The sequence below is a fragment of the Diorhabda sublineata genome, chromosome X (assembly GCF_026230105.1).
Source record: "Diorhabda sublineata isolate icDioSubl1.1 chromosome X, icDioSubl1.1, whole genome shotgun sequence".
Classification (NCBI taxonomy): Eukaryota; Metazoa; Arthropoda; class Insecta; order Coleoptera; family Chrysomelidae; genus Diorhabda; species Diorhabda sublineata.
This window is the reverse complement of record NC_079485.1, coordinates 2234280-3387712: the sequence shown is the minus strand read 5'-3', so window position 1 is coordinate 3387712 and position 1153433 is coordinate 2234280. Positions and strand designations below refer to the sequence as shown.

The 1153433-nt window shown below is 31.0% G+C and overlaps 24 protein-coding genes and 3 long non-coding RNA genes across 48 annotated transcripts in view; 13 read left to right on the top strand and 14 right to left on the bottom strand.

The window, feature by feature from the left end:
- The window catches only part of LOC130450789 (transcription factor Sox-14-like), a 22409-nt gene extending 19072 nt beyond the window's left edge, over positions 1-3337 (top strand). The window contains exon 2 of the mRNA XM_056789415.1: positions 942-3337. Within this exon, the coding sequence (XP_056645393.1) occupies positions 942-1440 (499 nt within the window). The 3' untranslated portion in view covers positions 1441-3337. The remainder of the gene's footprint in view (positions 1-941) is intronic.
- A 42102-nt stretch (positions 3338-45439) lies between these two features.
- Positions 45440-63209, bottom strand: LOC130451463 (peroxisomal ATPase PEX1). Its single transcript, XM_056790484.1, has 14 exons — positions 63011-63209; positions 62742-62957; positions 62575-62689; positions 61299-62192; positions 60551-60812; positions 60085-60247; positions 59880-60030; positions 59539-59723; positions 58806-59005; positions 57780-57839; positions 57510-57696; positions 56512-56682; positions 47772-47875; positions 45440-47711 (listed from the first exon to the last, which is right to left on the bottom strand). Exons 1-14 carry the CDS (start codon positions 63098-63100, stop codon positions 47642-47644), a joined length of 2868 nt encoding a protein of 955 aa, XP_056646462.1. The 5' UTR covers positions 63101-63209; the 3' UTR covers positions 45440-47641.
- On the top strand, positions 63192-72378 carry LOC130451465 (G2/mitotic-specific cyclin-B3). 2 transcript variants are annotated; one of them, XM_056790488.1, is made up of 7 exons: positions 63192-63601; positions 64821-65180; positions 66272-66423; positions 67308-67575; positions 67762-68148; positions 68492-68666; positions 70503-72377. In XM_056790488.1, the coding sequence occupies exons 2-7, from the start codon at positions 64830-64832 to the stop codon at positions 70664-70666; spliced, it is 1497 nt and encodes a 498-aa protein (XP_056646466.1). In that variant the 5' UTR covers positions 63192-63601; positions 64821-64829; the 3' UTR covers positions 70667-72377. The 2 variants fall into 2 exon arrangements, with proteins under 2 accessions (XP_056646466.1, XP_056646465.1); XM_056790487.1 differs by having other exon boundaries at positions 63217-63601; positions 67281-67575; positions 70503-72378.
- A 1-nt stretch (position 72379) lies between these two features.
- LOC130451464 (run domain Beclin-1-interacting and cysteine-rich domain-containing protein) lies at positions 72380-78585 on the bottom strand. 2 transcript variants are annotated; one of them, XM_056790485.1, is made up of 9 exons: positions 78139-78585; positions 77305-77940; positions 76105-76768; positions 75781-76045; positions 75544-75723; positions 75310-75492; positions 75075-75257; positions 74083-74236; positions 72380-72710 (listed from the first exon to the last, which is right to left on the bottom strand). In XM_056790485.1, exons 1-9 carry the CDS (start codon positions 78313-78315, stop codon positions 72507-72509), a joined length of 2646 nt encoding a protein of 881 aa, XP_056646463.1. In that variant the 5' UTR covers positions 78316-78585; the 3' UTR covers positions 72380-72506. The 2 variants fall into 2 exon arrangements, with proteins under 2 accessions (XP_056646463.1, XP_056646464.1); XM_056790486.1 differs by having other exon boundaries at positions 75781-76042; positions 78139-78483.
- Positions 78560-79791, top strand: LOC130451466 (centrosomal protein of 78 kDa-like). The gene has a single exon (XM_056790489.1). The coding sequence runs from the start codon at positions 78688-78690 to the stop codon at positions 79789-79791; it is 1104 nt and encodes a 367-aa protein (XP_056646467.1). The 5' UTR covers positions 78560-78687.
- LOC130451467 (coiled-coil domain-containing protein 28A) lies at positions 79578-83148 on the top strand. Of its 5 annotated transcripts, none has more exons than XM_056790495.1 (4): positions 79578-79910; positions 80126-80309; positions 80415-80571; positions 82688-83148. In XM_056790495.1, exons 2-4 carry the CDS (start codon positions 80187-80189, stop codon positions 82972-82974), a joined length of 567 nt encoding a protein of 188 aa, XP_056646473.1. In that variant the 5' UTR covers positions 79578-79910; positions 80126-80186; the 3' UTR covers positions 82975-83148. The 5 variants fall into 5 exon arrangements, with proteins under 5 accessions (XP_056646473.1, XP_056646472.1, XP_056646468.1 ...); XM_056790490.1 differs by having other exon boundaries at positions 79832-79910; positions 82637-83148; XM_056790493.1 differs by having other exon boundaries at positions 79838-79910; positions 82640-83148.
- Positions 83149-83264: 116 nt separating this feature from the next.
- On the bottom strand, positions 83265-86432 carry LOC130451469 (partner of xrn-2 protein 1). Its single transcript, XM_056790498.1, has 4 exons — positions 86341-86432; positions 85229-85449; positions 85042-85172; positions 83265-83418 (listed from the first exon to the last, which is right to left on the bottom strand). Exons 2-4 carry the CDS (start codon positions 85402-85404, stop codon positions 83375-83377), a joined length of 351 nt encoding a protein of 116 aa, XP_056646476.1. The 5' UTR covers positions 85405-85449; positions 86341-86432; the 3' UTR covers positions 83265-83374.
- Positions 85799-110543, top strand: LOC130451468 (REPTOR-binding partner). Of its 2 annotated transcripts, none has more exons than XM_056790496.1 (4): positions 85799-85939; positions 103551-103638; positions 108503-108624; positions 110329-110543. In XM_056790496.1, the coding sequence occupies exons 1-4, from the start codon at positions 85895-85897 to the stop codon at positions 110422-110424; spliced, it is 351 nt and encodes a 116-aa protein (XP_056646474.1). In that variant the 5' UTR covers positions 85799-85894; the 3' UTR covers positions 110425-110543. The 2 variants fall into 2 exon arrangements, with proteins under 2 accessions (XP_056646474.1, XP_056646475.1); XM_056790497.1 differs by lacking the exon at positions 85799-85939 and adding an exon at positions 86616-88645.
- Positions 110544-112990: 2447 nt separating this feature from the next.
- LOC130451784 (protein rhomboid) lies at positions 112991-124665 on the top strand. Of its 8 annotated transcripts, none has more exons than XM_056791035.1 (6): positions 113074-113408; positions 119309-119616; positions 119693-120197; positions 120993-121101; positions 121204-121313; positions 122966-123351. In XM_056791035.1, the coding sequence occupies exons 3-6, from the start codon at positions 120027-120029 to the stop codon at positions 123302-123304; spliced, it is 729 nt and encodes a 242-aa protein (XP_056647013.1). In that variant the 5' UTR covers positions 113074-113408; positions 119309-119616; positions 119693-120026; the 3' UTR covers positions 123305-123351. The 8 variants fall into 8 exon arrangements, with proteins under 8 accessions (XP_056647010.1, XP_056647013.1, XP_056647012.1 ...); XM_056791031.1 differs by having other exon boundaries at positions 113078-113408; positions 119309-119431; positions 119485-119620; positions 119990-120197; positions 120993-121313; XM_056791034.1 differs by lacking the exon at positions 119309-119616 and having other exon boundaries at positions 113075-113408; positions 119990-120197.
- Positions 124666-125204: 539 nt separating this feature from the next.
- On the top strand, positions 125205-128933 carry LOC130451782 (leucine-rich repeat-containing protein 27-like). The gene is made up of 5 exons (XM_056791025.1): positions 125205-125668; positions 125927-126126; positions 126505-126866; positions 128042-128360; positions 128730-128933. The coding sequence occupies exons 1-5, from the start codon at positions 125392-125394 to the stop codon at positions 128787-128789; spliced, it is 1218 nt and encodes a 405-aa protein (XP_056647003.1). The 5' UTR covers positions 125205-125391; the 3' UTR covers positions 128790-128933.
- Positions 128863-140862, bottom strand: LOC130451781 (protein O-GlcNAcase). Of its 2 annotated transcripts, XM_056791023.1 has the most exons (16): positions 140577-140862; positions 140358-140409; positions 139761-140257; positions 139426-139707; positions 138957-139157; positions 138750-138883; positions 138460-138691; positions 137922-138103; positions 137799-137866; positions 135753-135924; positions 135162-135336; positions 133406-133459; positions 132305-132390; positions 130631-131023; positions 130415-130571; positions 128863-129662 (listed from the first exon to the last, which is right to left on the bottom strand). In XM_056791023.1, exons 1-16 carry the CDS (start codon positions 140653-140655, stop codon positions 129532-129534), a joined length of 2895 nt encoding a protein of 964 aa, XP_056647001.1. In that variant the 5' UTR covers positions 140656-140862; the 3' UTR covers positions 128863-129531. The 2 variants fall into 2 exon arrangements, with proteins under 2 accessions (XP_056647001.1, XP_056647002.1); XM_056791024.1 differs by lacking the exon at positions 133406-133459.
- Positions 140863-142686: 1824 nt separating this feature from the next.
- On the top strand, positions 142687-144848 carry LOC130451783 (S-methyl-5'-thioadenosine phosphorylase). The gene is made up of 3 exons (XM_056791027.1): positions 142687-143104; positions 143376-144155; positions 144635-144848. The coding sequence occupies exons 1-3, from the start codon at positions 143087-143089 to the stop codon at positions 144668-144670; spliced, it is 834 nt and encodes a 277-aa protein (XP_056647005.1). The 5' UTR covers positions 142687-143086; the 3' UTR covers positions 144671-144848.
- A 1666-nt stretch (positions 144849-146514) lies between these two features.
- On the bottom strand, positions 146515-150903 carry LOC130451809 (uncharacterized). Its single transcript, XM_056791068.1, has 6 exons — positions 150886-150903; positions 150484-150749; positions 150017-150133; positions 148997-149383; positions 148765-148942; positions 146515-148189 (listed from the first exon to the last, which is right to left on the bottom strand). The coding sequence occupies exons 1-6, from the start codon at positions 150901-150903 to the stop codon at positions 147974-147976; spliced, it is 1182 nt and encodes a 393-aa protein (XP_056647046.1). The 3' UTR covers positions 146515-147973.
- Positions 150904-160699: 9796 nt separating this feature from the next.
- Positions 160700-165645, bottom strand: LOC130450768 (myrosinase 1-like). The gene is made up of 9 exons (XM_056789390.1): positions 165571-165645; positions 164891-164982; positions 163077-163277; positions 162551-162964; positions 162292-162386; positions 161925-162197; positions 161378-161512; positions 161090-161193; positions 160700-160971 (listed from the first exon to the last, which is right to left on the bottom strand). The coding sequence occupies exons 1-9, from the start codon at positions 165618-165620 to the stop codon at positions 160845-160847; spliced, it is 1491 nt and encodes a 496-aa protein (XP_056645368.1). The 5' UTR covers positions 165621-165645; the 3' UTR covers positions 160700-160844.
- A 7954-nt stretch (positions 165646-173599) lies between these two features.
- On the bottom strand, positions 173600-178851 carry LOC130451808 (myrosinase 1-like). The gene is made up of 10 exons (XM_056791067.1): positions 178802-178851; positions 178463-178554; positions 177941-178141; positions 176978-177391; positions 176341-176435; positions 175584-175856; positions 175122-175256; positions 174786-174913; positions 174577-174692; positions 173600-173709 (listed from the first exon to the last, which is right to left on the bottom strand). The coding sequence occupies exons 1-10, from the start codon at positions 178849-178851 to the stop codon at positions 173600-173602; spliced, it is 1614 nt and encodes a 537-aa protein (XP_056647045.1).
- Positions 178852-180520: 1669 nt separating this feature from the next.
- LOC130451667 (myrosinase 1-like) lies at positions 180521-189470 on the bottom strand. Its single transcript, XM_056790827.1, has 9 exons — positions 189331-189470; positions 189183-189271; positions 187014-187214; positions 186427-186816; positions 184857-184951; positions 183308-183580; positions 181676-181810; positions 181484-181587; positions 180521-180749 (listed from the first exon to the last, which is right to left on the bottom strand). Exons 1-9 carry the CDS (start codon positions 189378-189380, stop codon positions 180623-180625), a joined length of 1464 nt encoding a protein of 487 aa, XP_056646805.1. The 5' UTR covers positions 189381-189470; the 3' UTR covers positions 180521-180622.
- Positions 189471-191144: 1674 nt separating this feature from the next.
- On the bottom strand, positions 191145-198153 carry LOC130451824 (ribosome quality control complex subunit NEMF homolog). Of its 2 annotated transcripts, none has more exons than XM_056791109.1 (14): positions 197939-198153; positions 197716-197887; positions 197269-197605; positions 197007-197170; positions 196082-196459; positions 195732-195961; positions 195409-195651; positions 194816-194950; positions 194392-194699; positions 193868-194015; positions 193286-193446; positions 192263-192387; positions 191926-192182; positions 191145-191430 (listed from the first exon to the last, which is right to left on the bottom strand). In XM_056791109.1, the coding sequence occupies exons 1-14, from the start codon at positions 197992-197994 to the stop codon at positions 191232-191234; spliced, it is 2913 nt and encodes a 970-aa protein (XP_056647087.1). In that variant the 5' UTR covers positions 197995-198153; the 3' UTR covers positions 191145-191231. The 2 variants fall into 2 exon arrangements, with proteins under 2 accessions (XP_056647087.1, XP_056647088.1); XM_056791110.1 differs by having other exon boundaries at positions 193868-194012; positions 197939-198135.
- A 416-nt stretch (positions 198154-198569) lies between these two features.
- LOC130451219 (myosin-VIIa) lies at positions 198570-258229 on the top strand. 3 transcript variants are annotated; one of them, XM_056790097.1, is made up of 23 exons: positions 198570-198823; positions 207406-207512; positions 218243-218305; positions 236682-236949; positions 237749-237939; positions 237991-238368; positions 238597-238839; positions 241148-241340; positions 241838-242151; positions 242485-243230; positions 243327-243660; positions 243718-243918; positions 247071-247457; positions 248732-249091; positions 249338-249567; positions 249623-249809; positions 249864-250028; positions 250809-251577; positions 251708-251993; positions 252073-252293; positions 252365-252657; positions 253189-253428; positions 254067-258229. In XM_056790097.1, the coding sequence occupies exons 1-23, from the start codon at positions 198796-198798 to the stop codon at positions 254418-254420; spliced, it is 6558 nt and encodes a 2185-aa protein (XP_056646075.1). In that variant the 5' UTR covers positions 198570-198795; the 3' UTR covers positions 254421-258229. The 3 variants fall into 3 exon arrangements, with proteins under 3 accessions (XP_056646075.1, XP_056646077.1, XP_056646076.1); XM_056790099.1 differs by lacking the exons at positions 198570-198823; positions 207406-207512; positions 218243-218305 and adding an exon at positions 208750-208874; XM_056790098.1 differs by lacking the exons at positions 198570-198823; positions 207406-207512; positions 218243-218305 and adding an exon at positions 218691-218727.
- Positions 258230-262407: 4178 nt separating this feature from the next.
- On the top strand, positions 262408-273778 carry LOC130451098 (uncharacterized). The gene is made up of 3 exons (XR_008910670.1): positions 262408-262558; positions 272854-272958; positions 273564-273778. It is a non-coding gene; the product is annotated as an uncharacterized LOC130451098 (long non-coding RNA).
- A 15916-nt stretch (positions 273779-289694) lies between these two features.
- On the top strand, positions 289695-780836 carry LOC130451624 (zwei Ig domain protein zig-8-like). Its single transcript, XM_056790766.1, has 6 exons — positions 289695-290121; positions 638080-638231; positions 756948-757158; positions 762546-762748; positions 778065-778191; positions 778563-780836. The coding sequence occupies exons 1-6, from the start codon at positions 290067-290069 to the stop codon at positions 778676-778678; spliced, it is 864 nt and encodes a 287-aa protein (XP_056646744.1). The 5' UTR covers positions 289695-290066; the 3' UTR covers positions 778679-780836.
- LOC130451625 (uncharacterized) lies at positions 620282-673928 on the bottom strand. The gene is made up of 10 exons (XR_008910765.1): positions 673450-673928; positions 668697-668930; positions 667415-667671; positions 666142-667155; positions 665603-665713; positions 663167-663253; positions 662587-662836; positions 652339-652472; positions 644884-645080; positions 620282-620884 (listed from the first exon to the last, which is right to left on the bottom strand). It is a non-coding gene; the product is annotated as an uncharacterized LOC130451625 (long non-coding RNA).
- LOC130451626 (uncharacterized) lies at positions 674308-674938 on the bottom strand. Its single transcript, XR_008910766.1, has 2 exons — positions 674814-674938; positions 674308-674649 (listed from the first exon to the last, which is right to left on the bottom strand). It is a non-coding gene; the product is annotated as an uncharacterized LOC130451626 (long non-coding RNA).
- On the bottom strand, positions 678437-706943 carry LOC130451623 (27 kDa hemolymph protein-like). Its single transcript, XM_056790765.1, has 5 exons — positions 706408-706943; positions 684939-685447; positions 683968-684244; positions 683728-683866; positions 678437-679689 (listed from the first exon to the last, which is right to left on the bottom strand). The coding sequence occupies exons 1-5, from the start codon at positions 706445-706447 to the stop codon at positions 679494-679496; spliced, it is 1161 nt and encodes a 386-aa protein (XP_056646743.1). The 5' UTR covers positions 706448-706943; the 3' UTR covers positions 678437-679493.
- Positions 780837-782624: 1788 nt separating the features above from the next.
- LOC130451622 (uncharacterized) lies at positions 782625-784440 on the bottom strand. 2 transcript variants are annotated; one of them, XM_056790764.1, is made up of 3 exons: positions 784313-784440; positions 783149-783650; positions 782625-783098 (listed from the first exon to the last, which is right to left on the bottom strand). In XM_056790764.1, exons 2-3 carry the CDS (start codon positions 783607-783609, stop codon positions 782726-782728), a joined length of 834 nt encoding a protein of 277 aa, XP_056646742.1. In that variant the 5' UTR covers positions 783610-783650; positions 784313-784440; the 3' UTR covers positions 782625-782725. The 2 variants fall into 2 exon arrangements, with proteins under 2 accessions (XP_056646742.1, XP_056646741.1); XM_056790763.1 differs by lacking the exon at positions 784313-784440 and having other exon boundaries at positions 783149-783758.
- Positions 784441-784508: 68 nt separating this feature from the next.
- LOC130451621 (ribosomal protein S6 kinase delta-1) lies at positions 784509-795484 on the top strand. 3 transcript variants are annotated; one of them, XM_056790759.1, is made up of 12 exons: positions 784509-784807; positions 784870-785027; positions 785418-785529; positions 785793-785960; positions 786089-786407; positions 786521-786639; positions 787709-787843; positions 788806-788933; positions 789706-790272; positions 791632-791836; positions 793242-793337; positions 794990-795484. In XM_056790759.1, the coding sequence occupies exons 1-12, from the start codon at positions 784712-784714 to the stop codon at positions 795095-795097; spliced, it is 2211 nt and encodes a 736-aa protein (XP_056646737.1). In that variant the 5' UTR covers positions 784509-784711; the 3' UTR covers positions 795098-795484. The 3 variants fall into 3 exon arrangements, with proteins under 3 accessions (XP_056646737.1, XP_056646738.1, XP_056646740.1); XM_056790760.1 differs by lacking the exon at positions 793242-793337 and having other exon boundaries at positions 784591-784807; XM_056790762.1 differs by lacking the exons at positions 793242-793337; positions 794990-795484 and having other exon boundaries at positions 784608-784807; positions 791244-791836.
- A 5188-nt stretch (positions 795485-800672) lies between these two features.
- On the bottom strand, positions 800673-1122429 carry LOC130451619 (hemicentin-1-like). The gene is made up of 17 exons (XM_056790757.1): positions 1122049-1122429; positions 1088237-1088281; positions 988500-988529; positions 900961-901093; positions 897377-897585; positions 860845-860955; positions 843408-843623; positions 838762-838913; positions 833514-833658; positions 831525-831655; positions 828735-828894; positions 826555-826848; positions 810721-810833; positions 809683-809878; positions 808176-808406; positions 804894-805147; positions 800673-804649 (listed from the first exon to the last, which is right to left on the bottom strand). Exons 1-17 carry the CDS (start codon positions 1122137-1122139, stop codon positions 804386-804388), a joined length of 2775 nt encoding a protein of 924 aa, XP_056646735.1. The 5' UTR covers positions 1122140-1122429; the 3' UTR covers positions 800673-804385.
- On the top strand, positions 902052-910372 carry LOC130451620 (NPC intracellular cholesterol transporter 2-like). Its single transcript, XM_056790758.1, has 4 exons — positions 902052-902355; positions 906873-906983; positions 907049-907221; positions 909486-910372. The coding sequence occupies exons 1-4, from the start codon at positions 902268-902270 to the stop codon at positions 909606-909608; spliced, it is 495 nt and encodes a 164-aa protein (XP_056646736.1). The 5' UTR covers positions 902052-902267; the 3' UTR covers positions 909609-910372.
- Positions 1122430-1153433: the final 31004 nt, after the last annotated feature.

Sequence of the window (1153433 nt, the reverse complement as noted above, 5' to 3'; positions counted from 1 at the left end):
GCGAGCTTCAAAAGAGGTAAATTTTCCATTGAAGATGATGACCGATCGGGAAGGCCAGTTTCTGTGTCGCGGACGCGTTCAGCATATAGTTCACGTCAATTTAGACATGAGAAAAATTGCTGCAAAATGGATCCCCAAATGTTTGAAAGTAGAAGCATCGCGTTCGATCTATGCTCGATTTGAAGACGATGTAGACTTCTTAAGCCGAATTGTTACTATGGATGAGACTTGGGGTACATTTCTACGATCCAGAAACAAAGCAACAATCGATGGAATGGCGACACTCTTGTTCTCCAAGACCTCTGAAGTTTCGTGTCCAAAAATCTGCTGGAAAAGTTCTTGTTTCGGGTTTTTGGGATTGCCATGGAGTAATCATGATTGATTTTTTGGATAAGGGTAGAACAATAACTGGAGATTACTATTCGATATTACTGACCATTCTACGGGAAAGAAATTAAAGAGAAAAGACGCGGAAAACTATCCAAAGGTATTTTTTTGCAGGACAACGCCCCTGCACACAAATCTCATGTTTCGTGACCCCCATTATTCACCAGACTTGGCTCCGTCCGACTATTATCTCGTTTAATTGGTTGAAATAATGGATAACGTTCTTTATATTCTTCGCAATTTCTTTGATTTGAGACATAATTAAAAAATCCGAAGGACTGAAATCAAGTCTTCTCGGACTCCAAGTAAACTCCTAGCAACGACAAATTTATAGTATGTGTCAATACTTGTACCCTAGTGATTTGTTGTTGAATAGGTCTAAGTAACGGAGAAAATTGAAACCGTGTGACAATTGAAAAATCAAAGTACAGTACATTGAATATTAAAACCAAAGATTATAATTGCAGATATCTCCGAACTCACACAAACCCGCTGATATTGATTGATTTCATCGCGAATCTCATATATTTTCTTATTTTTTTTTTTTGTTACAGGGCCCTTCACATGAAAGAACATCCAGACTACAAATACCGTCCACGAAGGAAACCAAAACCATTGATGAAAAAAGAACCAAAATTTGGTTTCTCAATCTCACCACTGTTATCTCACTCCCAACTTGATAATTCATCACTTTCGCGTTCATTAATGCCTCCAATATCAACCGCCACAGGTCTACCTCCCTTCGATCACGAACATCTAAAGCTTTCAAGAACCCTATTTCCACCACTGCCTTACCTTTATCATCCATTCCGTCATCCAGATGAATCCAAATTTGCAGCAGAGCTTGCGTTGCTTTACAGTAACAGTCCGATATATCCTCCTGGTTTGAACTGGCCGATAACGAACAATGTGAACAGCAGTGTACCCTGTAATATATGCCCTCCTACATTTCCTAGAAGATCGCCTAGTCCAGAAAGCATCAAAAGGCCGGTTTGTGTAATAATGAAGAATGATGAATTCAGAAACGAACCACTTCCTGCTCATGTTATATGAAAACCACTACCGGTTCTACCGGAAAGGTTGAACCTAGGAACTTGGTTTAGTGATATCTCGAATCTAGCGACGTCGAGTGCTACTGGAACCTCTTCAGGTATAGCTGAATATAGAGATAGTCCGTCTGGAAGAGACAGTAACAGTCCATGTGACTTAAGTGAAAAAAATGTTAGATATCATAACTGAACTGTAAAAATAGCTCTTTTTCGAATTAATTAGCAATTCATCTAGATCTGTTTAGCGATGAATAATGTTTCATAGTTACCTTAAAATTATGTTCTGAGAAACTCAATAAATAAAATCACATTCAAGAAAACAGATTTTCAGGAAAAATTATTATTTATACCTATGTATGCTTTTTTTACTGCACAATATAAACACGTTGTTTCGAATTTCTGTTCAATTACAATTTAGTTCACATGTAAGTAGAAAACTTAGATGTTTTTATACTCATTCAGAGATAAGGTTGGCTCAAATTGTGTAAAAAGGGACAAAGTTGATAACAAATTTTGGAAAAACAGAAAGTGATAAATATTATTTTGATTTCCAAATACTTAGAAATCCAGAAAAAGGATATGAAAATGTAATTTTATCATCGTGTATTCTTTGAAAGTTTTAAAATAATCAATTATTTGGAAAAAAAGATCTGGACTTGATTGATAAATCTTATTTATAGTAAATAATACATATTACCTATCAAAATTATTATGAATGTAAAAAAAAGTGTTTGTCTAGAATCTCTAAATTGTTTTTTGTAAAAAATTATCAATTTTGTACATAACTAAAAAGTAGTGTCGATTCTATTGGATCCAGTTTATTAAGCAATTTCATTTGGTATATTACTTCTGCAATAGTACAAATTATTTTAAATATTTTTATGATTAACTGCGGAAAAAAGTCTGATAAATATTATATATCTCTATTTGGACAAAGTGGACTTTTGTTTCATCACTCTTTTAAATAATACCGAATAATATTTCCATTGAATATATTAGTCCCTTCAAATATTTATTTTATATTATCCTATGAATAGATATGAACAGATTTCGTTTAAGACATCTAATTCCTAATATAATTGTAGATACAGATTATATGCATAAAATGGACGATCTTCTATATATTATTCGTCGACGACAGTCGGCTAGGTTTGAAATTAGCCTAAGTTGACAGAGCACGGTCTACATTTTGTAATTATTCCAGCAACAACTTTTTGACTGTTTTGACTACATTTTGATTATTCTTTTGTAGACGACTTATGGTTGTATCGATCAAACGCTACAACAACGCGGTAGAAATATTTAAAATGGTGAATCGTGATTCTGCCTGTTCTTTTACAAATAAGTAAAATTACTCTGTCAACTTAAAATCGTGTACCGATCGAGAGTCGCGAAAACATAGATTTCCGTTTTGACCTTTATAACAGCATTTTTTATTTTGTACTGCACATAAAAACAAGTAGCTATCAGATTTCTTCCAACCAATGAAATGGATTCTCTCATCTACGAATCAGCCAGTTTATTTTGAAAAATGTTTACACATTTCGAAAGTAAAACATCCTGAGACGTTCCGACAATGCTTACTACCAAAAATATTTTATCAATTTATCGCAAAAAAATGTTAAATTTTGTGAATCTTCACAAATTGATGTTATCAGGCTTTATTCCTAAAATAAAATATTCTGTGCCATGTTGTTAAATGGGACGGTGCAATTTTATATATTTAGTGTATTGTTACAAAGTTTTTTTTTTAATTTTTTGTACTATGCTTAGTAATGAATGTAAAAATTCTTGTTAATGACTATAATTTGTTCGATATTATGTAAATAGTTGATTACATTGTTGGCAATTTTTATTTCAGTGTGTTTTACCATTTCTAAATAAATGTAACTGAACTGTTAGTCCGATTGTTTTATTTAAATATGAAAAAAAAAACAAAATTTCACAAACTTGAATCTTGTGAGCCGTTAAAATCTAACTCCTCTATTCTACCTTTACAAATTAAACATAGAAATTATAGGAACCTAAAGCTCAAAATCTGCTGCTCAGAGTTTTTATTTAACAAAGGGCATTGTATCTTAGACTTGATGAAGTTTGACAGTTTTGAAATTCTAGCTGTGAAAGGTGGTTTAAAGTATTTAGACTTCACTGAACGAGACTTAAGAGTGTAACGATCTTTCGTAAGTTTCACTAATTAGTCCTTGGCTGTTTTTGGGGATCCAATATTTTTCTCTTTCGACAAACAGACGTTACCTTCATATTTGTGTGTATGTGTTATATCTAAGTGATTATGATGTAGTACCTTACACATATTACTTCTTCACCTTATTCAATACCGTGATTAAACTTAAATTATATAATTAAAATTATATTCTTCATTCACACCAACAACTCCATTTCTTAAACCGCTTATTGACAGTTATGAGCTCGCTATATTGTTCAATATTTTTGTAACGCAACCCATGGCGTATCAGTAAAGGTTGATTTTTAAGTTGATGTTGCTAATAATAGGTAAAGAAGCTGTCTGGATAGGTAGATTTTGAAATGAGGATACGTCGTAGATATTCGAAAAAGTAATATTGAGTATCGCTAGGTATTTATTAAGATAATTTACTAAATGAATATAGAAAAAACATTGAGCAAAATATCGAGAGAGAAGCAGTTAAATAATTAAAACAAAGAAATAGATGATGAAATGAAATAATTAATTATTGAATACCATGAAGGCGACGACGAAAGCTTTGCCTATAATGTCATAATCTTCAAATTCAGAAGAAAGCTTTCAATTTAATAACTGCACTTTTATACTGGTCGTAAAAAGTATGAGTCATAAATTATTACACCACATATTCTGGAACCAAAATTGAATCGATTATAGTTAACTTACCACCGTAAATCTGGTAAAACCATTTCGAGTTATCAACTGGTAACTAATTTGTTATATTTCGAATATTCATTGCTTATTAATTGCTCAAAATGACTCCCATTAATATATATTTTTGACAATTATCGCACTAACAATTTTTACTAAATGAATATATGTATATCACCACAAAAGTTTGGAGTGTTTCAGATCTTTACTTCCATAATTTTCACGTCGGTTTTATTTTGAAAGATGCTCTAATAAAAGAAAAATGTCACCTATCAATTCTCAAAACATTTACTAGAATTCAATAGTATTTAGTAACTTAAATCAGCTATAATATTTTTAAATGTGGTAAGTCAGATTTAACCGAACTATTTATGGCCCCATATTCATCCTTACGTGGAGTACTTTTTATAATTTATGAGCCTTTTACAATGAAGTTTGCCCATTTCTGAAAGTTATATTATTTAGAGGTTCATCTTTAATTTCAATCTAAAACACTGACTTTTTGTAAAAGGAAAGAAGTGCCTTTCTATTTAAAAATTGAAGAAACCCAATTAAAGCAAATTAACACTGTGATACATCGGCTTTTCGATTGATTACTGCTTTTATTGGTCTTCTCTTAGCTTAGCTTTTTCTCTATATCACGTCACATCGGCGAAAAGTTTGGATTACTGAACGTGCATTTTAAAACTTACTACTTATTTAGTAGTATCCTGTTGGAAAATATATTCAATATTAAAAGTTATACTGAAGCTGGAAATTTAACTTCTTTTTTTCTTATGACACAGCTCCTATTGTTACTAACGCACTTGACATCTGGATTCATTATTCCAAATGCTGGAAATCATAATTTATATTTTGTTACCTACGCTACTCTATTTTTTCTGGATTTTTGTTAAAATGGGATACTCTTTTGTTTATAACATACGAACAAAACGAAAAAATAAGCATTTTGTAAGTTTTAGAACTCAGCTCCTTGGCTGTGCTGTAAGGAAATCATTCCATTTATGGTTGGGTTTGGTTTGGGTATTATTCTATAATACTTAGGATCCGTTGTAATTAGCATGTTTAGCTTGATAATTCTTTTTAACTCTTTTAATTTGATTTTAGAATAAAGTGGCTGACTTTTAATGTTTGATTCTGTGTAACTAAATAATATTTCTAATGGTATATCTTGATATATTAACACTGTCAGTCATTTGGGAAGTATTTTGACCTTACATACAAGTACTCAATAATAACACCAATGCATAGGAAACGAATTTAAATACTAAAATAAGCTTCTTACACCGTTAAATATAATTAATTGTTTTACAAAGCCTACGTTTTATTGATCAAAGATGATAAACAGACTATACAAGTTCCTAGTCCTCTATATTATTTCGATAAACACCACATTTACAGAGAAAACCATTTCAGCATAAAAATTCGAAAATAGCCTTGTTGGTTTTATTATTTATCCGTAACCATTCAAGAAAACCAAAAATATTACTTTAAAAATCAAATTTGCTTGGACAAAATATCTCTTCAATATTCAACATTTAGGAGGTATGAGCTGGGGATATCTTTTCAAATCATTTTATTCCTTGAAAGGCGGTGACAATTTTTTATTACAAGAAATAGAAATAAACTTTCTACTTCTCAGTTCTTTTCATAAGTTTTTTCTTGATAAATCCTTTTTAGTTTAGGTTTCTCTTGATAGAAAATTAATAATAAAAATTCACGTTCGGACTTATTTCAGTCTTTATCAAAATATAAGTTGACATCAATAACTTGTATAATTATATTAATGAATAGATCACAACATTTCTAAAAATTCTCTCTTGCTTGACATATGACATATCAAAAAAACATACATTCAAATAAAAATAAAAAATTCAGAAGTTCTTGAAAAGCAAAGAGAATTTTTAGAAATTTTGATTTTCATGTTGTAGATCTATCGATTAATATAATTACGCAAATTGTCAATGTCGATATCATATTTTGATAAAGATAAATAGGTTGAAATATCAATTATTACTATTTTTAAAACATTTTCTCATGCTTCCTAAGTTGGAATTTCTGTAACCGTTGGTGATATTCATACTGAACACAGTAAAACGGTTTTACTTTCAGTCTCTGAAGACGATAGCTTGTCAGACACTATAATTGTGAATGTTGGTATAGTGATAGTGTAAATTTACTCATGTAGTACTTTATTTTGGGTTATAACTAAAATAAATAGGATATACTTATTACAGTTTTCACTTATACCCAATGTAAAAATAATGTCATCGGATGATAAATTAAAAATAATAAATCAATATTTCAGCACAGATTGATTACATTTATCTCGTGACAGCTCTCTCAATCATATTAATTGTTTTAAGTTCACTTTGAAAATAAATTAATACTTCAAATTAAGTACATGACAAATTCGCTACAAAGGTATTGCGTGATTGTTGTTAATACTTATTTTATCTTGATGATAAATATCTTATAATTAATATAAACATACTAGCAAAAGTACAAATTAGGAGGAAACGTTCAAAATGGCACATTTTTTTTTTGGTCAAGGAAAGTTCTGTTTCAGCCAAAGGAAAGAGTAATTCAATACTCATTAATTCCATAAATATCTATTGAATGAATTCGTAGTTAAAGAGTTATAAATAAATTTGAATCACAGATCTTTTTCTATAGAGTATACGAAACCATCGGTTAATTGTTGACAGAATAATTTAATTGTTTCTAATGAAGTTCGGCATGCAGCTTGTTCATGAGTAAAACTCGTGTTCCAACAATTTTAATATCTCGGCCTACAGGATCGAAAGGCCCTTCAGTCTAATGAAACATTATTTTTTAATTTTCGTGAATCCCCTTATCTCGATGGACGATTCGTGCTGTAAGCAATAAAAAACACTGCAATATCTAGCCAAGTGTAAAATAGAACAAATGTTAAGCCTTCATCTCTTCCCGCAGGAGAAAGCGATAAAAAAATAATAAATTAATTTCTCTTATACGTTATCAGTGTTTATCTACTACATACGAGGCTTGTCTGAACATTTCCCAATCTAACAAAGAAACAAGGCATTTTTCTCATTATAGTCTCCTTTCAAGTCTACACTATTCAACCCTTCTTCACAATCTAAATTCATATTTTTCAGTACAAAGATTATAATAATTAGTTATAAACTTAATTTGGAAACGTCAAAATTATGAAAATGGCATTGCTCCTCTCAATAACAATAATGGAACATCGGCTTTTCACCATCATATTCTATTCGTGTTTTCCAAGAATTTTTTCCGATTTTTATAGTGAGTCATAGTTATGTTATTTGTATATACGTACTATTAATTTCTCAATAGTAGTTGTATAACAATATATAAATGAATCAGGATAGATAAATCGATTACACGATTAAAGTCCATTGAATGCTTGGTGGGAAATCGATTGAGGATTTTATATTATCGCGAATAATTCCAAAAGCCTTGGAGAAGTTAGCCATCTAACTCTACTTTTTGTCATTTGCTTATCAATTCTAGCCTACAAAAGTGAAAAAAACCTTTTGAGGGGACTTTATAGGAAGTAAATGAAGAGTTAGATGAAATATACTCTTACTGTAACAAACTGCTGGAGCCGATTCGAAGTTTATGGAGACTTAATCGATGTGAGATAGGCACCCGAAATTATTACTAAAAATACAAACTGAAATAATTGCGCATGCGACAAATCCATGTACAAAACTAATATATACATAGTATGAACGATTACCTTTGAAAACATAACTCTGAATGTTAAGCATTATTGGAATCTTGAGATCCGGTCAATGGACCATATAATATGTACGAGTATTCTTTGTCACAATTTTTCATATAGCCAAACTAATAATAGGTAATATAACAAAAATTCGATTATATTTTACGCAAATTTTCTTCTATTTCTATCAATTTAAGGTAAATTTGAATTTTAGAAGAAGAAAAAAAACTGATAGGAGCTATATTATCATAATACATCAATTTTGTTTATTTATCTCCATAGATATATTAAATATTAGTTCTGATAGGGGGCACAGGAGTTGTGATGCAATTTAAACCCTGCAGTCAGAGTTTAACAATGATATTCCGTCGCAATTACCTTCACGTTAACGATGTTGAGATGAGACCATGAAAGTAGGAAAGGTAGGAGTTTATAGGTACATGCAACTGAATCCTGCAGGGCAGTAAGGAGTATCAGAGCCCTCGAAAAGTCACTCCTTTTGAAGACTGTACTTACATTAAGTCAAAATAAAAAATCGTGACAATCATTTATTTTATCGATAGATCTAAACACACTTCATATTCAATACATTAAATGAATTAAATTTCAAATTTCGGTGTCACTCAAAAAGTATAATTTTATTTTGTAACTGTCTTTTTGATTCTTCAAAATTGGTTACTTTTGTCTATCTATATATTTTATAGAATTAGTATTCGATATGTGATAACGATAATATTCTTAGTAACTTAAGACAAATTGATAAAATAGGCAATTGAAACTTAGAATAATCACCTGAATTGCTTTCAATATTATTTGTACTTTTATTTATTCGCTGGAGGGTGGATGAAGTATTAAAAAACAAGACCCTTCAAAGTAAAAAGATCAGATGGCACATCTTTCAGGTGGAGTCTACAATTGTCGTTCGTGGGGCGATGACTTCTCCCACGCGGCGGTCCGCAACTGATTCGGAATCATACTCGCGAACAAAGCTCATACTTATACTTCCATGGATACTGGCCAAAATGAGACAAATATCCCCTACGTGTTTTTGAAAAAGCTGCCTCACCGAAAGCATTTCAAACGTTCTGCACACGTAATTCATTTGGCAGTTCAAAAATCACCCGAAATCTCGTAGTAAAATGAGCCATTTTAAATTACCTTATTAAGAGATTCCATTTAAACTTCCCGTGGGTATAGCGACTACAATTTCGATAACCTCTTTAAGCAAGTTCTTCTATTCCTCATACAAGATTCAATTCCAATGTAACATTTATAAACGAAACAAAGGACGTGTTAGTATCAGTTTTACCATGCCCGTTTCCAATTTTATTTGACATGTTCATTGTTCTACACACGCTCTCACTAATTGTCGTGTATTTTCAACCATATATTTGTTTAAAGTTGCAGACGTTTGAATTGTTTTGTTATTAGTCAAAATAACATAAATTGAAAACAGTATCTAACAACTAAAGTGAAGAATAATTAATGTTAATTGTTTGAAATTTTATTACACCACGGAAATCTGTGTCATAATGAAACATGCATTATTTTTTTAGGTATTAAAAGTGAGAACATTATTCTATTCCACTATAAATTTAGATGCAATTAGTTCTATATATCAGTGTTGGTTTACTCCACTCATTCTATCCATACAGTTGTAATATTTAAATCGTTCTCATATTCTTTATAATGGCCCTTTATTGTATTTTATTGAAAACATATCGTTTTGTAAACGTTCACATCGGGTACCGTTATCAAAAGCCAAGAATAAATATTTGCTTTTTTTCAAAGGCAAAGATAAAGGTAACTGAAAGAGAGGGACTCGTCATTATTTTTATAAAATATAACAACATTGACAGTTGCACATTGAAAAGCAACGTTTATTATTCATTTCCGATGTAATATAAAAGCTGTGCTTACTTATCAAATCAATAAACAAACTCTTTTATATGTAATGAAAAATTTCATACATACAGAACAAAGAAGATTATTTCAAAAAGTATACTATTTGTAAAGTGTAGGTACTATACCTAGGTGAACATACCTTTAAAAGATCTCTATAAATCTATAGAAGCGTTATATATTCCGGAATCGTTAGTATACGAGGGCTGATCCTTTGTTCCATCTTAACAATAAATTCTTTCTATTTTCTCCGTCTCAGTTAATGTTAACACACCTGCAACCACTGATTAACCGGATATATGACTTCATTATCCGCAGAAAATCGTCCACCGCACAAGTTTTGGAAACATCCAGTAATTATTGAGAACAAATCTGGAGAAAATGCCGGATGCTCAACTAATTTGTAGCCCGTCTGAATTATTATATGCAGCGGATATGTGACTGAGCGCGTTATCCTGATGCAACTTCACTTGCATGTTTCCATTTCTCACACTGCATTTTGGTCTTAGCTCAATAGTGACTGAACTTGCAATAAAATTTCTCTGTCTTGTCTACATTCCATTAAAACACGTCTGTAAATGTCTTTTTTACTTTGCTTGTGATTAATATTCGTAGTACCCATCATGCCGATAATTTGTGTGCAATTTGGCAGTAAGTATATTATGTACCTAATGATATGAGACACCAGTATCTTCCAATATTTGCACATTTACCTACTACTCTAAGTATAGACAGTCTAAGCTACTTCAAGCTCATTTATATTTGATTGACCCTCGTAACTTGAGATTATCTATCGTTACAGTAAAAAGGGTTACGTCTCAATTCAAATTAAAGACAATTTTTCAACTAGCTGTCTGATAAAAACTCTCTGTATGAAGTTTTATGTCATTGTAGCTCTTTGGCTCCTTTTATTTACTTGAGAACGGGCCATTTTTTCAGATATACGTTGAATTTCCTTTTGGATAAAAAACGACTACCACCCTATTCTTACGAAAAAGGTTAGAGGGTATTAAGTAAATACATATTGCATACAGAAAATCAAATAAATAAAAGGAAGCTAGTGGTCACTTATGACCCTACGTCATTCGATAGCCATCTTGAATTTCCTGAAGTTGACCACAAGGCACCAATATTTCTAATACTGAAGGCTTATCTAAATAGAAGAAGAGAAAACGTCAAGAAAATATATGTTTTGTGATATTGAAAATGTTCAGTAAATTTTTTATTTGGAAAAATGTGGATTGTTTGATTACTGAAAAACAAATATATGTTATATTGAAAATAGGCGACTTTTTTCGACTTTTTTTATATAATTTTATATTATTATATTATATTATTTTATTAAATCGACTACATTTTTCTTTATAATTTTTAAATTTGGAAAAATTCTTATATAAAAGATGTAGCACACCCCAAATCTAGTAAAAAAACATTAAAATTTTCAAAAATATCAGTTTTCCTTCTAAAGACATTTAGTATTATGCATTGAAATGAGTTATCCAAAAAACCAAAAAAAGTTAGTTGTGAAAATCATTTTGGATAGATTTGTTCAAATAGATGAATGTCTATGCAGCAAAAATTAAGCATAAGCTTCATTATAAATCTTAAGCATTCGCATTCAGGTAGCCGACGAGTGCACACACATATTGTTCTATCTGGATAAATATTGTTATCTTAGTGCTAATTTCATATTGTACTGAAATCTATTAAAAACTAAATATCAACATGTCACCGTTTATTTAGTTTTGTGAAGCTATTAACTGCAAATAATTCAAGAAATCCACCAGTGTCTTAGGAGTGCAAAAGGTAACTGTTATTTTCCCACTATTTATTCTACAGGACACCTATTCCATTCTGATCCTGAAACTTGTAGCTTTGGTAACTCATCTCATGGTCCAAAATCATATGTTGACGCAACGTTAACAAAGCCTCCTCACCTTACTTTTCCTAAACGCGAGAAAGCAATTATAATGCACTCTATCCCCAACACCGTTTTATTCGAATACATAAAATCTATAGGAGATATCGTTTCCCCAAAAAACATTCGCATCAAGAGTTTATAACAACCGTATTTGTATATATCTCTCCTCAACAGCAATTTTAGATTATCTTAAAACTCACCAGAATATTTGCATCAACTCCACAATAATTTCTATTCGAAGACTAATTTCACCAAATAAACGCATTTTAATATCGAATCTATCCCCTACTATCGCACAGTCTGTTATCGAAAAAGCTCTCAAGGACATCGGACTGCAAATAGCTTCTCCTGTTTCATTTGTGAAATAAATTACTTACGTCATCCCTGAAAATGATAACATTAGCATAGAAACCTCGATTCTGATTACTCACGAAGGCACTCCGTACCGTATATTTGTCTCTACTGACAAATTGCTGTGATTTCTCTGTAAACAGAGTGGACATACTGCCGACTCTTGCACCAATCCTACACCGTCTGAACCTCAAAATGAAATATCTTCCCACTCTTCTTCACTATCACAATTACCAGCTTCTACCTAACTCAGCGGTATCTCCTCTTCCCCCTGTTATCTTCTGAACCCTTGTCGAATAATTTATCAATAGCTGACCAAACTAATGCTGAACCACCATCTAACCCTATACTTCCTCCTTCATCCCATGGCCAAAAAAGAGCTATTTCCTCTGACAGTAATGTTGATACCCCCAGTCAATTATCACCCATAGAATCCCCATTACCAACAACCAAATGCTCCCCCTATCATATAAAACAACACAACTAAGCCCTGTAAGAAAAAACCTAAACTGGTGGTATTAAACTCCTACCATATCCAGCACCGCCAGATTACTATTTATCCAGATCCATGGCGAAATTCTTGCTTGGGAATCCAAAGAAGATATTGAAAATGCAGTGCTACAATTTTTTGCCTCTACTTCCAAAGAATGGTTTTACCGAGGTGACAAACAACTTGCTGAACGTTGAGTTAAGCCATGGACTATACTTCGAATATTGAGGTTTTCTCTGTGCATGATTATTTAATAGACAAAGTGAACATTGGTAACCGACATTATTAATGAGATACTCGATGTAGAGAGACTGGAAAAAGCGTGAGAATTGAATAAAATGAAATATTCATAAAATGTAAGATTGTGCAAATTTGACTCCTTGAAAATAATTAGAAACAGCTTATAATATTACATTTCATAATATCCCATTTTGTTTTTGTCAAGAAGCTAGATACAGTAGTAACCAAAATACCAATAATGCTGGTCTGTTGCTTCTGACAAATTCTCGAAAGCTTATTTTTCACTTCATAGATGTTTTCCGGCGCATTATTCTGAAGAATTGCTGTTGTCTGTCCTGCAATTATCAAATTCACTCAGTTCAAATATCAGTAATTGAAAAACTTCGAAGGTATGACCAAAAATATAAGGTTTCTTTCAATAATTCAAAATGACAGCTTTCAAGCATTCATCAAATCATCAGTTTTTACACAAATGTGTATTTTTTTATTCTATATTATTTGAAAGAATGGTATATACCTTGAATGTCTACTAATTTGCAATTTTTTAAAAGTTACTGAGCTTTAAAATATCTTACGTAGGTCTCAATTTTTTCGATCCAATTTTCCAAAAAAATTTTTAGCGAAATACCTTGTATTCAATTAATTTAATATCAGTCAAAAAGATTCTGAAATAAAACAGTCGCTGCAGTATACTACCATCCAATCTAGAAATGACATTCTCTAAAATAAACGATATTCCCAATTTTCTTAAAAATAACTTATCAAAGAATAAAAACATCGTAATTGACAGTTTGAAGTCTTAAAAAGAACGGTGCATTACCGGAGACACATCAAGAGCAACCTTATCGGCAACAATGGCAACAATGTCAGAGCGCTTCGAAAGGGTTACAAGGGAAACGGAAATCAGAGAAAAAGTAACAAAAGACCAAAAGCAAAGACGACGAACGCCCGAACAGAATAACGCAATGGATGGAGTGGTCTTTAGGGTGTATTCACTACCCAATTTTGACACAATTCCAACAATCATCCTTATTATTTTACTCAGTACATAAAAATGTTTTCACTAATGGCGATTTTGAAAACACAGGGGATGTTGCTAAAAAGAAGGTTTAATTAGAGTTTTTGTTGTTAAAGCAATGAAAAATTCCAGAATATAAACAGTTATACAGGGTACTCAAAAATTCTGTGAAATTATCTTGAAACTTTATCAAAAGACAAATATGCTTACACTTTTTTGATACAATCTGTCGTTGAAAGTTTGTAAACTGTTTACTAGGAAAAAATTATTTTATATATTAATTGACAACTGCAACCAGTTCTCATAAATCCATAGCTTAAAGGTTTTTTGATTAAATTAAGGTATAGCTAAACATAAATCGTTAAGTCAATTACCAATTAATGGAAACGGGAAATAAACGGGAAACTTGGAGAGATAAACTGTACAATATTAACGCTCCAAGTCAATTATTTACATGATAATTAAAGTTCCCCAAACATATCAGAACGTCATTAAGTTCGCTAAGAAAATTTAATAAGGAAAACATTATGAAGCGTATAATCAACACACTTTAGGCTACACTGTTAATACTGCCATGGAAAGACGGATATTAATTCAAAAATCGAAGGTTTTCGCATGATATTTTCAATTCTACTCAGTTTCATTTTTCCAAAAATTTGTTCGTTCAACATCTACATTTCTATGATTTCAAACATATATCATCTAACTTATCATTTCATAATGTTTGAGGGACAAACTGTGAAACTCAAAAGCTGTAAGTATATTCGACCCAGCTGTTTATCTTAAACACACTAGCGAATTATTAAACTAGAATACCTTTACATTAAAGGCAGAAACATTTGATAGAAGGAGCTAGTAATGTAAAAATCAAATATCTAATCCTTTATCGAAAAAGCTATGAATGAAATATTGGAAATGTGATAACTAAGAAACTCCAAGACTTCTCTACATATCAGGCTTATGTTATATCAACGGAGAATGCAAGATATTTGATATTATGGTATTCAGCTTCGAGGTTTGGTCAGAACGAGTTCTCTGTAAGTAACTGAAGGTATTTAACAGCATTCTGGTATATTTGAAATCTCTAGTAACTTGAAATAATAAAAAATAAACTTTGCTTCTACTTAGAACGAAATAACTTCATATCTGAATGTAATTTGGGTTTCAGAAACACAGATCAATCATTCAAGCAATATTGAAAGTTATTGAGGGGATAGTTGAGGGACTTGAAGAAAGTAAAAACACGTATGTCAGTTTGTGAGACATAACTAAAGCCTTCGACTGCGTGAACTCGGGCATTATGCTACTTAAAACGGAACACTATGGATTCCGAGGGAAAGAGCTGGAGCTGTTTGAATCTCATTTGGAAAATCATAACATAAGCTATTACAACTGTGAATCTAGTTTGGCATTAATGAACGATGGACTTCCTCAGGGTTCAATGTTGGAACCTCAATTGTTTCTGCTATATATAAACGATTCACCGGCGTTTCTCAAATATCGATCAGTTTTATTCGCCGACGATGTTACATTTCTAACAAAAGGGGATGAAAACGTCAGCATCGAGAAACTGAAGGTAAGGTGATTTTATTCAAACAACTTGAAAAATTAAGCAAAATCTAAAAAAAAAATTTTTAGCTTTTCAAAACGTGTTACCAAAAAAATCACATTAAATCCTGGTATCAATTAGGGGATCATATAAATTTACAGTGCTCAAAACTTTCATCACAGCTTTTCCAATGAGATAATTGCGCCCCTCTATTGGCAGTAATCGTGTTATGCGCACAACTTACTATGCATTGATCCACAGTCATATGGCTTATGGTATCCCTCTATGGGGCAACTTTAACAGAGTTCCAATAGTTTTTACTTTTCAGAAGACTTTTTTGCGTATGATTCACAATGCAAGAAGTGGAGTACATTGCCACGAACTCTTCACGGAATATGGGATCCTGCGATTGCCTTGCATGTAAATATTTGGAATACTTGTTTATATTCAAAGGGGTGTACAAGATAGGGTAACTCATTTTGATGTTCATAGTTATACCACCGAGGGTGCGGGTAGACTCATTGTACCATATTCTAGGCTACAACAAACACAATATGACAAACTTGACGTATAACAAGTTTTTGCATACTGATAAGAATGTAAAAAATATGAGCCAGAGTTGGTTCTATGAACTTTCAAAGCAATTTTTATTGAAAAATATTTATGCCATTTGATACTACATGTCATTCAATTTATAGCCAAACTTATTTCATCAACTTACATCAGAAATCTAATTTGATGAAAATATTGATTTCGGTTTGTTTTAATTTTCTACTTCATTATCTCACTTATTGATAGGCGCTTAGTGATTTACTATTAGGACTACCCATATGATGTTGTATTTTGACTAGTCTCTAATGCTTTAATTCCAGATTCCTGAAGGATGGTTCTAAAACTGTTTCAGTTGAATCTTTATTATTATCCATATTTGCACTAATTATTAATTTTTTGGAAGGATCAACTATTTTTGACAAAATAAATAGAATCGATAAATGTCATACAAGATTTTGACGTAGTGAAATATTACCAGCAATTCAAGAGTTTTTTGACCTTTGAAAGACAGCATAGTTAATGTTATCCCTTATTTTTTTTATAAAAATTGGGAATGTTATGAAATAAAAGACACTATATAAAAAATTGAAACTAGAGCTACTAATGCCATGTTGGAATTTTATTTGTGTATGGATGTCTTTAGAAACCAAACAGTTTCTCTATATACAGTTTTCTTGTGATGAAATCAAGATTTTGAGATTGTGCATAAATATGAAGTACGAACAAGCTAGTAACTTTTCAAACTTCACTGATTTATAGTTAGCTGGAGAGGTAATTAAGAGGCGTTTCCGGTATTTCCTTACAACGCAGCTCGTAATTAACATATGTTTCCACAAACTTTTTAATTGTTACAAATTGCTGAAGTTGTGCAGATTAAAGTAATTAACCCCAGCATCTCTATTTCTTCTATAAACCAACTTGTTTCCTTAATGGACGAAAGAATCTCAAAGTAATATTTTGTCACATTTTATTAATATCTCAAAATTTTCAAAATTCTAGAGTATATTTTTCGCTCTACCTTATTTATTCTCAGTGAATCATAACGTTACATTTAATTTATGGAGTGTAGAGGTAAGAAAATCAATAAATTTACAAAAATATTATAACCAAAGTTTATAAAAAAGCTTGTGACTATAAAATCACTATCCACGTTCTTTGAGAAATTCTAAAGGTTATAATTACCTGATTATTTTTGATCACGTATGTAGTTGAGATTTTTAATACTGTATATTTCTAAACTGCACAAGTGAAGTAAAATATTAAATTTATCAACCCAGCACACTTCACTCTGTTTATAACTGATATATTCATATTATTTCCACTTGCTACACTAGCACTATTTTGGTGACTCTTCGAACAACAATTTGCTGTTTTGAATTGGAAAGTTTTTAAGTTTTCCACTCTACATACCACAATTTATTTGTTTATCACAATAATTCTTTGTATAATGATACACTCAACAGCAAGACCTTATTTTCATGTACTACAACTTAGTTACGTTCACCAACAAACTGCTGGAATATGAAACAATAGTCAAGATTGAGGTAATGGATATGTGCATAGAGAAAGAAATTACTGAGTCATAATTATTCCTGTATCAAAAATTATTTTTCACTTTTTAGTATTACTATTTAAGTTTCACTTCTTGTAGATGATGAATTCTCTTAAATGACAATTTTCATTTATTAAATGTTTCTTTGAATTCAGACTACATTTCTGATGAAAAAAATAGCGACGTCTTTTAATTTCATATCATGATCAGGATAATATGGCAAAATTATTAAAATAGTATATTGTCAACGAACCTCAGCGAAGGTGCAAAATTTTGAATTTATCTGATCGTTTATTAGGTATAAACCGAGTTCAAAGATACTGTTCATCGCCATCATCAAGCCTTCCAATCTTTCGGGTGATGTCTATCGCTTATTGCGCTTTAATATCCTTTTTGAGGTGGATTACTCATCGTTTTTAATTTTTGTTTTCTTTATAGTTTAAAGATACTGTTACTGTTCACTTTTTTGTTTGCAATTTACAGCTTTCAGAGATTATTATCAGTTTCTAGGTAGCAAATATCTTGAAAAGAGATTTACAAATTTTTTATCAGTCAGATATGGTTCTATTATAATTCGTTCGATGTAGATCCGTGTATCTGTAGTTACGGATTAGCCATGGGCTGCACTTGCAGGTATAACGCAGATAAATCATTTTATGCTTTGAACTGATGTAAACTCACAGATTGTTAGAAAATTTTTCGTATTCTAGTGTATTTTGTATTGATTTAGTAGCATGAAAACTAATTATTCTTGATATTATTTTGTATGTAACAACCAATAGTGAAATGCCTCTGTAATTCACACAGATAGTTTGGTCTTCTTTTTTTTATATATCGTGTAGATAGGTGCACTCTTCTATTCACTAGATAATCTCTTCTTTCCAAATTTACTGCGTTAAATTTTTGAAATATCACCCATTATTGTACCTAACTTCTTTTTCCAATCTATTTACTCTCACGTTAATCAATTTTGCTTAATTAATTAATACCATTACTGTTAGAACCCATTCTTTATACATCTTTAATTATATTATCAATTTTTTTAACGTTCCTTCAAATATTCATATTTGATTAGATACTGTGAAAATTAGCAAACACTTAGGAATGGTTGTATGATTACTTTCTTTATTTCACCTACTGTTTTTGTTTTCTGTTTTCTTTTATAAGTGGTTTTCGAAAACAATGATCGGGGTGAATCTATCAAGATAACAATGTTCGAAAAGTTATCACGTTCTCCCCAAGTAATTGAGTCATAGCCACATGATAGGATCCTTTCTACATCAGGATATACGTGGGTAAGTACAAGACGAGTTACTCCATGAGTTTTTTCAGCTATGAAGACTAGTAATTCTCGTTATATGGTTATCTAAACACCTAAAATCCATTACACAACTAAATTAAGATCTATGAATAAAATGACGCAGGAAACTAAAGTAATAAAAGTCTCGTTCTAGGTTAAGATCCTCGATTAACTTCCAGGTAATCTATCTGGTACAGGATGATAGTTTTCGAAAATTCCTATAGATATTATTGAAATTTTCTCTTGTATAGCTTTGTCATACATAATTACAATTATTTTGAACAAAAATTTTATGATCCGCGCTATCAAACACCTGGGTTTTAGTGAATGCTTCACATTCCAAGTGATAATGACAATGTAGTTCATCTACTGAAATTGCTAGTTGATTGAGGTGTAATAGACTGACCGTAGTAATATCATACCTCGTTTAATTCCACTGATCTCTATTGCATCAAATATAATGACTGTGGAATGAGCAATGTTCTCCTTTAACAATAATATTACATGGATGATATCAAAATGTACTATATAATTGTTCTATATGTACAAATAATAAGAACAAATTCTTTTTTTTTATACACCAACAAATACACAATGAAGGAATATAATTAACTCTATGATACAGTTTTTTAAGCCAATAGAATCAAGTTACAGAACTTTCTGAAAAATAACAATAGAAACTGAAACCATCATCTCTTGCACAAGAGTGACATGTCCAAATTAGAAAATGATATTTGAGCGACCTTTACGAGGGTGGTCCTAGAAGTACCTGGCCCAGCAAAGAAAACATAACAGTTTTGGAAAAAAATATGTTCAATACCATTTTTATAATAAGAATCATCAAGCTCCTAAAAATAACCATCAACTGTCGACATCACCTCTTCATTTTTAGAATATCTTTGACTACTGAGCCATTTTTTCAAGTCTGGGAGCAGAAAATAGTCCAAGGGGCTAAATCTGGCAAATAAGGTAGCAATTTAAATTCATTAATTTTAGCCATTGCGATAACGGATGTGGTCAGCTGGTGCATTGTCTTGATAAAACAAAACTTTATTTTTACTCAAATGCGTTCTTCTTTGATTTCGTCGCTCATACGTTGCATAATACTCGCCATTGATAGTTTTTTCTTTTTCAAGGTAGTCAATGACAATTATCCCACGCCCATCCCAAAAAAAGCGACTCCATGACATTGTCTGCAGAAGGAATGGTCTTTGCCTTCTTTGGAGCAGGTTCTCTCTTCCCAGTCCATTGTTTTTATTGATCTTTTGATTTGAGTGTGAAATGATGGATTCACGTTTCATCCATGGTTATAAAACGGCGCAAACATTCGGCTAAATATTACCAAACACTCGATGGAAACATCTTCACGACGCTGTTTTTGTTTCATTGCAAGCAAACGTGGCACGCATCTTGTGCTCAGCTTTCTGATGTCCAAATTTTAAATTAATATGCGTACCAGTACCGGTTTGTCATTTCTGGAGTCGTCACACAGTTTCACCCAGAGTAGAATCTAGTTCAGCTTTTGGTTGGGCTAAGGCCTTTCGAATAAAAGTATAGTATTACATAACGATGACCATTTTTTCGATGTTCACAAATTCTGCCAAACAAATACAAAACAACGTGGTGTCTTCAAACTTGAAACAAATGATGTATAGATTATGTACTTTCTAATACAGTGGTATTTTTCAAGCAACTACCGCCATTTCTAGGTCAGGCCAGGTACTGGGATCATCCTTGTACAAATAAAACTTCAATATTAGCAGTAGGAAATAGCCATAGAGAAGCAGAAAAAAATTACACATCAGTTTTCATTCTTTCCTGTCCAGTATCTTTTGTTTTATTTCGTGCCATCTTATTCCTCGATTTTCTGCTGCCATCTTAATTTCTTCAGTGCAGCTGATCTTCCTTTCTTTTTTTTTTGTAAGGTTAGTTATCCGCTCAATATCCCACGCAAGCAAACGACCTGAGGGCGAACGATCTTCAAGCGTCAAATCTCCACTATTGAAACGATTAATCTAACGCTTTACCTTTCATTCTTTAACTGTATCGTTCCGTTCAATTTCACATATTTTCCTTGATGCCATGGCTGCTTAAACTTTCATATTTGTCGCTCTTCATCTACAAGTTACGATCGAAGCGTAGAATTTTCACTTATCAGACACCTTCTATATTTGGAACGATTTGACATTGGTGCTACAACAAAGCGATCTTTCCAAAAATGACTGATACTGTAAATATGACTAGATGTCTTCTAGCAAATGTGCCATATTAATTGACATAGACATAATCGTCGACACTCCACAACACTTGTAAGTCGAATGATTTATTTTCCAAATTTTCATCAATTTTATTCGTAAGAAATGAGTCAAGATAAGTTAACTTTGATAGAATGCTGCATTTTTTATCTTTCGAAGACGAAGATCTTCGTTTAGAACGTGGTAGTGGAAATTATGAGAATAATTTATAGTTACATACTCTTTTATTCATATTATTTTTGTACTTTTGTAGTATACGTTTATATCTATAAAATAAATGCAAATTCTACAAATTAGTCAACATACCTATTGGGTTTTTCATAAGTATGTAAGGTAATCCTAAGCAATAATCGATTCAATACAATGCAGATATTTCTTGTATATTGAATTAAATTCAAACACCATGTCTTTGAATTTCTGTCTCCGCTACTGTTGCATACGAAAGAAGAAGGTAACTTTTGAACATTTATTGAACAATTCGTCAGTCCTTGTTTCCCAACAATCGTGGCTGCAACACCGTTTATAAATTCTCTTTTCGAACACACATTCTGCAACGGAGATTTTCGATGAATACCTTCTTTATATTGAATCAGTGAATCGTTACAAATAAAACAAGATTATTTTTACACATATTGATTTTGACTAGATCAAGGAAATACACAGATATTTTGTACATTATAATGCTATTGTCAATATCGCTAATTCAAAAATCGATGCAAGTGGTATTAAAAGTAGAAAACAGAGTCGTAGCGGGTTAGTTTGATTTGAAAAACCAGATAATAAACTGAAGATAACAGATATACTGTCAATTTTTTGTTATATTTTCGTTCAACGATATAGAAATATAATAATTATTATTTGAACATTATACTCAACGTTAAGTACATGACTGAAAGGTTTCCTCCGGAATAGCCCTTATCTGTTCGGTGGTAAAATATCAGAGATATATCCGAAACGTACCCGTAGAAGCACATATCCCATTTTAAGAAATATCTAGTTAGAAAAGGGGTTGTGGGTAAAGAGGAAGAGTTTAGTTCAGTCAAATCAAAAGCGACTTGTGGCAGAGCGTGTTCATAGCACTTGGAAACAGCCTTCAAACTTACTACAGTATCTTCATAGAGAGATCTACCTTGATAATATTTCCCATTAGTATGTCAAACAAGAGAACCAAGCTGTATCAAACATTTGAACAAACTGGCAAAGAATGACGAGAAAATCAATGTCGCGATTCTAATCGGTATAATTTCTCAGTTTTTAAAAAATGATGTAGAAAGTAGCCCCCCACCTGAAACAATACCAATAATTCAGTTATATTTTCCTTATGCTGAGAAGTATTATTTTCTTTTTAGTATGATTAACCTATAGAGGAGTGTTTTTTATGTTTAAAGCATAATTTGTTTTCTGTTTTAATTGTTCATCTATTAAAGCCATTTCTTTCAGCAACTATAATTAAAATATGACTAGAATATCAAATCGCTTTTTGGAAAACTAATGCTTAACCTACTCTATTCGTGAAAGTTTTGCAATGAAGTTCTTGTATCCATATACTGTAAAAGGATCGTTTCTATTGGTTTCTATCCAAAGATTTCTCTGAAAAAGTTGAAGGCCGATTCATAAACTTGAAAATTTAAAACATTGAAATGCATAAGACCATTCATAGTTGCCGTTTGACGTCGCTATTTGCCAATCGGTCTGCCGACTTTCAGCATAAACGAATCTTTCTTCTTGTATGTTTATGGTGGTATTTTGGCTTCGCCTCTTCATTTTCCATAATATCGTCCATAAACATCGGATTACAAACAACACAAAAATATCACGGAATCAAAAAGCGGTACACACGTAAAAAAGAATAACAAAATTTTTTGGTTAACGGGAGCAACGTTTATGAAGAGGATGTAGAATTTGCTACGAAAACGGAATGTCAAGTTTCTGAATTGGCCTTAATGATACGAATTTTTAATTAGTATATTTCAATTGATCTGTGACTAATGTGTAACATTTTGAATTCATGTGATTGTTTAAATTTGATAAAAACATCGAAAAAATTAGTATATTGTTATAGGTCCTGAACATGTGTGCAAATTTTTTGATGTAGCAGAGTAACATTTTGTTGCATTGAACTACCTATTTCATTTAAAATTCACGCATCTAGCCATTTACAACCATAAGTCCTTTTTTCTCTAGTTTATTTTATATTTGTATAAATCAGTCACTAATAATATCGAAAAACTAGAAAATTAGTGACAGATGCATTCTTACGATTCAGAAATCATCAACGTTTTTAACTGTTTGCGATAACACTGAAAACTGATTCCTATATCACTCCGAAAACTCAATAATAACATCGAAAAAAAAATGAAAAAGCCACGAATAATAACACATTTTGCAGATGGTAGAGGTCGGTCTATATTTAACGCCAATTTTCACTAATTTAAATGACGCTGTGGCGTTGTCGTTTTTCTATTTTTCAACCATGATTGTAATTCTTTACAGTCGAGTGCCTCTTGGGCCCGGATAAAATATTGCATTATCATCATTCCCTCTTGACGCTTATCCAATTTTAGTACTCGACATTTACTGAAAATTCCAAATATAACGTGGTTTACCTGAGAAGAAAACATTTAAGAGTTTCTTGTGAAATAGGACGTAATTTATAAAGATTATTCTTTAATAAACACAACAGTCTCATCCAGGAGAAACTTTGTAAAACTAAAACTATAATAGGTAGTAGGAGATACTTGACAAAAAAGGCAGTACATAAAACACAATATACTATTAATTGAAATTTCTTTCTAAAATAAATCATTATCACCAACGAAAAATCTATCCTAGACACATTTTTAGTAATAGAAATTCTTACGACATTTAATGAAACTATTGAAATTATATTTTCTGCGTAATCTCTGGCTATGCACGGCTTTGGTAACAGTAGCTGCTATCAACAGGTACGTTCCAAGCTGGAGCTTCCAACCCATCAAAAACCCGTCCTTGGTACGGTGACGATTCTGCGCAATAGAGATTACGTATTCCAACCAGGCAGTTACCGTTATAGGAACGATTCTGTTTTGTGTTCCAGCCGACATAGGTATCGTTTGTGAACCGTTGCTGGGACGGTCTTTTCGATACTTGGTTTAAATCAAATACTGTTACAAGAAGCGTGCATAGCCGGAGATTGCGCAGAAAATATAATTTAAACGCTTCCAATAACCGTTCCTAGAATGGTCCAGATTAGCAGGTTGGAACAAACCTAACTAGGTATCGAAAAGACCTTGCCGGAAACGGTTCACAAACGATAAGTCAGTTGGAATACAAAACCAAATCGTTCGTATACGATAACTCTTCGGTTGGAACACGTAATCTCTATTACGCAGAATTGTCACTGTACCAAGGACGGGATGGAACGAAGCCATTATATCCTTAAGTGTTTCTACAAGCAGTGACAAAATTGTCAGCCTGTTACAATAAGCGCTTCTAGTATCAGTCGTAAAAATAGATATTTTAGCAACGCATTACATAACATTAACTTTTCTTACAAGTTGCAACTGGTGCCAAATAAAAATTTGTCTATGATGCTAATGTAGTGAAATTGTAAATGAGTCAGTTATAACTTGTTCGTTTAAACCAGCGATTAACGAGCGATTCGAGAGCTTTGTGAGGACAATTTTAATTCAGAATTCTGCATGTTAATAAATTGTAATATGCAAATCGGCCTCTTACACTTTTCTTCAAATATTTTTCATATTTCGTTTTTTACTTATTGTAACTCAGTAGTCACGTTCAAGCTTTTGAAGAAATTAGTTTGTTGTCGACCTCCCACCCAATTCGAAAAGTTCAATACAATCTCTGTATTGATTATAAACAAAACGTCTTCTATCAACAACGCTCACTAAAGGTTAAACTCAAAGTAAATTTCAGAAAATTTGTCCAACTATAGTTGGAGTTTAGCTGGACCCAACTACATTATAAACGTCTTCAACAACTTAGAGCCGAAACAAGAGATAAGTCCCAATTCTTATCTTTTATAATTTTTTTTTAAAGTTGATATGAGTTATTTTATTACTTTTTGTATAATTTTATCATTTGCTGAAACTTTATTGTTTACAGTAATTTGTAGAATCGTGTTCGGGGATAGTTTCATTGAGTTTTTATTAATTTTATTAGTAAGGTGATTTCAGCTTTTCCTCCTTTGCCTTGAATAATAATTTCGTTTCATTAAAAAAAGTCACGTACATTTCAATATTAATTGTTCAACCCCTTTTAATTACCAGTTATATAATATTTCAGCTGGGGCCGTATACCACTTCCTGTAAAAGAGTATCCAGCCGGAACTGCAAGTCTATCAATCAAAGTCAATCATCAAAGTTATGGACATTGCTTTCTCCTAATGTGATCGCAAAATGCAAAGGTTATTCCAAGGAGATACCCGCACTCTTTTGTTCAACGATGTGCGACGAAAAAGACCTGAAAAATAGGCAAATGGTTTTCATTTATGATTCGTGAGTTTTGGCCGCTGGAGGTCTTATCCACCTTACTCACCAAATTTAGCATCATACCACTTTTAGCTTTTTGTTGAATAGAAAAATGGAACCAGGGATACGTTTTAACACTATTACTGATACCTACAAGGCCACAATAGCGCAGATCTCGTCGAAAAAAAAACGTAGATTCAGAGGAGTTGGGTTAAGTACATTTCCAGCACTTTGAAGAATATTAATCTAAATTGTATGTTACCCTGTCAAAAAACACACACTTCGTAGGTAGGGTAATATAAAATTCTGATAAAAAAGGGCGTAATTATTAATCAAAACTATTTTTGAGACAATTTATATTGATGCTCAATATTAGCTTACTACTATGCTGGCAGTCCAAGTATTGCTAAAGACCTATGTAACATTACATCAAAAAAATAGAGTGACATTTAAACATCTTTTAAATGGATTTGTAATATATTTAATAAAAAGGAAATTCAGAGGATTTCGGAGAGTATTATAAATTGCTGTGTGTTGAAGAGAGTAGAACCAATAAATTTGAATATGTATCCCCCGAGAAGATATGCAATAAAATATGGTTTTTCACTTATTATCTAATAAATTGACAGTGTAAGAGAGAAATATATTTAAAATATCCTCTTTTATCAATCAATCCAATACTTATTTACGAGAGACCCTTTATAAAAACAAATCAACTATTTGGATCACAATTTGTAACTCTATAACTTCAAACTATGACTTAGTTAGATGAGACCGGTAAAAAGCTCCTGCGAGAGACGCAATTCAATCCGATGTTATTGATCAATAAAGAATAGACATCCAAATGTTAAGTTGGTAAGGTGACTTCAAAATAAATTATAGATATCTTTTTATATAATCGAATTCATCAAATTGTTTTTTTAAGTATGCAAACTTCATTCGAATTGAATCCAGCTCGTCAAGTAAATAAACGTTGGTATAAAGCCGCTACCTAAACGTTAAAAGAGTCCTCATTGTCCTTCGGTATCAAAATCATGACAAAGTAAGGCTTCACAATGTGTCTATACACTCCCTCTAATTCATATGAACTCTTTTGTCACTCCCCTGTCATAATCAATGCATGTGTACATGGAACTCGCCCCTGTTCATTGAAAAAGACAACCCCCTACACTTGACGAAATTGATTTTTATGCGTGTGGATACTTTCAATTAGACCATATAAACGTCTCAAAGGGACTTATTTGCGGAATGATTACAGGGACATTTATAGGGATTTGCATTTCACTGATACAACCGCATCGAACTTTTATGTGTCATTGATAAAGAAGGGCTAAAGAAAGTCTCTATTTTGAAATATATCTTAGTTTATAATATGTTGTAGGAATTCTGACGATAAATATAAAATATTGTTTTCGTTTTCACTCAAAAAATAAAAAAATTTGTTTTCTTGTGTCAGTGAATAATGGTTAATTTTGGAAGCGTTTCTAGCCCACCGACAAAAAATGAATAAACCGCTAAGAGAACTCTTCTGTGTGTCAACACAAATTGCACCCAACAAATTACAATCCCGCAACGGAATACAAAAACGGATCTGGATTTAATCAATTTTTACAACAATTGCCAGTTTTAATGACGCAAAAGTAATTTTAAGTTTTAATTTGAAGCCTTTGTTAGAAAACGAGCTTTTTAATTTATTTGTTTGTTAAATGAAAATAAATATTTAGTTTATTTCGATTCTCGGATTAAATAGACCGATTCAATTAAACTGTGTAGGTGTCTATAGATTGATATCTTTTCGTATAGTTTTTAAACGATCCAAATATTTATTGATGGAATTGGAGTGATTGAAGTGTGATTGCAGTTTTTCAATTTGTATGTTGACGAAAACGATACAGACTATATTATTATTTTTTATATCAGATTCATTTTCACAAGTACGAATACCAAGTTTTATAAAAATATATGAGGAAAGATCTTAACAATAAAAAACACCCAGAAGAAATTTTTTTAATTGTACATAATGTACAGTACATTCAAAACGTTGTGTATATATTTAATTTAATAATAAAGTAGAATTGTTGTACCTGATCTCGACTAGCCCTTACTGTTATTAGTTTTATGAAAATAGTAATCGCAGCCATTTAAGAAGCATCAGCTTTTTGTGCATACACATTTTAGAATTGTGGAAGATCACACTATTTAAGTTTAAATTCTTATTATATATGATTGTCACACGCCAGCAAAATGAAAAAATATTTGTGAACGTCACAAATTTTTTCGGTGTAGTTTTTGAGGCAGAGATTAATTATTGTAGTTCTGATACTACGTAAAAATATAAGAATTAATATAAGGGTTGTATGGAAAGTTTCCGACCTCACCTGAAGATATCAGCACTTATTAAGTTGGTTTTTGCGCATGCGTCAAGTGGTTCTCACTAAATTTTACTCCGTTTAGTATCTGTTCGACAATCGTATAAGTGAGTCGCAGTGAAGATTTTTCAGAAAGTGGAAAAAGTATTGAATTGTCAGTAAATTTTTTCTAAAGGCAATATACCCCACACGATTGAAAAAGAAGTTAGACATTGTGTACTTACACTTTCAAACGTGGCAGTATCAGCACAACCAGCAATATGATTCAAAGTTCACCAAATGATACTGAATTACTATTGAAATAAGGTTAGAGATATAGAATTGACGCAGTTCAAGCAGAATGACTCGGATTTTTTGCATTGGTTCATAACTGCAAATGAAACCTGGATCCAACACTAGAATCCTAAACGAAAAATCAGTCAAGACAGTCGATTGCAAAGGAGTAATCTGCTCCTAAAAAAGTGATGACGACCATTTCTTTGGATAGTCATAGGATTGTGTCCATCGACTTACTAAGATAAAACAATAACAGGAGAGTATTGCGCGTAGTTGAAGAAAAGGGAAGTGCTTTTCCATCAGGACCACGAACCTTGTCACACTTTGGTAACAACCAAGGCTAAAATTCATGAATTGTACTTCGAATTGGTTAACAATCCACCATATTCTCTAGATCTGTCCCTCAGCGACCTTTTTCCGTTTCCAAATTTTAAAGTTTCACTTACAGTAGAAAGACTTTCATCATAGGTCTAAGTAAGCACCTCTTCTGAGAAAAAAGACGGAAACTTTTGTTTGGAACGGTTGAAAAAAGGAGATTACGTTGGAACATAAATATTATTGAGGAAAAAATTTTCTTGGTTAAATCGGAAACGTTTAAAAGAACCCTCGTATAACAACGATCAAAATATATATTTTTTACTTAAATTGCAATCTAATCAATGAAGAATATACCTTAAATTATACCTGAATCAACCATCTCATACTATCCTCACTCGTCCTGCTCAATTGCACGCTCTTAATGTTACTTATCATATTCTTGGATGACCCTTCCCTTCCAGACCTGCTCCATCTTTCTAATTTCAAAGTCAAAAATATGGTACATCGGTTATTTCCGTTGTTTTGTAATATAGTGTCCAAACACTAAACTGCGCATCGAAAGAAATACCAATTCAGCCCTCGAAAATCCCGAACTCCCACCAAAAAAAAAATGATACAGAAACATAATGAGCCTCGAAAAGACACGGGAACGAATTTGTGAACATACAACCCTGCAGTGTTTCAATCACAAACTGAATACGTAATGTAACATCAGATACTTTTTAGTATCTAGTGATTTTTCTGGAATATCGTTTTGGTTTTAAGCCTCAAAACTTGACTTTCACCTCCACTAGAATGTTAAAATGTTTTTGTCGGTCCAGTTTAGTTCATATTTATTGTTAAAAGTATAATTTGGTGTTTAAAATCAATCTCAGTACGCCTCTGTAATATCAGCATTGTTCATTACCATTTTTTAAAGAATTATTGGACTATGGAGTATAATAAAAATGTGTAATTTCAAACTATTGATGCAGGGGTCCACAAAAATCGAATTACCTCATTGATGTCAGCAATTTTCAAACAATAAAATGTGTGAATACCAAACACAACGTTGTATTGGCACAAACTGTAGCCGGTAGAATAGAATGAACGAATTCGCGTATATGCCATAGATGTGTAGATCACGTGCAAATTTTGGCTTTTGTGTCCTGATTGAGCTGACACGTGACTGGAATCGCCACTTGGAACGCCCTATCAATCCTTCCTTTTATTCGCACTTGGAAGAGTGAGGGGGCTCTTCTATTGCTATACTAACTCAATCATTTTCATTTAAATAAATATATGGAGGTATACGTGACCGGATGAAAGAATTTTATCAAAAATCTCAAGTCAAGTACCATTCAAACTTTTATATTTTTATTACGCAAAGATCAAAATTTAATAATAAATGTAAGATATAGTAGTATACAAGAATTTTGATTTAAATACACGGTTATTTATATTTATTCGCCTCTTGTTCATATCAAGGCAGCTCAAAATCTTTTAAATACAATCCAATGAATAGTTCACAAATTCAATTCCAGATTTATAAATAGAATTAATATAAACAAAATGTCTTTTCAAAATCAGTTAAATTATTGGATTTCAAACCGCTTTTGATTCATAAACTCTTAACGCCACCTACTTACGTATTTAAGGACGTAAACAAATCCTCTTAAGATGACTTACCTGAAATTAATACCAAAAGAGTATTACACCCAAAGAAACTCATCAGAGGTAAAGTAAAAAATATTTGAACCTAGTATTTCATTTAAAACGTTATGGATCAGTGCCGTAGTAAAAGGCAAAATATCATCACCCAAATCTGAATAGATATTTCCGATCTATATTTTTGCCAGAGTTTAACAGAGTTAGTGAAATCTAATAATTAAATTTTCATATATACTTCAAATAGTATGTCTCGCACCCTCATGTGTTAGAACATAGAATACATTAAAATAAGTTTCTTCATGAAAAAATTGGGGACTCACAACCTATGGAGAAATCTGAGTAGTGTTCATAAGTGGTATGAGCGATTTATAAACGGAAATAAGTGAGTTAATGACGTCCATCGGCCTCCAACTCGTTTATTTAAACAGGCGATAGAACATTTAAGAAACGATGTGTAAAGAAAGAGACCTGAAAAAGAGGCCAATAAAGTTCTTCTTCTTCATGACAACGAACCGAACCGTCCCATGAGTTGCTTTTAATTCGCGTGATTCATCTGCTAAAAGTCATTTTGTCTATCCATATCCACCTCACTTACCAGATTTATTACTATGCGAATTCTGACTCTTCTGTGCTAAATGGGGAATATTTTGTACGCTAGCTACTTGGAAAGAAATCTACAGGATTTGCTTTTTTTATTGGGAATTAGTACATTGCCAGCCAAGGACTAGCACTATTTTTTACTTATTCTGACTATAATATTTATAGTTGCAGCTACTTCGTACTTCACTGCTCTAATCATCGGACATGGCGTTAATATAATGCCAACTATTACACTAAAGCGTTTCTAGTTTCGAAAAGAATGCTCTATATTTATTGGGGCGTTCTCAAAAAGCGACTCTCCACTGGCCGATCATGTACCCAGGATCGGCTTCGGTTACTGATTCGAAGATGAAGAAGGGTGGAAACTTTTTTACAATTTGTCGTGATATAATATAAGAATAATACTATTTCATTTTGTTAATATCTTAATGACTTGTTTAATAAAAAAATAATCCATTTATAAGATGTAACAAATATGGAATTTAAATTCTACCAACATGAATGTTTGGTAGAAGTTTTGACTTGCCAGCTTTTAAAAATTCTTGTTCATAAATTCGATATCATTCAAATAATTTGAGGCAATTTTGTTCATTACTTTTTAGCATGTAGCTAAGACAATAAAAATAAAGCGCAGTTTTTCTCGGGACATTTACTAACCCTTTATGATTATTATCTCGGTCATAACTTCAACGAAATTTGACGTCATCGCCTAAAGCTTTTTAAGTACAGAATATATACACGAATTTCCATCAACGACAGCGGTTACAATTTTCAGGATAACAATGTTACCTCTCAGTTGGCTGAGTTCTAATCGCTTGCATGAAACAGTTTAAGGAGCGACGAAACAATTTCCCACCTACCACGTTGTTTCACGGCTTACTTGATAGAAATTTGATCGCAACGCGACGACCGTTAACAATTTTTAGATTACCAAAAAAAAAAATAAACAAGACGTAATTTTTGAGTTGAATAAATTTATATATTAATAAAAGGACGGGTTTTATATTTCTATTCCTTCCCGATTTTCCTAATACCATCTTTTGTTTTGTTCAAACATCTACTAAACCAAATTTCATTTTTATGTTCGATCTGTGCGATTGTTTATTTGTGTTCTCAATGAATATAGTCGATAAAACTTATATCCATTAGTACTTCAGGAATAAAACTTCCAAAAATTCATTTAACGACATCATTCCTCGAAAACTCAATTAACAATCAGCCGCGATTGTTAGTAGACAAAGGCGGAGAAAAGAACGGTCTATGCGCCGTACAAAAGGCATAAAAACCCGCAGATAGATAACATTATATTCGCATTGTGGTGGAGGCAACAGCAACGCCATCGATTAGAGGGAGTAACATTCACTAATTTGTAACTGTAATCGAAAAAGTTATCACAGAAGTAGCGCCAGACCTAAAAGCTCATTTACATAAACGGAGTGACTGATTCAATAAGCTAACAGTCGTGTGACTAACTTTTGTTTGTCAAAAATTGATTTTATTCATCAATGTAATCTCCTCCAAGAGCAATACGATCATTCCAAAGCTTCTTGAACTTCTCGATGCCGTGCTTGTGGAAGGATTTGTTTTTTGCCTCAAAATAGTCTTCAGTTTCAGCAATTGCTTCTTCATTTGAGCTGAATTTCTTACCAGTCAGCATTTTTTTGAGATCAACGAATGGCCAGTAGTCACTGGGGACCAGATCAGAATTATAGGGTGTATGAGGAAGCAATTCGAAATATAATTCGTTCAATTTAACCATCGTTGCCATCGCCTTGTTAATCGGTCCATGGTCTTGGAGAAACAGTGGTTTTTTGTACGACATATGAAGTCATTTTGGCTTTATTTTTACATTCACACGATCTAGCAACTCTATGTAGTATTCTCTATTGATTGTCTCTCCCTTTTGGAGATAGTCGATAAACAATATACCATGAACCTTCCAAAACACTGAAGCCATAACCTTTCTATAACCAAACCGTTGTGTCTATGGACGCTTCGAACGTGGTTCAATGGATGCAGTCCACTCAGATAATATTCGTTTTGATTCCGGAGTGATGGAGTGATGGATCCATGTTTCATCCATTGTCACATATCGACGCAAAATATCTGATTTATTACGTTTGAACATTGCCAAACACTGCTCTGAATCATCAACACGTTGTTGTTTTTGACCGACTGTGAGAAAACGCGACACCCACTTTGAAACAAGCTTTCTCATGGTCAAATGTTCATACACACTTGTCAACAAAGTACCTTCTGATATCTTTACGGCCTTAGCTATCTCACACAATTTCAATTTAAGATTAAATATAACTAATCTGTGAACTTTTCTGATGTTTTCTGAAGTAACCATCCACAATTGGACGACCAGAACGTTCACAATCATCGGTTTCAGTACGACCACGTTTGAATTCATCAAACCAATAACTGGTTGTTTTCAATGGAGCAGAGTCCAGATAACACTTTTGAAGCCATTGCTGAGCTTGTACAGTATTTTTTTATCAAGAAGCAATGATAAATTAACACACGAAATTGTTTTGAATCTATTGTTTTGAAATTAACATAAGTACCTTCACTTAAATAGCTGACACTTTTTTCTGATTAATCGAAATGTCATGAAATTTTCCACATAGTCTTTCGAAAGCTGGTACTTCAAAAACGTTATATGGATTTGACAAAATTAGATCCCATCAACTGTCAAAAGCCAAAAAACGTCTTCACCCTCAAGTAACATGGAAAATGTCAGTGTTGTTTTTTTTTCATTATAAATTATTTCTAATAGTGCCTAAGAAATTTCACAAACTCAAATCCGAAGCAATTGTATTTAGAAACGCTATCAGTGCTTTTATCAAAACAAGTGCTACTGTTTACGATTTTTGGTACTGACAGAAAGGTGAAAAAAAACCTGTTTGTACCTAGGAGAAATGAGTATAGCTGTATGAGAAATTCCTCAGAACTATGTTCTCCAAAGTAATCTTTCTCACCAATATATATGAATGTTCTCAATCCAGATGTAGTATAATTACATCACCGTTATGGATATATGGTACCCGGATGAATGAGATTCCAAGAATCAGTGTATGATATTGACGTTTCGGAGCAGTAAATGTATGACGCCAATCTACAAAAAAATCAAATTGTCCAGCAAGAAGTAACAAGGATTTCTCTACCGACCTGTTGAGGTCATTCACGTGACCAGTCATTGCCCAAATTGATATAAAATTATCAAACACTAATCAAACGCCTCCCGCATATGCGATCATTTCAAATAACGTGAATACCGCAAAACAAATAACGCTCATCTCTACTATCGTTATCGAGTAGATTCCTTCATTTCCGGCACCACGGTGCTCCTAACGCTGCTGCGGCAACACTGATAACTAGATATCGCCGGCATTCCGACCACTTTATCTTCAGAAAGAATAAGAAAATGCCTCAGAATGGACCATTATGTTACGTATAGTAAATCCTATTATACAGAGGGCGTTATCTCGCGAAGCAAGCCCGTATACTTTATCACTATCTGGAGCACGTGCGCGAGAGCCATAAATCGCGCCCAAAAGTATGATCAGGAGCGCACTTGCATAATTGCATAATCATCCAATTTTAATATAATTTACCAAAATTAACTTTGACATTGATAATTCCGATTGTATCAATTTGAACTCGATAAAAAATTTTATTTTCTTATAAGTTCAATAAGAAATTAGACAGGGCCGCACTTAGTATCACTGAAAATAAATATAGAAATAATTACGAAAGGGGCTATGTCCCTTTTCTAGGTTTTATGTATACATGTTGTAATATTATAATCAAAGAAGTAGAAAAGGTGGATCTGACAAATAGCGTGTTCTGCTGAGTACTTGGACACTACGAAGTGAAAGGGAACTTCAAAGCAAATACTGAGATGATGGAATATGATGCGGAAGAGAGGTACAGTGCTACTACCGATGGAATTGTTAAAAGATGTTATTATAGAAATCAGATCTAAACTTCAGAATATATGATCAAATAGAAGTGATTGCACGATATTCAAAGTAATTTGCCAAAAATCAATAAAGAGAATAAGATTCACAAAACAGTCAATACAGAGAATCTTAGATTACAAAGAGAGTAATAAAAAAGAAGGGACCATAGGTGCCCTACCTTGACGAAAAAACGACCTCAAGTGCTGAGATATGACATAGAGGATTGTCTCGAAAAAATAGCAAAATTAGAAATAGAAACTGTAAAACGATGGTTGGGTGGTTAGATAGTCAACTAAGTTTCCAATTTGTGGAAAATATGCCTCAGGCCTCCGAGTGAACCACGACCAATCTAGGTCCTACCAACGTTACGTGCTTTGCACATCGAAACTTTACATTAATGTGATGACATGAGAAGACATGAGAAAATCGAACATGTCATTTCAATTTTTGACATATAAAATTCAATTCTAATGATTAACTTTCATTTTGGTGATTGTGTTGAGAGACATAAGGAAAGAAGAAGTTGAAAGCTAAATATCTTTCACAAATTTGTATTTCATTGCATTAATCGACCTCCGCTGTGAGTCTTCCTATTGTGCGCCTCTGTCAGTGTCGAAAACAATTTAAAAAGTAGTAAAGCTTGAATAAAAAGCGTTCACGTGTCTTAACCACATAAACACTGTAACGAAAATGACGACAAAACGGAGCTGAAATGGGCTTCTCACTTTATATTTTAAATTTATTGCGACAGTGTTTTCCTTTTCTTTTCTGCTTCAACCAAGTTAGGTCATTTCAGCCATATCATTATTAAGAATTCTCACCTATAACTGGCAATTTATGAGAGAAAGCTTATCAGATTTTTCTTTTCTCTCTTAAAAATCTATATAAAAAGCAGTACTTAATACTCGTGATTTTCTTTTATAGCATAACGATAATCGATATTCTTGTTATAAGTTTTTACATCAAAATAACTCCTCTGAATGAATGAAATATTCGTGTAGAAAACATTATATAAAATTTGTAAACATTCGCCTTACGCTAAATATTATCCCTCTACTATAATCCTCGAGATAATCTATGAGATCTCTTTCAGTTAAATCGGATTACAGGCAAATTGACTTTTTTGCCATATTTTCCTAATTCTACTCTACTCATATCATTTTTGTCGTGTTAACCGTCCTTTTTATCGTCTATCGTCTATAAATCCACAATGGAAATATGCATTTAAACAAAGACATATCCATGTAGTTATTATAAATTTTGGTGAATGCGCGGTCTAAATTATGGTGAGTGACTAGGACATATCCTCCTATACTGAAACGCAAGTATTTGGAAACATAAATTTTTTTAACTGAACAGAAATCTTATATATCATTCTATTGAAATATAAGTACACAAATTTTCATTGCAAGTTTGTTAGCACAAAATTCTAGTGACTACTTCATAACATTTTTAAAGTTGGCTCGTCGTTTTCATAGCTCATAGTAACCTAACCATATGAGTAATCATGTATCGTTGCTCACATATGCTTTCTTATAGACACATTGTATCCCACTTAAAACTACTAAGGGCCGATACCCTTTGAAAAACTGAGCACCTTTTAACGTCGATCGGCAAACTGTAAGGCTTACCCATGTATTTTTTAACCCCACACGTGTTAGTGAGTGCTGAGTACTCACTGGTAACTGGTCTGCACTTTCTTTCTCCTCTATGCACCAGCAACATTCCACTTCTTCTGAGATAGCTGTAGCATGGATATGGCGTCTTCAACGACGCTCTGCTCTGCTGTCTGAGAAGATTGAGATTTCTTGTGTTTCTATGGCGTTAATTGAGTACCACATGTTCATATTCCATTAGAGCTTCTGTCAGTGATATGTGCCTGTAAGCCCTTGTTGATAATATCACGGGCGTCATTTGTTCACCTGCCATTAAAATGAATGTGATACTAATACACGCGAGGCGCTCAACTCTGTCCAGTCACACTATAGTTTTTGCTTAATCCGTACAGGGCTACCACATGATGGTTCCATATTAAAGAAGACGTCCAACAATCAAAGGATCTTCGATGAAACGCTCCATGTCCAAACGAAGACACTTCTGCATGATTAGGTTGCGTTGGCTATGACTATAAACAAAACCTAGAGGCATTCATTGAGTGTTAGTGGTATTGATCTAGACACCCCATGTGTCTCGCTTGGTTAATTGTATGTTGCCTGTTGGAAAACTATCTGCTCTGTTTGTTTACGCGCCAGGTAATCAAACAAAAAATATCGTGTATCATAAAGTACTACAATAAAAATAAAACTTATTCAGAATAAGTAAGAATAAAATAACATAAAATAAGTAGAAAAATTTTAGGTATTATATAATTTTTATTTTTTGACATAATGTAGATGTTGACGTATTGACTTTCTATTATCTTTTATTTTTATTATTATATTTATTTTTATTTAGTCATCGAAATTCGAATAAATACGTCGCTCCACTCGTTCTTCTTGAAGCGGCTCGGCCAGTAACCTACCTCATCAGCGCCGATCGCCTAATTAGTGAATTATTTTCACGTAGAACGTATTATTATTACGCCTTTGCTGTCGTATGTATTTTTTTGTAGAAATATTTGATCAAAATATTCGAAATAAATATACAGGGTTCTCCAAAATTATCTTTACAGCTTCAAAAATTCATAACTTCGAACATAAACAAGATATTTATATTCTGTCTTTTGCATATATTACTGCAACTAATAAAGTTTTTTTCAATAGGCTGAACAGTTATAAGTGAAGATGTGGACACCACAACAGAAAGCTCAATGCATGTCATGGTTCATAGAGACGAAATCAGATACACAGGTTCAACGGAACTTCAGTACAAAATTCCTAAGAGACCCACCATCCAGACCCTCCATCTGTGCATGGCACACAAGCACAATCCGAAAAACTTCGATTCCTCAGGCTTCAAAGGGCAACTCCAAATGTCTACAACCACAATCCACAGGGTTCTTCATAAACAGTTGCGTCTGTATGCTGTTTCTGCAGGCACTGTTACCAATAGATCGACCAAAACGTGTCGAATTTGCCTTAGACATGTTACAACGTATTGAGCATGATGAAGATCTCTTGAATAAGGTGTGTTCCAGTGATGAGGCCACATTCCATGTGTCTGGTACAATAAACCGTCACAACGTACGAATTTGGGGTTCTGAAACCCCACATGCAACTTCATCGAGACAGCCCAAAGGTTAATGTGTGGTGTGGGCTTATGCCCAACAAAATCATTGGTCTTTTCTTCTTCATAGAAACCACAGTTACTGGCTGCGTGTACCTGGATATGCTTCAAAACTTTGCTCTTTCTGAGATGGAAGAATTACAGCCGATTGTTTACTTTCAACAGGATGATGCACCACCACACTGGTTGACAGCAGTTCGGGAACACCTCAACGAAACTTTTCCCAGCCGATGGATTAGACGGGATGGCCCAATTCCATGGCCACCAAGGTCTCCGGACTTCTTCTTGTGGGATTATTTAAAGGAAATTGTTTAACGGCCATTGACTTGACTTGAATCGCCGTTACACAAGCTTTTAGAACAATCACAGGCGACATGTTACAACGTACCTGGCCTGAAATTGATTACAGATTAGTTGCTATAAAACATGCAAAAGACAGAATATAAATATCTTGTTTATTTTCGAAGGTATGAATTTTTGAAGTTGCAAAGATATTTTTGGAACAGTAGTATTGTACGGAAATGTACAAACAAACAAACTTCTTTCGAGTATATATAATCGGTTTTGTTACGAAGATCATTTCGAATTAATTTATAATTATTCAAGGTTCCTCATACAGTAGTAATTTTAGTTATATTGGCACAAGTGCTAAGCTAAGGGATCGATACTACTAAAGAAAGGGCAGGTTTTATTTTCCAATAAAAACCTCGGTAAAAACAATTTTCTTCCTCTATGCATAACTGGAGTATCTACTAGAATACTCTCAACCATTAATCAATCTAAAGTTTTACAATGGCTTGCTTGGGACTCTTTATAGGTAGTGATAAGATAATATTACATTTCGTGGGCAATGGGCAAGCAGCTTGTCTTATTAGTCCTATTCATATGGTTTGAAAAATATGTATGAATATAAAATATTCATAAAATAAAAATATATGAATTGTTAGTTCAATAACAATATAAGGGCCGTAAAAGTAGCTAATTAAGTGAGTTTCTAGAGATCTTCGTTTAGATCCTCTATAAATGTCTTCAAAAATCCATAGAGGATTGACCACGAACAAATCCCTGCTCTATTTTAATCAACAAACCAATACTCTAGCTCGCAAATGAAATCTTTTTCGTCAAAGTAACATTTTGCTTTCCTACACAATCGGCATTTTGGAACTGACCCTGGACGGTATAAAATATATCCAGACGAGTAAACTTTCTAATTTTGGTAATACTAATCCTATTGACTTGAAATAAACACCATTATTCTTGTAAAATGAAATTGTAGTACTTTTCGTTAAAATAGAACTTTTTTAAATTTTCCAAACCCTTTACCAGTTTTTTCTAAAAAGACTGACAATAATGTTGCATCGAAACTAAAAACCAAGTCTTGGTTTGGTCTTGTTTTGTTTATTATTAACCGCAGCTACATAAATTTTCTTTGTTGCCGATAAAAATAGAAAAGATCTCAATAAATATCCTACTCAGAGACTGGAATTACAGTGATATATTAAATGAATATTATTAAATAATCCTTCCTGCACCAGGTGTTTAAAATTGTTAAGAAACTAAAAAAACGTTATCCCTCTGGTTAGCAATTATCTTAAAAATACAACGTATCTGATATTTTATGTTTACGTTTTCTCCTAGTTATTTTTTCATTTCCCGAAAAACAGGAAATCTAATTTACGATTACCACTATTTGTTTCTCATCGCAGATCAATGGTAAAAGTTGTATTGACTCTACATCTTCAAACTCCGTCCGGTCCGCTTAACTTAATTATCAGTTATTCTCACCTGCTTTCTTTCCATTACAAAGCTATTTTCAGTCAAAATAATACCGTTTCTGTGTTTAAAGAATCCATAAAAAATTATATTTAAGACTTCAATGACAATAAAGCTGTTTGAAAACTTCGTTATCTTTATCTCTAATTGTTTTAGTGGAATTAATGATTGGTTTCACATCAAATTGAGTATAGAGAAAGCAAAGACTCTATTAGACCTAATCACAGGACACAGAGAAGCTGGTTATCACAGATACAACACAGAACTGCTAGTCTTGAGGAATATAGGAAGAAACTACGATAAACATCCTCTGTAACACTCAAACTCATATTAATTGATAAAGGAAAATCTAAGGATTTGATGTAGTTGAAGAGCCTTCCGTCTAAACTAGCAAAGTCTGGATTCCCTGATTCTGGAGAACCTCAATGGGGTAGGGCTAGGGCAACAGAGAAAACTATAATTTATAATTATACAGGCAATTATGTCCGACAAGGTCTCCCCATAGTAATAATTGATTTTTCCTTGTTAACAACCTCTAAAAATTCAGTCATCCATCAAACCGCCCTCGTACATTCAAATATAGTTTACATATAAAATCAAAATTGCTTTTTTTGTTATTCTTTGCAATATTCTCTCTTGCTCACTTCTGTGAATGTGTATTAAAAATTATTCAAAATGCGAAAAACTTCTAAAATAAAAATGTAAATTTTCAATGAAAAGTATCATTTTTCCTTAATTTCTTTGCCATGTTTGTAATCCAACAATAAGCTTAATGGCGCATACTGCTCAAATGGGCACAAATGAATACAAATAAGAATGAGCAGTTCTCGTGAAGTTTTTCTCCAGCTAAAACTCGATTACGGAGAAAAGTGAGTTAAAAGAAAATTAAAAGTATTTTCACAAAAACTTTGTGTTCTCATCGTGAACCTTTTTTAAATGGGAATTTTAAACATGAATCTGCAGTTCTAGAAATGTTTCAAGGTGCTTCCAAATATGATTAGTTATAAAATCTGTTTTCTTTCCACAAATCGGTTTTTTCCTCGATTATTCTGCTTCCTTAAACTACACAGTTCACTGATAAAAATTCCGTTTAAACAACAGGTAATCGAAAAAAAACTCTTGTTTTAGTTAGAAGGCTACATTCTGACTATTGTTGAATGTTCATGCACTAAACTCAAATCTCATCACGAGTTTCAACAAAATTGATCGTTCAACATTATAAATTAATCCCAACGGTGTATGTTTTTTATTACATAATGCAAAAAAAAGTTAAAAATTGTCACCAATGTGTCTTTAAAACGTAACGTAATTTTTAAACAATTTCAGGTAAAAAATTATCTAAAATCAACTGACTTTCGAGATAAAAGTTGATACTGATAAGTTTGGACTACACAGTTAAGAGCTGTCATAGATTATACTGAAATAACCTTTGTTAAACACTTCAACTGCTGAGCATACTGGTGCTAAATCATCTACAAAAACGAACACACTTTGAATGAAATATATCAATGGACGTGGCAACTGAAGTGTCCACAACTTGAAAACTAGAAGCCAGTCAACTTTTGGAATGCTCTCAAAAATGGATGAATTGCTCAATTTATCTCACATGCAGTCATAAAACGTCAACCATGTAATTGCTTCTTTAGATAAAGTAAACCAGAAATCTCATATGATCAAATCAGGCGAATAAGGTGGATGTTCAACGACTGTTATACTATTTTCACGTAAAAACTGTCTACTATGCAATGTGCGGCGATTCATTATCGTCATACAGTATTAACTTGCTAATCTTGACTGAATCAAGAATTATAGGTGAACATTATGTGATGTACCAGTGTGCTGTAACTATACGTTGATCTTCAAACTTAATTATTATTCCTAATCCTGTACTACGCAAGAGAACTGCGTTGATAACTTTCATGATAGACCAGTGGCTTTTTCGCCATTTTTGGAGTTGGTGAATCTTCATGAATACACTGACTGGTAAGAATATCACCCGATATCCTTTGCGGATATACACAGGAGATGCATCAATCGCTTAATAGGTGGATCTTGGTGGACATATTTCATCACCAAATAATATCCGTCTTCTTTTAAATTATCTATAAAAGTAGTTGCCAGTGAAAGACTTCCATCACCAAATGCCAGTTGCAACCATTCAGGACTTTGTTGTACACATAATGATTGACCTTGAAATCATAGTAGATCATAGCGACTTAACTGCAGTCAGAGCTTATAGTTGCCAGCTCTAGCTCTTCTAGTTTCGTAGCATCTCAAAACAGAATGGACTTGGTTTAAGTATGAAATCTAATGAATTGTTTGGACAAATATATTTATTAACATGTAGCAATGGTGATCAGAAGAATTAAACGGTTTCACTATCAATGAATTTATAATTATACTATTATTTAACTAATTTTTAATATATGAAATATGCGTATTGTACTAGCATGCGGTTTATTCATAAAGTACAATTTTTTGTAGACCTAGTGGATGAAAATTTTAGGAGTGTTGAAGATAGATATATTAAATACGATTGTTGGGAGCCGCTGTTCGCAATTAATTCAAAATATCGCAATTGAAAAAATATAAACGGCAATTTGTCCGTCTTGTAACCGCTTCTTCTTATTCAATACCCCTAATTTAAGCTCAGCCATTCGCGCAGATATCCATTCAAAAAATCTCTTTAAACCTAAGTTTTAAAAACTGCTAAAAAGTACGCCATGAATAGAGACTTAACTAGATTCATCGAATATTTACATATTTAATTATGGTATCCTATTCAATGTGTGAATGGGTTAAAAGAGCGAAAAAGTACTGGAGGTCTTTTATATGTATAACTATTTTTTTAGCTTTGCTTGTTTTCTCTTCCGTAACATGTAAGATATCACAATTATTACATCATTAATTTTACTTTTTTTGCCTTTTGGTGTTATTGATTGTTGAAATATTTTACATCTGTGAATCTACGTATAAGTCGTATGAGCTGCGACTTGAAGGATCTATCTGGGATTTGCTATTCCAAATCCTTGCGAAATATCTTCATGAGTCCTGGCCACATATAATAGAGTGCGTCGCAAAAATCTTTATGTACGCATCAGTGACAAGTCTCAATAAGCTTTACATAAAGTTTCAACTTGCTGCTTTGATGATTTTTTTATAGTAAAGCTCTAAAGACTAAAGAAGCATTAACACCAACACAAATCAAAAACAGAATGTAGGCTGTTATTGGCTGTAGGATGAATTGCAGCACAAACCGGCATTTCCATTTCTGAGGATCCTACATGAGCATTTAAATATGACAAAAATTAGTTTTAGGTGGGTGCCTAGAATTTTCAGCACAGTACAAAAACTGCGTGGAGTTAATTGTTGTGAGCGATTTTTAGAGCTTCGTTGCGAGGACCAGGAAAGTTTAAACCGGTCAATTTTAACGAGTGATGAAACTTCCCTGCTGAAGGTGGCATGTTGCATTTTTCCGCGTTTGTGATAATCGATACCTCTACATCATAGTGATGGATCATAACTCATTGGTGGCATTCAGCGGACGTAGCGCATAGCGCTACTTCTACTTATTGATAACGGTAACGATCGGGAACGTGTTGAGCATTCGCTGTCAACACATTTTTGTTTTCCGTGCTCAGTGGTTAGTTTATGACAGGCTAGAGGCTATTTGCGTTGCTTTTATTGAAATTAACAAGTTTTACATTAAATAGTACATGTGGAGGAACTGTGTCTAGTTCCTTTTCGGGGTATTCATCCCTCACTCACTTTTTTATGTATATAAAAATTGTCATTATTATTCAAAACCAAATTATAGAAAATAATTCATGCAGAAAAACTACATCATGATGTTTGGTTACAGAGCACGGTCGATTTAACAAATACCGCTACCTAGCACAAATTAAAAGCGCTCCAAAACATGGCGTCTGCTCCAGTACGTGTTGAATTTGTAGTGTATGTGTCACCGAAACATTCCGCTAAGGTTGTACAACGGTTTCGTCTGCTAAATGCGACTGGAAATGTATTCTTGAATTTACATGTATGTACCTTTTAACATTGTAAAAATCTAGAAGTCTTTTTGGATAAAACACTTGGAACAATCATCTAGGCAGAGTAATCATAAAAGCCACTGCGGCTATATGCTCTTGTCGCAAGCTTTTTGGCAATGCATGGAGCTCAAACCTAAGAGGCAATTTCAATCAGTTCCAGCACAATCTTAGAGGCGCTACACAGATTAATGGAGTAAGATATCCCGTTTGAAGTGGTAATTGCTGATCACTAACCATGGGCAAATAAAAATCTTCCGCAGACTCAAAATGTATCTGTCTAGTACACAGACAGTTCGTAACTAACGTAAGGAGCTGGATTGGACATTTGTGGACCAAAATGCAAGCTCTCCATACCACTAGGAAAATCAGTCGCCATTTTTCAAGTTCAGTTTCAAGCAATAAACAAATTCGCTCAGCTCAGGAATGTTTGGATAAAAACCTTGAAGGTCCTATTGAGTACACGTCCCAACTAGTGTGCTAGAGCAAACAAATTCTGAGAGCAGTCAGAAAGTAACCCTAATGTGTCTACCAGATCACCAGCATATACCAACCAGACAATAAGGAAGCAGACAACATCAGCTGAGAAGTCTGAGGAATTCTCATGATGACCAGAAACGACATGAAACTGGTGGTACGAAGTAGTACTAACACCTTGGGAAGTGGAATACAAAAACTCCAGCAAGATAGCTTCCTTTTGGAAGCACAACAATAAAATAGAGTCTTTTACAAAATATCTTCTAGGTAAATGCGCAGAGTGGCTGTAAAGCCAAAATCACTCCCCAAACAATCTACAACATTCATCTCTACAAGATTTTTGGCTTACGACACCTCGTTTTCTCTAGGATAATGCAGATTTCCCTAATATAACTACCAAACTGTTGTGAATTTGCCTAGAATTCCATTCTTTTAAAGGCAAGTATATTTAATCAGTGCGAGTTTATCGATACCATCCATTCTAATACTGATATGTGACACTCTCGTATTTGGGCTACTGTTGGCATACTTCAGCAATTTCAAACTTTTCACCTAATACAGTTAATCTATACAAAATAGGTTTTAATGTGACGTGATAATAAATGTTTGTCAGAGATGATGAATGAATGAATTTTCATTAATCTGCCACAATTATTTCCCCAAAAAAACTGAATTTCAAAAATATTTATAGATTTATTAGACACAATGAGATGTTAGGCATAAATGAAAAAAAAATCAAATACATGGAGTTGGTAAAGGATTTGAATAAGTTAAACAATTTAAAACAGAGCAAAACAGGAAGATAAATTTTATTAAGTTCAAGAGTTCGAATATCTAGGAATGACAATGAAAAACGAAGGAGATGAAAGCAGGGAAATTGAAAAAAGACCGGCGGGAGGGAACAAATCGTTTGGAGCCCTACGAAAACTATTAAGACAGAAGTCTGTATCATAGAAAATTTGTACTTTTTTCAGCATTTTTCAGCAAAATCTCACTAATTAATTAATATCCAAAATCGAGGTGGACTGTTTTTCGTGACCCGCTCTATAATTGTATGCCTGGTAAGACAAGTGGATAGCATAAATGATAGTCGGTCATTTTCAGTAAAAATTTATTAACAACTAATTTACATAAATACCCAAAATAACAAATTTTGTATTATACAGGGTGGGCCGTAAATTTTGGCACTTCTGAAATTGCCTTTAAAAAAGAAAACACATTTTAGTCAAACAAATGATTATTTGAAATGAAACCAAAAATAATTTCTAAGAAACGGCCTGGAGTATAGATCTTGGTTTATTCACGTAGAATGGATGTCGAAGAAAACCCCATAAAAAGTATTGACCTGGAGATAAGTTTGGGCTGTGCGGAGGTCATGGAATGTAAGATCAATTTGTTTATTAAACAACGCGTAAGCTCGTTGTAAGTAAGGCAAGTTACGCCATTTTTCCGCATCCATGTTCTATTGATCCACCCCCCAAAATGATGTAACTGTGGTTAAAAAATCTCGTTACGAGTTACTGAATCGTAGCGTGCACATTTTCAAAAAAGTAAGATCCTATTGAACCCTTTGAAAATAATGCCGCCCAAACAGTCACTTTTGGCGAATGTCATCTGTCGTCTTTTAATTTAGGTGTTTCTCTTCTCAAAAATCTCCAATTTTATTTGTTGGCATACCCATGTAAGTGAAACAAGGTTCCTCCGAGAAGAAAACTTTATTAAATTAGCCAAAACACTCGAACTTCATCTCTACAAAAATTTTGATTAAAATTAAATCATTTTCTCTCAGTTATTGCATTGACTGTATCTTAAAGGGATCCACTTAAATATCCAACGCAAATTTTTCTGGGGTACCGCCATATCGCCATCTGAACGTCGCCATTGAGCGCGTAGACAAACCCGCACAGACTAGGATACTTGTTCCATGGTGTCTTCACTTGTCCATTTACACCTGGACATTAATATGGTGTAATTGGTAATACGATCTAAATAGTTGACAAGGAACCCCGACCCCACTCCCCCGCACGGTTCTGATGCTAGACCGGTTATAAAAGTATAAAAATTTATGACCCACCTGTATGATAAAATCACCAACCATTATACAGAACCTCTCATATCAGACAGTCCCACAACCGATTCCCGATAACACACACACCGTCTTTTCAGACTAATTTTTCTCTCATCCATTTTCTCACTCCTTCCGATCCTTTTACTATTTTATTCAATTTCTTAATGTCTTCCCCTTTCTTCCTCTTTCCAGAGCTACTTGTAGCCGAGTTTTCCTGGGTCTTTTTCTTCTGTCACTTTTCTTATTAGGTTTTGTGGTGTTCTCTTTATGTGTCCATACCAGTTTGAACTAGTTTGGTTCCTGTTTGAGTTTTTTTAATTACCTCATTTCTTTTCCTATCCATCCTCTCAGCAGCTGTTTCTTTGTTCGTTTACATTAATTAACGTAAGTACTGTTATTGAGTCGTATACTTTTATTGTTGTCTTAGTCTCTTTTTTCCGAATAATTCTCTTATTTAGAGTGATCATTCTATCTATTCTTTATCCTTTCATTATTAAATCGTCCCCATGTTTTCTTTTTTGATTTACTACCATCCTTCTACATGATATTTACTTCCAGTTTCAGGTTTTTTATTTTTTATTTTTTATTTTTTTTCTTCCATTTTCTATCTACTACGATTACTATATCCATTTATTTCTACCGGTTCTAGGTTTCTGCAGCCGATTATTGCCTCCAGTTTATAGTTCTTCTCTCTTTTGTTGTTTTTATCATCCTCTCCATGACAAAGAGAAATAGAAGAGTACCAAGATGTCTCCTTGTTTTACCCCAATCTCCATCCTAAGCTCCATTGATATTCTTCTTTATTTTTCTAGGTATTTCTATTTTTCTCATACTGTCATATACGATTTTCTATTTTTTGTTGTGCAGAATAAATAAAAAGAAATCGATTCGAATAAAGACGAAACCGGAATTGACAACGTTAGTCATGCTGCTAAGAATTTATATCAAGCAAAAAGGTGGATTGGTAAAATTGATGTATGCCAATTGATGTATTTTATCAATCTTCTCAATAAATTTAGAAACAGTATATGTTTAAAATGTATATGGCAACATTTATGAGCCCAAGAAAATTGAAATATAGTTCTGGTTTCCTATCTGGAAATGAATTTTTTTCATCATTCCGATCCCTTCATCATCTAATATGAGAGATTCTACCATTTCTTCAAAGTAAAGTAAAAAATAAAATATTACATTTTTTTTCAATAACAATTAAATTTATCTCTAAATTATTTTATGCTAGTGTTGCTTTGCTACTAGTTTTGAAATCTTCTGTGATAGAACCACTTTGAAATTTTGCGTATCTGAAAGCGACACAAATTTTAGAAAATCTTTCTACAAAAATCGATTCTTTTAAGCCTTACATTTTCTCATATTTTAATCTTTCTTCATTAGATAAGGACGGTTTGGTTCTTTGTAGTGCATCTTCTAAATGGGTTTGGGTTATTTTACTATCGATAACTATATCCTAAAAAAAAATAAAAATGATATCGACCCCTGGTAATCCGACAAAAAAAAATTTTCTAATGGGGTGCCAAATTGTCAAATTTTTTGAGCTATATAGTACTGCCACAGTCTCTACTCTCAAAGAATATATTTACAGTATCCTGAAATTTATAGTACCTACCGTAACCACCAGAGAGCGATTGCAGTGTGATCTGGCTGATTCTTATCAACTGCTACCTTAAACCCCACAGTTCCATGGACAGCTACTATTCCTATTCTCCCCCAGCAAAATTAAAGCGACAAAGATCTATCAAGACTAACGTTAACCAGTGGAAATTTCCTTGAAAGAGTAAATTCAGTTTTTCAAAAATCATGCATTCATATTTTGAACTTCAATTAAACTGGTTAACAAAATTTTGAATGTAGGTTTTCTTGTAACATCTCAACATAAATTTTCGTAAATAGTACAAACATCAGCAGTATTTAGAGATATTATATATTAGATAATAATCTACTAGCATTCCTGAATTCCCTTTCCCTTTTCCGTTAAGGAAATGTCCCGATGGACCCTATTACACCCTTTATACAATATTATAAGTTCAAATTTTTTTTAATTTCTTATTTCTTACACCTTTTGAAGTGGTTATGCTTCTAAATGTTCTTGAATTTAAGTCTTTTCTGATTTAAAACTAGTCTCTTTTAAGGAAAAGGAAAAGGTGAATTCCAGTCGTTTAATCTAGACCCCGAAAGCTCGATATGTTTTTAGACAGAATCAAATCACATACTTAATCGTTTAAATCACTTCGTTCCAATAAGTGCAGTTCTTTTAGTTTCTATTTTCTGATACCTCATCGTGCTGACTTAAAAAAAGCTCCAGAGTGGAATTCTGACTTTCTGGTCAATTTGGAGGCTTTGGCACAGCACCAGTTTTGATACTGGAGAGTGTGTTTGGACGCGGTTTTAATGCATTATGTTTAAGTCAAGTGTATATAAGATGAAGTTGAATTCAAGAGAAATACAGTCGTCTAAATGAAGTCATATACACGTAAGTATATAACAAGAATATGTAGCTGTCATGTAAAAAGTGGAAGTTATTGAAACAAAACTATTATAAATTTTAATGGGGGTACACCAGCATGAAAAAAATCATCACAAAGTTCGTGTGACAAAACTAGTGTTTACCAGTGTTACCAACAGATTCTTTTTTTTTTTCGGAATTAATAATCGATTCCGATTCGTTGAAAAAAGTAGAAATCATTTCTGATTATACTGAAACATTTAAAAGTGTTAGCAATTCTTGAATCCAAAAGCATTTTCAAACCATAAAACGCTTCTGGATTCTGGAGTCATTAAAAGCAAAGGGAATATAGAATCCTTTCACGTTAATCCTTCTAGTTGTTTCGCCGATTTTCGGCCAAAGAAGGAGCCCATGTATGAGATAACCACATTAAATATCGACATCGTACTGCCACCGCTTTTTGGTAGTCAGGATAGGTACTATAAATTTCAGAGTTCGCCAAAATCGTACCGATGAACTTTGTATTCTTTAGTATTTCGGAGGATTACGGAGGGCGACGGATTAAAGATGGGTCGAGTTTTTAGCTCAATAGGATTGTTAGTAAATACAAAAGTCGCATATTGAATGAAACCACAAGAGAACTAGAAAATTAACTTGTAATTATATAGTGTTCAAACAAGTGGTCAATAACTGAACTCACTTTTCATTTGCTGCGGAAACATTTGAATGTTTCTACTGATTACTTGAAACTAAAACTAGATATTCATCGATTGCTTCGACTTTGTGGGCTTCAAATTAATTTTATTGTATTGTATAACTTGAGTAGTAAACAATTTTAACCTGAAGTTAGTTTGAACGGCTACTTAGATTAAAATCAACAGTACAACCAACTTTAATTGAACTAATTTTATATAAAATATACCATTCTATAAATCTTCATTCTTCCCGACTCGGTAGTCTTAGCAGTTATTATCGTTCTAATGATAAACCAACGCGTATGAATAAACTTAAGATTAATTGTTAAGATTGCGAACTTCAATCGTCTCCAGATTATCCCACGATTTGTAAGTCAATGTGAAATAAGGCGATAGCGAGATAGCGAATTAAATAAGTGGGGTATTTTAGGAGCGCGTTCGCGTTAAACGTAAGACAACAGAAGAGGTATTAATTACCCCAGTCATTAGTCGAGCTGGTTCGAACATAACTACAAATTAGAAACTCAAACATAGATACAGAAGTTATCTGAAAATATTTCCTAAGTCGGAATGATTTAAAGGGCATTGTATTATTTATTCATCTACCGAGCAATTTAATTTACCAGGTTTTTCACTGGAATTGAACCCGCACATTAATTTTCAACTAAAGAGATACTTTTTACATAAAAATTTTACAAAACCAACTATTTTTTTTTTTTTTCGAAAATATCACAAGAAGGAGAACGTGGTAGGTGTTTTTTAAATTCGGCTAAGCTTATGAAAGGTTCAATCAAATACTCTTTAAATGAAACAATGAAACAATAAAACAAAAACGTCGAAATAATAAGACTAATCAATGGCGTAGCAAAAAGGTATCAAGTATGAATGAATATACTTTATAACTCTTCATAGTCAAACAAGAGAGGTATATGAAACATATATAGGGTTTGCGACAAATAACTTTGTCGACTACTGCTCAAAAAAATTGGAGGGAGCAACGCTTTATGTTGGGAAAAGTACTGAGTATCTATAATGTAAAAATGTTTTTGTTAGAATTAAAAATTATTATAATAACGTTTTGTTGATAAATTTAAACACATTTTATGTATAGTTGAGTGTGAATTTAGTGGAAATAATTAAATATGCATAAGGAGGAATGGAGACGAGAGACTCCAGGAAAATTACTCTCGTCTCCTGGGGAAAATAGGCCTAGACCTTCAATTAGTGATAAAATAGATGAAGCTGATTTTTCAAATTATTAGACGCACCATTCAAAAATGTTGAAATAAAGGTTGTACCAACTTCAAGAAAAATATTACAAAAGTTGCAAGGGGATATGGATTTTGCATGAAGTAAAAACGTTAAGGCGACGTTCCGGAAGTGCGGTAATAAAAGAAAAATGCAAATGCAAACGCGAAAAATGATTTTTAGTAATATATATAAAAAACACTACCACACCTATAGTCTATTTCAGAAAGGTATAGAGCATTAAAATGGGGAATCCCGTCCAGTTCGGCTGGCCATAGGTGTAGGTCTTGAAATATTGTCTAGGGATTACTTAAGTAGTAGATTATACAGTTACGTTTTGCGTTTAACAGGTACCGTTTAACCTTCTATTAGAGCCTCTGCCTAATTCCAAACCTATTTCAGGTTTCGATGGCGACATTGACACCAACGAAAGGATGTTCCAATAATTCTCGACTATCGGTGAATGAAAAACTTATTATTTTAAATGTACACGATTGCATAAAATACAATAACTCGAAATTGACTGTACAAGAAACTATCGACCGATGTTCCCAAATGACTGGAGCTGGAAAGTCCACCGTTTTTAAATTATTGCGGGGGAGAAAGATAGCAGACCAAGTGGAACGCCCTAGAAAAGTCCAGGCAGAGCAGTGAAAGTCATTGATGAAGACACCAAAAGTGTAATTCGAAGAAAAGTTCACTATTTTTTTATTTTAAAAAAGAAATACCCACCCTAGATAAGATTTTAATGGAGCTTGGCCAGGATGACAGTATTCCGTTGATACCTACAAAATTTTATGGATCACTTTGAGAAATATGGATTTTGCCTGGGAAAAGCATAAACGTTAAGTACTTTTAATGGAAAGCGATGAAATTGTTTGCTGGCGACGAAAATACTTGAGAAGTATAGAGCAGCACAGAACAGAGCAGAAGAAAATATTTTATCTTGATGAGACGTGGATTAATGAAGGTTATACAGTACCAAAAATGTGGCAAAACAAAAATATAACCAGTGCTCGCCAAGCTTTCATGGAAGGCCTGGCAACGGGTATTAAGGTGATTTCAGGTAAAGGGAAGCAAAGAGGGATTTTTAAAAGAAGCTTTGCTAACCTTTTAGTCGTGCCATACGGGAGATTACCACGAGGACATGGATTCGGATGTTTTTGAAGACTATTTTGGAGAAATGATAAAATATCTTTCGGCTGATTCAGTAGAAGTTATGTAGAAGAGAGAAGTCTCCAACTTCATCTTGGAGAAAACAAGAAATTATTGACTGGTTAACCATCAAAAGTATTGAATTTGAAGATAATTTGATAAAAAAAGAACTATCAGCTATAGCAAATTTACACAATCAGAAAATGTTGAAACATAATTCTTTCCTTTTTACGAGTATCTTACCGGCACGCCTTTGGCACACTATTTTCATTCATTAAATTATTGCGGGGGAGAAAGATAGCAGACCAAGTGGAACGTCCCTAGAAAAGTCCAGGCAGAGCAGTAAAAGTCATTGATGAAGACACCAAAAGTGTAATTCGAAGAAAAGTTCACTATTTTTTTATTTTAAAAAAGAAATACCCACCCTAGATAAGATTTTAATGGAGCTTGTCCAGGATGACAGTATTCCGTTGATAACTTAAAAACTTTTAAGGACCACTTTGAGAAATATGGATTTTGCCTAGGAAAAGCATAAATATTTTCATTGTTTGTGAATGGCTGAACCCATATATTGACCCCAACCCGGGTGATACTACCTGCACTTGATTAAAAAAAATTTACAATGAAATCAATGCCAAACTACTATATACCTTGCTGAAATAAACTATATTATATCACTTCAGACGTCGTAGCTCAGGAACTACAACAGGAGGAAAATTGAAAAAAGTTGGCACACGAGTAAAACATCAAAATGTAAAAGAGGCCTGGTGTAATGCAATATGAAATCAGATTAAAACTAGAATGACTTCCATTAGTATAACTAATTCTGCAATTAAAGTTTGTTTAAATATAGACAGTTTAAATATGCAAAAGTACAAATTTGTGTTTGAACAACGAACCAACACGAAACCACTAACTTCTAGTTATTATTTTATTCTAAACGTTCTTATTTGCGATTATAAGGGTTTCTCGCGACATTCAAAAGTTACCTAAAACAATTAATTTACACAGTGTTCCCTCAGTCTCATTTAAATTTCATTTCTATTGCGTTCCTCGTTTTCAAAGGACCTTTAATTATGCTTTTCAAATGTTACATTATGCATATATAAACACACCATATTTTAAACGCCACCCTCTTTTCTCTCTATTTGGGTTTTGGCAAGATCTATTGTTGATTAATCAAGTTAATTAACACATTTTCTACGCCATTTTGTGCTGCGGTGAACATAATTAGACCAATAAGGAAAATATTAACTTTTTACGTTACATTTGATTGAAATTTTTCAAGTACATGAAATCTCCAAAAATTTTTATGTAAAATACTACCCAAATAAGGTAGGTAAATGAATATATCAAGCAATGTTTAATTTATATCGAAATAATTAATATTTTTACTACTACTTTATTAAAAAATGTGATTTTCGATCGATCTTCAATTTAGGGAGAAAAATGATTTTCTGATTAAGGAAAATTTCCACCGTATATATCATTAGATTCAAAGCCAGAAATTTTGCTTTTTCAGCCAGATCTTTTCATACATCATCTTCGATCTGCGTAACAGTAACACATATTTAAATTTTTTATTCATCGTATGTAACCGAGCCTCCGCCGTGTTCTACAATGGATCAAACATCCATTTTTCCTTTCACCAGTGCAAAAACATTGACTCGTCACTCCACAAAACTCTCTCCGATTCTTCAGGTGTCCAATTTTGATGTTCTTTAGCCCACTTTTATTTTGAAGTCTCAAAAGAGGTTCCTTCACTGACACCCTTCCAAAAAGGCCAGTTTCTCTCAATATCCTTTTCACTTTAGACTGAATTTCAAAGAACGAAAACAATATACGAACTTCACAAAAAGATGTCTTGTTCCAAAAAGTATGAATCGCAGCAAGTGAACAAATAACTTACACTACCGTCAGTTGGGGTAAGATTGGCCCAAATCTAAAGCTATGTTATGGTTTTATCAGCTCCATATCTTTTGACATTGATTATATTAATTTTCAATGTATCTTAATGTGTAAGCAAACATTATATCGTTGAATTAAAACCATATTGAGACCCCTCAATCATTTTGCAATATTATACTGAATTTTTTTAATGTTTGCGCCAAAGTTGCCTTGAATTGGGGAAACATACTTTCAAACCATATATGTATTGGTTGGGCTAAAGTTAGACAAGATAAAATTACCACCAGACATATTAGTTTGTGTTTTTACCTGCTCTTTCACTTCAAAAACACCTATGAAATGATGAGAAATGGGAATAAATGAAACGGACTTCATATTATTGAAAAAAAATTGTATTGTACAAAAAAAGATATCAGTTTACATCATATCTTACATACATATATTTACATACTAGTTGTCCAGTTCTGGCACATGGAACTGGTTCCTCTTTGAAGCTATTTTTGGAGGATTGATCTTCTGACAAACATCCACCCAGTCGTAAGTCAGGCAATTTTGTTTTTCTGGCCAGCGCCAAAACTTGAGTCTTTTTTCTATGCATCCAACTATAGGTCCTTCTTCAGATAAACTAACGATTTTGCCAGGGTATTTCTGTCCATCATACTTAACCACTACAAATTTATCAATAACTGGTGTTTCTTCATCATGAAGCCTGTGAACAGGTATGCCTGCTACTTCCTGTAATATTTCTTCCAGATCGGAAAATGTTTCACTTTGCCCATAAGACTCTAACACCATCTCAACATCATCTTCATCTGAAGAAGAGTTTTCCTTTTTTTGTTTCTCTTGTTGGAAACTTGTATTTTCTTTGACGCATTGGTAGAAGGTTTGTTTGCTGCTTCTGAGATGGCTGCTTCAACCTCTTCAAATGCAATACTCTTGCCAGCAGGCATTTGCAATTTTTTAATCCTTCTTCTCGGGCCATCTTTAGTTAAAAGCTCTTTTCTTCTCCAGCTGTTCCATAAAAGCTTCTCCTATAGACTCTTTATTCACGGGCTGGTTTTCTGGAAGACGGTCTTTGCTTGTTTAAGGGATGGATTCCACATTTTTTGACAAATCCAGCCTTCAAATTATCTCTTCGCTTTTCTTCCAAACCATTAGCCAAGCCATTACCTCTCTTAGCAATCGTGGAAACAAATCTTTAGGGATCGTTGCAAATTTGGATCCTGAATCTGACTCTTTTTTGGTCCAAAGCTACCCTAACTACTGGGCCAAAGTTACCCCAACTCTGGTAAAATCGAATTATTTTGTATATAACAAAAGTAACAGCATCATTACACCAAAAATACTTGAAACAATTGAATATATAATATTATTATACACTTGCCTGCTAGTAGGTCTTCAAGTAAAAGTTGGGAGACAACAAATTTCACCACTTTCTCACAGTAAAGATGGAGCAGCACTGAAGTGGTTGTGAGATATGGAACTAATCTCCCACTTCATCAATAGGTGGGCCAGTGGTGCTACCTATCCAGTAATGGGTAAACTAAGACGATAACACATCATATGATTACAATTCAGCACAGCAAAACTTTTTCTAACTTTGGTCCAATGTTACCCTTAAAGGGCCAATATTACCCCAACAGAAGGTATTATTTTTGGTATGTAAGACACCGTTTCGACCTTCGCTTGACAATATGAAAGAGAAATTTGTTAAAATGTATTATTTTGAAATTTAATGAATGGATTATAGGGTGGGTAAAAACTTTTGACTGGTAATATACATACGACAAAATGAAAATATTTTTCTCCTTTTCTCCCTTGGTATGTAATTATCTATCAATAGAAAATTACTATACGCCGCAAAATTATTGCGATTTATAAATGTCAACGTCCCAAATTTTGTTTATAGTTGATTTCTTAATTGAAAAACAATTGAAAATGCACTAGAAAAGAAAGTAGATAAGAGCAAAACAACTTTTGAGACAACCTACATAGGCTGAGACATACTAAGGGAAACTATAACCAGAGAAGATCTGCTGAATGTATCAACCTAAATAAGAACAATCTACGAATACTAACAGGACTCCTATCGGGGCACTGTCGCTTCAACAAACATCTGAAGACGCTAGATATAGCAGATAATGCGGCGTGCAGATTTCATTGCACAGAGGACGAAACCTCTATCCACATTCTCTCGAAGTGTGAAACACTAAGGAACTCCAGAGCACTACACCTAGGAGCGCTTGAAATACAAGACGAAGATCTCTGACAATTACAACCATCCCATATTCTAGACTTTTTAAAAGGAGTGGGATTGACGGACCAGCTGTAAACACTGGGTTCTTCAGTATTGCAACAAGAAAGGGGGACACAATAGATCCTTTGCGTCGCAGTGTATACGATACCTTCAAATCTATACATACAAGAGGCTCTTAACTAAGCCATCTCTTCTTTCAATTGCAAACCAAAAGCTTAATTATTATCCTGTAGGAAACTATACAAATAATATAATATTCAAGATGTATTTAGAACTATGATTATGAAATTTGTTTATAATATTTTGATTTATGGAAGATGGAATTATAACAAATTAATAGTACTGGTAAATACTCTTTAAAAACTTAAGGAACTCACCTTATCAGTTTCGAATGTATAATCGATAGTAAGCATATGGGCACAATACAAAAGAGATTGCAGATCAGCACCAGAATAATTATTTGTTTTTTTAGCTATAACATCCAGTGAAACATTGTCGTCTAAACTTAAATTTTTTAAAAGCACTTTCAAAATATCAAATCTTTCATCCTAAAATCAGAAAACAAAATAAAAAAACTAATTAATTTAGAGGAAATCTAGCTGGTAAGACCTAAGGCTGTAACTCAAACATACTGCGATATTGTAATACCAAACAAATACAGTCTGGCATTTCAAAGCAGCTCAGAACAGCATGAGAAAAACCTTCGAAAAAAGGTTCACCTTTGTCTGTATCACTAGAACTATAAAAACGTTCTCAACTATGGCTTTTGACGTTATTACAGATCTCATACCTATTCATCTAGTGATAGATAGATGTAAGGAAGGTAAAGCACTGAAAGTTTCAAAAACCAAGGTGCCTGGTACTCTTCAATCAAAGATGAAAACTGACTCACTCGACCCATCATAAAATTGGAGTTCATTAGAACTTTGGAAGATGAACAGTAGATCTCAAAATCTGCTCTGATAGGGTCTACAATAAACCTTGACGTTGCAGTGCAATGTAAGACCTAATTCACCGCTACAATTTTTATGGAAACGTTATTAAAAAAACATTTTAGAAAGCGATGAATTGATCTTGGGAAAACTATGAAAAAATTTATTTCGACAGTTCCTATATGGCTTAGTGTGATGAGTATATTGTAAAGCATCAGTTGTATCACTCAATTATCTATAGTTTCTATTCCTATTTTATCTACACAATCTAAGGCCCAATTTGTATAGATTGTCCCGCCTTATATCTAATTTTTTCTTCCACAGCTACTCTTATTTGCAATTTATCTCCCCTACTGCAGTTTGGCTCTTGTCCTTCGATAACATCCAAGATTTAATTACCAAAACATATACATTGATCTATGATTATTGAATAATTATTTCACCTCATTTGGTAGGGGACAAAAAAGTTGTTTATCTAATCTTCCCGGTCTAAGTAATGCAGAATCCAAAAGATCTGGTCTTGAAGTAGCTGCCAAAACACATACACCTGTCAACGATTCCACGCCATCCAGCTGTGTAAGTAGTTGATTAACAACTCGATCGGTCACTCCAGTGTTATCATGACCACGTCTAAAATAAATAAGATGATGAACATTTTATAATTAATACAATAAAGTCTCAAGTTTTTTTACATATGTTGCATTTTCACTTACTTGGGAGCTAAGCTATCAAACTCATCAAAAAATAAAATGCAAGGCTTTGCACTTTGAGCCCTAAAAAAGAAAAAAATTGTGAAAAATTATTATAGAATTAGTTGTGTTTCTATAAAATATCCATATTTGTTTTGACAAAATAGTTTTTTGAGAAAAGACACGGATTGCAAACATAAAAAACCTCTTAGACTCTACCACCCTAATGCAGAGTCTTGAGATTTGTTAGACCCTTTATAGTGACCTGGATGTATGATTAATATTATAAAATTGCTATTAAAGCAACAGATATAAAATAACTTACACTATTACGTTAATACATCTATTTATTGCACCTCTGACAGGACCTGCCTTTTTGTCTACAAGCTAATATCTGTCACTACACTCACTCATATTTTACCTACGTTCAGAAGCTGTAGCTAAACTGTTGGTACCAAAATGAAAATAATATAGTCCGTTCATACTTGAGGGATTCGTAATTTATTTGGATTTCAATCGTGTTGAGGCTATTTGATTTAATTTTTTTTAATTTAACAGACATTTTTTCATGCCTAAAAAATCGTCGTTTCCAAAGTTGAGATCACTTGAATAGTTCACAATTTTTTTCCAATCTTCTTTCTTTCATTTCACTTTATTGTTATTATAGAATTTTTTTAGCTACAAAATAATGAGCCAAACAACGTTTTACACACTTTCCCGTACTCAAACATAAATTATGGTTTTAATTACAAAAATGAAAATAATATAGTCCGTTCATACTTGAGGGATTCGTAATTTATTTGGATTTCAATCGTTTTGAAGCTATTATTTTTTTTCGCCATTTAATAGACATTTTTTCATATCTAAAAAATTGTCTTTGCCAAAATTTGGAGATTCAATAGGAGAAGTGAGGAAAATTATTGAAAATGTGAGAAATATTGAAGATACAATTGATAAATTGCATACTAATAAATCCAGAAACCCAGTTCTTAAAAAATTCTTCAAGAAATATTTTGAATATTTTATTAGCTTTATTTAAAAGTTTCATACTTCTGGAAAGTATCCCTTACAGCCTGTTCACTAGCTCCAATGTACTTCGACAGTAATTCTGGGCCTTTGATGGATATCAACCTCATTCCACACTGTTTTGCAACAGCTCCTGCAATAAGTGTTTTTCCTGTTCCAGGAGGTCCAAAAAGTAATAATCCAGATTGTAAACGTAGCGGAGCATTGGAAAAAATATTAGGATACTGAAATAGTGAAAATACTAATTGAAATTCAACTATGAAATTAGTTTTGTTCATAAATTTAAAGTACTTTTTCTAAATTTCTTCCCAATTATTCTATCAGTAATATTGCTATTATTATTAGTTAATATTCTTAGAATATATTTTATTTCTAGCATACTTCAATTTATTTGTTAAATTGTCATATATAACATAAAAAGAATTTCTCTTAATTTTCGCATTGCAACTGAAATCTCACAAAGCTTTAAAAAGGTTACTTAAAGCTTATGGTGAACCGAGTTTGTCAAAAACATGTTGAGTATGAGTGTTGTACTGTAATCAAAGGTGGTCAATATGAGATATAATGATATTTTATCTATGTAACCATTAACATCTTCAACTGAACTTCACATCACTAATAGGAATAGCGGAAGAAGTTATGTATCATTGAATTTTTTTTGTTTTGTATCAAACCTAGCACATATTCATAGAGTAACTTATGATTAATAGTTCTGTAGTTGATGTCTATTCAAAAATTTGAAATGTTATTTTCTCACCAAACCAGGCCAAAGCAAATTCTCCAACAAAACTTTCTTAACTTTGTTTAAACCACCAATAGTAGAGAAATCGTTTTCTCCTGCTGAATGAAACTGTATGTTTTGCAAAGCCATTACATATGTATTTTTCAATGCTACATCTACGTACTCAGGTTTAATCACCTTTGGAGAGATGTTTGATTGTCCTAAAAACAATAAATTATATACCTATTCAAATTCATATCAGACAAGTAGTTCATGAGTTCTTGAGCCCATTTAATGGAGGTTAGATATACTTCAGCATATATCTGGCAAGACCTGGCTCTAGTAGTATATTATTGTAGAGCATAATCTATCCTTACCATGCTTGTAGATTTCAAAGACAATTTTCTTACAAAAATTGATCAAATCCTGAAATACAAATCCTTCAGTCTTGATAGCTAATTCATTCATAATATAATCTTCCAATTTATAATCCTTTAGAGAAAATTTTAGAGCAGCTATTCTATCGACCTAAGAAAATATCATGTTTACTTGTATTAATTAAATAAAAGAGTAAGCACATACCTTCACGAAATCTTCAATAGAAAATATATTTTTAAATAAATGAGTTCCACGTGAGGAATAAATATTTTTGTTTAGTTTATCTGTACTTTCAGAAGAAGCTAAAATGTTAATTTTGTTAACACCAGTTACACGCCTTAATAAAATGTACAGCATCTCACTAATCCTGAAAATTGGAAAATAATAAATTAGTTTTTAATTCAAATATCTTTGAAAGCATTAAGCAGATGAAATAAATATAGTTAATAATTAGTAAATCATATCCTAATTATTCAAATAGAAATGTCCACTATTTACTGTCTGATTAAAGATGCTGATTTTTAATGCCTATATACTAAATAATTCTGTTCTGAAGGCATATTCTGACAATCCAGTTTCAATCTCGCAGTTCTATATAATTATATCATAATCCCCAATATAGAATTAATGAGTCGCAGGATGTCATGAAAAAAGTTTTAATGAAACTAACCTGTTGAAGTATAAAGTATTTGGAGCATCATCTTCACCACACGCATTTTCACATAAAACATGTAGATCATCTAGGATTAACAGAGATGGTTGATGTAAAATGAGCTCCGAGAAAGTCACTGACATGAATTTTTCCAGAGAGTCCATAGTTTTACCTTTAATCCTTTTACAGTTAATATGTTTTGTAAAAATTAAGTAAGGATAATTACTTAAATATTTAGCAACTGTATTTAGAATTGTAGATTTGCCCGTTCCTGCTCTACCTAAAATAATAATAAATATACTTCCCCGACAACAATAAAACAATTTATTATTTAGCTAAAAATTTTAATGAAAGAACTTTTGGTTTATTTTAATTTTCATTCTTATCTAAAATGAAGTTGTTTTTTAAGATTAGTAACTATTTATTAAAACGAAAACATAGATTCCATATAGCATAATCATCAATTTAAGAACATTAAAATTATCCCTTATATAACCCTTATATGAATGAGAAACCAAAAATGTTAGTCTTTTGAAGTTATAATATAAAAATCTATCTTTTTCCCAATGTATTAAAAATTGTATGATATTTTGCTGTGAAAATGTACCTTTATATCATAGCACAAATTCTTCTAATTATACTTTAGAACATCCAAATAACAATGAGTAGGTAGTATTAAAAATCTTAAGAGCACTATAATTAGTTATTTTAAATTAATAAAAAATGAGATGTTTGTTGATAAAAATCTTAACAAAGAATGGCTCACCTGTTAATAAAACATTGTCAGTACTTATATCAGTAATAGCTTTGATGGAATCATTTAAAATCTTCTTAACATTTGCTATGTCTTCTAAAATTGGCATACTAATTGGATTTTCTTTTTGTGTAATTTTATGAATATTATCTATATTTAAAACATATTTGCAATTTCTCACCAGATTATTATCAACAACGCAAAACTCTGAATCCTCAGGGTAGAACTTAGGACTACATATTATATTATCTCCAATATCGATTGGTATTTCACTGTTTAGTACAAAAGTTTCATCACTACCATCTGCCAAGTACTTTTTAAAAACTTCTAATATATCCACTGTATAATTTTTACTTGCAGTTATATGAATCTCATTTACAGGTGGAGGTTTTTCAATAGGTTCTAATACCACTCTTACTCCTAATTGACATTCATATATATCAAAAATCTCCTGTCCCACAAAAAGTTCGTTGAATAATTTTAATTGTATCTCCTGAATGTCTTCCAAAAATATTAATTTAACAAAAACTTTTTTATTTATCGTATCTTCAGTCACAAGGCTTATTTGGCAAATGTTAGAAGACAATTGATCTTCAGGAATCGTCTTCTTAGATAAAAATGCAGTAAAAGGTTGTATTGATGTTGAAAATATATCAGATAATGGTAATTTACTCAAAGGTATTACCCTACAAATAAACTCAGATGGTTTAGTTAAGTATTTTGAGAGAACTGTGTTTTCCGGATTGGTTTCAATGAAACCTGAAAACAATTTCCAATCCAAGCTGTTTAAGCATGCTTTGGTTTGTGTGGAAAGAGACTCAGTATTTTCTATCTTACGGACAGGTTGTTCAATATGCAATTCTGTTAGAAAGTCAACCACACCTGGTGAAACAGGATGTATACTATCTGCAAGAAAAATCTTTTATATAAAATGAATACTATAAACCAGTGATCAAGATATTAGTAAGAAAATATTTACTATTTGCACATTAAATCTAAAACTGTAGTACAAAATTTCTTGATTCTATCTATTGTTACTTTTCACAAGAATGTAAATCAAGTTATAGTGAAAAGTCCCTTTCATAAAAGAAATGATACAGTAGGGTTGGTAATCACATCCACTTTAAATTTGAAGCTACATTGCTAAACTTATTTGGAAGTAGATAAAACGAAACCAAAGTGAAGAAGGTTCCCTATTAAAATTATTTTCATCAATATCATGCATAATTCTTATCAAATTTACTATTTTGTAAGAATAAAAATAAAATATAAATAGGTTGTTTCTTACCAACACACACTGTGATATTAATATTGGATCCTACCCAAATAACAATTTTCTCTCCCTTAAATACTACCCTTATTTGGCTTAGTAATGTGTCTTGAATATTATTAGCTAACATTTCCTAAAACATTTATAAATATTTCTCAACTCATAAATATGTTGAAGTTACTTACCATAACCTCATATTCATGTGGATTTAATGGGAACACAGTAAGTCTAGAAATTATCGGTAAATTTTTTATCTCCGAAACTCTTACTAGAGTATTATTATCTATGTTCAAACTCTTCGCAAATAATGAGTTAAGTCCAATAAAGTTATCTTCAAGTTCAATTGAAACATCTCCAATTGAAAAATAAAATTCCTGTATAGAATTAACACGAACATAAGTCTGAAAACAGTAATTGTTATTGAGTACATACAAAGTATCTTGTTATAACTCACTCCTGTTTCTAAGAATTTTAAATTTGGATTTATATGTAGAAAACTATCTTTAACTGAAAGGTATTTTATAATTAAACTTCCTTCGAACATGTTATATAATTAATTTTCAGTAAACTATTCAATACCGTACTTTTATAATTTAAAAAATAATGTGGTTATGTTATTGTTATGTTTAGACACAGAACATAAAAGTCAAGTCATGAAATAGTAAGTGTGTGGTTGATTCCTCAGCTGTTAAACCAATTAGAATATAGATCTAGCTTTTTAAAAATAATGATGCCAAACTTTTCCTAGAAATTGAAAAACTCTATTTTTATTTTTTCAAAAATTTCTCGTATAAATTATACCTATAGTAAATCAGATTCTCAATTATAGCATTCTATATTTTGATACTAAAAGGGCAACAATCAGTTCACATTTCAAACATAAAATTTTAGACAGATGTGGCACGTTTGACAACATTGGTCTAATACTTTAAAGTATAACCGTCGTTCGACTGTTAACAACCAACTAGAAAAACTTTTATGACAATTACAAAACTATTTTAAATATATTACCCAAGTTTTACAAAAATATTCAGAATTATTAGAGGTAAGTAATTAAATAAAATTATTATTTGTATTATTAAACATATAAATAGTCTTCGCATGTTTAACAGAAAATGTTTTATCTATATACAAAAGTGTGAGTCTTTTTTAGTCTTTTTTTTTAATAACTATCCAAAAAAGTACCCATAATTGCATGATTTTTTCATAACAGAATGTGTATTTAACCGCCAAAAAACAGGCTGCATATTTTGTTACTTAACTATCCATAGTAAAGCGATATTTTAAAATTTTAATTATCCAACGTTCGTTTTTTATTAATGTTTAGATACTTTGGGTATAATTTAGGGGAATAAATCATGAAATAGGTATTTCTACATTTCACTTAACAATCCATTATGGAAAAAGTACATAAAATGAGTTTTATATTATAATTGTGTTTTCACAAAAATGTTTATAAAGTAGATATGGGAACTCAAGTTTAGTTAGACACATTTATTTGTAATATTTGATAATACCAAGCATAATATAAACACTATTTATTTGTTTATTTATTATTGTTAGAATAATTATAAAGCACATGTTTCAATTAGAATTGCTGATGCTTTTTATTAATCTCAATATCATATACCACATCAACAATCAAGTTTTATAGTAATAGATAATAATATGCAAAGTAGAAAAAGTTCATATCCATTTAATAAACTTATAATTCCATCATTTGTTGAAATCTAAGTTTAAGGTCACTAGAAAGATTTAATTCTTTTCTTTCAGTGGTACAGGGCTCAATCTGCAACAATATTATGACATATATATTAGTATTGCATGTATAGCCAGTTTTGGGAAGTTTTTTTTTGGTGTTTCCTATTTTGCTTAATTTACTTCAACTTATAATTTGTTTTTGGCTATATTTGAACTATGCATTTCTATTTAAAGTTAACTATGGTTTGTCTGAAACAGTTTTTTTTATTTGTGATTTTATAAAGGAAAAGTGCCATTTCAGAATATTATTTTGAACACTTACGGTAGAAATAAACGTTATCTTAATAACTACTGTGAAAATTGACCCAAATTTCAAGTTTCAAAAACAAAATACATATTGTGTTTAGTACATGAGTATTGCTTATGCTTAAGTTATATTAAACGTTCAATAGAGTTTACATAATTAAAGTACTAAATGAGTATATAGTTATAGATATTTATTTGTAAATAATTCAATGTCAAATAATTTTACCAGAATATTTATTCCAATTAATCTTTTATAGAATTTTAAAATGGCGCCAATAAAACCCAATCAAAACAGCATGATGCCACACTTTTCATTGAACAGAATTTCGACACGAAGTAAATCAACTTTACCATGCCATAATTCGAAGGAGGCATTAGAAGCAACTAGAACAAAAAGAAAAGCTGATTGTTCACCTCCAAAGGAAAACAAATCTATTAAAAGACTGGCTTTTGGCGAAAAAAATATTAACCTACTAGAAAATATTAAAAAAGCAAAGAAAACAATTACAGTTAAGAAAGTTACTACTCAAAAGAAAACAGTAGCTTCTGTCAAAACTTCTGTGAACAAAATTAGCCAAAAAGAGAATTTGGAATGTTTACGTGCACCTGCTTTGAAAGTAAGTTCATATATTTTCACTTTATTCAAATAATTTTTGAGCTAATTTTTTTTTATTTTCATTTTTCACATACTCTTATTATTTCGCATTTGTACTATTGTCTAATGTTGTAGTCACATGGGAACAATAGAAGTATCAAAACAGACCAAGCATATTTTAAACTCAATTGTCTAAATTACTGGAAAATAGAAACAGTTTTTTCATCTAGCTAATGATAAAACTTACCATATTACTATTATCAGTTTCTGTTTTCCGCACTATAGAATCAACTTGCAAATTCACATAGTTTGAATAATATTGAGGATGTGAATCCAGCTTCTATTCTCTGGTAGCATAGATAATAGTGCTGATTTGATGTTACTATTATGCTCTGTGTGTTCAAAAAATTCTATTCTTCCCACATATCTGCAGTCTATTTTTTAAATAAATCTGAGGCATACAGGATGTCCCAAATAACATTAGCCAGAACAATTTAATTTTAACCTATAGTTGGCTCAATTTTTATTGTAGTTACACTTTTTAAATCCCACTTATTAAAAAATCTTGAATTGTAGAAGTTAACATATATTTTTGCAGCTGTTCTAATTGCCTTGCAATGAGAACAGCTGCAGAAAGTGTATTTTCACATACTTCTCCAACTTTTCACACTATTTCTAGTGTAAATTGAGTGGCATTTATCACAATTCATTATCGAAGGTCCTGAATAGGTCAGTTGTATAACATAAACTGAAAAGTTTAGAAACTCATACTCCATAATGAGGAGACGCTCTATCCTGTTGAAAAAAAATTGGTTTTCATTGAGATCATCTTCCAGCCTTTGTTTGATGGAGAATTTGATAATTTTACTTTTATACTTTAGAAAACAAAACTGTTGATATATATACTAATTATTTGCTATTAATAAACTTCATCTTTCAATTTAATAATTTATGAAATACTTGAGTTCATTGAAATGTAGTGGAATTACTCTATTATTCTACAAATTTTTGCATACTTGTTAGCTCTAATAAATCTTCTGTTTGATTGTATCAACATTTAAATCCACTGCTGACATTGCTCCAAGAATATTCTATAAACCAAGTAAATTTTAGGTAGTCACTAGACAATCAAAACCTACTGTTTCCAACCAAACTGCAATTAAATCAAAGGAAGTTTTGAAAGAACTGAATAAAATCAATAAAAGGCTTAGCAATGAATTTGAAAAGACTGATGATTCCTTATACTATACTGCTTCAGAAGATGGGTATGTTTTATAATATTTTTCAATTGATTTAGTATTATATAAAATGTTGAAGTTGATTGTTCATTTTTTATGTTGAATTCTTTACATCAATCACTGAAATCAGTTGTGTGATTATTTTTGTTTAATCTTTTAATAAACCTGGCGCTTAAATATGTAATTCGGCACAGAACACACTAATTTAGAAGACGAAGCATTGAATAGCACTGAGTTACAGATGCTTATACTTCTCCATTTATTCTATGCTTCAGTGACCCCAAAGTCTAGGTATTGAAGATGTGCGTACCATTAAGTGGGAGCATTCCATCACTATGTGTTACTGTGATTCCTAGTATTCATCAAAGAATCTGTACTCGGTTGTTTTTACCTGATCCACCACTTTTAGCAGTTAGAGTTGTATTTTTAATGCTCATGAAAGCTGTAAAATTCAAATTCTCTAGTCCATTATAAGTTGGGTGCTATGACCATTAAAGTAGTTATTTTTTCTTAAACGAAAACAATTATATAATAAATTTTCAAACATACAAAGATGTAAGTAGTCTCTATCTACAGATAATAATACTCATTTTATCTTTTAGTGTATATATTATCTATATAAATAAATAAGTAGTAATAGTGGATAACACTGTATATATATATTTAATACTGAGAACAGTTGTTAAATAATCACTATTACTCACTTTTATTAATTGGAAACTCATTAATTAGTTCCAAAAATAATGAATTTAAATATCCAAAAATAGGTTGTCACAAATTCCATTAATCAAAATCGGATTACATTATTTGGATAATTACAGAAAAAAATATTAATCAGTGTGATTGAGATGATATATGAAAAATATAACATTCAAATCACACAGTTCTAGTAATGAATCTACATACTGCAGTGCTAAGAAACAACACAATTTGAGATCCAGCAATAACTCAACTGTAGAAATACCGCTAATACAAGAAGTCCAACAAAATGCCAAACAAAATGTAGAAAAGCGAGAAGAGAACATCTCAAATCTTTCCAAGCAAATAAAATTAAAACTCAACATTGGAAACCATGAAGTACCAGACAATGTGGAAGATTTTGATAAAGAAAATTGGGATGATTGTTTCCAAGTGTCTGATTATGCAATGGATATTTTCAACTATCTGAATGAAAAAGAAGTTAGTATGATTTTATCAAATTTGTTTTGTGACCTTTTTTCTTTTTCATGATTCAAAAAATTTTTAATAACAGTAGAAGATACTGAGGAGTAAGATAAACGTTGCTATTTTCACTTTTAAAAAATCACAACGTCTCTAATCAGAACATAATAACTAAAATTTTAACATTAAATTGATGATTTTCAGACCAAATTCAAAATACCAGACTACCTCGACAGACAAATTTGTCTCACTCGTTGGATGCGGTCGCTACTCGTCGACTGGATGGTAGAGATACAAGAAAGTTTCGAATTAAATCATGAAACTCTTTATTTGGGTGTAAAATTAGTTGATATATACCTTAGTAGAATGACTATAGGAAAGGAAACTTTACAACTTGTAGGCGCTGCCGCTATGTTGGTATCATGTAAATTCGACGAAAGAATACCCCCGATGATTGACGATTTCTTGTATGTATGCGATGGTGCTTACTCAAAACGAGAATTGATTAGAATGGAAATAAATTTGTTGAAAGTATGTGGATTTGAATTAGGAATACCTATCAGTTATAGGTTTCTAAGGAGATATGCTAGAGTAAGTATAGTTCGGTTAATTATTTTCAGTAGATCCATTTTAATTGGTAATATTATAGATGGAAAAATTTGTTCAATAAATATTTTCATACAGTAAAAAGTATTTAAGTAATATTATAAGTGACGCTTGTTTTGATATACTTTTAACCTCTTATATACCACAACTCATCGAAAAACAGAAGATTTTTTGTCGACAAATTTACTGTTCAAACTTGAATTGAATAAGTGAGCACAATTGTGTCTAGCAAACTAAACGTTCAACTACGTACACAGTTACATACAAATATGGTTACGAAATATACATGTTTTTCTAGAAGACAATTTAAAGATTTAATTTTTTTCAGTGTGCAAGAATTAAGATGCCAGTTTTGACTTTAGCCAGATTTGTGTTAGAATACTCATTAATGAATTATGATACAGTCACCATCCGAGATTCTAAATTAGCATCAGCAGCTTTATACATAGCAATTAAAATGAAAGATGTTAGTGGTTGGACTGAAACGTTGGAATTCTATACAGGTAATGAGTTTATGTACACTTTTGAAATTTGTAAATTGTGTGACCTACTCATTTTTCAAATTGTTACAATTGTTCAATAGACAGATATTACCAATATTTTATAAGATTAAATAGCAGAAGTAATTTTGCTGTCAGGTTACTTTCATTAACAAAACTCATCTTTCTACTGCAAATTAACAATGATATTTGGATTAAATAACTGTATAGATGTTTCAAAGTTACCATTGCAAGTTTAAAATAAAACCTTTCAGTGGTATACCCAGTTCAAGGGGGTATTCTGGTCTAGAAGCCTAAATTTTAGACATTTTTAAAACGAACAAAAAATATTTTTACTATCCATATATGGTTTTTATTGGCTTTTAAGAATATAAAAAAAATCAGAATTTCAATAAATTACAGGCCGGTAAAGTGGGCTATATAAAAAAACAGTGCACCTTGATTGACATGATTCCAGCCCTTGTAGTGATCTGAAAAAAAGTTGGAAAAATTCTTAATTTGTAAAGATGTCGCTATCTCATTGACTTTAGCCAAAAAAAATTACAAAATGCCGTCGACATGGAATATCAATCATTTTCCCCTTTTTTGACCTATTCGAATTTTTTAATATATAGTAATGAAAATATGTTTCATTACTATTAACCTAACCCAACAACTTTTTCATTATAGTTTGACACTGAATTACGAAAATACAACTTGTCGGCATCCTACACTATTCAATTCAAAACTAAACAAAAGTAATGAACATTTGAAATCCACACCTCATCTAATATAGCTTTATTATCAAATTACCCAATAATCATGTAGCAATATTCATAAAGACCAGACAATGTGATGAATAATAAAGTTTATATAGTAATTAATCATTTGGACTCTAACATATACAGTAAGCATTTTCCAATCTCCTTAGTTTCTCGAAACTATTTCTGCTTTAATTCTGTTTCCACTGTAAAGTATTTTCATTCCAACTTCTGTTTATTTTTCCATTTTTTGTGATTTTCGACCCTCTGGATTGTTTTCATCTTGCTGTTATCACTGATACCATCCATGTGTCCCAATCAAATCATTTTTTAATTTTTCTGTCGTTTCTAATAACAAGTCTTATGTTCACTTCTCAGATGGGGTTTGACACTACCAGTTTGATTTTTCCCCATCACACAATGCTCCACGCTTCAGATCTGGTTTTAGGTTGGTTCTTTGCATATCATTTTTTAACAATGTGTGCAATAGTGGATTCAGGACTCTTTTTGGTTGTGGTAACAAATTCCCTTTATAGCATTTTTGCTTTTATGTTTTATACTGGAATTTTCTCTCTCTCTTATGTTTCTACTTCTATATGCCGTCCTTATCTGCTCTAACCCATCTTTACTAAATATATTTTTTTCTTTGTTCTTGTATTTCACATTATAGTTTTGCGTTTATATATGTTTTCTGTTTCGTATCAATTCATACAATTCTTCCCTTGCATTTACATTTTCTTAAAATTTTTTGTTTGATATTTTTTTTAATGTTTTACTTTTGTGTATCCACTATTTCCTTTGATATGAACTAAAATTAATGGCAACTTTTCTTTTGGTTTCCTATCATATGGTTAGTCTCATTTATTTTCTCTATTAGAACTAGAATGGCAGTGCTATTACATGACTTTGTATTTGTAATGGATGTTATAATTGTTACGGAAATTTGTTGTCCAGTTACAAATATTTTATTCATATTATCAGTAGAGGTTATCAGAGAATTCAGTCATCTCAAATGAAAAAAGGATTTTCCAAATCACAAAGTATTAATAATTATGTAAATTGATGGTTGATTAAATCAATGAATCTTTTTTATTTGTAGGTTACCGGTTGGAGGACTTCAAGGATGTGGTATTATTACTAAATAATTATATAAACCAACCTCCAAATCCCAAATTGATGACTGTTAGAAATAAATATTCTCATAAAATATTTTTTGAAGTAGCTAAAGTGCCACTTCTGGCCAATAATCAATTGTTTACTTAAGTTATTTTCTTTTTAAATTGACTATATACAACGTTTGTTCTGTATATACTTTGATTTTTATGAATTTTTTAAAAAATAAAGTTATGACCTTCAAAACATGTATTACCTCATTATTATAAATAGTATTCAGTTGTTCTTTTCTAAAGAATATTATATTGAAGGTTTTTCTAATCATGATTTCCGTTTAAATAGCTGCTGCTTTGAGGTGGTAGACAATAGAGGTAGCTGAGGACTTTTGATCTGGTTCAAAGAATATTTATGCCAAACCCTATTAAATCGTTTCTTGACAAGAATAACATTTTATAATTAAGATAAACTTTTTTCTCATCATCCTTCCCAATTATTGTTGACTTTGTAACATCTGTAAATTGGGTAAAAGTTTTACCTAAATGCTATATAAAATTGGTCGTGTTTCTTTTGATTATGTCAATTTATTCAACCAATTAATTTCAAGAAATATTGATAGCACATTATACACTATCATTTTTTATGCCTAGAAAAGTGTTAAACATACATTCATATATAATTAAAACTTCTATCTTATATTGAACACATTGGTGGTGGTAGCGAACAGTGTCACTACCACTAACATCAACACTTGTGATCCGCGTTTACATACATTTGACTTTTGATTCCTGAAGATGATAGCTTAGTTATTGAAAACAGAGTCAGACTGAGGAATTGTAAGTAGTATTAATAGTAAAAAACAGTATATTCCGTTTTAATATCACCAATGGTTCCCCAAATATCAACTAGTTCTCCTTTTTATATATTTTGAGTATAAACTAAGAAAAATTTTCTCCCTATTGATATTAATTGCCACTTTCAGAATCTCTTAGTAGTACAAAACCAATTAATAGTAAAAATCCGATTATCTTTTTAATATTATCTCCTTGCAGAATGTTCTGGTTAAAACTGTTTTAGTTTTGTTGATTAGAACTAGTTTTCTAGCAAGTGTATATCATATTTGTATATACTGTATATATTAGGTGCTGAAAACCTTATGGTTCAACTGACAATTTGTCAACATATTGATCATAAAAATTATCTCTCACTTTCCAATGGAGATTTTATATTTTATATCCAAGTACTGAATACACTGTTTAGTACCACTACAGTAACACACTGGTGTGCGTTTCAATAACCTAGTTATCATCTTCTGGTCTCTAAAGACGATAAATTTATTATTGAAACGCGAGTCAGACAGTGTAATTGTGAATGTTGGTTGGTAGTTGTAAACAGTGTATTGCAAAAATTTCAGCTCAGTACATATCAAATTACTATTTCCTCTTTTTTTGAGCTATTAAGTTTTTGAAATAAAGTTGAAGTGCATTTTTAAACTAAATGCCGCTTCGTTTAAACATAAAATCAACCTCACAGTGTGTGAAAATATTCAATTCAATTCAAATTTTAATTTTTTAGATGTAATAAAATGAAGTTGAATCTAAAATTTCATTGTTCACCAATACTTTTTTAAAAATAATGTTCATATCTAATTTATTAAATAGAATTTCATATGAAATCTGTTTTGCATTTGAAGTTATGTATTTTAAAATGTTTTGTAACCTTTGAAGTCCATTTTTTATTTTTTAAGCAAATTGTAAAAGAATTTGCATGTCGCTTATAATGTTAAATAAATTAATGATTGTTGGAATTGAATTTCTTTAGAACCGTGTTTGTAGTTTGTTATTTATATTAAATAAACCATAAATATACTTTTTGTTATTTTATTGGCCCTGTTTAACATAACATATAAATCTTTGATGTTTGTACTTTTTGTAAAAATATATTGATTTTCTGATACATAAAAAAATAAAAAATTTGATTGATATATACATGTTCAAAATATATTGCTACTATCGACACTTTCTTTTCTTTTTTGTATTCGTGAGCACTTCTTGCATGGAGCCTGTTCGGGACGCCAACAATTTACATGATAACAAGAACCACATTTTTGACATCTCGAGACTGTCCTTAACTGCCATGGGAATATCACATCGTCAGCTCGACAACATTCGCAAATAAATCCTCTCGCCATACATAACTAAAATCATTCAAAACTGGTAATAAGATTAAGATATTTTTCCTTGACGTTCACAAAATATTCAATATTCTACCCTATGAACTAGTGCAGCAGGTTGTGGAAATACTATTGAGTATTTCGTATACATTGTGGGAATAGAATGGTGTACAGCACATGTACGACTAGATATTTCATACTTGTGTGGCAAAATGATAAACCATGAGACACTCGTATGAAATATCTATTTTTCACAGCAGTTACTAAGATTAGCACTACTACTAAATAATCTAAATTCAGAACAGCAACACTTATTGCTATTAGAGTCTCAAAAAATAGTTAACAGCTTATGGTATTTCCCTTTAGATTCTGCGGGTCAGATTTGGAGAAATGAATAGATAAGAAGTATGTTTCCGTTTTACCGAGAATAACTGTGGCGATTCTCCTTGTCTGCAGTAATAAATTGATTTTCAGGTTTTTTTAGAAATATCTGAATTTTAGCAGAATGGAGACACTTAACAAGTTGAGCGTCATGACGGTCCCAATGGACTGTCAATTACTTGTGAGATTGAACCTTGTTGGACCATGGGGACCCTCATAACACCTCACTCTATATGAGTGTAGACCGTAAAACCATGTTGCGGCTCACACAAAAATTATAATTTTTGCGTGGGCCGCGTAATTTACCTTCACATAGATATGTGATCCCTGGGTCAAAACAAAATGTAGTATCGTATAATAAGTATTTATTTTTTATATTTTGTAAATATTTTGTACCCAGGTCATTTCAAAACTTCAACAATTTTGAAAAATGTTTCAAATTGCACTTACACATCATCAATACCTATAAAAAAATGAACTTTGCCTGTTTACGAAATTTTATAAATAGGGCATGGCGCTTAACATGTTAAATGTCTCAAAACATTTTCATAATCCAAATAGCAGCCCTAAATTAAAACAGGTTACTTCCATATTACTACCACCCAGAAATAGGGAAATAGAAATGCGTATATTAATTCAATACAGTTGTTTCCTATTTTGGAGTCATCTAATCAACAGATAATTAGTTTTATCTACCATTCTTTTAGTCAGTCAATTTGATAAACAAGTGGAAACTTCCTGAAAATTGCAAGTTTTATGTAAAAAATTATTTTTAGTCCTAAACATGTGGAAAATTGCTTCTCATAAAAATAGAGGCACGATTAACAAACATTATCTGGAGGGGATATTTACCCTTATTTTCTATAATTTAAGTCAACTGGGCACTGTAAAGTGACTAATCTTACTGACTGATGTGTTAAAATTTTCTCACAGTTCTTTAACAGGACATTTTTTAAATTATCCAATTTGATGTACTAAATAAGTAAAAAATTAGTTTTAATCAAGATCTCCTAACCTTGCATTCAGAAGTATGCTTACAACATATTTCTACTAAAGATTTCATCTTTGTAACCAAATCACCATTTTTTATTTTAAATAAATCATCCATAGAATATACTTCTGGTTCCGTTAATGCTGATCCCATTTCCTTAACCAGCTTTTCTCCAATCCTAAAAATGGATGGATAACAATAAATGATTATTGTCATAAGATCAATCAATTTTGGATCTGCTTTGTATTATTGTGTCAATACAATTAACACATTATCTGATGCAATAGAATATAATACATTTATATGGTAACATTACTCTTGTGTGAAATTCTGTATAAAAAACGTGGAGAGTTTGATGTTTTAGAGAAAACTAGTGACTCAAGATAATTTAAGCCGCGTTTACACCGGAGTTAATAACACGAGTTTTTAACAAAAAGTTATTAACTTAGCTGAATCGCCAAAAAATTTCTCTTAACAAAAGTTAATAACTCTGTTTTCAACAGAAAATTCCATGTTATTAACAAGATTTATGTTATCCATCCAGAGTCGGTAAAGATCAAAGGAAATGTGTTATGTTTTAAACAAATGTTAATAACAAAAGTTAATGGCCTCTTTTAGCGCGTTAACTTTTGTTAACAACAGGTTCCTCTCTTCCCCGCAACCCCCTCGCCCGGCATCCTGCTACACAGAGCGCGCCAGTGGCCCCTCAACATCCTCTCGCACCATTGTCTCACCTAGAACTGCTGGCTGTGCATGAGCGTTGATAATGGCGGAGTTTTTAACTTTTGTTGATAACAAAACTAGCAGCCCAAAAAAAATGTTATTAACATATGTTAATGACTTTTGTTATTAACATCAGTTAATAACAAAAATGTTAAAAACTCGTGTTATTAACTCCGGTGTAAACGCGGCTTTACACTATCTATGGCAGAATTAAACAAGAGTAATGATAATTTATGTGTATTAAGAAACATAAATACAATCTTTGCAAAAATTAGTTTGAAAAAATTACTTACGCCTCAGCATGTTTGCAAGTGAATATAAAATCTTTCAAGTAGTGTAACCCTAATCTAATTCTTTGACAAAGTTCGAGATTCTTTGCCATCTTTCCAATATTTTTATTCAGTGAAAAAACTCTAAATAGCGGATCGGTGTACATTTGTTCCAACAGTCTATAGGAGAATGTTGACACTGGATACCTAAAAATATTTTTCTATAAAATCAATTTATCAAATTATTTTATTATATGACCTCTTAAAATCCCACTTCTGAAGCACTCGGCCTGGTATTAGTGATAACTGATTTTTGTGACAACCAGTGCAAAAAAATCTGCCCAAGTATTCACAATATCTAAATCTTGATGCATACTTAGGGGCCACCCTCATACTACATCCTGCACATCTATAATTTTGTTTTGCTATTAGTTCTTTTCTTCTACAATTAAAGTGAAATTAGTATATTGATATGGATAACAAGATGACATACATTGGACTTGGGTGTAAAGTAAATATTAATTGGGGTCTAGGGGGTGCCCAATCTTGAGTTCCTCTTAATGAAGTTATTTGTTCTTCTGCTGAATCGGGACTCACAGGCCAACTTTTTGGTAGAGGCAATAGTGTTTGGTGAGTTTCTTCTTCAGACACCAACCACTCTAAATCAGATGCTCTACAAACAAAAACATTTGTTGTTTTTTAGTAACCCTAAATGCATACTTAAAAATACCTTGGTAACTGTCGATCGCTAAATTTACTAATAAGAGATATAGCAACACCTTCTGCAGACAGTATGTCTGAAGCAACATCAGGAGTACCTTGTACATTTCTTTTCATTAAATCTACTTCAGAGTAAAGAGATGCCATTGACATTGAAAGACCAGAATTTTCTTCTAAATTGGATATTTCATTTATTTCTAGATCTTCTATTTCATCAGAGCTTGAAGCATTTGTATCAGAAAAGCTTGTAGAGCAAGGACTTACAGTAGTAGCTGCTGCAAGAAAAATTATTATTTCTATATTGTTACATTGATTCACAATCACAGACACTTACTATCAGTTTTTCCATCACTCAGTAAACTGAAAGATATTGCTTTTTTCTGATTCTCCAATACTCTTTTTGTTCTTCTTAATCTAATTTTTTGTTTCAGATCTACTATTTCAGGGTCACTATCATCTAATTGTTCTTCTATCACATTAAATCTCTTCTTACATCGAATCTGCTCCATTGCAGAAATAATTGCTTCCGATATGCTAAAATGTGCATTTTCTCTATCTAGTTCTGCATTAGTTCTAGCAAAGTGACTGGAAGTTAGAAATGATAATAGACTTTGGCCCTTGCTCGGCTTTGGAAAGTAGCCTGTAGTTGCAGGAAGTACACTCATTCCTCCATCCTCTATGAATGTTTTTTTGGGAAACTTTTTGTAATCTTTTTCACCAGCCATTGGCAGGAATGAATCTACTACAGATAGGGAAGAATGTGATGAAGTTACTGCTCGCTTTTTTTTCGTTTCTGGCATTGAAACATATGAAGTAGTTAATTCATCATTAATAAGAGTAGTACCACTGCTTTGAGAGCTGCTTAAGGAAGGTGTATATTCAACTATATTCAAGTTATCAACTAGGACATGTTTTACTTCAGATGAATTAGATGATATAGTCTGATTGAGTCGTTTTTTTCTTATTCTAGGTTGTAGACTCCTGTAGTTACTATAGACCTAGAAACATTCTTCGTTTATTCTTCAATAATTTTTTAACTGCTTACAATACTGTAGAATACATACTATGCCTGGAAAAAAACTGACACAAGCCAGACAAAATCAGAATTAAATATACAATATTAAATTGGATGCAATATTGATTTAAATTGTTTTATATCCAAGAGCTTCACCTCACCACCTATAAAATTACTTTGAAATGGCAAAGGAACAAATTGTTTTATTTGCAATTATAAACAAATTTGTAATCTTTAACCTTTTATAACCTTCTTCTTTAATTGTTTTATAATGTATATATAATTATGCTACTAAATTTAGACAAGATATGTGAAAGAAATAAATAGCAACAAGATAAATGTCCATTCATCTCTTATTGTGATCATGAGTACTTTGCAGTAAAAATAGATTTTCTTTATTAAAAATTAAACATGACATAAACCTAAATGCTAATTTTTCTAATGTTAATTGTAGTTGTTGCTAGCACAATATTAGTTGATGTAAAAAATAGAGTAAGCAGTTCAGTCAAATGTGTTTACCTTAGATGAAGGTGGTGAAAGCTTTTTGGAATGAATTGGTGTATTTGGAGTAGTTTTACTTTTTGAACAAGGCTTTTTTTTAGGTAACATCTGCTGTTCTAACAAATTTGGCATACTGTGCCATGTTTTTATTCTACTTTGTACAATAACTTCAGTTTTTCCATTTTCCATTAATTCATCATTAAGACCTTGTACAGTTTTTCTTCTGATATTCAGTTTCTCTGTGTAAATCTTTTGCATATGATTATCAGGAAAAGATGAACATCTTCTATGGACTTTTATATATTCTTTGGGTTTTTGGAGAAATAAATATGGGTTGATATCTGACAATAAACTTGCTTGATTTCTTTCTACTGCTCTCAAACATATTAATGTAGCTTCAGCATATTTTTCTTGACAAAGAAATGCATATGACTGGTAGCAATTGGATAAATGTGTTTTATCAGATAGCAACCATGAAAGTTTTTGTGAAAGTGAATGATTTTCCAAACTTCTGTACAACCATATTGCGGATTTATCAGTTTTTATATGCGAAGGAATATGTGGACGATATTCACAGTCTATTGAAAAAAAAGATTTTGTATTTTCAGGCTGCAACCATTCCAAACCTTGAATAAATTTATAGTAACCCGGTACCTGAAATGATATTTGATCTAATATAAACAAAACTTGATTATATATATATATATATATATATATATATATATATATATATATATATATATATATATATATATATATATATATATATATATATATATTATATTGATAAAGTAGAGTTACAACCAACTGTATCTGTGAAGGGAAGGAGAATATAATACTTAATCAACTTACTTCTGAACCTTTACAGCCATGTTTAAATATTTTATCAACAATGTTATGAAACCTGTTCAATCCACCAAAAACGGACCAAACATTAGCAACTTGAGTCATAAGTAATCCTTCCACTGTATTTTTCAAATCTCTGAGCAATTGCTGATATTTTAACGTATACAGAGATGGATCGCTCATGATAAATTTTTATTTTTTATATTATGGTTTTATACTACATTTTAATAAAAAGAAAAGCATTTTTTTTCTATTCATCTCGTAATTACAGTTCATACTCCTCACATATCAAAATACCCATTTTTTATATTTACTGTCACTGTCCACTGTCATCCATTCTTTTCAAACTGTTCACAGGCTTACAAACTTAATACAATCATAAACATCTTGGCACTTAATAAATATGCTGTGTTAGGAGCTAGTTGTTCACTATATACTATCTTATTGAATTATGAAGCCCTTATGAAAACTGACGTTTTGTCTGAAATTTGTCAATGTAAATGTTTATCAAGAATATGAAACAATTATTTTCTAAAATGCAATAAAACTCTATAAATGGCTAATATGGATTCTTCTCAGTCGTCCCTAGAACCAGTGAATATATTTTCTGAATGGTATCCCAAATTATGTCACATTATGAAGCGCTCACCTATACCAGCCTTAAAGCCATTGAAGATAGGAGATCTACTGACGCTCAAATTTGTTGGTGATGAATTTGGCGTAGACGAATGGATACTAATCGCGCATGCTCTCAGTTCCGACAAAAGTCTCCAGGTACTTAGTATCAAAAGCGAATTAATAGATTGCTCATTTTTACATGATGCTGACTCAGAACAGAAAGTTAGATCCATACAGAGAGAATTCGGATGGCTGTGGACAGCATATATATTCAAACTACTCACAATATCTATCTCATTTGCCATACGACAAACAGAAGCTCTTACACGTCTAGAACTAGACGGTCTACCGATGTTCCCGCAATATTTAGAAGATTTACTCAAAGCTTTAGGTAAAAATAGAACCATAATACACCTTTCTTTGGCTAATTGTATAATTGGCGATGCTGGATGTGAAACCGTGTGCAAACAAATACGAGGTACACCAAATATTGAAATCTTAAATCTCTCTGGTTGCCACTTAAGTTCAAAAAGTGGTGAGTACTTAGCAGACTTGATGCAGTATCAAAGATTTAAGAGGTATTCTGGAGAACGAGAATGGAGTCTTGCACGAAGAATTGAAAGCTCGCGAAAATATGATATGAGAGGAGTTAAGCGAATTACTATCAACGATAATGCTATCTTTGGGGATGAGGGTTTTGAATACCTTCTAAATGAACTAAAGAATAACTCATGGATCAAGGCTTTAGATCTACGACGTTGTGGAATAACTGAAGAATTAACTCCCATAATTATCAACATTCTTTGTTCGCAAAAATCTTTGGAAATAGTTGATTTGAGGTTAAACGATTGTATGAACCAAAAAACTATCAAGAGAGTTCAAGAATTATTACAACAAGATATTGAATGCCGACAAGAATTCGATGACTCTTCAAATCTCACTTTGGATTCTACAGACGACTCAAAATTTTTTGTTATTAACATTGTCACTCATTTGATACAATTTTTTATATTCTGTTATGATAAATTGATGAATCATTGAAAAGATGTTTTTATTTTGTTAATTTTATATAAAAACTTTTAGGTATTGAAAGTCGATATTAATCGAGATGCTACCAATAATAATGAATAGATGAGCGTGGTGGTAATGGTCAAGGAAAGGTAAAGAAGTATTTATGCATTGTGAATGCCATAGATGAGTGAACGCTAAGTGAAAATGCAGTCGAAATAGTCATTTTGTGTTGGTCTATATTACGTTTATTTCAAATATATTTCCAAATGTCTGCCATGTTAAAAGTAAAAATTGTTCTCTAAAACTTGGCTAATCTGAAAATAGATAAATTTGACGTATATATTTCCAAATAAATAATTTTCAGAATTGTTAGATTTACCGAAATGATAAAAATGAAGATGTAAGATTTTAGTTAAATATTTAAAATGGAATCACGAGAAATATCAGAATTACAGCAATTAGTTTCAAGTGATGCCGAAAATGAAGATAGTATCGTTCAAGATGAATCTGAAGGGAAAATTGTATCACCTGTTAAAAGCAGTAAAGTGGTAAACACACTTAAATGTTTCTTCAAAGAATTATACAAAATTCACGTAGCTTCCATTTTAGTTTAATTTTAATAAGTAGTTAAAACTCTAATATTAATTTTTTAGATTTCATCGTCGGGTAATACAAGTCGAAGTTCTGTCGTACACAGTGCTAGGAAAGGTGGAAATACAATACCTGGCTCAAAAATAACATTTGTTAATGAAAGAAAAATTCGGGATTGTAGTAAAACAACTACCGTAAGGGCAAGAAATCCACATAAAGGTGAGATTATAAAAAATTTAACTTTTTTATCACTTATAATTTAGCAGTTTTATTTAGTTTTCAAAAATTTGCATGCTTCACTATAAAACATCAAAATTAAGCAAGTTTTAGGTCACAACATAGTACAAGGTGTACTTCAATCATATCTATATAGTTATGTGTATTCATTCATTTTATCAATTATGATATTACAATTTGAATTCACTTTAAATTCATAATGTTTGTTTTGTAACATGTTTGAACAGAAATCTTAGGTTTACATCTTTTCAACAACAGTTCGTAGTTAAAATTTGAAGTATGGAAATTTCATTTTAAAGGTGTTGAGGTGCTCACAATTTTTTCATGTTTTCCAATGTCTTCAATTGCATTAATTCATTGGATTCCATGTGGTTATACACTAACGTTTTCACACACAGTAGGCATACTCGCCTAGTTTGCCTCAGAAAAGCAGAGTTTTAAAAACTATTTTGACCTTATTAAAAATAAGGTCCCATTATATTTCAGAATGTTTATTCCATAACTTTGGTTGAATGAACACATGAGGTAGTTAAATATATCTTAATTTCATAGAAGACTAATATTGGCAGCTAGAGGCATCCCACATTCTGATCTTTCTAAGAGGAGTGGGATTAATAGATCAGCTGCGAACACTGAACATTCACAGTGCAGCAGCAGGAGAAGCAACACTTTGGGTCACAGTGTATATGCCACCCTGATTTATTTATACTTATATTCGCCACCGGTCAAATGTTTGTGCCCACCCCATAATCCATTCTTTAAATTTCAAAATAATACAATTCAACAAATTTCTCTTTTATATTTTCAAGCAAAGGTCAAAGCGAAACTTACAAGTACCTACTAATTTGTTTATTATTCTTTAACTGTGAATTATTTCTTTAGTGTTTATTATAGTTTAGTCCCAGTTAGCCCTACAAGAACATGTGTGATTTATACTTTTTGGAACAAGACATCCTTTTGTGAAGTTTGTTTATGAATTCTTTCCATTCCCAAAAATTCAGACTCATAAGTTTTAAAAAGGGTAAAACCAAGAAGTTATCAGTTGAAACTCGTGCATTAATTGTAACTCTTCATAGTGTAGGCAAAGGTAACTGTACTAACTGTAACTAACCCACAACCCCTAAAGTAAACATAATCGACGACTCACCGGCCCTTAGATAGCTTCTCAGATTGAGAGAAGCTGACCTTTTTGGAAGGGTGGCAGTGGAGAAACCTCTTTAAAAACGTAAAAACAAAATTAAGAGGTTACAGTGGGCTAAATAACATGAAAATTGGATGCATGAAGAGTGGAAAAGAATTTTTAGGTACAAGAGAAAGGGTGTTTGTGTGTAGGTCAAAGGAAGAACGGATGCTAGAATCATGTGTAATCCTGTCTGTAAAAGACTTTATAGGCTCGGTGATGATTTAGGGATGTTTTGGAGGAAAGGCAACTGGAGTCCTGGTAGAAATTGAAGGGATTTTGAAGAAAGAAGGCTATAAATGAATATTGTAGTACGTCCTGGCCAACGCCTGGTTGGCAGAAAATCTATCTTTCAGCATGACAACAATCCCAAGCATTTCTCGAAGTTATGCAAAGAATATTTGAAAGAATTGGATAGGAAGAATATGCTGAAAGTAATGATTTCACATCAACAACCCAATTGAGTTGTGGGACAAATTGGACAGGGAAGTCAGAAAGCATTGTCCCATTTCCACTTCCCATCTTTCGAATATCTTGAAAAACGATTGAAACCAAGTAGACGACAATTATTTATCAAAATTGTTACAGAGGATGCCAAAATAGTGCGCCGAAATAATAAAAGTTTTAAGTGGCTACATTGATGAATTAAAAATTCAAATATGTAACAATTACAAACTGCGGGTTTATTATTACTATGTTCTTATCAATATATGTTCTTTAAAATATAAATATCGATCATATTGTTTTCATTTGTTGTGTAAGGTGGGCGAAAATTTTTGACCTGTAATGTACATATAACACAATTTTGTTATTTATATCATATCCTTTTTTATGTTTTGTTTATTTCTGTTTTTATTTGGCATATAGTAGATAGCACAAATAATTCAGATACTCGACACCATTCTTTTATCTCTCAAGTGCCTGATGTTCGGCATATGGAAAGAGCTTTATTGGGACTGCTAGCAGATTTTCACTCAGGAAAATTACGTGCATTTGGTAGTGGTTGTACAATGGAACAAATGACAAATATAAGAGAACAACAGGAAAAGTTGGCTAAGCTACACTTTGATTTAGCTTCTGCAACTGTGCCAAGTCTAAATGAAGAAGACATTCAAAAATCACAGAGTACAATGAGTCAGCTGATACAGCGTTTAGAACAGTTAAGTGATTCAATTGAGGCATTACACAACACTTCTAGTAAATAATTATTGTATAGTTCCTTTTTACTGTTGTTAATTCTTGCCATGGTTCTACTTATATTTCATAATTTACTTAGAATAGGTTAGAAAGTGGTTCTTTTCCTCAACACATTAAGTTCATTTTGCAGTTATCAGTTGAAAAATATCAATAAAATGAAAACCTAGAATTATATAGAAGCAATATATATTTTTTGTGTTACATTCATCCAATGAAAAAATACATTAATTAATTAGAGGCTAGTGAATTAATTATAAATTTTGTTGAATGTATATTGAGAAGGAAGAAATTGTAAGTATTTTATGGTTTTTCCAAGTTTTTATTAGTTGCATTCTATTTTGTACAAAATAAATTTTTCAAAAAATTTTGAAGTCATTTCCTTCTTCCAATCATAATACACTTCAACCACTACTTCCTTGGGTGTATTTGTCTACCTGGATCCAATTTCATCTCTAAAAACAATTATATATATAATTCAGTCTAACAGCTAAGTGAAGGTAAATTTTTGATATATCATAATAAATCAATGTACATTTTGATAAACCTTAAAGATTAACTAAAAACTCATCAAAACTTGTTTTAGCTTGTTTAATATTCATAAAACAAAATCTATAAGAAATATTTATTTATACTACAAGGGATGTGAGTAACTTTACTAATTGAGAACTACTTTTTGCTGAAGTGACAGTCAGTGCATATAAGTTTTATTCTCCTTTTTGTAAACTTTTTTCTTGAATTTTGATTAATTCAATTCATTACTTTTCACATAAAATTATAGACAGCTTTGACCAGTTTCTATATCATCATAAGCATTATTATTTCATCGAATTAAGAAAAATTAATTAATTATTGATTTGTATAATAGCCAAATGGATAAAAAATAATCAGCAAATATTGTACAGCTGTTGCTGCTACCAGAAAAATTGAGGAAAAGGTATGAAGCAAATTATCGATACTTTTAGAAATGGTGCTACTGCTACTGGAGTTTCAGAAATACTTTTGGTGTACTTTCACAAAAAATTTATTGTATTAAAATCTTCGTCAAGCTCTTAATGTGAATATTTCATACTGGAGGTCACCCTTATCATAGAGGAAAACCATAGATATTTCCAAGTATCTTAAAATTCCAGCATTTTTGAAAAGAATAATTATTATGGGTGTGATAAATATGGCTTCCGTAAACGTAGATCAACTGGGGACCTCCTGGCCTATGTCAGTAACATATGGACTGAAGCTATAGAGAAATATGGGAAATCCAGAACAATCGCACTTGTGACATAACTAAGGCTTTTGCCAGGGTCGGCATGACAACCTTCTAAATAAATTGAGATCGTACTGTTCGTCGTTCTTATTTATCCGCTGACTTAGTAGCTTTTTCAAATATCACCACCATCAATACGGATCTTGAAAACATTCTGGAATGGGTGGAAGCAATCCGATTGAGTTTAATGCAGCAAAGACCCAAGCTGCTATTTTTACAAAGAAGCCGGCACATGATTTGGTCCTATCTGTAAATCAAATATCACCATCACCACAAATTCACTAGTTGAGTATTGAGGTTGGAAGCAATATGTCCTGGCATATTTACATGGCCGATTTAGCCAAGGCGGCTTCACATAAATTTGGAGCCCTCTTCAAAACCAAAAAGCTATATACTCCACAACAGCTTCTAATCCTCTACAAGCCCCAGATTCATTCATCTTTGGAATATGGCTCGCATATTTGGAGCTCGGCTCCCATGCATGCCCTGAAGATGCTCGATTCAACACAGAAGAAGGCAGTTCAATTATAGGCGATCTAGAATTGACCCTCTTATGCTTGCTTTTTACATAAAAAATAAAAATTAGAGGTATTTCTTATGTTTGTTGTTATAGCTTAATGAATATTGAGTGTTATTTAAGTGAATAGCATGCACATTTTATATGGCATAAATTATTACTAATCAAGGGTGGTAAGTTGACAAACAACCCGTCGTCAAAGGAAATCCATACCTTTTTGGTAATTATTACTTATGTCCTTTAAAACAATGTTAAAATGCGTTGTTTACAATAAAGTTTGGTAAAAAATGAACTCACTTATTTTGTTTTCAGCAGCACTAGATGCTGATACAAAGGTTCTTTGTAATTTAGATTTTTTCTCATTCCTGTAATCTTTAGCAACGTCTTTCGATAATTCAGCTATTCGTATCATTAAGTTGGGTGGATAGCTGCAATATTAATACTGTACTATTTTTATCTACTCACCTATTTTAGTTAAATTTACCTGCATCCCATAAACTCTATATTAGTGAAAGTTTTCGCTAAAGCCACTAAGTAGTCCTCACTAAACTTTCCTTTATGTGTTTCTATAAATCTTTTTCTTAATTCCCAATGATGTTCCGGTTCAACCTCATCTCTATATTTTTCTACATCCCAATTGGTAGGGTACGATTTAGTCATTTTATTTTATATTTGTTATATTTTGTACATCAAGAAAAACTTAACCTAAACGTAAGATATGTATACTGAGGAAAGTAGGGATGAACTTTTTGTTTGCTAGAGAGGAAAGATAATGTGAAAATAGCAGTGCCACGTTTTATGATTTGTTTTAATTCATTGTAAACAAACAGTGTGTATTGCATGGTTCGAGTTTTCCATATAAAGTATAATATAGGCACAAATGTTATATAGTTACAATTTGGAATTGTTTGCATATAATGAATATATCACTCTTAATAGTGGTGAACTTTAAATATTTTAGTTCATTATTCGAAGAAAAGATGGCAGGACTATCACCATTCCATGAAATTATCGACCGATGACGCAAAGAAAAATATTAGGTGACCTTGTAATGTTTGTAAATAACATAGACACGTTGAGCTGTTTTTGTGTTCGATATAGTGTTTGATTTGCAAGTTTCACAAATTGTCGTTAGTTAAAAAGATTAAATATGAATTTTGAAGAAATGGCTGTTATTGATGAACATAGTGTTTGCGTAAGTAAGCCATGACAATTAGTTTAAAGATGAAAATTAGTAATCTATTTGATCACACACAGGACTAGTGATATTAAAGCATGCTTTTCTGCAGTTGAATTATGCACCCATTTGTTTTTACGGACCAGTAAAATGTAACAAATTGTTTTTAGTGTAGCTAGGGATAGTATACCTTAGGAATTAAAAGTTATTTTTAGTTTTTTAAAAAAAGATTGTGTTATTATTACAAATAAAATAATTTTCGAGAGGCACTGCTTTGGGTAAATTGTACAAGACACATGCGCAGTTTTGTTGTGGAATTTAAATTGAAAGCGAAGTGATAAATAAATACAAACAAATAATATCAAAATAGTGATAAGGACAAGGTTGAGGACAGTTTCAATGGACCTTTTTAATTTTACCTGAAATTACAGTTGCTGTTTATTGTTGCTAATATTTTTAAACGATTTAAAAACGATTACAGGTAGTTTAAAGATGGAAGCACTAAGCAAAAACTCTATTTAAAATGTTAGGTTATTCGTCCAAGTTTTGTTTCTGTTATGTATTTAGTTAAGTTTTCATAGTCAACTTAACATTTATTATTTTAAAATTCATCAATCCAACGATTTTAATTGGAAAATTCGAAACCAGTTGATATTTTTATTACATGTGCTTAGGTACCATATTTAAAAATGTTAGTGTTGGTGGCGTTGTTCAATTTTTTATCTTTCGAAAGTAAATTTATCCATTTTTTTAAATACTGCTTAAAAACTCTTGTACCATTAAAATATTTTTAATTAAGAAATACATTATATATCTGTCTTAGGAGATAATGGACTCACAAAAGTATTCACATTTGAATTATATGTTAAACTGAATTGGTTGTTGAAGAATATTCACTAAGTTCTCACTTTCTGCAGATTTGTCCTAAGATCTTCACTCAAATGAGTGTTTCCCAGGTTTCAATTAGAAAATCTTCATTCGTAACCCATTAAGTGTAATGCTTGTTTCCATATAGGTAAATGGAATTAATTTATATTTTTTACTATTATCTCACTCCTTTTTTGGTACCTTACGTAGTGTATAATCTTGAAATAGGAAGGAAATTAAAAATTATTATGATAAACGTGATGAACTGAAGGCTGGTATAGATTATTCAAAATCATTTTCTAATTCGTAAGTTCACTATCAATTCCAAATGAATCTCATACTTTTTATTTTGTCTGTAGTTTCTCAAAATTTCTTAATATCCCCATTTTGTTATTGTATAACCACAATAATTGAATGAAGAATATAATATACAAATAATGATTTTGTTCATCTACCCATGTTCTAATAAAGTATCAGCAGATAAAAGGAAATTCAAAGCAACCAAATATTTATTCTCAGCAACCAAAACGACTATTCAACAGTTTCACTTATATTTTTAGTATCTTGCCTCAAAGAGGATTAAAACTGCATTACCTAAATTACTAAATAATATTAGAATCTGGAAAAAAATTGAATATTGTTTAGTTTCTTTTTGCATCATTAAAAAGAATTCTTTTCATAAACATTTCATTTTGTGGACAACTACAGTGAACTGTTTTAAAATAATTAGCTCTTTTTAAAGCTTGATTTATATGAAATACATTGCATCGTCTACGAAATTAAGAATTTCATGCAAGTTTTTTCTATTCAATGAAATCTATATTTTCTTGTTTCCATTTTTATTGTTTCATTTGTGTAGACTCTCTAATATATCCTCAATGTTTTACATTCTTACCAAAAAGTGTTTGTTAGTTCATTTCTTTCTCCTTTTTTATAAATATTCTCAATTGAAATTAATACTTTGAAACAATACAATAATTTAAATTTTTTAATGGTATGACTGTTTGGCGGAGAGGGGTGGTTTTTAATATACCATGGACGTCGGCCATATCTTACAGTTTCGGAGCAGGACCGGATTAAGATTTATATGTCCTGGGACTAAAATAATAAAGGTGCACTTTACGGAATTCGAAACCCGGAAAAATTAAAAAAATAATATTATCTATACGTCAGATTTGTAGTATGAACACATTAAAAAATACAGAATGATGGAGCCCTCTTGGACCTGGGACCCGGGACTATAGCCCCCATTCCCTCAGCTTTATCCGACCCTGCTTCGGAGAAAAAAAAATATAACAAAACTGGCCCTGAGACACACGTGGATTTTATGTTCACCTCTGGAGGGCGTATTTAGAAAATATAGAATTAAAAAAGCAATTTTTTTTGTATGTACCCAATTAAGTGTAACGTTATATACGATAATCGAATTCTTCAACAAATTATAGGCATTTTTCATTTGACAAGGCTTAGTCTAATCTTTCAAATAAGAGGTGTGGGAGAGTGGGAACCTCGTTATGAGAAAATGTCTGGAAGTCCGGTTCTGCTTAGACAATTTTTATAAACTGATTTTGTTTGAAAGAGCTTTCGCCCCGCAATACAAAATATATAAATTTCAAGCAATTTAATTAGCTAGAGGACGTTGTTTCATATATTTTAGATACTGCGATTTCTATTGGCATATTTAAATAGAAGCGTTTAAGTAAATAATAGATAAATAAAAAACTATATTAACATTAAAATAGTGAAAACCGCATGTCGATATTTTTTTCTGTCTTGACATATCTTTAGAATTGTGTGAACAGCGAGAATTTTCTTTTAAACATCGACCGAACGGAAATTGAAAATTTATTCTTGATGGTAAGTTTTTACATTGGCTTTCCTGCAGAAATTTTAACTGTTTTCATAATAATCTTATTGTTGCTAGATGGCGTTATCTAAGTGCAAAGTTAATATTACTAACAATGATTTAACAGATTTAACAATCAAAAATTTAGATAACTAACTACCTAATTAGTGGCGCCTAATTTCTACCATTGAAATACTTCGTATTCGTTCAAACATATCATCTCTTTTAGTGAGTCTATACCGTACTATAGAAAAACTCAACTATCATTGGCTAAAGATGTAAAACCTTCATTTTCTACTTTAGCCGTAGCCAAAAAAAAGTTGCAGGAGGGGTTTGTTTCGGTGGTACAGTCGAAAACAATATTATATAGTTACAGAAATGAAGTAGTGCTACTTATCATAACCTTCTCATTCCAAATAATAGGTGCAATCTTTTTCCTTAAAATAGATTTTAAGTTTCACAATCCCATAACTATCCCATCACTTTTTCTCCACTGGAAAATATTCATTCGAATTCTCTTTTGGTCTAAAGGGAGCAATCTCCGCACCAACGCGCGGATAGCTTGAGCTTGCGTAATTCTTTAATCAGTCTACTAAGTATAGTCTCTTCTATGTCTAACCTAACCTTAATCCGATGGTCGCCCACTACCATCTGGTGAACTTCGATGATATCGTTTGTTGCCGCCCTCACGCTCGACGTCAGTTAAGTTACATTCGAATTCAGCGGTCCATTTGCATCTTCAGGTTGAGGTGGGAAACTTTTCAGACAACCCTTGTATTAGCAAACGGTTCAAAATTAAAATATTAAAATCCAACTTAATTTAAAGCCATCTGATTGATGTGTATCATTTGTTCCTATAGAATACAATTTTTATAACGGAAACAGATAGTCAAGTTTTTTCAAAATTATAATTTCGTACATATTTCCAACAATATATGAAAAAAACGCATCATTAATCATGTAATCTTCATACGTCAGTCAAGTTACATTCGAATTAGCGGTCCATTTGCATCTTCAGGTTGAGGTGGGAAACTTTTCAGACAACCCTTGTATTAGCAAACGGTTCAAAATTAAAATATTAAAATCCAACTTAATTTAAAGCCATCTGATTGATGTGTATCATTTGTTCCTATAGAATACAATTTTTATAACGGAAACAGATAGTCAAGTTTTTTCAAAATTATAATTTCGTACATATTTCCAACAATATATGAAAAAAACGCATCATTAATCATGTAATCTTCATACGTCAGTCAAGTTACATTCGAATTAGCGGTCCATTTGCATCTTCAGGTTGAGGTGGGAAACTTTTCAGACAACCCTTGTATTAGCAAACGGTTCAAAATTAAAATATTAAAATCCAACTTAATTTAAAGCCATCTGATTGATATGTATCATTTGTTCCTATAGAATACAATTAGTCAAGTTTTTTCAAAATTATAATTTCGTACATATTTCCAACAATATATGAAAAAACGCATCATTAATCATGTAATCTTCATTTATTGTTATTATTATTTAATTCCATAATTGATACCAAATGAAAAAAATCGGGCCATCTTTATATAGATAAGTATATAATCGATTTAAAGATATGTCATCAAAATTGAATAGGTATAAATTTTGTAAAACTGTATATCTTATCTTTCAATATCAACTTTATATATATATATATATATATATATATATATATATATATATATATATATATAATTATAGCAAAACAACTTCATAGTTATATAAACTTTAAATCTTAAATCGCCTGTTTGTGGCACATCGTAGATATCTGAAAAGAGGCAATGCTCTTTAAAAGTCTACGATAAATACGTAGCATATCTACGTATTACTTTATGCATGTAACCTCAGGCAGTAGTCAGTAGGCACTCCGTTGTTTTTATGTTGCAATAGTGCTGCGCAATACACGATACAATGTTGCCATATATTTTTGTTCGTTTTCAGTATATTGATACAAACATTGCTCTTAGAAATACGCACAACTTTTTGTTGGCGTTCTAAAAATAAACATTATACAAGGAGTGCGTTTTGTAATTATACCTACATTGTTTTCACAAGTGAGAAAAACCAAACTTCCGCTGGGGTTATATACAGAACGTTACTGTAAAATGTAAGAATCACTTTAATATTTAATGTATTACGGGTTTTTTCATAAACATAAACAACAATCCCTTCCACCATGAAAATCTTTTGATATTAATTTTCAAATTTTAAAGTTTGATATACGGAAAGGAGACTAAAAAAATGAATTTATTTATAGAAATAAAAAAGGCATTCATAACGCAGAATTATGTGAATGTGTATTTTATTTGCACAGTATCTGTCTTAATCTTTTCTAAATCATCAACGTATCCCGCAGACAGTATTTGAAAGCCAACCGCCATGATATTTCAGTGCAGTTATATCCCCTACATCATCTGATGATAAAATTGATGACGAGCGACGAAAACAATCCCTTTTCCGGTTTATTAATGCCTTTTTTTCCGCTTGAACTTTAAATATTTATTAACTATGATATAAATCTTTCTGTAACAGTTCATTTTCTGACAATCTATTTTTATATTCAGTCGCTGACCATAAAAATAGATTGGATATAGTGCAATTCTTCTGCCCGACCAGCATCCATATTGGAGCAAACGTTCGTCGCCAGATATTTGTCATCAGGAGCTTTATTCAAGCAATTATAAATAATTATGACATAAAAGTTTCTGTCTTTTTGCTATGGAGAGTAGATGTAAGGAGAAAAATATGTATATACAAAGAAATGTGTTAGATAAGGGCGCCATATTAGTATCGGAGTAAATTTTGAAGAAAGCGCAAAATATTATTTTCATTCTTTTGTACAACGCAAGTTCTCGCGTACTTCCATTTTCTCCCATATGAGATACTCTTCCTTCTCTCTACCCTCCACAGTTAGTGAGCATACCCAACATACTTTTTCACTACATGTTTCTCTGAGTGACAATCAAGAAACGCACATAAATTCAAATAATTGACTATATCGTTGCCATTATTTGCTTCGAGTGCTTTTTAGCATGGAATAGAAAGTCCAAAGAGACTAAGTTTGCTTTAACTTCGCCACTACTATATCAATCTTGAAAATTTTCCACATTTATAACAGATAGGGCGCCAAACGTCAATTCTGTTTTGACATGAAGTAAACAAAAGCAGAATACAAATCGACAAGCCATGAATAGGTTTACTCCGCAGGAACCCCGGAACAATTGCCTCATTTTTCTTGGGCAGTTGCAGATTTCATGACTGTCCGAGTTGACGATTTGTGGCGTTTAAACACTCTTGAGACTGGGGCAACACGAGATCTTCCCAAGGCTAGCCGGCTCGAAAGCAGCCGTTATACTTAGAACATGGCTGCTGTTGCACAAAATCTTAAAGAGTGCAGACAGTGCATCATCTGATAGCCAAACCCGTGTAACCTACTCTTAAGCCATCTTGAATCTCAACGAAGAATGGACGATTTTTCATCCAACTTCATCATGAGTGATGTGTCTGATTTTTTTGAGAACACCGCAGGCCAAATGACGACTGAAAACGATGCACGCTATGATTATCGATTTTTTTCCTCAATTAGATGAATTGGGAATGGTGACAGTGTGGTTTCAATATCGCACACTCTGACCGAGCCCGAACTGATATTGTGAAGGAAGCATTTCTAGGTCGCTTAAACTCTCGTTTTGGTGTTCGAATACATCATCCGATTCAACCGTTATGGTGTCAATAAGCCTTTAACCCCTTAAAGAGAATATTTGCCAAGAAGGCGACAGCCTGTCGCTCGGAGCTCAGTCAAGAGTCATGGAAAATGTCATAAAGCGAACCTGTACGGTCACCAACTCTGGAGGAGGCTACTTGGTCGATACCTGTTTAACTTGATGAAATAGATTCTAATGAATTGAATAAACATATTTCACAAGCAATACCAGATTTTTCTTAAAAGAAATGGCAGCAAAAGAACATTTGCCCTACCTTGTATTTGTTTTTTTGGGAAAAAAATCTGTATGATAACGTTAACTACTTTTCTTATTTCTGGAGGTGTACAGTAGGGTGAACCAAAAAAACCTTTTTTTAGCTACTACGAAAATATCGTCCAAGATGACGAAAAAAATATTCTGGTGAAGTTTGAGCTCTTACTATCAATATTTAGAGGTGCCGCATCGTGATTTTTGATTTCCCATTTAAATTACGCGAGAATTTTTTATTTTTTGGGAATTAAATGTATTTCAACAAATTATTGTGTAATAAAAAGAAATAAATATTTTTGTAGTGAATTAAACAAAAAAGGTCTGAAATAATTTTTCCCTAAGTTAACTCGGTTAAAAGTTATTCGCAGTTCATCCTAAAATAATCGATTACTTTCACAGTCTTTTATAGGTTTCTACAAAAAAGTTTTAAAAATATAAAACATCATTTTCGTGGTTTTTCCCCTTTTTTAATTCCCAAATTTATTAAGAAAAACCTATGTTATATAGCACGATTCGAATGAAAACTGATTTCAATGCAGTCGGAAGTACTGTAAAGATTTTGGATGCAATTATGTCTATTATTTAATTATTTGAATACTATTAAATATTGTGAAAGTTATGATATATTATTTTAGGTTGAACTGCAAATAACAATTATACCAGACCTTTTTTGTGGGCCGTTCAATTTCCTACAAAAATATCGATTTCTTTTCACTACACAATAATTTGTTGAAATACATTTAAATTTCAAAAAATAAAAAAAATCCCGTGTAATTTAAATAGGAAATCAAAAATCACGATGCAGCACATCTAAATTTTGATAATAAGAGCTCAAACTGTACCAGAATTTTTTTTCTTCTCCTTGAACGATATTATCGTAGTAGCTAAGAAAAAATAGAAAGTTTTTTTTGACCCACCCTAGTGTAAAGAATAATTAATCTTTTTCGGCACAAAATTTACAATAATTAGATAGGAACTTAATCTGAAAAAGTCAAAATTGTTTGTTTATTGATTGCTTTAAAGCAGTGGAATAATTAATGGTAGTAGATCCATTTTTTATCGTATAAGATGAGTTATAACCTATTTTTAAACTATTGTAATGTTTGTCCTATGTTAACAGTATTACAATTATTACAAAAAACTTCATATTTGATGTTATTATTTTGTTTTTAAATTTTTTCGATTTAATAATATGTATATGTTTTATTTACTTTTGTATAATATGTGTGGATTATACCATACGTCGTTAGAATGGTTCCCATATCAATATTGTTATTGCGCTTCGTATTGTTCAGAATTTTTTCATAACCTTGTTTCACTTTTTGTTTGCTATTTCCAATATATGATAATACTGTGTATTTAAAAAATTGTTATTGAAGTAAATAATGATAATTTTGTCGTCTTTTATCATCTCAAATAATCACATCGTTAATTTTGAAAGTATAATTTATTATTATTAAATATAGTAATATTAGAAATTGCGTTTTTATTTGACGAGTCACTTCACAAAATTAGTCGCAACTCATAAACAATAAAACGTGTTTTAAACTTAAGCTTCTATTTATCGCTTAACATTTTTACCGACAATATCTTGTTGATAATATTGTTATTTCACATTTTAAATATTTCAATGTATTGACGTTCTATTACGACGTTTACAAAAACAAAAATAATGATAAAGTATAACAAGGCGTGACTATAAAGTATCAAGTTAGATCACTTCTTAGATGTCCACAAAAATTTGGCAGAATACTTGCATCTATACAAATTATCTGTTTTGGGAAACTATGTTCTGTAATTTCATTTGGAATATTATAAAATTTCGACCCATATAAGGAGTTTTCCGGATCCCGTTCACTATCATTCGGAAACGAAGTTATCGTATCATGTCACTTGGTAAAACCGTTTCTAGTATGAGTTAAACACCTAAAATGTATCACACAACTGAATTAAGGTCTAAAAACTAAATTAATCAAAATATATTTTTATAATATGTAGTTTTAAATTTGAAACTCTTTTACTTAAACGTCCGAAAACTCGTTCTGGGTTACGATCTACTATTGATATAGTATTTTGTGAGATTTCAATAAACAATGTGTGGTTTTTAAATAACGAGAGTGACGCTTCGAAATAATTTATTTGAAATTAATACATTTCACTTACTATCAACCTTTCAGCATAACGGTAAGTATTTTCCTGTCAGCTCCTTCAGAACGCGTACCACTTCCTTTTGCACAGCCTTAACGGACTCAAATCTTGTTTCTTTCAATGTACATCTCACCTTAAGAAATAGAAATCGCACAGCTCAAGGTCTAGCGATAAAGAATGCTTAACTTGGTATACAGATGAGCCGGAACATCGTCTTGAAGGAGAACTCATGAAGTGTCCTTTATCAATTAATGATTGATAATTCCATTCTTGACGTGGGGGGGGGGCGGTACAGCCAGTTATGTTATTAACAGCCATACCTCGTAGTCTTGATTAAACTGTTCAAGCTTCCCTATTGATATCCTATTTATAGGATTGAGTCCTTTCCGTTTTTTCCTTATATAACTCGAGTTTAAATAATATTTTACTGAGTTGGAATTTCCAATGTAGTGGTAGTGTAATCTGTGTGTTCAGTAGAGTTATTTTGCTGGTCTGGAAAAGTGCTTAGGACACCCCTTACGTGTTAAATATGTGGCTTTCGAAATAACACCAATCGGATTATATCAGAATAATGACATTATTCGTAATTTTAAGTGTGGTACAAGATTAACAATGACTACATGTTTTTGCAGTTTGCTAACTAATTTTACAATTTGGGTTTTAATGGAATTGATTTAGAGATTATTGTATATTCTATGTATACTTTAAAAACTAACAATCATTAGATATAACATGTTTCTCTGCACTACATATCAAAATCTGATAAAACCATTGTTTTTGTACCAAATAATTCCGAAAATAATGAAGAAATCTACATAAAACAGGAATAATGTGTTGATTCACCTATGTACGAGTATATTTACCACGAGCTTTTTACCAGAGAGGCACTTGAAATACAAATCAACTCCGTATTCGCCTGATATTTCACCGTGCGTTTATTTTTCTCCTGTAATTGGAAACAGCATCGAAAGGAGCGTTAACTTTAAGCACTTTCTTGTTTTATGTCATAACTAAAGTTTGGCCAGTTTTATTTAATTCACACTGTGTACAGTTGGATTATTTTTTGAACTGTTTAATGAGTAACAAGTATAAAAATTAGTGGGAAATAACGATCGTTCAAATGGATTTTTGAGGTTTATATCGAAACCTGAATTAGCTACTGTTTACATACAATCCATTTGGAATGAATTGAGAAAAAGATCACTAATGACATAGTTATAAAATAATTACTGCGATTATACGTATATAAGTAACATGGGATAGTAAAAAGTACATTAGGGAAGAATTAAACTTGAAAATTTGGCTGCGAATCAGGAAAATTGGTAATTTCAAATTTTTTCCATTGTTTCTCCTATATACATATAAAACAGGCAACATTGTAAATGCGTTCTGACATTCGTCGAGCGGTCTCCATGAATCTGATTTCCGATACTCGGCTTTGCCGGTTGTTGGGTTTTATTGTGAGGTTGGTTGAGTTTGTAGCTTTTTAACTGCGTGTTTGCGCCGGCTGAACTACGCATTTTTATCGGTGAGCATACACTTTTAAATTGTTTTTTGAATAAAATTAAATTTATCAACATTTTTTTCAATTAATCGGTCAAAGTGATGCACCTTTGGTCAGGGCTCTTTTCCGGTAGGGCACTATAAGTGGCAGCTACGGTTTTTTTGTTTGGTATCTACGTGACAGTCCTTGATTTGTAACATTCGTATCTACTCTTTTGCCTTGATAGTGTGTAATTGGCTTAAAAATTTCACTTCTAATGATAATTTACGCAGGTACTTATTCATTTATTTCGCAGCAAGCAAAGAAATTCAGTTAATATATGCGTTTGTTACTGACCAACGTTTCTAAAGTGAATGTTGAGATTATACACTAGATGACTTCACGACTTATTCCATCTGAACCATTTTAAAAAATATTTTTTTCTTAAAATGTATTAAAGTTTACGTATTAAGTTTTCGTACACAATTAGATAAATAGGATCGTCATCAATGAATAATCTGCATATATTTTGTAACAATAATGTTATCAGGAGTGAATAAAATGTATTAGAAGAACTGTCAACTTTTGCACATTTAAACAATTTTTAATTCAATCTCTTCTTCCTTAACTCGCCCAATTTTTGTCGTGAACTATTGGACCTTTTCATTTTTTTTATATGTTCACTTATTTCTTCACATTTCATTAACGTTTTTTTTTTTCGCTATTTATTGCTTCAATTAATTCACTTTAAAATTTTAAAGATTTGATTATTTCTTTTTTTAATTTTTTACATGCTTTAAAGGGCAAATCATCTTACTGATGTTTAGTGTCGTTTATTATATCTCCAATTTTTTAAGCTGCGAGCGAGTATAAGAGAGAGGTTTCATTATTTATAGGGTGTCTCATAAATAATGTCAGTTTCAAATATTCATACAAAAAGGCTTGATGTTCAAAGTATTTTCTGGTTTTAAGCCAACCTTCAGCAAGTTCTTTGAGACCTGGGTAAAACTTGGTAACAAATTGTCGTACTACATTTTTCCTGCATCTCCTTGGATCCAAAGTTTTTAACGGACAAGAATTTCGCTATGGATCTGAATAAAGATCAATATGGGATGCAAGGTCGACAATAAATGCTGGATATGTAGGATTCAAAACCACCAAATGCTTAGATCTTATTCCGCATAACTTTTGCGGTATGTGGTTGACTATTATATTATTCTGGAATGGAATGATTTCGAAGTACACCAAACCTTCACACCTCTCTTTGAAACAGGTGTCAACTCACTCAACTCGACATTTCACAATCAATTTCTGGAAAAAAGTGTGTCTAGTTGCTTCAATGTTTTTGGCAATAAACAGTGTAACCACTAGGGAATAGATGATTCATTCAACGGGATACTTACGGAGTAAATTGCTGGAATGCTTTGTTCATTTCGTAAGCTCATAAATGAAAACTGAAACGTTCAATTGTGTGATTATCACAGATATCGAAATGTGCTCTTCGGTAACAATTGGACAGGAAGTAGTTTCTGTGTAATGTCATCATCGCACAAGGTCGTCTGCCTATTCTACCAAGATTTAATGGTACATTATTTTTATTGACGGTAATTTTGAGCTAGAAAATCCGATTGGGTAGTCGGACTGAATTCACAATGAATCTTAACCGATTGGTTATAACAAATCAAATAGGTCTACCAGCGGTACTCAAGAATCCACACACTCCAAATATCTATGATATCAGTAACAATTTTATCGTCGAGAAGGTAGATCACCAGCTTGTTGAGTGCAGGAAAGAAGTTTAGTGATTAAAATAAATTAAACGTAGAATTATTGTTAGAACTGTAACAATACAAATAAAAAATACATGATAAGTTGCGAAGGTTAGACTTGACCTTTTTGAGTACTCAACTTTGGTGTAGCGGTGTAATTATGAAAGATATGCCGTAATAATTAATGAAATTTTCTTGCTCTATATTGGATATAAGGAACTAAGAAAGGCAAAAAGTGAGAATGTACTTCGGTTTCGAAATAACTTGTCCCTATATTCATTTTGGTTTCCAAGGTTTTTTTTTATTATTAGTCCCAAGCAATTATGTCAAAAAATCAATGAGGATGCAACAATATAGCGGTCAACTAATATACTGTTCTATTCTATTCTGTTCTATTTCTATTTTGTTCTTATTCCTATATGTTTTAAATCACATTGTCAAGGTTACTTTAAATATTGCCGTTCACAAAACGTGTTCTTGTTTAGATTATTTTTATCAAAAATTGATAAAAATTGCAGAACACATTAGATAATAAATTTGGAAGAAAGCGGATCAGTTCTAAATGAAAATCTATGAAGATTACCTATAATTTTACAGTATGAAATTGTGAAACAAAATTAAACAATTATGATTGTTTATAATTATTGAGAGCAGAATGTAGCCGTGATTTGTGGTATGTGAAAATAAGCTGACACCATGCTTTGAAATTTATTAATTTTTAATTTTCTCAAAAGGTTCAAAAGTCGAGTGTTAGAACAAAATTCCTGAAAAATGAGCTGCATCATTTATTTTAAAAAACGAATTGAAGAACGGCGAAGAGTTACGAATTCATGCAAATGAGCCAGAAAGAACAAGAACCGTTCTATCAGTTCAGCTTGATATACGACCTTTTCTTTACCTAATGAATCATTTACTTGTTTCCACTAGTAAAATATGAACTTCTAAACAACTCTTGTTTTTGGTTTAATTATAAAAACACACAACCCGCTTCAGAAATTGAAGCTCAAAAAAACAGAACAAATGAACTGTCTTCCTCAAGAAAAAGTAACAAACAGAGAGCGCGGCGGAATTCTCCCCGTGGCAAGTATGAACCTGATCATTCCTACGTTCTGCCTAATTAGCTATACGATTTAAAAGTATCGGAACCGAAGTACAAATGGGATATTTAATGTCAACCGGTAGTTCCAATTTTTCCATGTCGAAAACATGTGCAAAAATTGTTTCGGCAATAAAATAATAAATAAATATTTTTGTAAACCATTAATTCTACATAAAATTAAGTATTCGATTTTCTGTTCCCTAAAAGGCGTTTTCAGTTAAGCACTTGAATTCAATCTCACAAAATGCAGGTTTACAAAGTATGAATTTGTTTCTAAAACTTTCATGATACGGAGTATTGAAGAACTGCAAAGATTTAGAACGCAAATTCAAAGATAACACAAAAAATTTGAGTGATTTTCGGATTTGGGACTGCCAACTACTAACGACGCCTACGTTACATGTAGAAGCGCGTCTAACAGAGAGTATATACAGGGTTTGTCCGGAAAGTAATAGGACTGATTATCTTCCGCCGCGATTGTACTTCAGAGCGTGCGCGCACCGACTGGATTCGGTAGAGGGCGTTCCTAGCTAACAAACGAGCGGCTGGTTAGTTGTCTCCGAGCACCTGGAGAATCAGGACAGGCATTTTCACGCGACGTGTTTCTGTGAGTTGTGCAAGCCGAAAATGCAGCGTTCGTTAGAGCAGAGGTACGCGATTAAATTCTGTGTGAAACTCGGTAAATCTGCGACAGAGACGTTTGATATGATCAAGCAGGCTTACCCAGATGTTGCTTTAGCAAGAAGTGGTGTGTTTCGGTGGCACCAGGCCTATTTGGAGGGCCGGGAAGAGGTCGCTGATGAAGACCTTCGACTTCGACAAACACCAACAATGTGACTCGTGTGCGCAAAGTTTTGAACACAGACCGTCGACTGTGTCGAAGTGCTCAAGAGACTCAAACGAAGGGTCAATCGGGTCCGACAAGACATCGCAGCAGACTGGAAGTTGCACCACGACAACGCCCCGGCTCACACCGCCTTTCTTGTGAACAGCTACCTGACTAAGGGCGGCATTCTAACGCTTCCGCAGCCGCCCTACAGCTCAGATGTGGCCCCCCGGACTTTTTTTGTTTCCTCGCCTGAAAAGGCCGATGAAAGGCAAGCATTTCGAGACGACAGAGGGGATCCAAGCAGCATGCACCGCGGCTCTCAAGGCTATTCCGGAGAATGCTTTCCGTGACGCCTTCAATGCTTGGAAATCGACTCAGTCCTATTACTTTCCGGACAAACCCTGTATCTAAAGATGGCTTGAATTTTCCAAAATTGTTTCTTAACTGCGTCATTCAATGGACTATTATAATTTTTTTGCAAGTTTCTGGATATATAATTGTTGAATTTATTGTAGTGAGAAAAACAACTTTATTCAGCTCTCGCCCCTTAAGAGGTAAAATTGTACGTGATTATTATTCTTTAATTTATAGCCTACTTCAAAATTGATGAACTTTCACCCCCTATTTAACCCTCTTAGGAGTGAAAATTCCAAAATCCTAGTGGGAGGTGACGTTGCCCAAATTTCATTATAGTAGCTTTAGTAGTGTCGGCAGTGTGATGATGAATCAGTCATTCAATTAGACAAAACATGTTTTCTTATCTATTTAGATAGGATATCTATAAATTCGATAAATTCCTATAACAAAATAACCTTAGCCTACCCCCTTTCAAAATATCGCTCGTAAAATGTGGTGACTGAAATTATTCAAAAATTAATGAGGTTATTATGATTAGTTGAAAAAAGTGTTGGGAACAATTTACCGACTATATCTGTACTTAAAATATGTAAGGAGTCTAATAAATAAAATTGGAAGTACGTACCTATCTGCAGTAGTATATAATTCATTTTGTTGTACCATAAGTCAAGAGAGTCGTTTCTTTCATAAATTTCATTTACATTTTCCACCCGATTGATTATAGAACCGCTAAGAACAAGATTTCTTACTATTTCCGAATTTTTAATTGCTCACAAATAACTGGCCATTTATTTATTTTACTGCTCAATATTTATTCAATGATCCATTTTATTATTTTTTATGACTCATTTTCCATTACTCGACTAGAGTTTTGACTGCCGAACTTATTGATAAATATACATTTTGTAATTTTTAATTTACCAAAAATACTATATACACTACCGATCAAAAGTTTCTGTCCACCGTGTAGTTTGTGTGATACACAACGAATAAACAATACGATATATTTTGATATTGATATTTTTAAGAACATATTTAAATGAGAATATAGTACTAATGAAACTACAGTCTGTAATTATTATATATTTTTAATTCATCGATGTAACCCCCTTTTGATTTTATTATTTCGGTACACAATTTTGGCATTCTCTGTAACAATTTAGACAAATAATCGTCGTCTATTTCGTTCCATTTGTTTTTCATGATATTCCAAAAATGTGAAGTGGAAGTAGGACACTGCTTTTTGACTTCTCGGTCCAATGTGACCCACAACTCAATCGGGTTGAGTTCGGACGATGGCTAAATCATTACTTTCAGCACGATCCTGCTTTCCAATTCTTTCAAATATTCTTTGCATAACTTCGAGGAATGCTTGGAATCGTTGTTATGCTGGAAGATAGATTTTCTACCAATCAGGCGCTGGCCAGGACTACAATATTTATTTGTAGCCTTCTTTCTTCAAAATCCCTTCAATTTGTACCAGATCTCCAGTCGCCCTTCCAAACCATCACCGAGCCTCCGCTCTACTTTACAGTCGGGATTGCACATGGATCTAACATACGTTCTTCCTTTGATCTCCGCATAAAAAATTTTATCTCAGGCTCAGAAACCTCAAACTTTCACTAATTATTCTATCAAATTCTTTCCCACTATTCAAGCGTCCAATTTTTATGTTATTTAGCGCACTGCAATCTCTTAATTTCATTTTGACGTCTTCCTTCACTGCTACCCCTCCAAAGAAGTCAGCTTCTCTCAATTTCCTTTTCACTGTGGAAGTACTCAAAGACAGATCCTTAGATTCATTGATCTGAGCTGCTATCTATGGACTCGTGAGTCGTCGATTAAGTTTACTGATCAGTAATACAATACAATTTGTATTGATATTGTTTACGTTCAGCAATTGTGGTTTTGGGCTTTCGAAATCGCCCTGAACGTTTTCTATTACCAAAGCTCCTGGAGGATGCATTTCTTGGACACAATGTATAATTTTACCCAGAATTGAGTTTCGGTTCCGAAAAAGACACATCTTCAAATATACAGGGATTTTAACTATTTGTGAGTACACTTAAATTACAAATGTGAAGTCTCCATGTTGCTTAAATTTGAGAAGTGAAACTAACACTTCATCGACTCTGATATCTCGGAAGAGGTGAGTTGTTTTGTTTTGCAAGAATTTGGGAATACCACGTATATCGCATTAACGAATATTCTTCTTCAATATTTACCTCTTCTCTATCCCTACATCGCTCAATTAGAATTTTTCATTGTTCGAAACAGTGCAGGAAGTCATTTTCTGTCGGTTCTATCAGGGCGCGCGCAGCTTTTTCTTTCACAACTTCAAAATACTCAAATCTTGTTTCTTTCAATACAGATATTGTGGTCTAACACTGGAATGTTTTGCTTTGCCAGTAACGTCCTGACGGATAGTGCGGAATGAGGCGCACAACTTTCGCATAATGAAATTTTCAGTGAAAATTTGCCGCCAAATTCTATATCAATTCCTATAGATTCAGTAGTCGTACGAATACTTAGTCGACGGTCAAATCGAACAAGATTGCCGACTTTTTCGATATATTCATCCGTTTTTGACGTGGAATGGCGACCGTGAATCATCTTCAACAATTATAAGTTTCAGTTGCAGTTTTTCCAAGTTTCATGTGACATTTCCCAATAATTCGTTCCTCATTTTTTACGGCAAATAGAGAAACAGTTCATAAACAAACAAAGCTACACTGGTTTGTCTACAGATACGGTATACATCGAATTCGAAAGAGTAGGCGTCAATATAAACAACTGACCTTTGGCGCATGCGTACTTTTTCTGTAGCAGCACTAGTCTCGTTACTTCTTATCCACACCTCGTATTCTTATGCTAGAGCTACTCTACTTTCTAAATTACTATTACTGCCTTGATTAAACTACCCAACGTGAGGGTCATTAATGTCATCGTCTAATTTTTGTTTATTGTTTTTACCATTACTAGGAATTTATCATATTTACAAAATTATTACTTCAAAGAATAATGCGTTTTATGAATGTTAATCTGATAACCAACAAATTAAATTTGTTTCATTTAATTTAAGTTAGATTAAAATTCTTCGATCTCTTGTTTTATATCAACTGAGCGGTTGCAAATCATTTTTAGTATTATTTTCTAATTATTGGAATAGTCATTTATGCGAGTTTAATGATATATGATTTATATTATTCATGATATATATTTCTACTATTTTTTTCCAGGAAGGTCCGGCGCGAAAGGAATCGGGGAAACGTGGAAGAAAGCCAGGCAGGAAATCGGCGGAAAAAGTGGACATGAAAGCCAAATTAGGTGAGAAAAAGTTTTAATAATAAAATCAGATTCATAAGAATGCTGAATCTTTACGAATTTTGCATTATTTCTCAGGTACCAATAGTTATTTTCTAAGCCTTATAGCCGGAAAAACATTCAAGTAATCAACAACGAAATTTTTTCAAAACTGAGGATTTTTGGTGTTGATATCTTTAATCTCAGATCTATCAAAATTACATAATTTTGTTTATTTACTCTTCATATGTGTCTATAACAATTGTTTCCAACTTTTTTAAGATATTTGAAACTTTTCTTTACGACGTTCTTTTCCACCAGGTGAAACCATCTATGTAACGAATAGCATGATTGTTATCCTGGTAGATCTCAACTTTTTATGCTTCAAAAGCGTGTCTTTAAGTTTTTTTAAACTATTTATTTTTCACTAGTTCTAGAAATTGTCATTGTAATTTCGAACAGAGTATACACTGATGTAAAATTCTTCTCGAACAACATAATAAAATTCAAGATGCAGATACATAGTATAATAAATCTTCAACAGAGGGCACACAGTTGTAAAATTTGTTGCTATGTATAGAGAAAATAAAAAAATTTGCCGAAAAAACAGAACCGAAAACAATTTTTTTTTACAGCGTGAACGGGATTTGAACTCTCGACCGGTGAATCCGGAGGTTGACGCCTTACCCCGCAGTTAAAGTAGTGGGATATACTAACAGTAATAAGCCACTTGCTCTTAATCCAAAGGAGCGTTACAAACGAACTCAGAAACCCATATACAGGTGAAACTAATAAAAGCGTGTTAAAAGGGTTGATTGCTTGGATCATAGGTGGGGAACCTGCGGCCTCCGCGAGGTTTTTGTGCGGTTCTCTACCACCTAGTAGTAGAGTTCGTTTCAAACAACTACTGTACATCAACGCCATGACAGTTGCGCGAAAAATCCCGCCAAAAACAGTCATATTGTCTGACATGACGTCAGAATACTAGTCTAAAACGGACCCTAACACGCATGAGCGAGGCTCTGGCTCACAGACCATCCGTTTCAGACTTGGACACTCAATGTTAATTTTTTAAAACAGTTTTTAGCGCCCCCGAGTTGCAATAAGAATGAACTGAACGAAAATGTGTGTTTTTTCTTTTTTTATTTAGAAGGAATATTGAGAATTAAAAAATTGTAGAATTTTCGGGTAAGTGAAAAATTATTTATCCGGAGATTTCAGAATTTCAGAAATCAATTATGCTTTGTTCAGAGTATCCAAATAAATAATTTTTCACTTTACTGAAAATTCGAAGAAACGAAACGAATAATGTTCTATGTAATATTTATTTGAAAATAAATTAAAATTACAAAATACTATTTACAAAATTTGTCATACAGATCAGCCACATGCTAGCAGACATTTAATGTAGAATGGGAGTTAGATTTTTCCTTTACTGCTAAGATAGATAAAATGATGTGTTTGTTGTGCAATACAGTTTTAAGCGAATGCAAATAAACACTACTTGACTAATAAAGAACATAAATATTTCGCTTTAGAAGGTGAATCACGGAAAACTGCACTTGAAAAGTTGAAAAATGGGAAGCATCATCAGCAGGCATCTTTTGTAAATCAAAATTCCGCTGCAGTTGCTGTTACGTATAAAATAGCACATATACTTGGAAAAAGGGGCAAACCATTTAGTGACATTGAAATAATTAAGGAATGTGAGTATGTTAGATCCAAGAAATGTCGACAAACACAAACAATTAACTCTTTCAAGAAGAACTGTAACAGATCCACAGCACGAATTAGCGCAAAATGTAACAGAGCAACTTCATACAATCATATAAAATGAAAATGTTTATTTTTCAATTGCTTTAGATGAAAGCACAGATAAAACAGATTCGGCAAAAGTTTTATATTTTATTCGTACTATAACTGAAGATTTTCAATGTTACGAAGATCTACTCAGTAATTTAGTCAGTGTCTGCACCGATGGCGCACCTTCCATGAGAGGCAAAAGAGAAAGATTCGTTGCTATGTTCAAAAAGGAAAACTTAAACTTGAAAAAATTGATATCATTTCACTGCATTTGCATCAGCAAAATCTACCATTTTGCAAGACACTCTGGATAGAACCATTGCCATTGTCAAGTATATTCGTGTAAATGCAATGCGTCATCGTGAATTTCGGCAGATGCTCTCTTTAGATGAGGAAACGTAGAGTGTTGACCTACCATACTACTGCAAGGTTCGCTGGCTATCAACAGGTCAGTTTTTGATAAAGTTTTGTCTTTACGACGACAAATTTTAAAGTTTTATCAAGAACAAGGAAAACAATGCGATATCTATCAGATGAAGTATTTCTCAGAAATAACCTTGTTTTCTATTTTTCAACTGATAGAACTAATATTTTCAAGTTTTTACCTTTATAAAGAATGAATCAATATAACCGTCATGCAGAAGGCTTTCGTAATGTTTTGTAGCACTATTTCTAACATAAAAAAGTTTTTTGCCGTTTTATAATTTTTTCAATCGTATCCCATGGAATTCTGGAACTGTTATGCCTACTTTTCAATTGTCCCTTGTATTGTGCGGTGATGTGAACGAATAAATTAATCTCATAAAGTGATCATTAAAATTACCATCCAAATACAACCCCATCATTTGACAATTCTATTTAGAGTGTAGAATATAATTGAAAATTACCCAAACATCACTTTTTTTGAAAATATTTCGAAAACATTTGGAGATATTTGTCATAAACGATTGATATTTATGATTTAGCATATTAAAAATATGAATTTATCAACATTTTCTAATCATATCTACAAAGTGTGATTGATAATCTGAAATCTAATTTTTCCAAAACTTATTCGAAAACATACGAGGACGTATTGATATCTAGTTAGCCAGTTCCATGCATAAACAAGATATTGCGTTACCATAGCAACCAAAAATAACTTATAAGAAGTGTCAGTGTAGTTTTACGTCAAAAAAGTAAACCAGAGTTACGCTATAAATTAAAAGAAAACAGATATCCACTGAAATTGTGAAAATCGAAAAATGGGAGTATCGAGCTATTATTAAGTACCTGTATTTAAAAGGGTATGCCTAATACCCTTGGTGATCAATGTCCTTTGTATGCCACCGTGAAAAATTGGACTGCAAGCTTTAAAAGAGGTAAATTTTCCATTGAAGATGATGACCGATCGGGAAGGCCAGTTTCTGTGACAGTCCCCGAAAATATCGATGCAGTTCATGACATGATTTTATCAGACCGTCGAGTTGGACTAAAACGGATATCTGAAGCACTGAATATCTCATACGAACGCGTTCATCATATAGTTTACGTCAATTTGGACATGAGCAAAATTGCTGTAGAATGGATCCCCAAATGTTTGAATGTCGACCAAAAACGTGCAAGGATAGGGTAAATTTTGTTTGGTTCTATAGTAGGCTAAGAATTTTCCAATATATCCTCGTATATAAACATTTATATTGTCTTGAAATATTTTTTCTCAAAAATAATTATTGAAATTTTTTTAACATTAAACAATTATCTGAAATTTGACCTTGTTTATCCGTAGGAAAGAAATAATTAATAAATGAATAAAACAATTATATTCAAAATAATTATTTGTTCACATTTTTCATAAATTTTTTAATAAATTTCAATCGTTTATTATTAGAATAATTATATATATATATATATATATATGTTCATTAGCGACTCACGTATATCATGAAGGACACAATGTGTATTATGAATCTGCCAATGTTTGGACAACTAAAAAAACTACAAAAAACGTCTATTTTTAGAATTGACATATATTGCCCAAAATGATCAATGCATCAATAAAAAAACTGCTTTAAATAGCTTTAATGTAATTTATGTATATCTTTTAGATTTAAAAAAAAACAAATTCTATAAAAAATTCAACGCCACTGATAACCAACTAACCTCACCTAACCTATAAAATTTAACTTCACTCATAACGACTTAACCTTTAAAATTTAATGTCAATCATAATGGAACTAATAAATATTCAGCTCCATTCACAACAACCTAACCTTAACTAACATATAAAAATTCAACGTCATTTATAATCCAACCAATGAAAATAATGATACTATAGTAACCAGAATCAATATTTTAACCAAATAATTGTTAGAGTTATTTTGAAATTCCATAAATTTTATGTTTTTGAAACTACAACATTTAAAACCGCCGAATCTTGTAAGTAGATTTTATTATTTTTATACATATTCTTATATTGTACTTGATCATAATTCCAGACGATGAATACAAAAGTATTCGAAAGCTTTGAATACATATTAGAGTTAGTCCACTTTGGTGTTTAATTTTGCCACATTTCCAATAGGAAATATTGTTTAATTCCCACATTTTTTGTTCGAAACTTCTCTTAGTATCTTTCATGTTTTTAATGTATGTTCAGAGTAGATTAAAATTATCTTCTACCTCTAATTATAAGTTGGAATTGTTTAATTGTATTGTTGGATTCATAAACTATTCAAACCCATTTTGTTAAAAATGTTTTCTGATATTTTCTCATAAGAAATACAACTAGGAATACTTTAAATGTATGCTAACCTCAACTTACTTGACAAATACAGGCCTTTCTTTCGGATGGAAATTTCGCCCCATTTTATTGGACTGTACGTATTCCACTTTGCTTATACAGGGTAATTCTTGTGTTTTAAATGTCTCATTCGTGTACGAACGGAAATCAGATTGTAATGCCTCTTCACTTTATATATTCAAACATAACCTCAAATTTTAGGGATTTCCTGAATTGTTTCCTTTTTGCTGATTTCTCTATGTTAACACCTGGCAAGTTCAACTGAACAATTTTTTGTATAATTTACTTTTATTTTTTTTTAAGAACGCAGTAGACAAAGTGCCAGAGAATGTAGAGCTCGTAAGAAATTACGTTACCAATATTTAGAAGAACTAGTTGCAGATAGAGAAAAAGCGGTATTTGCTCTAAGAAAAGAGCTCGAACAGGTAAAATACATATTTAAATTCATAGTGATAATAATATACACTACATACATAATAAATAAATTTTTATACTTTCCTTATCTCTCTGTACACTTGATATTGGTATATTTTGAAAATTGACAATTTACATTCAAATATACATTATTATCCCCAAAGTAATTAATTATTTAAGGCATGATTTTGCAGATTCAAGAAAATATTTCACTTATAAGTTTGTAGGTGATATTAATAAAAGTCCTAAAACATATTAGTTTACAAAAAATGATTTTATACTACTACTCAAGCCAGTTTCTCACGGTCAAAATTGAAATCCTTAATTCCTTTCAATTTTATATACATTTTAGGCCAGGTAAATACACGTGTCTTCCTAAATATCGTCGTAAACTTTGGCAACTGTTGTGATTTCTATTTTAAAATTAAACTTTCCTTATTGCGTATCTTATATTCATAAAAATGTTAATAAAAAAGTCGTATGCTAGTAAAGTTAACAATTTATAACTGGAAATATAATTAATTTAGATTGGAAAGTTATTAAAAAGCATACTGTACTAATGACTTATATCGTAATCCACAAATTGAAAAGGAGATAAGTATACAAAATAATTCAATAGATACTGTGATCAATGGAAGTAAACCAAAATAAATTACCTTCTAAAATCCAATACTCGAAGAAATTCTCAAATCTTTTTTCACATAAACCCAGAACCACCAAACCTTTCTATGCTAGAATTACATAATATATAAGCGAATTAAATTTCTTCCTTGGACCATGGACAATAAAAAGCATCAAATTTATTACCCAGCTCATCTTATTCGACAAACACCACACCAACCATACGAAAAGATTCTTTAGTAAAATACTCGATGAATACGAAAACTTTGTACACATTTACACAGACGTATCCAAATCTCAAGATGGTACAGGTATTGCTAGCATTACACCAACCTCCATCCACTTTTACTGCTAAATGCTGCTTCGTCAGACCAACCAAATCACCTCATACTCACAGATTTCCTTAGCTTTATCTAAACTGTTCAAAAAATTCACACCACAAATTCCTTGGCAATCAAAATCTAGCAGCAACTGCAATACATAAACGATAACAACAAAAAATTGTATTTTATCATTTTATTTAAAATGGAATAAAAGGAATAAGAGGCAGACTTGGTTTGAATGTTTTTCGGAATGTGATCTTAGGCTATAATTTATTGAATATATGTTTTTAAATCTAAAGATCCTAGATACTATAATTTTAGCATTGATTAAAGACTTTTTAGATATACACCGTTAATGGGGGATTAGATTAACACATTATCTAGTAAAAAGAAATATCCACATATTTCTTTTACACCCCTGATGCAATTTTTAACAATTGTTATTATTTTAAGTGTTTTTCTCAATATCCCATTCAGTTTTACTTCACTACATTGTCTCTCGATCGATAATTTCAAAGTGAATATAATATATCATCATTTTTATTAATCTATTATTAGTTGCATCATTTAAAGTATTCAAAATTATATTGGAATCGTTTAAAAAATAACAAACTGAACAATATTAGATCGAAGCTAGATTTGTCATGGATAGAAGAGAAATTGCCAAAATTCCAAGTCCTATCAGTATCCCAAACAGTCATGGGAAATGTGTCTCTAGAAAGTCTTTAATCTGATGATGATTATTGTATGGTATAATAATGATTTTTTTAGTATGTTTTTTGGGCGAAAGAAATTGATGCCGGTAGAATTCCAGAGGGTATTCATGAAGCTCTTGAAGACTTGAATATTAATCAAGAACAAAAGTGAAGTGAATGTGCTATTGTGATAATTGAGGAACTATACAGATACAAGGAAAGTGTTATTTTTTAGGAGACATGTACACAATTTATATTTATTATACTATATGATGGAATATATTTTATCTAACCCACATCTTGTTTTATTTTTTTACATTGATTATATACCTAATTAAAATATAAAATTACATATTTAAAAACGTGAGCATTTTATGCATTATACCAAACAACGATTTCAAAAATGTACCCAATTATTGCAAATGAATTAGGTACTGATACTAAAATTTTTGAGAAAATTTTCTCACTGTTTTTAAGATTCAAAAACTAGACTCACACGTATGCTGATTATAACATAGAAACATTGTTTAAAATGGTTACTGTAACATACCAGAAAGTTCATTATAAATACCACAATCCTTCAAAAAGTTGAAGTGCAGTAGACAACTTTGTATCACCTCATACCTATTTAGAAAAGCAGGAAAAATATAATTGAATTAACCAAAATAAAATATATGAATTTAATTAAATAGTGACAAGAAATAACACTAAAACAAAGGAACAAATTACTAGAAAATACTGAAAAGAATGTTTAGGAAATAGTGATAATTGTTTTAGAAAATTTCACTTCTCAGAGAAGACTTAGTTGGATACACTGGTTCTGAGTCTCAATCGTGTTTTCATTTTTCAAGATTTCAATTAATTCTCTAAAAACAAATAATTCTTGCATAAATTGAAAACTACCTATATACAAATCATTAATAGGTATTTGGTGAATACACTAGTAAAAGTCTGATGTAAATATTTTATTCAAGTTCTAAAGCAGTTTGTTATTTACATTTTGGTTCATTAATTATATTATTATTAATGGTACCTAATATAATTTAAATTTACCCTTACAGCTCTGATTCCTATATATGCCAAATATGTTATAGAAAGTTTCTATAGAATTACATTCTAAACAAATCAAACACGATGCTATTAAGCCTCTTTGGAATAAAGAATTTTTAAAACAGTATCAGATTCTGGGTACCAATGGGGTCTAAATGAAACATTTGAAAACGTGAATGGTGTGTACTTAGTCAATTCTTATATAGGATTCTATTTTCAAAGAACTTCGTCAGTGAACATTCATATTGTTAATTTTTAGCAATGCTAGCAAGATATTTCATAGGAGATATTGTCTTTAGTTTACCTAATTGAAGCTTGGTTTACGCAGCCAAAATTAAAAACTACTATAAAACTGACAAATTAAATTACTTGTTGAAAGCCACTGAAATGGTACTTGTAGTTCATGCAGAAAATTAACAGTAAATAAAAATTAAACTAAAACTTCTACCTTCTTAGTTTAATTCCTTCATTTTGTGAGGTTATGAGCACAGAATACGTTAGGTCTGTCCACAGAATGTACTCATGTTCTATGGGTTAGTCTGTGTTCGTGGTATTGTTTTGTTTACAACTTCCTTGTTCTTTGGTTATAGAAATATTATTCGCGTTATTGCGCCGCTTTCTGCCGTGGTGCTTTATTTTTAAAACTGATAGACAGTGTCAGAAGTTTTCCACATTTGCATAACAAAAAGGACCGAAACAGGGAATTTCTTTTGGTAATTTATAATAAGTCCCAATTTAATGTATAAACCAAAAAATTAGCAACAAGAAAATTTAGTTGAATGTTAATTTTAATTCAGTTCTAATTTTGACTGCATAAATTAAGCTTGATAAACGAGTTAATTGGTTTCGTTATAATATTGAATATTTTGCATATAATATCTTGCAATTGTAGCAAACATGTTATGTATTACTATTCCCTCGGTTCTACGTATATTTTAGCTCACTAAAAATGAATATATTCCAAATTTATGATTACTCCATCACATACACTATTCCATTATTTATAATTATCAGTTTTGTAGCTACGTACATATTTTTAATACCTAGTTGCTACATAAATTAATATCAAAATTATTTTACAAAAAATTAAAGTATTCATATCACACATTTTACAGAATTTCCTAATCATTTCATAAAAACAAGCACTACTAGCTGCGCCATCTCTCGTTAAATTATCTTATTGCATTCAACCATTTCAATTGAATATTGTCTCGATAGAACTTTTGTTTGATACTGGGACAAGAGATGGCATATACACACATATTTAATATTAATGGAATAAAATTATAGTAAAAAACAATTATTATTCTAGGAAATTGATATACATCCATGAAATATTTACGGAATGAACGTCCAACTTTTCTAGAAAATTTAGTAATAATAATGAAATTACTTATTTCAGTCAACCCAATGAAATTAAATATAAACCGTTCATAAACATATTATAAATACGTCGTCTTCTATTATGAACATAATGGTTTATTCAATAAAGTATAAACAAAAACATTTTTGTATGTCTTTAAAATTAACTCGGTATTTCTTGAGATCTACATCAGTTTTAAATTCAAACAAAAATATTCCACAAGAAAAAATATAAATAAATAGATTGATAGCACGAATTCAATATGTAATTTATCACCTAAAAATAAATTCCGACTTCTAGACAAAGAAGTAAAGGGAAAAGCGACATTGTGATCATTACGTCCCGATAAGAAACATCCTTCGTAGTTCCCAAAGAGATCAACATCCTCTCATTGACTTTCAGTAGTTTCAAACGCTTTTGGTTCAGTCCGCTTCAGCGGGACGAATCGCACCGTTGCTATAACAACCGTAACAAATATTTTCAGTATCAGGGAAAGCGCACGACGTGGCCGATGCCCGCGGAAAATTGGAAAATTTCCCTTTGGCTGGTTGATCTGGTCTCTGTTTTCACTTTCGACTGATGTGTACGCTACAGACTTTGTAGTATAGAGGAGAGCGTATCATGTGGTAGTTGCCTCTCTCTGAAAAAATTTTCGCGCAATTTTTTGTTTCACACACCTCAACGATGTGTATTAACCCATGAAGCGTGAATGGATACGGAAGGTTGAAATATTATTTGTTTAGGTAAGTCAAATATTATTCTATATATTTTTTTTCTGTGATAAATTAAAAAAAATATGTACCATTTAAATGTATATCGTTGATTCTTTTTTTATTTAATTTAATATACCGCGTTAAAGCAGTTAGTGATAAAAAAATGGATCAAATTATTTATTTTTTTTAATAAAACGTTCTATATATCAGTTTAGATAAAATTCAGAGACGGAATATGTATTACCTTGATTTTTCATTAATTTGTGGTAGTATATAAATAAGAATATTTCTTTACTTTAAATTTTAGGTAAAATTACAAAAAATGATAATTTTCAACTTGTTGGATCAATTTTATGTCCAAAAACTTGCGTTCCGAATAATTATTTATATACATACATGTTAAAAATGACTGGATCTTTGTAATGATGCCCAAGTGAAAATTATTTTAAGGACGAAATTTTTAGAAGATTCATTAAGTAGTATATAAATATATTAAGTAAATATAATTTGAATATGATAATTCTAACACTAATGATCACAAAAATTCTATTTCAATAGTTTCTTTCGAGATTTAGACCACATCTTTCATAGATACATTTCCAGGAAATGCTGCCAACATAACGTTACCTGGTGGTATATCGTTCTCACGATATTTTCCTAATATTCAAAAATCAGAAACCTGAAACAGATCAGTTTGATTTTGTTTCAAACGTTTCAATATTTTGAAATAAAGAGCTTTAGAACGAAAAAATAACAAAAACTTTTTGTCCAGTTTTTAAGACCATTTTGCTCATTTTCCTCCTATTTCGTTTCCAAGATTTTGAGAAAATTAAATACCATTAACCGCATTTATAATTACTGAAAACTATTAACACGCCCTTAACCATCCCTTCTTACCGCCCCTGCGTTTAAACATCTGGTAAAACTATTGAATGTTTTTTTTTTGTCAGGAAACATTTTCACGCGTTATTTGTCACACCCTATGCGCCGTGTGAATGCAAGGAAGGACAGTTAATTCGCATTAATGTAATACAGACAGATGTTTTCATTTTGGTTTGTTTTAGTCTTATCAACTAAGTTTAGGTACTTAGAAAATGTTCTGGTTAGAAGGATATATATGCTGGGAACAAAGGATCTGAATATAAATAGAACTTTTGGTTTTTTTTTATAGAATTTAGACATTTCTGTATGTACATTTTCTAATTATATGTTTTGCTTCGCAATCGTTATCTGATTGATCGAATACAATTTGGACAACTGAAATTTTCTTTGAATGACAAGAATGTGCGATAGAAAATTTATTTATAGATTTCTTCAAATAGTTATAGCAGTCTCCTATATTTAGACAGTTTCTATATTAATAAAATTCACAGCAAATGAAAGAGCAGAATCGACACTCTGGAAACGCAAACATTCTTTTCTTTATTGATGATTTTGTATTATCGAACAAATAAGTTTACATAAGCACAATAAAAACAGAATGTTTGTTCAAGGAAATAGTCTAAGGAAACACCTAAGTAAAAATGATCCTTATTATACGATATAAGAATATGAACGACAAACTATCAACACAAGCAATAAAAGCTTACAAATTAATACCATATAATGGTACAAAAAGATGAGAAAAATAGTTATATGATAGCCATAATCATAATTGACAAAATTATAAATAATTGGATTAAAACTAATATATAACGAATAAATATAAAATGTAATTTATTGCATATAATTTAAAGTTATTATTCTGAATGGTACCGAAATAAATTTTCATAAATCGCTCTTGTTCTCCCATTAGGATATTGGGATCAAGCAAACTGATCAATAGTATTGAACACCAATGTCGCAAAATGCACGACAATATATTACAACTTTATTTAGTTTATAAGTTCTTAGGTAAGGTATTTTCGAGTTTTTGATGTTAATACTGGACTTATGTCCAGGCATTAAATTGCCTATGTGGGATTTTTGTGGCTATTTTAATGAATAGTATCTTGGGAATATCTTTTTTGAGTTAATGGATTTGAGGTATTTAATAATCTCAAAATTGTTTCGCGAGATTCACTCACTAACAAATATAGAAGCAAAGTGCAGAAAGGAATGTAATAAAATATGCTGAAACGTTTATTTTTTTTAATATCATACCCATATCAAATTAATTCGATAACATAATTGGTCATTCACTGATCGAAAGTGATCGTAGATAGGTGATTTTGAAAGGTAGGTTATTTAATTTTAATAGAACATTTAAAAAAATAAATAATGCAATTAATTTTATTGGGAGTGAGATATGATATGCGTTATTGCTGTATTTTGTATTTGTACATTATATGTATAATATAATAGTTTATGAAAAAAAAAACAATGTAGTTGTAATTGAAAGTGAAGTAATTAAAAATAATTGCATAACGTAAAATCTTTTACGTAATTGAATCTAAAAATAATTTTTATTGCTGTTGGTTTAAAGTAATATGGTGGAACATAAAATGTGCTACTGAATTATACGGTCTCTCCAAAACAAACATCCCGTTCAATTTTCAAAATTGTATGTACAATCTAATGTTGTGTTCACGGGGAGATTTCTATAATTTTTTTAACAATTTTTGTACAAATTGAAAATGTCTCTTACAAAGAAGTAATAAAAATCATAAGTTCTTCTAGATCATGTTTTAAATATTTAATTTTCACCGAAAATTGGACGTCACGTTGGGAAATTGTGATCTGAATACCGTTATGGGTTAGGATCCAAAATCAGCTGATAGTCAAACAAACCCTTTTGATATAGAATAAATATTAATAACAAATAAAAATGTGGAAAAATGAAAAATTTTTCATAGATATCATATATTTTGTGAAATATATTGTTTTCTTTATAAACTTTCTCTAATATTTTGAATAAAAACTTTTTTCAATTTAACGAGGTAGATAGATAGAGATATTTATACTTGCCTTGTATTCTTTGATATCTGAAACTTATTTTTTAAAATAAGTCATAACAAAAATAATATATGTCGTTCTTTTGAATTTTCAGAATGCGTTCCATTTGGTTCTAAATTTAACGTGCTTAACAACCTCTTCGTTCTAAGTGACATCAACCAATCTTTTCCTAGTTATGATTATTTTTGGGTACACGAAAATAAACTGGTTTAAACGAAGTTTATAAATTTAATAGATCCAAAATTTTAAATACATTATTATTAGTCGTGCCAATATTGGCAAGATCTAGTTTTATTCATTGAAAATAAATAAACGGTGCTCCAACGAAAAACTATCTACAAAAGTGATGAAATACGTCGAGGTATTTCAAGGTTAACGTCAAGACAATAATTAACTTGAAACGCCCAGAAATATACATATAATTAGCATATAAATTCTAATGATTCTGATATCTGAAATAAGTTAAAGTGTTTTTTATTCTCTGTTTGATTTTATTCCTAATTATGAATTTGTTTATGTCTAGTCACTGTTACTAATAGCGATAATTAAGGAAGGACAAAAGATGACCAATATTTTATCATGTTTATAAACCATTAAGTCAAGACTGTAACGTGTCGAGGTTGATTTGTAAATTTGTTTTAATTTCTATCTAAATTGAAGGTAGGTGTCAATCAATTAAGTGTTTTAGTCACCAACCAACGTTCAAATTTTTGCACTTGAATGCATCGAAATATTTTTAGTCTTTATTGTAGTTTAAAGGCTACTTAGGTTACAACATGCGTGATAAGATTACAAACTTTTGTTTGTAATATTACTAAAGGTAATCGAAACACATTTGTTATTCAAATTACATAAAAGAAGTGAACGGGGCATAATATCTATTGTATCTGTATTGTATTACTCTAATTAAAAGTTGAAACTCACTAAAGATAAAATAAAAGACAAGTAATACTGAAAAAATTGAATACTAATGGACTTATCTCAAAACGATATTATAAAAGCTTTTCGGAAACTATTATCCTGGGTCAGATAGATCACCTATCAACTGGATGCGGATCCTGAAGATTTTTATCAGAATTTCCTATCGTTGCATTTCGGAAATTTCAAACTTATCCTACGAAACTTTTTATTTTTATTAGGTACTTTATTTTCGTGCGTTAATTTATAACTAACTAACCCCAGTTAGGAACAAATATCTGGCCAAAAATACTTTATTGTTATTTTCTCTTATTTGACTCCGATTGAATATCGAATAACAATGGAAATACTCCAATGGAAATTCCTACTAATACATTAATATTCCCATGTTAATTATTTGGGAAGGAGCATGCATTGTACGCCATACAATAGATTTGGTTGAAAAACCACACATTAACTTAAAGCTTCATAGAGACCTAAATATTATGCTGAAATACAAACACTAATTTGAATGGGTCTACAACCGTCTTTAGTCACAAATCCAAGTCGTTCGGCACACGGATTGCAGCTTTCGTATCACTTTTTTCTCTGGCGTCAAAAGAAAAGCGTGCAAATCTTTATTGGAAAGCCCCAGTACAGTTATTTTTGAGTGTCTTGTTTATATACAATGGAATAGATACAAATATGTATTGCAATGATTGATTATTAAAAAAAATATGTTGTGGAAATCAAGACATCCGCAAATTTCCCAAAATATAAACAATGATAAGGAGGAATCTGAACATGTGAAATTTTCAAAATTATCAAAAAAACGAGGAAATTTAGTTGTTTGAAAATAATTATGGGAATAGCACAGATGTACTGTTTGCCGATCGTTTCGTCTATTATTTTTTATGTTGTTTGGCGCAATATTTCGATCTGCGTGAAGCTCAAAAAAGCTTCTTGTATCGTCATTTAGCTCCCCGTGGAGCAAAGGACACCTGTTGGTGTTTCAGCATCTATGGTAAAACGTAAAACTAAGTTGCTATTCTAATGCGTCGTGTTGTGTTTATTGACGAGGGTTCTTCTGTTTAGGGCTAGTTCTGTAACGTATTTCCATATTAAGCTATCAGTTCTTTATCGATAGTTCTTCTCTACGTTCATACAGGTCCGCCTTGTCTGGTTATGTTTATTGCTGGTAATTGTCGCTTCGTAATCGTTACGTCTATTTTTTTCTTCAGTTAAGGTTATCATTACAATGGTCTGGAACAGTCTTAGTTTTGTTGTTCTTAAGAAACTTGTTAAAGACAATATTTTATACAGTGACTTATCTTTTGCGCCAAGTCTATTCTTCTTTTGACGTGTTTTTCTGTACCTCCTTTCGTTTTATATAAATGGCGCTTTCATTATTGGTTTTTCTGTATCGTGATGTCTTCGTTTTTTTGCTGTTTATGTTCAGTCCAACTGGTGCAAGTGATTTCTATTTGTTGTTAATAGACATATTTCATCCGCGAATTCAAGGTCCTCCAGTTTTTCAAATAGCTTCCAGTTGATTTCTGACCTTTTATTTATCCTCTGTTTTCCTCATTATCCAACCTATTAAAATGTTAAATATAATTGGCGACATAACCCATCCCTGTCTCATTCCCTTTCATTTGCTGGGACAATTGTCCTAACGTATTTCCAATAAACTGATCTTAAATAATACAATATTTTAAAATTGATGGAACTAATCTCAACCGTCATTTTTCAAAAGGTAAATCTAGTGATTTGTTCATTATGTTGTTCATATGTAGTACTTACATATATTTCCACAAGAAGACATTTAATACTATTAGATCGAGTGATGGTGATAGCGCTTCTATCTACTCTATCAAAGATTAAGTCGAAGTGTTGCCGGAAGATGATTCAATAATAAATGCTTCATGTCACTGGAACCTCTTCGTACAAGGCTCCGTCCATGACCCACTAACAATCAAAAATTGTCCAATATAGACTTTATTAAAGTTAACATAAGTTCCTACACAAAACATCGATTGTTCAAAGCATTGATTTACCGCAAATTTAAGAAGATCGTTTACTACGCAAGTGTTCTTTAGGTTTTGGAAACAGCTGGCAATTGCTGGGGTTCCCATCCAAAGAAAACAACGGATGCTCTTCTAAGTCGAAGCCTGTGTGAGCTATTGCGGCTGTTACCTAATGTAATTTTGTAGTAAATTGGCGTAAGAATCACCTGTAACTGTAGTTCCCTTTTGTTGGTAAATTACGCTTTCAGCGTACCAAAATATAGCTGACAGACTGAAGGTTCTATCTTGAATTTTTTCGGTGGTTACGAACCTCGTTGTTGTCACTCCTGACTACTTTTTTGGTATCTACATCATAGAACTGGATCCATGACGCATCCATTGTAAGTAAATTTGCGTTGGGGTCAATCCTCAAAGGTGCTGAGGCGTGATTTTCTTAAATTTTTGTTTCTATTGTAGGCACCAATAGGTAACAATATAATGTAATAATAAATTACTATTTCGATTGATGAACTTGGAAATTGGTTGAATAAGTATAAAATATTTACTATGCTATTAATTTGAAGCAATGTTGTTTTAGGAATGATAGAAGATTTTCTGTGGAACAGATTCACTCACATATCTGCTTTACCTAAGAAAAAGGGTTTCGATCTATTTCGATTAACAGAAAGCAGATGAATTTTTTTAAATGAAAATAAAGGGATTGAAAATATAATGAGTGAATTGTCATAATTAACAATTGCTAATTTTTTTCAGGGACTATATATATACATAAAACTATAAGACATGAAGAATGAGTGATAAGTCAAATAACAATTATGCATCAAGCTCTGCTACAACACCCGAATATTCAGCGGAGGAAGAAAAATTTCTGGTGCCTTATCAAATAAGTCCCAAATTTAGAAAGAAATGGTTTTGTTTAAAAAACACTCCTTTTGGTATTTTGATTGTTAGTCTAATTCAGGTATTGTGAAAATTTAAAACACCTTTATAAATAAGACTCCCAGCTAGAAACTGTACCGAAAAATACGGTCCATCATACATTTGGGTTTTCACGTAATTATTAGTAAATAAACTAGAATCTAAAAGATATTTTGGACAATAAAATATTACACAACAAAATGAGAAGGAATCATAATAGAATTTTTTTCGTGTTATTAAACCAATTTACATGCTTCACCCACATTTCATGAGAAATATGTATATTTATATATGTAAATCCACAGGAGGTCTAAAAATAACCTACAAGATTTTGATACAACAACGTAACTCATATTAATGTAAATTGTTAGTATAACCTTTACGTAAGACTTGTTTATAGAATATTTTATAACCGATATTATTCGCTTTTGAAAGATTTTTGTTTACTTCTTTTTGCCTTATAAATCGTGTTGCAATTTTGATAATATTGACTAATTACCATTCCGAATGAATGAAATTTCCAGCTTGTTCTGATATTCTGAAATTGATTTCATTTTTAAAGCATTTACTTTCACTATTAATTTATTTTCTTCGCAAAATATTTGGTTTCGTGTCCATGGAACTCACCAACAGTTGATAGAATTAGTTGTACAGGTTGTACAAGTTGTATTCAAACAAATATCTACTTAAAATAAATTAAGTAAAAAGGAAAATTATCGCTTGAAAATCTGGCCATTAGATTTTCGAAAATTCTTGGACACAAATTTTTGTTCTATGAACATTAGTGTTGAATTGAAATGTGAAAATGTTATTTTATTTCACACCTTTTTTATTTCAGCTCCTGATACATGTCTTTGCAACTGCGAATCTCCAAAAAGCATTGAGATTTGAACCAGACAAACGTATAGAGTTATGGAGGTTCTTTACTTATATGCTTATTCATGATGGTTGGTACCATTTCGTGCTTAATATAATAATACAATGTATTTTCGCTGTACTATTAGAAAAACGTCAAGGACATATCAGGGTTCTGATTCTTTATTTCCTAGGAGGATTTACAGGTGTTCTAGGAGCCTCATGTGTTCATCCTGATCTTGTGATAGGGGCATCGGCCGGTGTCTATGCCCTCTTAATATCCAATATTCCCGATATTATCTTAGTAAGTATTAGTTGTCCTGATTTGCAAATAAAATAACGTATATTGCTAATCCTCCAGCATACATTAATTATTTGCGATATCTGGAAATAAAACCAGCTAAGAACAAATAAAATTACCTCCACACATGATTTCAATACCCATTATGAAACAAATAAACCATTTATTTATTGTTTTTGGATTCTAGATCTTGAAATTTTTCTGCTATCTTAAACAAAATATGTTTTGTTGATGACTTAATAAGAATTCTTAAACCAGTTTACAAAAAATTGCTAGAAAATTAATTGATATTAATTAGATATCGGTTTAGTATTGAAATATCGACAATATTCTATACTTCATTATTTTCCTTTCCAGGGCACTTCTAAATATTTTATTGATATTTCAATTTTTCCATTTTTTCGCCGTTTTATTTCTTTTTGTTGCCTATCTTCTCTATACTTCTCTAGAATTTTTTCATCGTGTTGCTCTAACAACCAAGCTGTTTCGAAATACGTTAGCGAGGCTCTAGATCTGTCTATACCCCTGGTATTTTTTAATAAAAATCAGCATGATCTTTTCTTTTAAATTACGTTTATTTTTGTTTACCTCTTCCATTTTCCAGTTCCAAATGTACATGTTTTGTGCTTTCCTCATGTTAAACTGATTCCCATAAACATTAACAATCAGTAGCAGTAATCAGGGCAGGATTAAGCTAGGTGCTTGGGGGGGCTATAGCCCCGGGCCCCAGGTCCAAGAGGACCCCATCATTTGGAAATCATTCTATATTTTTTGATGTGTTGATACCACAAATCTAACGTATTGATATTATTTTGTGAGTTTTTCCGGGTTTCCGAATTCCTTAAGGGGGCCCCGTCATTATTTTAGCCCCAGGCCTTATAAATCTTAATCCGGCCCTGGCAGTAATAATACAGTTATCCTATTGTGAGTAACAGGGCACACTGGAGTAGAAGGAAATTAAATAACTGATACCGATACAATATTGAAGAAATAAGAAATTAAAAAAGTAACGAAGAAAAAAGACTAATGGGATGGCATAATAGAGCTAAAAAATGCATGAACCAGATTCAATATGCACTAAAAATTTAATAGTGGTCTTAACAGGACATTATCGCATGAATGGCTACCTCAAGAAACTCAAACTTATGGAAAGAGACGACCGAAGATACTGTGATTTCAAAGAGGAAACATTCGTCCACCCACTCAACTTCGGGTGGCGTTAAAATTCATTCATCGATCAGGAATTAAATTTACTAATTTCAGATACCGTGGAGGAGAATAATAGATCTTTAGGTCTCTGTCAATCCTCACCCCATATATATATATATATATATATATATATATATATATATATATATATATATATATATATATATATATACAATTTCACCTGTCCTTGTTGAAACTTTGAAACTACCTGTTCGAAATTGTTCTTCGTGCAAAACTTTTCTTGTATTCTGTTAGCTAATTAATTATCATGTTTTCTAACAAACATTTCATGTAGTTGAACAAGTTGTTATGAATCTAGTTTATTTGCATCAATTGGGGTATCCTCAATTTATAAAAATTCTCTTATTTCAATTAGAAAAATATAATGTGAAGAGATATTTCTAGAGAAAATGATTCAAAACACTTACTAAAAAAATTATTTTTAGAATTATTCAAGAGTAAATTATAAAATCTACAGACTCGCTGCCTTGGGAGTATTAGTTCTTTTCGATATTATATACAACATTGTTCACATTTACTCCAAGAAGGAACCAGTTATATCATGGGAAGCACACTGCGTGGGAGGTGTTTCCGGCCTTCTTCTTGGTTTCATGATATACAAATATGATGATATGTGCCAAAGTATAACAATCAACAGAACTTTATTTTGGATAAGTGTGATATTTTATTCATTTATGGTAATTTGTTTCGTGATATTAACTATACAGATTAAAAAATGCACCCCTTCGAATATAATTCATTTTAGATATATATATGTTTGTTGACATGTTTGATTTTACCATTAAAGTTTATTTTGTATTCTAGCCATTTGTTGTAAACTTTGGAATATATTCCTAGATATTTAATAGTTTGTAAATAATTTGATAATAGTTTAATTGTACAATTTTTTGTTATTTGTATACATCATCACCAAAAATTTAGAAAAAAAATATTAATAAAAATGCAAAATTTGTCACTAATAAATATTGAGTATAGTATAACTCACCTATCATTTAGGGCCATGACGGCCCTTTTATTTTGACTTATTTTCTTGTCGTTTTAGTGAATAAAATCTACTCATATTTTGATTAAATTATCTCCCCACGACCGCAGAATAAAAACCCTCATAATATCAAATATAACTCGAAAAATGAGTATTTTTTTATTGGGCATTCGATAAGACATTTCTATCTGTTAAATTTGGACACAGTTTCTATACGAACCTCCAAAATAATTTACTTCCTCAATTGCGGGATAAAATTAAAACTATTGTGTATATTTTTAATTCGGCTTTCTTCCAAACATGATTTCTAATGAATAAATTTTATTTATTTTCTTTTTGTATATACCCATTAATGTATACTAATTATCAATGTTTATAATTTTTACGTACATTTTTACTAAAATTAAAGAATGCAGCTAACATTTATCGAAAATGTAATATTTGTTTACTCTCTGTCTGTCTACTATTTTTTATGAAATTGTATTCTTCTTGACAATAAAACATAGTTTGCTCCTGTCTACTATAAAAGAAATGGTACAATATGCCTAAGAAAAGATTCCCAGTACGGTCAAGGAAATTATATAACGTTGTGGCCCTCTATCACTCATCAATGAAGAGGGCGAACACGTTTCTTAGTAAATCCACAATTAATTTTGGAGACGAAGAAATTATTCTTTACTCCACGTAGCGAATGTAATACTAATAAGTCCTTAATCATAATTAACCAATTAAAAGTAATTCTTTCGATTATTGAATTTGCTAAAAATAATAAAGGCAACTTTATGAATCATCATACATCAATTTTCAACAGAACTTTAGTTATAATTTACATTGACCCCGAACGTAATGTTTGCGAATAATATCTGCATACGTAGCTGACCCTTTTCTTATAGTTCCAAAAAAGCAGCTCATGAAACTTTTATGTGTGTATATATTCTACGTATTAATTTTAGATTTATTGTTCCGAAATTGGTAATAAACAACAGAATCATAAAATTGTGTGCATGAATAGTTTATTCACCTAGATATCAGTCTTCTAATTATAACCAACAGTATAATAACATAAAAAGATTTTTGTATAATAAAAACAATTGATTTTTGTTTTATTTGTTCATTAAAGTTTGTGTCACTTTTTTCTCTGAATCTTCGTACTTCTGGACTTACTTAAAAACCTACGCTAATGGAAGAAAATACATTATTTTATAAAAATATTTTTATTCCATTTAACTTTTGACAATTGTGGTCAATGGCTTCACGTAAAAATAATTATATGTAGAAAACATCAGCAATAAATGTCATTCAAAAATAATAGAGATGATAGGTCTGTAGGTAGAGTAGCAGTTTAAGAATCCGGCGGTCCGGATTTCATTTCCTATCTTTGACGGAGTTTTTTTCAGTTATGTGTGTGTGGATCTTCGCCCGTTCAGTGTTGAAATCTAATCATTATTGATGTCTTTGTTGTAGCTCTTAACTCAATTTATTTGACACTTTAATTTTAAATTATATAAGTTACAGTTTTTATTTGAATATTTTCTCCCTCCAATTTTATTTTCTACTACTTTGTCAATTCACGAACAATAATAATAGTTCAGATTATTACTTTATTAGTCATTTCTGTTATATTATTTTGCTAACTCTAACTTCTTACTCCCTCTGAGAAAATCTCGCGCAAAAAAATCGACTGACAGGATAGCGATAACGAATGCGTAAAATCGATTTTAATTATCGTAACAAATCAGACATGCTATACAAGTGTACGTTACTATGGAAATAAACAATTTGGCAGTACCAAAACTGTCAATCACACTTACGAGTTTTTACAGTGTTATTCAAATTTAAAATTTGGTTTTTTTATTAAAATATACAATAATGTATGAGTTGGATGTTATATGCGATCGCTCCAAAGAAAAATTAATAACAGTGCCTCCAAATATTTTAAAGATGATCAATTTAAAAATGCTTTTCTTGGAAGGAAATTTTATAACAACATTGCCGGATGATATATTCTGGAAGCTGCCGGGTTTGAAATGGCTGGATCTGAGAAATAACATGTTAGAATCTATTCCCCTCAGTATTGCATTTCATAAATGTTTGGAAAATATATTACTCACAAATAATAATTTGCACAAACTTCCCAATGAACTGGGTAAGTCACACTTTAAGCTCCAGTTAATATGTCAAACTATGTTACAATTTTTTTAATTCCAGTACCTATTCCTCTTTAAACTTTAAAACGTCTATTACTCACAATATAGATACATATTCTAGTCAAAATGATTAAGTCGAACCTAACATTATTATAGTTATTAAAAATATCCCTCTCATTCGCTATGAATTTTTTCAGATTTTCTTTGTATCTTTGACTAATATGTACAAGGTTTTTGAAATCGTTGTTTGTATTTAGGAACAGTTAAAAGTTTGAAAGGTCTCCATATTACTGAAAATCCTCTGGTATACCCAGTGAGAGCAATACTAGCAGCTGGTACAGAAATCATAAAGGATTTTTTAAGGGAGCAGTATGAAATTACACACATAAAAAATGAATCTGGAGAAGAAAGCTCAATTTCAGACGGAGATATCCAGGACACAGAGAGAGTCATAAGGGTAACGAACTATAATTAATTTCACTAATTACTATCATCATCATTGCTTTAAATTTTGATTATTATAATTTAACGATAAATTTTTCTAAGTTTTATGTAAAACTTTACAACAATTAGTTTACTCTATCATTGTTATGTTGTCCAAAACTATGACTATACAGTTTAGTTCATAGAAGTAAAATGAGACTTCTCAATGACTGTTTATTTCTTCATGGCTAAAATCAAATTAAATTCATTCATTCATTAAAACCTTTCCACTTGTCAAAAAGTAAACCTTTTTAGGATTATTCTTCATTCTAGTTTAAATAATTGATATTTTATTAAAAAGGATTCATAGAACTCTACAAGTTAATGTTCACAATTTCTTTTATCACCTTAGGTAACCAATATAGAAAGTGGAAATCTTGATAAACATTATCCCAGTTCTTCCAAAATGTACAACGAAGCGAGAAAAAGTATGGATGAAATCAAGAAAACAATCTCAGATGAACAAACTTATAACCCAGATCTAAAAGTAAAGCAACTATTATCACCTAATCGTTCTAAAGATAAAAAAGATCCAGAAAAAGTTAAAATAATCCATAAAGTTAGCCGAACTGGATCTACATTATATTTGAAATCTTATTTCAATAAGACCTTAAAGGATGGCGACAGTAAGAAATTTAATAACCTCAAAGAAGGATGGTTAAAAGAATTGAGAAATTTATTAACCGATCAAGAGAGAATAATACAACAAGAAAGGTAGGTATTAAACAAATATAAAGTATATTCAAATGGAACCTTTATCACTCAGAGCCCTATATATTACCGTTAAGTGTGGCATATTAATAATTAATGCCTGAATAATAATTTCACTGCTTCAATATAATTGATAGAGGATACAAAACATAATATTATATATTGTATTGAAAAAAATAGAACACCTCATATTTTTATACGAGTTTTGAAGTTAGTTTGCCAAAATTGTCATAGTTAAGAGGGAGAAAAATATTTTCTGAAAATTCTTCAAGTAAAGCATGAGAAAAAAAATTTTGGTCAAAATTGATTATGATAAGAGAATTCTCATCACCTTATAACACCATATTCAAAATTTTGTCGGCATCGTAAGTAATTTACTATTTTTCAGAAGACAAAAACCAAAATTTTTGGGGTTTTTATTTTTTTAACCATGTAATTGTAGTCCTATGGTGAAACTGATATCGCCATTGGTTTTCTCATCCCCGAAAACCCCTTATCCTAGATTTTCAGCCAAATTGCAGAACATAATTTGCCCTTCTACTACGTTAATGGGCAACAAGATCCAGGTTTTTGAAGTAGAAAGAGTTGTAGAAAAAAAAAATAAAAAAGCATTGTATTGAGAATCAAAAATGATGAACAATAAGATTACACTCTACCTCCCAAAAAGATCTTGAGGGTAAAGAGGGCGGACCAGCCTTTAAAAAAATTTTTACTACTTACCTAGTAACACTTTGTGATAGCATTATTATCTTGAATCATTTTTATAGCTGGTGAAAACAATATTTATTTGACTACCACTTAAGTACCTAGATTCTGATTTTAAAATCTTCTGTGAAGCATTTAAAAATAGTTTCATTCAAAGAGTCTTATGTTCTTGTTATTGCTTTTAGTTTACGATCATTGGTAAAAATTATTCAGTATTTGTTAATTTGTATTTTATATAATTTATTATTTCAATAATTATATATTTTCTTTTTATTAATAAATAATTGATTTACAAAACTGTAACTGTTGCTTTTGATCCATATATATGAACTATTATTTTATTATTAACAACCCTTTACATTTCCAACAACTCAAAAATATCAGAATGTCTCGTTTTTCTCTTTTTCCTTTTAGTAAATATAGGGAGAATTAAAAGTTTCAAAAATTAAATAAAAGAATATTTTTTTAATTAGAAATCTTCAAGCAATCACTACTTGGCGTTTAAAAATGAAATCTGAAGCAAAAATACACCCAAAACCATTCCTGGAAGGTATCCCACAAGCTCCTTATGGTACAGACCAGCGTTATGCCAAGACGTTATCTCGAGAAGAACTTGCAAAGAAGTTTGATGAAGAAAGTTATGTCAGTAGTGAACCTGTTGTTCACTATTCTCCAGTAGATATTCAAATGATGATAACAAACTTAATGGAACAATTAAAAGACATGAAAGTTTCATTTGATCCAGTGACACCAGGATCTGGAGCTGAACAAGCTGAAAAGCAAATAAAAATGGTAAATGTGTTTTGGATCCATAAAAATAAACTATATACAAATACATACATGTTTTTTTTTCTTGTATTTCTCATATTTTATCTAAACTATGTTACCATTTCTACCCAATAGGTAGATGAATAGAATGATTAAATGCTGTCTTCTAGCTAACTGCTCCTATTCTTTTATTAATATACTTTTGAAGATATGTCGAGGTCAAATTCACAGTGGTTACTATTTTTTTAAGCCAAAAATTCTGATATGCAAAAGATCTATTTTTTCTGAAACCTGCTTATATTTCTCATATTTTTTATTAAATTTGGGGTTTCAAAAATAATTTCCACTTTTCATCTATTTTTATAACAATTGAATTAAACTGTTTTATTTCAGATCATGGATATTCAGAAGAAATTAATGGAACTTAAATCCATTAACGAGAAAACTCTTTGATTATGTCACTTTGAAGTTGCTTATCCTACGAAGATAAATTTTGAGTATGGGATAATAAATAATACCTAAATGATATGTTCAATAATTTACTAAATTAACTTAATGTACAGTATTATGAAAATTGAATAAATAATTTTTTTCAAAGCGTTTTTAAATCACATAGTGAATATAAGGAAAAAAGAAATTGAAAGCTGTTAGATAAAAATTGATCGGAATCTCATAATATAAATACTGTATGGTGCAATATGTGTATAAATAATCAGATTGGTGTATATAATTATAAATAAATTTCAGCCATCTATTTCAGGAAGATTAGAAAATTAGTACTTGCTTTGAATCACCTAGTACATTAAAAATTAACAATAATAAAAAATATGTCTTGCAACATGTTTTCAATTTTAATATTTATATAGATACAGGCACTATTTGTAATAAAATTAAGCATATATTTTAAAAATCTCAATGCAAACAGGCGGAGCTTAATAAAAATTCATAATAATAATACATATTATGTTCTATTTATAATAAATAACTATTAATGAACTTATGGTAAAGCAGAAATGGTATGAGGCTCTAAAATCAGTTTTACTAACAAAATACACATATTACACAATACGTCAAAAATTATTGACAGCATGTAATACTGACAATAAACTAATTTAATATGTATAGAATATAATATAAAGTCATATATAAATTGAAATAAAGTGATATAAAGACTGTTGCATCAGTTCAATAACGTTTAAAATGTACGTCCCATCACAATTTTTCCTTTAATAGATTCTTGGGTATTTTCCACGAATCCCAATTTCCCATAAAATGCGTGTGTATAACTGTCTGATGAGTTAATTATAACATGAACTCCAAAAGACCCTAAAATAGAAAAAAATTGCTGGAATCATTTCAATAGCATTTTTTATTGTCAGAAGTATATCTCATTCTATCAAATTTTGTCGATTATTAAATGACATTTACCAGGGGAATTTATAGGATAAATTATATATTGTTTTAATATAATTTATCATGTTGAATCAGCTTATTCTTCATATTCTACTTATTTACCTTAATATCATGGCATAAATTAACTGGTTTACTATCGTATTTTTAGAACACCAGATCATGTATTTCAAACTAGCACATTATTTTCCTATTTCTATTGTTGCGAATATCTTTTTGTTACTTTTTCTCCTCAAATCAGAGTCTAGTATAGCTCCCAGCCGGAAGAATAAAACTGACACTAGTAGTTAAACCTTGATAACCCCATTTATTCTCCTTCACTTCTCTCAATAACACAGTTAGTTGTATACATTTGAAACCACAAAAATTTGCATACATGCTTTATTTTACCATAATAATCTCAATATAATCCTCTACTCACCACAATATTGAAGAACTTTTATTTTCATGAAAATCTACATAATTATTGAAATTGAATATATGGTTTGAACCAAAAATGCAGAGCAATACCTGAGGTCTTTCAATTTGTAACACATTTATATCCAGTATTGTATAATAAAATATTTTTATTTCATTTATAGTTTACAGTAAAATATTTTAAATAAAGTAACAGTTTATAAAAGGGAATAGTAAAAACTATATATTCCTAATCTAATGTCAATACTAACCATTTGCCCTTAACGCTGCTAATATGCAAGTAACCAATCTTTTACTTACAGACTGGTCTAAAACGGAAGGTAATAAACTACAAATCATACTGGAGGGATGTGTAGGGCTGTTAACATAAATTTCATCCTTGAAATTATGAAAGTATGCAATGGATTCCTAAAATTGTTTAATTTTAAAAAATTTCAACAGAGAATATCTACAGTTAAAAAAATTACCTGTGCAAATTTATGAAGATCTTTACCACAATCCATTGGATATTTTTCACACATATCTGGTATCCAAGCTAACTCCTGTTTTATCCTAAATTTCTTATAGTCTGGAGCAGCACAAGCATATCCTACAATTCCCAAATCGTCTTCTATAACAAAACAAAATTCTGGATGGAGAGTTACGTAAGGTCCTACTATTCTATCAGCATGAAGGTGACGAAGTTTATCAGGATAAGGTATTGGATCTTCGAGACCATCTTTACACGTTTTTGTGCAAACATTATACACGATTTCTTCATCGGCAGGCAGGTATGGTCGAATAGTGAACACTCGATTGGTGGGCATTTCGGGTACTTTATATATAAAGAGATCGTTCCCGGAATCAACAGGAATTAGACGCTGAAACAAAATATTTAATAAAGAAATTCAAATATCATTAATTATTATAAACTAATAAATCAAAGTCTTTTTGAAGAAAATTGGTTAAAATAATACTAAGGTTATTAGAAAATTATTATTATAAAGAATTAAGCCAGAACTATACACTGAGGCCAATTCATATTAGGGAAAAATATTCAACAAAACATTAAAATTGATAGAATTTATCATATAAATGAAAATGATGAAAAATTGCCTTCCAGTCACATGTTAAATATTCACTCGTAGGTTCTGAAAACATTTTTAATAAAGCATTTCATCATTCAATAAAAGCAGAGGACATCGTTCTGAAACTATTATCATAAGTACGAGGATATATTGATATCTAGTTTCATGCATAAACAAAATATTGCGTTACCATGGCAACCAACAATAACTTATTAGAAGTGTCAGTGTAAAGTTTGACATCAAAAAAGTAAACCAGAGTTACGCAATAAATTAAAAGAAAAGATGTCCACCGAAATTGTGAAAATGGATGAGACTTGGGGTACGTTTCTACGATTCAGAAACAAAGCAACAATCGATGGAATGGCGACACTCTGGTTCTTTGGATAAGGGTAGAACAATAACTGGAGATTACTATTCGAGATTAATGACCACTCTACGTGAAAAAATTAAAGAGAAAATACGCGGATGTGCTATCCAAAGGTGTTTTGTTTTTGCAGAAAAACGCCCCTGGACTCAAATCTCATGTTGTCATACAAAAAATTCGTGATTTAGGGTTTGAATTACTAGAACACCCCCCTTATTCACCAGATTTGGCTCCGTCCGACTATCATCTCTTTCCTCAACTGAAAAAAAGTTTAATAAGTCGTAAATTTTCTTCCAACGAGGAGGTAATAAAAGCTGTGGAGATCTGGTTTGCAGAGCAAGAAGAAACATTTTTTTGAAAGGTCTAGAGACGTTAATAAAATATTTTGACATTGTAATTTTGTTTGGTTGTATAGTAGGCTAAGAATTTTTCAATATATCCTCGTATTATATATGGCAGATTAATGAATGAGTAATGAGCTACTTTATACACGATATATTTTTCTAAGAATTTTTCGCAAAAATTAGTAAAATGGGTTCATGATTCTATCACAGTTTCCCGATATTGTTAATAAGTTGGGTTACTTAACATATATACTTAATTAATGCTGATTATGGTGAGAAAAATATTCTTATTATAAATGTACATACATATAAAATTTCTACGATTATAGTTTTTTTATTTTGAGTAAGAATAATAGTGACTATTACCTGTAGATCGGCAGTAAGTCCACCTCTGAACACCCATGGTTCTTGGTCGCCACTCATAAACGTCTCTTTCCATCCTTTCGAAAACCCTACATCAAATAATAACAATAATATGTGTGAACAGAATGTATCAACAGCGCAGCGCTTTTTTGCATGTTACGCAAGTTAATGTGCATTTCTTACCCGAAGCAAATAAGTGAAGAAATAGTAAATGTTAGAAATATGAAAAAAAGAAACAATCCAAATTAATACTAAAGGTTAGGCTACCTACGAAGATCTCTAGAGTTTAAAGTTGATGCATTTACACAATGAACTATTGTAAGAAGAGGCGTCGATTTTACCACTTGTACTTTAATAGAATATTATTTATACATTAGTTTGATAAGAAATTAAATATTAAGGACCACAAAGATTCTTCTAACCATTGCTGGATTATTTTTGACTTAACTCAGTTAAATTTGAAGTCACTGTCTAACAACAAGAAAAAATAAATTTCCATGGCTCTTCCTGGGCGACAAAAGTTTGTTTTTTCACCGGCATAAGCTACTGAGTTCTTGTTTATATAATGAGTAGCTCTGTTGATGTTTTTCTATGAGAACTTTCAAATACAATGCTATAAAATTTAAAAGTGCCAATATCTTTGAAATGCTAAACAATAATATCGGTTCACAGTTTGTATAGTTTAATTATTGATATTGTTTTGAGCATTTGAACTTTCTAAAAAAGGACAAACAGGATTAGTGTAACAGCTTTCCAGCTGTGAAAAATTAAAAGTGGTTTTATTTGTTCCTGGATAGTGCTCAAAAGATTCTTGTTTTATATGTTCTTTTATATTTGATCCAAGTTTCAACAGCCTTCTCTACTTCAGAGATCTAAGGTAGTTATGTGTTATTTCTAATATCTATATAATTGATTGTTATTACTCATATTACCTTATTATTTATTATAATAAATTACGCAATAATAACAATGAAAAATGATGTTATGCACATTATGTAAAATTAAAATGAACGCATTAATTAAAATTTACGCAAAATGCTCGAGAAAATACAAAGAAATATGAATAAACATCTCGATATACTAAATTTCTTGGAAGATGCATACATGTGTAGGTTCCCTGGGTATACGATGGCATCGATGGAGGAAAATGACCGCCAGCTTAAGACGAAAAAAAAACATGTTAATATGGCTCGATCTAAGTCTTATCAGCGTTTCAACTGAAAGTTCACTTCAGTCAAACTTGCAAAACATCTATTTGCTTTTAATGTAATTTTAAAAAACCCGGTATCTACATTTAATTTTATTTAAAACCAAGCAAACACTAAAACTTGGTTAAATCCATAGTTTAATCAACTGTTAAAAACAAAGAATTAACATTTTTGCCAAAAATAGAATTATTTATTGCTTCAGACTTCATCTCTTATCCAACAATAAAGAAAGATTTTATTAAAATACAGTGATAACAACTAATTTCGAATATATTAGTAAGGTAGATAGGGAAACTAAAAGATCACTAAATAAGAAAATGGAAAACCATATGAGTAGACAGTGATAAAATAAAAGCACAAAGAGGAAATTCAACTGATGTGTTAAACAAATTAATGAAATTGTAGTACTGTTGAATTTTGACTCTACTCTTATATCGAAATTGGTAATGATACAAATGTCAGTAATTGAACAGTTATTACCGGTGTCACTTGAGGTATAGAAAATGTCCAGAAATGAATGCTCAAAAAAATAGTCTGCCTTTTCTATAGATAGTTGAGTAAGTTACTAATTTATTTAGAGAATATTCACTTTTAAATACGAAGCAAGCATTTCGCAAGTTTGATTAATGAACGCTAGAAGTTATTATTAAAATTTCAAAATTATATTTTACAAAATTGTTCGATTTCAATCATAACTAAAGTCTGTCAACGTTTAGCCTTTTCTCAAAATAAAAACGAATTGTGACGCATAGAAAAACTCAAGATTCCTGAAAATTAAAGACGCTTTCTGCACAATATACAATGTTACAAAATATTACGCTTCTGGTTAAAATACTTAGAACGCAAACAGACTTTTTGACAAAATTATTAGATTCTTACTGATAAATCTTGATATTATTGTAAAATAAATTTTGATCACAAAACGACATTTCTGATGTTAGAAACGTTTCGATACATTGGGATTCAAAATCTCAAATATTAGCAAAAACATTTTTTATTGGAATTTTAAATTGTAAATTAACAATTTTCAAAAACCTGTAGAAAGCTCTAAATCTAACATCTCAATGTATTTACATAGAGTATTATTATAAGGAATTGTAATATTTCATTTGTTATATTAACCATAAAATTAAAAATTATAAAGTGAACTAATTTTATTTATCCAGAGTTGAGGTATGAATACAAAGATAATCATTTCTCCTAAATCAGTTATTATTCTTTCAGACAAAACTAAGAAACTGAAGATGAAGAATAAAAATACCTAAATTTTATGGAATGTATTACAATAAAAATTCAAGGATATAATAAATCCAATAGTAAAAATTCAAGATTTGAAACTGAACTATAAAATTAGTTTCAACAAATCGTTATGAAGTAAAAATTTATTTGATTACAAAAATGAGTTTCCACCAAATGATAAAAATATTTTCAGACAATTGGAAACCAGTATTTTTTACCACATATTCTTAGATCAAAGTGTTAATTTCATTTAAAAGGATCAAAATTAAGTTTATCTGGCTGTATTTTAGGATATTAGGAGTTTTTTCACAAAACTGTTCACAAAGTATTGGAAATATATTCTTAACAATTCCTTACAATAAACTACATTTTACCAAATTTTGTATTCAATACATATATTTATGCATACTCACCAAGCCATTTGATGTATGAATTGAGCAACGATATCACACCTCTCATATCCCATATATAAGCATATAAATCATACAATAGTTCTCGATTGTTACAGCTTGATATATGTTCAAACAATCTAGTCATGGCTTGCGACATCTCGTTCAACTTTTCAGCTCTAGTAAACCATTCATGGACCTTTGGCATTTAGAATTATTACGTATTATTGGATTAATCTTAAATATGAACATTAGAAATTGATTAATATTGTGAGTGTAGTAAACAAAAGTTATTTTGTCCCTGGAGTGAAATATAATTTGAAGATATTAGATACATATCTTTCTTCTATATTGATTACACAGCATATGAATACATTATAAATGTGATTGTTCAATAGCATACATATACTTTTACTAAATTCGGTAACAAAATATATGTAGAACAATAGCGAATAGCTTAAATTTTGATTGACAATTGGTTAAACTGTAGTTTTACAAAATAGCACATAAAAAATTGAAATCTTATCCAGGTTTCACTTTAAAACTATTTCTCTCAAATAATGATATTAAAAGGCTCTCAAAGGAAATTCTAAGAAACTACAAAAAAACTATTACCTCTGGACTTGATTTGTCTTTCCTCTGATTGGCCACTATAATTAAATGTGCATTCGACTTTAACCAATTAAATTCTTGTAATAGTTGTAACGCCTGTCCACCATGTTCAAATGGAAGATAAAATAGATCACAAAGTAAGGCTAAGTCTTCATATGTCAACGTTGACTCTTTGCTAAAATAAAAATAAAAATACTTGAATTCAAACATTTCTGTTTAATATAAAAACTAATTGATTTCAGAACTGTTCTCCATTTTAGTTGAAAAATATTAATTTTGACTTCCGTGAGTTTTGGCATGCCCTTTAAATACAAAATGGGTTGAAGTTGTTTATTGAGAAACACCTGTTGATTTTTCAAGTAATTTGATTTTTAATTCACTTGCAGTTATTTGACATTCGATTAATTAATTAATAAGAATAACAACATTATGAATTCGTGATTAAACTGCTCAGAAATAGTTTTTTCTGATGAGATTTTAGGAAGACATAAGATTTGAATATCATTTTATTATTGAACAAAAATGGATGAAACTATAGTAAAGGAACTGTTGACTGTACCCATCGTCAAACAAATAATAAATAACTTACAAAAATTCTATATTCACGTAATGACCAAAGAGAAAAATCTTTAAAGCAAGGCGCAAATTGGGACACATATAGCACGTGTGAGATAGCGTGACACGAGAGACATATTGAGACAAACGTTTTCAATATGAAAACGATGGGATTAGGATTTGATTGACCGTTCGCGACTAGCCGGCATCAAAACATGCCTTGAAATTTTTGACACTCAAACAAAACAATTGTTGTTATTGAACTTGAGTTCTGAATCAGAATTGGATTATGCTGAGGAGAAAACGTTGTTTCATTTTTTGATGAGAACGAACTTTAAATCACCTAATATAGTTATTCTATTGAAGAAAATAAACAGTGGACAATATACAACTAAAATGAGTGATATGTGATACTGATTTTGTTAATTATTTCGTCATCATAATCACCATTTTTTGTATCGTTTCCCTTACCGCCTCTATTCACTTTTCTTCTGCCATTTTTTTTAGAAAAATTAATGAGAGACTTGCTAGTCAGCCACACGTGCGACACAGTGTGTGTTAACTACAGCAGGACACATCTATGAGTTCACGCGTGTCGTCAATTTGCATAAATGTATTCATTCTTGTAGATTACAAAACTACGTGCTGTGCTGCGTTACCTCGCACGTGCTATACATGTCCCAATTTGCGCCTTACCTAAGCATTATAGTCACAAATAACTATTTTTTAATTTCTCTGTTTTTATCTTAAAATCAAATTTCTTCATTCTTGCCTCTATAGTCTGAATCTTTGATAACTTGTCTATTGTTGCTAATTCGGCAATGGTATCCAATCTAGGAAATTAATTTTCCATATTTTGTTTCCAACTTGTCATATATTATTTTTCTGAGTTATCTATAATTATTCCCGACAATTCTTCACTTCTCATTTCCTATGAGTTTTATAATTATGGTAGTTCTTTTTGTAAATATCCTCCCCATTTTTATTTTTCCATTTAGTATTTAACTAGTGATAAATTTTTATAATTTCCCTATTTTTTAATATTTCCACTTTAAATCTTTGTTTCTTGTCAGTGAAAATTATAATTTAGTCTACATCTATTTTTATTACCATCAATTTCCATTGTTTGATTAGCAAAGTAGTCTCTGAATCCTTTTTTTAATTTCTCCCTTTCTCTTCTTGTTTTTCATCTGTCAGTTACTAGCTTAGTCCAAGTATTTATAGTTTCTTATTGTCCCAAATCAATTTGAACGAATTCTGTCTTACTAACCCTTCTTTTGGTTTTCCAATGCATTTCACATTGACAATATCATTACCTGCATATATAATTTGGTTATTTTTTCATCGCTGTCTTCTTTAATCCTTTAAATATTAGATTTTTTCTTCTTATTTCTTGCTTAGAGTTGACAACAAGAGATCAATGATGGTAAAATCTTCAGTAATTTCTTTTTTAAATGTAATTTTTATGTAAAGTTGAATTTTTTGATGGCATACCTTTCATTTTCAGTATTATTTTCTATGACCATTTGGTTAGGATCTACCTGCATGCTTCCACTGAAAGTCTGGAATAAAATAATATGAAAGTTGTGTACATAAGATAACACCAAACATACTCACAGAATTCTCACTCATCGCAACATCTTCATTAGAGCCATTAGTACATTTGTTTCCATGTGCAGGTGATATGTTGGGGGTGCTATTGCAATCCATTGGTTCTGATGGACTTAAGCTTGACTCATTACTTAAACTAGTATCTGTGTTCATAGTACTTTCATCCTTAGGATCTTTGAGATTTGTGACTGAAAATTGAAATTATATACAATTGTGTGAATTGGTCATACTATAAAGATAGTTTATTATGAATATAAATAAAATTTGACAATTTATCTCATGATGTGATACTATTTTTTTTTCATAATTTATGTTTGGACCATTTTTATGCAATCTTGAACTCCAACAGTGATCTAATTTTTTTAAAGTTAAATTCAAAATTTATATTACAAATTTTGATGTATACTTATAATATTTGTAGACAGTTTGTTCAACTACATATGAATTATTATATTCAGTTGCAACGAATTCTAAAAATTCAAATCCAAGCAAATTAAGTTTCAATCAAGATTTTGCTATATTTGTTATTATTAAAAGTATGTACCATCAGCAGGGTTTTCTGTAGTTTCATGGTCCACTTTTCCCTTTTCTGGTTTTATTATGGTACCACTGAGTATAGTGACAGTTTTAGATTCAGTTGTATCAATTGGAATAGGAATTGAAACAGGTGTAATGGGATTAGGAATAGATTCATTACAAATAACTTTTGTCTCTGATACCAGAGAGTTCATAACAGGACCTGGAACTGCACTAACAATTGAATCAGTACAAGATACCTGAAAACGTTATTTACATGATTAATTTTATATTTTTCAGTTTCTGTTTGTTACTTACTGTACTGCACACTTCAGCTAATGCTTGTAATTGATTTGAATTTACTATAGCTGTATTGCTACTCGATGTGGTGGTACTAGTAGATGTTAAACTCATACAAGTGTTTATTGAAGGTATTATAGGCACAGGAACAACTAATTAAAAAAATATATATTTAATTAATCACTTATATAATCAAATAAAGTATATAGATAATCAATTTATTACCAGCAACTGCAGGCTGAGGTTTGGTAATGGGACCCCAAGCTGACTTGTGCTTAGCAAATTCAGGCAGCCAATCTTTTATTGCATTTCGTAAAGCTTGTCTCGGGTGATACATATTTGGAGATAGTGTTGATGGTACATCTTCGCCTGATAATCCATCTTCAGTCTCAGTCTCTAATTTTATATCAGCAGACACAGTATCATCTAAATAATGTGAAAAAATATGACACCAATAGTTTGAAACATGTTTATCAACATACTATTAATTGGAATTGAATAGCAGAAAATTTATCTACATACAAATAGAAAAAATTATTTTCATGTATAATTTAATTGATGGATGATTTTATTATCAAAATTATAAGTAAAGATAATTCTTGCATTAATAAAATTTCAGACTAAAAACGTAAACATCTAATCAAATAGATGTTATACATAACAAAATATACATATGAAGAGATTAATATCTTACGTATGGAAGGATCCCTTTGAGCATCTACATTACATCTAGACCATTGCGCTAAGGTATGTATAGCTACAAAATTGGCCCCATATTCACAATTAGGATTAGTAAGAACACCTCGTAATTTTGGAATAAGATCAGGAGATCTACCAGAGTAAGGACCAAGAAATACTCTTTTTTGGTCATAATCATTAGCATGTAGATTATCCCAAATAACTGGAGGTCTTCGCAATACCTCTGTTACTTCCTGAATATTTTCTTTTGTCAATATTCTAGATATTACTTTTTGTCCTGAAAATATTGAATGTATTATGGAGAAAAAGAAACATTTAATACATTTTTACCAGTCCACATTATGTTTATTTCTGGTGCTAATTTGGATCCTAAGGTATTTAAATATTCTGAATTTGTGACGTTAGGCACAGCTCTAGTAGAACAATATTGAGTTGGGCAAAGTAAAAATTTGGGTTGACCTAAGTGTTGAAAACATTCATTTGTAACTGATACTTGTGCTTGGGCAAAAGATTGGAATATTTCTTTATCAGCTTCTGACATTTCTGGTTCAATATCATCAAACAACAATGCAAAAGCATGACAACCAAATTGAGACACTTGTTCCAGTTTCCTTCTCAGAGCTGCCACTTCTTTAGAACTACTGTAGGTTATATCCAAGCCAGGAGACAATGCATAATAAAAAATAATATTTTGATCTTTTGCTGCTTGAATAAGGCTAGTCAAATGTTCTGCTTCTTCTACTGTGTACAGTTCTCTCCAGTAAGCACGATGTTTGTAATCATCTTTTGGTGCATATACATATGAATTCATATTCCATTTTTTCATTCTATAAAGGTAAAAAAATTGTTAACAAATGGAATAATGGTAAAAAATAAAGAAAAGTGTCTTGACTACATTGATGTACCAAAAATGAACTAATTACTTACTTTTGAAAGAGATCCTTCCTCTGTTCTGTTGTCCATGGTCTTCCATAAAAACCTAAAAATGAAATAAGAATATATTTTTTAATATCTAGTCCATAAACATTTCAAGAAAAAATTAGATCAATGACCTTTAAAATAGTAATGAAACAGATAAACGTTCAGATGATGCAAAACAAATCAAGAATAAAAAATCTTTATGTAATTAATACATTGTAAGCATACCTTCAACTACTCCACAAATAAAATTTCCATTTTTCGTATTTAAATTTTCGGAATTGGGTAGATTTGTTTCCTCGGCCATTTTTTAGTTTCTTGTATAATTGGAACTTTTGTATAAATATAATGTATAAAAACTGTTACTTCATAAAACTAAATAACCAATGTATAAAAATCATGAGTTAAAAGCACTAAAAGCTCTAGTTGGGGTTATATTAAACTTTTTTTGGTATTTTCCAATTTATTTGATGACTTATTTACACAACTATTTCAGATGTCACTTATGAACCATAGAAATAAAACATTTCGGATACGAATATTCAAAAAGCACTTAGATATGTTTCGAGAAATTAACTACTAGTGGCTATGCAACACAATTTTCACTTTTCAGCACAGGGTCGTTTAGGCTCTTCATGTCATCAAATATCTAGAAAAATTACTCTAATTTCAGGAAAATAGATATGTGGTGTATGAAATTATGCAAATAAATTAGCCTTTCGAATAAAATCATGGATATCATTGTACATGCGTAGACATATTGCTTCTTGGAGCCAATCTTGTCAATTTTTTTTTCTCTCTGCCAGTACTGATAGTGGAAATGTTGATAGATATAAAAGAAAATTATAATAATAATTTTATAAATATGTAACATATTTTTATATTTATCAAGAGCTTTATATTTCTTCTATATTTTGTCCCCGAGAGGAAAAACATTTTTGTTTCATCTAGTAACTTATGGATATCATAACAGGAAAATATAGAGAAACTATTTTATATGGGTCAAATTCAGGTAACTGAATAAACATATAAATTCCAATATATCATCGTACAAGTTAATTAAAACTAAGACGGTCCTGTATTAATGCTAGAATAGTATATTTATGTTATGTAGGTTAAATAATCTGTCATACTTTTGACAATCAGTGACAAGCACTGCTTCCAACCATAGAAATATTATTCTATACATCAAAAATAGTTGATCATATTTTGGTAAAGAATTACTAGTTATATTAATTTAAAATGTATATTCGAAGGTTACTAACTAGCCCAGCTATCAGAAATTGCACTAGAAGAAACGCCCATCATGGGGAACACTCTGTTCAAACCACTTATAACGATCTTCCTCAACCTAATGGAAGTTGGCAAACCAATTATGATGCTAATCAACGCAAGTATAATGGCCATCTCGCCATGGGGATAGGTGTTTTTACTGCAACTATAATTTTGGGGAAAGCAGCTGGACTTTTGGAGTTCTACAATGAGTTTCCTGACCGTCCAGCAGTTATTGAATCCTATAAATAGATTACTTGAAATTTTTTAGCAGATTTATGCTAAGTATGTTTTGTTTTTTAATAAATGTAATTTAAGATTTCATTTGTACTTGATTTCAAAGTCTTCATTACACATATATGTAAAGTCCTAATCATTAAGAGGAATATTTCTCTATACTTGTATATTATAGTGAAGTAAATACTCTAGAGGTTCACTAGATGATCCTTAGTTATTAAGGCTGTTCATTTATAGTATTCACTATATGTACAGTTATTGTACTGAACTTGACGCAAAGCCGTAGCTATGAATACAGATTAATTCATGTACCTTTCATAATAAACTTTTATTAATTCATATTATTTATACCCTCATTTTCAAATGAGCTAAGTTTGGATTAACCAGAATGATAATGAACTATAGGTAACTAGTTCAAATATAAATTATATAATGAAAGTTATACTATATTTACTACCAAATTTCGCGAGGTAACCGTAACAAATATTTTTGATAAGTTAAATTTACTCTAGTTTACTTTTGAAGTTAACTATGAGTTTGTCGAACATATTGAGCAAAAGTGTCTATGATAGACTTGAAATTATTTTTGGCGGAAGTTAAATGGTCGAATTTTTCACTATCTATGGTAGAAATCTCAAACTAATTATTTTATTCTGGGTTAGAATCTACCATATTGGCCAGTTTTATTAATAAAAATATCAATTTTCACTTATCAGTGTTTTTCTTATAGTTGATCAAAATTTTACCATATTTTTAATTTCGGTTGACCTTTTTTCAAAATTAATAAACCCGAGATAGTGTATATATTACAATATTTCATGATTGTGCATTTTGAGTAAAATATTACTATCGCCAATTATGTTGGTTGTAACTAAACGTACGATGTTCATAAAAACAGTTATTTTAATAACTTGTCTATATTCTAATTATGTTTATGCTTCATATAATTTAAAAAAATAGTTTTCAAATAGCAAAATAACGTTAGAAGTTATTTTCTGTTAAATTGTTTATCAATAATAAACAAAAATTGTACGTTCAAAGATATTTTAGACATAATTACTGAACATTGATTGATTGGTGTGCTGGTACTAATAATTTTGTGATAAAATATCAAGGATAAACTGATAAAGGTGTTTACATTAATTTCAGATATTAATTTAACTAGATTCTTAAAATATTTCTATTTCATAATTGGCTGAACCCAAAGATTTTACATATTAACCTAAGCTATGACACCATCAGTTAAGGTAAGATTAATTATATTATCGCAATTTCAGACGGTTGAAGTTATTATTTTATGGAATAATAAATTGTTCTCAACAAATATTGCCTTTTTATTTTTGGTTAATGTTTATAGAAAATATAACTTGTAGTTAGGCAATATACATAATAAAAGGGTATATTATCAATGTAATTCAAATTATTGTTTTGATATTTCTGAGATGTATAAAACATGAAAGTTTTTCATTTATATCTATGCTCACATCATCGCTTTGGGTAAATATTTAATCATTTTAGGTAGGAATTATTGGAGGTACTGGGTTTGATAACCCAGATATTCTGAAAAATCGTAAAGAAAAATTTGTTTCAACACCTTTTGGAAATCCTTCAGATTCTTTGATATTAGGAGAAATAGATGGAGTCCCGTGTGTTCTATTAGCTCGACATGGTCGGAAACATCATCTTATGCCAAGTAATATAAATTATCGTGCGAATATTTGGGCGTTAAAAGAGGAAGGCTGTACTCATATCATAGCTACTTCCGCTGTAGGCTCTTTACAAGAGCACTATAAACCGGGAGAATTGGCTTTAGTTGACAATTTGATAGATAGAACAACGAATCGTCAGCAAACATTTTATGATGGAGAACCTGAACATCCAATTGGGGTTTGTCATATTCCCTTGGAACCTGTTTATTGTACAAAGACAAGGAAATTGATTTTAGAAGTAGCAGATAAACTTGGAATGCCTATAATAAGAACAGGTACTCTTGTAACCATTGAAGGACCACGTTATTCTACTAAAGCTGAAAGTAAAATGTATAAACTCTGGGGAGGTGATATTATTGGTATGACACAAGTACCTGAAGCAATTTTAGCTAAAGAGGCAGCTATTTGTTATGCTAATATAGCTTTAGTCACTGACTATGACTGTTGGAGAGATTCAGGGGAGAAAGTGTCTGTTCCAGAAGTTATGAAGACATTTGCCGGAAATGTTTCTAAAGTTATAAAACTTGTTTTGGCTGTAGTGCCAGAAATACATAGAAGTAATTGGAAGGAAGTTATTGCAGAACTTAAGGTATTCTTTTGTTTATGATATCAAATGTACAATATTTTGAAATATACCAACTAATGTTAATATGCATTATGTAAATATATGTATTCAAAAGATATAATAGAGTATTCCCATTCAACCAACATATGAATTTGTTTGTTTGATATTGGTCACAATGTTCCAGGTATAAGTTAATCATTTGAAAATTGGAATATTATATATATTACTTTCTTTACTTGATTGAACATTATCAAAAGCATTTGCTAAACTTTGGAGTCAGAATTTCAATTTGGTTTAGTTATATTCTTAATCAATGATCAATTTTTCAGATTGTCAAGAATATTTATTTTAAGCGAAAACTAAATATTTAATTTAATTTTCACTTCAATATTTTGTCATAACTCCCTGCCAATATGCAATAAATTTTGTGCTTATTGGAATCATTTTTGCCTTATCTTAGAATGTTTTCTATATATTTTGTTTATAGCTAATTATTTTTGTAGGACATGCAGCAAAATAGTGTAATGCTACCACATTAACTACATGGCAATAAGTTTATCAATACAAGAAAGTATCATGTAGAAAATAACGGTCTTCAAAAGTGTATTTGAGATATTGGATATATTTGTACCATTAGTTAGCAAATTAAATATCTAAATTTTATAATCAAGTATTTTTGTACCCAAATTTTTCAAATAAAATTAATTTTTCAATAAATACGTTTATTATTAAAATATATTACAATTTACATAAAACTAAATCTTAATATATAATAAACCGAAACTTTTCTACCACCAAATGAAAAATAAAATAAAATATATACACAAAATTTACTGTGTTGCTTCTATTTTTAAATGCAAAAAAGTGAAGTAAATTTGTTCTTTTTATTGATATAGAGATTTGTTGGATAAAAAAATTAAAAATTTGAATTGCGACTAATAATTTACTGTATCATAATGATTAATTTTCTTGTTTACATATGCTATTCTTTGATCATTAGCTTTTTGGCGATTTTTGTATTTCAATTGATAAGGTGTAAAAAAGATGGCTTGTTTCTTAGTATGACTTAACACGTAATTCAAGTTAACGTTATTTCTGATCCAGTTTCATCTAATAAATTTAGATATTCCATATTGATAACAAATGAACTACATGTTTCAGGAAGCCAATTGTACTGTAACAATAACTTTTATCTATAATTTATATTATCCTTCTGGGCTTACAGTCAACTAGTCACCAATATTGGTTGTGGGATCTTTAAATTAATGCCCCGTTAACTACACCAACACTCTCAACTATCTAGTAAATGTTTTGATAATTATGTTATTGTCTTAGACTAAAGGTAACTTGGAAGTCTAATTGAAAGTGTTGTTTTGTGTCAGAAAACATTTATTTAAGTATGGGTATTATCAACAGATTTTGAAAATTCAATTTATTTTCTAAACTAAAACTTTATTCTTTCATTCATTTTAAACAGTTGATGTTTTTATGTTTGGTTCAGAAATCTAATCGAAGCTTTGTGAAAACTTCAAGATATGAGCAACACTGTTATAAAAAGCAAATTAATAACTCGAGATTATTGATTGTTAAACTAGTTTGTTGACAAACGAAGTTTAAGAACTACTTCTATGCTGAGGAAATCATATTTATGGTAATAATCTTTTTTCCTTATATAGCTCACTCAAAATCTGTATTATTTCATAAAATTTACATTAAACTTTCTGAAATCAATGAGGCAACTTATTTTCACATTTAAAAAGGAAGCAAATAGTTTATTTCCAGTAGTTTCTTATTAATTCAAGCTCTGAATATTTCACTTAATGTCAGTGGTGTTGTGGAGCGGGAACGCTCCGGAACGTCGTTCCGGTACTTCCTTTTTGGACAGGAACGCGTTCCAGAACTAAAGAACTCGAACCGGACCGAAACAAATACATGAACTGGTTCACGTATGGTTTTGGAAATCTTAATTCAATACATAAATATTGTACCTTGCAGTTCGGCAGAGTGTGAGCGCGGATTCAGTAATATGAATATTATTTTAAATGAACAAAGAAATAGAATATTAATTGAAAATCTAGCAAATCTTTTATTTATAAAAATGAATGGCCCACCACAACAATTATTTAAACCAGATGATTATGTAAAAACTTGGTTAAGGTCTCATCATTCATCGGATGACAATAAAACAAGGAAAATTCAACCACAAGATCCTGAACATAATCCTATTTGGAATATTTTATAAAAACCATTGGTGTTTTCATGTATTATTAAATATATATATATATATATATATATATATATATATATATATATATATATATATATATATATATATATATATATATATATTTGAAAATTGAGGGAAATCTCCCTCCACCCCGTCGTCAAATTTGGGACATGAGACGACCGCACAGAGCGGCCGCCTACACAGGATCGGCCCTGTTTATATAATTATATATACGCGTTCCAGTAAAAAAAATAAGCACAACACCACTGCTTAAAGTCTCCATTAGGCATAAAATCAATTTGTTTTTCAAATTATCGAGAATAATTGTCTACATTTTTAGTGCTACAACATAGTGTCTGCTTGAAAGTAGGTAGCTGATACTCCTATCAGCATCTTTTGAATTCAATACTATAATTTTCTCTATACATTTTCAATTTTTCTTGTATTACTTGCAATTAGCAGAGTGCTAAATTAAACAAACCTCTATTTACAACTTATTTCAATAAGTATTTTTGAAAAATTACCAAAATTTATCTAACTAAAGACCTCTTTTCACAAAAATTTGTATTTAAGTTGCTTAGAAATGATGTTATAAAGCTCTACCATAATCTGTTCTTATTCTCTCAACTGAATTGAATAACTAGGACAAATATGTGTTGAAGTATGAGTAACTTGAAAGTATAGTAGTCTAACTCCATATATAATGTAAAACAAAGAAATTTCTGACATTTTGGAGAATTAAATGATTTAAAATCATGTTAAAAATAACAGTCTTAAAGTTATTACAGTAAAAAATCCATACATATAATTTCAAAAAGAAAGTGTAGCTTTATTAGTGGTGAACTAAACTTCAGATGTAATTTGCAGATTATGATGTACATATATAGATAGAGGGTAGGAAACAGAGAGCATGATAAAAACTGCTAATCAGCTTTATCAGATATTTTCGATCATTAGTCTTCACTTTCAGTAATATAAATTCAACTTGAATACACATTTGCAATAAAGAAACAAACAAGCAATAACAGTCTCTGCTTATATCATCATTACCAGCATCTATTTTCTGTTGGCATGGGGGATAGTTTTATAAGATAGTGCTAATTGGCTGTTTCTGTTTGGTCTAGTCTGCTCGTTTGTCTGCAGCCTCAAACGACTGTAGTGTTGATTGATTGATAGAATTATCAACAAGTTCTAATATATTTAGTTCTATAATGTCATGAAATGATACTAGAACATTACTTGATTATGTTCATTAGTATTTTGCTTTTCTTAGATAATTTGTTTCAATTAAAAGTATCGAAATAATTGTACGATTATTTGGATATATACAACACTTGATGAATCATATGTCTGGATTTAGTTACTAAAAACTGAGCTAGTATTAAAATCCACTTTAAAAGCTTATCATTTTATTTTAAATTGCTCGGTTGTGTACAATAAAAGATGTCCTATTATCTGGATTCACCATGTTGCAAATTTTCACAATTTTGCAAGACATGTCTTTAGCCAAAAAATGACAATTTTCTGTATAATTTGTAATTGTTGTTGAGACTAAACTTGTTAACCAGCCCTCTATCAATGATAAGCTCATAAAATTGGATTTTTAATATCTAATTTAAAGGTCTGGTTTCCGTCTAACATATTTGTTGAAGTAATCTGGGCGCCAGCATTTGCAAGATCCTGGGATAAGAAACCAGTCATAATATAGTCGAACTTGAAAACATCCTAATCCATCCACTCCATCACAGTGAGATGAAGGTCTTTGGGTGGTCACTGAGTCTGTGGAAGATGGTTGCAAGCCGGCACGTTTCTGTAGGTATTGCTGATAGTTCTAAAAACAACAGGAGTTAAATTATCTATATTTCTGATATAATTTAACATTAAAATCAACAAGGTATAAAATAATTTAAATTTGGGTTTAAGAAGTTTTCGTAAATTGAGAAATTACAGGACACCTTTATTTCTGTAAATTGAATCTCTTAAATAATGTAAGGTCCACATATAAAATTGGGCCATGATTGATAGGGATCTCATACGGATCTGAGCCAAGAACGAGATTTTTATCAGTTTCCAAATGTGGCCTTTCCTTTTTAGTGGGAATTTCAAAATTAAAACTCAACCTTCCACTTTTATTATTCCAGTTTGGTGCGTTGATTAAAAACTATAGTTTTTCCGTGTTTATAGACCTTCATTTGGTTGTATAATAGATTTTAGATGTTTTAATAATAACTATTGAGCAGTTATTAACGCACACGCATTTACACAACAAATTTCTTTACTAATAGACCATTTTTATGTGAAAAAGTACAAACATCTAGTTTTTACAATTTTGATTAAATGTTCAAAATTCCCTCTCGAAATTGGTAAATACTTGGACGAATAAATTATTCGTCCATGGGTAACTACCTGAAAATCTTGAACTGATGGTGGTTGAGAAGCTGCCACTGGACTTCTTTGAGGATTAGTAGCGTCACTACTACTTAAAATAGTATCAGGATAATATATTTCTGCTACTAGAAGACTCGACCATCTTGGAGAAGATAAACATCCACCATCCAAGTAATGACAACGTGCTTGTAAACATCTGAAAGAAAACAATGATATTTTTCCAAAGTTTTTATAGTATAATTTTTCTTACCGTGTCACTTCAACAGTTTGAGTAAAATAACCCTCATAAGGTATTTGTACTACGTATCGCCAAATACCTTGATAGTTCTTTGCGAAAACTGGTGTAGCATATTCAACTTTTGCAGGACAAGGTGTTGGAGGTCCTTCATACCTAGGAGGAGCTATTGGAGCGTCGTCTCTTCTTTCGAGAGGTAATTGTGAAGATGTGGGATTAGTTGGTTCTCCATTAATCGCTTTGTAAAGCATACAGAAAACACCACCTTGATCACAAAATTTCCTTGCTTGTCGGGAAGATTCTATGGGATTCAAGTGAGTAACATTTGTTGATAAAATAGAAGTACTATTTGTGTTTCGTTTTGATTTTCCTCGACGGTCATTGGGATGTTCATTATGCAAGCTAAAAATATAATTGAAGAATTTTGGTATTAGCATCAGCATTTTAGAAATATGCAATTTATAAAATAGGAAAATAATATATTTATAAAAATACTCGTTCGGATGAATTTAATCACCTAACCAATAAATCCCTCTAAATTTATTTTATTTATTGCTTTCACATAGGAGGTCATTTAATCTTCATATGTGTGGATTTTAGTGACTGAAGTTAATATGAATGATAAAAGGGCATTTTCAAAATAGTTGAGCTCATATGATAAAGTTATAATGTTTTATACAATTATCTTATCACCATTAATTATATATTTGAAAGAATTTTTGAATGTAAAAACATAGATAATAATCATTACTAATTCTTTTAGAAAAATGTGTTCAAATACTTATAATTTTATGTTTATTCCTATTTTGATGAAAAAGTGAAAGAGATTAATATTTAACAAAAAAGTCACTCAAAACTATTACGTTAGTAAAAAATTGTTGATGAAGTCAGTTTATGGATTGGGAACTAAGCTACAAATTTTGGAGAAATGTAATGTTTTAACTTATTTAAAGAAATTTCTATTAATTTCCACTAAACTATAGTAATTTTTCTACCAGCCCTTGCATAAAAATAAAAGAATAGTTTGGCACCGACCTGTTTTGATTAATGTAATCATCTTGGAGTTGGGCAACTTTTGGTAATGTTTCATCGGCTTTAAGAATTGGTAATGTTCTGCTGAGATATTTTAGCGTCATGTTTCTAATTAGTTCACTGAAAAAAAAAGTAAATTATATAGTTAACACAAATACATTATGATTGATATAATAATATTTAACAAGCAATCTATATAACATAGTTAACAGGTTGTTTGAATAAAATTTTTATTTTAGTACAGTCAGTGTAAATTAAACTAGAGCTCTCATAATGTAAGAAGCAAAAATACATTAATTTCACTATAAAGATTTATTTTAGTTATAAAATACTACTGCATATTTATTCTGTTCATTAAGGTACTTAGCAAGTTTCTACACACCTTGATAGTATTAATAATCTTCATAAATGGCATCAAAATTGATATATATTTTTCATTTTAGCATCAAAGATTAAAATCAAACACTTACAAGGGGTATGGTGATCCTAACACATTCTGTCCCATTGGGTTTCTCGGTATGTTGCCTTTGTTTAAGTCACCGCACAAATTAAAAGGAGAACCCTGAGGTGATCTTGAATCATCTTCTCTACAATCAATTGGGACATAAGTGTATGGAGGAGGTCGCACTTTAGGAGGTTCTGCATTTGGAGATTCCACAAAAGCATAGTATCCTTCAGGAGGTTCTTGAATATCGTTTATGCCACAATGTACAAAATTGTAATAGAATAGAAGAATCTAGAAAAAATTTGGAATATAATAAAGTGAAATAATGTTTTTAGCTTTCAATATTTTTCTTATCTAGATTCCCACATTCAAAGAAAAAAGAAAGAAAAAATGCGGAATATATTTCCTTCCATAAATGTAAAGTTACTAACATAGGTACTAACATACTAGGTTTTAAGTTAAACAATAAAAAAACTGATGACCTAGGACCTCTTTACACTTTCTTTAGTCTTTTATAAAAAACTGGGCATGTATTGAAGATCTTTTGTAAGTTTTAAATATTATTTATTCTATTGAAGTTTATTGTGTGCCCTTACAATTCAATGTCAGCTTTGCAATTACGTAAGAAAATGTTAATAAAAAGTCAAAAAAAATATCTTTTTTATATTGATAGTATTATAAGTGTTCATGATGAGTGTAAATGTGAGATTCGCCTATTAGCTTCTTTCTCTTTATTCAGAAATACGTCGTTTTAGTACATTTTATCTTCGATATATTTTAGCTTCCGTATTAATTTAAACATGTTACTAAAATACAAGAAAAGCAACTATGTTAAATTTTACAGAACTGTTATATCATTTATAAACTAACTGTTCAAACTTGATTTAATTTATGCAAGATTTACAAAGAGGATTTAAATAATGGATTGAAAAGTGTTACGTTGGATTAAAGCTGTTTAATAAATATTTCACACATACACATACCTAATATATTTTGTAGTAGAAAGTGTTGGAAATAAACTTAATTTCTGATTATTGCGATATAAATCAGCGGCTATATTAGTAAATGGAATTGTTCTCGAACTTATCATCAAGTTGAGTTTATTGAAGCAACTTTGAAACTGCTGTTAACGAAAACTTGACTTTTTATTATAAAAATAGTGCTAATGTTCATGACCTAACCTAACTTTTCATTAGCGTCACTTTTCACATATTTATATTAAGAATGACGAGGCTTTAGCAGAGTTTGATAACACGGCGCGTGCCATAAATATCGTTATCATTCGAACTTCATACAAAATTTTATATTACCACGATTTTTCTGAGAATTCCTTTCTTGTTGCATTGGAGTATTGTTCCTAAAGTAACAAAGGAATTGTTTGCTTGTAATGTGATTGTCAAATTTAAATTTATTTAAAATTCATAGTTTTGTGAAATGAATGGTTCACTCCCATTAGAAGTTGAGGTAATAGTGCAGTTGCTGAATAATTGCTTGTGAAATCTAAAAACGTGTACAGAAAAACCTGTACTAATTACTGTAGGTCAGAGGTAAACCATCATATGTGCATTTTTTTCACATTTGACATTTTTACCTTAAGTGACTCTTTTTTGATGGATCTTTATTGAGGAAAAGTATCCTACATGCAAAATAATATATGACCATATTTCACCTACCATCTTATATATGGTTTACTTCTGACTTAAAGAAATATGAAGAAAAAGTTGATATTCTTGCACTCTAAAAAGTACTTTAAGTTGGTTTTGAAGAACAATCAGTTTCTAATATGATAGAATCTTGAATTTTGAGATCGGTAATTTAAAACAATGTTGAGATAGGTAAGTTTACTTACCAATTCTTCATAAATAAACAATTAGGATAAATTTTGTCGCCCATGTCTAATATTAATTTTACTAATTGCCAAAATTGTTGTATTTGATTTTTATCATAAAATTTCTATTTTTTGCTTTTAATAATTTTTCATATTTTGTCTGAATGCACGTTTTTTATAATAGGTAGGTATATCACTCTTACAATGAAAATTAAATCCATCAGAATATGTCCGCATGATATATTAGAATAGAAACTTTTTTAGAACATATGCATTTTTCTTATGAACATTTAAAAGGTATTACCTACTAAGCCATTAACTGAATATTCAAGTTTTTAATAAAATTATATGTTACCAAAGTTCTTTATACACCAATGCATCGACACAGGAATGTCATTACATTTTTATTCTTGTAAGTAATGTTTCTGTTAACGACCTTTGAAGGATGAATAAGGCTGAGTCGAGGTATGGTCGAGGTCAAGGTTATGTAAAGTAGGTAGGGTCAAATTTTTATTAACATATGGCATGGTGACACCCACGATATTCTTTCATAGTTTTCATTAGGTATACCAGTTTAATTTAGTTGACAGTTGCCTACGTGAAATTTTTTTCATTTAATCACTATAAATAATCTAACGAATTTATCTATAAAATGAAATTAAATAATGTGCTCCTAGTAAGATAGATAAAAAGAAATTTTTTAATAATAATTGAAGATTCTAAGAATAACGGAAGATAAACTAGTAACTAGCATTTAGGATTTCATGAATTACAACAACCGGTCTTCAGTTATTTTCAACAGGTTTTTTTGATGGTGAGAGGTTACGTTCAAAGCTATAATTTTTGAATGAAATACATACAAAGTGAATACTTTTCAGGAATTTTTTAGTTCGACATGGCAGCATTTCATTATTGTTTGATATAAAGCCGCTGCTGTCTTGAAAATATTAAATTTTGTGGAATTTTAATCAACAATTTCAATAAATCTTATCATTAAATTTCATTGACGTAAATTGGAAAATTGAACATCGTTTCCGAAATATGTAGTTTTTTTTTTGTATAGTCGAGGTCAGAAATTGTACCACACGCAAGATTTTGAGCGTTTTTAGTTATAGACCTACCCAAAGCTCATTTCTATATATTTATGCATATATACTATTATCAGTACTTAATGATTAAAGTGGTTTGCTAGTGCAGTTATTTTCCTGATTGTTATTTTCTAGATTCGGTTCCATAAGATATGATCGGGTTATTATATAATTTTAGAATTGTATTTGGCTTTATTTCAGTATCTATTTCTTTATCTTTTCTTAAACAGAATTTCCGGATATTTCAGTTACATACCTATTTCGTTGTGTAACGATTTAGAAGTGGTAGTCATGGCTTATGTATTCAGTTTTTGCAAAATTTCTTTACAATTTATATTGGTGCAACTAAACATTCTAATTATTTATAAAATTACTCTCATTGTATAGTAATTTCATTCTTTTTATATGCCTACAAGATTTAGAGAGAAAGGAAGAATATGAATCGAGAGTATTTTATTCTGGTTTATCTTGTCTAGAAGTCGGTATCGACTTCGTTATTTCTTAAAAGAAACACCAAACGTATTAAAAGAATTACCGATGACAGGTACGAATTACATCGCCGCTTTCAACTTATTGAAAATTTGCTTTCCAGAAAACTAAACTTTTACTGATAATTTTGAAATTACTTAAATTTTAGTAGAAAAGAAAAAACGCAATTTTGTATATTGACCATATATCTCACGTATATTTTTAATGTGATTAGGTTAGGTTAGGTAATTAATAATTATTGGAATGTAAACTTAGAAATGGCGCAAGATATTATTTCTGAAACAAGGAGATTTAATAAAAAAAGAAAAGAATTGGAATTTGTTGACCCAAATTGGGAATTAGATCATTAGCTAATTGTATTATTTAATCTAAAACTTAACAATTCTAAATTGATACTACCGACATTCTTTAAAATACTTCCAATCCAGAGAACAACAGTAAGTAATCTACAATCGGTCAATTAATAAACAAAAAACAATTTTATGTATAAAATATTCAAAATTTTGCTGGTTATTTTTGTGTCTCGTGACTTTTGATAAATTTATATAAATGAATTTTGGTTTTGAATTAAGTGTACATAATTATATACCCACAAATCTTCCTCCAATTAGATGGAAACATTTACTTCACGCCATATGTACCAGCTGGTATTTAAATCGTATATCTTTGTCACATTCATGTTCGATTAATATAACAATTATTTAAGAAATATATCTACAAATTATCCTTAGAAGTCGCTTTTGCCGGTAAATAATCATCTGATTTTCATTAAAAAACTAGAATTAACTGTTATGAGATTTAATGCTGTTAAGGAGATACCATGTGTGTCAATAAACAGTGCATCGTTTCTCTTCAATCTAAATTTCTTAATTGTTTTACGCTGCAATGAGCTTTCAGTTTTTCTAATCTATTTAAAAACCAGTTATTTTCAAGATAATTGTTTTGTTAGTCGAGTTATATACACCTGTAATCTTGGAAATTACAGTAGCTTACCGGAAAAGGAAGTAAAAACACTAATGTAATAATCACTAACCCAATTATGTGACTTTTGTAATAATTTTACTCAGCAAGTGTGTCACTAGCAGAGCTCCGAGGATTTTGTATGCTAACCATGAAAGGAACAGTTAACTTTTCCATCTTATTTATGGTTATGTTTAACACCAAGACACATTGATTTTAATATATTTAGGTCACTAAATATATTGGGCTTACTATAAGTCATTGTCGACTATATGTAAATAATATTCTATTAAAAAACGGGTGTACCGTTTCTGTGGGTAAAAATAAAAATTTATATCTGAGTACTCTTACTTACTTACTAAAAGCACTACTAAAAAATTTTCTATTAAAAATTAAGTTGAAAACTAAAAGGCGTTGCCGTACCTGTTTCAGTAATTTTACGGTATTTTGCCATATTTTTATTAGAAACTACTTTTCAAATAATTTCATTACGCCCAAAAATTTAGAATATAATAAAATGCGAGAATATGCTTTGTTCTGGCCCGCCATCCAGATTTTACCCAAAAATCAAGTTGAAAATCTAGCAACTGATATAGTCGTGTCTCACGCATTCATTCACTATGTAAGAGATTTTTTGAGCATCTAACAAAATACCTGAATTCACTTCCATAATTGTAATAAAATACAGATTTGTGAGTGTTAAGAACGTTTGGAATGGAATTTCTATCCCACTGAAAGAGACAAAAAAATGAAGATGCTATTGATCGTTTTTTCACTACTCTAATCGAGGTAACGAATCATCTTGAGCTATCATGAAATTCCTGTGACGCTAGCTTCACACATTGGGGCCAAGGTGATTTTTTTCCGCATCAGGCCAATGTTAAGATGTCTAGGTGAGAAAAAGAAATTGCGTGGTGTACATTTGCAGTGATGACTGCTGACAATTATGTTTTGAATTAAATTGTGCAGAAGAAGGTGTGTTACAAATCTTCACAGATTACAAATCAGTAAATATAAGAGCTCTGGTTCACAGTACGGTGTTTTGCAAGATCGACAAAATCGCGTTTACCGTTAAGTGTGATTAAGTATTGATTTAAAGGTTGTAATTATCTGCTATATTTTTTTGGTATGTAGTCTATAAGTAGACATCAATGACTCTCTCCTTCTTCTAAGTGATAATTCAACTTCCATACTACGTTCCATAGAATCAGTTTCACAGCTCTAGAAATTTCAAAACAAATTCATTGGTTTAACATTTGTCAAATCCCTTTGATCTCCTTCAAAAAACGGACAACTGACGGTTAACTCCCAACACGAGTGCTAAACATCGGCGCTAACCCTATTTAGTACATCCACACATATGGCGAATGCTGTTGGTCCCTACACTGGCTCTAATACCCAAATTACAATATATTTTTCTAAATTTAAAATAACCAAGACCAAAATCTAGAACTACATTTACTGTTCATAGATTATAAACAAAGTTATGATAGAATAGAGAGAACAAAGTTGTATGAGGCTTTAGAAGTTTAAAGTGTCCCAAAAAAACTAATAAGAATGGTAAAACTGACTCTGGATAGAACTGAAACAAAGTATTGTGGGAAGGGTGGCTATCAGAAAGTTTTCCACCCTTTATCCACTTTACGTTTCAGCTTCACATTGGAAGTAATCTTAAGGAAAGCACAAAAGCATGTTTGAACTATCATCGGAAGCATGAAATTTTAGCATATGTTGGAACACGAATCAAAAAGATTCAGTTTCAGGGTAAATATATGCAACTACAAAGGAAGAATGAGGGGAAAACAGACATTTCAGGTCGCAAAACAAGGAATATAAAGTTGCAAAAGTTGTGTTCGTCGACTATATAGGAATGCTAATAACCAATATGGATGATGAGACGAAAGAGGTAGAAAATCGGATAGCAAAGGGTTGTAGAGCAATGTGATCCCTGAATAATGTTCTGAGAGTAAAAAAACTATCCTGAGCAGCAAAGATACGATTGTACAAAACGATGATTGTACTGTATGGGTGTGAGTCTTGGGTACTAACCCAGAAGAGTGCATAAAAAGTTTAAGAGAGGAAAAATGAACAACGATTTATGGAGAAAAAGAGTGAATGCTGAGCTGAGAGAAATATATTACGATTACACAACTAGTCAGAGCTCAAAAAAAGATCAGAAAGGGAGGGAGAGAGAATCAGAAGAAGAAGGAGGAAACCGAAAAAGAAATGGATAGGAGAGGTCAGAAATGGGCTGGAGACGCATACTAAATAAAGTAGACGAAGAAGAACAAAGCAGAGCTTGATAAGGTTAATTAAACTTTGCAATTTTGTTAAATGTAAAAATGTAACCGTGGGCTTGAAGTGCTGTAATCTTAGATATATATAATTCTGTGATGAAAAATTTTGTTTTGATAAACTCATTGAAAAAGTATAAGTATTTAAGTGCTCCTACCAACAGTTTTTCTCCTTATATTGTGAATGTGCATCTATAAATAAAAAAGTTTATGACATACTTAAAAACAGTTGTCATCATAGACTAAAAAGAATCGTTCCGATGATTGTATTTTGACGATAAATATTATTAAGGATTGTTTATCTAATGGTCGAATCTACTGTAGCATATCAATTTAGTGTTAGGTAAACAATTATACAATTCTAAACGTTTTTTATAAGGTAACTATAAATACACATTTTAGTACTGTCACGCGACAGTAAATTCGGTCCATTATTTTTCTGCTTGGACGAATATACGGGGTACAACGAAACTTTGAGTTATATCTTTTGTGTATTGTTTGAGAATTTTAAAATGACCTGCACGTTTACTATTTGTAATACTAACACGGTTCTAGATATTTATTTATTTTAATTTTATTGTCATCAATGTTATTAGCGTTTATCGGCGTAAATTAAACTACGATTATTAACAGCCTGAATTTATTTGTATGGTTTTGTCTTTTTGTCGTCACTAAAAGAAAAACTGTTAATTAAAATATAAGAGTTTGATTAATTAATTAATTAATTGAAAGTATCAACTTTCAATAGACTATGCTTAAAACTTCATGACATTTCGATTAGTCGGGAAAAAGTGACAGCCTTTTAAGTGAAGCTACTTTTGTTATTTTCAGAACAATAGAGTCAAAACAATTTCGTGTGCTTAATTTATCATTGCTTCTTGATGAAAAAATACTGTTCAAGCTCATAAATGGCTTTAAAAGTATTATCCGGACTCTGCTCCATCCTTGCTGAATTTAAACGTGGTCGTACGGTATGGTGCACAAGATCGAGTATCCAAATTTGCCGACTACTATACAACCTGTTCCCCACAATGAAGATTTACCAGTACCGATTGCGCCTTTAGATCCGCAAAATATTGTTTTAGAAGATACTGGAGACAACGTATCATCAGCTCCGAAGAACAATGCATCGACCCTATTTTTACTCCAAGTACCAGTTCCGGCGAGCCACATTTGATTGTTCAAATTGAGTTGACTGATTTAGCACGTAATTTGGGGTTATCCGAGCAAAAATTAGAGCTAATTGATATTTAAAGTGATTTTGTTTTAAAGTTTTTGTTTCCAATAGATGTGAGGCATGTTTATTAGATGTAAACTATAAATATTGTTAATATATTCGATTAAAAAAAAGAGAAATTATTTTAATATATATAATTTGCGTAATGATGAATGCATGAAAATTTGACTATGAGAAAGCTTTTCCAAAATGGGTGCATCGTTTACTCACAGTCGGTCCAAAACAACATGTTGATGATTCAGAGTAGTGTTTGGTCATGTTTACAAATAATAAATCAGATATTTTGCGTCGATATTTTACAATAGATGAAACATGGATCCATCACTTTACTCCGGAATTAAAACGATCATCATCTGAGTGGAGTGCAGCCGGTAAACCACGTCCGAAGCGTCCACAAGCACAACATTCAGCTGGAAAGGTTATGGCTTCAGTATTTTAGGATGAGCATGGAATATTGTTCATCGACTATCTCCAGTGATTACTGTCTATTAGCTGATATCAAAAATGCTCGTCGGTAAGAAATTTAGCTTAAATGAAGAAGCAATTGCTGAAGCTGAAGGCTATTTTGAGGCAAAAGACAAATCCTTCTACAAGCACGGCATCGATTGTTGGCAAAAAAATGTATTTTTCTTAGTTAGTCACATGACTTATTAAGTGACTTTGTTCTTTTACATTTTATGATCTAGGTTTGTGTTCCAAATGGAAGTCTTTTGGTATATTAAGTTGTATTGTTGGCATTTTGGCACCTTTCCAACAATATTGAAAAAAAAACAATTTCTCATTAACTATTTTTTATATACGGACTTACTAATATGAATGAAAAGTATGATTCAAAAAGAATATGAACCTCAAGATGATATTTACCACACTTTTGCTTCCTAATTTGTTCGATGATTAAAAATTTGAAAATTCCTTTTAAACGGTAATTTCTATTAATATAAAGACACTGGCAATCACAAATATATCCGTTGATGAATGTTTTTTTAATTCAAGTATATGTTGAATAGTTTAAATAAATAGAATTTATAGAAATATATAATTTTAATAAAAAGATTTAAGTGGGTCGGTTATAACAGCTGAACTTAACATAAAGTTGTGAAGAAATTCAGAATAAAAACATGATTAATTTAATAAAATAGTTTAGATTATTGAAATCAGTTTGGATTAATTCTATGCTGATTGCAGCAAAACAATCCTATCATATGATAATAATTTGTTATTAAAAAAAACTATATAATATAAACTATAATAAGTAATACTCACAATGATAAACCTCCACTTCTTCATGTTAATACAAATACCTCAAAATTCACTACTAAATTCCTACACACTCAAGCTTGCAGAATCACTGATAAGTTCTTATCTTCAATTTATTCAATATTATGTTGTAATGTAATGGCAGAGCGCGAAGAACTGTTGTCCGCACTTGATTACTATGTAGTACCCCGGAGGACTCGTTACGGCTAACGGTACTGACATAGTGAAGAAAGTCACGATTTTGTTTGTATGACGACAGTCCAAAAAAAAAACAAAATACAAGAAAATTATCTAGGACGCATTATGGTATGGTACCACATATTTGAAATGTTTTCAAATAAATATTACAGTTTTAATGAAGAAAATTACGAAAACCACAATTAAGAAAAAGTTACAAAATCATAAACTAAAAATTCTGTATCAGAATATTTGGTAACTTCCCTCACAAATCGACATAAAGAGTGTGAAAATCCCCACCAATCTTATGTTGATTCTTGTTATTAATAGCTTCAAATATCTACGCTCAGTAATAAGAATATCTAGATCAACCAAAGTATTCCTTAACTAAACCATCATACTTTCAGTACTGAGCTATTGGTCGGAAAATTGGACAATGAGAAGAAGAATTCTGAGGAAACATTTGGGCTCAGTAAAAGCTAAGAACTCTCTACATACATAGACGTGGTTAAGTATATAAGACTGAACGGCATCTCTGAGAAAAAAGGCAATAGGGTCGAAATTAAGAAGGTGCGTTAGAGGAGATACCAGGATTCTTAAAATAGATTATTGGTGGGCCGCTGCCCGCGAGGGAGATCACGGGAAGGAATTATTAGAGGCAGAAAGGTTCCAGTAATTGTCATGCTGAGAATGATGATGATCTTGGAAATCACCAGCTTAGGTTATTCATACGGAATTTTGTATGAATGATCGGCATTCTTCGATCTAGGTCGCATGAATTTTAGTTGCTGATGGTCAGTTTGAAAAAAAAATGTACTTGTTGTACAGTTTAATTCTGAAGCAGACACGAATACTGAAAGCACTACGGGTAATTCACTATTCACTTAGGTATTTAACAAACTACACAGAAGTAATGATAAACATATTTATTGTTATATTCTAGATACAAAATAACCAGGTATACGCAGTTTAATATTAAAATATAAAACTGTACATTGATTATACTATATAAATACACCTGGAGTCCTGAAAACAGTCTTATAGAAATTCATTTATTTAAAGAGTGCAGTTAAGGTGAACACATGGTGTTTGAATGAATTGTTTATACCATTCGGCGGATTTTCTTGCTACTCTCGTTCTGTTGGGGCTGTTAAAATCAACTTGATAGATTCCATATTTTGTACTGAAATAGAGAAAAAAGTAGAATGCCATTGCTTTAATAAACAAAACTATAATTGAACTAAACCATAAGCTTTTCAAATGGATGTAGATTTTTGCGTTTTAAAAATGTTATTACTCACTTGTAGCCGATAAACCATTCGAAGTTGTCCATTAAACTCCAAACCGTGTAACCCAATAAGTTAACACCGGCATCCATTGCGTCTCTGAAGTGACTTAATGAATACTGAAATAAAAATTCACTGCTTAATGAAAAAAAAAAAACTAACTTTAAATTAACATTTGTCTTTAAAATACTTATCATAGATATACAATAGGATGAGAAGAAAAGACAAATTGTCTATATGATGCAATCTAGATTTTGTCATTTAAAATGGTTTCTCTTTAAAAAATCATTAACGTAGTCTAACCTTCAAGAAGGTGAGACGATCATCATCTTCTAATGAAGCAGTTTCCAATCCCAAACCGTTTTCTGTTATAAAAATATCTGGTTTTCCATATTCGTTATGAGCCCAAAGTAATAAATCACCCATTCCGTCAGTATTCTAAAAAAATTGAATATAAATTAAACAGTATACATAATATTTAATGCAAAATTAGCGTAGACATTTTCCGTTCCGTACTTTGTCTTAGAAATCTAAAGATTTTTGGGGTCGCTGAGTATGAATATGAAGCTGAAAAACTGAAATATGAATATTCAATATGGCTGTTCTAAATACAAATGGAAATCAATCAAAGACTTGTCGAGGCAAGATCGTTCAAAGACACAACAATTTGTGGTTGAATCCACATCAGTTTTCTTTATTTGGAAAATGGTTATGAAGAACGAGAGTGTTATATTGAGATGGCATAACTGATATTTGAAAAAAACTTTTTGTGTTTTTTCTACTTTTAGTGTTAACAAGTACGACTCGTGCTATTTCAAATTTTTATTAAATTATCCATTCAAACACTTACCCCGAGTCCCTCTGCAAAAGTTACCGTAAGTTTTGCATCACTGTAAGGGCTGATATCGTTTATTTCTTTTTCAGGTGTGCTTTTAGCGTAAGTTGTATAGTAAGCATTGATAGCTACGTAGTCTGATGTTTTCCTAATAAGTTGTCTTTCAGCTAATGTGAATTTAGGTAAACGAGATTCGGGATACCCTTGAATTTTACTTCTGTAGTCGATACGTTCTTTCATAACTTCGGGGTAATCACCATAGTAAATTGGATGAAGTACCCATCCCAACTGTGAATGTAAATGAATAAAGTAGTGGATTTTCAGCATATTTATGGTTAAATAGAATTTTATTAGTTTCATGAATGAATGTATATATGCTTACCGAAAATTGCATGCACCTATCAGCTGCTTCAATATCTTCACGGCTGTCGCTAGCGGGATAGCAACGGCAAGCAGCGTTAGCTATGGTGAGTTTTCCTGAAAAGAAAATAATATTTTCAGTTATACTGGTTATCCCTATGACAATTTTAAGCTAGATCGAATTTGTCTTGAAATAGTGTTACGTTAGGTTATACTTTGAACAGTACACACAAAAAAACTATGGAATTAGAATTTTTATTAGTAATTGCGCTGAAACTTACCGTTTTGCCTGGCTTTGAATTCTTTTTGGTAAAGGTGATAAGCTGCAGCGTGTGATCTGATCAAATTATGCATACACACGTATTCTCCTCCTACGGTGGTCAAGTTATATCCTGGAGCGAAGGGAGCGACGAAGGGAATATAAAAGTTTTGCCCGTAACCAGTACATTGGATAGTAGGTTCATTGAAAGTAATCCAATATTTAACATCGTCTCCGAAATTTTCGAAGCAGATTCTAGAATAGTTGGAAAACCAATCGGGGAAGTTATAGTTTTGGAACCCTCCTTGTTCTTGTAGAATTTCTGGGATATCCCAATGAGATAGGGTTACTACTGGTTCTATGTTATTTTCTTTCAGTAGTTTGATAAAGTTTTTGTAAAAGTCTATACCCTTTTGATTGATGTGATTGACCAAACCTAAAATTACATATTGTTATAGTCTCACAGATTATATTAATTGTTAAACACGAAATGTATGTTCATATAATTTCGGTTATGATTTTCATAAAAAATAATTAGTTGAACTTACCATTGGGTAGAATTCTCGGCCAGGAAATGGAAAATCGATGATGAGTTACACCAAGATCTTTCAAAATTTCAATATCTTCTTTATATTTATGATAAGTGTCGCAAGCAATATCCCCATTAGATTTATCCATGATTTTTTCAGGAAATAGATGTGTAAATCTATCCCACATACTTTCTCCTTTTCCATCTTCATTCCAACCTCCTATTGACAACATTTATTTTATTTACCTTTTTAATATTTCGATAAATAAATGTTATAAAAATATCGATTAAAATGTTATTCAGAGATCATACATTTTTGGTTTTCTAGTTTATTTGATAACATTGTCAAGTTCAAAATCTCGGAAGTGAAGACGAGATTTTGATAAATTCAAGGGAATTATCAGGCTCGTGGTATTCAGCTGATTAGGTTACAACTGTGTATAGTATTAAAATGTAATTTGGTTATTAGGTATATTGGAAAAAATAAGAATCTGCAAAATAGTAATTTAGAATAAGAAATTAAAATGTTTTCATAGTACAGAACTAACTTGTTTATTTCCAAACACTTATATTAATATTTCCTAGTTGATAGCTGAAACTTAAAGAAGAAACTTCGATAAATTCAAGGGAATTATTGTCACGCTAGGCTGACCACGATGTGGTGTATTAGAATGTGAAGTGATTTTTAGGAAAAGCGAAAATCTACAAAATAAGTTAGAAGATTAAATTATATCAATCCTATGGTACCGACCTAACTCAATATTATTTTTATTAATATTGTTTGAGATGAGATATATTTTTCGAAGTTTATTTACCTTGAAAAATATTATTTTTTATCTTTTATTTCAATGTCAATTGTTAGCGTTAGAGAAAAAAATATTGACAAGTAGTAAGGTATTCAAAAATAATTGAAAATTTTCCGTTTATTACTTAAATAGAACTCCTTTGGAAAGTTAGATTTATGGAAGGTCGTTTCATCATCTTCAGCCCACCTGTTAGAAAAGGTTGTTGGCAGTTGATTAATAATCCATACAGACAATAACGGTGAAACTGGCTTTATGAATGTTGGTTTACAATTAACATGAAATGTTTTCAAACAATAGAGAATGTCAGAAAACCATTCTTGTTTGAGAAGTGTGAACATAAAACTGTCGAAAAGATTTAAATAAGTAGGTAAGCATGGCTTGTTAAAATTAAAGAATAAAAGAAAGATTTTTTGCAGGAAGTTTTTGGTATAGGTGTTGCCCAAAATTTATAGCATACAAAATAAATCAAAATAGAAAGTAGAAGTATTTATACTTCATTATTACTGCGAATTTTAACCAACTAATTCATCGAACTCAACTATAATCAAATGTTAAGTATTTGTCCTTTAGTTGCCCATTGTACTCAGTAAGGCTAATAAGATGGGTATACTGAATTTAATTAAATAAACTAACTAAACTTTCTAAGGACAAACATCAAATCAATTTGTATACTTGCTGATACATTTCTTAACGTAAATTTCTAAAAATGAAATTGAAATTCTATAAATCTCAATTTTATTTTGAAAATAAAAACTGCCCTTGCATCAATAAATGTAATCACCTCCTCGGGCTTTATAAATAATATTATCCGTAGAGGGCTTATGACACTTTTACATCACATTCTATATTAATAGTAAAATAGTACTAAATGTCAAGTAAACGCTTTGGAACGAGGTCTAATAACCGATGTCGTTGTATTCGTTAAACATTTTATAAAAATAAATACTTGATATATTTTTTTTTCTTTAATGTAAATTGTAATAAAATTATCATTATTACGGTCACGTCGAACAGTAGAGGATCTTACCTTCTATCTGGTAGGCGGCAGTAGCAGTACCAAAAGTGAATCCCTCATTTTTCGGAAAAGGTTTATTGTTAAGAACATATTCAGTCGTGACACTAAAAAATGATCAAAAATTAATGAATATTGAACAAAATTTATTATTTGTTAACATTGTGATATCAGAAACTGAAAAAATGTAATATGAATATGAGAAAAACTATACAAATATTAATAAAAATTAAAAACACAAAAAATTAGCTAATTTTATAAGATTTTTGAAAAATGACAAAAGTATAAAAATTTTTTCAATAAATTCTTGTACTTTTTAATATGTGTGTTTGCATAGGTTTCAGCCTGAATTCAGAAATTGTATATATGTAAATAGATTTTTCAATTTTGAGAGGTTTTTATTTGTTTTATTCCTTAAACTTTACAATGAACATAGAAAACAATAATGGTAAGAAAGTGAAAATGGTTCAAAGCAGAAATTATAGACAAAGAATAAAACTCTTTTTCGATCAAATTTTTTTCTAAAATAATCAATCTTTAAGATAAAATCCAAATTTCAACATTCTTTTCATTTTATTTCTAACATTGAAACACATTATAATAATGAAAATCTGAAAATACATATAAAATTGATTGACAAATAATATTTTTCAAAAAATAAGTTGGAAAATAAGAACAAAATTTCAATAACTTACCACATGTGTACTAAAGCACATAACAAGGTAAATCTTCTAAGTATAGCCATTTTGATGCGTTTTGTTGCTCTAATAACTCTGGGGCTCAGATGGACTATTTATATTATTCATAATAGATTAAACTGGCATGGGTATATCTAATCAGGTAGCTAATTAATATAACCGGGGAGATAATACCAATTAACGGAAAGTTTTACTGTACCTAGAGGGTGTTTATCACGGAAATAATTATTTGATTTGGTGAGAAACAATTTAAGAGTCGTTAAAATATTAATCAGAAAAATATTACAAAAATGCAATATTGAAAATAATAATTAGCAAATGATAAAAATATCAATTAAGTTACAAATGTAGGACGTTATCTGTGTTGTGCGGTCGTAACTGCGAATAAAATATTTATTTTGCATATTTGAAAAATATTTCATTCAAATTTATCTCGAGTTGAATAGCTAGACTGGTATATTGTTTTCAATATTTCGAAATGTTGAAGAGTCTCTTAGAATCCTTCTTTTCTATATTCCAGCAGATATTGAGTGACCTGTTTACAATAAAATTTCTTTTATTGTGTGTTTTACGGTGTTTAATCCATATAAACATTGAGCAAATAAGAGTAGAATGTATATTAAGGAGGTTCATTCTGTATGGTAGTGACATTTGCTTGGAAGTTATTTTCAATCTTCCATTCTCCAATCTCTCATTAGAATTTTTGTTATGCAGTGAATTACGAAATGAATTGCCAGGCAAGACTGTAACTGCCATCCAAACATATTCAGCTCTGTAGTAATTTGGGACAGAGACTATAGTGTCACAGCAAAAAAAGGGACACAATAGATCCTTGGCTTGCACTGTATATGACACCATGAACTATATATACTGCTTAACTGTTAACTTATGCAATAAATATTTCCAATATTGGATATTGCCTTCTGAATGAATAATTACACCACCTCAACTGCTCTAGCGGGGGAAAGAAATATGAAGAGAATATATTGGTCGATCTGAACTTAGGAAATTACGATATTTAAGGAAGATTCGTGAATAAATGAGGTCCAAGAAGAGGAGAAGTTTTTATATTTGTTATAGCAAAAATTCTATTCTATTTGTAGAAAAAAATTGTACTACACTAAATATAATTAATCAACAAAATGTGCAAGAGACAAAGCTTCATAATCAATTTCTGTTATTTCCATAAAATGAAATGAAAAATTGAAATTCCGAGTATAATCAAGTCTTTGAAAATCACAGTGTCGGAAATCTTTGAAGACTTCTTTATCTTCTTTTCTTCAAAGTAACTGTAGGTAACTGACAATTCGAAATTTTCTATAAATATTCACTTTCTTAATTACATTAGTTATGAGGTTATCGACATACATATTTTTTGTTAATCTATTTTAACATTACATAGTCACTTGCTAATATAACGTTTACATAGTATGTATTTTTCTACGAAGAAATTTCACATTTTTAAATTGCTTCAGTTCAGACTCACTCAAACTAGTGTGAACTTAGTTTAGTTGCAAATATCCAATACTACAGATAAACTTCAATATTTTTGAGGTGCTTCATATAATCAAAATCTTTATTCAGTACAGAATCCAAATATAGAGGAAATTATTTTTCAAGAAAGTACCAGTACGGCCAAGTGTTTTACTGTAACCACATCAAAATATTGTTTCCTTGACACTTTTCCAAAGAATTCAACTTATATTTAAAATATGTTGTTTGGGAGATTATTTATTCGAAGCAACTTTTTCATAGCGTTGAATTTAGACTACGAGGAGTTCAGTGAAGATTAGAACATAGAGAATAGAATAGATAACACCTGGAAAAGAGATAAACCATTGATTTGATTATTTTCTACATATCTAGCAATAACTTGCAGTGATACATAATTTTGGATTTATTAATGAACAGAAAATTGTGGTAAGCCTTTTCAATATTTGTAAATAATTATTTTCAGGTTTAATATTCGAATTATATTACGACTATTTTTCATATTTCTTCTTCGTATATTTTTCCTGAAAAATTTATGTAGAAATATATAAAAGGCATTTCTAAATTTATACATAGAATTCAGTCATTGTCTGAATAAACTATAATGATTTTCAAAATTCCTCTTACATTATAAGGGAGTGAAATAAACAACACTTACTTAATATATGATTTTTTTTACGAAATGTCGCTTAAAAATGACGGAATTCCTCAAAATGCCCGTCTATTTGCAAACATTTCTTTATCTTAAATTGTAAAAAATATAAAAATGAAATACGTATTCATTTTATTCTTCATTAAGAATATAACAAGATTGTTGAAAAAATACCGATAGTCAGGTCTATGTGATTGGATAGAATTTATAAAATTTAAAATTTCTCTTTTTACTGAAATATTGAAAAATCAATAAAAACTCAATTTTACAGCTTACAACTTGTGGGGGCGATATCTCCGAAGAGGCTCGGCTCCCGAATTATATATTTTTTTAAAGAATTTATTTTTGACGTTTCGACCTAATTTTGGTGTTTATCAAAATTTTACAGTGATAATTATATGAATCAATCGACAATATATCATATCAATATCAAAACCAATGTGTTTTAACCGTACAAAATTTCTTCTCCTTTTTCAACAAATTTTGATACACGAAGTTATAAGTTTCAATGTTTCTAAAATAATATGAATTGATTTTACAATAAAATTTGAAGTAAGTGAAATAAAAATTAAGAAAATGTTTGGTTGAGTCAGATTTTATTTTGATGCACAAATCTGTTGATTTATACAATTATCAGAAGTGCCACTTTGAAACCATTATCAAACGAGGGAGATTTATGAGAGTTTCCATTTTCACGGCATTCTCGATGGAAAGCTTATTTTTTTCTTATTTTTATTTTAATCATTATTTTTTATTTTTCTAGTTTGCCTTATCTCATTTTTTTTTGAAGAGTAGGCAGATTGAGGCCCTGGAATCAGTCGAAAGGAGTTAGTTAATGCATGAATAGACACCAATATGTATATTTTGCATCATTATCTGTAAGGTCGTATTTTTATTTTATTTCAACAAAAATTCATATTTTCTATGATTAGAAAAATTCGGGTTGGTCTACTTCAATAATTACTTAAACTACCTTCACTAAAGCAATAAGTTACTTTATGCTTTCAAATGCTATTGATTTTAGGTCTCTTCTGATTTAAAATTAGTTTCTTTCATAATTTCTTTAAGACAGATGAAAATTTACGTTTCGACTTCTTTTAGTGTTTATCAAGTTACTTAACTTGTTATTAAGGAAATATTTTCATGATTATTATTATGTATTGTTAGTCGTGAGCTTTTTTATTTACTCTAAAAAGTTATCTTTTGATAAAAAGATTTGAGGGTTTGTTCACCTTCCGATAAATTTTCGTTAAATTTTTTATAAGATAAGTATTTTATTACGTTGATGGAACGATGAGATTATGGTGAATTACTTGAAAAAAAAATGTAATGAGAATTGTTGCTAGTGTAAGCAGATATCAAACGCCTTTTTGACACCTTACATCATTTACTCGGTTTCGTTAAATAAGTTGTCCAAAAATATAAATATATTCTTAAATTTCTTCATATTTGTAACTGTATATTTTCGAAAAAATAAAAATTTGTCACAAGTTTTTAAGAAATAACAATATGAGTTCTTTGAAACAAAATTTCAACACACTATCTTTACTAATTGAAACTTTTTTATCACATGATTAGATCTTCAGATTCACTAAAAAGTAGTAGAAAAAATAAATAGTGATTGGAACAAAAATAGATATTTAAAAAAATAAAAACCATATTATTGTATATTATATGGTATATTATTTACCAAGAAGACAATAATAAAGTTATTAAGCACATGAGTACAAGAAGTAATTGAATATTTCATAGATCCTTTCTGTTTAGGATGCTACGATATTTCTCATTCTAGGAATGTAATTTAAATATGTTTGGAACACGTATTCCTATTTCAGAGAATTATTCCACGGGAACAAATCCATAAAAGCCTAATCTTGCTACAATCCATATGTTAAATATGAAGTTGAAAAATTGATATTTAATTCCTAATATGGCAACCGATTGAGCCAGCCTATTGATATAAAGTGTGTGTATAAATTCTGCAATGAAATATTTGAAATTATTATTTTGCAGTTTTTCGGTTACAATTGCTCAAAAACTTCTCAAGATAGAGTAATTTTGAGGCCATATTATACAATAGATAAGTGTTATTTGTCACCTTTGTTGAATACTAAAAATATTTTTGACCTTTATAACTTTTAACAGGATGTCTGTTAAAATTCTTGATAATATAGATTTATAATTAAATCAGTCTTGTACCTCTAATGAACAACAGGATACCTGTATCAAGATTCGGATTAGATACCTGATGTTTTCATCTTAGAATTAGTTCTATGAAATTATTTTGGGATTGTTATTTTATTTCAAACCAATGACTAATAACAATAGCAAATTTTTATCATATCATAAATTTTATCAATTTGTAAATTAACTATTAGAGAAGTATATTTAGAACTAATTGCCATTTTTGAAGCTTTTACGTTTTAATGTTTGCATTAATCGGTTTGAAAGAAATAATTTTTTATATATATATAACTTGAAGTATGCTTTAGAAAAAATGAATAACTACCATACAAAAAGTTGTATAACGAGATTTTTCACTTTATTGATGGTAAAATTTGTGCCGTTTGTGACTCCAAACGCTCTATTTATTGAAAAAATAGCCTCAAATAAATGAAAATTCTGATTTTTTGAATTCGGATCTCACAAAAAATTAACATTTTGACCGGTATTACGATCAACGTAGCAATAAGACATTCAGTTTAGAGCAAAATTAAAAACTTATTCCAAATGTCGAATAACCTAATAGTTCCACCTTTTTTTATCCGCTTGGATGTCTTGGATTATTATTATTTTTGGAAATATTTAGAGCTTCTTTGTCAACAAAAAAAGAATTTTGTAAGTAAAATTTGAGTAGAAAGAATCTGTGGAGGATATTTTCGTAATTTTTCATGTTCTGTTTGGCTTCATTTCCATATGCAAGTTCAGTATTTTATATGTTATGGTAGGTAGGCATTATTTCATCCATGCTGGTATAAATTTCTTCAATACGATAAAAAAAATAAAACTACGTCAACGAACCACGAAATATTAAAATAACATTTAAAATTATCATATTATAATTATGAAGAAAAGCAGAATTTTTAGAAATGGTTCACATTCATAAGAACGAGAAAGCTATCAATAAGAAGAAAAAAATTAATTAAATAATTTAAATAAAATTTACAGATTCATTTTGCAAATTTTAATACAACTACGAATAATGTGACTGATAGCTGCTACATATTTGAGATGTAAGAACTAAGGAAAATTAATTTTTCTTATTAAAACATTGATTTTATCATTTCGATATTCATGATGTAGATGATCTATTGGTTAATATAAATACGTAAATTGTCAGTGTTTTAATAAGAAAAATTAATTTTTCCTTTGCTCTTACATCTTAAAAATATGTAGTAGCAATCTATTAATTTAATACAGATTTTATTTGATTTTATTTTAATTTTTATATTCATGATGAAGGTGATCTATTGATTAATATAAATACGCAAATTGTCAGTATCAATATTATTTTGATAAAGACTTCAACAGGTTGAAACGTCAAATTTTTAAAAATCTGAAATATAAAAATTATGAAAATAAACTTATTTTAAATCAAAAGAGACCTAAAATCAAGACGATTTAGAAACATCACAATAATTGACATTTAATATGGGATGAAATAAAGTCAAATAAAATCAAAGAAATTACAATAAAGAGACAAAATACTGCATTTATAAATCATTTATAGCTACAGCTGATCGAACGTGTAGATAGGGTAGAAATGTGTTATTTCTGATACAAATCGTGTTAGATAGAAAATATGTACTCGATGTATTTTATATTTTCAATCTCTGTTGAGTTGAACGACATGATATAGTTTTAGTTTTTAAAAACAACATTAAAAATATCGTTCAGGCACTAGATTTGATATCCGAATGACAAGATAATCAATTTTCATCCAAAGCTTCTACTATTTTATATACAAAGTTTTCGCTCTTTTCTCATTGTCATATTTTTTATATCGAACAATAAACTTTATCAAAAAATATTGACGGGATTGGACCTTGGCAAATAGTACACAATATTATTAGCGATTTGATGAAAAAGAGATCAGACGTTAATTTTTATTTTCCAGGAGCCTTTGAGAAGATCAAGACATCAGCATTAATTTACCGAGGAATGTTCATCTCTCAAAACTTTTGAATTTTCAGTTTTTCCTTTTTTTATTAGAATAAGTGTAGGAGCCGAATAATCTTAGTACTTGTAGTACCTAATAGTTTGCACTGTTATGCGTTCCTGCTAAGTTTTTTTCAGTAATTATTTACAAAATTTTCTATTTAATTAAAAAACAACTTTCATTAGGATATCTAATTAATTTTGATAACCACAATATCCTATGAATAATGATAGGTTTTGAAAATGAATTTCGAGACAAGGTCGAGCTGACTCGATTCCTGTATGTTTTATAATAAATATCCACGACTCGCACTTATCCGGTTTTTTACTCATAGAATATGGAATTTTGCCAAGAAAATTTAACACCATAACCTGAGCTATGTGAGAACCTTTTGATAAATTAATAAAATAATTTTCTGGACGTTTAGTTTAGAGAATCGAACGTGCTAAGCAACGGAACTTACACTTGTTTATTCTATCAATTTTTATTAGTATACTAAGACACAGTCTTTTCCAGAATTTTCCTAATACTTTACTAATACTTTGTAATCTAGTCTGCATAAAAATATTTTTTTTATTTACCTAGTAATATATATTTTACCGTTATGGGTACAATTTAAATTAAATATAATTTGCTATTCACTTGGTTTTATTTATTTTCCATAAAGGTTCGCTGACTTGTTATTTAAATTAATACCGCCGAGCAATTTTGTTATTTTAAAATCTTAGAACTAGATATTATTAAGTATGTATTCATTGGCGTTACTTAAGTTTTTCTCGCGACCGTATCACACTAAAACACATATAACAAGCTCCGTACTCTACAGTTATTGAACTTACTACTACTTTACTCTAACTGTACTTCTGTAGATCACTATGGATCGATGACTTGAGGTTTGTTTGGGAATCTTTTTCATTTGTACACTTACCAATGTATATGTTACGTCAAAAGCCCGAATTCGGCCACTTCGCGAATTGATCGGCCAAATCGTGAAATAGCTAAGAACATTGTAAATTGGCTGGCTAATATCCGATCTTTTCTTGATTTCTTGAGAAGTGGCATTGGAAGATCAGCGAAAGTTAGAAGAAAAATCATTGGCTCGCTCTGTATATATACATACATAACTAATATGTCTTTTTTATAGGTATTTTTACATTAAAAAAGAGGCTTATTAGCAAACCAACTTTTTAATAAAAGAAATTTTAGAAATACAAAAGTGGTGGTGAAGATATCAAGCGACTTTTTCTGCTCTTTTGGTTATTAGACGCCGTAATAATATAAACATGGTTAAATGATCCTTGTATAAACTTGTGAACGCCATCTGGGTTTGTCTGCATATCAATGAGATCTTCTTGACATTTTGAATTGATTTTTTTAAATTTCAAAGGCTTGGAAACTAGACCTTACTTAGGATTAGATAGTTTGGTTTGCATAAGCGGAGATATAATGTAATCACTTCTTTGGTTACATTTGTGTGCTTAGTTTTTAGCTACTTTTCAATCTTTGTGCGGCCTCCGTCTCCAATTTTCAAATGGGTATCGTGCAGTATATCGAATAGTTCTTCTGTGTGTGCATAATACTGGATTACTGGCATGATAAATTTTTCTTTGCCGTTAACATCATATTTTTTCAGTCGACGATAATCAACACTTTATTTTTTTTTCTTTAGCCTGCTTTACTCTTCTATAAAATTGCAGTATTTATCTCTGGCCAGGATCCCGACGTTATCTACTTTTTGTTACAGCAACGTATGAGGCTGTCAGACAATCTTGTTTAATATCAAGTGCTGCGTCACTGACACCTCTCTGCGTATTAGAAGTAGCCATGGCGCAGCCTATGAATAAACATACGATAGAGAATAATATAAAAATTCGATACAGAGTGCTATAAAAATACAAAGAAATTTCACTTCACAGTGAAATTGCTGTGGAAGAATCGATAAGCAGTAGACAAACGTTGCCACGTGGCACATTCCCGCCGCCTACAGTGGGATACCTATTGACCAAAGTGCGATTTGGCCGGCCAATTCGTGAAGTAGCCAGACTTCGGGCTTTGGCCGAAACATATATATTATGTTGACCAAGTATTCACTTAATTTCTTTATTTTGTTATATAGGACCTAGATTACTCACTGCAGTGAATTGGCAAAGGAAATTCTAAAATATATTTGGAATCTACATGACATAGGTCTGGATACTACGGAATGAATTGTATTTTCATTTGGTGCTTCGTCAATTATATCGAAAAGCTTAGTCCATTAATGTGATGTATTTTTTTAGGAGTTCATGAAAAAAAAACACAAATAAATGCATTATTTTTATTTTAATATGAAACACAGAACATCCAGATGCACACAACAATATCAAAATGAAAAAACCTAAATTGTGATTTCATTACAATAATTATATTTAAGACCGTTTATAAAACAGGATGGATATCACACGTTTTGTATCTTTATAAAATATTAATTTCTGACTTTCCTAAAATCGCGTAGCGTGTCTTTCGGTTAGCGCCTTGTTCAAAATATTTATATGGTGAAACTTGGCTCTTCCTTCTCTCGTTATGTAATACTTATTGAAATATACTTATTTAAAAAAATTTATTATTTTTTCTTTAATTGTTTGGAGTTCTAGCTTGTTTAAAAGTTTTTTTAGACATCTGGTGTAACAATCTCTTATGTATATAAATAACTATATTGTACAGTTTAAATGAACACAAGGTACTTCAATGAATTGCTTAAACCATCCCGCCGAATTTCTGGCTATTCTAGTTCTATTGGGGCTATTGAAATCAACCTCAAATAATCCATATCTCACCCTAAAAACATAATAGATAATTAACAAAAGTTATTAATAGTTAAACTGTGAGGAAACAATATTATTATTATAAATGAAAGATAAGGTTACTTACGTGTATCCCAAGAACCATTCAAAGTTGTCCAATAAACTCCAAACAGTGTAACCCAATAAAGTGACACCCTTATCCATAGCATCTCTGAATCGACTCAAGGAATGCTGTAAAAAGTTACCATTACCATTCTAAAAATGATACAAGAAAAATGTCAAAGTGATACGATACGAGGTTGTAAAACCGTTTTGATGTGAATATTCAATATTTTTCTTCATGTTTTTAGCAGGAAACTAAACACACAACCTCCACTTGCCTTGCTCCTACTAGACATTGGAAAATACTTTATACATAAACGGGATTTAACTATAAATCATATGGTGTAAAGTCACTGTTTACCTTAATGAAATTCACTCGTTCCTCATCTATCAATGAATTACTTTCCAAACCAAGGCCGTTTTCTGTTATAAAAATATCTGGTTTTCCATATTCGTTGTGTACCCAAAGTAATAAATCCTCCATTCCTTCGGTGTTCTGGAAACAAATGATAAAATTGAAAACAAATTTTTTCCATAGATAAAGCTATCATTTGTTGATTTCGTTTTCTGAAGACTGTTTCAAATAGTTTTATTAGGGATTTTAAATATTCAAACAATAAACAATATATAAATGCGTCTGCATTTTTGTCTTTCAATAAGAAAATCTCTTTATAATTCTAGGAACCAAATCTTATCTGGATTGTTCTTAGTGAATAATGTATAACTTTTAATTGTATATAGAATAAAATCAATTATATATTTGGTAGTTGCCTATTCTGATGATCCATGTTATTAAGAATATTATATTTAGTCAAACACTCACCCTAATTCCCTCGGCTAAAGATGTTTCAATTTTAGCATCACTCTCTAGACTGATCACTTTAAGGTCCGGTTCCGGAATGTTTTTGCCGTATGTAGTATAGTAAGCGTTGATGGCCACATAATCTGAAGTTTTCCTGAGTAGTAGTCTTTCTTTTAAAGTGAATTTAGGCAAACGTGATTGACTAAAACCTTGTAATTTACTTCTGTAATCTATACGTTCCTTCATAACTTCGGGGTAATCACCATAGTAAATTGGATGAAGTACCCATCCCAACTATAATAATAAAAGCAATTGGACCCATCAGCTTCATCTATCAGTTAGCATTGTTTAATATGGAAGCCAGTCAAAATGAATAGCGGAGCTATAACGTTTTATAGTAATCATAACAATAAATCTATACATGACAGATCCAATGACATAGCAGCTCATATCATAGTAGAGGTACATATACTCGGTCCTTCATGAACCCCCAAAAGTTCTTATTAATGCCAGTTAGGCTGAGCAGGATATTACTGAAAAATGAGCTTATCTTCTTTCAGCTAATTTACTCTTTCATTTGATGTAATTGTTATTTATAATTGCAAGTTTAACATAATAAATATTATGAAACGTTGAAACACCGCTACTCATTTTAAGCTTCAACGCCATTTTTTAACAAATAAACCACCATCTCCTAGATACATTTTATTGGGGTGTATTGTCTGATAGTTTTATCAATATAGAAACTTAAGATTGAAAGGATATATAACATATTTACCGAAAATTGCATACAACGATCACTTGCTTCTAAATCTTCTTTGCTTTCGGAAACTGGATAGCATCGCGATGCGGCGTGGGCAATAGTGAGTTTTCCTAAAATCAAATGAATACTTGCTGGTCCAGTAGTGGGATAAAATGATAAATGTGAGTAAGTTGTAAGTAAATATTCCAAACAGTCTTCTGGCACTCTATTGTACAATAATTTATATGAAATTATCCAGTAGATAGAGTAGGGTTCGTTTCCCATTTGCGACATATTTTTTTTCTCATTATAAGACCCAACATTATTTTTCTAGATACAAACATGAATACTCATTCGACCATTTACTGCCGAGCTCTAATTGACAAGGCTTTTCCTTATCGGTACTAGGAAAATAATAAGAAAGTTTATACAGTGGACAGAACTCAACAACTTACTCATACTTTTACATACTTTTGCAAAGGAAATACAATAGTTTTATTTCAACGATTTCGATCACTCTACTTTAAAAAACACCCTATATCGTTATCAGTCTCAAATTTAACTTGAAAACTATCAATATTTGAAACAAAATTTATTTCAAGAATAGTCAGTAATGAAAAATTGAATTTCGTAAAGGGTTTAAAAGTAAACTAAATGGATATTATTTACTCACCGTTCTGCTTATGTTTGAATTCTTTCTGGTAAATGTGGTAAGCTACAGAGTGAGCTCTGATCAAATTATGCATACACACGTATTCTCCTCCAACTGTAGTAAGATTATAACCTGGTGCGAATGCCGCCACATTTGGCATAAATAGATTTCTTCCATAACCAGCACATTGTATCGTAGGCTCGTTGAAAGTAATCCAATATTCAACATCGTCTCCGAAATTTTCAAAACATAATCTAGCATAATCACCGAACCAGTCAGGGAAGTTGTTGTTCTGAAATCCACCTTGCATTTGAAGATTATGTGGTAGGTCCCAATGAGATAGGGTCACAACTGGGTTTATACCGTTTTCTTTGAGTAATTTAATGAAATTTCTGTAAAAATCTATACCCTTTTGATTGATTTGATTTATCAAACCTAAAAATATCATCATAATTTCAAATACGAGTTTACGAAACAAAGAAAAATGATAACTCAAGGAAAATCGACAAAGGAATCACTAAAAATTGGATTTCTTACATACTGTTCACAATTTATGAAACACACTTTTTATCTAATCCATACAAGGTTCTGTAGAAAACAGTTCTTTATCACTCATCATATATGAAGAGAAATCTGATTAGTACTTGCAGATAAACAATTTTTAAGAAAGAAAAGTTCATAAATTCACGACTAATTCGATAAGGCCAGATTAATAACTGTTTCTGCATTATATTGGGATTCCAAGGAAAGCCGATAAGACTATTCTGGGAAGAAAGATGCACGTTTCAGCGATTTTGGGTCCCTTCAGATTGCTTCTCAAATTGATATTTTAATTGCAAAACTGCATTGACGATTTTATATATGTTTAAGAATAGTAACATAGATGTGTTCTCTACTTGGAGTGTTTGATTCCTGAATATAGTGAATTCAGAATATTCTTTCAGATATGGGGAAGCTATAGCATAAAAAAATCGTCAAACTTACCGTTTGGTAAAACTCTTGGCCATGAAATAGAGAATCTTTGATGAGTTACACCAATATCTTTCAAAAGGGCAACATCTTCTTTATATTTATGGTAGGAATCGCAAGCAATATCCCCGTTAGTACTATCTACTATTTTATTTGGAAAAGTATGCGTAAAATAGTCCCAGCAGCTATCTCCTTTACCATCCTCGTTCCATGCTCCTGTACAATTGTAAATAAATATGATTATTAAAAAATAAGATAAGAAACAGAAGAAGGTAAATGGAAAAAGCAATTAAAATTATTACTCACAAGAAATCATATTTTCGAGAAGGAAGACCTTTTAAAAAGTCTATCTGAATATCATTATAATGTATAAATCGAAATGAGCTTTCGCAAAGCAATCAAAGAATATCTAGTTGACGTTGACACAAAGGAAACTCAGCTTTTGAATCCCTCATTAAAAAGATGAAATTTCATGAATAATTTATATGTGTTTTTATATTTAAGAACCCACTACAGAGTATATAGTAAGGTACTTACCTTCTACTTGATATGCGGCGGTGGCAGTTCCGAAACTAAATCCTCTTTCTTTGGGAAAAGGTTTGTTGTTTAGAACGTATTCTTTGGTGACACTATATAAATTTTCAAATATAAATCTGATAATGTTATAAGAAATATGGATTATTTACAAAAAGGTTTCAAAATACATTTTCTGATTTCTAAGAAAAAAGTTTTGATTCTTAAGCTTTAATTGTTTCATTATTGAAATTTTTGGTGCCTGGAAAAGTATAAAAAATGACAAAAAGAAGGAGGCAAAAAATTATTTTGAAGAAATTAAATATAAAACTTTGTAGTTAACTATTTTGAGGATTCAATTACCTTATATGTACCAAAACAGAAAAAACAATTATTTTCTCTAATATGGACATTTTTCTGAATCAATTTTATGAATCAGATTCAATGAACGTTGTGAGCTTCTTTATATTCATTTGCGTATCTAATCAGATGGCTAATCAAGTCAAAACTTATCATCCAAAGTTATTTTTAAGAATATTACTGGTTGGTTGGTATGTTGACGAATATTTATAATACAATTTTACTCACTATTTTAAAATATGTTTCTAAATCATCTTGATTTTAGGTCTCGTCTGATTTAAAATTAGTTTTTTAAATTTTGTAAAGAGAGATGAAAATTTGACGTTTCGACCTGTTGCGGTTTTTAAGAAAATATGGCTTGACACTGACTTAAACCACCTACATCATGAATATCAAAATAAAATCTGTTATAACAAGAATTATTTTTCTAGAAATTCAGTCATAGAATTTCTAAATTGCCTTTGCCTCATTATAGACAATCAAAAATATCGGCTTCAATAATTTCCATAGTGAGCTGAGAAGAATTTTGGCAAATGTAAGAAAAACAGTTCCAGTCTTTATCCAGTGACTTAACAAACTGTTTCATGATGCCCACTTTTATATGTAATGGTGGAAGTATAAATTTGTCACGCCTACTAATGGATTCTGGACTAAATTTCTCTTTCCAGGCTCGAGAGACTGAGGAGAATAGGTTAAATTAGGTTAGTAAACATTTTGTCAAAAAATACAAGAAGAGTGCCAAACCACACCCACAAAAAAGAAAACAAAAAACCTCAAAAATATCTAGGACTCGAGTCAACCCATAACCCCCCGACACGGTAACTCCATACTTCATAAGTAAGTGCCTAATTATATACTGCGGACAGCTATAGAGGACCACTCGGATCAGATCTTTTATTACCAAAGTAGGTTGGAAAGGATTTACGCGAGGCAGTGAAACACACACATTACGACGATAGAACAACCACGTAGACAAGAGTGTATAACCACCGGAGCTAACTTTTAACAAGACGACGGGGACATGCTGGAATGACAGGGGGTGCTGTAATGTCCTGCTTCGCATCCATCCGGGGATTTATTCAGAGGTTGATACTTAAGGGGACGGGGTTTCTTACGCATATTTTGCAGTGCTACTAATGAAGTTAGTAATTTAGATATTCAAATGAGTGAAAATTTGGTGTAGGTACCACATGAAGTAACTCAAGCTATTTAAAAAATTTAGAGGGTAGATTTGTTGAGAACAAATAACAAGTGAACACCACCAACCACATAAGTCACGGCAAAAAGTTGAATTTTGTAAGCTAGTGTAATCAAAGGACCTATTAAATGATATATTACAAGTTTTTGAATCCAAAAAAATTGAGAAATGACCGAAATAATGAAGTTATTTCATTTTGTTTGTTTCTGCACTTTATATATTATTATTATACTTTAATTACATGTTTGGTTCAGGTTGTTTTCCATACATATTTTTGACCTTGACGTGTATTGTACAGGATATTATTTTGATAATACGGATTTGTAATTAAATAATGTCTTTTACTTCTTATAAAAGTCCTTTTAATAACAGGATACTTATATCAAGATTCCGATATAAATATCTAATGATTTGATGTAAAAGTCCTTTCACCCCTTCATATATCAGTTATGTTACTGTAGCTTTAATCTAATTTACCTAAGATTTCTATTACGATATATTTGATGGTTTTAATGAAACAAAGATTATGAGAAAATAGGTTTATTTTTGTAACAGGAAAAAACAACGCTGCTTAAATTTGAAATACTAATATTTTATAAAATATCTGTACAATATACATAATTCATTCAAGATTCACAATTATCCAAAAGACAACGTGTTTTAATTACGTTTCTGTACCATTCAACTGAGGCTTTGGCTGTTCTAGTTCTGTTGGGACTGTTAAAGTCAATGTGATATAAGCCGAATTTTTTGCTGAAAAATATAAATTATGTAATCGAAGTCAAATGATTTTTTTTTTTGGGAAAATGAACTATAATTTCCAACGTAGTTTTCACGTGGAATCCGAATGCTATGTCAGAAACGGCTTATCATTGTAAATTTGAGATAGAAATTCGTGTGTTAGGTATTTCCTTATAAAAATTCCTTCCCAAGAGTTTTTCGGATCATTAAGTGCAGCTGAAAAGCTGGAAACTTTACTTTATAAATCCAGATCCAAATGAATTAAATCTCAAGAAATGAAGTATGAAAATGTTACTTACCTCCTTCCCTAGGAAAAAAATTGTTGGCGATATAAAAGCCTTTAATAGATGTGTTTTGTACTTCTAGATTTTATGTGATAGTTTGATCTTATTGCTGAGTTCGGATTCCAGGCGAAAAAGTACTTCAAAATAACTTTAAGGCTATCGATTTAGTGAATTTACTATACTTATATTATATGGATGATTTTTATCTACAAATTTATTCACTATAGAAACCTTTCTTTAAGAAAAAAATGTATGGGATTGAAATTATCTTAGGGCTGAATTCGGATTCTACGCAAAAAAGTACCTCAAAATAACTTTAAGGCTATGGATTTAGTGAATTTACTATACTTATATTAAATAGATGGCCTTTTCTGCAAATTCATTCACTATTGTAATCAGTGAATGGAAAAAATTTTGAGAGATTATTTTTTTTATAGAATTACTAAATGTTATTTCTGCTACCTGTATCCTTGAGTCCATTCAAAATTATCCATTAAACTCCAAGTAGTGTAACCAAATACGTTAATACCCTTATCGAGAGCATCTTTGAAACGACTCATTGAGTTCTAAAACAAAAATTGGAGATTAATTATATGAACAATAATATCACCTAATATCACCAGCTACATTTTGATCAATGCGGAAAAATATTACCTTAATAAAATGAATTCTTTCCTCATCTTCTAACGAATTTGAACTTAACCCAAGTCCATTTTCGGTAATAATAATAGCTGGTTTGTTATAATGTTCTGTAACCCATTCCATCAAATAGGTCATACCATCAAATTTCTAAAAATGAAAACGGTTTAGTCTTAATGTTGTCTTAAGACAACCTTAAGCTTCAAATGATACTACAGTGTCTCAAATGTAACGAACAAGACATCGCCCTTTATTGACTTAAAAAAAGTCTTTGATATCATCAGCAGATCCACAGAGGCAATTGAAGACCTGAAAGTGTCTAGAAATCTGAGAAATTTAATAATGATGTCCATGGATAATTTAAAGGCTCAAGTTGAAAGACATCCAACTAACTGACACATTCAAGAACAATAAAGGGATGAGGCAAGGTGATGGACTATCAACAAAACTTTTTATAATTACTCTTCACTCTGTCATTGAGTATTTTTTCCAACAGAGTAGAAAGCGAAACTAGATTGGTGGAGTTGTTAGAAGACATAGAAGAGAAAGCTAGAGAGGTCGGACTAATGATAAATGAAAGTAAAATGCAGTATATAATCACTTCAGCGTATAAATATTCTTACACATAGACCTTGCAATAAGAATCTTTAAAGGAGTAACAATCTTCAAGTATATTGGGAATCTGATATACAACAAAGCAAACATCCATCTAGAAGCGACGCTACAAATCTGAATCGACTGAAGAGCAAACTTTTGAGCTGCGCTGCCAATATACAGATCGAAACCTCTTATTCGTCCAGTAGTCTTATACTAGTGTTTTTGAAAAACCTTACAGGTTTTTAAAAAAAATTCCAGAACAATTCCAGGACAAAATCATTTCCAAGACACTTCAAATCTATGGAAATTCCAAGTTGATTAATTTTAATTATTTTATTGATCTATTCATTGATAAATATGGCTTCATTTTGAAAAACAAATTGAAGGAATTTTCCAGGTGTTCCAGGATGCTCTTCAAATTCCAAGTTTTCCAGGATGCTTAGGACCCTTGCATTCGGTGATGAAACATCGACGCTTATGAAGTACAACGAAGAAAAATTGAGAAGGATCGAAAGAAAAGGAAAATATATGGAGGAGTGAGAATGGAAAATAAATGGTGAATCGGATATAACCCTAATATGAGTGACATCCTACAAAAGCAAAACAAGGCCAAAAATGAGATAGCTGGACCATGTCACAGATCTACTAACCATGCAGATGGTGTCACAAGTCAAGGAAAAGAACTCTATGGAAGTCTATTGTTGAGTAGGCCCAGGCTCACACAGAGTTAGTTATAGAGCGGCGTGGTAAGGTAAAGCAAGCTGTCAAAAACGGATTATTTTGTTATTCTCATTGTAAACACAATGAGATTTGTGTGTCATCGAATATTCTAAATATTTGCCTGATATGTCACTATGTGAAACTGCAATGAAACCGTTATTAGATTTATAGCTAAACAAGAAAGTGCGAGGGTTCTACAGAAGTAGATCTAAGCAGAGTCTTCTCCTTGGGAATTTCGTTAAAACAATCTACTACTAACTTGTATTGGAGAAGTATAGTTTTTAAGAAGATTCAGTTATTAATGGTGGAAGGGTGAATTTGTTAACTTACGTGATCATCATCAGCATATTGTACTTCAACTCCACAATCGGAAGCTATGCTAGGAGCTCCAATTTCTGGCTCGGGAGCAGCTGCGGCAAAAGTGGTGGAATATGTATTTACCGCAAAGTAATCTGAGGTACCTTTAATGAAAGCTTTTTCATCTTCAGTGAATGTAGGAAGACGAGATTCTGTGAAGCCTTCTAGTTCACTACGATAAGCTACACGGGATTTCATGATTTCTGGATAATCACCATAAAACAATGGGTTCGATATCCATCCCAACTATGAATAATATTTTATTTAATTTAAGAGATAATTATCAATATTATTTGTTAGAAATTGCTTATAAGCTACCCATTAAAATTAGCACTTTGTCCTAATTTTTTTTTGGATTCAAATGTGGAAATATTAAGAAGAGCAAAAATGCAAAAATTAGATAATGACACCAGATCTGGAATATTTTTTTAAATTCTAATCGACACTACATGAACAGAGTACGATTATAAGGAAAATATATTGATGGTTATATATGGCTTCAGAATTTCTTGATATTGTTAGCTCGATCTTCTTTATTAAATATTTTTTCCTGTCCTGTACCTCTTTCTGTCCCTAACTTCCTTCTCCCCCTTTCCCCGGTTTTAATACCTTTTTGGTATTCTGTAATTATTCATTCCGGAGAAGTGTCTCACTCATCTAACCTGTTAAGTATTTTTTACATGGGTAATTGTTGGTTAATCCTGACCGGACATTATTCCTTTATTTGTTCTTCTCCAGACACTTCTATCAGATAGAATTCCTCCAAAAATGTTGCTTAATATTTGTCTACACCTTCAGGTTATCTGCAGCCTCTTTCGACAATATCCATAGATCGGAACAGTAGAGCACTGTTGGACGAATAAATGTTTTATAAACTCCTGTTTTCGTTTTTTTTTTTTTGATAATTTTGGAATTCAACCCTGCTTTTATGACTCGTGCTACCTTGCTGCCATTCCAATTTCTTTTTGTTCACCTCTTGAATTTCTGTATTTTTGTCTGTAATTGTTATCCTCAGATATTGGGCTGGGTTACCTCTTAAAAACAGTATCTTTCCAATGTCAACTGATGGTTTTTATGGATTCCCTCCTATTATCATATATTTCGTTTTCTGCTTATTTATACGTAGTACATGTACCCTTACCCTTACTTTTTCCTTAATATTGGTGTTTCTATTAATATAATAATTGAATTGAATGAATAAATAAAACTTAGTTTTTATTACACCGACTTTGAAAAAAACAGACCCTTAAAACACAATTTTAAATATAAATAGGGCGAAAGCCTCCCCTCATTTCTTCTTTTAATTATTATTCAACGGTGATAAATATACCTGGAACTTAGGAACAAAAATACACTTTTTTCTTTCGTGTATCACTCAGTACATCCAAAACATTTATTCTCTTATTTTCTCTTAGTTTATTCTATTTTTTAGTTTATTCTATTGGTTAAACGGAATATAAAATTTTAGTGTAATAAGCAAATTTCACAAACTTTTTAATATTATGGTTTTGTGAATATTTACCGTGAATTCCATTTCCCGATTTGCTGCTTCTACGTCTTCAGTTTTATTAGTTGCTGGTAGGCAACCAGAAATAGAATTTGCTATTGCAAGTTTTCCTAAAACGATAAATGCAATGAGATGGTAATGTGAAATGTAGTTAACGGTATTTTGAGTATTTATGTACAATTGATACTACAAGGTTCTGAATTAAACTTTATAATTTGAACCTAACGAAATTTGTTATGTGAACATGTGAAACTTGTGAAAAGAGTATTTCTCCCGAAGTACGAGGAAGGAGCTAATATTTCATTACTAAGTATCTACAAGGAAAGAGATTTCACTAGACATGATACTGCATACACAAAAAAAGTATAAAAATTTTATATAAAAAGTTTAAAGGGTGTAGAGGAATAACAGTAGTTGATAGAAGAAGCAAAGAAATAACAACTGGAACTAATAAAATTTCTTCTCCGGAACTTTTTATGCCATTTCCAGTGTCCTAATATTGAGATTTTAGTTTTCCTTCTCCTTTTATTCATTTTATCCACTCTTTCCGATCTTTTGCTACTTCATTCAGTTACTGCACTCTTTTTCCTTCCTTTGTTGTAGCAAAGTATTCCAGGGTCTTTCTATCCTTCTTTACTCATGTCTTTTTGCTTCTGTCACTTTTCTTACCAGGATTTGTGGTCCCTTCGTCCCACGTGTCTGTACTGGTTTAAACATCTTTTAACTATTTTGTTTCCTATTGGTTCCTGTTTGAGCTTTTCTATAATTACCTCTTTTCTCATCCTATCCATTCTCGTTTTCCATGCTGTTGTCTCATCTCTGCTGCCACTGTTCTACTCTGTGTCTTTCTGTTACCCAGCTTCCATATATTGAGATAGGTTATGGAGATCAATATCTTGATTTTTATGTCTTCGCCTATTTCCTTTTCTCCAAAAATTGTTTTATTTAGAGCATAATACCTATATATTCTATTGGCTTTTCTTAATCTGTTCGCATCTATTTTTCTCTCTCCTGTAAAAATGACTCCCAGTTATTCATATGTTTCTTTCATACTTCCATTATTAAATCTTTCCATAGTCTCCCAATCCTTTTACATTTCTTGATTTTATATAATAATTATTTTCAAAAATTCAAATGTGAAATTGTTCAAAGAAAAAAAATAGTATTAACAACGAACCGTGAATAATTATAAACCAATGAGTGAAAAAATATTCGTATCTATATTTAGTAGGAAAAATTTTTTTAAATACTCATAGTCACAAGGTTTTGTATACTGCATAAAATAGAGTATGTTATTAAGGTTCTTAATGTCGAAAATTCAATCAGTTTGTGCTCAAGAATCCTCAGATATCGGTAACATTTTATAAATGATTTATAACGAATAAAGAATTTGTGTATATGGAATGGAAAAGGACTTCGCTGGATAATGGAAACTATTTGCCATCGAAATATATTTTACACCCTAATATTGAGTACCTACTCTAATAATAAAAGTCATTATAGGATATCGTTTTGACACCAAAACTAAAATTCACAAGAATGTCATTATGATGAGTCGAAATATGGAAATAGCTATTTAACTTACCATTTTGATCATTTCTAAATTCATCTTGATAAACGTGATAAGCAGCAGCATGTGCCTTGAGCAAATTATGCATACATTTATACTCTCCAACGCCGGGCATATTCACTCCAGGTGCAAAAGTGGATGTGCCGTATCCAGTGCAGGCATATTTGGGTTCATTGAAAGTGATCCAATATTTAATATCTTTACCGAAATTTTCAAAGCATACTCTGGCATAATCAGCAAACCACTGGTTAAAACTATCGTTGTGAAAACCACCGTAATCTTGTAAATTTTGTGGCAAATCCCAATGGTATAAAGTCACAAGCGGCTCGATGTTGTTAGCTTTTAATTTGGCTATTAAGTTTTTGTAGTAAGCAATTCCCTTTTGGTTAATATTGTCCGAAAATCCTAGAATTTTCACCATCAGATTGTAAATTCCACATAGAAATAGTGCAAAAAAATTCAAAAAATTTAATTGAAAAGATATAAAAATAGAAGTTATGAATTTAGTGATAATTTACAGCCACATAAATCTGTGTTTGTAGTAGATCTGAAATGTAGTTATCAAAAATAGACACTCATTATAAGAATATTTAATAATTTACCATTTGGCAAGACTCTAGACCATGAAATAGAAAACCGGTAATGATTAACACCTAAATATGTTAACTTTTCCACGTCTTCTTCGTATTTATGGTACGAATCACAAGCGATATCGCCAGTATCTTCATTAAGAATATACTGAGGATATTCATGTGTGAATCTATCCCAAATGTTTTCCCCTTTTCCATCTTCATTCCATCCACCTAGGAGGAGTAATATAAGATTAGTTAACTTATTAAAGCAGCAAGTAAAGAAAGTGATATTTTGGCAGTGGACTAGGAATCACAATCCAGTTTTGCTGCCCGTCTATAGATAAGGTAAGCAAAGTACAGTCACTTCTGATTATTAAAACGTTAGTCTATCAATAGAGATAAATATGTTTCCTAAGAAATGATTGCGGCTATTTTTTTATTGAAGACATTTTCAGTACGTGCCGTGTAAATTATAATATAATCATAATCTTCTACAATTAAGTATGTTTCATGAAAATTAGAAATATTTTTTTATCTGAAAAAATATAAATATAAAGTGTTGATAACCATGAGTATGTTTTTTTGTTCATATCTTTAATTTTAAAATATTAAATATGCGTAACTCATTATGTATAATTAAGTGTTCCTCTTTTCCAAACTTGAAATTAGATGATAACAAAATAAATGATAAACAATTTTTCTAAAAAAAGAATTACGTAAATTCTTTTAATAATGTATAATTAACAAACATAATGAATGTAATAATATTTTGCAGATTTTCGGGTAAAAATCTGGTTCTGAGTTAGGATCCAAAAGCAACTGACAGGTCATCTATCTGATCCGGAATAATAATTTTCAAGAAAAGTTTTAATGTATGAAGGATCTCATAATTTGACTATGACCCGTTTACTTGCTTCAGTTTACAAATGCCACAATACTTTTAGAACATATTCAGACCATGATTTCGAACCTAATCAAGATTTCCGAAATGTTATTTATTAACCTTCAGTAACAGACTCAATCTAATACCATCTTAGTCCTTATTTCATTGAAATCCAACATTTAACAGCAAATAATATGATATTTGATGCTAATAATCTATATCTACATGAGCAAGTTCTTGTAGACTACAAACAGTCATATGAGGACCGCTGTGTAGATGTTGAGATGTCACGAAGCTAGAGGAGGAAAATTTTTAAGTACTATCTCCAAAATAGTGAGCTATGACCGCAGTGAGTCGCTGCTACCACAGAGCGAATTGTGGCGCATCCAAGTTGCCATAGAAATATAAATATGTCAAGAGGACATATGAACTACCTTGACTTCAAGATCGGTTTAAGGACATTTGAGCATGAAAGTCCTTTAAGAGCAATGACGTATGGTCAAAGAAGATCCAATATACACCTATCAAGCGACTTGGACAACTGTTTGTGTTATATCCGTAACAGTAAGCTCAATTTAACATGGTCATCTTCATGTGGAAACAATTGTTACCCGGTGCGTATGTTTAACTTTTTCCAAAAGGTAGGTAATTAAGATTGAAGTCAACGTACAGTTACAGCAGGATGGTGCACCACAAAATGCTCACCTGCAATTCTTGAGTCGGTCAATATTCGGGGATTAATGTGACACCACGATAAGGCAGATCAGACAGTTGAATTTCTACGAGAAAATGTTTTGAGTCCACCAAATTCTCCTGGTTCGGATATTGTCATTTCTGGTTATTCAAGATGGAGGATAAGACAGATGACTAGGTTCAAGCTTCTCACTTTTGGAAAGTTTGTTTACAAAATTTTTCTAAAAAAACTTGTAGTTTTCTGGTATTTCAAAATTATTAGTGCCAATCTCGTACTATGACAAACTCATCAATAAGAATAAATTTTCAACACCGATTTATATAACAAAGCTTTCTTGTATTATTTTCCTTTAATTTTATTTGAAAGGCTATAAAACTAGGTGCCTTATTTTCAAAAAAGAAAGAATGTATTGTTCGGTGAAGATTTTTTTAAACTCGTTTTTGGTGTCGGTTAAGTTGTTCACTACAGTGACTTGCTATTAAAATGTTATTATTAACTCACAGTCTTCAAAGTATTATAAATAATTGTGACAGTAAAAATGTTTTCCTTTTTTAGAATTTAAGAGTTTGTTATTCTTCACTGTGTGCTCTTCTTCGGAAAAGTAAAAATTAATATAACTTACCTTCTATTTGGTAAGCAGCCGTAGCAGCGCCAAAAATAAAATGATCAGGGAATAATTTATCATTTATTTTATAGTCATTGTCAGCTAAACTGCAATAAATCAATTCAAAATTAATTTCTCTTATGAATAATAAAAGTAAATCGCCTACTTTATTTGTAATAAAGCCAAAAACACAAGTTTGCCAAATGAACTATACATTTTAGTCTTCTGATTCGATGTAGAAACTCACAATAACTTAGCATAAAATTTGCTTCGCTTTTAAATATTTATATTTTATTTATCTGATTAGACACTTCAGAATATTCTAATGGAACATTCTTATTATTATTGATAAGTATCTTTTTGAAGATTTAATCAAGTTTCAAAGATGTGGAGTGTGGATATTGACGTATTTCAATTATAATATTAATATAAGTTTTTAAAAATATGAATTCATTAAATTCATCTGCTAAACGGTCCCTAGAATAGATATAAAGCTTCGTGTCTCAATTGTTTTGAACGTCATTCCAATTATTCAACAAGTTTTGAATTGAATTTGCTTTTTCTAACATATTCAAAAATACTTAATTTACTGTTGAAGCTTTTGGGGACATGACTCATGAAAATAATGGAATCGGAATAACCAAGAAATATAAGTAGGAACTACTTAAGCCTACAATGTAGAGACCCCAAAATAGTATCAAGATAGACGATTTATTTAGAAGAAAACAGCAGAAATATCATAAGATATAGGAGAATTCCGGATTTTTCCCTACTAGTATTCAGCTCCTTGTATTAAGTCAGAATTCCTAATGCTCCTTTGTCTCAAATACACTCCGTATTAAAACGTAGTCCATGATTTATTTGTCTAAAACTGTTGATAAAAAAATTTTAGTTTTCTTTTTTAATTTTAACTAAATTTTGTTGACGTTCAATATTTATACTTGAAATTAAGTAATTTTTTTGAAATCCATACATAATGGCTTATCAAGATATTAACTTGATATTAAAGTGTTTTTTAAGATTGATAATGGCTTATCAATACTCCTTACTGCTCTGCGAAACAAGTAAATTTGGTAAAATTACTTTAAGGTGCACCAATATCATAATCTCACACCGAAGACTGTGCTTTTCACTAGTACAAAAATCATCTCAGGCCCATGGGTGTGTAACTGATGGAAACTAGTACAGATTGTTCAATCTACTTCGTTTCTCCAAGTTTTCATGAGCATTAAGAAGAAGCAATAATGAGATGACTTATTGAGTACCTGCAACTGAGGCTCCGTAAGCCCCATCACATCTAGAGCAGTACAAGAGGTCATTAAGACAAAGAAAATTAGTATAGGTCGAAAGTAATGTTTTATCTAATATATAGAAAAGCTAACGAAAGGTTTGGGTATTTCTGTATATAAGGAAAGTGTGCATATGATGTCAGATCAGTAATAATATTGGATGGTATTAATATGAAGACTCACGCCATTGTCGTCTTGCAAGAATCATTCATAATTTCCATCAAGAGATCAAAATCTAAGTAATAGTATAGCGATCTAATAGCCCTGACCTCAATACAAAGGAAATTTGAAATGTAATTGATAGTTACTTACACCTCCATGCTATTTTTTGCACCAATTCATTGCGATATTCTTTAATATTAAAAAATCAAAATTATGCCGTACTTGTATGTTTTCTAACTTACTGGTACGATTCTATTATGAGTGGAATTCTGCGCTTTCTTTGCAATTGTATTAAAGTTCCATGCATTCTAGGCAAACGTGCTCGATATTTCCTTCTTTTATAATTTTCTTTGTCGATATTAAAAAAAAATCGAAGAAGCCCTGACCATCCAGTCAAAAACACGATTTATATTCAATATTTTGTTCCTTATTCATCCTAAGCCCTGATTTGTAAATATGTATTAATCGAGGTATATTTACTATGCTAACTGGGTGGCAAATGGCATTATTAGAAATTAAGAAATACAAATGAAAACTACAAATAAATTTTATTAACAATATAAATACATATTTCAAAAAATTATAAATGAATTTCATCAACAACATAAATACATATTCATTTTCTAATAGTTTGTAGTTTAGGTGCGGAGAGTTTCACTTTCCCAGGTAAGTTTCTGGCTAGTTGCTCATCTTTAACAGCCTTCAGTAGGTCCTTTTCCCTAGATGTTATAGTACGGTCTTTGAGGAAAATAGCAACAGCCGTTTTAGCAGCTTTTCCACGTTTTGCAGTTCCTGGAGTTAATTTAACTTTGAACCTAGAAATAGAATAAAGAATTCACACTCATTTACACATCTGATTATAATTCAATTTTAGCATAAATACACAGATAATTTTAGGGTGTGATTACACGAGTAGGATAAAAGCTGCCTAATAAACAGTAATAGAAGTAGCCAATCAAATTATCTAGAATGTTCCAGAATATATTTGGAGTGCTGAAAATGGGGATTAATTATACTAATATCGTGAATATTGATCCCTAACTTGCTTCTATTAACCTGAAGTATAGGCGAGTTCCAGTTCTAACCTCTGCCTTTATCATGAGGCTAAAGATTTTTCATGCTGCTGATGATATATTTCTTTTTACACATTAATGTTTTGTCATTATTAAGTTCCCGATTAAATCAATTTTTCCTGATTTTTACTAATTATTCTCACTGCCTAATTTTCCTCAAATTTTCATGTGCAGTTAGTAAGATTTACTGTAGATATTATTTCAAAAGATTAAAAAAACTTTGAAACTGCAACATACTTATAGTTGGACAAAGTGTTATAAGGAGCAATAACAGGAACTGCAAATAGTAGCTCATCTTCTGTAACAGGATAGCCAGTTAAGGCATCTATCATGTCAATATCTGCTTGAACAGTGGTATCATCATCATCAACCTCTTCTAATGGTTGTTTAGGAGCAATTTGTTTTGGACCTTTTGGTACGGGTTTTTTATTTTTGTCGGTATTACTTTCTTTATTTTTCTTGTTTTTCTTTGATTCTTTACCATTACCAGGTGCCTAAAAATCAAAAATATAAATTAGTCGATATTATGATGAAAAATATAGTTTTTGTAACATTTTTTTGGGAGTTATAGTACCTGTAATATTTCCATTCTTAATTTTCTTTCTTCTTCATCTTGATCTTTGTATTTTTCCTTAATTTTCTTCAATTTTCCTTTTTGACCTCTTTTAAAAGTTTTATTATTCTCTTTCTTAGAGTCGACTATAAAAAATAATGCAAATTATTTACAGACTTCAAAATATCTGCAACTTTTCGTTATCCATTTTATTCCTGATAAAAATTTATATATTATGCAAAACTAGCATTTGAGTTGTCAAAATGCTACATTTCTAAACAATGTACAAGGGAAAACATAAATTAGGACTTCATATTAAAAAATATTAAAGAAATTTTAGAAAAGTCTTTTAGAATGAGAAATAATATTTAGTTCTGAAATCAGAGTTGCTTCTAGAGTCAAACCTATTTTGTCCCATTTTTTATGCATCCAGCCTCATAAGGAGTACTAGTATATCATATAGCACCCAATTATTAACATTTTAAACTTTATGAAGTTTTTAAAACTCTATTAACTCACTAATTGTAATGTTTTTAAAACTTTGGTAAAAGAAAGTTATTCTAAACAATATAAGTTCAAATAATCTGGTTTTGAAATCATAATTACCCAGTACCAGTATTATTTTCTATATATTTTTTACTCTTCTCTTCTCGTAACCTGGAAACATTTATTTATTTTCCTACTAACCATCGCTTATATATTAACTCTTCATTAAATTTGATGTCATTTGGAATTGAGCTGGACAGACTATTTTTTGTTTCAAATTGGAATAAATAATAAACAGTTGGAAATATAGATTACTTTATTAAATAAACTTTTTGGTAATGTCAAAAATTATTCATGCATTATCAAAATTCCTATTTTTTGTTTTCCCTATACAATTGAAAATTTTTAATGTTGGTAACTCAAATGGAAGTTTTGTGTACTCCACTGATTTTTATCAAAAATAAAATGAAGAATAGAAACATCTTCCAATGTCCCTTAATAATTGACAAATATAAAGGCACTACCCATATCAAAAAAGAAAAAATTCAAACAATTTACCTCTTTCATTTTTAGAAGGTTTATTTTGGGATTCACTGTCCCCTCTACTTCTGGTTTTCAAACCTTGATTAATGAAAATGGGTTTATCATCACCTAGATATATAACATTCTCCCCTTCAGGCTCTTTCTCAAAATCATATGCTGACTGGGCTACTAAGGTTCTATAAAAATAGCACATTTAGTTATCAATTTTTACTTGAAGTTATTAAAAATCAATATTAATATTAAAATGACCTTGTTAACAAAAACGAACTTGAACTGTGTCAGATCCAAAAGTAAACTCTACTGATACGTGTCGAAGTTTCCTGACCCACTAACTTTTAATTTCAAATTATAATTTATTTAAAACAACTTCCTATGTTTATCGAGTGCTGGTTTTTACTTGTTTATTTACTCACAGACCAAAAAATATATATAAAAAAGGGGCACTGCACTGGATGCATCACTAGTAATAGTTCAAAAGGAGTTTCACTAAATAGGTTCAGAACATATAGAGTAATAATGTGATATTAATTAACCACACATATTTAATTCTTCTATAAATACATAAAGAAATAAAAATTGGAAAGTTCTGTTTCTTACTTATCATCATTAGAGTGTTGAACATTAATTTGAGTTTCAGGGAAAGTAACTTCAATGTTAGAATCTTCTTTGTTTGATTCTTCTGGCACCAAAGTTTCTACTGTTTCACCTGTATCAACATTAATTGATGTTTTAGCTTCTTCGTCTTCTGTAACATAAATTGTATTTAATTATGTAGTTATATTATATTGTTGAAATTACATGTAATAGAACTTTAAAAAATTATGTTATAAATGTAATCTTAATAGTGTGGTTTTTGAAATTTATGGTATAACAAAACATTCCATAGTTTTTTCCACAAGTATATTACTTTGAAAAATGTCTATAGAAGTAAATAGTTTAACAAACAATGTTTAGATATGCTGCTGTTAATTAACATATATGTAAAATTTTTGGCTTAATACTTTTGTAAATATCTTAATATGATATGCAATATCTGTAAACAATTTCACAACTCAATATTATCATTATTTAACAAATAAAACATTTAGATATAATGAATAAAATGTTAAGATAACACTTACCATCACTTTCATCAAGTATCTCCACTTCTACCTCATCTTTGCTCATCGCACTATCAGCTATTCTCATTACGTCTTCTTCATTGGCAGTCAAAACTCTCCGCTCTCCCCTATGTCTATCAACACTACCATCTTCTAATTTAAATAAGAAGCTTAATCCTAGAACAAGATGAGAGGGGGGCAAATAATTCTTTTTGCCTCTGATCATAAAGCTACCGGTTGTTAAATATTCACCAGTTGGTGCAGTTTTGCTGACTTGGTTTCCCCAAACCCAAAAGGCACTTGTTACAACTTTTGCTTCCCATGCAACACTGAAATCATTAAATATTCCATAAAATTTTGAAATGTCATTAATGACACCATATTACAAATCAAAATTATTCAAACTTAGGAGTGTTGACTAAATAAATTGAATTTTAATTTCTACCTGTAACATATAGCCATTGTTCCAGCTTCATTCAATGTTTTTGGAGGGATTGGATTACCAGTTGGGTTTTTTATGATAATGCTACTTGCACCATGAATATCAGCGTGTACATAAGCATCAGTTGGTCTCATGTATCTAAAAGATATTTTGTAATACTAGTTTATTCAAAAGTACAGATCTCTTCACTAAAAGTATTTTGGCGAAAATAATTTCAAAAACGGCATTAAACAATTAGAAACAATACTAGTTTTATATGGACTTCTGATTTATTTTCTTTTATTATCATTATGAAAATTATGCCAAACCAAAAATTCAAATTTTTTGATTATACTGGTAATATCTCTTTGTGAACTTATGACAAACATTATATAATATGGTGTGTTTGTTATCTCATATCTTCAATTGTATATTGATTACCCCTCATCAACACTCATGATTACAGTTTCACTTCATAGATTGCTGTTGCATATCAAGCTGGAAGGACCACAGAGTGTATACCTATGTTGATGTAGTGGTAGTAAACAGAGTGGTGAGTATGAATATCACTAATGGTTTTAAAAATTCACACTTAGCCATCAGAAATACTACTGTACCTTTTAACAATAAGTTCATTTTGTTGTTGATCTCTTCCACCAATTATGAGGTAATTTTCAGAGCTTATAAACCAGAAGAATTTCTCAAACCAGTATGTCTTCCTGGCTTTGTTGATATTAGTTATTGTCTGGACTTCTTTTAATGTCTGTTTAGTCTTCTTTTCGGCAGATTTCAATGCTTTAATTTGGGATTCTATTGTCTTCTTTTGTTTTTTTGCAGCAGACCGTCTCTGATCATAATACCTAAAGAAGATTATGGTAACAGAATATGGCATCTACAATTTATTGCGAGGACACATGTTCTATAGTCAATAAAAACTTACTTTCTTGCATTGGCGAACGCTGATAATGCCAAATCTATATCTACAACCATAGGAGGTAGCTTATCATCATTCTCATCAGATCCATTACTACTAGAATGATCAGCATATGGATCAAATAATTGTAAGCTGATGTGGTTTATTTCCAATTTCAGCCTCTTTATATGTTTCGCCACAGGATCTTGTTTTGATGCTGCTTCTTGAACCATATCTGATATATCTTCCCAAGACATCTAATGGATAAGAGTAATTGAGAAATATTTTTTAAAACACCAAATAGATGAGAACTGTTGGAGCTCATTATATCTTTTTCACGGCATGATAAGGTAGGTACATTAAAAAATATTACTCACTTGATTTGCTAATAAAGTTTGTATAGCTAAAATTGCCCTTTCCACTAATTCCTGGTTCCTAGTAATTAATTCTGCCTTTTGTTTATCAACTGTCTGTGTCTTTTCTAAAGCTGATAATCTCTGATCATGATCTTTTCGAACATTCTCTAACTTTTTCATTGCATCTCTCTCTTGCTGAAAAGCTCTTAATTCTATCTTTTGGCTTTCCAAAGAAGAGAAAAATTCATCAACTGCTTCATTAAAACTTGGAAACTCCTTGTGAGGCATTGATGAGTACTGCTCAAAGAGCATTGGATGAAATTCTTGATTTGAATAGAACTCGCCTGTTGGGTTAGTTTCTGATACTGGACAAGCTTCTTTCTTTTGAACAATATATCCCTACAAATAAAAATGAATCATAATGGAAAAATCAAAATTTACAAACAATAATTAAATGGAAAAGATTATTTTATCAGGATCTCAATTTGAAAGATAATATAACGGATCAAAACACAGACAATATTTGAATGCCAGAACATAGCTAAGAAGAAAAATTAAATGCCCACTCACTATTTCTACACTGTATAAGGGTGATGCAAAAATATTGTTAATAAAAATGGTTTAATTAAACCTAGAGCAGTGGAATTATACTGTACAACTGGGAATCTGAGAGGAATAAAAATAGTTTAAAAAAAACTAAAAAACACGGTTTGAAAGCACTTCAAACTAAATAGTTAGACATAATTGATGTACGGAACAAAGCGCTCCACACTTTGTTCACATTAATACTAGTACTTTTCATTCATTATAGTTTTAAGCTTATTTTAAAAATTACTTCTAATTTTTTAGTTTGATGTGCTTTAAGGCGTTTTTAGTTTTTTTAAACTATATATTTCACTTTTTAGTTTCTTAATTGCTACCACGCATTATTAATTCAATGTCATACCTTAGTTTGACCTCCTCTGGCAGTTTGAAATATATTTTCTGCATCTCTAATTGCATCCATAACTTCATCAATACTTTCTGTAGGATTAAAACTTTTACCAATCTTAGTAGCATTTGGAAAATTGTGCTTTAGTAACACATGTTCTAATACAGCTGGACCATATTCTAAAAGTTATAATTTGTGATACAAATATATTATGTCCACTGTTGGTAATTTTATCACTTGCTTTTTCTATTGATGGCTATCATCTGTAAGTACTTACCTAAATTTGAAACTAAAACTTTTTTCAACTGATCAACAGGTTTTGCTTTTGTTAATAAATCCAGTAATTTTTCTTTGCTTACTATACCTCCCTCCCTAGCTCTACCTTGAGGATATTTTTCTTTTACTGCAAATTTGATTTTATCACCTTCTGTGTGAGGTCTAAGTACATATAAAATTATATATTCATAATCAGTAAGAATTATATTTCCTCTATCATAAAGTTCCAAAATAACATGATATGCTGCTTCTCCACTTCCAAACTGCAAGTCTATTATTCTATCAGTTCCTAATTGACTCAAGGATTCCAGGCGTTTGTTTTTCAAATGTTTTCTCATCTAAAATTATAGAAATAAATACATTTGTATAAAATTGTAATATTACTCTGACATCTAATAAAAGGAATGTCCAATTCTAATGTATGTATTAATAACAAAACATGTCTTGCCTTCATACTAAAACCACAGGGAGCAATATTCTTTGGCCATTCAAAATTGGTAATGTGACATCTATTACCCGATTCTAGCAGTAAAATTTGCTTTTCTTCACTCCTTTGTAATCTAATTAAATAAGTTTTATTATCAATATCATAGATGTTATTCACTCGCATTCCAATAAGTCTAAAACATAAAGAATATTATGGTTACAATAATCTAAATATTCAACCTTACTTTTGTAATTCTACTGTAATACATATGATATCGTATGTATTAAATCTAGTCTTCATTGTGAATTTTTTTCAAAACTTTCTGAGATAATGGGCTTTTATGAAAAATGTTGACATATCACAATGTAATTTCTTTGAAATTTTGGTATATAAGTACAAGTACAATAAGTACAATATGTACAAAAAATGACCTCTTTCTTCTTCTTCATTTAGTTTTGTGGCCTCCACATTGACAATTATTATCTTCTAGAAGTTACTAGTTACTAGAAGTTTCAAAGCTTGAGTATTTCATAAATCCATTATCACTCCACTCTGGATATGTATTTTTCATGTTTTCACTTGAAATTTTCCCAATATAGGTTTTTGATTACATGAATGTCGTAATAATATTCAGTACTTTAACATATACAATAGTTTCTCGTAATTAGGGCAAATTATTTTTCTCTTTCAGTAATATTCTAAATTGATACATTACACAGATGTATAATTTTAATCTGAAGATTGTAATAACTATAAGATTATGTATTTATAATAATCACAGGTATATCCAAAATAAATGTCCTGTAAGTGAACAGTAGACACTACCAAACTTTTCCCTTCTAACCTAAATTTATGCACCCAACAATACACCATCTGTTCGTTCGATTCTACGGACCAGGTTGCAAACACGAAGTTCCAAGTTATTTGTAATTGGGATGTCGAGTAAATAATCTTTGGGTGTCAGTCAGTTATCGCTGTTGTGTGTATCCGTACTTATTTTCTGTTTCTACTCGTGGACTATGAACTAGCTATGTAGTTTTGTTTTTAGACAATTCATGAATGAAAATTTACCTTAGAATGTTCTTGGAATAAATATTAAACATGGTCGAACTCGATTTTTCCTCCACGGGTAAGTTTTTATGTAGAAACAATTATTTGCTACCACCCTTAAGTGAGACAACCTATTATTGATATTTGCATGCTTCGAATGCTAGCAAAATTGGTGTGTGAATTGATATAATTTTGTCATTATAAACACTTAGTTTGACTAAAACTAGATATTTTTTAAATTTTATAGATATGTCGCATCCATCTGGTGACAAATAGGCATTGGTCTTACACATCCATTCATTTGTTCGACAGTAACAATTTGGTACGAAATTACTAAAAAATAGTTCAAAGCAAAACTTGATTCCTATTACTAAATAGCTTAGAATATTATAATATCCCGAATAGACACTTAAATTGTTATGCATTTCTAAAAATTTCTAGAAAATAGTAGTAAAAAATCGAGAGTTCTTTGAAAAGTTATTTTATTATTAATCTGTTAATTGATATGGGATATGTTTTTTTAAGTTATCTACAAAGTAATTAGAACCTCTTATTTTATATCTTTGATCTTCTGTGTAATTTTTTGAATCATTCGCCCTTTTCGTTTCATTATTAGTCATTTTTGGTGACACATAAACGTTCTACTCAATTTTATGAAGTCTTTCACGGTAGTTGAGTGGTTTTTTATTTTTTCTCATTATTATTATCTTTCTGTTTGCTTATTGTTTGATAATAAATATTAGCGGTGAAATTCATTATATAGTGTGATTCTTAGAGTTATTCTCCTCATATTATAATTATATCAACAACATCTACTTGGTCTATTTGTTTAATTATTGATGGAAACACTGATCGTTTCTATAATCATCTAATGTCGCCTTGAGTTGCCTGTAAATTCTTAAAATTCTATGAACTATTTCTGATTCATCATCTTTGTTAGTGCCTCGGAAAGTCTTTCAAAAATGTGATTCATACTTATTGTAGTAGAAAGTTTAAATTACTCATTCACTAAGGGAATAAATATTTAACAGCTAAACAAATATTGTGGTAGGTAAGTGTTTAATTACCTATTGTGTAACAAGTTTATAAAGAGCTTTAATTTAAGATATTAAACAACTCATTGATGTAATAATAAGAATTTATTTCATTAATTAAAAATATATACAGTATTGTGCAAATGAAAGGAATAAATCTGTTATTTCGTCAAACAACGACTTAAGGGAAAATCCTGAAACCCGTCAATTTTTATTTTTATACTGATTATTCGTCATTGCTAAAATTTTTAAATGGAAATGTGGGTGTTGTAATACATTATTTATAAGGTATTTTTAATATCTATTCAACCATATAAATATGCCTGGATAAATTGTATTATCCATTTAAATACAACGAAACCCAAATTAAATACTTCAATTGTTTACCAGCTAAAATACATTGATAAAGACATGTCTCGAACTTTCTCTATAACTTCCGGAGCTATTCATGGAACCTCAATAAGTGTCCTTTCTTTGAGTTCAATGATATTTTGTTGTCTATCTTTGTCAAAATTATCAGTACTGGGCTATACTTTTTCGAAGAAACCGACAGGTCCTCGATATCTAGAATTTCTTCAAAACTTTTTGATCCTTGTATCGAACTGGCTAGATAAGTCGAAGAGGAACAATAGGATGGCTACTTAAGTCAACTGATTTGACTCCTATTGATTTATTTTTATGCAGATACTTGAAAAGTGTAACAATATAGATCAGGAAATATCTTTGATCCTAAAAAAAGTAGAGGTATTGAGGTTACACAAATAACTCCGGAAGTTATAGAGAAAGTTCGAGAAGAGTTCGCGACACGTCTTTCTCATTGTATTTTAGATGAAGGGAAACAATTGGAGTCTTTAGTTTAGGTTTCGATGTATTTAATGAATAATATATTCTAATAATAATTCTTAAGACATCAATTACTCAGACGGGCTCCTTTATTTTCCCCTAAAGTCACTAGTTTACGTAATAACGAATTTATTCCTTTCATTTGCACCATACTGTACAATAGAATATAAAATACAATAATTTGTATTATAGATTTTGATCTCAAAACGAGTAATAGTAAGAATTAGAAAAAACTAGAAATAATGGAAATTAGGAAAAAGTAAGTTTGGGATAATTTGTCAATAATAGAGTAAAAAAAATATTAGGAGAAATAACGTTGAGAGAAATGGACTGAGAAGAATAGATAATTAAACTAGGAAAATCGGTAATATGACACCTGAAAATAGAACAATCTTCGAGTGATGTTATTGGATCATCCGATATATTTATCAGATGTTGCACTGCGTGACTTCTGTATTCAAAGTACCTACGACGATTTGAGTGTGAAAGAGAAATCGGCAAGCGTTTCGAGGGAGCTGACAGAAAAAGTTTCCACAATAGAAATTGAAGGGTGATAATTATTACGCATGATGCCATGATATCACAATATATCGGTCTTAGTACAAGTCTCATAATTTTTTTTTATTGTGAGTTCTATGGAATGTCCGAGAAACAGTTGAATTTATTGAAGAAGGCCAAAACTTGATCATCTCTTATCAAATATATGAATCTAAAAAAATCTGCAGATTTTAAGTTTTACCATCCATCGCTGTCGTAAAGACTAAAGATTTTTCAAATATTTATTTACTATGTTTATGAAGCATTTTTTTCAATTCATTTTATCCACCCGGTATGCACTCATAACGAGTAAGTTTCAATGACCAACAATTCATATTACTGAGTATGAATCAATTAAATTAGTAGTAACAACGTTTTAATAGTATTTTTAAAAATTACAGCATTCAATATGTACAAATTTTACGTTCTTTAAACAAATATAAATTTTGAAACGTAAATGTAAAAGCAAGATAAATCAAGTTTGAGGGGCTATTGTAGCTCAAGACACTCAATCACCTGTTATCTAGTTTTTAAGATTAAAATTAAAGGTTGTGTCGTATAGCGTATAGCAGATGTTCGTGCGGCTCGTTCCCAAATATGTAATCTTTCATTTTAATGCTGCCCTAAAGGTACTACTCATTATATTACAGTATGGTGTAACCGGTGAACAGCCACGTGTCTATTAACCAGTGGCGCGGTCAGATTTATTGATATGTAATCGAATCGTTTCTAGATTATCATAAACAAATATTTACTGTTAAGAATAACAATTAACTATATGTTTGATAATGTTATACCGGGATAAATCCTAAGTAACGGGATTAACATTTTTTATCGGTAATCTCTAACCAACAGCTTGACTCAAAATAAATAATATTTTTTGCTCACATACGTAAGAGTTCTGTTCAAATAACGATCGGGACAATCATTTTAATGTAATTCCTTATCCCTCTTCCCCAACGCCCTCCATCATTTAGATGCTAAATTTTATTTTTCTTCACTTCAGTTCTGCAAGCTACAAAATAAGCGGAAAGTATTTTACCGATACTTATAAAGACAACAAAGATTAAGAAATAAATGCATATGAAAGGAAACCGGAAAGTAGAAACGAAATAAATGCAGAATAATAGAATTGATTAATAAAATTGATCATTATGTGAAATAACTAAAATAGAGGAAAACAGAAGAATAGAACGGCTGCATATCTCTCTTTAGTATTTATTCTCACATGGTTTCTAATGGAACACTACCAATCGAACACCTTGACAGAATAAAAATAAAAAGCACCGGCCACTGCAGGTTGAAAGAGCTTAAAATATGCGAGCTTTGCATGCATCCATGCCCAAATATTCGGTTTTACAGATGTCGAAAGTGGAGAACTTTCTACTAATAGCACTTATCAATGTCATGGGACTGTATCAAGAGCTGTTGCAAAACTGCCCAGCCTCGCTCTAATCAAGCCACAATAGATCTTACAGGTCTCAGGAATAGGGAGAGCAAGGTATGGGCTTGTTCAAGTGAGCCCGAACTGCTCACAAAGAGAGAAAAAACATCGGTATACCATTCTCTATATCTCTTTACTCTATTCTGGTTGGATTGCCATGAAATCGAAGTTTCGAGAGGTGGGAATGGCAGGATTTTAATATTAACTAAAGAGAGAAGAGAGTGATAAACCAATTATCTTTCTCAATCTTTCAATAGTACAATTTCACGTACAAAGCCCTGTCTCTATGGTACAAACACCTTACATCTCAGTATAAGTTTCTAGTTAGCACATTTATGTATTTGAGGCCTTTGCGCCTAGTGTTAATTTTATTTTAGTTCATTAATATTTTTCAAAAGATAATAGTGAAAGTTAGTGTACTTGTAACTAAACATGCATAACCTCAAACTCAAAATATGTTATTTGTGCTTAAGTTGTTAATTCTGAAAAATTAGAATTCCTCAATCCACCCAGTACAATGTATAAAAGCAACAAGTTTTGAAAGTTTCACTATTATATATTTTAACCAAACCATGAAATGAAGAACTCAAATAAGATATATTTTTTTTAATTGCTAAACTGAAAGCTGGATTTCTTTCTTTAAAGTACTTTATGAGTCACTATCATTTATCTCTGAAGCTGAGAATTCTGAATGAATCGGTAAAACTTTGGAAATAGTTCAGACAGTCTCTAAATGATGTTATCTCTCAGCAGGTACCCACTCCCATCTCCCACACTAATGACTCGAGCTACGGCACAATAATTGAATTGCTGAAAATTGAGAACATTACAAACAGAGATATTGCTGTCAATAGAATTGATGTTAACAAACGATAGATAACGAACTGAGTGAAATGTAAGCAGCTTATTATTTAGTGGTTGGATTACACACAAACAATTAACTGAATTATACAATAAGAGTGAAAAAATCACGGTTCATACAAATTTACTGCCCATCTACCAGTTTGAACTTCGCGACAATTTATCATAAACTCAGCTGTTTCACTGAATTCCCGATCTACTCTTCGAATACCCTATTAGAATCCAAATCCATGATTATTACAATGGGGAGGGGTACTGCTCGTGATATTTTGAAATTGAATGGTTTCCGCTGCATTTTTAGATTACAATCAGCTTAAGAAATGTTTTCCGAGACCAAAATGAAAAGTTTTCAAAACACATTGTTTACAGATGAATCTAAGTTTTGAATACGCCGTTAACATAATCCGTCCATTGTAAGATATTGAGAAAATAAACACCTGAACACTGTTGTGCGAGCTCAATAATGTCAAAAAATAAACGTTTTGATGGGAATTTTAGAGAACTACATCATAAGTAGCTTTTGGATTGATAGAAATTCAACTGTAAATAAATAAAGAAAAGCTTCCACAAAAGCAAATGATCCATACAATTTTATTTCTTCCTGTTTCAACTGTGAGGGGATATGGAAAAAAAATTCATTTTCACTTATTTGCAATAGAAACTCAGATATTAGTAATATACGTTTCAAATTTACCGCGTGGTATATTAAAAATTTAAGATAAAAAAAGTTTATTAGATTTTTTTACTAATCATATCTATAACATCTTAACATTGAAATGCTTACGCTCCATTACTTTTTTCCATCACCGTATATATAGTGCTCAAGCGGAAAAATTTGTTTATTTTTCATTTTGGCGTAAATTAAGATTCTTAATACAAAATTTTGTTTGTTGCAGAGTCCCATAAAATAGTATAAATATCCTGTTTTTACTGCCTACCTCATTTCATAGTCAATTTTACTTTTTTTTCTATTATTTGTCTTTTAGATAATATACGGTCTACTCTTGCAATCTCGTACTGCTCTGAAACCTACCTAGTATATATTGGTCTTCCTCTTGAATTTTACTGCACCATGATAATCAGGAATGGAAATGTTATTCATATCATGTTCATTTTTACATATAATAGACAAATTTCAATATAATGAATATCCGGCGTTCACTTAAAAAATAATTTTAATAATCTACACCATTGGTTCTACCAGTGGAACATCTGCCGCCCGCTTTTAGATCTCTTATTTTTGTATTTATAACGCCTACCTTACGCATGCAGTTGTTCGACAAATGCAGGTAGTTTTTGCAGTAGCAAACCGCTGTAATCGTATCACTAAATATTTTAATATAAAAACATCAAGTCAACTCTATCGTACTATATTTTCAAAATTGTCTGTTGAGGAATATTGGATACGAGGGCTATTCAAAAACATTATGGATATAGAAAAAACGATGCATAAGAAAAAAAGATTGTGTACGTCAGAAAAAATGACTAAAATTGTACTTTTCTACACAGTTGCCAAATAAATTGAGATAGTAATCATAGCGAAGGACAAGGTTTGATATTCATTCATTATAGAACTTCACCGCCTGCGATCTTAGCTATTCAATGACGCGCAGTCACAGCTACTTATGGTCGTCAAAGCACTGCATTGTTAGTTATATTTTCATTCGTGGAAACAAGTGAAAAGTAAAAAATAGCATGAAGGATACCTTTTATTTAAATAAATTTAGGAGCTCTTGAATGCGGTTTGTCCTGCGAGGTCGGACCTTGTCATCCAACTTTCGTTGTTATAAACGGTTGCGCAAATTTAATCACAGTACGTTCGAGCAAATAAAAACTTTCCCAAAAAACAGTTAAAATAATCTTCTTTGGTTACAAATTTTGCAAAATTTTCTTGTTTTTTGAAGGGGAATTTGTGTGCCCCGCATTCCATAGACTGCATAATGCAATAAAATGCTTTGAAATATTGTATGCATTGAGCACAGCATTTAATAAATTATAATTGTACGGATATTTTGTGAAAAATCACAATATTTTAGGCGAATTATGATATTTTGAAGATCTATGCTAATGCTAATTTTGTAAATATCAGACGATTTTGTTGTAATGTTGGAAGATCTACAATTTTGATTTTAAAAAAACACTATTTATTGTTTTTTTGCCCCAGACGGGGAAAGATTCCAAAAAAATTTGTTCAAGAAATTCAAGTATTCTCTCCAAAATTCGCATTTGGGAACCCATTTTCTTGGACCACCATGTCTGTTGTAGGCATCAAGAAATATCAAAACTGCTCCCATTCGTTCACCTTTATAATGATATATAAACAACTTTGGAACCATTTTAGTACCAAAATTGGGATAGCCTAACTTTTGTTTGATGATTTAAAACAACAAAGTTTGAAAACAAGTGGAATATTAGACTAAAGCTCAGTTATTGTAGCATGGGTAAACTCACGAATCTTTTCTTCAATTTCCAGTTCGTCATTTACATTGCGCTCGCACTTCTCTTCTTTGTGAACGTTGATTCGTCCACTTTTAAACTGTATACATCATTTCCGGGAGGAATTTTAATTTCCGTTTACTTAACACACTTGCAAACATATAATACATTACAGATCGCACCTCAAAACTGGTGGTATTTTCAAATGCGGCGTTGAGTTTAAATTTGAATATCAAAAAAAAAACGGACAGCGTAGAAATGTCCCGCTTTGATGGCAGAATACTGAACATATATGAAATATGAATAGATGGACTATTCTGCTGAATAATTAATCAATGTCAATTTAGTTATTCAACCTGTCGTCCTGGACTTCTCAAAATATATTAAAATTATTATTTTTGCTATTTTTTAGTTAACATTAGTTTGATCAATCGAAAACGTTATTATTGAGTAATTTTATGAAAAGTGAAATTAATATTTTAAACTAAAAGATTGCTTAAACATATTTATAGAAAAAATAATAATAATAATAAACAAATAAACTCTACACAGCTGTATCTTATCTGCGAAGTACTTTCAGTTCGAATATTTCACCTAAAATATTTTATTTTTATTTATTTAAGTTTTTTACTAGTCTATCGATTGGAAACGTTAAAAAAATATATATGGCTGTGAAGACAAATGATTACCCTTTAAAATGATGTTTTACCTGACTTCTTACTTTATTTAACTTCAAAATCAGAAAACTAATCAAGAATCTCCTGCTTCATTTCAGGTAAACTCTCCATACTTCTTGTCGATGTCTGCATATATCATTTCAGAACTTTATTTGCTATTAAGTTCTTTCTATCTTCATGTGTAACAAATATCATTTATTTTGAATAAGTGGGTACTACATATACGAAAGAAATTAATAGAAACTAATTCAACATTATTCTAAACTTACAATCGTAATCTGATATGCAGTACGAGTAATTTCCCATTATAGATTCTATTTATAATGTGTCGGAATACAGCAAAACAAGACAGAGCTGCTGTAGTTAGCAGGATATTGATACAAATTTTTGTGAACGGAGGCGGCTGGAGTGCTAGACATCCACACTCTCGATTTATTGTATATTAACGCCCCCACGCCCTGAAAATCCAGCACGGAGCGGAGCAATAGGGAACCGAGTCCATACTATCATACTCGTGTTCCCTTGTGCTGAGCCTAGATCGGGATTTAATCTATTCTTGTGTTAGTTTGTTTGCTTTGTTGCGTTATTTTCTTATTTTGTCAAACGCCACTGACTAATGTACACGATTTTTGGTCAGTTCAAAAATATTCAGTTACTAAATTGCCATAGTCCGAAGTAGCCTTAACTTTTTGAATATCCCTCGTACTTTCAAGATCAACAAATATTTTCAGAAATTTTTCAAATATATTATCATTAGTTACTTCGACTTCATGGCATTCATTTGGATTTTTTATAAAAAATTTTCAAATGTCGTTTTTTATTGTTACAGGAACAGTTCCGGAAAATGGAGTTCCGGACATGACTTCTCTCACTGTTTTAGATGAGGAAGTTATCAACAAAAATCTTAAACTCCGATACGAAAACAACAAGATATATGTATCCTTTTTATAATTATTTTTTCAAATTTCTACATTTTCGTGACAATTGATTTATCTTGCTCTGTGTGTATGGGAAAGTTTTTCTAAATTGCTTGGTTTTATGTGAATCTTCCAATTATAATGGCGAAGGAATGAATGCCGGTGTTTCTGAAGAGTATTTCTGTCAAATTTTTAATTCCGTCATAAGTTTGGATAATTCCATCATTAAAGATCCTACCGTAGATGAAATCTGGGATTTGCCTGAGGACGAAATATTGAAATGCTGTAGAAGCAAATGGGATCAAAACAACATACAAGAAATTAGCAAACATGCCAGAAAATGTTATACAGATGGCCCAGTAACACCAGTCAGAACTAGAATAGGAGTGTACGGGCCTAGAACTAAACACTTTGAAAGCCTGGGCAAAACACCAAGCATTTTTCAAACAGAAATATATGCAATTGAAAAAATTGTCCAGTTCAACCTAGAAAAGAATTGGTGCAAACAGGAGATCATCATATAGTCATAAAATCCAAACTGGTTTGGGAATACCTGGACAAGCTAAATTAGCTAGGTATGGAGAATAAAGTTAACCTTCAATGGATTCTGTGACTCAATGGAGTGGAGCGAAGCTAAAGTAGAGGCGGGTGAACCCTTTCGTGCTATCAGCTACAGAATAATAAAAAAAGTTCTGGAAAAGTAGGTAGATAGGGGTAAAACCAGTTACTGGGACAATCTATAGATTATATAGATAAGCATTCCTGGGAAGCTATAACCAGAGAGGATCTGTTGAATGTATAAACAAGAGTCCTATTGGGAAACTATCGCTTTAATGGACATCTGAATTAGCGGAGAATTCAATGTACAAATTCTGTTGTGCAGAGGACGAAACCTGCTGGCGTATGAAATAGAAAACCAAGATATCTGGCAGCTAGAGCCATCCCACATTTTAAGTGGGGTGAGATTAATAGATCAGTTGTAAATACTGAGGTTCCTCAGTGTCGCAGCAAGAAAAAGGGAGACGACGTACCCTTTGGGTCGCAATGTATAAGACACAAAAAAATTTTTATTGTACTATTGGTGCTAAAAAACTAATCGCAAATAATGTCATGTAAATAGTTACTATTACTCTAACTTATGCTTATTACTCAATAGTTTGTTTATTTGGAGGTGTGATATGTGGCTCGTCGCAATACAATTAGATGATGTTAGACAAGTTCCGTTGCAATCTTTACTAAAAAGAACTGGATAAAGTTGGCAAAGAGCAATAGAACATGTTGAGATGTGTTAGCTTGACGATCTGATCTGAGGAAATCGTTTGGAACTGATGATGAATCAATTGAGGATCACCTTGACTTATTAAAAATATCATTTTGTTGGGTGAGTTATTTGAATCGTTTTTATAAACTTTCATAAATCCATAATATATGAAATGAAGCTTAATTTATATTATTTAATTATTCATTGGTTTGACACTCACATAGATTTCGTCTATATTATGAATATATTGTTACTGCTCACAGATTTATAAAAATAAAGTAGTCAAGCTAGAATATATGCGACTATATATTTATTTTATATACATTCTTATTGCTTTCTGTCAGGCTATTTGCTTCGTCCACTAAAAGGACTATAATAGTAAACATAAGTGGACGTACTCCATTAATTACCTTTCCTGGTAATAACCTTTTTTATTATGTTTTCAGTGTGTATGATCTGGCCAGAAAATGTATTCATTTGAAATATTAAAAAACTATGTAACTAACTGAATTATCCTGATACATAAAATGAGGCTATCGGTGTAGGTAAATTTCACTAATAGTTATTGAAAAGGCTGGTCCTCACTTATTTCAAAGGTAGTTAAATAAATAAGTTATTTGCCCTTATTTTTATACTTTCGAAATATTAAGTTTTAAATCTTTTCTGGCAAGTTTTAGATTAACTTTATTAAATTTCGTATTGCGCTGATTTCATCACGGACCCGGAATTCTCATGTATAATACAAACATTCTGCCATTTTTTCTTTACCAAATAAGCAACTAATAATAGATTTTTTCGTCATCGAAAGGTCTAAACATAAACATACTATACTGTTTGGCTTCAGATGTCGACAAGAACAGAATTAATCCACTAATCTCGAAACAATATTCCATTCTAAAAATATATGCAAAGTGAAATGAACTTTCGATAACACAATCTTTATTATAATGCCGATGGAATCTGTTCAAAGAAATTAAGATATCAGCATTCCGAAGGATTAGATTTCAGAAGTTTACATTTTGTAAACATTTCTAAAGTAAATAGTGAAGAATATTTGTTTCAAGGTTTTGAAATATGAAACGACGTTCATGAATTTATATTTTTTAAGGATGTTTAAAATTTCCTGAAACATATACCTACATATCTGTGTGAAAACTTCACAGCGACTTATGTCGGCATGGGCGTCACTAATTCCCACGAACTCATTGTTAACATTGTTTTCTTTGGATTATCTATTAGAAGTTTTCGGAGTGTTTTCATTGAAATTCCTATGTTCTGTAAAAAAATTCCGATACCATAAAACATGATCGTGGTCAAATGTATTTAAACTGAAAACGGATTTAGAATTTCACTAGGAATTAATAAGAAAATTTAATACGATTATTACAATTTAAAATGCATAGAAAGCTACAGGGCATGTAACGAGGACAACGTGCCGTTAAAAAGCGGTGTGCAAATGATTTAGTTATACTTTCAAAATCCGAAATAAATGTTTTTTGTTTAGAGTACAACAACCAGTTGAGATTTTTAAAAAAATGTTGTACAGGATTTCAAAACTTTTCAACTAAAATTACAAATCTTGATTGTATTAAAAGAATAAGTTACTATGCGTTAGGTCTCATAAATCAAATCCAAATCTTGAGTTTAATCGTGGTTAAAATGGGTGTTTAAGTTCCGGTTGTAATAATTGTGGAATTTTCGAATGTTGCCTTTCGAACTACTTATGACTAATACACCAACCATTTACTTTATTGATAATTCTTCAGGGTCGGCTCCACCTATACAGTAAATACAAATTCATAATTTTGCTGAATTATGAAAAAATACGTATTCAGTTACACAGGATTATTCATGAATCTAGAGTCTACATGAACAAATGTAGAATATACACCAATGAAGCAAGAATCTATATAATTGAATTGGAGGAATTGAAATAGGTAGGTAATTTGTTCCGAATTGCTTAGGATTTCTTTGCAGTTAGGTTTAAGCTGAAAATGTTGTCATTTACCCACATATCTGACATTCAATCAAATTTGCTTGGATCTGATTTGGATTTGATTAGATCTGGAGTTAGAAGATAACACTAGATAACTATGGGTAAATCTTGAGGGACTCATTCTCACTCTTCTTTCGACAACTGAAACCTTATCTTATCACAGAGAGTTCTGCGAAGTTACCTGGTTGAAAGTGTTGATGTGAGTAGTAATAAGTTATAACGAAAAGTTATACTTAACAAGCAGAGATATGAAATATTTTTCGTACTCAGATATATAACGATTCAGCACACTTTTTCATATAAAATGTTTCCAAATATAGCAGATGATACAACACTATTCTTGATTTACAAAACTTATATATTAAAAAATCGATGATTTCCATTCCGAGCGTTCAGGCGTTCTACCCAACCGATTTGCTTAATTTTTTGTTCAATGAAAGGTATGATGCACGGATCAGCCATCAACCATTGGATTTCATCTAATTTTCACCATTCTCAAGTTATACTCAAATACGATTTCCCCCTGTACATTACTTATGGGAGTTTTTCACATACACTCACAGACTTCGTTTTGGCTTAATAACACTCGCTGAAATACCTTCTTTCTTTTGAGTTTTTGAACACTTGAATTGGTTGAGTTGGAGAGGAGCTAGGCGCGAACATTCAATGTGGAGTTATGGATTTTTGTAGATTTATGGCAATTTTTCTACATTCAAAGATCTATATCTCAGGTTCTAATATAGCAACAGAGTTCGTTTTGATTTAAGAACACTCGCTGAAACACCTTCTTTCGTTTTAGTTTTTGAACACTTGAATCGGTTGAGTTGGAGAGGAGCTAGGCGCGGACATTAAATGTGGAGTTATGGATTTTTGTAGGTTTTTGGCAATTTTTCTACATTCAAAGATCTATATCTCAGGTTCTAATATAGCAACAGAGTTCGTTTTGGTTTAAGACAACTCGCTGAAACACCTTCTTTCGTTTTAGTTTTTGAACACTTGAATCGGTTGAGTTGGAGAGGAGCTAGGCGCGGACATTAAATGTGGAGTTATGGATTTTTGTAGGTTTTTGGCAATTTTTCTACATTCAAAGATCTATATCTCAGGTTCTAATATAGCAACAGAGTTCGTTTTGGTTTAAGACAACTCGCTGAAACACCTTCTTTCTTTTTAGTTTTTGAACACTTGAATCGGTTGAGTTGGAGAGGAGCTAGGCGCGGACATTAAATGTGGAGTTATGGATTTCTGTAGATTTATGGCAATTTTTCTACATTCAAAGATCTATATCTCAGGTTCTAATATAGCAACAGAGTTCGTTTTGGTTTAAGACAACTCGCTGAAACACCTTCTTTCTTTTTAGTTTTTGAACACTTGAATCGGTTGAGTTGGAGAGGAGCTAGGCGCGGACATTAAATGTGGAGTTATGGATTTCTGTAGATTTATGGCAATTTTTCTACATTCAAAGATCTATATCTCAGGTTCTAATATAGCAACAGAGTTCGTTTTGGTTTAAGACAACTCGCTGAAACACCTTCTTTCTTTTTAGTTTTTGAACACTTGAATCGGTTGAGTTGGAGAGGAGCTAGGCGCGGACATTCAATGTGGAGTTATGGATTTTTGTAGATTTATGGCAATTTTTCTACATTCAAAGATCTATATCTCAGGTTCTAATATAGCAACAGAGTTCGTTTTGGTTTAAGACAACTCGCTGAAACACCTTCTTTCGTTTTAGTTTTTGAACACTTGAATCGGTTGAGTTGGAGAGGAGCTAGGCGCGGACATTCAATGTGGAGTTATGGATTTTTGTAGATTTATGGCAATTTTTCTACATTCAAAGATCTATATCTCAGGTTCTAATATAGCAACAGAGTTCGTTTTGGTTTAAGACAACTCGCTGAAACACCTTCTTTCTTTTTAGTTTTTGAACACTTGAATCGGTTGAGTTGGAGAGGAGCTAGGCGCGGACATTAAATGTGGAGTTATGGATTTCTGTAGATTTATGGCAATTTTTCTACATTCAAAGATCTATATCTCAGGTTCTAATATAGCAACAGAGTTCGTTTTGGTTTAAGACAACTCGCTGAAACACCTTCTTTCGTTTTAGTTTTTGAACACTTGAATCGGTTGAGTTGGAGAGGAGCTAGGCGCGGACATTAAATGTGGAGTTATGGATTTCTGTAGATTTATGGCAATTTTTCTACATTCAAAGATCTATATCTCAGGTTCTAATATAGCAACAGAGTTCGTTTTGGTTTAAGACAACTCGCTGAAACACCTTCTTTCTTTTTAGTTTTTGAACACTTGAATCGGTTGAGTTGGAGAGGAGCTAGGCGCGGACATTCAATGTGGAGTTATGGATTTTTGTAGATTTATGGCAATTTTTCTACATTCAAAGATCTATATCTCAGGTTCTAATATAGCAACAGAGTTCGTTTTGGTTTAAGACAACTCGCTGAAACACCTTCTTTCGTTTTAGTTTTTGAACACTTGAATCGGTTGAGTTGGAGAGGAGCTAGGCGCGGACATTAAATGTGGAGTTATGGATTTTTGTAGGTTTTTGGCAATTTTTCTACATTCAAAGATCTATATCTCAGGTTCTAATATAGCAACAGAGTTCGTTTTGGTTTAAGACAACTCGCTGAAACACCTTCTTTCTTTTTAGTTTTTGAACACTTGAATCGGTTGAGTTGGAGAGGAGCTAGGCGCGGACATTCAATGTGGAGTTATGGATTTTTGTAGATTTATGGCAATTTTTCTACATTCAAAGATCTATATCTCAGGTTCTAATATAGCAACAGAGTTCGTTTTGGTTTAAGACAACTCGCTGAAACACCTTCTTTCGTTTTAGTTTTTGAACACTTGAATCGGTTGAGTTGGAGAGGAGCTAGGCGCGGACATTAAATGTGGAGTTATGGATTTTTGTAGGTTTTTGGCAATTTTTCTACATTCAAAGATCTATATCTCAGGTTCTAATATAGCAACAGAGTTCGTTTTGGTTTAAGACAACTCGCTGAAACACCTTCTTTCGTTTTAGTTTTTGAACACTTGAATCGGTTGAGTTGGAGAGGAGCTAGGCGCGGACATTCAATGTGGAGTTATGGATTTTTGTAGATTTATGGCAATTTTTCTACATTCAAAGATCTATATCTCAGGTTCTAATATAGCAACAGAGTTCGTTTTGGTTTAAGACAACTCGCTGAAACACCTTCTTTCGTTTTAGTTTTTGAACACTTGAATCGGTTGAGTTGGAGAGGAGCTAGGCGCGGACATTAAATGTGGAGTTATGGATTTTTGTAGGTTTTTGGCAATTTTTCTACATTCAAAGATCTATATCTCAGGTTCTAATATAGCAACAGAGTTCGTTTTGGTTTAAGACAACTCGCTGAAACACCTTCTTTCTTTTTAGTTTTTGAACACTTGAATCGGTTGAGTTGGAGAGGAGCTAGGCGCGGACATTCAATGTGGAGTTATGGATTTTTGTAGATTTATGGCAATTTTTCTACATTCAAAGATCTATATCTCAGGTTCTAATATAGCAACAGAGTTCGTTTTGGTTTAAGACAACTCGCTGAAACACCTTCTTTCGTTTTAGTTTTTGAACACTTGAATCGGTTGAGTTGGAGAGGAGCTAGGCGCGGACATTAAATGTGGAGTTATGGATTTTTGTAGGTTTTTGGCAATTTTTCTACATTCAAAGATCTATATCTCAGGTTCTAATATAGCAACAGAGTTCGTTTTGGTTTAAGACAACTCGCTGAAACACCTTCTTTCGTTTTAGTTTTTGAACACTTGAATCGGTTGAGTTGGAGAGGAGCTAGGCGCGGACATTCAATGTGGAGTTATGGATTTTTGTAGATTTATGGCAATTTTTCTACATTCAAAGATCTATATCTCAGGTTCTAATATAGCAACAGAGTTCGTTTTGGTTTAAGACAACTCGCTGAAACACCTTCTTTCGTTTTAGTTTTTGAACACTTGAATCGGTTGAGTTGGAGAGGAGCTAGGCGCGGACATTAAATGTGGAGTTATGGATTTTTGTAGGTTTTTGGCAATTTTTCTACATTCAAAGATCTATATCTCAGGTTCTAATATAGCAACAGAGTTCGTTTTGGTTTAAGACAACTCGCTGAAACACCTTCTTTCTTTTTAGTTTTTGAACACTTGAATCGGTTGAGTTGGAGAGGAGCTAGGCGCGGACATTCAATGTGGAGTTATGGATTTTTGTAGATTTATGGCAATTTTTCTACATTCAAAGATCTATATCTCAGGTTCTAATATAGCAACAGAGTTCGTTTTGGTTTAAGACAACTCGCTGAAACACCTTCTTTCGTTTTAGTTTTTGAACACTTGAATCGGTTGAGTTGGAGAGGAGCTAGGCGCGGACATTAAATGTGGAGTTATGGATTTTTGTAGGTTTTTGGCAATTTTTCTACATTCAAAGATCTATATCTCAGGTTCTAATATAGCTACAGAGTTCGTTCTTTTCTATTATAATGATTTCTGATACTTATTTAATGGATTCGATGCGAGCGAAGCCGCCGGGTAAAAGCTAGTCGTTTCCTAAAATTGTTTATAATTACTTTTGAAAAATTTCAAAATTTTTAATGTCTTTATAGCCTTCTAATATTATTCTAAACGTTTACTTAGACTTGAAACGTTACTAGTCGCCTCAGAAATGCTATTTTTTTTAAATATATATTTTTTAGAAAAGCGTAGAACATAAAAGAAATGAAAATTTTGTATAGTCGATTAAAAACCATACGACTCTGTTTTTCTGAAATTCCTGTCGCTTTTTATGATCGATAGTGACACTGACATTCTACCTACAAAATATAAATCGATAACGGACCAATTTAAATCTGAAAGCTTCCCATTGTCAACATGTTAATCGAACATTGATCGTTTAAGGACAAGAAAAAACCAAACTAACCTTCGTATTTTGGTATAAAAATACATTTTTATTAGCTGATAAAAGTATAAACCATTGTCGAAATTAATATTTCGAACGTTTTTTTGTATAGGTTTTGTTAATAAAGGGTTTTAATAGTTCCACTAAATTTCCGCAAACGTTGGTATAAAGTTGTTGTATGATGTTGGGGAAATTTAAAATAGATTTTGAATTGAATATGCTTGTTATTAAATGTATTCAGAACAATTTCTATATTAAAAAGCTGTCGATATCATTTTCCATAATAACTGCTAAACTTTGAGAAGCAATAAAACTCATTCATGAAACAACTCTGTTCCTAAACCGCTCCATTGAAAAGTTTACAGCAATCCGATGAGCACGTGGGGATTATTGTATAATCATTTGCCGGAACTCTTCATTTTTTCATGTTTCAATTTGCTTATTTACAATTTTACCAGAAACCACTTTATAATTAATATCGTCAATTAACTTCGTAGTTTCAGCTCAGTTATCTCGTGTTCTACGACAATAAAATTAACTTTTATTCTCTGCAACCATCGACGTTAATAGGATTGAGAGTTTATTTGATTCTAATTTTCAAGAGTTGGCAAATTTGAATAATGGAAAACCTAAATGGTGCTGTTCACGTCTGGATTCTGTAGACTACAAATTTTGAAATGCACTTTAAACAATGCTTGTGAAAATGAAGAGTAACGAGGTTATGAAAAACAAGTCGAGTTGAAATATTTATATTAACTAGTCTCTACTAGTTAACATTTACAGTTTTGGTCTTAAAAACTTCGATTTTACTCATAAAACGAAGTCCAAAGGACAGAGATGTGGGGATCTCGTGGCTCTTCTACATATCTATTTACCTGGAAACACCTTATCGAGATATTCACGGACATATCTTACAAAATAGAGATGCATATAATTATGTTGAAAGAAGATATATTTATTCGGAACATTAGCATCTAATCTACAGGGTTAGAAAACAAATATCTTTTGAGAGATTCGTCAAAGAATATTGATTCTATAACTTGATTTGCTAAAATCGAACCCAAATATTCACTTTTTCTGTACGTCAGTTTTAGCTTTTTCTCATTAAACTGCACTCTCTATCGACATCATCGTCCCATAGTTCCTAGTTGATTATAAGTTGGTAACGATGCAATTATGTGCTTCAAGAAATCCTACTACTGAAGACGGGCTCATTTAGACATTAAATATTTGCTAATTAATGATATTAGAATTATATTGAACAAAATATCTAAGTTTCGCGATCAGTACATTTTATCGCACACTAATTCTCCATGTCGAATAATTTGTGTAATGTCATTATTGTCCTTTTCACCTAATTAAACAATATTGATGGATTGTTAAATTATTAAAAACTATAGCAATACAATTTTTTTGTTTATTGTCTAGTTTAAATTTATTTTTTCAGCAATGACATACATTTTACTATATATTGTTATTATAATGAATTTCTAGAACCGCTTCGATCTTGAGAGTGTTACTATTAAAAAGAAAACACTCCAAAAATATTTCCTCCAGGCACGATGTCAAAAACACATGCGTGATTTGGATGACTAAATCATAATATATTTAAATTACATCATTCACTAACGTTGCTCGATTCACCATATGATTTACAATATGGTTTCTAAGTATTTTTTTCCTCGTGGGAGTAAGATATAGAGATTGAGCACTTATTTTGTTAATTTCATTCATTAAACTTTGGATATGTAGTTGTAAAATACCATAATAATAAAATCATTAAAATACACCGTTTTATCATTCGTCTCCAACCTCCATTTGGTTTAAGTAGATCAGTTCAGGAAATGTACATTATTGTTCATGAAAAAATTGTTACATGAAAGGCTCTTAATTTCACAAATTCTTTATAACCACCATCATTTGTACCTGCTGTCCTATCAAGGACCTAATTAAAAAATTAATATAGAAGTTGATTGTTTTTACCATCTCACATTTTCATCTAATAATGCTTGCGGGTTTTTGAGGGTTGTTTGTGTAATAAAGGCCACTGAAACTGCGTGCTACTGTCACTATAAAATTTGTTTTACGAGGGAGTGACTCAGTCGGTAAACTACTATAAACGGTTTACAAGATTTTATGTATTCCCAAAAGAAAGAAAAATTATATAAACGATCAAAATAATTTATTTTTCTGGGTCTTCAATAATAGCAATGTACAGGATAACTGTCTGTCATTACCTTAGTCGTATAAAAAACAATTCGGTTTTTGGAATTGAACTATTATTTATCGGTTATGTGTAGTGCTAATTTTTCATTAAACATCTCATGAAAACATCGATTATACCCACTTATATCACTCTATCAAATCTATTTAGTCTGGTTCCTACTGAATTAATTTGAAAATTACCTCCAGATTAGAAAGCTGTCTGATTTTAATTTTATTTTAATGTAATAATAGAAAAATGAGTAACTTTAATAATATACTAGGTAGTAATTAGCCAAAAAAGTAATTATACGAATCCCAAAGATTCGTATTCGTATTTTATTTTTCAGCTTTTATACCATTGTTTTCCTTAATGAGATTTAGACATACACTGGCTCTATTCTGGTTGCAGTAAATCCGTACAAGGACATTGACATTTATAGTCAGGTAAGCTTTTTTTTACAAATTTCCTGATTTTATAATTTATTAACCTTGGGATTCTACATATTTCCAATAGTTTAAAATTGTTTCACAAGAAAAATTCTCAACTTAACCAAAATATTTACTATATGAGGCGAGACAAAAATACGGTGAACAATTTTATCAAAAACAAATTAAAAAGGTATGATAAAATTTGAATTAAGTTAAGTACGTGTATTCCAACGTTGAACTCATGATCGGAAGGCCTTTTTTCGAGATTTTTCATTTACTATATCGTGATCTTCTCAATGTGTGGAAGAACCAGAAGTTGCACGGTGCTAAATCTGGTGAGTAAAATGGATGTGGAGAGATAGAATGATGATAACAATTAATATTTAAAGATAGGTACATACTTTTGCTGATTTTGGGGAAAATATACGTCGAACCAGGTACTTCCATAGTATTCATTTTGATTGTTTTAAAGCTACACACCCCTAATTGCTGCTATAAAGGGCTGTTAATTTTATCAAACATTTAAGAGATGCCTCATGAATCAATCTTGCGAAAATAATAATGAAACACAGAAATATATGATAGAAAATCTGAAACGAAAATGTGAAGATTGAAATTGGAATTAAAACATGAGAATTTAGACTAATGTTTATTTTTTGGACCCCAATTTAGATGTTTTGTCCAATCTATTAAAAATATATCTATAAGATTATGTATTAGATTTTGTAGAGGTTGGACAATGAACATTTTTCGATTTTTTATCATTTTGTTTCTATATTCCACGTAGTTCTATTCAAAATTTAAATTGTTTGATTATAAATATCACAGATTCGATTGCAAATTTTTCTCCCATATCTATTTGAGAGAGAACTTTATTTTTAAGCTGTTTTTTTATGTTCTACTCCCTAAATGGAACTTAACATTTTATTTCTCATTTTTGCATTATAAATATAAATCGTAGTCAACTCAAGTGAACATTTCAGCGTCTAGAAAAAGAGTGTTGTTTCCTTTGATGAAATCAGGTTAACCAAAGAAACATTTTTTCGGCTAAGTTCGAAAACTTTTTGGATCCAGTGTGCTAAGCGCTATTAAGCATTTTTGAACATGTCTTCAAATCTTAGTCGTACGTGTTCTATCAAGTAAGCGAATATCCCATAATTTTCTTCTGACATAAAATTAGACAGGCGAAATTAAAGCTTTGTACACAAACGGATGGGAAATTTTTTTGTCCATGTTGATATAACAATTGCGTTCGTTACAGTTCTTGAACAAAAAACGTTTCTCACGGTTTTTAAAGGAAGCACAAGATTTGTTTTATTATGACCTTTCATTCTTCACGCTAAAACTAAACAATAGTGTAGAGTTTTTTTTGTTTTCAACAAAGCTTAAGTTCATCATTCGTATTTGAACAAATGAAATAGATTTTGATTGATCGGATATTTATGTATATGTTTACAAGACCTATATGTTGATTGCTTGAATAGACTTGGTGTGGTCGTGAGGAATTAAGTTGTGAGCAATTGCCTGTAATTCTAATTAAGTGGTTACAGGTAGTTTGATCTGTATATTGAATGTAACTATTATAACGTTTGAACTAATTTCATTTTAAATATTAGGTATATATATGGGTGCGGTTATATCGATGTTTTGATTTTCGATTAATTTCCGTACTGAACTAAAGTCATCTGTTCCTTAAAGTACTCACAATTGACACAAAATTTATTCATAGTTTCGCAAGTCACGGTGTGCTATAATGTACACTTGTTAAGACATGGAGTAGAGTAACCTACATTGCGATGAAAGACGCAATATGTCTTGAGGACAAGCATGCGCCGTTGAATCTCAGTTGATTGATTCCTGCAAGATCCCGAAATGCAATATGACGCGCAATATGCCTTGATGACAAGTATGCGCTGTGGGAGCTCAGCTGATCGATTCCTGCAACTTTATCGGTTTGATGTCATTTTGATTGCACGCATTTTGCTTCTAGGGACAAATCTAGTTACTTTTGATTTAACCAAATATTAGTCAGGTCAACTGATGGATTGGGGGGGACTTTTGTAATACTAACCTTTTTAGTATTCTGTGGTAAATCTGACGGGTATCAGGATGATTAGTCTTTAGGTTAAAATAATGTGTCGTAATTACTTTGTTCGTATTTTGTTTCTAAACAGTTTTCAATAGAAAAATATGCAAAAAAGGCTTTGAAACATCTTTTATCCGTTAATTTCTATGAATGTTGATTCTATAGTGTAAGGACAGTAAAAATCAACTATTTTCAACCACAACAAATTGTTTTTTTCATTGTCATAATTACATGACAAGAATCACAATAAGAAAGAGCGAACAATTAAGTCATACAGTGATGTCAAGGACATAACCTAGGAATGCGAACCCTCCCCTTCATTTCGAGCACTCCTGTGTTGGTTTCTTACAGAAAATACAGAGTCAAATAGGAAAACTCACCTGCCTAAAGTAGAATAAAAGGTACTTCAGATAAAAAACGACGTATGCACGTTTAGACTTGTTTATCAAATAAATGTTTCGTGAAATACCGTGTCATAACATTTTTAGCAATGTTTCAAGTATTTCAAGAGCTTCCATCGTGCAAATTTTACTCATTACATAAATATATAATTATATATATATATAATATAATTATATATATATATATATATAATATATATAATATATAAATAATAATATATAAACTTTCATCGTGAATACTTATCGTTAGAGTTTTGGATTAGATTAGATAAAACAATACTGGTAAAAATTTTTGATTTGCTATACTGAATATCTGTTAACATTTTGTCAGATGTAGTGAATTTTCTTTTGATGTTAGTTAAAGCTTCATTAATGAATACATTTTTGTAGATTTGGGGTACACATATACCTACTTGGTTTTAGCTTGGGAGCGGAAATATATAATTCAAAATAATTTTCTAAACATCGAATATATGTTACCTTGATTATTTTTTACACAGTTATTTAGTTATCGAATAATGTTTCATCGTAGGAAACGGTGATATAAAGTCATAAGTTGAAGATAATGTTGAAATTGATAACAGTTTGCAATCAGAAAGGAAATCCGGAAACCACATTGATGCTTTAACGCTTGAAACGTATACTGTTTTGTTTGTTTATTGCCCCAAATACGACAGTTTTGCCCATTAATGAAGCAATCGAGGTGACAATCACTGAAAATGATTTTCGGCAGGTTGATTAAGGATTAAGGATCCAGTTGGTAAATTTCCTTCGCTGTTCATGGTCTACTGGCAGAAGTTGTTGAGTTAACTGGATTTTGTAGGCACGCAGCTGTGAATCTCTAGTGAGAATTCGCTAAAGAGTCAAATTCTTTGCCCGATGACGAATTGACGTCTCTGGACTTTCTGACGCACTCGCGAACTGCCGTGATTTTATGTTCCGAACGAACTCTACAAGCTCCGTATCGTGTGTTCTAAATCACGAATCGAACTAGTACTTTCGAAATTTTTTATTATCCTTTTTACAGTAGATACATGATTTCGACCGAACGTTGGACGCACTTTACAATTAGTGGCAACTAAACGATTAACATTTTGATAATAATTTTTGACAATCAGGATACGTTGTTCTATAATGTAATGCTCCATGTTTACTAACTCCCAACTGTCAACTTTCAATCTGTCATCATAATTATGTGACATTATGACTATTAAACATGGCGCGCAATTTAAATCTTGCGCTCTTATTGAAACACCATTTAGTTTCACAGAAAAAGTATAGAACGGTTAAATCAATCATACCGGTCAGTAGAAATCACGAAAACGTGATATAATGGAAATGGAACCATCAGAATTTCGGTTTTAGGTCGCGCAGTACTCTCCGTTGCTGCATTCCCTGTTGTCCAGTCCCAATTAGTAGAGTTGAGGTAGAAGGTGGTCGTTAAGCATTACTTTGTAGCGTTCGCCGTTCATAGTAGTCGTTTTGCTAGCGGCGTCTTCGAAAAAGTAAAACGTCTCCAACATAAAAACCGACTAACTTTGAGCGAATGAGTGATATTCGCGGGTTTTTGGTGTCCCTTTAGCAATAATTCTGCTTATTCGAAAATCCCCCTTGGCCTACCGTATTGATTTCTGTTTAGCCTTTGGTGTTTTGTGAAGTTGCAACACGATTGCATTTTTGGTTGATTGTCAGCAAATTGTCTTTATAATACCCAAGCAATAATTCTGTTTAATCACGTAACTGCAGAAAGTAATCGTCATGATTATCATTAAAAAATTATCTTATCGAGAAGGCTGCACGCCCCTCAAATCTTTCGCCAACATTATTGTCGTCTAGTCGATATTCTGGGGGGGGTCCACTGAGACATCTTAGTCACAAACAAGATATTCTTACCAGAACAATTGCTCTAAGGCCGGCCAGAGTTAACAGCATCTCGTGTTGTACCATATCCTATGCGAGAAACTAAACGTCGTAGTTTTTATCCAAGAGTTGGTTGACGACCGGGAAATCTAAGTCTAAGGACAATAGGGATTTATGTATTATTGACGTGTATTTTGTATCTCTCTACTTCATATATGTCAAAGCAAAACTGATATTTATCACCATTTGTAAACATTATGGCATCTTCCTGTAGAGTGATGACTTATGCACCACCCGTTAGATTCTCTTATCAGATCATTAAACCAATACTAATATTAAGTGTCAAGCAGATTAAACAATTCAAATAAATAATTAACGGAGGAAGTAGTTTCATAGAAGGAAAACTTGTAGTGCAATAAACATGCTGAATATTTTTACTACCCGCGAAGTTCAAATTAAATATTCCTCCGAGTAAACTCCCGGTTGTTAGCGCTTCAATCAAAGGAAGTAAACGAACATTTAAATATTAATGAAGAGAATTACATTAAAAAATAGTCACGTATCAGGTTTCGGTATCCTGGTAAATAAAAGTAGTATATGTACCTACCAACAAAAATTACTTAGATAAGTGTAGACAACGGAATGTCAATCTACCGGAAATGCGTATGACACTATTTTTGGAAAATAAAAAAAGGAATCGTATTGTGTTACGAATTTCCGTCGTGAACGGTATTTAGATAATTTATCATGGTAACTTTTTTAGTTATTTGGGTACTCATCTCCAGAAATAATCACAATATTGTACCGCAGTGAAATATTAACAAAAATTGTTCTATCTGATAGGTTGGAGCTAAAAAAAATGAAGAAGAATTGTAGAAGCTACAGCTCATGTCACTGAAATCCATAAATTTTCTATAACTTCCAAAATTAAAACCCTCCCGGCAGATACAATAATAGGTATGTTGAATTCGAAATCGAAAGTTCTAACAATACCCTGGGATTTCAATTTTCATCAATCAATTATAATATCCATCAAAACACATTACTTATTGGCTTCTTTGCATACATCATAATTCAACTAGTCTATTCGAAAAGGTCTGTTATTTCCACCACATTCTAAAAAAATCTTATCTACGGAACCGTGTCCTAAGCACTAATAAAATAAATTTGTCTTTCTGACATAGTTTTTATGCTGCGATTTCACTTGAACGCCTTTAAAAGGTATATGTACTAAAAAAAGGTGACACATCGGAAATTTCCTCTTTATTTGTCTGTCTAACAAAGTAACGAAATGTTCTCTTAATTATATTAATATACAGAGGGAAAAGCTTTTGATTACTACTGGGGCGGGTCCCAGGATTTTCGGATAAACAATCACATTTTATTTATCAACTGTCATTCCCATCCGTAAAACCTCGCTATAACATATCTACCAAACAATTTTATCTGGTATTGAAATAGTGAGAATAAATACGGAGAATAGAGCGAATAACGTGGTTCGTAGCTTACTCCATGGATTTTTACCATAGAAACCATACATGAGTGTTCCATTGCATTTTCCTGATGCAAAACACCATTTTTGGGCAAATGTGACCATTCTCATTAAGCGATCCATCAATAGGTATAATATTTGTTGGTTATTTTACCGTTTTTAAGGGTGTGTATCGCTGTAGCGCGTATATAAAACAACGGTTGTTATAACTGTGTTGGCTGACAAAACAAACTTGACATTGCGACGCCTTCTATAATCTCTTGCATCCCCAATCTTTTATCGATCAAAACTATTATAACTATTATAATTGATGGTACACAGTTTATCAAAATTAGCCTTCGTTTCATTGATGCTTAACGACCACTCGAACTTCACTTCTTTTTCAATCTAGTCTACTATCAATGACTGTTAGAAACAGAAAATAATAATAAATAATGCAACTTCATCAGGTGTTGGCATGAATCAAATGATGTAGTGGTTTTTGAACCATCAGGATCAGTTAACTAGTTTGGGCTTTACTTTTTAAGGCTCCTTGATTGTTGGTGCCAATTTCTTGATCCTGTGTAATAACCAAATGTATCCTTCTGTCTTTAGATTTACGTTTGCTCTTACCAAATTCCATTGTGAAAAATTCATTGTTTATAATAATAATATTATATTAGATACAGATTCTCCATCCGCATTCTTCATAAATTTTATTTGATATCTATTGACTTATTTCCTCTACAACATAGATCAAAATTTTGTTTAATCTCAATTCAGTTCGCAGAAAAATTTTGATTGTAGATATTTTGCCTAGACGATAATATATTTTAAAATATGTTCAAGTATTTAGAATTACGAAGTATGATAAAAAAATACAGAGGAGTTTAATTATTATTTAAGCAATATGAAGAACTGAATAATCACGATTTTTTTTTATGTTTAGATGAAAAAATATTGTTTTGTTGAAATCCCCCACAATGTTTAATAGATTATCGTAGTTCATTATAACATGGACAGTGGATGGTTTTGTATCTTCTTAGAATTCAGTGAAATTACCAACAAGGCTTGAACGAAAAACTCCTTTTTTTGTAATTTTCTACTGGACAAACGATTCAACTCATAAGATCATCAATTTTGCTCCTTTTTCAATTTATTCTGACATTTTTATCATATTATAACTTTGATGTTGCGAAGATTTTATGATAAACTACTTTTGCTAAGAGGTTGCGGGACATGTGTAAAACGTATTGCCTATACGGGATGCGAATTGTTGATGAAATATGGAAGGAAATCCATTCTTCTATTTCACAGTCGAGACATCAAGTTTCATATTTTTTTTTGTGTGCAAAATAATGGTATTTAACAAAATAAAATTTTATAACATTTGGTCATAAGAATGATAATAATTTGAATTGGTAATTTTTATTATATAATAATATTTGTTATAGAAGTTCTGACGGAAGTTTACCTTCAGTCACTGAAGACGATAACTTGGTTGTCGAAACGCCCGTCAGATAGTGTAATTTTGAGTGTTAGTGTGGTGGTATTCAGTATGAATACCTCCAACGGTTCCAGAAATTCCAACATAGAAGTTCGGTTTAATTTAAGGCATTCAAATATCTTCATACACCGATTTAACTTTTTGTATTGTTAGAAAAACTAAAGTCGTGCTTCGTAGCTATCTAGTTACACAAAAAACGTATTGAATAACAACAAAAATATGCAAAATTATATTAGAACAGGAGACTTGGAGCTTCAATAAAATCCTTCATTATGTACTCCTCGGTTCTCCAGTCCATGGAGGATCTTAGCCTCCTTTATCGATCCCTCTCCTTGTTTTATTTTATAATTTTTATTCTATTTCCTTCTACCTCATCTAACTACTTCTTCTGGGATATACAATCTCACTTTTTCTTTTACTGTTAATCTTTAGATGTACTTAACAAAATCTACCTTGTAATCCCAACTTCATCGGTAACATTTGGTAAAGTGAGGTACAGTGGATTTCATTTATTACGACCTTTATTAAGATGTAGCGACTGTTTCTGATGAACAATTTGAAACAAATTCTAATAAATCCCATGCATGTATTATGACTGGAATTTGTCTTGACAATTAAACACCCATTGGAGATTATAGATTGTTTGGGAACTCATTTTGGCTTCTTAGCCACTCTGCACCTATATCTAGCAGATATTTTATACAAGACTCTACATCACATTGTACTGCTTCTAAAGAAGACTGTTTTTCTGGGGTTTTTATATCTCACTTCCAAAGGTGTTAGCACTACTTCTTCCAGGTACCTGAGCTTTTTTATGGAATAGGCAGGTCATTCGCAGAGGTACTTTGCTTTTTTTAAGACTCACTCGCAAAATTTGCAGTTGCCGTCCTCTGTCGTCCTTATTGTTCAAGGTGGTATTGGAGGGACGGGGACCCATTGGTAGAGCGGCTACCATTTTAATATCATTTCTGAATATCTAATTATTATTTAGCCATCCATCAAGTTAGTTATAGACGTAAATCTCATTAGACCACAGTAGGGCTCTGGTCCTAAGTATGGAGTCGTTGCCTTTTTTTTTGGCAAAGCTGTATCCTCATTTCCTGGTATACCCTAGTGTCCTGGTAGTCATATAAGATTTACTTTGTTTCTGTTAGCTGATATTTTTAGTACACTCCTACGCTAGCTTTAACGTGCACTCAATAGCCTTCAAGGCTGCTTAGCTATCAAAGAGAATGTGAAGTTTCTATTCAAATACTCTCGAACACATTTGTTTTTTGCCAGTAATTCTACCGGAAAAATTGTGAGTTGTGTCCATCATGCTATGCATTTGGTCCATTGTTTTCCAGACCCATTAAAAAGTGCAATATTCGTATGATGCATCATATATTACTTTAGGTTCTAGACTCTACACTTTAGAGATCTTGACGAACCATTCAGTTATTTAACTGAAAGTGAACAAAAAAATAAGAATGCACCCTTTATTTTAGAAAAAAGTTAATTTAAGTGTGTTACAGCAATTGAAAGCAATTCTTCAATTAAACCTATAATACTAGCAACGATAACAAGGTCTATAAAAAATAACATTAAAACAAAAAACTTAAGGATGTACTTATTTAATCAATTTGCGGTATTATTGGAAGGAAGAAACATATTTACATAATTGATAAAATAGGGGTTATTATTTGTTATGCCACAATCTACAATATCGTGAGATTATTTTAGTTTTGTATACACTGTCATTCAGTTAAAACTAAGGCGTATGTAACATGAATAAATGAAAAATCATACAACCTAGTTAATTGTTACATAATTCGACTTCAAAAATAATACCAATGACTAGTTATTTCATCTAATTGTAAAATTAATTTTCATACGTTGTTGATAACTTTCTAGAAGAATCCGCTGATTGGAATTATCTGCATATTCTGGTTAAATTGAAGAGGGTAGAGTGTTCAATGAAAAAGTTACTTTACTGTAATTTTTCAACAAAACCTCCTTTTAACTTTATCCACTTAATCCAGAGCGAGTTTGCAAGTTTGGGAACAGAAAGTATTCGGAGGGATGAAGATTAGGTGAATATGGAGGATGAGGCAATAAATCGTAGCACAATTCGGCTAATTTCTCTGCAACAATAGAAGACGATAACAAAAAATAGAGATCTATTTCCAGAGAAACTTCCAGAGAAATTTTAAAATCTATCTATAGTAATAGAATAGAATAGCCAGAGAAACTTACTTATTGAGGGAGTAGAGGAGTAGGAGGGAGCGCATCCGGAGGGAGAAGTCCCAAAGTTTGTCCCCTCCTCTAGTCAGTTGCCTTCATGCTCTGGTCGAGAGAGCAACGGGCATTTGCCGTTGAGAGCTACTTTTCTAACAGTCGCTTCATTGTTGCCACACAACGTGCTTTCCGCACTCGTTTTGAAATTCCTCCTCACAGAATTTTTCCTGGACGCAATTCAATTCTGTCGTGGGCTACCTCATATGGGGAGGCGGGTGTAATTTGGGCGCTAACCATCCTTCTTTACCTCTCTGACCAAGAAGGGTAGATAATCCGACATGTATTTTCGGCGCTAAGAAGTGGAGGTAGATCGAGTCATAAAATAATCCAATAGAGGGAAAGTTGATAGATTGTTTAATAGGTTAGGTTAGGTTAGGTTATGTAAATCTCTTATTTTATATGTAGTAATATGTACTTAAGTACTAAATAAAAATATAAAATTTACTTTATTCTGTAGAGTGTTACAAAAATGTTGTGAGGAAACTGTATTATTCATTTAAAAAAAGTGCAAAGTAGCCCCCTCTAACGGTAAATTTTTTCAGACCTTAAGTGATAATAGGTCATTTCTCTTATAGGAAAATCTAAAAATATATCTTATTATAAATGTCGGTGATTTAATAATTAACTGTATTTCATAAATCATGTACTTCAGTCGGTTAAGGCCCAAAATACACATAGGATTAAAATGACCCTTCGGTCTTGGCGCCTAGTTTACATGTTGTAAAAAGTACATGAATCCTTTAGCGCCCAAATTACATCCGCCCTTGGCGCATCAATAAAGTATTGATTTGTGGAAAAACTGATTCGTAGTAATTTTTCTAAATGGAAATTAATATTATCAATTTCAATGAGATTTGAAGATATTCATTGTAGTGCCGGTACGTAGAAACACTCTGTGTCAGAAAAATGGTCTATTGTTATCAACTAAAACGTGAGGGCTACAACAGTCCTTAAATTTGTTTATTTATAACCATTTGTACAAGAAACCGATTATTGTTATAAATATGTATATAAACAACTCATGCTGTCACCAGCTGTTGGCTAACAGAACAATAAATCGTAAATTCAAAAATAGTAGGTAAATTTACCCCGTATTGTAAATATTTCGTTGTGCTCAAGAGTACCAGTTTTCAAACAGGGTGTCAACATGAAAATATTCCACCCTCTATATTTCATTGCCTATAGAAAACTAATTCAGTGTGTTTTTACATACAATTAGTATTTCCTTGATTTGAGCTCAGTCATGTAGTCTGAGTCAGTAAAGCGTATAAATGATGTCTTCATGCATGAAGTTACATAAAAACTATGGAAAATTATACAAACAGTTATGAAGTAAAAAAACCCAACTTTAGTTCTTAGGGATAAGATAAGGAACTTATCTGGAGAAGGCGGTCTTGCTGCGGTTCTAAGATATGATCTAGCGGTTGGTGTTCTGCCTTAGCCGTGACCTAATAGCTGTATGGATGCCAATAAAATCGAGAATATGTTCGGAAACCGCTGAAGAAGGAAACGGTTAGGTAGAACAAATATGAGTTATACAACAAATTGATATTAGGAAATGCGATATATTGTAATCATATTATTTTTTCGCTTGTAGGTGTTTGTTTTATCTTCAAAATTCAATTCAAAATATATTGATTATTTAATGATGTGTCTCATTTTGTGAAATAAAGTTTGTAAACTTCTACATGATTCGAAAGACAAAGATTTGAAAACTGCAAAATAGAAATAAGTGTGTCTTGACGTCTTGACCACATTTTTACGCAACACGTGATTAAAAATTCAATCTCTCCGACCATTTTGTAATGAAAAATAGTTTTATAATGACAAAGTTTTTTTTTAATGTTCAACTGATATCTTTATTTAAAATTGAGCAATTACTAGTTTTTCTGTTATTTAGTTTATATATCTATATAATATACAAAAGACTTTTCTATGAAATCTGATAATTACGTCATAAAATTGGGAAATCTAACCTCACATAACATAATTTAATATAATCTAACTAAACCTAAATTAACTTAACTGACTTAACCTTTCCCCGTCTTCCATTCACCACTAAAAATGGGAAAAATTACGAATCTCTTAAAAACTGGTTTAAAGGAATCCTCACAATTTTTTTTTATTTAAATAAACACAGTTATGCTCAAATGGAGTGAGAGCTTCATGAATATTATTTAGTTTTATTAATTCAGTTTAATCCAAATGGTGTTGTGCGCTTTTGACAGATTAGAGAATGCATTACAAATATTATAATTGTAAGTAACATCGCTAGAGGCTGATTTACATTGACCTAGAGCTAGCGCCACTGGGCTCCGGCGCTGCATGGGTACTGGATCGCGTCGTTTCCTGTTGTCCAATAGCCATTTTATTGCAATGACATCCAGTTTGCATCCTTCTAGAATAAGTGGTTCTCAAAATAGAAAGAAATTAATTAAAGAAATTAAAAACATTGTCTAAAATCTTAGGGCGTTATAATAGACGATTTGACAGATATAATTGAAGAAGAAAAAAATATAGGTTAGAAAATGGATTAATGGCAGAAGGATTTCTGGGAGATCGATTTTACATTATATATCTTGAAATGCAGTAAACGATATATTTTTGTGAAGGTGATTTTTTGGTTCCAAATTCCATAAGAATTCGGAGAAAAAAATGTTTGAGGAAATGGAAAAATTTAATATTTTATACTAGAGAAATTGAGGAGACTAGTGGAAATGACTATCCTAAAAACCGAAAGGAGGGTAGTAGTTGTAATGAATTGAACATAGGAAAAGGTCTGCGACCAGGAAACCCGTTATCCATAACCCTCCTCAACTTAGTTTAGGAAATTAAAAAATTAGAAAAATTCAAAGCATATTTAAGACAATACTGAACACACTCTGTCTAACGATCGTTTCGATAACCTAGTTATCGTCTTCAGAGGCTGAAAGTAAACTGTTCACCTTTACCTTCGACAAACAATATAATTGTGCGTGTTGGTGTAGTGGTAGTGCGCACAGTGTGTTCAGAATGATTATCTTCTATCTTAGTACTGGAAGAAAAGGTCTATTGATCAACGAGAAAATAACAAAATATAGAAAAGATGCAACAAATCGAATATTTGGGAGTAATTATAACAAATAATGGAGACGAAGGAAGAGAAATAAAAAAATAATAGCAAAAGCTAGTAAATCGGCAGAAATGGTATCAAAAATGTTAAAGATTTATCCAGAAAAGTTGAAATAAGAATTTACCAAACATCATAAAAACCATTATTTACCTATGCATGTGAAACCTGGACAATGAACAAAAAAAAAAAAATAAAATAAACTAGAAATATAGGAACGTAGAATGCTCAAAAAGATTTACGTTCAAATTAAAGAAGATGATGTGTTCGGAAGAAGAACAAACATAGAACTATTTGAATTTATAAGTAATAAGTGGCAAGGTTGAGATATCACATAGGTAGAATACCTATGAGTACGAAAAAATGGAGAGAAAGACCAAGGAAAAAATGATTTGAGGAGGATATTGAAGTAAAGAGGATGGTGACTAAAAATTGTTGTTTTAGCCTTAGAAAAATTTGTGTATCTCAAGAATCAATAGAACGCGATTTTGTGTTTTATTTATCATTTCCTTATATTTTTTGTCGTAAAAAAATTATTGTAATGAGTTATTTTAACAAGAATTATAGAAATTATATTACTTTCAGTTTATGGAATTCTTTGTATATTTTTATCTCAAATTGAACCGGTTCATGGACATATTGTCAATGATAACTAAATCAATAATTTCTTTCTTCTAATTGATCATTAACAATATTTAAAATTGTCAAGGAATGCTAACGAGTTTATTGATATGTATATTTATTTATGAACTCTTCTATAAGTATGATTAACAATGGAAACTGGTGGTGTATCAGACTTCATTTCTCTAATTGTTTAAGAGCGATATGGAATTCATCAATATTATAACAATTACGATATTAATATATGTTTATCTTTATTGAAGCTGAAGTTGGATAGCAGTTTATTGTTATTGGGCAATTAATTTGTTTTAAATTAGTGTTATCTATAGTGAACCCCAATATAAAAGTTGATAGAAATCCATTTAACATCTAAAAATCGAATAGATAAATGACTTCTCGAAAACGACATATTAACCAAATTTATTTTCTCTTGATTTAGGTAATTTTAAGGAATTACCTGTTTCCTTTTTGTTTATCTGAGATTTGTTGTAGCAGATGTTTAATTTTACTTCTACTGCTTGTTTTTTATACATTTTTCGTAAAAACTTAATAAAATACACAAGCAGAATTGAGATATATGACCGTAGTCATTCTTAAGTCTTAATTGTATTTGATTCGATAATTTTTTAGTGATATAAGTCAATATAAACAAGTTATTAATCTAAATATGAAATGATACAACGAAAATTATAATTATTAGATACTGCGCTTTTTAACTGACGATGAGTTATTTTCTGAGCTGGAAACGTCGTTACTGCTCATCGAACTGCTGAAAATTATGAAGATGTTTCACTTGAACCTGCAGCGTTTTTAAAATTCGATTTCATCTCATTTAATATCTTTCGTAGGGATTGATCAAATTTTGATAAGATTTTGTCCCTGTTTTTACCAATTCTGGAATAGTAATGGCTCGGTGAGAATATTTTGTTTGTCATATTTGAACTACACTTTAATTGGCATATTTTTATACCAACCAAGAGATTTCGTTTACTCTAGTTACAATTCACTCATTGGACAATAACTAACTCAATTTTAGCTAAGTATGTACAAGCCATTCATTATTAGTACACGGTTCAATTCCTTCCTGTATGGTTTGTGAAGATTATGTTGAATTCTACCAGTTCGAGTACCATCATTCTCAATTTAAGACAGCTATGAACCTCCTTCGTTTCCTTCCGGGTAATAAATATTTTATTTGTGATTTTTTGTACGTATCTTAATCCCATTTCTACCCTCCGCTTTTATTTAGTTCTATAACACTCACATTATTTGGAGTACCGCTAAAAATATGGGATTAGAAAATGGATAACTTCTTCATATATTTTTCTTTCCTTGCCTTACCTCGATGTTTCAAAACCTTCTAGTCACAATTATTTGTCTTCACTTTATAATGCATTCAATGATACATTTCCGAATGTGATGATAATCGTCAAATTTTGAAGGCTTAATTAGTTTGTGTATTTATATGTATTGACATCGATGTAAAGATATGTATGGTTATATCATAAGAGGTTCGAAAATAATCGATTATTTTATGAGTAACTATACGTAACCTACGAAAAATACAAGAACAGCTCTGGTGTTTTTTTAGGATTACGAGTGAACAGTAATAATCGATCATTTTCGATTGTTCGAGTGCTATTCGTTATTATATAAAGAATGGGTCGATAATAATGAATCATTGATTTTATATATATATATATATATATATATATATATATATATATATATATATATATATATATATATATATTAATCGGGTTAAAACGTTCTTCGCCGTCTTCCGATTCCCAGTTTCCATTTTTCTCGATCTTCCCAAAGATCTTCTTCATATCCTTCTCGATACCTTCTCTCCAACTTAATCTTGGTCTTCCTCTCTTTCTTCTTCCTTTTGGTGCCCAATTTAAGATTTGTTTAGGTATGCGGTCTTCAGGCATTCTTTGGACATGTCCGTACCATCTTAACTGATTCATCCTAATGCCTTCCATAATCGTGTGTTGCACCTTCATGATCTCCCTGATTCTGTCGTTTCTTATTTTTTCCAGTCTTGATATTCCTGCCGCGCGTCTCCAATAATCCATTTCTGTGGCTTCAAGCATTTTGACTGTTTTTTCTTTTAGAGGCCAGACTTCGCTACTATATGTTGTTATTCTTTTTATTATGCTATTGTATATTCGATGTTTGTTTTCCTTGGATATTTGTTTGTCCCACAATACACTATTTAGTTGTTTTATTGCTTGTCTTCCTTGGTTATTTCTTTGTGCTATTGCATCATTAGTGATGATCATGCCTAGGTATTTGTATTTTGTACAATGACTTATTTTTTGTTTTGTTTCTTCAAGTATTAAATTTTGTTGTTCTCCTCCAATACACATATATTCCGTTTTACTAAAATTTACTTCTAGACCCCATTTCCTGTATTCCTCTACTAGCTTTCTTGTCATATATTCTGAGTCTTCTTAGTCCTGTGCCAAGATTATTTGGTCATCTGCAAAACACAGGGTATATAGTGTGGAATCGATAGTGGAATGCCCATGTTCTTACATTTCCTTTTCCAGTGTGCTAGTGCGTGATTTTGTATCAATGTTAACTTATTCCGAAGGGATTGATTGCGAATTTAAGACGTTACCATTGCAACAAACGTTGCTGGACCAACCAAACAACCTAAGTGATTACAGTCCTAAGCATATAACCGGTTATTTTTACCCTATAACTATGATCAATCCGTAATTTATATTGGATAATTTCATCATGAATCATATAATTATACAAGGTAATTAAGTGAATTAAAAGTTCTGATTGGTTCAAATAATGTAAAGTATAATCACAACAATTTACGGATGCGGCTTTATACAATTTTTGGGTCATTGTCATTGGATTATATATTAACTAGGTGAAAGAAAAATTCTTATAGGCGCACCCTTTGGGTTGAATTAATTATATTAATAACATGAAAAGTGATGTCATTTCCTGTAAATAGCACATGTAGCATTGAAGTTTAGCTTGTTCATATAATATTGACCATATTGAAGAACCGAAACAACAAATAAATAATATTTATTAGCAGGTTAAAAACCGAAGTTGATATTTTTTAAATATGAGAAATTATTTAAAAAAATGTATAAAACAGAATGTTCACCATGACATTTTTAAAGGGCACTGAAATTTAAAATTTATGTCTGATATTTTGATTGATTGGTATGCCTGATAATTGGACCAATGTATTTAAAAATGGTAAGTATATTTCATCCCAATGAGATAATAATATTGGAGAAAACGTTGTAAAAAAACTATAATACAGACAATTAACTGTCTTCCTTCCAGTTAGTCTATTTTAATTTCCTTTTTATCTTTTTTTTAATTCTATTTAGCTAGTTTAAGCTCAGAGGTGTTGAAATACTTAACTTATTCTGAAAAAATTGTTTTATTGAATTTATTTTTTTTTACCTTTATGTCATAACTCGAAACAGCTGCATCTCTCTATTCAGCAGACATCAGGGAGATCATGAATTGCTTTCCATAATTCTAATTCCAAAAATGTATTCAAACAATCAGCATTTAGAGATTCGTTAAACAGTTGCCTAGATAGTCTAATTTTTTATTATTATCACCTTCTTTTAAGTGTAACTTAAGAGATTTCTAGGGTTGATTCTTGTGTAGAACGAAACATCTTCTAATTCTATCTTTGCTAATACGAAGTTAGAATGATTAATTGCGAACGCTCTTGCATAGATGTGCCTCCAACATATCGGTGTAATTATAATGTAGATTTTTCGATGAGATAGACCATTTTGAGAATTTTAATCTCAACACCAATTTCATTAAATAAAATCACTTATCTCAGCTTTACCGTGAGTAATGGTATCGTGTTAAAGGTCTCCTTATTCTAAATTTCAGTTTTGTATCTTTAAAAATAGCTATACAAATTCAAAACTGAATTCCTTGGAGTAAATTCAAATGTATCACACTGTATACTAGGAGCGACAAATTGCATAGAACACGATTTACAACTACAACATTTGTTCAAAAATAAACAATTAAATTGTAAACGTTATTTAGTCACATTGTAATAAGTTTTTCCTACAAAAAAAATTTTTTACTTGCGAGGGTTTCTACTTAAGTTTTGAGATATAGCAACACTGATGTGAATATGTCAATTCTGACATTGTCATCATAAAGTTTGACATTTTTAATTGTGAACGTGATCAAACCAACAGCAGTGTGTCGATCAACTCGCTTGGACTTTTGGTGCAATTTCGTGGAGTTCGTCCAAAAACGGTTGTTGTGTCAGAAAACATCAATGCTGTGCGTAAACTGATATTACAAAATCGTCATGTGTGTTTTTCGCATTAGTCAGAGCACAATTTGACAATGGCTTAAAAGAAAGATTGTGTCGATTGGAGCAATGAAATGCTGACAAAATTCAATCGCGATGCTTCAAAAGAAGTCTATAAGACAGGCGACGAATCACAGATCTTTGCACATGAACCAAATAGCCAAATCTAACCAAAGTTGTTTGTGCACGAAGTACTTCGAACCAAATGGTCGCCTGTTTATTCGGATATGTCATCACCGTTCAATTATGAATGGCACACCGGCATTTGTTGGGCGGAAGTGATCGAAAAAATCAAAGAAACCAATCGCAGAAGACGAATTATCAATTTGATGGATCATCTGCCGTTTGACACCTAATGATTTCTTCTTATTCCCGCAGATCAAGAATAAATTGCGAGGTTGACGTTTTTCTACACCTGATACGTTCAAATCACATGTTTTGGAGGTACCCCAATCGGAAAGGAAAAAATGCTTCGACAATAGTCTCAAACGCATTCAAAAGTGTATTGATCTCAAGGAAGAATATTTTGAAAACCAATAAAGCCATATCCTATTATAATTTTTTTTTGTCTATCTCAAAACTTAAGTAGCAATCCTCATGTAAGTTGACAAATCAGTTTGCAATAATCATTAGTGTAGTAACGATTGCTTGATACCGATAAACATGTCTTGGTGCGGAAAGAATCAGTATTACAGTGTTAATTATTCATATATATCTTTTCAGTATTATGTTAACAAATATTGTGAAAAGAAAATGCGCGAAGTGGAGCCCCACGTTTTCGCGTTGGCCGAAGCTTCATACAAATCTCTCCAAGCAGATAATCCTGGACAAGGAAACATGAACCAAAGTTTAGTTATAAGTGGCGAAAGTGGAGCCGGAAAAACTGAATCAACTAGATTCATTCTGCAGTATCTATGTTCAGTTACCAGTGGTGTTTCCACCTGGGTGGAGCAGCAGATTCTTGAAGCAAATACTATATTAGAAGCTTTTGGTGAGTTGACGTTTGTTATAAATATCACTGATCAAATTTAAAATCCTGAAATTTCAGTAAAAAACCCTTTTTCTTAGTTACTTTTCCTAATTATGTATTCTAGTCCGATTTGGGTTTTTAGTTTTTGGCTGCTTTGAAGTATGAACCAGGTTGTTATCCACTCATCTCATATCAGGTATTTTCTTCATTTTATGGTTTACCAGAATAATTTTTCCAGTATAACGAAGGTGTAGCACAAAATCGCTCCTGTTGCGAGCAAGTGTGAATTTATAAATCCAGTGAATAATAGTGGATTTATTTAGTGGAAAGGGTCAGCAAAATTAGAATACTTATCAAGCCAAGATTTTGTTTCGACGATGTTTTTCCTATCAAAAATCGGTGTTTTAAAATAGCTCAAAACCTTTTACTGAAACCACTGTAATTGTTAAACGATAGGTCAGATTATTATATTTTTACATTTGTATTTATTTGCATCGTTAAATAAAACAGAAAACTTTTATTTTGACTTAATATATAACTCGATTCGAGCACGGTATAAAATGTATGCCTATCACAGTATATTTATATTCAACGTAATTTTAGATCAACTACATGTTTATTTAGCACTGGTAATAAAAAAGTACTAAACCATTCATGTATACCAAAACTTCTCAGAGACAATAACGGATGTTATGAATCTAAATTCCAATTAATAAGCGTATATGAAATATAAACAAACATTTTTAAATATGTACCATACATAACAAAAGCAAAATGTGGAAACCTATTATTTAAACACTTCTTATTTCTTCATTTTTAGGTAATGCAAAAACTGTTCGGAACGATAATTCAAGTAGATTCGGGAAGTTTATGCAAGTGTGTTTTGATTCGAGATGGATGATAGCTGGATGTATCGTTCAAGATTATTTGTTAGAACAATCGCGAATAACTTTCCAAGGTCCTGGAGAGCGAAATTATCACGTCTTTTATCAACTGATCGAAGAAGCCAAAGTAGGAATCAGATTATTATTCAATAGTGAATAAATGTAATTTATGTTGTAGGTCAATCAAGAATTAGCCAAACAACTTCACCTGAAAGAAGCCAAATTTTATAATTACCTTAACCAGTCAGACTGCATTAAAATCGAGGGAGATTCAAGAAGACTTGATAGTTTAATGTTAGCATTTAACGTTTTGCAAGTGCCACCGAACAAGTGTAATGGAATATTTCAGGCATTATCTGCCATTTTATGGTTAGGTAACTTAACTTTCGAAGACATTGATGGAGAGAGATGTCAATTGACTAAAGATGATGAACAAATTATAGAAATTTTATCGAAATTATTAGGATTAGAAGCAGATAATATTAGACAAGTTGTTTTATTGAGACAAATTAATGTTAGGGGGAGTATAACTGAAATTCCCCTGAAACTTCAAGAGGTAAGTGAATCAAGTACCGCTCTGCTAGGTTGTACTACCCTGTATATTCTGTTCTTTGAACGTTTGTTTATCATAACCTTGTATATGATATAATTCTAAAGATTCACTATATTTCACTGCCATTTTCTTTTTAATTAAAACTTCTAACTAACTGACGGTTATTTATTAACTCGGAAAATTGAAAGATCCATTAGTATCGCTTGATTAGAACATTTTGTTTTATTTTAGTCTAGAGAAAACCGACATGCCATGGCGAAAGCTTTGTACTCCCGTACGTTCGCGTGGTTAATAAATCACATAAACAATTGTACGAATCCAGGTCAGGATTCATCCAGATTTATAGGCGTTTTGGACATTTTTGGTTTTGAAAATTTCGCTGTGAACTCCTTCGAGCAGTTATGCATTAATTACACCAATGAAAAACTCCATAAATTTTTCAATCATTACGTTTTTGCTTTGGAACAAGAGATAGTAAGTATTGATTTGGTACAATATTAGTTTACAATATTTTACAGATTGATATGTTCGCTAACAATAGAAATAGAAAAACCTTGGTAAACTGTAAAAATTTACTATAAAACACTGTAAATTTACAGTCTTGTCCCAAAAGAAAGTTCCTTATTTTAGCATATGCTAAATGGCACACATTCCAGACCTATCAGACAGTGGCACCAATTGTAAGGGGATCCCGCCAAAATAATAGATAACAGAATGTAGTAGCTGTTTAAAATCAACTGTCAAGAGTAAATTTTTCTGGTGTCCGATATATTTATACAGTTATATATGGAAGACCGAAAATAAATCAAAATTGTAATTAATTTTTTTTCAAAATTCAGACATAAATTATCATATCATTTTAAAATAATTAATTTTCCTTCACACTTTTTCAGGCTTAGGACTGACAAAAAAGAAATAAGGCGAGTTTAAACAATTAATTAACACTTGTTGAGTGTTATTTTGGCATTATGTGGATTCTGAAAAATTATTATATTTAATTTTGTATTTATTAAAAAAATATATTATAACGCTTGCAATTTAACTTTTATTCGGGTAGTATATTTGTTTATCCTTTTTTTCTTTTTTTACTGGGTTGGATATTATTAGACGAACTATATTCAAAATATTTGCTAAGATAAAAGAATTGAAATTATAGGCTTCCTCATTTCTAACAATTGAAATCTTCAATTTCTACAAATTATAAAATTTATGAATAAATTACTAAAATATTAGAACCATTTTTTCATGATTACTTTTCGTTTCTTTTCATCTTATTAAGGCTTATTGTGGGTTATTGTCACGTTCTTCTTGAAATGTCAAACATAATCTTGGTAGTGAATTAAAGTTTTCGAAAGCTCATCTATTCTTAAATCTTTTTTGTCGTACATTATAAATACTCTGTTCGATACTCTAAATAACAAATTTCGTTACAAGAAATCTCAAATATTTCTATGTTATCCTTGATATATTCTGCTTTGTTTTGAATTTACAAAGTAACTTTTCTGTGGTAATTTTTGATATTATATCAATAATCTTCTTCCACATATTTCCATCCATAAATCTTACTAAGCTGTCCATAATTTTGTTAACATTGGCTTCCTTTAATATGCTTCTCATCATTGTCTTCATATCCATTCTTATTTCAATTCTTTTATTATTTTGTGTGTTTCCATATCTCCTCTTTATATTCCAATTCTTAATATGCTACCTACAAAGTAATCTTCTTTAGTTTCTTCTAAGTTTTTCTTCTTCACACATAATCTTGGTCCATGCACATCTGTCATAAAATTTTCCGCCTTGATTGATCTTCCTAGTCTAATTTGAAGAACCCTTACTCCTCGATTCATTGTTATGTTTCACATGTGTTTCAGTAATTGTCACCTTAACTGACCCTAATTAATAATTAGGTATAAAATAATAAATAAAAAATAGTATTTCTTTGATGTGTCACTAATTCCTACTTACCATTTACATAAACCGAGAAAGACATTCTCCATATACATGAATACTACCTACAACATTTTTGATCAGTACTCGTATATCCTAAAAGAATGAAAAAAAAAAAAATAAATCGTGTGCACAAATAATGATGACAAATACTTTTATAATTACTTCTATTATGTATTTTGATAGATATTCTCATTTCCATTTCATAATTTGTTTTTCCTTTGACATGCATAATTTATTTCTCTATTCCCTTGTGATCTCCATGTTTTGAATTCTTGGAAGTTATTAAAAACAAATTGTTTGATTATTATGTTATGCGGATATGTTAAATGCTTATTGAGCAAATCATTGTTGAAAAAAAATTTTAACATGTGTTTATTTTCAGCACTGTGGTCAAAAATTCTTTGTTGAATATTCACATGTTCTTTATTTCCTAAAAATAATCTTAAATTGGCCCTATGCACATTTGTGGAGTTACGTAACCAAGTAATAATTGCAAAAATTGCAAAATAAATTATACAAGTATTATCACGTGGTTATTACAACATATTAATCCCGTTATATGCGGTTAAAATAAGACAATAATCGTAATCACAAGAAAAAACAGATTCTAGAAACAAAGTCAGAGACACAGTTGAGAAAATTAGGTTATCTTTTAATTTCGTCGCCATTGTTTGGTTCAAAGTGTTCAGGTAAAGTCGAAATTAGCTCTGTAAAAACTCTTTCTGATTGGCCTGAAATGTGTCCTATTTAGCCTATGCTTGTTATTTAAATTTAAACAAAATTGAAAATTTATATATATTAGATATTTATTTACTTTCTCACTTATTTTTAGTATATTCAAGAAGAAATCCAGTTCAATCATATAGCTTTTACAGACAACACCCTATGTCTAGAATTATTAGAGAAACCACCTCGTTGTGTTTTGAGACTACTATCAGAACAGTGCCACTTACCAAGAGGTTGTGATGCTTCCTATATTTCCAATCTTCATTCTGAATTTGAAAACCATGAAAGATATGTGAAAGGTAATGTATCAGTCCCAGTTTGATATTGTAATTAATATTGATTATTCAATTATTTTTTTGATTTTTCATAATTTGGATACTCACTAAGCACATAGTATGGTTAATTAATCAGATTTTTAAATAATTTTTTGATACTGAAAATAACCACCCATTATTAATTAAATTTAATAGTTATTGATTTATGTAAACTGTAAGGGATATATGTTTTTTCTGCAGAAAAAATGTGAGGTAATAACCCTCACTCTCAAAAACTACTATGTGAAAGGGCAAGTAGTGACCTGAAATTCATTATCAAAATTAACTATAATATAATAAACCACCAAAATAATCGTCATCATGTCGCAGAATATATTCTGAATGTACCCTTTTAATTCGTTGTATCTCCCTTATTTTTCAAACAAGTGTACATAAAGATGTATCCTTTTTTTTTGGACGTACTATCTTGAATATTAGTATACAAGTATACATTCATTACTTACAAAAAACTAATTTTTTAGGTGAAGATCGAAGAAAATGGGAAACAGAATTTGGAATCAAACATTATGCAGGCTGTGTAACTTACAATGTTAAGGGATTCGTGGACAAGAATCGAGATGTTCAACAAGATGTATTTTTTGACATACTTTCTAGAAGTAGTAATGAATTTGTACAAGAATTGTATACCTTCCAAGACCTGTCAAATACTATAGCACAAAGGAGTTCTATTGTAAATGGAGCTACTTCGACTGTATCGAGAGGTACTAGTAAGGGCAAACCTACTGTTTCAGATAGTTTTAGACACCAACTTCAGGCTCTTGTTGATGTGTTACAGGTAAACAGATGCTTCAATTTTACACGTATAATATGATAGGACAAATGTACAGATTATGTGGTAATGATTTTTTTATTTTGATTTTATGCATGATACAATTCTAGGTTCAATGAAATCATTCTCATAATAGACCATTTTTACTTCAATTTATTTTCAGGATAGTACTTTTTCATTTCGATTGTAACTTTTAATTATATTTTTTCTTATTTAGTATATTTCCACTGTACTCCAATCTTTTACATTTGTTGTTGTATTTCTTTCATAAAAAGTTCAATCCAATTATAAACAACTAATATAAAGTAAAAAAATTATAATTAGTAATTCTCTTTGCAGTCTACAACCCCTTGGTATGTCCGATGTATAAAACCAAACAAACACAAACTTCCAGACAACTATGATGACCAGTTAGTATTAGATCAGCTCAAATATTTAGGAATGTTGGATATAATACGCATAAGGAAAGAGGGCTTCCGAATTCACATGACCTTTGAAGACTTTGTCATTCGTTATCACTGTCTTTCCAAAAATCGCTTACCTCCAGACATGGTCAAAGCCTGTCTGAATTTAATAGAAAGTCATAACGTGCCAAAAACTGAATGGCAAATAGGCAAAACCAAAGTTTTTATGAGATCTCACGTACATGAACCCTTGGAAGAAGCCAGAAACAAATTGTTAAAATCTCGTGCTGTATTAATCCAAAAAACTTATAGGAAGTACATTAAAAGAAAAGAATATATAAAAATCAGAAACGCCGCATTAAAAATACAACACGCTTATAAAGGATGGAAACTAAGGATAGAATTTTTGAAAAAAAGAAGAGCTGCAATTGTTATACAAAGTCATTTGAGAGGAGCTTTTGCTAGAGAAGTAGCAACCGCATTGAGGGAGATGAGACGTGTTGATGAAGAAATGAGAAAAAGAGAAAAGTTGGAGGAAGAAAGAAAGCAACGAGAGGAGGAAAGAAAACAAAAGGAAGAAGAAGAGGCTAGAAGACTTATGGAGGAGAATCAAATAAATGATATGCCGCCGCCACCGTCGTCGTTCATCAAAGAAACGGAAGATTTAGAAAAAAGTGAAAAGTAATTTTTTATCATTATTCACTTTCACTTGCTGTTATATCTAATTGATATTGGTAAGAGGAAGACAATTACATATAATTGCAATTTTTCTTTTAGAGCTGCTGAACAAGAAATTGCAGCACTTTCACAAATGGCTGAACAATTGAAACATAACAGACCCGAAGTACCAACTGAGTCTGTAGATTTGGATAATCTCTTTGCTTTTCTTTCTGATGTTCAACCAAACAATCGTAACCAAATTATTGAAGAAATTGGGGAAAAAATGGATGAATTGGTAGAGGATTTGGATGTTGAGTTGGAAACTGTAATACAGCAAGAGTTGGAAGGATTGGCTCAAGAGCAACAACAACCTACACCACCAAAAATGGGGCTTCCTACACTCCCAGAGCCTACTGAGCCACCTCCACCACCTCCTCCTATAGATTTTCAGGTAAAAATCAATATTTACTAAATATATTCAATTTGTTAATTATACCTGGTGTTTCAGGTGGTTCAGGAATCTACTCCAGTATTGGTGGAAAAAGAAACGAAAGGAACATCAGATGAACCAATTTATGAAGCAGTTCTCCCAAGAGAAGAAACTGTGCCAGTTTGTGTATCTCCTCCTCCACTTCCAGCTCCACCTAGTCGGCTGTCATCAGAATCACCAAAACCTACTCCTCCTGTATCAAGATCTAACAGTGGCGTGGTTAGTAAATAAATTAAAATAGAAATAATTTTATTTTCGGTAACATTGTAACATTTCATTAAAATTTTGTTATTTCACTTATAAAAATAATCAATATGCAATAAAATTTAATCAATTATTGGTCATACTCGGTTTTGCAGAACACTGCTTGTGTAATTTGATGCAATCAACTTTTAATGGTCGATATCATTTTATTAACGTCGAGCTTAAGTTACTAGAAAATATTTGTTATACTTTTTCATACAAAAAGCAAGCACACTCTATTACACTCTGGTAGTTCGATTGATGTCTGCAGTATGGATATGCCAGTGGATTTTGATCTTGAACTTCTGTAGGTTGTAGTGTTCGGGAAAGACGCGCCTTGGTAGCTGGTTACACAGACTTGCACTTCTTCAAAGAGAAGAGTCCCGATAAATTGACCTTCTGGGCGTCTGCAGGCGAACTCGGTGTTCATGAGTCAGGACAGCGACCTTTCTTCTATGCCTAAGCTGAGCAAATTTCTGGTCAACTTTGGCTCGCCTATAAAACGAGCTCCAAATGTGCGAGCAATACTCCAAACACTAACGAATCTTGGCCTTCTAGAGAATTAGAAGCTGGGCTACAAGTTTTGCTGAAGTTGTCTTAGCTAATTCGCCCCCGTGACTATGCCAGGATATATTGCTCCCAACCTCAATACCCAACAAGCGAATTCGTGGTAATGGTGGTATTTTTTGTCCAGAACCACAGTTTAAGCCTTCTTTTCAAAAACTGCAGCTGGGCTTTTGCAGATTGCTTCCCCAACAAAGATAACTTTTTCCAGAATAGGTTAGAAACAGTGAATATTTCACTGAATACTTCTTTAGTTTTCTTCCAAAACCACATGACAATATTTCTATATATACTGACATCCAAATTTCTTTTTCTCTAATTAACTTAAACTTATGGACATGGCATGGCCTCAGTCACAAGACACAAACAAATTAGCTGAATGTTTAATCGATAATCTACTATGTGCACTAAATCAGTTTGCTCCAGAAAGAACAGTGGTATATACGGAAAAATTTGGAGATAAGAAGTGGTGGAATGAAGAGATAAGTAATGAAATTAAACTAAGAGATCATCTATATCAAAGAGCCATAGTAACAAAAGCTGATGAGGACTGGAACAATTATAGACAACAAAGAAACAAAGTTGTATCAATGATCAGAAATACGAAAACTAATTATTTCAATGATAAGATTGACTTGTTGAAGGACGACCCCACAGAAATGTGGAAAACAATAAAAAAACTTATAAATTCCAAAACAAATGAGGGACCTAAACCCGAAATAATATTTGATAATAAACGAATCACAGGTAAAGAAATAAGTGAACAATTTAACATATTTTTTCTAGACAGTATTAAAGAAATAGTGAAAAATAATAATCAAAATGAAATTGTAAGTAATATAGAAGTTAAATGCGTAATGGAAAAATTTAAAATTTTAGAAATGACAGATCTACGAAAAATAGTAAAAAAGATGAAAAATAAAGAAAGTAATACTGATGGTATCACGGTACAAATATTAAAATACGGGTTTGAAGCAATAGGAGACAAATTTCTTAAAATAATTAACAGCAGCCTAGAGAAGGGAATTTTTCCAAACTTTTGGAAGAACAGTATGGTCATCCCAGTTGAAAAAGTTAAGGATACTATTAAATGTGAGGAGTTCAGGCCTATCAATATGGTACCACCATATGAAAAACTCCTTGAAATATGTGTAAATGATCAAATAGTGAAATATATTGAAGAAAATAAAATCTTTACTGACTATCAGACAGGTTTTAGGCATAAAAATTCGTGTGAAAGCGCTTTACAAACTGTGATATTTAATTGGAAAGAGGCATTGGAAGAGGGCCATCTTGTCGGTGTAGTTTTCTTAGATTTTAAGCGTGCCTTTGAGACAATCTCCAGGCAGCTACTATTACACAAAATGGAAAAATATGGGTTTGGATCATCCATTCTCAAGTGGTTTCAAGATTACTTAACTGATCGGACTCAAGTAACTAAGTACAATAATATTTCAGCAGCTGCTCAAACCACTTATGGTGTACCACAGGGAACGGTGTTGGGACCCACTCTATTTATTCTATATATAAATGACATTGTTAAGGCTATAAAAAAGTGTAGAATCCAGCTGTTTGCTGATGACACTATGATATATACTGTGGGTGATAATGTTGATGAAATAATACAAACACTAAATGAAGAACTCAGTAATTTATTTGAATGGTTGAATATCAACTCTCTCAGACTTAATATAAATAAAACTAAATTGATGATTCTGAAAAATAAAAATAAGGTATTGACTCTCAATGCAAACAGTGTAGTTAAAATAGACAATGAAATGGTTGAAAGGGTAGTACAGTATAAGTACCTAGGTTGTATAATAGACGAAAATTTATCGTTTTCTGAGCATTATAAATTTATAACAAATAAAATTGCTAAAAAAAGTAATGTATTAGGACGTACGTCACAAAACTTGAGTTGCTGGTCTAAGTTAACTATTTATAAAACTATCATTGCTCCACATTTTTATTTTTGTTCCACATTGTTATTTTTGATGAATAATACCCAGATAGATATTTTACAGAAAAAACAAAATAAGGCATTACGTATGATTTTGAACTGTGACAGATATGCTAGAATAACTGATATGCTAAAAACAACAAATCTTTTAAGTGTAAGGCAAATTATAACTTATAATACTATGATATTTATTTACAAGATGTTGAATGATTTAGTACCTAAACACCTACTCCAAAACTGTAAATTTGTAAGAGATATACATAAATATGATACACGGTCACAAAATAATTTTTATATAAATAGGGTATCTACTAATTTCAGCCAGAATAGCTTATTTTACAAAGGTTTAAAGCAATACAATAAACTGCCTGAAAGCGTCAGGCATTCGGGTAGTCTATCGCAGTTCAAGAATTTGTGCAAAACATTTATAAGAGAGAATATTGTTATATAAGTGGTAGCTATTTATCTGGAAGTACTGTATTTGATTTATTTATCTTCTTTCTGTGTGAATATGGAATTTTGTATATGTATATGTTCTAGCCAAGTGCTATTAATAAAGATTATTATTATTATTTTTATAATTACAAGTAACTAATCGTTTTAGCATCCTACATGGAGATATTCTCATGATCATCAACAACAGATGCAGCAACAGCAACAACAAGAAATCCAAAGCAATATTGAACGAGAACAAAGGAGAAAATTCAGGGTCGAAAAGAAATTACAAGAGCTGCATGAGAACAATGAAAATGAGAAGCTGAACATAGATGATATACAATTGGATATGGTGGAATTTGCTAACAACTATTTCAATGCTCATGAAAGAAGTCCCGAAGGAACCATAATGGCCACATTGACCAGAAAGAGACAAAGCTCGGAAATGATACCAAAAGAAGATATGGTTGTTTATTATAAAGGAAATTCCATACCCAGCTCACATATTCATCTCTATGATCCAGATAATATTAATATTGCCTGCAGTATATTTAGGGTGAGTAGTCAATTTGTTTAATTCGACTCGACATTATACTAACTAGAGTGGGATCAAAACAAGACTGTTTGAAAACAAAAAAAAACTGGGAGAGCGTATGGGTTTGGAACAAAACATTGAAAAAACTTCCAAGCTCATTCCAAGTCGAAATTTATACAACTAAAATATGTATCATATTAAATATAAATAAGAAATATAGAGAATAATAATCATCTTGGTTAACTAAGCAACCATTTCAGTTCTTATAAGTTTGAAACTAGTTTAGGAATACTTAGGCATACCCAAAGAACTAGAAAAAAATAACATAGGTAACTCTGTTAAGTGTAGGGAAGAAAAAATGAAATAAACTAGATAAAAAAAGACTCTAACATTCTTTTGGGGAAACAGCATCGATACAATAATATGGAAAATAGACAAAAAACATTGGGCTATTGGGACAACATAGCGGGGTTAAAATTGGGAAAATTTCACCAGAAAAAAATAAGAACAATTTATTAGCCATGGCTAATCTGCATTGACTAAACAGAGATTCTAACAGGACATTTTTACCGGAATGAACATCTGTAGATTCTGTGGGTTGGGGGAGGAAATATCTATCCCCACACTTACCCAAAGCTTACTTAAACTATTGTATAAAGAATAGGATAGTAGGTTAACCTTATGAGAATAGTTGTTGAAAATAGTGCTGTTTAAAATTCTGCAATCAAAAAAACTAAATTACACATTACGAAAAATCAAAAACGGAGATTTTAATTGTTACTTCTTAGTTATGTACTATTTTTTTAAATCTAATAACATCTATCTTCAAGTAATAAAACAGAAGTTACCCGAACTGTTTGAAAGAAATATCACCTATCTGAACGACAATTAATTAAGTGCTTTTCGCAGTGATTACATTAGATAGCATCTCAAAAACTTCACAAAAAGCAGACTATAATGCTACAGTTAGTAGCTAATGTGCATATTTTAACCTCCAGGGCAATAACCAATTAAGTCCAAAAAGTCATTTTGTTGGTACTTACCTTAGCATAAACAGTCACATCAAACTCCACACAGTAACTGCCATTACAGTTTCAAATAGGAGATATTGCCATGCGCAGCATAAAAGCAGTTTGAAATAGGAGGTATTAGAATACAAAGATTATGTACATTTCTGAATTTTTTCGCTTAAAATGCAGATAGGAAGTATTAGTAGCTCACCGACGATATGCTGAGCTTAGCTTATAAATATTTTTGTGACTAGTAATGCTGATACATTGTTGTTATCATTCTAGGACCTGAATAAATACATCCGTGGTGAACTAAATGGCGAACGAGAACTCCAAGTGATCCAATCAATAGTCGGTTATGCTTTAGAACGAGAAGAATTAAGAGATGAAGTGTTTGTACAATGTATTCGGCAAGCTACTAATAACCCAAGTACTGAAGGAACGGAGCGAGTATGGTTATTATTATGCCTTTGTGTGGTTTCGTTTCAACCCTCTAAATTACTCTATCGATACTTCGTATCTTTTCTGAAGAAGAATCTCTCTCAACCTGGAAGAATTAGTCAGTATGTTCAATGGTGCTTGGACAATTGCAATAACAATAAGGTTTCAGTTAGAGAACATCCTCCATCTTCAGTAGAAGTTGCTGTAAGTATAAATAGTTGAATATATACATAAAATGCTTGATATATTTGTGTCACCATGCAACCAGATGGGTTCTACCACTTTGGTAAATAAAACTAACTTATTTGAACTGGGTTATAGTTAAAATAAAAAGTATTACCCCCTCCCTAGTGGACATTAAATTATTTATTTACTTTTGTTCCTCATGATATCCTAAGTCATTTATGACATATTGGGGCAAATATTAATTATTTTCCATTCCTTATGCAGGCCATGAAGAGACTGGGTACTATCGTATGTAGATTTTTCTTTTTGGATGGTCGAACAAAAGCAATAGATGTACATCCGACAGATACTGCAGGAGATGCAGCAAAAAAATTAGCTGAACGATTGGGATTGCGTAATTTAGAAGGTTGGGCAATATACCAAAGTCGGCCAGATGGTGAAGAACATGTTAGGGCTCATCATTATTTGTACGATGTTATTGCCCAATGGGAATTGTAAGTGTTGTTTTCCTCTTATAATTATTGCAATGATTTCTTGAACCTTTTTTAGAAATCAAAGTAAGTTGGTAGCACCCAGTGGTTTATCGACATTGGGAAGAAGAAGTGGTCAAACTGTTAGTGGAGGAGAGAACAGATTTATTTTTAAAAGAAGACTCTTTAAATCTAGTCGTGAACTTAGTCAAGATCCGGTAGAAGTTAATTTGATGTATGCTCAAGCTGTACATAGTGTTGTGAAGGTAACTATATATTACAATAAATTTGTTGATAAAACTACTTAAATCCGGTTTTAGTGTGATGATTTTCCTGTGACGGAGAAAGTCGCATTACAATTGGCTGGTTTACAAGCACAAGTAGCTTTAGGAAATCCCAAAGATAATAATAAACTCGAATATTATAATGATATTGACACATATCTACCCTACAGAATAAGCAGGACTCGAGGGGATGATGTGTGGGTGAGTAAATATTTTTTATATGAATAGTTACTTCTGATGGTATGAATGTTTCTAGTAGATATTTATTGATTTATTAATGATTTATTTTATCTAGAAACTTAATTCTGTAGTTTGTAGTTTCTTCATATACTCATCTGGTGGTGTTTCTGATGCCAAAGACAGGTTAATTTTATGTATATCCACTTCCATTTCAGCCCATGACAGTTCAGTTTAACTCATAGTATGACACAGTTTGAAGTAGGAAATATTTGCCAGAAACCTTTCACCACTCTATCTAAAATATCCCATATTTCTATGGTCAAGTATACATGAGTAACATATGTACGGAAAAATACCAACAGAAATCAGAAAACTGAATCTTTTCAAATCTAGATTTTCGTCAGTCCCATATTACAACTAATAGAAGATTACGAAATCATTTGAAATTTCAGTCAAACGACATTTTTAATAATATGTGATAAGGGAAACAGTTCTCGCCCCAGTTCATCCAGTTTCACTTGCTGTTCCTATTTATTCAAACTTCATCTTTTCCAAATTAGTTTATAATTGTCCTAATTTAAGAAAGGTAGTTCCATAATTACAAAGAGATTTGTGTTTGGTTACTGGTTCTTGCTTGGTTGGTGCCTGAATTGAAAGTATTCATGCTATGAAGACGTTGGTATTTGTTTATTTTTTTAAAAACTCAAAATGACTTAATTTTTATGTGAAAAATACTGATTTTTGTATGATGTATAATAATAATAGTTATTTTAATGATTCTTCAAAATGATTAATTTTCAGGTACCAATAATTGCTCAAGCACACCGACAATATGGTGCAAATCGTACCGAACTGACTGCCAAAGCTCTCTATCTTTCTTGCGTCATGCAATACCCTTTGTATGGTACCACAATGTTTTCAGTTACCTATCGTGGTTATTGGTCGTATGGAAATGCTTTAACTTTAGGTGTTAACAGTGAAGGTATAATGCTTATCAAAAATGATGATAAGTTTGTTCTTAACGAGTTCCATTATCAAGACGTTGAAAGCATTCTTCTGGATCCCAGCGATAGTTTTATAACGATAACATTACAGAGACATCTAAACGATAATAATAACAAATGTTACGTTTTTGAAACGACCCAAAAGAATGAAATAGGTTCTTTAATAGCTAGTTATTGTCCTTCACTAGCCGGTTGGTTAACTGAGAGTGAAGCTCCTACAAAGAAAGTTAAAGCCATAACCAACGAGGATCGTGTTCGGTTGTATCATAACTTAGTTAATTGCAGACGAGCTTTAGTCGATAACGATATTCTGAGAAAACCTGTTGACACTTCTGGAAACTTTTTAAGAAACACTCTACGTAGATTAAGCAAACATAAATTGGATAAATTGAGACAAGAACATGGTGGAGATACTGGAGAAACTTATAAAGGATTCCATTATGCTTTTTGGGCATTTAGTAGACAACCTTTGCAACAAAGTATTAGCCGAATACCTGAGCCTGATGAGCAGATTATGCTCCAAGTGTTCCAAATTATCCTGACTTATGCTGGGTTGGGACAAAATGGTATGTACCATTTCTTTTAGTTGTTGATTAGTTATTGTCTATGAGTTGCCTCCTATCGAGAGGAAGAAGTTTTCAATAACCTAATTATTGATATGTAAAATAGTCCTAAATGAATTTTCACGTTTTATAGGTGAGGTTATAAGACGAGTGGAAGATGAACATGTAACTCTCTTACAAACTATCATGGAACGATGCATGAGAAAAGAATCTTTACTCTGCGAACTCTATTTGCAACTTATAAAACAAACTACTGATCATCCAGATCCAAATTCAAGAGTTAACCTGAGACATTGGGCTTTGTTGTCTTTAGCTTGCTCTGTAGTTCTACCTCCTAACAAGGCTATACGTAGATATCTGATTGCTCATTTGAAACGATGTAGCTCTGATTTTGTCACAGAAGAAGGAAAATACGCAAGGTAGGAAAACTTTTATGAGTATATTCTACTTAGCTGAGTAAGTGGGAAACATTATCTGAACTAGATATTAATTTTTAAGATTTGCGGAGAAATGTTTATCAAAAACTCAGGGAACTCGAAGACGACAGTGGCCACCATCTAGAGAGGAAATTCTTTGTACGATCAATAGACGACCAGTATACGCCAGATTCCATTTCATGGATGGCCAGTATCATTCAGTAGAATTCCATCCATCTGCTACTGCAAAAGATGTACTTGAAGTGGTCAGAGATAAAATTGGACTTAGCAACGAGGCAAAAGGTAATGACAATATATCAAATATTCAATTTCTAATAATTTGACAGCTTATACTTTTTTTTTTATTTTTCCAGGTTATGCAATATATGAAGTCCTGGGTAATTCAGAACGGAGTTTGGCAGCAGAAGAAAAAGTAGCGGACGTTATGGCCAAATGGGAAAGATACAGGGCAGCAACTACAGCAAACGCAATAAATAATACTGGTACTACGAAAAGAGCGAGACAACATCACTTTTTCCTATTTAAAAAACATCTTTTCATGGACAATTTTATCAATTTAAACGATCCTGTAGAAAAAGAGCTGCTTTATCACCAAGTTCTGCATGATTTGAGAACTGATAGATTCCCTATAACAGATAAAGAAGCAGTAAGTTGGTGAAATTTATTACTTTGTCTCTTTTTGTAAAATAATTATAAGAAAGATTCGATTCTGACAAGATTTCTGAACTATGTTTAATTAGAAATAGCTTCAACAGACTTCTTAATCTAATTTCAATGAGAACGTTCCTTAGAGAAATTTTAAATACAAGTAAATAACATATTTGAACTTTAGAACCATCATTTAGTTTGTCCCTTATTTTCAACTTCTGAATAAATATTTCTTAAACTTTTGGCTGCAATATAAACTCAATTACTTTTACCGATCTCAGATCATAAATGTGGAAAAGAAATTAGAACTTAGCCATTTAATTCAGATGCTTTTTCCCTCTTAGTTAAATGTATGATGATATATCATTTCAAATAATTTTTGAAAACAAGTCATCAAACTTAGATCAGTGAACAAGATGAAAAAATTATAAATTTTCACTTTGACATAGACAATATGATTATATTTTCTACGTATGACTGTATTTGAACTTGGAATATGAGATTTTTTTTAAGACACAATTTTTTATAGATGATGTTGACAGCACTCCAAGCTCAGCTGGAACTGGGGGATCTTGAAGAAATTATTCATGATTACAGACCTATAGCTGCCCATTGTTTACCAGCACGTATGGTCCCTATTTTACCATGTGAAGGAGTTCAAATGCATCACCAATCGTTAAGAGGAATGACACCTTCAGAAGCAAAACAGGCATTTTTGAATCTCATACAGAGTTGGCCTTTGCATAAAGCTACAATTTTTGACGTTATGGTAAGGCATATATTATTATAAATAGTCACCTGCAATTTATTTAAATATCTTTTTGTATGTACAGTTTTGAAACATTAGATTATGTTTGTCTCAGATAATATAGCAGAATCTTTTGAACTGTTAATCTACCAAAATTAGTTACCATTGAAATGAAAAAAATGAAAAAGTAAATTATTGAAAAAAAACACTAGATCTTGATAGTCAATTAGAAACTCTGGACTTGATATGGAGGGTGTATTTAAAAAAATTTTTCAATGTTTATTGTACCAGAGAAATGAAAAAGAAAAACAAAAATACACATTAATTGTAATCTGTGTCTATAAGAAAATTACTCTTTACTCTAAAACAGAGAGAGTACTGAATTAGCTACAATATATACTTATACTTTTCAAACAGTTGTTTTAGAGTTAGATAGTATTGAATATACACGGAACAAATTATTTTCTGAAACATTATTTAAACTTGAGCTCGTATCATTCTATTTAAATGCAAATTTCTACATTATGAAAACTTTTCGTTTAAATATTCAATTACTTTGATTGTTTTCCAAAGTTTCTGCTTTCTACTCTCCATTGTATCTCCAATAGAAACTAGTTTTAAAATAATTTGAATGGTTTAGATTTATCTTATTGTTACAGCAATCCTTCACGTCCAATTGGCCCCGAGTCCTCTGGTTAGCAGTCGACCAAAAAGGTCTTCATCTTCTAGAACACCGTTCGCGTAATGCTCTTTGCACTTACGATTACAACAGCATACTAAGTTACTCACCTGCTCTTAATTGTTTGATGATCATTACCGGTAGCGATCATAAGCAAAGTAAGGTGATTCTTACGACTGCGCAAGCGTTCCAGATAGCCACGTTAATCAAAGAGTATACAGAAGAATTACACGGATATGCTATGGATCTCAGAAGGGCTGAACAGCAACCAAAAAGTCGACCGATCAGTGGATTACACCACAATGCTCCGATGGTTCCACCTCAGCCCAGCTAGAAGAGGGTTACTTTCGCAGATCAAGTTGGTAAATCAAATTACTGATGTTATTCAGTAAGGTTTATCAAATAGATTGGTAGAATTGATTTTACGGCTCTCTACAACATTTGATGAGGATTTATTAGTTTTAAGTATGTTCATAATTAATTTCATAAGGCTTCTCTTTATTATCGGTCCCATTACTTCGGATATAGTTGAAAAATTGCTTATTTGCAGCTTCATATATATCTCTAATTGTATAAAATAAATTTATTTACATATAAAGACCTGGAATGTTGAATACTCTAAGCATTAATATAAAGAAACAAAAAAAACTTGCTACTTTTATAAATTTTTCAATGAACATCGTTTAAATAATGATAAAAACCTTCATTCTTTGACATACAGATGTAGGTCGAACTGTATGCATTATCCTAAATAATTTTAATGTTGTTGCTCAGTGTAATATATTTTCTTCCTAATAGAAGGAACATTATTATATCTAATATGATAAATAAATTCTAAGTTGGATTTTCTATTGAAATTGATTTTTTTTACTAAATAACAATTCAAACTTTTTATGATAATCATATATAACAGTCGATACAAAAAATAATTATGTAATACAGAGTGACATAGTGAAGAACACTAATATAAAATCCTCTCTTTTTCTCTTAGCTTCTTTACAAATTATTCCCGTTATTCTACAAAGGAAATGTAACTGACATCATTTTCAATTCTTTAAATCTATGTTTTTTATAAAACTATTTTTTTTACTTATACTTCCCATTTGCTATGTTTTGGGAATTCATAATAAACGATTTGTCAATCGAACTGTGTCATATCCAAAGAGCTCTAAAACATTCTACCAATTTTAATACATTCATTTTTATCCAATCTCATGTATATAAACGAATGTATTGATCTGCGAAAAACATTCTTGACAAGAGTGTTTAAATATACCAAATATTTTAATAGTATTATTATCAATATTTGCTGAAATAACTTTGTATTTTTATTCATTTTTACTTCCGAATATCCGCCTTTTCGAAGTTCTTAATTGTTAATCCGAAGGTAAAAGTGAAACTTTTTCTGTTAAAAACAACTCCATAATATTTGAATCGCCAGTTGGTGAAATTTATTGTTTTTGTATAAAGACTGAATAGCTGAAATATACATCAGACACGCTAAGTAACGTTATAATATATTCAAAATGAAGTCAATCGTTTCCATAAATGAGTTGTGAGCCCTAAACATTCCAACACATTATAAATCAAATATTCTATACCTTTACCATTTAAGATTATATCAAAATAAAATGGTAACCAAAAAGAATGGAATACAATCATTCAATTTCTATCTACAATGGTACCAGCTATAGTTTCGTTATTGCTTGGTATATGATACATACAATAACGGTCCAGAATGATGTCTTGTAGAATACGAGGTTATCGAAAATAATCTTCCATTCAGATAGGATGGAAAATTTGTGATTTTTAAAATCAAAGCTCGTTTCTCAGACTTTATCAAATTTAAGCAGAATTCTCAGTATCTACTGTTTGTTCTCCATTGCTGTATTTATGTTATACACTCGGTTTATTTTGTATGGGTGCCTTTTTGAGTGAAGTATTGAGAACATATTTTTTTCATGATATATTTATTGGTTCACAATTTTGTTAAAATAATAACGTGAATGTGTGTGTTGTTGATAACATATGTGTCTTTATTACATAATAACAGATAAAATAGCTTACTAAATGTAAACAGAGTCATTAAAGTTCAGTCTGTGAGGGGAAACCCATAAATTATATTTAAACGTTTAATGTGGATTCTTTAGCAAAATAGTTGTTCCATAATTAAAAAATTGTATATTAAATTGGAGAATAGCTATAGGACTTTTCGGAAACTATGATAGAGTTAACCCGATCTGAATGTTCGCAAACTAACTCTGATTACGTTCATTGTTGTTCGGCAACTGATGAGTTAATCAGATCATAGTCATATATTATGAATTTTTCTACCCTAATAGACCGGTGCACACTGGGGTAAAACACCAAATTATTGGACATTGTTGTTATATAGCTAGACTGCTGCCCGTACAAAAAAAGTTAACGTAAATCCCCATTAATTTTTAACAAGGAATCGATTTCTGTATTTAAATTTTAATTTTGATGTTCAAGGAAGTGCAGAAGACACTTTTTTTAAATTTGAACCCCATCACGACGCCGTAAATTGATTTCACTCCCTATTTCCAGCAACTATTACTTAGGTCACTTTTTTTTCGATAGGAGCAACCGTATAAAAGGGTTACGGGGTTTTTCGGCAAACCAAAACCTACCTTTTTCATATAATGAATTTTTCGCCCGCTCAGAACTCCTTTTTTTATGAATATTTTCGATTCCAAGATCGTAAATGAATTGTCCATATGCCCGGTCATAATCTCTAAAAAAAATGAAAAACGTCGAGATTTTTGTTGATATTGCTATTAAAGCTATCCCGATACTGAATTTTATTAAAGCTGTATAAACTTTAATTATGATAATAAAGTTGAATTCCCGTGATAAAGATGGTTTATTAAATTTTGGTATAGATTTTTCATGGACGATCTTAGGTGGAAATTTTTAATTAAAAAGAACGTGAAGATGGATCATGATAATAGAAACTAAGAAAAACAGCTTAACCAAAAAAAATTGAAGAAATTCGAAATTTCAGATATTGGTCCTATGACCACAAATGCATATGTTCGCTCCTCTGTGCATGGGGTAATTGCGATTAGCTGATGGTTTATTTCCTGTGTCCATTACTTTTCGAATTTTCAAATTTATTTTCCCTTAAATGGCTTTCTACTATTAATTCTCATGAGCAGCATCAATGACATGTTATTAAGGTTTGCGGGTTTTATAATTTTGGGCATTCCGGCATTAGCTTATTGATGTTAAACTTTAGTTCAAAATCCGTATGAGGGAGTAAATCCTTGAAAACTACTCAATAACAATTATTAAACAATTAGAATCTATTATACAACTAAATAGATGTCTTGAAAGAATTAACGCACAAAAAATAAAATAATAAGATCAAAAGTTTTTAGATTTAGATGTTTTAGATTTGAAAATTACATCGAAAATTGAAAGAGACGTTCAGAAACTGTAATATAAATCTCGTTCTGAGTTAAGATCCGCAATCAGCTGATAGATAATCTTGGGACCAGTCTTGGGCTATAGTTTCCGGAAAGTCCTTATATTTCAGTCTATTTTTTGTTATCTAATAATTAAAATCTATTTGACAGTTGAATCAATTAATATATAAAGTTTTTGAATATTCATATTTCTTTCATACCAGCACATTTGCTTGTACAAAAAGGTATTTTGAGATAGATTGATTTGTCTTTGTTTCTTTTTACTTTTGACAATATGTAAGATTATTCGAAGTACAAAAACTATGAAAAAAATTATTTCACTTTAAATACCTATATTTAGGGAAACGGTTGATTTTGTGCGTCCAATAATTTAACACATACCAAACTAACCTTAACTGTTTGACCATAATTATTATAGAAATGTTATAAACTAGTCAAATTGTATATACGAGTATATCTGCCGAATAAAAATGGTATATTTATTGTACAACTGTACGCACATTGTTTTATATATTTTAATAGTTCTTGCATTGCTTGAATTTTATATGTTTTGTACAATATGATTTTTTTAACATTGTGATATCCCTTCTTTTAAATTATTTTATAAGTTTCTGTTCTATTTGGTTTCATTATATTATTTATGTTATGTAATATAACTATTTATATATCTTAACTAAATAAAATGAACATAAATTTGACAGTATATTATTTTGAACCTCCTATTACCGTCGACATTACTTCTGCTTTACAATAACTTTGTCTGGTCCTTCGTACCTCACCAATGAAGATACTTTTTAGAAACTTTTAGTTTTTGAACAATTAAAAAATTTCAGTTTTAATATAGCTAGACCAAGTAAACAGATTGCTGACTCACATAAATTTTCAGGATGCCTGGTTTTCTTGTTGTGGCTAAACATCTTTTTCTCAGCTGTTTTTTTTTATACCAGATTTAGATGATAAATTTGGAATTAGCAAGGTTTGGATGGGTAATTTTAGAAATATAAAAAGAGTGTAATTGTGTTCTAAGAACAAATTCAATTGGAATTTAGTGATGGACAGAGATGAATTGATTGAAATTTTGAATTTTGAAATTGAAGAATCCAACAAAACTTATATAGTCAACCATATATACAGGATTAGTCACCTACATTTATTTTGATTCCAGTGTACAAACGGTGAAGACTCAAAATTATTTCAAATAACCATATGAACATCAACTAACGGATACCATCTAAAATTATTTACGGCAATACAGGATGTTCCAAAAGTAGTTGAAAAAATCAAATATACGTGTTTTTAAATGAAATGTGTCATATTTGATTATATTTTCTGAATTTACGGGAATGATGTAGAAGTTTGAAATCATTTAATTTAGACATCTGAAGTTTACAACAAGATTTATGTCACTTAAAACTATCAATCGTGATAATTGATCCATCATACTATAATAGATGTTCAAATACTGAAAGACACTTTGGTCAAATTCAAATAATAATTATCTCAAATGCAACAGCCTGTATATTTTCAAAGTATTGAACAGCACCCTCAGTTTTCTCAATAGTGCATTGGGGCTCCCTAAAAATATATTTTTCTTATTGTTTCAACAAGTCGCCAGGCGCCACATCTTGACAGAATTACTAAATGTAACAAACTGAAGCGTTCTTTATGTCTGAGCTTGTCATTTTAGTTTAGCTGGAATACCAAAAACATGAATTTTTTTTGGTATTATTTTAATGATAATTCTTTGTCCTGATATTTCAAAAAAACAATATTCTCTTCGTGAATTAATGTTTTTAATTATTAGTGAGTGCCATGAAAATCTTCTTCATGGTATATGCACAAAATATCCTGAACGGGACCATCCCCCAAAAATAATATTTGGAACGGTGTTAGCAAAATTTATTGTTAAAGTTATACACGAAGCAAAAGAAGACGATGTTAGTTACCACAGAGGAAGACAATTAATTCTTGGTATTAGAATGAGTAGAGAATCTGGACACAAGCGTTGCCAGATATACAGATATGAGTCAATCCAGTGTTTCTAGGTTAGTTAGAAAATACAAATACCATTCGTAGCATATTCTATTGCATCAGTATTTATACGGTGATGACTTTTATCACATTAGAGACTTTTGCTTATGGGCCATTGATTGAGTCGAAGACTAATTAATTCCAACAATAGTGAATAGTTTTAATTTTTCCATTATGGAACTTAAAATAGGCACTTTTTCTAAACTGTGGAGCGTCACAGCATAAATGTGTCTGGTAGGATTATCATTAACAAATTAGGGACCTTTTATTTTTTTGAATTTAACTTGAATGAACGAATATTTCTAAGATTCTTGAAAATGGCGTTTTGGAAACTTTAGGACTATTTTATTAAATATCCAAGCAAAGATGTGGCTGATATTAGATGACGCACAGGGACATTTTCAATTTGCTACAAGAAATGATCTGAATAGAATATTTCCAAATAGATGGATAAGAAGGAGAGCACCATAAAGCTGGCCACAGAGATCCCCATATCTGACTTCGATTGATTTATTTTTATAGGGGCGTGTGAAGAATATTGTATATAGTACTCCATCGATCATTTCTGATGATATGAAAATTTTGAATCTTCTTTGATTCGTGTAAATCGGTTATCATGAGAAATTTAACATTTAAAAACCAACGGCACCACCTCCGAAAAAACATATTTCGAAAATGGTATACCCCAAGGATCGATCCTTGGGGTATACCCACACTCCTTATCATCGCAATCAACGACATCCTAAAAAACTTAAAGTTACCAGTAAAAGCGCGACTATACGCAGATGACTTGGTTGTTTACTGTAAAGGGAAAAATATTAAAAACCTCTTCTCACAAAGTCAGGCTTTTATCCATAACTTAGAACTGTGGTCACAAAAAACTGATTTTACTTTTTCAACTACAAAGACTCGCTACATTCTTTTCTCAAAACAAAAAAAATATACCAAACGTACCGGTATTGAAACTTTATAATATAGACATAAAAATGGAAGCATCAATAAAAATTTCTCAGTATACTATTTGACTATACACTAAGCTGGAGCCATCACATTAGAAATCTTCTCCTAGCTTGCAACAAATGCACTTACTAAAGACGCTAACGAACAAAGAATGAGGTGCAGATCGACAGACATTACCAATATTGTATAGAACACTTATTCGATCAAAACTAGACTATGGATCAATTATATATTCAACAGCTAACAAATCGTTTCTGAAAAAACTCGACAGCTTTCACAATTCAGCTTTACGTTTTATAACAGGTGAATTCAAAACAACACCAGTGGAAAGTCTATACTGCGAATCGGGGGAACCATCCTTAGGAGACAGAGAATATATTTGAGCCTTACGTATGCAGCTAAACTAAAATCCAACCCAACCCTCCAAAACTGCTTCTCCAAGAAATTCCCAAATCTTTTTTCAAATAAACCCAGAGCCCCCAAACCTTTCTATGCTAGAATTCGATCATATTTAAGCGAATTAAATTTCTTTATTCCTGAATGCCTTTCTATCGAATCTTCTCACACTCCACCATGGACAATAGAAAGCATCAGATTCATTACCCAGCTCACCTAATTCGACAAACACCACACCAACCATACGCTAATCGACACTTTAATATCATACTCAGTGAGTACAAAAACTTTGTACACATTTACACAGATGCATCGAAATCTCAAGACAGTACGGGTATCTCAATCATTACACAAACCTCCAAATATTTGTTAAAAGCTCCTCCAACCCCAGCCACTTTCTCTGCTGAATTATATGCAATATATCGAGCTACACACATCGCCGTTTCATCAAACGAACCTAATCATCTCATACTCACAGACTCCCTCAGCTCAATCCAAAGTCTTCAACAAATTCACACCACAAATCCTTTAGCAATCTAAATCAAGCAACAACTGCAATATATACAAGACAACAACAAAAAAAAGGGCATTTTGTTGGATTCCCTCACACACTGAAATAAAAGGAAACGAAGAGGCAGAACTGGCCGCTAAGGAAGCTGTAAATAGTGAAAGTGCGTGAACTTTTTAATTACTGCCGATATTAAATGAATCCTTAAGCGTAAAGTGCTCAATTAATGGGAGAACAAATAGTGAATGTCCACACATAAACTTCGTGTAGTGAGAGACTCAGTAAAACCAGGTCAATACTACCGAAAAATCGCAGAGATGAAGTTATTCTAACACGTCTCCGTTTAGGCCATACGCAACTGACCCATAACTACTTATTTGATGCGAAACCTGAACCAAAATGTAGCAACCACAATTGCAAATTGACTATAAAACACATAATCGCAGAATGTCCATCTCTTAACGTAAGAAAGATCATCATCAAATCTACCACTCAGAACAATACGTGAAATTATAGGACCTAAATACAATATTACTTATTTTGAAAATTACCTCGATCATAAATTTAATTTAACAAATATTTATAAATAAAACACTTAATTTTTACTGTATCGCTAATAATTTTGTAATAAAAAAAATATGTTGCTTAACTCGTTATCAATATCGTTAAAAGTTAAAATATTTGCCAAAATCTGTTTTCTTCGATAAGATAGGTATTTTTTTCGAATATTCTCAGAATTTACCTCCGGGTGAAGATATCAGTAAATTCCTTATCAGAAGGAGCCAAGATTACTACGTTCGATTTTGTAGCTAATTACACGGTAACAAACACGTTATAGATTTCATAACCAGCCCTCAGGGAATCCCATAATGTTGTTTAAAATTAGAAAAGAGTTCGAAAATTCACAAGTCAATTCTGTGAATCCCTCAATCGAAATATTTTAGTTAATATATAAAGTCAGAGTTAATACGTTATATTTTGTGAACTATTGTCCATTAGGTTTTAAGGAGTCAAATTATAATAAAATGGACAAAAAAGCATTAGATAATAAAGCTAATCAGAAGAATTACAATAATGATGCATATTGGAAAACTCGTGGGCACTCAGCGAAACCTAATAATTGGAGCCGTAAGTTAATTTTGCTATCATATTTTAGGAAAATATATTTGGTGAAATGTTTTTTTCATTTCAATATATCTGCAGTATATGAAATCGATAATTTTTAATTCTTGATTAAATTCTGAATAAATAATATGCCAAGCTTAGCTTGCCTTAAATAGGCAACATTTATTATTCACAGTTACGCAAAGATAATGATATTTCATTAATATTATACAGTGCTTTTCAGATGAAAGTATCCACCTTTAATAACTTTTGTAATACTGGTATTTAGAAAAAATCCAAAAACACGACAATTTATGTTGGAAGGGGCAAGCATTATGGCTTATTTAAACTTACTGGAAAAGCCACCCCCTCACCCCTAGCAGCATCCCCTTTATTTTTTTAAATTACTTTTCATATTTTTTATGTAAAATTTGGATACTCCTCTTTGAGCTGATTTCAAAAATGTATAATACTTGTAGGTTAAAGTGGTTAGTTTATGAGATAAACAATTTTTCTTTTAAGAGCACAAATTTTACTTATTATTTACTTTCACCTTATTTGCCTGTACTAAAATGGGTTGTACAGCAGTTCAAACTCTTTAATCTTTTTAACTGTGCTATTTATTCTACTTAAAAAATCCAAACAACAAAAAACTCTACTTTTTATTGAAGTTTGACATTGTCAACTAGAATTTGTAGTCACTATTGATAGTGTAATTTGATACAATATTTTATTTTGTTTCTCTGAAATGGTTTACTCTTTGCAAGAAAGAATTGAAATTGTAGGTTTATACTACCAAAATAATAATTGTGCAGGAGCTGCTGCTAGAATATTTAACGAATTACATGACGGAAGACATGCAACTCATAAGTATGTAATTCAACTGATGGAGAAATTTACCACAACAGGGTCTGTTTGCAATAAAGTGCATAAGCGAGAGGGACTCGTAAATAACGAAGCAATCCAAGTGGCAATTTTAGGGCAAGTCAGCTTAGAGGCTCAACAACCCCAATCGTTGTCAACAATAATCTTGAGCGATCGGTGTTTCATCTTCTACAGTTTTCCGAGTTCTACATAAATTCAAGTACCACCCATACAAAGTTAAGTTGGTGCACGAGTTGAATGAAGATGATTTTGATCGTCGTCTAGAGTTTTGCGAATCAATGACGCAAATTATCAATAACAATCCACAATTGTTAAACAATATTTGCTTTTCTGATGAATGCTCATGGTCATTAAATGGCTTAGTAAGTAGGCATAATTGTAGATATTGGGCTGAATGTGATCCACATATTATGCGTGAATTCCATACACAACATCCCCAAAAGTTAAACGTTTGGTGTGGTATCCTAGGTGACCACATTGTCGGACCTTTCTTCATCAACGGAAATTTAAATGGTGAATCATATCTTGAGTTACTCAGGGAAGGGGTTGACCCACGTATTACAACAATAATAGAAAATGATGATAACCTTTCCGAAGATTTACTGGTATTTCAACAAGACGGAGCTCCCCCACACTATGCTATGCCTGTCCGACAATTTTTAAACGAAACATTCCCCGCTCGTTGGATAGGTAGAAGGGGGCAGATGATGGAGTGGCCACCTAGGTCACCGGATTTAACACCCCTAGACTTCTTTTTATGGGGGTATTTAAAAACAAAAGTTTATGCTACCCAACCAGAATCTCTGGATGATTTACGAGAGAGGATAGAAAATGAATGTCGACAATTAAATCCAGCCGTATTAAGCAATGTCAGAGAGGCATTTCAAAATAGATTATACCATTGTATGGAAGTGAATGGTACTCATTTTGAACACTTATTGTAACTTCATAATAAATAGCACAGTTAAAAAGATTAAAGAGTTTGAACTGTTGTACAACCCATTTTAGTACAGGCAAATAAGGTGAAAGTAAATAATAAGTAAAATTTGTGCTCTTAAAAGAAAAATTGTTTATCTCATAAACTAACCACTTTAACCTACAAGTATTATACATTTTTGAAATCAGCTCAAAGAGGAGTATCAAAATTTTAGATAAAAAATATGAAAAGTAATTTAAAAAAATAAAGGGGATGCTGCTAGGGGTGAGGGGGTGGCTTTTCCAGTAAGTTTAAATAAGCCATAATGCTTGCCCCTTCCAACATAAATTGACATGTTTTTGGATTTTTTCTAAATACCAGTATTACAAAAGTTATTAAAGGTGGATACTTTTATCTGAAAAGCACTGTATATTGTTCGTCAGAAATATTGGTTGTGGTCAACTGTAAATGTTTATTCCAAAATATTGTTTGAATAAAACAAAGCCGTTTCAAATATTTAAATGTGTATGAATCTTCTGGATTGCAATTCACACAAAAATTAATTATTTATCAAATACCGAGAGTGGTTAGTTAAATCATAATTTACAATTTTCATTGATTTTATTCGAAATTTATACATTCACAAAGTTCCGACGGAATTATAAATATTTGAAAAACTTGGAATGAAGGATACTTTTACTAATAAGGGACACAATAAACTAGATGAAGGTTTAAAGGTAAATTTATTTGAAATTGTATAAGTTTTATAGAAATTCGGCTGCGAATCATTTTTTAAAAAATATCCATTCAGATGTTCTACATATATTATTCCATTCTAGTTATTTAAAGCCTTTCCTAATCAAATTTTGTAATTTATATTTAGAATACGCAATATTTTTTCAACAATTTCTCGTTTATTGTGAAGTAATATTTTTTTGATATTCTTTAAACTAAATTTTTCGTTTAAATCCGACGGAAAGCTTAATCGCGTAATATTGAAATTTTGACATCTGCTGATCTCTTCTTTTGGTTTCAAGTTGTATTACTTTTTGGCACTGTTTTGAAAAGGAATGAATATATGGCGACAACGCCATGTGCCCTCGCATTTAAAAGTACTTAATACAGGTTCACATTTCCCGGAATAACTTTCTCAATAAAACAATAATCCTTCGATCCCGGGAATTCCAAATTGTGTTCTTTTGGTAATTCCAAGTTACCTTATAGTGTTATTGTGGTACCTCTCCACCATTCTCGACCCTAAGACTAGTGTTCATAAATATTTAGGAATAATAACAGTGATGGAGAAAGACGATTAGAAGACAAAATATTATCAAATAGAGCATACCATGCAAATAAGAAGATCTTGAAAGTGAAGAAGTAAATAGGGACAACAAAATAAATATACGATAATTGAATAAAGAGAAGAAAAGCAGTGAAGAATAGCGAAAAGAAAGATAATGTGAAGATTACGATTGATGAAAGTGAATAATTGAACCTATGGAATAAAAGATAAACTCAAAGTTAAACTTAAAAACAAAGAACTAATAAGCTAGGGTATTTTTGAGAGAAGGAGAAGACGCAGTAGCTTTGTATGCTACAGTAGCATCCTGGAGGTAGTTGAAGGCCCAGATCAAAGTGTTTCAGAAAAAAGAGGACATGAAAAGAGTAGTAATCAAGCAACGGAAAGAGAAGACCATGGAAAGAATTGCACGGAGAATAATTAGGGATAGAGTAGAATAAAGGGATAACGGGGATTGATACACTCCACAAAAAGGATCTACAAAGCATTACGTGGCTGAACCCACAAGGTAAACCTCACATATGTTTTCATAAAAGTTAATGCTTGTTTGTACCGCATTTGCTTGTTTCGATACACTTGACACCCAATTTTTTTATCCTGGTAGTAAAATTTACGCAGGAATATGCAATTTGTCTTCTATTTCAATATTCATTATATTGTTGGATGAATCCAATAAATAATTCCTAGTCTAGAGTCATTTTTAGATTTATGAACATTTCTTTGGGAGTATATATAAGGCTGTTCAATAATCTATTTCTTTCAAGAAGAATGACACTATTAGGTACGTCGTTTTAGTTTTCTCAAAGTGGTATTTCATCTTTATGAAGTTTCATGTACATAGGTTATCTCATTCGTATCTTCTCAGTTGCTCAAAGTTAAGGCACAGTACAGTAGCACCAAAACAAATTTACAAACTTTCGTTATAAGTGTATAAAGGAGGTCATGAATGTCGTTGAAGAAAATCCACGTGAAGGAAGTTGGAAGAGTACAACGGCAAAAATATAGCATTTATTTTTATGTAATATCATCGGTTAACAACAAATGAAAAATTAATTTGAATCTAAAACCACAGAAATTTTAACGAGATGTTTTAATTAATTCATTAATTTGATACCAACGTTTTGTTGAAATTTCTAAGAAATTTGTAAACCATTGTAAGTTACTGAAGGAACCGGATTGTTTTTTAACAATTGAGAATTGAAATGCACAGGCCTCTAAAAGTTGATTTTCTCTAACCGGTGTAGGAAAACATATTGTGAGAAATTCTTCTATTCAAATAAGGCAAACGTGCATTAATCTCCATATTTGTCGCAAGAAATATAAAGCTGCATGAAGAACATAAAATATATGGAAATAAAGGATAAATATAAAGATTCGAAATGCACATGATAAATGAAATCGATAAAGGTTGCGAGTTTTCATATAGCCTAGGAAAAATATGTTATAAAATTTTTCAAATTTCCATTTCAGAATTTGAATGCTTACAAATAAGCGAATACTTATATATAGAATACCGTCTAGGAAAATATGTTTTACCATAACCAATACTTTTTTTTTCTTGCGTGTTTCATTAAAAACGTTTTTGCTCATTCAAGAGAAAAAAGATATTTAAACGCCTGTTTTATTTAAAAGATGTGTATCAGCCGAACTTTGTAATTTATAATTTTCCCAAGGGAAACCGTATTCCCTGGAATGTTTTCATATTAAATTCTGTGATTTTATTTAACTTTGCGAATAATGCTGCCGATATTTATACTTTTGATATTCTGACTTCCTTGCAACCAAATACAATCGCCGATTTATTTGCACAAATAAATCAAATAAGAAGAAAACTCAACGTAATTTCCAATTCATTTAGTTTTTTTAGGGTGGCGAGTATTGAAATTCATTTATCTATCTTCTTCTTATAATAGGGAGCTTAAATTGAATTTTTTTAATGTCTTAAAATGATTATGCGAAAATCTCAACAATTGTAGACGTTGCAAAAAGAAGTATTAATGAGAACTGAAACAAAAAAATGATTTTTTGATTTTTGTTGTAAATGTTAACGTAGCTTTGGCAAAATATTTCAAGTTTTTGCATCTCTTCATTCACAATCATATTATTGAGAACGAATTTGTAGTCAAAAACTTAACAAAAACTGAACATAAACCCTAATATGTCTCCAGCAAACTTTTATTTCTAATTTTTAGTCAAATAATCATTCTGATGTACTCATTTTTAGTTAATTACGATTAGCGATATACCTCCAGCGTAATACAATTGATTTAGATCAAAACTAGATATTTTGTACCTTATTAACTGACTTATTTGATGTTAATGAAAACAAAACGTCAGCGTACAATTTTATGCTGGCCTTTGTATTTGCCATTGCAACATACATATGTAACTCACGCGTGTATTCGTTTCCTTTTTAGTTTCCTTGCTAGAAAAAAATAATTACTACAAAGTAAAACAAAATCTTTTCCTTCTACATTCTCTATTCACTCTGTTTATTCTACTTTTTTACTTACTTTGAATTTAAATGAACAGGAATGCAAATTAGCCAGTATATTAGATCTTAAACTAGGTTTTTTCGAAAAGATAAATATCCACAATATTTAATGACATATTTTGTTAAGATGATACGTAGTACTTATTTTTTTATTATATATTCACATTGTTTACTAGAATTGAATTAATATGACCTTGCAATAATTGTTATTGTTAATAATTTCCCATTTCTTATTTCTGAACTCAAATCAGAACTTCTGAAACAATCTTCTGAACTGAACTATCTTCTGGTAGGAAAGAATTTTCTTCTGAGAACTATTTAATTAATATAGCAGTGTGAAATTATATTTCCAATTTTCACCTAATATTTTTCGTATATATCCCGATAAATTGCCAACATATTTCGAGTGTAGCTTTGGTAAAAAGTTTTCATGGCTATAGAAAACTTTTACTAAAACAATTTTCGAGCAAACGAGGGTGACAAAGCAAAGGAAATCACTTGAGACGTCGTCGTTGTACAGGAAAAATGTTTTGTAACATTTTGTTCACTATTTAGGAAATTATTGTGTTCGTCTTTTGAAACAAATAGGCTCATCTGCTTATCTGAGTGCGAATGTAAGGAAACGCTTTTTTGGGAGTGGCTGTTTGCCTCATGTTTAGTGTCTAAAATAACATTGATATTGAAATTATTTTGCTGAACGGATCAAATATACTTAAAATTGTGAGGCAGCTGTTTCAATACGATGTACGAAAAACAAAAATTTACCAGGAGTTCCAAGATAATTTTTTATAAAAAATTTACGCAGGAATCGTTGATTGTGTTACTATATTTCTCCAGTATATTTCTGTGTGGTTTGGAAATATTTTCGCGAAATTGTACCTATTTAAAATTCGATTCAGCAAACTTGCAAAGCTACAAAAAAACTGTAGACTCAACAAAAGATTGAATATATATATAGAAGTTTCTATGCTTTGATATACGTTTTGAAATGAAAATAACCACGCAATTAGTTTATTTTCCTGTATATTGATTTTAAAACAGTTTTTATGTATTGGTTCCCATCTCTCATCCATTTCTTTAGGCTGTTAATCTCTGTCACAATGAACATGCAATAGTATTAATTGACAAATCTGCTTGTTTGCAATTGTTTGTATAAACTAGTGAATATTGAAATAAAAATATTCATACTTTACTTTGTTATTTAGTTCAAACTATTATCAGTTTTGTGTTTTTCAAACGTGAATTCAATACAATAAATATAATATGTTTACCAGAAATATCAAAAACGTGCGAAGAACCGTTCCCCGTAGCTTCACCAATGAATTTAATACCACTTTATAATATTTGATCCAAATACCTACTTTTGTTCTATAACTTCCGCTTTAGAAGATTCTTTTGTATATTTTCTTAAGAGTTTTACATTTACTTGCAACTACATAAATACATACGGCTGTAAATAATTTTCCAATCATCACTTGTACTTGAAGGGATTATTAAAATGATTTTTTTGACGTACTTGGTACAGCTGTTCTCTATTGCTACTTTGAAAGCGATCGATATACTATTAGTGTGCGAAATGCAATTTCACTTAATTACATTGAAATTAATAATTTGTTAATTTTTGACACGCTTATTATTCAGTGATTACATGAATTCGTGCCATGATCTTGATCAGTTTGGTATGTATGTAACGAAATATTTGAATTTCTTTTTGGAAAACCTTAAACGTCCGATTTATTCAAAATAAAATTTTTGCATTGATACTGATCAGGAAAATTTTTTTATATCTAATTTCTGGTAAAGCTTTGTGACAACTACCAATGGACGTGCTCATATATGAGCGTAGCTTGATTACATAATCGAAGAAAAACGCGGTATTGCAGAAAGGGGCCTTAAAAATCACTTATCTTATCAAACGAAGGCAATGGGTGAAGTGGATAAGTTATCGACTTTAAATACAAATAAATAATAGTTTACATGACTAAAAAACACTCTGCAATAGCACACCAAACTAAAAATTAAAAATAATGTTTCTGACACCACAACTAAGGATAGAGTGATTAATAAAAAATATTTTAGTGTAAAAAGTGGCGCTCTATATAAGTTATTCTACTTATATAAGTAGGTATCTTCTATTTTCACTTAGGTTTGCTATTCAAACGTGTGTTTTTAAATTTTTTTGAACTAATATGTTATTCTATAAAAGTGAGAGATAATTTTGACTCCTTTTACTGTGAAAATCCAACATAGACACTTCACATTTTTTATATTTCATAAGATCCACTGAACAACTGCAGCACGAAATAAAATATGAATATTTAATTCTATAATATACAAATTTTTATGAGCTATAAAATATTACAGAACTAACCAATTTATTCGTTTAATCACGCCCTACAATAAACAGCTGTAAACTTGATAATCAGCTTCCCTTGTCGAATAATTTTATATTTTCCTTAGCCAATCAAAACAAACCCGTTTAAAAACCAAAACTGTATGGGTGTGGTTGTTTCACATGAATGGCTGATCTTCTAATAACAATGTCTGTTAGACTTGTGTACACTTCATAAAAACTTCAAAAATAAATGAATATTTCCTTTGGAATGGACACGAATAAGTTTATTGAGAAAAAAATCGTTGGAATGATTATTGACCTGCCCATTCCAGCAAAGTTTGAAAAATCAAAAAGTTATTAACTTTCATATTAAAGAACTAACGCATGCGATCTGTTATGTTTAGATGTGATATTTAGAAAACGCTCTTATATTTTGAAAGACGCTATTGCAAATTAAATATTTTTAGGAAAATTTGATAAATTTTTTCTCTAAAGTTTATAGATTTGCAAAAGCGAAGATTATAATATAAAAAAGGTTAGGAAACAAGGATTCCGCGGTCAGAATTATGAACAAAAGAACTTGTTGCACGGGTTGAAACGCGTGGGAATTTTAAAAATTCGCGACGTTTCGGTTCCCACTTTGGTTATTCGTTCATGGGTAAGAAGTGATCCGATTTCATGATCTCAATCGGCCTACTCCACGCAACGAATCACCTCTTTTCCTGGTTGATTCCAAGGCCTAAATCTGCCTACTTCTTGGAGGCACCGAGGAAATGAAAAGCTAAAACATAAAAATAATATGGTTACCATCAAAAACACTGCTGATACTAACACATTCACTGCTGGTCTTGAGGCCTTGGAATCAACCATATTCATTCCGAGCTGTCGAATACACATAGGTATTCATCATCCGGTTTTTCTGAAAGAAGTATAAAACTATAACAATATTAAAAATTACTTGAAATAATTAATTGAGAATTGTGATGTCTTGAATCTTTTTTGAAAATTTATAAATGAATATATACGTATTCATAGTCAGGGACTCACATTAATTAAACGAGAATTGCGGTGAAACATATTTTTTCCTAAAATTTTAAAATGATTGATGTTGAGCTTTGATAGGTTATATCGTTATGAATGTTATGAAGTTCTTATGAAATTTTCAGCAATATATGTTGTTTCTATAAACATGTGTTTTTTGTAGTTATTTTCGGTTGTTAAAACTTTCACAGATTCATTGTCTATTGAATGACCTCCATAGAAAACGTGTTCGGCCAACGAGTATCTATCTGGATATAATTTACTGTCACTTTTTTAGAGGTTAACCGATTGTTGAGGGACCTCTTAGACTGACCAATAAATCAATTCATGGTTATATCTAATATTATACTGAAAATGCCTTCTGGTGTATTAGTTTTCTGTTTTTCATTCATAGTGAATCGAAATGAGAATGAAATTTTTGAAGAAAACTTGTAATCCACATTACTAACAATGAGATAACAATTTATATATCTAAACAATGCTCACATAATCTATCATATTGTTAAGGTATATTTTTACGGTTTTCTGGTTTGCCTTCATGTTGTTTGACTATTCACTACCTCTATTTTCCTTGAAAAATCAGAATGAATTATTCGGTTAGAAAAAAATTACTCGTTGACAGAAGCTGTGTTAAATGTATTTCGGCTCTTATGTCTACACCGTTTTACCCTTGATGGATGAAGTAAAAAATATATATTTTCTTTCTCTCGCTTCATTCCATTTGACTTGGAAGAATGTTGTTTAAACCATAAACCGGCAGATATGGGGGATGATATACACAACTTCTGATTTTTCGGTTTCATCTGTAAAATGTAGGTTTCGGTTTTGGGTCTTACAATTTTTTATCTAAATTTAGACAACCCACTTTTATTTCGGATTCTATAATATTATTGTCCAAGCAGATATAAATTGAATGTTGTGTTGGGTGCACGGGGCTGGCATCAGATTTTGCCACTTTCATATTGTCTTCAATTGAAATTTTTTTGATTTTTATAGTAGGTACATGAAATAAACAGTACCTCCTCGGTACAATTTTTAACACAGCTTTACAGCATGGTTCCCAAGTAGATAAATTTTAATATAATTTAGTTAATAACTGGCATAATTAAATAAGCTAATTCAATTGTCAAAGAGACCATAGTTCGTATCATTTTCCAGTGGTTTTCATTATTGCTAAATGAAATTGTTTTTTCAATTAATAGATATTTATCTCGAAAACCAGCCTATAACTGAAAGGTACAGAAAATTGATTATAATTTAGAAACGAACAATAATCTAATAGCAACATATCAAACACTGTGATTAGATGTAATTTAGCTGAAAAATTAGTTCAGAATATTTTTTTTAGAACCATTCAAGTCAACGATGTCCAAACAAGATCAGGATTATCGGTCAAAACAACTGAATCCAAATAATAAAGCTTATTATGATTCTCGAAAAAATTGACAAAACCGTAAGTTTGGGTCATTAATTATTATAAGGTGCAGTGGAAGAATTTCAATCTGAACGATATTCGGATTTATTTTCAGTTCTCTAATTCTGAATTTCCGAAAAAATAAAAGTAATTTCAGTGCTATTTAATATAAGCTGTTCCATCTATATAAGTATTTCCAAGAAGTTTAGAGTTAGAGTACAGTTATCAAAATCAAAATAATTAAACTCTGAATAAAAACTTCGTATACGAAATAATATGAATAATTGATTAAGATTTAATCAACATTGTATGAACCGTTTGTGGATTTCATGTTCGATTCCATTTATTCTGTTAACTTTTGCTTGAAATATAATTGTTAGATATTTTTTTATTACAAATATCATCACTACTTGACTCGATCTGTTATTTATTATGTTTTGTGCGATTTATTAAATATTGATATAATATAGGCTTTTTTATCTTATTGTATGAAAAAATAAAATCAATATACGAAGGTTGTTACTTAAGTTTTAAGATATGCCAATACTGATGTGAATATGTCAAATCTGACATGGCCATCATATAACTTGACGTTTTTTATGGTGAACGTGTTGTCATACGAGTGCTATTTGACTTGTTCACAGGTACATTAATCATTCATTTTGGTACAAAAATGGAATCAAATCGCAAAAATTACGAGGTCAACGTTTTTCTATACCTGAAGAAGCGATTGATGGTTCAAATCATATGTTATGGAAGTTCCTCAATCAAGTAGCAGCCCTCGTATTTCTTACTTGATGTAATAAATTGATTGTAGTACTTTATGCTATTCATTTCTTAATAAAAAACTTAAAACAAGTTTACTGTAATTTTAAATACTTTACGTACTTTTTTTTGGTAGTACGGATAATTATGCGTCTTATAGAATAAGATTAAAGCACACAGCCACTCAGAGTAATTGTATAGTGGTATCCTAGTCTGCTGTATGCTGGATATGGTACGAGTCCAATTTAGCATTGTCTTGTTGTGAGAGACCCCGCTTTTGATTAACGAAACCTGCATATTTCGCTGATAACACTTCATACATTCACATGAACTGTCCACTATATACCTCAACATTGAAAGCGCAACCATTTGGAATGATTTCGAAGGTCACTAAACTCTCCAATTCCACCAGACACACAACAAGACTTTCCTCTCGCATCGACCTCTCTTTACGATTGGCTCTGGTAATTATCCTTTGTCTAAGTACTGATTATTCATTTCGTTAGATAAATTCAGTTTTTATCGAATATAACATGCGTCTAATAAAACTGTATTCTTTCGGTAGGGCAATGAGTTGTTAACGGTTTAATGCGTGTAATGATTTTAAATGTATGATATTTTTATAAGATCAAGTGAAGTTCGATAATCGGTGGATGTTGGTACTAGGTTGGCTTCCTACTGCTTCCCTTGTAATCTTAATATCCTACGAAGATGGACAACATGAGCGCGAATGATCTTTAATTCTCCTCTATAAACACTAGGAGCGCCATCGTTCCATTTTGGACCCAACGCCACCCTCAAGCTTCATCTATAACTTTCTGCTTTTTCTAAAAATACCGTGACACTTTTGAACTTTTCATAATTTATTGATTTAAATATGTTTTTAGATAAAATAGTATGCGATTTACCTATAATTACAGCGGGGTCATTTTAGTCCCGTGAAGATCTTAAGGAGTAATTCTGGTTAGTTACGCGGGTTTGATGATCGTCGTGACTGAAGGTCAAGATGAATTGCCAAGTCAGGGAAAAGAATTCGAGGACGAGGAGTTCGAGGTTGTCGCGGTCGGCAATCTTATTTGACAAACCTTAGTTTTGAGACGTTAATACGCTCAATACTTGTTTCTCACGATGGTAGTGTGTCTGGACTGTTAGTACACCTGGAAGGCATGGAATCCAAAATGTTTTTAGGGATCGCGTTGGACCAACTCCACATGCTAAGCGCAACGTAAATAAAAAGTGTAAAAGTGATGGAAATTTCAAGTTTAAAAATAAAAAATGATGCAGCATATTTTAGAGAGTACTAAGGAAGAGGTGCGACGCGAATTACAAGATAAAGATTGGTATATGATAAGGGAAGAATTGGAGACGTTTGCTGTACTCTACACACGTAGTGCAATTGGTGCACATAACTTAGATTTGGATTGGAAATGGGACAATCCTATAATAGAGGCAACAATGTTCGTTTCCGTAAGATAATGAAGTACTTCTATAAATTTATAGCAAATGCACAAGCCTGTTACATACCCATATATAAGGATTGACGAACAGCTTTTTCCATCTAAATGCCGTTGCCGTTACCGAGTTCATGAACTCGAAGCTAGATAAATAAGGTCAAAAGCTTTAAATGGCTGTTTATAAAGATGCAAATTCTATAATAAATGCCTTCCCTTATCTTGGACGTCTTTTCTAAAAACTGGTAACACAACTTTGACTATTTATCAGACAAAACCAAATAAAAATGCTCTAATGGTCGGCACTATGCATTAAGAGCTTTTCTACAACAGCAAAAAGTATGGAGTAGATGTTGTAGATGCAATGAGCAGGAAATATACATTATAGGCAGCTCATAGACGGTGGTTGGCCAGTCCATACAAATCTGTTAGATTTGGCGGCTATGGACGCATGGTTATTGAATAAAATTATCAACAATAACAAAATTGATCGAAGACTTTTTATACAACAACTCTAGAACACCTACTAGAAAGACAGTAAATAAATAGAAAAACATGGTTTCAACTAATTTCGATATTATTTTAATTTTTTTTTCTTCTCTATGCTGAAAATGTTATGAGAAATATAGTGGGGTATAATTATCAAAGTGGCGGTTCGAGGGGGGTCATAAGTTTCGGAATTTCTACTGTTAAAATGATTTAATCATTCGCTCATTAACAAATGTGTCTTCGCCTTTCACATATTTTCCTTGCTGCCATGGCTGCTTTAAACTTTTGTTTCCAATAATGTAGATACAAACCACGAATTTAATATCCATCGCACTCCCCACAATTTAGTATAAAAATGTACTACAAGAAAGAATGATTAGAAGAAAGTAAAGCAATGATACTTTTTATAGAATGAGAGACTATGAAACCGACATCACTTATGAGATACCCTCTCTATTTTACGAATGTGGGTTACTTAAATTTTTTCTAGATGGCTTTAATCGACTGAAAGTATGAGGAATCTTTTAATATTTTGGTGTATTTTTAAAATAATCTCCATCTGACGTAGCAAAAAAATGCATTAATATAAGAACTTGGTTAATCGCTTGCAGTATTGGCTATATTCTATCCACGCATGCCTCAGTTTACATTTTAAGAAATAGATTATGTTAAAAATATATCAAAGTCCATTAGTTCAACCTAAAACTAATTATTATTCGTCTGAACTTTAGAGTTTGCTTTTAAATTGTAAGTTAATTTTTTTTCGCACTACCTAATGGATTGTCAACTTCTAAGTTCCTCTGCAACTCGATCTTCATCGATCAACGATATATATATATATATATATATATATATATATATATATATATATATATATATATATATATATATATATATATATTTTTTTTTTTTTTCCAAGAAGTTGCGGACAAGTGTACGAGTAATGAGAACGTCGATGCTAATATATCCCTAGGCACTTGTAAAGTCTGAAGTAACTAAAACTCAACCTAACCACTTAGTTATCAAGGAGGAAGCATCTATAGAAAATAGAAAGTTCATTTTGAATAAGTGTGGGTATAATTCGCATATTTGGATTTCCAATAGCTACTTAGAGTTTAGTCAATTTTATCAGAAATTAAAATCTCTATTTCGGGAAACGACTAACTTCCGAGAGAGTTATAGTTTTTGCGTGAACACAAATACAGGAATATAACACAATATTTCATTCTCAATTCACGCAGCTAGCATAATACAGTCAGGATTCTCGCTTAATTACGAGAAATGAATAATTGCCGAGAGAAAAAAGAGCAAAACCGACGTAATTTTAATATTCTCGTGAAGGAAATATAAAAGTCGTCAACTGGAATGGAAAATCCGGAATCTTACCTTCTCCCTAATCCAGAAGACGGAATGATTGATTGGTTTATGCTTTTCCTAGCTTCAGGACCGGATCTTAGAGAATTTATTATTTTTAAATCTGTTTCAAGATGTAGGTGTGAAATGTTTTAATGTAAATCTAGATCTAAATTAATAAATAAAAAATAGTAGTTCAATGTTTTGTTTATTTTCTAATTTATCTAAACTATTTTTCAACGAAGGGATAAATTAATATAAACACTGTCTTTTACTTACTTAATTTATTTAATAATGATTATCCACTATTCATTACTTTTATAACTACTGTTCTGATTTATTTAAATTCACTGGTTACTTTTCTATTTCTTTCCGTTCCGTTCATAATGACTTTTAATTATAAACCATTATAAACTGCTGAACAAGCTTGATTGTATATCAGAAAGAAATTTCTAGAATTCCAAATAGATAAACGAATAAATAAAAAGGCCTGTCTAGTCTTATAAAAAATCAATTTAAACAAATCGTCGCTTTGATAAAAACAAACATCAAACTAATTCCACTTTCGCCAAATTTTAGACTTCCAATATAACCGACGGCTTCACGGTCCATGTCGTGGACGAGTTTGTAACACTATGGATAAGAAGAAAAATAATATAAATATGTCAACCTATGTTCCTAAAATTCGCATCATATTGTATTATAATTTTGTCTTCGATTATCATGATATATACCAATGCTGTCCACAATGTTGTATTATTGACGAGTAATGTCCGTTTTTATTCATCAAAGGGTTGCGTGATCAATCAAATATAAATGAAACTGGTTTTATCTATCACCTCATTTTTAAATTCATACATATTTCAGGACATTATCAAGCATTTTCATTTCATAATATTATGATATGATAGAAAAATGAGAATAAAAAAGAACACTAAAAAAACTGAATTTCAGTTCCACTATATAAAACGAGCACGCAAACTTTTACTTGCTAACTGTGATATAACGTGTTTGACATATTATAATATCAAATTGGTAATAGGATGGAAAGAAACAAAGCTATGGAGCACATCAGTTTTTCAATCCTTCATACTTAATCAAGTTTTGACGCTCTAAAGAATTTTTGATTCTTTGATAATTTACTAGCCACACTAGAGCCTCGCTATTAGAAACAAATCAATTAAACAACAATCCTGTTATGAATATTGATTATATTATACATTTACATGTATACTAAACTGTGGGAAAACAAAGAGAAAGACTGGAACTCAAGTATAGGAAATTTTATTTGCTTGGAAGAAACTTTATTGTAGATTTGATAAGCACCACCTGTTTCCTTCTATGGCATTCAGAATTGGTGTATATCATAAGGGGCAGCTTTCTATAGAATACAGAAATCTAGATCATCAGGAAGTGAGATTTACATTGAGGCTTGGAAATGAGGGTTTGCTAGTAGGGGAACTGAAGGTTAAGTGGTATATTTAAGGAAAAACTGGTGGGATCAACAAAATATATTTGTATTCTAGAAACATTTTATGGAATATACTTATTAGTAATCAGTTTTCATTCTTTATAAATCACACTTCAATTAAATCAGGGAATACGAAGGTATTGGATGATTTCCAGAATCTTCGATACCGTCCATTTTGCCTGCACAAGAAGGTAAAATCGACCACGTTAAAGGGCAAAATGAACCTAATGAACCTAATGTCCGCAGTCTAATGTAAGGAACACAGGAGACAAATCGGGCATTGCACCCATCTTTCGTTCGACTCGGAAAAGAGATGAAAGCAATAGAAGGACTCCGTGTCTTCCTCATCATCAGATGTTAAATCCTTCACGTTTTCCCCTTATTTTGTATTGTCTTTTTATCTTTGTTCCTTCATTGGTCTTCTTTTCTGTTTCCAGATTAAGATTCTTTTTTATCCTCTTTGTTTCAGTTGCTCGATATGTTATATCAAGATCCTTCCGATATGATATGGTGAAGATGTTATCACTGCTATTTTGCCACGTCTTTTTTTTGGGGGCTGATGTTTTTGAAAGAGGCATTATCATTTTTGGAAGTCGCTATATTCTTTTTTATTTCGGTCGGATACATGTGGATTGGTTTCTGAAGTTAATGCTAGGATTAGTGATTCTTCTGAAAATCTTTTACAGTATTATTATTTGCTAGTAATCATGGAAAGCGATACATCTCTTGATATTGTGCCTCGAATATTTGACATCCGAGGAATATCCACCGAAGTAGACGGCTGAGGTCGATTACGATGAATTCCCGATCTTTTGTAGAGTGAGTAGCTCGTGAAGTGAAAGTCCTGCTCTTGAAATCAGAATGAATTTCTTGAACCATGCCGTAAATGTATCCTTCTGTATCCAACAACTTCCATGACACATGGCCCAAGAACCTCGTGGGTCATTTCTCATTAAATTATCATTTATCCTTCTTGGTTGGAAAACGAATATTGATGGCATGAAGAATCCATAAGTTGCCATGCAAAATATGACGGGTACAAATTGGCCGTGTTCCGCAGATGTCAACACACCCATTTCTTTCTTACCTTTGGTACCAGCAATCTGCGGCAAACATTTCGTTAACGTAGTCATGTCGTCAACATTGAAGATTTTTTCTGGTGTGAATTTGTATTCTATAATCAATTAAGCAAGTTATTGACTGCCACTGCATTAAACCCTGATGACCCAGCTCCTGAAGTGGCGTCTGGTTTGCGGAAACTTGAATCCGTTTTGCTTTAAGAAATTTTCAACCCAATATCTACTAGCCAGCTCTGTGTCATGGTCGAAATTGTGAGGTAAGTTATTTTGAAGTTGGCCGTAGTAACGGCTCTTTATGTCTTTAAGATACAAACCCAGTTGCTTGCTAAATATCTGCTCAAAATGTCCTAATTTTCTTACAGTTGCTTGTTCTAGATTATGTGTCGAATCATCGTTTTAGCGAAATCTTTGGAACGTTATAGATTGCAATTGCCTTTTTAAATCCCATTTCTTTTTTTTTCGATAGCTCTTATCATATTCTCGTCCCATTACTGTTTATTTGTTTTCCTTATATATTTGTTAACCATCTAAAACAATTAATAAAAGATTACTTCAAATCACTGATCCAATTTTCTGAAGGTGTATCGGTCCATTTTGCCCAAGTCCTTTTTACCTTTCAGGCGCTTTTGAATCAATGTGAAATTTCGAGTTTGGGTATTTAACCTGTTTTCATTCTTTAGATACTGAAATTGAGACAAAATGATACAAGTGTTGTGTCGTATCAATTAATTTATAATACATAATACAACAAAAGTACAGGCTGATCAAAAATGACTTATTTTACATCAAAATACGAAAAAATTCCGCTGTCACACGTGGCACAGTCATTGACCCACTGCGGGGAGTGCGGGTGTGATTGGGTACACTACTCAACAAATAGATGGCCCTAGTCGTCTCAAAGTAATTTAATTGTTCCGTTTTGCATGCATGTTCCGTTTTGCCTTGAATTCCCCCACTCACAAAGAATGACCAATAACAATGGAGGGAAAAGAAGAATAATTTACTGACATACCCAATATTACTAGCAAACTTAAATAGGCTTCTTTTAATGAAATAAGCCAAATTTTTACTTTTATTGTTTGACCCTTATTGGAAATATTCCAAGCAAAAATTTCAATCTAATGAGGAATACATTCCTTTTAAATGCCATATTAAATGATCTTTTTTGACAGAACTGCGAACTCCCTCAATTTCTTTCCTTCTCAAAAGTAAACATCAACCCTTATAATTAGCATTCAATTTATTGAGGCGATAAGTGAAATGAATTTCAAATCGGTGAAAAGGTTTCTCGCCATTCTCCTTGACATATAATTCAAAGCAATTAGAGTTGTTACTTCTGTAATAGGGGTCAAAACAAGTGATGGAGTTTACTTTTCTACAAAAAAGTTGTTTGAATGGATTTGTGGAATTTTGGACAATGTAGCGTACAAAAATACGTCCACGATAGACACAAAAAACGTTATATGTTCATACCTCCTTGCATGATTTATTATTGGATAAATTGAGAAGTTGTGGAGCAAATCACCTTTTCTTCGAGTGAGACCAGAGACTTTTTTGTATATTTCAACGAAAAATATATCAACAAATGATTGTAGCAAAAAAGTATGAACGTTTGGGTCACCAATCATCTTCCAATACTCTTACAAGTTATTTGGATTGGCTGAACCAATCTCTGAAATCCAAAAAAATCGATAGACAATCTTGTTGTGATGTGGTCACTCCACAACGACAATGAATTATGGACCGCCATCGTTTAGGTGGTCTTCCCTGTGGCGTTCTTTCTTCCTATGTCTTGAATTCCACTTTGCTATTTAATATGTTCATTCCGTATTCTGGTAATGTAGAGTTTTATCTTGTATTTTCACTTCGATTCTCATCGTCTCTACTACTCGTATCTGGTCTTGTTTCTGCTTCATATGCAGTGGTAGGTCTTATAATGGTTTTATATCTTGATTGTAATTCGGTATTTTAGGTATTTGTTCTTCCAAACTATATATTTCAGGCATCCCAAAATCCATAATTCTGAGTCGATTTTTGACTTATACCGTATTGGCTCTTTAGACGTCACTAGGCGTTTGGTATTCTCGGTGTTAGATGAGATGGAGATCATCTTCAGTATCGGCAATAAGGATAGCATCGTCAGCATGAAAGAATATATTTCCTATTTTGAATTCCGCTGCTTTGGGCAGATTTTCTATTATTTTATCCATTATGAAATTAAATATAAAGAGTCTTCTTGTATGATTCCTGTGTTTACATTTATATCTTCTGTTGTTGTATGTCCCAGTCTGATTTTGTTTTGACTGGTATTAATATGTTGTATTAGATTAATTAGTCTATGATTTATTCCATTTTCTCTAAGATATTATTTAATCTTACTCACTCTCAAAAGCTTTGGTCAAATCAACAAAGTACATATATGCAGGTTTATTGTATTCTAGAAATTTGTCGGGTATCTGTTGGATAATGAACATAATATATAATTTCTGAAGCCTTGTTGCTCTTCTTGTATATTTGTATGATTTCGGTGATTTCTGCCATTATAGTTTTTGTGAATGGTACAATGTTTGAGAATCAAAATTTTGAAATGAAAAGTTTTGCATATTAAAATTATAAAGTATAACTCAAAGACTAGGTTAATATTTTCATTTCCAATAATTTTTAACGATTTTTGATAAGTTATAGTAAAAAGCATTCGTTTCATTAATTGGTTAAACAACCAATAAATTCGATAAAAACGTTATACAAATTGATATCGGCGTTATTTTATATCATCGCATTACTTTGTGATTCAATGTAACATAAACAATAATTTTCAAAGTATAGGTATCATTTTCAAATTTCAATTTCATTAACAAATGAATATCCTTTTTATTTATTGCCGACAATTTTAGGTCAACTAAATATATGTTTTTGTTAGTTTTTTTTACAATAAAAGGGAATATGGGGGAATAAGGGAAGTCACGAGTGCGTAGTAATAATTAAAACTTTCAATTCAATATTTTAATTTAAATGCATTCACTATGAAAACAAATATACCCTATTTATCTAAATACTATGAAAATCGGTTCATGGTTATGTCATCAGACTATTTCTTGGTTGACTTCTTGACATAAAAATAATAGTTGTAACAAATAGAAAATTATAGGTTTGTTCCAACTCATCAAAAAACAAACTGTTTTTGGTGCAGTGAAGATTCAGCGTAATATTCTTAGCCTACTACAGAACCAAACAAAATTTCAATATCAAAATATTTTATTACTCAACATATTCCCCTATTAATTGGATACATTTATTACGGCGAACCTGCAACGTCTTTAGACTTCTCAAAAAAAATGTTTCTTCTTGCTCTGCAAACCAGACCTCCACAGTTTTTATTGCCTCCTCGTTGGAAGAAAATTTACGGCCTTTTAAAGTTTTTTTCAGTTGAGGAAAGAGATGATAGTCAGACGGAGCCAAATCTGGTAAACAAAGGGGGTGTTCTAGTAATTCCCAAAACCCCAAATCACGAATTTTTTTCATGGCAACATAAGATTTGTGTGCAGGGGCGTTGTTCTGCAAAAACAAAACACCTTTGATAGCTTTCTGCGTCTTTTCTCTTTAATTTTTTTTCTTAGAGTGATCAGTAATGTCGAATAGTAATCTCCAGTTATTGTTATATCCTTATCTCAAAAATCAATCATGATTACTCCATGGCAATCCCAAAAAACTGAAGCAAGAACCTTTCCAGCAGACTTTTGGACACGAAACTTCTTAGGTCTTGAAGAACCAGAGTGTCGCCATTCCATCGATTGTTGCTTTGTTTCTGGATCGTAAAAATGTATCCAAGTCTAATCCATAGTAACAATTCGGTTTAAGAAGTCTACATCAAATCGAGAACAGATCAAACGCGATGCTTCTATCCTTGTACACTTTTGCAGCAATTTTTCGCTTGTCCAAATTGACGTTCCTATGAAATATTCACTGCTGCAAATATTAGTTTTATCCCAATTCGATGGTCTGATAAAATCATGTCATGAACTGCATCGATATTTTCGGGGACTGATACAGAAACTGGCCTTCCCGATCGGTCATCATCTTCAATGGAAAATTTACTTCTTTCGAAGCTTGCAGTCCAATTTTTCACGGTCACATACGAAGGACCTTGATCACCAACGGTATTAAGCATATCTTCGTAAATCTGCTTACCTCTTTACTCTTTTAAATACAGGTACTTGATGATGGCTCGATACTCCAATTTTTCGATTTTCTCAGTTTTTCGGATCTTTTTTCTTTTAATTTATTGCGTAACTCCGGTTTACCTTTTTGGCGCCAAACTTTACACTGACATTTCTAATAAGTTATTGTTCGTTGCTATGGTAACGCAATATTTTGTTTATGCATGGAACTGGTCTAGGCTAATTAGTAATCAATACATCCTCGTAGATTATGTGTTTCAACCGGACAGTTACCGTTATAAGACCGATTCTGTTTTGTGCTCCAGCCGACTTAGGTATCGTTTATGAGTCGTTTCCAGGACGGTTTTCTCCATACTTGATTGATAGCAAGTACTGTTACCAGAACCAAGAGATTGCTTAAGTTAATATTATTTGATGTGGTAGCGCAAATAAATATACTCCATAAACTCACAAATTAATACTTTTCTATTCTGTTATTATATCATTTGATCGTTTTCGATGGATCAAACAGCACCGTACGCCATTTATTGTGTAATTATCAAGTATTCAACATAAGCACATAATATGGTGAAGTCGCTTTTTCACACATCTCATTCGGAAAATCCCGAAATTTCTAGTTCTCTAGTTATAAAAAATGCTTTTTTTTATAAAACATTCATTCGTTCATAATAATTCATAGATGGAATAAAAAATCGTCTTTCCTTTGGCCATTATACTGGTCATCGCTAGAAAATACACTAGAGATTTCAGTTTGTTTATCCTGACGAGTGAAAAACAAGATTCACAATAAGATGGTTTTGTTTATGGTCAATGGTGGCTATAGGAGATGAATATATTGGAAATAAAATATGATTTTGAGATATTCTCGTTAGCAATTCCAACAGTCTGTCTCATAAATAAACAATTGCGAAGAAGGAAGAAGGAAGAAGGATTGTATTGAATTATTACTGTGGGAAAGAAAATTTCCAATAATTGGTATAATTTAATTTTTGTTATATACTTTTACCGGGTTTTTCGTTAACTACCGTATTATTTAAAAACAAATTTGCTTGTTCAACGTTTTCGTACGGCCCGCTACGAAAATGATCATCAGAAATATTTAATTTGTATAATAGTTTGACCTCTGTTGAGTATTAACAATTGCTACATTAACTCGTGATACTGAGAACGAGTACGTTTAAATTCGTAAAATGAAAGCCAAAAATATTAAAAAATTAATAAAAGACTTTGTCGAAGTCAGCATTTTTAATAGCAAGTTCCATGGTGAAAATATATTGCTTCCAAAAATCTATGTTTTCTACAAATCTGCCATTCAATTCAATCAGAAGTCGCACGGACAAACTAAGTCTTCTTGTGGATTATATTTAGGCTTAAGTATCATGCTTTTCTCATGGACAACTATACGTGATATGTTTTCACGTGAGTGAACCATGCAGTTTATTTTGACTAATGACGAACCAACTAAAAATATTGTACAATCCATTGCAATTATCGCCTCACTGGTATTTTAGGATATTTTTAATATTTAATTTTAGTTTTTTGGGACAATCTGTATATGTATCAACTTAATAGATATTTCTGGTTTCTTATCATGGGCAAAAAAATATCACAATTTCTTACAAATTTTTTTGGAAGCAAAAATGCTCGAGTAAATCATTTCTGTCTTGGAGAATGCATTGAGATCGAGAACTTTATAAGCAAATTGTGTTATTGTATAGTGAGAATTTAAATTTATTTTGTTAATAATGGATGTGCCTCAATGTTTAACAAGACATGTGACGAATGAAGAAGTCGCTAGAATCATCGCGCTCATACAAGATGGCCGCAGTCAAAGATACGTCGCCGGGGTAATTGGAGTTCAACAAAGCACCATATCCAAAGTTGTTATTCGCTACTAAGAAACAGGGCAGTTAACCAGAAGACCCGGACAACTCAATCTGGAGTGCCTCAAGGCTCAGTACTAGGCCTTATTGTGTTTCTTCTATTTATCAACTATATTGCTTATCTAGAAATCAGTGGTAAAATATGTCTTTTTGCAGACGATACTAGTTGCTCTTGAATCAATCCTAATCTCACGGCACTTCATATGACAACTTTTCGAAAACTCAAGTTTCACATACATTGCAGCCTTTTCTACTAAATAACACCACCTATGACGTGTGCGTCTTTATTTAGTTATTCGTATGTTTGTTTCTTAGTTTTTTAGAAGCTTTTGTTTACAAATTGTGTACAATTTTTTAGTAATAAAGTTTTTCTCTTTCTCTCACTTATTTTGAGGGTTAACTTATAATTAAATAATTGTGCGTAAGCTTAGTGTTGTCTTCTCGTAACCTACTTAATTTAACTGGGAGTGATCTTTCGCTGATTGACTGCGACCAAGGTTTCACCTCGCGTAATTTCGTTGTTTGCCACTCGTTTTGCCACATTTTTTGCAATTGAGTAATTTTATGTACTACACACCGTTTGCACTTCATTGGCGGTTTAATAAATCACGACGAATATTGTGGTCAGCTTCTTGTATACCGCCAGTATCTATGGAAAGTATTTAAACACAATTATTCATTTGCATTTCATATCTTCTTTCAGAATAATTGCTGATTGTGTTATAATGTGTAGAAATCGTGGTATTACCGCGTACCTCCTGAAAATATATGTAATGCCCTGTATCCCATATTAAGTTTTCTATTATTCCGTTCGTGATTATCTAAATTCCATGAACGTTGCCACTGTGATATTTTTTATTAGATATATGATTTACATAATATATTAGATCCAATGGAATTTCCCAAAATTGACTTTTATTGGAAGTTAAGCTAAAGAGACGAGACAATATTCAATTTCCGGCTACATATATACAGCGTGTTTTCAAAGTAATACGGAAGGAAGTTACGGGCGTTTCACTATTTGATGTTGATTATGTTCTTCTATGTCTTCCCGTTAATGAATTCCAGAACGTTCGATTGTTTTGAATTGTTGGTCATTTTTGTAATACTGCATATAGAGCGGATACAATAAATTTTATTACAAACAGTTTTATAACTTGTTGAAGAAGTCTTCTGGTATTTGTGATAATTGTTTATGGATGTTCCACTAATGTGAAAAATCTGTCCTATTCTTATTTCTGAAAACCAGTAGCTTCATTAAGGAAAAAATTATGGTTTGAATAATTATTACAACAATGAACAATCCTATCACTCATTTATAGCGAATTGGTACACAAATATGTACACGCTCATATATTTAATTTGTATTTGTGAATGTATATCTTCAATCATTTAATTTATCTAAACTGCTCGTTATTTCTATTGTTTCCATATTAAATAAATTTTCGTTTAATTCTTCCAAGCCATGAATAACTTTTTATATTTTTTAATTCTTTAAGTCTGTATCCAAATATGATATTAATACTGACAATTTGCTTATTTATATTGATCTATAGATCAAGAATTTTTAAATCTTTATAATTGCATTTATGTTTTTTTGATATATCACGGTTCGTTAATGCAGAAAAAGCTTTAAATGATAAAAACGATCTAAATAATTTAAGTATAATTTATAGCTCTATTTTGTAAATTCTAATAATTGGAACAAAGTTCTAAGTTGATTTTATCCTTATTTTGATATAGATTGATTGATACAGATCAATATAAATAAGCAAATTGTCAGTGTCAATATCATATTTTGGTAAAGGCTTAAAGAAAATGTATACATATATATATATATATATATATATATATATATATATATATATATATATATATATATATATATACAGTGCTTTTCAGATAAAAGTATCCACCTTTAATAACTTTTGTAATACTGGTATTTAGAAAAAATCCAAAAACACGTCAATTTATGTTGGAAGGGGCAAGCATTATGGCTTATTTAAACTTACTGGAAAAGCCCCACCCCCTCACCCCTAGCAGCATCCCCTTTATTTTATTAAATTACTTTTCATATTTTTTATGTAAAATTTGTATAATACTTTTAGGTTAAAGTGGTTAGTTTATGAGATAAACAATTTTTCTTTTAAGAGCACAAATTTTACTTATTATTTACTTTCACCTTATTTGCCTGTACTAAAATGGGTTGTACAACAGTTCAAACTCTTTAATCTTTTTAACTGTGCTATTTAATCTACTTAAAAAATCCAAACAACAAAAAACTCTACTTTTTATTAAAGTTTGACATTGTCAACTAGAATTTGTAGTCACTATTGATAGTGTAATTTGATACCTTATTTATTTTGTTTCTCTGAAATGGTTTACTCTTTGCAAGAAAGAATTGAAATTGTAGGTTTATACTACCAAAATAATAATTGTGCAAGAGGTGCTGCTAGAATATTTAACGAATTACATGACGGAAGACATGCAGCTCATAAGTATGTAATTCAACTGATGGAGAAATTTACCACAACAGGGTCTGTTTGCAATAAAGTGCATAAGCGAGAGGGACTCGTAAATAACGAAGCAATCCAAGTGGCAATTTTAGGGCAAGTCAGCTTAGAGGCTCAACAACCCCAATCGTTGTCAACAATAAGTAGAGCGATCGGTGTTTCATCTTCTACAGTTTTCCGAGTTCTACATAAATTCAAGTACCACCCATACAAAGTTAAGTTGGTGCACGAGTTGAATGAAGATGATTTTGATCGTCGTCTGGAGTTTTGCGAATCAATGACGCAAATTATCAATAACAATCCACAATTGTTAAACAATATTTGCTTTTCTGATGAATGCTCATGGTCATTAAATGGCTTAGTAAGTAGGCATAATTGTAGATATTGGGCTGAAAGTGATCCACATATTATGCGTGAATTCCATACACAACATCCCCAAAAGTTAAACGTTTGGTGTGGTATCCTAGGTGACCACATTGTCGGACCTTTCTTCATCAACGGAAATTTAAATGGTGAATCATATCTTGAGTTACTCAGGGAAGGGGTTGACCCACGTATTACAACAATAATAGAAAATGATGATAACCTTTTCGAAGATTTACTGGTATTTCAACAAGACGGAGCTCCCCCACACTATGCTATACCTGTCCGACAATTTTTAAACGAAACATTCCCCGCTCGTTGGATAGGTAGAAGGGGGCAGATGATGGAGTGGCCACCTAGGTCACCGGATTTAACACCCCTAGACTTCTTTTTATGGGGGTATTTAAAAACAAAAGTTTATGCTACCCAACCAGAATCTCTGGATGATTTACGAGAGGATAGAAAATGAATGTGGACAATTAAATCCAGCCGTATTAAGCAATGTCAGAGAGGCATTTCAAAATAGATTATACCATTGTATGGAAGTGAATGGTACTCATTTTGAACACTTATTGTAACTTCATAATAAATAGCACAGTTAAAGAGATTAAAGAGTTTGAACTGTTGTACAACCCATTTTAGTACAGGCAAATAAGGTGAAAGTAAATAATAAGTAAAATTTGTGCTCTTAAAAGAAAAATTGTTTATCTCATAAACTAACCACTTTAACCTACAAGTATTATACATTTTTGAAATCAGCTCAAAGAGTAGTATTCAAATTTTACATAAAAAATATGAAAAAATAAAGGGGATGCTGCTAGGGGTGAGGGGGTAGCTTTTCCAGTAAGTTTAAATAAGCCATAATGCTTGCCCCTTCCAACATAAATTGACGTGTTTTTGGATTTTTTCTAAATACCAGTATTACAAAAGTTATTAAAGGTGGATACTTTTATCTGAAAAGCACTGTATATATATATATATATATATATATATATATATATATATATATATATATGTATATATATTTAATATATGTTACATTTCTCTACCTACTGAATGAATATCGAGTTAAAAGAGCAAATTGTAACTGACAAGCGACAGCTCCGACAGGAAGCATCAGGTGCAACAATCTATCAAAATTATATCTGTGTTATCAACAATAATTATAATAGAATCGCGGGGCTAACGCAAGCGCCTGACAATTTAGGGAGAGCTAGGCATCTCGACGCCACTCGATTTTCAAACGTCACGACGTAAGCCTCGCGGAAAATGTTTTGCTTTCACGCCACGCGCTCCCGGTCGTCGCCTCCTGATAGAGGATGCCGCTTTTGACTATTTTTTGGGAATCCCAAACATAAATATAAATATCACAATTCTGAATTGAAGACAATTTGCGGTGACATTATGCAAATAATAGTGATTGTTTTTAGTGTTTGAATTGATAAGATTTATCTCTGTGATCTTATTGTAATACATCTATAAGTGAAATTTCAAATAATAATTAGTTATCTTGCTAAGTTGGAAAATAGGTGTAAATACTTATCTAGTTTTTGTGATAATATGATAGTGTAGTTGGAATACAAGATAAGAAAATCATCAGGAATGGAGAAACAACAAAGATTACTTTTAACTTCTTTTTTGTTTATATTTTGCACAGGTTAGTTTCCTTCGATTAATTTGTCCAGAAGTTATTGAATATAAATTATTAACTATAAATCAATATATTTCAAATATGAAAATTTATAATGTTGTATTTATAATTGATTTTAAAGCGAGGAATTCTTACTGAATTAATCTGATTTATGGAGTCGTCTGGTTCATAGAATTTTTTCATGACTTAAACTTGGCTTTATGTACTTTAAAAAAAAAAAAACGCAAAAATGTTACTTCATTTAATGAACCGGAGTTGGTATTGTTCGAGAGAATCTAGTTTGATAAACGCATTTCAGTTTCTAAAAAGACAAATCTAATCACAGATTGCTAAGAAAAGGATTTCTCTATGTTGGTCATGGGCTAGTTTTATCCGTAGCATATTGTAAATGTAGAGGAGAAAAATAATTTTTTAGCATAGATTTTTAAAAATGTAAAATGGCAAAAATCTTTGTTATATCATAGTATAGAATATACTTAAAATGATTAACGGTAACACTAGTGCATATTTTAATTTGTTATTGTTAACTTCCACTACATTCCCCCATTGTACTTTATACGTTATTTTAAGCAGTGCCTTAAGAAATTGCCCAATAAGAACAGACTACTAACAAAAGTATTTGATACTGTGAGAGATCTAAATGTGGAGATTGTCGAAATAGTTTGGAGAGTACCATAACTTACCAATTGTTTAGATGTATGTTCTATATTTATTACCAAAACTTTATGGTGTTATTCAGTTTCCACATTAACATTTTTCATTTCTCTGCTGTAATTCTTTCGATGTTTCATCAATTTTGAATGCTGTAAATTTAAATCGGAGATAGTGCGACGCAGACTTACCAATTGTATTGGGCTTGCCGGATCTTAGATCGCAAGCATTTTTCAGTATTCTTTGTACTTGCTAAGAAAGTGTTTAGAGTATGCATATAATCTAGAATCATCCTAAGATACTTTTTGTTCAGATGAAGAACCCTCAAGTATACAATTAATTGGTCCACTAACGCACTACATTCCAACAAGAACGATCACGTTACGTGAAATGTTATTTGTTTTTTGGACGTGTTGAGGAGCCCACATAAAAACTATTAATTTGTTTTTATCTCGACGTTTTCTAGACTGCGAATTGATTTATTTTTCTCAAGTTATATGAGAGCGTTTTGGAAAGTGAAAATACTACTGAAAGAATCAGTTAAGATAAGGGTTTTCGAATTGGCGAATGAGATGATTAACATAAGGACATGAGAGATGGTAGTTTAGATATTTTTAGGGAGGGAAACTAGTGCTGTGATTCATGTTATATTACTACTTCATCTCAAATCCAGCTTGGTTTCGAAGCTGGTATCTTGATGCCATTTTCATTACTTTATGATTACATTAATTTGACTCAAACAATTTACCTTAAGTATAAGGACTCATGCAAATCAGCAAATACTCAAAATAGTTCCTCGGTGCTTGTTCAATTGTAGAAATTTTGTTTTGGTGTTGTGGTCACATAACACAACGAAATTTTTGAAAGGATTTAAAAGGTATCATCAATACAACAATTTTCATTCACTTATATGTTAGAAGCATGGGGTGTTTTCAATTTATGTTCTTATAATTTATATGTTAATCGAGATAATTAATTCAAATCAACTGATATCATATTATCTATCACGCTAACCTTTTTTACATTATAGTATGTTGTATGGTCAATTAATTCATTCCTGTTACTTTCAACTTATTCAAAAAATTTAGTTATTCGTTGTAGGATACCCTTTTATTGGCGAAACACTAAGGATTCAACGCGCGCTCTGTTGAATTGAGAGCGTAAAATATCGTAGGTACTTTGTTATTTTCGAATTTTTTACGTTCGGAAGATTTTTTATCGATAATTACTTGGGGAAAAATGTTAGTTGTTTGAAATTTAACAAATGTAATGAAAATGGAATATAATTGTCTGCAATACTGTAGTGGCGGTTCAGTTATACTGGACCAAAATTAAGGTACAGTAACTTGAAATGCCTGCAAATTTCTGTTTATATTTCAGTTGTAGTTTCATAAGACCAGTCTCGTGCACACTCCAGAGATTTACAGCAACGTTTCACTTAGTTTCGGGTAGACAGTGGCCATCTTCTATATCTTTTGCAATTCGTTTCGTAACAACAGAAATTATGTTGATTTATTACTCTCCAATTACGACGCTACCATATTTATTTACTGTACACAGATAAAGCTATAAGAACAGAAACTATGCTAATATTAATTTCAAATAATTTTGTTGACCTTTTTTCTGAAAACACAGTTCAAACTCACAAAAACACTGTCTGACGCGCGTTTCGAAAACCAAGTTATCGTCTTAGGTTTACCTTCAGTTTCTGAAGACGATAACTTAGTAATCGAAACGCGTGTCGCACAGTGTAATTGAGAGTATTGGTGTAGTGGGGGTGGAAACAGTGTGTTCAGTATGAATACCACCAATGGTTCCAGAAATTCCAACTTGAGCATTTTTTTGTGAATTTTTATAAAAACTAAGTTTTCATTCTTCATTTTGAGACAGACAGTTAACTTCTGTGCTCATGAGGAATTTGATCATCATCTATATCGGTTAGTTAGCTCACATTACTTCGTCCTAAGTCATTCATCTAGTGATTTTCACAATGTAATGATACAATTGATATATTTAGTCAACAATAACGTTCGATTCGTTGAGAGAAGATAATTATTTTCTGATTGTTGTTTCCAAAGAAACATTTTCTAACTTCATACAATTGCTAGAATGAAATTGAATTTTGATTTTATTGAATATCGGTTAATCATTGTTTTGTTAACATGTATCAAGGATACTTTACACACGTTTTCCGAAGCGACAACCACATCGTATCCTAAATATTCAACGGAAACATTATGGGCGCAATACAGTTTTTGTTCACCTCACAGTTCAGTCTCGTTTTCCTTTTAACGATTTGCGTGGTGTAATTTGATTACAATGTATCAGGAAATTTTGACGCTTTTTTGTGTAATTGGATTTTATACGTATCGACAAAATATTTGCGTTTATTAATGTAAAAAATGTTTATTAATGTAAAAAATGTAGAGGGGTTTTAAAATTTCCACAACCATTTCATATAGCTTTCGCAATATTCAATTTTTTGTTTCACTGTCCATGTTTGTGATATTTTTGATAAATACATTTCCACTATTATGTTCTGACAATTTGTGTTTCTTCAATTCACTTAATAATTGTAGTGGTAATAACTCCTTATTGAGGTATTGGGATTACCTGAATTTCAAACCTTTTTTCTATTTATTTTTTCTATTAATGTGTTTCATTTGTTGGGGTCCAGGAAATGTGTGAAATCTATTAGTTTAATCAGTCTAATTCATTTCGTCTATTATTATTTTATTCGGTTTATTATTTTTTGCTTATTTTATTTGTTATAATTGATTGGTCCCACTGTAGAATCTTGGTTTCCATTTACTGAATAAGATTTGTATTTATAGTATTGATCTTCTTTTATTTTCGTTTTATATTTCATTTTGTATTTGTGAGACTTTTGCTGTAAGGTGTTTTGTTTGTCTAGATACTCTTTTTGGGAAAGACTGAAGCACGTTTTCAATGTTGTTTCATATATTTTACTTTAGCCATCATCTGTATTTGTCTCTGTATGTTTGATTATTTTGTTAGCTATAACTCGGTCTTGAATTATTCTCATGAATGATTTAGTTTTTAGGAAAAGTTATATAATGTTTTGTATATGTTATGTATGTTATTATATATCCTCACCCACTACGAAGAAATTATGTTGGCAAACATGATTATGAATGAGAAATGAATACTCGTTTATCTATATTTCTTAAAGATAAAAGGATATTACCAGCAATTCAATATTCATATATAAAGATAACTGTAGATATGTTGGCTGTAATTACTCGATCGCCACTGATTAAACCGAAAAAAAGTAGCAAATTGACGATTATAATGTTTATAATAACGCAAGTGATTATTCAGTTATTCAGGTATAATAAAATGTTGTTACGGGAATGATTAATCACACTGCTACATACATCAAACGGTAAAAATCGAGTCGTTATGATAAAATAGTGCATTTAACGGCAATTGAATATTTGATAGATACATCATTAATCTACAGAAAATAATTTATCAAAATGCTTATTACATTAATATTTCGACTTACGGAGTTACTCCGCGGAACCGGAAATACGCGTATTTAAATCGTTGTCTGAGCGTGACACAATTTTTGATTATAGAATTACACCCCTACAATATATTTCAATATACATCACTAGATAGCTACAATATATTCAGTTTTATGAGCTTTGATTGCGTTTTTGTTATCATATTGGATGTTTTTGATCTACGGAATATTGAAAGACCATTATTGTCATCCAAATAAAATAGATCTGATCCTTTATCAAATACGAAGAGCAAAACTTTATCTTTGGAATGTGTTAGTATGAATTAATAATTTCTATAACACTTATTGGATTTTTGGCACATATTGGTTCACAATTCTTTTCTTTATATGAAGTCATTGTATTTTAATGAGCATAAGTTGTACTGTATGTACTGGAAAAGTGAGTATGAGGAACATTGGTGTGAATATCTACAATAATTGGTGGCAGTTTCTTTTTGAAACCATCTGCACGAAGTCAGAGATATGAGTATTAGCAAGCAATTCTTCAAGCTACTGGATTTATTTGTTCTAAAGAAGAGCACTTTAGAATGAAATTATTTATTATTACGCATAATTGAATTTTATCACTATCTATGAACATTGAATAACAAAAAGATTTTTCATAAAACGACGTTATGGTTTTTATATTCCATTGATGTAAAGTTTACAACAAAAACCACCCGTGGTTTACTAATAGTTTGTAATAGATAGAAATTCTTAATTAATGGATGATTAGTATACAGAATTTGTATATAATAATAAAAGATATTGAATATTTTGTTTTTTTTGGTTAAATTCATTGGAAAAGATATTTTTTATTGGCGGCTTGCAGCTTTATTCGCAAAAGAATTGTTTCTGTTACTATTGAACGGATACTATTACCAAAATATCAATAAAATCATAACCGCGCTATGATTGTACGTGTCCATTGGTTTTAAGTTTGGATTAGTCTTTCCAAGTTTACCTTTATCAAATTACAAGAAAGACTGTTCATAGCAAGTATCTTCAATTATAGTATAGTCGTTTCAACTGATTACGAATGAATTGATCATTTTTATTTATATTTATTTTCACATATAATCAGACGTATTGGAAAATTTTATGATATATAAATGGGAATATGCCGAGAAAAATGTTTTTCGATAAGTATTTTTGGCGAAGTGAAATTTTTATTATTTATTGCAAAAGGGATACAAAAGGAAATTTGTTACATTACAGAAACTATGTCGAGTACATTGAGTAATTATTGTTTATTTAGTTATAGAAAATGTCAAAATAACTAAAAAGTAACACTGCGCACATTTTGTTGGATTGAAATCAGAAAAACAAGAAATAGTTTCGTTTTATTTTATTAAGACGTTAGCTCTTAGTAAATAGGATAATGAGAATCAATTGAATAGGCACAGAACCTGACTTAAATGGCTCAAACAGTAAAATGCAATAAATAAAATGTAAGGTAAACTTTCACGGAGAGCATTATTAACATTATCAAAGTATATGTTATGTTTGAAACTCGTTTACAGTGAATTAATTCTATTTTGACCAGGGGAAACTAGTTTTCACAAACCCCTTACACTGATGATCCGACTTATAAATCAGATAGTGAGGATGACGTTTTTTTTGACACAACATTCACCTCCAAATCAAGATAGATAACTATGCATCTCCATGAAGCGAAGATCAGACGCAAGGTTCTTCGGCATAGATCCTAATGAATTGATTATTATATCATAGAGTACCATATTTCGGAAAAGAACAAGCACAAATGGTAATTGCTAAAACCAAAGTCACGAAGCCGAAAGGACATGGAGCTAGACGCATGTTATGAAATGAGCAGAGATCAAAAGATGCTATTGAGGTTAGAGCTGCGATCGAAATTTTTTACGTCAACTGTAGTAATGGAGGATAATCATTTACCACCAAAGATGTTTGATACTACTTGAAACTGATCTGCAGGAATATATTATATAAATTTTGATGTGGTAGATTAATTTGGAAACTTGGGACTGAAGGAATAGAATCTGCTGGTTGTAATATAGTAGAAAATTTGTGCCATATGCTGATTAGTAAAACAAAAAATTACGAGAAGTAGTTGCTAAAGCATAACACTAAATAGTAGTATTTCCTGGGGAGAACTAGTTTTAACTGATGATTCTATTAAATAAGAAAAAAAATTACTTTTAACTATTAAATTTGAGTAATTGCTAGTGCAAAATATAAAAATCAAATCTATTGATTCATTTTTGATATTGTTGAGTTGACTTGCTAATAGAATTATTCAAATTTTGAAAATAAATCAGAAATAGTCAAATATTCATTTTTTCATGAAATATATTCCAATTAATTATCTAAGTTTACACTTTCGTTTTAATATTATGTATGCGACTTAAAACCAAAGATTAATTAGCTTAGAGAAATTCCCCAATATTCCAAGTTTTATAATATTTTTCCTAATGGTTCAGCAATTTTTGTCAGAAATTCGTAATTCGTTCCCATGTCTTGATGATGCATTATTAGAGAGCAAAGTCCACGGGTTTTCATTCTACAAATCTCGTCTTTCATACGACGATGTTTTTCCTCCAAAAAAACATCACAACTCATAACAATCAAATCTAATTTTTTATCCATTTCCATAGGACCATAATTCTAGAAGAAAGAAACGAAGTTTAATAAGATTTCTCATATTTAGTAATTCGCTCGTCAAACTAATTCTATCAAATTTTATGATGATAGATATGGAATAAATTAGTGCACAATCTATCTAAATTCAGTTGTCTTATATAATTTAAAAAAATCTTCTCTCATTTTAGTTGTACCTGATTCGACGTTCTCAAATTATCTATTAAATTTTTTACATTCTATGCGTAATACTCGAAGATTATGTGTATTAAATCCAAATTAAAAATGCAATTTGTCTCTCATGTTTCAAAAAGAATCTACGTTTTTACTTGCAACAATACAGCTTTTAGATATTGTGGTTTTCTAATGTGACTTACTGGTTAATTTTTATTTCAGTACCTATTGAAATCAGCAAAAAGTTTTGTGCGCACCACATTAAAAAAATTTCAATTTTTATGTTACTAACAGACTTTTCTGTTGGAGTTTTGATCATTATGCCACCTTAGTTTATAAATGCTCTATTTTGTAGCTCATCTGTGTCCATTATAGAGCACTAAACGGATTTATTTGTCAAGTTAGTCTGCTAAAAGAAAGTCTATCCATAGACCATAAAATTCACGATAATGTGAATCAAACCTAGCTCAGCATTTTTAAGGTTATGTAATCTGGTTAGGGCATTTTATACATTCATTCCCAGCTAACATTGTGTCATTGTATAACACATCGAATTGCTTTTAGTTGTGTTTATAAAATTTCATTGATACGAATCCACCCTATTATATAAATATAGTAACACAGGGATATTCTTTCTGGTTATAAATCCTTTAAGGACCCCGGATAAAGATATTTCATTCAGTAATCTACTTTCCATGACGTTGTATTCAATATTACTAAGCTAAAGATATAATGAGTTTTCTTTATATGAAAAGCTTTTACTCTAAATTTTGTTTATTGGGTTACGGTTGTTTTTTTAAAACAATAACTATTTGTCATCGTACACTTTTTTAAAGTTTTTCCACTTTCTCAAAGGGTCATTAGGTTTAAGTTCACATCAGCGTCTCCTTTAACAAATGGTTGAGCTTCGTGTATAAAAAGTTTGTTTATTTCTATGTGAATGTTTAGAGTGAAAAATATTAAGTATCCGTATGATCCCGGCTTCATTTCTGCAATGAAAAAGGTAAATAATTATTAATCATTTTTGAGCTTGTGCTGCAGAACATCTTTTATCACGAATTGTTAACCCGCGAATAATGGGATACTAGAGCATTAAGTAAGATTTAAAAATTTGTTAAAGATCCCGCACGCTCTGATTATCCGTTTAATTTACAATTCAGTACGAGAACTTTTTCGTTTTTGGGATGTAATTCATCAAACTGTTCCTCCTCAAAGGTAAAGAACAGAAAGCAAACAAATATTTTTCACAAAATTCGAAACATTCAAAATGAAATTGACGAAATATTTGTGTTTAAAATTGAAAATACTAAACAAAAAAGGTGATAATTTAACGCAAAAAGCTGTGAAAAATTTATTAGTACAATTTCACTATATAGATTTTGACACCTAGAAATGGAGACACTGATTGATGTATCTTTGATAAATTCTTTAGATATTACATGTTTAGTATATGGTATTGAAAGAATATATTCCGGTGTTGGATATAATGTGTGAATGATGGATTGGTATTCTGGAAAAAAAGAGGAGGAAACTAAATTGTTTCATTTTCCTTTTGTGTCGAAATTCACGTCCGGATTCGATTTATTATCACATATTTATATAAATACTGACAATGCGAGTATTTACATGCTTACCTAGATCACTTATACAAATTACTACACAAACTGTCACTTTTACTAATTATTCATTATTCAATTATTATTCTTGATAATTGTTTTGGAAAATTTTGTATTATTTGAAGAGGTAGTTCCGTTCATTTACTTACGTTGTCTGCTACAATCTTACTACAATGCCAAACTATTTGAAGGTACGTATCAAAAACTAATATCTCCCAATGAAAGAGCAAATATATTTTATTCATCTAAATTTATTGTATAGTATATTATAATTCATTAAGAGTAGGAACTAATTTGGTTAGGGCATCATCGAAATATTTTTTTATAATCGTTTCTAGTATTTGCCATGTGTTGATTCAAGCTATGAGTCTTTACAAGTTTTACCAATGTTAAATTAGACGTTCGAGAAGCACTGTTTTGCATAAATTAGTAGCTTTTAACATTTACATAAAACCTGCTTACGAAATTCAGTTTCAACTCTTTCTTTGGTACATTGTAATGATTCTCAGACATAATTGGGATGAATTGTCTCATCTAATATAGTAAAGTTTATCAAATCCTATTGTATTTCATTCAACAATTTTGACATAAGAGTGAACACTTGATATACTCGTAAATCACATAAAAATTACTTTCCGCCTCATCCATGTCGTATAAATACTCAAAAAGCGATCAATCCTATTCTCCTAATTTGTAATCAGTGAGGTGAGAAACGTAAGGTGTATCTTTGCTTTTGTTTCTCGTCGTTGACGATCTATCTTCGCCAATTTTATTAATGTGTCGAAAACACCGTTTATCTAATGTTGATGTATTAAATGTCTTCACATCGTTTCGTCTTAACTATCTATCGGTCACATGTAGGTCTTAAAATTGACTTCGATCAAGTTTCAAGGGATCTGAGGAAAAATTACTTATAATGAATCTAAATAGTACTGGAATGGGATTTTACATCGTGAATTAAATAGGAAGCGTATACCAACATTATGTTTATACAGAATGGTGCAAATGAAGAATAAATTTCTTATTTCGTAACCGGCGACTATAAGGAATAATCTTGAAACCCGTCTATTTTTATTTTTAAACAAGCTATACATTGTGATACCTTTTATTTTTGACTTCATTTTTAAAATTTTTAAATGGAAATGTGGGCGTTCAAATACCTATTCAGCTATATCAATATTAATTAATTAATTATTAAATAAATTAATGTTTGTATTTGTTTCAAAAATTAATAAATTTTTATTATTACAATAAATTGTAATATTAATTGAATACAACGAACCCAAAATTTAGTTCTCAATTTTTTTTATCTTCAGCTAAAGTACAATTAAAAACATTAGGTAGTTCTTAGAAAGCTAAAGAAGAAAAAGTGGCAGTTACAGAGTAAGTGGAAGATGATTTTGATACACGAGTTGAATTTTGTGAAATTATAATGAAAAAAAAAAAAAAATAAATAAAAGAGATCCGATCCTTGTAAAAAAGGTTCTTTTCTCTGATGAAGCTATATAATATCTACTTAATGGTCATGTTTATCGTCATACTTATCGGTACTGGGCTACGGAAAATCTACACTGGATGCAAAAGTACTGTAATTAATACCCATAGAAAGTGAATGTTTGGGCGGGAATAATAGATAATACGATTATTGTACGATCCTCTTTAGAAGAAACCTTAGCAGGTTCTCGATATTTAGAATTTCTCCAAAAATTCTTGCTCCCCGAATTTAACCGATTTTTTCCAAACAGAAATGATTTATGGCTGCAGTAAGATGGCGCGCATCAACACTATACTGTCTTTGTGCGCACATCGTCTCAAATAGGTCGCAGAAGAATAGTAGAATGGCAACTTAAGTCACCTGATTTGACTCCTCTCGATTTCCTTTCATAAGGATACTTGATTTCTTTTCATGAGGTTAATTTGAGTGTAAAGTTGACCAAAATAGACCACAAAATATCATTGAACTCAAAGATAGGATTTGTATTGAGGTTACACAAATAACTCCTTAAGTTATTGGGAATTTTAGAGAAGAGCTCACGTACTTCTTTCTCGTGGTATTTTAGTTGTTATTTAGATAACAAGTACAAACATCAATTACTTAGAGCTATTGATATGGCCTTAAAAGGCCTTTCAAATAATGTATTACCACATACACATTTCCATTTAAAAATTTTAGTGATAACGTCATCACGCTCACATAGATGACGTCAAAAATAAGAAGGTATCCTTTCGGGTTTTAGGATTTTTCCTTTAAGTCGCTGGTTGACGAAGTGACGAATTTATTTCTTCCATTTGCACAATACTGTATATTTAAATGCATTATCTATATAGCTTATTATTAGAATCGATTGCAATGATCAACCTCATCGAATACACCGGCATCTTGATTATAATTATATATTGTCGGCTATTGGCAACGTATCATCTTCAATAAAATTACGTTTCGTTCGCCAAAAGATTATATAAGCCTCTTACAAACATTGAAAGAGAAATAGATTATTGACACTGGGTGCAAAGTAATCATTATCGTTTAATCAACTTTCAACGAAAGTTATGAGTCGTAAATGACAATGTGCGTAGCGACTGCATTAATTCATAATTCAATAAATGCTTGCTGTTGATTGAAACTAAAATATAATTATGTTCATTCTAAATAAGACACACTGTATATCTACCTACAAATATATTTCACATAAAACTCTTCAACAACATTTGTATTTTAGAGTTTCAATTTATTTTCTCTTATATTCCAACGGTATTTTTTGCTTCAGATTTTCTGGGGTGAATATTTTTAAGCAGATTAGCACGTATAAATAAGCGTTTAATTGATGAAAACGTCATTTCAAAAAGATATTCTGGGAAGTAAGGCAACATTTGTACAAGTTTAAACTTTCTTGAATTACATACTCCGATTTAAAAATGATAAAATCTACAGCAAAATTTTTGCGGTAAAATTATTAATACGATATTCTCTCGAAAAATGCTTACACATAGAGATTTTCATCTAGTAAATTTTATTGCGATTTCGTTTCTGTAAGAAAGTCAAAATATCAGATCTCAGTCGTTGTTAAAACCTTTTCGAGTTCAAATCCAATATTATTACATAAATATATCAACTGTTGTCAATTAACTCAGCTACTGCACTCAAGCGATTTCACATACAGCATAGTTTAGATAGAATTTATTTTCACAAAATATTTTGAAGTCGTCTCATATCATTTAAGCAAACTGTACAATAAATACTAGAGATAGTCAGTCAGCAACACAAATTGGATATACTGGGTGTTGCTCCATATGTCGGATAATTTATTAGTTCTACCCTTTTTTGACATTTATAGGTCTAGTATTGGGCATTAGGAAATTTATATCGACAATAAAGTGAAGGGAGTAACAATTATTAGTCTGGATTGGTTCATTTTCTCTTTAAATCTTTTTCTGAGCTTCGGTTAGATATAAAAACCAAACCCGAGATCTGAAACAATTATATAAATGAGTTGCTTTAAAAAGTATATTGTGTTCTGGATTATAAAAAAAAACATAAATTGTTCATTTATAATCGGCATTTTCTTCTCGTACTTTCGGAGACGAAATTTAATATTTTTTTAATGAACTTTCATTCATAAACTTCCCTCTCAGTAAACTCTGGGAATCAATCAATAATCGTAATATTTTATTGTGTCTATCAGTGGATCATTAATAATACAGTATGGAAGTGAAATTTCTTATTTTTTATATGAATTTGAATTTATGTTTTGAAAAATAATGTCTACTGTCAAATGAAAAATTTCTAAATGTGGACATCTAGATATAACACGTACGTTCTAACTAATTCTACTCGATTGTTTAAGGAATATAGAAGCATTCATCAATTATTGAAATTTACGAGCATTGCGAGCGGATAAAATCACGTAGAATACCTTATTATACTGAAGTCTTAGTTCAATAAATATAGAGATTCGGAACGTTTGATTCGGTTTGTGATTAGAACTAATATAAAACCGAAAACCCTAACTGGGAATGATATTCTCGAATATCATGGGTGATTTTTTCTGCCCATACATATGAATTCCGGGATTTATTTATCCCGTTTCTTATAAATTCGGCTTCTTCTGTAAATAGTGTCCTGTACAGCGTTGATCGATGATTGTTACTTCATTTACAAAATTCCAACATATGAATATCATCTCCAGTAGTCACTGAAAAATTTGAATTGAATTTTTTTTTGTGAAACTCCACTTACTAATTGAGTAGCATTGAGCTCTAAACTTACTTGCCCAGTTCTTATTGTAGAGTTCTTCCTGCCCACCATCTACATACATTACATTACATACGTAACGTAGATACACACAGAAGAAACATGTATTCTTGTGCACATAAATAACGATTGATAATGACAATAATGACAATGGGTATAAAATATCAAGCAGCGTCAAACGGTCAATGCCAATATTGATTTTTAAACTATGACTCGGTTAAAACTGCCATTGTCTTCGGTCTTGAATAGTGCTTGTGGATTGCAGGATCTCATTTGTTCGATTTTCTTTTCTTTGATCGGAATATCTTGAGTTCCCGAATTTGCAATCTTTCTTTCTAACTCCTTGATTTTCTCGTCAATCGTTTTTATTTTATTCTCGATATCATATTTAAGGGATGAAATTCTATTTTCATATTCATAGTTGATATCTTCTTGTCAATATTAGCCGAAATATCGTTTTTCAAATTCGACACACCGTCCTTCATGGTCAAAGTATTGTCTTTCATGGTAGAAATCTTCTCGTCAGTATCGGCCGAAATATCATTCTTTAGAGTTGAAATGTGGCACTTCATGGCAGAAATCTTCTCGTCCATTTTAACATAAATATCGTTCTTTATTTCAAAAATTGACGAGATCAAGGTGGAGGAATAGTGAATAGATAAGTTTCTGGATCAAATCCGTTACATACCAGTGCCACTTTGAATCTTTTTACTAATTTCCAATTTACGTTTCCAACTCGCGATTCTCCAGTTCGGCTTTCAGTTCCGTCATTTTCAAGACACCCAGGGTTCTTAGCCATGCTTATGTCACTTTTTACTTACAATACCCAACCTTGACACCAATGTAATGTTTTTTATTATTTCTTTATACTCTATTTATATTCATGGGGTGAACTTACAAACACTGTCTCTTACTCACTTACTCACTTGATTTATTTAAACACTTACATTAGACAACTAAATTATTCAATAATACTTAACTAACTTATATAATTCATTTTAATTCTTTGGTTAGTTTTCTATTTTGTTCCGTTCACTATAAATATTCACTAAACTAAACTCCGCTAAACATGATCGATATATATCAGAAATGACATTTCTAGAACTCTATAAATTTAACAAACAACAAAAAAAATATAAACAAACCGCCTGCTATGATAACCTATGATAACCAAACAGTCCTCTCCAAATTTTAGAATTCCATTATAACCGGACAAGGCCAGCTTGATGTCGGGGATAAGTTCGTAACGATAAGTTTTATTTTAAAGTTGAAGTTTTACAATGTTGAAAAAAATTTTTCTAATAAAGTTACTGGTAAACAACAAATTGGAAAGACTCCGATAATATTTTTTTATAGGCTCAGGCAGATTAATAATCCACTTGAATAAAGGGCTGATATCCATGTATACCTAGGGACACCGAATCTATTATTTCAAGCCATTTACCAATGGATAAAAAAGTTCAGCAAAATGGCGATCTATTACTGAAAAAATAGTTTGAATAACAACTTTAGAACTACTATCACTAGTTTGAGATAGTAGCTGTAATCATTGGTTATTAACGAATCATCCGGTATACACTCTTGCTTTAATTTAGTAGGTAAACACATATATTCAAGTCTGGGTGTATAATAAATGAGCCAAGTCTTATATACACAAATATATTTTAATACCATTTGAATGTGAAGGAAATTCAAACTTTCAAACTTTGTTTCTGTTAATAAGTTATTTCTTATCTTACTTCGTTAAATATTTTAATGTTTTCGTATTAAACTAAAACTGAATTGGATTTTAACTTGTATAGTCCCTTTCATTTCTAGATTCTTATATAAACGACTCGTTTTTGATAAAGTTGAAATCGTTTTCTTGTATGAATTTCATTATTACAGTAATTGCAACCGTTTAATACATACCTAAATGGTTTTATCAATTCAGCTATTGAAAATTGGAAAGCTGGAGATCATCAAAAAAAAAAATGATAGAGCAGATAAAATTAAAAAAATGGGAAGACTTAGAATACATAAAATACTACTAAAAAGTGAAATATGGAATTTAGAGTGTACAATGTGGATGTTCTATTTTGAATATATATTTTATATTTCAAGTTTAATTTTTATTTACCTTTCCAATGGTTCGAGATTTCAATTGTAAGGTACGACGCGCGACGCTTTCCGCTTTTTAACGGCGGTACTTCGCTATTGTTTTATTTAAAAACCTGTATTTTTGGCTAAACCTATGTCGCTTGTATATTGACGCACCGGGCTCTAGAACAACGAAGTGGTGGTTACAATCTTGGTATGAATTGTGTCACGAATGTAGTCAAAGACGAACCTTGTGGATACGCTGCTCAAAAAAAGGGGCCCCTTAAAACTGGAAACCTGCATCATCGGTAAGTGGTACTTTTATTCATGATTTCGCGAATCCTCATTTATACTTATTGATACTATCTAGTTTATTAGCTAACGGTCGCTTTAATACCAGAAGTTATATTGAACAGTCCATTTTTTTCATATTTGTTTAAAAATTCATTATCAATAATTTGATTATGAAACAGTGGATTAAAATATGCTACCGATAGATGATGAAACGAAGAACGTAGAAAAATTGAAAGATGCTTTGCAAAACACGCATGACGACAAATTCTCGGAGACGTAATAATAATAAAATTTTGAAGACTAACTAAAATAGAAAATAGAATGTTAAAAGGGTTCAGTTCTTGTGAGAAAAGATATATTATACAGGGATACTTCACGTTAAGATGTGAAGGGACTGATAAAACAAAGAGGAATCGGAAGTTCTTGGTAAAATTGTTAGATTAGGGAAGAGAGAGGATACCACAAATGGTTTTGTTACCAAAACATTAAAGTATGTATCCTTAGATTATTAGTAACCATTGATTTTCAATGTTTGAAAATTATTTGAACTGTGACAAGGATATATTATACCTACTAAACATATGAAGACATTGAAGCCATTCATTTGATGTTTCATGAATTTTAATTCAAAACTTTATATTTATCTTGTGGTATTAAAGAAGTATACCAGTGGCGTAAACACAAGTCGTATCCTCATTGCATAAAATTATTATGATTTCATTTAGACCAGTAGCAGTTTATTGTCAGTTATATAAATAATCATGTATATTTTTACTTTTAAAAATACCTTATAATAGATATGGTATTTCATTTCAACATTATATAAATGTTCAACTTTCCTAAAGATTTGGAAAGAAGAAAAACGTGGATAAAGAATATGAAAATTGATAATTTGGAGCCAACAGCAAATGATTGAATATGGTCAAAGCATTTTGACCAAGACTGATACTATGTCAAACGATCGTTTGCTTAATGAGACAGTCACCACCATTTTTTCTGAACTGCCTAAATGTTCAACCATCCGTAGTAAGTGATTACTTTTAAAACAAATCTAATAAGAAATGTATTGCACTGAGGTTTCAATATAAATGTATGTTGAAATCAATAAAACTCTTCACATTTCAGGCTCCTAAAAGCAAACTATCTCTTTTTTTAACATCACCCTCAACTGTAATCACATTCCCAGAAAACCTCAGTAAAAAGATGTTGAGGAGAAAGCTCTTTCGTGAGAAAATTAAGAACAGGGAAAAAGTAACCACTTTATCAGATATTATTGAAGAACTTGAAAAAGAAAAATTGGAACAAGAAATGGGAATGATAGAAACATCTGAGCACTATGCGTTGTGTAGTGTAACAGCCGAGAGGGAACAAAACCCCAGAGCATGATATTCAAAAAACACTTTATTTTCCATTATTTTGACATAAAAATATTGCTCGTTCTTCTTATATCTATATTAGTTGTAATTCGATTAAAAATATTTAATTTGAATTGATTTTAAATAAAACACAGAATGCTTTGTTTAAATTTTAACTATTTATCAATATCTGTAATTGAAAAATATTCAAATAATTTCCGTGACTTACTTGGAGAGGGGATTTAAAGACTCGAATTAGCCATTTCCACAAATTTCTTAGGCGTATACCACTATTTTTTAGGTATTTTTCCAATAAAGTATCAAAAACTGTCGAATGTTAAATTAAAGTTTAAAATAATATCTACTTGCTTGATTACATCCATAATGCTATCTCGTTATTGTAATAGTAATATAACACTTTATTTTTGTCTCTGTTAATGAAAGTAATACATATATGCTTGAAAGAAAAATTATTTTATTTACCAGACTTCACTACCGCACTCCATACCTATGAAAATACCATATTTGTCACTAATTTTATGTCTCTATTGTGTAAAAAACAGTATCATTCCATTTCAAAACTTTTTCTTTATAAACTGTATCACAATTTTATAAAAATATGATAACATATTCAATTTCATTATTTTAAACAATTTCAATAGCTACTAGTGAAAAACTAAAACATAATTAACTAGTAATATTTTCGTCCCAATTGTAATGCATTGATACGCCTCAGCGCATTACTCGCTTTGGACCAAATGGTAATAGACAAGCTTTGAAGGCTACGTTACCTTTCTTTTTCCTAGTCTAAGGTTAAAGAAAAGATCATGTTGATTAATTTACCCTAATAATCACTATAATCTCGAATTTTATTGGCTTAAATCCTGAGAATGTACAGTCAACGTGATCCAAATTTGTGGCATGGTTGTTCATTCCTTTCAAAGTGAAAATTTTGAAATTCATTTGGGAGATAAGAAAGAAATAATATTCAGGGTCTGTTAAATACCAAAATCAATTATTGTAATACGTGAGTAAAAAGATAACGAATGAATCTTTGAACGACATTGTAACATGATAGTTCATTTAGTTTAGAGAAATTTTTTTGAAAATTTAGGGTTCAGATAGATTGATTATTGATTATGGATTAAAATCCCTATAATCAGTTTTGGAATTTTATTCGTCAAAACCATAGCCAGTATTTAAATAGATCTAGCCAAATCTGGACACAGAATGTGTTTTGTAAAATTTGTTCAAATTAGTTTGTTTGGGTTACAAAGTTAAACCGGGATATTGTTAGAAAATTGGTACACTGTTTACGTAATCCCAATAGCGCCATTGAGGCATAAAATAATTACAAATTACAAAAATTACAAATATAGCTTTCCACAAAAAAACGAGTGTGTGTAAGTCTCAAATTTAAGTAACGACTTATTTCGAAATGTCACTCAAATAATGAATTTTGCACATGGTATGAATACGTTGTTACAACTAAAATGGAATTCCTATTTTTAATTTATTATAACTTATTGAGCTGTATTTGCTTTGAGAGTTGATAACCTACATCTCATTTGCTGAATTTTTAATGAGCTCAACTACTCCAAGGAAATTGTGGATATAGAAAAATTCAATTTCTTGGCACAATAAGGAATATTAAGTAAATGAAAAATTACAGCGGTTCTTATTTCATTTATAAAACCTTTACTATTGTTGTTGTTGTATTATTGATAAGGAGAAACTATTATTTCGCTACTATATTTCAACTTTCACTCGAATCTCATTCCAACTGTGAAATCGGGATGTTGTCGATAAAACTCTTATAAATCGAGAAATTTTATTGACAATTCTAAAGAAATAACTTCCTAAGAAAAATATTGGATTGAATTCAACTTCTCTGGTTTCTAAAATCCAATATTTATTTAAATTGAATAGATTATTATGATTGATATATTAAGTAATAGATAATGTGATTCAATGAGAGTTTTCAATAACTTCTGTAGATTGTAGAAAATATTATGAATAATATTTTGCTCACATAACTTATTGATTAGGTTGAGTGAATAATAACTTGTGATTCAAACTTTCGGCCAGTCAAGAATCAATTTAATATTTATTACAAATACCAATGAAAATGATCGATACCTTGGAGATTATTTTTTTTAGTGAAGTTGGTCCACACTTCACCAATTTAATGAAAGTGAATTGAAAACATTCATTCGATTTTTGTAACTGGAAATAAATATCTTGGGTTAACAAAATGTCGAGGAATCCAATAAAATTAAATCACTACTGTATTACATCACCTTCTGTTTCTTCTCGTCTTGGTATACTATAAAATTTGGCAAGGTAGTCACTTCGAAATACTTCTTCTTTGAATCACTTGACTTCGAATATGACCAGCGCATACTCCAAATATATCATCGTCAACCCATATGTGTCCAGCAGTATCCATAATTCTAGCAATTGTCTTTTCCCAAAATGTCATTCTTTCTCATTTCTCTAGATCCTCAAAACATCTAAGTTGTTATTTTTCAATTGTTTCAGTTACAGGTTATATCTTCAAGTCTTCTCTTATTATTTTGGGTCCTAATTGATCTTTTCTGCGTAAGTACTTTATTGTTGCTGCTGTTGCTTTTCAGTCAGTTTCTAACAATCCAGTATTTTTTACCATGTAAAAGGACTGGTTAAAATATTGATTTATACACGTTCAGTTTAGTGTTTCTTTTATTCACGGATTTTTGATTTTCATCGCCCTGTATGTCCACGTCTAAATATTTTTAATCCGTTGTAATAAGCACGGTGGTTTTGCTTGGTACTCTTTTTTAACGCTTTTTAGTTGATTTGGGAATAATGCGGATGAGAGTTCTTAGTTTTCAAGCCAACAAACTCGTTGTTTTTTGTGATTCTGTGAGAAAAGGATTGATATGTCAAAATAATATACAAATCTCTTTATTGAGGCCAAAAAACAGATCATGCAACTTAAGTTGTCTTCTTCGTCTATTTTTAAACAATGATCATTTTATGAAGCAAAACATTTTGACTGTTGGTTTTCTTATTTTTCGATAAACATTTGAAAAAATCAAAAATATTACATTGCAAATGAAAATTTTATTTGAAATATATTCACAAATATACTTTTTCAGTATTTCAACTCAAATAAATTATTTCAGAGACAACAACAAAATATCAAAATATTTGTTTTCCAAATTGTCCATAAATTTCTTACTACTAACTTCTAAAAAATCAGAAATTTAGCATGTCGCTTGTGATATTGATGCTGTTTGAGAAATAAATAAATTAAGAGCTAACAGATATCTCAACCTGATCTTTTTATCTCCAGATATTTATTCGAGTTGGCTCAAAGATTTCCTTCCATACATTTTTAAAAAAAGCTCAGTAGATAAGACCGTCCACTGGAAATTGATTTTATCTCAACTTTGTGAATTAACTTTGTTTTTTTGTTTTCCGGCTTTGTTTTAATTTTTCTGGGAAAACTTTTTATATAGAATCAGTTGAGTTGATCAATACTAAGTATACTGGAATAATGCACGTGGTTAAAAAGTAAATCTAATAATCCGCAGATAAGTGTATATAGTGTATAATTTCCAGCGTGGACTTTGTTAAAAATTGTAAAAAGTATTACAATTTAGAGAAGATTGATAGAAATAGAAGACTTGGGAGAAGAAGAATAAATTGGTTGGTCAACCTGCAAATATAATATGAGGTAACCACAGTTTGAATGTTTAGAAGCGCTGGAAGGTATGGGGCAATAAAATTAGGAATTCCGTCCAGTTCGGCTCATTTTCGATGTCGACCATAGGTGTAGGTCTTGAAATATTGTGTAGGGATTACTTGGGTAGTAGATTATACAGTTACAATAATACAGTTATCAATGAAATCAATGCCAAACTATGAAATTGGCTTGAACTTTCAAAAGAAAATAAATTATAAAATAATAAGCTCGTATTTAGAGTTTATAGGAAAGAAACTTTTTACCGACATTTTATTTCCTCCTGAGATGTTCATATTGAATTGCATTGGAAATCATACTGCATAAATCAAGAGAAAGAAAATGTTATGAATTAAGCTGGAGAACATAACAAAAATGAATTTTCATTTTTATTATTGTTCGACTATTGGTTCTAAATATTTATGTAACGGGATTGGCAATGAAACGGGAAGATTTAGGGTTGTTCAATCAACCCGGTGATTATAAACAGCGTCTCAGATTTTGTGAGGTTATGCTTGCCAGGTTGGAAGAAAATGATAACTAAATTAACAACTTGTAAATGAGGCACACCTCTCCGGTTTTGTAAAAAACCAAAATTTCAGGTACTGAGCGGAGGAGAACCCTCGTTTGCTTCATGAAACACCTCTTCATGCTCAGAAAGTGACAATATGGTGTGCAATGTTGGCATATGGAATCATCGGTTCGTATTTTTTTGAGGACTAGGCTGAAAATGCCGTTACAGTTAATTCTGAGAGATACGTTGCAATGTTTCAAAATTTCCTCATACCTAAACTTCGCCACTTTCCAGTTAATGAAAACACACTTTTTCAACACCCAGGACAATCCCAGCCCTCAAATAACGATTTCGTGACGAGATTGCAACAATACCTGGTGATATGATGCGAAGAGTTATGCAGAGCTTTCAGGCTCGAAAATTTTTTGAACATTGTATATAAAATGGTCTATCTTTTATTTCCCATTAATGTATTAATACTTAATACGTAAAAAAATTTGTTTCCAACAATAAAATTATTTACGAAATCTTCTCGTTTCATTGCCGGACCCTGTATTTGTTTGTGCCTCAAATTATTTGTTGATAAATTTTATCTATATAGTTCGCAGAAATGGAGTTTATTTGTTAACAAGTTATTCGTAATCGATGAAATGCTCATGCAAACATTTTTCAATTTTGATAATAAGAATCTCATAAAAGAATGCATATTTGAATCTGGTTCAGTTTTTGTTGACCTTTCGCATGTTGAAATGGATTTACGTACCAATCTTTAATTCCATCAATTCTAATTGACTTCATGCATGAGTTTGTAAAACAAATCGTTATAATAATCCATTCATGTGTAATGGAAAAACATACAACTGTTTTATGTTGTGATAACGAGTGATATTACTATTGTATCTATCAAGAAATTGTAAATTCGGAACGTTAAATATACAATTCTATTTTAATAGAGAGTATGAGTAAATACTAAAATATCATTAACCGATATTATCTACTAAACACGCTTTTATCAGTTTGGTCTGGATGGATTTGTTTGTATATGGAAAACAAAATCTTCCAATTCAATATCCACCCACTTTAACACGCCTCAATAATTTGAAACTCACTCAAATGTTGAAATCGATGACTGTAAAATAATTTATGAAATAGAAACTAAAATATGATATATCTCTGTCTATTTACCTATTATATATTTATCTGAGAGTGCCAAACTATTAAAGCTATTGAGTTCAACGGACGAGTCCTCTTATCCAAACTAAAGAGGAAAGTTTCAAGACCTCCCAAAGAGAGATGTCAAGTTCCTAGACAATTCATCTATCTTTATTTAATAACCCGATTACTTCTCTGTCTCCCTTGACCCTTCACTTCATTCGACACCAACACAATCAATACGCCGCATTAGTAGTGACCCTACATCGCCATTTGTAAATGTTCGGGTTCCAGACAAAACAAACTTCGCATACAATTGAATTCCTAGAGGCCAATCTTGTGGTTACAACGTTTTAAAGGAATATTTGAGTAGAAAAAAACTTGTGAGAATCAGATTATCGTTCGAAATAGGCTCTCTTGGAGGTTTATGATAACTGACAACGAATCAAAATGAATATAATGAAGTAAACTAATTACGTTGAATCTCTTAATTCGATGAATTGATTAAAATATCAATCTTGCATACTTCTTACTAAAATTTATTTGTTGAGAATCCACACAATTATTTACAATAACATTCTAAGTCAGACTAATACGCTTTATGGTTAAGTGCGTCACACTCTTTTTTATTCAGGTAACTTAGTTGAACCTCGAAACTCAGCCAGATACATGACCAAAGTTAGGAATTTATAGATATGTTCATGTACCGGTCAAAATATTACATCTTACACAAATATATACCCGTTTTTTATTCTATAATCAGATTAGAAACCATATTTACCATTCTTAAATTCAGTTTCCAAGTTGAAACGTTCGTTTTTAATATAAGTATAACTATCATCAATTCTACAACAATTCTACAACAAAACAATGCATGTATTCTAAATTCTATTTCTATTAATGTTTAAAAATCAGAATGGATTTATTCATTATTATTTTTATCGGTCGACCTCGTTATTCACAAATTGTGGCTTGGATTTCAGTATTAAAGAAACGGAAGTACAACATACATTATCTCGAAGCAGGGTTTCATCAAAGAAGTTTTCTGGTCGCAGAGGCACACACATCCATATTATGTATCTACATTCCGTATACTCACATAACACTCGCTAACCCCTTTGTAAGATCTGAATAGTCGGGAAAAAAATGATATGAGATCTAGTGGTATGCTTTACACGTGAAATGACACGGCAATTTACCCTAGATTCCCGACAACTTTCACTGTCTTTATCTTTATTATATGTGTCTGAATCCTTAGAACTTGAGTGTCCTAATAAAGTTCTTTCTGTAAAAGAAAAAAGAGATAGTTTCAAAATAGATCTACTGGATTTTTTTATTCCAATTATTTGTTTAAACTGTTATATATACAATATGAAATTTGATAAATAAATGCAACAATAATTACTAGGATTTATACTTAAGTTTTGAGATAGATAAATAAAGAAATATTCATAATTAGATATGGTTTTATTGTTCTTCAAAATATTCTCGATTAAAATAAATACACTTTTGCATAGGTTTGAGCCTATTGTCGTTTTGAAAGATCCATACAGTCGATTGTTGTTTAGTTTCAGGTTCATAGGTGTAGATCCATGTTTCGTGGCCTGACACGATCTTAAAGATGTCCTTTGAAGCACCCCGATTGATTATTTCTTTGTATCAATCGACACGAGCTTTTTTTGAGCGATTTTCAAATCATGCGGTATTGAATGTATGCTTAGCAACCCTCGTATATATAACTAATATACTAGCTAATACTAAATTCTATAATGACAAAAAAAAGAAAGCTCTGCAGTCTACATAATCTATAGAAAAGCTAGATCAACCAATTTCAAGATATCTATAATGATGATGTATTGCTTGTACTAGATGGTTCTTAGACCTTTTGAATTTTATTACCCGATTTTAATATTCAGATTGATAATTATTACGTCGGAATTCCAATAATGAATGATTAGTTATACCTAATACTGTTGCATTTGATAATTATAGTGATTCACGATTAATTAACATTATTGACGGTATTTAATTGAATTAAACTAATATCTGGAAATTGACAGAAATAAAGAATAATAACCATGTTGCATTCCTAATCATTACAAAATATTCATGCTGAAAATACCAATTCTAAATGAGAATTCTTTCTTACTATAAATATTTTCATAAGCATTTATAAACAATTTCAAACACTTCCATAAACGACCAATTAATTATTCAATATTACATTCAAACTTGTAGAATATAAAGCATGAAGAAACAACCTTCTGTTTTCCTAAAATTGCCTTACCAATATATCAAAGAAAGCAGGATCTATATATGTTATATTATAATACTTGAAAATAATGATTATTAAAATTGAACGATTCCTTTTCGTTTTATATCATAAAGGGCTTTCCATTTCCCATTTATTCATATCGTAATGTAGTAGGATTAGAACAATTTGAGAATTGCTGTTTTATCTCCTGTTTCATTAGCAATATTTAACCATGAGCTCTCATGGCAGATGAGCGATATATATATTTCTCTAATGTACGACTAGCTATCCGAGTGGCGTATGTTTCTGTAAATCCCGCAGTGATTTTCATTGTTCTTTTTAACTCGTTTTATGTTCTATTACATACACATCAGCGTGCCCGCAACCATTTTTTCAAATACAAGCGTTTAAATTCCCATCGATAATGATTTATTTCCACATAAATACTCGATCAATTCGAAGTGGTACGTTTCACTGGCGGATCTGAGAGACTTTTTGGGGAACTGCCACTTAACAAATCAGTCCTGGGGTTATACTGAAGTATAAAATGCTTTCTCTTTATATTGTGTCTCTTTGTGTCTTTTTGATTACTTTAATCGAATAATTTATTTAAGAAAAACGAGTTATTTTACGTTAGAAGTATAATAAACAGAAGAAATAAATTATTTCATTTATAATTTTACTCAATTTTTGTAATGTGATCAAAAATAAAATTATGACTTTTGCAAAAATTGTGTACTCAAAAAAAAACAATATTCTGTACACGTCTCGGTATCTACAAAAGGAAATGGTCGCACCTCGTTCATGGCAACTTTCACTTTGTGGAATAACTGGACTCGAGTCTGTAAGGGGTTGTGCAAACTAGGGAGTATTTGGGAAAGACTCTACAGCTCGATGGACGTGCGTGTTTTGCTGAAAAAAGGACTTGTGGATGACTATTTAGATAAGGTAGTCATTTGGTTTGTGGGAATAAATATAAGTGGTGATCAGCTACCGTAATTAATATCCTACCAAATCATAAAATAGTTCTGTATATATGCCTTTCAACAGGAATACCAATATCACTTCGGTCTCCACGGGGACATTCTAAAGCGATAACGTACATCTGGACACCATTCTAGTGCCTTATGTGCACTAGTTCTATCGCTAAGGGAAGCATTAATCGTGGAAGATAAGAAACGAGAACAAATGCAGCCATATAGTCTACCCTCCTCTCAAAATCATTGGTCGGAAATTTGACCGCGAAGTAGAAAAACGATATAGCATAGATATATCTTCTTCTGTCCATATCCAACACTCAGAGATAAAAGGTCATTATATTGTTATCATGCTCTGCTCTAAATATAGTCAAAACCCCTTTTGGGTTTCATATTTTTAATATTATTGCGTATGTTTATCAGTAGGTACAACATTTTTCCTTTGAATCTTTAAAGCAAATATATTTGCATGCAAGTGTTATTTTTCATTCTCAATATCCACTATGTTGTAGTCTTTTGAATACATTCAAAATACAAATTATTCTTTCTAAATAATTCAACTCAACAAGACTACCTGTTTTAGAGTGACTACTAAAAATATCCTCAATCTTTAGATAAATATAATTATTATCAAAATATATGAAATATAGGGTATTTCAAAATTAAAGAGGCTTAAAAACTCGTAAGGGACATATGTGGATTGATATCATAGATAATTTATATAAAAATATAATATATTCATAAAAAAAAGATATTCAGTTTTTTCGATTGATGTTTTTGCAAGGATTAGCTATTAATGTTAACAAAAATATTATTTATTTATAGAATAATAGCTATTATATTTGATATCCAAATTAATTGGAATCGTAATACCTATTCATAAGAAAATATAGTATGAATAATATTATCTTACCAAATTATGAAATATAATATATGTTACATGAAAATAATATACTAAATCTTTTATCTGAATAAACGTTATTCTCAATATAAGTTCGTACATTATTTTAATTTGTTTTTCGTCGATAAAATCCTGATTCAATGAAGCTTCACCTGAAAAAAGTTCTTGTCACAGTTTGAATGTCAATGTCCTTTATAAAACTTTGTACTCACCAAAAAACTATTCACTCAATGCTCAACTAAAAGCGATTAAGTCTGTTCATACGACATATTCATATTTGAAGCCTTTGCTACAGATTTCAAGGTTTTCCAGCTAAATATAAAGATCGTTGATTTTTCTCGTACAACTAACAGGTTTCCATTCTGTTAATTTTTCACATGTCACAATCTCTTTTTAAACGTTTCTCAGCCGTCTTACGGGTATTTTCATTGGTAACGTTCTGTTGGTAGAAAAAGAATTCACACAAGCCATTGCAATGCAAATATTATTGAAAACATTATTTCAATGTGTTATTAGCAGAATGACGTTGCGAAAGTTTATGATATACAACGCAAGAAACAGATAACTAAACTAGTAATTGTCACAGTATATTGGGATTCTCTCAGACAGACCGAAACTCGCCAATCAACTACCTTTGAGTCGAAGGGGTGGATTTTTCAGAAATTATAGTCACGTAAAGGGGACCAAAGAACAATTGGCAAGCATCCAAGCTATTAACCAAAAGGTTAGTAACCAACATTACTGTCTTTACACTTAGATTTAGGTATAACTAAATAAGTTTCCGCTGATGTATTTCATTTGGGTATCTTTTTTTACTATTATTAACAAGAACGATATAGCTGAAAACCCAAACTCACTGTTTGATGATAATATTAGATGCTGTAATGAGGAAATGTTCCGTAATTCAACATCCCGGTATCCTCAGTAGTATATCAAACGTGTGAAAGCTAATATCAGCAGTTTATTGAGGAGAAGAAAAGAACAAATCTCTGTTTTAACCATAACTTAACTCAGATACTAGTGGATGAAGTCAAAACTATCAAAAAATTATATGTATTTGGGAACTCAAATAAGTAGCAAGGTATAATTGAAATATAAGTACAAAATGAATATTGTCATATTCATTCCATAATTTCCTGTGATAGCACCACTGTTATAACTTTCTGTTAAATCTTTTGACATATTTCAATTTGTACTTGCTTATGGTATTGGTTGAACCATAAATACTTTGTATGTCGTATGTTTGCAGATGAAATCGCGTTGAATTTTACAGAAAATTTCGATTTAAAATGTTTGCTCATATTTCATGTTGTAACTTCAAAACCACTAACTCAAATGCAATGGAATAGGTAAAAGCATAAGGGATAAACTGTTTCCAAGTTTTATTTATATACTATGAAGGTACACTCGTGCATCAAAAGTGTATTTTATGGCAAATAGTCGACATTAGAAAAAGAATGTTCTGGATATAAGTTGAGTGTGGTATGAGAATCTATATAGTTTTTTTAAAATAATATAATATTATAATTGTGAAATGATCATAAGTAGATTAAGTGGTAAAGAGTTTTTGGAATAAAGAAAAAACAATCAACTCATTTTACTACGGTGGTATATCAATTAAATGACTCTTAGATTCCATACTATTAACTAACTAATGTTTTTTTTATTATTTACGTAAAGTTGATAAATGAATCGATTAATATGATCTATTCATTAAAATTTTTTTCCTGCGAAACTGAATCGAAAAATGATTGACGTAAAAGATTAATGAGTGGAAAGTAATAGAAATCTATTCTAGAATTGCATCAAGTTCAAAATGGGGTTGAATAACGAAGAGAAACTGTACCAACAAAAGAGAAGAAATCTAAAAAAAACATACGGCGTCGAAAAAACAAATCCTTATATAAAAAATTTCCTCATGCTTGAGTAAATTTGAGCGTGAAAATCTTTAAAAAGAATATTTTATTTTTGATTTGTTATGAAGATGAATTTCGAAGAACTGAGACAACTCATCATCTGATGGGCTAAATTATTTTCTCTGTAACAAAGGGCATAGTCGTAAAATCGCTAATGAAATTGGAGAAACAATGAAAAGACAGAGCTAGTTATGAAAGCCAATGACTTATGAGATATTTATGAGAGGGTCTGAATCAAAAAGGTTCCAATGTACGACGTAATTCGTTATACTCGTACTTCGTAAATTATTAAAGATTTTTGTAAAACTGTGATTTTGTTGTTTTGTTGCGACTTTTTGTTATATATATATATATATATATATATATATATATATATATATATATATATATATATATATATACAAGATTATATATATAATGAAAATTCTTGAAAACTAAAATCACAACTTGAATGTTGTTCATTCAGATTTTATTGGAAAAAGTTTTCAAATGCTTTTAATTTCAGTTTTTTCACTTGAAAGTTTTAATTTTCATCTCTTTTATTGCATTATATGTTTTACTGCTGATATATAATTAAATGAAAGTTGTTGTCATTACATTGAATAAATGGTTATTCAGAAAAATTGAGTAGAAACTTAAAATTCTTTTCAAACCTGAAATTCTTATTAAATAATCTTATAAATATTCTTATTCTGTGTTTTAATGCAAGTTCAGCGAGCTCTTTGAGATCTTGGTAAAACGATTATTTGGGCTTAGATGCTAAAAATTGTCGCATTCCATTTTCAACATATCCTTTGAATCAAATTTGTTGGAGATAAAAAGATGTTGATTGGTATTTGTTAATAGTTCATATTGAAAATTACTCTATCAATATGCTATATGTAATCCCATCTAGTCGAATGCGTTGCTTGTAGAGGATAATATCTCATTCTTTCTTAGTTCTTTTAGAAAATCATATTTTCGAGATTATTAGAGTCGACAAAGAAAAATTTCACTTGTGTTTATTATACTAGTACTAAGTATAAGTGAGTTATAAAATAACCATGAGATTTTGTTTTCCTCTATATTTATTAATATTAGTTTTACGCTTCACTTGCCTTATTTGTGTATACATACTTGTTCCCATAACGAGCACTAGAGCGTAAAGAGATTGCTTTCGATTTTTCTTTTCGTTTCCAGTTCCAATTTCTAGCAAAAATAGTTTTGATTAGGCGGTTTTCAGTGTAGTATCTGAATCTATATATTTACGTTGAAAGTATTGTATTTTAGGTAAGAATACTTCAAACCACATTATTTACAGGAAAAAATACAGAGTGTTGTGTGATAAAGATGTACTCCAATTCAATAATTCTGGCAGGAAACTAATAGAAATTAGGAAATTCGTTATTTTGATTTAACTAAAAATGCAGTGTTTCTAAATTCATGCGACAATATTCGGAATTTCTGGTATAAAATTAAGATGGGACTTTCTTATAACATAATCTCCTTAGCACACTGCTTTCCGAGATTTCACTCTTTAAAGGTGGTGACTAAAATTGAGTGATTATTTTTTTTTTCTAAAATTTGAGTAATGCTAAAAACTTGAAATCCTGTAATTTTCGTAAACTCGCAAAAGTCTAACCAGGGGCATTATTCAAAACATTATACGGGAGTGGAATTCGAAACCCATTATTTCATACCAAAACTATTTTTCAGGGTGAAGTTTCATGAAATAAAATTATAACTTAAAATCGTTGTTTTATTTGAAAATATTTTTGCTGGTAATTTGTTTTGGGAAAAAATATTTTTTAAAAGAACAAGGATTTCAAGTGATAATTCTATTTCATAAAACTACATATTGAAAAAAGGTTTGACATGAAATGAAGTAAAGGTTTCCTAATTTCACCCCCGTATAATGTAACGGGAATATTGAAAGTACAGAATTTCAAATATTACTGAACTTTTAGAAAAAAAAAATAGACTCAATTTTAGTCACCACCTTTTAAGGGTGAAATCTTGGAAAGGGTTTGGCTCAGGGTATTTTGTTATAGGACCCATCTTAATTTCATAGCAGCAATTACCTGCTGAATTCTGTCACATGAATTTAGAAACATCCGGTATATACACACAAATGAAATCAGATTAATTAATGAATTATGTCATATGGCCTGTTTAGATATTTGGCCTATTTACAGTTATAAGGTATACTTCACCAAACTTTAGGAGCTTCGGACGCTTCTTGAATTACCTCGAATCCAATTCATAGATTAAATTGTAAATAATTTGTTGTACTTCTGCGTTATAGGTATTTGCAAGATGACATAAATTTTTCAGAGTTTCTAAGTCATATTAATTTTGAATATTTTTGCTTTGTAAAAGTTTCATTCCCTCGATACTAGAGAAGCTACCCTTTATGTAAGATTTTTTTACCTCGTTTACTGTTAAGTTATTTGGTATTTTAATGCTATACTCGTATGTTATAGAAGCTAACGTCAATATAATTCCATTTAAGATATATTTTTTCACCTACATTTAATTAGGAGAAAGCTCCGTGCCCTCTTAACTCCGAATTAGAGATGCAACAACGACAAACTCGATCATCGAAGCCAACAAACGACTATAAATGAAACGACGTTAGTGGTTGCATGAAGAAAACTTAATAGTTTCAGAGAATTCTCTAAAATAAACAAATAGTTGAATATAGAGTAGCTGCAGTGTCAATATAATTAGTAGGTGCATTAAGCGCATTTTCTCATATGCATCCAGAATGCCTTTAGCAGTGGAATATTTAATTTTGAGGCTTTAGATATGAATGTGAGGAAGACAACTGTGTACCAGGAATGATTTATTCGACTTAAAGCTGAAATGGCAAGTTAGTGTATTACACATTAAAAAGTTAACAGTTGATGTGAAGATAGCTTTTTCATGGATCGTAGTTCGTGATATTTCCAACATTAAAGGTGTTTCCATTGAAATATCAGATTTTCATAACGCAGTAATATTAGCTGTACTTCACTTCTTAGTAAAGAATTTACTTTCAGATTTGTTCCATTTATAATAGACTTATTCGAAACATTTTCAATTAAATAGAGTATAGTGAATACAAGAACTTCTATAGAGAATTATACAAACTTGTAATTAGCAAAAACTAGAAAAGTAACTGTAATATTCTTCGATAAAATTTTACTTTTCCGAAACACGAAGCGCCGAAGATGACGAAAATATATTTTTTTCATTCCATTGAATTATTTTACTGAACCATAATCAAATGCAATAGAATGTTTGAAATAAGATTAAAAAATGGAAACATAATATTCACAAAAAATCTTGAGCTTCGTGAGTGTAAAAATTGGAAAATGAGACAGTTGGATACAAAACAAACCTCGTAGATAGTTTGATACTTTTTTCTTCAAGATAGGAATGAGTGTACAATGAAATCACAAAAAAACTTGAAAAAATTGGGAATAGTAGAACAAATTTCTGATTTGTTAGTTAACAAGCAAGTGAACCTCCATTATAATTCCTTATTCGTGTATCTCGCTCCATGCCACATTTATCCCATGTCGAAGAGTCATCAGAGTTTAATGTTTTTTTTAGGACAAGTCCAGGGATATTGTGGGTTCAAAATAGGAGTTGAATTACAGCCTGGTTGACTTAGTTTGAAATTTATTTCGGTATAATATATTATGTGGCACAGAAAATTATAAATCTGCGTTTTATGTGAAATTAGACAAAAATTTTAAACTATCTTGCATGTCTAGGTAGAACTAGGATTTAACACTAAAGGTATTAGTATTCTATTCTTGATTCCACGCTAGATATATGGAATAGAACCAAACCTTCTGTGTTTTGCGAACCACTGAAATGCTGTTGCCATTGTTTATGAGAAAAGACTTTTAGTGTAATAACCATATTGGTCTAATATCTTTAGCTGCTGAAAAGAAACTGAATGTCTCCGGACCCGAAGGATTATAAAGACTTGTCAAGTCTTGTGAGGTAAAACTTTAAACCACTGTACTGAAAAATACTCTGTATTCTGATATAGGAATAAGTGGGTTCGGCCAGTACTAAAGGAAACAAAAATTGAATATATTGAATAAAAATAGTAATGGTCAAATTCTAATCTTCGATAATTTCTTACCCATGTGAAAATCGAGAGGTTAAAATTCATAAATATCTCTTTACTTATTCCTTTTTGACAAATATTCATAAAATAATTGGGAAATGCAAGAATTTTCTCTACAAATTCATTGCATTCAGTTAACTGACATATTATTTATGAAAAAGTATTTTTTTGCAGGTGCGTTGTAAAAATGGGACATTTCAATCTGTATCTTAATGTGCAAAGAAATCCATAAGGAATTAAGGTCCTTTAGATAATAAGAAACCAAATAAATACAAACATTGAAATAAAAATGATTTTGAGTAAATCTCAAGCAATTTACAGGTGTACAATTCAGAACTGATGTTCAAATCCTATGAGTATAAACACAAATGAGTGGAAACAGACTTTAATATTTTCTACCTACAATATTTTCTTTGATACAAAAAGATTTAATATTCAGTTTACACTTCAATTTCAAGAAAACTAATAGAACATTCATTTCTCGAACTGGTTTGGCATTTGTTATTTTGTCAAAACGTATGTAGTCGAAGAGAAAAAGCATTTAAATGGCATAAAATCCGGAATGAAGTTTCTTAGGAGAATTAACTCTTAAAAAATCGCTCTTTCGACTTTTATTTGAGTTGAAATAAGATTTATATCATCCGAAATAATTCTTGTTTATTCGTTAACTTGTGAATGAGTACAAAATAAGCGAAATTCAGCTGTTACTCACAGTCAGGTTGATGTCAAACGATTTGAAAAAGAACAAAGTGAATTAAAATCGAGTCCTGTTCCTTTCCCGATAATACTCTTTTTCAATTACTTTTCAGACTTTTCGTGAACGATCTGAAGAATTTAAAATTCAGTTAACTAACCAAGCACATCCGTACAACATGCTGCCCAGTTTTATTTCCAGGAAATTTGGTTTTATTCGGAAGAAACTATTCGATTTAAATGGTACAAGAGCAACTATACCGTTAAAAAATACCTAACTGGACAATCAAGCTGAAGTTGATAGATTTGATTTTCTAAACAATAAACCGAAAAGTGGATGTTAAATATGCATATGAATGACATGAATCGTATTTTTCAGTGAAAATTTTCACAATTTTCTATTGAGAATAATGTCTGATCAGGAATAAATTCACCACATTTAATTTATATGCACCATCTACAAATAATTCAGTGAAACACTTTTTTTAAAGCTCCTACTTGAATCTTATTTTGTAATACTATAGATTCTCAACATCTTTTGCATTGGGCAACATAATGTATAGACTCTCTAAGGTCAATGTGACGAGAGATATTTTTAATTCCATTGATGACAAACTTTTTTTTAAATTTAATTGCAAATTTACAATCTACTTAAAAAATTCAGAGGAATAAGTAAATGATCACTCTATGATGTCTTCTAGCCAGCGTGGCATAATTATCATTGACTATCCTGCAACGTTGCAACGTTTTAGCGAAGAAATCAAGAAAAACGCCGCATTTGACTAAGAAGAAAGTTAAGTTGGAATTTCTGGAACCGTTCGTGATATTAATACTGAATACACTGTTTACACACTCATTACACCAACACTCACAATGACACTGTCTGACGCGCGTTCCTTCAGTCTTTGAAAACGATAACTTGGTATCGAAGCGCGTGTTGATGTAGTGGTAGTGTAAACAGTGTGTTCAGTAAGAAGAGAGTGTTGTTTCTTAAAAACAATGCACCAGCTGACATATCTGTTATTGCAATGGCCAAAATTAATGAATCAAAGTTTGAATTGCTACCTCATGCACCCTATTCGCCAGATTTAGCCCATTCGGATTATGCTCTGTTCCCATACAATAATGGCTTGGTGTCCAATGATTTTCCAACAATGAAGAAGTGATGCCGGCAGTTAATGGCTATTTTGAGGAGCTCATTTTACTAACACTGTGGGACGCACACGTTACTAACCGACTTGGAGCAAAATATCCAATCAGACTATTTATTGCTTCTAGAATTAACAATTTACTTAAATGAATAAGAGCAATTGCACAGTGAGCTCAGTGATTTTAGAAAATATAACTGTCAACCTTGCTTTTCTATGTCTGAATTGAATAATACAAAACTCCATGGTTCTCGAGAAAGGACAAAAGTTCGATTGATTGCAGAATAACGTTTACTACTCCTTTTCGTGTTTCTTGAAAATTTTTCGGTGAATATTCGCAATTTATTTTCGAAAAACCGGCAGCTGTGAATATGTACAAAGCACATATAGATATAAATATAAAGATATATGTATATTCTTATGGTTTTTTTTTAATTAAAATAGCATTCGAGAACACAAGAATGAATGAAGGCATGTGCATGTTCTAATTAGTGATCCATTTCCATTATACCATGCTTCCAAAATGATACTTGTACTTGGAGGCTCCATTTATATGATTATAGGTCAGTATTATTCACTTTAAGAATAAAAAATCATTCAATAAATAAAAAATCAAAGCAAACTTCACTTTATAAATCTCCAATTTTTTTTATTATAAATACCGAATTTGTATGTAGAGTGGTGAAAAAAGATGCCGCACACTACTAGTATGAAATCTACAATTGTCAGTACTATTTCAGTTTATATAGTTGATATATCACGAACAGATTTTAGAACTTTAGGGTCAAAACAAACGCTATCTGGAAGTGTTGAAGATCGGGCCTTATTAATTATTTACCATATGTTCTAAATGTATTCAACGAGAATGAAATTAAGAGCATGTTAATTTAGCAGGGTCAGAATATACACAAAATCACTTTCTTTTGTCTCATTCTCTCGTTGAGTTTTTGTTCCCGACATAATTTGAAATTCAAATTACTTTTTCTAATTACTGAATAATAATAAAAAGGAAAAATGGTATCATTATGGAGATAACAAGGAATTACTATGTATACAGGAAGGCAAATTTGTCTTCTGTTTGTTTGTGACTCCTGTATAATCAAATGTCCGTTAATTCATCCACATTTTATCTGCAAAAAGAAAATAATTTTCTGTGATACGAAAAATAATCTTTCAATCATGGGGACGCAGTCATAAAACAAAGTTGATAGGTGTGTGATAGGTGTGAAATAATGTGGAGTATGTTATATTATACCAAGCTCTCGGAAGTCTTTGCATCCATTTTCAACGCTGAAAAAATACAAACAACAGTCCGAGTAATATCAATGTTACAACTTACTTGTGATTGAGATGGTGGGCTACATTACATTTGACTAAAATTTGATTGAAATATGAGAAGATTGTTATCTGATATTAAGGAACTCCATAAAAACTTACATTTCCTATTCACTTCCAACAACTTACTGTGAATCGATTTGGAATACAATGCTATACGAGAGGTATTCAAAAATTAGTACACCGTTTGGAAATCGATGAATCATTGTTTTTTATGGCTCCTAAATTTTACAAAATGATGAGATTAATATGAGTGATATGTGAAATATCAATTAAATAATAACAAAAAGATGTAAAAATAACGCTATTAAGGAATCAAACGTTATTTTTAACAGACGCCACCTATTGTGAAAATATAAGAATAAGGTGACGAACTGATTCAGCAGATTCAGCATTCCCAAATTGCAAATCCACTCCAGCATAATTACTGTTATCAAAAAGAAGTATGCAAAACCCAACAACTGGTTCTAAGGATTAAAATTGTCTGATATTGGTTTCATCTGTGAAGACTCATTCTCCCACCTTAAGTCCTAACCTATTGGAAATCATTAACACCCGCTACTCAGCTGTGTCACCTGAGCTGTTCATTTTTCTTTAGTTCAAATAATGTTTGTTTTATGTTCGCGCCCTGTCAACGGAAAACATCAATCCGGGAACAATTTATTTGTCGGCTAATTGGAAATTTATTTAGTGTAATAAATATGAGTAAATTTCACTTCAACATCAGATCTTTTATTCATCGGTTCTCTGATTTGGTTGATATAAGACAATCTTTTATTCTTATTATCATCATTATTATTATAAATTTCTACTTTTCAAATAATTATCAGCTAGAATATTGGACAGGGTTGGCACTAACACTACGTTTTAAAATAGAAGCATATAATCAAAGTGTTAGAATCACAAATATTACAGACCAAAATATCCCATGTTTGAGCATTATTATTGGTGTTTCTATTAAAACGGCGCACACGTTTTCAGAAATGGCAAGCAATTTTTATCATAGGAACGTTTTATATGTGTGAATTGGGGTTATGAATAACTACCCGTTGAATAGTAATAAAATAATAGTATGATAGCAGCACGGTTTTATGCAATTGATGGTTTGAGAAAAAAATAGTTTTGAATAGTTCATAAATAAATTTTATTATGTATATTTTTTAATTCTGTGATCAATATTAATAGAGAAAAAAAATATTGAAAACTCAAAAATTTTGTATGTAGTTAAAACATTTCAGTAAGGCCGCCATATCGCGTGACATCATAGGTATAGAATAAACACTGAAATATATGATTCAAAGTAAGTTATTCTTTGGGTTATTCTGAAATAAGCGTTATTATTAAACTCTGATAAATCTGAAAAGTGGAATTTAATTCGTGTTTTGTGCCGGGATGTAAAAATACAACGACTAAAACACCTGATAACGTATTTTTTGTGATGTCAATAAATTCGAATATACAACAAAAATGGTTTGAAAGTGTTGGTCGCTTTGCCGATCCTGCGAGATGTAAATATTTTCGTTGCCAGGATCATTTTAATGTACGTTAGATTAAAATTTCAATATTTCATAGTAATTAAGTTTATTATGTTTTTTATCGTGATTATGTAGTAATGTAACTTAACTTATAAAAAGTTTATTCAATTATATACAGAAAAATATTTTATTAATACGAAATTAATAAATAAAAACTATATTATAACAACACACGCTACGTTGCCGGCAAAAATAACCTCGTGATCATCAAGTACCCTATTTGATGATATAATAATTGTTGTTTAAACTAGAGTTTAGAAATAGTTGAAGAAGTATCACACAAATTTCACATGATGGTTTGAAGGGGATGTAAGAAAATGGGATTTGATTTTTGTCATTCAATATCCATTCAAGAGTTACTGGGTTAAGAATATTCCAAGCAAAAGCATTTTGAAATTAATTCATAAGCTCTAGCTGTTTGTGTTTGGTACACTTATTTCTTTATGAATTATAGTATATCTTTTCTAGTTATCCTGTTCTCTTCTACTCGTATATTCTATTTTAAGCAAAATGTACTAATATGTTGTCGTTTTTTATGTAAAAAAAATAGGTTTCTCATTTCTCGTATATTCTCTCATTCACCACTTCTTATTCTCTTGTCGTCAAGTAAATTCTTGAAAATTACATGAAAAAATTTGTTATTGTATTTCAGCCACATCAATATTGATTCTAAATATTTAGTTAATTTAAAAGTGATGAAAGTACATTTAATTTTATGGAAATAACATTTTTCAATAACCTTTGTTTAGAACATATTAATACATATTTCTGTGTTATTAATGTTACTTTTGTTAACAAAAATAACTCACCTTCCTTTAGGCAATTAAAAATGAGTTTCCTATCATCTTTTGAAAACTGTTTATTTAAAAACGATGTAATAAATTAAAGATGAATTCAATATTCCCAGATGCTTAGTCAAACAAACTTTCTTTGATAAAACTCATCAATGTTGAACGAACGTACAATTCATTATGTTTGACCTTGATATAAATAATTCAGTGATCTAATTTATTGCTTTATAAAAGCATGCTAAATAAGGAGGTAGTATCTAATAAAAGGTTTTCACGATAAACACAAACTTAAAAATAATTTAAAATACTTTACGTCAATTCTTCTGAATAAAGTCCAAATTTTTTTTTATATTATGCAAGATACATAATATTGTAACTGATTCAACTACAAATTGAAAATTAGAAGTGATCAATTGTATCAAAGCTTTATTATTACAGCAAACAATCGAGAATTAAAGGAGTGAAAAGATCGTGACAGCTTGGTTAAAGATTGTTCGCCAAATTATAAAATTTAAATACGATTTCAAATCTATTTATCCAATAGAAGAACGTATATATATTTTATTAATATACAACTATAATATGAGTTTAGTTTGAAAAATAAAATCAATTGAATTTACAGTACCAAAAATGTGGCAAGACAAAAATATAGCCAGTACTCGCCAAGCTTTCATGGAAAGCTTGTGAACAGGCATCAAGGTGCCTTCAGGTAAAGGAAAGATACTAATAATCGTCCATATTGGAAGCGAAGAGGGATTTTGAAAAGAAGGTTTGCTAACCTTTCAGTCGTGCCATACGGGAGATTACCACGAGGACATGGGTTCGGATGTTTGTAAAGACTATTGTGGTGAAATGATAAAAAACATAGTGTAACTGTGCTGCGCATACCGCTATATTAATGCGAACTAAATCCTATAGAACTTATATGGGCGCAAGTGAAAGGATTTGTAGCAAGACACAACACGACATTCAAAATGAAAGACGTTTGATCAAGCCATTAAAGAGGTGACACCAGAGAACTGGCGAAAAGCAGTCCAGCATCTCATTAAAGAAGAGGAGAAAATGTGGGATCTTTACAGTTTCTCAGATAACGAAGAATATTATGATTTTCTATAATTTAATTTCTGTATAATGTATTTTTTGTATAATGTTCAATAAAAAATAAGTGTACCTAATACTATGTACATAATACCTAATTTTTATTCTGTTAAAATAAAATTCTTTCCCTTTTACGAGTATCCTACCGGTACGCCATTGGCACTCTATTTTCAGTGTTTGTGAATGGATAACAATAGGCTAAACCCATATATTGACCCCAGCCCGGGTGGTAGTACTTGCACTTGATAAAAAAAATTTCACAATGAAATCAATGCGAAACTATGAAAGTAGCTTAAATATTCGTTGGGTCACTCTGTGGCCCCTTTGCATACCTAATGAGGTTTTATTACTCTATACCTTTCTGAAATAAACTATAAAAACCAAAACTTTCATAAATAATTAAAAGCTCATGATTTCATTTTATTTACAGTGTCTTATGGTCCTGTTTTAAATATATTTTCTACATACTACCTTTCCTCACTCACTGAATTTTTCGGAAAAATGCTGAATAGTTTGTGTATAGTTTCTTTTTTGAACTTGTATACATTGAGAAATATGGAAAATAAGTTGACAGTGATAGTTGTAAAATTAGAGAATTTCGAATATTTTATGTGATCAAAAGCAAGGTGTATATTGTCACGAACTCATCTAATATGCAGACCGCGAAACCGGTCCTCTCCAGCTATCATTGATGTTTTAAATTTGGCGAAGACGCCGGTTCACGAATTTGTTTGATTTTTGTTTTTATGATAGCGGCGATTTGATTATATTGTTTTCTGAACTAGTTTCTAGGAAAGCCTTTTCATTTATTTGTTTGTTAACATTGTACGAATCTAGAAAATTCTTTAGGATATACATTCGCGCTTCTTTGGCAGCGAAAGTCAATAAATAATCTCATGTCATCCCGAACACATCGGGATAGACAAGTAAACGGTGCTTTTAAATTAATTAATATGTTAAAAATTAGGTAAGTGTATAGTAATGAGTCTTAGTGTATAGTTTAGTGAATAGTGAATAGTTTAGTATACTTAGTTTTAAATTATAAATAAAGTAAGTAAGAAACAATGTATATGAATTCACCCCACTGTTAAAAACAGTGCAAATAAATAAAAAAAAAAACATTACGATATCAATTTAATAGATATTTTTTTTAAAAAACCACTATTAGTTTGTCGAGCTGAAGGAATTCAAGAAATCTAATTGGTTTTCAAAATAAGACAAATTATCTTTGTTTGATACCACGTATAACAAGAAGACTGCCCTACTGCATATTTTAAAATATTCATAATTCTACCTGCATTTGTATATGTTAATAGGTATTATATTCTCTTTGATCTACATTTACAATATATAAACGGTATTAACTCAGTTAATCTTTCCTCTCTTCTTCTGCCTCAATTTCAACTATTTTGGGTTCACCATCCTTTCCCACTTGTTCTTCTATTTCGTAAACATTTTTTATATAAATTTAGTCAAATTCATAATCAGTGCAAAAATATTTTTTCTTTAACTGAATATGAATTTTCTAGTGCGTTATTAGTAAATCTTTAATTTCAGTTTCTGCTTTAGCAAATTCTTGAATTAGCTATATTAAACTGTTCAAAAATATAATACGTATACATGAAGTAGCATATTGATTCGCGAAACTCAAATCTGTTTCGTCAAAAAATTCACGCTCACTTCTTTGCTTGGAAACATGTCGAGGGTACAGCGTGGCGAAAGTGTCAAGAAAGAACAGAGACTAAACCATTATCAAGATTAATTCGGGAAAAGCTCCTTCAATATTGAATACAGAACTTGGCCAATAAATTGCCTATTATATGTTCTGACTACGATCGAGCTTTGGCTTTATCGCTTCATTTAAATTCTTTCCTTTAAAATGATTCAATGGCGGTTCGTATAGGCTTTAAAGTCAATTATTTGATGTCGATCATTGTAAATTGGTCATTTTTCACGATTTATATTATTATATTATTAAAGAATCAACTTTTCGTTTCCAATTTATATATTTATATAAATATACATATATATTGTGAAGAAGTCTTTGCCAGATATATTATGAACGGTTTTTTATTGGGAACGTGGCAAGGAAACACCAAAGTGGACTAACTTCTATATATTTTCCGAGCTTTCGAATACTTATGTATTCATCATCTGAGAAATAATTATTTAAGATTTTCGGTGGTTTTGAATTGTATTATATTAAAGTTAGTCCACTTTGGTGTTTCCTTGCCACGTTCCCAATAAGAAACCGCTTGATGCGTGGTGATATGATAATGACTGAATCACATAGCAAGCAACGTTTCTTAATTCCATTTTCGTTGAAATTATGAATATGAAATAGTCCTAGATGTTTAACTATGATCCCTACACAAAAAGTTAGCAGTAGATAGAAATGGGTATAGAAACTCCAAAACAGTGCTTTACATTTTTCAACTAATATGGAATAGTTTTTTAAGGTTATTTGTGTATAATCATAAATAAAAGAATCCTTCTATCTCCATGCGGTTACTACTTTCGGCAACAGTTTTCCTAGGTCATCGTTTATTCATTCCTTTTCTCCGTATATTAATAGATTGTGCATCAAACTTTGCGGATTGTCGACTCGTCGGACATTATCTATCCTTCGGTAGTCGTTCGAGTATTACGATCTGATTTACCGGAATAATCGAAAAAGAATTCAAGAATAATCGAAAAAGAATAACTTTTTAAATTTATTTCCGTTAGTCTGAGCATACCAATGAAAAACGAAAAAGTACTGTGACTTATTGCCTGTGAAAGTATTATAGCAAAATGTTTAACTAAACCAAAATCTAAATCAACAAAAAGTAAAAGAAGAAATATTATATATGAGCTTCTTTGTTCGATGTTTACATAGAAAAAACATCTCAATTCTTTATATAAATAAATCAATAAATAAAGAAATCATATAATCAATCAATAAACTTTTAGAAATAGACCTAAAAAATTTCAGTCGAATTCATAATTCTGTCAATAGTTTTAATTGATGGTTGCTTCTTCTTTTTATATTGAAATCTGAAAACTATCGATAACACATGTTTGTATGGTTGAAGCAAATATAAATTTAATATGAGAAACTTTTCAAATATTTCTTCTGCTTGTATTGTAATTATACATCTACTCAACTCTTTCATAAAAAGACGTTTTTTCACTGCTCAATTGTCAACTTTGCTCACACCCTTCTACCTCTTTTTAAAATATTTTCCAAATTCACCTTATTTCAGTTATTTAATTTGTTTAATCTCTTCTGATTACCAAGTAATATCAAATCAGTAGTGTCCATAGTGTTTTCTATGGTAAGCAATTTAATTATTTTATTGGATGAATTCCTAGAAGTAGGTATATTGGTGCCTTGGAATTAAACGATGGAGATGATTCGTTGCATGGAGTAGATAGAAAATCCGAGACCATTTCCTAATTTAATGAACGAATAATCATCCTATCCCCGCAAAGTGAATGTCAAAAATTTAGACATTATAAATTTCTGATTTTTATTATGTATATTAATTAGCCTTTTAGGCTCTGTAGGGTCTTTTTTTGAAATCAGAAACTTGATATTTTTTTCAACTGGAAATATTTTGATTCTCATTTCAACCATCTAATTGTGCTAAACTGTATGAATTAATTGTTTATCCACAATAATTTGTACAGTACGGGCACACCTTTTTCATCTAATTTCTATTTTAACTTCTTCTATCAATTTTCGATGAAAGAAGAAAAACAATTGTTCCCTTCCCTAGTTACCTGCGTCTTTTGTCTTTCGATTTCTATATGATTTATTATACTGTCAGTTTTCTTATTGTCACTATCACACGAATTTACATGAACAATATACTTAGATCTAACATATTTTCTTTTTCAGGTAAGTTCTTCTGTTAACGAAATCAATAAACGTAAGTTGAATTGTGCTATAAATAGAAGAATTTGAGAAAGGTTTCAAATTTATTGATTGAATAGTATAATAGTATGCATAATTTGGAATTTTCGTTCGTCTCAATAACATCGAAGATATCGTTTGACAAATCACGTGAATATGTCGTATTGTATTGCGAACATTTGTTGTTTTCATTTTTAATTTATAAATATCTGTACATAAAATAATGAAATAAATATTCAAAGCTGAATTATTTTGGCAAATCGTCGGCTTAATTCGCAGACTTTGTAACTCCATAGTACCAAATTTACAGTATACACAGAAATAATGATCGGATATCAAATTTCGAGAAAATAATTGAAAAAAACGGTACAAGTACATTACCACAGCGATTAGTTCTAAACAAAATGGGGGTCTGGAGTTGCAGGATTTTCTATTTAGCCTTTTAAATTGTATCGGATTTTTTCGAGCCTTCACATCTGTCAGATGCGTTCAGACATTATCTATATAATGGTATCAAAATGTTGATTTAAGAAAAAAATGGAGGTTCGTGGTTTGCGACTCAAGCTGACGATAAATATACCAAATCGACGGAGAAATCTGTAGTTTATGAACGTATCATGTAATCAATTCTAGTATTTTTTGAAATGAAACTCTGATTTATTTTTATATTTCTATGTCTTGAAAAAAATTGAATTATTAGTATGATAATAAAAACGTTATTAGTGGAATGATAAAATTATTAGATTATATATAAAACTGAAATATATTGCCTATAAAGTAGTTTAAAGTTTTTCTAGCCTGTTGTAAGCTTCTAGAAAATCTAAATACTCTACGAGGAGAACTATTACAACTATATAGAAACCTTAAAAATATTAACACAGGGGAATGACAATCAACAATTTGGGTGACGTGATGTATTCAAGTTCTCATAATTCATTCGCTTTTTAAAATCTATTTCTTATTAACATTGAATAACATCTCGGCATTAAAAATTATATTCTATACAGTATCCCAAATGTTGAAAAGATTCATCGTAACAATGAAATTCCCAAGGGTACGAGGTCTGCAACTTAAGTTTTAAGGTAGACAAATAAAAACAAGTATTTATAATTGGCTTGATAGTTTTTCAAAATATTCTCTATAATATCTATACACTTTCGCAAGTGTTTGAACCATTTGTCAGAACATTTTTTCAAGGCGATTGAATTTTGTCCGAATTTCGTTGTAACAATCGACACGAGCTTTTTTTGTGATTGTCAAATTATGCGTTATCCAACAGGAACTAATTTTTTTTGGCAGCTAAATATTCATGCAATATTAAATTTATGCGAGTGAAACTGATGCACAAGTACGCCCCAATCTCACGATATGTCAAATGACATATCGTTTACGTACAACTCGATGTTTTCTGGCACAACAGTCGATTTTGGACGACCTTTGCAAAAGTCATCCTGTAGCGAAGTGCGACTACGAATGAATTCGGAAAACCAGTGAAACACTGCGATTCGAGAAAGTTGTTAATCAACATAAGTGGAAGCGAGTTGATCGGCACACTGCTGTTGGTTTAATCCACGTCATAGAAAATCATCGCTCGAAAATTTGATTCCATTTTTTGACCAAGTTGAATGTTTCAAGTATCTGTAAACAATTGAAATAGCACTCGTGTGACAAAACGTTCTGAGTACGTTCACTATTAAAAATGTGAAACTTTATGATAGCAATATCAGATTTGACACATTCACATCACTGTTCCTATTTCTCAAAGCTTAAGTAGCAACCCTCGTAATAAATTTTAGATCATCATGTGATCATTAAATATGTGTTATTTTCCACTGAAACATAAAGATGATCTATTAGCGAAAAATGAGGGTTTCATTCAATTTATAATTCAGGTTTCCAAATTCGACTCAGATTATAACTATTTTGATTAACTTAATTAATTGTAGACCAGAAAGCAGCTGTAGCTAAATGTAAGTGTTGTAACATACTTTTTGGATAATTAGAAATTTTTTTATATACCTCATCTATGTTTTTGTACTTCTGTATTTATAAATTTTTTAATTGTTTGTGAAAGTATTAAAATTTATCAGAAAGATATAAATTTTATTTTGAGGGTGGCGGATCGGTTAATTTTCCAAAAATAGTTAATAGCAAATTTTGGAATCTAGCTTGAATAAAAGCTTATTCGTGTGAAACAAAAATATTACTATTTCGATTACGACTTTTGTTTTAAAGATAAACAAAATATCTTGCAGGAAATTCGAGGTCCCTCTATCTATATTACCATTTACTCTTTGTTGAAACCTTCTCATTTTTTGTTGATGGTTCGTTCATATAGGACATTTCACGAACGCATTTTCTTGGAACAATTTCAGATTTCAAAGATAGCATTTCTATATCTGGTTTTATAAAAAGTTTGGTTCAATTTCAAGTCTAGCGATACAATGACAAATTTCTTAACATTGCTTCTTTATTATAGTAGATTACTTCAAGAAATACTTATGGCAACTTCTAATTACTGTGGAATTTGATCCAAGTTTTTTTGTGTTTTTGATGATCGCAATTGAGCTATTCGAATCGATTGTGGTCAATATTCGTTACGACGAACATTTAGGTGCGTAATTGTTTTTTCTTGGGCTTAAAAACCGATTATAATGGTCTATAATATAATAAACAATAATGATAGAGCTTCTATTTCTGGAGACGTGTTCAAGTTTCATTAAGGTAGTAGATTTTCCCCTCATACAAAAGATCTTTTTCCAAAAAAAATTTGTAAAATCATGTTTTTGACAACATTCTAACTTAGAAAGATCGTTTCTCTCATCCCATATTCCTCAAATGCGTGAAAAGATTACTTGTTAGCAACGAAAATTGTTTCCAGATTTCCATTAATCAAACTATTTGAAGCTTTATATTCGCTTTGACCAATGGATAAGTTCAAAATATGCGAAAGTTATGGATCCAATATACAACAACCTAACTATAAATAAGCCACAAGTTTGATAATCGTCTAGCAACAATTGCTAACTAGCCATAGAACGGAATTAACAAGAAGTGTAACTCCCTTGTCACACACAACTTTCTAAATCATCATACTGAAAGTTTCATACACTTGCTAATAAGTGCTTCAAACTGTTTACAGAATTTGTTTTTTATATTATAAAAGTCATGATAGAATGTCAGGCAAAGGTGTTTTCAATAATCACCTAGTATTATACGCAGTGGAATTATGTGAATACTTCAAATTACTGATCAGATGTGTAATTTGAGTGTTTCAAACTAAAATATTCCAATTTTTGTGGTTTAAAGGCATTTTGATTTTGTTTTGTTTGTAACTTAGCTTATGTCATAGATTTAAACTTAGGTATTACGATATAATGTTTGCTAGTATAGTTTTAGTTGGACCAAACTTTGAACATACCCCTCAAAGTTCACTTGAGCCCGACATAGAAAAACTGCATTGTCCTCTGATCACAGTTCTTTAAAACAAGTCAGTTAGGTTACACAAAGCCATCGTAGGTTTTTGATTGGACATATATAAACGCAGTTGATATAGGCATTGAAAATTTTGAATATCGCTTACTCATTTATTTCATGTGTATCATAAGTACACCTAATAACATGTCAATTGGAACCTCAATTCATTGAGTGTTCGAATGGATTCGTTCTTATTTTCAAAAAGAGCCAGTGCAAATTTAGTTAATATTTAAAACATCAGCTGTAGACACGGAGTTCAGATTTGATAGCATCAAATTTTCTGAAAATGTTTTTTTGTCAATCTTAAATATTGCATTTGTAGTATAGCCTCCTGTTGACACGTAAAACGCTGGTAAACATCTACAGATTTTATTTTCCAGTTTGCCCACTGTTTCTGACACCGAAATAACCCGCTTTTCATTTCCTTGTCTCAATTCTATAACAAGGTTTATTTCACTAACAGTTTATTTTGGTGATGAAGTGAATATTAATATAAAACATGAAGCGATGATTAGAGTTTGTTCTATTCGTTATCCAGGAGATGAATGCTCGGGAAGACAAAAACATGAAGTTATTAAGTTAAAATAAAAAATTGGTGCACGAAAGCACGTCTATTCTACGATCATACTATAAATTACATACCTAGCTGTTTGAATAGCGCTGAGTCTTTCTTTTTTCTTTTGCCCCGAACTTTTGCAAAATAAACACATTTTGCATATGTCGAGAAGTTGTTGATTCTTTCTAGTTGATAGTACACCAAGTGAAATGAAAGTCTATGGAACCAGTATAGTTTTTACGTGTACTTGGTTGAGCGTTTTCACTGCATACGTCCTCTCGCTCCATTATAGAGTTATCATTCGTAATGCTAATGTAAATACTACGACACCTATGAAATTTGAAAGTCGTTTTCCTTGATTGAAATGTGTGCTAAATCTATTTGTAATAATTTCATTATGCACTTCTCAGAACTCTAGTATCGTTTTTGATACACGCATTTTTCAATTTTAGTTATTGTATTGAAATTTTGGTCTATTGTTATGATTGAAGTGTTAGTTAGTTACTACAATGAACCGCAACTTATTCTTCAAACATCGTAAAGAATATTTCTCTCTGCTAACACTGTCTTTGCTTAACACAAATAATGAATGCCATCTACATTCTAGAGATATAATTTTTTGATTAATGTCGATTTTATGAAGGGTTGCGGGACGTGGAAATTGCAGTAGTAGTCTAGCGAAACTATTCATCAGAGTACCAAATTTCGACTCATTTCGATTCTATTTATGGGAGCTCCGCTCCTGAACTCCAAAGCCACGGAGTTATTATAAATAATTTTCATCAAAGCGATCTACATATATGTTTAAAGGTTAATTTTAGGGAAACTCTGTTTTTCCAACATTTATTATTAAGATTAATTTACAAATTACAAAGTGACTCACATCTGTTGATATTCTTGTTGCGTTAACTTTTCTCTCTGGCTATCCTTTTCAGTGACTACCCTCAACTTCTTGATTAAATCCAGGACAAAACTGATAAATGCCTACTTATCTCTGAATGCTAGAAACACTGATATAGATTGTGCGCAAATATTTTACCGTCTGTCTCACCTTTTTCACATTTAGAGTGGGTGGTTTTCTTTATCGTGTATTTGAAGATTTAAGAGTAGTGCGGCGTTTCAAGATACCGGTTTAATTTATTGTGAGTGATTTAAATTGCTTTCACCATTCCTTTATTATGAAAAAAAAAAAACTGCGTACATAACTTTCTTGCTTTTACTCCATTGTTTGCATTGGTGAATCTTCGTGAATTCACATATGGCACTCCTGGCGATGGAGAGTAGGAGTATCATAAAATGGTCGTATGCATGTTTCATACATATGTTATTATTTTAGAGAGGATACAATGTCAACCATCATTAATGTTTTCAAGGTTTCCCACATGATTATGTCTTGTATTTAAAAAAACAAAATAGAAAACGAACTACAACAAATATCAATGAAAAAGAATGAAGTCAGAAATTGTTAACGAAAACAGACAGTGAATACTAAGAATATGATATAAGTGACAATGGTACAATACTAGAATATGAAGAAAAACCGACGGAAGTGGAATGTAATGACATAATCAACAAACTCAATCACGATAAAACAGGAGGACCAGTCGAAATAGTGTTAATTAGTTAATTAGAAAAAATTGTAAAAGACGCAGAAATTGAAAGAAAGGATAAGCAACAAAAATGATACAAAAAATGAGACAATGCGAAGAATTCTTGTGGGATATAGGGCGTATAATAAGTATAAAATTATAATGCAGAAAAAGAGAATAAGCCGAGCAACCAAATAAGAGTATATAAGACTGCGATAAAACCAGTAGCTACATACGCCGTTGAAATTATGAGACTAACAAATATAGATGTAGAACAACTAAGGATATATGGGAGGAGAATCATTAAGAAAATTAATGGACTAGTAAAAGATGGGAATAATTGAGCTCTGTCTTATGGAACTGGCTAAGTGTTTAAGGGGATAAATAACAGTTGTTTCCACCTGAAGAAGATCATGTAGAATTGCGTTTATAGGTGCAGATCCAACACTAAGAGTAGCCTATATTACTTTATAGGTATCTTGGAATATGCCATGAATTGTCATAAATCAGTATCATTTATTTTTCCCTTTCATTCTCTATAATATATATGAGCTTGACCTACTATCTTTTGCTTGTTATATCCAACAGAACCTTCCAGCGTACCATATTTTTGAAATAGATGTAAGTAAATTTATTGAACAGTAGGGAGACATATATTCATGTTCTCTCGATTTGAGAATCATAATTATACCAGGTACAGGGAAGTCATTTATTCTCAAAATGGCGTTAGAAGTGTATTCAATAGATTTTTGTTGTTGTGCAAGGTCACTTTGCATGGAATTGAACAATTCTATTGTCTTCTGTCTTCTTTAATAGATGTATCCGAAGAGTTCCAGCATATTGTTTACAAGTTTTAGAGTAGATTTTGTGTTAACTCTGTTAACTCAGGGATTATTTCAAGGGGACCTATTGAGCTCTTCATAGCGTGTAATATATCGATTCAATTGACGTCAGATTGAACAGATACTCTTCGATATTTTGAGCTTGTTCATTGTGCCATAAAATCATTTTTAAGCAGCTCTCTTTCCTAAAATGTTTCACACATGAAAAAAACTATTTTCATTCTCTTCCTATAAATAATGTTTCATGACATTTTTTATTAATACATTGTGAAAGGAACGTAAAAAAGATGATTTGTTTGGTCATTTATTATATTTTATCTTTTTCATCAGGTTTGAAATAAAAAAACGACATAGGATCGTTACTTAGATATAATCTACCAATCATTTGTTAAGACTTTTTCAGTGTAATTTGTTGAAATTACACAAATAATGAAATGAATTGTGAAATTTTCCATAAATCTATTACAATTATTAATCATTAATTCAACGTGTTTCATTTCCACTTTACTAATCATCCCATTAATTTAATTTAAAAGTTTCCAAAATTTCAGGAGAATGAAGATAAATGAGTATCCGCAAAATAACCAAGTATTTCACAAACAAAAAATCATTCGAGTTGACGAAGTTTCGAAAGTAGGTAAATTGAAAAAGCTGTATAAGAGGCATTACATAATCCATTCGCGAGTTATTAAATTGTGAAAATAATATTTTGGAATGATTCTGGAGAATTCTTGGATTAACTTGTCGATTAAAATGTTGCTCAAAAAACAAAATTCATTATTAAGAATTCATTCTAAATTGGAAATTGTCTTATGAAAATAAAAATTATTGATGGTGTGTTTGTTGTTTAGCTATTATATTATATTTTATCAGGGAATATTCTTAAAAATTTTGAAAATGATGTAGGTTCAGTGATATTTTTATACTATATACTAAAATTTGAAAAATAATTGCGTAATTGTGATTTTCTACTAATAAGAACTGTTCTTACTGTTGTCATTAGAAGATTGAGCTGAAACTGTAGTCCAATGAAAATCTGAATTTTTTTACATCTAGGATTCCCTTGATCATGAAATACGTTCGAGATTATCTATTTCGTCGCGGAACATCTTGACAATGAATTCCTCCAGAATGTTCTAGTCGAATAGGGTATTAAGTATGAATGACGCAGAGATTTACAAATGTAATAGTCCAATGAATGAGTATTCTAAGAAGATCTTCTCCTGGAATTCAACTTATTATTATTATTGACCACAGAGAGTTTAATATTTTATTTTGTCACATTAATTGTGTAAAACTATCAAAAAATATCATTTCAGCATATAAATTCATTCATTCACCAACGCGTAAAATTATTGGTATTCGATTGCGACTATTTTGAGTGGGTCAAATCGTAGCGGATATGTTTAACATGAATATCAGAGAATGAAAACATGCATTTAACTCAATGGCAAAGACCTCTTGGAGAAACCCCTGTCGGAGAACGAAGATGGATTACATTTACAGTCTTGATTACAAGAGCATGTCAGCTAGAAACCACAGTACAATAGAAAACACGAAAAGTTTTTTATTTGGATGAACCTACCGGACACATGTCCAGTGGCAAAAAAATGGACTAATCCAAACAACATTCGAAAGTCAGTCGTCACTAAATAAATTTACTTTTAAGTAAGTGACAAAAAGACGATGAAATGGATATAAAGTCAGATGCCCGTAGATCTACTTATTATTATACTATTGCTGTTATGATACAAGGTACTATTTTGATAAAATGCAGTATAGTTATGGGATAACACACTGAAGCATTAGAAGGTAATATTTGATATGTTATTATTTTAAGTCTTGATTTATATCTTTTCGTTTTTTCTATTTACGTTTAGTATCAAGTTTATTACAATTTGCAAAGAAATTATGTAGTGTATATTATTCGGAATAACAATGATAACCATTCTCATTCATGTTGTACATATTTTAGGATGTACTCCTTTTACTTTTTTTGTCAGATAATCAGAGACGTTATGAATTATTTTAATTTAAACAAGAATTCTACCACTAGCGAACCTGCATCACTCCAAGTTTATTTTTGCAAGTTTCACGAGGCACATCTAAAAATAATATAATGGCTAATAATTCTAATGGCTATACAAATCAAAATAGGTTAACATTGGGCCGACTAAAAGACCTCCCGGGCGTTTATTTCACTCTTTGGTATAAACTGTTGTGAATAATTGGGTGACAGATGTAACAAAGATACATTATTAAAATATTTGTAAATCCAACTCACTTACTTTTTAGGTACTTTAAATAAATTTGAAATCAAAAATTCAAAACAGCAAAAAAAACACTTGGACGAACTGTTTTCAGGTCTGACACTGTTTGAGAGTTACCAACTGTAAATTTTCAAGTATTTCTTTTGTTAATTTGAATGCGAATATTTGTTAATTTGAATGCGAATATTTTGAAGATAGACATTTTTATTGCTCTATGTACAGGTTTCACTACTCTTGCCACTAAGCATCACAGTTAAAATATTTTGACTAGTATTGTTGATTTAGTGCTAGATTCTATCCATTAGCAACTTTGATTGATGTGGTCCACTGTGAATTGAACCAGAAAGTGGGTATGTCAACGGCAAGTTTTGGAATGAAATACTAGTAAGACTATTGTGTATATTAATGTTTTGTTTTTTTTAATTATATTGTATGGAAGATATTTGGAATATTCATTGTTGCCAGTATTAATTGTAACTTGAATGTGAACTTTTGAACGATTGCTATTGATCCAAAAGATGTTAACAATAATATATATCAAATTCCAATCAATTCATGTTTATAAAAACAACGAAATTGTTGCTCTGAAAACGTTATTACATATTTTGATATAATTCTAGCTTTAATAAACAAACTGATGAAAAGGAATATTATGATTATATCGTATATTCATTGAAAGAGCTTCCTGGTGGAAAGTGATTAATTATATTTAATTTCTTTAAATTATAGTTTTTGATCATCGTTTGAATTTCTTGAGAGTACGGTTTGTTAATCTAATTTCTACAGTCATAATAATGGTACGTGTTATACTGGTGGAGGCGACGCAACCACCAAAATATTAAACGAAAATGAAGAGTGAATGTTCACTAATTTTTAAAAGAGTTCTAGTATATTTACAAATATGAAAAACCTGACCCTTGTTTAGTAGTTTCCATGAGATATGGTGAAAGATGTAAGCAAGTTTGAAGTATCAAAAACACCTGTTAAAGTATTTCAATTCAATATTCAACAAAATAATGAAACAGCATAATATTTAGGCTGACCATATATTTGAAGCACCAAAGTGGAACACCAGCCCGAAAAGTATTTTATATTGTTAAGCAGAGTTTGTAACCATACCCACACATAATATAACACCAACTTATTACTTATATATTAAGAACTAGTGATATTAGTGGAAAATAAAGTTTACAAATAAGAAAATATTGTACAAAACTGCTGATATTTATCAGAAGAGTGGATAGATCTTAGTAATTTTGAATCTTATTATAATACTATCATAGAACTGAGCTTAAATTTAAGTTATATATCAACATTATACATTCAATTGCTTCCATTTTCAACTGTTATTTTCTTGCAGTCTAGAAATTGTTCAAATAAGTGAATTCAACTGGTGAATTGGAGCCGGGCAGAAATTATTACCTTAACTAAAATCTTAAGGTTAGCACACGGTACTTGTTTAGTATAAAAATGTTTGAAATACCAAACCCAACGCTGATCGAAGGGAGTTCATCTCGCCACTCGTTCATTTTTTATTTAGCCACGTAATTTGTTAAGCAGTTGAACTCGTCAAACAGCATATTATCGTCAATGGAAATAAAATAGAACTTCTGTTAGTGAATTTATTCATTAGCATCATCAACAACTCAACTCCTTTAGGAAATAGCCCCATTATAATTTCCCAATTCAGTTAGTACAATTTAATCCCTCAAGAGATTTAAAGTCAGAGTTATTTATTTAATTTAAACATGCTATTAAACAGCTTAAGATAGTAAAAGGTAATTTATAATTTTCTTGGATTAAACAAAAAACTTAAGATAGTACAGAGATAACGATTTTTTACTTGAAAATGTTTATTCCCAAACTGGAAGTTCTTCAGGCTCCTCGAAATGGCAGAGTATAATAAAATTAAACTGCAGCACTCACAAAACTTGCAAAAATACTGGCTTCAAGTTTTCTCACTACTGAAAGTATATATTGTAAAACTAGAGAAGCTTTTCTTCAAAAAAATTTTCGCTGCTTGAACGATGAAAATTCGATTTGAGGAAAGTCATACGTAGTATCCCAAGAAGAGAACAATTTGTGCTAGTATTTTAGGAATAGTATTATTGCACCTCCATTCATTGAGAAAAATCTTGCTGGTGAGCTAGAACTTGAATTTCCTTGAAGAAAAGTAGACCCCTCAATAATAACATAGTGGAAATCTAACAGATACTATGATAATATGATTTTACAACACCTCATTACTTCCTTCCGACCTTCACAATAAGATAACAGTTAAATTTCCTGGCCATTTAAGATTTCAGAAGATGTGTCCACTACAAACTGTCCTTAAGAATAAGTATGACGTGGCTTTGCATATTTCCTTTGAACACTAAGATTATGTCGCTTATACTTTTTCAAATTGACATCCCTGTATATAGAATAATCTAACAAACAAATTTTAGCTGTTAAATGTATTGGTAATCTTCTCGAATAATAGAACTATATTTTTTATACAATTTATGTAGTATTAGCAGTTTTGACTGGATTATAGCTCATATCAAGTTAACAATTAGTTCTTGTCTGCAATTTCTTGCAGACGTGTAATTCCGGAAACAATGTAATATCTCATATAATATTAGCAAAGTCGATCGGGTACTTAGAAATGCAATAATGGCTTCACTTAACCTTCTGGACTTAACGAGATTTGAAACAAAGAGGTACATTCATTTTCTTGATCCTGTGTTATTGACATATGAGGTGTTGAACTGGAAAGGACATATCCTTTATCAGAAACTGTGCTCAGTACTGTACACAGTACTATTATTAAGCTCAAGATGGTATTTATTCTATAAGATCAATTAGCAATAAAATAAACAATGGCTGAAACAGAATTATTTTCGACTATTTCTGAAAATATATTATTATCAAAAATTTTGCAACGGATGTTCATTATAACATGTTTATTATTGTAAGTCCCGTCATCGAATTTCTTACAGCACGCGAAACTTCAATCTACTTCGGTCGATTACTCTAAGTTTTTTGTATATAGTAATTTGTTTCATATAGAGAGAAGAAATTGAGAAATACAATAATTACATTTTCATGAACTTTACCTTATAAAGCGAAAATTGTTTCAGTAACAGTCTTTTGTACCTAAGTCGTCCTTAAAAAATCAATTGATTGACGCTGATGAAAGGCACTAGGAAAATTCGTTAAAAGTATTCGAAAGCTTGGAAAATATATTAATGTTAGTCCACTTTGGTGTATTAAGAGGGGAACAAGTACTGTTTTACATAAAATTACTTCTTGTATGTTATCATTTGCTGAATGATTGAAAACAATTCTGTAATTTTCAAAATTGTAGCTCTGTGATTAGCTATAGGAAAGTTTCATAATTGTCGTAACTATTTCAATAAAAAATATAATTTTTTTATCAAATTTGAATTTATTCCATTGCAAAACGTGATTTATTGTGTTCATAAATTTGTCTAAAACACGAATTCACGAATTAATCCTTCAAATTCAGTTATTTCAACGGTTTCGTTGGCACATTTACTTTGTTGAGAGTTGCAAAATAAACAACTTGACAAAGTTTCTACTAAGTTTCAATACAATCCTTATTTACAACTAAACGTGTCTTTCACGTTAATTAGTATTACCGACATTTTCACAGCCAAATGTTAAAGGCGAAAAAATTTTCTTGAGCTAACTATGGTCGAATATAATTATCTGATGTTTTCTAGGTCCAGAACCACGTTTAGTTTATAATGATTTTGTATTAAATTCATATATATGATAAAATATATGAATAGAATTGCATCTACCTCAAAAGTCGCACCTTTATTCATACATTTTATTGTGAGATCGCTAAGGAATTTTTACTTTTTCTGCTTAATTTTACACTCGAAATAAACTATTCTACATAACTTAAATTTTGTTGTGAGCCAGTGGAATAGTAGAAACGTCCATTCAACCCCAACAAGAAGCTTGAAAAATGACTCTATTGATATTCATATTTTAATATCGACAGCTGCCATCTGTCACTTTTTCGACAAGCCGCGAACCTCTTACGTTTGTCGGTCCCGGGTTGTAAACCCATTTCAACCTAATATAAAACGAACAAATGTGTAAAACCCAATAACTGGTTCTAAGGATATCCAAATTGTCTGGAATTGGTTTCAATTGTAGGCATATGATCAAAAAACAAAAATTGTGAACACAAAACCAATTTTTCAAGTTCTGAACGGCTGAAGATCATCAGCACCCGCTACTAACTACGAATCTGTACCACCTGTGTTGTAAAATTTGTTACAAAGGCGTTAAAATTGTTTATTTTGTCGGAAAGTAGGAGATCTCTCACTATCTGCTGATACCAACTCAAAAGAATAACCGGGTTACAAATTATTCGCTGGCAGATTGGACGTTTTTGTAATGTAATGTGTATCAAATCTAAACTTTCTCAAAAATATTAGGATAACCTTCAGAATAAGCACTACATGATCATTTAGGTAAATTTAAAATTCTTTCATCCTAAACCATACTAAACATAAGTATGTTTGATATGGCGATTATATAATCAATGTTAGGATTGGTTAATTTATAAAAATTTTCACCCCTTGGGTTATAATTGCCATTTGACATTTCAAAAAAGTACGTTAGTTCGTTTGTCTAGTAAAATCCTTTCTAATATGAAGTAGTTATTAGCATGGAGTATTAAAACCTCGATGTTGATGTCTTCAGTTTTCCAGATAAGTGGAGTATGCAATCAGATTAATTATAATCGGGAAGCCCGATAATCCGTGAAGCGTTTGTAAGCATATTCATTCACATTCTTGGCACCTTAATAAATCCGGGGATGTGTATCTGTCCATTTTAAGTATTTTTGGACTTAAAGTCTGATTTTTAATGACCATAAACAAACACTGATTGTCAAGAAAACAATTTGATGGCACTAAGATGGTATTACAAAATTATTGTATTTCAATTTATGAGTAAAAATTTCATCTCGGAGTAAAAGTACGTTTCCGGACTTCAATGCTTGTTGGGCTACACATTGTCGCTTCGAAAAGTATTGCTTTCATTATTAGATACACAATCTATTACTTTTCGGATAGTAATTATATAACAACTTGTTTCTATATATAATGTATCGAGGATTAGATACATGATACATAATTACTGAATCACAAACCGAAGTATTTTATGATTGTCGAGGGCTCAAAGAAGTCACCGGTAACAAAACCTTGATTTGATATTAATCTTATTTTCAATGATTGTAAGAAGCTAAAGTCTGAAACACGAATTTGAGAATAACAGCTCCAACTCAAAATTCATGTATTTCTAATTATAGTTTACCCTTGTTCCGCGGTTTTACTTGTATAGGCAACAAGTCAATTCGGAGCTCATGGCAATGAATTAATAGATCATCTGGCAAGAAAAGGAGAAGTGATACTCTTTATTTGATCAGAAGCATTCTGCGCTTTTCCAGACAGCTACAGATGCGATGGCACTGGAGGAATGGGAAACAAAAAAAATATCAAATACTGGCGAATTATTGAAGAAAAGGGACAGGCTTAGTTAGTCCTTACCTAGTAGACAAGCTAGACGAAATACCTCTATCACTCAGTAAATCAGAACTAAAAAAGAAATGACAGTTTTGTGATTGTTCGCGAGTTGTTCATAGGAAAAGGCTGCGACATATTTTTTGAAACCGGAACAAGTCATGGATCTAGCACCTCTGAAAGAGAGTGAGCTTTATTCAGACCTTGCTGCCGGAATGGTGAACAGTGATGATGTTTGTGAGTTTTGTATAACCCTAACGCCCCTCCTGTTGTCTATTCTAATTTATTCTATTATTAATCTTATTTTGTTCACAATGAGCGATTTAGAACGACTTATATTATTTATTTGTTCGATGTTCCCGAATTTGGATGGAAATATTAGATTTTCTATTCAATGGTTATTTCTGTGCTTGTGAAAAAACCAAAATGCTCATTATATGTTTTAACTGTCTCCAATTATATATGTATTCCGTCCACAGTGACAAGCTGTTAATTTTGTGTTAGTAATAACTTTGCTGCTGACATTGTTTAGTATGAACTACATTCGACCATAAATATTACACAGATATTATAACATTCCATGTACAATATTTCATTATGTGTACCGATGTAATTAGAATTAGGCGGGACTGATTTTGAAAATACCTCTATTTATTAACGACTAACATTTACCCTTTTTATGTCATGTTCAAGTAACCGTGAAACATATTTTTCAATTTGGACTACCTACAAAATTCGATATTAGTCAACAAATTCAGTCCACAAGTATAAAAACACTAAATATTGAATCATTCCGTGTTTTAAATTTTAATATTAATTTCATGAAATCATTGGCTTCACTTCTAAAATTATTTTAATTTTAAAATATAGTTACAGTTAGAGTATAGTTAAGATCAAAATAAAATATATATTATCATGCATTCACTAGATATTCGTGGCAAAAATACAATGAATATTTAGATTTACTTTAGATATAATCTCATATTTCACATGTATAACACACTCCACTATTCATTTAAATGAATCCGTATTCTACAAATTTCCTCTTGACTGACTTCCTTTCTGGTTTAAGTACAAGGCTCCGTCCCTTCGAGAAAAGGAAAAAGATCGCTGCCCATCTTTAGAATTTGATATACGGAAATTTTGTATGTGAAGATTAAGCTAGAATGTATAGTTACCGGGGATTTAGAGTAGCTACGTCTCCTCGTAAAACCAAGTGCTTCCAAAGTTTTATTAATGTTAACGTTACGCCTTTTAGATCTTAATAAAACTATTCGCTCAGAAAACGAAGTACTCATGTTTTTTCAGTGGCTCATGAAATAACTTTGAATATAAAAATGGAATTACATTTGTTGAATTCTGAATCACTACCTGAAAAATCCTACGGTTGGGAGATTTTTTTGGAAGATAGGGAAAGGACACCCGCTGAGCATTGGTATTCCTGTCAGATTTTGTTTTTATCTTGTACTGCGTTCACATTGTTCAGCGAAACACATCTGAATGTTATGTGGAAGTAACAGTAAATTATTTTCATATATGCAATTTGCATAATTACGTAATTACTAAACACACAAAAACCAGTATCTTTACGTATGCCGGAAATATTCTCGTCGCGTCCTGGAGAACTATTTGCTTAGAGAACAATTTCAGAGATAATAGATTTGAGAAATCTAGAGACTATTATTGATCCAATGTCTAGGTCGATGCATGAATCATTTTTTTCAGGATAACTTTTTTTAATGCTAAGCATCTAAAATCTGTTAGTTGGATAGCTCTATTAGCCAAACTGATGTTTAAATATCTTGAGGACCAAATTGGTCTTGAATTCTAATTATTCGATTATTCCATATTCTATTATTTTGTTCAATGTCGATTGTGATTGAAAGTTTTTTATGATAAGAATTGAATTTATACTTTCAATTTAATTTGTTGGTACAATAATAGTGCAATTATTAAAATAATAGAAAAATAATGGAATATTTATGTTAAGGGTCTTTGAGACAGTTTCATCAAGGTCTTTCATTACTATTGATATTCATGTTCTAGGTGATATGTAATTATGTAGATTATCAATGTCAATATTTTTATAAAGAACGAAATAGGTAGAAACGTCAATTTTCATCTGTGTTTTTTAAACCATTTTAAATTCAGAAGAGACCTCGTGTGATCAGAAATCTACATAACAAGGCAATGATTTTTTGATGTCATCAATCAGTACACTTCATTATTTGAATACTTTATTTTCCTACTAGACTTGTGCCAATTTATAAAGCTAGTAAAAGGTCATATAGAACTTCTAGATCTTTAACTGAAAAACTAAAGCGCTAAATATATCTTCTGAATGAAGAAAGTATGATTTTAGAACAACGTGTAGAGTATTTCGAGTTTCAAAATAAATATTGAAGCAGCAAAGCTGCTTTTAACTTTATCAACAAATTTTTTGTATACACGAATAAATTGAGCGGAACAGGAGTAAATTTCAACGAATTATTTATTTAGTTAATATATTTATATAAGCATGAAAGTCTTAATAGAAGCAGCGATAAGAGACGGTAAAATTTTCAAATTAACAGGGCCACTAATTACTAATTATCCAAAAAAATAACTTTCTCTGTCAGATTCACAATGGGAGATATACTCTTATGCAGATGCCTGACATTTCAATCAAGTTCCATTATAATCATAAATATGAAATCTATTTCAGGGTATGAGAAAATAAAGTTGTTTCTCAAAGAAAATGAGTAGGAAGTGATTTAATGAATTGATTTTATTTTCATGAAGAAAACTTAATTCTAAATGAAAATTTTTTGTGATCACAACAAGTCTTATTTTCCATTATCAATTTTCAATACACATTGAAAGAAATTATCTGGTGAATCACTGTTTCGATAACTTCTTAAGATTCATAAAGGATATGTGGTTATTGTTGATAAAAGGGTCTTCGATTTCAATAAGAAAGAAGTCTCCCTATTAAAAAATAAGTACCTACTCGTATATAAGGTGGAATTTTCTGTGCAAACATAATTCTGTCCATCAACTTACAAATGTATCAAACAAAGAACTAGTTGGCCTATACGTAGACACGAGCGATGCTTGAAAGTTTTATTTTGATTGCAAAAGTAATATTGGATGCAAAGACATGTCTATATATGTATTATTAATATGCTTATTGAATTTACCAGTTGAATTTAACGTTCTTAAGGCTGTGTGTGGTTTACAAGGAATATAATTTAGTCCATGTAGTGTGTTTGACGGAATAAATAATTCTACCCTACTATCTGAAGGCCAGGAACAGCTCATAGCCAATGGTTAACATTCCGTAACTTTTACAGGGACAATCTGTACAATTTGATGATCATAAAAATGAATTTTTCAATCGATTGTTCAACAATCTTTGTTTAACTCGATAGAATTTATGGTTTAGGAGATATGTAGATTTTTAGATCGTTATACATGCTAAGAAAACTTTTCACCATGGAGAGACATTCCAAAGAAAATTATCATAAATTGTAATTATTTATTGAAAATACTTACAGTAGGTTTTAAAACACAATTTAACATTTTTTGGTGCCCATGGTGCCCGAACATTTATTGCACTCGTTTTTTTTATTTGTTAAGTTGTAGACTAACCAACTGAATTTTTCTACATTTCAAATTTTTCCTTATGTAAGTAACACGATGTTCCACAGTATGCAGCTCAATTAGATATGCTGGAATTTTTGTTAATACCTCCTGTAAGTATTTTCAATAGATAATTACAATTTATGATAATTTTTTTCAGAATGTTTCTTTATGGCAAAGGGTTTCCTTAGCTTGAACAACGATCTAAAAACCTAGATATCTCCTAAGCCATAAATTTTATCGAGTTGAACGAAGAGTACCTATTTGTTTAAAAATTGAAAAATTCATTTTTGCTATCTTTAAATTGTACATGTTGTCCCTGTAAAAGTTACGGATTGTTAACCATTGAGCATGAGCCATCACTGGCTATTATATAGAAGTGGAGAATTATTTATTCCGTCAAATACACTACATGGACATACGTAATCATCCAATAAAAATTCATAATGTTCGAATGTATAAATTAGAAAATATATTCAAATATAAGCTCTGATTTCGCAACTTTGAACATTAAAAAAACTAAAGCTTATGTACCGAAAGTACAAAATACAAATTCAACATATTCTCAATAAATTTCTGCGTGGATACGCGTTTATTTTTAAAAATGCGCCTATTTATTCTACTCTCGAATTCCTCCCCAAATTTTCTTGTATAATACTCGAGGGAAGAATTATCAAACTAATATTTACTTGAGATGCGTTCTTACCGTTAAAGTCACTCCTTATATACCAGCATTATTGTTTTTATAACGGTAATTCTCATTTCTTTTAATGTTTCAAAATAAAATGGCTCACTGCGGCTTTTTTGTCAAGAAGTTTGTTAAAGAGCAATACAAAAAAGTCGTTTGCATCCTTTGCAACCCTTCTATCTTTAAAATATTACGATAGTTGTTTTTGTAAATGTATATAACCTGTGTTCGGCTTTGCTGGTTCTATCATTTACACGAATAATTATTGACTCGGCTAACCACAAGAAAACCATAGATATTTAATATCTTGGTAGTCGAATAGAGTGGAAACTATTTCTCTAACTATATAACTATAATATTGGGATAATAAAATGGCTCAATTCTAGATTCTTGCCGAGATTATATACCGTTTGTTATAGGAATCGAGAGCCATTACGTGAGAATAAATACGTCCTGTGATACTAATCAATTAATCGAGTTATCATGATGCTTTTAGTTCGATTATTATTTGAAAAATAAGAGTTTCTAGAAATTCAAGTGCAATCCTACAAATTTGATTTATTTGTAGCGATAATATATTATAATTTTTGTTAAAAGGCTAATTAATTATTCAGATGAGTGCTGGTAAAAAAGTATAAAAAATATTGATAGATGTCAGATATTTTTCAAGGAGGGAACGAAAACAGTTATATCGGCTCGAAATTCTGATTGTGATAAATAAATTGCTTTTTGATATTTTTATCTAATCTAATGAATCAGAAAAAAGACTGAACATACACCTCTACGAATAACTGATAATATATTTCAAATAGGGATTGAATGAGTTCACTATAATTTCATCCACAAATGCGCTATAAAAAATAGGTTACAGTTTGGGGGACATGCGAAGGTCAAAAAGATTTCTCTTTTGTCTAGTATAAGGAAAAATTGAGTTTTGTTCAATATTTCTATTGCTATTAAACCTTGGTTAATACATTTATGCAGTATTCTGTACAGTATACACTATAATGTGTTAAATAACGAGCAAAATATATATTATTTCATTCATTCAAATAATTCAGAATTTCATGCCTCATATTTACATACCTTTCTAACACTCATCCAATGAAGAGCATGCTTCGAGTATAGAATCAAAAAAATAAGTGAGGTCCGCTATTCCAAATTACATCCATTGAAAATCAGAAGTATTGAATTCCTCGTGAAATATGCCCCTTCATGAATATTCAAGAAAATACAAAAGAGACGGGCTTAGTCACGTATTCAGATGTTGTGTATGTGGGTGTGATGATATATTGTACAAAAAATTATACAAACTTTTCAGTATGTAATCAAGTAATATTCGTGCCTCACAAAATGATTTTCATAACTTAACTAAAATGAAAAATTGAATAAAACTGCTACAAAACCAAGGGGATGAATTCTAAACCAATTATATAGTCTAAAACATCTATAAATATTGACTGATACTTATTGCATATTCAACTAATAACCATTAGAGAAGTAATTGATGATGTCAGCACATTGAGTAGTTAATTCATGTCATGCAAATTATAGGATTGTTTCGGGCATGAATCGTGAGGCACTGGAATTTGTTTCCAGATTGCTCCGAATCCGTTAAATGACGTTAACGAGAACAATTGGTGGTACATGATTATGGCGTCGAAGGCTCAAATTACCAGCCTGTTGGTAGTTTCTTATTTTTATAAATTGAGTCTTATCCTGCATAATATTCACTATCACTGCACATATTGTGATGTGTGGCTTTTGTGCAAACATATATTTATTAATTTAAGTGTTGCTAAAATACAATTAGCATATCGCTATTAACTCAATCTAGAAGATGGATTCAATTCAATACGTCTTAAATACTCTTCTCTAGCACACGTTGACCTAAATTTTATAATTCAGCAAATATACACATATTTCATGTTGTGTGCTTCCCGGGGAGTCGGAAAGATTGATTGTTCTATTGCTGTTGAAAAGTTGGAAAATATATATTTATGTGGGGATTGCTAGCGGAAAGAATATATCTGGAAATGGCATTACGTCAACAATTCTATCTAGCAAATATGAGAAAACTTATTTAGAATTTTTAGTCTGTGACCACATATTGTGTGTGACAAATGTTTTGTTTCAGAGTTAGAGAAATTCAGACGTATTTATCATCAATATAGTCAGCCATTTTTGTGACGATATCCATATTTATCGGTAGCGATAAACCCAACGGCACAATAAATGACTATAGTTATTTTGAAAATTCAGTGATTTGCAATATTATGTAGTATTATCAAAATTTACATTACTACAACATTGTTTCCCAACCTTTTTTGCGCCATGTCCTACCCAAGTCCTTCTAAAATTCTTATGCCCCCTATGTAACATATACATAATATTTAATATTAAAAAATTTATTTGTTCAATTAAGACGGTCAAATTATAGGTTTTATGAAACACAGTAAGTGAATTTTCAAAACATATAATGGAAAACTAAAGTTCAAATTCAAATGTTAATAAAGAATTTTTCTATAATAATTTAATATTTCGAATTTACTGACATCTTTACGCTTGATGCTTCCTTCACAGAGATTTTATGTTATTTCGTTAGTTTTAGTATGAAGTTTCCCTGTTCTGTTGTATCCAGACTATTTCTTTTTAAGCATTTACAGCACTAAATCGTCAAATTTGGGATTTGAACTATGTTTCCTCACAAAGACATGCCATCGCCCATTTGGTATAAAATAAACTTTCAAACTGACTAATAATTTTGCTGCGACTTCCTCTTGATCAGACATATCCACTAACATTGGCTACATCATCTAAATTTTAAGTTTTAAGTTTTAAATTAATGAAAAGTTGGAAAAATAAAGAGATTCAGATGAAATCTACAACTAAATACAGAGTGTGATTGGAAGAAATTCTTATTAAACTCAGATCGGAACACAGATTTCTAACGAGTCACTTCAGCTTACCTTCTTTTTGAATTTTTCTTTGATTCAGATGCATTGTTTAGTGGATTTCAAAGCGTCCGGGGGCCCGCGCAGAGCCTGCCGTCTGCCATAGGGAGGTTAACTTGACGACGCCAAAAATTCACTTGATATTTTGGTCCCGTCAAACGAATTTATAATATTTACGAACCGGAATTATTTGAGAATTTGCATTTTCCATTAATTTTTGGCACTGAAATGCACTGCAAATGGCTCAGAGAAAAAGGATTAAATTCGTACCGAATCCATTTTAAAATTGCCCCCTTTTACCATCAAATTACTCCCATGTGGGGCGTGGGCCCCACGTTATGAAACACGAATCTAAAATAAAATTGACTTTATTTGGAATATATCTGACTACCACGATGACATTTCAATGAAACGCTTCCAAATTTTAATAATAACTCCAATATCTTACTTCACAAACTTTGGAGCTCCATTCTAAAATTCATTATTTTCATAATTTTGAAGTATGACAATGTCGAAATCGAGATATTAGCAGTTAGAAACAAAACACATTGTAAGTGAGCTAATATTTCATGTTTTTTGAGCAAAACATGATGAAATGGCGGAATTCCAAGGAGATAAAAATGGTTTTTAATAGGATCTCCGTAGTTTCATTGATATTTCAATAAATCTATGGAATCTATGTATATAGGAAATTTAAAGAGTGTATCAAAATGTTTAACTAACTATTTAAATTGAGGTTTTAACACACTATAAATAATAATTATTTTGTTTGCCGCAATTTTTAATTTATTTTTATGGTTATTGCTAAGAAAAATTGATTCTAATAGATGACAATTTATTACACAAAATTCAGTATTCATAAATTTAAACTTTAAACTTCGACGACAAAATAAATTTGCTGTATGTTGCAAATATTGTTTTCTATTTTCTTCCTTCCTTGTAGGTGGAAGAGTAGTACGAGGTCTGGCTATTAAATAACGAGACTGCGCACCTAGAAGGCGCCATACACGGGTGGGGTAAAAAACGAGTAGTGCGTTGGGTATCTAGATGTCTATGCACGTCCCAAAACACGTTTCCGTCACTATCATAGGAATTACAAAGGAAAAAACAAAGGAGCGACGTATCAATCTCAAATTTCTCGTTAAATTGAAAAAATGTAGAATATTTTTTATAATAAAGCCCTTTTCCATGACTAGTCTTGTTAGTCAATAGCCAGACCTCGTATCAACTCCAGAATACTCACGTCCCGAAAATAGGGGTGGAGAGAAGAGTATTACTTTTCGAGGCTCATTAGAAAATCAATTCATTTGGCAAGTGGAATGTTTTTGTTATTCATTTACATATCTGAAGTAATATAGAGAATATCTTAAAAGACCATTAGTGAATTTGACATACTTTTTGTAAGTTGGTTATACATTGGTTATAATTCCATGTAAGTCCATTTACAAAACGTTCGTTGTTATAAGTTCAAGGCCAGTGTCTGAACAATGAACATATAAACAGATTAAGTGGGCTTATATGAGTCTGAGATGTAAACGGGCGAAATTTGCCAAAATAAATCCTATCATATTTGTGGATAAATGGAATACAAAAATTGAAACATTCTCTCTATGTTGGAATAATAAATAGTGCTTAAACTTAATTGTATAGAATAAAAAAATGAATTGTAACATTTGCAAGGAATTATATTCCGTGTACATGTCTAGGCATCAACAAAAGGAGGGGATCGATGTCTAGAGTAGTGGACATCATATCCCGCATTTGTTCGATAGGATTTAAATCTGGTAACCTAGGTGGACACTGCAAAACGTTAACGTGATCGTGCGATGCTTTGCCGATAAACAACTTGTGGACGCTAATCTTCAGATGAAGCAGTGAATTATTTTCCAGGATATAAGTAACATAACGCCCAGCTCTAATACAACTTCGAATAAACAAACATGAAGGTCGGGTTCCATGGGGGATAACCTCCAAAACCCTTACTCCAACAGTCCCGGGCACATGATTTTCAACAACAAACTCTCGACAATGGAAGTTTATCCTTCTATGGCCATACTGCACATCTAAATAGAATCAAGATCATAGCTGAATACGATATGCCAACCCAGTGCTACTGCTCTCTGCACTAGCTCAATATGTAATGACAGTGAACTGTATAGCAGAACTCTCGATACAAGAACCTAAAATCTTGATAGGTCGCTAAAATCGTTAATATGTTGATAAAATTGACGTCTTCGAAATATTTTTTTATGCTCAATCCACGCAAATTGAAAATATCCGTAATATACAAGCTTTGTAAACAGGTAACAAATTTTGTGAAGATGGGCAAAAATGAAATCTTGATCACAGTCTGCTCTGATTAAGGCCATAGCCTTGTTTAATATAAAAATAAATAAATTATCACTTAGTGGTGTGTTACTTCTAATAATACTGGTAATATAGAATAACTATCACTATACATTATCTATTCTATACAATAAAGATGGGTCGATAAAAAGTATTACTTATTTATAAAATCTTACTCATAATTTCTCAAAAAAATTCGTGAATTATATTTTCGATGGCCGAAACGAAAAACTTTATTAAACTCAAAATTACAATAATTTTTTAGAATTGAATGAACAAAATTAATTTCAAAAGCGAATTAACTATAATTCGTTCATTAAAAAGTTATTTACAACATTCGCATTTATAATAAAATAAATGCTGACAAAGTGTTTATAATATTTGATCCTATTGCGTTTTATTTAAAGAATTTTCTTCATGTAACTCCCGCTTAATTTGCCTACAATTTGCCTTTTTTCTATATGATTATAATATGTATTTATCAAAAGTATTTGTAGATGTATGTCCCCATATTTCTAATCTTAATAATACACATATCATTAGGTTGGAATCGCCAATTTTTTATTAATTGATCGATAATGTATTTGATAAGACATATTTTAGTAAGAAGCATTCATTTTCGGCTGATGCCCAACTATGCTAAGAAAAACGAGACAAAAGGAAATGTGTGAAATATATCCCTTGTGACACTTTTATCCCAAGAATGAGTGAAAATGTCATAGTGTGCGTTATTCTCGTCCATAATAGTAAAGAAAAGGGTGCCTCAGTCCTAAAATTAAGTGTACACAAAGTGTTTCTGCTCATGAATATTAAACTTCGCTATGGAGCATAATAAAGTAATTATTTTTCACCATTTCACCTCCTGGACGGGGCAACGTGTTTCACAATGAATATTCACGTTACAAACACGAACAAAATATTCTTAACCAAAATTCAACCCAGTTGTTATTAAACACTGCAGTAATGAAATCATAGAGATGATTATTTTTACTGTCTGATGAGTGACTTTTATTACATCTGCCTCGGTTTACAGACGAGTTTTTTGTTTTATAGACTAGACGAGGATTAGATTATTAGGTAATTTTGATTGGATAACAAAACTATTATGATTATCTGATTTGATTTAATTCTAATTATAAGTTATGAATAACTGGAATAGTGCAATCTCTACAATGATTGCACATGAAATGATAATACATATTTGTCATTTTTTTTGTTCTTAATTTATGATGTTATCAAACATGCGTCTGTCAGAAAAATTTTTAAACTATTGTTATGGTATTTACACAGAGTTTTAGAGAAAAGTCATAAAATTGACCTAACATTACACAAATATAAGAAAATATACAAAACTTTTTTAATGTAAAAGTTAATTATACAGTTTTCCCATTTATTTTTGAAACTTTTGTGTCTTCTAATACTTACGATACGAACCATCTTTCAATTAAATACGATATTGTATTTTTTGGAATATAAAATAGTGGTTCAAATATAATTATAGAGACTCAAATAACCTTCGGTGGAGAGCAGTGAATACTAAAAAACTGATATCAAAATTCAAAACTTGAACGTATATATTTACCCTCGACGTTTACAATGCAAACAAAAAATATCAATTTGCATTTTAATTAGTATATCGAAGGTACTTTTCTTTAATCTATAAAATGAATTTTCTAACGTCAGTCGGATGAAATTTTCGAATCAGCTTATTAACTGTGGTTAAGTTGTGTTCATACCATATATTTATTAGCTCACAATAAAATTTATATTCAGTAGATTCTACCGACAAATGCTAGGAAAAATTCTGATGCAGAAATTGATCAACGTAAAGTAAAAATATTTCTAAGGAAAAAATAAAAGCATTTACAACTTCAGCTTTATCTTTAGTCATTTCATGCGTGATTGAGCTTTTTGTATCTGATGTGAACAATAAAATCTCATTCAGTGCAATGAAATAACTGTTCTGATCCCCATGAAAATTTTGAACAACATTCTACAAGGTTTCGTTCTATATCCTATCCTATTCAGGTTATTTTCACCGATCAGAATGTATTTTTCGCTATATAGGAGAAAGATACAATGATGAGAAACCTCAAAAATTCTGTATCTAACTACATCAATATTGTTTTTCTCCCCGCGCGGTAAAAGAAAAACTAACGTGCGACACACTTCTCCGAGTCTCACCATTTTGAGATCTATTTTTATATCGAAGTATATAATAAGAAATATCATCATAAACAGTTTGCTTCTCATAACCTCTGCGATCATCAGTTTCCGAGACCAGGTATACGATTTGTGCAATTATTAATAAGAGGAATTAAGCAATGAATTACTACCATATTGTGATATTTTTCTTATTTGTTTATACTATTTCTATCGTTGGGGTGAATTTATATACACTGTCTCTATATATATATATATATATATATATATTAATCGGATTAAAACGTTCTTCGCCGTCTTCCGATTCCCAGTTTCCATTTTTCTCGATCTTCCCAAAGATCTTCTTTCAATCCTCTCTCTCGAATATCCTTCTCGATACCTTCTCTCCAACTTAATCTTGGTCTTCCTCTCTTTCTTCTTCCTTTTGGTGCCCAATTTAAGATTTGTTTAGGTATGCGGTCTTCAGGCATTCTTTGGACATGTCCGTACCATCTTAACTGATTCACCCTAATGTCTTCCGTAATCGTGTGTTGCACCTTCATGATCTCCCTGATTCTGTCGTTTCTTATTTTTTCCAGTCTTGATATTCCTGCCGCGCGTCTCCAATAATCCATTTCTGTGGCTTCAAGCATTTTGACTGTTTTTTCTTTTAGAGGCCAGACTTCGCTACTATATGTTGTTATACTTTTTATTATGCTATTGTATATTCGATGTTTGTTTTCCTTGGATATTTGTTTGTCCCACAATACACTATTTAGTTGTCTTATTGCTTGTCTTCCTTGGTTATTTCTTTGTGCTATTGCTTCATCTAATCTTCCATCATTAGTGATGATCATGCCTAGGTATTTGTATTTTGTACAATGACTTATTTTTTGTTGTATTTCTTCAAGTATTAAATTTTGTTGTTCTCCTCCAATACACATATATTCCGTTTTACTAAAATTTACTTCTAGACCCCATTTCCTGTATTCCTCTACTAGCTTTCTTGTCATATATTCTAAGTCTTCGTAGTCCTGTGCCAAGATTATTTGGTCATCTGCAAAACACAGGGTATATAGTGTGGAATCGATTAGTGGAATGCCCATGTTCTTACATTTCCTTTTCCAGTGTGCTAGTGCGTGTTCCAGGTATATCTTGAAGAGTGTGGGCGACAGACAGCATCCTTGTTTTAACCCCTTATTGATGGAGAATCCTTTTGAGACCTTGTTTCCTATTTTTACTTGTGATTTACTGTTTTCATAAAGCTTTTGTACTGCTTTTATTAGGGCCACATTTATATTTGTTCTTTCCAAGGCATCCCATAGTTTTGTTTGAGGTACGCTGTCATATGCTTTTTTAAGGTCAACATACAAAAGGTGGAGTTCTTGATTTTTGGCGGTTTTCTTATCAATTATTTGCGAAATCATAAATAAATGATCAATAGTCGACCTCCCCGCTCTAAAGCCTACCTGTTCTTCTGCGTCCATGTTGCAATATTCCTGTTCGATTTTATTTTTTATGATTTTTCCATAACTCTGGTGCTATTTGACCTGGGCCTGGAGATTTTCGATTCTTTAGTGACTGACAAACGTCTTTTACTTCTTTAATTGTAATTCTAAGCGGAGATGTGATGATGTTTATATTGTCCTGTTTTTGATTTTTGAACTCTGGTCTTGTTTCTGTAAACAATTTAGAGAAGTACTCATCCCATTTTTCTAATGTTATTGGCGATATAAGATTATTTGATCTATCTTCTCGAAGAGATTTTAAGGTTTTCCAACTTTCTGCGTTTCTGCTGCCTCCTAGGTAGGTGTTTATTTGAGTGCAGGTCTTTTCCCATGTCTCGTTTTTCTTTTTTGTTATAGCTTTTCTTACTTTTGTCTGTGCTTCTTTGTCTCTTACGTTCCTAATTTATTTAAACATTTCACTAACGTATAATTATCAACTTATCACTAACACTTGACTAACTTACATAAGTCATTTAAATTTTTCAGTTACTTTTCTATTTCGTTCCGTTGACTATGAAGTTCTCAATATAAACTAACTAACTCCGCTAAACAAACTAATTTCTCAAGAGTTCTAACAACTAAGCAAATAAATAAAAAGACCTTCCTAGGAATTAAAACAACATAAACAATTCGCCGCGATTTAAAAAAAGAATATCGAACGCCCCGCGAATTCACCAAATTTTTGAATTCCATTATAACAAGACATGAACAGCTTCACGGTTTATGTTATGGACGAGTTCGTAACAATATAATGATATTGTACCTTTAGATCTTCGTTCCTTCGTGACAGGATTTAGCAGTCCTAACGAGTTAACGTTTCACTCCGCATTTTGAAAATCGTCCACTTAAATAAATATGTTTCTATTATTTGATATCTAACTTTAATATAGAATTTGAGGAAATCGAGAATTTATAACAGTGGCAATGATTTGGATAAGTTATCCGATAGAAAAGTAGAATAAATATTCCGATATATACCTAGTATATGGTATAAGCATTACAGCGTGTAGTGTTCCTAAAACTTGTTAACTGCCGTTGACACAATATATGCATCAACTGAGTTGATCGGAAGGTGTCGATTAGGCATTAACTGAATATGTTCACATTGTGCTGGTATCGTAGAAGACAATGCAAACGTTACAATTAAGTTGGTACTAAACCTGTCGGTTTGATTAGATTAAGTTAGTTAAGAAATATTGCTGTTGTTAATCGTACTATTTCGTATTGAGAATTTCAATTTTAGAGTCATTACCTACTCTATTGTAGGATCAAAACCCTACTTTACCGTGGAAATATTCAAAACTTAAAATTTTAGAAGTTTACGTATGTTGCAGGATCTTATGTAAAACTAGGCAATGAGACTTTGAATTATACTATAGTTTGTTGATGAGATGAAGATGACTTTTTCAAATAATTATATTATGAAAGTTTGATTTTTCCCATAATTATGTTATAAAAATTGTAACAATTTTCAAATTCTTAATAAAAATTGTATAAAATCTTAGACTTGATATATACGAAAATTTTCGAATATTTTATGAAAAAAAATCTGCAAGTTTGAATGCATCACTTTCAGTCTTATATAATAAATATACTATAGTATAATTTAAAAAATGGGCGGCAAAACTAATAAACTTTCAACAATTTTATATTAAAAAAGTTTCACGATTTATGTTTCACGTTAGCACTGGTAATTACTATAAAAAAATTATTTTCATCATAAGTCTTTTTCCATTAGTGTCTAAAGGAGCTACTTAAAATTATAGCTGGAAATCTGTTATTATTTCCTGCTTCGATTTTATATTCACCTTAAATTAATTTCTGAATCAAAATTCAATTTCACAATTTCATTTTTTTATCGGCTATTATAAGCGGATACTCATGAAACAAACCTGATTTTTTTTTGAATATTTATTTGATCATATGAGCATTGTAAAAATCAAGAAAAACCGAGACAGTAATGCCCAATTTGATCTACCACCTACTTTGGATTGAGCGTTTTCAAGTTCAGAAAGTGAATGTTTTTGGTGTCAGTCATTAAGTGATTTTTTAAGCTAACTGATGATCACACATGGCTAGTGGTATTAGTAGGGCTTCCTTCAGATGTAGTGACTCAAATTACGGATTATCGCGTAATTGAATGGTTCTATCTCTATGGTTAAGTTCAAGAGTTGATGACAATTGAAATGTTCAAAGTAGTTATAAAAATTATGTTGGCCATGAATGAATATATGTTTTGAAATTGGGTTTTGATAGCTTTGAGGTAGATACTCATAGCTCTGAGACTTTGGCCAGACTATTTGCTTTTATCGGATTCTTAAAACTCATTCTAAATGTGTAATAAAACACTGGATAAACAAATAACAACTATGAAATTTAATAAAACTGAAATAAAAATAGTCCATTGAAAATTTTGATAGTTCAGTACAGTATATTTATTTTAACTAGTTTGAGCTACTGATAAAACAGTAAAAACATAACATCTGGTATTATCTTGGAAATTTTACATTCAAGTTAAACTTGTGCCAGTGTATTTCACATTGTGGCTTTATCAATTATTTCAGAAAAGTTTTCATGCAATTTTGGAGTGCCTAGTAACATTGAAATTGCTTCGAACTTGATTATAGAAAAATGAGAATGCATTCAAATATATTCATAAAGTACTTATCAAACTTCTTGAATTTCATTTAAACAAATAAACAATATAGCAATTTCTTCCTGCTCATTGGAATGAATAAAGAAAAAACTTTGCAAAGTATTGAAAACAGAAAGAATCCAATACTCTTCTGTAAAATAAAATAAAATGATACTAAATAAATACCCGAATCTGCTTAATATGTTTTTGAAGCCGACTCAGTTCATGAATTTGTTTATTTACCCTCAAACTAGTAGGGTACTAGTTTCATATTACGTCTAAATTTTCTCTTCCAAATCCAATCCCTATTCGATACTTCATGCCCTTTTAAAAATATTTTTATTTAAATAATAATTAACAGTATGTTCAGCTGTTATGAAGTAATGGTAATCATTTCAATTTGCTCAAGATAACTTATTTTTCAACCAGTAACTTCAGCTTCACTAGGAATAGGAAATAATACATAATATATAGAAATCGAAATATTCCGATGTTTAGGTCACTATATATCGATTTAAAAACGTATTCCAAACAGTGTTGCCACTAGTTTAAGGATAATTGTAACTGCTTTTTTCTAATAAACCTCATTAATTTTCTAGTAGTTAGGTCACCTATTTTTAAACACATTGTATAATAGCTGCATGATACAATATGAATGATAATCTATGCGCAATTAAACAAGTTGTCCAAACTTATGTTAACTATTGATTTGTTATTGTATTAAAACTAAGGATTTTCAAACAATTTTGAATTTAGTTGATGAAAGAAATTTTGCTTTATATAATCCCATTTTTATGGAAATATAGTACAAAATCCTCATGGAAAACACAAACAAATGAATCATTTTTCTCAACCCAAAGTGTCAGAGATTTCATTTTATTTCTAATACTAAGAGTTTTTGCTTGTAAATTTCTGTTTATATTCCCACAGTCGGATTTCTGTCAGATAAAACCATTTTTTTTTGTTTTTTCTGAAATTTGCGGTGACTTATTAGAACTGTCACGTTTTAAAATATTATGTCACTGTGAAAGTGCGAAACTTTTTAAGCGGTGTATGTTAATAATGAAATTTCTTGTTAGAATAAATAATGATGGCTACATTATTCATCTTTATATTGGTTTAATAGCGCATTTTACCAATCCTTGTCCATCTAAACTACTACTTTGCATTTCCAACAGGACTCATTTATTTTCATATAAAATACCCTCAAAATGGTACGCCGGGGAAAACTTGATCGTCTTTAGCGATGTTGTTGACATGGGCGGAGATCAAGGATCAAGTGTATTTTGAAAGGCAATAAACTTAATATGTAAATTAGAATAACATTATGGAAACACAATTATTTAAATGAAACTGAAGCAGTGCTATAATTCACGAGAGTTTTCTCAACAGCATTCAACCGCATTTATGTTCACTAAGACGGAGTTTTGTTATTAAAATACTAAATTAACCGTTCAGTATCAGAATGTTATTTGAGAAATATTGATTTATTCACTCATTCTATATCATCATATATTTTGGACTCTTTCAGTAATAAGTATTTATTTCTAAGCGTAAATGAAAATGCTGAAAGGTTAATAAAGAATTATATGGATATAAATGGATACTAGTAATTAATTAATTAACGTTTCAATTATTATCGTTGAATAAATAAAATATGCAGTTTCCCTTTTAAAGTTTTATAATAACATATTTTATTTTACAACTTTCAAGCGGAAAAAATATATTTTATTGCACCAAATGATGTATGAAGAAATTACCTAATGATTTTGAGATACAGAAAGCTAAAGATTTCAAAAATAATGAAATACGTTTTTACTTTCATTACTATAAACATGAATATAATAAATAAATAACTTGAAAACATGAAAACGTTAATTTGCTACGCCTCATCCGCGCATATTCCTCCTATTCATCATCAGAATCACGACTTCATCTCTTTCAACTTTTCTAGGCTTTATTGAACAATCTGAAACGAGAAACGCAAATGTTTCAAATCATGTTCCGACATAGTACTGAGTATTTACTCACTTTAATTAAAAAAATAAAACCCTTCTGAATTCCAGGACTTCAAAACTAAGCTTAGTTGACCATCAACTTAACACTTAACTTTCTGTATGTCGCTACTTATTAATATTTTTCAACCACGCTAATTTTGTGTCCATAACTTGTCAATTTTTATTAATATTTTCAAAATAGGTAATACTTTAGAATTAGAAATTGAAAGTTTTAAGAGAAAACTCTAATGGTTTGTGATCGTGTTAAAAGCTCAGGTCATGTGATGTTCATTTTCTTACAAATAAGTTTTCTAATTTCTTCAAATATATATCTTGGTGTGAAAGTGAAAGAAAATCAGATATCTCTTAAGGGTATTCAGGTCTAAATTAAATAAAGCGTGAACCGTGAATCCTTTCCAGTGATAAGGCTATTAACTTGAAAGCTGGAAGTTAAAATACTATTGGAAACTCTAGTATTGCGGTCAGAGTGATTATGACTTTCAAACCTTAGAAAGTGGACTATTTTCATTAAGGATTGAAGCAACACTGTACAATAATAAGATGCTATTATCGCTCACGGAGATTAAAGGCTTAAATCACCATAGAAAATTATTGCTGTTAGTTAGAAGTTCTTATACACTTTTCTGAAAGTTTAGCCATTTCATGACGATTACGAGGAAATAACATCAAATAATGAAAGAAGTAATTGGAAATTGGATACCACTTTTAGTTTATCTCTGTAGCTATTATTTATATAATGAAATTTGTACTGTAATTCGTTCTCTTGGTATTTGAACGCAATTATTAAATAATTAGCATTCTCTTTTGCGCTTAATATGCCGAATATTCATATTAAATTGTTATATCATTTTACAGTCTGTAGTTTCGAAAGAAATTAACATCAATTCTCGCATATTGATCGAAATTAATCCGCTAATCAGGTATCAGTGTTGTTTATTTGTATATTAATATGAATAATAGGCAAACGAATGTCCTTGACGATGATATGTCACCACAAATGTCAATTATGCTCATTTCGCTATGCAGTTTAAATTAATTATCCATGCAAGGATAGATCAAATAAGCATCTCTGAAATTGATTTCAATTACTGGTTTGTCTGTATGCATGGCAATACAGCTTTATGTGCATCGGCACGTCTAAGGTGAGAATATTGATACTATCGGAGGATGTGTCCATTGAAATTTGTATCCGTTTCCCTTATAGAGATACCCGAATTGCATAATATAAGGAAATATAGTCCTAGTTGATATACAGTTGACATACAAATTTAATTCCCTTGTAGACAGTCCCCAAGGGGCGTCTGTCTACTCTAAATACGAATCGATAGTCTAATTAAAATTATTAGCGAAGCGAAGTTTAGTTATCTTGTTTTTGTTAAATCATGCGAAGTACAGATATAAAACATATTAAATATAATTGGTTCATTAATTAATATAGAGGGTGTGCTATAGATAATGTCTTTAATATTCGAATATAGCCTAACATATTCTATGGTTTCAACCCAACGTCGAGCAAGCTCTCTAAGACCTTGATAAAACAATTCTTTGAGCTTAGATGCAAAACATAAAAATTTCTATCATAATCTGAATGATTAGTTATCTGGCGGTCCAAGGTCGGGACCAAATGCTGGATGTGTCAAAGTTCAATACCATCAAGTTCTTCGATCTTATCCCACGTAACTCTCGCAGTTTGTGTCATTTTCTTGTAGTTTGAGGACCAGCTTTCGGTAAACTAGACTCTAAAAAACCTCAGCAGCTGTCCAGTTTGAACTTATGGAATGATTTTGAAGCTTACTAAATCTTTATAATTCCACCAGATATCCAAAAAGATTGTGGTAATTGTCTTTTGTCTAATCACTGATTTGCCATGTCCGGGTTATGTTGGAAAATCCATTTTTCATCGCAAGTAACAATGCGTCTGGAAAAACGATTTCGCTTCAAAAATTAGCTGGTATCATTCGACAACTCTTATAGATATTTGCCAATTATTTTAAATGAGGATGTATGGTATATTTAGAGGGTTCAAGGGCGTCCTATATCCCACACAGCTGGACGACCTAAGGGCGAACGATATGCAAGCTTCAAATCTCCACTATTGAAATGATTGAATCAACATTCGCTCATCAGTTGCGTCTTCCTCTTCAATTTCACGTATTTTTCTTGTCACCACGGCTGCTTTAAACTTTTGTTTCTAATATTATCTTAACAATACACAAATTTATTGCATTCCTCATACTATTTATTATGAAAACATCGTCAATAAAAATTAAGAGTAGATCAATTATACTCTTCATAGAATTAGAAACTAGTCTTAACATGTTATATCTATGTTTAAACTGAGCCAAAGGAATTTTCACATATGAAGACCTACCGATATTACTTATGAGACGCCCTCTGAATATTAACGGTACTATTATATTATTTTATTCAGGTATTTACTCTCAGGAAAACCTATAATTGTGGCGTTATTGGTTTCATGCCTGAACAGTCTAAAAGTGTATGCAAAAAACCTATTATGAAAGTTGGTGTCACAAGGAAAACGTTGAGTTGAGGAAAAGCACTACTCTATTTTAAAGACTAATCAATGACAAAAAACTATTCAAGTTTCTGGAGCTATTATTCGGTATTACAAAAAACGTGTTAATTAAAACTTTGTCATTTGATTGCTTTTCTAAAACGAAACGCGATATTTTACGTAAGTTTTTTGTATTATATTGTGGCTCAAAATTCTCTACGTAAAATATTCACAATTAATAATGGATCATATTTTATCATCAAAATCTGCTTCCATTTGTGGATCATTCTAGGACCTAGCATTCGACTCTAGACTTACTTTGAAACATTATATCCTAGAAATCAAAGGCAAGTGCCTCAAACTATTGAACATCACTATTATTCTATCATATTACCACTAGGGATCTGACGCAAATTTTTCTCAAAATTGAAATTATTGAAAATTATATTATATTTATAGCCAAATTACCAAAAAACCACGCCCTTTAAAACTCTACATCTCTATTTAGGTACTTCAAGATCAAGCCATGTAGGAGCCCTTACAGTGAAGCTAATGAGCTACCACTTTGGATTAGACGACGGTAACTAACTTCTTTCTTATACTGCCTTTGTGTCATCTAACTCCTTAAACTTCGTCCAGCCTCTATTTATTTCTACCTTCAACAATACCTACACAGCTTCTCGACGGAGTAGATATTTTACAAACAATCCCTTTACCTATTATCTCTTTTCCGAGGAAATGAAGGAGTTGGATAATAAAATCTTCAATTCTCAATTCCACCAGCCTGCAGCATTCAAATGCGCTAATTCTTTAACATACTAAAAGACATCAATTTAATCATCCCTCTTTGTAATCTCGTTGCAATGTGTACAAAATATATTTATCGATTTTTTTTGTCTAATTTTTACATGACGCCTACCAACTTCCAACTTCTCACATAGCAAAAAAGAGGAGACTAGCAGATGAAGAGGCGAAACGTTCTTCAATCATCCAAATAACTACTCATATGGACTTAAAATATCACTTTAAAGAATGACTGTGACCAGGAATATTTTATTACTTATTTACACTCCATAAACACTCGATAGGTCACATTCATCCCAAGTACAATTGTTGTAAGAAGAGTAAGAATCGACCACTCAAGACCCACTCATGAATATCGAATATTTTCTAACTCCAAACCCATTTGTACCAGCTGTCGTTCCAATTTAACTATTAAGCAAATTTGGACTGAATGTGTGTGGATATGTCGCCGGAAAAACAACAGTTTCAGCTTGCGCATCCTAGAAGACTGAAAACAAACTACTTCAATTTCTCAAATACAATAAACAACTTTACCATAAACTATACAATCATTGTAAAATCATAGTATGTTAATGTAGGCATGTAATATTCATTGTCATCGTACCTATGTCCACATTAGGCGGACACGTTAATAATAAATAGTACAAACTGAGACGTAATACTTCATTATCATATTATACATAATAAATTTTTTTAATTTCCACTACGAAAATCTGTATACACTCATGTATGAAATATGCATCGTAATTGAAAACAAAGACATACGCTCAAGTAGTTACGAAATTCAAGCAGGTAAACCTTACGCGATTATATTGCGAAACTCTTATTTATTCACGTAAATGTTTCAATAATTGACGTTAAGTTATTAAAGCTTAAACATTTGTTTTCAGAACATGTTCTTGTGAATTATCTTTTCAACATGCAATTCAAATTACAGCTTGAAAATGAAATCAATTCACTGTTAGTGAATTTTTGAGCAGTTCGAATGCATATTTTACGCTCAAAATAGAAATTATTAACTCTGCTAGAGACTACAGAGTCAATTTGTTACTTATTGTAAGCGGAAACGAGATATCTATATTTATGTAATTGTTTTGATTTAACATCTATTCTTGTAGGGAAGTTAGTTTTCAAAACAGGTGAAAATATATTTTTTATATCATGACGCAATTTACAAAAACTTTCAATACAATTTAATATTACCGTACACTTAAAATAACTTTTGAGATATCAATTATCAATGTTACGGGAACTTGATATTTGCACATCTTCATATCAAAATAGTATGTGGATATCCTCAGGACTTGATGTTCTGCCTGGTGTGTCAAGCTGCAAGCCTCACTTTTTGAGTGAAGTATTAAGTTGTACCACACTTAACACTTCATTCAATGTTTTCGTTATTCAGATTTGTGTATGTATGTGCGTTGGGAGAATAATAAAAAAAAATATATCCTTTGTTATGATTATGAGAAAGATGAGTGAGTATTGAAAGGATCTTCACCACATGCAAATTTAAGAAACAGAAAAATATGTCTACAACATCATAATTTTTATGCTTCAAAGGCTTCACTAAATAATCAACGCATGAAGAGGGAGAAACAATTGATATATTTTAGGTCTTTTTCGCATCTATTGTATCTAGGAAAAAGCTCAAAGGTAAGGGATGTTTTTGAATGAACGAGCAGTTCAAGTAAGAGGTCAATTCCACTCTATGATGTAATGAGATAAAAAAATATTGGTGGCTAGGCCTCTGCGATTTTATGGAATTTATAGCATTTCAAGGTTACATCTTATAAACTTTATTTATTAGGAAATAAAAACGCAATTTCACTCACCACTGTATATTTTCATAAATATCGGGCTGAGGAAATTCTGTTACAGGAATTTTTATTATTATTATATATGGGCAATCATTTCTCAAATTTTTTTGTATAAATTTAGAAACACTGTAAATATAGAATAATCAAAAATGTTATGTTCAATATTTTTCCAATTATATAACTTGAATAAATTAATTAAATAGATTCCTTAGCTGACTTCTAGGAATAATGAAGAATTGATTTAAATGCTGTGAATGAATACACGTAATTATGTGATAATAATGTACTCTACTTGAAGGAATATTACTTTTGAATTGTACGATAATCCTGGTAAGAAACTAACAGAAATTAGAAAATTAATTCTTTCTAACTAGAAATACAGAGTATTTCTAAATTTTTGCTACAAAATTCAGTCATGAGGTATTAGAATAGGACTTCTATATTAACATTTCCTGAACCCACCACTTCCCTTTCACCTTGAAAAGGTGGTGACTAGAATTCGGCTTTCATTTTTTTTCTAAGCTTTCAGTAATGCTAGAAACTTGTTATTTTGGTAATTTCCGTGCATTCGCAAAAGACTAACCACGGGTATTTTTTTGATATTTATGTTACATTATACGGGGATGAAATTCACAACCCTTACTTCATCTCATATCCAAACTTTTTTCCAAGATGAAGTTTTAGGAAATAACATTATGAATTAAAATCCATGTTTTATTTAAAAATATTGTGAGCAAAGTAAAGGGTGGTCATTTCCAGCACTTATTATGAATCATATTACATTTTGCATGTTTACTGATTTCCACTCAATTTATTAAAAAAATTATGAGGTCTGGTATTTTGAGAGAAAATTTAAGAAGAAAAAAATATTCTAAATAAAACAAAGGTTTGTTTTTTTGTTCCATAAAACTTCATCTTGACAAACATTTTTGATATGAAACAAAGTAAGGGTTGTTAATTTTACCCTCGTATAATATAACAGGTATATTGGGAAATGTTAATTTTCTTGTATTACTGAAGTTTTAGAGAGTCGCCTCCTTTTGAAGGGGATATCTCAGCAAGCGGCGGGCTGAGAAAATTTTGTTATAGGAAAAACCCATCTTAATTCCATACGAATTCCTGAATTTTGTCCCATGAATTAACAGACCTGTATCTTCACCACAGAATATATATAAATACAAGTTGGTATGCTCATACGTTTAACGTTGTACCTAACACATATCTTCCTTTTACCGCAAGTATATTTCATTGTGTAGATTATTTTCTCCATTTTTGTTCAAATGAATATTCTTTGTCAATTATTAGTTGCAATTTTATGAAAGAATGTTGCTAGTTTCAAAAGGGAATAACATAATATACTTCAGACGTTCATTTTCAGTATTCGTAAGAATCATAAATTACGGATGATATTTCTTCTAATGAATATTTTGAATTGTTCGTTTTGAGAAAAATTCCTGTTGGCGTCGATATTACTGCTCAATTTCAACTTTTGGTAACATCAGTCACGCATCAAAGTAAGGCAACGTGAACTAATTTTCCAAAGCAAAGTACTTTATCATTTTCCAGGAATCCTATTCAAAAGTTACAAGTGGATTATTAGTTTTTGCAACAATGAGATTAGGGGAAACAAAGACAAGAAAATATTTTACAAGAAGAAGGGTATGTACGCTAAGTCACGCCATACTTCATAAAGTTTAGTCATTTCCAAAGGCACGAGGATAGTTCCGCGTCTTCGCTCATGTATGGATAAAGATAAGGGAATATTGTTCGAGAGGTTAACTTCGGTCATTATTCAATAAAAATTCTAGACATACTCCCATTTTTTGTCATTTGAATACAAAAGTTGAAAAAGTCGAACACATTCAGTTTCAATAATCAATTCAAAACACAATTATAATTATATTCTACCATTTTATTCAATTATTTTCATAAAATATGAGCCTTTATAACTTTATCTTCATTTCTATAATCTTCATTTTCGATACATTTCGAAAAAAGGACAAAAGGAAATTCAAAAATTACAGGAAGACAGCTAAAGGCATCTGCATATGACAAAATATAGGCGGATCGTGAAAAAATGTCAAGGTCTTTTTAAGGAGCATGAATTAAGAAATGATGCGAAACAAAAACTAAAATAAAAATTAGCATAGAACAGTAATAATTCCCATTACTTTCTATTAATCAAAAACGATCACAATATCGAAAATGGAGAAAGCAAAGCTGAGGATAAAGGAATTAAAAAAATAATTTTGGAACCATGAACACTGGTTGAGAAAGAATCAAGTAATATAAAAAAGTGATGAGATATGTATTTTGGAAAAAGTTCATATGATAGAATGGAGAAGGATATGCTACAATAGAAAGCGGAAGGACCCAGATTAAAGAGGACTTAAACGACGTGGAATTTACATGAAGGAAGGAAATCGGAAGAAATGTTGAGAAATTAGCGAATAAGTACAATAAAAAACCGAGGCTGAGGACACGAAAACAGATCACTAAATGAATTTGGATGGTTAGCAAGCCGGAGGTCCCAGAAAAATAAGGTTAGTAGAGATAGAAGGAGTTACAAGGAGGTAGAAGAAAAAAAGAGATTGGAAGAAGTGAAGAGGAATTAGCGAATGAGTAAAATGAAAAACCAAAAAAACCGATGCTGAGGATTTTGATCCACCCCGTTGAATAGGTATAGAAAACAAAAGTAACGAAACTTTTTCATGGAAACAGATCACTGATCGAATTTGAATTTTCTCATTGTATATTATATAGAATATATCTTCCAAACATTATCTAATATTTCGTGAACATGTAACCGACAGATCACTAACATATGCCAGTGTTCACACTAATTTAAGTAACTAAAGGCCATTCCATTTTGTATCCTCATGCATAAATTATCTACTTCTGCTGATATTAGAAAGCGGGTAAGGTACCTAGATTAAACCAAACACTTATTTTGACAAACTACTTTTAGGGATTATGGGATATGTACTGATTTATTAATTAAACAAGGCAGAGGGGTCACGCACGCTTTACAGATTGTCGAATGAATATTCATTTTATGGTTGTAATGAGGTTGAATATATGATGACGTTTGTATACCAGTGAATATTGAAACCTGGGAACGAAGAAGGTTACATAAACTGGAACGGGTATTGTTGTTATGTTTTTTTCAACTGTATGTGTTATAAAAATTCTTATGATTTAATGAGAGATTATACTCTTCTTGTTGATGAGTATATTTCAATATTTCCTATCGCTTTAAAAATGTTTAATCAAGAACGAAGTCCGGAAAAGATTTTGTAGTTCTTCATCTCACTTGTGATATAATCCAAAATATCATAGTTAAAAGTGATTAGTTATATTTTTTCAATTCATCGAATCGACAAGATTTGAAATTTGTTGATTTTGTTTAGGTTTCCTGATTCCAAAATTTGATAACAAAATAATTGGCAGTGTCATCAATAAATTGCTGAAAATACGTTTAAATAACCAGATAAATAGTTCTTGTCTCAAATCTAGGAGAAATAGTAAATCCCAGTCTTTTTTCAAAATGAATGTGATAGTAATACTACTTTGATATTATTATTGTGGTGTATAAGAAGAGATCTTTTCAAGATACTATAAGCGGTTGAAAAAATGGATTCAACAATACATTAATTCCATTTTCCATACTGTGCTTGAAATTTTCTATTCGAACCCATTTATCTCTTCAAATTGCTCTATACATCTTTAGTAAAACTAAATAATTGCACAAACCCGTATTCTGTATTTGTATTTGTTGCGGTTCTGCGTTGTTTAAACTAGATACCTAATCCAATTCCTGAATGTCTGTATTTAATTTATAGGTAATTCAGCAAATGTATAGTAATTCTAACATACATTGGTTATTTAGAACAGAAGAGAAAATTAATGAAAATACAGTTGTCCATACATTAAACTTATTATACGCAAATGAAATCAGACAAGCTACGATTTATTGAATTCGATGAAAACTTTAACTTGTATTTTCAACTTTATACTGTAAATAATTATTGTTTATTCAGCATATTTTTATAAATTGTATCAGGTTATGACTAATATATTGGAATTTACTAAAATATATCTTACTTATATAGGGCGTGTCATAAAGAACTTTATATACTTTTACTAAAAATGTCAAATGGCTACTAAAAATGTCAACTCCTCTTCTTTGTGAAATTGACATGAAATTTTAATTACCTATAGTGTTAACAGCTTATTTGAATTTTAAAATTTTGTGATTCTGTGATGCAGTACACCACTACCAAGAATTTGACTGGTATAAGCTAAACCTAAATATTCCAGGACCGGCTCAAATCTATTTAGGGATTCGTATTGAATATTGCACCCAGTATAATATATTTTTCAAATGCAATAAGTGATTTTGAAACTACATAAATAACCAGTGAGAACAACACATGCGACGATGTTGTCGCACTTTCAATCAATTTTTTGTGAACGATAAAACCTAACCAATAATTCCGAATATTTCCACTGAAATGATTACCTACAGCATAATCTAAAATGTATGTGTAAATTCAACTACATTCCCACTGTCACTTTGCATTAACTACTAAGGGTAGAATCCATTGTTTTTTAATTTTGAGTTTTTACAAAAAATGCAATGGGGCATTATTTCCGATAAATAATAAATTAAATTTATGGAAACATCAAACCTGATGTATGTCTTAATGTGTGTTGATTCTAAATAATTAAAATTGTATGTCAGATAATAATGCATTGTACCAACTGTACCAAATAAAAATAACGTTATCGTTTGGTGGCAACAACAACTGCGCCAAAGCAGGAACATAAAGTTGTCAACTGTGTTCTTTGATACAACCTTAAGCTGTAGCCTTTAAAAAGTATTGATTCCGTTTATGGAAATGAGGAAAATGAATTGGAGCTGCATGAATTACTTTCTATAATTTCTTTTTAAATTATAATGTACCTTTTTATATACTTATGGAGCTAAGTTTGTGATGGATACACCTCGTGATTTTTTAAAAAGAAACTATACAAAGTACCTCCATATTTACCACTTTATAATGTAACACTCGTTTATTGAAAGCAACCAAAAAAGACTTGACAGCAAACGTTCAATCGCTACCCCTACCGATAAGTAGCAGTAGCGATATGCGCTACGTCCGCTGAATGCGACCATTACTTCATATAAAACTTTATTGTTGTCCACTTTCTCAGCTATATGTTGATTAAAAATAACATAATAATAGAAATCGAGCATATATTCAATCATATCACCAATAGAGTCATATTGCGGATGTTGCCTGGTTATCCGATTTGAATAAGACTCGCAAAGTGCGCAAATTTTTTTTGTTATAGTACTACTTATTTTCTGTCATTAGTTCCTCGTATTCTGTATTCTGAAAAATATCTTATGTCAGACTTCAATATCCTTTAACATTATTTTGTAAGTATATATAGTTTTGATGTTTATATGTCTGTACTTTGTCGCACAGGGGCAATATTATGAAGTGACGTCCATGACATTATATCGAATTTCTGTCAAATAAGTTAAAACTCTAGTGAATTTGTATTCTGGCCAACGACGCTCTTTACCAGGGATAAGCATAAAGTTTTAATCCTCCAGGAACACTAAAATTTGAAACTTAATTTGACAAAAAGTATATTACAATTTGGCAGAGCTTTTGTATTTTACAAAGGAGGATTGAATACTTTAATCCACAGTCAATTTAGCATCCACTACCAAAATCTATGGTCTACTATAGACTTTATTCCACCTGCAGATTGATGTGATTTTTTTTTAAATATAGTTTTATTTTTTTAAATTAAGTGCATATAGTTTTGACCGATTTCTCAATTACATTTGCTCTATATTTTCAGCTAATTTCAAAGTTATTAGCTTTAAAATTTTTGAATAGTTAGATGATTAGATTAATATAGTTCTAAAAAAGTATCTACAGTCTGCAACTAATTACTTTTTTTAGAATCATAATGTAGTTTAGAATCATATATCAAAATATAAGTAAATGATAAGGAGATTCTTTGATCCCGATCTTAGACAGAGGGTTTGAAATAGAGGTAGTAGACCAGTTATATACTTAACGCTATTCTTGTTGGTATTTTGAAATCATACTGATATTAATACCACAATTTGTCTTTTTAATACGTTTTTTTAGTTCCACCTGCAAGTTTTTAACTGACTTTGATGAGATTTTATTTGATGTTTGCACATTCGTTAAAGAATGACGACAATGCGATAATTCGATCAAAATATCCGATTATCCTGATTAGATTCGTCATTGTATCCTTTGAATGAAAGTAAGAAAGATAGAACTATTGGGCGAGCTACATAAGTGCACGTTTTTTTAGAATTCGTTTAAAGTATAACTTTATCGACATGAGCTGGTTTGCATCGGACACAAAGCTATTCATGTTAGAATGTTATTATTTCCCAAACTACTTAAATAACTCACGTGCTTCAGAGTTCCCATAAATTGGAAGCGATAGTACTTATAAAAATGAAATCTAAGATGACTAGAGGTAACGTTCCTTTTGATACCGAAAGGTAAGGCACTACTATAAAAGCAGGAGCCAAAATTTACAAGCACTTACTTTGAGCTTTATAATCATTGTGAATTAGATGCCACAAAGTTTATGCCTCAAATAACGACTTCACCTGCGTCGTACTCCACCTAAAAGTCCTAAACTATACAAACCGCTTTGAGATGAATGTAAATTTCAATAGAAGTGAATTTTCGTAGTGGATATATAGGCATTACCTAAGATATTTGCTAGAAATACATGTGAATTAATTAGAAATTTATGTTGAAAGTTCTATAGATAGTATTTTGCATCTATTTAATTAATGACTAGATTATGTAAGGAAATGTCCACGCGTAATATTCTCAAATTGAATGTATATTTTCCAAAATATTAGTATATACTTGTAAGTTAATGACTACATTTCTTTAGTAATATCAATTTCTTATTATTTTTGTGCTAATACTAATATTTCTTCATTACTGCTATGATTTAAGGGTTACTGACAATTTATTGCTATCGTTTAGAAAACTACTGAACTTCTGATCTTCTATGGTCATCTGTTATGTTTTGTTGTGTCATTGATTTGATCGAATTTTTCCATAAGTTTGCAGCATAATACTTATGGAAGTAAACACAACTTAGATACAAGATACTACTGAAATAAGTTGTGAAGGCGGTTGATGAAAATCTATGTTAGATTGATGTTGAAGAGCAAACGGTGAGTAGATACAAATTGAACGATCGAACTAATTTAAGGTCGTGGAGATCAACTAATAAGTTTGCTACCCTTTGACTGATCGCCTGGGGCTTGGAATTCGGCTTTCGGCTTGCATCACCAATATTACAAATAGATCCGTTCCTGTTTTATGCTAGAGATCTACTACTCTCAAAATTTAATCATTTTTTAATCAAGTGAGAGTTTATGGTTATAATAATAATTAATGATCCCAGTTGGAAACACTCGATGCCATGTTTCAGGAAACGTGACATCCTAAATTTGTGTTATAATTAATACTTCGTTGAGTTTGTAGAAACTTCACGTGAATTGCAGCTTGAATAACATCCGCTACTTGCATGATGTCTTTGTTGCCTTTGGTGTTTCTCCTCCACACTCATACAACTCAGTTATTGTCTCCTGATGTTTACCTCACTAATATTTTGACAATCTACTTGGAAATAATAATATATCATACATATATTTTATAAAACGAGGTGTTATAAAAATAAAGAATGAGTGAATTTGTATAGTAGTAACTCTTTAATTGATAGTTAACATTGAGCTTTGCCTAATTGTTTGGACTTTCCTCCCAACGGGCGATTAACTATTCGAAAGTTGAGAGGAAAAAGAAACCTGAAAAATGATCCAAGCTTGGTCATCTTCATCAGTACAACACGCTGTGCTACAAGTTGTGTGGACTCATGCATTCTGGTCGCTAAATCTCTTCCTTTCTATCCACATCCGTCTTATCCATATTTAGCACTATGCGACTTCTGATTCTTTCCAAAAGTGGAAATGTGTTTTAGAAAAGAAACATCTTGTCTATATTCTTAACATTTGGAATTTCACGGAAGCGCAGATAAAAGACTTGGTGAAAAAAGTCAATAGGTAATACTTTAATTCAAATATACATCACCACTTTATAATTTTTGAGAGTTTAAATAATACTTTTCTGACTAGATAGGCTCTCAGGTAATTTTTATTACTTATTCATACATAGAGAATCTGTAATTTTGAATGAATTTCATTTATGTTCTAAACTCTCGGACCCTTCCAATAGTATTTTGAAAAGTTATTTTTTATATTAACTAATAATGTATACAGAGTATCCTAATTGAAGGATATGACGTGATTGTTGATTTTTTTAAATGGCAACATTGCCATTCTCATGGCTACTTTCTAGGGTGCCTACAGAACTGCCAGAAGACTGAATTATCGATCAACTAGTCTTGCACAAAGTTCTAGTGGAGAATAATATGTTTTTTCCTTATCAATCTACGTTTATTTAAATCGTGAAATAAATCGACAAAATTTTCCACATTGGGCAGAATCCACGATGGATGAGAGAAGGCCGAGCTCAACGCCCAGAAGCAAATGTTTGGGAAAGGGTTGAAGGAATTAAAGTTATAGAAACAATATTTTTTGAGAGATCTCTAAATTAAATTCGAAATCATTGTAAGAAGAATTATTGCCATAATTGGCTAATTTCCTAACCCTGGATAAGCTAATATTTCTCAAGACTTGTTCGTGAGTATCTTAAAGATGTTTTCTAAGCAGGGAATTATCATTGGTTACCGGGATCTCCAGATATCATTAGTTCTGCCTCAAGTCGTTAAAAATCAATCTATCTACTGTTTAGAACATAGATAAACTGAAATAACTTTACATTATCTTGTAATTGGCGAGAAATATAATTTTCACACCTTACAAAAATAGTTATTAGAATGACAGTGTTGCATTTACCAAAATCAACAATGATATCATATCTTTAAACTAATTATTATTTTGAATTATTATTAATATTATTATTTTCCAAAGCGTATTTGGAAATTCTCATCGACCGGTTCATGCAAAAAAGTAGTATATGTACTATTGGATCCAGTTAAAATCACAAAATCTCTCTGTATATTCAGAATTAAATGAAATTGATGTATATGATTAGGGTGAATCAGGAAATCTGTGGCAAATTGAAGTTCAAGATGCATTTCACGCAGAGAAAATTGGCGAATTTTATACGATGTACGACAAAGGACGTTATTATCTGGTTCTCATATTAGACGAGAGAAGTACTAGATTTTTCGTTGTAATGATTTATTCTTAAACTTATAGGAAAACAATTTGGTATCAGGAGAAGTAATTATTTTTGCGTCTAGCATAATTATTGACCGCAATATGTTGCATCAATTTTGTATGATATTTTTAATTTTTTCATGTAAATATAGTTGCTGTCAATAACTGATACTTGATATGGTAAGAAACTTCTACAAAGTTTGTTCAACACAATTTTGTTAATATTAAAAATATATCAAGCCTGAAATTGATTTCAAGTTATTTTCAACCATTCTTTTCCTGTCCACACACATCCTTAAAAGTTCTGAACCAAAACAAAACCGATAATGTTTTATATTATATTTCAGTGTATATCTATAAATTGGGCGTCTTGCACACACATTTTTGTGGTGACAGCGCTATATTTTACCGTCAAATTACTTCGATCAGTCTTCCAACAATTGTTCGCAAAAAGTATTATTATTATTTTGGTGGACATAAAGCGAAAAGACCTTGTACGTATTCGTATGTGAAAAATTAGTAGATATTACTAATGTTTATTACAGTCCAAAGACCAATTTAATGAACTGAAATATGACTACTCAATAAAATGCAATATTAAATTCCTTATTCAGCTCTTCAAAAAAATTACATATCATTTCATAATATGAATGATTATTTTTTACTGTGTACATATAAAATATTAGATTTATATCATCTATCACTCAGAAATATTGGATGATATAATAATGAATAATTGATGAAAAGAATGATTTGTTGGAATAATTATCCTTGCAACACGTACCTTCATGAATTGATTGACTTCGATTTTTTGTTGTTAATAGCTTCTCTATCATGTAATAAAATAGATTTATCAATTATGAAAAATAAAAAGTCACATACCTGTTATTATTACTATGGCTATTGAAAAATTTTATATTCAAAAGTGAATAGATAAATGAACATCTAATAAAATAAAAAACTTCAGGATTCAATTGATTCTTCATATTAGTGCTTATCACGAAGACCGTATATGAAAATGATAGTAACAAGTTTAGGTATCTTTAGATATAGTAAATGTCAGCTAGTAGTGATCCGTATTTTCCCACTCTTTTACGAGTGATCCGAAGATGCTGAGTGGCCCCCATGTGGATAACCGACGATTGGGAAACTAGGCACGGAAAATTCGAATTACACGGAGGCCATGAAAAATCACTAGTGTCTATAAAATAAAATGAAAGACTAATGCGAGGAGAAATTTTTACGGTTTAACGTTGTCGGTACATATAGATTTAAAAGGAAACTTCCCTACCAAGGGATACTAACTTACAATAAACTGCTTCCTCAAGTGATCTTTAATTCGAATTGATATTCGTAAGAATACATATTTTACTTGCAAATATTTTTTAATTTAATAAAAATGACAAAATTATGAAATTGTTGCAATCTAATAATATTGAAATAAATTGAATTCAAATTAATGAAGAGGAGCATGAACAACATATACTTACTAATAGATAAGAGGTTTCAAATTCCAAAATAGAATAGTAGTTCGCAAACAAATAAATCAAATGATTCTATAAAAATTGGACTACTAATTGATGAAACTAAAATGATACTATTCGTACTATAACGCATTACATTTTTTGTAGCATATACCATAAAACGAGCCAATTTGAAAATAGTCCTCTTAATGATTGGAATTATTGAAAACAAGAATATTCACTTTATTAATGAGTGTATGTTTATTCTTAATGAGTATGCTAAGAAGCAAAATTAACGGTACTTCGATCATACTCAGTATCTATTGGAAAAAGTAGTTTGGAAATGAAACTGATTTGTCTGGTAACATGGTTTGGCAAGATTCTCCAGTGAGATATTGGCTTAATGATAGATTACCTGGCAAATTGACTGGTCGAAGGGAAGTATTAGAATGGCTACCATGACCATGGTCATCCGAGTTAACGCCTCTGGATTTTTTTTCTAAGAAAGCATTAAGAATATGGAGGAAACAATATAAGCTGCGTGTGGAGAGCTTCCACCAGAAGATTTTTGAAATGATGGGTTATCAATAATGTAATGAACATTCTTTCAAAAATTTGTTACTTTTCATTTCATTTTTATGTCTTAGTGCAAATCTATTGAGCCTAAAATATCACCTCCGTTTTCCTCTATTTCTCCAAAAATATCAACTATTTGGTTTGTTCGAAAAGATGAACGAAACTGATCTTGGAATTGCGCTCTAGGTCTTGATCTTACAGGAATAGCAAGAGCAAGACCAGTTGAAGGTCCACAAGACCAATATGAGCAGTTCATGACCTGGTATAGCAAGACTCATGCAAGATCACGCAATTTCTGAATAGAAATATAGAGGAAGACTTTCCTTTAAACGTTCGCTGTAAATTGATAAATAGTTAAGGGGTAAAGAAAACTTATTAACATGTTTAGCTGTGTAATGTTGAAGATATTGATCAAAATATTGACATAAGCTCTTATATTGTGATTGTAGGCTACCTATTCTACAACTACAAAAAATAAGAAGCAAACGCAAACAATGAAATAAATATCTAGATTTCCGATGTAAAGTTGTTTCTATCGTAGCAAATATCAACTGCATTATATTTGCTTTTTAAACATTTTTCTGTAGAGTATGGTCCGCATGTACGAGGGAAAAAGACTCTACCGTGAGTAGATAAAATTGTTGACAAAATTTTTATTTGCCGAGCAATGCAAAAAACTAATATGCTATTTTTAATTAAAAAATGTTGATTATAATTTTATTCGAATCTCAGCCAATGAACTAAGCTAAGAATTGATTTTTATAGGATATAATATCATGGATATTATACTTCATACCTATAATCAGATGAAATTATGGAAAAATATTAAAAAAATACTTTCAGAAGATCAAGATACTAGATGAATACTCATAATTCGATATACTTATGAACAACTATGTATGAAAAATTGATACGTACCCTTGTTTAATCATAAATGGAATAATTCTGGTAAAAAGTGTGCAATTAACTGTAAATACACTGTGAGTGTTTTTTCATTACTTGCAAGTGATTGTTCAATTTAAGTATTTTTTTAGTTTTACTTGGAAAAATACGCAATTCAGCTCGAATTTGTCACATTTTGTTTGAAAACCACAATTTTTATGTTGACAAATACTATCCATTTCTTCATTTCTTTATCGCTTATTTACTTTAAATTTCCTTTGAAAAGTTACCTTGAGAAAAATGCAAGACCGAAATCACATCTGCAAGTATTGGTATTGCATTTACTTATCACTAAAATATATTCAATTTTCTATAGGGGCCGAAATATATAGGGTGGAAGGTTCTCAAATTGAGATCTTGTATAAAATAGTAAACTTTAATTAGAATGAATTTTTTAGAATTTATAATTGGATGATGGGGGTTCTATGGCTCTCGTAATTTTAAAACAAATATTACACTATTCTTTTAATGTACAGAGCTTACAGGAATTTTAAATATTGTTTTTATTGTGTAAAGTTTATGAGAAAATAAAAAAAGTTTACGTCTCTGAGAAGATTGTTGAAATAACCTAGATTTTACTTATTTTCTTTAGTTAAGGACTACTTTTATTATCGTAACGCTTTTACTGCGAGTCGGATGAAACAGGTTCATAATAAATTAAAGTAGACGCGTTCAGAAAAATTGTTTTGTTCGTTTTATGGTCTTCCACTTTCCAGCAAAGCCTATAATATGTCGTAATGTAACATAAAAAATACAATTTGTTTTGAGAAATTGAAATTTCTTCATAACCACTAATTTTTAACTGCTTCCACTTCCTATGTTGACACCTAATAATTTGTCACTCATTGAGCAAAATCTTTCCAATATACCAAATGAATATTGTTACGTTAACCCAATAACGTTAGCACATTATTTTATTTTATTCTAAGCAAGAAATAAGTGTATGTCGAAGCAATATCCACCACTCAAATGAGTTACTTCTTTCTAATTTAACAGCAAATTAAAACTTTCCCAAAGTAATAGTATCGATGATCTTAGATAAATTATAATAATAAATTATAAAAATACAAGAATAATATCCATGTTATACTTGACTTTTATGCTCCACTTTTCCCCAAAGATTCAGAAACTGGCCTGCAACTTATCCCGAATTCTACTTGATTTGACCTGTAAAATATATTTTCTGACGTAAATTACTGTTTAAGTTGATTTACATCTTTAAGACCTACTGAAATTTACTTCGCGGAACTGCAGAAAATGCCAAATTATTAATTACTCCAAAATTTAACCAGCTGAATTATTTGGGTGTTTATTTTGAGCCTTTTTCGCTTATAAATAATGTAGTTGTTGTTAAATCGCGGAAAATTGACTAATGCCTTACACTACAACATTTTAGAATAGAACAACTATTGGGTACAAATCCACTGGTTAGAATGAATAATAGTTCCATTATTCACTTGCAAAAAATGTTTTGCAGTAAAGTGGAATAATAACTAATAATAATAAATATAAATTTACATAAAATTGAAATTGGTTCTCTTAAAGTTAAATCAATCGACATATTTGAAATTTCATACTTTTATTTTCTCAGTTCGAGTGGATTTTTTAATAGTACTAACAACAAATCCGATTAATTAGAAATATTGGTGTACCAGATGAAACAAACAAGCACTGATTTTTACAAAAATCGCCTGTGTTACTATTAATTCTTGAATATTTTATTGTTTGGCCATGATAGTTTCGATCTTCACACGAGTTAATTTCAATCTCTCATGACAGTACGAGGTTAGTCTCAGAAGTACCTGGCTCAACAAAGAAAACACAAAAATTTAGGAAAAAAATATATCTATTTTTCAACATAATCTGCTTTTAGCTCCATACACTTTTCCCAGTGATGTTCCATAAGTTCGATACAATTTTTATAATAAGAATCGTCAAGGTCCTCAAATTAGCCATTAACTGCCGACAGTTCGCGTAATACTCTCCTCTGATAGTTTTCCTTTTTCAATATAGTCAATGAAAATTACCCCGCGTATCTTAAAAAACCAACGCCATGACCTTGCCTGCAGATGGAACAGTCTTTGTAGCCGGTTTTCCCTTTTCAGTTTATTGTTTTGATTGTTCTTTGGTTTCGGGTGTGGAGTGATGGCCCCATATTTAAGTCACATCCATGGTTATGAAACGGCGCAAAAATTCGGCTTTATTTCTTTGAAACATTGTCAAACATTTTATGGAAATATCATGATGCTGTTTTTGTTCCATTGTGAGCAGATGTGCGATGTACCGCACGTTTTGAAATGCACTTTCAGTCGCCGGTCATCCAGTACCGCTTTGTCGATTTTATCAACATTTCGTCACCCCATTTGGTCGACCACTGCGATGCTGGTCGTAGCAAGTCGTACAGCCACGTTTAAAATCTATACCCGTTATCTTCGTATTGGATGGGCTAATGCCTTTCAAATAAAAGTATTCTATCACATAACGATGACCAATTTTTTCCATGTTTACAGATTCACTGAAAATGTTCACTATTGCTGACTTCCAAACAAATACTAAACCATGTGGCGTCTTCAAACTTGACACATAAGCTGTATAGATTGTGTACTTTCTAATATTTGGTAATGGTATTTTCAACCGCCATTTCTAGGCCAGGGCAGGAGGTACTTCTAGGACCATCGTCGTATCATTTTTCGGGGTTTCGTTGATAAGTTTCAAATCGCAAATAAGTATTGTAAGAAATCCATTCAAATTATTGCTTATCTAGAACGTATTCAATTAACACAATTACTAAATGCTTATAGGTTAGTTTACCTGTAAACAGACGTGGAAATCGGTTTGCACTCAACCGATTTAATAATATTATAGAGCGATTACAAACAACAAAAACATTCATTTTTTCTTTTCTTTAACACCCAACTGATTTTGATTTTTTTCACTTGTCCTATACTTTTTACCGTTTTCTATTAGTGAAACAGTCGAAAGGTCGGCAGATTTGTGACTGACTACTAGCCTTACCAGTTGAATGGAATTGTATTGAAAGGAAAAGCAAGGATTGGGACTCGATGAAAGGACCAGTAAATTGACACAAGTAATTTTTCTCGACAAGAATGTGTTTCTGATAAAAATCAGAGTAGATTTCAGACACTCGTAAAATATATTGTATTTTTTCTGTTGGAAAGTATCACGCTTTAGCATTAAGGCCCTCATCTGATATAGTGACTTGAATTTCTAAAAAACGCACATAATTATTATTATTATTATTATTACAATAAGATACGGGCAGGGACCCTAAGATCCATAAGCCCTGAAATATACTATATATATATTACAAAAATTAAAGTAATTGAAGTACCTAGTTAGAAAATTAAAAATTACAAGGGAAAAAACACGAAAATGATCAACACGATTGATAAGCGACAACGAACGTCGTAGCGAATCGCGGACGGGTGGACTTGAGACCTTTCTTAGGGGTTGTAGCTTATTGGGAACCTTACTTTTAGTACACACCACGTATGTACCATTGATAATGTATTATTTTCAACCACTTACGCCATACTGTCTACTATAAAAATTTTGATTTGAGTGAAATGCCTAACCATATTTAATTCAGACCATCTGAACCCTATGATTCACAAAGGGCTATATTGTACTTCTGATATCCTGCAAGTCACATGTGTATTGCGGTGGTTCAGAAAATATGTGATTAATGTATCTAGTACCAGTCAAACCCATTAGTGTATATAAAAAATATTTAATCCGTGATTTTTGTTGTCCTCCATTTGAGATTTACGATACCAATTTTTCTTTTGTCAATCAAATCGAACTATATTTCAGATCAAGCTGACAACAAAATTATTCTTATTATTTAGTATCCTAAATTGCATTTAATATCTGTTAATTCAGTCGAATTTCGTATATATCCAAATAATTCTGATAATACAACTCATTGTAATTATTGAAATAGTCAACAGTACATTACTACTACGTTGCGAATGATTTTCTATTTACGGTATCTGGATAAATTAAATCAATAAATGAGAAAATTCGTTTAAAATATACTCAAATCGAATATAAATTATGATATTAACATATTGTGACTACTATTTAATGCAACCAAGTTAACCAAGTTTTGAATATTTCCATTATAAATCAGTTCCCTAAAAATTAATATACTAAATATTCTATATGTTGAAAATACCTTTAGAAGGACATAGCTATTATCAGCAATTCATACCAGATTGACAACAAAGTTACTATTGAGGAAAGCTACAAATAAATATAAAATCTTATTAAAAAATAATAATTGGTAACGTGAATTATGTATTAAACAAAACATGATAAAATAATTGTGAAAAACATTTTACTGATAAAATATCAAAATTGTCGTGTATTAGAAGAAGTCAATAATTTTTATGTTGAAAATACTTCTAATGAATATTTTGTCAATATTTAATATTTTAGATCCACGAATGAATCTTCTACCTAAAAATGGAAAAAGTAGTTGATTATTCTTGTTTGAGAGAAGTTTAGTGTCTATTTTGAGGTCCCAGTAATGATCATAATTACTATTACAATAACTACACTTTTTCAAAACTTTTTTCTACGTGGACTTACCAATGCTATGCTATCATTCAGCTTGTTAACGTCATATAGTAGAATTTTTTTTTCTATGAAGATTTGTAGAAGTCTTGGGATCATTTTGCTCTATCTGTTCTAATTGTTTGAATTAACTCAATCTTTACTTGCTTAATTCTGTTTTTCTCAGCTTTATAAAATTAACTGAAAGTTTGAAACAATTTTTGTATAGAGCAGGTGATCGTGTTACTCTAAATCGGAAAGTTAGTTATAAAATCTGGTCTATTTCTTTCTATATTCTGGTCTATAAAGTCTCTATTTCTCACCATATATATTTTTATGTGTTTCCCGAAAAATAATTATCTCTACACTATTATATTTTCTCTATTTTCTTGTTTTTTAATTTCATTACAGAAGCAAGTATTTTACGATACTTTTTCACAGTTTACACTTTCATATTTTTCAATTTTCTATCTGCGTGGTATGAAAAATAACTATATTTAATGATTTCAACACTTTTTAGTTCATTTTTAAATTCAATCCCGACACAAAATACCCAACTTAACATAATGCTCCACCCTATCCATAAATTGCTTTGACTGCTTATTTTAAATCCGTTTACGTATCAAAGATCCTCTGGCAAACCCTATTTAATCTGATTATACTTATTTCGTTTTTTCCTGAAACGCGTCACGAAATAACACAATTTAAATTCCTGCATGGTTGGAGAATAATAGACATCTACAGAATAAATATATAACCCACAAATACCTTTCCACACTGTGGACCGATGCTCCCATAAATATCTGATAGTATAAGCCACATTGGAATTCGTGCAATGTAATGTGAAACTAAAATCGAAGATATTCGAGCGGTTCAATAACAATATTGGCATAGTTTTGACAAAGGAAAGTCACAAATCAAAAACACAATGGTCATATATATGTTAACACCGACCGCAGCAATTGCATCACTTGCGGCTACCTAAGCTTAGTCCGATTCATTGGATTATAGTTACGTACAAATAAACGCGTTGTTAGATTGGATTATCAATACGGTGTTGGCGAACGACTACAAATACAGAATTTTGCCTGTTATCTATTTTCAGTAAACAACGAACGAATAGAATTGTACATTCGGTGAAAGCATAGCACAAAAAGCAAATTTGCTCGCTATAAAATTTGAATGGAGGATTGAAAATAAGCGATATATATGCTTTGAAGCCATAAAAATACGTGTCGTGTCATAAATGTCTAATTTATAACAGTGGGGGATTTTAGTATGATTTCAATATATCATCCAATTCTCTATACTTCTCTCTATATATACTAGCAACAACAATATATTTTGATTAACATCAAATTGAATACTTCGTATTCTTCGCGTGGATAAGACAAGGTTTTAAACAATACTCTTAGCAAAACTCATTAGGGTAAGAAATAAAAATGAACAAGTCACTTGATTTCTTGCTGGGTATTTCAAAAACATCGCCACACTTCAAACCAATTTGTAGCGTATACAGGTTACAAATATTAATTTCAGAAGACAGATACTGAACAGAAATAACTTTATATTCACAATATTGACATTGAACATCAATGTTCATCTGAAACTCGTTACATTAACTCGCCTTTACTGTGGCTTCCGCAATAAGACGATCACAATGGCTTTTCCATTGAAACTCCAATAATATAGCTGACCGAGACCCATGGTATCTTCAACAGATACGAAAACTCCAAGTTACATGGCAGTATCACCTCAATATGGACTTTTGCAGGTGTATTGAGAACTACATCAGCTGTATCTTCAATGGGTTTGCTCGTACTCATATTTCCTTTGCGCTTCAAACAAATTACGACCCAATAATTATAATGATGTGATATACTATTCTTATAATTTAATCTGACAAAATATTTAAACATTATTCACAATAAAATATAAGAAAAACCAAAAATGTGTGCTTAGAAATGTTGATAAAATATATAAAAAAATAAAGTCTGCAAATGGCATATCAGGTTCTAATTAAACAATGTGGAATAACAACTATCATCATCGACGAATGATACTTTGAATTAATAACAAAATGATAAATATGTTTTCATGTTATCTCAAGTTACATGGAGAAAATTCCAGAAGATTATTTAAATAAAACGCAATAGGATTAAATATCACAAACACTTTGTCAGCAATTATTTTATTATAAATACGAACTTTTGAATGAATGTATGTATCGTTCTTGAATATATAGTTCATTCAATAAATTATAGTTAATTCGTTTGTGAAGTTAATTGTAATTTTAAGTGAATAAATTTTTAAAAACATATTTTCGGTCATCGAAAATATAATTCTCAATTTTTTTTATATTTATGATACTGTTTTTAGTGATGTATTCATGATATCTCATCGAGGGAACGGTTAATCACCTCATTTTCGAGTCGTATCACGGAATTATCCTATCATTTGTGAACTAATTATTTTTTAATTTGTTGATTCCACTTCGTGACAAACGAAATTTGTCCATGATAAAAGGTGTCATAATGAGACTCATTATCGACAAACTGAAAAATGCTTCGAGATAGATTGAAACTTCAACAAATGAGTTCGTAACATGCAACTATATAAATGATGATGCGAGATAAGCCATTTTCAAGAAACGGCGAAAGCAAAAGGTTTTGAAAACAGCGGAGAATGAAATGATAATCTTGCTGTACATATCAGGGAAACTTAAGTGACGTTTTTTTACCTAATTCAGTAGTTTTGTTTTTTTTCAATTAAGTAATTTTTGATGAGAACATTGGAGTGGGACGCTAAAGCTCTTATTCACAAAAACGTTGTTTAAGAACAAGTGTCAAGCATATTATGCCATATAAAATTTGACGTTTTCATATAAATATTAGTGGAAATTCATTTATATTGATATATGAATATTTTGAATAACTTTTGAGACTACATAGAAATGTATCAATTGCACAAAACAATTTAACGAATAAGTATTGTATCTCACAATTTGATCAGATGACATTTCACGCAGTATAAACATGTTTGAATTTGAATTTATTTGATTTTGGAAAATTTCAGACAAGTATAATATTATCAAATGTGAGGTTGAATAAATTAATCAAATCTTTTTCAAATAAAATATTCACATAAATACATACTTTTGACGCTTGATATAAAGACTTTTACATTTAACACTTGATATATTGTAAGTAAATAAGTTTAGGATTAAGTTTTCTTTGAGACGAATTTAATATAGTTTACTGTGGTATTGAAGGAAAAGAATGTATACATTCATTATTATATGTTGTTATTTAAGACCAGAACATAGTTTCCACACGCGCATTTCAGATTATTGCTTCTACGTTGACCAGATATTATTGTGAATTTTCCAGCATTGATACAATTTGATGATTTATACATGGAACCATCAAATCACTTGATTAATAACATATTCCGTTCTAATAGTTAGGTAGAAATATATACATTTTAAGTTCTGTCTATACGTACACCACATATTGCGAACCTATGAGATTTACTACATTTATTTCAAATATGAATAAAAAATAACGTGCAGTAAATGTTTATAGTTCCATATGTTCGTCATATAGCGATTCAATCAAGTTTAATTTATTATTAAATTTTCCTGTAATTAAAACATTAGTGTCGTAGCACACATTGAACGTTTTTACGGCTAATGTTATAATAAAACGAATAATATTGGTTTTTGTAACGACTGTTTCGAATCATCTCTACTAGCAATCAAATTATTGTAACTAATATACAAATCCACAGATATAAACATCATGTTATACGTGTTTGAAGTTAAATTGGAATTATACGCAAAAAACATAATATTGTGCTATTTCGTAATTTTGTGTAACAAATCGACCAAAATTTTATTTCATCGAATAACAGGAACTAGTCGATTCGTTTCCGCATTTTTCTACGTACAATACTGAAATTACAATATTCTACTCATACAACACAAATGACGCTGACGGCTCAAATTATAAAAAGCAAAAAAAGCAGAATCCATTGAAGTCATACTCGATATTTTTCTTCAAAAAAATTATGATAATAGAATATATGCATATTTAAGCTATGAACTTGGAGGTGTTGACGACATTTTTAACCTCTATGATTTTTATAACTTTGACGTTCCAGAAAGGATAATTTTACGTACTTGTTTCAACATATTTCGATAGAAGTAAGTATGAGTGAGTAAAATCAAATGTAAGAAATGAAGAATATCCCGGAGTGATGATTATGCATGATTGTATAGAACATTTTAATACCGTTTGTGTATGGAGTGGAAGAGAATGATGGGTAAGATAGACGAAGCGTGAGGTCGAGTTAAGAAATAACCAGTCAGAGATTCTTCTTAATGACTCAGAAATTTCAATGTACTAATGGAATTATTTGAGATTAGTTTTATTTTCCAGCTAATTAGTTTTGTAAACACTTATTCATAAAGTATAAATTTATAACTCTACAAAATAAAGGGCATATACACCCCTGTCAATTATCATATGTCATAATATGGAAAAGTTACCGGCGATACCTGGTACTTCTGCCAAGGGACAGCCACTGATTGAACACTGGTTTTGTAATTGAGTGACACCTGGGCTCGTTATTCTTAAAACCAGAACAAAAAATGAAAGTAGCTCCCAGGAAGATATTGAGGTTTATTGAGAGCTTGTTATCAGAATCGTGAACAGTTTATTCGGAATGATTGTTAAGTTCGCATAGCCGCTTATCTGATCCAAGCTAAAATCTTTAAAACATAACTTGATGATTGACATAAAAAAAAACTCATTTTTCTAAGCAAAACCATCAATGAGCTCAAAACAATTCTTGGAGTAACTAGAAGTATATTCATTACCGACGCTCTTTTGTCAAACTTGCAGGTGAAACACCTGGCATCAGATAAACTAACTCTCACCAATTCATTGCTTCACTTAAACAGGCACTAAATTGAACAAGTTACTAGTCTTTTTACCGGAAACGGTCATCCATGACGCCATCTCCTTGCTATAGGCAGTACGGACGATCCAGCATGCCATTAGTGGATATAGGAAAAAAAATTTGCAGACAATGCCATTGATGAGTGCTCTATAGTGATACAAACGAGGTTCAAAAACATGGGCAAGTCTTACATTTTATCGACTGACGTTAAAAACTCTAAACCAATGAACATATTTACTATATGAAACGATGGAGTTAATTTGCATGTAATTTCAAATAAATAACTAATTGCGAATGACATCTGGACCAAAATAGATTTGAAGAAAGAATTGGATGTGATTTTTTAGATAAAGGGGCACATATTTGACCAAAAGCAATTCTCATTGAAACACTTATATTAACGCTACATAAGATTTTTGCAGGAGAAAATTGCTATTGGTTTTAATTTAAATAATTTGGTTTGGATAGAGAAAAGCATCTTATACCTTTACAGTAAAAAATTATATACTATTTCGTAACTAAAGCATACCAAAGTTCATTATAATAATTATTATTGCAACTGCATGTAGTTGAGTAAATAATTTACATGAAGTATGATGCCTTTGAATATAAATTAGGGATTATACTGCTAGTAAACATCAATAATTATAAACTAGTGTATAGTATAAAATGACGATGACATAAGAATGTTAAAATCACTACAATGATGATAATTCTAGTTATTTTTACATGATAATATACCTTTCTGAATTAGGAAATTATAGGGATGTTCTCTTGTTTCCAATCCATTCAATTATAAATTCACAGCCGCGACCCGAACTCATTATTCACGACAATTGGTATTTCAGTATTATATTCGTTTTGAATGATACAATTATATACATGCTTGGTTTGATAAAAAAGTTACATTTTCATCAAAATCTTCTATGTAGAGACGCTTTGATGCCTAAAATATTTATTTCGTACTAATTGTGGCATTTTCAATGATTATCATATTATGTCACTCAATAAGTCATGTGGCTTACTAAAAACACATTTTTTTGTCAAAAGTCATTTCATTCCAAAGCTTCTCGAACTTCTCGATGTCGTGCTTGTAGAAGGATTTGTCTTTTGCCTCAAAGCAGTTTTAACAATTTCTTCTTCATTTAAGCTGAATTTCTTAACGGTGATCATTATTTTGGAATCAGCGATTAGCTAGTAGTTACTGGAGGCCACATCTGGACTATACGGTAGATGAGGGAGCAATTCGAAGTGAAGTGATGGATCCATGTTTCATCCATTGTCACATATCGACCAAAAAAGCTGATTTATTGCGTGTAAACATGGCCAAGCACCGCTCTGAATCATCAACACGTTGTTGTTTTTGATCGACTGCCAATAAACGCGCCAACAACTTTGAAAAAAGCTTTCTCATGGGCTAATGCTCATGCATAATTGTAAACACACTCCATTCTGATATATTCACGGCCTCAGCTATCTCACGCAATTTCAATTTACGATTAGATATAACCAATTTGTGGACTTTCTGGAGTGACCACCTCAATTGGACGACCAGAACGTTCACCTTCATCGTTGTCTGTACGACCACGTCTAAATTCAGCAAACCAATAACAATTAGCTTTTTCGATGGAGCAGAGTCCGGTTAAAACTTTTGAAGCCATTGCTGAGCTTGTACAGTATTTTTTCATCCAGAAGCAATGATAAATTAACACAGGAAATTGTTTTGAAAATAATAACAGTAGCTTCACTGTCACTTTTATCTGACTAATTAAAATGTAATTTATATGACATAGTCTTTTGAAAGCTGGTATTCCATAAACTTCATATGGATTTAACAATGGCAGTGTTATCTGTGTGTCAGTCACACAGATTTATTGAAAGATGTTATAGCATATGAATAATTAATGATTGCATCTTACAGGCCCACACTTCAGTGAAAATTTTGAGATTTTACGAACTCTTCCACAACATAAACCGTTAAGTAGCTTCTGTTCGGCTTACTACTACTTATATAATTAACTATTCACTACTTTTCCAATTTATTCGGATTCACCGGTCACTTATCTACTTCGTTCCGTTCACTATGACTTTTGATTATGAACTAACTCTCGCTGCTAAACAAGCTCGAATATAGTATATCAGAAAGGAATTTTTATTATTCTAGAAAGTAAACAAACAACACATAAATGAAATATACTTATGAATGTTTGGTGACAATGAGTCATTTTGGTCATTTTAGTCATTTTAGATATACTCGTATATGTTATTCACGTCCATTATATTTGGGGGTATATACCTAAACCCAAATATATTTGGCATCTGATAGCCATACATATCTTCAACGACACGTTTCAACTGTTTGTTAACTGTTATGAAAACTTCTCCGCCATCAGATTTCTAGGCTTTTACCGCTCTGTATACTTGTCAACAAATATATTGAGCCATGTTTCTGTGAAGCGTATTACGACATTGTTATAGCCTAATGAATGTTTATAGAATGTGGGTGGTTTGGATTTTATTTCCCATCTGAATATACTCCAATAAATTATTCCAAGTTATATATAAGATTTCTCCTCCAATTCTTCCATTTATCGGTGAAATTATGCTGACTTTCAGATACTATACAAATATCTTGTTACCTCGACTCATTATTATTCAAACGAATGTATAATTACTATGATTACTTATGGGATTAGTTGACACAGTGTTCATTTAATTGGCTATAAAATTTATAAATTTATAAAGTGAGTGTAATAACTTTGACTAATAACTGGAGTAAACTTTATCGTAATAATATATTATGTCATATTATGTTGATGATTTTCAACCCAATTTATAATTTATTAATAATGATTTCCATACATCCTAGTGGGCCAAATTTGTATCTCAAGTATCAGTACAAAGATCATGTCAATTAATACGTATTGTTGAAAACATTGCTAGGGTTGTTGTACTTAGAAAATAGAAACATAGAAAATACATGGCTTAATCACGGAAACTACTTTTTTATGTATAGATATAGCAATTTTAAGAATGTGTGGTGAACTTCATAATTTTTCCTTATCTGAATTGAATAAAAAAGGCTACAATGGCTACAATGATTCAAACATGCAGAAAAACTTATGCTATTTACGATAATAATAATGTAACTAATCGTAATGAACATTTTCTTGGTAAGGAAAATTGTTGATCTTTGGTGACTTCACAAAAATTGATTGAAATTATTCAGGAAGTTCTTATGTTCTAGCCTAGTAGACCTGAAATTGCTTCATCTGACTATCATCATTTGTTTCAGTTTCAGAATACAGAGTATTCAGTATGTTTTGTGTATTCAGCATATATTTCAATAAACAGTTTACAGTAGTAAAATCATATATGTCACAGACTCATTAGAAATTCATTCTCATTCAATCAATGGATCTTTGGATAAATGAGGGAATTTAGAATTATATCAAATGACGATCTTGTAATATTTTCTATTTTTCCCCTTTTGAAATTATCGAAATTATCGAACATAATCAAAAATCTCCATAAATTCGAATGAATAACATCAATAACACACCAGATGGTTGAAATTGCGTATACTTGACAACAATCAGATATCAAATATTTTCCCGGAAAGAGCATTCACTAACAACTCAGAAATTTCATTTTCTCTCATTTTTCATTATCATCTGAGTCAGTAACGACTTTTCTACTGATAAACAAACAACCAAATATCTCCACGTGAAGCAACACAAAGGAGAACATAAAACTAACTCCTTTTATAACATTTCCGTAATTTTCTTTGTTTGAATACTGTGATTTATTAAAATTCATCAGTGCGTACCTTATCTCAAACGATTAAACAGCTTTTAATCTCAATCACTCGCTTGATGTTAATTCGCGATCTACTCCATGTATTTACTCTCTCGACACAGCACTAAATAGCAACTGAATTTCCGAAGACTTGATGAGATTTCATTGAAAGTTTAACGCACTATAATGTTTCACTAAATACAGCAAATACTGACAAACATAAATTAGATCAATTGGAAGCTTTCTTAGAATTAATCTTAATTCTCGTTAATCTAAATTCGATTATACGACATAACAAAACTACTATTCTCAGAATCATGAGAATCGAATCCAATTTTATAATTTAAGAAATACTTGGAAAAATGTCATCACGATATAAAAAAATCAGTCATATAGTTCCTCAAAATATTTCTTACAAAGTTGTGAGCAAATTGTTCTATATTTGAATATACAGTTTTTCTAAGAAACCTTTCGGCACTAGCCGTTTTGTAACCCTGTTTTATGCCCAAATAATAATTAATGGCCAGTTAGATCAAGGTAAATATTCCACATCACATTGTACTATATGTCCCCACTGGAATTTATTCTAATTGTAAGCCCTCAAGTCTAGTGGCGTCAAATGATGTTTATTGAAATGGAAATCGGTCGCACAGGAAAATATCGCACAGGAAAATATAATAAAATTGGGTTCTTGTTCAGTTAAACATTATCGAAAACTTAATATATGTTTTATACATTTTGAATATAATGATAGTTAGATTATGCTAAATTCTGAATACAACAAATTATACTTATTAGTTATTGTTCCCAGAATATATTAATTGTACCTTTTAAACGTTAATAATAAAATTATTATATGTGTTAACTGTTAACTGCAGGATATCTGATAATATCAGTATATAAATCGTATATAATTAATACAAGAGCCCGATTTGAATAAATTACCCGTTAAGTTAATTATTCTTAAAAGCTTAAGTGATTTATAGTGTTAAAAGGGGAAATAATTAAAGCGTGAGTCAACACAGCGATAAGAGATTTTATTTAATTGAAGATTTTCATGGTCTTTATGCACTTCAATCGTGATAATTATTGCTGCATTTATGCATAGGAATGTGGAGTTGAATTTGATTCAAATATATTTTGAAGTATAAATCCAACAAAAAAATTATTTCTAATATAATGAAACATGTATTTTTAACCTAGATGATATACTGGGTATACCAAACAGTCATCAAACCCATGATCGCATACGAAGAGCTTGTTTGGTCGTCGAAAACTGAACAAACAAAAACTAATAAAACAAGCTTCAAAGGCTGAATTGTTTGGATATTACAGGGAAACCTCCACCACCACAGCCTTAGAGGCGTCGCTAAGCCTGCCTCGTTCAAAAAGGCATTTAGCGGCGCCTACGTGCTAATCCATTCTCTACATTCTACAACTGATAAATAAGGAAGCAGTAACAAACTAATGGACCAAATGCACAGCATGATGATGCGGTATGTAATGATTACTAATTATTGGCCAATTAAGATCTTCTACAAGCTCGAAATGTATACCTCTGACTAATGGAAAACCATCTATTACCCTTTCTTTCTAAACATAAAATCTTGATAGCTCAACAATTTGGTTTCCTACCTAATAAATGCACTAAACGTTGTGTTTTCTGTTCTCAATGAAATATATACCTCACTTAACAATAAATTATATACGGCTCCGGTTTTTTGTGATTTCGCTAAGGCCTTCGAATGTGTTGATCATAGAATTCTGATTAACAAACAGAATATTATGGCATCCGAGGTTTTCTCTTAAAATGTTTTGTATCTTGGCTTGAATGTCGAAAACAATTGATACGAGCTGATGGTAAAGTTTCAAGTAAATTGCCAGGCTGTGGTGTACCTCAGGGTTCATTTTTGGATCCAGTCTGACGCGAACGGTCTCTGCTTCAGCATTGAGTTTAGTTTTATCCTATAAATAATGATCTTTACCAGCTCTAAAACTAAACAGTGATTTTATATGATCCTGAAATTCAATATACAATATTGTCGGTGTCCTTCAATGGTTTGTACATGTAAAAAACTTAACAATAAAAATCCTCTGCTTGTTTTGCGAGTAAATCTATGTCCGAACAGCTCAATTCTTGTACTGCTTTAACAACTTACTACTCGTTGTTCGAATAACATCTTCGTTATTGTTTTTTATTTCTGGGGGTCTTGTAGTTTGCACCTATTCGAATCTATCTTCAAATTAGTGAAAGAGCTATTCGTTATATTTATGGTTCGAGTAGTAGAACGCACTGCGAATTCTATTTTGAAAAACACAAAATTCTAGCTCTCCCTGCTCTTTTCATTTTAGAATCTGTTTGTTTGGTTTGCAAACACTTTCAAAAATAAACTGAGAGACCCATTCATGCCTACCCTGCCAGAAGAAAGAATTTGGATATTTAATTAACTTTGTCCACTTCTGATCTGGTAAAAAATTCCATTATCTTCAGAGCTTAAAAAATTGTACAATCAGCTACCTTCGGAATTAAAAATGGTAAATACATTTGATAAGTTCCGATTGACATTTATGCTTGAAAGACCTTATTATTCTGTGACGAAATTCTATAATTTGTGAAACAAAATGCAAGGAAAATCACTCACCATTGTTCAGGTACCGTTGCTAGCAATAAACATATGGACTGGAGAGTTTAGATAGAAACCACCAAGTGGCCTAAAAACTTTGAGTACACGTCCTAACTATCGTGGTAGGGCTAACAAACTCTAACAGCACTAGCGAAAAGAAAACAAAGTAACCCATTGAGGTACCAGACAGCCTTCCCAAAAAAGGGCAACGACTCCATATTTAGGACCAGAGCCCTAGTGTAACTTCATGAAATGCCACATCAACAGCGAACTGAGGGGATCGCTAAAGAACGAGATGGTGTTTTACTTGAGAAAAACTCCAAGCCTAATGCAATCCAAAAGATTCATAACCATTTCAGCTATCTGATGATGACCAGAAACTTCATCGAACTAGTTGTCAATTTTCCGACAGCGTTCCTTGACAAATACAGCAGAGCATTTACTCTGTGAATATCCATTCCATTCCATTGATAAGCTTAAGTACTAAACTAAAAGAAAACTTATTCAGCTGCTATTCCACATCAATAGTATACGTCCAAAAATTTTCTGATTGTTATTGAAACATGTTTGATTCTATTTCCAATTAAAAGAAGGATGGCATAGGTGTAAATCAGCTACCCCGGATCTGTGTATGTGAAAAGAGACTAGAATCCGCAGCACTAATAATATAGGAACGGTATCCAACAGGTGAAACCCAAAATAAAATACCCCTAGGTAATACTACTATTAGTCAAGTCTTCGACGTACAGTGATAGGGCTTTAGATAAATAGCCAGATTAGGGATGAATTGCTCAGGGTTCACTATTTCCATCTTTATTTTCTTTTGTCATCTGAGTACCTAAAATAAAATACTCTTTAAAGGTAAATTGATCACCCAATTTGTTTGAGACAATCTATATTAAAATAGTTCGGGCAAGATCTTGTGAACTAAGTATTTTGTATATAAAAATATCTACAGTGAAGAAGCTTCGAATTTTCGAAAAACTATGATTATGTTAAATTAGGCGATGTTTCTATATCAGAGTGTATAAAACTTTTAACTGAAAACTAAATTAGAAGATTTTGTTTGGGATATAGAGGCTCATTTCTTTGCAATTGTTATAAATTATGTTTCATTTTATATCATGATGTAGTGCATCTCTTAGATTTTTAATAATACTTTCTTCATGAAGATTTCAAATAGGTTTAACGGAACAATATTATCATCATCATCATATGGATTGAATATTTAAGTTTGGCCCTGATTAGCAAATCAATACAAAATTTTCTGTATTATTAAATGTTTACCTGCATCTTCAGACATCGTTTCTTCTAACAACCCTTCATTTTAACTACCGCTATGTGCCTTATCGTGTCGAACCAATATTATCTGCTCTCTCTGTGGACTTAGGACCTGCCGATTTATTTTATTACTTTAGTAGCTTTCCAAACACTAATGAATCGGGAAGATTAGAAATTCCTAAATAGTTCCGTAACAAAATATAAAGCTATCGAAGTTTTACTTAGCATTTTTTCTAAATACATGCATGCTACAAGTGTTGTTTATTCTCAATTTCACTGTAGATACCGGGTGAGTTTCTTCTTTGACAATAACTTCGTTATTCTACCAACCTAGAGAATTGTGATATGAACCTTATTGCATAGATAATTGATACATAAATGATAGTTGTCACATTATTAAATGTTCAAGTGATTTTCGTCTTGGCTTAAGATAAGAATCTTACCTTGGAGAAACAAATAGTTATTATTTGACTATTGGAAGGATGTATGAAACAATATTTATTTGTGTCAAAATTATATTAGCAGCGATTTTTTGAACAAAGGCAAACAATTTGTAGATTGTTATAGGGAGTCGTTTTGGCTTTACAGCACCTATACATAGAAGATATTTTGCACAAGACTCAACATCTTATTGCACTGCTTCTGAATACACAGGCTTCAAAGGAGGCAATTTTTTGGGGTTCTTATATTCCACTAGGCGTTAGTTCTACCCCTTCAAGGTACTCTAGCCTTTTAGCTAAATAGGCAGGACATTCGCAGAGCAGATGCTCTGCTGTTTCTTTGACTTGCTCGCAAAATCTGCAGTTATCATTCTCTGCCATACCCATCCTGTTGAGGTGGGATTTGACGGAGCAGTGACTTGTTGGACTGACCACCAGTTTCATGTCGTTTCTGGTCATCACGAGAAGTTCTTCAGACTTCTTGGCTATTTACTATTTCGATCCGTTTACTATGACATCCAATTATTTACTCACTTCCTCACTGATGAACAAGCTAGAAAGCAGCTAAAATAATTTCTTGATATTTCGGTTCTAAAATGTAGACAAACAAAAAGGCCTTATTTTCGAAAACTCTCAAGATAATTATGGCAGACTTCTGAGTTTCTGTGTTATTAATGTTTCAACTTTTGTTAATTCAATGCTCCATTTAAGTTTAATTAAACTAGATATTTGTTGTTGTTCGCGCATAGTTCGTTTTCGAGGTACATTTATAACAGTTTAACAAATATGTATATTTGAAAAGCCTTTGGTCGAAGCTTTTAGCCTCGCAAAACAAAGGGAAAAGCAAGTAGGAGCTGAGGAATTTATAGTGCTAAATTACTCGTACACCTGAATTAAATTTTAGTTTTTTAGAATAAATATTTACGATAATGATTCAATGTGAATGTTTTCTGGTTAAATCATTCGGAAAAAATGATATGAATAAGTTTCTTTGTTTTCTACTCAAGTTTAATTATCAAAAACGATAAATCTATTTTATTTGTTAGAGTTTTGTGCGATATGAATAGCGTACTGTTTTGTCATAGAAATGGCTGCAATTATCATTCAGTTAATTAATATCTTCAGTAACAATAGATTACTTTGTAAGTAACGCAATTATAAGAGACATTGTCCCTTTAGATGATTTTACTCACTAATATTAGCATAATGTCCTCAGGAGGATACCAATAGCTCTAGGGTTGATTCGCTAAAATAAAGTGAATTGATGTTCCCTTGGCAACGTCGCATTACCAAGCAACCCAAATTTCCTTTCGTAAACGCAGAAATATCCATTTCTCTTGAAGGCAAGAAAAACGACAACAAAGTAGTACGAGCCATTATCCATGGCCGCCAAAAAAATGTTTCTAGAAGGGATCACTAAAACATAGGTGTACCTGATGTTACTTTATTATTAATACAGAGGATGTATCGTAAGTCAGTTTTCATATATGAAAATTCTTACGAAATATGTGAAAATTAAGTAGTAGAAAACAGATCTAGTATCAACACTTGCCGAATATCGGACTTTCTTGGAACTTCTAAAGGTATCACACAATTTCCATTTAAAATCATTAGGTCAAATAGTGCCTCACGAATAGTGCAAACGATTGTAATTGAAAGTAGATATATGTGGTCTTCACTTAAATATTTGGATTTCCACTATAAAAAACTCAAAATAGGGTCTATCATTTAAAACAATATATAAAGTTATTTTGAAAGGAAATTGGTGGCTCTACTTCGAAATTGTAAGAGTGCCCAGTGCTTGAAATTCTTCTGTCTGCTAAATCTTCCAGAGCTGAAACTTTGGGTTTTATGTTAAGTTCAGTTCAAAACGTGAATGATTCACGATAGTAAGACATTGTCTCTTAATAGTTTGATAATTGATGATATACAATAGATTAGTTGATATGGTTATACATTAGATAAAAGGAAAAAAACTAATAAAGTACAAGAAAAGCAAGTTAAAAACATTAGAGTGAGTATTTACAGAAAATGTAAAGGAATTAATAGAATTTTGCTAAATTTTACTACGATTAGGCAAAAGTTCTTTCTTTATTATTCATATTAATCTTTACATCAAGTTGTTTTTCAATTATATCTTCATCTCATGTTCTTCTGTAGTCAAAATACATGAAATGTAAAAAGCGAATTAACTTCATTTATCTCAATGTCTCTTCCATTGGAATTTTTGAATTCTCCTGAATGTTTAGGTAATACAAAAATAGAAGCAATAAAAGCACATTTTGTAATGGTCTAACGAAGATAAGACACTTTATTTAATCACGCTCATTAAATTGTGCAATTAGACAAGATTATCTTGTCATTTTACTTTGTACCTATTTAATATAAAATAAACTTTTCAAATTTCTCATTGCGACCAAAAGGGATCTGTGGAAGCTTTATTCCCTCCAGCAAGATTAGGTAAACCAATGAGAAACTTTAGTTATTAATAAACTGTATTTAATGAGCTTTAACAAAGTCGAAGTGACACTTTAAATTACTTGGACACCAACAGAAAATGCTGGGAATTTGATAAAGGTGGTGTACTGTTGAATGTTGGGATTACTTGATAATTTTATTACATCAAAATATAGTATGAAGTATGATTCATCACCAGTTTACCATTACAGACCAAGTACATAAAAGCAGTTCTGTTGTGTCATACTTGTGTGTAACTTCCTAAGTATGGATCATTGAATTACTTGAATGAATTTTATAGATATTCTATGAATAATGTTTAATACGATCCTGCCTTACCCGCACCACTTAAACCGTTTAATGGTAACCACAATTTGGATCAATGATTGTTATACAATCAACTGAAATTTGATATCTTTAAAGTTTCCTAGCGTGATCGATGTAGAGCTTGGTATTTCCTTTCAGTATATATAAAGAGCTGAAGCCAACGGTAAATGTTGATCATCAATATATCCTTCCAATTTATACGAAGCTCCATAAATTGTAGCTAACTTATACGATACGCATTGCCTCTACTGACTTTCATGGTTCGTATTTAAATGAACAAAAGACAAACCACAAAATATTTCGAAATTGCAGCGCGAACCTGAGTTAGATATATGTTTCTTATTTAGACGTTTAGTGCAAATCGGAATTTAATGTAATGTAATGTAAAACAAAAAGCAGAGCAGAGAAGGATAATAATGAACAAACTATGTAGTTCTCCAAGCATTATCGATATGAAACTTGATCCTATTAATAAGAAATATCTTGGTATGAATACATGGATAGTTAAGTAATAAATATTAGATGACCTTGTAAAGTTTGTTTTACATCAAATTATGGTTTTTTTGATCGAAAATCTATGCTACACTTTTGTGATAAATTGACATAATGAACACTGTTCAAAATACTACTACACCAGCATTCACAATGACACGCGTTTCCGTAGCCAAGTTATCGTCTTCGAAGGCTAAAGGTAAAATATTTACGTTTATTATGAATATCACCAATAGTTAGTTAATAAATTGACAGCTCCAAGTCAATGTTCTATCTCTGCCGAAAGTTTGGTGTTAATTTTGGCGGTTTGTATTATATACGCGGTCAATACAGGTATTGAGTATTTTTATTTAATTAGACGTTATTTTCGTCACTTATTATTATTCAGTTCACTATTTTATAATTTATGTTTAATAGCCAATAAACTCGTATATTTATTATTATTATTATGAATAACTCATCATTATAAAATAAATCCTTATCGCTATATGACGTTTTCCCGATAACAGCCTTCACGTCGGCAATGAAGTCGGATTCACAACCAGAAAAAGATCACCAATCTAGCGTTGCTTGGATAAATCGAGGCTCAAAGTTTCACTATTTTTCACCGTTACACGACGGTGATGTGTGAATCAAGCAAAATCATTTTTAAATTCTATATTTAGCGGGGCATGAATTCATTATTCAAATTCTCATACAAAGCCTGTGACTTTTTCCATATCACCCATTCCATTCATATGACGTTGGTTGTGATATTAAAAGCTACTTCATCCTGTACCATTGAACTGTCTCATTTAATTGACTATTCAAATAAGAGTTGCTAAAGCGAAAGCAATTCAAAACAAATGAAGAACTACATTCATAAATCAAACTTGGCCTGTCAAGTCTTTATTTAGTCGAATTTCGGAAACCGGCATTTTCTGCTTTTTATTTATTTTGTCTATACACGTCATGGCTCAGCACAGTGGTGCAGACGATTTTTTATATCATTAACCAGTATTCATTACAGATCATTTTTTAATTGACAGATAAAATCTTGTCTCCGAAGTTGAATGATAAAAAGACAAAAAAATATTTTTGGGAAATTTAATGAGCATCGACGTTTTCGATCATACTGACACATCGAAATGAGAACTCCTCTAGAAAAGAGCGATATCAATTTTTCATTATTCCAAGGTGTCAGAAAACTCTAGAAAGATATTTTCCGCTCTCGTTTTAACTTAATTTGGTAAATATCCACACTTCGTTAAGCAATTTTATTATTATTGTTTAATATTTTTTGAAGCAAAAGCTGTAAAAACCCAAAAGCCTTGAGATGAATTTTATCGATTGCTATTAAAATAGCAACATAACTTTTAATAAAGATTTGTCCAAACTTTTTTGTTTCCAATTCAATAATTGAATCAAGATTTGAAGTGTCTGAAACCTTTCTCGGAAATCTTTGTTTTAATCTGGGTCTTTATTCATTTCAAGTTATAGATTGTGGATAATTGGGTTATATGAACTTCTTGTTTGATGATGACCTGACTTTACTTATCCATAAACGGAGGAGGACACTGGAATATTATTCAATCAGAACGAAGTAAAATCGGAGTATTGAGTGTTCGATGACAAAATAGAAAGCCATGATAGAGTGAATGGAGAGCTGCATACATTCAAAACAAATAACATCTATCAGGTATCATAAATTGGGAAGTGACAAAACCGCCTCACTTCGTACATATAAGTCTAGTAGAAGGGACCTTTCTTTTAGTTTTATTTCAATGAAAAAGTTGATACATTTGGTTTGTGTTTTGTATAAATATTCAAAGAGAATCGTTTCATTTGTGTTGTCAAAATGATTGACTTCATTAAAATTCTAAGTGAAATCTTGCGAAACATCCTTGGAAATCCCTCGCAAATTACAGCTGGTGTATGAAGACAAGTTAATGTCAAAAACACGCGTGTTTTAGTGAGCGAAGCGGCGTAATTCAGTACAAAACTATACATGAGAAGGAGCTTCCATTACCAATCGTATCGACGTGAAACTCAAACGTTTATTTGCGACCGCTGATCACATTTGACAGGCTCCTAACCATTCGTGCGTTGTTTGATTGAAAAGTTGAATAGCAACAATGAAACCGTTCGCATGACTACACGGGTATTTAAACATGCAGCAAATTTGAGCAGAGATGGTATTAAAAATTATTATCCATGAATTAAAGAAAAAGGTTATTAGCAAGAATTTGTTGTGTCACATTCAGAGCGACGGCAGAAACTGGATAAACTAGAACACTGGAAATGGGACCTGGATATTTGAGTATGACCCCGAGACCCATCAGCAATGGGTATATCTGCTAGCTACGCAGTCTTCGCTCTTGTTGGATATGTTACGCCTTGCGGTTGCCAGAACGCGTTCTGGCTATTCTGATATAGCCAGAACCCGAATGAAATTATTTTATATTTAGAAGACGTCAGCTCACGTAATATAATGCTGCTTATTAATAATAATTTAGTAACAAAATAGTACAACACTCATTATTTGAATAAATGTTTAATGACAACGTTTTTATATATGTTTTATATCCATATAGTCAGTGGTTAATATAAACTATTAACAGTCATTTTAATGTATAAAAGTATATGACTTAAATCAATCTTCGCTGCATATTCACGTATTTGTTTTTGCATGAGGAATTGCTGGGGCATTTTGAATTGCATTGAACTTTGGCGCAGTTAGGTTAGGTTAGGTTAGTTATATTAACTAACCTAACATTTATTCAAATAATGAGTGTTGTACTACTTTGTTATCAAATGATTATTAATACGCAGCATTATATTACGTGAGCTGACGTTTTCTAAATCTAAAATGATATCATTTGGGTTCTAGCTATATCAGAACAGCCACAACGCGTTCTGGCAAACGCAAGGCGCACAGAACGCGTTGTGGCTGATTGCTACACCTCGTAGACAGATACTGATTGTAATCCTTTAGTTAGAATTGATTTTCACTGCTCATTACTATTCATAATGACAATATTAATTAATTAGATGATAAAGCACTTCTTAGAAATGATTATACATGTTCCTTTGGAAAATAAATAATAACTCCCAAAATGTGGTTGATTTGAGTGAGAGGTGAATAATTCTATATTATTATGACACGCGTGACATATTTCTGTTACATGACAAAACAAACACAAATGTACTACAATAATTTTCTAGACGACGACGACTAATACTTTCTTAAAAATTTTATCTTCAAACTATTCGTGATAACATTTCACCATAATTGGAAAAAAGTTGTGCCATCGACTATTCACCAACTGTTTCTGACATGCGATAATTTATTATAGAATGGGCTTTCCATGTAATCCATTACAATTTTAATTGAGATATAATTTATGTAATTCGCTACTTACGTCAATACAGGAATTTTTGTAGAAATGGATAAGTCGACTTAGATAAAAAAATGTGCCGTAAACTTTGTTGAAAAGTTACTTTATCATGGTATCAACGTATTGTTACGAATAAGTCCGCGATAAGGGTCTTGGAGCCGATCCTGCCCGGTTGTAATAGAGTTTTAAAATTTGGCGAAGGTGCGGTGTTTTTGATGTTTGATGTTTGTATTTTATATGCTTTTATATATAGCAGGCGATTTGTTTAAATTGTTTTCTTTAACTAATTTCTAGGAAGGTTTATTTAATTATTTGTTTTGTTTCTCTGTTTATCCTAGTGATTACAACGAAATGAATAAGTAGCCAAAGAATTTAAATAAATTATAGTTATATAGCTATATAAAGTTAGTTAAGTGTAGTGAAAAGTGTTTGAATAACTTAAGAACGTAACACGCCTGGCCATTGCTTTTTCACTTACTGTTTCTAGGATGAGCCATGTACTGAAAAACAGCTTTTTTGGGCGTAGTATCAAAAAATAACTAATACACTCCGCCATTGCTTACAAAATCACTATTCGTGGAATTTTATTATTGTTAAATTACAAAAGAAATATCGATTATCTTAATTTTCAGAAAAAATGTTATTTGGATTTTACTTATCCGTTTTTGAACGGCACACTTCGAGATTACCAAGTTTGTGTTTAATCGGGCATTTTTAAATTAATATTGGCTATGGAAGAGCTTTTAAACAGTTATTTAACAATGGGGAAATTGTTAGAATAATTGCTCTTATTGAGGACTGATGCAGTCAAAGGTACGTTACCAATATACCGGAATTAATCAGTCAACTGTGTCCCAGGTAGTTGCGACACATCGAGAGACCAGAGGATATGATAGGCCAGTGCAGGGTCGGCCGTCGGCAACTACATCTACAGACTATAAATTTTATAATATTAATATTATAATATAAAATAAACTTTACTAAGAAGACAAAACAGCGGAACTCCGGGCGGCTAGGCTAAGATTAGGATGTTCAAGACTGGGGTAATGTACTTTTCACGAACGAGTACAGATTTGGCTTATGTACTAGACAAGTGAGAGGCATTTTCCTTGTAATATAAAAACTTCAACAAATTTTGGAGAAAAGTCATGTTTTGATGCGGAATATGTCAACACAGAGTTGGTACTGTTACAAGCAAAGACTTTATGTTAATGCATGATAACGCACGTGTCCATGTTGCTAGAATAGTACACTAGTAGCTAAATATTGTAGTTTTAGATTGACCTGCTCGCAGCTCTGACTTTACGCTGTTCAGCATATTTGGGATTATATTTATAGAAGGGTCAGATCCATAGATTTGATACCAGTTAACTCTCAACAATTATAAGAAGTGTTAATGACTGAGTGGGGAAATTTTAATCAAAATTACTTCGAGAAGTTGATACTATCTGAAAATAATCACATAAATGATAATATTATTACGAACTCGTCCCCGACATAAAGCCGGCCCTATCCGGTTATAAAGGATATTTAAGATTTGGCGAAGTCGCGGCCTGTCTGATGTTTTTTTATATAAGTTTTTATCATAGCTGAAGATTTGTTTAAATTGTTTCTTTTGAACTAATTCATAGAAAGATGTTTTTATTTATTTGTTTTGTTTGTTCATTTTCTAGAATTTTTGAGAATTTCTTTTTGGATGTATAAACGAGTTTGTTTAGCGGAGCTAGTTAGTTGATAATAAATGGTAATAGTGCATGGAACGAAGGAGGAAAGTAAACATTTCATACAAGTTAGTTAAGTTTTAGTGATAAGTTAATTATTATAAATTAGTTAAGTGTAATGTCAAGTGCTTAAATAAATTGAGTGAGTAAAAAACAGTGCTTATAAACTCACAATACGAAAAGAGAGTGTGAATAAGTAAGAAAAATTATACAATACTTAATTACATTTCATTTCTATGATCAGAAGTTATGTGACACTTTTTGGCGGAGGTTATATTCTACGTTTACCGAAAATATGCTGGACATCATGAGTAAAAAAAAACAACACATTTTCTTAAATTCTATGCAGACAATACGAATTAAACTTTCACCCCACAAAACAAGTTGGAAACTAGTTTAGGAATTCCGTCAAATTTGTATCAGAAACAAACTTTGAACTGATAATAAAATTAGTCTAGTGAAATTGTTCATAACTTCAGTAATTAAATATAGTAGTCAAAGTTTCAAGATGGCATAAACTGATTAACTGAATAGTTTGAATTCCGTATGTCTATTAATAATTAATATAAGTAGATGACTTAATCTAATTGAAGTACTTTCAACTTTAAAATTTGACAGCTGTCTTTAGTTCTATTTATAAGATATTTATAGGGTTTTTCGGTAACTATGATCGAGTAAGATCATAATCTAAGTCCCCGAAAAGTAATCCTTCATTGGTTTTCGGAAACTGAACGAAGCGAACTTTGAAAAGTCATTTATTCCAGTGAGATCGAGGCATACTTGGCCATTAGTTGCACTTTTATATACTCAATATAGCATTTGGCTACCCAAAAGATTTAATTAATTCTTCAGGTCTTTTGTATCATTTATATCTTTTTCGTTCCCATGAATGTGAACCATTTCTAGAAATTCTCTTTTTCTTGTATTAGATTCCGTTTCAAGAATTTTTGAATCTTTATAATGAATTTTTTGATATTTCATGGTTGGTTAATGCAGTTCTATTTTTTTATCGCATTTTCAAATGTGATATTTCGGGAAATTCTATAGTCCCAAGCTCACGTTGTAGGATAATCGAATAGTAGCTAAAAGTTTAATTAAGTACATTGATTTCTTACTCCCAATTGATCCATGGTGAGATAGTATGAGAACAAAATCGATGAACATTATGAAGGCAATCAAAAACAAAGAATTCTTCTGGCATATAAAGTAATTTGAGTCAAATTTTGAAATAGAGGCTAGTTTGAGAGAAATTGTCAATTTTAATTCTGCTATGAAGAACGTGAATTGAGAAGTGAATATTATTAGTGCAGGAATAATTTATCACACCAAGCATTAGTGAATGGAGATAGAAACGAGTAGAGGAAGATTGTAAACGACCGATTAATTAACATAGAAAATCTATTTTCCTGCTACAGATGAGATATACTGTTAACTTACCTGTATAATTTATCCATAGAAAAATAAAATACAAAAAGAATGTTGAGAAGAAATTGCTGTGAAGAGGTTTCTATTGAAAACAATACATTCCTACTGAAATATAAATAAGAAATATAAAATTATTTATAAGAATTATAAGAAACTAATTTCAGGATAATAATAAAAATTTGAGCAAAAGTTTGATCTTAGGATAGCAGGAAACAAAAATGTGTAAAAGTTTAGTGGTCAGAAAGTTTGAAGCAAATAGAAGGAAAGAACAGAGTTAATACAGAAGTCTCAAAGTAGCCCAATTTAATATCTAAACAGAATATAAACAACGAAATAGCAAATATGAAATTAGATCAAGCAACAGTTAGATGGAGAATAAAAAGACATATAAAAGGCGGCTTATTATCTAACAAGAATCTAATGAAGATAATAAGAATCATTAGAACTTCTTCCACAGCTCCAATTGAAGTCTTGTCGAATCTACCGCCTCAGTACAACACAAGGGCAGGTCAATGATGCACAGGTTAATACATTATTATTGGAAATTCACTGAATTAAGAGAGAACACTGTAATGGGGCAACGCATTGATGCAATAGTGATAATATATATATTAGCATTAAGTTGAGAATCACCATATTTAATAGAAAACACTCATATATGCAAGAGTATTTTGGTATACAGTCAGCTCAACGCGTAGAAGAGGGAATAGTAGCATTGAAACATTGGATAGCTTCCCTAGTAAACTTACTTAAGGACATCACAATTTTCCTATGGAAGAAAGTCACGGTGGCCTGGGAATCAAGACACGAGAATCATACAGGCAAAGAGAAGGTAAAGGAGAAAGTCAAACAAGCTATTCCTTAGAACGGAAATCCTCCTGTGGCCTTGCAAGGGCGGCCACAAAAATACTGTTTTAAGTGTAGTGTAGTGCAAAGAATGTTTTGTAACATTGCGACGGTTTAACAATTGTACTGCTCTCGGTACAAGGAAACCAGTGGCAAGAAATTACATGAAAGGTTCATTTTCTCAACTGATAGAATATATAAGAGGAGGTTTAGAGGACCACAATATACGTGAAAAGATTGGATTAGGTGAAATCTATACATCTGAGACCATTACAAAGTAGAATTTACTCTGTTAGAACTGTTAATTATACTCAATTTTTATTTGGTCTATAAAAGCTTACCATCAAATTTAAAACTCAGGACATAATCAAGATCAATAGTACAGTTTAAATGTAACGTATTCAACCTTTTTATGATCTCCCTATTTATCCCTCTTGAAATGGAAAATTCTTTTTCATCAAATGTAGACGCATCGCTCTAAGTTCGTAGTAATATTATTAATAAATTCAGAAGCTATGTTGAGTGAAGAAGGCAAGTCCAGGTAGAAAAAAAATACAGAGATGGAATTGCCAAAAGTTATTTCATCATGAATAATTCAAAATTCTCAACTGCCCACAGCAATATTCCAACGACTTTGTGGTCCACAATATTATTACTTACCTCTTTTCTATTGCTTTCTCGTATAATATAGATAATACCTTATCTGTTGCTGGTGATTCCCTAAAGCCGGAGTTCTTAAGAAGAGTACAATAACTATGATACTCCAGACTAATAGGATTTTTTTTTTCTCTCGTGGACTTTAGAATGTGGAACAATGACTAATTATCATAGAAAGGTAGATACTAGATATCACGACAAATTACCATAATAGTGATAATACTTATGAAGTGAATTAAATTAAAATAGTTGGAGAACTCATTGTCAAATGCAGAATGCGTGATAAAGTTGAAACTTCTAAGCAAAAATTGAAATTTAATTGAAGATATTCAATTTCTAGTTTCATATTAAAGATTAATTATTTGTTCATAAGAAGTCATCAAGTGTGTTTAATTATATTTGACTTAATAGTAGTAAAACAAGTATTTATTATTAAAATATCTTACATGCATTTTGACCAACCGATTTTGAAGTACTTCAATAAATTATTAACTTGAAAAAAACTTAACTTTCTGGATAATTGAGAATTCAACTGCTTGAGTAGCGATGTGACATGTATTGCCATGATGAGGAATCATTCACTTTTTTGTCGTTTCTTCCGATGACTCTTGGAAAACCAACATTCATGAGCATTCGAAGTTCACCATCTTACATTGCTACAGCGTCGTTGTAGCCACATAATTGATTTGCTGTTTTGTTAGATTTTTGCACTTCAAACTAATCGACGCAAGCCTCGTATTGAGTATTCGTCAGGTTATACGGATCAAACAAAAACAAAATTATATGGTCCAATGATTATGTAGCGGTCTTGCTCAATCAGTAAGTACAGCATTAATATTTTCGGACCAATTACAATTTCTGAACGACCATCACTGAATTTGTTCTGAAATGCATCGGCCATGTTGAAATTCATTACTTGTTCAGTTCATTAATGTACTTTTCTGGTAATAAATCCCATCAATAGACTAGTCCCACTCAAATGTCAAGACATAGTTGAGGCTATTTGTGAAAAATTACAAGTGTACACTGAAACTGACATTGATAGATAAACACAGTCAGAGTTGCCAATGCCAAAACAGTCTCTTATTTGAGACATTTAGAGGCGTTGGTTTTATTTTAGACATACCATCTATTTAAGCTGTATTGTAAGTTTGCTACAGAATAAATATAATTCCGCATTCCCTTTCCAAGAGGTAGAACATAAGCATAGAAATCACTTCACTAAACAAAGTTGAATAATTTAGCTCGATTAATTCACTTAACAGTTGGCTTCTGATCAACTTCTGTCCCTTACACTTTGACTTGCTTGAGACATAGGCTCTTTGACGCGACGTTAAATATTTTAATTACTCATAAATAACTAATGTGTTGCCCATCAACTTCAACTTCTTCACGTCAATTCAATTCAAAGGACGAATTCGCTACTTTGAAACTGACTTAATAAAGTTTTTGTTCATATATATACTTCGAAAAGAGTTCAACGCATTGATTGATTGTGGTACTCGTAATATTCACACTATTTGATAAAAAGTTTGTATTGTACGTGTGGGTATGTATTTTTCCTATCGTATTATGGAAAAATATGAGATGTATCTCAATACTGAGATATTCGTAGACAGTCAAGGATTACCACATCACAGCATTTTGGAATGTACTGAATTTACTGTTTCCTCAAACTATAAACATTCCTTAAAATCAAATATGTACAATAGTTAAATATTTAAACATCATTTACACTTCCAAATTATCAATGTTTAAGCCCCTAAACTTAGATTTTCTAGCTATTTGAGTGGAGGTTGATCAAAAATATAAATGGGTAAATATGAGATACATTTATTTTATTCAGAGACACCCCGTAGCGCCTTATTGATATTGTAAGTAATTTCTTTCGTTTCACTTTTAGATTCGATAGGATTAACTGTGTAAATTTATTTCATATAACCAAAATCGATGTCGAATATATAGATATTCGATATAATTTTTTAATCAGGTAGATTTTTCACATATATTCCTCAATACTTAACAACATTACGTACAGTTAATAGATTGTACGTCAATACTTTTATATACAGAGACCCTTATATCCGAGAGAGGACTTAGAAAGAACTAAAATTATTTAGAAAAGGGACAAAACAACGATAATCCCTTCAACATTTTCTCCATTGGAACTAATACATTTGACCTTTGCTACCACTGTTCGGAACATTCTTCTACTCATCTGTAGACATAGCGTATAAGTTCTTTTTTCTTTCTAACTTCCTCCATTATTCCTCGTGGAATATATTTGCGTGGGCCAGTATAACAAGCCAAAAACTCATGAAGCTACCTCCTGCCTACCACAACTCAAATGTTTTTTGATAAACACTGTTGTATAATGTTCTTAACACCGTTAATGTGACTGTTGCTTTGATTTTGGGTAATAACAAGCACCACGAGATATCACACAGTTTGTTGGAATGTACCAGTGGAATCTAATAGTGTTGTATAGCGCAATTAGTTAGCGATATATTTATTTTTTCGAATTAATTTTTGGTTCAGATAAACTGAACGTTTTCACATGAAAATCTAATTTGCTTTTCATGTTTACAATATCGTTTGATTGGCATGTAGACAACGTTAATGTCACCATCGCTTACTTTTTTGTGGTATGTATTTCAAAATGAAAAGGATTTCGTGTGATGTTCGTACCTCCATAAATTATATGTAGGGTTTAACCGACGGTCTTATCAATATAAAATTTATCGAACGTTTGCTCGTGTGTCCAAAATACGTATACGAAAACATCGACCGCTTTTCAATAAAGCAGTGAAGCAAAAGAATTTGTTTATATGCAGGAACGAATTGAGATCTTCGTGACTAAGCTACCAATTTTAAAATAAAAACTAAGGTATTTTTGCCTGTTTCGATAATTGGCACAAGTACAAATACGCTCAGCTACGTATTTAATATTATTGGCAATTCACATTAATACAATACCAGGTTGTTTAATACACTATGTAGTGCGATAAGTTAACCATAATTTTTGAATTTTATTTTTCTATCGAGAGATTGTTAAATTCTATTTTCTTGTTTCTTCTTTCTTTCTTTCTTTCTGAATTCTTGAAAAGTGTTCCTCAAGATAATTGGAATAATTTTCAATAGTTTAGATGTGCTCATTGTTATACGTTAACAAGAATTCACAACAACAGAATACTAATATGTAGTATTTGTTCTTTTGGTTTATAATATTCCGTAAATGTTCAGCTCGGACTAAGATATGGATTTGCTCAAACACGATCAAAAAGTCTCCTAATCCATTATAATATTAATATGCTTTGATTCTCTCACTAGAGTATAATTGTGAAATATCCTTTTCAACTGATCTACTAAAATGTGATACAGCGAATCACTATTGCTTCTTTTGATAATAACAAATTTCTATTCTCATTAACCTCAAGTACTATCGTCAACAGGAAGTTTTATATTTGAGAACTCAAATATTCTTCCGTATTTCGAAATGTTTGCTCTTTTAAGGATTGAATTGTATACTCTATTCCTTTGTGAATGTTTGTGCAATCCATTTAGTTTGCGGAGAAATCTATCCCTGAATACATAGATATAATGACTTCTCTTTCTTTTTTAGTCTTTTCTTTTGAGGGGATGTGAGGAGATGTAATGTTAAAATTATATGGATATATAGAATTATATTAATTGAGGAAACCGTTTTCTTTTGCCTTATGTTCTGACTCTCATAAAATAACAAAATAACTTTTAAGTAGAGATTGGATAGGTTCGGTGCAATATTTCAAATATTACTTCCCCCAAATTTTATTCGATGATATTATGACGTAAATCTTATTAATTTTCAAGAAGTTTTCTGTCTGAGCGGCGCAAACGTATTTGAAAACAAACTAAGCAAATTATATTATGCTTATAGCTGTAGCAATAACCTGAAGTTCTGAAGTAGTTAAGTTTGTAATTAATAAAACAATATCTCCAGGAAGTTGAGTTGTACACTGTAGAATGTACACTGTAGTTGTTAGAAACATTGTTATTGCAAATTTTTTATCAATTATTTACCAAAATAAAATTTGGAAGTATATAAAATAAATGATGTAAATAACGTTTTCGTCACACTAACCAGAAATCATTGAATAATTGTACAACTCCTTAATATTGATAAATCGTAAGAATTTAGCTTTGATATTATTCTGCCATCTGTCGTCCGACCAGTGAAAAATATATTTGAAATGCTCTCCCCCGTTGTATTGGAATTCACCTCATAATAATTCATAAATGACATTCCATTGAAAGATGCCTGCGTTTTCATTTTACCTCTTGATAAAAAGACGAAGACAAATTATAATATTACTATAATATTCGAAATGGCTTCGTGAAGGAAAGAGACTGGAAAATTTAATTTTCGGTATACAAAAGTTTTTGCATCCATAAATCATAGATAATAATTTATTTCATATCGTCGAATTTATAAACACAAAAATAAATTCCAAACTCCACACACTCATTCTCAAAAACCCTTCCTCCGTACAGAAAATGAACGATGGAAATAGAAACATCTAAGACGGGTATGAAAAATGTCCATTATTATCGTACGTATTATTGATGAACTGCTTATTTCTGTATTTTAATGTAAACGTTGCTAATATCTTTAATACAGCCTCTCGTGGACGCCTGGGAGTGCACCTGGATCACTTTGGGAATTATTGCACTACACTTACCGTGAAATTTTTGAAAACAATATTATCATCATTATTTCTTTATATATTGCATTACATAGGTATTGTTTCACACATACCAATGCATATTGCGTCGGTAGTCTGCAATATTAAAATTTGTAGTTCACTATTGTAGATAGATAGAACCAAATAAATTTTTCGAATCTATTTATTTAGTTTACTACTAAAATCAAATATCACAACGCCTTGAATGAATTCAGTTTTTTTCTGTTTTCGGTTTCAATTGAATTCATATCAAATAATTTTTCACAAGAAAGCGATATCAGGAATTTCGTATTTTCCGATTTGTTTATGTCATTCACATATTTCCCTCGAGAAAGGTTTTTTTATTTGATTGTAGTGATTTCGAAGCAATAAATCTTCCACTATATGGACACTTATCTACTCCAAAAAATATTTTTCTCATATTTATGTCTTTTTTTCTTTCAATTTTCATGCCACTATTCCATTGTCTTCTTCGATTTGAATAATAATGCTTCTAAGTACTTTTGTTTCTTAAAAGACAACAAAATGTCATTTTTTCTTATGAGAATTATATTTAGAGCACCAAGCCAAGATGTAATGTTTGGGAAAATGAACCACAAATATTTTAGAAAAAAAGCTTGATTAGTATGGTAAGATTTTAATTTTAAAATATTAAAAAGTAAATGATTCCCCCTAGTTTGCACCAAATCAATTTATAAGATATAAATCATTCGTCCACTATAATGAAAAATTACAAGAACACCATATTTACCTTGGTAACCTAGATTTTGTTCTGTATTTATTTGTTTTCATACCCAAAAATAATTTGTTATAAATATTTCAAGGTCTACAGAGAAAATAATAATATCGGCAATAGTCCTATAAACGAGTTAACCTCATTTTTTCAAAACTTCTCATCCGTTTAAGCTTTCTTCATCTGAAATATCTACATATTTACATATGTCAGTATTCCATTTTGTTTACTAGGATATCGCATAAATATATAATTTATGACCAATGTTCACTTTGTTTATTAAATGATAATACAAAATGAAGGACTTGATATTCGAATTATAGTCCATAGTATTCTATAGTTTTGGACCAACGTTACGTTTAGCAATCTCTTCTTCATATGATGATGTATGATATCTATAAAAGGTACAAGAGAGTCCGATAATCATTGCCTGTTCTTACTAGTTTAGTTTTGTTTTGCTTGTCTTGTAATCTTATTATACCACGCAGGTGGACAACCTGAGGCGCGAAGGATCCACAAGAGTCAAATCTTCACAATTAGTGTCTTCCTCTTCAATTTCACATATTTTCATTGTTGCCATGGCTACTTAAATTTTGTTTCCAATAATGTTTTCAGAATACATTAATTTATATTGATCACACTCTATACTAATCATTACAGAAACATTCTTCGTCGTCAATACACAAAGAGAAGAGATAATGATTTACATGTTTAAATTGAGACGTAGGAATTTTCACATTTGAAAACCGACATTACTTATGAGACAACCCTATAAAATAGATATAGCCGAGGAGATATTATAAAAATATAGTAGTTGACCAGTTGTTCACATTGATTTGTCGGATACAGGTATTTTCGTCAGTGAAACCAATTCTTTCACCAAATATCAATCGCTTTTGAATGCAATTATTCGAAAAAAACATTTTTGATACACCCTTATCTTTATGTAAGGTTTTAATTGCTTTTATACTGTTTAAAATATGTGTTTTTCCAACGTAATAATAAAGCAGAATTTGTCTGATAAGGAAAGGCTTGGAAAAATTCTCACATTACCTAGAAACAACTTATTCCAGTTTTAGTGATAAATGAACGTAATCTCGAAACATATCTTTCTTTGAATTGTGGAATGCAATTAAGATTGCAAGGCGGATATCCCAAGGACACTTTAACCTAAATTATATATACTAATGTGATATTCAGATTCGAAAATCCTAGGAGTGGAGCAGAGGATTGGATAATTTTGACATAAGATTTAATTTAAATGAAAATGAATACTAGAATATCAGCATTTGCAGAGAAATTTTCTAGCTGATACCCATGAATATTAAATTACATCTTCCATAAAAAATTTAACGTCTATGGACCTCATTTTAGATAAAGATATCTCTAATGACGTTGGGCGTTTCTCCTCATATCTTGTAACCTCTGTTCTTAGATCATATATTATATTATAGCTGTCCATAACATGAGTATATCAAAAGTTTAGTCAAATTACTACCTTTCGATAATCCTCATTTTATGTGCTTTTTCTCGAGTGAAGTCGATATTTTTTCCTAGTTGTCTTATTTTCCGTGCAATATAAAAAGGCGAATAACTTAGGGGTCGAAGAGATTCACCTCTGATTTATTGTACGTCTTCTTTTATTGTCCGAATGTGAAGCATAAGATTCTTGGTCAATATGTTTTATCGCCTCAAAAGCTGTTGACATCGTCAACTATAAAGTTGCCGTTCGAGATATATATTCTGAATTAATACAAACGAATGACAGAGTTGATTAACTCTGGGATTTATTTAATTTTTGCGATTAATTGAAAAGCGGCTTCACTAGATTGTAGCTCAATATAAAAGAAGATGACGGACGCGTTCGCTGGTTATATTAAGATAATTAGTAGGAAAATTATCTGCTAAGAACGATTGAAATTTGTTTGTAGCAGTTCGAAGGACAAGTGAGTCACAAAAAGGAGAAAGATGACTTCCTGTAACAATATTTCCATTTATATGAATGTAAGAAGTCGAGCAGCAAGAAATTGCAACTAAACTACCGTTACAAATGAGTCGAAAAACTCCTTGCACTAAAGTATATACTGCCATATACAATGAGGAAATTTGGAACAATTAATTTTCAACAATATCGTGAATTTTACTCGAATTTTTATATGATATACTGAGGTTGTTTTGTGTAAGAATCGTTTTGTGATAATGACCAGTTAATAATAGATTCCTTCAACTTCTCATTCCCATTAAGAAGGTTTTGGAGAGCGTAAGTGTTCGTTAATGACACTAAACCGTCCAGATCGTTTGTACGACAAGGAAAGGCTCATCGAGAACATTATTTTTTTACTCATTGAAAAACATATACCATTCACATCATTCATTACACTTTTCCAACAAGCTTCATGACCTTCAGTGAATTTTAGCAGGACGAATTGTTTTGTATTAAAAACCAAATAACGTCTTCACTTGAACTTTGCGGGATTACTGATTGAAATGATGACAAATGAAGCAGTTGAAAATGAGATTCAATTATCAAAGCTCACGTTTTCATCTAAGAAAAGCAAATACGATCAAACCAATAGATCAATTTGGTTTGTTGAAATTACCTATTGTTTCGGTTTCTTCTCACCGAGAAGTATGTTGTTATCATCTTCTGTAGTTATATCATAATGAGTATTAATATCTATAAGCATATAATATCTTTTGGCATTGAGCTTTTCGTAGAATATACATTTTTTTCTAAATATTCTTCAGTGATATTCCAGAAAGACACGTGATAATCTCCTCATTTTTTTATTTGCATTGATTCTATTGTTGTTATCAATTTAGTCTAGTACACTCACTAGATTAAATGGAGAATTTAGTCTAGTGAGTCTATTCTCCAAAGGAAATTCTTTTCCAGAATTGTGGCCAATATTTGACTTGACAAATAAATCGTCCGCGTACAGGGTACTTAACCATAACACCGGCAGAAACATAATGCGACATGAGGGACTGGAAAAGACTTGTCGACCTTAAAAATTCTTTAATTTTAGCAAGAGAGGGTGAGATGAGAGAGAAGCGTTGTTGAATTAAGATCAATTATTGGACAGGTTTGATAAACAAACTTGTGAAAATTATGCAAATTTCTAGACTCAATTATGGCCTCTCTTTTTGTTATCTTGTATATCCGCATATAAGCTTAGGAAGACACAGAAATTTCTGTTTAATTGTTACTATCCAACTGAATATTTTTCAGCGTATTGATGATTAATTATGAATAAATCAAATAGTGGAAATCCTAATGAATATATTACTCAACATATCTCATAGCTAATATAAAATTGAAAACAAACAGGAAGTATATCTAATTATGGGGGTCATATCGAATCATGTCATTACTATCAACTCCATAGCATGGATTTTAGTTAAATAGTTAATTTGCATTGTATATCGTTGATTAAAAATGTATTGAAGGTTATTTAATTACTCCAAAATACAGTATTTGCAAATTGGGGAATATCATCGAGATAAACAATTTGTTTTTCATTATCCATAGAAATCAGAATCAGAATAGGACAATTACGAACATTGTAATTTTCCATTCAGATCGTATCAGAAAAGTATTAATAATTTAGGTTCAGGCTGTGAGTTATTTGAATTATGGGACTTGTCAATGGAATTTAGTGAATTTTTACTTCTACAATCGGTTTATTTTATCAGTATGTGGTCGAATGTAATTTTGAGCTCGTAAAACTCGCTTGCTAAATAGAATTGTTTATTATCTGGATCCCAATGACTATTGTAATGGAAAATTAAATTATCTGCTGTGTATGTCACAATCACCGTCAAAAATAATATTGAATGTGAAAATAATGAGATATAAATTGTCATACATCACAATATTATCTAATAGGTATAATATTGAATAGACCTCCATATGAAAATTCATAAAGTAAACTTAAATTGAAGATATGGACTTGTCAGTAAAAATCCCAAACCGATGATGCTCAAAATATACGAGTACTGTTTTTTCAGGTTCTGGTTCCAAATTCAAATATTAGTATTGGTTAAAAGATAATCGTAAAATAAACTTTTATAATTTGAAGTTTATTATAGATTTCGTGATTTCAATCATTCTCATTTTAATGCCACTCTGAACTTTGTTCTTTCAAAGGAACCTATTGAATTCGTATTTAACTTTGTTCCATATATTATTTCGAGATTTTTTGGTCACTGGCCATTATTTACCCAATTTGTTGTTAGACGAATATACCCGCTTTGCCTCTTGTTATGAAGAATTTTTGGGAAAAATTCGAATTATTTTGAACTTTAATACCGTCAACCAAAAACTTTCAAGATTCTGTCAACTTATTAAGTAGGAACTTTGCAAAGAAATTTTCAGTAAGTTTTTCCTCGGTTTTTGAAATAAGCTCATTATCTAATTCTGAAACTTTACTATATTCACAGATTTCAGGCACTCTTTCATTAAACAAGTTTAGAAAAAGAGAGTTACAATTCTTCTTTGTGTATGTGTATAATGGGCTCATGCTTGGAAATAATAGTTGATTTTTCGCATTAATCATTTCTATTCCTATCGTGTATCTTATTAGTTTGGTTTACGTTGTATTTTATTCCTGATGCTTGGTAGTTTGAATTGGACATTCAGTGGAATACTCTCAGCTGGAATTTCCTGTTTTGTTTTCCCAATTTGCTGTCTGATTTTTCAACTGTAGTTCTCGTATTGCAACATTCGCAATTGGTTTTCGGAGGGAGTCGATAATTATCAAGGGAATTTGTAGCATTGTATAATTAGTTAACTCTAGTTGAGTAGCTTTTTCATTTTGTAACAATCTGTTGTATAATCATGAAAAAGCCGTGAGCAGCAGAGATCCATCACGAATGTCGAATTTTTCGTCGAATGAAGAATTTAACTAATACACAAACAAATCTTTCCATAAAATGAATTTCTTGGAAATGATCAATCAATTCTCAATCTTATTTCTTTATATGGAAAATTTGCTATTCCTCAATAACTTTTCATTTCACAAGTTAACTCTCTCTCTCTCTCTCATAATTTCAATAGACCCGGTGGTCTCGAACCCTCTTGTTCAATTCCAATTGACAACAAAGAAAAAATTGTCATAATGACAAAAAATTTCGAAAATGGGAAGTAAAAAAATCACCCTAGCAACGATAATACTCGTATTATTCATTAAATAGGAGGCGGTCCAGTTCAACAATTACAACGATCAAAATGATTTCGGGCGTTTTGTGCTAGACGAACTGAAGAAGAAAACTTTGAACTTGAGAAAGACAATTCTTCAACATCACCCCTACTTGCATGCGAAGTTCGAACCCTCTAGTTAAACTTTTTCTGGCCAAAAAATAAGAAAATATAACAAAAATGACCATAAAATGGAGAGGGGTGGAGATGGAAAGTTTCGACCTTAGACAGGAAATCATCTCGCAACTAATTGAACCTACATGTGAAATTTCATTTTTCAGTCGCTTTTCGTTTGACCTGCAGAGGTGAGCAAAGGTCAAAAATCACTTTTTTGCACTGCGACCCCTCGAAATATTCATTTGTTTTCAACCAAACTCTAATAATATCAATCCGCCGTCAAAAAAGCCATGTATGCTAATTTTGAACCAAATCGGACCCACAGCAATTGCTCGAGAGACGAAAATAAACTACAGACATTCGAAAAACCATCATAATCGTGTTCAGGAGGTCTCAAAACATGGGGAAAATGATGTGCCCCCCATTTTTCTTCTAGTCATGCCTACCGTAATATTCTAATTTTTCCTTGAAAAATTCGACTAAAAACGTGAGCTCGAAAAAGCTTCAGAGTAAAGTGCGTCAGGTTTAAGTTAAGATTTTGTATCTAGGTTAAATATTGATTAGAAACATATGAAAATGAATTAATAATTTTCTTCCCATATGTAAGGTGAATGAATTAAATTTCTTTCCAAATTATTAGAATTGCATAGATTTTCACTTATAATCACCCCCAATTATTGCTAAGACTATGAACCGAATATTTATGTGCCCGATAGCTAACTTATGGTTATCTGATTGATTTTTGGATTTAATCGTAGTTTATTAAACTTTTGGGAAAAAAACCGAAATATTTTGATCATTGTTTATTAGAAATTAAATTTAAATTCAATAACGACCCCAGAATATTTAAATAGATTTGATAGACAGCAAAAACTGACGGCATTGTCTCCTATTATTGTTTGTTGCGAAATATTTCTTCGTAGAGGAAAAATCTAAGTATATTTTTATAAACTGATATTTATCAAAAGTTATAAGATCCTCACTTTTTTTAAAACTATCAATACATAGTTTAGGTTTACGGAAATATATCAGTTATTTTTTGTTATAGAGTGTTTCTTTGCTTTTTGTTAAATAATACAATTTGCGATTCGTACAGTTTTCTCTCTGCTTTTGAATATATGTTCAACAATATATTAACTGAATTGAATTTAAAACATGACACGATATAACTTCTTATTACATCTAGACAGTACTCGGTAGAGCAGTGAGAGTGACAAAGTTTTATCCTGGCTATACTTCGTAACAAAGCTATTTTACATGTAAAATAACATGAATAAACATAGGTTATATTCTACGTGATTCTACATATATGTCATAACTATTCTACTAGTTCAAATTAATGATTACTTGTTTGAACTAGTTGAACTTTTGGTTGAAATGTCAATTTATCTTTGGAATGTTCTGTTTAGCAGAACATCGAGAGTAAATATTAAGGATACTATATTTCTGTGCATTTATGCATGCAATAACACAATCGTTCGTGAAACATTATACAGAGAACATTAATCAATATTATCATAATTTAGTCTCATTCAATTCACTCCAGGTCTATATATTCAAGACACCCAACTTGAAACCCTCCATTGAACTGTTTTCAAGACTTCATATTATGTATTTAGTTTTAATAACGGTAATTTTTATTAGAAATCATGACATTTAGTTGATTCTAATTTGAAATAAATTCTCCATTTCAAATGTATACCTGTCAAATGAGAATTTGGTATTACTTATGATAAATTACATAGAGAAAATATATCCACTGATACCGCTTCTACATATCAACATGATAACATATTACTTGTTGTCTACAGCGGCGGCAGATGGAGGCAAGGAAGTCTGCAACTAGTTCATTTGGGTGAACTCTCAACCAGTTCTGGTAAATCTCCGATTATTTTGGCACTTTTTTCAATAATTGTAAGAAATTTGAGATCTCTGTTAATCAAGTAGTTGGGAATATACCAGAGTGTATCAGCCAGCGATTTGAGTTATTTCGATTGTATCTTTATTAAGTTCGTGTTGTTTGCTAAACCTCGTATAGGCTTAATTATGGTTTTTTAAACAAGCACCTTGTTCGTAATTTCTTCTTATATATGTAAGCTCTAGTTCTACTCAAGTTCTAGATAACTACTGAGGTATTTCACATTTTCTGTGTGAGGTAATGGGCGGTTGTTCATCGTATCTCTCTCAAGGGTGAATATCACATGACCAGATTTGAAGAATATTTTCGAGGTGGTACCGTGAACAACTGGAGGTCCTATCACTGTTTTATGAAAGCTAGAATCGCTGTATCATCTAAAAACGTGGCTAGAGTAGTGATGCCTTTTGTAGCGAGATTAGCCGTGTAAAGAAAATATAAAATTGGCCCTTTATATAAGTTTGGACTAACTTCATCATTAACTTTCTTGCGAAAGATCTTACAGATTATGTTCTTGCTCGATATGATTATGATTTTGCGCTTAATAATGTTCAAGTACTAAAATTTACTAGTGCAAGCGAATGATCAAAGGATAATTTCAGAGAAGATGTAATATCTGAATCGTTTTTTGATATACGTTTCACAATACAGAAATCCAGTAAGTCGGTTATTTTGATATATAGTAAGATACATATGGAAAATTTCTGAATATGTGAGAACAACTATAAAATCCATGCAATGCAGCAGCTGTATAACTCTTAATGAAGCTTCATAACAAAAGTCGTGAACAAGATTTGCACGAGCCTCCATTTAAAAAACATCTACAAATCTGGTTTAACTTGAACATTCCATAGTATATCAATTAGAGAATATTTGGAAATTATATTCTGTTGTTCATAGTTATGCAGATATTTTTTGACAACTCCCAATTCAACTACTTTTGTAGGATTGTTTATAGTAGTTTCAGAAGCGAAGTGCCTCAAAATTTTGATATTTGGGGAAATTTATGTAACGAAGAAGAGTATGAATGCTGTTAAGCTATGAAGTGACGAGATTGAATTTGCTTAAGTCCACGCGTGCCAAAGACCAGCAGCCGATGGCAGTTATTGTAGAACCTGTTGTTACGGATGTAAGGCCTATCGCTACTATAAAGATGATGAATCAAATTGGCCGAAAGGGCGGTCTAAATGATTCAATATTTCTCATCGACATCGAGAACTGATGATAATATTACAAAACATCGGTTATCGTATTCTATCTGTTCGATGGTTTAGTATTTTCGCTGAAATTACATAAATTAAGAGAAAACCCGCATGAGTTCTCCATCAAGCGTATGCGCCTGTCCAACAAAACAAAAATATAAATATTTAGTGTTAAAATTTGTATAATTGAATGTTATTCGAATGTTCTGTATTTGAATAAACTCAGACAGATCATATTTGCTCATTTTCTATGCTGTATTATTGTAATTGTATATTTTGATTGATCAAATTTTTATAAGATTTCAATTAGTTGATCTTAAATCAACTCCTCGTGAGAAAATAATTAACTAAGAGTAGTTTCCGTGTGGCAGACATGATAAATCATAAATGCGTATACCATATCGTATTGAATAAACCAATATAGAAGATTGAATAACATACCTTCGCATGCAAAAGCTTTTAATCAGGTTAGAGACTTTCACAATCTATATGAGAATGATAAAGTTTAGCCTTTGTTGAAAGTTCCTTTTAAATTATTAGCTAAGTTTCAAAATGGCATAATTTCAATATACTACCAATTCTAATCAAATAAGGGGTCTATTTTGTAATCAATATTTCCCAGCTTGTTTATTAACACAGCTTTACTGAATATATTGATCAATCAAAGACAAAACTTAAGTTAAAAGTAGTAATTTCATATTCCTTATTTATATGAAAAAGAGATTCTTGCAAAACGATTCAACAAAAATTTACTTTAAAATAATAAAATTGGAAACAAAAAGTTGATATATTTTATCGAGAAATGCCAGGACATATTGATTTTGAAGTTGATCGACCGCAAAGTGGAAGCGATAACAGGCGAAATATCAGTATCTGAGCAACCATCGGAGACATAAACAACAATATTTTAACCGAATACTGAGACATTCGCTGACACTAAAGCTCGCTTAGGAAACATATCAAGTCCAACGGTTCAAAACAATAGGTCGGTTATTTGTGGCTCTCCAACTTTGTCTCTATTCTATTTTTTCATATATAAATGTATCCTAATTGTTTTGAGAGTAAAAAATCTGTAGATTCTGTTGGATAAAGGCAACAATCAGGGAACAAATAAATTTCGTTGCGCTAATTTTATATCCCATCATCAAGTTTAAGTCAGTTTTTCCATTAACTTTCATTGTTCTGAATTAATTGTATGCTGTATTAATTTTGTTGATATTTATACAAATACAATGTTGCATCTCGACGTTAAAATAACATAAATTGAAATAGGTTTCTCCAAAATGATTGTAAATCGGAGATTCCTTAATAAGTGTACATGCACCCTGAAATTTATTGCTATCTCTTGAAAAGAACTGATTAAATTTTGTCATCCGTTTTATAATACTTTTTTTAAGCGATCAATTATTACGTAAAGATAAATGCAACTTGCAATACGTTGATTATGTGTAACGTGAGAAACCCAGCCGTTCACTTTTCCCGGTAACAATTCTTCGTTCACTGCTCATCGGAATATTAGATCTGATTGGTCAATCCCCTGCCTTCCTCATGACTGTAGTTTGGAGCGACATTGGAAGTTTATATTGGTCCATGTACATATGAAATCAGTGCCCTTGGGGCTTGAGGATGTAACAATCGGTGTCGAAACGGTAATTTTGATAAAATGACGAACATTACGGTGCAGTAATTGAAAACAATTTTCCTTACCTTTCTTGAGAAGAAGAAATAAAAATTAAATGTGTTTAGCAATAAAAAAAGAATATTTTTGTTTACCTACCCTTATGTATTGATCCAAATGCACTGTGAATCGTATATAGAAAATAAATACAACTATTTTTATTATGATTAGGCTTGTAGATGCAATCAACCTCTCTTGGGAATAGGATTTGTTATCAAAGCTAATTACGGACTGGTTGTAGAATAATGAACATTGTAGTTTCGTTGTGATTTATTTCATATATCAAAAATAGTATAATTAAACAAGTTGAATCGATCAAGGGGTTATTGAAACAAGGAAATTTCAGCACTCCCAAACCGTCAGTTCCAGATATTGAACGAGTTGTGTAATTATGTGAAACTAGGTCTTATTAAAGTTTACAGATGAACGTTAACCATATCACTTTCAATACATTTTGATTAATCTCATTTTATAGTTTATTTGAAATGTTACAATATCAATAATCTTTTCAAATCGTACAGGGGTCGGAATAAAGTGTAGATACATATTAAAAGAATGCTTTTCCGTTTCGACATCTTGACAGTCCGGGTTTGAATTGCGCCAGGGCAATGGAGCCAATTACTTTTCATACTGCACGTGAAATGGTAAAACGCCCGGTTGAGAGCGAAGGCCTCTCCCACCAAAGCTAGTTTTCACGGGTGTCGAAGCGGTTTTGTCGTTACCGATGCGGGAGTGTGACCTTGTGGTAAACAAACCAATACACCCTGCGTGGTATCCAGACCAAATGAAGTTATTCGAATGAACTAACTGTACTTAAGGGTTTGTGTGTAAGCAGCGATAGAAATGCAGTAATTGTTTGAATTATTTGCATTCATCTTCTTTTGATTCATGGAACAATGTCCAATGTCTTAAGCTTACCAACAATATACAGATGCGCAACTACTGGATAAACCCAAATGGATCTAAATTTCTTCGCTTTACGGCGATGTCTGGAAATAACAACACTGGTGAAGGTTTTGGATGAATACAAGTCCTATAATTGTTTATGCAATGTGTATATGTTTAGTAATACCCAAATAATACATCATAGGACTTGAATATAAATATCTTCTGTTTTAAAATTAGTTTTCTTTGATAATTTTTAAAAGAAAGATAAATTTTGACTTTTCAACTTTTCTTTAAGTCATTATCAAAATATGATATTGACACTGACAATTTGCTTATTTATATTGATCTACAGATCATCATCATAAATAGCAAAATGAAGATAAAATCATCTTAGAACTTTGTTCTAATAACAAAATAAGAAAAATTAATTTTTCCTTGGTCCCTACATCTTAAAGATATAGCAGAAATCAATTAAATTATTTGTAGTTTTATTAGAATTTACAAAATAGAGCTATAAATTTTACTGAAATTATTTATATCTTTTTTATTATTTATAGCTTTTTCGTTCTTATGAATGTGAACCATTTCTAAAAATTCCCTTTTTCGTGTATTAGATTCCGTTTCAAGAATTTTTGATCTTTATAATTGAATTTATGTTTTTTTTGATATTTCATGGTTCGTTAATGCAGTTCTATTTTTTAATCTATTTATTGACCTCTTAGTCTAGTGTCTAAATACTGAGATGTTTGCCCTATATAGATAGCATCACAATTAGTACAAGGCACTTGATATATAATATTACTTCTTTTGTTATTTGAAGTTGCAGATTTCAATTTAGTGAAATATATGGATAATGTTTTATGTCATCTATGACTTATACTAATATAATATTTATTAAAATAATTCGATAATTGTTGGGAAAGTCCTTGTATATATAGTAAGCAAAAATGTGATATGTAAAATGTATAGCTCTATTTTTCAAATTCTAATGAAACTACAAATAATTCAATATTTTAGACGTGAGGACTAAGGAAAAATCAATTTTTCTTATTAGAAGAAAGTTATAGTTTGATTTTATTCTTATTTTGATATTCTTGATGAAGGTGATCTTTTGATCAATATAAATACGCAAATTGTCAATATCATATTTTGCTAAAGACTTAAAGAAAAGTCGAAACGTCAAATTTTATCTATTTTTAAAAAATAATTGAAAAAACTAGTATTGAAACATGTTTAATATTGATTGGTAAAATTATGGATAACATTAAATTTCAATAGGTTAGGCCGTTATGAATGTAGTTGAATATTCATTGGCTAGAATATAAATGAAAATAAATTTTTTAGGTTAGGTTAATGGCGTTGAATTTTCATGGAATTTGTTTTCTCAAAATCTAAAATATATATGTGCATAATTTACAATAAGGTTATTCAAATCAGTTTTATCGTTAGTGCATTGATCATTTTGGGCAACATATGTTGTTTCTAAAAATAAACCTTTTTTGAACTTTTTTTTCAGTCGTCAAAACTTTGGCAGATTCATAATTCATATTGAGTCCTTTATGATAGACATGAGTCGCTAATGAATATCTATCAAGATATTATCTGCTGCCACTCTTGTGGTAAGTTATACGATTGATTAGTGACCTTTTCGACTGACCAATGTACTTTTTGTCACAATTTAAACAAAGTATTTCATGTACTATGTTAGGCAATTTATTGATTGGTGTTTTATCTTTCACTTTAGTCAAAATAAATTGTATAATTAAGTTTTTGACTGTATGCTATTTTGATATTGGGATTGTGTAAAAATTCCAGAAAGTTTAGGAGTAACTGATTTTTTATATATGGTAAAGGTGTATAAATTTGTGGAATAGAAATGTTAGAAATGACGTTTGACAGTAGCATTTAGCAGAAATACCGTTATAGTTTGTTGGTTTATGCTAAATTCTACTGTTTACCAAAAATTCATAAACCTACTCTATCAGCTAGACCCATTGTAGTTTTTTTACAACACAAGACATAATAGGTATAACTCAAGAACATCCTAATTTTCCTTTTCTTTTCCAAAAAATTGGTAGATAGTGCTCTACGCTTCTCCATTGGCTTTCTAAGCAGTTTCTTATTGGGAACGTGGCAAGGAAACACCAAAGTGGACTAATATATTTTCCGAGCTTTCGAATACTCATGTATTCATCGTCTGGTACTAAAATTATGGTCAAATACAATATAAGAATACAATAATAAAATTTCACTCACAATAATTAATTAAGATGTGATTTTTGATATTATTAATGCTTATGAAAATTTTTATACTCATTCTTTTTCATTTCATTTTTACTCATGGAATTCAAAATGTTTATATATATATATATATATATATATATATATATATATATATATATTTCTATAACAAAATATTTAAACTATTATTTGAAATAATACAATTCCAAAATTTAGCTTCTATTTTCTAAACAATAATTATTATATGCAGAAAATGAATCCCATGCTATCATTCTCCAAATAGCACGAACTCATGTTCAATTTCGTATATATAAAGTTTCGCTTGCTTGCTTAATAGAATTCAAAATATAATATGATTTAAAATAATTTGCTTAGCATTTGGCGAGTTGGTACAAGCAAGACGCAAATAACGTTAGTTAAGTTTTGTTTATATTCTTTAATACTTCAAATAAAATCACGTTAGTACTATAAATCCCAGTAGTAATAATAATAAAGAATTCTATTTGATAATAGTCATATTTCATAGAATAGTAAGGAAATACAAAGAAAAAATATCAAAAGGTGAAAAATATACGAAATTATCGGAATAACAAGAAAATGAACTTCTACTTTTTAGTTTGTCCTTTCTTTGAATCCAATAAAGAGTTTTTTGTCTTTGGTAGCATTCCTTGTCCCTACCAATTATTCTGAAGACTTTCTTTCTGTTTGATTGTACAGTTGATAAGACTTCCAATATCAATAAAACTATATCAAACATCTAATTATCTTTTATTTTGATACCATGTGTCTATTTATACTCCTCAGTATCTGAAACAGACTTTGTAATTTTTAGTGTCCTTTCATCAGATTTATAACGATAGATATCAGAATCAAAGCTACGGATTCAACTGTACAATTTTATCATATTTTGTTCTTAAGACTCAACATTATTTTTCTGTTCTGAATAATTCAGAAAAGTGTTAATTTTATTATTCAATGAACGAATGCATTTTAAATAATTCATTATGGTTTCTAGCCATGGATTTTCTATCTTCTATATATTATTGATAATTTTTCATGCAGTCAACCGAATATTTGTTTAGAGGGTAGCAATATATGTGAAGCTTAAGTAAACCAATGACGTACCTCATTCATTGAGCATTTATCCTATATTGGAAAATGGTGCTTTTTGTTGCTATTTTGGCACAACCATCCTCTATTTTTACATAAGTTCAAGTATTAGTTGATATATTTTCATATTCACTAGAAGTAGATGTTATTTAAGAGCATATAAGCCATTATTAACCAAGGCCTTTTGCCTTTTTTCGGGTAGTTTTTTGATTCTCAAACGATGTAGAACTTTTGTGGGTCAGTAGTAATTGGCGACATGATTTTCGATCTCTCGTTTATTGTCCATTTTTTTTTCAATAATTAAGACTGAAACAATATTTGAATGATGATTAAAACTTCTCTTCCAAGTTTAGTCAATAACTGAGTCATTAAAATGTATGGTCCGGTGTTGTGCTATTGTTTTTACCATCTCAAGGCATTTTTTATGAATCTCCTCCTATAATTTAGGAAATTGTGGATATTATAGTAACGTTTGCGAGGTTTCAGCATCCGTAGTATAAAAATTCCTTACATACACATATGCATACAATATACATATTACGAGGTGTTATTCAGGTGTTACAATTCCTTGTATTATTCCACTGCACTTCGACTACGATCTTTTTCGTTTCATGTTTTCATATATTATACATGGTTCCATTTCATTTTGTTTTAATAAAATAACTCATTTAAATTTCGTGACACTCAGCCTTTTTCGAATAATTTCAAACTGTTTTTGGTTGATACCCCGTATATCATTATAAAAAAATAATCGGCATTTTCAGTAAGGAATCTGTCTGAGTTGGATTACAAAATTTCTAACAAGAAATTGCTTGAATAAATTACGCACCGTATCATTAGTTACAGCATCCTAACCATAAACAGTACAATTTTTCCTGCATGGTCCTGTTTCCTTTAGCTTGAAAACAATAAGTTTGGGTGTAAGAATGTGAGCATTAATTTATTTTGGGAGTATTTCATTCTTGATATAGAAAAATGTCGATTTGGTTGGAAGATTGGAGATGAAGAACGGTTCAAATGTCACATTTTTACAAACACATTCATGTAGTGAAGGAAGTTTTAAACACAGAACGGAACCATTGAACCATTTTTCACATTTACATTTTCTGAGTTTTATTTCGATTACCCAGTTATCCTATTCAGAGACTATTATATTCGCTATAATATATTGACTTTTTTTTACAAGAAATATTGCTATATTCCAGATTAATTGTCTTTATTATGAAAAAACGTGCTGTGTTCATACGCTTAATATATGATATGTAGTTAACTGTGTTTATGAAATCGAAATTTCCGGATAGTTACTCGTATAATTCTTACAACTCGCAAACAAACTCGAGAATTATCGTTTTCATTGAATTTTAATATAGCTAGGCTCGAAACATAAATTTAATTTTCCCTTATTGGAAGTTCAAGCCCTGGTTATTATAAACTCTTAGTACCTTTTCGTGTATTGCTAAATGAACTTAAAAAGTTAAAATATTCTTTAGAAAAGTTTCGGGTAAAACCCGTCCTATAACTAAGAGAAGGAAGAGTGAAACTTTTCTATTTCCAATTTGTGGGGTTTTGCTGTGCTTATTACTTTTCATCAGTACAATGCCTCAAGCTCGTAGTTTAATTATGAATGTTTTTAATGCAAACTACATTCATTCGTATATTAACAAGTTTATTCTAGAACTTTTAGTTTAATTTTGAAATACCAAGTTATGTTTTGTAATTAAAAATATTCGTAGATCCCTTAATAGTTCTGAATAACACAATTAGTGATTCAAGGAAATTGTAATTTTAAAAGAAGAAATATAGCCACATGCTTTTCATACTGTGACATAAATAGACAATACCCATAGCAAACGAAGGTGAAAAGAAAACTCGCAGAGAATAAGAGAGCAAATTGTTTTTTGTTCCTGATATTAGGCTTAAAGTATTAATTTATCTTTGCGCACGATTTGTCTGTTCAATTATTCCAGCCACTATTGCTACAATATTATTTTTTCATTATAAGAAAATGTCGCTCATAAGTTCATTATGGTCTCCAAAAACTACATGGATGTAATATATATTGACGGCGAATTGTATCACATCAAGGCAAGGAAAAAACTAAAATTGATATACAAAAACCCCTTAGAAATCATTTTCGAAATTCCTATTTCGCTAAGTCAACTCAGCTCTCCTCTATATACATTTGGAGCTTGTGTATCGTCTGTCTTGAATACAAAAAGGATTTTCATTTATTTTGAAATCAATCATCTAAGAATCAACATCATAAAATTTTTGAAAAATAAGATATTTATTGACTTTTTGAGTTACATAAATCGTAATTTGTCATTGTGTGCATTTAATCGTATTTGATAAACTGATTCCCTTATTTTGTTCCAGGTAAGGGCCCATTATTACACCAGGTGAGTGAGAAAATTATTATCTACAAAATATAAACGAAACCTATACATGAATACACACACATATAATTGTAAAAAAGTCCTTGACAGCTATATTATGAGCGTTTTCTTATTGGGAACGTGGCAAAGAAACAACAAAGTAGACTAATTATATTTTCCGAGCATTCGAAGACTTAAGTATTCATCGTCGGAGAAATAATTAATTTAGATTTGTAGTGGCTTTGAAACTGCGGTGTACAACTTGTACTCTCATCGATTCAACTACAATTTCAAATATCATCAACGAAATATTCAACCATTGTTTATAAACGTCCATCTAGTTTGTTTTCTTCTATTAAACGTTGTATATACAGGGTGTTTCCTAAGTAATCTGAAATATTGTAGTGGGCGCTTGGTCCCTCCATTTTAAGATGAAAAGTTCCTATATTACAGGGTGTTGTTGTAATAAATAAGCTCTGTGAACCTGAAAACTAATGCAAAAAACGAATAAGAAATTTTTATCATACGGATTTTTTGTGTTAAATTAATAATCGTTGACAATGTTCTGATACATATTCGTTTACAAGAGACTTTTGCGAAATCAAAGAACATTATTGGACAGAAATGTCAGGACATACAATTGGAAAACGAAATTCTTCAAATTATTCACTAAAATCCAGAAACAAATACCTTAAAATGAAGTGACAAAGTTTCCCCTATTAAATTTTAGATGACTTAGGAACCATCCTATATTATCACAATAATGAAATAATTTTTATGGAGACAGAGTGTTAATAAACATACTCAACTGCTTTTATTCAAATTATAATGGCCATAATTACTCTCAAATGATAACACACATTTTTGTTACAACCTTTTCACCCTTCATAGCTCTACACTAAGTTTGAAATTAGTTCGTAGGGTTTGTAATATGCAAGTATTGTACTTTAAAGAGACATTAATGCTTTGTAATGTACCTGAAAGTTTGTTATGATCTCCTTCTCGTCTTATTCTACAAGTATATGGAACGTCGTTGAACTTTGATAAATCTCATCATTTCTCAGTCTTTGTTCACTCATATGCTTGATGAAAAGTCGATTTTTATTTTATTTATCTCGAAAAAAATTATATATATATACATATCATACATAATGTTTTTTTCTAAATTACACAACACAATAAGTTTGTGTTTATATGCAATAGTTATCATGTTTTTTTATACAAAAGATAGAACAAGATTCCTTTGTATAATCAAATAAGAGCGTTACATTTCCATTTTTCATGATAATAAAATAAATATTCAGATTTTTAATGATAAGCAATTTTGGTCTTATTCGCATAAAAAGGTGATAACTAAGACAATGTCCAAGTGGTGCAAGACTTCAGCAAAACCAAGTCTCTAGCTATATGGTCTTCCTTAACTGATGCGTAAATCGAAAAATTTGATCAATAAACAATCCTCCCAAATCCCTTGGCTTTAGATATACCAAGATGTATTGATATCTAGTTAGCCTAGACCAGTTCCATGCTTAAACAAAATATTTCGTTACCATAGCAACGAACAATAACTTATTAGAAGTGTTAGTGTAAAGTTTGACGTCAAAAAAGTAAACCAGAGCTACGCAATAAATTGGATATCCGCCAGTTCTGGATTGAATCATTGAGTCAAATGTTTTCATGGAATATCTTAAGATATTGGTATCATAAAACTCTTTTTGATGCTACAAGAGCAAGACAAAGAATGAAATTTCTTTTTGGTATTTTCTTGTTTATATTATAAAATCTTATCACATATATTGAATAAATATAGTTCATTCTGGTCTGGCCTAGGTTTCAATTATTCTATTGATAATTAATTACACTGCGAACGTAGTCTGTAACAGTCAACGTAAAAAGCTGTCGATCAATAACCAAGCAAATAATCAACGCGATCATTTATACGTTACTGATTAAATAGCAAATTTTAACTGTATATTTAACGCTACATTCCACACTTGTGACATAATTATTTATAAACATGTATTCAAACGTTAGTTTGACACATAGTAGTCAATGATCTGAAACGATAAATCCCATTTAGAATGAGAATCCAATTTGCTTATTGCTTATTATGTGCATATCTGTATACTCTTATACAATTCTGTATTACTGGTGGACACAGTTACATGCTTGGTTTTGTACTGCTGTAATCAAATTATGATTTATACCAGATTACTTGTGATTCAATATATGATTTCTCCTAACAAATTTATTGGATCGTTTTCGTAGAATAATTATTTACGCTTATACAACAGGATTAAAATTGACTTTTTTTCATTACTATATATATCTAATGGTATAAAGTATTTCGACAATAACTTCTTACCTACTATTCTTCGGTTTCAACGAAACATTCATAAAAGTTCTGTTTTTCCATAAAACTGTTCATAAGGCGATGATAAACTTGGATGAAGTTATAAAAATAATTAGTTGTTGGTTTATTTTTTGTGCAATTTCTATTCGAATTTCGAGTCATTCCATTACCAGAACATAGATAACGATAAATTGAGTTTTTTATACTACCGGCGGAAGTTTTTGGTTTTCAACAATGTGTTGTAGAAATAATGTTTTTATCGTATCTATCTTTTCTTTGATCCCCACTTTCTCCTTTATATAATATAAGTGAGTCCGAGAAGTTCCAAAAAATATTTTCCCTACTCTGTTTACCCAGTAAATTATTTTAGAAGTGGGAGATAATCGCTTCATAATCAGTGTACGTATTCGCTGGCCTATTCATGTTTAATATCATCTTTGTCCTCGTTTTCTATCAATTACTAAAAATATAATTCGATTATTCTTACAGATATTTATATTATTTCGTATTTTGATTTTTTCAACATAAATATAGGTAGAAAGAAGTTTGGTTCTTCTTATTTCAAATAGTTCACTTCAACTCCGTCGCCCTCACAGCTAAGCTGATCTCAAATAGTTCAATCCCATCTTTAAAGTGATTTATAGGCGGTGTTTGTCTGACATTGATGGATTGCAAAAAACTGAATTCTTATGTTCATTGATTTGTGGATGGCACAAACAAGATCACGATCACTATTTCTAATAAATAGTTGACTTAACGGCTTGTACTCTTTTCCGAAAAATAACGTAAATACAAGCTGCACTGTAAAAAATACCAAGAAAATTGTTGCATGTTACGAAAAGAAAAGTTTACTTGAGGACAAATTGAATGAAATATATCCTTTGAATATAGAGCTTTGGTTGGAACTCGATATTGTACAGAGATGCGATACTAGAAGTAAAAAATGGAATGAAATAGAAGATGAAATAGTTTATTCTGTAACAAGGTTTGAGTGAAAACAATCGATACAATTATAAAACTACCGACTCGAAAGTGGAAACCATGGTTATCGATTTTGTTATTTAAATGGATAGAAACCATAATTCCTCAACGACCAGAAATTATGAGTAGAAATTCAATTAAAACCAAAAATTTTTGAAAAGAAGAGTTTATTATGTTGGTGTAATTTGTTGAAAATTGATGAATTGAAAATATTTTTCGTATATTTTATGGAACAGATTGATTTGTAGTTGTAAAGCAAGAACTGGAGGATGTTTTGTGTTCAGTCACAAATTGGATCTAGTAATTGGAACCTACTTGATTCGCTGTACTTATTCGAGTTATTTAATATTGACACCTGCATTTAGTAAATACTAGCTGAGTCGCTACGAGCCCAGTAAAGATTATCCATGTTTATCAAATTACTGAAAAACTTTAACTCAAAAACTTTTGGAAGAGACTTTCTTTTCTTTTCATCAATCACTCAAGAATACATAATACTTTCCATAGTTGTTTTGTTGAGATTTTTACATGATTCGTAACAATTTGATAATGTTCGTTTCCACATCAGATTCACTCGATTTTGCTCTCATTTTTTCTAAATCCAAAATTGTTTATATACGTAATTGGAGCTATCATATCTGACAATGATAGTTTTGGCATGGATGTTAATCAATGCTGTTCAGTTTGGATATTAATTAAACATACACAGAAGGATTCGTGTCTAAATATGCTCACTCAGAGCAAAATTGTTAACAAAATTGTTTGAAATGAAAACTAAGCCAAATATGAGAAAAACTAGTGAATGGAACTTTACATCGAGATATGTTATATTTGTTTACACATTGTACTATATATACATCATAATTAAACGTAACAATAGATAATGTACTGCTGGAAGCGGTTGGTTTATATCCAAATACATGAACATCATTTAATTTGTACGGTCGTCGCAGCTAACAGGCAAATTGCTAATGCGATGAAGTTTGTACATATTATATAAGTTACTATTCAGTAACGAATCCCTTTTTAGAAATTGGTACAATCATAAGTATTAGTTTTGCTCAGTTTTTCAAAAGATACATTTCTAAAGATAAAAATGTTGAATTCGATATATTTTTCATCCCTATACTGAAACGAAAAACCTTTACGAAATTATCTCCAATCTCCTGTAACTGTTGTTAAAACTATATTGAGTATCCTTAGTGATGCCTGTCGACTATAAAGTTTGAAAGTCAAGATGATATGTTTTTACTGGTTTATATTTCCGACTGCTGTTCAATATCCACATTATTAGTTTCGGATGAACCATAAACTCAATAACGTGCGGTTGATATTGGCTCTATAGCTGTCTAGTCTAGTTGTAAACTTTTACCTCTTCCGTCGTTTATCTTTAGTTCGAAACAACTGTTATATATTTATTCCGTTCTGTGAAGAAAAATAGATATAAACGTGTTACTGATCTATTAAAAGTTAGTGTCATAGCCAAGCAACTCACTCAAGAGATCTATAAAGGTAACTATTCATTGGATCACAAATAAAGCAATGAAAAAACTACCATTAGCAAATGTACATATATGATACATAGAGTAACTTATTAGTATATAAGAAACTCCAACGTGACTGACTCCAAAATAATTATATTCAATTAATTAATACCAAAACTAGTATATACATTACAGCTTGTGAACTAACAGTCATGTCTTCTTTACCAATTTTTTTCCGTAAGTGTGTAATAAAGTAGCTATTTATCGACGAATATGAATATGCGACAATCACATGAGTCAGAAAAGGCGTTTACCCATGAATTGCATACAATACTTCTTCTACTAGCGAAAATTTTATCAAAATAAAGAAGTTTCATGGTAAGTGCTCATTGATTATTAGTATTTCCATTTCTTGTGGTCAAAACCTTGTTAAAGTTTCTCTTTGTACAAAATTTTCTGACGGGCATGCTATATAGGGTGATTTTTGGAATTTCCCCGGTTTAATATTTTTATTATACTTTTTATAAGTACTATTTCAACCAAACGTATTTTGTTCAGTAAATGTACATACAAATATACAAGAGAGAAGAAAAACTAGTATATATTGACTTCAAAAATCTAATATCGTGGAAGATAATCAAATTCTGAAATTTCTTGAGTACATGACTTGATGACACTTTCCAAAATAACTCTTTTATTAAAATATCCCCTTCACGAATACCAAGAAGAGTCTCTGTTCATTTCTCCGCCTACTTCATCTGAATCGATAATGGAAGGTGGTTTTTCGTTCCTGAGAAATTGAAGAGATATGCAATAATACTTTAATCTCAAGTGGATTCTGTAAATTATAACGGAAGCCTCCTACCTATAAACGAATTCGCTATTTGCTATATATTTCCATCGTTGATCATTTATAAAATTTGAAATTTCCTCAAACTTCCTTTTGTTTTTATATAGTTCATTATATTTAAGCCGCACTCCCTCTATATATGAAATATAGGTGGGTGAAAGATGTCGTGGGATATCAACGTATTCGAAATTTTGTTCTAAAAATAGTATTTTAGACTTTTTATGAAGTTACACCTGGAACTAAACATTTTTCTACTGAAAGGTTTTAGTAGTCATCAAAGAATTTGCGAAATACCCCATGCCAATTCTTTTTATCATATCACGACATAAAAAATCGTTATGTCTATCTTTTAAATCGATTCACTTCAGTGGGAGCATTGTAGATATTGATTTCCAGAAGTTGTAGTAAACTGTCAAACACTGTTAAGTCTAGAGATATTCGACTCTGTAGGAAGTGACTGTCGAGTAAACTTGATAAAATCCCTTGCCAAAAACTATAAACTTTATAAAAGAAATATTCATTAGGTACATTGTTTGTACGCTCTTTCGGTAGTGAGATGATTTATTCAGTTAAAGTTTCCCTTGGCGCCACAGCACATAATAATGAAGTAGATATCGGTTATTCTTATATATTTTATAGATGCCTGGAAAATTCTTTCATGATTTGGAAAAATCGTGCAAATATTTTTGTGGAACACTCTACATTGCATTAAGAATAAACCGCTTCTCTAATAAAACCATTTTCGTCGTGCACACTTTATGCAAATATTCTCACATTGCATCACAAATCAGGTTTTTGTGTAGTATCATGTATTTTACTATAGTTTATGCTTGAAAGAACACAAACAATAAGTTAATTAAGAGCTCAAGAATATATTGGGTAGATATATATTTAAATGTCCTTGTTAATAGAGAAGTAAACAGCCAAGATATGGAACTATTAAAAAAATTTTCAGAAATGCGAATTATCAACAACTGGTTTGACCGTATTTGACCGTAGTTTTTTTGTTAGTCCTCAACTGAATTGGCTAGGATTGCGTCTCATTTACTACGTTTCCTTCGGCTGAACCATCTGTTTCCTCACATTTTTCAATACACAAATACATTGTTAGGCAGCTGAATCCTATAAATAATTATATTTCTAATTGATTTTATTCTACTTATTAATTCCAATCCTAATTTTTAACAAGCTACTTGAGCCTAGCTTGAAGTACTGTTGCCTTTGTGTGTATGAATCTATGAAAACGGATATTAAAATAAATAACGAATTTTTAAAGAATTTTGAGTATCAATATCAACTATTTTTTTTCCTGGGAGAAATGTAATACTACTCAAAAAGAATATTGCTGTCATCTGCGAGCTAATCAGGTCTATGTTTACTTACTGATATTCATAATTTTAGAGCATGCATATACTCTACCTGGAGGGATAATTCTTCTTATGTAGCAATATTCGTTTTATGGAGGATTTATGATTATTTTCTTCAATATCTGCTAATTTTCCATCATCAGAACAATTAATGATTATAGAAATAAGTTCACACTACTACATAGGTGAATTGAGAGTTGACTTTTATGTAATTTAATCACCCTTGAAATGGAACACAGCAGCTAATAAAAGAACAGTTATGAAATTATATAATGTGAATTGAGCATAAAAACATGATAAATCGAACAAAATTATGCAGAAAAGTTTTTCAGATCATGTAGTAATTGACAAAATTTCAATAACAAAATTTTAGTTTCCAAATTAACATAACAATCTTGGGGAATAAATTTCAAAAATATTAAACAAACCAATTATTGCCCCTAAAACTATTATACAGTGCTTAGAATTGCTTAAAAAATCATTTTCAAATTTCTCATTTGATTCGAGCACAAACAATCATTGAATTATCTATATAAAACGGATTACGAATCAAAGCGTAACAAATTGCAATTCATGAGCATTTTTAATAATTTTCCGTCCGACTGATGTACAATCAATTAATTCGCTTTAATCATTTCAATGGTAAATTGTGATGTCAATAAAAATTCATCGTTTTGATATTGATTCATATGGAATTATCGGCTTACATATATCTGGATTGGAAATTTTTATATACAGGTTTGTTCGAAATGAAAGAATTTACTTACCAAAAAATACGAAAGTTCATTTTTATATTTCTGGCCTAGCAATGAAGACACAATCAATTATAATTTTTACTTGTTACCATGGTGTTCAACATATTATCCACTAAGATCAATATAGTTGTTTATACGCTTGAGCCAATTTTTAACTGAGGTGGAAAAAATGAATTTCAAGTTCAAAAAACGTTATTCTGGTGGTTGAAAATCATCATGCTGTTTTTTCTAATATGCGGGAGTAAACAGTGTGTTATTCCTTGCCATATTGATAAATTGCCCATCAACTCCAGCTCCTGCCTGGTTAAAAACTCAATTGCCTAAGTATGGCTATGAATAAGAATGATTCGTAACTTCTTTGATAGTTTCCAATGATTTCTGATAAACAAAAGGTTATGAACCATTCGAAGCTTAACTGCAAACCACAGTAACCGCAGTAAAATAAAAATGTTGCGGTTGAAGTTATGTTTGATAAAGTTGACAGCGAAATTATCGGTGACAGTCAAAACGTCAGCAATTCTCGTAAAATTATAAGCATACTTACAATCGATATACATATACTGCATTAGTGTGCATGGAAAGTTAAAATAGGTCAGTTTTTGGGCTCGAAGCTATCAAGGATATCAAATTGAAAGCAATATTTCATTTGATTAACGAGTTTAAGATAAGTAGATAAGGTATTGATAGAGAATGACAGAAGTAGTTTTCATTATGATAACGACAGTCCTCATTTATTCTTGGAGACCCATATAAAAACCTGTCAGAGCTTAAATGAAAAAAATATTTCTGAAATATTAGAGCATGACAATAATCCTTTAGAGAACCAACTGCGTTTCCAATAAGAAGAGAAACCCCTCTAGAGGTTTGGATTGGTAGGAAGGTCCAATAAAACGGTCGATCAGATAATCGATTTTGGATTCTTATTTCTGGAACACCTATAATCAAATAAATACGCAACTCCTCTTGTAGAGTTTTTACAGAAAATTGCACGATAACTGACACCTTTGATATTAGTAAATTAGTTTGTTATTAATAGTGATATGCAACAAATAAATTTGTTTAAACAAAAATATTTTTAGTGCAATTCTATAAATTGAGTATTTTATCAGGAGAGAAAGAATCAGTGAATATTGAATCATAGTAGTAGACTTCATTGTGTATTCATGTTATCCACCCCGTCTCAAAACCATAAAAATGATTGTTTATCTTATAGAGCGGCTTCAGTATTCTGGGACTTGATATTATAACATACATTTGACTTACAATTAGTTTAATTCTTCGAGTTTTTTCTATATTTCAAATATGTACTGAAGAAATATATATTATATATGGGGTTTCATTTTACGTCTTCTCAATTGAGTTTTATTCAAAAAAAAAATTATAAATTGCTTAAGATAAGTTCGTATTGCGATTAAAGGAACAAAAACTTCAAGTTTATATATATGAAGTTTTTAATATCAGCTGGTTATTTATAAAAGTCGACCCAATCAAAAATTGCACGCAATTTTTACATTGAAATCGATTTCATGTCGATCAATCTAATCTGATTTCAAGTTTGATCAAAAGAATCAAATTATATCGTTCCGGTACAAAATTTGATTTATAATTTCGTCACCTTCATTTTATCTCAAACTTTTTTATTGCCTCTTCCTAATTTAATGTATATCAAACGCATGTGAGTATGAAATTTTTCTACTTAATAGAAGGCATATTTGACTACACTATATCAATGCTCTTTAAAATAAACAAAAAAATTACATTACATACACTTATGTTTCTATCAATTACAATTACAGTGTATAGATCGTAATTTGAAGATCATAAATTTCCTCTCACTTTTTGTGCTTTTGTCATGTTTATAAAACAGAAAGGAAAATGTAAATCTAAATAAACAAATTAAACCAATTATAAATCTGGTTAGTCAAATGTAATTACTTCTTTGTTTTAAATATGACATATGAAGTGAAGTTTTAAATCTCTGTTGATAAAAACTCGATTTTGCCATTAATTGTGAAAAAAAAAAGAATTCGCGTCATCAAACTGCTTGATATGCTTTATAAAAATTTATATATTAAATCAATTTCAACACATGCTTCGCTTAATTCTCAAAAATATGCTCGTTATGAAAAACAGTGCTTTTCCTGGTGTCCTAGTTCTACAATTCAATACACATACAATACAAACGTGTTTCAGAAACTTAAAAAAAGGTGAAACGAGAACGAACAAAAGTTACATTTCGTGGCGGTTATGAAGAAAAAAATTTTTACTCTGTTCTATTAACTCATTTTTTTCTTATCACGTTATCTTAATGGAAATTGACAATTTTCATTAATAGCTTATATATACTATTTTAAAAATTCTTAACTTTGTGACCTCAACCTTTAAACAAAGTATATCCTAATCCAATAATGAACGTAAACCTATTTCGGCTTTAGTTTAATTAAAGGTTAAGACCGTGAAATTCCAAAGAACTAGTACAACTAACTACGTTCAAACAGCATACAAATGAAATCTAGTGTATGCTTCGCCTAGCGTAGTTTGGCCGCGCCGCATTATTCAGTCTACAGCAGCCTGATGATTTCCTTTTTGTTTGGCGATTCGCCTCAGACTATAGTTAGGACTTAAAGCAACTGTTTTGCTGGCACGAATAATTTCTAAGTAAATCGTACAAAAAGTATAAAAAGTAAGATAATTTATTTCAGCATAGTGGTGTTAATTTGAAGTTATACTAGTAGCTACAATAAAAAATCCTTTTATAAACCTATCTGTATATCTGGAATGGAAGTTTATGAGAAAAAATAATTCTGAAAGGATTCCAAAACTCCTTTAGAAACGATGCAATCAAGAAATATAGTGGGGATAAAATTAGATTATTGATAATGAATTTTAGAGTATACCCTTGCTATGCGAAGTTGATCGATTAGCAGTTCCGGAAACAAATCATTGTGAATGTTGTTCCACGGAAGTCGAGAGTTCTCAGTTTGCACAGCTCCGAATGATATGGATCAACTAGTCATAGCAATCCAAAGTAGTGGATCAAGAGGGAAAATGAAGCGTATTACAATCATTAGTAATTCGAGAACCATTTATATATTCAACAAAAGACAAATACGGTAGCCTCATCCTTCTGTGCAAATTAACTGGTAGAATGAACGGTTCTCCGATTCGTATTCAAGTTTTTAACTTATTACCCTCAGGAAACCCCAAGCACCAGGACTTGATAAAAATTGACAATGGCCAAAAGTGTATGATCATATGCTGATGTTTTAATTCTAAACCACAGACAACAAAAATTAATAATATATTTACAGACAGAAATACGGCTACATTTGTACTGAAGTCCTGTCATAAACTAAATATTATAAAAGTGAGTTATTTGATGAATTTGTTCGAAAATTAGTATCTTTATATACAAAACACAATTAACTCAAATGCAAATCAAATTGTTGACTTCTTAACCAATTTTGCGGTGTTCTGACAAAGACCAGGTCCAAAGCTAATTTTAATTTATAATAAAAACAGTTGAAGTTCTATTCTGCTGAGTCTACATTAATGAATTTATGTAAATGAATGACTCAAGCTAGAGGTTATACAGGCAGATACTTATAAAAGCAACTAAGTTAATGGATTCATTTTTAAGTCAATAAGACGTTGGGAACATTTCAGGTTGAATATTGAAGCATATAATCTATAATATATCGAATACAATACATATATTTCCATACAAAAATTATGGTTCGGAATTCAAGAGATAACAATTGAAACTGGCGTATAAAAACAACATTTTTTCAATATCTGTTTTTGAGATTAGACAAATAACTGAGAAAATAAGTAATATATTTTAACCAAATGTATTAGATCGGAATATTAGCGTTGATTTGACTCATCCTCTAAATGTTCACGCATAATCTATTCTTCTTTTTTTCCGGTGTTCAATGTGAATGTTATATAATAGAATTATATAATGCATCTCAGTTAAAACAAATTTAATCCATGAAAAGAATTTGAAAGCTAAAAGTGCTGCTTTTTATTGGCGTCGTTATTGAACAATATTTGTAACATGGTATAATTATGGCTATGAACTCACTGTTGATGTCCCCATCATTATTACAATAGTATTCTAATGTCTTTTATGACACTTTATATAGCCAAGATTTACGACACAAATTCAAATGTGTTATGAATAATTTTGTAGAGATCGACAGATTTTCCAGGAAAGGATTATATCATTTTCAAACTGTTGAATATTTCATGTAATGTCAACTGATTCTTTTTATAAATTCTCGGAAAATTATACGAATGTATTATTGTGAGAATTTTGAAAAAAAACATCTCTTTCAATTAGTGGAACTGCAATAAAACTCACTCAAGTGAACGTAATATTAATAAGAAAACATTGCGAATCTTATAAATTCTTGACTAAAAACTGATACTACTTCATAAAGTGTACAAAATTGATAACAATTTTCTAAAATTTGGAAAAAATTTAATATATTCTATATACTTTATCACCCTCATTTGAAATAGTACCCTTATGAAACTGAAAATAGTAAATACATATATTTTGAGACATTATTCTGTTTTTTATATAAAATATACGTGGAAAGATTTTCATTTCTGAGTAAGATCAAGTTATAATTATGTATGTATATATCGTATTGCGGAGTCCAATTAAAATTAAAATGAATTTATATATATATATATATATATATATATATATATATATATATATATATATATATATATATATATATAACCGTAAATCGGTTAATGTATTCCAATAAATATAAAAGCAGATACTGTGCTCAAGTATGACTGTAATTCTATTTTATTCACAAATAAAGCGGTTAGTACGAGAATTTTATGTCCCATAACTAACTTTATTTTTATTTAAGATTCATTTTTATTAGTTTACAAATAGTTAAGGAGATGGAGTGGATATAATATATTTGACTTGTAGAGAGATAACTGAATCGTGATATCAAATATTCGTAATATATTTAAACAAGTATGATATTTCCATCCTCATCAATAAAACTGTTAAGCCGGCGCCATGCGATGGTGTGAAGATTAGTGCTAATGTTTGTCTGAACGTTTGATTTAAATAAATCTGACAGTTGATATTACAAATTGATCTGTTGCACTCTAATACAGTTAACTGGAGTCAAAATCTTGCATGTTAATGTGCTGTATGTTTAGAGAAATCAACAAAATGGAGGACAGTAACGCTAATATCATAGCTGCTGATCTGGTCCTGTGGCAAAATATTATTTGAACATGGAAGCTTTTCTTACATGACTCTGTTGTCTAATGGAAAAAGGAAATAAGAGTATTTGATCAATCCCCCTTGTAAACCCAATAATAAATCAAATCTTCATACTTTATAAATTTCATTATCATACACATTGATTCATAACTCTCTTTACAGTTTACTATTTGTCCTGTTGATGTACGAGTAGACCGTTTCTTTATCCAATTAAGCAATAAAACCAAGGAACAAATGCCTTTTTATTGTATTATAGTTCTGATTTATCATTTGAAAAAGTCCATACATATTAGTACAAAAACATTTTTCCGTCTCTTTCCAAAAATGATGACTAAACCTTACTTATGTTCCTGGACAAGGAATTTGTCATATCTGCTTAGATCTAGTAAATTATATATCTCTATTGAGATTTTTCAATTCAGCTGGATTATATAAATGTCTTGTCATCTAAAATAGACATTTCAGACTGAAATTACCGGCAAAAATATGAATACTTTGCTTGCACTTCTTACTTAACTTACTAATTTCAATCAAATTTCAAACGAGATATTGGTTAGGTTGAGTGATAATTTACGACTAAAAAAATTATTTGGTTGAATAAAAAATGTTACTTGATAAAGTATTTCTGCTAACAATTTTAGATTAAGAATTGAAATATAGATAAACACATTTTTAAACACGTGTTTCGAGTTTATAAAAAAGTCAAAATGTGTAAACCAGTGTAATAATTACACCTTTCGTATTCAAATCTTGTACAAAGCATAATCGATATGTTTTCAATTATCTCCGACAATGTCATCACATCCCTTCAACACATATTCCTGGTTTATATCTTGTTGAGCACACACACACACACACACACACACAGTGACCACGATGTGTCGACCTTTCGTTGGAATACCTTCCCTTGAATGCCAATTATATCATACTTTAACTAGAAAACTTCCTGCGTTAATGGAAACCACTTGATACATTAATTATAGGCACTATGTCAATATGAAGCAATTATCCTTCAGTCTGTTTTGGAACTAAGTTAAAAACTTCAATCATAATTATAATATTTGATACTATACACCGCGTGTTATTTGAGATTTTCCATTTTTATCTAGGTGTTTTGTTGTTCCTTGTAACATTATGAAAATTTATTACCATGGGTTAATTATCATTTTTAATCAAATATACAGAGTGTCTTCGTGCTTAGCTTTGGCAACCAATTGTGTATTTATAAACAATCGAAATTAATGTTTATATTTATTATAAGCATTATATGTCGATTAAGACCACTTACTGGTGATAATTAATGATAGATATAAGCTTTTGTTGTTACCTAATAAGAAGAGTTTTTGAAAAATTGTGAAATACCATGGTTATTTTCTTCGATCTATCTTATACAGAGATAAGGATTTCTATTTACTGAATCTTTTGAAGGATGAACCCTTTTTACACTGTTTCTATCTGGGTATTTACAAAATTTACACTTATTGGTTTTCCTTATAGAATATTATTCGTCGTGAATTATTTTTCCATATAATAGTTATGGCTCTATTCTCACTTCGATTGATAGGGAATGTTCTAGGAATTTGATTCATTTTTCCACATTTTGTCTTTGTGTCTTTATTGTATATTTCCTCTCAACATATTGAGATACCTAACTTAAAAGTTCACTGTCAAAATGACTTCAGTTAACGCATATTTCATGAAAATTCAGCATTTATCTACAGTTTAGTGAATTTTTTGCTGTTTCACTTCTTCATGAGATTCTTTATAGTATCAAGTGTCATTTCAACTTATATTAAATTCACTATTTTCATATTAGGAATGACCAGAACACAAAATAACACATACGTTCAACACGATAGCGTAAGTAATATAACGATTCGAGATGACAGGTTGTCTATTTCTATCGATTAATTCAAAAATAAGTAAAGTTAGACATTCAACTATAAAGTGCAACTGTATATTGAGTATAATTGAATTTCCACATGTGATTTTCATGTTTGGAAAACCAATTTTCATCAATGGTCTTTTTATTTTGCATCATACTTAAATACTGCAATTACTTCATCTTATATTTCATTAACTACTTCTTATATTTAATGACAGGGTCAACAAAAGTGATTATCACCGGTACCGGTTCCCTTTATTACCTTCTTTACCAATAATTTGGAGATTACACGTTGTTCGTGTCCCCACAAACTTAACCTCTATGCTTTGATTAAGTGATGTTGTTACTCCCAAAATAAGACTCTTAACTGGATTTTGAGGGTGTCTAAACCGGATACAATATTACAATATTAATCACTGAAATGGGGGAGTAATAATTAATATCAGTTGAGCGTTAGCAGCTTTAAGATTTTCTATATTTAATTTAAAAAATCAAACAAAAGATAAGAAACTGTAGTCACCTCATAAGAAATTACCACTTTTCTCCACAAGAAGTGAATGCTTGAAATTGGAGATGAATCTTCAGCAGAAACTTGATTTGAAATTTTAATATCGCAGCAACTATTGTACTGTAGAATTTCCCTTCTGGTCTCAATAGTATACCTGCTGTAATTTATCATTGTTTTTTGATATATTGGAACGATTGTACCTAATTACAAAAAAATCTATAATATTTATTTCGGTATTAAATCAAAAAATCAGGCTTATACTCTGTAAATATTTTCTAATACACGTCTAAATTGAAGTTTTATTTAGGAAAATTCCATAATTGAATTTTCTCCCAGCAAGCAATTATGTGTATGAACGTTTGTTGCCTGCTGTAGTCGAATTTTATTAGACAAGCAAATACCCTCAAGGCCATTGTCTTTCTCAGTTTACCTACATATCACGGGCGAATATTGGCAATAGTTATACATAGTGAGTAAATACTAATAAAAAAGACGCAATTTGAAATGAAATTTACTAGTAAAAATTAATTTGTAAAACAAAAACTCATTATTCTTATGGTCAGATACTTATACATGTATAATGAAGCTGGATGCGTTTGGAAAGCAGAACTGGAAGAACTGACGATCAATAAGAAGATTTAGTGGATAGCATTTTGGATATCGCAGATGACGTGAATAACAGAACTTGAAACTTCAATACATCATATTTATTACAAAATCAGACTCATATACAGTTAAATGTCAAAGTCAATAAATTTCATATTCATAATATGATTTAGCTAGAATAACACAAGCAGGAAAACTTTTAATAACAAATTTCCTTTGCCACACGTATTTTCCCATAAAAGTAGGTAACTAGTGGTATCAAATTGTCGGTTTCATTTTTATACCTGAAGAAATTAAAATTTGATCAAGGGCCAGCTTATGTGTACATCTCCTACACATATATTTTCCATAAAAGAATGTAGACGTCTCAAAATATCGGTTCGAGTAAATAGGATTGGAAAGGTGAATTCTTAAAAAGTATGGGCAAATTTTTCAAACTATAATAAAGGGTGTTGCAGAGGCTTCGATATATCTTACCTGGCATCCTGTGCTTTTAGGAAAAATTTTCCTCTGGACTGAAGGGCAACATAGCAGAATTAAAAATCAAAGAGAGAGAATAGCCGATACGAAATTTGTTGGCAGGGGCATAAATATGATGAGATATATATTGGAAAAATAGTAATAAAATCCTGATTTTATATACAAATTACTTTGAGACTTTGGTATTTATGATTTCCAACAAAATATTATCAATCAAAAAAGCCAAGCTAATTTCCATTTGATTATCATTTAGGCTTTGATTTTGTACAAAATTTCAATCACCACAATAATCGACGATTATCGATTGTAAGGCTTCTTATTTAAAGTATTATATTTTGACTATAAGCTTCGCGTATTGCACTATCATTTTACTCAATATATATTATTTATTTTCTTATCCATTATCCTTTTGATATGGATATTTTGCAAATATTGTTAAGATGAATGATATTTTAAGCCTCCTCCACGGGTCAACATTCAATTTCTTTCGTTTATTACAAAATTTCAATGAATCCTTCCACACTCAAAGTAATTTTTCTGATATATTTAGTGTCCACCTAAGCAATTTGTCTCAATCCATCAATTTTGATGTACTTCAAATATTTTTTCGAAGCAAATTATTCACAAGACCCCTCAAAGTACGGATATTTCGTTTCATCTTGAAAAGAAAAAACTTTATTTCCTAACTAAGTTTCGAGCCAATAATCTATCATGCAATCTAAACATTTTGATTATTATTTTATGTTTCGATGTCTTCGAATATTTCATATATTTATGATAATGATAGACTTTTTGACAATATGGATCGGTCTAGGACTTTCAAGTCAAGAAAAATCGGATCCAGGAAGTAATATTTCGTGAATTATACAGAAATCGACCGTAAGTTATCACCTCTCGTTATGAAATCAGAAATTAGGTATATTTTGACTATAAATTTTCATTGAAAAACTGGACTTGCCAAAATTATACATCGAATGGAATATTTCTCAAGACAGGAAAATGTATATTGAGCAGATCACTTTAAAAACCACCAATATTGAACTATTTTTATCATGGAAATAACTACTACCGACTAAAACCAGCCTAGCCACTGTATTTGACGTTTGATTGAAGTAAATTGTTGAAGTGAACGTTTGAAAGAAGCAAAAGTGTCCGTGAAATCTTAAGTTGAAAGATTGTTTTTAAAATTTTTAAAAGAGGCCCCACTAAACATTAATGCTTAGAATCGCTTTATGTATATTTTGGCAATGGAGCACCATCAGAAAAGACTGTTTACAATTGGTTTGCAGAATGCTCGTAAGTCCGTTAGTGATGAATGTCGAGGTCGGTCAAAATAGGTTGTCATACCGAGAAACATGGATGCTGTGCGCAACATGATTGAAGGATATCGGCATGTGACTTACAGACCTTCGTCTCTTAAGATTTCGCAGACTGCAATACAATCGCTTTTGCATGAAGCACTTTCAACAAATGAATATTTGAAGTAGGAAAACATCGAATTGTTCTTATTCACACGAATTCCTGCCTAATGACTTTTTCTTGTTCCTCTTGTTACCCACTGTCAAAGAAAAGATGCGTGGACATCGATTTTCACACCTCAAGAAGCTCTGAAGACTTTCGAAACCATTTTCGAATATTGACGAATATTTCGAAAAGCAATAGAGCACTTTGTTTCGAACTTGCTTTGTTCAATTTCAATTTTGTAGACACAACCCTTGTGTAGGATTTGATAAACTTACAATTTAGTTACAGGCAATGCTCATTACAGGAAATTAATTATTAACTGTAGAACATAAACATTTTATATTAAGAGGATCAATAAACCATATTTTTAGTAATTTATTGGATATATGCAATGTAACTATTAAAACTGAATTTCCGTTATTAGTAGGACCTCTGAAATAGTTCATGTTGAATTTTTTATTAACACTCAATCGCTCGGAATATTCAATCAATCAATCAATATCAAACCATAAATATTTATATATATATCTCTCTCTCATAGAAACTGTATATATATATATATATATATATATATATATATATATATATATATACAGTTTCTTTGAAAACTATAAAAAAAACTAATTTTGAAACAGAAGAGATCTAAAATCAAAAACATTTAGATGCATTAATATATCAAAAGATATAAGAAATTAAAGAAATTTATATATATATTTCTATAAATATTTCTATCAACGTCAATTTGAATATTTAATTCTATGAGTTTAAAAATTCTTACAAGCTTTAATAATATCAAAAATCACCGGAAATCTTAATTAATTATTTACCAGATGATGAATACATAAGTATTCGAAAGCTCGGAAAATATATTAAAGTTAGTCCACTTTGGTGTTTCCTTGCCACGTTCCCAATAAAAAACCGCTTATAATATAGCTGGCAAAGACTTCTTTACATATATATATCTTCATTATAACTTCCTGAAGACAAGTCTATTAAATTAGAGAGAGTTGAACATTACCAACAAAAATTCTCAATTATTTCACAAAAACTTTCTTGTGTTGGAAAACAAGGAAAACAACAGTAAGCAGGTGTTAATTTATACAGTTTGTTCAAAAAGTTTTAAATATTTTTTATTTTTATATTTTAAATATTCAAATTTCATTATTTATTGAGAAAAAAAAACGATACTAGAGGATATACAGATCCACAATTGAGTGAAAAAACAAGTAGTCATACATTTTCATCTACGAGGCCGGATCAAATATTTAGTTTTCCATACAAGACCTGCGAGTTGAGATCTTATATCGCCAATCGCAATTAACAGTATTTTCACAGATGAAATTAACCGTCGATCAATAAGGATTTTAATTCCATGTACAGATGTGTAAGGAAGTTAGAAATGGATATTAAAATTGTTATAAATAACAAAGAATAATGATTTTTTGAATAAAGACTTAAAGATATGATCGAGTTGGTAGATATAAATTATTTAGGTAACCATCTAAATTTTTTGTATAGTTTTCAAAGTATGTTCCTTCCAAAAAAATATACTAATGCCAACGGATTTCAATCAAATTTCATTACGTAATTAATTATGTAGATACGTTGCTATGAGTGAAAAAGTTATTCATCAATTTGTATTTGTTCTATTCAATGTTAATATGATATGGAAATACTCATTCACTACTCAATTATTTATAATTACATTTTTTTAACGTGATCTAATTTAAAAGAATAAATGTGGGAATTTTTTCAAATTTAATCTCTCTCTTTTTCAAAATATTGCTTATTTCGGAAACATAGATATATTACGCATACATAATATTATCACGATTTTTAAACATATATCAAATTATCAATATCCTAATGTTTGCAAGAGGTGGGTGATTTTTTTGAAAGGCTAGACTCCAATTTATATTATGTACGTATTTTTCCTAGATCAAAATATTTTACAATAAATTTTCGCAGAAATATTATAATGGTAAACATGAACCAATTTCATATACATTGATTCATTGAAATTTAAGAATAACGAATAATATTACATCTTAGTGTTATTATTATAGTACAACAGTATTAATCCATAATAACAAAACAATGTGAATAGAAATCTGAAATGAAAATGTTTTCTCGGTCATGTCAGTAAATGAAAAAATGGCACTGACAACATTTTGGAGACGCTTATATGTTTTCTAAGAATAACTAAATTTTTTTGCTTAGTCTAATCATTATTTACGTATGATATTATTAGTCACTTAAATTTCGATTGGATACCATAAAAAATATGTACATATTAAGAAAAATTTCAACTGATATGTATAAGATCTTTAATGTCGGCAAGATTCTAGACAATTCCTGTGGTAAGAAAAATTACTTGCTACTTCGAAGAAATAAGACAATGTAATCACTGAGAAAATATCAGGAATGGAATGTACAGAATCAAATAATACGAATGAGTATCTCAACAATTTGGACCTTGAAAGCGGAATTTTGAGATAAATAGCGGAGTTATTGATAATCAACAACCCCTGGAAAGTGGTTTCTTAAAAATTTTCTAAGATTGAGACAAAAAAATTCTTAAAAAAACATTAGAGCATTAAATTTGAAAACAAATCACATTTTAGTGATTATAAGATAGGGAATGATATTAAAAAATATGTTGCTGAAAAATCTTCATAATTCAAGCTTCAATTATAGAGAACAAATTATTTTTCTTTATTGTTTGATGTATATGAAAATTTTCATTTCCAATTTCTGTTTCATGTATTGAGACAGGCTTACGTTGGAAATGAAACTTTTTATTCACTCTCCATTTTTTATAATTTATATGTTAAAAACTTCGTTATAAAAATAAAGAAAGAAAAATGTCTCCAGAATTGAAGGTAGAATAAATTGAATGAAAAAAATTTTACAATACGTAGTTTGTTCAGCAACAAATGGTTTTTTAAAGTTTATATTATCACCCTCTAGCCTATAACTGTTTTAGCTCAGTTAATTCAGATTTCAATTAAAAAACATAAGGCTATCATATTTTTTGAAAATTCTACAATTTTAGTCATGATTTCTCTTTATCTGTTATTTGTAATTTGAAAAAATACACTTTTTTTCGCTCCTTCTCAGGGATTGTTTTCAAAAAAATGTTCACTGTTCGTCTTCATATCTTCTAAAATAACTTATAATAGAAATTCCCTTGTTTATCTCAAAATTCCGATTTCCGATCCATTTTCTTGGACCATTACGCTGTGCTATGCCATTATTTTAGGTGAATGATATTTTGGCATATTGTTCTCACAATTTACTATGTATCATGGTCTCGAGAACAATTTTCCAAACTTTAAGTTCCTACTGCTCTCGTTTGTTTTTATATTTCAACCTAGCCAATATTTTTCTTGTTTTCTCCCTTACAAAATTGGTGAAATTCACTGTACAATTCATTCTACCCTTTGTATTTTGAGCGTTTATATATTTCAAAATTTTCTCCATAAGATTTTTCTTTTCTTTCATTATATAATAATTTTTCCTTTTTTTTCTTTTCTATTACAGTACTAAAATTTATTAGACTGGGTCTATTCAAAATGGAATAAATGGGTGTAAAAAAGGTATAAAATCCTTAGTGTACAATTGAAATTGTAATTTGTATAATAATTATCATGTCATCTATTTTATCTACAACTATAGCATACTCTATGGACTAGAATATTACAACGAAGCTATCCTGTCATGAAGACATTTAGTTTACCGTGTTAAGTGTCCAACTTTTTATTTTTAAATTACCGGAATACATCATACAAAAAGTTGGCTGTTAAGGTAAAACAAAATGGTATGTTATGTAAATCTGAAAAATCCAAGACATGGGGATCACAAAAATATTCACCATTATCTAGCAAGGTTTCGTCATTTTTTTTAAACTTAATTGTGTGATAATTGTGATAATGATCAATTGAACTGAAATCTATTTCAAATGAAAAAAAACTACTTCAAAATTATAAGTAAATATTATAGGCAACTTACCATTTGTCAAACCTTATCATACAAAGCTTTAACCAAGTACAACAATTATAAACAGTATTACTTGTAATATGACGGGTGAAGAACATTCTCATGTAACTTCTGATAAATAGGTTTTACTTATTCAGATGAATAACTTATCACTATTATTACTCGCTCAGTGGAAAATTAACTTTAAAATGATACCAGTTAGATTTTTAGAGTTTCCCTCATATTAATAAACTCGTTAGATTCTTATCTTGATGAAATAATACGATAAAAGGCCGCTATTTCACGCAGAATAATGTAATTCCATAAATCACATTTACATTGTGAGAATATAATAAGAAGTGAAAGTTTATGTTTCCAAGCAAATTGTTACAATACTTTCAATATTTTCATGGTTGTGTCATAATTTATGACCTTTTTGTGTCACCTTTGTTATACTTTGAATTCATTAACGCTTCTTGAAAGGATTTTCATTCCACTTAACTGAGGTTTCTGAAAATATCGGAGTAAACACATAATAACGATAACAGATGTATACGAAAGTGTGTTAACTGGTAATTTGGAATTAATCGTTGTGTCGTATGTTATCCATTATTCCGTTTAGGTGCTTACCCAAATAACTTACCTTCAGAATTTAATTAAATACTCTCAAGGATGTCTCTTTCACTCTTCTGGTTTAACAACGGTGTATCGTTTATATAACGTGATAGGAGAAATTGCAGCTACAAAATTGAGAGATGTATTCGAATGTTTGGTTGATGTTGATTACATCAATGTAGTTGGTAATCCCTTTTAATAACAGATTGATTTTTCATCTGGATTTTATTTTATTCTCTTAACGTTTTGCTCCTCACTAGAAGTATTATCAAAAGAAAATTAATCAGCCCTAATCCGTTCAGTTTGTACTGTAGTTTAGATGTCGCAACGTTGTGGAGCGTGCCCCTCACTCCCAGGATTATCTTGAAGGAAACACTTCTTATTTTGATGGAAACATTGATTTTTTATTACCAAAATCTCGTGAATTGCTGGATGTTATATTTTGATGGAATTATGCTTAACAATATTGTTGAAAACATGAACAAATATATTGCAAATCTGCCGAGTAAGTATAGTCGACCTAGAGATTCAAAGTTAACAAACCAACCATGGCAGGTACTAAGAAAGGTCTTCGTCGTCGTCGTCGTGTTTATACTGAACACATATGGAATCGAGACGATGCTGGAATTGATATGTTTCCGCTTACCATGTCATTGCAACGATTTCGTTTTCTAGCGCGCATAATTCGTAATCCTGACGTACTTATGAAGAATTTTGCGGTTGTGGATCCAAGAGTGTTCTATACATAAATTTTGGAAGTTTACGTTGGACAATAACCCAAGGGACCCAACCGGCTAAGTAATGATGCAAGGAGTATTGTCCCATGAATGATTCAACCTATTACGGGAACGGAAAGAAATATACTGATAACTGGTTTACGAACAAAAGACTATGGTGTCTCATGTACCAAGAAAGAATAAAAATGTGATACTTTCTAGTATACACCATGATGACAATGATTCAGCCACAAAGAGAAAGCCAAACCTTCTAACTTTTTACAAGGCAAATAAATCTTGAACTGATGAGGTAGATAGGAGAATAGAAATCTACAATTGTAGCAGCAATTCATGCGCATATTACTTTTTGTGTGAATAATCGAAACATAGATTTGGGGTGACGAAAATTTTTGAAGCAGGTAACATGAGAGCTCGTTAGTGATGATCTGTCACAAAGCAACATTAAAATAATTGCCACTTGAAGTAAGAAAGAATTGCCGTGAAGAGCGTGAGCCTGGAAAACGGAGGCAATGTCAAGAATGTATTGGTTTAGATAACAAAATTAAGTTATAATGTAAAAAATATTATGAATATCTATGTTTGAATGAAATTAGTATTCCACGTGGAAACTCTAACGAAAAATACAGATGAATCTGATTAGAAAAACGATGATTTTTTAGACTGTTTTTTGTTCTTCAGTTTTTAAGGCTTTTCTCTGTTTTTAGGGTTAAATGTGATTTTTGGTATTTTTTTCTTTTCTATGTATTTCATATTATACATATCTAACAGCAATATGATTTTTTTTCACCAACATACTTTGAAATTGATTTTTGCTCAAATTACTGAAAAATACTATTGGGTATATGACCCAGCGTGACCATACTAGACAAAAAACAGCGTCAAAAAGTAATTTTAGCAATAGCAAATAGCAAATAGATTCCTCGGTATTTGCTGGAGTTTGATATATGAAATGGAGCATATATCCCCATGAAAAAGTCCATGGTTGTTTTCAGGCGACCCAGGGGACCATTCGAATGATCATCAAAACATTTATAGATCTATTTTATCGATCTGATATACGAAATTGGTACTATAATGGTGAAAGTTATTTATATCTACTAACCCAATCATGTCAATTGTTGATTTATCAATAAAAACAATGGTAGTTGAACTTCAATTCCCGGTTCCTTCTTCATTTTTCATACTACATCTTAAGTCTTTCAGTTTAATGCATATTTCTCTTCTATGAATCCACAAATTAACTTTTTTTTATTCCTGTTATATTTGTTCTATCTCCATTATTTCTTTTAGTTCATTCCACTGTTCACTGTCCAAATTTAACAGTTTTTTTCCAGGTTAAGCCTTGTTTTCTTCTATTATTATAAATTTTCAATTTATCCCGTTTTCACAGCACTCAACCTAAATTCTAGATTATTGAGACTCCCAAACTAAGCATTGTTTAATTATTTCCTTAAAATTTGAATCTCATTTTATCCAAATCATAATTATAGATATATGTCTACACAATTTTTTTTATTATAACAATAATAAGATGATGGGATATTAAAAAACATTACACTAGAGCTACATTTTAGTATGGTTTCGTATAAATGATTTACTCATAAAATAATCCTTTCAATTTGAAAAAGTATAGTATATAATTGTAAAATTAATGTTTGTGAGTAGAACATGTTTGAACTAGTTTTTCGAAAAATTGAATTTACTATGTTGCTGCAATTTTCAAGGTAAGACTCGTACACAAACATTTTTCTGAAAGTTCAGATTCTTGACACTGAACTTCCTCTATAATCCTGTCTGTAAACAATTTTTATGGTCGCATTTTTATTATCTGACACTCTTTTATTATTTGGTACAAAGTTAGATAACACTGGGTTGAATAAAAAACTTTTACATAAGTTTGCATGGATTCAATATATTCTCCAAACAAAATTTTATCATTGTGCTGAGACGCTGTTTGTGGATATTGATGCTTTATACTAGAGATTGTCAAAGAACTTGGAATTGAGTGTATTCTTATCGCAATCTCATAGCAATTTGAAGGGAAATTCGGTGAGCCTTAGGACATAACATGCATTTGATTTTATAGCAATATTTTCCCAATAATTATTGCTTATAGCTTCACCACAATAAATGAAATACCTTACGTTTTTTCAGTAACTGAAAAAGGCAGATAGAATTGTCGCCAAAATGAAATAATATTTTATCAGTTACAAGTGAAAAATTCGATTCAAGGTGTGTTATCTTATAAATATCATTAAAAAACCTACTCAACGTACTGAATCCTCGTATAAAAACCATGAAAATCACTTAAATAATTTCTAATTATAAAATAAATTCCATTAGAAAGCATGTATTTCATATAGAGAGGTGGTATTTCAATTAGTCAATATCTGTGGGGGTAAATACCTATACAACAGTTGTTTGATGATATTAGTTATGAAATTATGATGATATTAACACAAACAAGGAATGATTACAGACTGTTTCATAATGTGATATAAACTTGCGTACAAAAATTCGACCCACCCCTCAGGCTTCAGCTCTGAACCCAATATAAAAAAAGGCTAGCTTAACAAAAACTAAGGTATTAATCGAACTATAGTTTATGAAAAAATTGGTAATTCTATTAATTTCGTGATCTGTCAACTTAATGCTATACCCATTCTTTTCGATCAAGTTGTATCACTGATTCAGGTTATTTTGAGTCAGCTAGACGTCTTGAGTTGATTAATAGTAAGGCGAGTGAAGCAACGCCTCTTAAAAACTTCCGGAACTTCAAAAAACAGTGGTTTCAAGAAGAAATCAGGCAACTTTAGATAAAGATGACAGCTTTAATGAATGTACTAGTTTAGTAAACAGACACTTGACTTCAGATGCAATAGACTCTATAATGTCCGTAGTATGACTGCTTTCGAGTGAATGGTCCAATAGAGGCTTGATAAATATAAAATAAATCTTAATCGAAATAATAAACGCAGAAAAGTGTACCGAAGAGTAGATTCTTGACATAAAATTAAAAGACTCAAGCTCAAAAGAAGAAACAAGCTCATAAATCAGCCACTAGAAACTCTCCATGAACTGAAGGCAGTTAATACAACTAATTTTTATATCCGTGTTCTGAATTTTCACAGGAAAATGGCCAATACAACGCATGTCTAAGTTTTGTTGTTAAGCATTACAAGGAAAAAAACTCAAAAGTTGACTGTGACTAATCTCATTCAAAGCTTTATTTTTTTAGTTACATTATAAAGGAAATCCTCCTTTTGCCTTGCAACTCTGGTCTAAAAGATTTTTGGTATTAAAGTCTGGCAGTATTTCTCGGTTAAGATATAGTTTGAGGAAGTGGATTAAAACACAATGAGATCAGTTTTATAACGGCATCAGAAGAATATACAATATGGTGGAGATTTGATAGGATCAGTTGAGAAAAGTGCTGGATACGTCGAAAGGGTAGGAGATAAGTATGACGGGGGCACCAGCCATAGAGTCAAACACCGCATGTCGTTCTCTTCGCTCAGAAATAGATATACAGTAGGTTTATTGCTAGCTCTTCATTTCCAGTTTCGAGTGTCTCTTACCAATTCATTAGAGTTCATGAATATTAAGAAAAGTAAACTTTGTATTTGTAGATCACTACTCGTTTTCAGCCAGTACAGACATAGACATAAAACATTCTTGAACAATAATTTTAGAACTAAAAAAGTCCGTTTTATGAAGCTTTTCATGGACTGTGTATATCGTATATGTATTTTCCTTTTACCATAAGAAGAGTGGCGGATATTTTACTGTTTATGTATGTTTAAGATTTACAAAGACCTCCGATCTGGTCTATTAACTCCACTTTGAAAAAACTCGTTCGCAGGTAACTTGTTAGAAGAATCGTTGGTAAATATTTGAAGACTTTCTACAGCTCTGTATATTGAAGAGAGTACATGTTAAAATCCACTATCAATTCAAATGCACATTTGATACACATGTTACATTTACATTTTACTGTGCAAGCTGAGAAGAGTTCATCATCCTTACCTACCGTTTCTTTAGACATAATTCGTCATCCATACTTTCGATTTCTTAACCAACTTCTAAAACAATCACATCTTTCAGTTTTAAAGGTACAATAATCTTTCTCAATTGACTTGAGCCACATTCATAAACGATATGATTTCTTCTCTGAGCTTGTCTTTGTCAATAGATGCAATCATTGATTGATCAAATCTTCTAGTCAACCAAGACCAAATACAGTAGTTTATGCTTGGCAAAACAGTTTTCCATTGTTTGATTTATAATGTTTACAATCCAATTAAAGATAGTTGCTTCTAGCTGTAGGGTTGAACTCGGCTGGTAAGGAAATATTTTGAAAGGACACCGTTAGTTCACAGAAGAAATGTTTTATTTGGAAAGGGTCAAGAGTGCTTGACGTCCAGTTGTCAATTCTGCCGAATATTTCTACGGTTGAATCACTTCTACTTCATCAACGAGTTGCACCAATCACACCTAGTTTGAAGGCTATACAGTAAATATAAATTTACTTCAACACTAACTTCTCTGGTCAGCACGGGCTTGGTACTATAATCAAAGATTTCCCATTTACCATAGTGAATAGGTTGATATTCTCAATTCTACGTGTCACGGTTATTTATCATAATTTCATCTGTAACTTCATAATGTGAAAGATATGTTATGAACAAAACGTGCAATTGCAAACGCAAAATCCTCAATCACCTCTTGTAATTTCAACAGCTATCGTGATATATTATATTCATGTCAAATTACAAATAACAACTTATTATTTTTCATCATCGAAACAGGGATATCATTAGGTGTTTTTAGGAAGATTCATTATTGGAATGTTTATTTTTAAAAATTTTCGTGGAGCACTTATCGGATGAAAAACATTTCGCCTTTTTATTCACATCGAAAAGTAAAATCACTTATAAAAGGTAACATTAGAAGTCAACAGATACATTCAACAAAAAATCAATATAAACCTGAAGCTATGATTGTAGTATAAGTTGAAATTTTCTCGATCCTATTGTTATAATGGAAAATACCGTGTTTATAAAAATTGTCCCAAGCGGAAAATGCCATCGCAAAGCTTATTTTATTTTGAAACGATTTTTATTTTACAATAAACTAGTTTCATGGATTAAAAGGAGTTAATGCGGAACTTGAAGTATCTATCCGCTCGGAGCTACAGTTTTTAATTAAATGTGTATTTTATAATTAATCTGGTTCGTAAGGCTAATCCATAAATGTGTGCTAACGTTAGATAACGAATGAACATTTCTAGAATCACAACTAATGAATGATTTTTTGTTATATGCCGTTACAACTTCAGACCTTTTAAAATAAGGTTCAATATTAATTAATATAGATTCTAACGTCAGAATATCTTAGGGCTGTGAGGTAAATTGGAGAAGTATAAACATAATTGGTAAAGTTGTAATTCAGTTTGTATGGAAGTTAATACTCAGATTTTTAGAAATCAGAATTTAAATAAAATACATAATCTAAGGGCCCTCTTCTCGACTGAGGACACTGAGCATACTGAGCATGTACCCAGTGCTTAGCGTAATTTTTATCGGCAAAAAAATGATCAATATTTCGCACCTAAAACTTCAAACCATATAATTTTTTAAAACGACAATGTATGGATGTATGTATGGATATATCGAGTAATCTACCTCTCTAATCTAAGAGTTTATAGGTTGAAAATGGCGAAAATTGATTGATACACGTACACCTTACTTCACATTTTTCTTCAGTATTGTTCGATTGAGAAGTTGATAACTGTTTCTTCATAACGATCGTTTCCCTAAATTACAGATACATATTTTTACAATATTCGAGTGTTTACTACTTTATCCGTCACATATATTCTACGAAGAGTCATCCAGACTTTTTCAAACGAATATAACTTCTAGAAGTTTCCACCAAACGGTAGCACTATTTCGTAACTAGAGCGTCCTCCAACTTCTCCAGGAAGTTGTAATTTCCGGAGACGGCTATATATCGTCGAGTAAACGGTCACTTGCTGGGTTCAGGTTTAGTTCCGTATACCTACTATCTGCACGCGGGAATACTGTGATAGATGCAGGGTAGGGTCAAGGGCTGAAAAATAATTGTAAGAAATTCACATTGACATTTTCGATTAATGAAATTCTCATGCAAATTTATTGTTATTATTCTATTGAAGTGCTCTACACAGACGATGTACGAATGTAGGAATCCATTTAAGAAGTTGAAAATAATTTTATAATATCTTTAAGTAATAATAAATGAAAAATACTAGTATTATTATTATTGTGTTTTTAAATTTTTTTAAACTACATCTCTGAAATCGGAGGTTTGATTCCTCTGTCGAACGAAATTTTCATTAAATAAGCCACTTGCTGTTAGTTTAATGGACTCCAAACAAATGAGCTCATCAACTAACCCACCTGCAGGTGAAGCTATAGCGTGTTAAAAAATGAAATTATGCGAACTCACTTGAAATTATTTTTGATATCCTACTGTTCTATTCACATTATTTTCGTCTTCCTCGTCAATTGTCTAATTTTTCACAACATCGGTTCTTAATGAATTTTTCTTATTTTAATGTCCCAATTTTCAAAAACTCTTCAATATTAACGAATATACTAACCAACAGATTGTTCTAAAATGCTAATCTATTTATGTATAACATAAACTTTGGACTGTAAGTGGCTTATCGAAAATATCTATAGGAGTTTAATGGGGCGGATTTTTCACAGCTTTTTTGTCATATCGATTGTCTATGAAAACGAGCAACGTACCCGTATAATATAATGAGGTTGAGCTCCATCCTTTTGACAACAAGTGGATTTTCATACTCATTCATATTATCTTGAAGTCTTTGGATTATTATATCAATGAGGTACATATTTGTCCAAACAAATGAAAAATTGTGATCAATGAAAAGTATCTCAATAATTTAATCACTCAAATTTCCTGCCAAGTACATTGATGTACTCCGACAATTGTACTTTCACCATTTGAAATACGTACTATTCAATACAGTAAAAATGTAGTCATCATTCAATAACTGAATGATATTTTTAGCAAAACTGTGAACTTTAATCCGGATCATCATCTTGTATGCATAAAATTAATATTTTTTGACAATATTTCGAATGCTATTTTTCACGATTACCTGATATCCATTAGAAGATTACCAAGAATTGTTACTTCAACAGCGGGGTACGCTCATGTTTTCTATTTATATTATACTGATATCGTACTTGCTAATGCACATAATTTTAGTTGAACACTATCATGAATTTGAGAATAGTCTTACTAAAAAAGAGACTTTCACACAATTAATAATTAAAGTCCCATTTTTTATCACTTTCAGAATCGAAAACAACGTAAAACATATTTTCTTTACACTAATCATAACAAAAAAATTGAACGGGATTGTTCAGGATTGTTAGTTTGAGAGCTCCCAATGTTCCTGAAAAAATATCATATTTTCTGAAATAAAATGAATAATCACAGAGCTTCAATGATAATAAAAGCAGCTTCTAAATGATATATTACCTCTCATTGGGTGATTTTTGACTATGAAAGGATAAAAACAGAAGTTTCGATAGAATATTTGGTGGTTGCAAATTTCAAATAAAACAACTGATTTTTTTCCATAGGATTCAATGTAGTACTTCTCCAAATACACCATAATCCATTTATCCATTTTGTACTTTGACCTTATACACTTCACAAGTATAGAAATACGTAACGTGTACTACATACATAATTGAATTAAATAGTCAATTTAAACCCCAAAGAAGACAAATTGCGCACTGGAGGAAAAAAATCGAGCAAAATATAGTGTAACTCTTTCGCTTTCTGTGAACACCTCGATTATGAGCCCATTGGGTTTTCTTCAGTAGATACTTAAATTTATCATCATAACATAGATGAAAAAAACAAGGAAATATTGTTATAATGTTGTCATTCTTATAATCATTAATAAAATATGTAACCCTAGTCCGTAACTGAGACCAAAAGACGAATTTAGTAGCCGCAAAGGAATTCATAACACTCCCTTCTCAAAACAATGGATGAAGCTCTAATCGTTGTCTCTGCACTGCTGAATAAGATACAACTGCTAAAAATAAAACTAGAGAATGCACGAAACTAGAGAATATTTTATTCATTTTCATTAACTACACCCGTGTATAACTTGTCTGTTGTGATAAAAGCTGAAAACAAGCTGTGATCTAATCGTCCAACCAAATTGAAGTGATCGGACAAGATGAAGAACTGTTAACAAACTCTATAATAGATAAAGATCAAAACATTCGTATATTTGTGTCAAAACCGAAAATCATTTCTACAGAGGGTAGCTCATAAGGAATGCCGGTTTTCATATGTGAAAATTGGTATGCCTCAATTTAAATATGTCGTAACTTGTTAAGAATAGTCTATGATCCATTAAAATTAATTCACTTTCTTTTATTCCTCCTCGCTTTTTTATTGACGACGCATAGTGTTTTTATAATGAATGGTATGGAGTTCTATGACTATGATATTTGTGTAATATTAAAGCAGCCGTGGCACCAAGGAAATTATGTGAAATTGAAGAAGACACAGTTAATGAGCGCGCAGAACAGCGTTGGTTTAATTATTTTAGGTCAGGTCCTGTGACTATATATGATCACAGGACCTGACCGAGATTCAAGCGAAACGTTGAGTAGAGTGTGTAAAAATCTTCTTGCCATGCGGAAGATAATCATTATATCAGCGGAAAGTCTTGTTGTATGTCTGATGGAATTATGAAGGTTTAGTATGTATGATGTATGAATATCGAAAAATACAGTGGAGAGCTAATGCGAATGTATAAGGTTTTATCGAAGAAATATGCAGGTTCAGTTAACCACTTACAACAAGACAATGCTTAACCACATACTAAACAAGTTTGCGAAATAATGTCAAAGAACTTGGTGGAATTGAACTACTACCATATCTAGCATTTATTCCAGACCTTGCACTGTCAGATTACTATTTATTCAGACCCTAGGCGACATTCTCTCCTGTTGTATGATTATTAAATAAACAAATAAAACGTTAAAAATGAACAACATTTATGAGACATCCTCTTTTGTGAGCTGAAAAAGTTATTTAAAGTCAAAGTCAAAAGTTTCGAATTTTGGTAATTTCTTCAGGTGAACAATTGGTAGACATTCACCGAGAAGAACAGGAAGAAAAAGAAATCTAAGAAAATACGACAGGTGAAGTTGAATAGAGTGGAAATGTGTACGTATTATGTAGAATGCAACTCCTTTAACTTTGAGAATAGTGATATCTTCGAAATGGATTCTCAGGAAAAAAATATGAAAATATTTTCATAAAAAATATTAATTTGTATTGGTTTTATTTTCGATAAAACTCACCGTTTTCAAAAAAAAATCCAAAAATGAGAATATCAAAGATTTTAAGCACATTCTAAATAATTTATTTAATATTTCAAGAAAATGAGTGGAAAATACAGCTATTCTCGTTGTTTCTATCTCATGACATGCGATGGAAGCATATCTTGATGTATATCTAAGTAAATGTGAAAACTGATATAACGATCAAATAGACTTAAAACACAAATAAGTACACCAAGAAATAAATTTGAAATGTTAGTTGATTTTCATCTCGAATTTTAAAACCGATAAGTACAGATTTTCTTATTATTTATAGATTTTAAATAAGAATCATCTTATTAAAAGTTTATATAAATTAAAAAGTACATCAAATAACTTAGTCTTGGACAAGTTTCTTCACCCAATCTTTATATACGGTATCGAAATATTTTGCTGGCCATGCGAATATCAATTAAATAACTCATTCCCATTCTCCAAATATAAATCTCAATAAAATGTCGTGATAAATTATATTAAACTGTTCCACTGAATTTTCATCCATACTTTGATTCCCCAACTTCTCTGTTCTTTATCAACATCGGAATTGATCAGTATGAAAACAAGAGGTGTATATTGGGTCTACAAAAATGATAATTTTAAACCTAATTACTTATCGTCATAATGTCTTGAATATAAAACAAATTCTTAGAAAGTTAGAAAACAAGGAAATGTAATTTAACATAATTAAAGATAAAAATCAATAGTAAGCATAATCTTATCAGAATAAAGGATCAGATAATCCTTGCAAGTATCCTTTGCATGCACCTTTCTTAATAGAAGCTTATAACAATACATCTACACTAGGTAACGTAACGAAGTATTTTTAAATTATTAATGGTTTTTAATACAAATATTTTATTTTGATTTGATCTAACGGGGCTAGTTACTATTATGACAATTTGATAGTACAAGTTAATCTGATATTAGAGATTTTTGAGAGCAAACTTATGAAAAATATCACATTATATTACTTTTATCGTTTTTTTTTACCAATTTTTAAAATTATTATGGTATTCATAATTGGATGATATAGTCCCACAACTCTCTCGTGTTCGTTTCTTAATGTTTAGTGATTAAATTTGTTGTTTTTCTTATGAATCTCACTTTGTTACCCATTGCACTTCGCCAGAAAACGTGCACCAGTACACCATTTATCCAACAGAATAAACGGCATAGGTAAGCCTGAATGTCCAACTTGTAAGCAGAACATCCATATTTCTAGAACCTTGGATCCAAACGTGGACGGTAGTTTCTACACAATATTTCCTTTAATTTTGAGTTATAATTTCACAAAACTCCATCCGTTTAATATAGTCCTTGGTAAATAGATCCTGGATACATTTTTTTGAATCACAATTCGGCTAATGCTACTTTAATCAAGTCAAAAGAAATCCTACTATACTTTGGTGAGTGGAGTGAGGATACAATGGAATATTAATATAATTAATGGTGACATTCAAGAGGAAATTACCTACGTAGATTATAATTAACTTAACTAAATAATATTCCAATGATCTTAAGAGCTTTTTCTATAATTTATATAAACAACTGAATTATACAATATTGATATGCAAACAATGCTGGATATGCAGAAATATATATTTCAACTTTGTTTAAAATGTAAATTGAAAAATAGATTTAGGCGAAAACAGCGTTGGCCGGTCAAGCATATTCAATCGGACAATGAAATTTGAAATTCCAACAAATCAATTTTTAACTGAAATTGAATATGTGTTCATTTCGTCATGTCACATATACTTCCGCCGTATTAAATGTATGATTTCAGAATCGGTACCTTAAATATTTGATTACATGTTTTCTATTAATGCAATGAGGAAAAATTTCATGAATAATAGTTTTTTTAGTCTCTTCCAGCTCTTTTCGGAATATGAAAGAGACACGTATTAAGAATACTTGTTACAATGCCGGCTCTTCGTGGAGCATGGAAAATATCATTTCTTGGCATGAATAGTAGCGCGACTTGAATTATATAAATCCCGAAAACTTGAATATATCTTGTTCTGAATACAGCTGTTTAGTACACTTTTATATTTAGCCAAGTAGTAGTTTTATACTACTTGAATTTTCCACACATTTAACCCATACAAATATTTAGTTGAGTCCTGATATTAAAAAAATTAATCGATTCAAATTTATTATTATATTAAATTGTGGTACATTTCGAAAGAAAAGTATATTTCTATCTTATACTTCTTGAAAATCCCTTTTTATTACCAACAAAAAATTCAGAATTACTTGATAACTGACCCTCTATATTCAATATGTGGTTTTCTTATTCTCTTTTTCTCATTACTCTTCTAAATATGTATCCATTTTTGTTAACTATGAATCAAAACCATATCTTGTTTCTCATTTAAAATTTTTATTTCCTGTTAACGTCTAAATATCTATATCTTCCATAGAAAAATCTTCCTATTTTGTCTCCTATTTTTTTGACAATAAAGCATTTCTCTCCCTCTCTCTCTATTATTTGGCCTGTAATTCTTCATTGTAAGTTTCTTAATCATCTGCGTCAAATGCTTCCTTCAAATCTATAAAGATCTTTCCTCTTTCTTTGTCTTATTGAGGAATCTTAAGGAGTGATTAAACTCCAAATCTTTTCTACTTAAATCTCAACAAAATTACAATTTTCAAATTCCCTGGGTTCTGAGTTAATAATGTCTTCATATAATTTCATTAACCAAAAACAGTCTCAGTATTGTCGGTGATAGAAAGTATAGGAAACGTTATATCTCTCAATCTATCAGAAATCATAACATTACAAGTTATACACCGGAAATTGAGAATATATATGGACCAATAACCAAATGCTCCCAATCAATACAAACTCATTATATCACTTTCCAGTTTTAGCAACAGCTAAGCAGACAAAAAACCGATCAACTAACAAATAATCAAGTCGAAGCTGGAAACACAACTGAGTAAAGACTAATATGTATTCCTAATCTAGATGTCAGTACACTCAGTACACAATGGGGGAGAAAATAATTTGGAGAAAGACGCTGAGACTCTTTTCACCGGACCAAAACCGTTCTGTTTCCCAGAGCATAATCACTAGAAAGTGAAGAACATCAAAAATCTCAGCCTGTGCTTGAGTTGATTTATATCTGATATTAGACATGTTCACAGAATAAACATAAAAATACTGACGACTCTAGGTTTTGTGATTTTATTTCAGAATTATTAATGTCATCGGAAAATATTCTATTTCAAGTGATAAAGTTAAAATATTGAACATAGACACAAGTTTCAAGACAGTATTGATTGAGAAATCAAAAGTCTCTCCTATTGTTTTTTCTTTAATTTTTGTGCTCTCATTCGAACGTAATTCCACAACGTTTCCAATTATTCCATCTATTTTCTGCTCACCAACTTAATCACATCAATTCCTTATGAGAAATTTTGTGGTTCGAGATTGTTTTCTATCACTAGAAATATTCGCAATAAGGAATGTTTCTCATTTGACAATTTAATTTTAAATATGGAGATTTGATTTATAAAAAATATATTTAGACACACGTTTGTTTGAAAACGCTTCCCTACTGTAAAATGCGAGTTAATATTGTAACAATTTTGTATCATAATAAAAAATGACAACTGGCTTTATAAAATGTCACCGTACCATACATTAAGTTTCTATTAAATTCAGTAAATTGAGCAGAAAGATAGACGAGGGAAGGAAAATTATGAAACATATTAAATCCTTAACTGGGATTTCACGTAAAGCTCAAGTCACCCATCATTAAGTTTAGCATGTAAAAAATGACATGACATCAGAAATGTACAATATCATTTTGGCTAATGTCACAACAAACAAGTTAAATTCACTCAATAAAATAATCAATGTGTAAATATACAGTTTTGATTTACCATTCGAAAGCCAAAACTGCGATATCAATTTCAGAATAAATTTGGAGGAATGAAGTTGAAAAATGACTTTAGAACCTAATTAGATCACCCCAAAACCATTCAATTTCTAGATCAAGAATTCGGTATTTAATAGAAAATCACACTTTATTTTAATCTCAGTATTCTATTTAGTTTTTATTTATACGATTACGAATGTTTCAATCCATACAGTTTTTGTTTGAAATTTGTGTTTACATCGTTTTTTGTGTGACTTTTGTTAGTTTGTAATTTGAATCCTCATTTTACTGGGCTATCATTCAATCATTACTTAAACTCGTTTAGGAACATTTGTATCATTTTTTATGATAGTTCATAATCCTAAACTAAACGAATTTCAAAAAGTAGTTATAATTATGTTACCAAAAAGTTTAAAAGTAATTAGAGCCAATTAAAAATTTCTTTGTTTCGTTAAACTTCAAATGAAGCTTAATTCAGTCATTCTATTTTGGCGAACATATAAACGCAAATGTAGTTTATGCGTCACTTATAAACCCTTTACGCATTCCATTATTCGAAGTTTTAGTCCATTCCAACAAACTTTCTCGCTTGTTGTGAGAACATAAATCCAAAACTTAGTCAGATGCGTCTATTTCTTAATTGGATAACCACACAAGTGGAATCCCTCATCACTTTTTGTCATTCCCTTAAACTATTTCTACAACTAATGAATATGGTAGACCCTTGTCTAAGTAAGACGCGTATTTATCAAAAACAATACGAACGTCTATCGTTTAGACGGATGAGAAAGATAATTTAGATCGTTTTTTATAGATAAGTGGAACATAATTACAGGTACACGTTGATGACAGCGGAACCTAAGAGAAAGTTAATTTTAAAATCTATATATATATATATATATATATATATATATATATATATATATATATATATAGTTGAGGGAAAAATAGACATAATAATAATGAAATATCTAATAAGAATATCGAGAAAAAATGAGGGATAAGATGCAGAACTGAAATGAACAAGAAACCAATGAATTTTTTTTGTAAAAAGCAAGGACAAACTTGTACTTCTCCAAAGACAAGAGTCTCTATCAATTGATGTTCTAAGCGACTGCAGGCGAACTAGGTGCTCATGAGCCACGTCTGCCTGTTGAGTAGGTCTTGCGAATACTGCTCTAGATGGGTTAATATTCGGGAGAGCATCTGCCGTGGTAGTATCAGTAAAACAAAGTCAGGTCAACGACCTTTCTTCGAAGCTCTAAGTCCAAGTTTCTGGTGAAGTCTAGACCGCTTATAAGTCAATTTCCTCTCTTCTTTATTGATTCGAGTATCCTCAGAGTATTCTTGGAAGCCGAGCACTAAATGTGCGAGAAATACTCCAAATATGGACGAATCTTTGTATTGTAGAGGATTTTTTGTCTTAAAGAGGGCTCCAGTTTTTTGTGAGGCTGCCCTAGCTAATTCGGCCACGTGGCTACACCAGGAAATGCCGTTCCTAACTTTCACACTCAATAATCGAATAATCCAGGAGATCCCCAGTTCATATAGGTATATGATATACGAAAGACGTATTGATGGTCTCGGATGATGTTGGCAGATATTTCAAGATTTGCGGGTTAATGACTTTCTGCATGACCTTTGCTTCTTTTTCCTTTTTTAGTATGGATTGAACCCGAGCAAGCTTTCAATATACAGAGAAACGATTTCTTTTATATGATAGAGAAACGACTTTGCATAGATGATAAAATCAGTGTCCGAGGGAAAGTGCAATTCGATCGTGGGTCATAAAGTTCGGAGCTACTGGTTAGACTCGAACCAGTCGAAAGATCTGAAATTACATCCGTATAAAATTTAACTTGTGCAAAAATTACAGCCAAATGATTTGATTTTAAGACCAGTTTTTGTTGGAATAATGTTGGAACGCAAACTGTCATTGAAAATTCTGAACGATACATAGCCATGTTAAGGGATTTTTTCTTTCCGCAACTGCAACAATTTGAAGCATATAATCGTACGACATAGTTTCAACAAGATGGCGCGACATGTCATACTTCTAATGCCTCTTTGGTGGTCGTAAACTAGATGTTTGCTCGGAAACTGATACCTCGCCTAGGTGACATTGTATGGTTGCCTAGATGTCCGAACCTAACACTACGGGATTTTTTTATGTCGGTATAACTGAAAAGTGGAATTTTTACCAATTTGAGATCTAGATTAAAATGATTTGCCCAGATATATACTTCAAATAAAATAGAAAATTGTATGTGGATTATATTTAGTTTTTTTATTATTATTTTTTTTAATTCATAAAACTTTCTGGCCCACCCTTTATTACATTCACCCGAATTGTGAAATCAAGTTTCACATAAGTGAATATCACCCTCTTCAATAAACGTGAAAGTGAACTAATATTCAAACTATTTATCAAATTTGCCGATAGTAAAGAAGTTCTATAATTCTAATGGATTTTTAAAAAATTATTTCGCGGCTTCAGTGATAAAAGGAATGATTGTGCTCACTTCTTTTTTCAACAAAAACATTTCCGAATCCCGACTTGACCTCAATTCTCAAGATTCTGGAAGTTTTGTCACGTTCTTAAACACAATTCAATTACAATTTAAGAAAGTTATTTTGACCAAAGTGAATTGTTTCAGTTGAAATTAATCAAATTCCTCAATTCAAATATATTATTTTAATCGAGAAAATCACAGGAAATATTAAATTAGAACCTCTCAGATAACAGAACTGTTATTTTGTATAATGTGAGACAAAATATAATTGAAACTTAGTCAAACTATCTGTTCGTAGAATATCGTTGAGTTGCTTGTAAACTACCTTCAGGGTTGTTTAGAGTGCTGTAGTCATTTAAAATTTTGTCATCGCTCAATTTAAAATTTTAATTCGAATGAAATTCAATAATTAACGATAAGCTACAATTTGTGAAAGCTTGAAAAACAAAATTACAATGACATAGTACTCAAATTAGCTAATTACTGTATCAAATATGTATCAATTTGTAATCCCAATTTATGAAGAACGCATTTCTTTTCACAAAAAAGGCGAGATTTTGCAGATATACTCATAGAAAGAGGAATAACAGGTTTACCCTCTTACTCCAATTGCCTCAGAATTAACTACCTTACGAAGCTAGATACCTTAGAAAGTAATTACTGAAAGTAAGTGTCCTACATCTGTGAGAAACATTGAAAAGTTTTATTATTTGAAGACAACTTAACAAAAACTCAACTTTCTCATGCTAGGATAATGAGCAAAACATAATTAGAAGCAAAATAACTGCCTAGAAAAGGTTCCGTGTTTATAATTTCGAAATATTGCGATAGCATTTGCCTCCACAAGCCTCCACCAATAATATAGAAAAACAAACTTTCCTAATTCATTAATTAAATAGTTAAACATTTACATTTCATGAGAAAATATTTTACTCCTAACTATGGGATTTATATACGTAAACTACTATGTACACCTTCTAGGAACACTAATAGGTATCAACAATATTAAATTCAAAACAAATTACCACAAACTAAACTAGACATTGACGCGCTGTAGGGAATCAGAAATAATAAAATTTTGAGTGAAATAATTGAAAAATTCATTGTAACATCTTTACAACATGTTCGGAATTTAAAAATGTTAGTAACCATAATTAATCATCATGAAAACTGCGATGGGTTGCGAATTAAGATCACGTTCAAATTATTCGAATGAAGTTAATGAGGAAAGCTAGGTAGCAAATTATTGCAAACGTGATTGTACTTTTGCTTGCTGATATGGCTCCATTCTCATTGTTTTATCATACCGCATTTGTGTTAAAGCTACTCAAAGTTATTAAAATATCTTGTGAAGTAATTCAGTTAATTTATATATTACTCGGGTGTGAAATTTTTGAAAAACTTGCTAGTGAGTAAGGGTATTAATAAACCTCGAAATAATCTCAATAAGAGATTTTGATTTAAATGTAGAACAAAAAAAACTTGAGCTGTACTTAAATTAAAAGAAGAAGTAAAATTTTAGAGTATTTTTATTTAGTTAGATATTTTTTGCATTATTAGAACAAGAAGCATTCCACGCTAAGCCCTCTTAAGCGTGTTTTTTCTTATTCTTAGTTAAACAAGATTCACGAGTCATTTCCCTGCACTTATTGCAATACTAAAAATGAAATCGTAGTAAAATGCAATAGAAAAAAGTGACTCCAGTAGATGAAGTGCTTCACAAAAGATAACACAAAACTATTTGCTCAACTGGTGAAACTTCTTTTTATTTAGTTCCTACTTCTGCTTTCTGTTTAGTTTGGCTTCAGTTCCTTGTTTTTTATTGTCACTCACTATGTCTGCAGTCTTTTTTTTTCTTATTTTGTCCATGCTTCTTTTTGCATTTTTAGTTATTTGAGACTCTTTTTCTCCTAAATTATTTCATATTTCATTATTCTCACTATTTGATACCATTTATTCCGCTTATAAATATCATTTCTATCAAACCTTGTTACTTCCGAAATTTTCTACTATAATATCATCTCACATTTGATTTATTTGTATTTTAATGCACAATTAACTTGCCCATTATAATAATTTGGAGTGCACCAATGAACCATGCTGCTCTAATTATTTGTAAAGTGTATTAGCGTTGAGAGAAGTAAATTACACAGATACTAAGCAGGCATTAAGCCTGCGTTGCTGAACTAATTTGTATCAAATTGAACAGTCTCACCTGTTATATTTTCGAACTACGTTTTTGTCAGTTTTTCAATAAAATACAGAAGAAAACGCCAGTCAAAAGTGTCAAGTCACATAATATTGCAAATAATTCTATCAGTATAATTTATCGAGAGTTCAATTATTTTCAATCTGTCATATTTTTTAATTTAATATACTAGGGTAAAATTCACGTCCAGAATCAAACAGAAAGAAGTATTATGACAAAAACAAAGTAATATAATAAGATATGTAGTTTTCATTGGATCCTATCGCGGTACCTTTATGAGATGTATGTATATATTTATTTATATATTGGGGTATCATATACACTGCGACCCAAAGAATCTACTGTGTCCCACATTCTTGCTGTGATATGGGGGAGCCTAGAGTTTACAGCTGATCTGTTAATACTACTCATTTTAGAAAATCCAAAATATGAGATGGCTGTAGCTGACAAATATCTTCGTCTTCTATTTCATACACTCCAAGGTGTAGTGCTCTGGAGTTACGTAGTATTTCACAGTTCGAGAGAATGTGAATTGAGATTTTGTCCTCTGTGCAACAAAATATAACGTATTAAGGTGTGTGTTGAGGCGATAGTGCCTCAAGAGAACTCCTGTTAGTATTCGTAGATTGTTTTTACTAACGTTGATACATTCAGCAGATCTTCTCTAGTTGTAATTTTCCAGAAAAGTCTTTGTCTGTCTCAGCCCCTGTAGGTTGTCCCAATAATTAGTTTTGTTCCCATCTACATTTTTTCCAATCCTTCTATTCATCTATGGCTGATACCACAGAAAAGTTCAAGTCCCATGAAGGGCGAAAGATGTTCGTCCAAAATGTATCTCATATTTCTATAACCAGTTAGCGATGTTCCGTACATTAGTACTTATTCCGTATGACCCCTCAAGGATAATTTTCGTACTGTATTATATAATCAACATCTCGTTTCATCTGTGAAGAGTATCTCAGTTCATATGTTCTTTCATCAGTTTTTGTGCAGTATTGCCCAGTCCAGCTCTAAGTCTAGAATATTACTATATACTAATACTAATACTAGGATCAAGTACAATGTAAATCTCAGCTATGTCATATTGTAATCGTCTTGAGTCAAGTGTCTTTAACATAAACCGGAGGGGTTAAAAATCCTATTGTCTTTATTTCTGAATAATTATTCTATGAAATAAATAAAATGAGAGACAGTTGACGTTTGTTGAATAATTCTAAATATCAATAATCTTCGGAAAGTACATTTTCTCCTAATGACGACTGATTAATTGGTAAATACGTGATTGAAATTTATTAAGGAAGACAATCAAAGGAGGAGAAAAAGAAAAATCCGATGGCTTCAGGTAGCAATCCAACTGCTTGAAAACGGTTCCAGCAGCCGGAACCAGTTTAAGCTTAATTCAAGGAGTCAAAGTTGTTTCAAAGAATTCTTCAGTGTTTATCGATAGTTTAACTATAGGGTGATCATTATTCTATACAATAACTAGGTTAAGAAAAATAAAATAAAAGAATTAGCTTCATTTTATATGAATTAACTCATCTAGTAACTGTTGGAATTAATACTACTATATTATAAACAATCATACAAAGTCTCGCTGATGAATTCATAGCGATTTCTGGAAAGTTTTCCACATATTAGTGCTAAATCTATCAACATCGTTCACCACAACTCTACATAATTTTTTATGAATACGCACTTATTGCCATAAAGAATTTTTGTACTCCAATATTATTATTTCTTGTATGATCCAAAATTACTTACACTTCACATCAACTTTTTACACCAAAATCAAGCTGAAAGTATGTTTTTGATATTCGCAGTTTAATCGGTTTCTCAACGGTAGATATCATACAGAATAATCGAGAAGCGGATTACTGTTCGGAAAGGATTAAACAAAGGAAATCAAAAGAATAATTTTCCACCAACATTCATGTTTGTTCTAGTCTGTAAGTTTTTACGAAAATCAGATTTTCTTTGAAGCGTGTGAATGAGATCATGCAGAAAATTGCTACATTCGCATTACCAGTCCTGGTTGTTCCACTGCCTCGATAAAAAATAAACATTTTCAGGGAACTTCTAAGATTTTGTGATATTTTTATTTATTGTTAACCTATTATAATGAACATGGCACTGAGGAAAATATTTGTTTAAAATGAAAAAATATAATTTGGTTTCATCAGTTCATAAAGACTTCTACAAAAAACTTCAGGCCAAATACAACAAGTATATAACACAAAATTATGTCAAGAAATTACCTTGTATCGAAGTTTTTTTATAAAAATTGCATATCTGTGGGCACTTTTCGAAATAATATAATTGCTTTAATCAATAAAACATTTATGGAAATAAAAATTAAATGCATACGGAAAGCTTGATTTGTTTTATTATATGTCTTCTAACAACTGAAAACTGGTGGTAAATCAGGTTTTCGAAGAAAAGTCTGCACCATATTAGTTGTTGATTACTTAATAATGTAAGTACGAAATATGTTCACATAATATTAAAAATATGTTTCGTAGGTCCAAATATACAATGCTTCGTTCTCAGCACCTTCATAAATTTTTTTCTTTTCAGTGCTATCTCTTGAATAATGCAAACAATCCATCGATCCATTGATTTATTCAAAACATTAACCTGTGATCTCTCTCATCATCCTTCAATCATTTGCAGTCCTAATAAGCCACCTGTTATAATTTTTTAGATAAATAAGTGCCAAAACGATATTTTAAAGACATTTATCATTTAAGCCGCTGTGCAGATATGACTTCTACTACAAGTTCTCTTACTAAAGTCTTTACGTAAATCGAATGAATTTGGAAGTTTTCCAGAAACATTGTACAATGAAGTTTGAATATTCGCCGCAAAAAGATCAGAAATAAATGTAACTTTTCACGGAAAGGTACACAGAGATATATGAGCTAATGCTATTCACACCAGCGCATCTAGAATTCCACAAAAGAGGTTGGCAGTGTGAATTATCGAACATACAATTTATAAAATCATTCCAAGATTTGTAACAAACAATATTTGCGTCAACCTTCTTTAAAATATATAACAGAACGAACTGATGGAGTGGAGTGGAAATTAACTCATCATTATGCCTAGGTATTCAATACTATCATTTTTTCAAAATGTGAAGAAAAATTCTTACCGTATATATTAGTTTTATTAAATTATGCAACAAAAGATTGAGAAAAACTTATCCAGATACTCCAACAATGTTGACTTTGTTGGAACAGTTCTCAATTTTTATGTTTAATAATTCATAAGGCATATTCCGATGGGGACATCGCATTTATGGGATGAATAAAGCACTTATTTCTGTGAGAATTAACAGAATTTTCCAAGAATATAAAAAGTTGCAAAGGATCTGTATTATCCCATTAAGGCAACATCGTCGTCAACTTTCTTATCTCGAACATTTTGGTGGAATCATCAAATTTATGAATTTTAACTTTTTTGTAGCGTGAATACGTTTGATAATGTTATTTTAAATTTGTGAAACTCATAAGAGATTTAGATTTACCTTGAACTATTTACGCCGATGAAATTTATTCAGATGCCGAAAGTGAAATTTTACATTAAAAGTTGAAACAAATGACGGCGAGAAGCTTTTAGACAGTTGAAACGAGGGTAGATTCCCTTTGTAATAAAAAGTGAAGTATATCTCCCAGACGCCAATAATTTCTACTCAAATAATTGATATTTCCACTCTACAGAAAGATATGATATTTCTTTATTTTTATCTGATTATATTAAGAGATTCACTATTATTAATGAATCTAACACCCGTGAACTGCTAACTCATCAATACATTTTTTGGCAACCTGGACATCAATTATAAGTTGATCAATGAATCCGTTCAAAATATAGCAAATATAATAATTTTTAAAAAAAATGATGAACAAACAAAAATTTACAAGAATTTTTTGAAACAAATGTTGATTCTTGTCTATTTGTTTGCTAATTTTCTAAAAGGTTTTTTCATTTCGAAAAAAATTTTCTACTTATTATTCCTGAAATCGAAGGAGAAAATTTTGTGTCCTCAAAACTGAAAATGGAAATTTTCTTCTTCTGCTAATCCAACGGTATACAAATCACCACGTATCGCGTTTTAAATTGAGTGGAAATATAAGTGTTGTTAATACAACAAAAAAAAATGATTTTTCAAGTTTTGTGGCAATCGTCACCCTCAAGAAACTCTTTCAAAAAGTTGAGAACCATACCTTATAATATGATAGAAAAGTATGCAATAGTCTTTTAGAATTCGAGCGCAATCAATTCATATATTGTAACTTCATTATCAAAACAAAGCGATATTTATGATCAAAATTTTTTGTGTAGAAACGTTGTTTATACCCCCTATTTATAATATGAACGTAAGCAATAATACTTATTTGATATTTCTTCTCATTTATGGATATATTTGATTTTTATTAACCATTGTAATTAATACGGTAATATTGTCTGTTGCACTTTGCTTTAGTTAAGAATATTCTGTGGAGAAATCTGAGTGAACATCGCGATAATGGAAAAAGAACTGTCAACATGATCATCACTTTTGATCGACTTTGGCGTGCTTTTTATAGTTTCTGTCCAGTTCTCAACAATCTTCACACAATATAGTTTTCGAAAAAAAATCTGATCTTACGACACTAGTCGAGCGGCAGAGTTTTTCATGCTCAACCAATCCTTTTAAGTGGTACGAATTAACTCCCTAGGCACAGAAATTTCGGTAGACTTGAAAATGATTTTCAATATTTTCTGTAATTCAGTAATGCTTTGTTCATTGAAAACACGCTTTTAACATTGATAGAAAAAAGTGAAAAGTAAACATAAAGACTTTCTCATCTCTTCACTGCAATATTCGGAAATTCGATGGAATTTTTCTGTTAACTAAAAATGTAATATTTGTCCAACGATTATTTGCTTATTTGAGATCAGCGCCGCACATAGCAGGAAAGGTGCTGCCTTCCTTTACTTCCAATTCGACATTTACGTTCTGTTGATTCCCTCGAGTTTACCCTGGCGATCAACAAGAAATGTTATTTCTACATAAAGTTTATTTTCGATGTGATCAATTGTTATTGTCAAATCATGCCCTTATTATAAATAAACGCATGAAAATGGAATGAAAACGGTTTAAAATGATTGTACGGAGCAAAAATATAAGCAGAAATAGTGAGTGTAAATTTAACATGTTTCCACTTAAGTGAAAAATAGATAAAAAATCAATGGATAAATGCAGTGAGGTGGAAAAAGTGAGTGGTGTATAGCCCTATTCTGTAGCGTGCCAAATCAGAGTAGTGTATGCTTTACTGGAAAATTAATATTTATGTTGTGAGTAAATGCAAAAAATTTGCATTTAATTAAAAGTGATGAATATAATTGAATAAAAATCTTAACTATTGGTATTGGTCGCCGATTTATTAAAATCTTTTGAACTCTTTGGATTTTTGAAGCAGCATTTTTAATCTGCCGCTACAATAGTACAAATTTGTTCAACAAAACGGTCGCAGTCGACCCGAGTTGTGACTAACTCAGCTACAATAATAATGTAATTAATTTTTGTATTCTATGTCACAAAATCATCTTAATAATAAATTATTTCAGAAATTTTTATTATTGCAGTTATTATGTATCACATTCACTCACATTTCACTTTTTAACCTCCAGAGATTCTTAGATATTTTCGAGTTTTTTTATACTTACTTTTTTCATCATAATAACATTTTAGATACTTTTTTTGACTAAAACAATACGATCACGTTTCAATTTTAAAGTTATTTTTGAATACTATTTATTTATTTTGAAACGTATCTTGCCCAATTTTTTTACGAGTACAATAAGAATAGCGAATTGAATCTCCATCTCTATGAAAACAATTAGGCATACGTATGGAATAATTTCATTATTATTATTACTATTAAGTTAAATTCTACAAGTACCAGAAAAAGACCACTAACAGTTCCTCGTTATAAGTTAATTTTGATACAAGAAATAACTAAAGATGACTACAATTTTGTGAGATACAAATACACAACATCCTCTTGGATTAGATTTAGATTAGAATTCATGGAAATCGTATTGTTGCTCCATCTTTTTCACCACAAAATTTGGACTAGGAAACATATCTTGAATTGTTAGAGGACTGTATTGATACAGTTCTCACAAATGATAATAATAATGATAACGACAATGGATTTTTTTTGTATTTATTATTTGAGAAACGAAATTAATAGAACCGCGGGAGTCTTATAACCCTCAATATAGTTCGAAACATTGCATGTTTAAAATTGAAGGATTGGGACAAAAGAGTGGTTTCTGACATAGTAGCCACTGTGGTAAACATATTATACCCGATAATCATAATTTCTTGTAAAGTAACCCCTGGGACCTGTCCTGTCTGAGCTCTATTTATAGCCTTTTCCAGTATTTTCTATATAAATATTTGAATAGTAAGGTATAATAGGATGAACTAAAGAATTTGTCAACATTTTGTTCTCAGTATTCATTTTAAACAACTTAAAATATTTGGAACAAACAAAAAATGTAATTGTCATAGTTTAAATTTTATATATCCATCATTTTTAGATTATCTGTATCATAAGTATTGATATTATTACTTATATAAATGTCTCTTCACATAAATCTATCCGTTGTGAGTATCGATTTTTCAAGGAACTACGAGCTAATAATTTTTTTCTTCACAATTATTGTGAAAGCCCCATGGCTTTTCCTAGTAATAAATTTAAAATTACAGAACGTTGCTATTACAGTTGCCATAATGTGAGTCTCATATTTAACATAAAGATTTAGCTGAAGAAAATCCCAAATTTATATTTTCATAAAACGTTCCATGCATACGTACCATAGTCGGATGACTAAAATAGGATAACTTTAAAATATTACACCTTCCTGAGTTTTGTTTCTGATGACAGGGCCTCGGTTGTTTTCTTAAATGGTATAGTAACTTGAGATGAATATGAGTTGAAGACATGCTAGCCGCGCTAATACAATTTATCATTCTGTAGATAATAATGTCATTTGTTCATTAATGAAATATTTGGACTATGAACCGCATACATACATTCATAATTACCCACCCTACTAGAAGAAAAAATTTGGACATTTACTTAACAATATCCACCTATGATTTGTCAACAAATTCCATCATCTTCAATGGCAAAAAATTATTCAATCAGCTGCATTCAGAATTAAAAATGGTAAGTTCCGGAGATTTACGAAGGCATTTCTGCTTGAAAGACATTATTCTTTGGCAAAATTCTCCAATCTACCGTAGACATATTTCAATACTTAGCACTGAGTAAGATATTAATATTGTATCAAAATTATTATCAAGCCAAATTGTTATTTTATATTTTATAATTTAAAATTGTGTCACTTTGTCCAAAAAATTGTAAAACTGTTTCTATGTCATTAAATCTCTGTCTGCCTCTCCCAACAATTGAACTGTACTAACACATTATAAACAATTTTCCAAATTATGAGCAGGTTGGCAAAGATACAATGAGAATTTTGAAAATGTAGCTTCTAATGTCATCTAGATTAAAATAGCCATATATTTGAAAATGTGAATTAAATTGAAGATTGCATTGTATTCGGTATTGTTCGTTCACTTGAATAAATTTTTTGTATAAGACGCTTCTATGTTAAATCTCTGTTTGGTACTTCTAAATATTTCATTTCATTTCACTTCCGCAAACTTAAGCATACTTACTGAGGTTCTTATTCCATATTCGCCATTTTAATGTTTCCTCTTATTTGATTCCATAACGTTTTCTCTTTAGTTGTTTCAAAACATTTATATAAATTAATTGTGGTAACAAGCCTGTGTTATATTCCATTGAAATTTCTCGGTGACAATCAAACAATTTATAAAAGTGTTTTGACTTGAGAAAATGCAATTTGTGGATTGCATTCGAAGGAAACGTGACTGTTTTTGACATTAAAGTTGATTTAAATTACATTTAAACCAGGAATTACTTGCAGAAAAATGAATTCTATGCTCCAATAGTTTGTTGAAAACTACAAAAGTCAGTTTGTTGAAATGAACATATTCATGGAAATACTTACACCTTACTCTTTATTCAATTCATTTATAAACGATCAGTAGTGTTCATGTGGAGGATTTATATCTGATAGCGTAAATCATAATAGGGAAGCTGTCAAGAAATGATTGATAAATTGTTGAAGGTAAAACACAATTTTGGATATGTAAAAATGAGAATAGTAGTAAAATCGAAAATAATTTGGAATAACTGGAAATACAAAAAATGGAATAGTCGAATTTGATGAATTACACAGGTTGATGTTTGATGTATTGATACATAAATAAATAAGAGTCGATTATAGCGCTATAGAATGCTTCTAATCCAAAAACAAACAAGGAGGAGATAATGGAGAGCAAGAGGTAGATTTAGAAAATGAATGAGTTTGATAGATATATTTATTACTTTCTTCAAATTTGAGATAGTGTTTATAGCTTGTTAACGAAAAGATATGATTTGGATCGAATTTCGGAGCCAATTTTGAGAACTATTGTCTCTGATTATCCTGAGACATGTCTAAGTAAAAGTTTCGCAATTTAAATTCACACATCTTATACGAGCAGATCAAATAAATAATGGAATTTGAGATTTATCAACATACTCAGTGGCGAGAGATGTTTCCTTGATCAGGTTGTCACCATTGGGCAAATTACTTCATTCGTATTTCTAGTATATTCATCGCACAACTTTTATTGAAGAATAGTTGTAACCACTATCATATTCTATAGCTGAAACAATTTGTGCCATATCCACAGGATATAAACGTACTGCAATGGATTAAAAATGAGAATTTCATAACAATAAAACAACCGAAAAATCATACAAAATGAAATTTTATCAGTTTCAACATATAACATTCGCAATATAATATACAATTTTGATAGTGACAGTATTAGTATTTGAGACGATATAGTGTTAAAATTAATGACAGTAGTATAACTGTAGAAAGACAATCGCCCCTAAATATCAATTTACGAATTTTCTGGCACTGAGGTGAAGATATTTCCAGTCCTAAAAGCATAACTTCGGTAGGTATTCAATCTAGAAGGCCTCTATGAGTCAATATTCACTCCAACACACTGAACCATGGTGAGCGAATAGAAAATTTGTTACTGTCCCACACAGTGAAACGAATTGTTTTGATGAGGTACAATTGAAAAACATTAATATACATACCAAGCACAATTACAGATCACTATTATATCCAAAATTAGACCCTACATCTCTTCACTTACGTTCTTATGATTGGTAATAAACGAATTCAGTGCAGGAAGTACTGAAAAGTGGAAATATCACAAGATTGAAATCACCAGCAATGTTATCCGATATGAATTCTATTGAACAAGTACGAGATAATGTGAATATAGCAATTATAGAGCAGCCAAGGACTTGTGAATAGAGCCATCGAAGAATAGAGTAACATCTCTAAAAAAATATCAATAACTTGATGTCATAGTCGAGTTGCTGCATTGATTAAAAGTATTGGGAAACTACTCTATTAATTCACCTTTGATTTATCCCGTGAATTTGATGCTAGAATAATTTTCACAATGTTTTTAATTTGGCCTTGTTTGTTATTGTACTTTTTAGGAGCTTTTGTACCCCCCCCCTTCAGCGCTTTCCTATGTAGCAGTGTATTACTTTTAGCTTTTATTTTATCAAAATAAGCCGGACAGCTAACATAGCATGATTTTTTTATGATACCTTGGATCATGCGACTTTTATTATCGTTGTGTTGTTATATATTCACACAAATCTGTTACACGAATGGACATATGGCACGGTATAACTTTTTGTTTCATGCAACCTGCATCTCTTTTTAAATGCATGCTTTGTTGGTTTTCACAAAACGTTAACATGTTTATGCTAGTTTGGATATTGCTTTTCGCGTTTCACATTAATTGCAATTTCAGTTTTTTTAGTGACGCGAATAAAAGTTTTTATTCATATCAGGTGATTGTCTGTTTCTGAATCATTTAATTCCAATTCCAATATTTATTATATACTTATATTTGAGTCGAGTAATATCATGATGATAGAACTGGTGCAGGAAATATAGTTTATTTCATATACTTGAATATAATACAATTTAGTTTATCAGACGCAACGACGCGTTAAATTAATATAGTTGTATATCTTCTTGCAGATAGAGATGTTTTGCACATGTCTTTGTATTATTTACTGAAGTTGTAGCCAAAACTGCGTAAAATTTTAATATCTAAACACCAAAATTTTACTTTAAATTTACATTTACCTTGTGATAATTGCGATCTCTTGTTATTATTAAGATTGTCGATCGTTATTGATAATATTTTCATGCATGTATTGAAACAAAGAAAATTATTAGCACATACAATCTACAAATAAAATGATTTATGAACATTTACCAATTCATAAATTCATTGAGAAAAATTATGGGACATTCTATCAAAAATGTAACAATAAAATTATGTGAAGGTTTACACTACCGAAACTCTGTTTTATATCTTGTTTTTGCTGTAATATTTTATGAATTTTGATGATAGTATTGTCTTTAATTAGATCGTTTTGCTTCAAATCAACTATTTCTAGGAATTTGTTGTAACGGAGAATTTTAAAAATTTTTGGAGCTAAGTCTTCAGTTAGCCCACAACGTTGGGAATCTAAAGCTTTGATCCATAAGTCATCATTCAGTTCTTCCAAAATGTATGGAAAACCTTTATTACCAAAGTCAATATTATTGTTGATAGTTATTGGCTTAATTCCTCTGTTATCTTTTCTTCGGGAGCTTTGAAATTTCTGTGATCTGGTCCACCCTTCACAATTTCTGGTATTTTATCAATTTTGCCAACTATTTACCACATTTTAAATATAATTGATAACCAGAAAAAATGATAACTTCAATATTAAGTATATACTGTAAATATCCACACAGAAGATCACATGTAGCATCTTGAATGGCGCAGTTAGCCAGAGGAGGATATTTTACAGTTCCATTATCCGTTAAAGCTTTCAGTAAGTATCTTGGAAACATGGGTAGACCGTCTAGTTCAAGATGTAATATTACTTCTGTTTGTTTTATTAAAGATGAAATAGATCTTGTAAGCAGCTTTAATACGTACGCTGTCCACAGTGATCGGATTTCCATATTCTTTACTTTGTCTTCAGTATGAAAATGGTGTAAAAATTGACAACCAACTAACTTACTTCTGATACAGAGTAAACGGAGAATGGAATCAGAGCTTAGACCATATAAGATGGATTCCCATTCATCTGTATCTATAATTTCTAGTATCGTTTCATATCCTGGTTTAGACGGTTTCACTAGTTGCACTGGTGAACGATTCATAATACTACATAATTTTGGATACCATATGAAAAATATATTCACTGGTCAAAGGAAAGATTGCGAGGAATCTATATTTACACTTCGTTCCAACAAGAGGTTTCGCGTCTGTAAAATATTGAGATATACTTCAATAGACAGATCTGATAAGTTTATCAAAAAATTACATTTGATGAGTTGTTGTTTATAAATCAAAAAGGGAGTATCTAGGAATTCTGTAATAGTACGTTATCTATATTGGCCGATCTATCGTCAAGATTGAAGAAATTATGCTGCAATACAAGCTCCGCATGTGTAAACACAGTTTATAATAAATTTGAATGTGCATTGATTTCGATTGAAGCATATTATGGTTGAAAAAATTGAAGTTTCTGCAACTTAAAGGCTAATTATATATTTAACATTTTATTATTAGTGAAATTTCTTGACAGAATACAATAATAGGGAAACAGATCATCTCTAGTGTTATCAAAAATATTCATGTCACATAGATATTTTGATGAATATTTTTTATGTTTTGAAATCAAATACTAGAGAATAACACTGAATAATGTTGTGAAAATACAAAATAACATCTTTGTAAATACATCGTGAAGAAAAAACAGTATCAGAAAGCTACTTATTCTATATAATATAGAGAGTGAGATATTGTTATTATAAATAACAGTTAAACATTGATCAGAAGTAAAATAGGCGAATATTGAGATAATCTCAGATTCTCAAATGGAAATACAAAATTAACTTGCTCAATTGATTAGTTCATTCAAACCAAATATCAAACATTGTATAAGGAATGTCACAACAGGATTAACAGGAGCCTTCGGAATGGAGTAAACATAATTCCAGGTGAAGTTTGAAGATTTACACCATTGGAATTCTGGTTGAAGTCCGATATATTGTTTTTGTTGTAATATTTGTTGAATTTTGCTTATAGTATTTTCATTCATATGATCGTTTTGTCTTAAATCAATTATTTCTATAGATTGGTTGTAACGAGCAATACTGATAATTATGGGAGTTAATTCTTCTGTTACACCACAACGTTGTAGATCTAAAGCCTTGATCCCTAACTCATCTTTGAGTTCTTCTAAAATGTATTGAAAACCTTCATTTCTAAATTCAACATTATTGTTTATGGTGATTCGCTTGATCCCATTTAAATATTTTTTCTTGGAACTTCCAATTTGCTGTGAGTATCTCCATCCACCACGAAATCTCCCAATCCTTTGGGACTTTATCAACTTTGCTAAGTACTCACCACTTTTTGAAGATAAATAGCATCCAGAAAGATTTATAATTTCAACGTTAGGTATAGATCGTAAATATTTGCACACAGTTTCACATCCATTATCTTTGATAGCGCAGTTGACAAATGAAAGGTATTTCACCGTTTTATTTCTTCTTAAAGCTTTAAGTAAATCCTCTAAATACGGTGCAATGGGTATACCATCTAGTTCTAGTACAGTAAGTACTTTGGTTTTTCTTACTGAATATGAAATAGATATTGTGAGCAGTTTCAATATATACGCTGTCCACAAAAACCCGAATTGTATCTGCATGCATCTTGCTTCCTCTTCTGAGTTGACATCGTCGAAAAATGTACAATCAATCAAGTTACTTTTAATACAGATTACGTGAAGACTCTTATCACAGCTGAGAGCATGCGCGATTAGTATCCATTCGTCTGCGGTCAGTTCATCTCCAAGAAATGCGAGTATCGTTTGGCATCCGAGTTTGAATGGCTTCAAGTATGGTACAGGTGTACATTTCATAATGTGACATAACTTGGGGTACCATAAAGAAAATACTGGTTTAGGAGTAGACTGACTAGAACCCATGTTCACAGTTTTCAAATTTACAAAATACACAACTTAAATGTTTGACAAATGTTTGTCAGTTGAACTTTGACATTGATCTAGTAGTTAATAATTGTATGGGTTAACTGTCATAAATAATAGAAATATGTACTTTTAGAACGCTCAGAATAGCCGATTCACATGACAACGTCACTAATGACATCATTACCGCTCACGCCAAGCTCACATAGATCGAACTGCAGCAGACGTCTTGTCTTTAAATTGATTATACTTAGTATTATATCTACCAATCTACTAAACTGATGTAAAAAATGTATAAAAATTAAACAGAAACTACACAACTGAATCAAACTGACAACCGTAGTTGGTCAACAATAAAGAGTGACATTTATACTTCGAATATATATTTTTGAAAATGAACTAGATTTTTCTAAATTACAAATGGAAATCGTCGTGGAAATAAATAGTAAAAATAATCTCCCATTTTTTCAGATTGTACCAACTATTCACTTATTACTCTAACTCCAAATTGATACAATTATACTTGGAAAACCTTCTTCGTTCTGTATAAAATAATTAGATTAATGCAGTTGTAAGAATGGATTTCTATTAATTAATTTTCATTCATTATATAAAAATATTGAGTAGGTTAATATTAACTGAACAGCAGAATGAAGTAGTGAGTAAAAGCTGGATTCAGAGATTTGAACCATTGTTTTTGCTCAATTTTGTTCATAATATTCTAATTTTGATTCTAGAATCGAATGCTTTAACCCATTCATGCGTTCAAAACATTGTATACTATATCCAAATTCAGCATTATGGTTGAATTTGATTCACTACATTCCTTTTATGTAGCTTTGCGATAAGTATTTTTCAATTTGTTCGTAGAAACCTCCATAAAATTTATAAAATCTATAAGATTTCGATAATATGTGTATTCACAATTTCTTGAAGATGTTTCACTGTTTTATTGAACATTAAATCACGAAGTAATTCTCCTAAATATTATGGAAACATAGGTACATCATCCAGTTTTAGATTTCTGCGTACATCTGTATGTCTTAAAAAGGGTGGTGATAGATAATGTGATTTGTTTTAATATATCGTAACGACTCGAATTGTGTGTCTAAGTTTCGTTTACTTTCAACGTGTCTAATTCTGAGTATTCTTATTGGCACAGTTTTTCTTCTACTAAAAATGTTAAGGTGTAATAAGTATATAGACAGATACATGGAATACTGTTGCTCCATACACCGCACCAAGATCTTTGGATGAATATTCGAAGTTTAGCTTAAATTATATACAAGCTGGGCTATGACTGTTGAAGTGTCGTAGGAGGCTTATTTGGCATGATGATCTATAGTTTAATTTCCAGCAATACCAGTAAGGTAAAAGCCCGATCACAATTCATAAATTGTCTATCCGCATACCAGTATGGCAGAACTTTTATTTTGATAAGCTTCAATGCCGCGTCAAAATAAAATTTATCCCGTTATTGATTAATAATACTTAGTACAAAGGGCTGGTCATTGGTCAAGATATAAATGTGAACAAAATTACATTCATCGGAAGAAAAATTAATGGATTAATTAAATGAAGAAGTTATTTCTGGGGAAATCAATTCACGCACAATTTCTATGCATACTAATTTATTCAATTATTTATTGGCAACTTTATTCTCACAATTAATCTAATCCAATCAGTCATTAACTTTGAAATGATTCAATATTATAAATCAGGAACGTCTTTAAGTTTTTTTTCAAATTTGTTGACCAATATGGAGCATATATAATTAAGTGATATTTTGACATGAAAAAACTTTGGAAAAATTTAAACAGAGGCGCGCTGTCAGGGTTAGTTGTCACTTTCATCCCCCTATTTTGTTCACCACTGGAGCAAATTCTTATTTTAATTTTAGTTTTAATTGCCTGATTATTTTTAGTTGAAAAACTTATAACCTTTTATAGAGCTAAAATGCACGGTGTTGTAGAAATGTTGCCTCAGAACAAAAGTCTGCAAGCATGTAAATAATTTACAACTTAATTAATTATTCATTTAATTTGGAATAATGATTAAGCGGAAGTAGTTCAAAACAAATAAAAATTATTCATAATGTCAATTTCATATTTTTCAATGATAAAACGATCAGTCGAGTTCTAACACTAATACGATAAGATCGTTAACACATAAGAATGGTGCCAAAAAAAGTGTTTAGTATTTTTTACTCTAAAAGATAAGTACACCTATCTAATTAGTTCATAATTTTCAATTTTATCAAATCGAATTTTAAGTTTTCGAATCAAATAAATGCCCGATCCCAAGGGCGACCCACAGGGAATTCGAATGAATCTCAACCGATATATGATTTTGACAATAAATATCAAAACACTGACAAAGGACCTTATTTCGTTTATCTTGAACATGTAGATAAGAACTTAGGCAGGTTATTTCCTATCAAAGTAGGCTATTTTTTGAGGGAAATAATATTTTAGATATCAAATCCATAGGTATGAAAAGAGTCAGAATAGAATAAAAATCATATCATATTGCTAATTCTTTAATCAACCACAATTTCATAAAAAATAATAATAATAATATAATAATAATAATAAAATCGCATTTATACCTAAATTCTATATAGGTATTTATTTATTATTTATAGTGATATTGAATGTACAATTGGAACAACAAAATTTAAAGCACCTCTGAAATTATCACTAACAATTTTCGAACAATTCAAAAGATTTTCATTAATGTTAGCAAGTCAAAATATTCTCCGTAACTGTTGATGAAACATTCGAGGAAATACCTTCTTTGTCAGGCTGCAATATTTTACTGGCAGTATTCTCTTCGTTGATACGTGATACTTTAATATATCCTTCTGCTACAGTACTCGATTTCCTTCAAAAATTTTGCAATTTCTTGTGGCACGGCACTAATTTTGTGAATACCAACAACCATTCTTCCCACACTTCCCATTAAGATACTTCAAAAATAAACGACGTTTCTGTATATTTGATGGCCGTAGTGCAACATATTTTCGAAATAAACGCAAATAATTATCGTCTATAATGGTAAACAAACGAGGTTCCTTGATTTTTGTCTGAAAAATTTTTACGACCAGGACCGAGTCCATATCCTCAATATCATCAATTGTCAAATGAACTAGTTCGTCTCAACGCATATTCCCTCCAATTCCTAATACTAGAACAACCTTTATCATCAAATATAAATTATCAGGTGCCATGTCCAGGAATCGATCCACTTCCTCCTTTGTAAAAACCCTAGACTTCTTAGGTATATATCCATCACTTCGCCTTTTTAACAATGCTCGTAATTTTGAATATTTACTAATATCCACACCATTTTTTGATATCCAGTGTGGATCGTAGCATTGAATACTGTGGTCAAAGAGTGGATGGCTTGACGGTCTTCGTTAAATTTAAGAAATACACCATAAGAGCACTCACTCCGCATAGTTTTGCACATTTTTTTCTTTACACCAATCCATGAATCGCTGATATGCAAGTTCATAAACTTGGCGAGATTTGGGTGGCAAAAGATTTAGATATACTGCTTCGGCACTCTCCAATATATCCGCAGTTATATTTTCATCGTGTTCGGAATTCATTTTGGAAGCAGCGTAAAAACTACTACAAAAATTATATGATTAGTACATCTACTGACATCTACTTGACACTCGATATTTACCAACAATACCAGATATCCATGACTACCGACTTATAGGTGTATATATGTGTATAGGTGTTCAAATTTATTACCAAATTATTAACGATTTTGGAATAAAACTAACTTTATTTCTATTTTGACTTGGTTGGAGGAAAAATAGTATATATCATACGGACTAAAAGTGCCTATTTTTACTTGCAATTTTGCATTCACTCGGCTGCGCTGCGCTCCGCCTCGCAACTGCAAATATTCCTCGTAAAAAAATATGCACTTTTAATCGTTATAATATAATATACTATTATGCTTTTAAATCGTCTTGATTTTTGGTCTCTTCTGTTATAAAATTATTTTTTTTTTAATAATTTTTGGAACAAAAATAAAATTTTACGTTTCGAATTTTCTTTAACTCTTTATCAAAATATGATATTGACACTAACAATTTACTTATTTATATTAATCAATAGATTACATACATCATGAATATTACCATAAAAACTATATGAAACTGCCCTGTCAAACTTTATACCATTAGATCACCAGTTGTATAATATTCCACATAGCAATGTTATCATTGAGGCATGATTCTGAGCCCCGGGTATTGCATTGGGTGCTCCAGTTCCCACTACTTATAAAAATATAACCACCAGCTCTTGTTTATGTACTGGATACTTAATCTTATAATTGTAGAAATGGTTTCACGGTGTAGATAATCGGGGTTGCGATGCTTTACCTTGTAATCAATGTTTAGTTTAGTCAGTTAGCCTAAATTCCATTTTCTTGCACACTGCGTGGAGAAGAATAAATTTGATCCTAAATTCCTAGGAGGTCTAAAAATAATAATTCCAGACAACAAGACAATAATAAGGAAACAGAAATTCACGAACGTCCAGGTCATGAAGATGAAGGAGGAGAAAATTATATTTTCATTGGAATACTAAGCGGTATACATGTTAAATCAAGATGAACGAAAAGAACATTTGAAATGTATGTTTATAAAATTTTAATTTAACTGGTAACAAATTTATGCTCTATGTTTTTATAATATGTTGATATTATTAGAATTAGAGCAATATGTATCGAGAAAATCGCGAAAAATTATTATTTTTCGTTTTTAATTTTTAATAAAGTACAGCGTAAATGCAAAACTTGAAAAACTCTCGGCATAAGTATTAGAACACCAAAAGGAAGTTGTACACCAAAAAATAGCTCATTATACTGATTATAACGCTGAATTTTTTTACACTAAAATGACTGGACTATAATAGTGAACCATGATTGACTAACTGCCTCTCACTAGCTTCTATTGACCATATTTTGATAAGCACACCGACAAAAGAATGAAAAATCATATTCTCATAAAGAGGTATTTGAAATATATCCACTTTGTCATTTGTTGTCAAGACAGTAGACAATCAGTGAGTGAAAATGGATCTTGTTCAATAAAAAAATCAAATGTTGTAATAATAAAATTGAGATTGTAAGTCACTCGTAAATAAACCAAAAGATGATTTAAAAATGATACAACTTTATATTATCCAGTGTTTCAATAAACACTTTAAAACCAAGTCGATCGATTACCGCAATTGTTGTTTAAAAGAAGCCTGTTCAAAGTGCTTACTCGAACAGTAGTTTATGACAAGCTGTAATTACCACTATTTTAGACTTTAGCTGGAGTCACCGAGACTTGATTAATGTCATAAGGTAATAACAATTCGGAAATTAACGGTTGAAAAATTTTATATCCAGTTTTATAAAACATAACGATTCTAAATACCATTACAGTACACGATTGCTTACTGGAGTTTTAAACAGTTCAGTATTTGATATTTACAGTGCAAGGGTACGATAAAAATAGAAGAATAAGCCTTTTTGGATAATTCACTGTTAATATATCTCTGTATTTATTTTGCCACAAATACCTGCGTGAACTACTGGAAATGTTCAATTAAGATACACTGTACGTTTTCATTTATTATGATTAGGTTTGAATTGGTCGAACAACTTCTCTAAAATTCCATCAGTATAAAATATTAATAAGGTTGAATACAAATAACAAAGTTATTAACGGAACAACTTTTGACGTTTGGTTGGGTTTTTAGATAACGAATGGATGTAAAAATTCAGTGGAATTATCGCGGTGCCAGGTCTCTTTGAAATACAACCAGGTGATTGATGAGTGTTTTTTCATGTAAACAAGTGAGATATTCATAATAATGATGAAAATTTCATATACATGATACAGATAAATACAAAACATTAATTGATACATCTTTTCAAATTATTTTTACTTTCGAACGAAACTGGAAATCGGTTGAGAAATCAATAGTGATTATTTGTACATATAGAACTTGTTCTTGATTGGAAATTATTGAACGATTATATCTATACACAAAAAATTTTCAGCAACAGAAATCTGTCGAGACAGTTTTCTTTCTCAGTGCAGGATGAGTTCAAGCAATTAACTTTGAAACTCAACGGAAAGTTACATCAAATTGGCACAGCATAATATGGTACGGGCAAATCTTGACCTATTTAATAATCGCTGGTTAATGTTGCATCAACACCTGTTTATTCTTTAATCTAAAGAAACTTTTAACTGGTCGCAATTTCACGTTGGAGGATTAGATAGATGAAGCAATTCATCAAATTTTTGAAGGATTCTAAAAGATTACTTGCTTTAAGCTTTTAAGTTGTGGAAGTTTTGGGTACAAAAGTAAAGTGTATTGATGTCGGCGGTTATTGCTTTGAACATGAACAAAAAAAATAACTTGCAGTTTTCTTCTATCTCGATATTTATAATATCAGTTTTTAAATAGTTTGACCGCTAAGTGTTATTGGCAATTAACAAAATTATGTTATTTGACTGTTTATTACTTACTATATACTACCTTAACATCCACTAAATATTATTATAGTTTTCTATCTTTCTAATATAGTAGAGCTCTTTGTATTTGTTCTAGTTATCAGATTTCATCAAGTTCACTGGAGATTTTATTTTTTTTCTTTTTTCTTGCAATACTGGGCAGTCTTCGCAAGTATGTTCAACGGTCGGCCCCACGTCACACTTACTACATTTAGGGAGATCTTCTTTGTAAGTCCTACTATTTTCGAGTAAGACCTAGTTTTAGTCTTTGAAATTATTTTGTTAATTATTTTTTTCCTTTTTCTGAATTAATTATTTCATGATTTGTCAATTATCACTGTGGATATATATTAGAGATATGTCGATATCTGGTGATATTGCTCCATGGGCAGCTGTGTCAGCTAACTCGTTACCGTCGATTCCAACATGCGAAGAAACATAGATAATTGTTACGTTCACTCCTAGCGTAGATAGTTGATGAAAAATTTTGGATTTGTTTTATGGAAGTAATTCCATGGCTCTGTGAATGGAGACAGATTGCGTAGCTCATTTTTGTAAACTAAAGCCTGATGTATATAGGTATATCATCTATTCCCTTATACCCTATAGGGTGTAGGGGTGATAATTTTGATATTTAACTAATACCTTATAAAAAGTTTCCAATCCTACCTATCTTGCACCAAATTTTTTGTTTTTTGACCCATCACCTTCCCTTCTTTTTTATGATTGTTCCTAGCGTGTTGTCCTGTGCTGCTCGTAGCCTTTCTCCTTTACCTCTTCATAGCATTTCACTTTTCCACATTTCCATAATTGGTACTGTACTATCCATCGTTCATAGTAGGCCTCACCATCCTAGTTATTTTCTTTCTAAAACCCTGATGTATAGCGTAAATTTTATCTGTGTATACACCTCAATCTTCTAGTACCCAGAACTTTGGTATGCCAGGTGCTCCAATCCCTTACCATTATTGAATGTTCATAGCAATGAATTCAATAAATATCCAGCTGTATTCATAACGACCTAACCTATTGAAATTTAAAGTTACCCATGAATTTACCAATCAATATTGAACATCATTCACTACAACTTATCCTTATCTAACCAATTAAAAATTAATAAAAATTCCTGTAGTAATCAGAATCAATATTTTTATCAACGTCAATTTGAATATTGAATTTTAAATCCTATAATTTTGAAAATTTATACAAGCATTAATACTATCAAAGTTTTTTATTATTGTTATACATTTGACCATTTCCATTAAGTCTTCATAAAGACTTAAAGAAAAGTTGAAAATTTTATCTTCCAAAAGTAGTTTTTTATTGGGAACGTGGCAAGGAAACACCAAAGTGGACTAACTTCAATATATTTTCAGAGCTTTCGAATACTTATGTATTCATCGTCTGTGACTGAAATTATGGTCCTAGACGATCCATATTTCAATATTAATCAATATTTCTATTAACGTCAATTTGAATATTGAATTCATTGAGTTTAAAAAATTTTTACAAGCTTCAATAATATCAAAAATCACCGGAAATTATATTTCTAAATATTCTTGATTCTCTTCTGTTTCAAAATTAGTTTTTTTAATAAGTTAAATAATTTCGAGAGTATTTATCTATTAACAAATATCATTCCAATTAAATTTAGGTAAACCAAATTCCAACTCCCATTCATCAATTAGGACCGACCTAAAACTGTCGAACAGAGGTGAATTACCAATAAACCAACAAATTCATCCGGCAATTTAAAAACTCGACTTCGTAAACTTGTGACTATACCATCTTTTCTAATTACTCAAGAATTCACCTTTACTCGAACCTTTTGCACTTTTTGAACACAGATCGTTACGTTTCGATCCCCAAACCGGCGAATAAAAGTTGCTAATACCCTCTAAAATTTAGTTGCCTGATTCCCGGACCAATCACGTTCGCCACTTCATAATTTATTTACGAAAACTACGGAATAAATTCGAATAAATCCAACTTTAAATGTGTGTGTCTTTTTCGATCAAGAGCAACCACAGAGATCGATTTTTAGGACGAGTCGAGAACGTGGAATAGATTTTCTAAGGTTGAGCTAAGCCGTAGATACAGGTATTTCATTTTCCGCAAGCAATAAATACACTCACTTTGAAAGTGAAAATATAGAGATGTATCCAAAAAATACGTTACAAGTATTATAATATGGAGTTACTGCATGAAAATACAAAAGGCTGTTCAAAATCAAATACTACATGCCAATAAATGCCGTAAATCAAATCGGTAATATTTTCCCTAAGCTTTTTTTGTTTGGCGAAATTGACTATATGGAAAAAGACCCGAAACTTTTGGAAAAACAACGTGGAGTATATTTCCAAAAGAAATAATTAACAACGTAGCTGAGGACCTTACATTCATCAAATTCATCATTACTGGTGATAAGACAAGTCACTGTCCAACAATCTAGTGAATTGCGCTCAAAAAATGAGCCAAAACGGAAATAATCACATTAAATAGCCAACAATCGAAATAGAACAAGTTTTTAGACACATTTTTTGATATTAATATAATTAGTGAGAGCACTTGGTCCTTAACCTACTACTCTTCTGCTGGTGACGCTACTGATTACAGAGGAAGCGGTAAACATAGTCCTCGAACGCTCTCCTCTCGTTTAAATCAATTCTCAACTTCAAGAGAGAGTACACATTCGTTCTTATGTTTTCGCGTGGTAAAAATAAAAGAAAATAAATATACAGTAATTTTTTACCGAAGTTTGTTTTTCAATTTACCATCAAAGCAAAGATCTTTTAGATGCATTTTTCATAGAAACCCTTATCTTGCTTTTATAAAAAATTACATGCCATTTTTGATATAACAAGCTGGCCAATGGAAGCCGAAGTAAATGGACCGATTTTCAACTCACCACAAAACGTGGAAAATCAATATCTTATTTGTTTCCTTCTACTTCAGATGCTCACTTTTGAAAGAATACGTTTTTAAAACAAAATAAATTCACTTCTTTGTATAAAAAAACTAAAGAAATTAAGGTTAAATGACTGAAAGTTGCTGGCGACTATAATAAATATAATGTCTGAAAAGTCTTATGCAATTCTGATTAAGTTTGAAAAAAATTAGCTTACCATCACAAACAAAGTACTTATAATCATATATATTTTGTGAAAAACTTTTGAGAAAAATACTATACTCTGGAAAATGAGAAGATAGAATAAACTTCGCTATTGTCTACAAGAATTAAAAAGATTTGCTGTATCAAATCCTGACTTTTGCCACCTTCTATTTAATCTACTCATTTTTAAACTGAATATAACAGCATAATCTTTTGCTAAATATTTGTTTTATTATTATCAATTGAAATAATTTGGTTATTCAATGACTAAATTTCATTCACATTATAATTTACTCAGGAACTATCCCTATCAAAATAAAATTTAACTGTGGCTATGATTTAAACACGAAAAGTATACATTATCTCGGAAAATTATTAGCTGACGCTATGGATGCTGACTCAGTTGGAATATCCAATCGAGGTTGTCTCAGTAGTCTATTCTTCTATACACGCTTCAAGGAATGAAGGGTTTTTAGCAAATCAACAGATTAATACGAACTCAGTTCACATGTTTATAAACGGAGCATAATGTTAGGATGTGAAATGTAGAGGTAGACTAATAAAAACGAATATATTATTGGATATGGCTTTGGTATTTTTCAAAATATTCTCCATTAACATCAACACACTTTTGTATGAGTTTGAACCGATTTCGAAAGCATTCTTATTGAGGTCCAAAACATGCAATTAGAACGCATCAACCACAGGTGTGGAAAAACGTTGACTTCGCAATTTATCTTTGATCTGCGGGAATAAGAAGAGATCATTGGGTGGCAAGCAAGGACTGTACGGTAAATGAGAATAAATTTGATGTTTAGACTGCTCAAAAACATTTTTGCTTAAACTTTATGGAAGAGCTCGCATTGTTGTGGTGGAGAATGACTTGTCTTCTGCGATTGGTTTCCCTGATTTTTTCGAACAATCTCAGCAAAAAAACTGGTGTACTATTCAGAATTAACCGTTCTACGTTGATATAATGGAACGGTGGCGACATTTCCAGTTATTCTGTAAAAACAGGCAACCATTTGCTTCGTAGTGCTTCGTACACGAACAACTTGTTGGATTTGGCTCGTCTTAAAAGACGTCTTTTGAAATACCGGATTGAATTTTTTCAGCAATTTCTTTGTATCAATCGAAACGAGCGTTTTTTGAGCGATTGTCAAATTATGCGATATCCAACGCGAGCAAATCTTTTTTACAGCGGAATGTTCATGCAATATTGATGTATGCAAGTGGAACTAATGCTCAAGTACGCATCAATCTCAGAATATGTCACATGACAATCCTGCAATATCAGTTCATGCACAGCATCGATGTTTTCTGGGACAACAGCAGATTTTGGAGGACCTTCACGAAATTCACCCTGTAGCTATGTGCGACCACGATTAAATTAGGAAAAGCAGCGAATCACGGTGGCTTTAGATGGTCTTTCATCATAAAAAGTGGAAGCGAGTTAAATAGCACTTGTACGACAACACGTTCTAAGTATGTATACCGTTAAAAAATGTCAAACTCTATGATGGCAATGTCAGATTTGACATATTCAAATCAATGTTGCCAATTGGCAATCTTTTCATTGGAAACAACTCATTAAATTTTACTTATGTTGCGTTGAGCAATAGCAAAGTGCTTACATCAAAATATAAGATGGTTAATGGTTCATTTTATATGGAACAAGATGTGCCAGGACTAGAATCAATTCACCCCAAACCGAACAACGCATCAACATTTGGTTTTGTTACTTTGAAACGTGTTCTAACTTGTTACTTATTGTCCTAACAAAGAGGGGATTAGACATACTAGTTGAAATATATTCAATGTAAGTATTTATTCACTATATTCTTGAGCACATCTCTTATTTTTGCGCAGATACAAATCCAGAGCTGTAATTCCTTTATAGCGTAAAATTTTTAGTAAATCACATAAGATAATTGTACAAAATACAATTTTCTCTTATATATGGATAAATAAGGTTCCTTTTTAGAGCTAAATTGATTTCATATCGTATAAACTCTTACGAGTACTAACTGGTTTCATGAAGTTCGTTGATTATGGGATCCAAAAACTAGTCCTACGACTTGACAAATGTGTTGAAATGTTAATAGTGAATACATTGAAAACTTAAAAATGTTGATTCTTATTTATTTATCATTCAATTAACTTTCGTAAAAAAATTATCTCTTCCTTCATTACAAAGTACTTCTCACTTAAAAAATTACTCTCATACCCTCATAAAAAATCGTATATATTATTTTTAAATAACAAGTCAATCTTCACATCCCCCTTTTTAAACTGGAAATTCAATTTATAGAAACAATTATCCATCCTTTTTTCCTTATTGTTATTATTATATTATTGCCACACAATAAAAATAATATTTTAGGTACCTCCAAAGAAACTAAAGTTTTGTGAACTGAACAATTCTGAAGTAAGTCTTCCACATAGTTAGGTAACTTCATTACAATCCTTTCGTTTAGTTTGATGTAATTTGGTGAAGCTCGGATTCTAGCTTCATTTTTTTAACAACTTTTCAAGCTTCCATAATTACGTCCATATACTGCACAATAATTCCACTAGCGCTATGGTTTCAGTCACGAAGAAATAAATTACAAAACATTAAACTTTTCGTGAAACTGTCCAAGAAATAATTGCGATTTTGGCGTGTAATTGGAAATGGAGAACTTTTCGACCTCTGATTCTTGTGCTTTCCCAAATTCCAAGGGGTTTTACGGTTCGCATGATCAGCCGCATTCCGTACTTGGATTTTATTTTACTGCAGTCAATACTGGGTAATTTTTGAAAGGCTCCAGATTGAAAGAAAGCATAACGTAATTATATAACGTGGTAATTTATAACTCCTCCATTGTACAACTAAGTTAACTAAAATCTTAATTATCGATTCCCTAATTTGCAAAGAAAGTTGTACTGTAAAATTGAATCAAACTTATTTAGCACATTGAAAGGATTTTGAGTTGATCTAATTATGTTTATTTGAAAATTTCGCTAAATTGGGTACCGAAAATAATTATGTGAATGATATAACTTTGAGTAGAATGATAACTAATATTCTATACATAAAAACACTTGCTGGTACGTGTAGCGAAACAAATAAGAGCATTTGCAATTCGGATTAGTTATTCTGAACGAACAGATACCTTCTAGATGTATGATTATTATTTTTTCATTTAACTTTCTATTTTTCATAAATATTTTATTCTCATTATCCTACTAATAGGTATTTGCGCAACATTTTTATATCATTCCATAAAACAGTCCCTTTTTATTCCAATATATAGGTATTGATTGTGTCATAAAGCTGTTTATTGGATATTACTTTTCATCTTACTTTTATCGGAAATTTTTATAGCTTGATCATGAATTTATTTAGAAAAATATGGTAAAACCGAGTTATAGGGTTTGCGGAAAAAGAGATTTTTGTGAATATTGCCATCATTTATTAAATCACCACCAAATGATTTGAAATAATACCGAAACAAATAATATTATAAATTAAATTAAAAATAGAAATAACAAATTACTAAACATTAGGAATTCCAAAAATAAATAAGTAATAATAAGAAAGCAACCATGGAAGGAATGGCCAGATGATGATGGTGCAATTTTATACTTAAAGTACCTAAAAAGACGAACAGGAAAGGAAGGGAATGTAATAAAAATGATAGAAGAAAAATATGGAAATGATGAGATTAAAAAAAATTTACGTAATAAGTGTCTCTAGCCTGCCATAAGTCTTTCTCCTCCAGCTCTCTCCAGCTTCCTCGTGATCTTCCTCTTCCCTTGAGGTATCAACTTCAGATCCTGTTTAGGTATCCTGTTGTCTGACATTTCTCTGTCTTTCTTTGATTGCTATGTCGAGTGTTCCATCGTGTGTTATAGTATTTATATTCCTTGCAGTGTTTTATTTCTGTCTCGTTCTCCAGGTCCTCCAGGTCGATTTCTTGTGCTGTTTCTCTGATGCCTACCTGCTCCAAGTAGATCTTAAATACCGTTTGCCAAAAGGAACAACTCTATTTTAGTCATTTCGTGGTTGTAAGCCCATCAGATAAATCTCATTTTTCTTTAATTCTTCGTGTTCGTTGGACTGCTTTTAGAATTCTTGTCCTTTTAAATCAGTTGTGATGTTGTTCAATGTGAATATGGCGGCTCTAAAACCAGCCTCGATGTCCTTATATTCTCTTTCGATTTTGGTTTGCAGTATTTTGTAAAACAATCTGCTAATTGTACTAATCATTGCAATGCCTCCATAGTTTTCGTATTTGTGTCTGGTGATCTGGAATATCGACAATGTGGGGATTCGTTTTCTTAGTATTTCCACACTGTTTATATAATTCTGGAGCAGTTTTTTTCATATATTCGTAAATTGTCTCTGTTCCTGCTTTAATTAGTTGAGTAGGAACATCGTTTTGTTCAGAGAATTTTCCCTTTTCTCTGGCACCTTAATAAAACGATGATGCGCCCTCTAGAATTATAGTTCGTAGTTCTGTGTTAATGACGCAAGACAGTGCTTGAATGTAAATTTCCTTCTGGATATAGAATTACTAAACAATTAAAAAAAGGGTAAGTAAAGTACGTAAGTAAAGTACTACTGACATACCAGATTTTCCCAAATATCTTTATTTTGAAACCTCATTTATTTTCTAACTAAATTAATTGAAATTAGGGTAATTTCTATCCATGTGTAAATTGAATACATGATATTAGACCGAAAAAATATTCTGGTTAAGCTGAATTGATTCATTGGTTTCCAAATCGCCATCAATGTGTCCGATGCCGAAGATCCAAAAAATAGTGCAGCGAATTTAAAAAAAAAAAGTAAACTAAACTGAATCTATAGAACCAGTGGCGTAGCTAGGCATGTGCGAAGTGGGCCTTCGCCCACGGCCAGGCACTTAAATGCAATGTCATCAAACTTGACTTTTTCAGTTATTTTTAAAATAAATAAAAACCTTAAAAATATTAACTACACTCGTCAAAGAGTGGCAACACAGTTTAGCTTCGCAAACGTTTCTTTACATGCATACAAAACAGCGAAGATTGTAACTAAAATACTCTGGAATTTATTATCTCCATACAAGTCTGGCACGTCTGGACGTTCATAACATAGGTTAGATCTGGCAAAAAGTCGATATAAATTTAAAACTAGCTATTTGCAATTTGCACAATTTTTGTAACTGAATATCGAGTTTTTCAAGCACTGTACACAAACAAAAATTCTAGTGCCTAATCTACCAAACTTCCTTAAAGACGCCAATGTTTATATTGCTATTAGAATTATGTTGATTACACCTGTAAGTACTGCTTCCACAGAAATAAATTTTTCTTAATTGAACAATATTAAAAACTATTTAAGAAACAATATGAGCAGGACCGACTATCTGGTTCAGCAATACTCTCAATCGAAGCAGATTAAGCAGCAAAAATTAAATACAAATCCTTAGTAGAGGACTTCAATGAAGCAAAAAGCCTAAGATTATGTTTTTCGTAGAAAAATTAATCACTCAAGTTATAAAATAAAACCTTTTTTACAACCTATATATTTTTAAATATTCTCCCATTACTCATCCATATTTTTTCACCATCAGAGTAGACATGTCAATCAAAGCATGTTTGGTAAGATAAATTTATTAGGGAGATCTTGGGAACGAACGAAAAGGGGCTTCACTGATGCGACTTTTCCCACGTCTCTATTAGTCCAAGCTATGTGAAGAACATAATAATATAAAAAGAAAGAAGAAAATATAGACTAAATCCTTTAATATTGTGGCCTGTGAGAAGCTTAACACACCAATGCCGTATAGTATTAATTTTTAATTTTCAGGTAACAGCAACTCATTTATTAAGAAACGGGGTCAATAATTCACCTGAGAGATTATTTGAATGTACCAAGAATATGTGCACTGTTTATATATTATCATAAATAAGATAAATATATTTGATAATAGAAATAGTTTTGAGTCTTTTTGTACTTTGAGGTAAGTGATTGATACTTAGCATGTTACATCTACCAATGTGGTCTGAACACAAATTTCAAATTTTTTTAGTGAGGGAATATGAAGTATTAAAAATTGCTTGCTTACACAAATCTTATTTTGAACTTTGATGTTGATAATCACATCATTTCAGCTATAATAATGTTTGAAACACATATCGCTATTCGAAGTTTCTTACATTTGAGTGGATGCTTTTATTTTAATGGACATTTTGAACATTTATCTTCATCAAGTTATTGCTTTTTAAAAAATAACTGACACCCAAATCCTTAACAGACGTAACTTATATATAAAAAATTTAGAACAATCTTCCACAGACTCATGTAAAAACGTTCCTCAGTTTTCATATTTAGCATTTTTCTTCATATGGATTAATGAAAGGACATGAATATCAGACTAAACAAAACTATATGTCCAGGACATCTATGTTACTTATATAATATAATAAATAAAAATAAGACTAGCACTACAAAATTTTTGTCTTAGGTAAAATAAGAAATCAATTTTGTTAAAAGAATGGAAAGTGTTGTTTTTATTTCTTCCTTGAAAATCTTTGTTATATGACAGACAACGTAATCGCTTCATTATTTATAGAATATAAAGTAGTTTTGGATTTTTTTATGAAAATACCTATGCAGAATATTGGACAAAATCTACCTAACGACAAATGCCATCACTGAACTCAACTATCACTCGTATTTTTCTTGAATCAATGAAGTAAAATTTCTTTATTAAATATTCAGTACTTTGTGGTATTTTAGTTATTCCAATTTGTCCAATTATTCTTAAAAATCATGTAGTATATATCAAACACAACGAGAACTCTTATTTTACTTATCTTGAATTTGAGTTTAAATTCAAATTAGCTTAGCTACATTTGATGTACGACTAGCTCTAGCTGGGAATACTGATTACCAACAATTGTGTAGACACAACCTAACATAACAAAAACGAGAACACATATTCGAATATTTAAATGCGATGGGGCTGTTGAATATAAAATGAATGCGGATGTTATGATACAGTGCACTAGCACTTCAATATATATTTCACCCAAACATGCAATAACAATAAAGCTCCCAGAAAACTGTCAATACAGCATTATAGAAAAGCATATATCAGTTTTCCCAGTGGATTGGTGAAGGAAATTCGCTGTTTGTGTTGTCTGAGACTGTTTCCAGCCTTTCGGACGCCTTTTAGACTTATAAAGTTCGATATTTAAGATTATGAGTACTTCATACTACCTGTTTTTGAAAGTATTATTCGAATGATAATTTTCTAAGTAATAAATTTCTACAAATTACAGAAAGTCATTCTAAATTTGTTTATACAATTTCAAACAATTAAATTAAACCGAACACTGTAGTTTGTTTGACATTGGTAACATAAATTTGTGAAAAAAACATCTACTTTTTGAAATAGTATCGGTCTTATACCACACGGACCTCCATTAGCCTCCAAGGCGTCAAATGTTAACTTTACGTAACTCCACAGGAAATGAACGAGAGTTGTCAAATATGATGGAAACATTTTATCAAAAAAAAACATAAATAGATAAAATACCATATTTTTCATATTTTATTTTGAATATAAACATTTTTATTTTTCATATATACTTATTTGCTTAATCAAAAAATTTAAGGGCGTACGATGTGTAGGGAGTCAGCTACAATATAGTATCACTACTCCAAACTATCTCCCACTCTTCCCAAACACTTTCAAAATGCTAACAGAAAACTTCATGAGGAAAGCATTTTGCCAGGATCTTCTTAGCCCTACCAGACTTTTCTATTCCCGAAAAATCGACGATCAAGGCGGTCCAATAGGCCATGACGCAGGAGCAGAACAGAATTTCAGTCCAGGTGTTTTTGGAGGCGGTTTTTGGAAAACTCGTCTGTACAAGATGAGGATGAGAAATCTCAATCGTTTGTACTGTTTTCATGAATAGATATTTTTTAAAAACAAGAGTTATAGTACTTTCAGAAAAGACCCCATAGATACTGTCGCTCTAATGATAATAGTGTATTATCAAACTCAAACATCAATGTTATTATAAAAAATACTATATAACAGACAAATATTACCACGGAAATATTGAAAAGGCGCTCTAAAAACAACGGAATAACTCAATAATTTCTTATTCGGATTTCTATTGCATGGTGATTAGAGTTTACCTTAGGATGTTTCCAATGAAGCTGTTTTCACAATACAATCTATTGAAATATTTACATTCAAGTTTTTAGTTTTTTCTCTCAATAAATGCATGTGAAACTTTAACATCAAAGGTCTCAGATCGTATTAACGATTCATCCTGTACTTTAAATTTGTGCTGGAAGGTATTGATTTGAAAAAATTAAATCTGATGTTATCCGGTAATTTCGGTGAAAATTATTGTTTCGGGAAAATTATGACTTTCCAAGTAGCAAAAAATATCTATAATGATATAATAAATGCCTGAAAATTACTAAAACTAAATCTCCTTTCCTTTATAAATTTTCTAAACAAAATCAATCAGACCTTGAAGGCCTATAGCTAATTACATGTTTCGATTTCTATATATCTTCGATGTATCGTGTATCTCTCTGCATTACTTCACTTATTTTATCATCAAATTCGTTTTAAATACATCTTCTCCGTTCTGCTTTTAAATTTTGCCTTTTATCCTTCTAAAATACTCTACTAGCAAGTCTCTCTACTGTCATTCTGCTTAAATGACTTAGCCATCTTATTCGTTTAAATGGCGGGTTATGTTTCTTATCCATTATTTAGTCGTTTTCAAGACTCCTCTTCTAGTTTTTTGCCTCTAAATGAATTGTTGAGTGTTTTTATATTTCAACTATTGACTCTCTCGAAACTATCTCTGGCTTCTTGTTGTGACCGCTTAATCGATTGTTTCTTGTTTCATCTCTATATATTCAGTATTATTTGTCTTCATTTCTCATTCATCCATACATCCATCTTAATTTGCTCAAATTGATACTTTTTTATGTAATACATTATTATGGTAATTCTATTTTTAGTAAGATTTGATCGTTCACTAAAAATTGAACGAAAAGTACGACAACATTGTCGCAAAGTCGTTTTTTATACGACGACTGTAAGAACTAAATTGAAAGATTTCAATTTTCTTATTGATTTCCAATATTTTCTTCGTCGTGAGGATAATATAGAACATAAATGGCTTAATTCAATGTAATATACGGACACTTAAATTATCGATTCCCATCTAAGTTATTATAACATATTATAGTGTTCCGCTTTTGAAATATAATATCAGTTTTCGGGCAATTGATCACCGCTTAGGGTTATCTCAAGTTTAAAGCTTGAGGAGTTTTGGCTTGACACTTAATTTATTACAGCTCAAAATATTAGACACTCCATGTAGTCGCTCACAATTAGATTAAAACTCATAACAGCTAGGACACGAGAATAAAACGGTGATTAAGAGATTTACGATGTAAATAGAGATTTTATCATGAACATAATTCATATTCTTATTATCTCAATATATCTTATTTAATACGATTTACTGTTACAGAAAAATGAAGAAATAAGCTGAAGATTCTTTGAAATATTATAAATTATACTAAAAATGTCTAATGAGGAATGTATGGAGGACATTTATGTTTTGCTGTTATAGCTAGTTTGAGATTCCTTATCGTTATTCTACTATTAATAAAATGCTTATGATGCTATAGAATCCAGTCAAAGCTGTCCATAATTTTATGTGAAAGATATGGAATTAAATTATCAAAATCTAAGAATGAATTCTCCGGAAAGGTGGAAAAATCTTAGATATTTCACGGGATACATGTATATTTAGTAGTCTAGATATCACTGGAGCGAAAATTCGTTCTCGATTAGTAAATGTCCCTCATAGTATAAAAAATTATTTAATCATTCTTTTCTTCAAATACCTCACTTAAAGAAATTGAATTCACCTTAAACGCAAATTATTCCTAAGTATATGATATATATTAAGTCTCAAATGTAAAATGATTAATATCAAGCCTATGTATTTGTACAAAAAATATTTATTTTCACGAGGAAATTACGGCTTATAATATAGTAGCTGAACTTAACTTTTTTAATAAAAACAAAATATTAGATGAAAAATATATGGTGGAGCTATTATGTAACGACAGAAGCGCTGATGCACAAAAAGTATGCATCCTCTAAAGGTAAGTAAAGTTTAACCTGAAGCCTACTCTTTCGAATGTGTCTGTAGACAAACCAGTGTAGCCGTCGATTCCATTTGTAGAGGGTGTTCTTTCGTTTTGCCGTAAAAATGATCGAGGTGAAAATATAGCAACGAATTATCGCGAATTCGCGTTAAACTTGGAAAAAAAGCAACTGAAACGTCGCCCACCCACGTCAAAAACGAATTAAAAATCGAAAAAGTCGGTGAACTTGTTCGATTTGACCGTTGGCCAAGTAATATGTGATTGCTGAATCGATAGGCATTTACAAAGAATGTGTGCAAAAAATTTTATATAAAAATGTTAGATGCGAAAGATTTGTGAAAAACTATTGCCTAAAATCCTCACATTCGATCAACAAGAATCTCGGTAAAATATTTGTATTGTCACTTTGAAGGTGATTGAAAATGACTGATTGAAAAACTCATTAGAAAAGGTTATAACGTGTGTTAAATTGAGAGGGTTAGGTGTGAAAAAAAGCGACACGTGTTCTGAAGGACAGAAAAAGACTTCCTGCAATATTTCGAACAATTTCGAAGTTTCGCATGGAACGATATAGGGACAGTGGAGGGATATATATTGAAGGTGATGATAGCCACACCTCGTATTTCTCTGTAATGTTCTAAGTTTGAAAAGGATTTGAGGTGTTTATAATAGTATATTATACACTGTCAACATATTTTGCAATAACAAACCCGTATATAGCAAATATATTAGACAAACAGTTTTACTTTTTAAGTTGAGATAACAAATTATATTTTACGATGCATGAAACGAATAAAATCAATAAATCGTCGATTCAAATTAAGTATCTACATTACTTCAATTCTAAAAATTTATCACAAATTGCAAAAAGTTTCACCTAAATATGGACATTCATTTCTCATGTGATAAGCTGATATCGAAAATCCAAACATTTGAGGGCTTTGCCTCGATATCAGTGGTAAATTTCCGAACGTGCTTTGAAATATATCCTTTGAATCAATTTGTCAAATATTTCTTGAAACGATACCCTGAAAAAACGTCCAAAGTTTACTTTTCTCTCCAGATGAAACTTTTTATAGGTTTAATGGTTGGTTAGGTTGTATCTGTTTTTTATGATGTATTAAACTCGAGTTTATTCAATTTGAAGAAAAAAAAACAAGATGTGTTCCACTGGAACCAATTCATTTTAACCGACAGATTATTTGACGCCCGTTTATATAGATACAATAAATGTTATTATGCCATATAAAAACAGATCATTAATAAAGGACACAATAAATTATCTTCTTGTGTGACCCCAATTTGTTGATGTCTCTATTATATAAATGTTTTTTAGGGGCGCTCAATGATTTATGCAAGACGAAAACTTTTTCAAATTCAGCAATTTCGGGTTTACTCGAATAAACTTTGTTATTTTTGGTTAAAAAGAAGCAGTCAACCGATGAAACCAATAATATCTACAGTTATCGATTGAAATATGTAAAAATACATTTATTATTGAATAGATGATGAAACAAAAATTGATTCTTGGGATGTCTAACATAATTTTGAATACCTTACTTGCGATGTACAAAAACACATTTAATTTAATTATGAATTTATTCAACAAAATTATAAATAAAACTTATAAAATAAGGAATACAATTTGAATAAAGGAATATTTATGAATAATTGACACAGCATACGTACCTATTATTTCACAACGCTATTAAATCTATCTAACCCAATTCGTTAAACCCATCTTGGTACAAATAAAATCCTTATCCATGTAACAAGGTCTGGGCATATGTTTTCATATCACATTGAAAAGAATCGTGTGTTGGATGAATGGTCCTTTAATCTCGGAACCAGGATATTAATCAGTCGGTACCAAATTTGAACTGTATAAGTAATGACTTTAGATTTCCCACTTGAATCATCGCAAAAATTTCTGCGGTGCACGGTATTGGACTGGGCATTGTCATGTAGGGGAATGAGACCTTCACTGAACATCACCGTGACCTTGGTTGCGATGATGGATTGGCCAGGCTTTAGGTATCAGAATATTGTTGCCTTCATTAGCAAAGTTTGTGATTTTAGTTCTATTTTTTAGTGTTGTCCTAGGGTATTTCAACTACATAGCTTTTGCTTCTGGAAACGTTATGATTAAGCCAAGTTACGAAATTTTCACGCAGAATTACTTGTCGATTATTTTGAATCAGTTATTCAATCCGTGTCATGCTGATTTCTTCCTTAGTTACTTCTTATCATTGCGGTTTTTGACAACCTGTCTGATTGAAAAGATCGTGTTGCTTCTCCAACACAAACTTTCACGATTTGAATTACATGTCAGACAAATATTTGCCTTAAAAATCGAATCACGATTCGAACTTTCATAAGAAACCAATTTTTTAAGCTTAAAACCGTAGCGCCGTCTGTTTCCATTGGGAGAGAACGAAATTTCTCCACAATATGCAATTCTCAAATTCTACGACTAGTTTCAACTTTTGAAGCAGATTGCACTATTTTTACTAAATTCTTCTAAAATTGGGATATTAAACTGAGATTTTCTTCAAACTCTTGAAATGAATGCATTAATTCCGTGGCGAATACTGAGACATACACATATATTAACAGAAAATGCTATTACAACTCTTTGTTTCACTCTACATTTAAGGTAAAGCAATTTCTTATCGCAATATTGCTTCTCCGTAGCAAATGAACCCTTTTGAATGGCTTAATTGGCTTGTATTTTCTAGTACGCGAAGATATATATCACATAATTGGGCACTTTGATATGCAGAAGGTCAGTTTACGTCTGGTAGAACAAAAATCTAAAAATTAGATCAAATTGCTATTTTTGAAAATGCTAATGAACGTGAATTGTATCCGAGCCTGTGATAATGTTTTAAAATGAAAGTTTTCGTGAAAATATTTAACAATGTTAAATATTTCGAATTCAGAAACGTTGAAAGTTCTTTTAAGATGTATTCCACGGTATAGTGTGCAAACATAAATTGAATTAACGAATGTTGGATTGAAGAGTATAATTCTCGAAGGTTCTAGAAGGCCTCTATCCTAATTGATTCAATTTATATACGTAACGTAGACATAGCTCTAAATACTGCGATTGTTTCGGATTTTTAGAGCGTAATCAATTTTTTCCATTAAAACTCTTTTCTGCCTCTTTGAAAACATGGAAATACAAAAAAAATAATAATTGTAAATTTATTTTGAACCCAATGTGACTGCGATTGATTCATTCTTATTTTACTTCTGCTCTCTGCTCCAACATTTTTAAAATTTATTCAATATTTTCAGTAATGGATAGGTCTAGTGATATTAAGAAGAGAAAGATGACATTCTTTTTACTATTCCTGCCAGGATGTTGTTTTTGTTTTACTCGGTGAAATAAATTATTATCAATTTTTCATGTGTATCGATAATTCCTTCCTACATACTCAGTTATAAACTTGCTTATTTATAAGCTTATCCATAAACTTGAAGAAATTGTAATACATATCAGCATTTCCAAAATAAAACTAAGAATCCCATATGAGCCTCGAATTCTCAGCGCAGTGGAAAAGAAGCATCGAGGAAGGACCAAGTCTCTTACTATGATCTGACCTCAAAAAAAGATTCCATGGGGTGGCATTAAAAAAGAGAGCCCGTGCCAAAATGAGCACAAAGCACCAAAAAAGTGACGGCTACAATATTTTGGGACTGCGAGGGTATCCATTTGATTGGCTTCAAGGATTCAAATACGACCATGAACGCGACATATTTATCTGTCCAGCTAAGGAAGTTGCATCCAAAAATTAACGAAGAATGGTGCGACAAAGTCAGCCAAAGGGTACGCTTGCTTTATGTCAAAGATCATGGACAGGATAACGTATCAATACAAGAAAAACGTGTTGTATTGAAGTCTTTATCAAGCTTATGGTGTGAATATTCCATGTTGAAGTCCACCATTTTCATTGAAAAAAATATAAATATCTTCAAGTAACCCAAAGTTCAAGCATAAAGGTAAGTAATGTACATAATTCTACTAATTTTACTATTATATATATATATATATATATATATATATATATATATTCATATCACGTGATATTACTCAATTTTAATAAATCATTGTTAGTTTGACTCTATTAATGAAACAAAATTAAACTGAAAGATATTTCCTATATACGTTTCCTATATACATTTTATATGGTATAAATTATTACCACTCAAGATTGGTAAGATGAATTACAACCTAAGCGTGGTAGTTAACTCACAACCCGTCTTCAAAAGCAATGGATACCTTTTCTTAATTGATTTTTACGTGTCTTCAACACACCAAGCTCTTATTTTATGTCGTAAATTGATTAGATACGGGACTTTCACTTTTCTTAGAATCATTAAAAATAAGCTTTATTGTATAAAGTATACAGTGCAATGGTTTTGATATAATATTTACAAAAATATATTGCAGTTTTGCAGATTTTCTTCATGTGATTGCGAAAAAAAAGCCACTCCCTTCTTCAAGCTTTGAGAAACATAAAGTATGTTCAACAAATTCATTCCTTTTTCTATGCGATTTCTCTATAAAATTTCCAAAAGTTGATTGCTACAAGAGGTTCCAAGCAATTGTTATTGCAATGAATGTTCCCAGTATACTTAGAGGATTTCTTTCGATATTTGTAATATATTGTTATATTTGATAACTTCTTTTCACAAGTTTGGGTCATAGTCGAGAAGCTGGCATTGAAAAAGGGTAAGCATTCTTTGAAGACTCATATGTTCAGATTGAGTAGCATAAAGTTATTATATGTTTATAAGAATAGAAATATCGGGGCTTATGATATTTAATCTATTGAACTTACAGTAATAAATGATATGGTAAATGAAGGAGCTCCAAAGTAATATGAAAGTACTGCCTTGGGCTAACAATGTATTAATCGCAACGTTGAATCTATAACTGGTAGCATTTCTGGAAGGCTACTCTCTCTTGACCTTTCCAATGTCAAAATTTCCATCAAAACCTTTCTCTCCTAGCAAAATTTTAAATTTTGTCATATGATCCTTAATCTGGTCCGTGAGCCGAATGTAGACAGAAGAAACCTTTTGCCTACTTCTTCGCACAGCGTTTTGCAAATATCCACTTCCACGATTGTCTGTTTGATATGAAAATTTTCCCACTTATTACACATTTTCATATAAGTTTATATATTATTAATCTTGGTTGGTGGATGCATTCGGCATTTTGTTTGTAATAGTAGTATTCAACTGAAAATTTTAAAATATGTATATCCGAACCACTAAATAGATTTCTTCTCTGTTAATCATAGATCTAAGGATAGCTGGAAAAGGAAACTGTAAGAATTATTCGGCAAAGCAGCATTTGGTTTCAAAAAATGATACGCTGTTTATTGCTGTTGTGCTTGCTACTGCACGTCTATGTAGTATGTGAGTCACGAGTAAACCAGTCAATGTGGATGATACGAGTAAAACCCGCGTAAACTTCGTTACTTAGCACAAAATAATGAATACGATCAGAAATGAAAATCATTAAATCTGTACCTATACTCACTCCTGTTCGTGAAGTTCGTCGCAATCTGGGCCCACCAAGAGATAACGAATTAGAAAATACACTTTTCAATTGCATATACCTATTAGAATTACTACTACACGGAACTGCAGGTATAAAGAGTAATTATCCATTCTAGTGATTACTTTTGGTATGTTGTGGAAGTGGTAATGAGTTTTACAACTAATTAAATACTTTGTAACCAAAACTAATTAAGGACTTCCAGCTTTAGCTTCTTCTGACAAAATCTCAATATCAAAAGGTGTATTGATTGCGGCAAGTTTTATCTTAATATCAAAAAAAAGATTTTTATCTCTTATTTTATCATAAGAGATGAAAAAAGTTGATGAAGTTGAGTTGTAACGAAGAAATAAAACAGTTTTAAACTGGAAGTAGGTAGAATTGAATGGAATATAATCAGAACCGTAGTGAGAAATTCCAAATACAGGTGACAACTTACTCGCTTAGAAATTGCAAATGACTCATTTTCATGAAACCTGATTTTTTGTGAAACAGATTAATCCTGAATCCTCCTGTATAACCTGTTGAAACAAATATCAATGGGGTGCTGGAAATGGGATATTTTCGAATGTCTAAAAAAATTGTTCCTTTCCTTTAACAAGCAATGAAATTTTCTCATAAGTATATTAATTTTCTGCACATATTAATACGCTAAGCTATAAGGATGTTTGCTATAGAGGTAACTACCAATGAACCACTTTCATTAAGGGTACTATTTTGTTCCTTTCAAACAGAAAAAAATATAACCTGAACTAATTTTCACTCATTCACTACCAATCCGGTCCTGTATTATTTTGTGTAGTTGAAAATGTTCCTTTTCCTTTCTCTAATTTTATTTGCTTTTGTGAACCACTTGTCGGTTCCAATTCTAAAGCAATATGTATGTTACTATAATCTTTGCGGTCTTTGTTAATAAAGAACAATGTATTACATTGATTTTTCCCCGGTAATCCTTCGAGGTTTTGTATATAAATATTCAGTTTTTCAATCACTTAATTTTATTTTTTATCTTTGAGTCAGACTCATTTTCACAAATTTTGATTATTGCATTTCAATTAATCGCAACATTCTCATTCAAAAACAATATTTATAGTACTCACTAAACGTTTTTGACCTATTTTTTGTTTAAATGATCGTTAAAGTGCCACTCATCCGACATTTCATTTCATGCTTGTTCACCTTAAATAATCTGACAGCATATTTTATACGCCTCACCTCTTTCACTTCAACCTAAAAAAGTATAAGAGTGATATAGATATGTTATAGCTTGTTCACATACAAGAGGAAAATCTGGCTTGAATTTTGTTTATTCTGGTAAAAAAAAGGAAATAAAACCGTTACTCAAAAACATCAAGCATCATATTTTATTACAAAACATGTTAATCACAAAAAGGTTGGAATTCGAGAAAAAGTTCATTCCATATGTTTAGGGTATAATAATTATCGTTTACAAAACGAATTTGCTTATATACTGTGTACAGAAGTATATGAATTTAAAAATACTACTTTGTGAGAACGCACGCGAAGATAACAAATTCTTGTATGTTACTAAAAAGTGAGTTGAGTTTGAAACTCCTCAATGATCTCGAAAACAACTTGCACTTTTTTTAACTCTCTTTAATAAAAGTTTAGTAATAAGATTGATATTATAGTGATGTTCACATTGTTGTCAGATCTTTTGTTTTTCTGAAAATATAATGAACTTACTACGTATTGTTTTGTTTGTGGAATTCTTAGCAAATGCTCAGTATTTTTCATGTTCTCCGCACCTAATTTCCAAAGCTTAAGCTATATTCAGTATCTCTGCAAAACAATAGGACTGCAACAGTAACTTCTGGATATTTGAATAAAATTTTAAAATTGTTGTTACGATCATTTATCGGATTAAAAACGTATGGAAGTTTCAATAATATTGGGATATGGTGATATGTGGAGATAGTTAATCATTCACGCCCTAACTGCAACGTTTGACCAAATTGATGTCGAAATCAGGGCGTAGAAAAACTGCATCAAATAAAAACAAATCATCAGATGTTTGTGTCATGAAAAAAATAATTCACAATCAAATTAGAAAACGTTGAGCAAGCTCTTAGAAATCTTGGTAAAACCATTCTTTGGGCTTCAGTGCAAAAAATTGTCGCACTACATTTTTAGCTTCTTTTTTATATCCAAATTTATCACCTACAAGAATTTCACCAAGGATCTGAATAAATAGTAATCTGACGTTGCAACGTCCAGACTAAATGCTGGATATGGTAAAAGTTCAATACCACCAAGTTCTTCGATATTATTACACGTAATTTCCGTTTAGTAGTCTTGTTGTGAGAAAACCTGTTTTTGGTTAACTAAACCTGGATATTTCTCCGATAAAACCTCATACATTCGCATCAGCTATCCACTTTATACCTTCATAATTTCACCAGACATTCAACAAGACCTGCCACCCAAATCGGTCTCTTTTTGCAACGGGTTCTGGTAATTTCCCTTTGTCTAACCATTGATTTTCTATATTTTGCTTGTTTATATAAATCCATTTTTCATTTCAAGTAACAATGCGTCTAATAAAGCCATCAACTTTCGGCTATACACATCTCTACTCGCTTTAATGACAGTTAATTCGTGTGGCACTATTCAAAAACTTTTATAGATCTTACCTAACGATTTATAAGGTCCAGACAGTCCGATGATCGACGAGTGCGAATACTAGGTTGGTTTTCTGCTACTTGTAACCTTGTAATCACAATATCCAACGCACGTGGACGACCTAAGCGCGAACAATCTCAAGTGTCCAATCTCTACTATTAAAACGATTAAACCGACTCCCTTAATTTCACATATTTTATTTGCCATCGTGGATAATTTTGTTTCCAACAATGTCTTAACAATACACGAACGAATATCATATTTATCGCCCTCCCTACTATTTATTTTAGAAACGTACTGCGTCGTCAATGATCAAAGAGAGAATTATCAGAAGGAAGTGAAGCAATTGTAATCTTCAAATAATTAAATACTGTACTTAAAAAGTTACGACAGCTTTAAATTGAGGCGTAGCGTTTTTCAGATATACAAACCAACATTCCTTATGAGACACTCTCTGTAAGTATAGACACAAATCACTTAAAAATTTTCGTCGGATGACATCCAATATCCGTAAAAGGTAATTGTATGGTCTGGCTTGATTTATAACAAAATAATTGGTCCCTATTTTAATTGCAAGAAAGTCGGCTTGCTTAAGTTTTCTTAGTTGACTCGATTATTCCCAACTCCAGGTAAGTATTTTGAATTGTCTTTTAATTTATTGAAATAACAATATCTAAAACAACAATATTTGACTGCAACAAGATGGAGCTCCACGTCATTATGCGCATAACTTATGGCATCACTCAAATAATGTATTTCCCAGGAGATAGATTGCAAAAGATTATTATCAAATCAAATCTGAAGAAAAACTTGCCAATCTCGATGATAAGCTTTTCCAGGAGGAAAACTGCCATGTCCACCAATTATCCGATAATGGAATTCGGATGTTAGTAGCGATTTACTATACTCCAAAATCATGAGGAGAAAATCAGTCTCATTCAGTAAACTAATTTCATTAAATATACAATATTTCAGTTATATAATCTTCTACCGACAAAGGCAACAGCATACAAACTATATCGATTATGAAGTTTAGACATATTTAAGAATCCCAAAATTTGAGAGATTCAATATAATCATTGATGATAATATCATTAGCATCCGATGGATTTGTTACATTTTTCCAAGTTTGAGGAAATACAATAATCGGAGGGAGCCAGGTGAATATGGCGCGAAAAAAGTCGTAACGCAGTTTGGCTAAACAAAACTCTTTTTCAACAAATTATATCGGTTTTTATCTAATTTCCAGTTATATTTTTCCATTGTTCCAAATAATTTATACATCTTTGGAATCATCTTTGAAATCCCCTAACATTGGGGTCAAGACCTTTGTTTTATCGCAATGTTAATTTAATTTTTGTTAAAATATGCTACATTGGTTAATTGCAGCTCTGTGCCAATTAATTTAGTGGCGCCCTCGTATATGACACAATTTTCATTTGAACACAGAATAAAATGAAATCAAGCATTTTTCATTGATTTCAAAAATCACAACAATTAACAGAAAGAACCAACAAAACCATTTCTAGTCAAGAATCGATCCAAAATCCGTTTTTGCTTTTTTTGGGAACACGAACTTCAGATATTCATTTCAAGATAATATTTAAGTAACTTTTTATCAATTGCTTCAATTGTTTTTCCACGTTTACTCGAAATTTGAACCTCTTTTTACTCCATATTCACCCAACTGTGAAAACAGTTTTATCATCATATTTGTCTATCTCGAAAACGGTTTAGCACAAAAAATATTTCGAATAAAAATTGTTGCAAATTTCAAGCTTTGTAATTTATTTACTAGGTGTTAATATTATTCAAACAATATAAACCGAGATAATCGCCAATTGTTTTTCACCGTTGACCTTCAATAACTTATGAGACGTTTGATGTAACTTATATATAGCGCGAAAAAATAGGGTATAACAAAATGATCTATCAACGAGACTGATATTCCAACTTCGGCAGCGGCAATATTGTCTCTGATAACAATATAAATTCCAATATATATTGGAAAAATTAAATGGAAATAGTTTTAAAAAGAAGTGCGAGTTGTAGATAAATCTTGAGAATGTCCTTTATTTTTCCGTTTCCAACAAATTTTGGGAGAAGCAATTGGTTCTTTGCAATTATACCTTGACTACAAATCCAAGGAAACCTGTTCCGCTTTCAATAAACGTCTGGATATAATGTAAGCTATCCCATCTTAAACGTTAATGTTTTAATTAAGAAAAGGGAGAACATCGCATTTGTGGGGTGTCTATTTCTATTCGACAACGCAAATATTTAGACATTTCAATTTAATATAATTAGAAATCCCAAGGCGGAGCCGGGACGAGAGTTTATGAGCATGAAGGGCATACTTTTCCTCAGAGAAAGCGATAAGAGGGGTCAATTGAGTGCATTTCCTAGTATATTGCTCTGGTGATATTTAGATTTAAATATTATGATGATTAATTAAACGGCATCTGTCGATCTGTCGTATTGAAGTCATAGAGTCTTACCTTGAACAAAACTATATTTTATAAATAAATATTAACTGTAGAAGTGAGAAAAACCTTGAAAGACTTGGAATGCTATAACTGACTGACTGACTGACTTTGCATCATATCTTATTACAATTGTCTTTTATGGATCTTAACATGAAGTGAATGGCTGCAGTAGTATTTCTACTTTTTCTAAGAATAATAAATTGCTTGTTTTTTTTGCTAAAATATCCAGGTTAGCCTAGTATGTCCTTGTAGTTTGACTAGTTTTTCGTTTTTGTTTCCTATTTGCTAATGAAAATTTGGATTTTTAATATAAAATATACATCGGAGGGTATCGGGAATATTTCCAAGTACTTTTCGAATCTATTTCTATAGAAATTTTCAATAACGGAAATATTGAAATGTAGGAAATAATAGTAGGATTTATATATAATTTTTTCTATGCATTTGAATTCTACACAGTCATACAGGGTAGTGGGTCCCATTTTTCATCATCTGAATCATCAACTTAATTTTTAGTTTAATCTACACATAAAACCAAGTTTTTTGCTCCTTTTTTCTGTTCATTTAATTTGAATAAGAATTCTCATTATTCATACAATTTTTAAAGTACTTCATAGAGATGTTCTTTTGTCCATAAGTTTCCTATTCTCTTCCGAATTCGTCATTTATGAACGCTGAAGTTTGGATATCTGCTTGATCTATTTATCCCTAAAAACTGCTGCTCTTAAGATGTTTATTGATGAGAAGCTAGATGTACGTTTTTGGTCTTCGAGCAATTAATTCTCTTTCCTCTTTTCTAATCTTCTACCATGAATCTTCCCCTATAGTATAATTCTTAGTTTTTCATACTTTTTAGCTTCCTAATGCATGTTTTATGAATGCTTTTAAGTATTTCGGTATCAGTTAACCCTTTTCCCTCTGATTCTTTGTTACGAATACACCGTATGTTCATGAAATCGATTTGTTAAACACAATATCCTGAAAATTCACTTAAATATTGTTTCGGCTCTCCAACCTACCTTGATTCGATATTCATAGTTGTGGTACATGGTCTCTACACAATCCGCTCACGTTTCTTGTTAGGTGGTATAATATGCGCTTGAGCAAATTGACACTTGAAATTGCAATTTGTATAGCAAATTTCTCGGAAGTGATTTATATTTTCTCACACCAAACAGTTTTATCATTCAGAAAGGTGAAATTTTGTTAGCAAATACTCAAATTAACAATAACAATCTCTAAAGATTGAAAGCACCTGAAAGCAACTTTTTTTGTGGATCTCTAGGTATAGAGCATATATGATTCAAACCTAACTGATTCACTAATTGTTTAATTTCGGATTGTTTTATGTTGCAGTCCATATCTTGTGACACGCACCGAATAATTATTAATTAATTTCACATTTTATGTCATAAAAAACTGTCTATTTGGATAGAATCCTGGTTATTTATTGCTGCGGGCTAGCTGGTCTACTTCGTAAAGTTTTCATTTTTTTGCCATATTAAGGGTGTTATTAATTTTTAATAGGGGAGAAAATACCTTTGATTTGATAAAATATAACTTCATCCGAATGAAATCAGCATGAGGTCTGGTACTCAAATTTTGAGATATGGAAACACTGATGTGAATACGTCAAATCTGACATTACCTTCATAAAGTTTCATTTTTAACGGTAAACGTACTTAGAACGTGTTGTCATACGAGTATTTTTTTAATTGTTCACAGTTAAAAAAAAATAAAATTGACTCTCACTTTTGATGATGAAGCACTTTGCTTCAGGATGAATTTTGTGAACGGCGCCGGCGTCCAAAATCTGCTGTTGTCCCAGAAAACATCGATGCTGTGCGTAAACTAATATTGCAACGTCGGCATGTGACATACCGTGAGATTGAATCATATTTGAGCATTAGTTTAACTTGCATCATTTAATATTGCATGTATATTTGACTTTAAAAAGATTTGTTAGCGTTGGATACCACATAATTTGACAATCACTAAAAAAAGCTTGTATTCATTGGTGCGAAGGAATACTGAAAAAATTCAATCGCGAGAATTCAAAAGATGTTTATAAAATCGTGACGGGCAACGAATCACGAAACCTAACCGAAACCCAATAACAATCGACTGTATGGGTCGTTCAAAACGAGCCAAATCCAACAAAAGTTGTTCGCGCATTTCGAAGCAAATGATTTTTCGGAATAACACGTCGCCACCGTTCCATTAGAGCAACATATAATGGTCCATTCTGAAAGGTATACCACTATTTGTTTGCCAGAAGTGTCATAAAACATCACGACGAATCATTCTCCACTATTAAAATGCGAGCTTTCACACATCAGTTTAAACAAAAACGTTATTGAACAGTCAAAACATCGAATTAATTCATTCGCCGTACATTCCTTGCCTGACACCCTTCTTATTCCCGTATATAAGAAATAAATACCGAAATCAACGTTTTTCTATTCCCGAAGAAGCATTCAAATCATATGTTTTGATACCTCAATCGGAATGCAGAAAATGCTTCGACAAACGTTTCAATTAAAAGTTTATTGATATTAAGGTAGAATATTTTGAAAAACTATAAAGCCATATCCAATTATAAATATTTGTCTCTCTCAAAACTTGAGTACGGTCGTATGTGTCAACATTTTGTGTAATAAAAGAGAAATATGGGATTTTCTATTAATCAACAGTTTTTATTCTATAGATTACATATTTTTTACACTTGTCTTCCAATGAAAGAATTCTCCCTTTCATGCAGGTTAAACGCAGTGGATCTTCACAATTTGCTGTTATAACTAAAGGCATGAACTGGTCTAAATGTTATCTCGCTGTAAAAACATTAAAATGAAAAGTTAATGAAGAAGTGGTTCTGCTATTATTGTTATAATTAATGGTGGAAAAGTTGATGGAACTTCGCCTTTGCCGGCCGTTTCCAACGAATCCAATCTTTTGAAACTTTAATGGAAAAGACACATCATGATACAAACTTTAATAAATGTATTGTTTCCACATTGTGAATAATATTCCAACATTGATAAATCGTGTTGACTTACATTAATAAAAGTAAATTTTGTGGGAAAGAAGTTAATTTTTCATTCTAGATAAATTTATTTGTGCCCATATCACTAATTATATTACTTATTAAAATATTAATCTTCTACAATCCGATAATCTCACAATCCTTTGTAGAATAACAGATGTAGTTTTGCAATTGACAGGACATTTCTGTTTTAAAAATATAATTTACATTGGAACTGACAAATCAATTCACGCGGTCGTTTAGTGAAAAATCGAACTAATAATAGCTCACAACAGTTCAAAAAGACCTTTGTTATCGGCCTCCCATTCACTTAATGAAGAAAAATAGTCTCGAGTTTAAACTGTCCTCTACCACAGTGAGCTCAAACAATCGAGAGACAATAACTGAATGAATACTCAAGAGCTAATGAGATAGTACGAGACAAGCTAAGGCATAAATAGATGGGCAATTGACAATTCAGAATACTGCTGGTGTATGGAGGAGGAAGAAGCGGCAGACCACGATATCAGTGCGTTCCCAGAACTCACACATACGAGGTTGAAATTCTTGTTCAAGCCTTACAGTGTGCCTGACGTTAAAAGGTTCAAGCTTTTCAACAGACATCGGCCTTTAGTAGTTTCAAGTGGAGTACAACGGGCTATTAGAAGGAATATGTGCATTTCTTTTTAAATTTCAAAATTGCTATGAAACAGAAGTGACTAATGCATCACAGTAATTGATAAACAAAATTTTTGATGAAAAACATGGCATTTGTTATGTTCCAAGATAAGCAATAAATTTCATAATCAGCGGCTTGTAATTTATATTTGCAACAATTCCTCCTACGTTCTACATTTTGAATGAATAGAAACCAAACTTTTTATACGTTACGTAATTTGCACTTTTTCTTCTTGAGACGCAGGCGAAACTTTTTTTATAAAAATGCATGTTTTTCGTATAGGATAAAGCGAAAAATGATCAGTTCATAAAACACTTTAACTCCTGAGTCATGATGAAGTTCGCAACTTTACTTAGATCTGGATTAAAATCTCTGGCACCCAAGTGGTATATAATTTTATGAAGTTATAATATTATCGGTAAATGGGGATCTGGTAAATTAAATTGTAAAGGGGATTTTATCAGAAAGGTCATTATTTCAAGAATGTTGTTTGTAGGAAATGCTTTACGATCATTATGCATGTGTTTCAGAAATCCTTGTAAGAAGTTAGATTAACTTCCTTTAAAAACCGGTTGAAATAAAAAGACCTGATTATTATACTTTGGGGATTATACATATAAATTATGTTGTCTGGCTTGAAACTTACAGTTTATTTATTACTGCAATTTTATTGTCTCATATTTTTCTTTGTCGTTTTTGATAGATTCTGGTAAAAATATTTTAATAGAACATACAAGTCAATTTCAAAAATAATATAATTTCAAGCCACCTATAAAACTGAAGAATTTATCTAGAAATTTTTGTTCAGGAGTTTTTCCCATTATTATAAAACTTCCTTATTCGTCCAGTCTGTATTCCTTGCTTATATATTCTCTCTCTCTCTATCCCTTCTCTCTAATGTTTTTGACTCAAAATTAAGACAATACATTCCATTCCACTTCTCCGTAACCCCTCACGATTGATTTGCTTACTTTTAATCTTTCCTCCAGTATTGATCTCACAAATTTGATCGTTTTCTTTGTTCACAGTTTCATCCTACATTTATTTTATGCAAATCATTTTTCATCTCACAAACAATGTTAGTTCTATGTGGTGTTTACGAGATACATGTACATGAAACCGGGCCGCTTTCATCACTTATGCATGGCATCATGTTTCTTTTAAACTGAAATTTATATTTAACAAAATATGTTTTCGGAACTGGTTCAGTGAAAACAATTGACATTTCCATCTAATTCTTCAATCTCTTTTATATATTTTCTTTGACGATATACATGTTCATTTCAATGAAAGTTTCATTGTCAATCGAGAATCAAAAGATTATAAGAATAATGAGGGCTGGCTCGAGCGATTTTGTCTATGCTCTTTTATTCTACATACGTTCAGAAATATACTTACCCAATAAAAAATCTCAATTCTGGAGATTTATATACAAATAGAATTTGAGACCAATACAATACATTAAAATATTCAGATTCTACTGTTCTTCAGTAAAATATATATTACAAATACTGAAAAAGTTGTTTATACTTTATGCTGATTTGATTTTTTGGAACATCTGACCTACAAAATTATACACAGCACTTGATAGATTGTCTATTGATAGTGATATTGATAGTTTGAATCATTTTCATTTTCATTTATATAGTTGGAATGGAGTATTTTTCATCTCTTATAGTGTAGTTTCATCTATGCGTGGACACATTGTGTAGTATACTTGCATATGAGGATTGGTTAAAACATGTTTTTCTAAAATATTCCTACTTTTTTTTCCGTTGGCAATTCTCAAAATTTCTAGGGAAGGTACAGACAATGATGTTATTAAAAATAGGAAGAAAAAAGAAGAAGAAGAAGGAATAGGTCACAAGAACTACCATTATATGATTAACTTAACCTAACTACACAGAAACATCCGAAAGAGACTATATGAATGAGCAATAATATACTCTTTTGTAGGTATAGGTATAGTTTTGTACTTTTGTACTTTTGTACCTTGCAAAATTGGTTTTCTCACAATAAGGATTTACAATCAGAAATATAAACAAATTCTAGTAGTACGTTTGTACCCAAATACCCCCACTGGGCACACATGATGATCATTAGGCTCTAAACACTTACTGTTTCAATGATTTGGTTTATTTTTATTTGTATTCAATTCTTCCAGTTGGGTTATCATTCGAATTATGTTTCTATTGAAATATTTGTGCTACCAACTAATCATATTTCATACGTAGTCAGGGCCGGATTAAGCTAGGGGCTTGGGGGGGCTATAATCCCGGGCCCCAGGTCCAAGAGGGCCCCATCATTTGGAAATCATTCTGTATTTTTTGATGTGTTGATACCACAAATCTAACGTATTGATATTATTTTGTGAATTTTTCCGGGTTTTCGAATTCCTTAAGGGGGCCCCGTCATTATTTTAGCCCCGGGCCTTATAAAATCTTAATCCGGCCCTGTACGTAGTTGGATTTCTTAATTACCATTCCATGTTACCAAGATATTTTGTTTGTTATTCATACAATTCTCTTCTGTTAATTTATTTCAGGTTTCTAGTCTTAAAAATGTTCCATATCATTTAAAAATTTATTACTGAGTAATTATAATAACTTGTAAATGTGGCAAAATATTGGAATGAATGAAGAAAAAATGTTATATGTATATGAAATAGAGAAGAAAAACAGAATTTTCGAACAGTATCGTCATCAACTATTTAGTAGTATTAATAAAAGAAAAAAACCAATAGTATGAGGTAAAATATTTAAAAAAGATATTAAATGTGAAGAATAAATAAAAATAAAGTAAAAGAGAACATAACAAAATAAAGTTTTACAAGAAATATAAAATAAAAATAGCGTAAAGACGGCAGTAGAAACTTAATTTGATTCGACACCTAATAAAAAGGGGATTAATATATATTTCGGAAACATCTCCTTTTCTAGAGCCATTAGTACGATTTGGAGCGTCAGAGTATGGGAATTTCAGTTTTCATTCACATTTCATCAATTTTTTCCACTCCTCTTGGTCCTTTGATACTTCATTTATTTGTCGTATTGTTTTGCTTTTCTTCCTTCATCCTCAGCTAGCTGCTCCCAGATTTTCCGAGTCTTCCTTTTTTTTCTTAGTAACCATTTTGGTTTCTGTTACTTTTCTCATTAGAGTTTGTGATTTTCTTCTTTTCATATGTCGGTACCAGTTTGAACATCATTCAACTGTTTTGTTCCATATTTTATCCCTTTTGAGCTTCTCTATAATTACCTCAGAATAAAATGTAAAAATATAACAAAAGCGGGACCAGCAAAAACTAGAAGAAAACAAGAAAAGGTCCAACTCATATACATAATCTAAAAACGCTTTACAATCATAAGGATGAGATTGCTTCATGTTCATGTTAAACAGTTTCCAATTTCATTCTTTTTTATTACAATTGTGATATATTTTGCGGCTTTTCAGAGAATAATAAGGTTTATCTCTCTATATCAACTCACGTATCATATATCCTTCTATTTTCACGAGCATTTCATACTTCTTTGCTTTCACTCTCGTTTAAAAATACATTTCTATGAATATTTTCTGATCTGAGTATCGAGTTCACTTCTATTCGCATATCGTATTTTATTGAAACAAATATAAAAAACTCGTCAAGATTATATGTTTTCATTCGTTTTATTCTTAGTTCGTCTCTTTTAAAGGAATTTTGCTTTAATAAGAACTCAAAAGGTTTACAAATTCAAATAAAATCTAGGAGGAAGTTTGTACTTAAAAGAAAAAATGTATTCGAAAATTGATCGAGAAGGAATTCAGTAGCAGCAAATAGCTGATTCAGCAGAAACTAGAACAATTCGGGACTAGATTTCTAGTTAGTGAAAATATCTCATTTCAAATAACAGCCAATCTATAACAACGATGTTATTCTAAGCTTAGATAATATCGAATAGCTGGAGCTGAAGCCCGAAGCGCATTAAGTAAAATATAAATTTTGTGATATAGTACAGAATATTACTTTGAAAGAGTAAATTGGGGTGAAATTTTGAATATCAGTCGATATGTATTATATAAAAACTTTTTACTGGAACCTAAATAAGATGAGAGACTTTGAGCATTAAGTTACATATAAAAGATTTTATATGTATTTTCATTATTTATCAAATATTTCACCAAAAAATAACATAAAATGTAATTTCTACCAAATAAGTACCCTCATGTATTGCAACAAATGGTGTCAAGTTTGAACCCTACCGACTTGTCAGTCTACTACTGTAACCGTCTTAGTAAGATCGTCTTTGCAGTATATGCCCTAAAACATAGATCTTCAACGCATTAACATATTTCTAGTTGAAAAAAGACGTTCATGGAATGTTAAAATGTGTCTATGGGGATAATATAGTAATTTTAAAAGTAGACGAGGAAGGTTAGGTCTTTAGAAGCAGATGAAAATGTGCAAAAGTGTACAAATATTTTGGTCTAACATAAGATCTACTATTCAACAGCTAAGTCTGTAGAGGTCCGTGTGAATAATTTTAACGAATGATTCCAAAATGAGGAAAGTGAGTGTTAAATTTTGTTTTTGAACGCTAAAATGTTTCTACCTTAGTGACTAACTTGCGAAACTTTATCAATAAAAGTAGATAATGGAAAGAATACTGTTTTAGAGAGAGGTAACCCGTTCTGATTATCTGGGGTAACAATTAGAAACAAAAAAACAGAAATTTAAGAGGTGGACAAAAGAATTGAAAACTGCAACAAGAGATCGGGAGCCTTAAAAACAGTGTTAAATTACAAAATATTGTCAAGATCGGCGAAAACTCGAGAAAAGTTCCTCGTCCAACAGTGCTAAACTATTCCGAAGTATGGATATTATCGAAGAGGCTGCAAATAAACTGAGGAAGTGTGGGAGAGAAAAAACCTAGAGAAAAATAACAGCCGTCTACAATAAACCATCAATTATCCAGGTATTGAAAGCACAACGAATTAGATGGCTGGGACACTTCACCTTAATTGAAAATTACAGAATACTACAAAAGAATGTTTGGTATAGAAAGATGGGAAGAAGAGACAAATAATATGGTCATAATATAAGATCAACCTAATAATATAAAGAAGCCTTTGAGCCGCCATAGCGTGTTTGGACTATATATAGATTTTATATGTATTTTCATTATTTATCAAATATTTTATCCAAAAATAACATAAAATGTAATTTCTACCAAATAAGTACAACAAATAAGTTTGATAATTTTGGTACTTATTTGGTAGAAATTACATTTTATGTTATTTTTGGATAAAATATTTGATAAATAATGAAAATACCTATAAAATCTTTTATAAGTCATTTAATACTCAAAGTTTCTCGTCTTATTTAGGTTCCAGTAAAAAGTTTTTATATAATACATGTATAATATATGCCAGTTTCCGAGATACGAGATGTTCAAAGTTTAAATTTTGATTTTCGCAATAATTTTTTATGTTTTCACAATTTCTCTTTGGAAGTAGGCAATTTTACGTTTGTTGCCATGAGGAATCATAATTTGCACTCTAATTTAACGGATATCTCTCAATATCAAAATCACATTCGTGAATTAAGCCGTGGGCTTGTGTTGCTATTAGACAGTTTATGTAGAGTTCAATTTTTCGTTTTTTCTAAGTAGGCCGTATCTCGGAAACTAACAATATTTGCATAAGGCATCTTGAGCAGTATCATCATATTTTGAGGTCTAGAATCTACAGTTCAGAGATTGAACATTCTTAATGAATCACACTGTATAGTTGCTGAAGACAAACTTGCTTTCGTCAACATTGAAAAAGGTATTTTCGTATTATTTTAAAATAAATTGGAATTTCTTTTTTATTCATGTTTTTCTCGTATCCAGACTTGTCCTGGGCGTATTTACGGCTCTAGAATTTGATAAATATTTTCAAGAAGTCGAACAAAAAACTCTCGAACCCATATTTTTTTAACTCTACATGCTCTTTTTTCTATATATAATTCACATTTCGGTTCGATGAACATAATATGCATTCAATTGTCATTTACGTGTCCTTAAGTCTTCGACTGTCAGAAAGGAACGACGAGAAGTTTTTCATACAACAAGCAAAAAGGATACTGAAAAGTAATATGGAGTTGTTTCTCATAAACCAGATTCTAAGAGACATATTTATGAATTCTGTTGATAAAAATTGAATTTACATGCTAAAAATCTGAACAAAATCAACATATTTAATGAGTTGGTTCAATATATTACGTGAAAATGACATTTAAATTCTTTAACTATAAAATAGATCTAAATATTTGAGTATACTCCTATAATTTACAAAATATTGATTAACACTTGTAATTTGGTTAATTTATTCATTAGAAGAAAGTTACATATTCTACATAACAAACTGAAATCATTTCAATTTTCGAGTTGTGCGATATATTGGCATTACTTGAAATTTATCCACATGCTGTCAAAACACGAACAAGGTCGCCGTATTGAAATTCTAGTTTCTTACGTTTTCAGACATTTTCACACGTTTTCACACTTGTATTTCTAGATAACGATTCAACCTATTACGACAGAAATGCAGATATTAATAAATATTAAGAAAATTTATAAAAAGAGAAAATTCCAATGTTTGTACCACAATAGAACACTCATGAATTGGACTAAAACAACATAATCATATGATATGATCCATTCTACCCTATTAGAACAGTAAATAAATGTCAACAGCATTTGTTTATATTTTCCGAAATATAAGTATTCCCCTTTAATGGCTGTCTACTGAATCTCATAAGCAACGTCATTGTGGTATGAGGTTTTTATACTTTTCGTAATTTCAGCATAAAAATAGCTTTTGTAGAAATGAAATTTGGTGCAAAATCTGTGTGATAACATTTACTCAATTTCTAGAATCTATTATATAGCAAAATAAATATTATCTTGTGGATAATTTCACCGAAATCTGAAAACTGTGATTTAAATCTGGGTTAGGATCCGAAATCTGCCTTGAAAATTCCTAAAGTAAATCCATACAGTAGTAACTCTCCCTAAATATTGGTTACAACTCATATTTACTTAAAATTGTTTCTTTTGTAGCAACATTTATACCCCGACTATAATAAGTACGTTGTTTTCGTCGCTAACCCCGTTTCATCCTCTATTTGGTAAATCGGTTAATAACGATGTCAACTACACTTTATTTTCCTTTTACTTTTCGAATTTTGCTCATATTTTTCCACCAACTCAGATATTTATACTCTTCTCTCTTAGCTATCATGTATTATAAAATTATTCAGTGACAACATGGTCCCCTTCAAGTTGTGGTACTTCTGGAAGAAGTATCTGACTGGAACCTCCAACAGCACTCTCGTCACAGTTGTTTGAATGTCTCAAATCTATTTGAAAAGGGCTATAAATCCGGCGACTAGAGTAGCTGAGGTAACACTAGAAGCTTAAATATGCATCACACTCAACCGACTGACTCCCCATGGACCACACTGAGGCTGTCAAATAAGCAAATGAGTATTGTTTTTATTTTCAATTTGTACATGAGAGCTTTCTTTGGCCTTGGATCATTTTGTGATAGCCACTATGGACTCTTCTTAGTGCTTTTTCATCACGAAATGCCAACGAATCACTTCTGAACGGCTCACAAAACATTCTAATCATTCACTTTAAGTTTTAGTCACCGAACTGCCAAATCTCACACATTGGCAACACGTATCTTGAGATTTCACTTATATATTTTTGGGTCGAGCTAACGCTTATATAACACACGCACGCAGCTGGAAAAAAGTTCACTTATTAAAGGATTAATACCATATACAAGTCTTATTATTAATTATCAGACCTGGTATCTTTCAATTTCCTTATTACGATATCAATTTATCAAACTTTTTCAAATAATTTCCATTCCTTTTTCCTAAATTCAAAAATTTCGTATCGAATATTGTTGACTTGATAAATAATAATATCGGCCAATCAGTTACTGCGTTAGAATGCTTCAAGGATGGACGTTCCAGATACTTCCGCATGTGTGTTTAGGTGAACAGTTGTATAATCACTTCTGCTTAGAACGGCTGAGTTGTAATTTGAAGATTATCGCCTATACATTTACCTTGGCGTAGAATAAACGTAAGTGATGGATGTGTGCGCTTCATCACCATTAGTTTGTTTAATTGACTGGTGACACTAGTTAACTACAGACGTACACTGACACTTTCCGAAACTTCGGCTTATAAATCATCTTCCCAAGTATTAATCAGTTGAAGCTCTAAATGCAACGTGAATAATAAATTTATCCGTTGAGTTGGTTTTGATAACTATGAGAAAGCGTCTTTATGGTTGACGGATGATTTTCTCGCGTTATTTGGATAATTTCAAGATGTTCATTTAAATGAAAAATGGCGGATCGTAATGTTTTGTTCAAACTGTCAGTAAAACATGGAGCTTATTTGATTTAAACAATCATTTAAACGAATCATCTAAAATAATTAAAAAAAAAAACTAAATTTCCACTTCAATACTTCTGTAATTCAAAGTAAGAGGCAGAGAAACCGTAAATTTCATTAAACATCATTGAAATTATTTCCCCAAGTTCACGGAGGCCATGCATGTCATTTCGTTTTCTCCATTTCTTCCCCACTATTAACCTCAGTATTATGATCGCTTCCCTTGTATCTCTCTTCTCCCCAAAACGAAACTGGTCATGCTTGCAAATCTTTTTTCGCGTCTTCTGTCAGTTAAAGTACGTTTCCATCATATTGATAGCACATTATATATACAAAACTCTTCGGGATTATATGGATGGTTGAAACCAGTGTATATTGAAAAATTTGTTAAAGCGTTTAAGTTTTAAATGAAATAAATTCACTAGGTACTTGAAATCTTACTTGAGACGTAAACGAAAATTTTAGTTCTTTGTAAATTTAATTTGTTATATTTTAAAATAATATTTTCATTCGCGTATAGTTTTGAATTATTGTTGGAATTTCTTAGCGTGTGTCAGAAGTATATAGTACGGAAATTAATCAGGAACCTCATGGATTCGAATTCAACATTTTGAGTTAATAAGAATGGGATAACAATCTTCGTCACAGTAATCTTCATATATTTCATCTACATAAATTAGAATTAGTATTGATAACATTGTTTTAGTTCACTCTTGAATCAATAATCAATAATTCTGCATCCCTTTCCCTATATTTCTCAATGTACAAGGGCGCCCTGTATGTTCTAGGTCTTGGTCGTAAGTGTATTTCATAAATTCGCCGAAAATGACACTAATTTCAAATCAACGTACCACGAAGCTCACTGCGTTTTCAACTATTCGGTAGTCAACAAGAATAACTGATCAGATTCAACCGTACTGAAAAATAGCACCTGGCTAGACTGCGTCTGCGTATATTCCCATTGACTTCAAAGTGAAACATATCTGGACTTTGGAAAATCTACTTTAACAACTAGATAAATTTATTCATTTATTCATGAAAAGTTGCGCTAATTGTTGCTACTGCATGCCATAATCAAGATTTGTGTCAAATAAAAATGACATCGAACATCAGGGATTTTCTTCATCTTCAATCTTCATCAAATTAACGGACACTAAAACAAACAAATCCAAATCTTTCACTATAACTGATGAATTTTATGACCATTTTTTGAAAATATAGTGATCCTAGGCCATAAAACGTAAATGAACGCCGATTTTTTCTCAATTATGAAACAACCAATAGGTGTTATCAAACTTGGTACCGTACCGAGAGAAATTCTTAATTACGTGCATTCATTAATTCCGGACAACTTTCTACAAAGATCGTTCGTGACAATCCTAGTGCAGGTACGATATTACAACATTCAAGACACGTGGGAGGTGGGAGATTATTGCTGTGGCAAAATATACAATATATCCTGCTTACAATAATTTATCAATCAAGGAATAATAACAATTTTTTCGTTAAAAAATTCAATTTTTCTATCATGATATGGACATTTCTCATTCCCGATTTTATTTTATTTTAAATATCAGCATATGAAATTTTTTTTTTTCACTTATTATTGCGATGCACGACTTGAAATATTTTGAAGGTGATTCTAATTGAATAATAACCCTAGAAAGTATTATACATACAGATCTTGAAATATTTCTTAATATTTTGATCCCTTCAGATAATTTCCTTTTATTCTATTCACTCCAATAACTTTCTCTTTATGTGTATGAAAGCTCTGTCAAATTTTGGCGCAAAAATTGGATCACGTTTCCTTTCGATCCCTGATTTATTTTCCTTTATGCTGTTTTTATTGTACTGCACAATTATACTATGCGAAAAATATATTCTGTTCTTAATGGAATACATCTGGAATACAGTCGAACATTATGATATTCGTTTCCTTTGGATGTCTTCGCCATTTTTATCTGTTTACGCAATTAGGTTACAATTTTATTTTGTATTCTCTGTTGAATACACAATACACAATATACAAGAATTTTGTAGCCTTAAATTTCTTTATCAACTTTATATTTCTTCAATTTCTCATTTCTTAGACCTTTTAATATATTTATGCATCTAAAAGTTCTTGATTTTAGTTCTCTTCTGTTTCAAAATTAGTTTTTTTTGATAGTTTTTAAAAGAAGGATACATTTCGACATTTCGACTTTCCTTTAAGTTTTTATCAAAATATGACAATTTATTTCTTCAATTTCTTATTTCTTAGACCTTTTGATAAATTAATAATACTGCCCATGAATTATTAGTGAATTGATTTTAGTTGTCGAGATTTACTGTCTTTGCCATTATATATAAGGAGGAACCAGCTCTTTAAAATGAATATATACAGTAGTACTCACTAGTAATGCAATTGTTAACTTTTCTAAACTGAGACCAGAAAACAATTTGTAAGTATAATTGAAGCAAACGCCATTCGTATTAAAAGCTGACACAAACTGGTTAATATATGTAGTTGTGAAGAGTTGTGAGTTATCATCGAGCCATGAATGATATTTTCTATTGCTACAGTAATATTTGTTCTTGATGACCAGTTTTTTCAATCCAGTGTTCGTGGTTTGCACGACAATATTACAGATGATCAGAATATTTGGTATATCCATTTGGTATAATGCTTAATAGAAATTTCATCATGTTTAAATTTATACACTAGAACATCGAAAATATTTAAATGTAATTTTGACTATAACAATATTATCAAATTCTTCTCTGAGTAGTAATCAGGATCAAAGTCAGTTTATTTCCATTATATCATTAATTTGTAATAGTAGTTTTTATCTTGCTTTTTGTACAAAAAAAAACCTACATTTTTTCATTGTTTTTGTTTGCAATTCACCACAAGTGTAGCAAAAATGATCTGTTGAATCAATTAGCCCGTCTATCTCCCTTAAATTGGCCTTTTTGGGCATGGACTGTATCTTGTTCTCCCCTTAGATACGGCGCTGCAGAACATTACGGAGGAGTTCCATACAAACTTTGGTGGCTAACAAACTTTTGGAAAAGTTCGATACAGTTTACCGTAGAAAGACTGTCTTGAGGTTAGAATATAAGCTTTAATTGAATATCCACGACAAAGAAATGCTACATAATTGATGACACAATAGTGAAACTCTCACTAATCCATAAAACTAAGTTACGAGGCGTATTAATTAAGCTATAGTTAAAAAAGTATAATTAAATTGACTCTCCTAATATATAAAATTGATTTTTCCTTGTATCTATATTTTCGTTTAATAACTTTTATTTCATATTCGTTACTTCAACAATTACGTTTCTCCATATTTGTTCTAATTAAATGTTCTGTAAAGTTTTTTATACTTTTTTTATCTATATACATATGTTATATTAGTTATCTCACTGCAATTATACTATCAATAGCTCAAAAATTACACAAGAACCTGATGAAATTTCTTGAAAGAGCTCTTAAGATACCTATACCCATTGTGTAATGTCACTTGAGGATAACAAGGAATGAAGGGTCTCAATTAGATTAAAAAGGGTCTGTAGTCATTCCCGCAGGAATATCATAGAGCTGAATTGGAATATCTTATTAATAATTTCCGGTCACTGGACCGAGGTTCCTGCAAACGCCTTTCTCAATTGTTACTGCCCTCGCAGACAAAGGGATTTTCAGAGAAGGCGAATATTTTGTCAGCATATAAATTTTTTCTAAGAAAAGGGTTGCCACCCACATTTATATTCATTGTGAAAGGAATCTTTTAACCCTCGCAAATTTGATATTTATAAAATGATATTTCTAAGCATAATGCTTTTTAGTATAAATTTGGATCCCTTTGCGATCCACTTAAACGATCTCGATTCAATCATACATTCCAACTTTTTTGAATAATAAAATGTTCGGTCAAAAATGTTACTAGTTTCAAAGAATATCAAAATTCTAATAAAAATATCACTTCTTCAATATTTTATTTGAAAACATTCCTCAATTCTTAAATTCATTCCATGTTGTTAGATCTTAGCCAACATTTGCGGGAAATAGTTTCCGTAAGACCCTAATTACACCTCAATTACACTGCTAAACAAGGTTTTTTCTGTACCACCAAACAATAATATAAAAATTAAAAAAAATCACACGTGAGGTTTCCTTGTCAGTTACATTATTTAGGTATATTATTATTACTGAATATAGAATAGATATTTATGATTTTCTTGAATATTTGGCATCTGGATGGTATTTTTCGAGTTAGTATACTGGATAGTGTGTTTAGACGTATTTGTGATGCCTTTTGTTTGAGTAAAAATCACTTAAACGATAATTTGGTTCACTCCAAATCATTAGGGTAGCAAATGAAATATATCTGGGTTCTCATAGGAAATCCAAAACAGTGTAAATAGCACCGTTCAATTAATGATATGAAATTTTAACGCTGAGATGTAGTTAGTTAATTTTCCACACATATAACAAAAACTGTCGGAACATATTCGTGATATGTTTACGATGAAATAAACGTATACTAGATATAAGTTAGTACTGGAAGAAGATAAGGGAATACCTTCATTTAGTACCCTTTTAGAAGTCGGAAATTAAAATAAAGTATAAATAATTCAAATTGGCCGCCGTATGGTTATTAGACTTATTTTCATTGTTCTACTTTGGGCGAAACGGCTTTTCACGCTAAACGAATGGACTATAACAAAAGGTTATGGATTCTATACTAAAAATTTATCATATTTGAAGCTTATTGAATAATTAAAAACGATAACTGAATAGTTATTACGTTGAATACCATTTACTAAACCAATTTCACCACTAATGTGCGTACGTATTAATCTACCGTAGGTGAGTTTTGGCATACCACAAATTAATATTATTATCAGGCTAAAATTTTAGAGCATTAGTTCCTTCATTATACACCGCGTTTCATTTGAATGATTAATATCTTTCTGTCTTGCTTCAAATATTCTAAATGTTGAGAAGTATTCATATTTCCAGTGGGAAATTTCGTAATAGTAATTTTTTCAACCTTTCTCTCGACTAGGAGTCTCCAAAAATTTATTACTACACAGCACTCGGGTTCACGGAGAGTAACTATGCAATTTGTTACACTTAAATAAAAATTATAATAGTAGTATATTATTAATCAAATGATAATGTAGGCTGTTTTATAGAGAGTAGATCCTAATAATAGCTCAAAAATAGCTGGAAACGTCAATTTTTCCTGTTTTGAAATTTAATTTCCAAACATAATAGATCTAAAATCATGATAGTGTAGCAAAAAAATTAGAAAGGATCTCAGAATTGAGGAAATTAAAAGGAATAGATAAAGATATTGATTAATCATCAAGTAACGCACTTGTTGATGATTTTCAAATGAATGTGATTGAAAAAATAGTATTCATGTACATATTGAATTCTTTGGGTTTATCATATAGTTACCCTTATGTTTCGTTCATAAACTCTATAATGTATTCGGTTATTATCTCGTTTTGTAATTTTATTACGAGATTAACCAACTACACAAAGACAAACTGCTGCTTGCATGTGCAAATAAAATACGGCCCATTGTAACATTAGGAAAAGGTGGGTTTTCTGCGCATGTACAATGTTTGTAGGAATGTTATCACACAAAGTTTCAATCTCCATGTAATTTACCCGGCTATCTGCTTTTACGATATCCATGAATTTGAACTATAAAACAAAATACAGCTGCAGTTGTACATTAAGGTCGAGAATGTTCACAATGTCGGCTTATTTTTATTAAGAATTTTATCACTTTTTCAATGGACGACCGATACATGATGTACCTCACAGATCTGTTAAAAGGTGTTTCAAAGATGAACTTTGTTTTGACAAATTACTCATCAACAAATGCAATTGATTTAAACAGAAAATACTGAGATTCGTGTAAATAACATACTCCTGTTTTGAGCCGATCAAGGAGAAATTTCACAAAATACATAGATTCATAGTCAATTTTCATATTCGAGAGAGTAATAAAATTGAATCCAAATATTTCTTAAAATTTTCATTTATTGGTCTTTTATAACCATTAGTAGGTACAGAACAATAGAGAACTGTTTTGATTGATGAAAATCCCTGTGTATTAGATATTACATAGCCGTATCACAATATTTATAAGTACCTATGTTCCAATAAAAGTTAGCTGCAACTTGCAAGGTGCAGTGTGCAATCTGTTGAAAATTGTAGTATGTTTATGGAAAATTTTATAAATTTCGTAAACGCCGAAAAATCATTCCTTCAACAGTTAATGGAAAAAAATGCATATCAAACTGTTTTTAATTAAATAAACATTTAATTTTAAACATTTACAAACTTCAATATAAATGTATTTATGATACCGTAGAATTAGTTAGTAGTATGTTTAGTGTTGGGAAATCTACGACTTTCAGAGTTAGAAATGTGGAGAGTTTAAATCTCCAGGAAAACCAAAATATCAAATAGAAAATCATTCAAAAGGAAAGGAAAAAAATATCACAGTTCGAGATGATAAGGATCACCCTGAACTTTGTCGCAGCACACTATGAAAACTTTCAAAAGTAATAGGTTTTCTCTGAGAAAAGTGTTCCAGGAAGTCTATTTTAATAGTAAATAAAATTCTTCTCAAAGAAGCCTATAGATTACGGATGCTTCATCATTTTATAAAAATATGGAGCTGCAAGATCACGTGTGTTCCAATCTGAAATCATGTTTCATTGTGGGATAATTAGTCATCAAAAGATTTCATTCAATAGGCGATTTTGTTTATTCCCTATTTTAGATTCAATATCATTATGAACAATGAAAATAACTTTTATTTCAAATTGTATCTCTACTTAACCTGTAAGAACCTAAAATAGAGTCTTTCTGAAATTTTATGGTAACTATTCTGTTAATTTAGAGGGTGTATTAAATATTAGGATTTGAGTGAACCGTACAAATTCTCAGAATTACGAGCGACAATGGAGAAATGTCAGATTACTATCACTCTACAAGATTTTGGGGGAACACTTTTCCAGTTGTTTGAATTATCTATTGCAAATTAAGAGAATTACTCCAGGAAATACAGGTATATCTCTATTTTAGAGCACTTGATATTTCTTCATTAGAAAAATGAATAATATTGTTTATTACATAAATATTTGCTAGAAATACAATATTACAATTTATCATTTTTAGGTAATTCTTTGAAACAATATTCTTTAGGTTATAACGATAACGTTTCTCCCGCATTTTAGCCACGGTAATCACCGAAGTTTAAGAAGGTGCATTAACCTAATAAAAAAGCACTTTCCTCTTTTTCAAATGCAGTCACTTCTTAACAATTTCTCCTTTTGCATAATACTCTTCTGTTATTGGTTCACATTTTTGGCGATCGATGAACAGGACCATGCCAAAAAACGTTCGGCCTTTTTGGAGTATACTCGATCTTTGCAGCTCACTCTCGCGTTTCAGGATTTTAGGGGGCGGTCCAGCTTCTATCTACAATTATTATGAATTTTTAGATATGCCGATAGACTATTTTATCTCTCTAACGTTAATTCGTTTAACCTCCAGGAGTTTCCCAAGCAAGTTTCATTCTGTTATCTATGATCTATTTTTACAAATCTTCCCCTCTTAATTCAGTTTTTTTAAAAGCTGTTAATTTAATAAAGAGCAAAAAGTAATTATCCAATTTTAATACCCAGCAATGAATATTACTTGTCTTATCAAGAATTCTACTTTAATCCCGACAAAAGAGTTTTGGCGGATTATACTGAGCATCGGTTGTCCTGATCTAATCTGGATGTAGCGCGAGGTAATTTGTTTCTATCTTTGGTGTAATTCCATAACAAATTGGAGTTTCTTTAAAGCATAGTGTGTAGTTATACGAAAAATAATGTTTCTTCTTAATAAAAATTCATTATTTTATTTCCAGCGATGTTGAAAGATATTTCATTAGCCATGTGTTGAAATTAGTCATGTGGTCTGTAAACCAAGAATATATTTTGCATGTTAATCTGCAAAGATAACTTCTAAAAATTCTTAATTTGGCTGTAGTTGACATATGGATATTTCAAGTGGTGCTTTGAAAACTTCCGTCGAACGCTGGCATTAACCCAGTTTTTAAACTCTAACTTTTATGGAAGCATGTAATAGCAAGAACGGTGCTCATTCATGTTAGTTTTAAGTGAAAAAGGTGAATCATTTTTTATTAAATAGAAGCATACTTTATAATCTGAGTTTGTGGGTGTTATTAGTTGCATTTCCACGCAGATGTGGATAATCATCAATTATTAAATTGATTAAAATCAAAGTTTAATTCTCAAAACCTCCAAACAATTCAAATTTTGTTTGATATAATTTTGATGATTTTTGTTTGACTTTTATGTATGCAGTTCTTAATAATAATTTTTTCAACTTATTTACAACAATCCTCAGTAAATTTATTCTCCGATGACGAATATATAAATATTGAATTGCTCGGTGCATATTAGTGATTAGAGTTCAGGTAAGATTTGTTTTTACATGACACAGTCACATTTTATTATCATTATTATTCTTATTCAGAAAAAAAAATAATAAAGGATTTTAATTGTAGGAAGTCCGGACATTTCAATTTTCCACATGGAAAGAACGACTTTTTTGCGCAATCTATTGGAATGTGTCAATTTAAAAATACTGTATGAATCATTCATTTAATAGCAACAGTTTTCTTTGCAGTTTTTTAATATTTCGTTTGCTTCATTCATTTGCTGTAAGTGCTGCTCGTAGACTTGCTCGACTGGTGTTTCATTGTATGGGAAAAAGCCATTTTGTACTCTTTCGAAAACGTTCTAGGTTATTTCCGATACATAAGTTTCACCTTTCCATCCCAAGTCGACTTAGTCATGGTTTACGAGCGACGAACGTCGTCTTCATTAACATGGTATAGCCGAGTTCATTATGGCAACAAGGTCAATTTTTCGGTAGTTCAGTTCACTCTCGTTAGTGCCCTTGGTCATATTAACTCCAAATAAGTAATTTTTGACTAGGCCAGTTGTGGTTGTAATCCTACGATATGTTTTTTCAGTTTCTTGAAACTTTTTAATGCTTTCGATTCGATTTTGGTTTTCATCAAAATATTTGGATAATGATAACATATTTTATTTCACAACATTAAGGGAGTTGATAGATCGATTGACTACGAAAAACTTTTTATTTTTGAATATTTCCATTCTTTACGTGGATGTTTTTTGGTTATTCTAGAACTACAAATTTTGGATACATTCCAACAATTCCTATAAATTCATAGTTAATAACTCTTGTTCAATAATCCGTTCGAATCAATTGAAACGTTTGTTGGCCAAGTCTTTAGGTATCTACATACATGCGACTATGGAGTAAATATAAATATAATGTAATGATTTTGTATTTTAATAGAACTCTAGCATCGCAGAAGTGTACACTGCAGACAAAAAACCTCAATCAAAGTAGAAAAGTTAAATAAAACTACAATAAAATATGAAGTCAATTAAACTGCTGAATTATCCAATAAAACACTTTTTGACAATAAACGTGAAGAAATATTAACAGGTAACGCTCAAAAAGGCTATAGTTAACTATACTGTTTTTTGCATAGAAAAATCCTCTATATCCTATAACTCTTTTAGTCTCTGCATACGGGCAATCGATTTGTTGATAGTGTATTGTGATATATTGCTCAAACTTTCGCATTAAGTATTCTACATTTCTTCTCGCGAAGATGAACCACATCTAAGGACTTTCCTATCAAGTTCCTCCCACAGAAGTTCAATGGAATTGAGATCCGGACTCTGAGGGTGTCAAACCATGTTCATCAATACCCCTTGTGCCTCTTTCCCTTCCAAATATCGTATAAATAATTTGGAACTATGCTTGGGATAACTATCCTGTCTTTAATTTATCGCAAACCTGTAGGAACGGCATTTTATTCTAATTTTATTGCACTGTTCGTTTTTCATTATTGCATCGATTTGGATCAAATTACCAATTCCATGACTAGAAAAGCAGCCTAGATCATAATTGGACCACCATCATGCTTGACTGTTGAGACTACTCAGTCTGGTATTATCTTTTTTTGGGTATTGTGTCGAATGTGAATATTTCGTTTTAGACCGAATATATCAAACTTTGATTTTTTGCTCCAAAGAACTTTTTCAGTCCAGTCTCGATGAGCAAGGGCTCCCATCACATCCGTTTTTTCTTGTTCTGTATCCTTAGCAGGTTTTCGAATAGCGAAACGACAACCACCCTGCAACTTCACATCTCTAAGTCACTTTAGTCAATGAAGGAAGTTTAATCCGAGTTCTGTTTACTTCACCGTGGTTTTTTGGTGCTATTAAGCTCCTATTTGGCTCACTGATGACAACAATGAAATTATCCTTGGATGTGGTAGATCGCAGCCTTCTCGAGCGTGGACGATCTTAAAAACTGCCTGTCTCCCTGTATCAAGTTATTGTGTCATGAACCCAAGTCTTACCTTAGGATTTGCCTTCATTATATGAAACAACTATGGCAGAACGCCCTTCTAATTACGCGTGTTTTATCCATTTAAACACTTCTTAACTGGAGGCTCTACAATATTAGACTGATTGAGATTGTTTATTAAGAAATCCATGTAACCTCAGGACGAAATCACGTGTTTTCAGAAGCTGAATAATCCTTATTATTGACCCATAGAAACCAAAAGCACAGGAATTAGTTATTAACACATCATAAAAATACCATTACGACTTTACCACCTGACTTTAACGCAGCATTTGTCGGTGTTTGAAAACAATACATGTTTATCTTTAAAGTAAATAAAAGAATGAATTCTTTTAGATAGTCGATATTAATAATAGAATAAGCAGGTGTATAGTCCTTCTATTCCTCTTATGAGAACAGATCATTAAATGTGGTCTTAAACTTTTGATTTGTTTGATAGTGTAGTAAATTATTTGTTTTTTAAGATACACTGAAATTCCAACAAGTAGATTCTTGTTTGAAAGAGATCTCTTAATATTATGTATTTCAAAAATTTCATTTTCGGCCGTCACATATCGGTTTTTGAAAGAAACTCTAAGGGTGAAAGATTCCAATCAAAAGTTAGACTGCCCAAAGGGCTATTATATATTCTGTCTTCTTTATTTGATCCGATCCATTAGCTGAAACGGATTTCGTGTTAAATTAAGCAGTCTTTGATAATAGACATTTTTAAGTTGTTGTAACAATTCAGAAATTGCAGCTTTATTAACATAATTTGAAGTATCTGTATTTCCCAAGTATAAAAAAATCAAAATCAGTTTTATAGAAGTATATACTCGTATGTAACAGCATTTTTACACATCGGTTGACATAAAATAATTCAATTAGGTTTGGAATTTTAGCCATATGAAGTCTTCGAACTAAATTTATCCTGCGCAGCTTTATGTTGTTGGTAATCATGGAATATGTTATCGATAGGGCTCAACCAAGTATGTACTTAAATTTGAATTGAGCAGTCAAAACAGCGTGTCTCGGAGTGATGAGGCATCAAATTTTAAGCCAATGAAGTTATGTCGATATTTTTGAAATAATCCACATTAAATACCTTCAATAGGTTGAAACAATCAAAAGTAAATTTTATGTCAACTCATTAGATCAATCTAATTATAATTTATGAAAAAACCATTGATTTTGTCAAGAACGAAATTCTCCTGCACCAGGACAATGCAAATAAAAATATGAATTAGAATAAACTTGATTAAACGGTTCAGGGACAATAAAAACACATACCTATTTCTATCAGTTCGGTCAATATTTTTATTTGAGAAGAAAAAAAAATTGGAGAAATGTTGTTTGAATTGTACGAAGTATTAAAGTTACTTTATTGAAAAATAAAATGATTCAATAGAATTTCTATTACTTTATAAACGTCTTACTCTTAGTGTAACTACTGTAATTGATTCTCTTTTTTCTAGCTAGAAACGTCTATAATCGTAAATTCAATACCATAATGAAAATTCTAATCATAATAAAGCTTTTTGTTTTTAAATTAGTATATACAAGCTTGTCCGTAGAAATAAAACCTTCTGAGTGCACTCTAATCACAGCTCCAAGCTATTTCAACTTCATAGTCTGAATAATTTCATTGTCATTTATTGCACTTAATACTAGCCATTCGTGACAAGATCTTCCCATGAGATACATAGGATTACCCGATAACACCATTTTTCAAATCATACGTTCAACAATGACGAATCTACTTTGGTGTGTTAATGAATGGACAAAATCTTTAGACAAGAAAATCCCGACGGACATCATTTACCTAGTTTTTGCGAAACCGTTCGACCGAGTGCCAAAACGAAGATTACTATATAAATTGGAACATCTTGGCATACGAGGTGATCTACTGAAGTGGATTGACTCATTCTTAACAAACAGAAAGTTCTGTGGGAAAGTGGGAAATTGTTTTTCAGCTGAAAAACCCCTATTAAGTGGTGTTCCGCAGGGATCAGTACTGGGTCCTCACTTATATATAATATACGCAAGTGACATCCAATTTCATATTCAATACGACAAAGTTTTCTATGGTGCTCAGACTGGATTTTGCCCCTTAATGCAGATAAGTGTGTAAAAGCAATCCGAGACATACATACTTCTTAAACGGTCGCGCCTTAAATGAAGTGAATTCTTATAATGATCTAGGTGTTATAATTACTACGGATTTAAGTTGTTCCGAACAAGTATTGCCAACAAAGCAACAAGTAAGCTGTATCTACTCCGCAAGTCTTTCGGAAGAATATTACATAATTCAACTCGTTTATATAAAACTTATATTCGCCCAATTATCGAGTATTGTGGAACTGTGTGGTGTCCGGAACTAGTGCGGGATAAAGATCTTCTCGAAAAAGTTCAGCGTCGATCGACCAGATTATCCCTCGGGCATACAAGACCTAGTTATACGAAAAGACTAAATATAATAGATTTACCGACCTTTGAACAACGTCGTCTTCGTGGGGATATGATAATCACCTATCGCATTTTAAATTTCAATTATGGTGACTTAAGAAACATAAACAGAAACACTGATAATCGGCTTCGACGAAACAGATGGAAATTGAAAAAAGAAATATTCTCTTGTCGGACAAGGCAACATTTTTTGTGTAATCGTGTTTTTTCAACATGGAATCATCTGCTGGACGCTTTTCTATTTTCTAGTTAAATCATTTTTTTCTTTGTAATTTTTAATTTTCTAACTAGGTACTTTAATTACTTTAATTTTTGTAATATAAATAGTATATTTCAGGGCCTATGAATCTTAGGGTCAGTGCCCGTACCTTATTGTAATAATAATAATAATAATAATAATAATAATAATAATAATAATAATAATAATAATAATAATAATAATACTCTGTTGTTATTGTTTCACCATTCTAAAGAATATAATGCCATGACTATCCAGAATAAAACCGTCTTCACCCTTTTTGTTCACTTTTCGCAATTCACTGTCTATTATCTATTCCAGGTTTCATTTGGAGTTATGAATCTACTCAAAAAATACGACTTATTTTGGTTAGATCACGTTAATAATGCCTGGTAAATTTCTATTCGAATAAGCTTTTGGTCCAAAGCATGCATAATTCTGCACTCAGCATATGGTAAATGCGTTTTTTGAATATGCTGATATCCTCTTACATCTTTCTCATCTTAAACCAACAGTCAGCTAATATCTTTTGATGAGCTTTTTCGAAGACATAAATCTCTTAATGCATGGGCAAATATATCTTCTAACTTATATTGATAAGTGCTGACATCTTTATATTGGGATCGGAAATTTTTCAGACAACCCTCGCATTCAAAAATATTAAATGAAAATTCAATTTACATAATTTGTTATAATGAAAATTCATTGTATGGTGAAATATTATGCTCTTTCCGAATAAATCATACAGGGATCTTTAAGACAGCAGTAGATTTTATATTATAACGAAGTATCTACTAGAATATATATTTCCGGAACTTTTGCTTACAGTATTTCAGGAATGGACAATGCTGACCAAAACAAACAGCTGGTTTGATTAATCTTGTGTTGTGTACAGAACAATACTTCAATTAGTAAGGGATTTGGTATGAAAATAATGATTTTTCAGATGTCATTTGAACTTTGTTACGTTTAATAGATTAGTGTTTTCTATAAATAAGAAAAATTTCTTTATGTAGTCAACAAAATAATCGATAGTTGGAAGCTGACGTAGGCCCCAAAAATTTTTGGAGGACTCGTAAATTACTTTTTTTATATTTTTTTGTTAGAAAAACAATCGTGCAGAGAATAAACCTATATAAAAATAAAATAGAGATTCCAGTATAGGGAATCATAAATGTACCTCAATTAGAAACAAACTCCTAGTAAGAAACGATGCGTTTTTATGGAATATTAAAATTTTATGTTTATGTTCCACCTCGAAGACATAAAAACGGAATACCGAATTCCATTATTTATACCAAATGTGAAAAACCATAAAAACTATTGGGTATTATGTCTCTAATCTGGCAAAATGAAGGGTTTTTTATTATACTCACGAACATATAAAGGAAATGAAAGTACCTGAAATACAAGTAGCTAATATTTTATAAACAAATATTTTATATCATATTTGTGGTTCTCCGGCCTCAACACGTTGCTTTTGGAAATTGTATATAATAGTGTTCAACACCAAATTGACATCAAATGCTTTAATTTTGGCTTTTTTATTCAATAAATTACAAGTCTGTAAGAAGGAGATCCTAATGTTTTTGAAAAAATGAAATATTCACAAGTAATTCAGAAGATAAATATACAAAAAGAACAAATTGTCCTATGAAAAAATAAAAATCCAAAGTAAAACAACTGTTTGCTTATTTTGGGATTTGAGTTACAAATACTATAATTTCATTTTAATAAATGATTAGTTATAGCTTTTCTAAGACATTTAATAATCTTGTTGGGATTTGTAACACTTAGTACATATTTGTGATCTCCCATTTTTTATTGCTACCAACAGTCTTCTAAGGACACTTAATTAACATGCTTTCTCGTTTGTTTTCCAAAGCTAATGTTATTCTTTCTTTGAGCACATCAATATTTCGGATTTCTGACTTCTGAAGGTTGTAGATTATCCTTATCATAATCCACCACAAATTTTCTATTGATTTGGGATACGGAGTAAAAGCTGGCGATTTGCGATGTCCGCCACCCCATTGCGATTTTATTGACAATTGTTTTCTTTTAGGTCATGCCAATAATGATTTAAGCTATCTGGACCATCAATGTTAAATTTTTTTTTTTGCTGAAAATAACACTTCACCATTGTTGGCGATTTTGAATATGATTTTCAGCGAAGTTCAGTCGTCACTGCAAATGTTGTTTTTTAACTGCAGTTTCCGCATTCCCTTACAATATTTTAAGATTTTTGACTTCATTATCTACTTCCTGATCAAGCTAGCATCACACTCTAGATAAAGTTACCTCACAATCAGTAGGAAAGATGCCTTTGTTTCTGAGATTTCTCTAATAACCACCTGTTTCACTGGCTGAGAAAATTTTGGAGTTCTTTTAGGTTACGATCAATTTGTCTCCTCCTCTTCTTAACTCTATAATTCTCTGCTATTCAATTTTCGTGAGTTGAGCTCTTGACAATAGAAAATGAACATTGAATGTATACTTAATCACAGGTCAGAGGTAGAGGTTCGTAGCTATGAGGAAATATAAAACTTTTTTTGATCTCTGTAGAGCAGTTGAATGTTTCCTTGAGGCTAAGCTTGAGATCAAATGTTGATGTGTGGTGGAGTATTGTCTGCAGTCGGTAAGTATGAGCTTGATAGTCATAGTACCAAACATCAGGACTCCCTGATGACATAAGATAACAGTGCGAATCTTTCGTGTGGCTAATACGAAGACCTTATATTGTAGTAGCTTTTCTCGTATATTTAAATAGATGGATAAATGTTCAAAGATTAGTCATACTATTGTTCCATGGATAGCGCCTTGATATTTGGCTGAAATTTTTTGAGGTGAGGTCCGAAAAAATCCGCTAAACAAAAATTTAATGCCATCTTGTTCGTTGAATCATCATCAGATTGTACGTGAAAATTACTACTACTACTCGCTTTTCTCGTAAAAAAATATATCATAGAATTTGATATAAGTCTTAAGCGTATCTCAACAAATTCCAACATACTTTTTTCTCTAGTCAAACAATAATGGCCAACTATGCAGAAGGGAATTTTTTTATGTTACTACAAATACCATTACTCACAACCTACTGTCAAAACTTTTAAAATGAATAGCAAAATCTTACAAGAGTCGAAAGAGGCTATAATTTTAAAACATGTGTCGACGAGAGAAACCCGACATCGAAAACAGCAGAGTATGTCACATTAATAAAATCTTTCGCCATTTACGTCTACAATTTTCCGAATCAAGTGAGCCACATGCATGCGTCATTAGCCTGGTGATGTAATGTCCGGTCAGTTAGTTGGACGCACAAACTCGGGCTACTACTTCCGGTATAGCAGCGTTTGTCATTTGGTCCTTGTGACAACCGGCACTCATTTCATGGATACGGAATTAATTTATCGTTCTCTATGTTGCCAGTTCCTCGCCGCATCGTTTTGCGATTTCACAATGGCGATGAGTGAATCTCCATTTCGGGTCAGGTTTGTTATTCCCCACGTGATTTATTGATAAACTTGAGAAGATTAACAGAGGTTAAATTTTTACACTGTTGCATACACAGCGTAAACATTAACTAAATTCCGTAGAAACTATGCTTCATACATCTGTCTTTTGCATAAGCAATATGCTTGGGAATTTTTTTGTTCAATGATGAATTTTCAAATAATATTGATATAAGGAGTATAAAGTGGTCAAATCCTATTTCCATATAATGATGAATTGTAATCTCAAAGAATACTTTTAACACTAATACTGTTATCAAATAAATAGTTATATTAAGATATGTATATCATCTTTCTCTAAAGAATTGATTATCAACTATTCCTCCGGAAGATTTTCAACTAGCTTTGTAGAACAAAGGACAAATAGTAAATCAAATCAATTCAGTTGTGAAACTAAAATACTAATTTCATTATGTTTAACTACTGTTATAGTACCATTGTGGCAATGTTCCGTACAAATGGGAGTCACGTACCAAATAATTCTTTATCTCGTCTCAAATAATGAAGTGGAATGAATTTAATTAAATTGATTTGACAAATTGTGTACCATTTTAAATGTAACAAATCGTATATACCACCGAAGCTTTTTCTTAACACTTAGGTCAACATTGTTTCTTCCCGAAAGTTAAATTATCGTTTCAAAGCCCCCATTTATAGTTTTGACACAGCGAATGATGTAGTAGATTGATAAAATTGCGTTAGAAAAGTTGTTATAAGGAATGCAGGATTCAAAATACTCTTAGGCCTACGTATGAGTATTTCGCTGACAAGTTTTTATGCTATGAGGTAGTAATTTGATATTTTATTTTGACTGACATTTGTCATACTAGTGCAGTGAATTTATGAAATGCAACCAATCCAACATTTTAATAAATGAGTATAAAATTTTTTCCTTATTTCATTTTGCCTGGAATGGATCCATATTATTCTCGAATTTGATACCGGAGATGAAAGTTGGGTGCGAAAACTTTCAAGAATTGGAAGTTGTTTTTCCAAGAAAAATAACGATTTATGAACGAATTTTCCAAAGAAATAATGGAATATTTATGAAACTCGACGTTTTTGGTCGCCAGAACCAGAACTCCTTCTGCCGAAAATAAAAAAAAACAGTTTTGATGTGATGCGAGTAGATAAGAACCATTCCAAAGACTTTTAAGAATGCTTTCACTCATAGATACAACGGTAAAGTAAATACATATTATCACCACCTTGTATATAAGTGGCACATATTTCAAATACTGTATATTTCAATTTTCTTCTTTAGAATTAGACTCTTATTGAAATCACTTCAATGTTTTATCATTTTTTGTGGATGTACTTCAGTCAGGGAACCTCTTGACTATAATATTTGACAATAATAATATTGAAAAACAATTGAGCTAGACAATTATGGCCACGTGAAACTACATAAAGAGCGAATTCTTGGAAAGATCACTTCCAAGACAAGGTGATAGAACGGGCCTTTAAGCAGGTCAATATCGGGATGCTCTGGCACTGAAATATGGCCCTCTTGACCTACCTCAAAATTACGACAGCTGCTGGGCTGGATTCGATCTGCTTCATGCCTTAAATTGTAAAGAAGGTGGCTTGTTAAGAGAGGACATGACGGTGTTAGAAACGAGACAGCCATGTTGATCGAGTAGGTTTGCTGGGTCCATATATATGTATTCAAATGGCGATATAGAAGGCGGTCTATCTGCAAATTCGAGAAGCTCCGAAAGGGAACGAGCACTTGGGCTAAAAGATGTTTGTTATCTATGATTAGTTATAATGAGTAAAATAATTTAGTAGTATTAACACAAAAAAATTAAAAATGTGTTAAAAAAACTAGTTTGAGTGATGATAAGTTGAAACAGTGACAAAATGAAATTAATTAAACCAAAAAACTGGAAGTAACCGAGATCAATGAAATTACTATTTTGTTTTATCCCGATCCCTCCGAGGAAACAATAAAAGTTTTATATAAAATAGTTAATAATCGAATAGAACAAGTCTTATTTCACATTATAATTCAGAATATTGAATTATATACTTCTTCATTCGTGAACAATGCACATTCTACGTATACCAAAATTCGTTGACGTTGCATAATATTCACTAGTGGAATTTCCGTAATCAAGAGATTTTCTTTTATGCAGTGGAAATTCATGGGTTTATTATTAAAATTGAAAACGGTCGGTCCTCTTTAGGCAATCAATGAACAATCTCGTTTAATATAAGGCGAATATCTATTGCTTATTCACTGAGCATCAGATTTCTTTGTGAACTGTAATTAGAACACGTGGACCACTATTGATCCTTCTTGTTGAACCATCTGTAAAATAACCGCTGAAACTAATAAAGTCCAAGATTTCCGGAGTGCACAGCCCAGAAAACTATTAAACCCTGGTTCGTAAATACATGTCAATTACAACTAAATGAGAAACGAGACAGATACCTACATAGTATGGATTATTGGGAGTTTATAGTAGCAGCGAGTACGTTTATTCAATTTTTAGAGAGTCATTTATCCTTTTTTTGTTAATAAGTAAATAAAACTGAATATTAGTATAGATACTGACAGCTCAGGAATATATTCATTTGATAAAATCCCTAGAAACACAAAGAGAATTTTCACTACGGAATTAGTTATTTTTAGTATTGCTAGTGATTAAGAGGTTTATGATTTGTTGTTTAATTATCATTCATCATAAGTCAGGCTGAGAAGCTAATAAAGCGTGTTAATATTAGTTTAGTAACTAGTGTGGATACGAGGACTAATTAAGACTGTGATCTGGATCATCTTCACGAGTTTAACAGGATTTATTTCTACGGACAGCCAAAAAAAAAGAGCTGGAAATTATTTATATTAATAATTAAATATTACGGGATAAGAAAATTTTGATTGCATCATATATCTATCTACCACTATCAATAAATGATTATAGATTTAGAGCTGATTGAGATGCAATCGTTATTCATTTAGTATGAAAGATATTAGTTCCTTAGTCTCATATATGAAAATATGGATCTTTTTATTTAAGAAGGTTTTTCAGTAAATTGATCGCATAGGTCTCAATTATATTTGAGTTATTATTTATACAAAGAGCATATCAGAAAGTATGTTTCCCTATTCAGAAAAAAAATCACTTTCCGTAAAATATTGATTAGTAACAAGTACAGCAATATTTCAACAACTTTCAAACACACCACCAGAATTGAGACCCTTCTCATATCGTGATATCAACTTTTGTATCAATCTTTCGCTGAACTGTGAATGGAACCAGCGTCTACAGACGTCTTCAGCCCATCATCGTTGCTTAAACGCTCACCGGAGTACACGAATTTCTTGAGGTACTATAAAGAGTGAAAACAAAACCAGCTTCCACGTCTTTTGTTTTTTAAGAAACGAGATGAGACCTATCTGCTAGCATATGATCTGTTACATATTGGCAATAGATAGTTTAAAGGAAAAATAATTGTGAAATATGTGCATTCTATAAAGGTACAGATTTTCAATAGTAAACGTGAGCATCATATTATTGATCTTGTGAACTAAGTAAAATTTGGTCTTTCCTGAAGTAGTATTTGAAAATCTAGATGTAGTTAAATGTTTGTGGCTAGCATTTAAATTATAATTATTGTAGAGTTGTTGGAAATATACTTGTTATTCACTAACACAGCTGTATTTTATTTCTATGAGTTGCTTCATATTATGATAGATGTTGTTTTATAACGAAAAACCGAATTTACAAATATTTCGAATTTTTTCTGCTTGATGTATCGAGGCTATGCTGTTATCCTAGCTAAAAATGAGATTAACAAGAGTTTTTTTAAACTGATACTTGTAACAATTTTGTTTTTTGTTCACGATATTTGTAATTATTAGTTTATAATTACTTAACGAAAATATTGTACCTATGTATTTATAAGAGTTTAATCTCGCCCTAACTCTAGTCCTGGGACTCAGATGACTGAAACTAATTCCGTAAATTGAACTTAAAACTTCTAAAATCTACGGCATAAATTTAAAAATGGCATAACATTAAACACAACATTAAAATTATATCAACTCAGTGAAAGACAGTTAACGTAAAAATGCCACTAGAAGAAAAACATTTGAAATGATTTAAAAATAGTTTATTTAACAAAGTATGGCTAGAAATTTGGGAAAATTTCCAATAGGGTTTCTTAAGCTTCAGCATCATAAACACGTCCTGTTTTGAAGAATTAAATATGAATTATATTTTAGTATGAAAATTTGGATTCGAAAACTGTTGGTTGGCCAGTACAATATATCTATTCAGCAAGTTTAATGTAATTTTTTTTTATTTATTTGAACTCTCCCACTTCTGACACCAATGTAATATTTTTCTTATTCTAATTCCTTTAAATTGTTTTTGACAGTGGGGTGAATTCAGACATAATGTTTCTTACTTCCTTACTCAATTTATTTTCACGCTTACACTAAGTGCACTAAACTATTTACTATTTTATAAACTAAACATTAAGACGTATTAATAACACTTATCTAATTCATAACATATTAATTCATTTAAACACTTCGTTTACTGATTTATCCCGATGTGTTAGGAATGGCATCAGATTATTTACTTTCTCGCTGATAAACAAGCGACTAGTTATAATAAAAAAGTTTCTCAATTCTTTAAAAACAATATATACACACCCCACTGTATATAAAAACATGTATGTAAAAAATATATATAATAGTATCTTCAAATTCTAATTGCTGTGAAAATTAATTCATTTTATGAAATTAGTGATGACCTATCACTTAAAAATACAACTACCATCTCTAAAACGAATTGTTTTTCTGGTATTTGCGATTTTACTAAATGTGAAACTGAAAATTTGATAGCATTAATTACATAAATGTAGCTGGCTATTATTGTTATACTGTATGTAAATAAATAGAAATAATATATTGTGCTGTAATTACTTCACCATTACTCTAAAATATTATTTGTTCATTATTCATTATGCATTTTAAATAAGTAGATTTTTTGTAATTCGCATTATTTAATTTGAACATGCATAAATCTTCTTGATCTGATCTTCCCTAAAGAATTCATTTTAAGTGACTCCTGAGTTAAAATTCATTATTATTTTTGATATTTGTCTTCTTCTTTTTATTATATCATCACAAAACACAAAGGCCAATTGCAATATAAACAAAGTCAAACAAAGCGACATCATCTCTCCAAACCTGTTTAATATGATTTCAAAAAACGTAATGAGAAAAGCAAATTCAAATAATAAAAACATTATAACGAATCAAATACAAGCTGTACCATAAGCAGACGATATAACAATATTGGCTAATACAAGAGAAGAACAAATTAAGGCAATCAACCAACTGCAAGCAGAAGCAGGAAAAGTCGGAAATAAACCAAAAAAACCAAATACATAAAGATAGCGAGTCAAGACGAAAGAGGAATGGACAATCTAAGGACACAGAAACTGTATTCTCGTTCAATTGTCTAGGAATTACAATAGGACACACGTCTAAAGAAAGAATAAAAGAGAGAATACGAAAAGGATATCGAACATTTGGGAAAAATACTCAAAAGCAAGAATATTAGTAAAAAGAATAGAATATAAAATGCCAGTGATTGCGTGCGCCATGGAAAAAACAGTCATAAATAAATAAGAAGAAGATTTGAAGATATTCGAGAGAAAAGTAATGAGAACTATACTTGGTCCATATATTACAGAAGAGAGAAGATTGAAAAAAAATGAAGAAATCGAAGAAGAACTGGGAGGAAATATAATAAGGTACATAAATGCACAAAAATTAAATTGAACAGAGCACAATGGATACCGGTTTGGCCAAAAGGCAGAGGTAAACCAAGAAATACCAAGAAAAACTAAATTACATAAACAGAAAAGAGTGGAGAAAGCTGAAAAACGAAGCCAGGACCGACAAAAAACTGTAACAGAAAGAACATGCGGAGTAATCCACCCCAATAAAGGGATTTGTAGATAAAACGCTAGCCATAATCCAAGAGATTGAACGCCATAATGATGAATGATTATCTTCTTCACATTGATGTGTTATCCAGTGTTGAGGACATACCACATAGATATTCATTTCATATCGGTAATGAAAACATTTTTATAATAAAATATATATTTATTCTATCATTTTTGATTAATATGTCGTAGTGTAATATTATTTATACCTTATTATTTATGTATTTCTTGAAAACTATACAAATATTTTTATTATGATACCACATGCTGAGTGTTGGATGGGAATGTATGTCAAATCATATCCGGTCAGTTGACTAATATAGCCTCCATCTGGAAAATTAATGAAATATGAAAAAATCATTTTTTCATGTTACTAAATTGTCTTAATACAAAATATTATATTTTTTCTTTAAAAAACTTCTTTAATCCGTTATTCGACCACTGCTTTCCAAATATGTGACCAATTCTGTTTTATTCTCTGAAATATGTAGCATCAACTGGTTATCCTAAACCAAACCCAAATAATTTACAGTTCTGCAACAAATTTTTTTCAAAAAGTTTAGCTTGTATATCATTACCAAAACGATTCATGCTGATGTCGAATTCATTTTATTTAGTTGAGAAGTTAGTTAATATTCCGAAATAGTATAAACGCTACTAACGAAATTTATGGAATGCTAGGCAACGGTATATATGGCAAGCGATATGAAGTGCTTGAATATAAATCTCCTCAACTGACCCTTTAATAGAGGGACGTGGCCGGTATATTTCACAGAACACTCGTCCATTTTCCATTCCATGACTTTTATAACCTATTCATAAACCTATGACTTTTATCGACTCCGTATGCGAGTTTTCGTTTCAAAGATTACAAAATACATAGCGGAGGTAGTCGCCGAAGCGATAAAAGCTTTTGTGTTGTGTAATCTAGTTATGTATGTACAAATAAAATACACGAACCCAATACGTATATATGACATGGAGATTTATTCCATTTATAGGTACACATTTGTTTGAATGGGCATTTATTCTGTAATTGAGCAACTTAGTTTCTGACCATTAGGGAAATTCTCTGTAATTCTAATGTACCATTAAAACAAATGGATTTTTAAATGTTGAGTTACCAATCACATCAACCACATTAAAATATATGTCAATTTGTACACATTCTTGATATATTTTATAATTTTTCAAATACTTATATTGAATCAGTTTCTAATAAGCTGATACTATGTATTGGTAAAGAACTAGGAAAATATTACAAGTCTTTCAAGAAAATATGAAATTAACAATATGAATAAGTACAAAGGAAACATTTATATGTAACAGAACGACCCAAATTCTACTTTTCCACATAATCACCAAACAAATTGAGGCACTTGTATTGTAACGAATTAACTGTTTTTTCGAAATGTAAAAGCAACAATATTACCGATTTTAAATGTCAATGCAAAAATGTGATTCTTTTTCGAGTATTATCAGAGCTTTTGTCCTTTTGTCCTTAACTCTGTAGAGTACACGTAAAATTTAACCCTTTTGGTATAATTGCTTTTTTCGCTTAGTTTATTTATAGCGCTATATTTTTATGATTAGTTTTCAATAAATGACATTTTTTTTTCTGTCACTCCGTACCTGAAAACCTTCGTAAAGAACATCCTCTGCAAATACCAGATTACCAATCGAGAAGAGCCAGTCAAATCTGTTTAACTGCCTTCGGCGTTTTCGTCATCACCATAATGAACCCTGAAGTATTTTATTTCCTTCAATTTCGAAAAAATTTAGAATGTAGCAAGAATGCGTTAAAAAAATGCTCTAACATCCACTCTTCGTCGTAAACTTTGGTTCGACATTTTCAAATAGGATACCCATTTACGGAAGAAACATATTTTTTACAAAACAACCTGTATCTCAGATCTTACAACCGGCTGGATTCTCAATTACTACACATCTTTGAAATTTTATTAACAAAAAAATGTATAGCGAAAAAAAGTTTTGTTGTGATAGCTGGGCACCGGCTGAGACGCCGCACATTCAGGCAGTAAAATATACGTGATTAGCGAGCAGCTAACGGCTTCTGATAAAAATATTCCTTGCTTTCAATTGTTTCCGGTAAAATTGACAGCATTTCAAACCACTATCATCCGCTTTGAGGATTCTCAGCATGTTTGTAAAACGCCACGTCGAATTATTTCATACCACGAACAGGTCTTGCGAATGCAGACCACCAAATGTGTCTATTCGAGACATCTAAAAGGTTGGGAAAGAAGTTAGCCAATTTCAGCGCTAATTGTTTATCAAAAAGTTCAAAATATCCTACTACATTAAGAGTTTCGTGAATAATATTGATCCTATAACTAGATTTCCTACTATCCCTGTTCAAATCTTCAATTTCATTTAACTCATTAAAAAAAGAATGGAATGCTGTTGTTTAATTTGTTCACAAAACTGCAGGTTTCTATCAGGATGTTTAATATCTAGATCTTTAGTTTTTCATATAAAGCTAATGTATACAAGTCGTCAATAATGAATACATGATTTTTTTTAACATTTTATTTTTCATCCAATTGATAAGAAATAAAACTTCGATATTTGGTTATGTACAACTTTATAAGTCCTACAAAAACGCCATCAAAATGACATTGTTCAACAAATCAATACTAAAGTCATATCCTTCAATTGATTGGATTGGAAATACTAAAGGGTGAACATTTAAAAAAATAATGGTATTTGAACTATTGATTTTATTTAAATTACAGACTCGTATTGTAAACATACAATACGGCGATTTCAAGTATACCGTATTCGTTCATGCGTACATATTTGATTTTCGTGCGAATTAAATGGATACATTGATTTTCCCTAGTCCTTCAAGCTACAAAAGATTAAACTTGGGTGACATTTCAGAAAACACTAACAGTGGAATAATACAAATAACCAAGCAATTCTTCAAAAGCCTTCACCCTCAATTTGTTTACGCGGTGAATGTACGGAATTACGTCTCTGGAGACTAGATACATGTCGAGCGAACAGACCGACATGATGAAGCATTGGGAATGGTGTTTATTCAAGCCTCTAGATAATGATGTGTGAGTTTTGCAAATTGATTTTACTGGATACCTACTCTCTATGTTGAAATTTGCGTTATACATTTGATGTTTCAAAGGGACGTTCAGCGACTGAAGCGTACTAAAAATGAAGCTCAACTGCGATTGCTCTGTTGAAATGTATCATGTGTGAATTCATAGAAAATCTATAACCATAATACCACAATGGTTTAAAATGTAAATTAACAGTGATGCTGTGTATAGATTATATAGAAATTTTACTGGGAACTCTGAAGGCTGCTCAGTTACTATTATTTAAGCAAATAAAACGTGTGTGTCAATTTCATTTTAATGGTTGGCACAATTTAAAACTATATATTTTGGTCGAATACTGTATTGCCAAGCAACACGTTGTGTTTTATTGATAAATTAATTTGCTGAATTCTTGTATGATATATTCAATTGTCCAACAAAGTATTTCGACTTTATTCTCGAAATCTTTTTATTTGAAGCAAAAGTTTTTCATATCACATAAAGGAGCGGGAAGCATACAATTTTTCATGAGCAATTAGATCCGTTTTATCGGTTGAAGGAAACCATTAGAAATTGATTATAAGACAAAAATGCTTTCTTGCATATAATGATGAAGTAATATCGGATCTCCATCATTGATTTCTAGGAATATTGACTGCATTTAGTCTAAAAGTGCATCCCATCTCAAAAGAAAATAACTTTAAAAATGCTATAAGCGATTGCGATTGCTACTAGAACAAAAAAGTAAGGCGATGTAATTACCAAGATATAATAATAAAATCTTTTCCTTTCAATGAAAACCTAACCAATTCTTCGTTACATTCATATCATATTACCCTTACTTCATGAAACCCACAAAATCTTAATTACAATCGAATTGAGTGATACCTTATTTTAAAGGTCGTTATTAAATAAAATTCTGGCTACTGCAACGATAAAAATCAATATGGGGTTCCACCACATTGATTTCTTCCATTTTGACAGTGGCAAAAGTTTTTCGAAATGTTTTAGAGGAAACTTTCTTACTGTTGGCATAATAAATAACATTCAAGAAATTGGATACGATAAGTTACTTTTCAATTATTTCTTATTGCAAAATACTTAATCTATCTAATATATAATATATATATTATATATTAATTATTATTAATTATATATATATATATATATATATATATATATATATATATATATATATATAATATCTAATATATTCTCACGGTTTCAGTTGATTTTTTAAAAAGTAACAAGAATACCTCCATTTCCCTTTAAGATTCTAAGCCAGCCTAGAAATTGTGCCGTTAACATTTAGTGTAACGGCTTTGCATATTTTTGGATAGACGTAAATACAGTGCTTTTCAGATAAAAGTATCCACCTGTAATAACTTTTGTAATACTGGTATTTAGAAAAAATCCAAAAACACGTCAATTTATGTTGGAAGGGGCAAGCATTATGGCTTATTTAAACTTACTGGAAAAGCCACCCCCTCACCCCTAGCAGCATCCCCTTTATTTTTTTTAAATTACTTTTCATATTTTTTATGTAAAATTTGGATACTCCTCTTTGAGCTGATTTCAAAAATGTATAATACTTGTAGGTTAAAGTGGTTAGTTTATGAGATAAACAATTTTTCTTTTAAGAGCACAAATTTTACTTATTATTTACTTTCACCTTATTTGCCTGTACTAAAATGGGTTGTACAACAGTTCAAACTCTTTAATCTTTTTAACTGTGCTATTTATTCTACTTAAAAAATCCAAACAACAAAAAACTCTACTTTTTATTAAAGTTTGACATTGTCAACTAGAATTTGTAGTCACTATTGATAGTGTAATTTGATACATTATTTATTTTGTTTCTCTGAAATGGTTTACTCATTGCAAGAAAGAATTGAAATTGTAGGTTTATACTACCAAAATAATAATTGTGCAAGTGCTGCTGCTAGAATATTTAACGAATTACATGACGGAAGACATGCAACTCATAAGTATGCAATTCAACTAATGGAGAAATTTACCACAACAGGGTCTGTTTGCAATAAAGTGCATAAGTGAGAGGGACTCGTAAATAACGAAGCAATCCAAGTGGCAATTTTAGGGCAAGTCAGCTTAGAGGCTCAACAACCCCAATCGTTAGCAACAATAAGTAAAGCGATCGGTGTTTCATCTTCTACAGTTTTCCGAGTTCTACATAAATTCTAGTACCACCCATACAAAGTTAAGTTGGTGCACGAGTTGAATGAAGATGATTTGGATCGTCGTCTAGAGTTTTGCGAATCAATGACGCAAATTATCATTAACAATCCACAATTGTTAAACAATATTTGCTTTTCTGATGAATGCTCATGGTCATTAAATGGCTTATTAAGTAGGCATAATTGTAGATATTGGGCTGAAAGTGATCCACATATTATGCGTGAATTCCATACACAACATCCCCAAAAGTTAAACGTTTGGTGTGGTATCCTAGGTGACCACATTGTCGGACCTTTCTTCATCAACGGAAATTTAAATGGCGAATCATATCTTGAGTTACTCAGGGAAGGGGTTGACCCACGTATTACAACAATAATAGAAAATGATGATAACCTTTCCGAAGATTTACTGGTATTTCAACAAGACGGAGCTCCCCCACACTATGCTATGCCTGTCCGACAATTTTTAAACGAAACACTCCCCGCTCGTTGGATAGGTAGAAGGGGGCAGATGATGGAGTGGCCACCTAGGTCACCGGATTTAACACCCCTAGACTTCTTTTTATGGGGGTATTTAAAAACAAAAGTTTATGCTACCCAACCAGAATCTCTGGATGATTTACGAGAGAGGATAGAAAATGAATGTCGACAATTAAATTCAGCCGTATTAAGCAATGTCAGAGAGGCATTTCAAAATAGATTATACCATTGTATGGAAGTGAATGGTACTCATTTTGAACACTTATTGTAACTTCATAATAAATAGCATAGTTAAAAAGATTAAAGAGTTTGAACTGTTGTACAACCCATTTTAGTACAGGCAAATAAGGTGAAAGTAAATAATAAGTAAAATTTGTGCTCTTAAAAGAAAAATTGTTTATCTCATAAACTAACCACTTCAACCTACAAGTAATATACATTTTTGAAATCAGCTCAAAGAGGAGTATCCAAATTTTACATAAAAAATAAGAAAAGTAATTTAAAAAAATAAAGGGGATGCTGCTAGGGGTGAGGGGGTGGCTTTTCCAGTAAGTTTAAATAAGCCATAATGCTTGCCCCTTCCAACATAAATTGTCGTGTTTTTGGATTTTTTCTAAATACCAGTATTACAAAAGTTATTAAAGGTGGATACTTTTATCTGAAAAGCACTGTATATGTAAATTACTTATTAAACTGTTTATGAAATACTTTTTTGTTTCTAACTAAATAGTTTGAAACAATCAGTGTTACAAACAGGACTGACTATCAGCAATGTGCGAAATCAATTAAACCGACTAGTTACATTAATGGTATCTAAATGTACGACAAGCAGATTTGGAGTGCTCACGTTTAATATTTAAACCTTGTTTAGCCATGTCAACTAACACCTGCTCTAATGGAGGTATACGTAGACTGAAAACCATTTTTTTTTCAAAATGAGTAACAAGATGTGAGCGAAATTTTTAACAAAGCTATACGTTAAGTGTTTTACTCTTAGATAGTTTATGTGTATTGTTTGTGGTCAATTTCCAATTACATTCATTCAATCAGTTAGTTATCAAGAATTGATTATTTGTTCAATTATGTCAAAAATTTTACGGGTTTTAGAGTATATAAGTTTCACTAAAATTCACATTCTCATTACAGTTTTATCCTAAAAATAATTAATAAACTGTAAATTGTAACAAACAAAGTCTGTTTCAAACTTACAGTGCAATTTCCTTAATGATGTACAAACCCGTATTTCTTATCCATAAAAATACCAAATTTGTTGAAATCAAATGAAAACTGACGTTCGGTGAGCAAATGGGAATAAGCCCTTTTCTGTTTGTCCTCCAGAGACTAACAAGTCCGAATCTCAAGCCGATGTAGTAGATTTAAAACGGAGAAAGTATTCATGTGATGCTCAAAGCTATGAAAGTATCACTTATTTCTTCGTTATTTATTTCACTTTCCCTAAGGAAACGAAAATAAATTGATTTCAGATGGGGGATTCACAGCAAATTGTTGTTTATCACCATAAAATATATTTTCATAAAAGTGTCTGATATAAAAACGACTTCAAAAAATATGATGAATCAATCATCGTTTCATGAATATTTGGTATGTTGAAAATATTGGAAATGAAATAATTGAATCGTTGAAGAAAAAACGCAGATATTTATAAAAAAAATCACTGATAAATGAGTATTTCAAGGTTTAACTTTCAGTCAAAATATTTAATGAATAATTGGAATAAATTATGTTTCAAAAATCCCAAATGTAATTTTATTAATACTGAGGACTGTTGTAACAAAATATAAAGTAAAAATAGTAATTGATTGGGATAGTGAAATAAAACAATAGAATTTATATTGAATTAGATTTCTTCTGTCACAATGGAAGAAGAATATTATCTAAAAGCAATACATTAGCGCCAATCGATAAAAATTCTCTACCTATTCAAACCTTCATAAATTGAAGTAACATCCACTACATAGTACATTAACATCTATCCAAATGTTGTTCGACCAGTAACAAGTTATACAAAGTTTCTACCTTATTGCATTAGAAAAAAGAACCACCTACGCTACAATCATATAGTTCTCCATCATCCTCCAGAAAGTACGGAGTAATCAAATAAGAAAAAAATCATTCAGATGAACTCCAGTGAATACATGAGAAACAGCACCTTACATAACTAATACTTCTGACATACATTTTTGGACAAACTCTATATTCATTGTGATAATAATCGGCATTCTCGTTACATTGTACACATAAGTATCAACATCGTATCTGAAATTCCAACAGGAAAAAGACCAATATAAGCATCATCACTACAAGAAAATTTATCTTTTGTATTCATCTCTTATTAAACTTCTCCAAAGAATGGGCATCGTAGTTTAGTCGATTACGTATTATAAAAATGTTAAATTGTTGCAACAAATAGCATTTTTCTGAAAAACCCTGATTGTGCAGAATTTTAATATAACTTTAAAGTTTACGAATTTGGCGTTATCTTCTTATATTCTTGGACATTAGTTTTTACGTTTATTGTACTAATAAAATTACTATTGGTTTGAGAAATTTGATTTAAAAAATAGAAATAGAAGCATAATTTACAAAATTGTGATAAAATACACAAACATCTTTGTAGGCGACAATTGTAGCTGTCAAAATTTGTAATTTATTAATAATTTTGAGGTTTTTGTACGATTTGGTAATAGTAGTAGATGAAAACTTATTATTCGGCTTTTGTGAACACGTTTCTTCCAAAACAATAATTGTTTTTCTTAACATAGTCAAAGACACTGGTAGCGATTAGGAGGGGACAGGGGGGTACTCGCCCCCCCTCACTTTATTGGGAAAGTATAATTGAGACTTCACCTAAAAGATGCAATTTTAGCAGTAGATATGAAAGCTCGCGGGCATTTCAACAATACTTGATGGATATACTGAACACTCGGGACCATATCGAACACTGCTCACTTGCATTACAATTTGAATTTATTTTTGTCAATGTTGAAAAAACTAACATCCTTTCAAAGTACATACAAGCTTATGATGTATCCATTTGTGAAGTAGTCCAGGTAGCTGCCACCGTAGCTATGTCCATAAATGGTTTGAGAAATTAAGAATGAAGCAATGAGTTCCAGAAGTTTTTTACTTGATTTCAGTGCAGAAGAATAGTTACACTTGAATTAAAAGGAAGGCATGTTCATCCTTAATATGATTCACGTTAAGCTTATTTTTTGAAAACGTTCAACTACCTTCTGTTGGATACACTGAGTGAGAACATTGGGTCACGATTTCTAAAAAACCAGGTGACTCTACATGGAATTACTACTGACGGCTTCGATGAATAACAGCTCAGTTTATAAATACCGCTTTAAAAAAGCATGTACTGTTGTAAGCTCCTTGTTTGGTTTGGAAAATGACCCTTAAGTATCAGAAATATATTTTCAAAAATGAAGCATGATCAGACCAAATTGATCGACATCTTGTGCCAAATTTGGTTATTCAATTCAAGACTGAAAATGTTCACAACCAGAATATATTCCCTAATTTGTTCAAGCTTCTTTTTCTGACTATCCCTGTGTCCACCGCATCTTTCATTCCATCTTTCAATCCATCAAAAACTATTTGAGAAATTCTGTTCCCACAACATTTATCACATTTAGCTATACTAGCCACTGAAAATGATGCGTTTGAAAACATTGACTTAGAGGAAAGCGTGGAAATTAATGCCAGGTGAAAATCAAGGCATCTAGCGTTGATTTTAAGCAATTACATTTTGAGAAGACTTACAGAATGTAACATTAAGTTATTAGCTATTATTTTTATTTATACTTCCTTCGTTTTTACTTTCATTTCATTCATACTTGTTCGTTTGTTTTGTTCATACTTATTTCTTTGTAAGTGAGATTTTTATTTTTTATTGTGATGACTTAATTGAACAATCAATTGCAATTGTATTCAGTTTTTCTCGCAACTATAACATGAAACAATCTCTTGCATTGCCATTTTTTGTTTTAGATTTTACCTTGCCCTTCGAAACCCTCCCCCCAACCTTCTAACGTCCAATCACCACTACTAGTGTAAGACCATGATATTGTTATCATAGATTTTCGCTAAATATGGTCTTGATGTGACATTCGGGTTGTAACAGTCTAATATCACTGCGAATATAATATTCAGGCTAATTCATATTCCTAATTAAATATAGGTACATAATTCATCTTTATGAGCACATATTTGTTTTCATAGAAGACTTCTCCAAATTATCACAATGTGTATCGAGTGGATTATGTCAGGCGTATATATATAATACACAAATAATCATAGAAAATGTCATAACACTGCATCATTCTAAACATAATATGAATATTCACAAAACTATTCTGTCTTCCCTAATTCATCCTTAAATTTTATTACAGCTCCGCAGCCGCCATTAAAATAACAACAAACCTGTTTTCATGACCCACCTGGTGTTCCCAAATGTAATTTTATCTCACAAGTAAACAAGAGATGAGAGGCTTTGCTCGTTCTCCGGAATGGTGATGGTTGAAAATTTTCAAAAGAAAACTTCCTAATTTGAATTACATGGTGTATATAAATATTCTATATATAATTCTCGTTTTTATTTCTCCAAATTCAAAATTAGCAAAACATTAAGATCCCTCAATTTCCACTGTGTATAGGAATTAAAAATTTTGAATTAAATATATTTCGTAATTCAATAGATGAATATAACATTTATAATTTTTTAAAATATACAAATTTCATGAAATTTGCATTTATGTTGAATGTTTCTAATCTAGAAATAACAGCCGAAAACTATAAATTTGTTTGATTTCAATCCATTTATAAACATTAGATTCTGTGATGGTTGCTACTCAAGCTTTGATTTTTGAAGGGTGAACGTGTTTTCATACGAGTGCTATTTGAGTTGTATACATATACTTAAGATATGGTGAACGTTTTTCTACACCTGAAAAAGCGGTTGATGCGGTCAAATGTCTTGGAAGTACCTCATTCAAAATGGAGACAATTCTTCGACTGTTTGAAACACATTCAGAAATGTATTTACCTCAATGTAGAATATTTTGAAAAACATATCCAATTAAAAATATTTGTTTTCATTCGTCTATCCCAAAACTTAGTAACATCCCTTGTATATTAATTTAACAATAATAAAAATTGATGAATTTTATAATAAAATAATAAAAGAAGAACTATCCAATTAGTATGGAATTTTTTAGCGAAATCGGTATCGGTCTTTGTGATAAACTTTTTTATTAAAATTTCTCGCATTAAAAAAGATGATAAATATATCAAAAAAAGTCCCTTGGCCATCTCAATGAATTTCCCAAACCTAGAGCATAATTAAGTGCTAGCTTAGGAAGCTGCTAATGAGACTAAAACTACCGGAAACTGAAGAGAGTAGATTCTGAGATAAAGAGGATGGAACTCCAGTTCACTAGTTCCTAGGATATGCTTAAGAAGATCTAACATATACTGGAGTTCATTAGAACTGAAAGGAGAGTAGTAGATGAAACCCTTGAGATTACGATCGTCCCCTAGTCCTCTACAATTTTTTACATTTCATGCTTGTGAAATAAATATTTCAGATTTAACATCATCATCATCTCAACAAGTTTGTTAATACTATATCTGAGTCACATTTATTAATTATGCAATAATGTATATGATTACTCAGACCAATATTTATTGTGAACTGATACTCGCTACTTCTCAACCACTATCGGTATTTACAAGCAAAGGTGAATATATCAAAATCAAGTAAATCCTTGGGGAATCAAGTTCTACTGAATTTTATGGAGATTTACGAGTAAGTTTGGATTTCTAGTCACGTTTCAATACGCCTGTACCTAATAAAAAAATTTTATGAATCGGTTTTAATAGACATAACCCTTTTTATCACTCTTTTATACTTTATTTCCTAAAAATATTGTAGTTAGGACAAAATTATCATGGTCAAACTATAATTTTGTATCAGTTAACCATTTCCATTCATACTACAAACTATTTGTCTTGAAAATAAAGCGTGGCTTTTGAATTTTTTATGGGGGTCTATATATATATATATATATATATATATATATATATATATATATATATATATATATATATATATATGATGGAAAGTCATCAAACTGATACCTTCCATTAAGCTAGATGTATCTTGAAGCAAATACACTTCGTATATGTGTCAATATGAAATTTGGAGTTTTTAGTATATTTTAGACGGTGCACCTTTTTATGCATGTTGTTCAATCTGTCAATTAATATGGATATTCAGTATTATATGTAACGTTGAATTCTTCAAAGTCGGAGAATCAAAATATGAGTCTCAAACTATAGACTGAAGAGCAAATTAATATTCAGATATGAGGATGTGTTCGTTTTGGGTATTTCACGAGAACTACACCAACAGAAAAGTTTCAAGCATATAGTTTTGTTGAACAAAGTTTTGTTGTATACAACAATTGCAGTAACTTTTGCTCATCAGATTTAAGCATCGAGGTCATAATTTTTTCAACTACAAAAAAGTATTAAAGTTAGATGGAAGGTTACTACCAACAACATGAGTTTTTGTTATTTTCATATTCACCTTCAACGAGTGTCCCACACTAATATTGAGGAATGGCAACACATATTAAACATTGTTTTTTAAATGAGATTTTTTTCTAAATCAATCGCTATTCTTGACGCTCGGATTGATTCTGAGAAAAATAAAAGCCATTATCTCTACCTTGTGGTTGTTCGAACCGCAAAGCAGCCGAAATAATGGACTAAATAATGGTTTCCAATAAAGGAAACTGAGCTGATTTATGCTTGAGATAAATCATTCTATCGACAAAAACTACACAACCATCACTATGTTCAATTAGTAGAAAATATTTGATTTGTGATCCCAAATTCTTCACATCGATTTTGTGATATCAAATTTAATTTTGAATAAATCATGTGTGTCATTATAAGACAACTGTCAATACTATAAAAATATACACGTGTTGTTTTACTACTTCGTTTATAAATTATTATAATCCAAACATGCCATAGAGTAGAATTCGATATATTCTATAGACTTAAGGCAGGTGATTGGTTGATACGATTTGTTAAGTTTCTGGATAGAAATTGTTAACCATAATAGCCTCTTCTTTATATACCATCAACTATTTTCATATATTCTACTTCTGCGATGTTAGGACAGTCAAAGTCAGCAATTTTTACGCTAAGTCTTAAACCTAACTATTTCACATTTCGGAAATAAATAAGCATAGAAAATATGTAAAATTGGAGGGCAACACACAGTTAATGAGTGAACAACACAGTATTTCTATAATTGTTTCAATAGCGGAGATTTGAAGCTTAAAGATCGTTGGCGATCAACTCATTGACTTGCCTGGGATATTGAAGCTAGAAGGTAAGCAGTAGGAAACTAACCTAAACTCTGTTTGACCTTCTAAAGATACCATAAAACTCTTTTGAAAGTTTTCGAATAGCACCACGATAGAAATTAACCAAGATTCAAGCGCAACATCCTTGCCTTGCTGAAAGATGATTGTTTCATCAGACGTATCATTACTTGCGATGAAAAATGGATTTATCTAAGCAACCAACCTGAACATGGAAAATCAGTGATTAGACAAAAGAAAATTACCAGAACCTGTTGGAAATAGAGATCAAACCGAAAGCGGGTTTTCTAACAACAAGACAATGCTAAACGGCGTACTGCGAAAATTACGTGAACAAGATCGAAAAACCTTGCACGGTCAGATTACTATTAATTCAAATACATGGCGAAATTTAGGGAATATATTTGAATGATGAAAATTTTGTATATTCGATGCGACAATTTTTTGCATTTAAGCACAAATAATTGTTTTGGCAAGGTCTCAAAGAGCTTGCCGATCATTAGGGTAAAACCCTTAAAAGCGATTGACGATAATTTGAGTATTAAAATTTTCATTTTTGTATTATTTAATTATACATCAATTATTTAGTGAACAAAACAAAATGAATATTGGAAATCGTCATTATTTATGAGATGCCCATATAATATTAACCACCAAATACTATTATTTGAAAAAGTATTAATTTTCTCGTCAGTCTTTTTATTCATATTATTGAACCGCGTTGGAATTTTAAAATTTCTCAACGGTTCGGCTGCTAATTTGAAGCAATTATCATGAAGGGGGTAAGAGTAACGAACAACCGTTCATTGGTCATAAGTAATAGTAATCCAATTCCGTGGTCTCAACCTGCCTATTTCACCACTCTTTTGGTTTACACCAAGACTTCAATCTGTCTACTCCTTAGAACTTCACTGATTCGTTTTGTGGAGTAGGCAGATTGAGACCACTGAATCGGATTACTTCTTACCAATAAACGAATAACCATTCTACCCCCACCCTTTTGATAATGATTTCAAATGGGAGCCGAAAGGTCAAGATTTTTCAAAATTATGGTCAAAGTACATATAAAAATTTATATAAAAGTATAATAATGTTGAAAATTACTTACATTAATTAATTGTTAATATGTAAAAAATGACAATTATCAATAAGTACATGTTTATAGTAGTTTCGCCAATTTTGATAAGGACTGAGGGACAAAATTATGTGTATGTGAAGTTTTGGTTTTATTTGATCATTTTAAATGAGTAAAAATATTCCCCATAATAGGTGTGCAAAATGTCTTATTAATCCGACATTTTGAAAAGTGCTATAAAATTGAGTCCAATCATTCTGTTCAATGCTGTACTGTTGAACCTGGCCAGGATAATCGTATAAATTTATGGAATTATTGTATTGGCACAGTCCCTCAATAAGTGTACAAAATTGCAAATTAATCCAGCATTGTGAATGCTCTGAAGTCGAATTCAAAGATTCCGTCACATATAAACATAGATACATACATACCAAACTGATGAAAGCTTGCTAGAAGTCAAGTTCATCAGGTATCAAGTCAAGCCAAAAAATTATCTTACTCAGCAATTCTTTCATAAAAATGTTACAAATTTAGTAGTAGTAGATTTAGTTATATACAGTGGAAACATGAGCTGAAAAATTTCCTAGCCGATCAAACCAACAAGTTATGAATGTATTATCTCATACATTTTTCAAAATACATTTTTTATCAGCTTAACTGTAAAAAGTATGCTATTCGTGATTAAACTCCTTTATCGTCATTTGAGCTTTATTATTGACATGGTTTGGTCATCGAAACATTTTCTCTATCCCAGTACTTATATAGATTGAAAAAGTGCTTAACTCATCGAAACTTCCTATTTGAAAGGTATTTACATACAATTTACTATTTATTTGCGTAGCTTTTATTTGACGTATGTTGGTGTGTCCAAAAAAATCGAACCTTCTAGTATACTATTCAATCGTATTTGCTTCAGGCTGATATTCAACGGATCTCTCAAATACTGACACATTTCGATCATTTTTAATTCACAAACATTTCATTCAGAGTTTTGATAATTTTCAACTAATGGAAAACTGAATATACTACGTGTCAGCAAGTTGCTTCCATTATTTCTCTCTCCTTTGACGAGTGACTATGTTATACAACTTTGTGGATACTGTTTGGACGTGAGCTCGAATGAATGATGTTACTTTTGAACTGTTTATTTCGTTGTCTTTTGGGAAGAGTACATATGTATTTCGGAATTGGAATTTCATTGATGTATTTGAATTTAGGTTGGGCTTTTGTATATTACTAGATGTTTGAATATATTAGGATTATTTTAACCAAAATCTTCATCCTCCATTGAACTACCTCACTTTGCATTAAGCTTTCCCGACATATTTTTTATATTTGGAATGTCTTTAACTAGTGAGCAAGTTTTTTAGGTTTAAGAACCAAAAATAATCTAATAGAGATGAGAGTGGCGAATAAACTGCATTTGCAATTTTAATTTGATATCCTTCGATCAAACGTGGGCGTTAGTTTGCATAAAACACACTGTTTATATATTTTTTTGTTTCATGCGCTTCCCACAAAATTAACGTCATGACTTTACCTGTTTTGGACACCTTTTGAATGTATCGTTTTATTCATTTCTTTTTTGAAACGGCGCTAAAATATTTCTTCATAAAGCTTTCTCATGTCAACATCTACAGATATTGTGCTGCACTTTTTGTAAAGCATATTATGTATACTGATTCGCGCATTTTCAGTCGACGGTAATCTAAAACTGATTTATGGATTTTCTTTGCCATTTCTGAGTCCGTCATCTCATTTGGTCCACCATTGCTGTGACCACTGGTTCCAACTTTTCTGTTCTATATTTATCTGTTTTAAATGGGGAAGCAAACTCATCCAGCGTAGAATTCTGGTTGAGCTCGAACCTGTGAAACCAAAGGATTTGGTCATGAACATGACATATTTTATCCAATTTTGTGAATTCTCTTAGAATGTTCGCTTCCAAACAAATACTGAACAACGTGACGTCGTAAAACTTGAAACATACATTTGTTTAAGATTATGAACTGTTCAATTTTAATCAGTTGCCTCTTTCTCTAGATCATGCCCGGGTACTTATGATTTATAGAATATTATTATTATAATAGATGCAATCACAAATAAAAGCAACGAATTAACATAATCTCCCAAATAGCATCAGAAGTGGTATAACTTATGCCGAAGCTTAGACCAAGGGGCTGTTACGTGAATACCACCAATTTTACAACTTTGTTGTGAAGTCCAATTTATAATATTCACAACCAATGTAAATCACGTTTCATTGAATTTGAAAAGTAACTTTACGGTTTTGAAGTTGATCAAGTGATCAAAACATTATTTTGGCTTGATCCAATCAGTTGCGCATTCAACTTTCAAGTGAAAAACGATTGTAGCGATCTCCAGACTTTGCTCAAGCTTACAATAGGCTTCCAAATAAAAGTTTATTTAAGTTTAGTAGTTACCAAATATACTTAATACAATTATTTATCAATTTTGGCCAATAACAATAAAAATTATCAGCACTTTCATGCACAATTAAAAAAAAGGATGTTACCTAGGTTATTTTTTGTTCACATAAAAACAAGAAATCGAGAAGAGACGACTCATATTTCCAACATAAATATTTTTGCAATGATTAATTTTTCTTTATATATATATATATATATATATATATATATATATATATATATATATATTTTCTTATCAGTTCGGCCCGACTCCTGCATTCATCAAATTATTACTTGGCATTTTCAATCTCAATACTATGAATAACAAGCATCAAACAGGGAATTAATGTAAAAAAAATGTTACTTAAGACTTGCGGTGAATCGGTTATGGAAAAGACGATGGGAAGATTGTATTGAAAACCGACCGAGATGTTTTGGAATGTAGCTTAAGATGTAACCAGAGTCTTATGAATCAATTTATCACATTTCATAGGATGGATGTAACGCTTTTTCACTCGATGAGAACCGAAAGACTTGATAAATTACAAAAACTATAATCGCTGACTATTTACTGTTTTCTTATGTCTCACAATGTAATGACCTTCAAATATATCATCTTCATTTGAGGGCATGACAAAAGATATGAAAATCCAAATAAACTATGCCCGTTTAGATTCTTCATTCGAATGAAATTTTTTGTTTTTGAAATAACCATTGTGTGCATGGCTATAAATATATGTTACGTCACAATGTGTGCTTTTTCATTTAAATGAATGTAAATTCGAAGATTTATATCGGGAAAATATAAAGTGAATTCACGAAAATCGTAAAATAAGTAATAAAGCGAATTTACGTTGCTCCTCAATTCATGAGCTATTAAAAGTATAAGGTATCAGCTGTAGTATTTCACAGCTAGGAATTCTATAGTTTCTACGTACTCTGCTGTGAAATTAACGTAATAATATGAATAAATTCGGATTTCATGGCATAAATCTACGATAAATTACTTTTGCAGTTGTATATATATATATATATATATATATATATATATATATATATATATATATATATATATATATATATATATATATATGAATTGTGAAGAAGTCAAAGAAGTCTTTGCCAACTATATTATGAGCAATTTCATTGGGAACGTGGCAAGGAAACACCAAAGTGGACTAACTTTAATATATTTTCCGAGCTTCCGAATTCTTATGTACTCATCGTCTGAGAAATAATTAATTAAAATTTCCGATGATTTTCATATTATTGAAGCTTGTAAAAATTTTTGAACCCAACCAATTCAAAATTCAGTATTCAAATTGAAGTCGATAGAATATTTAAAAACTGCCCTATTAAAAATGTTGCATAACTGAATCTGTATCATCCTCCGTCATGAAACGTTGACTTCGTAAATTTTTCATTACATTAAAGAATACTCAGAAAACACACATGGCCAATAGGCATGATATTCACGAAGCATAAACAATTGCAAACAAGAATCATGTGGAGTTTCCATGCCAAACAAGCTCTAATAGACTTTTGGTACTCTAATTATGGACATAAGTTGTTCTAGAAATATGATGAAGAGAGTAAAGAAATTCTGTAGGCACAAACGTTGAACAGACGAGTAGAAGCATTATCAAAGGCTTTTTTCGGAATGGCTTCATCTGCTCCATAGTGGCATTCCTAATATTAGGAATGATGTCGGAACGTTTCTATTTTTGTGCCGAGTCTGTTGAGAAAACTATGTTTCTTATTGTGTCTCCAACAAATCAAATGATAGGAGTTTCAAAAGCATTATATCAATATATTTATTTCAACAAAACTACAAAAAAAATTAATTTATGGATTTTTCTGTTGGTTAAAGTTAAAGAAACCTAAAATATATTTAAAATAGGTATCATCTTTGTCAAATTATTAATATTTTGTTTTATAATTGATGGACGAGATTAATTATAAATTGAATGATTAAAATTATAGGTTGTCATGTGTACGTAGATTATTAGAGACGATTTTCTGGTTCGGCCGTATTACTTTACCAGCAATTACGCAAATATAGACGCTTTAAGTGGTTCAACCTGATGGTGAATTCTAATACTAATCTATTTTGGATAATTATCTAGTTTAATTGAATTTTATTTAAAGTTAAAAAGGGTACGCAAAAGCGACAGGCAAATGCTTCAAACACTTAACCCTAATGTTTTCAAAAGGGTTCTAAAAGAGAATTTATTGATATTTACATTATTTCACAAAAAGGCTTTCAGACTATAAACTCTTTAATGTTCGAGAAACGTGTTTATACTGTCAATAATGCAACTGATTATTGGAAATGGGAAGTGAGACATAATTTTTGTGTTATTTTTGATACAGAATAGTATGTATGTTTTGGATTATATTGATGATACCTTGCCAATAGTTCAATAAACCCATGATTTTTTCTAATTTTCTAACTAATAATACAGCTCCTCTCTATTATTTGGCTCCTTTCAGGTTCGGTTTGACAAGAATTGTTTATAGAATACCTCGTGGTTTGAGTAGAAAATGAATTTCGTGGTATCACTAAGAATTATTTCGCGGAAAGAATTATAACTCTAAACAAGGATTAGCTTGATAAATGCTGTAGGAACCTACAATTTTAATGGTAAATGGTTCACTGAATTTCGTTGTGGGTGTACAAGTACAAAAAATTACTAACGATTTGATTTGGTCTCTATACCCGAAACAATTAAAAAGCTTCAGATCGGAGAGAGTGTGGATAATTTGTTTCAATTTTGAAACTTTGGGTATGACAAATCTTTTAGAATGATGAATGAAGCGTTCGCTCACAATCGATGATAAATGAGGAGTTAGAAATGAAATCGACCACATTTAGAGAAAAAAGTTCGTTTGTATAATAAAATGCAAAATCCATGAATTAGGCCACGAATAGCCAGTCCTATTTTTCGGGTTTACCTTCGAGTGACTATGTCTTGTTTTAAAACCTGAAGAAAAAGAAGAACATATACTTTGAGAAACTAAAAAATTTGAGGAACGTTTAAAAATCGGATAATTTTTTGCTTCCTTTAACATACCACGCACTCATTGACTCATCCTCGTACCTAACAGAATTGTTCATTTTGAACAGATATCTAACTTTCCTGTTGGTTGATTGCTTCCCGATATTTTACGATCAAAGCATTAACTTAATTTGGTAGATTTGAGAAAACTCTCCTATCATTACATGAAAGTTCATTCTCAATTTGCAAACATCTCCCGAGTTTTTCTGTGTTTCAAAAGTTACAATAAATTATCTTTTATTGTTAGTAAAAGCGCAAAGTCTCGTTGGCCATTGGTCTCATATGTATAACGATTAAAAATTAATAACTATCAAAAAATATCACCATTATTATTGAAAGTTTCATTTCATTTATTTGTTTTATGGTAGCTACTAAATAGATCTGTGTTCTGAGACTCCGAAAATGTTTTGAGTCGTATGGAATTCTCATAACTTCTTCTTCTTGGCGTCTTTTCTGGTGATTACGATCCAAAACTACATATGGTTGCTTGCTTGAAAAAATTGCCAGCTTTCATTCAAATACAATGTTTGGAAAGGTTTCCGGATCAACAAAAGAACTAGGTTCACGGGTTTAACCGCGTTGGAATTTTGAAAATTCTATAAATTTCGACTCCCACAATATAGAATGATTAAAATAAAAATAATGTGGTAAGCATCTCATGAGTCTGCCCTTTGTGTTCGGGTTCCGAGTTTTTGCTTATCTGTTTTCTAGCATTCTTTTGACATGATCTCTTCAGCCTCGTTCATTTGGCGTGGGCTAAAGACCATCCCACCACATCCTGAATTTGTAGCCCTTCCTTAATATCCTGACTCCTTATTCTAGCTCTGAGGCGCTCTTTCTTGATCGTATTTATCGTTTTCACTTCAGTCGGCCTCATTATTCTTTCTGTTGTTATTGTTCGGCTTTTGTTTGCATCTATGAGAATATATCGTATGTATGTATTAAGCCGCGTCCACGCGTCGATCGACAGTGTCGAATGACATAGGCGACATTCGTCTCGTCCACACATAAACTGCTTTGTGGACCTATGTCATCAGTCGACTGTGAGTAGTTGAGTGCTGTGCTTTAGTGAAACAAGAAACAAAATGAGTGATGCAGATGCTCTTGTTGCTGCTGCTACTGCCATATTTAAATTTAATGTTTGTTCTTCTATGAAATTCATTTTGATAAAACAATTAACTTTGGTAAAACACAATTATAGAACCACTTCTCCCGTTGCGCACACAGGTTTTAACAAAACTAATGATTTAAAACTTTATTATCACGCTCAACAGGTCCAAACTTGGCAATTATGTCCATTCGACTGAAAATAAAAATGCACTTCATTCGGGTTACATTCGACTCGACAAATGTCGATCGACTCGATTAAGTCGATCGACACGTCTACACGCGGCTTTATGTTTATGTCTACAGCTAGTTTACATCTAAATATTTGGCTATGATCATTGATAGATTCTTCTTAGTTGCAATTCTCATATTACATTTATTTGCCGTTGTCTTCCTAGTGTATGGAAAGTAATCTCCATTCTCTGGCAAACTTCATCTGCATAATACTTCCAATGATCGATCTCCCATGCATTTCTTTGGAGAATCACTATCTGATTTTGACCGCTGTAATATGTTCCAGTTATTTAATAATAATTTAATATTTATGATCTATTGTTCTTTCGACATTAGAATCTCATCTTCAAGTCTAATCGCTATGATTATGATCCTCTTGCTGCAATTTTTTCATTTGGTGTTGTTATTCAAATAAATATTAAGCACTTTTTGAAAATATTTCTAAGTCTTGATGATATGCCAATTAGAACGGGTCCCCAAATCATCATAAACCATACCTACTCATGGCCGTATTATCAAAATTTATTCAATGAAATAACCTGGAGAATAAAAATTTGTAAACTTCACTGGAAGATCCTAGAAATTGCATTAGGACGTGCCTAAAATCAAGACATCATTTTCTACTCTCTGCTATATAGGCGAGTTATTAACAAACATTCATTTTAATGCCGTTACTACCTCCTGGAGTTTACGTAGTCTACATAAAGACAGTATGTATTCGTGACTCAAACATAAACTTTCTGTGTCCTGCAAAAATGATATCTCATCAAAATGTGTACAAAGGATTTCTTTGTTGACCAGTTATTAAAATATAATTGCGATGTGACAGATGTTTGGAACACGAACGTGCAGATATCGTTAGGTACGTGACCGTTTTTAGAAAGTATTTCCTTTAGACAGATGTTTTTTTGTAAGTCGCTTTCCAACAAATATATTTATTGGTAAAACAAATAGAGTACAAAAGTTTTTTCCAAAAGATAATAAACTATATATCGAAATAAATATTTAGACATGTAGTTAAAGTTAAAAATAACGTCTATTCAGGATGATAATACACTTTCGTTTGATACTAATTATATAAAGTTACCTAGAATCCGTCACTGAAACACAAATATATGTCATTTACTCTAACTTGTAATCAGAAGGAATATAATGACTATTCACAATGCATGAGAAAACTTTCCATAGAAAGTGAATGAATGATCACTAACTGGACTTTATTATAATTATTATTATTATAAATTTACAAGCTGCAACAGAAATATTATAAATTCATTGCTTAGTTATTGCTGCTTAGCTCCCGGTTTCAAAAATATTTCCGATCTTCCTGATGTGAAAAACATCGATATACTATAGCCGTCAAAAACAAAAAGTTTCGCAACTCAGTCAGCGCGATTTTGCAATAACACTAAACAATCTTATTTTCAGTATTTTCTGGTAATTAGTGTATGTAAAACTGGACTGAAATTGCGAAATATTTTAGTTTTTACGTAATTTATACTCTAAACACTAATTTTTTTCAAAATTTGGAGCATATATGTCTACTAGAAGTGTCTTAGAACTTTGATGATCGGCCAATCAATTGGTAACAGAATTAAGAACTTTGACTAGTTATAATTCTTAAACTACTAGTTCAAATTGAATGAAATTTGAAATATACCGTGTTTATACAATGCTTGCTTGGTTTTAGGAATACATGCTTCTAGTTTTATCCACAACGAAGTTATAGGGAGTCGAAAATGGCCTGAACTGCTTCGAGAAAAGGATGGTTCGGTATTTTCTGTTTTTTGATCGACTTAGCGGGGGAACTGGTATGCCTTCTAATGTATATCAGATACACCAAGAATTCAGAGTTTTCCAACAGTTCTTTACAAATGATCACAATTTGGTCGCATAAGTTTTGATTCATGTTAGAACTATTTGCAGGAAAAACTTTACGATTTCATTGTTGACTTACTACTTTTGATATAAAGTACATTTCCTGTGTCTGTTGTTGCATATGGTACTTCTCCAAAAGCAACAGTCAGCTACAGTTTTGAATGTAATCTAAGATGTGGTAAGAATGATTTCTTTTTCACATGCTTTCATAGCAATGTCAACCATCAAATACTTCCTTGATGACCCTATTTCTTCTCAATGTTGGCAAAACTTAATATTAAAACCTACTCACTATACCATTTTTCAATTCATATTAATTATATTTAGCGACAGTTAGGCTCAGCAAAATTTTAGTTTTTGAGATTATGATGGGAATATTCTCATCTGTGCTTATTCTATTTTCCACATGGAAACTTATCGCCAACTTAGTTTTCTATTTGTAATTATTTGAACATAAATTCTCTGTATATCCCTTTTAAAACTGTATTGCTGCTAATATTTACTATTGATCTTTATTGCCTCAGATCGAATCCTATAACATCTTGTAAAATTTGTTTTATAACCTGGAAATGGGACAATTTTCATACATTTTTAATACCCACTAATAAAATGCAGTCAGCTTTCAAAGAAAATAAGCAATAAAACAGAAAGCACATTCTCGCCGGAACTATGTGAATCATCTTTATTTGGTTATACAGCCAAAATTGATTTCACAAAAAAGAACAGGATAAAACAAAACCTACATTTTTATTTTCGTTCATAAGTAGAAAATTTATAACGCCGGCTAGAGAGATAAGCTCTTTGTCAGACAGGGTCCCACTGGTCCAATTTGAAATGTTCAAAATTTTTTTGTGCAGAGTATATACGCCAAATATTAACTGAATAGTGAAGGAGTTAAGACAATCCATCAAACATTTAACACAAATACTAAAAGATGTTTTTAATTATTTCAAGCTAAATAGTCTATAAAAAGTTTGGAACCTTGAATCTGCGTTAGAAAAATAATCTTCCATACTATATAATTTTGTTTTTGACAATTTTGCAAGCATACTACAATGTAGATGATGCAGCATGTTCATCAGAGCTAGAGAACGAACTCTCAACGTTCGCTTAATCAATCCAAGTGGATTGAAGTGAAGAGAAGACTTTTAAGTAACAGAAAATTGTGCAATTGTGCAATTATAAAGGCACCAAAGAAGAAGATAAATCCAAAGCAATTCTAAGTATTTGTTCCAAAATCATAAATAAATTACATTATTGTACTCATTTTCCTTCCGAAATAAACACATACTGTCATATCGTTTCTAGCTACAAATATAATTTAAGTTTGGAAAAATTTATATCTTTTATAACCGATAGAAGGATCCAACCAAACCCTTTCCAAACTCTGTCCAACTTTACTTTAAGGGCTTTGTCTGTACTGTTCTATGTATCTTCAATCTTTTAACCGCCCAATGAAAATACTTTTTTTCTACTTCACGTATTAAATCAATATTAACTATATTAGATTATGGTTATTTTACCTATATTTTTAACGACGTGTATGGTAGTGCATCTATTTAATTCGAACATGAATTAAAATGCAAATCCAAAGAGATCGAACTGACCAAATTCAACCCTGTTCCCAGTTCTCATAAATTGAGTCAGTATTCGAGGTACTTGTAACCGTTCCTAATCCACTATCTACTATAATAATCCGAGACGAATATGACCACAATCGTATATTTGCATCTCTGGCCAGTATAATTAATAGTTCTAGCAGCTGCTGGGATTACGGACGAACGCAAAATTGACATGTGTATACAAGTGTGATACAATTGTTGCTGAATATGTATGCGAAAGATGTATATCAGTGAGATATGACGGATGCAAATTTATTTACTAAATATGTTAAACAGATGAAAAGCCAATTTTTCGGAAATGGATGCAACTTGGATGGAATGTCCTAATGTGCGCTGATAAGTGTAGTGATTTAAAGGTTATATTGCCGTTTTTATACGACTGCATATGTTACAAATCATTTATTGATTGTTTTTCCAAACACAATACCAAGCGTAGACCACAGATTTTCATGAGAGCCAGTTTGTTGACAGCATATATTTCTATCTGCTATTTATAATTCCGCAGACACTAGTATTAAATGTACTGCTGCGTACTGTATTAGTCTCTCTGGTCACTTCTAGCTACAAATATAGCAACTTTAGATAATATATTCTATGCTGAAACAGCAGACTTCTAAACCATTGGAATTTTCCGTGGTCTAGCAGATATTTGTGAAAATGTAGGTTGTGATGAAATTTCTAAACATATAGGTAAATATAATCATGGATCTCTCCTTCAATTTTTTTTTAATTAACTATCGGATTCTTATTATTTGATTGCTTTTACAAGTATATTCATAGATGTTGACAGAATTGTTAGTTTGATATTTATCTAACAATAGTATTAAACAATACATATCGGTATAAAGAGTTTCACAATTATTTATTAATTGATTTAATCACGCTACCAAGCTGTAACAGAATTGGCAGAATATATTTATAAATTCGTAGCAAATCGACTATTTATCTCCAAGTGATCGAACGAAAATTTTTGAACATTTAAAATGTCAAAATGAGGCTATTTACTCGTCTATAAACAAAGAGACAAACTAAAATTTTGGGTTCAAAATAATTCTTTTAACGAGGTTATTCTGAATTGACTTTCAACATAGTTTTTCTGTAGAATTATGTTGACAAATAGATTGACAAATAAAAATTTAATTTACCAGCTGACTTTGACTGATCCACGTGGAATAATTAATTCGAAGACTGGAGAACTGCAGAGACAATTCCATTGTCTCCCTAACGAATGAAACGAGAGTCAGAAAAGTCTAATGACAACCACCTCGACTTAAATTAAATGGCAGTAATGGGAGTATTTGTATCACCAACTGGCTCCAAATATTGAGAAGATTCAATTTGTTTTAATAGGAATAATTTTATTTAATTCTAATAGTAAAAATAATTATTACCTAGTAATCCCGGTATGAAAGATATTGAAGGGTATGTTAGCTGCTTGGATGGATGATGAAGATTTACTAATGAGTCGCGGTAGCATTTAAGGAATAAAATGATAAGATACAGAATACAGCCATTTGCGGAAGGGGATTAAAATGGGGTATGAGATGAATACACTACATAGCTTCGCATCTGATTACTGTACAAGTTTTTCAATGACACTAAAAGGAAATAAAATGACAATAACAAAAATCCCAATGAAACTCTATCGATCGGCTACCTAAATAGAGGTAATAATTTACACCTACGTACACCTTAAACACAGACACTATAATGCTGAGCAACTTCCGGCTCCTTACAACATAAAAGGCGGAAGAAGAGATAAGATACATTAAAATAACATGAATAACTCTAATGCGACAGCTTAAATTTATTTAAAACTCCGATGATTAAACAGAGACTAAAACAATTCTGTATTCAATCTGTAATGAAACTTATTTGTATCAATAGGCTAACTAAAATAGGAATCTACATAATCAACAAAAAACAAATCGATTAGAATTCCTAAATAGAAACTAATTATTATTATAATCAATGAGAAAATCATATCAGATTTCACATGAATTATTCAGGTTTCCTCTGTTATTTATCATTCAGACACAGATCACTCAACTTAGGTGTCAACGAATAGACAAGCGGAGCGTGCCGCCACGGCCGCCATATTGTTATAGTGCACTTTCCAAACCAAAAGTTTGTTAGGTGGTTATTTAAAAATTGTTTAATTAATTCACTGTTATATAAGATGTAAATGTGTTTTGAACCAAAAGGTATTTTTTTTGGTTGGCCAGATAATCCTTGGATAAGAAAAACTGAATTCGGTTTCGCTTTTAATTTCATTCCATACTATACGTATTTTTGTTTTAAAATTAACCACCCTTTCAAGGACACGTTTGTCACCTCAAGCTGAAACCGTGAAATATTTAGAGAAGTGTATGTATCTCGTTTTGTTATTATTTAGAATAAACAAGTTTGTGTATTCTCTTTTCGCTATAATCTAAACACGCAGAAACTCACACATTCTCTCCCTCCTATTAAAACTTTGGTAAAAGCGATAAGCAAGGAATAAATTGAATATTCTCAATGGTATTATTGAGGTATTGAGGTATAAACCATACAATGGTTCACTGATATATTCATAACTTAATTAACTATACAATATTAGCTCTCAGTGTAGATTGACAAACAGATATTTTAGGTTTGATGCTGGAACAATAGACATATACACAAGATGTAATTCCTTTATAAGCAAAACTTTAATTAATAATTTCTAATTAAGATATAGCAATTTCTTCAGCTTACAATTTATATGAACTTTCAGAATTGTCTAAAAAAATAAGTATGTTAGATCTTGTCTTTTAGGGCGAGCTTACAGCCTTACAAAATTTTCACTCTCTCGACTTCATTGTAGGTCATTTGTTCATTGATTCTCTACGAGAATGAGAACAAAAATTTTTTCCACTATTATAGGAGGCACACGTAGTTTCGTATTTAAGAAAAATGAGTCACACTTCTAAATACATACTTATTAGCATCAAGTGAAGTAATATTTCTGCTTTTTTTGAACTACCACCAGAATTGATACACTTTTCGAGTCTTGGGATTAGCTCTTGTACCTCTCTATCGCAGAACTCTGACGACGGACTTCTTCATTTAGCGATATCTGCGAGAAATGGCTAATCAGCTCCGTTATCTTGAAGCAACGATTCTCCATCACGCGCCGCCATACAAAACCATTGATAAGAGGCAGTCGTCTACTGCACTTTCCATCATGAATACTTTGACGACCTTCGGAAAACAGCGATGCACCATGAACTTACTCATGATATTCGGCCCATATACCAGCTCACGATGAGTTTCGTTTGGCGCAATGCTTTGTGCATTCAAGAACTTTGTCACCGATCGAAACTCGCAGGTGGCAGAAGAAGAAATAGGAACTGACACGGCTAATTACATTTAGTTTAAATTGAGATTGAGCTTAAGTAATTGTTAATACTAAAATTCATTCACTATATTTTTTATCACGTCTCGAATTTGAATTCTTCCTATTCTAATTGCTACAAATGGCGTTATATGTTCAGTGCTTTTCAATTTGTCCTTCTGATTATATCATACATTTTAATAATTTTTTGTGTTAATTTAATTGAGAGCTTTCCATTAAACTTTGATATTTCTGCACTTTGAGAACAATTTTGTACCAGAAAACCATAAAACACCGGAAATATAATCATATTAATCAAGGAGTTTTGCTAATATTGGTTATTAGAGGATATGGTGATAGATGAACGATTCTAACTGAAATGTTCATTTTTTGAAACGGATACAATTCAATTATACATAGTTCAGTTCAGTTGAGCCCAGATTCTTGCACTGCCGAGGGTGTGCATACTAGGCGAAACATATAATGAGTCTTCTGCTCCGAGTGACATATACTGTTTTTATTTAATAAAACTGTTATGATTTCATTTTAAGTTGGTTTTGGCTTTTTTAAAAACTTTTCATTAATCAAAACTCCTGTTATTGTCAATTATGTCATTTGTTACTTTACTTCATCCATACGTACTGAATTTTCATGTAAATTACCAATAAGCTTGAAGCACATGACATTACAATAAAAAAAAGGATTTTCTTAAATTGCGTTTAAATTATTTTTTCAAATCATTCCTGAGCATACTCTCTCCTTTATATTAGCTCGGGTTTTCTGAGAGAATTGAAAATACGCATCTGATTCAGTTGATTTATACCTTTTCAAAGCTTCATCTCCATTGACATCGTTCCTTTATTTCACCTGCCAGTTACGGTGCTCCAATTTTGGCTTTTTCGTTAAATTTGACAAAGTAATCGCAGCTTGTCTGCCCAAAAAAGATTTATTCAGTCTCAATAAGACGTTTCTGTCAATATTGTTTTAAAAATAACCTGGTTAATCAATGAAAGCCCAGATTATTTCAACGAAGAAATATTAGATGATAAATTATGTAAAAATATGCTGGAACTTTCTTCTTTGTCGTTTTTCCATTATTACATTTGAAACATTCAAAGATAACTGATCCAAAGAGAATGGAGATTAATTTTATCGATATAATTATTATAATATACAGAACAAACAAAAAAACTTTCCTACCAATACAGATAGAAGATCATATTCCTAAGTGATTCTCACAAAAACAGCAATAGTTCCAAAATACCAGACATATAAAGAAGTTCTGGTTTAATTGTTGATATAAAATTAATGACCGTCAAAAAAAACCCATTTTGACCAACCACATTTTCGTACATTTCTTTCTACCTTTAGGATGAAAATAGAAATACGCATGTTTTGAAAGGTCAAAAGTTCAAACACATTTCTTAATCTGTACAAGAATTTCGCAAATCTCAGCATTAAATGTTCCGTTAATTTAATAAGATAAGTGGTAATGAAACGTTCTCAACTACCTGACAAAATATTATCCATCATGATATTTAATAAAAATGTTTTCCTCCCATTTAGAATTTTTTTATGTCTTGGGGAATTTTATACAACATTTACTTCAAGCTTATCTCCTTATCAACTAAAATTTATGAACGAAAAGCGACACTGAAAAAAAATTATTCGACAAATTATTTCTTGTCAGTTTGTAACAGTAATTTTTTGAAACTTGTTAAATATGACACTTTTTGTAATCAATTGTAGTCAGTGTCAGTTTCACGATTATTCACTTTTGGAGTCTAAATATTATTATTATTATTCGTTTTCTTGAGATTATGTAAATCTTATTTAAACATTGATAATCAGAAATTTTCGAAGAATATGATTCAAAAATATACTAGATAAGAAAACGGGACGAAGAATTGAGATATTTAGTATGGATGTTACAAATGACTGAGAAAATAGGGGCATTCCACTAAAACTGGCATCAAAAAGTCACCACTATCTTTAGGCAAATACTAGCAGAAACTTTAGACAGTGAAGAAATAAACAATCTCGTATGGAGGCAGGCATTATCCTTATACAGGGTGTCAAATTGAAAACGTTCTGTCATTTATATTACGAAGTCCTTTGGGTCACAATGTATATGACATCCTTAACTATACAAATAATAATATAAAATATTCAAAAATATGTAGAGCAACGCTTTAAAAATGGTTGGTTTTCAAATCAAATCACTTTTTTAAAAATATTTTATGCTTCGTAAATAGGTTTCTTGATATCATTCAATGCAAAGTTCATTAGAATAGAATGACCTAAGTACACAACAATAAAATTATGAGAATAGAATTTTGTTACATGACTTATTAATTAAAAAGTGGAAAAACGTGATTAGATATATTGTATTTCGTTATTTTTACATTTCCACCATCAAAGACTACGAGAAATATCGAAAGAGAAAAGAGGCACTTAGATTATCGACGACAACAAAAGCACTCGACATCTGGGTTGCACTAAGGCTGCAAAGTAATTGTCTGTGATGCAGCTTCCCAGTCCTGAATTCGTGTACTAACCGCAATTTGACTATTCAGCAGGCAGACAACAGAAACACTTAGCTTTCGAGCGGGAACACAATTAAGTACTTAACACTGAAAATGAAATCCTCTTAAATGTAAAACCTTTTAATATCCCTGTGAAAACTATTATTTCTCTAGGAAACGGAACAGGCTGAAAACGTTTATAATCGCCTATTTATTGCCTTTTGTTTGCGTATTCCGTAAAATATTTAACGCTGCTTGATATTAGAGCTAATAAGATGAAATGGCTACCAAAGAATTATTCATTCTGTTATGGACGTTTTAAGCGAAGAAAATCCTTCGAAATATTAATATTAGAATTAAGCACACGATAACTTTCCGAAAAGTACCTAAATTATCTCCTACTATAATGTATCCAATGTAATCACTTTTTCTAAATATAGCAATGATTAATAACATTCAAAGAAAAATGTTTTTGACTTTGGGCCGGACTTAGTATCCAGCCATTATGCAAGGGCATCTTAAAATTGTCTATATCAAAATAACATACCTCTTGTACCAAAACAAGATAGCCTCCCTAATTTACAGGACATACGTTTTGTTGCTCGTGTTTTTAAAACCGTAAAGGCAACATCTACATCCACAAAAAAAAGCTTTAATATCCTCACTAAAATAAGTAGTTGAGTTGTGTTGTATCAAGATTGTGTCATTTAAAACACTGAATTGCCCGAAATTTTATTAAACAAACGGAAACCTAGAGAGTATCTAGTCACATAACAGTCCCAAAATTTCCAAAATTATACGTGAAATAGTCTTATGAACACGTGAACCCGAATCCAAAATTCCAATTTTTTTCTCCGCTTCCTTCAGATGAATGTGTTGCTGTTTGTTGTTAGTTTGAATCATATATTGTATATCCCCATAATTAAACTTCGGCGGTTACTTGTGTTATACAAAACCAAAGTATAATTCGTAATCATATATAGAGTTTAAAAAATTTAATTATAAAAACGTTGTATGGAATGATCAGAAAAGGAATAATTGGACACAATCTCTGAACATTCTAGTATACTTCAGTTTACGATAAGGTTCTGCAATTCACCAATTTCAAGCATTTTGTGACTGAATAAAAGGAAAAATAGGACTACAACGACAACTCGGATGATCGAAAAGTACTTTACAGACTAATCTTACACAGGTGATGGTGGTAATAATAGTGTGAGAAGTACATACAAGCATTTTACTTACGGAAATACAGGGCAATGTATTTGATCTAACTAAAATCAAGTTTTATTTAGAACAATAATCTAAAGTGTTACCATTTCTGGAATCATTAGAAACTATTGAGAAACGCTAAAAGATTTTGGCAGGAATATTATGTAAACTTGATGAAAATGTGAAAACCGCGAATTTATAAATTAAATTAGTAAATTAGTTAGTATTTAATATGTTCATTTTTTGTGCTTTTTCAGCACTAGATGCGTTACCCATTACAAAGCTGAGTATAATGAGGCAATATGAATGGGCTTCAGTTGAGAATAAATATTGTATTAGAATGATTCTATTCATATGCTTTAAAAAAAAGAACTTGATCATACAATGTAGTATTAATCTGAAGATAAATATCGGAATGTTACAATCGAATCTTAATTTTTAGATAAATTCCACATCAACGTGTAATTGTAGTGAAGTAATGAACTATACTGAAACATTATAAACAGTGAATTCGTTGCCAAAAGAACTATAGGACATAGGAAAATGGAATGCCGACAACAAACATACAATAAGTTAATCACAAAATTAATTAGGTTTTTAAATGGCCCTCAATTTCAATTTTGAAGGATCAAATATAATTTTAGCCCCGTGGCATTATCATTTTTTTTTCACATTTTCCATTTTAACTATGAGATAGGGTAGCAACATAAGTGTATTTTACATCCATCATGTTTATTAAGTTGTCTTCTTAGTATTAGTCATTCTCGGTTGTAAATTGTCACAATTTCTTGGATTGTTTCTCGAAAATTGATTATGTATAAAATTGAGTCGACTCAAGATCGTAATGAGACCTCACAATTTCTTGCAGAGAAATATCTCAAAATTACTCAAAGCCGCTTAACATATAACAAGATAACTGCATAATATTGCATGAAAATTCTTGCACTTGCACTTTTCTCCTTTATGTGACTTCCAAAACTAACAATGAAGTAAATAAATATCAGTAACAATAACCATAACCCGACAAAAAGTTGATATTTGCCGCAGAAGAAGAAAAAGAAAAAAATTAGATTTTTACCTCGCAATTTCAGTATAATGTGCAAACAATAAAAATTTTATCAAACCGATAAAGCTGGAGGTGCAAAATGTCAAATGACATTAAGTTGTTTATAAACTAGACCTATCTGATGAAATCTAAACACCTTTCTGACTGTAACATACTCAATTACTAGGTTGTTCTACATTTTGTAGTTATTTTATTATAAATAAATAATATTATATAAACAGATAATTTTTTTATTTTAGTGACATTAATTGTAACTTTATGATGAGAAACTATTACCATAAATTAAAAGATTGATCTCGTTTTTCGAAACCAAATAGGTTCGTTATGTACATCTGCCGACATACAGAATCGTAAATAGCTGAAGGACAAGATGACCGGAATATTACCAAATAAGTGGGATTTTATTTTCAGTATCCAGTTTGGTTCTCGCAGCACGCATTCGCACATTATTGGCAATTTGGCAATTGGCCGAGTTGCTATTTGTGTGCCATTCAATTAAATTAATCGCCAGCTAACGATAAATGGCGTCAATTAGGCGACAGGCCACCACTGATCAGCTATACGTGACCCTAGACATGCTCTGTTGGTTTTGGCTATATCTCCTCTACTTTAGTTAACTTGAAGTATACGTTTCGTGCTTTAACGCGCTTTAGAAACAAACTATCACTATCCCAACCTGTAGCTTCATAAACAATCGTAAACAACTGTTACCGTAAAAAAGATATGCAGATTCCATCACTACGATAAAATACTTCTCTAGTATAATTATCTTTGTATTTATATATACGTTTACGTTTAGAAAATCGTCTCAATTGAAACGCAACTTTGAAATGAGTAATGTCTGAATATATTCAAACCGAAAAAGATAGAAACAACCATGTTTATGGTTACGTAGATCTATCGAACAGCAAATAATTTTAAAATTCTTCACACATATTGCAGGGTTGTCACAAATAATGAGATACGTGTAGATAAGAGATATTCATGCCCAAAATGATTGGACATGTGGTGATAACAGCATTATGTTGATTTCCCTGCTGACCTTTTGGTGACGATACCTAGAGCACCAAAATTTGAGGATAGAAACAGATGTAAACTCTAAAGGCCTCTTTATAATTGCATGGAATATTATACAAGAGTTATAACTAGAATGTGTCGAAGCATAATATAGAAGTGTATATTATGAAAACTTGATGGATTGTATTGTATTAAATTTTGTGGATCATTTGAATTGGCTTTTCGCTGACATGATAACACCGATATTTCCGGTCGTGGCATATTCTTCGACTTCTAAATATTTTAGACTGAATTATATGTAACTCTTGAGCGAGCCCCGAAGCATATATTTGCTTAGTCAACAATATCTAAACGAGTTGGAGTTACTGGAGATGTTTCACTTGTTCAGGACATGTTTAGATATTGAAATTGCAATTTTTTAAAGATAATGAAAGTAAAGTATAGTGAAACATTGTGAGACAACAAAATTTTTTTAACGCGAGCCGTCACTACCATTCCGTGGCAGGACGTATGAAATTATTTCTTTATATTTGACGTTCATTAGATCTGCGTAACCAAAAAATTTGAGTATGCAATTATTAAAATATTAATAAAACTTAGGCGTTTACAACAAAATAATACAATAAAAATGTTTATCTAGAGGTGTTCAATAATTGACATAATATAACTAAGCTTTTGATGACCACCCTATATGTTTTATTTTACAGACAAAATATGCTCCTATTGAAACCATTTAACACCGGTATATGGGTGGGTTTGTTTGTTTTTGAGCTTGTTTGTTTGTAACTCTCTTTTGGATGAAGAACAAGTGACTTATTTTATAAAAAACCTCCGATCTCTGAATTGAAAATCAAGCACAATCTTACCAAGTTTCGACGAGATGTAGGAGCGTGGGGCGCTTTGTTCCATATTTCTCGTACATCGACGCTTTTCTCACAATAATATTAGTATTTTCTATTCATTATTGTTTTAAGCTCATTTTAAATTTTTTTCTACTTTTTAGTTTGATGGGCTTCAAACGCGTTTTTTCTATTTTTTTTAAACTATATTTATTACCTATTGTCGTTTTTGAGATATTTAGATGTTTTCATACTAACCCTGTATAATCAATTAATAGCTGGAACAATATCATGCAACGGTTATTTGAGCAAAAATATTTGACAAAGGGCAACTAATTCGATCCGTCTGCCTGTAACAGGAAGGAAAAATGATTTGATCTCGAGTGCTTAATTACATTATTATGTTCACGGCAAGCGTAACAATATTGGAGGTTGACGTAGTTGCCTTTGTGACCTTCTCAATTAAGTTGAAGCTTCTACATTTCATCCATACCTCGCCCAAATATCCGTATGATGGTCAATGTAATGTGGCGAATTATCTCGGCTTATTTTTTAATTCGAATAATTATTACTTAACAAGTAAACGAAACTGTTGGCTCGCTCAAATAAGTCATTATTTTTCCAAATATTTGAGAACTTCGAGAATTTTCTATTATTTTAGCGTTCTGATCAGCTAACTCAAAAATAGTTTGTTATAGAACTATTAAACTCTGTATATATTAGCACTGATATTAGACAACAGAATAGTAATAAAAATTGTCCAAATCAAGTTGATATTATTAGAGTACACAGAATAAATAAATAATAATAAAGGCTTTACATAAAATTGGACATAATAGAATAAGAAAAGCCATCCATTCGATTTAACTATTTAACAAGAGTCCATACCCCTTACTTATTATAATAAGATTTCAATTATTTGGAAAACTTTATTTAGGATAGATTTTTACATTTCCTGGTAATTATCTAGCCTGAACGTTAAAACAAATAGAGTAAAATTATTATAATTAGAATAACTAATAGTACTTTCATCTCTGCATAATCCGTAGTATTTATAGTGAGTCACCATTCTAAATATAAACCTATAGGGTTCAAAAACTACTAGGTACTTTATAAAGATTATTATAATTACATAACTTAATGTACCAGTGATACATTTGTTCCAAACGCTTTTTCCAACGATGTTCAATAAGTTCGATACCCTTTTTATAATAAGAATCGTCACGCTTCTCAAAATATTAACTACCGACATCACCTCTTCATTGTTGAAAAATCTTTGATCACCCAGCCATTTTCTCAAGTATGGGAAGAGAAAATTATCGGAGGGGTTATAAATCTGGCGAAAAGGATGCGTGAGGTAGCAATTCAAACTTAAATTCACTAATTTTGGCCATTGCAATAACAGATAATTGAGCTAGTACATTGTCTTGATGGAACAACACTTTCTTCTTGTTGATACTTTTTCTTTTCTAAGATAGTCAATGAAAATTATCCCACGTGCATCCCAACAACCCGATGCCATGTTCTTGCTTGCAGATGGAACAGTCTTTGCCTTCTTTGGAGCAATTTTTCATTATTTTTCTGTTTCGGGTCTGCAGTGATGGAACCACGTTTCATATATGGTTATGAAACGGCGCGAAAATTCGGCTTTAATTCTGTGAAACATTGTCAAACACTCGCACCGTACTTTTTAAACTGCCTTCTATGTCTGCTAGCTCGCGCACTTTCAGTCGACGATCACCTAGAACCGCTTTGTGGATTTTCTCCAACATTTCTGGAGTCGTCACCTCATTCGTCGACCACTGCGGTGCTGATCTTCACAAGTCATACGGCCGGGCCTCGTTTAAACTCTGCTACTATTGATAACGAAGGGACAGTTTCAACCAGAGTAGAATCTAGTTCAGCTTTTATATTAGTAGGGCTAAAGCCTTTCAAATAAAAGTATTGTATCACATTACGACGACCAATTCTTTCCATCTTTACAAATTCTATTGATGGCTGCAATAGATACTAAAGAACGTGGCGTCTTCAAACTTGAAACATACGCTGTATAGATTAAGCACTTTCTAATACAGTGGTATTATCAAGCAGCTACCGCCATCTTTAAGTCAGGCCAGGTACTTCTGGGACCATCCTCGTATGAATTTCTACACAAAATTCAGAAGAGCAGACGATGGTGGTAATTTGAAATTTATTGCTCTTATGCTCAATTTTTGACTGAGATATAGTGAATATTATTGTTTATTGATAAGACACTGGTTATTGTCCAGAGTTTACCATGCACTGGGATTAATATGAAAATTCATCGCAATTGACAAAGAGGTCTTGGACTCGGATACCTAAGTGAGAAGTTTCTAAGAATAAATGAGTTGAAAATATTTGTTGTTTTCCAAATAAGTTGATAAAAGTGATTCTGACTTTGACTCGAAGTAAAATCAGAAAGGATAAAGAGTGCCTGCTGACGTAACTGATTATTTACTAGAATGGCACGAAGTTTTGTTTCTGGATGAAAGTCGACTGATAGCTTCCATTTGCTGTAGTTTTGAATTATCCTTTCATTCGTTCATTTTAAATAATTTATATCAATTATTTGAATTCAAATAAGTAGTTCTTCGAGAAAAAAATGAGATCCACTCAATTTTCGATTAGTAATTAGTTTCAAAACTGCTTCACAGTAAAAGTATAGATGTTCTTGTATGTTACGAGAGCCCATACTGGCTGCTGATAACATCGTATTTTCCAGTTTGCTCAATGTGGCCCTTTCCTTAAAGCGATAAAATTTGGCGCGAGCGAATCAGTCAAGAAAAAGATTGTGGAGTACATGTGCCATTATTTGATATTATAACTGTGACTACATAGAGAAAAAAACACACATCATTAAATTAAGTAAGAAATTAATCTACTCAATAAATCCCGGAGTTATCTAGTAAAAGTACATTAAAAAATCGATTTTATTGTCACTTGCTAAGACTTATACATGTACTCTTCTAAAATTTTTATATCTTCAAATATAGACTTCAACCTGGGCAATTACTTCTTATTGGAGCCAACTTCCTTTTCATTGAGGGATCTTTGAAGGTCTGCAAGAAGTTAATAATTACTGGGATAAATCTGGGTTACATTAGATCGTCAAGCAATTGAAAAAGCAATTAGTTCAATTTGACACGGCTTGTGCTACATTACAATATGTTGATAAAACAGAATGTTTTTCTTTTGTATTTGAAGTCAGTTTTTCTTTATTTCTGCATTGAATTGATTCAACAACACTGTGTAATATAAATTGTTTTTATCTTGTCAATATTGATGCTTGAATTTTGGTCGCTTTGGGTGGCTTTTACTCGCCGATGTCTGCTCAGCTGATTATAAGGAGTACAGGAATGAATGTATTTCTCTTCCTCTGTCATATTATGCTCAGGCAAAAAATACGTAGTGTATCTTATAATATCTTGAACTCAATCGCAGCTTTCATTCGGGATCACTTGAAACCATTTTATGGATATTTTCTGCAGAATTGCAACAGCATAATTTGGGCGATCAGAGCAGCACACCACCTTCATTGCTGATAGAGCAGTATCCGAATACCATTTATCATGTATTTCATTTGGTTAAATAGTATCGTTTACTATCAAATGACAATGTGCAATTAATACAAGAAACCTGTTTTTATCTATTTTCCAAACGACAATAACTGTAATTTTGATTAATCTCCAATATCTCAAACCATAGTGAAACAAATTCTAATACGAATATTAGGAAACATATTTTACACCTATTTGGAAATAATAAATAGTAGAACTAAGGGTAAGATAAATGCAGGATGTCGCTGTCATTAATTTGATCGAAACTAATATTTTTTCAAAGCTGTTTACATTTTTGATGTATATATAGAGCTTTGTAAATTTCCAAGTAGCTGCAACTTTCCCGTAATTTTATATATACGCGTACATAAATACAGTTCACATTCCAGAAAAGTTACACAAAATGTGCACTTTCAGATGCGAAGGTAATTTTCAGGCATAGTTAAAGTTCACTTACATAAACTCTAGTTTGAATCTATTTAAGCGAAGTAAAATATAAGTTGCAAGTTTATCTATGAATTGAATTTAACGAGTTTAGTTGGTAATTAGTGCAAAATATACTTTTCACCGACTTTTCATTGAATTAACTTCTTTATTATTGTTTTAATGCTAAAAATGGGATGATTTATTTATCCATGGAAATTATAATTTTAAATATGGGAAAAATCTAGATATTCTTGATAATTATGTGTGAAATGGCATCTAATCACTTTAACATTCTATATGTATGATATATCTAGGTGTTAAAATAGTTGGTTAATTTTGCCTGCTTTTTTATCATTTTTTATTATTATTAAACTTATGATATAACTAAACGCGCGAAAAAATGATGTAGTTATGAGAAGTATTTGCAAGATATATGAATGTTTGATATTATTTCAATCACTAAATCACTAATATTGTGAAACAACTTTATTAACTATATTAACGACTGAATATTAACAGCTAGCCATTCTAATGTTTGAATAAAAATGTTTGAATGATTGACATGTGGCTTTTCCTTGTACAGTTTTAAAAATAAATGTAAAAACAAATTCTTATTTTAAAGAAAAGGTGTCTCCTACTTCACAAATACCTTCGGGCAGTTTTGACTCTATATATGTATGCTAATTCAAGGTTTCAAATAACCCGCGACTCAGAGAATCTATTGTGTCTCCTTTTCTTCCTGGAAATCCTTACTGTTTACAGCTTATCTATTAGGCCCAGCTCTTTCATAAAATTCAGGATGTGAGATGGTGCTAGCTGATGAATTCCTCCATTTTCTATTTGATATGCTCTCAAGTGTAATCTTCTGGAGTGTCTCCCAGTTCGACAGAATGTGGATAGAAGGTTCGTCCCCTACGTAGCAGAATCTGCACATTGCGTCTGCAAGTGTTCGTTGATGCAAAAATGGTTCAACAGCACTTTTGTTTATATTTGTAGATTATTCTTATTTGAATCAATATATTCAATTCTTCTTTGGTTATAGATTTCTAGGAGTATATTTGCCTATTTAAACCCCTGTGAATTATTCCAATAACGATTTTGTTCCTATCTACCCACTTCTCTAGTGCTTTGTCTATGGTCATTCAGCCGATTTCGCTGAAGGACTCATGTCCCACAAAAGCTTCATAAACCTCTACTTTAGCAAGTCTGCCTGCTATTCTATTCCCTTCCACTCCAGTGTACCCGGAACCTATTGAAGGGTAGGTAAGTCTTGAGTCCACTTTCAAGCCTTCTATTTTTCTAATTCTCATTATTAACACACAAATACGAAGTTTATTCCAAAATGACTCAATAGTTTTATTTTAGAATATTTAAATTTTTTCAATAGTAACTTTTTTCAACTGTAATCATGGGAATTTATTTTATAGTATTAGTCTGGAGCAGAGATCCCAAAAAATCACAATTTTATATTTTTCTTAGTACCATCTTTTGAACAACGGCTGGCAAATTTCAACCTCGCATTTTAGTCGATAGAGAAAACGAGTACCGAGTATTGTTTTCTAAACGGAAATTATACTTCAGTTTAAACATGTCCGTACATCAGATCAGAAGATGCATCTTTTCAAATTCATTACAATGAAATAAAAACTGATGAATCAGGTGTTATGAATAGCCATGAATGAAATCCCAAATCACCACCACACATCTGAATCAAAAAGGCAAACATCTAAGTAGGCCACAATAATCGACTAACAAGATTATGGTCTTTGTATTTCCGCCAAAGTAAAACAACTAATATTAAGTATTACTGTTGATTATTGGAAAAGAAAGGAAGATTATTATAAAAGAACGGTCTCAATTAAATAATTTGAACTTTCGCAACCACTATATTCTCCAGATGGACCCCAGCGATTACTGACTATAGTCTAACCTTCAAAATACTCCACAGAAAGTAATAGTAATGAGAAAGTGATCATTGAAACAGTAGAGTATTTAGTTGCCATCGAAATATCGTTCTTTGAAACAGTATAAAAAGTTTACAAGATCCTTGAACTTATAGTCCACTTTTGAGAGAAACTCTATTGTTTTTTGCTTACTGTACCGAGGACTTAACTATTACAAACATTACCATATTTTGTTGTAAGAAATTAAAAATCCAATTCAAATCTGTAATAAAGAGGGTCCATTAAAATTTAAATATACCAGCACCCAATTCCAATTACCTCCAAATAATAGATATAGATTTCCGTAAATTTAGTTATGCTTATTTGGTACAAGTTTAAAAATTTTTCGATAATATTATAAGGTTAAATTGACTAAAAATTTAATATCTTTTTATTCTCCTTTATTTCTCCTGATAATCACACCATCCCATAAAGTTGGGAGCATCGCTTGTAGAATATATACTTCAAACGCGAAAAAAAAAAATAAACAGTGCAGGCGCCTTTGACAATTTCCAATTCAAAGAAGTATACACCGAGGAAAGATTAATGTACTGTTCGGTTGAGATTTGAAACTCTCACAGAAACCGAGCGATAGAGAAAAAAGATAAAACTAAATTGATTAACCATGAAAATGCTGAAAAACAGCACCCGCTAATTGCTCCTAGTGAAACGGATGAAATCTACTGTTGTTTCATTGCATTCTTTTTATCGACATAAATTCGTTTTCAAGTCTCCGTATCGTGAAAGATGTATGCAGATGTATACAATTGCACTGATGGTTTCGTTCCATTTCACACATAGGGTTAAACTGAGTTTCTTTTCGTTAATCAAATGTTTCACGTTAAATATTCCAATTTGTCTTTTACTATTTATTATCTATTTTTCGGTGATCTATCTCATTCAAATTGCTGAAGTCAGGGAATAAAGCATCCACGGATCTAATATAATTGTTTTAACGGGCCATTTTCACTTTTCACCTCAATAGTATACTTATATCAATCAGTATTTAATTTGAAACCACACATGCGAAACTACCTCATTCCAATACAACGCCTACTAAGGAAACATACATTGAATTAGCGCCATCTATTATCAGTATTCTGGTAAACACACCATAATGTTCTTTGGAACTTTCCAAGCCTACTCCGGATATATTTGCCTACTGTTTAAACTATGGGGTAGAGGGTAGAGGTGAGGAGAACCATTTCGGTGAATCGAAAAGGGTCTATTGAAAGGAATCAAATTAAGGTGGCGCTACAGTGGTAAGTGGAAAAAATTTAAAAAGAGCGCCACGAACTATTAGCGAAGGGTAGTAAATTGAATTCTTTTTTGAAAGACATAACTATTAATATACAAATTCATTCGGAAATTATACCTACATAAAATATATAACTGCTAAATTCATCTCATTTCCACTTACTACACTAGCGCTATTTTGGCGAGTCTTGGTATTATAATTTGCTGTTTAGAGCTGGAACCTTTTTCATCCAATCCACTATACAAGACGGTTCTCCTTACGTCTACCCTCCATAGTTTAAATGATCAGATAAATCTACAATGCCTTACATTGATGTAATTTAATCATTTTGTTTCAAAGTACTTATCAAGCATATCTGAAATAAGTTTCCTTCCGGATACGCGACTTGGGAATCGGAGAAAATGTCGTTAAAATAATATTTACGGTTTGCAAATTGTCATCGTGAGTTGGATATCGACTGTCCGCTAGATTCAAGGTTAATCATTTTGTCGTTTACCTAGGTTCTCGGCTTTTTGCTGCCGGACAAATTTCACACGGTCCTTAGACAGTATACAAATAGGAGAACTAAGAATTGGGGACCAGAGTCCCGTGTTCAGTGATATATTAAATAAAATCATTTGATTATAGAATGATAATAATTGAAAACATTGGAAAACACACTTTTATAGTCAATTGAATTAATCTTTAATGATTTTCCCGTCAGTTATCTATATTTCATATTAAGAAACTAAGATTCAAAAATTTTCCCACATGTATTTGACTGAATTTGACACAACGTACATGACAGATCAAGTTATTTTGAGTTCACCTCTCAAGACGATAATTTAATAATCAAAATGCGATTTAGATAGTGTAATGATGGTGAACACTACTATTTCTAACGATTTGATAATAAAAGAAAAAGTACAAATAATTGCTGCTTTATATATTTTACTGAGATATTATGAGTATCTCTTACTCATTAATAAAAATATTCCTATAGCTTAAATATGAGGAAACCTACAAAAAAATGATCCCCTTTATTGTTCATTAAAAAATTGCATTCTCCGATGCTCTTAATTAATAATGGCTTTAAAACCCTATTCATCACGGATAATTGTGAGGCTTTGAAGTAGCACGCAATGTTTATCAAAAGAAATTTTTGTCAGCATTTCCAGTAAAACTGAATTACAATTTTTCTATCTCTTTTGTTCTGCATTTCCATTCACGTTATTGTTAGTCCCGAATTGAAATATAAAAATCTCTTTGTGAACAACACATTTTTTCTGCTACTATGGACCTTCGCTATCCGGTCTTCGTTGCTATTTGTTTTTTTGTAATATAATATACTATCATGTCGGTAATATGAGCAGTTGGGAGGCGTATGGCTTATAATTAAATGTATTAATCAGCCTGGAGAAACTCATTATAAACCATTTATACTTCTTTCACTAAAAAAAGCGAGCGCTGTTAAGTAATGTACAATTACCATTGGTTTTTAACTTTACCAAAATTACTGGAAACATTTAGCAACAGTATCATACATGGTATCATATATCTGTAACGAAATCACTCGCTTGTTTATTTCTTTTCTTATAGAATAGTGTTTGGAAAGGCGCAACAAATTCTGAGAAATTTCGGAGTAAAAAAACTATTCCATATAAATACGAAACCGCTGAAAAGTCAGTATAGTTAGTACAGTAGTAGTAGTACGATAACCAAGAACGCAATAAATATAAATTAGTGATAAATTAAAAGTGAACTCAAAATAGAAATTATGTGTAAAACATTGAAATCTCTAGATGATTCAAGAAAATATACTGTATTTTCACATTTATTCTACACATCAGTATAAATAACAAAGAAGTGCGATTTGAAACCAAGTACCGTTATTACTAGCACCTGCTTCATATTTCTTGGTTATATTAATTTATACAAAAGTTAAGACAAATTAATACACACAAAATGACATTCAATTTGTTTAAATCAAGTGTTTATACAGTTCGTATTCTTTTTAACCTTTTTTTATAACAGCATGCCTGAAAAACTTGTAGGTAGTTCTAATCTTGCTTTAATGAAAGTTGAAGGAATACATATCTAAAACGTTTCTCACATATCTCGCTCTTTTTGTTTATAATAGTGAAAAACTAAAAAACTAACAATATTTTATTTTATATATTCACCAAAATCAAACGAATCTTCATTTCGGTTATGCTCATAGAGTGTAAGAAAATTGAGTTAACATTGCTAAATAAAAACATGTGGAGCAATATCGTCAAATCAGAAACTGAAATCATACGACCGATTATAATTGATGATATATCAATGAAAATTGCTAGTAAAGAGGGATTTAACTTCTTGATAATCATTTTCTTGTAATAAAATGATATTGAAACCAGAAATTTCGTACATAACATTATCACTAAATATTTGGTTCATATAAACCTAGTATCGTAAATATTCAACACTTCCTGAGATAAAGTTATAAAGAGCACCTCATATTAATATATAACCATGGAAATTATTTTCCTCGAATTCTCACAATGAACTGGAGAAGAAAAAAGTATTTGATAACTGTAACCAATTACATTCATCGCTACAGGCAAGTTAATAAAAACACTTAATCCATAGTTGCCATGGAAAGTTTGTATGTAACTGTTTGACATTTATGATAGATAACATTTTTTACGAGAAGTTATCTTATTGTATATCATGTTTGATAGATTAAATGTGGAACAAAATTGAGATAATGCGTATTTCGAGAGATAAGGGTAGAAAGGTTAGTAAGTTTGCACTATGAAAAAAAAGAAAACATTGACTTGAATAGCATCAAAACATCTAACAATTAATTCTGTCGAAAGAAAAATGTTCAAATTGTTTTGAATTATTTTGGAAATCTGTTTATCAACCCCTTGTTATTTGCAATTTGTAACAATTAAACGATTAACAGCGATATATAAAATAACTTGTAGAAAGATGGTCCAGTAACAATTTCCTTCCACTAGTGTATATAATTTTTATCAATTCGTAAATTTGTAGAATTTTCAAAATTGCGTCAAACAAGTGTCTAATTATACTTGTATCGGTATAATAATCAACAATGATTTTCAAAAAATGGCTGGAAATCAGCTTAAGTCACATTATCACTTGTTTAAAAGCCAGCAATGTTGAGTTTAACAAAAACCTCTCAAGACCTGAACTATAACAAATTGCTAAAATGAACCTAAAAGAAATGTATGTGTCATTGATGAATTGTTCCGAAAACAAGGCTATCACCCCACCATTACGAATACAATGCATTTGAACTTGCTTGGGCCAAATTCTAGACAGATTATAATAATTATATTGGATGAGACGGATACAGTGAGAAAAGTATGTGGAAAGACACATTGGAAAAGTGTACTGCAAATGTTTAGAATAATTGTGTTAGACCGAAAAAGTAATTGAAAACTGGTTTAATCGAGAACGAAATTTGGTGAATAAGGATAATAAACCGGAAATAATAAATACTGGTGAAAACAGCTCAAATTCCAAATCGGATGAACTCTAAAGAAAGATTTTCTGCTGCAATTCCACAGTCTTAGTCAAATATTCTGCTATCAACGTGAATCTATTAACGCTCCTAATATAAATCAGTTTATGAAATGTAATTTTGATTCAGTTAAGAGGACATCCAGTTCATAGACTGAAAATTATGTTACTTTTGTGAACAACATAAATATGTACCTGATTATATAAAAGAATTTTGTCAAAAACGTTGATGTTAACCATATAGATAGAATACAAGCAATTAAAAAAGATAAATTTCTTTTTCAGCTACCAATTCCTAATAGGCCGAATTTTGGAATATTGATAATAACGATTATTTCTACTAAGTACACAGAAATTTTCATATGATAAAAATGAATCTCTGAGACCACGTTACTTTTGAGAAAAACATCTCCATTATTGGATTATGAATGTATGAGTAGGTAATAAATTTGTCCGTGACATTCGATAAATAACACAATGAATAAGGAGGAAAATAATACAATGACCTTGTACATTCAAAACTAGGTCTGAATACCAAATTTAGCTTAGAAGTTACAATATACATTAAATCATATTGTTGTCCTTTGGGTCGTCGTATTAATGCGAATTTTCATCCCTTTTGAAAAGGAAATTGAACAAAACGGAAACAATTACAAATCTAAAATGGAAAATTACGATTATTAGAGTCATAATTAAAAAGATTGAGTTCTTTATCAGCCATTCACCAATAATTGAGGACACCTTTGTAAAAATATTCAACTCTTTTATAAAAAATTTGTGTATGAAACTGTATATTGATGCAAATTATTATGAATCAACTATTCAGGTAATATGAAAATTTGGTACAAGAAAACTTGAGACTGACGTAACAAGATGAATAAAACTCAATATTAATCAGTTTCATGCAATTGGCGAACGAAGTTGGAAAAGCTTAAATTCAAAGGCACTAACTTGTACGCATCAATGAATTACTCTTACCGGAAAATACGAGGAGTAAATCAAGTTTATATGTGAACTTTTATGTACTTTTGGCTTGTATTTAAAATGACTGTTCAACTGAAGTTTCCAAAGAACGTTTGTCAGTTAAATCACTATATAGTACAAAACTTTGTGATGGTCTTTCAACCGAATTTAACGTACCTATCAAAATAGGGAAGTTTATAACAGTAGAATGCTGAATGTGTTATAAAATACCGCAGTAAAATATATTTTTGTTAAAATATAATCTCAACTTACTCTATGAAAATAAGTTGGAATTGATACTATAGTTGAAACTGACAGAAAGTAAATCATTAAAAGAAAATTTTTCTTGTACATTTCTTGTACACAGATAATAGAAATATGAATATTCAAAAGAGAAAAATATTGAATTAACTTCTCTTTACCCGTATTCATCATCATCTAATGACTTTTTCTCGTTCGCCACTGTTAAACAAAAGATAGCGACTTTCATCACTTCAAGAAGTTGTTGAAGAGTTTCAAACCATGTTTCTATCTATCATCTTCAGACTGAGAAAAATATTTCCAGAAGTGATTTAAGCGTATGCAAAAATTTAGAAACCTTGAGAATGATTAATTCGAAAAGCAATAAAAGACTTTGTTTCGAGCTTGTTCATTTCTATTCGTTTTTGTAAAAACTCGTATTACTCAAAAACCGCAAATCCTACCATCTCCAGTGAAACCGAACCAAATACATAGTGTATCTTACGTTCTTAATTTATTTAAACACTTTACACTACACTTGGCTTATAATAATCAATTTATCACTAATAAAATTTTAATTCTTCGGTTACTTTTCTAATTCGTTCTGTTCACTATGACTATTTACTATAAATTAAACTAATTCTGCTAAACAAACTCGTTTATATATCCAAAAAGAAGTTCTCAAAAATTCTAGAAAATAATGAAATAAGACAAAACAAAATGTGAACAAACATCAAACGAATTCCGCGATTTGAAGAAAAGTATATCAAACGTGCCGCGCCTTAGCATTATAGACGTACAGGGCCGGGTTTACGGCCCATATCGCAGACTTGTTCGTAACAATATATTTGTACAATCTCGATTTCGAACAACGTAGAAACAATCTCTAAATTGCTTGAAAATGAAAAATTCAAGAAATTCTCACAGTTTTGTATATAAATTTTCGAAAGTGAATAATGTTGTAAAATTCATCTCTACCAAAGTAAAAGACGTGTTTTTGTAAATAGTAGCTCATTTATCTCGATAAATTCTATAAATTAAATCATGTCATTTGTATGATGTACTCAAACCTGCATTGAAAATTACACAGTATCAATGTTTAGAATATACTTCGTTATATTACTCGAAAAGACCTATGAAGCATATGGAAAAACTGAGTCAAGGCTTGAAATCGAATTCTGCATACCTTTTATATTCATTTAAAAATCAAACAAAATAGATTAAGATATCAAAAATAAATTTAGCCCGTACTTTATCGATACACTTTTCCTACGTGAATAAACATGGAAAGGTATAATGGAAAACTCAATTTACGTTATTCCTGTGTACATTTCTACTATTTCAATTCCGTCATTCGTAATGACTACGCATTTATTGGAGACATGTATACCTGGAAAATGCGATGGATGAAAGAGTCAGGTGTCTATAGTATGGCAGCTTAAGTATAAAAACTTATGATCTAATTTTTATGGGAGAAATAAAAACTTTAAAAGCTAAAAAACTTCTCTCACACATGAGCATTTCCAACTAGTCTTGTTTTATTATTTGAGAACATAACTTTGTAGAGAGCAGAAACATCTGAGGTAAAAACTATTAGATTAAACTGCGGTTTTGAAGAATTGATACTACAGTAAGGAACGGGTATTAGCTAACTTCTTACTATGAACAACAATATTCAAAAATTTCTGTATTATCAAACTGACAAGTGGGAAATAGTTGAAATTACAGGGTAATATCTGAATTGCTATCGATTTTCTAGTAAAGTCTTGGCAAACATCTATGACAAATTCTCTAGAAGAAAACAAGCATTTACAAGATAAGATTTAGATATTTTTGGCGGCATGGATTCATATATATATATATATATATAGCTATATTATGAGTAGTTTTTTATTGGGAACGTGGCAAGGAAACACCAAAGTGGTCTAACTTCAATATATTTTCCGAGCTTTCGATACTTATGTATTCATTGTCTGGGAAATAATTAATTAAGATTGCCGGTTAAGTTAGTCCACTTTGGTGTTTCCTTGCCAAGTTCCCAATAAAATGTGTATGGATTTTATAAAACCGAAGAACGAAGTTATACAAGTAAATTTGTAATATCACTAAAATATAGAATGGAACGTGTTGCATACATTCATATCATTTGTAAATCACTCTAGAAGAAATCATATTACTTATACCAATGACTACATTCCTCTATTCAAGTTAGACGCAAAATTTCAAAATAGTAATACTCATTTATCCATTTGTATGTAAAAAAAATAAACAATGTTATTGCTATGGGATTCTCATAATACCTCCTTAAGGCCCATACTATGACCTATAATTCCATCAAATTAACCATGATGACTGAACAAAGGTCAACGGAAATTTTATTTTTTTTTTTAAATCTGATCGTGAAAGTCTCCAAATTACTAACGTTATGATTACATATATATTAAGATATGTTTGTATAAATATAGAATATTTCAATTTATGAACAGTGAGAAGTACCATTGTACAGAAATGAAAGGAAAGAATAATGTTATCATTTCTGTGTACTTCTAAATGATTATCTATTTCTTCTGATTCTAAAATTCAGTAACAAAATAACACAATATCAAAAAGGGATTTAGAGAAGAATTGGAGTAAAAAATTAATTACACGATGTTGTTGTAGCAAAATTGTATGCTCAATCAAAATAACTGTTTTTGGTGAGTTTCCTACATCTTGATTTGTTAGTGCGTAATCCTCTTAAGTGTGTATCGTTTATTTTCAAATAATTACCATTAAATTAACACTAAATATCCAGCTAAGAAAACTAAATGAAATTAAACGTAAAATGCAAGAATGTATCTATTAAAAATAAATCCATGTTCTTATCGAATAATAAAAATCTCATAATTTTATCCTGTGTTATTGTACAATTTCTGACAACAAAATTCGACGAATTATTATAGTTTTAGTAACTTTGGCATAACAAAACGCTGCCCCCTACGTAACAGTTTTATGTTCTGTATGAGATTTTTCCTACACGAATCATATCTTACAATCCAGATCAACTTTCCTCCCCAATGATCCTTTCCATAATTATTTAGCGATTTTGTTATGTAAGCGACCATAGTATATTGATAAAACTATTGATGATAGACATTTTCTAGTAGATCAGTACCTGACTTAGGATATGAAACCGTTATTTCACGTGAAACCCCAAATAAGATTTTCTTCTCTCTTTTAAACCTATTCGGATGGTGCATCTCAAGATTGCGAAAGATATATTGCAAATGGAAGAGATATTTCAACGTCAAATATCACAAGTCAAAATCTTCTTCACAATACAAGTTAATGCTGCATCATATTCTCAAATTTCATTTTCTGTTTATCGTAAAACTCATATAGCAAAGTTTTCTATAAAAATAAAATATTTAATGAATTTTAGTTATAAATATATAAATATATCAGGGTTTCGAAAACTGACAGTGTTGGAATCATATAAATTGCAATGATAACGATGTATTTAATGAGAGAATTAACTGAAGATAATTGGAATGTTGATCAACAAAGAATGCAATAAACAATTTGGAATAAAAAGGGTCTTCGGAAAAATACTTAATCGCAAATTATGAGAATGAGACAAGATATATACGAGGGTTGATCCCTTTGCTTCACTACAATGAAGAATCAATTATTATTTTCCAGTATCGCATCCACTGATGCAAGTATTCTTTCAGTTTTTGAAATAACCAGTAGTAATCGCTGAGAATCAAATCTGGAGAAAATAGCGGATACTCAATTAATTCGGTGCCTGTCTGAACTATTCCAGTTGTTGCAATCATAATACGGTTACTATGACTTTTTCTGTGGACAATTGCATCTTGAAATTATATAGCACATATTATATTTCTCTAACAATTTGTCTTTTGTAATACATGGAATTCTAACGTTTTAGTGTGTGGTAGCGATTCTGGGTGCTCCACACTTATATCCACCACATTTAAAATCACAACACCACCTTTTCACTAATCAAATCTTCATGAATTTACATTGGGGTCAACTCTTTTAAGCGCAAATATTGAATTTAAGTACATAATTAGATCATTCATAGGAAAATTTGAGCAAATTCTCTATTTAAAATTTGAGGAAAAAATATATCGATCCATATCAATAAGTGAAGATCAGTCGTGTCATGAATGTCATATGTCAAAACATATACTCCTAATACAAGTGAATTTTTTTTATGTACGTGTTGTTTAGTTAAACATCTCAAGTAACCTCCAATATTCCAAGATTCACTTATTTTCTTATCTATATTTTAAATACCCTTCATATCTACAGTCAATTGCTCATGAAATGACTAGCATTGTTTTTGAACCTTTTTGTTTACGTTTATATGAAGCGCACATGCTTTTAGAACTTTTGGAAGAGTACAGTTACTTCGTGATATATGTCTGTATGAAAGGTTCGAACAAAAACTTTTCACATGAAATGAACACAGAAAGTAGTTCCCGCATTTGTCATTACGTTCTCAGAACAGCTTTCTTGACTGTTTCATATTCTCTGAATAAATTGTGTCGTTCATGGATTGGAATAAAATTACTTGTTTGTTATGAATAAATAAAGAAAAAACAGAACCTTTCAAATGTTGATAGTTAAACATAAAAGTTAGAATAACTATTTATTTTATAAAAAAACATCGATGAAGTTATCTCGCTATAGTAAACGTGAAATATGGAATGTTTTTAAGTAGTGTAGCTTGTTTGTTTTTCCTACCATGACCCATATTGATCAGATTTAGATTACCTTCCACCACCACAAACTGTTACTTTCCCAAGAATAAGCAGTGAGGTTGCTAAAGAAAAATTTAACCGAAATATGTATAAATCAGAAGAAAATAACTAAAGTCGTTATTACTTGAATAGCAGATGACATATAAGTCTAGAAATTCTAGATGAACTATCAGTACCTTCAACTTATTCAAATCATCCACCGATAGGTTCTGTTTCATTTGCAATCGCGGAGTATAGCGAACTAAATGTTTTGTACACTTTATATTCAATAAACAGTTATTTCATGTCGTGAAAAAATGTTTTAAGAATAATAAATTTGTCATATTTTTGATAAAAATATTGATATGAAGGTCAATTTTTTGGTTAGGTTGATAAGAAGTATTTGGTTATTTCACGTCTATGGACCTACCGTAGATCATGATTAGAATTATACCATTACCATAGGCTTAACTGATACTCAATTAGTATAAGAGACCAGTCAATATTCATAGTTTTGAGTTGAGAGTCAATGTAGTACAAATTGTTATTGGAAGTATGTTTTTGTCGTACAGTTCTGATTCATTCTCACTGGTATGTTTTGCAACCTTGCACCTAATCCACCCTCTTTCTCCTTAAACTCTATATTTTAACCACGAATGTGAAGGTACATGATAAAGTAAAAACGTTGACACTCGCTTTTCTATAAAAGTAAGCTTATGGATACTTAGTTTTGAAATATAAATATGTTTTATATTTCTTCCTCTAGCTGAGTTTACCTCCCAAAATAAGTCAACGACGTGAAAATTTGAATAAAAAAACTCATTTCCTTTTGTCTGTAAATAAAATATATGTATAGCGTAGAGTAAATAATCTAGTTGTGACTTCACCATTCGTCGGTTCGATTTCTTTTTTGAATTTAATCTCTAGAGAGTTTTAGTTGCGGCATATCAATCTGGGTATTTCTCAAGTCGATGTCATGATAGTGACTGAAAACAAAAGTGGTAGACTTTTCGTCCCTCAGGATATGAAGAAGTTGAAGCTGTATTGATCAGTTTATGACTAAAATATCAGAATAGCATTACTATATCCCTATTGGAAAGTTCGATTCGATAAAAAAAAACCGAAACTGAAAAATTGGAAGCGTGTAGCATTACATAATGATAGTTCTCAACAGTGATTCATTATTTCCAATCTTTGTATTGAATTTATGCAGTGAGATATTTGAATCATCTTTTCAAAATGACAACCGTCAAAAAATGAATACCATAAGAGGAAATGTACAAATATTTTTCTTATATAACGCAGAAAACTTTATAGAGCTCACTGATCCTCCGTTGAGAGTATAGGTCATCAAATAGGCATCGTCTACTCTTTTCCTTTTCCTTTTCAGGTGTCAAGTGCGAGTTCTCTTATTTCACTCGCCGTATTTTGCCGCAACCATATTCTACTAAAGTTTTTTCTCTTTTCCTCCAATTAATCTACCCATCTTTCATAAACGTCACCTAGCAAGGAAACCATTTTCATCATCTAGATTGTGAGTTTCATGTAAAAAACTAAATTATTAGAACTGACTCTTAATTTCAAAGGAGTTTCCTCAAATAATTTCAGAAACCCTACATAGTATATCTTCATCGCAAAATGTGTTTTCCGGCCATCTAACAGCATTGTAACATCAGCAATTTTAAATGCTTTGTTTCTACCGGCGATTTGTTTATTTGCGGTGAATATATCTGAAATATCGTTCTCTTTAATATTTTGAAGGATATGTAGAAGATTTTCATTAGTTTCATTACATACGTTTTTATTCTAGACCTTTGGACTTCATTTTTCAAATAAAGTAAACAATCCGTCGTATTTTAATTAAGCTAATTTGTTTTGGGTCCTGGCTCTTTTCTGTTATAAATTTTCAGCACCTCTTTTCAAATGTTTCTAAGTAATTTCAAGTAATTTGTACACGACTTGTACATAGTTTTTGATAAATGTTGAAAATGACAATTTCCCTTTTTTACCACAAGAATATATTTACAGGTAGCTAAATAAAGCATTAAGACATCATTCAATAACATCAAATTTTTACTAAATAACGAAAGGAAATTGAATATAATCAATGAAGTTAACATATCCAACGCACCGTTTGAGAAACACAGGAATTCGTACATATTGATAATTCGAATGTCTTTCTCTATTAGTTATCTCTATTTTAGAGAACTGCAGATATTTATTTCAATGCCATGTTGTCAAGTGTTATCACATATAATAACTATTAGGAAAATGATAAACTCGTGCAGATAAAATTATTTCTTGATATATTCTTCTTAAGTACATCAGAATTTTTATTACATAAAGGAAAAAAATGGGATCCATGAGATAATACGGCGAAATATAAAGTACACATTTGAATTATACTTCGTTTCTCGCGGACTTTGCAAACGAAAAAAACAGTTGCTTCCAATAACGTATAATGTCATTTCTTGTATTATATTAGCGATATTAGTCACTGCCAACCACGTAATATACAATAATTCTTCCTATGATGAAAACCTCACCAGTTTATCATCGATGGCACAGATGTGACCTCTATTGCCATTATTTTCTCTTGTTGACACTAATATTCTGAAACAAAATTTATTTGTAGCGGAGTTGTGAATAAAATAAATAATGAACGAAGTAGATTTTATTTCAAAGTAATAAAAAGAATATTCTCTCAACAGAAAAACATTTCACGCTTAAATTTACAAACTAATTTATAATATTGATGAATGGGCATACAATATTTGGTGAATGCGCTTAAATACCCACCAGATACTGAAAATAGAAATAATGCAAGAAATTTGAACGAAAATACCAATAAATATGAATCAAAATTTTCATTTAACTTAATACATATTCGAGAGTGACATGAAAAAATTCTCGTACGACCCCTCGTCATTATAGGCCTTTGAATTTGCGAAATCAGAACTTATATTTAAGTATATTATACATTCGAAGATAATAAATTTTTAATGGATCATTATGTCCATGTGTTTGACGGAATAAATAATTCTACACTCCTATCTGAAGGCCAGGGACAGCTGATGCCCAATAGTTAACAATCCATCACTTTTACAGATCTAAAGATAGTGAAAATCAATCAACTTTTCAAAAAATAGGTATGAAAATAATATAAATTTGGCTTGTACTTATTCAATTCATTGTTACGAACTTCTTGGAAAATTTTATTTAAACTATTCGGTTATTTATTGATTTCTCAATACACCCCTCAATACAAATGCTGTGTTTCTATACTCCGTGGTGCTTTGAACAAGTTGAATCAGGTCCAGTATGCAGCTTAAGTATACGTACCTTATTTCTGAGAAAACCAAACAAATATTTTAAAAAGAAATCGTTTGCAATGAATAATTTTAAAATTATTGTGTTTTTTTCACTTTTGCTACCTATATTAATTTGGAGTGTCAATAGTTTTGAGACTGACCTTAAAATTAAAGTATTTAAAAGTTAGAGCTTCAAATAAATATTTTGCAAATTGTACTCTTGTCGAAAATTTTGCTGGTTTTTTTTTATAGTTTTGAAAATCGTATAATATCGGTGCCTTGTTTAAAACTTAGCGCATCATTCCAAATAATAGGAATCGAAATTCAAAATGATAATCTCCGAATTTGAGAAGCATCCCAAAACATTTTACAACAAAATTTTCGGCTAGTATTACATATTATTTTAGTGTTAATCCTTTTGTGTTTTCGGACAAAGACAATACCGAACCCTATTTCTCTCATCTGGAATAACTTCGTTGGTATGTACGTCAACTTCATATTTTGAAATAATAGGTTTAATATTTTTTAGTAGCAAAATAAATATCGATATTGATTTAATTAATTTCAAAAGTAAATTGTTTTAGAATGAGAAGTATTATATACAATTTAGAAGTTGAACCCTTTCACATTTAAAAATCGAAAAAATTGAGCTACTTTCCAGTTCCTCTTGAAAGTTGTATAACTGATCCACAGTATCGAATTCTCCCGTTATTCTTTTATTAGAATATTCTTTAAATATTTCGAAATTAATGAGAATTAGACTGATGCTTTATTCGGAGTGAAAATTATACTTGCTCATCTGTATTTACCAGTCGACCGAAATAAAACTACAGATTCGTTATAAAAGTATGATTTTGTGTACTTTACAGATAAAATTTCAATAGGGATATATCTATTATAATAGAGAATGAATTAATTCAACAGCCCATTGGTACTCAAATAATGAAAGAACAAAGATTAACTGGGGCAAATTTCCAACATATTCAATTCCTCCAAAGTTTCATTTCTGTAGATGTAGAAACCCACTTCATACCAATGAATAAAATTGCACGGTGCCTACTGTTTATATCATTCAATTTTCCACGTAAATAAATTTAAATATTATTTACCGATTAAAATGACAGCTATAAAAAAGCAAAAGAAATTGCACCGGTAAATAAAAACTTGTATCTCGATCCAAAAATCACAACAGGCATATCTGAAGAGATTAAAAAAGATTATCATTTACATTATATTTTGTAAATCATTTCAACGTTTGCTGTTCCTTTTTATTGTAATTTTCCATGCAAAGCTTCTCTAATTACTTCTTTCATTGTGATATTTACAAAAGTTGTGTATTCTCATTCTCGAAATATTAGAATACTGGCATCTGCAACACAGCAACCATTGCTTTATTATTTTTTCTATCGTTTTGTCAAGCTTAAAGATCATAAAGTTTAATATTAAATTCTGAACAAAATTTTAAGTCACCCGAAAAGGAAGAACAAAAGTTTCAGTACAATTTTGTTTGTTTCAGAAATTTTTTCTAAAAGATAAAAGCGCCTAGCGGCTTTATCATGGAATTTTCCGGGGTACATTTTATGGCTCCATAAATCACAGAAAGAGAAGAACAATTTTTTGTGTGATAATCATTATCTTCCAAATAGGTAGTGGTGAAAAAAACCTTTTCATGATAGAAAATAAATGGGTCCCTTAAAAGGTCCAAATTATATCTCATATATGTTGCCAGATTGAAAAAGGTATAAAAAATATTTTTTACAATGAAACATCTCATTTACACAAATGAAACGTATCATATTAACAAAAGAGGCTCCCTAAAAAGAATCGTGATATTTATGTTTGATTGTCAAGGTTAAATATATGGTTCAGTGAGCTACAGTACACATCAAAATATGAACGAAAAATTTATATTTTATTTGATGGTAACTATGGCTGAGAAATTTTTCTCCTGCTGTCCCGCTGTATGTATTCACATATTCAGCTTTATGTTATCTGTTCTGTATCTTCGCCCCTAGCGCTTTCTAATAGGAGGCGGTGGAAAAATGACGTGCGTAAGCTCACTGATACCAACAACAAAAACTGTTTTAATGGCTTTTTTGTTTGATGTATCACTATAAGTTTAATAAGATAAATAATATAAAACGTTAAAACCTTCAAATTTCATTTGGAGTATGTACAATATTATTTAATTGTATTCATGAGGTTTTGAACAGTTTTCTGGAAGGATGCATTTTTTTGATTGAGTCAACTTTATAGCAGGACTGCAAAACAAGTTTTGTTGTTGAATTTTGTTCGAGATAAACATTATTTTTGAAAACTTTGCGGTCATGCATTAATAAAATAACGGAATCTGAAAGTCAATGTGTATCCTTAAAGTTTCGTTTATTTTCGGGTGGGATTGAAATCGAAGCAAAGCCGTTCCTATCACTTACTCTAAAGTGAGTCAAAATAAACATGAACGCCAGCTGCCTTCTACATAAAATCGAATATATACGAGTTGTCCATCGTATATGCCCCGGAGATTTTCAAAACTTCATTGAGGGACTGTTTCGAAGCTCCGAAATTTTCAATGAATAATACATTTCGATCTGTATATATCTTTCCATCGATCACACCGAGGAGATTCCATTTTCACGAGGAATGCTGGTGACATAAATATTTTATGAGACGATTTTGGCGCTCTTCACGCTCGTTAACTTAAATTATAAAGGCGTGTAAGTAAATTTCAGAGATAAGTGTTCTGCTATAAAGGCCTATGTTGTCTAAAACAATTAAAACGTCACTGTGTTTTCTAATTTATGTATTGCTTTAGAAAAATATTCCTTAAAAAAACAGCTCTAGTTCAAATTGAATCCACCGTCATGAATTTCCAGTCCAAAATGATTATTACAGTTTCCTCATCAAATTTTCGAGAAGTTAGAAATAAATCTATAGTTAGCCAATAGCACAGAAAGTGGGAGAATTTGCTTACGATTTATGGTTAATTCAACCCAACATCAAAGTAGAGAACAAACGAAAACATAAAATATAAGTGAATCCAGAGCATTTCATAATAAGTATCAGAAATCATTATAATAGAAAAGAACGAACTATGTAGCTATATTAGATCTTTGAATGTAGAAAAATTGCCAAAAACCTACAAAAATCCATAACTCCACATTTAATGCCCGCGCCTAGCTCCTCTCCAACTCAACCGATTCAAGTGTTCAAAAACTCAAAAGAAAGAAGGTGCTTCAGCGAGTGTTTTGAAATCAAAACGAACTCTGTAGCTATATTAGAACCTGAGATATAGATCTTTGAATGTAGAAAAAATGAGAAAAACCTACAAAAATCCATAACTCCACATTTAATGCCCGCGCCTAGCTCCTCTCCAACTCAACCGATTCAAGTGTTCAAAAACTCAAAAGAAAGAAGGTGCTTCAGCGAGTGTTTTGAAATCAAAACGAACTTTGTAGCTATATTAGAACCTGAGATATAGATCTTTGAATGTAGAAAAAATGAGAAAAACCTACAAAAATCCATAACTCCACATTTAATGCCCGCGCCTAGCTCCTCTCCAACTCAACCGATTCAAGTGTTCAAAAACTCAAAAGAAAGAAGGTGTTTCAGCGAGTGTTCTTAAACCAAAACGAAGTCTCTATCTTGAATAGAACCTGAGATATTGAGGATAGAACGTGTGTATATGAAAAACTCCCGTAAGTAATGTACAGGGGGAAATCGCATTTGGGTATAACTTGAGAATGGTGAAAATTAGATGAAATCCGATGGTTGATGGCTGATCTGTGCATCAATACCTTTCATTGAAAAAAAAAATTAAGCAAATCGGTTGGGTAGAACGCCTGAACGGACTCGGAATGGAAATCATCAATTTTTTTAATATATAAGATAAAAGAAAACAACGTGAAGACAAAAACTCTGAACATTCTAGCCGAAAGCTTGTCAATTTTTAAAAAGTCTGGACCAAATAACAAAAAAAGTCAACTAGAACTACAAACGAAATTGAAATCAATTACAGTACAATTCAACAAACTTTGTCTAATGAAAAGATTGTTGTAACAGAGGTAAATAAAAATTACGGAAAATTTTAAATTACATCCTGTTAATATTAAAACACGTATTCAAATCACCTGCTTCTCTTTATAAATGAAATTATTTATAATTATTATTCTGGAATGTGTAATAAACTATTTGTTGTTAAATTTATACAGAGTGGACCACAGGAAACAGTCCATCCCGATATTTGGCACTACTCCTTAGATGTTTTTTGTACATAGAGCAAGAAATGTTTAAAATAAAGTAAAATGGATTCTTCTTTGTATTATTATGAAGGCGTTGAGATTGAATATTCAACGCTAATGAGTCATGTTTTTCATTAATATGAAATCGGGTATTCCAAAATATTGTCTCATCCATAATTTTGAATAGTTCAAGGTACCCGGTTTCAAGAAATCTAGACGTTAGTAGAGTTTTTGCTACTTGTAAATATAGAACGAATTTAAACATGAGAATTCATTATTAAAAAATGGAAAAACTAGAGAAAACTGCTTGGAAAATGTTACGAAACTAGTGGAATTTAATGTTTTATTTTCCTGATGTCAAAAATTTAAAACAATGTCGTTAAGCAGTAAACGTGTACACGACCACGACAAATTTAAGTTTTTCTGTTCTAAGTAAGGAAGCAGAGAAATGTCATATTAAAAAACTTTCCTAATTAATGTAACGCAGAGTGTTAGAACGGCCGCTTTTATGTAAGACACCTGGAACTTGCCTGGAAGTTGCCATGGTATTTATTTATCAATTTGGAAATTGAGCCCGCTTTCAATTCAATGAATTACTAAGAGTCACGAGTCACATTAAATACTTGTTATTGAAATAATGTGAATATCAAAAGTCTGTTTTTCTTTAATATGTATATGTTGTATATTGATGTTGAGCTCATTGAAGCGATAAATTTTTAATGAGTTACTGTAAAACAAACAGTTTCATTGTTATTCTACATAACTACCCTTACAGTGAATTGACACTTATTTTGTAAAATATATTTTTACTTGTTATTTTCATTTATATTTATATATATAATAAATAATAATATATACAAAAACCCTCCATACCGACAATATAATTATTATAATTTATTTTCTCTCTCGTTCGAGACACTTTATCTATACTGCGAATGCGGAACCGTACTGGAGCCACGGAGGATAGAGAAATCGTTGTCATTCTGTCTCCCTTAGTCGGAACAGCTACTATTTATAGAAACTGTCCATATAGAAGTTTTACGAGTACATATATAATCCTCACGCAATACAATTATTCGCGAAGTGTGTGAAGTTACTTTAGAAATTATTTCCGCAATCCTGTATATTTTGTACAGGAAAGCATATGAACATCTTCTAAAAGTCTCTGAAAAATTGTGTAGTGCTAGATTAAGCTAAATAAGTGCGGAAATGCCCCTTTTAGTGAAAAGGGTGTTTCCGAGACTGGTATTTATCACTGCTGAATAGCCTATTTCCGTGATTTTTGATTCTTTGATTTTTTTATGTACCTACGTTCCTTTATCACCCATTTCAACATTTACGATTTTCAAAGAGCTATGAAACTATTTAACTATTTGTTGAAATTTAGTTTTCACCTAATATAAAATGTTTAAACTTATCCCAATCATAAGGATAAAAGGTGAATAACAAATAAATACGAAATTATTACAATAAACATTTTTTATTTATATTAACACATGTTAATTCTATATTTCACAGTTTGTATTCATAGAGTGTAAAGCAATATAAAGATAGGCGACCGATAATATAACATTTTATCACGTTTTTTTTTGTTTTAACAAGATGTAGTGAGTTGTTCTAATTTCTTCGATGGTCGGAATAAGATAGGAACTTTAATTTTTGGAAGCAACTTAGTTCTTTGTTTTTCGAAATTATCAATCTAACGACGATAAAACTTCATTTCTTGATCAGATGACAAGGAATAAGTATATAGCCTTTTTAATAATAAAAATATTTCAATATTGATATCTATTATTATTTGGATTTTTTTTCTTACTCCAAGTACGTGTAGGGACGCCGATACCTAAGTAAAATATTATTTCTTTCGCATAAATATAGAGTTTTTTTAATATTAAAAATATCATTGATGTATAGGGAAAAACGGCAATTTACTGATATATATTATATAGTGTTTCGTTGATAACACTAGTTGCGGACTATTCCGTTGAACGCATATGACATTTTTTTGTTTTTCTCGTCCTCTCAAGATTTTTTATTTTTTTCATAGTCCAAGTTTTATGTACAACAGTGGTATTGTGTAGTGTATTACGAACGTTTTTATGTAATTTACGCTTTTATGTTTCGGTTGTATTTTCTTTTTACAGATTTGGTGTGATCTCCGAAGAGTTTATTCCATTTGTAAGGAAGATATTATCAGGGGATCAAGTATCCGTTTTGTAGTTTTAAATTTATGTAGTAATAATAGAAGACAAGTCCTTGCCTGGATTTAAAAAAACTCTAGTCTTTCCAAGTAAAGAAGACTATCAGTTTTCGGAGTATCTTATCCAACCATCTCGTTCAAGTTACGGTAGGAGTTTGAATGAATTTCTTGAACTTGCCTTAGAGTTTGCTAAGGCAAATAACAAAAATGTGCCTCCATCTTGGGATTTAAATAAAAATGCAGGTAACAATTGGGTAAGAGCTTTATGAAGAGAAGCAAAAAAAATATTTTTTAGAAGAAATAACTGGAAACATAATCGGAAGTAATAGTGAATTTTTTGAGAAAACAAACACAGAACTTTCCGTTAGAGAGATAGATTCAAAAGAAATCATAAATAGCTTGTATGCTGTAAAATAATAATATTTTAAAAACTAAAACGGGGATCAAGTTTCACTACTCTCTATGTTTTTATTGATTAATTTTATTGTTATATTTATTACAATAAGAAATATGAGAATTTAAAACTGGACTATTTATTAGAAAAAATGATTTTTAGTGGATCAGTTGAGTGAAAAAATCCTGCTTAATTTGTAATGAATAAGATTTGATTCACGCTCTTACTAAAATAAAGCGGTTTTACGACTGGTCCCGATCTAAAATTAACTAGAATTGCATAGAACAAAAACCCCTATAATAAAACCTAAAACAAAGGATCCTCGTTTTGATTCATAAATGAGAATGGACCTTAAACCAAATGATTTGTTTCAACTGAACTGAATCATGCATGAAATGCTTGCAAAAATTATTTTTGTGCATTCATAACATGGCGAATAATAGATTACTGTTTCCACCATTGTCCGACTATTATATACGATCTTTTGTAGTGATTTAGAACACATAAGAGACTACACAATTTGGGGATATGGGTACCACAAATAACTTCATTATAATGAACGATAAATTTCAAGTTAGATAACACAACTATAGTAATACTAGTGCAATCTATATGAGATCCATAATTACTATTTTGCTAATGAAATAATCTCGCTAATTTTGCAGACATCACTTGCAATTATTAATCAGTGTAAATACAGTGAAATTTTAGTAATTAGGCATTTTTTACAAGCTTGCTGCATTTCTTAACCAGATAGTTACTTTCCACTGAATTTTGGAATGAATTTCGTTGTAGCTTTACTTGAAATAAAAAATGAATCAGAGTTTGGGAAACTTTTGAAATTGTTGAAAGTTATTTATATATTTATGATGGAGTAACTCGTAATTTCCAATAATAGAATCAGATTTCTCACATATAGTGTGGAAAAGACTTAAGGAATCAAAATTTAGAAAATTATAAAAAACGCTGAGTCAGTTAAATTCACATATAAATGTAGAATAATCCACACTCTCCGTTTTCAGTTAAGCTCCTTGGACATTTTTATTTCTTAGAAGCTCTAAAACAACCTGGTTACAACTAACTATATCATGTGTTGTGAGTCTAGTTATGAATATCAACAAGTGAAATATTTCACCACCCTTTAAATAATATATTTTTTTAAATTTATTAAATATATTCATAAAATACCTAAATCAAGTCTTAGTTATCCGCTAGTTCTTGATGTATTCGCATTCAAATTACTAATTGAATACTAAATCTCACAGAAGTAATAAGGAAACATCTGACTCGACACACTAAATTTCAATTTTAATGATGATCGTTTATAGGGATAATTGCAGATGTTGAATGCCGATATTTTAAATTGTAATTAGAATATTACACATCATTCAGAACCCTTTGCCATTGGGGCTTAAGTTTGTCTATTTTTTGTACTGATAGTATAGTTAATTAATTTCATTTTTAGTTTACTATACTGTGAATGTTATAAATTTTTTAATCGTGTAAAATATAGGAATGTAATGATGACAATTTTTTGATACCTTTTCTTTTACTATTCTATATTTTTTTCAGTATAAAAGGTATCAAAAAATTTAATGGAAATATTACAATACAAAACAATATCTCGACCAAATTTATATTTTAAGAACTCACCTAACTTTTAGAATATATTTACTAACGACTTTTTGAACAGAAATCCGTAAATGAATTTTGTGACAAAATTGAGTAGAAAAACTCTCGTTTTTAATTTTTTATTATGTATACAACTTTTCCGATATATCCTTTGCTAACAATCTATAAAGTAAACATGGAAGCATAAACCTTTGGTTAGTTATTATACTTTAAAAGCTTTTTCCCATTAGAGTTTGCGAACGACACAAAGTAGTTCTTAATTTCGGGCAGCGTTGGAGCTCAGTTGGTATGACCGTACAACAGACCTTTTTTCAAAACGCAATTGTCAACTAAATATACAAAATAAATTAGACTTTTGAAATATATACATTAATTTCCTGAATTTTATTTTCAGTGAAAGCGTTATGTAATATTCTTTAGAATCTGAGTAGAAATGGAATTAAACATGAATGCTATTTCTGCCGTCGTTAAAATTCAAACAATGAGATCAACATAGAATGAATAATGATTCAGATTGTGAAGACAGTCAATGTTCACATTAATATTTTCACCTTGTAATTTATTCAAATATAACAAAATATATAACCACTTAATAAGACAAAACCATAAATTTGTGTTTATATTTGTAAAGTACATTTAGGGCCATTCTTTAAAAGAATGCATATTCTAACAGGACGCCACCTGACGGCGCCGGTCATAACTTAATGTAGTGGAAACTATTAACGAAATAGATGGATCCATATATTGTTTAATCATTGAACTACATTCTAGACGTTTTTGGAAAAAGAAATAGCTATTACTAGATCCAGAGGTTCCACATTGCAAAAGCATAGTGATAGTTACGAAACTATTAATGGTGCTTTAATTGGAGAAACGTTACAGTATCTAATGTTATGAAGTATAGGATGAAAAAGTTGTGCTCATATAGTTTGTAAAGTACAAAATTTTAATCGATTGATAAACTGATTTTAGAATATTAAGTTGGTTTGGTCAATATTCCTTCCACTTTTAGTACATAAACCAATCAATTAAATGTCAAATATTGAAATGATACATAGAATGAAAAATTGTTAAATATTGGTCTAGTTTGTTACTACCTGTAAACTATGGAGGGTAGAGAAAATCAATGTAAAATTTCTTTCAGGTTATATTATTTAGGACACTACTTTTTACAACGCAAGTTGCTGAAATTTCTAATAATAAACTGCTTGAGTTAAAAATGATATCCAATTTTATAACTCGGTATATTTCAATTCATCTATAATTGCTACATTCATACAATACCCTTTGTCTACACCAGCGCCGTTCTGTAAGGATTTTGAACTGTTATGTATCGTATACAACTAGATACTTTTTCAACTATTCTCCTATAAGAGATACTTCTCTCTACCCTCCATGCTGAACACCAACAATAACTTCTAAAGCTGTAATTATTACCTGGCTGGTAATTCAAAAATAAATTTTATATTACATATGAAATTTAATATTTAACATTTACGTGATATTACATATTTTCAATCAATGTCGAAGGAATTCTCCATAAACTTCTACGATCACATAGATATTAGTTTCATTGTAAGTAGTCATTTATTCTTAGTATAAAGTGTATATCTTTGAGTAATATTCTATTTAAATTTTTCAACTAACGAAACCAACAAAATTTGAAACTTCACTTGAATGAAAATTGTAAATTTAATGATTATACTGCTTCTGGAATTTTTGAGATTACCCAATACATACCGCAATGCTTGTTCATTGAATTTAGAATCATATACAAATGTTTATAAAGGAGAGTTAACTTTGTGCATTGTAATTTTTTGAAGATAATATTATGCCGTACTGAAATGCTAAATTTGATACCTGTCTGTTTAATATCAAAGTATGTTCAAAATACCAAGGAGTGCGAACTAGATGCTTCTAAACTATATAGGCTGTCAAATAAAAACACACGTCTGTTGAAATTGCCTTTATTTCAATAAAAATAAATACCTAAATTACAAGTACACTTTCTGCATATAAGATATACAATTTAATATTTCTACCAAGTTTATTTTATGTAATTATACGAATATTATATAATAAAATAAATATTATACACCAGCTATATACCCGCCTATGGTGTATGTTTTCGATAGCCAAGTCTCTATTTAAAAGGACTTAATATTTTTTGTATACTTTATCATTTCTTATTTGTGTAAAAACTTATTTTTTTATATCGACACCAAGTAAAAGAGAGCAGTTGTTAACAAGTCTAAATTATGGAAAAATTTCTTTGAATTTAGGATCATAAGTTATTAAATACTTTTCTAATGTTAACTCAATACTTGTCCCATGGAAAATAATCATTTCCTCACAGAAATACCAACAGTCGATAAGAAAGTATATTTTCGAGGAATTTGATAAACTTGCATTAGTTTTAGACAGTTGGTAGTATGGTTACTTGTTCGGAATGATGAATTGACTTAAAGTTTGTTAGAGTAATTGTAGGAAGATTTCATTGAAATTTTTTACAGATTACATTCCATTTAATCATTCCATCACAGTGAAGAATAAAAAAAGTAATCATAAATTTCAATTTTCTTAGGTTATGATTTGTTTTGTTATTCCTTCACCGTCATTTATTTCCTCATTTTGATGAAGACTCAGTTTTCGTATACTTTTGCTTATTGAAACATTTTAATTGCCCTTTGCTTTACCTCATAATTTGTAAGGTAAGATTTCTTAAAGAAAAAATATAATGATAATTTCTTCACCTCGCGTTTAAATCGATAAAATTCATTTAATCTGGGGACCACGAAATATTTTTCATTAATTTATTGATAGGTAATTTCATGAGAGTTATCCAATTAACTCAATCAATCATAGTACATCACAACAACAAAGATAAAATACAGACCACGAAGCAAATGAAATCATCCAATTTCAAATAGTGAATAATTGAGGTTTTTACAATAATACATAAAATTTTTATGAGGTTTTCGATGGATTAAAAATGATGGATTTAAACTCTTTCATAAGTTATAGTTGAACCATATTTTGTAACTAAAATCTCATCAATCTACTATGTACCTACTGTAATTAATGTAACGGGTGCGGTAATAATTAATTTAGTTTTCTGATGTACTATATATTTTTTAACTAATGTATTTAAACAAAAAAAACAATTCTTTTTCAATATAGACGCAGTTACCTACAATAATTTTCTTGATCTCTGTAATGCATAAAAGATAAATGTTTGTAAAGCCGTTTCTAGGGCACTCTTCATGGAAATATCTTGCAAAGAACGAAACACATGATAATCGGATGGGGCAGAACCTAGAAAATATACAGATCGTGGGAAAACTCATCCAACTTGACGTAGTTTGTCTGTGCATTATGAGGGTTGTTTTTCTCACACAGTTTACTCTTAATCTTTTCAGTTTTGTACTATACACTTCGCTTGTAATTGTTCTGTTGATTGGTAACAGTTTAGAAAGAGGAACTCATCTTAAATTTAATACACGCTCGTCAGGTTTTGGCATTAGATGTTGCGCTTAGCTTTTCACCAACCATAATTTCCATACCCTTAAATTAACCCAATTTTTATTTCTAGTAACAAAATTTCATCTGAAAATGGCAATCACTTTTGATGCAGGTTAATTTCAGTTGTTTTTGATTTATTTATTTGAAACTCGGTTTTCAAACTTATCGATTTTCTGCCAACAGTTTAATACCATAGTTTGCTCTTGTTGCATTATTTATTACTAACTTGAAACGAACACTTACCTGGTAGGTAGTGTGAAGCAAAATACAACCTTCATAATAATATTCTCCACAAATCATATAAATTTTATTATCATCAGTCTAAAGATTTTGGTTTATTTTCTATAGTATTCAACCAGTGGTAGCATACTTGGATAAAAATAAAATATATTGTGAAATAAGTAAGTGATACCACTCATTAAACCAAAATATTTTTGATGAAAAGGAGGAACTAAAAAAAATATTTACTTTTATCCCTATTATTAAAATGTCTAATTAACCATTTTAATATTGTTCCGATCGACTTAAACGCAAAAAAGAACTTACTTAGTAGAAATGTAACAAAATTAAACACCAAGTGTACCCTCTCTAATATATTCCCGAGCTATCGAATACTTAAGTATATATTTAAAATAAATCATATATTAACAACTGCACAAACTAACCTAACTTAACTATTCTAACATTTTTTTCAAATATAGAAGTTCCTGTCGTCAAATGTTCCATAATCACTGATCTTTTATATGCCTCCATTGTAATTCTATGCTGTTTATTATTGCACCTTGAAAATTTTGACATTTATTGGTTACGATTTCTTCCAACAAATCTTATAATTTTATAACCCTAAAACAAGTCAGAATGTAATTACCAAAATAAAAAATATAGCTATAATTATACAACTAACTTAACTTAACCGTTCTACAAGATTATTTTTAAATATAGAAGATATTTCACTGTTATTGAATGTAATAGTTGTTTCTCCACTGGTTACTACTTTTGTAACTATTTTTGGAATTTAGTTTCACCTTCCTCTAAACGTTTAAAATAATTATCTCATCCGAAATGAGCTTCGGATCGCATGTGATGCCCATGCACTTGATTGACCCGGAATAGTCAGAAATTAATGTATTTTGAAAAACCGCGTATAAACAGTCGTTACCAATGCATGTTGACGTCAGGTTGTTGAGCAGGTACTTAATATTTTCTAACTGTTTATATCTCATTTTTAAAAATGTCAATGTTCACTGTAATGTTACGTTGTATACGATTGCAATCAGCCACAAAAATATCGTCGGGATATACGGCCGCTTTTGGTTGCAGTTAGCTCAATGCTAAATGACCGTGTGTAAACTACTAATGAATGAAAACAATATCGGGTTTATATTGACGCTGTGCTACTTCGTATAATAAAAGGAGTGCGTGTAATATTAAATGATTTAATTCATAATTCGAAAAAGTCATCTATCAGGTTTTAAAGAGATATTTAACTGATCAGATCATTTATCATAAGATAATTGACAAGTTCGAACCGCAACGAAAGTACGTTTGTGGAAATTAAAGTGTATCAAAGTATAAAGTCAAAAACCAGGCTCCGATAATGCCTCCCTCGAGTATTCACGACTGAGCTATTTGAATTTGAAAGTGACTCACGTAATATTTCAAGCCTTCCATCTGGAAACTTTCACATTTGTCCGATAATTTCAAGCGTGATGGTTGCTCAAGGGAGAAATTTGTGGAAATATCCTTCAATGATAAACGATATACTACAGTTTTGAAATCATATACTTGATTCATTCTATTTTATGTTAGTGAACATCATCTATGAATCAGGCTACGATAAATACCATATGGATGTACTATCGACACTTTTAGAATAAAAGTAGTTAATTAGTAGGTAAATATAATGTTAGCAGCAACATCCGGGGTGGATATTCAATTATTTCTTTATAACTGAATTATTTCTTTATATGATACTCCCTACCCTGCATCCCTCTTTTCAATGATTATATCCACGCATTATTAGAAAAATAATTTTGTTGACAGCCTCGTAGGATACGTATTATCATCATTAAACTTGAGATTAAAAATTTCCTCATTATTATGATAAATATGAATTAAAATAGTTAAAATCATGTTCTATTCACTCGACTATAAACAAAGTGGAAAAATGAACTTTATAAGATTATTTTCTTTTTTGTTAACCTTTTCTTTTCTGGCTAGTGAGTGCTCCCAAGGCTATCGCACATGTTATGGTCGGGCCTTTAAATGTGATTTATGTGCATGTATTTGAATAAGTTTTTGGTAGAGGAGGATACATAGTAGAGCATAAGGAAATTTTGCAATACAGGCGATATCGCGAAAAGAAAACTTTCAAAGTATTGTAAACATGAAGATTATATGTTTGTCAACTTTTTGGTGATATATAAAAAAATATAACTCGAGATCGTATACCGAGTTATTTTAGTTTTGAGAGAAAAAATTATTGTGAAGAAAATTATTCGTTATATTTGTTATCATATTTAACTGAACTAAAAGTAGCTATAAAGTTGAATTTGTATTATAATATAAATAAATTTAGAAGGGCAACTCCAAACTTAACATTACAATAAACCTTTTCGAATATCATGAACTTTTATTTATAATATTAGGGTATATATGCATTTAGTTAGTTATAACTCTGGGTAACGTTTTACTCCTATTATTATTTCTTGACACTTATTGGTAAATTTTTGGCATTTTAATGCTCAGCGTCGTCAGATCCAATGAATATTTGAGACAATAACTGTTTCGTAATGAAAATTACTGATTTTTATAATAAAAAAATAATCAAAACTACTAAATAAAACTAGAACGACTTAAGGACATGAATGAAAATGAATAAATGTAAACAAACAATGACAAATATGTTCATTTGACAATATCATAAGTGCTAAGTGCTACCAGCTTTCAAGATTAAATTTTCCTTGTATATCAAATGTTAATCGTATTTACGCCTAGTTTCTTATCTTTTATTTAGTTGCCTATAAAAATCACTAAAAATGTTAACATGTTATTAAGTTAAAAATGGTTTTAGGCCAGTGTGTCGGGTTTGACGCGAAAATCAGGAAAAACTGTAGACGATTCGATTTTTTCAAGTTATTTGAATAATAACGATATGAATTGATTTTTAAAAATAATAACCTCTGGTGTGAATTTAAATTTAATTTGTTACAAAATAAAGCAAAACCTTATTGTATCTAATGCTTATTAAACTACCACACATCCGATGAACGAAACCTCAGGATAGCGAAGGTGCAAATTTCTAAAGTTATGCTTCTACCAAAACTCCTGCATTCACCTTTCACTTTGTAATCTCAACCGAAATATAGAGTCAACAGTGCAGGAATTTGACGCAAAGCAGGTCGCAAATATTTAAGGATCGTCGGATATTAGAAGTCACCGCTTTTACCTTACAGTTGGACAAAATTAATAAAATTTTGTATGTTCAGTAAGTTTATACGACTTTTGTTCACATCTAGTCGAGCGATGGGAACTCTAGTTTTATTGTAAGATGCAGTGTAGTTTACTAGTTTATTATTTAACGATCGGCTGTTACCACATTGCATGATAATAATGATAATAATAAGATACAAGTACGAAAAAAAGGGCTCTCTGAAAAGCTTCTCATTTCTTTAATGAACAATAATTGCAAATAAAATGCTGAATCATGTGATATACTATTTTTATATCGGAAAAATAAAGCAGATTGTCCGGTCAATTTAAAATTCGTGGCTATGAACGAAATTTACTGATAGAGTTTGTTATGAATTACTGGAGGTTATTCAAATTTAACTAGTTGATTCAATCAGTCGTATTATGTTATATTCGGAGGAGATATTGCAGAAGCCCTTATAAATCCAAGAACAAAAAAAATATTACATATTCTCTCTGAAATAACGAAATGTGACAACTAATTAAATACCATGATAATTTCGGATAAATTACAAAATTCTTATAAACCAAAAATTCTAAAAATAGTGCAAACCGTTTCATAGTTTCATAGTAAAAACTTGAGAGAATGTTTTTTTATTTATTTTGGAATTTATCATGTCCTGATAATCACATAGTTTATTTCTTGGCAATCAATTTTCATGATTCATTCATGTAAAAAAATTTTTATTGCTCAACACTATTTTTATAGATTAAATGTTATTCAACGCTAAAGAAGGTGAATAAAATTTACGCAATATCAAACGAACAATTTAAAGACATTGGAGTGAATGGAATGTCTAGGACATTGAAGACAATTTCAATCTTGAAACAAAATTACGGGTGAATTTCAAATAAAGTACTTCAAATGCTATGTGTAGCACGGAGATGTCGTATTCAATGTATATTATTGAAAAGAGGAATGTATAAATTATATTGGTGTTTATTACACATAATTTTCAATTTATAAATCGGAAATTACCTAATGAAGCAACAAGCACAGACAAAATTATCAAATTATAAGCATGCAAAAACAAAATGACAATTAAATTGTTGACTTGACGCAAATCAACGAAATATTTCTTTTAACGAATTGGCAATGCAGTAATCGGGGATACCAAATGTTATATTAAGAGGATTGGAGGAACTTGGGAATCTAAATTAAAAAAACAAACAGGAAAAATGCAAAAGGAGAAAAGAAAGAATAAAAATGGAACCAAAATGTTTCTGATTATTATATGTTATATTTTGATTTAAATTCGGCCATTTGCATTTTGTGAGTTAGGCAAATAAAAATAATAAACAAATTTCTTATATGAATAAAAAGTAATTTCCCAAAAATATTTGCTAGGTCTATTTTCGTCCCAAACCATCAACAGAATTTTTCTGCTTGAAAGTGTCTAGTTGGCTTCGGCTTTTCAAAACAAATAATTCTTTGAAATGTACTTTGTCTACGTCAAGCAGATGTTCGCTTAAATGGCAGCGCAGACATTCGATTATTGGAATGATTTAAAATGCCAGCAAATTTGAAAAACCCTGACGTTTCTTTATGCTCGAAAAAAGGAACTATGATCGACGTAAATTCATGGAAACATTTTGTTGAGGGGTTAAGGTATGGAGAAGTAGCATTCACGGGGTTACATCTTCAAGTTGTAAATCACGGAAAAAATTCTGTTCGCAAGAAATAAGTAGATAACAATGTTTTTCCGGTTTTCTTCAATTTTTTGGTTTTTATTTCACTTCTGTATCATCCTCTATAATTTTTTATGCTTCGTCTCCTATTGTTATAATTTCAGATATTGTTTATTCATTTTTCTTCATTATTTCCTCTTTTTCATCTTTTATATTATTGCTAAAAGTAATTACTTTATCTTTGCCTTAATGTAATTCATACATTATTTATGATATTCCAATATTTTCTACTTTATCATTTCCCTTCTACCTTAACTCTTTATAGTCGTTCCATTATCCATTTTAGTTTTTGTTCTTTTCCTTTTAATTCTCATATTCATTGTTAAACCCGGTTCTTTATTTTTTTTTATATGGATTATGGTCTTTTCCGTGACCTGTGGTTCATTTTGTCTTTCAAAATGACTTCCATCTACTCTGTCTTGTCTTTCTGAATATTAGAAACATTGTCAAAACTTCCCACTTTTAGCACGTTTCTTATTTCTGAGTGCTAAATCTGCTGAGTAAGGTGGATGTGAATAGAGAAGAAGACTGAGCTGTGATGGTGAAGAAGAAAGCTTTTGGACAATTTTTCAGGACTTTGTGAGACTTGATATCGACAAGTTTGTCCTTCGTCCTTCTTACTCATAGTAACTTTTAGACCGATCATATCATGTCTGATGAGTTAATGTGTTTTTCAAGATTCATGTATCAAATCGGTACAGATTCAAACTTTTTAATACTTGTCTCGACACATGAGAATGAGACATACTAGTTAAAACAGATGCAGCGTGAGTGATAACCTTGTAACTTTCTTTGTCACTTTTCTCTAATTTATATGTATTTATACTATATATTATTCCAATAAACTTTCCTTAAATTTCAGGATTGACATACTCACGAATTATTCTCGATGGAAATGTTTTCATATTAATTCGGAAGATGATTCTCACGTCAAACTCGAATAATCTCTTCCGTATAACACAAATACAACACAAACATCCTATTAGGATTTCCTATTTGGTACATTACGTATTTTAAACACAAGTTTTGTTTGAGTTAAGTTTAACTTCGTCAATTAATTATCCTAAGCAGAATTTATTAATACTGAACACCTACGAAACTCCTTATAGTACAAAAAAAACATTCAGTGCTGTTTCTGTTCCGATTTATAAGTTTTTGGAGTTTGATTTTCATAAATTGTGACAATACAAAAGAAAGAAACCTTTATAACAAATATATAGATACGAACATAATTGTTTTCTCTATTGGATAATTTAAGTTTTTTCTATTGGATGATTAAAGCAAATTGAAATGATTATTCATATTAAATTCTTTGTTCTATTATACCATTTTGTGATTAATAATTTGGGGTAATTCAATGATCCTTCATTAGAAGGTAACGATTAATGAGAAAATTGTACCAATTTAACAAAATTGCATTTTTCCGAGATTCCGTTTCTACCTTTGTGCAGATTAATGCCTTAACATCACGGAAAAATTTAATAAAAGACGTTGTTGCTTTCATATTCAAAAACGTATAGGTTCGCCACAAGATTTTTCCATTTAATTGAATTTTCGTTGTTGTTATCTCGCACAGTTTAATATTCCCATTTATGATGAGAAATTCCGTTTGGTAGATTTCAGAAGATTGCATTTTTACGGGCTATAAAATTTCCAATCAATAAAAAATAAAAGCTACGGCGTCTGAATTTGCCACTAGAGGCGCTAGTATAGAGGTCTTCGAAATGCCATGTCAAATGTCACTGTAATAACCAATAATAATTATCCTTAAAGTCCAAATGAAATGTCATTTAAAGTTTGACGTTTGACACTCAATTCCGTGCATTATGGTCGGACCATCCTTTAAATACAAAGTCCGAATTATTTCAATCCTCATGTAGATATAAATTTCCTTTATTAAATTAAGTAATTTGGTTTGTTAGTACATATACGTTTGAAATAACATCGTATTTTTGTATGCTGTAGTTTTAATATTTTCCCGTAAGCTGAACTTACGTAAATTTAGATGATTATAATTCGTTACTCAATTTTCGCATGAAGGATTCCAAATACCGTTAAAGATCCTTCATGTCTAGAGTTTATACTTTAGGTTTCTCGAGTTGATAGAGATTTTTGCATATTTACTCGTTCTAACAAAAGACAAATAATTCCAGTTACAAGTTAATTGGTGGTCCCGAGAAAATAATAAAATCTCTCATACGCAGCGCATTATCCTTTTGTTGAAATGGCAATGACTGTGTTAATTGGAGCACAGCAATTAACGTACCAAAGAAATTTTTCGTTCTGAATTGTGGTTTAAATGTTAAGAAAATACGTATTTGTGAAGTTTTTGGTAGTGATGTAGGTGCTCATATTTTTGAACAATCTCAAGAGTACGTGTACTGTTTAGATATAGGTATTCCAGAATAGTGGTCTTTTAATAAAATAAACAATACTAAACGCTTTTACTCTAACCACGCATGTAAATGCAAATATTAAGAAGAGAAACCGTAGCTTCTCTGATGCGTGGGAAATAATACTACGCGCTTAGAGTACATTTCACTCTGAATTATTGGTTTATTAAGTGAGAAACGTTCAAAGTTCAGTTACATGATAATTTATGAATAGAAACGGCACTCGAATTTATCAAGTTCAAATTGAGAAGATTCAGTACATAAGAAATATAAATAAATATGACAAATACGAGGAAGATTTATTGAACAGTAACTTCTTAGGTTGGTTTCAGGTATAATTCTCATATTTGCCAACTTGTATATAAATCTGACAGATATCTTAGTTTTAATACTTAGACAGGGTGATTCATTAAGAATGAAAAGAATCAAAATATGATGATTCTGCTCAACATGCCTCGTGCAAATATTACTAGCTACCGAGATACGGGGTGTTCAAAGTTTAAATTTAAATTTTTTAAGTTTACGACCAATCCATCGATGCGGAAACTGTTTGTTTAAGTATAGACGAACTTGTAAAGAATAATGTGGTGGTGCTCCGTCGTGCAAAAACCACATATTTTGTCTTAAGGCGAGAGGTATATTCTCTAGTAATTCGTGTAAACGTTCTCGAAGAAAATCTAAATAAAGAGGTCTATATAAATTGGCTGGCAGTTCAAAAGGACCCATTAAATATCCACATATTACACCATACCAAATGTTAATCTTAAACTCGTGCTGAAAATGTGATTTCCTCATAGCATGTGGATTTTCAGAATCCCTCAAATGATTATTTTTATAATTAAATGTTGCCTCATCAGTAAAAAGAATTGTATCCAGAAAATCTGGGTTAACATTTTGTTTATCTTGCAAAAAATGGGCAAATTGCCAATCATCTATTTTTAGAATACTGAAGAGGGAAAAATTGCATCCATATCATTACACTCCTATTCAGAATTTATTACCTCAAGATTTATCTAAGCATCTACAACCACATTATTCTTTACAAGTTCGTCAATACTTGAACGAACAGTTTCCGCATCGATGGATTGGTCGTGGAAGTGAGTTTGCTTGGCCACCAAGAGGCTCTGATTTAAATCCTTTGGATCTTGCAATTTGATCGCAAATGAAGGCATTAGTTTACAAAGAAAAAATTACTTCTCTTCCACAACTGCGACGGAAAATAGAAGAAGCCGCGGATGTAATTAAAAATAATAGACATGGATTATTTGATATTTAGAGATCTTTACGAAAGCGGATCATAAAGTGTATTGAAGTAAACGGTGGGAATTTTGAGCATTTGCTTTGAAGTTTTTCATTTTTGTTTACAAATTTGTTATTGTTACATATTTAAGGAATAATAAAATTTTTTTATGAAAAAATTAAAATTTATTGAACTTTTTAGAAGCAAATAACTCGATAACCGATTGAGTTACACGAATCAAAGAAGAGTAACTTTTTTTGTAGAATTTAACGCTTTCTAATATTTTTTTATTATTTTAGTAGTAAGTTTAGCCCAAAAAAGTTTACTTCGATTTAATTAACAAAAAACGTAAAATTACCAATTTTCAAAGAGAAATTGTGAAAATATAAAAAATTATTGCGAAAATCAAAATTTAAATTTAAACTTTGAACACCCCATTTCGGAAACTAGCAATATTTACATAAGGCATGTTGAGCAGAATCATCATATTTTGAGGTCTAGAATCTACAGTTCAGAGATTGGACATTCTTAATGAATCGCCCTGTATAATTGCTCATATATCATTTTCGTTCTTGGGTAAATATGGAGTAAAAAAATGCTGAACTGAAAAGCTAAACATTATTTTTAATGTGAAAACGGAAAAAAGTGTTCCGTTTCATAGATTGATTTGTGAGTGGTTCCCTTCTTTAAAAAGTGGCCATATAAAAAACGGATGATGCTGAACGTCCTAAACCTTCATTTACTGTAACTACTCTATAAATAGTTAATAAACTCCGTGCCCTATACCTAGCCATCGTCGAATAGCTAATGAAGTAGTAAAGATTATATATGAAAATATATGTTTCTGTAATAAACACGGACTAATGTTTAGAATGCCCAAAAAAATAGTCAGTTTTTCGCGAGTGTGAGCGTTATTTTTTTGCAGTGACCAGAAAGATTTATAATTATAGTGAGTTGTTTTGGGACGGTTCCCGTCATTTACCAGGTTTAACATTTAATACAAGATGTAGCATTCTCGCAGGCGAATGCACAAGATTTTATTACGACAGTTTAATTTTGATACCGTTATATCGAAATACAGGACTGGATTAAGCTAGGGGCTTGGGGGGGCTATAGCCCCGGGCCCCATCATTTGGAAATCATTCTGTATTTTTTGATGTGTTGATACCTCAAATCTAACGTATTGATATTATTTTGTGAATTTTTCCGGGTTTTCGAATTCCTTAAGGGGCCCCCGTCATTATTTTAGCCCCGGGCCTTATAAATCTTGTTTATGAACGGTAAACCTTAAGCAATATACACATTCTAATGAATTTGGAGAAGGAATTGAAGGTTGGTAGTTTTTACGAGCAGTACCTGTATATTTATATATTCTTTTATAATCTATTGAGTTAATAACTAATAAAAAATTAAATGTATACGAATGGGAGGTCTATGGTAGTGTTCATATATAATCGTCTTATAACTGTTTTTCAAATGTTCAGTAGATTATTCAAAAAGTTTCGAAATATAGATAATTGCTGATTATTAGAGAAATAATTACTGTCTGTGCTGATGCGAATTTTTCACTTTCAAGATAAAAAGCGACTTAAGGATTGTTGTTGAGTTAGAAATTTAATTCCTGTTGTTATACATTATACAGGGAGGTAAAGATTTTGTATCCAAAAGAAAATTTCCAAAAATCGCCTACATAAACATTTGCTTGTGTCTGTTTCTACAGGTTTTGATAAGTTAGACTCACTTGTTATTTATTTATTCTTTCATCGTCAAAATATAGTTTTTATCGTTAGATTTATCATTTCCATACCCACCCTTCCGAATTTCCCTCCAGTCTCGGGTCACTTCACTTTAAGGGATAAGGCCCAACCACCAAGAGTAAAATAAATGCGGGAAAAAGAGGAAACCTCATCGAGGAACCAGAGAGATCACCTCGTTTGTAAGCTGTGGCGACCCACAGTTTTCATTAGGTAACAGGTAATTCTCTTACCCGTGTGTCGTTCCGGAGCTGGTGACAGTAGCTGCCCTCCTACTTAGATAGGAGATCGATTTAATTGCTATACTGGATCAAATTATTAGATTGGTGACAGCGATTATGTCACAGTAAATAAAACTTATACCCCAAAAACAGAAATGGGACTTTGTTCAAGGAACCTGCTTCCAAGAAAGCAATAATCGATTTTTCGGCTAATAAGGTTCAGTTATAATCTACGCACGTTACGAGTTATAGCCTTATCCGCCATAATCACCTGATATGTGCCCCACCGATTATTTTTTGTTCCCACTAACTCAATAAAATGAGTTAGTGAGAACCGAATTCAGACAAATAACGAGGTAATGGTAGAAACAAACGCGTATTTTGCAGAACTTAAAAGTAACTCTAATCCAAGCGTCTTTGAATAGATTCAAAATTCGTTCTTTTTATGTCTCAGGGCGATAGGTCCTGCAAATAGGGTGGCTGTAATTACACTAGAATCTTTCAGAAAGCTATAAACTGAAGCATTTTCAACGCGCAAAGGCAAGTGCATTAATTCGATGCAGCAACTAACTATTTGCGATATATGGGCGCACCCTGTTGACTCTTTTTTGAAATCTATTAAGTACTTCGATAAAATACTTGATTCCTGATCATTACAGGTAAAACGAACTCTTTATAGATCAACCGCGGTAGTCAATGAAACATGTTTGCATAGAGAGCTTTTTCATCGCGAAATTTAGAGTTGAAAATTACTTGACGGTAACACGGTTGATTTTTAGTTCATCTGCTATTATTCGAACCCTTAACCGACTGTTTTGGCTGATTGGGGCAATACACGTTGCGCGTTCGTGTCAGTGAGCACCTCGACCGGTCTCCCTGCGATTTATTGTCCACACTTTCACATTTCTCTTCTTAAAGATTCTCCATGTATGTGACGAGCATCACTGTCATACATGTATAGAACACACAGCTGGAAAAATATGTATGAATATAGCAGGGTCCCATTATGCTGTAGAGGTTTCGTTGTTCCGGTATTACTACAAGCACGACGAAAAACATGATTCACAGTATAAAGACTATTTTTGATTTATTTTGAATCTATTCTATATTCAAAACTTTACTGCAGCCCTAACAACCAAGTGTACTAAATGAAAACTTATGATTCTTTATGAGGCCTTGTAAATTTTTTTCCTCAAAAAATTTGTCTCCGAAGATGAAATGTTTTCAGTAATTTGACCCAGAAAATATTTTATGCTTCTCTTCATAAAACTCTTTTCCTGCATTTTTATTTAAATCCGAAGATGGAGGTACTTTTTTGTTATTTGCATTAATAAACTCATATGCAAGTTTTCGAAGTTTTTTCAAACTTCAGTTGAAAAAACTAGAGCAAATGGTTGTCTCCTCTTATAATTACTTTCTTGAGTGTCATTACGTTAGTATTGTTAAGTATTTGGCAGTACCTTTAAGAGATCCTCCGTTTTTGATTGCATTATAGTGTGTTTCTGATAACACTACTCTTATTTTGAATATACTTACTCTTACAGTTACTGTGTTACATATTTTCGTAAATCATATTTAAATAAGATTAATGTAACTATAAATATTCTTCATTATAAGAAACACAGATAGTGAATTATGCAATGATTATTCACCATATAGTAAAATTCCAGTCTTTACTTATATTCTTATACCCCCTAAGCTTCTCAAAATTTATTTAAATATCAGGATCAAGATCTAGATAATCAGGAACCACTAAAACACTTCAAAGAATTCGTCTCTGGCTGGCATTGAATTTATATCAAAATTTCAGGCTTGAAAATTTTAATTAATACAGAATATAGAAGGAAATAATTACTTTAAATTGATTTTCAACAGAGTCCGTTCGCCAACTACTTAAATTTTCACGTCCCACTGAAACCACCTAATTGAAATTCATTATCAGATTAGCTTATGAGCTCATTCTAGACAATCTTGTGTTTTTAATTATAAATTTCAATCCACTCTCGTTAGCCAGCCCCTTTTTTTGGAACTTCACGGAAAGTTTTTCTCGAATTATCTCTCCACATTAAAGTGTCAATAAATGATAGTATCAATAAGAAAATAATTCCTACAATGTATTTTCTACATTTTTCTAAATATTTTAAAACAGAAAAAATCCTTTTTTTTTTCATACTTATTAACTATAAACAGTTTGCAATTTCGATAATATTATTAGAAAAAATAATTCGATTATACACAATATATGGCGTTTGTATATTGATGAAGCAACCCTACAGTAGTTTGTAGTTTATAGAACTATTAAAAAAATGTTGCATTTTTACTTCTGAAGAGAAAAAACTGCATAATTGTCTAATACTTACGGCGATAAGTGCTTAGTTGAACAACAATGTCCGAATTGGTTTTCTCGATTTTATTCGGGAAATTTCGAATGAATCGATTAAATGGAATCGATGGAAACTCACATATTCATCTAGTAACATCGTTAACGAACTAAAGGCTTGTTTAGACATTGACTTTTTATGTCATGTCATCTGATGCCACAATAATATACCGTCTGATTAATTGGATATCTCGAAGTCATGGTGTCGTGACGTTAGACACCGAGAAGTTGGAATAATGGTCAAAAAACTAAGGTTAATGTATTTGTATAGCAGCAATTACTTTTGCTCCATCTATTTCCACTAGTATGCCTCTCCCGTATGAGTTCAGATAAGAGTGAAAATTCCTAATCCATTCCAGCTTCTCAGCTACTACTCCTGAACTAAATCTTGAACAACGTATCACATTAAATATTATTTGAAGTCGACATAAGGCGACAAAGAAGCTCACGAAATATTAAAAGCTCTCGATGGTGATGAGGTAGTAACTTTGAAGACTATTTACTAGTGGTAAGAGCAATTTAAAAGTGGAAAAGTTGCTCTGGAATAGCACTTTTTTGGGTCGCTAAAATTCCATCTGCATCCGCCTTAACCAGATTCAACAACATATGACTTCTAACTCTTCACAGAAATAAAAAATGTACAAAAAAGGTTACGCTGACAATGAAAAGGCAACGACACAGCAGACGAAAGCCATTTCGAAGGGATTCTTCAAGAAAGTTTCCATTAATAGATTAATTTGTGTGTGTGATGCCCAGATTATATATATTTAACAGGGGCTTTGATTGGAGGTAGATTTGAAATGATTAGCATGTAATGTATACTTCATTTTCAACATTACACTCAAGGCCGGTCCTGAAATAATTAAGACTCAAGGGCGTCTCTTACAAATAAGATAGTTTCTCATTACGAAGTTCGTGAAAAGTAACAACTGTGCCCCGCCCTTAAGTAATAGTACTTCATTTATTTTCATTCATTGGGGAAAAACTGAAAAGGGGACTCCAGTTCCGAGTACGAGTCGCAAACTTCTGTTTGTTATCAGGAGCAATTAAAGTGATTTGTGTGGCCCTTTAGGCAGGTGCGATAATTGTACGCGAAAGGTGTATTCCCTGAGTTAAATCCAGGAGTCTGTTCAATATTTGCTTGCTATTATTAACGCTTACTAACCCAAGACAAAGAATAGCTGAATTTCTGCGACGCTGTTAACGCAAAGGGTGTATTCAATGGGAAAGTAGGTTTATTCTTAGGGCTTACTTAGAGCTTACGGTCGTAAAATAGATGTTACGCTGCGATCGTTAACTTCTTTAGATTGTCAAGAAAAATTATAGTAGAAGAAATGGTTGGCATACTTGGGAAAATATTCGAAACATTTTTTTACAAATGTTTTAGAAGAATAGGGTATTTATTAACTACTAAATTTCTAGATTCATGAATTAATTTTTTTGAATCAATGTTTCAATATCAGGTTTAGCAAAGGAGAACCTATACTGAGTTCTATAGTAAATGAGAGATTGGAAGAGGTGAACTAAGTCTTATCCAGGAGTATGAATAACATGCAGTACAAAGACAGTAATATCTCAGTATTATAGCAATCATCTTACCTAAGAGAAAAAAGATCCAATACGTCAAAAATTATGTCAATCTTCTATACAACATAAGGGAGAGTAATGAAACATTTTACCATAAACGAATACACTACGGTATATTCACCGAGTAGGTGGATACAAGAGATTTGGAAATAAGTTGTCTACCAAAATGGATTGGAAACAAACTTGTAAAACTAACCAAACGACCACCAAATATTCTTTCTAGAAGGAGACTTTGTTATAAGTCACGTGTGAAATAGGCATTTCCCAAGTTTAGGAACAGAAGTTCAGCTAATCTCTTCCAATAATGGGCAGGCGTACTGATGGAAAAAACTCTTGGTAAAAAATGCGGTTGTTTTTCCATAAATAAGGCATCTAAACGTTTCAGAAAATAATCCCAAAACACCGTGTCCGTGAAGTTATAGGTTGAGAAACGTTTGTTGCTTCCTTATGAACACGTTCCTCAATTGAAATCAATTATTCTGACTGTATTTTCTTTTATAGAGTATTATTATGTTCTACCCCAATCATCTATTTACCTGGATTATATTTTAAAATACTCAAGCATTCGTTCGATTTTTAATGCGATCGAGTTTTTGATCAGCATCAAGCAATCGTGAACCTCACTATGCACATAGCTTTTCCATACATAACCTTCTATATAAAAATTCCATAACCATTCGGTTGAATTATTTACTCGAACCATTTTCTGGATAATATTCATATAACTCTTAGTCGGTTTCTTCAATTGTCCATGTGAAAAATAATGTTCAAAATTGTTATTTCTCTATATCTATTCAACCACGGAAACCTTGGCATGAAATGATTATTAATACACACTTAATTAATTTTAGTGATAGATCAATTGGAGGTTTATAATATTTTACTTATTATTTAAAGTTTTATTATTTTTTTTTCTTAATAACGTGACAGTTATTTTTAGCATCAAATATTGGTCAACATAACAGTAATAATAAATTCATTCATTTAATAAAACGAGACGGTTCACGTAAAAAGGGAATCGGTATTACACAACTTAGGCTTCTTTGTCCATTATCAAATAAAATAAGCCCCAACATTTTTTTTTGCCATAAAACCAAATTAAATATATACAGAACATCCGAAAACCTCCATTCATGTGCGAATGCTCGCAAAAAATATTAATCAGTGGTATGATAATTTCGTATAATGAATTAAAAGCCTGCAATTCCACTTTTCCTGTTACTAGAATATGGTTGATATTAATTTATGTGTATGTACAGACACGTACTTGCCAAACTGGTTACAATTTTGTGTCGGTAGAAATCTTAATAAATTAATTATTTTTGGAAAGCACAAATTTCATGAAATAAAGATATTCTGTACGGGGAAATTGATACACGTACATTCACGATGCGTGACCACATGAGTTATAATAAAACAATGTGAAATACTTGTCTTTTAAAAAGTATAAAATACAGAATTCGATAAAAAATGGTTTGTGTTAATATAGTTTTAGGAATAAATTAGGTAACAATGTATCCACTGTTGATTTAAAAATAATTTCAAAATTATAAACCGCCGCTAGTTTTACCAGAAAGCCTAAAAAATCTACGCGCTTTTCATTCTTCCAATTTCATAATTATACTCCTGAAAATCTGTGAGCAAGGGTGGCCTTTTATGTTTTTACAATCGAACAATAGGTAGCGTTAATGAGTTGTGGCACCACTGTATTTGTGAACATTAATGTTTTTATTCCGAAGATAGTGGTAATTTAAAAGTAAACGAAGCAAGTATGAGCAAACATGGAAATCATCCGTGAAGGCTCACGTTGGATGATTTTTTATGATTTTAAAAAAGGCCTTACTCAGAATCGCTTCGTGCACATTTAACTGTTTACATTTGGTTTGCAGAATTTCGTCATGGTCTAGCGTCCGTCAATGAAGAAGAGTTGGCCAAAAACGATTGTCATTCTGAGAAACATCGATGCTGTACGCAACATGATTAAAGAAGATTTTGCATGAACATTTAGGTGCGAAGAAGATATGTTCCAAATGGATTTCGCATGCCAGCTTCCATAAAACACGTCAAAAAACTAAATATTTGAAGGAGAAAAATATCTAGTTAATTTCTCATTGCCCGTATGCATACAATTTACCGCCTAATGACTTTTTATTGTTCCAACTGTCAAGCGAAAGATAAGCGGGCACCTCAAGAAGTTGTTGAAGAGTTTCAAAACCATGTGTTTACAATATTATCTTGTCAGAGTGAGAAATAAATGTTTCCAGAATTGGTTTAAGTGTATACGAAAATGTAAATACCTTGAGTGCGAATATTTCGAAAAGCAATTCTGTTTCACTTTTTGTAAGGCAACCATCGTATAAAATATCTAAAAGTTACAGAATAACAGGTGATCGAATTAAGATACAATGAAAAGTTTTATAAAATGAAAAAACTGTTTCTGTCGTACAGTTGATAGATTAATCATTAACACAACTAATCTGCCATCTTGAAACAAATTTTTTAAGCTTGAAAATAATTTGAAGCATATAAGGACTAATCAAGAATTTCAAATTCCAACACGAGATGAAAAGAATTCCCTATGAATGCGTGTAGGTTGTAGCTTCATTGGTAATCAATTCTCCCAATAGGAGCAATCCCAAATTTCAAAAAACACAGAAGAGTAACGCTCCCTTTTTCACCAATCTTGTTAACATCATCATCAATTCTAGAGTTATTACAAGTAAATGGAATTTTATCCCTAATCCGCCCCTCAAAATAGGAATTCTTTAGTATGTTTCAGGTTTTTATTTCCTTTTGAACATTAACAGCAAAACTCTCTTATTGTCTTTCAAAATAATGGTTTCGCTAATTGGAAGGACTACAATTGTAAATTTACAGTATGTTTTTATGATTATATCAGAAGAGTCAATTCACAGTGTAGCATTAATAAAATTTTTAGATTTCAGAATGAGGATTTTTTCACTAGCAAACATTGTTACTCACAATGAACTAGAATAATTCAGTTATAAACAGCGAACACGAAAATATGCAATCTACAAAGGCAGTCATTAAGCTAGAAACTTCATATTAACATATTTCTTTGTGACAGCCATCTGTAGGATTCTTAAAATTCTTTAAAAATAGTTTCAAAGCTAAAATATTGTATTTTTGAGTTTGACTGCTAAGTTGTAATCACAGATTAGTGGAAAATTTCACCACAAACATATAATTTCCTTTAATTATTGAGTAGATTTTTTGGTATTTCCATTTAGAATGAAACGTAATATCAAGAGATTCATTATTAACAGAACAAATTTGTTCCAGGAGCTGTAGTATCCAATATGGATGAGGATATTTTAAACAATAGTGTCAGCATATATCCTTACTTTGAACTGAATGTACCACGAAATGTGACTACCACCGTTGGACAAACTGCTTTTCTACACTGCAGAGTTGAACAGCTTGGGGACAAAGCGGTAAGTCACACACTTCCATAAACACGTTAATAAGAACATAATTTTATCTACAAAAATAATAAAATTTTCGAAAACTATATTGTTGTATTTATCGTGAATTTAAAATTTTCTTTTATACAGGAATACTTTTTAGTGCCAACTTTTATTAAACGCCCGGCTCTATATATTTCCTTATATTTAGATTTTCTATATTTCAATACCGACTTTTACCAAAGTATAAAGAATATTTAAAAAAAAGCGAAATAGGTAAATGATTATTTATTTTGTGTAATAAGTTATCGAATATTATCTAGTTCTCAAAATAAATTAACAGGAAACACCGACGAACTTCTGTAGACATGGTGGGCTATAAACTAAACTTATGATTGTTCAATTTTTCAAAACGTTCCGTTTCTGTTTCGTTTCAAATGCGACATATTTACTATGGTCTATTTTTATGAATAGGAAAGTAATAAAATGTAGAAAAATTCAAAATGTGGTTTTATCTAAAACGTTTCATTTTTCTACAAGGTACGAAGAGCATTTTATCATACTGGTTATAAAGGTATAAGGTTGTAAACTTTGATTTTTAAACAACCTTACGTTCATAAAGAATAATTATCTGTGCCCACTTCTTTTCTCACAAAACCTGAATGGACCTTAATATTCTTTGAATCTAGATCTGTAAATATTTTTTTAACCACTTGGTTGTGGGCAATTTTTCAAAGACTCGATTGGTAATTTGCATTATCCATTATACAGTTCTGAAGATCTACCTACCATTTCTTCGAACTATTCTTCTAAAAACGTCCTCGTCCTCGGAACGAATTGATTTAAAAGTGAATAAACCATTTTAACAAAACCTGCCGATGTGTACTATCATCAGGCTGCGCCCTTTTCCTGTTTGTGTAAATTTAAACTACTATATGTCTGCCTGTGGGCGACTTTCAGTTTCATCTTGCCAAAATTTATTTGGTGTATGTTTCTCATTGATCCACGATTCATCTAAATAAAATATATTTGTTCTTTGGATTCTTGGAATTAGAATGAAACAAAAAAATTCTAGCTTGTATTGGCAAATAGGTACCTATAGATCTTATGATGCGGCTTTTGGCCACTCCAAACCTTTTTTATATTTCTCTGTACCGCTTATGGTTATAAAAGATTTATTGGTCCAAGCGCAAAAACTTGTATATTCTGAAATAACATTTGAAACGACCGAACTAAGTTTTGATTAGTAAGTAAATGAAAATAGACTATAGTTTTTAGACTTCTACACTGTAAGTTTTTTGTGAAATTGCTATTGTTTTGCTAAACATATGATGGCTTAAATTACTTATCAGTGACTACAAATGCAAATTATAATGCAATTTGAATAATTTTCTTAGAGAATTGAGGAAATTTACTAAGATGACGTAATTTTACAATCTTTGAGGATAATTAGGATATAATTACTTGGATAGTAATTATATGGAACTGTTTATTATTTTCAATAACAATCTTTGAATATTTACAAAAATTCTTAGTGAAATTACAGAAAAAAATTTTGATTGGAGTTACTCTGGAAACAATGGATAGATGGCAACAGCTACGCTGTTTGCATTTATGCTTCAGTAAATAGTATTTGGTTTAGAGGGTGGAGGGGAAGATTTTGAATTCAAAAATAGAACTTGACTAAATTAAAACAATATCACTCTAGTTAAAACATTATAGCTTTTCAGAGGAATATAGTTTGTTTATTGTAAAGTAAATTAAAAAATATATTTTCTAAGTTGAGTCAAGTTAATTGAGTGTTATATTTACAAAACTGTATAGTAAATATTCTATGATAAGTCTTTGATTAAATTATATAGTAAAATTGTCTATTACGGCCTAGTAAATTTTATAATTGTTTTACGTTAAAATTTTCTACACATTTTTGGTAGAATTACCAATGAAATTTTCAAAAATGTATAATTCTAGATTTCAAAATACCTGTATGAAGTATTCCCAATGTTATATAGGGTATTTAAAATTTCTAAATTGAAATGACTACTCTAGATATGAATAGGAAGTTGATATATGGTTATTTGTTTGGCGTGGTGAATTAAGGATTAATGACTAGTTTCCAAAATAATTATAAGAGAAATCATAAATGTACCTCTGTATACATCTGTAAGCTAAAAAGTTATCTACTGATTTACTTAATTTTTTAAAATGGTTTCGTTTAAATTTTTTTTTCATTGTTTACATTTAAATCCATTATTTTCCTAAATATTTAATATAACAATGAGAATAATTTTGATCTGAATGCATAAGTGTTTACTTAAACCGTCTGAACAAGTTGTATCAGATTTTCAAATGAATTTCATACATTTACTAACTTCTTTTACCATATATTTTTATTTTATTTGTTGTTGTTGAAGGTACACACGAGTTTTTATATAGTGTTGCGGAATTTTTTTTATAATCGAGATACCAAATTTGATTAGTTTCAAGAGTTATTGGTTTGTTTTAAAATATTACACTACTGTGCATTAAATGCTGAAATTAATTTGTTGTTTTTGTATAGGTAACGTATAAACAATTCCAGGACATATATACAGCGGTTATATATAAGCAAGCTATCTTGATCTGATATGGTCTTTTATGTCTTTTGCTTTTCCCTATAAAACATAAACATTGTGTCCCGAATCATTTTCATTATACATGCTAAGCATAAACAAACTTATTATTAACTAATCAAATGAACAATGCACGTAAAATATCGATTACGTTGTAATCAAAACGTTAATCGTGTCCATCAATTTGGGATGTCACTGCCGTTTCGGAAAAAATCACTTTGTCGCGATTCAATTAGCAAACGCCGCAATTTATCAAAGATCTTTGTCATGATTTTCTATCGAATAATCATTGAAAACTCACAGCGGATTTTGGTGGTGTAACTCTAGGGGTTCCCGTTCCAATGGATCCAGAAACTAAGTTGTTGCGGCGGACATATCACGTCCCTAAAGGCATTTTTTATTCAAGACTATGTTTTCGGACAGATTTATTTTCAGAATTCGCACTTCCTGAATGGAATTTTACAGCGAAATTACTTGCCTCTTTTACTTTGAAATTCTCTTAGTGTCCTATTTGTTTCCTTTCAGTTCGTTTCTAATGTTTCGGTATGTAGTTGGTACGTAGGACGTCGAATGGGATTTGTGACACTGGCAGGATAATATATTTTTATATTATAAGAAATACAATGGGGAAAAATCCTCTATTTTTAAAATCAAGTATAGTCCAGGAAAGTTAAGAAAACCACATCAATTTTTGTCGGAAATGGGATATATCATCTCCCTGTTACTCAATGAAAAATTGTAGACAAAATGACAATTTTAATAACATCACAAGAGAAATGATTATCATCTATTCAGATTTGATTTTAGATCAAGTTATGTAGTTTGTACGAAAATTATGATATCAAAGGAACAGATTAGCCTTAATAAAAGTCTTTCTATTAATTCAAAGTTACATTTAAAACATTTGTTACCTGTTCACGTTGAAAATATTTAAAGTTGGAAACCCTATCGTACAATGTTGAACTCAACCCCTCTTCACATTGGTTTTCTGAAGTCGTGATAAAAGAGTCTACGTTAAATAAGTAACTTTCAATGCAATTGAAATCAGTCAATGTTAGTGCCCCCTAGATCATTCATTCGTTTAAAAAGTATTTGAAAACGGGAAGGGGTCATAAGTTACCTGTGAGAAACTGCTTTCAACTTTTCCGTTATAAGCACTATGTGATGAATCGAAGCCAATTTATGTAATTTGTAAAGTTTAAATTGAAAACGCCAAGTTAGAAATACATTTTTAGTCGTATCCTTCCTTTTGCACCTGAATTTCTTATTTATTCATTTTTAGATACATTTTTAATGATTTTATGAAATCGAGTTAGTTGAAATTCACGCGATGTTATTTTAAAAAAGCGTCCAGGATAAACGAATTATGACGAACGAAGCGTCAACTTGATTTCTCATTTTCGTCAGCATAAACGCAAAACAAGATTATTTAAAAGGGTATTCTAATTATTTGTTTTAAAAAGAGATACAAAATTACATTCTATTATTTATATAAATTCAATGAGATTTATACAATGACAAGTATTGTCCATATGAATTAGTCTAGAATCACGGTTTTTAAAAACTTTAACCGTTCTTCTACTAGAGCCAGGATAATACCTATTTTTCCCCACGAAAATGGATAAATCTCCAAAAAGTGAATAAAAACAAGCTACAATAGTTGTCTAAGAAACTATGAATGAAAAAAGGCGGTTCTGACGAGGCAAAATAGTCCAAAACCGCTATATATGAATGAATGAAATAAACGAGATGTGGTAATCAAGTTACTCGAATTTAGTCATAGCTCTGGCAACACTGTGGAAATTCGTTTACCTTTACCTACCACATATGCTCTCCCTCTCTCTCTCTCTCTCTCTCTCTCTCTCTCTCTCTATTACATTATAATCAACGTGTTGGAATTGAATTTTTAGTGAAAACTCAGGAAAAAGTCTCAGAAAAATTGCACTTGGTGTATGAAGACCAGAACTGCCACTTCAATAAGTAATACTGGAAAAACACTCCAGGCCTAAGACAATCCAAAATATTCATAGTCATATTAGCTGAGAAGTCTAAAGAGACATTAAGCTGGTGGTCGATGGGTATAAAACAATAGGCATGGAAGAAAACGATAATTGCAGATTTTGCGAACAAGCCATAGATTTATCACTGTTCAGTAAATCAAAATGCTTAGGTCACACGAAGGAGCAGTGCTAACAGCTCGAAACATAAAAACCACAGAAAATAGCCTCCTTTAGAAAGAGTCAGAGTATGGAACCATAAATGAGATGCAGAGTCTTGTACAAAATATCGCGCTAAATTATTTCAATATTTCCCAATACGGCTTTTAGTTTATTTCTCAAAATGAAGTCACTTCTCAAGAGAATTCTCCGTGGTGCGGATTGTAGAGAAGGCAAAAAAGCTGTGTTTGTGTGGTTCTAAACGTGTTCACTTCAGACGATTAGCAATGATTCTTTGAATGATGAGAGTTATTATAGTTGTGTAGAGTTGAATGGAGACTATTGTGAGGGTGAATAATAAAATTTTTAATAAAACTTTGTTTGCTTGTTTTCGTTGATAAATTCCTTAAACTTGAATGCAGTAATCGTGGTGACATATAGCCAAGAAAGTAGTTTTATCTACGTCTGGTTTTAAAAACTGTTATTTCCAAACTAACAGCTGTGGTGGTAGAAATTCTCATTGGTGCTTGAAGTTAGTGGTGTTGATATTCATTAAATTCACAGAATTGTTGTTAAATATTTACCTTGCTATTAGCATATTGAAAATGGAATGGCAATTCTTGAAAAATATATATCAAACGCCTAAAGCTAAAACTATAAAGCTTATATTCACACAACATTCATTCTACTGGAAAACGACGATATTAAAATAAATATCATTTTTGTATTGTTTGCTTTCAAATTGATTCATTATATTCGGAAAAGTGACTGTTTTGCTTTTTATGATATACTCTCCAAAATAAACACTATAATGAGTATTTATATTTAAATTCGTTGGTATGGTAAATTAACTATCAATTCAGATATATCTATATAACATTGAATCTAAAATAGTACGTTAATAACAGAAATTTTGAGAGCAATAAGCAACGAATAGAAGTCTAGTAAACCTTCTTTTCATCTACATTATTCTTCGCATTTTATGGAAGTGAATATATACAGTGTTCTAACGAAAACTTGACCTCACTAGGAAGTTTTTCCAAAATTCTTACCAAAAAATGGAAACACCTGTGTCAACTACCAATTTCATCCAAATATCAATATATCCAATCCAAATATACGTCATTTCAAAGGTAATTCAGTGATGAACATATTTTTTATCAGTCTTAACATAAGAAACTATCGAAATGATCTCCACACAATGATACGACCTACGTTCAAAGCTTCTTTTACTTTAACAAATAGTTCCTGATTAACAAATACAGTTTACGAGTTATTATTTGGACTAGAAAGACGACAAGTTGTTAAAATAAATGTTATTAGATGGGTACAGAAGATCAAAGTGTTGCAGTATCGAAATGTTAGCGGAATATGACAGCATTGATATATAAAGGGCAATACTATCAGTGGTTATCAAAAAAGAAAATCTTAATGCTCACAGAACAATTCATACCTTTGTAGAACTTTTTCACTCCGAGTATGACCTCATTCACAAGAATTGTCCAAAATTACCTTTGCGGGAGTGAAATATAGCTAAACTATAAACAGCACTGACCTCAATACAATAGAGCCTCTTTTTAATGGGTCAGTCACAAACTTTACTAAATCTATTTCACAATTTACTTGAGTTGTATTGTTAATTTTAATTGAAATATGGAAAGCTTTTGACCAAAATTAGAAATGAGATTAAAAGCATACCTAAACTCTAGCAAGCTGATATCAGAGGAGGAAGTTTGCGCTATTAAAATGAACCAACAATCATTTTATACATACTGTTTATAACAAATTTTATTAAAGATCTCTATTTCCAACAATATTGGTTGAATTCTATCTCCACATATATATTTGGTTTAGCTAAATTCCAAAATATAACTAATGAAATTACGCTGTAAATTTGTTGCAGAGTGTATTTACCTTATGAAGGTGGTTATTTCCCATTCTTTATAAGCCAACTTGTTTCCATTTTCACAACGAAACCACCAAACTTTTATTTATGGAAAATGACCTGTGAGCCATACGAATTAATGTATAATTCATGATACTGAAAAATCTATATGAAGGTTTTCACATGAAAGCTTAACTTATTTTTCTTTTAGTCTATCTGCACTATCCTAAAAATAAAATAAAAATATTTTAGAACTAATTCCTTTTCTGGCAATAAATTCAATTTATAATTGGTTAAGCCTAATATACTAATATTATTCATTAAACTTTGCAATCTGAAAATATGTCTTGTTTGGATAATTTAATTCTATGTTTACGTTGAACTTAACAATTAATTGCTTAAATTCATTCAGATGATGGTAAGTGAATTAGATGCAGAGAAATATCTGTCTGGAGACTCGGTTTTATGTGATATTAATACAATTCAAGTCCCGCATCACCAACTAGAGACATTTCCCATCTACAAGTGGCTGCTTTAACTCCATTATATGTACCAACGTATTTCCAAACAGGTGTAATTCTAAGGTTCAAAAAAATTAATAACGGTAATTATACTATAATTAAAATAAATATTATTGACTCTGGAAATCTTTGAATTTAGAATAAAATTCTTAAAAAAGCTATTTTCTCAGTACAAACTAACAAAAACCTCAATATTTTTGATGAATAAGCCCCTTCTGACCATAGATTCAAATTATTCACAAAAATACTTTGAAAATGACAATGAACTTCCAAAAACCTCTTCCAAATATACAGTTTTTGGATTGTTTTTGCTACTAAATATGTGATAAATACATAAAAATATATTTAATTCCCTGTAATTGAATGTTGGAAAATATCCCTGCAAATAACTGATGTAACATCAATAGATTTAGCAAATAATCAATACTCATAATTAGTCTAGCGTTCACAGTTTCTATAAATATTTTATTTTCCATTAAAAATCCATTTCCACTAATTTTCATTTTAATTATGAAAAGATGAAAGCTTGAATGGCATGTTTAGCCCACCCACTGTACTGAATATAAATGAAAAAATTCCTTTGTTAAAGTAGCTAATCTGCTGGAAAAAAGTGATTACGTTGAATTAGTTTTAATTCGGAGTCTGTATTGAACTTTATCATTATGATCCACGTTCTAACAGATTTATTAAGGAACTGCACAAGCAGTAAAATGAACCAGAAATATTAATTAAAATTGATGTCAAATGCTTTAAACAGACGTGATTGCAAAAACGACATAAGCCTCAGAAATAAGGAGAGGGTGGTATGTATCTGTGATAATCCTTTTCCTCTCGAGTCCTCATGAACGTTATGTAAAATATACGTTAATCCTATATCTGACATTCCAGTATTAGTAGTACCATTTTGATAAAATATAAATTTATTATTTAGAACAAATAGTTTTCCCATAGAGGTTATGCATGGTTTCAGAAAAAAATAATTTTAAATTTTTGCAATTTTCAATTAAATATTTTACTTTACGACATTATTTCATATCAAGAAATTATAAAATAAACAAAAAAATAAATACTTTTTAAAAAATGTAAGTACCCTATTTAAAATAAAGGGAAAGTTGAAGGTTCTATCAATTTGATTTAAATTTGGTATAATCTAGATCTAATGAAGAACCATTAACCAAGCAATTTCTCTTCTTAAGAATAATCAATATTGCTCAACATATCCTACCACGAAATTCAAATTATTTTAAATTTTATAGAATATTGAAAATAAAGTACTACGAAGTAGTTTGCAGCTATGGCTCAATTTTCTAACCTCCCCACTATAATAATATGAAAACTGTAAACCCAAGCTGCCAGTCAATGTATAGTGATAAGACTTATAGATAAGAGTGTGAAATAAATGATCCACCCGCTATTTACTTCCATCTGTCAGGTTTTCCCGTTTAAACTAAATGGTTTCGGTATCTTAATGGCGACGAATTTATAACTTATTCACAGGGACACCTTGAGCCGACTATTCCCTTCTGTTTATATCTACCGGTGCAAGAAATGGAATACTAGAAAAATAAAATACTTCTCTCTTCATGAAAAACTAAAGAAATTAGCAAACCAGAAACTACGATTGAAGTATTATTAATAAGGTTAAATAAAAAGGGAGTGAAGCACGTGAGGAACTCATTTTAAAACCATAAACAGTAAATTATTCAAATAGCCTTAACCACATTGTCATAATGAAGATACTGTTTCGCATAAGTTGCCAATTAAATTAAAATGGACAGTATTCAAGTGCATTAATGCTTTTTGTCCTAATATGTATACAAAAGTAATTGGTACGGAATAGAACAGGAACAAATCATTTTTATAATAATTTTAGAGGTTTAAAATATAATTATTTGCTTCACATTGATGCATATGCTTAATTTATGGATTAATTTATGTCTAAGGTTAGGTTATAGTATATTTACACCAAAATGGGAAAAGCTATTATTATTAACCCAGCACCAAGATTAATTCGCGAAGGGCGGAAGTTTTGTGACGCCTATAACTGTCTTCCCCATAATTATATACTATTTTTTCCACTACTATCCAAATTTAAGTCAAAAACTGAAATATATTTGACAATTTTAAATTTACCTAGGACCTAGGCTGTTTGTATTCGAAACGGAAAGGCGGTAATGCAAAATATTGGCCATAAAACACAAATGCCTGGTTATTCAAAACACTCTCTAGCTAAAACAACATGGAGTTTGAAATCAGTAGCAGTAGCGGAGAGCTATGTTGAGGATATCATTGTTGTTGGAAAAGAATAGTGTAAAGAACATCAATTTCTACATCATCTTCGCTGGCTACATTATCAGTTGAAATACTACCTTTAAGTTGTACATCGACTCTCATTGTATGTACTCCTGGTCTTTCTACTGGGAATAATACTGTCGTCAACATACCTACTTCTAACCTTAATTCTATTCTAATAATAATAAATACAAAATGTGATAAAATTATCAGAATGCTTTGGTTGTTGAGAAATTAAACCCAGAATGTCTTAAATCCTATCCTGTTCTTACTTATCGCCTAACTTAACAGCATGCAACACAAAAGGTTTGAGAGAAGCTCTTGAATACTTTCTCTCATACCTGTGGTAGGAAGAATGAATTCCAAATGCCGGAAAAGGGGTACAATAGTGACAATCGACCGTTAATTTTCGCTTTAGAACTCATGACTAAAATTAATTTAACTTTTAACGTTCAGATTGTAACCGTTGCACCATTACAGAGCACCTTTGGATTTGTATATGATAAAGTTCAAATGCAGGAAGTAGTGAAACTGGAGTTCTACAGCATTAACTATTAAATGCATTGAGCAAATAGAAGAGGATACTCTATTAGTCATAATCAATTATTTGATCACGTGTTAAAATACAGACATAATCCAATATTGAATTATCTTTCAGATAAATAAAAGGGAAAATAGATTGCAAAAAAATAGATCACCCTCAAATAGTAGGATATGGAGAAAAAACGAGTGAAACTTTAAAAAATAATAAAATTCTGAAATAAGAGGAAAATAGAACAAAATAAAATTGAAAGGGATTAGGTTGAGGTAGTAATAACATTAAATGATTTTCCTACATTATTGTATTGCTCTATTTGTGGTGTTATTGGACTTAACAAATTGTATGTATGTATATTTTGATTTGAGAAAACAAAATATGATTTAGTACTGTCCTACAAAGTTTCTAACTTTTTATTTTTAACAACCTAACAAAACGCCGTTTGTCCTCTAATAGCTATAATGAACTTAATCAGCTGTTTTCGTATCCCATAAGAACTTTTCAGAAACTGTCCTGTCTAATGATCTTTCGTACATGTACTTTACAGATAGTTGCTGGGGACTTAATAAATATACATAGAACAACAGCTGGCAGAGCTTTTAATAATGTAATAAACACTTTAGAGCAATGTAGTGCTAAAAAGCGAGCATTTTATAGATTAGGTGGTTTCCCAAATGCCATAGGTGCAATTGATTGCCACATATCAGAATACTATGCCCTTCTAGTGTCAACAATGAACTGTTCTAAAATAGGAAAGGTTTTTTTTCTATTAATTGTCAGATTATATGCGAAGCTGATATGAAAATGAAAGCTTTTATCTTCCACCTCTTTGTCATCATCTTGCACAAATGATACGCTACCAAAAAACTTTTCAATTATTTCAACAATAACTTTTGCCGTTCCATCAATTTCATAGTCCTTATTTCTACCACCTGTTTCATTTCTTTCTTCTTTGCTTTTGCTTTAAAGTCCTTCCATAAAGCCTTCAACTGGTCTTGTCTTTTGTTCACTGTTGCCTTGGCATTAAAATCAGTATGGATATCATCCCAAGCACTTTTCTCTTTTTTGTTATGTTATTGTCATTTGATTTTACAACAACAACATAACGTTTCATCACTTCACAAAACAATGCCTTGTCACCCTCTGAGATGTGTTCTTCTTTTTTTTCTTGTCCTGAAAAGCAGTTTTTCAAGATACCATACTTAAGAAGCCTTCTACAATTTAGAAAATGTCACAAAAAATCCACTTTTTACCACACTAAAATAATACCATTACAAGGTATTATTTCGTAACACAATACAAACCACGGTTTTCAAGTTATGAATGCTGATTGAGACTAAAACTAAAAGAATGTTGAAAGATAGGCAAGTAGTTGCGTGAGCTCTCCAAACAAATCTCCAGTAGTATAATACTTCCTTAGTCACTTATTGTTTTAGATTCAACTGAAAAAGTTTCACTTCGTAATGTAGTATATTTTAACTGGTTTAACAGGGTAGAATGGATCATAACATATGAGAACGACCCGAACAACTTGATCAGTTTTCGAACAACAATTACCGTGATCCGGGTTGGTTTCTGAAGATTCAAATTATGATTGGGTTAATCTAATAATAAAGGTCGATTGACTAGTAAGTTACTACCATCAAATCTATACTGAACGCTACCATTAAATCAATATTGACAATTACAGCATTACACTATATAAAGCACATTTGGAGAACCAACTTATCGTCTTCAGAGGCCAAACTTTATCTTTTGTGTGAGATTATAAGCGTTGTGTAGTGGTAGTAAATAGTGAGTTCAGTATGAATTTTTTCAACGGTTCAGAAATTCTAACTCTATCGTTATTTAACCCACGTCTATAATATTTTGTTTTCAGCAAGCAAATTGAATTACAAAATATGATAGCGAAATAAAAGGGTGACCATTTACATACATAATTGAATTTCAAGTAATTTTCAACAGGAAAAGACGATCTTTTCCACATTTTGAGGATTCTAATTTTCGTTTTATGTATAAATAATTAGTAAGATATGAATGTATTATTTTTAAAGTAAAGTTCATTCCAAGATATTTTATTTCGACTTTCTTACTTAATTATCTATATTAATCCATAAATAGACAGTTGATAATTACAACCAAAAATAAATAGAAATTGCTGATTCAAAATAGTGTATCTGAACATGTCATCAAAAATTTTTCTTGAAAAACAATTTATATCTATCTTTGAGGAACATAATATAATAGACATGATAATTCATACTGGAGTAAAATATTGTTGGATTCCAAGTACCTTGTTATCAGAATCTGGACTATCGTACCGGTTGAAATTTCTGAAAATTGGTCTCAAAATTATTTGTTATTTATATAAATAAAGCAGATAAAAAAATTCAACAACATTTATTGAGTCCTAACATCTTTACGAAAGCTAGAAAGGTAAGTAAATGAATATTTATAGAATAATACCAAAATTATTTCAAAAACAATTATAATTAGCCGAGGGCATCCTAATTCAAATTACCGTTACCTCAAAATATTAATGATTCAATTAACATTCAAGAGAGTTTATTGTAAATGATAATCTAATACACACACGTTTTTTAACGTTATAACTATAGTTCTTGCGTATTTTCTACGATATTTTGAGTTTATTAAATGCCAGCTACCCTAGAAATGAGTGCTTTCAACAAGACAGCATGGTTGCAAAGTTAAGAAACCAAATTCAATTTAAGCAGAAGTTGCTTAGAATACAATTTAAGGACGATAGAATACCATATTGTTCACCTGATGCAATGCTTGTCCGTCAAAACGCCAAAAAGAAATGTGTGTTTCAAAAAAAAACTGTACTGAACTTTGTTTAAAACAAATATTCCCAAAACTTTCGTATATAATAATACATAGTGTTGCCTGACAAGTTTTTTCTGAAAATAGAGTGAAAAACTTTATTTTCATGTTTTCCTTTGATTTGTCCAATGAAAACTCCAGTATTAATAAACAACAATAAGGGACCTTTTACACCACAAATTAAAGTATGCGTCTCATTATTGAAGGCTAGAAAAGTCAACATCATTTGGCCGATGTAGAATGCCGCAGTCTGTTTTACGCCAAATTAACATGATGCCTAGATAAATTTCAAAGATAGTTTTGAAATACTTTTGGTCTAAATATTCGATTGATCTGGGGAATAGATACCATAGAGTATGGCCGATCAAGCTTTCTTTAGTATCAAGCCATGCACGTAGACAACAGAAGAAGAAACATTGGTGGAAAAGAACATTATTTCAAAACGGACCAGGGAATAAATTCACCACTAGTAAGTTAAAGGCAAACGAGTTTTGCTTGAAACCCAAAATTCAATAATGGCGAATAGACCTCACCACTTAAATAGTGTATTCAACCCATTTGACCACATCAAAAGTAATATCTGAAAATATATCAATCATGAGAAATACTATGTGGTAAAATTGATAAGAATAGTTTATAGTGGTAGTTCTTATTTCAACAGATAGTTGTTGTGGTTAAAATTAAATATTTCTAGCTAAATGTTGTTAAATCGTTATTTATTAAACTAAAAAATTAACAACAATGATACGGAAATAGTTATGGAATAGACGTTAATAAATATTTTTGTGCTTACGAACTCCAACATATAATGTTGTTACCAAATTTTCAAGTTTCTATTTATTTTCATTTCATTTTTCAAAAGAATTAAAATATTAAATTTGTTTTTGAAATACGACTCTGTTACATTCCTGATGACATTTTCCAGAAATGCAAATATCTACACTACAGAAGTTGGTCATTTAATTAATATGAAAAAGAAAGTGAATGAAATTATACAAGTTCAATGGAAAGTCTGGAAATGCTTGAAGTCAACGAAAAAGGACTTTTAGAAATATATTAACACGTATAGTTCTAGTCTTAAATACTTCAGTATTTAACAGCAATATCCAGTTCAATGTATTTCATTTCAATTTCAGTAAGGAGATAGAAAGAATATACTAGACACAATTTTAGCCCTGATTCGACTCATTCGATTATAAAAACAGAAATATTCAGTACTTTACGAGGATTTGAACAAGAAAATATACGAAATAGTTCAAAAACACCATCCTATTTTTCCTTCTACTTACCAGAAACTTCACTCGCATCTTTCTTTCATAATTAAATCAACTGGTCATTAGACATCCTTGCTTCTATATTTTTTTAGTTTCGTCGTATTACAATTTATTTATATTCCATACTTGTTCAATGTTCTCAGCCATTCCTATAAAAAAAATTATAAATGTTATAAAAAACCCATGAGACAACATAAATGAAGAATTCTAAGCCTCAACTTAATATAAGTGCATTACTAAAAGCATATCTTGGTCTAAGCATTACCTACTTTGATGCCTCTCTTCAGCATATTAAACGAAATATATCACATTGTTCTATTGGCGATAATGAAAGTGAACGATACAGTAAAAATTCTAAATATAACAGAATTACAAATCATAATTAACTTATATCCTGTCGATCCTTTTTTGGAAGAAATAAAAATTATCACCTCACCATTGATACAAAATTTTAAGGTCAAATTCGCTGTCCGACACTAAAAAGTAGGAGATTCGCCCTATTACTATTTGTGGGACACAGCAATAGCAAATACATCGAGTACAAACTGTGAGGAAATATATTTTATCTCTCAAACAAGACCCTCGAACTATTATGTGTATCCATAAAAATTTAGTTTAAACATGTAACAATTTATTTAGAAGTTTTATCACCTTGTATGACTCGAGGCAATTTTCTCCTCAACAATTGGTTATGAGGGTGCCTAGAATTACTTTTTAAACGTCGTCCATGCCAGCCTTTAAAATTGTCATTATTAATAGGGATGTGACAAGTTGTCAAAAAAATATTTCCAGAATCCTGTCAAAGCAATTAATGTTGGTGCCCTTATATTAACTTATTAAAACGTCGAATTCGCTGCCGATTTTTTTTATACACGTGTCAATAAAGATCTTATCAAAGAACAAAATATGCAAGACCAACAAGAAGGAGAATCAAGACCCAGAATTGATAAAAAATGCATTCCAAAGAATGAAATTCCAAAATATGGTATCTATGAGTACAACGAGCCTCATGAAAATATTGGACCTAGTTCCAGTAACAAATTTTATTTAAATACCGAGGCACAGAAAGAACCATGGAAATTACAGGAAGATGACACACTTTTCAAGGTATATACAGACTCTGACCAGCACTATGCACATTCACCCATGATCAATGAAACTGATGGAAGCAAATCACCAATAAAAAGGTGCCACTATCAAAAAAAGAAATCTGTAACGTTTAGAAAAAATGTCTACATAGATGACACTGGACTAAAAAGCATATATTCTGATGACAGGAAAGTAAAAACAGTTTATTCTGAATTTAACATGAGCAGTTCTGATCATTCACAAACAGATATTTACAACGACATGGAAGAATTGGCATCACAAATGGCGAATTTGGTTTTAGACGATCCAGCTGAAGATAATATCATACCAACTGGAAGCCATTCTGATGAATTAGAAAGACAAGGCTTGGAAGAATATATTTGTTCTTCAAGATATGGGGCAGAAGCCTGTTGAAGAATATGAAAATAATTCAGAAAACAGCAGACATTCAAAATTTCAAGTGGTTCATGTATTTATTCAAAATTTCTAGTATTGCATATATAAAAAAGACAATGCAAATATATTATCATAATTAATATGTATTCTGATGGAAATTATCTTAATAAATTAATTGTCTCATTCTCAGTTAGTGTTTCGGTTCTTTTCTTCAATGTTCAAATTTTTGGAGGTAGACAAAATCTATAAATTTCATAGTTATATTTCTTATTATTCAAGCTTCTTAGTATTGAATAATGGAACTTGCTACCTTCAAAGGGTGACATATATTACATGTATGGATCCAAAAAAGGCGAGCTGGCTAAAGCGCGAGTATACAAATGCAAAGGGGGTGAAGCACACTTCCTTCTCCTATAAAAGCTTCTATTATGCAGACTGAGCTTGTGGCTATACCTTATACCCAGTAGTGTACGAAGACAGTGTAGCGGAACTAATGGCATTGCAAAGCATGACCACTGAATCAAAACTAATTCTAGAATCGTAAAAGGCACTTAATGAGCTGGCTAGGGAAAGAGCGTTAGAGGTGCTTTGTATGGATAGAGAGGCTATGAAAGTTCCGACTAAATTACTATACAATATCGGCCTTGCCACTGATCTGGCTTGCCATTCTGTGAAATAGAGAAGGAAACTACAATACACATATTCTGCAATTGTCAAACTCATATTAACATAAGGAGGACGATCTTGAGATTGGACTTACTGGAAGAACCTTGCTTTAAAGCCGGCAACATCCAGGGACTTTACTATTTTTTTGGAGAGCCTCCATGGGGTTGAGCAAGGACGACAAAGCAGAGGCAAAGGGAATTTCCTGATAATTCGTACCGATTCTTAGTCTTACTATATTTCTTAGAAACAAGTTCTCTCCTGTTTTCTGGGAAAATGAAACTTGTAGTTTTATATAACCAGAGGTTGGTTATATTTTCTTATGGAAATATCTAAAAATTTGGTTTGGAAAACAATTACTTTCAAACTTAAGGTAAGTATTCTATGAAATAGAGAAACAACATTCCTCATGGCATATAGACAGCAAAGTTATTGTTATTTTTACATATATTTTTGGTCCAATGTACCCTTTTGTTCAGAAACTTTAAATAAAAAAAAGAACCTATTAGTGCTACTTTTTGAGTCGTGTAATTATATACACTTACCAGCAGAGGTCCTGTGGAACAACGCGTTTTTAGGAGAGAGGACATATCCGAGCATTGCTAGTAATTATTGTTTGATGAAGTACGGCTTTTCGAGTGGATATAGTGAGAAATTGACTGGTCATGACCGTGAGCTCTATCTGAAGAAAGTTCAGGAGTGTGGTAGTGACCCGTTTGAGCTGCGGTACGAAGATACAGAGGAAGATAAGGCCCAGTGGCCACGCGTGATCGACTTAGACAGACTAGAGTACCTAGTTTTCTGCACGAATTTTACAACCAAAGAAGCTATGAAGAAATACAAAAGTTTAGAAGCTTACAATTTCCTCACCTCTAACCTTGTATTTCCTCCTCAAATGAAGATGCTGCCAGGGAAACGTGTGATAGTTCTTGAAAAGGTTTGTATTCCACTTATTGTGCATGCGGCACCATAGTGTTCTTATTTGCTATTTTTCGTTTGGAATCAGGATTTAACTCTCTTAAATCATTTTATGTGTATCCCTATATCATTCCATTCGATAAAACAATATTCAACTGAATAGTGTTTCTTTCTTTCTGCTTGATTTCAATTTCCCTGCTGAAATTAATGTCTTGCGTCCTTATGAGTAATTGAGATTTTTTTCAGATATTTAGGTATCAAACTAATTAATTCAGGGTCTCAGATCATCTTTGACATTACGATATTTCCTGTCTTTTACGAAGTCTTGCTCATTATTTCCTGTGCGAAATTTAGTAAGACTAAGAATCGGTACGAATTATCTGGAAATTCCCTTTGCCTCTCCTTTGTCGTCCTTGCTCAACCCCATGGAGGCTCTCCAAAAAAATTGTAAAGTCCCTGGATGTTGCCGGCTTTAAAGCAAGGTTCTTCCAGTAAGTCCAATCTCAAGATCGTCCTCCTTATGTTAATGAGAGTTTGACTATTGCAGAATATGTGTATTGTAGTTTGTATTGTATTTCAGAGAATGGCAAGCCAGATCAGTGGCGAGGCCGATATTGTATAGTAATTTCGTCGGAACTTTCATAGCCTATCTATCCATACAAAGCACCTCTAACGCTCTTTCCCTAGCCAGCTCATTAAGTGCCTTTTACGATTCTAGAATTAGTTTTGATTCAGTGAATCTCAATCTCATAAAGTGTATTGAAGTAAATGGTGGGCATTTTGAGCAGAATCATCATATTTTGAGGTCTAGAATCTACAGTTCAGAGATTGGACATTCTTAATGAATCACCCTGTATTCATTCAAATGTAATTCAACGATATGAAGTAAAATAATCATAATAATTGGTAAAAACGCAGCTGCAATATTTACTTCCCTAACTCACTCTAGATGTTAGTCACTGCCTTGTGACCCTCTTAGTTACAACAAATTATCACTTTCTTTCCTAATTACGTCTAACTAAGTCCTTCAAAACTCAAAACTACGTTAGTTGTTTAATATAACATCTTATCAATATCTTTTTCCTTTATACAGATATATTTTTATTATCACAAATAGATAATCCATCAATATTTACATTTGCTCTGTATCCGAAGATCTATTATATGGTGATGGAATTGTAGTTGATTCATTTTTTGTTTTCATCTTGATTTATTCAAATTACAGATTTACCATATGCCGAGCCGTCCCAGGGTAAAAACAGAACAGTGGCCTCGAGAAAAACCTAGAAATTAATTTTATTATTTGAAATAGGAAACTATGTAAAATTACTGCAGATTGGTCAATATAGTTTTTCATAACTTTATTAATTTCTACAGTTCTACAAAAGTTTACAAATTTTTCTCTAGGCCATTTTTGTTAAAAAATCATTTTTTTTATCGAAGCCGTACAATCGTTCATTTCGAATAATCATTGGTATATACCTTTATAGTACAGTAGTGAACATGCTACACTGTCTCGACACTTCTCTGGTTATCCTTTAGAGTATTACATAAATGTTAGCGGGATAATAGAACTACCAATAAAATACTGAAACAGAAAAGGGCTACTGAAAGTTTCCCTAGCAATTTAGAACTGTATAGAATTTTTTTAAAATTTTTTATATATTGCGATGATAATATTTTTTTTAATTTGTTTGAGTTGAGAATTTTCAACCTTATTAAAGTATTTTTTGGCATCTTCTGAACAAGCCCTTATAATGATGACATAAAATTTATTAATTGAAGTATTTTGACAGTCTAACTTGACACAAAACTATTTTCAAAAACTGTCGAGTAATGGATATTCGTGAACGCCTCAAATTAGCTTATGAAAATGTTAAGTTCGCTGCAGATAACACCCGGAGTCGAGATTCTGGGTATCAAAAAGCCAACATGAATATCCTTCAGCAAGAAAAAGGTATGCAAGAACAAAAAAATGCAGAATCAAGCCCTACAACTGCCAAAGATTACATCCCAAACAGTAAACTTGCAAAATATGGTAATGATGAACACAAAGAAGCTAGAGAATCACCTTATAGTGAACCAGGTACAAGTACCAAATATGATTTCTGTGCCGAAAAGGAAAAAGAGCCATGGATGTTACAGGAAGCTGACACACTTTTCAAGTTATATACAGATTCTGACCAGCGCTTAGTTGATAATAAAGAACAAAAAAGGTTTGATTACATAAAATCTTTTGAATCACCCTTCTTGAGATGCAAATCTTGGCATGAACATGTACTTAAGCTTCAAATAACAAGCGACAGTGTGAAAAGATTGTGGAACGCCGAGTCATTGGGGTCAAGAAAGAATCTTCAGTATCTTGCAGATAATCCGCGAGAGAAACGTGTTAATGTTTCACAATATATGGATGGTAATCCAAAAGAAAATTGTTCCAAGTGGATTAAATATGAAGATAACAAACATAATACTACACATATGAATGCATTACACACTTATATCAAACCTGATGTTGAAAGACGTGAAAAAGCAGAATATCAACAGAATAATCCATTATACTCGGCAGTTTTAGAAGGTTTAGCTTCAAATAAATTTAGTACAGTAGTAGAAAAACGAGAAACTATATTGGAAAGAAACGTTTCATCTACAAGTGAAACTATTATGGAAAAATTGGGGACCATTGATAATATTGGAAGAAAAACAGTGTATTATGGAAAAACCGAAAAAGATCAAATGTTATTTGCTAATTCCAATACAAACAGTCCACTGCTAAAAAAAATAATAACTGTATTGAGTAGAAACGTTTTGCCTCATAGTGAAAATATAATGAAAAAATTTGGAACTATCAATACTATTGGAAAGAGAACATTATATTCTGGGGAAATGGAAAAAGACCAACCGTTAGTTACTGAAGCAAATACACCTAGTCCACTGGTAGAAAAACGAGTTACTACATCAAAACGCAACATTCCATCTACAAATGAGAATACTATGGAGAAACTAGGGACCGTTATGAGCACTGGAACAGTAGATTATGAGAAAACCAAAAGTATGCCAAGGCCGCTAGTGGAAAAACGGATAACTTTTTTTAAAAAATACATCCCCTTTACTAGTGAGAACTTAATGGGAAAATTCGTAATGATTAGTGACATTGTAAAAAGAATATTAGATTCTAAAAAAACAGAAAAAGGTCAAGTGATAGTTATTGGTAGGAGTATTACTAATCCACTGGTAGAAAAACGAATAATTAGATTTAAAAGAAATATTTCATCTACAAGTGAAAGTGTAACGGAAAATTTGGAGACCTCTAATATTGGAAAGAGAACATTAGATTCAAAACTGTTAGTTGACGATACATATACAACCAATCCAATGGAAGGTAAGCGAATAAATAAGTTGGGAAGAAATGCAATGGAAAAATTGGAGGCTATTATTAACACCGAAAAAAATGAAGATCACTTGTTAGTTGCTGATATTAATACAACCAGTCCAATGGAAGAGAATCGATTATCTATTTTGAAAACAAACGTTTCGTCTACCAATAAGACGAATGACATACTCACATTGAAGAAATTGAGAATAGTTAAAAGCCCTGACAATGGAAGAGTTGAAGAGGGAACTGAAAAAAAAGATCAATTGCCAGTTCCTGATACAAATATAGCCAGTACAAGTGAAGAAAAACAAACAGCTTTATTGAAGAAAGATGATTTGTCTCCTAATGAGAATGCAGTGAAAAAATTTGAGACTATTGATTACATGGGAAAAATATCTGCAGTTCCTAGGAAAACTGAAAAAGAACAATTGTTAATTGCCAATACCAATACAATCAACCCACTAGTACAAAAAGAAATAACTATATTTAATGGAAACGTTTCTTCTCATAGTGACAATATGATGGAAAACTCGGAAACCATTAATAATATTGAAACAAAACCAAGAGAAAACGAGAAAACTGAAAACGATCAAGTATTGTTAGTTGCTTATACCAATACAACTACTCCAGAGGAAGAAAAAAAAATTACTATATTGAAGAGAAACGTTTTATCAACAAATATCACAAATGAAATAGACACATTGGAAAAATTGGGAATTATTAATAATCCTAGGAAAAGAATAGTAGAAAATGAGCAAATTGAGAAAGATAAATTGCTAGTTGCTGATATGAATACGACCGATCTATTTGTAGAAGAACAAATATCTATATTGAAGGAAGATGAGTTTTCCCCTAGCGAAATTGTAATGGAAAAATTGGAGACTATTGATTACATTGGAAAAACATATGCAGACCTTAGCGAAACTGAAAAAGAGCAATTGTTAGTCACTGATAGGAATAGAAACGACCAACTAATCGAAAAAAGAACGAATACAGTTAATAAGAACGTTTCTTCTCCTAGTAAGAATGGAATTGAAAATTTGGAAGTCAATAATATTGAAACAATATCAGTAGAAAATGAAAAAAATGAAAATGATACAAATATAACCAGCCCACTGGAAGAAAACAAAATAACAATATTGAAGAGAAACGTTTCGTTTCTAAATAACACAAATGAAATACTCACATTGGAGAAGTTAGGTATAATTAATACTAATGGAAAAAGACAAATAGATCCTGAGAAAAACGAAAAAGATCAATTGTTATTTGCTGATATAAGTACATCCAATGCATCAGAAAAAGATCAATTATTAGTGGAGGATACAAATACAACTAAGCCGCTGGTAGAAAAACGAATAAATGTATCTATTGGAAGTGAAAATTCAAACAAGCTGGGAACTCTTAATAAAAATGAAAGATCGATAGATTTTGAAGAAGCTGGTAGGTCTACAATTGAAAATTTTGTGGAAAAATTCGAGGCTATTAGGGACACTGGAAAAAGAACAGTGAATTTTGAGGAAACCAAAACAGATCAAGTGTTCGTTGCAGATAGTTCTACCAGTCTGAATATTATCGAAAAATTAGGAGCTATTGGAGACATAGAAGAAAGAAATATAGACTATGAGGAAACTGAAAATAATCCATTTTTAATTACTGATTCGAATACAACAAATGATAATTTTATGGAGAAATTGGGAATTATTGGAGAATCGGGGAAAAGAAGAGTAGATTCTGAAGAAACTAAAAAAGATGAATGGTTCGTTATTGAATATCCCGAAGACACGCTAGACCTCAATTCTGAACAGGCACCAACTACCGCACACAATGAAATAATGGATTTCAGTTCAAGTTCTGAAAGTGAAATAATGAAGCAAGTAAAGGCTGCGTCTGACAATAAATATTCAAATGATACTCCAACTGACGAGCAATATCAGTCTTTTTACATGTTTGTGCAAAACTCTTTTGAAGAAACCTTTCGACCATATTATAAACCAATAGTCCACCAAAGTGAGCCTCAACAAAATATTGATACTTCTTCGCATGTTGGTTTTCCTCCTAATAATCGTCCAGTGAAACGTCAAAAAAAGAGACCTTTTTCATTAAAAAGTAACCTCAATCTAACTGAATTGATACACAAAATTTATAATGAAATGAATATACCTAACACAAGCATGGATGATAATTCGCAAAATGATATTAACAAAGACATGGAGGAATTGGCGACGCAAATGGCAAATTTAGTTTTGGACGATCCAGCTGAAGAGAATATGGTGCCAATAACTGGAAGCCATCCCAGTCAATTGGAAATTCAAGCCTCAGAACAATGTACTAGTTGTAATGAGAATATTCAAGATTTAGAGCAACAAGCTGCCGAAAAATATGAAAATAATTCGAAAACTTCCTAGATCCTCAGAATATTTAGTTCGAGGTTTCTTTTTACAAAATTAAAGTATTATATATACGGGTTCTACATAATAACTCTTGTATTTTTCACATAAAAAAATATGTACATTATACAAAAATATTGACTTAATTGTTATATATTTATATGTTGTTAAAAATTATTTGTGAATATATCTTAATATTTATAATAGTTGATCTGTGTTTTGATATAGTATTTTGATTGAAATAAGCTAAAAATTTCACTCACAATTATGATGGATACGGTAACTTTTGTTTCAGTCCTAAGATAATATTCAATATTAAAAAAAATGGAAATATTTTGGAAATAATTCTTTAACCTATATTTTACTAAAAGTACCTTTGGGAAATGGAAGTCTCTAAACAAGATTAGTCAGCAAATTGTATAAAAATGTTTTTAGTTTTTCGATAGCTAGCCAGATATAGCTCTATTCGTAATATATTTCAAATACGTTCCAATCCAAAACAACAATACAATTTATATAGACATTTAGAGAAGAAAAATAGTTCAAAGAAATAGGGGAGTTACGAACTTACACCATCTGCAATCATTTTAATAACATTGTTCAATAATTACATGACATCTTTATAGACTTTTCAGTTCAAATGTTAAGACATATATTCAAATTCAAATTCCAACAAAACTGTTTTTCAACCATCTTCAACAATATTGAAAATTCATAATAAATTGGGTGCTTGTAAACAAATATTATATATCAATAGAAAACAAAATATTGATTAAAGCTGTAATCATTTTGATATCACTCTATGGTATCGAACTATGGGACTGTACCAGCAAGTCAAGCTTATATTTAATACATGAAGCACAATCGCATCATGACCTTCAAATCGCAACAATCCAAAAGTCAATAAAAAAACCAAAATCATATTGAAAGTTGGAAGGAAAGAGATAACTGTAGTTGTATTAATAAGAAAAATATTTTGAAATCCCTCAAGTTTAGTAGATGAACTGATAGTAAATGTTATAAAATTAAATCATGTAACGGGTGGCTTTTGAGTTATATTAAAGTATTATGGATGTGATAAGTTGCCCATTACAACTAAGACTAGATTATGTTTTGGCCATTTGATGGTAAGTAAAAAACTGACGAGGGATACAGCATTCTCTTTATGTTCTAAAAGATGTGGTAAAATGTATTGTGATGTTGTCAATAGCTCAATATTTATTATAAAAAACCGAACAGAAATAATAAAAGTCCTATGGCAAAAGCTTGCGTTCTAGAATCTAAGATAATATAGAATTTTATAGCTGCAAAATAATATTGTTAAGAAATACTGTTATAGTCTGATAGATAGAAATAATGGAATTTATAAATTGACATGCAGTGGTGTGAAATACACTATATTTAAAATTAAAAAGACTACAACTCCATAACTATTACCTAAAACATTCTTTTCCTTGTAAACCTCGTTAACTTCCCTCGATTTCCTTTCAGTTACAATAAATAAAACTGAAGTATAAATTAGTTGTTAAAATTTTTTCCTCATACTTTTCATGTATGCAAGTCTACTTTCGATATTACAGATAGATTATCCCTCAATAGGAAACCATTGTCGTCTATTCTGTACTTCTTTATTCTTGTGTCATCCTGATTTCTTTCTATTCCAGAATTACAGCATGCAGCATTAACCCTGTTAAAAAATAATAAAGTTCAGAAAATATATGATGAAATAAACGAGGAATCATTACATTGTACACAGTGTTACTAAAAAGTGTACACTACAAGTCATTCCTAAAAATGTATTCCACGAAAACATGAAATTTGTTGTTCGTAGAGAGGAATTCTTTACTTCATGATGCTTGTTGATTTTTGGAAACAGCTCAGAGATTTCTATCGATCATGAATGTATATTATACAACTAGATCATTTGTATAGAATACTGGTAATTTATTATTATAATATTCAATTCATTGCTTATCAAGACAATATAAAAAGTGGATATGAAATTTGGTAAATTTACCTCTTATTTGCAAATATCTTTTCTTATTATTATCCCATTTATTCGATCTAGACAATACTGGTGGCCAGTAAGCTGTAGGAAATGTTTCTGCAAAAAAAAAAGAAAGTACAGAGCATTAATGCAGAAGACTTCTAACAAAATAAGTAATGTATCTTTATAATAAGCCAAAATAAACGCAAAAAGTAGTGACAAATAAAGCTAAGTGGCTAAAATGTTTTACTACAAAACAGGTAGTAGAAGAGAGCATAAAAATAACATACCCCACAATATTATTTATATACATGTTTGGCTGGTTACAATAATCAACTAACAACTAAGCTTTTCATTTCCTAGGTGGAATTCCAAGGAGTAGGCAGATTGAGGCCTTGGAATCAACGAACAAAGGGGTGATTCGTAGGCAGGTTGAGATCACAGAATCGGATCACTTCTTACAATGAACGAATAACCACCCTATCCCCACCCTTTTGCAATGTATAACAATAATAAAATTTTAATTAAAATAATTGAGATTTGTGGTGGCTATGAGTTGTATAATTTTTACAAGAATTTATGTTGTAAAATTGTAAATATCTGACTCGTGAATATAGTATAATACTTCACTCTTAACAATAATTTGATTTGGTAATCACTAAATAATAAAGACCCTGTAGAGTCTTGTATCAAGTGATAAACATTAATCATTACACTATCAATCATATATACAATAATGGAACTATTGTATAAGTTAAAAATACCTTTTTCTAGTGTCTATTCCACTATATAGAATTATATTATAGTTTATATTGCCTTTTATACACTATATACTAACTTATAAACAAGTCATTCATGTTGACATTTTATGTGACACTTTTGTCCAACTATAATTTTTAAAGTCTTTATTTGAGACATATTTGAAAGAGATTTATCATTGTTTTTACATTATGGATGCCTCCCAGTCGACCTCTAAGGTACGTAGAAGACCATTAAGTGCAATCTATGTGCCATACACTGAATTATGTCCCCATGTGGACTCTTTACCTCGACGATCTGTGAGACCTGCAAGAAGATGTCAAACTGCACATGGATCCAAACAAGATACCACCGCCCCTTCCACAAGTTCTATTACCACTGAACCTACAAATGGAACTTCTTCAAAAAAGAACAAAAATCCTTCTAAAATTTTGTTAAATATGCTGAAGGATAGCGTCCCCGAATCCATTGATGAGTATGAACATTTATTAAAATATATTTCCAATGAAAATTCCTCCAAAACTAAATCGGATGACGCAAGTACATCGAAGGTAGATAGTCAACAATCTCTTCGAGATCCTATTAAAATTTTGTTGAATATGCTGAAGGATAGCGACCCCGAATCCATCGATGAGTATGAACATTTATTAAAATATATTTCCAATGAAAATTCTTCCAGAGCTCAGTTAGACGGCCCAAGTACGTCGAAGGTAAATAGTCAACAGTCTCTTCGGGACCCTATTAAAATTTTGCTAAATATGCTGAAGGATAGCGACCCCGAATCCATCGATGAGTATGAACATTCATCAAAATATATTTCCAATGAAAATTCTTCCAGAGCTATGTCGGACGGCCCAAGTACGTCGAAAGTAGACAGTCAACAGTCTCTTCAAGATCTCATGGTACAATTGGACATTAACCCTAAAAAGGGAGAATCCAAAAACATAAAGAAAAAAGAAACCTAATGTTATTCCACACACAAATTGAAATGTAAATTTATTTTCTTTACTATGTAGTTTTAAAACTACAAAAATAAATTTGTGCTATACTTTTTCATTCCAATCAATTTTAATTTAGATTTAGGTTTGAATATTGTTTTGAATGTAAAAATCAAAGGCAAAATCCGATGATAACCTCAGAAAATATATAACTGAATAAAATTTAGCGTAAAACATATGCATTTATCCTAAAGTATACCACTTCATTCAAATCTATTCAATGTGCACTAAAAAAAATATTGATAAATGTATATGTATCCAATTGACGAAAAGACATATTAAACATAAAAATTTATTTTTTTAAAAACTAAAAACGTCATCATTTATAATAAGGGGTTCATCATGCAAATCAATAGCAATGTCTTTATTCCACCTTTTCCTGGACATGTTGATTACACTTCATCCACTTATGAGGTATAATTCTCTGAATAACTTCGTGAAAAATATTTTTAACGTCATAAAATTTAAATGTTTTATTTTCTGCTGCAACATATTGTTTCACATCTGCCAGATCAACTCAATGGGATTGAGTTCACAATGGTAGGGCGGAAATCGTAAAATGATTTTATTTTGTTTATTGGCCATTTAATCAATAATGTTTGAGTTAGTTATTTTTATGCTCTTTGATCATTTCTAAAAGCTCTGCATTAACCATTGTTTCATCAAAATAGATATTTTCAAAAGTAAGCCATTTTTGAAAGAGACCCACCCATTTCCTCGTGATAGTCTCCGGTTTTTTTCTATTCAAATACCCATAAAGCATCTGGCAGAAAACCATCTTCAGTACCAATGTAACAAGTAATTAGTCTCTGTCCTTTTCCTAAAATTAAAATTTCCCTGTAAAACCACATATACAACCAAACATAAAATGTGCTATTAATTGAACTCTTTTGAATTGTGATGAATATGGAAATTATCTAAGTCAACGGAATAATAAATAATAGTAAAAAAATCATTTTAGAAACAAGATTTTATTGGAATGAAATTTTGGAAGACTAATATGGCTTTAAAAATGGAAGAAACTCAAATAGCTCGATATTTAGAATTAGACAACTAAGTGAAAAACTGTAAATAAAGATAAGGAAATTCATTTATGTTTCATAATTTTGGAGATAGCCTTTGATCAAATAAGAAGAGAAGATATAGTGCTATCAATGAAAATGAACTTTTTAGACTTAATTAGACACATATATACGCAGACAGGTGACACTAAATAAAAGCTTGTAAAATAGTTTTTTGAAACCTTACCTATCTGATTGGTTTATTAATCTGGTGGAAACTCCATCCAAGAATGCTTGCCTTGAGGATTGTATAGAACAGTCCACCCAAACCTTATCCAGCGTTTACCAATGTTTTATCCAGCTAGTGAATTTTTCTATTTTCTTCACGAAATTTCATGATTTTTCTAAGGTATTCTCGCCTCTGCACAACTACTTCTGCTTTTCCTAATAATAAACTGTTCCTTCCTTATTTTTTGAAGTGAAATCCCATTTCTTTCAATAAATTATAAAATGTTGATCTTTTAAAATCCAGGAAGTCCTTGTCTTCGTTAACTACTCTCCAAATTTCATTTATGTAGATATCTCATTTTGAAAGAAAAAATTATGCACAATTCTCAATTGAATTGTTAATTTTTTTTCTTGATGGATACTTTTTTGGTTCGGCAACTGAATGATTAGCTCTGTACTTACGAACGATTTGGTAGAAACTTGAAGAAAATACTCCCAAAATATTTGCCGTTTTATGAATAACCTCATTAACCGTCTTGTCATCATTTTCTTGCATTTAATTAACAATTCACAATCATTTGTTATTCGATAGCGTTAAAATGAAGCTTTTTAGTTCTTTTCTTAGGCAGAGTCTAGCTAATGTTGACAACTTCATCAGATGCATCCATATCAGACATGTTCAAGAAAATTAAGCAGATAAATAGAAATAATCTCACGGCAGTATTATACTGCCGTCCCTGTACTACACCTAATCTAGCGGCTTTTGCAACAATGCAGCACTGGCCCTTCCCACGGGTCTTTTCATTTGTGGTATATAATGTTGCCGCGTATTTGGACCAATAACGATGCAGCTCCCCGTTTCGCCCGGGATCTTCACGTGATGATCATGCACTGATCATCGTTTTGGTTCACTATTTTTCTTTGATGAATAGACTTCTAATTAGATTTCACTGTCAAAATGGTACTCCACTTCGATTGCCTCAAGTAAAACCTCCAAAATTGTAGTTTACATTTATTTATGTATTATTATGGCCTGAAAATTACAAATAATGAAATCATTGATTATCATTTAGCAATATAAAATGAACTAATTCTTTTCGTGTGTATTTTCCTGTGCACACTTTCGGTTCAAAAGCATTTAAATCTAGCGATACATGAAATTTGCTATGTTTTGGGTATTGTTAATGTTACAAATAATATTTCTAAATTGAAAAGAAAGTGATGAATAAAGTGATTTAACTATACAAAGTAAACGTCATTAAACAATTAAGGAAACCGTACACAACTTTTACCTGCAACTGTCCGTTCCTTGTTATCCATTGTCAAGACCAAAATATATCCCGCTACAACAAACTGGCCTCCAAAAATGAAGTCTTAAACAACTGTATAAACTGTCATCATTTTCTTAAGATCCTTTCTCCATGATCTGTTTCGATTTCACAGATAAAACATTCTTTGATATGAGATTGTTGTAGTCACTTCTTTATTCATTCTAATCTTTTTGTGATTTGTTTACATTCCAAACTTAAACAATATGCGGTGCATAGGTCTATTAAAAAAATAAAGAGTTAATTTTATATTTATTATTAAATTCATTACATTATCCTATTTTTATATATAAAAAAAAATAACTGATCATTTGTATAGTACACTAGCAACACTTGATATTATTACTCAATTTCATATTATTAAGAATATAATCATATTCAAATTCGGTATAGAACATCATTATTTGGTATATTTAGCTATTATTTGCAAATATGAAATGGATCACTATTATAACTTTAAAATACGACAGAAAGGAGCAAATATAGTTAAGTAGCTAAGGCGCATTACTATAAATACAAATAGTAGAAGAGAGCATAAAAATAATATCCCCACATTATAATTATTGCCCGTAATAATGAAAACCATGTCATTTGGAAAATTAACCGAATTCAAAATCCTTCAATGAATCAATTTACTCAAATCCAACATTACAGTAACAGGTTAATATAAATAAAGAAAGAAACAATTTTAGTATGAAGTGTAATAAAATGACTCAGATGATGGATGACCCTATTATTGATAATAGTGATAAACTAAAAGTATAATATTTGGCAAGACTCTGATATATCTATACATTCATATTTTAAATCATCTAAATGTGCTTAGTCTTTCTATTAGTTTGCCATACACATTTTTTCTCCCAATCATCACAGCTAATTTTAGTAATTAATTTTAAACCTATGCAGGTATAAATATATTATTGAAACTGTTGAGCAGACTCATTGGTAATTAATATGTAGTATGAATAAGTTGAAATTTTATATACTTATAAAAAACTGCTGCAATATATGGATTTCCCAATTAATTATTTTTATTTCCATTATATTTGATATAAAATGGTTTATTTTCCAAAACATTGATTACACAATTTTCTACTTAAAATTGGAAAAGAATTTGATTCAGTTTAATGAATCACAGTAAGACTATGTTTTTCCAAAATATCAGTGAAAACTATAAAATTTTGTTTTCTTTAAGAAATTTATTAAAATGTATTTACATTTAATTTATGAATGAAATGATACTTACTTTGCAACAGTTGTTAGGTAAACGACTAGTTTGCCTTCAGTAGATAACTTCGTTACTGAAACGCACACCAAAGTAAAAGTGTTGTAGTGGCAGTAAAATGTTACTTATGATGACAAAAGATTCCAGAAATTTCAATATAAAGTTCAGATATTTTAGTAATGTACCTATATATTATGTATTCCTTGATAATTGAGAGCGGCTGTAATGAAAGTGGCCTTAAGAAAAACCTAAAAACTATTCATAGAACGAATTATCCAATGCTACATAGCTCCATTGATTGGAAATTTTGAAATACTTTAATTTTTATAATAAAAAAACTTAGTGAACACGTTAAACTTCAACCTATTGGCGGCCATTAAATGTGCATAGTGTTAACAAACTATTAACTGACCATGGTCACAATACTAAAATTTTGTCTCAACGACTTAGGTCATATTTTATAGACGCGTACTTTGGAATATAAAAAAAAAACAGAGTTAATGAAAGTTTCTTCAGTAAATAGAATCGTGTAACATTGAAACAAAAGTTATTTAAAATGTTCAACTACCATTGCGATAATAATTTTTTTCATTTGTCTGGGTTAAGAATTGTTTTTCTAGAATTAGTTATTGGTATAACCTAAAAACCTTTGTTTGGAGTCTTTAAAACGAGTCATGAAAATCGCCATGACAACAAAATTATTTCAAAAGTATTCTGACAGTTTAAAAAAACTATTTTTTGAATCTGTCAAAGTGATGGATCTCCGTGAACGCCTTAAATTAGCTTATGAAAATGTTGAATTTGCTGCTGATAGTACTTGGAGTCACGACTTTGTTTATCAACAAGCAAATATGAATATCTTACTGCTAGCAAAAAGCATGCAAGCTCTAAAAAATGCAAGATTGAGAGCCAGAACTGTTAGGGATTGTATTCCGAACAGTAAACTTACAAAATATGGTAATTATGAATACAACGAAGCTAGAGAATTATCATATACACCCGATATGGGACCTAGTACGAGTACCACATATGATTTCAGTGCCGAGACAGAAAAAGAGCCGTGGATGTTAGATGAAGTTGACAAACTTTTCAAGTTATATACAGAGTCTGACCAGCACGTAGATGAAACTAAAGAACAAAATATGCATGATGACATAAAGACTTTTGAATCACCCCTCATGAAATGCAATTCTTGGGATGAACAAATGCTTAAAAGCAAAATAAAGGACGATACTATCAAAATATTGTGGACTAACGAACAATTAGAATTAAATGAGTTTCGAAGTGCTGAATCGTGCCGCGAAGGTGGTGTATCGCCTGATATATGTGTTAATGATAAATCAAAAGATGACAAACATTATACTACAGATCATTTGAATAATGAAAATAAAAAACCCCTATACTCGAAAGTTTTAGGAGCTTCGGCTCCGAACAAATTTAGCCCAGGGGTAGGAAACCAAATAACTACATTAAATATAAACTTTTCGTTATCTAGTGAGAGTGTGATAAAAAAAATGGGAAGTGGAAATAATAAACAGTTGCATAGTGATTCAAAAAAAAGTAGATCAACAAGAAAACGAAGGAGTATGAGGAGAAGAAAAAATTCGTCTATAACTGAAAATGCTGAAGAAGAAACGGAGAATACCAATAATATTGGAAAAATAAAAGTAAATTTAAAGAAAAAAAATAGTCCACAAGTAGAAAAAGAGAGAACTATGAAGAAAAACATTGCATCTCCAAGAAAGAGTGCTGTGGAAAAAATGAGAAATACAAATAACAAAGACAAAAGAAGACTACATTTTGATAGATGTGAAAAAGATCAATTCAATGAACTGAACAAAAATAGTTTACAGGTACAAAAGGGAAAAAATATATTGAAGAAAAACATTATATCTCCAAGTAAGAGTGCTGAAGAAAAAGTGGAAAATACGAATAACAAAGAACAAAAAAGAGTGCATTTTGAGAACATTGAAAAAAATCAAGTGCCAGTTATTACTCCAGAAAGTATGCTAAACATAAATTTTGGAAGTGTACACACCACATCAGGTAATTTAAAATATATCAATAATAAAGATAAGCAAATAATACATTTTGATGAAATTGAAGAAGAACAGTCAGTTACTAATTCTCTCAAAGATATGCTAATCATAGATTCTCGATGTAGACCAAACATGTCAGGCTTTGGAATAGAAATGGATAGCAATACAGTTTTTGAAGACGAAAATATCTCTCAAGTAAATACTGCATCATACAATCCATATATAAATTATCCTCCAAATAACTACCACTCAAGTTTTGAATGCGAAAATATCCCTCAAATAAATGTTGATCCATACAATCCATATCTAAATTATTCTCCAACTAACTACTATTCAAATCTTGAATGTGAAAATATTCCACAAATAAATGTTGTTTCATACAATCCAAATCTAAATTATCCTTCAAGCAACTACCATTCAAGCCCTGAACTCGAAAATAAATCGCAAACAAATGTTGCACCATTCAATCAATATCTAAATTATCCTTCAACTAACTACCATTCAAATCTTGAATGTGAAGATAATTCACAGATAAGTGCTCCAAAATACAATACATGTCTAAATTATCCTCCAAGTAACTACCCACACCCCTCTATGCACAAGCTTGCACATTCTTTTCAGCAAAACTTCTCTCCTTATTATAATCCAAATAACTCCCACCAAAATATGATTCAACATGCCAAGCAAAGTTTGCCTCAACATGCTTCTCAACCACATGTTGACAACTGTATTTTTAAATCACACGAGCGTTTTTCTGCACATATACCGGAACGTAAAAGAAGAAAACCTTTTCTATTAAGACGTAATATCGATGAAAATGAATTGTTTTTTGAAATGTATTGTTCATCTTGCTCAACTAATGCAAGCAGTTCTGATGATTCACAAGAAAATATCTATAAAGACTTGGAAGAATTGGCAACACAAATGGCGAATGCAGTTTTAGAAGATCCAGATGAAGATAATGTTAAATAAAAGCTATTCCATTGAATGGAAAGACAAGTCTCGGAACAAAGAACTAGTTAATTAATGTTTTTCAAGATTTAGAGCAGTAGCCTGCTAAGAAAATATGAAAATAATTTGGAAAATTGCAAAGAATCTCAGAAATTTCAAGTAGTTCTGGGTTCTCTTTTTCAAAATTTCAAGTATTTTGTATATTATAGTTGTTGAAACTTGTATGTTAATAAATTGTTTTATGATTAATTAGTCTTTTAATGCAGTAATTTCATACAATATTCAAAATTTGAATTCAATAGGCAAAGTTTTTTGTAAAGTACCCTTGTACCAAAAGTAACTTCTGAAAAGGAAATGCCATACGAGAATAGGCCAAAAATTTTATTTATTTCAGAATGAATGTAGTTCTGTACTAGCTACTATTTTTTTTTAAATTGAAGATACTGACAAAATGCAACATATAATAACTATTTTTATAATTTCAAATACTAATTTACCTTTAGAAAATTTACAAATGTAACTTTCAGACTCGGCTGCTATAAATAAAAGAGGAACAACGTTTCATATTTATAATTAACTAATGGTCCATACATGTTGGCTTTCACAATTTTCTTCTAGTTTTTCCTAAATAATTTATATACTACATCAACACATTATTGAGAAATGAAATAAAAATTGAATACAAGCTTTCTATTTCCATTTTATTCATCAAAAGAGACAACACAAACTAAATTGAATAAAAATTATTCGATTTCTTTGAATTTCTCTATCTTTTTGTATAATTTTGTGTTTTCCATAATTATATGTAATTAGTTGAATATGTTGTTAAGCATTGAATAAATATTTGGAGATTAAATTGCACTTGAGAATTTCCATTTTGTTTTGAAAATTAGTTTATTATGATGTATTCCTTAAATGATATACCGAGTTCAGTTTTAATAGAAGAAAACTTTCTATATGGTATCCAAATATTTAGTAATTGTAGTAATAGCAATAACAACAAGTATAATTGTAGTAATAACATTCAAATCAAGTGCTCACACAATTCCATCTATCAGGTACAACATTTCTGCTTAATTAATAATACCAGCATAGGTATATAGAAAATATTCCTGAGTATACATGTGATTTAAAATTTAGAAACAGACAAATCTGAAGTGAAATATCACAAACTTTGCTGTGAATAGAATTTACTTTGTGGTACATGTTAAAAAATGTGAAATTTAGTGAACTATATTCATTAAGAAACTTTTAGCTCTGAAGTGCATGAATATCCAACAAAAGTACCTATTGTATAAATATATTTACTTTATATGCTGTTAGCCAAAACTGAGTATTTAAATTCAATCATTTTTATTAGAGCATTCAAAATATATAACTTCAGTTGAGAAGACAGATTCCATAAATTTAAAAAGTTTTTATTCAATTGATTGTACAATCTTCATTATAGCTTGTATTAACCACAAACATTTAGGATTAGAAGAAAGAAAAGTCAAAAAGAGCAGAAAAGTGAAGAAAGTTACTTGAAGAAATTTCCTTCATGACAAAGTAATTGCTTACATAATTAAGTTCTTATAGGAAAAAGTTACATAAATGTATATTGTAAATTATTTAATAAACAAATGAATACCAGACCGAAACAATTGCCTATTGTTAACCTATAACAAATAAATATCGTACATTATTTTTGGAAAACCTAGACTTATTAAACACAGAAAATATATAAGTATACAGTAAATTAATTAGTGCGTTGAAATATCAATGATAGTAAAAGCAAAAATTACCTCTGTTTAGTTGGATTGTTGAGCTGTATCACATTTTCTTATTAACCTGAATCCAATATTTGGAATTGAATATTAAAACTATACTATTACACATTCACTTATAACATAACAAATACACTATTAAGTTAGCAAAATTTGTTTTCAAATCATAATAGTAAGACATTATCACAGGATGTTCAATAATAATTTTGGTTGAATTAAAAGTTTTATGGATATAGGCATTCACCATATAAAGTAAACACTAACTGTCGTTTTTTTGGAGGTTTTGTTTAAAGAAGAAAGGAGTGAGAACTATATCGGTGATAATGTTGTCGTTTCGTAGTCGATTTAAGCAGGGGAAGGACACTTAGAATAGGGCTAATTTCTTTAATTGTTATTATGTTTCAATAGAGGGCCTTGATTGTATACCATTTAGCGTACTACGTAATGAAGAAAAGTGATATTCTGTTTTTCAAATTTGTACTGTCAGGCCTATGTAATTGTTTAGGCAATTTAAACATGCTACTAAGTAAGTATGTAACAGGTGATCTCTTCGTATTGTCGAAAGTAAACCATACTTGCTACGATCTAACAGAGACGTTACCTGGACGGGAACGCCTATGCAGTTATATCTCTTTGGTGAATCGTAACGTGTATGGTAACCAAAAACTTATTGAAATTTTTTTATCGATATCATATATTGATGTTTCGTTTAGGTAGAAAGTATTCCAGTTTTTCTAATGATTTTGATTTATTTCTTGGCTCGGATCTGTTGTAATGTGTATGCAAACATTCTATTGTTTCTTTATTTTTTTTAATCAACATTTATGCATTCATATAGCATTAAACAGGGTTATTATATCAAAGAGGGTCAATATATTTATGTCATACAATACATTTATTATTTTTACTTTTAACAATGTTTTATTTTCCATGCTTCTATTAACATATTTTAAATCTATAAAAAAAGCAATAAAATTTTGTTATGCGATCACGTTACTGTCCTTGTTTTATAATACTGTACTTTCCTCAATAGTTTAATATTTACTTCGATTCAACTTTCCTGTGTATGGATGTATTCCCATTCTCGTTAAGTATTTGCAAATTCAAAAATTTCCACGGTAACTACATGGCGTATCAGTTAGATTTGCTCATAAAAATTCGTCAAAGTTAGCTCAACACGCCAGTATACTCACTCCACTTCCAACTTTGCCGCTGTAACTTTTTAAGAACTTTTTTATCATAAAGTGTAAGACTTAGCATAATGTCTGCAAAGTGTAGCACTAAAACACTGCTCTAAATAAGTTTTTATTAACAAAACTTAATTCTTCCTTCCCTGAACTAGGCATAACTGAATAGAATTAACTTTCCGTATATTTAGTTACCTCATTTTATGCAAAATGCTTGGCACCATTAGCAATAATGTTACCTATTTATATCAACTTAAAAACTTATAAATTAATTTTGAGTAAACTCAATATGAGTCTGTAATACGTAGAGCCGTCCAACAGTTACTGTTAAATTTAAATATTTCTATAGTACTTTATACAATACAGAACGGCATCTATTCAAGAATTAATTGTTCTAGGTTTACATAAGAATAAAATAAATAAAATATAAATATTTAGCTTTTATAAAGGAAATGAATAAGAGATACAAGTTGCATCAAATTTTCTATCTTGTTTTATTTGAAAACTGATTTGTGCAATCATCATGATTGGTACACATAACCTCACTTTTAAAATGTATTTCTGTGGTTTGTGTCATAAAGAAGAAGTGATATTTCAAATTTGAAATGTCAAAGTCTACAGTATTTTTTTAAACATAAGTAAAAATATTTCCTGGTTTAATCGTAAGTACCTACAAATAAACCTTTTATTTCAGCTGTAAGTGTGAATCTATAAATTATCTTTTTCCTTTCTATTCTTTAAAGTCAAATTTTGCATTCAAGTGACCACAAATTTAAACAGTTAATGTATTCTTTTTTGGTAAGTTGCAAATTTATTTATTTTCATCGCTACATATTAGCTATCAATATATGAGACCTAACTGTGATTTCGAGTGATTCACACTTCTATAAATTGTTGTTGCTGAATTTCAACAATGTTTAGAGTCTTTCTGAGACACTTTCAGAAAAATTTATGAATTAAAAATATCTGTGTTAATTGAGCTCTTAAATATATAAATAGATAGCTAATGTTGTTCGTAAAGAAAACTTAACATAACATAAATGATTTCAAATTGGATCTAGGCGAAGTGAATTGGCCCTAAGGGTTCCAGATTTCGTCGCTGTGCCGATGCGTCCGGTTTACAGGGTGAAAAAAAAGGAAAACAGCATGATAGTACCTTCTAGACCAAAATATTCCGGAGATAAAATAGCCTTCCGTTCGGATCTTCGAGTGGAGGCTGGTCTGGAGGGTCTATTAGGCAAAATATCTTTAATGTAGATTTCTACCATATACGAGATCTTGATATGAATTAAAAATGCAGTACACCAACATCTGCAGTCGAAGAAATCTTCATATTCACCTTATATATCCTGGATATGACTTACACACCCGATTCAGATATAACTTTGGACTCGCCGTCTTCGTTACGGACGACATATCTTGCCAACGAGAAGAGAATCTTGAGCTTTCAGAATTCGATGTTATGTGGTTAAAAACAACAAAATTCTTTTGCTTCCTATACAGACAACTAGCTATACTCGCTAAAGGCAGTTATTGCCAAACCTTGTCGATAAAATCGATTACCTACAATCAAACCATCAAAATGCAGATATTGTTATCGCTGCGCTGGTGACTTTAATGTTCATCACGTCATGTTAGCTGATTGAATTTTTCAAACACAACTGGCGATGAGCAGCGGGAAGCAGAAAATTTTGCCAATAGTCACGGACTGACCCAACTTATCAATGAACCAGCCAGAGTCCAGATTGAGATAGAAACTTTAATAGCCTCTTAGACTTGTTTCTAAGAACAGATCCTTGTCTATACAACGTGACGGTACATGCATCACTAGAAACATGAGATGACAAACTAATTACAGCAACGTGTGAACTAGAAATCCAAACCCAGATCCACCGAGAAATACCTGCAAGCAGACCGTGAATGTTCACTAGGAAAAATATATTGGGCGAGTGAAAAACCAACTTCTGAATTGCCCAAATGGATCAAATTGTTTCTGGTGTGTAACAAAATCGGCCAGCCTAGGCTTTTGTGAGTCGAAAATTCCATTATTGGCAAGAGAAGATAGGTCAATCGCAGTGACTGCAAACAAGAAGACGGACTTGTTGGATCGCATGTTTGCTACAAATTTAACTCTTAATTCGCGAGGAAAACTACCACAGGAATAGAATTTCGACAACGAGATGTGGCAAAACTTCTCAAAGGCTTGGACATCAATAAAATCACTAGCCCCGATGGAATACAAGCAATCGTATTGAAGATATTCGTAGCTCAATTAACAAGTCCCCTATACAAACTCGTTTCTCTATAATATAAAAGAGGATTCTTCCCTACAAATTGAAAACTTGCTCGGTTTCAACCCATACTAAAGAAAAAGGTTCTTAGCATCTACCGTCCAATTGCTTCAGTACCATCCATTTCCAAAGTCATGGAGAAAGTCGTTAACCAGCAAATCTAGAGATATTGTGAGTCTGCTACCATCATCAGCGACCATCAATACGACTTTCGTAAACTTAGATCAACCGGGGATCTCCTGGTCTATGTCACCAGCTTATGACCTGAAGTTATAGAGAAATATGAGAAATCCAGAGTAATCGCACAGGACATATCGAAGGCTTTTGACAGCCAACCTTCTAAATACATTAACATCGTATGGTTTGTCGTCCTCTCTTATCGACTGTTTTAGTAGGTGTATATTAAAGATCTACTCGACAAAACTTCAAACCCAACCTGTAGCTTCGCCGACGATAGCACACTGGTGTCGTCGTTCAAATCAGCCGCCCCAATAAACTTTAATGCAGCGTAGACCTAGACTGCTGTTTTTACAAAGAATACTGACATTGTAGCTAACGATTTGCTCCTGTCTGGACATGAAATATCACCATTACCGCAAATTCGCTTGTTGGATGTTGAGTTTGGAAGCCATATGTCTTGGCATAGTTACGTGGCCGAGTTAGCTAAGGCAGCTTCACAAAAACTTGGATCCCTCTTGAAGACCAAAAAAATATATACTCCACAACAGCTTCTAATCCTCTACAAGGCCCAGATTACAAGATAAGAGCCAATAGTTACGTGGCCGAGTTAGCTAAGGCAGCTTCACAAAAACTTGGATCCCTCTTAAAGACCAAAAAGATATATACTCCACGATAGCTTCTAATCTTCTACAAGGACCAGATTCGTCTATCTTTGGAGTATTGCTCGCACATTTGGAGCTGGGCTCTCAAGTATACCCTAAGGCTGCTCGACATAATACAGATAAGGGCAATTTTACTTATAGGCGATCCAGAGTTTACCAGAAACCTAGATAGCTTAAAGTATAGAAGAAAGCTCGCCGACCTAAGTTTGTTCTACCGATACTACCACGGTAAAAGCTCTTCCGAGCTGTCCAACATAATCTCACCTACATCTCATAGACACCGAGTTCGCCTGCAGACGCCCAGAACGTCAATTTATCGGGACTCATTTCTTTGAAAGAAGTGCAAGCTGCGGAATAAGCGACTGAATGATGTCTTTCCCGAACACTACAACCTACAGAAGTTCAACATCAATATTCACAGGCATCTCTAAACAGTAGACACCACTCGAACTACTAGAGTGTAATAGGGTTTAACTTCTTATGCTTTCTACATAGAAAATGAATAATAGTGGAGCACTTATGGAATATTAAATCGGAAAAGGTAAAGAATAAATATTAGAACATTCACAAACTTGTAGACCTGCTCCGTCTTTCAAATTGGCTCTGGCATTTTTCTCATTTTTGGTCATATTTATCATAGATATTTTAGCACTTTTACTCAAAAGGTGTGAATAAAAAAACAGTAGCAGAAGAAATTATTTATTTGTTTACAGTCTTAACCTAATAAAAATCAAACTAATTCCAATAAACATTAAACATTAAACAAAAACAGTTTCTATAAGGAAAATTGCATTTAGAAGATATAATTAAAAATAATTCACTACAGTAAACTTAATCAGTGATGACCACAAAAATTAAACGAAATTCCTGAATAAAAATATAAATATACATCTTAGATTCGACTGCAGTTACATATTTAACACAAAATGAAAAAATAATTCTTCATATATAGTTTTCATTACCACCCCAATTGAAAAGCTGTTTTAATCAGAGCTGAAGCTTATGTAATATTCTATTATACACTAACAGAAGTTTATTTTTTCTGTACAAATGGTAAAGGAAAAATTAAAATGAATGAATCAAAATAATGTATATTATGGTATTGATTGAAATTTTTAAATGAAATATTCTTATATTGTGCCCCTAACCTATGATACACTTAGACTGACGACTAAATCTCATAAAAATGTTTGTGATTATTATTTTGACACACTCATCGTTATTTACTACCATATAGAAAGTAATATCACTAGTACTCTAATTATTTTAATAATAATACTTAGTTTAAGTATAAGTACTTTAGAAGAATTCATTAAGTGAAGAGTTTGGAATAACTATATTTAACTTATACTGAACCACTCAACATTGAACCATTTATTAGTTGTTATTAAAAGGAAGTATGAATAATGAGGAATATTTTCTCCTTATGGAGTTATTTAATATATTTATATGAAAATTTCGAGATTAAAAATTTATCAAATGTTTTAAATCAAAATAATTAATTGTTTCTATGTAGCTTCTATTAAAAGACAAAACCGTGTATATTAGTTATATGTTTTAAGATTCAACATTCCAAACTCTTCCTTTAAAGAATTATTTATTAAAAAATTACATAATTGTGCCATCTTTGGTAAGAAAATTTTTACATTCTGTAGCAATATAAAATATTTGACGTTCAAAAGCTTTATACTTTAAGAATTTTTATGAGGTAGCAATCCATTGCAAAAATAGTTTTAAACATGTTAGAACATTTTGGAGTATAAATACGTAAAGAATAGTAAAACTATGTTGACGAAAGACAACCAGGTGAATCTTGATGCGGAATTGCAAGCTTTTCTATATATCAAAGCAAAATAATCATCGGTTATTTGTGAGGGCACACTGGAAGAACATTGTCTCAGTTTTCTCACAACACATCTTCGAAAATCTTGGAAATTACTAGAAAAAAAACAAAAATACAGTATTTCAATATTAATATGTAATGAAAATATAAGCCACCATTTAATTTCCTATGTTCCTACGTGAAATGATTCAAATTAGAGAAGGTTTAAGAACAGAATTAGACAATTAACACATTTCATCCTTACATTGATTAGAAGGCATGGAATAATAAACTCTTTGGCTGTTAATTTTTCAGCGAATTTTATCTTGGTTATCCAGTACTAGGTTCTCGGTATAATTCCAACAAAACCTATATATTACTTCCAAAAAGCGCAGAAGGTGCCAGCCAAGAGATATATACTCAGTGACATTAGAATAATGTTTGATCTTAATTTTTAGTATTCTTACAAAAAGAATGAATTGAAAATATTCGTAAAAAAATTTATGATTAATAAAAAAAAATTAATGTGTTCGACAACTTAGTAGCTGAATACACTCCTGAACACTTTTAAGCATGTAATAAAGAAAGTGATCGATGATCGATGTCTGCATGCTGTACCTTTTTCAAGCAATTTCCTAGATTAAATGAGCCAAAGACTTTACATGGTATTAAAATTGGACAGTCTTCTCCATACACGTGGTATTTAATTCTTGTGCGCGGGGTGGGCACGTAACACCTTCAAAGAATCATTATTCATTAGCAAATATGATATAACGGCATTCTAATTCTCAGTGCTGCTGTTATCTGCACCAGTTTAAACGTTGAAGCTAGTGATCGACAGTCAAAAAAGTAGGTACCTTCTAACCGTGGATGATATGAGAACAGAAAGCAGCGACATATTATTGCACGCATAATAATAGGTCTTTGTTGTCCCCAAACCAAGAAGCAAAACGCAAAGTTAGTTTCTTGAAGCGTCGTTATTGGCGCTCGAAAATTTAAATATACTTTCTGCTCGCAATTTATTGTAGTACAGTTAACGAGACAAGTAATGTGATAGGATGAACCGATAGGTCACAATTGTACTCCTCTCAAAATAGCTAGCAAGGTGATAATTTTGATATTTTTTTACCTTAACATAATTAAATGGCAAAATTTGTTTTCCTGACTACGGCCAAAGTTGAAACGTTGTCGTCATGTCAAAAAATTAAGGTCAAAAAAGTATTCGTTCCTTCTTCCACTTTAGCATATATTCGGTAGCAAGTTGAATTCCTATTTTTATGTAAAAAAGGTACTAAATTGGGTTTATTCTAGTAGATCATTCTCAATATAAATGACATAATTATATGTTCTAAAGCAGTTCGTGTCCCAAAAATGTGTGTTTCTTTTTGTTGTTTGTATAGTGAAACAAGAATTTAATTAAAGTTGAAATAGTCTTGCAAAATGTTGATGCTGCGTAATTTACTACATAAACATTAATTTACTAAATCTCGTCTTTGAATTTACGGAGGAACTGCAACTGCGGTTTTCTAAATGCAAACAGGCTTAAAAATAAAACTGTAAAGACGGTTATTTAATTTGCAAATTTAATAACTTATTTTTCTGACAATTACATAATTATGTAGTATCTACAGTGCATGCATAAGGTAATACATAAATGTATATTGGCTAAATGAATATCAGAAATAGCAGAAACAAATTTTTGGATTTCCCTTGATAAACTTATCCCAAAAAAGTTAACACGTTGCTTCAAATTGATATAAGGCGAGTGAAAATGTTTTGCGTTACTGAATGTAATAAACAAATTAGAACAATGGTCTCCTAGACATTCTGCCAATGTCTAGTGAAAAATTGAAAACTTTTTATCATGTTCATTTTTAGTAGTGAATCACAATAACTGCGTAACTGCGTAATTTCATTTTACTTTTTCTTTCTATAAAATTTTTGCTCATCCATTACCAATTTGAAGCAACGTGTTAGCTTTTTTGGAATCAGCTCATCAAAGGTAATCCAGCAATTTGAAAAAATTAAGTGTTTCATTGGAAAAATGGTATATAATTATATATTTATATATAGGATTTACATTATAATATATATAATATATTATAATTTGAAAAAACAGTAAATTAAAATAAAAAATCTGTATATTTCAGGAATATCTAATAATATACATTATTTTATGCACCACTGTATGCGTAAATTTTTATGGTACATTCATTTCTCTATTGATTTCAAAATACATTATTTATTTACTTTACTTTCAATCAAAAACAAAATAATTTATGGAAATACGACAAATCCTAAACTCACCAAAAGTTATTCGGTTCACACATTGAAAAATTGGGTTTATAAAAAAATTCCTCAATTTTCAGCCGAATTACTGGTTCACTGATCAAAATTTCGACTTTTATTTTTTATTAAAAATTTTCTTTATTCGATCATCGTATTACCTAATTAGACATTTTTTCTTAAAAAGGTAACTCTATTTAATGAAACTCCTTTGCTTTTTTCAATCTTCTGTGTCATATTTTTTAACAAACACTTTCTTAGGTAATTTATTAATAATGTTCTAAAATGTTGACGGATAACAGTAGTTAAACATTTCTCTTCCAAATCTTATAGTTAAGCGTCTTCGTGTAACCTTTTTTTAAATTTGACATATCAAGAAAATCGGTTAACACGATTTCTTCGTTTTGCTGTGACAGAAAGAAACACAGAAGTTATTTCGTATTTTATGTGAATATAATATCCGAGACAATCTTTTTCGTGACCATATTTTCAATTACTTTGTGCTGCTCTAAAACACACCACAACAATATGACCGTACTATTTTCGGATTTAAATTATTATTCCTTCACGTACTTGATATCAATCACTTCCAGTTATATATGTACACAATTTTCAAAACTACTTATTGTTTACTGAAATAATAACATGCGGTGAATTCCTTGAATCCATTTCGACCAAATTGCACTACCGAGTTCATTTGAGATACCTCAAACGACAACTTTAAAAAATTACATGATAATACTTGTCATTTCATGAGATAGAAAATATTAATACGTAAGTTTATTGGTAGATATTTAAAAAATGTCGTTATTTTTATCATAAGTTATGGTTTTTATTTGTACAAATTCATCATATTTTGAGTTAATAAGATGATAACACCTGACAACATTGCGATGAAACGATCGGTAATCCTTAAAAACAAATATCAAATAAAGAAAAGTATCAAACAGAGAGAGTGTGAGAGAGACCACATGATTTTCAATAGCTATGTTCGCGGGTGTGATTTAGAATCAGTTTAGGGACTGATCACATGCTGACTTACAAAATTGTCGTTAATTCACTTCTGAACTTTTACTTCTGTTTTGACGGGTTACATCCGTTCCGTTAATTATTAATTACAATTAATTTACTCAATGCATATTACTAATTCGGAATTGATTTTAAATTTGGCCCGCGAACCAAGTTGAAATAATATGTACGAATTCCTATATTTTTCGACTCCTCTTTATGACGGTTTCTGGTAATAATTGTCCTTTGTATTACCACTGATCTTCCTTCTTCGAGAAGGAGCTGTTTACACATTTACACACCTCTACTCGAAATTTTACTTCAATCTCGTTAACTGTTTCTACCCTTCAATTTCACATATTTCCCTTGATGCCACCATGTTAGTAAGTGATTCTCTCTCCGCGTTACTTTTTCTATAATGGCGGAATGGAAGAAGCATTTTTAGTGAAGAGAATAAGGCAAAGAAAGTCTGGAAAAACTTGAATATAGAATGTGATCTTCCAGGTTTATTAACTGAATCGAAAACCAAGAATTAAGGCCACTGAAAGATTTGATTGAAACAGAAATTATAACATTACCGTAGCCGGAAATTAACACAACTTCTGCATGGCGTAAAGGAAAAATAATTGATTGACTTCCAGGGAAAACATATAATATTTAATGAAAAGTCTTTTTCTACCGCCGTATCTAGCTCTTCAGACTTGGTGACGTATTTTTTGGTTAACTATATCATTGCCCTACATAATTTAATAATAGTTCCAGCGTACTTTATTTTATTTTGGATACTTGGAATTTTGAAGACACTGATAGTGTTATATGTATATCACCATATGCCGAAAAAGAGCAAATTAAACACTTACCTACACTCTGCCTCGTCGAAAGCCGGTATAGTATTATTTTTGCCGCTGTTTCTTACTTTCTGTACTATATCAACGATACAGGTTTGTATTCCTTCTTTATTTTGATCTATACATTGGAAACCATTATTTTCAAGGAAATCTAAAATCAAAATTATATATTAGAATTGTTCCATATTATAGAAATACTTTGGATTATCTTTTAATTACATGAAATGGTGAATTCAATGAGAAATTACTTACTGATAGGGTGCTCAGCATTATTGTCACAAAAAAATGAATTGGAAGCATCGGCCATGTCCATAACTTTATCGACCATCTTGACTTCATCGGGAGACAAACATAATTTATACAAAGTAAGGCTATTTTTGATACAATTGGAAGTTTTTGGCCAAATTTCACAAACTTTTGCAAAGAAATTTGGAAGATCATGCGTCCTCATTGCTTGACCTAACTCATTTTGTAATTTTGCCACGTCTAATGTGTTTTTCAAGCATCGGTTGATCTCCTCTCTATCAATCTGCAATAAATTTTCTTTTTAAGAATTTAAGGATAGTTAATTTTATTGATAATTATGATCAACAATCAAATCAATATTTAAGATAAAAACGTCGAAACCTTAGTACCTTAGACATTCCGTTTCAGAGTAAGGGATCTAGTCACTTTATAATTTAGCCTATATTTGATTAGTTCAAATCAATATGTGAATATATATGTACATAATATTCTCATATTACTATTGCCTGGAGTGTTTGAGACTAATTTCATCTAAGTCTTCTAATTTGAACCATTGTGTGCAAGCACGAGTTTAGTGGGCTATTGGAGAAAGGTAATCTGAATATCTAATTACTGTTATCACTGCCAATACAAAGATTTCCCTCTAGATTAAGAGACAAGTATTAATTTTTCAAGGTGTCTTTAAAGATATTTCAAATAAAATAATGCTGGATTTCAAATATCTTCAGATCGCATAGTACTAATGAAAAGTATAGTATGATCGTCAAATAATGTAACTCAGGTTTTTTTATGTTGATTTGTTGGGGTAACTAATTCAAAATTTATGAGAACATGTTGTTTTCACCTATTTTAAAATAGATTTGGGGAAAAATTTAGAACAATTTTATATGCACGAGTATGTGAAAATCGAGTATTTTCTAATCTTCAGAACAAAATACCTATATACCTATATACGCTATATAAGCTTCAGTGCCTACCTCTATTAACTCTGGAACTTCAGGATGACCAGTAGATTGGCATTTGGCATGTAATGATACCATCATTTCTTGAAGATCAGGTACAATGCCATTATTGGATTGTGACGAATGGGAGGAATATTGAGCTCTTCCTTGAGTGAAATGAATGTTGGAAAGTTCGTTTCCTAAGTTATTCATTTGTTTATCTAGACTATTACTCATTTGGCTGGTTCGACTGCTCATTTGATTTCCCCAGTTATTCATTTGGTTTCCTAAGTCACTCATTTGTTTATCTAAACTATTACCCATTTGGCTGGTTCGACTGCTCATTTGATTTCCCCAGTTATTCATTTGGTTTCCCAAGTCACTCATTTGTTTATCTAAACTATTACCCATTTCGCTGGCTTTGCTGTTCATTTGGTTTCCCAAGTTATTCATTTGTGTACCAAAATCTTGACCCATATGGGAAAATTGGTTCTCCAAATCCTGGCCCAGTCGTTCAAACTGCAAATTTTGCGAGTATACGCATCCTAAAAATGATGAAATTATATATTATCAGGTTGCAAAAGTCATAGGCAACATAATAAAAAATAATAAATAAAGTCACCGCTGAACTTCTGAATGTTAACAAATTTGAGAGGTCTCGAAAAAAGGCATTTGTTCAAGTCTACAACTCAAACTTGTTATTATAAAAAGACTATGTCTCACCAAACTCAGAATCACTACGATATATGGTCTAACCTTATCGCCAATGGATGGTATAAAAAGTACCATTGAATAAGGACTTACTAACGTTATACTCAAAATATCTCGAAATTGTGTGGTAACCATCTGGAGTTAGTAAGTAAAATGGGGATCATTTGTGTAGAGTATTTACGTACATGTGTACGTACATAGTCATTGCTATAATAATCACTCTATGGCTGGCAAGATCTTGATTTATGATCGAAATATACAGAAAGGCTAAGTAATTCCTCTATGACTTGACAGGCTGGACCAAAAATATCAGATATAATCCCGGGTCATTGCCGCTAGAATTGAACATGGAACATGGGAAAGGTTCTCAGTGGATACCTGCTTATCTCAAGAAGCTGAACACCTGTTTTGAAATTGTAAAGCTGTCCATAGGGAAAAGCTATGACACCTTGGCTCGTATTTCTTAAAACCGAAACAAGTAATGTGTAGGTTAACGGTGTAGGGTTGCATAATAGGTCAAGTTGTTTACGAAGTTTGCTTAATCTAACCACTCTGTAACTAACATTTGTAAAAAATTCAAAAAGAAAATAAAAGAAAGTGAAAAATTCCAAAAAGTAATACGATATTGGTAATAGCACAAACCAACATGTAACTCGAACAAAATTATTCGGGTGAACTGACCTATAGCTCACTCAATTGTTGAGTACATTTTTTTATTTCTAAAAAAATCAAAATACAGCGTGTTTCCAAAGTTGTGCGACAAAACTCAAGAGGTCATTGCCCTTATAAAATCATTATGACTTTTTCCTATAAAAAAAATTACCTCAGCCCATTCCTTTCGAAGAAATCACCCATATGAACAGGTTTTATTTATGTTCTTACAATGTTTTTTTTTATTTCAGTTTAACGTACATACCTCGTTGGTCATTGACAGAGAAACAAAAATATAAAAATTACATGAAGAAATGTGAATTATATTTTCTGGTACAGCTTGTAGATTTAAGTAACTCCAAGATTTTCTTGATTTCTGTGGGGCAGTTCAGTGTTGCCTTAAGGTGAGGTCTCAGATTAAACTGATGGTGGTGTTGTCTGCAGTTAATGATGATGTGATTAACGGATACAGGAATGTGACAATTTTGACAAACAGGAGGGCATCAAATAATCGTGAATAAATTTGGTGAGGTTAATACGGATGAGAAAGACTGTTAAATCATGAACAATGAGATATTGGTAGATGTTATGTATGTTTTTGGACTATTGGCTTATCGGTGGAGATGGTTTTAATTGACTGTACGGATGAAAGGGAGTACACATGGCGATATGTTTGTGGGGGTAAGAGATATATTTGAAAGCCCGAAGGATGCTGTACATTTCGCTACTGTGAACACTATACGTCGAAGGTAAGTGAAAAGCCTTATAAGAGTTCGTGGTTTGTATGGATTGCGCAAACGACACCGGAGTCAGTTTTGGAGGTATAATTATAAAGGATTAAGTCTAAGGTATCTTCTATAGGAATATGTTTGGTTTAAGGAGGAGTATTTTTATTGTATTGGTATTTTTAAGTAACGGTACGAGCAATTGGGGAATATAACTTATAATTGTTTGTAAATGAAAGTGGTACGAAGCGAGTTAATCTTTTGTTAGGTGATAATAGCAACCCTCACTTATTCATTAAAAGAAGTTTTTGAAACTGTATCTTTGAATATAGTTTCGGATTTGATTTTGAATGTTTTCTTTTCGAAATGTTGGGGTCAACAATTTTAATCGTAATAATAACCTAGATATTCGATACCCTTTTGACTTTTGGTTCATGGTCATATTACTCGAAAAAAAATATTTTTGATAAATTTAATATATAAAGTGAGAAGTTTTGATATATCGTAATATTTAAATACAAATTTCAAAGGTTAATATATACCTTGAACTTCTATAAAAACAATTGGAGTCAATTTACAAATATGTCGTCTAAATTGTTTCAAATTGAAAACATTTCAATTTTGCAACCAACCAAATTCGAAAGTATAAATTAATAGATCAGTTTAACTACAATAGAAATAGTGGAAACAAAAAAGTATCATCAATATTTTTTATTTCTATTCTATAAATTCATTTTAGTCTAGTATATATTAGACATTTATAAATAGTAACTGAACAGCGATGGGAATATGTTTTATAAATAGCAGAGATTTGATTTTTCGATAAAAATAAAATACTCATCGTTCTCTACTTTATTTCTCACTACGGTTGGCCGACCAGGCTTCAAAATCGAAGTTTACGGATTGATAATATCAATTTTGGTGCCTGAGACTGCGATCCAATTTTCTTTCTTCGAGAGAAGAAAAGGAAAATGTGACCAAAGTAACTTAATAGCAGGGCTACAGTGAATAAGATGATAGAAGATATTTTATTGGAAAAAACCGAAATTATCGTTTCCCTTTCTATTAAATCACTATCTTGCTTTATATACGACAATAATCATTGATTGCGAAATTAAGATTAAGAAGTTATCGAATTTTGATTATTGTGTTACCTCTTCGCCATTTTAGACCCTAAGAATAGCGCCCATAGGACTTTTTTGTAATTTGAGGTGAAATAGGCATATCCGGTATGCTTTTTGAATGTCGCAAAGGTGGTAACGCAACAGTTGTGATAGAAAACATTTTCGATATTTATCCACGTGCAATAAACCTATCAATCAGGAAGACCAACAAAATGCTAAGGGCAGAAGTGGAAGCAAATCCAGCACTGTGTAAGGCTAAAAAAATAGAGTGAGAGATATTACCTTTCCAACCATGCTTGCTTGATATGGCAACCTCGAACTTCCATTTATTCCGATCCCTACAACATTTTCTTGATGGCAAAAAATTTGGATGGTGTCCAAAAGGTTATCTCGAGTTATATTACTAAGCACGGCTTTGAACATTTGCACACTAATGGTAAAATGTTGATGAAGAATATGACTACATTATTGATAGAAAATTAAAAATGTATTCGTTTTAATTTAATTTAAGAAAGCGAAATTACTACTCTATTGAACTTAGGAAATCTAATCCAAATGTGAGCTGAATGCGGTTCTCTTAAATGAACAATAATAAATAAGATATAATTGACTTTTTTTTTTAAATTAACTTTGTTTAATACTAAATTCATATGCTATATTATATTATATTATTAATTGCTCGGATACTTCTTTTGATTTACTCAATAACTAATTCCTGCCAAAAATTCATTATATTTAATGTCATGTATACTCATCAACAATTTTGCACCGTGACTAAAATAGATTCTACATAACTTGAAGGTCAAAAGGATTATTTCAATATAAATACCAGACGATGTTCGGCATATGCGCTTAAAAAAGGATGAAAATAACTCTGTTGAAATCGATAGGGAAATGTGTAAATAAACAGTTAACCTTCGACTTTTCTAAAATTAAACATAAGTGCAATATGAAAAAAAAAAAACAAACATATTGAATATATGTTTTAAAAGCTAAGAATTAATTATAGAGTTGTAGATTAAACTCAATCATTGGTATTAGAAAGAAAACTCAAACTCAAAAATAAATATATTAAAATTGGATGTATACTATAATGGGCCACAAATAATTTTTTTTCAAATTTACTGACTAGTATATATAGGGTGTCTCGCATAAAAATCAATACAGAACAGAGGCATATAGGAAAGCCCAAAATATAACGATTGAGGGCAATTTACCTTTATACAAGTTGCATACCTAAGGATTTATAGGGCCTCAGAGTTGGGCCCAAAATTTTGAAATAAATAAATTGATTTGCAGCCCTTAAACATCAAAATACCAAATTTGGTACACTATATTAAGAGCAAGTAATTGTAGAGTAGAAGGGGATAGAACCATTCTGGAGTTTAATTAGGGGTAGCTTTACCTAAAATTTCACAGAAGTTTTTTTATTTGTCAGTTGATTTGAAAACTTTTACTTCCATACCATGGACAATTTAATACGAAAACTTTGAAACTGATTTGAAAAAAATATTACCTGCACATAGCGTTGGGTATTTCTTTCAGATTTAACTAAAACTTAACCAAAAAGCATTTATCGAGTTCTCTTAACACAATGAAGAGAAAAACAATAAAAAACAACTGTCACTAGCGTAAAAACCAAGAAAATCTAAGACATACGAGAAAATCAATTGTTTATCCCACGGCCGCCAGCTTGACTTAGATCAGTTAATGTGACCACTTTTTGTTTTAAAAAATTTATAACTTAATGTCACTAAAATCGGATTACCTAAATTATGAAATCTGATTTATTACTTTCTCTTCAGTTTTCTTGTTGTATGTTTTTGAGCGACTTAAATATTTTCCTAACTCAAAACTTTTACCTAAGATGGATGTATTTTTTGTTCCTAATATTATATTCTGATTATTACGAATAGATGATATATATTGTCAAATTTAAAAGAATCAATATAAAGTATCTGCAATCTTCATTCTCACGTGGAAATTATAATGCTTATTTTGATTAATTATTGTGGCTAGAGAGTGCCTAATAATTAAAATAGAATATTAGGTATAAATAATACCTCTATTTTGAGTAAGTGTCTAGAGTTTGAAGTATTTAACTACCCAGAACTTAAAATTATGTAGCGAGGTTGCCAATTCATTCGCAAACATTGAGTAAAAGTGAAAAAAAGAATGTAACTGAACTTTTTACCGTGAATGTTGGACAATACCAAAATCATAGATTCCCAATCAATGCATAATGAGTGTGTTCCTTTTTCAGAAGGGTCATAAAATGAAAATTTAAATAGCATATTAAAACAATTAATCTAAAAAAGGCTTGGCTAATTTAGTACGTATGTGTATGGTACCAAGGCCATTTTATTAATATTTCTATTAATATCATACTCAATTTGGGTAACAATCATTAAATACAAGAATTCGTCATTCCATAAATATCCATTTGTTTCTAAAATTCCATTTCATTTTTTATTGCTATAATTTTTAATTGGCATATGTTTAAATAATAAGGATGTGAATACTTAGCTAGTAAATGGTACTATGTTAAATAATAATAAGATCTTTCGACTAATCATCAATTAAATAAGTAGAATAAATAATTGCTGCTGTAGTAAATCAAACAATTATCATTATCATTAACTGAAAATATTGTGTGTTTATACACGGTCAAATTATTTGTCAAATTTTTGTTTGACAAACGGATTTGAAAGTTTGAAAGTGCGCAAACAATGCTTTGTCAAACAATGTAAATGTTTGACTGGTTTAGTAGAAGTTTTGACTCAAGGTGTTTGACTAACTTATTTCATAGTGTGAAACGTTATTTGTCAAATGAAATATCCCTTTGAGACCATAGAAATAGTGTGCAACGTTAATCAAACGATTAATCAAAAAACTACATGGATAAAAACTTGAGAATCAATGATTTAAAAAAAATTATGGAATTATTGACAGTGTCTAGCAGAAACATTACTTACTAGGCGATTTTAATGAATTTTATATTCTGAAAACACCTTTACAGCGTGCCAATGATAAGTGCTAGCATAGCATCGCATATTGGCACTGATATAAGAAATATTTTTCTCTGAAAGGCTGGGATTGTATTTATTTCTAGGATGAGGTTATCTTTTGTATTAATCCTAATTGTTATATAACGACAACAACACAAGAACGTCACTTCGCCGCAAGGAGAAATCCGAAATACAACAAATCGATTTGGTTTATTAGTTTGCGCTTTTGTTTGATGATAGCATGAAGTTTGACAAAACAAATTTCACCATGTAGGTTGCTGTTATCATTTGTAGCAATCAAGTCGACAACATTTTACTAAAATTTGCAAAGAAGCACTAATCAAATTGTACGAATGGTAATGAGGACGACATATTTAACCAATAGAAATTGCCAAGACTGTCCGCATCCTCTGCATTCTACATGACAAGTTTCACATACATTTGGTATTAAAAAAATAACGGAACATAGGAATTTCAAAATTTAGCTATTTACCAGTTCAAACAATACAGCGTCAGGACACATATAATAACCGTTGCATTGGATTCCTACTTCACTCTTAGAATATATCAATTATTACTCGGAATTGATCAGTATCAAAATAAGAGCAGGTATACGTCCACAAAAATGATAATTTTGAACCGATAATTTATTGAATTAAAGATATTTGTGAATTGACTTGGAACAAGAAATTGATGAGATCTTTTTGTTATAAGGAAGAAATATTATGTAATCTACAAACCCAGCAAAAATTCCAAACGAATCTTAACGGTAATGTGAAAAATGATAAACAATGTTGTATAGAATCTTATCGCAATAAGGGCTGAAATAATTCATATTCAAATCTATTATGTAAAGAGATAATCTGATATCTTTTAGCTGTGTAATTTTGATTATTATCTCCCTTTCGTTGAAATTGTAGCGTTTGTGAAGCTATAATAAACGATTAACGCTTTTTAATACCTCAAACACAAAGTTTGTAGTGATATTCCGTGAAACATTGATCAGCTCAAGAAAAATATCTGTGATGAAATGGCAGCACTTACATCAGCATTACTGAAGAAAATTTTCAATAATTTTCGTTCGCGGTTTGGGGAGTGCCGACGTAGAAAGGATCAATATTCAGTTGGTGTTATTTTTAAAAAATAAACCTCAGTTATTAGTTTACAATTCCTTGGTTTAAGTTCTATAATTTTAGTATTCATTGTTCAATATATTTTTTAAATATGCACATTCTGTTGCATTTTCGCGATGTTCTATTGAAATTTACATTACTAGATTGAAAGTAAATCATTGTGTATCAATAATGAATAATTTCTGATAAATGAATTGCAACACGAAGCATAACAACTTCATTGTTTCAGTTAAAGTAGTTAGTATTTTGTATCATCCGTGTGAATTACTAGCCGAAGTGTGTGTATCAGATCGTTTTCATTTCTTAAAACTATTAATTAAAATAGCTGAAACGAAAAAGGTGTGGTGGTTAACGCCCATGTTATATAGAGCTGTCCACATTAAAAAATCCATTTATTGAGAAAAATCGTTCCTAGTGAAGTTTATAGAAGTGTGCCCTTAAAATATGTATACACTTAAATATACTTCAGCTATATTGATTATGTATTAATAATGTTAAACTTCGTTGTGGCCTAATATACAATTTCAAATGATTCAATGTGGTCCCTCACTAATAAGTAAGCTTCTTATATGCATAATATCGAAACATGATTTTTTATCATTTCAGTATATTGTACAAAAATACTACTCAAACCCTCTCAACAGTTCTATTGATTCAATAAATGGAAAAGTTCAGTTTGCTTTCCGATTGTGTTTATTTTGTGTTTAAATTTTATTTCATGGAGTAGAAAAAAATAATATAGGTCAGAAATGATTATATCCCCGATGACGCCTTCAGCGTGAACACCACGTTTCGTGTGTTATGCAGGGATTTTTGGTTTCCCAGAAGCGATACGCCTACTTATTCATTTATCCACAGACATGCTAATAGCCTCGTAGTTTATTATGATTTTTCAAATGTGGTCGAAATTCAGTATGGGGGTCAACGGTTAGAAGTTGATGCACTGTCTGAGTGAACATCTTCCACCATGCCGATTAATGCCATTTGCGAGGTATGTCATCATTGCAAGATGTAACGGCAATGCGAAAGATGAAAAAGGTAAAAAGTCGAGTGATTTGCTCATAAAAAATGACCGTTTATTCAAAACACTTTTTCATTCTAAAGAAATAATTTTGCCAATCAGTGGTTTTACAAAAGAAAACCATGATTACTTTCAAATATCCCCGTTTCCAGCAAACTACTGATAAAAAATTAGATACATAGAATTAAATCTATAAAAGATCCTATTAATTACGTGAATCAGAACAGAATACATATACAATGTGTCCCTGATAGGTGGAACGACTTTAGACATAAAAAAAATATCAATTTCAATTTTATTTTTTGATATGACAAAAGACTAATTTGAGTTTTTTGAAATCAAGTATACCTCGTCGTTTATGTGGCGGATATGAAAATAGATATTAAGAAAGTTATTTGGAATCAACATCTAGGCTCATATGCGTAAAATTAATGAAATACTAGTACTTTAATACAAAATATTTACACACACGTTTTTGTTAATTGTTTTCCTCGCCATTTTCTGGTTTCCGAGGCAATTTTAATAAGTTTGTAGTGTACTGATAACGCTAACTAAATCTGGTATTTTCAAAATCCTACATGGCTTTTCCACGCACTTTTTTCAACTGAATTTTGTGCTATTTCGAGGCATTATTACTAATATAATTAGTTGAAACAACGTTATTTAATTGTGTTGGATGATAATTATAACTGAAATTATCGGCAAATCCGTTTCTGGACAAAATGCTATTAGTGATTCAATGATCAGAATATGGGTCAGACAGTTCAATGAAATAAGTGATTAAGTCGATGAAAAACGATGTAGATGTCCCTCTTTGATAACTGATGAACTGGTTTACGCAATTGAAGAAAAGATTGAACAAAACCGTACTTTGCTATGGAATTTCCGCAAATCTCATGGTAAAGGCGAGTTTACACAGTGCGAGCTAACGGGTCAGTTGAGACGGCAAGTAACTGTATGCCAGCTATTGTTACCGTTTAAATGGATCCGCCGAGCGGAGATCAAGGATGGGCAGCTACTGAATGCGAGTAACTCCAAGATTTTTTGATTTAACTGGCCACTTGCCTTCCCCCACGAGACATTAAGCCAGTAGCTCGCATCCTATTCGTTTAATTTGAACGGCGAGTACAGTATCTTGCTAGACAGTAGACGCGAGGCGACGGCGCGCTCGCCGAACTTCTTAAAATGGCGGAACGTTGGCGCAAGCTCACTGCCTCGCAGAATTTTGATACCGTACGGCTACTTAACTAGGTGTAAACGGGTGAGCAACTGCATATTTTGATCCCCACTCGCCAAGTACAGCTACTGTTTACTGACCAGCCCAGCAACTGGCACTGTGTAAACTCCCCTTTACTAATTCATGAAATTGTTAGTGAAAAACTGAAATTTCTAAAACTTTGCTCATATTCGGTATTCAAAATTCTTCCTGAACAACACAATAAACGACGAATGGACAGTGCACTTCAGTTTTTAAACGGCAATTAATGGAATGGAGGCACACTTCGTTCTCAATGAAAGTAAAGCCAAAGCAAATCTTGACACCTCGAAAATTTATGTGTACCATCTTTTGGGACAGAAGAGGCATTTTGCTCATTGATTTCTTACCACGAGGCCAATATCATACTGCGAATGTGACAGAAAACTCCCACAGAAATGTAGTTGGGACGTGTTTGATCATGCTCAGCACATAGAAAAACTTGTGCTACGCTATGACAAATCCTACAAAATGTCGGAAGCTATGTAGGAAATTAGTTCAACAGTTGCCGATTTTTGTATGATAAATATTTTTACTATGTCTGTACACGTTTTTTTTTATATAATCAAACGGAACTTACTTTGTGGATTTTCCTTCGTTATTTCAGGTAATATAAAATTTATGCAAAGTTTCTCGATTATTTTTATGATAATCTTCACTTACAGTTATTTTTCTTTACACCATGTTCAAAAATACGTATATTCGGCATCAAAAGCCCAAGATTCATGCATTGTGCATTAGTGCGCATAAATAAATCTGTTCTTGGAATAGTGGATATCAAATTGGGCGAGAGCGTAATATAATACCTTATTGTTATATATATATATATATATATATATATATATATATATATATATATATATATATATATATATAAAGAAACTGAGGTTATATTTTTATTATCATATAAAATTTTCTAAATAGCTTATTCATTGAAAAGCTAAGTGAATATGATGTATCATACAACTGTCGGTTTGACCTTAATATGAAAAACGTATATATTTATCATATAATTATCTATGATACAATTTTTCATCCTATTTTTCTTTCAAATCATAAAAACCATTCCGTTTATTCGGACCTAGTATCAGAATAAAGTACATTAAATTTCAGGGTGTGTTCCGCCATAAGGTGGACATACTAGGGTGTGGAATGATTGATGTGTAGTCATCACGAAGATATAAAGTTACGCTTGGGGTACAAAACCACAGCTACTGACCTTTTTTAGAGTTTCTGGCCACACTAGAGTTCAGAGTACACGAAATGTAACTCTCATTTAATTTGTTTTAAAATATTTTGTTCATAGTTTCACTTATATTATGCAGTCTATGCGGTTGATATACTAAAAAGCAATTTAATCACCTCCAAGTTTATACAACTATATTATAAACATAATTTAAGATTAGCTCACTTTTACAACACAAACCTGGAACATCGAGAAGAATTTTATGCTAGAATAAGATACGGATGTCTACAACCTTAAATTTATTATTCGATCAGTAGCTAAACAGAATAACTTAAAAATAAAAATGGATTTAAACAAATAGAGAACTAATTCTCTCAAAGCACACTAAATATCAAATTAAAAGAGAAAAATTCCGAGTATAGATGAGAATATAAAAAAAAATTGAAAAGGCTAATGTTTCCTCAATATATGAGGTTAAAATACGAAGGCGGCATGGCTGTGATGATTGTTAGCTTCCGCTATATTTCTAATGTCAACTGCCAAAATTGCACATAAATCTGTAGATAGATTATTTCAGTAAATATGAACAGAAAAAGCTTTAGAGTCTGAATTACAAAATGTTATTGCTTGGAAAAGAAGCCAATGAAAAGTTATGTGAATATTATTCTGCAAATTTCACGTCACATGGAATGATTTGTAAGTGGTCATAAGAACACGTCGGTGACTGTCACTGAAACTACATCTGAATTGGTTTATAAAATCCATACCCTTGTAATTGTCGACCGTAAATTGAAAATATCGCGCATAAAAAGTTACGTAACGAAAAAGTTGTTTGCAAAGTGGTGTTAGGATTGCTTAATGCCAATGGAAAGCTTATTCGCATTAAAACTGCAAACAAATAATCTTGGAACGTAATTCAGGTGCATCTTTTCATCATGAATCTTGGGAGCACCATTATTCCCACAGAAACAGAAATATAGTCGAAACAACGGAACGAGTTCCCAAGAAAGCAAAAACCTTTTTGTCGGTCTATAAGATCAGGTAGCAGCGTTTTTGGATTCCAAAGGGGTAATTGACTATTAAGAAAAATGAAAAAACGACAACTTGTCTATAATATGCCAATTTACTGACACATTTTAATGTCGAACTTAGGACAAAATAACCGCATTTGTTGACGAAATAGTTTTCTTCTATTACTAAAATACGGCTGCCCATTCGTCCACTATTATTGCACATTACGATTTATTGCCTCATCTGCCATGTACACTGATTTTTTTAGGTTAGGTTTTGTGTCTTCCTCCTTTTACTTTCTGTTCCCAAGGAAAAATGACTTACAAAGTACAAAGCGACGGCAGACAAATGAATAGGTGTTGCCAAACTGCCGTCGTGATATTCCGAACAATTTATTTATACATTTTTTCAATGTCTTTAAATAGTATCGACTTTTGGTCCTGTTGATCAACTTGTAGTAGGCCGAGTAAAAATTTAAAATTTCTCTAGAACGAAAATATGAAGGTGTTTTCATCAAAACCTAGAGACATACCATATTAACGTTAAAATTCAATTTGATTTGTACATTGAACCGATTTTCAGCGCTATATTAATCGTCGTAATATTTTAAACGATATCAGTGTTTCCATCATCGCTGTTTATCAATTTTTTGTCTGCAGTTGAAGAACAACTGTGATACTAGGTGGCAGGAAATCGCCTTGAAGAAATTCGTGGGTAAAAGAGGGGTCTCAAGAGGGGAAAATCCGGGAACCTCGACCACGCTTTCACAAACATGTGAAAATAAACGAGGATCAATTTACTGATTTTTTCGAAAATTTATTTATTATAAAAAACGACACTGGGTCCTAAGAACAGATCTATTTTTTAATTTTCATTCTGGATGAATCGTCGATTTGAAGGAATGTTAATAGACTATTAATTCAATGTTCATTCTTGTACACTTTTCAGGATGAACATCCAATAAGTGTGAATAAGCCTTAATTACAAATAGGCTTCAATGAGTTTTCTCAAATTGAATATTTTACGTTCAAATCCTTTATGTTTGGTTAATTACTCGAAAACAGGAGAATAAATGGCTGAACAGTATAATTTAGCATTTCAACATTTTCATGCATTTGTTCTGCATGATTCACAGTCAATTCGAGTGCCAATTACCCTTTTTGGAATATTTGACTTTAGAATTACTAATTTAAAATATAGGTACATGGTAAAACTCCACAAATTAAACAAACTAACTACCATCTTCCACGCAATACCCCTAGAGAAATAAGTAACAGAAACGCCAGGTTCTTCGAAGGGGCAAAACCCACAATTAATTTGACTGTGTTTCTACTACTGTTTGACCTGATAGAAATAATTTGAATATTGTTGAATTATATATGTTCGAGGATATTTGCGAAAATATATCTAAAATACATTTTTTGTGTAGTTAAATTTGAGACTACAAGGATAATTATTTTTTTTTTCAACCTCTTAAGTCTTAAGTCAAATGCAGTCGTTGATTTGCCATTTATTCCTTTTCCTTATCAAGCAATGATGCGTTATACTCACCATGTATTGTTTCGCTTTTGTTAAAATAGCCGATAAACAAACAATCCCATAACTATCGCAAAAAACGGCCACCATGACTTTTCCGGCCGATGAATCCATCTTTACCATTTCGTCGCAGGCTTGCCTTTTGCAATCCAGTGTCTTGACCATTTTTTCCGTTTCAGGAATGGTAGATCTAGGTTTCATCTACGGTTATGAAACGATGGAAGATATCAGTCTCATTTTGCCCAATCGCGTCAATAAGGTTTGAGAAATGTTCATTTGAATGCAAATGTGAGCAAACACGGTACCCAATAGCTTACTCATGCATAATTATTCAGTCAGTATATCGAAAATGCTTTCTTGTCATATGCAGATATCTCCAATCTTAATTCGACGGTCGTCCAATACCATTTGGTGGACTTTTTCGATAATACCGCTGGTTGCCGCTCTTTGTGGCCATTTCGAACGCTCGTCGCTTTTCGAAATGATACGAGCACGTTTGAATTCAGCTACCCAATATTTTCATGTTGTAAATGATAGTGATGAATGTCCGTACATAGAGTCTAACTCTTTCATTTGCGTAGGCGTATTTTCTTTTAAAATTAAATATTTAACAGCTCGATATTCAATTTTTTCTCACTTATTCGTTTTTCAAACAGAAATTGGGCTTTCACGATGACTGAAAGTTTGGTGGACATCTCTCAACGAAAGAACAAATAAATTTGCCTTGATAAGATAAGAGATGACATCCTCAGGTTGAGGACGGAAACTTTTCAAGCAAACCTAGTATTTGAAGTACATATTAAAGTATTTATTATTCATTAATTTTGTTCGATATCTTGTTTAAATTCGAATAACAAAATCTTGTCCTCAATTGTTATAGAACCTTATGATGAATTTACATATAATATACGTCCACAAAATGCATGAAGGAAGCAAATAAGGACGTTATCTTTACTTTTATAAGCGTGATCAACAAATTTGGTAGTAAATTTTCATTGAAATTACTTACGCTGCATTTATTTCAACTAGTATTTTCATACCTTCATGTGACAGTGACAAATTTGAACTCGTTGTACAACGCATTGATATTAAGTGGGAAAAGGGTGCCAAAGAAATTCAAGAATTATTAAGATTTGTCAATATTGATAATTTAGTAACTTTTAAGACTGTTTCAATGTGGTAATAGAGATTCAAAAGTGGACATGAGTCAGTTAAGGAACGTTCGGAAAATCGATAGCAAATAACAATGTGGAAAAACTAATTGGACTAATCTGGATTTGACATGAGGCCAACATTTTTCTTCTTCATCATGACTGCTTTTGATCCACGAGTTTTTACTGAACACACTCTGCATGCTACCCCTACACAAACACTCATTATTACATTTTCCTCAACTATTGGTGTTGTGGTAGCATAAACAGTGTGTTGTTCAGTATGAATATAATCAACAATTCAATAAATTCCAACTTAGCTGGAAGTTTTTGATCGAAAAAAGACTTCTTATCGGTCTATATTTGCCTACTCACGAGATTTAGCATCATACAACTCTTTTTACAAATAGACAATGTGCTGAATTCACCTTTCTGATACTGACATTGAAAATACCACAACAAATTTGAGGAAAACCTTTCAGAAATCCAGTCATGGATTCAACCTTGGGATGAAAACAATTCTAAATGCTACCTTATTATAATTATAATACCCTATATTTTCCGTATCACTTATGGATATTCTTCACATCAATAATCAATTAATAAACTATCAACAATATAATTTACGTGGAAACAAATTTTGTTTCTTGGGTTATAAATTGGTGTAATTAAAAATGATGATGCATACATAAAACTTTTTTTAATTAGCTTGTTATTTTCGTCATATCTTATACATCAATAAACTTATCGAAAAACTATTGTATTCATATTCTTTATTTGTACGGCCTTCCTGATAACGGTTTCATACTTATGCTCTTAATCATTTCAAATAAATTCCTAACGTCTGTAGTATTTTTATTTTGAGTCTACAGAAATTCAAAATATCAAAACACGTTCAAGCACAATACGACGCACCTACGAAAAGAACATTGGCTGTTTTCCAGATTAAACTCAAGAATTCGTTTCGAACGAATAAAATTATTATTAAATATTTTTCGCTTACCTATACGGTTCACAATTTCGTTATTAACACATATATACAAGCTGCACATTTCTGAAGAAACGTAGATGTTTTGCAATTCAATCTTGTTCTCGTGGTAGATCAAACCACTTTCTATTGTTTCTTGTCAATTTGCTATCATCATCCTTTCACTTGTTGCTTCCATTTAGTATTATCTTTTGGCTTTTCTATGAGTGGTTTCCATTCTGTTGTATTGCTAGCGTTTCTAAATATATCCCCGTACCACCCAGTTTTTTGTGATTTGAATCTTACAATGTTTTATATATTTAATAAATGGTTGTTATTGGATAGTAGTCTTGATTATACTTCATTTTATTTTTTTTATTAGGTGACATCCGTCTTATTTTTCTTTCAAATATTTGCAGTTCTTTTTCAAAGTTCGCTGTTTCGGCTCCGTATGTTTATATATTCTCATTTTGGTGTTGTTAATGTTTTTTATAGTTTCTTTTGGCCTCTGCTAACTGCATCATCTCCATATGAAGTACTCTTTACAAATTTGTTGTCCATAATTCCAATGTGACATGCATTTCATGATGCAATCTAATAATGTTGTGAATAGTACCTGACGCCTTAATTTATGGTGGTTCTCGACTTTTCTAATGTCATATCTTTTATACAAAATATCTAGATGTTTTTATTCTTTCTTAATCTAATTTTTTTCAATATTTTTATTTTTTATTTTCAGTTATCAGAAACCGCCAGTTTATCTGGAGATTGAACATTCTGTCTCTGCTATATTAGACTGATTTTTTAAGAGAAATTTTCATTTCTTTAACAAAATAGTACCAAGTATTTGTTTACATGCTAATTGTTTTATTTGTAGATTTTACATTTAATCATATTTTTGAGGTACTGGGGCATTTCAAACCCTTTTTAAACTTAGAGCACACGCACAATGTATGTCAGTTAGTTCTTAATAATCAATTTTGATTAAAAAAGCTCACAATAATACATCTGGAGCTTGGTATTAAGCATTTTAAATTTGACAGTCGATATATATCATATGTTTAAGATTCATTTTGCTTCGAGGCGAATTGAGTTTATTTAACTAACGTTTTATAAGAAAATTCGCTACGTTGCTTTTATTTTTATCAAGTGTTAGTAATCTTTTGTTACTTCACACAGAATATTGTTCGGAGAAATATGAAACCGTTCGTTATATCGTTACTGAATCTTGTAAATTTATACGTAATAACCATTTAATCTCACTTTTGTCACGAACACTTTAATTTCATTTTCAATAATTATTCATTAAGAATTCATTCCAGATCAATTAAAAAATGAATTAATTTTTTATTGGAAAGGTCACAAAAGCTTGCCTGTGCTTTTAAAAAAATTGAACCAAGAAAAACCAGTGTAATGAAATATTTTTAATATTCTTTTTTTGTAGTGTTAAATGATATCGCTGCACCCAAAGAACAATTACGTAATTGCATAAATTTCTTTGTCTAAAGCAAAAAGACCCCGCAGAATAAGAATAATTATAGATTTAATAATAATAATATAATAGGGGACGTTCAAAAACAGTAGCAATATACGAGGAGGCTTTGATGGAAGAGTGATTTTCAAAGTTACACAATCTTCTTTAAACACGATGTCTCTGCCTCTTTATTTGAATAAAATCCCTTTCCAACAAGTTTTGTGGTGAGTTCGAGAACAAAGTGAGATGTGGCAATAAATCGTAATACAATTTGTCAGGTTTTTCCGTAACAATAGCAGATGCATTGTTGTGATGTGACAAAACTTTTTTCTTCAACAATTGTAGTTGTGGTGTCCCAAGTTCGACATCAAAATGTATCCTCAAATCCGCATAATATTGGTTAGTTACTCGTTTTCTATTTTTCTAATTAATCAATGAAGATTTGGAATCTCTAGAATACCAAAACACTGTGGTCATAAACTCATTATTTCGACGTTTGAAGATATACAATCATTCGTTTGAATGTTTAATATGACCAAGCTATTGATCAGCATACTAACAATATAATTACGCTACTGTCAAACCAGTTTCAATGACCTTCTATAGTTTATTTCAGAAAGGTGTAGAGCAATAAAAGTTCATTAGGTATGCAAAATTACCACAGAGTCACCCAACGAATATTTAAGCCACTTTAATAGTTTGGTATTGATTTCATTGTAAATTTTTTTTATCAAGTGCAGGTAGTACCACCCGGGTTGGAGTCAATATATGGGTTTAGCCTATTGTTATCCATTCACAAACACTGAAAATAGTGTGCCAATGGCCAATTAACAGAATAAAAATTAGGCATTATGTACATAGTATTAGGTACACTTATTTTTAATGGACATTATACAAAAAATACATTATATAGAAATTAAATTATAAAAAATCAAAATATTCTTAGTCATCTGAGGAACTGTCATCTCCTCTTGACGTTATAATTAACGGGTCGATGGTCCGATCGATCAAGTAGTCAAGATCCCACATTTTCTTCTCTTCTTTAATGACATGCTGGAGAGTTTTTCGCCAGTTCTCTGGTGTCACCTCCTTAATGGTTTGATCAAAAAGTAGCTTAACGTCTTTCATTTTGAATGTCGTGTTGTGTCTTGCTACAAATCCTTTCCTAATAATACCCGTTGACAGGCCTTCCATGAAAAATTTAAATTAATAAATAATAAAGTTTTTCATTCACTGATAGTGGAGAATTATTGGAACATCTTTTCGTTGGTGTAAATGTCGCCATTTTATTACTAATCTTATGATAGTGTGAACTCTATTTACGGCTTAACAGCAAATTCTGATGCGTTAAACTAAACAAATATACTCATAAAGGTCTAAAAATTTTGGGTAAGGCACCATTGCCCTTATGGTTAAACCGAATCTAAAATAGGTTTGGAGGCACTAATCTAAGGTTAAACGGTACCTGTTGAACGCAAAACGTAACTGTATAATCTACTACCTAAGTAATCCCTAGACAATATTTCAAGACCTACACCTATGGTCGACACCGAAATTGAGCCGAACTGGACGGAATTCCCCATTTTATTGCTATATACCTTTCTGAAATAGAATATAGTAGGTATTTCTAAAAAAAATGTGTATATATCAGTAGTATGTATACACCTACATTCCCTACCCTATATCCAAATATACATTATGTCACATCAGACAGCATATCGAAATTAGATAAGAAAACCTAACCTGTGCAATTTATTTTCACCAGTCTTATTTTAAGCATTGATTTAATGTCCACGACAATAAATTATGCGTTATTTCAACTTCTAGATGTTCTTGATTTTAGGTCTATTCTGTTTGAAAATTAGTGTTTTTTTAAATAATTTTCGAAAGATTGATAAAAAATTGCTTTTCCATTGATGTATTCTCAATTTTTTCATATCAACCATCACTAAAACTTTTCTTTTTCTTGTATTTGACTTCTTATATATATTTAAACCAACACAATAAAACATTTAACTGTTTTCCTTTCTTAAAAACTGTAATTATTATAAACAACAGGATATTATATATTTTTATATATTATATTACCACATCTTCAATGTTTCAGCTATAAACTTTACTTAAATTAATGGACGCTTACAAAATAGATTCACACCTCAAGACTGTCGATTTACGCAGATTCTTTTGAATTGGAAATTATTATAAATATCATTGTATTATGCCTGGTATTGTTTTGAAATTAAATGTGCTAACAATATTAATCAACGATCGGTTGAATTTGAATTTTAAATTGTAGCTTTAACCTAGACTAAACAATTGCAGGTCTACTGACCTTGAATTTACCAAATTTGTACTAGGTGTGCCCAAATATTCAGTTTTCAACAAAAAAATGCTACTATTTGCTAAGCAGACGACAATTTAAAAATTTGGCTATCTTATAATGATAAACATTTATCCTCAATTATTCCAGTATTTTTCCAAACCCCTCCATTATTTTAGTTGTTGAGGCATCAAGTTTCTGAAGTGAAAGTGCCTAGATTACAAGTAAAACAATCAAAATATTTGTCTATGGAAGCGTTTTTAGAAAAGAGTGCAAGAGAAGCTTTTATTAGTGAGGTATTTACCACAATAAGGGTAGTGCAACCTTATTGTTGTAAATATACTCATATTTTTAGTAATATTTAAGGGAAAAGGGGAAGATAGTAACGAATATAAAATTTATTCTTAGTATTCACAACTGATATTAAAAATTTTAATGTGATCATCTAGTTGAGAAAAATATGTAGTATAGTTTTAAGGATTTCCTGTGAAAAATTCAAAACCAATTGCATCTAGTTCTGTCAGGATTAAAATCATAATTTTTTCATTGAATTGATTGAGATAACTTTGGTAGTATGTATATTGTAATTGCAAGAAATGTAACTCAAAAAATTGCCCTTATTTCCTAGGGTACGTGAAATTTTATAATTGTTAATGCATATTGTACAAAGATACATGAAATATTTTCTGAAAATGGTAGGAATGCAACATTTTTGTTATGCTATTATTTAATAAGTATATTATAAAAAAATTAATCAACACTTAAACATACTTTTTAGTTTTTTCGTTATGATTGATGATTGATTAATATTGAGATAATATTTCTCAAAACCAAATATAATATTTTATTGACGCTTAAATCTGTGGTAACAAAATGCATGAACCACGCCCTTGGTATCAAAAAAGCGAATCAGCATTGTTTTGATGTTTTAGAAAAGCAAACCAGTCGTAAACCAATTTTTCCCTCAGTGGCATCTTTATAAACTGTTTTCAACATCAAAACCATTTCAACAAAATTTTAACTGAGTAGAAAACAAAATTCGACAGCTGTACATTGTTCCCTTAAACTTGGCATTATAATAAATAAAATAAAAACAAAATAGCAAAAAAACCACTGGACACAGAGCCCGATTAAGATTTATAAGGTCCGGGGCTAAAATAATGACGGGGGCCCCTTAAGGAATTCGAAAACCCGGAAAAATTCACAAAATAATATCAATACGTTAGATTTGTGGTATCAACACATCAAAAAATACAGAATGATTTCAAAATGATGGGGCCCTCTTGGACCTGGGGCTATAGCCCCCCCAAGCCCCTAGCTTAATCCGGCCCTGACTGGACACGTGACACGAACAGATCCAGTAACGTCTACGGAGTGATCTGGTAATGAGTTGCGCTATCTAACGTCTTGCGTATCAAAAAAGTTTAACCCACTGCAATGATTTTCTAGTTATTATAAGATCCATGTAGTATAAATAAACGTGATTAGAATACTTCATTTTGTCTACAACTATCGACGATTTTAACTAGAATTGGGACCCTTGAAAATCAAACCTCAAATCAATCAAGCAGAATTTGACATTAAACCCTAGTGAATAATAGGTATGGAGGGTATAAGCTTTGATATACATTTTTCACATATTAGTGGTCTCTATATGTTTGTAGAACTCCCTAATTTTAATATCAAAATAATGCTTATAAAAAATATTGACCAGCGTATATGACAGTGAGAGAGATGCGGCCTGAAGATACCAACACTGAAATTTCTTACCGATTAAGTCTGATAACACATATAATCCAATAGTCTGTTCTTAGAATATTGAAAAGCATCTTTATCATAAGACTCCTGTAAGTTTATTACTTCAAGATTAACTTGTGATTAAAAAATTTGCCCTAGATTTTTTTAATACATATATTTTAACTGATGGGGCAACATGTATCTGACGAGGAATATTTACTCATTTCTTGGTATATCAGATCATTTTAACTGCTGAAAAATTCAAATTACAGGTACCTTGTTTTAAAACTGAAAAGAGTACCATCACGTTATTAGCTATAAATTCACCAATTGTGAAAAGAACATTGATGGATTGCTCTTGAGTTTCCTTCGGCACTATTAGGTCCTGATTTTAATTATTTTTTCCATTTGATCACGTGGAAATTATAATAAGCCATGAATTTTGAAATAATAGACAATAGGTTTTAGATATTGAAAACAAATTTGTCCACTTACCTATCGCCATCAAAACGAGTGTAGCGGCTAGAATATTCATGGCGCCGAATAGACTGACCTATTTCACTGGTATAATCCTGGTTCTCTCTGAACGACTAAAAGCTCATTCACTACTACGACCACTACTACTAATAGATTGAAGTGAAGTTCGCAACTTAGTATTCCATTTTGTTTTTCACGCATCAGTGTTGTTCTGATCTAATGGGACGCGGTAACTATATGACGTAATGTTAATGTCAAAAAATATCCATTATACCGTGTTTAATAAATGTATCGATACTGATGGTGGAAGTTTTTCTTGGGGATTTTTTTCAATTTGATTATAGTTAAAATCCAACTATAACGATAAAAATATATGATTATAGGAAAGCAAGATTATTATGTTTTAAATTTTTTTTTTTGATAATTTTTAAAAGATAAATTTTGACGTTTCAACTTTTCTTTAAGTCTTTATCAAAATATGATATTGACACTGACAATTTGCTTATTTATATTGATTTATAGATCATCTACATCATGAAAATCAAAATAAGGATAAAATCCTTGGTCTCTACATCTCAAATATATAGCAGTAATCAATTAAATTATTTGTAGTTTCATTAGAGTTTATAAAATAGAGCTATAAATTTTACTTAAATTATTTAGATCTTTTTTATCATTTATAGCTTTTCCATTTTTATGAATGTGAATCATTTCTAAAAATTTTTAGTGTATTAGATTCCGTTTCAAGAATTTTTGAATCTTTATAATTGAATTTATGCTTCTTTGATATTTCATGGTTCGTTAATGCAGTTATAGTTTTTTTATAGTTTTGATGACCTATTAGTCTATTTTGTAAATACTGAGATGTTTGCCCTATGTAGACAGCGTCACATTTAGTACAAGGCACGTTTTAGATTTCAATTTAATGAAATATTTGGATAATGTATTATGTCCTCTATGACTTATACTAATATCATATTTATTGTTGTGAAAGTTCTTGTACATATGGTAAGAAAAAATGTTTTACGTTTTGATGTTTCGTCTCTGTTTTGTTTTTATATTAATTGTAGTATCTGTTTATCCTTTTCTTGAATATGTTATTTATCATTTTATCTGGATAATTATTTTCTTTCAATGCAATTTTTGCTTTTTGAATAGCTAAGCATCTAAATTCAAGATCTGAAAGTTGGATAGATCTATCAGCCAAACTTATTATCACTGATCTTTTTTGTGACATAGGGTGACAAGAATTGAAGTTTAAAGGGTTTGAAAAATTATATTGTAGAGCTTGAGCAACGAATTTGCTATCGTCTCTAACAACTACTAATGTTAGTTGCATTAGAAAAAATATCTATAACAGTCGCCGAAAAATCCTTCACGGTCCGATTCTTAAGAACATAGAAGTGCATGGAGTTCTCGGAATCATATAAGGCGAAACTCTGTTAACCAATAAAGGTGAAAAATATTTGTTCATTAACAATATGGAAAAAAATATCATTGTGTAAACATGTGAAAGCATACAGTTTTATACTAATCATCGACTTCAAAATGTACATTTTGTTCCACTAGTTTTTTGTTTGATACCAAGCGCAAAAATTGACATGCTTATACCTACCAAGATTTATGAAAAGTATGGTCTTTTAATTCATGGCAAATTTTAGTTGATTTTGAAAAGGCTATCCATCTAACATTAAGGTGGATTTGGCCAGATGTTGAAGTAAGCTGCTTGAAAACACTCTCGGCCTGACGCCCAAATGAAGTAGAGGAATGTTTCTTCTCCGATTTAATGTCGTACAAACTAGAAAGTGGATTTTTGGAGTCATGTATCGTCGCAAACGATGTGAGCGGAAAAATTTGTCTCGATTTCAAGAACGACTAATTCATGCAAAATTTAATTCTTTCTGTTACGCAACACATCACTCCATATATGTCTTCCTTGAAAAGTTAAAAGAATGTCAAATTGTAAATATACAAAGTTTTGAAGTTAGTACCAATTTCAAAAACAAATATATTGAAGACTGCGATAATGTTTACTATTATATAAATGTTGCTTTTAAATAATAAACTAGGCAAACTGAAGTGAATAATTTTTTTCTTTTTTGCTTTGATATAAAAACCTGGCGATTCACCTACAGGAATCAAATAAACCCTTAAGTTCTGATGGCACATGTCGAATTAGTAGTGCAGGTAATCTTGTTTAGTTTAATTTACCACCTCTGATGAACTGAACGAAATACTTAGTACAGATCTATAGAAAACCATGAAGATTATAATTGAAATGTGTTGAAATTTATCACATATATCCATCAGTCAATTCATCAGGTTCGTATAATTTAGAACTTTAGAAATGAGAATAATCAACTGAATTCCCACAGAGTAGTTGTAAATATACTGTTATAAATAGAGTGTTAGTATTATTCATTTTTCTCGACTCATTATAAACAGTTTAAAGCTTTGTTTGACAAATTGTATCGTTTTTGCCCAACATGACCATATTTTATGTTCAGTTTTTAATAATATATTGTTTCAAAAATGATCATTCTTTTTATAGGTTTAGATTTAAAAAATAATGAACTTAAGGTTACTTTTAGGTTAAACGGCAACTCATATTTTTTTACATACTATTCACGAATACATGTGTTTATCCTTCATTCAAATTCATTCCATACTAGCTAGCATATGATGTTGAAAGGAGACACACATATAAACAGTGTCTTCTACTTTACAGGGCAATTATGTAATGTGGAATCGTTAGGTCTAGTACGGTTGATACTTTTCTAAAAAACTGCCAACACAAAAAAACTGAGGCGGTATGATGACTCAAGACGATACTCTATCAATAAATCTTTTAATTCACACCTACACAAAAAATGTATGAAGAAATAGAATTTTTCCATCTTACTTACCTCGAAAAGTTGTTCACAAGCATTCAAGAATAGCTTTCAGAGTTTTCAAAATAATCGTAGATTACTATGCATAAAATATAGAAGTTTAGTATTTATTTTTAATAATTGTTTCTTTGTTATCATTACCATTTCTGAGAACGTTCCATTTAACCGAAGTTGTCGAAGCTAATGTTATCTTTAATAAAAAAATATTAGAAATTATTTTGTTCCTTTTTGTATACGCTAAAACTGAAATATGAAGGGTACAAAATTATTTCACCAGAGTGAAAGATTATCAGATTAAAGCTTAGTAGATTTGAAATGAACTATATGCTTCTGGAACTTTTTTAAGAAATACCAGAAAATTGGTTATTGAATTTTTATAATATACAATCAAATTTTGTATGAATAAAAAATGTAAAAAACGAAGTTTCTAGAAAATTACATCAATAGAAATATTCAGTGTTTACCTAGCTGGAACTTTATTTGTCAGTAAACATAAGTACGTGATATAAATAAAAGAATATTTCCAGAGAAGCCACAAAAACTATATCAAATCACTGCTGTGTATTCTGATCGGATAAATATCCAGCGATAAGACAAATCTATCCACATTTCTCAAATTATATGATAATTCAATTTGTTTAGACTTTATGATATATTGGATACAAACTTTGGAGCTCCACTATTTTTTGCAAATTAATCCACAATAACAACAAGAAAAATTGAGAGTTATACAATTTTCCATAGTAGATATATATTTGAAACTGTTTCACTTAATTTGTTTATAAAAGTATTCCAGAATCGGTAATGTACAATTGATTGATTTCACTAGATCCGATTCAACCACTGATTCATTTTTCCAATTTTGGAACAGAAAATAATCTGAGAAGGTTAAGTGACAATTCAAACATTATTTTACTAATTTTTGCTTGATATCTTTGTTTAAACGTTTATCATTTCTTCTTTTTCAAAATTTTCCGGCAAACATCCGGAAAAATCGACTTCATAATCTTGAATGCAGTTTAAACAATCTTCGTGGTCTTTGGAGCCTTCCGCCTTTTCTATCTGTTATTTTGATTGCATCTTTGGCGTGAAGTGAAGCTTTAGTTCTGTGAAACTTCGGTGAACACTTGATTGAAACAGTGTTTTTGCTTACAGCATGATCATACTTAAATTTTCAGATAATATGCGATCTATCACAACTTTTTAAAATACATATTATGTCTGTTAACTTTTGAGCCGACAATCATCCAGTGCCTATTTGTGAATTCTCTTCTTCCGTCATTCGATTTGGCCGCTCGTTTAGTTTCTGCTAATCAATATTTTGCTGTTGTTGTAAATAAAAGTCTCACCCAGAGTAGAATCCAGTTTAGTTTTTAAATAAATGGTATACTTCTAAAATTAAATTATTGTATCACATACAGATACCGAATTCCTCAATTTCCACAAATTCATCGGAAACTTCCCTAATGAGGGTTGCCAAATAAGTTGTGTATTCAAACTGTGAACATATGGTTTAAAGGTTGTCTTGTCCTTTGTGCAAACAGACAATACCTACAAAAGTATCAAGAAACCATAGTTGTAAATTATTTTATAACACCCGGGTAGTTTTAGTGACCAGATCAGGCTTAGAATATTTTTTTAGACCACTAACATACAAAATTTAAAATACAAAATTTCATTGTTATATCTTCAGTTAGAATTTGAACTTGGTTTTACTGTGAGTTCATCTTTCGGTTTTTTTAAACGATGTTTTGACCGTGGGATATGTGCGTACCTACCTCTCTGTATTTGTTAACAAGTTGATGAGTAAGTTTGTAAAGTTGGTGTTAGCTTTTTTAGTTAAAACAGGCAATTTTTGGGATCAAACAAGGATTGGAATCTGGTTTATTGCAAACTAAGGCGCAACTTAACAAATGGAGATTGTACTGTAGTTTAAACTATGGATAATGTTGTAGTTTAAGCCAAGAATAAACAAAATTGCTCTATTCGGCAGATCACAATTGAAACCACATTTTCTGTTAGTTGTCACCCTCACAAGAAATATAACTCAACTTTTCCTAGAGAAAAAAATCCGCTTGTATTGATTTTATAGTCTATTTCAGAAAGGTATTTATTCTAAAATAAATGTTGCTCAAGTATCGATATATTTCACTTGTAAAAAGCAAAATAATCTCTTTTTCAGTCCAAAATGTCACTCTTAAGAGACTAGAAACTCCCGTCCCAAACAACTTCTACCTTTTTCGATAAAAAACATAAATTCATTCCCAAGGGTAACATTTTACTTTCGATGAAAAACCTAACACGAGTTACTACTGTTAATTGATTCCATTAATTAACGAGGCTGTTTCAATTCATCAACTAACTAAACTAGACTACCTATCAGTAAAAATAGAAAGAACGGAAAAATAAAAGAATGAAAAGCCCGGGTAATAGATTATTTCGTTTTTCCCCGATTTTCCACTTTAATCACGGCACTTCTAAATGAACACTGCTACTTCATTTTTCCAAGTTGGCTTCTTACTTATTTTTTGCTGAGTCTTTACAAAAGATACCGAAATTTCTATAAATGCAAAGCTATAATAAATAATGGAAACTCCTTACCTTTGCTACACCATCGAACTTTACTATTTCGGACATTTAAATTTCCTTTAACGGTATAATGTATACACAAATATTTATTGTTTATAGAAATTCAAATATCTACAAACCGCTTCCTATTCCAGGAGGTTTAACTATCGATATTTAGAAAATTCGCATTTAAATATAAATACGGCATTTTTATTCAATATAAATAAAGAGAAATTAAACAATGATCAACTTTAATCTCCACCATTGGGTAACGCTGCCTTTTTTTAATATAGTGTGAATTCTTTGCGGCATTGTTTAATTGAACCTTCTGGTGGAAACATATCCCATATATCATGACGTTTCTATTGTTAATAAATCATATGATGATCATACTATAAGTGGGATACCGAAGTATATTCACTTCAAGACTTTTCTAGGTGTGTGACATCCCCCTACATTATCAGTACAATTATCTCCAAAATGTCCAGCTATTTATTTGTACAGGTCAGTCCTTTATACAGTTTCCGTAAACAATTCGGTGACATCCAGCCCTAGTCCATGATCGATATCGGAAACTCGATGAAATAACTCGACTTCTGCTATTTCCAATACCAGCTTCGAATTGGACCTTGTTTAATCACTTTATAGCATCCAATTAATTAGAAATTTTCTTTTGTAATCGATTTTTTCTGTTTCTTTTAATAGTGGTTTCTTTTCTAGCTTTCAACATTATTATCAATTCTAAACACTAATATTTAATTGTTTTAGTGCTACAATTCATTTCCTATCGTTTTTATCAAATTTGTAAATCCCCAAATCCCATTTTGCGAGTTTCCATATGACCACTCAATTCAAGGCAATTAATTTTTTTAATATAACGGAACTTTCAGTTGATTAGTTCAGTATCTAACTTAATGCCTCTCACTTTGATTGTGTTAAATATAATTGCAGATTCCATATTCGATTTTCCAGAACTAAAAAAGTTTATAAGCCGCGTACGGCTTTCTAGATTCTGTTTGCTATTGTTTATTTATTCCTTTTTTCCCTTAATTATTCTCCTGTCCTCTGTCTGTCCTTGGCCTACCTCCTGAATCCTATTGTAGCATTGACAAAGCTACTGTGCCTTGGCTTGCTCTCCACAGATCTCCTAGCCATAATATTTTTTGTTTCTTATTTTTTCAATTATATCTTCCTCCCCACAAGCTCCTCCTTTATTTCATAATTCATACGTCATCTGTATTCATTTTCATCAATCCTAATATTAATTTTATAAGCTTTCTTTCCGCTACTCTCGACTTTTCTTCTTCTCTTTTTATCGTTATTATTATTGTATCGGCCTTATTATTGTTTTGTAAATATTAACTTTGGACTTCGAATTTTTCATTTGCTTTTTAAAATCTGGTTTCCATGATGTGGTCTATTGGTTTTTAATAATTTTTCTTACTTCCCAAATCTCATAATATTTTGTGTTATTTTTAACGTGATTTCTTCTCCCTCTTTTGTCAGTTCCTTTAACATACTTTCAATTCTTTTTGTAATCAGAACATCTGCGCATGCTATTATGGCATGAATTAGCTTAAAAGAAATTGAATTTGCTTTTGACGGTTTATCAAAACTTTTAAGAAACTAATTTTTGTAAATCTTCAGTAAGTTATAAAGTGAAGTTATAAAACTTCAGTAACACTCGACTCAAATTTTCTTTCACGTCTTCTATATACTGTACCAAGTGGGGTTTTGTGGGATAAAACTGGACAGAAGCAAAATCAGCGAAATACATTGGTTGTGATAATGATATTCAATCAATCAATTAATGTTATATCTACGAGGGTTGTTTTACACAATCGAACAATGAAGTATCAATGAGTTTTGGCACCAAGTTTTCATGCAATTTATCACCTAATGACTTTTCTTGTTCCTCACCGTCAAAAAAGATGCGCGGACAGCGATTTTCATCATCTCAAGAAGCTGTTGAATATTTTCCACACCATGTTGATACAATGTAAGCTTCAGAGTGGGAAAAATGTTTCCAAAACTGGTTTGAGCGTATACAAAAATGTATAGATCTTAAAGTGGAATCTTTCGAAAAGAATCTACACGCGTAATTTTTATTTCTAAATTTGATAAGTAAGTAAGTAAGTTTGATAAAATATTAATATTATCGCAGCATGTAGCTACCATAATAATGGTCGGTTTTTCTCCGAGAAACGGTTAGAGATTGTTTGATAATTTTCTAGTGATAGTAATCATCTATTTATAATTGTTTAAGAACACCTGAAAGATTTCAATTATCATTTGACAGCCTTCAGAAGTTTGTATAGCTTTGTATACTCATTTGTACAGAAAGTCATCAATAATTGTCAATTAACCAGATTATTAATCGAATCTTAACTGTTTGAAGGGGTTCCATTTTCCAAAGTTTATTAAAGAAGTTGGCTGTGCCCGATTAATGTATACATCATTTAGTCGCATTCTACTTTAGAAAACGTTGCATAGGGAAGAAGGACGTTGATTAATTAATCACTGGAAATATTTACTTTGTTACATAAACTGCCTTGGAAATTAAACTGATTCTGAAATATTCGTAAACACTTTCATATTTGTGTGTGCGACAAACTTGTTAAGATATTTGGTGTAATCAACATTTCCAATTTAATTGAGACTAACTCAGAGAATGTAGAAGCTAAAAGGAGCACGAACAAATATTTGAATAGTGAAAATAAGTTAAACAATTATTTATAATTGTGATTATACGCAAAAATATGATTTTGTATTAATTTGTTTATTGTGTTGCGTTTCTTTTTTTTTTGATAAGCACAAACTTGATGGAGGATGAGAAATTCCTTTTGATTTCGTGAATACGGCTCTGTTTATTTAGACCTCATTCTTTTTTGGTAATTTGATACAGACTCCAAAATATTTCATCTTCTATTTTATACGCACTTCGAGAGAATTCGGATAGATGTTTCGTTCTCTGTGCAACAGAATCTGCTCATTGAATTCTATGTTAAATCTAGCGTCTTCTTCTCAAGACTCCTGTTAATATTCGTAGATTGTTCTTAATTAGGCTGATATATTCAATAAATCTTATTTAGTCACAGTTGCCCAGGAGTATATTTGCCCCTTTCAGCACTTGTGCATTACTCCAGTAACTGATATTTTCCCTATCTACGAAGTGTTCATCCGCCCCTATTTTAACAAATCTGTCTGTTAGTTGGTTTAATTTGTCCAGGTATTTCTAAACCAGCTGTACCCCATAATAGTTAAATCCACTTTCAAATAATATATGGAAATTTGGAAGATATAAAATCGCTTCAAGTGATGCCGTTGGACAAGATTCATTCTCGTTGTGTTCAGTTCTAGCGCTCCCTATGTGATTATTAGTGTCATTGGTGTATTTTAGTTACTCTTCTATCAATCGTTGACGATACTTCAATATCGGTAGTCTTAGCAGCATCAGCTTCTACATGTAAAACTTTTTTAAACTCCCTCCCTGCGTTTCCTCCATGAATCAATCTCTCTTTATTTGTTGTATTGAAAATTATACAATTTTACTTCGATATAATGGATGCATAATAAATTTTAAGCAACATTCTGTCGTATTTATGTCTGAAATTTATCATCTCAAGTAACGTGAAAAGAATTTCTCTATGCTTAAACTCTCAATTTACATTTAAGGACAGACAGTTTCACGTCGTGTAATACGTATAAAAGAGCAGGAATTCCCTCATATATTTGATGCTAAAATTTCATATAAAAAGTCTGTGTCAAACGAGGAAAAAATCATAATAGAGCAAACCCTAGTTTCAGAGCACACTTGACCTAGTTAATGTCGGACTCAGTCTGGCAATCGACTTTAGCGATGCGGCTTTTACAAACCAGCTGCGCTTTCTCTTTCTAAAAGTACAATAGACTAGATATTTCGATTAAAAATTATGAAGATTTATTAACATTAGGGTTGTTATTACAGAAGAGACATGTGACACGGACATAATTCATTCATTTCAGGTATATCAGTTTCAATGGCACAGATGAATTACTATAAAAATGCAGAATCATCTACACCTGTCATGTCAAAGATACAGCTCGCTACCAAAATCTATTCAGTTAAATATTCTACGTAGAAAGAACCGTGCTCTCCCATTATTTATTTTGCAGATTTTTAGGGGGCACTCAATGTGGACTAACTTCAATATATTTTCCGAGCTTTCGAATACTTAATATGTATACATCGTCTGAGACTGAAATTATTTGTCGTTTTATTAGAATTTACAAACTAGAGTTATGAATTTTACTTATATTATTCAAGTCTTTTTTATCATTTATAGCTTAATATCATATTTATTAAAATAATTCGATAATTGTTGGGGAAGTCCTTATACTTCTGATTTTCATTTAATTGTAGTGTTTGTTTATCCTTTTCTTGAATGTTATTTATCATTTTTTCCGGATAATTATTTTCTTTTAATGCAGTTTTTGCTTTTTGTAATTAGCAATCGTCGAGTAAAAATAAGTACGTGAGGTAGCTAGAAAGAGTTATACGAAAGGTGGGTGCCACTATTGCTTGATGCTGCTCAGAATTTCGCTCTCATTAAAAATTCACAGCAATGTTTGGAAATCTCCAAACGTAATAAAAGTTAATTTTTCTGTCGAAATGTACACCATTATATCCTAGAAACCAAAAATATAGTCGAAGCATTGGATTTCCCAAGTGATAACTCAGTTTTTGGCAATATATTTATTGCCATGGTGTTTGGAAACTCCATGAGTGTAATCTTTATTTGTGAATTAGAAAAATGGGAAACTGAAGCTACTATTATGCTGTTACGGAAACGTTCTATGCCGGACTTATGAGAAAACGATCGCATTCGTTGATAACAAATAGTTTTTACCATGGTGACAATAAGCTTTTCCATACGTCCACTATTGGTGTATTGAAATTAGTCGCACTGCGTCACGATTAATTATTTCAGAATCAAACGCGTTTTTCTGGAAAGATTATTATTTGGATGAGAAAAAATTCGCTGGACTAAGTATGTAAACTTGAACGGAGATTATGCTGAAACATTTACAGTAAAGTAAATTTTTCCGTTAATACGTAGCAGCTTTCGGTGAAAATTCCCTTTCTAAGTTTTTAATATTCTATCAACGACTTTATAATTCATATTTCGTTGTATTACAACAGTTTCAATTTACGGAATATTATGCTTTTTTAAATAATTACTTCCTGTCTCGCGATCAATTTATTTACAATTTGATAAAAACATATGTCAACATAATAGTGTGGTGTTCGCCTTAAATTTTTGTGTAAATTTAATTAACTTACCAAACACAACATATTCTTAGAAATGATTCAATATTATTGGAATTCTTATATATTTTCCAAATAAATAAAAATATAGTTTACATAACCCAAAAATAACATTATGTAAAATAAAATTCAAGAAACGATTTCTTCAACGTTTTGCACATTTTTTTAGTTTGATGCCACTAGGAATGTCAATTTTCATGAGTTATTATTGAATCACTAGGAGTATTCAGAATGTTCAAGTTTTCATAGTTGTTTCATCCTAAACTTCGTAGACTTCTTTTCATATGTTTTTCTCAAGCTTTGTCTCACAGGAGGATACTTTTGGAGGACTTCTCTACTTTAAGTATATTTAACTCCATCTTTGTTACTGGTTTACTGGCACTCACATAATCCAAAGATTCGCGAATGGATTGAGTTCTGGAATTTCTCAAAGGCCTTTGATCAACAGTGTAGCTTCTCCTTTAGGATTAATTTCACACTTATTGAACATCAACGCGATGTTCACTCTCTAATCTACGATCAGAAGATATCACTGTCGATAGGAATAGGTTAAATATCTAAGAGCCCCTTTCCAACAAGGGCCAACATTCTGAATAGGAATTGTTGCCTACATTTTAGTTTGCTTACTAATTTGGATTGACTAGAAAAATGTAGTTAAATTTTAAAATTTGTGGTTCTCAAAATAAGAAAGACAGACTAACGTATATCGTACATATTAGTCTAATATCTTTACATTAATATCACAGTCAATATGCGTGATAATCAATAATGCAAGAATTTTCTTTATTGTTTGATGTTCTATAAATAGTCTAATGAAATGATCATTCTCATTACATCCGAAAGGCAATCTTGCATTTTTTAATCCTGATTCTAAATTACACTCTTAATTAAATTGAATGGATTGTTCACAATTTCGATGTAAGGATCTGCCTTAAGTTATCAACTGTTCCGAAAGAATCCTGTTTTCCATTATAACCACTTTATTTCCTTTAGCGGCTTTCAAATAAAAATTATCCTTTTTTCCAACTCTTCTTTGTGTTTATATATTTGTAGTAGATTTTGATTAAAAATTTCAAATGCTCTTTTATTTCACCAAGATTTCAAGTAGGCACTGCAAATTTCAAAGCTTCGATCAATATTACTTTTTTGTCAGTATTTGGAATGGTTTTTAATGATAATATTTGGAGAAAATTCTTTAGTCCAAAATTCCTCAGCTCTTTCTACAAATAGGATAGTTTATTTTCAAACTATGAATCCATTATTTCAAACATCTTTCTTTGGAGCTCATATCATTTTCAAAATCGTAAGCGCAGTCTTAAGTTATGCTTCACCTAACCAAAGAAAAAAAATTGCTTTGATACCTTTCAATCCTCTTTACACGAGAGGATTGGAAAGAATATATAGCAAAGTGGGTTTATAAATCCAACAACACATTAAAACAATTGTTAAGTATATTGGGCAGACTAAGAGATGCGTTATTGTCCGGTTTAAAGAACACATAGTTCATTTGAAATATAGACGGACCGGAAAATCAGGTATTGCCGTTCCCGCTGCCAGTCACAATCATTGCATAAATATTAATAATATAAAACGGTTAAAAATTGTATCCAATAATAAATTGGATACATTTGAGAGCATTGAAATTGCTAGATGTAAGAGTAGCTTAAAATGGGGACAAAGGGCCAATTCCTTACAGCTCACTCTTTAGTTTAGTAGTCAAAGAATAATCATGAATATTCCCGCCAAGGAGTTTTCCCGCTGGAAATAATTTTTCGTGGGAGGTGGCTTATTGGTAGGAAAATGACTACGACTTCAAATTGTTGACTGACAAGTACATTATAAATCTTTCGACATGTGGAAGCCTTTGGTTTGCCGTAAACAAACAAAAATGTCTTCTTAGAATTTGTATCTTTCAAAAGAGTCACAAAATGTTATGTTTTAAATTTACGTTTTAAATGTTTAAACTTACTATAGTGAAAAGAATTGCACATGTTTTAATGCTATAGAAGAAATATTGAATATTTCCTTTACATAATCATTATTTCAACTATGTTTTCAAGTTTGTTCTAGTGTGAATCTTGGTTAATATTATACTCTTTTTGAATCAAATATTATCTTCATATTCAAAACTATTCTACACTCAAAGTTGATTATTTCCAACGAAAAACGTTTCAAACACTCCCAGTTGATTTCCAGGCACGCGAATCCGAGGGGATTAATAATTTTCAGGCACATTCCGAGTAGATTTTGCAAGAATTGAAGGGTTTATTGATTGATAAAACAACACAATGGCCGAATTAGACAGAATTAATAGATCGTATACATACAAACGCATCCCGTTTATGTCGATCGTGAAAGTGAAATTGGTTTTTTTCGTTATATATGAGTTCGGGCTCGATTAACTAAGGACAATAAACAAGGCTACAATCGATAATATTTGCTCAACAAGTTTTTATTAGCATAGTATGTATGTACGAGTATCTATGTAACGGAATATTTTAACGTGATTTTTACCCACTTTAACAAGTCGGATTGAGTTGCAATTTGCACACTTATCAGGGACCGATAAAAAAACAATTTTTTGATGAATTTGTTCGATTATACTATATACTTAGTTACCAGGATTAAAGTTTACTAGCTTCATTTGTATGTAACGGGATGTTTGACCTCGTTTCTCGGTCGGCGTAATTTGGAAATATGTACACTTATTAAAGATGTGTGAAAATATAATATTATAAATTTTCCTCTGCCACTATCACCAAAAGAGCATGTGACGGAATCTTATTTTTAGCTACTTCAAATGATCTAATAAAATAATACTTTACACGCTTGACAAGAATCGAAGACAATGCTATAATTTCATACACTGTTTGATAACATTGCTAAAAGGCTATTGATGCTGTTCAATAGCCATGTCGTTTCTGTCTTAATGGCTTCCACATCCCCCCAGTGCCGCCCCTGAAGCAGCATCTTGCATTTCGGAAACAAGGGAAAGCTACAAGGACCTTAATCGGGTGAATAGGGCGGGTGATGGTTAAGCTTCGGGTCAAAAACTCACGTACAACAAGTGAAGTATGAACTTTCCCGTTATAGAGGATCCATACCTCATGTGGAAAATCCGGTTGAACTCTGGCTACACGAGCTCTGAGACGTCTCAAAACTTCAAAGTAAAAATTTTCGTTCACGGTTGGGAAAGTTTACCTCTGCTTCCATCCAATCTTCACAGCAGTCAATTGTTTTGAGGATTGACAACTGGTCAGCTATCATTATGACTGTCAATCTACGGTCTTTTAGAACAGAAGCCCGATTCGTTTAACATTTTCATCAGAACTCGATGTCGACGGGCGTCCTGGGCAATAGTCTCCTTTTACTTCTTCTCAGTCTTCCCGGAACCTTTTTAAATAGTTGTTCACGGTTCGTTTCGCAGGAAACTTGATGTTGATGCGCTGTTCCTAATTCAGAGAGGGCTCGATGCCTATTTACACGCACAGCGCTTTGATCAGAACCGAGCGTTTATGGGATTGTCTACATCAGCAGTGCAGCCTAGCGGCGTCTGCAACTTGCCAAATAATGTTATTATTCAACATTTATACGTATTTTCTGAAAAAACCTCGTAGGAATAAGTTGAACAAAGAGACTTCAGGAGAAATATAATTACAAGAGATAGGAATAATGCATAAGCCAGTGCAAATATGTACTAGGATCTTGACAAAGGTTTTAACAGGATATAGCCATACGACTGGATGCCTGAAGAATTCAGAGTAGTGGAAGAAGTCAACTGCAGATTCTGCGGGTTTAAAGAAGAAAAAACTATTTATATACTTGCTAAATATAATGCTGAGCTTGGCATTTGGAAGCATACAGGATAGAACACGAAGACTTCCTTAAACTAAAACTTGGAAAACAAGGAAACTTATTTGGAGAGCTCTTAGGTTTATTCTAGCGGATGGTTATGTGGCATTCATGCGTTGTGGTGGAGTCATGGCCAGCAAGAAAGTTGTGGAGAAAAAAAAAATACAAGAAAGAAAGCAGCTCTAGCTACAACCAAAAATGATTCATTTTATTCATTCTCTTCCCAAATGAAGATGTACAAATTTATTTACTGATAATTTGTTGCCATTAGAAAGCGGTAGATGAGAATCTGGAAATGAAATTTTGCTACATAAATAGAACAGAAAAAAGAGAGCAGTCGAGAAATTGTTTTCCCTGGTTCTGCAAAGACGTACCGCACTGAACGAAAAATATTTGATGGAAAACCTAACGATTGGTACTCTATTATAGTTGGTTTTCTTTATGCCGTTCGATATTGGTATTCTTTTTAATACACCTTCAGCTTATCATAATAATTCTAATTTTTTTTTCATTCATATTGTTTTTTTGTGTCTGCGATTTTTCAAAAATTCCAATTTTCTTTTTATATATTCAAGTAATGCTCGTTCTCACAACATTAATATTAGTTCAATTTCAAAAATTTCAATTTCATTTTTCCTGTATCTGCATCTAGCGGCTGATAAATGGACTTCTACCCGACTACAGATTTAATTCCATTTTGCGGAAAAAATCTCGCCACTAACGACAATTCCATTATAGAAATATTCTCCTTGTCACGGTGTCAAATAACGCCAAATTGTGAAATATCTACAGAGGTCAGCGAAGCTACCGCTTTCCCGCTGATATTATTATCTTAGTAAACACAATTTACGTGATAAATGGAGAATGAAACAGTAAAATATCAATTTAATATCCTCTGTTATTTGTACCACAAGCAGTATCATTATTTTATATACGCTTTGCCCCGGTCATTAAGAGGAATAATTAGGGATTTTGCATATTACAAGGTTTATTGGATATAAAATAAAATATTAATTCATCCGAGTCTATCGTTTGGTTCCTAAAACCTGACAAAAATGAAAAATTAAGACATTCGTTAATGGTCTAACATACTAGCCTTTAACAGTGACAAAGGGATTTCTATTGCGTAGAATAAACTTTTAAAATAAGAATAGTGAATGTAGAAAGAAGAAAACAAAAAGTTTATTGCATCATTTTTGAATTAGTAGCACATATTACGTTTGCAACTAAATACATTTGATCCCATATTTCAGTGAATCTGATTGACTCATCTAGATTTCTAGGATAGTGCTGGTTTTGGAGGAATTTTGGACCAATCTAGCTACGTGTGAGCGTGAGCGCATTAATAGCATAGCACTTCGATAAGGCAATCTGTTAAACTACGGCCTCAAATCAGAGCTAGGTAATATGAGCCTCCAAGCTAATGCCACGCCATACCATGACAGTTCGACTACCATACCATAACAGAGCCACCACCACATCGTAACAGCCTCACCACCATATCGTAACAGCCTCACCGCCATACCATAACAGACTGTCCGCCATATTTTCTGCAATATTACATTGATTCAATCAGGCTTTTTCTTCATACTATGGTTGGTTACTGTTCTACACATTGTTTGTGATATAGAGTGCTATGGATTGCTAGAATAAATGAAAATCAAAATATTCTCCATTCATTTCCTCATGATCTTCTCCTCTGAATTTTTGATATGATATTTATAACCATCAGAATCATTCATACTGCCACTGATGTTCATTTCTCATTTTACTGTCACTATCATACCAAATAAACGAAAAAACTTTTGCTCGATTTAGAATCATAATAAAATCACGCTAATTAGTACATCCTATTTTACCAATAACTAAATTTTTTGACTTCCGGTTCGCCTTTTTGAACGGGATGTGAATATAAAAAATATATCGGTATTTCTTCGTTCTACTTAACATCAAAAGGCAGTTTCCATTACGAATGAAAATAAATATAATAAGCTCTCATTTCCTAAAATAAGCTCTGTAAAATAATACCTTTGATTTAATTTATAAATAAATTTGGACCTCAACAAATCTGATTAATGGTAAAACTAGAAGTACTAAACCCCAAATCGAACAGATACGTAAGTACAGCCAAATAAACCTTTCTTTACAATGGATACCAGTTGTTTTATCCGAAAAGTATATCATTAATACCTTTTTCAACAAATTGTTCCACAAATACATTTCAATAAAACAGAAAAAATCATCGACCATCTCGAATAGTAGAATTATTTAGCAGTAATTTAATCAATAATCCACTGTGTCATCATCTTCATCGTAATAGAGAGAATAACTTTGGAATGTTATGAAAAGGAATCAAAAAGAGACCAAATAAATCCCACGAAACTAAAAGTTTCTCTTCTTATTCTTTCCAAACTTAAAGACGGGAAGATTTATATCCACAATCTTATGAAGAGACAGCTGCAAAACCAAAGGATAATCACATGAGACTTTTTTAATATTGTTTAATAAAATCCATTTTTGATGTGCTCCGTAGTTCTAATCTCAAATATTCAATAAATGTTCAAAAATAAATGAAAATAATTTTAGAATTTCAAAAAATGAAATTGAAAAATATTTTAAAGTGGTGGCTGATTGCTGACTATATGAAACCAAGCTGTAAATCTTTTACTAAAATATTCACCCTTATGTTCTAGCATTGCTGTTTCTAGCATGTATAATAATTATAAACAATATATTCGAAAAAGCTCTGATAATGCAGATTCAATTATGGAATAGATAAAACACTTTTTGTAGGAACATACAAAAATGGCAAATTTCATCGTTTTCAAGAAATATACGATACAATTTACTAGATTAGAGTACAAAAATAAGTCTACACAGATTATCTGTTTTTAGATAGATTGACGCCATCTAGGAGTGTAAATCTTAAGCAATAATTTGATAGCCTATACAAAAATACTGGTAAATTTCAATTTTATTCATAGCGCTAAATTTTATTGTCGGTTGTTCATACTACTAACTCAAAACGAGTATTCCTTAAACCTATCTTTTTAATTTATTTTGAAAAAATTCCTATTTTTAATGCCCATTTTTTAATAGCGTCCTCCAATTTTTGCACGGTTACGTAATCGTAACTTAATTAAGGTATTATAATACTCCATTCAGCAGAATAATATTCAACTGACTAATGCTTATACAAAGAATATGAAAAGTAATTTGATTTATAGAATAATTTCACAATTATTAAATTAAATATATACTACTCTTCTCGAGCTGCAAACAAATATCTGTTTTTGAGAAGTAATAATCTGACGCAAGTGAAAGAGGACCTGGACACTGGGTTACGGAAACTGCGCCATAAGTTACAACTGTGAAATTTTGAGGAGCTGAATTCAAGCTGACGACCAGTGTTTGGAACGTCCAAAAACTACTAAAACCAGCGATATAATCGAAGAAGTGGTACTGGACGGATATCGGTTTAAGAGGCTATCGAAATATCAAAAGCAGGGATTCACCTTATACTGACGTAAGATATCCACGCGTTAGGTACCGCGTCTGCTCACTTCGGGTGCATTCGAATAAATGAGCCTGATTCTCATAAAATGAAATCTGGATCCGCCACTACCCTCCTAGAACGGAAAATTGGTCGAGACAATCGATTGTAAAGGGAGAACCTCCTTAGAAAAAGGCAAAAACGATTTCATCGGCCCACAGTCATTGGGTTGTGTTCATCGACTATTTTATAAAATGGTAAAACAATAAAAGGGGGGTATCACACATCATTACTTGATAAGACTTTCAAAGAAAAATTAAGTGGTTACCTATCAGAAAAACGCATCCTCTCGTACTTGGCTAAAATACACTAATTGCACTTCGAATTGGTTGACTACTCAAGATATTTCCCAGATCTGACCCCCATCGCCTTTTTACTGTCCCGTAACCTTCAATTGCACTTACAGGGGAGATATTTTCATCCGACGTTATAGCATACGTATTTGGAAGTGTTAAAAAGGTTAGAGCATCGAAGGACTAAGTATATAGACTTAAAAAGAGACTGCGTTGAAAAATATAAATGGTAATGTGACAAAATATCAAACAACCTTCGTAAATTACCATTAAAATTACATAGACATGTTCTGTCAAATAATTATGAAATGCTGGGTTATATTTTATTTCTCCTTTTTAATAATTGTTGTGATTTCACTGTTTTCACTTCATTTTCTACTGACTACACTCTATATTTGTGAAGATAATTATAAAAAATATAGTTTTATTTCCTTCGTATTTTTTAATCTCAAAATACAAAGGTAGCTACAACACATTTTGTACTACATTACGGAGACATCTATTACGTTTTAATCTTCAACAAAAGATAACTTACACCAACAGAACAAGCCTTATGTTTGTATACAACAAAAAATAATTATAATGCTTAAATTAAAATGTAATCTCCGGAAATTATTCAAAGTTTTTTTCTTAATTTCTGCAGTACATTTCGCTATTATTTTCGGAACAAAAGCGAATTTGCTTCGCACATGAAATTTATTTCTCTCGTTCTCATGGGGATATGGTAAGCAATTTTAATTTCACAATAAATTAATTACAAGTTGCTATTTCAACTAAATTAGCAGCAGTTATACACTAAACACACTAAAACTTTATTAGAAAGAAACTCAGATGACTAAGTACAAGTCTAATTGGTTGCGAAACACGTCAATATATCGATTGAGTTTACTCAAAATTGGCAATTTGATGTTTTCGAGAGTTTAAAAGTTCTTCAATATTCTCATTACTATATAGTTTTCCATAAGTTCCTCATCCAATATCGTGAGTAAATAGTATGGTCATTGGATGTAAATATGAGTAAACATAGTGAAATGTGCAAATAAAATAAATTCAATTTTTAGCTGCTTTCATCGTATTCGTATTTCACAAGACTCTTCCAAAGCTCGTATTTTCCATATACCATTGGATTTTTACTCTAACGGATTTCTCTATAGCATCAAGTATTCTCCCTTTCTCCTAGCCCCCTCACACTCACAAAATATGTTGTAACTATATATGAGATGTCATAAAAATATGGGGACTTAATTATAATATACTTCGCTGCATATACTTCATCTAGTATATTTCATATCCTTATGCGTTGAGAATAGCAGTGACAAGTTTCCACCCGTTTCGGCTTGTTTGTATGCTACTAGAACATAAATATATATACAAATATAAATACATAAATTTTGAACAAATCTTTATATTTGTATCAAGTTGAAAAGATGTGCTAAAAAGGCTTCAAAAATAGATGAATTCGCAAAACTGTTTGTTCAAATAACGAATTGAGGTACTGGATTATTGGCGAATTTTTGACATTATTTCTGACATTAATTAAGCCACAGCATACTATATGAAATCCAGCTTTCTAGAAATTCTTCCAAATCAATTCATTTTCATTTCCACGTTATTGTTGAAATTCTTCACATTTTTCTAAAATAAAACCTCGTATATATTTCTTTGTATTGATTTTTTTCTCATCCACCCTCTTTCTATGATGACTTTGCCGTATTTTGCTCAGAATTTTAACTTTTCCACTGTTCATCTGTTCCATCAATTGTTGTCTTATAAATGCTATATAAACTACAGAACAATAGAAAAATCATTAAAAGAGAAGGTAGATAGGAGCAAAACCAATTATTGGGACAACCTACAGCAGGTTGATACAGGCAAAGAGACTAAAGATGCTAGGTGTATGAAACACTACGTAACTACACCTGGGAGCATACGAAATAGAAGACGAAGATCTTTGGAAGCTACGATCATCCGACATTCTGGATTATCTAAAAGAAGTAGGATAAACAGATTAGCTGTAAACACTGGGTTCCCGAATATCGCATCAAGAAAGGGAGACGCAATAGAACCTTTGGGTATCAATAGATACATATATACATGCTGACTGCCGTATTTTGCCCAGAATTTTAACTTTTCCACTGTTCATCTGTTCCATCATATGATTAAGAAATCATATTTCACAATCTGATTTAGACGATATAATTATTATCATATAAATGATATTGCTGAAGCGATATCTTTCTTCTATTATATATTATATTTTTTGTCCTGTTCAATTTTTCTATATATAAAATCATTTGTCCTCCAATGTTTTTACCAATTAAGATATACAATATTGCCAGGTATATTTCTCTTTGTTAAATTTCGAATATATGGCGCCTGATTTTTCCAGTTAAGCTACTCTAATTTACTTTTTCTTTGTACATTCCGACTTATAAACAACTACTACTTCCTTATAGAAATGCATTTTTGTGTACATCCAGATTTGTTTTGTTTGTATTAGAGACAAAACTTCACAATACCATTGCTTTGAAATTATTAAAAAAAAAGAAAAATCATGGAACATCCGAAAACACAAACACGACTCTAAGAAAATGATTCTTTTCTTGAACGATGTTGTACCTCGTGGAGCGTATTAAATTTTCTAAGAATTCCTTAAGCAGACACAACGGAATGCATTTTTGTGGTGTTGCAAGAAACAACAACAATTATTCTGAAAAACTTTTGGAAAATCTTCACGAATCTGATTACAATTTTAAAAACTACAATAATCTAGAAAAACTATGACATTCTGTTTATTTTTGTAATCTATGATGTACATTTCATCGATTCCATCGTAGTTGAAATACTGTTTCAATCTCAGCTTTTATGCATACAATATTTCTTCTGCATTGCTACATTCAACACGGATTCTTTTTCAATCCATTGTAAAAATCTGAAAACACACTTGAGATAAACTGATACTCAGAGCAATCCAATTAAGGGAGGATGCTGAAATTCTGCGTGACTATTGAGGGAAAATATGCCAACTTAGCGACAAAAAGAATATAGACAATCTGTTGAAAAAAGCTTTTATTAAAGAATCAGAAAGACCCATAGATTTTTTATTATTTCTTTTCTCAGTCGGAATGAAATTAGTGTTAAATAGTGCTCAGTTTATTATTTAGAGACCTAAAATCAAGAAGATTTAGAAACAAACATATCAAAGGTCTAAGAAATAAGAAATCAAAGAAATCTCTTCTGTTTTAAAATTACTTTTTTTAATAATGTTTGGAGAAATATAAAATTTGACGTTTCGACTTGTCTTTAAGTCTTTATCAAAATATGATATTCATATACATCATATACATAATACATCATGAATATCAAAATAATAATAAAATCAAAATAGAAAATGTTCTAATAAGAAAAATTAATTTTTCCTTGGTTTCCACATCTCAAATATATTGAATTTATTAGAATTATAAAATAGAGCTATAAATTTTATTCAAATTATTTAGGTCTTTTTTATCATTTATAGCTTTTCCATTTTTATGAATTTGAATCATTTCTAAAAATTTTCTTTTTCGTGTATTAGATTTCGTTCCAAGAATTTTTGAATCTTTATAATTGAATTTATGTTTTTTTGATATTCCATGGTTCGTTAACGCAGTTTTATTTTTTTTTATCGTATTGATAACCTTTTAGCGTGTTTTCTGAATACTGAGATGTTTGTCCTATGTAGACAGCGTCACATTTAGTACAAGGCACGTTTTAGATTTCAATTTAGTGAAATATTTGGCTAACGTATTATGTCCTTTATATCTAATATCATATTTATTAAAATAATTTAATAGTTGTTGGGAAAGTCCTTGTATATATGGTAAGGAAAAATGTTTTATGTTTCGTTTCTGTTCTGTTTTTAAATCGATTGTAGTATCTGTTTATCCATTTCTTGAACATGTCATTTATCATTTTTTCCGGATAATTATTTTCTTTCGATGCAGTTTTTGCTTTTTGAATAGCTAAGCATCTAAATTCAGGATCTGATAGTTGGACAGATTTATCAGCCAAACTTATAACCAATTAATCTTTTAATCTTGATGACCAATTAAAGAAATTTATACACACACACAAACAAATTTATTATTTTCAAATTTCAATTTTCTGGTTACTGTGAATGGAAGGAACACCTTATATATTAATACATTTTTGAAATTTACATAAAATTTTAGTATTCTTTTGTCTTAAACTTTTTTCGAAAATGCATAATTTTTGAGTTTGATCGTTGCAGACCCTTATAAATTATTTTTTTACGAGGATAACCTTAAAGATATGAAAATTGTTTCTATTCGGTTGCTTTTAGCAATTTATACGTATTTGAATCTATGTTGAAAAATTTTTCATTTTATACAAGGTGGTGTGTATAAAAAGTTGAACTTCATAAATATCAAATTTCTTTAGTTTTTAAATAAAGCTACCCGGTTTTTTCTATTTCAATGCATTCAGGGGTGAAAAATAAGGCAAATTTATGTATACTTTCCTATACCTAAACCTAACCGTTATCCAGATATTAAATGTTTCTGTAAATTTTTAGAGATGGAGGTGTAGTCTAAATTTTATTTTGATCCGTTGATACAAGCACTAAGAAATTAAAATGTTTTCTTTATCTTGTCAAGGTCTGTGAAAAAATCACGTCAAATTGTATTTTACTAATCGTATTCCAACTTTTAGTTGTTTCCGAGATATTTGAGGTTGTAAATTACGAGTATTGTTGTTTTAATTTTTTATGTATACTTGAAGCTGTACTGTGCATTTGAAGTAAAAGTTAATCGAATTAAACCAGTTATTGACAATAATAATGCCGAAATTGATATTGTTGCTTATTTTATTGCTTATCCAGAAGCATCAATACGTGTTGCCGAAGAGACCTTGGAGTAAGCAAATCGTCGATTCACCGTATTTTACGAAAACATAAAATGCATTCTTACAATTTGTGTCAAAATTTAAAACCAACCGATTTTATTAAACGAGTAGAGTTTGCTAAATTTTTAATAATAGAATGTCAGGAAGACGAAGATTTTTTAAAAAACATAATTTGGTGCGACGAATCGAAATTCACGAAAAATGGATTATTTAATAGACACAATTCCCATTATTGGAATCAAGATAATCTCCATTTAACCAAAGAACGTGCTTTACAAGATCGATGGCAGTTCAATGTCTTTTGTGCTATTAGAAATAAACAAATAATAACACTTCATTTTTACGACGGGAATTTGAACACAATCAATTAATTCATTCTTAATTGATCTTGATGTTTAAAACAAAATTATTTAGACCGCTTGCCATCGGACGAATTAAGCAAACTTTTTTTTATTCATGACGGTGCTCCTGCTCACAAATCAATCGTCATAAATACATTTTTAGAAGAGCAATTTGAAGACAAGGGGCTAGCAAATAATGGTCCTTCTTGGTGGCTCCCTCGTTCTCCCGATATGACACGTTTAGATTTTTTTATATGGGGTCACATACACACTCACAAGCGTTAACTACTAGAGAAGATTGTGAGCTAAGAATTCGAAATTCCTTCAATTCCCTTTCTCAGATGATGATAAGCCGTGCGACGAATAAAGGCGTATTGAGAAGGGTTGAAAAATGCATTGAAGTTCAAGGAAGCAATTTTGAACAATTACTTTAAAACATCAGACTATTTTCCTTTGGCTTTTAATTTTCCATAAAATTTTGTAGCCTATTTTATTATTGTTACAAATGGTTTAATTCGATTAACTTGCTTAAAATGAACCGAATAGCTTCAAATTGTTGCGTATTCTTTTAACAATGTGCGATTTCGATCGTGGTCTATATGGATATCTTACTGCAATATCTACACATGTTTTTGTAACAACTTCGCCATCTTTACCATGTATTTAAAGCAAATTTACAGAATCTCTTATATTTCTTAGTGCTTGTATCAACGAATCAAAAATAAAAAAATAATTTATGAGGGTCTGCAACCAACGGTCAAATTTTTTACAAAAAAATTAATAACTCAAAAAGTACGCATTTTTCGGAAAAAGTATACTAAAACTTTACGTAGATTTCAAAAATGTATTAATATATAGGGTATTTTATTTAAAATAACCAAAAAAGTTACAGCGACTTCTGGTAGAAACGGAAGCGAAATTTTCATGATTTTACTAGTCTTTCGCCACATACAGATAGTTTTAACTCATCATGGGACACCCTGTATATATACGCGGCATTGTTTTAATATTACAATCTGATTTCAAGATCAATCAGCAATTTATATCTAATTTAAATTTCTGTGTGTATGTTTTCAGACTAATTAACATATACCTGAACACACACAATACTCTGCTTTTAACAAACTCACTTCACCAATTCAAAAGGTTCAATCCTCTTCAGTCTTTAGCCCCATAGCTGAGTACCATAAGACCAAATGGGTTCGAGGGTATGTTTATAAAGCATAATCTTGTTTGTACATACAGAGTGGAATTTAATCCGATCAGCCAATCTATTTTTTTATATTGGATTCGAATTTGTTCCCTTTCCATTTCTATATGAGCTTTCCAGAGAAGCTTATCATCGACAGTTATACCTATTTGCTTGCTGTATTTGAGATTCGTTTTTCATTTATGAATATGGGTATGTGTTGTTGAGCTCTATTGGTAAAGTTCACATGTATAGATTTCGATAAATTTATTTCAATCCTCCACTGCTACTTCCTACTGCTAGTACACTAGTATCATTTGCGAAGGTAACTTGTACTCCTAACCTATACCTCGTGTACAAGAGGTATAGGAGAGGTCCCAAAACACTGCCTTGTGGCACTTCTGGATTAATTAATAATATCGTTTAAGTTTCTGGTTTAAAGTTGTTAGTACTGGTCTTAACACATGAAGAGTGGAGGTATAATACAAGGGTTGTCTGAAAAGTTTTTGATCTAACAAACAAACAATACATTTTTACTCCTTGTCTGATGAAAATCTTCTTCCTGCAAGTGAATCTTGAAAAGCACTTTCTTTAAATGCTGTCAGTTATTCTTTTTGAAGAAGAAGAGCAAAATACCATGAATATCTCAAATAACGGTTGCCATCACTTTTTCGGCCGATGAAATCATCTTTGCATTTTTCGAAGCTGGTTCGCCCTGAGTAATCAACGTCTGAACTATTTTTTATTTCAGTAGTATTGTGGTGAATCTAGATTTCATCTACAGCTATAAATCATTGCCTGAAATCCGACTGGTTTTGCTTAAAACGCGCCAATAATGAGTTTTTGGTTCCAAGTGAGCACACGTGGCACCCAATGCGCGGAAAGCTTGCAGATACATAATTCTCAATCAGTATACGGCAAATGCGTTCCTTCTTTTATGCCTATAACCTCTTTCATTTCTCTTACTTTAATCTAATTACCGCTCACTACTATTTGGAGAACTGGTTGTCCGTCCCAAACGCTCTTCGTCAGTCAAGGTCAGTCAAGTCAGACGACCACGTTTGAATTCAGCTGCCCGAAATTTTTACGATCGTTAATCATATGCAGTCTCGGTACACAGTGTATGGCTCATCTTTAATTTGTGTTGTTATATTGCTTTTCAAAAGCAAAATATTTATTGAGAGATTGATACACAATTCTTTCCATTTACAGAAACATCTTCGCAACGTTTCGTTTATACTATTTTCAAACAGAAACTAAAAGTGTCTCCTATGGAAAATCGTGTTTGTTTTCCTGAAGAAAATTTGTTGCTTGGCTGCATTATTTTAGATGTTAGTTTCAATTACAGCGTTACGTTTATCAAATTCAGAAATGATGGACGCTTGAAATTTATTTATTTCCTTCGAGAAAAGAAAGCTGTTGCGCTACTGGAAATATTCCCTTAGGTTTACAGATATGAAATTCTTTTGCGCCATTTCTATAAATTGGCTTAGCGTAGAAAGCGGAGCTGTTGATTGCCTCCTTCATTATTTCAAGAGAGAACTCAATAATGCAGGTGAAGAAACCCAGCTATTAAAAGCCAGTATCTGAGGAAAGTTGCGGGTTAAGGATAAAAATAGGCAAAAGCTGAACACTGAATTTACAAAAAACGTTAATATAAACATAAAACAAATAATAAAACGTCATTTATTAGGGTACATACATTTATAACTGGAAAAACTAGTGTAAACTGAAAAATAATTAATGCTCTTTGTCGAGGCAAACTTCGCAAAAATTGTTTCTCATACCTGTTGCAAACTGAGGTAACATGAGATAGAATCTTTCTTACACCATCAACTATTTTCCTTTCTTGTAATGAATTTATAACAACTAGCACATTTAGCTCTTTCCTTATGTTCATACATAACTAAGTGGTTATCATTGCTAGCAGATGCATAATATCACATTTTGCTAATTAGTTTGCACTGCTAATCTACCGATGTAGAAGAAAATACAATGGAACTAAATAGAAAAATAATTTAAATAAATAATGATACGACAATGACAGAAAAAGATAAATAATGTAATAAAAATAAATCATAAAATACTAGAAAATGAATGTTATGTTACAGAATCTGAATTAATACAAATATATTGAATCAAAGTAATGTGATTGATAAAAGAGAAATAAACAATATAAATGAGAAAATTGACATTAATTACGAAATAATTCACACAGAATTTGATAAGAATAATAATGAAACAAATTCAAAATATTTTAATAAAAAATTAAAGGCTATACTAAATGAGAAGTTAATAAAAGAACTATTTTTGAAAAATAAATATTATCATTCATTAAAGTGGTATACAATTCAAGAAATTATTAAATGGATTTTTATAGTAAAACCTTTATTTTTTTATTATGTTATAGAAATAAATAAGATATACAATTAATAGAAATTAAACTAAGTAAAATACATAAAATAATTAAGATACTTTTAGAAACTAGAAATTAAAAAAAATATTAAATATTATTAATTAGAATATAAATAAATTTAATAATATAATTCATAACTTTGTTTATTTAACTAAGGAAAGAAGAAGAAAATAATATAAAAAATTAAATTATAGTTAGTATTATACTACACATTCTTCTCTAGAAAATCCAATACTAGAAATACCAATTTCGAATAGATCTTTAAATACTTATAAGAATCAAATATTAATAACATAAGGAGAAGTAAAGAATATAATGACAAAAAGAGAAAAATATGCGTATGTTTGTAATTCTATCAAAAAAGAGATTTACAAAATAATATAATTCAATTCGTTAAAGAATATATTGACCCAAAACAACTTTATGCTTTATATTTTAGAGAGCCTTTGAAACCAGATCAATTTATAGCCACTGAACAAAAATATTTCAAAAACGCAGCATTCAAATTTGTTCACTGTACAAATGTTGTCAAAGACGTTTTAACTGTTGAAGAACAAAAAGAAAAGTTGGAGTATTATCATATATATAAGAAGGGACTAACGAATTAAAGAATTCATTAAGTGAAAAATATTATTGGCTGAAAATGTTACAAGATATAGAAAATTGGCTGAACAATCAATGAGTAGAACAGAAATTTTAATTAACACTTTAGATAAAAAATCAGAAAATATTTATCCCCATATAAGATCAAAGAGAGGTTTAATTAACGCTGTAGGGAAAATAAATAAATGGCTTTTTGGAACTTTAGATTCAGATTATGAATAAAGATATAATAATGCAATAAATGTTTTACAGCAAAATCAAAAACAGATAATTCACGAAGTTAATTTGCAAACATCATTACACAAAAAATTGATGGAATAACCAGAAAAAGCTTTATGATTATTTGGAAAAATGTCACATATCAATAGAAAATAAGATAATAACTTTAAATAATTTTATCACATTTTATAGTACAATTTCACAAATTAACCTGGACTGTCAGAGTTTAATTATATTTATTTATAATATCGAAAACGCAATAACATTTTCCAAATTAAATACAATTCACAGTTCTGTTATATCAAGTCAAGAAATATTTGAACACTATTTATAAAGAACAGATTTGAAAATTTAAAAAAACTTTAACCTATTATCTCTTTCTAGGCTCACAAGTAACCTTTTCTAAATCCAAAATCATTTTGCTACCCACGTACCAATTTTGAAACCACAAACCTACGAATTTTTCCATTTATACGCTATAATCCAAAACCTTAAAATATTCATTCCTCCTCAACCTTACTTGGCCAGAAATCAGGAAGAAAAATATTATTGCAAATAAATATTTGTAATTAAAAGACAATTGTACTATAATAGAACTGTTGAATGGCCGCTCTCCTAAAAACTGTTTTGTTAGTGACGTGACCTTCAAGAAACTATATTAGAACAAGTGACAAACAATGACATTTTAGTGATTCCAAATTTCGAAACTGAAGAGATGTCTAAATGTGCTTCGGAACGTTACCGAAATAAAATATCCATCAATTATTGAAATTCCAAAAAATTGTGGTATTCAAATGGAATATATAGTTATAGATATACAAGTTAAAAAAGGAAAATCAGTAATATTACCAAAATTACACCTTAAGTTTTTAAATAATCAAATATACAAATCTCCAAACTTAAGTAAAATAAATTTTGAAAAATCGCAAAAAATATAAAACCGATTCATGAAATATATAATTCGCAAAGCCATATATCAATTTGATTATTTTCAATATTAATAATAATTTGTGTAATTATTTCAATATTTTGGTTAATTCGGAAATATAAAGGAAAATTTTTAAGAAAACAGAAAATTGAAAAAAAGAAGAAATTCAACTTGAAGAAAGAAAAGGAACCGAAGAACAAGATTTTAAAAATACCTCCTAGGGATGGAGGAGTTATATGAAGAAAAATCTAGATTATCCTTCAATTCAAACTAAGACGTAAAAAGATTATATTTCATAAAAATGTATCAGCATTTATTTTAATATGAAATAGGATTATTGTAAACAATCTTACAATGAATGTTAGTTAATCCGCTTGTGAGATAAATTATATTCATTCAACTTTGTGAAATTATTGTAATTTTTTAAAAGATATTTTCGGACATCGAAATTCAAACTCCTAGGATACACGTGGCATGGAGTGACAAAATATTCACCCAGGCCACGTATATCGTTAGCGATTAGCATAAAACACAATTTTTACTTTACTAAAGTACGTGAAAGATAATCAACACTAATAATATAATATTTAGGTAGATAAAAAATAAACTTGTGGCTTGGCAGAATACACCGTGGCAGTCACAAAGTTGTTCGTGTATAAAACCCATATGAAAGAAATCCCTATCATATCTCATCTCGATTAGATAATAAATAATATTTCTAATTAAACTGTGCTGAAACAGCCACCTTCATCCTAAATTATAATTAGTGGTTATTTGAATTATAACTAAAAAACACACACAAGATCATTTCGTTGTAACTGTTTATTGTTAAAAGTAAACCAACATAGCACTCGAACAATTTCAGCTACAATAGAAATAACGACAAGCTATTAATGTAACAAAACTGGTGGACTTTAATCAAGGTTTTGTATTAATCGAAATATGCAGTTTATTCAAATTGCTCCAGTGACAAGTAATTAATACTATTAAGTATCTATTCAATAGGAGTATATTTGAATAAATGATATAAATTCAGTCAAGTCAAATATATGCATTTTAAACCGCAGTTCCAGACATTTTTTCAAATTATCAATTATCAGTTCTCATTTATTCTTTATTTTACCTTCAATACGCAAATTGATCTATTGATACTGGCCCGTACTTTGCATAATTTATGTGAAAAAAGGGAAAGGGTATTTCCAAAATAATTTTTCCCAAAATCTGATTTCCGGATAAGAATTGGTTCAGTTTTGCTACTTGCAAGGATTAATACAAAAGATGAGACAATAAGAAATAAAGGCGTCAAGTAATAGCGTACGCGAATACAGCTATAGTGGTAAAAAATTAAAATGTAATAAATAAAATATTGGAAGAGTTAATGAAAGAATGCCATGAAGTTTAAAAATTAATGTTCATAACACGTATATGAACTAAAGCAAGAAAAAAGAAGAAAGAGGAGACAAAATAAAAATTGATAGAGTGAGTTTGAAGTGGTGTGGAGATTCAATCATCTAAGGGATGTAATAATGAACGTTGTAGATAGAACATAAGAACAAAGAGAGAAGATACAAGCAGCTAACAGATCACTTAACGCAAATAGAAAAATTATAAGGATCTAAGAAATAAGAATAAAAATAATAGGTATATAAAACAATAATAATATCCATCATGACTTATGTTCCTAAGTTATTGAAGATGACAAAGAAAAAGGTTGCAATGATGTTTGGAATTATGCGTTCCATTCAAGGACTGAAAAAATTGACGTCTACAGAAGAACAAGTGCAAAATATGAAAAAAGGGAGACAATGTGGTGAATGGTGAAGATAATAAAAAAAGAAAGGGTAAGATGGCTGGGACAAATATAGAGAACTGGACCGAAACCAAGAATAAGAGTTATGGTAAAGTGGACGCAAGGTGGGAAAGAATGGGGAACATCGAGATCGAAATTATTAATGCAGATGGATGGATGTAGAAAGAATGGGATTAATAATCTGAAAACAAATGGCTGTGTATAAGCGGAAATGTAGAGGACTAATAAAGAAGCTGAAGGTGTAAGGAGATGAAACTAAGCCTTTCCTGAAAGGGGTTCCGCAAAGCTTGAAAGTGAAGCCAAGTTCCACATTCTATGAAAGGTTAACTACAGAAGGCATAAGCATTTGGAGTATTCTTTTTTGTGGCATTATTAACTACTTCAAGCTTCAATTTGAGAGTTGCAAATTTGAGTTAAGATTTGTTTTGGAAGTTAAGATATATTTTATTTGTATTGTAAGTTTTGAGGGAAACGCATTTTGTACTCAGAGGTACCGCGAGATTCGAAAATAAAGCTGGAGAATTTGTATTTCCAGATTTGGAAAGAATTTTTGACAATTTTAGATTAAAATAATTTGAAAACACATCAAAATAATAGTTATATCTGTGCAAAATATTCCTTTGAAAACTACTTGCATAACAATCTATTGATACTTCATAGACATCTGCTGATCTTTATTCTAGATTCAAGAAAATACATTTTTGTGGATTTTTACCCAATATTAAAACTGAAGTTTGAGCATTAAAATAAAAGTTTGTTATAGAATAAACCCAAATTTCGATTTTATGAGAAGAAATATCACTTAATCGTAGCTTTAAAATAAATAATCGACTGCGGGTTATTTGTTTCTGTTCGGGTGACAAGCTCGCGCTATATTTGCTTTATCAGCAGTCACAGCGAGTACAATTCAGGCGTTTCCAACCCCAAAAAGTGAGAGGTGATTTTTTAAAGAACGTAAACTATTTTCTATGAAAAAGAGTTAATTTTATAGTACATAATTAGTGGAAGTGCCATGCGAAGTACAAAGTTTTTGAATTTATTTTTTGTTTGTGTATTTATAATAGCTTACATACCAAATATCGGTTTTCTTGGACTTCAGAAACATTGATTACTGACGAAATCAGGGCTTTTCAGTATAAGCCCAATAATAATATGTTTTTTTTTCTCATTTGATCTAAAACAATGTACTACTAGAAAAAGTAGATAATGCTATTGCACTTCAATTAAGTCTCCTCGATCAACAAATAGAATTTTTGATGCAAAATAATTTTTAAATTCACAATTCACTGATTTTCAAGTGTTTTTCACAACCCTGAAAGAAAGAAATATAATTGAAACACCTCTAGGAACCTAACTCAAATTTTCTTAATCAAGAAATAAGTCGATAGTTAATATCCCCAAACTATAATTTGAGACTAGCATGTACCTGAAGTCTACAGATTTATTAGGTGTTGTGCTTAATAAAAATTAAGTTTGCGTGTTTTGAAATTGTAATTTATCAAAATGAAGTCAATATGTCTATAATCAGTTTGAGATAAGTGGCTCATAAAGAAAGTTAATTTCGAAAATTATGTTTTACTTTTCCACAAACTTTCAGTTGATCGATTTCAACGCGATATATTTATAAATTAGAATTGCTGATCAAACTTTACTGCGGTTACTGTTCATTACTACATTCATGTATAAAATTTACTTCATCACATTATACGAAACAGGAAATTTGCCATAATTTCATTTTTAGATAGGAAAAAATCACCAAATTTTCCCAGACCAACAAAATAAAATAAAAATCTATTTCCGAAATCCAGCAACTTGTTATGGTAGTCCTGATGCTAACCAAAAATAACAGCAGTTAAAAAAATTTCCTTAAGTCAGATAAATAAATCAAATTCGCCTTAGCATTGTTATAAAGTTTATAGATGATTTTGAATTATTGAACTCAATAATTCTGGACGTGATACAAACAGAATTACTGATCAAGGAATTAATCTCGTAACCAAACTAGAATATCAAGTAATAAGTTTGTAATTACGAGGGCTACTCTGTTAATTTAAGATGCCACGAAACTAGAGCGGGCAACACTGCCTTTTACATATCCCTGTCCTTAAGAAGTAAACTCCAACTACAGTTGAGTCGCTGCTGTCACAGAATAAATAAATAAATAAATAAATAAATAAAATTCAAGGTCGCCTTAAGTAGAGAACAGAGTATTAAATAGTGAAACGCGTAGTTTGTGATAAAAATCCTTCGAAAACCACTTTATTGTACTTATTCTCAACGGTGGTAACATTCCCATGTGAGTTTATTTAGAAACAAACATACAATATGTTTTTTGTTCTACTTATTTGTATAATTTGAATTAGTTAATGTTTCGGTCTGATAGAATTATAAAGCCGGCATAATTTTCGAATACACAATCTAAAAATTTCCTTGCTAATGTTTTTTGTGTTTAACAGTTCACTGTAAAGTATTTAAACTAATGTGTCGGTAAAAGCTGAAAAGGGTGATTCACTTGTTCGTTGTTTGGAGATTAAACGATTTAAAGTTGAATTGGTTGAATACTTTCCTATATAATAAATTAGACTTATAGTGGGGACTTATATACCAAAATTTATACCAGAATAAATCAATGCTGCTGTATATACAAATATATTGAAACTTCTTAGCAACTTTGCCCGTCTTCAGAAATAGTAGCAAACATTTGAATCGAAAAACATAATATTGATAACATCCCTGTATGACTAATGAGACTGTTACAAAATTATGCCTCAGAAATACACTCAAATATTATTATTTAAATATATTAGTCGAAACTGGCAAAATAAAATAAAAGGAGACTCTCAGTTATATGGAGAGTCAACTTCTAGCACTACCAATATGGTCAAGTCAGTGCCTTCTGTTAATACGTTGAAACGATATTTCTTATATTGTCTTTGACCATAATTTCAGTCCACTTTGGTGTTTCCTTGCTACGTTCCCAATAAGAAAGAAAATCAAAATTTTTAAGATCACTGAAGTGTGAGACAGTACCATTGTCCTGATGGAAAAATACTTCTCTTCCGTCAAATGGGGTCGCTTTTTGACAATTTCTCTTTTCACCCCACCAAGTAATGATACTTGATACTTTCTTGTTATTGATTCACCTTTTTGAAGATGATCCATGATCACAATCCCATGACTATTCCAAAGAAAACAGTTGCCATCACTTCTCAGGCCGATAAAACCTTCTATTCCTTTTTCGTTCGCGTTTTGCAATCCATTGTTTTTACTTTTTTTCTTTTTAGGAGAGTAGTGGCGGTTCCAGGTTTCATCTAAAATTAAAAATTAACTCAAAAAAACGACTCGTTTTGCTTAAATCGTGTCAATAAGGTCTATACTTCGTTCGGAAAGAGTGTAGAGTAATAAATCAATCCCTCTCCTGGCCACCATAGCCGTAGTCACATTTAAGAACAATTTGTTATTTGATTTTATCAAACCTTAGCAAATGAATCCAACATTTATTTTCTAAGAAATTGATTGCATCAAGTTCAAATTTCCAACTATGTTTACTTATCGGCCAAAACAATTCCTTTGGGATATTTTAAGAAAGGAATGATGTTGACAGGTAAATATTTCACACCCAGACAGGTTAATTTGAAACCGATTTGTAAAATGTTTTCTGGGAAAAATGATAATTAGATACAATTTGCAAGAGGGTAATAAAAGATTAAAATATGAGGTATACTTAAATGGTTATTGACAAGTTTCAGTTTAAGAAAAAGTCCCACAAAAGAAAACTCCCAATACACAACTGCATTTCTAGCGCAGTGTTTATCACAGAAACGTTTACAAAACTTTAGTGAATATTCAATATGTCGACCTTTGAAAACTGTACTCCAATACATAAAGACAATACATGAAGACGCATGCACTCTCTGTTAACAAGAAAGCCATGGCTTTAAATGTATATGGTGCATTAAAATATCAGTACCCTTCAGTGAGTGTGGATGATCATAACATGTGTTCGAAGATGACAGGTCTAGGAAAATCAACGGTCTAGAAACTTCTTAAAGAAAGGAAAACAAGTGGATGTTTAAGTGGTCCAAAGTCTCGGTCAGGAAGGCCAAAGGTTTACATCGATGACGATTACAAATATGCAATCCGCAGGAAAGTCATTCTACTCATTTTACTTGAAAATTCCTACCATTGATAAAATTTTGGCGTCCTTTTTAGAAGACGGATGGCCACCAATCAGCAGAAATAAGCTTTGGCAGATTCTACATGAACAACGTAAAAATTCATATTTAAAAGATTCCAAAGAAATCGTGTGTTGGAGAAGGTCTTGTTTACGGACGATTAAGACACTCCTGGAGGAAGGAAAAACTATTTTTTATTTGGACGAAACTTGGGTTAACGAGGGGCACACTGTAGGAAAATATGGCAGGATAAGACGGTTAACAATTTTAGACAAGCTTTCTTGGAGGGACTATCAACAGGATTGAGAGCTTCATCAGGGAAAGGCAGACGATTAATAGTAACACATATTGGCAGTGACAGTGGTTTTGTTGATGGTGGCCTACTGTTATTTGAATAACAAAACCGGTGACTATCACAGGGATGTGAATGTAGATGTGTTCTTGGAATACTTTATACAAATGCTAGATCTTGAGACAAGTTGAAAGTCTACCTACGACGTCATGGAGAAAACAAGACATTATAAATGGGCTAATACAAAAAAATATTACGTTCAACAATGACTTGGTGATAAACGAACTTTTGTCGATTGTCAAAATAAATGAAAATCCCCACAAGAAATATAATATTGATGAAGTGGCAAGAAATCGCCAAATTACTATTATTCGTCTTACTCTCTACCACTGTGAACTCAATCCGATCGAGTTGATATGGGCCCAAGTTAAAGGAGAAGTAGCTCGGAAAACACAACATTTAAATTAAAGGACGTTAGAATGTTATTAAACGAAGCTTTAAAAAACGTTACTGCTGAAAACTGGCAAAAATGCATTCAGCATGTTATCAAAGAGGAAGAAAAAATGTGGGAATTAGAAAACATGATTAATTTAAACACTAGTTCTTCGGAATAAAATACATATATTGCAAATATGTACATACTTTGAATATGTTACAGGAAATATTTGTAGACTGTTGTATATAGTATAGTAATGTGTAGTTTAGTATATTTTGTATCTTTATTTTTCATACTTACATGTATATACTCGTATTTGTAAATAATTAAATAAAAATAACTGTATATATTAAAAAGCAATAATAATATTTTATTAATTACGAAAAACCCATTGCAACGACTATGATGGTAAAGGTCTTCTTACTGTTGGGGAGATTCAGAGGTTGGTGTGAAAGTATTAAAATAGAGAAATAAAGATATCCATCAATTTTGAAAAGAAAAGGATGGCCATTCGGATTATCTAGGCAACCGCTTACCTTTTAGTACGGTCAATTATGGGGAAAATATATCTCTGTTCAGTTACTTATTTATCATTGGCATATTTAAATATTCCAAATTTTGGACCTAAAGTACCGTACTAAAAATTTCAGGGTTTTGCATTTATGATGAGCATTTATTACTCTAAGCTCTTTCCAAATAGAGTATAGGAAATGTTCATTCGTACTAATTCGCGCTAATTCTTCAGTCAGTAGCAAATATGTTCTTCTAATATACCGTAAGCTTCTTCTATTCCTCTAACTTTGAACCGATAGTCATCCAGTACCATCTGGTGAATATTTCCGTTGATATCTCCGTACCCGATGTCTAACTCTTCTTTTCATTGTAAGAAAAATCTTCACAACAACTCACTTATATGATTGTCAATGAAAGGAAAGGCCTAGCATGCCTGAAAATTCCTTGAGAAACTCTTAACACATGCATAGATATTTTTCCAACCTTATATTGATAAATGACGACATCTTCAGGTTTAGGACATTTTTCAGGCAACCCTCGTAAGCGTACAGATTGGAAGTATCAAAAATATCAACTGAAAATTTGAATGAAAGGAGAGCTTTTGAAAACTTGAACAATCAACTTTTTGAACATAACGATAATGTGTGATTCCAATGGTATTATTCACAAGGAGTTTGTTCCAGAAGGTGAAATTGTAAATGTAGAATAATATTTCCGCGTAAATTAATTATTTAGATAATTATTTTATAAATATTAGAATATTATACAGGAAGTAATAGTTTTTTGTTTTAAGTCTTGAGAAACGATGTCTTCATGCTAGTGTTTATGTTACACACGAGTTCGTAGGAAGTTGTTGCTCTGTCACAATTTTTTCACTAGCGATTAGACAACACAGCATTCAATTTCTTGTTTTCACACCTAACTGTCATTTTCACACCTAACTGTCATTTTCACACAGAAACGTCATTTATTATTCTAGAAAAAAATTTTTTTGCAGCAATGATATATGTAAAATGACTTCGGTCGGAGGAAAATATAATTAAGTCCTTAATTATGATACTGGTTTAGTAATGAAGTTAATATATCGTTAACTTTACAGTCAATAGAAAGAAAATCTATAATAAATCTCATTGTGAAATACTAACTGCTGCTTAATGAATAATATGGGCGTTCTAAAATAATTTCCGCTTCGTTTTACCACTTAATTGGCCTATTAGGAATCAACTTCACATTCTCAATAACATCTACTGTACGTCACTGTTGAGGCTCATCGGAATGAAGGATTAGTGGTAGAAAGTAGACTAGTATGTATGAGCCCCGTCTAGCTCAGTGCTGATCTCTGCGGTATTCGCAATCAATGCTCCAGGGGGTCATTAAAACCCCAAGATTGTGGTATATTCGATAAACTCCAGTGGGTTTCTCATCTTCCTCGCGACCTCAGTATGGCTGCTCTTTACACTATTAAGGATTATACTTTGATTTAAGGCTAAATTAATTGCGGCAATATTGCATTGATGGAAAGGGTGTTTAATGGAACGCACGTCAAGATATTGGGTGAGAGCAGGAACATTTCCGTCAGATTTAACCCCATTTTGTGTGTTTGATGTAACAATAATATTGATGAACAATTTATTTATTTTTATTATTTAATATTAATAATTTAATTATAATAAAATGGATATAATTATTGCAAACTACAATTAACATTAATGTAACAGTGTTAAGAAGACATACCGATAAGAGTTACCATGATAATTTAGGTAGTAGTGCCTATGATGAAAAATGAATAAAAATAACCAATAGAAAGTATAAGTCGAAGAGATTTTTCTTTATATTAAATAAAATAAAACTGGGCCCAGGAATGTTGGAAAAGAACATATCAAAATCTGCCCTGACTAGGATCAGCACTACCATCAATATTTCGAGAACCCATTCTTAATGTAGCTAAACATGTAGCTGTTACATATTCCAGTAGACTGTTCGCAAGATAAACTCTGCGGAGAGGGATGGAATCAACTGGTATGACTGCAATCTGCTTCTCGTACCAATCTACTGTTACACTTAAACAGGCATGAAATTTGATTAGTCACTAGCCTTCTAACCGTACACTGAGACGCCACAGACATCAAGGACGATCCGTACGAGGTTAAAATACCTACAAACCTAACATTTTATCTCTAGTGACTTCAGAAGGTTCAAGCTAAGGTCATTGATTAGCTTCTGGAAATATATCGGCATCGGTTTTAAATGGTGCAGGACGAGCCTGTGTTTTATACAGTTTACAAATGCTTTGTTTTCAATCACATGACATTTAAAAAATCAAATTCTTTATTTTTTTTATTTTGTGGGTAAATTTCTGTAAATTTTGATATAGAAAGAACCAATGAAAACGTATATTCCTGTAGAATTTTTTTCAGAATTTTTCAGCAACATTTTGAGTTATCTCATTATCGAGGATATAATTGAGATTGTAACCGAATAATTCTCATTACAATTATTACGAAGAACTGAACAAGGTTTTTGTTGCCCTATCAGCAGAACAATAACCTCACTCAATGGAAACAATAATATTGCTATGCAAGGAAAATCCTATACCATAATTAGGCAGATATAATTTGTTGCTTTTGCATCTATTATTTCAGTTACAGATTTCTCTTGTTGTTAATTGTATTTATCAGTTAAATTCTATATCAAAGAACAATAATTAGTTTTTTTTTACTTTCAAATGATGAATCCTTGGAAAACGCAATAGCATTTTTTCGCAATTTCTCGCATCCAATTCCATTTTTTGTCCCACTGCGATGAGATCGTTCGTCTAAACTGAAAAGGGACTGAATGTTTTTACAAAACACAGGCACTTAACCAGCTAAGTTCAATATACTGTAAATGCGGCTACTACCATTAGACCAAGATCACAAAAGATATTCAATAATGGGATCTTGAGGTATGCATAAAGTTACGGGGACGTCAGAAATACGTTCTTTTTTCCATTTTATGGCATTTTAAATGCGTCTATATTGCTTTTTGATGCTACCTCGTCAACTGTTTTTACGGAATATTCTCGTCTGGAAATAATGCTATCGAATTTACTACATAAAACATCGTTGAAGAGTGCGCATTATCCTTACAGTTGCTTTATTGCTTCTCACGCGAGTAAAATAGCTTACAAAATTGAGGTTATAATTCCACATATTTCACTTACTATTCCGATAGGTTAAATTTTTCACGCGTTGACTCTCTGATTTATTATGTATTAGAGTTTGAATTACTTGACATAACTGTAAGCATTTTTCCCAAGCTCTTCTAATCCCAAACAAATAAACATAAGTACGGTCGCTTTCCAGCAACTTTTATCCTATATATTAAAAAAATTTATGATTTCCATTCCGAGTCCGTTCAAGCGTTCTACCCAACCGATTTGCTTAATTTTTTTTCAATGAAAGGTATCGTAACGTTCTATCCTCAATATCTCAGGTTCTATTCAAGATAGAGACTTCGTGTTGGTTTAAGAACACTCGCTGAAACACCTTCTTTCTTTTGTGTTTTTGAATACTTAAATCGGTTGAGTTGGAGAGTAGCTAGGTGCGGACATTCAATGTGGAGTTATGGATTTTTGTAGGTTTTTGGCAATTTTTCTACATTCAAAGATCTATATCTCAGGTTCTAGTATAGCAACAGAGTTCGTTTTAGTTTAAGAACACTTGCTGAAACACCTTCTTTCTTTTGTGTTTTTGATCACTTAAATCGGTTGAGTTGGAGAGGAGCTAGGCGCGGACATTCAATGTGGAGTTATGGATTTTTGTAGGTTTTTGGCAATTTTTTTACATTCAAAGATCTATATCTCAGGTTCTAATATAGTTACAGAGTTCGTTTTAGTTTAAGAACACTTGCTGAAACACCTTCTTTCTTTTGTCTTTTTGATCACTTAAATCGGTTGAGTTGGAGAGGAGCTAGGCGCGGACATTCAATGTGGAGTTATGGATTTTTGTAGGTTTTTGGCAATTTTTTTACATTCAAAGATCTATATCTCAGGTTCTAATATAGCTACAGAGTTCGTTTTAGTTTAAGAACACTCGCTGAAACACCTTCTTTCTTTTGAGTTTTTGAATACTTAAATCGGTTGAGTTGGGGAGTAGCTAGGTGCGGACATTCAATGTGGAGTTATGGATTTTTGTAGGTTTTTGGCAATTTTTCTACATTCAAAGATCTATATCTCAGGTTCTAGTATAGCAACAGAGTTCGTTTTGATTTAAAAGCAGTCGCTGAAACACTTTGTTTATTTTCAGTTTTTGAACACATAAATCGGTTGAGTTTGAGAGGAGCTAGGCGCGGACATTCAATGTGGAGTTATGGATTTTCGTAGGTTTTTGGCAATTTTTTTACATTCAAAGATCTATATCTCAGGTTCTAATATAGCTACAGAGTTCGTTTTAGTTTAAGAACACTCGCTGAAACACCTTCTTTCTTTTGAGTTTTTGAATACTTAAATCGGTTGAGTTGGAGAGTAGCTAGGTGCGGACATTCAATGTGGAGTTATGGATTTTTGTAGGTTTTTGGCAATTTTTCTACATTCAAAGATCTATATCTCAGGTTCTAGTATAGCAACAGAGTTCGTTTTGATTTAAAAGCAGTCGCTGAAACACTTTGTTTATTTTCAGTTTTTGAACACATAAATCGGTTGAGTTTGAGAGGAGCTAGGCGCGGACATTCAATGTGGAGTTATGGATTTTCGTAGGTTTTTGGCAATTTTTCTACATTCAAAGATCTATATCTCAGGTTCTAATATAGCTACAGAGTTCGTTTTAGTTTAAGAACACTCGCTGAAACACCTTCTTTCTTTTGTGTTTTTGATCACTTAAATCGGTTGAGTTGGAGAGGAGCTAGGCGCGGACATTCAATGTGGAGTTATGGATTTTTGTAGGTTTTTGGCAATTTTTTTACATTCAAAGATCTATATCTCAGGTTCTAATATAGCTACAGAGTTCGTTTTAGTTTAAGAACACTTGCTGAAACACCTTCTTTCTTTTGTGTTTTTGAATACTTAAATCGGTTGAGTTGGAGAGTAGCTAGGTGCGGACATTCAATGTGGAGTTATGGATTTTTGTAGGTTTTTGGCAATTTTTCTACATTCAAAGATCTATATCTCAGGTTCTAGTATAGCAACAGAGTTCGTTTTGATTTAAAAGCAGTCGCTGAAACACTTTGTTTATTTTCAGTTTTTGAACACATAAATCGGTTGAGTTTGAGAGGAGCTAGGCGCGGACATTCAATGTGGAGTTATGGATTTTTGTAGGCTTTTGGCAATTTTTTTACATTCAAAGATCTATATCTCAGGTTCTAATATAGCTACAGAGTTCGTTTTAGTTTAAGAACACTCGCTGAAACACCTTCTTTCTTTTGTGTTTTTGATCACTTAAATCGGTTGAGTTGGAGAGAAGCTAGGCGCGGACATTCAATGTGGAGTTATGGATTTTTGTAGGTTTTTGGCAATTTTTCTACATTCAAAGATCTATATCTCAGGTTCTAATATAGCTACAGAGTTCGTTTTAGTTTAAGAACACTCGCTGAAACACCTTCTTTCTTTTGTGTTTTTGATCACTTAAATCGGTTGAGTTGGAGAGGAGCTAGGCGCGGACATTCAATGTGGAGTTATGGATTTTTGTAGGTTTTTGGCAATTTTTCTACATTCAAAGATCTATATCTCAGATTCTAATATAGCTACAGAGTTCGTTTTAGTTTAAGAACACTCGCTGAAACACCTTCTTTTTTTGTGTTTTTGATCACTTGAATCGGTTGAGTTGGAGAGGAGCTAGGTGCGGACATTCAATGTGGAGTTATGGATTTTTGTAGGTTTTTGGCAATTTTTTTACATTCAAAGATCTATATCTCAGGTTCTAATATAGCTACAGAGTTCGTTTTAGTTTAAGAACACTCGCTGAAACACCTTCTTTCTTTTGTGTTTTTGATCACTTAAATCGGTTGAGTTGCAGAGGAGCTAGGCGCGGACATTCAATGTGGAGTTATGGATTTTTGTAGGTTTTTGGCAATTTTTCTACATTCAAAGATCTATATCTCAGATTCTATTATAGCTACAGAGTTCGTTTTAGTTTAAGAACACTCGCTGAAACACCTTCTTTTTTTGTGTTTTTGATCACTTGAATCGGTTGAGTTGGAGAGGAGCTAGGTGCGGACATTCAATGTGGAGTTATGGATTTTTGTAGGTTTTTGGCAATTTTTTTACATTCAAAGATCTATATCTCAGGTTCTAATATAGCTACAGAGTTCGTTTTAGTTTAAGAACACTCGCTGAAACACCTTCTTTCTTTTGTGTTTTTGATCACTTAAATCGGTTGAGTTGGAGAGGAACTAGGCGCGGGCATTCAATGTGGAGTTATGGATTTTTGTAGGCTTTTGGCAATTTTTTTACATTCAAAGATCTATATCTCAGGTTCTAATATAGCTACAGAGTTCGTTTTAGTTTAAGAACACTCGCTGAAACACCTTCTTTCTTTTGTGTTTTTGATCACTTAAATCGGTTGAGTTGGAGAGAAGCTAGGCGCGGACATTCAATGTGGAGTTATGGATTTTTGTAGGTTTTTGGCAATTTTTTTACATTCAAAGATCTATATCTCAGGTTCTAATATAGCTACAGAGTTCGTTTTAGTTTAAGAACACTCGCTGAAACACCTTCTTTCTTTTGTGTTTTTGATCACTTAAATCGGTTGAGTTGGAGAGGAGCTAGGCGCGGACATTCAATGTGGAGTTATGGATTTTTGTAGGTTTTTGGCAATTTTTCTACATTCAAAGATCTATATCTCAGATTCTAATATAGCTACAGAGTTCGTTCTTTTCTATTATCATGATTTCTGATACTTATTTAATGGATTTGATGCGAGCGAAGCCGCGGGTAAAAGCTAGTATCTTTTAAATAAATCTTTTGAATCCGCTGCATTTTCTAGTGTCTACTAATATCTGATAGATATATGGAATAGTTTAGAACGAAATTAAATATTCAAAATCCAAAAAAAAAATCATAAAGTCGTAGGATATTGAAATTAAAATTCCTTTATCACCGCTAGCCGCAAGATGAAGTGAAGTAAAATAGTGTCAGTCATATGCTATCTACTGTTACAATTTGTTGGAAATTAATAAAAAAACATCCTTTCATTGTAAAAAAAATATCATCTATAAAAAAGTACCTGTTTAGAAAATCTCAATTGTTATGATTTAAAAATAATTATTCAAATTGTAGAATGTTGTTTTTGAAATAATTGTGTAGGTTACATTCTCCCCAAGGTTAAGTTGAAGTACCCAAGAATTATGTAATTAAACCTGAAAGAGAAACTTGGATAATAATCTAAAAGTTACATGATTTTACATTGTCCTCTGTAATTTCGAAATACGAGATATATGAGTAAAGTAATTAAAATAATTTTCCATTCACCAACGTGTTCTATTATAAACAATGTTTTTCCCTTCAGAGTAGTCTCCTGGGGAAGATATATATAAGCGGTGTCGGTCAGCCTACCCCTGGTAGAAGCGATAGATATAATCATCTGGTATCGCTTTTAGCTGGCTGATAATAGCCATTAAAATGTTCTCCGTAGTTCCAAAATGACGTTCTTCTAAGATATGTTCCAATATTATGGAAAGAAAAAGTCACAAGGGCTTGAAATATATGAATAGGGAGTTGAAGAACAACAGAAATGTAGTTTGAGGTAATCGAAGCAAATGGCTGTATGAAGTGAGGCATGCAATGTTTGGGCTCACACAAAACAAATCAGTATAATGTAGATTTATTCATTTGACATTTTTTTGGTCGAAGAAATGACGGAATGTGCCACCCTTACTCAACAACAATAAAAGTGTATTAAAACTATTTTATTTATAATTCATCTTAAATTTCATGACAGAAACTAACACTAAAATCCCCATGGCAAATACTGTCAATCTCTAAAAAGTTATTCTTCCGTCAAACCGCTTTAATTGTTAATAAAGTCATCATCCAACATATTCATCTGGCCTCCATTGCTGTTTTTATGTTTTGTAATCTTCCAGTAGAGATATCTTCATCAGACGTGGACGTTATCGCATAGGTAAACGTATATTTTCAGGAGAAAGACGGCAACTATTATTTGAAAGGGTTAAAAAAGTTGAGGCGCTGGACTAAGTATATAGACTTTGAAGGAGACTATGTTTAAAACAAGTAAAAAAGTCGTCGCACTCTCGGCGGGAGAGACTAGAATGATTTTGTCCCCATTATTTGTGACAATTCTCATAATCATTGGTTCAGGAAATGAACATTATTGTCAATCGATGTTGATCGATGTCTTATTGACGTCGATTCATTTTAGTTGAGGTTGTTTGGCCAATGGATTCAATCGGATCACTTTTTGGTTAATTTAATGCGAAAAAACCGAGCTCGCTACATGCTTCCCGTGAGGAGATATCGCTGCTACAGACAGACGGACGGATGGACAAATTTGTTTAAAATAGTAGTCAACAAAATCAATCATCCAAATTATCTTCAAAAACTCAGGTTTAATATTCGGAAAGCAACCTCAAGATTTGATACTACGTTTTGCTTTCCTACCGATCGAACAAATTTTAAAATTTTCGTAGTCTTGTTAGTTGCCAGTTTGATATTTTTCTCTGTCAGCATCCTTCTTTGATTGATGATTTAATTCGTTTGTAAGCAATATGCTTAAATTCACGTTGTATAGTTTGATTTGAGCTGTGGCAACACCGTATTGATAAATAAATATGTAAATTATGTCAAATTTATATTTGGCATTGCTATATAAACAGCATTGGCTTATTTTGCAATTTAATTTTATAAAAATAACAATTATGCCATATTCTTTGAGACCCTAAAATAAACAAATTAAATGAAATCATATCAGTAATACTCGACTCGACAAAACTCATTTAGTACCCATTAACTTTCTTAATAGCTGTTCCCTTTTCCATTTTAATTGAAATAAGTTTCAGAAAATAGCTTAAAAAATCAACTGAAACCGAATTAAATGTTTGCTTTCACAGCTTCATCACAACTCAATAGTTTCCAGTAGAATAAACCTTTGTGAACGTCGAATAAAATGCGGTTAGATATTCTTGGCGTATTAATCACTTTATCAAATCTTTCATTCGATAAAGCTCACAATTGAATTTATAATAAACAATGAGAATTTCATGAATCGCATATTATACAACTTTTTCTCCGTTTTTGAAATAGTATTTACTAACAACTCTATAATTCCACAAGTTTTTAAGGGAAAAACAAAGTTTCATTATCGACATCCACATACACAATGTTTTTAATGATCCAAAGCAGTCTTGGCAATAATCTGAAGTTAACACGTTTAGAACCACGGTTTCAGTTCTTTGATCTCTTCTACACTACCATGATGAGCTCCTGAGAGGTGTCACTTCATGTAGGAAGCCATTTCATGACTATAGAGTCGGTACAACATCGTTACAACATTTTTTTGCACTTTAACATAGAACTGAATGATACCGTAGACGTTGTTTTCACTTGCTACTTGAACATAATCGCTTTTTTGAACATTTCTAACCTATTTCCACCCACTGCGTACCCTATTACAGGTCTCGAAGTCATATTCAAGTATCCAGATCTCATGTCCAGTGATTACCTTTATGTCCCCGTATAACGGATGGTTTCTTGGTTGATATTCCAACTCGTAAAACAACGCACGAATGGTTAGACGCCGGTAAGAGGTGATGATCGTTCGCAAACAGTCGTACGTAGGTACGAGTTGTATCGCAGATCGCCTTTTTGTACCGCTTCATCCATTCAAGCACGTGTGTTTTTTGACATACACTTGTCTTCATATACCGACTACAATTTGTGAAGGAGTTTTGGCAGTTTTACAAAAAATTGAATCATAATACGTTACTTTTCAGCACATTTCTATATCTCCTTCGAAAAATGGTGAGGGTGATCCGCTTTTTTGTCAAACATCTTTGACAACACGAAGAGAAAAGCATAAATAATATTTTATATGAATTAGACTACTTGTTTTGGAGCGAGTTCTGTTAATTTTTGACAAATAGATATGTCAATATGACGGTTTACAATTTAATAACGCGTATTCGCTAACAATTTTAAATGTACCTAATATTCGCATATTTTGCTTGAATCTATTGAACAGGACGGTACAGAATGTCAGAAGAAACAAACCCGTCGACTAGTACCATGAAAGAAGAAAGTAATACGATAAGTTTGCCGTCTTCAATCGAAGACCTTGAACGAGCAACATGTAGGATTTGCTATATAAGAACAAGGAAGAAAAATCTCATCGCTCCTTGCGATTGTAAAGGATCCGTGAAATACGTGCATGCAACCTGTTTAGAGGAATGGATGAGTCAATCAGGTAAAAAGACTTGCGAGGTATGTAAATTTGAATATATCACGATTGAAAACAAACAGTATACACTGTGGCAAGGATTGAACTTATGGTTCAAAAATCCCAGGATTAGAGAAAATTTACGTTTTGATTTACGCAGAGCCGCTTTATTGACTTTGTTTGCGTGTCTATTAATATCTTGTTTGGTTGGTGGGTTAGACCATCTCGTTAGGAAGAGTATGGAAATAGGTGTGCCAAAAAAGTTGATTAACATTTGTGTGGCCTTATTTTTAGTATCGGTGGTGTCTGGATACATTGTTACGATGTTTGTAGTAATCAAAGGACAATTTCTACCATGGTATGTATGGTGGACGCGTGCCATTACCGTTCGATTACTTTCACCGTCTAGAGATGATGAGACATAAAAAAGAATCGATAAATGCTTATGACTTTGATAAATATGAGAAACTTCGACTCTGAGGAAAAATACGATATATATATTATAATTGTTAATTGTTATTTTATTAATAAATTCAAATTTTTACTACAAGTTAGTAATCCTCAAATTTCTTATTAAACTATCACCATAATGTGTTTACCAATCAAATCTACATAAAAAAATTAACATATTCATAGAGAATGTATAAGGACAAGGCAGTTAACTCAAAAGTATCTCAATTATTATATTAACATCCTTAAAACATCTCTAGAGAGCCCAATCTTAGTTTATTTCAAAGATTTTGTTTCCTGGTAAAAGAAAAAAAAATCTGGCATACCATCTTAATTCCTTTCAAACTATATTCTTGTTTTCACGAACCCCACTAGAAAAGTTGCTGATTTGAATTTTTTATGCTTAAATAGGAAATAAATGCTTAATTTTTTTCTCCAAGATAATTTTAGTTTTGACGTGAAAAGTTTCTGGAAATTTTCACAAAACCTATATTTTCCTATAGTGATGGAGTGCCTTTTATGTAGCAAATGCGACAAAAAGTGAAATAAGTTGTATAGAATCAGCATTTAGATCTCTATATAAACTTAAAGTAATGGTTCAATTATAATTTTAATTTCTAACAAAGACGGTCATCGAAAATAGAAGTTATATCTGTAACAATATTAAACTGTTAACCTATCAAACACAACTTTATTATTTATTATTATTTTTATGGAATATAAAAGGTATCCAAATACTTCAAGGAACAAAAGTACCTACTGCTTGGCATTTCTCATAACAGAAAGCATTCATTATAAGAAGATACAAAAGCTAATGCTAAAGCTGCATGAAGCAGGTGCTATATTTGCTGTAAATTCAATAAATGCAGATCACAAATTATAACTAAGAAATCGAAGGTAACCACAAACATAAGTAAAACACATTTATAAAAAATTTATAAAGCAAATAGAATGTATCCCTACAAAGTCTAAATTTGTCACATTTAACAAAAAGTTACAAAGCAAGAAGAATTAATTTTGTTTTCTGGTGAAAGAAAGTACTTTTACCACAAATTTACGATATGGGAGTGAAAGCAAGCCCCATTACGTTATTCAATCAAGAAGGCAATATTCCAATAATGTGAATATTTGGTGTGCTGTTTTATACGAGATAGGAATCATAGGACCTTTCATTATTGGAAGAACATTAAATCAGCATAGTTCCAAATTTTGCAAATTCATTGACGAACCTTCTTTAAATATTTGATAGACTCACATCTCTAATATGACGACTGCCCTGTTAATTCTACATAAAGGATTACTGATTGGCTGAATAATCAGTTTGATAAAAGATGGTTTGGGAGAATGAGTGTGGCATGTTAGCCAGACTTTATAATGATGCGTATTTTATGTGGGGCAGGATAGAATAAATAGTTTATCCAGAACATATTGCGAATAATAATATAGCTTTAGTAGCCAACATATTTTTTTCATATTTCCACGTAAAATACACTATAAGGAAAGTAGACTTTCTTGGAAAACTTTTGAAGCATACTTGATTTTAAAAAACTTAAATTATGTTAGGAATTTTCTTTTATCATGCAGGGCCGAATCTGACTAAATTATTCTGACATATTGTATATATAATATTGTCAAGAATTCTACAGAATATGAAAACATTAATCTGGAATATTCGTGATAACATTATTATATATTCTTGTACTAGATTAGTCAAAATTGTCTCATTGTTCGGATAAAATGAAGAAATAAAACTCTTTTTCTTCGTTTTTAAAACATTAAGATTTATTCGTAGAATTTGAGATAAACATTCATTAACCACCCAAAAGAAAAGCAACGGCAGAGAGAGGGACGAATATAAACATGTTTTAGAGTCGGAAACGTTTTCTACATAATATATGTTAAGATTTACGGGAAAGCTCTTGTTTTAATGGTAACGTTTTATCAGGTTTTTAAGAAAATTTTACGATGCTGTCTCTGAAACATTAATCGTTAAGTTCGTAATGAAATTTATAGGTTGTGCGACTAAAGAAACATTAATTCATTGTTTTTTAGTTTCAAACCATGCACTAATTTTATAGTTTCATTTTTAAGACGACTCCGAGAAAACTTTTTTCCACAAGTAAAAGTGAAATAAGTACAATTTAATGCGAAAACGTACCTTTGAGTAAATACAACGTTGAAAAAAGATCGCAGGTTAAGCATTCTCAAGATTTTTATCAGAATAATCTTTATTTCTAGTTTCCTATACAATTTTTGGTTGTCAGAATCACTTCAATGTATAATTGGTTTCGTGACTTGAAGGTTGTTTTTCTATTTTTTTACCATGGTAGTTATTCCTCACCAAAGAACTGAATTTGTTCTATTGATGTAAGATATAGTTATAATTATATATATTATAAATATACTTTGGAATTAGTTGCTATGTTTAGTGAAACTGGCTCAATTGCTACTAGAAAAGGAAATAATCATTTTGGATGAAGCAGCACAAATCATTTCGTAGTGTTTCACTATAAGTAATAATACCTCAAAAAACAATAGGCAAAGCATTAAAATTTCACCATTACAAATAGCAAATTATTCAACTTCTTTTTGATTTTCGATAAAAGGATTAAAATAAAAAATAATTAATTATATAACAATAATAGAATACATTTGTTTAAATTATTGATGAACAATATTAAGATAGTGTTATTTAATGAATGTTTTCTTGAATATACGTTTAAAAAAATAATGACACAAACAAATGTAGTAATTATACCTTCATTTTTAAAAATTGAGATATTTATGAGAATTTAAGAAAACCCGACTCTGTATTATTACACTTAGAAGAAATATTGAATGCAATCAGGCCTGGCTCGGTTTTTTAGTCCTCTTTTAGCCATCCTAATTAAGTGTGGATGGATTCCATTCATTTCCTTTTTATCTTACAAGCACTTTTCTATAATGAACTGGTAGTATAAGAATTGCGTAGTAGTACATTGTTACTTTGATAATACTTTGATAATAACACATCAAACTGACTTATGAAGATCGAGATACTTTCGTACTAAAGATAATACAATTTGTGACATATCTGACAGATACGCACACTCACAAAGCGCTATTAATAATGTGCTTTTAATAAAGATCAATAACATGCCGTCTTTAAATAAAGGAAGGCATGTTATTGAAACAAAAAGAGGTTTATTTTTAAAATTATCCCGAACTATAAGAAATGTTGGATGACTCCGTTAAAAACCAAACATTTGATTTTTCAAAACTCCTGTATATTAGTGACTGGCACGCCCACTGGTTCCTAAACTATTGATCTGAAGAAGAGTAAACTACCTATTTAAATATGTGCCTTGTATATAAAAGACATTAATCCTGAAAGAATGTACAGAATCGTTCAATCAAAACCACATGATTGATATATAAGAAGTTTTGTATTGACTTAAAAATTTTCGTTTCAGGTTTCATGGATCCGAAAACGGGATCTTCACATTCTAACAGCTGGAATCTTAACTTACACTTCAGATCAACGGTTTCAAGTTATACGACCGGATAAATCTGATAATTGGACATTGCAGATTAAATTTCCTCAAATTAGGGATTCTGGAATCTATGAATGTCAAGTTAACACAGAACCAAAAATGTCGTTACCTTTCAGGCTGAACGTATTAGGTAAGTATGAAACTACTGACCAAGTATTAGAGTAATAATATACAAAGAAACCAGAAAAGACAGAATTACAGTAAAAAACTCATTGTATTTTGAAATATTCGTATTCTAAATAGTCCGGATAATTGCTTATTAGATTAGATTTTATTTTTAAAGCGTAAAGGCTGTGAATCTACCTCTTGATCTGAAAAGCTTGGATGGATATAAGTATGGCAGCCTTTCTCTATAGACATCCTCGCACCCACAGGATTTTGTTCGAATGTGACAAATAAAAAATGCCATATTCGCCCACGATCTCTTCTGGCTGCTTACTTTCAAATTTAATCTTAACTTATCCTTCATTATATTCCACAGAATTGTAGATCCGTCAAAAGAGGAATATCCGTCAATAACATCCTTGGATAATAAAGTAGAATGCACACCTACAAGATTTAAAAAAAAAACTATGCAGCCAGTTGGTACTTCGCCAGCTTATTGGATCTATAATCAAACGAAAAGACTTATAATGCTTTCAAATTATTTTAACAAAGATATTGTATAACTCTGGAAACTTAAGTTAATAGTATGGTACCTTCCAAACCAATTTTATAGGTACTATATTTGCCGAGATTTTCAATTCAATTCAATAAAACTTCTTTAGTTAGTAAAATGAGGGTTAGTTCTAATGCAGTTAATTCAGTAGACCTCAAGAGAAGTGAGATTGCATTATGCCAGGCACTCAACAATTCAGCCATGGGTTTGAGAACTTATAATGGAAACCTACTTCTTGTGCAAAGCGAAGAGGCATACATAAACCCCTCTTCTTAATATAGATGTATTCTCCCACGTTCTTTTCTAGAATTTTCTCGGAGATGAGCGCAATTGAACAATACGTCGATTCGGATTTCCTCAAGCAAAGGCAGTGACTAAAAAAACATACATTTTATTTATCATGTTTATTTCTTGATCTATACATTAATGGAATTGTAATAGTAGGATCTCCTATACAATAAATATTTTTACTACGACTATCCCCTTTATATTTTACTTTCTGAATGTAATTTTTTTAAGCAATGCCATTTATCTAAGGTTGTTGAATATTTTAACTTAGATTAGATGCACGATGGTGTCATGAATCATAATCTTAATAAATAGTGAAAGTTAAAACACCCTCATCTTCTCCCTTTCGTTACAGTTAATAAATCAAACACACCTTCTACTATTATTTATGCATTTAGTTGATTAATCTGAAGTAGCAAAATTAGACAGGCAATTAATAGCCAGGTACATAATTGAAACGTTTGCCTTAAGACCTTTAGCGAGCAAATGCATTTGACAGGATATAAATATGCAGGGTTGCGAAAAAGGAACAAAACAGAATTTTAAATTTTTACCCAACCTTGAATTTTATAGAAGCTTTCCTACATTGAAATAATATTATGTTCGGTATTTCTCGAATGAATATCTGATAACCTTGTGTTTATTAGTATCTAGCGTATGGTAAAAAGTGAATTACAATGGTTTTGTAGTATTTACTTAATATTTTTATGCGACAGAAATATATTTATTGACAACTATCACATATCAAATAAATAATTTCCACATTCAACATCTGCTTACCCCAAGCAATGAAAATTATCTTCAAAATCGGACTTAACAGATCGGTCAACAATTTTCCGATCTAGTAAACAAAACTATGTTTTCTAGCTAATTTCGTTACCAAAGGTAAGTTCCTTCGAGAGTTTTCCATTTTTCCAACATTGCAATATCATTTTTAAAGAATCGATTTTTCTTAGATCTCCAAATAGAGTTTTTAAACCAGATCTGGAGAATATGGAGAGTGTAGAGGCAAGTTCGATTTAGTAGATTTGATCACAGTTTTGGACTTGTAACATCATTTCTCAACGAAAGATATTTTTTTCCTCTAGTCATGTACTGTTTCTTCTTCAATTGGTCCAGTAATAGTTAATATTTGTTCTTCGATAATCAATATTTATCCAACATTACAGTGGCCATAAGCTTTTCACATTGTTATTACCAATATCTAAGAGCCAATTACAAAATCACTATATCCAATGATTTTTTATACAACCCCATTCAATTAAGAGGATCTGTATTTAACACAAAACATATTAATGAAAGTATAAGACACTTGGACTTAGAATAAGGTCACACTTTCAGATTTTATAAATGATACAAGTTATATTTATTATAATATCACCAAGTACTTCATTTTCATCTCATTTCATTCAAGAGTTATTTCCAAAAACTACAGATACACAATTTAATATAATAATTCACAATGTAAAAATCTTTTGTCAAGAATTTTGCTACAAATTAATATGTTAATAAAACTTGTCCTAATGAGATATCGCTTTTTATGAGAGTTCCTTTACTTTTACACTTTCTTCAAAAAACTTTCCCGTTTTTCGCTAATATTAAAAAAATCCTATAGTTTATTTCACAAAGGTATAAAGTAATAAAACCTCATTAGGTATGCAAAGGGACCACAGAGTGACCCAACGAATATTTAAGCCACTTTCATAGTTTGGCATTGATTTCATTGTAAAATTCTTTCTTTTTATCAAGTGCAGGTTGTACCACCCGGGTTGGGGTCAATATATGGGTTTAGACTATTGTTATTCATCCACAAACAGTGAAAATACTGTGCCAAAGGCGTGCCGGTAGGAAAGAATTTTATTTTAACATTTTCTGATTGTGTAAATTTGCTATAGCTGATAGTTCTTTTTTTATGAAATTATCTTCAAATTCAATACTTTTGATGGTTAACCAGTCAATAATTTCTTGTTTTCTCCAAGATGAAGTTGGAGACTTCTCTCTTCTACATAACTTCTACTGAATCAGCCGAAAGATATTTTATCATTTCACCAAAATAGTCTTCAAAAACATCCGAATCCATGTCCTCGTGGATTGACACGACTGAAAGATTAGCAAACCTTCTTTTAAATCCCTCTTCGCTTCCAATATGGACAATTATTAGTCTTTTCCCTTTACTCGAAGTCACCTTAATAACCGTTGACAGGCCTTCCATGAAAGCTTAGCGAGCACTGGTTACATTTTTGTCTTACCACATTTTTGGTACTGTATAACCTTCATTAATCCACATCTCATCAAGATAAAAGATTTTCTTCTGCTCTGTTATGTAATGCTTTATACTTCTCAAGTATTTTCGTCGCCAGCAAACAATTTCATCGCTTTCCAGTAAAAGTGCTTTACGGTTATGCTTTTCCCAGGCAAAATCCATATTTCTCAAAGTGGTCCATAAAAGTTTTTTAGTTATCAACGGAATACTGTCATCCTGGCCAAGCTCCATTAAAATCTTATCTAGGGTGGGTATTTCTTTTTTAAAATAAAAAGAGTGAATTTTCTTCGAATTATACTTTTGGTGTCTGCATCAAGGACTTTTACTGGTCTGCCTGGACTTTTCTTGGGAGGTGCCACTTGGTCTGCTATCTTTCTTCCCCGCAATAATTTAAAAACGATGGATTTTCCAGCTCCAGTCCAGTTATGCTATCGTCTACATTTAAAATAATAAGTTTTTCATTCACTGATAGTTGAGAATTATTGGAACATCTTTTCGTTGGTGTAAATGTCGCCATCGAAATCTGAAATAGGGTTGGAATTAGGCAGAGGTACTAATAGAAGGTTAAACGGTACCTGTTAAACGCAAAACGTAACTGTATAATCTACTACCTAAGTAATCCCTACACAATATTTCGATATTGACACTTCAGGCCAGAAAACATACTTTTCCTAATTCTCTTACACAATTACTTGAAATTTTAATATTACAAACAATACTATTTCAAGACCTACACCTATGGCCAACACCGAAATTGAGCCGAACTGGATGGGATTCCCCATTTTATTACTCTGTACGTTTCTGAAATAGAATATAATCTCTTATAATTTTTTCCACTCCTGTCCTGTACTTCTGATAATTTGGAATCAAATGTATTGAGAATCCTTGAAACCATACATCTCCACTTCAAATTCCTCATTCAAATCATCATAAGCTCAGTATATTAATGAAAAATAATGAAGTTGTGAAGTTGGGGTAGAGTATGTTTATAGAGCTGTTAATCTCTTGTGGGTTTTGTTAAATAACAGATATTTCCCTCTGCTCTTCATTGGTATTTATCTTCCTTGAACCCATCTAATTCATTTCTCCCTTTTTCATTTGAATAAGTAATGATATGATAAGAAATTGATCAATATCTACCTGTAACGAGAATTGTTGGATGCTATTATAAACGCGAATGAGATATTCCATCTTCTCTGTAAAATTTATTGTTAGATTCATTAAGAAAATGACAGAAACAGGAAAATATCATTCAGGCGACACAAGAATCATTTATTTCAAATGGCGCTGATAATCTTGATAAAATGTTTTACTATGGAGAAAAGATACATTTTAATATTTTGGTTAAAATAATTTATAATTTTTTAAAATGTCAAATTAGAAATCAATCATTGTTTAATAATAAGTGCTGCATTAAATTACGACAATGTACAATGAATTATTTCTCAGTTCAAATCAGTTTAAAACTGCTCAAAATTACTTGAGCATCTGTTACACTAAATTACAATAATTACAACACTAGTAACATTTTAGTAACTATCACTTCACTTAATTTATCACTTTATATCATATGTATTGCTTCTATCACTCATTACGTACCTTTAATATTCAACACCTCATCTACTGAGAGTTCCTTTTTTTGGCGGTATTCTAAAACTATTTCAGCCAACTACTTTTTCCAAAACAATCTTGACTGAAGTATTAAATTACTCAATAGATGGAAGATTTGTGGGAGCTGGCCCTGATGTAGGAGTTGCTCCTCTACAGGGCTGGGGTTGTGGTGATTGCTTGTGGTTGGGCTGTCCTGGCAGGATGGAAGAAAAACAGACGTAAGAGGGTAAGAGGTTATATATGAAGTGTTTTGCCATAAAATATTGTATACCTCTGCACTAGAGGTTGATTTGGTTGATTTGGTTTAAATTGAAACCAGTCTACAAAATGTCCTCTTGTAAAATGTTATGTTATGCAAAAGTCTATATATTAAAAGCATATATTTTTTTATTATTATGAAATAACTTGCGGATGACTGAAATGTTATTAACGATGTACTGGTAAGTTTTATTTCTCAAAGCTTGGCTCAAAAATGCCTCATAGTCTTCCCTATTACATACTTCCAATCCTTCCATCCCTCAAATATAATTCGTAATAATAAGTTTTGTATTCAAACTACTTTAATAAACATTCCTTAATCTCTAATCTTCAAATGTAACTGACACCCCTTACTACACTGGTTTATATGTAAGATATGTAATCCGAGAAAATTCCTTTGAAATAGAAACGTAATAACAAACAGTTATTCCTATTTCAGAAGCTAAAGCTCGCATTTTCGGACCAACCGACTTACACGTCAAAGCCGGAAGCTCCATCACACTCACCTGCCTCATCAGCCAGGGCCCACATGATCTGGGAACGGTGTTTTGGTACAAAGGCAAGAACATCCTAGAAACGGCGGCTTCGTCTCATACTCAGACAAGTGATGGCTTAGATTACACGAGTAGGCTCACTATTGAGGTTCGTATGAATTTAATATATACTGTCAATATTAATATTTACATCATTGACGTAAATTTGAGGGGTATTTCAGGTAATTTACTAGTTAATTCGACTTTTTGAATTGGTATTTTTACTTTTAGGAAGTTAATCAATAAGAATATAAAAAACAAAATGTTTTGAATCACTCCATTGTTCTAAATTTCAGCAGATAATCGACTTAAAATATCTCTATACAATTTATAGTCGATTACAACGAAAATTTATATCCATTTGCAAATGTCTAAATCGAAACGTAATTATTTGTTTTATTATTAACTTCCTCTGTGAATTAGATCATTTCCACCACTTTGATTTAAGGAAACCTTTCTAGAAAGACGTTGTAATTTTTGAGGATATAGACCAGACTTCAATGAAGTTTGGTATTTATGCAAATTATTGTTTCTTCTCAAGTACCATCAATATTTTTGTTGAAGCTGCGTCAAGTAATTTTTATCTAGGTGGAAGCTAACTGAACTAATCAAAAATTTCTATTTGCTTGCTTAACGTAAATTGACAGAACGTCAAATATGAGTCATCATTAACCTCTATACCTCATGTTTGCTTCAAGCACCATTGATTATATATAGTTTTTTATCACGTATATTTCCAGAACTACTTAACAGCTACACCACCATTAACGGCAATTGTGTTAAAATCTTGGAAAATATGATGTAATCTGTAGTAAAGTGGACTGAAGATATATTTTTGTGGGATACAGCAATCACATTCATAAAACAAACAATTTGTTGCAGTTACTTGTTAAACAAAACTACTCCCTACCTCTAAACCTCACACACCTTTTAAGCATAGATAACCGACAAACTTTAGATCTATTAGTAAATTTTATCAAGAATATTAAAATGATTATCTAAGTAGTATCATTGAAAAATTCTGTGGCTGATGGACTTGCTTCCAAGCCATTTTCTTTCACACACTCACACACACACTCAACAAGAGAAAGGAAAAAGGGTTTGATGAACGATTTATGGACTACAAATTAATATCAATTTTAAACATGTGATGTTCTCCATACATTTTCTTCAACTTAGCTTTCCACAAACATAAATCAATTATTCACTCAGCAAATCTTTGCAAGTATGGTATTAGTAGGAAATATTCATTAAAATGGATAAAAACACATTAAATGGCATCGACGTAAATCGTAACTGCGAATCATCGAAATAATTACATATTATCATTTATGAACAACTTTTGAATGAAAAATATGTTTAATCTACACTAAGTGGTGAATTGACTGGAAAATCAAAATTATGCCTACAATGTACACGAATTAACGCCTCTATAATTAAACCACATAACCACAAAAATGCCACATTTCGTCGAACATTTAGTTAATAGCATTAATAATAAATCACTGTTTTAAATACTGTTGATTGAAACTTGTAACATTTTGCAACATGATTATTCTGGATTATTCAGGGTGACTAGACCGAGAATGATTAACAGGAAATAGATGCGAGATATTATTGTTGGAATTATAGCTTTGTATGAACCAGAATCCACATCTGGATATTGATTTAATCATTACATAGTATCGTTGTTTTCAAGAGTGTATCATTCCAAGACATAATTGAGCTTCGAGCGACTAGATTATACTTTTTGCTTCCATGAATACCAGGAATAATTCTGGCATTCGAACTCAAACTGTTAATTTATCGAATAAGGAGTATAGGAATGGAACTAATCAATCAGAAACATATTTGACAATTGCATATTTTATAATTGATTCAGTTTTCCACCTCAATAGTATCAAGATTTAACACATCCTGATTAAACACACCTATAATTGTGTTAGAAATTAAAAGAAATCTTTCATATGCATCATTTCTGGAATAGTACTTCTAATGATCTGCAGTGACCTCGTCTTCTCTATTCAGTTGGATCGTTTCATCTATCATCATATCCAAGAAATATACAGGCGTCATAGCAGACAAACCTCTTCTTAATATGAACGAATTTTATATCTATGTCGTATTTTTAAGCGATCCGTAGTGTTATTAAGTAATTAATTATTTAATCAAATGATCTGGCGACAGTACAAACTATAAATAACAAAGTAAAATAGAAGAGGATGATACCTACGCTTCTATGATATGAATTTCGGGACATTTGATCACCACGAAATGCTATTGACGTTAATTAGGTTTTTGCTTTCGGGCACCACGCTATGGACCTCCAAAGAGACAGCCACAAAATATATACTTTCTTAATTGCAGTCACATTCCGAATTTTTTGCTTTCTGAAATTCCTATGATTCAGATCAGTGCGAAATCATTGGATATATGCAAAATATCATATACTGTTTTTAGTATTTATGTGTGCTGACTTTTTGTTACAGGAAACTTTGCAAAAATTTAAATTTTGACCTGAAGCATTTGGTTTTACTTACAGTAGGATACAATTAAATTACGTCATTCACGCATCTCAGGTACGCGCCCTTGTCCCGTTCGTCTAAATAATTTGTTCACTCTTAGGCTGTCGGATCTGTTGCAAGAAAACCCTGGTTCAATTCACCTCTCATCTTATTATAGGTTAAAGATATTCAAAAAGAAAATTTGTTGTAATTTTAAAAATCAGTTCATAACTGTTTCTTTGGAACCCCCAACTGAAAACAGCAATTCCTGTTCTTAAAAAATTAACTTGGGACTTTGGAGATCGCTTCTTAATATGGGAACTATCATTTTTTACTACTCTGAGGGGAACTTAGTATTCTGCATTTAGCTTGTAATGTGTCGTTATGGTTTCCATTGGCTTCTAAATTATCTCGTTTCTCTTCTTATTGTCTCACTTGAGCTTGAGCTTGAGAAAAAACATGAGCTAGTTACACCAAAACCAACATTATAACTACCTTTCCCGTTTTTGATTTAACAATTCTATTTTGTATTTATTATTATTTTTCCTTTTCTGCGTAATTTTAATAAGTCCTAAATTTCAAAACATTATTGATATTTTAATTAGTAATTTCTACTTTTTTTATTCTATATATTCCATAATGCAATATCTAACATCACTCTTTGAATTATTTGTTTATTAAATGACTGTAATAGAACATCCTTTACCTTGATTGATGATATTATTGTTATTGGAAGCCCTTCATGGGTACTGGACTACCCTAAAGCATCATGCAGTTTATTCAACGACGACAAAGGATTGGTTGTACATAAGAGCGGGAGCAAAAGGGTTTTGTTAAAGGGATTCATGGATTTAATCTGGATTCAATATATTTTGCTGACAGAAGCTGAGATAGATTTCAATATATAGAAACTAATTGCGTGGAAATATTAATTCATGTTTGATATAATGATATCATCATTATTACTAATTGAATTCAATTTATATTAAATGGATAATAAAAACAGGCAGGTATATTACTTATAAATACATAATGTCTGATGTCATCTGACAAACTTTTACATAAATTTGACAGATACTTCCGTTTTAATACACACATTATTCTTTATGTTGAACAACAAGAAACCGAGGAAAAGATACGTAAATAATATCTTCAAAGTATTCCGTCCCATAGAATGGTTATTATGTAATTACTTTTACTAGCAGTATGAACACGGATAATACGTGGGTGTCGTGATTGCTTAATACTGATAAAATTCTCGCATTATAAATTTATACGAATGTTTGGGTATCTTCAAACATAATTGCAGTGAACTTTTCCGTCGATTTGTCTTGGTAGATGCCACTATTATGAAAACAATAGGCTAGGTAAATGTCAAGTTTTTAGATACCGAATGTTAAGTTTCTTTGATAATTTAGAAAATGGGAAAATATGACTATATTTGATGAAAAAAATAGTTTTGTTCCAATACGATAATGCTCCTGCTTAGACTTTGTTTTTGAATTCATATCATTCTGAAACAAATAGAGGTGACAGGTGAATCCGTTCATCTACAATATTTCAGACACAATTCGAATTTTTTAAAATTTAGTATGTGTTATTTACTCAATTCATTATCGATTTTCAAGTAGCATCTATTCGTATCGTGCCATTTGCAGGAAAAAAAATAAAATCAATAATGAACTTCAGAAAGTTCCCCTTTCTTCTCTTCCAGGTAGAAAACTTGATATTTTTCATCATAAAAGTAGGGGAAAGTTTGTTATACACGTCTGCGAATAACTGAAAGAGACAACAGATGAAAAATGTTCCGCTAAAAAGTTTTATTAGGCCTGCAATCTAGGCACAAGAAATATTAACTGTACATTCAACTTAAATTAAAATTAATCGATACCATTACGCCAATGAGTAATAATAAAATTAGTTTAATAAATGTTTAAAACTTTTAATAATTTTTTAAGAAGCTTCATAAATACCGAAATAAATAGTGTCAAATAAATACAACAAAAACTTAGATTTTGGTAAACTGGTTGTCAAACTTGGGATGGTGTAATTGGGTTGTCAAACTTGGGATGGTGTAATTGGGTTGATTTCATGTTGATAAACTGTTAAATTCAAAGTGCAATTTATAGATGCACACCTAAATGTATGAGCTATTTTCGTTAAAAATCTCCTCGTTTAAGGTCTCCCAAATGAAAACATTTTATCAATTTTGTTTGATTGTGTTGGACAGTTTCTAACTAAGATGGGAATATATCGAGGTTAGAAGAGATCTAAAATATAAGTATATGTATATTTCTTTGGAATGCAACCAATGCTATTCACTTGAAACTTGATGTTTCATAACTCGAATTTAATGTTAGAAATTCATTCGGACCAAGGAACTAGTTTCAAAGGTGCAATAAATTAACTGTACTGTCTCAGCAAGCCTCTGAAAAGCTTTGAATCAAATGGCTTTTAATCCACCTAGGGCACCCCATTTTTATGGGCGTTCATAATAATCGGAGTGCATATCTTTCAGAGAATATTTTATTTAAAGGATTGATTTCTATTGGATATATTAATCTTGAATAAGAACGAGAAAAATCGCTGGTCTGCAAGGCTTTCAATCTTATATTATATGTGTTATAAAGTACATAAAGTTATATTGCCACATTTGTGTTGAAAAGCTAAAAAGTATTTTATCATAAAATATTCAACCTTGTCTATAAACTCGTATATTCCCAAAATATTCACGGAAATTTTTTCTAAAAGTTGGCGAAAGAAAGCTTTTATTGAATTTTTAATGCTATTACTTCTTGAATGTGGAAATTGATAGATAACAGGTCACGGTAATGGTAAATTTCCCATGAAACCTTCGCGAATGCTGCCGAACGCTATTAAATCATACTTTCCAACTTATGCAAATTTCTGCAATAAATTTTAAATATCATTTATCTTTATTTTAATGTAATTTCATCGGCTGAAAGCTGGTACGTAGTGTGTGGATCAGATTCGCCTCACGTTTGTTCCAATAAGCTCTAAATGGCGGCTGACACGTGTTACCGAAACGGTAGACTGGAAATTGCCTGACTCCTGGAAATAATGGTCGTATTGCCGTTGATTCGAAAAATATGTTATTTTGATACGTATACATTCTTCAAAGCTTTGGAAAATTATCTACAAAATTGGTTGATTTTATTCAGTTTAAATTGAGTAAGATATTAAGATGTTCTTATCTTCCAGTTAATATGCATTACTTTTCCAGAATAAATATTGTATATATTTTTGATCAATTATGGAGCTGTCAAAATTAGAAAGGAGACCAATAGTTTTTATTAAAAACTACTTATATTAAATAATTTCTCACTTGCACACTGTTTAAAAAAATAATCAATAGAAGCCTCCAATGGTTCCTTAAAAAATACAAACTTGTTCCCGACGCACAATCTTGCAAACAAATTTCTCCTCTGCATTAAATAACTATCAGGACGTCATTGCAACTATTCTCGACATGGCGCGCTTTTGACTCTATATCCAGAAGTTTAATACTGAATAAACTTACTCAATACAATCTACATGGTAACATTATCATTCATCCATAATTTCCCAACTGATAGAATTTTCAGGGTTTCCGCAAACGGTAAGCTCTCCCTTCCTCATCCACAAAATACTGGCATCCCTCAAGGTTCCGTACTAAGCTCTACTTTATTTATCCTCACAATAAATGAGCAATGTGACAACTTCCCATCTCCCGTAAAATATGTCCAATACGCTGATGACCTAATCATTTATTGCCATGGTAAATACGTCCCCTCTACATGCCAACTGCTCCAAAACGCAATAAATTTACTACAAGAGAGATCCCCCTACCTAGGATTATCATTTTCCCGAAACAAATCCATGCTGATAAAATTCTCTCGAAGAACATCTATTCACTCACCTCAAATTTTCTTTGATAACTCCCCTCTACCTATTGTGAATCAGTGCAAAATCCTTGGTATGACTTTTGATTCTCGACTCAACTGGAATCACCATATACATGATGTAAAAGGCATTCGCCTGAAGAGGCCAAACATAATTAGAACCCTTAGCCACCTTCAATGGGGCTCCAATAAAACTATACTGCTTTACAGAGTTTACAGAGCTCTCATACGTTCAAAGCTTGACTATGGATGTTTTATCTATATATCCGCTTCCAAGTCTAAAACTGACTTATTGAACTCTGTACACAACACCGCTCGTCGCCTTTGCCTTGGTGCCTTTCGCTCAAGCCCCACCGCTAGTGTCAATGTTGAAGCTAATGAGCTACCACTATCCTTAAGACGACAATCTCTTCTCCTGTCATATGCTGCTAAAGTATCTTCCAATCCTTCTAATCTTGTCCATTCGCTACTTACCACCATAACGTACCTATCAACTCACGAACAACTGTAAATTCAGTCCCTCAATTGCTCGCACCTCTACTCCAAAATACCAACCTCTCGTTAACTTTTCTTTGCCTTCTTCTCCCTCTTGGATAAAAAATATTTCCATAGATACCTCACTAATCATCTACAATAAACACGAATCCTCTAGCGTTCTTATAGAGAAAGCATTTTTTGATATTCTGCATAAAAAATCCTTTGACCTAATTCTCTATACCTCTAAAGCTGAATCCGGTGTGGGTTGCGCAGTCACTACAAACCATGAACTCATAAGTTCTTTCCGCTTACCCTCGACGTGTAGTGTTTACACTGGTGAACTTTACAGTATCGTTCAAGCTTTCAAATATATTTCTTCTCCCTATAAACATATCGCTATATGTACTGACTCTCTTTCATCCATACAGTCAATCACAACCATATTCACCGACCATCCAATAGTCCAAAACATTCATGACATCTACCAAATTCTGATTGCTTTTGATATAACAGTCTCTCTCATCTGGCTTCCATCGCACACTGGAATTGCTGGTAACGAATGTGCTGATCGCCATGACAAAGAAGCCATAAAAAATTGTCCTGAATTCCCAGTTCAGCTGGCTAATGATCTGAAGATTAACTTCAAACACCTCATTAAAAAGCACTATATCACATCCACCCATCTACTTCTCTCATTTCCCTTAAACTTTTTGAATAAGAGAGAAGCTGTGACAATAAGAAGACTTCGCATCAACCACACGAAACTTACTCACGGCTATTTGATGTCGTCAGAAAGTCGTCCTGTCTGCCGAACTTGTCAAGTTCCTGTGACTGTTAAGCACATCCTCACCGACTACAGAGAATATTCTACCGCATATCAACAGTTTGATATGAAAACCAACCTCAAGGAGACACTTAACTGCCCGACGGAAATAAGGAAAATCGAGCAGTTTCTTAAAGCCCCAAGCTGTATAAGAAAATATAATTTAATTTATGCATTGTAATAATATGAAATCTTCAATGAAAAACGTTGCTTACCCGTTGGGTTGAAGTCCGTCGTCATATGGCCACTTTTCAAAGCAAGACATTACTATGAAAAATCATTCTTTCATCAAACCGCCCTCGTATACTCAGTTAACCGAAATTTTTACTAATACTCTAGCCTGTGAAGATCCACTGTACCGATGAACTCTTCCGGAATATGTTGGCCAGTGCGTATCAAAAGAATGAAGTAGTACTACAACACACGGTCTGACGCGTTTCGACCAGATCACCAAGTGCGGGTTTGAAAACGGAAACTTGGTTGTAGAAACACAATTGTGTTTTGTTGGAGAAGTGGTAAAAGTAAACAATGCGTTCAGTAAGTCGTGTGATTCTAGAAACACAACATTGCTTGTTTGTTGTGAAACTGACGGCAAAGTAATTTCGAAAAATCACAATAATTAGCACCAAACGAAAACACCACGTATACAAAAACTGACCATAACAATATGGCGTCAAATATTTCGGAATACGCTTAAAATATTTTTTTAATTATCGTTTTTAAACCTTCCGATTGATACCGACATTTTTCTGAAGTGGGGAATTATGATATTACTTTTGAATTCAATCTATAGAATGTGCTGATTAAATTACATAATTGGCGTTCCTGTTCTAGATATTTTGGTAAAAAAGTTATCGATTCGCAATGCACGAGAAATATCAGTTAAAAAGGTAAAATGGAAATTGCCTGAATTTCATAAATAATGATTGTGCAGCTGCTGATGCCAAAAACAACGCTATTCCAATATTTATACATTCCTGGAACTCCGGTAAACCTGCAATGAAAATGTTCAGCTCATATTCGATATTAAAGATGCTTGGTCATGCCTTTGGGCGAATGGGACCTAATCATAGTTGGATGGAAATTTCAGGTTTTGAAATTGAATATTTTGTTGATATGAAAGCAGAGCTTGATAATTCTGAGAAAATAAGTGAAAATGGTAGAAATTTGCAATTGGGCGCTTGCATGCTTTATAAAGTAAAAGTGTAATCAAAATAAACACACGAAAATGGAAGTAACAAGTAAAAGCGAATTCGTATACCTAGTAGATCGTTACGTATAAAACTCAATTTGAATTGTATTTTAAAAAAAGTTTAAACTGATAGTTTTCACAAATAGTTGCTATTTTGGAAAACCGAGCTAAATTAAGACATTTGGATTTATATTTTTATATACTAATATAGGACCCAAGGAAGATGGACAGTTTTGAACTACATAGTGAGGTGGAGGGAAGTAGTCGTGGTGGAGATAGTTCTGGTCTACACAAGATGTCATTTCAATTACTATCACTATAAAGCAATGGGACTCGTAAAATCGATTTATGACAGATTTATGAGAAGTGATGAATTATAATTAAAATTACGCAGTGACTATTTTGATATAATGTCGATAAACATGTAATCCAATCGGTAAGATAATCCTCAGATGAGTGAAAAACTTTAGATCGACTGAAAACATACTGGATAAGAAAAATCCTGGCTCGAGGCACAGTGTAACAAAGAAAATGTTGAAAGGGTAAGATAAGCAGTAGTCAGAAGCCCAGCAACCAATTTCGCTGTTCGCTTAGATAATGCAAGTGATTTTGGGATCGAATTAAAATACAATTTTATTGATGAGCTCGTTTCTATTTGAATAGAACCGTGAAACAAACCATAATATGAAAAATGCAAAAAAGAAATTAATGCCGTCGAAATTGTGGACATCATGTTGACTACATTATTTTTCATAAATAACATACATAGCAGGTGATGGGATTTGTGAACTAAAAGGACAAAAAATGAGCTCTGATTTTATTCAAATCAACGTGCATTACTTTACTATTAAATGAGTATTATTTCATTAAAAACTGTCCAAATACCATTTATCATAACTCAGCATATGTCAAATAACTCTGATTAGACTCATTAATACTCTTTTTGAGTAGGTATTTGATACAGCAAAATGTGTTCTCTTTAATATGAATTATAGTTATGACAAAGGCAAAATCGATGGATTCGAACGTACACCATGCGAGAGCATATTCGCAAAAAGTAGGTGTAAGTATAGAACGAAAATAAATTATCCAGTACAAAACAAATTGAGAAATGTAACATTGAAACCGTTGCATTAACTTTTTGAGAAGAAATACTTGCCGTTGTTTGTTATTCGCGGTCACTTAACACGTAAATAGGAGGAAATAGCTTCCGTTTTAAAACAAGTAGTAACAGACAAATATTTGTTAGAGCTAACGTAAATACAGTTACAAAGACGTCAATTTAGAGACGGTATAATAAAAAGTTGGAGACTCCTAAGTCTGTATTTATTTATAAAACGTTGTACAAAGGAAAGCAACATAAAAACTTAATAAAATAGAACTATGTCTCTTATAAATAAAGACGTAAATTGGACTTTTTTAAGGAAATAATAAAGAACGGGTAAAAACGTGAGTGAAGCATTGAACGCATCTACAGTGTTAATATTTTTCAGCCAATTTCCCCTCATCTACCTTTTCTAAGAATGTATTTGCTCATGCAGCAAGATTATTGGTTTAACTATTAGTCTGATTAACTAGACTATAGCAAATTCAACACTATTGAAGTACTTTTCATGTTGAATTCTCCGTAGGATTGATCGTAACGTTAATTTTGTTTCTAAGAGATACTCAACGTTAACGATGGTAGAGATTCTTGTAAGCAAATAACTTGGATCGAGAAACTTCTTAATTGACGACAGGATTACTCCCCTGTATTCATTTGCAAATATTGCAAAGGTAAAATATATCGATTTCCCAAAATGGCAACCTTCCTAATAATTGTAACTGTCTGCTCTTGTGTTAGTGTTCTATTTCTTGAATTACTAGAATAGTTTTGAATGGTTGATGTTTATTGCTCAAAGTTCACTGAAATTCACTCCTATTATGAGAGAGAGACTCTCAAACCCGAAACAGAGTGTTGCACAAACGCCCGTGTATTAATATTCAACATTTTTAATCAGTATGATGAATTTGATATAACATAGAAGTAACAAGGATTTCCTCAAAAGTAAAGTTTGATACGGCAACAACCGATGATTTATAATGTTTTATAGTTGTAACAATGACATCTCAGTTTTCAGTACACAAAACCAACACACCAAAATATATTATATTGTATGTTTTTTATACATAAAAACTCCCTCATGCAAAAATAAATGTCTTCAATTTCTTCTCCGGTGAAACAAACGGTTACGAATGTGAATTTTCATGATAGATGGAATTGCGTCGAGAAAAAAACTGTTGAATCGATCCGCATCCGCGCTTCACGGGAACATTTATTTACATTTGTAACTCTACTTTGAAACAACTTTTCTCTTCGTGTGGCTTGTTAGTATCATCTGTTTGTTGTCGGGATCACCATAGCGAATACTTTACGATCCTTTGCCATGTGTAAGGATTCTCCCGATTTTGATTTACCAAACCAATTATATATTCAAACTCAGCAACTTTTTTTTGATCTTCAATTTTTCTACGTTCAACAACGGATAGAAATTCCCTCATTCTTCTTAACAGTTCTTCATTAGCTATAAATGTTTTCCAAAGTATTCTAGGCATTCGGCTATGTATTCTCATTTGTAATATGATTCATTGTTAACTCGGATAGTGATGTCACTACAAAAGACTTTTTTCCAATTTTTATTTCTGTGTAATTTACGTGTCTGCCATAATGATGTTAGTCTCGGTTCTGATCAAATTGTTTATTCATATCATTCTCAATTTCGTGTATTTACCGTTGTTTATGTCTTTTTTGTGAATTTTCTTAACATCTTAGGGTATATATCATTAGTATATTATGACAGATATACCTAGGTTTGCAAGCCTTAGTATGATATATATTATTTTACCGTACTTCGAGTCTGCTAGCTCTGTCTAAAAAGCTAAAATGTAATGAGAGAGTATAATTGGATTACTAAAGATAAATACATATTATAAGCGAATAAATGCATGTATATGTACTACCGAAACTTCTTTTTTCTATATAGTTTAAACTGAAACTTGATTTACTAACATTATGAGACATGGGGAATATCAATGAAAAGTATACAAAATTCTGATTTTTTATTTATTTAATCGAGGTAAATCAACGAATAACTATTAGAAAATGATACTAAAATTATTTTTTATTCATTTATAGACAAAAATCAGGTTAATAAATAATACAAGGGTTGGGAGATAAATCATGCAACTATTTTATTTTTTGTAAATATGAAACCGTATCATAAACGTATATGCATAACAGATTGCTCTGTGTTAGATACTGTAGTTCGGTGAGGGCTTTGAAATCAGTCAATATGTGAATGTAGTACGAGATAGAAGTAAACAATGATGAGAAGCGGGCTTACATCAAAATCGCCGTTTTCCAATGCAATTTCATACTGAATTAAAGTATGCTCTTAAGAATAATGCTCCACCATACCGTAGCTCATTACACAATATCCAGTAGACGGTGCCACTTGCCCTCTCTAACTCAAATAACGGCCATCCTGCCTTCATCATTTAGCTTCTCACCGGTGGTTTCGAACGTTGCTCATAACACACGTTCTAACTAAAATTTTCGTATCCACTGTGACTTAATATACATTTATAATAATGAAGAATGAAGTATCAAGTATTTACAACGATATTATTCACACAAAAGTTGTTTCAACATAAATGTGCCTTTAAAACGATCAATCTATAAGAAATGTATTCGCCTTCAACAAGAATTCAACTGTAAATATTTCGAAATGGAGAAGTGACATCACCATAATGCATTATACTACAACAGCTATGAATAGAACTTCTATTTACTTCCACTAGAATGTATTTGAGTCAAGGGGCTGTACGTAATAATAGAAAGGTGAAATATCGAATTTAAGCAAAGATTGATAAACCTCGTATTTATAATATATCAAACAAAAATTCAATTTTATTTAATGTTACTGTTGACAACAAAATGGATTACGTATATTTCTAATAGATTTCACAAAATGTGTCTTGCTAATTACACTTGATGGTTATCTGATATTTGACATCATCAATAAATAATTATTCGGTAATCTACATATTTTGTTTAATAATTAATAATAAAAGGATAGGTGTTGATGACGGCATAGCTGAAAATGTAATTTTGAACATATAGGTACAGAAATGTAGAAGAAGGTTAGTCATATTACTTTCTAATAATTAGTTGAAAATTCCGATATTGAGTATAATTAAAATTTATTAAGATATATCAAATTTTTCCCACCGTTATTCTTATACATACAATTCTTAATAAATATAACTTTGAAACTAACAACACCATCTTTTGGTTAATTATGATTTTTTTTGCATCATTTCATTTCTTGCTATATCAATCTCAATAATACTTTTAATGACACAGTTGTTCCCCATCATTCGCTCCAAAGACTGACATAGACCATGTTCCCGTCTTTTTTCTGCGAACTTAGGTCACTCCACTAGCACATGTTTTGCAGACACTTCAACTCGGCTCATATCACATACATTTTTTTCCTGTCCTGTCAAAAGTGTTCATGGGTATACTTGGTATGTCCTATTCGCAAACGTGACAGGATCACCTTGTCTCTCCGTTGTTTCGGGTTGTTTTTCCAAGGAGTGACTGACATCTTAACCTCTGCTAATTTGGATCTGCTCCGTCGCCAAACACTTTGCCAATTTTCATGGACTGCTTTCTTTACGTGAGTTTTCAAGTCTCCATGTGTCGTTGAACTTTCCTCTTCTAAATTTTTATTACTGAGGGCCTCTCGATCTATTTTGTCAGCTTGTCAGCTTTCATTACCCGGTATTCCGATGTATGCAGGTACCCACAATAGTTTTAGCAATCGGTCTTCCTGTGTTAGTGTGTTAGTCTGCGTATTTTTTCTTTTAGAATTATACTGAGTGGATTATCTAAATAAACCGATCGTAGACTGTTGATTGCGCTCAAAGAGTCACTAATAATCAAGGTTTTAGTTAGACCTTGCATTTCACTGTACAAAACCGCTTGAAGAATGGCGTGTGTCTCTCCTGTATATACTGTTCTGGTAGATTGAAGCCAGTATTTGATATGGGTGTTACAATTGCTGCCGATACTGGGTCTTCCGATTTAGATGCATCCGTGTAGATTTGTGTAGTCTTAGTGTTCGGATAATATTTGCATAAAGTTATTGAGTATGATTTGAGGAGTTTCAACTTTGCTAAAACCAAGGTAGTATATTGGACTTATTTATAGGGTACACTTGTGGAAAGGTAATTTTTAGTTCATGTTTGTACCTATTAATTCGTTCATAGAAAGGTGCCGTAGTTCGAGGTTTGTTCTGATTTATGGTTTGGAATCGATGAGCGTAACGTTTTGATATACAGGATTATTTTCGTTCGATAGAATGTTCACAGCGTAAGACAGGTTGAGGTATTGTCTTGTCAATTCACCGGATTCGCTGTGCAGGCTTTTAACTGGGCTCGTTCTATATGCTCCTTTCATTATTGACAATAATATGCCCATGTTCACTCAGAAACAGATCGTCAATTTCTTGATAGGTACACGCACACTCTGTTGTTGGATATTTTTGAGCAGAAGATGACATTTTTGGGGCCGATAACTGAGCCAATAGCTAGAATATATTCGGGAATTTTTGTTTCATTAATAGCATTGAATATTATGGATTGGTTTTTTTCTGGAAAAGTTGTTGTGGCTGGTTGGTTTAATACTGCTGAGTATTGCTTCTTCAACATATTCTGATTGAGATTAGCTGTCTGTGGATGCTGCGATTGGTCAGAGTTTTGGGGGTTTCTGTAGTCGGAAACCCCCTGGTTTAAGGTAAACATTGTTATGGATTAAGACAAAATGTAGGTAAGTTGTCCTGAAAGCGGTCCTGTCTACATTTATTTTGGCGATAAGATCGCTTACTTGAACCGATTTTTATCTTGACCTCCTATCAGTATCAGATTGATTTAATTAATGAATTTTACAATTGGTAATTGATGTAAGCAAATTTTCCACTTATTACTTTTGGGTTTGGATTGTCTCGTCTTTTACTCTTTACTGTCTAATGGTACAGATTTCAACAATAACTTTTGTTTCGGTAGTAACTTTTGACTTCAATAATACGGAGCTGAAAGAACAGTGTGAATCACTTATACTTCCAGAACCGGACTCCCAATTATGAATTTTATTAGTGTCTTTTAGTCCCGTCTACTAGTGACATTTTAAAGTTTAATTTAGAAGTCCAATAACATAATTCACGAGATATCTTTATTCTATTCTCGACAGAATGATAATATTGTAATGTGTTTAGAATCTCAAGCTTAGTATATTTCAAAGCTTGTTGATAGATATTTTTCTCATTTAATTTTTGAGGAGAGGAGTCATTGTCTAAAGTGGAATGAAAAAACTGGAAATGGATCCCCAAAATACTTAGTATTTTATATTTATGATTATTAAAACTTAATATACGCATGTTCACATTACATAAATACAATGAACTTATTGAATTTTTTGTTTTTAGAATCAGTGGTCGGATGGTCTTTCATCTAAGCTGCATATTTCTAATGCTCACATTTCAGATTCTGGAAATTATTCTTGTGTACCCACAATTGCAGGATCGACTAGTGTTAACGTGCACGTTATTAATGGTAAGTATATTGCAGACCATTGCTGAATATATAAAAATTCTTCTCAAAGTGGAAATTAAAAAAATGTATAACATCTGAAAAGTTTAAACATTTTGTAGTGTCATTCCTCATAGACCAGTTATTCTGTATATGTATGAGGGGAAAAAAGTGAAAGTTGTGAAACTAAAATATGTTCATGATACATATTTAATGGAAGGGTACCAAAAATGACTGCTGGATAACATTACAAATTGAGAATAATTTTTAATATGATTTTATTATCGGTAGTAGAATACTGATTGAATTGCCTTTGTGGATATATTCAAATGTATGTTGTGCTCGAAGTTAATAATAGTCATGTTGATGTTTAAAAGATAATATTTTTTTTTCAGGTGAACATCCAGCAGCTATGCAACACGGCAACAAGAACACCGCCTCTCTGTCTCTCTCTATTCAAGGCACGATTGTAAATAGTTTATTTGTCATTGTAATGAAACAAATCAGATGAAATTCCTTGTAAATACGATTCTATCATTTGTCAACCCTCATTTCCAAAAAAAAAAATCCTCTAATCTTCATCACAAACCCACATATAATTATCTTCTATTAATATTCCCAAATATGTCTCTATCTTAGCAAAAGTACCAACCAAATGAACTTTTCCAATCTTGTACCGAATGTTAACATATCTTTGAGTTATAAATTGATGATTACACATTAAAATCAGTTCTATATGTTGATGATTCGCAGACAGGGGCCCATATTTGAATTTATCTTATTATTATAGGGATAATAATAGGTGCACAACAAAAATTTGATATTTTTTTTATAAATTTAACAATTTATTTAAAATTTGTACTGCTATAGAATAGATAGTTGAATACCTTTTGGCTCCATCTTCGAAAACCGACTCTGAAGACATCTGATTCCTTGGAGGCTATATATAAATTAGCTACGAATGGATTTGTTGGAAGATCGAGTCTCTAGAGAGGTTAACAGATCTTGTAAATTTACATATCTCAGTATAATAGAGCTTGTACATTTAATTTCCAAAAGACAAAAAGTACTGAATACATTCAAAATATTACAGAGCTTAAATGCAAATATTGTTATAAAAAAGAATCACAAGCCCTAAATAAAAAGTGAACCAGGCAGACTCTATTACCTTTTATGTAGGTTCCTGCTACTTAAATGAAATCCAAATTCACTTGAGATCACATTCTACAGAATGCAGATGATATTCATACTGTAATCTAACCACCAAACAGTAAACATTCTTGCTTAGGTAGATAATATTTGTTATTTTAATCTTATTTAATGTTAATTTTATAATTGGAACCATAAAATACATGTGTAGTAGATACTCTCGCCTTCTCTACTTTCGATTGCTACTGTTTACCAGTCAGTCATTGAAAACCACACTCCTTCGATCTTTTGGAACTATGCAAACAATTTCTTTAGGGTCCCCCTTTTCCTATTGTCCATACCCTATTGTTTTTGCTCTATACTTAACAACTACCTCGCTTTTCTGAGCTTCTACAAAAGTTTTTATCTTGGTTTCAATATCTTCTACTTCTATCTAGGTTTTAGTGTTTTGTCAGTATACAATACTTTGTTGATTATTTATTTTTTTTGTATATATTCTCTATAGTTTTCAATTCTCCATTATTATTGTTAAAATCTGGTTTACCTTCCATGAATGTGGATGGGACAAATTTAAGCTAATTGACTTTGGATACATATGTTTAAGGTTTAGTTATTGGCTTTGCCCTGAACATATTTAGTTACTCGTATAAAAAAAGCTGAAAACATGTATATTTGTGACGATTTTATGAAAAATATGAGTGTAACCTCCTGATATTACAGTTATTGAAAAATTATGTACTATTATTTTTTTATATAGTGTATGCTTATTAAAAACTATGTAAGATTGAAAAATTGGAACAATAATGTTAAAAATGTTAATTATCTTTAGATGTTTCTCAAAAATGGCCCTAGTCTGTTATGATTACCTAATAAAACTAATGTTCCTGATCATTAGTGAGAAATTTTCTCTGCATTGGAAATGTAATATATATATTTCCAAAAAAAGTTACAGAAATTCATTAGTAAATGTTCGAGTGTGGCAGTAATTCAATTATCAATCATATAACTTGCATTAATTCTCATCATTAACTCATTTTTTATTAGTTCAGCTGTTCTAAGACATTATACTATATTATTTCATTGAAAATGTTTTACACATTAATGTCTTTGCCATGTTTCTAATACTGTTTCAATATGTTCTCATGGTTATAAAATTGAAATAAAGTTAGAATTTCTTTCAAATATATGCTAATAACAGTGGTTATATAATTGGAGAATAAATATGTTTTATTAGCTATGGACTGTCATTTTTTTTATTTATCCAACATGATAATAGATATGATCAGGAAAATAATAATTTCTTGTATAGTATAATTTGTTTATAAACTGCCTGCAAATAATCACAATTGATTTTTCCTAACAAGACAGTATAAGAATATTTACAAAGTAAAATTTTGTTATTTTCATTCACTGAATTAGGTTATTTTTCTGTAATAAAATTATTATTCCGGTTGATAATCATCATAATGTAGATATGATTTATAGACTCAACTTTTTGTATAAATAAATATTTAATGTTTCGTGTTGTTTATTTTCTCCAATAATATATATATTTATATACATATGGAACTGAAGCCAAACAGAATCTAAGAAATTTCGAAAATATCCTCCAAAAAATTGTAAAACTAAAAAACCGAAGAGTTTTTCTACTCAGATGCAGAAAAAATAAGTTGATACCTACATTTCTATATTTAAAATTATCCCATATAAAATTTACGAATAGTCGCCTGCAGCATGAATATTAAAATCAAGTTTTATCTAGTCATACAACTATCTATTACCGAATTAACTACTTTAATAAGAAAATTAGAAAATGATTTAAAAAACATAACAGTTACAATAAAGTAATTACATTTTCCAAAAATTTGAGGAATAATGTCGAGAAAGAACTATATTACTTTTTAATAAATGCAAAGAAAGAAATATTAAGAAAATTGATAATGCAATATTAAAACAACAACTTATTCCTAAAAATGCAAATGAAATAAAATCACAATGGATCGAAATTTTAACTGATACTGTCATACCAGATGAAGTGAAAGAAGTTTTATCTATGGGTCCTAATTTTGCACAAAATATTTCTAGTGACAAAGAATTATCTGTAACAACTATCTTATGTAATATTGAATGCAACACCAATCATCTAAAGAACGAAATTCAAAATAAAATAGGATCTGATACTTGTAATATTATCACTATTTCAAAAATAAATTGAAAAACAAACAACAACAAAGCAATATCAAACCTCAAAATATAACTACAAAAAAAAATTCATCAATACAAATAGAACTCTCAAAATTTTGAAAGCAGATAAATCTAATAAAACCTTTTTATGAAATCAGAAGATTATAATAATTATTAAACGATAAGAAAACTTACAAAAAAATTGAACAAGACCCCATGAATTCTAATCAAAAACAAAATAATAATCTAATTGGATCTTGAGAAGAACAACCCTTAAATATATGGTTTACCAAAACTGCACAAACCTGACATTGTTTCAAGTATTCAAACTCCTCTCACCCCATTACATAATTACTTGAAAAATATTAAAATATTTTGAAAAAAAATTTTATATCAAAACAAATACTATATCAAAATCACATGGAATTTCAAAAAAAAAATTAAAAGTATAAATATTCCTAATGAATATGTATTTATTTCGTTATATCCAAATATTCCTATTACCATTGTGAAAAATATAATAAGAAAATGGGATAAAATTAAAGAATACACAGAAATACCTCAAAAGAAATTTATAAAAGCTATAGAACTCACACTCAGAACAACATATTTCCAATATGAAAATAAAAGATGCAAACAAATTGATGGTTGTGCTATGGGGGCTTCCATTTCAAGCACAATTGGTAATGGGAGATTGGAGAGGGGTATATCCTAGTATTTTATCACTCACAAAATACAAACTCTGTAATCAGAACTGTTCGCTTCATAAGGTTTTATTTTCCTTATTATTCGTTTAGAAAATGGTGAATAAAAAAATACTCATTTGTTATAAAAACTATAAGCTCTTAGAAATCAATTTATAAATTCTGGGCCACTCTACATACATAAAAATACACATTTTAACCAAGGTACAAAATTTTCTAATATTTTATTTAAAATAATTGAATTGCCATAATCTATTACTTACATGATTTCATTTATAATTTGAATCAATTTCATCAATAAATTTGAAAATTATATATATATATATATATATATATATATATATATATATATATATATATATATATATATATATATATATAATCAATATAAATTTCAGTGCATCCATAAAACTAAACAAATAAAGTAAGTTAATTATTATTAAAATTAATTAAACAATACAGTAAGTATTGATATCCACAATTATTTTCAATTCCAAAATTATTTATATTATTGAAATATATTACCATAGTTCATTTAAAGGTTTCTTATTGACAAAACAATCTTTGAATCCTTTTACTGAATCTTTATACTTGTACCAAGTAAGGTTTTCTATTTCATCTTTAGAAGAGTCCTCACATTCTTCTCCCATACTTTCACCAAGATCTTCAAACACCTTAAAACTTTCACAACAATTTCGATCATTTCGCATATCTGATTTCAAAAATATTTGAACCTGTTTAGTGTTATTAGAAAAGCTGGGAGCTACAGAAGGTTCAAAACCTGAAGATTTTAATGGAGAGCAATCATTCATCTTCTTGATGTATATATGCACGTTTGTAGAAGGGATATTTGCTTCAATCTTATCAAGCCATTCTTGCCTTAAAAAAATACTCCTAAAAAGTTAAAAATTGAAGTTCACAATAACAGCAACGATTTTCATTACCTTAAAATTTTTTGTTGATATTTATTCAATTCTGCTGCATGATTATCTTCAATGTGTCCAAGAAGGCATGATACATTGATAGTAATCACTTCTCTAACGGTAAATGGTGTGGTACCAAGCACAAATACAACACTTTTCACCTTATTTTTATGGTAAATAAATTCATCAGTGATGCTAGTCATTGCTGATTCTACAGTATCCAAAACTTTAGAAACAACTAGAAAGTGGCATTCTGCTCTTAACTTGAGTCCAGCATCTATAGGCGTTTCGGAAGTCTTTTGTCGTTTTTTCGTCACCATAATTTTCATCCGACTATAAGAATAAGGTATCTGGCATTTTTGGTAAAGAAGACCTTTTATAATCTCATTTATTATGGAAGCGCATGAGAATGGAGTAAGAATTATATCAGAAGTATTTGCATCGATCTTGAATATATTACCATCGTCTCGATTCGTTTTCATATTTCAATAATAAAATAAATTACTAAAACGTTCTTGATAAACTAAAAATTCAAAATATTGAGACTTTGTTTTTATTAATCTATGAATTAAATTAGTAATCAACAAAAAAATCAAGTATGCCATATCTTAAGGTTTCTTCACACCACGATTAGAAATTGTGCGTAATCACCCAGACATGCGCATATCTAATTTTGCCCTTCCAAAAGGCAGTGGTTGAGCCCCAATTGTTTTTATTCCATACATATTTGGACTATTCATTGGATTGTCAGCAAAACTTATGAGGGGAATAAATAATTTTTAAAGTTTAAAAAACCACAGGGTAGAAAGAATCATATTCGGATCATATACGATGCATTCCACTAAGCATTAACGGCGCCTGAAATATTCTTTTGGGCGTTTGACATAGGGACTACGATCGTTGTAGTCACGGCGAGGACGTCACTCATGTCGTCATGAACAACGTCACAACGATTCTTGTCAAAAGGTGGGGCGGAGTGAGCATTGAAATCTATAGCGGAATTTTCAAAATTCATGCAACGCACATTGCAACCAGTAGAATCTATCTCATTATTTCATGCAGCAAGGGATATTATAAGTACTGTTGAAGCATTCTTGTGACGCATCAAATTTTTTACAATTGCCTCAAAAGATGTTTTGATTTTACTTTAATGTAAATGATTTAAGCACTATACTAATAACTTACAAATCATAAGATAACCTCTTGAAGCTTTGGCTTATTTTTTTTTTTATTTTGCGATTTCTTAATATTTATCTCACGACTCAAAGCGCCTCGCAATCTATTCCACTTGGGCTTACGATTATAACGCTGTTGACTTATTGGTAGGGGGAAGATCGTGATTGTGAACGTAATTACTGTAACTGACTGAAGGAATACATCCATAGATAAATTTTTCTTTACCTCTTCCAATAGTAAATGACGTTTAAGAGAGTACTCCATTGTATTTTGAAGTTGGTATTACCAATATTTAAATGTCAGAATCAGCTGTGGTAGGAGGTGTGTTATGACTATTTCAAATATTGTTTAAACAGATAATAATAAAGAATAACTTAATAGTAGTTATATGAGCTTTGAAGATTGATAATGGTATCCGTACACGATAAGTGGATCAGAATTTTTGATATTCCCGATGTTCGAAAACATAAGAATGGATTTACAATATATAAAGTAGTTTCAATGGTAGCTATTGCCCATTATTATAGGCAAATGGGCTAGTACACAAATACAACTTAATTTTTTAGTTATATCCAGAGAACTGTCCTGATGCTGTTACTCGAGTAATTGTATGGAAAAGATTCAACGATTTTCGGAGATTGAATAGAGAACTTAAAGGGTTATACAAGAAGTTAACAACAAACAAAGATTTTCCCAACTTACCTGCTAAAACAGTTTTAAAAAGGTCAGTTGATTCTCATCTTTACTGAACTAAGATAAGCACTATATACAGCAGAAGTGGAGCAGTGGACATTAATTTTTTGATAAACTTTGAATACTAGTTGATTTATATTAATAAATTACTTGCCAAACTTAGAGACACTAACAATATGGGTATTGAATGAATTTGGATATGGAAGGGAAGTGGTAGAAGTTTGAGATTTATTCTTTAATTTGTTTACATACTATATATGCTTTAGTGGAATATTTTGTACTGAAGATCTGGGAGTTCTAGTACATTTGTTTATAATGCTTAAATACTTTTTCATATACTGCTTTATTTGTTATTGAAAGTAGCTTATATATTGTATCATTAATGAATGTTCGGCAATAAATTGTTTATGATTTATTGTAGGTTTGATGATGAAACTATTCAGGAACGAAAACAAAGTATCTTGAATTTTCTGGAATTTATTGGAGCAAATAGTCAATTGTTCACATGCAAAGAATTTGCAAAATTTCTTGAGGTGGGTATGTGAAATATCTTTCATTCTATACTTTCACTTATTGATACAGAATGTGTGTGTAATAGAAACATTGGAAATTCATATTTCAGCAGTTTATTTTTCCTATATATTTTTTAAAATAGGTAGAATAAAATACCAGTCATTACTATGTTTGAATATTTTGAGAAGTATATCTTATATAATTTGAAAATACTCAAAAGTAGATAAGTTCATTTATCTTTACCTTAGCCATTTAACTTTATGTTCATGGTTTCACATTGTAGACCAGTTATACTCCAGTAGAACATTTAAGTAGTAATATCAATTCTATAAGAGCAGAATTGAAACTTCCAGAAGATCCTGAAGTTAGTACCACTCTTTCTGAAGATGACATTACTATCAGTGATACAGATTCTGTATCCACTGTGTACAGCTTAAATTACACTTCTCAGGTTGGTAAATATCATGCAAACAATAAAATAATTTCTCCTGTCCATTGTTTATTGTGGTGTTTATAAAAATAGATGAAAGAATTTTTTTTAAATCATATATTGTTAATTAACATGATATATAATTTTAGATAGATACATTGACAGAATCCACAAAATTACATCTACATCATCCAAAACTACAAAAATTCAATTCATCAACCTCCATAAACTCTCATACATCATCAAATAAATCAGATTTATCTAACATAACAAATATATTTGATAACATGAGCTTATTAGATGGACAAGGTCTTCCATTTATAAAGAACTTGGATGAGAATGTACAATATATTCTTGATGCTTCTGTACACATAAATTTAGCCTCTGAGCTGGAGGAAGACAGAAAATATCAAGAGGCTCATATTGCTTATAATACGGCAATTGATATTTTAGTTAAATATGGAATTGGTGAGTTTTTATTGGATCTCTTTGTCAACTTAATAATTAAATACAAACAATTTTCTCCATTTGCTTACTATACAATTCAATTGGAAATATAGTGCACTCCTGTTTTATTTTAGATGATACCAATTATGAAAGAAGGCAACTAGTGAAGTACAAAGTGGATAAATACAAAATACATGCTGAAAAAATATACAACATGTACTTGTCTCCAGAAATAAAAGATCTTCAGTTTACGGTACGTCTACTAATTTATGTAATATAATGTTACATGTTAAAAAACTGTTATTTCAGTTTGCTTTGTAAGTAGGTACCGGCAACGCCTAAATTTTGTAAAAATGGGCTTATGTGCATGTAAGAATGGAAATATTTCATTGTCATAACATTTGTGGAGCCAGGCTTGATGCAAGTTTCAGTTGTAGTACCACAAATATTCTATGTCCAACTCATTGGCACAATTTTGGGTAACCAGTAATTACCAAAGAAAACTTGAATAAAGTCGTCATAGGGAGGAACTGAATAATTGAAATAGATTTTTGTGAATGCAGTTGCTTTGGTACAACCACTGCAATGCAGCAATTATTTACTTAAGATACAATTACCTCATTAGTCAAAATACAGTGCAAAGAAGGTTGACCTTACTCCATATCAAGCTGGAACCATCAATGAGGCAATATTTTATTTAATAACAAGTCACTCTTCTGTTGTTGGGGTAATGACCACTTTATTATGGTCTGGGCATTAGTTTTGTTTAGAGAACATTCATAGTAGTTATCTTACAGATTCTCAATACATAATTACAGATTCTTTAGAATTGCAATTTATATACCATAGCTATATCCTTTGTAGAGTAGGAATTAGTAATAATGAATGATAATGCACAACTGCATGTGGTACAAAATTATTTCCTGGAAAAGAAAATTGCAAATCTTAATCTCATTGAACACTGCCTTTATCTGGAATCAGACAGATCAAGATGTAATAAAAAATGTCATTTTAAGAATACCTTTGATGATTTTAAGCAGTAATCAATGCAAGTGAAAGCAGTACATAGAATATAATGGTGTAATATAATTCATGATTAAAAAGTCCGTTTAAATCTTGATATAGTTTATATTTATATCATTTTTAGAATTATATGTTTTTTTTGGGTGTTTTATATAGAAATTTTAGGTATAATACCAATACAGGACTTTTCAACAGTAAAATGTGTTGTATAAATTGTCAGTAAAAAAATTAATTCAATTATAACTTCATTTAAGAGCGATAAGATTTAAATTTTGTACTGATTCTTATCTAATATTTAGACTGAACCTGAAGAAGAAGAACATCCAATTAAAAGGCCGTTATTTGATCTTTACAAATACAAAGTGGTTAAAATTCTAAATAATACAGGAATTTTGGTTCTGCATTCTGAATTACAGAAATTATTTTATATTAAAGTGAGTATAAATATTCTGTCTTAAGGTTAATGATTTATATAGTATGTCTATCTTAGATGAATTATGATTATGATATGATGAATTCATTTTATTACCTAATATCTAAAAGAACAATATGCCAAATGTTTCTACCTCTATGGGAAGTTGTTATGTTTTTTTCTCTATAATTTGGTCTTTGGATATATTATCAAATATTCATGAGTGTTTTAAAATATTCTGGTACTATTTTCAACTACATACGAGATTATTAGATTGACTAACATGGGAAGCAAGAAGGGAAGACATAATCACTAATTAAAAAACGTCAGTTTCAACAGTGAAAGTGAAAAGGTTTATGAACCAGAATCAATATTTCTATCAACGTCAATTTGAATATTGAATTTGGAATTAAACAAGCATTAATACTATCAAAAATCACAGAAAATCTGGTCTGTATAGGATAATTTACTGCAAGTTCTTACTTTATTTCTCAAACTTATTAGACCAACATATCAGAGACTTCAGAAACAGAATGTTAAAGTTGGCTTTTGAAAGATCATGTCACACTTTTAAAAGCCATTGAACACATAATTTTTATCCCATCAATATCAGTAGTGCCAGCTACTGCTCCAGTTTGATTTTATAGTTGTTTGCTCGATCTTGTGGGTTGAATTAGGCCTGTGTTTTGATAACAGAATTGTTTTAATTGATGTCATTTACTTTGTCGACTGTTGTTATTAATCAAATGCTGAAAATATTTAAAAACATTCAAATATTTTATATAATTGAAACTTTGTTTTTATCCTGCCTCTCATAAATGAGGATTTTTTTTTCTAAATTAAACCTTGATTTTGTCCTGGAAAGAACCCTGCATAATTAATTTGTTGTATAGTCATTTTTTTTCAAATTATTGGTGATTTCAATCATTTCATAATAATTACAGTCTATTATATAGTTCTCAAAACTACTATTATTTATTTTAGATTATTCAGAAGACCTCTCAGTTCCTAGAAGAAAATTTAATATTGCCTAAGCATGTGCCTTATATGGTCAGACTTGACAGTCATTATAATTGTGAAAATGCTGTTTTTTTAGTATTAGAATATTGTAGGTAAGTTAACATTATTTCACTCGCCCAAGATTAGACTTTTACAATAATTGTTTATACTGTTACTTTTTTATTCAAATTTCTGAATTCTGGAGGCGTTTATTATGTGAAAATAATCCGGTGCATGTGTTAGGATTCCGTAGGGACATATCACAGATACTGTAATGTTAAATATCACTGATAAAAGTACTGGATAAATAGAAAGCTTTTCATATTTGTCTCCATAGATTACTCTAAGGCATTTGATGTGTTAGATCATATCTTCTCTATGCAAAGTTGCAATATTAGGATTTAATAAAAGATCATGTGTTTTTGAGTCTTATTTGAAGATGATAATGCAAAGAGTTTGCATGGATCAGAGCTCACCTAAATAGTATCTGGTTCAATAGTTGGTCCATTTTTGTTCTTTGATATATGTGATATTTTCTCACTCTCACATTCAATGATACGTTAATTCAACTCTGATTTGGCACTCCTTTGATCTTACAGATCTAGAAGTAGCAGCTACACATCTTAGTAGAGATTGATTATGCAGCGTTGAATATTTCACGAAGCATAATCTGAATCGAGGGGGAAATATTAAACTATCTTTCACAACTTTATACATCATTAAGAAATTAAGTGTGACTGACTCAGGTTTTGTTTCTATAAACTCTAACACTATAATTACATTGAAGATGCAATTTGTTATAGTTGAATGAACAAAGTTTAATGATTACATATGAAATAAATATTACTTTATATAAAACAACTCAAACCTGATAATTTTTTATAGTGGTGTGAAACTGTCAGATTATCTTAAGAGACAAGTCGACGACCCAATGTTTAAAAAAACTAATGAAATTCTAACTTGTCAATTTCAAGATGAATCGGACAATGAATCAGAACTAAGCTTTACTGAGCTGATAAATGATTATAATAATTCCAGAATGGCAACTTCTAGTCAGAAACGTTCCAATAGAGATTATTTTAAAGATGACAAAAATAGATGTAGTAGTGATGATAGTTTTGAGAAAATCGATATGGAAGGTCGCCCTGTTGAAAAAACAGTTTCTGAGCAAAATTTGGATATTGAACAATCAAGTACATCTAATGACACGATTTTTACAGAACAAATTTTTCGCCAACAAAAGTATACTAGACGAAAAAATAAAGATACTGATAAAACTATTAGTAGTAGCAGGAAGCAAAGTACAGCTAGTAGCCAAAGAAGTCAGTTTTCAAGTTTTGACATGGAAACGTTTACAGATAGGATACTTGTGCCAGATTACATAGTTGTAAAATGGACTGCTCAGTTGTTAATTGCCTTGGATAAATTACACACGTTAGGAGTTATATGCAGGTAATTAACAGTTACTTTATTACATCAACCATTTGATCAAGTTATTTCAGGAGAAATTTTAACTCTGGTCTTAAAAACTGAACAGTAGCCAATTTATGAAAATTTTATTTTCTCAGGATTTTGGATGTGATTTTAGAGAAGAAACTTTTTTTTAAATTTAGCTTTCTGAAAAATTAAGCCATCCTTATTCTTATGACTTCTCTATTCGTTGTTCCCCACAGTATCCATATATACTTGAAAAAATTTGTTGATGCACTTTCCTCAAACTAAGTATCATATGAAATCGTCCATCCATTGTGATGTGAAAGATACGAACACAATATTTCTTTTGATAAACATTTATGATGAAACTTGTTAAAACCCTCAAACGAGGGTTAAATAACATTATATGAATGATCTTAAGTATTCTTCTTGTAAGAAAATAACTAGTTCTTTACAATCACTCTTGTTTACCTTCTCTTGAAATCACGTTTGGAGGATTGCTTTCAAAAACTTATGAATTTGGCTTCGCAGAAATAGAATTGGAATCTGGCTCATTTTCAGTACTTGAAAATTATGTCCTTGAATTTTAGTTTTTAAATTCGCTAGACACCCTGGTCAATGTTAAGTGACACCTAACTAGACAATATTGAGTAAAAAAATATGTAACTTTTTTTGGGTCATTTTGGTATACTGTGTTATGAAACAATTGTTACATTTTCCATTCATATTCTTTCTTTTTTACAATGTATTTTATTCTCGTTAACTATTTATCCACCATTCAAAATAATCCTACAAGTCACTAAAATAGAAAAAACAATATAATCTGCAAGTTCAAGTGATAATTTTGATTTAGTTAGAATTTTTGGAACCATTCATGATATTCTTTCTGTTCATTAGTATCACTACACCAATAGTCACAATATAAAGTGGCATGCACGTTTCTATTAGTAAGTTATCGTCTTCAGACACTATAAATTATTTTCTTTCAGGTATCTGAAGGCAATTCCAATTTATGATCCCTGAAGTTGGGAACTTGATTATCCAAACGCGAAATACAACTGAGAGTGTTGATGTAGTACTAGTGAACAATGTGTTCAATATTATCATTTTGAAAATTATAAATTTTATCTTTACAATACAGCAACATTTATTTACTCAAATCTGTTAGCTTAAAAAGCAACTAATTTGTCAAGTATAGCTAAGATTATTGCCTTTTATGGTTGTTACTTTCAATTTTTGTCATTTATAATTTCATCCATTTACTAACAGTTCAATAATATGTATTGAGATCAATGTGTAGAGACTTATAATTGAATTGCTATACATAGTTTTTGTCATACTTCCTGTGCGTATAGTTTATCTTATATTTTTTTCCAGAGATTTGCAAATGAACAATTTACTTATAGATGACAATGACAATTTGGTATTAACCTATATGTGCAATATTAAAGAATTACGTGACTTATTTTCAACTAATATTAACTACAACTTAGCACCAGAAGTATACAGCTTCCATCAAGTAACTAATTCAGCTGATTGGTTCAGTTTTGGAGCGATACTGTATGAGCTGCTTGTAGGCAAAGTAAGTCAATTACAATTTTCTAAAGCTTATTCAGTTCCCTAACATTGGATATAGTATCAAATACTATTTTTTGTAATAATTACTAAACTTTTTGTATGTGTTGGTGGTAACATTTTATAATAATATGGTAATAATGGTAATACCAAAAATGTGTTTGGGATCATTTGTTGAAAGAGAAACTCATTATTTAATGATAGATATCAAGATATTTTGATAAAGACTTTAAGAAAAGTCGAAACGTCAAAATTTATCTTTCTTTTAAAAATTATCAAAAAAAAACTAATTTTAAAACAGAAGTGATCTAAAATCAAGAACATTTAGATGCATTAATATATCAAGAGTTCTAAGAAATAAGTAATTGAAGAAATATGGGAAACAGGACTAAATGACTAGGTTTGGGGTGAAACCGACGTTTCGGCTCCCACTTTGGAGCCATTATCAAGAGAAGGGTGGGGATAGGGTGGTTATTCGTTAATTGGTAAGAAGTTATCCAATTCTGTGGTCTCAATCGCCTACTCCCTGCAAGGAATCGTCCATTTTTTTGGTTGATCCAAGGCCTCAATCTGCCTACTCCTTGGAATTCCACCGAGGAAATGAAAAGCTGAAACACAAAAGTATAAAATGATTAAAATAGATAATAAAAATAATATACTTACCATCAAAAACACTGTTGACACTAACACACTCACTGCCGGTCTTGTTCTAACTGAGGAGCTGGAGATCGGCTTCTCGGGGTTTTTAGAGGAAGTGTTAAGTGTTGTTGGCCAGATTGTTATTGGAGTGAAGTGGATGAAGAAGGTGTTTCCAAATTGCCGGTAATCTCTGGCTGTCGTACCTTGTGTCCAGACAGTTTGGACGTTTCTCTATTTCTATAGCTTCTCAAATAATGTAGGACATAAAGGAGCGGAGAGGGGCGATGATATTGATTCTACTGAAATCGATTGTATAGACACGATGTTGGGCAAGGGTCGATTTGTCTGGCCAATATAGGAACAGGAGCAATCTGAGCAGGGGATTTCATACACTCCATGGTGTTCATTGAATATTTTGTTTCGACGGATCTAATTTCTTTTTCTGATAGGTTTGAAGAATCTGCAAATTTTGTCTGTTACACCTTTGATGTAAGGAAGAGACACCCTCAGTTGATCTTTCAAACCAGGGGAGCGGGATGGAGGAGTTGGAGATGAAAATTTGTGAATACTCCTAGAAATTTGAGATTTGTTGTAACCATTCCGAATCAATGTTTGTCTCAAAAAATTGATTTCAGTTGGTCCACAGCATTACATCTGAATGGCGTACATGCCTACAACATTATTATATCTCAATCGAAATTAAAAATTGTATATTATAAAATATAGAATAATTTTAGATTATTTTTTATTTATATTATAATTAACTGTTTTAGCCTCTATCAGAAATACATTTAAATGGTTTAAGTAGTTGTACCTGTCTAAGAATTCCAAGATATGTTTCTCCGGAAGGAAGATCGATTTTAAAACAGGTTCGTAACTATTCCACAAAGCTTATAGTGAGAGAGCTAGAGCCGGAATTTCACAATGATTGGTCTGTCGTACAACATTCATTTGGTGTCGTTAGTTACATTCACAAGCAAGCTGATACCCTAGCGGATACAGGGGGTAGTTCCGCGGGGTGAAAGGGGTCAATTTTTCGGGAAAAATGAACGATCGATAATATGCCTGAAAATTTATTAAGGTATAATACTTGGTATAACTAAAAAGAAAACCAAAGGGCTGACACGTCAGTGGATAAATAGGGGTAAAGAGGGTCAAATTTTGGAGAAAAAACAATCAGCAATATGTCAGCCTTTTTTACTACGAAATAGTTGATCCCTGAATAAACTAAATCCAAAAGGGCTGACACCGTGGTGTATACGAGTACCACTCGTCTCTGTTATATCATTTATCTCATAATTGAGCCATCACTGGGTATGAAGAAGAAAGAGAAAATTTATTGCACATAATAATCACCACAGACGAACTTATGTACACGACTAAATTCCAGGAAAGTAAATGCACATCTGTGGAGAGGAAGAACAGAGACGAAGGCGCGCCAGTTGAAGTGAAGTGATTTCGGTTGATTTTCTCACTGAACAACGAACTGTGGAATATTATAGTAACCACCTAAAAACACGGTGAAACTTGTTTACAGATCATAACTACACGATATTCCAATTCGTAGTGTGATATTGCTGCAAAACAACGCCAGACCACATACAACTCGGCTTACGATAGAAACGTTGACCGCAATGGGTGGGATACACTGGAACACTCTCCTTATAGTCCCTATGTGACTATTATTTATTTGGTCCACTGAAGGAGGCACAATGCTGAGGTAGAATACTTCTTACACGAATGGTTAGCTGGACAAGCAGAGAGACTATCTAGAAAAACTGTAAAAACTTTCAGCTCTGTAACTTAATAAGAAAATTTTTTGTAGTAAAATTCCAGTTTACTATTCACGAAGCTACTGGAATCTCTCCAATTCCATCTGGGACGTCTAAGAACAATATTTAGCTGAAACTACCCGTTGTTATGAAATAAGTTACAACCGCGGTTTCTTGATACTTCTGCAGGTATTGTCTGTTTTCAAAAAGCCTCATATTATGAGGGTTACTATAATTTTATATCAATCTCTGCTATTGAAAATAGATACATGAATAACCTTAATACTTCAGTAAAAATATATGATCCTGTTAGAAATAGACCTTTTTATGAAGACATTTACATAGTATTGCAGTTAACTAGAGAGGTAGAAATGATTTTATTGGATTTTAACTCAAATATTGGAAGGAAATACCACAAATACATAGAAAGTGAAGTTGTTTGAAAAAATCTCTAGCATGAAGGTTGGTAGACGTACTGAACTGAACAAAAAAGAGCAAAAAGTGATCATAAAAGTCGAAAGCTGCTATATATGAGGTGAAAAATATCAGCTTCTTCAACTTGTAATGCAAAAGAGGACGCTTCGACACTTATGATTGGAACCATTGCAACAATCAAAATTATACGGTAGCAGCAACTCTGGAAAAAAATAGCTTTATTGATTACTATTCTTCACAACAAATATTTCACTCGAGAAAGACAAAATACATAATGGTGTAATAATTATTGATTGATTTTTTTTTCTTTTTAGTTACTTACCTATGATCCAGAGGATAGATTAGGTAGCGGCATCAATGGTACAGAGAACATTAAGTCGCATCCTTTTTTTAAATCAGTATCCTGGAATTCCTTAATTTGATTTCATTACTGTTTTGCTTACTATGTGATAATTTTTGTTGCATTTAATGTTTTGTTTGTCACATTCTATGTGAGTTTATTTTTTAATTGTATTTATAAAGTTTTGCTTGGCAGCATAAAGTTATTGCTATATATATTTTGTAAATAGCTATAACATCTGTGTTATTTAAATACATGTTATCACTTTCTAATCGAATTTTTATAGAAATTATAGTGATACAAAATACTCTAGCTATTACCACTAAATAAAAAAATACCATAACTGCTTAATTTTTCTTTAAAGTGATACGGAATGACACTTCGTCATAATTTTAGTTATACAGAATGTATTTGATTCATAATTTTATAATTCTTGATTTACTATTTGAAATATACTAATTGAATCATATTAAGGCTTTAATTTGAAAATACCCAAATTGTACAGTTAGTAGTATTCATACTGTTTAATACCACTGCTATCAAAAATTGAAAATGAACTAATTCCCGGTCTCTGAAGAAGATAACTTTGTTATCAAAACGTGGACATTGTGATTGTGATTGTTGGTATAGTGATAGTAAACAGTGTTGAATTGATTAGATTTTAAAAATTACAAATTTTTTTAAAAAGGCGAACAGGTGAATAAAATATATCTCAAGTACCGTTTGATAATACTGAGTAAAATTAATCTTTAATCTATTATGAAAAGAAATTTGATAAAGTAGTAGCAGGAAGATAAGACATAGATATGATCCCTAATAAAGATACGACCATAGCAATAGGAGTTTTTAATGTTCAATCATGCAACCTAGCCATAAAAATAGATATGATAAGCAGCACCAAGGTTTCACATTCCAGTAAATACCAAATAACATGGTCACTATGATGAAAATGAAAAAAGACACGCTAACAATACAATAACAGACAATAATAAGAACAATTTTGGCTAAAGGGAAGATCAGAAAACAGGAGTACTGTATAGAAATAATCAATAAATATTTGGTTAGGTTAGGTTGCAGAGTGAAGCAAAAATGAGCATTATTTTGAAAACTATATTCCTACATATACAAATTGTAAGTAAGTAAATTGTTTCAATAAAGCAAAAATGTTCTGTGTGATGAATATTTTTCGTCGTTTTAGAAAGTATCCTGAAATTTCATTCTTTAATATGACCGAAGCTGACAGTAGATTCATAAACGATTTCCGCAATAACTATTCTTACTGAAACGATATATAGTTGTTTGATTCAACTGATGAACAATTATTTGAAGATAGAGAGAGGCTAAAGAGAGCAAATCAAATTCAAGAAACTGTGTCATTATGCATATTGTACTTAATTTTACAAATTGTTTGTTGATTATTATTGAAAACAATAGAACCCTTTTATTGCTCAACAGTTTAAATCCATTGCACATTGGGCCCATTTTCGAAAGAAGTGAAAAAAATTAAAGTTTTGAATTTTGAAATTAATACCAAATAAAATATTTTGTTTACTTGCACAATCTAGGAAGGTAGTAAACAGATACCAGTTAAGTCCTTGAATATGATGAGCCGACAACCGGAATCCGCTGACGCCGCAGCCGACATTTAAACTATATATATACAATGTACATAATTATAAATGTTTGCTTTTTATTCAATGTAATTGTAGAATAATAAAATCATTGCGTAAATTTTCGTTTTCTAAAACTAACTTCAAGAAAACCAAAACCTTCACTGGCGCAGTCAGTAGGATTTTCCGGAAAATTACACGAATTTCGCGAGTAGTTTGTTCGTTTCTACGATTAATCGGAAAAATTCGAACTTTTGTAGTTTTAACTCGGATTCGAAGGTATATCGAGTCAAGTGCTAAGTACTACAAAATTGTGAAAGTGTTTTCAAGAAAGAAAAACGAAACAGCAGTTTACCCAAGTCCTGGGGGAAGAACAAAAATCGTCCGAACCTATAGGCAGTAGCAAGAAACAAGAAAATTACGAAAATCGTCATTTGTGCTAAATCATTCTAAACATTTTTATTCCTTACACGTTTATTTCATATATGATAATATTTATAATCGAGGAAAATAACAAAAAATAATTTACACAAACGTAAAAACATATAATAAAAGAAGTTTTATCATTCTATGACAGAAGATTATAGAAATTTTTATTTACGTAGTCTTTTCAAAGTAATAAACACAATAGAATTAGAAATGGCTCAACCTAATTATCAACTTTTGAAATTATATTTGGATTCTATTCTAGCATATGATGGTAATCCACATACTCTTACTATATTTTTAGGTGCGAAAGCTTTATTAATTCTTTTGCTAATCAAACTGATAATGCAATAAATAGTTTTTTATTAAGAGCGATTTTAGGTAAATTGACAGGTAGAGCACAATTACTAATAGGCTTTAGAATTGAATTGACTACGTGGCAATCAGTAAACGCTCTTAATCGTAGTTTTGGTTATCAGAGAGACATAGATTGTTTGATATAAGACTTGATAGCTCTAAAGCCTTTTAAGAATGAGGCACCGTATACATTTGGCATGCGTTGTCAAGACGCGCGGAGCTTAATCATTTCAAAATCAAATTCTTTGAACACACCAACTGCAGATAGAACAATAAGATTAAAAACTTATGGTGATTTATCGTTAAAAACGTTTATTAGAGGTTTACCGTTTTCAATTCAAACAAATATTAGGCTAAGGAATCCAGATAGTTTGGAAAAAGCCATGAGCTTTGTTAAAGAGGAAGATAATTATCTTTACTCCTCCTAACGTTCTAATAATTTAAATACTGAAAATAATTTTAAACCAATCAACACACATTACATATCAAAACTCAGTATCCCGTCAGTTTCTTCATTCGCCCGTAAATACACAACCAAATACGCCTACTAATAATTCCTCTAATCAGGGCCGGATTAAGATTTATAAGTCCCGGGGCTAAAATAATGACGGGGCCCCCTTAAGGAATTCGAAAACCCGGAAAAATTCACAAAATAATATCAATACGTTAGATTTGTGGTATGAACACATAAAAAAATACAGAATGATTTCCAAATGATGGGGCCCTCTTGGACCTGGAGCCCCCCCAACCCCTTAGTTTAATCCAGTCCTGCCTTTAATAGAACCCTAGTAATAAGTTCGTACAACGTCAACCTCATTTCCAAAAAGCAATATTCAATAGCACCCTTCGAGTCGTCGAACTCTGGTTCAACCCCATAGCTCTCCACTAAGGCCGTAGGAGTTTATTAAAATTTATTAAAATTCAATTTTATTAAATCCATATGACAGTAAATTATTTTTTTGAAAACAACCTGTAATGGTAAGGGAAGGTTCAAAATAAAATCCAACGAGAAAGTTATTTTAATACATTTATTTAAATGTCCACAATTAATTTGTTCAGTAACAGAGTATTTTTTGATATATATAAAACGTAATAATATATACAATATATACATTTTTACAATTCTGTGCTTAAAAATGCAACTTTTTATCGAAAAACTCATATATCTAAATAAATTATACTAACAAGGCACACTTATTCTAGTTAGTAGATTACGTGTCTGAGTTACTAATCAACGCTTGATTGAAAGATTGAATAGAAACAATTGTTTAATGCTTTAGGTATAGCTTAAGGGTGGCAATATTAATATGAAAAAAAGTTGCATCTACAAATCACACATTTTTACAAACAAATTATATTCAAATCACATGAAATTGTATAATCCTCTCTCCTTTAAAATATATAACAAATTATATTTACAAACAATGGATAGTACAATTTGTAGTATATAATTCAAATGTTCTAATTTCTGAATTCAGATAACATTTTTCAATGCTCTCCATGTGAAATATTTGGATAATTGGGCAACGGATCTTTCCAAGCGGATAATAGTTATATTTTTGTTTTAAATTATATATAATAGTTCCAAAAAGCAGTATGTAATAATGCTCTCATGTTTAAAAAATATAAGTACGGCTATGGAATTGAAATATTAATTTGTAAACATCAAACTCAAACAAGAGAGGGAAACATTTTGGTTTTTTTCACAGTCGATGATAAAAACCAAGGATTCTCCCACAAGGAATAGGATAGTCTACTTTCTTTAACACCACACAACCTAATTTTGTGACGACACAAATTATAGCAAGCGTATAGCCATTCTATAAAAGTTTTCGTCTTGGTAACATTGGGAAGAACACTAATCATACTAAGTCAAGTTTATATTTCTTCTTTTGAGTTAATATATTGCTCCGCTTTAATAAATTTTTGGATCCGTTTCTCATGCTGTGCTTAAAATTTTTTCCAAACTTAAGAACCTACTCACATTTTATTCACCTGTATGTGAGGTTCACATGGAAGAAGCCACATCATTTATTATTATGTTGTTTGGTCACATTTTCCATTTTCTAATATCGTGTAATTTGTGATGTCCAAAGACAGTCTGACAGAGTTGTTTAGACAGACCGTCTTATAGGTGGAAGAGTCCTTAAAACATTGAGGTATTTTATAATCATCTGTCTCTTTGGTATTGATGATTGCTTTAACCTCATCATCTGAATCTTCGAAAAGTAATCCGGACTAAGTAATTGAGTCGTAGGTATTTGATAGTATTCTTTCCACTTTAGTATATCGTAGTAAATGCTACCAGCTAACGGTTTATTTCATTTGTCTCTGCATTTTGTAACCTTAAAAGTTATTAATCACCCGTACTTGGCTATTTTTTATTAATTTTAATACTGGCGTAATTGACAGGTTTATGAGTCTTGAGGTTTTTGTACTTATTAGTTCTACGACATGAGAAATAGTTTGCTATATTATGTGTGTTGATAAATCTCTTAACTGCTCAATAATGCATTCTATTAAATAAATGAATAAACACAGAAAACGTAAAATGATATACGTTAACGAACGAAACTAAAATAATAAAAGTAAGGGTTTACATTTAAAATTGTCTCCGAAAATGGAACGCAACGTTCCGAAACTTTGATAAACATTTAGTTCTGTGTGAAGGCTAGCAATCAGCTGATCCTGGATTATAGTATGCAAAGTCGTCATAAGTTTTCTCTTAATAATTATTAAAGGTCATATTTTCAAACTCTGTAAATTTCAATTTACCTAAAATTACTACATTCATATCATACCTTTTGTCTACTCCAACGCTATTCTGGAAGGTTTTTGAACTGCTATTTATCGTATATAGCTGAACGACACTTTTTCAACTTTTTTCACATATCAGATACTCCTCACCCCCCTATCCACCATAACCAGTACTCAAAATTACCTTGTCACCTTTATCTTTTTCTTTACCAAAACACGGGGCAGACATTGTAATTGTGAGTGCGATAAAGTGATAACAATCTTCAGGATGAGAAAAAGATACTTATCAGCTATGAAGGGTAGATGGAAGGAGTATCTTTTATTGGAGAAAAACTGAAAAGTGTCCATCTAAATATGATAACTAACAGTTCAAAAACCTTCCAGAGAGACGCTGCAGTATACAAAGGGTATTGTATGAATGTAACAATTGTTTATGAATTAAAGTATGCCGAGTGAATGTCATAAAGTTCATTATTCAGATTTCAAAAACTTGCGTCGTTACAAAAGTGTTTTCCATGGCGTTAGTAAAATTTGGCACTTCCTTTGAAATTTACGGACAATTTAATGTACACAGATTTCCTCATTCTCTTTACCCTCCATACTATTAGCTTTGTTCGTGGCAGTTAATTTGAACACATTCTGAATGTCTTCTCAACGTTTCAAATGTGAATGCTTTGTTTAGAATATGTTCTGACATGCATTCCTCCATGAATTATTTATTATGGATCCGATTTATGAACTTATAGTTTGACATTCTAATGCTCTGTGGCATGTCTAAACTTTCAGTGATATTTAATATCGCAATATACCCTATTGTTGTTAGCTTGCTTTGCTTCAAATCCATCTCACTAGATTCAAAGAAATCGAGCATCTCAGATTATAATTTGGATTCCAAACTAGCTAAGAGAATAAAATGTATAGAATATTCACCTTACTGAATAATTAACTAGGCGAAGATTTATTCTTGATATTTGTACGTACAAGTCAATAACCACGCCTGTTTGATTACAAGTAGATAGAAAAACACAGACTAGGGAATAGTTCGTGGTAAATATCACAAAAATCGCAAGTTGAAGGTACAAGATACAATGATGCATTGGACGTATTCGGAACACGTTCGAAATTAGAAGTCTGTGCTCCACGAATACAAAATTTTAAATCCCGAACGTAGTTTATTCAAACTGCGCATGAGTCTGATCACAGAACATGTTCAGGATTTTTTTCTAGTTGATGCATTCATTATATATTCACAAAGTTTTAAAAAGCCATTATAAGAGAAAGATGTAAATTTGCAGTATTTTTTCGTATGTCGATATATTTTACAAATTTGAGTTTGTTTATATTTATTCACAAAGTTGACGAATGTCTATTTTCTCTGCAACTATTATGAAAGTTTAGGGAAACATTGAACTACCTATATTTTGTTTACCAGGAAGGAGTACCGAAATGGTATAATGTTGTGTGAAACAATAGAAATATTTAAGACAGTGTAAATAGTATGGTAAAATTGATATTGGTGTTATTTTATTATCTAGTTTTTTTTTATATTTTTTTTTTCAAATAATTTCGATAGGAAAATGATTATATTCAATTGTGGAGCACATAAAAGTTCAAAATATTGACAAATCATAGGCTATCACTAAATTTTTTATGATTCTTTGCAAAAAATTTGTACAATTTCATCTTGAGAATTATAATAGGTTGATATATTGCACCTATTTCCTGGAATAAGACAAAATAATGTAGAAAAAAATGTTATCTGGATTACTACCTTCATGCGGTCGTGATTTTTTATATTGGTTAATATTTACATTAAGGAGAAATAGATATGTTAACACCTTTTTTCTATATATACAAATGAAGATTTTTTTTAATCATCTTCTGGAATAGTTGCATTGACATCACTTCAAGCTTACTAGGGGAATGATTTTTGAAACAATTATAAACTTGATTAGAAGTAATTTAACAGTATTGTTGGTACATTGGGGTTTAGAGAGGTGAAAAATAGATGCCATTTACATGCATTTCCTTAATAACTGATTTTTTAATTGTTATCCTGAAAATTTTTCACATACTTAAAAAGAATTAAAAAAGAAATTATTCCATATAATATTGTTATATAGGGATATAATACTTGTATATAAGGATTAAATTAAGACTTATTTGATTGTCAGATGTTTAAAATTTTTATAATCATGAAATTATTCTAAGAATAATCTACACATGAGAATATATTTAAGTGAACAAATATATAAATAGCATCTATTTCTAGTCTATAGAATCAAATACATTTTGTTACGAAACAGTATGCATATCAAGTAAAACTAATTTTAATGTATACGTACTTTGGTTACAAAGTCTTTCTATACAAATATAGAACAACTTCAGACCCTTAACACTGGGGACAATTTTCGCGTCTATATTAAACTGGCTGACAAATTAAATGGACAAGGTGTAAAATACTTTGTTCTGATATCGATTATATTACTTTACTTAATTTAGTTGTGAGATTAAACTGGATGTTTCCAACTAAGGTAATTAGGAATCTGTATAAGAGCACCGTCACCATTAGTATAAAAGAACAGTATCACCATTTTTGTTGCATATTATTCGTTTTTTATAAACTCAATAGTGGTCAAGTGTGTTACTACACCACAAAAAGCTGCCCAAGGAGATGTTGCTAGAAAATTGGATTTGACCCACGCAGCGGTTTGAAGAGTGTGTCAGCGTTATGAGGAGACTATATACTTTCATAGGCAACCTGGAAAACGATTTACAACTGCTCGTGATGACCGCTTTATTGTGTCAATAACATTAAGAAATCGTCACCTAATGCCGTTCAAGGGCAACGATAGCTCCGTGGGGTGAGGTGCGATTAGTCAGTGGACAGTAAAACAGAGACTGCAGGAAAATGACCTGACCCTAAAATACCTTGGATTTTGGAACAATGGGGATCTATTCTATTCTCAGATGAAACCAGAATATGCCTCCTTGGTAGCGACCGAAGAAGGAAAGTGTACCGAAGATCAAGAGAGCGATTTGCAGATTGCTGCTTTGGAGAGCGGAGTGCTTATGGAGGTGGTTTCTGCATGATCTGAGGTGCAATTTCTATAGGACCCGGTGTTCATTGGAGATTTTAGCAATTCATGTGGTACCTTACGTCGACTACATTGGAGACAAATTTACCTTTTTGTACCAGAATCGTACAGAAGTCGGGTTTCGGGTTATGGATTGGTCGCAGAGGATAGAGCATTTATGGGATGAGCTAGATGTCCTACCCCAAACTCTATCAGAGCTTATTGTTGCTTAAAATCCTACAAGAAACAATAGCTAACTTGATTAGATCTATGCCTAATCGCTTGAGAGCTGTTATTAGGCAAGAGGAGGTCATACCCATTATTAGAAATTAAGTGTTTAGTTTTAAATTGTCAATAACCCTATTTATGTCGAAATACTCGTAAGCTTTCATAAATTTATGCTCACATTAAAGCATATGAAATTGTCTTTCAGACAGCATATTTTTTTTTGATCTCATGATTAATTTCGAAAAAATAAAGTTAAAGTCAAAAGTTAAGTGGTCTGATTTCTATGGTAAGTATAGAAGCAATAATTCAGACTTTTCCAACATGATAATAAAAGTACACGACAATCTATAATATTTATATAACTTTATATCAATTGTGAAATATAAGAGTGAGACAGTATTCCTGAATATGTTATCGAAAAGTAGATTCAATGTAGAAAATTTTTTTCTATCGAGTATTTTATCATTACAGTGCATAAATTGTCAAAAAAAATAGACAGGACTTAAAGGCATTTCAATATTTCTTTCTGTTTTAATTTTAAATTGAATCACTTTCTGTTCAAAATTAACGCATTAATATTCTGGATATATTTTTTTATTATTATTCAGAAACTGTTATATAATTTGAAATATAACTCAAGTTTTGATCATATGAATTAAAACTCCGATACATATTGGAATATTTTGTCGATGCTCCTATTTTTGTTTTATAATTGAAAAATGTCTCACAATAATAATGAATCCAACTAGTTTTATTTGATATACATCTTACATATCTCAATCTTCTAACCTTATTATTAACACTCAGTTCAGATTGGAAAAAGTCACATTACACCAAAAAATCGATATTTTTATATTTAGAGAAACCCTGTCTTATTGTACTGCATGCTGATAATGATTAGAACGGAGAGATTTGTCAAACAGTGCTTTCCTTTTTATTTGGCACTAAAGGCGTTTCAGCTGAAGGCTCCTCTTCAGTTGTAGAAAGTGGTTGTAGTGCTATAGGGGGTTCTCTTGATTGTGGATGGGATCGTTGCGATTGGTGTGGTCCACTTCGATATGCCACTGGATACATACCTGGGGGTAAATGACTCATTGGACCGTAGAGCCACTGTTGTGGAGGTTGACGTGGCAAGGTACAAGATGCAAATGGACTCATCATTTGTGGAGGTCCAGGTAGCTAGAACGAACATTATTGCATGGTTAATCAATAATATAGGCTTTATACGCCATTTAATTTTTGTATTTAGACACAATATTCCTCCACACGCGCAAAATACCTCCATATGAATTTTATATCCATACAGAATTAATTCATTAGTTTCAAAAAAAAGGTTTTTCAACATTTTTGTAATTACTTGTGTATCATCACTAATATACTAATCAATACATTTATATATTAATTTTGATATTGAAATCTTTACCAATTTTTGTTGAGCCGATAAATCATGAGACGGTATGCCGTTTCTCAGAGTACAGAATCCCATATAGTTTGAATTTCCAGGTTGATGTTGTAAAGTACGATTTGGAGATGTTTCTATAGTGGAGACGTGTTGTCTTTTTCTTGAATAATCAGTACTTTCATCTTCATCTAGTGACTGGGGTATTATGTCAGGATTCTTTTCATCACTATCGCATTCACCAGCGCTAGAGTCGTGTTTAGATATTGGACTCCCTCCTAGAGATAAAAAATAAATGCATTTATATTTAGAACAGAAAAGTGGAAAGGAAATAAACTTCTAGGGTGTGCTCATAATAAACAAGCGAAAAAATCAACGCACTCTCGGTTCGACAGACTATTGGGCGTTTTTCAGAGTTAGACTGATTTTTTAAATAATCAAATTCCGTAAGAATTTAATAAGCTTCCAGCTAACTAAACAAATAATGCACAATCTCATCTTATATATGTAGATGTATAGGTAGATTTCTTTAATTTCTTATTTCTTAGACATTTTTAGACAAGTAAAATTTTTGATAATGTCAAGTAATATTTTGATAAAGACTGCAACAGATCGAAACGTTTTATTTTCACCTGTTTAATGAAAACTAATTTTTTTTCCATAATGCCAAAATTTCTTCCGTTTCGGCACATCTATAGCTATACAGGAATTAAATTCAATAAACCCGCGATCGCTACATGCTTCCCGTGAGGAGATATCGTTGCTACGGACAGACGGACGGAAAAATGCTAGAAATAGAATAAAAAAACATGAAAAGTTCACGCCGAAGTCAAATATATCAAAATATATGTTTCCAGCGTTCTTCAAAGGAGGAAACAATTACTTTCATGGAAAATGCCTAGACGAATATTGAATTACATCTCCTCTGAAAAGCTTGATGTTTATCGACCTTTTTTCAATATCAAGTAGACCGTTGTTATTACGACTCATCAGAGTGATATAACAAACTTGTAGAGACTCTGTATAAATTGGTTATAGTTATATTGTTTACAAGTTCGTGCTGATTATATAACGGGAAAGTTTACCAAACTGTTAGTATTGCAACGAATTAATTTCATTTTGAACTAACATATCAATTGTTTACCTATAATTTTATTGCAGTGCAAAAGCTTTTTCAAAATAACCTGAAGTTATTAAATGTATTTAGCCAAAACTAGATGTATCAATGGATTGCAGAATTTACAAGCATGAAATCACGTATATTTATTGAGCTTAAAACCTTTTTCTCAATAGCTATTTGACTGCTCTAGCAGTTGTTTTATCAAAATCAAATGAATATAATAATCAATTTGTAAACGATGAAATACATGTTACATCTACATTTCGATTCAGTGAAAATGTCCAATTTTTAAGCCAATATTTAACCTTCTCAAATGTGAAAGTTCAGCTTGATAGACATTACATAATGGGTTCTCGAGATATGGAAAGTTCGGTCTTGATTTTGAACTTCACAATTCAATTCTTTTTTAATTATAATCGGAATATGGAAAACTATTTCTAACTAAAAGTGACAAAGTCAATATAATATAAACGAGCCTTTTTTTTCAACATAATTATTCTTCTACATAAATACTCTTCTTTTATTATACATTTTCCTAACGTTGTGGTAATTTTTTACGCTCACCTCCAGTGCTTCTTTGAGAGGTCCGAACATATGAAAATCACATTGCAATAAGTCTGGACCGTCTCTTCCAAGAGACGGTAGTAGTAGGATCCGTTTTAGTAGGACACTCTAAACTTATCTAATAGTAGGACACTCCTTTAGTCTCAAAAAAATCGTGGCCAACACGAAATTTGGGGGTGTGGTGATCGAACGATCCCGTTCGATAAGCTGACGAACACGTGTAATGTTTTCATTAGTCACATTGGTGCGAGCACGGTAGGAATGCGCTTGATGTGCAACACGTCCACGGCCTTGCAGGAATTCGATGCATTCAACCTTAACTCTTCACCATGAGGGATAAGTGTTCTAAACTGAGCCTGCGATAAATTTCGGCTGGTTTCACGTTATCATCGATGAGGAACTAATTATACGTTGTTCAACACTCTCTCATTATCATTAATAGGTAAAGTTGGCTGATGTGATTTCTATGCTCAATTTATCCCCACCTAATAACTATAAATGTCCAATCGAACACAAATACTCTTTCCCACTCTCAGTAATTAAAGGCTCGTTTATATTTGATTTACCCTCAAGTAATAATAACTATAGAATAAACAAGAACAATAATAAAGTACATTAGACTGAGTGCTCAAAATTTACTTGAAATATTACATGAAATGATTTTAAAAATATTTTTCCTTTGTGTTGCCCCATCGACAGACAGAACCATCTACAGTCATAAATCATAACCAAATCTTCTCAGAATAATTGTATAGTGTTGACGTTTTGATTGGTGAAATTCAAATTTGAGAAGGTTTTGTAGTGAGTCCTATAAATCTTATATATTAAAAAAATTGATGATTTCCATTCCGAGTCCGTTCAGGCATTCTACCCAACCGATTTGCTTAATTTTTTTTTCAATGGAAGGTATTGATGCACAGATCAGCCATCAACCATCGGATTTCATCTAATTTTCATCATTCTCAAGTTATACTCAAATGCGATTTCCCCCTGTACATTACTTATGGGAGTTTTTCACATACACACGTTCTATCCTCAATATCTCAGGTTCTATTCAAGAAAGAGACTTCGTTTTGGTTTAAGAACACCTTCTTTCTTTTGAGTTTTTGAACATTTAAATCTGTTGAGTTGGAGAGGAGCTAGGCGCGGACATTCAATGTGGAGTTATGGATTTTTGTAGGTTTTTGGCAATTTTTCTACATTCAAAGATCTCAGGTTCTAATATAGCTACAGAGTTCGTTCTTTTCTATTATAATGATTTCTGATACTTATTTAATGGATTCGATGCGAGCGAAGCCGTGGGTAAAAGCTAGTAGTGTATTATTTTTAGATCATTATTATCACATTTGCACGTGATAAATCAGTAGAAATTTTGATTGTTCTATTCCATTATTTTTTGAACATTTTGTGACGATTTCAAGTAGATAGGTCGAGTACTTTATATTTTATATATAAGCAAAAATAGGAAGTATGAAAATTAACGTTAATAAGCTTTGTCCATTCAATTCTAAAGCTTACATAACCTGCAAAATTTCCATTACCAACATTACAACACTGTGGTTTTATTGCAACAAAATTCGTTTTAACAGAATATTTTACTTTAAACTGATTACAATACATACCACCTTTGTCGCTAAGGGTTGGTAAACTCCCCGATCCTCTGTGTTCCAGATTACTCCTGCTGACCGCTACCACGATGTTCTTGTGCCCTTTTAACCGGATATCGTTGTGATGAGTGCATTGCATACGCAATACCATTATGACCACTAAGGCAACAATCAACAGAGCGGATACGACGCCTATCAGGATGCTCATCATTGGCGTAAAATGAAAACTACCGGAACGACTGCTTTCTGGAATTCAATTGAAAATATCATAAAATTGAATTAACTATAGTGTACGTTTCCATTTAACCTCTTTTTTATCGTTTAATGTTTTTGTTCGCCGAGTTTAGGATTATTTTAATAGAAAAGGCAAAATAAACTTTATTATCGTGGTAGAAAAATTGGTTTGTATGCAAATGCTTTAATTATTGAGAAAATTATGGTACTTCAAAGTTCTTAGAAAGTAAGATAAAAATTGTATCCAGATCACAGGATTTAAAATTAATTAAAATTGAAATGTACATTTTGTTGAATAATTTTCGATTGTCATTCAATTAATTGTTTAAAATAATTGTTTAAAATTAATTAACAAAAGAAATAAAAGATAAAGACATAAAGTCTTTTATTCGTTCCTCTGGTAATGATAACATACTTTTAACTATTAGGTATGATTGGCATCCAACTTCTGTATAATTTAAAATTCTGTCAGTTGTCATACCACAGTTCGATCTGATTCAAACCTAGAAAACAAGCAGGACAGGTAAATCAGGTGATTTACATTCAATATCCTCAGTTTTGGTTCGCAATTTGATAGTGCAGTTACCATACTCGTTGCATCAACCTTTTTTGTCGTTTTACAGCAAAAGCTACGCTGATATTGTTTTTAGAAATCAGGACGACGAACCCTTCTCAATTTAAACGTTTAATGGAATATCAATTTTTCATTTTTTCAAGGAATCAGGTAGTAAAAAATTTTAAACAATTCTACAAAAAGAGAAATTTTTAAAATAACTTTAACTTACGTGTTGTTAACTGCATCAAATCTGAACTTGAGTTTTTATCAAACTGTGAAGATTGAAAGTCTCATTCTACGAATATATGGATATGGATATATTGATCCTCATCAATCTCTCTTAAATCATTTTTATTAGCCATGTGGGCTCTAAGGGAATCAAATTTTTCGACTCATCAAAACTATTGATTACAATGGAAATTATGATCCGATTCAGTCTCAGAACTCACCACTTTTTAAACAAAATCTGACAAATTACCACCTAACTTCGCACGTGTATGTTATTTTTCAATAAACCTTTTGATTTATAAGTGTGGAAACTCCCACATCTACCACAATTGGATTTATTGTTATACCAAGCTGAGAAGAGATAACTGGCAAGTAGAATATTTGAATAGTGAAATAACAGTTTCTTGGAATTATGTAGATATAATTCATTTATTTCTCAAGTTTTCAACCACAAGAATAGAGTTTTTTTTTGAAAAATTCTCAAAACTCTATTCTACAACTTACCTTTTTCTGCTGTTAATTGTTTCTCCGGTAACCTCAAAGTAGCTGCTTGAACAACTGCTGGTTCACTTCGACCTTTTGCGTTATAAGAAAATAATACTGCATTGTACAGGACACCAGCAGCTAAACCCGTAACAGAAAACCGAGCAACTGGAGAAGTAAGGTTATTTATTAATTCTTGCGATTGGCTTTCTCTCACCTGAAAGATATTTTTATAAATTTATTAACTTATCGGTGCTTAAGTCAATCAAATCTACTAAAATCTTGCCTTTAGATTGATTATATTACATTTTCTAGGAAGAGTAAATTGTAAATATTATCAACAACGAATTTAAATTTTGGCAAATGCGCACGAACTTTCACCAAAATTGATAAAAATTGCAAACTTGAAATAAGTGACATTTTCATATAACTGCTCATTTTGATAAAAATAATTAAATAGTATGGAACGTTCTAATTCCACTTAAAAATCTCTTCTATTATCGGTAACTCCCTCGAAGTTTTAATAACAGTGAGTTATCAAAAATAACAATTTTGAATGTGAATGTTTCAATTGCAGTGTAAAAGTCCCCTTTTGCAATTTATTTGTAGCAAGCAACTAAAAAACTAACCGAGAAACCAATCAAGCTTTCGAACTTTTGATATTTAGAACTGGACGTTTTTTATATTCCTTCATTACTTTAATCGCGTTGAAGAGATCAAAAATAAGCTTCTATGCACTAAAACAATAAGGCTCTTCATCCTCAGTACACTTAGAATCTTAACTTGTATAATTTTTATCCCGAATAACATAAAACTAGGTACATATTTTTGAGTATAAACTTTTGAATATTCAAAAATAAAATTAGAAATAACAACTGGGAAACCGCCCATATTCGTCTAAAGGATATTAACTGAATGTTTATTGGGTAAAAAAAAAGAATCTATATAAATATTAGAGATTATTCGTTCCTAATGAATAATCATTAAGAGCAATGGTATCTGCATGTTCTGATGGTATTTTTGAATTTTTTTTCAATATAATAGGGAGTCTAGTCTCACCTCAAGAAGAAAGGATTGTGGAAGACCCCCGTTGAATCCTTCAGAACATCTTATATTAAAAGATGTCATAGAAATATTCAAAAGAGTGCAGTTATGAACTTGATCTGGCCGACCTGAAACAAGCATGAAAATTTGTCTCAGATTATTAGCAACTGTTATAGCAAATTAAAGATAAAATGAGCTCAAGTACATTTAATGAAATCATTAGAAATTGTTTTTTTCAAAAATTCATACCGTAGTCGTTTGAAAAAATGTACTCGCAGCAGCTCTATGGCACCAAATCCCTACTGATTTGAGTTACGTTGTCATCGTTTTCGGTCAAATTTTTATTTGTCAAACGATGCGCGCTGGTGAGATTCAATTAGTATTCCAAACCTTTGTTCAAACATTTGGGCTTCTTACATACTTTCATACTTAGACCAAATATATAACTAATGTGTTACTTATACGCTCGACCCAACTAAAACGTTTTTTTGAGAAAACAGAAACGAGGCGCGAATCAAAAATGCTGTCTAATACATCGCTGAATTGAAAATGAAAAGAAGGATTTGTGTATCTTTTTCATTTTTTTTTCTTCGCCCTCCAGCACTACAGAACTATTTGTATTGTTTTAGGCTTCTTGTATATCGTTATTACTTCCCTGTTGGTCGTCATATCCAGATCCCTTTCGCTATTTTGACACCGCCATATATTTTACTGAGAACTTTTTTCCCTATATTCGCAGTTTATTCTGAATTCTTTTGTATTCATTCTAATTTTTAATGCTCTTGGCACCATTTGTGATAGTAATCCTACCGCACTATAACCTTTCAGAATTATCTATCTCATTTTCTTCTAGGGTTGTAGTTGTTATGGTTACTTCTAGATAATCGAATCGATAAATTGTGCAGTATATTCTTTTCCAGTTGTTATCCATTTTGTATTTTTGGTTTCATCTGTGACTTCAGAGCGCATCTCCGTGTATTTTGTTTTCTTTCCGTTCAAAACTTTTTCCATTTCTCTCTTGTCATCTTGTGCTGTGCTTTATAGCGTCTGATTTTCGATATTTCATCTTATTACTCTTTCTAGTATAATGTTAAATAAGCTATTAGAGAGACGATTGCATTGACTTAATCCCTTTTTTATTATAAGCTCATCCATGAAATAGCTGCCTTACATTTATCATCATCAAACCATTCGTCTCTTTTTTCTGCTTGGTTTTTTCTAGGTAAAAGTTCGTTGCTTCTACCATCGTTTTTGAATCTCTTTTATATTCATTGATTATCATCATCAATCAAGTTATTAGATTTTAGTGTACCTTCAGTCTCTGAAGCGCGAAACGCGCGCCACACAGTGTAATTGTTAATGTTGGTGTAAACAGTATATTCAGTATGAATATCGCCAATGGTTTCAGAAATTCCAACTTAGTAAAAAAATGTGGGTGAATATCAATTCATATGAATGAACTATGAAAATAAACTTTGTTTGGAGCCCTCGTAGATTCGAATCACAAGAACTGTTAGTTATATTTCGACAGATCTATAGAAATCAAGCCTCGGGAGCTTAATACGCGTATTCGGTAATAAAATGTAGATTTCTAATAAAATATTTCAAGAAACGCATTTCACAGGCAACAACTTAAATTACAATCTGAATCAAAGAACGGAGCCGTTGCTTGCAAGGAGAAAGTAAATATCTCTATTTGATATGCAGATGTGATGTTTCAATTTTCTCGAGTTTTTGCGTGCATGAAAGAGTTTGTTATCTTACATGGATTTGCATGATGTTTAAACTCGCTTTTAGGTTGCTTTTTCTAGATTATAACGGTTTTTGGATTAGTTTTTGTTTTTACAACATAAAACAACCATAAGATTAGCGAATTATCAAATTTTATCTGATAAACAAAAACTTGTGTAGATTATTAGTAATCAAAACAATTTATCATCGATACGGTCACTCTACAACTACGCTATATATGCTTTGTTGGTCACACAACACATGTCAAGGGGGTAAGTTCAATTCATTCCACACGTTTTGTATCGTGATAGGTTACTATAGCGCCGTTTATAGTTGTGAAGGTATATAAACAATGTCCTAGAATACATTCAAAGAATTTACATGGCTTTGAATTTGGCAACATGGGAGTTAAGGGGAAGAAAGCGAAGTTATTGATACCAACATAGTTAATCTGGGAGAAGTTCATCGTTTGTGCAAAATTCTTTGTTTTGAAGGCGGACTACTTTCTGAAAAAATATTGTTTTGTCAAAACATACAAATATGTAGAATACTTTGAGTATTTTTACACATTCTAGACCCAGTTTAAACCCCTGGAAACATTTTAGTAAAATCTCTAAGTAAATAATTTTATAACCCTCATCTCTATTCAAGTGGAAAGAGAAACAATTTACTTTTATAATAAATATTTTCATTATTTTGATAAACTACTATTTTTTATTAATTTATAGCAAACACGGCTTTTGAAATTGTTTTTTGGTTTTTAAGTCGTGTTTATTTCAGAATTTGAAAATCTTTCACAGCAACAACAGCAGATGTTTTCAATTTGCACAATCCAAAGGATTTTATTATTTTCTGTAAAATTTACCCTCGAGCCGTTGTCATTCTCGCTTTAAAAGACCCATTCATGTTAAAATGCCCTTTTGTTTCGCGATAAGCCTTTCGATTAAATAGCTATATGAATCTGTTCACATGTTTTGAATCCTTTCTCCATATCCTTTTCAACTTCCACGTCCTCAGCCTGATCTATGCACCGGTCTGGGCATCTCGAAATTAACGGACCGTGAACTGGAATAAACTGGCCCTGAGGGCTTTACATTTAGAATCTCGAAACTTCACAACCTAAATTTTATTACCCAACTTGTCGACAGTTGTTTTTTTTTCAATGCCAAACTTGTAAGTTTCAAGTATCCGCATAAAGAAAAGTTTTCTCATACCTCTATAAAACCTTTTGAAAATGCGCAACCGAATTTCTGTTTGTTTAGAAAGATAGTTTGAATTCTTCCTTTACATCAGATAAAGCTTTATTGTAAGTGAAATTCTATGCAGTAATTTTTTGTTTCTTGCTTTATTGAATTTACCAGGTGTCGAAAATATTTCTTTCGATATTATCTATTCTAAGGTCAATATTTAAGACATCACTCGTGATTTTAACGAATCCATTATGGATAATTTGATACACATAATCTCATTTATGATTTATATTTTTCAATAATCGTGTATCATAAGATTGAAAGATAAATTTTGATTAGAATTAAATTAATTTATCTTTCTTTTACATTGTCTTTTCAATAGAATAAAGTAGCGACGAAATTACTATATTTATTTAAAAATTCATCGATCGTTGCGAGAATTATGAAATTCATATTCAGATATATTGAAAGAAATGTAGGCTCGACAAATATTTATCTTCCCACTCGAAAGTAACAGTAAACGTAATATTCATAAATTTCGTGTATCTAAGAAAAAACAACAAACGTTTTTTTGAGAAAACATACTACTACATTTGCAGCTATCTACGATGTGAAATATTTGCTAGTGCTTTCCATATCAATTGTGCTGAGAAGCTAAAAGGAATAAAAACTTATATTTCTAATAAAAATAGCGTTTTAAATGAACAATTAAAATTTTAAATAGTGAACACACTGTTTATACTACTACTACACAAACACTCACAATTACATTGTCTGACGCGCGTTTCGATAACCAAGTTATCGTCTTCAGAGACTATGTTGGTTATATTGAAATAGAACGTTTTAACGATCGTAATTTATACACTTATGCGGATAAAGTATGCTTATTATTTGTAGGAAATAATTTTATATATAAGGGTAAACACTTTTTTTAACAATATTAAATGAAATCAAAAATTTTCAAAACAATTACAATAACACTTAATTTGATATATTCTAAACTACCTATTTCCAGCCTATGCTCACTAATGCGGAGTGTATCAAATGAATACTCATTCATGAATACAATCAGGTTATTCACTTTATTTGCAAGACTTTGGACATTCATTAAAATTTTCCAAAAGGTCTCTTATCAATGGACATATACTCCTCTTTCCAAAAAGTTTGTACTAACTTATGCTGGGTTTGGCGTTTCCATGAAAAAAATCTATTTACTGATACATTATCTGGCCATATGTCATTTTTATGAATGCTGTTCACTTAGTTGACAGACACAGAAATTTTGAATGATGAATAAGTAGTAGGTTGACGCCATTTAGTTTCACAACCATAATATTGGACGCATAATTTTTCAAATAATTCTTCAAATCATTTGAGTCGACGTCGGGCTCAAAATTTGTCGAGTGATAATGTCTATGACTATTAGAGGAGAATACTGCTGCCTTGCATGGACACTAGGATTATTACATCTCATTACTGAAAAATTAAGGAGTTCTGAAAGCTAGATTTGATCTGCATCGGTAGTAATACTTCTGAAGAAAAATAGTTGATCCTTGAGACAATTTATGATAAGATCTTGTTTTTAAATAGCAACTTCTTTATTTTTAATTATCAAATCTTTTACTCTAATATCTTTTATAGGTATTTAATAGTGATATTGTCAGGCATTCAGACAGTCTCTTATTTCTCTCTGTATCACTATAGCAAATCACTTAGCTATATGTTCCACATTCTTCACGTCTTTCATTTAATTTATTGATAAATTAATTTTTTCGCAGTCTTTCGCCATCTAATACACGCTTCCGATAACTCCTGATGTACTTCAGCATAAGGGTTCGATAATCCACACCCTCAAAAATAATACAAGTATATTCAATCTATATTTCTTATTATTTTGTATAAATTACGACAATTTTGAAAATGGAAACATTAAACAAGATAGAATACAAAGATTTGAAAGAGAATGAGAATGAGAATACCAAGATCAACAAGTTTTATCAAAAATATTATGGTTTCAATTGCACATTATCGTTTATTGTATGGTGGTACGTTAGTTAATTATACAATGAATTTTTTGAATCACTTGAAATTACGTAGGTTTTTCGAATTGGTTAATTTGTAAAGCATCAAAAACTGAACGATTGAAACTGTTATTGACCGCGGTTGAATAAAAAAAAAGAAAATTCAGAAGTCTATTCAATATTCAAGAATAAAGCTTTAGTGAGTTTTAATTAGGTTGTCAATGTCTGATATAATTGTTATATTCTTGGAGTGGAATGACTGATTTACTCTAAGTTTGAACAAAGCCTTCAAGCTAACCTCTCATTCTCAATCTAGGACTTCACTTTTCAGTAAAACGACAAAAGTAAACTAATTGTTTCTAGATTTGCCTTACAGTAACTATAACATGTTTAATTAGGTTCATATGTATCTTGAACTGTTCCGATAAACACAGAAAAACCACTTGATGATCTTCAAGCTTGAGACAATTAAAATTTTCACAAGTAGGAAAAACTACAACCATAGCTTCGACAAAGCCAAAAGTGTGGGGAAGAAAACAGAACAAAAATTTTCTTCATTTTTAAATTCAGCTTTTGCAATAGAAACTCCTCTTCAGAACTAAGTGAATATTTTAATGTAATATTCAATTCTAAATATCATTAAGCGTTATCATGTGAGGATGAAGGTACATTTTGATTTTATTTCTGGTAATATTTGAACAATAATTGACAAAATATGACATTTTATTGTATCTAATCTAACACACTGAGATATTCTAATATCTTATTGAAGTTTGAATCTTCAAAATCAATTTCTGACTGACCTGCCTGACCAAATTAGTTTCCTGGACATGTTGGAATTGTTTAGTCAGAATAGCTGTATTCGTATGTATAGGATATAAAAATAGTATTCCATTATTCATTTTTCTGATAACCAGAGTTGTCTTATCAGACTTTGGTACTTATCACAAAATAAGAAAAGGAAAGCTCAACTCCAGAATAGGTTGTCATATTTCACCCACCCTCTTATAGGGCTAACCTTTAGCCATTATGGGAAAAACAAAAAAGTTTTACGACGATCGTAATATATGCGGAGTGGAAAATCTTGGACGATATTTCAACGTGGTAAAAAACGAGTCTCCCCATCGATAAGAATATGAATCCGTCTTATCTTGATCTATATCGGCTATTCACTAAAGTTAACAGACCATGTATTGACAGTGGCGTCTAGGAAATAGAAGAGGCATTAGTAATATGTTAATGTCACAAATAAGTGTTATGTAACCATAATATATTTCTGTTAACCGTACAAGCAAAGATTGATATTTTTACTTGTGTTGAATATATTTGTATAGAATAAAAATCATTCCTAAGTGGAAAGGAGTCAAACTATTAACAATTCACATTCTCATGTGATCTATGTGGTTACTAAAATTGATATTAAAAGTTACCAAAAAATAGGGTTAATATGATCTAAGTAATTAAAACAGGCCATATGTAGCACCCAATCGTATTCTTGATTGAAATCATCGTATTAGTGATGGCCATAATGATTTGCACCAAAACTTTTTGTGGTACGTGTTTATTTCACTATATGTATTTTAATCGTATTACATAAAGCTCTTTGGAGGTTGTCAATCATAAATGACGCTATTTGGTCTTTATTTCATTGTCCTAACCATTATTGTACTCTTATTTTATATACCACAGAAGGCTTTTAACTAGTGTGGATTTGGTTAATCTACTATGATCGCGGACTTGAATATTATTGTTTGCGTATATGTTTTTGACAGTTTTTATATTAAAAAGTATATTTTAGTTGTATAATTACGTCGTCTGGCTTAATGCAGCCAAATTCTTTCGTTAGATACCCAAAAAAATACAGTATATGTTTGTTATATTCTCTAGATATTCCATCTATTTATAATGGATTGATTACTGCAATATTTCCAAAATTAGTTAGCTAGCTCAGCGTTGCGATCCCATATATGTTCTTAAAACTTCTATTGGCAATGAATATCATATATAATTGAATATAAATTTAATGCTTCCATGAACTAGAGACTTTTGAAAAGGAATGAGTGCTTACAATGTATGAAACCAAATAATGTAAGAAATTTCTGTATCTTTCAAAGCAACAGTGACTTTTTGTGTCACTGGATAGATGGTCAAGACACTGATACAAATAAATTTTTCTCCATATTTGATATATCCCTAAAGCGAAAAAAGGAAAAGCTATCAATAGCTATGAAATGAAAAGTTTCAAATATACTGAAAATCAATACTCTATCCTTGTCTACTTTTTATGCCAAAGCCGTACAAATGAAGTTTATATCTCAAACAGGACTTTGTAGAGTTGGTATAAAATCCTATATGAACTCTTAGGTACGCAAACAACAGAATCGTAAAAACAAAATGAAATGTGCTTCAGAAAAAAATGAGAAGGAATTTAGGTTTCATAAAGAGTCGTAATGTGATTTTTACTTTCAGACACTTTGAGCTGTAAGAATAATTACAAGTATCTCCAATGAAGACAAATTGAAATTAATAATAGAAGAACAGAAATTATTCATACCATAAATGAAAGCACAACACCATCTCTGAATTGAAAACTTCTTTGGTAACAAGCAATAATGTAACAAGTTTCAAATACATCGTGGCCCTAGGTAAGAGATTCTAATAAATTATTTGAGATGAAATAAATACTCATACTTGAAGGAAACAAGTACTATTAACAATGAGGAATTCACATATCACACAGCTATTAGAATCTGTGATCTTTGAGATTAACCATAGCTCGGATCATAGTTGAAATCATTGACTAGGCAGACTACGTCTGCTTCTTTGTGTTCAACTATGTCTTACTAAATGAAAAAAAAAATTCTTTTGAAAAAGACGCAAAAGGCTGAAGCTTAGAAAACCATTACAATATTAAGTGAAAAAGCAAAGTAAGCGTACTTCAAAATGGAACGAGAATTGGAATTTCTCTATAATATAGAATATAAAAGATCGCATTTGGTTTGTACCGATAAAGGTATTAGTTGCTGCATTGAATTATTATCTCAAAATAAGTGTTGCTGAACGTTTTCATAGTAGGAAATTTTTCTGGAAATATTTTTATAAAAGAGTATTGCAAACAGTGTCAAGCAACATAAATAAGAAATCACAATATAATAGTTCTTGACATCTTTTTAAATGATTCTACAATACGTGTTCAGCAGACCGTACTGAAGTAGAAAACTCCCTAGATTTATTTCTTGGTTTGTCTGTCTTGTTGTTTTCTAGTTAAGTGTATTCAACCTCAAAATTGCATCACATTCTAGATAACGCAATTTGAGAATAACTGATAGATCTGAGAACAGATTTTATCAAACAGGACAACTCATCCTAATTGATATGATATGCAAAGCGGAACTTACGAATCTCTAATTTAAAATATTTTTTTATGTCCTATATAATGCGGAGACTATGTTTATAACAACTATAAACTTTTAAAACTACAATACCACAAGTTATAAGGAACATTTTTCTTATTTCTTTACTTTTTAATTATTCTTTGTAACATCTACCATACTACTGCCGAGACTCCTTTCCGTCAAAGTTTCAGAGACATAAAATGAATAGAAGCATCCTTTTCTGAATAATAGTTCACAATTAATTTCAAAAGCGGTCGAGAACAAATTCGGAACACTATACAATAATTATAGTTGAGAAATTTTTTAAACGCATTCCTGTGGACTTAGTAAATAACCAATGTGATATTTTTCTTGTTTTTCAAAAATCAAGATAAACATTGATTTTTATGAGAGGAATGAAGTTTTCGTGGGAATTATTGAAGCTGCTTATAAAATTATGATTTTTTGGTCCTATAAAAAACTTTATGATTAAGGAATGCTATATAAATAAACAGGCATCATGTAAATACATCACAAATAGTGTGGTGAGGTGATTGTGCAGCTGAATTGATCTGTAAATAGGGCTTGCACAGAACTAATCATAGAAATAGACATATATATATATATATATATATATATATATATATATATATATATATATATATATATATATATATATATATATATATATATATATATATATATATATATATATATATATATATAACGAGGCAGCGGAGGGATCCTGGGATGTCTATAAGAAAGCCAAAAAAAAGCTAGAGAATAAGGAAATACATGGGCAAAAACTCTGCGATGAATTGGCGGAAGAGACTCCTTTTGAAATTGATGAGTGCCTCAAAGAAAAAATACAAACACTATTCCCAATAATAAACCATAGGTTACCAACATAGCAAATATATTTACTCTCGAGGAATTATCACAGGCATGTAACAAATTAAAGACATAAAAAGTCCCGGGATTGGACGTAATCCCCACTGAAGTTGTGAAAGAGCTCGTAGCCGAAGCACTAAACGCCATGACTGTCATGGTTAGACAAGGATACCCCCGTTGAAAATTAGCTAAGTTAGTATTAATTCATAAATCAAGTAAACCTTTTGACCGCCCTAACGCTCACAGACCACTTTGTATAATCTATATACTAGCCAAACTCCTCGAGTAGAAGACTAACTTGAGGAAGGCGGAGGTATATCTCAAAACCAAATTGGATTGAAAAAAGGAATATCCGCTGTACAAGCTGTCGAAAATGCCACGAGACAAACATATAACGGTTCAGGGAGAGAGCAATGGTGCGCACTCATAACAGTTTTATTCAGTACCATGGACTCACTTTTCTAGAGAGCTAACAAACAAAAAAAATTATGAATTTGATGAACTACGTACGAGATTACGATACTGTGTCCTTGGTAAAACAACATATGACATGTCGGCGTGTATACTACATGGATCAGTACGCAGACCCATCGCGTGGAATATATTTTATGACCTTATATTGAGAATGCGAATATAGCTTCCTGGAAAATGAATGATTGGATCTAAAAACCGGACTAAGATTGGATATGGGAAGATATTGACTTTATAGCTGATGTGATAAAAATGATAAAGAAGACAAATGACAGACTAAGCGATCTCATGAAAGGGGATTGTTTTACGAAGTTGTACAAACGGTCTTGTTGTATGGATCTTCGATATAGGGAAATCAACTAGAAATAAAAAGGTGCCAGAAAATAAAAGAGAGGTAATAAAGAGGAAGACATCACTACGGGCTGCTAGCGGGTATAGAATCATATCAACGGCGGCAATCCAAGTTCTCATCGGAATACCTCCAATAAACCTCATCTTCAAAAAACGAGCCCAAACTGAAAAGTAGCGAAATAATTAAAGCTAAAGAGATTACTTTAATAAAAAAAAAAACGATTGGACAGGAATGAAATCAAAGATCAATGGACAAAATATCATATCCCCAATATAGAAGTAGATATCAATTATCCACACCGTAGGATTATTTTTCACCCAGGCACCGGTAGGACATGGATCCTAAAGCATATATCCAAAACATTGGACACCTACTTCTAAAACAAAGAGGTTTCATAAAAAACAAAACAGAAACTTAACCTTATAGGGGTAATATCTCAGAAAAAGTAGACTGAGGAAATATTGTTATAGGAACGATCCGATATAATTTCCTACAGACAATCAGTGCCTGAATTTTGTCGTGTGAATTTAGGCACACTCTGTATTCTCAATTTAAAATGATTGTTATGAAAGAAAAGTTGTTGCATTTTCCGTTCATGATGCATTTTCTGCGTGCTTGACGACATTATTAGGATCAATGGAGGTTGAATATACGTTATATACTCATACTCGTAATTTCGTTAGCATCAGCAGTCACGTATTTCTATCCCTAGATGAGGTTATTTGCCGAGGTATAACTACAGGATTCACAAATATTGTCTCTTACCATCTCATATAGCCCAATACCCACATGTTTTGTACTAGACGACGTGATAATAATTGATAAAGTTTTATGTACCATATTAAAATGTATTTTTCAAATAATTTTTTGTCTCAATATCGAAGCCTTTAATTGAGATTTTATGCTGAAGATTTTGAATTAATTGGATATAATCCTTATTCGTTTATTTCATTGTAGTTCATATATAATATAATGATTAAGTGAATAAATTATAGAGAAAAAACGTTTAATTTGTGTTTCTCTTAACCACAACTTTGTTCTTAATTGAGGATACTATAGTTTATCAGTAGTAATTATCTTGAGACTCCATTTTATGATCTACCTATGCATATCTATTGATATATTCGAGCCTTAATGTTTTTTATAGAATTTATAAAAATTAACACAATTTTCTGAGAATTTGTTTTTCTAAAATGAAGATCGTTTTATGGCAACAAAACAAATATATTTCAATTAATGAAGCAACCGTTTATAGTAATTAACAAAAATAAGAATAAGCAGCAAGTAAATATATGTGATTAGCTCAGTGGTGTAGCGATAGGATTTTTCCAAATAGCGCCCACACATTGAATGAATTAAATTTGCTTCAAAGTAGTTAATTCTAAACACATGATATGTATTGAGTGTAAAATGTAAAAGGCTCAATATTAAGCCTTAGAAGTATGTATTTTCAAAATAAATATTTATTATAAGTGCGTATTTTAATTCATTATTGTGACTAAATCAAGATATTTCAATCAAAACAGAATATTAAGAATAAGAAATACGTTCATTCTAAGTAGGTGTTATAAGTTTAAAAAGAATTTGAAATGATAGTTTTGTAATAGTTGTTTTGTATGAAATCTTCGTAACTTCATTTATTTAGCATAACATCAGATTGATCTTTCATAATTGTAGATAAAACTGTTATTTATTACCAAAAAATTCACTTTATTGTCTGTTTGTGGCTATCCAATTTGCTATATGTATGAACGGCCTTCATCACATGTGAACGATCGTTAAAATCTATTCAATTATATTTTTGAGAGTTGACGCAGCATTCAAATTTTTAAGGTCAACAGAGATACTTCTCCACTTTCAAATTAATTGTGACTGCTTTTTATTTCTTTAATGAGTTCTCGAGATATTGATGCTTCCCTATGTAATATATTGTGGTCACCATGCCATGTGACCTTGCATTAAAAAATACATAACTCAGGTAATCTATTCTCCGAATAAATTCCCTCAATAAAATGATAATCCATCCATACCTGACTGATCGATATTTGACCCAAGAAATTCCAAGTTACCTTCTTAATGTCTACATAGCATATAACTAAATTAATCCTCCCCAATATACCTGATTTTGGAAAAAAACAAAAACCTTCTTCCTGATCATTGTTCCTTATTCACACGCACTCAGGCTATGCGTTTAAAATCGTCGAAAAATTCATTCTATCTCCAGACCGCGAAGTTTTGTTGAAATATTATTGTAAGTTGTGAGTTATTGAATTTTGTGCTACCTCTCTACTACCCTCGACACTAAGACGAGTGCCTATAATATTTTGGGCAACCGTTTCCAAATAATTTTGAATATTTATTAACTTCTTCAAAGCAAAGCAAACATTACGCGACATTTGTATCATGAGATAACTAACAAAAAAATCAAGAAGACATAAACAGTGTTGAGCAATGTTCTGTAATTTTGCAATTGTATTTTTTAATAATTCTTACTTCATCAAATTGTATCTATAACAATGAACTTTAACTTTACTCCACAGCGAATTTTCCAGTTAATTAATAAGAAGTAATAGTTTTCATTACTTAATTTTCTTCACACTTTTTTACCTCTATGTTCATAATATAGTTGTCCAAATTTGTCATCATCAGCATCTATCATGTAAATCATTCTCAAAGAACAATTTCATCAAGATTTACACGAAAAATTTAATTTTCAGTCCATTTTAAATAGAACAATTTTCCACTCAATTTATTATTATCAGAAAGTACAGATTTTAATTAGACTTTTCATTAATTTAATAATAAATCCAATTCTTTCATCAAAAACGTTTTCTCATTCAAACAAAATCTATATAACAACTGAAACCTTCAATACCTTATCAGAGTTTCTATTCTCAATAAATTGAAAAAATGGACTAATAAATCAAACAGCTTCTTCAAGATATTTCAATGTAAAAGATTTTATCTTAAGGGTGAGATTTCCTTGCAAAAGGCTAATATTACTGCACCCTCGCTATTAATTACAAAACAAGTTCCAACCCCACAATTTGTTCCCACGATTATGTTTGTTTCTAGTCTGAAAATTCGCTTTTAATTAGTCGGTGTGATTCCTTTGATGTCTAACGCGCCCTCTGTGGGCGTATTTTGTTTCCTTCTTTCCCGACGATATACACGCAAGTATTGAGGTTGGTGTACACTTATTTCATTGAGGTTTGATCTCTAGACACCAATTTCATTATTTATTCTCAATCACGTTTATAATATTTCAAATTATATTTTGTATCGTATGAACATTTTCTAATAGTAAATTTTATCTCAAATGGTTATTCCTTTCAGGTGATTTCCTTTAAGTGTAATTTTTATGTACTAATTTCAAATTTATTTAGCACACATGGGCTTAGTTTGATAACTGACTGAGATAATGTGTAAATGAGGTATTCTAAAATGCTCCATTGAACGCTTCGATCCCAACCATGAGCCTCGAGCGGTGACCAGAATGGGCCACGTGAATTATTACCTTTCGGGTAAATTGGAGGGTATTGTTTGAACAGAATAAAACTTCAAATATGAACTTAGGGTAGCAGTTCTGAGTTACGATTTAAGAATCATTCAATGCCAGCTTACAATTTATTATATTATTATTAAAAATATTATTAAAATTATAAAACTCTACCAACGAAATATCGTATTACCACAATTTCTGACCATTGCAATGAAATAGGATTTATTTATGATTCATATAAACGTTTTCAGGTAGTCCTAAATATTTTATTTATATGAATTAATAACAAACAAAATGTTTTGAAAGTAATGTATCGTAAATAAAATAATTCTTTCAAAACTGAATAAATCAAATTTAGGAACTTCGAGCTCTAATCACATCACGACAACGCGGTGGTATACTTCTGATCAAGTCCTCCAAGTAATATTGGTCCAAATTTTCACATTCGGTCATTAAATCTTCTTGCAATTATTTTAGGTTAGCTGGTATTGAATCTGTGGATCTCACTCTGCTGTAAATATTGTCCATACATGCTCGCTAGTGTTTAAATCCGGGCTGTGAGAAGACCAATCTAAAAATACACTATCTAATCCTTGAAGGTACTGATGTACTATTCTAGCGACACGGGGACTTGTATTATCAAAAATCATCACAAAGTAATTGCCTTTAAAAGGGGCATAAGGGAAAACATGTGGCTCAGGAATGTACCTATGAGCACATATGATCCTCAATGCCGTGTGAGAAAATATTCTACCTCAGAACATGATAAACTCTTCTCAAAAATTTGTTGGAGGTCTCATGTTGCAAGGCAAATACTTCTCACCAACTTTTCTATAAATAGGTATTCCCCAATCTCAAATATATAACCAAAATCTGAAGTTGTGTGAAATGTACGTACATTACCCCAATCTTGAACAATTCAGTTTGTAAGTTCTTGTGCGCATCTCAACCTAGCTTAATGGTGTTCCCTGATCAGTTAAGGAGCAGTGTCAGCTACTCTGAAGAATTAATCGATATTTCTCTTGCGTCGTTTTTGTATTTTTGTTAGCTAAAGTTCAACTAACGCTGATTTTGTAAGCAATGGTGCCACGCTCATGGGTGCTGCGATAGTTTTTGGGCAGAGTGTATTTAGGTAATTAAAACTCTTCGTAAAACACGTTGTGTTTTTCTTATGAAATGAGATTAAGTTTGATCTTAAAAATAATCAGTAGAAATCAAATCTCGGTACCTACCTTGCCGATACCTTTTTTATATGTATTTTTTCATATAAATTATTGCATATCCGTCTTTTTAAAATATTTCTTCCATTGGCCATCTCACATACTTTCATTCGACTATTGCCGTGTAACCTTTCTGTATTTACAGTAAATTTATTGGACTACTTTTCAAAGCAGATAACCACTAACAAATATATCGAAGTCTCAGGATTATATTCACGCAACTGTTCCTGGGTTTAAGAAATCGTTTTTTTTATGATAAAAATAAGGTTTAATTAACACTCCTTATTTTTTATCCATATTAATCCAACATCCGAAACAGTACTCTTCATATTAGCATTACAGCTATTCTATCTGTCAGATTTATGTGAAATTTTGACAATCACCGTAGCGTGAGTATAAACCTCCAAAAAGTCACTCTTGGGCCAAACTGTCCTCATATCTATAATATCATTGAAACTCACAATTCTTGATCATTATTTTCATGAATACAAACGAGGAGTATCTTTCTATGGTTGAATTTATAAAGTGTATTGCTGAAATGGGAAACCTATAGGGACACATAAATTGTAAGTTTTGTAAAATTTTGTAAATTTTGACAAATATTTTCATACATACACAAAAAATAGAATGTTCTCATTACCAATTGTCACAAACAATAAATCCATGACCTATGTTGTAATAATGAAAAAGATATACTGATATACTGTGCAATGTGCAACAAAATACACAGTATAAGTACAAAGAATTTACTTTTATTGGTGTTTTGAACACTGCAGTTCAAGACGAGATAGATTTTCTATAAATAGAAAAAATTAGTACCTTCATTGATTATGAAAACAAAATTCACGAGAAACAGTACGAAATCATTTCTACGAACCCTATAATTGCAGTTCTAGTAGTATCTGAAACAGGTTAATACTAATAGTAAGCCGATTGGAATTTAAAAAATCATCTATGAGTTGAAAAGTCAATTAACATATAATATTAACATAATAAATTAAAAATTAAAGGTAAGTTTTCAAAAAGAAATTTGTTAGTTTTAAAACTATATTTCCGATTGATGTCATTCAAAATAATAATCAAATTGTACATCTTACCAGCTGCTATGATGTGAAACACACAAGGTGTTCTCTGGACACCAATTGTATTCGATGCGTAACACAAGAGAGTACCATAATCGAGTTCAGTCATTGGTGTGTAGGATACGACACTGGCGGTTCCACTACGCGCTATGTATGACTGACTGACATCCACAGAATCGGCGGAATTGTTGAATGTCCATTTAAATTCCACGTCTGGAGGATTTGCATCAACTTGACAACTGATTTGCGCTCTTTCTTGTTTAGCAACTCCGTAGATTCTCGTTTGATTCGGTTTGCAACTTGGAGCATCTGGAAAAATACGCACAAATTTACCAAAATATTATTCAATGCAAAATCCAACATATGAAAATGCCATTTGGGTGAATATTTATAATATACTTATACAATACGAGGGCGGTTCATATACGTACAGATATCTGTGACTCTTTGAATTTCTCGCGTCTTAACTGTTTCTGTCAACGGACATGGTTTATTTGACTCCTATCAAAATTCGAACAAGCTGCGTTATTTAATTTTTGCTTGAGAGCTATTTATAGCAGAGTAGTTCATGATTTAAAGAAAAAATGAATTACTGAATTTGTAGCCTTTCAAGCAAGTGAAATGCCAAATATTTGAAATGGTATTAATTTTGAATGATTACTTAGATACGAGAAAGCTTTCCGCAAAGCCGGTTTCGCATTTACTCGCAATAGTGAGACTACTTCGCGGGAGTTTTTGGTGTTATTCAACCACAATATGAAGTTTTCGCGTCATTTCGTAACAGTGGATGCAAAGGGGGGTTACCACAACACGCCGGAGACCAATATAATTCAAAACAGTATGTTTCTTGCAGTGAATCGACGTCAAAGAAGAGCGTGTTTTGTGATACAGGTGGTTTTATCTACATTGACTAATTTAAGGGGTTTAAACCATCAATGAGAAATACTATGTCAACTTATATGGCTGGAATTTCTGCCACCGTGCTATTTCTACTGAAACACAGTATTTACACTACCAGTAAACCAACATTCACAATTATACTGATTAAAGGTAAACTATTTAACTTCAGCCTCTGAGGATGGTAACGTAGTTATCGAAATTCGCATAAGACAGTGTAATTGTGGGTGTTGGTGTAGTAGTATTGTAAACAGTTTCAGTATCATATGGAAAATTTTATTATAGAAAAGTTCATCTTCATGCAATGTAAAAACCTGCGTTCCATTAAAAATGTCACGGGCTTATTAAGCTGCTTTCGTCAATTGGTTCTTCTAAGCGTGGTACTACTCAACTCTATTTCGCTGTTTTAAGACTGTATGTTATATATTCACCTCTATACTTTCAATACTTTAGTAATACACAAGGCAAATTGTTCTAAAATGGAATATTCAGTCCTTTGTGCAAATTGCAAACTGCTAGGATATAGTGAATTAGTTTTCCAGAGCCTCGGGACTACCGTTTGAATACTTCATTCTTGAGAGAATAATTAATAGATTGATTAACAAAGGTAATTATTCGAACATTTTGTGGGTATATCAACAAATAGTTAAAGTGAAACTAAAAATTCACAATAACAATTAAATGACTGATTCAAAAATCTATGTACACAAAGAGGCACGTGACTTTGCATGTATAAGACTGGCAAGAAGAGCAAAAGACAGAGTCGGGGTATCCTCAAAAAAATTGGTGCGTGAATATCTTAGTTCAAACAGTACCGTATCGCGGGAGTTCAAAAATACCGGAAAAGATTAGTGCCCTAAATATACCTCAAACCAATGATCAAGGATACCAAGATACTGTCGCCAACTAAGGCGGATACATTTTACGATTTATTTCTGTCTGTCTATTTGAATATTTTTGGTCATTTTTATTTCGCAAAGTATATGATACAGGGTAGCAAGCCGAAAATGAGGAGTATGGAAACCTCTGTTTGGTTTAAGTTATTAACTATGCTAGTTACCGTTAATTATGGCGAAGAAGGAAAGCTTTATTAAAGATATTTATTACAAAAATATGTGGTTACATATACGTTGTACTTAATAGTATTTTGTGGATATACGAAGTGAATGAAAATGTTCACAATCGTGAAAATAATAGATTTTGAATACTACATAATATTCAGCATCCAATATGTTCCCAACACCACTAATTTATAAAAAAACTAACATTTCTATTGCATCATATATTAATTTACTTACACAGTACGTTTAAGTAGAACGGATTGCTTTTTCCGTCACCCTCCGTATTAAATCCAACACAAGTATAGTTACCAGCTGTAGATCTTGATACACCCTGTAAAACTAAGCTTTGATTTGTAATTATAATGCCAGCATTCACGTTGTTGCTTAGAAGTTTTCCCTGAAAAAAAATTACTTCATTTAGTCGTATTAATTTATTTTTTTTATTTTGTATCAGTAAAAATTAGCCGGACCAGACAAGTCCTTCATGCGACGTGGTATCATTTACAGAATAATGTAAAAGAAGGTAGATGGAGCTAAACCAATTATTAGGACAACCTACAGGGACAGGCAAAGACTCTCCTGGAAAAATATATCCAGAGAAGATCTGCTGAATGTATCAACCTAGGTAAGAACAATTTACGAATACTAAAAGGAGTCCTCCCGGGGCACTTTCGCCTCAACAGACACGTTAAGACGTTATACGTTAGAAGAAACCTTTATCCAGATTCTCTCGAAGTGTGAAACACTACGTAACTACAGAGCACTACACCTTGGAGTATATGGAATAGAAGACGAAGATATTTGACAGCTACATCCATCTCACATTCTGGATTTTTTAGAAGAAGTGGAAATAACAGATTAGCTGTAAACACTGAGTTTCCCAGTATCGCAGCTATAGATCCTCTGGGTCGTATTGTTTATGATATCAAACAATACATATTTTACATGTCATATTACATTAAGGAATTGTATATTTTCCTGATCTTTTCCTGATCAAAAATTTGTGTTTAGAGTGAGTCAACCTTGTGTACCTACTGGGCGTAACGATCACAAAGCACCTATTTTATAGACGTTTCACACAGATGGCTCAAGGTTGAATCATCTTTGTAATTCAAGATCAGAACCCTAGATGGATGCTAGCAGATAACTATATATCAAATTGGCGATTGTTGTTTTGTTTCGAATTTTTATGCATAGATCCATGATTCGTTGCCAGTCTCAATCATAAAGGCGTCTTTTGAATCACCGCGATTAAATTTTTTCAGGATTTAGTTGCACCAATCGACAAGAGTTTTTTTGAGGGATTTTCAAATTATGTGGTATCCAATGCGAACAAGTTTACACACCGCATCGATTTTTTTCTTGCACAACACCCGATTTTGGATGACCTTCACGAAATTCATCTTGTAGCGAATTGCGACCACGATTGAATTAAAAAAACCAGCGAAACACTGATCCTTCATCACCAAAGGTCGAAGCGAGTTGATCGGCACACTGCTGTTAGTTTCATCCATGTCAAAAGTCATAGAAAACCATCGTATGAAAATGTTCGCGATTCAATTCCAGATAAATCTTATCTGTAAACAATTCAAATAGAACTGGTTTGACAACACGTTCACTATTAAAAATTTCATTTATGGTGGCAATATCAGATTGCCAGATATCAAAACTTAAGTGTGAAACCTCGTATTCTGATTGCTAATCAATAAAAATAACAAAAAATCAGATAGATTATGCACCTTGTTTATATTTTTTAAAAATAACTTTAAATTGATACAGAACGCTCAAGGAAAAAATATTTGCATATGTTTGCGTAGATTATGGGATTTGCCTAAAGTACAGTTATTATGGATATACTCAAATTATCTTGAGGGTATTATTTATCATGATGAAAATTTCTAAAGATAATATCAATACTGCATATTGATACCACGGGAACGAAATGCATCCCATAAACTATTAATACACGAACTACATCATCTTTTAATCAGAACAAACATTGTACACATAAGTTACGATGGAGTTTGTAAGTTTATGGATTAATACAGGAACTTTCTCTATAACAAACTCCTACAAATTTTGAATCGAATTAGAATTACGTTCTCCTTGGTCTTACTCAATTGTAAATAATGAGCATCTATTGAAACTGAAACATATTTAGGCTGGATTATCTTATAAATAGGCCTCAAGCTTATTTCTAACTATAGGGGTAATCGTGAGTAGAAGTGGGTTATGCCAATTAATATCATTCATTGTAGCTTTTTTCGAATTTTCCATCGTGTTTACAAAATTCAAATATGTTATCCCATTTCACAATCACGACAAATTCTAATGCTGATTTTTCCGTTTACTGACGATATAGCCAATACAAAACGATGCATTAATGGTACCGTCACATCACCACTTTTGAATATCCGGATTTCAAACAAAACAAACGTTTACGAGGATACTCGTACATTTAAATTCCTAGATGCGAATATGATCAAAATTTGATGTTTGTTACATACATGCATCTTGAACTTCCTTCCTATACTAATATTTTATATTACACTAATACGCCGTATTAGTTACTAACAGAAAAAAAATAGAACTAATGTACATACACACTGTAAGAGGGAATATATTTTAACTGAAATGAATAATAAATTTGATAGATTTGAAAACATCTATTATTGCAATCAATCGAAACTATGAAGACAATTACAATAGAAATATATATTACTGAACTGGAAGCGATTTTAAGACTACTGGTTCAGGGAAATCCACTGTGGGATGCGTGCCGACAGCATTTTCTTATGAGAACCTATGTTGTGTGACGACATAATTCATGCAAGCAAAAATGTTTAAAAAAAGTTAATAAATTTAAGAAAGCTGTAATACGTGGGGAGAACAGTTTATCTTGTGAATTAAAAAAAAGACAGCTTGATATTTTGTTATTTTCTGACTACTGTGTAACATTAAAATTGTAATGGAAAAAAGCTTTACACTGGAGATAAAAAAGTCAATATTTTTAAGCTTAATACTCACGTTATGCCTCCAATCTACTCTATATACCGCAGGATGAGCCTTAAGGATACAGTCAAAATAAACATCAGTGCCTTCCCTAATGGTGTTGGGATTCAGGGAAGTGCCCAAGATAATTTTCGCCTCTGGAGTATCTATAAAATTAAAAATAATCACCAATTATAAGGAAACTCATTTAGTATTTGCTTTTATTATCATGGATATCATTTTTCTCTATACATACTATGATTTTAAATGAAAGTTTTAATTGGTTATATTTTATTACCTAGTACATTTCTCAACAGTTTCTAGTATAGTCAAAATATAATTTAAACATAAAACCAATGTAAACTACATAAATAAAAAGAATATTTACATGTGTTGTTGATTGTTGATGGTCTCAAGACATGTTAAAAGGTAGGGTTTTAGTGGTAGTGATATTAATCTATCCAGTGTATCTGGCAGAAAGGAATTTATAGGAGTAAGAAACTAAAAGTTTAAAAAATTGAGTGAAAACTTCTCTTTTACAAAACACACTTCATTCAAAATTCAATAAAGAAAGAAAGAAACAGAGAAAGTATTAGTTTTATAAGATCAACTTTACATTTCTGTACCTATTTATATTTTTTCAATTTGTCACTTTCAGGATCTACAGTTTAAATATTTTTTGAAAAAAATTATATCAAGATGGACGACAAAAACTTTATTTTTCTAGTGCTTATTAAATAAAGTGTGATTTTTATTTAAAGTTTCACTCAACTTTCTACATAAGACTAAAAATAGTTTTAGTTTTAGAGAGTTTACAAATTGACTTTTTGATCCACGTTCATAATGAGATTCGATCTACTAACCATAGGAGCCGCGTTCTGTTTTGAGACCTCGTTTGGCAAAATGGTCATATACATGATTCACTTTTAAACAAAATCCTCATAGAATACATAAAATTTGGCTGATGTGGTTAAAAATACTACTATGTAATGACAAAAATACTGCACGAAACATTCTGCTGCAAAAAATTGATATTTAATGAAAATTTCATTGGAAAATTCCGTATATACAAGCTAACAGAGAAGTTAAGCAATGTATGGTAGGAAAAAATGTTTTTACAAAACAAAATCACATTTATACCCAACGAAGTTGGAATAATAACTGAGAAGGTCATAATTTCATAAATAAAAATTTGGATATTCACTAACCATTTTATTAATAATTGCATCTGAACTTCAAAATATTACTGGTCGCTGTAAAGTATTTGATGCCGAATAAGATCACATTATCTGTAATCCAAAATCATGAATTTCCTGGAAGAAATCGGATTAATAGATAAGCTGTATATTGAGCTTTTCCCGTGCCACACTAAAAGAAATAGACACAAGAGATCCTTTGTGTCCCAGTGTATATGATACCTTGAATTACTAAGATCTAGCTACACAGCTAACAAAAATGCTGCTACTTTATTGGTACCGTTGGTTAGGTAGTAAAAAATATCATTTGATAACATGGAGGCAACTGGAAGCAGCATTTCAGTACTCGATTCTGCTCAAGTGAGAATCTTTCTCTAACAATAACCATACAGGGAAGAATATCATCTTTCGCCGTCCATTTTCCGCTAAAGAAAGACTTTTCGTTTGGCTAAGTGATATGTTTCAAATATAATGAAGAATGAAATTAACTAGTTGCAGGTTGTTCGTCTCTCTTATCTATTTTGAAGATCTTTAATCACATACAAAATGTCAAATTTAAAAAAAAAATGAGGATATGTACTTTATACTTTGATGGTTTACTAATCAGGTAAATCTCGACGCATACTGGTGCACATGATGCCCGCCTAAGAGCATTTATTCAGTCCGGATATTTGGTCAACAATCCAATTCGATTCGCTTCGGTGTGCGCTGAGTTACTGCGTCTATGATGCAATAAATCCAATGCACGTAGCCCACGCTAGGCTACGTGTGATATTTTTGGACAGTAAAATGATGGTGTATAAACTATTTAATATAAAACTATACTTACAATGTATTTCCAATGTCCAACCATCTTCTAAAACAACGGAGGATATTATTTTATTTTCGGCTTTACATGCAAGGTATTTTTCGTCGTCTTCTTTTTTTGGTATGAACGTAAGGATACTTGTTGTTGTATTGCCATCATTTGAAGTCTGCTTGAAAAATCAACAAAAAATCATGAATAACCACATATCCGTATCTACGTCAATACAATGAGGTCCTTAAGTAATGAATCAATTTATTTTCTACGTTAATATTAATTCAAAACAAAAATTCCGGAGCAATTTTCACACGTGAAACTACCCTTTCTGAATAACATTCAACGCCGTAGGGGTGATAACTACCCTCTTAAAAGCTTCAAATGAGAAGAGGTGGAGTATGATATCGAGCTTAAAAGGGTTTGCAGTTCTGTATCCAGGAAGATAGGACTTTTGGATTTTTGGACGTTGGTAATAAGAATCAATTTTTAATTTTTCAATTTGCAACACGAAATTCAGACAAGAGGAAAGTTTATTGTCACTCATTCAATTTTCAATGAAGTAGTAAACTTGAATAAGATAAGTTGCTGAGGTATATCTAGGTATTTTCATCCATATTTTCAGAGTTTTTGTGATTCATATTGTCCAAGAAACTCCAGCAAGGAAAATGGAATAATGGATTTTATGTACAAATATTATCGTCTAACTTAGGGATTTGAAATGATGTACAGACTTTTGTTAGAGCATGTAAGCATTGTTTACGTTCTTTATTTCCTCTCAAAGGAAATCAAAGGATTAATTTATAACCCATTTCTGAAAACAAAACTGTGAAGTTCATTTTAAATTATACGCGCTATTCACCTTCCAAGGCGCTAGAAAACTTCAAAGTACAGAAGAAAATCTCAAACTAAACAACCAAATCACATCTGTAAATTCTCTCATGCAGTTCTCTCTTATTTTTGTACTCATTAAACACCGAAGCGTGAATATCCAGACCGTATTCCCAAAGTGATCTCCGAAGTGGGAGAGCATTAATAGAAAATGTTTTAACATTAATGTACGTACTATAACAGAAATTCAGTTACAGAAAATATCCTATGCATACAAATGAGCCGGATCTGCATCAAATTTTATAAAATGACGGGATGTAAATGCTCTTGAGAACTCGCATAAAAAAATGTCACTGATATGTAAATGCATACAAAAGCAAATTAGTTATTTGTAATGGACTTTTTAATGAGTACACACTGAATTTTGATGTGAGTACAGGAACAGATACTATTTTAGTCAAATTAAATGAAATCGCTAATCAAATGAAAATTTCGTTATCTGTGACAAACACTATGACAATTAAATATTTTTATAGAAAATTTACATGCAGATTTGAAAAAAAGGCTTTAATACGAGGCAAAGAAAAAAATTATCGACTGATATAAAATCAATCCAAATTGAACTAATGACATTCTAAGAGCTCAATCAGGGATATTATCATTGTGGATTCAACACAACCAAAAAGGCATGGGGTTGTTTTTATTTCTAAATCAGATTAAAGTGAAATAACTAGCCTACCGAGAGAAATTTTGCGCTGAGTTTGTTGACCATCATGTGTGTCAACATTTAATCTATTAACTCCGTTAGTTAAATGAGTTAACCACGAATTAATTCGGTTAAAAACTGGTTCACGTTTATTACTATTAAAATGATTGATAAATTCATTTAAATACTGACGTGTACCACGAATTTCAGTAAGATCATCTTTAAATGTAAATTTTTTTGCTTGAAATGAAAAACTAACAAATAAGAAAGCAGTCGTCACTTTTCCTCAACTGTATCAGGTACAGGTATATTTCTGATGCTGATCTATTGAGAGAGATCGTGACTTTTTCCATGATTTGTTTGCATCATTCTAATATTCTATATTCAAAGATAGACATTAGAGTCGAGACGTAACGGAAAATCAAATTGAAAATTACAACTACACTTAATTTAAACAAGTTGTTAAGAACGAAAAGAAATAAAAATATCGACATGAAATACCAAACGGAAATATATTTAAGCAAATAAATGACATAGAACTTATTGAAAAAAATAGTTGCTTTGTCTAAAAACAGAGTAAATTTTGTATATACTGATTTTCAGAATAATGCGAATATGAATATTGTAATTATACGGGAACAAGTCCGTAATACTAACTAAAATTGAATTGATACCAAAACGAAACTTTTAATATTGATAAAACACACCAACCAAATAATCAGCAAATAATACGTTTAACTGGGCGCCAATAAATACAATTTTTTCAAAATTAATATTTACGATTTTTTTCCTTTCAATAGTTTTCTTATTTCATGTTTTCTCTGATTTTGTTGTTTTCCAAATAATAACCGAATTTATGACAGACAATCTCTTACAAAAGATGTATCAAAGTGCTGATCGGTTCTGATCTGTTCCGCATCGTCTGATTGAGCCCTGAGACCAGTCAAAAAGTTTTTAATATTCATAGTTGTCTACATTGTCTACTTTCTGAAACTGCTTGGTAACTTTGAGGAGCTCCAGGACTTTCTTGGTGCCTGTCAAGAATTAAGTGTCTCCTTGAGGTTAGTTTTCAGATTAAACTATTGGTATGCGGTAGAGTATTCGCTGCAGTCGGTGTGGATGTGCTTAATAGACACAGGAACGTGACAACTTTGGTGGAGAGGACGACTTTCTGACGACATCAAATAGGTAAGATATGTGATTGATGCAGAGTCTTCTTATTGTCCCAGCTTCTCTTCTGTAGTACTCTTGCTCCATATATCGCGCCAAAATTCTTTGAGGCTTCTTTGGCATGGTGATTTTCAGATTCGTTTTCAACGATTCCAGTGAAGCCATATGAGAGAGACTGTTACGTCAAGAGCAATGATAGTTTGGTAGATGGATTATTAGATGGTCTGTGAAGATGGTTTGAATTGATTGTATGGACGAAAGAGAGTCAGTACATATGGCGATATGTTTATGGGGAGGAGACATAAATCTGGAAGCTTAAAGGATGATGTATAGTCCACCAGTGTAAACAATATACATTACACATCGAAGGCAAACGGAAGGAACTAATGAGTTCGTAGCCGACATTCTAGAAATGCTTTCTCTACAAGAACCCTAGGGGATTCATGTTTATTGTAAACGGTAAGGGAGTTGTCTACTATGGAAATATTTTTGGTCTAAGTGGAAAAAGAAGGCAAAGGAAGTAGGGAAACCCAAATTTAATTATCTGCTTTGGTTTCGAAAGAGCTTCCACGTAGATTACGGGTTATTAATTAAGAACGAACAATAGAATTATTACGAAAAAATTTGAGTACAGAAAAATATATCATTTTAATCAAATTAAATGGAATCGTTAATCAAATGAGAATGTCGTTACACATGAAAATTTGAAAAATGTTTTAACAAGGTTCAAATTTCTATTCGGAATTAATCAATGATAAGAATGAAATAAAGCACGAAGAAGGACGAAGAGACAATGAGCACGGTAGGCCGTATTCAAATATCTTCTACCTTGAGTATTTGTATCTCTAATATTCTTATAATGCTTTATTAATGATATCTGGTAGACCGAACTAAAATTTCAAACCCTAGTATCGATTTTCGTTTATCTTTATTATAACCAATATTTACCAAACATAAATAAAGACAATCGCTATATATTATTGCCTCTGAGAATTGTAACAGAAAATGTATCATATATAAATAAATAGGTATCAAGGGTCCAGCTTTCAAGTTCCAGCGTTTCTATAAGTCTGTCCATTAATTTATGTTCTTATCCACACGTATATAATTCTCTTTTATATATCCGGTGCTATTATTTCCAAAACATGAATTCTTTCAGTACTTTTCACCCCCCACCCCACTCCTAACCGCGATGTATTGTTTTTATTCAATATTCTATTCAAATAGTAGCAAAATGCAATTGAAATAGAACGTTATATTACAGGATTACAGCTTAAACTATTCACTTAAATAAATACGCGTATTTGACTAAATGTTTTAGTATGGGTATGAGAAATGACAACTTAGTGTAATCGTCCTTTCTCCACCTCACCTAGATGACTTCTAGTACTGCATTGAATAATAGAAACCTTGCATGTGATAGTGTAGTGATCTCCAAAGCAATTTATTGAAGGCAATAAAACTCATGTTGTATTTATTGACGAATAATTTTTTTCAAACTTCTGTGCTGTTATTTAATAGTCACATCTCGTAGTTTTTATACATTATTTTAATCTGGAAACTACTGGACATTCCACACATTCGATTTCTTCGGAAAAAAGGTTTATTGGTAGAGTTTTTGCTTTGATTGTGAATGAGAGGTCATTTGCGAAGCGATAAAAGCGCTCCGTTTTAACGTAATGTATTGATCTCGTGAACCTTGTTTGCCTAAGCATACAGTGTTGAAAAAATTTGTTTATATTAAGTCGATCATCAATCATTTCTTTCTGATCTTTGACTTTTTACTGTTTAGAATTATTCAACATGCTTCAACAGTTTGTGAATCTTGGAAAAATGTAAGTGACAGCGTTGCTGAAAATTCTGATTCAATTCTAACAATTACGAATTTCTACGTATAATTTCACTCAACGAATTCAGACTCATAACAGAAAACTTTGTTTTATCAGATAAAAAGTTATTTGTGGTCCTGTGCCGTTCGTTCGGTATATCAAGAGGGAAAAGAGAGGTGAACTTTTTTCTACTATAGCACGGAACCAATGACCCGAAAACTTATTGGTGTGTAACAAACTGAATTGTAAATATTGAACTTATAGTCACCGACCTGTGGGCAGCAAGTGCCAAGACAGAAATTCGGTTAGTGAGTGTTTTGAGTCGAGATAGACAAATGTGAAGAAATATCTTCGGTGTAGAGGTTCATTTTTATTCGACTTCTACAAAAAAAAATGTGGTGTGCGATATTGAAAATTCAAAAGATCGAATATTTGCTTTGAACATTTTCATAAGTATCACGATTTCTATTTTGTTTACAGGATATTCACTCAGGATTTTCAATATAAATATCTGCTATCAGAAGTGATAATAAGACAGGGTGTCGTAATATAATGTACACAGTAAATAACTGCGGAGGTAATAATTTTGAGAAAAGTGATAAGTACAACAGAAAGCAGATTTACTATCGTAAAGTAGAAAGATTGGAAATGATTATTATTGGGAATATTCAATTGAATTACTCAATTAAAAAAGTGTGACAAAAGTACATTGTTCATTTTTATATTTTACTTATATTCTTACCGTGTGATTTGTCCTTTCGAATCTTTGGCCGTTTTTCCACCATGTTATACTAGCGGGAGGTCGAGATCCGGAACTTTGACATAATAAATCGTAGCGTCTTCCAGCTGACAAGGGTTGATTGGATCCCAAAATTTTCACGTCCAATGGACCGACTGAAAAATTTGAAATCCTTCATGTATGAAATCTATCTTAAAGATATATAGTGTTTTCTGAATTAAAATTAAGCATGTGTCATTCAGTCAATATATATTTTTTGATATATTTCCTAATTCAAGAAATTGACTTTGTGATAGCTTTCCTATATTATCCAAGGATGCTCTCCATTTCATCAAATGTTTCCAATAATAATTCTGTTTGCCGTTAAGAATATTTTATGATATCGGTGATAGACTTAAAATGGACTGGTATTGTTCATTTATTTCTTTTGAAGGTCAATAGATTTTTTCGGTAAAAAGGTTGTTATTTCGTTTTTCAGGATTTAAAGTTCTAAAATAATGATTTTAGCATTTGTAAACCTTATTTTCTTTCGGAATCAAGTTTTAATTGGAAAAGTACAGTAAAGTAGTTAATATTTTTTGACAAGTAACTGTTTGTAGTATTATTACGATAATTGAACATACAGATTATAATCCGAATTTTCCACTACAATTTTGAAAAATAACATGATTGAGAAGAGTTAGAGCATATGAATAGATGCCTTTTAATTGTGGCTGACATATCAATTACTTCCAGATTTACTATAACGTTGATTTTTTACTTTTATATGTTAAACTCGTGCATATTATATTTCAACATCTACTATTTTTTCTTTTTCTACTCTGATTTTGTATTGTACTATTTTTATAAATCTGTTTTATTTCTTCATTACATTAGTAATTCTTCAATAATTTTTTTTAAGAAAACCTGGAATATCCCACTATCATTGTGATCTGATCATTATCACGATCAATAAACAATTTTGTTTTATCCTAAATTACTATAAATGCCTGTAAGGTCTCAGTACTCAGTAGAAGCTACTTCAATTATTATAACTATAATTATTATTGTTTACACTAAAAATAATATCTAAAATTCGGCACTTTGCTCTGCTTTTGAAGTTAGCTCTTAGATAACTTAGATCTTTGGATTATTTGGGTGTTGCTTTCGCTGGCACATCCCCATAGTTGAATCCCGTAGGTCTATACCGGTCACAGGATTTGTTCATATACAAGTAATTTATTAAAAATTAGCAGGGTGGATTAAGTCTGAGTCATATTGGTTAGGCAAAAGTTTGTTCAGTTTGTATTTGAGCCCTTCATGCCAAACTTTGTCAAATGCCTGAGCCACGTCTAAAAAAACAGAGGAGCCGATTTTTTCTTTTCTAGTGATTTTTATATGACATGTTATCCTATGTACTTGGTCTACGGTGGAGTAGTTTGCTCCGAAGCCAAACTGATGTGAAGGGATTTTAGTTTTCTTTCTTCAAGTATAGGATTTAATTTCTTAGTACATATTCAAGGCGTTAATTTGATTATAGCTTGAGTCAACGCCAGGAGCTTTCGTCGCGATGATATTTACTTTAATCATTGTGGATATTTCCTTTAAAGTAGTATAAGTTACCTTCAAGCTGTCTTGATTTTGTATTAACTGTTCAAGTCGTTCTTCTCCTTCGGTAGCTGTAAAAGTGTGTGCTAAATGTTCTACAAATCTATTTGCTTTTTATTAATTGTTTTTAGCCTAGCTACCATCTTGTTTTTTGATTGGAGGATATTAGGTGCATGGTCTCTTTAATATTTTGGTCGTCTTTCATTTGTCAATTCGTTTAAGTAGCCACTTATAATTTTATTCTTGTTATTTTGAATTTTCCTTTTCAGTTGTTGGGTAGCATTATTCAGTCTTGTCTTCTGGAGCTCTAGTTTGATGCCACCTGCCTCTCAGTTTGCGCTTTTCATATATTAGTGCTCTTAATTCGTTTGGGTTCGTACTATCCCATGCAGCTTTTTGGATATAGTTGACTAGTATTTCAACATTCTTATCTAATTATTCTTTCGTTTTGAGACTTACTAAGAGAATGATTTGTTCCTCTAATATAGTTTGGAAATTCTGCCAATCTGTTTGTCTGTTGACTAAGTATTTGATTCTGTATTAGTCCATTTGCATTTCACTTTAGAATTCTCAGACTAATTGCCGCCATTTAAAAGCCTTTTTGGTATAGTTCCTTCAGTGCTGTATTCCATCTATAATTTGCTGGATGTTCTCCACCGCCATGTACGCATTTTGGTTTTGCGTTTCTTTGTTTGTCACATGCAACTGTTAAGAGTTTTGCAGTGCATCTAACGCATTTCGATTCTCTTCTGCAGTAGCTTCGAGTATTTCCATATGATTGGCATTCTTTGTATTGCGCTACCGATTTTGACTTTTTGAATGGATCTATAGCTACCTTCATATTAAATATATCAGTAATTTCATGTATTTTACTGATATTTTCATCATTGCTGAATATGAACATGCACATGTTAAGTGGTTGTTTTGTATTTTAGTTTTGGGAGTACATCCAATATTTTATATCTTTCATTTGTAAAAATAATATTTATTTGTCCATAATAAGGGCTCCCTTTATGGCAGTTTTATGAAGCTTTTTACCATAACTCTGTTTGGTCGGTTTTCATACAAGTGTCACAAGAAATTGTTATCATTAAATTTTCTAGTCATTACTTTGTAGTCTTGGTCGTTGTCGGCGTTAATTTTTGCGCTGGCATCACTCAGCACTTTTATATTAAATTCATTGGATTAGCGATTTATCCATTTTATGCTTTTTACAATTTTTAACTCAAATCCACTCTGCCACCGAAGCTCATTCATCGGTTACGTAATCGATTTTCTGAGTTTGGTTTTTCTCTATAAATATTTTTTTTAGTTCTTTGTTGTTCGTTCTGTGATCTCGCACAATTTTTCTGAAAGTTAACATTATTCTGTGGTATTAATAATGCCTCGTTGGTTGTTTGTATCATATCACCTGATTGTATTATCCTAAATAATAATCTTTTCTCTATACTTCCACATAGCATGCATTATTTTGGAAGCACCGGGACTATTTATCAAATTCAACAAATTTGAAAACAAAATATTGTTATCACGTTTTTATTTCGTTTTTGTCGCTCTACTTGACCGATTTCAATTCGATGTTTTTGGGACGAAATATATTTTAATTTAAGAGAGTTTTCTTGCATCGAAGTACTCGATTTTCCTTTTTGTCTTTTTTGAGTCGTTAACTGATATTACTCCGCCCATATTCTATACTGATAGGCATTTAAAGTTAGAGAAAAAAATTAATAGCTTCATTATAAAGTCCCTTTAGACTTTAGACTAAGCGATTTGAATTACGGACATAGGATTCACTACTCTTTCTTAGCGAATATGCTACACTGTTGGAATCAATTTATTCAAAAAAAGGAAAAACTAATTTTATTGTAAACCCTTACATTTTATTCATTATTTACTATAATCTGATTATGAAATCTTGAAATTAATATTAAGTATATCCTCTTTTAGCAGAATTGGCCGCAAAAACACTTGTGGCATTGTTTAGCGCACATGTCTGGTGAATCACCAGGTCAATAAGAACTTTTGATCTGTTTTCGTCTAAACCAATTTCGAATTAAGACTTGATACATATGCTTGTATAGAACTTTTTGTTCATGTTAAGCAATTGTTATCATTTTTACATTGGAAATTGGGGCACTCATTTCAACACTAGAATCCAGCAAATCCCTTAGAAGGTCCGCACTTCTCTTACTGAAATCTGTTATCAAAACTTTATTAGTTCTTGAGAGAGACAATGATTCGGAATCTTGTAATAATCGTAAACTTTTTCTATGAGAAATATCAATCTTAGAACAAGTAAAAGTGTAACAGGATTTACATGGAATACAATTTAGAATTGGAGTTACAACTGAACTAATGACATTCTAAAACAAAGTTTTTAATAATATTCATGGTTGCGCACTGTATCTATGCAGATATAACATATATGAATGTTTAGTGAACCCTAATTTAATTCACTGCATTTGTAACGAAAGTGCTTTTACGCAGCTAACGGGTTATTAGTTGTAAACGAATTATAAAATTATTTTCATAAGTATAATTACGAAAAATATTGTTTCCAGCAGTTTTTTCTAGGAGCGAATTTTTCCATTCGAATGAAATGAAAGCCTGACAGCAACGATAGGTAGGAAACCCTTCTGTAAGGAGAAATTAGAAATCTGTCTTCATAGTATATGTACAAAATAGTGCTAAATTTTTAATTGATCGGTTAATATTTCATTTTCTATTTTAATTAATTTATTTTAGCTTGAACACATCTTTTTTCTATTTAGACATACAGTTAAAATTTTATTCAAGGTTTTTATTGATTTCTTGAGAATTCAAAAATATATTTTTCAATTAATCAAACTTGTGATTATATTTTGTAGGTGTTGATTCTTGAAGAAAATGAATATTATATTAGTAGTAATACGGAAACAAATCAAATAACTTTTAAGTGTTTTTCGATGAAAAATTAATCTATTTTTGTTGAAATTAAAACATAAGTGTCTAAACTGACTAAATTTCTGAAAGGTAAAAAATAAAACATTTAAAAGATCAGTTACTAAATTTGGGTAACTTACAATTCATATCTATCTTAAGAGATGATGTCAATGGTGGTGTCCTGGGATTGTTGGATGCTTGACATGTTAGCTGTTTACCTACATCATGACGACCCAGCCTATTAACACGTAATTCACTACGTACTTGAGAAACTCCACCATTGTTTCCCAAAAATACACTAGCGTTACTAACTAGTACATCGTCCCTGTACCATAACACTATCGGCAATGGTTTCGCTGAAACAAAAAAACAATTTCAACATACGTTTGTGGTTTCAAAAACTACATTTAGATCGGTTTTTACGCAACTTTTCATCGTTTCTAGCCTACGTACGACCAACTGTAATCACTAATTCTCAACAGTTAGGTAGAGTCAATAGTAACACAAATTTGTATTTCTGATCCTCATAGTTCTCCAGAAAAACTTTATTTACTTTTCTATTATATGAGTTACTGTGTACTATCTATAAATCTATAGATATATTTTATCTCATTTATAATTTTAACATAAGACAATGTTTTCAAACAGCTATAATCAGAGATGGTGTCAATTAATAATAGGTTCCACAACTGTTAGGTTTTGTGAAGAAAACTTTATACATTATGGCATATTGCTACTCGATGTACATGGTATTTATTTACAAACAACAAATCTAACATATTGTAGGCATGGGATGATGAAACATGAGGTTTCTGAATCTATTGAACAGTTACACTGTCGAAGTGGATAAACAAAAAATAATTGTGAGAAATCAGTCGTATTGTTTATAAATTAATATTTATCACAATTCATTCATTTGATATTAGGATAAATACTATCTCAATTTCTTCACAATATCAAATCCATGCTATACCAGGTAGCGAAGTAATTAGTCCTTGCAAGTGCATATTGATTATTACAAAGCTGTTATAAGAATTTGTTTGTCATCAAAATTACACTCTCATAAAGTGTCGGTAAATCATATCCAAATCATGAATAATTTTCGATTCAAATGCGATGGATTCTGTACCGGTGATTAATGTTATATTAAATACTGAATACCTAATGGAATAATACGAATATTTATTATTGAGTCTTCATTAAAGGCTTCCATCAACCGATAGTATTGTACATTAACCGAAGAAAGAATCCACTTGAGCTTATGAATATTATTCATTTCGAGGATTCCGTATAACATGTATCTTAGGTTTTAAAAACTTTTGAAACAATATATTTGAATGCGTTACTTCAGCTAAACTTCCATATCCATATTGATACCTATAAGTTGAAGAACAACACGAGACATTGAATATGAAACTTATGTTTCAATGTATTGCAGCTTTGTTTCACTTTCATCGTTCATACTTATGGATATATTTTTTTTGAAAATGGATTATTGAAAAATAACAATAAAGTCCACTTGACATTGAGTGCAGTATGAAGGAAGACGCAGTTTATCTGAATCGGAAGAATACGCAGATGAAGGTCAGTAACTTAAGTAGCAACCATGATACAATGGTTAATTAAATATAAGGCCAGAGCCTATTATAATATCAAAATCATTCTTTATATACAACAATAAAATAAATGTTGTATGTGTGCCCAAGTTGAAAATTGAGTAGTGGCAATAATACCAAGAATTATTTTCAATGGTCTATCTTAGGAATAGGAGAACTATTTAAATAACTGTTCAATTAACATTCAGAGTCTTGATACAAATTTTCCATTCAAATTCCAATTGATTATTTATAAATGCAAATTTTCGCGAAAAGTGATGACACATTAAATTCCTTTAATAACCGGTAAAGACGAGAAACGCAAAATACTTAGATGTGGAATATGAAGCCGTAAAAATAAGAATATTCCCTTAACAACTAATTAAATTTAAAATAAGTTTGTGCAAATAGAGAATTCAGAGATAATGCTACTTTTAGAAGGTACGTTTTTGCTGAAAATTATCATTTAAGTGGTCTGTTACCTCTCCTCTAGACAGAGTCGGCGCAGGTGCTATTTATTCTTCTCTCCTCCACTTTCTTAATTAATGGGTAAAATTATATCAATATTTTCATGTATTTATTCGAATCAAATGAGTTTGATGGCGGATTTGGAGCCATCACTCAACAAACCTTATCGAATCATTATCGTATGACCTTTATGTGGCTTTGATCGCGTTTTAGTCTGTTGAGATTGTGCTTCTTGGCGATAAGGCCTCTAATAGAACTGAAAGTTGATATAACTTTTGTCAATCACTCCATAAACTGCTTGTACATTGTACCAACTAGTTAAAATAGAAAAATCTATGAATGTTTGCGTTGATACCACGTAATTGGTAAGTTGGAATTTCTGGAACCGTTGGTGATATTCATACTGAACACAATGCTTGCGCTACTACTACACCAACACTCACAATCACACTGTCTGACATGCGGTTCGATAACCAAGTTATTGTCTTCGGAGACTGAGAGTGAAATATAACCTAATAACTTTTAAAAGATAAGATAAAAATTGACGTTACGACTAATTTTATATCTTCATCAAAATATGATATTGACACTGACAATTTTCAATCAAAATAGAACTTTGTTCCAATAAAATTAATGAAATATTGATTAATATAAATACGTGTCAATATCATATTTTAATAAAGACTTTAGTTTACCTTAAGTGTCTGAAGACGATAACTTGATTATCGAAACGCGCGTGAGAAAGTATAATTGTGATTTGGCCACATTTTTTGAGGGTCTCGTGAATAGCGGTATATCATTTTATTGAGAATATTTTTGCACTACTTTTTAAAATATTCCACTCAATAATTTACAAAAATGGGTTTTTGAAAGGTGGTACTCTAGTTCATTACTTCTAGTTCATTCAATAGTATTTATTTTGCAGATATTTCTATTTATAAATGGTCGAATGTTATTAAATACCCTATATAATTTGATAACACTACATAAAGGTATTGTAAGATCGAGGATTATATCTTCTTAATATCCTGTAGTGTTTTTGATATTTATTTGAACTGTTTCTAACGGTGAATGAATTTATACACACTGCTTCTTACTTCTTAATTTATTCAAAAACTCACACTACAAATAATAAACTAGGCACTAAACACTAAACTACTCACTAGTTGTAATAATTATCCACAAATAAATAACTAACTTATATAACTTATTCATTTTAACTGGTTATGTTTTACTATTTCAATCCGTTAACTATGACATTCAATTATTAATACAAGCAGAATTTCTCTATAATTCGGTTCTAGAAAGTGAACAAACTAATAAAAAGTAAGCAAACAAAGAAACAGGCCATCTTGGAAATTGTTTGAATGAAAACAATATAGATAAATCGCCGCTTCAAATAAGTAATGAAAAACATGTAAAAAACCTTTCCGAGAACTACCGCATCCGCCAAACTACAAATAATAAACTAGGCACTAAACACTAAACTACTCACTAGTTGTAATAATTATCCACTAATAATTAACTAACTCATATAACTTATTCATTTTAACCGGTTATGTTTTACTATTCGATCCGTTAACTATGACATTCAATTATTAATACAAGCAGAATTTCTCTACAATTCGGTTCTAGAAAGTGAACAAACTAATAAAAAGTTAACAAACAAATAAACAGGCCATATTGGAAATTGGTTGGATAAAAACAATATAGATAAATCGTCGCTTCAAATAAGTAATGAAAAACATGTAAAAAACCTTTCCGAGAACTACCGCATCCGCCAAACTTTAGATTCACCCATAATAACCGAACAAGACCGACCCTATATAGTTTGAGAATGCTGTATATTGTAAGATTGAGAATTTTTTGAAAAAATCTGGATATAGTAACTATAAAGGTTGTCCCATTTGGTAAAGCGTATGTTTGTTTCATCATCACCTTCTTTATACAATCCCCTCTCAAAAGTATCAATGAAATACAGTTTATAGTTGAATATTCAAGATATTCTTTGAAAAATTAATTGCGACGGTTTATTATCAAGAAAAAAATGAGTCTCAAATCACAATTTTCCATATAAATGATAGAAAATCCTCACAATAAATAAGTTATGAATGAATTAATAAATATAATAATGACGTCCAAGCATTATAGAAAACCAATAAGGAGGATTATTTAGTAGTCTCTACGTAAAGTAAGTAAAGGAGTTGATGTGAAAGATTACCAATTTTTCACTAACCAGAACAACCAATCAGTAAATTAATGATATAACTGCAAAAGAGGTGGGATTCTAGCAATACTCTAAATAAATGTTGTATTCAAATAAAAATTCATATTTAGACAACATCCTGTTTAGATATTCTAAATACAGTTGATTAATGGTATTGGATATCTTGGCATAATATACTAACTAGGACAACTACAGTAATAGTATCAAGTGTTTATCAATGTTCATTAGTAAGATTATGCCAATTTATTCCCTAATAATTATTATTGTAGACCGAAACAGCCATCGAAACATCATTATAGACAAGTAACTCTATAATTACTGAATAAATTACATCATATTTGGAAATGATAAATCAAGGCAAAAATTATATATATATATATATATATATATATATATATATATATATATATATATATTGTTAATATTTTATGATAATAACTGTTTGTGTTCAATATTTATTATTATGAAAAATTGATATAATAAATTATATACAATTTGGGAGAAGAATAAATGAAACGTTCAATTTTAATCTTTTGATGAAATTCATGCACAAATTGGTGCTGCCTGCATATACTAGTAAGCAACTATAATCGATCGAAAAAAAAACTAATCAAATACACTCAAAATTAACTAGATGAAAAAGGATAGATAGAGAAAATACCAACAACACGGATCAGAAATATGCCGCGAAGAGTTCTAAAAACATTCCCGCGAGCGTCCTTGGTAGATTCTTTTTAAATCGTCAAGTGAATTTGGAGGAATTTGTTTATTACCTCGTTGTTAGGATAGCAAGTAGTGTTTAGTGTCATGTTTTGTATTTTTGTGTCAAAAAAGTGAATTGATTTTACGTCTGAGGTATTCATTGCTATTGAGAGGAAACTTTTTTCTCTAGCCCTTTAGCTGCAGCCTATCCCAACTTTTTGTATGCAAAGGCATGTTGTGGGTCATTTTAGAAAAACCTAAATGACGTCCTACCTTTTTCTGCTTATATACTATGTGGTACATGAAAAATTAGACATTCTCACTGAATGTCACTATACAAATCGATTTCTTAGATAAGTCAAGCCGCTGTATATTCTATGGAACCGAAATTTGAGTATACGTTAGCTCTTTTGATCTATTTACATGAAATTAATTTCACTTGTCTCTTTTATCGTAGCCTATCTCTGATGAGCGCCTCAATTAAATGTTGCTGTGATTTTTGGGAACTGTATCAATAGATTACATCAACATTTGTATGGGGCCAATCGCTTTAGAATATCATACAGACAGCTCTAATCGAATTCTGATGTAATGAGGTTAGATTTGATCAAGCACAGTTATTTGAATGTCCTAAATAGATTCAAACTGCATTTTTTTGCCAATTTTTATGAATTTTAGATTAAAAAAGAAGTCAAAAGGTGGAAGCTACGTCATAGTAAACGCGTAGTGGGGGAATGAATGAATGAGTATTGAGAATAGTTCATGCAAGGCATGTCAAGGTGCAGCGAGATCTGTAGAAACTTCACCGAGACTGTAGAAGAATCAGATGTGCCTCGTTTTCACTATCGATTTTCCATGCGAGCTTTTTTGGTTTTGACTATGGAGCTTCGTTTCAGGGTTTCACTTAAAAACCAGGTTTTAATCGCCGAACCACCCAATTTCGCACAACATTGTATCACGACACGGTACTTAAGCTTCCGGTTTTTCACCACTTAGATACATGTACGAATACAAAGCTAAGAGTGAACTAATGATTTCACACACGCGAAAAAAATAAGAATGGATAGAGCAGGAAAACCACATTGTGTGATAGAAATTTCATGAAATACGGACTAAATAAAAATGGGAATCTTGTATTATATTGATGAACGTTGATAAACCCATCAATTAAGAAATCAGCAAACTCTCCTTTCATTGGATATTGACTTTCATAGAGTTTTATAGAACCAAAATAGATTAATTTAAAGTTCTATCATTAATCTTGAATAGAAAGACAGGCAGGATGTAGTAGCTCTAGGAAGGTATTGTGATTTGAAATGAAACAAGGAATTAATAATGTAGGTTGCCACAATTTTTGATTCCCTATCACTGTTTCAGGCGTTTCAGTTATATGATGGGTCGAATTAATTTTGGAATAAAAGTTTAGTATGAGCGCGAAGAGATCAATATTCTCACTCTATATTTACAGGAGTCGAAGAAGCTTAAAGTGATTTATATAAAAAAATTTTGGTGTCATATTTTTTGTATTAATATTGTGTGGCTTACATTTTTCACAAATTAGCACAAGATACATATTCAGATAATTAACAAAGGTAGCTGAGATTTTTGGAGCAAGTGTTTTCTGCTGAAGGATATGGAAATTCAATAATGAATTAAAATACGATACGCCACTGTTTACGTTCTGAAATTCACACTGGATGCGTGGAAGGATAACTAATTCCACTCTATGCGTTTTCACACTAAAACTTAACCCATAACAATTTCCAAAGTATTTAAAGAGGATATGTTAGGAAGATTAACTGTCAATGATAAGATCCTCCCAGCTTATAACAGAACAGACTAAAAGATTGTATGAAACTCTTAACTTAGAACAGTAAAAGATACTAGGAAATTTTTAACTTCATTGATTTCTAATCAACACTTGGTTGATAGAGCTGTTTGCTTTTGAACTTTTCATATTTCTGATATACTACTGGACAATATTATTTCATTCATTCGATGTATTTATTCTCAACTTGAATATAGGGCTGTATATAAAATCACGCACGTTATCTAAAATTGAATTCAGACACCATTAACTTTCTTCCTGATATTGGTAGCAGACTCTTTGGGTTATTCAATTATTATGCAAATAGCGGCTATATACTTGTAAGGATTCTCCAAAGAAACGTTAAATACGTAAATAAACGAGTATTTTAGGGGTGGATCGTCGTTATACGCGATAGCGAAAATACATTCAACAGTAAACAAATTGGGCATAAATTTTAATGCAATACGTTTTGTAACGTACAGCGTGCTGTTTTAAGTATTTTTTACAAGTGGTATAAAGAGTTTTTCAAAAGATGTAGTTTATTATGTTCAGTTTATAATGGTGAATCGGAATAACTGTTATCATTTTTGGCTAATCCAATTCTTATAAATAGCAATAAAGTTACTGATTAAGCTGATGTACCTTTCTTTTTTAAACAAAAAATTTATAATTTACCCTCACGTCAACAAACTAATCGAATATCATATATTCATATTTCAATCTAAAAGAAAAATCGAGTCAACACAGTCAATTAATAAAGTATCTCTGAATTCAGTTTATAAACAACATATTCCTTGAAAAAATTATTGGAATGAATGCATAAAATAATTAATCTTCGGGGCATGTAACTGGATTCAAAGGAAAATTACTATTTCAATCCTTCCAAAGATAAGTTTTTGCTCAGTTTCTAGTGGATTTGAATAATATATTTCGTACAATCTACCTTTTTATTAACATCATTTAAGTTAACCAGTATTAATACAAAATTGATAATAAAGGTCATCCATTTAAGATAATGAACGAAAATCGATAGCCGATAGATCTAAAAAGTGGTAATGAAGCTCTTCAACATAGAAACAAATAAAATCGGTAGTTTCAGCATGAAAAGGTTATATATTCAGTTAATATAATTAGGAATTCGTTTGACGTTTTTTTCAAGTTCCTTCAAGTCAACTCATTTGTTTTTGATGACTAAAACGTTTTAATTAGATTGCAGAAAGAATTACACCCAATTTCACCTACACTAGGATTTGGAAGCACGTCGTTTGGTTATTGACGAAGGTACCAGTCGAAATCTGACTACAATGTACTACTTGTAAACCCAATTTTTGTTATACAAAATACCTATTAGTATATATACTTCCAAGGTATCAGTTTGATAATATTTGAACTGAATTTGTAATTATATTATCTTTGAAACATTATGTATATACGGTTGTAATATTCATTCCCATATATTTATTTCTCCAAACAATAAATCGATGGATGTAACCACAAGTAATCGTGTTCTATCAATAAGAAAAACAACATTGAAAGGAAATCCGCAGAAACTTCTTCGATACCATCGTCAGAACATCGAGAATGGGCATTAGAGACAAAGCTCGACCGAAAAGTTTTCACAATGCTGAAATATCATCCGCAAAGAACGTATCTTTCTTCTGCAATGGTTCATGTTTTGCTTTCCCCATTAGTCTCTAGAGTAATCTAAATGCTGCAATCTGTTTGGGAGAGGTCAGATTGCTTAGCGACGCAATGCCAGTGCAGAGTTGGCTTTACTAGTTTTAGTTAGAAATAAATTGGTTCAAGGGGAATAACAAAACTTTTCGACGCGATTATGTACGCTTTATTGTAATATGCATTTTAACTTTTTGTTATAACATTTATTTGTACTTTACTGCACTACTAGCTGGTTTTTATTTAAACAATATAAAACAATTTTTTTTTCGATTCCCTTTTTTACAAAACTGAAGCTGACGATTATAATAGGCATTTCAAACAGAAAACCAATAAAAATCTCAATCCACATCGACAATTAATAAAGGATAACAGACAGACTTCACACATTTTTTTGTTGGTTGACATTCTTGAAAGGCTGTCAGAATTAACAAACCTCGATTCAACAATTTTACACCAAATAAACGTATGGATATATGAAATATGTGGAATTTTAACAAGATTTTGATAATTTAAAAATGTTCGTCATGATTTTATACGAGTAAAATAAGCGTGAGTCAAATAAATCCAATAATTATATAATTATTTTAATAAATTTTTTTCTGATATTCCATTAATATAATAAAAGTCAATTAACTTAAAATACTGTGTATTTCTGAAATAAGTTGAAATTACTTATTAATGGGAGGAAGGCATGGTAGAGGAAATTAAATCGACTGAAGCGTTCGCAGTGGTTACTTTGAGCATTACGGGAAGCTATTATAACTAAAATTATAAACAAATCCACCTTAAATTTTTTTGTTTGTTCTAATTATAATAAATTAAATGAAAATAGGTCACCAGAGTTGTTGTGTAGTGCAAATTTTATGAATTTCTAACTGCTACATAGAAAATAAATCAACGGAATAAGTGGATAACTGCAGTTAAAAGGTTTAAGTAAAGTATAATCATAACCTTATTGTTTACAAAAATAATAATTCGAAGTATTGTAAATATTTGTAAAATTGTTAAATTCGGTATAAGTAAATCATTTTTCTGGAATTCTGTTATAAAAAAGTAAAACTAAAATTTATAAATGAATAAATTATAATATTATAAAATTGTAATAATTAAAAGAAAAATGAATTGCAGTGAAAAAATTTTTATTTTGTGAACAGTTTAATTAATACTGTGATAAAATTAATAAAAAATATAATTTTTAGCGTTGATGGATCACCGTGGGTTCCCAAGCCATATGATTATATTTGTAGTGATCCTTTTATTCGAGGTAAAAAATTGAATGTAGAAAAATTGCCAAAAACCTACAAAAATCCATAACTCCACATTGAATGTCCGCGCCTAGCTCCTCTCAAACTCAACCGATTTATGTGTTCAAAAACTCAAAAGAAAGAAGATGTTTCAGCGAGTTGTCTTAAACCAAAACGAACTCTGTTGCTATATTAGAACCTGAGATATAGATCTTTGAATGTAGAAAAATTGCCATAAATCTACAAAAATCCATAACTCCACATTTAATGTCCGCGCCTAGCTCCTCTCCAACTCAACCGATTCAAGTGTTCAAAAACTAAAAAGAAAGAAGGTGTTTCAGCGAGTTGTCTTAAACCAAAACGAACTCTGTTGCTATATTAGAACCTGAGATATAGATCTTTGAATGTAGAAAAATTGCCATAAATCTACAAAAATCCATAACTCCACATTGAATGTCCGCACCTAGCTACTCTCCAACTCAACAGATTTAAGTGTTCAAAAACTCAAAAGAAAGAGGATGTTTCAGCGAGTTGTCTTAAACCAAAACTAACTCTGTAGCTATACTAGAACCTGAGATATAGATCTTTGAATGTAGAAAAATTGCCAAAAACCTACAAAAATCCATAACTCCACATTGAATGTCCGCGCCTAGCTCCTCTCCAACTCAACCGATTCAAGTGTTCAAAAACTGAAAATAAACAAAGTGTTTCAGCGACTGTTTTTAAATCAAAACGAACTCTGTAGCTATATTAGAACCTGAGATATAGATCTTTGAATGTAGAAAAATTGCCAAAAACCTACAAAAATCCATAACTCCACATTGAATGTCCGCACCTAGCTACTCTCCAACTCAACCGATTTAAGTGTTCAAAAACTCAAAAGAAAGTAGGTGTTTCAGCGAGTGTTCTTAAACCAAAGCGAAGTCTCTATCTTGGATAGAACTTGATATATTGAGGATAGAACGTGTGTATGTGAAAAACTCTCGTAAGTAATGTACAGGGGGAAATCGCATTTGAGTATAACTTGAGAATGGTGAAAATTAGATGAAATCCGATGGTTGACGGGTGATCTGTGCATCAATACCTTTCATTGAAAGAAAAAAATTAAGCAAATAGGTTGGGTAGAACGCCTGAACGGACTCGGGATGGAAATCATCAATTTTTTCAATATATAAGATTGCTTTTCCAGTAACTAATTATAAAAATACTGTATTGACTTTTTCACCATTATACATCATAGAAAATGAATTATTATATTAAACTATTTGCAAGATCATTTCCAGTAAAGCTTCGTTTTTCAGATGTACTTTCATCTTCTTTGTTACTAGTATCTAAATTATCCGTCAAAGTTTCGTCGATCAACTTCTCTCACATGTCCAGCAAGAACAAGATTTTTACCCTTGGTCATATTTTCTGGTTGAAATTTTATTTGATGGCTAATGGACTGAAATCCTGTTTTTATAATAATATCCAGGTCTTTGGTTTAACTAAAAATAATTAAAAATTAATTAATTAAGCAAATATTTACTTATTCCATTCAAAAAACAGTTTAAAGCAACTTAACATCATATATGTTTACTGCATTCTGTTATATATTTTATCATTATACTTACTTGTGTTTTTGGCTTGTTCAAGATAATTATAAAATTGTAGTAAGTATTAAATTGTCACATTTATTTTTGACGACTAATTTATTTCTATTTATTATACTGTTATTCCAAAATTTTTCTGTTTACTATTGAAAAACGTTATAAAACATGCTCTGACAGCCTTCCATAGTTCATATTCACTGTGGCGTTGCAGTCAAACTCGGAGCGAATTGGTTTAGTACTGGTTTCTAGAAGCTGTGGTATTATTGCGTTTTCTCAATAATTTCGCGTCTCAAATAAACGCGGCTTTCGGGTTGGTTAGAGTATTTTTCTCGCTCTAACAAATTTCGTAGTCGTCTCACTGTTCGTTGACAAGCAAAATAAGTGACAGAATGATAGTATACGAAGCTTTGTATCACTGGAGTTAGCGAACTAACAGAACTATGCTGGCAAAAGCAATTCATTTATTGATAAATATGAATTAGAAATAATCCAATTTTTTTATTTGTCAACATTCTAAAACCAAATTGTCGTTAAATACGTTCTATATGAATAGGTGATCTTCGAATAAGTAAGTAGAAGGTGTGTATAAATAAATTAATAACTGCGTAATGATAAGTCTTAGCGCATAGTTTACTAGATAGTCATTTGTTTGGTGCATTTAGTGTATAAATAAAATAATGTGTGTATAAATTCACCCCACCTTTAATATCTGTTTAAAAAAATAACAAAAGAATTGAATTCCTTCACTTTTAATGATACTATACCTACTATCACAATCCCATAATTTAATCTGAGTTCACAACTCCAAATAGTGTAATAGAATTTGTATTGTTTTGCCCACACTAGTCTAGTTTTCTTTTTTTTCTTTTTCTCACAAAATACTGATGCAAAAGAAGAACGAAAAGGAAAAAAGTAAGTTTTGGGGCCCAGATTATTGAATGCTCTCTTAAAAGTTACTGCCGAAAAATTTCTGTCATTGCATTATTCTATATTCCATTATAATTAGCATGCCCATTTAGCTTGATAAGTTTTTAGCGCATTTTGGGGTAATGTCTCCAACTTCCAGTTATCACAATGTTCCAAATAGTATATGGCTTTCTTAGACACATCGTTCCCTTAATATTAGTAACTAATTAGATCATTCAACATAAATTGCATTCTAATATCTATTTTGCTGAATACTATGCAAGTTATAAAGAAAACGGTGTTTTGAAGATAAACTTCCAGAAATATTACATCTCTTCTTAATATATGATGAAGTAATATTAAATTTTCAAATATAAATTATTGGATGATATTTTAACGGTATCCATAAATTATCAACCTTTTCATATTATGTAACTGACGAGATGTTCCATCGAATACATTTTTTTTTTAATAAAAAGCTATAATAACAGATTTGATAAAAAATTTAATAAGTTGTGGACGAGGGTCTGAGGAATTCATCTAAAATTGAAGAAGCCCTTTTTCTCATAATTCAAAGAATCTTCCATGAAAACGAACAAGAAGCCAATAAAAATCCAAATTATCCTTGTCAATTAATATTTAACCGTATCGATCACTTATATTTAATGTGAAAATTCATTATTTCTGTATCATTCGACGTGATTGAAGAGGGTTTCTTTGGAGTAAAATATTCATAATATAGAAACATACAAATTCAAAATTCAATACTCTCACATTGGTATCTTTGCATGTATCTATATTTATATAAAAATAGGGTACTTGCATGGTTTGAGACAAAAATAGTTTTGGATACAACTTTTATCATATATTTTTCAATTCTTCGATCAATATTTATAGAGAAACAAATTATTAAAAATTCAAAAGTAAACACTGAACATATGATTCAAAGTAAATACGACAGTTATTCTCCCAGTTATTCTAATATAAGCGTTATCTTTAATTAATTAATTAATTGATATGAAAAATGGTATAAGAATCGTGTTTTGTGCCAGGATGTAGAAATATCACTACTAAAAAACATTATAACGTTTAATTTGATGTCGAGAAATTCGAATATACAACAAAAATGGTTTGTTGAAAGTGTTGGTCGTTTTGACGATCCTGCGAGATGTAATTATTTTTGTTGCCAGGATCATTTTAATGCACGTAATGAACTTACCCTATGAAAAATTTATTCACTTTATTCTTATATATAGAAAAATGTCTTATTTATCAAAAATTGAGCTCTTAGGTTAATTTATACATAATTAATGAAAAAAACTGTTTCATAAGAGCTCCGGCTACGGTGCACATCAAGCAGACAACCACTGAATGTTTTTATCAAACCTAGGACGTCACAACTGAAAACTTATGAGAATCTTTTTCTTACTGAGTTGAAAATTTGAAATTTTTGCGATTATAAATTAACATTTTCCTCTTCGTCTTCGATTTACCTTTCTTCCTCCTAGTTTGATTGTTTTCTATATCTTCTGGGACATTCCCTTTTGAAAATTCGATTTTTCTTGATTTTACTTTTAGATTCTTAACTTCCTTCTCTAAATTCCGATTTCTTTTCACAGGCTTCTTCTTTCGAGCTTCTATTTTGGCAATCAATTCATTTTTATACGTTGACTCTGTTAAAACTGCCGTTTTCCCCCTCTTTGTGTTTTTAGTTCTCGCTGTTTCTACATTGAAATGCGGAACTCGTCTAATATATTTAGGAGAAATTGCAAATGCAGCTACAGTAGCCAGTTCAGATGATGAGCTTGGATTAGAAAGATTTTTTTCCGAACATGAAGTTCTAGACAAATCTGTTTTTTCTATAGTCATATCGGAATTTGATGGTCCTGCAATTTCAACTGTTTCCTTTTGAATAATGGGAAGTGGAACAGTACCCATATCTTCATTTTCTAACATGTCAGTAGTTTCAGCAGGTTGAAACATCCAGTCTTTAAACGCACTACGATCCATAGGGAAAATCCTTGTCTTTCTAAATCCATTAACTGCAGTCTCCAAAACTGCCGCTTTCATGAAAGCAGCGCCGAAAAGTTTTCCAACCTGTTTGATAGCTATGACCCTTCAGGGTTCAGTTGCATCCACTTTCTACACTCTTCAGAATAATAAGTGCTAACTGGAGACAAGAAGGCAACATCTAAAGGCTGCATCCTATGAGTGCAGTGTAGTGGGAAGCATAATAGGATGACTTAATTTTTCCTTGCCGTTTCTATGAGCTCCAAAGGTTTGGTATGGGTTGCGTGCCTATCTAAGATTAGAAGAACTGGATGTCCTTCTGTTGGCTTGGCAAAAGTGATAAGGCACTTAAGCCCCTTTTGCATCCAACCACTTTCGTGATATTCGGCTGAAGTCCCTGGTGGTGTACCTTCTAATAGCTCTTGATTGGCTTTCTTTCGAGGAAAAACAAAGATGATGGGCATATAATTTCCTGCGGTACTCATACAAGTTTCTGCTGTAACCAAAGTTCCTCTCTCCCCCGAAACAACCTGACGTTTACCTCGCAAGGCGAGAACTTTCAGTTGACCCTCCATACCCCATCTTATCCGACTACCCCATTTTATCCAAATACAATATAAGAAATATGTATAAATGTATAGAAATAATAAAATTTTACTTCCAATAATTGATTAAGATTTTCGGTGATTTTTGTGTGAGTTGTAGTGAATGATGTTCGTAAATTTAGGCATAACATTAAATTTCAATAGGCTAAGTCCTTATGAATGTAGTTGAATATTCATTGGCTAAAATATAAATGACAATAAATTTTATAGGTTAGGTCGTTATAAGTGAAGTTCAAATTTATATATAATGAATTTTTATAGAATTTGTTATTTAAAATCTAAAAGATATGCATAAATTACACTAAGGTTATTTAAATCAGTTTTCTCAATAATACATTGATCATTTTGGGTAATATATGTTGTTTTTAAAAATAAACATTTTTGTAGCTTTTTTCTGTTGTCAAAATTGGCAGGTTCATAATTCATATTGTGTCCTTCATGATAGATAATCAGGATATAACCTGCTATCACTCTTGTGAGAAGTTATCCGACTGACCAGTGACCTCTTCGACTGACCAATGTATTTTTTTTCACAATTTAAACAAGGTATTTCATAAACTATGTTAGGCAATTTATTGATTAGAGTTTTATATTTTACTTTAGTAAAAATAGATTGAATATTAAGGGTTTGATTGTATGCTATTTTAATATTGTGTTGTTTAAAGATTCCAGAAAGTTTAGGAGTAACTAATTTAATAAATGGTAAAGGTGTATGAATATATGAAGTAGAAATGACTTTTGAAAATTATGATTCAATGTTTATGTCAATGTCAGATGAATTATACAAAGACCCAAATAATTTAAGTAAAATATGTTCACTTTAGGCTTCCAATAATGGGAATTTTCGAAACAAATAACCAGAAATATATGTGATTTGGTTGATATGACGAACGTTAGAACAAAAACAAAAAAATGTGAGTAGTATTTCATCAGAAAATAATAATATTAGAACAATCGATATTAAACTAAATGGATTTAGTTAAGGATGAGAGGTATTCGTAGAGCAATAAATTTTGGAATTGGAATTAAAAATAAAGAAGTAACAGACCAAAAAGTATAACTTTAAAAACTTTTCTCCCAGTTTATTCTAAACTGCGCTTAATTTTTTTATAAGTATCATAAAGAAAACCTACAGATATGCAAAGTAAGAAAATCTTTACTCTTTCTTGACAGTGACACAAACAAAATTGATTCTGATATTTTATAAAACTGCTGAATTGTGAATGAAAAGTCTCTCTCTTAATACTTGACAATTTCTCTTCTTTGTATTTCTTCTATTATATTTCCTCCAATACTGGAATGGAATAATGGAACTATTGGAAAAGTATTTCAAATCTTATTATTAGATTGTTGAAACATATCAACGGTTCCTCTGAAAATGTGTCATTATTGATTTTATATTCTTTTGATAACTGTATCATTTTTCGTTATGGACTTGGTTGCCTAATTTTTGTGGAATGAAATTCACGATATTTCATTTCATTGAGGGTTTTTTTGATATTTTTTAATGTGAATATTACCATTTTCTATACAGCTCAGTAATTTAAACTGCTACATCTTCTCACCAATTTAAAGTTAATTTCTTACTCCATGCTGTTGGTCCAAGTATTCCTAAGGACACACTACAATATCAAAATATTTCATTAAACTGAAATCTAAAACAGGGAGAAATCAAATAAGTGATATATAAAATGTACCTTGTAATTATTGTGACGATGTTTACATACATTTGAATATTTAGAAAATATATTGAAAAGTCATTGGTACGATGAAAAACTGCATTAAAAAAGTATGAAATATCAATAAAACGTACATTTAATAACGAAAATTTTTGGAATAATCAAATACAAAAAACATTCTCGGAAACGGTAAAAGCTCTCAATGGTAAAAAAATTCTACACCATTTTAGTAGCATTTATTATTGATTTCATAATTTTCGATATAACCATGAATAATTCAATTGAAGGATTCTACTTATTTCTGAGATGTGACAAATAAGGATAAAATTTCGTGTGACTGAAACTAGATTTTTATTTTGATATTTATGTAATAGGTGATCTAATGATGCCAATGTCAAATTATGTTTTGATTAAGAGGTATATATATGTTTTGATATTTATTTTCAATTAAAACAGACCTGAAATCAAGATTATAAATAAACATTTGTAATAGAATTGACTGCTATCTATAGACAAAGAATGTTATAGAGCGAGTAAATATTTCTCACGTATAATTGCACAAAGGTCTATTTGATAAAATTACTACATTTTTGTTTTATTGGTTGTTATATTCACATTTTATTTCCACTGTTTTGATGTGTCTAATAGAGAATCGTCCCTGTGTGAGTCGCATTCATTAATTTTTCTACGATAAATGTTTATCTGAAGTTTTTATGATTGTACTCGTAAAGCAAAAAAAATTTCAGTAAATTCACATTTTTATCACATATATATATATATATATATATATATATATATATATATATATATATATATATATAATAAGAGAGAAAACAAATTAAAATAAGTTCTTTATCACTGAATCCGTCTTTTTGATATAACTCTATTCACAAAAAAATGCAGAAAAGATTGAGCCCATCTATGGAACGGAGATAAAATTTATTTAAAATCTATTCTTTACGAAGAAGCTTTTTCCGTAAATTCAACGAAGCCATCGGAAGATCTGAGTCCGAACAAAAAGCCAATAAAAATCTCAATTTGCCTTGTCAATTAAACTCTTACCTCCAGAAACATCGCATCGAAGCACAAAGGAAGCCCCTTCAGCAAAAGGACCCACGAACGTTGTTAGAACCGTGCCGGATTCGTCCATGATCGTCATTTTCTGCGGAGGAACTGGAAAAATTAATTCGGAATTAATAAAAAATTGATAAGTGCCTTTTAAAGATTAAAGTGTTCAATAAAATCGTTCAACATCGAAGAAATTATTAGAGGGCGAGTTGAACTTTTGTATAATTCAATCTATAAAGTCAGTTGGATGCATTATCAAGAATTATTATATTGTTACATTCATTATTCAGTCTTACGCCAATTTTAAGTAATTCTTCAAGCAAGAAGCTAAGTTTTCAACGTTTATTTTCAATAAAAAAAGTGAAAGTCATATTCAAATTAGAAATTTTTTATGAGAAATTTCAATTAGTATAAAAAAATATAATCTCTTACTCTTGGTACTCTATTAAAGATGTCAAGGAACAGAGCATAAAATAGTATTTGTGATGCCGAGATATTCCCGCTGCGAGCAAGTCTATTTCGGAACTTGTAACATTTATTAATGTAGTCGAATTTATATTTGGGATAGTAATTGACCAGAAGTTTCGGGATAATAGGTGACAACCTGTTGTATCCAGCCAAGCTACCATTGAAGGAAAGGACAAACCAGATTATTCTGTTATCTCATACATTATTAGAATAATTCTCATGTTTAGATCAATAGCTCAAGGCTTTTTACTTTATCTGTTTTCTATCAAGAAATTTTTCTTAGTATTCAGTGTAAAAAACTCATGAAAGAGTAACCATTATCAAAATAAATTAATTTCCCACCAGTGAAACCTTTCGCCCTCATGAAAGGCAAAATCTCTTGAGCAGACACAAAGGATTTTAGGAAAAAGTAGGGATTCCGCTTTGATATAATGATGAATGGACGGATTGTTTTGAGGCATTACATTTTTTAAATGCTGAAAGAAACGTTTCCCGTACGCAATCCTTCATTTTTGACCTCCCACTGAAGTTTGGTATATTTGAAAATGAATTTTGTTGGAAAATGGAGAAAAATAATTTCCATTACTTCCAAGTTACTAATTGAAACATTAATTTAATCATACAGAATAATAATACAGAGTCTTAATTGTTTCAAGAATAAGTTTTATGAATTATACCTAACAAAAAAAATAAATCCAGATATATTGAGTAGGGAATTCAATGAAGTGTTTTCATTAAATCTATTGTGGTGCTGTCTTGTCGGAAAAAAAGTACTAATTATCATTTTCCATTAAAGGTGTGAGATTGGAATCAACAGCATCCTCCAATATTTTGAGATATGTTTCTCGGTTTAAATTTTGTGAATTCACCTCCAATTCACACTTTTCATCTAATAGTATGTTAGGTATGTACTATATGGAACATTCTAGAATTTTCGTTATTTTAATAACGAAAATTGTGTTAATTTCCGGTTACATTTATGATAAACGTATCTAAATAACAGATATCGAAGAAAAGTTAGTACAGGATTTATTTTATTAATCCTAATTTCACTTTTCTTGTACATATTGTAGGATCTAAATCAATATGACCGAAAATTGTTAGATCTGTCGCTTCAGTCCTATTTATCGAAGAAAAATAGTGAATCGAAACAATTATTGTGAACATTCCATAATTGGTCCAAATCAGTGGCACCATAATATACCATAAATAAAAAGCCGCGTTGGGAGAACAAGTGCCGCATCGCTGAAGAAGCCGCTAGATCAGTTGTAGTACAAGGACAGTATCGTATTATCGTACTACTGTGAAATTGTTTATATTGGTATGTTCCGTCATTTTCTTAAACATGTCTGACACGGGGACAGATTAGGAAGTTGTTGTCATTGGCTAAAAAGAGAACTAAAAAGTTTTATTCTAACGCTAGTGAAAAAACAAATGTAATGCAAGAAAATGATGACAAAACTGTTGGTGACGTTATTTTCGAAACGATAAATATTATGGCAGTATCTTCTTTAAGCGTCTACCGAAATAAAACATTTGAATTTTATGACGTTAAAAATATTTTTCATGAAGATATCAAACAATTAAACTTGATAAATGGAAAAAGTGTATCCAGCATGGCCAGGAAATGGTTGAAACCAAAATGTGAAATATAGACATTGTCATTGATGGGCAAGTTGAGCCCCTTATTCTAAATTTTGACGACAGTGGAAGTTTAATGTCATTTGATGGGGAATGAGAAAATGTATTTATTGAGGCAGAAAATGTATTTCAATGTTTCAATATACATTTTTCTATATTTAATCTTTAAAAAAAGTAAAAATGTGTTCTTTATTTTAGCCGTTTCCCTTATGTCTACATCTTCACGCACATTGTATATATTTGTAATAGTAATTGTGCATAATTATTTATAATTTATACTATTAATCTGCTGTATGAAACCTGTTACATGCTCGTCCATGAGTGAATATATTTTGGTTTACTATTTTTCTTGGATAAAAAGACCTTAGCATTATTTTCATACTTCTTTTTTAATTAGCCACCAAAGAAGAAACATCTAATGAATACTGTCAAATATTGGGGTGTATTGTTTTCTGTAGCCCACTGTGTATATTGATGGTAATAATTATCAATATTTCTACTAAAAAATATGCCTGTTAATAAACCTACGAGGTAAATAATCGAACAAATATTTTAAATGGAGAACATTATCAATAAAAAAAAATTACATTGCTAAAATGCAAATAAATTTCATTTATACATAGTTATTCCTATTATTTAATACCACAAAAACAGTTAGATTAATTTGTATTCAAATTATTATTTTTGTTTTATAATTAACAATATGAGTGAAAACACATTATCAAATAACATCAATGGAATAAATTCAGCATCTATGAAAAATTGGGGAAAGTGTCCAATTTCACAGAATAATATTTCGTAAAATAGAAATTCGATTATTACCTTTAACCCAATTCTGTATTTAAATTCTGTAAAGTTATTGAGGTAGCATAAGAAATATGATTATGTACGAAAGAGGCCAATAAAAATATAAAAGCATCTTAAAAAGGAAATTATTTTAGGTTATTTGAAGTAATTAGCTTTATTAATTAATAAACTCTATATTGAGAGGCTTTTTTCCTTTTTTTAGTTCTATAATACAATTTACAGCCTATATTCAAAAATTTTAAATGCTTCAACGTTCTTAATTACTATTCTGATGCAGGAATCAAAGCCTCATTTTCCCTTAAAGGCTTTAATAATTTAAATTGCGAATCCAATTGAACATTAATTTCATTTTCAACTATAAAATTACCCGACACTCTTATAGTAGTAATTAGTTAGTTGATCTTCCTACTGGAAACTTCGAATATTTGGAGTTCACATACACAAAGAGAGACAGAAAGAGAAATATAAATTTTAATATGTCTTGCTTCTGGTATGTTTATTAATGAAAGGGAAAGTAAATTACAAAAAGAAGAACTATTACATCCGACTGTTTGTAATATCAAACTAATAGATGATTCAATTAGCGTGCGGTTTAGAACTGTATGTCTTCTAGTGAATAAACAACAATAATGGTATGATTTGGCGTATAACTAGACAGATATATTCATTTGCATGAAAATCGAACAATGATATTAGTAAACGTTCATCTATGCAAGAATAATGTAACTATTAAATAATTTATATTGGTACATTAACTTGAGTGTCAGTCATTGATGCATTTTGAATAATTTAAAAAATAATGGATGATTGAAAATTTTCACAAAACTATTCATATTTTTCAAACCAAGCAACACAATGTGTAGAAAAGAGGAAACTGTGATCGTATGTAATAAAGTTGTAGCATTGTATAAAGAATAGGATAGTAGGTTAACCTTATGAGGATATCATTTGACGAGGTGGACGCCACCAATAGATGGCAGTGGAGAATTGGCGTCCACAGCACGTCTTTTCTTACTGTACGTCGTAGCTTCAATTACGTGTTTTTTAGCTTTGATTGTCGAATTACCCCATTAACAGATAGCGCCAAAATTATTTAAAACACTATATTCAACTCTTAAACTGTGTTGTAAAATTTCTTATTTTGGGTGCCTATAGCAAAGTTGCAATTTGAGTTCATTATTATATTGTGTTCGTTGTGTTATTGTTGAGTTTCGTTGGTTGTGCATTTGGATTATTTTCTCATTTGAGAATCCTCGAACTTGGATATATAATTTATTTTTAAGGTAAGTGGATATTATTACAATTAATATACATCACTAGTTAATATATTCAAATTATAAGAGGCGCTAGATGTATAGCTACAGCTTACAATTTCGAAAAAAAAAAAACTGTATATTTAGCGAACTACTTAATAAACTCACTTCTTCTTTTCAATTTTTTAGAAATGGCTGGAAATAAATGTGTTTATTTCAAATGTAGACTAAGTAAGAGATCAGATTCTACAATTAAAATGTACCGATTTCCTGTGAATGACCCTACCAGATGTCAAAAATGGATCATACACTCGGGTGAGTTATTCTCAACAAAATTATTTTTCATAAAGGAATAAAAAATAGTGAATGTGAATAAATGACTGTTAACAAATGTTCAATACTAAACATAAGTAGGTATGTAATTATCGTCAAATAAAAGATAATTCGTCCAATAGTTTTTTTTGATAATGAGTTTATTTGTATTATGGTCGCATTGTATATTAAACGAGTACACTGATTTACTACAAATTCCAAATCCATTCAAACTTATAAACTTATCAAAAGTACTTGATTCATACCTAAATTTAAACTTAGAAGCCACCTTTATAGTAAAGACAAAAAAAATATGAATGTTTTAAAAATACATTCATGACCGAGGTTCTAAAATCGCAAATTCATAATATTTCAGTCACCAAAGGAAAGTATATATATTTTATATACCTTTCTATAACAAATTTAAGTGATTAACAGATTAATGAAAAATGATTTGTTTCATTTGCTAGTGATACACGATATTTGCGGTATTTTTGTATAATTAATCAAGATTAGTGAGACTTTAGAGTTCAGAATCGAACTTACGTCTAATTTGGATATTAATAAAATCCAAATATTAAATAGCGATCCTGTCACTACATAAGTGTTTGATGGTATAGTTAGTTAATTCATTTTCAAAAATTTCAAGTAAAAAATTCAATTTTAAAGAAAATGGGTAAAACTCAGTCGAAAGAGGAAGTTATTATAGCACAAAGTTGATATAGTGGCGGTGTTTCTACTGATGGACACAACTACATATCTGCTCTTGTATATTCTCAAATTAATAAGCTGTACTGTATTAATCGTCAGTCTTATACGGTATTGTTGTCGTCGATCGAAAAAATCTATGGAACTTAAAATATAACTAGAAATTTCTCGATGTCAAAAGCTCATTTAGTACTAGTTAATTATTGTATCGTTTCAATAGGTAATTATGTATGGTTACCTTATGAGAAGATACTGTGGACTACATAAAAGTAAGAAAAAATCATTTTAATAATTCATTGTCTCTCATGACTTCGGAATTTAAAGAATTGGTATTCTTGTGAGAAGTAACATTAGGAAAGAATCTCAAGAGGGAAAATCTTGAGCGAGTTAATAAATATTTAAATGAATTAGATATAATTGATAACAAGTTTAAACAGTTCAAAATAAGTTTTGATAAAACTGAGCACCATAACGATATTTAAAGTTTAGTTAGCAATTTAGTTAGTGACATAACTTCAAATATAAATGCATGGTGGAAGAGTAGAAAATATAACAGCAAGTAGTTTAGGAAATGTAGATAAAAAGGGGACCGGGCAATCGCCAACAAGTGAAGTTAATAGTGTGAATAGTGAAAAATTTTGTATAAAAACTGCAGCTTCCATATTTCCTCACATGGATGGGAGCGAGGATGCTACAGGACGAAGTTTCTGATATGAATCAATTGAAAATAAATTGTCCATTTTGTTGATAATGAGTTATCAACAAATAGATATTAGTAAATATTTGGTAATATAATCCATCTCACTTTTTTCCGAGAAAAGTGAAACTGGTCGAATGTAAGAAATCATTTTGGTGAAAATGAGAAGTTATATATTTCTACTATCTTTTTCAACGCTGCTGCAACAGCTCTGAAAGCTTCAAAAATGTAAGAAAGCTCTTAAATTCTTGTTTAGTTGAGAAAGTATTTCATCGGTTGTTTTAAGTTCGCAGTTGTATCTTTTCAGAAAGAAACTTGAATAAATTATTACGACTGCTACGAAAGCTTTTTACGTTTATTATATATAATACACTGAAATGGAGAATTTTTAATATATATCTGTTACTTCTCATTCTACTGAACAGAAAAGCAGTATTCATGAGTTTCTGAAGAAATGATGAAACACGTCGATTTTTGTTTTAAAGGTTACGCTTTTTCCAATATGGACATATGCAATTTGTGTAACACTTATTTTTGAATAGAGGATTACCACATGTGTCACATTATTGAATGCCTATTGTTTGCTAATACGTTAAAGTTTCTATTAGATTGAGAATTTTTTTAAATAAAATGGTGCAAAACCATTATAACTGCTTATACTGTAACAATTCGTCATAATAGTTGTTCCAATGAAGCGGATTAGTTTTTTGAGTTTTGCCTTTTAAGTAACCAAAAAAAAAAAAAAAATAAAGAAATCCAGATGTATTGAACAGATAATTAAGTTGAGTCCTTTCTTCTAATCTAATATACTCGTGACTAGTAGTTGCGATTTCAAATATTTGAATAATTTCCACAAGAAAGAAAATTTCTTCAATTTCCTATTTCTTAGACCTTTTGATATATTGATGCATCTCAATGTTCTTGATTTTAGGTCTCTTCTGCTTCAAAATTAGTTTTTTTTAATATTTTTTTAGAAGAAAGATACAAATTGACGTTTCGACCTTTCTTTAAGTCACAATTTGCGTATTTATATTGAACAATAGATCACCTTTATCATGGATATCAAAATTAGGATAAAATCAACTTAGAACTTTGTTCCAATAAGAAAAAATAAATTTCAGTATATTATTTGATAATTTCTTGTGGAAATTACACATTTGGATTTCTTCATTTTATTGGTTACTTAAAAGGCAAAATTCATAAAACTAATCAAAATGAAACCATTTTACAAACAGTAACCCTCTAATTGCGTATATAGGTAAATTGGCGTTAACTTCAAGGTTATGATATTATTAACTACAATATCTTTTTTCATTTCATAAAGTGTCAGTTTCCTGAAAAGATATTTCTATTTTTTTCACATTATAATTCCACTTCCAAGTTTCCAGAAAGCTTTTTGATAAAGTGAAAATCAAGTAATATTGCCATTATAATGATCCCAAATATCCCGATTAGAACTAAATACTTTATAATACTTAACGAGATTAAGAAGTTGATCGCAGTTACTATTAATAAAAAATATATTTTCCTAAATATAGAATAAGTATGGAGAAAAAACACCTACTTTGTTTCTATTACTAAACGGATAGTTTCAATTATGTCGTTAACACTTCTGCTTAAACAAATTGAACCAGAGAAGAATGGATCTGGCATTGAGGTGACACAATGACGTTTAAAGCGTTAAAATAAGAACTTTTACTCTGAAAGGGATTTAAGTTTTGCTCAGAAAATGTGTTATAAGCTCAAATATTATTTCATCGATTATTTCATTTCGTTCCGAATTATTTTCATTATAAAGTGTGGTCTGTTTTTTTTTGTTAATAATTTACTTCATTTCAAAAACAGGGGTCTAAAATTTATATTGTAAAGACGAGAATGAAGAATGAAAATTATTCTTTTATTTTCGGAGAAAATATAATGCTAACGACTTCTTAAGCAATTTAACAAAAATCTGCGCTTTACTTTGAAATTGATTGAAAATCAATATCCACCACAATTAAGGGCATATATACTAGAAGTTGGCATAATATGATGTAGAACATATAATTATGTACAAAACATTCACATTAAAAAGTACGTTTCAAATAAGAATTATCTATGTTTGATGACATGGCGTAAGCGCTGGAGATTAAATTTAAAAATGACCCTGTTTTTACAAAAACTCAATAAAAAAAGTATAGGTACAATGCCCTGGCTACGAGGGTCATAAGGGCAACGAAAAGATAAAGAATTGGTCAAACAAACTTCATTATTAACATTTGTTACATCAGAACTAGACTAATATGTACGATAAGTACAATAACTGAAGCCGTTACTAAAAAATGGGTAAACAACAACTACAACAATACTTATGGGGGAATAATTCATCTAGAGAGTCAAAGAGGGACATGATGCAAATGAGTACTAGCGCAAAAATTCACAAGATATCTGTGAAGAAAAAAAAACACTCAAAATTGTTGTCTGTTAACAGGATATTGTGAGCTCAATGAGCATCTAAAATTTATGGGGTAGACAAAGAAGTCCTTATGTGGATTCTGTAGATCAGAAGAAGAAAGCACAGTTTTTAAAACGTACGATACTCAGTACTAGACTAGACAAAAGTCGTTGTACGAGTCCTAATTCTATTGAATCGTAGACGTTTCTTGTTATAAATGAGTTTGTACTTTAGAAATTGTTTTCATAAATTTCTCATGTTTCACAATTTATAATTTTTTTTTCGCTTCTGATCTCCCAAAAAGATCTAGGAAATTTCCAAATTTACGGAGTTTTTGCCCTACTTTATACATTGCAAAATGCGAAATTTGACAGTTGGCATACTTCTTAATTATATATCATACCACAGATTGCGTTCTTGCGTTATCACCAAATTCGATTAATTTTAATGTTACGAACAAGTCCGCGATATTGGTCCTTTAGCCGGTCCTGATCGGTTTTAGTGGAATGTTAAAATTCGGCGAAGTGCGGCACGTTTGATATACGTTTGTATACCCGGAATTCGTTTGAGGTTTATTTTTAATATAAGTTTGTATCGTAGCAAGCGACTTGTTTACATTGTTCCTTTTAAACTCATTTCTAGGAAGGTGGTTTTATTTATTTGTTGTGTTTCTTTAATTTCTAGAATTTTTGAATATATAGACGAGTTCGTTTAGCGTAGTTTAGTTTATAATGAATAGTCACAGTGACAGGATTAAAATAGAGATCTAACCGAAGAATTTAAATAAATTGTTGTTTAAGTGTAGTGTAAAGTGTTCAAATAAATTAAGTGAAATAGTTTATAAATAGATACGAAAAACATTACATTAATATATCAATTCTCTTTTTGAAAAAAATATTGTTTGAATCAAAGCTATTTTATGAGGTTACATTTTCCAATTTGAATACTGTGCCTTGGAATATTCAAAAAATAGTCGCAACGATATATAAATTATTTAATCCTGGTGAAAATGAAGTGGATTGGAAACTTCTGAAAGGATGAAATCCTTGCAATATTGAACGGGCTTATTCTCTTTTCCAGTGAACATACGCTAGCAAAGTTTTGAATTTCCAAACTTTCGTACGGATTCTATTGATATTTTTCAGGTGTCTCTAGTAAGTTGTCTCAACATTTTAGCTTTTATCTATTACATTTGTGTAGGGGCTAAAATCGAACATTGAAACAAATTATTGAGCCGATAGTTTGAAATGTATTACCTCCATTTGACCTCCGATATGTACGTTGTACATACAAAATAGAATGGAATGTGTGAGAAGTCTTGAATCTAACCAGATTGCTTCGATTTCACTTAACTGTCTATAAAATGTAAGTCATCGAATATTTTACCGAAACTTTCCTGTTTCCAGTAATACCTCTCCAACTATGTATTGAACTAGCCTGAAATACAAAATCTGACCTGTCTATAAGGATGTTACCTGGCAAAACACAATATAAACAAATTTGGTTTAGTGTTTCAATATTTTCACTCCATCATTTTGAGTATCAGTTCATTTCAATATGAACTAAGTTTTCATCTCGAAAAAGAAATATAATGTTTATTATTAAAAGGTAAATAATATACCTATACAACCATCATTGTTCAATACAAACCTAGGTAACTAGAACCATAAACAAAAGTAATTTTAGTTAATTTGCATAAAGGATGGGAGCAAGTTAATTTATTTGCTTATGCGGGGTGGTAGAGGGCAGTAATGAGGTAACATAACATACCTAATTCTGGTAGCAGAATATATACAACAGTAATTGGATGTATAACGAAGTAAAATATTTTTATTTTGCATGAATAAGTGGCAGTGGAAGTCTGTAGTATAATTTTATTACATATAACTAGAGGAGGCCCCTTTTGGTGAATGTTTAACGACGTAATTTACTAAAGTTACTTTTCCGTAGCTGCCTCGTTCGTGTAAGGAATTTGTGCAGTTACGCCAAGGAATATATAGGAAGACAAAATATGTTCTTATATATTCGCAGCAGCGTAAAAACAAAGATAATATATATCGTAAATTTGCACTCATGGACTTATATGTCCTGGTTTAATTGAATGGGATAAAAAAATCATATCATCAGCACAATAAACAGTTGAGTTTTATATATTATAGTCCCCGTTGAGAATTAGTTCTCCTCAATTGAATTCAAAACAGCCAGAGGGAATATTAAACCATATAATATAAAAATCTCTATTATAGTTATTTCATATATAATGATTAGTTGCGTGGTTGTCGATTTGCGTTCTAATTCATTCTAATGAAAACCGCAGCCTTGTTTAAAAACTAACAATCCTACTGCGTAAGTAGTAATGTATCTAAGGTTTCAATCAATATTATATAAAACCCACCCTTAGAGAAAATGAGATCAAGTAAATTATTATTAGTTGAATTATTTTAATTTTTATTCTATTTACGTCTGTTGCCGCGAAATGACTACAATTTGCGATAAGTAGAGTAGTTGTCACAACTTTACACTATAAACAATATTCAGTGGAATAAGCAGATCAAACAGGAATATGAAATTCTTTTTCGAAATCTCCTTTTTGGAGCGTTTTTAAAAAAATATATCACTTTTATTTATCACGATTTTAGATTTCCTAATGGATGGGTTCCTCACATTTTTCTTTTAAAAAAAATCAAAACTTTTGTAGTGATTAGTCGATTCAATTGATATTCCGCTTTTGAAAATTGAGGTGTGTTGAAAGCTTGGTGATGGAACAGTAAGGATTTTTGAACAGTCTGCGACGAATGAAATTTCTCTCAATCTTTTACTAATTTACCAATTTTTTTATTGTATTCAATTCAATCGATATGAGTATAACTAACTTCATCTATAATTTTTCATGTATAATTTTTGACGAGGTCTACGTAACAGAATGATATCGAAATGGATTTTTGTTACATTCTCTTTTTTCATGATCATGAATTAATCATTTTTGAGTTATGAATAGCACTACTTCATCGTTGAATCAGATTTTTCAGTACAGATTTTTAATTGAAATCTCGTTTACCATCAACTCACTCTGTTAATGAGAACGCGTCGAGCTCAACGCTTCATCCATTATCATTTAGCTGTTTGTGGTAGATCAGTATCACTATTTTTTATGTTTATGACAAGCTTTTAAAAGAAACTAATTCCAGGTATTTGAACGTCACTATTGACTCTCGCATCACACCTAGTTTATGTGGTAAATTTATATTTCGTTACTCACGGTTAAAATCTAAAGTAATATGCAATTTTTATTAGTTATTTTATTAGTCACATCATTGGAATATCTCAGGGGTTAAATTAGAAACGCTGGGTCCCTGGAAAATTGATAAAGGTTAACAAAGCTGTCGCAATATCAGGAAATTTCAGATCTTTATTTATAAATGAACAGCAAGTACAACGAACAAGTGGAAGTCGAGAATATAAAGAACAAGTTATGACATAAGACAAGAGTCGGGACATCTGTATATCTGTAAGGAAGAAAATTCTAATAAGAAGACTCTTTAATAGGTTGCACACTAGGTAACAGGCAGAGAAATACAGTTATCAGAAAGAGGTTACAAATACAATGTAGTTAGATGGATGAGGAAGAGAGGAAATGAAATCAGTAATTCTACGACAGAAGGCTTTTCAGGCGACCACCAAAACGATGACGAGATAATTGACAACCTACACCTCAACAAACTCTCTTAGAGGGAAAAAGTACTCAAACTTAGTGATAAGTATGAATTAGCATTTCATCTGAAATCATTGTTAAATAAACGTAGAAATATTCTATTTATTTATCAACCTATTTTAATGATGTAGCTTAAAATTCAATGTTTCAAATATTTTCCCATTATTCTTAATCGCATTGTTTATAGATTAGTATTTATAACTTACTGTTGAAGATTTATAGAATATTATCAAACTGGAAGGTAGTACAAACATAATAACGTTAAGTCTCTCTGGCTTCCTAGACTAGATACCTTCTCGTATCCAGAGAAATGAAAAGGCAGCCGGGCTAGTGAAAAGTGTTTCAACGAGTACGTTACCGGTCTTAATTCATCTTCAATTCCTAAACCCGATGGTTTCATTGAAACTCTAATGGACAGAACAGCTGAACAGGTGACTGAAAGAGCCATCCAAGGCATAAGAAATAATCTCATCTATCTTAAGAGAAATTAGTTAAGTCTGTTTATCGAGTTGAATACTGGTCACTCGTATACGGCATGACAAGCGCGGGAGAACACATAAAAATAAAAATAGACAGGCATATGTAGGCTTTTTTGCATAGCAAACAAAGTGAATCCCCATAATCTGTACTCCAAGCCATGAATCTAATTCCAATCATATGTACGTGAAAATTGAAATTTTTGTCAATGGTTTGTTCACAAGATGTCAATGGTTTCACCGAGAAGAAAACCCCACTCGGCTTAATTAGAATGAGATTTCATAACGTCTTTATTCTCTTCATACAAATCACACATACACGCTAATATTTGAAATTGATACATTTTGTCTGAGGCGAGTGTAAACGCTTTAGATGTTTTTAGCATGTTGAAATTGTTGGAATAAAATACAGTTTAATATTTATTTATTACTATTAATTAGCCCGCGAAACGTTGTATCCATCAATCATTTAGTGAGATTAGGACCTTATCCGTATCATACTTGATTCCAGTAATGGCTTAGAGCTATTACAGAAGACTGCATGAAATCGTTTTGGACGATCGACACTGTCCGTAGTGTAACTGATGCTACCTACGTTCATCTCAACCGAGATGGCACATTCAAATGGATATTTGAACATGATAGAGCTATCTGTGTTCAACCAAGAGAATTGCGTCTAGTAAGCGATTGTGAATAAGAAAAAATTAAAATTATCACTCTATAAATTTCAGTACAGCACTGGAAGATTAAGATTATTGATAAAATGAAATATGGAAAATTTCTTGAGTAACCGGAGCGTGGTTAGGTAGCAGCAACGTTATGCACGTGAAACATAATTTACCGTGTAACGTGAATACTCGCTCGCCAACTAATTCTACATATCCACGATGTATATTTATTTATTTCACGCAACGTTTACCACGTTCTCATTTTAACGTGATTTTTATTTGATTCGCGATTATATTACCGCATAAAGTGACACGTAAATCTGACAAAATAATAATATTTGCAGACACTTATATCGATCGATAATGATGCTTGGAAAAAATATCATCAATAATTTTAATTCACTAGGAATCGTCAATCGTGGATTTATATATGTATTTGATATTGGAAATAGTTCTCAGGGATTTAGGAAGAAGATGCCATACGTGCCTTTACTAAAATTATCTTAAACATCTGGCAACTTGAAGTATACAATTATAAAAGTGTACCCTGCCAGATAAGAAGAAATTATGGACAACAATTCTGAAAAGAATGTTGGAAAGTATTATAAACTGTTATAAGAATTTATTCATCTTATTTATTTGTTTTACGTTGTTTTGATATTCATTTAAGTGACTGTGACTTATTAGTATTGAAATATTGCTCTTAAAGGGATGTAGGAAAATCGCAAAAGACTTTAATCTTTAATCTGTTTGATTGGTTAGTATGTGGAGGTACTTTTTCTTATTTATTAATAGTAATCTTGAAGTTGCCTATATTATCGGAACAGAGTATCGGAATAACAATTATAAAGTACCATGAATCTAAAGTGGAACATTATGAAAATCTGTTGATTCTGGACGTTAGCAAGGTATTGAGTACGAGTACTATCTATTGAAGGAACTACTAAAAACGACAGTTTTCAAATGTCATTGAGCTGCTCCTTTTAAAAATATGAATTGAATTCAAACTACTTCGTACGTAAAGACATCTAATAGAAAGAGCAGGTGAATTATTTGGTATTATGCTGCCAACTAAAAAAGTTACAGACAATCTTTAGAAAAAAATTGACAATATTGACTACGCTCTAACAATTAGATTCTTGATGATAGACGACACTTTGAGAGAGCAAAAACTGAATCGTTGTGACAGAGAGAATAATGGAAAATTCTATTGGAGATGGAAGACCTCTGTCAAGACATAGAAGGTCGATGTATTTAAAACTCATCTGATGAGCCCCTTATATTTTTCCACTTGATATTAATAGAAGTTGCCTAAAACGGTGATGTGACCATGACACTTTTGGTGATACCATGCTGAAATAGTAAGACTAGGGCTTCATAACTTGCTTGATTGCATATATGTCTCTATCTTGTTGAAATCACGTTCTTTAGTTGAAATCTTGAAAGCAGTAACGGTAACTATAAAAACATAAAAATAAGGACCGATTATGGCTTAAGCATACTCAGCGTCCCGCACATCGGGACTGTGCATGGGTCGATCATGCCTTTATCTCGAATTCTACTCTTTTTATTTTTATGACCATTCACGTGAAAATTGCCTTCATCAGTGAACAGTATGCTTCAAACTTGTAGAAATGCCGAAGAAGTATTCATGTATTTTTGGATTAATAAGATATTGTATGCTTTCAAATGCAAATACTTCTTTAGAATCAAATACAATGACTATTATCTAATGTTCAATGCTTGCAAATGGGTAAAGACTGATTTTGATAAGCTGATTTCATCATTTCTTCGTTTTATTCCTACTTGCAGACTGTAGCAGTCACTACAAAATCAACGTTACGGTAATACGCTAGTAAGGAAAAAGCGTCTCCGGCTACTGGTCTATTACGACTAAAACTGGCAGACGATAGCCTTCCCCAAGAGATGTGAATCAACTCCAGCTCTAAAATATGCTATACACTTTATGGATATGTTACGTCCCAAGCCCGATCTTGTACGGAGTCGAGCTTCGTACAATGAATTTGTACGAAGTCCGATCTGTACAAGCCATTTTGTACGAAGCCGAGATTGGCGGACTTCGGACAGAGATGATTGTACGAAGTCGACTCTGTACAACGCTGGCTGTACGGAGTCGGAGCATCGATACTCACTCGGTAATGAGCGCGTTATTCCGAAGTAGTACACGCAACCTAACCTAACCTAACCTAACCTAACCTAACAATAGATAGTAGCCAACTGGTCGGAGAACATACTTTCAATCACAATAACTACGTTTGTGTTTACTAACTCTTAATAGCGCGCTCATTACCGAGTGAGTATCGATGCTCCGACTCCGTACAACCAGCGTTGTACAGAGTCGACTTCATAGTCGAAGTCCGCCAATCTCGGCTTCGTACAAAATGGCTTGTACAGATCGGACTTCGTACAAATTCATTGTACGAAGCTCGACTCCGTACAAGATCGGGCTTGGGACGTAACAGATACATTGTATGAACGAATTTTTGACCAAAGAACAATTTCTATTTAGTCTAACTAAGAATGTATTCTTTACCAATAATTAGAAATTTCATTATTCCTTTATATATGTGATCAAAATCAAATCCAATTTTAAATCTCGTGAATGGAAATTGTTGTAGTTATGTATATTTATTTGATTCTGATATGGGAAGAGTATATGTGGGAATATTTTCAAACAGCAATATCAATTTTATTACCAAACTTAAACGAATTGAGAGTATAGTTCGAATACAACATCCACAAAAGAAATACTATTTATTTCTTTTCATAACACACGATGTTTTTCCACTAAAATTTATTCAGGAACATGCAGAATAATGTAACATGAAATAATATCCATATTTCGATGAATATCTTGTTTATATTCCTTCCAGAGGGAGAAGGAAACCCATTGAAATTTCTTGCTTCATATTGTAGAAACATTAAACTGATGGAGAGTATGAGCCGTTCCAATTCCATTGGAACAAATGAAACTGTTCTCATTAATCCGAAAAATTCAATTAAGGGCCACTAATTTTGAACTTTTCTAATTTAAATACCTCAAGGAGAAGAGTGGATGATGTAATATTGAAACGCTGATTTCTTAATGATTTCGGATTATGGATTATTGGATTTCATAATAAATGCGTAGTAATTTTTTAGGTGACAATTTTGTAGTCGTTTCAAGAATTCACTTACCTCGTTTAATATAACTCAAAACTTCCCACACTCCAGCGATTTCAATGATTTTAACAACAACGTCGGAAAATATGTTGTTTCTTATAATAAATAGATTCTGTTTACTTATTTTCTGATATTTACCAATCATTACAAGCATTAGCTCAACCCACAAGTTTATTATTGTCTTCTTAAAAAGCTCTTATATAGTCAACGTCCCATATCAAGATCAGAGTATTTAATGTTTTCTTTTTCATAGAAGGGTTCTATGAGAGTTTTGATCGTCAAGGGGACAAACTTTCTAAAGCAAAACGTTAAATATTCAGTAGCAATTAGTGGTCCTCTGTGTAACGATCAGATTCGTATCATTTCCGTTGTTTGCTTACGGAATATTTCAAGAAAAATTATTCAATTCAAAGAGAATTTTAATTCGCATCAATTCATCGAATAGATGTTTTGAATAATTTATTTCGAACATTTTGTGAACTCAATTCATTAACTCAATTATAATGCTCTTGTGATATAACAAGACAACAAAAATTGTCGCTTAATTTTGGCTTTCGACAACTTGGTATTAATTACTACCCTATTCGATTAACAAATTACAAAAAATTGAGAAAATTGGGAAGCTTTAAATTTATATGTGTGATTTATTTATATCAAAATCCAAGAACAAAATTATTATTACTGATTACGAGTTTTACACTATAAAAAATAAATAATATTAAGTATTTCCCTTCACAACTGCCTTACATCATATCCCCGTATTAACAGGAAAATTTTGTACATAGTTTTTGGAAATTTTATTCTATTTCTCTGAAGAGCTGCTGACGACAGTTTTTCCCAATATTCTAATGGATTTAGTTTACTTATATGCGCTCTTTCAGCTCCATAACACGACCCAAAAGTGGTCTATTGTATTCGTATCGGGTTAGCTTGCTGGCCAATCTTTTATGTATTGGTGTTTCTTACAATGCGTGAACGGGTGTTATTATATATTTTGAAATGATGATCTACAAATGGTTCGAAGGTAATTGAATATTATGGAAGGACGAACGTTTAGATTCCTCCCCAAACCGTAATACATTTTCCATCGTATGAATCCAGCTGACGAATGTAATCTCAGATCTTCTATACATTATTCGACGACTATCATTTGTTGAACAAGTAAGTTTGAACCCTAATTAGTTCTCCAGTTTAAGTTTCTCTGTTAAAGATGGTCCCGTTGCTGGAAGTCTTCAGTATGTTTATAACATTTCGATCACTGTCATAACCTAGTAGGATCCTTTTAGTGCATTTTGTAATCATACCGTCGTAACACTCGACTCGACGGTTGAACAGCATTAAAAATTTGGGCAATTCAGCTTTGATTGTATCCCTCAATAGAATCAGACATTTGTGTCCATTTGACCATTGATAAGTAAAAGATATAGTCATTTGCAGTTATACATCAGATTAAATTATAGCAAACCACATAAAAAGTCATATTAGATGTAATCTGAAATTTTTAGTATTAAAATCGTGATATAACAGTTTTATAAAATATTTTTTAGATGATTTCTTCAATATACAATAATTGTTTTGAATATTGCTGTTAATAAGTTCTATTTACCATTATCCATTTTGTGGAAATAACCACTCATTCCCCCATTTGATAATTCGATGTTGAAATTTGAATAAATCCTTACATATTATGAGCTGAGAGATTTCGGCTGGTTATATGTAAAAAGAGAAGTACTTCAAAAGGAACCGGCACAGCATTGGCAATGTGATTATTGTGTATCGCTGTTTACCGTTCAACACTCACTAGTTCATTATTCTCTCAAGAAAGAAGAATTTCAAGGGAGATTATTTTTTGATTTATTTTCACAGAACCATTCGGTTCAAATACTCATATAAACGTGCATGAAAACCACTCAGAAAAGACTATTTTAATAGAGAGACAAATTTTCATTAAATATTTTTATGAAGTCGGAACACGGTTTCGTATATTTCAATAGCTGTACTAGCTACAATACTTAATGTTAGTAGTCACCTTCAGTTTAGCGTCACAGCTTTGATTTGAATCGATGTAAAAACCTTCACTCCATGGCGAAAAATTCTGAATGTTATTTGATATATTTTAGTGTTCATTAATGCAAATTGAAATTTGATCAAACGTTTTAAAATACGGATCACTGAAAATGGAAATATCATTTAGTACGGTACTGGCCAATTTCATCAAGGGGAACAAATAATGTCTTCGATAACCTTTAGGTATCTACATTGCGACTGTACGAGATGTTGATTAGAAAGTTTGTTTAATCCAACATTTATGGAGATAAGAGTTTGAAAAATATGTTTTCTGTTACAAATCAAAATAATACGTAAGCTACAATCTCTAGATATGACAATTTTCTTGACGTAGCGTGATTTCATAAATGTTCAAGTTTTAGAAAGAACAGAAAAAGGTAAAAAAGAGAACTGGAAGTTACGTATTTATCAGTAAAAAAAGGGAAATATCAATAAGATAGGCCTGTAAATAATAAAAACACAAAAATGTCCATTAACGTTTCGAGATTCCAAGTGAATTGTAAAATCTTATGTTGATTTGATTTATATACACTGTTTACGCTAGCACTACACCAACACTCACTATCACACTGTCTGATACGCGTTTCGATAACCAAGTTATCATTTTCAGATATTGAAGGTAGTCTATTCCCTTTCAGTCCCTGAAGACGATAACTGTAGAGCATTAGAATCCATAAAACAGAAACAGTGGAAACATCTCACGATTCATCAATAATCTCAAATGAATTGAATGCCTCAGAAGTGATGACAAGCTCTAGTTAACTGTATGAAACACTTTACTCCGTGTAAACACAGTTTAGTATGGCTTGCTTTATGTAAGAATTATTTTTATAATTTTAATGAAATTTTATATTTCACACACCCACTGAGGCTTGACGTATTATGGTCTAGAGGAGTGATCGCTCATGGGTGATGTGCTATGAGAGGGGATCAAAACATTTCGTTTCAACTCGATTATAATAAATCGGAAACTCCTGATAATCAGACTAGGAAGACAAAGATTTGGATATCGTTGGTATTTACTAAACATCAAAAGTCGTAATTTAATAAACGAGATAGCTGAATAATCTGTCTTTTCTTTATTTTTGTTTGAACCAAATAAAATGTGATGACTTTTTTGACAAATATCTCCTCTGGCTGCTTTGAAACATATTTTGGATGAACTTTGAAGATGTCAAGATATTCGATAACTATCCAACACTAACGAAAATCAGAACTTCTCATTTCTTAGAGATTTTATTCATATATGTATGAATGTTTTAGTTTCCATTAAGTTTTCATATTTTTTTTCGTTCATCGACGAGAGTCGCTAATAATGACTTTGGTAGACGTTCAAAATGCTAAGCCTCGATTATAATTTTTATTCTCTTGTTTCATAATACTCGCAGATACACAAAACGTATATTCAACTAAATCTTTCTATTCAAGTCTCGGAATATGTCAACTTTCAGTATGGGAAATTACAACAGAAGCCACATTTTCCTGGGAAAGAGATTGATTAAAGTGGCTAGTGAAAATAAAAATTGCCAATTTTTCAATATCACGCGAGCGCGTCAACATGTCCGTATCATTTCAAATGAAACGCTGGTATCAAGATTAAAAATCATTTCATTTCATTTCACAAAATAGTGTCCTTTGACCTCAATAGCCTTCATACAACGTTTCTCCATTTTTTTATTTTTCCCAAAAAATAAGATTTGTCCTGGTCATTAAATTAGACATTGTAATATTATTACAAATCAAGTCTAACGTCCTAGTTTGCGGGGCTACATGTATATGCCATGAAAAATTATTAAATAGAATACTGGTATAATATTTACCATTGATTTTTCCAATCTTTGGAAGGTGGGATTATATTACCTACATTCTCGACACCTTTTGACATTATTGGGCGACAAATCGACCTTGGCCTTCTTTGGCAATTTAATGTCTTTGGAGTATCATGATGAATCTATATTTCGTGATTAAACAATGGCAAAAACTCGGTTTAACCACACCAAACACTCCTGTGACGTGGTCAGACGGTTACAATGGTGGTGGATTGTAATCAAATGCAGCACATACCTTGTAGAAAATTCTTTTGAATCCAAGGTCTCAAAATTGAAAGCACATAGCTATGTTAGACCTACAATCACTTTTCCCAATCAAACAACATCATATCGTGTCCAGAATGTTTGATATCTCCCACAACAAAATTCAGTAAACCACTTGCCATTGAAATTGTTGGTGGAAACTTCCCACAGTATTCATAAAGCCTAGATTAAGTAATGGTTTTTACCGTAAAAACTACTTCCAGTTTATGAAATTCATTTTTATGAATTTTATTCCAAATCATGGATTAGTCTGTGTTAATAGCTGTCAAACACAAACTAAATGATGCGACTTCTCCAAATTTTGAAAAAAATCAAATGGGGTGTTTTACTGACCTCCCCACGTATTACTATCCACGTTATTTCAACAATATATTTTTCATAACATATGTAATATATTTGATGGTAATTGACTCCAAACTGCTGAATTCCCTTAATTGTAACTGTTTGAAGCGGTTGATACATCCTCTCAATTTCAAGTTTATGATATATCTCGACATTTCTTATATAATATCCCTACGGCGCACATTCGCACAATAAAAACTTGCCCTAGAAAAATATTACAGAGACTTTCGAACATCAAAACTGTCTTTTCCAGAACTGAGGTATCGAGATCCAAAGGCGGACTAAGTTTTTTGTGGTTGGGAATTGGGAACAGATTTTCTTGGCAATAGACAACCCTACTGATTTATGTAGTTGTGGTGTTTGAGATAAAATCCAAAAATAAATATACATAAATAGGAATTTAACAGTGTTCTCATTACGTCACTAGTGTACGTAACTTGATTTTAATAATTCGTATTTGCAGAAATTATTGTTGATAAACTCATTCTACTCTCTTTTGACATCATGTATGAAAAATACAAACACTGTCTTACCGGCTTTAAAATATGGAGAAATAACTTTCTGGTTGACTGAACGTTTTTATAGAATGAAATTTCGACTGCTCACGTGAGAGTTTCATTTCCGCTGCTAATCATGTTATATTTTATTTCTTTGACATAGATAGTAACAGCGCTATCAAGACGCCATCTGGTTCCATGAAGGGAAATTTCGAAATTTTTTATTTTCAATATGCTTATATATTCATTCATTTACTATTCGTTTTATTAATATCATGCCTCAAAGGATTACATTAAAATGGCGTAATAATAATTTTTTGAAAGTCGTAGCTGAAAATGCGCCAGTGAAAATATTTCAAATTGTCAAATAGCAAGTTATATTTGATTCAAAAAATCACCAGATGGTCCGACAAAAATAGCTATGGCAATCGTTTATTCAAAAAAATCTATTTTGTCAGTTACAAAGCAATTCTGATATACATAGTTTGGTATACACTCAAGAAGTTCTAGAGGTGAGCAATCTGTACTTCCTTGTATCTTCCAAGGTCGTATGAAGGTGAATAAGGTAAGGCACAGATATATGAGCAAAGATATATGAGCTGGTGCTCAAAAGTTAACTCCATCTTGTGACAGTAACTCACGTTACACCCCGCAGCATCGCCGCCTATGGTCAGTTTTATGCTTCCACATTTTCTATGAATTGATTTTTATATGTAAAACGGAGAAAAAGTTTTATTGGCCTCACTATTCTCCATATTGAGATTATTTATGCAGACCTGTTATTCATAAACGTCAGAAACGCGTTTGTGACACGCATATTTTAATTTCCAATTGATATTTGACATATTCATTTCTATTCACGGTTATAGTATTACTTGGGGAGCGATGTTTTTTATTGGACTGAGAATGTTTGATATTGGATTACAGTAATTTTGGATGGTGTCTGATATAGGATTTGTTTTTTCCACAGCGCTTGGGTTGGGATGTTTTTAAATGTGGTTGTTTCGGGTGTATGTGGATGTTCGCAAATGCATTTGAGCACGTTTTATCCAGTAGATTAGTTCAACAAACTTCTTGAATATGTTTCTAGAAAGACGTTTGAAAATATAGAACTTTTATCCTACACCCAATTAAAAAATTTGATGTATCACACTTCTTCGGTTCTTGGTGATTAAGTAGATACCAAATAAATTCCTTGCCGAGTTGATGCTGTTGATGATAACAGTATCTTTAAAAACGTTATTTTATAGAAAAAATTCTGAAATTCAATTTTTTCACAAGATATAAAGAGAATTAATATATATTTGTCACGTTAATTTCGTTCGATACGTTCAATTATTTATTTTTCCTTGAAGCAATGATCGATTTGGAATTTTCGAGTGAAACTCGTCTGTTGTTTCAACAGTTTTAAGAAGTAATTAATATAAAGTGTATATAAACATAAGTATTAAAATTCAAGATGTCATGAAAACGTAATTTATCCATTATTTACCTGATGACTAAACAACTATTGTAGTAATATTTTTTTTCTATTTAAGTGAATTTGTAGTATTGATGCAACAATAGATCTGTAACTTGATAAGGATTATTCAAAATGGTATTCCAAAAAGTTCCAAAACGTTACAGATTAGTATTATATCACTTAAAAATCTTATAGGCTGTTTTAAGATGTTGAAACCTTATTTCATCAGAAATATAGATCCTAGATATACATCCTGCCTAGTACTATCAGAATTGAGCAGTTCATTGCAATGAGTAATTGAGTATACAATGAGTAAAACCTGAAATTTCTCTTTGATTACAATTGCTCAGTGTGAAACATTTTTAATAGAATTAATTTGGTTAAGTTAATCTATAAAATACCAATAGCTACCACAATCAAAGCTTATCAAATAACTTAAATATACACCGTGTTTTCCCAACAAAATCTCAAAATCATATCAATTTTCTCGGTACAAATTTTAATCATTTAAAGATTCAGTCACGAACGCTTTAGGGCGTGAAGGAGTTTTGGTTTTCCACGATATCTGAATTCCAAACAGGTAGATTTATACTTGAATTCACTTTAATTGTTGGGTCAGAGGAATTTTGGAATTTGAAGGAACTTGAGAGTATTATGGCAATCGTATAATGACGTTAAACCACAGAGAATGTCATGTAAGGCATTAATTCTCCATTGCAGTATCTATTCAATAAGTTAATCTGATATAATAAATATTTACGATTGAAGAAAAAGTGATTTTGTCACAAGTTATTGCAGAATGGTGTGAAGTTTTATATAGCAGTGTTGAATAGTATACAAATTATTTATTGTATATCTAGGAGGATTTTAAGATGTATATCTGAGAATTTATCAGTTGAGGGAAATTTTTTATTTTCCTCTGATGATTCTGCCTTTATATATTATGCTTCCATAAAAACTAAACATAAGAATAAGCAAATCAAACGTATTCTGAAGCCAAAGAAGTCACTCTTCAAAAGTCTACGTATTATAGCTGAACCATATATATCTCAAATATCTACAAGAAAATTCATAAATTGGTTTCATCACATCAGAACGCTTTATTGTTTATTTATTATTTATTATTATAAGTGAATACGTTAGTAGATCCATTAAGATGGAAAAGTACTAAAACGATATTGGCCAACAAAACTTACAAAATGGTTAAATAGTAGATACTAGACTAGACTTCTTATTCAACTTTTCTTTTCTTCTTGTATACAAATACAATTGTTCTGATTCTGTATCAATTTTCAAATTCTTGTTGACATCTTTCCTCTTTTCAAATATTCAGTTTGATTTGACTGATGAATTATGCAGAGATTCATCTTGGGTCAATCAATCCAATGAGATTTAACATTATTGATTTTGTCGGTTTGAGCTAATTGGTTACCAACATTTATTTTTAACTCTTATTTTCTCTGTTGACGAGGCCCGATTCCGTAGAAGCGTCAGACCGAACAGCTTCGATACCGCCGGTTCTGGAATCTACAGAGGGTTTCCGTTCCACTTACTTTGGTAACGTCTAAAAAGGATCTATGGCTTATTTAATAATTAACACAAAAACTGGAAACTCGGAGCTGCGTAAATTTAGCATTGAAGTTGGTAGTAATGCTACCATTCCACTACCATTGCATTTCATTACGGTAATTTCGAATTTTCAATAACATCACTATCTATTGTATTGTGATCACTTATGGTATCCCTATTATCATTAAATTATTTCTTCGTACAAAGTTTAATTGATGTGATGCCTTTGATACAACTTTTTTTGATAGTTTAATGAAATTTCCTCAATATTAGCTCAACAACTTTGTGAATAGATTTTGATGAAATGGACGTTTAGAACCATTTATAGCCTTATGAAATCGCCACAAAAAGAATCTTAACTATGTACAACAATAGAAGTTTCGTCAAATATTTTTTAATAAACTTTTGCGATATTAAGGGATCACGTATAATCCGTTTAATATCAATATAACCATTATTGTGTGGCTTAGTTTGATAGTTAAATGTTTATTTCAATTTATTTCTAATATATATTTATTAAATATTATACTCTGTAGATATTTTTTTCTACATCTTTTTCCAAAGCTAAAGTAATATTTTTCTATTTCCAAGTTATTTCAATTTAGCAGTCTCTTCATTTAAAGACCAATTTTGCTAGAGATTCTGAATTTTTTGTATTTTTCCGTAGTTTTCATTAGAAATTCAATGTATCTGGAACGTATTTGACAAAGGCGTAGTGAAGAAAGTAATATATTTCTATTCTCAATATCGTCTTTTTTAGTAATAACGCTGGCTATAAAAAATTGTATGACAACAAAAGGCGTTCACATTTGACTTGCGTCGACTATACAAATGAAACAATCAACGTCATCAAGTGAAGAAAAAGAAGCAGGTACTGTGAAAAGTGTGCCATATTTTTCCGCAAAAATATTTACCCCAATAAAACGTACATAAATGATAGTAACTTATGAAATACATGCCGAAGACTAATATGAAAGAATTATAGTCTTTAAAAAGGCTCGAATATGTAAATGAATATGAATAGTACTCCTATAATCCGTTATAAAGTAATTTAATGTATTAGGAAACTGGAATTTCAGGACTTTTTTTAACATTTTCAATGTGACAACGTTGGATGCTACGCAGCAAACACGATGTGTCTCGCATGAATTCCCATCACGCGCCTTTGGCAACGTACTGTGTGGCCCACCGCAGTTGGCGGTTCGTTAGCCAATTAAATTGCTTTCAATTGTACCAGAGCTGCCAACTAACGTTTAATTTGTTATTACGTAGTCCTCTAGTTGATACAATATACACTTGTATTCTATGGATATGTGGGTCGTCAGCTGTCATCTGAATACGTTGATTGTTTTCAGGAAACGTTGTTTACGCAGTCGCTTGTGAATTCTGTGGACGCTCCATTTTCCCAGTGCATTAGTCTTTACAAATAGCGAAAAATTGAATCATTTTTGTGGCCTTGTTGGCTTGCAATCTGAATTAACAATGATTAATGCGCCTCTTTACATATACAGTTTGTATCGATGCGGATCGTTAACGGGGTTTTTTTATTCTTAACCCAAAAAATTTATTTGGGGAACTATATTATGATAAATTCTTATCATTCGAAAATATTCTGTGGTACATCTGTCAAATAAATTTTGTGAATTAGTGTCACAATATTCTATTATTGTATAAGACGGAACAAAGGTATATATGAATCCAGAATTAATTTTTGATGTAGAATGAACAGGAGTTTATCTATTGAAATAAGAATAAAATCATTAGTTATAGATTAAAATGAGAGAAATCTAGGAACTCACCAACTTTTACTTCATCCGTTAGTTTTCTAGAAGAAATTTAAAATAATTTCTTGAAATCCCTTTAATTTTTATCTCCAAAGTAATAATTTCTTAATTTTATACTTATAGTAGGGTACTTGCATGGTTTGAGAAAAAATAGTTTTTGGTAATTTATTTTCAACTTTTATTATAATTTTTTCAATTCTTTGATCAATATTTATGGAGAAAAATATTAATGAAAATTTAAAAATTTTTTGGTAGTTTGAATATTTCAGTAAAGGTGACGTCCTAGGTATAAAAACAACACTGAACATATGATCCAAAATAAATATGGTGTTTTTGTGCCTGGATGTAGAATTACCATGACTAAAACACCCGATAAAGTTTTTTTATGATGCCAACAAATTCGAATGTACAACAAAAATGATTTGATTAAGTGTTTGTTGTTTTGAGGATCCTGCGAGATATAATTATTTTTGTTTCCAGGATCATTTTAATTTAAATAAGATTCAAATTTAATCTCTAAAAAAATACGTAAGTATTCGAAAGCTCGGAAAATATATTTAAAATTAACTTGGAGGAAGCTGCGAGTAGGGTCGGCGGGGGGGTAGTGTTAAAAAACTAGTCAAGTAATCATTTTCCTGACAAATTTTGAACACCCCCGCCCCTACTTACAAGTTCCTTTTGCATTAGACATTCGTAAGGTAAAAGTAACACAATATTTAATTTTTACATTTTTCAACCTAAAAAAACTATGTGACGATGACGTTTCAGCGTCTAACAGTTTTTCGTTCTTATGAATGTGGACCATTTCTAAAAATTCCCTTTTTCGCGTATTAGATTCCGTTTCAAGAATTTTTAGATCTTTATAATTGAATTTATGTTTTTCTGATATCTCATGGTTCGTTAATGCAGCTCTATTTTTTTTTTGTATTGATGACCTCTTAGTCTAGTTTCTAAATACTGAGATGTTTGCCCTATATAGATAGCGTCACAATCAGTATGAGGCACTTGATATATAATATTACTTCTTTTGTTTTTTGGTGTTTTAGATTTTAATTTAGTGAAATATTTGGATAATGTATTATGTCCTATATGACTTGTACTAATATCATATTTATTGCTGGGAAAAATGTTTTATGTTTTGATGTTTCGTTTCTGTTTTGTCTTTAATTGATTGTAGTATCTGTTTATCCATTTCTTGAATTATCATTTTTTCCGGATAATTATTTTCTTTCAATGCAGTTTTTGCTTTTTGGATGGCTAAACATCTAAATTCAGGATCTAATAGTTGGATAGCTCTATTTTGTAAATTTTAATAAATTTAATTGATTACCGCTATATCTTTGAGATGTGGAAATCAAAGAAAAAATTAATTTTTCTTATTGAAACAAAGTTCCAAGTTCATATTATTTCCTATCAAGAACAGTTTAAAAAATGGAAGTACCCTGTGGTCTACATTAATCGGCATTCTTCTACAACAATTATTATTTTTCTCTCTTTATCAATGTGTCACAGGCCGAATATTTTGAAAGTATAATGTAATGACTCGTTTCCCTATCAGTTCATTTGTAATTGGCTCTTGTTGAAGTTCAATAGTTCAATTAATAGTGAATTGTTCATTTCTAATTAATATCTCATAACTATCAACCCAGTTATGTTGACTTTCGTTAGATTTAATAATTTTGAGAAAATATAAACGATATCTTCATATTGAAGAGTAACAATGATACTGTCTTCAATAATTTCATCAAATTAATCTTCTTGAGTCATTTTTATTCACGATTGCGAGAGTAGTAATTTCAACAGAGATTAAGAATTTTGTATTTATCAACACGCAATAGACTCATTTTCTACACAGAACGATTAGATTTTGTACAAGACATTAATAAGCCTTTGTAGTAATGTTTCAAGAAACATAATTAATACTTTTATATGCAAATTTATCTACGAAAATAAAAACATTTGCCTCACGTATTTTGGTTTAGTTACGTTAAATATTAATAAGGCGCTATAGGATATACGTATATACTATTATACAATGAACATCACAAAAATAAGTTCATATTGAGGAAAAAACTGAGGCATAAACAGTGAGCTCCGAATGAAAATAGCATCAGAGCTCCCAAATTGTTGTGGGAAAATATAAATTTCAATTTGTAACATATTATTTTAAACAAAAATATTTTGAATGTAAAATTATTTACATGAAAATCGTTTTGAAAGCGTAAAATATCAGTAGAAAATGTGAAAGAAGTAAGAATAATTAACAAATTTAGTTAAAAAAATCGATTTTAATTTAAAATTATAAAGATTTAATACGGTTACTATTTTTATTTGTGCCTGAAATGGGCTCAGAACACATTAGTTAATTCTTTTTACGTAGGTTAGTTAGTTAGTTGCAGAATTTCTTAGAGACCTATAAATAATATAATTAAATTCAAATTAGTTCAAAACATTTAACACAAGTTAAACTATTCCTGTATAAACAATGGCACTTTGATGATTCAAACACGCTTCGATAATCAAATTATCTTTCCCAGGGTCGAAGATAAACTGAATAAAAATTACGTTTATTTATATTACCTTGTTCTTGTGAAAATATGAATTACTGAATAAATTTCCTCTATAATTTTCAATTGTAGATTTACTGAACTACAAATGATTTCAGATGATATTTTACGTCAATCTAAACACCAATCAATACTTCGTCACTAACAAACAGTTTTTAAATTTCCTTGACAACAAACAAAAATCAAACATATAGGTATAGATACATAATTAACGTTTAATTATACAGTGCTTTTCAGATAAAAGTATCCACCTTTAATAACTTTTGTAATACTGGTATTTAGAAAAAATCCAAAAACACGTCAATTTATGTTGGAAGGGGCAAGCATTATGGCTTATTTAAACTTACTGGAAAAGCCACCCCCTCACCCCTAGCAGCATCCCCTTTTTTTAAAATTACTTTTCATATTTTTTATGTAAAATTTGGATACTCCTCTTTGAGCTGATTTCAAAAATGTATAATACTTGTAGGTTAAAGTGGTTAGTTTATGAGATAAACAATTTTTCTTTTAAGAGCACAAATTTTACTTATTATTTACTTTCACCTTATTTGCCTCGTAAATAATGAAGCAATCCAAGTGGCAATTTTAGGGCAAGTCAGCTTAGAGGCTCAACAACCCCAATCGTTGTCAACAATAAGTAGAGCGATTGGTGTTTCATCTTCTACAGTTTTCCGAGTTCTACATAAATTCAAGTACCACCCATACAAAGTTAAGTTGGTGCACGAGTTGAATGAAGATGATTTTGATCGTCGTCTAGAGTTTTGCGAATCAATGACGCAAATTATCAATAACAATCCACAATTGTAAAACAATATTTGCTTTTCTGATGAATGCTCATGGTCATTAAATGGCTTAGTAAGTAGGCATAATTGTGGATATTGGGCTGAAAGTGATCCACATATTATGCGTGAATTCCATACACAACATCCCCAAAAGTTAAACGTTTGGTGTGGTATCCTAGGTGACCACATTGTCGGACCTTTCTTCATCAACGGAAATTTAAATGGCGAATCATATCTTGAGTTACTCAGGGAAGGGGTTGACCCACGTATTACAACAATAATAGAAAATGATGATAACCTTTCCAAAGATTTACTGGTATTTCAACAAGACGGAGCTCCCCCACACTATGCTATGCCTGCCCGACAATTTTTAAACGAAACATTCCCCGCTCGTTGGATAGGTAGAAGGGGGCAGATGATGGAGTGGCCACCTAGGTCACCGGATTTAACACCCCTAGACTTCTTTTTATGGGGGTATTTAAAAACAAAAGTTTATGCTACCCAACCAGAATCTCTGGATGATTTACGAGAGAGGATAGAAAATGAATGTCGACAATTAAATCCAGCCGTATTAAGCAATGTCAGAGAGGCATTTCAAAATAGATTATACCATTGTATGGAAGTGAATGGTACTCATTTTGAACAATTATTGTAACTTCATAATAAATAGCATAGTTAAAAATTTTACATAAAAAATAAGAAAAGTAATTTAAAAAAATAAAGGGGATGCTGCTAGGGGTGAGGGGGTGGCTTTTCCAGTAAGTTTAAATAAGCCATAATGCTTGCCCCTTCCAACATAAATTGACGTGTTTTTGGATTTTTTCTAAATACCAGTATTACAAAAGTTATTAAAGGTGGATACTTTTATCTGAAAAGCACTGTATTACTAAACTTTGTCGATGTATAAAATGATATTAATGCATCTAAATGTTCTTGATTTTAGGTCTTTTCTCTTTTAAAATTAGTTTTTTTTTGATAGAAAGAAAGATAAATTTTGACGTTTCGACTTTTCTTTAAGTCTTTATCAAAATATGATATTGATACTGACAATTTTCCTAACCGAACCTAACAATTGTCAGTCATATTTTGATAAAGACTTAAAGAAAAGTCAAAACGTCAAAATTTATCTTTCTTTCAAAAATTATTAAAAAAAACTAATTTTAAAACAGAAGAGACCTAAAATCAAGAGAGAGAGAGAGAGAGAGAGAGAGAGAGAGAGAGAAATGCTTTATTGTCAAAAAATTGTTACAATTTGTAGACAAAAGCTTTTAAAAACTAAGAAACAAACACAAAAATAGCTAAATAAAGATACAAATAAAATAAAATGTCAATATACAGAAGAAGACCACAATGAGTAACAAAATTATGGGTAATAGTAATAGGTAATAATTATTATACAGGGTGTTTCTATATTCGACCGTCAACGCTCTACCACAGGGAGATCTCAATAAATGATGCATTTTGATATAGGAATACGAACCCTTACGGGGCCTAGTTGCTGAGATATAGGGTGTTCAAAATTTTAACTCAAAATCAAAAATTTGCCATAAATCAAGAACGCCATCAAATGTTTGTGACCAATTAAATATTATTATTAGAATAGAAATCGTGCTCTCAAATTATTGCGGAATGCAGGTAAATATGATATTGATTTGATTTCAATTGGCAACTGATTTTATTGCATTGTAATATATTTAGCCCCAACTAATTCTGAGCGTGGAGTAAGAAGAGTCAGAATTTTCAATCTTTCAAAGAAGTCCCTGCAGTGAGCCCTGCTGTTGTAGTCTGAGTAAACATCTAACAGCTCTCTTTTATAGTTTGAAGATTCGCTCAAATTGAGTCGCATCACACTTACCCCAGAAGGAAAGGGCATATCAGAGGTGCGACTTAATAAGGGCATAATAGGTTAAGGAGGTGGATAAGTTCAGTTCTTTGGAAATTAATCTCAGCGCAAAGCAGGAGGAACTTAGAACTTAATTTTTTAGATTTGTCTCCTATTTTGATTGAAATAAATTGCTTCTTTTTATTAGTGAAATCAACATGTACCGATTTATTTTTTGTTAAGGTAACCACTTCTTCGTAGCTCGCGCCTGCAGGCTGTATCATCAGCAAATCTGATGATGAACCACACTTCCTCGTAATACACCCGCGTTGATTTCCTTCAAGTGTAAGAAAACACTGTACTTTATTCTGAAGTATTATTCTCTTATATTTAAGATGAGTTATTGTTCTTTTAGAAGTGGAAGAGGAGCAGCTCGTCTTTTAATGATTTTTCTACGACCTCGATTATCTTGCGTACTTGATCAATTGTGCAGTGGCTTTTCCTGAAGCTAAGCTGATGTGAAGGCATTTTCTTTCTTTGAGTATAATACCCAATCTTTTTAGAAGTATTTTTTATAGCTATAGCTCTGATAATATTGAAAGTAGTGATATTGGCCTATATGAAGATATTATGATTAGTAGTTTCCATAGTTTGATTGTTCTTCTTTTTCGTTGGCTGTAAAAGTGTTTGCTAAATGTTCTGCAAATATATTTGCTTTTAAAAAAGTTCAATACATAAAACCGTAGGTCTGGTTGGTATATAATATATACTCTAAATAATGTTTAGGTATCTTATTTTTGACAATAACGCATTGTTGAAAGCTTCGGGTGAAATATTTCTGTAGTTATATATTTTGCTCTCAACCCCGCAAAAAATCTCACGGCATAAGGACTCTAGATGCAGACGGTATTACCTTTTTCTTCAATCCATTCACTTGCGAAAACTCTGTCTACGTACCAGACATTTTCACTCGGAAAAATCGGTTCTATTATGTTAGTTTTAAGATTGACAACTTTTAATGTGAATATCCATCATTTATATCAGAAAACTTTATTCATCAGTCTCAAAAACTAAAATGTATCTATGGCTTCTCGTTGGACTTTCTTCGATATTTTAAACATTTTTACATTGTCTTTAAAGAACGGTTATTTAAATGGTATGACATCTCAATGTTCTGTTCAGATTTTCCTGTATCTATTAGGTCAAGACCACTTCAAAATTAATGAAAATTAATGTATAAATTTGACTGATAAAATTAATTAGGGTTACAACGATAAAGTTGCACAAGTATGAGAACAATGGTGACGTGACGGGTTTTGCTCCAGTTGAAAATTTGTCTAAATAAGGAACAATATTTTGGAAAATAACAAATGGGTTAAACGTATATTCGAAGTTTTTTTATTTACACAAATGGTGTAGCTAATATTATTAAACTTGAATAAATATCTTCAAATAATTACAATACTATTTGTAGCAGCAAAACTTTACCATACTCAATACGGAAAAACGGTCAGATATTTTCATAATAAAATGTTTGTTTCCGATTAATTGTAATTTGTTTAATCGTTTTTCTCAACGAAAAAAGAAATATGAATAGTTCAAGTTTGATAATTGGAAGGAATAATTTCTGTTACTTTTGTATTGTTCGATCGTAACATTAATTTTTGGAGGCGGTTTCTGCTGAATAGGTCTGATTTCCAAATCAATAACCAAGTCTGATTGTCAATTACAATTAAAAAGGCATCGAGTTATGGTTTTAATTATATTTTATGAATATAATTAATTTTTGAGAGCGAATATTTATTCTTGTATCTAATTTTTTCTTCAGTTACACGGTATATTCAATTATCTAACCTTAAAAGCTGTGTGATTCGACAACGGAAGGGCTTTAAACGGAAAATGTTCGACTAAACTGAGAAGTAGGTCAACTGAACATAGAAACTCGGATTTGTAAAATTTCGAAGGTCTTAGAAAACCTGGAAGTCATGTAATCGAAATAGGATTACAATTGTAAACAATACGTCTCAAATTAGAAATGCTGTACTTGAAGTTTTTTGTGAGATGAGGTAAGCGAAAATACTGCTTTGTCTAGAGATTATTTTGTAAACCTTCTTGAAGATACCTATAAGGAAAATCTACTAGTCCACTCGATAGGGAATCTATTTCCGTATGATTACACATCACACAAGACAATGGTTTTACAAATTTATTGAGTTGTCAAAATTATACTGAAAAGAAAAACAGTTCGATATAATGATAAAATTTCTTTGTAATGAAATACAATGAATGACACTGGTCAATAGTGATATTGTTGACTATGATATAAGAGAGATAGATTCTTAAGCTCATCCGGACCATGGTAGTTCTCAAATAAAATCCGGGACTTTCTCCTTTCTCCTACAATCATAAAAAGTCAACAAAGCATCTATAAACCTTACGAGGAACCCACGAAATATCTAATTTAAGTCTTCTTTTTATAATCTGTAATTCGAGGGTTGCCTTTTTAGTTTTTATAATCAAAAATAATATTTATGAACCGTGACGTTTGTTATTGCAAAGTCATTGGCAATTTAGAAATTGACTGAGTAAGTTGAAACCAATATACTTCCCGTCACAATCACTACAGCTAATTTTATATATATCCACCATTCTTTTCCTTATCTAATTTGGAAAAAAGTGTTATATATGAAATTAGGTGTCGTGATTGTGACGGGAAGTATATTGGGTAGACTAAGAGATCCGTTAATATCCGGTTTGAAGGGCACATAGCTCATTTAAAACATGGACGAACCGAAAAATCGAGTATTGCCGATCATAATCATGTATCCAATAATAAATTGTTCAATGCATTTGAAACCATTGAAATTTCTTAATGCAAGAATAGCTTGAATAGGGACAAAGGACCTATTCCTTAAAGCTCATTCTATAGTTCCCACCAAGGAGATTTCCCGCTGGAATTATTTTTGCGGGAGAATCTTCATTGGTGGATAACGTTAGTATGAAACAGGTAAGTTAAGTTAATAACTTGGTTATCGAAACGTGCGTCAGAAAGTGTAATTGTGAGTGTTGATGTAGTGGTAGTGTAAACAGTGTGTTCAGTTTGAGGATCTGTGTAATAAATCCTTTGTACTTAGCATCAAAATAATAACAAGGAAATAAAATTAAATAGCCTCAATTCATTCATCAGTGCTCCTGAAATATCCTTTCAGCATTCTTATTAACTATCACGACAATTTTTCACGCTCCAGTTTGTGATTACTCCACGTTGAACATAATATTTTGATTTCTCATACTATGACATTATTTGATAATAATGAAGTGTTTCCATAAAAACGTGAAAATTTTCTTAGCCCCCTGTACCTAAGAATTAATAACCCGCCGAAATAAAAACCCTTTCCACCCGCTAGCTTTTTCCAAATTTCAAGCTTAATCATTAATCACCTCCAGGGTATGTAAATAAAACCATAAATCTTTCCACCACGCACCAATAACAGTCAGGTTTACTAGGCTGTTTCTCGTCTGGGCGATTTGGGGTCCACTTTACACCGGTAGTCGTATCAACACATGAATAAATTGGGAATATTTTAATTATGATACATTGATATTATTACGTGAATTCTGAGAATAAACTAGAGTTCAATTGAGATTTATTACAATATTTATTTATAGAAATGAATAAAATTTTTTGTTGAAATAATATTCTTTTTTTTTTATGAAATTTCGAACAAATAGACTAGGATTCAGATAATTAGTATAAATATATAAAAGAAGTATATATACATAATACGAAGGAAAATGTTTGTCAAGTACTTAATCTCACAGGTGTAAATTAGACAAAAGGGTACAATTCGAATCGCTAAACATGAGCATTTTACCCAAATACTGAGGAAGATTGAAAAATAATCTTTACTGTATATGTTCATCGCGAGATGACTCAATTTGACGTAAAATACAGATCGGCCAATGTGAAATTATAGTCTTAATAAGATACCCACCACATAAAAAATTCGAACCGCTGCATATTTTGTGTGTGGTATTTAAAAAGTACAAGATATGATAATATGCCTCGAGTTATGTCAGTAAAATTATTGAAGTGAAATTCTTTTCAAAGTAAATGTCCGTTAGAATTCAAGAATATATTTCATGACTAACGTAAGTTCTTTACTCAAGTAGAAGGAAAATCTGATGTTCTAATTACTTATCCTAATTTCTTATCAGCTGTAATATTGTATGAAATTACTGAACCTGTATGTATTCTCATGTCCAACTATTCATAGCCAATTTATTCTCATATTTACCTCAAATATTTACTATACATATTTAGACTGAATATTCAATTGAAATATAAACTTTGTATAACTTCTAAGTTAATTTGTTTGTAGAAATAGTAAATAGCATGTCAACAAGCTAAAAATAATTTTTCGTTGTTTCTTGAAATTCTTCTGGTTGGCAATTTTTTCCATAATAAAATGTTACTGGTTGTTCAATAAGTTTTTTCGTTTGATAAGAAAATAATCGTTTTCTGGTTTGAGAAATTTTTATTATTCAAAGCACTTCAATGTACTTATTCTAGTGATGTTCTTGTTTGAGGATCCCGGCTATTGGATTTTAAGTAAAATTGAATAAAAATGTACACTGATGAATTAATAAGTTCAAAAAATTCTCTCGACAAATTTAGGAACCTAAAACTATATTTTAAGCAGCAGTGCTAGGTTGGCACCTCTCTTTACCCTCTTGTTTTGGTCCATGATTATGGTGGTAGATCCAAGTCTCACTAAAAGTGACAAAACGATACATAATATCTTTTCAGCCCTTACTAAAAACTTATTTTGCACAGATCTCTCTGTAACCCAAGACTTCCGGCAAAATATTCCGATTTCTACTAAATCTCTATCGGCTCGTTTACGAGTCATCATAATTCTGTTTTTTGTCATGTTTTCCGGCCACGGTGCTCTTTTTGAACGCCTATCATGTGGATTATCTTTATATGACTGTCAAAACTAATAATTTTATTTTTATTATTATGCTGATTGAGAATTTATGGTTGAGATCGATATACATGAAGATGCACACGTGTTAATAAAGATATAATATTCTCTTGAGAAAAATGAAATGATGAACTTGATTATCGAACGATATAATTTCTTGAACACCAACTAGATTATTATAATGATTTACTTACTTATGACAGTGAGATTGACCCTACTGTTTTTAGTCTGAGCAATTTTGAAGTCGACTCTGCATCTATACATAGCTTGATCAGTCTCTCTGATGTGATCTACTCCTAATTCTGCAGGTGTTTTTTCTGGCATAAAATATGCTCTATTGGCGAACACGTTTTCATCTGACCATCTTTCTGCCATACCGAAGTCCCGTTCTCTGGCATCAATGCTGAAAATGAATCAGAAATCGAATTATATTAACGTAATTCGTTTATAAAATTAGTATTATCATATAATAGTAAAAAATTTGGCTTGTTATTATGTCCGCTAATAAAAAGAGTCGTTACCGTTCACAATTTAATCAAAATTGTCATCAAAATCTGTTGAAGAATTTTCATTTTATGAATTATAACTGAATATCATACTTCTTTATCATTTAATTGGATATTGGAATTGAAAATACTTTGATGATTCATCATCATGTAATACTGAGTTCCATTCATACAATCTGTGTAAGTAAATAATTGAGAAGCTGCCTACAAATGATCCCCCTTAAAAATGAGCTCATCATATTCTTGAATTTTCCATACGAGCTGAAATATAGAGCGTGATACGTTTTCAAATGAACACTCTGTATAAACACTAGATATAGTACTGTCAATATCTAGTAATAGTGCATTCAGTAACTACTAACGGTGAACAAAGCTATGGATGCACAAAACTATCCAGTCAAACTATCAAACGAAGACAAGGTTTGTAGTGAAGATCTTGGGAGGTTGTAGATTTCAATAGATAACTAAGCGGAGATAATGGCGAAAACATGAGACTAATTCATTTGAAATATTTAGATAGATATTTCCGATCTAAATCGTTTCAACGCAGGTAAGCAATCAAATTATGAATCTAAAAAATTTAAATTTCCAATGCTTGGGAATGAATGAGTGAATGAATTGTTGACATCCCAAGTTTCATCCACCACTAAACCGATTTGTAAACATCAATATTTTTTCCCGAATAGGCTTATAATAAAGTTTTAATAATTCTCAATTGTCAGTAATTATAACATAGAACGTGTGTTGCGGCAAGTTATATGCAGAAGTACATTGGAGAACATATGTTTCGCTGTTAAGTGCAACTCCAGCGCCCCTATCCTTTTAATGCAATTAGGAGTTTGGAGACTTAAATCTTAATAATGAAGCATAATGTTCTCTGATATTACAACGTACCAAAACTAGACTAACATGATTACTTAAATTATAATTCTCGGTACGGATAAAACAAAAAAGTTGAAACTTTCATAAAATGAACGAACAATGCTGTGTACAGCGGGAAAACTTCTTAATGATAAAAGTAAGTAGACAATTTTGCCCCAGCAAGAGGTTCAGAATGCGAAAGTTAATTACTGTGAAGTTAAACATGTCCAAAAAAATGTTTTGTTTGTATTATAATATTCGGAGCGATGTGAAATTATGAGATATTGAAATAGTATCCCGTGAGATTCGTAAATTCTTTCCCTATTTCTTAGTATAAATGATGATTTGTTTAAGAGGCGGGATCTTTAATTTGGTGACACTGATGTGAAAGTTCTCTTCTATATTTAAGTTAGTTTGCTCTGACTTTCTGCAAACCGATTAAATCGAGAATCTTTTGATCATTTTCTGAATACCTTCACTTCATTTCGTAAGATACGTCACATCAAGAGAATAGGCGGAAGAAAATATTTATCTAGAATTTCATTTCAAAATTTTGTTGAAAAATTGAGTACATCCAGTAAAACTAGCCGTAACTAGTCCTTGATGTCTCCAAAAACTCTTAAGGTCAAAACCTAATATTGAGGTATACACAGATATACCAACTTTTTTGACTCAGTTGGAAGCATTAAAGCAAAAATATGATAACAGGAAACTGAGACCACCCATTTGATCAGCGCGATAAAACTTGACATCATTTTATCACTTTCTTTGAGGATCTGCAAAATAACATGCCTACGCAGAGTATCCTGAAATACTGAAAGTGAAATATTTGACGCATGATTACCGAAATACAGTCTGAAGTATTGCAAAGAGTTTATGTTCTACAAGTACTCGTCATTTTTCGAAAAGGAGCAAATTCTCGTAATCATATTCAAATATCAACTCCAAAATATATTTGAAATAAAAAATCATTCATACTGTGTTTGAGTTCAAAAGTTCTCACTTTTAAAAGAAAACCGCGCAATGAATATTTTCGCTAACACTCCAAATGCGATTGAATTTTGTTTCTGTAATAGCCAGTCATACGGCCTTTTTATGTGAATAGAAAAAAGTCTTCATGGAATTGGGGTTGTACCTTGCGATCTTTTTTTTGATGGATTACCCATTAGTTTTTGTTAGTCTCATAAGTCACCCAATAATGTACTCAATATTTGTTTTTACATTATAATGCTATGTTTATGTTTGTGAAATATTAACTGAATTATTTAACTAGATCATTAAAGAAATAATTGTAGATAAAAGATTTAATCTCAATAGTATTTTTATTGAAAACTGATAATATATACAAATTATGCTGTGAGAATTGTAGTAATTATTTCATTACATATGCAACGATATACTAGAATATTTTGAAATATAAATAAAGTTGGTTTCGAAATTTGGTATTCAAAGAATATCCCTGTATGATTGGTAAATTCATAAGCTCTGTGTAATTTACTCCTATAGTTACTTAGTTAATAATTTCCATCTGATTATAAATGTTTCAAACTATATTCTGAATAAATAATCTAATAGATGCTTTGCGCTACATTTCAATTTAGTTGAAACGATAACCTTAAGAACTCAATATCTGAGTTATTCGTATATGAAGAGTCAATAAGAGTTATTCGTATATGAAGAGTCAATAAAAATGAATTTTTCGATCATTTCTATCTGTTGAATAGCATAGCATAACAATTTATAAATTTCATAAAATCTATGACATGCTGTCTATTGTCGCATAAGTCAGAATTTGAGTTATCAGAATTATGTGAAACGGAAAAATGCAAGTGAATATGAGGTTTGCTAAATTATCAGTAACTGTTTAGTCAAATATTCAACAAGTCTATTATTTGTAGAAATACCGGAAATGACATGAATGGCATAACCTTTGACTTATCTAAATGTAGAACATAACCTCTGGTTTATAACGTTATTTATTTTGTAAATATGTTTGTTAACATTTTCATAGAATCAACTGATGCAGATAAATGTCAATCATTCAATGATATATCAATAATAATTACTACAAAAGGGGTGATTGATAAGTATTAATTATAACGATGCGACTTATCTCTATAATTATTAACTGTTATCTGAAAATCGACTCATGTTAAGTGATACGTATAAAATTCAGATATTTTGTTCTGTAGTATTCATTTTCAATAGAAAAATAAAATTTACTGGAAACTAGAAGCTGATTCGTAATTGAACTCTTAATTCAATGAAATACCTATACTATCATAAATTGAGTAACCATATTGGATATTTTGAAATTGATCTATTATAATCATATTTTTTCGAGAAATGTTCATAATCTATAATTAAAACTTGCTGAATTGCATAACACTCAATTAAACAACATTGTCTACCTGTATATTGGAGTTCCTAGGTCTTCTCTATACCATAATACTAATAACACCTGGTCACCAGGTTCCATTGTTGATATATCGCATGGCAGGTATACAGGATCTCCAACTACTGCGTCAACTTGGGCAATGGGAACTGGAATAAAAGATCACTATTATTTTATTGTATATTTTGAATTTTTGACTTCAAAATAGTGAATAGTTAAATCTTATTATGCAAAAAATTAAACTTTCATTCTATTATGGAATATTATCAAATAATTTTAATATAATTCAAATAATAATCTAGTACAATAAACAAGGGAATTCCGTCTATTTCTGAAGTAATTGTAACGAGAGTGATCATCTTCACCTATCCATTTACTGCGTACTTTTTTCTTCTGAAAAGTTTCACCACTTTCTCGCTGTACTTGGGTAATTTAGTACACAAATACTAGTAGTTTAATGCAAGCCTGTCTTTTCTTCTACTTCTCCTTCTAATTATGTTGGTTCTGATACACTTTTTCATCTCTCTTTGTCTTTGCGAATCTTTCAATCTGTTTTCTTTTCTTATTCTTCATTCACTTGTTCCTTTCTCTTATTTTGTTCCTTGCTTTTCTCAAGACATGATAATTTTTTGATATATTTCATTTCAGTAGTAATAATTGTAGATTGGTTTTTATAACAAGTTTGTCTTTTCAGTATATTTTTTATTTGCGATCAATGTCTCTTTGTTGTTCTTTCCGATTTTATTCCGCTGATTTTCTTTATCCTTTTCTATTTTTTATTTTCTGGTACTATATTTCAATTCATTTTTGTAGCTTTTTTGGCATACGAAATTATTTGAACCTAATTTCATTAGATGGGGCCTTATGAAGAATTGAGTATATATTACAAGTTTCTTTCCAAAATTATTTTAATCCAATTATTTTAGAAAATTGGTTGATTCAAGCTGACCGTTATATTTTGGGTTCAAGAATCTATTTTAATATTCTAAATATTACAATATATTCAATGAATCAAATAAATTTTGTTTTGTTTTATTTAGACTTTAGGATACCATCGTCAACCTTTGAACTAGTCATACTAGATAACAAAATTTAATTATTCATTAAAATTATCTACGGAAGATGATATTATAATAGTACTGTAGTTTGCATTCTCAAAATTTGTCATTGATAATCATATAATACGTCTAAAACTCATTAAGAAACACAAAATTCCAGTTCATTTAAAGATAATACGGAGCTAAATACAGTTGACCCTCAAGTAACACTCTTATTAATAGCTGGATAATTTGCCGGAGAGTACTTGCATCCGTTCTCTTTAAAATGGCTGCTCGAAAAGTGATCTTTAGTGTTTTATGTTTAGTGATTTATTTCACATGTTTGGTATCTTCGGCTAACATTAGGGATTGTGGTGAGTCTTTTTAATCAATTAATTAGTATTAATAAATTAATGAATGGAAATTGTTGTTACTATAAAAACGTTTGAATTGAGAATTTTCATAATAACGTGAGAGTATTCCAGTGCGTTGAAAAGAATATATACCAACTACAAGGTAGTTGATATCTAATTCATTTTTGGGTTAGATTGGTTAAGCAGTATGTACACACGAATCATAAATTGATACTACGCAGTGGATGGCATAAATTCGAAAACTATTTGTTATAGCATAATGAGATAAGGATTCCACATATTCCAGAGTGAAAAATCTGAAAAGGAATCAGAATTTGTATGCGAAAGACTGACGTGGAGAATATTTCTATTTGAACCTCATTTTTTCTATATGAATGGACGTCTTATCAGGATATTGGGGTACAAACTAAAAACAGCATATAGACTAATACAATCGAGAGAATGTGAGGTATTGCCAAGTCTTCATCTGAATATGGGAACAAATGGTAATTCATCATGTATATGAATTTATGTGACGGAAGTGATTGGGAGTGGATATAAATACTTTTACAGCGGATATTAAGAAATCATTGCCCGCTAAGGAGAGTAAATAAAGAAGATATAACTTGTATTAGAAAATCTGTAGATTATATTTTTGACGTAGTGGAATATAGTTTTCTACTCCATTAGGTTATTAGTATTTTGTGAACAAACCATTGACGAGAAGTTCCAATTTCTACAAAGTAGAACAAAGAGCGCACTTGAACAAAAGTGTTTTGAAGTTTCCTTCTCATATTTGCATTTTGGACATGAGCATCTTTCGTATGTCCAAATTCTTGATGTACTTTGACGTTTTGATGTGTCGCATGCCCTTGATTTCCAGCCATCTCTTCAGAAAGCTGTGTCCGGCTCTTCTGTTTATTAGACTAATAATGAAACCATCGGGGATTGTCATACTCATGACCCGTATGTCCTTCCATTTTTTAGACACTAGAATACCCAGCAGACCCACACAAGCTTGACATAGTTATTTATCGATAGCTTGTGTCGCAATAAAGTTGGTACCATCTTAGAAGTTCACCGTTCGAAAGCTTTTCGGCTATAGAAGGGTTAATAGATATATTTGTTCCTGTGCTTTTGGTTGATTATATATCCAGTACAGAGCAAATTGTACATATATCTATTTGGAAAAGGGTAGCTTAGCTTCAGAATCCCCTCTTAAATTTCTGTACTAGTATTCCCTCTTTCCACTACACACCAAAGAATCCAGAGCTGGAAAAAGTACGAGTTAAACATAGCCTCACGAATCCTTTAGTCCAATCAGCCTCATAATTATTTTCTGTTTCTTTCCTTGAACACAAAACTTTATGCTCAGGATTCTGCGTGCAAGAGGATTCTTTAGAAATGATTAGTCGAGCATAATTCTAAATGAAAAGAACCACGTTTTTGGGTGAAGGATTTATTTAATTCACTTCCCGATTCTTGTGATCTATCGTAATCATAAAATATTAATATTAATTTTTGTTTTTACTTAGAAATATTCAATTCGTTGTGTTTTTTGTCTTTATGTTTTTGTACTGCCTTTAAGTTAGAATAATGCCATAAAAGAATATTAAAACAGCTTATTACGACAGTATGACATCACAACAACTTGCGATACAATGGAAGAAGCAGCATGTCTTGATCACGAGCGTGTGCAGGTAAAGCCACCCAACGAAAAGTTTGATCCACCGTTTGATTGAATTAAATTTTTGTCTTCTGATTGATCCGTGATTTTCGTTGTTACGTTTTATCTGGAAGTTGTTTTAAACAAATACCTCTCTTTATATATTTTATTTAGTAGGTATGAAGAAATTAAATATTCAATTTCTTATAATGAAACTTTAAATCTGAAACTCATCTACTTGGATTCATAGCATATTGTGGTTGAGAAAGTTTTCCTTCAGCAATGGAATAATTTCAAACAAACCTGAAAAGTAATGCTCATAACAAACGACGCCTTTTTCCGTTCGTGTTTTCTTAACAAGTTAAATTGAATAGGGAAACAGTGAAGTAGCAAAAGTTGAAATATTTTTGAGCCCCTGGTATCTTAATACGCTTAAAAATATCGAGTATATGAAACTAAATATATTAAATGTAACTTTGGAGGAACGAACAAACTTAGATTTAAATGTGGTTTCTTCATACACATTGTATAAGTAGATCTTTTTATACTTTTTATTCTTTTCTTGGTGTTTAGTAATTATTACAATGGATAAGAAATCTTTTATTTTTATTTTGAACCATCTACTTTGCTTCCCTATAGCTTAACCCTTGTCTTTCCATCCAATGGAAGCTGGAATAATTGCATAAAAGGTATTAAAGTTAAATGACTTAATTGAATGAACAATTACGTTTTATTTTGTATACCATGGCAACGCAGTTAAATTGTGATACTCAGCTCTGACCTTCACCTTTCCAAACGACTAAGATACGAAGTTAAATTGACAGTATCTTAACGTTTTTATAGTACATAGGGTCAACAATTTCTATTTGGTTTATATGCTAGTAATTTTCGCATTCTTTTAAGTTTTAAGTGTACAGTACCGCTTGGTGTATTGAAATTTTTCACAATAAAAGCATACCTATAAAACTTCATTGTTTTGTACCTTGCTTTATAGTACATTAACAATTAAAATTGACTAATCTGCAGTTGTTACAAATAAAATGTTTGTATTATTTTCAAAATGAATCATATATATGAACAATTTTTTTTATCAAACTGAAAAAATAGAAATTTATATCATATTGTATTATAAATTTGACGTTTTCGAAAACAATGAGAAGCTGATATTTATCAAAGATTTGACATTATTTATATAGGAAACAATAAAAAAATGTTTGAAAGCAAATAAATAGCACAGCTTCGGTGAAAAATGACATCTGATTAATTATCCTTATTGCTTATCCTCTGTTCCGCGATTTTTTTATTTCTAATCTTAGAATTTGCCAATTATAAAACAAAGTAGAATTTTTTTCAAGCATTTGGTATTTCATGACCATTCTCAAAGGATTACTATTTACACACATTCTGATATTATTTGTTATTAACCTTCTTAGACTATTTAATAACGTCAGAATAATTATGAGATAATTCTCCATCCATCCCACAATGACCTAACTCTACGTCCTCAAATTTCTCATTATTTATAGCTTCTAAAGAGGCATATATAAAGAGTGTCTTAAAAATTAATGCTGATTACCAAGTATACTCTATTTATTTGATAATCATACAAAAATAAAGGCTCAATATCACCAGTTCTTAAATTTTCTTCGGCGTAATTTAGTACACTCAACTTTCATAATTCCATCACACACACAACAAGACTATCCGCTTTCCTTTGTCTAGCCACTGATTTTCAATGTTTGGGTTGTTTGAATAAATCCATGTTTCATCGAATTTAACAATATTTCTGATAAAATATTATCTTTCCAAAGCAAGGACCTGTTTACACATCTCTACTCGAAGTTTCGCTTGAATCTTTTAGTTTATTCTTGTGAAATTATTCGAACCTAATGATTTGATCTGGGTATATGGTACTTTAAGAAGGTCCAAGGGAGTCCAAGAATCAGTGAGAAGTGGTACTAGGTTGGTTTTCTACTAATTTCCTTGCGACCTCAATATACCACAAACATGTTTTCTTTGCTGCCACGGCAGTACCGCATCGTAAATAACCAACGAGAAAATGAAGAATTGTACTATTGATATAAGACCAGTACGATAACTGTATATGTCTTCATTACACTATACTTGCACCAGCAGTGAGAATGTTTGTGTATTAGCATCAAATACGTTTGATCAGGTAAAGGTGACAAAATGAAGGACTACGTTACAGTTTAAGAATTTGCCCTCATTCAAACAACTTTTGTTTGAAGCAGATTCAGCACACTAATTACAACTTGGTAGAACTAATATAACATAAGTTTAATAAGATCTTAGTCTTGTAATCAGTATAGTTGATTGATTATATATTATAATTGAATACCAAATTTCCGATTAATCATATTAAAATAGCTAAATTAGGAATTAGAATTAACGTCTCCCAATCCAACCAACTCAGATAACAGTCCAAATTTACCAACTTGGAGAAATAGAAAAAAATAATTGAAATTACATGTAAGATTCAAGAAACACGAAAGGTAACGTAGTAATTGAATTGATAACATAGTGTTTTTTTCAAATAACCAATCTAATAAAAGTAACAAGAAACATGAAGGGCATCTATTACCGTCGAATGATATGGAATAGAAAGTTCTTCAATGGAAACAAGAATTGACTAAAGATTGTAATAAACTCAGCTTAGAACATTGTGTTACAATATTTTTTTCACAATTGGGATAACAGAAAAGTAATGAATAAATAACTCTACCTCTACTCTTGTAAGAACCGATTATTAGGTCATGGTAAGAAGAGTAACTAGCCGAATTGAAATACTTGATACATTAGAAGCAGTAACAATCTTTGACATAAATTTATTATGGTTTTGTCCACATTTCAGGATCGAAAGATGGATCGATAATTAAAGTTGATATAGAGGGCTGTGATAATGAAGCACGGTGTCCACTAGTCAGAGGCCAAAATGCAACATTGACAGCCACATTTAAATCAAGTAATAATTTAAATAATAATTAGCAAGTTCATTTCTACTTGTCTTCATAACATTATTTTTCACAGATGTTACTTCAAATACACTCAAGGCAGTAGTATACGGAAAGTTGTCATTTATAAAATCTAAATTTCCCCTACCAGATCCAAATGCCTGTGATTTGGGAGTCAATTGTCCTTTGGGTCCGGGGCAAACTAATACATATATTGTGTCAATTTACGTAAAGGAAAATTATCCTACAGTAAGTACATCTATTTCCATTGAAGAGCTGGATAATAATAGAAATATATTATAATATTCATTTCTGTACTATCACTGTTACTGGCAATATGGTAGAATTTACATCGTTGTCAGATTTATTGTTTTTTTGGGACTATGATGAACTTTGTTATTTCAAAAGGGTTTTTTTTGAAATCCTCTACAAATATTAATTATTTCTATTATTATAATCAGTATAGTAAAACAAAAAAGTCAATTTGAATATGCCAAAAACTGTCTGCGCTTTTTCCGACGTTTTATTATTACCAGCCAAAAATATTCCTTAAGAAAGATTGCTATGGCTACATCAATAACTAATTTGACATTTGATTAATTTTTGAGGTTGATGTTCATCAGAGAAAGAGATTTGTAATTTCAGTATGATGTGGTTAGAAGTCAACAAGTGTCTATATCATAGCTGAAATCCCAGTAGGTTGGTAAAAAATTCAACCAAACTGATGCTGAGGAATACACACCCAAATCAGCATAGGAAAAGCAAATCTTCTGATGCTTTTTATAGTATAGAAAATAATAATCCGCAAACATCCTTAACAAGAATTTCCCGTGATAATAAATTACATCCATACGCAGTACTTGTTAAATGATGATTACGATAGACATGAAGATTTTGCTGATACGGTAATGTATAAATGTTACTGTCGAGAAACCTTTAAATAGGGTTATATTTTTCGATGAGGCTCCTTTTTTATCAACGGAATTATAATTATAAACACAGGTCACGTAAGAATATTCGTCGGATGGGAAAATCCCACACTCAATATCCACAAAGATTAATGTAAATACTGGAATAATATGCGAGAAAATAATTGGACCCTTTTTCATTAGAGGAAACGTATTAGAATTTATTGGTAAACATTATTATACCTGAGTTTGTTCGGTGATTTATAAATCCAATTAGGAATTTTGAATTGTCTTCTAATTTAAAAATGTTATTTGGCTCCAACAAGATGGAATTTCATATTAGCTATGTGCGTGACGTGAAACAATACCTTCCAATATGTTTTCTGGAACATGCGACATGAATCGTTTAGAATATTTACTGTTTTTTGTTGTTGTTCCCAAAATATGATTCATATTTTTGAAGTAAACGGACTCAAATGTGAATGAACATAAGCAACTGAAGATTTGTCTTCAGTTGTTACAGGTTTTCTGCGGCATGATATGGGAAAACATTCCCCTTCACTAATTTAGTTGAATTTTTTCTTTAATTGACAGCAGATATTGTTATGAGATTTCTGTTCGAATATGAACTATCAAAGATCATTGAAATTGGATAAGATTACGTTATTATATGAAAAATATTGAACAATTTAATAACAGAAAAACATAAATGACGAAGTTCATAATATCCTAGAAAAACAGTGAAAACAACACAATATTATCCTTACCAACGAAAATCCATACAGATAATTCATAGTGTTAATATTTTTGACAATTTCAGTTTCATTCTACTTTTAGCTGATTCATATAACGTATATTCATTGGTAACATTGGATGAATCCAAGGGAAAATAAAAATTGATGTACTAATAGCTTCGTCTATCTAAAATCGAACATCAAAACTTATTAATGTTCTACTTCTACAATTTCAATCAAAGTATTATTGAGAAGAGAGAATTGTAGATCGAGGCAGCCATTTGTAAGCTCATCGTTTCACTGGCACATCTCATACATTGTTATGTTTGCTTGCATGACGTTTGACAGTACTCATATTCTTCTGATCTTCATTTTGTATTTTTCCTTCCATATTCTTTCTATTTTCAATCAGTAAAGGTATGGTGGCGCAACTAGCCATAGATGTAATTAAATTCTTTTTTCACTTTACTTTGTTTTTTTGTAAATGGATTTGATGTATGGCAATAAAATTTAATTTGATTATTTAGGGTACTCAAACACCCCTTATCCTATCCAAATCAAAATCACTCTCCTGAAATGCAAGCAAATTTTTCCCAATATCCTATTTTTTATTAAAATACTTCGGCCAAAATAATTAATATTAATAAAATAATTAAAATAGGCACCGTAATTTTCAGGCGAAAATTAATATTTTTACTTTTGATATATTTAAAATGAAGTTCATTTTGACTAATTGGGAAAAAGGTTGTTCTAAAATCATTCTAATAAGGTTTTATAGTTATCTATTCCTGAAAAGTTAAGCCAATCAAATTATCTAACGGTTTTTCTACATCTATTTATTATTTTTGATAAAAGTAATATTATATTTTAGCTAAGTGTTGATATTGAACTTCACTTAAGAGATGACTCAGGACGAGATGTCATATGTGCCCTTATTCCAGCGGCAGTCGTTGCAGCAATAGTAGACGAAGATAATGGGCAGCAGCTAAAATGAAAGTTTCTCTTTTGAAACTAATTTCTTATTACCAGAAAAGTACTTTTATCATACATAATAGAAATTTCAGACAGCAGCAAGTAAAAAATTATTTATATATAGAAACACATGTAAATAAATATACTCATTTCTGAGTTAAATTTTTTAAGTGCATATATTTTGAATTCCACATCAACATTTTTGTAAGAACGTCGTTTATTCAATATATGCCTACATATTTTCCTGTTTTTTATTCACATAAAAATACCTTTTCAAAACGACACAAAATAATGAAAATAAACAAAAAATGTGATTCAGAAACCGAAAATATTATTTCTTTTAAGATAATTCATTAACTCTTGCTGTAATAAACTCGTCAAATTTAATGTACCTCATAATTTCATTCTATTTCAGTATTTACTATCAACAATAACTCATTTCACGACAGAGAAAAAATACTTCATAATTCATTATATCTTGTTAATTTCAAGAATTCCAGATGCGAATTTGTAAAGAAAATAAATCGAAAAACTCGACGGGTTTTCATGATTGCCGTCAGCGGAAAGAGCAGGATTGTTTTTACTCCTGAGAAAGTTCTATGTTTTGAATAATAACGAGGTAAAGTTATATTCTTGTAATTCATATTTCGAAATATGAAATTGAATATATTATATTTGATTAACAATGTATTAATGTTAATGTTAAGAATAATATTCTCACCTGACTGTGAATTCGATCTTCTTTTTTTAAAGATATCAAACAATTACACAGGTTTCCTAAAAAGACTGTTGTTATTTCAAACCTTCTCCCTGGGAAAAGGCATATTTGAATTTGGGGAAAAATATCATTCAGACGATGTTTGGTGATTTTCAAATATATAATAAGAAAACGAATTTTAAAATTTATAATGAGTAGTGATGAAATGTTCAACTTGTGGAAATATAAAACTTTATTTATTTTCAGATAATGTTCTTTCCATTTATTTTTCGTATAAATTTTTCTACCCCAGCATGACACGGTACACCTTGTTTACCGAAATCCGGTTGTTCCCTTGACAAGGATTAACTGAAAACTGAGTTGAATGTTGAGTTAACAAAGTGATCTGTTTGGTTTTCGTTTTATTTTTCACTGCTTTGTCGTCTATTTAAAATGTAGGACAGTCACCATTAAAATAATATAATGTGAAATACACACCCCACAAAAATGATCGCATCACTCATTCATTCATTCATATCAGTTTAATCTACAGAGGACAAAAAGTTTCATTTACCAAAACATCAAAAATATCAAAAAAATTATACAAAACATCTATATAAAAAAATGAACGGTGCTTAAACTAAAACCAACCAATGAATTTCTAATAGCGTGTGTTGCCGCCCCTCGCTCTAATTACAGTTTCCATTCGTCTTGGAAGGCTTATAAAGAGTTTCTGGACGTATCCTTGCGGCATGTTTTCCCAGAAGTTAAAAAGAATATTTTGAAGATCATCTAGTGTTTTTATTGGTACCGGATGCTGCTGAATTTGCCATCTTAGATGGTCCCAGACATGCTCTATTGGGTTAAGGTCCGGGCTACGTGCAAGCCAATTCACGGTGGGTATCTCGACCTCTTCTAAGTACTGCCGAATCACACTAGTAGCGTGTGGACGATCATTATCGTGCATTAGCACAGAGTATAATCTAACCAATGAATTGAATGGGTTATTCAAGATAAATTCAATAAATCCACATTTTTTCACAAATAAGACGCATAGAAGTGAATTGTTTTCCAATTATATAGAATATTGCCCAGAGGTTAGTCGATTCTTAAGTTTTCACTATTATTTTTATTCAGAAGTCATCAATGGAATTTTTCAGTCATCATAGCAATGTGAGCTCACGCACATTACTCAAACCAGATAATTAGTAATTAAGTAATTTCGGTCGTCTTCCAACTGTTTCAAGTTTCAAAAAATATATTATACATTCCATTCAATTGTTTTGTGGATTTACTCGAATAATTTGATTTCTGAAATCACACACACACACACACAGTTCTTTACTTAATTTACTCTTTATTTTGCTAGAATCTGTCCCTCGGGTCAATTATCGATCAACGCTTGTTGACGACATTGGTGTGAAACGACTTCCAAAATCGACTGCAAATGGTTTCATCCATAAAAGTTCACAGTAAATATTCGGGAAAAGCAAACAGTTGAGGAACGAAAATCTCTCTGAATTTATTTTTCATTGAGTAATAATCAATCTGGTCGATTGAATTTCGATACATTTGCTCACATTATAACATAAAATCTGTTTTGTGTTTGTTATCTGAGCTACATGGAACTTTCAATTTTCGGAATTTGAAACATAGTTTCATATTACGTTTGAAATTGTATAACTTGTTCATGGGAAAATGTTTATGTCGAAAGTTTGAAGTCATGTCACTGCATTGAAATAAATTTCATTGTCGAGGCTGTTTCCACATAAGTGGTTTGATATTTCCCTTATTTTGAAAATATTTTTTTGTTTATATAATTTTTGCGGTATATTCTCATACTCACTTTAATCTATATATTTGAAAATTTGGCAATTTTCGGAGCAACTTTCAGCTTGGCTTCAAAATTAAGGTCTGTTGCCCTAGTTGAAAAATTACTATTCTAGCAGGATTTATTTGGTACATGCTTTTTAAATTTCATACATACTTTGATGATCTATTTGCTAAACACAATCAAAAATGTCAAAATTTTGAATCATTTTGGTAATATTCGATACATATAATGGACAAGCTCATCAACTTATAAAAAATTTAATAATGAAATTACGAAAAATGTGAAAACACAAAATTGTGGAACATGAGTAGCTAAAAAAGAACCTAAGAAACTCAAACTCGACTAATGAATGATAGCTGTGTTAGTATCTGTTAGGGAAGAGGATAGTTGGAAAAATAGTAGAAGATTTACATTGTACGAGGGTAAGAAAAAACAATTTTCCCCATAAAATGCACTTCATGTAATGGATGGTTGCGGCAATATGTGAGATGGAAAAACATACTTAATCTATTGACAAGCTGTCATAATGTTCAATAGATTCTCAATAGATCACATGTTCGTATGTTTACCATGGTTACAAATATACCAGCTCATTTTATTATTGATTAAAATCGGTTATCTGTAATTAGTGGCCAGCATATACAATAGAATACATAAATGAGCAACTTTAATGTAAAATTGGATGCTGGTAATAACTTTAGTGCCTAGAGATCCTTTTGGGGTCGGGTTTTTGAATAAAGTTTCATAGGACTTGAACAAGTTCATAGTTGTTATAATAGTCCTTATGTTTCTCGAGTATTTTATATGATAATTGCGAAGACTAAAGCACCAAACTACATCCAATAATTAGACTTGGAGCATTCGGTATATACATGAAAGATTTCACATCCTTAGAAACCAGTAATTTAGTAGTAGATGTAAAGTGCATAATTGAGGTAAGTGTTTCAAGTGGGAGTGGGAGATATAATAATAATTCATTTAATTTTCAATTTTTATTCATCCAATTCATTATTATGTCTAATTATATCTAATTTGATAATGATTCTGATTTTAATGGAAGCCGTTTTTCCTTGACTTTGTCTAGTCAGCGACTGATTTTCTGTCTTTTGGCGATTGGCTGATAAACCGGTAGGTTTATAGGAGATCGTAAAATAAATCTATTCTTTCTAGCAATGGAAAGTACGGCCTGACCTAATCTGTTTTATTACTTAGATCAATAATTATCAAGTCTACTTCGCAGTAAAATTTGAGAGGCAAGAAAGATGGAATATTTTTGGAATACTTTAATAATAAATTAATGATTACCTGGTTGCTCAATAAGTTGCATAGTTTGAATAAAAACGCTTTTATGTTTTGCATGCATGGACTTTTGAGATGTAAGAACAGGCATTCAGACGGAATTATTTTAGTTTAGTATTTTATTGTGTACGCCAAGACTTTTCTAACGAACTCGACATCCAGTTGGCCCAAAAGATTACGAAGGCTGCAACTTGAGTTTTGAGATATTGCGGCAATAATAAGAATATGTCAAAATGACATTTATATCATGAATTTTGACATTTTTAATGGTGAACGTACTCAGAACGTGTTTTAGCTAAAAATGGAATTAAGTCATTTAAACATTTTAATGCGATGATTTTTTATGACTGTCGACGTGGATAAACCATCCGCATCAACTCTCTTCGACTCTTTCGAGCCACCGTCTTACGCTGGTTTTTTGGTCATTAATAGTACTCACATACATTTAATATTGCATGAACATAAAGCTGTCAAAAAGATTTGGTCACATTGGATATCGTATAATTTGACAATCGCTGAAAAGCTCGGGTCGATTAGTGCACAGAAATGCTGAGAAAATTAAATGATCAATCTATGTATATGAACTCGAAATTGAACATCAATCGACTGTATCGGTCTTTCAAGAGGAGCTAAATCCGACAAATGTTGTTCGTACATGAAGCACTTCAAAGCAAATGTTCGCCTGTTTTTTCAGAATAAGTAGATATTAACCACCGTTCCATTAGAGTGAAAATTAATACTAAATGGTATACCAGCATTTGTTTCCCAAGTACTAAAAAATCAGACAAAGCAATGGCTAAAGAAGAATCTTTCTCTACCACGACAATACGAGCTCTCACAAATCAGTTCAAACAAAAACGTTTCTGAACAGTCAAAACATGGAAATCATGGGTTATCCGCCGTACAGTTTTTGTTTGGCACCCAATGATTTCTTCTTAATCACGCAGATCAAAAATAAATTACGAGGTGAACATTTTTCAACATCTGACGAAGCGGTTGATGCGTTCAAAAATATGTTTTGGAGGTACCTCAATCGGAATGGAAAAAATTCATTCAAACGCATAACAAAGTATATTGATCTTTATGGAGAATAATGTGAAAAATAATAAAGCCATATTTAATTATACATATATGTATTTATTTTTCTATCCCAAAACTTGAATAGCAACCCTCGTACAACATTACAATTATTGTCAAAGAACATCACTACCGGTTTGGAGTATATTTGGAGCGGAAGTAGTGGGTTCGCAACTTTCTTAGCTAGTTTCAGGATCATAGTTGTATACCCTCTCTTCTACAGTTATGGAATGACATACAAAATTGTTCGTATCTTTTTTTAAAAGCTCCAAAGTTGTAAAGAAAATCTCATACTAGTCTGTTTTTGATCCTTTGACTTTCATTTTTCAAAGATATTTCTGTCCTCAAGACCTCAGCCAGAAGATTGCTCAAACGTCTACTGAGACACTTGAGCTTTCATAAATATCTTTCGGTTATTCGATGATTTTGTAATCGTATTCAGTATTTTTGCAGTTTTGTGGCGTTGATGCACTTTTTGGATATATTTTGAATGGATCGTTCTCAAGACTTTTATGCCTACTTTTAAATGCAGCAGTCCATATTTCCAATGATAGAATCAAAGATGACAGATGACATATATTTTTCAAAATCATCAATAAATTTTGGTTTGGTCCACTTTTCATCTCAAGATATTTGAGCATACAAAAAATACGCGTCCACTTTGAAGTTCTGAGGATTTGACAATAAGCTGACTTTCCACATGTTCATAAAGACGTGGTACCACTTATAAAAATTTGAAAAGATCAACTTAAAAAAAAATTTACTTTAATTATTATGACACCAAAAATTATGTTTGTTCTAGAATATCACAATCTTGAAGTCTTTTATTGGAAGCTCAATATTCATAACTAATTGTAATCACTCATATTTGGTCGTTATATTTTTCGAAATGTTTTATGTGAATATATAGTGAATTTTCTTAAACAATTTGGTCTTGTTAGTCCGGATTTCTTTTTTTATCTTTTTCTACTCTTGTGATTATCAGGTCTTTATAGTGTCTCTCTTTTTTTCTTATATTTACAAATGATATATAGCCTAGTATTGCCACATAAATTTATTGACAACAACCCAAAAGACAAGTTTATCAACCACTAATGTAGTAAAAATATTTCACATTTCTCTCTTTGGTCACCTCGTATATTTAACTTGTCTTTTGGTAAATCCATTAATCTTTATTTCAAACGTAGAGGCAACGTTGATCCGATTTAATATTCTGCAAATTCTGCTTTGTTCTAAATTTTATACGAATAAATTAAAGTTGTCATCTCACTGTAGAATTACAGCCATTTTTAGTTATTTGCACTGGCCCTTCTCGTTCCTCCTGACAGGGATTCACTGTAAAAGTGAGGTGAAATCGTCGAGTTAACACAATAATCTACTTGTTTTTGTATCCTTTTGTTTTAGGTAGAGATAGTCCGCAGCAATGTTATCGAATCAAATTCATATTAAGCTCTAAAACTGGAAGTGGTCGGTCGTGGAGAAAATGGAGTTTGTGCTCTCGGAAAGAAACTCGGGACGAAAACCGATTATTTATTGGGTTGAGCTTTTTGCTCACGGGCTTTGAAAGTGTTATCTATTTATGTTATTTGAGAAAATAGTTACGAATAGACAAGGGTAATAAATTATACTATGTGCATGCATCTTTTTCAAAAGCCATTGTTTCCACTCCATTGAGCAGAATATTCAACTTCTGAAGTTTCATTTTATTCGAATCTAGTTACTTTATGTACACAAAACATTCATAATGAATAAAGATATTACAGAGAAATATAGCATGGATCAATAAGTCTCCTGCCTGCCTCAAATTTTGAGCTCATTTTCGAAAAATTTGTTTTTTTAGAGTCTGTGAATACGAACAGCCTTTGAGTTTTTTAAACAATAGAAAAAACTGTGACTTTTGTCCACCAAATTTAACCATCGATAACTGATTCGTAGCAGCACAATTGAGGCTATACTAAAAAACATGGAAAAGTCCTGGGAATCATGTGAAAAGCCCTGATGTGAATTGGGGGAATAGTAGATGTCACTTTGTTATTGGTTGGGTAAGGTTTTATTTAGACCATTTGTCTATGTTGGATGGTTTCTATTAATGTAAAAGGCACTATTTTTATTTTGGCTAAAACTCTTGTTTTTGTTTCCTAGACCAGGGACTTGATCGAACATTTATTTACATGACTGTGCTTTGTTGTCACCTAGAAGAATTTTTGGTAGTTCAACAGGTGTATCCCTTGTCAATGTTGTCAATGTGCAATTATTTTTCAACATTTTCAACTTCCGGAATGTACTCGTTCTATTTTCCAAAGGTATACTATAGGGCTGTGGAAAATACTGTGGCTTTCTGATTAAACATATCTAGATTTTTATATTATGTCATTATAAGCTTTTTTTTCCAGAAATAAGCGGCACTTTATATATTTGCTCAAAGTTACAAGGGGAATAATATGATGAATTCCAATAAATAATCGTGAGTCAATTATTAAAAATTATATCAAAGATATAGTTTTGATTCAGTATTTGTGAACTGAATTTGGCAGAACAAAAATTACTTATGGAATATTTACCATATAAATCTACTTACGTAGTCTCTGAAATGTTGATTTGAGAAGTTATTACTCAATTTTTATCAGAAGCGTTTGACGAAAATGTAGTCTCAATCTAAGATTTCACAAGTTTCAATACAGTACAGATACTTTATCACATTTTAAGTATATACATAACATTAGTATAATAAAATATCACTTGGTTAAAAACTTTTTTACATCATCAAACCTAAGCTTTCTAGGAAAATCCTACTCGACTGAAAAAGTTAATTTTCCATTACAAACTTTTATGATGGCTCAAAAACGTTTGGATAAAAAGAAAGGGAAACCAACAGAATTTAACTTTTTTAAGTGAATACTAATCGTATTCAAATCAATTTCATGTTGTGGGGTAAGAATTTCATTAAAACATCTAAAACAGCAACTGATAAAGGTTAGTAAGAACAACAATTCATAAAAATTAAATTCCGCAGACTATTCCTCAAGGTCTCAAGAATATCGCAAAAGAATCAAAGTAATATACGATGGTATATATTCGATTTTAATGCAGCTTAACTACATTAAAATATAAATATAAAGATTTTTCATATAATTCTGCTTATGAAGCCTCTGGAATATTGGTTTATGAAATTATTGAATAAGTTTCATCAAAAGGTATAAACAAAACTGTAATTTTAAGTTTTAATTTGAGATTTCAGAAGTTATGAGATTAATGATCAATTTTTTGACAGTGAAAAAGAATGTGTACAGCCATTCAATCAGAAACACGGTGAGTGAAGGAAAAATAACAGCATAGTTTCAAAATATGGTGCAGCGACTGATATTTGTGAGCAATTTTCAGACAAATCAACTATTTCCAAATACTTTGCATAGATATGAACTTCCTTGTTGGATCTAGTTGTTTAGGAAAACAATCATCAACTACATGAACTGAAAATATATTCTAATCTTAAGAGACATATTTTCCAAAAGAATTACCATAAAAACAACATATATCTCACTAGTTCGACCATTGCGAAAGGTAAAATTATCAACTATAATACCAATTCCAACATTGACAGTCTATAACCTGTATATAGGTAATGTGAATTCATAGTATTTTGAAAATTTGACCGGATCTCTCAACAGAATTGCAGCAGAAAGCTATAATTCATTGGCAATATATATGACTAAGCGGGCAGTCCAAGCCATTGAAAATTAAATTGAAATTGAAAACGATATGTTTCGGGTGAAAAATTTCCTTGAAAATGATTTTTGTGATCTGCAGATCGAACCTTCGCAGCATGGAAAGCAGAAAAAGTGGAATTTTTCATGCTTTCATCTCTTAATGGACTGTTATTAAGATATTTCAAAAATTTTGCCAGGAAAATCCTCAACGGTTTCAATAATAGAGGGTATTGAAGTTTTATTTGGTATCATCCCATCGTTTGTACTATTAATGGAGAGAAGCATTCTATTCAGTTTTTGGAAACAATATAATAAGTTTTTACTATTCTCAACGTATTTGAAATTTTCCCAAATTATACACAGTATTCATGAATGTCAAGTTATTTCAGATCTGCTCCGTCAATTTGGTTTCTAATATGGAGGTTCAATATAGACCAGAAACTCGTACATTAATTCCTAGAGGTCATAAATAGTAATAAAATAGTAATAAACCTTAATGCCATCACCACGCTTTACGACTACTATCCCCCTTCTTGTCAATTATATTAACATTTCATTTGTGACTCTACAATTTATACATTTATTTTAACAAGTTAGTGCGTTAACCTTGTATTAAATTTGCAAACAAAGTGAATATCATTCCTCCAGCTTCAGCTTTGTCAAATCCCTAATGGTCATATCTGACTTGATACGTGACCTAACTGGTTCACAGAATAAGTTAAATGGAAATGCCAGAGAGGTACCAACTTACAAGAGAAATCATATTATCCACATTGACTTCGAAATGGAGATTTGATTGTAATTTCTATAATTGCTCTGATGTCGCACTAATTGATGTATAGAGAGAGAATTTAATCAGTGAACCAATTTGGTTTCTAATGAAAAGTTAAATTTAGTTCTATTCAATTCCGGTATAACAAGTATATGATCAAGGAAAGAGAGTGATGACGAACAGAATTTTTTCAATATAAATACTTTCAATGAATCAATTGGATATTTAATAAACTGAGTGGCCTAATAAATTGAACCGTTTCTAAAACATGAGTTTTGTTTTTTGTCTAGATTTGAATTAGGATAGACTTATTTTTTTCTCAATATTTTCCCAATGAAAACAGATTATTTTTGGAAGTGACTAAGTAGGGATTCTTTCTCGTTTTAGTGGTGATTACAAGGATAAAATTAGCATGTGATGTATCAGATGGTTTCGCAAATATTTCTATATTTAAATTTGAGATGGAATAGGTTATTAAGATGTTTTCCATATATAAATTATTTATCATTAGAAATCGATTTTTTTTGAAAGCTGCTAATAATTTCCAAATAGCTAATTTGAACCGTGATTCAGCCAGAAATCAAGTCCGTCGCAGAGAACAATATTTTCTCTATAGTTTTTTCTCCTTACAATGTATGTTAATCCCTTGATATGTCGTTAGTCATATAATAATTTGTGTTTAACCTTTCATCTATTAGTATAGCACAGATACAATACATTTATCACTATAAGCAGCAAATAATTGCATATGCTGATGATTTAACTATGGTGGTGAGAATAAAAAAGAAACTGAAAAGAGCAATCAACTAGAAGAGAAAGCAAAAAATTCTGGACTAATAATAAACCAAGAGATAATAGAACATATGATGCTGAAGGTATCTGGTAGAAAAGAATATAAATAAAGATCGGAATGGCGGAAGATTGAAAACGTTTGTGAATTCGAATATCTGGGAGCAAAACTGACAACTAGAAACAAAGAACGAACGAAAATAAATTAAGGAATAACGGAAGGAAATAGAGCAGAAAGGTCATTTAAATTGACAAAAACGGAAGAACTAAAACTGGTTATAATAGGAAGAGAAGTTATTAGGAAAATTTCTGAGAAAATAATAATGGAAGAATAACTTAGGAAGGGAAGAACTAACCAGGAACTCAATAATCTTTATAAATACCCATCAGTAACAAGTTGAGAAATAGATATTCAAAAGAGGGTCATTGAATGCCTTGTTGGGAGATATTGGAGATATTGGGAAAATTGTGAAATCAGTTGAAGACCGAAGAGAACAGGAAAATAAATCATGGGCCTTAAAGATTATATAGAGATTAAAAATTAAAATAACACATTAATAGTCGGTCAAAGCTTCATATTCAATTTATATTCAAAATATGCTTTCATTCAAATTCACAACAAACCACAAATTATAAACTACATCATTTATTGTGATATAATTTTGTTTTTCTGTCTAGTAGCGATAATTCGGTTAAATATTTCAATGAGAGCCCCATTCATCTGTCAATTTAGCCTAATTGATGATACATTTTAAAAACGCTTTCCTGTAATTATGTTTTGAGGTCATTACATAATAATATGAATGCACCAACACTTGCTAAATTTAAAAGTAAATCTCATTATTAAGGACTTACAGGGATGGAACTAATTTTTTTTTTATTTTCTTTATCTGATGTAAAAAAATTTGGTCCATCTACAAGCAACGGAGCGAGTCCTCATTGTATAAATTAACTTAAATGAGTATAATAACAATAAATGGACAATAAATAATTAAAATAATAAAGCTTATAATGATAGGAGAGAATATATTGAAGAAATAGTTCAAATCAATAATTAGATTTAACACCATTTCAAATGAACAAAAATGTCACACGTATTCATCCGCTGTGGTCGATAACCTTAACTTAATCAATCTTTGCTGATCAAAGTGACTTAATAACTGTCCTCAAAGCCTATCAAACTATATACTCCTGAAGTTTACATCTCTCTAGCCTCTAATGGCTCTCTTTGGTAAGCAGATATGCAATTAACAGTTTAAAGCTAGCCATGTATTTCACATGACACAATTTGATGTTGAATGATGAGGGTAATATTTATTAGGACGTTGGTAGATTTTTTTTCAATGCGAGGAAATGAGAAAACTGGATCGATATTTGTTGTATTTGAATTATTATCAGAAATACTTGTATCAGCACTTTTTATTAGGTAGAAATTTAAACTCAAACCACTAGAGAGTGAGGAAAATTTGTAACAGTTCTTTCTGCACTATCAAGTCTTCAGTCTTACCTATTGTGATTTTATGAGAAGTTTGTATTGACTTTATATCTCTAAAATCAGATTTTGTCTATTCTGATGCCGCATCGTTTCCAAATAATAAACACAGAAAGCAGTATGTAACACCATTACATGACACCCGCAAAACCAGGCAATTTTTTCGTAAGTTTCTGTTTCGGACCCTCTACACTTCTGATTCTTATTTTTTCTTTAAAAAGAAAATTATATTACGAGCTAGAAGTGCACTGATTTCCTGTGATCACGGACCAATATAAGATTCGTACCTCGTTATAGACTGAGAGGCGATGGGAGCTGGGACGGCTAGATTTCTCATTTTACGAATAATTATCGTCTTGTGATTTGGAGTTTTGTTTGTTTGAAATGATCGTTATGTCATTAATATGTCGGTAATTATTCAAATAATGACAGGTCATTATTCAATTAGTTCTTCTTTCAAGAGACGGCATCGAATTTAGCGGTGCACATGTGCACACTGAGGAACCGTCGCTGAAACTCATTCATCTTTCCCATTCTCACTTCTTGGATCATAGAGTATAAGTATTTTTTCTTGGAACCCGGGGATGATAGATAATTGTTTTTCATATGTTATGTATTATCAGATGCATTCATACCTATTACCCATAATTCTCTACTAGTCCCAAGGTGAAAATTTTGTTACAGAACTGGTTTGTTTTTGATTGTGTTCCGTGAATTAGTGATTCAACTATCCACCAACTACTTACTATGTGGTAATATATATTTAACTGTTTTAAAAATGGAATATCTAATGTTCAGATTTTTTATTACAATTCTTATATATAGGACGAAAATTGCAAATAGCAAGGTGTTTCTGAGTTTGGGTTTTTGTCTTGCCTCAATAGCATCATTATTTTTATGGTTACCTGTTTCAAAATAGATCTCAAAGTACCTCAATTGCAGGTTCATATGAAACAATAGGAAGGGTATGAGAATTTGACAAAGTGGATCTTTTTTATCTATTATTCTTTATTATTTTGATAAGAGAAAACTATGTTTACTTCTAATCCTATTAATCTTGTTGTGTTTACTAGACATAGTTGATTGATATTTTCATATACTGACCGGATTTCCTGCCTTCTTCTATACATCTAGCATTCCATTGAATCACCTACATTATTACACTGTTTCACTTAAAATTCTGACTGCCAGCTTCTCCTAACCGCATTCATGATAACAACCGCAACAGCGGCACTATTGCATTATTTTCCTCAATGTAGTATCCACTTATAGTAAATGTCTGGTTAACCAGATTATTTCACGGCTCGAAGTATTGCAATAACTTAATCCAATGTTCATCTCGATAAGTTTCGTTGAAATATTGCTCTTGTTCTTCGTGTCAAGAACTGAGAGGATTTATTAGAATAATAGACTTTACAAACTTCCTAACCAGTACAGTGAAAATCCATATATAAGCAAATGATCACATCTTAACGACTTGAAATTTAGCGTCAGTATCTTCATTATAAAAAATTGGATAGTGCGATAATTATAGATTTGAAGTACCTATATTTCGTTTCTCTTAGTTAAGTTTATGTGTAAGGTGGGTTTTTACTAGGCCAACGGACTATAATTACGTCATTATGAAAATTATCCAAATAAGGGGCAGTCAACAAATATACGCACACCTTATGCGAGAATTCAATAGTTTCCAAAATATTTTTGTGTTTTTAAATCTGAGTTCTTTTGCGTTAGGATTAACGCAAATGGTTATTTCTTCGCCGGAGTCTGCTAGGAACGTTGCCGAAGAACGTCTGAAACTGTGTCCTGTATAATGTTCCGGATTAGGTAGACGTAAATATGCAGCAATCTCTGATGGCATCTTACCAAAAGTGTTTACGCCAACGCATTGAACTGGGCATTTTCCATTCTTATAATGAATAAAAAATCGGCGATGTGGAGTGGTAGGTGGTCATAAATCTGCGTACTTTCTGTACTGGTACTCACTAGCATGACCCTGGATATATCTTCTTTGGTAAAAACTTGCGCTTTCTGTGCTCGAAAACCAATATGTTTTTGTTTAAGAAACGACGTTAGCTTATGGCAGTTTTTTATATCCAAATTTTGTTTTATTTTCACTTTTTACCATCGAATAGCGGGACCATAATGTATTAGATTTCAAAACTTAGGTTATAAGTTTTGGCCCCTTTCTCCTCACACTATGTAACACAATGGTGGTATTGCTTCTCATACCTTAGTCTGGATTTGGCAGGTAACTCCTCGGAATTAGCTTCATTTGCAGCCTTCAAAATGGCTTCGGGAAGTTCTTTCTGAACTTCCTGGAACTGGAAGATGAATCCATTAATATTATTGTATCGGATTCGGTTTAATGTGGTATAATTTAGAAGAAGATTGTACTTATTCGGTCACTTCCAAGACGTTTTGAACAACTTTGACGTTTTAGTAACAATTACACGCCTGGGTAGTCATAGCAACTGGTATCAAACCCGGGTGGTTTGATACTTGTTTTGTGACACTCCTTTTAAGAATGTACATGGTTATATAAAAAATATCTTTATTATTTTATAGTTTCAAAAAATTTAAAATGCTACAAAAAGTTAGAAAAGGTTTAAATTTTATTTGATGGACTATTTCGTAAATATTTATTTATCTGTAGTAACAATAGTTATAACCTCCGAAGTAAAAAACTATCTAATAAGGTCAAAATTTGCATAATTTTACTTTTCCGCACTAGTGCGGGAAAGTGGGTTAAAAAGCACGGTCGTAGAAAATTAAATTTTTTAGCACGGATTTGTGGTTGAGTCATCGCACTAAGTTAACCATAGCTTGTCAATTTTTGATACGGATATATTCTATATTTGTTGAGAATATTTACGGCCACTTTTGTCTTGTTTGTTTCATGAGTACTATTACGAAAACTTAAAGCCGATCCTGTCTGATTATAATAGAATGGTCTAAAATTTGGTGAATGCGCTGGGAGGAAAGCGTTTGATACTTATTTTTACATGTTTGAATATTCAATTTAATATGATTTAACGTGAGTACAAATTTACAAAAACTTATTTCGACTCTAACATAGCTTTTTTATTATTAACGTAAATAGGGTATTTGATAATTTAAAGCCCAACACTTAATTTCTTGATAATGGGTATGACCGCCTCTTGTCCTAATAACATCTCTGATACAATTAGGCATAGATCTAATCTTTATAGTATGAAATCTAGCTCGAATTCTTCTTTTCAGCTCATCCCACAGGTATTTTATCGAATTTATCTCAGAACGGTGTGCTGGTCACTCCATAACCCGAAAATCGACTTCTGCAATTTGTACGATTCTGGTGGTGTGCGGCCTTGCATTGTTATGAATAAATTTGTCTTCAATGTAGTCGAAGTACCACATGAATTGCTAAAATCTTCTAGATATATCTATCAGCCGTTACACCTCTTTTTCTGTGAACACGGTCGATTCTACGAATGAACACAGGGTCGGTTCGTGGTCCTATAGAAATTGCACCCCAGATCATGCAGGAGCCACCTTCACAAGCACTTAGCTCTACAAAACAGCTATTTGGAAATCGCTCTCTTGGATTTTGGTACACTTTCCTTCTTCCGTCGCTATCATGGAGGCATATTCTGGTCTCATTTGAGAACAGAACAGATCCCCATTGTTCCAACGTCCAATTCAGATGATCCTGAGTAAAACGCACACGTGCTTGCCGACGAGCTGGAGTTAGTTTTGGACCGATCGCAGATGTATTAGAGGTCAGGTTATTCTCCTGCAGTCTCCGTTTTACTGTCCACTGACTAAAAGTCTAATGCACTTGAACGGAATTCGGTGACGATTTTTTAATGTTATTGACATAATAAACTGCAAGTCGTGTTCTGTCTGTTCCGGGTCGTCTATTAAAGGATCCAGTCCTCTCATAACGCTGGTACACTCGTCATATCCAATTCGGGAAAAGTATATATCGATTTGATTTCAATTGGCAATTGATTGTGCATTATTTCTGCACTGTGAAATATTGAGCACTTAACTAATTCTGAACGTGGAGTAGGTAGGTAAAAATCTTGCTCCGCGTTCCTAAGTGGATAGTGCAAATACATTTCTAAAATTGGAGAAGCGTGCTTATGAATTAGGATTCAGAGATGAATAACGAAGGAAGAGTCGGAATTTTTAATCTTTCAAAGTCCCTGCAGTGAGCCCTGCTGTTTAGTCCCAGTAAATAGCTAACAGCTCTTGTTTGTAGTTTGAAAATTCGCTCAAATTGAGTCGCACCAAACGTACCCCAGAAAGGAAAGGCATATCGGAGATGCGACTCAATAAGGGCATAATAGAGTGTTAAGGAGTTGGATAAGTTCAGTTCTTTGGAAACTGATCCCAGCGCAAAACAGGAGAAACTTAATTTTTCAGGCAATATGTAACTTCTATTTCAAGGAATTGTCCACAACAAGCCCTGAGCATTTTACAGATTTAACTTCAATGGTGGTGCTATTTAATAAAAAAAGGCTCCAATGTACTTTTATATGATAAAACTTTGGTTTTAGATACGTTGATAAATTAGAATCGGACCATGATTTAACGGTGATTAGATCACTAGATATGGTCCTATGAAGTGCCGTGAGATGAAAGTTACTCCGAAAGAAACGAATCTGCAAATAAACAGATTTTACCACTGATGTCTAGATAGGCGATGTCATTTATGAACAGAAGAAAACAAAATAGGACTTAGTACTGAGCCTTGGGACATTCCAAAGTGTTTAGGACATTGAAACAAATTTTTCATTCATTTTTTTAAAACTAAAATGTCTAACAAACACAAAATACAAAAAAAGATTATAAATGACAATGACAAATGTATTTTTTTCTGTAAGTGTCAATATTAATGAGTGTATATTGAGTACAATAGACTGAAGTTTTATAAACAGACGGCTAGTATAATAAAGTTTAATATTATTCTCATTAAATTTGCAATATAGTGTTGAATAATTACATTTCCAATAAATTTCTTACATCGTTGCTTCTTCTTTGGATATTTCCTTCGTTCTGCCAGTTAACAAAATTATTTGAAAAGTTATTTCTAAAGAGACTTATAGAAGGAAATATGCATATCAAAGACTACTAGCTTGGATACCGTGGAACACATTCGATAATAAATCAAGTACACACGATGACGGATCTAATTGAATAAGATAAAGACGTATAGTCTGCTCCGGACTATACCAAGCGTTAGATAAGGTCTGTCACGAAGAATTCATAAACAAAATGGAACAAATTGTTTCAAAAGAAAATCCCAAATGTCAATACATAGTAAATTGCTCATGAAAATACAAAATTTGAAATCCAGTTAGACTTATGAACTATGGTTGTGCCAAAGTAGTTCGTACTATTGTGGATACTTCATACTATCCTAATATATATGCAAACACACAAATATTAAATACACAATCATGATATGCTCCAGGTACCCGATAAACATGACCAGAAGAGAAGACGGATCCTTCAGACCTGGTGTCAATACTAAGTGAAGGATAGATAAGAGCTGTGTGTCACTAATAGGTGATAATTCTGTTCAAAAGATTGTACATCTATATATAATCTAAACAAAATTGCTAGTTTCGACCTGGTGTAAAATGACTAAACAAAACTCTAGTATCCAATACTATGAAATCGTTATAATACCAAGAATTCCATAAGAATGTTATTGTGATATGTTGGAATATCTACTTCAACATATTATATGTTCCATAATTTCTTGGCAGTCCATTAAAATTCCATAACACTGTTTTTCTAATCTTATTCGGATAATGCAATTTCTTACAAGAAACGTGTAGTCACTGAAGTATAACGCTACTGCCAAGAAGGTTGCAATTTCCATCTCCCTTGGCCTTTCTACCCCGAACGACAGAAACACACATTCAAAGAACAGAATTAATGGTAGTAAACGAGTAATTTCTCATGAAATATGAACTCGGCAAATGTATTGCTATTTATGGCGTTTTATATCCATTCACGCAAATAGGGATTTTGTCAAATTGTTCGAAAATGCAAATGACCGCGTATCTGCGGATTATAGTGTCATATTCTATGTCGATAAAATAGACGTTGAGGTTTCCGAAGGAATCACGCACATTTAATATCGAAACATAATTATTCATATAGCTAATGAAAATAGCAGTTACCATGAAATATTATTTTAATAACTGATGAATGTTATACAGATTATGGCGCTTTTAAATCATAAAGACCATAAAGGTTTAATTAGAGCAATGGTGAAATTGTTAAATTATAATACGATTTAATGAAATCTCATCGGAACGTTTCGGATCTGTTTTAGTGATGGAAACTATAGGAAATGATGAATATGAATGTATATACAGAATAATATCATTTGTACCAAAGCTTCAAAGTAAATAGTAAAAAGAACCACTCCGTTGGCTTTATGAATCGAATGATGTATACACGTCCAGCATTTTAGAAAAATAATACTCGTTGAAAATTATGAAAAAAGTCTATCAGATCAAATACGCCGTTAGGGGAAGGAGTTAATGATAGGTAATCGTCAGGGAATATGAGTACATGGGGAGAATGGATTCTCCCATTCAATTTCTTAAATCCTAGAGTTATTTCAGCAAAGTATTTTTCCGTATCAAGAATATGTTTGAAGTTTCCGTTGTAGGATTCTCGATGGGATTTTGGACTTTAGTCACCTGCCATATTAATATCAAAATGAAAAAACACCTTCAGTTCGAATTATGGTAGTTAAATTGGAGTTTATGAAATAGTACCTAATTGCGTAGGTCTTTTTTATCATCAATGCATGTATGAATCATTTATAAAAAAACTCTTTTTCTTGAATTTGACTATTCTAAAACTTTTTAAATTCCATTATCATATGCATATTTTTATTCTATCTAATTTTAATATAAGCAACATCAAAATTATCACAAGTAACCTCATATCATATTTGACTTCTTCTATGTTTTATATTTAGATTACAGAAATATTTTGATAATGTGTTATGGCTTGGAGTCGTATTTAATTTTTATTTTTAATTGGAATAATCGAGAGCAACGTCTTTAGACCAAACCAGCAAGACTAGTAACAAATGAGAGTAGATTGATTCCAGTCCAAGCGTAAGAGTTTAGGATGTTTTCAAATAGTCAATGAGTATTATGGGTATTTGCTTGAATGAAATAATCGAATTAAGTTATGAAGAAATTGAAACTTGATATATTACAACTGTTTATTCAGTATTTAAGAGATGAATGGTTCTTATTCGCTATAAATCTTGAAAAAATTTTTATCATATTCATCAAATTTTATTCTGAAAATAATATGAGTGCAGTAAAAACAGGCCGCTATTCGAACTTCACTAATTGCATATATTTGAAAAAATCCACTGATTTAAAGACTGCGAGTTTTCAAGATTAGTTTCTCGGGCATGGTGCCAAGTTGTATTTCAGATCGGACACTGGATTACAGTCGCGTGGTAAGGTTGCAATTGTTGGTTGGGAAAACTCATTTCCAGAATTAAAAACTTGACTTTTATTATTCCGTTTTTATCTTACAGCTCTCCAGAATAATTTCCGGAATATTTTCAATCAAAAGATATTTTCCAGCGAACAATGACAAACAAGAGAATTCGCTGAAATTATATCCTTTTTATTTATTTAAAGACTTCAACTGACAGGGAAAAGTTTGAGTAGGGTTCTACTGTAGGTATTGTTGAATTTTTATCAATAGATATGCGACTTTAAAAAAATAATCTTCTAATACGTTTTTGTTATATGCCTGAAAGTTTTTCAATGAAGCTTAGGAAAAGAGAATTCTTATTTTATTATATGAATAGTTATAATATATTAGTTCATTATTTTGTGGATTACTAATAACAGGTGGCGCTGAAGTCATCACTTTGTCGGAATATGCTACAATTTTCAAATGGTGAATGTCAGTTCTACTTTTGGAAGCAGATACAAACTAGGCGTCAATAAGACATTGTTTGCTATTCTCGTCAAGAAAGCAGAATAATTGTTCTTATTTCGTAAATTTACACATTGATTTTTCTTCTCGACTAATATCAATATGGTCTTAGGTATGGACAGAGCAGTCATTTGAGGCTGGTAGATGACGGTGTCGTAATTGACGATCTTTACAGAGAATGTACCTAAATCCCGACCACGCGTCAATATTCAGAATTATCCAGATATATAAACACATGTCGACAACAAATAAAGAATATCGGGTGACTTTTGCGCTATCTGGTATATTGAAACCTATTAGAAATCGTTTAAGTGTAACATGTCGAAGATTTTGAAATTTGTGCTAGGTCAATTTCATCTTGTTGAAAAAAAAGAGAAATGAGAAACATAATTTACAATATAAAAAAAAATTTGATTTTGCCTAAAGATAGAGTTTATTCAAAACAGTTATAAAGAATGATGATGAAAATCATTAGATTAGAAAAATGGATAACAAGATAGAGACGTCTTCGCAGCGTGGCGATGTTGTTAAGGTGACGTTCAGTGAGTGATTTATACTTGAATTAAATGACTTGTCACGAAGTAAAGTTGTTATATCTCTTTTCATTTTTTAAATGAGCATTTTTGTACTTTGGTCCATTAGGTTCATTTTTTTTTCTGTTCAAAATTATCAATGATTCCATATATTTCCTTCGATGTTTCTTAATGTATGGGTTGAAGCTTTGCCAAGTTATTTATTTTCAGTATTTGTCACTGTGGTTGTATCATATAACAAACTATTTTCTGACCAATTTCAAACGATATTATTTACAAAATAGAGAAGTAGAAAAGTCTTTCCGACAAATATTAATAGGAAAATAGTTATTTTGCTGTGTCAACAATATAGGGAGCCTCCACACAACTATGTATACCATAAAAGGAATTCGAAGATTGATTAAAATTATTATTGAATATTTCGATGAATTTAAATTTAATTATTGCTAAGGTATTTCTTATGGTATGACCATATTCATTCATATTTCAATTTAGAACAATACGAAAAATTAGTATGCCAAACAACCAACAATAATGCTATATACTTCAGGAACTTAGTTTCAACCCAAAGTTTTAACTATAGTGGGAGTGAAACTTTCACCCCTCGTTCATTATGCGTTAATCTACCTGGGTTACAATGGGAGAAGAATAATTTTGGTAATTTTTCTTAATTGTCAGTATGAAGATCATATCACAAAAACTGAGACATTCCAATTACACTTGTAAGTTAGTTTATTCGAGTGCTCTGCTCAGAAGCTGAAATAATCTGAGTTCCCAAGGATCTTGTACTATAGCTCAATTATTATTCTAAAATCTTAGTTATAATTTTTAAGACCCTAAACCAATAGTAGAATGGAATAGATCAGCTCGAAATGCATACATTGGGGTTTCCCGCCCCCATTTTACGCCAAAAATAGTTGCAGGAATATTATTAGTGTAAAAAATAAACTCATTGCCACATTAATTTTTGTGTGACTGTACATTTTTTCCTCATACATTGCAAAAGAAAAGCTTTGTTCAAAACATTATTACCCACATTGTGAGAGGAAATTCATTTTGGGTTGCAAACAAACCCAAGCGAATGAATTATCGATGCGAGGGATTAATAAACCAATATTTTAAGCAGCGAAGCGAATAATAGATATTTGTTTGCATCCGATCTTATTTGAAAATAATTGAAAATGGAAAAAAAATTCAATAACCAAAACAAATATAGTACATCTAGTACTCACGATATATAAAATCATATAAAAGAATGTCAAAATTGTGGAACATTTCTTATATACATATAATATAATTCCAATGAAATTTATAACATACAAGTGAAAGTATAAATAGTAGTCGGTATGATAATGAGACATTCTTTTTATATTGGAGTTCAATACCGAGAGTTTGGAGAGTCGGCTTTTGTCGCCTGAAACATTAACTTTAGGCCGGCAGCGGTCTAAAGTTAGGACAAAACCACAAAAGGCTCGTCGCCATCATCCCGAGACAAAGTACCGAATTTAATATTAACTATAGCGTAACTCGGAAATCTTATTGTCGGATAAGCATGTTTTTCAAAATCCTTCAGGCAGATTTCATTTATGAATAGGTCGAAAATCCAGTTCTGACAAATAATGCGATATGCGAGAAAGTTTTTGGTCAAATGAGAGTTTAGTTCAAACGAGGTTGGCTTAAAATAACTTATTAGCCAATTTGTATAACTCCTTTTTATTCCATCTACGCTACGCTATTATATAATAATATTGTTGTGGGACCCATAATAACTCTATTTTCAATGAAATTACTGTGTAAATTAGTTAGAAGAAAAAAATGACAGATCAAAATAAGCAGACTTGTTGGAAAGAACTCTTTTTAGATTCACACGGAATAATTCAAATCCATCTTGAATCTAATGTCTGAACAAGTTGAAGAGTTTGATGAATTTTTGATGATAATTAAGAAGGGGCTCATTTGATTGAATCATTGTGTCCATGGAGTGAGTAAAGGATCATTGAAATTGCGGTGTAGCATGAATTAAGCATAATTATAGGGTAGGAATTTTTACATCATCCTGTTAACTCGCCATTCCATAATCAACTCGAACGTTCACAGATAGGGCGTTTTCGAATATTTTACGAGATGTGATGAGAAAATACGGTGAATTATTTTATTAGAAATAAAAGAGAAGTAACATAAAATGGGTGTTTCATGTCCTTCTCGTCAGAAATGGTGTCAAACTGTTCCCTTTTTAGCAGTTTTTTCAGGAAGAATTAGAAAGACTTCTAGCAGTCAAAAGCTCGCATTTGAGAAGCTATTTGTGGTACACCGCATTGTTATGATGAAGAAGGAAACAGCCAATTTGAGTCTCTTTCTCCACAAATATTGAAGTTTCTATTTGAACAACTAGTTTTTCGCCCACATTTTCAACAAAATCTGATGTCGAAGAACGTACCGATGGTTTGTTGTCCTTAATTACTTCTTAGTAATATTTATTGACAAGAAACAAAATTTACGTTAAAGCATTGTACAGGATCCATGTTTCACAAAAGATACTTCAAACATGAACTATAGTAGCATACTGACAAGTCGTGAAGGGTTAATATTTGTCACACATAAAAGTATTGATTTTTTCAATACACATTTTATTTGGTGAGCGTGTTCATATCTAAGGACTTACAATTAATTCCTTCAGCCATATTAGCGATAGATCTAAAGCTGGTTGGAATAAGAGATGTGGTTGGCTGATTCGTGATAATTTCTGCTTTGATTGCTATGACTGCTCAAAGACAGATAACAAAATATTTTCAGTCCGTCATTATAGAAAAAGTGTAGTTATATCAAATATAGGGTGATCCTAAAAAAATCGATTTATCACGATTAAATTTCAAAATTTGAAGTTCCATAACTTTTGTGCTGCATCATTTTTCGAACATTCAACAATAACCCATAAAATTAAAATAATTTCACCATATCTCTTCAACCCAAGCTATATTTTTGTTTTATCTATTATTGACGATGGTTCTTGCCTCTATTTAATGAGCAGATAAAATATCAAGTTGTCCCAGCTGAATTTCCCGCTGGAGTCTGTTTATAGTTGTTATGATACTTGAATGTGTGAAAATACATTCTGATACCTACAATTTAGTGAAAAAAAAACCAGAAATACAATGAAACGATATTTTATTATAGATTATACTAAAAAAAAACGTGAAGTACCTATCACAAAGCCTCTTTAAAACCAGTTTTATGTGTATAAACGTCAGTGTGTATGTTTGATGTTACTGAAATGAACGCAGTTGATACCATACTAGAATTAATGATTAACAGTGGAAAATCAGCAGAATTCCAAACAAGAATTATAAATTAAAAATACTATGCAGATTGTGATTTGATGAATAAATCCGAGATGTTGATCTAACTTATTATCGTGGACAAATAAAAATCATACCTATTGTTATATTGGAAACAAGGTATTTGAGAGTCAAATGCGAATTCCAATTGAATGTATATTCTGTAGGAAATAAAAGAATTACTGTCAATAGTAGTGATAAATGCGTGGTAAAATAACAAACATTTCTCACTATCGATTCCTATGTTATTTCGATATATTTTTTCATTCCAAAATATATTATATATAGAAAATGTAGTGGGTATCGATTTTCATTATTAAAAATTCCCAATTCTTTGAAAGAACATTTCCTTACAGTTTTAACATGAATTTATTTGATTATTGTCAGAGTTTCATAGCTATAATAATAAGAAAAACGACTTGTTTCGAATTATATCTAAGAATGAATATTGTGCTTAAGATTTTATTTGGATTTTGTTTGAAAGTCTTTATTTTCTAAAATATTGGAGCTTAGTCACGATCTCATGAAATTCGACCTTTTGATTATGCCGTTGAAAGCAATACATGGGTAATATTTCCCCCAACTTTAAAAATGTGCTGTGTATAAGAAATCAACTCCGACCAACGGTTCGGTTCACTGACGCTGTTTGCAGACGATGCTAACTCTATTAAAGCGTATTTCCACTTTCAACGCCTCTACAGGCAAAACATTTTAATATTTTCAAGCATATAAAGCTTTTATTATCAATCAGTAATATAGAAATAAATTTTGTGAACTTGTGATGTACACACAAAAAGTTGTTGAAAGTTGATTTTCATTTCATACTATAAACTCTATAAACATTAAATTTATTATTTATAATAATTTGTATTCTTAAAAAAGCATTTCACATAATGTGGTCTAATGTTGAACTGAGCGAATTTTTACATGAAATGAATACAGTTTTTGGTAAATTTTACAATTTGTAGACGAAAGCTTGTAAAAACTAAAAATCGAACACAAAAATAACTAAATATAGATACAAATGAAATAAAATGTCAATATACAGTAGAAAACCACAATGAATAACAAAATTATAGGTAACAGTAATAGGTAATAATTAGTACATAAGTCGTATATAAGTCCTAGCACAAATTGAAACAGTACGCAGGATGTCCGGAATAAAATTTCATTATTAGAATAGAAGTCGTTTACAGAGTAGAAGGCTCTTTTCATTAAATATGACCTCAAATTATTGCGAAATGCGGGAAAAGATGATATCGATTTGATTTCAATTGGCAAGTGATTGTGCATTTTTTTTACATTGTTAAATATTGAGCCCTTAACTAATTAATTCCGAACGTGGAGTAGGTAGGTAAAGGTCGTGCTCCGCGTTCCTAAGTGCAATGATCATTCTGAAATTGGAGAAGCGTTCTTACGAATTAGGCAAACGCATTCAAAGATAAATAAGGAAGGAAAAGTCAGAATTTTCAATCTTTTAAAGAAGTCCCTGCAGTGAACCTTGCTGTTTAGTCCGAGTGAATATCTGAGATGCGACTCAATAAGGGCATAGTAGACTGTTAAGGAGGTGGATAAGTTCAGTTCTCCCATTTCGAGAAATTGTCCACAACAAGCATTAAGAATTCAACAGATTCAACGACGTCAATGGTGGTGTTATTTCATAAAAACTTTTGTTTTAGATACGTTGACAGAGAGAAGATTAGAATCGCATCATGATTTGATGAAGGCCGTGTGATTAGAGTTGCTCCAAGAGAAACTAGTGTCGTGGGCCTAGTACTGAGCCTTGGGGCACTCCACATTCTATTGGCTTGCAAGATGACATCGTTGTATCAGCCCCTACAAGCTGACTGTTGGTCAGCTTGCTGATTAAAATATTATGATTAACACAATCGAAAAATCACAAAAAGTTGTTGCAGTAGAGTGATGGCTGTTTAGGACAGAGTACACATTATTAGAGATGGAGAATATAGCGTCATTTGTGCATTTTTTACTTGAAAGCTCAAATTGATGGGTAATAAGTATTACCAGATGAGTATTTATTTTTGATATAATTAATTGTACTGTTTTAGTTAGCATTAGCATCAGGGAGATATGAAAGCGGATCAGGAGAAGGAGTTAAAGAATTTGATGAATTTTTCGCTATATTCACAAAGTAATTTTTGATGTATATTAGTAGGCTCAATCGTACGTTTCAGAAAACAGATCAAGTTTTTTTTGACGCTGCGAACTGGAAGACACATATTTTTCATCGTGACTCTGTACTAATTGAGCAAATTATTGTCCTTAGATACCATTAATTTGAATATTTCCAAATCCTTTGTTCGTAGCAAAAACTTCTCCACAACCTTGATCATTTTAGTATCCACTGCTCTTTCGCAGTATAGTACTTGAATGGTTAGTACTGATAAGTGCATGGTGCGTTGTGTATGATGATTTCGGTATCAGTTCTAAGCTGTATTTTATTGTGGGGTACTTTACAAAAGTTTCTTTTCAATAGTGGTGCAGTTTGTATACTATTTGTATGTAACCCAATCTGGAATACGCTGGACGACCATGGTATCCTGACCTTACTAGAGATTAATTTTTAATGTAAAACGTTCAATGAAATACTACTCTCTTTTTTTTATTATCTATATATAATCTATATATTATAAAATAATCTATTATAATCAAGATATTAAACTACGTTTACGGAAATTTAGATAATATTCTAAACCTAAATTTTGTTGTTAAATATTATATTTGACACTTAAATTGCCTTCGTATCTTCGAAAAAATCAATCTAAAATAAACTTAACCGGATTATTTTACATTGATTATTGTTATGATCATAATTTTGATATATATTTTTTGAGTGTAACTCTCAATTACAAGAATGGTATCGACAGTTCTTTTATTTTGTTTTATGTTGAGGATATATCCCTTTGCTCATAGCTAAATGTAGTAATAACAAATTCACGTGAACTCTGACGTCTTTTACCATTTTTGTTTACCAACATTATGAATAAACAATTAACTCTGGCATTTTTACTTCCAACGGTGGTTCAAAAACCCATTACAGACTTAAATTTTGTTGGTTATTATTTTAATATAAGGGCGAAAATTGATATAATTTATGTTTACTGCAATGTTAGCCTGATAATTTTGAAATGGGTTGCGGTTTGCAAAAGGGAATTAATGGCACACCAGCTGCGCTTGAAGCTCTGATGATTGCGTGGAATCAACTTTACAATACAATTTTCACAAACATCACCATTTTCCTGACTCTATCACCATTATAATAATTTATGCAGACGATGTTTTTGATTCTTTAAGATTTTATGGCGTTTCTTATATAGTAAATGTGGCAATAAATCTCCAGAATTGATTTTAACCTGGAAGATGAATAGATGTAGAACTCCGTAGGAAATAAACATCTTTATTTTTTAGTCATATCCACTCGAATAATTTGTCAATGAAAGTAAACGGTTTAATTAGAAATTATTGAATCCTACAGATTCTACAAGGTATTATATCCGATTTTCCAAAGAATGTGTCGTTTGAAATGAAAGATATTAAAGTTAAATTCTCTAGTTGTGATTTTTTTCAACTTTCAATTTTTCTTGCAATAGAAAGATATTTGATATCAATACTGGTAATCAAATCTATTAATACACAATTAACACAATCTGGCATGTCATTATTTTGGTATTCATTTTTAAAAGATGATGAAGTAAATTGACGACTAACATCAAATTACTTTTTCTATCTATCGAATAGATTAACCTTACTCAACAGATAGCACATTCCACTATTATCCTTTTTTAAGATCTACATGATAGTAGTAATACCAGGCGTACATAATAAATGACAAATCACTATCTTATATTGTTAAGTGCAAATGATAGATTGAATGGGTGGGTACAACAGCAGAGTCTCGATGTAGGAGACGCTTCTCTTACATCTTCGTATTTCCTATTGAAGCGTGAGATATTTCCGTAGCAAACCTTTCAACGTACATCTGGAAATCTCTATACTTTTATTAGAATGTGTAATAATTGATAAACATATTATTTCGTTTTTATTAGAAAGGTGGAAAATATCGACAATATTGAATTTGATATATTTATTCTGTTTACAATAATAATCCGATAAACATCAGAAAACTATCAATGAGGCGGAAGCTTTCTTCATTTAGCTATATCAAATTGTTTTGTTACAAAAATCAGCTTTTAAAATTGTCCTTACGTAATCCTAATATCTCAATTCCGTTCTGTACACACAAAAAAATTAAATGTGAATCTTCCTGTACTAGGGACGTTGGAGTTGTAAGGCAATGTGGATATTCACTGAGCCATCAGCGATTTGGAATATACATGTCGTATATCTGTCCCTTAATTATGTTTTTAGCAACAATTTAGAAATCTAAGTAGCTTTTGAAACAAAGTAAATGTGACTCAAACCTCAAACATTATTGTTTGTCTATAGTGTTTTCATATTTTGTATCAAATTGCGGTAAAAAATTAACCAAAAATGAATGTTGGAAACGAAAATCAATTTTTTTATCGGCAAAATATAAACCCTCAACGCTATGGACCTATTATTCAATGCTTAGAAGTTCGATCACCTAACATCAAGGTATACATTTAGAAAATTACAAAACTACAAGCATTATTAAAACAAAAATCACAGCAACAAAGGTGAAATATAAAATAATTCTTTCACATAGTTATTTCATTACATTCTTCAGTTTAAGGGTGCTTTAATAAGGGGGGTAATGGGTGCATGTAAAAATATAGAGTATGGAATAAAAATATGCAAGAAATATAAGTCTTCGGCCAAGTCATGTAACCAGTAACACATTCTTTTCAAATTACCAAAACGCTAAATGTTCAACTCAAAGAATTGGAATAAATGAATATACAAAAATGGGAAAGGATATCATTGCTTTCCTGAAATTACCGAATCAAGGACAATATTCCAGACACAGTTTCCGCAGATCATCTCCAACAATACTTGGCCAATTGTTCAAAAATTACAGTTATTTATAACTATAAATGAATACCAACTTCTAAATAATATTAATAAAGGTTACGTAACTTTCGAGGTTACTCCAGAACTACCTCATTAAATGTTGAAAGTGGCATTTTGAGTAACTGATTTTTATGATTTTATTAATACCTGATATGAGACGAGAGCTCCAAAATTTGTTGCAACTCCAATATATTGGTTTTTGTTCTAACTAATCAACGAAAATTAGTTCCCAATAAAAAACACGAACTATTACGAAATCAGCAAATATTTTTGGACCTAGATATAAGTATCAGAAAACTTGATCAAGAATTAAATGTTGTTAAAAGTAATGTAACTGTATGGATTATTATAAATGAAAATTATTTTATATGTATAACGTATCTATCATTTGCTACCTAATGATTATCCACTCTGTATCCAGTATTATCAATGGATTTGAGATACAATGCCAATTTTGCTGCCGATAATAAGCTTCCAGATGAGGCCAACCATTGGATCAAGCGAGAATCCACGAAGGTAAAGCGGTGACAATCTTCTAGATTTTTTTTTGTGGAAATATTTTAAATCACTTATATTATATTGGAGTATGGAATGGATGATTGTACTATTTTTGTTTATCACAATATGGTTGTTTCGATAAAACTAAATTAACACACTTATCATTCATGTTTATAAGAATGTTTCGACTTAAATTAGGTAACGCACTATCCACATCTTGTATCTAGAAGCAAATGTAGGCACATAAAGAGTTTAAGCATTATTCACATTCTATTTATAGTTAGTTGTTTCTCTATTTTTATTTATGTTAGAAGTATGAGCTTGATAAATATTCTGTTGTTGAAACAAATATTTGCTTTAAATCGTACAAACACGATACCGAATATGCAAAAAACAAAGGTTAGACATACCGACTATTCACTTAAATTCAAAGCTTCCCTTTACAAAGATGAGCATTGTAGTGAATGATTCAAAAGATTCCTTTCCAAGCAGGATCAACACGCAAGGCAAAGGCATTGTAAAAGGGAACGAGACGTGATAAATATCAATGTATCTCGTACCATTATTAAAGACATAAATTAATTGTAGAATGTTGCAAGGGTGATGAATAGTTGTCTGTCATTATTTTCCTGGAGATTCGTTCTGAGCGAAAATTGGACTTTCAGCGTCCAGAAACACGCCATGAATATGTAATTTTCAATATTGTCAATTCGAAATACTGAATACTGTTTACTAGATATATACTGCGAATGTGAAGTGCAAGAAAATTTTATAAGACGACAACTTTATGTAGTGTCTAGAGGAATATATGAATTTTGATTTTGTTATAGTTCTGTTTGCATATGTATATATAAACTCTGAATTTTAATACGTTACAGTTTACACACGGTCGGATTCAATGTAACAATGATAAAAACATTCAACCAAATGATTATTTTCGGTCAAATAATATAATAAACATTTTCACAGGCAATTATGATTCAATTAAATGTTTATAAATACGTACAAGTAGCAGAACCTGAAGAATTTATAATATTTGTAACTGCTAAATTTTAGTATAATGTATTTCCTTATGATCAACATTACTGGTAAATTACGAGAGGGGCACCAAAGCTCTAGAACAACCAACTTTTATGAAAGTTCCTTAACAGTTCCGTAACAGAAAAAATAACAGAAAAAATGGTTTTCTACATCTAAAATATTCATAACTCTAGAATTATGCTACTTCAAAAAGTGTTTATACTTTATTCCTATGTCCATTTGCTTCTTCCAGTATTTTGCTTTAATATTGTTATTGATCCCCACTAGCCTAAGATTCATATGAAATGTGTCAAACCCAATTTCAGGACAAACTAGTTCTTCCTATACGCGATAGGATTAACTAATGTAGCCTCTTAAATTTCTGTTAAAAACTTCTACCTCCATTATTTTTGATCTGCTTGTCGACTTAACGTAGGTTCATACATATAGAAAAAGAAGAAAACATTAAAATGAAGTGTAATACGTAAAATTTCATTTTAAACTGCAGTCATTAACTAAATACGTTACGCACGGCCGGTAACTAGAAGCATAATGCATTTAAAAGTCCCGCATGTACAAGTCCTGACATGTTTGTTCAATAACTTTCGACTCTACTAAATTGGTTTAGACTAGGCCATACTTGTTTATTCTATAGGGTGCATATTTATATCGGTCAACTAGTTTGGCCAAGACAAAATTAGTTTGTCCTGAAATTTATAATACAATGAAAATTATGACTCAGGTACCAAAATATATCGATTTCTCTCAGGTGGGCAAAACAAATGTAGAATAATGTGTTTCAGATAGTTCAGGAAATATGCATAAGTCCATTAGAAGAATATAGGTTATACCTTCACTTCAGAAAACCTATTAACATATGTTTTCAATAGTAAATTTTTTATACCATAATCAATCTATTGAGAAAATAACTTAAGTTATTTATAATATGTTCAAAGTTTCTTTCTTATTTTATTATAAAAAGGTGGTACAACATTCTGTTATTGCTGATTTATTGTTGTAGACAATGTTTTATATATCTAAAGGTTGAAAATCTGGATGTCTATCTGTCCAACCCTAAATCGACCATCCTGCTTGAATCAATAGTCATTAAAATTGTTGTTAAGTTAATTTCTATTGCAGAATCATCCTGGTCTAATGCAGTTTTTCGAATAGATGTACAAGAATTTTCTATAATAGTATGTACAATAATGTTCAACTGTCTTGTGTTGGACGCGATTTTTAATTTAACTTACTCTTTCAAAAAGTTTTACAACGCTTCAAATTATAGTTTTGGTAATTCATTTGTGATTTGGGTATGGACTACCTCATCATAAATTGAACTAAACATATTTCACTTCTGATAATGACAATAGCTATAAAAAAATTAGACAATAGAAGCAGAATCTGCTACTATTTGTACTATTTGACATTAATTTTTTTTATTAATTTTAAAGTCGAACTACTATAACTTTGGATTTCTATTTAGAATAATGGGGTCTTCATAATGGACTTTATTCAACATTTTTTGAAACCTAACACTAATCGAAATATTAATATGAACTATTTTTTTATATCGCTTAGATTGAAGCTTAATATACTTAGCAGTTTTTTTGCATTTAAGGATAATCGTTGAATTTCGATTATAATCCTAGTGTGGTGAAGGATCAACCGGTTTCCCAGTTACTATCAATTCCTCATTCTAATCTTCGTTTATAATTAATGGATTGTCGATTGATATCTGGTTTCATCACTTCCCTATCTTGAGCTTATTTTTCTTATAAAATATATTACTATTATATTAATTCACTGAAAATAAATCAATCTCAAAACTATTAAATTGGAAGAAACATGTTCAATATTATGAAGCAGATATCAATTATCGACATAAGACTCATCCTCGAAACCTTATCATTAATCTAGATTTATCATTTACGTGAAACGGAAACATATGCGATTTGATGAGAACCTTCTAAGTTCAATAAAATAAGTGTATCAAATACCGCCAGGGTATTGAATAAAATATGAGGAAGTTTGTGGAAATATAAAGTTTGAAGACGATTACGAATAAATGGAACGATAGGCATCCTTTTAAGAGACATATGTTATAAAAGTTGTTTTAAGAATAAAAAAAATAGGTTGATACTTTCCCACGGAAATATATACAACATCCTGAGAAATTATTTACACTGAAATATGTAATTCCGTGTAAAAATATTTTTGCAGAAATGGATTGACTTCGTCTGTGAAGATCTATTGCCACATTGGATTGAATGTACCAGGAAATCCTTCAGTCTATAGAGACAGAATAGAATTTTATTGACCAGTCAACTGAAAATGTTTAGATGATCTGTATTATAAGTTACTTCCTTATAAGAGCTCGAGTGAGAGATGAAATGATCATTTACAGGTCTTCTGGTCAAGACCAATAGCTATAAAATTTCTAATCATGCAACTGTCAAACTTGAATAACATAGTCTATATGCTCGAGATTAGTTAATATCGATATTATTTTATATTGGTGAATTACCAAAATTATTGTGTTGTTTTTATTGATGCATATCAGTGCTAAGTTCTTGTTATTTCCTCAATCTATTAATTTGAGTTCTTTTACAGACAAATTGCATTACTGGCCAAAGTGTCCTACTATTCGGGTTTTGTAAGAAATAAGGTAGGCATAACTAATTAAAACTAGCTAACATTCTCGGATGAAATGGGTAATTAGTTGAGGGTCACTCGATAGAGTAAAAAATCTAGTTTAAGTTTCCAAAATGCTAAAGAATTGGGATACAATTACTTCAATAAGGAAATTTCAGCCTCTGAAAAAACGACAAAGACGTAGCGAGACAAATAGGTATAACATATGCAACTCAGTTATAACATAATATCGAAATTATTTTTGGGGTATCATCAACAAACATTATTGATTTATGTGAATTAATCAGATTTAATATATTATCTATTTTATTTTATGCTTGAGAAACTGAAAATCTCCGATTTTCGTTGTGTAGTTCTATATAGAATAAATAATATATATCTGTTTACTCATAATAAGTAATGGAATAAATATAGAGAGACATTCAAAACTAGAGTTATTTTGATGTGTATCAGAAGAACATATAGCTAAAACGGCAAAAACTTTACGTCAGACCAACTTAATTTCATAAACGAAACTGCTGATGAAAAGTATCTTGCGACAAAAGTTCAATACTGAAAATAGTCAGAATATACATATACAAAGAGGGATAAGTTTTGTACCTACCGATATATGTTATGATATTCTTTTATTTTAAATGTCACTATTCTAAAGTAACCATACTGTATCTTATATACAGAGTGTTGCCGTTTGAAAATATAATCAGTAGATGCTGTATGTAGTATCACAGAAAAGCCATGGCGGTTGGTATCAACTATTGTATTTGGGGAATATCCCGACTAAAAGATAAACCTTGTTACAGCACCTGACGAGGTCCGCGCTAAGAGCGCATCAGGATAATCCTATTTAAAATAAATCAATTGTCCATCAGGTTTCCATCCAAAAGAATGTGAAAAACCTCATAGCGGGTTTTTAATCCATTAAATACCTATTCATGTGATGCAAATGTAGAAAGTAACCTAAAGAAATATTGGAATAAAGCTAAAAAGCATTCAAGTGTAGTGATTGAAAAATTATACTTATCATATCGAGGTATATTTCTTTCAGAACCAAAATTTTTTGATAACAAAATTTGTGATTTTTTTTGTACTTACTATTTGTTATTACAGTCGTAGGTAAACTATAGTATTCAATTTACGGTACACTATCGCTCATTAAATATTTTAATGTTATTTACTTAGTTTATTTTATACCTCCATAGAAGTTCTCATGTATTTTCTTATTTATGGAAACCTATTATCCATCTTGAAACTAAATTATTCACATCGCATGCTCGAACTTACATTTGAAATTGTTATTTTGTTTAGTAACCATTTACAGAGAACTTACAGTTTTATTTTCTGCAGCTAGACTTGGATAAAGCACTTTAAAATGTTATCTCATCTGAATAAGCCAAACAAAAAATCTGACTCCCATTATTCAACATAAATCACCGGAAACCGGTCCTGGCAACCTCCATAAATATCTTGGAAACACAGAGTGGAGCACATGAATGTTTTAGTACTTCCAGCAATAAATACATTGGAAAGTGTGATCTTTTGAACCTTCGTGCCCGCCCCTTCAATTCCCTTTTGCCAGTCTACGTGGTTTTCTGTACTCCATTTCCGCAGTCCTGCTAGACGATGAAAAATATTTAATTTCCCCCGCAATTTTTTTACTTTCCTTTCTTGAGTGGTAGACATTGTTTATAAATAACAAACAATAAGAATTTATCTATTTATGTTATATCCGTAGTTTATATTATATCTATTAAGCTGCTTATAAAGAAAAGAAAAAGAATATGCCGAATAATATATTTCAACATTATGCTTACACTGAATATGTTCTTTATCTAATTTGGAATTTCTAGAGCGAAAATTTCTGAAAACTAAAACTTTAATGAAACATATTAGTAAACAACAGTGTATGCAGTGCTCTCATTCTAATTTAAAAGAAACTATCCAATACTTTTACCTTTTCCAAAAATTGAATGAGATTTCTGATTTAAAAACCAACAAAATTGCTGCAATGCCTTTGATAAACACCTATTCAACTATGTCAAAATGCCATTTCTGTGATCTTAGAGTCCAGGAAGTGAAATGTAAGATTAATGAAGGTGAACGTGAATTTGAATTCCTTCTTGTGTCCACCATTAAGGTGTAAGATCGATTATTTGTCAGATGTCGACCTTAATGGACCGATCATAGCAGACCCTTCAAAGATTTCTTTTGATATATTCTCCAGCTAAAATTGTAACAAATGATTGTGATCATTTACCTGTCCATTCAAAGTGATTCTATTTTAGTCACTTTTAGTTACAATAAAAAAGAAATTAAATCTAGGAAAAAAAAAGTAATAAGCATCTAATTTAAAATTTTTACTTTAGTTATTTGGAATTGAATTATTTCCAATGAAACTCCCAGCAATTGTATAGAATATTATGGTTATGGCAACGTCACATGGGCATTTTGTAATTCTTGAATGATAGTTTCATGTATTGCTTATTGAGAAAGTGAACTACATAACTTGTTACCTGGTTTCTACCTCATTATGCATTTTCAAATCAAGTTTTATCTTGCAGGCGATCTAATTAGAAACAGAAGATGAGTTGGTCTCATCTTATATTAGTTCTTAACACAATGTACGAGGGGATCGATTTCTACAGCTTCTCATCTTCCAATTTTAGATCCAAAGTTCAGTTTCAGTACAGCAGTTACTTTGATAATCATTCATAAGTTTCAATGCCTTCGGATAACTGAATTATGGTTTATATTGAGAATAGAATTCCATCAAACAATTGTAGTTATAATAAACAAATCAGTTTTAATCTGAGCCTATGTATTCTGAGCTACCTCCAAGTAATCCGGAACGCCGAATAAAGTATTTAATAATATGATCAAATACATATTTTTCATATCAAATGTTGGCGATTATATTTGTTATCACCTTTATTATTTGAGAGTGCTAAAAAGTTTGCTAGAACGCTTTTATGAACGAGTAAAATGGTTCAAGATATGTCTAAATTTAGAGATTTAACTAGCTGTTAGATAATTCTGTATGGGGCATGAGAATATGTATTGTTTAGTCATGAATTTAGGGAAACTACACTCAACATTATTATAGGACGAAATAATGAAATATTTCCTCCGTACACGCAAGATCAGATTTATCATACGAATCATTTGTTTTCCTAGGGAATAAACTACACCGATGCTTTTTGTAACAACTTACTCAGATGTGAGTTATTTCCTTCAAAGCTGTGGCTCTAGATTATCACAACTGTACTAACACTCGTAATATACTAGTATTCCCTACTACATTATGTACGCAAGGCAATGTAAATAGTTCCAGTTAAAGTGCACTTGTATTTAGTATCACTGGAATTAAGTGAAGCAATACTCCATGACCATATGGGCTCATAGCGCTTTGGAATGTTAATAGGGAGCCTCAAGACACAACTATATTGAATACATTATCACACAACTAGCATTAGAATATTTAAATGCTGGACATAAAGATAGACTCAAATTTTGTGCTCGAACATGTTTAATTTAATTTCAATGCAAGAAATAGATGATATATTGTTGTTGATTATATTCATGATTACAAATTATATTTATTTATTGTTAATATTAAAAATATCCTGTAGTTTTTGTTTCTTTGAGTTCTTTTATATAGGCGTTTTTGCCGCTTGGTGTTCCTTCAAATGTAATCTATTCAATCAATGTTCTGTATGAATGTAATGAAGAAAGCAACACTCTCAAGTGATGTAAAAACGCCTCTATCAAGACTAGTTCTGCAAAAATATCTAAGTAGTACCTTCCAAGGTCCCAGTGTACAATGAAATTTCCAAGGAAGGTAACATTGTAAAATTCTCGTTATTATTACGTGGCTTCATCAATATTCATCTAGTAACATGAAATTTTTATACCCTAGTCAGCGATTATCAATTTTCTATGAGCTGACCGTCGAAACTCAAGGGAGGACTTTCAGAATGAGTATCAAGTCCTAAGGTAATAACGCTACTCCTGAGAATTAGAAGGAATTGAATTTTAAACTAACCTGAATAGAAGCAAATCGATTTAGTCGAATATATCAGAAACCATCTTAAACTAGCTGGAAACTCTCATTATAAATACAAAATTTGGACTAACATAATCAATTGGTTGCAATAATTACGAAAAGCACATTCATGTGTAAAGAACAATTAACGATTATACATTAATTTGTGGAGACTGAAGATACCGCTTCATGTATATACTTCAAAAAGTTAGTAATGTAGGAAATACAATCTTATAAAACCTAATTTGATCATCTATTTCCTTGAAATGGAGAAATTATAAGATATATGAATAATTAGTTTCATATTATCATCTATCGCAACCTAGCTGAATATGTAATAAGTTATGAAGAGGAGCAGAAAGTTACTTACATACCTACTAAATTTTTATGATATGGGGTATATACTATATACAATAGAATAAACAATATACCAATTATCATTATGTCTCCTACTCAAAATATGAACTCCATGATCAGAACAATTTGGTATAGAAAAAAAAGTTCCTAATTCGCTCGTTTGTAGGGTTGTATATTCCTCATTTCCCAGCTTTAACTAAGTACTCCAATTTTCAAACTTTCTATAAGCTCAAGAAATTAATTTTCATGATTCTGGACCCTCTTGTATAAGAATAAACACCTACCATGAGACAAAATTCAAGTTCAACTTCATGGGATTGGTTTAGCCTTCATTAGTCTATATAACTTTTACCGTTAAACTTCAGCTGCAAATATGGAATGAATTCAGCACTATGTCACATTTCTACTTCAACCTCCAGCTTCAAATTTATTCCTTAAACAACCGTTGCAGCAAAAGCTTGACAATACGTTTTTGTTTTTCCTCATCTACCGTTCTATTTTTGCTTGTTGACGTTTTTCAATAATTTATCGCACAATTTTATAATTTATAAATAAGGGATCTAAAATAATGTCTATAAAATGAGTGGTGATTATGGTGAGCTTTATAAAAAATATGATTTATTATAAATAAAGTTTAATTCCCGATGAACCGGTCCAAAAATCGGTTCACGTATTTGTTTCGGTTCGTTTCGAGTTCTGGTTCAGCAGAAAAAAAAAACGTTCCGGACTCCGGTTCACGGTTCGGAAAGACAAGCCGGTTCGTTCCGGTTTTTGTTCCGGTTTGGGTTCGGTTCAAACCGTTGTTAATAATAATATATATAAAAATTCTTCAAAAATTAGAAAAAAAAATCAACAGTTCTAGGAAAATAATACGTCAGCCAATTCTCGTTATCAGAAATCATCTTTAGTTTCGGAGCGCGTTCCTGTCCAAAAAGGAAGTATCGGAACGACGTTCCGGAGCGTTTCGGCTCGACAACACAACTGACATTTAACAAATAATTTATAAGGTACACAGTCAAAGGAAATAAGTTTTTCAGTTACTTATACATTCGGTGAAAATTTTACCTTTGTTATTTAATGAAACTAATCAACCTCATTTTTTTTGTAACAGTAGTATGTTTTTGTCTATTTGACACTGTGTTCAAAGTGGCTATATTTTTTCTCGAATAAAATAAGCGTAACACGTAGCAGAACGAAAAAAGTGAATGAATAAATGCTTATAAAGAAAATAACGTGGCCTATTTATAGTTAACTACCGCCGCAGTACTTGCAATTGATGCAAAATTAATCACGTTGTTTAAAGTAACAAATTGAATAGAGCTAAGCGCGACTCTCGAAAACAGGTGTAGAGTGTTTTAATTGGTTTTTTAATTGAAATTTAACGATCCATTATGCAAACTAAAACAAGTTTTTGGGAAAAGTAACAGATCTCAACAATTTATTATGTGTAAAACGGCAAACAAAACAAAATATGTGTGTTATGTTTTTCTTCGCAATTTTAATGTGATATTTTACGAGATATTAAATGTATCCGAATAGTAACAAGCAAAAAAAAATCTCACGTTGTTGTACCACCAAAAAGTTCCAAATGAACCGGAACGACAAATGTTTCTTTCTTATCTGTCCTTTTCTTGTCAAATCGTTTTTCTGTCGGCTGTACAATTCCTTTACCCTGAAGTTTAACCGAGACGTTTAGATAACGCTTATTTCAAAAGCATTGATATACTCGGAGATTGGTTCTGTCACTGACGTTAACTTCTTTTTGTATAAAAAGAAATGTTACACAGAGCATAACGAATCGTATACTATTTTATAATCATTCCCATTGTTTTTTCTCGAATGAATAAAAATGTTTCAAAGAAAATATAGAAGCAATGTTTGAAAAGATGAAAAAGATGGATAACATTCCTTCAAATTTTTACTACTTGAACCATGTTTTTCGTGAAGATTTGTCTAGATTTTGGGTCTATGCTATATAAAAATCAGCTTAAAATAGCTAGTAAAAGTTTTACGTTCCGACCTGCTTCGGTCTCAAAATATAATTTGACACTGATATGAAATCTTGACGATTCATCATGATAAAAGATGATATCATCCAACTGAAGAACAAGCTCTCTTATTGATATAGTTGATGAAAAAAAAAGGTGAAGATCATTACAGGTATAAATATATCAAGCATATAATCTCTATTCAACTTTAACATACCACTCAAATCATATCTTATTTTCATTATTTGAAAATATATCGCTTATGTATTAGCGTTTACTGTGAATCTCAGGAAGCTAATGTGAAGTAGTTTTTGTAGTTTTCTATGATTTTTACATCTTTATGTAATTTATATAAACTAATAAGCCAATGAAGTGCTTATTTCGCGACATTTTTTTTTCAATTGAATAGATGTATTTTACAAAGTTTAAGTGTGCATTATTCTTTCGCATGGATTAGTTCGCCAGGTCAATATTTAGCAATTTCTCTAAAAAAATGAATCGACCAAACCAACAAATATGGCTATTTTAATGTATAAGTAAAAAATCCACTTCCCATGGAAATTTCAATAGTTTACGTTTTTGAATAATTATTTTGTTGAATGAAACCTCACAAAAAACCCTGTATTTTTAGAAATATTTAGGCTGAAATAAGTGTTTTTCGGATTGGGAAAATACAGATACAAATTTGTGATTTTTAAGAAAGAAATAAAAAGATTTGCAATCGTACTTTTAATTCGATCGAACTATCTTTAATATGTTCAGCAGGAAGTTTAAAATGAGACTGGAGTCATTTAACAATAGCCTAGAGCCGTTCTAGCTTTAAATGGAAGTTTTCAGCATCGTTCACGAAAAGATGCTATTGACATGTCAAACAAAACTTCCAGACGTTCTGCCGATCTTCGTCGTTAAAACTGCATCGACCATTTTTCAGGTGGATTACAATCACTGAAGTCTTTGAATTATGTGCAAACTCAGTTCAACTTTAACAATCGATTAAATTCTATGGAACTTTGTACAATAGGGTATAAATTTGTTTTACTTTGACAGAATGAACATTGAAAAATTCCCCTGTCTCTGACCTCAAAACAGATTCTGGCAAAAATCACTTCACTTCGTAATCGCATTATTCACACTTAGAGAAAGTATAACAAAATTTATATCATTGAAAATTTGGTCTTCTTTCTCAGCTTATTACTATTATCGACGAAATTAGTTGAAACATCTAGAAAGTATAGGGATTGAGAACATATCAAAATAAAGTCAATTGTGTGGACAGAATTTTTAATAGATTTGCATCTAAAAGAATTGGTAACCTAGATCCTGAATATACTCATACTATCTTAATAGTTTAGTCACGACAGAGTGAGTTTTCTGTACACCAATTTCTGAAATTATATCAAACTCCTGTCATAATTTGATATTACATATTGACTATTTTCACATCTTGAACTGTTGATCTTGGATGAAATTTTGTGATATTTCTATACATAATAACGTAGTTAATACATTCTAACAATGAAACGAAAGTAATATCGGTATATTGGAGTTCACTATTGATTCACTATTGATTACTAAGACTAAGGCAGATATTGCGGAACCATGTGCATTATATTTATATTTATACTCGTATATATTTAATATGATATTCACCAATCAAACACCATCAAAAATATATTTCCAAAATTACTTCAAGGGAGAATTTTGTAACTATCGTTTCAAATCAAATGATATATTGGAGTGCGGTTTGATATAGTGGAAAATTTATTTGGGTCACGCTAGAAATTATAGTAAGCGTCATGTTTAATGGAACTTTTACTGCTTTGGAAAATGGAGATAACTTGATAAATAAAATTACTGTTAGCAAAAGTGAAAGGTCAGTTCTGAAATTATTCACTACAATCCTACTGAACTAACATATTGTTACAAACTCGCTCACTGATATAGACCGAGAAGCCGGTGCTGTTCTAATTTCTTAATCTGAGCTATTTACTGTTTATTTCGCTTTTTTGTGATCTGCTTACATCATGTTGCGACCGTTTTTATAGAAACGATTTCTAAGAAGACTGTTTGTTTAAGGCAAATTAGAGATTCCTAGGAAATCGAAGATACTGGAATATGCTGATGTATATGAAATGAGTTTCTAGCAGCAGGAGACTGGAAAACAATTTGATGGCATAGTAAATATAATGGGATAGTGAAAAGTAAACTGAATTCAAATCAATTGGATTGAGTGTATACTTCCAATAGACTTTGGTAGATGGTCTTAGGTATTTGAAAAGAAAAAGACCAATCTATAAAATAATTTAATTTGATTAAAAAATGTATGTTGTTGTATACATGTTATGATTTGATCACGAATTCATTTTATAGTTAATAATTATGTATTTTTTGTAGCATTGTTTAGTTATTCTTGAGAAGCTTCATCTATTCATGACTATAAAATAGCTGTATCGTTCACGAAGTCTGAAAAAGACTTCGATTGAAAACTTTTATATCCTATATCATTAAATACTTTTATAAAGTAGATTCTTTTGCGTAACTTTAAATTACTTCCCAATAAATATTCTTTAGCCTGAGTGAAGGGGTATTTTTCTACAGAAAGAAAGTAGCAGAACGATGACAGCAGTGACTTATTTTAGCAGAAAATTGAATTATTTCAGTCGAAACCAGTTAAGTAGGTAAAAGTGTACATTCTTGAATAAAGCCGACGCATTTGTCAAAGTAAATAAAACTTGAAATGATTACTTGAAAGTTACGGAGAGCTATCCCAGATATTCGTTTAAACTTTTCCATCTCTAAAGGCGACAACGAAATGATTTATAGCTCTTTACAGTCGTCGGAGTTTATTTGCCTGCAGTTTACCATCTCATGATGTTTTTTCAGACTTCGTACTTCATAAAAGCATGCAAACTCATCAAAATTTTGCTATTTTCATTATCGCTCACAATTATATTGATGTTACGAATAAGCCAGAGCTAGTGCTGTACAAAATATATAGCTTCAGAAATCATTTCAAATTAAAAGATGGAAACTAATTAAATTACGTCATTCATGTATGGTAGTAAATACAAATATAGATTTCAAGATTTTGTTGACGCGATTTCTATTTCTGAATCCAGAGCTTGGAGAAAGAAGTGAACTAAGGTTAAATAATATACGACGTTATTGAAATAAATCATTTAATGTGTTACAAAAATTGGTTGTAAATTACATCAGTTGTCGGAGATGTGTTTAAACGAGATAGTTTTCAGTTGAATTGTTTCTGTATAAATACAGATAGTTACAAAGTTTCGTTTCTCTCAATTTTCTTTCCAGTGTCCCCGCAGATGTTGGTAACCACCGTGCCTATCTATTATCTTCTTAAAATGTGATGGTAGGCCTGCAATAACGAGTTTAGCATAATGATAAGTAGTTCCCAATGTTTTTGTTTAATTTGTGGTTAATGAAAATAATTGTTATTACAACACATTACTCAATAAGTCGTGTGATAAATTTTTTGCCAAAAATCGATTTTATTGATCAATGTAATTTTTTCAAGAGCAATACAATCATTCCAATGCTTCTCTAAATTCTCGATGACTTGCTTGTAGAAGGATTGGTTTTTAGCAATTAATTCTTCATTTGAGCTGAATTTCTTACCAGAGAGCATTTTTTTTGAGATCAGAGAATAGCTAATAGTCATTGAGGTCCAGATATGGACTATACAATAGATGACGGAGCAAGTTGGAGTCTAATTCGTTCAATTTAACCATCGTTACCATCGATTTGTGAATCGGTGCTTTATCTTGGTGAAACAATGGTCTTTTCATCGACATCGTCGTTTTTCCTTGATTTTAGCTTCAAATGATTCAAAAACTTTATGTAGTATTCGCCATTGATAGTATTTCCCTTTTGACCTTTTGGAGTCAATGAATAATGCGCATCCCAAAATATTTATGTCATAATCATCCCAGCATCCCACTCAGATGATGATTGTTTTGATTCCGGAGTAAAGTGATGGATCCATGTTTCATCCATTATTACACATCGACAAAAATATTATTTATTTCGTGTTAACATGGCCGAACACTGCTTCGAATCATCAACACGTTGTTGTTTTTGATCGACTGTGAGTGAACGCGGCACCCACTTGAAGAATTTCTCATGGTCAAACGCTCATGCATAATTGTAAACACACTGCCTTTCAATATCTTTACGAATATATGGATTTGAGCGCCACCTGTGTGTCAGTCACACGACTTATTGAGTGACGTATTAGTCTTCTTGATATTCAACCAACTTTGTTAACGAGTTCTAACTTTTATATTTGATCAAATGACCCAAATAACATACCTAAAGTGTCATAGATAGTAGCAAAAGGAAAGTGCTTTGTGACACAACGGTAATAAATTTGGTTCGGTTTATATTTTGTATTCCACATGAATAAAGAAACGTATGAAAATATATTTGTCGATATACAAAAAATTGAATACCATGAACATGACAAGCATTACATGTAGATTTGGAGATTATGAAGTGATTTCACCAAATATCCTTGTTCTATTTATCTATAGAATAACAGGAATAATAAACAGCCTTTAAGTCAGAAAAAATTAGAACTATTCATCGATGGAAAGGAAATTATAACACATCCTACTTTCGTTGTACATATAACTTGAATAATAAATAAGGTGCTTGATACAAATGGTGCATATATTGCGCAGAAATTCCTTGCCCTGAGTACAGAGAAATTAAAAGCTGTAATAGTCGGAGAAACTTAAATGCGACTAATTGTTAATGGTGAAAGTTTGGTTGAAACAATGAATGAATCTGAGTTCATTGAATGGAGAGCATTTGTGCCAGTAAATAAAAATGTATCCATATGCAACCATAATATAATGTAATCGAGTTAAAATAAATGTGTATAAGATTACCTCTCATTTTTCTGAAGGTATTTTTTATTAGCACTCTAAAATTGTTTGTGACAAATTAACTTACAAATGATACGGATGCCGGAGGTAACATTTTTGTTTGGCTGATGTAAAAAAAATTAATACCTCAACATTTTCATTAGCATTCAGATGTTGGTACAGTCCGACTTGATTAAAAATGGAAGAGCTCAAAAGGGTTTACTTGATTAAATTGAAAAACAGGGTTTTGTGTACGTAAAAATATTCGGAATGAGCATTGCAATTTTTCTACATTATAATTTAATTAAGAATGATGTAAATTAATGAAAGCACATTTTAATTATAAACTATAATGAGAGTAGGATAAATTTAATTAAAGTACACATCGAGCGTCAAGTTTCATTGATGATCACAGGTTTTACGGTGTTTTTTTGAATAATAGAGACAACTAAAAATAATATATTTATCATCGCATTATCATAGTTATGTTATTATAAATAATTTCAAGAAAATACCTTAAATCAATTCTTAGTATTTTTTTAAAGGATGATTGTTGTAGATCAGCAATGGAATAAAAGATTTTATGAATATTTTAAAAAATTCAAGTGAATATTTAATTATATAATCTCGTAACCAAGTTATATCATGATACATAACAATCGTAACTAATAAAATTATAAAGAACTTACAGTTTGAAACCAATTGATGAATGATCCTCTTACCTGGAAAAAAGAAAAATAATTAAGAGAGTTGCCAATATAGTGGATGAAACATATGGTGCTGATTAAACGGTCATTTTTATTAAAATGCCACTATTTGAATCCAGCTTCCAAATTGATTAAGTACAACAAAACTGCAGTTGTGACTCTAATTGATGCAATTGAAAGTAAACTTTGAAAACATTTCATAGCTTCTTGATGTAATCTTAAATGTGCCTTTATTTTAAACGACATAATTTGAAAAATAATTTGATAAAGACTTAAAGAAAAGTCGAAACGTCAAAATTCATCTTTCTTTTAAAAACTATCAAAAAAACTAATTTTAAAACAGAAGAGACCTAAAATCAAGAACATTTAGATGCATTATATATATACATATATATATATATATATATATATATATATATATATATATATATATATATATATGTATATATATATATATATATATATATATATATATATATATATAAAACCAAAACTATTTTATTATTTAGGATCTATTTGAGAAATCATATATTCGTAGACACTAGCTGGAAATATGGAAAATTAAGAATAAAAATACGCCAAAAGCCATTCGATATTCGCTGGTAAAATGTCAATAACGAAATTCACTTCCTTCCAAGAAATATACAAGATTAACACGAGATCAATTTCAAGACGGAAAACCATAAATATCAAGACGACAGTTAAAACTTCCGAAAAGAGCCGTATTGCCTTCGTAATACAATAACAAATGAATAAATTTAACTTTGGTAAAAAAGTTTAATGGAATTCAGAAATAAAGACAGCGTGCTTCTGTGAAATATTTGTCCCAAGATGGTTTACAAGAAACTTTTGTTGAAGACCTGGATAGCATGCGTGCAATTTAGTTGAGTGTCCCTTTGAATGTAGGCGGACGTATCATTTTATTTGAAAATATAAGGACAATCTTTCATCCACTCAAGTGGTTCAATGCGAAAAAGTTTTTTCTCGCAAAAAATCATATGGTGATGTGTAATATGTACAAATATTACTTTTGAATTCTGCAACAAATTTTCTAGTTTGAGTTTCGAATATGGGTTATTTCAGTTTTTTGGTGAAAGGATTATACGCATTTTAATACAAATAAACCGATGATGATAGGGAAATCTGTTCAACTATGATAAAAATAGTGGAAAATATAGAGTCCATTCCTACAAATTCCAAAATTTATTTTGAACAGATATGACTTAATAGGTAATAAAGTTTTCATTTATAATCTATTTCCTTAATATATAAAAATGACCAATATATAAACAAAACAAAAAGTTGTCATTAGTGCTATTTCCTCAATAAAGAAATAAATAAATTCAATTCAAATGCATTGACGTTTAAGTAGAAGCGGCTTTCTTCACCTTTCCATATATTTGATAATATCAAGTTGAGCTCAGAAAAAAATATGCTTTAATTCAAACTTCAACATCCTGAGTCTGTGTAGTAGACGTAGATATTACACATTTGTAATGAATAACTTTCTATGTGATGACACTTCAAACAAAACTTTTTGTTAGGAAATTCCCTATTAGTTTTACATATTGATATGTTCTAGATGGTAGAGTTAGTACATTTGCCAAGTCGGTAATTATAAAGTTGTTTAATTAAATCTGAAGAGATATTAGACACGGAGTGTGAAGATCAAAAAAAAAACTTATACTGGTGGTAACTGAATTGATTGAACATAACACTTTAACGTTTTGTTACTTTATGGTTATTATTTGGATATTATTGGTCTTACATTTTTAATTATTTGAGTGAGAAACACAAATTGAAAAAAAAGTTATATACAGTCAAATAATATCGAAATAAAATCAAAGGTTCATTTCAATTTTAAGAATACTTTTTCGTAGTTAGAAAATCAAAAAATAGAGTTATGACAAGAACCGAATTACATTTAACGGTACACGCAATTTAGTGAATTATACAATCTCATATTTCTAACTAAATCTGAGTTTTCATACATTATAATTTGGTATAATTTTAAATTAATGGATATTTTCAGATATTCGCTTTCCGTATAATTGTTATTTCATTATGTATTCTGTCCAAAAGATAAAGAGCGACAGAAAAAATTTAGGAAACAATAATTAGGGTCGCCATGTGTTGTATAAGGCTGAGGGTCTCCAATCAGTGGTAACTCAATAAAACCATAACGTCAAATCCCTGGTATATTTTCATCTTATACATATAACACTTATGTCTACGATTACCAGACTTTTCCGTGGAGACTGATCACACATTCTGAATCCACCTGTATATATATTATAAACATCTAAAATTATGTCCCGCGAAGCAAATGTTTTATATTTTGATATAAAGGATGTTCAACATTGGTAAATAATTGAAAAGTTTACATGAATTACGCTGTATATTGTTGATAATAATATCTCATCGCGATAATAAAATCTGATCAAAGCGCATACATTTCCACATCTTTTATTTTACGCATCGTTTTCCGCTAACGTAAAATGTCTATAAATATTTACTGGAAATACTCTACTGAAAATGGGATGAACTGAATACTAGTATAAATTCAACATGGAGGATTTTATTTCTCTTGAAACTAGCACTTTTATCTTCTATTTTTCAAAACAATAACAAAAATATACATTCACCAAAATATAAATTATCCTTTCACCTCGTTTAATCAATAGAATAATCCCAACAAAGGAATAGAGTGCTTTTTCAGATCGTTTCTCTATGTAGTGGATCTCAACTGAGGTTGTGGCGTTCAGACATTGGTGGTTGAAAATAAAACGATTTATATCTATTATATTCAGGACATTAACTTACTTCAAAATTACATTTGATCAGGGCCGAAAGCGACCAATTGCTTCCTGAAGACTAGTTTTCCGCCAGTACTTAGATCAACCTTATCATTCATTCTTTTGATTTTTCGGTCCAACGGAAACCTACAACTGATTCCTTTACATACCAGTGGCGTATCATCAATATTTATACATTTATACCACATTATGTGAATTGACAAGTAGATACGTTTCATTTAATCTATCAATATGTTAAAAAATTTAATTTCGCTAACTTAGAACCTAATGCTGTGAAGCAAATAATATAATGCTTAAGGAGAAGAAATACAATTTTTGTAATACCGTCTTCTTAACTGCGTTATGGTATGTCTCGAATTTTATTTATTCTTTTCTTGTAGTCCCTTTTGAAATTAACGTACTGTCTAAGTTCGACTGTTTAACAGTCTCATATCCTGTTCTCTTCTTCTTCCATTTTGGATTTTATCTCACTTTGTCGATTCCACTTTAATCGTATTTAAGCTGTATGAGTCAAAGTTGTTTATCCTTAGTAACAACAGGTAGAATATAAGGATGATAAGTTTTGTCTTTGAATTTATCAAAACTTCTGGTCGTCGCTTTTTTCTCGTTACTTCCGACACTTTATTGTCTTTCCCCAGAGCGATGTTGTATCTCTTTATAAAATGTGAGATGAAAGCAACTTTTTATTGATTACACTTCCAATAAACTTCCCCATGATTTATCTCTATCTCAATTGTTACAACAATTCATTGTTGCTCTTAGTGAAGACTAGAGAATATTTCGTGTGTCATAACGTATAATCAAGCCTTATCAAAATAATAATTTTGAATTATCCAAGACATGATGCTTAAGAAAGTTTAGAAGAAATATCCAGATTTATGCTCTACAGATTCACACATATACACACACATTGACTAAAAAACTAGGAACCAGAAGATCGAAAGATGTTTCCAGCCAAATTCCTCAATATAGTTTATGTTAATTTCTCATGACAATTATAAACCCTCAAATAAAGAGCTTCCTAAAATATTTATCAACAAATATTTCAAAATCTTCTTCAAAAAGCTTACAAAACTCGCAATAACAACACAAAATTTATAATTTAAGCAATATTACTGCAAAGAAGAGGGTCCCCGAAAAAAAATGGCTACAAGCGAGATATAAATGGAGTAGGAAGGATTGATTGGAGAAAAGAAGGAAAGGACCGAAGGAAGCGAAGGAAAATTGAAGCCAGTGGTCTGGAAGACCTGTAGAGCTGAGCTGTTTATAATATTAATATGAATTAATATGTATGAATATTCTGCAATTGTTAGTCATCGTTAATGAATTATAGTCGAGAAATCAACATAATTTAGGATATTGAATTCGATTGATGGAATTTTGATCTTCTACAATCTCTTTGGTACAATATATTTTTCAATTTTTGTGATTTTTATTAATGATTATCTTATTTTTACACAAAAATTTTAACCTATAGGTAATAATAACCAAATATATTTCCGATTATTGCTTCAAACTTCAAACTGGATATTTGCTCTTATAATCTTATGGATTTTTTATTTTGAAAAAAATTGTAAAAAGATTAATACTTTGTACACTTCTGGTTAACTTATGTGAATGTCCTGATTTATTGAGAGGAACTCAAACAATTACTCAATATTTTTTCAAGTTGACAAAAATCGAAATATATTAAAATATATACATGAAGCGTACTGTATAAATAGAGAATCGATAGAAACAAGATTGGAAAAATTATAGTATATTTGTTGAGCAATCAAATATACGAATGTTTAGAATGAACTCATTCTAAGGGCTCAAATAATGTTATCTTGAGATCAACTATATTTTCCATATATAAACAAACCTATTTAGGGTTACCACCGTCACATAGCAATCCGGAAAATGTGCAAATGAACGAACTGGGAGTTATTTAAATGAGAAAATTTGGATTGAAATAATATTCTCGACACTATGTAGAGTCAAATGCCTCAGTAAGGACAACTGATTGGAAATGCTAATGTGTGTGCCCCCTTGAAAGAGAATCAAGCAGTCAAAATATTATTGTGTATACATGTGATAGGGTTACTAGATCTCTTGATGTGAAAGGAGTTTAATAACTCCGTATTTAAATTAGAAATTACAAAATGTATACTGTAAATTTGGGTGCTGGAGATAGCGTGTGATATGTAATAGTTTATATAATAAATCAATATTTCGCAATATGTTTGAAATGATTATTGAGTTTTCCAATCAAATTGGCTCTTGTCCAATATTATCTATTATTTGGTTTTCTTGGTAAAAATTTTTCGTTTCCTTTCTGTAATTTTCGTGATCTTCTGCCGTTTTTATATTTATTTAATATGTCCGTATCATCGTAATCTTTTACTATTTCCTACTTTTAAGGGCCTATCAATTTTTTTAATCATTCTCCTTTCATAAATATCCTTCATTGTTCTCATAGTTTCCGTCGCGTATGTAACTGCTTGTTATAAGGCGGACTCATGATTTGATTGCTCGGTTTATTCTCTCTCTCTGGTTTTTCACTAACTAGATATCCTATTTGCTTTATCTCATTCTTTTCGTCATTTTTATTGCTAATCGTTGTTCCTTAATACTTTCAGTTGCGGGCTACTTTTTATTGTTACTTGTTTGTGTAATTTTCTCTTTTCTTTTAATTTCCATATATTTTGTCTTCTCCTGTTACCCTATATTTCTTCTAATGTATCTTCAAGACTACATACAAGTTAAATCATCATGCTCCTTCCATGAATATCAAGAATCCATTTTTCCCTATTAATATGCTAGCGGAATTCATCTTATAAAAAGACAATTGGAATGTGTGAATATCTCGATGCAATTCTTCAATATGTCTGTGAGCTTTGTCTTCAAAAGGTATTTCTTTAATTCCATTCCATAAATTGTGTGAATGAGTACTGTGAAACGGACTACAAATTATCTGTTTTGATTTGATTGGATATGAACCTCAGTGATTTTTATGTTTTACCATTGATGTTTTCTTATTAAAAAGAATTTTTATTAGTTGACTTTCTATATATCCTCAATCCACATTATACGAGAAGCTATTCGTTTCATAGGATTATTTACATACGACCAACACTTATTAGGTAAGGTTTTTATCGTACATATTTGAACGTATAATATATTTTAGTATGTAAGGTGTGTTAGCAGATTTAATCCAAATAGAAAAAAATGTTAGGTACTTTCAATGTTACTCTATTGCTGGAAGCTCCACGTATCCACGTTTCCACGTTGAATTTAGTTATATAACCACTTAAATCTTAGAATATTTCGACCCACATCTAAAACGGGTCTCAATTCAGTTCCTAGAAGAAATATGCTGGGTTTACACAAACTTAATATTAAATTCACACTTTTGCGTATATTTCCTTGTTCAATCCAATTTGTCCAATTTGAAGTTTGATACCTTGTACAAAGTCTTCTCGTCTTACCAACAAAGCGGTTCTTTCCACATCTTATTGATAAAATATGAATAATTATACTTTGAAAAAAGTTTTTACACTTCATATATTGCAAAATATGATGTAATTAACGAATGTTGAATATGATTATGTGAATATAAGAGGAGGAAATTTCTAGAGGCTGAGAAATTCACAACTGACGCCGTTACAGAAGCCATTTTGTTTTTAAACTGTGTGGTGTGATGTGACTCAATTGAACAAAATGATGAGAAAATGATACAATCTTAATAAGTTCAAGACACAAGTTTGCTTCAATGCTGTTTAATAATGTAATTCATAATTTATCACTTTCTAATGCACTACTTCGATTTTGTTAACCAGTGATTCTGCCCCAGGAAAATTGTCTTGTATTATATAAAAAACTGCAGTACAACCTAATTTGGAGACCAGTAATCTTTGAACCTCTACTTTTTTCTTATTCTTATTATACATTTACTTCGACTAATTTCTATTCACTAGTATTTTGATTAAACCCTGCATCAAAGATTAGTGGTTTTTCAGAAATCTTTCTCGATAAATTTATTGAGGACATTTCAATTTTCAAACAAATGAAATCAAAACATGTTTGGTTTTTTTCTTTTTTCTCTATTCAGAATTACTATTTTTGCCATTTTTCGTAAACTGGAAATCAGTTTTATTAATATTGTGAATTTCAATTATAAATATATTACATAAAAATTATTTGTCTTTATGGGAAGTAATTAAGACCTTTCCTAGATGAGTATCTCATTTGAATCACTAGTCAACCAATTTTTCGAACTTCTACTAACCCAACAATGGAAATTTTTCGTTTAGTAATCTCGGAACATAAAAGTAATCCTGCAGACCAGCCTTTTTCTGGGATCAAATATCTCGTTGAGACCGATGAAGATTGACATTGTGGAAGGATCGGTTTTGTCTCAAACTGACAACTAAGTGCAACGTGCGGGGAAACGACCCCTCGGAAAATTTATTATCTTTTCTGGACATCTGCAGTGGGAGCTTATAAGCTTCCGTCACTAAAGTGCGGTTTCTTTTACGGAATTTATGTGGTTGATGGTCAGTCAACCGTGGCGAAAACTTTTTATTTTTTGTTGTAACGATTTCCAGGATTTTTCATGAAGGAAATGTCGATAAATACGATTTTCTGCTCAAGTTATTCAAGTAGTTTTTAATTAAAACACTGCTTTGATAAATTAATTAGTGAAAATAAGAAGTAATGAGAAATCTGCGATAGAATAGAATTAACAGATAGACAGATATGCATTTAATGATTTCTTCTATATAAGTCTCAATTCCGTGAAATAAACTATGTAAAAAATAATCTACAAATCAGATGTCAAATACTGTTGATATCTGTTAAATTAAGAAGCGGATAATATATTCTCCATTATAATCTTATTAACAGATAAGATACGCTGAGTTCACGAGTTTCGGTATGATGAATCATGAAGGTTCATGAAACAAATACATCTAAATTGAAAATAATCACTTATGAACGTTGTCCGATGGGTTAACTGCTAAGTTAATATGACTAATATTACTCCTTACTATTAAGTAAATACACTTCCAATTGATATAATTATACTTTATTCAGAGCCTTATAAGATTCAAGAAGAAAAAAACCTTTATCGATGGATAAGATAAGAAATAAAATTGAAAGAAATCAATACTAGAAGTATAAACTTCACGTAGTCAAAAAAGCAGAAATCATGATGAAAATATTGAGACCAGAGACATTAAACATCTGTAATATAAAGAAAACATAGATCGAGACTCAAATGGATGAAAGAGGTGGAAAAATAGCAAAACAAATTTGGAAATACAGCAGTTGGATGATGGATAATTATAACTAAAGCTATGGGTCAGTTAACTCTATAGTAGAATACAAAAAAAATATGATGGGTATTTATATCTCCTCTATTATTCTGTCTGATTTGATTTCTTAAGTTTAAAATACATTTCCTCAGATTGAGTGGAGAATTTCGTTAGTATAGTTAAATAACTATTCTTACTATGTATTGTTAATTTTAGTACGCTATTGTTATTGATAACTTGTATAAGATACTCGAGGTAGCATACTTATCAAAAGCGTTATGATAATATTGGTTTTTAATCATATCCTATTAATGAAGATCATTCAGCTCTCTTCAGCCATGTAGTTCAATAACAATAACAAGTTTTGTCTTTAGTTTCCTCTCGTTACCTCCTTGAAACGTGTCTTCATTTGGTGACTAAGAGAACTATAAAATACACACCGATGGTTTAAACTCGTAGGAGTATGTGCTTGATTACACGTCTTGAATACTAAGCAACGCAATCGAATCTATCACGCCAGCTTCACGGCAGCAAATTAAATTAGCTACAGACCCCGTACTGTCATATATCGCTTGCCAATTTCCTACTCTAGTCGCTATTTCCGGACAAACTCGTTTATAATTTGATGTATTACTTGTTTGGTTAAAGGGGAATCCCTACGCATAATCCATTCTGGGAGTTAATTTGTGTAGCAAATTTTTAATGGAGTTTTTTATTAGATTTCACAGGACTATTTAGGTTATACGAAGTAAAATCAAACAAAGCTGATAACAATTTATTTTCATTAATCATTTCTTTAAATTTCAAACGCATTTATAATGGCTTCACTTCCAAACATGATATTTTACAAATAAATTGGAATTTGAATTGAAAATACGCTGTTACAAATGGAAAATTAAAAATTTGTTTGCATCAAGTTTATTATGAATCGAGACAATAGATGTTAAGTACTTATATATTTGATATTGATTAATGATTTATTCAAGCATATATACACTGAGTATTTGATCAACTTAATAAATTTACAATACAAAGCTGATTCATATCAATACAATCAATTTATTTGACAACGTCAGCATTCTTCCGCATCTTTTCAAATTTATTCACGCCGATTCTAATTCCTTTTCTTATTCTTCCAACGATGTTGATCAGTATTTGCCAAAGAATCTTGTCAGAAGGGCCATTGTGACAACTCTATGTAATCAATATTTCACATTAAGATCGAAAACAGAATTATGTTCGTTTCGTGGTGTTGTGATATTCTGTAGATTGAATTAGAAGCTCAATGAAAATGTACGTGTGGGAGTAATATTGAGATGATTTGGGACTCAATTGAAACTCGCAAAAATATGCTTTCCACATTTTAATGCTACTATGCTTGTGTACAACGGAGCAGCAAAAGAGATGAAAGCATCGGAGAAACTTTCATTTTTGTAGTAGGCATTGTTGCTGTTACTGAGAATATGAAACTAATTGTTGGGTTATTTTATCTATTTCGCAATCATTAATCGCATATTTTAGACATTCAAATGACGAATTTATTTAAAAACCCCTTAAGATGAAGTTACAAAAAGGTAGGTTATGGAGTGAATTAGACATTCTGGGGCCAAAAATCGTTGAGATTGGGAAAGTCTCTTCAAAGCAAATCAAAGGTAAGACTTTACAGCTTCCGAAAACTACGAAATAGAAATCTATTTTCTCAAATATTTCCTAAGCCATGTACTATTTGTATTATGTAATAAAAATCACAGGAGCTTTTTTTCATATAAAATTTGCACAACCTGTGAAAGCTTTAGAGTGGTTTTGAACACCTAAAAGCGCTCAAGTTTTTCTATGTATTAAAACTGAATTAGTACTTTGACACCATTGATTCAATACCTAATTTTTGAATAATGTTTTTTTTTGAGGCCAATTTTAATCGTGTCCATATGTTTATCTAATCTATGAATAACATGGATACTCAGTTAATGTTTGTTACTCAATATTGTTGAGGATAATTAAAACAAAGTCGCATCTTCTTAAAAACTTTTTGAATAAGTGTCACAAGGCGAGGAAATTTGAAAAATGATGTATTAGGCCAGTGATTTCACAATCCTAATTTAAACCATCCCAAACTTTTGTTGGGCTGGAGAGAGGGATGGATCGTTTTATATGAAAAGGATGCTCTTACAATAATTAAGCCGGGTTTCTATTTTGAATGCAACATTTATTGGAAAATATTGGAAAAATCAATTTTCAGTTTGATGCGAGAGCTGTAATTTTTTTCACATTAATATGAGTTATGTTCAAGCCAATAATTTTTCACCCTGGAATATGTGGTTTAATTTATGGCCTACCTTTTTGTTGATCTAATTTTTATAAACTTTTTTGACTTTATTCAGGCAAAAATTATCAATTTCTATATCTCAATCGTTGATATTGAGAAATTAACTAATTTTTCTAAACTTTTTTGACTTCACTCAAAAATTACCAATTTCTACTTCCCAATCGTTGATATTGAAAAATTAAACTTCTTTACTTACGAAATAATGTAAGAATTTTGAAAACAAATTCAGTAATTCAGATTATCTAGATAAGATAAAAAACTACGTAGAATATTTTTGAATGTAATTGAAGTTTTGTAGTATAAAAATTATATTGAAATGTTGAAATGTGTGTAACGAAATAAAAATAATGTTTTCATCATACCAAACGCTTTTTATCAAACTTGAATTACATTGAATGGTACTTTAATTTCTAACTATCGAGATTTATCATGAAGAGATGAAAAAAAGCACCAGAAAGTAAATGAGGAACAGTGTGCGCCAATTTTATTTCATTAAACAGTGAAGAGGTTTTTTGTGGCGTTGTAAAAGTTTTACAATAAGTCCCAAGTTAACTTTTGTGAGTGTTGTATACATGAAATAATCCGCAATCCTCCGTCTTGGTCCATCGTAGTCAGAAAATTAAAAGTTTTGAAGTTGTAATTGTCTTGTATCCACCTGTAGAGACTGTCGCGCTTCAAAATATGAACGCTTCTAACTTATAACAATATAAAAAATATAGAAGTGGGAGCTTTATAATAAAGAAAAAAAAGTTTTGAGATTGATTTGTATTTAATCAGAGTGAAGTCTCTCAACTTAACTTCTAAACTGATATGTATGATATGAACAAAATTCCATGAAAGAAAATTACGCAAAGTAGTCAATGATTAGATTGGATTGGAATATCGATTATCATGTGCCTGATTTATATGATATGGGATGAACAAAACTAATTATAATTCAAAACATATTTCATGTAAAGCTAATCGAATAACCTTTTATACATCTCAGTGTAACAATTATACATCAGAGGTAGTGAAAAGTTACGGAATCCAAAATGTGATTAGAAAATGAGATCAATTAAAAATACACGAAGAAGAAAAAGTACTGTATTAGATTGAACGTGACTCTAGAACTGTTGAGATATATCCAGTAACTCTTGTGTACCACACTGATAAATATTAAATATAGAAATAATATGTCATATATATGTATATCCACACTCGTTTACATACCTTATTCTTCAAGTTGTTGGTATTATTTGGTAATGGTGGACTCCCTCCAATTTTTTTTTTCACTTTTTCACAGGATCTGAAAACTTTCTGGTTTATCTGCTTTTGTGGCGCTTCTTCTATTTTTTATAGTATTATAATTCAGTATTGTCTTTCCAAATATTTTTTCTTCATCGGTGATATTTTGGTTGCCGCGATTGATGGTGAAGTCTTCTTGGTTCATCTCTATTTATATTGAATTTCACGTTTATCCCAGTGAATATATTTTTATTTTGAATACTTTTAGGTTTACTAATACAGTTCGAGAAGGGATAATCAAATCTAGAAACATTGTTCGATACATTCCATAAGCTCGTGTACTATAAGATGTTGGTACCAATTTTCAACATTGAGATAAATGTAGTTCATATATGACATTATCTCACCTACAAGTTATATGATTTATGTTACATTTTCCATTAATGTATGTGTATACTTTTCATTGTTGTTGACGTCTTTCATATGAAAAATCCATCAAAAGGACTGCTAATTGAAAAATGATCTTCATGTTCTAGTTACTTTAACGAACTAATCCTTTGCCTAGCTCCAGTTCTAATTGTAAAGTTCATCACCGCAAGTAGAAAATTGACATAAAAATATTGGCTTTGTCCTGTCTTAAATGTATCGCAGACGAAAACAAAATACTCCAAGATACGACTGTTTGTTTTTGAAGCAACTGTTTGTTGTAAAGGAAAGATAACATATACAACCGTTTTTCTAAAAAGCTCTGAAAAGTAAATGGGAAACGAATAATGGTATACTTTTAGCTTATTTAGCTTGTAATAGCGAACATTGTTTACTTTTTTAATCAAACATGAGAGTAAACAGGACTGCGAGCTCTCAATATTAAATATGGAACTACGTCATAAAATCGTATCAACTTTGTTGCATATAACCCAACAGCCGCAAGGAGAATATTTATAAGTTATTCGAAAAATATAAGCTTCACATGTAATAAATGTTTTATTTTACTGAAGTATGAAGATGAAAGACAACTACAATAAGTCTAGACGACCGAAAAAATATAATATACTATTAGTTCTCAAATCTAACACAATTATTTACTGTAGGTTATCCGATGTATACTTATAATTATTGTAGCAGAGTCTAGACAGTCGTGGGTTGAATACAAGTACAGTTTTTTTTAATGAAAGAGGTTTGATGCTCTAATTATTTTATTAACAGTGCTTTCTGAAAAAATGTAATTGGTTCAAATGAGTATTAGTTACGAAGAATAAGTGGCATTTTGAATAATAAAGGATAACAAAATTTATCATGGATCACATCTTCGACGTTATTTTTAAATAAATCGTAGGGCAACTAGGGCGGACAATGTCGTTGATATTATTAAATGTCTTCCTTTACTTCAGATATCCAATTTAATGGTCTATATAATAAACAATACTAAAAAAGCAAAGCAAAACACAAAAAATACTCTTTTTTTCATTCACATACAGGGTACTAAGCTGAAACTTTTGGAGCCGTTGGTGATATAGTCACAATGGAAATACTGCTTACACTACAACTATACCAACAGTTTGAATTACACTGTCTGACGGTGAGCTGTTTACCTTTAATTTCAGAAGACTATAGTTTGGTTATCGAAATGCGCGTCGGACAGTGTACCTAATTGTAAATGTTGTAGTGGTAGTGTGAATAGTGTGTTCAGTATAACAAACAGGGTGAATTTTTACTGAGACAATGGTCTTTAAGTCAGAAATTCATCGAATATGTTGTTAACAAAAATTTTAAGCAACTACTTGCTTTTTATCTGGAAAATATGTCGCAATATACTGCGTGGCAAACCAAACATGCGACACCCTTCATATTTAAATGTCTTCTACAACCCTCGTTCTTATAATGTAGTTTTCCCAAACTAAATAGGTTATTTAAAAAGATATGGTTAATTTATAGAAATCGAAACGAATATATGAGCTTATATGTATATGAATAACCAGTGAATAAATGGATTTTTATTTGACATAGTAAAATGATCAATAGTATCTATTTTTATAACAAAAATTCATCAGCTTATATTTATATGCAGTGTTAACTCAGAGTGAACTAAATTCTTTCCATATCTGAATTTCCGAGATATTTTTAAGTTTCCTCGAATTTTAGTAATATTTAGTTAATATAAACAAATATTCAGTGGAAGTAATTTTAAACTGTATGTACGAAATATCTACCAATTTATTATTTTGCTTGCACAAGTCTAGATTTAAGGTAAAAAGTAGTTAAGTGACTTTTATAACAATATTTTTTTCAATTAATAGCGTGCTTTGTAACTCCATAAAATTTAGTCTTTATCGTTATTGTGCATTTGCTGTCCTTCCATTCGTGTAAATCATTCCCTACAGGAATCTAATTTCATTGTTTTCCAAAATAGTCTCAAATTTAATAATTTTGATTTGTTAAAAAACAATATTTTTCGGAAACATATAAAACTATTTTTTTAGTGAATTACTGAGACACCATTCCCTTGAAATGGCCAATAGTTGTAGCAATTTAGAAGAAGAAGAATATTAAGAACATTATTTCCATTAACTACTGTATAAATATCGTATATAATGATTGAATAAAACTATACGGATAGTATATGAATAAATGGAAATCACTGATTTCTGTGTTGGAAAGTAGTGACTTGAAAATTTGTCTATGGAAGAACAAACAGATATGATTTGTGTATTAGGAGAAAGTATGACAAATTGTTTTATGCATCCAGAATTTATCAACAGCGGTATCCTGAATGGAAGCACCCACACATGAGTGTTTGAAAGATTAATGGATCGCTCTGTTCGTACTGGATATATATGTATATGAAAAAAAGGAAAGAACAAAAACTGTTGCCATCCAAGAAAAGGAATATGCTACTGCTAGCCGTTACGGAGAATCCCCACATTAATACTCGTGAAATATCACACAATATTAGTCAAACATGGGTCTAAAATATCCTCCACAAATATAAAATGCACGTTTACTAATACAAGACAGAAAATGATCATATTATTGCAGGTAAATAGGCAGAGGAGAACCAATGCCTGGTCAGCTCGATCCTTAAAAATTGATTCTTTCTTATAGAACCAACAACCCCAACAACTAATGAAATGAGAAGATAAGAGCAGATAGTATTAACGTACAAACGTAGTACAAAGGTAGACAATTATTGTAATTTAATATTGTCATTGTTCATGTTTATTAAATATTTATTCACTTGAACGAAATTTTTACTGAAAATTTAAAAAAAATAATGCAAATAAAATGCTTAAAAATTGATTCACAAAAAAAATGGAAGGTAAAAAGTAAGTAGAACTACTTAAAGAATTTTAAAAGTCATAAATTTACTATAAGAGCTCAAGCCAATATTGGTCAACTTATGAAAGTATGAAATGAGGAAACAAGCACTGGAATCCTAGAGAAAGATGGAGTATGGTTAACTTATGGTAAGATAAAGCAAAGCGTATTAGTTTTGATCAAGTAATCGTACAAATCCCATCTTGTGAGATGACCTTTGATGCTCAATTTTCTACTTGGAAATGGTTCGATTTTCAATTTTACTGAATTATTCATGGAATAAATAAAAGTACAAATAATTCAGATGATTTTTAAGTTTACCTGATTTTGCCAATTTGTCTGAGGTTACCAAGAATATTGTTATTCTTATACCGGGATTTGTAGGAGTATGATTTAAGTTATTAAATATCACTTAAATTTTTCTGAAGGAAACGATTCAAATAATATTTCTGATTAGATTCTATTTGATTGCAAATAAAATTCTAAAGAAACAAAAAGACAGTTGTATAATAAAATAATTTCTTCAGGGGACAATTTGATTTGATTAGTTTATTTATTTAATATATTAAATATAAAAGATGTTGTTATGTATCGATGAAAATGAAATAATTATAACAATTGATAAATATTTTTTTCGTTTACAATAAATCTATTCCTATTTGATATTTTTACGAGTACAAATATGCCTTCGATAAATAAGAGGTACTGATACCTCTACATCAGGCTCCACTTGCACGCGCCTATAAGTTCCCCGCCTTTTCTATTTCTATGTAAACACGCCAGGAAGAAGATAATAGGAGATATTCAAAAATTGGGAAATAAACAGGCTAAATATAGATATCAGTATATTTTCCAGATATGGGGCATGTCGTTGTCTTTTTTGGACAATTCACATAATAATATTTGTCACCTTTTATTGAAAACAAACTAAGAAATAGCTGTTTTAAAAAACCTAAAAGAAAGTGATTTCTAATAATAAGTATAGTATCCAAAATAAAGGAAGATATTATTTTGCTGTTCTAATTTGTTTAATATTCAAGTTAGAAAAGGAAAAATACTTTAATAATACGTTCGTGTGAATAATGCTAATAAAATGTTTTATCGCTGGTTATTATTAGCTTGTGCGTGTTCGTTGATTTCAAATCTCAGTGGACAATAAACATGAATAGTAGAATAATTAACTTAAGATGTACTAATTCTGTCCATTTGGTTTTTCGTTTGGGTTTATTATTATGTTAAATTTCTTTGATAATAACACTGCTCATAAACGAGTCACGTGATAAAAATTGAGGATGATATAAGATTGAAACTTATACTTTATTATCAACTCGATTTGGAGAGAAAGGAAAACCTTTGATTTTTAGGCTATTCAATTCAATAATATTCTACACTGAAAAAATAATTTGAGGTATCTTTATTTCTTGGACTAATTCAAAAAAAGTTCTGTGTAACGACATATATTATCAATACACTTATCCTAGTTTCCCGTATAATATCATAATTTGAACAGTACTGTGATAGTCAAATTAAATGTGTCGTTTTTTAAGATCCATCCCGCAGACCTCGTTGTCTCTTGTCCGCACTCGGATAAATCCACAGAGCTGCAGTGGGATTTGAAAATTTAATGTTTGGGATTTCTCTGAGCTTGGCGACGTCTTTCTTCGATATTTACACCTCTACAAAGATACGAAACTGGACAATGAGTTGTCTGTGTACGTTAGTTACGAACAAGGTGATTTCTTCCTCAATTTATCACACATAGAACAACGATTTACGAGAAGTGAGATTCTAAGAAAATACTTTAAGATTAAAGTTTGAACACAAATCTATCTCAATTCAATTACTAACATTTTCAAGAATTAATTTGCAGCATGATAAACTTGCAGTAAAAAGGTGATTTTTTGCCTAGAGAGGATTGGATTTTTTTATTTTAGTAAACGAGCGAAATTATATCTTTATATAAAGGGTGCAAAAAATTCTGGAGTGAGTCTAAATTATACATTAGAACATTATGAATTTTTAATGGATGGATGATTACGTAGGTCCATGACGTGTGTTTGACAAAATAAATAAATCTGCACTATTATCTGAAGGCCAGGGGCGGCTCATGCCCAATAGTTAATAATCCGTAACTTCTACAGGAACCTGTACAAACTGAAGATAGCAAAATTGAATTTTTCAATTGATTCTTTCACAAAAAAGTACTCTTTCCTTAACTCGATCATGCCATCATGCATTTTTTAATCCAATTTTATGTAGTAGCTTATTTGACAGTAGTATACTAGATGAAAAATAATTATTAATCTCTCTCCTTGCGCTAGTACAAATGTTTATCAATTTATTCTTTAAAGAAGAAATAAAACTGCATCAACAAATCATGGAATAATCGAAAAACATACATTCAATTATAAAAATTCGAAAATTCTTTATTCATGACTTTCAAATCATATCACATGCAATATAAGAGCTTCTCTTTTCTCTTCAGAATAACTAATTCCTAAATATAGCAATTTTAGAGTTGCGAAACTTAATAAACAAACATTGTTTAGGTAAATTCAGCTAGTTCATCCCAGAAGCCTTCCAATCTTATATTAATCTTCCTACTAGTAATTTTCTCACAAACTCATTTATATTCCCGTTAGGTGATAACTAGTCTGATGAATTCTACAGAGACAAATCCTTTCTGCCCACAAATCTGTAGAGACAACGCAGAGCCTTATTATCTGATTGAATCACTGTCGGTTATTAAATCGACCAATAAATCGATGGTCTAGTATAGAGCTATTATGTCGCGGTGAATTATGGCCAGTACCAATTTTTTTCTATATTATACAGCTGCTATCTAAAAATGATTCTAATTATAAAATAACATTATTTTACTAAGGTAATTCTGAAAATATAGTTTATCCGTGATGTTGTAAAAGAGTTGAAATATAAGCGGAAAAAAGACATTAAATATTTCGAATTAGTGGAATAAAATATAAGAAGCAATCATATAAATGTCAGCATTTTCACATCCCAACTAAATGTAATAATGTCTGTTTACTAACATATTCTTCTTTATAATATGTTCTTGAGATGAGTTCAAAAATTGGAGTAGTACAAATGAACTGAATCACCATTATCATCATTATATAGCTCCCAGTGAAGCAAAGGGCACCTATCGGTGTTCCAATAGCTGTATAAAACGATGATCTCGCTATTTATGGGTTTCATTCAGTTCTGTTGATGAGAGCTCTCCATTTACTCCTATTTTTTTGGCTATTTCTGTCGCCTCTTACCACCTTAAATTTATATGTTACAGATTTTACATTTGTTTGAAATACTCTTAGTTGTGTTGTTATTGATTCACTTGTTACAGATCATATTTTATACAGTCACTTGGAAGCATTTTGAACCAATCCCCTTCATCTATTGATACTTACTACGCTGTAATAAAATTGCTTGACTTGCTCTGTTTCTCTTCCTTATAAATGGCGCTTTCTGTATCGGTTTTGGTGTGACGTAATGTCGTTATTTTTTGCTGTTTATCTTTCTTTTATATTTTTTCCCACTATTGAATTCATTACAATGTAAAACAGGGTTGGTGCCAAATTATATCTTTTCACTCCCTTTTCGATTTGGATTTGCTGGGATAATTGTCCTTCGTGTTGTACCCTGGTTGTGCAATTTTTATAAAAAAGTTGTATTATTCTGGTATACCTATCTTCTGGTAGGTACTCTTTTGAGATTACTCTCATTACCCTTCTGTTAATCAAGTAAAATGCTTTTTAAAAGTCTATAAAATTTCAGCAGATATCTTAATTTTGCTTTATGGTTTCAGTATTATTCTCATTGATGCAATTTACGTAGGTTGTCGTTTAGGGGTTCTCTTATTCTTTCCAGAATAACTTCAGCCAAGATCTTGGTCGTCACGTGATGTATCGCCAGTTTTCACAAATAAATAAGTTCCTGTTTGGTAATTTCATAATAGTTCTTTCATTCCAGTCTATCGAAATTTTCTCATGAATCCAGATTTTATTGAGGAGTGGATGGAAAATTTCATTTAAGAGAGAGATGCTTTATTGTGAAAAAATTGTTACAATTTGTAGATAAAACCTTGTAAAAATAAGAAACAAACATAAAAATAACTAAATCAAGATAAAAGGTAAAGACATGTATGTACCTGTATAAGTTCTACTGGAATATTGAGCATAACTGAAAGAATTTCGATAATTATTTCTTCAAGTGGGTATTATAAATAATCGATAACCAGTGAATATCTGGGTATACATAGTCCGTATACATTTTTCTTTGGTTTAATAATAATCTTCGTTGAAAGTTTAATTTGAACTAGATCATATTTCATCCATATGGATTAGTTCCAAATTACCCCAAACATACTATTTCCAAAAATTACTATAATGTCCAAGAAACAAATTCACAAATAATTTTAGATCCAATTTATTCGGTGTATCGATTTGTTAATGTCACTGAATCTGTTTTTTATTTTATTTTACCGTAGGTAACTATGTATATACAAAATATCTATAAAAGAAATAAATATTTGTAATGCAAAAGTAACATTTGTAAACGAGTACGACGATATTTCACATTGTTATAAAGCACAGCAGGACAATTACTTTGAGTATGTATTAACTTGTTCTGAAATGGAAACTGGGAATGAAAAACCTTTGGAAAATGTGTCAAACATTCATGTGCTGAAATGTAACTCACTATACAAATTTTTGTTATTATAGCAATTTCTGTTGCACTTAAAACTAGTAATAGTAGAAAATATAGGCGAAAAATAGTAATCACAGTTTTCTACATTCGCATACGGACCAGTATCAATAAGTAAAACAGTAATCATAATAAGAAATACCATAAAAACCATGATATGAAATGATCCTCAGCATTCTAGCAGATTCTTTAATAATGCCTGGAAAGCAGGAGCCTAAAAGTTGTAAATATTGAGGAAGAACGAAAATTTTGATTTTTTTTCATCTATTTAACGGATTGAAATGAAAATATGTGCTAGAATTGAGGCTCATTAAATAGCGATCGTATATTTCTACACATAAATTCGTAATATTTTCTAAAGGATTAGAAAATAGACTTTATTTGCTCAGTTGAGGCTTTCTATTTACTACTAAAAGTAAATTACTCTAAATATTCTATGTACGCTAACTATTCAAACCATCCAGTTGCTTGTAACTGTATCTCAATATTGTTTGATTTTTCTCTCTAATAATTATCTTAATAGACATTGTTCATGAATTAGAAATCGCTGACTCCAATTCTGACATTAATTATAAGTATTGCAAGAATAATTTACTTTTTATAGTCCTAATGATACTTCTACTAGCATTTTTTGAATCTGGAACGAGTGATAGTCATCGAATAATCTCAAGACAATTCAATGTGCTATAAAATGTGCAAATTTTTTTCGGTTGCCAACTGAGTAGTTGGCTTGAAGCCAGTAGTGAGAGTGTTAGTGTCCACAGTATTTTCAATGGTAAGCATATTTCTTTTTATTTTTATAGCTTCTCTTCTTCTTTGGCATAATTCCAAGGAGTAGGCAGATTGAGGTCTTGGAATCATCCGAGGGGGAGAATCGTTGCGTGGAGTAGGCAGTTTGAGATTACTTCCTAGATTAATGAACGAACCACATATATGACCGACTCTGCCTTTGACTGCTTTTTAGTTGAAGTATAACGTTTTCTACTTAACATGATAAAGTATTATTTGCTAGTTCCGACACATTATCATATATAGTTTCATATTCAATTTCGTTTCTTGAGTTTTTTCATTAATATTTCTATTACCTACTTATAGAAATAAGTCCAATAATAATTTTCCTCTCAGTATAAGCTTCGACGTTAATTCTATCAATTGAAATGAAAGGTTGTTAGTGTTTGTACTATAAACAGAATTTTTCACCACTGAATTAGGTCAACGTTTTGGATGAAACCGATCCTTATTTAATGTCAATTTTCATTGGAGATGTGCTCGGAAACGTCTCAAACTAGATGTGATTCTGAGACAGGAAAGTAAATACGGTTTTAGAGGCAATTTATGTGTGATAAATTTTCTACGGACATGAATAAATAGTGAACGCCTTTGACATAGGTGGGTCTGATTTAACGATAGATTAAAAACATACAAAAGCATTATTTACAGAATAGCTAATTTATATTTCCATCGGATATTATTAAACGCAAAGAAAAATTTTATAGGAAGTTTATTGAAGGAAGATTACTGGGTTAAAATCTAGAGGGAGTCGCAAGGTGATATAATACTGTTTTAATTTCCTTCATTGAACTTGATTTTCATTTATGTATTAGCTCGGTAGTTTTTTACTGTAGAATAAAATACTTTTCGTCATATTTTTGTTTTTTTACTGTCTCAATTATCATAGTTTGGCTACTACTATCATCTAATAACAATTAATGAATTTGTTTTCATTACAATTGTTTCACAATAGTTGAAACGAATTCTAACCGATATTTTACAAATGTATCTCAATATACCGATTCGATTTTGTGTTTATTATTTAACAATGCATTGAATTATTCTTTGAAAACGTGTTATCAACACATCAAACTATTGATATTTTATTAATTCCAGTGAATATTAAATTTCCTGTTTTGTTTCCAATAACGGAAAGCATGGTATCTAAAGTATGAAATTGAATCATGACATATACGTTAAATTCAATCAAATAACTTGTAGCGACATATAATTTGACGCGATGTTTCAAATTATTTGGTCGTGAAACGTAATATCGCATCAGTCAAAGCACATAAGTTTGATACTCATTCGGTATGTAATTATCATGTGTTTTGAGTTGCTGCTAACAATATTATTTCATTTTATAGAAATTATAATTAAAATAGAATCGTATCCGTTTCATTTTCATAGATTCTGTTTATATACGAATCCAAATATTTCATTTTATCCTTGAACTTCTTCTGAGTGAATATTACATTTAAATGTAAGAAGTGGTAATTATAATAGAGCAAATTTGGATAAAAATATACCTGGACAGTATGAAATGTAAAGTATGAAAAGTATGAAATGAGCTGCCAACTATATTTTTGGATCAAGTATTTATCTAACCTTAGCACTTACTGATTGTTGCAAAATATCGTGATCAAGAAAATATTGCGCAATTTGAAAATAATCTTCAAAACTTCGCAAATACTTGCTATATTTTGATAAAACCCGATGAATGTGTATAATGGGACTGGAAGAGAATTTATATACTCTTTGGTAGCCTGGTAGTTTGAGTACTAAACTGTCAAAAATTGATCAAATTACAAGAAGAAAATAAAATAATAATAATGACAACACCAGGCCAAACACATATTTGATGATCCCCTTTGATGACTGAACTTGGTTGAGAAGTTTTAAGGCACCAACCCTATAGCGTCCACCCGATAATGGCAAAATATCAAGCATAATGAGGGCGCAATGTTACTAAAATATTTAGTACGAGGAAGTTTGTATTATGAAAGACAAAACACCAACAAACCTCATAATTAAACCACGTTGAAGCCACCAAAGGAGCAGAAAAACACTCAAAGTTTATTTCTTGAATCATAGAAAAAAAAGCAGAATTTGTATGGATTCTTATAGAAGTGGATTCCATTTGATTAATTCGTAAAGAACAAATGAATCAGATAGCTACATAAATTTGAAAATACACAAGTTTAAGAGTATTCCTGAAAGACTAACAACAAATGAATAATTTTTTATTAGATGAACTTAATCATATTAAACAAGAACTGAACATATCTATATCATTATTTTCCTAGTTTATTATCGCTCACGTTGTTCTAATCTGTTTCCAATTTTCCCAATGACTTGGGATTACAATTAATCCAAGACAGGAGCACTAATCACAACATTAAATTAGAGAATCTCCAAGTTCCAATCCAATTTATTGACCTTTTTTGAACTGCAGAGAGAACAACATGCTAACGCAATATTATCCAATTAACCTTAAGTGAAGATGGAAAAGAGGTAAAAGAGGTATCTCGTTGGAATAACCTCTATCATGTCATTAAAGAATTAAGCTTCTGAAAGATTGTTAACAAAATCTTTCACGAAATATTTTGTTTCGATTGCCGTTGAAACAACTTACAAAAAGTGATTATTCCTCGCATGGACAATAAAAGAAAGAAGGGTAATTAGTTTCAAAGTAGAAACAAGAAGTCTTGCTTAATTACACAAATCTCTAAACTGGAATAACTAGATTTGTAACATTAAGTGTGCCAGCCTCAAATTAAACATCGAAAATCATGTATAATTCACGTAGAAATTAGCGAGATAAATTGGAATTATTTCCTAGAAACTGATAAGTAATTAACCGAGAACGTCTCAAAATCTACAGGAAGGTAAGAAAGTAAAACGTTAAGTCCTCAGGCAACTATTTAATGAATCTTAATTTCCCGAAACAGGTGGCTGCTTATTTTACAGAGGAGTATCATATGACGGAAACAAAATTCTACTTTGAAGATAAACCGTATACAGGAAATTTTAATCGGGGTAATAGAGCGCTGTTAGTTCAATATCTCCACGATTAGTGGAAATTGAAAAGCATTAACATTAAAAACGATGATACATATTTGCTAATGACGTTCTGGTTAGCGCTAAAGATGGATTCATATTAATTAGGTTTATTTAGAATGATTAATAATCTACCGGTTCGAATATACAGCGTTTGTACAAAGCAGCATTTAACTGAAGGTTGATTAAATGCTGAATGTTTATTCTTGTTCATATTCGAGCTTAATGGAAGATGTTACTTCCTAGTAGTGTTCGAAAAATTGGTAATTATTCTCATTATTACGAGAAAGAATACTACTGTGCCATAATAATTAACAAAATTGGAAGAAAAAACATTACAGGCCGACATTAGAGACATTCTACCATTCAAATCATGTAGGACAGTTTATAGTCTTTATCAGATATTCTCCAAATTCTATCAAGTATTACACAGTAATGAAGATATGTTTTCAACATTGAAATACTAGACAACAATAAATTCGTATTAATATTTATTACAACTATCACCCAATAAAGTAATAATATTGTAGAGAAAATTTATTTGAACCAGATACGTCTTTTAAGAGTGTCACCACTCATAAATCAAAATCAGCCCGCAGTTCATAGTAATCCACGTATAAATCTAGATCAATAGCAACCTATTTTCTTGTCACTTTCTAGAGTGTATTTGGTCTGGCCGGCAATAGAAAACAAAAAAATTCTCAGACGTGACGGTTATTAAAAAGTTCTTTCCGGACATTTTCGCCTCCATCAAATAATTTAATGACGCGAAAGAACATGTTTCACCTCTGATCACGCCAATAACAAACAAAGCCCCATTTATCAAGCTCCTTAACTTTTTTCTGCTTCTCGACTCTGGCGATGTTTAAAATATAGCACACTGATCTCACGTACGACGAACAAATTTATATTTGACAGGTACTGGTTTGAAAGTGGTGTCGACAATATAGTATGTGGAATATCCCATGGAAGTAAATTCTACTGTTCACCTGTTGAGACAACACGACGATTTTACCAGTATAAACATAAATTATGTTATTGTGATATTTAGAAAAAGTTTCAAGAATAATGAATATTCAACAAAATAATGCTATGTATTGAGTGGATATTTTCTATAAAAATCACAGAAATCACTGCACCATTTATAAGTAGAAAATATATGTGTATAATTCTGGATCATCAGATCCTAATTGCTTTCCATGACACAGGTTTGAAGGAAGTTCTCTAAGTTTTCTAGTATTTGGTTCATGTAAAATACCTGAAAAGTTATAGTATCCAAATTTTGATAGGGTTAGTCTGCTTCTTCATGGTCAAAAAGAATTAAAAGACTCAATGAACAATTTTAGCTGTTGATTTTCTCCAATTTAGAAAATTCTAGTATTTAAATAAAACTCTGGCGTATTCATATTGATTAAAATCTCCGATGGAATCTTATTTACTTAATTTCTGTGAATCTTGCTCACTCATTACTCAAGAGCTGTTTCAACTGTCAATTAACTGGAGGTTAATTTAGAGACTACAAAAAAGTAAAACTCTCTAGTTCTAGTTTAAAAGGATCTTATGAAACAATTCTTACAGTATATCATTATCTAGATTGCCAATTATGTATTTATCAACCGCTCTTCCTTGTCTATTAGCGCTTTTTCGATACATTCCAATTTTCATAATAATCAACACATTTGCTGTATAAAGAAAATACAAATGATTATTGATGAGACATATGCTCTATTCGTATGTACTTGCGTGATACATTGGATTCATTTCGCTTCTATTAATTATTTTGATCTACAAAAGCTCAACTATGCTAAATATAATCCAAAGGTCATGCTATTCAACAACACATTTGAACATAAAAATACAGAAAGAACTATTGTCTAGCATTTATATTCATGTCTGGCAAACATTTTTCTGCAACCCATGAAATCCCCGCTGTTACTTTCAATTGGACCTGAGGCTACAACAAAGTAGAAGGAAGTACTGCGAGAATTTATGCAGCCTGGGGTTCTTTCGTCTGCCGTATTATATGAAATTCAGATGAAAATCCTATTGCTGCTATTGCCTTGGCCTATTCTATGTATAAATGTATCGCCGGTAAAGTATACCATTTGCGAATGTCATGCTCTTATATATTTCAGAGGTTTTCGCGTTAAAAGTGCGATTTCATCTGTCATAAAGAGAAATACTGAATGTGCAGTTGAAGTTAAATCAACGAGGAAGTTATGAATTGTCTAATAAAAAAAGTTTGAAAAGGAAATATCCAATGTTTTTATTTGTAATCTCTCGGTCAAAATATAAAATACTTATAAAAGAGCATAAACATTGATGTATAAAAATCAAAAATGATTATTATTAATTCCGTTATTTGCATCAAATATCATATAAAATACAAATAATAGGAACAAATTTATTTTCATTCAGTAATAAAGTGCTGAATCTCATAAATCAAGTGACCAGTTTCATCTAGCTACAAACCTGCTAGTAGCAAACTAATAATTCAAAAAGATCGAAAATATTATATTTCTTAAAAGCCTATTATTAATACATCTAAATGTTAGGTCTCTTCTGTTTTGAAATTAGTTTTTTTAATAATTTTTTGAAAAATAAAATTTGACGTTTCGACTTTTCTTTGAAATATGATGTTGACACTGACAATTTGCGTATTTATATTAATCTATAGATCACCTACATCATGAATAACAAAATAATAATAAAATCAAAAGAGAAAATGTTCTAATAAGAAAAATTAATTTTTCCTTAGTACTCACATCTCAAATATGTAGCAGTACTTGATCAATCAAATTATTTGTAGTTTTATTAGAATTGACAAAATAGAGCTATAAATTTTACTTATTATTTAGATTTTATCAATGTCATTTTTTATAATTTATAGCTTGTTCTCTTTTTCGTGTATTAGATTTCGTTCCAAGAATGTTTTCATGGTTCGTTAATGCAGTTCTATTTTTTTTTATCGTATTGATGACCTCTTAGTCTGATTTTTAAATATTGAGATGTCTGCTCCATGTAGACAGCGTCACAATTAGTACAAGGCACTTGATAGATAATATTACTTGTTTTGATTTTTGGTGTTTTAGATTTCAATTTAGTGAGATAGTTGGATAACGTATTATGTCCTTTATGACTTATAGTAATATCATTCTTATTAAAATAATGATAAACAACATATTCAAGAATATGATAAACAGACAATACAATCAATTAAAAAACAGAACAGAAATGAAACATGAAAACATAAAACATTTTTCCTTACCATATGTACAAGGACTTTCCCAAACAACTATCAAATTATTTTAATAAATATTATATTAGTATGAGTCATAAAGAACATAATACGTTATCCAAATTATTAACCAAATTGCAATTCAAAACACCAAGAAACAAAAGAAGTGATATCATATATCAAGTACCTTGTACTAATTGTGACGCTGTCTACATAGGGCAAACATCTCAGTATTTAGAAAATAGACTAGAGATTATCAATACGATAAAAAAATAGAACTGCATTAACAAACTATGAAATTTTAAAAAAACATAAATTCAATTATAAAGATTCAAATATTTTTGAAATGGAATCGAATGTACGAAAAAGAGAATTTTTAGAAATACTTCACATTCATATAAACGAAAAAGCTATAAATGATAAAAAATAAAATTGATAAAATCTAAATAATAAGTAAAATTTATAGTTCTATTTTGTCAATTCCAATAAAACTACAAATAATTTGATTGATCAAGTACTGCTACATATTTGAGATGTGAGGACTAAGGAAAAATTAATTTTTCTTATTAGAACATTTTCTATTTTGATTTTATTCTCATTTAGATTTTCATATTGTAGGTGATTAATATAAATACGAAAATTGTCACTGTCCACATCATATTTTGATAGAGACTGAAGTCGAAATGTCAAATTTTATTTTTTTCCCAAAAATTATTAAAAAAACTAATTTTAAAACAGAGGAGACCTAAAATTAAGAACATATATTTGCATTAATATATCAAAAGATCTAAGAAATTGAAACCTGTTATTTATATATGTTAGAATAACTTTGTCACCGGTACAAAACTAGTGTTATCTCGGAAAGATAGCTAAAAAATAGTGTCCAAAAGTAATGTTTTTAATACAATAAAATTCATGAAAATTTGAGATATAAAGTCCGTGTAAGATTGTGCAAAATAGTTTTTCCTAGTGGACTCTGTCAAATTAGTTCCAGCAATCTTATCCTAACAATTTTTTTCAAATATTTGATGATAATTTTCTTGTTTCAACTGCATAAGTAGATAATCTCCAATTAAAAATAGAATAATATGAATATATGAATCTCCCTACTGATCTGACGTGAGTTTTCCTGACTTTATTCTTTTTCTTTAATCAAAAACTCATTTTAAGAAATGTCATTTTGGGAGGTTGAAAACATTCAAAAGATTCTAGCCCAATAGCTGAGAGCTATCCGAGAATCCGAGTTCCATCACTTCTCTTAAATGCTTAAAAGTAAGGGTATGCGAAATTCACCCCCCTATAAAGGGGTTATTGAAAAAATACCTGCAGCTAGTCCTTTACGAGTGCAGAAAATTATAGAATTTGAAGTTTCCAGCAACAAATAAAAAATCAATTTTAGTTACCGTCTTACCAACTGTTCGCATTTGGAAAGCGTCTACGTGAAGAATTAGACAGGGGTTAAACAAGCCCCTGTACAAAGAAAATATGCTAATATACAAAGATAGAAGTTAAAAAAAAAAGTTAAGAAATATTAAATTTTACTCTCAGGCATCAGACATATTTTTGAAATACAGTCCACTAAACGAATCGACGCAATCACATTTTAAAAACAAAATTAGAGGTTAGGAAGATAGTGGCAGCCATGATGCAATGGCAAGAGACTCGCATAATGTCAAGCAACGTGCAATATTTTGATCTGGAAAATATCGAAGAAAAAAAAACGGTAAATGATGAGAAGTGAAAGTATCAAAAGCTGCGTGGCATTTCATGAGAATTACTTTGAAGGAGACAGCAATAAATTGTAAGTCTACTCTAGATAAATTCAAAAAATAGTTTTATCACTTAATTTCCACCTGGTATAACAAAAATCGATGCGTTTAATCTTGTTTTAAAATATAATGAATTCTGCCTAATATCGGGATGTTTTCTGAGGCCCACTTTAAAGATATCGTATATGCTGTATTGTTAAATTTGGAAATCAACATATAATTCCATAAAATTTGATCCAAATAACCCACAAATGTCACAGTCGAAGAAGAAGAAAAAATAAGAGATAAGAAATCTGTACAAAATATAGCAACAAAGCTGACGCAAATCCTTCAGAAAGAAATGTGTGTAAAACAAATACCAATTCCAAATATTATTTCTTTGATATCAACAGCCCAATACGTGATGTTTGTGTATCAGTTATTCTTTTAACGTTGATAAGACATAGAATGAGAGAGAAAATAGAGACATTACCAAACAAGTTTAAAATCACAGTAAGTATATCCCACGGATCCATTAAATAAAGTTGATTTGGAGAAATATATTTGTTTACTGTCACGATAACGTCTAAGTAAATGAAATGAAGGTGTGAGCTGTTCAGTTATGTTTGCTCTGAGCAAACTGAAAGCTTCCTGACAAATTTAAACACGCTAAACGATGTCCACATCTTACCGTTGTTTTGAGGTTTAAGATTAACCGAAACTCTTACTTATATATTTGAAATAACTTTCGACATATTTACTCTACTAGGTAAATTAAGCAATTATTTTTACATTATTGTAAACATTAAAAATCGATTGGATGTCTGTTTATATAAAAATATTGGAAAAATTTCAGATAAAAATATTTCACCAGGATTAATTTTTTGGAGGTATATCTGAGAAATGAAGTGTAATGTTTCAAGACTCATTATTGCTCAAAATTGTATAGTCGACTATGACTTATCATTTGTAGGTATTACACACGATCCACATACACTGGTATGCTGACTTGTCGTCTCAAATTTGATACGCCTAGCGCATGACGTCACGCTGGATTCAAAATGTTTTCTTGGTCATCAAGATTAGGCTAGGGGTGTACATATTTATAGGGATTTTGTGTGTTTGTGATAGTTTTTTGTGTTTAATGGCTATTATGAGATCATAATGCCGTCGCTACATGCAAAAACACTAATCGAATAACAAAGAAACGGGTATTAAATACTGTGGTCGAGAGGATAAAATTAATTTAAAATATGGTAAACGAATGTCGTAAATGACAAAATATCAAACACAATTCCTATTTTTTTTGCAATAATTATACGTATTTCGTGTTGTCGATTCACTTGTAGAATTATAAACAAAAACGGTTACAGTCCGGTTGGAAATATTTGGATTCGGCTTTGCATACACATACTCACTCGTTTGATGATATTTTCCATGATCTGGCTAAATTTCTTTATGTTATGTTATCATGTTACAATATCTGGGGCAAGTAACAGTCACGTTTGACTAGTCTGTTCTTCAAAAAATTATTGTACAATTATGCCTGCAGCTCTAAATATACACCAACAAGTGACACATTGTGAATTAATTTGTTTTTTGATAACCACATATAGGTTCTTAGAACCCCAAATACAGCAATTTTGGTGATTAACAAACCCTTCAAAGTGAAAATGTTCTTCGTCGTTTAGCATGATATTGCTCGAAAAATCAGCACCCATTTGTTGATGCTCAATAATCTATTCAACAAACTCTCTTTGTTGCGTATGGTGATTAGGCTTCAACTGTTATGTTAATTGGATTTTATACGCATGGAGACACAGATCTTTAGTGAGAATTGAGGTTTCTGGATTGTCACCTACACTCACGTACTGCTTTGATATTGACATTGTTTGTGGATCACTAGCATAACAATAAATCGGCATTGATTGAATGACAGAAAATAACTATATTGTTTCTTAAAATGACAGAGTTTCATAAAAAATCGTTAATATTCAGACGAAACAAAAGTAAATGGTGAAGAGACAGTTCAAATTGTATGCATTAGCACAATAATTATTAGCATGAAATCTTCGACAGGTTATCAAGCACCAACAGGCAGAAAGCGACTTGAATATGAGAATGACAATGAAGATTTGTGCAAAAAGTAGTATGATTCTTGTATCTAAAAATCTAGGGGCTATAGCAAAGACATAAACGCAAATCGCTTTGAACTATTGGTAATTATCAAACTACATCGATACTACATTCAATACGTTGCTAATGTAATATCCGTTTTGTAATTTTATAAAAAACTACCATATATTGTGAGCCTAACTGTATTAACTTAACTAATTAATTTAATTTAATTAATTAACTTAACTTATGCCAAATTTTTTACTACAAAAGTTTCACTTGTTAATGACAATATTACTTAATTGTTTATTGTATTAGTTTTTCGTTGATTTAGTCCAAAACAAAAAAAATGATTCGACTCTAATATTTAGAGTACCTAAATAAAGATACTGCATAAAACTGACCAACATTATTAACACGCTTATAACTCGATATATACGAGTACAGTCATGATAAAATTCATAAAACGTAGGTGCACCTTTCATTTTTGACAAAACACGCACAAACAAGAAATTTATTTGAAATTGTTCCAACGATCTTTAATTTAACTATTATCAATCGAATAATATGACATTCTTGAGTTGAAGAAATAAAATAAGACAAACATCTGCGAGGAATAAATTTTTTTTGCCTATTTATCCTTATCTGTCATCAACTAATTTTGAGTTACAAAAAAAGATCATTTAATAAATACAATACTAGTTACAAAAACTTTCTCTGAGTGGAATATATTTGGCCAACTGTGCAGGATCTGAACTAGTCGTAAGTTCTATATGAAATGAGTAACATAAATACCTCTTGTCTTATATGCATCACCTATATTGATAAATCCTCTATAAGTGACATGATCGCCATCAATAAACAATACCCAGCGACCATTCTCGGCATCTCCTCTTTGTGCGGGTCTTCATAAACTTTTCCTGCCTCTTTCACTGTCCTTAAGTAAATGATGATTAGAAAAAGATAAGGAGTTTATAAGTGTTAACTCTACGAGTTAACTCTCATGCCAAAACTCTTATAGTGTTCCATAAAAAGTTTCATTTTAAAAATTGCGTAGCGTGTCACAATATAACATTTAAACCAATAGTCTTAGCATACTGCGATTGATGGAATCTCTTATTTCCACGGAAGAACGCTTTAAATCACGTTAGAAGAAAGGAAAACTGTATGTGGTAATTGAATTTTCTAGTGGATACGGTTATGGAACCAGTCGTTATTCATATTTGCGGAGTTAATCATTTGAAAGACATAATATCAATCATTATTTTGTCAAAAAAAATTGTACTCCTCAAATTTCAGAAATAGTGTTGTGATGTAAGGAAGAAAACCACTATAAAATTAGAATATTATCAATTATTCAGATTCCTCAGCCAGTGGTAGTTGAATTTGGATATTTTCATGTTTTTCATATTTTCATTTTTCATTTGTTAGACCACTGCAAACCAGCTGTCAATGGCAAAAAATATTTCAAATAAATCAAATGAATTCCGGATGAAATAATTCTTAGTAAGACTTTTCGTATTGTTTTACATGCACAGAGGCATCATCTCTAATTATTGCATCATGTGCCATTAGTATAGCTAACTGTGATAAATCACCGAAATCAGTTACACGTGGACGTAACATCGCATAATGGGTGTCAGGAGAATTGTGAAACCACAAGTCGCTTCTGATTCGGTTGATTATTCATGAACAGTACTATATAACAATATGTATCTATTTATAGATATAATATGAATAATTATTCATTGTAAGTTATTTTTGTTTGTTGAGAGACAGAATAAAATAATTTGGTACGTAGATAATATAAAGGGTAGCTAACTTATGAATGATTTTGGTTTCCAATATAATATTCTATTTCCCCCCAACAATCTCTTTGAGACCTGGATGAATTTATTCTTTGGGATTGAATACAAAAATTGGTCGCACTGAGTTTCCAACATCTCCTTTGAATTCAAATTTTCCTCAAGCAAGAATTTAGCTTAAAAATCTGAAGAAATAATTATCAGACGGTCTAACATCCGAGCTAAGCGCTGGATGTGGTGGAAGTTCAACACCACCAAGTTTGTAGATCTTATTTCCTGTAACTATGGCAGTATGTGATTTAGCATTGTAAGAGAACCTGCTTTCGGTTAACTAAACTTGTATTGTATGTATTGAAACCTCGTACATTCGCATTACGAAGTAATACCTCTAATAATCTTTAGAATTAGTCGATTTAAGAGGAAATGAACTGATGAATTGGGAAAAAATTGAAGACATCCAGCAAATACCAGAAACAAAACGAGATATTGAATATGAACAAGAACAAGAGTTCAAGTGGTGCAATTATACGAATGCAAATTTAAGTTCTATTGGCGCCACATCGAAAGATCTACGTTCAAGTGGTACACAAGTTGATACGGCGCCAAGAAACTTCACAACTTGGGAAAATATACAAAAGAGACACGAACTGTCAGTAGTCTATTTAACAGTTCATGGCAGAATAAGTGAATAACTTTGATTGATTTACAAGTCCCTCCAAACATAGATATTGAAGATAATTAGAAATTATTGGCTCTTTTTTGTTCCTTCTTTATATAATTTTGAGAAGAAGAAGTCAAACTTTTTTGTGATGTTTGAAATTCACATTGCCTTATTCGAAAAAATATATCTTTATCACTGAATTATCAGACATACTCTAAGATCAATATAATTGATTTTTCAGTGCATTTTTCATCCAATAGCTTTGTAACTAAATCTCATAGCCTATATCATTCTAGTGAGAGTTTTTTCGAGAGGATTACATGATTTGAAGTTAAAATGTATCTGTATAGAAATAGATAGAGAAAAAATACTTTTCAAGAACTTCTTCATAATAATATAAATGAATGGAATCGGACAATAGGGTTAACGGTTTACTTCTACAATTTAAATTGTCAATATGACTACATCAAGTTGAGTTTTTTTCTTTTGACATATATAATTATTATCTAAATTTGTATATGTTTAAAATCTCTTCTTTATCATCTACATTTATGATTTTGAACAGTCTAGAACTGAACATTAAATAAGTTGAAAATGGTAATTGTTGAAGTGAAATCGTATATCTAGATAAATATATATGAAGTTTTGCCCATTCAAACAAAAACTCTTGTGAAGTTTTGCATATAGGATCAGCTGTCTGAGAAAAATTCAATCTCACGCAAATTACTTGTAAAATCTCGGAGGCAAAATTTCAAACCATGTATATTCTCAGAACTTTAGTACTGTTCAGAGCAATAAAATCTGTTCATTGCCTAGATTCAAGTTGTAGGTAAAGTTAAAGTAATTTCAAGAACTAGAATATTTGAAGATATTGCACCAATTTTACAATTTGGCAGAAGTTGTTCGCTGCTCTATTAGATATTTGATGAGGAGCTTCTCAATACAGTTTTGGAACTAAATGTGGTGTTTGCGACATATGAAGTGATATAAGATACGTCCTAATAATATGATGATTCAATCTTCTTTGGCTTGGAGTGTTCTTAGATTTTTCACTGGATTTATTTCATTACTTGGAAAATGTCTGTCAGTATGCAAGTTCACGAGTAATTAAAATATGGTATGGCAACTCACCAGAAGCAAATGCAGTTGTTCCAGAATCACCTGAAACAAAAAAAATATAAAAGATTCTTCCTAATAGTACTTTCACAAATCCTGAAATGATGAAATTTCATGAAATAATTTATTCAAAATATTTGAAGGTTTGGTTAAAATAAACTGTTATCAGTTTTTTTATGAGTAATAAATTTTGTACCATCCACTCAAATTTTCTTAGGTTTCCTTGCTAACAATGCGCAGGGCAAAACTTTCACGACATCACAAAGAAACGTTAAAAACTGTGAAAAAAATTAATTGTCTCTTTAAAAACAGAATTAATACAAAGCGAAACCAATTCTACTATTATGACTGTCAAATGGGAAAATCAAGTACTATAGAAATGATGGAAATGAAACTCAATTTCAGCGATAGACAATAAAGTTCGAGGACATGTAATATCAAGGAGACCATTTAAACGGAATCAACTAGAGGAATAAACACTGAAAATATTTGACTCTCAAACAAAGCGATGATATTTCACGAAGCCAAAGGAAACAAAAAAAAATACAGCCCGAATATTGAAGCTTTTAATTCCTTTCATCCATGAGGAATATTAATCTTTATATATTCGATAACAGAAGTTAATATTAAACAGATATTACAAGCTTGTGACTTATTACAAGCTTGTGAATTGAATGTTCTCAAAAATTGATAACAGGTCTAATTTTTGACAGAAAAAATAAATGAATTTTTCACATTATATCTGATATTAAAAGGTTCAAGCAAAACGTCGAGTAGGGGTGTGTTAACAAATCCTTGCCATGCGGAAAGATCATGAAAAATGGATTTATCCAACCATTCCGAATATGGAAAATCGGTGGTTGGACAAAGGACAATTACAAGAAACCATGGTAAAGAGAGGTGCATTCGAGTGGAAAGTGTGTATGGAGGAATTATGAAGTTTTAAAGAACTTCGAATCATTCCAGATAGTCAAGCTATCAATGCCGAGGCATATACTGGGCATTTGATGCGAATGTCGGAAGTTTTATGAGGAAATCTCTAGGTTTAGTTAAGTGCTGAGTTCTCTTACAACAAGAAGATGCTAAACCATATACTACAAAAGTTAAGCGGAATAAGATCGAAGAACTTGGTTAAAATTTATTTAGATCCTTGGTGAAATTCCTGAAAGGACAAAATATAAATCGAAAGGAGATGTTGGGAATGCAATGCGACAATCCCCAAAGAATGGTTTAACCAAGGTCCCGAAGATATAGCGGAACGTTCCAGAATATACTACAGGAAAAACATGTAAATACGTGTAAAAAGGGGGAAATCATCAAGACAAGACAATGAAAAAAGTTTGCCAAAATACAATAAATAAATTAATATATGAATAACAAAAACTCACATTTTTTTTATAAACAAACGAATACCAAAAGTTAACTCCCTATGAAAAATCGCTAGTTACCTCCAATTAATGGACGTAAATTTTTAAAAAATTGGGATAGTACTTTATTTCATATTGATCCCTCATGAATCGTCATCTAAAAAAATAACAAATTTTCTAAACAATAAATTTGAAACCGAGATTTAAAAAAATGTAAAACTCAAAAACAGCCTCAGAATTTGTTGTCATATTCAACATAATACTTGAAAATTTGCAACTATACTATAACTATAATAATAGTGCAGCTCACACTTGTCATAAATTACTTTTTAACAACAGTGCACATCTCGATATGCTCAGAATCTCTCAGTAATTCGCGTTCAGTGTAACAACCACCCAAATTATAAGAGTTTTTCAAATTTATATGGGCAGGTTTTTTAGAGAAAAATTATTCTATCATGGTCACAAAAGACGAGAAAAAAACTTTCATATTAATTGTTACAACAGATGTGGAAAACTCATAGATGCAAACCAAAACGCGGAAGTTTTTAGTGGCCGAAAATCTGTCAGAAATCTGTCACGAGTACCACGAGTAAATTCAGTCCAGGAAATTCAAGGTATAGCAAAAGTGATTATACAACGAAAAATGTGTGAATGATACTTTAGTTACCAAGGAGTAAGGAAAATCTCCAAGAATGAATGTCAATGAAGTCAAGAAGCCCCAGAATATCGAAACGTTTTGTATTCTTGGTGTAATTAATATTGTGGAAGCGAAGCATGGTTAACATTAACAATATTGTCCATTATTATAACTAAATAAATACTTTGGAAATGCATTAGATATTTCAAGAGTCAAATATCATTGTTAAGAAAGTGATCTAGTAATTTTAATGATAATTACCACGTCCTACCACAATCTTTCGGTTTTAGATTCTTCTTTATTCAACTCATTCTTTCTTCTTTCCATGCCTTCTCCTAACGGAGGTTGGCGACCACTGCTTTAAATGCTTCTCTATCTTTTGTTATGTGAAACAATTCTGGCACACTCATATTCGTCCAGTCTCTCACATTCCTTAGCCACGACTTCTTCTTTCTCCCGACACCCCGTCTACCATCTACCCTGCCTTGTATAATTGTTTGCAGAAGAGTATATTTGTCTGCTCTCAGTATGTGACCTAAGTACGCTGTTTTCCTTTGTTTTATGGTCCTTATCAGTGTTAGTTCTCTGCCTATTCTGGTTATCACTTCTGCATTTGTTGTTCTTGCAGTCCATGGGATCCAAATGATTCAAATGATTCAAGCTTTTTTGTTATCTGAGCTTTCAGCTTTCAACTCCATATAATAATACGGACCATACGTAGTAGTGTACAAATCTTAATCTTTGGTTTAGAGATAGATTTCTATTGCATAGCAGGGCTTTATACTTGGTAAAAGCCTTTCTTGCCATTTCGATTTTACTTTTGATTTCTCCGTCCATATTTAAGTCAGATGTAATTCATTCTAAGTTACAATATTATTAATTGGATAAAAACGAAGATGAAACTATACTAAACTTTTTAAGGTTTGTGGTTTTATCAGACCTATTATTTCATTTATTTATATCTATGTTCTGTCTATTCTTATAAACAAGCATACTTCAAGATAAAAATAAGCATTCTAGTAACAATTTGTACTTAGTTCATGTTGACATTTATTTCGAAACATTCAAATTAGAGAAGTTTAGAATGTGGCAAAAGTTTGTCCCACAATATCAGTTACTATCCTTGGTAGAAGCTCTCAATTTTAATACTAAAAGTAATAATTACTTCCAACGTACACCAAAACCGTAGTATCAGCAAAATGAAGTGATACCAGTCCAGCATCTAGCAACATCTGTCAATTTATCAGATCAGAAATTCAAAATATAGGGAAAGAGTACCATAAAGAAGTTTACCAAGAGATATATGTAAATAGTTAATTATATGTGATACTGTATTCAAGATGTTCTTATTCAAGATAATTAAGTAAAAAATGGAATTTTCGAACTGATATGCGTAGATAAGTTTCTTTTTTCAGTCATAATTTCCTTACAATAAATGACGTCCCTGTTCATTGCTCTCTAATATTACATGAACTCCGACTATTTCTGAAGTACTGTAATTTATGATGTAACATAAAACGCAGCCCTTTATGCTAAAACTCCGCACGCCTTATTTTAGCCCATTTTACGGGCAGCACTCTGCATACACATCCCGGGATAATTTCGTTAAGAAAGGCATTGGAAACAATGATCCGGTAAGAAATGCGCAGCGCCCCCTATAATACCTGTACGCTGGGTAATGTATGGCCTCGACAAAAAGCCTTCCCAGCCAGCCAGGCCTAGGTCTTTGTTTAATCAGCCGACAGGGTGTTTTGTGCGATTGCAAAAAGGTCCCTTTTCGACTGAAATGAAAGTTTCCGGTGTGTTAATTTGAAAACCACGGATACTCTAAGTTTGAAGTTTTAGTCGGAGTTTTTATTGCTAGTGCGGCAGATTCACGTAATTGTGTGGGATATAGTAAAGTTACCTCAATAAAACACAACTATATTACTGTTCAATTAAACTTTACATCAATGACAAATGATATCAATAACAAAAATAATGTAAAAAAATTCAGATTATGTTTTCGGTGACTAATTAAAAAATATCGAAAAATGTTCAACAATATCTAAAATCTCGATAGAGAGTAATAGAATGGCACTTAATTTAACTACTATGGAATAATTAAATAATCAAAAGTACCTAAATCTCAAATTTTTTATTTGAATGAGTGATAACAAAGAATTTTTTCTGGCACCTCCAGAAGTATCACTGGATAAAACTGTAAAAAAATATATCATCCTTGATTGAGAATTTTTCAATGGGTTATTTCGAAGAATTAGAGAAGAAATTGAAATTATCATCTACATGGATACTTTCAATTCAATTATTGAATCAGTTTTAAACATAAATCATAATGTTGACATATCAAAATATCCAAGTTGCTCGCTTTAGTAAATCTGAAAGATATTCTCGAACGAAACATCTGATAATCAATCACTTTTTCTAAAAGTATGTATTTATTAAATCACAGGATTGAAATTTTTCATGAATTTTAAAAAGACAAGTCATCTCAAACGTAATTTAATCTCTAAATACTCGAGAAGCTTTAGCCCAGTGATGTAAACAGCTGGTTGTAAAAGTTGGTAGTTGGGGTTAGAATTCAATCCGTGACTACTTCTCTCTAGTTTGTAATTAATTCTTCAACTGTTAATTGTTGAATTATAGAGATTAATGATAATCGAACTTATAGGAGTACGCCGCAAATGGAATAAAAATTGAAACTATTCAAAATTAGAGCATTATTAATGAAATTAAAATGAAGAGAGAAGCTAGAAAATTTTATTAATTACTTATTTGTAATTTCTAATTCCATTCAAAATAATAACTACACAATTATGCCTTTTATATTGACAACACTTCAGCAAGATTGTAACTTTCACGCTAATTCATACATATAAGAGAAAATTACTGAAGAAATAGAAAAAAGTGGATAGTGGTAGATGTGGAAAAATGTGTAAATTGTGAATTAAATCATGACATAAAAATCATGTGAAACAAAACAATACTATAGAGGGTGTCTCATAGATAATGTCCATTTTCAATGTTATCTTTGTTTATTGAATTATCATACTAAAAGACAGCCTTGATATTCGAACTATTCTATTAACTCAACGTTCAGCTAGATCTTCGGGACCTTGGTTAAACCATTCTTTGGGGATTGTCGCATTGCATTCTCAACATCTCCTTTCGATTTATATTTTATCCATGCAGGAATTTCACCAAGGATCTAAATAAATTTTAACCAAATTCTTCGATCTTATTTCGCTTAACTTTTGTAGTATATGGTTTAGCATCTTCTTGTTGTAAGAGAACTCACCACTCAACTAAATCTGGATATTTCCTCATAAAACTTCCGACATTCGCATCAAATGCCGAGTATATAATTCGGCATTGATAGCTTGAATATCTGGAATGATTCGAAGTTCATTAAAACTTCATAATTCCTCCATACACACAAGACTTTCTGCTCGAATGCATCTCTCTTTACCATGGTTTCTGGTAATTGTCCTTTGTCCAACCACCGATTTTCCATATTCAGACTGGTTGGAAAAATCCATTTTTCATCATCTTTCCGCATGGCAAGGATTTATTTACACACCTCTACTCGACGTTTTGCTTGAACCTCGGTTAATTCGTATGACTCTATATTGAATGGCAATATATGATATAATGGAACGCTGCTTTCCTTTTAACGATCTTCAACTGTCAAAACTACACTAATGAGTCGATTGAACCAACGCTATGCCAACACTCATTGTGCCATGCCACGGCTGCTTCGAACTTTTGATTTCAATAATGTTCTAGCAATACACGAATTTCATACTTCCTGCACTCCATACTGTTTATGATAAAAACGTACTGCGTCGTCCATAAATAAAGATAATAGCGTCAGAATTCACTCATATGAAATTTTAAAACCATAGTCAAAACTAGTTCACTCTGAGGAGATCTAGAAGTTAATACAGATACCATGACAATGTATAGTATCAACACCAGCAATCATTGAAATTCCTGTTTACTACAAGTACAGCAACAATTACGCTGTCTCACGATAGTAAACATTGTAACCTTCGTATCGAAGATGATAACTATATCATAGAAACGCTAATCAAATCATGTAATTATGTGATTGTTGATATTGGTCTGGTGACAGTGAACAGTATCAGTATTTCAGAAAATACCATACCGCATACTGAGAATTAATATCATAAATTAACTATCTAAATATTTTCTTCAGTGTATTGACGCTCACTCTATGATAATTAAAAATAATTTACTGATAAAATTACCACAAGTGCATGAAACGGAATAAATGCATGAAAAAGAACTTCGGAAATTGCGGAACTAGATATACTAATTCTACCTTAACTGTGCTTTCCACTAATTGAAACTATACATCTCAAAAGTGTTCATCCTTCGATAATACAAAATCTATAAATTTATGGGCAGTACTATTACTGATTTCGATTGCTGTTAATCAAGTTATTAATTGAATTATCTAACATATGAGATTATGAATTAATAAACGAATATTGCGAATTTTCGATTCAATTTCCCGTAACCTGGTGACTCCTCTTGATTCGTTCATTATTTCGATTTCCGCTCGTATTAACAGAAGAAATATGCAAACAGGATTTACGACTTTTAATACCGAACGAATATCAGATTACCTAGAAAAATCATGGAAAACAAATTATAGTTGAAAAATGTTTGATATATTGCATTGAGAAGTTTCAAGTGAAGATTTTATTTATTATGTATAGTTGAAAGCTCGATATACATATATTTTAGTTACGTTGCTTAAAAAAGAGGTTCACGCAAAAAGGTATCTTAGCACTGGGATTTGCCAGTCCCTGAGATATGAAATCGTAACAGTTTCTAGTACTTGCATTATAACTCGGACCCTTCAAGTTGCCGGGATTATGTCCACCTCAACATATCATCACATTGCTGTGTTCCGTAGAAAAATGTTTTCTACGTATCTACCTTATCCTCTAACGGTCATGGTGGGCTCACAGGCAGAAGTTGAGCAGTTCATTAAATAACTTCGTCTTTTAATTCTCGCCTGGAAAGACGGTGAAGTGGATCGGAAGGAAGATACAGAACCTTCATTTGTGGCTGCTCGAGTCGTTGGAATTCTGTATATTGTGTCCAAAATTTTACAGCGACATTGAGGATAGTTTGGAGCAACATTTCAATGACTGTGTAATATTTCGATTTGTATCTTTAACCTTAAACAGCCTGCCTCGCTCATGCCGATAATAGGGCATCGTTCCAAATGGATAAATTGGACAAAATGTTGATGTTATCGTGTTATCGGAAATTGTGAGAAATAATTTGAAAAATTGATAGTTAATTATGAAGTGTGAAGGAGAAACCAACAAAATACGGGTTATGTTTATAATATAAGCTTTATTTGTATGAAAATTAACAACAAAAATGATAAATAAATTATGGAAGTTAGTATTTAATTCAAGTACATAGTAGTTTTCATTCAACATTCAAAAACGTAGCAATCCTTAAAAAATTATAATTTGCTTTACATTATTTCAAATTTTCCAAAATTTGGTTTCTTTTAACCGAAAACCTTTAAGAATATCAAAATTGCCACATAAATTATTTTTGATAGATATAATTTTTTACCCGCTTACAGGATCTGTAAGCGAGAAAAAATTATAGATAACGCCATATAGTTATATATCCAAAATGTGTGACTAATTCGAATAATGTGAGTCGCAGACTAATGCTCCAATCACATACATATTTTTCCTACTAGTGAAAATTTTTTCAAAATACAGAAGTTTGAAGGTAATTTTCCTCATAAAATATATTATATATTTATTAATATTTTGAACATTTTCATCAAGATTAGAACAAATTAACAAAACCTCTCTTCGGTATATATAAATACCACCTAAATATAATTATTATTACATAAGTAGAAAAATAGAAAAGGGCATCAGCATGCACCTGGGACCTCCCGCATGTGAGTCTCATACTCCAGTCACTACACTATGAAGATCTTATTATTACGTATTTTTGCGTATTACTATTTAAAGTATTTTCTTCACGCACTGGTGCGTGAAGTAAAGTTTTACGCACGATAGTAGTCGTAATAAAGCAGAAAAGATATTTTGATGAAGACTGAAAGTAGTCGGAACATCAAAATTTGTATCTATCTTTAAAATTATTGAAAAAAAAAACGGTAATTTTATGCTTTCGTTTATGCTGCGTTTTTCAGCTCTAGAAAATCGAAAACTCATCCTATTTCGATGAATTTTCTTTTAAAATCTTTTCTACGGCCAATTTACGAAAAAAAATTATGAGAATAAAAAAAATGAAAACTTATATTGGTCTCGGGGCTTTAAATGTTCATGAAAATGCACTCATTCACGTATAATTATTGATAACTTTTTCCAAATAATCAAAGATGTATATATATATATATATATATATATATATATATATATATATAATCGTTTGTACCTTTTTTATTAAGTAATAATCAAAGTTATGTGATCAGAAATTACTTATTGTAATCAAGTGTACAATATTAAAAGTTAACTTTGAAAAATTGAAGATTTTCACCATTAAAAAAATGGTAACTTACTAAAGTTATTTAGAGATAAAAAATGGATGAACGAACATTTTTCATTTTTTTTCCCAAAATTGTTTTTTTTTGTGTAAATTAAGAAAAAAATACATGAACTCCTTTTGATGCTTCGTAAAAGAGTTATGAACGATTATATGCGAAGAAGTGCGTTTATTATCACATTTAAAGTCATAAAACTATATGAAATCTCCAGTTGTGATATTTCCCATATTTTTTTTCATTCCGTAGTAAAAACGAAGATTTGAAATAAATCATTGAAATTGAAAAACGAGGGGACCGCGAAAGTATACAATTACCAAAAAAACTAATTTTATAACAGAAAAGTACTAAAATCCTAAAATCAAGACGATTTAATTTATATATATATATATATATATATATATATATATATATTGAATTCTATGAGTTTAAAAAATTTTACAAGCTTTAATAATATCAAAAATAATCGGAAAGTTTTCCACGGTTAGGATTATGAGCAACAGGACTAGGGTCACGGGTTGAAACGTGTTGGAATTTTAAAAATTAGATGTTTCAGCTCCCACTTTGGAGCCATTATCAAGAGAAGGGTGGGAATAGGGTGGTTATTCGTTCATTGGTAAGTGATCCGATTCCATGTTTCCAATCAACGAATCAACCCATTTTTGGTTGACTCCAAGGCCGCAATCTGCCTACTCATTGGAATTCCACCGATGAAATGAAAAGCTGGAACAAAAAAATGAAAAAAAATATGACATGATTAAAATGATCAATCATCAACATATATATGCGAGCGGTTTCTTATTGGGAACGTGGCAATGAAACACCAAAGACGACTCATTCTAATATATTTACCGAGCTTTCGAATACTAAAATTTCTACTATATCACTATAAAATTACATTTTTTACAGTATTTGGTGCACTGTTTCTGAGTATCAGGGAGATATAATTAATAATAAAATATTCATAAGGAGATTTATTTCCTCAATACATCAATTTATGCTTTTTAATATATCGTGTTGTTTGTGCCAAAGATAACCATTATGTGTTACGCCACCACAATTGTAATCTTTTATAAGCCTCCAATTATTTTCTTCTCGACAATAACCTCCAATATAAACCCTGCACAATTGTTTTAAATTGTTGACTTTATTTTGTCACCGTTTTTTTCCAATACGCAATTTATTAACAGTTTAATTCGAAGAATCAAATTTATCCTCGTCAGTTATTCATTGTCACTCATTAATTTCATTTATGTAGCAGGTGAAATACTTCCTTTCCCATATTTTTATGTTTCATTGGTTGGATATTCTGATTTCATTTATAATTTCCACAATTCTATATTTATTTGAATGGAAACTCGAAAATATATAAAACAAAGGGTTTATTTACAATGTAATTAGAGTCTTTGATAATTTTGTATAAAATTCATTTGATAATTTTCTGAACTTAATAAATTGGCTTAAAATCATTCAAATATGGCGGGTAGTAAACGTTTACTTGAAATTACAATTTTTATGAAAAAATAGATTGACGAGAGGATGAAAGTCAATCAAGTAGTTGTATTAATCGATAAATCATATCTATCGAATTCTATGAATGAAAATTTGAATACGTAATTATCTACTCTTTCTGGTAAAATAATATTTGTATAATAAGAAAAAACCGACGAAGAATTTTTATTCTTATTTTTATTCTTAATTATCTGTTGGTATAGGCATTGAGTTAAAAATGTGAGAATGCAGAGAAAATATTAAAATTCAAAACAAGGGATTCATTATAACGTGACTTCTCGTGATATTCTTACTAACTGTTATGGAGATTAGAACAAACATCTGAAGCATCTTCAACACGTTCAATGAAATCTAACTTAATATATGTGTATTTAATTGGCCACAATCCTTATTCAAATGAAGGCATTTCCTAAAGCGGCACGGACGCCAACTCCCGGAATTTCCGAACTCCCCACCTGATTGTTTGGCGCCTGGAACACTTTCTGGCACCGATTTATTGTTTCTCAAGATTTATATTATCCGTGATAATTGTTTTTGTGTGTTGCTTTGTTTTGGATAGCCCAATCTTCATGTCTTTGTCTGCGATTCACTTGATTTATTGTTTTGCATGTTAGCTAACTTAGTGTTCTTTCGCGTTCCGAATTTTGGAATAGGATCTATTGAAACCACAAGTTTACAGAAATCGATTGTGTCACTAGAGTGTGATCTTTAGAAATACGGGAAGTGATTTCTTGCTCATTCTGTTTCCATCTATTTATGTTGATGGCATTTATAGGTATAAATAAATCAGGTACCGTTTTAGGAAGCTCACTGATATTATTCGAAAATTGTTGATATACTATAAAAAACAGAAAATTTCTCCACTGTCTCCCATCGAATTCACATTTTTCCGGTACTGGTCACATATAGTTCAAGAGTAAAAGTATCGAATGAACTTTACAAAAATTCTGAATTTATTTTACATATATACTTTGTTTAACAGTTCCTGTCACTTGCTGACATCTATTTAAAATTATATTCATATTTGTATTTTTTCTCATATAGGTGCTACAATAAAATATTAATAACTAAACTAAATAATTTTCCAAAAATTGAGTCCCATGAAATTCTTTGTCTATACCTGACGCACATTTCGATAACTATGTTTTCGTCTTCTGAAGGTAAACTTCTCTCTAAAGACGATAACTTGGTTATCAAAATGTGCCTCAAACAGTGTAATTATGAGTGTTGGTGTAGTTGTAGTGTGAACAGTGTGTTCAATATGAATATTATCAACGGTTTCAGATGTAAGAAATTTTTTTACACTGGATCAAAATGTGGATGTCAAAGCTTAACAGTGACGAAACTGACGTCGAACATCTTGGACTTGCTAAGTTAATAGATAACCACTGTCAGTTCTTCCCAAAAAACTTTACCTCCTACCACTATAACCATTGAAAGATCTTACAACACCCTGCGTCGAGTAAAAACCTGGTTGAATAAAGGCTTTCTGGGCTCTGTATGTTAAGTGTCCACAGAGATTTTGTGAAAAATGGTAAAACACAAAAAAATACACAATTTTTGTGTATTTTTGAGAGTAAATATATGGAAGGTTTAATTTATTGTGTTTTTCCCCTCCTAGGATTGACCCTTTCGGCATCCTTGATTGAAATTCTGTAGCAATTTTGATCACATCAAACATGATATTTTCATAAATCAAAAGAAACCATTTATATTAAAACTTTCCAGATATTTCATTAAACAAAAACTCAAAAGAAATATATTTTTAAACTTTTTCTTAATTTCAATCAGAATTATTTAACACATCAAATCTCCTTTTTTTCACAAGTCAATGGCATAATCACGAAACTAAATTAAAAATGTTCCAGGTTGCTTGCAGAAAGAAACTCAGTCTCTGGATATATATGCCCGATTGCACGTGAATACTACCTTCAGACTATTCCAGATATCTTGATAATATTGTAAAGTTTTTTGCATGAAAGAATCTGTTTCCAGAGAGCTGCACATTTAGGACGACTGCGACATCAGAAGCAAATAAAATATCTTGTCATTTAAAATATTAGTATTGAAAAATAATTTTTCAACAACACAATTCAAAGTCACTAGATTCTAAGGAATACTTATGAGGAATCCTGTTTGAATTTTGCACAATTCTCTGTTATTACTTCTTTATTTATTCAATATACTTAAAAAGTTTATAAAAATCAAATATTCAAATGATATTATCTAGTCGAAGTTGAAGATTAAAAGAAGTTCCTTCGTCGTGCATTAACAATGTTAAAATCATAAAAAGAATTCCACGTAGAGATTTCAGGAAGCACGAGCGATTTTGCGCGAATTCAGCGAATGTTACAGTTGGGTCGCCAAAAATATGTTTCTAGAATATCTAATACCCGCTTGCACTATCAGCATAGTAACGTTTCTTTTCATTTTTTGTCAATTCACAAATTAATTGTATAATCGAAATCCGCTTTGTGACAGTTATTATTTCTGAATACATTATAAGAAAAATAGCCTTCATCCATCTGTTGAATACTTGAATTGAATGAAAAAAAAATATTAATAAATTATAAACGATCACAATTATAAATTAAAATAATTTCGTGATTAATGACCGACTGGTTCACATAATTTGAAAAATTAATATTGATAATTTATTTATCCCGCTATAATACTTAACAACAAAAAATAATCTAAGCTCTAGTTCATTATCAAATAAAAATTTTGAAAAAGTACTAAAATTTCTCACTCCTGATGTTAAATAAAGATTTGAAACAATGACATATCTTTACAGAAATACGAGGATTTCGTGATACGCTTCTATATTCACCAGTTTGTTTAAAACTTTTCAAAATTAACCAAAACATGCGAATCAATCCAATATACGAAACTACTTCTGAGTATGATACATGAAGATTAAACAAGTATAAAAAAATACGGCAAATTATTGAGAGTAAGACGGTGATAAGATTTGTATTAATCTCCTTCAAAGTAATTGAAAGCATGTTTAGAAGACTTCTTTCAAAATAGCTCCGTGTCCTCAATGTTAGGAATTATGTCAAAATATTTCCAATCCATTACCATTTTTAAATTTCTAAAGGGTTAGTGTAGCGGATATGGACAGTGAAGACTTTTGGCTACCAAAAACATTCGAATCGAAAGCAACTTGGGGGACACCCCTTTGTCATGATAAAAAAGAGCCATTGGTTCATATTTTAGATTTAATTCTTCGCACATTGTAGGGCTTGATGCCAATTTTTAGTGATGGACCTTTTTACGGCAAGATAGACTAAATAGCTGGATAAATCGTATATACAAGCACTACGACCTGAAAAATCTATTGTGTCCCTCTTTTGTTCGAGTTGCACTGGACATAAGTATATGTTACAGTTTCTTTGTAAGAATGCGTAGGTTGTTTTTACTTTGGTGTCATAGGGTCCAAGAAAGTCTTTCCCAAAGCCAGATATCGATTCCCATTTGAGAGTTTCCTATTTTCTTGAGTAATCTGATTGTCCACTGAAAACTTTGAATTTCTGTCTAAGAATCATAATCACAGATAGGTTCAACATTTCTAGAGTTTCTTCGGCAGTTTTTTAATTTGGAACTAAACTTGAAGTTTATGTGTAATTCAAAATCCATATTTCATGACAGACATAGTCTCACTGAAACGGTTATAATAGCAGAGTGATAAGCCTTAACAGACTCAAACTTGTCCCTGCTGGTCACAGCAAATAAGGGCTTGAGACATAATATTTCAAATAAATGCGGTGTGAGTAATCGCTGATTTAAAATGTTATTTACTGAATAACTCGCATATAACTATGATCTCGATACCTTCTATAACAAAAAAGCAACAAATAACATACGACACAGTTTCGAGGGTGATGAAAACTTGTGGAAGGAAATATACTTATACAATCATGAGGATTGTAAATAACTCTAATGACCAAATTAGTAAGCAAATATTGGATTATTTTATATATACAAAGATTACTAGATTAGATATCATTATGGGTATAATATTTGTTTGATAGCTTTGTAATAACAGAAACATTATAGCTTGATTAAATTCCATTAAACGAAAGTAACCTCAATTAGTATTTTATATTTATGAATATTATTGTTATAATCCACAGATTAGTGTAAATAAATCATAGCATGGAGGTCAGTTCATGAGCAGACGACCTATCTTATATTAAATATATATAAAATTTTACACATATGTTTATTTATAATTTGATATTATCTAAGAACACGCTAATTATCTTGACCATTCCTACAGAAACCGATAAGTTGCTGTTTCCTCGGAATCACAGTGTGAGAACCTCATCAGCATTTTACATTAAATAAATTAAAGTCGCCGCAAAGCCTCGTTAAAAAAATTTATCCTCGTCCAACCAAAGCTATATGAGCATCACTTGAATTGACTGCGCTATCCAAGCATCGCAAATAAGCCAATCAATGCTTTCCTCCAAATACGTTTGTAAAATTTCTCTAACTAATGATATTCCTGCAGAATTAAAATATAGCTGTACATTTTGCTAAAAACAAAACCTCAAAATGTTGTCTTTATACAAAAGGATCTTGATCTTGAGTTACTACATAGATATTATTCAATGGATCGTTAAAATACCACATATAGAAACATCCCTCACATTCTGTGTAGCACATTCTCCCCGTATAAAAAATGTATTTAATGAATCAGCAAGTTGTTTTTGATTCACACTGATTAACCCAAATAAACTACAGATAATGTAGTGTCCATATGTAGCGTTAAAAAATTTACCTGCGTTTCTAAGGGAATTATTACCTCTGGAGAAGAAATATGAAATAAGTTGATTCCTGAGCTCCAAAATCAACTTCTAAAATCTTCATTAAAATAATACATACGTTAAAAATCTCAATCAATCTGACACTAAAAAAAAAACACCGAAACCAATTTGAAGATGCTCTAAATTTATACTAAACTTGAACTACTCGATAAAAGTTATCGTAAGCTGTATTGTATATATACCTGCTTAAGAAATAATTATCAGTTAGCTAAAGAAAACTCACCTTTATGTCAGATATGGCTAACACGCCTTGAAAAATTTTGTGGCCCGTGAAATTTATCAAATATTCCCATGAAAAATTTATTTTTGTACCATTAGAATATTCTGGAATGCCCACAGGGAATTCCTATTATTAACAAAGTAATCGCAACAAAAATTATGATTCTAATCTAATTTGGCCAGCAAGATCATTTAGGTTGGCCACCCCTGTTGTAGAGCATCTGTTACTTGATTGATTGATAATTTAAAAAGAAATAAGACTCACAGCAAGCGAAAACTTACAAACCTCTTCTTTCTCTAATTGGAGAAGAAGTGTTATCTCAAACAAATAAACTTAATATCTAAATTCAAATATTTGTTATTATAAATCTACCAACTACTAAGAACTATAAACAGGGAAAACATCTACACTATGATATTAACATTTTCCCTACTAATAACTAATTAGTATTTAATTTAGGTTTATGTATGTTTGAATAAAAAAATTATAATGGTCAATATAATTTATTTCTATATATAGGTAGTCCAGTACAACGTGGTATAGACATCACTTTTTTATTTTAAGCTATAGTTTTTTTTAGATCGATTATTATTACATTTATAAAGCCTAATCCTAAATCCGAGAGCTTATTTGCCCTTTGTATGAAGCACAGATCATTCCAATATTATAGCCAGTTTATTGTGTGAATCGATCAAAATTGATTCAAATGTGTTATCCAATCTCTATGATGCTATTTTATCACATATAGCAGAGATTTTTCCAGATTTTTAGATTGGTAATGGGACCTGAGAGCTCTGAAAGATACTAACATAACCATAATGGTGCTCTCAAAATCGGTATAATAGTATTTGACCTCCAAAAAAGCTTCTACTGAACCTAATAGTAGATCCATCCAAATCACCATTAAAAAAAGTAAACGTTGATATGTTTTTTCTACTTAATACTGAATTCACAGGTGAAATATATGACCATACGTACTTTTCAACGAACTCTGCCGCAGTTTCGCTTAGTTTAGCTATTTACATCTACTACCCAATTTATATTTTTACTCCAACAATAAATTACCTAAAGTAAATGCGCCACTTTCATCTAATTTATGGTATAAAACAATGGTTGTACTGTATGCCCCTAATCAATTGTTTCAAAAGTGTCTGGATTAGTATGAAGACGCTTTTGCGTGTCGGAAACTTTATAAACCTCGTCGCGAAATACAGCACGCAAACTTGAATAAAATTACCATGCTACACCGAAAAATAATTAAAGAAAACGAAATAGTTTAGTTAATCAACATTTCAGGTTGGGAATCGCTTGTTATTTACTACTTTTTCATAAGAAATATTAAGAACATTTTCCATTGTACTGTTGCGTTGGGGCATTGTTAGTAGTTTTAAACTTAATTCAAGACTTATGCATTATAAAAAATAGCACATATTGTGATATAAATTTTTTGTCATCATTTAGTACAGTACAATGGAAAATTTCTCGTTCTGACATTGATACTCAAAATTCAGTGATCTTTGAGCTAGAAAGTGTTTTTGTTTCTGACAAAACCCATACATGCCCAAAGAACTAACAGTAAATAATAATTAAAAAAAGAGTTCAGAAACATTATCGAGTCACTAAGTGGACACAACTATCCTCATGCAAATATGAGTATCGAATGTCAATAATTTTAGGTGATTTATATTGTCGTATATATGTAGTTTATTCCTCCATTATCGGATCCGATTGGACAAGGAATCTGTGTTACTTCGTATATTGTAAGTGAAATAAGGAGAGTTCACAATCCGATAGGAAATCAACGCCTTTGGTTGAATTCATCATCTGAGCTAATATTCTGATAACCTACCGTATTAGTTTATAAATCAATTTATAGGGTTATTGGAGCATTGAAGTTTGACCATTGTGAAGAGACTGAATTTTCAAATTTAAATAAAGTTAAACGAGAATAACCGTCAAGGTATTAATCACATTGCTATGCTATGCTAGAATAAAAAATATGTTCTGGCGACTTGTAAAGAGTATAAATTGTGAAAGAATTTCTTCTTGAATGTTTATCGTAATTGGTGATGAGAAAAACAAAGCCAAACCCAAAAGAAACCTAACTTTGATCTAATATACGTGGTTTTTGTTTTAGTCTTGCATAGCTGATTCATGGTCCGGTTAAAAGAGTCTTATTAATTTGTACAAAACATGTCTATCATTGTTCTGTACATCAAAATATTTTACTTATCCCAAAACAGAAAGAAGAATGTCTCTAGACACTCCATGACAAATTTCGACTTAATGTCTATTACTTTTGTATACATTTCAAGGGATTTCACTGTTAAATCATTCTTCTTACTAAATTTGCTGTTAGTTATCATAGTTGTATGTATGAATTAGGAGTTAGCTCTAGGACTTTGACGTTGATTGAAGAATCACCAAACTTACTTCTTTTATTTTTTGTTTACTTGATATTTTGAATTTTAATGAATTTTCATAAGACAATAGATATCAGTCTTCAATCATTTGATAGTAATAGTAATAGATCTTGATCACTTCCCGCTTCTGACTTCCACTTGAGAGAGAAAGAACATTTAGTTGCGCTCGTATATAATGACAACACCGTATGTCCCCATTCTCTGGAAACATAACTACTTATTTGCAAATTAGAATTAATAGGTGAAACCAATAAACACATCAACTATCAATTTGTGAATGTAGCTACAACTCTTACTGATTTAATAGTATAAATCATATATCAGTAAGTTTATTGGTGAAGCAGCATCTGTTCTCAAATTATTTATTATTATTATTATTCGCAATTTTACGATTTTAATTATATAGTTCAAATCGTTTTGGAATCTAAAATTCCGTTTCCACTTGTATAAATGAATGTTTAAAGGTAAATGTATTCGTAGTTAGGGTAGGTAACGTTTATTTGAAAATGAAATTCGGTCTTTCGCAAAATTTTTGCACCGCTGCAAAAAGTAAGATTTCTCAAATTAGCTTGCGTCGGCTTTTCCTCTCTCTAAATCCTGAACGACCGCTGCATCGAAAATGATAAATTTGCGGTAGATCCTGTTGCATCTTTTTTGTCTAGATAAATATTATACCATTATTTGGATAAATAATAGAAATTCCTTTCTATTCATTAGTTTATAGTAGAAAAATCAGATCGAACTGATCTGTAGTAGTGAAGTTAATATGTCAAACATTCTTTTGTTGTCTTTCTATACCAAACTTTCCACAAAATTATTGAAGTATGATCAATAACTGCAACAAAGCCTATAAGGATATTATTATTATGAATTATTCAACGCTGTAGAACTTTCGAACGATCTCCTGAGTTCCATTTGAAAAGCGCGATAAAATTTACGAAGTAAAAATCACCATATTAGCATCGGTTGTGAGATATGAAAACTTAATGAAAATATTTTGGACATCTTTAAATGAATAGGGAAATTTGAGTTATATTTTTGTTAAACATAGGCTAAATCTGGGATAGATGCCCAGCCCCTACAAATGTGCTTGTAAAACAAAAGGGATAAGTATAATACTTGGATAAAAACTACCACTTTGGAAGAATATTCAAAATTGTTAGTTGCGGTTAAATAAAATATACGTTTTGTATAGATTACTGTTATTTTGATTATTAGCTATATTGAACTACATTTTTCTCTAAAAAACGACGGTCTCTTCTCGTTGTCAATACACAATATCAGGTACTGGGAGAGGTACAGGTACTACATATTAAAAATTTGAGTTTACTGCGAGACGGCATATTACAATGCAGAGAGTAGTTGATTTTCTTCTTATTCATCCATTTCTTCATAAAGTTACTATCAATTATGAGTTATTTATGCATAGGACAAAAAAATGTGATTTTTCGAAATAGTTATTCTAATAATCTATTCCGCACGAATATGACAGCTTAATTTATTAAATAATGAATGAAACTAAATGCTAAAAAACTAATGATAAATTACAGATTAATTTCAACGTATCATCTATTATCATGAATAAGTAGTTAGAAACGCTGTACGAATAAATTATAGCGTAGTAATTTCAATGTAAAACAGGCAATTATTCACTGGCAAGGAGTATAATTAAAATCTTAACGTGCACAATTTTTGAGACAACCAGGTCATCACTTATTTTATGTTCTCGTTAAAAACTCTTTATATAGTTACTTCGGAGGTTTATTATCTAATAAAATATTAAGATGCTCTCTTACTTTAGACGGGAAGAAAAAGATAAGGATTTTCCAATGTGATACATAACAAAGCAATTAATTTCAAAATATACATGAATATCTATCTCTATCCTAGAACTGTAATTGAGAGAAAATAATTTTTGCTGCGGCTGAAATTGTGCATATGATGTATTAAATCCAAAGTCGAAATGGTACCGGGTAAGTAAGAGATGATTTTTTTCTCTTTCGGATCGAGTTTTATCACTATTCTGTCATGTAACATTAGTTCGTGTTTGTTCTCTTCATGAAATAAGAGAACATTCTAATCTCTAGTGCAAGTAAAGCTGAAATGATTACACATGATATATCTATTGATTTGGATGATAAAATTATGAAAAGGTATGAGTAGAATTTATTCCATAAATGGAAAATAAAATTATGCGAACTAATAGTTGCTACTCTTCTTCAGAAACATTGTCTTTAAGCAAAACAATATTGAATAAAACTATAAGATATAATGTCTACTCAACAACAAATAATAATTTTGATTCTTGCGATTGTTTTTTTTATTTCCAATTGTGTCAATAATAGCTTTGTCAGGCGCTAGTTAAAAGCTCTATAAAATGAAATTGGATGATGAGACAACCTTGTTAGTAAAAATACTAATGTTAAAACAAATATCGAAAAAACTTCATTACATCAAGCACGAACATATCATACGCCTACAAATATTGAAATGAGTCATAAGTGTCATAACTGTGTAATTAATATTCATAAATAATGTATTCACAAGATCTATCGTGATATATCGTCAAACGACTAACGCGGTTTTAGAACTTAAGCCACGATATAATTCTATATAAAGATGAAGGTTGTTATGCCTTACTACCGTTTTTACATACATGCAAAATAAATATAAAACACTGTACATTTTAAGAAATACATTTTTATTTTTGATTTTTCCATGCCGAAGTTATTGGCAGGAAAAATTTATAAATTGTTGTTGTAAATTGTTGCGTAAATATGAGTAGATTCAATAGAAAAGCAAAGTTTTTATTACCAAAATTTTATTTTCTTATGCTGATGCTGATAATATCGTAAATTTGATTTATTCGTGCAATATTTATTTAGAGAGATAGATTCTACACAGATGGTTCGTAGATTTTTCCACTGTGACTTCTCCAGGTCTACTGTGTTACTCTATGTCTAGATTACATGCTAGAGGATCCTTATTACGAATTTTCCCGTTAGTTCCTTGCCAGTGTCTATTCCAAGACTTGTACAGAGAGAAACACACTTTTGATAAACTGTAACAGTCACACAGAATGTGATTCCCTTAGCTTATAATGCTCTGTTAACAACTCACAACAGCTCTTTGATCTGGTGAATCTCTCGACTATAATCTCACCCATTTTTGGTAACTGCATTGGAACAGTTTTTTTACCTCGTAACTGCGAAATCATTAGAATAAAAAAAGCTTGATGATTAACTAACCAGGAATCAAAAATGTGCAGAAAACATTGTAAAGATACTAAATGAACTGCTGTTCTTGAATACCTTGCAGCAACAATAATCTCTACTGACTCAGAAATATATTTCTAACAGAAAGAGAATAGCAGAAATGAGTGTAAACTGAGAACTCAGTAAAAATACGGATAAACGTGTATTATATAACATTTTATGGAATAGACGTAAACCAATCTGAAAAATTGGATGTACTGTATTAACATGTACTTTTTTAAATGAAATAAATATTCATTTATGTAGATTCGGCATTTACCCGATTGAAATGGAAGCTCAAATTACTCTCAGTAGATTGAGGACACAGAGACGAACGAATTAGTTTGTAACTTTTAAATTAAGTGGAACAATTGATATGGACGCAGCCGAATTAAAACAACCAAAGATGTAGACTGGAGTAAATTGAAAACAGCCCTTAAAAAAAACTGTAAAAATGAGATAATAGCACTTTTCGTGAAAAGTATCATTTAACTTACTACGGCAAAGAAAGTTCCCGGGTTTTCTCTTTTAAATATTAACTTCACCCTTCTCAAATCGTCGGCTTAATCAGAACAAATACTTTCGGCATTTTCAGTTCTCCAATTTTCTTTTCCATTTAAATAATAAATTTGAATCCTTCTCGTTTCATGCTATTCTAATGTAGATCAAACATTGGCAATGAGCCTTCAATTCATTAATATTTATCATTTGTTTGTCTACAAATCGCTGTTGTTTGGAAAATATGAGTTACTGTATTTAAAATATATAAATATAGATTGCTTATAATGAGGACGATACTTATGTAGGCTGTATACTGAATACATTTTGTTGATGTAACTCGAGGAAGGCATAAAATTTATAAAGAATTCTCGAAAATAATAACGAGCAAAGTTTTACATCAGTTTAAAGAGTCGTTAAGGTACATTGATATTTAAATGCTATATAACGTAGAACGAATCAATTTTTCAATGTTGAAGAGTTTCCACATGAGTCTTTTTATTTATTCCAAATAATGTTGCTTCCCTTTCTTTCATATCTGTTATTTTATGAAGTTGTACGCATTGTCGCAAATTCTGTTTCGGTTAACATAATCTTAATTATATTACGATCTTGTCTTGTAAATAATAAATATGTAGTACCCCCGCTTCGGCGCTCTTGGACCACAATATTAAAAGAAATCGGTTTTGGTAATTATACACTTTCACACGGTCACCTGGTTTTTTGGCTCTAGAAAATCGAAAAATGGATGGATTTTAATGATCTTGGTCTCAAAATGTTCCATTTTACGGCGGACTTATAAAAAAAATACGAAAATTAAAAAAAAAATAAATATTTTTCACAGTTTCATAACTTTAAATGCAAAAAAAATGACTTTCTACATATAATCCTTCGTAACTGTTTCTGACGTCGTGGAATCAAGTTCGTATATTTTTTTTCGCAATTTACATAAAAAAATGAATATTTTGAAAAAAAAAGTTTTTCTACTATTTAATGGTTAAAACTATTAAAAACCGCAAATTCAGCCACTACCCCCGTGTTTTTCATAAATTCGTCGTAAAATGGAACATTTTGAGACCAAAATTATAAAATTTATCTATTTTTCGATTTTTAATGGTCCAAAAACTATTAACATTGAAGAATATAGTACGAAACTATTCACGAAAATTGATTGTTTTTCATCGATTTCATTTTAAGCTATAAAAACTGAAAAACTCATTCTTTTTGGATTTTTTTTTAAATTGTTTATTAATTTATGTAGAATACAAAAAAATATAAGAACTTTATCTGATAATGAGATAATTTTTTGTAAAGGATTATTTTGCAAAACCGTTTTTTTTACGATTTAAAACAGTAAAACTATGAGAAATTTTCATTCCAGCTATTTCTACTAATTTTTTTTTAATCCGCCGTGAAATGGAACATTTTGACACCAAGATCATTAAAATCCATCAATTTTTCGATTTTTTAGAGCCAAAAAACTAGGTGACCGTGAAAGTGTATAATTACCCCGATTTTTTTTATTTATTACAACCCGATTCCTCGCCCCATGCCTCCCACTTACTTCAGTCTTCATTTTTTTCCTCTGTAGACCACACGGGTTTTTCGATTAAGCTTATAAATTATAGAGTAATTATCGTGTTTAACAATTAAATATTTTTATTATTACATTAAATGGCGGGCGGGGGAAAGAAGAGATCCAGAAGATCTGGAAATAGAGGATCGGATAGTACTGAGATAAAAACAATGCTTAAATCAGAAATGCGAAGGTTAATTGCGATTGAGCTAAAGCAAAAGCATTATCGTCGTTCACCAAACCATTCCTCGGAAGATTCACAAAGCAGTAGCCGCTCGGATTATACAGACGAGCTTAATTCTGATTGCTCGTCAGCGAAGGAAAATGTATTCGAAGTCGAAAATAACAACTCTAATCCAGTAATCGCAGGTAAGCAAACTACGTTGAGCAAAAAAATGTACCAAGAATGCTCATAATTTATTTAATTAAAATATCTACTAGAGTAACATGAGTACACAAACTTGAAATTTCCTAGAGTGGAAACTGACATGGTTCACAACCTTGGAATTTCCAAGAGTGGAAAGTGACGGTTCACAAGCTCGGAATTTCCTAGAGTGGAAAGATCCTAGGAGATAAATCAACTTGAGTTTAGAGTAACTCATGCTCAAAAATAAACCTATATTATATTATTTTTTTTGTCTAGAGTGGCTAGATGGTTTATGACTTTTTTCTCTGTGTTAAGTACCACACGACCGTAGCAGACTCAAAAATATAATTGACGATCTGAGAAATTTGAGTAGGGAGAAAAATCGAATAGCTACAAGAGCCCAAAGGACACAAAATCCAGAAGAAAAAAGGAGAGTCAGGGAAATGGAGCAGGAAATTCAAGAAAAATTACAGGAACACAGGAGCAAGGAATGGAACAGATCCAACCTCATAAAATCATAATAAAAAATCAGAGCGTTTGGAAACATCTGCAGTAAATAGATCTCAACCTCTTTTGGTTCTACCTTTCCTTGATGATGATCCTCAATTATGTATAGCTAGAGCGCTTAAAAAAACTGAAAATTTAAGAAACTCTTGTGATTGGCCTTTTATCACTTTTAAAAAACCCCATAGAAAAGCATCTGCTTCTATTATCAGTCGGTGGATCAAGAACATGCTGGAAAAAAGTGGATATGGCAATATTTAAATCACAAAGTAGAAGACATGCTTCCACCTCTTCAGCTGCTAGTGCCGGGGTCAGTTTTGATAATATAAGATTAGCTGCGGGGTGGTCAAAGGATTCGAAAACATTTACTAATTTTTATAATCGCCCTATTATAGATAATTCTGAATTTGCGAAAACTGTACTAGCTTCTTAACTGTAAGTTTACGATTAAGTATTTGTTTTATATAGAAGTTTATTTGTTGTTGCAATAAACTTTAAACATCTACATATTTATTATTTACAAGACGAGACCGTAATATAATTGATAGATCAAACAAACTTACCTTAAGTGATGTTCGATCTTGATTATATTAAGGTCTCGTTGAAGTAAATAAGTCCCTCCCTCCCTATAAATACCCCTTTCAACAACAACTTTAAAGTGATTGAAGTAAGTGGGAGGCACTGGGCGAGGGTTCGGGTTGTAATAGATAAAAAAAAACGATTTCGGGGGTACTACATATTTATTATTTACTTCAACGAGACCGTAATATAATCAAGATTGATTAAGGTAAGTTTGTTTGATCTATTAATTATATCGCCTATTATTTGTTCTGTTCTCGGCGCAGCGATCCAGATTCAAAATATTTCTGTAACGAGCTGACTGCTTTGAACTTTGGCTTAATCATTATATTTCTTAGAGAAAATCGGTGGTCGTTGTCCCCTTGACATCTAGGTAACAATAGCAATATCATCCGTTCAGTATCAATTATTTCATCTTCAAAAATGTGTTTCTATTTTTATATGATTCAATATAAATTATATTGTTGAAATAATCGCCACATCACTGGAATTCCTTCTTCGTTTATTGCAGTTATTGCAGCATGAATCTGTTCAATTTTATTTTTTATAAACGTTCGATACTGCACTTTATTATTTCTATTTTATACTTATTGGTATGATATATGTTTTCAAATCGTTTTGGTTTTAGATCTCTTTTGTTGTAAAATAAGTTTTTTTTAAATTTTTTGAAAGATAGATGAAAATTTTGACGATTCGACTACTTTCAGTCTTTATCAACATATGATATTGACACTGACAATTTTTTCATTTATATTAATCAATAGATAACCTACATCACGAATAAAATACAAATAAAATCAAAATAGAAACTTATATTTTCCTCAGTTTTCCATCTCAAAAATTTGTAGGAGTCATTAATTAAATTATTTGTAGTTTTATTAGAATTTACAAAATAGAGCTATAAATTTTATCTAAATTATTTACATCTTTTCTATCATTTATAGGTTTTTGGTTCTTATGAATATTTCTAAAAATTGGTGTTTCAGATTTTAGTTTAGTGAAATATTTGAATAGTGTATTATGTCCTGTATATCATATTTATTGTAATAATTAGATAGTTGCGAAAGTTAATTTCTGTTTTGTTTCTTAATTGATTATATTATCTATTTATCCTTTTCTTGAATATGTTGTTTGTCATTTTTTCCGGATAGTTTTTGCTTTTTGAAATGGTTCACATTCATAAGAACGAAAAATCTATGAATGATAAAAAGAACCTAAATAATTCAACTAAAATTTATAGCTTCATTTTGTAAATATATGAAAGGTCTAAGATATAAGAAAACTTTCGAAATCAGTTTTCTTAGGGCTGTTGAATAGTTTTCATAATACTATGATTTGCAATACTGGAGAATCAATAAAGTGACTGTTTCTACATAAAAAACTCATAATATCAACAGTTTTTAAATATTAGTATGAATTTCTAAATTCAGTTCACGACATTAACTTGATATTTCAAGACCTTCCTTGTCATTTTGTAACTGTTTGGGCCTGTCCCTCTATAGAAATCTGCATAATTTCAGCATTTTGAATAAATCGACCTATTCTTCATTGCCTAGCGTTTCTCGCATATGAAATATATTTCTCTCAACCTCAAAACATCGAGTATGCGGAACAATTAGATTGTAATGATTGTAGGAAGCGGAAGTCACTCTGACCTATTTCAACTTTAGATTAAATGTTTGATTAATGCCAAAGAGTTTATTCAATTGAATATTTCCCGAAAATGGAATTAAAAATAATTCACATTTAAATCTAAGCTATATTTTCCAATTATGTAGAGTTATATACTTTAGAAAAGTAATTTTTTAAAACGAATACGATATATGATATGACACAAAATAAAACTAAACTGATTTGAGAAAAACCTGAAAAACTGCAAATTCATTCAAAAAATCTACATAATTTCGAAGTAATTTAACTTTTTTTGCATATATTTATTCTAAACAGATTTCGGTACAAAAAAAATTATTTTAGCCTTTGATATACGGTTTATCACGACATATATTTTTGTATGACACAGGAAGAGTTATATAGCATAAAGCAGTGAGAAAAAAATGGTAGTTTAATCAACTTACATCTTTAGGCTAAAGAAATATCAACGTGATCCTATTTTTTTGATGAGATAAAAAAGAAAAAGACCTTCACGTATGTCATTCTGATATTTTTATAGCTTCACGAATCTTTACGTGGAGTAGCTTTTTTCTCAAGATAAAATACAAACATAACTTCACATTTTTCAGACGTCCATCGTTTTTATACACGACAAAAAGTTTTATCCGCATTATTCACTGATTTTGAATTAACTAAGTTTGGAAATTCATTGAAATTTATTCAAATATGTCAATTGCTTCACCCTTTAAACTGTTTGAAAATTTTGCACGCAGACATCGCGATGCTAAATAAAAAACGTGTTTCCAAAAATACACAAGTGTTAAGAGATGAAATATTGATGTAACCTCGATACACAAATACTTCACGAGTTGTTTGCTTAAAACTAAAACTGAAACGTGGGTAACTGTATCCTTGTGACAAAAAACCTGTAGCGAGAGAAAACGACCATTAATAATTCATGGTATCGATCCTCGACGTGTGATCTGTTGCAGAGGTACATTTATTCCGGTCCCGGAATCGGGAATGCCTGTCTCTGTGGAACTGTGGACAGCCCTGGGTATAGGTCGGAGACGACATTCGAGGCTCTAGAGAATAGAGCCACTTTCCTAGCGGACGACAAGTACAAAAACATGTTGATGGCAGGACTAACAGCTTTTTGATTTCTGCTCTTTTCAATCAATGACGAGAGTTTTGGGACATTTCCTATTTTTGAGACATTTCCTATATATGTTTTTAGATAAAGCCTTGTTATTGTTGAGATAACAGTAAGATATTTTTGCTCTGGATGGAGAAATTTACCGATAAAATGACTAATCATAATCTCACGCAATTCTATTCTCACAGTTATTTATTAAAAACGCTTTTCAGGGTATTAAATGATTTCACGTTTCCCATCTTCCTATGTCATTGAGTAATTCCTTCCTTAATAAATTTTCCTGAATACTTCATTTCGTTTGATTTAAAGGTTCCGTTATTTGAATACTGTTACAAAAAAAAATAATTGATTGATGAGTATTCACACCTATTAATTAATAGGTGTGAATGCTCATCAAGTTTCATTGATTATCTTCATAACCTGATTGATGTTAACACAACAGTTTATCTTCTAGTACTTTCTTTCTGATTTACTAGTAGATTTTTCTTGAATATATCCAGATGGTTGAGAACTACTCAAGTGATTCTTTCTTATAAGGATTTTAGCGTCAAATAAAGACCCATCTAAGGGTCAGTACTACTAATCGGTATGTTATCAATTTTAATTTACATCAAATTATAACACGATTGGTGGACTTGGGTAGGGTAGTTATATACCAAGGGATACTAAAAAATATATATATTGAAGGTTACCAATCTTCCTCGGGTCATATTTCATAAACTTTTCCTCTTCATACGAGTTAGGACAAATTATACATTGAATATATTTTATGGAAATCATTAATGAAATATGATTGATTCTTCATTTTTCTTGGTACCGTGATTAGCTGGTTTCTGATGGAAAGCTCGGTATTTCCTTCCGAAGATTCTGCTTAAGCTGATAGTCTCTGATTTATCAACATAAAATCTGGCAAATGAGGTGAAACCGGATGAAAATTTCAGGCAGCGGGTCCATGCTGTGCGTGGTTGCTCCATCTATTGAAATAAAAAATTAGTTTCATGCTTCGCCATTGGGCCCAAACAAAGCCTACAATTATACACCGTACCAAACAACACATTTAGGTGAGCTTTGCTATTGTATTGCCCTTGCATATAGCATAAAATTCATACGATATGAAAACTTTATTAAAAAACCAGTTTGTGTGGGCAAATATGTAAAATAAATAGCGTATTTAAATCATTGCTGGTGGTTTCGCTGTAGTAATGTTATGTACAATTTGAATTTTGTAAGGGTACATCTTAATATGCAACAAAATACTACACTGTTATTTTGGGATATGCCAAATTGGCTGGAACATTGACTAATTGAGATAAATACATCTGTAACAATCTTCCGCATAGTTCACACGTTGTCTTTAGTGCAATTATTTTGATAAGCACCTTGTCCAGGACGAACAGCCAAACTCTCAACCATGGAGTCTGTGGGAGCAGATCTGGGGTTAAAATATTGCCTATATTTATGGTAAGTCTCAACAAATTTTCATTGACAAGAATGGAATAAATCAATAAATTTATAGCGTTGCTGTATAGTATCATCCTAAATTTCCATGAATTCAAATATCATATACAAAAAAAAGATATATCAAAATATAAAGAAGGTGAAAGGTTTTTGAAATTGGTAGGCCTTATTTAGTTCACTCAATCGAACGTCGTTTTCGAATTAGAAATATCTATATTTCGACCTACTCTCATATCTGTTAGTGATCAAAATCTTGAAGAAACATCATTTAACAACCACAGCCGCGTCAAAGCTTATTATGAAATAATAACATAGGAAATAATAGTTAACATATTATCCAAAGTAGCTTTTCTCGACTGACAAACAAATCCCTAGTGATATGATTATAATTCATCTTGAAACAGACTGCCTCAATGAATTCCATCTAGCCGCAAAACGTTCGACCAACTCGATTACCTTGTTGGATATTCGCAATTATAGCAACCAAAGAAACTTGTGACACAATCATATTTCTGGATATCCACATAAAGTTGGCGCTTATATGTATGGATTAATCCGGAATTGATATGGTAAATCGTTGTCATGATTTATTCAAATAAATGCCGAAGACATGAATTTGCGGCATGCAGTTTCATTGTTGTTTTCGTTTTATCTTCTCTCTACGATTCCATTGTTATTAACATTTATTCCGAAGCATTTCATTCAGAAAATCCAGATGTTTATGAGACCGAACAAAAAGATTTATAATTGTGAACAGTAACATGTCATATAATATCACTTTTTATGAAGATATACAGAGTACATTAACAGGGTGTATTCAGAATAACCCAATAGAAAAATGAAAATAATTTTATTATTTCAATTATAATAATTATGAATGGATAATTTCATATATATATTTTTTCATAGTTATAATTTTAAACAAATAAAATCAATGATTTGTTGTTACAATTTATTACATACAGGATTTGTAAAATGTAAAATATTAACATCATATTTCTAGAAGCAGACTTTCTTGTTAGTGTGTACTTCTCAATATTAGCTTATTCTAAAATAAACAGTATCCAAAAACTGGTTAGAAATTCATTTGTGGAAAAATTTCTTCCATTTATGATCAACCAAACGGTGGACACTCTTTAATTCATAAAGCAATTCACGTTTGTTCTTCTAGCTGGGATGAAAGTAATGAATGTTCTTCAATGAAATTATTATTACTATTAACCACACCGACATGGATTTTGTTCAGTGTCCAAACAAAATTAGAACTTCCAGAAATATTTTAACACAACCACTATATAATAGATAGGATAAAATGTTCATAAATTAACTATTCATTTATCTGTGAAATACCAATAAATTAGTTACCATGTTGGTCAATGATTGATAATAATTTGTCGATTTTTTAAAAATAAAATCGGAATTCAAATTTAAGTTTTAAGAGTAGGCATATTATGAGAATATCTGATTACTGATTTGGTGATAAGTAGGATATATATATTACAAATTAGTTTTTTTCAAAGTATGAATAAAGAGCTGGTAGTCAATTTAATTTAGTTATTTGGATCACTTACGCCAGAATGCAAATACTCATTAGGTTTTTGACGGAGAAATCCAATTATAAATTCATTAATGTCGGTTCTACAATTCAGTTGTGAAATTTTGTTACACGTGTAAAATTAGACCGTTTCGTTTGAACAAGAATGGTTGAACATCGTTTCTGAGCGACTGAGCTGATATTATATTGAGTTTAATCAGGGTTGGATGGGAGGGTTAATATTCAAGTTTGCTATGTGCTTTTCATGCTCGAAGAGCTTTTGCAGGCAAGAAATTTGATATATTAAGAATACTTGATGGAATAATGTTATAACAAGAAAGTGATTCAGCCATACGTTCATGAATTGTCATTGTCATCCAAATTTTTTTAATTAGGTATAGAATTATCCATTCCAGGTATAATACTATACATTTTTTACGATTATATTGGGTTACATTATTAGTATTTTGCTAATTTGGAATTGGAATCGAAAAACCATAAACCTAGACAATAAAGCATTGAAAAAGTTATGTGTCTTCATAGTAGCTGATGTTCTGTTAAGTCTCTAGAATTTCTGGAATCTAGAGTTTCTGGAATTACTCTACCTTTACCACAGAATAGAATTATGTGTCTTGATAAAAATAATCTTATATATTATTATTCCTGTGTTAACAATCAGCGCTGTCGAAGCACATTAAATTTGAATGAAAAAGGATTTATTTTCAAGACGCGCTAGTAGGGGTAACGAAAGTTCCTATTATAATATTATAATTAAACATTGTCAGGTTAGTAATTAGCTATTACTGTATACGTATGGATGTATATTAGGGGTTCAAAGTATTTTGTTATCTTCAGAGTAGATACAACATCGGATAATCCACATGTGAGTATTCACTCAATGAAATAATTTTGAATTTGTAAAGAAAAATAGACATTCGAATGACAAGTTTCCACTAAATTGATACCGCTTTCAAATGAAATGTATGTAGATATTCTTGAGTTTGCTAATTGGCCTTAAATGTGAAAAATACTCTTGACTATAATTCTTCACCTCATATGAAACCGAAATGACAAATATCTACATAAAACAAGTCGTCTACATTCATTGATCTGGACCTGAATAGTTGGAAACAATAATTCTCCTCTTTTCCTTTCTTACTCTGAAGTATGTGTTACTTTTTGTTTATCACTTGATTGAGTGATATTAAACATTTATTCATGACCAGCAAGTTACTTATAACAATTTTGGAACGTTCTGATACCAAAACAATAGACAAGACTTAATTAAAAATGTTTTTAAACATACTGAAGTCTTACAATTTAGTTGTATTTAAACTTTATTAGCAGTTTTCAAACTAATAATATACTGTTAATACTCCAATCAGGCATCGATTCGTATAGTTGTTTTCTATAAAAGCGTACTGTTTGTGCAAATGGAATTTTTGATTAATCGATCAGAGTATATTTGGAAATGGAAATAAAATAGAAACGATATGGTATTTTACATTAATGATCCACTTCTTGCAAAAATAATTGTTGAATATTTGGAACGATAAAAACAAATATTAACAGATCATTAACAGATTCTGTTAATTAGGGTCGAATTAAAAAATTTTTTTCATGATTTAATCTCGACCTTGTCCAAGGAGAATTATAATATTGACGAATGAAGTTGTTTCAAATTACATGCCAACTGCCAACGAAAGAAAATTGGCTTTATTAAGATTGAAACTGAATAGGTAGAACACATAATAGAAAAGAATATTAATAATAATATATCTTACTTCGGAAGTTTGGTAAATGAGAATATTTATTGAGATTTTTCACTGAAAAAAGGATATTAAGACATCTGGTTGAATATTTTCAAAGCGCACACGCATAGAAAGTACAATCATAAATTTGCCAGAGAACAGTGGCTTAGTCGAAATCTATCGTTGTTTACCTATAGTCTACTATAACAGTAGCGTAAATAAATCAGTAAACTGATAAATATTTAACACCGGAAGATGGCGTCAAATTAATAGAAACATTATCATTTTACGTTGGGCACCGACCGTCTACAAAATATGAAGAGTATGGTTGATTCTAATACGTTTTCGACCGTTCCCTCATTGTTAAGCTTATGTATTGGCACTTATTTGCGTACCTTACTTAATGAGCATACAAATAAAAGAACTTGTTCGCTCAAAATGAACAGACAGCTTTCCGAGCAACGGCAAAGTTTTTATATCAAAAATATCTGTAAAATTATTCCCAATATATAAATAAAATAGCAATGATGTATTAAAATTATGGGACATTCAGTATTATCCGTTATAATTTCTCACCAGTTTTATTTCGACATTGAAAGAATAACAAGGCACTCCATGGTTTCAAAATAATGGCATTCTTATATTTGGAATTATAATTTTGTTTTTTTTTGGTTAATAATATTTCCTTGTAACTTTTTGAACACAATTAAATATAGTCTTGCTCACAAAGTTTTCCGTTTCTTGAATGCGAAACTGAATTCCTTTGCTTGTCTGTTAGAAGTGAATTGATAGACCAATAAAAAGAAAGTACGAATTTAAACTACTTTATTCTGCACACTCGAAATCAATTTTATGACGGACAATGTTTAGAAATTGCTTTTTGAATGTTATAACTTGTACTTATTTCCCAATAACTTTTTCATCTCGAGAAATCCTGGAATGGTTTTATCTGACAGTTTGAGAAAGCTATTCAAGTTCTGTGAATCAAGCATTAACATTATTATATAAAATATTCTTGTTGATTTATTTTTTGAAGTTGAGTACTACTAACAGTTTGCTTAACGACTGCAATAAAATTTCCTATAGTATTGTTCGATGTAGCCTGCCTGCTCACAAATTAATCATTGTTTCATCAATTTTAAAAATAATAACTTATATATTATATAACTAAACTACTATAACTCATAATCGAGACTTTTTCTACACATAAATACACAATATACAAAATTGTTAATAAAAGTTGAAAAATTGATTAATCAAATTAGCTAATTTCTTAATTATACACTATATACTGGAGATAGTTCTGAGGATTGAGTAGAGTGTTGGAAGCTAATTAATATGAGATATATTTATACAATTTTCAATATTCAGAAAGTCAAACAAAACTCAGACAATCATCTTTGCCTACATAAAATTGAAATTTCGAATATAAACTTCATATATTATACAACCACATACTCTATACAATTTAAATAATAATAAATTAATCAGTTAAAACACTCCATTTTAAATGAAACAGTAACAATGAAAGCGTGAACATTTTGTTCCGAAATTATTACAAATTAATTAGGGAAAATCCAAAATATGGAATATTCTTCACTGTGATTTCCATTTTTTATATATGACTTTTAATATTGGAAATATTTTATACCGCTGATATGCTCAATGAATCTGGTGATAAGTGATACTGACTAAAATACAAGGAAAATTTGAACAAGAGCCATTAATAAATTTCGTGATAATACAACCATTGATTTTACTGGAGTTAACTGTGAGCATGCTTTATCCAATAAAGAGTTGGTAATAACTAAAATCCTATTAAACAATCTGTTCTAATGGTTCAATGTATGCATCCGTCGAAGCAAAACGTGTTTCTTTTCTAATTCGTTCCACTAACTCGATCTCGGTCGAAGAAAACTGGGGAAGTGCCGAGACTCTATTGCTCCAAATTACTTCCCTTAATATGTCATTCTTATTTATTGACTTTAGTCGTATAACAGAGGCGAGAATTCAGTCCCTCACGTCGTAAATTCAAAGAACCCATGTAATTATTGTTATCGGCCAATTAGAAAATTCCTGTGTGGTACGTTTCTACGTTCGAAAATTTACTTTTGGCCTAGATTTACGAATCTTTTGCAAACTCAGTTCCAGCCTCAAGCGGATCGTATAACAGGAATATTTTAGTAATTCCATTTTTAGTAACAAGAAACATATTCTCTAAGAATATAAAAATTTTATTTTGAAATATACAGTATGTGAATATAATTTCTTGATTTCTTGTTTATAAAAAACGACAATAAATAAATTCATTGATGGGTTTGTGAATTGTTTTCAATAATCGTCATAATGAGCAGTGATAATTGGGGTTATAGACGGTATTATGAATAAATAGACATGTTCACATAATGAATTATGAATGTCCTTAACAAAGATACAGTTCATGAAGAACGAGATAAAACACAGATCTTAATATTGAAAAAGTACCGTTCTTCGACAACTTAGGAAAAGCGTTTGATCAAAGATTAATGCATTCCTCTATGACTAGAAAATAGGAGACCTAAATAAATAAGAAATGAAAGGATAAAATATTATAATGAGGGAAAAAATTTAGAGGAGGTTTCAGTTGTAAAGGAGAATTTCAGAATCCGAATTAAATTCAAAATTTTCGATGGAAATAAATATTGCACGAATACACTTATTCAAAAACTACATAAAATGAAAAACTTTTTACGGTTTTGTTCATATCTTTCGTTCTTTTAAAAACATAGGAAAATCATTCATTTTTCTTTCTAAAAACTATTTTGCCTGTTCAAGTTCAATTTTTTCTTTTACATCTACCATCTATTATCATACTAAATTTGAGCATCATCTGTTGTTTAGTTGTTTACAAGATTGTCGTTTAGAATGAGTTTTTTATATTGGATTCATCTGAAAATATATCTTCAATGATCCTCTCCGAATAAATCTTTGCCAAGATGCGGTAGAACAATTTCCTTGCTTTGGCAATAACTTTTACAACATAAGTAAATCGATAAAATTTGTATTTGGAAATAATCACTAGACTTTTAGTCTCTGATATTACTGTAGGTTAATTTGAATCGGTAGAAATAATTGGGTATGAAACTCTCACTTGAAGATCTTACTTTACTGCTTCAATTATTGTCCACTATAGCTTACTTGGAAATTTCCATTTTGTCAGTTTTAGAAATAATGTATGATATTATTCGTATAACTCATAATCAAATTTATGTCTGTATAAATTGTATTACTGGAGATTAATTGGGATCGTTTGAAATGACTGGGTCTGAAACTTCGCTTCAGTATTTCCTTGGCCCTTTTTGATTTGATTATTTTGACTATTTTCGGAAAAACACAAAAGCAGAGCTTGATGTCAGCAGTCATAGAAGAGGTTTTGCCATTTTTCTTCTTTGTGAAAATAGGAGGTGTAACAGAATTGTACGGTCTAAGCTTTTTTGTAAAAGATCAATCGCAAAGGAGTTCTAAAGATATATGAAATGTATGTTTAATATGTAAACCAATCAACAAAGTTCGATGTTGTGCTTGCCAACTAAAATAAACACGTTTAAATTGTTCAATATTAAAGGTAATGTCAGAGTTTTCACGACTATATTGGTGTTGAGCACTCAGAATTTCTATTAGAACATTTCCAGCATTACCACATATAATCAACTAATCCCACATTTGTCAAAAAAAAGTGAGAAGAAAACTATTGTCTTACAATATTTTTATCCCAAATATAGAGTTCATTTGTATAAATAAGTATAATCGGTGTAGACATAGTATATTTATATAAAATCTTGTCAAATATTTGAATGCATGTATTGGTTATTCTCGTTGAAACAATGTTATCTTTATTAATCAATTATAAAACTCGAAATAAAATCGATACGAGAGTTCTAATAAACTTTGAACTTAATTTAAATACGGATTACCAACTAATTAGTTACGTACATCCAAACTTGTGCATGATAAAGTCAAGACCATCTTTCAAGGGAAATCCCTATAACCCGAATTTTCCTTCTCTGGATAAGGAGATACTTCATCCATTCCAATAATTACAGCTGGTCTCCATCTTTCGACAAATCCTCGTGGAATACCCATCTCATTTGGAGTTTTCGACAAATCGGTTGGATGTATAAGCTGAATAGCAAATGAACCGAACATCGAGAAGGAAAGCTAGGGTGAAATTCCACATTTAAAATCGATGCTAACTAGAAGTATATATCATAAGTCTGATCTGCTAGTTTGCACACTTGCCTGAAAAGCATCTTGTGAAATATGAAAGTTAAATTTGTAATGAATTCAAAATTTTGATATTCTTAGATGTTTTTCCCTACTGTTTCGCAGAATTTGGAAAAAAAATTTTATTGCTTCGAATTTGGCCTATTTTATGGATTATATAATTCTCATTTTTAAGAGGATTATGTTAACATTTGCTATAAATATTTTATATTGTAAGACTTGAAGTTTCAACATAATTATTTTAAATATCAATTCACTTATTATTTGTAGCAAGATCCACATTTTGATAACAATTGACTTGTTGTGTTATTGCTTATAATCAGTTAATGTATATAAATAACTGGTACTTAGATGGGGTGAACAATCAATATTAAATTGGACGTCACCAGCTTTTTAACGAACGACGTTAAAACAAAGCTGGGGAGAAGCTAAAAACACCTTATGAATTAAATTAGTAGAAACTAAACAAACTATCCCCGGACACGAGTCTCCAAATTAATAGTTATTACTGGAAATATTGAGAAAAGTTTTCAGCAATAAATGAATTTATTGAGAAAAGTGATAATTCACATCAACTGTGTATCCAAAAGTACATAACGAAAAAAACAGTTATAGATAAGAAGACCTCAGATTTCTACATATAACCGCAACTGGGATAGTTGCAGCCCTCGACTGAATTCCCAGTTGTTGAAATTGAGTTGAATTTGTTCGTTTGTGGCGTACTGGATGAGTACTTTGGGTGTGGTTAAACTCACAACCTGGTAGTTGTAGTACTGCGCAAAAAAATTAAATAAGGATGAGAACGGAAAGACGGATGGAAATTTTTAAAGAAGCAACGAGTAGGTAGAGCTGATTTGAATAAAAAGTAGCTTATGCTATAGAATATAAAAAAATTGAATTTGTATTTTTAAATGTTAACAAACAGGAATCTGTTCTATTCTATACTGTCTGTTCTCCAAATAAACACAAAATACGAATTTAGCCGGATATTATTATATTGAATTTTTTGATATTTCATGGTTTGTTAATGCAGTTCTATTTTTTTATCGTATTGATGACCACTTAGTCTATTTTCTGAAAACTGAGATATTTGCCCTATGTAGACCGCGTCACAATTAGTACAAGGCACTTGAAATAATTCGATAATTTTTGGGAAAGTCCTTGTAGATATAGTAAGAAAAAATGTTTTATGTTTTGATGCTGCGTTTCTGTTCTGTTTTTTAATTGATGGTAGTATTTGTTTATCCTTTTCTTGAATATGTTATTTATCATTTGATCTGGATAATTATTTTCTTTCAACGCAGTTTTTGCTTTTTGGATAGCTGAGCAACTATAAATTCAGGATCTGATAGTTGGATAGATCTATCAGCCAAAATTATTATGACTGGTCTTTTTTGTGACATAGGGCGACACGAATTGAAGTTCAAATTGGTTTCGTTTACCATTCTGTTCTTATGTCATTGTTAATTTTATATAATGTGACATCATGACAATTGATTCTAATAATTTGCTCGTCCTCGATTGTGAATTGAAGTGTTTTATGATAAGAAATAACAGAGTTTTATCGAATTCTTCGAATGTGGGAGATCGATAACAAATTAATTCCTTCAAAGCCTCGAACGTTAGGATAAATGAATCAGGAGTGACTACTATGCCACAATACTTGAAGAAAGGAATATCCAAAATATTTGAAGAAAGATGTAACAAGCCGAATGACACAGCCAGATTATTTTATCAGTGAAGGCGACAGTTCATTCGCATTCCAAGGATCTTCCAAAGTTTTGCAAATCCCTGAGCTGCTAATGAGCATATCCAAGAGAAATAGCTAATAGCCTTTGGTTACGATGTTTTCCTGTGCCTCTGACACTCAATGTGTCTGTTCTATTTCATTATTCCCATGAAACGAGAACAAAATGTTATAAATCGCTTAAAAAGCAATTCAATGAATCTACACCACTCTATTTATACCTGTTTAATTCTAAAATCCGTTATTAGCATGTTGTTGATTGAATATTAGTTTCAATCGGTTACTATATCAAATTACGTAAAGTGATTACCGAATAACCCTACTATAATAGTTATTTGAAAAGTATGTATATAACATCGATGTAATAAGTAATAAGTAATTGAACCCAATAGGATATCAATGTTTTATTATATCTTCACGGAAAATCTTGAATATTTGAGAGTTTGATGTAAAAATTTTGACTATGAGATAGAGTGAAAATTTCAGCTGCTACAAAATATCAGAAAAAATATTGGTATGTATGTAAATTGACGTATAATCTTATTTCCTCAGAATATTAGGACATAATCTCAAGATGCCCAACATTTTTATAATGGAAGGAAAAGGTCAAACCATGTTCGACATCCTTTTTTCAATCATAAATCCGCTTTTAGTATCGACGTTCTAGTAGCATACCAATATTTCGTTATTGAATCAGATCTGGAATATCACAAATATCATTCAATAGTCTATCAGCGATGTTCCTGTGACTAGCTTGTTAGTCGTGCAGATTTTGTTGCACAGAGGACGAAACTTCTATCCACATTTTCTCGAAGTGTGAAACACTAAGGGACTCCAGAGCACTACACCTGGGAGCGCTTGAAATAGAACACGAAGATCTCTAGCAATTAAAGTCGTCCCACAGTCTAGACTTTTTAAAAGGAGTGAGATTAATGTATCAGCTGTAAATACTGGTTTTCCATTATCGCAGCAAGAAAGGGGGACTTAATAGATCCTTTGGGTCGCAGTGTATACGAGACCCCAAATCTATATATACATAGCATTTTAGTCAAAATTCAGCAATGTTTGGAACAAATATCTCAACATGTTCCATGTTCAAAACTTCCCGGAAAAGTGTATGGTGTGATCCAACTGATATTTCAAGATCAGTCATCTAAGACAATTTTCCACATTATTGACAGTAATATTCCTCATTTTCGAAACAATTTCATACATTGCTTAAGTATTGTAACTGGAATGGGTGGATATAAATATCCCCAGCATCACTTCAGCAAGTGAAAAACCTGTAATGTTGATTAAACATTTTTCTGAATATGCCAGATCATACAAATACATTAGTGAATATTTGAATTGTATTGGACTACTACTACTACTACTCAAAAAGCCACCACTGATTCCTCTAGCAATTCTAAGTAAAACTATCCATCTATATCTATCTGAAGCAATATAAAATGGTTGAAAAATACCATTGTGAATGAGTTACAGTTTTATGCCGAATATTTAATATTGAATTAGCAGAAAAGTCTTCAGCTCAACCATTCAAGCCTGTTCAGATATGATAGATAGATGAAAAATAGTAAAAAATACCAACAAGGTAAGTAACTTTGGCAAAAGCCTATTGTAGTTCTATTTATACTACAGCTTTTTAGTAGTTTTGTAGACTACGTCAAGAAGTCTTATGATACGAGTACAAACTACTGAGGCACAACCATAAGTATATCGAGGTGCTATTCCCAACAGTGAAATTTTGTTATTTAAAAATCTACAAGATGGGTGGATCAAATAATATTCTATGAACACGTATTTAACTTCTGAAATCTGCAAAACTATTACTTCCACATTTAGGAAAAACTTGAGAGTGAAAATTTGAAAGGAAAATATTATTTCTATTTCAAGTTAAGTTTTGCAGTATAAACATTCTATTTTCCGAGTTATTCGAGATTTCACAAGAGATTTTACTTTTAGCTGAAAAACTATTCTATTCTTCCCAGGTATTATTAAAATTTTTGTGTTTTCGTATATAGGGTATACGGCAAGTTTATACGATATCAATGAAACCCAAGTAATTTATAATTTGTAATGAGAATTCCTCGCAAAATTTTCTTAGAACTTTTTCTATGATGATGAATGACAGCTGTACTAACTTAGGGACATATAGAATTTTGACAACCTATGCAGATATCACGTGAGGCGTTTCCAAAATAAAGAACATCTTCTTCTTCTCATGCCTTCTTCTCATTGAAAGTTGGCAACCACGTTTTTAAATACGTCTCTGACATTCGCAACGTGAAACAGTTCTCCGACGCTGAAATTTTCCATTCTCTTATGTTACGGAGCCTGCCGATGCCTTTCTTTCTCTCTACTCTACCCTGCATTATGTTTTGTAGCAGTAGGTATTTGTCATTGCGTAAGATGTGTCCTATGTAAGATGATTTTATTATCTTAATAATTGTCAACATCTCTCTTGCGACCAAGGCGTCTTAGTACTTCTTCGTTGGTGATTCTGTCAGTCCAGGGTATCATCAGGATGCGTCTATAGAGTCACATCTCAAGTGCGTCAAGCTTTTTGATTATTTTAGCTTTCAAGGTTCAAGTACAAATAAATAGAGTGAATTTAGTGATGAAAAATATTCTCAATGAGAAGATAATCCATTAATTTTCCTTTAATTTTTTGGTTATCGTACAATCTGGTCGTCCTGTTTTCTCGTACAAGAATTTCGCTTATACAAATTTTCAATCTATTGAAATTCCTTACAACGTATATCCGTTCTCACTATCTTTATAATACGAAAATATACCGTTTGAGATGCAAATATCAAATGAATTACATACGATTTACAATTGCAAATGCAAACACGAGTGTACATTTCCGGCATTGGATCGGTAGTAGAATGCAGCCACAAGTTACAATTTTATCACAATCCAGGTTCAAATCTACTTTATAGTTGAGAAGAGGAAATTGTTTTATAATTATTGTTTGTAATAACTGCGGTTGAATAACAAACGGTTTAGTAGTTTGCTGTATAATAGTTTGCAGAATATGGCAGTATGCTACGGAACATTTGCTATAACAAACAGTGCAACCATAATATGTTTTTGATAGTTAACAGTCCATTGGAGCAGTGTAAAATCAGCCAAAATAAAATGAACAGAAGTTTTTGTTTTAACTTAAGGTCTTGAATTTCAAAGCATTTTTCCATGGTGTGGGGGATTAAAGTTTGATGCTTAATTGTTCTAGTCCTAGAAAGCTAGATTTTTTATTTGTATTGCCTTGGAGTGTATAATGGTTGGGTTTCGATTATATGGGCTCATCTAAAAAGTATTTTCCGATTGTACCGTAAAAATAGGATGCTACTTCTTAGATAACCTATTGGCAATTAGGAATTAAACTCAAAATTTGTTTAAAAACTTCCTGACCTAAAAAAGAATACCTTATCATTTTTGTTTTCAACATAAAATTATATCAAAACTATACAACGAGACTCTAACCTTTTTAACCCTTCCAAATGATAGTTGACGTCTGCCTTATCAAAATGGTCTTTCCTGCAAGAATCTTTAAGGATAAGGAACAGTCGTTGGGAGCCAGGTCTGGTGAATGCGATTGGTGGTCAAACAATTTGGAATGAACTTCATGAATTTTAGCCATGACGACCAGCAAAGTGTACAGATATGCGTTATCCTGATAGATAGTCACTTCCTTTAACTTCAAATGCTGTTGCATTTTGGCAATTTCTCCCCTCACCTCATCAATCAATAGTGAGTCACTTTTTCGGTCGATAAAACGGTCTTTGATTTTACTGTAGTACACCCTTTGCAAAAAACTGTTTTGGCCATATTCCTTTTAGGAGTGTATTGGTGGATCCAGATTCTTCTACAGTTATGAACCTACGTGAATTATCTGAATCATTTTGCGTACACTGTCTCAATGGGGTGTGAGAAATATATATTCTAATGCGCAATCGCGGATAGCTTACGTATACATAATTGTTCAATCATAATATGGCAAATGCGTTTATTAGAAATGTCGATAGCTTCTTTTGTCTCTCTAAATATTATCTGACAGTCGTCCAATACCATTTGATAAGCTGGTAGTGACAGCTTTTGGCCGATCCAAATGCTTATCATCAGTAGAGTCGATACGGCCAAGTGTCCAAAATGGTTAAGATTTTAATCTCTCCACGCATGCACAAATATATTCCCCAACTTATATTGATTCGTGCTAACATCTCTAAATTGAGGTCGAAAACTAATTCCTAATAAACATTTGTGAATTGTGACGAGAAAAATGGAAACTGAATTAGGTATATATCTCCCTACTCGAAAGGGGATAGAGTATTCTACACAAAAATATTTTGGAAATGACTTTTCACTTTCCAAAATCATACCTAACCAAATTTTCCTGTGTTATAAGAAAATTCTAATGGATCAGAAGAATAGAGTATAATTTATTTTTGACTAACGCATAGGAAAGAGTTATACTCGTATAGTTGCTGTATTGGCTCCAGATTCACACTTTTTGTAATGATTATTAACTTGCTGAGTTTTCTTAGATTCCAGATGATTTAGACACTATTGATTTGATGGTATCATATTATATAAAAATAAAAAATAGTAATGAGCACTGACAGTAAAAAAATTGAATTTTATTTCACAATATCTTTTTAATAATATCATCAGATGTCCTATCCAAATTAAAAAAATATGAATTTTTCCGTTTCTCTAAAGCTTCTTTTTCATTTGATTTTATGACATAGGAAGTGTCATTTACATCTCAGCACAGTTGCAAGTTGGAAATTCTTAGAAAAGTAACAGAAAAATTGCTGATAAATGTTCTTTGTATCTCTCCTTATGAAATTTTCCTGTACGATATTACGCTACTTGACGTCGTTACATTTTTATTCAATTTCACATATTTCGGGTGTTTCTACCCACAATAAAATTCTTGTTCTTGTCTGCTCTAAATGATTAAATTTCAAATATATGTGAAGTTTTATGTAGGCTCGTAACAATTTTGAAATACACTTAATTAACTTCGTTTTTATTGTAACGTGAATATTTCTTGAGGATTGTAATTACAATTTCGAGCCAACTGTATGTAAAATATACAATCGACGATACACAAACGCAATTGAAAATAAAATTATATGAATAAAACCTTAAAAAAACAAGAAAATACAATTTGGAAAATAATTGGATTTTAGCAACCATTGAACGTATTTTACGACATGAATAATTAACGAACATTGTGATATGAGGGTCCGTCAAGGGTTAAAAATATGGAAGTTAACGGAGGACGGATAAAATACCACAGCAACGCAGACTAAATAAGATATGCATTCATTCATTCAATATGACTTTCGAATAATTTGTTTTTGCCTCATCAAATGAAAATTAATAATGTTTTATTTTGTTATTGAAACCCAAACATATTTTTCTTGAAACGAATGACTGTACTATAATGAGCGTCTCACACTCTTCACACTATATCTCAAAAAATATTGATGTCTAAAACTGAAATCATTATAAATTGAATGCTCTACTACGTTCATAACAATTATTCAGGAGCATATATATTTATAATGTGATAAAATGTAAAATATTTGGAGGAAAACCTCATATGCATTAGCTTAGTGAGAAAAGGACCACAAAAGACCTATAAAAGCTTTATATTCCAACTAGAAGAGCGGTATCCATTACTCAAATGATGCGGCTAGAATGATTTAACAATTTAGTTGAAAAAATTTTATAATCGAACTGAAATAGCTCTTGAATAAGGCACTTGAATTTTCAAGTTTATAACACAATGTAATGACCGCCCTGAAAAATTTTCTTACTGAATTTATGCTTAACAAAAAAAAGTTTCGTCATATGAGCTCTTTTCAATTGTGAAAGAGAGCTATTCGTAGACAACATAAAAACGTTATTTGAAAATAACCTTGCTGGAAAGAGAAGTAAAGGAATTATGTCATCACTTCTGACGCAAATAGTTCAGTTTGTTCGGTTAAATAGGTAAGTAATTACATACATTACATACATTACATACATTACATACATTACATACATTACATACATTACATACATTACATACATTACATACATTACATACATTACATACATTACATACATTACATACATTACATACATTACATACATTACATACATTACATACATTACATACATTACATACATTACATATATTACATACATTACATACATTACATACATTACATACATTACATACATTACATACATTACATACATTACATACATTACATACATTACATACATTACATACATTACATACATTACATACATTACATACATTACATACATTACATACTTTACATACATTACTTTAATTTATTACTAATACATAAGAGATAGAAAAATGGATTTTGGTAAAGCTCACTACAAATTTTGAGGCATTCAGATGGGTTGGAGTAAACCGCCGTCACTTAGACTAACCGCTGGTTAGATGGCTAGATTAACGGTTTTCTAGGAATTAAGCAGAATTACTGAGCGAGTATGTGATTAATGTTCAAACTCATAATTTACTGAGATGAACCGCGTATTGTTTGTAACTTTACTGAATTCAATGCAGCTATTCAAAATGCTTCCTAAATTAGTGCGGTTTCAGAATTAACATATAACAAAGAAAACATCTCCATATGTAATTGAGAAATGTTATTTTATGCTACTGTTAAATAACGTAGACTACGGTAAATGTAGTTGTACCTCAAATTAATAGCATATTTCTCTACAATTTTATGATATAATTCATAAAATATTCGAAACATAACAATTAATTCGTTGTAACAAAGAAACTTTGAGGAAATCTATGAATTTTATATATCAATATACAAAATTTCTAGCATCCAAAAATGAGGGTAAATTTTGACCCACATTTTCTTTTTAAACTGAATAATAAAAAGAAGTAACTCTTCATAGGAGTGAATGGAGAGTTTTATTTTTTTTTATTACATCTGATAAGCAGTTATTACAAAATCAAATGCTGAACATGACTACAAGATAATTAAAATAATAATTTCAAGTCTATTGGTTATATATGAATATGAAATTTTGCCAGTTACTAAAGAAACCCAATGTAAACGCCTGTTTTAATTCATTATTCGTTCTTTGCCAACTCCTTTTGCATACATTTGAATTGGGTTGTAGTTCTCTGAAAGACATAAAATTATATGTACAGTGTAGTGTTCCTTGAGAACTGCTTTGTATGTAACGAGCATTTCTAATTATCAAAAAGTTCATTTTTGCAATTTGAAGCATCTCGTTCTTCCATTTTTGATCCCTCACCAGTTTATTACTCACTGTAGTTCGAATTTTTTTCTATTCTAGAACACTTTGTACGCTATGTAATAAAAAGTAAGTATAACATACTTTATGATGCCTGAATAATATTCTACCAGGCTGGATACAAGATATTCAGTTTATATCTCATACAAAAACTAATTATACATACATATATAAGTAAAAAATTCTTCCATCTTTCTGGTTATTATAATGAATTTCCTCGACTATCGTGAAATCTCACTTCCATTTCTATCCTTACGATTTCTACATAGATTGCAGACTGAAAAAATCTCATTCTTCTTCACAGTTGAAACAGAAAATACATGCAGCCGCATTGGCTTTTGTTTGTCACACATTAACAGTGAAAACCTTTCTATAACTTTGGATTACTCTGAACTCTTTAAAAACAAATAAGTCACGCGGTTGAAGATGTTTATTCAATGTTTTGACCATTGTTGTACAAAGAATGAAAAGGGGATTTAACTTATGTAAACAAATATATTAGCTGAAACATTATGCGACTCATAAACTGGACATCATTATTTACTAAAAGTATCATTTTTATCTTCGCACTCAAACTTACTCGCGTAATATTTAAAATAGTCTCATATTTATTTTTTCACTACTATTCTATATACTATAAATTGAGTAGTAAGCTTTACGAATATTTTTATTTCAGTTAATAGAAAAGAAATCGTTGTTGTAGAAAAAAGCGACCTAATTGTAAAGGGAGTAATCTGCCGATAAGTTATTTTTGACAGTAGTTAATCTTATATTGTCCCTTAAGATACAGTATTAAAACCTCTAGAGGGATATCAACCGATCAATATGACTTGAAAGATCTATCCTTTTTGCTAAATCCTATAGTCATTACGAAACCACTCGTGATACCATGAAACCCTTGGAAGGTTTGAGTTTAAGACACTTGCCCTTAATATAAATTGTCCAGAACGAAGATTCAACAGATTAGAGTAACTAGAAGTTTTTATATTCGATATCAGATCACGAACAAATACATATATAAGCACAATGCATTTATATTTTATTCTATAGTTTCAGTAACGATTAAGTTTTGGAAGGTGGAAAATCATATTGAATAGAATATTGAAATAAAAAGAATTAATGATTAGATATTTGGATATTGGTATTTACCATTAGTCTTCGATTTGTACAAATACTTCAAATTCATAGGTTGGTCAAAAAAATCTTGTCGACCCAAGTCAGTATTTCAGACCAGTGATTCAGGGTCCACGGGAAGCTCTACAGCAATAGTGTACTTGAACTTCCATAGTTATATCTGAGTTTTGACGAGTTGGTAACATGGTTTGAATAACTAAAACTAGTTATTAGTATTTTGAAAGTGGTTTACGTGAAAAAAAGTTGGAGAACTTCTGTTTTGACAAATAAAAATAACAACTGTCCTTTAAGGTAACCTTATTGACCAGAAATAAAATTAGTTTAAATGCATCAATCTAAACTTGTTCACCCTCCCTGTAGCTCCGACTTCCCTCTACGTAATTCAAATAGATAATTGATCATTCCATTCTAAGAGATCTTGAACAAGCAAGATTCAAACAACAACAAACTATCATTCCAATTGAAAATATGTATTAATTCAGAGTGTCCCTTTCTTAAATGTATCGTTTAAGTTTGTCAGAACCAAAATATCGATATTTGAATAAAACTGTGATAAATATGTTCCATTCCCTTGTTTTCAAAATTTTACTCCTCTTGTTCCTCAGTTGCAACTTCAGAGGATAATTTAATTCTATGCTTGAAAGTTTCATATTCCATACAAAATCCATATTTTTAATAACTCTATAATAATGCGAAGCCACATAAAAAATGCCCTTTTCGCAGTCTAGTATACCATGTTTATTTTCAAAAACTGAATCAAATACAAAGGTATCTAACTATTCGTACTGCAATATTTACTATAATTTAGAATTCGTTGATTTATGTGTTTGTATTTTATCCATTATTGTTATGAACTAAAAACATTGTGAATCGAAAAATATAAACTTAAAACATTGCCGCACTTTACAGAATTAAATTTTTTGGGACTAAGCATAATGTGAGAAACAATTCGAAATTTCTTCTCTTAAAAAATATTGTACATGAGTTTAATATAGAGTATAAGACCATGTAATGCCCAATTGATTTTGAGAGTGCTTCAAATTAAGGTAGATGCAATTTAAAAATTTTCAGGTTTTATCACAATCAGTTGTGAGAGAATCTTGCCGAAAATACAGGGTGATTCATTAAGAATGTCCAATCTCTGAACTGTAGATTCTAGACCTCAAAATATGATGATTCTGCTCAACATGCCTTATGCAAATATTGCCAGTTTCCGAGATACGAGATGTTCAAAGTTTAAATTTTGATTTTCGAAATAATTTTTTATGTTTTCACAATTTCTCTTTTTACGTTTTTTGGCATGAGGAATCATAAGTTGCACTCTAATTTAACATTGCTAATAGAGGGCGCTAGTTACACTTGTTTGTGTTAATTGAATCAAAGTAAACTTTTTTTGGGCTAAACTTCCAACTAAAATAATAAAAAAATATTAAAAAGCGTTGAATTCTCCAAAAAAAAAGTTACTCTTCTTTGATTCGTGCAACTCAATCGGTTATCGAGTTATTTGCTTCTAAAAAGTTCAATAAATTTTTATTTTTTCATAAAATTTTAATATTCCTTAAATATGTAACAGTAACAAATTTGTAAACAAAAATAAAAAACTCTAAAGCAAATGCTCAAAATTCCCACCATTTACTTCAATACACTTAATGATCCGCTTTCGTAAAGATCTCTAAATATCAAATAATCCTTGTGTATTATTTTCAATTACATCCGCAGCTTCTTCTATTTTCCGGCGCAGTTGTGGAAGAGAAGTAAAATTTATTCTTAAAATTGAAAAATCCAAAGGATTCAAATCAGGGCCTCTTGGTGGCCAAGCAAACTCACTTCCACGACCAATCCATCGATGCGGAAACTGTTTGTTTAAGTATAGACGAACTTGTAAAGAATAATGTGGTGGTGCTCCGTCGTGCAAAAACCACATATTTTGTCTTAAAGCGAGAGGTATATCCTCTAGTAATTCGTGTAAACGTTCTTGAAGAAAATCTAAATAAAGAGGTCCATTTAAATTGGTTGGCAGTTCAAAAGGACCTATTAAATACACCACACCAAATGTTAACCTTAAACTCGCGCTGAAAATATGTTTCCCTCATAGCATGTGGATTTTCAGAATCAAATCAGACAAATGATTATTTTTATAATTAAATATTCCTCGTCTGGTAAATGTTGCCTTATCAGTAAAAAGAATTGTATCCAGAAAATCTGGGTTAACATTTTGTTTATTTTGCAAAAAATGGACAAATTGTAGACGCTCAGGTAAATCTTGAGGTAATAAATTCTGAACAGGAGTGTAATGATATGGATACAATTTTTTCCTCTTCAGTATTCTAAAAATAGATTATTGACTAATACCTGTTTGCAGACTTAATCGGCGAGTACTGATATCTAGATTCTCCGTAACACAAATTAAAATGTCATCTTCTTCATCGGCAGTGATTTTTTTTTAGCACCGTGCTCAGTTTTATAGCGTAAGACACCGTTTCACCTAAGCGGTTGTGAAGATTTCGGTACATTTTGTAATTAGGTTGCCTTCGATTTGGGTATAATTGTAAATATCTTCGAGCCGCAGCTGGACCACTATAATTTGACTGAGCAAACACACAAAACATATCGCGTATCTCATTATTGGAAAAATCGTTTTGCCTAGGCATTATTTGATAAATAACTATTACACTTGTTAATTACTAAATTGTTAATATACTAATGTATTACTCATTCTTATTATTATCCAATTTTTGCTTCTACACAAACTGTCTAATAGCGACACAAGCCTACTTGAAAAGAAAACGAAAAATTAAACAACGGCTTAATTCACGAATGTGATTTTGATATTAAGAGATCTTTACGAAAGTGTATTGAAGTAAATGGTGGGCATTTTGAGCATTTTTGAAATTTTTTATTTTTGTTTACAAATTTGTTATTGTTACATATTTAAGGGATAATAAAATATTTTTATGAAAAAATCAAAATTTATTGAACTTTTTAGAATCAAATAGGTCGATGACCGATTGAGTTACACGAATCAAAGAAAAGTAACTTTTTTCGTAGAATTTAACGCTTTTTGATATGTTTTCATTAATTTTGTTGTAAGTTTAACTCAAAAAAAGTTTACTTGGGTTTAATTAACACAAACAAGTGTAATAATAAAACATAAAAAAATATTGCGAAAATCAAAATTTAAAATTTAAACACCCCGTATCTCGGAAACTAGCAATATTTTCATAAGGCATATTGAGCACAATCATCATATTTTGAGTTCTAGAATCTACAGTTCAGAGATTTGACATTCTTAATGAATCACCCTGTAAAGATTCCTTCAATCATACATTATTCTATTTTTTGTCTTACATATTTTCGATTTACTATACTGCAAGTCAAATCATTAATAGAGAAAAAACTGATATTGGCGTTGAAAAGATTTAGAAAATATAGTAATTTCACCTAGAACTCGCACAATAAATAAATGAATATTTTTGGTTATATTCGTACAATTACAAAACATTTATATGGATGTCTCGTTGCCTATATGGCAATAAAGGACCGTCTACTGGTATCCAATTCCAATAGTGGGATTTATTTTATGATGCTATATTGGTAATATTATGTTACTTTTGTTGGCTGATATCTTCACAAAACGACATTCTATTTAGTTGGTCGCTTGTATAAACACCTCCAAGATTTAGATCAATAAGTATTATTTGAAAGGATTGGCTTGAAAATGATTATTTATTACATGCTTCTATATTCTCTTATCAAGATTCTTGACAATAATAGGTTACAATTTCAAAATAATATACAGGAATAACGAAGATATACAGTGTGAGTAGTTTAAATGGCATAATATCATATCAAAAACCGCGGTAGATCTACTAGACTCTAATTTAGTTAATTTTAGTCTTACAAAATGTTCTAATCATTTATAGACTTTCTAGCTTTAGTTCTCCTGAAAATCTTAGGTTATTGTGAATATTAGCAACAAATCATAACCTACGAGAAATATAATTGAATATTACAATTATGAGAATTTTTCATATTCATAGCACGAATCTATCTATTTAGTTAGAAGTTATTATTTTATGGAAAAACTGTTGGTTTCTACAACTGCTAATCATTTTGAACTAGATATCATAGGTTTTTTGGGGTGCACTACAACTCTTGAGAATTTCAAGTCCATTGAGATAAGGATACGCTAATTCGGGACGGGAATATTTCAGGTTAACGAAAAGGTAGTCCGAGTTCATAATACTACTCGTGACAGATTCATTATCTGACATTTAGTACCCAATCCACTTTGTAAAGTTGGAAAATCCAAAAATTAATACTCAGAATTTGTGAAGCAGATCTCTTATATATACAAAATAAGATATTTTTATTCTTTTTTTATGTGTTTTGTTATGTGTTCAAAATGTAAAGTATTTTTTACTGAAATACACTGTAAATAGATACATATTTTATTTTTCATTTATCAATTAAAATCCCAAGCTATATAATCACTAGTTGTCTAATCTTCATGACAACCACGATCACTAGTTGCCGCATTGTAACAGAAGTTGAAATTTTATGGCGGGTATTAAAATCATGAGTTGGCGCACGCCTGTTTTTCGTACTTACCACTAAAATGGATGAATTACCTCGAATAAACATAACCTTTCAACTTTCTCTTTGCATCGTGGAAGAATAATTAGATTCAGAACAAATTGAAAGTACCAATTGTTAAAATTTCATACAAAATAATAATATTATTTTAATAATGATCTAATCCTATTAACTGGAAAATATAATCCGCATCGTCTAAATAAATGCGCCAACAGTTTGTTCCACTGAATAACAATTTTCCTATTCAACAAAAAAATAGATCAAGTGATTACTGCTAAAAGGTTCTCGCTGAAAATTATACAATTCCATTTACCCACCGTATTCCGCCTTTTAGAAAGAGCTAAGCCAATCTGTTTAATTTAAACGCGTTTGGTCGAGAGTGTGGCGAGTAGAGGATTCCTAGAACTTTTTCTATATGTTTAGGCCAACAATAATGACCAAGTCCAAGTTTACGTCACGACGAAGATATAACGTTAATGAAAGCATCGTTTGTATAAATTTAAAATTCGTTTACACTTCACCTAAAATTTATTATTCTAATCGATACTGCGGTTAGTATAACAAAGCTTTGAGTTAACGTATTTGAACGAAGCCTATTGCTAGATTTATTATTATAAACCTTCTTATGTTCGACAATTTGTTATTCCTTGCGCAATTTTCACCATGATTATGATTGATAGTTATGTTTCATTCAGCTTGAAAAGTAAAATTAGTTTTTAACCATCATTTATAAGATTAGATTGATGAATGGAAATGAAAAGAATATTCCAATGTTTCATAACAAATCGTAATTAGCATAATTAGCACAGAGTAAAATTGACAAACATTGATTGAAAAATAGACATTATGCTGTGCTTGATAAGGTTAGCGAGTGTAAAATGATATAATTTAAGGTAACAACCATAATTTTCAAAATACTGTTTTTCTGGAAAGTTCCACTTCCAGTATTACAAACGACCAAAAATTTGATCTATCCTCCATAAGATTTATCACAAATTTTTATATTCTATTTATTTATTCTGCGAACAATATCAAAACAACTGTCATCAAACAATGAAGAAAGTTCTTTATTATTCGCAATTTTACGAACTATCTAAGAGAAACCGCCTACCGCCTCTCTGGAAAGTATTTCTACAGTATTTTAGTGTCAAGGAAACTGTGTCTCAAAAATATGAATATATAGGTCTCCTAGATACTCTACTTCTTATTGAAACTAATGTTTAACCTAGTTTTCAGTTCACTTTATGTCCCATACTTCCTAAAGAATCTGTTATTTTTTGAAATGAAACTCAAGATGTTAAGCAGATTTCCTAAAAATAAATAATTCAAAACTTCAAACTAAATTAATCATATTGACCCATATCATCAAACTTTGCCATATCATTTTCAAACCATATTGTTAGTTAAATTAAACGAATAACTTGGTTGATATTTATATGATGATATTGAATGCAATGGTGAAGAAAAACGTTGTGAATCAAGTGAAATAGTGTGTCTCGATGTATAAAGTAAGAATAGATTTGATGAGCTAGGGCGTAAAGGCAGACATCGCTAACACTTAACCGATATTGATATATTGTGTACTCCGGACTCTTCACCAGTCACGTAGCAACGACTTTGCAAAGTAAGCTACCTACCTGGAGGTAATGTGGGTTTCCTCTTCTGGCTTTAAAAAGCTTGAATGTAAATATACCCTTTGTCTATGGATAGCCTTGTACTGATAGAGGAGTCATTCGGCGATTTTCTTTAGTTACTTGCAGAAATGACGAGATGTTCTTCAGATGGTATCTATTTCACCGGACAAATTCCAATGAATACCAGTAACTGTCCATAGCTCATCTTTTGAATTTTTTATTTATGATTTATTCTCGTTTTCCCAATTTGTCATGACTATGACTTTATGACTTTTTGGGAAACCTATAAAAGGTTGTGGTCCTATGAAAGGAGATATTCCGCCTTTGTCCGCCAGGTGATTAGCTTGTTCATGGCCTTGCACTCTCGTGTGACCAGGTACCCAGATTATATGTATAACAATAAGTCTACAGAAAATTTAGTCATGGATTTAAAAACTCATATTCATACTGAAATACAATATGTACTACTGCTACACCATCATTCACAATTACGCGTTTGACACGGTTTTCGATAACTAAGTTATCATCTTCATAAACCGAAGGTAAATTGTAAGTACAGATACTGATACGAATAATATCTTCTTTTTTTCGATTAAAAAAATTATATTAATTATAATTTGACATTTATATATTGATACCACTCCAGAACGAAATGAGTATATCAATTTTTTTTCTAAATGAGTTATTTTAACTATTTTGTGCACAAAAATCTTTGCTCGTAATTATTGAATTATAAGGATGCAACTGAACTGATACAAAAAAAGTGGCGATAGTTTAAGTTTTTTACTGTTACATCACTCATTAGTCGTATGACTGACACACATATGGTGCTACCATGGTCAAATACATGTGACGTTTATGAAGAACCATTTTTCAAAAGACTATATGTGAAATTTCATGAGATTCCGATTAGTCAGAAAAAAGTGACAGCCATTTAAGTGATCTACTTTTGTTATTTTCAAATTAATGGATTGAAAACATTTTCTCGCGTTAATTTATCATTGCTTCTTGATGGAAAAAATACTCTACAATTTTAGACAATGGCTTCAAAAGTGTTATCCGGACTCTGCTCCATCGAACAGAACTACGTGTTATTGATTGGCTGAATTTAAACCATCAGTGTCCGTACACACTGATGATGGTGGACGTTCTGGTTGTCCATTTGAGGTGGTTAGGTTAGGTTAGGTTACATAAAAAAAGTCCACGAATTGGTTATATCTAATCGTAAATTGAAATTGCGTGAGATTGTTGAGGCCGTAAAGATATCAGAAGGCAGTGTATTTACAATTGCTTCCTGATCCAGATCTGGCCCTAAAGAAGAAATTGTTGAAACTGAAGACTATTTTTAGGCAAAAGACAAATCCCCTACATCGAGTTAGAGAAGCATTGGAATAATTGTATTGCTCTTGAAAGAGATTATATTGATGACTTATTGATGACTAATTGAGTGATGTATTATGTTTGAACTTTGTAACTCATGAATAATATCACTGATATTTACTTAAGCTCTTATTTGTACATGTGATTATTAGACGAAATTATTTAAATTATCAGCATGGCATTGTTATATCTCCTTGAGAAACTTAAAATTAATCGTATTTCCAAAATGATTAAACTAATCATCCAGTTGAGCGGCATAGCATTCGTGTAGTCTTCTCTATTTCCATTAAACGCGGAGATGCATTTTCTATGAGGAAACTCATCGACATTTAAGTTTAAAGTGTTGCTTAATGGAATGTAACATATTCGGAATTATTCACCACGATGAATTCTGTGCTGGCTTTGATCGTCCGTCGTGAAGCTAGGAAATTTTCACTTAAAGATAAATACCATAATTATACAGATCTGGAGTGTCAGCTTAAGCAAACAACATGAAACAAACGTGATGAAAAAAAAAACATGCTTTATGTTTGATATGTTAAAAAAAATGAATATTGCGAATAAGATGGTGATCTATGTTCAAGTACACTAAATAACGTGAAAAAATGGAATTTATAACAACCGAAAAATAATAGCAATCACAACAATGCGGACTGATACGTCATTAACTATCAAATTAAGTTAGCATTTTAAATTAAGCTAAGATAAATTCAATTGCTCTTGACAGTAAAGTAAAAATGTAGCTATCAACACATATCACAAATCACTAAAAAATTACGTTTCCACAGCATATTCTAACAATGTGATATATTTATTATTACAACAAGGAAATTTACAACCATACATTATATATATATATATATATATATATATATATATATATATATATATATATATATATATATATATATATATATATATATATATATATAGATGTATATATATATATATATATATAGATGTATATATATATATATATATATATATATATATATATATATATATATGTATATATATAATATATATACATAAGTGAGAGGTTTAGTAAACCAAGTTTTGATTTACGACACTTGTAGTATTGCAACGTAACTTTTATCCTGAATTCCTCAAATGAAACATTCCTGTTAAAGATTTATGTGGATATTCTTGCAGAGAACAATAATAGAGCTCGGGGACTCATAAATTTATCATTATGAGTTATACAGAAAAAGAGAAAGCAAATGGTTTCTGTCAAACAAACATTAAATGGTAACTTCAGTACATGTGATAAACGCAAAAAGTAAATATTTATTACGAATTTTAAACAAATGAAGCTTGTTAATCTATATATAGTCATTCATGTGGAATTTTTGAGAATAGTTCTGTTAATTGATAAACATCATTTCTTATATATGTTCAGCATTCTATTATCAAATGTCTATTATGGGCTTCTTTTCTACGCTTTTGTTTTTAACTTGACTCACTGAAAGGATCTTCCAAAATTTCTACTGATTGATAGTAATTTGGTCAATAATAAGAGAAGCTATATTAATGAACGTTATTTTTGAAAGAGAGTTACTAAAATTTATTAGGTGTAATATAGCAATTTGCGTTTGTTATATTCTTCATATTTTCCTAAACTCTGTTGTCATCAACTTCTCTCTCTTCTCTCGGATTGATTTTCGACTTTTCAGTGTACATTTTGATAAACTATATTAATTAGTTTCTTATTAATATATTATCAGCTGATTTCATATATTTTTCCAACCTACATTAATTTCTGGGTCTGTCTAGACTTTTTTTATTTCCAAAATGCTTCCCTCCATGGCTACTTCTTCTCTGTTCATAATATCGGTTACTCTGGTTACCCTACATATTTCAGTATTCGGAATTTTATACCTCAAGCTTACACTCAGAATATTCCTACCTATGAACCATTGTGTTTCTTTTATTTGTTTCAATGTTTCTCATCAACTACCACTGGTACTACATAGCTATTTAAGTTTCTTGATTTTTATTTCAAAAACTTTGTTTACCTTTTTACCTATATGAATTCTTCCACCTAAGCTGATGTTATCTATAAAATCTTCTGCTAATTGTTATTCACAGATTTGTGCGCTTATCAGTATTAATGCTTCTATAAATTTTCAAACTCATAGAATTCAAAATTCAATATATATATATATATATATATATATATATATATATATATATATATATATAGAATAGAAACGAAAAAAATAACAATTTTAATATATAGTCGAAAACAGAGTGGATTATCCTCATGGCTTTTCCCAGATTCTCTTAGTATATATACTGCAGAAAAATCGGCCCTATGTAAATACTCCATTCCATGCTGAAATATGATTTATCACCCTCTGTAAGGAATCTTCCTTAAATACGCTCGAAACCAGAATAAGGAAAAATTGTATCTCTGGTCAGATTCGAGTATCAAAAAGAGAGGAAATAAAGTAAACTGATAACATGCCCTTTTGTTATATAATATACTCCAAAGATTGCTGAAAATTGAGATAAAGGTGAAATCGGGATCATTATTTCCAGAGCAGTTCAAAACCCCAGTGAGATGTATATATAAGATATCTTGTACATCAGCATATAAAAAATATTAAAACTTTTTTGAAATTAAATGTTTCTACAAAATGAACAAATATTACTTCACACTTCCATTTATTTGGTTTCAGCTCAGTTTATTATTATGCGAAAGACTTATGTACTACTCAGTTTAGAGCCAGTATTATTCACCTATCTCGGATACAAAGTTTCAAAAGGATTAGGCTCGGGTCACATAATAAACTTGCGCACTGTGTGGCATGTATTCAGTATTACAGCCTTCTGAATGATAGCGAAGGTGTTTTTTGGTAATCCCAGTTTGGCGATGCTATTGTCCAGGGTCTTAGGCACGACCCGGTTACTGACATAATAACTGAGACTATTTCCACATTTTTGCTATGCCACATCTGTTTAATCTCAATTACGAGATCCGCCTATTTGGTCAGTTTCTCCTGGTGTTTGTTGAGAACTTCATGAATGTTCGGTATAGCTACATCGATAAAAAGGACTGGATAGAGTCTTCTATCAATCAGGTTTGTTATTCGTAACCTGTCTATCGATATTAATTGACTTATCGTGGTAGAGTCTAAAATTGTCATTTTCGAGGACCTTCCGCTGCTAGTACTTGTAATACGGTGTATACGTATTGAGAAGACCGTACTTGTTGGCCAGCTTCTGAATGATGTTGCATACTTAGTTATGCCGGTGTAGATAGTTGGTGTTAGCTAGCACACTACAAGCAAATGTTATATAATAAGTGGTCACTGATCTTTGTTGACACTTTCTGAAATTGTCGGATTGAGTATTCGGATCCTCAATAACATTTTTCTTGTAGTTATTTGTGTTAATAACTTGATCCTGGATAGCCATCATGGAGCCTTTGGACTCTGGAAAGAAATTGATGCTAGTGAGCCATCTGTTTGAAGTTTCCTTGTCAACATGTGGCTGGTTGAGGTCGTGATGATGCTTACCGTTTAGTGCCCTCTTCCCCCTTGCTCTGTTTTCGTCCACTTTATGATTCCATAATTGGGCGTTAAAACAGGCGTGGTATAGGTGTTGATGGCTTGGACGAAGTGGCCTGTATTTGATTCTGATTTATAAGTGACTTCACTCCTTTCGTCTATTTATACTATTATATTTAACTGGATTCTAGCTTTGGCCTTCCTTTGGTGCAGTAACTAAGCCTTTTGAAATCCCAGGTATTTGTAGGTTCTCCGTTTTCCATCGTATGTACGATATCTCCGTTGGGAAGCTGCACATTTCCGTTCATGGCTTTGCCTTTCTCGATATATAGAGTTTTGTAGTTAGACAGTCAAAGTTCCATATGTATATCGGTGGAGAATCGATGATTTATATCGAGAAGATGATTGATTTGACGCTTATTTGTTGCGTATTACTTGATATCGTCCATAGAAAGAGGATGGGAGAGGGTACAGTTGGTGTCTCTGTTACCTTTAATGTTGAATCCGTACTTTGTATCATTGAGCATGGTAGATAGGGGATTCATTGCAAGACAGAACCACAAAAGACTTAAGGAGTCGTCCTGGTATATACCCCTACTAATGAATATTTCATCAGTACTAGGGAGTTTGGACCGATTTGCAGATGTAGGTTCACTCGCCATCCCTTCATCGTTGTTAAAAAGAAACTTACAGTAGTTTTTTACAGGGTTTCTAGAAAACGTTGACGACTTTTATATAAGTAAAGTTTACAGATGAAATAGGAATGAATCTATATGAGTCATGAGATAGATTTTTTAAGCTAAAGTCTGTGGTTTTACTATCAGGTGTACCAGACCTGACAATTCTGTATGTTAAATAGAAGTGTATAATATAAGTGTAAAGGAGTGTAAAGGTTAAAATAATATACCGATTGAATTATAGACATCAGTATCAATATCAAAATACATTTCACAGATATTATTTTTTAGATTGGAATACTATTGCAAATATTTACCAAACCAAAAATAAAAAATTCTTCAAAAAAGTATTGACTGAACGTCATTTATCTCCAAATACTCTGAAGATATTTATAGTGGATTTTTGTCTAACTGAGTATCTCAATCTCAACTTTGCGAAATAAATCAAACCAACCCTTTCCATTTCATCCTTCTTAGATTCCACTTTGTGTGGGTTTTCGTTATCACTAATTGAGACGTTTTAACTGAAACTCATATTTAACTTCAATTAATTTCAATGTTTGTTTTTAACATTATCAGAGATTACGTTGTTCGATGAAAGAATATATCATCTAAAACTTCAGATAAAACAAGATACTAGTGAAAAATGAATCGGTGAACGTATTTGCCAAACTTCCAACTAAAAATGAAAACAGTTTAAAAAATTTCAATTTGTACATGCTTCTAGTTAGTGGAATTAACTTGATGGTATCTGAGGTAGACTTGACTAAGATTGGAAACGACCTGTAAACTGTGACTTTGAGATTGGAGTCATGCTGCTCTATCTCTATGTCTTATATTACTGGGTAAAAATGATAATAGTTCCACATTGAAATATTGTTAAAAATTTCCAATAATTTTTCTAAACCTAATAATTTGTCTGAATTCGACTTGAGATGCGTTAATTATAAATGCATCAATAAATCCGTATACAGCAAGTGTTAGTTAACACTACAATTGAGTAACTGATTTCTTAAATATAACGTTGGAACATACTCACCATATTAATTTTATCCAAGTCTTTGGGATTTATAATTATGTCACATTTGGGAGGAAACACCATATTGCTATTTCCAGCACGTTTATGAATAGTATACAAATAGTAATTACTGAAGTTAATAGAACCATATTCAAATAGACCTGATGTTTATAAGCAAAGTTAAAGAATCAAACTGGAAACAACACATTGCAAATACGTGAGGAAACTGTAGCTCCATATTGTCTTTCGGTGGAAACTCTTGAATAGCGGCTAGTTAGTTCATTCCGCGCTATTCAAAAAAATAGTTATACACATTATTGGTGGAATTTCGTTATGAACATTGAGTTCGATATTATCTATAAAAAAAATATTGTATTTATTTAGTATTGACTAAAACTAATGAATAATTACAATCAGTTTTGACGTTTGAGAAAAAGTGATAATCTTTTTTCGCTCAGTAAACTTTGTGATATCATTATAGTGTTATTGAAAACTCCAAATCTCCAAAAATGAGATTTCATGAAAGTGTTATGCAACATAAGTTAAACGCCAGCTATTTCTAAAGCTGAAATATGTTAAAATATCTGAGATATATGTAGATAGAATATTGGACCCGCGCGTGTAGAATCTCTGTAGAATATTTTTTGACTCATATAACAAGAGTTAAGATAATATTTATTCATTGGACGTATAACAATCACACAGTTGCACGTAATTATTGTCTTGAAAAATTTTGCCATTAATAATCTATTAATATTAATTCATTAAAATACAATTCTTGTAAATCATTGTGTCCTATTGATATTTCAAATTTAGATCAGTTGCTTCAGATCTATTCGATATTTATCATCGCGGATGGCCTAGAATACGGAAATTCAAAGAGGATATTACAGTCCTCCAATTACCTCACGCAATTAGTATTCAAGGTGTCGTTTTGCATCATCTCGGTTAATTTAACTGTCTCGTCAGAATATCATTTTGTAAATGTTACACAAGATTACATATTCTGCCACACAATTAAATTGTCAATGGACTAGCATTTTCATCTAATAACTTTAATTCATTTTTTTTTTAATCATCCAGCTGATCCTTTTGAAATGTTGCTGTAAACGAGTAATAAATAATCGGATAAGTCTTCAAGATCTCAACTATTCTAGGCGCTACGTATAATTTTTTTGAAGACATAGACGACAACAATTGCAAATGAAGAATAACTGGAAAACTTATTCAAGAACACCAATCTAGTAGAAGAAACATGACTATGATATGGTAGAAGAAACCAACAGTGAGAAAAGACAACTTACATGAACTCGATTCAAAGATGTTGTGAAGCATATTAACACTCACCCATGCTTGTATAATAGCCGTAGACGGTAAGATCACAAGACCACAAGTAGTCATATAAGGGTGTAGTTAGTATGTTCTACCCAACATTGGCATATAGATACCATTAAAATTTATATACCTTACGTATACAATTTATTTTTCTAGTGTGTTCATCAAGCAGCGTTACTTATTTATACTTGCGCTATTAAATAACTTAAATCAAAATTAAATGTGCGAATAATGAATACAAACATGTAACTTCTAATGTTTACTTAACTCTGCTTTTTCTTTTTTACACCTTACTGGCCTAGCAACCAGCTCGCAACCAGGCGACGTTGCCGCATTTACACGTAAATATAAATTCTTAACGTAATAAATGAAAATGTATTGAGCGCAAACGTGCCGCCCGCCTTGAAACACTTTTTTTTCAACATAAAATAAATAAACATTCTTCTTCGATGTTAACAAATTAACAGTTTATAGGCAAAGGGCAGATTTTTGTAAAATCGACCCATTAAGTGACATATTTACATTTTGTTTTTCAAGCCCCAATTTGTTACAGGCCCGCTCTGATAAAAAGCTTGATTGTGATCCGAAAACTAATCGAATTGTTTGCCTTTTGTTGTGCTTATCTAGAATATCTACCTCTGCGGTAGAAAGCAACACTTCTCTTATAGCGCAACTGGCCGAATTATTATTTGTCATGTTTTCAACACGTGAATCTACTTCTACTTCATTACCTTGAGCTGCTATACTGTTATTGTTATTTACTCTATTTTCACCGTTGATTGCCTTATTGATATGCAATAGAACGTTATGTTTCGCGTGATATTTTTTACACGTTGGACGTCTGCAACTTTTGTAAAAATGACCGGGTCTTAAGCAGTTTAAACATAACCGCAATAACATTATAGTCTGTTTTCTCATTTTCATTGTCATCAGTACTTACTAACACCCTTATACTTCTATGTTTTTCACTAATATTTTGCTCCAAATTTTCCAAAAGTTGGACCTTTGACTCTAAAAATGATTTTAAATCGTTTAACTTAGGAAAATTTTCACATTTTGTCTTATACGATTCCCATTCCCTATTTGTTCCTTTATCCAACTTTGTACCAATTGAATAAACCATAGGTACATCCCACTCATCAGTAGCTAACCCTATTTGATTTAACGCCCGTAAGTTCTTTGTTATTTCATTTAATATGCCACGAATACCTGTTGCAGACTCTTTTCGCATAACCTCAATATTATAAATTTTTTTCTATGATTACTTATCAACATTTTTTCATTATTATAACGGTTATTTAACAATTCCCATGCAATTTTATAATTACTTGATGAGAATTCAATCGTGGAAATCAGTTGAGCAGGTTCGTCCCTAAGTGACGCCCTTAAATAATGAAACCTTTGTATATCGGAAATAGATTCGTTAACATTTATTAGAAATTCGAAAACGTCTCTGAACTCAAGCCAATTCTCTACAGAACCGTTGAATGTTGGTAAATTAATATCCGGTAACTTTCTTAATACATCAAACGATCCACAATTTTTCCGCGAGCGTTTAGAACCGTTGCGACTTTCATTATCTGATGAGTTGGAGTCAATTGGAGCATTGTCATTAGTATACTTTTCTGCTATAGCCACTATACTATAATACCTGTTTTCAAAATCAGTCAAAAACTGGCTGTTACACCCCCTCTTTGCCTCTTCAACGCATCCATTTACCTTATATTTATAATTAATGAGATTTAAATACTACTGATAAAAAAATTAAATATTTTCAATGCACTTTCGGATGTGAAGCGGCAACAAATGTATTTATAAACAGGAATCAATGTAAAATAATCAGGTAAATTAGAAAGGGTAGGTACTCACTCAATTTATTATGTTACTTCATAAACAATTCAACACAATGTATTGTCAGTTAAAGCAATATTTCTGACTAAAAGTAGAAATCCAATAATTTTCAAAGAAAATAACTTCTTTCGAGCAGGCATTCGTTTAATGAATTCTACTCTATTATTTTGATCTTATTTTTAACTTAATAAAACTAATACGTAAAAGTGAAATTTCAAATTGAATAGTTTTTCTAATCAATTGAATGAATATAAGGTATCTGAGTCTACATCTATATATAAACACATTTTCTGGCTCTTGCTGTTATTGAAACGATCTTCTCAAATATCACCTCTAATTTTAATGATGTCAAAAGTAAACTTCTCTATATTCATCCAAGTTTGTGCGAGAAATCAAGAGAAGTTTACTTAGTTTACTAGTTGTTGCGAAGCGCAAAGTTTATGGGTACTTTTATGAAGAGCACACCTGTTACTTTAAAAAAGATCCATTTGGTCAGCTTCTATATTAATGTTGATGTTTATTTAGACAAAGTGAAATTGAGTAGAAGCTTCAAAATATTGTATTTCATTGATTAACAAGAAAATCGAGATGTAATAAATAAAGTTTCCTATATTCAAACAAACCAACTGTATGTGGATAGGAAATAGTGAAAAGGAATATGAGTAAGGATTATTAATACGTAAAAAAGTTCATGTGATTAAGAAATATAAAATAGTTATCATCCTTTAATTCAAATTATATACTTACATATGGTTTTCACTTGCTGAGATTTCCTTCAATAATTATCAACGTTTCATAATTAGCTTATAAATAGAAGTCTCCGAATAGTGCTGTGACATGTCAGGTTCTTAATCAGTTTCATTGCAAATAATTATAATTCCAGTTCAGATTTTAAAATCACACGTATATTCACTATACTAATTGGGTTACAGTTTCTGTGCCTCTTAATCAGTTTTACTAATTGGACAAATTAATCAGCTTTATAGAATGCGTAGCTCACGATCAAAATAAATAGGACACCATTAAGTATTGCGTTTATGTATTAAAATTTGTTATCTGGTTCAACTGTGAATGCTAAATACAAGAGAAAATAAATCAACTTATCCAGCGACATGTGTAGACAGCGACGAAAATTGATACACATATTCAAAGAAAATATATGTTATTTATATATAATAATTTGAAAAAATTTGATTTGATTTGATGCTTCTAAATGTTTTTGATTTTACGACTCTTCTGTTTTAAAATAAAAATATATTTTGATAAACACTTAAAGAAGAATATTTAGATGCAATCTACTCCAATTTTGTTCGCTTTGATTTCAGGTTTTTGTTGCCATAAACCGTGTTAACTGATTTGGTTAGTTGAATATAGAGATTCTTACGATAATATGCAAGTGAATTTCTATATAATGTAGTCCAGGGCAGTTTGGAAATGCTCATCAATGGAGATGGTATATCATATCTAAAATTTATGACACCAACAATCAAATACATAATGGAGGCTGTTTGCGGTGACTTGTGTCCAATATTTTCTACAATTTCTACAACATATAAATTAAATAGAGCTTTGCCGCTAAGACCAACAAAGTGTCATCCGATCAATTGTAACGGGTGATGGAACTATGGTCTGTTGGTATGATTCATCATCCAAAAGAGATTCCATGAAGTGGCATCGAAAAGAACAAAAAAAGTGAAGTCTACAATATTTTTGGATTGCTAGGGTATTATACTGCTTGTCTTTGAGGGGTCAAATACAACCGCTAACGCGACATATCACTCCAACTTTCCAATTCCACTTTACACGGATGTGGCTGATTTGGGCACATCCGACTATTTTTGTTCGCGAGGCTGAAGAGCGAAAGAGTAAAAGATTTAACAGCGCCGATGGAATTGTACAGGCAGTGTACGAAGATTTTGACTCTAAAGATGCATCATAATATTTTTATATTGGAATAGAAGCTTCAGTTAGACATTCTGAAAAGTGTGCGGAAATTAAGGGGGAGATTATATTGGAAAATAATCACAGTTTTTTCCATTTATGACCTTTCTTTCTATTTTAGGCTAAGGGCTCATGAACCGCACTACATATACTCCTGAAATTTCATAAATATTAATAATTTCAAGATACACAATCGACAGAAGGGTAGTTGTAGTCTGATACAAAATAAAAAAAATCAGTTTTCAACGTTATTAATAAAAAAAGGTTTTAAATGCAACTTGAAAAAGAAAACAATCAGAAAGCAATATATCACAAAAAATTACAAATGCAACAAGGATCTATAAAAACGATAGAGTTTTATTCTTATTCTATTAACCAAGGGTGAACGATTTTTCCATAACGACCATAACCTACTTCATTATTCAATACTCGTGATCCGTCTATTGAATTTACTCGCAATGTATCATTCACTGAATTATACGATTCTCTCGTCTGATGCCCTCAGTCTTCACCTCATGGTCATGATTATCTCCAAGTGATTCTCGTACTAGCATCACTTCGTTAGAATGGAACTTTTCCTTCTTAATAATTTTATAGAAGAATCCTGAAATCCTACAATAATATCGCATTGTAATTGAGTTTTCGGAATGGATGTAAAGGATTAAAAATATTTTATCATTAGTTACGGTCTTTAATGGAATATCGTCAATCCAAATTTTGGTAATTTGGTTATGATTTGAGTGAGTGAACTACCTGATCATATATCCTTCCACGATCACTATAATCTCGACATTATAAGAATCGTTACTCTTTCCTCTTCGGTAAACATAAATGATGTTTTTATGATGAATATAACCTGCTCCATAGTCAGATACTTTATTCATACATTCAATACTCGTGATCGGCCTTTTGTGTTTACTCGCCATGTTATCATACACTAAATTCTACGGTTTTCTCGTCTGATGCCCGTAATGTTCACCTCCTGATATTTTATCTGGCATATAGGCTGGAAACAATATTCCCGCTACTGTTATCTAGAGTATTACAATGTATCAAAAGGTGAGAATAATGCGAATAAATTTCTGTGCAGCTTTCTGCTAATGACAAGACCAATTATAAAAAGAGTACAACATTTACTAAGGGATACGATATTATCTGTCGTCGAGTGTAGAATTACAATCAGACTCATTTCACGTAACAATAAATAACGAACTGTACATCATTGCATGTTCCACTACATTGATATATTCAGTGCTTTTCAGATAAAAGTATCCACCTTTAATAACTTTTGTAATACTGGTATTTAGAAAAAATCCAAAAACATGTCAATTTATGTTGGAAGGGGCAAGCATTATGGCTTATTTGAACTTACTGGAAAAGCCACCTCCTCACCCCTAGCAGCATCCCCTTTATTTTTTAAATTACTTTTCTTATTTTTTATGTAAAATTTGGATACCCACCTCCTCACCCCTAGCAGCATGTAAAATTTGGATACTCCTCTTTGAGCTGATTTCAAAAATGTATATTACTTGTAGGTTGAAGTGGTTAATTTATGAGATAAGCAATTTTTCTTTTAAGAGCACAAATTTTACTTATTATTTACTTTCACCTTATTTGCCTGTACTAAAATGGGTTGTACAACAGTTCAAACTCTTTAATCTTTTTAACTGTCCTATTTATTATGAATTTACAATAAGTGTTCAAAATGAGTACCATTCACTTCCATACAATGGTATAATCTATTTTGAAATGCCTCTCTGACATTGCTTAATACGGCTGGATTTAATTGTCGACATTCACTTTCTATCCTCTCTCGTAAATCATCCAGAGATTCTGGTTGGGTAGCATAAACTTTTGTTTTTAAATACCCCCATAAAAAGAAGTCTAGGGGTGTTAAATCCGGTGACCTAGGTGGCCACTCCATCATCTGCCCCCTTCTACCTATCCAACGAGCGGGGAATGTTTCGTTTAAAAATTGTCGGACAGGCATTGCATAGTGTGGGGGAGCTCCGTCTTGTTGAAATACCAGTAAATCTTCGAAAAGGTTATCATCATTTTCTATTATTGTTGTAATACGTGAGTAACTCAAGATATGATTCACCATTTAAATTTCCGTTGATGAAGAAAGGTCCGACAATGTGGTCACCTAGGATACCACACCAAACGTTTAACTTTTGGGGATGTTGTGTATGGAATTCACGCATAATATGTGGATCACTTTCAGCCCAATATCTACAATTATGCCTACTTACTAAGCCATTTAATGACCATGAGCATTCATCAGAAAAGCAAATATTGTTTAACAATTGTGGATTGTTATTGATAATTTGCGTCATTGATTCGCAAAACTCTAGACGACGATCAAAATCATCTTCATTCAACTCGTGCACCAACTTAACTTTGTATGGGTGGTACTTGAATTTATGTAGAACTCGGAAAACTGTAGAAGATGAAACACCGATCGCATTACTTATTGTTGACAACGATTGGGGTTGTTGAGCCTCTAAGCTGACTTGCCCTAAAATTGCCACTTGGATTGCTTCGTTATTTACGAGTCCCTCTCGCTTATGCACTTTATTGCAAACAGACCCTGTTGTGGTAAATTTCTCCATCAATTGAATTACATACTTATCAGTTGCATGTCTTCCGTCATGTAATTCGTTAAATATTCTAGCAGCAGCACTTGCACAATTATTATTTTGGTAGTATAAACCTACAATTTCAATTCTTTCTTGCAAAGAGTAAACCATTTCAGAGAAACAAAATAAATAATGTATCAAATTACACTATCAATAGTGACTACAAATTCTAGTTGACAATGTCAAACTTTAATAAAAAGTAGAGTTTTTTGTTGTTTGGATTTTTTAAGTAGAATAAATAGCACAGTTAAAAAGATTAAAGAGTTTGAACTGTTGTACAACCCATTTTAGTACAGGCAAATAAGGTGAAAGTAAATAATAAGTAAAATTTGTGCTCTTAAAAGAAAAATTGTTTATCTCATAAACTAACCACTTTAACCTACAAGTATTATACATTTTTGAAATCAGCTCAAAGAGGAGTATCCAAATTTTACATAAAAAATATGAAAAGTAATTTAAAAAGATAAAGGGGATGCTGCTAGGGGTGAGGGGGTGGCTTTTCCAGTAAGTTCAAATAAGCCATAATGCTTGCCCCTTCCAACATAAATTGACGTGTTTTTGGATTTTTCCTAAATACCAGTATTACAAAAGTTATTACAGGTGGATACTTTTATCTGAAAAGCACTGTATATATATATATATATATATATATATATATATATATATATATATATATATATATATATAGTTAATAAAATAGTAGTAAATAACTATTGTTCAAGAAATAATTCGAAACTCCTTATACTAAGTGGTGTTTAATAATACAAAGGATATATCAAGATCAGGGTTTAAGTAGATTTTAATCATGGAAGGAAACACAAACCGTGTATACGACGTGAAACCATAATTTAGTCAAAGTGGTACATAACCTCAAAGCAAATAAGAATAAAGGAAAGTATAAAATTACATGAAATTGTTCCTAGTTACAAAATAGCTCATAAGCACACATATTTGAAATTGTGGAGGCAATACTACTAAATTTCTCTGAAACATGAAGTTGACGGTTAAAATTGTCAGCTAACATTTGATATAGAATTTTTATAGGAAAGAGCGGCTATAACAATTTTTTAACGAAATTTTTTATAATAAAGTGTCATCGGAGAACACTTTTGCAAAATTATGCAAGCTCATGTCGAGAATATTTTAGCTGGAAAATTATGTAGAGAGAAAATGTGGCTAAGATAAATTACGTACAATATAACATCTTAAGATAACCTCTTAAATAGTAGTGTAATATTTCAAACTAATTTGTTTTTACATCATTAACTTTTGAGGGTACTTTAACTTGTCTGTTGTCATCATAGTTTTCTTTTTCTGTGAGATCCTCATTCTACATTATAGTTGAGGTCGCAGATGTGGTAATAAAATGTTATTCTTTGTAAATTTATGAAAATTTTTTAGAGAAATTCACTTCTATACGTAATTACTAGAATATTCTAGTTTTCTGGATATTTTGAGAGAAATAATGATGCTACTCATAAAAAGTGAATAATTCATAAAACAAATATGTCTGTGCACTACAATGCTAGATTTCGGAATTAATATTCAGTTTCATCAGTAACTCTAGAATTATTCCCGTTTAGAGTATTAAAATCAAATTCTATATTTCGTGCTAACAAGAACGAATCTTTTGGTTTTTGTCAATCGAAATATTGCTTACGTTATTGCATAAAATGAATCATTTTATATGCCATGCATTCAATTTTAGTTTATTCATTCATAAGCATTAAGAATGCTGGACATTCAGTGCTTACTGATAAAGTTTTGTTCTCAAATGGCGGGTATAATAAAATTGGGCTATTACCAAATGTCGGCGAATATTTGCCTCGTTCATACTGAAAATAGTACAAGCTATATATGATCTATTATTTCCAATAAAATGTATGACTTTGTAGTTTGAATGCTTTGTAATGTGATAAGATATCGATACTTCAGAATTCTCTAGCTCAATAGAATATTGTTCAATTCATAAAATGAAGTTATGCAAATATGTTTCCTCGTCCATTTTAGATCGTATTGATAAACTTTATACCTGTATTGAGTTACATGATATATAATCACCAGAAGTATCTTTTGAAAACTTGGGATATATATAAAATATGAAACACCCTTTATTTCTACTGTATATAATAAAATGATAAGTTTGCTATTCATTCAATGGATGAAGAGGTGATTCTTTTTTGCTTTTTTGTTTTCTATATTCCAATCATGAAACATTTTAGCAATTCGTATATCGTCTTTCTGAGAAAACAATTATCTAATTATTACTCAGGACTGTCATAGTTGACATAAGAGTAGTTGTGTTTCGTACCACAGTATACCTCACTTAAACATGTTATTTTTTATCTTTTATCTCCTCAATTTATTCACCGAAGAAAATCGTTAAGCTCATCTAAGCCCACAGCTCGACAAAAAACTCCTGTAACTGAATCCACCTGTGTCAGTTCTGTACGGCATTCAGGCAGTTTGATTGCATTCTCTTAATATCGTCAGATTGTTTTGAGGAGGTTTCCACGCCAAAATATTTTTTGCCAAGTGTCCATCTGAAAATCGAGTTATGTAGCCAGCTCAATACCATTTTAACTTTGTAATTCGCCTCAGAAAATTGTATAAAATCTAATCAGAAAGCTGAAAAAACCTACAGACTACAGCTTGTGTCTGCCTGCAATTGGGGGTCGAAATTTAGATTCTTAATATACCATTATACGCCATAATTTTCAATAATACATTTTACAACATTGCAATTTTTTCAGCATTCTGCGGACAGGCAATATAGCATTTATCTGACAGGTTTCTTTCTTCCTTATATGTACTATATTTCTCCTCCTCTTATTCTATTTTAAGTTGACGAAGTCTTTTAATTGGATTTATCAATATAATATTTTCTTCGTGATGATTTATCTTGATTATAGGCCTTTTCTAATATAAAATCAGTTTGAAATAGTAAGTAAAAAGTGACGTTTCAGTCTATTTCGGTCCTTGAAAACCACCCCAATACATATATAACTTTGAACTTGTTCTAAGTTCATTGCTTTTTATTCGTTCAGTTGTATTGACAAACTTCTCATCGCTCTTTTCCTTTGTGGTGTTTTCATTATCGTGAACTTCGACTTATCCTCGTTGACTCGTTGATTCACTGTCTCTGCAATTTCTATAAAGGCTCTGCAGGTTTCCTTAAACTCGTTTACCGATGTTGAAAGGATTACTACATCGTCTACCAGTATGTCAGTAGTTGCGTTGCTCTTGTTTTTAGCATCCCCGTTCTGTTCAAACCGATTTCACGTACTATCCTTTCTAATCTTATATTGAACAACGTAGTGGATAAAAGATCTTCCTGTTTTAATCCTGTGTTGGTCTGGTTTTACATTTTAATATTCTTTGATTTGCCTTTACCTTCTTCTTTGTATGTTCGAGTGTCATTTTCGTAAGGCTTTTTTGGAATACTAACATCGTTCATGATGCTATACAAATGGTTTCTGTTCACAGTATCGTGAGATTTTTGGAAATCTATGAAGACGGAGTAAATTTGCAGATCGTATTCATACACCATATATATATACATACTCAAAAAAATTGACTTTTCAACTTTCTTCAGTTTTATCGAAATATCTATTATTTTCATTTGATTATATGGATTATTTTACGAATATCAAATCCTGAATAAAAATCGAATCATGAACAACCTCTACGATAAAACTCAGCTTTCAATATTTATCAATGGTTTTGGTTTGTCAGACTTTTTGTTCATATAAAATCGAGAATATTCCACAGGAAAACTCGAGTGTGAAGTATATACCAACTACAGAACAAATATTTGCAATTACTCTAGCCACAATTAAATTTTTAAACATCTAACATTCTCTAGCACTCCGATTTTATCTCCACCTAAATAACCACGGGGCATCTAAACATGTAATCAGTAGGGGTGTTAATATCGACGACTTTGACTGCTCTTTTGGGTAACTATGATATGTTCATTATACGAAAGCTAATGACGTATAAAGTTATTGTTGTATGTTTATGTCCTAATTTCTTAGCTCAGATGATTAATGGTTTTTCTAGCGTATAATTGATTTCCAGGAAATCTGTTAATACAATTGAAAGAAATGTAGAGAATTAAACTAAACTAAAGCAGGTAACATTCAAAGCACCTCTTTCGATAAAAAGAACAGTGTGTTAAGCTGAGTAAATATTCATTACACATATAAGGGAGACTTGAAATAGTGGAATGCAGATTTCAAGATGTTAAGGAAGAAAATGTCGAAACAACCTAACAAGAAAAACATGAAAATCTATTTTTATAACTATGTTTTTCAAGATCTCAACCTATAAATAATTGACTAACATAATAAACCTCTATCTACAGATGGTGCTATAAATAATTTTCGCAGAATGTTGCAGGGAAATATACTCTAGAAGTACATGAATGTTTTTTGCACGATCTACTACAATTACATCCTCTATGTTCCCTTTTATTCTAGTAATTAATTATCACGAATAAATTTTCACGAAGAAATGAAAATGCTGCAGTTTTATGTTTTACGTGGAATAAAGGAAAATTGTAAAATTTTTCTCAACTTCTTTGGGATCAACTAATATTTTAGGTCGAGACAATAATTAGGAGCTTTTATTGAATGTTATATACAAAGGTCGGCATAAGTCAGGCAACAAATTTGCATTAAGAGAAAAAATGCGGCGTCAAAATTAATTTATTAAAAGAAATTACAAAATGGATTCAAGAAAGGGCTAGAGGACTAGAGAGGTAGGTCTGGCGAAGCATGTCAAGCTGTCCACGCAGAGTTTCCAATTCTATTTGGGCGTTGGAATGGAATAAATCACGGGTGTCAGGTCACATGACCGTGCACTCCGCTCAACGAATCCTCATATCCATCCTACAAACTGAACATATAATGCTCCATCCTGCATGACTTGACGGATGTTCGCGAGTGCTGGATTGTTGACCATTTGCCCACGTAAATCATCGAGCATCTTCAAATAACTTTGGTCCGTCACGGACTCAAAAAAGTACGGACTACGAGGGTGACTGCGGGAGTTATTGCAGTGAAATTTGATTTTGAAAGAAGGCAATATATCTGAAAAAGCAGAGGTATTCGAAGTAAGAATAGCACAAGAGTGCGAAGAGCAAAATAAGGGATAAAACCAGAAGTAATATGTCAAAATAGTCTCAGGTTGGTGTTCGAACGAAGAGGAGGAGGTTTTAGTTGGCAGGGGAAATGAAATTTCAGCTCTCTGTGCGTAAATGCATTTCCTTATCCGGAAAAAATACACTCCCTTATGATTCTGGAATAAATTTAGTGATAACGATTTTTAAACATATTCAGAATGAACAAACAACAGTTGTAATTTTCATAATAAAATATTCATTTTATGAAATTAGTTAATTCCATTAAATCGGATCCAGCCTCTAAATACAAGGCCTTATCTAATCTATCAAATTGTTCGACATTATCAAAACAAATCTTCTGCGATCACTTCTGTGTAAAAAAGTTATGAAAATATGTGCTTATTAAAGAATTAACCATTTAAAAGTTTATTGGCTATAATGTTTCATCTAATGAACCATAAGAAAGTTCAACAAGCAACATTATCGCCCACTTAAGATTACTTGCTAGTTTCTGAGCAATAATTAAAGATTTCCTATAAAACTTCACAAGAGTGAATATTTGTTCTGCTTCATATCTCCCTCCGATTTTTAATTGGGGGAACAGCTGGATGCATCGTCATTTAAAAATTCCTATGGAAATTTGCTGAAATTAAGATTGAATAAGTTTCGGAAGTCAAGTAAACGGAACAGACTGAACAAAGTTGTTTGTTCGATAATGTGATGAATTAGTTTGGATCGGCCGTTTTCGTTTTGTTTTCAGCGTAAATCAAAATTGATCAGAGAAATCAATACTTAAAGAAAGAGCTATGAAGAATTTAGCTCCTAAAATTCCATATTTCAGTCTAAGAACTATTTTATTAAATATTATTCAGCATAGTGGATTTAAGTTCAATCAATTTGTTTTCCACTATTTTCATTCGACTTTAAAGTTATGAGAGGAATTTTTTCATACAATCATAGATACATACATAGATTGGAAACGTATAAACCTATAACCAATTATTATAACTGCCATTTTAGAGTTATATGAAAAACTCCTCCACATACATCATGAAATGATCTCACAATTTATAACGCTTATAGTTTTTCACTTCAATTCCCCATTCCCACGACTATGAAATTCAACTTTTATTTACGAGATATTTACGAAAACATGTGAAGAGAGCCCTGTTCGCTTTTTCGTTCAAGTCCATGCATAATATATTCCAACTAAATTATTTTTTGTTCACTTTAGAAGCTTTATTGAGTACAATCTCATGTTTCTGAAACTTACTTCTTTAAAATTCTTCCAAAGTTATTAAGAATTTATTACACTGGAACTTGTGGGCACCGGTTAACCCTCAAATATGATTACTTATATAAAAAATTGAGGTATCTTTTCTCAAATTATTCTCTGAAAAAAAATAATGCAGCATAAACATTTTCTTAAGTTTACCTATAGTTTCTTGATAGACACCAAACTCAAAAGTAATTGTTCGTTGATGTACAAAAGCTTGTATATGTTACTAAATATACAAAGTCAACTTTGATTGATATTGGTAATGATAATCTCATCTGGAACACTATATTTATATTCCTCGACATTTTCAATCCCAATTCCAAACAAATTTCTTTCTTAAAAAATATTGATTTGGTAACTTCTTAATAGATGAGCATTCTATTAGAGATTGGTTGCTGTTTTGCATTCTGCGAATTTTTTGGAAAATCAATTGTGAAAATCTTAGGTGAGCTGGATAAAAGATTTTCCATTAACTAAGTGATTTAGCCCTTTTTGCATCTTAAACTGTGCAAGAAATTTGAATAATTCCTGCATTTGATTTTATCAAAGAAAAAGGAAAATCGATAAATGGAAATCAACGGAATCGGTTGAAGGTTTTTCTTTCCATTTTTTACATCTTTTTAACTAAAAATATGAACGCAAGATTGATCTATTAAGTAGAATGTTGTGTAGCATACAAAATCACCGCTCGAAATTTGAAAATTACTTCGCCAAAACATTGAAAGTTAATTCCGAAGCTAATATGCTGGAAAATAAGGCATCTTCCTTTGAATAAATATGAGTTCTATTGAATCGGTTTTCCAAATCTCAAAAGAAAGCCCACTACGAATTACATCATAACATTTTTTTAATTAATTTTAATTTCTCCTAGATTTCTCTAGATTCTAATTAATCAAATTATTTGTTACTGCTACTTATGTGATATCCACGTGCTCAATTTGAGTATTCCTAGTTAATTCCCGAATCATCAGGTTCTTCCTAAAAATTGAATAATTGACGATATCTTGAAGAGGTGCACGAAATTGTAAAACAACTATAGTTCTTCATCGTATATTGAGTCACTATAAAAAAATGTCAAAGTGTTTCTGTAACAATAATTGATGTAAATCAATAGTGCACCTGAATTTTCAGTACTCATGTGAGGAAACATTAATATTTTTCTATCCTGTTAACGTTAGGGATTTTGCGAGGAGATTGATGGAATGTGCTCATAAAATATTGAGAAATAGTGGGGTAACTGGCCAAGTTCTGCTCAATTCTCCCAGAAAAGAGGCAGAAAAAACATTTTTCAATTAAATATTTACACGGCCACTTCGATTCTCCGTTTCCTGATCTTAAAGATAAATAAGTGAAACCGCCAGTAGAAAACAAATATGGTGTAGTATTATTTAGTTAGTAAAGTAAACTTGACAATATTCGTCAGTCAGTAAAGAAAATTTCAAGATTAAGTACAAACGTTGAAGTTAATAATTAATTTGATTGGATTGGCAAGAAGCTTTTGAAAACCAAGCCAATCATGAACAAGATCTATTGATTTTCTTATTAATTATTTGTTTTGTTATTTTTTCTTATAGAATTATTTAGAAATTAGGATATAATTGAAAATATTGTAAGCAAACACAAAATATTTAACTGATAAATTTAATAAGGAAAAAATAAATCAAAATTCACCATTCTACAATGATTAGAATCAATAAAGTATAAGGAAGACAATGTAAACCTAAATTATTATCGGCTTCGAATTAACATTGTATTAAACAAAATTCTATAACCAATTTCTCTCAATTTAAAATGGTTTTAACATATGTTATGAGAAATTTAGCGATTTTCTGATATAATGATTAGTGTACAGCATGAAACTTGAGAGTAAATAAAATTTGTATTGGATTGAAAACTTCTCAATAAGTTTTCCAAATATTGTTACTTCTATCTGACAACACACACCTAGTCATCATGTTGAAACTTCTGTAATTTATTACTCATTAATGTAAATTGCCATAAAGAAGGGGAAAATGCTGTCTCAATTATCTCATTACGCTTTATGCCTGTCTTGTGTCACCCGCCATATTTTCTTAATTTGTTGATTGTTAAAATAAATTACCTACCTTGGAAATATGATATCTGGATCGATAGTACAGGAAAATTAACTATGTAGTTTTTGTAAGTAAAGGACTTTTTTGATAGGTTTATGTGAATAATGAACCCTGCTGAAGTGTATATAAATGTAACTTTTTTGCATATTATCAATAAACTATCAGAAATGCACGATCATAAATTATACCTCGCAATATTTCAAATTAAAAGTGAGCAAGGAGATATTTTACGAACTGTATTGGAAATGAAAAATAAAACCGATTTTCAGTAATATGTTGAGTAGCATGGATGGTGAGTTAGAGTAAGATTCTATTAAAACTATTCTCAAAATTATCCATTTTTATTACCGCCAATTCACTTACTACAATAAAATTTGGAAAAACAGTTTATACATATGTGCAAGTAATCAATGTGGATATAATTGTTATGTGTACCATAGATAATTACCAAACGTGTTTAAATAGTTGTTGTCAATATCGATGATTTCGAGAAACTTTTCATTTATTTCAAGTATATTTTGTATAGATCTTACACTTTTTGGAAATATAAGACGTTTCATCTCATAGAACGGCGCACAATATCAGCGTGAATTCTTCTGGAATTTCGCATATAAATTCCCTCAGACTGGAAAACTCTTAACGGTGAGTTGTTCCTTTCAGCATAGAACAGGAAAGTAAGAAGGGATACAGTGATTGTTCGCTCACGCATATATCCTATCGCTAAGCTATTTCTGATCTAGAATTGGGAACTTTTGTGTTCTTCCTTGATAGCACACGCATATTGAATACGTATAAGGCCGATTCTCGAGACTGAAATAGAAGTGGATAACAAATGAAACACATTTCGATTTAACGCTAAATTTACTTGATTTTTGTTTGATTGCAAGATTTTTGGCCCCGTATTACTTATAAAGTTTCTGAAAAGAATGGTGTTTGTTATCAAATTCACTATCGCTAATTCCGTTTTTATACTTGAAAATTCATTTTCAAAAAAATGTTTTGTGGACAGAAAATTACACACACACACAAAATTTCTTATTTCTTAGACCTTTCGACATATTAATGCAGGTGAATCCCACTATTTTAACTTCTATCATCTGAACAAGAAAGGTTTATCACCTTAGAACAAAAATAACATAAAAAATGGAAAACGGAGGAAAGAATCATGTCTTTTTGCTTCAATATTTTGAGTAGAAGTTACAAGTTACAGGTTAATCGTACCAGAAAACTTTTTTCAATAACCGTTGTGATGCGAGAAAAGATATTTTCAAATTGTAAAAGGAAAAAGTTGAGTTCTTATTGAAAAATAAAATCATGTGTACGTTTATATTTATGACTATTTAGAATGGCTTTAATACTATAAAACTTTCTAGATAAAAATTGTGAGTATCCAGTAAAGCTTTTAATCGAAACTACTTGAGCTGGAAATTTTTTATTCTCTACCGTGGAAATGGATTTTTCTATGGAAATTTCAGAAAATAACAGACCTTCCCAGAAATTAGTTTTAAAAAATAGTACATTATGTTACTAGGAGTAGAAGATATCATTGCTGGCAGGCTATTGTTGAGTCTAGATTCTGGCACTGCCGAGGCTGTGCAAACTTGTCGAAACATATAATGAGACATTTTCACAATACACTTTTCAATACTGATACATATCAAATTAAATAACAGCTCCTTCCTACTTGATTGCAACGCCCAGAATAAGACGTTGCTTTCGTTTCTCATTATGTTGTTAATAGTACAATAATGACCGCTCACTAATTTACTAGTGGAAGATTAGGTTATTTTTTCGATCTGTGTTTCCGAAAATAATATACACATTATTATACGTTTGAAGAAAAAATAATCGAATAACCGAACCGGCGTATCCTCCAAATTTTAGACTTCAATTTAAACCTATTCGGTTATAATAGAAGTTTATGTCGTGGGTGAGTTCATAAGATCATGTTAAATTCCTGTAGATACTCTAGATGCATATTATTTTCGAATAATAAAACAGATATAACCAATGTTATATGAGTTTAGTCAATGTTTGTTGCTTAAATAAAGGTTTTGGCTTTTGAACTTTATCAAAACCACTCCACAGTAGTATTGCTAATTAAATGTGATTTATTCAAATATGGAGGCGTATAATATGAAAAAATACAATATTCGAGGTCAAATTATTCCTTATGTAATAAATTTAATATTGTTTTTCACCGTAGTCATTACAAATCACAAACTCAAAAGTTTATCCCTCTTATCTTCGATGTGTACTGTTTTCAGCGAACTATACAGCTCCAAGTTTTCAAATATACATGCGTGAATAAAAAAATCTACTCAATTCGTAGTCAAAAGTATCTAGCAAAAAATATATAGTTTCCAATCTTTGGGTTACTATTAGATATTTTTAGGTGAAGCAAAAATATAAAACGAGAAGGAATTTTAAACAATGGAAGAGAATTATAACTAACAGTAAAGAAAATGAAAGTTTCAATTTGTTAAAATAATGATTTATCTGAAATTAATATTTAGTGTTTTCTCCACGGATCCTAATTCTTTATTTTGTTTGATTCTATCCCATTTTTCAGTAAACGCTGTTTTTAGGGCCGATTTCGTAGCTGGTGCAGGATTTCCAGCCCGAACTGTTCTTTTAAGTTCATTCCATAAATGGACGTTAGGATTAAGTAGGCCAATCCATAATGTGAATTTCGCCATATCTGTAAATATGAAACTTGCAGTATGTGGACGGGTATTGTCCTGCATTAGACTGAAATTTTAGCCGACAGAACTGGCTTAAATTTCTTCTATGAATCGGATCGCCGCTAATCCCTCCGCTCAACCGTCAATTTTAATAAAAACCAACTCTGGTTCATCTCAGTAATGATCTCAGACTTACTTCAAAAACCTCATCCCAGAATATTAACGGGATAAATATTTATCGAGAATGAGAGAAGCTGTGACAATAAGAAATTTCGGTATTAACCACACAAAACTCACGGTTGTTTGATGTGGTCAGAAAATAGTCCTATCTACCAAAGTTCTTCCGTTGCTCTATGCGTCAGGCACATCTTCAAAAACTACAGACAATACTTTACCGCAAACCATCAGCTTAATCTAAGACCTTACAATAAGGAAACACTCAACTGCCTAACAGAAATCAAGAAAGTTACCAAGTTGTATTAGACAAAATAATTTATGTGTTGATAATAGATTCATATTATTCATTTTCAAACTTCAAATCTGTCCATATTCATACATATCACCTATATGTTGGAAAGCCAACTATTATCATTGTATCTGTAGTTATCTTATGTTTATTTAAGTTGATAGTTTGTTGATATTTACATGGCTTTCAACATGTAGCCATCGATGTTTTTGTTATGTTACGTTCCTCAGTAAATTTTCTCTCCGTGAAAATTACCTGCGAATTCCATTTACACCCAATCGAATGCGAACTGTAAGCATTACTAATTTATATTTCTCGCATAATTTGGGGGGTGAAATTAAAAGTTTCTGGTTGCTAAACAAACAATAAGAGGATGGTACTATATAAATATTCGAATTTTATACAATATTGAAAAAAATATCCAAGCGTTTTCATTTTTTCATGTTATTGTTTCTATCTGGTAGTGAAATAATATCTGTAAGATTTTTCGATAGTCATACCCACAAAAGAAAAACTAGAATTCTATTCCTTGTCTAGTACGCCACAATCAAAAAGCAGTGGCAAAACCATCCATTTCGTCATGAATTCTAATTCTTTCCTTTATCATAATAGGCACCATCTCAGGTTGCTATTGTTACGCACTCGTCCACTGATATAGACGGTAAAGCCGGTCCTATTTTTAATGTTAATCGAATCTGAAGTTTGGTGAATGCGCCGGTAATTCCTTTTCTTTATATACATTTCTACATTATGTTTTTTCGTGATATTTTTGTATATTTATGACAAATAAAAGATTTCCGAGAAATCGGAGTTGATAGTATATAAAACAACTCTCTAATAGCCGGACGAAGTTAGTCATAGTAAAGACAACGGGAGAGTAAAAAGTAAACCAAACGGTTAATTCAAATTAACTTCACAGTATTGTTTGATAGTTTTTGTGAAAGGTCAAGTCAAAATAATAGTTTTGTTTCAAATACTATTCTAATCAAATTTTTATTTATAATTCGAAGATCAAATTTTCTCATGTCTTATTTTTAAAACTTGGAAAATTTCTGTTTCACCAGACTTTTCTTCTCAAAACATTAACATTTTACATGCTTGTTGAAAGATTTTGTGATATCTCACGTAACCAAGGTAGAAATGGTGATGAAATTAGAGCAACACTGGAATTTAGTGATGTATCGAAGACAATTTTTAATAAAACAGAAAAAATGATTATTTCCTCGATAATTAGTATCAACTATATTTGTTTTGAATATAATAACAATCCCGTGAAGAGGCAAAGAATTAAGAAAAAAAACTTTCAATAAAAATGATTTTTAAGCAAAATTTATTTTTTCATCCTCGTATACGCATGAAAAAATTTATATCCGATGATTATATTCGAAATTTTAGGTAATGTCTTTTTGTGAAAATTGTATTTTCTTCCTGAAAATAATTAAAAACTTTTCATATGATTTTAAGAAATTTAAATTTGGAGTATAATAATTACCGTGTAATAGGTTGGACCTGCTTTGATTACTAATAGTAGTTAACAATATGATGTTAATATAATTAGATTTTGTCTCAGATGGTAACCTAAAACCCCAAAGGGCGGTCTATGTTTACCGACCTGACCCAAATTTCTTTTAACGTTCGCAATGTGTTTGTGTGTTTGTCCTGCTTGGCCCTGTCCCGCCTTTGGATTCGAAAACTAATTAAGAGCGTGCTTGTTTGATGAGATGGATTCTCAGATGGCGTTCCTAGAGGGACTTTGGAATCTTAGGGTTCGGAATAATTGTATTAATGAGTGGGCAACGGTAATGCCCTTTTATTGTAGGTTTAAGGACATGAGTTTAATTTTATTCCATATTAACAAAACCGCTTCATATTAATTAGCATCAATCTATTAAATGATATTTTTGAAAAACTGAATCTGAATCTGAAATTGCCTTACATCATATTAATAATTCTCTCTCTCTTTAGTCTAAAACCAACCTACTACCAGCACTCACCGAATTAGACCTCCTAGAGATATCATGCATCGCAGATTCAAATCATTAAGAAAGATCTATAAAAGTTTGTAAAATTCACGCAACGAATCACCTCTTCCAGGTAATTCCAAAGTGTTAATATGCGTACTCCTTGGAATTTTGCCTACAATAGTAGAACTACGGATACATCAATAATAATTAAACTGAAAGAAAATTTGCTTACCATGGATATTCGTTCTCACTACTGGCTTTAAGCCAATTGATAGGTGGGTTTTTAGTGCTAGTGAGAAGTGTGAGATATGTGACAAGTGTCGGTTCGATATTCCGAAAAATTTTTGGGAAAAATTATTATTATTGAAGTCAAATTGGAAAAGCAAGACGTGGCATCGTTTATGAGCAGATAGAAATGTTTCTAGGTTGGTGATCATCTTTGGCTCTCATCTCTTGTATCTAAATAGTTTGAACGTTTTTTCAATCGAATTATTTTGAACTTGAATTCTTTGTGTCCAGCATGAGCATGATGCTGGGATAGTGAAAAAATCGGAAGTCGTAACAACAGACACCAAGCGTTTCTATGTCCTAAGGGAGATACATCGATTCTTTTGACTTAACTAGATCACTTCGTGCTGTTTATTGAGAATTTTATCCTTGATAGATCTAATTCAGTGAGAGAGTTTCTGTTGAGTTTCGAAGAATGTACGAATACCATGAGGTTTGATTATTCTTATATTTTTACCTTGTCAACCTTTATATGAGAACGCGATAGTTTTCTTCCTCTATCTCTCTCTCTTTCTCGACTAAATTAGTTGGATAGAGACAACTACAAAAAAAATATTGTAGCTGCAAAGGAGGAGAAGATACCAGGAAACTCCCTACTAATTCCAAGAAGGATTTCTTTTCGGAGCTTGTTGTGTAAACTACTGTTAATTTATGATAATTTGAGAGTAATAGCAATTATATATATATATATATATATATATATATATATATATATATATATATATATATATATATATATATATATATATATATGAATTATACAATCTTTTATTTCTATCATAAACTAATAGTGAATATATAAATTGTAATAGGTCTATTGTTGAGACTCCGGCACTGGGTATTTTTATATACTCTATAAAATTGCAGAAATTGCTTTCAGAATTGAAATTGAGAGAATTTTGCAAATAAATGTATGAAATTCTTAATAAGACGCTGAGAATTTCATCAAGTGAGTACAGTGAGTTTATTTCCATAATATAATTGTGAGCTTTATCAATAATAAAAATCAATATCTGTGATAGTACGAGTGTTACCATTGTTTATAGCGTTGCTCTATCTAATGCTGATAATATATATATATATATATATATATATATATATATATATATATATATATATATAAATAATAATAAACATCAAACAAAAGAGGAATTTGGAAAAAAACTATGGAGAAACAGTTTATCATAATGTCAATATTTCTCATCAAAAAGTAGCCATTATTTTCTTTGATATTCTCTAAAAATATTCTAGTCTTCACTCATTTTCATTATACTACTCGTAAAACCTTTGTATATAAAATTTTCTCAGTCATTTACGTCCTCAACCTGAAAAAGATGAGGTTCATAAAGTAACCATCTTTGAAACCTTTTATTACAGTTGTATCTGTCCATCACGCGTCAAGCATACAGCACCATTACAAAAAAAGAAAAAATCTCTCAGCAGAATTATGACGAACATTTTTATCCATTCGTCAAAAGAATCATCTCCTAAAATCCTTCAAAGAAACGACTCTCTTACATCGGAAAATGAAAACATCAATCTCAATACAAATATAAAGGAAAGTGTAAAAGTGACCATTTCTGCATTATTTGCTTTCTCGGAATCTCTTGGTACTCTTTATGAGCCTGTCAATCACTAAGCGACAGTAACCAGTCAAAGTGGATGTAATGTTGTAGACTGGCCGGAAAAGCTTGATAAAACACTCAAAAGTCGTTCCTAATGACAGACAATGATTTATTCTTTTTAAATGAAGCTTATTGCACTGGCAGCTGACAAACTAATTTTTAATAACGACAACGAAAAATTTTCCAAATACAATTAAACGAATTTTTAACAGTTTTAAGGGTTTTAACGGCATTAAATGATCCATTTGCCGAAAACTTTTTTAATTTCCTATGAATCTCTGATCAACAGAAATTTAAAAACAAACAAAAGTTAGTAATATTACCAATAATATATATAATATATAATGTGTTTCCTGAAAAAATGCCGATGTTAAACATTTCTATCATTATATTATTTATATTATTTTGATTTGGAATTATACAGGGAGAATCAGTTGCTCAAATAACACTGCTTAAATTGTAAATTTCACACATTTATTTACAAAAACACAAGTTACAATTTTACGAAAGTTGAATAAACTTAATTTATCTCGACGATTGAATTAATAAAATTTAATACATGGATGAATCAAAAAAATTCATTAAAATGGTATTTACAATAACTCAACTTTATATTGAAATGAATGTTGTATTTGTGAAATATAAATTTTTTACGTTTTAACTTTTAAAGTCGTTGGAATTTTTCTTGATATAAATCTCATTAACTTTGTTCATCAACTAATTTTTAATTCCTTGTAATTCCTATAAAAAATTTCAACTAAATTTTATTTCATAGTAACTTTCATTTATGAATTCAACCAAATCAAAACTCAACAATATTGAAAGTAGATCATCGTAAAATCACCATTCTTCATATTATGTTATTGAATTGTTATATTCCACATTTTTTCTTTCATACTACTATTACAGTAGTGTATATTTACTCATCACATAATTGTTTTTTTCTTCTTTCTTCTCCACTATTCGTATAAAACCTTTGAACTGTATCGATTTTTCTCGACACTTTACCGTTTGACATTTCTGTACTGTCCCAATACAGTTGCGCTATCTATATTTGTTACGGAACATTACATATGTAACTTCAATAACCGAAATTTCTACAGATCAAGAAATAGCACGTATATGACATTTCTAGAAAACATCACACGACAAGTTCGTTTGGCAAAGTAAATAATGAGGAGGTTTCGCAATACCCTCAATCTAAAGACAAATATCTTGTACTTTATGTCATATAAAATAGGAGAAATACAAATTCAAAGATAATCAAAACTATCCAATATCCAAAAATCTTATTAATTCCATTATCAGCTACAGTTCAAATTCCAAATTTTATTGCTACTTATCTACTTATTTCATTATCCTGCTCCCTCTATATTTCTCACACTGTGGTATATTTTCGTTTGATATACGTTTTCTTGATTGACACAATGAAACAATGGGGATATCGATTTTACCCTGACCGCTGGATGTTGATCAAGCGTTTCACTGTCTCATTTATACACTTCGTTAGGGCTGACTGGTATGTTTTCTTTTCCTTTGTGAAAAAAAACTGATCCTACATTTTTTTAACTGGACAGGATACATGAAAGAGCCTTAACAATAACTGACGTTCTATTTTCCTAATTCTATAAATAATGGAGAGTAGAGGATATATATTTTGTTTGCCAAAGTAACAGTAGAATTTTATTTCCAATGTAAGTATATTCTATTCTATTGCTGGGATGAGATTCAAACTTCCAAGTTTGAAAGATCAAGTGAGTCTAACTCAATTCACAATTTTTTTCATTCAATCAAAATAAAAAATTATTTCAGATGAAATCAGATATACTTTGATTAGCTTTTTCTGTTCACAGATTTTGAAATTAGTAGAAGTATTCAAAATTAGAAATAATCTTGTCAACAAGTAGGAAATTATTCATGTGATAAATATATACAACGAAAGCGATAAATATATTTATAAGGAAACACTGAATATAAAATAAGCGTTGAGTGCTTTTTGCTCATATTTACTGAAATTAAATACCTTTCCCAAAGTAGCAATTTGTCGACTCAAGGCGATAAAAGCTCTTATATTGTCAGTGGTAAGTATATGTTTAGAAAAAATATGGCTGTTCCATTTCAAGAATGGCCGGAAATATATCCGCTCAATTCAGTTGAGAAACATTTAATAATCGATTAATCTTAATTATCCTGTTATAACAAGATTTGGTTAAGTTTTGAATAATCTTCGGCAGATAATCCTTAATGGACGACAGTGAAAACCGAATCAATTAAAGTTTGATAAATCGATAGTTGCAGGCCTCACGCACCTGGGCCTTAAGTGGATTGTCGTGTCAACTAATGAACGTTGAAGGGTTTCCATTGAAGGGTCGAAACGAAGGGCACAGACGACAGGCACGTTCTTTATAAGGAGCGGAGTAGTCGATTTGGATCACCTTGGAAATTATCGTGAATTGACGTTTCACGTACTCATTGTTAAGACGATAGAGAAGGACCTGTGTTCTCTACGTGCCTCTTTTTGTACAGGAAAATCTTTACAACATAATCGATCATTCCATGCTATTCGGAAAAATATGAAATCACTTCTCACTCAACAAAATAAATTGATTAATTCTCTTCCATTTCCTGTTGTTTCTACTGTGTGTATTGATTTCAGTTAATTTTTTGTCCTATTTTGTATACTACGAAAAAAATGCTATGGATTTTTCTCTACACTTCATGTAAAATGGCTTTATATGGAAAATAAGAAATATTCACAAGCAACTATGACCTTCTATTTTTACTCAAATAAATATTTATATATGGAAGATCGGTAGTTTGGAACAGCTTATGATAGATAAACCCTGATAAGAAGGCCACAATATATTTGAATTTCAAACAATTTCTCATGAGATTAGTACGGAGTCCTTCGACTAATCCGATAAAGCAACCGTTGTTGGCGAAACTATTGAAATACTTCTGGACATTACAGTGAATAGAACACGTTGCAATTCATGAATACTAAAAACAAAAGACATTTTGTTTATTAGTCATTTGTGCATACAAGTTTAAGAACGGAAACAGTTGTTGATTCTATTTCGTTTTTGGAGTTAGTTGGTTGATGTGATAATTCCAGTTCTCATAAACATAACAGATTTGGCGATGCCACTTGATTGCAGTTGTTTGTATATATTATACTGGAAACTCTTTTTCTTGTTCATTTCCAATTTTGAATTTCTCGTATGCAGGTATTCAATAATATTCGTTTTGAATGAATTAATTTCTCAATTGTTAAATTTCAATATACATAAAAAAACTATGTAAGAAAATAAAGGCGGCTTAATAAAAAGAACGCCAACGTGCAACGCAAAAAATAATATATTTTGATCAAATCATAAGGAGATGAAGCTCAGCTAATTTTTTTTCAAGTGTAAATCGCAATCGTACGCCGAATCATGGTTACTTTTCGTGCTCCATATTAAGTGGTCTTAAAAGTGTTTACTTTTGGATTGCTTCATTGTATTTCTAAAATTATTCATATTTTTTAGACCAATCAATGTTTTATAGAATATAATAGAATCATACTAATTCCAGACAAATCATGGATTAGTATTAGCCAACTCATCATCATTAAGGATTTTACTCAAACGGTTGATCGAAAACATCTCATGAATTTTTGGTCTTGAAAGTACAGTAATCTATGTCTATTATCACAACACTCAAAAAAGTTATATCTGTCTGTTTTCCATCTTGTTGTTTTCTTACAAAATAATACGATAGTTCCACTCCTATCCAAATAAACGTAAGGAAGAAAACTACCGAAAAAGCTATTGCTACGAGATTATATATAGTGTAACTACAATAGGCAGCGATTAAAAAAAATCTTAAATAGCCTACTAAATATAAATTTACCTATATAAATAGGAAAAACGACGTTATTTCCCCCTGCAACTAATTCTGCAATCGCTCTACGAATACAAGCAACTGTCAAAAGTTTAACAAACTGGAAAACCATGAATGCTATTGCATAAGTCACTACTATTGCTAAAAATGTTATTTTTCTTTCCTCCGCTGTGCTAAATATTATTGTAAAACCAACAGTCCTCAATGGAACCATCGCGTTTAGAATATTCACATGGTGGATCTAAGAAACCTCATTTTTTCGAGTTTCTTCATTCCAAAAACAATTTAAATCCCTGATGCTGAAGCCTATATCAACAAAATGCAAGCTAAAATCAGAAAAATATATACTGTGTTGTTGAAAAAATAACGAGAATATATAATATAGTTTGACAGGAAAAATGACAAGCTGGTGAAGCTAAAAGTTGAGAATAAATCGTAATTTCACACAAACAAACACACAATTTTTCTTCGCTACAGTGAAAAAGTACTTTAATATTTATATTATTGTTGTTCATTTCTTTGGAGTGGAAGAGAAATTAGTCAAAGAGAGCAGATGGTTTCAGAAGAAGTTCGGGAGATTTTAGGAAAGTGATATACTTTAGGCATAAATAACTTCCGAGTGCTATTTCACTTTGAGCTTAAATTTTTGTCAGAATTGTTGAGATTTCATTTTAAATCTTTGGAATAATGTTTAGGATTCACATCGCTTATAGTAACTATCAGAAGAACGCGATATCCATTCAAATTCCAATAATAGGTTCATTACACGAGATAAATAATCAACGATAAACGGTTATAGTGTTAAAATAAAAAAAGAGCCAAAAATACTATAAAACCATATTCATAAACATTTGATTATTGAATTGAGTTAGAAGCAGCAAAAACAATGTATTTTCACACTTTTTCATATAGGGCAATATATTGAAATCAATTTTCATCGCAAGCAAGAAATAGCAATCATATAAAAATAATTGTTTCTCCAGTCATAGTATTGTAGCAGATGTCCACATGTTTAAGTGAAAATGAACTATGTTCCCGAGTTGGACCGTGATTCAGCTTCCACTTTGAAATAATCAGATATCAAGAGAAGAAATTTCGGTGGTTATACATTCATCCATTAGTCCAGAAATTGATTCCGTGGTTCCAATACTAGACGCAACAAATCACCAACTATCACTGATTCCAATGCCTCAATCTACCTTGTAATTTTACTGTAAAATAAGAAGTTTCAAAGAAAATAAATGTGGTTGACAGATAGAAATTACCAGCAACTTAAAGACATAATCTCCATACCCCTTTTTGATGCCACCTCACCTATTTCCAGCGAAACTAGGGCTACCACTATTGCGAATAACACACTTTTCATACGTGTCAAAAACATAAATCTAAGATCCAGACGTCTAGTTGAAAGCCACAGATAAGTGTGCTGGAGTGAATAGTTTTTCTGATGGTAAGTATATTTTCTTTGTTTTTGTTGTGAAGTAGAGAAATTGAGACCAACGAATCGGATTACTTCCTAGCTTTTGAACGAATAACTTCCCTATCTCCTGTTATTTTTCCTTAATAACGGCTAAGCAAACCTAAACCATCAACAAATTCCAAATTTAGACCCGTAAATCTATTTCATCCACGTTAATAGACAACAGATGAAGTAATTCATACTAAATCTAATGAAATTTCGGTATATGTAGTGATGTATCGTGATACATAAATTTGACTAGTTTTTCTGCAAATTAAAACTCTATAAAATATCAATTTCGTCATAAATTTGTTGAAAGTTCACTAAGTTACTCCTGCTAACAATTGATCAAATTTAGATTTGAGACAATCTATCAAGTCAAAATCGTATTTATATTGTCACCTCTCATTAAACATGACGCACTCGTAGTTAGCACCAGAATCAAATTTTTCGTTGTCACCGTAGGCATCGATTGTCAGTCCGGAATGTGCGACCCCGCACACTCTTCCACTTCAGATTTGAGCCCGTCAAAACATGCACCGCTAAATGGACGAACATAATTATGTATCTACGCTCCACTGGAGCAACCCTCCAGATAATTAATACTGCCGACGAGGATTATGAGAATCCCATGGAATAACACATTTCACTATGTATTAATCATGTGACTGGCGGATAATATATAACAAGGTCTTATTCCTTCCGTTGTTTGACAGCTGAATTAGCTGTAGGGTTAAAAATGACGCGGAATGTATTCGCAAATAAGCTCAAATGAGTGTATCTAACGTTGGATAGGATATTTTATAGCCATTATTGAATTCGAAATCCAATTTACGAAAATAATATTCAGCTGAACACAAAAATAATTAACTCATTTTTGAAATAAAGCTGGAAAAACTGAATAACGTTTTCAGAATATTAGATATTAGATCCATAGCCTCTGATTAGAACTTATAGACCGGAAGTTTGTATACTACATTATTTACAATAAGCATCATCAAATAATAATTTTCCTTCATTCGATTGTCTATTCCACGCCCTAATCTGATTTACCCTGCAATAACTTTTAATTTTAGGCCTTCAACATTAATACTCTACCTATAAATGTAATCCATTCTGTACCTCCCGAGTGTTTTAAGGTAATGGAAAGTTCTTATATCATCTAGATAATTATTCCTCCTGATTTATGCGGAGGATGTAACACAAAATTGTTTGGTTTATGTTGAATATTTTTTCTTTTGTTATAGCAAAAATCGAACATCGAACGTACTTAAAAAAGCTTTAATGGGTCCGTGAGAGTTGAAAAATATAGCGGGACTTGAAAATTTATATGTGAAATCTTTGGTTAAAACAATATGAATACATGGTGTAGGACGGGAATATAAAAAACAACGAATTGGTATATATTAAAGCAGACTATAATAACGTCCTATTTTTCAAAGATAGATAGATTTATGTAGAATATTATGGTTAGAAAGAGCAATGGGTCCATGGATACGAGAACAAATTGAAATCTTAAAACAGAAACAAATTGAAAATAAGTATATATCAAAAAGTACGAACTAGAAGTGAGGAAATACAATTTGATTCATAAATATGAACAATAAAATTCGTGATTAATTGTATCTATTTGGATTAATTTGATTGGAACATACGATTTCGTAAGTAATATTTATACCAGCATCGGATATTAATTATTCAAGAATATTATTGCCCATGTTATAATTAAGTTGAAAAAATTTTATTCACTCTCGCAAAAGTTAAGGTTTATATATCATTCAGTTTGTTTACAGTGAACCATTATGCTACTTTCAGTATAAGAGTTCTAAAAGTACCGAGCTAACCTTTTGTATAATTTAACAGTGGTAAAGAGGATGAAAAATTGTGATAAAAACTAACATACTATCTTACATATTGAGGAATAGAGACTGATAATCTACCGTTTCATAAAATCAATGTTCTTAGACCCTTACCGATTTTGAAAATATCCAAAATCATCCAAGCTCCTGGCTGTAGATTCTATCAATAAGAGGAGTAGGTGATAAGAATATTTGTCCCACATTAAAACTCCTGGATGGAATAATGAAATAGATTCGATGATCCTTTGCATAACATGCCCAGATTTCGTTAAGAAAACACAACAAAATTTAAAAATATGGTGTTCAGATTAAAGCTTGCATATTATGTTCCATTTGGTTATTACTCTCATGAAAATAATGAGAATTTTGAAACCAGCAATTTACAGTTAATAAAACATTTGTATCATGAAAATTCATACTTTTGTCATCAACCTAACCCAGGAACCGTACCCTTGTCAGAGAGGTGAGTAGTATAGTTTTTTACCTATCTACAACATAGTTACCTAGAAGTTCTTAATTTTCCGGAACTTCATTTTGTCTCCTTTGTAAAATTAAGGACCGTAAACCTCAGTGAATGTGCGCACTGTTGCATTTGAGAAAAGAAGGTAAATCTGGAAATACGGTTAGCAAACACGCAAGAAGACATCTACAGTAAATATTTGCATAAGTTGTTTGTTGAAAGATTTCGACTGATGTCGACCGCAATGGGATGAAAATAAATAAAAATCCATGGAATATGCCAAACTCCTGGCGTGAATATAACAATATTAAAATATGGGTTAAAGTGACATTTCGTATAGGTGCGTGAGTATACTGAGTATTTTGAAAATTTCACCCCTAATATTGAGAACTAGATTTATTTATCTTCAAGCTTTTCATTCCTCATCCAATTTAATCTTCCATGTTTTTAGTATCCTTATTATTTGTTTCTCTACATGTTTTATTCTCAGTTTTCTTATATGCTTCTATGAAACACAATATTTTTCATTACAATACATCACTACAAGCAAGATAGAACATAGATGGACTAGAATTAGCATTTCATCAAATCTTAATAATATCAATCTTGAAACTGGGAAATTTCTTAAGATGAGAATTAAAACTAAATTCTTTGCTTTAGTTGCAACATTTATTCCTGAAATCTACAACTTTTTCATCCTTACCAATATTCCTCTTGCACTTTTTGGATAAAATGACTGAAGTTAATGCAATAAGTGCAAGATTCGAAAATGATTCTTGAGGTATTCATCAAATTACTCATTAAACCTGAGCATTGATATATTTTGTGGTATAGGTCATCAAGAATTTTCAGAATATTTTCAAATTTCTATTTTCCATAGTTATTCATCAGGTTTGAAAAATTCCTGGTATTGATTAACTATTAAGAATTTGATATAACATTTCGTATATTTTCCCATGTAAATTTGTTTCATAAAATAACAATAAACATTAAAATAAAATAATAACACATAAATTCGATGTGTTTATCACTTTTGGTTAGATTTAAATTTGATTTATCCATCGAATACCAAAAGAGTATAAATGTACGACTAATTTATCGGTTCCAAATAGATATTTGAATATCATGAATATAAACATTACGAACGGAGTGAAAATGCCAAAAATTCATTATATCTATTTTTGTACATCAATGTTAAAAAATCAGCAAGTAACTCTACCTTCAACATACTCCTATATATTAATATATAGAAGTATCCAAAGTTGAATGTAGTTATATGACAGCTAAGATGAAACCTCATAACTTAATATTTTTAAATCTTCGTCCTGAACGGGAATATTCCTAATTTTTACTAATATTTTCCGTCGAGGCCAAAAATGATGGATAGAACTAAATCAGGAGAACAAAAACTTTACGCGTTAAAGAACAAAATTGAACGAAACACAGAAAAAAATGTTAATCTTGAAAATCTTTGCCGAGAAAGATTAATATTCAGATGATACCTACCAAAAGCACGGCAACAAATTTTAATTAAAAAATCCGGCTGGCAAACTCAGTTCAGGCACTGCTTTTAATCACGTCTATCGGTTTCGTTAATAAATCGATTAGTTTTTCAGAATTTGACACAGTACCGTCTCAAAACATGTGGCTCGAAGAAATGTATATCAATATTGAAGATATTCTCCTCAACTCAATAATAAATAAGAAGAGAATCAGCTCGGTATAATACCAAATCAGTGATTTATGTTTCTGTCATTTGGTATGGATCTTTTAAAAAGTGTACCAAAATGTCAATGTTTTTTTACAAAGATACTTTCAGCTCTTCTATATCAACTGTATACAAGAAGAAAATTTACATCAAAGTATTCCAAAACCTTCCTATTAAAAGATAATAAGCCTCAATAGCAGATGTTTTCTCATTATAGCGAACTAAAAGAAATGTTTAAAGTAGAACACCATCATCCATAAACAAAACGAATTGTGAATACTTCGAAAATGAAATCATTTTTTTATCAGTACTTATCAATGATATTATTTTATAATTTAGAGACCCAGCCTTTACCTAAGCGAACTACATGATTGGGAACCAAAAATTAATCAAAGAACGTTAATAGTAGTATATGGTGGAACTACAAGTTACATAATATAAAATTTTTGGCACATGATAATATACGAAGGCAGTCCGACAAATACTTATTCACACTGCCCGATGACGTCAGAATTGTATAGATAATTTTTGATACCTACTGTCGAACAATCAGCCGGATTGGTAGCTTTCTTTTGACTAGGCGTGTCCGCGAATTTCATACAAATGGTAAAAAGCGATACCTGTCGATGATTCCATTCTTGTTTTTGGACGGAAATCAAGGAACGAAATTAAAGAAAGTTTTAACGCTGTATATGATAAACCTTCATCGATGGGGACGGCAAAAAACTAATTTAACAACTTTCAACGAGGTTGGTTTTTCATGAGCCACCTGCAGATGCCCGGAAAGCTACTACGAAAGATAATGTGGCAAAAGATAGATAGATAATTAGGAGAAATAATATTTTAATTCAATGTTTTTGGAAGTGAATCAGATGATGAACGTTCCTATTTTTATTGTTTTTATCATATCGTTTGAATAAGGACATTCCGTGTTCTTATTGGTTGAATGATATTGTATTCTATTGTATTCTATTGTAGGCAATATCATCAGAAAACTATAAAAATAACAGATTACAGAAACTATAATTTCCTTATTTAAGCCACGAAAATAAAATATAAGAAATAACAACGCATCCAACGTCTCATCCGAGCATACTTCTGAATTTGTTGCACAAATATGAAGCAGCGGAAAACATGCGTTCAGGCTGGATGGAAGTTGGAGGAATCGTCAATAATTTTTCATAAGCCTTCTCCAAATTATAACCTCGTGTGGAACTAGCCTCATAAAGATTCATTTCTTGCTGAATGATCTTAGAACGATCAGCTTCTTTATTTGCTTCAAGATTTATAGTTTTCATACTGTTTTTTATTTCGTTCTGAAACTTTTCTTTTAATGTTAATCAGTTTTACTAGTTGTCTGCGTGGGTTCAATGTTCATGTCATTTTCTTCATTATTACTATTTTCAATTTTCTCAGTTAACAAAATAATCTGTTTGGTTGGTTGGACATGAAAATAACTCCTTTACATCACAATCAGTCTCCAACTCAGTCTTCTCAGTATGAGGATTTTTTAGATAGTTTGATACTCCACTTAAATCACTTCGTCGACGATCTTTCAAGCGGTTCAATAAATGTGTCTTCAATTTAGAAGCCAAAATTGAGTCGTTGTCACGCAATTTTTAAAAAAGAGTGTAGCACTCGCCGTGCACTAATTGGCATCAGTACGACAAAGTGCTTTTACAGATAATTTAACTGGCGCCAATACTTTGAATATCTCACTAATGAGTTGAAAATCTGACTCCTCAAATGGTACTGGAATATTAAGATCAATAAGTGCATTTTTTACGCTAGTTTTTTAAAATATTTTTGAAGTACTGTATCATTTTTCAAGGATGCTCTTTTGAAAATAAGAACCAGTTTACGAAATTTCTTCAGTAATTTTTTGTTTCAATGACTAAGCCTGAGTCTAGTCCTTCATTATCATCATCCGAGTCATCAATATCATCACTGGTAGTCTCATTTACAGGTGTCTTTTTATACAATAAACGGCTAAATGAATACCATGTGCAAAACAAAATTGGTGTTCTGTATTAACAAGTTTTTCAACCTTCAGCATTACATTTGGACCATCAGTCACTATTGCCACAATGAGGTATAAAACTCCAGAAGCCGCTTTTTTAAAGTATGAACACAAGTTTCGGCGGTCAGCGATTTATCAATTCGAATAAGTCCCAAATTCCATTTTTGTTTTATTTAAATTCATATATCTCTTATTAGAGATAGAAGTTCATTCGTCAAGTCAACACTTAGACTAAATCGTTGTCCTTCTTTTTTCAATCTAGATAGTTCAGTTGTTATTTGTTTTTTTATCTTTACTCTGTTGCGGATTGTTGAAGCAGATTTAGGTAAGTCTGAGTACCCTGTTGCTAACAGTAACGATCTTATATCGTTTGATGTCACAAATACGATAAAAGGAAAACCATATAGCGCAGTCATACGGGCCAAAACATCGTCAAGAGTATCAGATTTCACAAAATAGTCGGCTACTAACGTCATTTTTCTTTTCGAAGGTGGTCCTTCATTATTTTGGCTCGTTGAGGAAGATGCCTTAGCAGAATCTACTTTTACGGAATGTTTTGAAATAGATGAGTATGTAGGCCTTTGGTTGATCCTCCTAAGGTTTGTAAAATAGCTAAACAACGCTTACATTGTGCTGAGCTACCCGACTAAAAAATGACTCCACACTGACGTAACGTCTTCATCTTTTTTATGTTTGACTTAAAAACTTTCCTCGGAGAGTGACATTGTTTACTTCTTAAACCTAAGTAAAAAAGAAAAGAACATTTAAATCTATGTACAACATAAACATAACCTCTTAGATCAACAGAAAAAACATTCGCTGTTTTTCATCTATATTTACTCATACTCATTAAAGCATTGAAGTTTTTTTAATAAATTAATTATTTGTCACCAATTAACAATATAAATATCAATTCTTACACGATCTGAAGCGTAACACATACTTAATCCGACACCGCCACCTGTCGTTAGCAGAAACAAACGCAATCAGCTGTGTAAACAAGATGGCCGACAAATTTTGACGTTTAACGTCAAATGAAAGTAAGTGCATTTCGTTTCACGCGCATTTTTATTGACTTATATAAAAAATATATTAGTCCCGAAAATCGCGGAATTCGGGATTCATTGAATTTAATCCCGAAAATTTCGGGACTAAAATATGATAGGGATCCCAGTCTTCGGGATCCCGGAACGAGTCCTCTAGTCACGAGATATATTTTGCGATGTATTTTTGAGGATATACGCAAGTTAATTTAAAGTTTCCATAAATAAAGTGACACAATCACATCTTTCAGAAAAGTCATTACAGGTTATTAAAATAATGAATGATACTGTGAACTAAAATAGAAACTAAAAAATGAGGTTATGTTATTTCTGCCTGACTGAAATGCACTTTTGTTTTGAATAGCGTAAGAAAGGAATGGCTTTAATGTGACAAGCTGAAGAGGAAACTATTTGTAACACGATTAGGCAGTTTTGATGAAATGTCTATTGACTATTATCGTATTACCTGCATGAAAGCTTAAAATATTCGAACTGATTCATGTGACGTTTTTGAGTACACTTCATAACTCATAGCAAAGTGCACTTCAAATCGGATTCATCAATTGAGAAAATAGGAAAACACACACGTCTTCATATAATGGTGCACTGAAAAATCATATTCCGTAGTTTTTTCAACTTACAACAAGTTTTGGTAATTTCTATAAACAGATTCCATATATGATTGAATATCCCGAACTATAAACTGTACGGATATAAATATTCAACTAGTAACAGATAACGATAAAATTTTTATCATTAATACAAATAAATTTAAATTTGGGTTCAATTGGAGGTGCTGAATCTTTTTCGATTGAAGACACTAAAAAATCTAAACCACCTAATCTAATGATAGTTTCCAGTGAATAGTATTCTGAAAGATTTTTTAGAAGAATATTATTTATTTTTAGCAACTTAGGTTCTTTGTGGACCAAAAGTATTTGGTGAAGATTAATATGACTAAAACTAGAAAATATTTCCGTCCAAACCAATCAATAATCTTACTTCTGAAAAGTATGTTTGTATTTCATTTATGAAACTGACATCGGTCCTGTTTTAACCTCCATCATCAAAACTTAATCTTGCTACATCACTGCCTATTAGACGTATTTTTAGTACGGTGGAATTTGAATATTTCATGAAATACCTTTTAGTACATACAAGGGTAGTGAATTCTGATTAATTCAAACAAAAGCTGCAACAATACATTCAGCTCTATTTTTATTTTTATTCAATACATGAAGGAAATGCAGCTAAAAGTGAAACAGTCAATTAATTAAGTCGAAACTAGAACAGCGAAATTTGAGAGCACTTAGAAATCTCTGAGAATATAAAAACTCCTTAATAGCTGGAAAAAAACCTCCATGAACGTAAATGTTAAGTCATTACCATCAATAACTACTTTGGTGTTCCTAATTTGAGCTCAGTTCCTTCTGAGCGGAATCTTAGATCTTTTCATTTCGTTCCTTGAGATACTCATAAATTATATACAGTGAAAACTCAATTGAGCTTCATTATGTTTTAGGTATATCATGAAAAACTGTTTTCTTCCTAAGTAGACTGTTATTTCATTTTTTGGAGTACTACGCTAGTACATGTATCCTAACTCATATCCAATACTTGAGTTCAATTCTCTGTTCTACTGGTTGGAGTTGGTATTGATGCAGTCCATGAAGGAGAAGGGATTTGCTCTCTGAAATAGTAAGCGAAAATTGTTATATCCAGCTACGAACGTACTCTTAGAACTAAATTGAAGCGTAAAAATTATTATCTAAATGAAATGAAATTGTTTCAATTATTTCTGCGAGCCTTAATATTAAAATATTGCTTACATTCGTTCGATAACCATAATTGTTAGATAATATCATGGCTTTGAAAGAGGTTTCTTTGTTCTGACATTCTCCTCCATTTAAAATAATTTGATAATGAAACTTACAAAGTTGAAGTTGATGTCAGTAGAGACCTAATATTATAATAACTTTATTATTCGTTCAGTGTCTGTACACCAGCTCTGATTACGTTACCTAAGGAATGAAATTCCCAAATGGAATGTTCCAAAGTTTATTAACTGAAGATTTAGTACAAGAAAAGGAGAATGTCTTCTTTAAGTAGTCAGAATATGAAAATGATTTCGTGAAACAATATTTTTTTCAGATTATATAAAATTTGAAGAATTTATTATTAGGTATAACTATGAGAGAATCAGTATAAAATTTCCTATATTTGTAGACTCAGTTTACGTGGTTATAACTACAGAAGAAACCACCTGATCGACGAAAGTAGAATAGAGTATTTGTATTCACCAGATTGGCGTTTCATTTTGAAAAACCATAGAAAATCGATAACACAATATGATTCGAAATATAGATTGTCAATTTCAAAACTTTGTTTTCATTCGCCCAAAAGTTCCTATGCCAACAAGAGAAATTTTCTGCGGTTCCCGAAGGAGCAATAAATAAGAATTAAGTTCTCGATAGAAATATTGTTTCACATTTTAATAATAGGGGTTACAAATTAAGTGATACAAAAATGTAGTGAACGTTTGTCTGTAGGTATTTTTTTATCGGAAAACGTGAGCTAGATTGGCAGCAAAAAGTATGTCTAACATTTTCGATTCGATTTTTGAAAATGTTATTTGGAGTATTGATAAGTAGACATAGCATACTCTTTATAAATGCGTCGAAATGTTTTATTTCTCGTACAAATGTCTGACCTGAACTCAAAATGTATCACAACATAATAATATAAGAAAACGAGTGTTTTTTGTTCTGTTCTCTTCTGATCGCTTACATTGGAAGGTCCGAGCATCTTTTTCATCGCCATAACCATGTGTCGTCATCAATAAACGTTTCGTCAGCTGTTTAGCTAGAAGCTCTTTCAAAAGCCTTCGTTTGTTGCCGATAAAATGAACGACGTTAAAATAGAGCAACGGATTGTTATGAAATTTCACATGAAACTTGGAAAAATGCACTAAAACAATTTTGTATGGCAATAAATGTTTGTCGCGTCCTCGTGTTTTTAAGTAGATTAAGTGTTTTCAAGATAGCCGAGATATAGAAGATAATTCACGTTCGGGTCGCCGTTCAGCTTACAATTATTAGAAAAGAAGATTTTTTACCTCAGAAAAAACCCAATGAAATTAATTAATTTGAAGTCATCTGATTGAAGACAACTAATCAGTATAACATTATACTGAAAAACTACGGTCAAAACCATGTAGAACCTAATAAGTAAACTGTTACTAGGAAAATATTGTAAAAAAATGAAAATTATTATTGACTCATTCAAAAGATCCCTGTAAAAGGAAACAAAGTTCGACAGCATTAGGTTTCGTAGAAATAATAAAAATGATAAATTTATGGAATGAAAATACCCGTGTAGGGCTGCAACGGAAATTCTATCACATAGCTTCGGTAGAATTGGTTTGACGAGGATGGGAAGCCTGTACTTGCTTGACTGCCTTTTTTTATATCGAATCAAGCAACGATGATTCTGTAACAAATCGAGTTGAATATCAGCAAGACTTCCCAAGGTGGATCAAGAATGTGTACTGAAAGCAAACTTTTAATAGAAAATACCGACAGCAACGTTTGTCCTGTCAGATTATTTGAAAAATTTATGTCAAAATCAACAGATTATTATTAAGAATAAATCGACTCTGGAAATCCGAAAATGATCACTGGAATAATAGAATACCCATTCGACGAAACACGATTCATACTTTAAAATTGGAAAAAATCGTCTGCCGAAGCGATTGGGTTGAATACCAAGGAAAAAAATTACTAACCACTCCAACATATCCACCGCATTTAGTCGACTGGCCAAAAGTGATGTACAAGAGCAAGAGCTTATAAAAATTACGGGTCACAACAACTTAATAAAACCCTACTCGAATACTGACGGAGAACATCATATAGAAACTAACAAGTCTTAACAACTTTTAACCTTTCTAAATGTTCTTTTGATAATTGCACTTTTAAATAAATTGTTTTGCTCTGTATTTTTTCTTCAATTTACAATTTTCTATCCGAAGAACCCTAGAACATTGATAAATCCTCAAAAATTTCATAACGACTTTCTCAAGCTTTTTGCTTATAGGCAACAAACCTCCGCCTACAGCATCGGTATGTTTCCAAGGAACAAGCTTTCGAAATCTCTCGAAAAACTATCAATGTTCTTGGGTTGTTACTACTAATAATAACGTGACGAATCAAATGTGCATTGAAAGGGTCAAGATTTGAGTCTATTTAAGTAGTGAGAGGAAAAGCTGGGCGCATCATGTAGAAACTGAAAGAAAAAGACTTCCTGTACTGTCTCGTTATTTAATAACCACACTTTATATACTAAGAGTATTTTTGGAAAAATTATATTCATAAAAACATATATGTATTGTTTATTACACCCAAAAACGTAAATTCGTATGAAATAGGAGATAGCTAGAAGTAATAAAATTAACCAAATGACCTATTAAATAAGCTGAAACAAATAATTTCGCATGATATTCATAAATATGTATTAGCTGCTGAAATAATTTGAATATATTTAAATCGGGTACTAAATTTGTTTTGATTATTTTATTTGAATGGTTTGGGGATATCAAAACTCTTTCTCACTTCGAGGCTGCTGGGATTATGTCAACAGCTAAATAATTAAATAATTGAATAATATCGTATTCTATACAATTAACTGTAAATTGTTCCCAGTTAATCTTATGGAGAATTAAAGACAATATTCCATCATTTTTTTTTGTTGGATATATTTTTATTTTTGATTCTTTTCTAGCAACAATGAATATAAAAATTTTCTAGGACGATTATGTTTTATATATTGATTAACGAGCCTTAATAGAATCCATAAAACCGAAAGCTTACATTTATATATACTTAAATTTAGTTGTACTTACTGCTATTTGGTTTACCAAGTTTGTCTCCATTGAGATCAAGAGGAACTGAAAAAAAATTGTCAATTTACAGGTTGAATTATAATAGTACGCCTTATTCACAACTATTCTTTTGATAACTCAACAAATCGATTCATAAACTTGATGTTCCACCCATCATTGCTGTTAGCAACGATGAGCTTTTCGGAATACCTTTGCAACAACTTTTCTCGTTGAAGCTTTCTATCTACTTCATAGCATTAGAATATGTATTAGAATTAATCTCGATGCAAATATTATGATTAATTTAGATATGTTTATGCAAGGTAGAGTGTTCTATATGCGAAAGTCAAGTTTATAAATCGACCTTAACACTCAATTTTCATGTTATTTTCAAATAATTCTCTCTGGGACTCAAAATTCCTGTTCCTTAATCAAACTACTCCTAACTTAAAGGAAAATTATAGGAAAAAATCGTTTTTTTGCAGACAGATGAAATTCATTTCTCGCTATCAATCACTGTTTTCAGAATTTGGATGATAAAATAAATTCATTGTTAAAATATATACAGCAGGCTGAAATAATTTCCTCTATACAATATCTCATTCGAATTTCATTTACCTGGGTCAATATCAACTTAAGTAGGGTTGCAGGAAAGAAATTACGTCATCTTGATTATCTACGTTCCACAGGACATATCACAAATGGCATACGAACGGCTTTTCTGAATTACTAACAATAGAAAATAGTTTCTTGAGAAAATAAACTTTGAAAATAAATTGGGAATCAAACAACAAACACTTCACTTTTTCCAGTCACGCATTTAAAAATAAATTTCCATTTATTGGCAATTGAACGAATTCAAAGGTATTAGCTTGAACGAATAAAAATAATCTAACGCAATAATGCAGCATATTTCGCCATTTGGCTCTCCTCATTTAAATTCTTCTTGTTCTGAAAGTATTATTCACTTATGTTATATATTATCTTTCATCATATTTTTTTGCACCCTATTACTCAATAATCCGTTTTCCCAGAAAGTTCACGATACCGTTCTCCTCCAGTCCTCTCTCTCGGTCCCAATACAAATTATTTTCTTTATATATGATTGGTATTTTTTACCTGATATACAATAAATTGATTATTATCATCGGATACCTTATTTTATATTTCTTCACCTTCGCTTATTTCCATTTCTCCCCAGCATAAAAACGAACAAAAACTGGTTTTCTGAATGCTTTTGTTCAATATATTAGTCTTTCGTGTCTATCAAGGTTAGTACAAACCTCTGGCAGATCTCTTTCACATAAAGTTTATATTTCCATCTTCTGCTTTCCACGATAAATTAGTAATGATTTACTACAAATCCAATACGAAAACTAAAACGACTTCCCTTGTTTTTCTCAAAATAATTTAATCGAAGAATGGTTATTCATCAAGTAACCATTTTTAAACAATGGAAACTCAACTATAAAGAGCAATACGTGCTCTTTCCGATTACGAGAAGTCTGATATTCGACTGAAAACTTAGTATTATATCCTTTTGGTACCAGCTACCAATTTTCCCAATATTAAACAGGTGTTTTCTAAGCCGTGGCAATTGTTGCGGAAATGTGAAAGTAGGTAGTTTAATCTAAATTTAAACGTTGGCGTTGGCACAAAATGTTCATGTACATTATACGAAAAGCTTCATAAGCCGCTTTCCATGTGGCACATACTAATTCCCGGAGCTTCAGTTATAAATACTGGAATGCCAAAGACACAAGATGTATTGTGTACGATCTTATGCTCTCCATATAGAGTAGTTTTAAACATTCAGCAGTGATAATAGTGAACCTCTGAATCTTTTTATTTTATATCTATTTAGTTTTATAATTACCTCTTTTTCGCTAAGTTTGCAAGGACTAAGTTTTTTCTAATCAACTGACATTGATTTTTTAGGTGAGGTGGGCACATTAAGACCGCGTAATCGAATCACTTCATAAATATTGTACGTTTAGTCGAGTTACAAATGTTACAAAAGTTGACACCACGAATAGAGTTCAAGAAGCGCAAATTCTCTATGGAAAAAAGATCAGCTGGTTTAAATTATGGCTTTAAATCTAAAACTTGGTTTTCTCAACTAAATAAGCTATGTAATTTGAAAATATAGTTATCAAAGAAGAGTCCTACATAGCTCAATGGTCCGGGATATGAAGTCTATAGAAATAAGAAACTGAATAAATATATTGAAGTTAGTTCTTCACTATATTACAGCAAGAATACAGTGAGAAAACATTCAATGATTCAGTATAGTATATTAAGAAAAGGCATATTTGTCTATCTATTCAGAAATATTGAGTATAGAGCAACGATATAATAATAACAAAGCAATTAAAATAATAATAATAATAATAATAATAATAATAAAACTTGCTTTTTTTACAAAAATAATTTTCTGTTCTATAAATATAATAATATTTAATACATTTTTCTCCAGTTTGGTTGGTTGTATTATAATTTTTAATGGAGGAGTATCTTATGCAAAATCTCCTTTAACTTCAACTCCAGTTGAATCAGGTGTCTCTGACGTAATCCATTTCGCCTAAGTTTCCTACAGCAAAAACAGAAAAATGTACAGTAACAGTGTACAGTTATCGTATTCCCTTTTTCTACATAGTCAATAAAAATTACACCCTTACAATTCCAAAATACTGTGGGCATAACCTTTATGGACAAAAATAAATGGTTTAAAATAAAAATGCTATTCTATATAATTAACTCAAAAAACTATTTTTTGCAAAGATTGCAAAACTATAATGCAACTTGTGGGAAGCAGAAAAAATATGGTAATATTTATAATAATGGAAGAATGGTAGCTACTTTTTTAGTGCAAGAATATGAACTTTCGTAGTTAATGAAAAGCATTCATTACCTTTCAAAGACATCTGAAAGTCTCTTCAAATAAAATTTGCTATACAAACGAAGTTTATTCAAAATATTTACTGACTAGTGCCAGGATAATAATATTTTTCGTTGATATGCTTGATGATCGGTATACACTGTTCTGGTCAGTTTATTAAATTCTAGCTCTAAATACATGATAAATATTCAATGTAACCATTATCACTATTGTTGAGGATTCTTAACTGGTTTGAGAATATTGTACTCTACTTTGAATTATAAAGAATTTCGTTGAATTGGGTGAACAACACAGTTCTACCATGCTAAGGTATATCAAATTAACAAGCTCTCTGTATTACTTGAACATTAGAAAATTTATTTACGCAAGTGAATAAAGCCAAAATTAAAGACATATTTGTTCCTTGATTTCTCGTGCAAATAAAATTATTCTAGTCTCCATCCCGGTATGGAAGATTTTCGCTTATTATTGAAAAAAGCCAGTACTGAATTGACAAATTATTGATTTGTCGTAGGCTGATTCAAATTTAACTTACATTCATCTGTCTTCAGGAAACACAACAAAACAAATGATGTAGGATATATAACTTGAACAGTTTTTATAATTTCCGTAATTCTGAACAAAATATCGAACAAAAATATCACAGCATTCGTCAGAGCGAATAACAAATAAATTGTGACAGGCAGGATTGGGTCATAATCGGGAATTCAAGAATGTTGCGATTCTTAGCCCCATTGTCTAAATGGCGACTCTCAAATAGGGGGAACAGCAACAGCCATTATGCGAATGAGAGGCTTAGAAACTTTTTGATACCTCAAGAACATTAAAATTCCATAGTAGGGCGAAGGGAATAAAAACGCTCTTTTAGAGACCAATTGAATTAAACATAAACTTAAGGTTACTTATGTATGCATCATCTGGGACTGAAATTATGGTCAAGTACAATATAAAAATATTCATAAAAGTATAAAAATGATAAAAATGACTAACATCATTTAATAATTGCGTGTGATTACTTAATGATTGCGCTGTGATAAACTTTGTTATGTCTTTAAAAAAAACATTAGATTCATTAACTTCCAAATTCAGTATTCAAATTGACGCTTGATAGAAATACTAATGTTTTTATTGACACAATTTGAACAAGGAATTTCATATATGATAAGTAATTTATAGGTCAGTCGAAGAGGTCACTCACCAATCCGATAACCTATCACAGAAGCGATAGCAAATTATATTCTGACACATATTTACCATGGAGGACATAATATGAATTAGGAATCTGCCAACCGACAAAAACTGCAAAAAACGTCTATTTTAGAAACATTATATATCGCCCATATTGATCAATGGATTAATTAGAAAACCGATTTAAATTTAGTGTAACCTATGCATATCTTCAAGATTTTGAAAAAACAAATTCTATGAAAGAAATTCAACGCCTCCGGCAACCAATAAAATTCGACTTCACTTATAACTTTTATTGTTATATTATGTTTTTTAACAATAGGTTACCCGATTACATTATAAATAGTCCATTCAAAAATTTCAACAAATACTGTATGTAAAAATCAAATTGAATGAATTCATTATTTTGGTTTTAGAATCACGTAAAATTTTAATTATAATTTATCGTTGTCAAGTTTACTGCAGTAGTAAAATGTAAAATGTAAAAACTTAAAGGAACTATGAATTTCAATTAAGTATTTGTTCAAAATGTTCACCGCGAACGTCTTGCAGCATATTAATATTAATTAAAACTGTGTTGTAACCTTATTTAACATATACGGCATGTTTGATCTAATCGAAAACGTTATTGGTTCGTCAAAGTAATTTGTAATGAAACGTTTAGCTTATATAATACCCTACACATATCCCTATCGAAAGAAATCTAATAATGTGTTAATCAGGTGATCGGGCTGGCCAATCTATCGATATTCGCCTTCCTTTTTACCGATTGAGAAATATTGTATTAATATACCGCCGGATATTAATTTGGTAATATGGTGGTGCTCCATTTTATCGAAAATATATCGCAGTTACTGGAACTTATTGGTTTTTAAGAATCCCTTACCAAACATTAACCTTTTGAAGGCATCGTATATGTTCTTTTTCATCCAATGAGGATCACCGATTGATCAGTAGCAGAAATTTTGCCGATTAGCATGAAGTGAAAACTGCATTCATCCGAAAACATAACGTCTTTTATTGTTATCCAATATAACTATCATTCGCTCATAAACATGAGTACTTCTATTATAATAGTTGTCTAGAAGCTCCTGAGTACCCTTATGGAGATGTATGTGTGTTTTTCTCAAACTCAAGCATCAAATTCAGTTTTATTTCATACCTCAGTGCATCGACAGGAATTTTTTACCTGCCTTTCATGACCAAATTCACGAAACTGCTTCCCTATTTAACTAATTTTTCCTGCGGTAAGTCATAAAAGTTGTTATCAATTAGGCGAGTCACTTCCTGTGGTGTGAACGTATTTCAGACTAAAATTATAATATAGACAATTTATGATTACAAAACAATTTGCTGAGACGTTTTAAGAAATAATTGTTATTGTTATGTTGTTACGTTAAATGTTGCAATAGAGTTGAAAACGATAACATTGTTAAATATGGAGCGTGGAAAGACCTTTCTAACAAGCCTATACTTCCCATTTGAAAAATTAGGGTTTCTTCCTGTCATTCGAAGAATTTTGAATGTAGGAATCCAATTTTCATGTGAATTTCATATCAGTTTATATTTAAAATTTGATGTATCTCTGGATTTTTCGTTAATATGTACAATAACCGGAATAATGAATCTATTCAATCTGAATTTAACACACAGTATATACTATAGTCATTAATATTATTAGAGCTAAAGTCATAATCTGAATTATGATGAATCACTTATTGACAAAGGTTACTTCTGAAACTTACACAAATATACAAAAAGCAAGTTTACTAAGAGGTTAGTTGCTAAGTTTGTAATAAAATAACAATTATATACTTTTTATGGACCCGTAGTTGGTGGGTAGGTGTTGTTTCAATTATACCAACAAAAGCATTATTCTCTCGAAATGTTCAATTATTGTCGGGTATATATAGGTATCTTTGTTGACAATGGTGGCCTGGTCAGTTATAATTGTAGGGGTAGGATGGATTGAAAGGGATCGTAAAGCTCCTGCTGCTCTATTAAGACAGGATTAACAAAAGGATCATCGAGGTTGGATTCCAAAATTGCAAACACTCTAGATATATAATGAGTTTTTTCGAATGTAAGAAATACTGTTGACATTCACTACGAAATCGATGAATATCATACACATTTCCATCATTTTCCTTAATTCTGATTGAATTTTATCAATCACTGATATAACTATTTTTCATCTAATTTAATATTTTTTTGACTAAATTATAATATTTAAACAAACAGTATTCATAAATTTTGAAATGTGTTTTGAAAAAAATTACATGCAATCATTTCGATGTTATTCAGCATCTCTATGTATGGAAGATGGCGATATAAATATGGCAGGTTTTCTCCTCTCTTTGAAGACGCACTATACTGCAGTATCATATCGTACGCTTTGGCATCAGTAACAAACAGGAGAATTAACTTTCTAAGTGCCCCGTAGCTTCTATGATAATATTTGAATTATATTTGTGGTTTAACGAATCATTCGTTCTGGGAAAATCCAATCCTATATCATTTCTCATACTGCGATGATCGAACAAGACCAAAAATGTTCCTTTTAACGTATGTTATCAGGTATGATTAGTATCAGGAAAAGCGTTCAGCGGACTTCCACACACATAACTGTTGGCGATAAAATATTCAAGCTAGAACCAACCGGATCCAATAAATATTTAAATAGCCCTTCTTGGCTGTTTTCTTTCCACATAAAATATCATAAACGCAGTTATGATACAGCGCTACCTGCTAAATTATGACTTTTTCAAAGTTTTGTGATAATAAAACTAGACATTTTAGTTGTATGCTAGATGTATATTTCGAAAAAACTATAAAAGGAATGTTTCGTGATATTATTTTATGACAGCAATTTATCCAAGCAATATAAGAAATGAACTTTATTATGTCCAATAGGCATAAGATTAATCATTATTATTGTATAACTAATTTTCTCAGATTTGGAATTATTGCTTCAATTACAATTTTTTTTAAATAATCGTGGGTTGTATTGACAACGGGGAGTTAAATATGCAAAAAATATGAAATTTACATTCCTCACTACTATATAAAGAAGTGGAATAAATTTTATAAATTTCTAATAAATATATTTGTATGTAATTTGAAACCGACACAAGTAGTTATATTCATGTTAAATTGATATGATTCTCATTGAATTCAGAGTATAAGATCATTTGAATTTATAAAAAAAGTCATCGTCATCTGATTGATTGTGGGTTTCAGAGATAGTTAGTTTATTTCCAACTACGTTCAAATGCACTGAGCGTACAAAATTTTTATTACGGTAACTGACGATCTTACCCTTGTAAAAATTATAGCTGACTATTTTCTTCAGTATAAACATTTGAAAATATAAATTTCATAAAGTTTAAAATAACTTTTATGCACTTGTCTGACATATAGCCCCTGGTCAAAACAGTCGATTATTTTTTTAAATGTGATTGAAACAATAATTTCATGAATTTTTACTCGGTATAACAATCATCATAAACAATTTTTTTCCGATGTCTTTCTCACGCTGTCTTATGTATCCTTTGTTGACGGAACTGATATATTAGTTAGTGGAAAACTATTATTGAAAAGGTTTTCAGCTGTAATAAGATAAATCGCTCAACTATTGCGCTACATCCTGGACTAAGAGTACATTACCACTATTAGATTTTCCTGATTAGTCACATTCAATTTCAGAAAACAGCTATCGGAACGCACATTACAAGAGCATAGAATTTTATTCTATTAACTAATGAAAAGTCTATAATCCCAGAATAATCATTCATCAATTCACTATTTTATTTGAAGTTGATTGTAAGTTTTTTTCTTCTTATATCCCTACGGATAGTGGGTCATCCTGAACTTTAGTTAGGATTACTTTTTATGGTAAAACAAATAGGTTGGAAATGTTTTGATGAATTTTGTTCTCGGTATTCCTCCCTTTGCAACAACAACCCATGTATAAGTTGGCATATCAAATCATGCAAATGTCAAATTGTCCCGACATATGTCGAAAAATAATGGAATATCGACTACTATACCCATGTTTGTACCCACTTTTTTATTCACAATAGATGTTATTGTAAAATCTGACATACAAAATTTGTTATGTCAATTTATGTTGCAAAATTACCATGCTGTTTATGCGATATACACAAATGTAAAATAAATCTCATGCTGTGGAATGTTTTTAGTATCGTTTTATTATATTTGTCGCTAAATATGCAGTTACAAAACGATAAACACAAAGTTTATTATCCACACATGTTATAAATATGATAGTTATTAACTACTGACACATTTTAAATAGTTGACGGGTTATTTTTGCGTTAAACACATAAACAGGAATGAAAATCTCCAGAAACCGATATGGAAAAGCTTTCAAATCAATTTATTTTTAACTAAACAAAACTATTTGGAAAAGTATATATTTGCTTAAGTTTAAGAATATTAAGTATACCACAAGACAAATCTACCTATGAATAACAGAAAAAGTTGAGATTTATAATATATAAAACCAAAAGAAATGAATATATGACAAGTCCAACAAGAGTTAACAACGTCAGATTAAAATTCAACGTTGAGTAGTTAGCTTATCATAATTACATGCGTTGTTTAAGACGTTGCTTATCTAACGAAAACATTTTTATTCAAATTCATTCCTTTCTGTAAAAATGTTTTATTCTACGCCGAGGTAAAAGGGTTCACATTTTCCATTTAAGCACAACTTTTAGATTAGAAAAAAGTTCATCTATTAATAATAAGCGGTGTACAGTTTTTGATTAGCATGCTGTGCATATTTCAGAGCAATTATTTTCTAAAACGACTAAAATAATACTGTCCCACTCAATCTTCTGTTTATTCTTGATGTTTATTAGTTGAAAATAATGGTTGTTCCCATATCATTTGATTTCGAGATAATTGATAAACGAAATACTTCTTGCGATAATAGTTCATTATAAGAACAAATAAATCCGACATTGTATTTACATGATGTTTTCCGTGATACGTCTATCAATAGACTATTTCAGTCAGTGAAGAATGAATTCACCAACTTTGTAGGAATCAGTTTATTTGAACTGCTAAACCATTTTCAATTTAAATGACTATTTGCAGTTCTGACATATATCATTATTCACACATAAATCTTAGACGTTTTCCGTGTGAGATCTACCACCTTTTCTGCAATTACATATCATGCATCATGCATTTATGTCACTGACATTCGCTGTCGTATGCATTTTTCCAAGGAAAGATATATTTCAAATATAAAGCTTTATTCGTATCGCCGTCGTTGTTATGGTCGATAACAAATAACAGTTTTGGTTGTCAAAAGTTCATACTATTCCAGAAAAACAACAGTCAGAAAATGCAATTTATAAATTCCCCATCTACTAATATATACCATACTTGAAACAATTCAGCAACCCTGCTACGATCTTAATGAAAAGTCGTCGAATAAAATGTATCCGAATTTTTCATCATCTTGAGTCAATAAGCACCAATATCGGTTCATTAATTAATACACTCATGTTTTCAATACTTTAGAAAAGAAAAGATTAAAACTATTACTCAGTAAATAATTTCCTTACATTTTAACGACAATAATTTTGACCAAGCTTTCAAGTGTAATTTTAAAACGATCTGAATTGTTTTCTTATGTACTTAGGAATATTTGGATATGAATTTTATTTTCGGGGAATATAATTCAGATATCTAGTTCTGAATTCTAACTTACTGATTGATAAACTACATCATGATGTAACAGAAAAAACGGACTGAAAATACTGAATACAGAACCGACACAGTATAAATCAAAAATACGTCTTTTCTTGTACGAATTCTTAATCGAATAAATCCTCTTCGGGTCATCTAATAACTGTCAATAACCGATTTATACGAATTCGCTTTTGACATGAAACGTTATTGGTCAATGTTATCTGGACCTCAATAGCATCGTTTTCAGTATTGTCAACGGCTCTACTTTTACTCAATCGATTATTGAGAATACAATAAGCTTCTATTATTGTATATTCGATTGTATCCGATTGTCCGTATTTAGTTTTTTACTTTCTTTTCACCTCACGTATTTTGTAAAAACGCCGGTTTGTAACTGAATGATTGTGAAAAGCGATGTCTACTTTTATTAAAGTTTTACACGATACCAGACAAGCATGCAAGTTAGAATTAAATTTCTTCGTACTTCCATCAATTGATTTAATTACACATTCAATATATGCTTTCCAAGTCACCAGAATATTAGATATAAAATATTAGAGAAAAAAGTGATACGGTAAAATTAGGTATTTTTTCATTTTATATTTTGTTGCTTCTAAGCAATTTTCCACGAAAATTAATGATCAAATGGTCGAATATTTCGAAAGAATTTTTTCATGAGAAAATATTTGAGTATTTTTAAACCTAAAGTTTGCGCAAGTGTAATTTGATTTTCATGTTGTTCTCAATAGGTTTTAAATCAAGACTCAATGGAACTTTTCAATTCTGCCAATTCCAAACGTAAATTGAATGAGCCTGGTATAATAGTCTTGAAAACAAAAATCCCTGAATGGAATAAACCTTGTAGTCTTGATATTGGTCCTGTCTTCATAGAATTAAAAATTTTAAAATAACTTCAGAGTTTGCTCTCTAGCTTTATTCTAATAAACATATAAAATCATTGCACCCCTATTGTGATAATATTGACTAATATTGACGTACTTACATCCCCTATCAAATTCACCTCATATCACCCTCTAACACCCGCCTAAAGGCACGTCTACTCACACAGCCAACCCCAAAGGTAGTTCTGCAGAATGATTCGCATCAAGAAGCAAACAGCTACAAGTGCTTTTCATAATTATGAAATCCATGAAAAGTTGCCGCCGGATCTATAACGTCGATATAGACTCAAGGGGATTGTCACATATCTATTATAACAGACGCGTCTGTCCATGATTTATGTTAGGAACTACGATAGATGGCGGCTTTGGGGTTGCTAGAGGTATGGCGAAGTGTACAGCTGATGTTGTGTTGATTGTCGTTATAATTGTTTTCTGGTTGAAGGGGTGGTAGGAATAGGAATTTTCAATTCAAAAGAATAATTTGATCATCGAAATAATGATTATTTTGCTTGATACATCTATATTTATACAGTGAATTCCATAAAAAATTAGATATTTTTATCAGTAAAGTGAGGTCTATATAACAAGTATAATATTTATTAGAGAGTACTTAAATGCCTAAAATATGTCGTATCTATTATAATATATTATTATTATAAGAAAATATATATGAAAAGGTTCTAGAATACATATACAATGAACTCAAACATTTTTTGGTAACTTCATATTAATTTTGTTCTTCTTATATGACAGGAATTCTGGCACCTACGTAATAAGAAAATTTATTTGTTTTGTTTCGGATTTCCTGTTTTCTTTATACACATCCTTTCCCAACAAAATGATTCTGTTTCAACGTCCAAGCGTGAGAAGTATAACAGACTTGTTATTTTTTCCATGAAATATTTGTTGTAGATAAATAAATGGATTATTAACTTTTATGAAATAGTGCCAAAAATGAAATATTAATAACTATTATTTGGAAGTTTAAAGCACCGCGGTAAAATAACCAACCAAACAGTAATTATAAGGATTTAATATAAGATCAAACAAATGTCTATTGATATTTATTAGTGTGAAGTTTATATTCATTTTTTCTCTAACATCAGTACAATAAGAAATATTGTGGAACTGGGCACAGATATTTGAGGAACAATACTCAAAAATTATTTTGGATTTTGCCCAGTACGTTCTGTTGAAAACTGCTTAGAGACAACTTTTATGCTTCACAAAAAAACAGACACTACATTATATTGTATTGTTGTTCAATTCAAATTGTCCTAGGACTAGACAGTTAGGAAAGTCACCTCGTTACCTAACTACGGTATAAAGTTTATGCGTTGCGCTGGACTGAATGCAGCGAACTTCTGCAGTAAAATCCCGCTACTGCTTAAGATTATAAAGTTCGTCATCCTAGGTCATAAAAAGAGAACGCAAAACACGTACGTGTATCCCAGATTAATTGGAATGTAGATAGATTATTCAAATAGCCGACTTTACTAAACATCGCTCGTTTGTGTTGTAGTAGTGAAGTATTGAAATTTTTTTCCTAGATAACTAACAGAAAATTCCAATTCATTTTTTCAGTTTTAAATTATTTGAGTGCTCTGCACCTCTCCAGCGCTTATGCAGTAGTCGATATAAAAAAGCGTACGATAATGTTTGGAAACAATATTTGTATAAAAACTGATACTATATATAAAGGGTGATTCATTAAGAATATTCAATCTCTGAACTGTAGATTCTAGACCTCAAAATATGATGATTCTGTTCAACATGCCTTATGCAAATATTGCTAGTTTCCGAGATACGGGGTGTTCAAAGTTTAAATTTTGATTTTCGCAATAATTTTTCACAATTTCTCTTTGAAAATTGGCAATTTTACGTTTTTTGGCATGAGGTATTAAAGTAAACTTTTTTGGGCTAAACTTACAACTAAAATAATAAAAAAATATTAAAAAGCGTTAAATTCTACAAAAAAAAGTTACTCTTTTTTCACTCGTGTAACTCAATCGGTTATCGAGTTATTTGTTTCTAAAAAGTTCAATAAATATTAATTTTTTCATCACCCTGTATATATGTCTGTAAAGTTATTTTCTGTAAAAATTATAAGTCGTTTATTGTATATTAAATAGTTTTTAAAAAGTTAAAAGTATCTCAAAGAACATTTCTGGCGCTACGGACAAGATCAAATTCGTTTCTTGGTCAACTTTAGTTGTTAAACGAGATGATCCATCGAACCAAGGCGAAGATGTTTCTACATCTACAACAGTTCAGTACGTTAATGAGAGCTATGGCCAATATCACCAAAGAATCTCCAATAATTTGAATGATTTGCTTTAACATATATAATGTGGAAACTGTAAATTTCAAAACCCCATAATATTGCTCTCAAAACGTTTTGCACGCATTTTCAAATAAATTCTCTTGATGAAGCCCTGCAAAAATGTATCTCCTACGATAATCATAAAAATCATATACACAACAATTATATATAAACTTTTTGAGGAGTCAACAAAATAGAAAATTACCCTCTATCCAAAAATCGAAACAAAAGTTCATTTCTTCATATCACAATGGACTTAATTAAACTTTCACGCGAAACCCTATTATTAACCTAAGTCCCCCACGAATCAGCCCTTTTTCAAATCTCCCTATTTCTCCAATTAATAGAATTCAAAATAACCAGCCCCCTAGAAATAACCAAAGTTATAATAGACTACTACCAATTTTTTATCCAAACCCCCTTGCTCCACAACATTAAAGAAATTTTCCACGAGAAAAACCTAATTTTAATGTTGATTCCCATCAAAATGAAAACTTTAATCATAACGATACTTTATACTTTGACCGTACAAATGACAATTTTCAAAACGAAAATTCAGATATTTAGGACGAAAAAAAGTCACTCACGAAACACCAATTCAATAAATCTTAGCACTATCCGTAACAACCCTCAAAATTTTTAATTGATACAGGAGATACAATCATATCTCCTAAAGCTTCTACCTTTTTCAACTCAAATCACATTTATAATAAGCCCTTCACGTTGACGTCCATGAAAATAACACGGAAGTATAACTCCAATATTAAAACACCCTTGCTCAAAGAATTTGACATTTTAGAACCCATCGACGCTAGAATTTGCCGTTTGGAGTGAATACTTCGACATACTATTAGGAAATTATGACCTAGAACGCTTGCATGCTTTGATAGATTATCAAAGTAAATTACTTACATTAAAACACATTAATATTTCTATTCCTTTTGACACCTTGTATAATAAAATTCCTGTCGAAATCTTCAATGGCGACATTCTCCTACCCGAAACTATAATAAATAATATTAAAATTCCTGAATCCATTCATACTGCTACAAACGGTTACATTAACGATATCTATTTACTCCTTTGCCATTAGAACACCCAAATTCAATCGAAAAAACAGCTTTTTCCGTACCCCATGGCAACTACGAGTTTTTACGAATGCCATTTGGTCTTAAAAACGAATCTTCCACTATGGAAAAATTGATGGATAATATTCTCCGAAATTTCATTCACATTGCTGCAATCTTCGAAACAATCCGAAAGGCAAATTTGAGAATTCAATTAGACAAATCTGAATTTCTTTCGAAAGGCGCTTTCCTTGGTCACATTGTAACTTTTTAATGCATTTAACCCAATCCTAATAAAATAGAGGCCATTAAAACTTCCCTATTCTAAAGACTACGAAAGAAGTCAGATCATTCTCATTTGATATTCAGAAGATTCATCCGAAATTTCGCAAGAATAACATCACCCTTTTCTAGATGCACTCGTAAAGGAGCTATCATTGACCCAACGAATTTTAATTACAAAGAATTCTTTGAGAAGTGCAAATAACTCTTATGCAATGCCCCAGTTCTATAGTACCCCGATTTTTCAAAACCTTTTGTTTTGACAATCGACGCTTCCAATATTGCCATTGGCTCTGTATTATCACAAAACAACCATCCCATATCGTATTATTCCCGAACTTTGAACTCCGCCGAGCAAAATTATTCAACTATCGAAACACTTCCGCCCGTATTGGTATGGTCAAAAATTCACTATCGAAAGTGACCATAATCTTCTTGTATGGATTTGCAAAATTAAAGACCCCAAATCCATCTCGGTTAGCCTAATGGAGACTGAAACTGGAAGATTAAAATTTCGATGTAAAAAGATGAAAAGATCTAAATAATTTGAATAAAATTTATAGTTCTATTTTGTAAATTCTAATAAAACTACAAATAATTTGATTGATCAAGTACTGCTACTTATTTAAGATTTAAGAACTAAGGAAAAATTAATTTTTCTCATTAGAATATTTTCTATTTTGATTTCATTCTTATTTTGATATTCATGATGTAAGTGATCTATTGATTGTATATCAATCAATAGATGGGCAAATTATCAGTGTCAATATCATATTTTGATACAGACTTAAAAAAAAGCCGAAATGTCAAATTTTATCTTACAAAAATTATTGAAAAAACCAATTTTAAAACAGAAGAGACCTAGAATCAAAAACATTCATATGCATTAATGTATCAAAAGGTCTAAAATATAAAAAATTGAAGAAATTTATATATACAATATGTATATATATATATATATATATATATATATATATATATATATATAATTAGCGATTTTCTATTGGGAACGTGGCAAGGAAATACCAAAGTGGCCTAATTTCCAATATATTTTCCGAGATTTCGAATACTTATGTATTCATCGTCTGGGAAATGATTAATTAAGATTCAATATTCAAATTGACGTTGATAGAAATGTTTCTATTTTGAATTCTATGATTTTAAAAATTTTCACAAGCTTTAATAATATCAAAATCACCGGAATTCTTAATTAATAATTTCCTAAGAACGAAGAAGTATTCGAAAGCTTGGAAAATATATTGAAGTTAGTCCACTTTGGTGTTTCCTTGCCTTCCAATTAATCTGGGATACACGTACGTGTTCTGCGTTCTCTTTCCATGACCTAGGATGACGAACTTTATAATCTCAAGCAGTAGCGGGATTTTACTGCAGAAGTTCGTTGCATTCAGTCCAGCGCAACGCATAAATTTTATACTGTAGTTAGTAGGTGACGAGGTGACTTTCCGAACTGTCTACTCCTAGGACGATTTGATTTGAATACAATACAATATGATGAGTTGTTTGTTTTTTGTGGAGCGAAGAAGTTGTTTCTAACTCGATAAATTTTGTTGAAATTTCTGGAACTGTTGGGGACGTTCATATTGAGCGCACTGTTTATACTACCACTATAACAAAATGTCTGAAGCGCGTTTCGATAACCAAGTTTACGTCTTCAGAGACAGATACACTTTTATGTCAGTTGTGAGTGTTAGTGTAGTGGTAGTGTGAACTTAAAAATATTATCGTAGAAAACAGGATGTAAGTAGGAAATATATCTACTCAAAATAGTTATGCGAAAAATGTTTGGATTTATGATTGTTATAAAAACAATAGATCATATTGTTTTCCCTGCTTAATTTTTAATTGTGATAAACCTTAAAACCTAAATAGGGGTCAAATTTTCAGATAATAAGACACTAAAACTCTTTATAATTACATGTAGTTAGGATCAATCAAATAAAGATAACTTAAATGTTAATAATATTGTCGATATATAAATGATAGAGATGGATTTTACTCTACTTTCTGGCGTTATTCTGTTTCAAAGAAAAATTGAAACCAAAACTCATTAATATCCATTTTATTTCCCTTAATGATTAATGTTTAGTAAGTAAGATAACAGAGAACAAAAACGTATGCAGACGATTTAACACAAATTACTGAAGATAAATCAAAAGAAATAATTTCCTTAGTAATTCAACTCGGTAAGCATCCATTACATCTCGATATCTGGAAAATTACCTCTTTCGTAAGAACTGAACCACCGATTGCCGTTACATAAGTATTTTAAAATTGAATCATTATCTGAAGCCATAAATTTCGGATGATTTATCGAACGAACGTAAGTTCATGCTAAATCGCAATTTATGAGTTTGAGTTTGGTATAGCGTCACTAACACTGTAAAGGAGGGTCAAATTTTATACATCCCATTTATCATGAGGATTGAAAAAACAAGCTGTATTTATAAATTATTTATATATTAGAAAATTGGATATATTGTCTTGTAAAAAATATAAATTCAAAGAAAAAAACTCTTCGAAATAGCTTAAGTCATTTATTTTGGAATTTGAGTTACACAAAATATAATTTTGTATTTAATTGAATGATTAGTTACAATTGATCTGAAAAATTCAATATTGTTGGGATTAGCTCCTCTCTGTACAAAATAACAAAAAAACGATGAACTCAAAAGTTTTCTCTCTTTAATGAGTAAGTTCCCCTCAATAATAAGAGATCCGCCTTTTTGTTATCACCTCCAACAGTCTTCTAGGCAAATTCCTAACTTGATTAATTAACGGGCTTTCTGGTCTGATTTCTCGATGATCTAGTATTATTCTTTCTTTGAACTCATCAATATTTTGGATTTCTGGCTTCTGAAGGTCGTAGAATTCCCTTGTCATAATTTTAAATTTTCTATTAGATTAAAATCTGGACCAATCGCTGGCCAATAGAAAATGTTAATTACGAAATCCTCAAACCACAGTTCAATGGAGCGTGCAGTATGAATCGGCGTGTTATCTTACAGAGAAATTATTCTTTCTTTTTCCAACAATGTAATAAAATAGGAAATATCTCAAAATATTGTATACATAACTACATTTGATTTACCGGAAATAAATGCAATTTGCCCTTCTCATTAAAAGCAGTCCAGACCATGACTCCGTCATCCCAATGCGACCTCTCTGAATTTTTTTTTCTTCTCTAAGGTTATGACAGTAATAATTGAAGCCATTTATACCATCAAAGTAAATTTTTTTTCATCGCTAAAGTAAACACTTGACCATTTTTAGCTATTTTGATTATGATTTTAAACGAAATTCAGTCATCGCGGCAAATTATATTTTTTAAGCTTCGGTTTCCGCATCACACTACTCTTATTATATACTGTCTTCAACTGATAAACAAACTAGTATTTATACCCAAAAGAATCTCTTGAATAATACTAGGAAGTGGACAAAGAAATGGAAATGCCTTCCTAAGAATTGGTTCTAAAAATAATGTGAGCAAATCATTGTTTTATAAATAAAAACATGTAGAAAAACAATATAAAAGGCATCCGTCTCACTTCCACGAAATCCGCACTCGGTGCATTCGCCAAACGTTAGACTCTTTCATCATAATCGAACAGGACCTGCATCGCTATGTCGTGGACGAACTTGTAAAACATGAAAGTGAAGATGAAGTATATCGTTGCAATATTTATTGATAATTGAGCTCAGCAAAAAACGTGTTTTATTTTTAAGCATGAAACGGGGGATATAATAATAGCGTATAACTGTAGGTTATCTTTCATTTGAAATTTCAAATTGATTATTATTGAAATTTTTGAGTATTGTGCAATTAATTAACTAATTCTGAGTTTCTGATCAAGAGTAAAATGGATTTATCACTTTTCTCAACTTATGCTGATCTTATTATATTCATCTGAACATTTAAAGTAATATCTCAATATGGAAAATATAAAGTGCTTTTTATTCCAGAATCCGGAGTGTTATGGGCTCTATTCATAATTTGAAGTCTTTGTGTTTGTGGTGGAATGTGAAATTAGGGATTGAAAAAGGTCGTTTACCCAAACCATGAGTGTTCACAGTCACTAATAGCAAAATAATGTAGATTTCCCCTAACGTATGTAGCTTGACTGCTATTGCATGTGAGATTGGGGAGATTTTGGCAGATATTGTGTATATAACACCAAAAAAATTGATGAAAACTTTTTATCACACTTGAGCATATTTTTCAGAAATGGAAAATAATTTTGATAATCAAAAGTGAATAGACAATAGACCAGACAATTAGATTACAAAACAAAAATATGTTATCATAGGATACCCATAAGACAATTACTTCTTTCCATGGTTACGTTGCGTACAGTCTATTTTATCATTTTCTCGGTACCGAAAAATATTTATTTTAGTAGTTGGGTTATAAGAATCGCTGGGGTATTTTTTCCTCCATAGTCATTTCATGTGATCGATGTAAATTGATGCATATTTGACATGCCTTAACACTTATTAATATATATGTTTAGGAATCACAATTAACATTTCTTCACAGACGCCTAAATTTTATTTAATGTCATTCAACATTCTTCCCACGTTCCAAAATCAACGAAGAGTTTAATGGTTTCTCCAGCACTAGACGCTTAATGCAAAGTATATAAAATATTTCATGCTTGGAATGAACTTTTCAACACACAGTAATTCACATTTATGGAATTCCCGAATTGTATTTCTAGTTATTGAGTTCTTTCTGTAGTGACCATTACAAAGTTGTTTTTGTTTTGAAAAACTACAAAATAAAACAAAAACTAGCAGAATTGAAACAATTCATAGTTATAGTATGCCATACTTTGGAATTCTGTGACATATAAATTAATATTTTTATTTGTGTCAATGTCAAAAATCAAATTGACCATGTAAATTGTCTTTCATACAATATTACATTATTCACCCATTCTTTTGATTAAAACTAATTAAGTTAGCTCAGTTAACGTACTATTGAAATTTTAATATTTAACAAACAATTAGGGAAGGCTTTAAATTACCTTACTCTACCTTCTATTGTATTTCAACATTAAAAAAGGCTTTGTTCCACGACGGTTCATTAGCATACGGTGATACCTCAAAAAAGGGATGAATGGGTAGAGAATGAACTGTATCCGCTTTGACATTGTTTAGGTACAGACGCTACATACTTACGGTCACAACATTTCGAGCCTAGTTGTCAGATTTTCCATAACTAAAGGTGTGTCATTATGCAAAGAATATTAAATCATATTAATGTGGATGATGCTGAATAACGAAAATGAAGTCTGATCCATCAATTCAACTCCTAGCTTTGATCATAAGTGACGTACTAAGAAGTTTTAGCCATTTGGATTGGGGCGAATATCTGTTTTGGACGGATTAAGGAAATAATAATTTTTATTCACCTCAGTTACGAACTCACATAACCGAAAACTTTCTCCTTTGATGAAAAATACTTTCCTCAACCTCCTGAATGTTTTATATCTACTGGCAGATGGAGAATTATGTATTTTTTTATATTCTCATCAACAACTGGGTTATTACTTTCATATCATGGCATAATTATTATTTGCAAAGACATGTTGATAAATATAATTCAAACATGTAATAAAACATAAATTCTAAATTTAGTATATGAGCTCTACTTCTAATCTTCATCAACTGAAATAAAAATACAAGAAAAATGATAAAAACTGAAATAAAACCAGAGAAGGATCATAGGGAATGGATAAAATTATTGAGTGAAAATTCTTATGTTCAGTCATGATCAAAAGATTCAAGAACAGCTTGGTATTACAAAGATCAATGTTTTTCAAGATTTTAAAATTAATACTCAGTTCATTTGAAAATTTTACAACACTGCTCATTTTCTGACAATATCAACGTAGATTCTTGCATGTTTTGAAGCACTTGGGTGTAACCACTTTTTGTTGAAGTAATTAAAGCTCACCGTTACCGTGTCCACACTGAAATGCTGCTGGTTATATCAAATCTGTTCCAAAATGTTAATTGGACCAGTATTTATTTACATGTCGCTCAAAGTTACTTAAAAAATCACGTAATGAAGTGATATTTGTGGATATAACTATTTAATTTGACAATTTATCCTTATTTTATGTTTAAAAACAGCTAGAATGACTTCTATTTGAAAGCAGATATTGACTATTACTACACTAGACAAAGGTTCTCTATATTATTCCTTTATTTACGAAATTTGCCACTCCACAATTCCTCCTTCACCCATGCAAAAACATCTTAATAGTTTGTTGATTCGAATAGGAATTGCGCGAAAAAGGAATTGACCATTTCAAGTTTCTAAAATATATTCCGGTGATCAACTATATATAGATTACGCGAAACAACTAAAACATTTTAGGTTAAACAGAAAAATTCTATTCTAGTAGTATTAAACAATGTATGAGTATTTAGACGACACCAAGAAAATTCATACAATTTGATACTCAGTATTAGACAATTACATACAATATTTGAAGTAAAGCAATTTTCAAAATTGGACGAAAGTGGGTTTATTTATTGTCCATAAAAGGGGCAACAATGCACATCTGCTTCTTTTATATCCGCCGACTATTTCTACTTCGAGCCATCTCATACACACAATTTTTCGTTTGTTTGTCATTTTTCCATATTTTCTCCAACGATCCTTGAATAAACTATAATTAACAAATTTCAATTCAGAATACCATTAATTCTTTGATAAACCAAATTTTGTGCGGCACACATCACTTATATTAGAAGACTAGGAAGTATTAACATATATAATCAATATAATTTAAGCTGAATCTGTACTATTTATCAATCAATTGGTTCAATAAGACTGCTCTATTATATTGTAATTTAAATAGTTCGACCTTCCTGACAAACTGATAAATCTCCTCTTTGCGTGACGTCGTCCCATTTGCCAAAATTAACGATCGTCGATTTAAAGCCGTTCAATATCAAATTTCCGTAATTCGAACTTAAGAACTAATTACAAGCTTGCTGCCTTATCTCAGTTGAGAACAAGTTCACGTAGTTTAAATGTAGTGTTACAATCGATAGCTGGTCATATAATCTCATTTCGAGCACATTGCACACAATATGTCAGTTCGCCCATACAAAGGGTTTAAACCGTCTTTGAACTATTTGTTATTTGTCTTTAACAAACAGCAACACGTTGGAGCTACAATCTCACTAACGAATCTCAAAATTTCACAATGGAGTTCATTCCAATTTACGAAATGTTTCTACATTTCTGTTATAAAATGTTATCAACGTTTTGAAATATCGGATGCGACATTATATTTTGTGGAAGAAAATAGTTCCGGGGAACGGAGTCAGAATACTTTACCTAGAAAAACCTTTCTCAATTACCCTAGACGAAGCTCTCTGCTTTTCTAGTACAATTTTCCATACAACAGTTTTTCTCAAATAATAGATCAAATATATATTTTGCCACAGTCCCACAACGTTTATATAAGTAAATCGGAAAAAGAGAATATTTTTTAATAGAACAACCTGTATATTTTTGGCTCAAATTTTCCAAATTATTCACACAATATAAAAGCTCTTATACAGCATTAGTTTAAACATAAATATAACCAACTTATTCATCTCTCTAACAAATTGGCTGTAGATATTTATATTTGTAACAAGTTGATTGAGATAAAACTCAAGTATAATCTAAATATTTTATTACAGTTTAAAAAAACAAATACAAACTACATTAAATATGCAATATCACCGTTTTGTTCAATACATTTCCCAGTATTCTTTAGTACACTTTAGTACAGATTTTAAAACGGTTCTGCCGTCGATGTCTGATACTATCTTTAAGTTCGGCCTGATTCGTATATCTTTTTCTATAGACCTCGTTTTTGACATAACCCCAAAAGTAAAAGTCTAGGGGAGTTGTGTCAGGAGATCTATGGGGCCAAACTGTAGGACTATTTGTAGCAATCCACCTATCTTGGAAAAGTCTTTCCAAGATTAGTTTAGATTGTGACGGTTTGCTGTAGTAATTTTTTATATATACATATTTTATTTTAGTCTGAGAGGAACGCTAGGTACCAGTTGTTAGATTTAAATAATAGAAAATAACTATTTGTATCTTCATTTTAGTTATGCGATAATGGTTATAATGTTTTATGCAACTCATAAATTAGAATCGTGAACTTAATATTTTTTATAAATACCTAATATATTGTACTTAGTGCACAATCGCAAATAAATCAGTCCAACTAACTTATCCTATAAACTAGTCACGGGACTTTCCATAGTTGATACGTAGCTTAAGAAAACCATAAATCTTATACTATCTCTCTATTCTCACTGGGAATAAATATATTAAATATGAATTAAGGAAAAATCTCTTATTCCGCGTTGATTAAGGATCTCAGGATAAAAGCTTTATCTCAGATGAATTACATGAAATTAACTAAGAAACTCCCATGAAACATTGATATTACAGAAGCTCTGAATATTTTTTATTACGAGCGGAACTAAGAAAAATATTTATTTAGCCTCCTAATAATTCTCCAGTTGTAGGCTTTTAAGGGAAATCAAACTCAGTAATAAAGATCTTGACTCGATACACTTTACACAAAGTTACTTTAAGAAATAAATAGAATTCTATGCTGCGATTTTACGTCTTAGAATGACTATAGCGGTTATTTTTAGTTAAACTTTGAATTGATTTGTGTGATCTGTTGATACATTCTGTATTTACAATAGATTACGACATGAATATGGAGAAGCTTTGAAAGCACATGTTCACTGAACGAAGAAGTAGATTGCCACCGGTGATCTGTTCATAGATTCTTCCAGACCAGGTTTCAATAAATTGGGAGATTTCTTGATTCCTTGACGTTATATGCATGAAAAACTTTTCAAGAAAATATCAAGGAACGAAATGCAATTTGGAATTTGATATATAAACTTACAGATAAAAATGTTCGCTTCAATATAGACTCATTGTTCCATCCAGTTTACTGAAAAAAGTTATATCACTTTTCCAAAATATGTCGCATCCTTAAGTTTATGAATATGGGGTAGTCATTTGAGGGTTTTGAAGCATGAGAAGTAAACTATCTTTTAGTTGATGAATGAAAGTGAGTGCCTACAAATATCATGAAGAATTGAAATGAATATTATGTATATATTATTTTATACAAGAACGTCATTATGCAGATATAAAATATATAGAAGGAAGATAAGATTAAAAAAAGCAAAACTCTAGTTGAGATTGAATCCCCAACCACCAACGACGAAGTACTAAGACGCATTGGTCGCAAAAGAACACTGTTAACAATTATTAAACCAAGAAAAACATCTTACACAGGACACATCTTACGCAACGACAAATACCTACTGCTACAAAACATAATACAGCGTCGGAGAATTTGTTTCATGTTGCGAGGGACGGAGACGCATTTGAAGACGTGGTCGCCAACCTTCAATGAGAAGACGGCACGAGAAGAAGAAGAACTTGAGATTAAATGATAGAAGATAGGAAAAATGGAAACATTGGTTACATGAGGAACCTGATCCAACTAATACCTGAAAGGATGAAGATAGATGAAGTTATTGAATATATACATCCCATTTTAGTATGATATACATGAAATCAAGTGAATTCCAATCGTTTTAATAGTGGGGAATTGACGCTTAAAGATCATTCGTACTCAAGTCGTCCACTTGCGTGGAATATTGAAATTACTAGGGAAATAGTAGAAAATCAACCTAGTACCAGCGCTAGCCGGTTATGGGAAGTCCTTGTACGCTCTAAAGGTACCATCCATCGCTACTTGAAATCATTAGGTAAGATCTATGAAAATTATCGAATAATGCGACACGAATTAGCCGACATTAAAGCGAAACGTCGAGAAGAGGTGTGTAAACATTTCCTTGCCTGGATTTGTTTAAATAACTGGAGCATGGAAAATCATTGGTTAGACGAAGGATAATTACCAGATCCCGTCACAAAGAAAGGTCGATTCGAGTGAAAAGTATTGTGTGTCTGGTCGAATTATAAAGAAATCATTCCCTATGGTCGAGCTATTAATGCCGACATCAGATGCGAATTTATGTGGAAAAAAATTGCTTCAAAAGACGATGTTATAAATTGCAGACCGACTTGTTCCTCCATCTGAGCCAAAAGAAGGTCTCAAAGAGTATGCTTTTCCTTTGATTATTTAATGAACAAGGTGAACATTGGAAATCGTCATATGAGACGATGAGACACCCTCTATACTACTCAATATTTCTAACTTTTTATAAGTAGATATCATGTCTGTTCATTTATCTTCATAAACATTGCTCAATTTTATGAAAAATGAACTATAAAAAACATAAAACTCCTATCATAATAAGACTAATCACCTCAATGATGACTGGGAAACATTTATGTACAAATTACTACAGCTATTGGAAATTGTTAACCGAAAAGGCTCATGGCTTTTTTTAAGAGCACTATGTGAGAGAGATAGATGGAATCACATGTCAAAAACATACCGGCAGATGAGTGATGTTTCCGCCACTAATAATTTGGCTTAACATTATACACTGATTTTAGGATGAATACTTTTATACATAGTATGACACTACACACATACTTTGAAATAACTTATCACATCACAAATAGTCTGCTATGTGATAACATACCAATAACACCAAGTAATTTTCTAAATGGATTTTCATTCCTTTTATCCACATAACTTCCAATACAACAAATGAAAACGTGGTTAATTGGAACAATAAATCACAAGTCTGTCACACTATGAGTAAAAGATTCGGTCTAAAGTATGATTGATAAGGCATAAAAATTATCGCGGTTATCCAATGTGTATGAAATGCAGGAAAATCATCATAAGGTCTCTCAATGAATTGTACGATTGTAGTTACTGAGAGAGATTGATGAGGAGGATGCAGGTAGATATATATATAATGTATAATGCAGCTGTTCATATTTCCATTTCAATTAAATACGTTGGATTAAATATGGATACCATACAGTTTGCTGTAAATTGAAAATATTTAAATTTAACTGTTAACTTACCCTAATTGTTAAGCGATGGTCCGATTTCACAATAGCTCTCACACTTTAAACGCGTTGAACATCTCCCGGTTCATCCACAACGTTTTCTTAGCCTATAAAAATGATTTGTGCCAGTGAAAAACGTGTGCTCTTGATCAAAATTTTTCCCTGATTCGACCTTTCTAAAAGATTCGCCAATTCAACACAAAACGAGAGATGCAGCCCAACGTTGCTACAAATTACAAGTTTGTAACACACAATGAAAACAGAACTCCATCAATGACAGTATCAAAATTAAAGTATTATCTACACGGAATTGAAATTTGAGTTTTGGAAATGATCAATTTACTCACCCATTTCGTATATACAATATGTTTGTGTAAGAGATTTGTCGATTTTTTTTGGAAAAACAATTCGAACACAGCTTGTTTTATTGGTAATGAAATTGAATATAATAATTAGTATCGTGCATCTAAGATAATACTTTTTGAAGTTTGTATATTTCCAATAAAAATCTGCTCGCACATTTCAAGTATTTTAACAAAATTTAGATGAGTTGCAGAGATAATAGTTCGAACAGTTTATAACAACAGGCAAATCATAATATTCAGTAATCAGTAGATGTGGAAGTGGTCCTCCTTAATTTGATTCTCATCTTTTTTGCTTTGGTATCGAGAGAGAAGAAACATGATTAGTCGATGTGAATCATATGGAAGAAATACCTCCTTAATGTTCTTATCAGCAGGATGATAATATGGAAAAGCCGCTACCAATGGAGACAATTATTCGACAACTAACTCAGGTGACATTTTAACTGCACCAATAGCAGTGTGTTACTCATGTTTTCATATACTCCTAGCTATTTTTAATAATAATAAAAATTAATAATTCAGTAAAATTTGTCGCTGTGATAAGTATTTCCATAATTGGTCTATTGTGTATGAAAATACACAGATGTTTAACTAAGCTCAGGAGACAGTTACAGTAAATTGGAGTTATTATCAAAGATTACTTGAAATTGGCTACGTGATAAGAATATCGATTGAAATATCAACCGACATTTTGGAGCTGAAAAGTATCAACTGGCTTCCAGCTGGGTTCAGATGAAATGGAAATCATAATCAAGCAGATCAATAATAATTCTTTACAAAAAAATAGAATGGGGAAAGTAGCTGTTTGTATAGGATTCGCAGTATTCGAATGTAGATTTTCTCTGCTATTTCACATTACAAAAACGAAACTATTAATTAATAAGTGAATAGTAATTTATATTTAAAAGGCTTATAATATTTTCCAATCCATATGTGCTTTTCATATTTCTGCACCATTCAACAAATACTTTTTTCATTCAAATCATTGATCTGTTCATTTAACTAACGTCTATCTATTCACCATACTGCTTTCTTATACCATAACGAAAAAGAGATATCGCCACATAAACGAGAAAAGTCGCTATAATGGTTCGAATTTAAGCGACTAATCCTTAAACGTCTTCATTGATTTCGGAATGATATTTTCATGTAGCTGATAGTTCCTAAAGTGCATTGAAATATCATAAAATGCCTTTACGGCAAGAACCATTTTGTTATGAAATTCACTGCCGCTTGGTAGAAAATTGTAAATGGAGTGAGATAAACATTTGATGGCGTGGTGTTGATTTTTCTCCAACTTGTAACCTTTAAATCAATAATGTATTCTTCTTTCATTACACTGTTTTGTCTATACGTCTAATTTGATGTTGACCTCTAGGTATACGGTAAATTAGTAGTTGTATTGAATCTGAAATTTACACTAGTTACATTCAAAAAGGACCAATAAAACACTGAATCTTGAAAATATTTTAAACTGTAAGTATTCCAGAAAATGTTTGTGAATACTAGTTCCATCATATTGACCAGCTTATGAATTTGATGTATTTCATTAGCCTTTGTATATTAAAATATTCTTGTTACAGTAATATGAACTTGTGCCAACAAACATAGATAAACAAGATAATTTATTTCACGAATTTTATCACAGATATTACAAATACTATAAAAAATAAAGTACCTTCCAAATTTCCTCATAATATTCATCGAATTTTATGCATGCTGATTAAAGACATAATTAAATTAACGCTACTTAATATTCTTGACATCATGTTTAAACAACGTTAGAAGAATGAAATCAACTTTTTTATGTTCACTGCGTTGTTCGGGTGCATTTCTACAAGAAATTCTAATAATGTTAGCAAACCATAATAAAAAGTTTAATTGCATTCCTCATTTGCAAATTCCCTTATAAATACGTCACTTCGTACAAGCATCTACGTTTTACATTATCCACCTTCAACAATTCACATTTAGTTTTTTCTGGTACACAAGAAACTTCAAGAGAGTCTCTTAATTATAATTATAAACAGAGTGACGAAATATATAGTGGGAATGAATAAATATGACAATTGTTGTATGTAGTTCAAAAATAGTTGATCCAATATTATTATAATATTCAATAATATAAATAACTATTGCTTATTTTACTTGCTCAATGTAGTCCATATTTAGGGTATTTAGTTATAACTCACGAACTTATTACACTGCACCATTTCATTCACATCTGCGTAGCTCAGAGCCTCTTTCTTTGAGTTTGACTTATAGCTCAAAGTCAATAGTTTTTGGTTTGAATTTTGATTGTATTTTTCTAAAGGATTTTTTGTAGTCGCGCCGTTTATTTGTCAGTATGAAGTTACTTCAGGAAGGGAATCATCATAGTGGTGCAGAGGAGGTCAAAGAAGTGGAATCAGTGGTTCTAAATGGAAAAATTACTGAAGCTTTGAATTTTGGAAGTGAGATTGGAATTGAATTGAGACTAGTCATAAATTGATTTTCATACCATACATCTGCCACTTCAAATGGATCTCCTCTTCAACTTTGTTTCAAATAGCGATAAATAATTATGTTTCGAACGAAATAAATGTCTACATTATCCAAAAAATGAAATATACAGAGTGTTACGGGACTTTATGCAAACAATTCGGTAGTGAGTAGATGACGTAAAAATAATGCTGCGACAAAAATTTCTCATACGATCCCTCGTTTCTGAGATATATGCATTTCAAGTTGCGAACTTCTATTTTCTAAATTATACATTCGAACATTATGAATTTTCAATGGATGATTACGTATGTCCATGTAATGTGACGTGTAGTGTAGCGTAGTGACAATCGCCCGATCAATCAAGTTGGTACTGCACATTCGCCATATTTTTAAAAGTTATGTGGTTGGCTGTAGTGGATTTGTACTTTTTATCAGAATATTCTCCCCAAGAGGACGTAACTATGGGCGCTTACCATATTTATAATAATGATGCAACATTTTTTATGGATTACTTTAGTGTCCCACCATATTTTTAAATGTTTATGCTTCTACTGATTCAACCAAATTACTTAACAATTAGGAATGTGATTTATCAGGTTTTAGAATCAATATATTCGATGACATCACAAATTTGATAACTGATGTGCTCTCACTATATATTAGAAACTGTTCCAAAATTATAACTACATTTAATATCAATATAAAAATAATCATATCTTACCAAAGTTAATAGAAGAATATTTTGATACATAGTTATAATTTTGCCATTCATTAAATATGAATAAAATTGGTTTCTTATTAATTATAAAAGTTGAAAACTCAGATCTGACCAAGAGAGAAACAATTTCAGACCTGTCAAGTAAACAACTCCAATGTAAAACCATCACCGTATACTTCGACTATCGAGTTTATCAAGTAAATTCTTGCTTTTAACAATATTTATATTACCAGTTTTTGTGATATATTTCAAAATTATATATTCACATTCATAAATATATCTCAATTTTACATGCATTATTATAATTATTTTTAATTTATTTAGGGAGTTTATTGGTGAAGATGGTAAAATCAATTGTTATCAAAAAAGCATTCACAAGTTGTGGTATCAATTGCTATGAAATGGAGCCCACATTTTTACCGTTATATCACAATTTCTTCAAAACTTACCTTCTTAATGTATCAAATAAATGTTTTCGATTCAGTTGATGTTTTAATTTTCATGCAAGCTCCCCAAGTAATAACGAAAATTCAATTTACAACTGTAACTTTGTTTGTGTTTTGTATTATCTAAATAAATGGAACAAAATGTAATCCAGATCGTCCGGATATGTTTGTATTGTTCAACAATTGCTCAAGTTAATATGGGTTAGTGGAAATTTAATCAAATTACTCAATAATTTCTATTAGCAATTTGTTGACGGTTTGTAATCAATTTTGATTCGCAATACTGAAGTGTGGTTGTAAATTATATATCACTTCTAAATAGCTCGTTGAAGTTTCCATTTTTAAACCCCCTTCATGCATCCGTTAATTCAACTGACATAAACATTCAAATTAATTCATATTTAGATGAGATCTGATGGGTAAAATAGTAAAGATCTCTCCAATGGCGTGATAAACATATTGTATATTTACAAAACATTACTGAAATTTTTTTATTATATTTAAATTGATTTCCCATTGATGTAAATCGAACAGTAGCAGTTTGCTCATTAATAAATTAGATTCTGTAATTTTTGTATTGATTTCTTGTATTGAAAAATGGATACCCCAGCGTATGCTATTGAATTCTTGTCAATGCTTCATTCAACAATGCAGACTCATAGATATTCTATAGCTTAAGAAGAATCTTCGGTAAGCGCAGGAATGCAAAATTTTAAAAAAATATACAACGACAAAATGTAAAACTATACTCTGTTGTGAGAAATTTGAATCCAACAATAATTTGGAGAGTTTTAAAAAGTTTCTATAATAGTAGGATAGACAGGAAACGTGTGCAAATTATTACTGTCCATGATGGATAAAATTCCATCCAGAAGAAAAGCAGATATGTTATTTTGACGGAACTTGAATGATTGGAATCCATAGTTTTTTGTTTGCTAAGTTAACGTGTAAAGTTCTTACCTGGCTTTTATGGAAGTTATATCTTTTTCTGGTATTTGTATCGAAAAAAAAAGAGAACTGTACCAAAGAAATACATTAAACGAGGTTTTGGCACATTTTCCACAAACTTGATCTATTTCCGGTTGTAGTCATGGGCAATCTACAGATGGTTTCCTCATTTTTTGTCGCAACAATCATTGTATTCGATGATATTATATGAAACTTATTTACTGCATAAAATATTTAGTTAAATGTCAATTACGCCCCTAATATTAATTTTCTTTTCTTAATGCGCTCATTATTATTTTATTAATTCCTTATTTTACTCGATTATACTCGCTTATTAATAAAAGAACCCTTAGTAAATCACCCTAATGCATTATTTTTTTAAATTGTTTTTTTTTCAAAGTAAGTATCACGTGTGTGCCGTTAGGACACACTATTAGGCTCTCATTCTCGAAAAAAGACCGTAGCAGATTCGCTTCATTACTTTTTTCCTCAATTTATAACAAGGTTTTCGCATTTTTCCTCACGTACCTGTTTTCGTGTACTTTATATTCTAATCGTCTCCTTGTCATCTTTCTACACCACGTAAGGTTACGACAATTATAACATATAGAACTAACCTCGTCAGAATTTTCTCCTTTCAAACCACATACGTAAATAATACTATGAATTTCCACAAAGTTTTCACAAATAAAAAATAGTGAATAAGCAAAAAAATAAAAAACAAAACAGATATCGTGAGAATTATCGAAATCTTGAAATGAAACGAAAATAGTCCGCTTTGAGGTGAAACACCATACGATTTCCTGAGTTAATACAATTGTTATTGCCGTTCAGATATTTATAAGCCTTCTTGAGTTACACAACGCCATAATAGATATATTAATCAAAAACCCTTCTATTTCAATGTAGTTTGATTCATAGCATCTATAACGCCTTGGTAACAGAATCCGAAGTTTAATCAAGCTAAGAATATTTAGATGAAAACTTTTTATAGGCTCTTTAGGATAGGTTTTTGGCCCAATGGGAATAACTATAAAAGATTATTTCTTAATGTGTTGCGTAGGTAGAGCGACTTTACTTTTATGGTTTTTGTGAAACTGTAATGAAATACATGCGGTTTTGTTTTGATGTTTTGATACTTTATTTTTCACATTGACTTAGAGCGATTTTTTTTTCGAATGAAAGAATTTCTACGTATCAGACAAAACACGAAAAGACAATATTATAAACTTCTACTTGAGTTCCAACCCTCCGAATTAAACATAATATATAGACTCTACAAGGTTGATTGTAAATCTTAATCCAATGATATTTGATCAGAAAAAAATTATCCCCTCGGGACTTTATTATTCACTTATTTTGCTGGTACATTCATGAGGTTTAGGAGCCTGTCTGTATTCATAAGTTTAGGATCATTCTACCATCTCTTTTGATGGTGGGCAGCAGTAGCATTACCCATCGAACGATAGCAATAAGTAATTTATAAAAAATGATCTTTCATGGGTTTTCTTACTGTTTCTTTGTCTATTATCTATTTCCTGAATGTTTCGAGTTCTTTTCCATGACTATTGTTGATGAGCACTATATTGTTTCCACTATTGTTCCCACTTTTAATTTATCCTGAGAATTTCACAAAAAAATATATTTCACATCCGTTGTTCAACATTATATTTTATGTTAGTGGTAAAATATTTTGAACCTGTATAATAACACATATTCAATTAACTCTTTGTGAAATGAATTTTGAAAACCATAAATAGTGTTATTAAATACCTATCTCTTCGTCTACGTTTTGCGTTTAAATAAAAATGAGTTATCCAATTCGATATCGGAACTAAAAAGCAAATTGCGGCGATTAATCATAACGCTTAGAGCTCTTTCGCTATATCCCGATACAACCGAATGCGGATGTCGTTTTATGAAAACTACAAAAAACTGATCCACTTTGAGATCATAAAACCAAAAGTCACGTTATCCTCAGACCGTCTAACACATTAGAAAAATAATACCATTATGATTTATTCTGAAAGCAACAAAAAATCAGACATGAACTATTACTTCTTTATTCCACATGCTGACTTTGTATCTCCTAAAAAAATTGTCATTACAGTTGATATTCTTTAATGCAATTTTCACAATTGCAATTGTTTCTATTCACTTAGTTAATTTGAATTTAACTGAAAATAATTCTTTTAGGTTGTCGTACAGGGTGTATAGACTGGTACTATTGCTTTATCTTCTTTCTACAACTCTTTGAACTATTATTCTCCAGTCTTTGCCGGGATTTACCTTTATTTATATCTTGTTTATTGATCATTTTCCTTTACCCTACTTTTGTGTTGGCTCCGCCGTTTGTTCTTCTATATATTTATATATATTTATTGATTAGTTTCTTTCTCCCTACTTCTGTATTGATTCCGCGGTATATTCTTCTCATAACTTTATTTTTCTATATATCCATCTGGTTCATCTTCTTTTCACAAGGGTTAGTACGATTTGATCTCTGGAATTTTTATACACCCATGTTTATTTCCAAGCTTTGATATAACTCAATTTGACCTCTAATCTTCCTTTGAATACATTACCATAGCTACTTTAGCTCTAATTTCACGCTTTCCGTATACTTTCTTATACAGAATATTTTTTTGTCTTTACTTAACAGTTTGAATTGCTTCTCTTGTTTTCTCCATTCGCAAACTCTGTTAGTAGTTGACCAAAAAGTTTTTCTACTACTGTTTCTATATCTTTCAACAACATTCACTTCACGTTATAAAAGATCTTTCTCTAAAAAAAACGAATAAGAACGATTCATAAAAACAATTGAAATGAATCATTTAAAATAGCATATAATTACAGGCTTATATTAGCTTTCGATAATTAATAGACAGCGTGTGAATAATTGGGACTATTGAGATATACTTCAAATTTAGAGATTTAGAGATTTGTCTTAATACAACATCAAGTTTAATATGAAAATATACTAAATAGTTGGTTATTGGTAATCTAGAATTATTAAATATATTAGTATTATAAGTATCAATGTTTAGACTAATCCTCACACTTATCATGTCACAGCTTAAAGTTGGCAGTTATTGTTTATTTAGGTAAGAATTATTCTGGTTAAAATAAAATAGAGAGAATATTATATAGTTATTCATATAATCACATATCTTTATTTTCTTTTTATAGTTTTTTGAACCGGTTTCCCTTGTAATAAAAATCAAACTTAAATTTTTGATGTCATTCTTTTCGAATCATGGAAACATTATTATAATTTTTTAATCACACTTTCCAGTTTTTCAAAATAAAAACACAGATGCAAATACAAAAAATTATGACAGATTCATTCATATTTTTATTTAAAATTCATTATGAATGAAAACTGATTTTCGCTGAGAACTGAAAAGCGCGATACTTACCTTCTTTGTCGGCTGTAACATAATCCATCAAGAAAACAAAGTGCAAAAACATCATCCGAGGGATAAGCGGTTGGAAAAATACTCTGACCATTGTAAAAATATTTGGAAAATTTTCACCAGAAAAACCGATTCACTTCACTCAACATCTACAACATTTCCACTACTATTCACACAAACACAATGTGAAAGTTTTTTACTATTTTATTTAAGAATGTAAGTTTATTTCACGAGTTTAAAAAAGTTAGTAAGACATATTTTGAAAATCGGCCGCCACCAGCAAAGTTCCGCAGATTCAGCGCCTGACTTTTCCGAGTTTTCCGAGAGAAAATCGATCGCACTCTGAAACTCGGATGAGACCGTAATCATAGCACCCTACATACTGACTGGGAATTTTCACCCCTCTAGTTCGAAAAGGTTCGGCGCACGCTCAGCCTGCCCATACACATACCTGTTTGGTGAAACACAAATTATTTCACTAGCTTTTGTTTCTTCGGTGTTCCGCGATTTTGATGGGCCATAATAGAATTGAAAAATTCAGTAATATACCTTGGGAATGCCTTGCACAAATGTTTTAGGAACCAAGCGGGACTTTACAACGGCTCATTTGTTCCGAGTATTATTTTTGATGTTTGGAACAAGGAGGGATTTACTGAGAAACTCCAGATTTTATAGTGCTCATTTTTCACGAAGTGCATAAAATTTTTTCATGGTACCTACATTTTATCATCAAATTTATATCTCAAGGTTTTTCTATTTTATGATATCAACTTTGTCATTATTCCCCAGACTATTTCTAATTTGATTTTGTTTATTTCATCACACATTTGGTTCATTGAGAGTACTTTTATTGTTATCGAGTAGTTTTGAATCCACTATTTCTCACTATTTATTTGTGTGTAACCTTTTATCGCCCTTTACTTCTTCATGCTCAAAAGTTTTTCCTCAATTTTATCCACAATCTAATATATGTTAGTTTGTTTCATCTCAGCCTCATATTTCTTTTTAATTTTTTTATATTGTGATTTTATAGTCTGAAGTTTCAGTTTCTTTGTATTTTGTTTGACTTACAGGCTCATTCGTTAATACCTACCTTATTATGTTAATGGTCAACTAAATGATATATGCTATTTCACTCAGTTTCGCAACGGATTGCTTTGATCCACCACTAGTAAATTCACTTATAGTATTACATAAAACTTTCTAGGTTTTCTCCCACCCATTATAATTTTCATTTAATCTACCAACAATCTCAAGATTCTTTTAGGAATTCCTGATTTCTGCATATTGTTAGCCTTTTTTGATCATTCATGTCATTCTTTTTTTGTTGTTTCGTCGTTACAAAAAGGTAGATAGCTATTAACGTTTTTTTGCCTCTTATTTGTGCTTCGAATATGCCCAACATTTTTATGAAAATATATCTGAATTTTTATGAAAATCAAGACAATTTAGCAATAAATATATATAAACAGATCTAAGATCTAACAATAGATAATGATCATTGGCACATGAAGTTTGTATTTTCTATTAAAAATCTTTGACATATTCACTTATATTAGCAGAAGTCTAAGTTTCTAACGTATATCCTGAATATTTTCATATTATTCACTATTTTTGACTGCAACCTTACATTCTATCAAAGGATCCTTTTTGCTTCTTTGTAATTCTAATCTCCTTTCTTTCCTTAAAAAAAAAACATTTTAACTCGAGACGTATTACTTCTAATCTTCTAAAAGAAAAAAAAATTAGACTTTCCCAAGAAAGGAGAATAGCTGCATAAATGTTTTTGAATGAGTTTTCTACACAGCTGAAACATATTCTTATCCATCGACGCCTCAGATATAGGTCAAACGTCTTACATATCTTGAAGTGGTCTCTTTTTTGTAGAGTTCACACTTCATTCTCGAAAGTAGGGTACTTGGAAACCAGTTAATTTCATACTTTTATTGACAGAACTTTACTTCTTGTGCGAAATGATTACACTTTTTTCGATATTTTCTATGAATTAAAACTTTGTTATTTTATTGAATTACTATTCCACACTACGAAAAGAAAAATGATCACCTATCATTTTGTAAACTAAATTAACAATATATTCTATTTTCAATGTGTAATTCAAATCTGACTTTTAATTAATGAAAAAAAATTACAAATTAAACGATTGCTGTACGAGAGAAATTAAACTATTCTGTTTTCCAATATCAAAGTTGTATGGTCAAAAAACTAAAAAGAAATTAAGAATTTTAGTAATCCATATTGCCGCCTTTAACACTTATAGCATCTAAAATTCGAATTATTTTTTGTTTAAACTAAAAATCATTTTCTTTGGGTACGTCCTCCAATTCTATTAAATGCTATTTATGCGTCCCTCCTTGATCTATTACCCTTCTTTTGAGCTGGTCACTGTAAACATGCATATTAGTATAATTTTTTTCTAATATAAAAGGTTTGCTGTTATGCCTACATATAATATGATCTCACTTGCGCCTTTCCAAGTCATCATTATTGCTTAATATATCCTACTATTATATGGGAAGCTAAGAAGTTTTTGAACCATCACAAAACCTTCACAGAACATTGAAGTTCCTAACTTTGGAATATTTCTGCTAGCCTGAAGTTTAGCTTGTCTTCAATGTCTGTCTGTTTATCTTCTGCTGACTAACTAACGAATACGAAGCCTTTTTCGTTCAGTTTGCACTTAAGACGTGTAGAAGTTATCAATTCAACTTTTGATGAGAATTGCTCAGATTTCTTAGGTATACAAAGTAGTTCTGACTCTCGACTGTAATGATTTACTTTCGTTTGTTGCAATCCCTATACGTTTTTGATGCAGAATTCTATGAATGATAATTGCCAATTGCCAATTGGGACATTCTTCCTTCAATAAGAGCTTTTATGCTTCTATATCTTCTATATCAAATCCGTAAAGCATATGCATAAGTTTTTTTTTTCGGATAAAATTTGTTAGCCAAAATAGACAGTGTTTCAGTGTGTAAACCAACTATTAAATGTTACAGTGCCTTACATCAGTTATAACTGTAAATTATGATGAATTTTTGGTATGTACGAAATATGGATAGCTCCAATGTCCTATTTTTGTGTGGACGATAAGTATGTGCAGTGTCTCCGACGTTGAATAAAAAGAAAGGTTTCAATTCGTGACATTAATATTACAATAATAAAACCCGAATATTGTGGTTGGCCTTATAGTAACAATTGGAGCGTCAACAATAGATCGTTGGCAACAGCCTCATCATATTGTATAAGCGGAGAAACAGAGACAGTGCAAGTCCCGTTAGAAGGGACTTTGAATAACATCCAGTCGTTTTATATTGTATGAGTGACGTGTCATGCGGTGTTACTTTTAATTTCCACGGGGAAATGGAAAATGCGAACAATACAAGAATTTACCCAATATAATGTATTTTGCATTCATTGCGAATTTATAACATACCATTTTATTTTTAAATTTGACAGAGATTTGACAAAAATTGATTATTCGTATTTTATCTTACACTTTTTACTAGGTACATAATCGCATTTATTTGAGAGGATATCGATATTTGCTGTACTTCACCAAAACGTGGAAAACTGTAATTTGAAATATTCAATATATGACTGTGCCATCACTTTCATTGATGTGAACTGATCTGGTTTTTAGTCAGGGGGATTATATTGAAAAATACAACTGATATTCTAATGACATCACTCACCTCAAATACGTCTGGATAAAAAAACTTATTCCGCACTCTTCAATTGATTTTACAGTTTGAGATTTTGAAACTCGTTAGCTAGAGACACATACTGAATCTGGGACAACTCAACATTGGTGTATTGAATGGTCACCTGACACTAATATTTCCCAAAAACTTTATATTTTTCTTCTCCTCTCAACCGATATAATCTCAAGTTGTTTTACACCCCTTTCAACAAGAGTTTTCGTAGATTTCTAAAGACACGTAATACCAGTCTCTTTGTGTTTCTGAATTGTAAGTTTATTCCGTCTTCCTTTTGCATTTATAAACCATATTCTACCTAAAAATGAGTGTAGAAAGTAATTTGTCTTGACTATACTCCTAACTATTTTAGGTTAACTTATTAACCTAACCTCAATTCATGTCATGTTGAAAATAAATTTAGTATGAAACATCTAGAAATAAGAAAATATCTATACTAAATAGTTAATACTTCTGGTGACTGTGGTAAAAACACAAAATGATGAATCATTTCAACAAAAATTCTAATAAACTAGTGAAATTATATGAATAGGTATCCGGAATAGGCGTTCAACCAAATCCAATTCCTCTACGAAGATATTCCAGCATAATTAGATAATAAAAGTATTGACGAGGTTGTCTGCCTTTCTGCTAAGACAACCTACAACCTCCAAATAGTTATAGTTAATTTATTATATATAAAATACACAAACACAGTATTATGTGGTAATTATTCAACATCAACAGAAGACACGATCATAAATAAATATCTTTGTATCTGTGGTTCAACTAATCCAATATTAAATCTTGAAATTGTAATTATATATGAAGCATTATTAGAATATCGAATCAATTCTTTGTGCATTCTAACTAAATAAATTATTTAGTTCTAATAAACTTATTGGCTATTACACTTATGATGATACTTTAACCCTAACTGTAAACCATACTATTACTAGGATATATCTTTTAACAGATCGTTGTAGAAACTAAATTGAAGCCAAGTACATAATCTTAATGCCATGCAGTTTATAAAAGAATTAAATTATTTATTCCTAGTATGCAGTTATTAAACCATCACTTATCAACGCAGATTTGATCCCTATGGACTAATGAAGATTTTTTCTCAATTTTCTCATTTCTATATGTGCAGATTCTAAACAAAATAAAATATGTTAACATTTGAATTCCCAGAAGCGAATGGATCTCTTGCGGCAACATCGTTCTAAAGGAAAATTTAAGTTTAAAAAATTCTTTTATTAATCAGATTATGTCTCGAAAAAGTCTCTTAGAGGCCTATGATTATGAATGTAAATAGTATCATAATATTATGAGATCAAGTTATTTTAAAATTGTTTCCGCTTTATGAAGGTTTTTCGGAATAATTTTGGTTATCGTTCACTTACCTCAATTTCTTCAATTGAATAAAATAGACTCAATATGTATACGAATACGTGATATGCAAACTGATTTGTTTTTACGTCACCTATGTGCCGTATATACACTTGTAATAATAACCATTCAAGAATAATTCTTCTCAAAATGTAATATATATATATATATATATATATATATATATATATATATATATATATATATATATATATATACATATATATATATATGTATGTAAATACCTAGAGATACCATTTAATCTCTGCATTACATTGACAACATATAATTAAAAATGACAGCGTGTCTGTGTAGTGGGGTGCTTCATTTCACAGGGAATTAGTTATTTCATTCTGGAGGTCTACTCGTCCACTTAGTGTTTGAAAGGAAATATCTTCAAGCTTGAACCTTCTCATGTTTTACCACTGAAAATACAGAGAATGACAATTACACGTTCACTAACTTATAAACTGAAACAATGCAATTTGTTATCAAATTGAAACCACGAACACGTTATCTCAGAAAATAATCTTCAGTACTGACTCTATCGAATCAGCTGTAACAACAAATAGAACAGCGTTGCCAGTTGATGCATAAGTACCATAGTATCCTAAAATTATTAACATTAAATATTATTTATTTTAGTACTACTTTATGATAACGCACCCTTTTTGAGACGAAATATCTATTTTGGCACAATTTTTGTGGAAATTTGATCATTTTGACACACTTGTGCCAGAATTTCATGACAAACACTTGACAACTCTGTTAGTTATGCAAAGATGAATGTGGAGGCTCCACGGCATCCCTCGAAATTTGGATGCGCAATCGTTAAACCTAATTTTTTCCTTGAAAATTTTTCTCTATCATTATCACAATAAATAAGGAATATCTAATCGCTTGATGACTCAAATGGTGTTTCAAAAATGACCTATTTGTAATAATTAGATTTTTTTATATAAATTGTTGTCAGAATATTCCTTTATAATTAAAGTTTTACGATGTAGTCCGTTCTCATCAACTTCTCACAATTTTGAACAAGGCAAGTTATTGAAATTTTTAAAAGTGACCTATATTTTTCAGCCCATATTCATATATAATTACTACATCATTCATACCATAATTCTTGTCTACACTGGCGTCATTTTGAAAGTTTTTGAGCTATTATTTATTGTTTACACCTAGACACTTCCTCACATTTTCTTCCAAATAAAATAGCATAAATTTGAATTATTTCAAATATGACATGGAATAATTAGGAATGCAAGGCGCATGTCAAACATCTTGTCTAATTTAACGCATGCGCATATCAAAATCATATGTATTTCTATTTCATTAAAATATTTATTACAATTTCTGTGTTGTTCAATCTAATCAAAATCGATCTAAAGTTAAGGTTTAAATATTTCACCAAATTATCATATATTTAGGAATTCTATAAGATTCATGACAAATTTCTATTTCTAGTAATCAAATAACCAAATTAGACTGTATCAACTGATTGTTAACAAAGTGAGTGCTTGCTTTTGATGATGTATTTCCAAAATTGATTTCTAATTTTGGTGAATTTCAAAATCAAGAGTAATCGATGCTATGAGAGTGAATGTATTAGTGAGGTTTACTGATAATTTCATTACAAGCACATATCCACAAACTTTATTTGTTGGAAAAATAAAACTCAAGTAAACAAGTTGAATTTTTATTTTTGTTCATAAACACACATGGAACATAAATATAACTTGAAGAATTCAAACCGAGAACATTATACATGAAAAAAATATGCAAGTAATTTTTGTTTTATTCTAATTGTCTGCGACGTACACGCTCCACTAACATTTGTAGTTTCTGAAGATTACCAAGTTGTTCTCTTTCTTCAGTTTCTTGTGCACTTTTCTCCAGTTGTGGTAAACTCTTACACTGCTGTTTAAATGCTTTCCACTTTTCATTCTATAAAAATATATCATTGAAAGATATAAAAATCTCATTGATAAAAATGTAAATTACTTCTTTTGTATATTAGAAACATTAAAGACCACTTCCTAGTCAATATGTAGACAATCAAGATAATAATTACTTACATCTGGAAAATCCTCTTCGTCACTTTTGTTCTTGTCTTTGTCTCCTTTCATCAAGTTCCTCAAATATGAAGGAACTTTCCCGAAGGATTTTATGTGTTCAGGTTGAAGAGCAGGTTTTTTCGTGCCTGCAACAGAAGTTGTTTTTTCATTATCAAAAATGATAATCGTCCCAATTATGTGATGTGGTTAATTCAAATTGTAAAGTTTTGATTTTTCATTCTCAAAAACGCAAGAAAATATAAAGGAATTAAATAAGTCATTAATCGACCTTTCACTATTGAATCACTAGAAAACAGTGTTGCTGTTATAGTGCACCAAGAAAACAATAGAAAATAATAATACAAATGATTTGTAAGGTTCTTAATTAAATACATACCATATCTGTCAAGAACAATAGCCGGTAGGGATTTCTTGGGTTTCATTTTAGAAATAGAGTTTATATTATCTAAAATGAAATTTTTTTTTGGTGGTGGTTCTGTTTTGGATTTTGAAGGACCTGGTTCTGGTTTTGAGAGCTCTACTTTCGATTTTGAACTATCTGGAGTTGAATTCTTGAAATCTGCTTGGGATTTCAAATAAACTGATGTTAAGTTTGTTAAATCTGCTTTTGATTTTGAACCACCTTGTAATGGTCTTGAAAAATCTGCTTTTGAACAAGTTGGTTTTGGGTTTGATAAGTTTGATTTTGAGTTCGAACCACCTTGTGCTAGGTTGGGCAAATCTGCTTTTGATTTTGACCCGCCTTGTGTTGGGTTGGGCAAGTCTGCTTTTGATTTCGTTTGACGTGGTGTTGGATTTGGAGATTCAGCTGTTGGTAGTGCATGTATCGTCGCTGTCTGCTCTTTTTTTATACTGTAACAACGCCTACCTATAATATATAATTGTTTCTTAAATAATTCTCGTTAAAATAGATATACAATCAATTAGCTACACTTCTCATTCCACACTCATTGATTGTAAGCCTGTACAAACGAATAAATGTACTTTGCAAGCTATTTAGTTCTATATTTCTGAATTACTTCAATAATATTACTATAAAAGTTACCTGTACATTTCTTGAGAAAATTATTCGGATCTGGATATTGTGTAAAGGGAACTCCCATCGTCGCATGGGCTTTTTTATCCGTTTGATATTGTGTGAATCTAGGTTTTGGTTTATTATTTGATAAACGTTGGTTTTTTAACGAATTTGTAGACATTTTGTCTCTATTCACATTCAACTCAAATGAAACTGACGTTCATGAAATTTACGTCATCACTGCAACATTCATGTCATAATTGTCATAATTCTTACAGCACGCCTACTAGGATGTTTACCTTTATCGTTCTTCATATTCCTATGCGCAGACGCGAAATCTCTCGCGCACAATGTGACGTCAGAACGGAATGAAAATGTGAAGTATAATGGATGCTGTATACCTGTTAAGTTTTATTTTGATTTCAAAAGTGATATTTGATGCATGCATGTATTATGCATATTTATATGGTTATTACATTTACCAGTTAAATTTAACATTCTTAATGCCGCGAATTTTTTATAAGGAATAAAATTTCCTGCCTGTTTCGTGAAATAAGAGACTATTATTCAATTTAATATCATTGTTTCTTGTGATATTTTAATGACGTTGAGTGTTTTTATTGTCGTATGATACAGATTTTTGGAATGGATTCTCAAAAAAAAGGTATTTTTTTAATGTAATATGAATAATTAGTAACATAACCTCACCCAAGTTTTACCTATTAGAGAGATATTACGCCCTGCTAACAAATTGAAAATTGAAGAAGTTTCCAAAGACACGGAAATCCCTCTTATATCGGTGGCTACTTCTCAATCTCCAGGACATGGGCAAGGTTTCAAAAAATGTAATTGTAAGGGTAAATGTCAATCAAAGAAATGTGCTTGTCGAAAAGGTGATGTATTATGTAATCCTAAATGCCATAGCTTAAGTTATACAAACAAAAAAAATGAAATGTCCTGATTTGTATTCTTTACGTACGTATTTTTATGTATAACTCATTTATATAATATAAATATATAAATAAATAAAAAATATCTTAGAAATATACATATGGCGTAGGTGCAGCTGGGCCATATATAAATAGACTAGACCTTTTCCAAACGGACTAGACAGTTCATTAAAAGACAAACTTTTTACACATAAAAAATAATATCTTCAGTCCTTTTCTATACGGACTAGACCTTTTATATATGGTCTATTTTTCATAAACGGTCTGTAACATATATAATACACCATAATATGGACAGTTGGTATGGGAAAAAACGTCACTACCTTACGGTGCCGACAATATTCATTTTCTCTCTCGTTCGAGACACTATGTATACTACGCATGCTTGAGAATGCGCAGAATCGAGCTGGAACCATAGAGGATAGAGATATCGTTGCCATTCTGTCTTCCTTAGTCGGAACAGCCTCCACGTATAGAAAAATTAAGTTACTGATATACGGGGTGCGTCTAAAATATAAAATAAATTCTCACTTTTAGAATTATTTCGAATTTAAAATAATTGAAAATTTGAATTATCAAGGTCCAGTTATAAAATAATAATTAGGTTAATTCATCACCAAAATAATGAAAAATGTAGCTTCACAATTTCTAATATGAAATTTTTAGCAAATAAAGTATGATATGTTTGCATAAGTAAAGTATTATGGAATAAACTGAAGTTACTGATATACGAGGTACGAATATTTTCTGTTCACCTTTGGAATTATTCCAAATTTTTAATAACTCGAAAATCTGAATTATCAAGATCCAATTATAAAATAATAACTCTGGGAGGTGAATGTTTTACTAAAATAACGAGAAATATAGCTTTACAATTTCTAAAATAAAGTTTTTAACAAATAAAGTTTGATATGTTTGTATTAGTGAAGTAAGATCATTATCGTAGTTTCCTAAGAAATATGTTTTGATTAAGAAGTTGTTTACTGAAGACATTCAGTTCCATTAAGAAAATACAGATAATTATCGGTATTTTCTGAATATATACATAATACGTAACATTGATTCTCCTATATCCTATATTTTCACGTCACTTCAGCTGTTCTTTTATCATAATATTATAAGAAACATTCCTACATTTTTAAGACCATAGGGTTAAAGTTTGGATATTTGAATAGTATGGATCCATTTCGTCCAAACTCCTTACGAAAGCACGGATGAAAACACGGTAATTACATGTCTCTTTATAGTTCCATATTGAAATCCTTGGTAATAAAATATTCTTGAAAAACATATTTATCTGAAAAATAAAACTTCAATTCTCAACAGCAGTAACCATTATTCACATTTCTACTACTACTTCAAAAAATGACTAGCTCTTAGTCTACCCTCAAATCTAATTGCCTTCGGGTGAAGTTTCTGGATTAGATTACAAATGGCCGAATTTGTCCTTTTAAGTATTTTCAGATAAAATACATTTTGGTTAAATCAGGCGAAATATCCGATAAACACTCTTCCTATTCTTTATTGCTAGAGGCTAGAAATATATAAGATGGAAGAACGTTGTTTTTGGCAAGGTTTTATTAAGAAAGCTTTTTACTTGGAAATAACTTAAATTTTCAAAGGTTTCCAAGTAGATTTAAAAAAAACATACGAATTTGTGAAACTATATATTAATGCGGGGTATATGATTTCCAGGCAAGGTATAATCTAATATTAAAGGCCTTTGAATGCTAAATATGTCTGAAAAGATTCGAAAAATAGAGATACTAAAAAATGAGGATGATTATATAAAACTACAAAAATAATGTAGGTATATCTAAATTAATTAGTGAAAAATATGCACAATAGTATTGTTCGGTCAAACATTATTTAAAAAAAATTTTTAGTACAGAAATTTGGATTCGAAATAATTGAAACTTAACATAGATGTGGATCAGTACCTATATTCTACAAAATTTAATAATGGATTGTAATTGTAATGAAACTTCCAAGTAAATTTTACTCCTAGCTAGATTGGCAGGTTGTATAGTAAGAAATTATATCATTTTTATTAATTATATCACAAATTAGAAGGCTGCTCAATCTAAGTCAAAGTTGGATAGCTCATGTTAATAAAAACTGAAATGAACAAAAAATATTAGGAAGATCTGCTGAACAATACATGATGGGAAAATTCAAAATACGACAATACGGTCCTCGAAATTCAACAACTTATTTCATTAGACATAATCCTTATATAATTCCTGGCAGTTATTTGAAATCCTTGCAAACTACAAACTGTGGTCGTTATAGAATTTTATGGCATTTTAGAGGTGGATAAGATAAATTTGCATCGCTTCTATACAAGAATAAATGTATTGGAATAGGTGCCGAAAAAGCTGAGTTCGATATTCTATAAAGGATAATCATAGATGTAGAAAGGATACTAAAAATGGAACCACAATTAAGGAGTAAAAAATGTAGATGCTAAAACCTTGAATGATGACCTTTACTGTAAACTAGAAACATATTTCAATTTATCCAGTGTTTGTCTCTAAGTTTGTACAATAATATAATCAAGCCTGCATTGTTGCATTAAATAATAGGAATGGGATGAACAGTTTTACACTAGATTACAAAATATTGTTGATAATAAAGAATAGCATATGTAAAAAATCTATCTTTCAAAATTAATGTGAAAACCTTTTTTCCAAAACACCTTAATTTGCATGTCCCCTATCTGATTTATATAATTGAAATCTTTGTCCTTATGGATAAAAATGACAAAAATTTTATGTCAAATGATTCAAAGACGAGTAACTATTTATTTCCGTGACCAATACAATCACCCCATCAAATCTCAACAATATACTTTCAATACATCATATAATGTCCACACAATTTATTCAATCTGATTAACAATTTAAAGGTCGACGTTGCGTCATTGAATCAACAGTCCAACTCTCTAACATCTCAAAGCTAAAGAGGCACATTGTTTTGGCGCAAACTTTTGGATTAACCAAATATATTCGCGAAAAAGTGGTTTTTATTTCCTTTATATCTGATGCAACTCTAATTTGTACTCCATGTTATTAGCAACAAATATGACCAGAAGACTAAGTATTATACACACTGACTTGGTAGGAAAGTACTTCTTCAGACGTTAGATAATCATATAAAAGTTCTACACGCTATTTCCACTTGGAACATACAAGTTCTTACTGCTATATAAATATAGCAATAATTATATAGAAATCGAAGAAATCATTTAAATTATTTCAATTCAGTTGGTCATCTAATATAACTTATAAAAGGCACATATAGCTGAATCGTTTTCTGAAGCTGACCAAAAGAACAAAAACAGGTTGAATGATTAGATTTAGGGCAAACTAGAATCTAGCATCTAAGATGGTAAGGCAGGAAATAAAATCTAATATAAAATCAGATAATACCTACTGACAAAAAACACATGTTATAACCTTATATCATCCATTCTTAGCACCTAGTTACCAAAAAAAGTTGAAGTAGACTCTAACTAGCTTATTCATTATGCACTGCAATAGAGTATTAGGATACAATTAGAATTTCCATTTAGCAAACATAAAACATCATTTTTGCACAAAAGAATCTCCAGTAATCCCGCACAGATGATCAGATGATAATGTAGAAATAGGGAGATTTGTGATAGATATTATTATCAAAATCTCGAAATCAACAACTATTAATAATTTTTGTGAAATGATGAAATGTTCTATTATAAAAATGTAGAAAGAACCAGTGTATAATCGAGACAATAAAATCAATATAAAGTTAGTTATATGATATTGAACACCAAACTGTACAAAAAAGTAATCAATGCTAATAACTTGGACAAGGTTCTTCAAGTACCATCTATGGATCGTTCCGGAAATCAATTTTTAATTCAACTATTAATAATTATAGAGTGATGATGTGTAGTACATATAATGAATAAGGGAGATATTAGGGCAAATGTGATAAATAACAACAATATTCCAGACAATAAAACACCTAAAACATTTTTATGAATCTTACTATTGAGATAGGCTAAATGTGCGTCTATGAGGTGATGGTCAGTCATATAACAATTTACAGAATTTCGCGGTAATTATACACTTTCACGCTCACCTGGTTTTTTGGCTCTAGAAAATCGAAAAATGGATGGATTTTAATGATCTTGGTCTCAAAATGTTCCATTTTACGGCGGATTTATAAAAAAAATTAGTAGAAATAGCTGGAATGAAAATTTCTCATAGTTTTACTGTTTTAAATCGTAAAAAAAACGGTTTTGCCAAATAATCCTTTACAAAAAATTACGGTAATTATACGGATTTTTCGATTTTCTAGAGCCAACCTAACCTAACCCAACCTATTCGGTAATTATACACTTTCACGGTCACCTGGTTTTTTGGTTAGGTTAGGTTGGCTCTAGAAAATCGAAAAATGGATGGATTTTAATGATCTTGGTCTCAAAATGTTCCATTTTACGGCGGATTTATAAAAAAAATTAGTAGAAATAGCCGGAATGAAAATTTCTCATAATTTTACTGTTTTAAATTGTCAAAAAAACGGTTTTGCAAAATAATCCTTTACAAAAAATTATCTCATTATCAGATAAAGTTCTTATATTTTTTTTGTATTCTACATAAATTCATAAACAATTTAAAAAAAAAATCCAAAAAGAATGATTTTTCCAGTTTTTATAGCTTAAAATGAAATCGATGAAAAACAATCAATTTTCGTGAATAGTTTCGTACTATATTCTATATAATCCGCCGTAAAATGAAACATTTTGAGACTAAGATCATTAAAATCCATCCATTTTTCGATTTTCTAGAGCCAACCTAACCTAACCTAACCAAAAAACCAGGTGACCGTGAAAGTGTTTAATTACCGAATAGGTTAGGTGAGGTTAGGTTGGCTCTAGAAAATCGAAAAATGTGTATAATTACCATAATTTTTTGTAAAGGATTATTTTGCAAAACCGTTTTTTTTACGATTTAAAACAGTAAAACTATGAGAAAGCCTATAGGCAAATATTGACTTTTCATCAACTGTTTTGAGCTTTTCTAACGCTTATAAAATAGAAAAAACCTAAGAACTGTCATTACACTACGACTCAAATACTTTTATTCATATTATGGACTGTCTACCTATAATAAAGCTTAGGCATTTAATTCGATTTATAGATAATAAGTAAACACATTGTACTGTAGACTTAAGGCCCATTATGTCCCCTATCCGATCTGTCATCGGCATCTACATCTTCTTCCTTCCAGTTCCAGAATTCAAGGAACTTAGATTTTAGTCCCTTAGTTTTTTCTCCAAAACAATGTTTTCGGCAGTTTTCACTAGATCGGTAGATATGGAGCTTATTTTTTCTGAGATCCAAATACTTTTAGCATATCTAGCAGTAACAATGTTTCGTATACATACGGTAGTGCGAATAACTCTAAGTATCCATTTTAATTTTTCAATAAAAGAAGTTTACAGTTGCTTTTCGCATTATCCACGATAATATAAGCTTTACGATCAGTTTAAACGACATAATAATATATTTTCAATTAAAGCAAAACTTTTTATTAAGTTTGAGCTTAATAACAAGCTCGTGGTTGAAGCATACTGGAAACTATTGTAATTAAAACGAAAACAATTAAAATTTTCTATAATGGCCCTTCAAAAATACTTGACACAATGATTGCACAGCAATGGAGCAATCCACAAAATCGATCCGGAAACTCTCTCAATTGAAGCTCTCTGTAAATATATTGAAGAAGTTTGGACCAAGTTTTTAATTTGGTGAACTGGGATTGAGTATACATCTAGTTATTCTAAGATGCAAATAAAATAAGTGTTTCCGATTTCAATTCGCTTTGTTCTAATCAAGATATCTAAATTTAAACATCATTTAAAAGAGGATTTTGAACAAATACGAATGTGATTCGATATAGTCAAATCGGAAAAAATATTTATTGTACCTTTACACCAAAAAATGAGCCTGTTCAATTAAATTGAGCTCTATTGTTTTATTTCAAGGCAAATTATCTGATATGGATACTTTATGGTATTTACCAATTATCCAAGTCCATATATATTACTATGTCCACTAAATTAGATACATGACGACCATGATCAATCAGGATGATCGTTTACACTGCTCCGTACTCATTTAATTTGCGAAAGGGATGTTGGCTGTAGTTATATTATAATGTGGAGTAACTAAAATCATACTATAGGTTAAAAAATTGTATAGTAAGCTCTGATGACCAACACACTTCCATAGTAAATAATATTATCAACATTTCCACAGCCTTCAACTTAGTTGAAATTAGCTCAAGGTCAAAGGCACAAAAGAGATAAAATAAGGATTGTTGCTGTTAATAGAATGGTAGCGTTAATTGTAGTATTGATAAAATAAGCCCCTAAAACATCTAATTAATTACAATTATGACTCATAATGATAGGTCATATCACAAACTAATTATAAATATATTAAATTTTCCAAATTAAGCATTTAAAAACCTCAAGTATAAATTTAAACTAAACCATTTATATTGCCTGTGAAAACTATTAGTCAATACGCTATGGATGATGATCTGAAACTTGTTCTGAATTTCGTTATTACTCCCCAGAATCATGGAATGTATTAGTCCCATTGCTATGCGATGGTTGTGCTTTTCATTAATTCTCTAATGTATATAGATATTTAGCTGTCGATTTGTATATCGATATTTACTATCAATTGTTTATAGACACAGAAAACTTTTCAAATACAAAGGGCGGACTTGATAGTAACCATAGCCTTTAGGAAAATTGCCTATTCAACGACATAAACTACTAAAAGTTCCAACGTGTACCTACACGGTATTGAAATTTGATAAATACTGTTAGCTTCTTAATATCTGAAGTAGACCTTTCAAATAATTTTCGTAATAACGAAGAAAGAAGAAACTGTATTATTTTTTAATAGATATGATTCAATTCAGCCAAAGTTGCCTTTTCAATTAAATCTATAAGTGTCCCCGTCTTAGGAATACTTTCCAATATCCAAATTCTCGCACACTATACCTTGTGGGTCGTCTTCTATCACATCTTATGGAATAATATTTGCATCTATGTAGATCTACATTGTTTAGATGTATCCCTAATGTATCCTAATTCTTTCTATTTTGCTTACCGTAGATTGATAGATACGTTCACAATCTTGATGAATTTCATGGAATAATATACATTCCTAATCCTACCAGCACATCAATCAGTATTAAAATTCCAATTCTCTCACATTTTAATAACAGTAACAGTACGAAATTGTACTTGGATATTTATGACAGTTTTTAACGTCAAATTAATAAACAAACGACAAGAAGTGCTTTAAAACTTTTTGAGTTCAGTTCAGCGGCTGAGATTACGAAAGTGGATAGATAAAATGTCACAATAACAAGCTACTTTAGCGTTTTTCTATATTGGAACTTGATCACTTGATCATCGAATAACTGAAACGGAAAGCTTCAAAAAATCTAGTTATATTATAAAGTTAATGTCTACTATGTATCTACCTTTTGTAATGCAACATATTATTTGAATTTGAGATCAGAGACCATAACCAAATTGTACATACCACATAAACATCATTTCAAATGACTACAAAACTAAAAAAGCCATTTCCGATAGAGCCAAAAAGAGAAATAAATTGGTCTGGCATTTATTATACAGTAAACACGTATATCTCGAACTGTAACACTGAAAAATATAACTCACCAATGTAATAAATTATAAAAGTGCATGAATATTTCAAACGATTTACAGCAAGATGTACTAGAACTCAAAATGTGGTGTTAATGAATTCTTAAACGTGTAATAACATATGCAGTACAAGCAGATTTTAGAATTATTAGGTACTAATATGTTTGTCCTACATGCATTTTTCATTTCTTATCAATTTGAAAATAAAAATCCCATTTTTATCTTCTCATTAAATGTACCCACCAAATATTCCATACCAGGGATCAAAATTATATAGATACGTAGAAAAACTTGAATGCAAGAATGTAAAATCATTTTTACTTATCAAATATTATTGCCAAAATCCAGTTGGACGACTGAAAATGTTTTCATATAATAATATACAAGTTAATGTATTAGTTCCCGCGTTGCAACATATAACGTATTAACCAGGAGACTGTTTTCCCAATATTTACTCTAGGGATTAAAAATGGCACTGTAGTCTATTACATAAAATATTGTAATATGCCGGGGTTTCAAATTATACAATAACATAAATCAAGAATATCATAGAAGTCATGTTTTAAAATTTTGAGGATTTTTATTCCATCACTCAATTTCTCTTCCTTCAGTAATTTGCTGATTTCATATGTAATCTAGTTCTCCTTTGAATCATCACATAGTGGTTTCAATCACTGCCAAACCAGTCTAATAAATTTGAGAATATTTGTTAACCACGTGAAGTTACAGGAAAAAGAAGAGTAACCTAACCAAAAGAACAAATTATCTAGTGTCTATACAATATATATGGAGGGTATAGAGAAGGAGGAGTATCTTTTTTGAGAGAAAAGTCTCCAGCTGTATACAATAAATAACAGTTCAAGAACCTACCATGATGGTGCCGGTGTAGACAAAGGGCATAATGTGAATGTAGCAATTTTAGGTCAATTGAAGTATGCAGAGCTGAAATATTTGATATCAATGTTGAATTGAATTTGAATGCTGTACAAAATAATGTAGTAAAAATATCCTAAAAGATATTTACCCTGATGATGCTAATGTGGCGGCCCCCTTATTTAACGCATTTCAACGGACACTTTCCATACACACAGATTGATTCCGACTACAATTTTTCTTGAAACATCATAATGATCTTATCAGATTGAAACAAACCATGTCCATATAAGAGACTCTCAGAATCACCTTATTGAGAAGAAAAATGTTTCTTATAAGGTGTTATCCACACTAGGATTACATTAGGTTAACCCGTTTGAAAATAAATTCATTTTTTTAGGCTTTCCTGGCCATGTCCATGAAAGGAGTTTCTCAGGATCACCTTACTAGAATAAATACTATTTCTTATCAGGTTATCCTGATTAGCTCCACACTAGGTTGACCATATTGAAAAAAAATTATTTTCCATCAGGTCTTTCTAATCATGTCCATAAAAGGAATTTTTCATGTAAACATACTGGAAAAATAAGTGGGATAACTCAATTCTTCCCGAATTTTCTATTATCAAATCACACATTTTAAACCATCTAACTGGAACCTCCTATGAATTTCATTGCAACAGTACTTTCATTTTACTTTTAGAAACTGTTTATTCATTTGGCGGTTGAATTGGATATCAAACTCCAATGGAGGCAGTTCATCAATAATATAAAGAAAAGTTGGTATCAATCTAAACTAGATCTAAATCTTTGCGTGAATAGAAATTTCTGAATACAGTCAACATCATAATATATAATATATCACTTTTATTATTTCATCAGTGTTTATATTGAAAACATTCGGATCTTACGAACGTTCTTTACCATCCTGGCAATCCTGATTAGGAGCATATAAGGAAATCCTGATAAGGACCATAAAAGGTGAACATGATCAGGACGGACCTCATTAGTGATCTGCGTTAAATCCTCTTCAAGTCCTTGTCAGGTTATCCTGACCTATACCTTACCAGGTTTCAGAATTACCTAATAAGGTCCTTATCGGATCCCCAAAAAAATTCTAGTCGTGACGGTTTTAATACAATTCGATATATCAGATGTTTGTCAATATATTAATTTTCTATTTTATGTCCAAATCAGTTCGTACCACTAGAAAAGTCGGAAACTGTTGTTTTGATCATAGATTGATCTATTAATTTCTATAACAAAAATCTCAACCAAATGGAGTACCACCACTAACATATTTACCTACATGGAACAAAATAAAGGGTTGCTTTTAGAGCTTTTAAACAACTCAAAAAACATTACATTATACGCGAAGAATACACAAGTCAAAAAAATTGTAGGAAAAATAACATAGTTTTTGAACGAATTTTCAGTACGTATCGCCAATTCCTTTCAAATTTTGTTATTTCAATTTTGAGACAAATATCAAAATGATGTAGATGGCCGTTCAGAGCAAGCATCTTCACAACTTAAAAGCCTATAATTATATATAAGTTTCTTGAAATTTCAGTCCAAACAAAGTAGTTGTTTCGAATTTGGACTAAAATTGAGGAGAATTATGTCTATTTAGCAGCAGAAAGGGTTTAGCAGCATATACTAGCCTGCTTTTCAAATGATAAGTTCTAATTCTCGTTACTTTCTTGAATTTACTGTTACAATGAAAATTAAATATACTAACTACTTTTGAAACGTCGATTCACACTACAACAATTAAATAATTGTGCAAACATCTTAATAAAGTATTATTATATTATCTTAAGTATTGTGATAACCTCAAAATCAAGCTCTTTAAAAATTCACTAGTTTTAACGTGTACAGTGAAAATATTCTACCAGTATTTTCTAATGGAATTAGTCTATGTATGTCAACTATCGTTAGAAACAATACAACAAATAAACCTAAAGCTCTCTTGATCACGAGTTAAGAATTATGATAAAACCTCTTTGGGGACTAATTGGAGATCAAATAGCGTAGGATGTCGGGTTTTTAGTTGCCCTAAGGACTTCGATCGTCCCTTCTCATCTTCCTAATGGAAATCTTGATAAAACACTTCTGGTTTTTCGTCGAACAGTCATTATTTAGAAGTCTGAGAGTTTACCAACACGAAATGGCATTTAGTTTTCGTGTGAAAAGGGAATGCTGAGAAACTGAGAAGGGATTATTAAAGAACTCCAAAATATGTTGGATATTGGAATTAATTAGCTCAATATTTACTTTATTTATCAATTCTTCGTGATACTCAAGTATTATTTTGATGCAATCGAGAAAAAATATGCTATCTTGATACTTTATATTAACATAACAAAAAGTTGATATTAATAATGCTCTTAGTGAAATTATTTTGTGAAAAACTTCCTGGACAAAGTACAAGTTGTCGATTTTCTCAATAAATGATGTTGGTTGCGGTATATTGAAAACCACTATTGCGATTCTTGATGAACGTTTCAAAAATGGTATTTGAGGTTATATTTTTGTGAATAGAATTTTGTTACTTAGTGTTTCTATTAAAAGTTAAATAAGTTTCCAAATGAATAAGATTTCCGAATAAGAAAAAACTATAACGGCTGTCAAATATGCAGAGACATTTATGCTGTTACGAGGCTGTAATTAGTCGTACCTGCGTTTGAACTTTTCCATAGTGAGAATTTCATTGTCTGCCTTTCGATAAAAAACCTAATGAAAGTTTTCAACTTATCGAGACAAATCTGTATAGAAGCTGTCAAGGCATCGCCTCTGCATTGGTTATCAACCATTAAATAATAACGTACGATGCAAAATGACTACATAGTCCATATTGACGACCCGCTAGGATGAAGGATGAACTGTCAACAAATAATTAGAGGAAACTCAAATGAAACGACTGGAGCTGTGGTCGATGAAACTGGTTTTGTGTTCCACCACGCCAAGCCATACACATCTTTGATGACTCGCCCGAACTTGGTTGAGAATATTATAATCCGAAAAAATACCTTTTAAATGATCCTATATGTGGAATATAATTATTGAATACATCTCCGTTCTAGATTAAATATGCTTAAAGGCCACCGCTTCGATAAAATAAGGAGACGGGGTGGAAACGAATACGACGATCGCATTAAAACAATTATAAACTGATTTCCAGGACCGCTTCATAAATTGTAAACATGTGCTATTCAAAGTACGTTCAATAGTTTTGAGTCAAACCTAGTATATAATTCAAATAATCATAAGATATAAGATCGATTATGGGTTCATCGTCTATGCCTCCGCTAAAAAACAGATACTAAAATGTTTAGATGCCATAGTCAATCAAGCATTACTCTTAATTACTGGAGCTTACAAAACATCTATACTTAATATTGTCATATGCCAGTATGATAATGAGCAACCATGAATATCCAAACTACAATAGCACAGTCGCAAACAGATATCAAAGCACGTTCGAATTCTTTGAGCTTTGACTCAAATTTGAATATCTTTTACAAGGCAGAAGCATCAGCCTCCATAATAGATCAGAACTTTTACTTCAAACCCTCAATATATTCTAACTTCCTTAAAATATACACCGATGCATCCAGAACCCCAAATAGAGTTGGGGCTGCTGCTAGAACTTCTCATAAACCTCCATTGAAATATAAATTACCTGACGTAATCCTACAAGCTTTGGCCGAAGCTCGAACATCAAACCTACAAAAAACTGTAATTATAACAGACTTTTCAAATGCCTTGAGATTCCTAAAAAATATCCTCTCATCAAGGAATATAAGGAAATGAAGATGCTAACAGACACACAAAAGACGCTACGCTTTGTATTGATGTACATATAATGAATAGTGCGATTTATAGTGAAAGCATTCATCAAAATGGAAAATCCATTGCTAATAACCAACATGGTTGATGCAAGATACTTGAAAACTATATCTTCTGCATTTATATTAACGCTACAGATGAAATATAAGCAAAAACGCTATAAAATACAGCTCGCGGTTTATTGAGTATAATGGGAAAAATGTGGTACAAAAAAGGGTTTACAAAAATAGTTTATACCTTTTTTTGTTTGATAATGAAAAGCCGAAAATTTGACATAAAAAGGTTTTATTGTAAAATCCTGTAAGAGACGAATATTACAAAGCTAGATTAGATTAAATGATATTATGTACTTGTAAAAGCGAATTAAACGCACAATTAGGTATCAGATTTCATTAAATAGGCATTTCATTGAGATCATTTTTTTTTCTGTGAAAGTAAGAGTTAAATTATACAATAGTGATGAAATAAGAACAGTTAGAAACTATCTTGTTCGAAAAAAAAAATAAATCAATGCTGGGTAATTTGAAACAAAATTCATAAAGTACTGATTATTGAACGACAAATTTATTCTTCATTTTTAATAATAAACTAAAGTGAATATTGTATCAAAATAATGAATACAAAATCAAAGTTATAGCAAAAACTGAACAAACCCCATACTACTCTCATTGAATAAGTATCATTGGTTTTCATGAAATGAGAAGAATTCTAAGTATCTGTTGTCGTTCATGCAAAAAGTCGTACGTAAAAAATTGTACTTTGCAGAAGACAAAAAAAACGTTACAACCTTCACCCCACCACTAACATGTTTTGTCAATTTTCTTATGAGATGATAGTGATGCTAATAAACAGATAAATGTTATAATATTATTTCTTTCAAGGTGGGTGGTCTAAAACTGGAACTTTGTACTTAGCTAGAAATGTTTTGACAGATAGTGCGAAATAAAGCACCAGTTTTCTGCACACTTTTCGCATTTAATAATTTTCATGTAAAATTTGCCGCACACATTCTTTGTCAATTCCTATAGATTCGGCAATCACACGAATACTCACTCTACTATCAGATCGAACAAAATACCAACTTTTTTATTTATTTTTGACGAGGAAGGGCGACCAGAACGTGACTCATCTCTTTGGTCATCTTGAAAACACTCAATACAGTCAAAAACACGTGAACACGACAAATATTTATTGTTATATACTGGTTTCAACAAATTATAAGTTTCAGTTCCATTTTTTCCAAGTTTCATGTTAAATTTCACAGCAAGCCTTTTCTATATTTTCACGTCGATCGTTTTTACGGCAAAACAAAAAAAACAACCCCGATACAAACGGAGGAAACGGCTACCCCGGACACGGTAGAAATCGCATTCAAAAGAGTAGGCTTTAAACTATATAGCTGATTGTACTTTTTCTGTAGAAGTGCTAGTCTCGTTACTTAATAACCACATTTCATATACTGAAAACTAATGTCAAAATAAGGTGTATTCTGTATAGTGTAAGGAAAAAACAAATGTATTTCTGGAGAAAAATAAGGTTTTATTGACAAAAAGCTTTTTGTCTATTGGTCAGAGACATACGACATTTTCACACAGACTGGGAACAGTGAAACCAAAACATATGACGTTATAAAAAAGTGAAAAAATTTGACTCATGACAGCAACGATATATACAATTTTTGTTTTCCACTCCAACGCCTTTATATAATTTTTTATTGTTGGATATTCTGATTTATAACCAGAATATTCTTACAACGTCTTACATTTTCATCACATCACATTACATTTATTTCAATAGTATATTGTGTTTATTATTATGAAATTTCAAGTAACCATAATTAGATTTTATGAAAATAAATCATTTTCGTATCATCTGGAAGACTACATTTTACGTTACGGTACGATTACGAATGGATTTAAAATTTTACAAATAAATTTTTGACTTATAAGTTCCTTTTAAAATAATTCTAACCTCTAGGGAGACAAAGCGGAGTTCGAGAAGTTAAACGAACATAAAATTGCTGCTGCATATATTTTATGTTTGCGGTAGGTACATATTTTATTTCTGAGACAATTCCATATTCCGCGCAAGAAAGGTCCAGCCTACGGTGAAATTTGCAGCATAACGATTTCTATTTGAGAAACAGCCGTAGGAAGTCGACTGCAACAAGGAAAAATATACTTAATCATCTTAGTATAGAAAAATGAACGATAGAAAAGCTTTTCTTTGAATCCCTCACAACTGGAATCATATCTCTTTTGTGCTTTGCATGGATGAATGTATGTATGTTCGGTTTTGTCATACTTTGTTTATATATTTCGTTTCATGCTATTTCTCTTTATTGTCTATTTCTTAAATCAATACTCTTGAATGATTCATTTCCAGCATGACAATATATCTTCAAAATTGAAGGTAAAGTATTAGGTTTTTCACTGTAATTTAATCTTCAGTGTGCTCGGCACACAGAGAGATAGGTGCTCTTAAATTGTACATTAGATGATCGTGTTATTTGAGCAGTCAGTTATATTTCGCGCCTGTTTAAGCAGAGTCAGCAGACAGTTGAGAGACATAATTGCAAAAATCCGACATTAACAGACCTCTTAGTTTTCCAAAATATTTTTTGTCACTATCATCACAGCTAATTATACCTCTCTTTTCCAAATCTAGTACTTTATCCTTAGGATTACTAAACAGCTATTTTATGTATTGTTGGATTTATAAATTATTTTCAAACCTAATCTTTGTGTATTAAAAATTATTTGGTTAGGTTAGGTGCTAGAGCTAAGTTTTCTTGTTTTTTGATTCGATTTTAAAAAACAGTGGTTTCACAAACCTACGATCATTAATTAATTAATCCAAAGAAGTTAAAGGAAATGGATACTGGTCATTTCAGGTTGCAGACAATGAGAAGAATCTACCGGTATGTACATGCAGCGGAGACAGCGGAGTTTGCGATTCGATTTCAAATTGGAACCTACTCTTAATCTAAGTTACTTAGATATCTGAAAATGGTAACTGTCAATTATTTTCCATTTTTTAAGTTGATTTTATAGATGAAGATTTTGAATTGAGCTTTGGATTGAGGTGTTAAGGAGATTTGATTTAACTTCAGTCTGATACGGTGGTAGCGTAAACACTGTGTTCAGTATAAATATCACTAACGTTTTCTGAACTTAGGTTTGATTTGTTTTGCTCTGTATAGATTTGATTTTTATTAATCTCTATTTGTAACTAAAATGGAGATCATATTATAGTTAAAAACATGGTACCTATGGAAAGGGACAACTTGTGATCTTGGTACCTATCCATATTGAACGTATATTGGAGATTCTGATTTTTTGTTATACTTTTGATAAAATTTGGATGGTTTTCAATGTTTTCTACGGTACTAGTTCATCGATCTGACTAAATATATATAATTACTGAATCAATTTTAGCATTGAGAAAATAAATAAGTTATTTATTTCAAATATAATCACTGATTTGGTAGATTGGGTCATAATATACCTTTATCTTGGTAAAACGCACTTTCTGAAACAATAAAAGTTCTTAATGTAGACAAGAAGGTTCATAAAGACTGAAAAGCTTTTTTATAGAAACGTGACATATGCCAGATATCCGCTTTTCGGAAGAATATAAGAACAAGAGAAACATTGAGAAGTGAGCAAACGAATTTTGATGCTTCCGTGTACGTGAGAATTCGTCTAAAAAATATGAAACGCCAAGAAGAATCCCAAGTATTCGAAAAATGTAATATGATGGACAACAACCGTTTGTCATGCGATAGTTTCACATGAAGTCAAATTAACGATATAACGATAATGAATCATTACAATAAAATGAAAATTTCAACTGTCAATAAATAAAAGTTGTAAGTGAAATAGACGAACGATTAAACGAAGTATGCTCTATTAATGCCGAGGTGTAGTCTATGTTACTAGGGAGAAACCTCATAGGCTTACGTCTGAGTTCAAAAAAATGAATTAGTGCTATTAAAATATAATAATATTTAAAAACTGAATATGTGATCATTTATTAGAAATGCATGAGGTTCCTGAAACAAATAATCTTCTATAATGGAGAACCTGTGAAAATTTTTTCTCAATTTTGATTTATGTAATGTAAATTTTTCAGTATTTATATGGCGTCTTTATGATACTATTTCAACAAATTGATCTTTACAAAGTTAACCATCATCTTCACCTACGTATTTTGTGCAATAATTTCCCATTAACTAACCTCTTTCCGCGAAAAATGAATCCAGCGGGAAATTTCATATCCATTCCTTCGCCACTAAACTGTAGAGTGGGCCGGAAAGAGTGTAGGCTCCTTGTTCCTATATATAATATTTTTACATTTATCAATCTCAACGCTTTCATATAATATGCATACAATTCATGATTGGATACAGTTTTCAACCATCTAGTAGTTTGTAAAACATTTTATTTTCTTCAGTCCATAGAATCGTTAAGCCTTTATTATTTTATTTTCATTTGACGATCATGGTATATTTAAAACAAAAATGATGTCTTCAGAACGCACTCGATTGTACAGACCCAAATAACGAACTAATTAGTTCCTACTGCTCCCCTTTGATTTATAGTATTTGCTTTTGCGAAATATATAGCAACGAATTATATCTCTCGCCCCCATAAACATATTGCCATAAGTACTGATTGTACCTCCTCCAATCAGTCAATTAAAACCATTTCTACCGACCGCCTAGTAGTCCAAAACTTCAGTGACATCAACTCATATCAGCCATCTTACACTGGAATCACTGAGAAGAAAACTGCAGATATCTACGCCAAAGACGCCTCCAATAACTTTTTAGAAATTACAGACTTAAGCTCAACTCCATCCAAGATTCTTGGAGCCATCTGTGGAGCAAAAATATGACATCATATAAGTCACACCAAACATTTACACGGTTATCTCAAATCTTTAGAAAGTCGTCCTGTTCATAATCATTGTCATTATAATACGACTGTCAAGCACATACCCACTGCAAATAATGCTCCACTATATACCAACAACTTGATGTTAGGGAAATTTCCCTAGATAAATTAAAAAAGTTGAGTTCTTAAAGCTACCAAACTCTTTCACAAAATATAATTATATATTGTTTCGAATAGTTCTTCATGTTATTTACTATTTTTGCCAGCATAACGTTTCGATTCATTCTGTGTATTATTTACATATGACATCACGGTGAATAAATTTAATGGAGTGAAATGTTTTTGAAACAATAGAACGGTAATTCGCCAATATAGAAACGGTCATTATATGTTCTTGTTTTTTCAACCCTCAAAAGTCGCAAATCTGTTCTAATTGATCGGTTTTAAAAGTATTCCAGTTTTAGAAATAACCGTTTAAATACATCAAAGTCAACGGGCCGCATGATTGAATATATAGTTAGAATCAGATTTTTATACAAGTTAAGCAGTATATAAACTTGTTTAGCCTCTGCTGAATATTTCATGATTTGTCAAAAAAAAAAAGAAAAAACTTTTTATTGCAAATAAATCTGAGTAAACGCCATCTAATGTTGTTCCTCAACCCTCGCAACTGAGACAAATGAGATCGAAACGAAGACCAAACTAATTTCAAGAACAAAGCCATAATTTGATGAATAGAAAGTCGCGAAGAACAAGCAGAATTTGTTCGTACGAACCTAAATTTTTTACGACTTTGGGCCAGTTTATCTCTCGTAAGTTTTATGTGGAGCATGAGCAAGGTCGTAACACCAAGAGGGTTTATAATTTGAATAAAAGATAGATAGAATCACTTTTATTATAATTGAGTTTTTAAAAAATCAATTACAACATTCACTTAGAAGAATATTATATCTACTACTCTGTTTAAGACAAAAAGTGTTTTCAATCACTCATTTTCTGATTGTTCTACATTTGTACCTAAAGCCAAATCCAGTTTGTATCGCCGTTGGTTACTAAACATACTTCTGGTTGGCTTGAGGATATGAGGACTGATGTCGAGTTGTCATGGAAGGAGACATTATTTTATCTACTCGTAATAGCTTCCGTAGGTTATGCCAATGATACACACAGCATATTTTGTTAACGGATAATTTACCGTCGACGTTCGAGAAATAATGAAGGTACACACAGTGCGTCGCCATCGTACGAGTGATCTGGCATTTATCAAGTTATCACTAACGTAAAATTTAACAACAGAAAAACTACTATGTATGTAACTGTGCATTTGGCCACTTAGACCTATAACGGTAAAACTTCCGTTTATACTAGTAGCACTCGACCTTAGCAGTGCTATAAGCATTCCATTATCAATTGCAGCTGTCGGTATTCATAAGGAGCAGCCACTAAACAGAATATTATCACATATGGACTTATCTCAGAGAAGAAGAGTTGATACGTAGAACTATTTAAAAATTATGTAAGGAGAAAAGGGTTGCGACAATGGAAGACAAATAACAAAAATTACATAACAAGTATAACGAAAGCTACAACTATACCAGCACAGCGTGGAGACTTTGTGTCAAGTTCTTATTAAGTAAGTGTCTGATTAAGTAAGTATACAAAAAGAGCATGGCGATGACCGGATCATCAAGGGTAGTATAATAGCGGCAAGATTATTTGCGTAGGATAAAAAACTTCAGAATTTAAAATAAACTCATTATTATTTTTTTTGACGAAGCTTGGCTCGATAGTCAAGATGCAGTGAATAACGGTTAAGTTGGGTAAAAAATAGTAAGAATTGCTATTTAAGTGGGCCATGTTTTCAAAGGAAATGCATTATAACAGTACTCGCTGGAACAAAAAATGGTTATGTACCCAATGACTCTATTTCTAACAGTGGAGGCGCTAGCCGCGGCGGGGCCCTGTGCGAGGTGAGTTAGGGGGGGGCTTCTCCGGAAAATAGCAGTAGCATAGCAGTTTCGCGATTTAAAAAATTTGATTCCATACTTCAATACTTGCGGGGCCCCAGACTTTAAAACATTAAAACCGCGTAGAAAATATTTATATACATATTTATTTTTAAGTATAAAATTAAAATAACCCCAAATCCTTAGAATAGGGGAAATATTAGATAAAACCTTCACAGCTTTCTGAAAAATACTGACAGATTGATAGCCCTGTGGGGCCCTGTGCGATCGCACAGCTCGCACATACCTGGTGCCGCCACTGACTTTTAAAATTGAAGACTATGATTTTATTGTCATGAAGACATAACAGCAACTTACTTTAGTTCAGTGGTCTACCAGTGAAAAGGCGGCGCGGGAAACTTTCCTAAAAAAATAACCAGCCCTATACACCGTGGCAAAAAATGAATGATGACTTAGTACTTGTTTTTGCGTTTGAAATTTACGAGGATTCAGTTCTCAAAAATATATTAATCATATCGTCGCTTCCTATATAAAGAGAATTGTTGATTTAAAAATAACTGTCCAAAAAAATGGAGATCTTTCCGAAACTATAATTAATATTCATTTGTTTCAATAAGGAAAAATAACATCTTGTAATTGGAAAATGTGAAAATAAGAAAATCAATAACCCTTTAGAAAACAGAAATGATACGTTGTTGAGTAAGTGATCTCAACTGCTCTTTCCTATCTAGCTTGGCATGAACACAAAAGAAACATTTAAACTTAAAATCTATTTATACAGATATCTTTGTCACAACTTATTTTGTATGCTTCAAAAAGTTTTCATCTAGATAAGAGAACAATAAGAATCGTATTATGTATTAGGGGCAGTTCGTTGCCAAAATCTATCTAAAAGGCCGTAAAGAACAACTGCATAGTAGAAAAATTGATAAAAATGGAAAATATACGCCGATAGTCATCTTTTGTATAAGAAAATTGATAAAGGCGAAATTCTTCACCTCCCGTCATCTGTAACTTATAATTTATAGAAATTGGAATTCCTTTGTGATTCTTAAGATACAGCACGTAATATTTGACCAGCTTATTGAACAAATATTTTACCCTTTACTACTTATATTGGGCTTTTTGTTTGATATCGCGAACGGCCAGAAAATTAAATTACTTCGGGGAAAGAGTATTCCTCGAGTAATCGGCCATCCATCGCCGGCACCATTGATTGCTTCCTGGTCCGGACTCTTTTTACTACTAGACACAAAGTATTGTATGCAGTTTTTTTAGTTGAACTAAAGTACTAACAGGATATAAATGCTTTGAAATATAACAGATTTCACTTCTGCAATTTGTAGTAGAGTTTAAAATAAGATCCAATACTTTTTCTAGTTAACTCATCCTATTAGATACTACAGTAAATTGAAATCCACACTTATTACGTAAAGGTTTCTCAATGATAACTCGCTTTTAGTACGTAACGGATCTAATAAAGATAATAAAATAATTCTCCTAGTTATGACCTATAATTTCCTCATAATTTCTTTCTCAGTATGTTGTAAATGTTAAGAAACTATTTTTCTTGTGAGATGAGATAATATAGTCCTCACACACCAAAAATTCTCAATAAAAGTATCACTAAAAGTGAATTAACGATAAACCGATCAACTTTTCACGGAGGGATGTCAACCATTCCTCTTGTGGATCAGTCCAGATTGATTCCGTAATTTTTCTTTATGCTGTATTGTTATTAATGGATTAATACAAGGCCGACATTCAAAATGATTTGGTTAGGTTGGAATTTTTTAAATGCAGACCGAAGATATGAATGTGTATCAAGGAAAACGTTGTGCTCATAGATTTAGCCTGTTGTAAGAAATCAGTATCTCCATTTCACTTTGTGTTATGGAGGTTTTGTTTATTATTTTCATTTCATTTGTTGAGGAGAAGATCGTTCTCTTACTCAAAGCGAGTAAGTGTCAACTTACTTCGGTAGAGTCAACTGAATAATTTTTGTCGTAATCCCGTATAATACAATCGCAGTCCTTTCCTGTTTCGTTGGCAGTGAGATTTAATTCGAACTCAAATAAACTGATGTTCAACTAGAGTGGTTAACACAGAACTTCTTCAGAGTTTATTTCTTTTCATTCGTTTTAAGCAATAATGTGATCGGGTATCAGTTGTCTCTTTTTACATAATAAATCAACAATTTCTCGATCAGAATTGTTACTACTATTTCATAGTTGTTACGTTAATGACATATTTTCAATTTACAGTTAAAGCCGTATAGCAAACAAATATTGTAGGTATTGTGGCATTTTGATTAAAAACTACCTATTCGTTTGAAAAGGTAGATAAAAAGCCTTTTTGATTCGGCATCCAATACTCATTTTATACGTACAATTTTTTAAAAACACGTTTTTGTGCCTCTTTCATTGAATTAGGACTTCCTGGAGAATAACAGTGAATATGGTAAACATTTTTAACTAAATAAATGGACCTGACTTTGAGCATAACAAAAAGACTGGAATAAAAAGTACAAAGATTGAAGGTACAACTCCATGATTTCAAAAAAGTTTCTAAATGCTGCTATGAATATAAAAACAACAGCATAATGACTTTATTTCATCATAACTATCTACGATCAATTAACTGTACAATTAAATAGTAACTTCATGATTCAGGTATTGAAGATATCTCAAAATCTAACCAACTCTTTAAAAATATATTAAATCGGACTAACTGTAGTCAACAGTGACTTTTTGACGTTCACACACGATAACTGTCTTAATATTTTTCTTTTTATGATCCATATTTTTCCAATTGGGGAAAAAAATAAGAACACGGTTTCAACTGTTGTATAAGATCGAATAACAAAATATTTATCCACAATAGACATAAAATATGAGAATAAATC

What these genes read in the sequence shown, in the direction of transcription:
- LOC130451465 (XM_056790487.1), top strand. Translation starts at nt 64,830, where the DNA reads ATGGCGCCAATAAAACCCAATCAAAACAGCATGATGCCACACTTTTCA. An exon ending in TATACTGCTTCAGAAGATGG is followed by an intron (nt 66,424 to 67,280) that starts GTATGTTTTATA and finishes CAAATCACACAG; the next exon opens with TTCTAGTAATGAATCTACAT. An exon ending in TTCTAAGGAGATATGCTAGA is followed by an intron (nt 68,149 to 68,491) that starts GTAAGTATAGTT and finishes AATTTTTTTCAG; the next exon opens with TGTGCAAGAATTAAGATGCC.
- LOC130451622 (XM_056790764.1), bottom strand. Translation starts at nt 783,609, where the DNA reads ATGAAAACGAATCGAGACGATGGTAATATATTCAAGATCGATGCAAAT. An exon ending in TATCAACAAAAAATTTTAAG is followed by an intron (nt 783,099 to 783,148) that starts GTAATGAAAATC and finishes TTAACTTTTTAG; the next exon opens with GAGTATTTTTTTAAGGCAAG.
- LOC130451466 (XM_056790489.1), top strand. Translation starts at nt 78,688, where the DNA reads ATGGCTAATATGGATTCTTCTCAGTCGTCCCTAGAACCAGTGAATATA.
- LOC130451468 (XM_056790496.1), top strand. Translation starts at nt 85,895, where the DNA reads ATGAATTTTGAAGAAATGGCTGTTATTGATGAACATAGTGTTTGC. An exon ending in TTGATGAACATAGTGTTTGC is followed by an intron (nt 85,940 to 103,550) that starts GTAAGTAAGCCA and finishes ATTTTTTTCCAG; the next exon opens with GAAGGTCCGGCGCGAAAGGA. An exon ending in TAAGAAAAGAGCTCGAACAG is followed by an intron (nt 108,625 to 110,328) that starts GTAAAATACATA and finishes TGATTTTTTTAG; the next exon opens with TATGTTTTTTGGGCGAAAGA.
- LOC130451464 (XM_056790485.1), bottom strand. Translation starts at nt 78,315, where the DNA reads ATGAGCGATCCATCTCTGTATACGTTAAAATATCAGCAATTGCTCAGA. An exon ending in AGCGATCGACAGTTACCAAG is followed by an intron (nt 75,724 to 75,780) that starts GTATTTTTAAGT and finishes TTTTGTTTGTAG; the next exon opens with AGCATCTGATTTAGAGTGGT. An exon ending in ACTTTACACCCAAGTCCAAT is followed by an intron (nt 75,493 to 75,543) that starts GTATGTCATCTT and finishes CTTTAATTGTAG; the next exon opens with AAGAAAAGAACTAATAGCAA.
- LOC130451620 (XM_056790758.1), top strand. Translation starts at nt 902,268, where the DNA reads ATGGCTGCTCGAAAAGTGATCTTTAGTGTTTTATGTTTAGTGATTTAT. An exon ending in GGCTAACATTAGGGATTGTG is followed by an intron (nt 902,356 to 906,872) that starts GTGAGTCTTTTT and finishes TCCACATTTCAG; the next exon opens with GATCGAAAGATGGATCGATA. An exon ending in GACAGCCACATTTAAATCAA is followed by an intron (nt 906,984 to 907,048) that starts GTAATAATTTAA and finishes TATTTTTCACAG; the next exon opens with ATGTTACTTCAAATACACTC.
- LOC130450768 (XM_056789390.1), bottom strand. Translation starts at nt 165,620, where the DNA reads ATGGCTATACTTAGAAGATTTACCTTGTTATGTGCTTTAGTACACATG. An exon ending in TGCCGCCTACCAGATAGAAG is followed by an intron (nt 163,278 to 164,890) that starts GTAAGATCCTCT and finishes TGTTGTCAATAG; the next exon opens with GAGGTTGGAATGAAGATGGA. An exon ending in ATTCAAAGCCAGGCAAAACG is followed by an intron (nt 162,387 to 162,550) that starts GTAAGTTTCAGC and finishes TTTTCTTTTCAG; the next exon opens with GAAAACTCACCATAGCTAAC.
- LOC130451469 (XM_056790498.1), bottom strand. Translation starts at nt 85,404, where the DNA reads ATGACTAAATCGTACCCTACCAATTGGGATGTAGAAAAATATAGAGAT. An exon ending in ATAGAGTTTATGGGATGCAG is followed by an intron (nt 85,173 to 85,228) that starts GTAAATTTAACT and finishes TTAATATTGCAG; the next exon opens with CTATCCACCCAACTTAATGA. An exon ending in TGCTGCTGAAAACAAAATAA is followed by an intron (nt 83,419 to 85,041) that starts GTGAGTTCATTT and finishes AATTGTTTTTAG; the next exon opens with AGATGAAATTGGATCCAGGT.
- LOC130451621 (XM_056790759.1), top strand. Translation starts at nt 784,712, where the DNA reads ATGGTATCCGTACACGATAAGTGGATCAGAATTTTTGATATTCCCGAT. An exon ending in TATATAAAGTAGTTTCAATG is followed by an intron (nt 784,808 to 784,869) that starts GTAGCTATTGCC and finishes TTAATTTTTTAG; the next exon opens with TTATATCCAGAGAACTGTCC. An exon ending in TTAGTATTAGAATATTGTAG is followed by an intron (nt 788,934 to 789,705) that starts GTAAGTTAACAT and finishes AATTTTTTATAG; the next exon opens with TGGTGTGAAACTGTCAGATT.
- LOC130451784 (XM_056791032.1), top strand. Translation starts at nt 120,027, where the DNA reads ATGAGTGATAAGTCAAATAACAATTATGCATCAAGCTCTGCTACAACA. An exon ending in TGATTGTTAGTCTAATTCAG is followed by an intron (nt 120,198 to 120,992) that starts GTATTGTGAAAA and finishes TTTTTATTTCAG; the next exon opens with CTCCTGATACATGTCTTTGC. An exon ending in ATATTCCCGATATTATCTTA is followed by an intron (nt 121,314 to 122,965) that starts GTAAGTATTAGT and finishes AATTATTTTTAG; the next exon opens with AATTATTCAAGAGTAAATTA.
- LOC130451824 (XM_056791109.1), bottom strand. Translation starts at nt 197,994, where the DNA reads ATGAAGACTAGATTTAATACATACGATATCATATGTATTACAGTAGAA. An exon ending in AGTTTTAGTTTCAAATTTAG is followed by an intron (nt 197,171 to 197,268) that starts GTAAGTACTTAC and finishes TATAACTTTTAG; the next exon opens with AATATGGTCCAGCTGTATTA. An exon ending in ACAATGGCTATATGTTACAG is followed by an intron (nt 194,700 to 194,815) that starts GTAGAAATTAAA and finishes TAATGATTTCAG; the next exon opens with TGTTGCATGGGAAGCAAAAG.
- LOC130451667 (XM_056790827.1), bottom strand. Translation starts at nt 189,380, where the DNA reads ATGTATAGTTCATTTGGCAAACTTGTGTTTTTGGCTTTATTACAAATA. An exon ending in TTGGCTTTATTACAAATAAA is followed by an intron (nt 189,272 to 189,330) that starts GTAGGCGATTTA and finishes GATTTATTGCAG; the next exon opens with TTTAGCTGACAATGACTATA. An exon ending in GAATGGACTCAAGGATACAG is followed by an intron (nt 180,750 to 181,483) that starts GTAGCAGAAATA and finishes TATATTTTTCAG; the next exon opens with CAAAAAATTCGGCTTATATC.
- LOC130451809 (XM_056791068.1), bottom strand. An exon ending in GATTACATTAATCAAAACAG is followed by an intron (nt 149,384 to 150,016) that starts GTCGGTGCCAAA and finishes TTATATTTTTAG; the next exon opens with CTTGCATAATGAACATCCCA. An exon ending in CATCAGTTCAAGATTTTCAG is followed by an intron (nt 148,190 to 148,764) that starts GTAGTTACCCAT and finishes TGTTGTTTTTAG; the next exon opens with AACTATCAGCAATACCTACA.
- LOC130451783 (XM_056791027.1), top strand. An exon ending in AAGTTATTGCAGAACTTAAG is followed by an intron (nt 144,156 to 144,634) that starts GTATTCTTTTGT and finishes TTATTTTTGTAG; the next exon opens with GACATGCAGCAAAATAGTGT.
- LOC130451624 (XM_056790766.1), top strand. Translation starts at nt 290,067, where the DNA reads ATGGAGAAACAACAAAGATTACTTTTAACTTCTTTTTTGTTTATATTT. An exon ending in TTTGTTTATATTTTGCACAG is followed by an intron (nt 290,122 to 638,079) that starts GTTAGTTTCCTT and finishes AATTTGTTCCAG; the next exon opens with GAGCTGTAGTATCCAATATG. An exon ending in AACAGCTTGGGGACAAAGCG is followed by an intron (nt 638,232 to 756,947) that starts GTAAGTCACACA and finishes TTTTCGTTTCAG; the next exon opens with GTTTCATGGATCCGAAAACG.
- LOC130451467 (XM_056790490.1), top strand. Translation starts at nt 80,187, where the DNA reads ATGGAATCACGAGAAATATCAGAATTACAGCAATTAGTTTCAAGTGAT. An exon ending in CTGTTAAAAGCAGTAAAGTG is followed by an intron (nt 80,310 to 80,414) that starts GTAAACACACTT and finishes TTAATTTTTTAG; the next exon opens with ATTTCATCGTCGGGTAATAC. An exon ending in GGCAAGAAATCCACATAAAG is followed by an intron (nt 80,572 to 82,636) that starts GTGAGATTATAA and finishes TTTGGCATATAG; the next exon opens with TAGATAGCACAAATAATTCA.
- LOC130451219 (XM_056790097.1), top strand. Translation starts at nt 198,796, where the DNA reads ATGGTCGAACTCGATTTTTCCTCCACGG. An exon ending in ACATTGACATTTATAGTCAG is followed by an intron (nt 218,306 to 236,681) that starts GTAAGCTTTTTT and finishes ATATCTTTTCAG; the next exon opens with TATTATGTTAACAAATATTG. An exon ending in CAAGATCTAACAGTGGCGTG is followed by an intron (nt 243,919 to 247,070) that starts GTTAGTAAATAA and finishes TAATCGTTTTAG; the next exon opens with CATCCTACATGGAGATATTC.
- LOC130451782 (XM_056791025.1), top strand. Translation starts at nt 125,392, where the DNA reads ATGTATGAGTTGGATGTTATATGCGATCGCTCCAAAGAAAAATTAATA. An exon ending in ACACAGAGAGAGTCATAAGG is followed by an intron (nt 126,127 to 126,504) that starts GTAACGAACTAT and finishes TTATCACCTTAG; the next exon opens with GTAACCAATATAGAAAGTGG. An exon ending in AGAATAATACAACAAGAAAG is followed by an intron (nt 126,867 to 128,041) that starts GTAGGTATTAAA and finishes TTTTTTAATTAG; the next exon opens with AAATCTTCAAGCAATCACTA.
- LOC130451463 (XM_056790484.1), bottom strand. Translation starts at nt 63,100, where the DNA reads ATGTTCGAAGGAAGTTTAATTATAAAATACCTTTCAGTTAAAGATAGT. An exon ending in TGACAATGTTTTATTAACAG is followed by an intron (nt 60,813 to 61,298) that starts GTGAGCCATTCT and finishes TTATTATTTTAG; the next exon opens with GTAGAGCAGGAACGGGCAAA. An exon ending in TTTGTCCCCTACCAAATGAG is followed by an intron (nt 56,683 to 57,509) that starts GTGAAATAATTA and finishes TTCTGATTTTAG; the next exon opens with GATGAAAGATTTGATATTTT.
- LOC130451781 (XM_056791023.1), bottom strand. Translation starts at nt 140,655, where the DNA reads ATGGCCGAGGAAACAAATCTACCCAATTCCGAAAATTTAAATACGAAA. An exon ending in TCAAAGGGATCCTTCCATAC is followed by an intron (nt 139,158 to 139,425) that starts GTAAGATATTAA and finishes CACATTATTTAG; the next exon opens with ATGATACTGTGTCTGCTGAT. An exon ending in AATAATACTGAAAATGAAAG is followed by an intron (nt 135,925 to 137,798) that starts GTATGCCATCAA and finishes TTTTTATTTTAG; the next exon opens with CAAAGAGTCAACGTTGACAT.
- LOC130451623 (XM_056790765.1), bottom strand. Translation starts at nt 706,447, where the DNA reads ATGAATATTCTAGCCGCTACACTCGTTTTGATGGCGATAG. An exon ending in ACTCGTTTTGATGGCGATAG is followed by an intron (nt 685,448 to 706,407) that starts GTAAGTGGACAA and finishes CATCATTTTTAG; the next exon opens with GATGCGTATACTCGCAAAAT. An exon ending in TAATGCTGAGCACCCTATCA is followed by an intron (nt 683,867 to 683,967) that starts GTAAGTAATTTC and finishes TTTTGATTTTAG; the next exon opens with ATTTCCTTGAAAATAATGGT.
- LOC130451808 (XM_056791067.1), bottom strand. Translation starts at nt 178,851, where the DNA reads ATGTCCATATTAGAGAAAATAATTGTTTTTTCTGTTTTGGTACATATA. An exon ending in GCCAAGAGTTTTACCAAACG is followed by an intron (nt 177,392 to 177,940) that starts GTAAGTTTGACG and finishes TGATATTTTTAG; the next exon opens with GTTTGATAAATCAAATCAAT. An exon ending in GAATGGTTCTTGGGATACAC is followed by an intron (nt 174,693 to 174,785) that starts GTAAGTAACCTT and finishes TTATGTTTTTAG; the next exon opens with GGTGAGATATGGATTATTTG.
- LOC130451619 (XM_056790757.1), bottom strand. Translation starts at nt 1,122,139, where the DNA reads ATGGTCAGAGTATTTTTCCAACCGCTTATCCCTCGGATGATGTTTTTG. An exon ending in ACTTGGTAAACCAAATAGCA is followed by an intron (nt 988,530 to 1,088,236) that starts GTAAGTACAACT and finishes TTTTTGTTTCAG; the next exon opens with GTGATTCTGGAACAACTGCA. An exon ending in GAGTAGATTGGAGGCATAAC is followed by an intron (nt 828,895 to 831,524) that starts GTGAGTATTAAG and finishes ATTTTTTTTCAG; the next exon opens with GGAAAACTTCTAAGCAACAA.